This window comes from Loxodonta africana, chromosome 6 (genome assembly GCF_030014295.1).
Source record: "Loxodonta africana isolate mLoxAfr1 chromosome 6, mLoxAfr1.hap2, whole genome shotgun sequence".
In the NCBI taxonomy this organism is placed as follows: Eukaryota; Metazoa; Chordata; class Mammalia; order Proboscidea; family Elephantidae; genus Loxodonta; species Loxodonta africana.
Genome location: NC_087347.1, coordinates 111667461 through 112820893, shown reverse-complemented (window position 1 = coordinate 112820893; position 1153433 = coordinate 111667461). Strand labels below are relative to the sequence as shown.

The 1153433-nt window shown below is 39.2% G+C and overlaps 1 protein-coding gene and 1 pseudogene across 1 annotated transcript; one reads left to right on the top strand and one right to left on the bottom strand.

Moving 5' to 3' along the window:
- Nucleotides 1-266466: 266466 nt before the first annotated feature.
- THSD7B (thrombospondin type 1 domain containing 7B) lies at nucleotides 266467-1092481 on the top strand. The gene is made up of 27 exons (XM_023542986.2): nucleotides 266467-266883; nucleotides 451829-452639; nucleotides 481200-481448; nucleotides 510151-510320; nucleotides 565418-565573; nucleotides 576427-576624; nucleotides 661392-661583; nucleotides 664225-664459; nucleotides 685955-686070; nucleotides 713854-713983; nucleotides 718183-718286; nucleotides 816031-816225; nucleotides 822853-823116; nucleotides 861119-861297; nucleotides 979617-979750; nucleotides 988291-988441; nucleotides 1036833-1036974; nucleotides 1038633-1038748; nucleotides 1041805-1041922; nucleotides 1062108-1062253; nucleotides 1070073-1070232; nucleotides 1071337-1071510; nucleotides 1071605-1071700; nucleotides 1074392-1074474; nucleotides 1079386-1079578; nucleotides 1083329-1083416; nucleotides 1092400-1092481. Exons 1-27 carry the CDS (start codon nucleotides 266745-266747, stop codon nucleotides 1092479-1092481), a joined length of 4821 nt encoding a protein of 1606 aa, XP_023398754.2. The 5' UTR covers nucleotides 266467-266744.
- Nucleotides 1092482-1122149: 29668 nt separating this feature from the next.
- On the bottom strand, nucleotides 1122150-1147998 carry LOC100674585 (chromobox protein homolog 1-like; annotated as a pseudogene).
- Between the last annotated feature and the right edge of the window lie 5435 nt (nucleotides 1147999-1153433).

Sequence of the window (1153433 nt, the reverse complement as noted above, 5' to 3'; positions counted from 1 at the left end):
TTTTTGAAACTAGGAGGCTGGTTTGGGTGTGGATAGTCCTGAGTTTCTGGCTTAAAGGGCTTGGCAGTTTTTTTTTTTTTTTTTTCCCTAAAGCTGTGAGACTGGTTTGGTCTTGGACAACCCTTAGTTCCAGTTTAGGGGTGTGGCAGTTGTTGAATACTGCTGGACTGGTGTCATAGTGGAGTGGTGAGGTGGGTGGGTGAAGGGAAAGTGGCACTCCTCTGCTGCAAAAGTCCCAGAGGTGAAGGGGTTATTTTGACCCCGTGCAGTATGTTAGACACTTGCACTTAACTTTCACAGGTCTAGCACTGCTTCCCCCTGGCTGGAGAGGCTTGTGCAGACTCTCTGCTTCCCGGTCTCTCCCGATGTGGTGAAAAAGGTCTGTAGTGCTACTGCTTGGTTCAGCCCACAAGTGCTAGCTGACCCAGCCCACAGGGTGCCAGCTACCTCATGAGTGGCACTTCTTTGCTGCTTCTGAACTGTCTCTCCCTCCCCTGCCTCTCAGTCTGGTTCCTTAACTTTGTCTTTGATGATCAGGGCTCCTAGATTGTCATATTTAATCAATTCGCTTTCTTTTTCGGGTGTTTGTGGTAAGAGGGACCACAGGAAGCATCTGACTATTCTGCCATCTTGGCCTCACCTCCTAGCTATTACTTTTAATTCGTAGTAATTTGTTTTTAATGAGGATATTGGTTTCATTATAAATCAAAAAGTATGGATATGAGGAATAGATTAATGGTGTTCTGGAGGGAATGACTGGGCCCAGGAATCATACAGTAATTATTTGTTGAGTGTCTGTCTGCCATGGGTTGGCCACCCCACTAGATACAGGGTTGCAAACATAGATAACTCCCAGGCTAGTGGAATGCTACAGAGTTCTAATCATGTTTAGAAAACTAATACAATCCCTGAGAATAATGCATATTTTCTGTCATATTTTGTTGATTACTCTTAGATTCTCCTTACAAGTTCCAGCTCTATCTACTTTTTTCCCCTCCTCCTCTCATTTAAACCCAAAGAAAGTACTCCATGGTGGCTTGTGCAGCCTTCCATCTCCAACGCTCCTGTGCTTTGCCACACATGCATCATTCACCTTTGCGTTCCACCCCTCACTCCTGCTACAGACACGTCTCCATCTGTGTACTTCCTCCCCACCACGAGCAGTGGAAGAGGATTCTCGCCTCTTGCTCACAGCTCAAAGTCGCAAGTGAACATCTCACATTCTGTCCTGTCTTCTCTGTGATTTTCTTCATCAATTTTCTCCTTTCTGTCCTATAACTTAAATATTTTTCGCCCTCTGCAAGAAAGCATGCTCAACTCTCTCCTTTTCTAACTATAATGTTTGGACCTCTTTAATGCCCCTTCTAGCTGTTGTCCTATTTCTCTCTCTCTCCCTCTTTTTTTTTAATCCCTGTCTCATCAAAATTTCATGAAAGATTTGACTGAAACTCCCTATTCTACTTCATAATCTCCATTCACTTCTCAACCCATTGCAACTTGGTTTCTACCTCCCTGAATCTGCTGAAACTGACTTCTGTCCATGCTGATGCTTCTTCCAAGTGTGTGGTTTCCCTACTTTTGTCTGGATAAATTCTGTCTTAGAGGATATTAAAGCCTCCACCATGAAACTCCCCAGCTGGTTGGGTGCCTCAGCTCTGACCTCCCTGGGGATAGCCCTTTTGGGGACTTTACTACTCTTTTTTGCACCTCAACATAAAGAAAACAAAAAACCTCACAACTAGACCAATAAGCAACATTATGATAAATGGAGAAAAGATTGAAGTTGTCATGGATTTCATTTTACTTGAATCCATAATCCATGCCCATGGAAGCAACAGTCAGGAAATCAAAAGACATATTGCATTGGACAAATCTGCTACAAAAGGCCTCTTTCAAGTATTAAAAAGAAAAGATGACACTTTGAGCACTAAGGTGCACCTGACCCAAGCCATGGTATTTTTGCCTTATATGCATGTGAAAGCTGGACAATGAATAAAGAAGACCAAAAAAGAATTGACGCCTTTGAATTATGGTGTTGGTGAAGGATATTGGTTATACCATGGACTGCCAGAAGAATGAACAAATCTGTCTTGGAAGAAGTACAGCTAAAATGCTCTTTAGAAGCAAGGATGGCAAGATTTCTTCTCAGACACTCTGGACACGTTATCAGGAGGAACCAGTCCCTCCAGAAGGACATCATGCTTGGTAAGGTAGAGGGTCACTGAAAGAGAAGAAGACCCTCAACAAGATGGATTGACATAGTGGCTGCATCAATGGGCTCAAGTATAACAAGTGTTGTGAGGATGGTGCAGGATCAGGCAGTGTCTCTGTCTTTTGTACATAGGATCGCTATGAGTTAGAATGGACTCAATGGCACCTAACAACTATACTACTATTTCATCCTTTCATGAAACTGCAAGAATCTTGAAGGCACCTTTCTATGTCTAACCTCTGATTCAGTGCCTAACACAGTACGTACTCAGAAAATGTTTGTTTAATGATTGAATAAAGGAATATTTGACAAACTCCCAAATCTAGATCTACATAGCCTGGTTCTTTCTCATGAGTTCCTGAACCACACAGTTAACCATGTATCCAATATCTGGATGTTTTATCAGAAAATGAAGCTCAACATACCCAAAACAGAACTCATCATCTTCTTCAAAAATCTTATTTGAGCTCTGGATCTTTGTGAATAATATCATTACCCCTTTCATTAGACAAGAAAAAAAATCAGTGTCTTCCTTTTCCATCACCCACTTATTTGAATCAGTCACTAAGACACACCAATTTATCCTTCTAAATATATTTGAAAAACATCCCCTCTCTTCTATTCTCAATGTCATTGTTTTAGTGTAGAAATACATCAACTCACACCTGAGTGACTTTAATAGCCTCCTAACATGTCACTTAGCTTCCATTATCTTCCCCTCCGATTCATTATCCATGCTTCCTCAGCAATGGTCATTTTAATGTGATTCATTTATTTAATAAATATTTATTTGGCATCCACTAAATTCTAGATAATTTTTAAAGCACTGGGGATAGAGCAGTGAACAAAACAGACAAAATCTTCGCCCTCAAGGAGTTTACACCCTACTGAGATCTGGACATATATTTCCCTAATTACAACATATCATAGTTTCCAGTTGTTGAGGTGATAGAAGAGTTTTAAAATGATACAAAGGTTTTTTACCACCTAGTTCAGTGGATCTCAGCCTATTATCTGTATTCCAATCACCTGGGTCCTTGTTAAAATATGTCTTTGTGGATCTCTTCTTACGGGATTCTGATTCTGTAGGTCTGGGTTGGAGTCCCCAAAACTGCATTTTCGTGATACAGTTAGTTCATAGGAGACACTTTGAGAAAAGGTCAATCTATTCTTTACTTCCCTCTCCAGCCTCACTTCCTAGTAGTTCTCTCTGTTCATCTTATGTTTTAACAATATCAAACCATTTTAGTTTTTGACCACAAGATTAGTATTAACATGTAGATTAATGTATTAGTCATGTAGGTTAATGCTAGCTGCTGTAACAACAAAAAATCACAGTGACTTAATCAGTGAAATTTATTTCTCTTTTACTCAAAGTCCAATGTAAGTATTCCTGATTAGATAGTTACCTTTTCTAGGTAGACCTCCTTCAAGTGGCTACTCGGGGATCTAGGTTCCTTTTGTCCTGAGGTACCTCCAAACTGACCATAGAAGGTGACCAAAGTATAGGGAAGGAAGGCACATAAAACACTTCACCACCACATACTAGAAGGAACAGACATCATTTCTGCTTACATTCCTTTGGCCAGAAATAGTCGCTTGGTCCCCTTAGATGCCAGGGATCTAGGAACTGTATTCCTTGGCTGGGAAGCTTCTTCCTAGCCAAAATTTCATCCACAAATCTTTGTTGATCAGAAAGACATCCTTGCCACAGTTGGCCCCTCCAGTCTCTAAATATCCACGTACCCCCATGAAGGTTAATTTTATGTGTCTAGTTAATCAGTAAGTAGAAGGCCTTAAGAGAGAAAAGGGAATTTTCCCGTGGAGTACTCTATCTTCAAACCATAAATAGACATTTTGTCAGAACTCCCACACTCGTCCCTCTTCCTCTTGCCTGACTTATGGATTTGAGGACACAAGACTCCAGCCTGGGTTGGCTTACAGCTTTTGTGCTTGCCAGCCCCCAACAATCACATGAGCCAGTTCCTTGAAGTAAATCCCTCTCTCTCCATCTCTATGTATATACATACACAACTACTTCTCACTTATCAAATCTCTCGTTATCTGACATTTCGCATTTACAACAGTAAAAAAAATCTATTGTGATGGTTAAGGTTGTGTCAACTTGGCTGGGGCCGTGGTTCTCAGTGGTTTGGAAGTTATGATGTAATTTGATAGTTATGTAATGATGTAATCATCTCCATAATAAGATCTGATATGATGTAATTTCCTCCATGATGAGCAGCCAATCAGTTGAAAGGGAGTTTCCTCGGGGGCATAGCCTGCATCCAATATATATATGGACTTTCTGGCAAAGCTCACTGGCTTTTACTCTGCTTTGGATCCTGCGTTTAGCTCATCATCATTTGAACTCCAGTTCTTGGGATTTGAGCCATCAGCCTGTCATCTTACCTGCGAGCCTTGGATTTGTCAGCCTCCACAGCCCATGAGCCAGCAGCCTGCCATCTGACCTGCCTATCTTGGGTTGGTCAGCCCCTGCAGTTACATGAGTCAGGAGAAGCTTCCAGCCTAATGTCTGACCCACAGACTTGGGACTTTCTAACCTCTACAACTGTGTGAGCCATTTCTTTGATATAAATCTTTCTCTTTCTCTATGTATGTATACATATAGGTATGCTTCACTGGTTTTGCTTCTCTGCAGAATCCAGCCTAAGATATCTACTGTCTATTTAGTACATTAATGACGTATGTCTGGTAGTAAAGAACACTGAGGTGTAAAGTGAGAATAACACTGGCTGTGATCGTTAAGGTTATGTGTCCAATTGGCTAGGCCACAATCCTCAGTTGTTTGGCAGTCATGTAATGATGTCATTTGGCAGTTATGTTATGAAGTAGTCATCTTCCGTTTTGTGACCTCATGTAGTCATCTTCCATTTTTGCATAATGTTGATTTTTGCATAATGACCTTGTCTTTGGAAATTAACCATATCAATAAGTGAGGAGTCAGTATATACATATATCTGTTCTGTTTCTCCAGTAACCCTACCAAAAACCAAAAAAAAATCATCGTCATCAAGTTGATTCCAACTCGTAGTGACACCCTCTTATTTGCACACACATCCCACATTCACTTTCCTCTCCAAGGAGGATGATCCAATGTCCAATCCAGTCACTACATCTAGCTCAAAGTCCATTATTTCCCAATGATGTGTAGTTCTTCCCATAAACTTTGGATGCAGTGCTTCTTGGCTCAGAAACCTGTGAACTAAAAAGGCAAGATACACCCACACTTGACACATCCAATATGCATTGGTGGAGCAGGGACAGGATAACCTCAGGATAGAATCTCGTTTGAGAAAAGGAAGCATGCAAGGCAGGGCAGTTGCTGGTCCCTAACAGTTATGGAACTGCTAGCATTTGTTTTTTCCTACACTGCTGGTGGGAGAATTTTCTTGTTTATGCCCTGATATTGCTCTCTGGGGGCAGCTTTCTTGCCCATTGTTCTCCCTTGCCCCGGATCTATCCTCTGGGAGTTTCTATATTTCCTTTGCATGTCTTCCTTGGCTACATCTGAAGGAGATATCGAGGAATATGCCCTCTGTGATCATTAAGATTATGTGTCAACTTGGCTGGGCCATGATTCTTAGTGGTTTGGCGGTTACAATGTAGTTTGGCAGTCATATGATGATGTGATCTCTTCCATGATGAGATTTGATATAATGTGATCACCTCCACGATGGGATCTGCTGTGAGTAGCCCATCAGTTGAAAGTTGGGGACCTGGCCTACATCCAGTATAGGTGGACTGTCTGTCAAGGCTCATATGGTTTTGCTCAATCTGGATCCTGCTGCTGGGTCCTGTTTGTCTGACCTCCAGTTCTTGGGACTTGAGCTAGCAGCTTACCTGCCATTTTGCCTGCTGATGCTGGGATTTGTCAGTCTTCACAGCCTGTGAGCCAGAGCCCTGCTGTCTGACATACCAATCTCAGGTTTGCCAGCCCCTGTGGCTACATGAATCAGAAACCTCCAGCCCAACCCACAGACTTGGGACATCCAGACTCTACAACCGAGTGAGCCATTTCCTTAATATAAATTTCCCTATACAGATATTTATATGCTTTACTGGTTTTGCTTCTCTAGAGAACCCAGCCTAAGACCCCCTTCTTGGGGGTTACATAACTTTTACACCCTTCTTTCTGCTTTTCAGAACTAAGTAGCCCAAAAGTTTTATGCTACTGGAGCGGTCAAATAATTTTTTTATTTTAAGTCTGTGTTTGTGGTTTGTCAATGACATTTCTTCAAATGCTTAGAAGTCTTCTGATCTATTTGCTTCTAATCAATTCCAGGTGCCTGTAAGTACTCTTAAGGATGACAAGATGTAACACTTGATTCTAATTTACTTCACTGCTTCCTCTCCTCAGTGCCCCTATTTCAGTCTAGTGAGGACCACCTTAAGGATATCCAAAACTATGGATGGGACAGGTGTAACATTAATATAATCTTTGCATTGAGCCACATTAGTTAACTGGAAAAGGTTTTAAATATTTTTTGTAACTTAGAACTGTTTTTATTTTTTAAATCCCCTTTTCTTAGTGTTCGGGGTCTTGGAGCAGTCAGCTTTCCAACCTTGCAAAGTCTCACATACATTTGCTCTCTCTATATCTCCTTTCATTTCTGCTTTCAAATGAGTCACTTCTTTTCAAATAAACCAACCTATCTTGCTAACACTGTTTTTCAACCTTTTCTTCTGGAGCTGTGAACAGAGTAGGCATGTAACCTACCTCCCAATTCACTGCATGAAAAATTTGATCAAGTGTTTTTGCTTCTATATAACATGAGCTGCCATCTTTCCAGCCTCTGATATCAGTGTTCTTGTCACATGACAGCCCAGTCAAGGTCACACTACTCTATTTTACTCTCCAATAAATACATAGCCCCCAAATGCCCCGGACCTCACTAGATGTCTTAGTTTCCTAGTGATGCTGTAACACATACCACAAGTGGGTGGCTTTAAAGAAGAAAAATTTATTTTCTAATGCTTCCGGAAGCTATTAGTTCAAATCAGGTCTTGGCCATGTCAGTTCCTTCTTTGTCAGTCTCCAAGGTGTTCCCTGGTTCCTTGGCTTATGGATGATCCTCACATGGCACCTGTCTTACCCTGTGTGTATGTCTCTGTGTCTTTTTATAACTCAGAAATGATTAGGTTTAGGATTCACCACAAACTGGTATGACTTCACTGTTGATTGATTGCTTTACATATGATTACATTATAGATGGTGATTACATTAAGTTATAAAAGGTAATTTGCTGTACAGCACAATGAACAACACCGACTGCTGTACAGACCAAATGATTTAATCACATGTAAATACTCTATGATTACAACCAGATTAGTGTTATGCCAAACCACTGGGAACCATAGCCTGCCAAGTTGACACATAAAATTAACCAGCACATCAGCCAGTAGGTATAAGTGGAATCCCATTAATAGCATTAACTCTAATATCACCAGATCATGTTCATAGTTATGTGTGAAAGCTCTACAGGCATCCCATTAAACTTCCAAGGAGGTCTTCTTGCACTGTTTCTGCTCTTCTGGGTGCTACACATTGGTCCAAATTTTACTATTTCCTGCTAAGTACCTACTGGGCATCTTCTGTATCCTGAAGAGCATCTCAGTTTCTGATATGTTCTTCCATAATGAACAAAATTTCTCACGATGACAAAGGGGTGTTGTGTTTTGCACTGATTGGTCTCCTCTGCTTGGTGTCACTTGTCGGTGTTGTTCATTGTGCTTCTGCACCATGTTTCAAAAACCCACTCACGTACTATGCTCCTACAGCCTATTTCTGAGGCAGTCTCTGTTCATAGAGGTCAGACCTGCACCTTCAAGCCCACCCTTGGTCCACATGTCACCTCCTACAAGTGTTGACTTTCTCATCCCTGTCCATAGGCACAGTTACAAACTTTTTCTGGATAAATCAACTTATTCAACTGAATTCTGAGAATCCCTGGGCTAACACACTGAGGCATTTTTGAACCTTAGCCTAGATTCTTCTATGACCCTTGCTACAAATACACTATGTTGTGTGAGTACACAAATGTTCTGTTTTCCTGGCTTTCTTACTCAGAAAACTCCTGTATAGCCTATAAAACCCTGATTCAAGGTTGACCTTCTTGGCAAATGTGGTGTGATTAATTACTTCGTGTATGGCCTTTCTAGCCATGGGCTTGTAACTCCCACCTAGGTGACTGTGTGATAGAGTAATTGTGGCCTACCAAGGGGATTAGTCAGTTTTTGCCTTAAAAGAGAGCCAATTCCAGAGCAGAAGGAGGAACCCACCACCACCAAAGAAGGAGAGACCAGCAGAAGCGACCCAGCAGGAGAGACCAGGCAGCAGGAGATGGCATAGTAGGTTTCCTGGAGAAAGAAAGCTGAGTACCTGTGGGCAGAGACTTAGGGCCAGGGAGAGACATGCCTGACAGCATGGCTGAGGAGAGGCTAACCCAATGGAAGAACTATATCCTGAGTGTTCATGAGACTGAATGGTAGCTGTTACTTCCCTAATAAGCCCCATCCTTGTGAGTATGGTCTGTGAGCTCTGTGTGGCCATTGCAGTGAATTATCAAACCAAGTAGCGGAGTAGAAAGTGCTGTGGGAGGGACAGTTGGTGTCAGGATTAGTAAAGATGGCAGAGAGAGGAGGTGTGTCTGACCTCCACCTCTTGGCAGTCAGCCTTGTCCACCTCTTGGCAGTCAGCCTTGGGCTGTTTATTTTGGTTCTCCTTCCCTCTTGTGAGGTTGGAGGAGATCAGACACCTCCCCCAAGCCATTCTTACAGTGAACCATCCCAACTATCCCCTTCCTGCTCTGTGAAATTCGGTTTATACCTTATTAGACAGAGTGGTGAATATTAGCTTATTTGTCTGCCTCCCCTACATTTTAGAGAGAGATACTTGAGTCTAGTCTGTATCTGGCAGGCAGAAGGTATATGGTCAATATTAATTGAGTTTAATTTTACTACATTTCCTTTCTTAATTTTCAGAGGTGGTGAAGGCTTTTCCGATCTGGTCTCCCTCTCTGTCATATACATATGGATTACCCGGCTGCCTCCAACCAGCTTGCAGAGGGTTGTGAAGTGAATGGAAGGGGCACCTATGGGACATTACGTGATTCAGAGAGTTGCACACCATGTAAAATTGTGCCACCCACCCTTCGTTATCCGAGTAGTTGACTGTCCTTGATGTGACAAGTTTTTAATCGGCTCCTGGTATTTCAAAAGCTCTGAGATAATCAGCTGACAGAGCTGCATGAGGCAAGGAACAAAATTTTGTCTTACAACATTAATTCGACTTGTGACACGAGACTCCTTGACCTAATTCATGAGAAAACATGATACCATTCTGATCTGAAAGCTGCTACAGAAAGTAATTGTCCTCCGAAACACATTTCAGACAATGCGGATACCAACTTAATTTTTTTTCCTTCACCGCTGTTATTTATGAGGCAGAGGAGAGGAGAAGAGAGACGTTTTCAGATGAAAGGTGAAATATTCTATTGTGGAGTATGTTTTATGAGGAAGAGAAAGAGATCTATAATTCCTGACGGTGGGTTTGCATAGGCTCCAGATATCTTTTAAGTTACCATCTCAACATATTATTTAAGGCTCTGTTCTCTGCAGTCTTGAAGTCCTAGTTTATTTTTTGATGTAAAGTCATGTCATTCACAGGGTAAACTCCCTCCTAACAATTGCCAAACCAAGGGCATTATTCTGTGCATCCTCAAGGGCAAAGTCCCTACTCAGAATGCATTCAATGAGTATTGCTATTCCACTAATTTCATTAACAATGAGGACACCATTTCCTACTGTGGTTTGTACTCTTTAGTAAGGACAATGGGTGGAAATGGAAAAATTAAGAACATGTCTGAGGCCTTACATGGGGAAGCGTTTTTTTAGAGTAATTTCCCAAAAAACGAGTTTAAGCACTGAATGGTCATGGGCACTACTCCAAATCTTCCCCAAACCCCAACACTGAACAGATGGGGTGATTGCCCTAGAGATGGCGGTATAAGTGGGAGTTGTTCTGGCACTGGAGAAGTTCTGTGGTGGAAGAAGTTCCCTTTCTTGCTGTTTCTCTTCCTAAGTGAGGTGAGCCCTGAAGTGACCTTGAGAGGAGCAGAGGCTGCAGGCTGGCAAGTACTGAGAAGACGCGTGAAGGAAGACAAAGGCAGAGAAAGTTTAAAACAGGCTGGTGAGCAAGGAATAGAGAGAAGTAGTAGAGTGTGGAGAAGGGAGGAGAGAATTGGGAGCAACAGAAATGACAGGGGAGAGCTTTAAATTACAAGGCCACATGTCCTTGTGGAACCCCCCTGGGGATATCAGATTTAGGGCATGGTCCTGAGATTCTAAGAGTGATCTACAAGAGACATTGCAAGACCCAGTTCTCTAGTCTGCACAGATCCCAGGCATAGTCTCAGAGCCTCCTCGAATATTCAGATCCCAAACCAAAGGATGATTTCATCCCAAACAGGAAGAAGGCAATGGCCCTTTTAATATCCAGAGTGTCAATCTCAGAGGCAACTGGGGGTTGCCTTAGAGCAGGACTGTAAAAGCGTTCTTCCTTCTAGGTCTCAACTTGGCATGGTTGACATTTTGAGCTGGATAATTCCTTTTTGTGAGGGGCTGTCCTGTGTACCATACCCAGTAGATACGAGTAGTACCCCTTTCCCCTAGTTTGACAATCAAAAAGTGTCTCCAGACAGTGGCCTCCAACCACTAGGCCAGCATGGAGGCAAATATCACAGAGCCCAAGTCCCTGCTTCACTCAGAACGTTCCATAGCATGACCTGAGTCTCTTGACCTATTTCTCCTAGATCTTAATATGTCGGCCTCACTGAACAATTTGACCTAAAACCTGAATAGACAACACCATCATACAACACCTGACTGTTCTTTCTTGTTGAGTCTACCACTTGGGCTCCCATTTTATTTTTTTTCTGTAAATAGAAAATCTTTGAACACTATGCATAAAGCAGGAAGAAAACCTAGGGTGTGGGAGTATCTGAGAAGAGAGTTGATACAGGGACTCCCATCTGTTGTGGTGGAAAGAACACAGATTTTGGAGTCCTGAAAACCTGATTTTTTTAATTGTCTTTCCGCCGAGTAGTAGATGTGTGACCTTGAACACTTCACTTAATCTCATTGGGCCTGTTTTCTTATTGGTAAATTGTGAATTAAAAAATAATAATAATAACACTCCTTCTTGGTAAATAGTGAATTAAAAAATAATAATAATAACAATCCTTCTGTCTCAGTGAGGTGTTTTAGGATAGTATTACTACATGTAGTGGTTTATGTATATAGCAGGCTCTCAGTGAACAAACAGCAGTGATTACATATCGCAGAGCAAGAAGAGATAGAATTTAAGAATGAAAAGAGCCCAGTCAGACTGCAGACATAAGAGAAGAGGGATGCACACCTGCTCCAGTTTATTATAAAATATATTATTGTAGGCTCAGCTTCTTATCCGGAGCCCCTGGGGAGCGCAAATGGTTAATGCGCTCACCTGCTAATCGAAAGGTTGGAGGTTTGAGTCCACCCAGAAGTGCTTCAGAAGAAAAGCCTGGAGATCTATTTCCAAAAAAATTAACCATTGAAAACTTTATGGAGTACAGTTTTGCTCAGACACATATGGGGTTGTCATGAGTTGGAGTTGACTAAATGGCACCTGGTTAACTTATCAGTTGAGTAATTTTATATATTCAAGGGGAAGGATGCAAAGAAGCACAAGCCCAGACCATGTTCTCGAGGAGCATCAGGAAACCAAGTGTGCGGGCCCCACGAGCAACACAGGTACTGTACGCTTTGAGCCTTAGAGGAGGTGGGATTTGACCTACTCCTTTGAGGCATTTGGATAAGCATAGGAGAATTGAGAAGGGCTCTCCAGCTCAGCGGGAAAGTCTCAGGTGCATTTGGGGGAGGCAGGAGAGTGAGCAGTTCTGTTTGGCTGGGCAGAGGAAAAGCAGTAGAGGAAACTGGGTTGTGCAGCCGTCACGCCAGGGCATGACATGTACAGTGGTTCACGGCCCATCGTGAGCAAGTCTGCCTGAGACAATTGAGACACATGGAGAGCTGGTTAAAGAATAAAAGCTCAGGGTTAGAGAAGACCTGGAAGCTGAGGAGCCAGGCTGAGGCATGTTGGCAGTGACTCACTGTTCAAATTACAGAGGTTTAAAAACTCAATTTTATCTGATGACTAATATTAATAAGGTACTAGAAATTTGAATTGTTAAAATATTACTGAGTTTTTAAACTAGCTTACCCTTTTCTCATTTCATCTTAGCCAATATTTTCCTCTATGATATTCATTTTCTTTTAAATCTCATTGTAGGCTTATTGTAAACATTCCATTAAAAAAAAAAAAAAAACTCGTTTCCACTGAGTTGATTCTGACCCATAGTGACCCTCTAGGACAGAGTAGAACTGCCCCATAGGGCTTTCAAGGAGCACCTGGTGGATTTGAACTGCCAACCTTTTGGTTAGCAGCTGTAGCTCTTAACTACTATGCCACCGGGTTTCCATACCATTTTTAGATTCTTCATTTTATAACATTGAAAATGCAACCCTATTTCTGTCATAATATATTTTTAAATAGCAATGGTGACTCTTTTGGAATTTTTAACTGGCCATTTAATGGTAGACTTACCTTGAGCTCTAAACTCCTCTAGACAGTCAATATGTGTTTTATAAAAATGCTGGAATATTCATTATCATTGATAATAACTTATCCTCCCAGCTGCATGATTCAATTTGCTTAAAACATTACTTACCTTACACATGAGGCTGGGAATAAATAGGACAAGAAGGTGCTGAATTAATGATCACCTCATTTTGAGAGTCAGACCCCCCTGTTTTCCTGAATAAGTTTTATGATTGGATAAGGGTACTGAGTCTCATGTGACTTGTAGGAAATGAGACACAAAGGGAGAGACTTTGGACGCTTACAGGAGATCTACTAAGCCAAGGTGGGCTCCTGCAGGGCCAGAAGAGGCTGTGGGGAGTGTGTGTGTGTGTGTGTGTGTGTGTGTGTGTGTGTGTTGTGAGCCTATGGCAGAAGCGGCAAGGCCAGGGCCCAGATCAGATTTAGATCAGAAGGCATGCCAAGGGTAATCATTGTTGTTGAGTAAAGAAAAGGGCCTTTCATAGGTCCAATAAAGATCAATGTAATGTTCTGGTCATTGGAAACAACTCCCCCCCAAAAGCCAAACCCGTTGCCATCCAGTTGATTCTGACTCATGGCAACCCCAGGTGTTACGGAGTACAACTGCTCCATGGGGCTTTCTTGGCTATGATCTTTACAGGGGTAGATCCCCATAGCTTTCTTCTGTGACAGTGCTTGGTGTGTTCCAGTAGCCAACCTTTAGGTTATCAGTCATGTGCAAACCATTGACGTCACCCAAGGACCTGTGGAACCAACCCCAGGAAGTCAGATTTGCAAGTACCTATTCAAGAAGCATTTGAGTGTTTGCTATATATCAGGCACTGTTCTAGGCACTGAGGATATGATGATGACAAAACAGATAAGGTTTCGTCTTCTTGAAGCTTATATTCAAACGAAGGGCAGATTTCATACAGATGCAAATGCATATAGAAGATAATTCTTGATGAGATATATGCTGTGAGGGCAATGAAACAGGATGAGGTGACAAAGACAGATGGGGCTACTGTAGTCCCTGAGGGTTTCTTTAAGGAGGTGATCACTGAGCTGAGGGTGAGGTGATAAGGGAGACAGCCACAATCAGAGGAAGAGTGAACCAGACACCCACGACAGCAAGGGCAAGCCCTGAGATAGGAATCAGCCTGGCTTGTTCAGGAAAGAGTAAGTGTGGCTGGTGGGGAGTGAGCAAAGTGGGAATTGGCAGATGAGGGCAGAGAGGTAGACAGGGGCTGTGTCAGGTAGGATCTTGCAGGCTGTGGTTAGAAGTTTCGATTTTATTCTACTTTAATCCAGGTATCACCAAATCCTCCTTTCCCGTCAACGAATCCATGTGGCTGCTCAGGAAAGACATGGCATGTGCCTGCAAGGAAATGTAGCCACTGCCCAACAGGACCAGGCTCTATCCTCTTTCCCTCTCCTATTCCTCAACAGGATAGGCTCCTCTCAGATGGACACACGATTCCTATGGGAAGGGCCACCTGCTGAGTTCCTTTAAAGACACCCCTTGGCTGTAAACCTCCATTGGCCTCTCTCACCCTGGCAGCCTACTATCAGTCTCTTGTGTGCCTGCTTTTAGCCTGATGATCAGGCACTTACCTGTTCTGCTCTCTACACAAGTTGGTCCCCAATGTAGAAGTCAGTGGCCATGGTTTCCTCCAGCCAAGCAGATAGAACCCCAGTCTTGCCCCTTATTTCTGATTATTTCCTTTTGACTCATTTCTTAGTAAGGAAAATCCAGACCTACAGTGGAGAGTCTGGCCCTATTCTGGGCTTTGTTCTTTGCCCATAACTGGCATCTGTGACCCCTTGGGACAGGGAGGAAGAAGAAGCATGTCCCTGGCTCTGCACCATCTAAATTGACTTTGATCATCCCACACGGGCTGCTCCCCAATTAGTCCTGAGGTGGGCCTGGCTCTTCTTGCATCACCAAACCTTCACTCTCTTGCAGTTGGGTAAACCCCTTCGAGCCTACCCTCAGGAATGACTATAACAGATGGCATAGAGACAAACAGATAAACAGATTGAAATAAAACAGTTGTCAGGCTACTGTCATTTTAGGATTCTTTATTGACTGATTTCCATAGAATAAGCAAACTCTTCAATATAGTCCATTTATCTGAGTATCCCAGCTGACAGAGATAATCATGGACCCCATCAGCCAAGAGGAGGCATATTTATGCTCGTAAGTAGAGCAGATATTTAGCTATTTGTCCTGGTTTATGTTTATTCTTTATGTGCTTACCTTTTCTCTTTGTGGCAAGTTAAAGATCGCTGTCGAATATTTGCCCTATGGATCGTTGGGGGTTTCCCCATTTTCCATGGCTGTTTTTATTGATAATAACTGGTAGTATAACAGTCGTAATAACGACCATTCACCGAGCACCTTTTACATGCCAGCATAATAACAAGACGTATCCCTCACCCAACTCCCTTCCCCCATACACACTGCCCTTATAGCAAGGCTGCAGTGCAGGGACTTTTATTGCCATTTTTATTCATATCTTAAATTATGAAACTAATGCTCTTAGAGGTTAAGCAATTTGCCCAAAATCATCCATTAAAAACATAGCAGAATTGCAATTCAACTTTGGTCTTTCAGCTTCCAGATGGATTCTCTCTCAGGTGTTCTCAGGCTAAGACTCCAGAAGCCGTGCACAGAGGTACCTGTGGCTGTGGGAGTCGTCAGTGTTTTGTCTTGCCACTGATTGAAACATTTTGGTCAAAAACACCTTTGTTTGGTACCCAAAAGGCAGAAACAAGAACTTACTTTGCAGCAAGTAAACATTTTGGTGGGTTTAGCTATTTATATGAGAACATATCACCCCATGCCCCTGCCCCTTATACTACCCACCAGGCTGTATTTTATTTTCTATTTCTGAGTCTCTTAATACCCTACTTAAGAGCACTGGTGGCACAGTGGTTAAGAGCTCAGGCTACTAACCAAACGGTCAGCAGTTCCAATCCACCAGCTGCTCCTTGAAAACCCTATGGGGCAGTTCTACTCTGTCCTGCAGGGTTGCTATGAGTTGGAATTGACTTGATGGCAACGAGTTTGGGCTTTTTTTTTTGGTTAATACTCTACTTGACAGTGAATTTTTCGTTAGGACACTCAATGTCTCTTTCATCACTGGTGAGTAAGATGCCTGGTACACCGTCAGCATTCTGTTGAACAAATGATTTATCTACCATTTTATTCAGTGGCATTCTCTCCATGTCACTTCAGCCCTGAAGGCACCCATTCACCCTCTACCCCAGGACCTGTACCTGTACCCCACAGTTAGTGACTTTTAGAGGATCACTGTACTCTTAAGAAAGCTGGCATCATTTCATTTTTTTCTTTTTATGCTAAATTATATTGATCTTTTTTTAAATGGGTAGCATGTACACAGCCTCAGTTTCCAAAGGTTCCAAAGGATGTACGTTAGAAGTAAACCTAGCTTCTGCTGTTATTGATTTCTCATGTATCCTTGCAGAGATAGCCTCTGCACATATAAGCAAATGCATTTGTGTGTGTGTGAACATACAATTTAAATTACCCCTTCTGAGAATTGTGTGAGCAGGGTGCTATCATATATGCAAAAATAGTACACATATATCTTTTCATTTACACTGCTTCTAATGCCAAAGTACATGACATATTTAATAAAAGTTTCATTGTGTTGTTTGATACAGGATATAATGTCATTAAAAAAAAATTGCCATCAAATCAACTCCAATTCATGATGACCCTGTGTTTATCAGTGGAATTGTGCTCCTTAGGGTTTTCAATGGCTGTGATCTTTCAGAATTAAATTGCTGGTTCTTTCTTCCAAGGTTCCTCTGGGTGTTTTTGAACCTCCAGCTTTTTGGTTAGTAGCCAAGCACTTGACCATTTGTGCCCCCCAGGAACTCCATTGTTAATCATATAATCACCTCCCTTGGCTGGGTTGGACACAAAGCCTTATGCATTAGGTTTAGTGAATGGCTTCTTGGTGACACCAAAGGCTTTCCAAATGTGGTTTCCCGGGTTAAGCCCAAACAAGACGATTCCATGACACTGATGATACAGGCATACTGAGTTCAAGTGGCCTCAGGCAGCCCTGATCCCTGGTTAATAACCCTGTCTTTCCTGATGCCCTTGCCATTAGTAGAGCTATCGAGCCAACTTGGAAATACAGGAGAATGATGGCATGACGGTCATCTCCTTTAGCCAGTGTCAGCCTCACTGAAAGGTTCCAATTTCATGAATAGACAAATAATAATGAAAAATATGAAAGAGAAATTTATTTAAGAAGTCCAATTGAAAGCTTCTTAATATTTTTTTAAATGAAACTCATGTTTAATCTCAGCTTAAAGTGATGCCCTGAAGCATGAAAACATTTCTAAGATAATTTCTTCTCACATGATGGTGGATCTAACAAGTTTTCTTATTGCAGTCCTGTGGCCATGTTAGTTAAGAGAGCCAAATAAAAGGAAACTCAGCTAAGAGAAGGGGGGGATCCATTTCAATGTCCCCCCACCCCCACACTTTTTTTCAGGCTCTCTGAAGCCACGAATCATCTCTCTCTGCATGCTCTCTTCACATGGTCCCTGACTGTGAGTCTGCTTTGGCTGAAAGGGCAATGCCACACTCAATTTCCAAAAGTCTGTTTTTCAAGAGTCAGAGTCTCCACAAGGAGATGAAGGTCTGCATCGTTGGCATATTGTAACTGCATTTCCCGTAGTATTTGTTTGATATGTTTGCTTCCTTTATCTGCTTCAATGGAACCATTTTTATTTATAGTCTCCCATTCTATTCTATTTTAGGAGAACTACTCTTTTTTTTTTTTACTCTTTCAAGGAAGGAGCCCTGTGGTACAATGGTTAAGCTCTCAGCTGCTAACTGAAAGGTCAGCAGTTCAAAACCACCAGACACTCTGTGGGTGAAAGATATGGCAGCCTGCTCCCATAAAGATTACAGCCTAGGAAATCCAATGGAGCAGTTCTACTCTGACCTATAAGGTCACTATGAGTGGGAACCAACACAATGGCAGCAGGGGAATCTTTCAATATCATAGAAAAGGAAAGTACTGAGCTGCATTGTAACTGGGGCATTTGCATAGTACAGCCCTCTCCACATGCTATTTCAAGTCCTCCCTTTGAGGCAGGCAGAGATTTGCACTGAAGCCATCCTGGTGAGCCTCGGAGTCAAATCTTCTTCCCTTTTATCGACAAAAGCAAAGGGACTTGATTGCTTAATGCCAGGTAAAGCTTGGATAAGGCAGTTATCTTTGGGCAGAGGGAAAAGGAAGGCAGTAGTTCAATATAGGGGGTCCCTGGGTGGTGTAAATGATTAACGAAAAGTTAGCAGTTCAAACCCACCCAGAGGCACCTTGGAAGAAAGTCATGGAGATCTGCTTCCAAAAGGTCACATCCTTGAAACCCCGATGGAGCACAGTTCTGCTCGGAATCGTACGGAATCACCATGAGCAGGAATCGAATTGCTGGCAATTGTTTTTGTTTAGTTGAATGTAACGGGAGTCAGTGAAGATTAAACCAGAGAGGAATATGGCTAAAGAATCCTCAGGCAGAATTTACAGGGATTATTTACAATAGAGTTATTTATCTATTTATTTGACTAGACCCAAAGTTTCTTTCTGGATGCGTCTCTGGGAAGGGAGGAACAGAGGAGGCACGTGATAATGTTTTCTTCCTTGTCCCTCCTCTAGGTGTCAACTTCCTTCTTGCTGCTTCCATTTCTCTTGGCCATAGCTGCAACCAGATGCCAGTTTAGTTCAGTGAGAGAAATTGGATCTGTGGAGCTCTCTGAAGAAGCATCTTCCCCAAGGTGATTGGGTAGCCCTCTGAGGAAGAGGCTGCAGAAGGAACTGAAGAAGCTGCTTACACAAGGAGGCAAAAGTCTTCTAACTTTGGTGCCCCAGGGACAAAATATAACATAGAGACAGAGAGGAGGACACTGTCTTCATTTCTGCGAAGACGGTAGAATGGCCCTGGCCCAGTTATTATGCCAAAGATTCTGACTGTTCTTTGGCACCTTGAAACTTACAGCTTTGAGAACAGGGAAAGATGGCCCCTTGGCAAAAAGGCCATCATGCCTCTGTTGGCACCAGCAGTTATATTAGTTGTGAGGCACAGTCTTCAAGGAACTTTGTGGGCTTTGTATACTGACATAGGGGGTCAGAGCAGAACATAGGAGTACTTTTCATGAATGCATGCAAAATTCCCCTGGGTACTTCAGATGTAAAAAAACTGGTTACCGTCTAGTTGTGTCAGATCCAACTCATGGCAACCCCATGTGTGTCAGAATAGAACCGTGCCCCATAGGGTTTTCAATGACTGATTTTTCAAACATAGATTGCCTGGCCTTTCTTCTGAGGCACCTCCGAATAGACTCAAGCTTCCAACTTTTCAATTAGCAGCTGAGTGCGTTAACCATTTTCACCAATCAGGGGCTCCTCAGATGTAAAGTTAAAGAGTACTTCTCAAGAGGCTGTTTTTTTTTTTTTTTTTTTGCTTTAACAAATAAATTTATTCTTTTACAGCCTGAGAGGCTGGAAGTCTGAATTCAGGGTCCCCAGCTCCAGGGGAAGGCTTTCTCTCTCTGTCGGCTCTGGAGGAAGGTCCTTGTCATCAGTCTTCCCCATTTGAGGAGCTTCTCAGTGCAGGAACCCCAGGTCCAAAGGACATGGTCCCCTCCTAGCTCTTCTTTCTTGGTGGTATGAGGTCACCTTGCTCTCTGCTTGCTTCTCTCTTTTATATCTCTAAAGAGATTGACTCAGTCAGGAGGCTGTTTTAAGCAGGTAGAAGGAAGAGTCAGAGAAATGGGACTCTACTTGCATATCCTGCTATAGTGAAGTCGATAGTACAAACTATCGAAAGCTAATTCTTGTCATTGTTGCTCCACATCTAGGCACTACTGAATAATGATATGAAATTAAATATCGGTATCATACTATGTTATACAGACCACATGCCCACTGAAAGGAGAAAATATACATGAAGCTATACTCTTGCACTGATATCTAACATTAATTGGGTGTACATAATGTACAGCCTTCTACATATTTCACATGAATTAACTTTAATTCTCCCAACAACTTAATGAGGTAGTACTGTCATCCTAATTTCACAGATGAGAAAATTGAGTTTTATAAAGGTTAAGTAACTTGTCCAAAGCAATATAAGCAATAGTTTGATGATCTGGGGTGTGAGGACGACTCTGCCTGGCTCAAGAGACTGCTGTTTATCACCAAGTGTAATCATTAAGGTTATGTGTCAACTTGCCTGGGCCATGACCCTCAGTGGTTTGGCAGTTATGGTGTAGTTTGGCAGTCGTATAATGATGTGATCACCTCCATGATGGAATCTGCTGTGAGTAGCCAATCAGTTGAAAGGGAGTTTCCTTGGGGGTTTGGCCTGCATCTAATATAAGTAGACTTTCTGGCAAGGTTCTCCGGCTTTTACTCATACTGGATCCTGCAACTGGCTCCTGTTTGTCCAACATCTAGTTTTTGGAACCTGTGGTAGCAGCTTACTTGCTGTCTTGCCTGCTGATCTTGGGATTCATTGCTCTTTGCAGCCTGTGAGCCAGAGCCCTGCTATCTGACCTGCCGATCTTGGGTTTGCCAGCCCCTGTGGTTACATGAATCAGGAGAAGCCTCCATCCTCATCCATATTCTAGCCTCTACAACCGTCATTTCCATTATATTAATCTCTCTTTCTATATATATTGATACACTTCACTGGTTTTGCTTCTTAGAGAACCCAGCCTAAGACACCAGGCTATGTTGCCTTCCTTGTAATTTACTTAAAGGGTGTAATTCCCTAAACTGGATTGGAAGGGAATTATTCGTTGCACATTCTTAACTCTCTCATTGCACTTAACTGTTATCCTGACCAGGGTAAAATAACTCTAGACCATGTGACTTTTTGTAGTTACGTCTAAGAGAAGAAGGAGGAAGAGAAAGACATGTCCTTTCTTAAAGAAAGAGAAGTTCCTGGGTGGCGTAAATGTTTAAGCACTCACCTACTAAACAAATAGTTGGTGGCTGAAATCCACCCACAGGCACCTGAAAAGAAAGGCCTGGCAATCTGCTCCTGGAAAATCAGCCATTGAAAACCCTATGGAGCACAGTTCTACTCTGACCCACATGGAGTTGCCATGAGTTGGAGTCCAGTCAATGGCAACAGTTTTTTTTTAAGGCAGGAGAAGGGGAACTGTTATTTATTGAACAGATAATACATATAAGCATGGGTTTGGACACTACATATATTGAATTACTGCTGACTTTCTGATGAATAGGGAAAAAAAGCCAGTCTATGTCTATATTTCTCTTTATCTTCAAGTCCTCTACCAGTGAATATAAAAAAGTATAAGTGCTAGGATGTTGCCCCTTATGGAATTTAGAAGTGTGTTGGGATATCATTTTACAATTCTATATTTAAATAGGTTATGCAGCTATAATAATTGTATTATAATATACTATTATTACATAATTCTATAAACAGTGGAGGAAAATAAAAATAATGGAATAGTGTATGAAGAAGAACTAAAAATGATATTGAAGCTCACACCTGGGAGAGAACCATAAGGATAAGAGTAAATAAAGAAGACTCAGAAGAAGTAGGACTTGAGCTTCACTTCTGCTGGGTAGAAATTAGCTGGTTGGGCCTCTGGCAGCCTTCTCACCAATCCTTTCACCAACAACATTACAGAAGCTGGATTTAAAAATAATTGTTTGAAGACATTGGTAGCAAACATTTGAGGGTCCAGGAGAAAAGGAAAGCTCAGAGATGCAAGCCTAACATATGGCACTGCCTTATTCTCCCAAGTAGCACTGGTAGCGCAGTGGTTAAGCGCTTGGCTGCTAGTCGAAATGTCAGCGGTTCCAACCCAACAGCCCCTCCATGGGAGAAATATGTGTCTGCTTCCTTAAAGATTTACAGCCTTGGAAACCTATTGGGTACTTATACTCTGCTCTATAGGATTGCTCTGAGGCAGAATTGACTTCATGGCAATAGGTTTAATTTTTTTGGCTTTATTCCCCTAAGAAACTTGTCAATTCTAAAGTATCAGCTGCAAGGAGTTTGGGTTATCTTGTGGTGGGGGTGGCGGGGGGTGAGGGGTGGGGGTGGACGACAACAAAATTCAATATGTGGCGTGGAAGAAAACCCTCATAAATACTTGAAGCTTTTAGCTGGGGCCTTTAAAAGGATACATTACAGGGGTAAGGACATCCTGGAAATAGACCAAAACCCACAAAGACTAAAACCCCATTTAAATCACCACAATCTCAGGTTAGATGAAGATCTGCTCCTACTCTGAGTGCCTGACACAAGTAAAAGTAAACCCTCTGGAGGAATACACATTCAGAACCTCAAGGTGATGCTTAGTCTTCAGGCCGAAAAGAACTACACCCTGTTGCCATCGAGTCGATTTCAACTTATAGTGACCCTAAAGGACAAAGTAGAACTGCCCATAGGGTTTCCGAGGTTGTAATCTTTATGGAAGCAGACTACCACGCCTTTCTACTGTGGAGTAGCTGGTGGATTTGAACCACTGACCTTTCGTTGAGCAGCCAAGTGCTTTAAACCACTGTGCCACTAGGGATCCTTAAAACAAAAACAAAACAAAAAACTAGGCATGCAAAAATATTAGAATTAACCAAAAAATCAAGGGAACAAAGGTCTATAATAATTCACACATAGGAAATCCACATTTTCCAGTTATCAAACTCAAATAACTGTGATTATGGTATTCAAGAAATTCATAGGGAGGCAAAGCCAAGATGACGGAATAGGCAGACACTTTTGGCAAGCCCTCTTTACAACAAAGACCCAAAAAAACAAGTGAAACGAGTATATTCATGACAAGCTAGGAGCCCTGAACATCAAAGGCAAGCTTAGAATACGAACTGAGTGGCAGGGGGAGGAAGGGATGGTTCAGAAGCGGAGAGGAGTTACTGGACCTGAATTGTGGGGAGCCCTCAGGCACCATTCCTGGAGCGGCAGCGGCAGACTGGTACTAGCATTCGGCCGCAGCTTCCTCAGGGAGAAGCAGCCAGCCACACAGCCTACTCATGCCTTCGGAACCAGAAAAGAACAGTGCTCTTGGCAAAAGATAAGTACTCACGTATATTTTACCGCACCCCTACACCCCCAAGCTGGCTTCAGCGGCTGAATTCCCTGGGCCTGAGAAAAGTACTGTTGAGCTCCTAGAGCCATCGTCCTGGCCTTGGAGAAGGAAAAAAAATTGCAATTGAGGGAAAAGATAATTTGCCAGCTCCACTAACTGGGGGAGCTGAGGACAGAAGCGGCTCTTGTCCAGGCATAAATGGTCTGTGGAGTTTGAGCACCTTTCCCCTCTGCATGGACCCATGTGGCCCTATTTCAGGAGAATAGGCCCTTGTTGGCAGACTCCAACCATTTCAGCTGTGTGGCGGAGAGGTTGGTGTTTGATGTTTGACATTGCTTTGCTATTAAACAGGGTCCTCACTTACCCACATCAAGGGCCTAAGGACTGGTAGCTCCACTCAGGTCACCCAGACACCCACGACAGGAGTCCAAGGATAAATGGTAGCTCCCACTCCTTACAAGCAAAAACATTGGGTGCCCATGATCTGTCTACAGAACCTACCCACCTGTACACTCTAGGGAACAGGGACATGGTTTACTGAGAGACAGGTAGGGGACGATGCTCAGCTCCCTGCCTTGTTCGGAGTGTGACCCCCTGCTGCAACCAGATATTGGTACCTACATGAATCACCCCTGCCCCTCTAAGACGGTAGGACAGAGCCTGTACCACACACTTGATGATCAGCCTGGACACCTGAGTTGAATTCATACAAGAAAAGCGAATGGACTTCTAGACTGATATACCTGATAACAGCTCTAGCCACCTGGAGACAGGACGTCAGAGCTCCAAAGGTGAAAATAATCAAGCTAGCTCACTCAAGCAACCCATTTGGGCGTATCAAAACAAAACAAAGCAAGAAGCTACGACATAGTAAGCAAACATTAAATAAATGAATACAATAACTTATAGATGGCTCGGAGACAATAGTCAATATCAAGTCACATAAATAAACAGACCATTATCACCTCAACAAGCTCTCAAAACAAAGAATCCAGGGATCTTTAAGATGAAAGTGTATTCCTGGAATTACCAGAGGCAAAATACAAAAGATTTATATACAGAACCCCTCAAAACATCAGGAAGGAAATGAGGCAATACACAGAACAAGCCAAGGAACACACAGATAAAGCAATTGAAGAAATTAGAAAGATTATTCAGGAATGTAATGAAAAATTTAATAAGCGGGAAAAATCCATAGACAGACAGCAATCAGAAATGCCGAAGATTAACAATAAAATTACAGAACTAGACAACTCAATAGAAAGTCACAGAAGCAGATTTGAGCAAGCGAAAGGCAGAATTTCTGAACATGAAGATAAAGCACTTGGCACTAATATATTTCAAGAAAAATCAGATAAAAGAATAAAAAAACCCGAAGAAAACTTAAGAATCATGTGGGACTCTATCAAGAGAAATAATCTATGAGTGATTGGAGTACCAGAACAGGAAAGGATAACAGAAACTACAGAGAGAATAGTTGAAGATTTGTTGGAAGAAAGCTTCCCTGATATTGTGAAAGATGAGAAGATATTTATCCAAGATGCTTATCAAACTCCACATTAGATAGATGTTAAAAGAAAGTCACCAAGACATAATCAAACTTTCCAAAACCAAAGATAAAGAGAGGATTTTAAGAGTAGCTAAGGATAAACGAAAAGTCACCTACAAAGGAGAGCCAGAAAGAATGAGCTTGGACTACTTGGCAGAAACCGTGCAGGTAAGAAGGCAATGGGATGAGTTAAATAAAAAAAGAAGGAAAAAAATTGCCAGCCAAGAATCATATATCCAGCAAAACTGTCTCTCACATATGAAGGTGAAAATAGGACAATTCCAGATAAACAGAAGTTTATGGAATTCATAAAAACCAAACCAAAACTACAAGAAACTAAAGGGAGTTCTTTGGTTAGAAAATCAATAATATCAGGTATCAACCCAAGACTAGAACACTGGGCAGAGCAATCAGAAGTCAACCTACACAAGGAAATCAAAAAAATAAATCAAGATAAAAAAAAAACCCTCAACACAGGGTAACAGCGATATTATTATGTAAAAGAAGACAATACTAAAATAACAAAGAGGGACTAAGAAATTAGTCATAGATTTTCCCTATGGAGAGGAAGATAAGGTGATACAAAGAAATAAAAGTTAGGTTTAAATTCAGAAAAATAGGGGTAAATAATAAGGTAACCACAAAGGAGACAAACTATCCTACACATCAAAATAAAATACATGAAAAAAACAGAGACTCAGCAGAAACAAAATCAACAACAACAAATATGAGGAAAGGACAATGTATAAAAATAATCTACTCAGCACATAAAATTAAGTGGGAAAAAGACACTGTCAGCAACACAGAAAAAAAACACCAAAATGATACCACTAAATTCATGCCTATCCATAATTACCCTGATGTAAATGGACTAAATCCACCAATAAAGAGACAGAGAGTGGCAGAATGGATTAAAAAACATGATCCGTCTATATGCTGCCTACAAGAGACACACCTTAGACTTAGACACAGAAACAAACTAAAACAAAAGGATGGAAAAAAATAGATCAAGCAAACAACAACCAAAAAAGAGCAGAAGTGGCAATTTTAATTCCTGACAAAATAGACTTTAAAGTTAAATCCATCATAAAAGATAAAGAAGGACACTATATAATGATTAAAGGGACAATACACCAAGAAGATATAACCATATTAAATGTTTAGACACCCAATGACAGGGCTGCAAGATACATAAAACAAACTCTATCAGCATTGAAAAGTGAGATAGAGCCACAGTAATACTAGGAGACTTCAATACACCACTTTCAGTGAAGGACAGGACATCCAGAGAGAAGCTCAATAAAGACACAGAAAATCTAAATGCCACAATAAACCAACCTGACCTCGTAGACATATACAGAAACTCCACCCAACAGCAACCAAGTATACTTTCTTTCCTTGTGCACATGGAACGTTCTCTAGAATAGACCACATATTAGGTCATAAGCAAGCCTTAGCAGAATCCAAAGCATTGAAATATTACAAAGTATCTTCTCTGACCAAAACCAGATAAAGACACCACAAAAAAGAAAATTACAGACCTATATCCCTCATGAACAAAGATGCAAAAATCCTCAACAAAGTTCTAGCCAATAGAATTCAACAACACATCAAAAAAATAATTCACCATGACCAAGTGAGATTCATATCAGGTAGGCAGAGATGGTTCAACATTAGAAAAACAAGATAACCCATCATATAAATAAAACAAAAGACAAGAATCACATGATATGATCAATTCATGCAGAAAAGGCATTTGACAAAGTTCAACACCCATTCATGATAAAAACTCTCAGCAAAATAGGAATAGAAGGAAAATTAGTCAACATAATAAAGGGCATTCATACAAAGCCAACAGCCAAAATCATCCTAAATGGAGAGAGCCTGAAAGCATTCCCCTTGAGAATGGAAACCAGACAAGGATGCCCTTTATCACTGCTCTTATTCAACATTGTGCTCGAGGTCCTAGCCAGAGCAATTAGGCTAGACAAAGAAATAAAGGGCATCCAGATTGGCAAGGAGGAAGTAAAATTATCTCTATTTGCAGATGACATGATCTTATACACGGAAAACCCTAAGGAATCCTCCAGCAAACTACTGAAACTAATAGAAGAGTTCAGCAGACTATAAGGATACAAGATAAACATACAAAAATCAGTTGGATTCCTCTACACCAACAAAAAGAACATCGAAGAGGAAATCACCAAATCATACCATTTACAGTAGCCCCCAAGAAGATAAATACTTAGGAATAAATCTTACCAGAGACGTAAAAGACTTATACAAAAAAACCTACAAATTACTTCTGCAAGAAACCAAAAGAGACTTACATAAGTGGAAAAACATACCTTGTTCATGGACAGGAAGACTTAACATTATAAAAATGTCTATACGACCAAAAGCGATCTATAGATGTAATGCAATTCTGATCGAAATTCCAATGACATTTTTTAATGAGAATGAGAAACAAATCACCAACTTCATATGGAAGGGAAAGAGGCCCTGGGTAAGTAAAGCATTACTGAAAAAGAAGAACAAAGTGGGAGGCTTTACTTTACCTGATTTTGGAACCTATTATACCTTCACAGTAGTCAAAACAGCCTGGTACTGGTACAACAACAGATTCATAGACCAACGGAACAGAATTGAGAATCCAGACATAAATCCATCCACATATGAGCAGCTGATATTTGACAAAGGCCCCAAAACAGTTAAATGGGGGAAAGACAGTCTTTTTAACAAATGGTACTGGCATAACTGGATATCCATCTGCAAAAAAATGAAGCAAGACCCATACCTCACTCCATGCACAAAAACGAGCTCAAATGGATCAAAGACCTAAATATAAAATCTAAAATGATAGAGACCATGGAAGAAAAAATAGGGACAACGTTAGGAGCCCTAATACACATCGTAAACAGTATACAAAACATTACTAACAATGCAGAAGAAAAACTAGATAACTGGGATTTCCTAAAAATCGAATACCTATGCTCATCCAAAGACTTCACCAAAAGAGTAAAAAGACTACCTACATACTGGGAAAAAGTTTTTAGCTATGGACATTTCCGATCAGTGCCTGATCTCTAAAATCTACATGCTACTGCAAAAACTCAACTACAAAAAGACAAGTAACCCAATTAAAAAATGGGCAAAAGATATGAACAGACACTTCACTAAAGAAGACATTTGGGTAGCGAACAGATACATGAGGAAATGCTCACAATCATTAGCCATTAGAGAAATGCAAATCAAAACTACGATGAGATTTCATTTCACTCCAACAAGGTTGGCATTAATGCAAAAAACACAAAATAATAAGTGTTGGAGAGGCTGTGGAGAGATTGGAACACTTATACACTGTTGGTGGGAGTGTAAAGTGGTACAACCACTTTGGAAATGATTTGGCACTTCTTTAAAAAGCTAGAAATAGAACTACCGTACTATCCAGCAATACCACTCCTTGGAGTATATCCTAGAGAAATAAGAGCCTTTACACTAACAGATATATGCACATCCATGTTCATTGCAGGACTGTTTACAGGAGCAAAAACATGGAAGCAACCAAGGTGCCCATCGACAGATGAATGGATAAATAAATTATGGTATATTCACACAATGGAATACTACACATCGATAAAGAACAGTGAGGAATCTGTGAACCATTTCATAACATGGAGGAACCTGGAAGGCATTATGCTGAGTGAAATTAGTCAGTTGCAAAAGGACAAATATTGTATAAGACCACTATTATAAGAACTTGAGAAATAGTTTAAACAGAGAAAATATTCTTTGATGATTGCTAGAGGGGGGAGGGAGGGAGAGTGGGAGAGGAGTATTCACTAATTAGATAAAAATAGTAGATAAGAACTACTTTAGGTGACAGGAAAGACAACACACAATACAGGGGAGGTCAGCACAACTGGAGTGAATGAAAAGCAGTTTCCTGCATAAACTAAATGCTTCAGAGGCCAGCGTAGCAGGGGCGAAGGTTTAGGGACCATGGCTTCAGGGGACATCTAAGTCAATTGGCATAATAAAATCTATTAAGAAAACATTCTGCATCCCACTTTGGAGAGTGGTGTCTGGGGTCTTAAACGTTAGCAAGCAGCCATCTAAGATGCATCAATTGGTCTCAACCCACCTGGATCAAAGGAGAATGAAGAACACCAAGACACAAGGTAATTATGAGCTCAAGAGACAGAAAGGGCCACATAAACCAGAGACTACATCAGCCTGAGACCAGGAGAACTAGATGATGCCTGGGTACAGCCCATGACTGCCCTGACAGGGAACACAACAGAGAACCCTTGAGGGAGCAGGAGAGCAGTGGGATGCAGACCCCAAATTCTCATAAAAAGACCAGACTTAATGGTCTGACTGAGACTAGGAGGACCCCAGTGGTCATGGCCCACAGATTCTCTCCTGGCCCAGGATAGGAACCCTTCCCAAGGCCAACTCTTCAGACATGGATTGGACTGGACAGTGGGTTGGAGAGGGATGCTGGTGAGGAGTGAGCTTCTTGGATCAGGGCGACACTTGAGACTATGTTGGCGTCTCATTCCTGAAGGGTAGATGAGAGGGTAGAGGGGGTTTGAAGCTGGTGAAATGGGCATGAAAAGAGAGATTGGAGGGAGGGAGTGGGCTGTCTCATTAGAGGGAGAGCAGTTGGGGGTATGTAGCAAGATGTATATAAGTTTCTGTGCAAAAGACTGACTTGATTTATAAACTTTCACTTCAAGCACAATAAAAATTAAAAAAAAAGAAATTAATAAGGTGAAAATTATGATTTATCAAGTGGAAGTATTAAAACGGGAAATTATAATAACTGGATTTAAGAACTTAATAAATGCATTTAACACCAGACTGTTGTTGTTATTGTTGTTAGGTTCCCTCAAGTCAGTTCTGACTCATAGCAACCCTATGCACAACAGAACAAAACATTGCCTGGTCCTGCGCCATCCATAAAATCATTGTTATGCTTGAGCTCATTGTTGCAGCCACTGTGTCAATCCACCTCGTTGAGGGTCTTCCTCTTTTACGCTGACCCTGTACTCTGCCAAGCATGGTGTCCTTCTCCAGGGACTCATCCCTCCTGACAACATGCCCAAAGTATGTAAGATGCAGTCTCGCCATCCTTGCCTCCAAGGAGCATTCTGGCCGCAGTTCTTCCAGGACAGATTTGTTCGTTCTTTTGGCAGTCCATGGTGTATTCAATATTCTTCGCCAACACCACAATTCAAAGGCATCAACTCTTCTTCAGTCTTCCTTATTCATTGTCCAGCTTTCACATGAATATGATGCAATTGAAAATACCATGGCTTGGGTCAGGCGCACCTTAGTCTTCAGGGTGACATCTTTGCTCTTCAACACTTTGAAGAGGTCCGTTGCAGCAGATTTGCCCAATGCAATGGGTCTTTTGATTTCTTGACTGCTGCTTCCATGGCTGTTGATTGTGGATCCAAGGAAAATGAAATCCTTGACAACTTCAATCTTTTCTCTGTTTATCATGATGTTGCTCATTGGTCCAGTTGTGAGAATTTTTGTTTTCTTTATGTTGAAGTGTAATCCATACTGAGGGCTGTAGTCTTTGATCTTCATTGGTAAGTGCTTCAAGTCCTCTTCACTTTCAGCAAGCTAGGTTGTGTCATCTGCATAACACAGGTTGTTAATGAGTCTTCCTCCAATCCTGATGCCCCATTGTTCTTCATATAGTCCAGCTTCTTGTATTATTTGTTCAGCATACAGATTAAATAGGTATGGTGAAAGAACACAACCCTGACACACAGCTTTCCTGACTTTAAACCAATCAGTATCCCCTTGTTCTGTCTGAACAACTGCCTCTTGATCTATGTAAAGTTTCCTCATGAGCACAATTAAGTGTTCTGGAATTAGCATTCTTCACAGTGTTATCCATAGTTTGTTATGATCCACACAGTTGAATGCCTTTGCATAGTCAATAAAACACAGCTAAACATCCTTCTGGTATTCTCTGCTTTCAGCCAGGATCCATCTGACATCACCAGTGACATCCCTGGTTCCAGGTCCTCTCCTGAAAGCAGTTTGAATTTCTGGCAGTTCCCTGTCAATATAGCGCTGCAGCTGCTTTTGTATGATCTTCAGCAAAATTTTGCTTGTGTGGGATATTAATGATATTGTTCTATGATTTCCACATTCGGTTGGATCACCTTTCTTGGGAATAGGCATAAATATGAATCTCTTCCAGTCAGTTGGCCAGGAAGCTGTCTTCCATATTTCTTGGCATAGATGAGTGAGCACCTCCAGCGCTGCATCTGTTTGTTGAAACATCTCAATTGATATTCCATAATTCCTGGAGCCTTGTTTTTCACCAATGCCTTCAGAGCAGCTTGGACTTCTTCCTTCAGTACCATCGGTTCCTGATCATATGCCACCTCTTGAAATGGTTGAATATTGACTAATTCTTTCTGGTGTAATGACTCTGTGTATTCCTTCCATCTTCTTTTGATGCTTCCTACGTCGTTTAATATTTTCCCCATGGAATCCTTCACTATTGCAACTTGAGGCTTGAATTTTTTCTTCAATTCTTTCAGCTTGAGAAGCGCTGAGCGTGTTCTTCCCTTTTGGTTTTCCATCTCCAGCTCTTTGCACATGTCATTATAATACTTTACTTTGTCTTCTCGAGAGGCCCTTTGAAATCTTCTGTTCAGTTCTTTTACTTCATCAAGTCTTCCTTTTGCTTTAGCTGCTCGACGCTCAAGAGCAAGTTTCAGAGTCTCCTCTGACAGCCATCTTGGTCTTTTCTTTCTTTCCTATCTCTTCAGTGACCTCTTGCTTTCTTCATGGATGATATCCTTGATGTCATTCCACAATTTGTCTGGTCTTCGGTCACTAGTGTTCAATGCATCAAATCTATTCTTCAGATGGTCTCTAAATTCAGGTGGGATATACTCAAGGGCATATTTTGGCTCTCGTGGACTTGCTCTGATTTTCTTCAGTTTCAGCTTGAACTTGCATATGAGCAAGTTCTGTTCCACAGTCAGCCCCTGACCTTGTTCTGACTGAAGATACTGAGCTTTTCCATTGTCTGTCTCCACAGATGTAGTCAATTTGATTTCTGTGTGTTCCATCTGGCGAGGTCCATGTGTATAGTCACCATTTATGTAGGTGAAAGAAGGTATTTGCAGTGAAGAAGTCATTGGTCTTGCAAAATTCTATCATTCGATCTCTGGCATTGTTTCTATCACCAAGGCCATATTTTCCAACTACTGATCCTTCTTCTTTGTTTCCAACTTTCGCATACCAATCGCCAGTAATTATCAATGCGTCTTGATTGCATGTTCGGTCAATTTCAGACTGTGTCAGCTCATAAAAATCTTCTATTTCTTCACCTTTGGCCCTAGTGGTTGGTGCGTAAATTTGAATACTAGTCGTATTAACTGGTCTTCCTTGTAGGTATATGGATATTATCCTATCACTGACCGTGTTGTACTTCAGGATAGATCTTGAAACGTTCTTTTTGATGATGAATGCAACACCATTCCTCTTCAAGTTGTCATTCTCAGCATAGTAGACTATATGATTGTGTGACTCAAAATGGCCAATACCTGCCCTTTCAGGTCACTAATGCCTAAGATAGCAATGTTTATGCGTTTCATTTTACTTTTGACAATTTCCAATTTTCCTAGATTGATACTTCGTACATTCCAGGATCCGATTATTAATGGATGTTTGCCGCTGTTTCTTCTCATTTGTGAGTCATGCCACATCAGCAAATGAACGTCCCGAAAGCTTTACTCCATCCACGTCATTAAGGTGGACTCTACTCTGAGGAGGCAGCTCTTCCCCAGTCATCTTTTGAGTGCCTTCGAATCTGGGGTCTCATCTTCTGGCACTATATCAGACAATATTCCGTTGCTATTCATAAGGTTCTCACTGGCTAATGTTTTTCAGAAGTAGAATGCTGGGTCCTTCTTCCTAGTCTGTCTTAGTCTTGAAGCTCAGCTGAAACCTGTCTCCATGGGTCACCCTGCTGGTATCTGAATATCAGTGGCATAGCTTCTAGCATCATAGCAACGCACAAGCCCCCACAGTATGACAAAGTGACAGACACAAGGGGGAACACCAGATTAGGTATCACCTAAAAGAAAGAAAAATAATCAGTCTAAAACACAGAAAGAAAAATAACAGGATACATTAAAAAAACAAAAAAGCTATATGAGATGTAGTAAAAAGGTCTAATATTTGTGTCATTGGATTCCAGAGGATAGGAGAGAGAGAATGGATAGGAAACAATATTTGAAGAGATAATGGCTAAGATTTTTCTAAAACTGACAAGATATCAAACCACAAAATCTGAGGAGTGCTTCAAATCTCTAGCAGGAAATATACAAGATGCCCTGGCTAAGCACATTACCGTATAACTGTTGAAAACTAAAGACAAAGAGAAGATCTTAAAAGCAGACAGTTAGAAACAAAAAATATATTACCTTTGAAGAAGAATATCATACAGGAACAATGGAAGCCAGAGACTGTGAGTGACAGTTTTAAGGTATTAGAAAAAAACAAAAGCAAACAAACAAAACACTGCTGACTTAGAATTTTATACCCAGTGAAAATATTCTTCAAAATGAAAGGAAGCTAAAAGTACCTTGAGACATACAAAAACAGACAGTTTGCCACCGCAGACCCATGCTAATATGAATAAGAAAGGGTCTTCTTCAAGCAGAAGAAAATGATACGGGATGTAAGTATGGCAATAGAAGAAGGAAAACAGAGTAAATGTTTGTGAAATATAAGTGGGTATTCACAGTCCCTGTATAAAACAAATATAACAATATAATGTTGCAGCCATTGATGGAGTATGCAATGTTGTCAGCATTTTTGTTTTAAGCAAACTGAAGTTCCCCGTCATCACTGGCCTTAATTTCATCAAGATTCATTAAGTTTCTCAGTAATCAAAAAACTTCCAACAAAAAAAAAGCCCTGGCCCGGACGGCTTCACTGCAGAGTTCTACCAAACTTTCAGAAAAGAGTTAACACCACTACTACTGAAGGTATTTCAAAGCATAGAAAAGGACGGAATACTACCCAACTCATTCTATGAAGCCACCATCTCCCTGATACCAAAACCAGGTAAAGACATTACAAAAAAAGAAAATTATAGACCTATATCCCTCATGAACATAGATGCAAAAATCCTCAACAAAATTCTAGCCAATAGAATCCAACAACACATCAAAAAAATAATTCACCATGATCAAGTGGGATTTATACCAGGTATGCAAGGCTGGTTTAATATCAGAAAAACCATTAATGTAATCCATCACATAAATAAAACAAAAGATAAAAACCACATGATCTTATCAATTGATGCAGAAAAGGCATTTGACAAAGTCCACCATCCATTTATGATAAAAACTCTTACCAAAATAGGAATTGAAGGAAAATTCCTCAACATAATAAAGGGCATCTATTCAAAGCCAACAGCCAATATCACTCTAAATGGAGAGAACCTGAAAGCATTTCCCTTGAGAACGGGAACCAGACAAGGATGCCCTTTATCACCGCTCTTATTCAACATCGTACTTGAAGTCCTAGCCAGGGCAATTAGGCTAGACGAAGAAATAAAGGGTATCCAGATTGGCAAGGAGGAAGTAAAGTTATCACTATTTGCAGATGACATGATCTTATACACAGAAAACCCTAAGGAATCCTCCAGAAAACTACTGAAACTAATAGAAGAGTTTGGCAGAGTCTCAGGTTATAAAATAAACATACAAAAATCACTTGGATTCCTCTACATCAACAAAAAGAACATCGAAGAGGAAATCACCAAATCAATACCATTCACAGTAGCCCCCAAGAAGATAAAATACTTAGGAATAAATCTTACCAAGGATGTAAAAGACCTACACAAAGAAAACTACAAAGCTCTACTACAAGAAATTCAAAAGGACATACTTAAGTGGAAAAACATACCTTGCTCATGGATAGGAAGACTTAACATAGTAAAATTGTCTATTCTACCAAAAGCCATCTATACATATAATGCACTTCCGATCCAAATTCCAATGTCATATTTTAAGGGGATAGAGAAACAAATTACCAATTTCATATGGAAGGGAAAGAAGCCCCGGATAAGCAAAGCATTACTGAAAAAGAAGAAGAAAGTGGGAGGCCTCACTCTACCTGATTTCAGAACCTATTATACAGCCACAGTAGTCAAAACAGCCTGGTACTGGTACAACAACAGGCACATAGACCAATGGAACAGAATTGAGAACCCAGATATAAATCCATCCACGTATGAGCAGCTGATATTTGACAAAGGACCAGTGTCAGTAAATTGGGGAAAAGATAGTTTTTTTAACAAATGGTGCTGGCATAACTGGATATCCATTTGCAAAAGAATGAAACAGGACCCATACCTCACACCATGTACAAAAACTAACTCCAAGTGGATCAAAGACCTAAACATAAAGACTAAAACGATAAAGATCATGGAAGAAAAAATAGGGACAACCCTAGGAGCCCTAATACAAGGCATAAACAGAATACAAAACATTACCAAAAATGATGAAGAGAAACCAGATAACTGGGAGCTCCTAAAAATCAAACATCTATGCTCATCTAAAGACTTCACCAAAAGAGTAAAAAGACCACCTACAGACTGGGAAAGAATTTTCAGCTATGACATCTCAGACCAGCGCCTGATCTCTAAAATCTACATGATTCTGTCAAAACTCAACCACAAAAAGACAAACAACCCAATCAAGAAGTGGGCAAAGGATATGAACACACACTTCACGAAAGAAGATATTCAGGCAGCCAACAGATACATGAGAAAATGCTCTCGATCATTAGCCATTAGAGAAATGCAAATTAAAACTATGGTGAGATTCCATCTCACACCAACAAGGCTGGCATTAATCCAAAAAACACAAAATAATAAATGTTGGAGAGGCTGCGGAGAGATTGGAACTCTTATACACTGCTGGTGGGAATGTAAAATGGTACAACCACTTTGGAAATCTATCTGGCGTTATCTTAAAAAGTTAGAAATAGAACTACCATACAACCCAGAAATCCCACTCCTCGGAATATACCCTAGAGATACAAGAGCCTTCACACAAACAGATATATGCACACCCATGTTTATTGCAGCTCTGTTTACAATAGCAAAAAGCTGGAAGCAACCAAGGTGTCCATCAACGGATGAATGGGTAAATAAATTGTGGTATATTCACACAATGGAATACTACGCATCGATAAAGAACAGTGACGAATCTGTGAAACATTTCATAACATGGAGGAACCTGGAAGGCATTATGCTGAGCGAAATTAGTCAGAGGCAAAAGGACAAATATTGTATAAGACCACTATTATAAGATCTTGGGAAATAGTAAAAACTGAGAAGAACACATATTTTTGTGGTTACGAAGCGGGGAGGGAGAGGGTTTTTTATTGATTAATCAGTAGATAAGAACTGCTTTTGGTGAAGGGAAAGACAACACTCAATACATGGAAGGTCAGCTCAATTGGACTGTACCAAAAGCAAAGAAGTTTCCGGGATAAAATGAATGCTTCAAAGGTCAGCGGAGCAGGGGCGGGGGTCTGGGGAACATGGTTTGAGGAGACTTCTAAGTCAGTTGGCAAAATAATTCTATTATGAAAACATTCTGCATCCCGCTTTGAAATGTGGCGTCTGGGGTCTTAAATGCTAACAAGCAGCCATCAAAGATGCATCAATTGGTCTCAACCCACCTGGATCAAAGGAGAATGAAGAACACCAAGATCACACGACAACTAAGAGCCCAAGAGACAGAAAGGGCCACATGAACAAGAGACTTACATCATCCTGAGACCAGAAGAACTAGTTGGTGCCCGGCCACAATTGATGACTGCCCTGACAGGGAGCACAACAGAGATCTCCTGAGGGAACAGGGGATCAGTGGGATGCAGACCCCAAATTCTCATAAAAAGACCAGACTTAATGGTCTGACTGAGACTAGAGGAATCCCGGGGCCATGGTCTCCAGACCTTCTGTCGGCACAGGACAGGAACCATCCCCGAAGACAACTCATCAGACATGAAAGGGACTGGTCAGCGGGTGGGAGAGAGATGCTGATGAAGAGTGAGCTAATTATATCAGGTGGACACTTGAGATTGTGTTGGCAGCTCTTGTCTGGAGGGGGAATGGGAGGATAGAGAGAGAGGGAAGCTGGCAAAATTGTCACAAAAGGAGAGACTGAAAGGGCTGACTCAATGGGGAAGAGCAGGTGGGAGTACGGAGTAAGATGTATGTAAACTTATATGTGACAGACTGATTGGATTTGTAAACGTTCACTTGAAGCTTAATAAAAGTTAATAAAAAAAAAGTTTGGGTAAAAATAAATGACAAATGGAAGGAGGGGAAATAATAACTGAAGGTAAAGGAAGGAATAAACGGGTAATGCAGTAGGGGAAATCTAACATTATACTGATACCTCAAGAGAGACTCAGAGCAAGGGAATAATCTCTCAGGTAAATTTTATCAGAGGCCAGAAAGGGTTAATCTGAGATGACTTTTGGAGAACCTGACCAGAGCAAATGTATACCTAGGGCAGACCTGAATGGCTGGTACCTGAGTAACCTCACCCTGAGCACTCTTTGCCCTACTGAAGGACTGATTGTTAGTGACTATTTGGGACTGGCAAAATGATTGGGAGGGTGTCATGGATTGAACTGATGTCCCCCCAAAATAACTGTCAACTTGGCTAGGTCATAATTCCCAGTATTGTATGATTGTCTACCATTTGGTCATCTGATGTGATTTTCCTATGTGTTGTAAATCCTATGACTATGATGTTAATGGAATGGATTAGCAGCAGTTATACTGATGAGATCTACAAGACTAGATAGTGTCTTAAGTCAATCTCTTTTGAGATATAAAAGAGGGAAGTGAGCAGAGAGACTGGAGGACCTCATACCAAGAAAGCAGTGCCAGGAGCACAGCGTGTCCTTTGGACCTGAGGTTCCTGCGTGGAGAAGCTCCTAGGCCAAGGGAAGATTAAGAACACGGACCTTCCTCCAGAGCCAACAGAGAAAGCCTTCCCCTGGAGCTGACGCCCAGAGTTTGGACTTGTAGCCTACTACATTGTGAGAGAATAAATTTTCCTTTGTGAAAGCCAAAAAAAAAAAAAAGATTCATTAAGTTTCTACCTGTGTTATGCATGCCACCAAGTTAGTAAAACCTATGTTATCTCTATTGTCTGAAGTGTAGGGCTATGTATGAAGACTAGGAGATGGCTATGGGCACAAAGCTTGGGGTCTCACATGCAACACTAAATTTATATTGCCTGAGAAGTCAAAGTTAAGGTCCTCCATTTTCCACAACAGGTCTTACTTCACTAATGGAGGCTGATATCCTGATACCATCTAATGGGGATCTTCCAGTCCCCACACATCACCTTCTTCACAAGTCCCCATCCATCCTGCTCATTCCCATCTCCCTGTCGCTGCCCTTTTGTTTGTCCTGCATGGAATGTCCTCCATTTGCCCCTGTACTTGGCTAATTTTTTTTATTGAAGTTTAACATACATAAAGAAAAGTGTACAGCTCTGTGAATTATGACAAAATGAACATGCCCGTGTAACCGTTTCTGATATCATGAAATAGAAATTCACCAGCACCCTAGAAAGCCCCTATTCTAACTACACATCCAGTTAAAAAAAAAAAAAAAAAAAAACTATGCTCCCCAAAGTTAACCATTATCCTAAACCACAGATTGGTTTTTGCAGATTTTTAACTTCATATAGGCCAAATCTTCAGTATGCATTCTATAGGGGTTGGCCTCTTTCACTCACCATTTTGTTTATGAGATATAGGCATCATCTTGTTTAGAGCTGTAGTTTGTTTTCATTACTGTCTAATATGGTATTGTGTGAATATATTAACATTCATTTCTCTATTCTCAACAACCAACCCACTGCTGTTGAGTCAATTCCGACTCATAGCAACCCTAAAAAAAAAATTAGCTGGGTACAGAGGCAAATGGAGGACATTCCACCCAGGACAAACAAAAGGCCAGTGACAGGGAGATGGGAATGAGCAGGATGGGTGGGGACTTGTGAAAAAGCTGGCATGTGGGAACTGAAAGATCCCCATTAGATGCTGTCGGGATTTCAGGCTCGATTAGTGAAATAAGACCCATTGTGGAAAATGGAGGCTTTTGTCTTTGACTTCTCAGGCAATATAAATTTAGTGTTGCATGTGAGACCCCAAGCTCTGTGCCCATAGCCTTCTCCCAGTCGTCACACATAACCCTACACTTCAGACAGTGGGGATCACATGGGTTTTACTAACTTGGTGGCATACATAACACAGGTAGAAACTTAAGGAATCCTGATGAAATTATGGCCAGTGATGATGGGGAACCTCAGTTTGCTTAAAATAAAAATGTGGACAATATTGCATACTCCATCAATGGCTGCAAAAATTATTCATTTGGAATCCATGAATTTTAGCCACCTATCTTAAAAGCCACCATCCTTCTGTCAGCTTGTCATACTCTTGTGGCTTGTATGTTACTATAATGCTGGAAGCTATACCAGCAGGGTCAGCCATGGTAGACAGGTTTCAGTGGAGCTTCCACCCTAAGACAGACTAGGAAGAAAGGCCCAGGGATCTGCTTCTGAAAATTAGCCAATAAAAACTCTATGGATCACGACAGAATATTGTCCAATATAATCCTGATAGATGAGCTCCCTAGGTAGGAAAGAACTCAGAATAAAAAAAAAAAAAAAATGGCAAAACAATGGACTTTAGCATAATAATGCTCATGAAGATGGTGCAGGACCAGGCAATGTGTCATTCTATTGTACGTGGGGCTGCCATGAGTCAGAACTAGCTCAATGGCAACTAACGACAACAGTCTTAAAGTTATTGAACTAGATACCAGGAACATGGTGGTTAGTATCAGCTATGTGAAAATATCTGACCCATAGCAGGAATTCACCATCTGTAGTGGATTATGAGTGAGTAGAGAAGCAAGTTCAAAATAACTTAGTCTAAATTCTGGAGGGAAGCGTTTTGAGTGCAAATACAAATAGAGTCTTATTATCATTATTTTTGGGGGGGGACCAAGGCAAAATATATTTAAAGAGGTGCCATTATTGTGACAGACAGAAGTTTTCTTATGAAGAGGGTGTTATTCTGATCTGTCTGCCACTTTGTCTTTTTTATTCCTCTAACATAAAAGGCAAGTGAAAACTAAAATGGAAACTTCTGGAGGGGGTGAGTAATGAATATTCTAATTACTGAAGATTTCTTTCAAGCCATCAGATAGCACATGGGGTTGAAATTGTCTCTCTTCACATCCCATTAAGAGCAGAAATCTATTCCTGAGAACATTATGATGGAGCTTCATACCAAGCCTTCTCTGTCAGCCCCAACACATGGAAAGGAAAATGTGAAGTGTCTCTGGGTAGAGTGTGATTCATTTTTTGGATATTAACTTCCACCTTGTTAAGGTGACACAATCGATGCCCCTGTAGCAACGAAAGGTTGACTATGAGATAGTCTCTGACAGCTGAGGGTCTGAAGGCAGCCTTCTTTTCCCTTTAGGTGGAAGGAAGGACAGATGTTATTCATGCAACCAAACACACTCTGAAGTTGGGCAAATGAGAGTTTCCAAACGCTATGGAGAGCGTTTAGCCAATTGAAGATGGAAGAAGAATTGAAGAAGAATTGATGTCTTTGAATACCATAGACTGCCAGAAGAACAAACAAATCTGTCTCGAAAGATGTAAACCAGAATGCACCTTAGAAGCAAGAATGGCAAGACTTTGTCTCAAGTACTTGGGACACGTTATCAGGAGGGACCAGTACCTGGAGAAGGACATCATGCTTGGTAAAGTAGAGCGAGGGTCAGCAAAAAAAGAGGAAGACCCTCAACAAGATGGATTGGCACAGTGGCTGCAATAGAATCAAACGTAGCAACGATTGTGAGGATGGCATAGGACTGGGCAGTGTTTCGTTCTGCTGTGCATAGGGTTACTATGAGTCAGTCAATGGCAACTAACAACAACAACAACTTGGAGAGGGTGGTGCAGTAGAGGAATTATTTTTTTCATAATAATCTAAATCCATATGAATTAGTGGTGATTACTTGTTTATTGACTGTTCTTGTTGGAAGAATAGCTCACCTCCTCGTGAACAAAATCCTGCTTTCAAATTCCAATTACTTCAGCTTAACACTGTCAGCAGAGAGGATTGGACTTGAAATCACTGTGACAACTAGCTCCATGTTTTAGAGTATTGGTTCAAAACACAAGTCCAGGTCTGCGCAGAGTGTTGGTTTTTGCAAAAGCCAGTGCCTACAGGTGGTCCCTGTGAGCAGCTGGAGGGGAGAGGGCCCTGCACCCCACTGTCTGGATTCCTCAGCTCCCCAAACCATGCTCTTTTGGCCAGAATCCGTGTTCAGCCTTCAGGGCTTCTGACAATGTCTGTGATGATATGCAGTCAAGCTCTGCAAGAGAGCACAATGCAAACACACGAGCAGCCCTGGGAAGCTGCCTGCTAAGTGTGACAAAGGAGCCTTCAACTCAGTACCAGCATATGGAATGCAGGCATGAAATTATCCCATGCTTGGGCTTAAGAATTGTGCAGGCTTTTGATACTGAGCACAAAGTCCTGGGTAGTTATAAGCTTCTCTTTGCTCCAGCTGTGAAAAGGCTGGCAAGGCTGTCTTTTCTGACACAACATTACTGATATTGCACAGAATTTTCTGTCTTCCTATCACTCTTCTATTTCGCTTTGGTCCCTAAGTTGTAGCTTACTTCCTGGGTTCCCAAGCCATATGTATATACACATACATGTATATATGCATATATACATAGGAGTCCCTGGGTGGTGCACAGTTAAGCACTGGACTGCTAACAAAAGGTAAGTAGATCAACCCTCGCCCCCACCCCCACCCCAGAGCTCTGGCAATCTGCTTCTGAAAGGTCACAGCCGTGAAAATCCTGTGGAGCACAATGGGGTCACCATGAGTCAGAATTGACTCAATCGCAAACTGGTGGGTTTTGTTTTTTTTTTAATAGATACATAGGCACATATATACATATGAAAAAAATAAAATGAGCATATTCATAAAGCTTCTCCTTGAACTTCTCTGCATACTTAATTGCTCTCCTTCAGAGAGAGGTCTCCTCTACAATGCAGCCTGCCATGCAATGTCATTGCTTCTTTCTAGAAGAAACCCTCATCCAAGGAAGTGTACCCTTTTCTACACAGGCCCTTGAGGATCTTCCCTGCTTTTAAAGAAACTCAGCAGAGAAATGTCTCCCCAAAAATCAGTTCCCAGAGCATGTGGGAGTCAACAGCCACATTGGAGCCTCAGGGACCCCAAGACATAGACCAACTACTGCACAGGGAGGTCGGGAGGAAGTTGGTGGGCAGGTAAGAGGGGAGTTGACATGAACAGGGCTCTAGTGTCCTTTAAACCTAATGTGTCAACCACCAGTAGGACCAAAATGAAACATTCCCATCACCTGCTTAATGTCTCAATCAAGAATTCTTTCCTCAGCTGGCAGATATGCCACTGACAGTCCTACTTAGATGACAGATGGGGCAGCTTTTGGCTGGTACACTTTTACTGGAGCAACTAACCACATCTCCTTACAGGAATAAAGAAGGCAGATAGGCTCGCATTTTCTCCTTTTGGCAGTGGGTCTTCCAAGTGCTCAAGCTGGTGGCCAATGAAGAATAATTGCTTATCTTTGAAAGCTCACAAAAACTTTTTTCCCTTTGAATCATATCATCAATTCTGGAGGGTGAAAACATAGTGTCACATGAAAACTTTGTGCTGGCTTTTGAGGGGCTGGACTTGGGCCAGTTTAAACACAGTGTGTGGGTGCTGGTACCTTAGGTTCTGCCCGGAGCAGCCCAGGGCCCTTTCCCCTGGCTTCACCTTCTCTTTTGAAGCAGACCAGGCGTGGTGGAAGGAAAAGAACTCTTCTTTCTCAGCCCTATTGGAGCATTCTTTTGATGGTAATTATAAACCTTACAGTGAGCCAGGTAAGGCTGGATCATCACTTCTAGATTTTCTGTTTCTAGATTTTTATAACTCAATCATCAATACTCACTTGTGGGGAAAAAAAAATGAAACACACACTATCTAGCAGGAGAAGACGGTTGTCCTTTTAAATTAATTGTCTTTCTAAAGAAAAACAGGAGTTGGGTTGTCCCTGGTGTCTCTGAGCTTATCTAACAATGACAATGGTGATGGTATGAATCCCTTTCTTCCTAAAAGTTTTAAGTAGAGCGTTCTCTCTCTCTCTTTTAATCCATTATGTTAAGTTGAATAACCTGAAATTTACTTCTTTGGGTATTCTTTCACACTTCCAGTTTTTGGCTTAGCTCATGTGAAAGCACAATATGCATTCAACAGAATTTAAATACAAAATTCTTGCCTGATTCTTCTGTCTTATCAGTTACCATCCAGCTGTTGTTAGCTGCTGTTGAGTCAGCCCCTACTCATGGGGACCCCGTACACAACAGAACAAAACAGTACATGGTTTATCATTGGCTGATTTTCAGAAGTAGGCTGTCAGGCCTTTCTTCCTAGTCTATTTTAGTTTGGAAGCTCCACTGAAACCTGCTCAATAGCATGGCAACACGAAAGCCTCCACTGACAGACAGGTGTTGGCTGTGTATGGGGTGCACTGGCTAGAAATCAAACCCAGGTCTTCCGCACGGAAGGTGAGAATTCTACCACCGAACCACCACTGCCCACCCATCCAGCTACCTAAAGATATATTCAGTATGTTTATATTATGTCCCAGTCACTTTATGAGACACCGAGGGCTAGCATGTTAACCAGGCAAAGTCCCTTCCCTCAAAGATAAGAGATAATCACAACACATTGTGGTGTGACCAATGATAGACGATAGTCTTCAAGGTATGTAGTATTATAATGATACAGAATGGGGGCTTAGGCTAGAATGCTGGAAGATAGGCTTCAGGGAAAAACCCTTGTAGGAAATAACACTTGAACAGTTTCCAGCCTGCTCCTACTTACTACTTCACATACGTGATGGGCGTGAAGGGGACACAATAGAACAAGACCTTGTAAGTGGCTATTCCATTCTGGAAGGTTCTACCAAACCCAAACCTGTTCCTCATTGCCATAGTGTCGATTCTGATTTATAGTGACCTTATAGGACAGAATAGAACTGCCCCATAGGGTTTCCAAGGATATAATCTTTATGGAAGCGGAAGCAGACTGCCACATCTTTCTCCCATGGAGCAGCTGGTAGGTTCGAACCTCCAACCTTTCAATTAGCAGCTGAGTGCTTAACTACTATGTCACCAATACTCCTTCTGGAAAGTTCTAGCTACTTTATTTTTGGAACAACCTACTAAGTCAGTATCTGAAAAAACTACCCAGTCTGAGGATCCCACTTTGAGAAATACTTTATTAAAGGAGTGGTTTCCCAAATAGGGTGTGCACATTGCTGATGCATGGGACAATCCTTTACGGCACAGGAATAACCCTTTAGAGCTTGGAGGCTGGATGGCACAAGCTGTTTGCAATCGGCTGCTAACCTAAAGGTTGTTAGTTCAAACCCATGCAGCGCTTCCATGGAAGAAAGTCCTGCCAAAGTGCTTCCATAAAAGATTACGGACAAGAAAACCAATGGTGCCATTCTACCCTATAACATATGGGGGTCACCTTGAGTTGGGGCTGACTCTATGGCAGCCACCAGCAACAACGTATATGTTTATCTTAACAAAGGAAAGTTCTTCCGCTTTGCTGCTGATTGGCACTAGTGCCCACACTGAGCCTGTACGTCAGTCAGCTGGTCGTGTGTCCTGAACTGAACATGCAGAATCCTGAGAAAAGAGTGGGAGTTGGCTTGAGTTTAGTTGACTGTGATGTAGTGAGGCATATGTTGCCTGGGTAAGTGGTTTTAAGGATCAAGGTGTTAGATTTTCAAAACTATCCCTCGTCAAATGGAAGAGATTTCTACAAAGAACCTGTGAATTGGTGATAACACCAAAGAGACATCCACAGGGGAACAAAGGAAAATGACCATGTTGCCAGCTGTCCTGCTTGTTCAAAGTGCCTGGTCAGCTCCACCAAGGCCTAGAAAACAATGGCAATCTAATCAGATAGGATTATCAAGAAGACTACTTGAACTATGGATTTACAGCCACTATCATTAGTGATTAGCCTCTCCCAAAGTGCACATCATACCTTGAAAAATTAGTTAACGCCATTCTGATCAGCAGGATGGGTAAGAGAGACCACAGAGTATAGTGCAGGGGTTAGGCACCCAGACGCTAGAGGCAGGCTGTTGGGTTTGAATCCCAGCTCTGCTTCTTGTCAGTGGTGTAACCTTGGATGAGTTGGTATCAGTGCCTCAGTGTCCTGTCTGTAAAATGGATTAGTAAATAATATCTACCTTGGAGGTCTGTTAGGAGGATTAAATGAGTTAATATGTGAAAAGTGCTTAGAACACTGGCTGGCACACAGTGTATGCAAAACAAGTGTTTGTTTAAAAATACACCTTATCCCACTTTATGTCATCCTGCGAAGACTTCTATTTCGTATATTTTACGTGGGTACGTTTCATTACTATTTGTAAGTGAATACACCGAAATTGGAGGTACGTGCTCAAGCATCGTTGTGATTGGGGTGAGCAAGCAAAATATATGTGGGCCACTTACCAGCAGATACGGGGGCTCCTGAAGGTTTCCCAAGGTTCCAGAAGCATAAACAGTTGCTGACATCACCCTTCGCTGAGTCTAGGGCACAGCTTTGCTGTTGGGTGGTGGGAACTGGCTACAAGAGCGAAAACATGTTACCTTTTGACTATCTTTTCTACGCGTATCCTCTGTGTATTAAACACTCTGACCTAATTGTCACATCCTTCTGCTTCCTTTCATACCTTTTTATTCTAGTCTTCACAGCTGTCATGCCAAGATACTACCTGCAAAAGTGTTTGGAAATGTGCCAGTTTGGAAGAAAGAGATTCTGGAGAGCTCCCCTGCTCCTCTTGTCCCCTCCATCTGACACCCACACCTCTGCTCTTGAGCCTCTGTTCATGGGCATAAAGGGTCCCCCAAGCCAAGCATGGGTTCAAACACAATCCGCTCCCTTTCCCACCCAATGCATATTAAAGAGACTGTTTTTTTTTTAAGCAACGTTACTGAGAAGAACCTAAAAGTGAATAAACAAAGGAAACACCAAACATTAAAGTAGAAAGCATATCACATACAGATGCCCAGTATTTCTTTTCAGCCATCGTTTAATGAACACACAGTTCTCAAACTGCTTTAGCAAACTCCAGCGTAGGGGAACTTCAGATTGGATTCTCTGTTCCTCCCCAGGGCCTGTTTTCTATTTGTCATCGTCTATAGGTCAAAGTTCAAACTTGATAAACTTTCACTTGTTTTCTCCATTTTCTGAATCTACCTGTGGCTCGTATGCAGGACTGGACTAAACCAAAAACCCATTGCTGTTGAGTTGATTGCGGCTCATAGCAACCCTATAGGACAGAGCAGAACTGCCCCATAGGGTTTCCAAGGCTGTGATCTTTACAAAAGCAGAGTGCAACATCTTTCTCCCACGGAGCAGCTGGTGGGTTTGAACCACCGACCTTTTGGATAGCAGTTGAGCACTTTAACCATTGTGTCACCACGGCTCATAGGACTGGACTAGCCCATTGCCGTTGAGTGGATCCCGACTTAGAGTGATCCTACAGGGCACAGTAGAATTGCTCCATAAGGTTTTCAAAGAGTGGCTGGTGGATTTAAATTGCTGGCCATTTGGTTAGCAGCCAAGCTCTTAACCACTGAACCACGACCTAAAATACCCCCTTCAACTTTTCCTCCTTATGTCTCTGGAATATTTCACTAGTTCCTGCGCATATCATGGTCATTTGCTTGTGGCTTCTCCCTGGAGCCTTCTGTAGCACTCTTAGCTGAGAGGAATCCTACCTGGCTTCATGTTGTTGTTAGCTGCTGGTGAGTCAGCCTCCAACTCATGGCGACCCCATGCACAATAGAAAGAAATGCTGCCTGGTCCTGTGCCATCCCTCTGATCATTTGCATGACAGCCCATTGTCATCTATAGGGTCTTCACTGGCCCATTTTCAGAAGTAGATTACTGGTCCTTTCTTCCTAGTCTATCTAGGTTTGGAAGCTCTGCTGAAACCTGTTAAACATCATAGTAGCATGCAAGCCTCCACTGACAAATGGGTGCTGGCTGCCCAAGAGGTGCATTGGCCAGGAATCGAACCTAGGCCTCCTGCATGGAAGGCAATAATTCTGGCTTCATACCAAAGCCAAAATAACCCACTGCTGTCAAGCCAAATTCTGACTTATAGAGACCCTATAGGACAAAGTAGAACTGCCCCATAGGGTTTCCAAGGCTATAAATCTTTATGGAAGCAGACTGCCACATCTTTCTCCCATGGAGCAGCTAGTGGATTTGAACCACTGACCTTTCAGTTAGCAGCTGAGCACTTAACCACTGTGCCAACAGGGCTCCTTTCTGGCTTCATAGGATGCCCTAAATCCTTCTCTTCCTGAGGGGCTCTCATAGACCAGCTGCACCTCAAATCACATCCCAGAGGTGGATGTCTACCTTGTTTGTAGAACTACGCAACACGTCTCCGTGCAGGGTTACTTGATCTGGAGCAGAGCCTTCAGGGGCCATTCCTTTATAGAGCAGGTCTTCAGAATGCCCTGGTCATTACAATATCTTATATATTCTTGAACTATAGCATCTCATGTTTGGGGAAGAATCTACCTTCTACCTCCACCCATTGTCTGGATCAACTCTGAGCATCCCAGGGGATGCTTGTCCGTATGCTGGAATATCTCCCATGCTGGTGACCTCACTCATTCTCTAAGCATCTCATTCCCCAAAACAGAATGTCTTCAATTTATTTTAGAATTGATATCATAGAGCACAGCCTGAATTCCAAGACAACAGAAAGAGTGAAAAAAAAAAAAAATCAAAGTTTGAACTGGTGATCACTTTGGAATATGATCAGACTGTTTAGGAGCTCCGGAAAAATGTATTGGATACAGCCAGGTTACTGTGGCTTAATGTTTAATTAGTATGGATGCCTGGCTACTTTCTCTCAAAGTGAATGTTGAAAAGGTAATGTCCTTTGAAACAGATGGACTTCTTTGGAGAACATGTAGTGTTCTAAAACAGTTAAAGGCCAGAGAGGGCAGGGAAATCTGATTCTTCATCTGAAACCTAAATTCCAGGAAGACTGACTCAGCTTAAGCTATTACAATTCATTGGTGCAGCGTTAACAATAGGCTTGTTGCTCTGTAACATAAAAACATGCATTGGCTTGGCCTTTGGGTCACTGAAGGTAGATGGGGAATGCTTATTGACAAGCTTGATAAGATTATTTTCAACACCTGGCTATTTGTGCTTTTCTTTACTGTTATTTGTTGTGTTGATATTATTTCCATTTTACCATCTTTACATCTTGTTTTAGTCTCAGGGGAATCCTGTTACTCAGATGATTCTCCAAAGGCCTCTATCAGCCCTTGCCTTGTTCTCCAGCTTCCATTAGCTCAGATTCTCATGCTAAAGTCCACTGTTGGCCTATCTGCCAGGTCTGACTCCATCCCTGCTTTCTGTTTCTCTGCAGTGGTTGATAATGTGGAGACCACGTTGAAGGCCCAGACACTCCTCAACTGAGGACTGAAGCCAGTTGATGTTTCTACGATAAAGAATTTTTTTAAACATAAAAATGCATCTTCTGAAGTGTTTTAAGTGAACTTAGAATGAAAGACACCCAAAAGTTGATGAAGCTATGTTACTTTCTGTTGAATTGTCTATCACCGGTCAAGCATTGCAACTGAAAGTAGGAGAAATAGCTGAATCCCAAAAATACGCACACCCTAATTCCTGGAACCTGTGAATGTTTTACTTTACATTACAGAAGTGATTAAGTGTAGATGTTGAGATGGAAAGATTATACTGGATTATTCCGACAGGCCGAATATAATCACCAAAAAAAAACCCCGTTGCTGTGGAGTCAATTCTGACTCATAGTGATCCTATAGGACAGAGTAGAACTGCCCCATAGGGCCTCCAAGGAGTGGCTGGTTGATTCGAACTGGCAACCTTTTGGTTAGCATCCAGATGCTTAACCACTGCACCGCCAGGGCTCCTAATGTAATCACTTGAGTATTTAAATGCAGAGAACCTTTCCCAGTTGTGATCAGAGGGAAATGTGACTACAGAATAAGGGTTGGAAAGAGGTTTGACCTGTTGACTTAAAGGTATGGGAAGGGACCCATGACCTAAGGAGTTCTGGTGTCCTCTAGAAGCTGGAAAAGGCAAGGAAACACACCTTCCCCTAGACCCTCCAGAAAGGAATGCAGCTTTGCTATAACACCTTGGTGTTAGCCCAGTGTGTCCCATGCTGAACTTCTAACATATTGTAATATAATGACTTGTATTTTAAGCAGCCACATTTGTGATCGTCTGTTATAGCAACAATAGAAAACTAATACATTGTATTTCAAAGACTCCCTTCCATCTTTACTGGAAATGTGGTCCTTACGTTCTGCACCTGGAAAACCTTGCAACAAACTCACATACTGCCCATTCGTATAAAGCCAAGGGTCCCTGGGTGATGCCAGTGTCTAAATGCTCTGATTGCTGTTTGTTTTGGAATCATCCAGAGTTGGAGTAACTGACACCTCCTCTAGGAAGTCTGGACTCCCCAGGCAACCAAGCAATTAAATAGATTTTGGCATCTATCAACGGACTTTCTAAACTGCTCGATGACACTTCTCATCTTCAAGTCCTTTAGTTGCTGTTTTTTCCCTTCAATAAAATCCAAACTTCTTAGCATGGTCCATAATGCTCTTCAAGAAATAGCCCTGTCCTCCTTTCCAGCCTTTCCTTTTACTACTTCCCATGTCCCAGCCATACCATTGATTACCTTTCTGTGGAAGGATCACGGTCTTGGAACAGGCTGCTCAGCCATATCTCAAACAGTACCTGCACCATATTTTTTTCCGCTCCCTAGAGTGTCTCTGTCTCCAAGTATGATTTATGTTAGCTCCTCTAAAAGTTAAAAGTTAACCAATGTTTCCCCTAGGTCCATGGAAAAACAAGTGATATCAATCTAAGCCTGTCAAACAGGACGATGCTAACCAGGATGGTGCCAGTCACTCCCTAGGCTGATGGGATAACGGCAAGTAAAGGTCAACATGTTTGAGATGTGACCACCTAAACCACATAGAAAGAGAATAGACATTCCACAAGTTCCTAAAACCCATGTCCCCTTTTCCCTATAAAACTCTGGCTGGCCTCCAGTTTCTTGAGGCAGACAGCTTTAGGAGATCATTCCCCTCTGTCTCCTATGTGTCAATATATATAACAAAGTTTTTGCTACCCATCTCACCCGTCTCAATAATTGGCTGTTTGAGGCAGGCAGCTCTAACTCGCTAAATTGCGGTAACGGTCTTTCTCACCTCCATGTTATTGCACATGCTACTCCAGCCTTCTTCTTCCCATGCATTGCTCCTACTCATTCATGACGCAGCCCAGGCATTATCTTCTCCATGGTGACTCCTTTCCTGCTTGCCGTCCCTTTCTCACACCCCTCAGTCCTTCTTATTCTCATAAAAAACTCACCTTAACCTTCATCTTTGTTGTCGTTAGGTGTCATTGAGTCATTTATTACTGATAGCGACCCCATGTACAACAGAACAAAATACTGCTTGGTGCTGTGCCATCCTCACAGTCATTGCTATGTTTGAGCCCACTGTTGTAGCCACTGCATCAAGCCATCTCATTGAGGGTCTTCCTCTTTTTTGTTGACCCTTTACTTTACCAAGCATGATGTCCTTCTCCAAGGACTGGTCCCTCCCGATAACATGTCCCAAGTACCTGAGACGAAGCCTTGCCATCCTTGCATCTAAGGTGCTTTCTTGCTATATGTCTTCCAAGGCAGATTTGTTTGTTCTTCTGGCAGTCCATTCAATATTCTTTGCTAACATCATAATTCAAATAAATCAATGCTTCTTGGGCCTTTCTTATTCATTGTCCAGCTTTCACATATTTATGAGGCAATTGAAAATACCATGGCTTGAGTCAGGCTCACCTTAGTCCTTAAAATGACATCTTTGCTTTTTAATACTTTAAAGAGGTCCTTTGCAGCAGATTAACCAATGTAATAGATCTTTTGATTTCCTGACTGCTGCTTCCATGGGTGTGGATTGCAGATCCAAGTAAAATGAAATCCTTGACAACTTTGATCTTTTCTCCATTTATCATGATATTGTTTATTAGTCCAAGTGTGAGGATTTTTGTTTTCTTTATGTTGAGGTGCAATCCGTAGGCTGTAGTCTTTGATCCTCATCAGTAAGTACTTCAAGTCCTCTTCACTTTTAGCAAGCAAGGTTGTATCATCTGCATTACGCAGGTTGTTAATGAATCTTCCTCCAATCCTGATGCTACATTCTTCTTCTTACAGTCCAGCTTCTTGGATTATTTGCTCAGCATACAGATTGAATAAGTATAGTGAAAGGATACAATCCTGATGCACACCTTTCCGAGTTTAAACCACAGAGTATCTCCTTGTTCTGTTTCAATGACTGCCCCTTGGTCTATGCACAGGTTGTAAGGTCTATGCACAGGTTGTACATGAGCACAATTAAGTGTTCCGGAACTCCTATGCTTCGCAATGTGCTTACCTTAGTACTTATCCTACTGCGTTAGGATGCATTTTTTGCCTGTTTTGTAAGAAGTGTTTATCGACTGGCAGAGTGTCTTTCCCCTCTCACCTTAATGACTGCTTCTGCACCTGACACCTGGGAGGTGCTCCGTAAGTACCTGCTGGATGAAAGAATGCCCACACACTTATTGTCCTCAAGATCTCTTCAATTTAGGATTCTGCTCAAGTGTTGAGAAGGTACAGTGCTTTCCATTAACACTTTAAAAGTGGCCCAGCAATTCCTGTTTCTTCTTTTCTTTTCTTATTTTACCAGAGTAGGAGATGGTTCCACTGGTTTAACCAATGCAAAGAAGTACAGGAAAAAAAAAGGCAAAGCTTAAAGTAAGCATTTTTAACCTGGAACAAAAGGATCCCATAGAAATTCCACAAATGTGCTTCAAAGTGCTCTACAGACTACCTAAAATTATGTACAATAGTTATTTTGTATATGTGTACATTTGTCAGAGACAGTCAGAAACTTTTATTCTCAAACAAAAGTGGTTCAGTGTTATATCATGGGTTGGTTTAGCTATGGAGAAATATACTGAAATAATCCTTCCCCTGACTTCCGGCAGCTCCAGACCTATTTCAAGCGTCTTCCGTTTGGAAGTAATCCACATTTACCCAAAAGAAGACATTGTTTCTGTTCTTGGTTAGTAGGCAGTTTGAGGGGGAAGCCACCCTGGAATGATGGTCCGGGCTGGTTTTTCTTCCCCTTCAGCAGTGCAGGGTGTGATTCTAATTCTCTTTTAGCAAAGACACAGGATATTAGGATCAGGGTGGCCTAAGCACAGCCATTTACACAGAGTTTCATATTCTCTTAGGATGGACAGGGGATTTTAAAGTGCCACCTAGCTTCACCATCTGCTTTGAGTAAAAAGTTTAGATAACTCACATGAATTGGACTAAATTACATCCTGCTTTTAAGTATGTTCCTCTTACCCCTGAGAAGGTGGTTGCTCATCCTGCCCAGGGCACCCCACACTTAAAGGGCTGCTTGGAGAAAATCAAAGGTTATCTGCTTGGAAAATGTTACCTGTCTTATCTTTCCCATCAAGTGTAACGAAGTGGAGAGAGACAAACTGTGACCACTGACTTAGATCCTTTGGTTAAACGGTGTGCAGTCTTCCAGAGCTGGGTGCACAATGTGTTCTCTAAACAGGCAGCACAGAAGCTCTTCTGCAAACAAACCACAAAGTCACAAACTTAGACACAGCATTTGAAGAAGAGCAAGGACAGAAAAAAAAAAAAAAAATCCCTTCCTCAAGGTCAACATCTGTGTCTCTCTGAACTCATCTGGGGCCCTGGAGGGATTTTCTTGAAAATTGGGGAATATTTCCTTGGAGAAGCACAATGTTCTGACTGCTGCATCCAAAGTTTGCATCACTTCGTTAAAGCTGTGGAGGCAGAGCAGGGAGAGGTGGCCACTCGGTCTCAGTTAATGGTCTGTCCGCGGTAAATGCTGTGTTATAGATTTGAAGTGGACATGAATCTGGACAAAAGAATCAGGCCAGCAATTTGAATCCACTTCATTCATGAGTTCACTCAAGAGACATTTTTAGAGCATTATATAGACTGTTCCTTAGAGCATCTTGTCCCAAGGTGGTGCAAAAGGTTGACACGCTTGGCTGTTAACTAAAAGGTTAGAGGTTTTAGTCTACCCAGAGGCTCCTCGAAGAAAGGCCTGGCAATCTACTTGTGAAAATTTAGCAATTGAAAATCCTATGAAGCCCAATTCTACTCTGACACACATGGGTTTCCATGAGTCTAAATCAACTCAGTGGCAACTGGAAAAAACAAAAACTGTGAGGCGAGCCTTGTGGTAGGCGTGGAGACTCTCCTACATACCCTGGTGGCGTAGTGGTTAAGTGCTACGGTTGCTAACCAAAAGGTTGGCAGTTAGAATCCACCGTGAGCTCCTTGGAAACTCTCTGCGGCAGTCCTACTCCGTCCTGTAGAGTTCCTATGTGTTGAAATCAACTTGACGGCAATGGATTTACATAGATTTGGCTACACAGGTTCCAGTTATTTTAATAGAACAAGCCAATGATTGCTTCTTAGCTTTGTTTATTCTAGTTAGTCCATACATAATTCATTGTTGTTGTCGTCGTCAGCTGCCGTCAAAATGGCCCCTAACTCGTGGTGACCCTTCGCACAATAAAACAAAATGCTGCCCGGTCCTGAGCCATCCTGTGATTGATGGCTGACCAGATCATTATGATTCATAAGGCTTTCATTAACTGATTTTCAGAAATGAATCTCCAGGCCTTTCTTCCTAGTTTGTTTCATTCATTAGATTAATATTAATCCTGCTTCTCCATGTGCAGAGCTGTGAGAGAGGTGTCATCAGAGATACACTAATGGAGATGACACAGATCTTATCCTTAAGGAATTTACTGTCTAACGTGTAGTTTCCTCAATTCAGATACACACACATTATACACTCTAAATGAAAGTGTTTTCCTCTCTTCTGCTCCTCCTTCCCTGTTGGAGAAAGAGCTTTAGTATAAGAATTCTGTTTTTAGGTTTTGCTTAAGTGGCAAGGTAAAGTGAGTTTCACTGTAATGGGTTGGTGCTCTCTTGCACCAATGAGGGCTAGCTTTCCTTAAATTCAGGTTCATCAAAAGCCCTCATGCTTCATAAAATCATAGAATTAGCAAGTAGGAAGTAATCCTGGGACATTATTTTCCCTCGTCTTTTCTCCAGATAGAAGAACATCTCAACTTGTCCACAGAACACAATTCAATTCATTCCATCTTTTTTGTCTGGGGTATACATATTCTGAATTAGCCATATCTTTCTGAAGCCCACCTTACTTCTACCTCCCCAAATCCTTTACCCTCTGATCTATGGGTTCATACAGATTGTCTTGTACTTTCTTGGAATCTGGGGTTTTCTCTTCCCTTGAATTATCTTGACGTCCATCAAATCTTGGCATTCTTTTCAACACAGAATCCTATACAGAATATGCCTTCTTTCTTTCTTGCTGCTGGCTATTACTGGCTCTAACTCGAGGTCAAATTAGCTTTAACATAACCAACGACTGTCTTTCTATCCATTACTGTAGTTAATCAAATATATACATGATTTACTGTACACGTAAAGTTGTATGTGCAAAGTTATCCCCTGTTATATTCTTCCCCTTTCCTCAGTTTATGTTACATGTGTCTTTAAGTATCCTTCCTTGAGGATAAAAACAAATCAGCCCAACCATTTTCAGTGAATACCTATCTGACTCCAGAGGGTTTCCGGACCTCAAGATCATCATTGAATTGAGCGTTTTTTCCATTTAACTGGAGAATAAAGGATTTTAAGAGGATGTCTTAGGCTGAGTTCTCTAGAGAGGCAAAACTAGTAAAGTGATATATATAGAGAGAGATTTATATCAAGGAAATGGCTCATAGGATTGTAGAGGCTGGAACATCCCAAATCTCTGGGTCAGGCTGGAGTCTTCTGATTCATGTAGCCACAAGGGCTGGAAAACCCAAGATTGGCAGGTCAGACAGCAGGGCTCTGGCTCACAGGTTGCAAAGATCAATGAATCCCAACATTGGCTGGCAAGACAGCAAGTAAACTGCTAGTTCAAGCTCCAAGATCCTGAGGTCTCAGATGAATAGGAGCCACCTACAGGATCCAGAGCAAGCAAAAGCCCATGAGCCTTGCCAGAAAGTCTACCTATATTGATGCAGGCCACACCCCTAAAGAAACTCCCTTTCAACTGATTGGCTACTCACAGCAGATTACAACATGAAGGTGGTCATGTCATTGTAACTGTCAAACCACTGAGAATCATGTGCCAGTCAAGTTGACACACAACATTAACAATTACAGAGGATGTAGATAGCATGTGATGATCAGTTTGAAGAAGTTTTCCTCACCAAGGAAAGTCTCATTTTAGATGTGCTGTTTGGTTGTTTTGAGGATCCCAGACACTGGATCTGAAACATATGTGTGTGTAAGTTTCACATGGGGTGTTGTTAAAATGCAATTTATAGGCTCCCACCCCCAGGGAGTCTGATTCAGCAGTTCTGGTGTGAGGCCGCCTAAACCTCCATTTGCTTGTATCCTAGGTGGTTGGGACTCCACTGGCCTTTGGATCACACTTTAAAAGCCAACAACCTAATGTATGTGACAGTTCTCTGAAGTATAATCATTGTCCCAAGGAAGTAATGAGAGTATTCTGTTTGATTTAACTAAAGGCTAGGACTAGAGGGCTTAGGGGGGAAACTTGCCACCCAACCATGCCTAAGCCACTCCATGAAGGGTTAGGAAAACGCAAAAATATGCCACGGAGCAACCTAATGTTTTTGAAGAGAGGTGGATACAACAAAGTTATAACAGTGGGCCAATACCAGCAGTTTTACTGCCAAGTGGAAGTAATAGTGAGGGAATCCCTGAATCATATCTACTGAGACTCCAAACATTGAATTCAGCTTTGTGAAACTTAGAAGTCAGTTGAACATTGTATCCCTCTAGTTGTTGGGAATTCAAAGGCCTAACAGGAGGTTTTTCTGACTTTGGATATTGATCCTGCCAAAGCCCTTCATGGTTACCAGCTTCACTTTGAGGGGCCTTTAATTAATGTGTTGCTCTCCTGTGTTCCTATAGGATAGCCCCAAGACCCAGTAGTTTTACAAACTATATTTTGAGAGAAGTAGACTACAAATTGATCCCACATTTTAAATTGTCATTTCAGTTGCACACTGCATTACCTAACTATGGGTCATTCCAGCAATGGTCACAGCCCAGGAGGCATTGCTCTGCAGTCTCTGTGTTGGGCGTGTTCCTGGTGATGGCTGCTTAACTTCCGGTCCCTAAGTGACTGTAGAGTGTTCTTCCTTATATCCGTCAAGAGCAAGTGAGTCATCAGAATTGTTCCAAGGTTTCTTCTACGCTAGATGCACTTGCCTAAAACAGAAAAATGAAAATCAAGAATGGATTTTTCTTTTTTCAAATAAAAAACCATTAAGCCACAATCTAGTTGCAGAAAAAACTGAATAATGAATACATTGGGGTGAGGGGGCAGGTGGAGGGACACTACAGAAGCACATAGCCCTCCAACAGCATTTTCCCTTAAGGAAACTGCATATATTCTTGCTTACACCCACCATATTCAGCAGTTTAGTAGATTCGTCCACATGAATATTTAAAATTTCTACAATTTGTATGATTTATTTAAATGTCCTTATGATTCTCCCTTACAGGCCAACAGGTAATATGAAAAGATGTAAGCTGTAAATTAGGCTCCCGTCTCAAATGAAATCTGATTTATCACCATTCTAGGCACTAAAAACATAATTTTAATGTACTAACTGTTAAGAAACCAAGATTTTCATTGGGCCATTGTCTACAGAGATATCATTTAATAACTTATTACATGTTGCTGAAGACATCTGAACAATGCACTTTTTTTAATCCGAAACATAAAATATTGTGGAAAAGGGATTTAAACAACATAAACCCAGGCACTTTGGCATGCTTGAATCTGATTTGAGAGATCTGAGAGCCAGGGACACACCTCTTAACACCCTTGATTTTTGATAATGCTCTGAATCAGATCATGGCTTCTGCTCCATTCAGCGGGGGTCTTTACCACTTCTTTCTTGCCTGGGTCGAAATTAACAAACACCACCCAAATAAGAACAAGCAGAGGGTATTCATTCAGAGCTGGCTATAGCAAGGAGGTTAGCTATCATCCCTTGTGTTTGGCAGAGACTCAAAACCAGACAGGTCAGTAGGAAAGCTTTATAGTGATAAAGATGGGAAAGCTTCAGTGGTGCTCTGATTGGAGGCTATTGCTGGCATGGGGAAGCTGGAGGAAGTCTAGAAGCAGGGCATCTTATTTGACTGGTTCCGGGAGTGCAGTTGGCTTTCTGTGGCTGGTTCTGAATTGGAAACAGGGGTACAAAATAGGGAAACTGTCAGTCACCCATATTAATCTGAATTTTCTGATTTTTATCTTGGTTTTTCTTTTGTAAGATGTGAGAATTCTTTTCCAGTGTCCCTTCTGCTTACAATATCTACAAGTGTTTTTGTTAATAGGTGGTCGGTTGGGAAGCGGGCCACCCAACTGTCTGATCTGATCCCCAAATTTTATTTTGGGTCTTGTTTCATTTTTGTTTTAAAGACCTCTTACAATATTCTGCCAGGTATTATAGCTCAGGTAAAGGAGCTATTTCCTATTCTAATTTCTAGTTTTTAAATTAGGTTTTCAATGTCAGGTTTAACTCCACTGACAAAAATGAGGTAAAATGGCTGCTGTTGAATCAGCACCTTCTTTAACTCCAGAATGTTCTTGGAAGGTATTTTCTAGTGTGTTCCAAAAGTCTCCTATAGGTTCATCTTTTCTCTGTTTGTGTGATTGGATTACAGTTCAATTGATTTTTATTGGAAATGTTTCAGCTATGGTTTTTAGGAGAATTTGACCTACTTTTAGAGCCTTTTTTTTGACCCTCAGACTTATTGTGGAAAGGAACCCTGTAGTTTGCTTTCCAGGTCAGTCCAATAACTTTTTTTTTTCCATCCAAGATTTAGCATCTGAGGTTCCAATCAATATGTGTACAAGCTGACATATATCAGGTAACTTTGGGTTTTAAGTTCCAAAATAATTCTAAATTCTTCTACGAATAGTTTCTGGTCCTGTTTGAGTTTAGAGAAATCCTTAATTATAGCTGTTAATTCAGCTTGGATCTAAGATTTAAGTTCTCGAGTTTCCTGCGTACTTGGCTCATGGGAAGGATGAATCTATAGAAGCATCTGGGGTCCTGGGAGAGTCACTGGTTAAAGTAGAGGGTTGGAAAAGGAGAAGGTGAGGGAGGAGTTGGCAGAAATGTAGAAGAGAGAGATTAGAAGGATGAGTGAGGAGGGAGAGCTGGATATAGGAAGGCAACTGGAGGACAAGGAGGGAGACAATTTACTAGGGAAATGAGTCTAGTTTGTTGTTGCTTAATTTTGTCAAATTGTTCTTTAGCTGAGACCAAAAAATCTTAGTGGATCAATTTTTGAGTCAGAATTTTGTTTGGAGGCCTATGAATATCTATAATAATAATGACAAAATGTTGCCTATCAGGCCTAGAAATCTTATTCCCTTTCTTTTTCTAAGGCACCTCTCAAATGAACCATTTTGTTCAAGTCAAGCATTTCCCAGAGTGGCCATTGAAGATACAAAACATTCTCGGTGAAATTGTGCCATTTAGAGAAACAGGCATAACAATTGGGATTTTAACGAGAGCACATATAAGAAGCAAGAGTTTTTCCTAGAAGAGGAGAGGATTTAAACTCAGATGACCCCATTAGAGTTGGCAACGGTCAGTAGAAATGTAATGCTTATGCACTTCGCGTCTCATGTCCCTAACCTGATGGTTGGCAGCCTGTGAATGCAGACCTGACAATCTGACCCCTGCCAGGCAGAAAACCACAGAGAACCCTCTTTCTCTGGATCAAAGCCAAAGTCTCAGGACAAAAAAAATCAAGATGGAAGGAGAACTCATCTGGTTTTATGGGTGACCCACAGCAAAGTTTGTCCAAATGGAGGCTGGTCTGTGAGGCCAGCTCACACAGGCTTATAGGCCTGTGTTCTACCTTGTGATTCTCCTTCTTTTGACAAACAACATTTTTAAACAGCACGATACAAAATCGAAGCACAAAAGAGATAAAAGGGATACAAATGAATGGGCTAATTCCGCCAAGGATGTCAAACAAATGGAAGGCAATAATAAAACGTACGTACCAAACAGAATATATAGCAAAAGAACTCAATGCAAAGAGAGTAGAGTTGAGACCCGGGGCTGACTTACCATGTTGGCATGGACTTGAGAAGCCATGAGCAGCAAGGCACCGGGGGGCTCCATGGGTACTGCAACTGGTCAAAGATTGCAGCCCATGGAAAAGAGTATCTCAGTGGAAGCTCCAGAAAAACAACAGAAACAAATAAAAATCACCCAAATAAGAATAAACAGAGGCTATTTTTTTAGAACTTGCTATAGCAAGGGATTTAGCCACCATCATTTATGTTTGGCCAATATTCAAAAGCAAGCAGAGGAGTAGAAAGCTTTACAGTAGAAAAAGGCAAGGCTTCATGTATGCCCTGATTGTTAGCCCTTATTGATTGACGTGGAGTAGCTGGAGGTGGGCTAAATAGAAGCAGAACTTCCTATATGATTGGATAGGGAACAATTTGGCTTTCTCTGATTGGTCCAGAATTAAAATCGGGGGGTAATAAATAGGAAAGTCAGCAGCCATTGAGCAAGTGCTAGGCAGATTGATGCAGAGAACTAGTCACTGCAGAGATTGTGGGTCAGAGTTCTATTGTCATAAATGGTCTGTTTGTATAGAAGCTTCTGGGATCTTAGAAGAGTCAGTCACTTCCCTGAGACTATGGTATGAATACCGATTAATATGGTACACTTGTAGAAGTTACTAAAATATATGAAAATTTGTTTAATAAATAAATTATCAAAGTATTTACTATATTGTAAGAATGAAGGAAGAGAATATGGACTGCAGCTGATGACCACTGTGTAAAATCCTATAGTTAATAGAATGATAAGTAACAAAAGCCATGACTTTTCCTCTGCCTTCACTATTGTTTACTCATTTTTGACAAGTCTGATCTCAACTCTCAAGTAGACTAATAACTTAAGTAGTTTAATCAATAGTCAATTATTACATTTTCCTCATCTGAGGCCTGTGTTTAAAGCACAATGCTAGGTCCTGTGCCCCAGCATTTGTGTTTGTATAAAGAGCTAAACACTGCGCATTCTCTAGCCAGTAGATATTTGTAAGGTGTATAAGCTCTATTCTGAGTCTTCAGTTTTTCTGCTTCTACTAGATCATTCCCATTGGCATGTGAACATGTGATACTATTTCCCAAATTAAAAATAAAAATTCTCCTTGATCTCACATTCCACAAGGATACCACTTCAATTCTCTTCTTCTCTGCAGAAAAAAATCTCAAAACTGTGGTCTATCCAGCAATGCTATCTTCCCCTCAACTCCAACCCTGCTCTTCCCATTATCTGCTGAGCCCATTCCAACCAGGTTTTCTTCTGCACCACACTAGCAAATCTCCCTTGTCAAGGTCACCAATGTGATCTCCATGTTGCTAGACTCAATTTTAAGTCCTCACCTTGCTCCACCTATTTGCAGAATTTGACCCAGCTGATCACTTCTTCTTTCTTGAAACACTTTCCTTGCTAAGTTTTCAACAAACCGGTTATAATGGGTTGAATGGTGATCTCCTGAAAGGTATGCCCACCTGGGACCTGTTAATGTGACCTTATTTGGAGAGGAGTCTTTGTAGATGTAACTAAGTTAAGGAACTTGAGATGAGATCATCCTGGACTAGGGTGGGCCTTAAATTCAATGACAAGTGTCCTTATAAGAGATAAGAAGGAGAGAAGAGAAACAGCAAAGAAGGTGATGTGAAGGCGAGGCAGAGATTGGAGTGATGCATCCACAAGCCAAGAAATGCCAAGGATTGCTGGCAGCCACCAGAAACTAAGAGAGAGGCATGGAATAGATTCTCACTTGGGACCTCCAGAAGAAACAACCCTTCCGACACTTTGATTTTAAACTTTTGGCTTCCAGAATTGTGTAAGAATAAATCTGTGCTGTTTTAAGTCACCATGTTTGTGGTAATTTGTTACTGTAGCCCTAGGAAAATATTATATACACTAGACTTTCTTAATCTGACTTCTTTTTAGTCTTTGTGGTTCTTTCCTATCTCCCAGATATGCAAATAGCTATGGCTCTAGGAATCAGTCTTATCTCTTCTTTTATGTAGTTATACTTATTCCCTAAATGATCTCATCCAGTCTTAATGGCTTTAAATTACATTTATATTTATAGTCTAGGCCTCTCCACTGAAAAATAGTTGGGTATTTTGTGTTCAACAGGCATGTAAAATGAAATGTGAACAAAAGTTCAGTAATAATTTTCTTCCTTAAACCTACTCCTTCCATCAAAAGCTAAAAACCAAACTTGTTGCCATTGAGTTTGTGCGAGAGTTCCAAAATTGAGACATCTGGCTCATCAAAATGACCAGCCCAGGTCTGAGCCCCAACTCTGTCTGACTTTTGCTTATTTCCCCTGCAACCATCAAACCCTTAGACATAGGTACATAACAAAGGAAATGTTTTTCTCTTTGATTAAACTAAAGATATGGAAAGAATTTTCTTAAGGGAGGGCCTTGACACAAGACCCTTAACAGGAATCCCCTCAGTAGCCCTCAGAAAATGTTTGAAGATAATCACCGTTTGACCACCTTGTAAAAACCCTCTCAGTCATGTATTTAAGCTAACCAATCCAATTAATCCACATTGGAGTTTCAAACCAAGCACTGGTTTGAAACTCACTCTGAGTTGTCTTGCCTCCGGCTTACCTAATCTTGCAACTTCCCACCAGAATGTTGTGCTTTACCTCATAAACATGCCTCTGTAACGCCACCATTTCGGAGCATTTGGTTTCACGTTGTGAGATCAGACGTGTTTCTGGTTCGAATTGTCTTGAACCATCAATAAATCTCTTTACTTTTATTTTTAACAGAGTACATGTTCTCACTCTTTGAAAAGTTGATTCCGACTCTGTAACCCCATGTGTTACAAAGTAAAACGGTGCCTTAGGGCTTTCTTGGCTGTAATCTTTACACAAGCAGATCACCAGCCTTTCTTCCATTGTGCCACTGAGTTCAAACCACCGACTTTTAGGCTAGTAGTCAAGCACAAACCATTTGCCTCACTCAGGGACCTTCCTCCTTCTACAAACCCACTAAAAAAACCACTGCCGTCCTTCCACAGTCTTCCTTAAATCAGCAAAAGGCAGTCCAATTCTTCTAGCCACTCAGTTAAAAAACCTCAGCATCCTGCCTAACTCCTCTTTTGTTCCCCCGCTTCATATCCATTTCACGAGCAAATTCCGTTGGCTCAATCTTCCAAACACATCCAGAATCAAGACACTTCCCACCACGCCCACTGTTACTACCTAGACCACTGCAACAGCCTCTTAACTGATTCCTCACATTCTTGCCTTCCTACACCCGAGTTTTCATCCAAAAGCCACAATGACTTGTAAAAAAAAAGATTTGTAAAAAAAAAAAAATTCTAGATTGCTTTATCTCACACCCCTTCACAAAACTCACTTCGAATAAAAGCCAAGGTCCCAATGGCCTACAATCTGATCCTCACAACTTTGTGACCACATCCTCTAGCACTCTGTTGTTACTGTTACCTGCCATCAAGTTGATTCCAACTCATGGCAACCCCACATGTGCGTGTAGATCTGCTTCATAGGGTTTTCAAGGCTGTGACCTTTCAGAAGTAGATCACCAGGCCCATCTTCTGAAGCACCTCTGCTTGGGTTTGAACCACCAACTTTTTGGCCAGTAGTGGAGTGCTTAAGCGTTTGTGCCACTAGAGACCCAGCTAGCACTCTGTTGTTGTGTGCCTTCAAGTAGATTCCAACTCATAGTGACCCTGTAAGACAGACTATAACTGCTCTGTAGGGTTTCCTGGAAACCCTGGTGGGGTAGTGGTTAAGATGTATGGCTGCTAACCAAAAGGTCAGCAGTTCAAATCTACCAGGTGCTCCTTGGAAACTCTATGGGGCAGTTCTACTCTGTCCTATAGGGTCGCTATGAGTCAGAAACGACTCGACGACAACGGGTTTTTTTTAATAGGGTTTCCTAGGCTGTTATCCTTATGAGAGCAGATTGCTTTTTTTTTCTCCATCTCAGCTGCTGGTGGGTTTGAACTGCCGAACTTTTGGTTAGTAGCTGAGAGATTAACCATGGCACCACCAGAGCTCCTTACTTATTCTACTCCAGCTACTCTATATGCTTTGCTCTTCTTTAAAGTTGCTAAAGATAATGCGGCCTGGGGGCGTTTACCCTGTTCCGTCAACCGAGAATTCCCTTCTCCCAGATATCTGGATGATTCACATCCCTGCTTCCTTCAGATTTCCTCTATACAAAAATCCCTTTGACAATAAGGTGTTACCTAGCTAATCTGCTTAAACTGGCAGTTCAGATCCACCATGCGCTCCTTGGGAACCCTATGGGGCAGTTCTACTCTGTCCTATAGGGTCGCTATGAGTCGGAATCGACTCGATGGCAACGGGCTTTTTTGGTTGGATCACTCCCTTATATTGTGTAAGGATATACACATTCTGCTTCATTTCCTCCAGAGCACTTCTTACCTTTCGTCACACTGGTTATTTGCTTATTTGTTTGTCTGTTTCCCATCACTACAACGTGAGACTCATGAAGGCAATGCTTTTTGTTTGTTTCCTGCTGTATCTTAATGCTCGGAATGGTGCCTGGTACAGCACAGGTGTTCAACAATATTTATTGAATGAATGAATAAAACCATAAACCATTACTTAAATAAAAAAAATATTGAATAAGTGTGCTGCTTGCTAAATGCTCTGGCATAGCCAGGAGAAATTGAGGACAATGCAAAGTTGAGAAGCAAGACTGTTGAAGAGAAAAGAAAAGAAAAGAAAAGAAAAGAAAAGAAAAGAAAAGAAAAGAAAAGAAAAGAAAAGAAAAGAAAAGAAAAGAAAGGCTAGCAAATGATTGAGCATTGGCTCGACTATAACTGCTATAGAAATTCAGAGGAAGGAAAGATCATAAGACTTATGGAGGACTTTATGGAGAATGGGAAAAGCCTCCTAATAGGTATCTTTAAGTCTAGGAAGAGGAGCCCAGCAGAGAAAGAAGATATCAGCCGTGCTCCATCTCTGCTTCATGTTGCGAAAGCCATCAGGCACCGAAATTGGGTAGGCAGGGATGTGCAGCCACATTTTCTAACAGTTGAAAGCTCTGACTTTAGAATCCTCAGGGTAGATTCTAAAGCTTTCTTCTTAATGAGTCATTCTTCCTTTTTTCATTCATTCAAGTAGTCATTGAACACTTATTATCTATTCAGTATTGTGCAAGGACTGAGAGTGATACAAAAACATATGATCTTTGGAAGCTTTTACAAACCAGTTGGAGGGGGAAAATCATATACACACAAAGCAGCCAAGTAAAAACACAAGGCTGCATATAATCACATGACTAATGAATTACACAGTTAACATCTATCTATTTTCGGTTTCAGTGTCGTACAGTTCACTGTTCAACAGAGATAACATTGGTTGCATCACAGTACCGCTGTGCCTGACACCAGCTATTACACGATGAAGTGCTTTGTAGACTGTAAAGTGCTACCCATTTATTGTCACCATCAGGAAATGGTCAGGATAAGACTGCAGAATTTATCTATGAGAATAATCCAGTGATTCCAATGAGAAATTATGAAGATTGAGAATCATGAAGAGCTTTATTAGCCCATACACATTGCCATTAAGTCGATTCCAACTCACAGAGTAGAACAGCCCCATAGGGTTTCCAAGGAGCAGCTGGTTGATTCAAACAGCCAACCTTTTTGTTAGCAGCCGGACACTTAACTGCTGGACCACCTGGCCTCTGAATGTATCCTGACTACAGGATAACGGTTAGAAAGAGGCCAAATTTAATCTGTGGAGGAAAGGTGGCAAATACGGAAGTTCCAATCTCTGAGAGGGCAATAAATTTAACTTGCCCAAACTTCCATTCTGCTTAAATAAGAACATTTCAAACTTGGAAACCAGAGAGATTTTACCCTTTCCTTGAATTATTTTTTGGCGAAATGCATTATTTCAAGTTCTTCCATGAAATCAAATGAGTCAATAAGTTCCATTTTAAAAAGCCTGTTAAGCAAAAGTGCGAAATGCTGCAGCCTTGTTTTGGTTAATTTCTCTCATTTTTTTTTTTTTTTTTTGCTTAGAAAGGAGTCAAGTTACTAATGGCTGAACTTGGGTTCCCCTACCTTTCAGAGGTAACTTTCGGAGGATGCCTTCTTCCAACATGCAAATATTTGCAAGAATTAGGCCTCAGGAGATTGTCATTACAAGAGAGAACAAGTTATGGGAATCCATTTTTCCCTACTTTGTCAACAAAGTTAGATTAAAAACTATTTTATTTTTTTATTTTCAAGGAAGGATGAACTAGGGGGGGAAAGCACTTAAGTTTTAGAAGCAAGGAATTGAAGGAAACCTTTTAAAGTTCAAACGGAAAAGGGGTAGGGGCATTGCGACACATACTCTTTTAAAGTATTGATTTTCTTTTTCCTAAATTGATCTGAAAGCACGACAAATGTTTACTCTGACATCCAATGCAGTATTAAAACCCCAAATGTCAGGGTGAAAATCTGACCTTAGTGGAAGGAAGGAATAAACTATTTTATGTGATCCAAGATTCCTGAAAATACTTTCTTTTTTTTTTTCTAATTTTTATTTATCCATCACAGTTGCACTCATCTAAGACAGACGATGGTGAAGCCATTTCTACTATTAAAGTTGCTGTCTTAGTTTCCTAGTGCTACTATGGCAGAATTACAACATGTGGGAAGCTTTATTTATTTGTTTTAATTATTTTTTTATTTTTAGCTTTTGTAAATTGTACTTTAGATAAAGGTTTACAGAACAAACTAGTTTCTCATGAAACAGTTAGTACACATTTTGTTTTATGACATTGGTTAACAACCCCGCGACACTCTCCCTTCTCGACCTCGGGTTCCCTATTACCAGCTTTCCTGTCCCCTCCTGCCTTCTAGTCCCTGCCCCAGGGCTGGTGTGCCCCTTTAGTCTTGTTTCGTTTTATGGGCCTGTCCAATCTTTGGCTGAGGGGTGAACCTCTGGGGTGGCTTCATTACTGAGCTAAAAGGGTGTCCCGGGCCCATACTCTCAGGGTTTTCCAGTCTCTGCGAGGCCAGTAAGTCTGGTCTTTTTTTGTGAGTTAGAATTTTGTTCTACATTTCTCTCCAGCTCTGTCCAGGACCGTTTATTGTGATCCCTGTCGGAGCAGTCAGTGGTGGTAGCTAGGCACCATCTAGTTATACTAGACTCAGTCTGTTGGAGGCCCTAGTAGATGTGGTCCTTTAGTTCTTTGGACTAATCTTTCCCTTGTGTCCTAAGTTTTCTTCATTCTTCCTTGCTCTGTGGGTAGCTTTAAAGAGCAGAAATTAATTTTTTTCACAGTTTAGGAGGACCAACTCTGGGAGAAGGCTCTCTTTCTGTCAGCCTGGAAGAGGATTCTTGTCTCAGCTCCTATAGCCCTCAAAGCAAACACCCATTGCCATCCAGTAGATTCTGACTCATAATGACTATAGGACAGAGTAGAACAGCCCCATAAGGTTCCCAAGGCTGTAACCTTTACGGAAGCAGATTGCCACATCTTTCTCCCTCAAAAAGCTGGTGGGTTCAAATCTCCAACCTTTCTGTCAGTAGCCTGGAGCTTAAGCACTGCTCCACCAGGGCTCCTCCTATAGCCCTGGTGTTCCTCATTGCTTGGCAATCCTCACATGTGCTTCTCTCTTCTCCAGTTTGTGCTTGCATGTCTTTCTGTCTGTGCTGCTTCTTATGACTCAAAAGTGATTAGGTTTAGGACACACCCTGCTTGGATGTGGTCTCATTAATATCTCAAAGAAAACTTTATCCCTAAACTGGATTAGAATTTCAGTGTACATTTTGGGGGGACACAATTCAGTCCTTAACAGTTGTCAAGAAAACTTTGCTACCTTAAAATAAAGGAATTTTTTTTCTTTGTGTTTAAGTAGGAATGAATGAACTTGTTAATATTGTACTTACTCTCAGTAGTAGAGGTTCAATCATTAGACATCTGCTAAGAAGTAATGACTCAGCACTCTGTGGACTCAAAGGGCGGCCAAGCTGCGTTAAACAGTTTTCCTTGCAGACCTCACAAAGGTTCTCTGTGCCCCAGAATGTATTGATTTCATTAGATGTGCTAATTTAGCGGTTCTCGAGTTTGAAGACTGTAATCACAACACAATGGCACAAGCTGTGTAAATAGGCTTATGGCAAGGAGAAAAACATTTTCTCTCAATTTATTAACAGCAAATGTACCCATTTTTTCCGCAAATGCTAGTTATAAATCTCCCTTATGTACCCACAAGACTCCGTTATTATAGTTCGTTTTATTAATAAACTGAACAATTTTATACACTGTTAATGAGTTTGAGCTTATCTCTCGCTCCCTTTTATGGTTAAAATGTGCTGGAGCACCGGATAATTTATTTAAGCGTGTGGGTGACCAAGGTACATGACAGTTTTAGTAATTAGTTTCCATCTATCTCTATTTTCACTGATGGGAAAATGTTACACTTGATCTTCTCATTTCCATAGCTGTATCAGAGTTCAGAGAAAACAAATCAAACATACTAATATGATAATAGAGCTGAATTATAGAGCATCTTCACCATAAATGGATTTTTACTGCATTCTATGTACGTTGTGTTTTTGAAACAATTACTAAGACTTGAGGAATAAATTGGATTGCTCTTTGTCATCTTTCAAAATACTAATTTTATTTAAGGCACATCTGCCTGTTTGTAAGTGTGCTCCCTTTCCATGCCATGTTTAATTTTTTTCTAGGAAACAATTGCATATCTACCAAGTGCTGAGGACTCTGCAAAGAACATCTACTTTGCTCTAAGTATCTACTTAGCCAGTTAGATTCTTCGCGGTATGGGGGTTCCAGTGAAGGTGTGTGTATGCATGTGTGTGCTGCCCTCTACTGGACTTGATTTCTAAGCAAGCATTTAGGAGATAATTCTTTTCAAAAGAAAAGAGAAAGAAAATCTAGGGATGACTGTTTCCTCTTTATGTTACCTATTAATTTTTTGGAAAGAAAAAAAAAATTTTATATAGACCAGGAGTCTCGGAGTGTAGCACAGCACCTTGTACATAGGAGGTGCTCAATAAATGTTTGTCGAATAAATGAGTTAAAGAGCTTAGTAGAATTTCTACTTTTTCTGATACATGGAGTCTGTAGACATTTACCCCCAAAATATTGCCTAACCATTGGAATCTATAATACATTTAAAATAATAATAATAAAGACACAAAACTTATTAGTCCTACACAAAAACTCACATTTGAGGACCATTTGCTTTGAAACTTTCAATATTAGTAATTTGGTATTTGTAATGGATTGAATTGTCCCCCCAAAATATGTGTTGTAACTTCTAATCTCTGTGCCTGTTGTTTTAGTTCCATTTGGGGATGAGTTTTCTATTATTTTAATGAGGCAGGATTAGTGCAGGGTGTGTCTTGAGTTAATCTCTTGCAATAGACAGAAAGGGCAGACTAGGCAATCAGAAATGGGGGAAGAGAGACTCCAAGCCACAAGAAGATCACCCAGGAGCAGAAGCTCAAAAGAGACAAGGACCTTCCTCCAGAGCCAACAGAGAGAAAACCTTCCCCTAGAGCAGGCACCCTGAATTCAGGCTTCCAGCCTCCTAAATTGTGAGAAAATAAATTTCTGTTTGTTAAAGCCATCCATTTGTGGTATTTCTGTTAACCCTGGTGGTATAGTGGTTACCTGCTACAGCTGCTAACCAAGAGGTCAGCAGTTCAAATCCACCAGGCGCTCCTTGAAAACTCTTTTGGGCTGTTCTACTCTGTCCTGTAGGGTCTGTATGAGTCAGAAATGACTCAACAGCAGTGGGTTTTCAGCATTAGACAACTAAAACAATATTATACAGTTAAAAAATCCACATTCAGGAGAAAGAGTAACCACTTACCTATCTGCTAAAGATTTTACCCAAGTGGCCAAGAACTTGAGATGTCAATTTGGCCATGAGTAAGAGCTTGGCCACTAACTGAAAGGTCGGCAGTCTGAACTGACCAGCAGCTCTGCAGAAGAAAAGAGCTGGCGATCTTCTCCTGTGAACATTATAGCCTGGGAAACCTTATGGGGCAGTTCTACTCTGTCATATGGGGTCGCTATGAGTCGGAATCAACTTGATGGCACATAGAAACAACAACAACAAAAGTAAGTAGGTGGTTGTTGTTAGGCACCGTCGAATCGGTTCCGACTCATAGCAACGCTATGCACAACAGAACGAAACACTGCCCGGTCCTGCGCCATCCTTACAATCGTTGTTACACTTGAACTCATTGTTGCAGCCACTGTGTCAATCCACCTCATTGAGGGTCTTCCTCTTTTCCACTGACCCTGTACTCTGCCAAGCATGATGTCCTTCTCCAGGGACTGATCCCTCCTGACAACATGTCCAAAGTATGTAAGATGCAGTCTCGCCACCCTTGCTTCTAAGGAGCGTTCTGGTTGCATTTCTTCCGAGGTAGATTTGTTCGTTCTTCTGGCAGTCCATAGTATATTCAATTTTCTTCGCCAACGCCACAATTCAAGGGCATCAGTTCTTCTTCCGTCTTCCTTATTCATTGTCCAGCTTTCACATGAATATGATGTGATTGAAAATACCATGGTTTGGGTCAGGCGCACCTTAGTCTTCAGAGTGACATCTTTTCTCTTCAAAGATGCTTTGAAAAGGTCCTTGGCAGCAGATTTGCCCAATGCAACACGTCTTTTGATTTCTTGACTGCTGCTTCCATGGCTGTTGATTGTGGATCCAAGTAAAATGAAATCCTTGACAACTTCAATCTTTTCTCCATTTATCATGGTGTTGCTCATTGGTCCAGTTGTGAGGATTTTTGTTTTCTTTATGTTGAGGTGCAATCCATACTGAAGGCTGTGGTGTTTCATCTTCATTAGTAAGTGCTGCAAGTTCTCTTCACTTTCAGCAAGCAAGGTTGTGTCATCTGCATAACACGGGTTGTTAATGAGTCTTCCTCCAATCCTGATGCCCCATTCTTCTTCGTATAGTCCAGTTTCTCAGATTATTTGTTCAGCATACGGATTAAATAGGTATGGTAAAAGATACAACCCTGACGCACACCTTTCCTAACTTTAAACAAATCAGTATCCCCTTGCTCTGTCCAAACAACTGCCTCTTGATCTATGTAAAGTTTCCTCATGAGCACAATTAAGTGTTCTGGAATTCCCTTTCTTCACAGTGTTATCCATAGTTTGTTATGATCCACACAGTTGAATGCCTTTGCATAGTCAATAAAACACAGCTAAACATCCTTCTGGTATTCTCTGCTTTCAGCCAGGATCCATCTGACATCAGCAATGACTTCCCTGGCTCACGTCCTCTTCTGAAACCAGCTTGAATTTCTGGTAGTTCCCTGTCAATGTACTGCTGCAGCCGTTTTTGAATGATCTTCAGCAAAACTCTGCTTGTGTGGGATATTAATGATATTGTTCTATGATTTCCACATTCGGTTGGATCACCTTTCTTGGGAATAGGCATAAATATGGATTTCTTCCAGTCAGTTGGCCAGGAAGCTGTCTTCCATATTTCTTGGCATAGATGAGTGAGCACCTCCAGCACTGCATCTGTTTGTTGAAACACCTCAATTGATATTACATCAATTCCTGGAGCCTTGTTTTTCCCCAATGTCTTCAGAGCAGCTTGGACTTCTTCCTTCAGTACCATCAGTTCCTGATCATATGCCACCTCTTGAAATGGTTGAATATCGACTAATTCTTTTTGGTATAATGACTCTGTGTATTCCTTCCATCTTCTTTTGATGCTTCCTACGCCGTTTAATATTTTCCCCATGGAATCCTTCACTATTGCAACTTGAGGCTTCAATTTTTTCTTCAGTTCTTTCAGCTTGAGAAACACTGAGAGCGTTCTTCCCTTTTGGTTTTCCGTCTCCAGCTCTTTGCACATGTCATTATAATACTTTACTTTGTCTTCTCGAGAGGCCCTTTGAAATCTTCTGTTCAGTTCTTTTACTTCATCAAGTCTTCCTTTTGCTTTAGCTGCTTGACGCTCAAGAGCAAGTTAAAGAGTCTCCTCTGACATCCATCTTGGTCTTTTCTTTCTTTCCTATCTCTTCAGTGACCTCTTGCTTTCTACATGGATGATATCCTTGATGTCATTCCACAACTCGTCTGGTCTTCGGTCACTAGTGCTCAATGCATCAAATCTGTTCTTCAGATGGTCTCTAAATTCAAGTGGGATATACTCAAGGTCATATTTTGGCTCTCGTGGACTTGCTCTGATTTTCTTCAGTTTCAGCTTGAACTTGCATATGAGCAATTGATGGTCTGTTCCACAGTCGGCCCCTGGCCTTGTTCTGACTGAAGATATTGAGGTTTTCCATTGTCTGTCTCCACAGATGTAGTCAATTTGATTTCTGTGTGTTCCATCTGGCGAGGTCCATGTGAATAGTCACCATTTATGTAGGTGAAAGAAGGTATTTGCAATGAAGAAGTCGTTGGTCTTGCAAAATTCTATCATTCGATCTCTGGCATTGTTTCTATCACCAAGGCCATATTTTCCAACTACCAATCCTTCTTCTTTGTTTCCAACTTTCGCATTCCAATTGCCAGTAATTATCAATGCATCTTGATTGCATGTTTGGTCAATTTCAGACTGTTTCAGCTCATAAAAATCTTCTATTTCTTCACCTTTGGGCCTAGTGGTTGGTGTGTAAATTTGAATAATAGTCGTATTAACTGGTCTTCCTTGTAGGTGTATGGATATTATCTTATCACTGACAGCATTGTACTTCAGGATAGATCTTGAAACGTTCTTTTTGGTAATGAATGCAACACCATTCTTCTTCGAGTTGTCATTCCCAGCATAGTAGACTATACAATTGTCCCAATCAAAATGGCCAATACCAGTGCATTTCAGCTCACTAGTGCCTAGGATATTGATGTTTATATGCTCCATTTCATTTTTGATGATTTCCAATTTTCCTAGATTCATACTTCGTACATTCCAGGTTCTGATTATTAATGGATGTTTGCAGCTATTTCTTCTCATTTTGAGTCAGGCCACATCAGCAAATGAAGGTCCCAAAAGCTTTACTCCAACCACGTTATTAAGGTCTACTCTACTTTGAGGAGGCAGCTTTTCCCCAGTCATCTTGAGTGCTTTCCAACCTGGGGGGCTCAACTTTCTGCACTATATCAGACAATGTTCCGCTGCTATTCATAAGGTTTTCACTGGCTAATGCTTTTCAGAAGTAGACTGCCGGGTCCTTCTTCCTAGCCTGTCTTAGTCTGGAAGCTCAGCCAAAACCTGTCCTCCATGGGTGACCCTGCTGTTATCTGAATACCGGTGGCATAGCTTCCAGCATCACAGCAACACACAAGCCCCCACAGTACGACAAACTGACAGACATGTGGGGGGAAGTAAATATAACAAGGAAAAAGATTAACCTTTCATCAAATACCTTCCACTTAAGCCATATAGCAATTTCACCTATCTGAAACCCAGCCAAGAAATAACAAGTAAGAAGAAAAGCCATATAAGGATGTGTACTAGAGGAAAAAACAGTGTGGCAGAGGTTGCTAATTGCCTACAGAAAATCTGTTTACACTAGCCACATTATGGGGTGTTAGTTGGAAAATGGCTGCCCATTCAAGGACTGAATTTTCCAATCTTCATTGCATTCCTCTGGCTATATAGTTACAAACTAGCTCTCAACAACAGGGTATGAGTGAAAGTGATGAGTGCCACTGATGGCCCAAGACTTGGAAGAAGTTGAGGTACCCTTTCTACCCTTTCTTTCCCTTTCCACTGACTGGAGCAGACAATAGCATGACACAAGATGGAAATAATCTGGGAACTTCTCTGCTGCCCTCTCGCATTGAATGGAACACTAGAGAAAATAAACCTTTATTATTATTATTATTAAACCGCCAGAATTTGTTTCTTACAGCTGCTAGCATTACTTACCTAATGAATACAGATACATACGTAGTTAGTAAATCCTTCCAGATTAATGAGACAGAAAAACATATCTTTTAGGCAGATTTCCAAATAAAATATCTTAAAAAAAAAAAAACAAAACTTTGGTTAGTTTTCTAGAGGACACATACCCTAGGGGGTTTCAATAGCCAGGATTTTCCTGCAGTCTGCTCTGGTCATTAATGAGGTCTGTGGCTCAAGTGGAGCTGACCACAAATAGAAAGGGCAGTTGGCCATCTATGATACAAGTATTGATTGCCACTCATCTGGAGCAAAAGAAAAAGAAGGAAACCAAAGACTCAAAAAAGAAACTAGTCTGCAGGACAAATAGTGTACATGAACATGAACCATGGCCTCAGCTTCCTTGAGACCAGAAGAAATAGATGGTGCCCTACTACTACTACTGATCATTCTAATCAAACTCACAATAGATGGACCCTGATAGAATGAGAGAAAAATGTGGACCATAACCTCAAATTCCTAAAGGCAAAACAAAAACAGACCTACTGGACTGGTTGAGACTGGAGGGCTTCCCAAGACTATTTCCTTGCGATACTCTTCAAACCTTGAGCTGAAAGTAATCCCGGAGGTCACCTTGTAGCTAAACAACAGATTGGCTCACAAAAAAATGAGTATCACCATAAGTACTGCACTCCTTGAAAAAAATCACCTGTATAAGTCAATAATTACTTTAAAACAAAACTGAGAATGTAAGAGGGCAGGGAAATTAGATTAATGGAAATGGAGCAACAAGAACAGAAATAATGAGAATGTTCATAGATTATGAAGAATGTGACCAATGTCACTGAATAATTTGTGCAGAAATTGTTGAATGGAAATCTAAACTGCTGTGTAAACCTTCACCAAAAACACAATAAAATATTATTTAAAAAAAAAAAAAAGAAAGGGCAGAATCTAAGGACACATGAAATACAGGACATTGGATACACCAAAACCTTGGCCTGAGTAAGCGTGAAGCCCTAGTAAAAAGGCTAGTGAGGTACAGGCATGAGGGACAATGGGGGAGCCAGTGTTCTCTTTTCACATTGTTCGTCATGGAAAAGCCAATTTCTACCACCACTATATAGCCAACTCAAGAAAATCAGCATCTTTATCCTGAGTGGCCAATACAGCAATGTTTATAGTATACCTTTAATTAATTAATTAAGTTCACTCGTTGTTGTTGTTACTTGCCATTGAGTCAACCCTGACTCAAGGCTATTTCATGCACAACAAAACGAAGCATTTGCTAGGTCCTGTGCCATATTTGTGATCCTTGATATGCTTGAGTCCATTATTGTGGCCACTGTGTATTTTAAATGACTTCCAACACCATATCAGACAATATTCTGTTATGATTCATAGAGTTTTCATTGGCTAATTGAGGTAGATTACTACACTTTTCTTCCTCATTGTCTTAGTCTGTAAGCTCCACTGAAACTGAGGGTGACCTTGCTTGTATTTGAAATACTGATGGCAAGGCTTGCAGCGTTGTAGCAACATGCAAGCCAACACAATATGTATGACAAAATGACAGATGGGTGGTGAAATGTCCATTCATTACCTTTACTTATTTGTAGTGAATGAAGATATTGAACTATGTATTTTTGTAAACCTGGTACTATGAGAAAATGTGCTACTGTGCTTTGCAGAATGTAGTGGAGATGTCTCAGAGAAGCCTTGACCTATGCTAAGTGCAAAAACCATCTAATAATGATCTCGATTATAGTGGAATTCCGATGCATGCACTTTCGGCCCTGTTGTTGTCATCCTATTTTCATAAATGATCTTTGCACCCTTTAATGGGAAGAAGTGTACATAAAAACTCACTTGTTGGGTTAGAAGGTGTTTTAAGATATTATCCTTCTCTTCCTCTTCTCGTTCATATTTTATGGTACATTTGCCCAGGGGCTCTTGAACAAGATGATGTTTATTAATCCAATAAAGAAGCACATGTAATGATGTTCATTTACTCCTGATCTATAAGAAATAGGTAGTTATTTTATTAGTGTAATGAAGTTTTATAGTTTCGGAATTTCTTTGCTCTTTAATTCCTCACAGAGTCCAGGGTTTGCAGTTTCATATTAAAAAAAAAACAGAAAACACATGGATACAAATCCACTCTCCCAGGTTATTTGGCCTTTATATAGCTTTTTGAAATTCTCCTACTGTTTGAGTTTTCATTTTTCGGGCCCACTAAAATGTTTGTTACTGGAATTTGGCCTTATCAAACACTGCTTGAAATAAACTGACTGATTGTTTGATCAGAGGAATATTTTAATCATTTGTGGGTCTGAATTATCATGGGTTGTAATGAGATTTGACCTGTAGACGCAGACAGAAATGTGCTTATGATAGCTTTGTTGTACTTCTGCCTGGAGGCAAGGTTATAAACTAGATAACCTCCTGAGGTTCCCTATAACTCCATAATTCCATGATACTAATCTCCTTGAATGAATCTAACATTTTTATTCCTCCTTTGAAGATACTACTACCCTGTGCTTTGAAAATGTTCCTCTTTGCTCTTCTGAGGCATCAGACTATGTTACTATAGAACAAAGTGGGATCGTCCTTTTAAGGAAATTTATGTAAGGTACACTTCATTTTTCTGAAAGGAAGTGGGAAGATGGAATAGATTTGTGGTTTCCAAAATTTATCTCAATTCAATTTAATTTGATAAACATGTACAGGATATCTATTTATTTTGGCAGGTGTTGTGGAAGGAGAAGATATCTCAACTATGAAATGGAGGAAATAGGGTCTGGCTTATTTCACAGGTTTTTTACGAAGATGAGATAGCACCACAAATGTGCACAGAGCCTGGCCACACAGCAAAACCAGTTGGTGTCAAATCGGTTCTGACTCATGGTGACCCCATGTGTGTCAGAGTAAAGCCATGCTCCTTAGGATTTTCAATGGCTCACTTTTCAGAAGTAAATCACCAGACCTCTCTTTTGAGACACGTCTTGGTGGGTGTTTTAGTCATCTAGTGCTGCTATGACAGAAATACCACAAGGGGATGGCATTAACAAACAGAAATTTATTGTCTCACAGTTCAGAAAGCTACGAGTCCAAATTCAGGGCTCCAGCTCTAGGGGAAGGCTTTCTCTTTCTGTGGGCTCTGGGGGAAGGTCCTTGTCTCCTTTCAACATCTGTGGGCCTGGTGTTCCTTGGAGATCACCATGTGTTTAGACATAAGTCTTACCGTGGTTCTAGGAGAGTCTTGGAGCAGGGGACCTGGGTCCAAAAGACACACTCTGCTCCTGGCTCTTTGTCTTGGTGGTAATGAGATCCCTCTTCTCTGTGCGCTTCTCCCTCCTTTTACGTCTTGCAAAATAAAAGGTATGACTCAAGCAAGAGTGGTACATCCCACCCTAATCCTCATTAACATGACCTAATCCTGCTTCATTAATATAATGGATAAGTCACTTCCTAGTGGAACCATAACCACAGGCATAGAGGCTAGGATTTACAACATGTAATTATATAAGATCACAAAATGGAGGACAACCACACAGAGTTTCCAAGGAGAGCCTGGTGGACTTGAATTGCCAACCTTTGTTTAGCAGCCATAGCTCTTAACCACTAAATCACCAGAGTTTCCATCTAACCCAACAAGTGAGTTTTTACTCATGCTTTTTTCTAAGATCAGGTTGCACCCAAGTGAAGCTGATTGATCAGAAAACTAGTCACAGTGGCTCAAGTGAGGGGTTGAGAGAATATGCAGTGCTGCATCTGATAGCCTACAGGATGCCCAAGAGAAACACCCAAGGCAGTCAACTTCATGCTAAGTTGTGAAGACGCACACACAAAAAAGTATTAAATATATCTAAAGAAATAAGTCAACCAAATTTCAGGCAAGAGTTCAAGCAACCATTGGTCATGGTGGGCATGTTTCATTTGTTTCTGCTGCTCATCCTTTGAACCTCATTCTCACATCACGTCAGCTGTTGGAGTTTGGGGAAATAAAAAGAACACAGGAGGTTTCCAACCTTAAAATGTAATAAAAAACGGCTGGAGAAGATTATTTCTGCTGTCCTTTCCCACTTTCTAATATTGTGTAAACCGTTCTCCTAAAACAGGACTCTAAGAACAGAACTTCTCAGATTTGGGTTGGTCAGCAAATCTCCAACTAGAGGAAAATGAGATATAGATGTCTTGATCATAGCTTTATTCAGAGAAGAGCCCTCTTTACAAAATTTTTGAACCAAAAGATTGTTTAATCTTTACTGACTGGTGGAAAAAGTGATTTAAAAAAAAAAAATTCCTTCTATTTTCCTACCTCCAAAACTATTAGAATTTCCCAACTACAACAACTTTTTGTCCTCTCCAGAAGAAAACCTTTATTCATCTGTAAGAATCGTCAGTGTAATATTAGCCTTGGCAAGTTTCCTGGTAAGCTGCTGTAAAGGACTTCAGTATTTCTATAAAGTCTGCAAGTGTGCTGGCAGAAGCTTGGGGCGTTGACAGCAACACTCACAACAAGGAAAAACTTGAGAGGTCGCCCAGCGGCCATTCAGCTTTACAGGCAGTCCCCGGATTACGAACAAGTTCCGTTCCTAAATCCGTCTTTAAGTCAAATTTGTCTGTAACTTTAGTTTTTTTTTTTAGTCAAATGTTTTCCTTAGTATATACTGTATGGTCTACCTTTCAATGCATAAAAAAAACATTAAAAAAACACTTCCAGATACACTAAAACATATTTAACATAATAATACAGTAATAATAATAATAATGTTTTGATGCATGTCTCAAAGTAGTGCCCATTTGTTATTACAAACCATTGTATGTACCTTGAGTTTTTAATATAATAGGCTTTATGGGGGTTGGTTTGGAACTATGTGCTGTATGTAAATCGGGTGTTCCTAACACGGGGACTACCTGTACTTTGAATAGCGTACGAGAGGAATAGAGATTCACTCTAACTATATATGCTCATCTTTTTACAAAAACCATCCTGTTAGGCTGCATATGTAACCTAAACACTTAAAAAGCCATGGCCCTTTATTACTTAGAGAAAAATGTAAAAGTGATGAGCTTTTGTTATTTAGTGAAATTTTAAGAACTCAAGATTGCCTGAAACAGTGAGGGAAAAAAGCAGTCTCTTTTTCTAACGCTGTGTCACAATTTGCAGATTTTTTGGTCACAATATGAGCTATACAAGAGGAAAAAAAGCTGTGATTTTAGATTTCTAAGTCCTTGGTGGTTTTGATTTAGAATTATGTTTTTTACCAAAATATCATATACATGTGTATTAAAGATAGCATGCTTTACCTATAACATCATTTATTAATGCTCAATTTAAAATTAAATTTCTTAGGTATTCATTTTTAATCAAAATATCTATTAGTATTATCTCAGTATATCAATTAATTAGTCATTCTTTTTCTTTCAAACTGATTATGGTTTAAGATTCTAATTTCCCCTGAATGTATAGAGTTTTAACTATCTGCCATGATAAGATTACTCAATATTTTGAAGATCCTCTGCCAGAAATATATAAAAAGCATCAATCATATCATAGGCTTTCTTTGATTAATGTGAAGGATTGATTTATGAAAAAGATGAGTTTGAATTCACTCTTAAAAATTAAAATCCCATGGTTGTGTAAATGAAAAGCTGGTAGAACTTGTTTAACTTTGGCAATTGGAATGGTTCACTTTCCTTTATTCCCAGACCTCTTTTGTCTTCTTAATTACTAGAGTGCCTGTGTGAAATTCAGAAATTAAATCAGAAGATGAAATTCTGAAATACATCTTTTGTTGTTGTCGCTGGCTTGAGAATGAGAGACAGTTTTCTGATTCTCGCAGTAATGAGTCAGTATTCTTATTTTGAGCAGCTAAAGTGGAATACTCTGAATAAAACGCTCATTTCCTGAGCCAACTAATGCCATTTCTAGAATTAATCAGCCGAGCCTGTGTCTGTGCAGAATTGTAAGTTCATCTCTTCTAACTGAAATGATTGGACACTTTCAACAGCAGATTTGAGGAATTTTTAAGGTCCGAAAGAAAAAAGTCAAACGTTGTTTATGTGTGTTGTGTAACCATTTTCCATTGTATTGATTACATGACCTAATTAATGGCTCGATTTAGCATTCTGTTTACACAGGGTGACCTTCCAAGCGTAGTTCACACACGGAGAGTGGAAGGCCAATGTCTAACACATTTATTTTGAGTGAGGACAGGGTTCTATTTTGGTGGAAAGCCTTCTTCTTGCCTTTAATATTGCTAATTATGTCTAAGCTTGTGTTCTCCTTTTGTTCCAGAAACTTTGCTTGCTTGTTATGTATCTCTATACCCCTGGAAAATAACATTTCTAAGAATGACACTCTCCTGGCAGATAACGATTGGTCAAAAAGCCTTTTATCTCCTATAATTTTGGAGTCCAGCCTGAGTAGAAAGCTGGCCTGATTTTAAGGGCTGTGTTTCTACCACTCCATCACGTGGAAATGGCAAATGAAATATTTAGATGGTGTTTTTGAAGACTTCCAGATATTTGGATATTTGTTATCTCCTCTTTCAGACAAAACCTCTGAACAAATGAATGCAGATGTTCCCTTAAATTGGGCAAATTCAGGAGCGAAGCCACATCCTGTCAAAGTGAACTTGTAGATTAAAAGAAGTACAGTATTATGTTTTCCTCCAGCACTACTTGTAGAGGGTTCCTCTCCCTTCAGGCCCATGAGTACGTGCCAGGAATTGGTGATCAGTACATTGTCATCAACTCTCTTGGAAGGATTCATTAATTTTATAACACAACATCTCTTTACAATGAACAGCTCTGCAAACCAGGAGCTTCATTATTTTATTCATCTTGAGCCTGCTTGGCATGCGGCAGGGTTCTCTGGGAATAGTTTTCTAGGATGAGACTACTCCCATTTTAAATAACCCACGCAATCTGTTCATGCAGCGTCATCAGTAAAGCAAATAATAAACCATCCTCAAGGAAACCTATAAAAAGCCCTCCTCCCTACCCCAAGCTGAAGCATAATCCTTTCAAAGATCAGCTCTTACTCAGGCTCACCAAAACAGTGTCGTAAGTAAATTATGATGGCTACCGACAAGGCAAACTGTGGAATGACAGCAGAAAAGAGATGCCTGAGCTGTCAAATCAGACAAACCTGGGTTCGAATCCTAAATCTTGGAAACGTTAATCACTCTGAACCTCAGTTTCTACACTAGTGGAATGGGGATAACAATTCCTTCCTCTCAGGCCTGCTGTAATACTGTGAGAGCATGTGTGTAAAGTGGCTGCATGCTTTCAGTTGTTGTTGACATTTCGGTCAATGGTTTTATCAGAATGCTTTCTGTTTAAGTAGTGAAACTCCAAATCAAGTGGCTTAATAAAAAGAAGATGTATTTTGTCACATAACACGAGAAGTCTGGAAGTAAAGTAGTCCATGGTTGGTTAATTCAATGATGCCCACAAGTGACCCAGATTCTTCCAATTTTCCACTCAACCATTCTGAATGTTATCTATGAACTAACTCCCTTCACAAGTCACGAGATCGTTTGTTTAGTTTTGGGATTATGTCTTCATCAAGAAATGTCCAGAGTCAGAAGATGGGGTTTCTGGTTCTAATATCTCCTGAATTGTTAAGGAACCCATCCCAGGAGCTGTCTGCCTCCTTCTAGTAGCTTGGTTAGAATTGTATTCCAAGCCCATGCCCCATGCCTCCCCAGATCTTCTAGAAGTGGGATCACCATGATTAGCATAGGCCAATCATTATTTGTCCCTTGGGGCTGGGGCTGGGGCTGAGACAGGGCTGGGGCCGAGACAGGGCTGGGGCCCACTTTCTTTGAAGCACCTGAAAGTGCCTACCAGATTGAAATCTAGGTACTGTTAGCAAGACTTAAGGTGAGATATGATTGTTGGATATGCCGGCTACACAAGTATTATGTTAAACCCCACTAGTACTTCTCAGGGTACTAGATGTTGGGAGAACACAAAAGTTACATCCTGTAAGGTGTAAGAATTGAATTGGAGGAGATAAGAGATTCAAATCAGGCTCTAATGAAGCCCTAGTTGGCATACAGTATGCTTCTTGAAGTTGCGTGCACATACGGATCACCTGGGAATCTTTTTAAGATGTAGATTCTTATCCCATAGATCTGCTTTGGGGCCAAGGTTCTGTATTTCTAACAAGCTTGAGGTGATGCCGATGCTTCTGCTGCTGCTGCTGGTGTGAGGACCACACTTCCAGTGCAAGGGCAGAGACCACATATGATGCTAGACGTGTAGAAAGAATGGAAGCCGGATTACTCTGGAGTGCTTTCTTATGGACTGTGGGGGGCCTAAGGCTTGTAGGATTTTGATAGATGGAAGACACAAAATATAATGTGCTTTGGGGTCTTTTATGGAAACACATCTGTTAATTTGATAATAACAAAGAAAATAATGTGTCATTAAGACTTAAAAATAAGACGATAAATTCTGTGGACTAAAAAAGTAGGCATACTGTGCAAGAAATCCATGGCTCTTCGGAGTACTCCCTCTTCTTTTCTTTAAACCTTAATGCCTAAAAAAAATTTTTAAAAACTGACATAGTGGTAGTATGCCTATATCCTAGAGCAGCCTAGCAAGCTACAGGCCAAATAGATCAGGATTTGGATATAGTTTCAAAAACAGGAGTGGGACTTTGCTTAAAAATCAATTAAGCTGTTTGCCTGGTTTGACACCCCTTCATCCCCCCGACCCAAAATATATATATATACCCGACCCGTTGCCATCGAGTCGATTCCGACTCATAGCGACCCTATAGGACAGAGTAGAACTGCCCCATAGAGTTTCCAAGGAGCACCTGGTAGATTTGAACTTCTGACCTTTTGCCGTAACACTTAACCACTACACCACCAGGGTTTCCAATATACCACTGTCTTAACTGTTGTGCTTTTTCATTCTTAATGCCAATTGCTTTGTAAATGAATTAAAGGAATTACTTCTTAGAAAATCAAGAATGCAAGGAGGGAAACTGAAGGAAATAATGAATGTGTTTGTAAAATCAACTTCCTCCTAAAAAGTTTGTACAAATGTGGGTAAAAAGGCCATTACAACACTTGAAGTCAACCAGTCAATAGGAGGCTGAGGCAATCCATTGATGTTCCTGAGTTATGATGATACAATTTTTCTTTTAGGTGTATCTGGAGATGCTTTGAGAGCTCAAGAACAATAAAGCAGTAAGGGATAAGAAGGGAGCAAAGACAGTTATGGAATGGTATTGACTCCACAGCTAATTTGCAGACTGCTGATGAGAAGCGTTTCCATCCTATCCTCTCAAGGCCCTGAGGAAGGTGTTTAGGAATACCTGGGAGACTGTTTCATTTTTATATGGATTGAAATGAGTAGGAATGGGGAGTGGAGAAATGGAAGAGATCCTAGCTCCAAATTCTGGATTCTGCATTTGGTGGCTTACAACTCTGGAACATTATTTTTTACTAGGATGTTATGTTGTTGACCACATGAAAAAATAATAGGGTTATGTAATCAAAATAAATTAGGTGTGAAGATTAGGGTGCTAGCTCTGGCATTGCTATTAAATTACTGTCTAGGTCTTGGTTTCCTCATTTATAACATGGGAGAGTTGAATTTGATAGTGTTCCCGAAACCCGAAATCTGGGGAGTTTGTTAAAAGTACAAATACTTTGGTTCCACCTGATATCTGCTGAATCAGAACCCCTGGAAGTGGGGTGCAGGAGATATGCATTTTTAAAAGGCTTATATTCATGTACCCTCTCCCACAAGTTGGAGGATCTCACATTTGGAAACCGTTGGACCAGAAAATCTTTAGGATCCAATTCAGCCCCCAAATTGTATGATTTTGATGCAGAATTTAGTGTGGTGATTTAGGAATTAAGAACGATGGAAAGGGAAATTATTTGGATAACCACAACAATCATATTCTTAAATTCTTAGTTGATCATAAAATGGTTTTCACAGTGGTTGGGTTCTAGGATTTTGCCTCAATCTTGCTGCCGCCTCACCTTTGCTTTTGGGAATGGCTGCCCATCAATGGAAAGCTGATTTGAAAGTGAGAGGGAGAGAGAAACCACTTTATTTGTGCTCATAGATCCTGGTCTGCACTTATTCAAGCACAATTAAGAACAGTAGGGTTTCCCAGTTAACATTTGGTAAAGCTCACAAAAGACTATTATTTTGCTTATTGCTTTGAAAAGCCTGTCGGGGAGGAAGCCTGTTTTGACGAAAGTATTGTCTTAAATCTCCAAATGCAAAATTGTGTAATGGTTTATGCATCAGACTGTCGGTTCTAAAGCACTCTGAGGTCAACTCTGAGGACCACTTGGGAGTCAGAACTCTTTCAGCCTCTCTTCTTCATTAGCCACTGTACATGTAGTTCTTAAAAGCACTGTAGTCTTTTTTAAACAATGACACATCATTGTGGGAGTTTTGTGTTTTGGAGGTGTTTTGCCTTATTGATTGATTTTCTAGAAAAGTTTCGTTTTGTGGTAATAGATACACACTTGATTAAGTGAGTGGGTCTTTTCTATGTTGTTGTTTTTAGGTGCTGTCAAGTTGGCTCTAACTCATAGTGACCTCATGTACAACAGAAAAAACATTGCCTGGTCCTGTGCCATAGTCACAATCATTGTTATGTTTGAGCCCATAGCTGCAGCCACAGTGTCAATCAAACGCGTTGAGAGTCATCCTATAGTTCACTGACCCTTTACTTTATCGAGCATGATGTCCTTCTCCAGGGACTGGTGTCTTCTGATAACATGCCCCAAGTATATGAGATGAAGTTTTGTCATCCTTGCTTCTAAGGAGCACTCTGGCTATATTTCTTCCAAGGCAGATTTATTTGTTCTTCTGGCAGTCTATGGTATACTCAATATTCTTCACCAATTCCTTAATTCAAAGGCATAAATTCTTTGGTCTTCCTTATTTATTGTCCAGCTTTCGTATACATATGAGCAATTGAAAATACCATGGCTTGGGTCAGGCTCACCTTAGTCCTCAAAGTGACGTCTTTGCTTTTTAACACTTTAAAGAGGTCTTTTGCAGCAGATTTGCCAATGCAATACATCATTTAATTTCTTGGCTTTTGCTTCCATGGGCATTGATTGTGGACCCAAGTAAAATGAAATTCTTGAACAACTTCAATCTTTTTTCCATTTACGGTGGTGCTGCTTATTGGTCCAGTTTTGAGGATTTTTGTTTCCTTTATGTTGAGGTGTAATCTGTACTGAAGGCTGTAGTCTTTGATCTTCATCATTAAGTGCTTTAAGTCCTCTTTATTTTCAGCAAGTAAAGTTGTATCATCTGCTTTTCACGGGTTGTTAATGAGTCTTCCAATCCTGATCTTAATAAAGTTCAGCTTCTTGGATTATTTGCTCAGCACACAGATCGAATATGTATGGTGAAAGTATATAGCCCTGACACACACCTTTTCTGATTTGAAACCACTAACTAACCTCTTGTTCTATTTGAACAACTGCTACTTGATCTATGCACAGGTTCTGCAAGTCCCATTCTTTGCAATGTTATCCATAATTTGTTATGATCCATACAGTTGAATGCCTTTGCATAGTCAATAAAACACAGTCAAACATCATTCTGGTGTTCTCTGCTTTCAGCCAGGATCCATCTGACGTCAGTAGCGATATACATCATTCCACATACTCTTCTGAGCCTGGCTTGAATTTTTGGCAGTTCCCTGTAGATGTACTGCTGCAACTGTTTTTAATTTCTTCAGTAAAATTTTACTTGGATGTGATATTTTTTGATAATTTTTGCATTCTGCTGAATCATCTTTCTTTGGAATGGCACAAATATGGATCTCTTCCAGTCAGTTGGCCGGTAGCTGTCTTCCAAATTTCTTGGTATAGATGAATGGGTGCTTCCAGCTTTGCGTCTGTTTGTTGAAACACCTCAGTTGGTATTCCATCAATTCATGGAGCCTTGTTTTTTGCCAATGCCTTCAGTGCAGCTTGGACTTCTTCCTTCACTACCATCAGTTCTTGGTCATAACCACCTCCTGAAATGGTTGAACATTGACCAGTTCTTTTTGGTACAGTGACTTTGTATATTCTTTCCATCTTCCTTTGATGCTTTGTGCATCATTCAATATTTTTCCCACAGAATCCTTCAGTATTGCAACTCCAGGCTTAAATTTCTCCTTCAATTCTTTCAGCTTGAGAAATGCTGAGTGTGTTCTTCCCTTTTGGTGTACTAACTCCAGGTCTTTGCACATTTCATTATACTACTTTACTTTGTCTTCTCAAGCTACCCTTTGAAATCTTCTGTTCAGCTCTTTTAGTTCATCGTTTTTGCCCATTAGTTTTAGCTACTCTGCATTCAAGAATAAGTTTCAGAGTCTTTTCTGACATCCATTTTGGTCTTTTCTTTCTTTCCTGTCTTTAGGCCTATGCTTTTAAAACTGGCCAGTCCTTGGTCCACACAGATGCCATCCAGATACCATGAGCTCTGTTGTCCTGCCTGGTTTGTATGCTATGACAATCATGCATACCCCCCACCCCAGCTTTTCGCCCTGCAATCTGCTTGTGTTAGTTCTTTCACCTGTGCTCTATGTCTTCGCTTACCTGGCTCTTGGCCTTCTGCCTGCCTCTTGCACTTTGGGCCCAAGGATAAAACTGGGTTTTGAATGTTGTTTTTGTCACTCTTTCTTGGACTCAGCTTGCATTTGCCTTTTGATTGTGTCTACTAGTTCAGGTGAAGACCTACTAAAGAAATGCCAGTCTCTAACACCACATCTGGAGTCCCTCAGTGCAGCAAATGGTTAATGTGCTCAGCAGTTACTAATAGGTTGGAGTTTCAAGTGCACCCAGAGACACCTAAAAAGGAATGCTTGGTGATCTACTTCTGAAAAATCAGCCATCGAAGACCCTATGGAGCATGTTCTACTCTGACACACATGGGGTTGCCATAAGTCTGGGTTAACTGGATGGAAACTGATTTAATATTACATCTCTGCTGGGCTTGCTCATCTCTCCCCCATTCTTTTCCACCTTCATAACATCCTTTCTGTGTGCTTGTGCATGGAGACTACACCAGTGGATGGGATCTGTCTTATTCAAGGAGATCTAACATGGCATGTAGAGCTAATATAACTCACTGCCTCTCAAACTTCAATGTGCAGACCAGTCACCCGAGGATCTTGCTAAAATGCAGATCCTGATTCAGTAGTCCTGAGGTAGGCTTTTCTAACAAGCACTAGGTTATGCAAGGCTGCTGATATTGCAGACCATACTTTCTGTAGTGAGCACATAACTGATCCCAAAGACAATATAATGTAAAGCAGGGTGTCTCTAGCTCTGCACTAATGACAATTAGGGTCTGATAATTCATTTTTGAAGGGAGCTGTTCTGTACCTTATAAGATGGTTAGCAATATCCCTGGCTTCTGCCCCCTAGATGTCAGTTGCACTTTGTCCTCCCCAGTTAAGACAATCAAAACTATTTTCAGTCATTGCAAATGGCCCATGAGGATAAAAAAAAAAAAAAAAACCAAACCCAATGCCACTGAGTTGGTTCGAACTCATAATGACCCTATAGGACAGAGTAGAACTGCCCCATAGGGTTTCCAAGAAGTGTCCAGTAGATTCAAACTGCTGGCTCTTCGGTTAGCTGCCATAGCAGTTAACCACTATGCCACCAGGGTTTCCCCCATGGGGGTATGGGGGATAAAATCACCCCAGATGAGAATTACTGATATAAAGGTTATTATTAAGGGCTCTGGATTAGAATATTTAAATTCAATTCTGGCTCCCCAATTTACTGAATGATTAGTGGTCTTGGACAATTTACTTAAATTTCTGTGTCTTTGTTTTCTCATTTGTAAAGTGGGGATAATAATAGTATCTACATTAGATATTCATAGAATTGCTGGTAGGATTAAATGATTAAATATCTGTGAAACGCTTTGTCTTAGGCTGGGTTCTCTTGAGAAGCAAAACCAGTAAAGCGTATAAATACATTCAGAGAGATTTATATGAAGGAAATGGCTCATGCAATTGTACAGCCTGGAACATCCCAAGTCCTTGGAACAGGATAAAGTCTTCTGTTGATTCACATAGCCACAGGGGCTGGCAAACCCAAGATCAGCAGGGCAGAGAGCAGGGCTCCTGCTCTCAGGCTATGAAGATCCATGAATCCCAAGGTCTGCAGATAAGCTGGTAGCTCAAGTCCCAAGAGCTGGAGGTCAGATGAAGAGAAGGCAGCCGTAGGATCCGGAGTGAGCAAAATAGCCAGAACATCTGTTTATATTTGGATGCAGGCCACACCCCCAAGGAAACTCCCTTTCAACTGATTGGCTACTCACAGAAGATTCAATCATGGCAGTGATCACATATAAACACTGAGAATCATGGCCCAGCCAAGCTGACACACAATCTTAACCATCACATGCTTAAAACTATATGAGAGTACTTAGAAATCAATAAATATTAACTAATATTTTTTAATTTTATTATTAATATTATGCTAAGTATTGGCCTTTTCATTAAAGGATGCTGATTTAGCGTCTATAAACATAGTTTGATCAATCAAAAGAAAATAGAATTTACATATTCTTGAATTAAGACAATGTAGATTATTTACTTACCCAGATTAATACTGGAAAAACAGCTCATTAAATATACATTTTGGCATGTTGTATTGACTTGATTTAGTTAATCACCATCCAATATTCAACACCTAATTAATACCACCTGAACCTCACATAGCAGCAATGGCAAAAAATCAAAAAGAGAGAGATAATTGAACAATAGCTCATCATTATTCCATGTGATACTGACCTGGATAATGGCCCTGCAGTCTCCCAAACCTTATTCTAAGAATTGGGCAATAGTTATTTCCATGGAGTATTAGAGTTTAACATCTTGGTATGTACTTTATTGATTTTTGCTCTTTTGGCAGGGAGATGGAGGAGTATAAAAAATAAACCATACATTCCCTCTACATTGGAATTGACGTTATCACACCAGGCGAGGAGGAGGGTTAGACTAGTAGCTTTTCACAGGACTAGTGGCCAGAAGCTCAGAGTGAAACAAACTTATCAGACTTGGATTCTCACACCTGGAGTGTCTGAGCTCTAGGTTGGTCTAAAAAATAAAGGCCATGTGGAGGAAAAACGGCAGTGTGTTCACAGCCAGACCTCCATGTTAGCTGGATTTTAGTCTTGAATGTACCCATAACAAATTCTGTGACCTTGAAGAAGTCACCAGACTTCTCTGGGCCACCTCACGCCTGTCTTAGTATACCCTTCTAAACCATAGTAAACAAACTAGTTGCCATCCAGGCGATTCCGACTCATGGCAACCCCACGTATTTCAGAGTAGAACTGTACTTTATAGGGCTTTCAGGGCTGTGACCTTTTGGAAGTAGATCACCAGGTTTTTCTTTAAAGGCACCTTTGGGTAGGTTTGAACTGCCAACCTTTCAGCTAGTAGTTGAGTGCTTAACAATTTGTGACACCCAGGGACTCCTATATCCTTCTAGTGAGTGACTATTACCCCCTTCTAGTGACTTGGAATCCATCAGGCTCATATTCTCCCTGGACAGGCCTAAATAACCCTGATGAGTGTTGACTCCCTACTTGCTGTCCATGCCCCTTGTGGTTGCAATAAATATACTAATGCTTTCCAGGGTGACATAAGCATCAACTTCTCCTGTCTGCTTATTGGGACTTTAGAGAGAGTCTTTCCTCTTATTATCATTGCTTTTGCCAAGATGGCAAAGAGTTTACTTTGGAGAACACTTTTAAACACAATGTTTGAATTATTTTTTCTTAATCATATACCACTCCCTGACCTTACATAGAACTTTAAGAATGAGGTTTTCTTTGAAGCTTATAGGCTTTTATGAAGCAACTAAATTTACATAATGAGAAAATATTTCCTATATCAAAGGAAATATTCACTCAAGTTTTCCTACATGGTGATAAAACAGCTGGCCATTTCAGTGGGGAAGAGCACACTGGTATTTGGCTTTGGTAGACTGAAAACAAATGGATAAATAGGTAAAATTTAAAATTGTTGAATTTTTCTTTCACTCAGTGTCAATGCATTGGATCGCTAGGCAAAAATGAAGTGAGATTCATAGCATTTTTACTTGTTTGCCTAACCATATTCACTTGCAAAGCTATGCAGTTAACAGTTGCTGGCTATTTACTGTGTGCTAGGAGCTGTATTAATCACATCAGGCACATTATCTTGACTTGGTCCTCATTCCAATAACAATTTGATAAAGACACTGTTCTTGTTTTTTCCTTCTTGTATTGAGTAAATGGAAGTCCAGAAAGATTAAGTATTTTTCCCAAAGTCATAGTACTAGGAAGTGATGGAAACAACATTAAGACAGGTATTTAGACATCAGAGCCATCAAGGTTTATGCAGTAATTTTATTTTAAAGCTTCCTCTTTATTCACACTTAGGATCACACTAACTACACAGTGAAAGTGTGAAATGGAGTTTCTCGAGTACATTTGGTTGGAGAATCATCCAATTCATATAAGAAACAAATAAATATATTCTGCCTAGATACTGTTGGCACATTGCCCAATCTCATTATCTGTTGACATTTTGAAGACATCTCCAACAATTTATTGACGCCCTGGGAGAACTTATCTTATTTTAATAGACTGCTGTGTTTGCTATCTGTTTTTCATTTTCATAACAAGAAAGACCAATTTGCTATTCTACAAACTACTTTCTGTTACTTATTAAAATGACTATAAATTCAGAGCTGGTGAAAAGTGTCAGATTGATTGCACTGCTCTAGGAAGCCACAGAAAGGAAGTGTAAACCCTTCCCTGACTTCCTGTCAATAACCTCCAACCAAAACCTGGAAGGTGCACTTTTAGAGAGGAGAGACTAATTTGTGGTCTTACACAGTCACTCTAAAATTTCCTTGAAAGTGTCAATTAGGAAGTGAAAATGTACACTAAAGAGGTGCTTAATTCTTTAGGGTTATAATGATTAAAAGAGGAAACACCTTTGAAAAAAGAGGCTTTGTAGTAATTAATCATCTTTAAACTGTTGGGAAGGATGAGCTCCTTTTAATCTTCAAGTCTTAGGGTAAATTCATGGAGACAACCAGGATAGAAAGCCATTCTCAAAACTATGTGATTTTGAGACTTATTGAAAGGGATTAGAGAAATTTGGAATGAAGAACAGAATAATGAGAGGGCTATCATAATTACCACCACTCATCTGTCAGTTTGTCATACTGCGGTGGCTTGTGTGTTGTGATGCTAGAAGTGTGTTGTGATACTTCAAGTACCAGCAAGATCACCATTGGTGGGCAGGTTTCAACAGAGTGTTGAGACTAAGACAGACTAGGAAGAAGGACCTGGAGGCCTACTTCTAAAAAAATTAGTCAGAGAAAACCTTATGAATAGCAGCAGAACATTGTCTGATACAGTGGTGGAAGATGATCCCCTCAGGCTGGAAGACACTCAAAATATGACAAGGGAAGACCTGCCTACTCAAAATAGAGTCAACCTTAGTGATAAAGATGAAACAAGCTTTTGGGCCCTCTATTTGCTGCTGCGGCATGACTCAAAATGAGGAGAAACAGCAGCAAACATCCATTAATAATCAGAATGTGGAATGTACAAAGTATGAATCTAGGAAAATTGGAAATCATCAAAAATGAAATGGAATGCATAAACATTGATACTAGACACTAATGAGCTGAAATGGACTGGTATTGACTGTTTTGAATCAGACGATCACATGGTCCACTATGCCTGGAATGACAAATTGAAGAGGAATGGGGTGACATTCATTGTCAAAAAGAACACGTTGTCAGTGATAGGCTAATAACCACACACCTACAAGGAATACCAGTTAATATGACTATTATTCAAATTCACGCACCAACCACTAATGCCAATAATGAAGAAATTTAAGATTTTTACCAAGTTCTGAAGTCTGAGATTGATCAAATATGCGATCAAGTTGCGTTGATAATTATTGGTGATTGGACTGCAAAAGTTGGAAACAAAGAAGGAGGATCAGTAGTTGGACAATATGGCCTTGGTGATAGAAACAATGCCAGAGATCATATGATAGAATTTTGCAAGATCAACAGCATATTAATTGGAAATACACTTTTTTTTTTTAACAACATAAACAGTGACTACATACATGCACCTTGCCGGATGAAATAAACACATATCAAATCGACTATATCTGTGGAAAAAAATGATGATAAAGCTCAATATTATTAGTCAGAACAAGGCCAGGGGTCAACCGTGGAACAGATCATCAATTAGTCTATACAAGTACAAGTTGATGCTGAAGGAAATCAAAGCAAGTCCACTACAGCCAAAGTACAACTTGAGTATATCCCACCTGAATATAGAGATCATGTCAAGAATGGATTTGAGACGTTGAACATTAATGACTGAAGACCAGACAACTCGTGGAATGACATGAAGAAAGGAAAAGGTCATTAAGAAGACAGGAGGGAAAGAAAACACCAAAACCAATGTCAGAAGAGACTCTGAAACTTGCTCTTGAATGTAGGAAATGGAAAAAAAGCAATGAAGTGAAAGGGCTGAACAAAAGATTTCAAAGGGCACCTTGAGAAGATAAAGTGAAGAATCATAATCAAATATACAAAAACCTGGAGATAGAAAACCAAAAGCAAAGTACACGCTTGGCATTTCTCAAGCTCAAACAACTAAATAAAAAATTCGAAACTTGAGATGCAATACTGAAGGATTTATGGACAAAATCTGGAGTGATGCCAGAAGCATCAAAAGGAGATGGAAGGAATAGACGGAATCACTGTACCAAAAAAGAATTGGTCAATGTTTAACCATTCCAGGAAGCAGAATATGATCAAGAACTGATGGTACTGAAGGAAGAAGTCCGAGCGGCACTGAAGGCATTTGGCAAAAAACAAGGGTTCAGGAATTGATGAAATACCAGTTGAAATGTGTCTTAGTTATCTAGTGCTGCTATAACACAAACACCACAAATGTTTGACTTTAACAAAGAGAAATTTATTTTCTCACAGTCTAGTAGGTTACAAGTCCAAATTCGGACATCAGCTCCAGGGGAAGGCTTTTTCTCTTTGTCAGCTGTGGAGGAAGAAGGTCCTTGTCCTCAATCTTCTCCTGGTCTAGGAGATTCTCAGGCACAGGGACCCGGTAACCAAAAGATGCTCTGCTCCTGGTGCTACTTTCTTGGTGGTATGAAGTCTCCAAATCTCTGTTTGCTTCCCTTCACTTTTATCTCTTGAGAGATAAAAGGTGGTGCAGGCCACACCCCAGGGAAATTCCCTTTACCTTGGATCAGGGAGGTGACCTGAGTAAGGGTGGTATTACAATCCCACCCTAATCCTCTCAACATGAAATCACAGTCACAAAATGGAGGACAACCACACAATACTGGGAATCATGGCCTAACCAAGTTGATACACACATTTTGGGGGGGGGGGGGGACATAATTCAATTCATGACAAAATTTTTCAAGAAACAGATGCAATACTGGAAGTGCTCACTTGACTATGCCAAGAAATTTGGAAGACAGCTACCTGGCTAACCAATTGAAAAAGATCCATATTTGTACCCATTCCAAAGAAAGGTGATCTAACAGAATGCGGAAATTATTGGACAATATTATTAATATCACATGCAAAGTAAAATTTTGCTGAAAATAATTCAAAAGGAGTTGCAGCAGTACATTGACAGGAAATGCCAGAAGCTCAAACAGGATTCAGAAGAGGACATGGAATGGGGGGTATCATTGCTTATGTCAGATGGATCTTGGCTGAAAGCAGAGAGTACCAGAAATATCTTTACCTTTGTTTTATTGACTATGCAAGGGCATTTGACTGTGTGGATCATAACAAATTATGGATAACATTACTAAGAATGGGAATTCCAGAACACTGAATTGTGCTCATATGGAATCTGTATATAGATCAAGAAGCAGTTGTTCAAATAGAACAAAAGGATAGTCAGTGGTTTCAAATCAGAAAAAGTATGTGTCTGGGTTGTATCCTTTCACCATATATATTCAATCTGTATGTTGAGCAAATAACCCAAGAAACCAGACTATATGAAGAAGAACAGGCATTGGAGTAAAGAAAGACTCATTAATGGCTTGTGATATGCAGATGCCACAGCCTTGCTTGCTGAAAGGGAAGAGAACTTGAAGCACTTACTGATGAAGATCAAAGACTGCAGCCTTCAGTATGGATTACACCTCAACATAAGGAAAATAAAAATCCTCACAACTGGACTCGACGGCACTGGGTTTTTTTTTTTTTTTTTTTGGAATACCTGGTGCTGTGTGCCATCTCCACCACTCCTAGACAGGCTGTACAGTGCCTAGCAGCTTGGGAGCCACATCCCCAGTCTCTGCCACCATGCCAGTGGGCTCCCTTGGGGATTTTTTCTTTCTTTCCTCAGTTTCTTGTCTCTCTCTACCATCTTTCCCTTCTTTTCTCCTGGGCACCTGGTGCCATGTGCCATCTCTGATCCTTCTAGATAGGATGTGCAGTGCTGTGATTCTGGGGAGCTACTTCCCTAGTCTGTGCCACCACACCAGTGGGCTCCCTCAGGTAATTTTTTTTTTCTTCTTTCTCTCTTCTTTTCTTTTCTCAATTTCTTGTCTCCCGCTACATTCCTTCCTTAACCTTCTCCTGAACATCTGGTGATACGTGCATCTCCACTCCTTTTTGATGGGCTGTGCAGTGCCGCTTGGTTAGGGACTTGGCTGGGGACTCACTTTAAGTGGGCTACCCTGGAACATTTTTTTCTTTCTTTCTTTATTCTTTTTTCTCTATTTCTTGTCTCTCTCTACCTTCCTCCCTTACCTTTCTCCTGAACAAATGGAGCTGCGTGTTATCTCTGCTCCTTCTTGATAGGCTATGCAGAGGACCTGCTTCCAGTGGGATACCTTGGGACTTTTTTCTTTTCTGTCTTTCTTCTTCTTTTTCTCAGTTTCTTGTCTCTCTCTACCTCCTTTCATTACTCTTCTCCCAAAAGCCTTGTGCCATGTGCCATCTTGGCTCCTTCCAGGGCTGTGCAGTGCTGCTTGGCTGGGGACCCACTTCCAGTGAGCTCCCCTGGGGCATTTTTTCTTTCTTTCTTCTTCCCCCCCACCCCAACTTCTTGTTTCCCTCTACCTCGCTTCCTTTTCTTCCTCCCAACCACCTGGCATCTTTTTTTTTTCTCATTTTCTTGTCTCTCTCTCTCTACATTACTTCCATTCCTTTCTCCTGACTACATAGCCACATGTGGTCTCCTTTTTTTTTTTTTAAATCCAGTTTCTTATCTCTCTCTCCCTTCCTTCCTTTCCTTTCTCCCACTCATCTGGGTGCGTGTGCCATGTCTGTCCCTTCTTGACAGTCTGTGCCTCACCTGGCTAGAAATTCACCAGCATATGGCTTCCCTGGGTCTGCACTACTCCAATGGCAGGATTACTCAGCACTTTCTTTTTTGACTCCTGGTTCTCTCTCCTCTTTCCACACCCATTTATCACCACACATCAAAACCTCCCCTTTCCCTCCTTCCTATCTGCACCATGAACTGAACACTGGTTCCCCGAGCACCACAGGCACAGTCCACTGGAACCTGCCCTGCACTGACTCCCAGCCCTACCCTCTCAGCCCCAATATGTGCCACAAACAACTCATCCCAGCCCCTGCCCTTCATCTGGGCCTACCCTGTTGCAGCATAACTGAGTAACTGACCCTGCCCATTGGACAAGGTGGTAAGAAGTGTCATGCCCACAAATGAACAAGCAACAAGGCAACACCCAGCCTGCCTACTCAGACATAACCAAATAAGACAAAAAAGCAGGGTGAAACTAACAAATATACAATTGATAAATGAAGACAACAACTACTTAATGTTCTGAAGACAGCAGATGATATGAAAACATTTAAAAAAAAAAAAAAAGGACAGGATGGTTCCAGTAGGCATCCAAAATAAAATACCAGATGACCTCCCAGCAGAAGAAAAGACACTGGAACTACCTGATAGGAAATTCAAATCTTTAACATCTGGTGCTATCCAAGAGTTGAAGGAAAAAGACAAAAATGAGGAAAAAACAGACACAGTCATGGAAAAGACAAACAAAGCAATGGAACAATACAGGAACAAAATGTCAAAATAAATTCACAACTAGAAATCACACAAAAACAGCAATTAGAAATCCAAAAGATGAACAACAAAATTTCAGAAATGAACAGTGTCATAGAAGGTCTCAGGAGCAGGTTTGAAACAATGGAAGACAGAATCAGTGAAATTGAACAAAAATACATGGATATCATTTTGTCTGAGGAAAACTCAGAGAAAAGAATGAAGAAAAATGAAGAAACCCTGAGAATGATGTGGGATACAACCAAAAGCAAAAATTTGCAAGAGATTGGAATTCCAGAGCAGAGGGAGAAAATGGAAAACACAGAGAGGATCACTGAAGAATTGCTGACAGAAAACTTCCCTACTGTCATGAAAGATGAAAAGCTGACTGACCAAGAAACTCAATTAACCTCATTAGGATAGACCTCAAAAGAAAATCACCAAGGTGTATCTTAATCACACTCACTAAAAGCAAAGAATGAATCCAGATAGCAGCTTGAGAAAAATGAAAAGTCACATTCAGAGGCAAACAATAAGACTAAGCTTTGATTACTCGGCAGAAACCACGCAGGCAGTGGGATGATGTATATAAAACCTTGAAAGAAAAGAATTGCCAACCAAGAATAATACCTCTTGCAAAACTCTCACTCAAATATGACGATGAAATTAAGACATTTCCAGATAAACAGAAATTAAGAGAATATGTAAAAAAAAAAAAAAAAAAAAAAATTTACAGGAATTATTAAAGGGAATACTTTGGTTTGAGAAGAAAAAGCATCAGAAGGCAACCTGAATCTAGGATGCAAGACTGCATCAGCCAGATACCAATCTAGGTAATGAATTCTCAAGATTTAATAAAAACTAAAAGGTTTACAACAGGCAACCAGAAGGTTAATTTGTAAATGACAGCAAAGTCAGAACAGAATAAATGATGCAGGTATAGAACTTTCAAATGGAGAGGAAGGCAGTGTAATACCAAGTAATAAAAGACCAGTTCAAACTTGGGAAGATAAGGGTAAATTTTAAGGTAACCACAAAGAAAGTTAAAAAACCTACTCATCAAAATAAAGAAGAAAAACATAAAGACTCAATAAAAACAAAATTTACAAAAACAAAAGAAATGAAAGAAAATCCACAAACAAAAGAAATTCAGCAGAGGAGAGTAAGAGGAACAAAAAAAAGTCTGCATCACACACACACACACACACACACACACACACACAAAGCACAACAAAATGACAGCAATAAACTCAGACCCACCAATAATTACGCTGAACGTAAATGGCCTGAATGCATGCATAAAGAGACAGAGAATGACGGAATGGATTAAAAAAAACCACGATCCTTCAATGTGGTATCTACAAGAGACACACCTTAGAAACAACGACAAAAATTTATTAAAAATCAAAGGATGGAAAAAAATTTCAAGCAAACAGCTACCAAAAAAGAGCAAAAGTGGCAATACTACTCTCAGATAAAATAGACTTTAAAACAAATTCCACATAAAAGACAAAGAAGGGCATTATATAATAATTAAAGGGAAGATACATCATGAAGACATAATCGTAATAAATATCTATGCACTCAGTGACAGGGCTCCAAAATGCATAAAACAAACTCTAACAGCACTAAAAACAGAAATGGACAGTTCCACAAAATAGTAGGAGACTTCAACATTCCACTGTCAGTAAAGGACAGAACATCTAGAAAGAAACTCAGCAAAGATATAGAAGAGCTAAAGAGCACAATAAGGCAACTTGACTTCATAGACACATATAGAATACTCCACTCAACAGCTGCAAAGTACACATTCTTTTCCAACCCACATGGAGCATTCTCCACAATACACCACATTAGAGGCTACAGAGCAACCCTCATCCAAATCCAAAACATTGAGATAATACAAAGTATCTTATCTGAACCTGTCATGGATTGAATAGTGTTACCCAGAAAATATATGTCAACTTGGTTAGGCCATGATTCCCAGTATTGAGTGGTAGTCCTCCGTTTTGTGATTGTAATTTTATGTTGACAGGATTAGAGTGGGATTGTAGCACGACCCTTACTCAGGTCACCTCCCTGATCCAAGGTAAAAGGAATTTCCCTGGGGTGTGGCCTGTACCACCTTTTATCTCTCAAGAGACAAAGGGAAAGGGAAGTAAACAGAGAGTTGGGATCTGTTTACTTTACAAAGGATCTGATCCCCTCCCGGTGCTGCTTCATACCACCAAGAAAGCAGCACCGGGAGGGGATCAGATCCTTTGGACACCGGGTCCCTGTGTCTGAGAAGCTCCTTGACCAGGGGAAGATTAAGGACAAGGACCTTCTTCCAGAGTTGACAGAGGGAGAAAGCCTTCCCCTGGAGCTGATGTCCTAAATTTGGACTTGTAACCTTCTGGACTGTGAGAAAATAAATTTCTCTTTGTTAAAGCCATCCACTTGATGACTAAGACAGCACTAGATGACTAAGACAGGACCCAATGCCATCAAAGTAGAAATTAGCAACAGGAACAGCAAGGAAAAAAAAATGAATCACATGAAAACTGAATAATACCCTGCTTAAAAACCACTGGGTAATAGAACAAATCAAAGATGGAGGCAAAAAATTCCTAGAATCAAATGAGAATGAACACATATCAGATCAAAACTTTGGGGACGAAGCAAAGGCAGTGCTCAGAGGTCAATTTACAGGAATAGATAAACACATCAAAAAAGAAGAAAGGGACTGTCTTAGTCATCTCGTGCTGCCACAACAGAAATACCACAAGTGGATGGCTTTACCAAAGAGAAATTTATTTTCTCACAGTCTAGTAGGTTACAAGTCCAAATTCAGGGCATCAGCTCCAAGAGAAGTATTTCTCTCTCTGTTGGCTCTGGAGAAAGGTCTTTGTCCTCAATCTTCTTCTGGTCGAGGAGCTTCTCAGGCTCAGGGACCCTGTGTCCAGAGGACGGACTCTGTTCCAGGTGCTGCTTTCTTGGTGGTATGAGGTCCCTAACTCTCTGCTTGCTTCCTTTTCCTTTTATCTCTTGAAAGATAAAAGGTGGTACAGACCACACCCCAGGGAAATTCCCTTTACTGTGGATCAGGAAGGTGACCTGAGTAAGGGTGGTGTTGCAATCCCACCCTAATCCTCTCAACATAAAATTACAATCACAAAATGGAGGACAACCACAAAATACTGGGGATCATGGCCTAACCAAGTTGATACTTACATTTTTGCTGAGACATAATTCAATCCATGACAGGGACAAAATCAAACATTAGCTATACAACTTGAACAAAAAGAAAGAAAATAGCAAAAGAAGCCCACAGCCTTCAGAAGAAAGGAAATAATGAAGACCAGAGCAGAAATAAATGAAATGGAGAATAGAAAAACAATAGAAAGAATCAACAAAGCCAGAAGTTGTTTCTTTGAAAGAATCAACAAAATTGACAAACTACTGGCCAAACTGACAAAAGAAAAACAGGAGAAGATGCAAATAACCCAGAAAAGAAATGAAATGGGGGACATTACAACAGACCCAACTGAAATAAAAAGAATCGTAACAAGTACTGTGAAAAACTATACTCTAACAAATTTGAAAACCTAGAGGAAATGGGCAAATTTCTAGAAACACACTATCTACCCAAACAAACACAAAATGATGTTGAGAATCTGAACAGATCCATAACAAGAGAAGATATTGAAAAGGTAATAAAAAAAAGTCCTAACCAAAAGAAGCCTTGGGCCAGATGGCTTCACTGGAGAATTCTTCCAAACATTCAGAAAAGAACTTACACCAGTACTACTCAAACTATTTCAGAACATAGAAAAGGAAGGGGTACTTCTGAATTCATTCTATGAAGCCAGCATAACCCCTGATACCAAAAGCCAGCAAAGACACCACAAAAGAAGAAAATTACAGACCAATATCTTTCATGAATATAGATGCAAAAATTCTCAACAAAATTCTAGCCAATAGAACTCAGCATCATATATATATATATATATATATTAATACACCAGGACCAAGTGGAATTCATACCAGGTATGCAAGGATGGTTTGACATTAGGAAATCAATTAATGTAATATACCACATAAATTAAATGAAAGAATCATATGATCATCTCAATCTATGCAGAAAGGGCATTCAACAAAGTCCAAGACCCATTCCTGATAAAAACTCTAAAAAAATATGTATAGAAGGGAAATTTCTCAACATAATAAAGAGCACCTATACAGAATCAACAGCCAATGTCATTCTTAATGGAGAGAGGCTGAAAACAATTCCCTGGATAACAGGAACAAGACAAGGATGCCTTTACCATGATTTCTATCTAACATTGTGCTGGAAGTCCTAGCTAGACCAGTAAGTCAAGAAAAAGAAATAAAGGGCATCCCAGTTGGTAACGAAGAAGTTAAACTGTCCCTATTTGCAGATGATATGATACTATACATAGAAAACCCAAAAGACGCCATAAGAAAACTATTGGGACTAATAGATTCAGCGGTATAGCAGGATACAAGATAAACATATAAAATTGTATTCTTATACACCAATAAAAAGAATGATGAAAAGAAAATCAGGAAAACAATACTATTTATAATCCAAAAAAAATAGCCCCCCCAAAATAAAATACTTAAGAATAATTATAACCAGGGATGTATGACACCTATACAAAGAAAATTACAAAACGCTACTGCAAGAAACTAAAAGAGATCTACACAAATGGAAAAACATACCATGCTCATGGATAGGTAGACTCAATATTGTGAAAATATCAATTCTACTCAATCTTCAAATACAGTGCAATCCTGATCCAAATACCAACAGCATTCTTTAAAGAGATGGAAAACTTAATCGGTAACTTTATATGGAAAGGGAAGAGGCCTCAGATAAGAAAAGCATTATTGAAGAAGAAGAATAAAGTAGGAGAACTTACACTACATGATCTCAGGACCTACTTTACAGTTATGGTAGTTGAAACAGCCTAGTACTGATACAAAGACAGATACATTGAACAATGGAACAGAATTGAGAGCCCAGATGTAAATCTATCTACTTACAGTCACCTGATCTTCAACAAGGGCCCAAAGTCCATCCAATGGGGAAAAAGACAGTCGTTTTAACAAATGGTGCTGGCAACACTAGATGTCCACCTGTGGAAAAAAGAAACAGGATTCATACCTCGCACCATACACAAAAAACTAATTCAAAATATAAATATAAAACCAAAAACTATAAAAATCAAAGAAGAAAAAATAGGATCAATGCTAGAGTCCCTAATACACACAAAATACAAACCATAACTAACAACACAGAAAACTCCAGAAAATAAGCTAGATAACTTGAATCTTCTTTAAAAATTAAACACTTATGCTCATCAAAGGACTTTACCACAGAGCAAAAAGAGAACCTACAGACAGGGAAAAAAATTTTGGCTATGAAAAATCAGACAAAGGTCTAATCTCTAAAATCTATAGCAATACCCAACACCTCTACAACAAACAGACAAATAATCCAATTAAAAAATGGGCAAATGAAATGAACAGACACGTTACCAAAGAAGGCATTCAAGCAGCTAACTGACACCTGAGGAAGTCCTCCAGATCATTAGAGAAATGCAAATTGAAACCACAAATGAGGTACCATCTTATGCCGGCATTACTGGCACGAACCAAAAAAACAGAAAATAACAAATGCTGTAGAGGCTGCGGGGAGACTGGAACTCTTATGCACTGCTGATGAGAATGCAATATTGTACAACCATCCTGGGAAATGATATGGCACTTCTTTAGAAAGCTAGACATAGAAATACCCTATGATCTAGCAATCCCACTCCTGGGAATATACCCTAGAGAAATAAGAGCTGTCACACGAATAGGCATATGCACACCCATGTTCATTGCAGCATTGTTCACAATAGCAAAAAGATGGAAACAACCTACATGCCCATCAACAGATGAATGGATAAATTGTGGTACATACACTCGGTGGAGTACCACACAACAATAAAGAACAGTGATGAATCTCACAACATGGATGAATCTGGAAGGCTTTAAGTAGAGTGAAATAAGCCAATCACAAAAGGTCAAATATTGTATGAGACCACTACTATAAAGATTCATGAAAAAGTTTATACAAAAAAAGAAACAATCTTTGATGCTTACGAGGGAGGTGAGTAGTGAGAATGGAAAAACACTAAATAGTCAATAGATATGTGGTAACTTTGGTGAAGAGTAAGACAGTGCACAATACTGTGCAAGCCAGCACAAGGAAAGGTCATGGAAGCTCCACAAACACATCCAAAGTCCCTGAGGCAAATTGCTGGGCGGAGAGCTGTGGGGACCATGGTCTTGGGAACATCTAAGTCAATTGGCATAACATAGTTTCAAAAGAAAATGTTCTACATTCTACTTTGGTAAGTAGCATCTGGGGTCTTAAAAGCCTGTGAGTAGCCATCTAGTATATTCCACTGGCCTTGCCCCTTAGGAAGAAAAGAAGAATGAAGAAAACTAAACATATAACGGAAAAATTAGTCCAAAGGACTAAGGGGCCACATCTACCACAGCCTCCGCCAGACTGAGTCCAGCACAACTGTGTAATGAATTGAACCGTGTCTCCCAAAAATATGTGTCGACTTGGTTAGGCCATGTGTGGTTGTTCTCCATTTGGTGATTTTCCTATGTGTTATAAATCATAATCTTAAAAGGTTAAAAGGATTAGGGTGGGATGTAACACTCTTGCTCAGGTCGCCTCCTTGATCCAATGTAAAGGGAGTTTCCGTGGGGTGTGGCCAGCACCACCTTTTATCTCTCAAGAGATAAAAAGGAAGGGGAAGTGAGCAGACAGGGGAACCACATACCACCAAGGATGCAGCGCTGGGAACAGAGCACGTCCTTTGGACCTGAAGTTCCTGTGCTGAGATGCATCCAGACAGAGGGTAGGCTGATGAGAAGGACCTTTCTCCAGAGCCAACAGAGAGAGAAAGATTTCCCTTGAAGATGACACCCTCAATTTGGACTTCTAATTTACTAGACTGTGCGAGGATAAATTTCTCTTTGTTAAAGCCATCCACTTGTGGTTTGTCTGTTATAGCAGCACTATATGTCCTATAGGGTCACTATGAGTCGGAATCGACTTGACGGCAATGGGTTATATGACTAAGACAAACTAGGTGGTGCCCAGCTACCACCACTGACTGCTGTGACAGGGATCACAATAGAGGGTCCCAGACAGAGCTGCAGAGAAATGTAGAACACAGTTCTAACTCAAAAAGAAAGACCAGACTTGCTGGCCTGACAGAGACTGGAGAAATCCTGAGAGTATGGCCCCCAGATACCTTTTCAGCTCAGTAATGAAGTCAGCCAAAGATTGGATAGGCCCTTTAAACAAAATGGGGCTAAAGGGGCACACAGAAGGCAGGAGGGGACAGGAAAGCTGATGATTGGGAACCCAAGGTCAAGAAGAGAGATTATTGACATGTTGTAGGGTTGGTAGAGTTAGTAGCCCATGTCACAAAACAATATATGTACTAATTGTTTAATGAGAGGCTAATTTGTTTCTGTAAACCTTCATCTCAAGTACAATAATACAAATAAATAAAAATTAAAAAAGAAGTCACAGGATGTATTGCATTGGGCAAATCTGCTGCAAAAGACCTCTTTAAAGTGTTAAAAAGCAAAGATGTCACTTTGAGGACTAAGATGCGCCTGACTCAAGCCATGGTATTCTCAATAGGCACATACCCATGTGAAAGCTGGCCAGTGAATGAGGGAGACCAAAGAAAAATTAATACCTTTCGATTATGGTTTTGGTGAAAAGTATTGAATAGACCATGGACTGCCAGAAGAACAAACAAATCTGTCTTGGAAGAAGTACAGCCACAATGCTCCTTAGAAATGATGACGGGAAGACTTTGTCTCACATACTTTGGACATGTTATTAGGAAGAACGAGTCCCTGGAGAAGGACATCATGCTTGGTAAACTAAAGGTCAGTGAAAAATAGGAAGACCTTCAAGGAGATGGATTGACACTGCGGCTGCAGCAACGGGCTCAAGTATAAAAACCATTGTGAGGATGGTGCAGAACCAGGCAAGTGCTCTGTTCTTTTTTTTTTTTTTATGAGTGGAAACTGACTCAATGGCACCTAATGACAATAACAACATCACAATTATTCTAAAATATTTAAAGAGCTTTCACGTTAATAGTAACGATATTAATAGTAATATCTACCCTGCATTGGTGCATCTAGATGTGAAGTTCATTGTCACTAGCTCATATAATTCCTGTAACAACTCTTAGAGGTAGGTACTACAGTCATGTGTTACTTAACCTCCACGATATGTTCTGTGAAATAAGACATTATGTGATTTGGACATTGTTCGAATGCCATATCATATATAGGCAGTCCCTGGATTATGAACCAGTTCTATTCCTAAATCTGTCTTTAAGTGAAATTTGTGGTAAATCAGAATGGGTAGTTACCGTTTGTATGTAACGTCAATTAGTCAAATGTTTGTCTTAATATATAGTATACATTTCTATGCATAAAAACATTAAAGAAACACTTTTAGATACTCTAAAACCTTTTAACATAATAATACAGTAAGAATAATAATGTTTTAATGTGCATCGTAAAGTAGCACCCTTTTGTTATTATGAGCCATTGTATGTACTTCGAATTTGTAATATAATAGGTTTTATGGGTGTTGGTTCCTACCTATGTGTTGTATGTAAGTCAGATGTTCTAAACAAGGAACTGCCTGTATAAACTTATGGGATGTATATGTGGTTGGATGTTGCATGCGGTGCATGACTATATTTTTATTCCCATTTTACAGATGAGGAAATGAGGTCCCAAAGATTGAGAAACTTGACCCAGATTTATACCGTTAGTGCATAGGATTTACAACCAGCTCCATCTGCTTTTAAAGTTCTTGCTATCAACCATAGTACATAATCTTCTTTATGAACAAGGGCTTGGGTTCATTCTTATTCCATTCAACTCTTAAGTGCAGATCCATGACTAATGGATAAAAATTACAGGATGGTGTATTTAGGCTCAGTAAATCTAAATTTGAAGTTAGTAAATTTAAAATCATCTATTTTTCATATTAAAGAATTTGGAATTTGCAAGCATCTATCTTGTCCCATCTGAAGCAAAAGATAATGAAGGAAATCAAGAACTGAAAGGAGAAACTAGGCTATGGGACTAATAGCTCACATGAACCACTGCCTCATCTAGCCTGAGACCAGAAGAACTAGATGGTGCCTGGCTACCATTACGGAATGTTCTGACCAGGGACACAACAGAAGGTTCCTGATGGAACAGGAGAAAAATGTAGAACAAAACCCTAATTCCTAAACAAGACCAGATTTACTTGACTGATAGAAACTAGGCTATCACCCTAAGATATCCTTTTAACTTGGGACTGAAGCCATTCCTGGAGGTCATCTTTCAGCAAAATAACAGATTGGCTTACAAAATAAATAACATCCTTAAACAATCACCTACACAGGACCAGGAGGGATCAGTCCCTGGAGAAGGACAACATGCTTGGTAAAGTAGAAGGTCAGAGATAAAGAGGAAGACCCTCAACGAGATAGACTGACACAGTGGCTGCAACAATGGGCTTAAGCATAACAATGATTGTGAGGATGGCATAGGACCAGGCAGTGTCTCGTTCTGTTGTACATAGGGTCACTATGAGTCAGAACCAACTTGACGGCACCTAACAACAATATGCAAGGCCAAACGGTTAATATTTACCTGAAAGTAAAGAGGAGAAGGAAAGGAGGAGCAGGGAAGCTAGATAAATGGAAACAGAACAAACAGAATGGAAATAATGAGAATGCTGACACATTATGAAAATTGTAACCAATGTCACAGAGCAATTTGTATAAAAATTATTAAATGGGAGTCTAATTTGCTATGTAAACTTTTACCTAAAACACAATAAAGTAGTAAAATAATAATAATAATTTGGAATTTGTTCTCTAGGTAATAGTGAGTCACAGAAGAGTTTTTAAGCAAGAGTATATTGGATTTTGGGGAGATGGAAAAAATGGATAATATTATTAGAACATTACTGCAATGGTCTAGGCAAGAAATGATGAAGTCTGGACTCTGGGCAGATGATGAAGGAATGGAGTGTAGGAGACAGGTCCCAGAGACACCTAAGAGGTGGGCAGGAGAAACTGTAGTAATAAGCTGGATATGGTAGGTGAAATAAAAGGAACAGCCAAGGATGATTCTGAGGTTTTCAGCTTAGGCAACTGAATGCCTGGTGACACTTTTATCCTAGATAGGTTATACAAAAGAGACTGATTTGTGATCATGGAGAAGAAGTGATGCATTAGTTTTAGAATTGCTAAGTTTGAAGTACCTGTGCCATATTCAAGTTTTAGCTGCATCTTGGAAAGTTAGAGATAAGTCTAATGTTCAAATGAAAAGCTCAGGGCTGGGGATGGAGTTTGGGCACCTCAAGTTGAAGCTATGGGAATGGATGAAACATCTTAGGGAGAGCATGCAGAGGGAGAAGACTAGAGGGCCCAGGACCATGGACAGAGCAGTCATATCTCTTTCAGCCACTTAGCAGTGGTTGCTGGTGAAGGAGCCACAGAGAAAATTAGATAATCAAGGCTCAAAATCACAAGAGGACATGTTGAGTTTTTGAGATTGTCTGCTAAATAAAGCAATCTGTGTGCAGCTGAACATTCCAGTCCTGTCTTACAAAAGGCTTCCAATAGGCTAGAACCAGTACAAACTAGTTCCAGGGACTATGATTCCTAAGACCTTTCCTTCTCTCCTTCCACTCTCTTCCATGTTCCTTCACCTCAATGAGCTGGAAATTAACCCCTGTTTTCAAAATTTATGATTTGCCAACATTCTTATGTTCTGAATAATTTCTTTGTGTTAATGACTTACTAAACCAAAAACCAAACCCAGTGCCGTGGAGTCGATACCGACTCACAGCAAATGACATACAAAAAAAAAAATTTTTTTTTTTTAAGTATGAAAATACCTTGGGAAAGTATCAGTTTTTTTTTTTTCCTTATTTTTTGCAAAATCCTGAAGCCTTTTCCCTTTTATCTTTCTAAACACTTTTCTTCAACTGCAGGTGGAATAGTATGAAGGGCATCTCACATCTTTTCCTTCCCTTATATTTCTCGACAAGTTGTGTGACCTTGGACAGGACATCTCCACTATCTGGGGCTCAACTTCCCTGATCTTTTCCGTATAGGAAGTGGACTATAATTTCTTTAAGGTCCCTTCCAGCTCAAAAGTTTTTGATTCCATAATTCAAGCCCTGCACATAAAATGCCATTTAAATGTCATTGGTTGGATCACCAAAAGGCTAATAATTGTATAATCAGGGATAGATCAAATACCGTTTCAATAAGGTCCCTCAGTGATTGAAGAAGTTCTTTCAGTTAGCAGAATTTTTTCATGAGGTTGAAATCTCCATTTGGGTTCGAGCTCTAATTAAATTAAAGCCTGAGAAATTCAGACTAGAAATAAAGAAGATCCCCCCGACTCTAAAGGTTATGAGATATTAGAACACGTTCTTTGGGAAATGTACAGGCTTTTAAGAAAGGTGAATAACTACCTTGCTCAGGAAGTGGTAGCTCTCAGCTATAACTTAGATTGCAGATGAACCTAGCTAGGGAGTCTGATTTGATGAATAAGGGCCCAAGGTCTGGAATAGACTAAGGACGGTGTTATCTGCAAGCAGCTGAGAGTAATATTACCTGAGAGATGGACCAAATCATGTTGACATAGAGAGCAAATTGTCCATGTAGGAGAAATTTGCTGAGATGCCTTGCTGGTGAGAAAGTCAAAGGAAGGCCATACACAGGAAGCTAATCAAGAAGTCATCAATGGGCAGGATCAAGAACAAGTTGAGAAGCAAGGGGTGAGAATATCTTCAGGGAAAGCAGTGCTGGATTAATGTTGGTACACCGTGAGGGTATCAGGAGGCCTACCTTTATATGACTCCAGCTACCTGTCCTGACCCAACACCCATCGGTCAGTTTGTCATACTATGTTGACTAGTTGTTATGATGCTGGAAGCTATGCCACCATTATTTCAAAAACCAGCAAGGCCACCCATGGTGGACATGTTCCAGTGGAGCTTTCAGACTAAGACAGACTAGGAAGAAAGGCTGGGAAATCTACTTCCAAAAAAAATTGGCCAATGAAAACCTTATGGATCACAACAGAATCTTATCTGATATAGTGCTGAAAGAAGAACCCCCTAGGTTTGGAGGCACTTAAAATACAGAGTGGCCACAACAATGAATCTGAGCATAGCAACGATCATGAAGATGGTGCAGGACCAGGCAACGTTTCATTCCATTGTACATGGAGTCACCTTGAGTCAGTGCCAACTTGAGGGCAACTAACAACAACAGCAGTCAAGAAAGTTTGGAGAAAGTCAGGCAGAGCCAGAGGCTAGAAGATAAACTACCTTCAGTGTCCTGGACATCTTTAACCTAGAGAGAGGAGACTGCTAAGGAACGGGGAGATCTTTTCCATCTCTGGGAACTCTAGAAATTGGGCCGATGGTGCGTGCGAATGATGTGAAGTTATGGTAGCAAGATGTGCCTGTGTATCGTGACACTTTCACTCTCTTTTTATTTCTGTGGACTTGGCAACCGCCAGATCAGTCCTCCTTCCCATCCCATCTCTGCCTCCCTTCATTGGGTAAGTCATCTTTCAGAACAGTGACAGCCATCACCAAAACTGAGAACTCAGTGTGACAAAAGGGCTGTTTTCACAGTTCTCTGGTGACATAATATAAAAGCTCACCACATCAGGCACATCATCTTAATCACTGGGATCAAATGATTCTGTAGATGTGACAAGTAGCTGCCTCCTTAGTTAACGTCTTCCTTCTGATTGTCAAGGAGAAGACTGCAAATCACCAACACAAGGATGGTCACTTCGCTGTTTCATTTCTTTAGATTTGTCTCCATCAGTTGCAAATATGGATTTCAGCCAGAGTCTTTTGTATTAAAAGGACATATAGAAAAGAAGCTAAAGCTTACTCTAAGGTAAAGGTGACATTGAGCAATGGTACCAGGGTTTGTAGGTGAGCTGATGAATACATTTCTTTAGTCCATGTCCGCTGAGCACGTATCCTGTGCCTAGCACTGTTTTTCTAGGCAGTGGGGGGGTGAGGGGGGTGGTGGTGGTGGTGGTGGAGGGGTACAAGCATGATAAGCAGATAAAGATATACTCTAATAAAGGCTACATTCCAGTGGATAAACAAATATAGAATTTGCAAATAATGATAAGTGCTATGCAAAGAACTAAAGTAGGGGGCATGTCGAAGAGTGGCTGGTGGCTACTTTATCTAGGTGTCAAAACAGCTTCTCTGAGGAAATGACAGTAATGCTGAGATCTGAATGACAGAGAGACAGCCATGTATGGGTCTGAGGGTGAGTATTCCGGGCACAGCTCACAGTTAGTGCAAAGGCCCTGGGATGAGATTGGCAGGTACCACTGTGGTTTAAAGGACCCCAGAGTAGAGGCGTAGGGGATGCGTTCTCAGAGTAGGGTAGGGGCCAGGTCACATCGGGAATCTGGGATTTATTCTAAGTGTGTGGGGAAATCATTGGGGAGTTTTAAGAGAGGAAATTATCTTACCCAGTGTACCTTTTAAAATATCACTCTGGCTGCTTTATAGAAAATAGATAGTATGAGTGAAAGAGTAGAAGAAAGGAGGTCAGTTAGGAAGCTATCACCATCAGCTGGGTGAAAATAGAGTGGCTTAGACTAGGGTGGTGATAGTGAAGATGGAAAGAGGGAGGCAATTGTAAAATTTATTTTGGGGGTGGATCTAATGGAACTAGTTACTTTTGTGTGGATGAAGCAAGGGAAAGAAGGAATCCAGACTAAATCCTGGAGTTTGGGTTTGAGCAACTCGATGGCTGGTGCTATATACTGAGATGAGGAAGCCTGGGCGAGACATAGGTTTGAGGGGAAAAAAAATCAATGTTCATTTTGAAGTACACCAGCAATGTCAAAAAAGACGTTGAACAAGCAGTGGGATTTAGAATTGGAGCCCTGAGGAAAGCTCCGTGCTGTGTGGCAGAGGCAGTCCCTGCTCTCTGCATATCCGTGTGCTTCTTCATATTTTTCACCACCCTGCATTTTGGTGGGGTCATGTGACTAGTTCTCACCAGTGGGCTGGGTCACTTTGGGCTGAAGCATATAATAGCTTGAGTTCTCCATGATCTCTCTTTCTGCTGCCACGAAGACCAGTGATGTCCCAGATGACAGAGCCTTTTTCATCCAGGGTCCCTAGGTGGGTTATGTGAATCAAAGTCACCTCTTCCTCTGCAAAGCTGTGTGGGTCATGCAGGGAGAGATGGAAAGAAACCTACTTGTACTAAGCCACTGAGGTTTGGAGGTTGATTTGTTACTGTTGCACAACTTTGCCTATCCTGACCAGAACAGCTGGAGAAATAAATTTGGGCCTTATTAGTAAGATGATGGAAATTATGGGACTGGACACATTAATTTAAGGAGAAAGTGTAGATAGAGAGGAAAAGGGAGCCCAGTGTAGAAACGTATTATGCTGTAACACCCAGGGGTTGAGCAGCAGAAGAAAGCCAGGAGTTTGTGGTGTCTAGGAAGCCAAGAGAAGAAGATGAGACTAAAGAACAGTATCCTCGGTGTTGAGGTGCTCATTATTGGAGCAGAAGGGATGTTTTTGCAGCATGTCTAGTCTTGCAATGGCAAAATTATTTCCCTAGAGTATTGATTACAGGATGAGAGCCTGTTTCATGATTCCTTAGAACTAAGTCGTGCTGGAGCACAGCACGCTGTAAAAATTCTATGTGGACAAATAAGCTGTTTCAAGCCAGCAGGTCACAAAATTTGTGGATTTTTTTCCTGACTTTGGAATTGGGCAAATGCAGCTAGATTCAACCTGGGGAGCTTTCTCTGACATGCCTCGCACTGGGCTAGATGCTCCTCCTTGGGCTTTCAACTGTGTCCACAGGACGTTTCCAAGGCTTGTCATGTTGCAAATTAAGTATCTGTGTGCTCAGATAATAATCTCCTCCAGAACTCCTCCAGTGCTTACAATGGCTCTTGCCACAAAGCAGATTCTCAGTCAGTGAATGCTCAACGAATGTGAACGGTCTTGCCTGGCACTTCATAAGATCAACTGTTCACAGTCATAAGGTGATAAGGGTGCTGGTTGTCATAAACCTAAGGTGATCAGTGCTTCTATTAATATAGGACCAAAGAAAGCCTGTTGTTGGTGTTAGCTGCCATTGAGTGTATGATTTTGACTCATAGCAACCTCACGTGACAGAGTAGAACTGCTCCACTGGGTTTTCTTGGTAGTAATCTTTACAGCAGCAGATCGCAGGTCTTTCTCACACGGAGCTGCTGGGTGGGTTTGAACTGCTAACCTTCCAGTTAGCAGCTGAATACTTAACTGTTTTCCACAAATGGGGCTCCTTTGGACAACCATATTGAAGCTTAGCCATCTTACTTAGATTCTTCACATACCTTAACCCATTAGCAAGTACTTACTGAGGGCCTGCTGTGTACCAAAAAAAAAAAAAAAAAAAGTACATTGAAAGAACGTTAGACTATATCTTAGTCTTTACCCTCAAGTAACTAACAAGGCAGTCGAGGGGACTAGGTTAATGGCTATGAAACCATCAGAAAGCTGTATGAGATGGTATGCAGTTAGTTGAAAGACAGAATGGTAGAGACACTGAGCACTATAGGAGTTTGGTAAAGGGAAGAAACAGGTAAAGGGGAAATTAAATTAGGTCTAGGAAAATGTTCCGAGAGGAGGTGGGACTTTGAGGGCCTGAACCAAAGCTTTATTGGCTGTGAAGGTACAGGTAAGAGAACCTGCGAGACTGAAGTTAAGGGTGTGTACTGAGTGGCAGTGAGAAACGTGGTTCGAAAGGTAGGGTAGGGATAGATTGGGATCCAGCTAGGAAGGACCACAAACATCTGTTAGGTGGTAACTGATGCCATTCATTCATTCAGCATTTATTGAGTACCTACCGTGTGCCAAGCACTGTTCTAAGTACAGGGTGAGGCAGGGGAAGATGGATTAGTAAACAAACAGATAAGGTTCCTCCCCTCATGGGGCTTACATTCCTAATGAAGGGATAGATAATAAACATTGAAACAACTATTTAGCAAAATTTCAGATGGTAGTAAATGCAATGAAGAAAAGTAAGGCAGGATAAGGAAATACAGAGGTTTGGAAAATTGTATTTTGGATGGGAGGGGTCAGGGAAGGCCTTTCTGAGGAGTTGATAATATGAAGAGACCCATATAGAGCAACAAGATGAAGAGAAAAATAGGTTCTGGGGAATCAAAGTGATATGACAGAGTATTTCAGGAAGACAAGACAAAATAGAAAAAGGTGGAGCAGCAAGGAAAATGCTATAATGCAAAATCTAAGAAGAATGTGCTAGAAAGCTTTGGTTACAAAGGTTTCTCTTAGGTAAGTTTTCTTTTCAATATCGAATGTATTGGCAATTTTTTGTTTCCTAGATAGTGGAGGGAAACCCTGGTGGCATGGTTGTTAAGTGCTGTGGCTGCTAACCAAAGGGTCAGCAGTCTGAATCCACCAGAAGCTCCTTGGAAACTCTGTGGGGCAGTTCTACCCTGTCCTATAGGGTCGCTATGCGTCGGAATCGACTCGATGGCACTGGGTTTGGTTTTGTTTTTTTTTTAGATAGTTGGGTATTTATAGTTTAAGTGACTAAGAATGGAGAAAAGTGCACACTCTCAATTCCAACCAGGAGCTATATTTTAATGGTCTGTTTCCACTCCACTTCTATTTTCCCACCCCTTGTACAAAAAAAAAAAAATTTTTTTTTTTTGTACCTTATGAACACTGTAGCTTGGAATCTGTTGATAATACTGTCATTTTCAAATGTTTTCTATTCTTCCTAATTGTAAAGGGACCTACTGTCCATCAGATAGACTGGCGTCCTTGGAAAACAGAGCAATGGAAGGTACAGGCTCTCTTGCCCATCTCATCAAAGTTAGGCCTATGAGTATTATGTGGCTTTGTGCCCAGTAGAAGAGGATTAGGGTTGCCAAATCTTTGTATAATAACAAGCTCCAATCTACATAACACCTGGTCTTTACAAACCATGTCATTAGGAATGAGATCCAAGCTGTCACTCCAGGGTTTTATTATTTCCAAATTAGCAGGAGTTGTTTCTTATATACAGTCATGTACCGCATAACGTCTGTTTGGGCAATGTCTGACAGCATGTATGTCCGTGGTCCCATAAGGTTATACAGGCAGTCCCCAGGTTACTAACATTAGACTTACATATACTCTGTGGTTACAAACCAACCCGCAGAAAGCCTATTATATTAAAACTTTGAGATACATACAATGGTTCTTAATAAAAAACAGGTGTTACTTTGCCACACGCATCAAAACATTATTATTATTACTGTGGTATTATGTTAAAGATATTTTAGAGTATCTGGAAGTGTTTCTTTAATGTTTTTTAGGCATCGAAATGTACACAATATACTATATTTTGTAAGACAAAACTTAACTAGCTGATATTAGATATGAACTGTACCTGACTGTCCCAACTTAGGTACAAATTTGACTTAAATGCAGATTTAGGAACGGAACCCGTTTGTAATCCAGGGACTGCCTGTATATATATGGTGTTTGCACAACATCCAAATCACATAACGTCCTACTTCACAGAACATATTGTGAATGTTAAGTGACACGACTGTATATACAAGTTGGCTGTCCATGTTCCCCTTTGGAAAGGATTGCGTGAGTGCCTCCCCTGATTGTGCAATGGCTTGGTGGCTTTAGAGAAGTGGTGGGAAGAAAGGATCATTGCTCCCTAGTGTCTTGATCAGTAAATTCTACTGGAGAATGAATATGCAAACAAAGAACTCAGACAATGCTGGGCATGGGGGAGGGAGAGGGTGCTGCCTTCTAGTACAGGACCCAGAAGCAAAAGTTCCAGAGCTGTGCAAATGAAGAGCTCATCACTCTTCATCCTATACACAAATGCTAGTATATGACAAGAAGTTAGACATGATGCAGTAGCTGAGGTAAAGAATTCAGAATTTTGGGTCCTAACATAAACAAATGGATTTCAGGCACAGGGAAATAGGGGAAGCAGAAGTAAAAACGAAGAGACGAACAAGAGCTTCCAAACATCCATCAAATCTACCTGGTTCTCCCTCTTTGCATTAAGCAACAACAATCTCTTCCCTGGATCACTGGTCTTCCTGCTTCCACTCTTGTTGCTTTATTTGCTTCTCTCTGCACAGCACCAGGGTGATCTTTTAATAGTCTAAATTAGACCCCATCACTCATTCAGTTACAACCATCCATTGGCTTACAACAACCTGCAAGATCTGTGGCCTGCCTGCCTTTCCTACCATGTCTCATGTGACTCACCCCCAGGCTCTCTCCAGCTAGTCTGGCCTATGAAGGATTACTGCCTCCCCCCTCCCAACCACCGCCCGCTTCCCTGGCTGATGCTTACTCACGTGAAACGAATCCTTCAGTATGACGGGTCAGATGCTGGTGTTTCTACTTAGCTGTATGAACAGACTTTGAATAAAAACAAACACACCAAACCAAACCAGTTGTTGTGGAGTCAACTCTGGTTCATGACAAGCCCATGTGTGTCACAGTAGAACTGTGCTCCCTAGGGTTTTTCAGATCACCAGGTCTTTCTTCTGACTTGCTTCTGGGTGGAGTTGAACCTCCAACCTTTCAGTTAGCAGCCGAGCACATTAACCATTTACACTACCTAGGGACTCCATGACTTTGAATAAGTTGCTTAAACTCTTTATGCCTCTTTTGTCAAAGGTAGATGTTAGTAGTTCTTACCTTATGGGGTGATTATGAGCAGTAAAAGGTACATGCAAAGGACTTAGCCCAATGCTTAATATCCGGAAAAATCTCAATAAATCATTTTCTCTAAGATATGATCTTGCCTGATCCTGAACCTTCCTTTCAATCCTTTCTACTGTTTTCCTTTTTCATAGAACTCTTTTCTTTTTGTATGCTTATAATTATTTGTGCGTTAATTTTTAAATTTTTGTTGTCTGTCTCTCCCATTAGACCGCAAACTCCACGAGGCCAAGGTCTTAAATCACTGTATCACTGAAGAGCCAACACCTAGGACGGTGCCAAGCACACAGTAGACAACACATAAGTTGCCGAATGAATGACTGAAGCTGATGGTTCAGGATTAAGTTTATGGATTCTGAGTGTTTGCTGGGGGAAAGGGTTGGCACTTCAGAGGGACTGAGCTGGGCCCGAAGCCAACGGCATCCCACTACAGTACTTTTCAAGACATTATCTTCATACTGTATTTTAAGATGTTGACACATCAAATTCAAATTACTGGAACTAGCTCAAAACTTAGGTTTATATGCCAGGATTAAATGCTCATTTTTGGCAGAAACAATGTTTGGATTTGCCATAGAATCTCATCCAATCTGGAATTGGCCTGCATTAATTGTGTAAATGAGACAATCATGGTCCTTTTTCTCCTTTTTCCTTTCTCCGGTTCTGTCCCTCAAAGTGACTGAATATTTGACTTAATTCACTGCTTCAACGAATGGATGGGCTATGGTAGACCTGGGCAGAGACTTCTTTGGTGGCAAACCCAGGATACAGGCTCCTGCAAGTTTTTCTCTGGTCTTTTTTAAGTAAGGCCTCTTTTATCTGTATGCCTTGATTATCTCTTATTTGTTTAATGCCACTGCTTATTTATTTCATTTATGTAGCACATTTCCATCCCAGCTTGTTAGACTGTATGGAGAATACTGTGTTTAGAAAGAGCAATGGCAAACACGCATACGACGACAGAAATAAAAATCTAAACTCCAGCAGTACTTGGATAGCATAGGGTTACTTTCCTCTGTGTCTTCGCCTTGGTTCCCACCAGGGACCTGGTCTCCACAGACCTTTTCCTCCCACCCCTTCTCCTCTTCCTTTGTTCTATTGTTTTGTTTTACACTCACTGGAAGGCCTGGTGCTGCTCAGGGGCCTATGGCATCTGCCCTGGGAGGAGAAGGGAGACTGTGGAAATGTATCATCTCTGGCTTATTTCCTACACTTGGAACATTGATTTGCTCCTCACTCATAATGATGTCACCTATTTTGCAAGGCTATCTTCTTCCAAATCCCTTTTTTGGTCACTTATATTGGAAAAATGCTGTCTGTTCTTTTCAGTCTTCATTGTCCAATCTCTCTTTCCCTGTCTAGGTTATCCTTTTAATTTTTGTAACCCAATCTAGATGTTGAGAGCAGTGCTTTTATTAAGGACTAATGTCGACTATTTCAGAGAGAAACTCACATCCATCGATATAGGCATTTAAAACACAAATTGGGAGTTTGAGCTACAAATGGGAAGAGGGGGTTACAATGAGTCTCACGTCTGTATTTTCTTTCTACCACATTGTATGCACTAGCATGATGTCAGACGAAGATCAGGCATTTTATACTATATTACTAAACTGAAATACCTGTCGTCAACATAGTTCCTGAGGGAAAAGGGACTGTTCTGTAGATTAAGGGAGTCAGCAAGCTAACAAAATGAAGAATTGTTTAATATTCACGGTTCTTTGTCTTTTAGAAATAACTTAGATTTCCTCCTTATGTATTACTTATTTTTTTATTTTAGGAAGACCAATGTATAGGACATAACTGCCCTATAGCTATTATCTTTTATGTTCTAGTTTCAAAAAATGAGGGAACAAATAAGAACAATGCGACAGAAAAGGAAAGTTGGTAAGAGTCTGGGTATTCTTACAAGGAGTATCATAAGTGATCACTGAGGTAGAGCAAAGGACGAATAAGAATGGCTCACATACTAAATTAGAATGCACATAGAAACCGATGGGCAGCCTAGAGAAAAAACAGAAGTATTACTACTTCCTCTAAAGCAGGAGGAGGGATGCATAGATGCCAGGATATCCATAAACAATAGGCTCAGAAGTCTTCTTTGATGGCCCCTTTCCAGAAGGGTTGCAAACACAAATTCTTCCACCACACAGATGTGTGTACATGGGCCATGGCCTGAAAATGCTGCGTTGATTCTGGGAAGACCGAAACCTAGGAAGTCTGGATGCAACCGTTCAGGAAAACAGAAATGTTTTTCTTTGGCTGTTGTTCCTGAAGTTACTTAAATGAGGTTCATTGGCTATTGATCTGTATATATTGAGACTGCAATAAAACATAATGGACCAGTTTCTCCTTCCCCAGGCTCACAGGACTGGCATATTTACCTCTTGGGAGTAATAAATCATGGTCTTGGATTTGGAGAAATACTCTGGGATCTGAATGGCAGCTGATTTATTTTTAAGATAGTGATGTCAGAAAGAAAAGCATAACCCAAAGTGTGAAGGTAGTGCTGCTCACCGGGAGAACAGTGATTGTTGATTAAAACATTAAGTAGGGTGGGGTCCCTTTTCTGCATTCAGAACCCAGTCCCACACCAAGGTGGGTCAGAAACCCTCACCAAGATTTCCACTTCTTTCCTACTCAATGACACTTACATTCCTTTTGTTTTTACCTGTGACAGATCCTACTTGCTCTATTTATCCCTTTAATCTAATTTGTGCTATGACATCAAGCTTTAATTTTATCATTATTATTTTGCTTCCTTTTAGGGATCCATGGTGTGCCAGGCATTGAATAAAATAGAAAAGATACAATCCCTGCTGTCCTTGGCCTCACACATTTAAAGAGATATGACAGGCAAAATATTCTGTAATTCGCAATAGATAGCCCACATGCTTTTTTTCCCCTTCTCCCCTTTGAAGCAACTTGTTCATCTTTCTGAACAAGCCTAAGAAGTTCCGTAGATCAAAGGTGTCAAAAACCAGGAGGGTTTGGAACAAGTGTCAGAGAGTAAGCAAAGGACTTTGAGAGCTGTGACTGCATCTTGCCTCCCACGTGCTCTAGGCACTCCTGCCTCACCTGGGCGGATTCGGACTCTCCAATTCCCCTGCCGTCCCTCTGCATCCCATACCCGGGAGCCAAGGACGTTCCTTTCCTTCCCGAGGACTACAAACCCTTTAAACAAGAGAAATTTTCTCAGGCTCTGGTCAGTGTGGGCTGACAGCCTCTGGGATACCCTCAAAAGAGAGATGTCCAGTTAGGTGCAGACCTAGGTCCCGCCGCTCCCTCGGGGTCGTGGCCAAATTTTCCCTTTCTCTCTTTCCCACATATCCTTCTAGGATCTTTTTTGTCTTTTTCCTTGTAACACTGAAACCCTCTCATGCTGGGGGACTGCAAAGGAACTCAGGGCATCCGGACCATGTGGGAGGGCTCCGTGTGTGCGGGCTATATATGTGTTCAGGGATTATCACTGGGGCTTGAAGCATCCCACCCTCTCTTCCACTTTCTCTTCCACCACTTCGTAGACCCCGGAGGAGCAAAGGGCTTGCCCCTCTTCGCGGCGCTCTGGGTCTCGGGTTCCCAGGGCTCCACTCAGCTGGGAAGTCCCCTTACCAGGCCCGCACATGCACCCCGCAGCTCCAAAGTTGCGGAAAACAATCGTGGGGCGCAGAGGAGCCAAGGGGAACCCAGAGCACCCGTGGCTGCTGGCCCCGGGGAGCGGGCGGAAACGAGGGTCGCGCGAGTGCTCAAGCTACTGGAGGGAAGAAGGAGGGTGAGGAGGCGGAGGGAGAAGGGAGGGGAAGCGTGGAGCAGCTGCCGAGGGAGGCAAGGCGCAAGGTGGCTCCCCGCGGCCCCGCGCCCCGCGGCTGCCGGGGACGCACCAGGCAGCCAATGGCTGCGCAGAGGTGTACAGCAGATGGCGTCCGACTGCGCCGTTCCTTCTTCCTCCTCCTCCTCCTCTTTTCCCTCCTCCTCCTCCTCCAGTGCTGAGGAGCCAGAGTCGCCGCCGGGTTGCCAGACGCTGGAATGGGTGGTCTCCCGACACACACCACCATCTTTCTTGCGCTGGGGAAGCTCGGGGTTCGGCGGTTCCCAGAGGCTGTGGCGGCGGCTTAGGCGACGCGGGTGAGTGGGGCCGCGCTGCGCCCAGGGTAAGGGATGCCCGGACGCCGGGTGGCCGGCAAGGTTGCCAGGCGGTAGCGGCCAGGGGCGAGGGGCGCGCCGGGGGCACAGACTTTGCTCTTTCCTCCCGGGGCATCCTCCCTCGCCCCTTCCCGTGGCCAGACGCGAGAACTTGGAAGCGGAGCGTCTCGGATGCCCCGGCTTGGTGCTTGGGGTAGGATGGGCTGCAGGGGCGCAGCGTACGGAGACTTCGGCTGGGTTCGCGGGCGGGAGCGCCCCACGCAGCCACTTGGGCACAGACCTCAGGCAACGGAACCGAGCTGTGGATCGAGGCGGTAGGAGCTCAATCCCTTCCACTTCCAGCTTGCTTTCGGATGAAGGGAAGCGGGGGTCCCCCATCCTGTGCCGGGAGCCTGACTGCCCAGGATCGGCGAGCTGGGAGTTCCGCAAGCTTTGCAAACAGGTTGACTGTGGGTTCCGTTTCGGTAGCGCTGGAGGCGAAATCTGCGCGTGGGCGTTCAGTGCCCCTGGAGGATAGCCGAGCAAGCCAAGAAGTTTTGCAGCTTCCTCTGATTTATCAGTGGAGTGTCAGGAGGCTGCAGCAACAGTTTACACTTCCAGTGTCCCTGTGGAGGGCGAGGGGCGAGCTGGGGAGAACGAGACTCGCTGATCCGGCGTGACATCACGCTGTGTATGGAGAGAAAACTGGGAATGGGCGTTATTGAGGGGCAAGGAGTAGGAAATGCGTATTTTGTAAACATCACCCCTTTGTACCTGTCACCTTTCCTCTGTTACACCTCCCGAAGTATTAAAGTTATTTAAATATGTAAATGAACCTCCACTCTTTGGGGTCCTCATATTTAAATCTTGAAGTTGAAAACTTGGTGTCTGTATGTGGGGGGAAGAAGTGTTTAGAGTGCGCTCTGTGTTTTTCTCTCTGTGGGTACAAGATTTTTAAATATAAGTGGGGAACAACATTTTATTTGGGGGTCAGGGCGTATAATATAATAGCACTTTTTTCTCGTGATTATCTGAACGTCCCTAAGAGCTATTGAGATTCAGTTCCTTAGAGTCATGTTGAGTTCCGCTGGATTATGGGACATCGGGGTTCTTTGGTGCTCTGTTCAGTGCAATGGGTGTTTTGCTGGTGGCCTGCAGTTCCCCACCTTTAAGCACGTTTGTGTCCCTGTAAATGATAGCCTGGGCAGAGAAGCCTGCCTAGTGTTTCTCACCGGTACCCCTGTGGGTGCTCTGATGGCATGGAACGATAACCCAAGAAGGCAGAGCGCATGCCATCCTGGCTGTGGGCTGTGTGTATGTGTGTGTGTTGGCGCGTGCTCGCCCGTGTGCATCTGGGGTTTCCTTTTGACAGGCAACCTTTGGATGCCAAAGTGATACATTTATCTGCTAGGCAGTGTGAGGGCAGTCTGGGTTTGCTGGGTAGCTGCAAGGCAGTGATCTCTCAGGGAAGCGGAGCCTCTTTGTGCTCTTCATAATACTACAGCATTTGGTTAAGGCTTCCTGAAAGCCACTTAGGATGTTACTAACCAAATCAAGAAGTGTATTCAGTGGTGAGTGAAAGGCTCCTGTCTTTGTGGGTTAAATGCTATATAAAGTGGCTATCTTGAGGCTTCACTTTGATGCATTGTTGTTTTTAAACCTTGATGCCATTAATAACAGGAATCTTCTTTTGAAACTTAATGTGGCCAGCTCTGTTTTCTGTGGTAAATGAGCCAACCTGGTAGATTCACAAGGACTGCCTTCTTCCTGTCCCTGCATGCTGTGTCCTTTCCACCTACCTGCTGGTAGCTGAGGATGGGAAACTCTTCATGCAAATTCAAGTGAAATGGACGTATGAAGATAAGGCTTCTGACCCCGTAACAACAAACACAGATACTTGCAAACAATTTGTGTGTGTAATTGCTTACTTTAAAATGTGGGATAATCTTGCACATTAGCACAGACAGTTCCAGCAGCCCTGGACACTTACAGACCACTTAGGGTTCTGGAAAAATTGAGGATTAATATAAGATCAATGCTTGGAGATGAGTGGTCCAGGCAAGAGCTTGCCTACTGCTGGTGGACTTTGATAGTCCATTGTGAAGGGCCATAACACAGTGGACTCACTTTGCCTTTACCTTGGTATATAAATCAATAGGTGAAAACAGATTTTTACAGTCTTTTTAATTCTCCCCCCCTTTGTTTTTAGTCAAAGTTGTTGCTTGTTAAAGAGTCGAAGGGCCAAGAAACAGGAATACTATTAGGTAGAAAATAATAACTGATTATAATAAAAAAAGCTGTAAACACTGATTCCTGTGTTTGAGGATTGGCATTAAGAAGCTGGCAACTAAAGGTAACTTTCGTGTGTCTGCTGAGTGTGCCTTTTTAAAAGAACGTATGTAAGGAATTAAAGAAAAAATAGAACTGCTAAAATGTTTGTCACTGGAAAGGCTATGAAGGACCTGGTCTCCCGGCTGTGTATCCTGCTTCTGAAGGAATAATTATTTTCTTTACAGCTGTAAACAAGAAACTTTGTCCTCAAATAACAAAGAAAGCAGTCAGCATAAAAAGATAGGAGGAAGCTAATGGAAGCGGGGCGCTGGGGCGGGGGGTGGGAGGGAGTGTTGAAAGAAGAAGAATTCCAAGGCATGTCAACTGATTTTAATTATACTTCACAAATTGAAGTTGGAGTCATATAATTCCTTCAGAAACTCCTCAAACTGCAATTTTGCTGTTCTGCATACCTTTGTAAAGATGAGGCGCTAAAGTAATAACATCGTTTCAGTAGTTTGAATAGAATGATGAAGAATAGTTGACTGGTCCTATTGAGTTAACTGTCAAAATGACAAATGATACGATGTATTAAATACACGGCCAAGATAAACACATTAAAGGAGCCTAAGTAGTGACAAGTACCTTGCTTGTTGCGGAAAAAAAGGACAGCGCCGTTGACGACAAAGGTTCGGAGATGCTCCCCTGAAGAAGGGTAAAGGAAGCACCTTTGAAGGACTACAGTGTATTACGGTATCACAAACTATTTGTATGAGCTACTTAGATGTGCTTTGGGATTTTTAAATATGAATTGTACACAAGGGTTTTTATGTTTTTGAAAGAAGATGTTTTCCAGTATCCAGCTATAAAAGAAGCAGCTGCATTTACTTTCGGTAACAGGCAGCATCCTAAATATAACACAGGTCCTTAATTTAGAGCTGTTAACAGGATTAATGGTCAAGTGATAATTACCACGTTAAACCTGCGAAAGTTGAGGGATTTTTTTTAACCACACTTTTAATTCTAGACATTGGCTGTTGTGAGCTTGAGTGGGATCAGGGTTTTAGGAGATGTAAAGTCACTGGTGCTCTTGCTCCAAGATGGTGGACGTTCTACTCATCCTTTAAAACTTCATTAACTGGGATTTTTTTTGTTGAAGTTTCTGCACGGATTTTGAGGGGTGGTAATTTGTCATAGCTAACAGTGACTATTGATGAGAGCAAGCCCAAAAGGATTAGGTGTGTTCCTTGTCCACTTTCCTGTCATCTTGACTGAGGAGGAAATATGCATCCTAGTCGTTGAATCGCTGGAATTACTATGTTTTCATTCTGAGTTATGTGCCTGGAGGTGGCCAATTCCACAAAATACAGATACTTAGTTCTTTTTCAGTAATCATGCATCCATGATTTACCACGAACATTCTATAGCTACTGCAGGGAGCAATTCATTTGAAGGGGAAAGGGGAATATTAGTGAAATCCGATGACTCTATGTCCCTCTTTGGTAAAATTCTGGAACTAACTCTAGCTGTAGAATGGATTTCACTGCCGATGGAGACTCAGGATTGTTACAGAGGTTAGGGGTTAAATCCAAGCTCGGTGTGTAAGCCGAAAAATGAATTCATCTGTCACGTATAAGATCTACCATATTTTAAGAGTGTGTGCGTGCTGTTGTAAATGGTTCCATTCTCCGCTATGTTAACTGAAAGGTTGGCAGTTCAAATCTACCTTTGAAGGACAGTCCTGGTGATCTACTTCCGAAAGATCATAGCCATTGAAAGCCCTATGGAGCACCGTTCTCCTCTGACACACATTGGGTTGCCATGAGTCGGAATTGACTCAGCGGCAACTGTATTTTTTTTTTTTAACACGCCGTTATGCATTTAAAAGCATCACTAAATTCATTTTAGCTTTTGATCACTAGGTATTTCTACAATTAGTAGATTCTAAATGTACAACTCTTTGCTCTGATATGGCAATCTAGAATTTTTTGAAGTTAGAAGTACCAGTCCTCTTACCAGAAGAGGTTGCACGTTGACGTAGCTGTGAGGACCTGTAGTGTGGAAATGTTTTCTGGATGGACCGAAAGGCGGTCATTGTTGAACTTAGGTATTTTGTAAGAAGGGGTCATGCTTGCTTTTGATTTTGCTTCTCTAGGCATGTTTTAATTATGAGCCTCTTTTAATTAAATATGCAGGAGCTACAAGCAGAGTCCTAAGTGACGAATGCACAGACGACTCTTCAGTGCCTTGACTGGAGAGAAGCTCGTTGCCGTGTTCCACTCGCACGCGTGAGGGTTAGCTGCCGATTTGTGCCCTGGTGTTACGTTAGCCAGCAGCTCATTACTTCTGGAAGAATCACCATGTCGAGAAAAGCACTAAACTTTGTTACAGTTAGGCACCATTGCTTTGGTCTCAGACTGTAGTTTAACAGTAACACGTATTTTAATTTGGGTTACTTGAAGTGATTATTATGAAAAACATGCCATGTAGTACACCTAAATAAAAGTATTTTAATTATAATAAGACCAAGGTTTGCAGTAATCTCTCCTTGCACAGCTTGCTTCTGCGCTCTCCTCTATTGATTTCTGCCTTTTTTTGCTTACATTAGACATATTCAGGGCAATTTGGGCAAAATGTACTAATATAGCCCTTACTGGTCGCAAAAATATTGAAACAATTCTGTACCAGTAGGCAACCAGGTGGTGTTCTAAGTCCCCTGAAAGCCCAACTGTCACCCCGGCTCTCCAGGTCACTTCCTCACAGCTCTTAGGTCACCTTTTGATGCAGCTACTAAGAGGGTCACCCATTTGGCACAGTAAGGGGCCCTTGGGACCCACTAAAGGGCTGTTGCTGGAGTCTCTTCTGATCGGCTGGCACCTGAGCCCTATCAATTGATGAGTATTATTTATTTATTTATCGTGGTGAAAATACATACAACAAACCCATTGCCATCGACTCGATTCTGACTCATAGCCACCCTATAGGACACAGTAGAACTGCATCATAGGGTTTCAGAAAGGAGTGGCTGGTGGATTCAAACCACTGACCATTTGGTTAGCAGCCAAATGCTTAACCACTTTGCCATCAGGGCTCCATATACAACAAAACACACACCAATTCAACATGTACAATTCAGTGACGCTGATTATATTCTTCAAGGTGATACATATTTTTAATGTTATCCCTGATATTGTTACTCATAACAAGAATAAATGCAAGATGCATAGTGCCGTTACCACTAGAATCAAATAAGTCTGCCTGAGTGAATAAAGCTAATTATTTTTTTAAAAAGAATAAATGCAACATTTGCATTATCAAGTAGTTGAAATCTGTTTAAATTTACATTTTTAATTTCTTACATTTAACTTTTATATCTGCTAAAAACAACTAGATATGGTTATTCATACATGTTTATAATACCAAAGAACCCAAAGGTACCCAGGCCCCTTTCAGTTGAGTTCTCAATTCACATAAAGCCATTCTACCTTCCGTTTAATTTATTTTCCTAGGAAACATAAAATAAGAATACTGAGTCACACTCTTGGTAAGGAGCAAAGGCTAATTTCTAACCCAGGTCATGTGTTCCAATATCAATCCTTTTTACCCCACAGCTGTCTCAGACGATGACTTAATTAAAATGTAGGCACCTGGGAGTAGCTCAACAAGGCTTTTTGCTTTTTGGGCGAAAGTAATTATTTTTTTCCATCTCCATTTCTAGTCTTCAGAGTTAATTTACTTCATATTGACTTCCATTCATTTTTGTGATTAAGCATAGTTAATGGGCCTTCATTTCACCTGAATTGACCCATTCTGTGAACTGGAATAGGTACTGGCCAATAGTGGAGAGGCCAGGAATGTCAATGACTTTGCAGACTCTTAGAGGGAAATTCTTTGGTCATTTCTTCTGGATCTCTTCCAGCTAAAACTAAACGCAAGTATTGCTAGAAGAGTCTTGTCCTGAAGAATACAGCTTAAATTCTGCTTCTTCTGGAATAGAAAAAAGCAGCATTCCAGGTCTTACATAAGCTTAATTCACACCAGTCATGAACTTCCTATTATTCACCTTCTTCTTCTCTCAGGCCCATCCCCTTCAAGTCCCCCACAAAAACCACACCTATTTAAAACTGCCAAAAATGCCATTTCTGTGCCCTGCAGTTATCCAAATCATGCCTGGAATCAAGACACAGGATAACTTAAACTCCCACTGAGCTTTCTTTGATTATGTCAGTTTATCATCTATCTGTCTGAACAACTCAAGTGTTAACTCTCATTTTATTGTTTGATTGAGTTATTTTCTTATTAGTGTCTACTTGTGGAATCCTGATTCCGGAGGATTTGAATGGGAAAGGGGATTGGTCACTATGGAGAATTCTGGAAAACATTAGCGAGGGAATGTGGTGGAGAGTGGGGCCTGGGTGACAAGAACCACTTGAGGACCTGTAAGGTGAGGCTGAGCACCAGCCAGGTAGGTGGTAAGAATGATCCCTCCTTATTGATCACCAACTCGTGCTGCATACTGGGCTAGGTATACTGGAATCAGGATGTCTAATCCTCATGACTCTGTTGTAAAGTGGGTACTATTATTTAGTCCCATTTTTTATACTGGGAAATGGAGGCTGAAGGACCTTTGGTACCTTGTCTAAGCTAATACAGCAGCTAAGCCACAGAGCCAGAATTTGCATGCCAGCCTCTTGAGCTGCAGAGCTTCTTCTGCGTCTGATGCCCAGACTGCCCCTAGAACAGTCTAGGGGCTTCATTTCACCTGAATTGAACCATTCTGGTCAGCAAGTTCAGGCTTCATTTCCGCCGGAATTTCTCCAGAATGCAAGAGAATACACACTCACCTACTACGAAAGCCTCCGTGCACCAGAGAGATGACTGACGGAGTATTGCTGAATCACTGCTACCTGGAGGTGGACGTGTCATTAGAAAATACGGAAAAAGGCGGCATTTCGAATTGGCACAAACCTTCTGCCTGAAGGTTATAATATCTTAGAATTGTGAAGAACTTGAGACATCCACATATAAAAATGTTGAGTTCCTGATGAACCATTGGAAGATTCAGAAAATTCAGACATACTGAGGAAATCCGTACCCGATTCCTTTTTAGTAATGGCTTGTAAGTAAGACAGAATAGTTCTGCCAAATGTGCAAAGCATTCAGTTTTGCAGTTAGCACAAAGAGAAGGATGATGGGGGCATCAGTCTTCAGGTGCACGTGCGGGTGGACTGGTGGGTGGTGGCCTTGGTGGTGCCTGTGACTTGGCTGAGAGATCTGGTTAGGTGGGTGCCCTTGTCTGCCCTCTTTGCTCCACGCATCTCCAACAGTAATGTGTCCTTGGTTGGAGGGACAACATTACGCAGAAGGGAAGAGCTGTCCTTTGGTAAAGCATGTATTAGAAATCATATTTCTGAAGATCTGTGTCTTAAAATTGTTTTGCTGGGCCAGAATGCAGTCGTGTGACATGAACTTCCGTGGGAATGTATAATGCCTACCTTTCCAAAACCATCAATGACATAGTGCTGGAATATGCGCAGTTTCTTTCCTTACCTCTGGTGAAGTCATATATAAAGAATCTCAGAAGATTCTAAGTTGTAAAGAGAGGTTTTTATGTGTCCCAGGGATGGGCTTTCCCGTGTTCAGAGCTATCTGCATATGGGATAGGTCATCTCACAGAAATGTGAGCACCTCATCATGGGGGTATCCCAGCAGAGAAGGAGCAACCACATGTCAGGTATTCTGTAGAGACGATACGTATGTTGGATATTAACAGCTGAGATTTACTGAGCATATACTATGTGCTAGGTGCTCTTCTGGAGGCCCTGGATAGTGCAAATGGTTAACATGCTTAGCTGCTAACTAAAAGGTTGGAGGTTGGAGTCCGCCAGAGGTGTTTGAGAAGAAAGGCCTGGTGTTGTACTTCTGAAAAGTCAGCCGCTGAAAACCTTACGGAGCACCGTTCTACCGTGACACACGTGGCATCACCATGCGTCGGGATCCACTCAATGGCAACTGGTTAGATGCTATTCTACATGTATTAACTTACGAATCCTTTGCAACAAGCTTATGAGATTTGCTGTGTTATTATCATTTACAAATGTAGAAATTGTAAGTGGCTTGCCGCAGGCTGAGATCTGTACCCAGGTAGTCAGGTTCTAGAGCAGTGCTGTCCAATAGAAATATAATGCAGTCCATGTATGCAGTCTTCAATTGTAGCCACATTAAAAAAAAAGAGTAAAAAGAAACATTGAAATTAATTTTCCCCTTTGTATCTTATTTAAACTGATATATCTAAAATATTATTTCAGCATGTGATCCATATGAAAATGTGGTGAATGAGATATATTAGATACTTTTTTGTACTAAGTCTTCAAAATTTGGTATTTTTACTTACAAACACGTGTTTATTTAGACTAACTACATTTTAAATGCTCAATAGCCACACGTGGCTGATAGCCACCATATTGGACACATCTAGAGCCCACACTGTTGCGGATTTCACTCTGCTGCCTGCCTGTTAAGGAGTCCTGGTAGTGCAGTGGCTAAGCACTTGACTGCTAACTGAGAGGTTGGTGGTTTGAACCCACCCGCTACTCCACGGGAGAAAGGTGTGGCTGTCTGCTTCCATAAAGATTACAGTCTTGAACACCCAATGGGGCATCTAATCTGTCCTATAGGGCCACAGTGAGTCAGAATGGACTCCATGAGAATGGGTTTGGATATTTTGCCTATTAATTGCTCCATTTCCTTCCAATGCCAACGTGTCAGTTTTTGCATATGTGGGGCTGTTCATTTCTTTATCCTTTTAGCCCTTATTTATCAGAAAGAGTAGTCTCTTAAAACAACAACAACCACAACAACAAATTCCATGACTTCTCTCAGCAACACATTTACTTTTAAAACCTGTAAGACAAGATTTCCATGAAGCTCATCTGTTAAAAAATGAATCCCATGTGGAGTTTTTTTTTACAGGTTAAAAAATGAATCCCACATGCCTTTTGATTATGAAGATGGAGCATACCTGGCTTGCTTCCACTTTACAGCTCTTCATGCACGTGGTGAAATGTCCTCACCCTTCTCCTTTCCTGGTTAAATAGTCTCAATTTCTTTTGTCTTTTACATTTTTGCTTTTATTTGCTTGATAGGGTTTATGTATAGCCTGATGCATATAAAATGGGCATAGCCTAGGATATGCTTGTCACTAGGGAGAATGAGAAGGGGGAAAAATAGCCTTCAAGGGCAATCGAACTTAGCCAATTTTTCTAACTTCAATTTGATGTGTATTTCTCAGCCCTCTTTTGCTATATCCTTATTATGATTGATCTAGTCATAAATGATGTGTGGCCCACCAATGTGGTAGTTTTGATCAAATTGTAGTAATTTTTCAGTAGGTTTGATTCATTTTCTGGCATGTAACATTCTTCTCAGTGATCTGAAGGGCCTTTCTCTAGTTGAATTTCAGACAGCAACGGACCCTCTGGGCTGTGGTATGCTTCAATTGAGAAAGCAGAATGTGACATGCCTTATTGTGCGCGACACATAAAAAAAGTCCTGTGTTTCCTTTGTAAGTGCAGCCTCCACTCAGCTCTCTACGTGTTAATAATTCTGAGTCTCTCTCAGTGGGGAGGGGGGTGCATCTTACCCAAGGAGCTTGAATCGCACTTCGGTGACTTATTTAAAAGAAGAATATTAAGAATGTGGCTTCTGCTAGGAAAAAAGAAAAATTCTAAACTTCATAGGGAGGGATTTCCTTGTGGAGACAGACTCTAAGGATGTGTCATCTAATATTGTGTGTGTGAATATTAGGTATTTCATTTGGATTATAGAGTTGATGGAATTAAAACATAATGCTTGTGGACATAATAAATGCCCGGTGCAACACATCTTTTAGTGTTTTTTCTTTTTTTGAATAGGTAAGCAGTTTTCACACAGGAAGACGGACCGATATAAAGTGCAAGATGCATTTGTTTGTAAGCTGTGTGAATAAATTCAAAGAGTATTTATTGAGCACCTGCTGTGTTCCTGGAACAGAGTAGATAAAAGCAAGTATAAGATACCAGCCCCAATCCCCAGGAATTTATAGTCTTTTTGGGGAGATATGACATGCACACCCCCCACCCTTCCCAAAGCCAAATCGCCTTATTTATATATGACCGTCTCTGTTACTAAGTATAAGGTACATAAAAGCCGAGAATGCTTCTTACTCATATTTGTGTCTTCAGCACCTTGCAGAGAATAACTGTGCAACAGGTAGTTTTTGAATTAATTTTATTTACATGTACAAATTAAAATATAGGTATAATGTCATACTTTTAATGCAACCATCTGTATAAAAATTGCATTTTACATAATGGAGACAAATAAAGTCTAGTCCTGCTCCTGTCGTTACTCCTCTGGCTGGGTCAGCTCTGCTGACTCCATTTGGTGACTTCTAACAGCCCAGCAGAAACCCTGGTGGCATAGTGGTTAAGTGCTATGGCTGCTAACTAAAGGGTCGGCAGTTTGAATCTGCCAGGCACTCCTTGGAAACTCTATGGGGCAGTTCTGCTTGGTCCTATAGGGTTGCTATGAGTCAGAATCGACTCGACAGCACTGGGTGTGGTCTTTGGTTTTTGGTTAACAGTCCAGCTTCATTTGGAAAAGGATTCTGAAACCTGAAGAGAGTGTGGACCACTTTTCTCAATATGCCAGGGTTATATTGGGATTTAACCTCAGTCACAGACTCCTTTGTATAGAAAAAAAAGTTCTGTTTTGTTCAGAGGATAAGGAAAGAGCCTTGTTATTTGATCACACTAAGTAATCCTTGGGCGCTTGCATATGGGAGGTGGGCGGTAGGGTGGAATAAAAAGTGTATTACCTGCATGGGGGTCACATTAGAGCCTATGTGTAATGGAAACCGTAGTCCTAGATGATACCAGGGAAACCACTTAATATTTGTGAGTAAAAGGACTACGCTAAAAATTAACAAGGTTACATAACCTGCATGAGTCAAAATGAGAAGAAACAGCTGCAAACATCCATTAATAATCAGAATGTGGAATGTACAAAGTATGAATCTAAGAAATTGGAAGTCATCAAAAATGAAATGGGATGCATAAAGATCTATATCCTAGGCATTAGTGAGCTGAAACGGATGAGAACTGGCCATTCTGAATGAGACAATCATATGGTCTATTATGCTGGGAATGACAAATTAAAGAGGAATGGCGTCACATTCATTGTCAAAAAGAACATTTCAGGATCTATCCTGAAGTACAACGCTATCAGTGATAAAAAAAAAAAAAATCCATAAGCCTAATAGGAATACCAATTAATACTACATTATTCAAGTTTATGTACCAACCACTAATGCCAACAATGAAGAAATTGAAGATTTTTACCAACAATTTCTGCAGCCTGAAATTGCTCAAATATGCAATCAGGCTGCATTGATAATTGCTGGTGATTGGAATGCAAAAGTTGAAAACAAAAAAGAAGGATCATTAGTTGGAAAATATGGCCTTGGTGATAGAACGACACCGGAGATCGAATGATAAGATTTTGCAAGATCAACAACTTATTCGTTGGAAATACCTTTCTTCAACAGCATCAATGGTGAGTATACATGTGGGCCTCGAGGGATGGAGTACACAGGAATCAAATCGACCGTATGTGTGGAAAGAGACGATAGAGAAGCACAATATTACCAGTCAGAACGGGGCCAGGGATTGACCGCAGAACAGATCATCAGTTGCTCATAGGCAAATTCAAGTTGAAGGTGAAGAAAATTAAAAAAGTCCCTGAGAGCCAAAGTATGACCTTGAGTTTATTCCACCTGAATTTACAGATTATCTTAAGAATGAATTAGAACCATTGAACACTAATGACCAAAGACCAGATGAGTTGTGGGCCAACATCAAGGACATATATATGAAGACAGCAAAGACAGGAAAGAAAGAAAAGACCAGAATGAATGTCAGAAGAGACTCTAAAACTTGCTCTTGAACGTAGAGTAGCTAAAGTGAATGGAAGAAATGATGAAGTGAAAGAACTGAATAGAAGATTCCAAAGGGCTGCTCAAAAACACAAAGTATTATAATGACATGTGCAAAGAACTGGAGATAGAAAACCAAAAGGGAAGAACACACTCAGTGTTTCTCAAGCCGAAAGAACTGAAGAAGAAATTCCAGCCTTGAGTTGAAGTACCGAAGAATTCTATGGCCAAAATATTGAATGACAGAGGAAGCATAAAAAGAAGATGGAAGGAATACACAGAGTCAGTGTACCAAAAAGAATTGGTGGATGTTCAGCCATTTCAGGAGGTAGCATATGGTCAAGAACCGATGGTATTTAAAGAAGAAGTCCAAGCTGCACTGAAGGCATTGGTGAAAAACAAGCCTCCAGGAGTTGACGGAATACCAATTGAAATGTTTCAACAAATGGACGCAACACTGGAAGTGCTCACTGGCCTATGCCAAGAAATATACCTGGCCAACTGGTTGGAAGAGATCCATATTTGTACCCATTCCAAAGAAAGGTGATCCAACAGAATGCAGAAATTATCAGACAATAAAATTAATATCATGTGCAAGTAAATTTATGCTGATGTTAATTCAAAAATGGTTGCAGCCATCGACAGGGAACTGCCACAAAGTCAGTCTGGATTCAGAAGAGGATGTGGAACCAGGGATATCATTGCTAATATCAGTGGATCTTGACCAAAAGCAAAGAATACCAGAAAGATGTTTCACTTTGGAACTTTCGACTCTGTGAATCATAACAAGTTATGGATAACATCGCGAAGAATGGAAATTCCAGGACACTTAATTGTGCTCGTGTGGAAACTGTACGTAGACCAAGAGGCAGTCCTTTGACCAGAACAAGGGAATACTGTGTGGTTTAAAATCAGGAAAGGTGTGAGTCAGGACTGTACCCTTTCACTATACTTATTCAATCTGTATGCTGAGCAAATAATCCAAGAAGCTGGACCATATGAAGAAGAACATATCATCAGGATTGGAGGAAGGCTCATTAACAACCTGTGATATGCAAATGACACAACCTTGCTTGCTGAAAGTGAAGAGAACTCTGAAGCACTTACTGATGAAGATCAAAGACTGCAGCCTTCAATGTGAATTACACTTCAAGATAAAGAAAACAAAAATCCTTACAACTGAACCAATAAGCAACATCATGATAAACAGAGAAAAGATTGAAGTTGTCAAGGATTTCATTTTACTTAGATCCACAGTCAACATCCATGGAAGCAGCGGGCAAGTAATAAACAGTGCAATGCATTGGGCAAATCTGCTGCAGAAGACCTCATTAAAGTGTTAAAAAGCAAAGATGTCACTTCGAGGACTAAAGTGTGCCTGACCTGAGCCATGGTATTTTGGTCGCTTCCTATGCATGTGAAAGCTGGATAATGAATAAGGACTAACCCACTAAAAACCACTGCTGTCAAGTTGATTCTGACTCATAGCGACCCTATATGAGTCCGATGATGATGATAAGAACTACTGAATATGAATTGATGCCTTTGAATTACGGTGTTGATGAAGAATATTGGCTAAATCATGGACTGCCAGAAGAACAAACAAATCTGTTTTGCAAGAACTGCAGACAGAATGCTCCCTAAAAGCGAGGATGGTGAGTGAGACTTCATCTCACATACTTTGGACATGTTATCAGGAGGGACCAGTCCCTGGAGAAGGATATTATATTTGGTAAAGTACAGGGTCAATGAAAAAGAGGAGGACCCTCAATGAGATGGATTGGCACAGTGACTGCAACAATGGGCTGAAACATAGCAATGATTGCAAGGATGGGGCAGGATCAGGCAGTGCTTTGTGCTGTTGTACATAGACATGAGTTGAAACCGACTTGATGGCACAACAACAACATGACCTGCAGAGATGGAGCCCTCTCTGAATATCCCATGAAGTGCATAGAGTATACCACATTGCTAATTTGGCTATTTGAGCCGGTTAAAGAAAAGTTGATGCTACAGTGAGGACATCACATCATCAGAAAGCTATTTCTGTAGCATTTTACATACAAGGAGTTCAATACGCTTTGATAGATTAAAGTAATTCTTCCCACCCTGCTGTGTTCCTTAGGCGAAATTTAGCCTGTCGTTATGTACTGCCTGCCAACTGTATGGAATCCGCTGTGTTGGCCCAGTGGCGTGGACACTGATACCCCCAAATTAGACATGCCCATAAGGAATTTTCATACTGTTCCTGTGGAAGGAGGAAAAAAAAAATAGTATGCTAATAAGATAGAAAATTGCACATGTGGGGTTCTATGGATGAGTAGGCTCAGCATGTAAAGGGAGGATTTGGACTCCCCATCTTTGTTTTTTTTTTCCAGAAATTTTCATCATTTCTCATTCTGGGTTATATAGACTAGCCTTTCAGAAGGCTGTTTATGCTTTAATAGTCTTATTTCATGTAGTGCTTTGAAGTCTGTGGTTTAAGAAACCTCTTCAAGGTTCATTAAAAGTAACAACAGCAACAACTAAACTCAGAGCCTGGTGATGTGGACACAGTGGTGTATCCCTGGTGTACTGGTCCGCACAGAACTTGATGGCATCATTTGGAACACTTGGGATGCTCACAGTCTAAATAAAGTGAAACCCAAATCCGTATAATCTAAGGTAAACAGTCTTCTCCTGGCATGTGTCAGTGTGTGGCGGGAAATGTACACAGGGACGGAATTATCCATTGATTTGGCAATGAGTTTGGCAAGCGTGGATGTTTGGTAAATGCTTAGAAGAGAAAAGCATCCAAAATAGCAAAGTAGTCTTTCTCCCCCAAGAACTGAAAGGTAAGAGATGCTCAAAATAATATGAAATGGTTTCTGCTGTGATAGGTTTAGCAAGTGAACATAGAGATGATGGAAATTTGGTAGGTCATGTGTGTGTACACACACACACACACACACAGATACACCCGCCCCCCCAAAACAAAGCATACATGTATTTGAATGATAGAAAAGTGATAGCAAATCCAAGATGAGCAATGATGGGAAAAGAGGAAAGAGGTGGCAAAAAATTCAGCTGGGAGAGGAAAAGCATTCCCAGTTGTTGGGACTAGAGGTGCTCTCACAAATGTCATTGCCTTGAAATCAACAAATGCCATGATGAGAAGGGAGTGGAAGAAAAGACTTGGGGAGGAAAGCCTGCTGCCCAGGGGGTTTAGCCAGTTGGAAAAACAAAAGAACAAAAAAATAGTTACCATTTTGTCCATTCAGACTCATGGCAACCCCACGTGTGTCAGAGTAGAACTGTGCTCCACAGGGTTTTCAATGGCTGATTTTTCAGAAGTAGACTGTCAGGCCTTTCTTCCAAGGTCCCTCTGGGTGGACTTGAATTTCCCTCCCATTTGGTTTTGATTTGTACATAAAGTTTCTCTAAATCCAAGAGAATGAACAATCTGATTGGCATAAAGATTTCTCTCACCAGTCAAAAATTTGGGAGAAACCTGTTCATACCAATCAGATTATGTAAATTCTCTTGAATTTACAGAAACTTTATGAACAAGAGCAAAAAGAAACAGGAGAGAAACCAAAGGTTGAGGAATGTGGTGAAATTTAGTGCTAGTTATAATGTACTTTCAGAAGTTCGTCTAGCATATGCAAGCCCAGTTTTATCCCATTTGAAGCAAAGAATCTACCCTTAACTCCCTTCTCTTATCTCTTGCCTTCTTTTCAGCTTCTAGCTTCCAAACTAGTAGCACTTCCTCACTGTCTCCACTTTGTGTTCCCTCTTCAAATCACACAGCTGGATTCTACCCCTGTTGCTCCAACTGAAATAGTTCTTGCCAAAGTCACAGATTGCTTCCCAGTTGCCACATCCAGTGGACATTTTTCTGTCTGTGTTTATTGTAATGATTAGAAAAAGAATCTTAGTATATTAGAGAAGCCAAGAATGGATTGGCAAAGACCCCATGATGCTGCCAATTTGAGTTTCTCTTTGAAAGCTGCCAAAATAGCTTCTGAAGATTTAGACAAGGAAAATAGGTAATTCTGGACTAAGTGTAAGCTAAAAAAAATTGAAATGTATGACACTTTGCCAAAAAAAATATCTCCAAAATAAAGTTGAAATTGGGAATTGGCGATTGGGAGTTGAGTAAGTCATGGGTAAATAGAAGGAGATTGGGAAATTTCATTAGGATATTTTAATAGAAAATATACCAAGCATGAATGAATGGAAGAGAACCTGTTAACTATCGAGGAGAGGAAGGAAAATGTTACCTAGCTCACAGCCATGTTTCTCTTCCAAGAAGCCTGACCAAAAAACCCAAACCAGTTGTAATCAAGTCAGTTCTGACACATGTGACCCTATATGTACAGAGTAGAACTGTGCCCCAGAGGATTTTTGAGGCTGTGGCCTTTTGGAAGCAAGTTGCCAGGCCATTCTTCTGAGAGGCCTCTCAGTCAGTTCAAACTGCCAACCTTTTGGTTAGTAGTTGAGCGCTAAACCATTTGCACCACTCTTGGACTGTTAGAAGCCTGTTGTTGTTGCTAGGTGCCATCGAGTCAGTTCCGACTCATAGCGACCCTATGCACAACAGAACGAAACACTGCCTGGTCCTGCGCCATCCTGACAATCGTTGTTATGCTGGAGCTCATTGTTGCAGCCACTGCGTCAATCCACCTCGTTGAGGGTCTTCTTCTTTTCCGCTGACCCTGTACTCTGCCAAGCATGATGTCCTTTTCCAGGGACTGATCTCTCCTGACAACATGTCCAAAGTATGTAAGGTGTAGTCTCGCCGTCCTTACTTATAAGGAGCACTCTGGTTGTACTTCTTCCGAGATAGATTTGTTCGTTCTTCTGGCAGTCCATGGTATATTCAATATTCTTCACCAACGCCACAATTCAAGGGCATCAGTTCTTCTTCCGTCTTCCTTATTCATTGTCCAGCTTTCACATGTATATGATGCGATTGAAAATTTCATGGCTTGGGTCAGCACACCTTAGTCTTCAAGGTGACATCTTTACTTTTCAGCACTTTAAAGAGGTCCTTTGCAGAAGATTTGCCCAATGCAATGCATCGTTTGATTTCTTGACTGCTGCTTCCATGGCTGTTAATTGTGGATCCAAGTAAAATGACATCCTTGACGACTTTGATCTTTTCTCCATTTATCATGATGTTGTTTATAGGTCCAGTTGTAAGGATTTTTGTTTTTATTATGTTGAGGTGCAATCCATACTAAAGGCTGTGGTCTTTGATCTTCATTAGTAAGTGCTTCAAGTCCTTTTCACTTTCAGCAATCAGGATTGTGTCATCTGCGTAACTCAGGTTGTTAATGAGCCTTCCTCCAATCCCGAAGCCCCATTCTTCTTTATATAGTCCAGTTTCTCGGATTATTTCCTCAGCATACAGATTGAATAGGTTTGGTGAAAGGATACAACCCTGACACACACCTTTCTTGACTTTAAACCACTCAGTATCCCCTTGTTCTGTCCGAACAACTGCCTCTTGATCTATGTAAAGGTTCCTCATGAGCACAATTAAGTGCTCTGTAATTCCCATTCTTTGCAATGTTGCCCATAATTTGTTATGATCCACACAGTCCAATGCCGTTGCATAGCCAGTAAAACACAGGTAAACATCCTTCTGGTATTCTCTGCTTTCAGCCAGGATCTATCTGACATCAGCAATGATATCCCTGGTTTCATGTCCTCTTCTGAAACCATCCTGAATTTCTGGCAGTTCCTTGTCGATATACTGCTGCAGCCGTTTTTGAATGATCTCCAGCAAAATTTTGCTTGTGTGTGATATTAATGGTATTGTTCTATAATTTCCACCTTCAGTTGGATCACCTTTCTTGGGAATAGGCATAAATATGGATCTCTTCCAGTCAGTTGAACAGGAAGTTGTCTTCTGTATTTCTTGGCATAGATGAATGAGCACCTCCAGTACTGCATCTGTTTGTTGAAACATCTCAGTTGATATTCCATCAATTCCTGGACCCTTGTTTTTTGCCAGTGCCTTCAGCGCAGCTTAGACGTCTTCCTTCAGCACCATCAGTTCCTGATCATATGCTACCTCTTGAAATGGTTGAACGTCGACTAATTCTTCTTGGTACAATGAGTCTGTGTATTCCTTTCTTCTTGTTTTGATGCTTCCTGCATTGTTTAATAGAAGCATAAGAGCCTAAAAAAGTTAAGAAGGACAATGTTTTAAGGAATCCATAAAGAGGAACGTGAATTCAGACATAGATACGCTCATGCACAAAAAAACTTCCATTGATCTGGAATGTGGAGAGAATGGATGATATGGTGTTATTGTTGATTATTCTGGTTGATAGCATTGCCATTGAAATAAACTTTCAATGAACACCTGCCAACCCTCTTTGAATAGTTCTCTGTTTCTTTGGTTTCACCCTCCTCTCCTCTGTCTTGACTGCTACGAGATTAATCTGCTTTTATCACTGTGCTTTCCTGCTCAGAAATTATCATTAGACCCTCACTGTCTAGTTGTTATTGTTAGGTTCCATCAAGTAGATTCTGACTCATAGAGAAACCCTGTGTACAACAGAATGAAACACTGCCTGGTCCTGCACCATCCTTACAATCCTTGTTATGCTCGAGTCCATTGTTGCAGCCACTGTGTCAAGAGGGTCTTCCTCTTTTTCACTGAACCTCTACTTTACCAAGAATGATGTCCTCCAGGGACTGACCCTTCCTGATAACATATCCAAAGCATGTGAGTCATAGTCTCACCATTCTTGCTTCTAAGGAGCTTTCTTGTTGTACTTCTTCCAAGACATATTTGTTCATTCTTCTGGCAGTCCATGGTATTACTCAATATTCTTCATGAACACCACAATTCAAAGGCATCAATTTTTCTTTGGTCCTCTTTATTCATTGTCCAGCTTTTGCATGCATATGAGGTGATTCAAAACAGCATGGCGTGGGTGAGGCTAACCTTAGTTCTTAAGGTGACATCTTTGCTTTTTAACACATTAAGAGCTCTTTTGCATCAGATTTGCCCAATGCAGTACATCTTTTGATTTCTTGACTGCTGCTTCCATGGGTGTTGATTGTGGATCCAAGTAAAATGAAATCCTTTACAACTTCAATTTTTTTCTCCGTTTATCATAACGTTACTTATTGGTCCAGAATACTGTGGAAAACTGCTCAACCATAAAGCAGAAATGAAGTCCTGATACATGCTACAACACGAGGAAACCCTGAAAACATGCTGAGTGAAATAAATCACAGAAGGACAAATGTTATATGATCCCACTTACATGAAATATTTAGAATAGGCAAAGGTTTAGAGACCACAGTTTATTAGTGGTTATCAGGGATAGGGGGAAGGGGAGAATCATTGTTCAGAAAGCAATGAATTTCTGTTTATGGAGGTGGAAAATTTGACAATGATTATTGGTGATGGTTGGACAATATGATTAATATATTTGATACCACTAAATTGTAGATGTGAAAAACATTGCATTGGCAGGTGTTGTTATATATATTTTTAAAATAGTAAAAAAGCCAAAACAAGGGAAAAACTGTTACTTATATAATAATAGCTGGTAGGATTTGTTTACAGACTCCAGGTTTATGCCATATTTACTTTTCCCTCATTTTTTGTATGTTCAGCAACTGCCACTTTAAGAAAATTCAATAGGAGAGATCGAAGGGGGGAAATGTTAGGTCAGTCCTTTTAAAAGAGAAAAGACCGACTAAAACTGCCATAACCATCAGGAGCAGACATTTATTAAATACCTGCCCTGGTCCTTTAAGTCAGCTCTAAGGTCAGTGAGAAATTCTGAGTGCTTGGACGCTCTGCAGGGAAATTTATCTAGAGAAAAAGAAGGCATCAGCTCATTTTTAAAAGAGACTCGGGCCATCAAAATCATCCCTAAAGTACCCTTTCAAATCCAACAAGTCAAGCAAAACTATGGTTAATAGTATACTCATGTTTATCAGAGCCAGCATTCTGGCATTAAGTCAGATTTATGATACATTAGAGCTTATATTAGAATTTTATATTCTAACTATGTGTACACATGACTGCATTGGATACCATTGTGTAATTTCTACCTAATTATTATCCCATTTTGGGGACACTTGTATTACGTGAAGTGGTTATCAGAGCTTTTTGCAGTCTTTGTTTTGCAGCACGTTATTGAATGTGTGTGTGTTTAATGTCAAAATTAGCCTCTAATTATAATTTCTAATGCTTTTCCTATGGAAACTACAATCCATTTTATGACTCAGTTTCTCAGGATGCATTAGAGCAGAAAAGAAAAATGTTTTTGTTGCTGTGTGAGAAGATTCTTATAAATATTGTGGTATTTAGTTTAATTTGGAAAACCTGGTGGCATAGTGGTTAAGTGCTACAGCTGCTAACCAAAGAGTCGGCAGTTTGAATATGCCAGGCGCTCCTTGGAAACTCTGTGGGGCAGTTCTACTCTGTCCTATAGGGTCGCTATGAGTTGGAATCGACTTGATGGCACTGGGTTTGGTTTGGTTTTTTTTGGTAGTTTAATTTATGTTCTGACTTTTCTTTTCATGTGAGTATTTTAATCAACTTAAAGTCTCAAACCTTGTATTATATTTGGAGTCCCTTCATTATGCTGAACACATTACTTTGCAGATAGTAGGAGCTAATTTAAGCATTTGTTAAGTGAACCATATTAGAGTGAGAAAAAAAATTTTGGAAACTTCACTGAACCTAGGTTAATCTTGCTTTGATGATTTAGAGTTCCTTTAGGAACTTGGAGTATTCCCAGAAACACTAAGAAAATCAATTATCATTGAATGACAGTATCAATTTTGTTTGTCTAAGTTTTCTGGGGTTTTAGACATATAATAAATGGGATTTCGCTATAAATAGGAATAGATATGTGTGCATACGGACCCATTCAGTCTGCAACAATCCTATGGAAGAATGCAAACAGACTGGTTAGTGATACAAATGGCGCTGGTCCTGCTAAGGAATTGATGTCAGGCCTGCTGAAAAAGGTCATGTGTTCAGAGTGTAATGGACAGCACTTGTGGAAGAACAAAGCAACCAGGTCCAGGCTGGGTGAAATCTATAGGCCAGAGCTGAGGGAGTGAACTGGCAAATGCTGCAGACTGGCTGTTGACAGATATGGTGGTTTTTTTGGTGTGTGTGTGTCTGTGTGTGTGTGTGTCTGTGTGTGTATCTGGCCTTTCGCTTTCTCACTACCCCCTCTACCATATACCAATTGAATTTGATTACTGATTTCCGTTACGCAGGGTGAGCAGTTACAGTTTGCTCCAGTTCTCTAGTGTCTAACGTTGGCTTGCTTTTCCTTTTCACCATATGTAAGGCAATCCTCCCCTCCCCAAATTATTCCTAGAGTAATGAGAATTGCCTTACCGTGTCTTTCCTATATAAGGTTCTCTTTCAAGCACTTAATTTTGAACAAAGTGTTTAAAAAAACTTTTAGATTTTTTATCCAAAATTTGATCTTTGGACCATCATTCAAAACTACAAGGTGTATATTACTTTTCATATTCTTCAGTGAACAATCCAGGTGGCAGTTTGGTAATAAGACAGGGAGCAAAGGCCCTGATGTCGGAGGGCGCCTGTTTGAGAAATAGTGAAGAGACTGGTGTGGTTAGAGGAGAAGCAAGTAAAAGAGAAATAGACTATACTATCAGGGAGGCAATAGGGGATTGAGTGTGGAACCTAGAGACTTAGTAAGACAGGGGCCCCCAATCTGCAAACAAAGTAACAAGAAATGGGCCAGGGCCCAGAAACAAAGCCACTCCCCAGAAAAATGGGGCAGGGTGTCTAAAAATAGCCACAAAGTTGTTTAAAGTTGCCTTTCAGAAAGAGCTGGAGAAAACCAGCCCCAGGGACATGTGCAGAACATCCACCTGTGACCACTGTATGACCTTTCACCAGGGACAGAGAGGGGCTACACAGCTCCATCCAGGAAATCAGACCTGGGGAGCAAGAGACTGCGCAGGCACAACACCCCATAATAAGTCCTGGTACGAATCCCAGAGCCCTCTGGGACAGGAGCCATCTTGGAAAGCTGCTGTGTGTGCACCTTAGTTAACATATTCCCGCCTGTGCCTATGAATCTTTTCCTACCCAAGAACTTTTAAAAACTTGGGCCTGTCTTTTGTTCTGTAAGATGAGTGTAAGCTTTGCTCTAGGCCCTCCTCCTCTCAGATGAGGGTAAGCTTTGCTGTAGGCCCTCCTCCTCTCCGATCGTAAGCCTCTTCAATAAATCTTTGCTCATGTGGAAAACTACATGCCTTACCTGCTCATTCTTGACCAGTGAGAGGCAAGAACCTTATTCTGGTAACAGTAATACTTCCCAAAGTTCCTGTGTCAAGAGAGTTGTAAAATAGGTTCCTGTTTCCACCTGTAATTACAGAGATTAATAGGTAGAAGTGGGAATAGCTCTAGTGATGATACACATGGATGCTATGAGTGCATATAAAAAAATGTGAGGGTGCGTATAAAGGGTATGAATAAAACACTTCATGAAATGTGTGAATGTAGGAAGTAATACAGGTTGTCCTCAGATTACGAATGAGTTCTGTTCCTAAATCTGTCTTTAAGTTGAATTTGTACATAAGTGGAAACTGTTAGGTATGGTTGGTATCTAACGTCAGTTAATCAGATGTTTGTCTTAATGTGTAGTATATAGTGTACCTTTCTTTGCATAAAAAAAACATTAAAGAAACACTTCCAGATACACTAAAACATCTTAAACATGATAGTAATAATGTCTTGATGCAACGTCTCAAGGTAGCGCCCATTTGTTACTAAAAACCATTGTACATACCTTGAATTTTTAATATCATAGGCTTTAAGGGGGTTGGTTCGTAACTATGGCTTGTACGTAAGTGAGAGATTTGTAACCTAGGGACTGCCTGTATTTTAAAATTGCTGTATGATTTCATGTTGTGTGAAACTAATATCCATGTGGAACTGAATTAATAACTTAGATGTTTTCAGTTTAACATAATGCCAAAATGTGTGTGCGTATCCATTCTGGTTGACCGAAAACCAATTATTTTGCACTTTATCATTGGGAAAATGGAGCCTTGCATTATTTGGGCAAATTCCCACCCTTTGAAGACTTCTCTAGGAGCCCAGCACCCTCATGCTAGTCCACTGTGGCTCTTTACCACTTCCCACCCTGGGAGACTCCACTGCAGCCCTGCCTACCGCTCTAGCTCTCTGGCCTCCACCCATGCCACACTGCCATCCCTCTGTTCTCCAGCCACCTGCCCTGGCCTTCCTCCAGTTCCTTGTGCCTATGCCCTGCTCCGTCTCTCCAGGGCACTGGTCCTGCCCCTGTCCCCTTTTCTCCTGGTATAGAGTCTCATAGCATCATGGACCATTCCTTCAAAATATAGACAGTTCTGTTCTGTTACAATGAGACACAGTACTCCTAAAAATCACCACGCTATGCAAAATTGCACACACACAAAACCACAGAAAGCATCATAGAAGAGTCCTGATCAAAAGCGTGAGTGGGGGGGAGGAATACAGAATAGAACTTCAAATTCTCATGGAATCCGGACTTTCTGGGTTGGTGGAAGCTGGATGAAACCCCAAAACTATTGCCCTGAGATAACCTTTAAACCTTAAACCAAAAATAGCTCCTGAAGTCTTCTTAAAACCAAACAACTCCGTTTTCTGAGTTGTTCCTTCCCCATTAATAAATTCACAGCCCCTTAAGGTTCCTGTCTAATCTTTCGAGTTGCTGTTGTCAGTTTGATTCCATACAGATAGATTTTAAAAAACAGCATAATGCTCAAGGCATTAAAAAAAAAAACAAAAAACAATAGTTTAGCTTAACTGGTAAAGAATGTCTGCCTTGAGCATTATGCTATTTTTTAAAATCTATCTGTATGGAATCAAACTGACAACAGCAACTCGAAAGATTAGATAGGAACCTTAAGGGGCTGCGAATTTATTAATGGGGAAGGAACAACTCAGAAAACGGAGTTGAGCATGATTGCACAACTTGAAAGTAATCATGTCACTGAATTCTATTGTGGAAACTGAATTGGTATGTTTTGCTGTGTATAGTCTCAACAGCAACACCAACAAAAATAAATTATTAACAAAACACAGGACTATACTGAGTGAAGTCAGTCAGTCACAGAAGGACATTGTATGATCCCACTTATATGATATAGACAAATGTATAGAGATCAGAGATTACTGGTGGTTAACTAGGGATGGGAGAAAGGGGAAAGGAGAGGATTATTGCTTAGGGGGCACTGAATGTCTCCTAATGGTGATGGAATAATTTGGAAAAGGGTAGTGGGGTTGGTTGCACCACATGATGTGAGTAATCAATGTCACTGAATTGTGCATGTAAAAATTGTTGCATTGGCAATAGTCTTGTTATTTATATTTTTACCACAATAAGGAAAATCATCCCCTCCCCCCCAAAGAAAAGGAAAGCCCACAGGGCTTCTGGGAGAATGGGGTTAAGGACACAACATTCAAAACTTCCTTGGTAACACTCTGAAAAAGAGAGAGAGAGGAACCTAATAAAAAATGGTTGCAGAATTTTGCACATGTAAAAATGATTGAACAACACACAAATACTACAGTAAATATGGTATTCTTCTCTGAAAGACTTGAAGTTTGTGTGTGGAAGTGGGCTTTAAATGGGTTGCAGCTTGTGAGTTATTGTCATGTGGGGGAAGGAAGGTTATCGGAAATCTTCTGGAAAATTGTAATGCCAGATGAGTGTGGCATCGTGAACGGAGGTCCCTGGAAGGGGTACACGCTTGTATTTAATTGGTGTATTACTTACTACCTGGCTCCTTGGCTCCCTGGCCCAGTCCAGCTGGGTACTTTTTTTTGTGGTTCATGGAATGTTTCACAGAGTTGAAATTGCTGCATAAGCAAACACAAAACCACGTTATGCTCAAAGTGTTCCCTAATATATGAATTTCATGTTTCCAAACAAGCATCACAGCAAAATTGAGTACACTGCCGTAAACCTACATCGTTTGTGTGGTTTTCTATGAGTGCCTGTCTTTCCTACTAGACTTGACACTCCATGAAGGCAGCACCATGTTTGCTTTCACTTTTCTCTGTGGCCCCATCATCTAGCACATTTCCTGGCATGTGGGAGGCACTTGGAAAATGAGTGACAGAATCTTTTTGTCCTGTTGCCTCTCACCTTTTCCTGGGAGCCTTAGGCCTGCCATATCCCCATGAGTGAAAAGGTTAACGGCTGATTAGGGCTTTCGTGTGTTATTCTACCTAGTGAGCAGAATCTTGGGACTGTTTCTGCATTGTTGACACATGGTCCCTGTATCAGGCAGAGTTGAGCTGGGAAAACAGCGCATGCCAAGTAGTTCAAAGGAAGAAATTAATGGGTATTCATTCAAAAGATGGATTTGAGCACTGAAAAGCAAACAGGGGATGGTGAGGTAATTCAGAGCTTAGCTGTAGTGGGAAGCTGCTGTCCACCATAGGACTGGAGGGATTAATGAAGGTGGTGGAATCTCTAGAGCCCAGGAGCGGATTGCCCAGAGGAACCTGGGACTACAAAGGAATCGAAGCCACTGCTGAAAATGCTGCCCTCAGTCTCTGGGAAGGAGCCCAGGTGGTGCAGTGTTCAAGCTCTCAACTGCTAACGAAAAGGTCAGCAGTTCGAACCCACCAGCTGCCCCACAGGAGAAATATGTGACAGTCTGCTTCCGTAAAGATTACAACCTTGAAAACCCTATAGGGCAGTTCCGCTCTGTCCTGTGGGGTCACCATGAGTCAGAATAGACTTAATGGCAATTTTTTTTTTTTTTTAAAGTCTCCGGCGGGTGCTATGAGTCAGAATCGACTTGATGGCAACGGGTTTGGTTTTTGGCTTTTTGGGTGGTGCAAATGAATTAATGTGCCCTTTTTTTTTTTTTTTTTCTGATGACAAAAAGTTTGGGGATTAAGTTCACTCAGAGGTGCCTCAGAAGAAAGGCTGGCAATCCACTTAAAAAAAATTAGCCTTTGAAAACCCTATGGAGTACAGTTCTATTCGGACACACATGGGATTGCCATGAGTTGGAGTCGGCTCTACACAAATGGTTTTATAGGTGGAGGAAAAAAAAAAAAAATACTCTCGCCTATACCTTCCACTGGAAACACTTAACCAGAAGTCAGTTGGTAAGGGAATATGGGGAATGTAGTGGGCAGGAATCAGCTCCCCGCCCCGCACAGCAGACCAGAGCAGAGGAAGCAGGGCTAAGGCAGAGAGTAACCTCGCAAATGACTGATATGGCCCCACTGCTTCCTGGCCTCCTTTTCAACAAACGACTTGATCAATGGTATCAATGCTGTCTTATGGATGAAAGAATCCGTTTTTGAAAAGCTGTCTTCATCAATTCAGTAAGAGAAAGACATGGCAGTTAGGACGGTTTCCTTGAGAAAACATGTTGGTTGTCTTAGTTTTCTAGTGTTGCTACAACAGAAATACCACAAGTGGATGAGTTTAACAAACAAATTTATTTTCTCACAGTTTAAGAGGCTAGAAGTGCAAATTCAGGGTGCCACCTCTAGGGAAAGGCTTTCTCTTTCAGCCCTGGAGGAAGGTTCTTTGTCTCTTCAGCTTCTGCTTCCTGGTTCCTTAGAGATCTCCATATGTCTTGACATCAGTCTTTCCCCATCTTTCCTTGCTTGATTGTTTAATCTCTTTTTTATCTCAAAAGAGATTAACTCAAGACACACCCTACACTGATCTTGCCTCATTAACATAACAAAGAAAACCCATTCCCAAATGGGATTATAACCACAGGCATTGATGTTAGGATTTACAAAGCATATTTTTCTCGGACATAATTCAATCCATAACACTGGTTAAAGGGTTATTTATACGAAAAGCCTGAAGTGTGGGCCAAGTAGATGCAGTCCACTCAGGGATGCGGGGTGTGTCAGGATGAAACTTCTTTCTCCTAGTGAAACATAATTCGAAATATTATTTAGCAAGTAAGGCCTCTATGTAGCTTCAAGTCACAGCCGCAATGCAGCGTTTCTCACCTTTACCCTGTCTTATTTTCCTTGCGGTTTATAGGCAATATTGTCATCCACAAATTATATTTCCAGCTGAATATTAAAGTGTTCTCCAGGGCAAAACAAAAGTAATCAAAATGGGGCTTTTACAAATAACAATTTTGAGCACAGATTCTCCCTGAAACGTTCTTTCTATTTGGGCTGCCTTTTTATTTGGTTCGTTCCTTGTATCATTTAGCTCAACAGTGCTATACACTGCAGAAATAGCTAGGCCCAGATTTTTTTTTTTTTTAAAGATATTAAAGGTCTCAGGCCACTGGGAAGACTGTACTTATTTTGTAGGCTTCGTTGTTTGTTTTTGTTTTTTGTAAAATATAAGAAAGGAAATTAAAAACACAGAAAGAAGAGACTCTTTAAACTCATTTGCTTATTGATCATTTCTAGAAGGAAGTATTATTAAAATAAAAATGTAATTTAATTTTAATAGAAGTCTCTTAGATTTCCCAAAACACTGAAAAAAAAATGTATTTTCCAATTTGGTAACATGTAGTTCTGGATTTCAGAGGTCTATGCAAGACTTTTTTATCCTTAGCCTCTAAGATTTTCACGATGAAATATTTGTTAGCTTGTCCACCGTTAGCAGCACTGTGAAGTACAGTTTACAAGGGAAGTTCACTGACACTCACTTTCTCTGGAAACTGGGATAATTATTATACTGGCTATAATATTTTTAAGCCCTTTGCTTAAGAGTGCAAATAAGTACGTTTCTTTATTTTTTTCTTGTATGACAATCTCTCTTTTCAGAACTCTATTCAGTCTGTTGACAGAAAATATAATTTTAGTTAATCGTAGTCTGGTTTCATGGTGACTGGTTTCTGCTCAGTTGATTCAGGATATTCCTCCCACCTTTCTCCCCTAGGTGGCATCTAGTGGGAGAGGCGTCTGGCAGCTCTGAAGTGTGAACTCTCTGCTCGTCCTTGGGCACTGCCAGTCCTTCCTCACATTAGCCTGTGTGGAATATCCCAGATCTTCCTGCTCTCTCTCATCATTAGGTCCACACTGCTCCCACCCCCAAGAGCATTCTTTTCTCATTGGGTAGGGCCCTTCGGGTCTGCTGCCTGGCCCTGTGTGGCACACCAAGCCCCATGGCCATCAGGGGTAAAGTTTGGTAGCTCCCCACGCTCCATCAGATCATGGAGAGAGCCCTATGAGGCAGTGCAGCCCCTCTGCCATCTCTACCATCTCTCCTAGACCATGGCAGCATGGGGACAGTGGGATGTGGGTGTTTGGGGGCCACTTGTCATTTCCTAAGACCCCAGAGGGAAAGCAGGCTATGGCTTCTGGCGCAGTGGTTCCGCGCTCTGCTGCTAACCGAAAGGTTGGTGGTTCATACCCACGTCCCTCTCCACCACCACAGTTTAGAGACAGAGAAAGGTTTCCTGGAGTAGATACACAAGACACAAAACCTACCCAAGACTATAATTTGAAGTCTTACACATGTTGAGACAAAGTCGTGAAAAAACAATCTATTATTATAGAAGCAAGACATGCATTGTAGAAAATTAGCCAATACTGACAAGCCAAGATAAGAAAAAATCGTCATATGCCAACATACAGAAAATAACTATTTTCAACACTTTAGTGTATATGCACTTGGATCTCCCCCTATGTATATGAGAGGTGATGTTGTGTACTTCAGATTTCATCATATCAGAAGGCACATTATCTTAGTGGTGCTAAGATGGATAGCTGGATTAGGGTGAGGATACTCTGATGCTTTCATTGTGCAATTATAGGTATCCCCTTCTGTCTAGAAAGTCATGGGGGTGGGGTGGGGTTACTTTGGTATTATATGAATGTCCAGTTCCTCATCAACCATTCCTCTAATAGTCTAATACCAATTTTAATAGATAAAAAAAATTCTAAATCAAAAGAAATGGCTAAGTTTTCTATAGGGATGGAAATAAATAGTTGGCATGGCAAATACTAAAAAAGGAGCTATATCAGCTTTCTTTGCTCAGGCTGAGGGTGGTCTGCTTTTAGTAGTCTTGGTTGAGGCATATCTTGGTGACCAAGACACACAGAATTGCTAAGTACATCAGGAGCTGAACTTAACTATTCAGAAGAAAGCACAGGGTAATTTTAACAAAGGATAACTTTGACTTTGTGCCTGGGATGGGTGTAGTGGGGTGGTGGTGGTTAATATTTAGAGAATGATGGCATTCACAGTACAATGTTATTTAAAAAATTTGAAAAAGAAATCTAAGAAGCTTCAAAAATTGAAGTTGGGTGACTTTTTTCAAGGAAAAAGTCTTCAGTTGGAATATTTTTCCTTTATATCTGTAGAATGTACTTTTGATTAAGTACCAGAATTTTATGAACTCTGACAATTTTTTTTTTTTTTCGTAAGCCCTCTCTTTTCAGCTCTCCAGGTATGAATTATTCTTTTCTGTTTGCCGGGACTAAATTATCCATTGTTCTGGCACAGTGATGATTTCTAAGGCTTCTGGGAGATCGGAAATTACTGGATTCTTAAAGAACCTTAAGGTCTAGCTTTTAGGAACAGTCTGGTTTGTAAAAAGTGCGTAGAGTGTAAGTTTACAGAAGGAACCTACTTAGCTCCCAGTCTGTCTCCTTGGATGACAAGATTCAAAATCCCTTGGAGTGGAGTCTGAAGATTTCCTGGGCAAATGTAAAGGTTTTTGGGTTTAGAGGGTATAGTAGATTATAAGAAGGCCCCTAGGTGCCGCAAATGGTTTGTGCTCAACTGTTAACCTCAAGGTTCGCGGTTCAAACCCACCAGGTGTTAGTGCAGAAGAAGGGCCTGGTGATCTGCTTCTGTAAAGAAGCAAGAAAACCTGTGGAGTAGTTCTACTTTGTAACACGTGGATTGCCATGAGTTGCAACCAACTCTATAGCAACAGATTTTTGTTTGTTTTTTAGTGGTTTCCGTTTCTAGAAAATGCATTGCTATCCATCTGTTCCAGGCTCCTCCTGTACGTAGGTTGGCCCTGTGACTTGTTTGGCACTTACGGGTGCTCTTTTCCAAGAAGAAGTTGTAAGAGCCATTGGGTGGTCCCACTTGCAATTTTTTTGCCCCTGTGCTCCAAGACTGGCATGTCACAGATAGAAGCTACTCTTTCAGACTAGGCTTCAGAATGAAGATAATATGGATCATAGCTGAACTGACCTGTGATGGACATGGAGCCTGAGCAAGAAATGAACCTTGTGGTTGAAAATCACCAAGATTTTAGTTTGTTTGTTAATGCAGCACAACTTAACCTAAGCTGATTAATACAGAGGGAAAATGAGATATATGAATATAAGACAGGGTTGTGCTGAAGCAGACTAGAAGGTAAAGGTTGGGAATTTTAATGTGAGATTTGAGTGATCAGTTTTCCATAGTTGCCTAGAAGGCATCTGGATTTTCCTTTTTGTGACTCAGTGAAGTAAGCTTCCAAGCTGGAATGGGGTTAAAGTGCCCAGTGGGAGACACCTCGTTCTAGTAGCACTACAAATCATAATTAATTGCTGGAATGAGAAAGGACTTCTGATTGGAGCCGGATTCCACTTTGAGGTTAGCGAGCACTAGTTGTTTGTTGGAACAATTAACTAAAAGTGAGCTGGGACTTTTTAATTATTTTTCTTCCAGATATGATATTTGTGATAGTTATTTGAATTGCAGTGTCACATTGTGAAATAACACAATCTATATTTATTGCTTTTATAGTCACACAAATTAATTTCCTACTGAAGTATAAATGTCAGATGATGTATCTTAATTAGCTGAGGGGAAAAAAATTCCTTTATATTTGATTTTTTTCCTTAAGAGAAAACATGCTTAGAATAAACTGTGAGAGCTATGAATTGAGAGGAGAAACCATGCTCTCTTCAATTCGAATTTCTAAGAACTGAAGCAGGATAAATACTCCTGCTGAAATATGTGGCTTAATTACAAACCTCAGGGATCTTAGGTTTTATGGCTCAGTTTAAAGCACCTAAACCTGTAAACCTGTGTAGCATGTCTTCAGTTAGCTGAGTTACCAAATAAAAAAAAAAAAATTTTTTTTAGGTGGTTATAAATTATTATTTGCATAGGGAGAGTCACATGAACATTAAGAATTAGAGACACCTCACTTTTCACCTCACCTGATTTTCTTCAGGGAGATGTGGTGGCACAGTGGTTAAAGCACTCAGCTGTGAGCCAAAAGGGCGGTTTGAACCCACCAGCTGCTCTGCAGGAGAAAGATATATGGCAGTTTGCTTCTGTAAAGAGTTACAGCCTTGGAAACCCTATGGGGCAGTTCTGCTCTGTCTTCTAGAGTCGCTGTGAGTCAGAATTGACACACTTGCAGTGGGTTGGATTTTGGTTTGGATTTTCTTCAAAAAGATGCTCTTCTCAGCAGATGATTGTGTTATATATTAGAAGGTGCTGGATATAGGTTATTCAGGCAATCAAGAGGCAGAGATGAAGGTCTGTAATTCATAATTGAAATTTTGCCCTTAAATTAACTTCATTAGTATGCAGTTGATTAGGAGGTTATATGTTTATAAAGTGAAATGACCTACAGATTTATATATTCGGTATAAAATTAGGTTCTCAGAGGTGTAAGGATGTTTAAATCACTATTTAAAGGAAAGTATTGCCAAGATTGAATAATTATAACAATTTGGTTTTAAAGTTTTTGAAATTGTTTCCAGGCCATTTCCTTCTATTAAAAAAAAAAAAATCTTTTTAACATAAAAAAGGCGAATACAAATTTCCCAATCCTAAAGAACTGATGATCACGACTTAGTTTTAGTTTGAATAAATAACCTAAGTTTGGTTCACGAAGACCTACTGTGTATCTGTCACTGTGCTAAACTGATGATACAAAGACAAAAATATTTTCTCCCTACTCTCACTATACTTATAATTTAACAAAGCAGATGGATACTTTACAAATAAGCAATACTCAACTTTGTACATGGCATAATGGGAGTATTAGAGAAGAGAAAATAATTCTATTATGGGGAATTAGGGAAAAATTAATAAAATGTTATGAAAACTCATTTAATTTTCAAGTTTGGCTTCTGTATCTAAACAACACTAAAGCTACTGGAGTTCTTTGTTTTTATGACTTTGTGTTAGTCTAGTGTCCTTTTAATTCATCCTGAAGGACATCCTTTAGTGTGGGCAAGTCTACCAGTGATGAACTGCTTCAGCTTTTGATTATCTGTTTTCTTCTTCATTGTTGAGAGATAGTTTTCTGGGATATAGAATTCTTGGTTGACAGTTTTATTCTTTTGGAACTTTAAATTTCATCCCATTGTTTTCTGATGCTAAATTGACTGTTAATCTTATTTAGTATCCCTTGAACATGATGATTCACTTCTGTCTTGCTTCCTTCACAATTCTCTTTTTGTCTTTTGGTGGTTTCATTTTAATGTGTCATGGAATGAATCTCTTTGAGGTTATCCTACGTGGAATTGTTAAGTTTGTTGGATGTATAGATTCATTTCTTTCATCAAATTTGGAAAGTTTTCAGCATTTATTCCTCAAATATTCTTTCTGTCGCCTTCTGTCTTAGCCTTCTGGGAATCCAATATGCACATGTTGATAGGTTTGATGATATACCTATGTCCCTTAGGCTTTGCTCATTTTTTTTTTTTTTTAATTCTGTTCCTCAGACTGGATAATTTAAATTGTCCTGTACTCAAATTCATTCTTTCTTTTTTCTACCTTCTCACATCTGCTGTCAGACCCCTCTAGTGAGTTTTTAATTTCAGCTATTGTACTTTTCAGCTCCAGAATTTCTGTTTGGTTCCCTGTTATAATTTCTGTCTCTTTATTGTTTCTATTTGTTAAGACTTCGTACCCTGGTTTCCTTTGATTCTTTGTTCATGGCTTTCTTTAGCTCTTTAAGTGGATTTAAGACAGTGGATTTAAAATATTTGTCTAGTAAATCTGGACTTCCTCAGAAACAGTTCCTTTCAATTTTTTTCCCTGTAAATGGATCATAATTTCCTGATTCTTTTGTATGCCTTAGATTTTTTTGTTGAAAACTAAACATTTCGAGTATTCTAATTTGATAACTCTAGAAATCAGATCGCCCTCTCTATCCCTAGGGTTTGCTGTTGTGGATTGTTTAGGGTTGTAGTTGTCCATTTGTTTAATGATTTTTTTCAAATTACTATTATTATTTTTGCAAAGACTGTATTGCTTGTTGTGTGTAGTCACTGAAGTCTATGTCACATTATCTCAGCGGTCAGCCAGTGATCTCATGGAGATCTCCTTAAGTGCCCAAATTTAGCAGACTCTTTCTTCATTAATCACTCCTTTGGTTGCACTAATTTTTTGATTAAATCAAAGAGTTCCACAAAGTTCATTTTTGTTATTTTTTGCCAGTTTACTCGTTGCTTCAATAGAGGGAGTGAGTTTTGGTGCTCAGTGTTTCTCCATTTCTAGGATGTCACTCCTTGTTCTGGCTTCGGTGGAAAAGTTTTTAATTATGAATTCATTTTCTTTGACATGTAAAGGATTATTCAGATTTTCATTTAGTTTTCCATCCATTTTGGCAAATTATCTATATTTTTATTTGTATTTTTCAATGTCTTTATCACTTTTACCTAGGTTGAAAAATTTATTGTCACAAATTTGTTCAAAATATTTTCTCAGTATCTTTTTATCACTAAGGATGTCCTCGTTTACTTCTGATACTTATGTTTTGTGTTTTGTCTCTTTCTTTTCCTCTCTCTCCCCATCCCCTCCCCTTATTTTTGTTCAGGCTTGCAAGGTGTTCATTATTTTTACAAATCTTTTCAAAGAAGTAGTCTCTGGCTATATTGAATTTTGTATATCTGCATTCTGTATCATTTATTTTTGTGTTATATTTCCTATTTTGTTTCTTATACTTTCTTTAGGTTTATTTTTTTGAGACAGAAGTGTAGATAATTAATACATTATACATGCATGTAAAGACATTATTTCCCTTTAAGCACAATTTCAGCTGTATCTTATAATTTCTGATATGTTACATTTTTATTTTCCCTCACTCATTTCACTTGTTAATGTTTATTCAAATTATTTTGTTATTTCAATTAATTTTTTCTATTTTCAAACAATTTTCTATTTTCCAAATTAAAAAAAAAATTTAAAACATTTGATGGACTTTTCTAGTTATCTTTCTGATTTTGATTTCTATATTAATTCCACCAGGAGCAGTGTATATGATCTATATGATTTCAATCCTTTGGGATTTGTTGAGTTTTACTTTATGTCCCAACAAAGGTTTATTTCAGAAATGCTGCAGGTACACTTGAAAAGAATCTGAATTCTGCAGTCATTCATTGCATTGTTTGAATCTTTTACATCCATGCTTTTTTCTTCTTTTTTATCTGCTGTGGGTGTGACATAGTGCTTAAGAACTCGGCTGCAAACTTGATGGCAATGGTTTTGGTTTTTTTGGTTTGGTACTTTTAGTTCCTGAGAGAAAGTTGTTACACTCTCTATGATACTGGATTTTCCTAGTTGTTAATTTTTTATCCATGATTAAATTTTTAGAACTTCCATGCCTTTCATTCAGACTGATATTTTATATATGGGATTGTATGTAAAACTACTTTAGAGGTTCTATATAATATTCTTCAACAGATAAGGTTCTCTCTTTCCTAATCAAATTACTTCAGTCAGGGTTTACGCCTAGTTGGGGCAGGGTTGAGGTTCTAATAAGACTCAGTCTACCTTTGTTCCTTATTTTTGGGTAGATTGGGATTTTGGGTGAAAGTCTGGCAGTTTTCTGTATTTTCAACTGAAAAAGACTGAAGGAGATTCCATTCTGCTTTCAGAGATTTTGAGCTTAGCTCTTCAGCTACCTGCCCCACACACCCTCAGAATTAGCAAATGTCTTAAGGGAGAGATCATTTCCTCCACTTCCCACATTCCATGCCCATCAAGGGAGATGGCAGGCCCCACCTCTAGTAGGATTTTGTCTCCTTAGCATTACAGTACTGTGAGAGATTTCTCTCTGCCCTTTAGAAAGTTCTGTGCCAGTTGCAAACCTGCCGCTCTGCCTCACAACTCAGTGAATGTTTTGTGGGAGAAACGGTTCTAAGATTCAGGTCCTCTGGTTCTCAGTTTGTCACATTAGCCCATTATGCCCACCAAAACATCAATGCTTTCTCTTATCCTGAGGAGTATTCTTCTGCCTGGGCCAAGCCTGATTCTTTGCCTATTCCTAGAATCAGCAAATGCCCTCAGAGGATAAAAACAGCTAGTTATTTTCGTCTCACCTAGAAGGTTCTTTTCCCTATCTAGAATTTTAGCTTATCTAGCCTTTGTTGCTCCCACACTTTTTTTTTTTAATTTGGTAAAAATATATATAACAAAACATTTGTCATTTTAGCCATTTTACATCTGTAATTCAGTGACATTGATTACATTCATCATGTTGCAATCATCACTACCTTTTCCAAATCTTTCCATTACCATTAAGCTCAGTGTTCCCTAAGCTATGACTCCCTTTTCCTTCCTCCCTGCTACCCCTGCTTACCACTAATAAATGTTGGTCTATTTACACTTGCCTATTTCATGTAAGTGGAATCATATAGAGTTTGTCTTATTTGGCAACTTATTTCACTCAACATAATGTTTCCAAGGTTCATCCATAGTGTAGGCACTGGCTCCCCCGAGAAGCAACATTACCTGGTCTTTAAAGACACTTTCACTTTCATTTTTCTATGATTCTAGTAGTTTCTTCATGGAAAGGTTTGTAAACTTTGACATTGCATGGATCTCCGCTAAGAACTGTGGAACCTCGGTGGTAGACTAGACGTCCATCTAATTCACACACCTCTGAGGGGTTCTGCTTGGAAAGCTAGCCTTGCTATACCAAAATCAGCAAAAAAGCCCAAACCAGTTACAGTTGAATTAATACTGACTTATGAAAAATTTTTTTTTTATGACAACCCCATGTGTGCAGAGTAAAATTGCATTCCATAGGGTTTTTAAGGCTGCGACCATTCTGAAGCAGACAACCAGAGCTCTCTTCCAAGGCACCTCTGGGTCAGTTAGAACCATTGTTTTTTATGGTTGGTAGTCAAAAAAAAAAAAAAAAAAATTGTCAAGAGCTTAATTGTTTGTGCCACCCAGGGACTCCAAACTGGTTGCCGTCGAGTCCATTCCAACTCATAGTGACCCTATTGGTCAGAGTAGAACTGCCCTGTAAATTTTCCACGGAGCAGCTAGTGGGTTTAAATTGCCAGCTTTTTGGTTAGCAGCCAAACTCTTAACCACTGCGCCACCAAGGAATCTTAAAAAAAAAAAAAAAAAAGATTTTGAGAGTTGGGTGCTATCTGTAGGTGGCAGTAGAGAGTCATTCATTTTTCATGAATCTTAATTCAGTATCTCCTGAGATTATTTAATAAATTATACAATTGAAATATTCCCCAGTATATTAGCTTATGTGCTTATAATCAATTCTGAAATTTTTCTGTTCCTCTAAAATCAATATTAGTTTGTGTTTGAAAGAGACTATGAGGTTACAGACATGTCACAATGTGAATTCTGTCAAAAGTCATGAACTTGTATTTCTCCATAAATAATTTCCATTTTCAAGATTAGTTTTTTAAAATAGTATTTTAAGATTATAAATAGCATTTGCTATGCATCAATATCAAGGGCATTTATGAAAAAGCCTTAGTTAAATTTCGAAAGAGTTTGGCAGGATATTAAGATATCTTATTCGAAGACATGTAGGAAAGGGCATTGAAGACTCATTCCAAAAAAAAAAAAAAAAAATTAGTAGTCCTTAAAAAGGAGAGAAAGAATAATTAATAATGAGTGAAGTGCCTTGGACTTTTTTTGTAGAAACCAAATTTTGTTCACTTGGGAGACTTTCAGGGACAAGAGTGTGGTACTACTGTGAGTCACTAACTTTCAGCTACTGGAACAGGTTATTGAGAAAGGGTGAAAAATGTCCTTTCTGGGAAGTTATTCAAGTCTCTGCCGCCTGGGCTTGTTGGTTTAGATACCTGTCATTCTCATCACCCCCCACCCTGCCACCCCCAAGTCAAGGGAAAGATTTAAATGACCATTGTTTTTTTCTTTCTCAACGCCATAAGTCACTAAAACACGCAGATTAATTATATAACTTCTCTGTGCTTTGAATGAATGAATTTAAAAACAATTGGAGAAGGAGCATGTCTTTCCATAGGCAACTCCTTCAGGATGAACAAATTCAGAGTAGATGTCTGTCCAGTCAGGTCTCAGTAGTGCAGATGAACTTCACACCAAAGACCCTCCAGTAGAGCTTAGTTAAAATGGGCCCGTTCCAGTGTTACAGATGGATAGACCGTCAATTACGTGTAACGCTCATTCCTGTTCTTTTTGAGACAGGTCTGATGGAAAACAATACAGTTCTGCACACATTTTAATCCTTCTCTTTAAGTGTTGGCATTTTCATTTTTTTAAGTTTCAGGGGGACATTTTATGGTTTGTTTTTTATTCTTATTTCTCCTTTAGTCTAGACATTCAAACAAGGTGTTTAGTCTGATATCAAGCGATTCTAGTTTCAGAGCATTAGCACCTTCTAATAGATGACATTGCCAAATATTCTCTACCATATACAAATACTTGCAGTTATTGACAACTTAAACTTTTTCATGGAGTTATTTGCATTCCTGTACCAAGTAACCTGGTGAATATTTTCTATTTTGCCATTTAAAAGATCTAAATTGTATTTAGAGGTGATCCATACACCGTAAAAGCCACATCTTTGTAAAAAATGGTGTGTGGGATGATTTTAGGGAACTTAAAGATCCTCCATTTAAAATTATAAGTACTCTGAAAAATAATACATTCCATTAGATTTGTTTTTCTTTATCTCCCACTCTGTCTTCTATGACCTTTTGATACTCCTTGGAGTATTATCTCTTGGGCCCCTACCTGAAATTCAGGGATGCCCATTGGTTGACACAGTACACTAAGTTCTAAAATTATATCTTTCTCCAATTCTGATTCGTTCAGTTTGGTTATCTCCCCACCCTCATTAGAAAAACAGAATTCAGAGACTGGCTACCCCAAATCTTCCATGTCAGATTACGCAGTCAGATATGCCTGATTTTTCTCGATGGTGGACTGGATTTGATTGGCTTCTAACTACTTAGCAACAGTGTCTTGAAAACTTTGTGTTCTGTTCTTTGGTTTCTTCACAGGATTATAAAGTTAGAGGGATTGCTTTAGACTCTTAGAGATTAGATTTCAAAGAGAGAGGATATAGTGGGTAAGAAAATATCTGTGACCCTTAATGGGGTCACCAACAGTGTTTTAGGTGGAATAGTTCTTCTTTATGTTAAACTATTTTGCATATTCCAGAATGTTTAGCATCCTTGTCCTGTTCTTAGCTTCTAAATGCTTGTTTCTACCTTCAGTCAACCCAAAATACCCACATACATTTCCAAAAGACCATGGAGGAAGGTGGTGGTTGCAGGTTGAGAGTCACTGACATGAGACTAACACGGTACCAAAAGTAAACACAAAGCAACCACCACCACCAAACTGGCTGGTAAACATTTTTACTCTCTTGCAAATTCAACACTGGCCAGGGCCATACTGACTAAGACCACTCTCTGTCGACCTTAGTTAAAACAATGTAATGATTTGTCTGCAGTTGACCCAGCCAGTGTTCCTTTGAAAAGTCAAATTCCCATAAACATTGACCAAAGAAACAGTATCAAACCAAATCATTGCCGTCGAGTCGATTCCGACTCATAGCGACCCTAGAGGACAGAGGAGAACTGCCCCATTGGGTTTCCAAGGCTGTAAATCTTTACGGAAGCAGACTGCCACATCTTTCTCCCACGAGAGACAATAGAAGTAGTTATTAATGCCTTCTTTTTGGTTTTGTAGACTACACTCATTTTCTAACTTTCTTTAGGATTTGCTTAGATATTCACTTGCTAATTTTTTGGCATCTTGCCCAAGTAGACGTTCAGTGTGAATTGGTAGATTTCTTTGGTTCATCTGAAATTTCCTTTGCAGGCTTCATGCTGCCTTTCCTATTAAAGTAACTTCTTTTTCTGTTCTCTTTCACTAACCAGCAGCCACATCTTCCATCTAGACTTGCCATGTTGGAGGGTACTGAACACTCATCTGTTAGCCAAGTAAGAAAAATTAATTTTCACATAGCAAAAAAGACATTGACTGGCTCTAGGATTTTACTATATCATTACTGACCTATGTTATGGTAATCCAGTTCATTGCACAAAATGCATTTTTCGAATGTTTCAAGAAACTGAAAAAAAATTTTTTTACAGTTAAGTTGCACAAATTTTAGAAATGTTTCATTTTAAATAGTTGAAACCATTAACTGGAGCCTATTTATTTTATTTAAGTGACAAAAAGCCCCTTACGTGTTTGTCAATAGCTTCCATAGATTGTTTTTATTGCAAACCAATTTCACCTTCAAATTCACTGACCTGTGTTCCGAGCACGTCTATAATTTAATTCAGGTCAGTTCAGATATATTTTTAAGTCATTACCTCCTTTCCAGCCAATCAACATTTGATTTTTCAGAGTTCAAAGTCACTTTTTAATTCCTAAAAGTGTCTGCCTATATGTAGATACCCAAACAGGCATTTATGTGTATGTTACCCATACTCTTTCTGTCGCTGTGGAGTGCCTCTCTTGGATCAGTGTTATTTTGAAAGAAACATAGATGTTTCACAGATTTCAGTATTGCCTTTTCAATGGGATCAACATAAATTTTTATTTCCCCAGGTAAGTTATTCATGAGAGGCCCATACCTATCTACTATATTTGTGTACCTGCAAAGGAACGTGCACTGTTTTTGATCCCCAAATAGGTTGCATTGGTTTTACTTTTCCTCCTCACATAACATGGACATGATTGTATTATTGTGAAAATAAAATAACTATAAACATATCCTTTTAAAAAGAAAACCAAAATGAGAAAGCTTTTCAAAACATAGTAACCTGTTTAACCTGGGAGACATGTACCACAAAAATATTCTGATGAGTGGAGGTCTATACAAAATTGATTCCACTTGCAAAAAACAATTTTAGGTACTATGATTTGAGGGAACCCTAACTTGTTAGAATCTGAACTTGCCTATTATTTCACATATTAAGTTAGATATCATAGATTATAAAAAAACCCAGACCAAACCCAGTGTCGTCGAGTCGATTCCAACTCATAGCAACTCTATAAGACAGAGTAGAACTGCCCCACAGAGTTTCCAAGGAGCGCCTGGTGGATTCAAACTGCCGACCCTTTGGTTAGCAGCCATAGCACTTAACCACTATGCCACCAGGGTTTCCATTATAGATTATAGGCTTTTGTAAAGTAATCCTTAAAATATTTTTCAGCTCCCACATCCCCAAAATTTTGTTCAGTCATTATATTTGCATCCATTTCAACTATTTTTACAATAACTATTCATTGTGGTGGAAACCCTGGTGGCGTAGTGGTTAAGTGTTATTGCTGCTAACAAGTGCTGTGGCTTAGCTAACCAAAAGGTCGGCAGTTTGAATCCACCAGGCGCTCCTTGGAAACTCTGTGGGGCAGTTCTAGTCTGTCCTATAGGGTTGCTATGAGTTGGTATGGACTCGATGGCAGTGGGTTTAGTTTAGTGAGTTTAATTCATTGTGGTAAATTAGAGCGTCATCGAAAACAAGGAAAAACCTTAATGAGATGGATTCACACAATAGCCTCAACCATGGGCTCAGACATGCCAATGATCAGGAAGCTGGCACAGGACAGGACAATGTTTCATCCTGTCATATATAGGGTTGCCAATACTTGGAGCTGACTTGACACCAACTAACAACATTTGTTGTGACTGTCTTCTTCCTTTGGGGTTAGTAAAGCATCATACTAAGAAGCATGGGCTTTTGGGTTAGGCTACCTGGATTTGAAACCTATCTCCACCATCTCCTGTCTGTGGCTATATTCAGCATCTATAAGTAGGTGATCATTTTATGGTATCCTTCCTACAAAGTGGGTTGTAATATAGTAGGACTTGTGGCTGCCAAATCAGAATAGGAAACTTATAACCCGTAATCAAGGGAGAATGGGTGTTTTTACCTGTTAATCACACAGCTAAGTGAAACTGTTTGAATGGTGTATTGTTCCGCTTGCATTGAGCCTGCTGAGATGGTTGTATTTTGGAAATAAAATGTTTTCAAGGTGAGCCATTTTTCAAGTAGATGCAGATTTGTGTAGGCTTCCATATTTTTCTGTGTTTTCCATTTGGGATGATGGATTAAGCCTCTATAGGAGCAGTACGAAAGACAGCAATGAGGGAGTGAGAAAGAGATATCAACTTCCCAGATGTTTTCCTTACTGAACTTTCCTGTTTCTCAGACAGCACAGGATTTTTGTACCTACCAGAATATCCAGAATCTTGTATATTTCCACTCTTTTGCCTATAAGGTGGGCTTCACTGCTTGTCTGTGCCAGATAAACTCCTACTCATACCTTAAGACCCACGTAGAACCTCCTCATTTGGGAAGCCTTTCCTGACTCCCCCAGGCAGACCTGGAGTCTTTTATTACAGCCTCCTTCATCCTTTGTGTATACCTATATCCAGCCTAGGTATGGTCCTAAAATCTTAAGGTTTGCATATCTTTGCCTCCAAAATGAATTACCATCTGGAGGGCAGAGGTGTTATTCTGACAAATGATGTAACTTGCAGTGTAATTGACCATGACCCCCTGGGGAACCAAGGACACAAATACTTTTAGAGCTAAAAGAAATGTTGACTTTTTTCTTCAGTTTAGATTTCTCATTTTATAGATGAGGAAAAATGAGGATCCCCAAAGTTCAGTTTCCATCCTGTATGCTTTGTTGCATTTAGAATCATTGGGAATAGCATTACCAAAACAAAACAAAACAACCAAACCCATTGCTGTCTAGTCAATTCCGACTCATAGTGACCCTATAGAACAGAGCATAACTACCCCATAGGGTTTCCAGGGAGCAGCTGGTGGATTTGAACTGCCGACCTTTTGGTTAGCAGCTGTATAGACACTCTACCTCCCCTTCCCTCCACCCCAACACACTTCAAGGAAAGAGACAGTGAGGGCTAGTCTTGTATATTCCTATGCTTCTTAGATTTAATTTAGTCTCAGTCTGACAGTAGTTAAGACCACCCCTTCAAATAAGGTTAGGGCAGTTTGTTCTTCCTTCTGGTCTCTATTCTAATTCTCTGGTTAGCATCTACATTGTTGTCGTTAGCTGCCCCAAAGTTGGCCCAACTCATAGCAACCCCATGCACAACAAGATTGGACCGTTGTGATTTGTAGGGTTATATATATAAGTTGTTGTTGTTGAGAATATATACTGCAGAACATACACCAATTCAACTATTTCTACACATACAATTCAGTGACATTGATTACATTCTTCAAGTTGTGTAACCATTCTTATCCTCCTTTTTCTAATTGTTCCTTCTCATTAACATAAACTCACTCCCCCTGAGTTTCTATCTAATCTTTTGAGGTACGGTTGTCAATTCGATTCCGTATGGATAGTTCTTGAAAGAGCACAATTCTCAAGGCAGACATTCTTTACTAGTTAAGCTAAATTATTTGGCTTTAAGAACACTTCAGGGGATATTTTTGGTTTAAGGTTTAAAGGTTATTTCAGGGCAATACTTTTGGGGGCTGTCATGGCTGTATTATGTCCACAAAAAATATGTGTATTAATTTGGCTGGGCCATGATTCCCAGTATTGTGTGGTTGTCATCCATTCTGTGATTGATACGATTTTCCTATGTGTTGTAAATCCTAATCTCTGCCTACGGTTAATGAGGCAAGAGTAGATTATGTTAAAGAGGATTAGGGTGGGATATAACACCCTTGTTCAGGTCACATCCCTGACTCAATGTAAGGGAGTTTCCGTGGGGTGTAGCCTACACCACCTTTTATCTTACAAGAGAAAAGGAAAGGGAAGCAAGCAGAGAGTGGGAGGCCTTATACTATCAAGAAAACAGTGCTGGGAGCAGAGTGCATCCTTTGGACCTGAGTTTCCTGTGCGGAGAAGCTCCTAGTCCATGGGAAGATTGAGGACAAGGACCTACCTCCAGAGCCAACGGAGAAAGAAAGCCTCCCCCTGGAGCTGACACCCTGAATTTGGACTTGTAGCCTACCGGACTGTGAGAGAATAAGTTTCTCTCTGTTAAAACCATCCACTTGTGGTATTTCTGTTACAGCAGCCCTAAACAACTAAGGCAGGGGCATAGGGTTTTCACTGGCTGATTTTCAGAAGTAGGCCACCAGGCCTTTCTTCCTAGTCTGTCTTAGGTTGGAAGCTCCGCTGAAACCTGGTCAGCATCACAGCAACACTCTAGCCACCACTGACAGATGGCTGGTGGCTGCACTTGAGGTGCGCTGACCAGGAATCCAGCACAGGTCTTCTCACGGAGGTGAGACTTCTACCACTGAACCACCAGTGCTCTCAGCAGCTACATTAGAAGAGGATGACATTGGAGCAAAGGAAGGGCCCGTTAAAGAGGCTCTGATAAGTATAAGAACATTTTGGAAGTGACGAGGGTGGTTTGAATAGTATTGTAATGCAGTTGGCAAGGCAGCGGAGTTGCGTCTGCGGCTGGATGCGATTGTGCGGCCTTCAATGGCTAAAATGAAGGCAGTAATTTTCAGCACCTGCTGTGATCCTGGAGGGCTAGACCTAAGAGGAGACATCAGAAAAGGAAATGATAGTATCTTATACCAGAGCTTTATTTCATTCTCATTGCATAATGCAGTCGCAGTGGTTAAACCGTTATTGTGGAGAAATGGCTTATGCATATTTAGTGAGCTGCGTGTATTGTGATGAGTGGCTGTTACAATAACACAAATGCTTGTGTGGTTTCCGAACAGTTAATGATTGGTGGATAAGTAATTCCTTGTAAATCTCCGCTAGTCGTGGTAACCCGGGTAGAGATCGATTCTTCTTTGCCTTTATTCAGGACAGAATGAGAAATAGCCAGTAATGAGGAAAACACTTTAAATATAAGGGGAACATTAGTGGAGTAAGCTGCCAATTACCATCATGAGAGATTTGCAAAGCTGGCACAAGAGTACCATGTGGTAGAGGAAGTGAGAATAGCCAGAGGCAATAGGAACCCATGGATCCTTGGAGAATTAACTTTCTTTCATTTCCAAAGAGATTTTAGCAATATATATACGGTGGAGGCAAAGAGGAAAGCTAGGCGGTAGAGAGGCAGCCAGAACGTTCTGGCTGAAACACTGACTTCTTTGGTGACATGAGCACAAACATAACTTCTCTTGATTTTGGAAATGTAGAGATCAGGAATAAAGTTTACCTGTGGCCAGGTCGTGCCTCCTAAGAGGATAACAATATGTTTGACAAACAAAATGCCATAATTGCTTTATCATAACCCAGTGGTGTGTTCTTTCAAGCATTTCTACACATGTATGATTGATTGTAATGCCTTTAAAAATGATTTATGAATTAAATTTGTATATACATGTGATATTTGATTGTTGCTTTTATACCCAAGAGTGGGCAAAACCCACTATGATTTGTTTACAATGAAATATATTAAGCAGCCCACTAAATATTTAATTTACCAGCTGAACTGCAACAGAGTGGTTGAGAAATGTGAGACTTTCCTCTTCACTTTAAGGGACACTCGCTGTATAAACAAATAAATTATTAACACTGTTATTATTATTTAGATCATTATTATCGCTTAATGATGGATAGGAAAAATTTCCCTTGCAACAAATAGTTCCAATATAACAGAGTCAGCATTGTTATTTTCCAGAGTAAATCTAAGCTCATAAAAATTATGAGCAATAGGGGCAGATTAAGGAAAAATGCTTACATATAAAAACGTCTGGTAAGCTGTGTGGTAATATCCTTGGTATTAAGGGCTCTTAGTTTATGGATTTGGAGCCGTGGTGGCACAGTGGTTAAGAGCCAGGCTGCTAACCAACGGTCAGTAGTTTGAATCTACCAGCTGCTCCTCGGAAACCCTATGGGGAAGTTCTGCTCTGTCGTATAGGGTCGCTGTGAGTCAGAATCAACTCGACAGCAACCAGTTTTTTTTTTTTTTAAATGTCTAAATCCATAAAATACTAAAAAAAAACACCAGACCAAACCAAACCAAACCAAAATCCCTTGCCATTGAGTCAATTCCGACTCATAGCGACTCTTTAGGACAGAGTAGAACTGCTCCATAGGGTTTCCAAGGAGAGGCTGGTGGATTTGAACTGCCGACTTTTTTGGCTAGCAGCCGAGCTCTTAACCACCGCACCACCAGGGCTCCTTTCATGGATTTAGATATATCATGAATCAAATAATGTTTCCTGGGGTATAAATACATATGTTAAAAAGGATCCGTTTGAATTTTCAGAAGCATAAAATAAGTTAATGTAATTCACGCTCAAGACCGTAACAGAAGGCAGAAGCCAGCTTACTACCAAAAACCTGGTAGAGCTATTGTGATTGAGTCTTCAGTTTGATGCTGATTTTCCTGGCAGTCAAGGCCAGGAGGCAAATATGCTGCGTTGCAAAATTCTTGTTTTTAGCTAAGGAGGGACACATACTAATTTTTAAAGGTAAACTTTCAGCTGCACTAAATTTTAGAAGAAATTTTTTCCTCATAGGGCCATGTATAGAAAACCTTCGGTATCGTGGAAGTTAAATGTCCACCAAACCAAAACCAAGTCCGTTGCTGTTGAGTCGATTCCAACTCATTGTGACCCTACAGGACAGGGTAGAGCTGCCCCATAGAGTTTCCAAGGAGCGCCTGGTGGATTTGAACTGCCAACCTTTTGGTTAGTAGCCATAGCACTTAACCACTATGCCACCAGGGTTTCCTAAATGTCCACAGTGGTTCTTTTATAAAGAATGCAGAGTAATTTTTACCCAGCTGTTTCATATAGACTAAAAAATGAGATTATATACTTTTATACAAACCTTGATATAATATGGCTCTTGAAGGAAGCGTAGTGCATTGGAAAAGAGCTTGGACTGTGAGCTCTACTTCTATTATAGCTGTGTGATTTTCAGCAATTTAATTGCCTTTCTGTGCTCAGTTTCCTTATTTGCAAAAATCTTCCTTGTAGTGTTATTGTGAGTAATGAATCATTGTGTGTATGTAGCGGTCCAAGCCCCATGGTAGTTTCTTTCTCCTTTCATCCTTCAGCACTAGTGTTATAAATGATTCTACTGCATTTCACACACACACACACACACACACGCATGACACACTCTTTACATCTTTTTCATTTGAGATTTATCCTTAAAGACGCTCATGCTTGCAGAAGACAGAGCTGATTCGTAATTAAATTTAAGGCTGTGAAGATCAATATGAACATGAAAGTCTACCTTTGGGAAGTTTCAGTAATGTTAGAGTGTTTCATAAAGAAGTCAGCCAGAGTGTTAAGATCTTGGGCATTATTCTAGGAAAGCTTCAGCTTGTAATGAAGAGGAAGCTATATAGTTCATCCATTCCTACAGAGAACCTGGAACAATTCAGTTATTTGTATTCCTTTGCCTTTTTTTTTTTTTTTTTGCATTTCAACTTTTGTCGACATTACATTTTCTGTTTAAGTACTTTGAAAATCATATTTTTTTTTTTTTTGGAAAAAAAACCCTGCTTAATTATTGAAACCAAGGGGTCACGTTGCAGCCAGGGAGCCCAGGAGCATGACTACCCTGGGGCCCTTTGGACCATTTCAGGTTCACTTAGTGTTCTAGGGAAATGGTGACCCCTAGAGTCATATGGTGGGAATGGTGTCTAAAGTCCCGGGTGGTGCAAATGGTTTGCTCCTGGCTACTAATGGAAGGGCGGGTGGTTTGAACCCCCAACAGCACCATGGATGAAAGGCCTAGCAATCTGCTTCTGTAAAGCCTACAGCCAAGAAGATTCTATGCAGCAGTTCTACTCTAATACATGGGGTCCTACGAGTTGGAATTGACTTGATAATAAGAGGTTTGGTCTGGTTAGAGCTGTGCAATGCAGGACCCTTTTCAGGCTGGTGGCTAAACCAACTTCTATGTCAGGATTGAATGACGTCCATGTATCATACTGGAAACTGAGCTGAGCATTTAAGGACTCACTGAAATGACTGTTCTTTCTTCTCCCTTCCTAGAAAAATACAGAAAGTACAAGTGATTTCATAAAATCCTTATCTTCACTGCTCTTCAGAGGAACTGATTGATTAAAAAGCATTGTCTCTTATCAGCTCCTATCAACTGCTAGAACTTCTGTTGGAATAGGCTTCTGTCTGTGTGCCAGTTAGAGAATCCAGTGATGAAACGTCAGTCTTCTTTAGGTTTGCTTGAATCAGAATCAGAGGGAAGAATAGAGTATGTCCAAACAGCATTTTTGTGTCCCCCACCACAATGAGATGGGAGAGGTGATCCATTTTGTGAGTCTCAATGGAGACATCCTGTAATTCCAAAATGGTGGCAGTAAAAACAAACAAAAAAACCAACCCCCTTGCCGTCAAGTCGATTTCGCCTCATAGTGACCCTATAGGAGAGAGTAGAACTGCCCCATAGGGTTTTCAAGGAGCACCTGGTGGATTTGAACTGCCTCCTTTTTTGGTTAGCAGCTGAACTCTTAACCACTTCACCACCAGGGCTTCTTGGCAGTGAGAACAGACCTTCCTAAATTAAGCACGGTCAGAGTCAGTGTAGTTATATGTAGACAGAGCGGCTGGTCAGTTTCCCGTGGGTGTTGAACAGCTGTTGTTTGCCCCTCAGATCCACAGTCCCCCTGTTGATCCTGCTTTATGCCCCAGGAGGCTGAGCCATAATTGACGGCATCTTCAGGCTTCTTTGTCCATTGGCTTCTAATTGGGTTTGGCCAATGGGGGGCACTTGGAGTGGGAGACAAGTAAGGCTGGAGCTCTTATTCCTCTGGCTCCCTCCTTATGGGTCACTTTGGTTGCCTGAATCCTTCCTCTTTCACCACCTGACTCTCTTTCTCAGGCTCTGGTAACTGTACTGTCCTCTGGTGCCTTCATATTTGGGGATGGTAACAGCTCCAGAGCACTGCACTATTCCTTGTGGTTTTTCCACATCCATCCCACACCATTGTAAATAACACCTGCACTAAACTCTCCTCATATTACTCAATTAGAGTGTGCCATCTGTCTATCCCACAGCCCTGGACTGCTGCTGCCATGTGATAGTGGTGCCCGTTTAGAGGGTGGGGTCCCTCAGGGAGATTGAGGCTAGGGGTGATGCTGGCTTCTGCTAACTTGGCCAATGCATTGTTGAAGTTGACTCTTGTGCTCTTGCAGGTCATAATGTTGGAGTTACTTTCTCAGGGGGGTTTTGGTTTTTTGTTTGTTTTTCCTTTTCAGCCCATGGTGTTTATATTTTTTTTTTTTTTAATTTTTGTTGTGCTTTAGGTGAAAGTTTACAGCACAAGTTAGTTTCTAGTTCAAAAATTTATGCGTGAGTCGTTTTGCGACATTGGTTGCAGTCCCCAAATTGTGTCAGAGCCCCCCCCTCTTTTCTTTTCCTCCTTGGGTTTCCCATGTCCATTTGTCCAGTTGTCCAGTTTTCCTATCCCTTTCTGCCTTCTTGTCTTTGCTTTTGGGCAGGTGTTACCCATTTCGTACCATGTACTTGATTAGCACGTTCCTCACATTTGTTGTTTCTTTTATAGCCCTGTCTCATCTTTGGCTGAAAGGTGGACTTTGGGAGTGGCTTCCATTCTTAGTTAGCAGAGTGACCGTGGGCCAAGTCTCGGGGTTCCTCCTGTGTCTCTGTCAGTCTCAGCTGTCTCATCCTGCTTCTTTATATGATTTAATTTTGTCTACTGTCTCCAGTGAATAAAGAAGTTATTTTGTGTGTTTATTTATCATATATTTGTTTCCTGCATCCTGAATTTTTTTTTTTGCTGGGCACATAGGCTGAGCATGTGTGCTACTCTGGTCACTAATCTGGCCATGTGGAAGTTTTCACCTCCAGGTGGGTGGAGCAGTGACTAGGTGTGTGAGCATGGGCCCCTGTTTGCTGTTCTTGCGGGGCTGCTGAGGATGTAGGTGGCATTTTTGGCGAGGTGATGTATCTGTCCTGCTGGTCACCTGGCTGTGGGTACGGGGGTTGTTCTCGCTGGTTGTTGGGTTTTGTGCTGTGTGTGCACTCCACTGCTTGCAAGATGGCTGGGGCAAAGGTGCCCAGGTTGTCGGTCACCAGGTGGTTGGTGCATAGACTCTCACTGACAGTTCTGGGTGGGCAGGGGTCTGTAGGGATGTTTGGGGCAGGCACAAGCTTTCGGTTGCAGTGGGGAGGGGGTGATGTAAGGGGCAAGGCAGGGGGGTTTCGGCTTCCCACAGGTGCCGGGTTGGAGGGCATGCCTCTGTCTGCTAGAGTGTGTATAGGGGAGGTTGTGTAGCCGGTCCTTGGGCACCTGGTGCCTTTGGCTGGAAGGCTTGGAGGGTGCCACGGGGCCTCAGGCCCACATCATGGGTGGTACTGCTGGCCCTGAAGCCCCTGGCGTGGATGCTTGAGTTCCTGTCTTAGGGAGCAGGGTGGTGGTGAATGCCAAAGGTCTGCAGCTTCCTCTTAGCTGTTGTAGGTGAAGTGGACTTCAGCTGGGAATGCTGCCCAACTTGACCCAGTTCGGCCACGCTGTGCTGGCTCTACCAGCAAGGCCCTTGTGCAGGTGTTGGAGGGGATAGAGGGTGCTGCAAATCTGTGGACCTCCAGCACTGATGGCTGGGCTAAGAGGCAGTTGATTCTGAACAGAAGTCATGAGTTCCTGGCTTATGGGACTTGGTGGTGTTGAGTGTCATTGGCCTGGTGTCGGAGCAGGGAGGGGGATGGATGAGGGGAGAGAGTGCACCTCAGCAGCTGGGGCCTGGGGTGCCTGTGATGGTTTGAGTGTGTGCACTTAACTTTAAAATCGCAGGGTAGAATCACTCCTAGCTGACTCTGGAGGTACGTGCTGAGTCACTCCTGCTTAGCTGCACCTGGTGGAGTGGGTTTCAGCTGGGAGTTCTTCCGCTTGTGTCAATGTGTACGTGTGTGCAACTTTGGCTAGCAGGACGCCGGTGATCCATAATTCTCCATTTCTGCTGTTTTTGAATTGATTCTTCTTCCACCAGTTTCTTAGTCTGATTCTTCAGCCTTGTCTTTGATGCTTAGGGTTCCCAGCTTGTCATATATATCTGATTCACTTGCTTTTTTGGGTCTTTGTTGTAAGATGACATGAAGTGCCTGACTACTCCACCATCTTGGCCTAATTTCCTGATTTCCTTTTCAAAAGTATAAGAATCCACCTGAGTTTTGTATGTTGGTCTTGTATCCTGCAACTCTGCTGAATCTTTCTTTTAGTTCCAGTAGTTTTCTCTTAGAACCTTTGGGGTTCCTTATGTATAGTATTATATCATCGGTGAATAGCGATAGTTTTACTTCTTCCTTTCTAACTTGGATGCCTTTATTTCTTTTTCTTGCTTTATTGCTCTAGCTAGGACTTCCAGTATAGTGTCAAATAGGAATGGTGATAAAGGGTATCCTTGTCTTGTTCCTGTTCTCAGTGGGAACGCTGTCAGCCTCTCTCCATTGAGAAGGATGTTAGCTGTTGGTTTTGTATAGATGCCCTTTATTATATTGAGGAATTTCCCTCTGATTCCTATCTTATTGAGAGTTTTTATCAGGAATGTGTGTTGGACTTTATGAAATGCCTTTTCTGTGTCCATTGAGATGATCATGTGATTCTTTTGTTCTGTTTACATGGTGGAATATGTTGATTGACTTTCTAATGTTGAACCATCATTGCATACCTTATATGAATCCCACTAGGCCATGGTATATTATTTTTTAGACATGATGTTGAATTCTATTGACTAGAATTTTGTTCAGAATTTTTGCATTTATATTCATGAGAGATATTGGTCTATAATTTTCTTTATTTGTGTTGTCTTTGCGTGACTTTGGTATCAGGGTTATGGTGGATTAATAGAATGAATTTGAGAGTATTCCTTCCTTTTCCATGCTCTGAAATAGTTTAAGTAATACTCGTGTGAGCTCTTCCCTGAATGCTTGGTGTAGTTCTCCAGTGAAGCCATCAGGTCAGGGCTTTTTTGTTGCTGCTTTTGGGAGTTTTTTCTATTACCTTTTCAATCTCTTCTCTTGTTATGGGTCTGATCAGGTTTTCTATCTCAATTTGTGTTAGTTTGGGTAGGTAGTGTGTTTCTACAAATTTGTCCATTTCCTCTAGGTTTTCAAATTTGATGGAGTACAGTTTTTCATAGTATTCTGTTATGATCCTTTTTATTTCTGTTAGGTTTGTTGTAATGTTCCTCATCTCATTTCTTATTTGAGTTATTTGCTACCTCTCCTGTTTTTCTTTTGTCAGTTTGGCCAGTGGTTTGTCGATTTTGTTGATCTTTTTGAAGAACCAACTTTTGGTCTTGTTCATTCTCTCTATTGTTTTTTGGTCTCTATTTGATTTTATTTCTGCTCTAATCTTCATTATTTCCTTTTTGTTTTGGTGACCGTGGGCTCCTTTTGCTCCTCTCCTCCTATTTGTTTGAGTTGTAGTGCTGATGTTTTGATTTTGTCCTGTTCTTCTTTTTGGATGTGTGCATTTATTGCTCTAAATTGACCAGTGAGCGCTGCCTTTGCTGTGTCCCAGAGGCTCCCCTTCTCAGAGGTTTTAATATGATGAGTTTTTATTCTCATTCGATGCTAGGAATTTTTTGATTCTCTCTTTGATTTCTTCTATTACCCAGTTGTTTTTAAACAAGTATTATTTAGTTTCCAGATTTTTTCTCCCTTGCTTTTCCTGTTATTGATTTCAGCTTTTATGGCATTGTGATCAGAAAGAATGCTCTGTGTTATTTTGATGTTTTGTATATTCTTGAGGGTTGTTTTGTGGCCTAAAATGTGGTCTTTTCTGGAGAATGTTCCATGTGCATTGGAAAAGAATGTACACTTTGCTGCTGCTGGGTGGAGTGTTCTGTATATGTTGATGAGGTCAAGTTGGTTGATTGTGGCCTTTAGATCTTCTGTATCTTTATTGAGTTTCTTTCTAGATGTTCTGTGCTATACCAAAAACAGTGTGTTGAAGTCTCCTACTATTATTTTGGAACTGTCTATTTCTCTTGTCTGTGCTGTTAGAGTTTATATATTTTGGAGCCCTGTCTTTGGGTGTGCAGGTATTTGGTAGGGTCATGTCTTATTGGTGGATTGTCTATTTAATCATTACATGCCTTTCCTTGTTTTTTATGGTCCATTTTGCCTTAATGTCTGTTTTATCTGAGATTAGTATTGCCACTCCTGCTCTTTTTTTGTTTACTGTTTGCTTGATATGTTTTTTCCACCCTTTGATTTTCAATATATCTAAGTTTTTGTGTCTAAGGTGTGTCTCTTGTAGACAGCATATTGATGGGTCATGTTTTTTATCCATTCTGCCACTGTCCGTCTCTTTACAGGTGCTTTTTAGCCATTTACATTCAGTATGATTATCACTAGATACGATTTTATTGCTGTCATTGTTGTGGTTCTTTTTTTTTTTTTTTTTTTTTGTGGTGCTGACATTTTCTTTGTTCCTCTTACTTTCCTGTGCGCAGTTCCTTTGGTTTATGGATTTTCTTTTGTTTTGTTATCATAGATTTTGTATTTACAGTGTCTTTACATTTTTCTTTTTTATCTTGATGAGTTGGTTTTTTAACTTTCTTTGTGGTTACCTTGAAATTTCCCTTTTTCTTCTCAAGTTTGAACCAGTCTTTTATTCCTTAATATTGTCTTGACTTCCTCTAATTGGAAAGTTCAATACCTATGCCATTTATTCCTGCTTTTATTGTTTTGATGTTGTCATTTACAGGTTGATGTCTGTTTCCCTGTTTTAAGTCTTTTAGGTTTGTTTTATTACTGAGAGTTCTTTACCTAGCTTGATACTTCACTGATACTGTCTTGTGTCCTAGAATCTTCTTGTCGGTTCTCTAACCGAAGGACTCTCTTTAATAATTCTTGTGAGTTTGGTTTGGTTTTTACATATTCCCTTAATTTCTGTTTATTTGGAAATGTCCTAATTTCGTCATCATATTTGAGTGAGTGTTTTGTAGGATATATTATTCTTGGTTGGCAGTTTTTTCTTTTAAGGCTTTATATATGTCATCCCATTGCTTTCATACCTGCATTGTTTCTGCTGAGTAATCAGAGCTTCCCCTATGTACCTGTCAGTTTGTCATACTGTGGGAGCTTGCATGTTGCTGTGCTGCTGGAAGCTATGCCATCAGTATTCAAATACCAGCAGGGTCACCCATAGCAGACAGATTTTAGCTGAGCTTCCAGACTAGGAAGAAGGACCTGGAAGTCTACTTCTGAGAAGAATTAGCCAGTGAAAACCGTATGAATAGCAGTGGAACATTGGCTGATACAGTGCCAGAAGATGAGCCCCTCAGGTCGGAGTGGAGGGTCACTGAAGAAGAGGAAGACCATCAGTGAGATGGACTGACACAGTGGCTGCAACACCAGGCTCGAGCATGACAATGATTGTGAGGATGGCGTGAGAGTGGGCACTGTTTTGTTCTGTTGTACATGGGGTTGCTTTGAGTCAGCACTGGGTCGATAACAACAACAACAACAATCAGAACTTGGTGTTATTGTTTCCCCTTTGGATGTGCCTTTTCTTGAGCTGCTGTCAGGATTCTTTCTTTGTCTTTGGTTTTGGCAGGCGTAATTAATGTTATGTCTTGGTGACTTTCTTTTGGGGTCTATCCTACAGAGGATTCATTGAGCTTCTTGGATGATCAGCTTTTCATCTTTCATGATATTTAGGAAGATTTCTGCCAGCAAATCTTCAACAGTCTTCTCTTTATTTTCTATTTTCTCCCTTTGTCCTGGAACTTTGATCATACACAAATTTTTGCTCTTGATTTTGCCCCCCTTAATTCTTAGATTTTCTTCACTCTTTTCTCAGATTTTTCTGAAAGTTGCATCCGTAGATTTGTCTTCAGTCTTGCTAATTCTGTGTTCCATTTTTAAAAATTTGGTCCTAAAACCTGTTGTGTTGTCCATTTCTGAAATTTTGTAGTTTATCTTTGGAATTTCTAGTTGCTGTTTTTGTATTTCTTTATTTTATTCTAGTATTGTTTTCCCAAATTCTTCTATTGCTTTGTCTATGTATTCCTTGATTTTGGCTATGTTATCATTGGCTTTTTCTATGTTTTCCATGGTATTTTCTATTTTTTCTTGTTTTTTCCTCAATCTCTTTCCTAATCTCTTGGAAGGTCCTAAATATTAGTCTTTTGATTCCATATCACATAGTGCCACTGCCTTTTCTTCTGCTGAAGGGTTATCTGATCCTTTGTTTTTCTCACTTGCTGGAGCCATCTTGTCCTGCTTTTTTATATGTTTTGATATTGTCTGCTCTCTTTGTGACATTAGAAATTATTTTCTTTACTTATTGATTGTATGTTCATTTGTTTCTTCCTGATTTTTTGTTTTGTTTTGATATGTCTGGGTGGGTAGGCCAGGTGTACTTTGCTGCTTGTTTGTTGTGGGCATGATAGCTCTTACCACCTTGTCCAGGTGGGCAGGGCAGCAGCAAGAAGGCAAGCCCACTTCACTGTACACTGGTTTGGGGTGGTGGCTGAGGGCAGACTACCAAGGACTGTCTCCTGATGTAGTTCCAGTGGTATGGAAGCATTTATAGCCCCTCACCAGATGGGCGGGGTGTTGGATGGGGAGCGGTATGGGGTTGCTTCCCACTGTTCAGCAACTGGCTGAGTGGTGCGATGGGAGGGGTAATATGGGCCCAGAGCAGTGGTGGGCCTGAGTGCCGGGGATGCTGTAGCTGCAGTGGTGTGGTGGGGGGCAGTGGGAAAAGAGGGAGGTGGCATTCAGGGCAGAAAGGTGAGGAATGGGAAAGTGTGTTTCTCTGGTTACTGTGTGCTCTGTCTTCTATTGGGAGCTCCGTGAAGTTGCCTTTCTATACTACCTGTCTGGGGTCATTGCTGGCTGTGTTCCAAGATGTCAATACTGTGCCATGTTAGTTGGCAGGGGATGTCTACTCCGTATCACTCCTCATTCTCTGCACTACAGTTTTTTCTTCCACTTGGTGTTTGATCCAGTTCTTTGTTCCTTCATTTGATGTTTAGGGTTCCAGGATTGATGTTTGTATCTGTTTTACTTATGTTTTCAGGTCTTTGCTTCTGAGGGGTGGTAGGGTATGTCTGTCAAGGATGCCATGTTGGCTCCACCTATACTTTAAACTGTTTAGGACTTGTATCATGGGAATCAGAATGGTGTACTGGATGGAGTGTGGGCTCTAGAGTCTGGAAAATGTAGTTTTGAATTCCATCTCCCCCACTTTCTAGTCGCATGACCCTAGTCACTTTTTATAATCTGTATTTCTCCATCTGTAAAATGTGAGAATGATACCCAACTCCTAAGGATGTTATGAGACTAAGTAAGATATTATATGAGAAATACCATGTATAGTGTGTATAAGTGAGTATGGGACACTTAATAAATGATAATGAGAAATGGCACAGCTTAGCAAAGGACAAAGAAATATGCTATATTCAGTCTTAATTTCTTTTTTTAAAATAAACTTTTTGTTTTAGAATACTTTTAGATTTACACGAAAGTTGCAGAGATAGTACAGAGTTTCCTTATACCTAATACCCAGTTTCTCCTTATAACATGTTATATCACTATGATATGTTTATTACAACAAATGAACAAATATTAATGTATTATTATTAACTAAAGTCCATACTTTACTCTGATTTCATTAGCTTTCCCCTAGTATTCTATTTCTGTGCCAGGATACCACATTACATTTAGTCATCATGTGTCCTTGGTCTCCTCTGGATTGTGTCATTTTCTCAGATTTTTCATGTTTTTGATGACCTTGACAATTTTGTGAAGTACTGCCAGGTATTTTGTAGAAGCTCCCTCAATTTGGCTTTGCCTGATATTTTTCTCACAGTTAGGCAAGGGCTAGGGCTTTTGGGATGAAGACCACAGAGGTAAAGTGCCATTCTCAACACAACATATTAAGGGTATAACATGACTTACCACTGTTGATGTTAATGTTTTAACCTTTTTCAACTGGTTGAAGTAGTGCTTGTCAGGTTTCTTCACTGTAAAGTTATATTTTAATTTCCCTTTTTTCTGAACTGCACTTGTATTAATTTCCTAGTGCTGCTTCAACAGAGCATCTAAATTAGATGGCTGAAAGAACAGAAATTGATTTATTCTCTCACAGTTCTGGAGGCGAGATGTCCAAATTTAGGGTGTTAGCAGGGCTATGCTCTCTCTGAAGGCTCTAGGGGAAAATTCTTCCTTGTGTCTTCCAAAATCTGGTAGCCCCAGACATTCCTTGGCTTGTGGCAGCATAACTCCAATCTCTGCCTCCTTCTCACGACTGTCTTCCCTCTGTGCCTATGTCTCTGTGTCTCTTCTCTTCTTATAATGACACCACTTGTATTGGATTAGGGCCCACCCTACTCCAGTACAACTATGTTGATTTAATTGCATCTGCAAAGATTCTGTTTCCAAATATGGTCACATTCACAGGTATGGGGGCAGAGGCTAGGACTTCAGCTTCTCTTTTTGTGGGATACAATTCAATCCACAACAGTACTCTTTGGAAACAAGTTACTAAACATAACCTACACTTAAGGGGTAGAGAGTTAGCTTCCATCTCACTGAGGGGATGATATCTACATAAATTATCTGTAATTCTTCTGAATGGGAGATTTGTTTCTTCTCCCTCATGTATTTATTTATATGAGCATGAACTCATGCATATTTATTTTATACGTTGGGTTATAAACCAATACTGTTATTTGTGTTTTTATTCAAATTGTTCCAGCTTTGGTTATTGGGAGTTCTTTCAGTTGGCTCTTCTGCCCCCTGACATACTTCCACCATTTTGTTTTCTGAGGACTGCCTTACTGTCTGCACTACAAAATGTTACAGATGCATCTTCTATATACTCTGTCCCGATCCTAACCATGTGTGTTGCTGTCGAGTCTCTTCTGACTTATAATGATCCTATAGGACAGAGTAGAACTGCCCCACAGAGTTTCTAAGGAGCACCTTGTAGATTCAAACTGCTGACCTTTTGATTAGAAGACATAGCTCTTAACCGCTGTGCCACCAGGGCTTCCGACCCAGCCTTGGAACCAGCCATTTCTCCAAGGAGCCCTGGTTCCTTTTTATTGGATAATGGTATTAGAAACCAAGATCTGGGCACTGGGTGTGTTTTTTGCTACCGTGGTGTCATTGGCTTCTAGGCCATTTCACTGGATAGAGCTGGGAAATATTTGCATATATAGATATAGTCTATATGATGTTAAACATGAGTTCATACTGATATCTACAATTCTAACCCAGTAGCACATGATTTATTCTAGCCATTCATTTACTTATTTGTTCAATCCAGGTATATATGGGACAGTGGATTCAGAATTGTTAACTGGTACCCCTGTGAAAAACATTACCAATGAGAGAACACTGCTTATGTATCATTCCTTTTGGCATTAATCTTAGTGTTTCTAATCATTTCCAAAGCTGTTTAGGTCATTACCTCTTTTTTCCCTACTTCCTTCAAAGAAGTTGTTTCATACATTTGTAATACAGTTAAATTCTTTTGGTACAGTCTGCATTCCATCCTGGGATACCCCACATGCCTGGTTGAAATTTTTTTTTTCTTAATTTGTATGTGTTAAGATTCACTTAAGGAGCCCTTGTGGCATAATGGTTAAGAGCTTGGCTACTAACTGAAAGGTCAGCAGTTCAAACCCACCAGCTGCTCTGTGGAAGAAAAGACCTGGCAGTCTGCTCCTGTAAAGATTTCAGCCTAGGAAACCCTATGGGCCAGTTCTACCCTGTCCTATAGGGTTGCTATGAGTTAGAATGGACTTGACAGTACAGAACAACAGCAACAAGGTTCACTCTTTGTGATGGACATTTCTGTGGATTTTGATAAATGCATCATATCATGCATCCATCATTCCAGGATTATACAGAATTTTATCACCATAAAAATCTCCTGTTCATCACCTGTTCTCAGACTGACCTCTTTCATTTAGTAGTGTACATTTAAGATTTGTCCATGTTGTTGCATGGATTAACAGCTTGTTCCTTTAGTCACTGAGTAGTAACTATTCCACAGTATGGATGCACCACAGTTTGTTTACCTGTTCACCTATTGAAGGACATCTTGGTTGTTTCTAGGTTTTGGTGATTATGAGTAAAGCCTCTATAAACTTTAATTTGCAGGTTTTTGTGTGGACATATGTTTTCAAGTCAGTTGGGTAAATACTTAGGAGCGTGATTATGAGAAGTCTATGTTTAGCTTTTTCTCTGACCCTCTACTTTACCAAGCGTCAGCAAAAAAGAAGAAGACCCTCAACGAGATGGATTGACACAGTGACCGCAGCAGTGGGCTTGAACATAACAACGACTGTGAGGATGGTACAGGGCTGGGCAGTATTTCGTTCTATTGTACATAGGGTTGCTATGAATTGGGATCAACTCGAAGGCACCCATGATGATATTAAGCCTTAAAAGAAACTGCCAAACTATATTCCAAAATGGCTGTACCATTTTGTTTTGCTATCAGTAGTGAATGAGGGTTTCTATTCCTCTGTGTCCTTATTAATACTTAGTATTACCAGCTCTTTGCATCCCTAAAAATATCTAAATATCTTATGTTCTGTGGCTTCTGGGCACAGCCAAAGCTAATGAGGGCCATCTGGTCATTTTCAAATCTGTCTCCTTGTGCTGAATGTTTGACCAAGTTACTTGCCAAGTACAGCTAATTTTTTTTAGAAGTCAGAAATGCCTAAGTCATCTTTTCAAGGTCTACAAAAACATGTTTGAATACTTGCCTAAGCCACTGTTCATTAGAAGTACTACTTCGATATACTCACTTTTTCATCAAATATTTATTGAATACCTACTGTCTGGTGCACCTTGGAGATACAGCAGTGAAAAAGTACAGGACAAGGTCCTTGCTGACTTAGAGCTTACATTTGTAGGGGAGAGCAACGATAGTTAAGTGTATAATATAATGCAATATAATACAATATAAAGCAGTTGTTGTGGAGCTGATTCTATCCAATTCTTGGTGACCTCATATGTGTCAGAGTGGAACTGTGATCCACATTTTCAATGGGCGTGACCTTTTGATACTAGTTTGCCAGGCCTTTCTTCTGAGTCAAGTCTGGGTGGATTCGTACCTCCAGCCTTTCAGTTAGTAGCTAAGTGCTTAGCCCTTTGCACTACCCAAAAAACCAAACCAAACCCATTGCCATTGAGTTGAATCCAACTCATGATGAGCGTGTGTGTTACAGAGTAAAAACTGTTTCCTAGGGAACTCCTATAATACAATATAAACCCACTGCTGTCCAGTCAGTTCTGAATCATAGCAACCTTATAGCACAAGATAGAACTGCCCCATAGGGTTTCCAAGGCCGTAAACCTTTACAGAAGCAGACAGCCACATCTTTCTCCTGTGGAGTGGCTGTTGGTTCAAACCACCGACCTTTTGGTTAGCAGCTGAGCACTTTAACCACTGCACCTATATAAGGGAGTGATAAATGTCATGAAAAGATTGAAGCAGGGTCTAGGAATATAGAAAGCACGGGTGGTTGGGAGGTGAAAGGTGGGGGGCGTGATTGAGGAAGGGCTCCCTAAGAAGAAGAGGAGGAGCAGAGATCTGAGAGAGGTGAGGAAATGAGCCAAGTGGATGTGGGGAGGGATGAGCACTCCAGGGCTAGGGAAGAGTAGGAGCAGATGCTCTGCAGGGCCAGCATGCTTGTCCTGTTTGAGGAGCAGTGAGTGCAGGTGGTTGGATATGAGGCTGCAGAGAAGCTAGGGGCTGGCTTTCGTTGTGTTTGTAGACCAGTGTTGCTTCAACTTTAATTTACCCAGGAATCCTGGTGAAATGCAGTTTGTGATTCAGGAGGGCTGGGCTGGGACCTGAGATTATGCATTTCTAACAAGCGGCTGCTATCTGTGGACCCCACCATGAACAGCAAAGTTGGAGACTCTGGTCAGGGTTTCATTCTAGTGAGCCTGAACGTCTTGCGAGGATTCTGAGCACAGTAACGATAATATGAGTGATTTAACTTAGAGGCTCACTCCACCTCTTGTGTGGAGAATCCTCTGCGGAAATGAGGAAGAAAGTACAGAGACCAGCTAGGAAGCCACTTCTGTAGTCTGGGTGAAAGATTCTGGTGGCTTGGACTTGGGCGGCAGTGGTGGGCAAAGTGCTAGCCAGCACAGTTGCATAGGTTGTGCACTGCCCAAAATACTTGCAGTGTTAGCTGGTTGGGCCTATAATACAGCTACTTTCTACTTGCTAAGCCTTTCATTTGGTGATTTATTAGCCCAGAGGGGGCACTCTTTTTATACTTCCTCCCCCTGAAAGGTAAGGCATGACTTTTTATAATTCATGCAAAGGTACAGTGTGTGTTAGCCGTGTTCTGGGGAAAAATTGGTTGGATTTAGGGTATCGTTTAGGAGCCTCTGGATGGTTAACGTGGAAGCGGTGTGTGACAAGAGCGTTTCTCTTTTAGTTTTCACTCATGCTGTCATGTGCTGCTGCCTGAGTTCATGGCCCATGAAAGCTCTTCCTGGAAAGCAGAGCAGCCACAGAGGAGCTAAGCTGAACTTTGAATTTTCCAGAGAGCAGTCTTTCAAAGAAATTGCTCCTGCCAGAGGAGATGGAAACCAGACCCAAGTCATTTGTTTCAAGCTTCTCTCTGTGAGCAGTCAGAAGTGAAATCTCTTTAAAAATGTCTCTGTAGGACTATAAAAGTGGTCACTAAGTATAAAAGGAGAAAGCCATAGATACCTACGCCAGTTTCCAAGCTGTGTCTGATACTTAATCTTCCGCTCCCCACTGCAGAAGTGGTCTGATGATATGTCTTGTCCAAAAAGCAGAACTATAAAAACATGCTCCGTGTGTTCTTTGGCTGTGGAAATGGTGTGTTTTCTCTGAGGATGTCTTAATCAAGCTGGTTGTTGCATGCTGCTGTCCGTTGGGTTCCTTTTCTAAGGGTAGCTTCACCCTCATGGGTGAGTTTCTGGCGGCAAGGAGGGGGCTGCACATGGATGTTAGCTGTGGTGTCTGTGGCATGATATAGTTCAGTTGGTGTCTGCCATTTTTACTAACTCGTATTAACGTGTTCTGCTCCTTGAGGGCGTGTTCATTGTGGATGGAGCCTTGGCACAGCATCACGCCTGTTTGAAAGTAAAAGAATGTGATGATACTATTGTAACCTTTGCTCCTGGCATGGATTGCTTGAGTTCCTTGGTGGGGTATCATGCTTGACCTGTGCCCCGGAACTGAACACTAGGTGACAGATCTTGCCGACAGGCCAACATGCTTCATTCACCAGCATTCAACACGTTGTCTGAAAAAGGGGTTGAATGAATAGAAACCACCTCTACAGAGGTAGGAGTTTGAATGTGTCCCTGATGGTGGAGGATCTTGGTGAGTCTTAGTCACTTCTCGGGTTTCCTGAGGAGGATTGGTCCAGACCCTGCTCGGGGAGGTGGGCTCTGGTGTCATCCTCCACTGCATGTCCCAGTGATGGATCCGTTTCCTCCGACCTGGTCTGGACTATTGGCTTTTCCCCACAGTGGGCTAGGCTGTTATTTTCTTTTGGTTAAGAGTGGATTTTTATCTTACAAACTCACTGAAGATGTATAAGGAGTAGCACTTTCTCCTTTTTCGGACCCTCCGGTCTTAAAGGAAATACACAGCACATGGAAGGAAAATGGCCATCACTTGACCTAACAGAGGAGTGAGGATGAGGACCTATACCTTTCTTACTTTGAAACTTTGTATCTGGGATGGATCACAGACTGCTCAGCAATCACCATTAGGTTATTCCTTTAAATTTATAAATCAATTCCATAGTTTTACGTGAATTATTTATTTATCATGCAAATTCCTTTTTTCTGAGTTCTTTTTCAGCTCACCAGACCATACAGTCAGTTCTGACTTGTGGCGATGCCATGTGTGTCTGAGTAGAACTGTGCTCCATAAGGCTTTCAATGGCTGATGTTTTGGAATAGATTGCCAGGCCTTTCTTCTGAGGTGCGTACATTGTTGTTAGGCGCCGTTGAGTCAGTTCTCATGTGTAGTGACCCTGTGTACAACAGAACGAAACACTGCCTGGTCCTATGCTATCCTCACAATCCTTGTTGTGCTTGAGCGCATTGTTGCAGCCACTGTGTCAATCCACCTTATTGAGGGTCTTCCTCTTTTTCACTGACCCTGTACCATACCAAGCATGATGTCCTTCTCCAGCTAGTGATCCCTCCTGATAACGTGTCCAAAGTATGTGAGATACAGTTTCACCATCCTTGCCTCTAAGGAGTATCCTGGTTGCAATTCTTCCAGGACGGATTTGTTCATTCTTTTGGCAGTTCATGGTATATTCAATATTCTCACTAACACCACAATTCACAGGTGTCAATTCTTCTTAGGTCTTCTTTATTCATTGTCCAGCTTTTGCATGCATATGAGGTGATTGAAAACACCATGCCTTGGGTCTGGTGCACCTTAGTCTTGAAGGTGGCCTCTTTGCTTTTTAGCACTTTAAAGAGGTCTTTTGCAGCAGATTTGCCCAATGCAGGCATCTTTTGATTTCTTGACTGCCCTTTCCATGGTGTTGATTGTGGATCCAAGTAAAATGAAACCCTTCACAACTTCAATATTTTCTCCATTTATCATGGTGTTGCTTATTGGTCCAGTTATGAGGATTTTTGTTTTCTTTATGTTGAGGTGCAATCCATACCAAAGGCTGTGGTCTTTGATCTTCATCAGTAAGTGCTTCAAGTCCAGTTCAGTTTCAGCAAGCAGGGTTGTATCATCTGTGTAATGCACGTTGTTAATGAGCCTTCCTCCAATCCTGATGTCCCCTTGTTCTTCTTGGATTATTTGCTCAGCATAGAGATTGCATAGGTATGGTGACAGGATACAACCCTGATGCATACCTTTCCTGACTTTAAACCACGCAATATTCCCTTGCTCTGTTTGAACAACTGCCTCTTGATCTATGTACAGGTTCCTCATGAGCATAATTAAGTGTTCTGGAATTCCCATTCTTTGCAATGTTATCCATAGTTTGTTATGATCCACACAGTCAAATGCCTTTGTCTAGTCCATAAAACACAGGTAAACATCTTTCTGGTATTCTCTGCTTTCAGCTAGGATCCGTCTGACATCAGCAATGATATCCCGGGTTCCATGTCCTCTTCTGAATCAACCTGAATTTCTGGTAGTTCTCTGTCGATGTACTGCTGCAGCCAGTTTTGAATGATCTTCTGCAAAACTTTATTTGCATGTGATATTAATGATATTGTTTGATAATTTCTGCATTTGGTTGGATCAACTTTCTTGGGAATAGGCATAAATATAGATTTCTTCCAGTCAGTTGGCCAGGTGGCTGTCTTACAAATTTCTTGGCATAGAAGAGTGAGCACTTCGAGCATTGCATCTGTTTGTTGAAACATCTGAATTGGTATTCCATCAATTCCTGGAACCTTGTTTTTTGCCAGTGATTTCGGTGCACCTTGGAGTTCTTCCTTTAGTACCATCAGTTCCTGATCATGTGCTCTCTCCTGAAATGGTTGAACATTGACCAATTATTTTCCATATGGTGACTCTGTGTATTCCTTCCATCTTCTTTTGATGCTTCCTGGGTCATTTAATATTCTCCCCATAGAATCTGTCAGTATTGCAACTCAGAGCTTGAATTTTTTCTTCATTTCCTTCAGCTTGAGTTTATTCTACCGTTTTGGTTTTCTATCTCCAGCTCTTTGCACATTTCATTATAATAGTTTGGCTTCTCGAGATGCCCTTTGAAATCTTCTGTTCATCTCTTTTACTTCATCATTTCTTTCTTTTACTTTGGCTACTGACATTCAAGAGCAAGTTTCACGGTAACTTCTGACATCCATTTTGGTCTTTTCTTTCTTTCCTGTCTTTTTAATGATTTTTTACTTTCTTCATGTATGATGTCCTTTATGTCATTCCACAACTCATCTGGTCTTTGGTCATTAATGTTCAACTTGTCAAATCTATCCTTAAGATGGTATCTAAATTCAGGTGGGATATACACAATGTCATACTTTGGCTCTTGTGGATTTGTTCTTATTTTCTTCAGTTTCGGCTTGAACTTGTATGTGATCAATTGATAGTCTGTTCCACAGTCGGCCCCTGGCTTTGTTCTGACTGATGATATTGAGCCTTTCCATCGTCCGTTTCCACAGATGTAGTCGATTTGATTCCCATGTATTTTCATCTGGCGAGATCCACAAGTATAAAAATAGTCACCGTTTATGTTGGTGAAAAAAGGTATTTGCAATAAAAAAGTCATTGGACTTGCAAAATTCTATCATGCAATCGCTGACATCATTTCTATCATCAAGGCCTTATTTTCTAACTACTGATCCTTCTTTGTTTCCAACTTTTGCATTTCCATCATCAGTAATTATCAATGCATCCTGATTCCACGTTTGATCAATTTCAGACTGCACAAGTTGGTAAAAATCTTCAATTTTTTCACCTTTGGCCTTAGTGGTACATAAATTTAAATAATAGTCTCATTAACTGGTCTTCCTTGTAGGCATATGGATGTTATCCTATCATTGACAGTGTTGTACTTTAGGATAGATCTTGCAATGTTCTTTTGGATGATGAATGAGATGTCATTACTCTTCAAGTTGTCATTCCCATCATAGTAGACCATGTTATTGTCCAATTCCAAATGGCCAATACCAGTCCATTTCAGCTCACTAATGCCTAGGGTATCGATGTTTATGCATTCCATTTCACTTTTGACGATTTCCAATTTTCCTAGATTCATACTTTGCACATTCCATGTCCCGATTATTAATGGATGTTTACAGCTGTTTACTTCTCATTTTGAGTCATACCACATCAGCAAACGAAGGTCCTGAAAGCTTGACTCCATCCACGTCATCAGGGTTGACTCTACTTTGAGGAGGCAGCTCTTCTCCAGTCATGTTTTGAGTGCCTTCCAACCTGAGAGACTCATCTTCCAGCACTATATGTTCTGCCGCTATTCATAAGGTTTTCGCTGGCTAATTTTTTTTCAGAATTAACCTGTCCACCATGGGTGACCCTGCTGGTGTTTGAATACTGGTGGCATAGCTTCCAGCATCACAGCAATAGGCAAGCCCTCACAAACTGACAGAAATATGGGGGGAGGTGTCTATGCGTGGACTCAAATCTCCAACCTTTTGGTTAGCAGCAAGCACGTTAACAGTTTGCACCGTTCAGGGACTCCATTCAGTTCACTGTGTAAATTATTATTTTGAAAAAGTCTGGATATTTTTATACGAGGGTTGAGCTTATAAATAAGCATTCCAGGGCTAAATCTAGCCTTTAGACATGAATTGTGTGGTCTGGACAGTGTTTAAAAATTTTTGAATTAGTTTCCACCTTTTAAAAATCAGGAGAGTTTATTCCATACCTGTGATATCTGGCTTCTGTTGAAATATCTACAAATGGCAAATCAGGGGTCACATTTTCACATAGCGACAGCATGTGCTCAGTAGACTGCCCTCTTTGAAAAGGTGCTTGTTTGACAGATTCCTACAGCCCCACCCAGTCCAGTACTCCTGAATGTTGCGTGCCTAATTTGGGTCCTCTGGAGCATTTCTCTAAGATCATGCTTTGTAGTTAAGAGTTTAACCCCAATTCCTACCTAAACCAGCAGAGAGTGAATTGTTAAATGAAACAGAAAGCACATTTCTCGATTAGAGCTATATTGCTCAAACTTTCTAGGACCTGTGAATCATGTATAGGTGATTAATTCATTCTAAATAGAGTGTCCACTACTCACCTGTCAGTTTGTCGTACTGTGGTGGCTTATATGTTGCCCTGATGCTGGAAGCTATGCCACTGGAATTTCATATACCAGCAGAGTCACACGTGGTAGAAAGGTGTCACTGAAACTTCCAGACTAAGACAGGTTAGGAAGAAAGACTTGGAGGTCTACTTCTGAAAAATTGGCCAGTGAAAGCCTAATGAACAGCAGCAGAATATCGTCTGATATAGTGCTGGAAGATGAGCCCTTTAGGTTAGAAAAAAAAAAAAAAAAAAGAAGGCACTCAGAATACTGCTGGGGAAGAACTGCCTCTTCAAAATAGAGTTGACCTTAATGACATGGATGAAATAAAGCGTTTGGGACCTTCATTTGCTGAGGTGGCGTGACTCAAAATGAGAAGAAACAGCTGCAAACATCCATTAATAATTGGAGTGAGCTCTGTAATTACAACCAGGACATCACACCTGAAGAAAACTGGAGGTCGTTAAAAAGACAGCCAAGAACGAAAAGACCAAAATGGATGTCAGAAGAGACTCTGAAACTTGCTCTTGAACGTAGAGTAGCTAAAGCAAAAGGAAGGAAAAGAGCTGAGCATAAAATTTCAAAGGGCAGGTCTAGAAGACAAAGTAAAGTATGCAAAGACCTGGAGTTAGAAAACCGAAAGAGGCTCTGCGTGGGTTACCTCCAAGAGCTGCTGCCAGGAGCGTGGCCTGTTGTTTCATTTTTTGATTTTCCTTTTCTTCTTGTACCTGGTCCCAAGTATTGAAGACCTTAAAGGCAATCTCAACGAGTTGTGAAGCATTCATTCCTAGATCTCATTCTAACGTTTGAAGTTTCCACCTGATGTCCGAGGTGCTTTGGCTGATGAAAGTCATATTGATTAACCTAACATTGTCTGGGTCTTCAGGGTTTGTATCAGTAAACTGCCGGTGTGCTTCAAACACCCGTTCTAAGAAACTGGAGGGATTTTCCTTGGGGTCTTGCTGTACATCCTGAACTTTTCTAAGGCTCTTCTGTTTTGGGGCCCTTTGCTGCAAACCAACTATCAAACGGTTTTTATAGTGTTCTAGCTGTCCTGCCCCCAGCTGATCATTTTGGTCCCAGTGCGGATCTATGGCAGGTACAGCTTGGGCTGCCAGGAGTCTAATACCATTCTGAGGGTTGAAGTCATGCAACCCGTCAGCCTCTTGGTGTGCCTTTTCTAAGACCATCCTCCATTCCTCTGAAGTTAGAAGAATATTTAGGAGTGACTGACAGTCCGCTTAGGATGATGTGTGGCAAAGATGGCCACAAACAAAGCCTGTGTGCATTTTGGGTCATCTCTATGCACTGGGAGATTATTCTTCCAATTATTCAGGTCAGAGGTGGAGAACGGTGTATGGACCCAGATAAACCCTCCGTTGTGATCCAGTCCAGCAGGCATTTGTCTCATTGGAAATTGTCCTTAAATGACTTGGGTGGATCTCTGGCTGAATCTACCCAAGTCATTTAAGGACGTCAGCTGGTATGTGCTGGGAAGACTATTCCCTGGGCAGGACCAGGAGTTTCTGACTCATGAGGGGCTGAACAAGGTTGTTGCTGCAGTGGGAACAAGGGCTGCTGGGGCCAGCACTGGGCCAGGAACCAGGCCTACACCTTCAGCTGGATAAGGAGGAGGAGACACGGGTGAAGCTAAGAGACTAAAGGGATATGGATCACTCTCTGAGTCTGGAAGGATTGGGGGGCTTCCTATCTCCCATTCCTTTTTTCCCTGCTGTCTGCACCATTAGCTTGCACTGTTTTTGTAGGTTCTTATTCTGCCAGAGAGACATAAAGATTTGCATGTAGGGGATTTCATCCCATTTTCCCTCTCTTTTGCAAAACAGATCTAACTGTAAAATGGTAGAATAGTTAAGTGACTCATACTCAGGCCACCTTTCGCTGAACTTCAACTGATCCTGGGGCCAGACAGTGTTACAAAGGAAAATAAAGTTACCTTTCTCCATAGGCTCATAACTAAAGAAAGGGAATATTTGGGGCCCATATTTCACTCACTCACACATGCTCACTCAGAAACAGAGGTTTTTGTTTTGCCAGAGAAATATCCCTCCTTTGTCATAGTTAAGACTTATACACACACTCAGAAACAGAACTAGAACCAGAACTTGAACTTAGCCAAAGTCAACAACCATATTAGGTTGCCTGTTCTCTGCTGTTGGCTAGGGGGAGTGGTGGGGCAAGATAATGAGGATGATCTTAGCAGGGCTTTAATCCCCCTGATCGGGATGTCTTACTCCTACTTCAATCCTCCAGATACTTACCCATCTCAGAACCAGGGAGTGGTAGAGTAACGAGGATGATCTTAGCAGGGCTTCGGTTCTCCCTAACAGGGATGTCTTAGTCCTATCTCAATCCTCCAGATACCTCCCCACCTCAGAACCAGAGCCGGAACTAGAACCAGGATCGTGGCCAACCAGAAACTGGGGTTCCCATTCTCTGCCATCAGCTAGGTGGAGCAGCAGAGTAACGAGGATGATCTTAGTGGGGCTTCGATCCCCCTTAATGGGGATGTCTTAGTCCTACCTCAATCCTCCAGATGCCTCCCCACCTCTAATCCCAAGTGCTTACACTTAACAAGGGAAATTCTGAGGGCACTTACCTAGTGGACGTTCATACCAGATTAGTTTCTCATTCTCAAAGTAAAAGCTCCTCAGGCTGGTTGCCACCTCGGCTGTGGTTAGGAGACCTTCCGACCCTCCTGAACAAGAGGCTCAGTGCACGGTGGAGTTTCTGCTCACGGTTGAGGGGGTGCCAAGGCTCCAGATAGAGGCCCCACATTGGGCACCAGAATTGTTACTGAGCCCAGAAAGGTGGGTCCTTGTCCCGTGTGCTCAGACTTGATACCAGTCTTTGAGAAAGAGAAAGTTACTTTATTGCAATGCACAGAGCAAGGAGCTGGGAGGAAGTTTCTTAGATTTGGCTCCCCAAGCTACAGGGAAGCAGGGCTTGTATGTGATTTGGGCAGCAAGATGGCAGCCTTGCAGGTGTTCTGGTGAGGGAAAACTCTAGAAGGTGGCCAGGAAACAGACCTCTCGCTTGAAAATAGGGCCTGGGACATCATTTTCCTTCTGATTTGTTCCTTCTGTTGCTGTATCCTTCTGCAGGTGCAGGGCAGGCCAGATTTGGCTTGGGCTAGTTTAAGGACTAATAGAAATTTAAGGTCAGTTTACAGAGTCAATATACCAAAAGGAATTAGTCAGTGTTCAGCCATTTCAGGAGGCAGCATATGATCAAGAACCGATGGTACTGAAAGAAGTCCAAGCTGTACTGAAGTCACTGGTGAAAAACGAGGCTCCAGGAATTGATAGAATACCAAGTGAAAATGTTTCAACAAATGGGGCATGCTTTGAGGACTCAGGAACTCAGTTATTCCAGCCTAGAAATGATACTTTTTTTTCTTATTTAATTGGCCAGCATCTTACTATGTTATATGCATAATGATTATCATGAAAAAATTTAAAGGGATATCCTGGGGATTTTCTGAAAAGATTATTAAAAATTTACAATACTAAGTTGACCCGAAACTTGATAGATTATTGACAATAGGATATTGTATCTATATGGCTCTTTTTAACTTACGAGGAGCCTTTTTATTCTTGGGTAGGTAGCTGGAAGCTAAAACTCAGAAGCTGAGTAAAATGATACTGATAATAACAATAATCATATTGAGTGCCATTTACTGAGAAGATTCCATGTGCCAGGCACTATGCTAAATACTTTACATACATTATCCTATTTAGCGATTGGAAACCCTGGTGGCGTAGTGGTTAAGAGCTACGGCTGCTAACCAAAAGGTGAGCAGTTCGAATCCACCACGTGTTCCTTGGAAACCCTGTGGGGCAGCTCCACTCTGCGCTATAGGATCGCTGTGAGTCGGCAGCAGGTTTGGATTTTTTTCAGGTTTATTTAGTGATTAGAGCAACTGGAAGAAGTAGGCATCAATATGTTCATTTCCTGGATGAAGAATCTGAAGTTTAGAAACATGAAGCAATTCACCAAAGGTCCCATGTAGGTAAAGCAGCAGGGTGGAATTCGGCCTCAGGTCTGTCAGACTTCTATATCACCACTATGCGTTTTCCATGTTATACCATGAATAAGTGACAGTACTAGGACTCTTACTCACCACTTCTGTGTTGGTACCACTGACTTTGGATTCTAGTAATCTCTGCTCTGAAAGTACATTATTTTTGAAAATTCGTGTAAGTTGCCTTTCCTGGGTGAGTATGAATCTATTCATATATATCCAATGGTGCAGATAAACAATATCAGTTGGCATTCAGCCAGCAGTAAGTTAAATTCTCCAACAATTATTAAATTGCTTGATTTACAAGATTAAATAATAATATGATTGGATAAAAGTAAATGCATGTTACGTAAGGTATTTTTCTTCTGTTTAATTAATATCCTTTCTTAGATCTCATACTTGCTTCTTTTTGTTGAATCCAATAGGCAATGATTTTTTTCCCCCGGTATGCCCACATAGGATTTGAAGGAAAAATATTGGCAATTGTGTTCAAATAATCTTTCTCTTCTGTTGTTATTCTTAATTAAAGCTTTTAACCTGACCTGGGATCTGCTGTGACTTACTGGAGACCTGCTGGGCATTTTAACACCTTGGATTAGCCCCACAGTGTGACTGCAAATCTCATGTTGGTTGGGAAGTTAGTGATGGATACTTATTTCCCAGGAGAAGGAAAAATGGAGCAACTGGTCTTTGAGGTGACTTAACCACGCACGTGGCATTGACAAACGGCTTGACTGTATTTACACTGATATTAGTTTGGAGACAGCCGAATGTTCTTAACTCCTGATTTCAAGTTTGAACTTCCGCATCTTGAACTTCAACTACAAAATTAAGAATGATATTTATGAAAATGCCATGATTCAGTTTATGTGATATTCTGTCGTTTTTTTCAACAAGCTGCACACAGCACCATAAATCAATACAATATCTCAGAGTGATTTTTTGCTGTTTCCAGAAACATAGTGTGGAATGATTGTCATTTTCTTCAAAATGAAATTGCTTGTTGTTATTTAATGAGTATGATCAAATTAATTCTATGCTTCAGACTCTACTAGATTTCTCTATTAGATTTCATTAATTTTTGTGTTATCCTCCTCAGTTTACAGAAGGCTTACACAGACAGTTTCTCCTTTGATTCTCATAAAAGAACAGTGACACGGCCAAGTTAAGTTGCTTGCTTTCTTAGCCTGGTAATGGTGACATAGGTGCTGATGACCGGGCTGTTGCAGGCTTTTATAATTTTCAGTGTCTCCTGGGTTTCTGTTGCATGTCCTCTCCCAAACCACCAGTCACGAACTTACATTTTTCTTTGATCTTTGAACTCAGTCAGAATTCGCTTAGAGTAATTAAATAATCATTGAATAATGATTTCCTGATCTGCATAAATTACCTTGCTTACAGATCAAGATGTATAAATTCCCATTTAAAATGCAAACCTTTAATGGGAAGAACCGGAAAAGTTACAGTTCTGTTGTTAATGTACACTCACTTAAATTAATCTCAGCATGTGAGCTCTGGTGGGACAGTGGTTAAGAGCTTGGCTGATAACCAATAAGTTTGGCAGTTCAAATCTACAAGCCTCTCCTTGGAAACTCTGTGGAGCAGTTCTCCTCTGTCCTACAGGGTTGCTATGAGTTGGAATCACCTGAAAGGCAACAGGTTTGGTTTTTTGGTTTTTGGTACTTGCTGGGCAATTAAATCACACCAATTACAGTTCTTTTTATAAGTCTTTTTTAAAAACATGTTTATGGATAAGATTTATATTCTTATTGACTTGTAAATAATTTTGCTTAATGTGGAAAAAAAATCTTCAGAAGAAATTATTATAAACACACCTGGACCTCTGCCTTTATGTGGCAGCAGAGAAATTACCAACCCTGAGGATCTAAAGCAGGAGTTGGTAGTAATGGCCTGTGGGCTAAATCCAGCCACTGCCTGCTTTTTGTATGGCTCTCGAGCTAAATTTTTTTTTTTTTTTTTAATTTAAGTTGTTGAAAAATCAATCAAAATGGAGAACAGTATTTCATAATAAGTGAAAATTACATCATGTTCAAATTTTACTATCAATGAATATAGTTTTACTAGAACACAGCCATGCTTATTCATTTACATAGCGTCTATGGCTGTTTGCACAGTAATGCGAGAGTTGAGCAGTTGTGACAGACTGTGTTGCCCACAAACTCAAAAAAATTTGCTTTCTGACTCCTTACTGAAAAAGTTTGCCAGCCCTTGATCTAAAGGGAGGTTAAAGGAAGTTATATCTGTGCTGCTTTAAATAAACCTTTTATTTCCTAAATAAACTTAAAATAGCCTGTTGAAGTTTCCAGAGAAGCATACGATTGAGAGTCATTGATCTAGGGCAAGAATTGACTCAAATAGACCAGTAGGGCATAAGAATGCTAAACTTTTGGCCTGTTCCTTCAGGCCAGCCTCGTGTGTTCTTCACTTAGTACTATTAAAAACAAACAAACAAACAAACGAAAACAATCAAACAAACAAACCCATTGCCATCGAGTCAATTCGGACTCATAGCAACCCTTATAGGACAGGGTAGAACTGCCTCACAGGGTTTCCAAAGAGCGCTTGGTGGATTCAAATTGCCAACCTTTTGGTTAGCAACTGTAGCTCTTAACCACTACGCTGCCAGAGTTTCCCTTAGCGCTATAAAAAATAAGAGACACTAATTTGGATGAAGACATTGTCTCTCCTGATCCAATCCAGTTGCTGTCAGTCGATTCTGACTCATAATGTCCCCATGTTTATCAGAGTAAAACTGCACTGCGTAGGGTCATTTTCAGTGGCTGATTCAGAAGTAGATCACCAGGCCTTTTTCTGAGGCATCTGAGTGGACTTGCATCTCCAACCTTTTGGTTAGCAGCAGAGCTCATTAACTGTACAACCCAGGGACTCCCAAATTCATATATAAACCCCAAACCTGTTGCCATCGAGTCAATTCTGAGTCTAGCAACCCTATACGACAATGTAGAACTGCCCCATAAGGTTTCCAAGGAGCGCCTGGTGGATTTGAACTGCCATCCTTTTAGTTAGCAGCCGAACTCTTAACCATTATGCCACCAGGGTTTCTAAATATATATATACGTTGTATGAAATGGAGAATATCCTGCCTCTTCCATTTGGTAATCTCGTTTAATAGCATATTGTGAACATTTTAAGGGCTGTTTCATGTTCTTCAAAACTACGATGTGAACAGCTGCATAGGATTCCATCATATGGATGAGACAATTAGCCATTTCTCTTCAGATTTTGAATGTTTTGGTTTTGGTTGGTTTTTACTGTTATTAACACTGGGATAAACAACTTTCATCTTTGTTTACATTTCTGATAATTGGCCCTAGGATAGATTTTGACACAGGGGATTGTTGGGTTAAACAATATAAGTATTTGTAAGACTTAATGTGTAATTGCCTTCCAGAAAGGTTGTGCAAATTTGCATTTCCACTGGGAATGTATGTGAACATCTTCCACCGGGAATGTACATGAATATCGTAATTATTTGTTTATTTATTTTTACTCTTACATCCCTATGTCTGAGTACTGTTTTGTAATTTTTTTTTTTAAATATATGACTGACACATGTCTCGTGAATGTTATACCCAATGATTTATTTGTCTGTTGCTATGGTGAATGCTATCTCTATTCCATTATTTTCCGCAGAGTTGTTGCTGGTATATTGAGAAAATGATTGTTTTCAGTATATTTTGTGTATGGCTGAACTCTCTTATTAATTCTGAAAGTATTTCAGTTGATTCCCAGTTTGCATGTAGGCAGCAGAAAGGGTAGAGTAGCTCCTAGCTGTGAAACCTCCCACCGTCCTCCCTCCACATGAAGAGGCACGCAGCGCCACCGCTGCTGGCCATTCTTATCTCAGCGAAAGAGCAATGCTAGTAAGATGCTGGTAGGATCTAATTAAGGAGGATGTAACGAAGTTAATTTGTAATCTTGAATCCCTCCCTTTATGAGTAAGCCTTTGAGAAATATTAGGGTTTGGTTGAATTTGTTAAAAAAGAGAACATGATTTTTTATTAGGCAAGAGTGGAGTTTTTATTGATCATTACACAGAGCCTGGAATGGGTTAGGAAATGACTACAGTCCTTTGCTTCTTTTCGTTTGAAACAGAATTTATGTTTTAATTTAGCTTCTAGCTTCTATGTGAAATGGTTTAACCTGAGTGTTAAGGCCAATGGTATAATAAAATGTCACTGATTCCTCATTTCTTATTTTTTTTTCTTCCATTTAGCAATGTCCATTGGCTTTCAAATAAGTTGATTTTTAGGGGACTGAATTTGGCTGCTTATAAGTTTCATAAAATGACGCTGTTATAAAGAATCGTCATTTTCGGTGCTATCAGGTTTTTATGCATTTGATATCCTGGCATCTCGGTGGAGAATTAGGTGTTTATGCACAGGTGAAAGCAGATTTAATGTACATGAAAGCCACTGCCTTTACTTATTCAGACCTTTCTCTGTATTTGTCGTGTAAAAACTAGGGAGAAGCTGTGAGCTTACTAGTTTGTTTTGCTTATTTCTTCTGGATCCTGATCTTCCGATGTCAATGCCGGGAACAAAAAGATACAAACTAGAGTCCTTGAAAAAAATATAATGGGGAAAAAAATCTCAATCAAATTGTCATTTTTCAAGGGCTTTAAACGTCAAGACCATTATTATTTTTGTAAGGAAAAAAATAAGTATAATTATGTAAAAGCACGGATAGTTCACGTCTGTTGCTTTTCCTGCTCTCACACGCTTTTTCCTTCTTCCGAATTAAGACCTTAATCTTCCTTTAGAGAATCACTTCTCACATACGCTCTCATTGTGTCCTGTGGTGGGACTGACCTCACCCTCTGGCTCTAGAGGTGGATTTGTAATCCAAACCTGATCTAACACTCGATCCCCACCCTCCTAATCTGGCTCCATAAGGATTTGCTCAGCATGAGGCAAGTATGATTAAAAAATGTGGGTCTCAGGACTTGTCCTAAACCTGTCGGGAAGAGGTGCTCATGTTCCATGCGGATGGCTAAATGAGTAAAATGGAAAGCTATACTTCGGATGGCCGTTTGAGCCACGACTTGGGGAGAAGAAATCAGAAGCAAGAGCTAGACAGAGACCCCTTCTGAGGACCTAATTTAAGCTCCCCAATCCAGCTGTAGCTGAAATGAGCTCTGTCACGATGTCAAAATTATATAAACCAGTACCTTTCCTCCTCCCTCCCTCAATTCAGTTTGGAATCCTTGGGTGGTGCAAATGTTTAACATGCTTGGCTGCTAACTGAAAGATTAGAGGTTCAAATCTACCCGGAGGCACCGAAGAAAGGCCTGGTGATTTACTTCTGACAGATCACAGTCATTGAAAACTCTGTGAGTTTAGTCTGACACTCATGGAGTCACCATGAGTTAGAATCAACTCAATGGCAGCTGGTTTGGTTTTTGGCTTTCTTAATTCGTCTTGGGAGTTTAGGGAGTGTTCTGGTCAGCTGTAAAGAAATGAATTGGTGTGCTTAGTATCATTGAATTGTACAGGGGAAAATGTTGAAATGGCAAATGGTGTGTTATATATGTATTTACAACAACAATAGAAAAAGAAAGAAATTCTGAGAAATCTCCTGTTGTTCTCTCGCTTCTCACTCATTCTGCTCTAGCCCTATGCCTCTTTGCTGTCCCTTAAGTACCCCAGGCACCTCCGGCCATTTGCATTTGCCAGTCTCTGCCATGGCACTGATTCTCACACCTTCAAGTCTTTGCTCAATTGTCAACTCCTCAGTGAGGGCTCGCCTGACTCCCTTAATTAAAATAGTATAGACATCCCTCTGTACCTGTCTTCAACTTTCTTCTAGCATACTAAATATCTTATTGTTTGTTCATCATCATTATTCCCCCTCCACTGCAGTGTGACATTCTCGAGGGAGAAGATTTTTGTCTCCTGTGCTTTGTGTGTGGTACCCTTAGAACTTCAAATGGTGCTGGGTAGAATAATGGGTGCTCGAAAATATTTATTGGACTGTATATAGAAATGGTAGCTAATTTCTGCAGCAATTACTTATTAATTATAAAAGGAAGACGATAGCTTCCACTGTAGTGGAAGAACCTGGAGGATACCATCTTAACCAAATGATCAGTCAATGTCACCAGTAGTGGGGCAGTTGACATCATGTGCCTCCTGAGGTGATACACTGAGAAGGACACAATGCTTCTGTGTTGTCTTGCTACAAATGTAAGGAAACATTAGAAAACATCAGATCAATCCAAAATGAGGAGCATTCCTGAAACAGCCAGCTTGTATTCTTCTAAAATACCAATGTTTAGGAAAGAAAAAGAAAGGGTGAGAAGCTTTCTTAAAGAGACACAACGATCAAATGCAATGTTTGATTCTTGCTATGAAGGTCATTATTGGGACAATTAGAATTTGAATAGGGATTGTATATTAGATACAGTAGCATATCAATGACAAATGTCTTAAATTTGATACTTATGCAGTGTTTATATAAGATAATGCTCTTATTCTTATAAGATACATACTGAAGTATTTTGAGGTAAAGTGTTACGAAGTCTGCAACTTTCAAAAATTTCAGCTTTATCTGTGTTTAGAGAAAGAAAGCAAATGCTACAAAATGTTAGCAACTAGAGAATTTAGGTGAAAGGTAATAGAGTTTGCAAGAATAAAATTAGGTGGCACCATATTTCTCTTAGGCTGGGTTCTCTAGAGAAGCAAAACCGGTAAAGCATATAAATATGTATGTATAGAGAGATTTTTTGGATAGAGAGATTTATATCAAGGAAATGGCTCACGTGATTTTAGAGGCTGGAATGTCCCAAGCCTGTGGATCAGGATAGAGGCTTCTCTTGATTCATGTAGCCACAGGGGCTGGCGAACCCCAGATCAGCAGGTCAGAGGGCAGGGCTCTTGCTTACAGGTTGTGAAGATCGTTGAATCCCAAGATTGCCAGGCAAGACTGCAAGGCTTCTCCTGATTCATTAAGGTGCAGGGGCTGGTGAACCCAAGATCAGCAGGTCAGGGGGCAGGGCTCCTGCTCACAGGCTGTGAAGATCGACGAATCACAAGATTGGCAGATAAGTTGACAGCTCAAGTCCCAAAAACCAGAGGTCAGATGAGCAGGAGGCAGCCGCAGGATCCAGAGCAAGTGAAAAGCTAGAATGTCTGCTTATATTCAAATTCAGGCCACACTCCAAGGAAACTCCCTTTCAACTGACATACAACCTTAACCATCACAATATTGAAATGACCAAATTTTTGGCTTATACAAATGACAATTTTATATGGCTCGTCTAATACTCTTGTAACTTTTCTTTATGGTTGGTTTTTATTTTTTTTAAATGAAAAGTAAAACAAAACAACAAAACAAAAAATACAGGAAGCAAAGATGGTAGGTATGATTGGATAATCTTACTTGGAATCTTTTTTTGGTCTATTTTCAGTCATTCAGATCAGCTCTACTCTTTAAGCTCCCGTAGCCCATGTATGTGCTGAGGGGAGGAAAGGAAAATGTGAAGTTATTAATTTGTGACTTCTCAGTCCCTCTGATAAGTTTATTATACTTGGCATCATTTATAATCAGTGACTGGTTCAAAACTCATCTATCCCATCTAACAGTTCAGACTTCCCCTCCCCTGGCCCTGGCTCCTCTGAAATGTGTCTGCTGAATGTGGCCACATGGCATGGACCGCATTCTCTCCCCTCTGTCCCTCCCTCCCCATCCCTGCCAGAGTCTCCTAACCAGCTGGTGGCTGGACAGGGTAGAGGGTGGGAGTGGCTGGTGGGGTGGGGTAGGGAAGGAGTCCTCTTCTTTAATTGACAAGCACAGCAGCTGGACCAAGTGGAAGAGGTTCTTTTTCTCTGTTATCACTTGTTTCTCTGGCTGGTGCTGGAGCTATGTGGCCGTGGTGTCTGCAAGGTCGGCTTGCTCTATTTGGCTTGTGCCTCCAGTGAGCTTCCACTGACTTGTTTTTAGAATAGGCAGTATGTGCACTCTGCTCTGCTCTAAAACTTAATGACCTTTAGGGGAGCCTTCTCATCTTTTCTTAGCCTTCTGCCAGTGATACATGCCACAGCTCATCTTAACAATGCTGCTCTCTGCTCCTTTGCAGACTTTAGAAGGGCAGAGCCTTGTTCTGTGCTTGGAACCTGGTAAGAGTTCAGCTAATGAGTGTTGCATACAGAAAAGGCAACAAATTATATCAGGCCATGAATGGCCAGTGACATAATCAGATGGCTGGGCCACTCGGTGGTACACCAAGGCACAGTTCTAAATTTCAAGCCTCTTTGGAGAGCATTAAGTGAACACTGTTAACACTAGACGGGACAAAACAACTGGGACATAATTGGAGAATGATGTGTGGCCTCCAGAGAGGAAGTTTAACCCTTTTTCCTCTTGTATTCCTCTGAATGATGGAGAGACCAATGCACTGCCATTCTTGGTGAGCTGATTGGTCGGAGCTACAGGGACTGTGGCACTGAGACCCCATCCACATATTCCTCCACTAAACCCACTTTAAAAAAAACAGTTGCCCTTGAGTTCACTCCAACTTACGGCAACCCCATGTGTGTCGGAGTAGACCTGTGCTCCGCAGGGCTTCAAATGGCTGATTTCTCAGAAGTACATAGCCAGAACTTTCATCCAAGATGCCTCTTGGTAGAATCAAATGTCTAACCTTTTGGTTAGCAGCTGAGCATATTAACACTGGCAGATTTAATTTCAGCAAAGAGTCCCTTTAGGGTATGCTAAGAGGAGTTCTGTTCTTCTAGAAGTTTATGACAGATTGAAGATGAGACTTACTCTAGTTGCTGGGGTTATTGCTACTACCCTTTGGTGACTACTAATGGCCCTTCATTGAAGTATAAATGATACTCTAAACCAAAAAACCAAACCCATTGCCGTCAAGTGAATTCTGACTCATAGTGACCCTATAGGACAGAGTAGAACTGCCCCATAGAGTTTCCAAGGAGCACCTGGTGGATTCGAACTGCTGACCTTTTGGTTAGCAGCCGTAGCACTTAACCACTACACCACCAGGGTTTCCCAAATGATACTCTAGGCACATGAAATACTTGGAGTCATTTGGTTCTCAGTCAACAAAGCAAACTTGTGAAATCGGCATAATTGTTCCCATTTTATAGGCAAGGAAACTGAGATTTAGGGAGGTCATTCCGCTATTACATTCTCAAGTGGTGTTTTGACTCTGGCTGATTGATTCTGCGTCTGTTGCTCTTAAGCTCTGTCTTAAAATATGCATAAATATGTTTAATAAGGGAAGAGGAGAGGTGTCCCATGGAAGGAGCTAGTGGCAGAAAGCCACTCAGGACACCAGTTTTAGTGTGTCTGAGTATCACCTTGGAGTGCATTTAAAAGGGAGATTCATCCTGCTAGTCATTAGATTTCAGAGGATGGAGAGGGGAATCTAACTTTTTAAGAAGTATCCCAGATGATTCTGATGTCCTAACTGCCCTGGAGAGTTAGCTAGAGTTAGCCCCATACGTTCATTCAATTGTTTATTCTAAGTACACACGTGCATTCTAATTTCTTTCACCAAGTACTGTTGTGAACTTGTCCTTGAAGAAGTTGGGAGTCTGAGGCAATGTTTTCAACAAGCACCTGTTTCTTACTTTTTTTATGACTCGGATAGTGTTTAGAACAATGATAGGCTCGGTGCATGCTTTTTAGCGAGTTGGCTATTTAATGTGAAAGAGATGGGTATGATCTGACAGAGGGCCATTAACATGTAGGGTATTCTAGTGCGAGATGGGTTTTCACAGATAAAGGTAAAGAGATAATGGATAACCAAGGAGAATGAAGGGGCTCTCAGCACTAACACTTGGAAATTCCTGAACTAGCCTCAGATGTGGGCCATTCAGGCTCTGCTGATTTGAGATATCCAGCTGCTAAGGTACATGTTAGTACTGTCTTTCTCAATTTTGGTTTCATTTTCTTTTTGTCTGTGACAGACAGTACTTGCTTTGGCTAGAAGAAAGCAGATGATATTTCTTTTTAAAGGCAGAATTGAAAACCTAAGGTGCCTTCTTAGGATTATCAGTTAACCTTTTATCCCCATGTCTCTTTTTCTTCATAAGGTCTCTTGTAAGGTTTTTGCCAGTAACATCTTTTTCTTTTTTTCATTTTTAAAATGCATATCTTTACACAGTCAGTCTACTTCTGTATACTTAAAACCTGGCCTAAGTTTTACTTTTTGTGGCATTCTCTTCTGCTCTTTATGTTCCAAAAAATCTCATTTTAGCCAATTTATTACTTGGGCACAATTTTCTAAAGTTCATTTTTATTATCATCCTGATTTTTCTCCTTCTTTGTTCAGGGTTTAGAATCTATTATGGTGTAGTTGTTCTAATATTCAAATCCCAGAGAAATTTCTCTGTGGTTCTTAATGAAATTAAAAATTATGTGTGGGTCTCTTCCTTTGAATTGTTCCTGTAGGTATTAGGAAATTGTGTAGAACAATGGCTAAAATGGATTTGATGAACTGTAATTCATTAAATGGTTTCTCTAGCAGATTTTGTGGTAAGTTGTTCCTTCTTTGATATGATGATCGTAATTGATGCCCTGGTGGCACAGTGGTTAAGAGCTCCACTGCTAACCAAAAGGTCAACAGTTTGAATCCACCAGCCCCTCCTTGGAAACTCTGTGGGGCAGTTCTGCTCTGTGCTGTAGGATCACCATAAGTTGGAATGACTTGATGGCAACAGGTTTGGTTAAGAGCTACGGCTGCTAACCAAACGTCAGCAATTAGAATCTACCGGGTGCTCCTTGGAAACCCTATGGGGCAGTTCTACTCGGTCCTATAGGGTCACTATGAGTCGGAATCGACTGGACAGCAATGGGTTTGATTTTTGTTTTTTTTGTATTGTGGGTCAGATATTACACTAAACATTTTACAAGTATTGTCTCCTTAATCCAGGCTCATTACTGTTTTTATCACCATTTTATAGATGAGAAAACTGAGGTATGAAGAAGTTAAAAAACTTTCCCAAAGGTACTAAGTGGTATGGCCAAGATTTGAGTGCAGATAGTTGCTTTAGACATCTCCTTTGTCATGTCCCTGGTTTTTCAATTTTAATTATCTAGATATTATTTGTGGAATTTGTACTCTTTTGTTAGATATGAGTGCCCTCTGATTATTTAGTATAATGTGAGTATAATCCTTTTTTTTTGTTTGCGTCTAAGGGATGGTTTTTTGTTATGTTTGCTTAGAAATTCATTTTTTGGATCCATCTCATATCTAAACCCCAAAGTTATCTCTTTCACAGGTTGTTCCTGGAATGTTGACAAATCATTTTGTGTGGCTGGGCTTCAGTATTTTGAGTGTACCAAATATAGCCAGTGCTTGACTGATTAAATATGTTACTTGCAAAATATTTTATTAGGCTTGCGAACTCTAATACATGGCCTTCTGTCCTGTTTCTGATAGCTAAGGGTGGATGTGGAAACTTTTAATACATGGAGTGTCTTCTCTTTGCTGATAGATGTTTCTGTAACAAATGGATAAGGTGATGAGATCAGAATCAACTGTGTTTCTTATGCAGAACCAGTGCTCCAGATGCAAGCCATCTCCCTAGCTATGCATCTCATTAACTTGCCTGGCGGTGGGAGATCTGCATACTGACTTTGAGAATATTTCATTACTGTATTTTTCTAAGGGAGGCTTTACCTTTGCCAAAGCACTGACAAGATGTGTGTCTCTATAACTCAACGAGGTTTATATTATGATCAATATGAAAGATGGACTCTGGTTACCTGGGGACGCCATGAAACTGTTAAGATATATTAGGTTGCTGGTTTATTTTCTGATTGACTGAATCCTTTAAAATTTAGAGAAAAGAGGTATATTGAAGACAATTTTTGAATGCTATTTCTTCCTATTCAGCTCTTTCCTTTAAAAAATCTTTGTCCAATATTGGCCATTTAATCTTTGCAACAGTTTAAAAGAAAAATGAAAAGACAGTTGTCCCCATTTTATAGACGGTGAAATATAAAGGGGAAAAAAAGGACACTATATTTGTTTTTTGTTGCTGTTGTAACAGATTACCACAACCTTAGTGGCTTAAAACAAACACATTTATTATCACACGGCTGTTTAGGTCAGAAGTCCAGCATGGGTCTTCCTGAGCTAAAGTCAAGGTGTTTGCGGACTGTGTTCCTTTCCAGAGGCTCTAGGGGAGAATTTTTGCCTTTTCCAAGTTCTAGAAGGTGTACGTAGCTCCTTTGCTCATAACCTCCTTCTTCTATCTTCAAAACCAGCAGCAGCAGCCCAGCCTTTCTCAGGCTTCAGATCTCTTCTTCTTCTTTCGTCGCATCCCTGTAACCCAGTCAGGAGAGGTCCTCTGCTTTTAAGTGCTCATGTGATAACATTGATCCCACTTTGATAATCCAGGATAATCTCCCCATCTCAAAGCCTCTAATCTTAATAACATTTGCAGTGTCCTTTTTGCCATATGAGGTAGCATATTTGGAGGTTTTGGGGATTAGGATGTGGAATCTTTTGAGGGGGGGCACGACTGTGCCTACCACAGGCTCCCCAATGCTGTGACACAAGATTGAAAGAGGAGTCATTATACTGAGCCGTTAGTTTTATGCTTTTAGTTATGAAATCATATACTCTGAAGTAGACTTTCTGAAATATAAAATAGGCCATAATTATTGAAATATATTGTATTGAAATAGATTTCAGGATATAGTGGGTATGAAACAGGGAAACTAATAAATTTCCTCAGACTTAGAAGTTGGTTCTCCAGGGTTAGAACCGAAAGAATGTGTTATTTTCTTCTGTGTCTTAAACTTATTTTTTACACTTGTTGTGGCTCCCCAATAAACTCTAAGCTCCTCAAAGGAGGTAAGTCTGACCCATCTTCACTTCCCCAAAAAGGAAGGCACAGGGAAGAGCGTATGATTTAGTGTTTATTTGTTGATTGCTGTTGAAGAAATGTTTGGTTACTCAGTCGCTCCAGTGGGGCTGGTCCAGGGAACAGTGGAAAAAAGCTCAGATTGAGTTTTCTGACTTCAGCCTCTTTCTTCTCTTCTCTTTTCTGTGCCTCAGTGTCTCATCTCATCTCCCATAGAAGGTATATAGAGTCTTTAGTCTCTCTTTCTCAGCCCTATCAAAACACAGAGTTAAATTCTTAACTCACATTGGCTGAGAAAATGTATTTGTTTGTATTGCCCTAGTGGTTAAAACTAAAAGACCCAGAACCCAGTGCGATCGAGTCGATTCCGACTCATAGCGACCCTATAGGACAGAGGTGATGAAATTTCAGAAACATCAAGTAGATGGTTTAAATGCAACCAACACGTCTTTCACATTAGGATTTCCCGGTGGTCCCCAAATCATGCTGCACCGTCTCAGTTGCCCATACTGAAAGTTAGCTATATCTCTACCTATTACATGTTGGGAAAGGAGTCATCTGACATCTAGCAGTAGTCCCAAGTGTAGAATCTAACGCTAAGGAAGGCATTGATTGGTTGGTTGATTTACATATTCATAGTCCCTTCTCTATGAGGATAGAGTTTCAGACTTTTATTATCAAAGGGTATGTGTTGGTAAATAGAAGCCTGGAATTAGAAAACCAGAGCAAACGCAGGAAAAGAAGAGTTGATATAGTTTCTGTGGCCAACGATCATATTTGACCTTATGGTAAACAGAGCAAGAATAGAAACATGTCATCTCTCACTCTTGCAACCCTAGGTCAGCTCCAGACTTATCCAGAATTTCTGACCCAAATCTCCTGGGGGCCTCTCCCTGACTTCGAAAACTGAGCATAATATAGAATGTACACAGTATCCAAGATATTTAGAAAACCCACAATTATGGTACTCCTGAGCCCAGACCTATGTGGGTCAGCATCCTGAAATGAGAGATAAAAATAGATATCTCTCAACTGCTTAGGACAAATGGAATAAGAAGCTAGTGTGGACATGAACAGCTAGGAGAGAGGAACTTAAGTTTAGTTCTCCAGCCCATGGGAATGGCAGAATTAATCTATACACTAGAGGATGAAAGTGAAATCTAATTTGAGGAAAGAATAGCTCAGTGCCTTTTGGATGGGTAGCCTGTTACCAGAGTGCTGCCGCGGTTTAGTTGTGGTTGGCAGTAGGGTGATGAGGGCCAGAAAGGACCTCCCAGGATCAGCCTCTGGCTTGAAAACCAAGAAAGAAACCCTTCCCATGCTAAATGTGTCAGAGGCCACTCGAGCGGAAGATACAGGTAAATTTCTTGAACAGATAGCTTATCCGGAAAGGAGAGAGAGAAGGAGATCAAGGGAATAAAAGAAGAAAACTTAATCTTTGTCTTAATTCAAATTACATGAACTCAAGCTAGCCTATTTATTGCCTTTTTGATTATTCCCAGGAGGTAGTACCAAATCTAACACTTACTAGACCATTTCTAGTAATCGATCCAAGGTGTGTGTGTATATGTGTGTTTGTGTGTATTTGTGTGTTTTGTATTGGTGGATATAACATAGGAGCTGTGAAGATGCTAATAGATGGGTGAAGATTGTCATTGCTTATACTCTATTCTCTTCGTTCCTTGACCTTCAATTCACTCCTAAATCTACTCCCATCTGCCAGGTGACTCCCCATTCCACTTAAAATTGCTAAGTCTCCAGTAAGCTTCAAGTCTTTAAACCCAAAGTTCTCATCTTACGTAATCTCCCAAGAGTAGTTGGCACTTATCAACCTCTCCTCCAAATAGCCTTTTTTTAGTTCTCTTCTCAGTTAATGGCACTATCATTCATTCTGTTATGCAAGTCAGAAACCTAAGAGCCATCCTTGGCCACTCCTTCTTCCTCAGCCCTCATATTCAATAGCAAATTTGATCATCTTTATGTCCTATTTCTTGCCTCACTTAATTTCTCTCCATCTCCCTGACCACCTCCCTGGTCCAACATGTCATCATTTCTCTCCTGGTCTATTGCAAAAGTCTCCATAACGTTTTTCCATTAATCACTCTTGACTTGCTCTAATACCTTCCCCACACAGCAGCCAGAAATGTACATCTGATGATGTTTTTTTTTCAAAGTGAAACCACTAACACGCCCTACAAATGCTGGGCCGTGTGTGGTCCTGCCTCTCTCTCCTGCATCATCTAGTACTCCTTTCTTTTTGCACTCTAGCCACACTGGCCTTCTTTCAGTTACTCGAACCTACCAATCTCCTGCTTGCCATAGGGCCTTTGCACAAGCTGTATCTACAGACTGCAATGCCCTTGACTCTTCTGCTTCACTTGATTAGTGTCTTTTTTGTCCATCAGATTTTAGCATGAGCATCAGTACTTTTGTGAAGCCCTCTGACTTTCCTCACTAGGTCCTTTCCCCCTTCTATCTCCAACATAGCAGCTTGGGCCTCTCTTATCTTCCTATTAGACTATAAGCCCCATTACAGTAGGAACTACACCTTTTTTTGCAGCTCACACAGACTATGCACTCAGTAAATATTTGTTGAGTGAGTAAAATCTAATTTCCTCTATGATGTTTGCATGAAGTTCAAGACTGCTCTAGTACTCATCACTTAAATAACAGTCTTGCCTTGTTGTTTTTCTTAAGGTATGTTAGAGTTTCTTCTATCTAGATTTAAGTTCTGTGAGGGCAAAGATCACATCCTATGCTTGAAAAAACTCTCCAGGATGCCCAGAACACTTCTGAACACATAGCAGGTGTTGCAGCAAGACTTGGGGATTGATTTGCCTTTGCTTTTATGCATGTGGAAATTCAGCCATAATCTTTTGCACACGGCACCTCTCAGCTTTCTCCTCTAGTCATGTCAGGTAAGGAGCTGGTTGGGCTAGAAGATGAGAGGTGAAACTAGAGCTGTCAATATGCTCAGCATTCTCTCTGGTGCTTTTTGGAACCTTAGAGAGCGCATGCTTCAACTTGCTTATCTTTCAGTTCAAGAAGTAGAGACTCGGGGAGGAGACTCTTGCCTTATGTGGGCAGGTGCATGGTAAGTTGTACCAGGTTGCATAAATAATTAGAAGAAGATCTGTGGCTATAACTTGGGTCCCCTGCCTCCAGACCCATTGTTCTTCGCTGGGCCGTTTCTCTTAAATTTAAAGAAGAAAGATTAAGCTCTCATTAATAGGATGGGGACCTCATGCTGGGAATAGAAATTAATAGGGACAGGGAAAGCCAGGGAGATCCTGGGGGCAACTCTGGGCGTGTGGGTAAAGCCAGGTGGTGGAGGAATGTTTATATTTGTCTAAGAACATTACATAGCTTTTATTTTTGTTTGAAACATGTACATTATATCTATTTCTCTTTATGCTTTGCTACTTCAATTTTTATTATTAGAATAATTATACATGAAAACATCCCTATGAATTGTGACCCCACAGAGTATCATCTCCTGTGACTGTGAGTGGTTGTGTGTGTGGCTTGGTTTATGTTCACACACAATTCTCATTGCTTTCCTACACAGCCCTTTGACTCGTTTTGTTTTTCTAGGTGCCAGATGTCACTTTCTTTCTTTCTTTACCCCCCTCCCCCACACACATGCACACATATACCTGAATGTGCATAAACAGAGATTGAATTGAAGTGAAATACCATGACATATGGTACCTGGAAAACCAAGTCTCCATAGCAGGTCTGTAATCAAGGGTGCAGATGTTTGGCATTTGACAAATGAAATTTTTTATGTAAAACTGTTTTAGTGCATTAAGTTAAAAGACGGAAAATTAGTGGCGTACTGTAATGAACATTTCTTTCCTTTGAAAAGGAGTAAAATGGAAGCTTTAAGCAAACAAATAAGTTAGGTCCCCAGTGACCCTCTGAATATGTTTTTCCAAGTGCTTAGATTTCATTTTAACTTTCTCTTGGGGGTTCTTTGATTCTGTCTTCATTATTCAGCTTAGATAGTGAGCGAGTTAAGGTATTTTGAGTGGCGTTAACCCTAAAGTATTCGGAAACAGGCTTTTAATACATACTGCAATGCTTTCTTTCTCCAATGTCAAATTTTACTGTAAATGCAATTTTTCTCTTCTCTCGACCATTTTACACTTTTCTATTACCCATTTGCTCCCAGTTTCTAAACCTCTTCTCCCTTCTAAACACCTAATGGACAGTAGCTTGTTTTTCAAATATGTTTCATTGGCTATGTCATTGTTATAAATTTAGTTCTGTACATAATTTGGCACTTATTTATCCTCTTTCCAGAATTTCTTCTTGTCAAATGTGTTATTTTTTCTCCACTTTGTAAATCTCTTGAAATTAGGAGTTAGATCTTAAGTGATCCGCAAGTACTCGTTGATTTGTTTCAGATAGTTTTTCGGCACAAGATGGCACAGGACAGGGCGGTGTTTCGTTCTGTTGTACTTAGGGTCGTTATGAGTAGGGACCGACTCGATGGCACCAAACAACAACGATCTCACTAATTTTTGCACTGCGGAGCAGAAAATGACATGTATGGGTGAATTATAAATACATAAAATAAACATCAAGCGATAATTTCTATGAATAAAATGGCATTTCTTCTCCCAATGTTTTGAAATTATGCCACTCATTTCCTAGTTTCCCTTATTTGAGTGATGCTCCAGGCCTGGCAAATAACCCTTTTAGCGATGTTCTCTTTATGAGTGGATATATATGTATATATATATGTATATATATATGTATATATTTGTCTTCTTTTCACTGGAGACAACTCAAAATGATTCCCTAACAGTATCTTTAAGAAGAAATAAGGATCTTAACTAAAATTAAAAATAATATGTAGTAACTAATATTCATATGTTATTTTTATTCATATTCTTATTTTACCTTTACAGCTGCTTAACACTATATGAAGGCAGACATTTTTATTCTCATTTTATAAATGAGGAAACTGAGGTATGAAATGATCAAGCCAACATCATATAGCTGTTGAATAGCAAGACCTCAGCTCTAAACCAAGTCTTCTTTAGATCCCATGGGCTTCTCACTACCCATTGTGCCTTTGGTAGAATAGGTAGCTTTTACATGAGCACTGTGGGATACAGAAGTATTAGGAGGTATTCTCCAAAGAGCATAGGAAGAGTATTTCTTATGAGAAGGACACAATCTATTATGGTATTTTTCCTTGAAGCACAGACTTGATCAGTAAGCCTTGGGTGGCTCAAATGGTTGAACACTTGGCTACCAACCAAAAGGTTGGTGGTTTGAATTCACTCAGAGGTGCCTGGTGATCTACTTTTGAAAGGTCATAGCCATTGAAAACCCTATGGATTGCAGTTTTACTCTGATACGCATGGGGTTGCCATGAGTTGGAATTGACTCATCGACAACTGGTGTGGTTTTTTTTTGGTTATCAGCCATTGGTGGACTTTCCAAAGGTTGGTGTACCAAATACAAAGGACTCAGTAGTTAGAGTCAAATGGTTTTGGAGGCTTTGGGAAAATATCAGGCTCTACCAGATATCACCCTTTTGGGCTGTACCCCCTGGTCTTAGCAAACGTCCTTGAACGTACGATCTTCTTCTATCCTCACACACACCACAGCCCTTCTACGAGGGCATCTCCATATTTCCCAAGACACTGGAATCTCTTCTAGGAAACGCCTGCAGTAATTGTCTATCCTACTCATTTTGCACTTTTTTTTTTTTTTTACTCATTTTGCACTTAGAAAATGTGTGTTAGCTTAATTTTCTTGTAAGTTTTCCACTTCCCCAACTGAATTTAAGGTCTCTTGAGATGGAACCATATTTATACTTCTTTGTATTATCAGCTTGGCTATATAGTGCCTTATATGTTGTTGTTAGGTGCCATTGAGTCAATTCCGACTCATAGCGCACTATAGGACAGAGTAGAACTACTCCAGAAGTTTTCCAAGGAGCAGCTGTAGATTCGAACTGCCAACCTTTTGGTTAGCAGCCAAGCTCTTAACCATGGTGCACCAGGGCACCCTTATATGTAGTAAAAAAAAGCTGTAATAAATGTTGGTTGAAGATGATACTGTCCCCGATGGCCACAACTTTGTCACTGCGCATCTCAGTCTTTAGTCATTCATAGAACCTTTTTACAAATACAGCTATCATTTATCTTTTACCTGGCATACACAGGCACTATGATAGATTTGTATGGTATTAAAACCCAGAAACCCAGGGCTGTCGAGTCGATTCCGACTCATAGCGACCCTATAGGACGGAGTAGAACTGCCCCATAGGGTTTCCAAGGAGCGCCTGGTGTATTCGAACTGCCGACCCTTTGGTTAGCAGCCGTAGCACTTAACCGCTACGCCACCAGGGTTTCCTTGTATGGTCTTAGTCTCCCCAACTATTTCTTCCTCTCTACCTCTTGAAGCCTGGCCTGTATCAGTTTTCTAGACATAACTTTAATCTTACTTTTGTCTTTGCCTTCTGTATGAGAGTATTGGCAGCTGGATAAGAATTTGTGGATTTTCCAGATGAAACTATCATTCTTCTAATGACCTTTTAATGGACTTTCTTTGGATGGCTGATTATCAGATTGGTAGATATTCATCCTTTAAGTCAGTTTAAAAGCAAAAGGCTATTATGTGCATAAAACCAAAAACCAAACTCATTGCCGTCGAGTCAATTGCGACTCATAGTGACCCTATAGGACAGGGTAGAACTGCCCCATGGGGTTTCCAAAGATCAGTTGGTAGATTCAAACTTAAGCCAAGTTCTTAACCACTGTGCCACCAGGGCTCGAATTATGTGCATAGATCTTGATTGTTCTCTAGGAACTTTTTTTATAACAATTAGCTGTTTTGTGCTTTTAATGGCACACCTCTTTTATAGATTTAAGACAATAATTAGAGCTAATCTCAGCTGGTGAACTATACAGGGTCAAGTGTAGGTCTTATAATCTAAGGGACCTTAGATGAATATTGTTAAAAATATCCTACTTTGCAATTTTACTTTTGTGTTTTCTAAGTCACATTTTAAAAAACTGCTGATATAGAGCCTGGTTTACAGAAAGGAGTGGTTTTCACTCAAGCAAAGTGCAAAAGGCCAAGTAGAATAATTTAGGCCATCGTTGTCTTAGCTGGGTTCTCTAGAGAAACAAAACCAGTAAAGTATATACATATATATGTATATATATGTATACATATGTGTATATATGTGTATGTATATGTGTACATATATACATCTCACTCTTGGTTGTTCCTGTACAGTCTCTCTCCCATAGAACATGTAAAGATGTATAGCTGAGTGGCTGTGGCTCCTCCCTGCCCCTTGTCAAGCTGAGAATTGGCTTTTGAGTGCTCTTTCACAGACATTGTGCTAGTTTAAAACTAGTAGTGGAATCTTTCAAGTTGTTGATACCATGCTGTAAAAAAAGCTCCATACATCTAGGTAAAAGTGAATAGAATAACTGCACCTTCACCTTGTTTTTCCTTTCTTGTTCTATCACTATTATTGCTTCCTAAGAAAACCCACGTGGGCTGACTGTGGAAAGTTTTGTGGAGTTCTCAGAGTTTTATGCTGGAGGTGTTTAGGATTGGGAAGTATAGATTTGGTATCTGTGAGTGTAGATGCAAATACATCCCTTAAGTTGGTGAAATGCTTTGACTTCAGGATTTATTAAAAGAAGGCCGTCTTAAGAAACTCATGGTAGTGGTTACAATAGAAACAGAAAGCAATTAGCATTTATTGAACCCTTGCTATCTGCCACCAGGCATTGCATGGACAGTTGGCACCTGGAAAATGCCAGATTTGAGGCCTAGTTATAATCTTGTTTTTTTTCCATTAAAATATTTTTAAGTTTTATGTTATCTTGATGCATTTTATGGAGTAATAAAATGTGTTAAATCAGTAAGGCAACAAGGCAGGTACGAATAAATGTTCAAATGTACCTGTCATCTCATTTCCTCTTCATAACCTATGAGAGAGGTGCTATCTGTATATTATAGATATTAAGTGACTTGATGGGAGCCAGAGGTTTCTACATTGTGGAGCTACAGCTGTGAGATCTCAGAGCTGTCTCCAGAGCCTGCATGAGACTTTGTTCAACCCTATTTTGATACTTGGACATCTCCTAATGGTCAAGAACCTATCTCCATACAAAGTCCCGTATTCAAATAAGATATTTTTTAAAGTTATGGAAAATTTCAAGGTCATGAAACAAAACAAAAACACATCTTTAAATGTAAAATAAGAGGGACTGTATTTGCTGTAAGGAGCCCTGGTGGCACAGTGGTTAAAGTGCTTGACTGGTAACAGAAAAGTCAGCCGGTGGAAACCACCAGCGGCTCAGCTGGAGAAAGATGTGGTAATGTGCTTCCGTAAAGGTTACAGCCTTGGAAACACTATGGGACAATTCTACTCTGTCCTGTAGGGTCACTTTGAGTTGGAACTGACTCTACAGCAACTGGTTAATAGAGTGAGAGGAGAGTAGGGTGGTATTCTCAGTTCTTTGAATCTGGGTGTAATTCTCTGGTGGCTGCCAAACTAGGTTGTTTTTTTTTTGGTTGTTGCAATAGAATTATTAATGCTAGCTTGCTTCATAGGAGATGTTATTGAGCACTGAGAATCTTTTATATTAGGATATTGATGGTATAAATTATGACATAGAATGTGAATTCATTAAAGTCTTAGGATTTGAAGAAGCTCTGGCTGCAACACCCGTCCCTTCATTGATATCAAGAATATATTAGGCCCTTTGGCAAGCTGACTCACGCACCCACCCTTCCTCTCCACTTTGTGGGCACCTTTTGGAATTACATCTTTGGTCTTCTCGGAGAGTAACCCTATCGTTAGTAATTTGTTATAACATCTTCATCTTAAGGTTGAAAGAATATTCAAAATATCCTCTCTTAGACTTGTTTTCAGTTTCCCCACAAACAACAAAGGAATAAAAACTTAGACATATTTTGTTTCCTGAAAAACATGGTATTCTTCGTGACTGTTCCATGCTCCAAGAAGAGAAACTGATACATATTTGGATTGGTAGATAAAGAAATGAGTCTTTCTCTGATGTTGATAAAAGAAACAAAAATTTGAATTGCATAAGGAGAGAGAAAATGTCTGAGAATTAATGTCTGTTTATCTTTGCTTTCGGAGAAGAAATTAAACTAATCTCATCCAAGTTATTTAGGAAGTTTCTGACTGTACTCTTTAATCTTTGTTTCAGAAAGCAGCATACTGCCGTTATTAAAAACAAGATCATTGCATGTGGGAAGAGCATTCAGCTGGTGTCTGTTTTCAAACATGGAATTAAAGAATTTGAAGTTAATTTCAGAGCTGAACAAAGTATTAGTCAAAACAACATAGGGCATTTTGGAAATGTTATTACATTATTTAAAACATACTTATTGAAAAATGTGTATGTGAGGTGCTGTAAAAATATCCTATGGATGTAGTCACAAACAAAAATTTCACTGTGGCTGAGCTCCAGTAAAAATTAGACAAAGGCACTTGAAGGTATTAATTTGGTCTCCATTCTTGAGTTGATCCATCCTCAATTTTGCCGGGGAGTTGAGAAGCCCTTTTCCGTCTTCACTGTCAGGAGGGGCATGTATGTGAGCAATATTTTAACCTCATATCTTCTGGTTCTGTGATCAGTAAGGGTAGGATTTGTTAGTTTATGTGCATTAACTTTTTGTATACATTATTACATTTGTTGTTGTTGTTGTTAGGTGCCGTTGAGTCAGTTCTGACTGATAGCTACCCTACGTACAACAGAACAAAACACTGCCAGGTCCTGTAGCATCCTCACAGTCCTTGCTATGCTTGAGCCCATTGTTGCAGCCATTGTGTCAATCCATCTCGTTGAGTGTTTTTCTCTTTTTTGCTGACCCTCTACTTTACCAAGCATGATGTCCTTCTCCAGGGACTAATCCCTCCTGACAACATGTCCAAAGTATGTGAGACAAAGTCTCACCATCTTTGCTTCTAACGAGCATTCTGGCTGTATTTCTTCCCAGATTTGTTTGTTCTTTTGGCAGTCCATGGTATATTCAATATTCTTCGCCAACACTGTAGTTCAAAGGTGTCAATTCTTCTTCTGTCTTCCTTATTCATTGTCGAGCTTTCACATGCATATGAGATAATCGAAAACACCTTGACTTGGGTCAGGTGCACCTTAGTCTTCGAGGTGACATCTTTGCTTCTTAACACTTTAAAGAGATTTTTTGCAGCAGATTTGCTCAATATAATATGTCGTTTGATTTCTTGACTGCTGCTTCTATGGGCATTGATTGTGGATCCAAATAAAATAGAATCCTTGACAACTTCAGTCTTTTCTCTGTTTATCATGGGATGTTGCTTATTGGTTCAGTTATGAGGATTTTTGTTTCCTTTATGTTGAGGTGCAACCCATACTGAAGGCTGTAGTCTTTGATCTTCATCAGTAAGTGCTTCAAGTCATCTTCACTTTCAGCAAGCAAGGTTGTGTCATCCATCTAATGCAGATTGTTAATGAGTCTTCTTCCAATCCTGATGCTCTGTTACTCTTCATATAGTCCAGCTTCTCAGATTATTTACTCACATGCAGATTGAATAAGTATGGTGAAAGGATACAACCCTGACGCACACCTTTCCTGACTTTAAACCACACAGTATCCCCTTGTTCTGTTTAAACAACTGCCTCTTGATCTATGTACAGGTTTCTCATAAGCACAATTAAATGTTCTGGTATTCCCATTCTTTGTAATGATAGGCATAATTTATTATGACCCACAGAGCCAACTGCCTTTGCATAGTCAATAAAATACAGGTAAATATCTTTCTGGTATTCTCTGCTTTCAGTCCGGATCCATCTGACGTCAGCAGTGATATACCTAGTTCCACATCCTTTTCTGAATCTGGCCTGCATTTCTGGCAGTTCTCTGTCGACGTTCTGCTGCAGCTGCTTCTAAATGATCTTCAGCAAAATTTTACTTGTGTATAGTATTAATGATATTGTTCCATAATTGCCACATTTGATGGGACCACCTTTCTTTAGAATAGGCATAATTGGTAAAACCATTTTACAACCCAAAGTCCTACAAGGGAACTTAGTGTCCAATGACTACTGCTTCTCCATCCACTTTCTTAGATTCTCATCCTTTGTTGACTCTGAACCTTTGAGTCTTTCATGTCTCAGTCCTTGGACCACTACTTTTATCTAATAACACTCCTTAGATGATTTCATCCAATCCAATACCTTTAAATACCCTCTATATGCTAATGATATCTTTATTTTTTTTCTCACCCTCAGCAGCCCCTGAATTTGAGACTTCTGTGTTCACCACCTACTGTATGTCTCTCCTTGTATGTCTAAAGTCATCTCAAACCTAGTGTGCCTGAAATGAGAACTGGTGATCCCTGCCACACACATACATTCTCCTACTCCATCTTATTCCTCTCGTCTTTCCCATCTCAGTAAATGGCACTACCAGTTGCCCAAGCCAAAAAAAAAAAACAGAATTACTCTTGACCTTTCTGTTTCTCATCCACTTTACATTCAATTCATTAGCAAGTCCCTCCAGCTCTACTTTCAAAATATATCCAACAAATGAATTCCAGCAGCTTGATTTCCATCTTTATTAAATGGACTGGCTTCATCTTTTCCAAAGATCTGTTTGTTCACACCTTTAACCTGATGCAATCTGTGTTCTACCCTCTGTATACAGAGTGAACCGTCAAAAACATAGAACCAATTCTGCCATCCTCTTGTCTGAACCTTCCAAAGACCTCTTGTCCTGTCAAGAATGAAATTGCAAGTCCTTACCATGCCCTGCAGCATCCACCATGGTCTGGCCATTGTGTATCTCTTTTTCTCCAACTTCCACCACTCCCACCTCCACTCCTGCTTTATTCACTCTGCTCTAGTCATCCTGGCCTTCCTCTGGCCCAGCAACTTACCACCTCAGGGCCTCTGTTTGCGGTGTGTTTCCCCCAGATATGTGCATGGCTTACTCCCTCTTTTCATTCAGAGCTCATTTCTTTCCTCAGATGTGTTTTGACTCTTTTTCACCTCATTCAGAACTCTGACCTTTGACTTATTGTTAGATACCATCAAGTTGATTCCAACTCATAGTGACTCCATAGGACAGTGTAGAGCTGCCCCATAGGGTTTCCTAGGATGTATTCTTTTCGGAAGCAGATCCCCAGGTCTGGAGGAGCTGGGTGGGTTCTAACCCCCAACCTTTCAATTAGCAGCTGAGCCCTTAACCATTGTGCCACCAGGGTTCCTTGTCTTTTGACTATTGTATCTATAATAGCAACCCTGTCATTCTCTATTCTTACTTAATGTTTGATGATACTTCTCATTACCTGAAATTGATTATTTCATTTGTTTGTTCACTGTCTGTCTCCTCACAAAGTACAGGAGCTCCATTCGGGCCTGGCGTCTCTGTTGATCAGTGCTGTGTCCTCAGTGCCTAGAACACTATCTGGCATATGATGAGTAAATAAATGAATGATGAAATTACGCTCATATTTTTTCCTTGATATCCTTACCATTCTCTAATTTTTATCGTGGGATGATTTAAACTGCCTCTTTATATCCCACCCTATGTGAAGCAAATGATTAAGTGCTTGACTACTGACTGAAAGGTTGGGCGTTTGAACCCACTCAGAAGTACTTTGGAAGACAGGCCTGGCAATCTGCTTCTGAGTGGTCACAGCCTTGAAAACCCTATGGAGCAGTTCTACTGTGCACACATGGGGTTGCCATGAGTTGTAGGCAACTCGACAGCAAATAACAGCAAGTTGCTATGAATACTCAGAAAGGTTCTGATCTCTTCAGAAAGAGGAGTGTCTAGTTTTATGAGGCAGTCAAAAAAGCGTAATAGCTCTGTACACAGAACTTGGAATGAGGCAGAGCTGAGCTTAATACTGGCTGTCTAATTACTAATTTAACATATCACTGGCTCTGTTTCTATAGGAACCCTAAGGCAGGAAGTGAAGCAAATTGTCCAGAAACTTTGGAGTCTGGTTCTCAGACTACCAGTCAGAGCTAGAGACACGTATTAGGGAATCATCAGTGGATAGGTGGTAGGTAAACCATACAAACATGGAAAAAACAAAAAACTTTGTTAACCCTTGCAATTGTATGGATTCTGACCCTCTAGAAAGAAATTAAAAGATTTCATGTTTAGCCTGAAGAAAAGAAAGGATCAGTTCGCGTAAGTAGATGTGTGTGGAATCTCATAGTTACTTGCTATCATGGTACACGAAGTTTTTCTCAATGATTCCAGATATTTCTAGTGTTTTCCCATGTTAGCTTGTTGCTGATTTGTCAGTGTCTCTTGCTGTACCGATAATGGAACCTAAGTCCTCCTAGCAGGCTAATTGAACTATAAAAATGACACTCTGAGGCAGCTATGTCGGTGGGTGCGTGAATCTGTCAAATAAAGGATTTGAAGACAATTGTTTTTAAAGAATAGCTTGCACTCTTGTACCATCACTTCCTTTTTCATCCCAATGATTTCTGTGTTCTTGGGAAAATACAAGCATTCATCACCGTTAAGTTGGGAGGAAAAAAAAAACTTCGAAGGGTTATTTTCTAGGTGTCAGAAGCTACATAAGAAGTAAAGCACATCACCAGGTACTAACAGTGTGAAACGGTTTATGTTCCTTGTACCTTGTCCAAAAATAATTGACTCATTAATCTCAACTATATCAATCTGCTCCCATTATGAGGGTCAATCATAGGTCAGTTCTACTAAGTGGGTGAGTATCAGTCCACAGATGGGCATGCATTTACCAGATATTATCTTAACAAGACAGTAATGATTAGGACAATTATTTAGCAAGGTGATTTTTGGGGGAAATGCCATAGCGAAATACGAATTGAACTGCATCCCTAAAATTGACATGTGGAAGCAGCGCACAGAGTTCACTTCTCTTTGGGAAAGCCTTTCTGAAAACAGCAAATAAAACAATTTCAGTTAGGGAGCAACAGTTCCATCCAAATCACAGAAGAGTTTGGGAAGAAATTTGGAGATTTGATGTCATATTGCTTTGGCTTTAAATCTTGACCCTTTTACTTTGCTATTTGACTTTGGGCAAATAATTTAATCTGACCAGGTGTCCATTTCCTTCTTCATGAATTGGGGCAATAATCTACCTCAAAGACTTATTTTAGGGATTGAACAAGAAAATGTGTTTGACTGCATCCAGCACAATCCTTCATGTGCTGTAATTGTTCAATAAATGTTCTTTCTTTCTTTTTTTCCCTGAATAATGAACTCTGCTCAGGTGTGTTCTGACTGGCATGGTCTCCCTTTCCAAAAAAAAAAAAAAAATTATTGTGTGTTCCAAGTTGAGCAAAATAACTGTTCTCTCACGTCAAATTCTTTCTTTTTGCTTTTTTCCTTTGGTTCCAACTAAGACATTGCTTTCTTTCCTTTCATTTAATGTAACAGATTTAAAAACCCTGTTTATACCTCTTTGTCAAGGGTAGTCATTCACTTGAAGGAAGACAATATCCCATTGTTGTAGTTTCTGGTGCCTGTTAGGGGGAAAAGTTAGAATTTTATTAAGCCTGTTTAAACATTATATTTCTTATATTTCCCAAGGGGAATCCTGGCTTCATCTCGTGTTCTCTCTGATCATACTTATATTAATATGCTTATCCCTCAAAATGGAATTGTATTCATGAATTTCTCATTGTTCTTTCTCCTGCATCATAACCATGTTGTATATATAGATAGATAGCGGTAGACGGCTGCTGTTGAACCAGCTCTGACTCATGGTGACTTTATGTTCAACAGAACGAAACTTTGCCCGACCCTGCGTCATCCTCACGATTGCTGGCATGTTCGACTTCATGGTTGCTGCTGTTGACCCGGTCCATCTCACCGAGGGTCTCTCTTGCCCTCGTTGGCCTTCTCCTTCACCAAATATAATGCCCTTCTCTAGTGATTGATCTCTCCTGATGCCACATCCAAAGCAAGCCAGTTGGACAATGTGGCTTTCATTAGTCAGTTTTCAGATTTAGATCACCAGGCATTTCTTCCTAGTCTGACGTATTCTAGAAGCCCCACTGAAACCTGTCCACTATGGGTGACCCTGATGGTATTTGAAATACTGGTGACATAATTTCCAGTATCACAGCAATATGCAAGCCACCACGACAAACTGACAAACATGCATCGGCAAACTAAAAATGGAGAAAATATATTGAAAAAAAAAGCCTTTTTTTAACATTCAAGGGAAAATTAATGAGTATCTACTACATGCCGTGTATTTTCTTAGGGATGAAATCTGCTAAATAAGACACGGTTATTGTCATCACAGAGTTCATACTCCAACTGAAGAGATGGACATGTGAAGAACCAGTGGTAAGCATAGTGTGTTAGGTCCCTTAATGAATGTATGCATCTAATGTTTTAGATATCTAAAGATGGTCCACATGCAGTAACTTAGCATCTGGTTTGTACATAAATGGTGCAAATTTTAGTAAGGCTGTTTCTCTGTACCAGGCAGGGAAGAAGGGGTCCACAGTAAGGGTCCCTAATGGTTTTGAGGTGGCTGCTTATTTGCTGTGTTGTCATACGGTCAGATTGTGAGGTCCTCGTTATTGTTCTTCTAGGAGCGCAGGGTGCAATCTGTATAGTACTAACTGAGGATAATCCATGGTGGGTTTCAGACTGTACTCTGAGGGGCCAGTGCCCTTTCTTGGAGAGAGTCCTGTCTTCCCAAACCACTTTGGGCAGAGCACTTTGATCTGTTATTGATGCTGGGCTTTCATATGCAGTTTTTTTTTTTTTTTTTCCTAAGACTGTTGTATTAGCTAGGTTCGACTTAGGCAAACCAAAACCAACTTAGGTATTTCAGAGAGAATTTAACACAGGAGGCTGATTAAATAGGTGACGAAAGAGTTGAAAAGCGAAACAGCAAGTGGTGAGTAATTAACTGTAAGGTAACAGCTGGGAGCTACTACTACCCCTTAGTCTGGAGAGACAAAGGGAGGGAGTGGTATTTCCAAAGTCCAGAAGCTGGGGCCACTTGATAAAAGCTGAAATTATGCCTGTTTGCTTATTGGATGGAGTCCCTGGGGGGTGCAAATTGTTAACATATTTGGTTGCTAACTGAAAGGCTGGAAGTTTGAGTCCACCCAGAGGTGCCTTGGAAGAAAGGCCTGGTGATTTATGTCTGAAAAATTAGTCATTAAAAAGCTTATGGAGCACAGTACTACTCTGACACACATGGAGTCACCATGTCTCGATGGTGACTGGCTGGGTTGTCTGTTGGATGTCAGATCTACAGATGGACTTTTCAGAAGGACCTGTAACCAGGGAGGAAATGCCAGCCAATCAGAGAAAAAGGGAGAGAAATACCCTGGATTCTCCTTTTCCTCTGCTCTCTAATCTGCTTTTAGCAGTTCCTGTTAGCCAAACCCAGCAAGGTGATTGGTAGCTTGTGAAAGGTAGTTTGTAGGAAAGGGCCAAGACTGGATCTGAGACCAAACATGTGATGCCCCCTGAGGCAGACATGGAGATGCGCCCTATTTCAGGGAATGACTAGGTACAGGAGGTGAGGTCCGCAAGTAGTCTCCAACTGTCACCTCCTTCAGAGTCTGTCTCAGCTACAGAGAGCCCACCTGCTGAGGTCATACCCAATATGGGGATGCCCACATCCGGTGATTGAGCCAGGTGAACATATAAAAGCCTGGCCATCAGGGCTTGAGGTGATACAACTCTAACGAGCAGTATTCTCTCCAAAGCTCCAAGATGGTTTGGCAAACACTTTGCAAATTCTCAGTCACAGTTTGACTTCTCCCTCTGCCCAGTTCCGCTAAGTCTTTCCTTTCAAAGGTGTTGTTGTTTTTAGGTGCCAGTGAGTCAGTTCCAACTTATAGTCACCCTATGTACGATAGAACGAAACACTGCCCAGTCCTGTGCCATCCTCACAATCGTTGTTATGCTTGAGCCCATTGTTGCAGCCACTGTGTCAATCCATCTCGTTAAGAATCTTTCTCTTTTTCACTGACCCTCTGCTTTACCAAGCATGATTTCCTTCTCCAGGGACTAATCTCTCCTGATAACATGTCCAAAGTATGTGAGACGAAGTTTCTCCATCCTTGCTTATAAGGAACATTCTGGCTGTACTTCTTCCAAGACAGATCTGTTCGTTCTTTTGGCAGTCCATAGTATATTCAGTTTTCTTTGCCAACACCACAATTCAAAGGCATCAGTTCTTCTTTATTCATTGTCCAGCTTTTGCAGGCATATGAGATGATTGAAAACACCATGGCTTCCATCAGGCACACCTTGGTCTTCAAGGTGACATCTTTGCTTAAAGAGGTCTTTTGCAGCAGATTTGCCCGATGCAATGCATCTTTTTATTTCTTGACTGTTACTTCCATGGGTGTTGATTGTGGATCCAAGTAAAATGAAATCCTTGGCAACTTCAATCTTTACTTTGTTTATCGTGATATTGCTTATTGGTCCAGCTCTGAGGATTTTTGTTTTCTTTATGTTGAGGTGTAATCCATCCTGAAGGCTGTGGTCATGGCTCTACATCAATAAGTGCTTCAAGTTCTCTTCACTTTCACTAAGTAAAGTTGTGTCATCTGCATAACAAAGGTTGTTAATGAGTCTTCCTCCAATCCTGATGCCCCCTTGTTCTTCATATAAACTAGCTTCTCGGATTATTTGCTCAGCATTCAGATTGAATAAATGTGGTCAAAGGATGATAGCCTGAGGCACAACTTTCCTGACTTTAAAGCATGCACTATCCCCTTTTTCTGTTCGAATGACTGCCTCTTGATCTATGTACAGGTTCCTCATGAGCACAATTAAGTGCATTCTTCATAACGTTATCCATAATTTGTTATGATCCACACAGTCAAATGCCTTTGCATAGTCGATAAAACACAGGTAAACATCTTTCTGGTATCCTCTGCTGTCAGCCAGGATCCATCTGACATCAACAATGATGTCCCTGGTTCCTGGTCCTCTTCTGAATTTGGCTTGAGTTCCCTGTTGATGTACTGCTACAGCTGCTTTTGAATGATCTTCAGCAAAATTTTACTTGCGTGCAATATTATGATATTGTCCGATAATTTCCACATTTAGTTGGATCACTTCTCTTTGGAATAAGCATAAATATAGATCTCTTCCAGTCAGTTGGCCAGGTAGCTGTCTTCCAAATTTCTTGGTATAGATGAGTGAGCACTTCCAGGACTGCACCTATTTGTTGAAACATCTCAGCTGGTATTCCATCAGTTCCTGGAGCCTTGTTTTTTGCCAATGCCTTCAGTGCAGCTTGGACCTCTTCCTTCAGTAACATTGATTTATGATCATGTGCCACCTCCTGAAATGGTTGAACATTGACCAATTCTTTTTGGTATAGTGACTCCGTGTATTCCTTTCATCTTCTTTTGATGTTTCCTGTGTCGTTTAGTATTTTCCCCATAGAATCCTTCAATATTGGAACTCGAGGCCTGAGTTTTTTCTTCAGTTCTTTCAGGTTGAGAAATGCCGAGCATGCTCTTCCCTTTTAATACTTCACTTTGTCTTCTCGAGCCACCCTTTGAATTCTTCAGTTCAGCTCTTTTACTTCATCATTCCTTCCTTTTACTTTAGCTACTCGATGTTCAAGAGCAAGTGTCAGAGTCTCTTCTGACATCCGTTTTGGTCTTTTCTTTCTTTCCTCTCATTTTAATGACCTCTTGCTTTCTTCATGTACGATGTCCTCGATGTCATTCCACAACTCGTCTGTTCTTCGGTCATTAGTGTTCAATGCGTCAAATCTATTATTGAGATGGTCTCTAAATTCAGGTGAAATATACTCAAGGTCGTACTTTAGCTCTCGTGGACTTGTTTTAATTTTTTTTCAGTTTCAACTTGAACTTGCATATGAGCAATTGATGGTCTGTTCAGCCATCAGCCCCTGGCCTTGTTCTGACTGATGGTATTAAGCTTTTCCATCAACTCCTTCCACAGATGTAGTCGGTCTGATTCCTGTGTATTCCTTCTGGCGAGATCCATGTGTATAGTTGCCATTTATGTTGGTGAAAAAAGGTATTTGCAATGAAGAAGTTGTTGTTCTTGCTAAATTCTTTCATGTGATCTCTGGCATAGTTTCTGTCACCAAGGCCATATTTTCCAACTACTGATTCTTCTTCTTTGTCTCCAACTTTCACATTCCAATCACCAGTAATTATCAATGCATCCTGATTGCATGGTGGATCAATTTCAGACTGCAGAAGTTGGTAAAAATCTTCAATTTCTTCATTTTTGGCCTTAGTGGTTGATGGGTAAATTTGAATAATAGTTGTATTAACTGATTTTCTTTGTAGGTGTATGGATATTATCTGGTCACTGGTAGTGTTGTACTTCAGGATAACATTCTCGAAATGTTCTTTTTGACAATGAATGTGAGGCCATTCCTCTACAAGTTGTCATTCTCAGCATAGCAGACCATTCAGTTGTCTGATTCAAAACGGCAAGTACCAGTCTGTGACAGTTCAAAATGCCCAGGATTTCGATATTTATGCATTCCATTTCATTTTTGACTGTTTCCAATTTTCCAAGATTCATACTTCATACATTCCATGTTCCAATTATTAATGGATGTTTGCAGCTCTTTCTTCTCATTTTGAGTCATGCCACATCAGCGAATGAAGATCCCGAAAGCCTGACTCCAGCTGTGTCATTAAGGTCTACTCTACTTTGAGGAGGCAGCTCTTCCCCAGTTGCCTTTTGAGTGCCTTCCAACTTGAGGGACTCATCTTCTGGCACTATATCAGACAATGTTCTGCTGCTACTCGTAAGATTTTCACTGGCTAATTCTTTTTAGAAGTAGACTTCCAGGTCCTTCTTCCTACTCTGTCTTAGTCTGGAAACTTAGCTGATACCTGTCCACCATGGGTCACCCTGCTGGTATTTGAATACCAGCGGCATAGCTTCCAGCCTCATAGCAACATGCAAGCCTCCACAGTATGACAGACTGACAGATGTGTAGGGTACCTGTGTGTTGGTACTTTGGAAACATCTTGCCCTAAACTCCATTTTAGCGTATGCTTCTATATAGCTTGAACTTGGACATGGACTGACTTATTAACTCAAACCTCAGACATGTTCCAGGGCAGAGGGAGTCAAAGACAGGCAATGGGTCTGAGGTGGGAAAACAGGATTGTAATTTTCTTTGCAGATTTGGGAAGAACCAGAAAAGGGAGAGACCCATGAACATTGGAGCAGCTGGGAAAGTTAACATGGAGGAAGTGGAAAGGCTGTGAAGGTTTGAATAGGTGGGTAGCAGTGACGGGAGGATTCTGGAAGAGATGAAGAGCTCAATCAAAGGTGTGACAATTGGAATTATTATGCTTAGTGAAAGAGGTGGTGCAAGAATTTAAGACCTGGCATTGGTCCTAAATTCTGCTCCAGGGAATGACTGGAAGCCATGATAAGGTGAAAGAGGTTTTTCTTTTTAACTTTGCAGCTTCTGAGGAAACATTCCGCAGTGTGGTGGAAAGAAGCATGCAGATTTTAAATAAGCTTTCTAACAAGATTTTCTGTCCTGCTTCATATTTTTGACCCATAAAAACCTTTAATCAAAAAAGCTTAATTGAGCCAGGTGGAAAAGCCATTGTTTAAATACGAATCCCTTTTTTTTTTTCCCCTGAGTTTTCAGATTAGAAAGGAAGAAAATCAGATAGGCAGTATTATAAGCACTGACATAATGGAATGTTGTGTTATCCTGTTAGGAATTTTGATTTCAGAAAGCACAGCGCCAGCACGCAAAGGCAAGATTTGTTTTTTGTTTGTTTGTTTCTTCTTCTGGGTTAGGTTTAGGTGGACTGTGAGCATGGATTTATTATGCCTGTAAGTTAAGCGGAAGAGGACTACACTAAATATGCAAATGATTTTTTATAGTGTATGCTGAGGAAGAGAGGGGTATAATCAAAAGTCATACTTGAACATTTGGGAGCTTAAATTGAAAGTTCCTATTGACTTGTTCGGACGTTATACAACTACCAGGATAGGTTGTTTATACAGTAGAAGCATTCGGACCGTCTCTGTTACTGGCTGAGATGTGGATGGCCTGGTGAGGAAGCTCGTTCATGCAGGAGTTAGAACATCTTGCTGCCACTGCCCTCCATCCTGGTTCCAAGGGTGAGTCATTAGACTTCCTGAAACCAACAAGGGATTTTCTATTCTAATGAATTTTTGATACTTATCCCGGGGCGTTGACTCAAAAGTGGAATGTTGTCCTGATCAAACAAGGTCTTTGTTGCCATGGTTAGCCATTTCCATAGCGATTTCACCTTGGGAGAATGGGCTTCCAAGTCATTTCCTCCTCTGATTGCTGTTGTTTTTAAGGTGCCATTGAGTTGGCTCCAACTCATAGGGACTTCGTGTATAGCAGAACGAAACGTTTCCTGGTCATTCTCCACCCTCACAATCATTGCTGTGTTTGAGCCCAGTGTTGCAGCCACCTTGTTATTCCATCTCATTGAGGGTTTGTCTATTTTTTGCTGACCTTCTTCTTTACCAAGTGCGATGTCTTTCTTCAGGGACTGATTGGTCTCTCCTGATGGCGTGTCAAAGTAAGCTACATGAGGTCTCACTGTTCTCTCCTCTAAGGAACATTCTGTCTGTACTTTCTCCAAGACAGATTTGTTTTCTATTCGGGCAGCCCATGGTACATTAGTGTTCTTCGCCAACACCACAATTTGAATGCATCGATTCTTCTTTGGTCTTCTTTTTTCATTGTCCTATTCTGATAGCGATTGAACTGTAGAAACCAAGGAGATACCAGCTACTCACATAAATGTCTGAAAGGCACTCTTAAGATTCTCTTTTATGCTTAGTGTTGTGTGGGAAAGAAGCCATAACTAGGAAATGCAATGATTTTGTTCATTAAACAAATGAAAACACTTTCTGCTATCAGTAATTTGATAATAAAATTTATGTATTGCAAGGAGCTGAAACAACACCCTGGTACCTGCCTGGTTTTCTTTATTTATGAGGCTGATGATAAATAATCAACATGAAAGTCATTTATAGATGCCCTTGTTTTATTAGAAGCACTTTATGATTTCTGTTTTAACCTTACTAATTCATACAGAATGCAAGCAGCAAAGGCACCATCATAATTATATATTGAAAATTGCCCTACTAGGACATAACCTTTTTATTCATGTGATGAAGAATTCAGTGAGTATATTACCAGAGCTTGGCATATGGCAAAGAAAATCAAGCATTGAAGCACTGTATGGGTTTTATGGTATGCATATTTCCTATTAACTTTAGGACAACATTAGAACTTAGCAGCAACTTTCCTTCTTAGGACTCTATTGATTTGCAATAAATATCAATAAAAAAATAATGGGGAAAAGTTGAGACTTCATTTTTTATACATCTTCCTGGGCCTGTATGCAACCGCGTGGGTTATTTAGAGTTTCTGTAAAGCTTAGCTCTTGCCACAGGAGGCACATTGAAAAGCTTTCATCTGACACAAAGTTCCTATGATTTTTTTTTTTTTTGTCCTCATGTGAAAAGCATTTACTGCTGAATTAAAAGTGGAAACAAGGATGTTTTGTGAACGGACCTGGGTTTGGGTGGAAATAAATATTTGAGAATGTGGGAACCACTTTGATTTGAAATTAAGTTTTTGGCAAGCAAGCCTGCTGCCCTATTTAGAAAGGACTCTGCTGCTGGCCGAGGTGCCACTATGCTAATACAGGCATGGAGAATCAGGAATAAGCAGGGTGAGAAAGTCAAATTTGGTCAGTGGGATCTGAGAGCAGACCTTTTATGACGGAAGTGAATATGCATTGAGGGTGGTTTGATTTTAGTTCCATGGAGAACTGTCTGGAAAGCATGGGAGAAGCCAGGAAGGACTCTTTCAGTTGGGTAGGACATAAAGGCTGAGAGGAGAATATATTTTTGGAGGCTTGGGGGTGCCTTCTATCTCCTGGAGCAAAGGGGATGAGTATTCCTGGGAAAGGAGTCTCTGGGTGGCTCAAACGTTTAAGTTCCTGACTACTAACTGAAAGGTTGGACATTTGAACTCACTCAGACATGTCTCATAAGACAGGCCTGGTGATCTACTTCTGAAAGGTCACGTCCTTGAAAACCTTATGGAGCAGTTCTTCTCTGCACAGTGGGATCGTGTCATTCAGAATCGGCTCGACAGTAACTATCAGCAACCACAGCAATTCCTGGGAAAGGTGCCTTACCTTTCTGAGAAAGTCTTTAGTGGCCAGTTTAGAAGGAGGTGACTGTATTTCCAGGATGGAGCCTTGGTGGCACAGTGGTTAAGAGCTACATCTGCCAACCAAAAGGTCGGCAGTTGGAATCCACCAGGTGCTCTTTGGAAACTCTATGGGGCGGTTCTACTCTGTCCTGTAGGGTCTTTGTGATTCAGAATCGGTTCGATGGCAATGGGTTTGGTTTTGGTTGGTTATATGCCTGGGCTTAGTGGCAACTTTGAAATGGTAAAATAAATAGTTTTTCATATACAGTATATTAATTTTTCATTAAGAGATTTTCTTTGTGGTAAAACTGAATGAGAGATGCATGTATACAGTTTCAGTTCGCAGTGAGGGGCACAGAATCCTTGATCCTGATTGGGTTTCTGTGTCACTGTCCACACAAGCCAGTCTACCTAGTTCCCATCCCTTCAAAACCGTGTCAGATAACATGTAAGTAGAACTTAGGCGTTTGAGATTCTTGTATATGTCTTTGATTTTTTACCTCAGACATTTGTGGGGTTCTTTTACTGCTTCAGGTTTTTATTTAGTTTCAATGAATACACTGGCATTCATTCAAACATGAGGAATTCTAGAATCACACAGGCCAACTTGTCCTTATTCTTCTCTTCTTACCAGGAAAGTGTTTGCTAACATTAGACTGTACATTTGAAGCTTCCCTCTTGCCATACCGTACTGCCTCCCACAGAACTTTTGGAGCGGATGGGACCTAAGAGATTATCTATATGAACCTCCCACTCTGTGCTTCGAAATACTTTCTGCAGGTACCAATATAACCAACTGCTGTTGAGTTGACTCCATCTCATGGCGACCCCATCTGTGTCAAAGTAGAACTGTGCTCCGTAGGGTTTTTAATGGCTGATTCCTCAGAAGTAGATCACTAGACCTTTCTTTTGATGCCTCTGGGTAGACTCAAACCTCCAGCCTTTTGGTTAGCAGCCAAACTCGTTAACCATTTCCCCTACCCAGGGGACTCCTTCTGCAAGTAGAGAGACCATTATTTCTAGAATCAAGGATTTAAGAGATCTTGGAGGTCTTCCAATCCAGTCTGTAGGCCAGTGTACCAATTCTTTGTCTCCGCCAGATGTGGTCAGGGCACTACAGTGACACTGGGCCACTGTCCTCGAGATTTGGAAACTGGATCCACTGTTATGTGACCCAGTGGTTTACAAACTTTAGTGTGCATCAGAATCACCTGAAAGGCTTGCAAGACAGAGATTGCTGGAATCTACCCTCTGATTTTCTGACTCAGTAGGCCTGGGGTGGGGCCTTAGAATATGCATTTCTAACACGTTTCTGGGAGGTGCTACTGCTGTGGGTCATTCTTTGAGAACCACAGCTATCACCTACAGTTGTGGATGGTTCCTGAGTTTTGAAAATTAACAAAGGAGCACATAATAAAAAGACATGCTAAATTAAGTGTGCAATGTAATTTCTAATAACATTTTAAAGCTTCTCATATGAAAATTGTTAGTTTAGATTTCATTATGATCCTTTGAATCCATTTATTGAGAGTAGTTAGAAGCCTTAAGACCTAAGCATTTATTGTATTTTTTTGTTAAATTTTTTGGCCAAAAGTGAGTAAATCTGCCAACGATTTTGAGAAAGTTGTGGGGGTTTTAGTCCTGCAGAGTTTTGCAGAGGATGAAGCATTTCTTGTTCTCTTGAAAGTTTGTGCAGCGACACATTAGATTGGACAAGAATTTTGATGGTTTTAAAATTCATAATTTCTCACTCTGTGATCACAAATTCCCAATTTCTTCTCCTCTTCTCTTTTCCTCTCTTACTCTCTCAGTTTTTTGAGAATAGTAATATCGACAGTATTATTAATGAAAACAACATCAGCTGCTGGCTACTGAGTGCCTGAGCGCCTTTCATGCCTCACACTTCTAATTTCTGTGTCTCTCAATAACTCTGAAAGTTAAATTTTGTCATTCCCATCTCCCATGTCGATACTGAGAAATGTCACATGACTTATTCAAATACAGTCTGTTCTCTTTGGTTTTAAAGACTTGCATTTGCTTCCTTATAGAACACATTTTCTTCACAAATGATATGGTTTCTGAAGCCTTTTTTCTTTATTTACTTCAGTATTGCTTGGATGAAGTTAAGGTGACTAATATGTTGAGTGCCTGGTAGATGCCAGACATTTTATGTATATTATCTCACTTATTTCTCACCATATCTCTGGTATAGATTTAATTGTGCACCCCCCACCCCCAAATATGTATTGGAAACCTAACCCTTATACCTGTGGATGGCTGGAAATAAGGTTTTCTTTGTTATGTTAATGAGGCCATATCAGTGTAGGACGTGTCCTGAACCTAATCACTTTATAGCACTACCCTGTGATATAAAGAGCAGCATAGATACCGAGATAAGCGAGCACCACCTGAGGGGGACAGAAGCTCATGTGAGTATCACCAAGGAGCTGAGGAATGGCAGGGCTACAAGAAGCTGAGATGGACCCGGATCTTCGCTCAGAGCCCACAGGGAGACCTTCATCTAGAGCCCCTGTCCTGAATTTGAACTTCTAGTCTCCCAAACTGTGAGAAAATAAATTTCTGCTCTTTAAAGCTACCCACTTGTGGTATTTCTGTTATAGCAGCACCAGGAAGCTAAGGCAACGTCATTTTGAGGATGAGGATTCTAAAGCCTTGAGGAAGGGTAAGGGACCTACCTAAATAAGTTGAGGAGCAGTGTTTGAACCCAGGCCTTTCTGGCTCGTAAACCTGAACTCTTTTCAAGATACCGCAGTGCTTCCCTAAATCTTGAAATGATCTTAAATGTTATTGTTGTTAGTTGCCCTCAAGTTAGTTTCAATTCGTGGCAACCTAATGTTTAACAGCTAGTCCTATGCAGCCTTCATGATATTTTGTATGTTTGAGTCTGTGGTTGTGGCTGCTGTCTGTTTTGAGTCCCTTCCAGCACTATATCGGACAATATTCTGTTGTAATCCATAGGGTTTTCATGGCTAATTTTTGGAAGTAAATTGCCAGGCCTTTCTTCCTAGTCTGTCTTATCCTGGAGGCTCTGCTGGAACCTATCTACCATAGGTGACTCTGCTGGTATTTGAAATGCTGGTGTTATAGCTCCCAGCATCGAAGCAACCCACCCCTGTACAGCAAACTGACAGATGGGTAGTGATAAATGTTATCAAAGTTGATAGCCATGGTGATTAGTTCATCTAACCAGAGTGAGACCTACCCGTAATCGGAACAGGGCGTCTTCTTGCTAAGAGATTTGAGGGGTACAAGGAAGTCCGACTCCCACCCTGCCTTTCTAATAAGACATGGAGGGGCTGGAGAGCCTGATATTTATTCAACCAAACCAAACCAAACCTGTTGCCTTTGAGTCGATTCTGACTCATCTTGACCCTATAGGACAGAGTAGAACTGCCCCATAGGGTTTCCAAGGAGTGCCTGATGGGTTCGAACTGCCGACCTTTTGGTTAGCAGGAGAACTCTTCACCACTATGCCACCAGGGTTTCCATTTATTCAACAGTGTTTTGTAATTCTAAATGTAGCCTTGCTCTCTCCAGTTGTCTTCTACAAATGTGTTCACTCACCCCTGGGAGGGTAACGCAGTAAAACATTCTTCTGTATTATTGTTTATTCTCTGCAGAAATAAACCAGATGATCTTTAGAAAAATTGTTCAGAGGTTTTTGTTACAGAATATTAGAAACACAGAGAAAGGTAAAGCAAATAACAGCCATATACAAACCATCTAGTTTTATCAGATCTTAACAGTTTTCCATATTTGCTTCAGAAGTTTTTCAATACTCTATATTACTCTTACATTGGAAGCCTCTTTGTCCCAAATCCATTCTTTCCACCTGTCTGCTGAGTTAAGTGCCATCCCTAATTTGGTGTTTATAATTCCACTGTATATTTTTATACTATTGCTGCATATATATGTATTTATTAAAACGTATTCTATTGTTTGAAGTTTTTAAACTTTACATAAATAGTCTCATACTTTATGCCTCATTTAGCAATTTGCTGTTTCACTCAACCTTATAATTTTGTGATTTATTTGTGTTGATAAATGAAATTGATTTTCACAACTGTATAATGTTGCACTGTATGAATACACTAGAGATGATTTCCCCATTCTTTTCTGAGTGGGCATTTAGGTTGATTCCATTTTTATTGTTGTTATTACAAACAGTGATGCAGTGAACATTTTTGTGTACTTTTCTCCTTGAGCACATTTGAAAGATTTTTCTAAAATGCCTAGAAGAAAGATAAGGCAAATAATGTATGTATTTAGAAGTGGGATTACAGGAATAAAGGGCATTTGCATCTTCAGCTTTTCTATATGATGCCAATTTTTCAAAAGGGTGGTTCCAGTTTGCCAGGCCTTTTGTTCTGCAGTGCCACTGGGTGATTTAGAACTACCAACCTTTCAGTTATCAGTGAAGCACAAATCATTTGTGCCACCCAGGGACCTATATTATAGTATATAAAAAAAAAGCTATTATTAAATATATACTATATATAAAATATTGCATGTTGTTGTTGTTAGGTGCCATCCAGTCGGTTCTGACTCATAGTGACTCTATGTACAACAGAACAAAACACTGCCTGGTCCTGTGCCACCCTCACAATTGTTGCCATATTTAAGCCCATTGTTGCAGCCACTGTGTCAGTCCATCTCTTCAAGGGTTTTCCTCTTTTTCGATGACCCTCTACCTTACCAAGCATGATGTCCTTCTCCAGGGCCTGGTGGCTCCTGATAACATGTCCCAAGTATGTGAGACCAACTCTTACCATCCTAATTTCCAAGGAGGACTCTGGTTTTACTTCTTCCAAGACATACTTATTCATTCTTCTGGCAGTCCATGGTATAGTCAATATTCTTCACCAAAACTGTAATTCAAAGTTGATTCTTCTTTGGTCTTTCTTATTCATTGTCCAGCTTTCACATGCATATGAGATGATTGAAAATATCATGGCTTGGATCCCACGTGCCTTAGTCCTCAAAGTAACATCTTTACTTTTCAACCCTTGAAAGAGGTCTTTTGCAGTAGATTTGCCCAATGCAACCTGTCGTTCGATTTCTACGTAAAATGAAATCCTTGACAACTTCAATCTTTTCTCCATTAATCATGATGTTGCCTATTAGTCCAGTTGTGAGGATTTTTGTTTTCTTTGAGGTGTAATCCATACTGAAGACTGTAGTCTTTGATCTTCATCAAATATTATATATATATATATATTATTATTTGTTCTTTAATACTGCATGTGAAAGCTGGACAATGAATAAGGAAGACTGAAGAAGGGTTGACGCCTGTGAATTGTGGTGTTGGCGAAGAATATTAAATATACCATGGACTGCCAAAAAAACGAACAAATCTGTCTTAGAAGAAGTACAACTAGAATGCTCCTTAGAGGCAAGGATGGTGAGACTGCATCTTACATACTTTGGACATGTTGTCAGGAGGGATCAGTCCCTGGAGAAGGACATCATGCTTGGCAGAGTACAGGGTGAGCGGAAAAGAGGAAGACCCTCAATGAGGTGGATTGACACAGTGGCTGCAACAATGAACTCAAGCATAACAAGGTAACAAGGATGGTAAGGATGGCGCAGGACCAGGCAGTGTTTCGTTCTGTTGTGCGTAGGGTCGCTATGAGTCGGAACCGACTCAACAGCACCTAACAACAACAACAATTCTTTAATACCAGTTGCAGTTGAGTGTCAGAGTAGAACACAGCATTTTGAATGTCTGGTTTTTCAGAAGTAGATTATTGGACCTTTCTTCTAAGTCACTTCTGGATGAACTTGATTCTCCAACCTTTTGTTTAGCAGTTGAGTGTGTTAACCATTTGTACTACCCAGGGAATTCCTATTTTCAAATTGTTTTCTTAAATTGTCCTTGCATTTGTATATCTAAAACTCTTTATTTTGAACTCAGCCAGGACTGATAATTTAGCTGGTTATAAAATTAGTGATTGGCGTTTATTCTTCTTAGCCATTTAAAGATATTGCTCCATTGCTTTTTGTTGCTTATGAGAAGTCTGCTGTCAGAATAATAGTTCTATTATTTATCATTTCTCTTTTCTTTCCGAAAAATTTCAGTCTTTTTTTATTTTTTGCATTTGCAGTTTATGGTATGTCTATATAGAAATATTTTCTTAATTTTTTTTTGGTGCTCAATGTATTTTTTTAGTATGAGGATTTATGTTTCTCCAAATTTGTGTCCTAAATTTTTTTTCTGTAACTACTCTATCAGTTTCATATTATATAGCCCATCATCCTACCCTCTTTGTCTCTTAACTGCACCTTGTTGTATTTTTTCCCCTTTCCTTGACTACTTTTAGGTTAGCATTTATCTCATTGTATTGTTAGCCCTAGTTCTTTAACAGACCATCTCTCTCAAATCAGTCTCCTAAAACAACTCTCTTTTATCACTGCTTACATGTCTATGGGTCACCTGGTGATCAGCTGATGTTGAGGTGGCTAAGCTGGTGTAACTCCGTTTCATATGTCTCTCATCCTTCTTGAACCAGGGGTCTAGAGAGGAATGTTATTCTCATGGTGATTATAGAAATATAATAGGGTAAGTGCAAATATTCAAAATCTCTTAAAGTTTAGCCTTGCATAATTTCTTCCTCTTTCTATTGAGCAAAGACTTTCACTTTGGCTGAACTCAAAGTCAAGAGATGTGGAGATATTTTCTTCCTTTATAGGAAGAATTCCAAAGTCATGACAAAGGGTATAAATACAGAGAAAGGCGAGAAATTAAGACCAATGATGCAATATACAACAACTGTAATTTTTATCTCTGTAGTAGCAGAGTAATGGCCTCCTAAAGATGCCTATACCCTAATCTCTGTGAATATGTCATGTTATATGGCAAAAGGAACTTTGCAAATGCAAGTAAGGTTAAAAAAAAAAAAAGTAAGTAAGGTTAAAAAAGATTACAGCCCTTAAAATAGGGAGATTATGCTGAATTATCCAAGTGAACCAAATCCAATCACACAAACCCTTAAAAGCAGAACATTTTCTCTGGCTCAAAACAGACAGATGTAACAGAAAAGGGAGGCAGAGGGATGCAATAGAAGGGGGTCCCAGAGAGATTCCAAGCATGAGAAGGGTTCTGAGATGTAGGGGGCCATGCACAAGGGATAGAAAGAAGCCTCTAGAAGCTAAGGGTGACCCTGACAGTCAGTAAGGAAACAGAGACTTCAGTTCTATCGCTAGGAACTGAATTTCACCAACAACCTGAATGAACTTGGAAGCGGATTCTTTCCCCCGTGCTTCCACAAAGAAATGCAGCCCTGCTGACAGCTTGCTTTCGATTTCGTGATGCCTGGAGCAGAAGAACCAGTTGAGCCACACTATGCCCAGATGTCTGACTCACAGAAACTGTGAAATAATACATGAGTATTATTTTAAACAGCTAAGTTTGTAGCAGTTTGTTATGGCAACAATTGAAAACTAATACTGTGTCCAAGGTTTTGATTTTGTTCTTTCCCATACTATCCTGTAATATAATTTATGCCTGTTTTTGCTTTATGATTTCTTTTTTTCCAAAACTTATTTTTATTTTATAAATAAAAGAACATCCTAAATATTTTTATTTTTAGAATTTTACACAAAATTAATTGTATTTGGGGTAAATTCATGTTTCTTTTGTTGAGATATTGGCTTGTCTTTCTTACCATTGTTTGTGTGTGTGTGTGTGTGGGTTTTGTACTTTGGTTAGGAAAATTCGTATATAATTTTTTATGTTGAAATTGTTTCAAATCTATAGAAAAAGTTACAACAATAGCAAAAGAATTCCAGCACCTCCTGCACTCAGTTTCCCCAACTGTTAATATTTTATTGCATTTCCTCGTTTCCCCTCTGTGTGTGTGTGTCAGTATGCATAGTCTTTTTCTGGCATGATGACCAGTGTGTACCTCCAAGAAACAGGGACATTCTCTTATATTTCCACAGTAAAGACCTCCTGGTAGTGCAGTGATTAAGCACTTAGCTGCTAACCGAAAGGTTGGCTGTTTGAACCTACCAGCTGTTCCCTGGGAGAAAGATGTAGCAGTCTGCTTCTGTAAAGATTACAGCCTTCAAAACCCTACTGGGAAGTTCTACTCTGTCTTGTAGGGTCCCTGTGAGTCGGAATCGACTTGACAGCAGTAGTAAAACCCTCCTAATAAAAAATCAATACTGACACCACACCATTATCCATCCTGCAGACCTCAACTAAATTTCACCGTTGGTCCCATTGATGTTTCTTTTTCCTTTGTGGTCCAGATGCAGTCTAAGATCATGTATTGCATTCAGTTGTTTGGTCTCAATCCTTTCCATCAATTAGGAACAGTTCCTCTGTCTTTGCCTCTCATGTCCTTGAGAGTCTTAAAGAGTGCAGGCCTTTAATTCTGTAGGATGATTCCTCAATGTCGGTCTACTCAGTGCTTTCCCATGACCAAACTCAGGCCTTGCATTCTTGTCAGAATACCATAGACATGCTTCTGGGTTCTCCTCAATGAATTATACCAGAAGGCACACAATGTTGACCCATCCCATTGCTGGTGATGCTAACACGATTACCTGGTCAAGATGGCATGTGCTAGATGTCTTACCTTAAAAAAAAAAAAAAAAGTTTTTCATTTGCATTCGTCAGTGACTCCTGTTTGTATTAACTACCACTTTCGTAATTGCCAAATGGTGATTATCTAGTTCCATCATTCATTTTACATTTGCAGATTAACATTCTATGGGACAAAGAATTTCCCCTTCTTCCCCATTTATCTACTAATTTATTTAATGATGTCAGCATGGCCTCATGGAGTCCTATTTTATTCAGCAGGGTGTAATCTTATAGTCTCATTAGTATTTTCGGTGCTTAAACTGTCCTAGATTTGGCCAGTAGGAGCCCTTCAAACTGACTTGCCTTTTTTTTTTTTTGACATATCCCCATCATTCTTTGAGTACTTCCTTACTTTCTGGCACAACAGGATATTCCAGGCTTATATTGTCAGGCTGTCCTTTCCCTGCCCCAACACTGAAATTAGCTGTTTTTCCTAGAAGATGATATTTCAAGACCAGATTAGGGTACTCACTGTGCTCATTCCTGCTGGAATATCATTGCTTCTAGGCCATTTTAACAAACAGATAGGAAATATATGCGTGTCCTGGGTAGCACGAGCATTTTGTCATTGGCTGCTAACCTGAAGGTTGGTTTGAACCCACTTAGCAGCTCTGTGGAAGAAAGGCCTAGTGAACCACTTCCATAAAGATTACGGCCAAGAAAATTCAATGGAGCAGCTTTACTCTGTAAAACATTAGGTCACTGTAAGTTAGAATTGACTCAGTGGCAACAGGCTCATATATGCTTACATACCTATCCATCTATCTGTCTCTATATACATACATACATAATCACACATACACCCACATCTATAACTATATCTGTGTTTATATGTATATGTATATATATATATATATATATATATATTTCTGGAAACCCTGGTGGCTTAGCGGTTAAGAACTACAGCTGCTAACCAAAAGGTCAGCAGTTCACATCTACCAGGCGCTCCATGGAAACTCTATGGGGCAGTTCTACTCTGTCCTATAGGGTTGCTATGAGTTGGAATCTACTCGACGGCAATGGGTTTGGTTTTGGTTTTATATATATTTCTTTCTTTTGGAAAAAAAAAATTGTGTGTTTATGGAGTCCTTGGGTGGTGCAAACAGTTAAGCATTGGACTACTAGCCAAAAGTTTGGTGGTTGGAACTCACCCAGAGGCTCCTCAGAAGATAGGCTTGGCGATCTGCTTTCAGAAAGGTGACAGCCTTGAAAACCCGGTGGAGCAGTTCTACTCTGCACACAGGGGGTCACCACGAGTTAGAATCTATTGGATCACAACTAGCAACAACAACATGTGTTTATACCAATACTTCCAATTCCAGTTGAACACCTTAGAGCTCTTTTTAGTCTTTTCATTTTCCATGTTCTTAAATCCCTTCTCCAACAGTGAGAAACAGCTCTCATTATCTTTGATACATTCACTTCCTTGCCCAATCAGTTAACATATTTGCAGTTAACCAACTTGGCATTACTCTCACTTTTTCCACCACTGGCACTGCCACGGTCAATGCTTCCTGCAGCACCCCTCCACACTTCACCTCACTTTCTCAGGGCATTTTACCACCACCTGGGTGTGGTACCCTCTCTCCTGCATTGCCCTGCCCCCTCAACGTTCTATTTGCTGAGGCTGGAAGAGGAAAGGAAGCAAGAGGGCAAGAGAAGTTGGGAATGGCGGGAGTGAAGGACAAGGCAGATAATTTTTAGTGAGAAGTAGTTCATTATTTTTTCCCCTCACTCACTTAACCCTTGCTGCCTAGTATTTTATGCTGGCGATTGGTGCTTCTGACTCTTGGTGATATTGGGGATGTGGGAGATTCAGCTACTGAAGCAGTGGACAACTTGGTTGAGTTCCAGCTGCAAGTATCTGTATCGTCCATCTTCCTGAAGTTTTTGACAAGCTATAGCCCCAGGTGATGGTTAGCAAGAGTTTTTATTTTTTCCAATCTCTCTTCTGAATATGGGAAGCCCTATCCTAGGCACTGGCTTCAAGTAAGTAGTTTCACTTTGGTTGGCTATACTATATAAACCACTTTTGTTTTCTTTCTCTCTCAGGAGATGAATTGTTGGCCCCTTTTGCCTACTTCTTTTTTTTCTGCCTACTTCTAAACATGGGGCTCAGCCTGTTCATGACTTTTAGCCTTACTCACTGTTCTTTTGTAGAGATATGTCTCTTTGATTTCTGTTTATTCGTGTATGTACTTTTTCTTATTGGAATTTTATTTCTATGTGTATGGTGAAGAAATTAAAACCAAACCCCCTGCCGTCAAGTCAATTCTGACACATAGCGACCCTACAGGATAGGGTGAAACTGCCCCATAGGGTTTCCAGAACCTGACTACTACATCTTTCTCCCTTGGAGTGGCTGGTGGATTCTAACCACCGAACTTACGGTTAACAGCTGAGCATTTTAACCACTGTGTCACCAGGGCTCCTGTTTGGTAAAGAGGGGATACTGTTTTTCCAGTATAAATCAGATCATATCACACTCCCACCCAACTCCACACTGCACCCATAATGCTTAAAATCTTACAATGATTCATATTAGAATAAATCCAGACTCTTTACTAGGACAGAAAAGGATCTATCTGACCTGGCACCTACCTGCTTCCCCCACCACTTCTCTTATCACTCCCTCTGATTCATTAGGATACCACCTCAATGGCCACTTTTTTCCTTTTTGCTGCTAAACACACAAACTCACTTCCTTGTAGCCTTTATAGTCACTCGTTCCTCCACCTAGACTCCCCCTCCCCCTCTCCAGATCTTCCTATGACTGGCTCTTTCTTATCATTCAAGTCTCAATCAAATGTCAGCTTGTCAGAGAAGCTTTTCCTGCATGCACTGAGTTCATACCTTCTCCGTCATTTTGAATCATGTCACCCTGTTTTACTCGTTATTTCCTTCGTATCATTTATCACTCTTAGACTTTTTTAAAATTGTGGTTTAAATATATATATATAAAATGGAACATTTGCCATTTTAACCTTTTTTATGCATACAGTTCAGTGACATTAACTACATCCACCATGTTGTACAACCATCACCACTATCCGTTTCCAGATTTTTCCATCACCCTTGACAGAAACTTAGTGTCTCCTAAGCAATGACCTCTTTCTCCCCCTTCCTCTTCCCCTTAGCAACCACTAATAAACTTTGGTCTCTGTGCACTTGCCTATTCTAGATATTTCACGTACAGCATTTTGCATAAGTATTTGTTTACTTAATTTCCTCCATGTGAATGTAAGCCCCATGAGGGCCAGGCACTTCTCTTCTTAGGACAGACACTGGCTTGTTGTAGGCTCTTCATAAATACATGATGACTAAATGAATGAGTTGTTTCCACATTACCAAGAAGGACCCAGACAAATCTGGGCATTTAGGGAGCTGGGGGCTTCAACATAAGGAGAGGTTGAGGGGTCTTCCAAAGCACGCCCCAACTACTTTACAATTTTAGAGCAGGCTGAGGGCAGCTTTTGTTGCATTTCATAAAGGGCTCTTATTGCATTCATGGTTACAGTTCTTTTCCAGATTTCCTTTAAAATGACTTTTAGTGTCAGTGCTAAATCCTTTCTTGAACTTAGGTCAATTTGCTTAGCTCCCGAAGAGATAGATTGCTCAAATATAATGAGCCCATATTTGAGTGGTGTTTAGAATTCCTGTTAATTATTTTCTTAGAATCTTCATTTTCGTACTTTCGAGGAGTCAGACAGAGAGAGAACCCAAGATTTCAGAAACTGCTTTCACGACAAGCTTACTTCTCCATCTTTCAGGATGGAGACGTAGATTGGTTTTTCAATGTGATGTTACCCTGTTTTAAGCTGATTCATTTTAACAGTCACCAGAAATGTGACTCATCTTCTATGAAAAATCATTTGATGTATAACGATTAAATTAAAATTTAAATAGGCTATATTGATTTTAAATTGCCACCAATTAGGAAATGTGAGTTCTGAAATGATGTGACCAAGTTCAAATGTTTAACAGTGAACAAAATGACAAGTTCTTTTGTTGCCAGAGACAGGCTTTCTATGTGCCACTTGGTATGTCCACTCAGGGCTTAGGATGTCCACTTATCCCATTGCGTCCCTGCTTCTGTGGTGAGCCATGTGCTTAAGTTATGACCAGGTGCAGCAGGAGATTGCTGAAAGTAGCAGCAACTTGTGCTCTCTAGTCTCCAAGCCTGAAAATGACCCTTTTCCAAGTTCTTCTAGTCATCCTGTGTTTTTGTTTTTTTGTTTATCTATTGCTTAATTTTGCACTGGAATCTATCTTATTCAATGTCTATACAGTGATATAAAATGGTTCTATAGTTAGTTGAAACTAGCTAACATGTAAATAAATAAACATAGGTACACACATATATATATACATATATATACACACACACACTCACTGCTCTTCTGTAGAGATATGTATACACACACACACACACACACACACACGGAGCCCTGGCAGTGAAGTGGTTAAGAGCTATGGCTGCTAACCAAAAGATCAGCAGTTGGAATCCACCAGCCACTCCTTGGAAACCCTATGGGGCAGTTCTGCTCTGTCCTATAGAGTCGATATGAGTCAGAATCGACTCAATGGCACACAACAGCAACAACAAATATATATATATACGTATGTATGTGTGTGTGTGTATGTGTATGTATATATATGTATGTATTTGTATTTGGAGCCCTGGCGATGCAGTGGCTAAAAGCTCAGCTGCTAACCAAAGGTCAGCAGTTGGAATCCACCAGCTGCTCCTTGGAAACCCTATGGGGCAGTTCTTCTCTGTCCTATATGGTTGCAATGAGTCAGAACCGACTGGACGGCACATAACAACAACAACAACATATGTATATACACACATACATATATATCTCCATCACCTGTCTCTGTTGTACTGTGGTGGCTTGCATGTGCTGTGATGCTGGAAGTTATTTCAGATACCACCAGGGCCATTCACATGGACAGGTTTCAGCAGAGTTTCTAGACTAAGACAGGCTAGGAAGAAAGGTCTGTCGATCTACTTCTAAAAATCAGCCAATGAGAACCTTCTCATAGTCAGAACATTGTCAGATAAAGTACTGGATGATGCAGACATATTAAGGATCATGAAGATGGCAGAGGACAGGTAACATTTTGTTCTGTTATACATAGGGTCACTCTGAGTCAGAGTTGACTGGACAGCAACTAGCAACCCAACTGTACGCACCCACACACACATTAATGAATTTAGCTTTGCTTAAAATGTACCCAGCGCTGTCAGTGGAGACAGAATCACGTATCTTGAGGAGTGACTTGAAGGTCCACCAGACCTGGGTTGCCAAATTGACACAAGAAGACTCTGACATAATCTCACACAGTAGTCAAACAGTTTTAAAATAATTTGAAGAGAGAAATAGAGTTCTTGTCTTTTATAATAGTGGTTCTCCATTGTTGAACATTGATCTATCATTTTCCTTCTGTCTAAACTAAATCCTGTCTCCTGCACCTGCAGTTTAAGCTCATTTCTTGCTGTTCCAGCATCTGTAGAGAATAGCTGTTTGCTTCCCTTGTCTGTCTACTACCCATTGTATGGCTTGAAGGCGATTATATTTATTCACTGGCTGTCTTCTTTTTAATTCTGAAATATTTGTCGTCCCTGCAGCCTTTCTTCCTAAACCGAATATGTCAACTCTTTATTCTGAATGAGAGTAGCATTGCAAACAGATGTCTTAAAAACATAATTGAGCACAGCATTTGAGGAAAATAGTTAATGATGTAAGTGAAGAGAGATTTGTTATTTAGATATGCTAATTTTGAAAACAATTTTAAAGTTATTGTTAAATAAATAACGTATTAGTCTTGGGCAGCGCATCATCACTCTATGTTTCTGGGATCTTTTGGGGATTGGAAATGTCCAGTTTGAAAAAAACTTAGCAAATAGTGGCCATTAAAAAAAAGAATAACTGGGTCTCATATGGGAATTTCAGACATGCAGAAATGTGGTTCATTCCAGGCTTATCTTAAGTTGTTATTTCCATCATCTGTTCGTTCCACACAGCATAAGGCTAATGGTCCTTCACTTTTTTGTCCATTTCCAGATCATCCTTGGGTGTCCTGTGGTAATACATCGAAAATACGTTCTTGTACACAATACACACTATTTAGATAGTGATACTTTGTTTGACAGCAGCTTCTGCCGACACCATATTTTATTTATATCACCTAAAATAGCGATGCCATTGTGATCATGTAGCTTCATAAGTCCAATCCATTTGTGCTGTTATTTTTATATTCCTTTCAAGAAAGTGTTGGAATGCTACACTCTGAAATTGACCTAATATTTCCAGGTGATGAAGTACCCTTCTCTCTTCCATTATCTGAATTGCTTTTGCCACCCAGTGTGAAAATGGAGGGGAAAAAAAAAAACAACCAAACTTAGGCTGACGTCCCATAGTATCTTCCCATGGTGCACCCTTATTGAATTATTTCCAGGTGGATGCGACAGATGTTCTTCAAGTCGCTCCCGGCTTCCCCCATTAATTGAACCATAATGAGAGTGACGCAGGGAAGGACAAACTATAGGAGCAGAAATACAATTTCAATTCCGAGTTCTCATGACCTTCCTGGAAACTTTGATGAAGCTGACAATTCCTGGTCCTTTCACATGTACAGGGAGGATTGTGAGGCTCTTGTGGTTATAATTCATCAGTGAACTGATGGCCTCTGAAATTAGTAGTGTCTTAGTGTTGGCACCTGGTATCAATCACCTGGATATTTCTTTAACTGTGACATGTTAACAGGTGACTAGACCAGGAGTCATAAGTCTTAACTATGAATCATGGCTTCAGAGAAGTCACTTAATCCTGACGAACCATGATTTCATCATTTCCAAAAGAGCAAACATTACCTATTCTAAAGGGTCTGCAGTGAGACTGAAGGAGATCGTGACTGTGAATATTCTTTGTAAGGAAACAAGTGTTATGCATGTGTACCTACTTAAAAAGTTGTTTTAACTAGAATTTAAAAATTCTTTATTCAAATAATTGGGTTTGATGGCAGAAGATGGACCAAGTGTAGGCCAAGTTTAAGAAGCACTGTCTTGCTATGCTAATAGCTAACAACAATAGCACCAACAGTGGAAGAAGCCACTAAAGTGAGAGTAGAGTGATTTACGAAGTTTCTGGAGGTGAGTTCAGGGGCAAAGTGAGTGGCAGTCACTGAGTAAGATGAGAGATTAAGGAATCCTGATAGATTAGAGGCCTGGTGTGGCTGTGAATATGATTCCCCTGCCTTGGTTAACTTCCAAGAGGGGAGACTGAATGGTCAAGCATACAGGGCCACAGGCTGTTTTCATGTTCATTGGAAGGAACCTTCCTACAAACTCTTTGATATTTTTCTTAAGAGGAATGATATGGCCCTAAAAGAGAAGCCCAGACTAAAAGTGCCATGAAAGAAGATAGGGAAGAAATTAGGTGCATTACTTGAACTATAGTGGAAATGACAGCAGGGACTGATGAGCAGATCTCTTTTGTTTTTTTAATCAGTGGGTGAAAAGAGGAAATGAGTGAAACCAAATCATTCCAGAACTACTATTGAAAGAGTTAATTGTGGGGCCCAACTTAGTGTTGGAGTGGATTGGAGAACATGATTGATGGTTTATTTGAGAAGTTGAGGGCAGTAGCTGGGAAGATAAAGAAGTAGAATGAGGAAGAGCTCTCAATGGATAGAGATGGGAGTGGAAGGAGTACATTATTGTTGATGATGGTGTTGGTGCAATCATTGGTCTTCTTCTCTATCCACACTTACAACACCTTGGTGACCTTATCCAACTTCAGACTATTTACTGCGGACGCCTTCCAAATTTATATCCCCAGTTTATGACTCTCCCCTAAACTATAGACTCGTGTATACAGTTTCCTGTCTGCCATCTCTACTTGGATGCATAATAAACATTTCAATCTTAACATCTAAAACTGAACTCCTGACTTCTCTTCTACCCCAAACCTGCTCCTCTCACCCCAAACCTGCTGCTCTCACCCCACAGCCATCCCCATCAGTGAACAGCAATTCCATTCTTTCAGATGCTCATCCTGGAGTCATCCTTGACTCTCTCTTTTGCTCACATCTAATTCATTAACAAATCTTATTGACACTGTCTTTCAGATATGTTTAGAACTTAACTAATTCATACCCAGTCTCCCTGTTCATAACTGTTTCATATCTATCCTCTCTGTTTCTACAGTCTATTCTCAACACATCAGCCAGAGAGATCCTGTTAAAATTTAAGTCACGTCATGCCATTCTTCTGTTCAAAACACTCTAGTAGCTCCCCGTCTCATACATAATAAAAGCTGAAATCACTATAATGACCTATAGAGGCCCTACATCTATTCTGTTGCTTTTCTGGCGTCATTTCCTTGATGTTTTCTTTCGTTCATTTCACTCCAACAACAGTGGTTTCCATATCTCAGAATCTTAGCAGTTACTATTCCTTCTACCTGGAACCCTGTGTCCTAGATATTTGTAGGGCTCACTCCTTTATTTATTTTAAGTGTGTTTTGTTTACTTCTGTATTTTGAGCATGAAGAACAATGCTTTGTACGTAGTAGGCACTCAATAAATATGTATTGATAGAATTAATGAGGGCCATCTTAGAGGCTGGCTCCCATAGTCCCCAATATGGCGTCCAATGAATCCCACTTCTCACATGCAAAATGCAGTCACCTAACCTCAAGGTGGACTCCCTCGTTGGTGCAAAAGATTAAGTGTTTGTCTGCTAACTGAAAGTTTGGTGGCTCAAGGCCACCCAGAGGTACTTTGGAAGAAAGGCCTGGTGATGCACTTCCAAAAAAACCAGCCATTGAAAACCCTATGGAACACAGTTCTGTTCTAACAGGCATGGGGGTGCCATGAGTTGTAATTGACTTGATGGCAACTGGTTTGGTTATTTTGAATCACAAGGCCCCCAAAAGTCCCATTTCCTAGCATCAGTGCAATGCCCAGAATCTTATCATGTAAACCAGGTACTTATTACTATTATTCCACAAAATTTTGATGTTTTAGGTTCCCTCCTATCTGTCGGGTCATTTTTTTCTCTGCTGGACATCAAGCATCTAATAAGCACTGATTAAATGTCTCTTTGTGGCAGCAGACACTGGACTAGCAATATAAAAATGACAAGACAGAATCTTTTATCACTGTGGAGATCAGAGTTTAATGGAAGAAAGAGGTGTGTAAATGATTATTGCACAATATACTTTGGTATCAAACTGGGGAGTCAATAACTCTGCCCAGAGGAGCTGGAGAAGATTCACAGAGGAGGGGCCATTTGCACTAGACCTTGAGTATTACAGACAAGTTCATAAAGCAGACAAGTAGCAAAGAGCATTTTACCCAGAGGAGGCAGCATGAGCAAAACCTGCTTCTTCTTCCTTCTGAACATGAGCAGACGAGGCTTAGCACTCTTTCTGTACAACATCCTCTCGCTTGTAGAGATCACCCTATTTTCTACTTTCTCAGACTTAACTACCAACTTAATGGGCCTGATTTTCCAAATCATCTAATTTTCACCCCTCTCAGCTCTACATCTCCAGCTCCCTAGTAGATGTTGTTACTTGAATGTTACATTGTAATGTCAAACGTTGTATAATGAAACAGACATTGTCATACTTTTCCTTAAACCTGCTTAAATCAACTTTTGGTTTCTCAGAAGTTTTTTTTTTTGAAACCCCATTGTTATCTGTGACCATCTTCTTTCTTCCTCTAGTTTACACTTTCTTTGTTATATTTCTTGCTGCCTCCACATTTTTGCATTTCCACGGTGGTCACCTACTCAAGTCTTCTACTTTGAGTGCATCTTCCTTAATCTGCCCTATATGCTGTCGTCAGTCATATCCTAAAGTATAGTTTTTGTTGCCTCCTGTTGGAGAAATACTTGATCGCCACACAATTGCCTAATAAATAAAATCAGAAGTTTTCATATTTCATATCCTTTACCATACATTCCCGATATATTTCTAAAGCTTTATCCCCATTAGTGGAGTCCCTGGGCTGTACAACAGTTAATTCTATTGGCTACTAACCAACAGACTGGAGGTTGAAGTTCACCCAGAGGTGCCTTGGAAGAAAGGTGTGGCAGTCTACTTCCAAAAAATCAGCCATTGAAAGCCCTATTGAGCACAGTTCTACTCTGATACACATAGGGTTGCCATGTGTCAGAGTTGTCGCCAGGTGTCAGAGTTAACTCAACACCAACTTGTGGTGGTGAGTCCCTGTTAGTACAAACTTTCTAACGTAGCTGGATTAGTTTAGTCCTTGTTTCTCAGACACCAGCCTCAGCACTTTAATTCATCCTAGAGAGGGTGACCACTGCGGAAATGTAAAAATGGGAAGACAGCCAGAAAGACAACAAAAGAAGTATAGGGAATATGTAGCTCAATTGGTGTAACATAGTTTATGAAGAAAATGTTCTACATCCTACTTTGGTGAGTAGTGTCTGGGGTCTTAAAAGCTTGTGAGCAGCCATCTAAGATACTCCACTGGTCCCACCTTGTCTGGAGCAAGGGACAATGAAGAAAACCAAAGACACAAGGGAAATATTAGTCCAAAGGACTCATGGACCACAGCTACCACAGCTTTGACCAGACTGAGTCCAGCACAACTAGATGGTGCCTGGCTACCACCACCGACTGCTTTGACAGGGATCACGATAAAGGGTTCCAGACAGCGTTGGAGAAAAATGTAGAAAAAAATTCTAACTCACAAAAAAAGACCAGACTTACTAGTATGACAGAGACTCGAGAAACCACGAGAATATAGCCCCCAGACACCTTATTAACTCAGTACTGAAGTCACTCCTGAGGTTCACACTTCAGGCAAAGATTAGGCAGAGCCATAAAACAAAATGAGACTAAAGGGATGCACCAGCCCAGGGGCAAGGATGAGAAGGCAGGAGGGAACAGGAAAGCTGGTAATGTGGAACCCAGGGTTGAGAAGGGGAGAATGTTGATATGTTGTGGGGTTGGCAGCCAATGTCACAAAATGATATGTGTATTAATTGTTTAATGAGAAACTAATTTTCTCTGTAAACTTCATCCAAAATACAGTAAAAAAAAAAAAAAAAAGCCTATGGAGAGGCCCGTGTGGTGAGAAACTGTGGCCACGCATCAACAGCCATGTGAGTGAGCCATCGTGGAAGCAGCTCTCCCAGCCCTAGGCAAGCCTTCAGATGATTGCAGCCCCTGTTGACATCTTCACCAAACACATAAGAGACCCTGTGCCTGAGCCACCCAACTAAACTCCTCCCAATTCCTGATCCACAGAAACTGTGGGATAATAAATGTTTATTGTTTTAAGTTATTAAAAAAAAAAGGAATATAACAAAGAAAGTGTCAACTAGAAGAAGAGATGGTCACAGATAACAATGGGGTTTCAAAGAAACTTCTGAGAAATCAAAAGTTGAATGCAGAAGGTTTAAGGAATTCCTTGCTACTTTTTAGAGTTAATGATATATTTAATTATTATATGTCTAGTTCTTGCCAATTATTGCATAACCATTATGAAAGGAGGGCCCATGTGCAATCCTTCTTGGTTTCATCTGATCCCAGCACTGCTCTTCACTGTGCCTTCTGGTGCTCATTAAATATTTGATGGTGGTAATATTTGATATGCTGGAGAAGGAGCAGCATCATGAGATTCGGTTCCCTGTGTTGCTAGGACAGAATATTATGGAGTTAGGTGCATGTCAGATTTTAACATCATCCGGGGGACTATCCAGATCGTTTTGCATTAGAAATTCATCTAATATTAATTGAAATCAGCTGGCACTTGTCGGGGGCAGTGAGTATAACTGCAATGCAATTTAGTTTCCATTTTCTGAATGGATAGCCAATTGGAGCAGAGAATGTTGGGATAGAAGGAATTACAGGGGTGGGGTTGGTTAAGGGTCTAGGAGAATGGGGAGGAATTACCCAATGAGCAAGGCAGACATGGGCTTACTTGTTTTATTTAATAATCTATAGTACACAATTTCACCTGATTTTCACCACATCAAAGATGTGGAATTGTGCACTAAAGATTAGTAAGTAAACACAATTAAGCCTCTGCGTACCTTGCTCATTGTAAACCAGTGCATACCATGATTGCTGGTTAATCTGTCCCTGGAAGTGGGAAAGGAAAGCAGCAGAGTAGACATCTCCATCTCTGTTTGACTTTCAACTTTCATTATCCAACACAGGAGCAGCTTCATCAGAAATAAATCAAGCTGAGATTACCTCTTTGAAAGAGGCAAATGGTTTGCATTTATTTTAATCTTCACGATAAAAGATATAAAAGTTATTCTGCAACAAGGTTGATTATTTTCTCAGGACCATGAAACCCAGGGGTCTGCTTCCTGGCTTGCTCCAGGCATTTCCATTAAAAGTTGATGGTAACTCTGTGTTTAGATGAGCTTTGTGGAACACGAAGGAGGGAAAAGCCCTTGCCCTCTTTGCTACTTGGAGAAGAATGGCTACGTGGGGAAACACACTGTTTCTAAAGTAGTCATTACAGTTTCTTTTGCAGCAGATTATTTTCCTTCCTGGGAAAAACATCGTTTCATTGACAAATTGCCAAAATCCACACGGCGCGGTGGAATGGCCTCGCTGAGTTGGCTTCTTCAAGCAGATAGCAGATGCCTTTTAAACACTCAATATGTGTCCTAAATTGCACCACATTTTGTGTTTGGGTACACACAGTGTGTTCTTTAGATCCTCTTAAAAAAAAAAAATCTGTAAAATGGAGTTTGAATTGCACAGCCTTGAGGATGAAGAATAAAATCACTCCTATTTTTTTCCACACACATACAACTGTTAACATTTTTCGTATATTCTTCCAAAAAAATTTGATGCATAAATTCCCACTCATAGTTTTAATTAAATATAATATTGAATTTTTAACAAAACATATTTTCCACATTTTTATACTCTTTGTAACTGCATAATATGGCATCACAGTGTTCCATGGAGAAGGTATAACAAAGTTAATTAATCATTTTCTTACAGTAGGCATTTAGGTTCCTGTCCCCCTAATTAATATTACCACATTCCTAATTAACACTGATAATATCCTGTAGTGAGGATTGTTCCAGGGGCAGTTGGTGCCATACCCAAATCCCCTGTACCTGGTTAGTTGCTGTGAATATTGGCTGCTAATGGCTCACGACCATGCCCTTCCCCTCCTGGAAGGGTGTCCAGAGAAAGACACAACATTGATGAGGGAGGTGGGAATGATGAATAATGGGAAATGGTTGAAAGAGCTGGACATGCTTAACCTAGAGAAGAAGAGACTTAGCGTTTGTCGTATGGCAGAGGAATGAGGCATTCCTTAACTATGAGAGAGAGTTATGATCAAAGAACACAGCTGTTCCAGGTAGGGACGCACTTCTAGTAATGATGGGAACTATCAAAAAACGGAATGCAATGCCTTCTAGGGTATTGAATTAATTCCCTGTCATTGGACACACTCAGTTACTATAAAGGGAATTAGAAAATTTTTGAGTCCTTGATTCTTTTAAGTCCCTGATCCTTCAAATGTTTGTTCCAGTACTGTCAGTATTCTCTTTTCAACATTGGCTTCAACATTCTTTTCTTCTTGTGCTTGTGAGCTAGAAGGTTCAAGCAAAGTTGGTAGAGAGGAAGAGGAGGAGCTGGTTTAGAAAGACAATGACAAGTATTGGAAACTGTTGAAAAAGAACATCATTCCTCTAGACAAAGATATCGCGTGTTTAAAATGGTATTCTCTTAAAACTACTGATCCTCTGTAAGAATCACTCTGTTCTTGTTGCTGTGTGCCATCCAGTCAATTCTGACTCATAGCGACCCTACAGGACAGAGTCGAAGTGCCCCATAGGGTTTCCAAGGAGCGGCTGGTAGTTTCAAACTGCTGACCTTTTGGTTAGCAACCTGAGCTCTTAACTACTCCGAGAATCACTCTAGTCTGTATTTAAATAGTAGCAAAGATTTGTGGGGGTGCACTCCCTTTTCTAAGTGTTTTCATCCTTGACCTTGTGACCAATGGCATGCATTTCTGAAGCAGATGGAGGAATAAGGTGCATCTGTAGCCACAGAAACCCTGGTGGCGTAGTGGTTAAGTGCTATGGCTGCTAACCAAGAGGTTGGTAGTTTGGATCTGCCAGGCGCTCCTTGGAAATTCTATCAGGTATCTCTGCTCCGTCCTATAGGGTCACTATAAGTCAGAATCGACTTGACAGCAGTGGGTTTGGTTTTTTTTTTTTTTGTGGGTAGCCACAGAACAAAGTGATTCAAATGACCCTCAAAGTGACACATCATGTCTGTTTTGGCCTCATTAACATACAATTCCATGCAAGTATGATTTGCTCAGCTTGGATGAAGAGGCTTAGGTAGAACTTTCCCCTCTGCTTCCCAGCGAGTATTGTAAATGTTTATGGCACTGGTGTGATTATCATTTCCCAGCGATGTATTCAACACCATAGAAGTGAAATTTCTTTTTTAAACATTTGCAAGAATGCCTGTTACAGTTTCATCCTTGTCAGCTACAGAGCTCTTCCTAAGCTCACCTTGTGTTTGTACTAATGCATTTAGATCGCATCATTTTTGTTTTAATGCTTTTAAGGAGTTTCTGATGTTTCTTTTTTCTCTCTCAGATTATGGCTTTTATTTGCACAGCCATCTCTGTCTGACCTTCAGATTTCTGAGAATTATTCCTCTTCTCCTAGTTGACAGAAAGCATATCTGTGTTGCCGTTAATATCTCATGAACATGGAGTACCAAAACAAAACAAAAAAACCCCACCAAGCCCAGTGCCGTTGACTCGATTCCAACTCATAGCGACCCTATAGGACAGAGTAGAACTGCCCCATAGAGTTTCCAAGGAGCGCCTGGCAGATTCGAACTGCCGACCCTTTGATTACCAGCCATAGGACTTACCACTATGCCACCAGGACTTCCGAACATGGAGTAACACACAGCAAATAGCAGATCTCTACGAAGTTATATTTTGAATTTTGATAGAAAATTATTATGGTAAAACATATTTATTTGAAGTCTCAGGTATTTTGAGAATGGAATGGTACACGGAAGGCTTCCTGAAATTTATTCTTAACTCTGAAAAATTGGTAATTATTTTGAGAAATTCTAAGGCACTGGATATGCCAAGACTGTTAGCGCAGCGGATGCGAGCCATTCTTTTTCTTTAGAATTTGTTGTTGTTAGGTGTGTTGAGTTGATTTCTGACTCATTTCCACCAGAGCAGAACTGCCCCATAAGGTTTCTTCGGCTGTAATCTTTATGGAAAGCAGATTGCAGGACTTTTTCCTGAGGAGCTGCTAGGTGGGTTCAAACTGCCAACCTTTTGGTTAGCAGCTGAGTGCTTAACCGTTGAGCCACGAGGGCTACTTAAGGATTTTACATAATCATCAATTACTATTTACTTATTAAAACATCTATTGACATTTTGTTTTCCGTGTACCATCCCATTCAAAAAAGTTTCTGTCCTCAGGGGCTTTAAGACCCTCCAATGATATACCTATTGGTGCGCAAGCCAGCTTTGGAATTTGCGACAGTCTGGAAAGTGTCATAAAAGGTGTAATGTTGGCAGGGTGAATGTTAGGTGCCTAAAAGAGCATATGAGAATGAAAGTTTTACAATGTTTTGGGGGGCCCATAATCGAGAATTTATTTTTTATGTGTTTGAGCTTACTGGCTTACCTAGCCCATTTCTTTTGTTGTTGTCCATTGTAATTTAATGCCTTGCTCTACCTATTCAGTTCATTCATTCATTCAGCATTTACTGAGCGCCTACTGTGTCTAGATGTCCAAGTGCAAGCTAGGATTTACAAAATGAAAAAATAAACACGACTCCTGCCCTCAAGGAACAAACTTTCGTTTTGCCATCGGAGTCCATAGGAACATGGTCGGGGTTTGTGAAAATGCACATTTTTAACAGTGTAGAATCCCAAGGAAATCAGTTCATGCATGCCAAGGATAAAAGAACACTGTGGTATTAATTAAACACCGATCTCAGCCATCCACTTGGCTGGCCCTAATGGGCCACTACTAACACTCAGTGGACAGTTCAGTAGTTACTGTTGGCTCATTTGCCTTCCTTCAGCCCTTAGCTCTCTGCAGTGTACAGCTGCTTCCACTTGGCTCCCCAAGGACTGCATACAAACCAAGGAACGTGTTCCCATTCCTGCATTTCTCCCATGGACCTTCCCCCTCCTCCATTCTCACATTTTTCTTTTCTTATAATGAAGAGTAAAAGGTTTAAACCTACTTGCAAGAGTGAAGTAGTTTCAAAGAATATATTATATAATAAATAGTTTTAATGAACTCTGGGTAACAGTAATACCATTTCACAGAAGAGATCTGTCCTATTGCAGTTTAATTAAAATCTTCCTGCTGATGGAAAGTTCTCTCTCTGGTGTTTTCTTTAATGCATTCACGATGCATCTGTCTGGGCTCCCTTGCTAGAGATATCTTTCATTATAATCCACTTATCTAAGTTTGTAATTAAACTTCTAAATGTAAAATTTCCAGTGGCAAATTGCCAAGGTACCCAGTGAACTTTTCATCTTTCTCTGAGAGAAATCACTCTTTGAAAATTTTGAGCTTGTGTTTTAGCCAGTTTATAATTTTTAAAGAGTGTATACACACACATACACACTTTAATGGTATGATATACTAAAGTACATTAGTCATGTAGAGCAGGTTTTTATTTAGTATCATCAATTTCTGCCTGTTTCTGTAAAACTGGAGGTAAATTGTATTGATTGGAGGAACATATTACACTTTTTTAGGGAAGGAAAATGATAAATGAAATATATTTCAAGACAACTGCCTTCAGGCTTTGCTGATTTATTTAAACCACCTAGAGACAATAAAAAAAAACAGTTGGAGGTGCTAGTAGAAAGAATATATTTTGATTCCTATCGGTCAGGAATATTCTTGCAACTTTCCTTCTGGTATATGCAGTATATAAGGTAAAAAAAAAAAAACAAAAAACCAAAAATCTAAAATACCTTTTGCATTTTTACTTAATTTGGAATGTTCTCTTTCAGATAGGACTCCATTCTTTTGAGTAGAGATGAGACAGGATGAAAGTAAATTCCATCACATCTCCCGAATTTAATAAACAACTTTTTAATGGTCGGTCAATACCCAACCATAATAAATGAAACTTATAAAAGATAATGGAAGAAACAGCTAGAAAATTTCATAGGTTTATAAACATGATATTATTTTTGTGTCAACTGTGGACACATTTTTCAATAAATGTTGCTTTGCAGCAAAAGATGCATAATTAATCAAGAAAACACAAAGCTCTATTTACAGGTTAGCTGGATAATTCTCCTGACATTAAATATTTAGAACCTTACATTGCACAAAATATTAATGAGTAATTAAGTCTTTTCTAATTTCAAAGGTCAGGAACATTTCAGAACAGGATGTTACCTGGTTCACACCTTCTAGTTATCCTGAATTCTTAGAGTAACCAATAAATATAAGTCCACATAAAGTCATTCTCTCTGTACATTCATATATGTGATATTATTACATATTACATATATTAAACATAAATTTGTTTATTTTGGGTAAAAAAAGTTATCAAATTCTTCCCTGAGGCTTCAAGGAAAATGGACTATAGACTAAGACCGTGAGGTCTCTCTTTTATTTCCTAGGATGCCTATAGAAGATTATTATTAGATCAAGTTCATTATCCTTTCTAGAATTTAAGACTTTCAAATCTAATGCATTTTGTTTTCATAATTAACCTAAGCTCCTCTGAAAAAGAGATTACATGTATTTTATTCTTTCTTTAGTGATGGTGTTATGTTTTCTCGTATTATCCCCATTAAACTGTTTAACTTTCATTTTTTTCCTGCTTTATGAAATAGGAGATTATTTAGATCCTCCCATATATATAGAACTTTCTCTATTCTTCTGGTCTTTTGGGGTGGGAGAGTGGGATGTTTGTAATTTATAAGTAGGAGAACATTTTCAGGTATTTACCATAACCCAAATGATTTTTGGGGTCTCTTAATGACTAAACTTCCTGAGCACAGAGGTGAGAATTGAGAGACTCAAACCAAGAGAAATTCTTAAAATGATGAAACTTACTGTTGGCCTGCAAAACCTACTTTGGAGCCTGTTAATGAGATAACCTGTTAGTGCTTTCAATTTCAATTTTTTTTTTTTAATTTTTATTGTGCTTTAAGTGAAAGTTTACAAATCAAGTCAGTCTCTCACACAAAAACTTATATATACCTTGCTGCATACTCCCAATTGCTCTCCCCCTAATGAGACAGCCCACTCCCTCCCTCCACTCTCTCTTTTCCTGTCTATTTCACCAGCTTCTAACCCCCTCTACCCTCTCATCTCCCCTGCAGGGAGGAGATGCCAACATAGTCTCAAGTGTCCACCTGATCCGAGAAGCTCACTCTTCTCCAAGCATCCCTCTCCAACCCATTGTCCAGTCCAATCCATGTCTGAAGAGTTGGCTTCAGGAATGGTTCTGTCCTGGGCCAACAGAGGGTCTGGGGGCCATGAACACCGGGGTCCTTCTAGCCTCAGGCAGACCATTACGTCTGGTCTTTTTATGAGAATTTGGGGTCTGCATCCCACTGCTCTCCTGCTCCCTCAGGTGTTCTCTGTTGTGTTCCCTGTAAGGGCAGTCATTGGTTGTAGCTGGACACCATCTAGTTCTTCTGGTCTTAGGCTGATGTGGTCTCTGGTTTATGTGGCCCTTTCTGTCTCTTGGGCTTGTAATTACCTTGTGTCCTTGGTGTTCTTCATTCTCCTTTGATCCAGGTGGGTTAAGACCAATTGATGCATCTTAGATGGCCACTTGCGTTTAAGACCCCAGATGCCACTCTCCAAAGTGGGATGCAGAATGTTTTCTTAATAGGTTTTATTATGCCAGTTGACTTAAATGTCCCCTGAAACCATGGTCCCCAAACCCCTGCCCCTAGTACGCTGGCCTTCGAAGCATTCAGTTTATTTAGGAAACTCCTTTGCTTTTGGTTTTGTCCAGTTGTGCTGACTTCGCCTGTATTGTGTGTTGGCTTTCCCATCACCTAAAGTAGTTCTTATCTACTATCTAATTAGTGAATACCCCCTCCCTCCCTCTCTCCTTACCCCCTCTCGTAATCATCAAAGAATATTTTCTTCTCTGTTTAAACCATATCTTGAGTGGTCTTATACAATATTTGTCCTTTTGCAACTGACTAATTTCACTTAGCATGATGCCTTCCAGATTCCTCTATGTTATGAAATGTTTCACAGATTCATCACTGTTCTTTATCAATGCATAGTATTCCGTTGTGTGAATATACCATAATTTATCCATTCATCCTTTGATGGGCACCTTGGTTGCTTCCATCTTTTTGCTATTGTAAACAGTGCTGCAGTGAACATGGGCATGCATATATCTGTTCGTGTAAAGGCTCTTATTCTCTAGGATATATTCCAAGGAGTGGGATTGCTGGGTCATATGGTAATTCTATTTCTAGCTTTTTAAGGAAGCGCCAAATCGATTTCCAAAGTGGTTGTACCGTTTTACATTCCTATAGGCAGTGTATAAGTGTTCCAGTCTCTCCACAGCCTCTCCAACATTTATTGTTTTGTGTTCAATTTAAATTATTTTTGTGGTAAACTAAACAAATTGTAGTGACCATTACATTTGATATGACAAACACACATATTAATCAATTTTTTTTTAAGTCTTTTTTTGCCCTGAATTCAGAGATTGGCCCCCTGACAATCTTTCACTGAAGCAGATAAGCATTTTGTAGTAATGGCTATTGTTGAATAACAATCCAAGGAAGGTCCTAAGATGAAATGTAGGAAACCATATGTTTTAGAATTCATTTATTTTAGATAAATTTTGTTTTCTTTGATATCATAATTTTATTCCTTTCCCACAAGGGTCATAAAACTTAATGTTTGTGGGCCATTTTTGTGCATTAGAAAAAGTAAATGATTCTTTGTTCATCTAAGAAACTTGGAAATATAATTCTTTTCAAATGAGAATCAACCCTTTTAGCTGTATCTTAACTTGTAGGAGTGTGTTTCTCTGTGTTAGATAAGACTCCATTACCTTTATGTTTTTGGTATGTTTTATATGCTGGCATTCTCGAAATGATTTTTTAATTTTTTGAAATAATCACATTTTCCAGGTCGATGAGCTTTGCTATCCATCTGTCTTCCATTGTGTGCTGAAGCACCTTCTTCAAAATTATAGTTTAAGATAGAGTAAACCTGACTAGGAAAAATTAAAAAAAATATATATAGACTCAATAATCCATTCACTAATTTAGCAAATAGTTATTGAACATCTACTGTTTTCCGGTCAGCACACTGGGTACTGGGGTTATAACAATGAACGAGACAAGTACTTACATGCTAGCAAAGAAGATGAAAATAAACAAATCATCCAGAAGAGATACACTAGATTGTCAGGGATCGATATTTTGTTCAGTCCTACAAACGATCAAACAAAGAAACAAACCAACAGGCAGTGGATAGGATAGAAAGTGACGGTAGGCATGCTGAATGAAAATCGAGTGGTCTGGGAGTATGGGACTTAAAGCCTGGGACTAAATAAGATCACCTGGGGAGTGAGCAAAGCTGGAGAAGAAAGCAGTCTGAGGACATACCAACTTAGAGGTCAAAATGTGAGAGGGTACTAGGAAAGGAGGCTGAGAAGAAGTGGCCAGTAAGAAATTAAAAAAAGAAAAAAAGTGAGAAACTTTGATGTTTTCGTCCCAAGTAAGGAAAGTGATTAAAAGAAGGGAGTGGTGGAAGATTTGAGGGTAATGAAGAAATGATCTTAACATTGGAAGAATGTGTCTATGATACCTTCAGAAGCAGGGAGGGGTTAGCAACGGCATAGAAGGTAAAATCAAACCAAACCCATTGCCATTGAGTCAGTTCTTATGCATAGCAACCGTATAGGACAGAGTAGAACTGCCGCATAGAGTTTCCAGGGAGCCCCTGGTGGATTTGAACTGCTACCCTCTTAGTTAGCAGCCTTAGCACTTAGCCACTATGCCACCAGGGTTTCCGCATAGACAGTAGCTAAACAAATATTTTCTTACTTCAGACTCTGTCTGTATGATTTGTTCCTGTTGGGGAACCTGAAGCAGCTTACCAGAGTAATTACTACCTTTCTCCTTTATTTACAGTTCATCATAAATGAAGCACCCTTTTTTTTTTTTTAATTAGAATGACACGTATGAAAAATGACATCAGATGTGGAGACTAAATAATGCATGTATTACCTGAAGAAGCCAACATGGTGAATAAGCCAAGCTCACCTGCATAGAAATGGAACAGCCATGTTTGGGGTTAGCATAGAGTTTCAAGGTGTTGTTTGAAACACATGACAAGTTTTGTTCAATCTGTAAAAGTCAGAGAGAGAGACACATCATACAAATATGTCTGTCTATAAATAGACCCAATGCATCTAGTGACATGGATACTGTAGGAGTTAGAGTCGCTTTTAGTTCATGTACCAGAAGGGCTAAGATGTAACCTTGAAGGCTAAGGTGCACCTGACCCAAGCCATGATATTTTCAGTCACATCACATGCATATGAAAGCTGGACAATGAGTAAGGAAGACCGAAGGAGAATTGACGCCTTTGAATTGTGGTGCTGGCGAAGAATATTGAATATACCATGGACTGCCAAAAGAACGAACAAATCTGTCTTAGAAGAAGTACAACCAGATGCTCCTTAGAGCGAGGATGGCAAGACTGTGTCTTACGTACTTTGGACATGTTGTCAGGAGGGATCAGTCCCTGGAGAAGGACATCATGCTCGGCAGAGTACTGGGTCAGCGGAAAAGAGGAATACCCTCAATGAGGTGGGTTGACACGGTGGCTGCAACAATGAGCTCAAGCATAGCAACGATTGTAAGGATGGCTCAGGACCGGGCAGTGTTTCTTTGTGTTGTGCATAGGTTCGCTATGAGTCGGAACCAACTCGACAGCACCTAACAACAACAACAACAACCAGAAAATACAAAAAAAATGGCTTAAAAACAAATGGGTTTCCTTCTCTCACAAAACAGGAAGTCCTGAGGTTGGCAATCTAGGAATCTAGGACAGTCACTGCAGTGCTGTGATGTCATCAGTCTCAGGCTTGTTCTTTTTCTCTGCTCCATCAGCCTTAGTGGGGGCATCATCCCCACGGTCTCTAGATGGCTCTGGTAGCTCCAGGCGTTGCGCCTGTTTTCCAGGCAGGGAGAATGGGAAAGGGACAACGACAAAGGACTACACTTTGTCCCTTGGGTCTTTCTATTTTTATTGGAGAAGAGAAGCACCTCCCACACCTCCTACACCTCTCTTCCACACTCCTGCCTACAAATCTTTGACCAGAACCCTGTCACATGGCCATGCTAACTGCCAGGGAATTTGGGAATGTGATTTTTTAAAAAATAGGTTATGTGGCCACCCTGAAAAATTGTAGTTCTAGAAGAAAGGGTGAATATAGTATCGTCTGAGAAAGCTCAGCTGCTAACCAAGAGCTCAGCAGTTCGAATCTACCAGCTCCTCCTTGGACACCCTATGGGGGCAGTTCTGTTCTGTCCTATGGGGTTGCCATGAGTCAGAATCAGTTTGACAGCAGTGGTTTTTTTTTTTTTTTTTTTTCTTCTAGGTTTCCACAAGTATCAAGCTGTAGGTTTGAAGCTTTTGGAAAGCCTGTTTCAAACCTTCTATCGGTTATGTCCTGTAGCAAGTTTGTCCAGAGATGTGTAACGTATTTGTATGGACATTTGGCAAAAGAATTCTGTGTCTGTAGTACATGATATAAATAAACTTAGTGCAGTTACTAATACAGCAAACTGAAAGGCACATTGATTGCATATTTTAGGGTATGCATGTCTGCACCACATGCTTGCATGATGTGAGTTAAGATTCCTGGGTACATGCAGAACCCCTCAGGCTGAGTCTGCAGAAAGAGGGGCATTGAGGAAGAGACTGGCTGCTGAAAGGCCTCAGAAAGTTAGTAAACATTGTGTCCTTGCCAGGCCAGAGGTTACTCCCTCATGAAATAGAGATGATAATAGCCTGTTTTCTTCTTTACAGGGTCCGTGTGAATCTTTAACAGGGCTCTTGGTACAGAGTGCTTTTAGCTCTTCAGAAATATGGCACAGAGTCACAAGATTGGGAGGCTGAAAAATCATCTCCCATTCCTTTGCCGCAGGGCAGATTGCATGCAGACCATTCCTTAAATATTGCTGGAGTTAGGGCTTTTCTAACTGTTGAGAGGGACGTGGCAATAGTGAAATGACAGCCCTTAGTGAGCGTTCACTCTCTGGCAGGGGCTGGCCTACTAGCTTCACATCCATTGTTTTATTCCACCCCTACCCACCCCTCCAGGGGCCATTGGATGACTGTCCTCCTCACTTGCTAGGTGAGGACCCTGAGGACTCAAGGTCAGGTGACTTTCCAGGGTCCACCATGGTATGATGTATTGAAACAATTGGAATTGTGATGTCAGGCCTCTTTTGAGGCACAGCTTTGATGCTTTCTGGCTTTTGTTTCCTTGGAATCGTTATTTACATCTCAGCAATCAGTCTCCTTTTCATCTGAAAAATAGGAATAATTATTCATGATATTGTTGTTAGCTGCCATTGAGTCAGCCTGATTCATGGCAGTACCATGCACAAGGGAATGAAAGGCTGTGTGGTCCTGCACCATCACCATGATGGGTTGTAGATCAGGCCATAGTGATCCGTAGGGTTTTTATTGGCTGATTTTTGAAAGTAGATCACCAGGCCTTTCTTCCTAGTCTGTCTTAGCCTGGAAGCTCCACTGAAACCTGTTTAGCATCATGTTGTTTTTAGGTGCCATTGAGTTGGCTCCGACTTGTAGTGACCCTATGTACAACAGAATGAAACACTGCCCTGTCCTGCACCATCCTCATAATCATTGCTATGTTGAGCCCATTGTTGCAGCTCCTGTGTCAATCCATCTTGTCCAGGGTCTTCCTCTTTTTCACTGACCCTCTACCTTACCAAGCATAATGTCCTTCTCCAAGGACTGGTCTCTCCTGATAGCACGTCCAAAGTACTTGAATGATGTCTCGCCATCCTCGCTTCCAAGGAACACCGTGGCTGTACTTCTTCCCAGATAGATTTGTTCATTCTTCTGGCAGTCCATGGTATATTCAATATTCTTTGCCAACACCATAATGCAAAGGCATCAGTTCTTCTTCAGTCTTCCTTATTCGTTGTTCAGCTTTTGCATGCATATAAGGTGACTGAAAATACCATGGCTTGGGTCAGGAGCACCTTAGTCCTCAAGGTGACATCTTTCTTTTTGAACCCTTTGAAGAGGACTTTTGCAGCAGATTTGCCCAATGAAATACTTCTTTGATTTCTTGACAGCTGCTTCCATGGGCGTTGATTGTGGAGCCAAGTAAAATGAAATCCTTGACAACTTCAATATTTTCGCCATTTATCATGCTGTTGCTTATTGGTCCAGTTGTGAGAATTTTTGTTTTCTTTATGTTGAGATGTAATCCATACTGAAGGCTGTAGTGTTTGATGTTCATCAGTAAGTGCTTTAAGTCCTCTTTGTTTCAGCAAGCTAGGCTGTGTCATCTGCATATTGCAGGTTGTTAATATCGTTAGTCAGAACAAGGCCAGCGGCTGACAGCAGAACAGACCATCAATTGCTAATACCCAGAGCCAGTGCCGTTGAGTCAGTTCTGACTCATAGCAACCCTATAGGACAGAGTAGAACTGCCCCATAGAGTTTCCAAGGAGCGCCTGGCAGATATCTAATTGCCGACCCTTTGGTTAGCAGCCGTAGCACTTAACCACTGTTTTACCAGGGTTTCCTCAATTGCTCATAGGCATGTTCAAGTTGAAGCTGAAGAAAACTAAAGTCCAGGAGAGCCAAAATACGACCTTGAGTGTATTCCGTCTGAATTTGGAGACCATCTCAAGAATAGATTTGACACATTGAACACTAATGACCAAAGACCAGACGAACTGTGGGGTGACATCAAGGTCATCTTACGTGAAGAAAGCAAAAGGTCATGAAAAAGACAAGAAAGAAGGAAAAGACCAAAATAGATGTCAGAAGAGACTCTGAAACTTGCTCTAGAGCAAGTTTACTTCATTACTTCTTCCACTAAAGTACGTGGAAGAAGTAATGAAGTAAAAGAGCTGAACAGAAAATTTCAAAGGGCAGCTCGAGAAGACAAGGTGAGGTATTAAAATGAAATGTGCAAAGACCTGGAGTTAGAAAACCAAAAGGGAAGAACACACTCAGCATTTATCAAGCTGAAAGAACTGAGGAAAAAATTCAAGCCTCAAGTTGCAATTTTGAAGGATTCTGTAGGCAAAATATTGAATGATGCAGGAAACATCAAAAGAAGGTGGCAGGAATACACAGAGGAACAAAACAATTGTTTGACAGTCAGCCATTTCAGGAGGTAGCATAAGATCAAGAACTGATGGTACTGAAGGAACAAGTCCAAGCTGCACTGAAGGCATTGGTGAAAAACAATTGAGATCTTTCAACAAACAGATGCAGCCCTGGAGGTTCTCACTTGTCTATGCTAAGAAATTTGGAAGACAGCTACCTGGCCAACTGACTGGAAGAGATCCATATGTGTGCCTATTCCAAACAAAGGTGATCCAACAGAATCCAGAAATTATCAAACAATGTCATTAATGTCACATGCAAGTAAAAGTTTGATGAACATAATTAAAAAATGGTTGCAACAGTACATTGACAGAGAACTGCCAGAAATTCAATCCAGATTCAGGAGAGGATGTGGACTGAGGGATATCATTGCTAAAGTCAGGTGGATCTTGGCTGGCAGCAGAGAATAGTAGAAAGGTGTTTATCTTTGTGACTATTCAAAGGCATTCGATTCTGTGGATCGTAACAAATTACTGATAACATTGCAGAGAATGGGAATTCCAGAACACTTAGTTGTGCTCATATGGAACCTGTACAGGGACCAAGAGGTGGTTATTCGAACAGAACAAGGGGGTACTACATGGTGTAAAATCAGGAAAGGTGTGTGTCAGGGTTGTATCTTTTCACCACACTTGTTCAATTTGTATGCTGAGCAAATGATCCGAGAAGCTGGACTATCTGAAGAACGTGGCTTCAGGATTGGAGGAAGTTGCATTAACAACCTGAGATATGCAGAGATTTTTAGCAGCATATCAAGATGCAAACCTCCACTGACAGATGGCTGGTGGCTGCACAGGAGGTGTATTGGCTGGGAGTCCTGCATGGAAGGTGAGAATTCTCTGGAATCACCAATTACCTCTACTCATAGTATTATTGGAGGAGTAAGTGAACTTCACTTACTTACATTTCACTGATACTTAAATTGCCTTGCACAAGCTTCCCAGACAACCCACGCAGGGCTGTAAAAAAATCTACATTTTCAAGGATATGAAAAATTCCTTGTGTTGGTATTCGGTTACAACACTCATCTCCGTTGTTCCTGAGGAAGGCCATTGAGATATCTTGCAAACAACTTTCTACGTCTGTGACCTTGGGCTTGGCACTTAACTCTCCATGCCTCAGTTTCTTCATCTCTAAAATGAGGAATAATACGAACGACTACTTCATAGTGATGTAGTGAGAATTAAAGAAAGTGCTTAGGTCAGTAAGTAGCTTGTATATAATAGCACATTCCAAAGATGACATGGGATGCATAATATTGCATTCAGAACTTAGGCAGGTAGCTGGGGACAGGGAAATGCTTCTGAGATTTCTCCAGCAGTATTTAGTTAACAGGGGGCAGCGGTGGTTCGCTGGTAGAATTCTCACCTTCCAGCCTGGAGACCCAGTTTGATCCCCATCTACATCTCCTCATGTGAGGCCACTATCCACCTGTCAGTGAAGGCTCGTGTGTTGCTATGATGCTGAACAGGTTTCAGCGGAGCTTCCAGACTAAGATGGACTTGAAGGAAAGTCCTGGTGATCTACTTTCAGGAATCAGCCAGTGAAAGACCTATGAATCATGACAGTCCAATCTGTCACTGACCATGGGGATGGTGCAGGACCAGGCAGTGTTTTGGGGTCACTATGAGTTGAGGTTGAACTTAACGGCAGCTAACAACAACGTTTAGTTAACAATCACTCCCGTTGGAGTTGCCCTCCTGACAGTTGAGTCAGTCTCAACAGTGGGGGCCATCTCCTCCAGATGAGCCCCGTTGATCAGCCATCTTTCTTCACCATCTTCTCATCTTCTCTGCAGAGATGCCATGAGATGGCACTGTGGGGATATGCAGAGTCACAGTTAGCTTTTCTCCCACTCATTGCTGTTCCTTCAGACTAAAAGCAGCTCGGAAGGGGTTTTCATTTTATTTTTAAGTTGTATACCTTTTAAATATTCAGGAACTTCAACTTTAAGGACACATTTGAGGGAAAATGAAATGCATATGAAGTGTAAGACACATTTTCCACGGTTTGAATGGACTTTAAAATGATTAGAAAACAGGTTCAAGGGAGAAGCTGTGTTTATTTCTCTTAGTATTCATCACTTTAGAGTTAACATTGCAAATACGCTTTGGATGATAAGATATATAGTAAATACATTGATTTGGAAATTCAACGACCTTCATTAAATGAATTATTCATGCCATCATGGGTAGCACATATTTCCTGCACAGCTTATATATTTTATATCATAGTTACAGAAAATTTCCATTTGTGTTATACAAACTGAAGGGTGGAATCTCTTAATTGTTTCTTGTTTTCTCTAATTCTGTTTATAGTGAACTCTTGTGTAGCTTCTCAAGTGATGGATGCTAGAATGAGACTCAGTGTCTTCCAAAGAATAATTCCATGAGTTTTGGGCTTTTGGGAGAAAGAGAGACAACATGGCTTAGTGGAGTTAGACAAACCTGGGTTCAAAGTCCATCCTGCTCCTGCTGCTAAGTCAGGAGAGGCACAGTTATGTTGTGTGTGTAAGAATACAGGATGGTGAATGGTGGAAACTCCATCAAAGCTAGTTTCCTGTGATCTGCCCTCAAACTTAGGAAAAGGGATGTAATGGGGCATTACAGAGTTTTAGGAAAGGTAGGTAGTAAAAACATGTGGCTGTTCTTTAGGAGTAGGGTTGCTGTAGCATACTAAATTGAGAAGGTTTTGCTCATTCTCTAAGGTCTTTACTCCAGATTTTTTGGTCAAGAACAGCCTTAGGTTTCCCACTGGCACTCTACCTTGTAAGTCAGTGAGAACCTGGAGATAGGGAGGCCCAGGAGGTTCTTCCAGCCACTCTGCCCAGGGATTTTACACTGAGTGTGGGATTCTTTGATGTTGTTAGATGCTATGAAGTTGGCTCCCAACTCATGGCAACCCCACGTATGAACGAATAAAATGCTGCCTGGTCCTGTGCCACCTCCATGATTGATTACGAATTGGATTGTTGTGATCCATCGGGTTTTCACTGGTGGATTTTCAGATGTAGATTGCCAGACCTTTTTTTTCTACTCCATTTTAGTCTGGAAACTCTGTTGAAACCTGTTCAGTATCACAGCAACACACCAGCCTCCACTGACAGACAGGTGATGCCTTCCTATGAGGTGCATTGGCCAGGAATCAAATCCTGGCCTCCTGCATGGAAGAAGAGAAATCCATCACTGAACCACCACCGCGCTCATTGTTGAATGCCTTAGGTGAACACAAGCGGAACTTTAAAGACATCAGGACTCTGCAGAGTCACTGCGGGGCTCTAGACTGTTGAGGAAGCCTAAGAGGAGACCGAGGCTCACAGCAGTCTGTGTTAAGTTTGATACTAATGATTTTCATTGGCAATTAAAACTCCCCAAATTGATACTAAATTAATTTACTGGAAACTTACAATCCAGCTATGTAGACAAAACATTCATATGAATTCTTAGCTAATCATTTCAGTTCAGGGCGATCTCACTAGAACTCCTAATCCTTTTAAATCTCATTTTGCCTTCCCACCTACAGCCATTTGAGGTAGAGAAAATATGCTTTTGGCCATCCTTCTTTCCAGTTTTTTCATGACTTGAGTATGTTTTTAGCTACACTGGATGCATGTCTCCTACTAATGAGAATGGACAAAGTCATTTCCTATACCCTGGAGATTTCATGTCATGAAGAGGAGTATTCTCAGTAGACAGCTGGTCCTACTAGCTAATTATTAACTGTGGAAATCATAGCTTTGGATCAACTACCCTAAAACACAAATCATCATTTTTATTAAAAGTCCTCACACTGAATTGACTTAGATTCCTCATTATACAGAAGACCAACTTATTTGGTTTCCCAGAAATACATTTTTCAACTAATTTGTTTTATGGCATTCACTAGGAAGTTATTCAATTATGGGGGTATCGTGGATTGAATTGGGTCTCCCCAAAACTTGGCTATGCCATGATTCCCAGTATTGTGTGATTGGCTATCATTTTGTCATCTGATGTGATTTCCCTATGTGTTGTAAATCCTATCTCTTATTATGTTAATGAGATAGAATTAGCAGTAGTTATGTTAATAAGGCAGGACTCAATCTACAAGACTGGATTGTGTCTTAAGCCAATCTATTTTGAGATATAGAAGAGAGAAGTGAGCAGAGAGACATGAGGACTTCCTAACGTCAAGAAAGCAGCACTGAGAGCAGAGTGCATCCTTTGGACCCAGGGTTCCTGTGCAGAGAAGCTCCTAGACCTGTAGACAATTGATGACAGGGACCTTCCCCGAGAGCCAGTGGAGAGAGGGCCTTCCTCTGGAGCTGACTCCCAGAGTTCAGACTTTTAGCCTACTAGACTGTGAGAGAAAAACTGTTAAAGACATCCACTTGTGGTATTTCTGTTATAGCAGCACTAGATAACTAAGACAGGGGCAACATGTAGATTTTTTTTTAACTACCTCAATGGAGTAATTGGCAATGAGATTTTTTGAAAAATGTCTAGACTAAAATCTTTTTATTAAACCTCTCCTATGCAGAATTTGGGGCAGTAACCACTCATTGTTTTGTGTGTGCTGGAGAAAAGAGTTTGTTGGTTTCCGAGGAAAATAATGGCTTAAGGTATTTTCTGACCGCACTTTTCAACAGAAATGGAATGGCCATCCATTGAGACAGAAGACTTAAAAACTAGTTATGACCAATCAGCTTTGACTCGTGGTTACCCCATGTGTGTCAGAGTAAAATTGTGCTTCATTGGAGCTTTCAACACTGACTTTTCAGAAGTGGATTGCCTGGCATTTCTTTCAAGTTGCCTTTGGATGGACTCTAACTTCCAACCTTTCTATAAGCAGCCAAGCAGTTTAACTGTTCGCACCACCCAGGGACTCCACAAAAGTCTTTAAAATGTCATGGTACCATTCCCTGCCCATCCTTTGCTATGTTACTTCTTAAAGCATATGGTTTTATCATTAGAAGCTTGAAATATTTGTAGTCTAGAGATTGTGTGAAATAATTAACAAATGGTTGTTTGTGCAATGGGCAAAAGTGCCTCCTCTAAAGGGTCAGAATTCACATCATACGCAGAAACTAACTTATATGGAAGCATGTATGTGGGAGCTGAGATTCCAGAGCTTCTGGCTGGAAGAGGGATCCCTTTCTTACATAAACCCATACCTGAACCCATGGCCTTGTACAATTGGTGGAGCAGGCACTGACTGGTACACACACATGCCCATGGCTGCACTCTATTACCAGCCATTCTCTGGGGGTCTCCTGAGTTCTTCTCTAGCTCTTCCATCTCTGAATGTGACCTAGTCTCCTCACTTGGAGCGTAGAGGGATGGGTATAGAGTGTGTTTCCTGCCAGTGATGTGGGTGTCTGTGAACACTGGAGTGTGCAACATCCTGTGTGTGCATGCACGCTGGGCAGCTGCCCACTGGGGCCCTCAAAAAGGTTTCGTGGCCAAGAACAATTCAGGTCGTGTAATCATATGCTAACTTAAAAAATATCTTTACTTGAGGAAGGGGTAACTTTCTCTGATTCATACAGAACTACCATAAGAGCTAACAATTGCCTTAGAATAAACTATAATTTCCATGCTGCTCAAGCTTCAGCAGAAACACAACTGTGATGAATCACCTTTGGATTTTGCTATGAGGAAATGTGGCCAGTTCAGTTTTCTCAGGTGGGGGTTTCAGAACTCTGTTCTGCAGGGTTCCAAGGATTCCATGAAATTGTCTAACAGGCCACTCTTCAGGGACGAACAGTCAAACAAGTGGATCTTAACCTGTTTCAGCCAGAGCACTCCATTTTTACTGTGCTAGATATTGTCATGCAGTATAGAAATTTGATGGCTACTAAAAAGTTTGAATGCCCCCTTTCCGAGAATTCTCTTCAACCCTGGATCAAGTCAGGGCACCAGGGAGCTGTGTACTCGAATTTCATTGAGTGACTCCTTGTACAATCGTTTTTTACTAATTTACATCCTGCCACTGTACCCTTGGAGTGTTCCAGGAGCGCCATGAGACTCCGCTCTATACAACTTGTCTTTGTTTTATAATGAAGGGATGCTGTTTAGGATGTCGCTCAGCACATCATACGTATTTTTGAGGACTCCTGGGGTGAATTCCATCAGTCCTTGGTAGCAGCGCAATGGCTTCTCCTGAAAAAAAAAAAAGTAAATTTTAATCCTATGCACGTGATGACCACAGAGGCTTTTTTCCCCCCCTTTTGGTCACTAGGAAGCTCACCTTTAATAATTTTGTGGGCATAATCTTAGGGACAACTACTCCTTCCTTTCTCAATCCTTTTTCCTCCTATAACCACATCTTTTTATATTTTTCCTAGTATACGTATTTTGGTAAGTTATCTCAAATCTCCTTAACTCCAGGTGAAATTTTCTTAGTATCTTCTGGAAAACTACCTGGATAGGCATATCAGACTTAATATATTCTAAAGTAATTTTTTTTTTTTTGTCTTCTTTCTCAAATCTGCCCCTTTTCCTATTTTCCCTACTTGGTGAAAGGGATTCTGTTAGCTCAGTGGTCTAAGTTCTCAGTCTTGCTGCCTTTTTTATCCTCTCTCTCTCCCTCATAAAGCACGTGTGGTTGTTAACCAGGTCCTTTTAATCCAGCGTCTGAACTGCCTGTCAGATATCTCTGAGCCTTTTATTTTTCATTTTATTGTGCTAGTAGGAAACCCTGTTGGCGTAGTGGTTAAGTGCTATGGCTGCTAACCAAAAGGTTGGCAGTTCGAATCTACCAGGCGCTCCTTGGAGACTCTATGAGGTAGTTCTATTCTGTCTAATAGAGTTGCTATGAGTCGGAATCGACTCGATGGCATCGGGCTTTTTATTGTGCTAGTACATGTTCTCATCCGTACTTGCCTAGACTGTTCTACTGGCTGACCTTGATTTTTTTTTTTTATATACCAGTAATCCATTATGCACAATATGCTAGTTATTTAAAATCATTTGCTGTTTTATTATTATTTATAGAATGAAGCCCCAATCCCTCGCATGGCATTCAAGGCCGTTTGTAATTTAGCCCCCCATCTCTGCTCTAAATCTCACCTCTGCTCATTCCTCTCTCCCCTTTGTGTCCCTCACAGCAGCCCACTCACCAGGTCCCACATGTAAAATACATTCCACCAGCTTGCTTTTCTCCCTGCCTGACATGCACTTCCTGGCTCCTGCAAGCAACTTATCTTCCAGAAGGCTCTTCTCAAATATTACATTGTGTGAGGTTTTCCTCTCTCTTTTCTCACCACAGAAGAACTAATTTTCTCCACCTTAGTCTTTCCATCTCACTTTTTAATACTGCTGTGATAGCATTCCTTGTCAGTTTTGAACTTTGCAGTGTATGTATGTCTCACCCCCCAAATTGTGAGCTCCTCAAGAAGTTTGGCTGAGCAGTTGTTATTAGCTGCTGTTGAGTTGGCCTTTGGCTCATGGTGACCCCACGTACAACAGAATGAAAAGCTGCCCGTCTTGTACCATCCCCATAATTGTTTTTGATTGAACCATTGCGATCTATAGGGTTTTTACTGACTGATTTTAGAAGTAGATCACCAGGCCTTTCTTCCTAGTCTGTCTTAGTCTGGAAGCCCTACTGAAATCTGTTCAGCATCAGAGTAACAAGCAAACCTCCACTGACAGATGGGTGGTGGCTGCACATGTGATGTGTTGGCTGGGAGTCAAATGCAGGTTTCCGTCATGGAAGGGCAAGAATTCTATCACCGTATCACCAATTCCCCTGGCTGAGTAGAAGGAAGGAAGATGACAGGTATCTTCAACCCTGCTTACGAAAATTAAAGCAAACTGTCTAAGGGAATGTGGCATCCAAAGAACTGCAGATAAGTTCAATGGCTAAGGAGTGAAATGTCTTGGAAGAAGTGCAGCCAGAATGCTCCTTAGAAGCATTTTAAGGAGTGAAATGTCTTGGAAGAAGTGCAGCCAGAATGCTCCTTAGAAGCAAGGATTGGGAGACTGCATCTTACATACTTTGGACACATTGTCAGGAGGGATCAGTCCCTGGAGAAGGACATCATGCTTGATAAAGTAGAGCGTCAGCGAAAAAGACGAAGACCCTCAACAAGATGGCTTGACAGTGGCTGCAGCAGTGGGCTCAAGCATAACAAGGATTGTAAGGATAGCGCAGGACCGGGCAGTGTTTTGTTTTGTGGTACATAGGGTTGCTATGAGTTGGAACGGATTCAATGGCACCTAACAACAACAAGGAGTGAAAACATGGCTAATTAGCAGCTAACCTTAAATTTTAATATTATATGTACTCTCCTTCTATGGTAACGGGAAAATTTGTAATACCATCACGCTGAAGGTTCTAACAGTCAATGTGAGATTTTATAATTTCTATACAGAAGAAACTTATCTGATTTTCTTTTTTCTTTTAGAAATAGAAAAGCCGAGAGGCTGAAAAATCTGAAGAATGTCTCTGAAGGGTGATCTGGCTGTCACTCCCTGGGTGTGGGGGACCATGAGGAAGCGATTTCTGTTCCTTTCTCTCTTACTGTCCCATGCAGCTCATTTGGAAGGCAAAAAGGATCATCAGTTCGTCTGGAAACCAGGTAGGAATGTCCTGGTTGTTCCTTTGTGCTGTTTTCATTAATGAGAAGAATATCCTTTCCGTTCTTGTTCTTCTCATTTGTGGAGTAGTGGGAACTGTCCAGAAGAGAATAATAGACTCTTCTTTATGATAAATCTTACGTTTGATTTTTCTTCCTGCATAATTGTCACCTCCATCCGTGCTCTTGTTATCCTTCCATGTGATATGATTTCCATAGTTACATGGGCTTCTCCTTTGTCAAATATTTCACCACTGTGCAGCACGTTCGTAGCAAAAACGACGTCTGAATTTAGCTAACATCCTCAGCTAAAAACGATTTGGACCAGTTTGGAATGTCTCTTTCTTTCAGGGCTCAAACTGGCTAGCTATTTATTATTAAATCTTTTCTGGCATTGATCCTGTATATCTAGATTTTGGAGCATGAAAAATGATCCTCACAACTTTGCTCGTTAGTCGTGACTCTAAAGTCACCTTAACGTACTTTGAGATACTTAGCTTCCTCGCATATAATCGTTCATGCATACGAACAGGTTGTGCTGAAGTTCAGAGAGCTTGGATATAACTTATGTTCTGCTTTCAGTATTTCCTTAATTTAACTGTGGGAAAGATCTGTAAAATTTAATTTCAAAGCCTAATAATTTATTAACTCAAATTATGAACCCCCAAACATCTTGGTTCTTTGTATCATTGATGGTTTTCTTTGCTCTGGATTTTAATTTTCTTAAAGTATCACAATCAGATCATTTAAAATATGTATTACTGTTTCGAGAGTCCATTCTTGCAAATAACAGATAATTTACACACTAAATATAGTGGAACTGTAAAATATGATGTCGTAGAATATCTACGGTCCTCAAAGAGTTTTCATTTTGGTCTCATCATCTGTAAATTAAAGAGACTGCACACATATTGTGTCACTGTGGAGATATGGATAAAAGTGATATTTGTAATATTTAAATGACTGCAAAAATGAACGTGAATTATGCTTCAAAGTATATTAAGTGAAAAACCCAGCACCATTAGAGATACAGTCTGGAGAAAATTTAATTGCGTTAAAGCTCCTATAAATTAATTTAATTGTAGGCTCTAACCCTGCGCTAGTGATTTGTAGTTTTTTCCTCGGAGTAGTTTTAGGAAGCTTTGGAAACAGTTCTTAAAGCCAATGTTGCATTTCTGTGAATGGGGCTATTTTATTTTAGTTACAAAAGATTAAACATTTCATCAAATCTAAATAAGCACATTTATTTGGCTATACGCCTGTCTAAAGTTCCCCCCCAAATGCAATAAAAATGGAAAGTAGCAAATTTGAAACACGAATGAAATGTGTTAAGAAAATAGGCTTATTTTGAAACAAGTTTTAAAAATAAGCCGTTTTTCTGTAAGTAGGTCATTGGAACAAGATGGCACAGACCCACTCTACGGTGGGTGAGTTCTCTGATAACTGTCAAACTAAATTTCACAAGTGAGAATGCTTTCCATCAGACACATTGCATTATTCACGATGAACATCTATGCCATGACTCTCATTCCCTGGTTTTCATTGCTGCTTTCTTTAAGTGCCAGCAAAAAGGTGATAATACGTATTTTTTCCATGTAGTTTTTAAAAGATATATAATTTATTTACTTGCAGGTAGCCAGGAATTTAAAGAGCAGAAAAAAATTTAAAGGCACACAATTAAAAGTATAAGTCCCATGAGTTCCTCTATCCAGTATCTTGTGTATCCTTTAGAAATTTCTTTGCACATACTTCTGTACATGTATTTGTTTATATAAAGCACACCCAGTACACACACATACGCATATAATGAAGATTAATTAGGTCCTGCCAAGAAAGAAATGGCACACTCAAAGTAGAGAATAGAGAAGAGTTTAATAAAGGGACTATTTACAAAAGTGGGAATGTGTGAGCACAGCAAGGGTTTGTGCAGGGCCCCTGGGCTCCTTTCAGTGGGGAGTTTTACCACTTCTAAGCCCATGCCAGGCAGGAGTCCTTGGCTGGCACAAATGGTTAAGTACTAGACCAGTAACCAAAAGGCACCTAGAGGGGCCTCAGAAGAAAGGCATGGCAAACTGCTTCCAAAAGATCACAGCCTTGAAAAACCTATGGAAACCAGTTCTACTTGGTTTTCAACAGCAACTGGTTTGGGTGTTTTGGTTTCTAGGCTTGTACTAATTGCTGTCCGTTAGATTCCAGCTCATGGCAAGCCCATGTGTGTCAGAGTGGAACTGTGCTCCATAAGGTTTTCAATGGCTGATTTTTCAGAAATAGATCACCAGGCCTTTATTCTGTGATGTCTCTGGGTGAACTTGAACCTCCAGCGTTTCAGCTAGCAGCTAGGTGCATTAACTGTTGGCACCACCCTTGGACTCATAGGCCTGTAGGACAAGGAAAGAGTGATTTCTGGAATCTGGAGAGAGAGCTTCATGGCAAGGATGCCTGACAGATGCCATGGCCTTCAGAGATATACAACCAGCTGCAGTAATAAAGAAGAAGGGTTCCATAGGAATGAATGTCCCAGCTCACTCTTCTCCTGCCCCAAGCTCTCCTTCCAGAGTCCACATTGGCTGGATCCAATCAGAAGTCAACAATTGGCTTTGATTGATGTATTTATATAGGCCAGCTTCCTGGGCAGGGAGCAGGGTGGAGAATGGTGGAGATTGATGGATCTGAAGATATCTAATTTGCATAGTACATATATGTACACAAACATTGATTCATGTAACTGGAATCATACCCAACATCCTTTCATGCAGCTTGCTTTTTTTATTTAATGATGTCATGATGGACATTACAGATTGTGCATATAGACAGCCCTCAGCTTTGAATGGTTCCATAGCATTCTTTTGTGTTTTATTCAATAATTATTTAAGTAGTCTCTATTGCTTTATCTTTTCTTTCCCTATTGCTTGAAGTTTCAGGGGTGTCTAGTATTTTTGCTATTATAAATAATGCTAATATGAAGGCAACATTATTTTCAAGGTAACCAATTACAGGTCATCACCTTCAAAGACAACAACAGCATCTTAGAATCTGTTACCTAATTATGGATGCATTTATTAAATATAATTTTGATTTTTTGCTGTATTGCAGTTGAAATTAGCTGCATTTTTGGAGTATGCTATCAAATCCAAGAACTCAGTTCCTACGTAATTTGTAATTTGAACAGATTTCTATGGAGGCCAGATAAATATACATTTTTTTTAGAAACTTAGAAACCATTCTTTGAGTCTAGATTGTAGTGTCAACTACTTACGCTCTTTGTTTCCCTGGGTTTTTTTTTTCCCCTCCTGAGTCAATAGGTTAGATGTTAGTCAACCTCAAGCAAATTAGAGGCATTTTTCTAGGTGCGTCCAAGCTTTGTAGAAACAATGGATTAGTGAATAATAAGTGAGTGATAGATTATGTTACTAAGGATTTCTGAACTGACAGGAGTCTGTTGAGCTGTAGACTGCGGTGTCATTGATCTGGCAAAGCTGTTGAATGTCTGTTAACATTGCGATGAGATCCTCTGATCTATATTTATTGTCAGGCAATCTGTCATCCATGGCAAGAAAGGAGGATCCTGTCAGTGAGAGTACTAGATAAGAAGACATGTTTTTTGTTGTTATAGGTAAATAGATAACTATTCATGTCTGCCTACTTTGTAGAGATGAACAGAAATGGTCTCTGAAAACATAATAACTAGTGGTTTCATCAAAAATTCTCAAATATTGGTTCTAAGACATTGATTCATTCCACTAATACTTACTGAGTTCTTTTAGACACATAGGAAAAAATAGTTGAGAATAAAACAGATTCTCTGCCCTCCTGGACAGGATAATAAACATGGTCAATAAGTTAAGTAGACAGTATGTTAGTTAGTAATAAGTTCTAAGAAGAAAAGTTAAGGGAAGGAAGAGAGATATGAAGCAGTAAGGGAGAGAGTGAAATTTTAGGTAGGTTGGCCTAGAGATGTCTCACTGAGGAAGTGAATTTGAGTAAAGACTTGAAGGAAGGAGGGAGCCAGCTGTGAGCAAATCTGAGTGAAGAGCTTTCCTATGGTGAGACAAAAAGAGCCCAGGCCCTGAGGCAAGAGTATGGGGGCATGGTTGAGGAGTAGAGAAGAGACCACGGAGCCTGTGAACGTGGGAGAGAGTAAGAGGAGGTAAAGTCAAAGAGGTAATGGCAGTCATCTTAGTTACCTAGTGCTGCCATAACAAAAAATACAAGTGGGTGGCTTTAAAGAACGGGAATTTATTCTCTCACAGCTCTGGAGGCTAAAAATCCAAATCGAGGTTTTGGCCATATCAGTTCTTTCTATGGGCCTCTCTCTTAGATGCATCGCTTTTGGATGTGTATGTCTCTTGTCTGTCTTCCTCCATATGTGTCTAACCTGCTCTTTTTAATTCAGAAGTGATTCGGTTTAGGACCCACCCTCAAATGGTATGATCGCATTAACATAACAAAAGAAAACCCTATTTCACCGGATATATCCCAGGTACTAAAAAAACCCAAATCCATTGCTCTTGAGTCCATTCTGACTCATAGCGACCCTATAGGACAGAGTAGAACTGCCTCATAGGGTTTCCAAGGAGTGACTGGTAGGTTCCTATACATATTTTCATGGGGCACAATTCAATCCATAATAGGAACAACTCAGATAAGTTCTTACCAGTCAAAATAAGATTTTGGCTTTTATTCTAAGTGAGATAAGAAAGACATTGGAAGGTTTTGAGAGAGTGGTAATGTGCCTGACTTTGTTTTTACTCGGATTTTATAGACTCTTTCTTGGCTTCTCATTTGAGAATATGCCAAGATAAGGCAAGAGAGGACCCAGGGAGGCCAATTAGGAGGCTGCAGAAATAAAGGGAACAATGATAATAGTTGCAGTCATGGTCATGGCAGTGATGGTGGTGAGAAGGGATTCAATTTTAGATTTACTTATGGTTGTGGCTCTTAACCAAAGGTGGTTTTTTTCCCTAGGGGACATTTGGCAATGTCTGGAGACAATTTCCTTTGTCAGAAATGTGGGGTGCTACTGATATCTAGTGATTAGAGGCCAGAGATGGTAGTAAACATCCTACAATGCATAGGACAGCGCCTACAACAAAGAATTATCAGGCCCAAAATGTCAATAATGCACAGACTGAGAGATCCTGATTTAAGATAAAGCCATCAGGATTTACTGATGTGAGATGAGGGGGAAAGGGCGGAGTTAAGGGTAGTACTCAGGCTTTTCCCTGAGCAACTGGAAGAGCGGGGAGTTGCCATCTAATATGGGAATGACTGTGAAGTAGCTGATACGGGAGGAACATTAGCTTGGTATTAACCAAAACCAAACTAAAAGCCACTGCCATCGAATCGATCCTGACTCATAGTGACCCTATAGGACAAAGTAGAACTGCCCCATAGAATTTCCAAGGAACACCTGGTGGATTCAAACTGCCGACCTTTTGGTTAGCAGCCTAGCTCTTAACACTACGCTGCCAGGGTACTGGGCATGTTAAATTCATATGGAGATGTTGACCAGCTGGATATATGTACCTGCTACCAGGATCTTTGCTGGAAATAAAAACTCAGGAGTCATCAACAAAGAGGGAGAATGTAAAGGCTTGTATTTATGAGCTGCCTAGGAAATGAGCACAGTGCAGATAGAAGACGAGGTCCACGGATAGAGGAGGGGAAGCTGAAGATTGAGAGTTTGGAAGGGTGAGGAGAAACCGGAAGATGGAACTGAGAAGCAGCCAGAAAGGGTGGGAAAAATCCAGGTATGTTATGGTGTCTTGAAAGATTAGTGAAGGAATGGGGGAGAGAGGGATAAACTGTGTTAGTTGGTGCTGGCACCGGTAGGTCAAGTAGATGAGAAGTGAGAAAAGACCACTGGGTTTTATAACAGAAGCCATCAGTGAAGGGAATGGAAGAGCTTGGAAACTTGTGGCAATTCAGTTGGAAAGACTGTCTTATGGAATATAAGCTATGTGTAGCCTTAGAAATGAAGAGGTGGGCTTGAAATTTGTGACCTGAATATGCAGAGGATAAGTTTATAATGTACTTTCTTTTGGGCAACGAAGGGTATTTATTTAAATTGCAGTAAAATACATATAACATAAAATTTACTGTTGTGACCGTTGTAAAGTGTATGATTCAGTGCCATTTCTACATTCAAAATGTCAGGCAGCCATTGCCACTCCCGAGCTCCAGAACATTTTCAGCAGCCCAAGTAGCATTTTACAAGGGAGTTTATAATAGGGCTGGAAAACATATGTTGTTACAGGTAACAAGGTCTGAAAGAAAAAAACAAAAACAAAAAAAACCCCTGTATTTCTCTTTCTGAGAGGCTCTTTTAATTGTCTTAAGTCACCTAAGAGGCCACTCTGGCATAGTGCAAAGAGTCAGGGCTTTGTACATGAGCAGACCCGCATTCAAATCCTCGTTGTCTAAAGGGGAGAAAATTATTTCACTTCTTTGAGCTCTATTTGTCCTTCCATTGAGGATAATAATAAAACATTTCACAGGATTGTTTTGAGAATTAAGTAAGACAATATATTGTGCATCATGGCTGGCTACTCAATAAATGTTAGCTATTATTTCTATTACTGTTATATAATAATTTCATGTTTGAAATATTTTTCAAGCTTTTTTGTTATAGGTTTTTGTATACTTTTTTCCTTAGACATAAAAAAAAAGGAGGTAAGTTTGATACTTTATTGATAAATGGTCATAAATAATTTCATTGACTTTTTAGCTCTAAGACTTTCTTTCTACATGTCAGACTCTTGGTAAGTTTTCATTTCAGCAGCTCCTGCCCAGTGAATAAAAAGGAGAAGAATAGTCACCTAAGAAGTTCTAAGAACTAAGTAGATAGGTTGGAATTAATCTTTTTGGAAGGCAAAAAAAAAAAAAGAGAGAGAGAGATCATGAAAATAGTATTGTATAAGAAAAAAGATCTTAAATAGGTTAATATTTAATTATCTTAAATAATGTTTCAGTGTGGAAAGTATTTTAAAGCAAAATTATATAACAGATAAATATACGTTCTAAAGTTTAAAAATTTTGGAAAAAATAAAATCTTTTTATGAGAGAGCTTTTTTTTTTTTTAAATCTGTGCTAAAAGTTCATGAAATATGTCCTCTGGGAATATGAATTCAAATCATTTTAGTTACTTCTGTGGATATTAATTTATCTTAAAGGCATGTGTGTAACAAACTTAGAATGATGTTATTTCTCTGATATCAAGAAGCATAGGCATATATGGCATGGAATTTACTGCTAAAATTTCAAATTATTTTTCCTTAGAGACCAAAAGGTCTAGTTTTATAATGCTTGCAATAAGTCAGGAAAACTCTGTATTTCCCAAATAACCTATAATAATTCCTCTGCTCTGTTCTTTTTTCTAAATAGCACTAAAATATAAGCTTCACAAGGACGGGAGATTTCCCTAGTTTATCCACTGAGATATTCCAAGTACCTACACATAAATCTTTATTGCATAAAATTCCCAGCTCATTAAGTACTTGTAGAAGAGAACCACTATTTTTTTGGTGTCTGTGTGCATCTGGAGAAACTCTGGTGGTGTAGTGGTTAAGTGGTATGGCTGCTAACCAATGGGTCGGCAGTTCAAATCTACCAGGCGCTCCTTGGAAACCATATGGGGCAGTTCTACTCTGTCTTATAGGGTCCCTATGAGTCGGAATCGACTCCACGGCAGTGGGTTGGTTTTTGGTGTGCATCTGTGTGTGTGTATGTGTGTGTGTGTGTCTGTCCGTGTTTGGGGGGGGAGTGTGAGAAGTGAGAAGATTGAAGCAATAGAACGTATGATCCCTGTTATTTAAGAGCTTAAAATAAATATTGAGGAGAGAATATAAAATGAAGGAAAACCAAAGATAAAATTATAGATCAGTAAATGTTTGTCCCTGGATGGCATGAAGGGTTAAGTACTTACCTACTAAATAAAAGGTTGGCGGTTTGAACCCACCCAGAGGTCCTTTGGAAGAATCACCTGGCGATCTACTTCCAAAAGTCCACAGCCACTGAAAACCTTATGGAACTTAATTCTATTCTGACACCCATGGTCGCCATGAGTCAGAGTCTGACTTGATGGCAACTTGTTTTTACTGGTAAATGTGGAAATAAACGGTCCATGTTGCCATGTTGCTGTGGTTCCAGTACCATTTCTGGTCATGCTCGGGAAAAAGACCTCACAATCATTTTTTAAAAGTAATATATGCAGATTGTTAAAAATTAAATATTATTAAAATGCATATAATGAGATCTCATGGGTGAATCTCACCTCCTAGATTGACTCCACAGAGGCAGCCAGTTTCAACTCTTTTTGCTGTTTATTTTGGTATTTACCTCTAGATTTCTAAGTGATAGACTTATAATTGCTATCTCTTGATTTATGAATATTAGATATTTCCTATTGATTTTCTGTTATGTTAGTTGACGATTTATCTCTCATGTACTTATTACCTCTCCTCCTTACTGTATCTTTCAAAATATTTATATCAAAAGGGTTAAATCAATGGGCAGTGTAGTATATTATTGTTCTGTGTATACATTATTCTCTGCTGAGCCAAGAGGGCATATTCTGCTGCTGCCTCCTGTCTGGTGCAGATTTTGGTTTTAGATGTCATTGGTAGCTGCAGTTGATTCGCCCCTAACTCAGAGTGACCTGTGTACAAGTGAATGAAATGCCACCCAGCTCTGCTCTATCCCCATGATTTGTTGTGGATCAGACCAGTGTGATCCATAGGGTTTTCTTTGTCTGATTTTTGGAATTAGGTCAGTAGACCTTTCTTCCCAGTTCGTCTTAGTCTGGAAGCTCTGCAGAAATCTATTGAGCGTCACAGCAACATGCAAACCATCACTGACGGACAGGCAATGGCTGCGCCTGAGGAGCGCTGGCCAGGAATCAAACCCTGTCCCCAGGATGGAAAGCGAGAATTCTACAACCAAGATGCCTCATTTGCCTTTTGCTTAATCTTCTTTGAACCTACTATTGTTTTTCCCCACATGCCCCTCTTGCTATATCACATGCCCATTATTAATTTTTTGAAACAATAAAGCAGTGTTCAAATACTGTATCATGCTTCTTTTTCTGGGAGATGTTTCCACAGCCCTCTGTCCCCCGATTCCATCTAGACTGCTGCTCAGTTATCTTTAGAATGTCCTTTCATTCTCTCTCCTCTTCTGTGTTCCTCTTCTTTGATTTTGCCTTATTTTATTGAATCTTATCTTCCAGAACCCCTAAGAGAGGGTACACTGGAATTCTTTCAATTCTTACATGGTCTTTGTGCTAGTCATATACTCGATTAATAATTTGGGTGTAGAATTCAAGGTTTAAAAGCATTTTCCATCAGAATTTTGAAGCCTTTGCTCCAGTTTTCTAGCCTACAGTGTTATTACTGAAAAGTTTGCTGTTATTCTGATTCCATGCCTTTGTGTGTTACCTGTTTGCTTTTCTCTGGAATCTTCTTTTTATCCATGAAGTTCTGAAATTTCATGATGATATGCTTTGAGGTGGGTTGTTTTTCCTTTATGGTGCCATATATTGGTGGGCTATTTCAATATGTTTTATCATGCCTTTTGGTCCTGAGATGTGTTTTCTTATATGATTTTGTCCCTTCTGTTTTCTCGGTTCTCTCTGAAACGCCTAGAGTCCCTGTGTGTTGCAAATGGTTAACACTCCGGGCTGCTAACCGAAAAGTTGATGGTCCGAGGTCACTCAGAGGTGCCTTGGACGAAGATATACTTTTGAAATATTAGCCACTGAAAACTCTTGGAGCACAGTTCTGTTCTGACACACATGGGCTTACCATAAGGGGGAGTTGTCTCGATGGCAACTGGTTTTCTGAAACTCTTTAGTCAGGTGGTTGATCTCCGTGACTAATCTACGACTTTTAAATATCCTTACCTGTTTTTCTTTTGCTTGTATTTTTATTCTGATTTCTAAAAATTTTCTTCTACTTCATCTTTCAACCCTTCTTTTGACTTATGTGTTATTTTCAGTTATTTCATTTTTAATTTCTAAGTATGTTTACTTTTGTGATTTTTTAAAATAAATTAAATCTTGATTTTTTTTTAATAGATGTAGTGCTTTTTCTTTTTAGTCAGAGGATGTTAATGATAGTTAATTTTTTTCTCTCCTCTGTACAATTTATGCTTCCTCTGAATCTCTTTTCCTGTCATATTCGTTTATCTGTTCGCGCATAGCCTCAGATACGGAGAACTTTCTTCTAAAGTCTGCTGAGCATTGGCTATCACTGCAGTGTCTCACATTATTAAGAATGAGGCGCTAAAAATTGACTGGACATTCTGCATGCCTGGCTCAGCTGTTGGGCTTCACTGTCAAGCTTCTCTGAGTGATGAGCTAACTTTTTACTGGAGGATAGGTTCCTCAAAAATTTATATTTGTCAATACCTAAAGATCTTTTCTTTGGAGCTATATCATTTATGATGAAGGCTAAGGTGCTCTAACATAGATGCCTGCAAACACAGTGGCTTAAATACAATAGAAGCTCTTATGTCTCTCATGTTAACATCCCAGAGTTAGTGGTCCGGGTTGACTGGAAGCTGTGCTCCATGTGTCATTGGGCCACCCAGTTTTCTTCCATCTTGTTTATTCAACAACACCCAGAAAAAAACATTGTCCTTGTCTGCCTTGTCTGGGTTACAGGCATATCCATGTTCTATTTCATGAAAAGAAAAAGGGCATAGAGCTGGTCTAGAACAAGGAATTTCTATATTTGATGAACAGCCCACCCCAAAACAGTGTCATCAAGTTCGTGCACATATCTAAAGGTGAATGAGCTCAGCTAGGTAGCTCTCACTTGGGGTCTTTTATGTTGTGATAGTCAGATTTTGGCAGGGGTCAAGGTGGTCTGGAAGGCTTCTCTGTCCACATATCTGGCATCTGGACTGGAAAGACTCAAACGGATGGGGGCTGCAACAGCTGGGACTCTTCGGATCACTCTGTCTCTCTCTCTCTCTTTGTCATCTTTCCATATAGTCTCTCCACATGGAGACCTCAGGCTAGCCAGACATCTTAAATGGTGGCTGAAGACTCTCAGAGAAAGTGTTCAAAGAAGAACAGGCAGGAGCTGCATGACCCCCTTTAACCTCGCCTAGGAGTCATGCACAGTCACCATGATACATCAGTTCTGGAATCTCTGGTGAGAATGGAGTTGCCTGGCCATTCCTAGCTGCAAAGGAAGGTTGGAAATGTAGCCTATAATTGGGCAGTCATCGAAGAAGGGAAAATAGTTTGGTCATGATTTGTAACTTTCATTATAGGGGCTATTCAATTTTTCCTGAAATAAGCCTTCCATCTACTGCCTACACTGGGTTACTGAAAAAAGGACAAGGGAAGAAGCCTTGGCTAAGTAGTTGCTCAAAATTTAGCACTCAGAGTTTCACTTAACTCCTCTCTTTTGAATATGATACTCATCTTTGCCTTCTGCTTTGTTGTCTAGGAGTTTAATTTGCTGTCTGTATTCCGGCAGAGATTGAGGAAGGAACAGAGGTAGAGATCCAGGGGTAGAGGGAATAATTAATTCCATTTTGAAGCTTTTAATTATTCCCACTGTTTTAAGCCACGAACCTTATTCCTTCCTAGTGTCTCTAGGTCCCAAGCCTTCCCAGAGTTTTGCAGGTATAAATTGTTTCTGTTGTTATTGTTACCCAGTCCTGCTATAGGCACCTCATCTTCAACATCTTTTACATTCTCAAGGTGTTTACTGTTCCTCTAGCTGTTCTCCATTTTCAAAATTCACTGTTATCTCTTAGCACCTTTACTTCTATGTTTTTGACCCTGGTTGACTTACACCTTTTAATGCCTTTACCCTCATTTCAGTGCTGTACTATAAGGGAGTATAAATATGTACAGGCGTGATGTTTCCATGTTATTTGGAAGTCTTCTCGTTTACTTTTCTATCACTTCCACCATAGGCTGTTTATTCTGGAATGAAAATGTGCTAATTTACACAGCGTTTGACTCACTTATTCCCCTTGAGTATGTGCTACAAAATCAAGCTATAATAAAAGTAGTTGGCCACCAGGTTAAATTAAAAAAAATTCTAATTTAAATTTTCATTGGCTCTGGGTAGGATTAAGCTGTTGGATTGGTGATTGACATGGGAGAGATTTCTGCTTGGTAGTCAGGTTATCGATGAAGAAATTTCTTTATGGCCATCAAAATATCTCCCTTCAACTTTTTCTTCCATGGCAGAATTTTGCTGTTTAATGTGATTTTGAATTATTCTTAACTAGGAAAACAGAGATTTCTATGAAAAGAAATACAAAAGTAAAAATTGAGAGCAATTTAGATTTATCAGAGTGGGATTGAAACATGAATTAAAGACTAAAAGGCAGCATTATGAAATCATCAAGTGACCTTGCACACTTACTTTATAAATATCTTCATGGTCATGAGCTTAGGTATCATAAAGCATAGGTAATCTTGATTGGAACAATGACAACAACAACCTTCTTGTGGGTTAATTATGGATTTACTGTATTAACACAGTTATTTTGATCTTTCGACAAAGCCCCGAAAACTTTACCTTCAAAGAAGATGTCTGCACACAGCTGTTGGTGCCACAGATGGTATCTGAGACTCAGAGAAATAATTCCAAAGGCAAGCATTTCACACCTTGTGTTTCTACTCTCTTCTAATAATCTGTGCTATTAATGCTTCGTTTCTTAGAAAAGCAGGAGTATGAATTAACCATCTCCTCCTTTTGTTTCTTTTTCTCTTTAGAGTTGCTATGGGCATCGCACTGTGGGTTGTGTAGGAGATCTGTGGTATTATTTCCCCCTTACATTGATAATCCCGCTCCCCAAAGAGTAAACTGTAAAGCTGTCATGGAAATAAGTAGCTTTATCACCCAATGGTAGATTCTATTCACGGATAAACTTCGCTACAAAACTATAAAATTAATATGTTAAATGGTAAGAATAACATATGGGTATATATATATATGTATTTTAATTTTCCTCAGGGTTAATAATTTTTTAATGGGATGCAGCTGCTCAAAGATTTCTGTTGCTATGTATACATACTGTGTTGAAAAGGAGTGACCACATTTTTAATCCTTTTTAGAAAATTGTTTTGAGACTTAATTACTTTGCTGTATTTGTACAGAGCTTTATATATTTTCAAATGTTGATGCCTGTAAACAATAGCAGAGCTTATACTACATCCTAGGCAGCTAAGTCAAGGGTGGAGTGGTTAAGAGCATGGGCCCAGAGGTTAGACTGCCTGGGGTCTAAGCCAAGCTTTGTGTGACTTTGGGCCAATGCCTTGACTTTATGCCTCTGCTTTCTCATCAGTAAAATAGGAATAAATGAAAATAAAATATGTAAAACATAGTTCATATTCTATAGTACATACTCACTTTAAGAAAGTTATTCCCTGTTTCTCCCACCTTCTGACATTTAGAAAGCAATTTAGTTTGGTTATATAGGTATACACCTAATGATAACATTTCTCTAAAGAGGTCATTAGATGTTCTTTTTCTGCAACAAGGGGGTCAAACATAGCAATGATTGTGAGGATGGCCAGGACCGGGAAGCATTTTGTTCTGTAGTACATAGGGTCACTATGATTCAGAACCAATTCTAAGTAAGGTACCTAACAGCAACAATTGGCCCTTAGCTGTTTCAAATATTGGATCTCCAATATTCCCACCTGACATTTCCATTCATAAAACTCTGTTACTGTTTTCAAAGCAAGAACTGTGGGATACTATTGAAAGCGATGACCAGGTAGAACGCAGTCTCAAAGCTTTCTTAGAAACCAAGACTCTGTGGCCTGGGTTTGAGCTTAATGGGTCCATAGGGTTGACTGTTTCCATCTCTACACTTGAATCGAGGAAAAGAAAGGGTGCAAGACGTAAGCAACATATTCGGTAACAAGGTCTACAAATTATTATATTAAACACTTTCTCTTTTATTTGTCTTACTTAGTCCTCACAATAGCTCTGGGAAGTCATAGGAAAGGCAAGGTCCCAGTTCATCTCACATTTGAAAAAACAGAGTTTGGCCAGCATAGATGATTTGGCTATCATGTCATGGAACTAAGACTAGCCCAATGCCCTTTCCCTACTTGAATTTTTATTATGCAAAAGTGTCTCAGGTTTTCCTCTTTTGGAACTTTGAACTTGGACCTGCTTATGATGTTGCCATTGTTTATGGAGAAGCTCATGAATCAAAAGCATTACCACCTTTTTTATTTCCTTGGACTTCATATTAATTAGTTACCTTTTTGAGTGGTTGATAATCCATATGAGCAAAAACCTGTACAGCATTCTGTGCTGTTCCAGTGATTTGCAATGATTAAGTTGTTGGTCTTGAAAAAGTCTATCATGTGATCTCTGGTGTCGTTTCTATCACTTAGGCCATATTTTCCAACTAGCGATCTTTCTTCTATGTACCCAACTTTTTCAACAACATAAACAGCAACAGTATACCTGGGCCTTGCCAGATGGAATACACAGCGATCAAATCTACTACACCTATGAAAAGAGATGATGAAGAAGCTAAATATCATGAGTCAGAATAAGGCTGGGGGCTGACTGCGGAACAAAACATCAATTGCTCATATGCAAGTTGAAGTTGAAGGTGAAGAAAAGTAAAATAAGTCCACGAGAGCCAAAGTACAACCTTGTGTATATCCCTCCTGAATTTAGAGACCATCTCAAGAATAGATATGAAAAACTGAACACCAATGACCGAAGACCAGAAAAGTTGTAGGATGACATCAAGGGCATCACACGTGAAAAAAAGCAAAAGGTCATGAAAAAGGTAGAAAAGAATAAGATGGATGTCAGAAGCGACTCTGAAACTTGCTTTTGAATGTAGAGTAGATAAAGCAAATGGAAGAAATGAAGTAAAAGAGCTGAATAGAAGATTTCAAAGTGCAGCTTCAGAAGGCGAACTAAAGTATTATAATCACATGTGCCAAGACTTGGAGTTGGAAAGCCAAAAGAGAAGAACACGCTTAGCATTTCTCAAGCTGAAAGAATTGAAGGAAAAATTCAAGCCTTAAGTTGCAATATTGAAGGATTCTATGGGCAAAATATTAGATGACCAAGGAATCATCAAAAGAAGACGTGTGGAATACACAGAGTTACTGTACCAAAAAGAATTGGTTGACATTCATCCATTTGAGGAAGTAGCATATGATCAAGAACCAATGGTATAGAAGGAAGAAGTCCAAGCTATACTGCAGGCATGGGAGAAAAACAAGGCTCCAGGAATTGACGGCCAACTGACTGGAAGAGATCTATATTTGTGTCCATTCCAAAGAATAGTGATCCAACAGAATGCAGAAATTATTGAACAGTATCATAAATATCACACTGGAGTAAAATTTTGCTGAAGACAATTCAAAAGTGGTTGCAGCAGCTCATTGACAGGGAACTGCCAGAAACTCAAGCTGGATTCAGAAGAGGATGTGGAACAAGGGGCATCATTGCTAATGCCATATGGATCATGGCTGAAAGCAGAGAATACCAGAAAGATGTTTACCTCTGTGTTATTGACTGTGCAAAGGCATTTGACTGTGTAAATCATAACAAATGATGGGAATTCCAGAACACTTAATTGTGTTCATGAGGACCCTGTGTATTTAGATCAAGAGGCAGCCATTCGAACAGGACAAGGGGATACTGTGTAGTTTAAAATCAGGAAACGTGTGCATCATGATTGTATCCTTTCACCATACTTATTCAGTCTCTATGCTGAGCAAATAATCCAAGAAGCCAGACTATATGAAGAAGAAGAGGACATCCGGATTGGAGGAAGACTCATTAACAACCTGCGATATGCAGATGACAAAACCTTGCTTGCTGAAAGTGAAGAGGACTTGAAGCACTTACTAATGAAGATCAAAGACCACGGCCTTCAGTATGGATTACACTTCAACATAAAGAAAACAAAAATCCTCACAACTGAACCAATAAGCAACATCATAATAAACAGAGAAAAGTTTGAAGTTGTCAAGGATTTGATTTTATTTGGATCCACAATCAATGCCTATGGAAGCAACAGTGAAGAAATCAAATGATGCATTACATTGAGCAAATCTGCTGCAAGAGACATCTTCAAAGTGTTAAAAAAAAAAATTAAAGGTATTACTTTGCGGACTGAGGTGCATCTCACCCAAGCCATGGTATCTTCAGTCACCTCATATGCATGCGAAATCTGGGTAATGAATAAGGAAGGTCGAAGAAGAATTGATGCCATATACCATGGATTGCCAGAAGAATGAACAAATCCGTCTTGGAAAAAATACAGCCAGAATCCTCCAAAGAAGCAAAGATGGCAATACTTTGTCTCACGTAAGCTGGACAAGTTATCAGGAGGGACCAGTCTATGGAGAAGGGCATCATACTTGGTAAAGTAGAGGTTCAGAGAAAAAGAGGAAGATGCTCAATGAAATGGATTGACATGGTGGCTGCAACAATGGGCTCAAACATAGCAACCACTGTGAGGATGGTGCAAGACTGGGCAGTTTTTCATTCTGTGTACCTACAAAGGATCACTATGAGTTGGAACCGACTTGACAGCATCTAACAACAACATGCTGTTCCAATACTAGTAATTGTTAGCCTGTTAGTTTGGTTAGTTTTTTAAACAACGTTATTGAAGTGCAACTTACATGCCATGCGTTTGCCCATTTTAAATGTACAATTCAATGATTTTTAGTAAATTTACTGAATTGTGCAACTGTCATGAAAATATAGTTTTAGATCATTTTCATCACCACAGTAAAGTCTCTCATGTGCATTTACAATTTATCCTCATTCCTATCGCAAGCCCTAGGCAACCACTAATTTACTCTTTCTCCATAGATTTAACTTGTTTGGACATTTCATATAAATGGACTTTATGTAATATGTGGTCTAGATGTGTCTGGCTTCTTTCCGGCAACATGATGTTTCTGAGGTTTACCCATGTTGTAGCATATACCAATATTTCATTACTTTTTAAATACTTTATTTTATTTTTGTTAATATACACAGCAAAACACATACAAATTCAGCAACTTCTGCATGTAGAATTCAGTGCCATTGATTATATTCTTCCAGTTGTGCAACCATCCTCACTCCCCTTTTCCCATTGCTCCTCCTCCATTAACATAAACTCACTTCCCCTAAGTTTCCTATCTAATCTTTCGAGTTGCTTTTGTCAATTTGATCCCATATAGACAGAATTTTAAAGAGCACAACGTTCAAGGCAAACATTTTGAATAGTATTTAACTGTGTGGATCTATCACCTTTTTTCTTTTAAATTCATTTGCAAATTGTTGGACATTTGAGTTCGTTCCACTTTTTGGCTATTATAAATAACACTGCTATTTTTATAGACATGCCTGTGCAAGCCTTTGTGTGGACATATGTTTTCATTTCTCTTGGGAGTTTACTTGCTGGGTTGCGTGGCAAGTAAATGTGTAACTCTTTAAGACACTGATAAACTATTTTCCAAAGTGGCTGTACGATTTTACATTCCCACTGGCAATATATGTGGGTTCCTGTTTCTCTGTATTTTTGCTAGCATTGGTTATTGTCTTTTTGATTATAATTATTTCGTTGTTGTTGTTACTTGCCCTTGAACCAATTTCGACTCATGGTGACTCCATGTGTGCAGAGCAGCTCTGCTCCATAGCGTTTTCAAGGCTATGAGCTTTCAGAACCAGATCTCCAGTCCTGTCTTTCTTGAGGTACAGCTGGGCGGCTTCGAACTGCAAACCTTGTGGCTAATGTCCAGAGCTAAACCATTTTTGCCGCACAGGGACTTCTATAGGCATGTTAATGGGTGTGCAATAGTATTTCATTGTGATTTTGATGTGCGTTTCACAGATGACTAATGATGTTGAACATCTTTTAATGTGATTATTAGCCATTTTATACCTTCTTTGGCGAGAAGCCTGTTCAAATCTTTTGCCTATTTTTTTTAAGCGGAGTTGTTTATTTTCCCATTATTGAGTTGCAAGAGTTTTTTTTGTATGTTCTAGATACAAGTCATTTATTAGTTGTGAGATTTTAAAATATTTTCTTCCAGTCTATAGACTGTCTTTTCATTTTTTAATGTTGTCTTGTGAAGTTTAAGAGTTTAGAACTTGATGAAGCCCAGCTTAATCGATTTTTAAAGTTCATTTTATGGATTATGCTTTTGATGTTATAGCTCAGAAATCTTTGCCTAATTTAAGGCCTCAAAGATTTTCTCCCATGTTTTTCTAAAGTATTTATAGTTTTAGCTCTGACATTTAAGTCTCTGATTCATTTTGAAACCTGACTGGTTTTTGTGTGCTGACCTCGTATTCTCCTACTTTGCTGAATTTGTTTATGAGTCTAATAGTTTTGTTGTGGAATCTTTGGGGTTTTCTACATATAGGATCATATCATCTGCAAAAAGGGATGGTTTTACTTCCTCCTTCATTATTTGTTTACTTTTTATTTCTTTCTTGCCTAATTTCTTTGGATAGGACTTTTAGTGCAATGTTGAATAGCAGAGGTGAGAGCAGACATCCTTGTCTTTTTTCTGATCTTAAAGGGAAAGCTCTCAATATCTCTCCATTGAGTATGATGTCAGCTGTTGGTTTTTCAGAAATGACTTTTATCATTTGAGGAATTTTTTTATATTCCTATCTTGTTGAATGTTTTTATCATGAAATAGTGTTGGATTTTGTCAAATGCCTTTTCTGAGTCAATTTAGATAATCACATTTCTTTTTCTTTATTCTATTAATATGGTATATTACTTCGGTTTATTTTCTAATAGTGAACCATCCTTGTATTTCTGGGATAAATCTCACTTGATCATGGTGTACGATCCTTTCAATATACTTTTGGATTTGGCTCTATGATTCATTTTTAATTGTTATTATTTTTTTTTTTTGGTATGGTGTCAAGTGAGAGTTTAAGTTCATTTTTTTTTAACATGTGGATATCCAATTATACCAACACCATTTGTTGAAAAGACTGTTCTTTCCCCATTAAATTGCCTTGAGACTATTGTTGAAAATCAGTTGGCCATAAGTGTTTGTTTTTGGAGTCTCAGTTCTTTTCCATTGATCTGTGTGTCTGTCCTCATGCCATCACCACACTGTTTTGATAACTGTAGCTTTATAATAAGTTTTGAAATTGGGAAATTAAAGTCCATGAACTATGTTCTTTTTTTTTTTTTTCGCTATTTAGATTCTTTTGAATTTCTACATACATTTTAGGACCCACTTGTTGACTTCTGCATAAAACATTGCTGTAATTTTGATAGGCATTGTATTGAATCTCTAGATCAATTTTGGGAGAATTGCCATCTTAACAATATTGAGTCTTCCAACCATGAATAATCCAATCTATTTCTTTAATTTCCTTCAGCAATGCTTTATAATTTTCAGCATACAAACTTTGCACCTCTTTTGTTTAATTTATTCTTAAGTATTTCATTTGTTTTGAATGAGGAGCTTTCCTTTAGTTTCATCTTCAGATGGTTCATTGCTAGCATGTAGAAATAGATTTATCGTGGTAAAAATAATAATTGTGGTAAAAATATATATAACAAAAATGTTGCCATTTTAAAGTATATCATTCAGTGATGTTAATTATACTTGCCATGCTGTGAAACCACCTACAATTGCTTTTGAGTATAAGTCTTGTATCCTACAATGATTGGTTAAGTTTTTAATTTGGAGATTAAACTACTCCCTGATTTAAGATTGATCGTATTTGTGAGCTATATAGGATTTTTCAAACTTTCTGGATACTAAATGCAGGAGTAAAACTTATTTGCAGAATTTCCTGCTTAATAGAAGCTCTCAGTGTGTTAAAGCTCACTTGGGATGTAGTGGCAGGGGACTGAGACTTTTAATGATCACTGACACTCCTCAGGGCCAGAGGGCCTTTCCTGCTCCCTTATCACTGGAATAGCCTTTCCAGCAAACAAATCAATAGAGCAAATATCCTTTAAAGTGCCTACGAGTCATGTTAAAAAAAAAAAAAAATACCCTTAGTTAAATGAACAGGCTATTAAGAGATACCAGGACCTGGCCAGGGTTTTTTAGCTTACATTGTTGGGAATATTTGGTTTGAATGGGAAAGAGGTATTGTTTTTCTGTTTCTTAAAAATTGTATTTAAAGATAAATCCTGCAGGCTGTGTCTACTGCTTTGGAATGTTAGCCCCTGGGGAATGAAATGTCTTGTTATTGTTTTAATATTTTATTTGTATTGAGTATTATTATATGCTTTAAATAACTCCTATATATCATTCACCTGTGTGGTGCAGAGATGTTTATTGCATTCTTAAATGGGATTTTAAAACTATAACCTTTCTTCTGGGAGTACAAGTCCAAATTTATAAGGTAAGTCGATAGGACAGTGTGTTTCGGTTAACACCAATCAGCTTTGTACAAGAACATACCTGTAGTTTTAAGTGAAACACAGCTGTCTGTAGTGCCCCAAATAACTTAAGGCTTCAGAAGGTCAAAAAGTTACAAGTTGGTGAGAATATCGGCCATCGCATTTTTAGTGAATGTATGCTACGGATGGAGTCACTGTAACTGTTGATAAGGAAGTGTGAGACTCATGAATTACTAAGCATTCATGTGTTTGATACTTACCAGCATTTATGGTAACTTCAGAGAATCAAATGGAATCTGAAATTCCTACCCAGAATAGTTGCATGGCATGTATCATAAGCTGATTTTAGGATTCAATGTTTATTAAGTTTAAGTTTTCAAGTCCACATTGTATATTGCTACCATGTTGATACTATGCCAGTGGACACGTATCTGGCAGCTTTGGTAGGTAGTGCAGCCTCCTGTTCATAGCATCTCTAGTGTGGCTGATCATGAAAATTCACTTTTCAAATGAGAACTTAATAAAAACTTTCCTGCTCTGAACACTAAGCTCTACTCCCTGTGCGATTAGTGGTTTCATTTCTTTCGCAGCAGTTGGGTAATGATTATGGCTCCAGATGCGGTGAGAATGATACAGAGATTGATTAATTTCACTTGAAAGGGCATATGTTCAAAGAGAAGCCAATCGGAATGCCATAAATGAGGTTCTGACATCTTTGCAGCAGAGAGTTGCACCCTTATTTGGTGTCCGACTGATTCTGAGAATAGGATCTCTAAGCCAAAGTTACTTACCAAGTTAATACATAAAATACTGGGTCCTGCTCTTACCCAATGTAGATGTATGCGTGTTTCTGCTGTCTCTCTGTCTTTGTGATAAGTTATTTGTGACAGTTAAGAAGATTCCGCTAGCTCCTTTGCCCTAGGGATGCCTTTGAGCTGTGTGTTGTTACTGATCAATAGAACAAAGATTGCTCCCTGAACCTTGGCTTAATTTAGAACATACTGCACACACACACACACACACAGATATACACACAGAGAGTACACACCCACATCACGCAACAAACCTCTTTATGTTTTAGTTTAAAAACATTTTCAGTATTACAGCAGTGTGACCATAGAGAAAATATTTTATTACATTTATTAAAAGAAAAAAAAGATAAAAAGAATCTGTTTTCTATACCTGATGCTTTATCCAAAACCAGAAAACCAAACCCATTGCCGTCGAGTCGATTCCAACTGATAGCGACCCTATAGGCCAGAGTATTACTGCCCCATAGAGTTTCCAAGGAGAGCCTGGTGGATTTGAACTGCTGACCTGTTGATTAGCAGCTATAGCATTTAACCACTACGCAACCAGGGTTTCCAATGCTTTATCAGCTTACATTTATTTGGTATTTCATATTTCCCAGGAATATTTTTATCATAAACATAATTACTTTTTATATACCACTCCTTTTTATTTTATGCATTATGTAAATTTTAAAATGAATATTTTATGACCATTTAAAAGTGAGTCAAAACTTACTTTAAAAAAAAAATATTATCCTTAAAAATGGTGGGCTCTCCACAGTCTTGGGCTTTTATCCCTACAGGGAACAAGGTGGCTATTATAATGCAAAGGCATTTCTGGTAGGCATCTGACTATAATTGTTTTAGCGGATTACTAGAAAGACAAGTTTCCCAGGTCTGATATCTCTGCGTATTCAACAGAGACCTCACTGACCCACAACAGGGATCTGAGGGCTGAAGCTCCCCCAGACTACCTAGCCTCCAGCCTTAGGGATCTAAGGAGGGTGACACCTACAAATCTGTAGAGGTACTTGCACTGGGGGCCTAAGGTACAGCTGCAGAGCCCACCCACCAAAGTGCTTTAGGAATAGAGACACACCTACCTCACTGGCACTTGGGGGAAGCCTGTCAGCATCCTGCCCCCTCTGGAGTGTGAAACCCTGCTGCTACTAGAATCTGGTGCACACAACTGTCACCACTACTTCTCTAGGTGGATAGGTGACAGTCTGCACCACACACTTGGTGACACAAAATCAGATTCTACTTAAGAGTAGTGAATGGACTCTTAGGCTTATATATCTGGTAACAGCCCAAACCAGCTGCTAATTGGACATAAGTAATTTAAGGGCTACAACAATCAAGACAGAGCAATCTAGTAGCCCATCTATGTATATTGAAAGAAAACAAAACAAGATAAGACTCAGTGAGCAAATATAGAATAAATCACTACAATATCTTAGAGATGGCTCAGAGACAGCAGTTGATATCAAACCACATGAAGAAGCAGACCATGATTGCTTCTACAACTCCCCAAATTAAAGAATCAAAATCTTTCCCAAATGAAGATACAATCCTGGAATTGCCAGATGCAGAATATAAAAAACTAATTTACAGAATGCTTCAAGACGTCAGGGATGACCTCAGAAATGAAATAAGGCAATCTACAGAAAAAGCCAAGGAACACACTGATAAAGCAGTTGAAGAACTCAAAAAGATTATTCAAGAATGTAGTGGAAAAATTAATAAGTTGCAAGAATCCATAGAGAGACAGCATTCAGAAATCCAAAAGATTAACAATAAAATTACAGAATTAGACAATGCAATAGCAAGTCAGAGGAGCAGACTCGAGCAGTTGGAATGCAAAGTGGGAAATCTGGAGGACCAGGGAATTGACACCAATATAGCTGAAAAAAATCAGATAAAAGAATTAAAAAAAAATGAAGAAACCCTAAGAATCATGTGGGACTCTATCAAGAAGAATAACTTGCATGTGATTGGAGTCCCAGAACAGGGAGGGACAACAGAAAACACAGAGAGAATAGTTGAAGATCTGTTGGCAGAAAACTTCCCCAACATCATTAAAGACAAAAGGATATCTATCCAAGATGCTCATCGAACCCCATTTAAGATTGATCCAAAAAGAAAATCACCAACACATATTATCATCAAACTTGCCAAAACCAAAGATAAAGAGAAAATTTTAAAAGAAGCCAGGGATAAAAGAAAGGTCTCCTACAAAGGAGAATCAATAAGAATAAGTTCAGACTACTCAGCAGAAACCATGCAGTCAAGAAGGCAATGGGATGACATATATAGAGCACTGAAGGAGAAAAACTGCCAGCCAAAGATCATATATCCAGCAAAACACTCTCTAAAATATGAAGGCGAAATTAAAACATTTACAGATAAACACAAGCTTAGAGAATTTGCAAAAACCAAACCAAAGCTACAAGAGATACTAAAGGAAATTGTTTGGTCAGAAAACCAATAATATCAGATACTAGCACAACACAAGGCCACAGAACAGAACATCCTGATATCAACTCAAATAGGGAAATCACAAAAACAAATTAAGAGTAATTTTAAAAAGAAAAAAAAGCTCAAAACAGGGAATCATTGAAGTCAATATGTAAAAGATCACAATAATCAAAAAGATGGACTAAATACAGGTGGCACAGAACTGCCATATGGAGAGGGATACAAGGCGATATAGGACAATACAAGTTAGGTTTTTACTTAGAAAAATAGAGGTAAATATTAAGGTAACCACAAAGAGGTATAACAACTCCATAACTCAAAATAAAAACCAAGAAAAACATAACGACTCAGCATACGTAAAGTCAAATACTATGAAAATGAGGAACACACAATTTACAAAGAAAAAGTCTCAGCACAAAAAAGTAAGTGGAAAAATGAAATTGTCAACAACACACATAAAAAGGCATCAAAATGATAGCACTAAACACATACTTATTTATAATTACACTGAATGTAAATGGACTAAACGCACCAATAAAGACACAGAGAGTCTCAGACTGGATAAAGAAACACGATCCATCTATATGCTGCCTACAAGAGACACACCTTAGACTTAGAGACACAAACAAACTAAAACTCAAAGGATGGAAAAAAATATATCGAGCAAACAACAAGCAAAAAAGAGCAGGAGTAGCAATATTAATTTCTGACAAAATAGACTTTAAAGTTAAATCCACCACAAAGGATAAAGAAGGACACTACATAATGATTAAAGGGACAATTGACCAGGAAGATATAACCATATTAAATATTTATGCACCCAATGACAGGGCTGCAAGATACCTAAAACAAATTTTAACAGAACTGAAAAGTGAGATAGACACCTCCACAATTATAGTAGAAGACTTCAACACACCACTTTCGGAGAAGGACAGGACATCCAGTAGGAAACTCAATAGAGACACGGAAGGCCTAATTGCTACAATCAACCAACTTGGCCTCATTGACTTATACAGAACACTCCACCCAACAGCTGCAAAGTATACTTTTTTTTCTAGCGCACATGGAACATTCTCTAGAATAGACCACATATTAGGTCATAAAACAAACCTTTGCAGAATCCGAAACATCAAAATATTACAAAGCATCTTCTTAGACCATAAGGCCATAAAAGTGGAAATCAATAACAGAAAAATTAGGGAAAAGAAATCAAATACTTGGAAACTGAACAATACCCTCCTGAAGAAAGACTGGGTTATAGAAGACATTAAGGAGGGAATAAAGAAATCCATAGAATGCAACGAGAATGAAAACACTTCCTATCAAAACCTCTGGGAGACAGCAAAAGCAGTGCTCAGGGGTCAATTTATATCGATAAATGCACACATACAAAAAGAAGAAAGAGCCAAAATCAGAGAACTGTCCCTACAACTTGAACAAACAGAAAGTGAGCAACAAAAGAATCCATCAGGCACCAGAAGAAAACAAATAATAAAAATTAGAGCTGAACTAAATGAATTAGAGAACAGAAAAACAATTGAAAGAATTAACAAAGCCAAAAGCTGCTTCTTTGAAAAAATTAACAAAATTGATAAACCATTGGCCAGACTGACTAAAGAAATACAGGAAAGGAAACAAATAACCCAAATAAGAAACGAGAAGGACCACATCACAACAGACCCAACTGAAATTAAAAGAATCATATCAGATTATTATGAAAAATTGCACTCTAACAAATTTGCAAACCTAGAAGAAATGGATGAATTCCTGGAAAAACACTACCTACCTAAACTAACACATTCAGAAGTAGAACAACTAAATAGACCCACAACAAAAAAAGAGATTGAAACGGTAATCAAAAAACTCCCAACAAAAAAAAAGCCCTGGCCCGGATGGCTTTATTGCAGAGTTCTACCAAACTTTCAAAGAAGAGTTAACACCACTACTACTAAAGGTATTTCAAAGCATAGAAAATGACGGAATACTACCTAACTCATTCTATGAAGCCACCATATCCCTGATACCAAAACCAGGTAAAGACATTACAAAAAAAGAAAATTATAGACCTATATCCCTCATGAACATAGATGCAAAAATCCTCAACAAAATTCTAGCCAATGGAATTCAACAACATATCAAAAAAATAATCCACCACGACCAAGTGGGATTTATACCAGGTTTTATGCAGGGCTGGTTTAATATTAGAAAAACCATTAATGTAATCCACCATATAAATAAAACAAAAGACAAAAACCACATGATCTTATCAATTGATGCAGAAAAGGCATTTGACAGAGTCCAACACCCATTTATGATAAAAACTCTCACCAAAATAGGAATTGAAGGAAAATTCCTCAACATAATAAAGGGCATCTATACAAAGCCAACAGCCAACATCACTCTAAATGGAGAGAGCCTGAAAGCATTTCTCTTGAGAACGGGAACCAGACAAGGATGCCCTTTATCACCGCTCTTATTCAACATTGTGCTAGAGGTCCTAGCCAGAGCAATTAGGCTAGACAAAGAAATAAAGGGCATCCGGATTGGCAAGGAGGAAGTAAAATTATCTCTATTTGCAGATGACATGATCTTATACACAGAAAACCCTAAGGAATCCTCCAGAAAACTACTGAAACTAATAGGAGAGTTTGGCAGAGTCTCAAGTTATAAGATAAACACACAAAAATCACTTGGATTCCTCTGCATCAACAAAAAGAACACCGAAGAGGAAATAACCAAATCAATACCATTCACAGTAGCCCCCAAGAAGATAAAATACTTAGGAATAAATCTTACCAAGGATGTAAAAGACCTATACAAAGAAAACTGCAAATTACTACTGCAAGAAACTAAAAAGGACCTACTTAAGTGGAAAAACATACCTTGCTCATGGATAGGAAGACTTAACATAGTAAAAATGTCTATTCTACCAAAAGCCATCTATACATACAATGCACTTCCGATCCAAATTCCAATGACATTTTTTAATGTGATGGAGAAACAAATCACCAGCCTCATATGGAAGGGAAAGAAGCCTCAGATAAGTAAAGCATTACTGAAAAAGAAGAAGAAAGTGGGAGGCCTCACTCTACCTGATTTTAGAACCTATTATACAGCCACAGTAGTCAAAACAGCCTGGTACTGGTACAACAACAGGCACATAGACCAATGGAATAGAACTGAGAACCCAGATATAAATCCATCCACATATGAGCAGCTGATATTTGACAAAGGCCCAGTGTCAGTTAATTGGGGAAAATATAGTCTCTTTAACAAATGGTGCTGGCGTAACTGGATATCCATTTGCAAAAAAATGAAACAGGACCCATACCTCACACCATGCACAAAAACTAACTCCATGTGGATCAAAAACCTAAACATAAAGACTAAAATGATAAAGATCATGGAAGAAAAAATAGGGACAACCTTAGGAGCTCTAATACAAGGCATAAACAGAATACAAAACATTACCAAAAAATGACGAAGAGAAACCAGATAACTGGGAGCTCCTAAAAATCAAACACCTATGCTCATCTAAAGACTTCACCAAAAGAGTAAAAAGACCACCTACAGACTGGGAAAGAATTTTCAGCCATGACATCTCCGACCAGGGCCTGATCTCTAAAATCTATGTGATTCTGTCAAAACTCAACCACAAAACAGACAAACAACCCAATCAAGAAGTGGGCAAAGGATATGAACACGCACTTCACGAAAGAAGATACTCAGGCAGCTAACAGATACATGAGAAAATGCTCTCGATCATTAGCCGTTAGAGAAATGCAAATTAAAACTACGATGAGATTCCATCTCACTCCAACAAGGCTGGCATTAATCCAAAAAACACAAAATAATAAATGTTGGAGAGGCTGTGGAGAGATTGGAACTCTTATACACTGCTGGTGGGAATGTAAAATGGTACAACCACTTTGGAAATCTATCTGGCGTTTTCTTAAAAAGTTAGAAATAGAACTACCATACAACCCAGAAATCCCACTCCTCGGAATATACCCTAGAGAAATAAGAGCCTTCACACGAACAAATATATGCACTCCCATGTTTATTGCAGCTCTGTTTACAATAGCAAAAAGCTGGAAGCAACCAAGGTGTCCATCAACGGGTGAATGGTTAAATAAATTGTGGTATATTCACACAATGGAATACTACGCATCGATAAAGAACATAAAACCTGGAAGGCATTATGCTGAGTGAAATTAGTCAGAGGCAAAAGGACAAATATTGTATAAGACCACTATTATAAGATTTTGAGAAATAGTATAAACTGAGAAGAACACATACTTTTGTGGTTACGAGTGGGGGGAGGGAGGGAGGGAGGGTGGTAGAGGATTATTTACTGATTAGTTAATAAATAATAACTACTTTAGGTGAAGAGAAGGTCAATACTGAATACACGGCAGGTCAGCTCAACTGGACTGGACCAAAAGCAAAGAAGTTTCCGGGATAAACTGAATGCTTCAAAGGTCAGCGGAGCAAGGGTGGGGGTTTGGGGACTATGGCTTAAGGGGACTTCTAAGTCAATTGGCAAAATAATACTATTATGAAAACATTTTTCATCGGACTTTGAAATGTGGCATCTGGGGTCTTAAATGCTAAAAAGCGGCCATCTAAGATGCATCAATTGGTCTCGGCCCACCTGGATCAAAGGAAAATGATGAACACCAAGGTCGCACCATAACTGCGGGCCCAAGAGACAGAAGGGGCCACATGAACCAGAGACTTACATCATCCTGAGACCAGAAGAACTAGCTGGTGCCCAGCCACAACCGATGACTGCCCTGACAGGGAGCACAACAGAGAACCCCTGAGGGAGCAGGAGATCAGTGGGATGCAGACCCAAATTCTCATAAAAAGAGCAGACTTAATGGTCTGACTGAGACTAGAGGAATCCCGGCGGTCATGGTCCCCAAACCTTCTGTTGGCCCAGGACAGGAACTGTTCCCGAGGACAGCTTATCAGACATGGAGGGGACTGGACGATGGGTTGGAGAGAGATGCTGATGAAGAGTGTGCTACTTGTATCAGGTGGACACTTGAGACTGTGTTGGCATCTCCTTTCTGGAGGGGAGATAGGAGGGTAGAGAGGGTTAGAAACTGGCAAAATTGCCACGAAAGGAGAGACTGGAAGGGCTGACTCATTAGGGGGAGAGTAAGTGGGAGTATGGAGTAAGGTGTGTGTAGGCTTGTGTGTGACAGACGGACTTGATTTGTAAACGTTCACTTAAAGCTCCATAAAAATTATTAAAAAAAAAAATTGGTGGGCTCACATTTTGGTTAGAGATAAGTGTGGACATCTGTGGATTTAAAATGGAGTGTAAACTTAATGAGCTTTGTTTCAGAGTTTGTAAATGACTAGATACATGTTCCTGAATAACCAAAATACTCTCCATGTAAGAGTGTCTCTGATACACAAATCTCTACTGTAAGAGGTGAGATGAAAGGATTACATAAATGCGTGATACAGGAAACTATCATAAGAACTTTTACTCATTGCTTCTGTGAGTCTCTTCACAGGCAGAAAAATGTTCTCATGCCTGGAATTCTCTGATTGTTTTAATAAAAAGAGAAGTTTTGGTCTGAACTGTTTTAGGTTCTTTTTTTTTAAATTGTAGTGTATATGTATGTATATATATGTATTAAAAAAAAAAAATTGATGTGGAGTCTATTCCAACTCATAGCCACCCCATAGACAGTAGAACTGCCTCCTAGGATTTCCAGGCAGCGGCTGGTGAATTTGAACTGCTGATCTTTTGGTTAGCAGCGGAGTTCTTAAACACTGTGCCACCAGGGCTCCATATATATGAATATGTGTGCATATATACATGTACGTATATATAACAAAACATTTACCATTCAACTTTTTTTACACGTACAGTTCACTGACATTAATTATGTTCATCATGCTGTGTAAACATCACTACTATCCATTTCCAAATTTTTCCATCCCTTTTAGCAAAAGCTCAGGGCCCTCTACCTTTATCCTTGAATCTCTTGATTCTATTCATGTGGCAGATAGTTCTTGGGCACTTACTATATGCCAGGTGTTGGTCTATGACAGTTACAAAGCAGATTAATACGTAGCTCCTGTTTCCAGTAGGAGGGCTGCCATTTCAGGATTGGAATAATGGAGCAAATAGACTATGGCCTGACTTCTGAAAGAACATTGAGAAGAATTTTCCTCCTTTAATTTATATTGATGTAAAATTTCTGGACTTTTAAGAGTATATCCTTTCCGCAGTGCTTCTGATTTTTTTAAAAGGCTCTGGAATATTATCTGAAAAGCCCAAGTGGTTCCTAATTATTAAATTTTTAACTAGACAATAGGGTCACTACAGGATGGGAAAGCGATGACTGGAAAGGAGAGGTTTAAGAAGACTTTCATGGATATTTAAGCATACTTCACCATTCTGTCACCATTCAGATTAAATTTTTAAAATTATTGGAGAAGTGACTTTAGCTCTTTAAGTCCTTTTGATATTTGAAGACATTTCCAATAGGGTGAACTTTGATGAGGAGAGATTTCCCCCAGAGAATTTTATTTATAACGCTCAAGAAAGGAAATACCTGTTCCCACCATGATTTTTACAAATGAAGGATTTTTTTTATACAATTTTTATTGTGCTTTAAGTGAAAGTTTACAAATCAAGTCAGTCTCTCACACAAAAACCCGTATACACCTTGCTACACACTCCCAATAAGGATAATTTTTATAAATTTTTTTTTTATATTTTGTATTTAAGTGTTAAACCAGTGATACATTAAAAAGTGGGCCTTGCCATCTCTTGTTCATCTTTGTTAGAGGGTCTGATTTGTTTGCCCTTGATTGGTTTCGAAATAGATGAGCCAGCTTTCAGAGCAGGAGGATGATTTAATTATTACAAAACCCACGGCCCAAAATCAGATTCGAAGATATGTTGAAACAGTGTTTAGACTGAATTAGAGAACAGATGTAGAGTGTATGTCCCTGATACCGGATACCTCTATGCTAGCCTAAAAGTAGCGCATTTCGCTGTAGATCTTCGACTCTGAATGTCGAAGCATTGGGTTTAATGGTGCCACTTAATCCGAGATTAGTACACTTAAGTGGCATAATGGAAATTCTGGGACTCTTAAAAGAGTCTAGAGCTTAGAAAATGGAGGAGATGATGAGTGCAGTATATATCGCATTTATTGAATGGTTAGGAACCACATTTTAGGATGATTAAATAAGATATGTGAACACTGATGTGAATATGTTTACCAGAGATCCATTAAAGTATGGGTTACTATAATTGTTTGGATCATTATGAAACATATATTTAAGCCAATCATGTTTTTATAGAATTTTAGAGCTAGAAGGTACCTTGAGACCATCTACCCTGGCCTCCTCATTAACAGGTAAGCATCCAGGGCTAGAAAGGCAGCTTAGAGAAGGAGAGACAGAACTGGGACAAGTGTACTCTGCTTCTGTCTTCTTGATCCCAAGTGTAGTTCACTGACTTCTTCCAGTCAAACAGATAATGGGGAACCAGAGCCTGACCAGGAGAGAGTGGAAGGTAGAACTTAGTGGTACACATTCTACTTTTTACAGACTAAATAGGAGATTATTAAAAATGGGAGCTAAAATTAACATATCAGGTGAGAGTCCTCAGTGGGGAGAAAGGATAGATGGAAAAGGAGAACAGAGATGGTCAGATGACCGGCCAGAAGGCCAGGATCTTCTCCCATCATTGGACAAAAGAAAGCAGCTGGGAGGACCAGAATTGGCAGCTCTGGAACCTGGGGAGAAGCAGCAGGCACTCCAAAATATTTACGTGGGAGGAGACTTCATTTTTAAAATCAGCACCAAGGACAAGCAACATTACAGTTGAGTCCAGCATGGAGGCATTTTGAGGTTGGATGAAACTGGTTTTCGTCTGGGCTCTCTTCTTCCTGGAGTCCCTGAGTGGTGAAATGGTTAAGGCATTCAGCTGCTAATCAAAAGATTGGAAGGTTGGAGTCCACCCAGAGGTTCACTGGAAGAAAGGCCTGGCAATCTATTTCTGAAAAATTAGCCATTAAAAACAATGTGGAGCTCAGTTCTACTCTGATGCACGTGGGGTCACCGGGAGTCAGAGTCAACTCAACAGCCACTTTTGTTGCTGCTGTTCTTTCTCTTCTCAGCGTGCCTTTGGGTCAGTTGTGCAACTTCTCCCAGCTTCTCTCTTCCACTTATCCCTGGATTCATTCACTTGATAAATGCTTACCTAGCACCTATGATGCTCCTACCATATTCTGTCAAATGTATCTATCCCAGAAGGCTCGTTTAAAATATGAAATTGGGTAATCTATGAAAATACATTGCACAGTGCCTGACATATATTAAATGCTCCATACCCAAAAGAGACAAAATTGTTGTTGATGTTGAGCTGCTGGTATAGAAAAATCATGTTCTTGGCTGGTGAAAAGGAATAAATTGATTAAACATTAAACAAGAATGTGGGGTGAAATGGGCAAAAAGATGATTTTGGTGAGATAGATACCCTGGTTTGGAACGTAGGCTTTCCCTGACACTGGAAGGTATTTCTTTTGTTCTGTTTATTGTTGTTGGTTGCTTGCTCACGATCCTTGCATCTAAGGAGTGTTCTGGTTCTATTTCTTCTAAGACTGATTTGTTCAATTTTCTGGCAGTCCACAGTATATTCTCCAATATTCTTTGCCACCATAGTTTGAACACATCAGTGGTTCTGTTTTCCTTTTTCATTATTCAGCTTTCACATGCATATGAGGCAATTGAAAGTTTTATATCTTGGGTCAGATGCACCTTAGTCATCAAAGTATGAACTATGTAAAGCAAAAACAAAAACAAACCAAACCTGTTGCCATCGAGTCAAATTCTGACTCATAGCAACCCTCTAAGTAAGTCTTATCTCCCTTTTGTAAGTGGATTGCGTAAGACAACCCAGCAAGTCATCAATAGAGATGAAGTCCAAACGCAGCTTTTCAGGTAACTGGCTGTGTGCTCTTATCATCATCATCCCGCTTAGTTTGGTGGTGAAATCTTAAAAACTTAACCCACCTTCATTACTTCAGTTGACGCTTGCATGGTTGTGAAGGACCTTCCATGGGGCTTACCACATTCTAGGCCCTGGGGATACAATGATGTTTCCCTTCTGCCTCTAGCTCTTGGGGAGCTTACAGTGTAATTGATGGAGTAGCACATAAACAATCACAGAAAAAAAGAGCTAACAGAGATCCATCAGAAACATGATGGGAATACAAGCATTATGTGAGACATGTTGCTGTGAACAATGGAAGAGAGCTGTAATAGGTCTGTCTACCAGGCACTCTGCTAAGTGCTTTGCATGAACTATGTTGTTTCTGTGTTAGTTAGGAGGCCCTATTATTGGTCCTAAATTAATAGCCAGGTTAGTCGTCATCCTTCCTGGTCATGACAGTGCTTATTTTCTTCATCAGGCTTTGGTAGAATGTTCTGGTGTCCATATAATAATGTATTTCTGTAATAGTGTATCGCTTTTGGTTGCAGGCAGATGAACCAGTGAGAATACAGTCTGAGACAAGTACATCATCATTAGGGTTAATCTAAAATGTAGGGAGCACACGGTCCTGTGCAAAGACAGAAACCAATGAAAGTCAGATGCAAGAGAATAATTGGGGCTCCTGCTGGCCTGTATTGAGGAGGAGAGGGAGGCAAGCAGGTGTACTTGAGTACCCTAGGGCAGATACTCCCAGCTAACACCAGAACCAAGCTGTGGTGTTTTGCTTGCCTGGGCAGCCCCATGGGTGTAGACTGGGGTCTCACTTACTTGCTGGTGGAAGAACACAGTTTCAACATGCTAGCACATTTAACATGGTCTCACCCCGCCTTTCAGACTCCGCACTGCTTTCTGTGTTCCCATTTCTCATTTCTTCTCTGTTTCTTAATAAGGGTCATTAAAAATATTCTTTATTCCCTCTTGTATCCTATTTCCCTCGTTTCCAGTGAATTTTCAAGGAAATCTGAGGTTTGGAGCAAACTCTTAGTATTCACCTGCTGGCAGATAACCGTCTGAGATCTTCCTAACTTTAAAATAATACCCAGTCCTGCAAAGTGCATTCTGAATATTGGTTAGAAAGAAAAAAACAAACAAAAAAAAACTCTGCACATAGCGATTTTGCACTGGCAGGGTTTTTCCTGATATAAAAGGAGAATCTATAAAAGAAAGCCAAGATTTTGGGGATAATTTTTATATTTGTTGATTTTTCTAACAGAAGAGTAAGACTATCCATAAATCAAAATAGTAATTTAGAATAACGTATATTTGACTTGGAAATTCTGACGTGATTTTTGCAACCTTCTCCTTTTTAAATGTTTCTGTTTAGGAAAGAAAGAATTGGAAGGTGACTCTGTATATAGGATAGTAACAGAGGAAGAAGTATGACATAAATCATGGTGGTCTTTCTTTTTTTGTGGTGTTTTTGGTTTTTCTATAAATTTTCTGAAAAATTAATCTATGGCTTTATTAGCTTAATTTTAAAATGAAATAAAATAATGTAATAATGATTATTAGACAGAGTTGAGAATACCAGATGGATCAAAATATTGTGTACAATTAGAAAATCAAATATGTTATTTCCTCACATTTCAAGGTGTTATTTCTACAGAATTTTTGTGGAAGAGAAATGGGGAAAAGATTTTAATACATTTTCATAGAACCATATGGAAAATCAGTTACAAAGATAGAAAATATTATTTTATGTAAAATTGGCAAATAAATGTTATGAAAAAATCTAGATATTTTATTTTCAGATTTGTACACGTGGTCTCCCTGGATGGTGCGTGGCTGCTAACTGAGAGGTTGGAGGTTTGAGTTCACCCAGAGGTGCCTTGGAAGAAAGGCCTGGTGATCTGCTTCCAAAAAAGCGGCTATTAAAACCCTACGGAGCATGGCTCTACTCTGACACACATGAGGTTGCTGTGGGTCGGAATCCACTTGATGGCAACTGGTTATGGTTATGATTTCAAGGGGGTACGTTTCAAACCACATGTTTATTTACTTACACTGGAGCAAAGAAGTGTGTGGTAATAAGAGAAAATACAGTACAACACAAGAAAATGATAACGTGATAACTAAGAACCATGGGATAGCTTTAATTATGTCTAAATATTAAAGCAGTTATCATCTTAATAATTTTTACAGCTAGCAGTGATTGCTAATTTACTGTCACTAGCTATTTTCACAGTTTTAGTAGTGAAAATATCTTACCTCTTAAAACCTGAGAATTCTCGTTTTGTTTTAAGAGAATCTGAAGTAATAATTATGGTCTCAGATACTGACAAATTGTCTTTTCCTCCTCTTGAAAAGGCAACTGCTGTATTTCACTGGCCTACAAAGATTTCAATTTAGAGGCTTGTGCTTTTCCTTTTCAAACTGAAAAATAAATGTCACCAACGCTAAACCACAGGAAGTCGCTTTCGGAACAGTATTTGAGGTGTCAGCGGTGACACTAATAGTCGAGAAAATTTGATATCGGCAGCTATAGTAGATGAAAAAACACTTACCTGAAGTTCTTACATTTGCTGGAAAATTTAGTATCTTAAAGTTCTCAGAATTGAGTGATTTCGTTTTCATTTAATCTTTTCGGGGAATGTATCTGACAGCTTTGATTTAAAGTAATTGATTTTTTAAAATAGTTTTAATTTAGGGGGGTAAGGTAAAGAAATGTTGACTATGGCTGCCAAAATTTGCTTCCTTTTTGGGCTTATTTTAAATTTCTAGAGCCACATAAGATACTGTGTCATACACGAAATTAATAATATACAAGAAAAATCTTATTAAAAGTTTCCATAAGCTGCATTAGAAAAAATAGGAGCTATGTTTATTGGGTAGTTACTAGATCCCTAGTTGCTTTTATGTCCCTTATTTCATTGACTCTTCACACAAAAACCTGGAAGCATGTTATCCTCGTATTACGTACGAGGAAACTGAATTGCCCAGTGAGGTGAATGGCAGAGCCAGAATTTGAAGTAGGATCTTCTTGATAGTAGACTTGTGCTCCTAAACAATTACTTTTTAAAATGGAACGTTGAGTCGGCAGGTGGGATTCAATGTGACTGGAGTTGTCATGCCCTTTGGAGCCTCACTAGGGGGTGATGACCTATCCTGGGAGCCCTGTTTATACAACATCCACCTAGGATAGAGTCTGCACACATGTGTCCATAAAACCAAAACCAAACCCATTGCCGTTGAGTCTATTCCAACTCATAGCAAACCTATAGGACAGAGTAGAATTGCCGCCACAGAGCTTCCAAGGAGTGTCTGGTAGATTCAAACTGCTGATCTTTTGCTTAGCAGCCGAGCTCTTAACCACTGTACTACCCAGGTCTCCCATGTGTCCGTAATACCCATTTATTGAATGAACAAATAAAGGAGAAAATAGTTTTGAATCAATCTTCTTTAATTGTTTTGATGACATCAACAACTAGCTGTACAGACTGAGTGAAATAGGGTTTTATATGTCAGAAAGGAGTGGTACATTTTGAATCATGGGTGTAGAAGATCATGTTTTCTGAATAAATGAAAATAGAACATTGTTTAACAAGTTGTTGTTTTAGTTGCCCTCGAGTTGATTTTTATTCATGGCGACCCCATGTGTGCGGGGTAGAACTACTCCATAGGGTTTTAAAGGCTGTGATCTTTTGGAAACAGATTGCCAGGCCTGTCTTCCAAGGTGCCTCTAGGTGGGTTTGAACCTCCAACCTTTCAGCTAGTAGTCCAACTCTTAATTGTGTGCACCACCCAGTGATTATTTAACAAATAGACTTATGGAAACAATGGAGCAGATTAATTAAAAGTGGGACTGCCCTAGGAAATGTGCCAGGATAGTCCCCTTCAGCTTATGGCACCAGAGAGAAGGACAATGATGAGATGCTGAGTTTGAGGTCCCTGACAGATCTCAACATGGAGTGTGGGTTTGGAGAGATGAGGGGTGGGAGTAAGAAATGAGGCAAAGTAATGACAATGGAAGGGCAGCATGAGAACTTCCCTTATGTTGCCCAGCATTGATGATGGCTGGTGCTGTACTGTTTGCACTCCTGAAATGGAAACCCTGTGAGGGCAGGACTGTGTTTTATTTATCTTTGTACCTCCATGACTTTCATTCCAGAGTCTTGCTCAGTTATGAATGTAGCCCCATATAGTGAGCAAAGGAATGAATGCAGGGTAAAACATACATGTGACTTTGGAAAATCCATTTTGAGTTTCGAATTATCTGAGAAACCCTAAATGCTAATTGGGCTATGTCTAAAATATAATCCAAAATGTATTAAAAAATAAAGGAAACAGTGAATTGCATTGTTACTTGAGGGCTTGTGAACATGCCCCAAATTTGAAATTGCTAAATCAATAGAATTTACGGATGCTTCGGTATTTGTAATACGGCCAAACTACTTAAATTCTTTTCAGTTGTTGCGATTGTTTTGTTCTGGTTTTTGTTACGGTTACTGTTGTTCATTTTTCTGTACTTTTTCCTTAGGAGTGAACACAAAATACTGGTATAATGGGACGGCTTGCTGAGAACCCTGAGAGTAGAACGGTGGTGTCGGCTAGGGTTGATGTCACCCAGTGCCGTAACTCATGGCGTCACCTCCCTCCATGTTAATTACCACAATATTGTAGCTAAAACATCAGAAACTGACAAAATTTGTAGCACGTGAAGATGAAACTACGTGATTCAAAGTATCATTGTAATTGGGGAATATGACAGCTCTGATCAGAGCACATTAGAAGGTTCAAAAAGTAAATTACAATAGTTTTAGTTTTGTACATACATTGATGCATGTAAGCTGGGCTTACAAGAAATGTTTTTTTTTTTGTTATAATTAACTACAGGGATATTTTTATTAAAAAGTAATAAATTTCTGCTGAAACAGTATACAAAAAATTTTTTTTAATTTATTGTGTTTTAGGTGAAAGTTTACAAATCAAGTCAGTATCTCATACAAAAAACCATACACACCCGGCCGTGCACTCCCAGCTGCTCTCCCCTTAAGGAGACAGCACATTCCTCCTCTCCACCCTGTATTCCCCATGTCCATTCAACCAGCTCCTGTGCCCCTCTTCCTTCTCCTTTTGCCATCAGACAGGGGTCGACCGCATCGTCTCATGTGTCTACTTGAGCCATGAAGTTCACTCCTCACCAACATCAGTCTATCTTATAGTCTAGGCCAATCCCTGTCTATAGAGTTGGTTTCAAGAATGGTTCCAATCTTGGGCTATCGAGGAGTCCAGGGACCATGACTGTCAGGGTCCCTCCAGTCTCAGACCACTAACCCTGGTCTTTTTATGAGAATTTAGGATCTGCATCCCACTGTTCTCTTGCTCCATCAGGGTTTCTCTGTTGTGTTACCTGTCAGGACAGTCATTGGTGGTAGCTGGGCACCATCTAGTTCTTCGGGTCTCAGGCTGATGGAGTCTCTGGTTTATGTGGCCCTTTCTGTCTCTTGGGCTCATATTTACCCTGTGTCTTTGGTATTCTTCATTCTCCTTTGCTCCAGGTGGGTTGAGACCAATTGATGCATCTTCGATGGTCACTTGTTAGTGTTAAAGACCTCAGTCATTTCTCACCAAGGCAGTGCACAAAATTGTTATCAACAGTCATTTTGGTGTCGCCCCCTCTGACAGTGCCACCTGGTACAGTCTGCACCCCCCACACCCTCCTAGTGACATCACTGGAGTCTACTCTCTTATCCTAATAACAGAGAGAAATATCGTTGGCAGGCAGAAAAGACAGTGCTCTTAGATATATATTGATGGCAGAGGCCCCTGTGGAAACGGTAGGGAAGTATCTCCTCTGGTTAGAGCTACTTTCAAGGACAAAGCCTAGGTTTAGGAACTCCAGGAGCATTCCAAGGGGAGAAGGCAGTCCAGTCATGAGTCATTAGTCTATGGAGAAACTCTGCCGGGAGGGAAAAAAAACCTGAAACCTGGAAGTGAACCACAAACAGCTAGAACTGAGAGCATAGGCTGAACATGGTGTAAAGCAAGAGGTGCAGAGCAAGAGAGGATCCAAGAGAGAATGAAAGGAGAGTCTGAAAGAGGAAGCGTGGAGAAGGTCAATGGAACTTATCTTGCAGATGTGGCTTGTCCATGGTGGTGTCATTCTGGAATGTGGCACATGGTTAGGGATGAGGAGCTGTGTTCCCAGAGGGATTTAGTCACCCTCCTGTCAGATGGTAGGATAGCAATACATATTCAAGAATTTAAAGTAAATAAATTCAACCTCAACAGTTTTTTTTTTTTTTTTTTACGCATGGTTTTTTGGCTATTGGCTTTATATAGACAGAGCTTAATTAGTCTAAACATTCATGACCCTGAAGCATTAATTAATGTTATGAAAATATTTATTCAAGGAGAATGGAAGTGGTTTGCATAAGTGAGCAATTCCGGGGCTTGGAATGTAGATTCTGGAAACACACAAACTTGAGTCTGAATTCTGGCTCTGACACTTTGAGATTATATGATTTAGGGCAAATTTCATAAACTCTCTAGTCCTCATTTTCTTTATGTGTAAAATTGGGCTTTATGGCACCTGAATGATAGGATCCTTATGAAGATCAAAGGTGAGAATACACAGACCGTTCTTTTGTTCAGGACTAGTACATCACAGTAAACCCTGGTGCCGTAATGGTGAAGTGCTATGGCTGCTAACCAAAAGGTTGACAGTTCAAATCCACCAGGCACACCTTGGAAGCTCTATGGGACAGTTCTACTCTGCCCTATAGGGTCACTATGAGTCGGAATCCACTCGATGGCAACAGGTTTTTGTTTTTTTTTTTCAGAACATCATAAAGGATAATGCTAAAACAACTTGGAGACCAAAAAAAACTCACTGCCATCGACTCCGAGTCATAGCGACCCTATAAGACAGAGTAGAACTGCCCCATAGAGTTTCCAAGGAGCACCTGGTGTATTTGAACTGCTGACCTCTTGGTTTGCAGCTATAGCACTTAACCAGTATGCCACCAGGGTCCCCCTCACCAAAAAAAAAAAAAAAAACCAACTTGGGGAGATATTAATTTTGTTCAGTAAAGTCAACCTTAAGGCCAGCTTTTAGCCAAGGCACATACGCTTTTTCCTCTAAAGGCAGGTAAATTTATGTTTTGCTCATGGAAGTCTTTAATGTTTATATCACTGAGAATATTTGTAGTGATTATTATGTTGATAGGGCCCATGTTCACACTGAAATTGCTCTTTATGCTATTCCTTAATAATTCTTTGATCATCTTTGTGTTTAACAAAAGTGATAAAATTACTTTCACTGTTTCTTTCTAATAAAAACCTTTTGGCATTCCTCTGGAGATTTTATTGATAAACTCTCCCTTAAGCATACATCCAAATTAAATGTGAGAACCTGCAGCTAAAAGAAATTGCTTCAAGGCAATGATTCACTGGGATGAAAAATCAATAGTAGTTTCATTAAGGAAGGAAAAATAGTTTAGACCACACTCCTACCTAGCTTTCTTCTTAGTGAAAGAAAAGGAACAGTTGTTGATTATGTCTTTCCTTTTAGATATAATGTTCATATTCTTAGTAACATGGCTGCCTTATAGCCAGATTGTACATGTCCCCTCAAATCTGCTGGGTTCCTTGACTGGAGCTAGTCTTTACATTTTGAAAAACTGGCACTCATTGAAAGGCACATGCCATTCGGAGCCTACTACAAGTGAGCACTTCACAACCACTAAGTCCTACTGTGTTTGAATTACTTTAATTCCAAGTTCCTTTCTTAGCATAAGTTTTAATTTCTTCTTCCTCTCCATCAACTGCTTGGTTGATAGCTAGGTGGGGAGATGGGCAGATGGATGAGTGTATGGACAGATGGGTTGATGAACAGATGGATGGTAGAAGGAAGGAATGAAGGGAGGGAGGAGGGAGAAGGGAAGGGAAAAGTTAAAGAGTTTAGCATAATGATAAATGCTTGTCCTGCCACCCTCTAGCTGTGTGCTTCAAGGCTGTGTAACTCTGAGAAAATACACTGCCTCAGTTTTCTCATCTACAAAATGGTCATAATATTTGTTACTACCTGATAGGACTGTGAAGATTAAAATTAGTTATGTGAAGCAGTGCAATCAATGTCACATGACAGGCACTATATAACTATAAATTTTAGCTATTATTTTTAGTAGCATTATTAAAAAATAGGTAAGGAAAAGAAACTTTTTTAAAATATAGTTTTAGATTAGAACAATTCAAGATAAAAATAACTTCATTTTAACTAGGAGGAATACAAATATGGCTTCTGTGTTATCTTAGATGGGAGTTTGATTGTTCTGACAATGAAAATACCCCCAACAGAACATGGTTTTGTTTATAAGATGGAATCTTAGATAGGTGGAATAGAACTACATCCGCATAACAGAGGGAGATGCCAGTTTTTTTCAAGACATTTGGGTACTGAGGGAACATTCATAGGGGGAATTACACGTTGCTTGGAATTGAGTTAAGGGACTTAAAAAAAAAAAACAACTTCCAAAGCAAGGTAAAGTGGTATTTTTTCATCGTATAAAGATAATCAAAACACTCAGTCTAGAGACAGGAAGAAAGAGACAGAGACAGGACTTTATCATAAATTACTTCACATCCTGTGTCAGTCCCTGAAAAATGCTTCTCTGGTGATAGCAATAGGCAACATTAGTGTTGAAGAATTTTTCGGAGACCTTAATAGAAAATGCTATTTCAAACTTCTCAAGAGTTTAGCTAGCCCAGGCAGCCTTTACTTACCACATTTCTCTCAAGACCTGTGAGATCCACACAGAAATAGCTAAGCAAAATTGCTAACATCTACTACTTTTTCTTCACAGTCAGGCACTGTTCCAAATACTTTACGTGAATTTTTAAAAGTTATTGTTTTGCCTCATATGGATTGTTTTGAGGTTGGTGCTATTACTCTCTCGATTTTATAGATGAGGAGCCTGAAGCACAGAGAGGTAAGTACCTGGCCTAGGCTCACACAGCCAGTCGGTGGCAGAGCCAAAGTTCAAACCTAATCTAGGTCCAGAGCTTGAGCTGTAAACCCATGTGCTATATAGTAAGTATTTAATATTTTTGAGTAGTTATACTAAGATTTACTATTGAATATAGCAAAAAAAAAAAAAAAAGGATTTCTGCTCAATGTGGCAGTTATTTCCAGTTTGTAGATTTGTGTCAAGAGTGTAGTTGAAGTGTTTTAAAATGATTGTAAAAATCATCAACCATCTTTTGCCCTCACTTTTTTTTTAACTGTAATAGGAGATAAAGACCCATTCCCACTTTTTCTAATAATTGCTTAATTGCTTTTCTTTTGTTCTAAACTTTATTAGAGGGAAGAAGGAGAGGGCATGTTGGTTTGTTTGAATCCACTTCCAGCTCTGAGAATATTTTGTCTGTGGTCTGTGGGGAACAGGGTGGAAAAAGAATGTACTAAGCTATGTCCATGTTGGACAGTGGGAACACTGGGGTCTACTGGTTCAGAACTTGGGGCCTTGAAAGGATTTGGTGGCTACATGCAATAAGAATAGTGCCACGTGGAGCTCTGCCAAGTGCCAGGTAGAGTGCTTAGTTAATATGCGCTCATTCATTTCCTTACACTAACAATGCAAAGGAGATGTGGTTATCCCTGTATTACGGGTGAGGAGATCCAGGCAAAAAGCAGTTCAGAAATTTGCACAAAGCCACGCAGCTAGTGAGAAGCAGAGTTCAGTTTTGAACTCGAATCTTTGGGAACCCTGCCCATTTGCCACCATCCCATAGTGCCTTATACTGTAATCCAACAGTGTAATCTGGAAAATGCTTTGTCCCCATTGTTTCTTGATGGGCATGAAGGACAGCTTCCAAATGGCCCGGTTTTTCTGTGAGCTCTCACCTTCCTTTGCCCCCATTTTAACTCATATAGTTCAGTTGTGTAAAGACTATTTTTTCACTGCATTGTGGCTTTGCTTCTAAGCCCATAGATAGGGATGGAGCAGACAAATAGCCTTAATACTTTATAGTGAACAAGGACCTGAATCCAGATACTGGCTGTCCCTAATCAATGGTTTCATTCTTTAGTCATGATATTGTACTTCTTTGAATAGATCTTGGGGCCCCTATCTATCTGCTGGATAATTAGAGTTACCCAGCCCATGCTACAGACAGCATTGTTATAAGTCTCAAAAAAAAAGAGAGCTTGAAGAAATACCTTGAAAAACATCATTCGAAGAGAAATTGGTTTTATCAGTCTCATAGGATGCTATTTGTTTGGATAAATAATCAGCTATTTTCAGAAGGAACATGTTTGACTATGATATGATATTTGCAAATGGTGAAATTATCTGATCTCAAACCTTGAATTTATATCAAATTGTCAGAATTGATGTGAAATGGCAGTAGTGGTATTGTCATCCCTCGTTTTGGTCCTATTTCCCCTGCCCCATTTAGTAACTGGATGTATATTCACACTGCAATATGGCTTATACATATTGTTTAGCTTATGGAGGATGTGTATTTTATGAGGTTCTTTCATCTGCAATGAACAGGGCTGGTTGCCACATGGTTTTGTCTGTGTACTCACAAAGCCACTCTTGTCTAATTGGGCCAGTGAGTCAGCTTATGTTTATTGAGCTCTCAGCTGGGGGTGGGGTGGAGGTAGCCATTTTAACCAGAATTGAGCATCTGCTCAGTGCTTAAATAGCGTAAGCCTCCAGACTCTGGCGGGCCTAATGGACTGTCCACCTCCTCTCTGATATTGAACAGTGATTAGTATACAGATTGGGACATATTTGGTTTCAGTTCAGTCTGTTCTCACAGATGAGGCCTGCGTATGATCGCATTGTATAAATTATTTAAGGTGCAGTGTATCTGTAACCTGAGCCATAAGTAAAAGTTGGCCCACTGTCTGTTTTGACACCCTGGAGGACTCTTTATTTTCCAAAGGAAAGAGTCCATCTTGTGAACTGACATCATTACAGTCATAAAAATTCAAATGCACCTTGAGTGATTTCTTTACTTTGGCATAAAGTCTCAAGTACAGTTCCCAAAAGCTTAACATCCTTTAACTGAAATATAATAGCTTAGGTTTAGGTAGAAGGAATTTCTGGAAGACTAATTGTAGTTCCGCAATAACTAGTTATCATCTGAAGAAATTTGTGTCCAGAATCTGCATTAGTTTTCACTGATTCTGAAAAGATCATTTTATTTTTTAACTTATGAATTTAGTTTATTACATATACATTTAGTCATGGAATTTTTGGGGGGGTGAAACAGACTACAAAGGTTATTTTCGTACAGTCGCTGTAGTTTGTAGGCGAAGATATCTGGGTCTTGAAACCAGATTGATTTGTTCAAGGCCACACAGAACCAGGTCTCCTGATTTCTGACTGAGGAACATTTCTGTCACATCATATCCCACCCACATCATCCTATTTTAGTAAAGAATCAAAGCCTAGGTCGCCTTCATTTTCATCTCCGGCACTCTGGTTTCACCAATTTGGAAGTCAGAAAGTAAAGGGGGAACTAAATCCCTCTTTCCTTTCCTCTTTTTAGAATCACCTTGCCAAATATAGTTGCTGCCTCCTGTCTATTCTGATTCTTTCCTGGGTAAGACCTGTTGCCTGAGCCTGTCCTTCTTTGTCCTGAATGCATGTAATGAAGATCTTGAGGTGGGGTGTGACAAGTGACAGCATCCCTGGAGCTAAATGCCTGAAGTTATAGACCCACTTCTAAAAGGGTTTATAACTCACACTCCTTGGGGGGAAGGATAACAGCAGAAAGTGCCCAGAGCTTTGTTATTCTCCTCAGTGACAGGGAATGTGAAGTGGAACTGCCCTGAGAGATCAGATTGACTTTTCTTCATTCAGGAAGGAACCTGGCCTCTTTAGTGACTTTTCAGAAGTAGAACTTTAAATTGACTAAACTAAGGGAAAAAAAAAAAAATCTAGACTCAATCAATGGAATTGAAAAAGGCTTTAACTTCTTCTGGAGTCTCTGGGAGGTACAAATGGTTAATATACTCGGATGCTGACAGAAAAGTTGGAGGTTTGAGCCCACCCAGAGGTGCCTCGGAAGAAAGGCCTGGTGATGTGCTTCTAAAAGGCCATAGCTTTGAAAACCCTGGGGTTGCCAGGAGTCAAAATTGACTCGAAGACAACTGGTATAACTGTCGTCCGACCTTGGCAAGTAAAGCAGTAACACCTCTTACCACTGGGAAGCCCTGGGCACCCATACAGTGAGTGGTGGGACCAGTGGGACAGTGGGATTCTCTTTAGGCAGGGCGATCCCACCCGAGGCCTTCCACATAGTGTGCTTAATTTAGAACTCATTTAAAATGTGGCCTCATGACATGTATCAGGACCACGACATGCAGGAACCTTGAAATCATTATGCTGAGCGAAAGAAGTCAGTCGCAAGAAGACAAATATTGTGTGGTTCCGCTTACGTGAAATATTTAGGATAGGCAACTGTATAGACTGAAGTTCATCAGTGGCTACCGGGGCAGGTAGGAGCGAGAGGGAAAAGGGGACTCATTGCTTAGGGCACACTGAGCTTCCGTTAAGGCCGATGGAGAAATTTGGGAACAGAAAAGGGTGATGGCTGAACAACACGATGAACCTAATTAGTGTCACTGAGCTGAGCATGTGAAGATTGTCACATGTGAAATGTTCTGTCACATATGTACTTGCCACAATTCAAAAACAAAAAGGTAGAGGCAGGGGAAAAAAAAAAGTGGCCTTGATTCTAGCTAGTCCTTTAAAGTTGTGCTTCCCAAGCACCAAGTGAAACAGTTTCCCAAGTGATGAATTTCTTAAAAATGCATGTAGTTTAGGATAGCAGTAGTAAATAATTGGCAGTTTAATAGCTTTAGTTACTTCTATTCTCTTGGAACTCTCAAGATGACAATCAAATAAAACAACCACTAAAGAAATAGTCGCCTGAAACAGTAATACCATTGAGTACATTTTTTTCTTCTGTCAAAATATACTCTTGATTAAAAAAATTATTTCCTGTTAATTAGGACTAGCCTCAGGCAACTCCACGCAGGTGTTTCTTCCTTTCAGTGACCTCCTCCCCTTCTTGTCCACACTTCTAACCTTATACCAAACCAAACCCATTGCCTTTGAGTCTGTTCCGACTCCTAGTGTCCATATGGAAACCCTGGTGGCGTGGTGGTTAAGTGCTATGGCTGTTAACCGAGAGGTCAGCAGTTCGAATCTGCTAGCCGCTCCTTGGAAACTCTATGGGGCAGTTCTACTCCGTTCTATAGGGTTGGTTTTTGGGTTTAGTGACCATATAGGACAGAGTAGAACTGCCCCATAGGGTTTCCAAGGAGTGGCTGGTGGATTCCAACTGCTGACCTTTTGGTTAGCAGTTATAGCTCTTAACCACTGTGCCACCAGGGCTCCTCTTCCCTTACAAGAGTTTGTTTTTTAGGGAAGCATGCCTTTCTTCATGCTTATGACATAGATCAAGTTATGTTAATGACTGGTATAATATCTGTTGCTTCTCATAGGAATGCTTGCCTTCTAATAGGTTTATTCTAAATTTCCAAGATCTTAACCCTAAAGACTGAATCTATGATGGTGGCAAGCAATCTTGTCCCAATTGAAGTTCTGGGGACTTTTGTCTTTGAAGACCCACCAAGAATACCATATAAGCAGGTCCTTTACTCTGCTTACGTGCAAAGCCAGTTTATGTATAGCATAAAAACAGTTGCTGTCAAGTCAATTCTGACTCATGCGGAACCCATGTGTGTATATCTGTGCTCTGTAGGGCTTTCAACTGCTGATTTTTCAAAAGTAGATCAACAGGTCTTTCTTCTGAGGCTCCTCTGTGTGGACTCGAACATTCAACCTTTGGGTTAGCAGTGAAGCTTGTTAACTGTTTGCGTCACTGGGGGACTCCACATAGCATATACTGAATTTTATTTCTCTTATAAGATTGGACCATACCGCGAGTAATACGTGCTAGGCTAAGGCAGGTCAAAAGCACAGTTTTATTATGAAGACGGTATAATATTTAAGATATATCCCTAGTGTTACTATTGACAGTAGTGCCTTAAGGACTGGATGACAATTTCAATTCAGCATTTCCTTGATTTTCTGGAGGTTTCGAAATCGACTCGATGGCACGGGGTGTTTTTTTTAGATCCTAAACATTCTCTTTAATTATGAAATTAATTAGCATACTAATGGAAAAATCATTAGATGGTGGAATTCATAAAGCCTCCTTTAAAAAAAAAACAATTAGTAAAACAGAGTACTGTAGTTTTAATTACAGTCAAAAGAGCAATTGGGCCAAATTGTGCTCTGTCCCTGGGTTGTGCAAACTCAAATGTCTCTTATCTTTCTGACTGGTTATCTCTTTGCACAGAGATGGTTAATTTTCATAGAAACTTCCCAGGCTGTAAAAATATGTTGGAGAAGATGGAGCCTAGAATTGCTTTTGTGCTTGTTAGTATTCATTTCTCCTTAGTTTTTGCTATCTAATCTCAGGTATGCTTTCATACGCATTAGCAAAGGAATAAAAAGCCCTGATGTTCTCTGCAATGTCCTCGTATTTCTCCTTCGGTGCCTGACTTCTTCTCTGCCTCTTGTTCTCTGTTGCCTGCTCCCACCTCCAGTGGACGTGAACAACCAAACCCAAGGTGACTGTTGTTAGTTGCGTGGCTCATAGTGACCTTGTGTATAACTGAACAAAATCCACTTTTACTTAATTCCAACTTGGCTTCCTGGGCCACTGTGGGAACTCAGCATCAAGGGCTACTGCAGCCAGGTTCTCTGATCAGAGGGGATTTCCACCACACAGTGTAATAAATATTACATTATATTCTTATATAGTATAATTGCTACCCCATTCTTCCCCCACCTGATTCTATAATATCATTTCTGCCTACCCTCTCTCCACCCTTCCCAATCAATTTCTCATGGATGGAAATCTTGCCCTTTGCATCTTCCTGAAGATTTTTGCTATGCTGTTGTCTTGAACAGCCTCCTTGTCTCCAACTTTTGAAGTGTTTCCAGGTTATCTTCATATAGTGCAAACCTGCTTGTTTCCCTGCTTAAAATCTTTTAGTAAGTTTTCACCAGTTCTAGGATAAAATCTGGTTTCCTTTGTACACTAAAGACTCTTATACTCTGTCTTCTGCCTCAGTTTTATATTCTCTCTTCCATCTCATACAAGTTTGAACAACTTGGAACTAATTTGTCCTTCTAAGAAATTGCATGCCTCTTCCTTGCCATTATTTTACATTATTTTCTCTTATTCTCTTCCTTCCTCCCTCCCTTTTTTCTTTCCTTCCTTCCTTCCTTTAGCCCTCCCTCCCTTCCTTCTGACTTTCTCTCTTATCTCTACGTAGTTACCCTTTTTAGTCTTTTAAGAACAGCTCAAACATCACCTGCTTTGCAATTCCTTTCTGATCACCTACCTTATACACATGTATACTTGGCTGGACTAGCCACACGTCAGCTGGGCGCCCATAGCAGTCCTTGTTCACCACTTTTGACTTGTGGTTTGGAAACAAAACAAAACAAAAAGCAACCAGTGACCGTCAAGTCATTTCCGACTAATGGCGACCCCTTACGTGTCAGAGTACAATTGCATTCCGTAAGGTTTTCAATGGCTGTGATCTTTTGGAGGAAAATCTCCTGGCTTTTCTTCTGAGATGCCTTTGGATGGATTCAAACCGCCAACCTTTCAGGTAGTAGCTGAATGTGTAGACATTTGTGCCACCCAGGGACTCACATAGTTTGGGAATATATTTGCCTGTCATCGTTATCAGAATCTGAGGTCCTTAAAGACAGGAGCACTGAACACTGAGATTAAAGTCATGATAAAATGCTTTATTATTAAAAGACGGATACATTAATTTGCACAAATTATGTTTTTTGATCATTTATACCTAATAATGGAATCTACTGAGATTTTCTTGTCACAAAATAGGTGTTTTTAGTATAAATATGTCTTTCTGTTTGTCAGTAGATTAAAAAATAGAAATTATGCATGTGTTTATTGAGTAAAAAAAAATACAACATAATATATCATAATACTATAGTACACCACGTGTCATGGATTGAATTGTGTTCCTCTGTGTGGACTGTCAACTTAGCTGGGCCATGATTCTCGGTAAGGTGTGATTGTCCACTATTTTATGTGATTTTCCTATATGTTGCAAATCCTATCACTATGATGTAATAAGATGGATTAGCAGCAGTTATATTGATGAGGTCTACAAGATTAGGTAGGGTCTTAAGCCAACCTCCTTTGAGATATAAAAGAGAGAAGCAAGGGAAGAGACATGGGAACCTCATAGCACCAAGAAAGCGGTGCTGGAAGCAGAGTGCGCCCTTTGGACCTGAGGTTCCTGCGCTGAGATGCTCCCAGACCAAGGGAAGACTGATGCATCACAAAGACCTTCCTCCAGAGGTGACAGAGAAAGAAAGCTTTCCCCTGGAGCTGGCACCCTGAATTCGGATTTCTAGTTTACTGGACTGTGGGAGAATAAACTTCTCTTTGTTAAAGCCATCCACTTGTGGTATTTTTGTTACAGCAGCACTAGAAGACTATGGCACCATATAACATAATTATATCTGGAGGACCTTGGAAATCATTTTGCAAATAGGAAAACTGACCTCCTCCCCTAAGCCAAGGGATTTGCCTGAGGTCTCAGGGCTAGAACTGGAGCCCAGGCAGCCTGCTTCCACTGGAGTTGTCTTTTTGTTGTTAATGCTACCTATGAGATGGTTTGAGTTCCAGGCAAACTAACTTCTGGAATATTAACGAGAGGATTTTCTACTGTGGCTGCTCAGAAGAACATACATCTTTTGACATTTGGATAATATTGTGGGATCCTTATTTAATAATTTGCTTCAGTGATGGAGCCCTTGTTCAAAGTGTTGAACAGATAAGGTCACCTATGTAAGCAGCAAAGGGCTTAAGTTTGTCAAACTGTAGCGCATTTAGTTAGCATTTTTGAGGAATGAGTGTTTCATTCTGAAAAAGGTTGGATCAAACCAAATAAATTTTACATCTGGAGAATGAAGTCCATCTTGGCTCAGACAGACTACAGTTAGTTAGGATTGGCTGATGCTAGACATTGATAAGAAAAAAACAGTGCTTAGGAATGCAAGAATGTTGACAAGAATGAAGCTTTTCCAGTTCCATTTTTGACACCAGTTATTTCAAAACAATTGTTTCCGCTTCTTAAGGGGTGGCCACCAAGTTAAGGCCCTTTTGATTGTCAGGATACATTGGATTATATCCATTCTTATCCTGAGTATACCCCCAGGTCTGGAGGTCAAAGAGGGAGAGAGGGATTTTGTACCTATATCTGTATTTCTGAACGTCAACCTCAAACTGATTTTTAGAACTTAGCTTATAGTTAATATTTTGAAAGCATTTGTGTAGCATTTTTTTAGTATAACCCACTGCATCTTATGTTTAACTTCATTTTAAAACAATTTACAATTGTATGTTAACAAAATTGTGTGACTGTATCTCTGCTCTGTCCCCAAAGAATATGTATTTAATGACCTAGGTTAAAAGCAGTATTCTTGATATGAAAGGTAATCATTTCTTTGTTAATGATTTACATAGAATAATCATATTTTACATACAGATTTAAATTCCCAGGATTCGTAGTTGAATAGTATGCTTCTTTTTTTTCTATTTGAAGAGGTCTAATATTTAAAAAATATATACAGAAAAACTATTAAAAAAAAAAAAGGAAGATGTAACAGCAAGTTTATTAGAGATTTTGAGGGACCCAGGTCACATATATCTACCAAGTGGGTTGATAGAAGAGTCACAAGATATAATACATGCAGACACAAAAAGAGCTGTTGAAAAATCACATTTCTTTTTTTTCCCTTTATTTTAATCACAAAAAAAATCATGAAGATTGTTCTATAAATATGAGTGAGCTAAAAAATATTACCCGAGTATTAGGTACTAGAGAAAGAGAAATGAAATTTGGAAACGAGATTTATCATCTTCTCACTTTAATTTGTACTCCTGCTGTACTGTAAATGTAATAACCATCAACATGAAAAATGTAACAGATTGATAATACCATTGAGTTTTAATTAAACCACTGAAATGAAAAGGACCCAGATGGATAACTGGGAAATGTAGTTATCCTTTATGAAATGTGCTGGATTGCCCGATTGTGCTGTTTCTTATAAATTAATGCTCTGCCCAAAATAGGGCCCCTCAGAAGATTTACTAAAATTAATCATTTAAGTTTGCAAAGCAGATGCTTGTTTTAGTTTATTCAATTTAGTTTTGGAACACTTATCACCCTACATCAGTGTTTTTTTTTTTTTTTTCTGATGCCTGCTCACTGTGACTTGCCATTTCTGTGGCTTCCTATATAATTAGATCAATAGTACTAAAGTATGTACTTCTTGTTTTTACAAATTAGTTCTCTGATGTATTTGCTTTAAAATGGCAGGTCCTTGCACACAATTTTTAGTAGATTTTTGGCTGTACGAATTCACAAGTTAAAAAATAAAATGAAATGGCAACATAAGAAGTTACTCAGAACATTTTCAAAACTCCTTCTGGATACAACAAGCGCTGACATCAGTTCAGTTAAGATATTAAGAAATGGTGTTCTGTTCCTATCAGTTTGATGCCAGATTGAGAATTGACCACTCCTACTTAGGATTTGGAAACCCTGGTGAGTAGTAGTTAAGAGCTATGGCTGCTAACCAAAAGGTTGGCAGTTCGAATCCACCAGGTGCTCCCTGGAAACACTATGGGGCAGTTCTACTCTGTCCTATAGGGTCGCTATGAGTCAGAATCGACTCGACGGCAATGGGTTTGTTTTGGGTTTACTTAGGATTCAGGAGTTAAAGTTTTCAGATGTTTCTAGAAGGTGGCTGCTGGTGTCCACAACTCTGGCTGCTGACCCACTGGTGAGGTGAACCGGAGCACCAGGTCACCACCCCATGGGAGAATTCCATGAGAGGAGGCAGTTGTGAACATGTGCAGGTTTCCAGCTTCTAACCCCCACTTTGTCACATATAGTGAACTTGACCTTTATCCAGTAGCAGAACTGGACCCACATGTTGAGTTAGAAACAACATTTTTACAACAGCTAGAGAAACGAGAGATGAGTTTAGTCTCAGAAAAATTCTGTTTTTGTCCTATGATTAACTATTAAAGGTCTCAAAAAAGATCGTTCTTGGTCTATAAGGGACAAGAAGATCAAGTCTTTGTTGTTGAGCACCCATTATGCCTGGCACTGTGTGGAAGATACCTCAGAGATGTGTCCATGCTCTCAATTGGTCTCAACCCACCTGGATCAAAGGAGAATGAAGAACACCAAGGACACAAGGTGATTACAAGCCCAAGACAGAAAGGGCCACATCAACCAGAGACTACATCATCCTGAGACCAGAAGAACTAGATGGTGCCCAGCTACAACCGATGACTGCCCTGACAGGCAACACAACAGAGAACCCCTGAGGGAGCAGGAGAGCAGTGGCATGCAGACCCCAAATTCTCATAAGACCAGATTTAATGGTCTGACTGAGACTAGAAGGACCCTGGTGGTTATGGCTCCCAGAACTTCTGTTGGCCCAGGACAGGAACCATTCCTGAAGCCAACTCTTCAGACATAGTTTGAACTGGACAATGGGTTGGAGAGGAATGCTGGTGAGGAGTGAGCTTCTTGGATCAGGTGGACACTTGAGACTATGTTGGCATCTCCTGCCTGGAGGGTAGATGAGAGGGTGGAAGGGGTTAGAAGCTGGTGAATGGACACAAAAAGAGAGAGTGGAGGGAGAGAGCAGGCTGTCTCATTACACTGGCCAGCCCGTGTGCATCCACAGATCCCGCTCACAGATTCCCAGGACTCAGGATGCAGAAAGCCAGACCTTGTGGCCCAGTCTATTCACTACAGCAAATGTGGGAGGGCCCAGGCCCAGACGGGGCAGGATGAGACCTGGTCATCTCCTGTAGGTTAGGGGGAGAGTAATTGGGAGTGTGTAGCAAGGTATTTTTTTTTTTTTTTTTTTTAGCAAGGTGTATATGGGTTTTTGTGTGAGAGACTGACGTGATTTGTAAACACAATAAAAATTATTAAAAAAAAAAAAAGATGTGTCCATGCTCTCCAGGTACCTTTAATCTAAATGCAGAGATAATGGAACAAGAAGAAAAATAAATAAATGATTATATAACTGATTCCACCTGGATGCTGGAAGAGATCAGTATGAATAGCATATAAAAATTGGACAGAATTGGAGTATTAGGTAAAATGGATTGGTGGAATAAGGAATAGAGAGAGTAACCCATTTTAGGCAATGAGATTAGCATAATCAGAGGCCTGGAAGAGAATGATTGTATCACGATCAAGGAGCATTAAGTATCCAAGAAGAATGGTTCATTTTAAGGAATAGTAGCAAATAAGGTTCACTGAATAAGGGAAGCCAGACATTCAAGGAGCTTTAAGTCTAAATGACAGAGGATTGATCTCTTATGACAGGTTACACAAAAGCACTGTTGGTTCTTAAGCCTGGAAGTTAATCTGACAGAGCAGTGGTGGGAAGATGAAGCTGAAAGTGGTACCAGCTACAAAACAACTACAGTCATTCAGGTTGGTGGGTTTATTTGAGAAATGAATGATGATTTGTGGCTTTTAAAAGGATGTAAGAGTATATTAGTGCTAGAGAGTGAGGTATCCAAGATGCCCGCATGGTCTCTGTATAGGCCAGTATCCCTGTCTACTCAGGATGTCAGCCTCCCCTCAATCGGCCATAGACTTTCTACCCCTTAAGTCCTGGTTCAGACTGGTCCAATAGAGTATTTCATTGCCAAGGGAAGAATCATATGTGTGGATATTAGTATTTAACTCAGTATGGGCCAATAAGAGTACTTTCCTAGAATTTTTTTTTTTTTTTTTTTATCATTCTGGTTAGGAAATTTCCATTTTTCTCTGGTCATGAGGCCATAAAAATATAAGCTTAGATCATGTCTGCTTGCCACCGTAGTTACAGCTTCATGGGACAGCAAACTTGAGAGATAAAGCAACCATGCAGAAAGCTGTAAGATCAGTGACTAGGGTGTTGAAGGGCAATATGTATACTTGTGTGTGTTTATGTATATATATATATATGTTTTATATACATATATATGAGAGCCCTGGTGGCACAGTGGTTAAGAGCTTGGTTGCTAACCAAAAGGTTGGCAGTTGGAATCCACCAGCTGCTCCTTGGAAACCCTATGGAGCAGTTCTAGTCTGTCTCATAGAGCGGCTATGAGTCAGAATTTGACCTGACAGCAACAGGTTTGGTTTTTTTTTTTTTTTTGGTTATATATACATAGCATTTCTTACTACAGCGCTGGGGTGGCGGCCCCGGGGAGACACCTAACTTACCACATTTTACAGATGGGGAAACCAATGCTCAGAATACTCAGTAATTTAGGAAAGGCTAAATAGCTATTAACGTGGTGGATTAAGAATGAAAGCCCAAGTATGGTTCCAAACCAGCACTCTTTCCACTTTGTAGAGTGCCTCTCATTACACTGGTGGGGTCATGCTTAGTCTAAATGCTGATTATATTAATTGCACTGTCCTGGTCTTTCTCCAGTGATAAAAGTATATATTCCTGGCAAACACAGCCATTGTAGTTCTGCAGTATACTGTAGGAAGATGACATTTTGTTCTCAAAGCCCATGTGATTCTCAGTTGTATTAAACATGGAAAGCTTTTCCACCTAGAAAAAGTGTGCCAAAAAGTGTTTGGAGTCAAATGCTAGCCAGTAAAAATTTATGTAATCCATATTATAGTCCATAAAACATCCCATGTGAACAGCAAAGAAAAAAACAGTAAAATTAAGCCAGGACTAGCTTTTAATTTATAACACTGCTAGTATTTAAAACCAAAACCAAACCTGTTGCCGTCCAGTCGATTCTGACTCAGAGCGACCCCATAGGACAGAGTAGAACTGCCCCATAGGGTTTCCAAGGAGTGGCTGGTGGATTTGAACTACCGACCTTTTGGTTTTTAACTACTGCACCACCAGAGCCCCCAGCTGTATTTAGGTATATTTAATTAAAAGGCTTTATGAAGTAGGAAGAACCACTGTGGAGATTTCAAATGAAATTTTAAGCAATTTCGAATGAAATTTTAAGTCAAATCACTATAAATAATACACTTATTAGTGACAATTTATCTGAACTCAATAGTCATTTTTTGGTTCAAATTGTAGAGATCAAAGAGTGAGACAGAGAGAAGAAGGGTAAGGAGAAAAGTAGAAAGCTATTTTCAAAAAAAAAAAAAATTACCAAAAGTTGAGAGAGCTCCAAAAGTTGAGAGAGCTCTAGAGGAATGAAAAAAAAAAAAAAAAAAAGGATAGTTGAATATGCAAATGAAAGCAAAGATAGATTCCTTCAGGTGGAATTACGTGAGGCAGCACAGGAAGATATGGAAACGGTGAAAATAAAATGTGAATGTGTAGAGTTAGGGAAAAATAAGGTGGTAAATTGGCTCAATGGCTCCTCATCCTGGCTACCAGGGGGTGGTGATGTGATGTGCCAGAGAAATTTGGATGTGGTCCATAGGCAAGAGGGCTAACATGGGTGTAGATAAAGCACTGAGAGTGGAGTCCCTGAATGGTGCAAATGATTAACGCACTAAGTTGCTAACTAAAAGGTTGGAGGTTCCAGTCTACCCGGAGGGGCCCCCAAAGAAAGGCCTGGAGATGCACTTTCAAAAAATCAGGCAATAAAGATCCTGTGGAGCACAGTTTTACTTGACACACATGGGGTCACCATGAACTGGAATTGGCCTGACAGCCATTTTTTTTTTTTTTTGTAACAGCATCAAGAGTAAGTAAAAGGAGGGAAAAGCGATATTTGCAAATCTGGTTTGTGCAACTCAGGAAGTATCTCTCTCTCCTTTTTTAAAAAAAATTTTGCTTTTTTTTTAATTGTTAAAATTTATGACACAACATTTACTGAGTCAACATTTTTTAGGTGTACAATTTAGTGATATCAATTAAGTTAGTCATGTTGTGTAACCATCACGTACAATCATTTCCAAATTTCCCATCACCTGGAAGTATTTTAGTATCAGATTTTATTCAGGAGGTGATGAATCCATTTATAGATTATCTTTTTTTTCTTCTTCTGGTTCAAAATTTGACTATTACTTCTCTTCTTGGTAGTACTTTCTTAGGTAGGTAACCTAAAAAAAACCTGTTGCAGGACTTGGAAAATAAATGATAAGCTTGGGTCTATTGTGATTACCACCTAATGGCTGTCATAGAAAATTTTTGATTGGTGGAGGGACTCAATCTGGATTTTCTTATTACCGATAGATTTTAATTTCAACACTTTCTTTTGTACAATACTGTAAATCTTTCTCCTATTTTCCCCATCTTGTCTCTGCACCTGCTGTGGTCCCATCCTTTACCATTATCACAGAAATCAAGAGTCTATTCTAGTCCCTTTTCATTTTCTAATGCTGAATTGTAGTACTCTAATTTTTTTATTAATTGGTAGTCAACCTAACTGAAAATTTTAACTAATTTCTGATCTCCTCTACTGACCTAAAGTGGCAGGTAGATAAGAAACAAGTATGAAACCCTGTGGATTTTCCAAATCCATAGCTATTTAGGATGTGTTATTAAATGAGGTTCCCAAGCTAAGCTAGAATTTTCCCCTCTTGGCAGCTAAATCAATTCAGAAATTCAGATGATTTGTCAGGCAGCCTTTCTCTGCAAGCCCTGTTCACGAAAAAGGCATTAGTCTAATTAAATTAGGGGCTATTAAATTCGCAAATTAGCATACAAAGTTAGAGCAATCAATATCTTATTAGTTTCAAAACCTTTTATCTAACGCCTCTTGAATTTTTTTCCAGAAATTTGATGTTGTAAGTAGCATAAATATTGATTTGAAGTTTTCCAAAAATTGGTAATCAATAATTGTTTTCTAGTCACAGAGAAATTCATTAACTTCTGTACTTATTGCATGCCACGTCTTCTTATTGAACTCTCCTCTAATCACCACATTATTCTTGGCTGAAAACACATTAGCTATAAAAATTCATGAAATGAGAAATCATATTATAAAGACTTTGTTTAGGTATGGTGGTTAATGGATTGTGCAGAACAGTGAAACACTGTCTCATTTCCAGTAAAAATAAATTTATGTCTTCTGTGGTTTTACACTTAAACATGGGTAACTTCACTGTTTTATCATTGCACAAACAAATTATTGCCAAATGAATTTGTAGAAGCACAGAGTATTTATTTGCCTGGCAATATGTAGGAAGTTCAGCGTCTTCTGCAGATGAAGATGGATGGCCGACATGTATGTAGAGGGATAATTGATTTCTGATAAAAAGAGATTATTGGTCAGTGTTGTCTTTAGAAAATAAATCAGGTGTAGCAACAAGAGATTAGGCGTACCTAAAGCACTGTGGAAACCCTGGTGGGGTAGTGGTTAAGTGCTATGGGTGCTAACTGAAAGGTTGGCAGTTTGAATCCACCAGGTGCTCTTTGGGAACTCTATGAGGCATTTCTACTCTGTCCTGTAGGGTGGCTATGAGTTGGAATTGACTCGATGGCAGTGGGTTTGTTTGTTGTTAAAACACTGTAGTATTTTAGTATATAATTTCCCTTTTATTTTGGGTGATTTTAAATTTTAATCATTTTAACCTATCTCAAAATTTCTACCAGTTCGTTCTGTAAAAATGCTAAATCATTTGCATTTAGATTTCCTAAATAACATCATAATTTTTGCTAGTGAATAAACAAAGTGTAATTTATTATTTCTTGAACATTCAAGAAAAAATTGAGATGGCATATAAAAGATGTTTACGTTCTTTCAAGACAAAACTGCAGTTTTACGAGGAATATGATCATGAGATTAGGCTCATGGATTGAAAAGCAATTAGAAGTTTGTATTCAGACTTCAGAATATCCAAAGACTTAAAAAAAAAAAAAGGCTTGGGTATAAAACTTCCTTTCTATGCTCTAACTTCACTTAATGTTTGTACCTAGATAGAACTTTACTTTTTCTCCCTTTTGAACCTTGCTTGGTAGGCTTTGGTGCCAGATTGATCTGTTTGAACATTGATTTCACTACTTCCTAATGGTAGGCAAAATTACGACACTTTTCGGAGCCTCAGCTTTTTCTTCCACATGATGGAGGTCATCAAACCTGCGTCGTAGTGCTGCGGTGAGGTTTCAGTGAGGAGAGGCCATAGGAAGTACTCCTTGTTGCCGTTAGCTGCTGTGGGGTCAGCCTCCAACTCATGGCAACCCCAGGGACAACAGAATTGGACTGTTGTTATCTGTAGTGTTTTCACTGGCTGATTTTTGGAAGTAAATTGCCAGGCCTTTCTTCCCAGTCTTAGTCTGGGAAATCCTCTGAAACCTGTTTAGCATCATAGCAACACAGAAGCCCCCATTGACAGATGGGTGGTGGCTGTCTATGAGGTGAACTGGCCAGGAATCAAACCTGGATCTCTCACATGGAAAGGGAGAATTCTACCACAGAACCACCACTGCCTCCAAAAGTGCTTAGCATGGTGCTAATAATAGCATAGTTAATCTATTAATATTGTGTCCTTTTTGTTCTCTATAGTAACTGTAGATAAAATATATAGACTGTATCCTAAGATGCACCAGTCACTCACTATCTTAAGCCATTTATCTATCAACAGAATGGATAGGTTTAGCAACAAATGTTTATAACATGATGGAAAAAAATTTCATGGGCTAAAAGGTAATGGTAAATTGAGGTTCAGATATATTGTTAACCCAGTATAGTTTCTCCAATATGAGGAAATTCTGTGTGACTAGTACAATTTACTGTTTCCAAAGTCATGATGACTGCTAACCAAGCTGTCATACTTTGGAGGTAGATCAAAACACATGAGAAGAGATGGAAGGTTATGCTCTGTGAAGATTACCAAAGAAAAGAGTAAAGAGACAATAATGGCCACACATTTTTTGGTATATGGAAATATTTATTAGATTTTAGAATAGTGATATAAAGATAACTTTGAGAACCCTTTAGTGACAATGATAGTCAAGGTACTCTTCCCTCACTCTTCTGTTTATTTATTTTAACAGCTTTATTGAGATAGAATTCATATGCTGTAAAATTTACGTATTTAAAATGGGTAATTCCTTGGTGAATAGCAATAGGGGTCTTAAAAGCTTGCAAATGGCCATCTAAGATGAAGCAGCTGATCTCTTCCTATCTGGAGCAAAGAAGAGTGAAGAAAACCAAATACTCAAGTAAACAATTAGTCCAAAGGACTAATGGACCACATGAACAATGGCCTCCACTAGCCTGAGATCAAAAGGACTAGATGGTGCCCAGCTGCCACTACCTACCGCTCTGACTGGAACCACAATAGTAGGTCATGGACAGAGTGGGAGAGAAATGTAGAACAAAATTCCAACTCATAAATAAGACCAGACTTAATGGTCTGATAGAGACTGGTGGAACCCCATGAGAATATGGCCCTTAGGCACCTTTCAAACTTGGAACCGAAATCACTCCCAGAGATCACATTATAGCCATACAGTAGACAGGGCTATAAAATGAATGTTTGTATAAAACCAACTAACACCAGTTATTTTAAAAATATAAAAATAACACCAGTGAGGAATGTACACCTCAGAATGATCAACTATAAAAACCTAAATGGCAGCATATCCCCAAAAACAAAGTTCAGAAGGAAGATAGGGGCAGGAAAGCTGGAAGAATGAACACAGGGAGCCCAGGGAGGAAGCGGCGAGAGTGCTGACACATTCAGGGGTTTGCAACCGATGTCACGAACCAAACTGTGCATAAATTGGTGACTGGGAAACTAATTTGCTATGTAAACTTTCACCTAAACCACAATGAAATGTTTAAAAAAAGGAAAAAAGTTAAAGTAAAATGTATAATTCAATAGATTTTTGTATATTCACAATATTGTGCAACCTTGTTCTAATTTTGTAATATTTTCATCATCCAAAAAAGAAACCCAATACCTATTAGCAGTTACTCCCATCCCTGCCCTGTCTCCCAGCCACAGACAGGCAGACAGACAGACAGATGGGTAGATAGCTGCTGCTGAGTCTACTCCAACTCATGACAGCCTTAGGTACAAAAGAACAAAATGTTGCTCAGTCCTGTGTCATCCTCACGATTGCCAGCATGTTCTGGTCCATTGTTGCAGCTGTTTTGCCAATCTCTCTCACCAAAGGTCTCCTTCCCTCCCTCCCTCCCTGTCCCTCTGATTCACCAAACATGATGTCCTCCTCCAGGGATTGATGCTCCTGATGACATGCCCAGAGCAAGTGGACTGGAGAGTCTTCTGTGGTGACCCATAATATTTTCATGGGCTAATTTTGGGGGGTAGATCACTAGGCCTTTCTCTCTAGTCTTTCTCAGTCTGGAAACTCCACTTAAAATTGTCCACCATTGGTGGCCCTGCTGGTACGTGAAATACAGGTGGTATAGCTTCCAGCATCAAAACAAGCCACGCCGCAGCCATAGACAACCACGAATCTACTTTCTATCTCTTCCCTCCCTTTTGAACCTTTCTCCTGCATTTCCTCTGAGTAGAATCTATACTCCAGCCACTCTGGCTGATTCAAGTTTTCTGGTAGGTGCTCTTTGCTTTGCTATCTCTGTTTCATCATCTCTTCTCCCATCCTCTACTGCCTTCTGCTGCTCCTCTCCTGCTCTGCCTATGCAGATCCAATAAATTCCAGCTCAGGTCTCATAGTGGCTATCAAACCTTTACTGACTTCCCAGGATGAATTGGGTTGCCCAAATTTGGAAAGCAGGTCTCATACTGTCTTGTGTCAAACCTTCGATTGTTTTCAACTTAAATCTTAGTTAATTGCTCGTATGTTGGAATTATTTTCTCACATTAATTATGGAGTGCATGACTATAGTGATTTTGAGGAAATTCAGGGCTCTTCAAACTATGTTTTGGGGTTGATGCATTATCCCCCCAAAAGCAGGAGGACTTCCAGAGGCAAGGGACACCGGAAGGCACCAGAAGAGGAGGAGGGCATGAAAAAAAGAAGAGAAGGGAAGGGAAAGAGGAGAAGAAGGCAGGGTGTGAAGGGAAGTTATGTGCATCTTAGACAAGGTCCTCCTGCAGCAAGATGGGGAGTCTCTGGGTAAGAGAGATCCAAAGACAGCAGTACCTCCGGGTCCTTATAACTGCAGGGTTTTATCTCTCTAGGCCTAGTAGATATTGGATGCACTTTCATGGTATATGTAAATTAGATAGACCTGAAGTGGCTAAAATATGCTTATTGAAAACCAAACCCGTTGCTGTTGAGTCAGTTCCAACTCGTAGCTACCCCACAGGACAGTACTCTGCCCTATATAGGGTTTCCAAGGAATCAGCTGGTGGATTTGAACTGCTGACCTTTTGGTTAGGTTTAACCACTGTGCCACCATGGCTCCATTTGGGCTGTTGTTTTTGTTGTTAAGTGCCAGTCGAGTCCGTTCCAACTCATAGTGATCCTATAGACAAAGGAACGAAACACTTTTCTGGTTCTGCACCATCCTCACAATTGTTTTTATGCTTGAGCCCATTGTTGCAGCCACTGTGTCAGTCCATCTCCTTGAGGGTCTTCTTCTTTTTCACTGACCCTCTACTTTACCAAGCATGATCTCCATCTCCAGGGACTGATCCCTCCTGATAACATGTCCAAAGTACGTGAGACATTGTTTCACCGTCCTTGCTTCTAAGGAGAATTCTGGCTGTACTCCCTCCAAGACAGATGTGTTCATTCTTTTGGCAGTCCATGGTATATTCAGTATTCTTTGCCAACACCATAATTTAAAGGCATCAATTCTTCTTTGGTCTTTCTTATTCATTGTCCAGCTTTCGTATGCATATGAGGTGATTGAAAACACCATGGCTTGGGTCAAGAGTACCTTAGTCTTCAAGGCGACATCTTGGGCTTTTAATACTTTAAAGTGGTCTTTTGCAGCAGATTTACCCAATGCAGTGTGTTGTTTGATTTCCTTCTTTTTTTCCCCTGTAGGTGTGGTTTTAATTGAGCTGTTCTTTTGTTTGTTTTTAACTTATCTATTTATTTTTTATTATACTTTAGGTGTAAGTTTACAGCTCAAGTTAATTTCTCATACAAAATCTTATACACATGTGACACTAGTTCCAATTCCCACAATGTGACAGCACACTCCCCCTTTCCACCCCAGGTTTTCCTATGTCCATCCAACCAGCTCCTGTCCCTTCCTGACTTCTCATCCTGCCTCCTGACAGGGGTCTCTCACTTGATCATGTGTATCTGCTTGAACTAAGAAGCACACTCCTCATGAGTATCGCTTTATGGATTATAGTTCAGTGCAGCCTTTGTCTGAAGAGTGTTCTTTGGGAATAGTTTTAGTTCTGGGTTAACATAGCATCTTGGGGCCATGGCTTTGGGGGTTCCTCCAGTCTCAGGCTGTTAAGTCTGGTCTTTTTTATGTGAGATTGTGTCCGGCTCCACACTTTTCTCTCGCTCCCTCAGGGACTCTCTGTTGTGTTCCCTGTCAGGGTGGTCCTTGGTGGTAGCTGAGCACCATCTAATTATTCTGGTCTCAGGCTGATGGAATCTCTGGTTTATGTGACCCTTTTGTTTCTTGGGCTAATATTTTCCTTGTGTCTTTGGTGTTCTTTGCCCTTCTTTGCTCCAGGTGAATTGGGACCAATTGATGCATCTTAGATGGCCACTCAAAAGTTTTTAAGACCCCAGACACCACTCATCAAAGTGGGATGCAGAATATTATCTTAATAAATTTTATTATGCCAATTGGCCTAGATGTCCCGTGAAACCAGGGTCCCCAGACCCCAGCTCCAGCTGCTATGTCCCCTGAAGTGTTTGGTTGTGTTCAGGAAACTTCTTAGTATTTGGTTTAGTCCAGTAGTGCTGACTTCCCCTGTATTGTGTGTTGTTCTTTCCTTCACCCAAGATGATTCTTGTCTACTAGTTAGTGAATTTCTGTCTCCCTGAAGAAGAATGATTTCTTCTGTGTTTAAACCTCTTATTCAGTTCTAATAATAGTGGCCTCATATAATATTTGTCTTTTTGAGACTATTTTCACTCAGCATAATGTCCCCCAGATTTATTCATGTTGTGAGATGTTTAGAGGATTCTTCATTGTTCTTTATTGATGCATAGTATTCCATCCTGCATATGTACCATAATTTGTTTATCCATTTGTCTGTTGACAGACATCTAGGTTGTTTCCATCTTTTTGCTATTGTGAACAGTGCTACAGTGAACATGGATGTGCATATATCTGTTCATGTAAAGGCTCTTATTTCTTTAGAATATATTCCAAGGAGTGGGATTGCTGGATCCTATGGTACTTCTATTTCTAGTTTTTTAAGGAAGCGCCAAATTGATTCCCAAAGTGGTTGTACCATTTTACATTCCCACCAGCAGTGTATAAGTGTTCCAGTCTCTCCACAACCTCTCCAACATTTATTATTTTGTGTTTTTTGGATTAATGCTAGCCTTGTTGGGGTGAGATGGTATCTCATTGTAGATTTGATTTGCATTTCTCTAATGGCTAATGATTGTGAACATTTCCTCATGTATCTCTTAGCCACCTGAATGTCTCCTTATCCTTTGCACATTTTTTAATTGGGTTATTTGTCTTTTTGATGTTGAGGTGTTGCAGTATCTTATAGATTTTAAAGATTAGACCCTTGTCAGATATGTTGTAGCTGAATTTTTTTTCCCCAGTCTGTAGGTAGTCTTTTTAACTGTTTTGGTGGTCTTTTGATGAGCGTGTTGTTTGATTTTTAGGAGTTCCCAGTTATCTAGTTTCTCGTCTGGTGTTTGTGCATTGTTAGTTACATTTTATATTCTGTTTGTGCCATGTATTAGGGCTCCTAGTGTTGTCTCTATTTTTTCTTCCATGATCTTTATCATTTTAGATTTTATATTTAGGTCTTTGATCCATTTTGAGTTAGTTTTTGTGCATGGTGTGAGGTACAGGTCTTGTTTCATTTTTTTGTAGATGGATATCTGGTTATGCCAGCACCATTTGTTAAAGAGACTGCATTTTCCCCGTTTAATGGACTTTGGGCCTTTGTCAAATATCAGCTGCTCATAGGTGGATGAATTTACATCTGGTTTCTTAGTTCTGTTACATTGGTCTATGTATCTGTTATTGTACCAATACCAGGCTGTTTTGACTACCATGGCGATATAATATGTTCTAAAATCAGGTAGTGAGAAGCCTACCACTTTGTTTTTCTTCTGCAATATCCTGGGCCTCTTCCCTTTCCTTAGGAAGTGGGTGATTTGTTTCTCCATCTCGTTAAAAAATCTTATTGGAATTTGGATCAGGATTGCATTGTGTCTGTAGATCACTTTGAGTAGGATTTACATTTTCACAATGTTCAGTCCTCCTGGCCATGAGCACGGTATATTTCTCCACTTATGTAGGTATCTTTTGGTTTCTTGCAGTAGCATCTTGTAGTTTTCTTTGTATAGGTCTTTTACGTCTCTGGTTAGATTTAGTCCTAAGTATTTTATCTTCTTAGGGGCTATTGTAAATGGTATCGATTTTGTGATTTCCTTTTTGAAGAAGAATCCAACTGGTTTTTGTATGTTTCCTTTGTATCCTGATACTTTGCCAAAATTTTCAGTGGATTCTTTAGGGTTTTCTGTGTATAAGATCAAATCATCTGCAAATAGAGATACTTTTACTTCTTCCTTATCAATTTGGATACCCTTTATTTCTTTTTCTTGCCTTATTGCTCTGGCTAGGACCTCTACTACAATGTTGAATAAGAGTGGTGATAAAGGGTATCCTTGTCTGGTTCAGAGCTTTCAGACTCTCTCCATTTAGGATGATGTTGGCGATTGGCTTTGCTTAACCAAACCCAGTGCCGTCGAGTTGATTCCAACTCATAGTGACCCTATAGGACAGAGTAGAGCTGCCCCACAGAGTTTCCAAGGAGCACCTGGCAGCTTTGAACTGCCGGCCCTTTGGTTGGCAGCCGTAGCACTTAACCACTATTCCACCAGGGTTTCCTGGCTTTGCATGAATGCCCATTATTATGTTGAGGAATTTCCCTTCTATTCCTATTATCTTGAGAGTTTTTATCACGAATGGGTGTTGGACTTTTTCAAATGCCTTTTCTGCATAGATTGATAAGATCCTGTGGTGTGTTGAAGTCTTCTAGTTCTATTGTGGAGCTGTCTACTTCTCTTTTCAATGCTGTTAAAATTTGCTTTTTTGTATTTTGGAGCCCTGTCATTGGGTGTGTAAATACTTACTACGGTTATGTCGCCCTGGTGTATTGACCACTTAATCATTATATAGTGTCCTTCTTTATCCTTTGTGGTGGGTTTTACTTTAAAGTCTAATTTATCAGAGATTAGTATTGCAAGTCGTGCTGTTTTTTGATAGCTGTTTGCTTGATAAATTTTTATCCATCCTTTGAGTTTTAGCTTGTTTCTTTGAGTCTGAGGTTGTCTGTTGTAGGCAGCATATAGATGGATTATGTTTTTTATTCATTCTGTCACTCTGTTTCTTTATTGGTGCACTTAGTCCATTTACATTCAGTATAATTATTGATAGCTATGAGTTTAGTGCTGTCATTTTGACGTATTTTTGTGTGTGTGTGTTGACAGTTTCATTGTTCCACTTAATTTTATGTGCTGAGTCATTTTTCTTTATGTATTCTGCTTTCATTGTTGATTTTGTGTTTACTGACTTTATGTTTTTCTTCTTTATTTTGATTTGTACATTTGTTAGTTTCCTTTGTGGTTGCCTTAAAATTTATATTTTTCTAAGTTTAAACCAATCTTTTATTTCTTGATATTGCCTTAACTTCCTCTCCATATGACAGTTCTATGACTATACTCTTTAATCCCTCTTTTTTGTTTTAATGTTTTCATATTTTGTATATTGCCATCTCTGTTTCCCTGTTTTTAGTGTTTTACCTTTGGCTTATTTTTGTGACTTCCCTATCTTAGTTCATATCTGGTTGTTCTGTTCTGTGTTCTAGTCTTGGGGTGTTATGTAATATTATTGATTTTCTAGTTGGAGGACTCCCTTTAGTATTTCTTGTAATTTTGGCTTGGTTTTTATAAATTTCCCTAACTTCTGTTTATCTGGAAGTGCCCTAATTTCACCTTCATATTTGAAAGACCATTTTGCTGGGTATATAATTCTTGGCTGGCAATTTTTTTTTTTCATTCAAGGCTTCATGTATGTCATCCCATTGCCTCCTTGCCTGCATGGTTTCTGCTGAGTAGTCAGAGTTTACTCTTATTGACTCTCCTTTGTAGATGACTTCTCGTTTTTCCCTACCTGCTCTTAAAATTCTCTCTTTATCTTTGGTTTTGACAAGTTTGATTATAGTATGTCTCAGTGACTTTCTTTTGGTATCTACCCTGTGTGGGTTTCAATGAGCTTCTTGGGTAAATATCTTCTTGTCTTTCATGATATCAGGGAAGTTTTCTGCCAGCAAATCTTCAACAATTTTCTCTGTCTTTTCTGTTATCCCCCCTGTTCTGGTACTCCAGTCACTTGTAGGTTATTCCTTTTGATAAAGTTCCACATAATTCTTAGGGTTTCTTCATTTTTTAAAATTATTTTGTCTGATTTTTCCTCAAATTCGTGTCAAGTGTTTTATCTTCAGTCTCACTAATTCTGACTTGCATTGCCTCAGTTCCATTCCTTTGACTTTCTACTGAGTTGTCTAATTCTGAAATTTTATTGTTAATCTTTTGTATTTCGATTTGCTCTCTCTCTATGGATTCTAGCAACCTCTTAAATTTTCCTCTTGTATATACTAAATTCCTCTATTGCTTCATCTGTGTGTTCCTTGGCTTGGTCTGAGTTTTGCCTTATCTCCAACATGGGAGCAGAGTGGGAGAGGGTGGGTGAGGGGAAGAGAGGCACTTCCCAGAGGGGGAAGGGTTATTTTCTTCCCATCTTGTAGGTTAGATGCTTGCACTTAACTTCTGCAGATCCAGCACAGCTTCCCCTGGCTCTGGAGGCTTGTGCAGACTCTCTGCCACTCAGTTTCTTCCATCATGGTAAAAACACATCCTAAGTGCTACTGCTTGCCTCAGCCCATGTGCACCAGAAGGTACAGCCTGCAGGTTGTCAGCTAGGTCAGGTCTGACACTTCTTCAGTGCTTCTGAGCTGTCTCTCTTTCTCCCCCTGCCACTCAGTCCAATTCCTCAACTTTGTCTTAGATGTTCAGGGCTCCTAGATTTCATATATAATCAATTCACTTGTGTTTTCTGGTTTTTGTTTCAAGAGGGACCATAGGTAGTGTCTGACTATTCCACTACCTTGCCACTGCCTATCTGTTTCATTTCTTGACTGCTACTTCCATGGGTGTTGATTGTGGATCCAATTAAAATGAAATCCTTGACAACTTCAATCTTTTCTCTGTTTATCATGATGTTGCTTCTTGGTCCAGTTGTGAGGATTTTTGTTTTCTTTATGTTAAGACTTTTAGATATGTATAAGTTTGAGTTTGGAGCCAATGGGCTTTTGTTTTGAGATAACCAGTTTCAACTTGCTATAAAGAAGTAAACAACTTGGGACCAATACACAGAGGTCATTTTTTATTCATTTATATAACATTGGCCCACTTGTATCCTACAAACTATTTAACCGTGCCTTGTGTAGAAAAAAAAAAAAAATTTTTTTTTTGTGTAGAGTTGATATTCAATAAATACTTATTGATTTTTATCTCAAAGCACAAATTAATATTAACTATTATCTCTGTTCACAGATTTGCTTGACACCAGAACCATTTGCCATTGAGTTGACTCTGACTCATGGAGACCCCATGTATGTCAGAATAGAGCTGTGCTCTGTAATGTTTATGGTGGCTGGTTTTTCGGATGTAGATTATCAGGCCTTTCTTCTGGGGTGCCTCAGGGTGGATTAGAACCTCCAACCTTTTTGTTAGCAGCTGAGCACGTTAACTTTCTACACCACCCAGGGTCTCCCTGCTTGACACAAATTATGCTGAAAGTCATCTTCACCTTTACTTTCTAATAATGAAAGTCCACTTCTTAGACATATGGTAGTACTCTTCTTCCAGAACAAGATATTTAACTTGCAGTCAGTTGATCATGAGTTTAACTGTTCAGTAAGGTGACTAGAGCAGATGCTTGATTTTGTAAGTGAGTAAATAAAATGCTTGCCATAGTTGAACATGGGCCTTAAAAGTAGGTGCATTGTACAATGATCAGGCTTGTATCATGACATACTCTCCTTCTATCCCATTTTTATATAGGTTGAATTGGGATAAAGAAAAAAATGAAAGAGTACTTTGAGAGGCAAAGAAGTAAAAAAATGAGTATAAGGTGCAGGAAGTGGGTGACAAGTCCCGATTATGTTGACTTGGGCTGTACATTGTAATCTGCATTTTTACCAACACCAGTGGGGATGCTGATGTAGGCGGTCTCTAGATCACATATGGCGTATCAGTGCTCGATGCAAATGAAGTGTTGATCCATTCTTAACAGCTGAATGTGTGATTTTGATGGGGAGTTGTGTTGAAAAGAAGGAATGTAAATCTAAGTCACTGAACAAACGAGAACCCTAAGGCAGGAGGGCAGAAGGTGGAAAGGAAAGGTGTAGAGCCAGGAGACTGAGAAACCAAAGATAAATGGTGTACTTATCCTGCAATGTGGAAAGGCAATCTAAAGTTTTTTTCTTTTTCTTCTTTTAAACACTAAAATCTGAACATTCACCCCTTCCCACCCTTCCTCAAATAGAATATTTTTATTTCCTTCCATGCATTTTTTTTTTTCAATGTGCTTGGCTTTTTATTCAGGCACTTGTTGTACATAATGTCTGAAAAAGAAAGTGTTCTTTTCCTTTAGTTTGGAGTTAAAGAAGATGTAATGTTCTCTGCTTTTGTCGTAGCAGGGATTAGGCTTTGTATTGAAACACATTTCACCTTTTTTGTACCACAGCGCATCGCTGGGAGTGTTGAATTTGGTGCTGCAATGTGTAGACAAAACTTTTGCAAAGAAAAATAAGATGAGGACCTGAATCGATGAGGCTCCCATTGTGTCCATGTCTATAATAGGATAATATGATGAATAAACCAATCTGACTTTGTGGCATCACAGTGGTGACTGCCAACATAGAATACTTGTTCTCATGTGGACTCTAATCACTAGAGAATTAATGAGGAAAAGTTAAAATAATACAACCCACACTGCTGTAGAAATCAAGGCACATCCATGTGACTTGAAAACAGTAGAGGAAGGGATTTTATGTCACTTCTTAGGTATCTGTTGAGTCCCTATTAGGCAACGAGGCCATCTGGCCGTTCGAAACAAGATTCTCTGGCATCTCTCCTAATGTCTTCCTTTCAAGAAGATTTCAAAAAAAGTGAATTTCTCATCCCTGTTATTGGCTCCATCGTTTTTCTAGTTTCTTGGGCCAGCATTCCTGCAACCGGCTTTGATGCAATGTCTCCGTAGTCCCCAAATCCAATTAATCACCATGTTCTGTTGAAAATTTCTTCAAATTACCTTTACTTTCCTATTCCTACCATCCTGGCATCAGTTTCTAAATTGGTCTCCCTACTCTTTTTTTTTTTTTTTTCATTTGAAGTACTTATTTATTTTGTTTACTTTGTTCTATGTTTTATTTATTTTTTTATTGTACTTTAGATGAAGATTTACAGAACAAGCTTCTCATTAAACAGTTACTACACATATTGTTTTATGATATTGGTAAACAACCCCATGACATGTCAACAGTATCCCTTCTCAACCTTGGGTTCCCTGTTACCAGCTTTCCTATCCGCTCCTGCCTTCTAGTCTTTGCCCCTTGGCTGGCGTGCCCCTTTAGTCTTGTTTTGTTCCATGGGCCTGTTGAGTTCTTGACTGAAAGGTGGACCTCAGGAGTGACTTCTTTACTGAGCTAAAAGGGTGTCCAGAGGCCATACTCTCAGTGTTTCTCCAGTCTCTTTCAGGCCAGTAAGTCTGGCCTTTTTTTTGTGAGTTAGAATTTTGTTCTATATTTTCCTCCAGATCTGTCCAGGACCCTCTATTGTGATCACTGTCAGAGGAGTCAGTGGTGGTAGTCAGGCGCTATGTAGTTGTACTGGACTTAGTCTGGTAGAGGCTGTGGTTGTTGTGGTACATTAGTACCTTGGACTAATTTTTCTCTTGTATCTTTAGTTGTATTCATTCTCCCTTGCTCCCGAAGGGGTGAGACCAATGGAATATCTTAGATGGCCGCTCACAGGCTTTTAAGCCCCCACACGCTACTCACCAAAGTAGAATGTAGAACATTTTCTTTATAAACTATGTTATGCCAGTTGAGTTAGATGTTCCCTATGGTCTCCGTACTCTTGACAGATCCTCCTGCAGTCAACTCTGGATGTTCCCAAAACACAATGCTAACATTTCCTCATCTTACTGGAATTAAAAAAGAAAAAAAAATTCCCTATTACCTATAGTAAATAGTTCCATACACTTTCACCTGGAATACTGGCCTCTGCAACTTAGTCAATTTATGCCCTGTGATTTTTTAATATCCCTACCACACTGAGTTTTTCCTTTTACCATGAATATGATGTTCACTTTCCCCATTGCAAGCTATTCCTGAACCTCAGCTCACCTGTCTCCTTCATGAAGTCTTCTTTCCTCTCTGACCCATGGTGATAATCTTTGCCTTTTCTGAACCATGGTATGTGCATTCTCTGTCCCTCTGTTACAACTCTTTCTAAGTGTTATATATGCACTTCAGCTCTGAACACTTTGTTCCCTTTGCTTGTTTCACAGATACAATTATACCTCTCACTCTGTCCAGCCTTCTTGCCAGTGTGCACCATCTATCACAAGGGATCACTAGGCAAGAGAGTTTAGCTTATTTAGCATCTCCATCACTGCCATCATCATGTCATCCTAGAAGCACCCAGTGGTGACACAGAACTTTCATTTTTATATACGAGGTACAGCACATTTTAATTATCTAACCTCTAGCCAGGATGTCTTTCCTTCTGTATAATAAATATATTTTTAAAAACTAACCCTCAACTAAGTTGATTTTGATACAATCTGAGTGTCTGTAATTGTGTGCAACTAAGAGAAAGACTTTCTCCTGTCCAGATAAAATATTCAAAGATTTTCCCCTGGCATTTATCATTGTATTTTCCATTAGTGAAAAAAGGAAGAGACAAAAGATGGCATAAAAATGATGGGCAGTTAGAAATGCTTCATTTTGTTCATTGAAATATTTGAAGATATATTGAGATGTGTTTTTCTTTACATTGTATGCGGTCTCTGATATATTAAATCTTTGATTTGCTCTTCTTTTCCTTCCTTAAACACATAGGTAAGGGAATCCTATTTCATGTGATTTTCCAAATTTGCCAGAATGCTTTCATGAACAATATTACCTTTTATAAGAGTGAAAAATGTATCTAATGCCAATCAGGGGTTGAGTTTTCATTTAAGCCACTCTGTTATGGATGTGGTTCCCCGGGGGACAGACAGATTAAATCAAAGATTTGTGACCATAGCCCACCTTGACCAGAGATTATCCAATTTGCAGATTATTTTGGTTTATCTTTCTCTTCCTTCTGCTTGTCTCGTGTCTGATCATTCGCCTGAAGAGAAGCTCTTCCACTAGACACTGGGTGAGGGTGTGTAAGAAGGAAAACTCTACATTAATTCCATATTAGTCATTGATTCTAAAATGCATATGAAGTCAGACTGAACTATTTATTCCTGTAGATCATGTGGGAGGAGTTTTATATGGCTTTGCCTCTGCGTGTAATGGTTGAGGGATTGTTATTCTTTGTGCTTTGTAGATTTAGAAACCTACCCCCTTTAGATCATGCCCAAGTGTGCCTCTCTCTCCCATGCTCCAACCTGAATAGCAGGTGTCTACTGTCATCAGCATGGGCTGTCCTGCAGCTAATTCACACTGGACATGTCCAAATGGGCTCCAGCACCTCTGCCCCACACCTGATGACTCTGCCTTTCCTGTCAATGGTGGCACCATCAAATCTCTGAGCACACATGAGTATCTTTCGTGGAAACTAAGTCTTATCAGATAACAAGCCCTGCCTCTTCTACCTCCATAACAGCGTGTGTGTGTGTGTTTGTGTATTTTAATTGACTTAACCGAGCATAATGGACATTAAATAGAACCCCAGTAAATGTTGTTGACAATGCATGAAGGAATCCATCAGACATATTACTGCCCAGTGTGTTATAGATTGACTTTCTTAAACATATAAGTTGCCCATGCCTTGCCTTTGCTCATAAACCTTCAGTGAGTCCCCATTATCTCTAGAATAATCTAGATTCTTTAACTTGTTAGGCAAAGCCTTTGCAATCTATATCTAGCCTAATGGGGTATTCTTATATTTTATTACTCTCCCAGTAACAAACTTGGCTTCTGGTGGTTCCCTGGATGGCACTTTGCTCACCTGTTGCCTCTTCTGGAATGTTCTTCCCAAGGACAAACTTCAGAGTGCCAGGGTTTTTCCCAGTCTCCATTTTAAGGTGTAAATGCAGATGTCCCTCAGTAAATGTCTCTAGTTAATTCCACCCAACTGAAAATAATGTTTGACTTGCCTGGATTTACATGACATTTTCTTCAAATCTTTTTTTCTTTTTTTAAAAAACATATATATGTATGTGTGTGTATATATATATATATATATATGATTTATGTACATTATGTTGGCACCCTGGTGGCACAGTGGGTAAGAGCTTGGCTGCTAACTGAAAGGTTGGCAGTTGGAGTCTACCAGCTGCTCCTTGGAAACCCTATGGGGCAGCTCTACTCTGTCCCAATAGGGCTGCTATGAGTCAGAATTGACTGGACAGCAATGGGCTTGGGTTTTTTTTTTTTTTTTTTTTTTTAAATGTGTATTATAAAGCTCCCAGGTGATTCTAATATTCTGCTAGAGTTGAGATCCACAGGAAGAGAAATAGGCTGTTAACTCTCAGACTTTTTTCTTTATTGGCTCTGCTTGTGATCAAAGTAGGTTTGTGATTCTTAATATTAAGCACAGAAGGAGTAATCTGATTAATCATTAATTAGTAAAATTATTCATGAAAGGTCTTATCCCCATCCAAATATCACCATTAATAATAATAATAAAGTGATTGGATACCTCCAATTAAGTGGTTAAAGAGATAGAATCTTCAAGCAAAAATGGTGGTGTCTTCAAGTACTCTTGTTTCAGCTCCATCAATTTGCTTCATAATTCCTTTGAAGGATACCAAGGAAGGACTGCTGGTCCTGGCGTGTTCATGGCATTCTGTTGATGTGAATCAACAGCTCTCTTTTTTGTTTCTACTCAGATTAAGTTGTGTTTAGGCAGGTTGGGGAGAGACACGAATAGACGATACTTGTCTCATCACAATCAGTAGCTGGAGACTGAAAGTACTTCTGAGATGCTGCCTGTTCAGACAATTGAGAGGAAATAATAAAGTCACACCATCGTTTTCCTTCTCAGTACTGGTATCTCCAAGACTATGAGGGTCAGGGAGAGCATGAGATGCAGGAAGGAAGCCTCACAGATTCACTGACTACAGCAGGAGTCGTGGAACCCTGTTGAGAATCCAGCTACCTGGGGATGAAGCATGCGCTCAGAGTTGGCCATTAGTAGTCCGGTTTATTGAATGACTTAAGGCAGAGATATTCCATAAAATTTTCTCTTTCTTACTTCCCATCATCTCCTTAGCATCATGTCTCCTAAACACACACACAGAGACACACACACTGAATTTGATTAGTTTAATGATTTATTTATCCTATATCCTTTTATTTAGGTAAAAATATAATTCTAATATACCCATTGCCATCGAGTTGATTCTAATATAGCAAACTCTAATAACCATCCTTTTTTTTTTTTTTCCATCATGAAATGCTGTTTAGAATTTTGTGTATATAAACTCCATTCCTGATCAATAGGCCTGGGGAAAAAAAAAAAAACCACGGCTAATTCCTAGCTCATCTGTAGGGAATACAGTTGAGAGAGAATATACCTGGAATCCAACCAGAAGAGACAATTGTTGTTAAGGTTTTCTTACCCTGCCTTCTCTGATTTCTGTCCTTTATCCCTTACCAACACTACCAGCACTACAGAATGTTGTTAGGGAGGGTGTTTTAGTAGTTTTGATGGGTTTTGTTTTCAGATATTTCAGAAGGGATAGTCACCAACATTATAATTGTAAATTGGTGGTCAGAAAAAGAATGGTCAAAATCTGCTTAAATCATAAATATGGTTTTCTCTACTATCTACAATGCAAGTAACTCATTGAGCTATGTTTGTTTGTTTTTACTACCTAATCCTTTTAAATGAAGAGAGATCGGGGGAAAAACCATTTATTGAAATCTAAAAGCCATATTTCACTGGGTCTTAATATGGAAATAACTTTAGAATTTAGATGGTTCTTTTCCAAGGAATATTTTTACTGAGATTTTTTTCTGCATTTGAAACTGTAGCTTTAATTTCTTATTTCCCATTCAAAATACACACGCACTAAAGGACTTAGTCTGGGCAAAAGGCATTCTTGTGTGTGAATATTGTTTCTTTGCTAATGTGAGCTAGTGTGAGCAATATCTGAGATGATTTAAGTACAAGCTTGTTCTGAGGCAGAGGACTAATCTTTGGAGAGTTTTTCCGCTTGCGTAATTACAGTATGTCATTCAATATATCTGGCATTTTAATATTTTTATTCTTTGTGAATTACTCTGTAATCTGCATGATTTATCAGCATCTCTAAAGAGGTTCTCAAGGCACCTAAAATGTCTCGTGTGCTTTATGTTGACTATGTTAACAGAGAAAAAGTATTTTTTTACTGTGTTGACTGTGTTCTTTAGAGTCAACTGTGAAGGTCTTGAGCTCATTTCCCCTTTGACCTTCAGTAGCCTAATTCGTTTGGGTCTCTAGGAATACTTTTATAGAATATTAAGTTAGTAGGTCACCTTCCCCTTGTGTATATCTGAGATTTGCTATTAGTGTGGATAAAAAAATTCATAAACCACTTAGAATTACAGTTTCATATAGATTTTTCCAAAGCAAATGGTTATGGTAATTGTAACATCAGCCATTTGACATAAGACCCCTGTGATAATTCCTCAAGAAAAAACTGAAGACCAAGATGGAAAATCTTGTTGGTCACCTGACAAGAGACTTTATTTGCTGTTGGTTTGATTAAAAAGTAGCAGCATATTAAAAAAAAAAAAAAAAAGTAAAGAACAAGACCATAAAATAAACATGGCTGAGGGCTTTCATTTATACTTTTTAACTTGTGCTTTGAAAACAAAGTCATTGACAACTGAGGGTCTCCTGAAGAGATGAAAATTTCGTCTCAGACCAATTTTGTAGAAAGATCAACTTGTTTATTGGACTTCAAGGCAAGCTAACTCCATGGTAGACCCTGATGCTTAATCTGATTACCAGCTTCGAAGAGCACATTATGCTATTTTAAAGAACAATTATTTTCACCCTCTGAGACTTCTCTTCATATTAGACTACAATATTTATTACTCAAGCAATAATAGATTCAAGCAGAGAAACAGTAAGAAAGACTTGTGTATCCTTTTACTTAAGCTTTTCTTGTCGAGGCTATTTCTAGGGTTATTTCATTATTATGCCACTTAGGTACAACTGTATGAAAGTCATTAATAAGGATTCACATAGGTCAGGTTTAAATGGAGCACCATAGTAGGATGAGAAATGACCTTCAGAATCACTCCACCATCTTTGTGCATTAACAGAACAGCACTTTCCCATAAATTAATCTCATTAATCCCAAAATGCATCAAAACACAGAGCCAGCACATAAGCATCTATTCCTAAAGCACCAATAATTCCTAATACTCACATAGCCTTTTTTTTTTCTTCTCTGAGAGTCTCATGGATTTTTTACTGTTTACTATGCTCACTCCTCTCTAAGGTCCTGAGAGTATCAAAATTGCCCACCTTTCTAGAGTCTGCTTGAAGAGATGTAAGAGATTTGCTTGGGGGCAGTGGTGGTTCAGTGGAGCAATACTTGTCTTCTGTGTGGGCAAACTGGGTTGATTCCGGCCGACACACCTTATGCACAGCCATCACCTGTCTGCCAGCGGTGGTTTGTGTGTTGCTATGATGCCGAACACGTTTCAGCACAGCTTCCAGACTAGGATGAACGAGGTAGAAAGGCCTGTCGTTCTGCTTCTAAAAATAAGATTATGAAAACCCTACGAATCACAAGGGTCCAATTTACTACTGATCGTAGGGATGGCACAGGACTGGACAGAGTTTCATTCCGCTGTGCTTGGGGTTGCCATGAGTTGGGGGCCGACTTGATGGCAGCTAACAATCACAACAATAAGGTGTTTGCTTAATGGCAAATGTGTCACAATACAGCCTTACCTGGGCATCTAAATAATGATATACCTCGGATTTTATTTTAGAGTCATATTCTAGATACGGAGCCATGGTGGCGCAGTGGTTAAGAGCTTGTTCAAATCCCCCAGCCACTGGCTGGAAACCCTAGGGGGCAGTTCTACTCTGTTCTATAGGGTCGCTATGAGTTGGAATCGACTTGATGGCAATGGGTTTGAGTTTTTGCTTTTGGTTTTTTTGTTTTCGATATTTGGAAGAATGAGTTAGATGATTCATTAGTCCATTCATCCAGTTATTCACTCAACAATTATTTATCAAATTCCACTTATGTGCCGGACACTGCTCGGTGCTGGGAACATAGGCATGGCCCCTGCGGCATTGAGTTTGCAATAGAGTGAGCAGGTATTAAACAAATCACTAGATTATTCATTATGGAGTCTCAATTGTGAAATGTGCTCCAAAAGTAAAAAATTTGGGGGGAGTGTAATGAAGGGGTGTCAGGAAGGCTCCTGAAGGAGGTAATGTTTGAGTGTTTGAGCTGAGATTTAAAGGGCAGCCAGGTAAATAAAAGTATTTTGCAAATCTTTTGTTAACTCAGAGAGATTTTCCTTCTCATTAGACATAATGACCATTTAGCTTTTAAGACATCATGCGAAAGCTTTCCTTTTCTTTACTTTATGTCATTTCTCTTGAATCTTGCACTAGACTGTGAAGGGGTGCATTTCTGAGTTCTTGGGTGTTAGCCTGGAGTGTTCAGATATTTTTTTTGAAAGAACATTTGCATATGGTTGTGTGTAGTAATTTGTGTATTTCAACAGGCTTAAGGGTTAAGCCATTTACTATTTATCGATAAATCTTTATCTTGCCTTTTTAACTGTCTTTGATCACTCTAGTCCATATATTGAGGTTGACGTTTATCAAAGGGACCCTAGAAGACTAGCAGAGAGTTAAGGGAAGACGAGTCACAATAATGATATAAAAATGAGGGCCACTGGTTACCCTATCTGCTTCACAATTGGGGAACTTTGCATTTTGTTCAAAACCAATGACTTAGTTATATAATCGTGTGCAATTTAAGATGATTTTCAGATAGCTGGGATATATTGGGTCAGCTTGACAGAGCTGATGTATAAATGGAAATTTAGAGAACGATTGTTTGCCCAGATCTTTAACTGAGTAAGTTTCAGCCCATAACATCAAATTGTTGTAACTTGGTTTAGAAAATCACCTAGCTAAATTAGCCTTGCTCCAGAAGGGAATTGGATTTGATATGACTAACATAATCCATTCTGTATAGATTCTTCCTATGTGTTAATAATAGCTTCTCATGTTCCTTAAAGAGGAAACTCTGAGAGAAACAGATACGCCATCCTAGGAAATTCAGGCACAGAATCTGCCACCAGAGTTCTTCTAAAGCTGTAGATTCCTTTAAGAAATTTTGGTATCAGTTAGGTTTAGGGCAAGAAGCTTTTTTTACTTATTTGCTTGTTTGCTTTGCTTCCTCAGATATTCCAGATTTGAGATTGGTATAGGACGTTCTTAGGATCTTGTATATTAAGAATGTAAATGTAAAAGCAGGGCCAAGGTGAGGGCATTTCATCCTTTGGAGCCAACAGAAGAGAGGAATAGAGAAACTACATATTTCCTTGCATGTAAAAAAATTACGGTTCTTACTCTCGGGCAGTAGAAATTTAATAAATCAGGCATGGAGTAAGATTAAATTTATCTTAAATTCTTTAAATATGTCAGAGAACCAGCCACATGACTCCTGAACTAAACCTTTGATCTCAAAGGAACTTTGCAAAGCAGACGTGGCTGAATTTTAACTTCACATCAGGAAAATAAATTTTTTAGCTGCAAACAGTGCCAGTTTGGTCCTAACTGAGAGTGGATCTTCACACCAACTGAAATGGAAAACACGGTTTTTGCAAATCTGGGAGAAATTGCTTGCTTGCACCTGGAAGCACTACAGATTTGCCTAAAGTTGTGACCATTCGAAGCTCCCACGTCTTTCTTTGATCTGCCAAAATGTTCTCCTATGGTCAATGTACCGGAAGAATTGCCTTAGGCTTCCATAGTGGCCACCTGAAGCCCATCTAACATCCGACGTTTGCTATCCATTGCCCCTTCTTCTGATAACAGCAGCTCAGTTTCCCACTGCCCTATGGGGACAGTTCTACTCTGTCGTATGGGGCCGCTATGAGTTGGAATTGCCTGGGCAGCAACGGGTTTGGTTTTTTCTTTTTTTTTGGTTAGATTGTGTGTTTGGGAAGAGTTCCCCTCCTGGTCCCATAGGGAAGCCCATGGCTTGGCTGGTGCAATCAATGCCATTTTGTCCTTTGGTTGGTTCTTTTAGAGTTAATACGGGACCATGGGCTGGTATTACTAGAAAGAGACAAGAGATTGTTTTGTTTTTTTCCAATTGATAATTGATTCCAAGAGTACTTAGCTACTGATAGCCACCTACCATGTGCAGTGTGAGAATGAGCCAACATGGAAGAGACCAATGCTGAGAGATAGAGAGAGACTTGGTCCTGATGGCACTGTCTGAGCCCAGAATCCTGCCATGGCTACTCTTAGACTTTTCAGTTACATAAGCCTGTGCAATCTTTTTTTTTCCCCTTTGACCAGTTTGATTATTATCATTAATATTTTCTTTTTGAAGTTGGCAACATAGTCTTAATAAACAGTTTTTATTTGTCTAAGAGATTTCATTTTCTCTGTTGTTGTGTTGCATATAACAACCCCGTGTTTTGTATTTTATACCTGGATTAAAGCACTCTCTGTATGAGTTAATGTGACCTGTAAAAACTCCTGCCATTGATTCCAACTCATGGTAATCCAGTGTGTTACAGAGTAGAACTGAGGTGCATAGGGTTTTCTTGGCTGTAATATTTATGAGAGCAGATCATCAGACTTTTCCTGCATGGCACCTCTGGGTGGGTTCGAACCACCAATCTTTCAATTAGTAGCCTAACACAAACTGTTTGTGCCATCCAGTGGCCTAATGTGACCTATAAAACCAAAAACCAAACCCAGTGCTGTCGAGTCGATTCTGACTCATAGCGACTGTTCAGGACAGAGTAGAACTGCCCCATAGAGTTTCCAAGGAGTGCCTTGTGGATTCGAACTGCCAACCCTTTGGTTAGCAGCTGTAGCACTTAACCACTGTGGCACCGGTGACCTATAGGTGCATCTAAATTTTACCACTTTTTGGATAAATGGATGAAAAAGCTGAGCCAGATTATAGTCCATGGCTAAGGGGACACTTGACTAATAAAAGACTAAACTCAAATTGTGAGAATTAATGTTGCAAAATGCACCTGATAATGGTTTCTAAGTGTGTTTTAGAGCTGTTAGTAGTCTAAACCCAGTCAGTATTTTCATTGAAGTTAGCCATTAAGGGAGATATTTATTAGCTGGACACAAAGCTGAAAGCGATAATTAGTATTTTGCATATCTAAATCAGGATATGTAAAGGTCTCCAGTAACTAGAATAATCATTGTATTAACAAGATGAAATTTAACAGAATTCTGCCTTTTTTATAAATGAGCACACCGTTAAGACTTGTCAAGCCTATTTTTCTTTTTAATTACAGCACATTTAATACATTAACCAAAATAAATTATATTTCCATCTTAATTAGCTTACTCTGTGGAAACCAGCTCAAATGTAGAAGTAATGAATGAAGAAATAAAAGGAAGAGATATAAGAAAGATATTTTGGAATTTATCAAAATGTAAATATTGTAACCTCAATTTTTTAGCAAAAAGCAAAAGTAGCGCTAAAGATTTCCGTAATGAAGGATCTATAGTTGTGTCCTTCAAATACACTGCAAACTATATAAGCACAGGATGAGGGTGATGTGTGGTTTATCAGCAACACTATGAAAATAATTTAGTGGTTTTAGTTCATTACAAGCATGATATGGTTTAGCAGCCTGGTGCACCGGCCACAATGGTTAATTCAGCCATATTAATTCATGTACAGACTGCTTTCATCCGGATACAAAACCCCAAATTCAAGAGATCTGTCACCTTTTATTCTGGAATGAAGGGGCTACATCTGGAGAATCAAGTTCCGTTTTGGGCATTGTACTTGAGGGATATTGACAAAAAGGAAGGGGTTTAGAGGAAAGGGAACACAATGGTGAGGGGACTTGCACTTTTGAAGGAACTGGACATATTTGCCATAGAGGAATGAATGAAGACTCAGGGCAGACATGACCTTTGTCTTTAAGTATTTGAATGGTATTTATGTTGGAGTCACTGGGTAGTACAAATGGTTAATGAACTTGCACTTAGCTGCTGTTGGGAAGATTGAAGGTTTGAGTCCACCCAGAGACACCCTCAGGAGAAAGGCTTAATGATCTACTTCTAAAAAATCAGCCATCGAAAGCCCTATGGAGCACAGTTCTACTCTAACACACATAGTGTCACCATGATTTGGAGTCAACTTGGTGGCATCTGGTTGGTTATGTTGGAAAGTGACTAAACCTCTTGAACAGTGTTGGCAAGTAGAACTGGGACTAGTAGGTGGAATTTACAGGAGGCAGATTTCAGCTGTCTGATAATAAGAACTACTCCAGAGTGACCTCAACTTCCTCCAGCTTAGTTACTGTTCAGGCTTTTGAGTCCACTATTGACTCTGAGGCTGGGAAACTGCTTCTTGGAGATACAACAGAGAAGATTCAGAAGGACAAGCATAAGAGAGCGTAGTACTGGTGGCAGAGGTGGTGGCATTGGTGGGAAGTGAGGGTATCCTGGACTTTTATGATTCTCTCCAGCCCAGGATTCTGGGACTTTCTTTCACAACTGTGATGGATTACCAGTGGTATCAGGGGCAGCGTCCCAAGGAAACTGCAGAGGTGAGGTACTATCTAAAGGATCATTAGCACATCATAGATCCAGGAACTAATTTGCTTCAATCTTTATGATTTTCTTAATAGTTTTTTACTTCTTCTTCTGGTACCACAGCATCCTGCCAAGGTTTCTTCAATTTGTGGCCAGGTGGCAAAAATGGTTAAGCTGCTGACTACAACTGAAAGATTGGTGGTTTGAAATCAGTCAGGTGCCTCAGAAGAAAGGCCTGGTGATTTACTTCTGAAAAGTCACAGCCACTGAAAACCCTGTGGAGCACAGTTCTCCTCTGACACACATGAGGTCATCATGAGTCAGAATCAACTTGATAGCAACTGTCTTTTTCGGTTAACACTTGTAAGACCCAATTATTTTCTATTTTTTTGTTTCGATACCATGTGTTTTCATTAATGGAAGCCTGCTGAGTCATGGAGTGTGTTAAGTTTTTAGTTTGTAATATGGGTTTTGAGAAATATTATCTGGTACTAGGGGATTACCACAGAATGTTAATATTCCCGAACACCATAATTAGTGGATGCCTGTCTGTAACCCTGGACCTTTGGTAGCTGATGTTTTTTGCAGCAGCTTTGTTAGGTTACATGGGAAACCTTTGGCTTTCCAAATATCACACACACACACACACACACACACACACACACACACAAACCACCAGGGCACCCTAACTATCATATAAAAGGAAACCATAAATATGCTTACCAGGCTTATGTAAGAGACAAAATTTTTACCCATTCACACTTCCTGTTTGCACTGCCTCACTTGCAAGCTTCCTACCCCAACTATTTTGCTTAAACTAACATTTAAACATTTTTTTCGGCTTTCACTATTATTCAAGTCCTCACAGAAGGGCAGAAAATATTTTCTGTAGTGAAAGTATACTCCCACAGAACCTGAGAGCCAGCAAAAGTGGGTGGTGTACCGTGGGTATCACAGGTCATGAAAGGGTTAAAGGAAATGCAAAACAGATAAGTTGTTGCTCTCTCCTCTTGAGCAGCGATTTAGAATCCTTTCACTCCTATTTACAGTGTTTCTCTATATGAATTACTGAAAGTGCACTCTGATGTCCTTACTCTTCTTGTCATAAAACCCACCCGTCGGAGAACTTCTTATTCTCTGAATTTACTGTTTGACTTTGCCCCTAAACACAAGTTTCGAAGAAACTTACTACTTTCCACAATCTCTTAAAATTACCTGGTTATCCAAACATTCATTTTGTGAACTTTTTTGAATAACATGTTTTGTTTGGTGAGAGAAATTAGCTTGAGTTTCCTTGTTGATATTTTTGCGAGGGTTGACTGAACTTCAGGTTAATTAAAACCATTATTCCTCCTTAGCCACATGGTTTCAGCCTGAAATCTGGGTGACTAGAAATATAATACATAGCTAGGGGGGTGGAGGCTTGGTATTATTGTCCTACTGCTCACTCTGTGAATATATTGTAAAGATAATTAAGGGTGTTTCTGTGCTTATTTGGGTAAAAGGATTCTGGCACTGAACCCCAACTAGAGTTAAGAACTAGCAAGAAAGAGAAACATGGGAGAGAAGGACTTCAGAGGCAGGAGTCCAATATTAAGGTTAGGGAAAGAACCAGGACACCAGGCCCAAAGATAGCTTACTTGACTCAGAATTAAAATCCATACCTGGATTCAGAATCAAGAGCTAAGATGTTAACCGTTTTGAGTTAGTGAATCCTGTGTTGTTTGTGTGTGTTTGAAGTGACACTATAGAGGGTAGGTGTCTTAGTTTCTTGGTGCTGCTGTAACAGAAATACCACAAGTGGGTGGTTTTAACAAACACAAATTATATTCTTGCAATTTAGGAAGCTAGAAGTCTAAATTTAGGATGCCAGCACTAGGGGAAACCATTCTTTCTCTTTCTGCCCTGGGGGAAGGTCCTTGTCTTTTTTACAGCCTCTCTTCCTGGCTTCCTTGTTGATCTTCATATGGTGTGTCCTCCCCTCCATTTTTTCCTTTCTTCTCTTCACCTATGCTGCTCCTTTTATATCTTAGAATTGATTGGTTTAAGACAAATCCAATACTAATACAGTCTCATGAACATAACAAAGAAAATCCTATTCCCGGATGGGATTATATTCACACATATAACCAAAAAAACAAAACCTGTTGCTATAGAGCCAATTCTGACTCATGGTGACCCTGGAGGGTAGGATAGAGCTGTCCCATAGGGTTTCCAAGGAGCAGTTGGTGGATTGAAACTGCCAACCTTTTGATCAGCAGCCAAGCTCTTAACCACTGTGCCACAGGGCTCCCCAGTCTACACGTGTAGGGGTTAGGATTTACAGCACATATTTTGGAGGCACACGGTTTAATCCATAACAGTGGGTGACCCATCTTAGGCACACAGTCAAAGGCATTCCTGTGCTGGAAGGGGCGTGGACTAGAATGGTTCTAATGTCTCTTTCAGATATTAAGTGTTTTAGTTATCTAGTGCTGCTATTACAGAAATACCACAAGTGGATGGTTTTAACAAAGAGGGATTTATTCTCTCACAGTCTAGGAGGCTGGAAGTCCAAATTCAGGGTGCCAGCTCCAGGGGAAGGCTCTCCCTCTCTTTGGGCTGTGGGAGAAAGTCCTTGTCATCAGTCTTCCCTGGTCGAGGAGCTTCTCAGCGCGGGCACCCTGGGTCCAAAGGACATGCTATTCTCCTGGCTTTTTGTTTCTTGATGGTATGAGGTCCCCATTTCTCTCTGCTTGTTTCTCTCTTTTATATCTCAAAAGAGATTGGTTTAAGACACAACCTAATCTTGTAGATTGAATCCTTCCTGATTAGCATAACTGCCTCTAATCCTGCCTCGTTAACATCATCCAAAACAACTCACCATAGAAGTAGGATTTACAACACACAGGATAATCACATCAGATGACAAAATGGTGGACAATCACACAATACTGGGAATCATGGCCTAGCTAAATTGACACATATTTTTGGGTGATACAGTTCAGTCCATGACATTAGGTGTCCATGGTATCTGTCCATCATTGGTGGAAGTAAGGGGATAGCTGTATGAGAGAAGTGTGTTTAGCCTTCCATAAGCTCTTTTTGCTCCATTCATTCTTGGAAGTGAATACTTGGAAGCATTTCCTGGGAAGTGCTTTTTAGACAGCAGTTTTAACACACAGCCCCAGAGGCAGACCTTTCCTTACACAGCTCCTAGTGGCAGGCCTTTCCCATCCAACAAGATTGCTATCTTGAATCTTCTCATACTGAGAATGTTGGAGCTGCCACTGTCACCTATACTCCTACAGACAGAAGAATAGAGGATGAAGGGTGGGCTTACAGGTAATGACATATATAAAATGACCAGGAAAGTTTTAGAAGGTTCTCAGGTAAAAATTAAGATTTCTTCTTATAATGTAAAGCTGTTATATTATCTTAGAGGTTTTATCGGTATTTACCAAAAAACCAAACCCAGTGCCGCCGAGTCGATTCCGACTCACAGAGACCCAATAGAACAGACTAGAACTGCCCACAGAGTTTCCAAGGAGCGCCTGGTGGATTCGAACTGCCAATCCTTTGGTTAGCAGCCGTAGCCCTTAACCACTACGCCACCAGGGTTTCCATTATTGGTATTTAGGCAGATATTATTTAATGTAGATAGTAAAACTATGAGGAAATGTCCAGAATGAATCATTCCTGACTGGGTTTTGTGCCCCTTACTATGGAAGTCTTCACACATATGCATGTCCAACTTGAAACAAGGGGGCATTATGATTATGGATTTATTGCTTCTTTTTCTTTACATTTAAGGAAGATAATTGATCGTGGAGAGGGGAGTCCAGGCGGGCTGTTCAGGAGCAGGGAAATGTACTAAGCTTCGTCTTCTGGAATGATGGAAGAGAGTAGAAACCTTATACAACTTCCAGTTATTTACCATCATAGCAAGGGAATTGAGAACTAAAGAAAATGAGAACTTTAAATAGATTTCTTAGGTTTTTGTAATGTTCCCATCTGTGGTAGGCAGGATGATATGCCCCCCTGCCAAAAAAAAAAAAAGATGCCCATATCCTAATCCCTGGAACCTGTGAATATGTTATGTTACTTGGCAAAGGTGAGTTAAGGTTACAGTGGAATTAAGGTTGCTAATCAACTGACTGTAAGAAGAAGAGATTATCCTGGATTGTCTTGGTGGGCCCAGTGTAATCACCAGGGTTCCTATAAGTGGAAGAGGGAGGCAGGAGATGAGTGAGTGCCAGAGTGATGCAGTGTGAGACTGGACCTGCCATTGCTGGTTTTGAAGGTGTAAGAAGGCCACGAGTCAAGGAACGTATGCAGCCTCTAGCAGCTGGAAAAGGCAAGAGAATAAATTTTCCTCTAGAGCTCCCTGAAGAAATATAGAAATATCCATACCTTGATTTTAACCTGTTATTGTTGTTTTTGCTGTTGAGTTGGCCCCAATTCACAACTTTATGTATAACAACGAAACATTGCCAGCTCCTATGCCATCCTCACAATCATTGGTATGTTTGAGCCTTTTATTGTAGCCACCATGTCAGTCCATCTCATGGAGAGTTTCCCTCATTTTGGCTGATCTTCTTTTAGTCTAGAAAAACAAAAAACCAAACCCATTGCCACTGAGTCTATTCCAACTGACAGAGACCCTATAGGACAGAGTAGAACTGTCCTATAGGGTTTCCACGGAGTGGCAGGTGGATTTGAACTGCTGACCTTTTGGTTAGCAGCCATGCTCTTAACCACATGAGACCCATTTTGGACTTCTGACCAACTGTAAGATAATAAATTTGCATTAAGTCATCAAGTTTGTGGTAATTTGTTATAGCAGCAACTGAAAACTAAGGCACCATCTATGTTATTAAAATTTGTTACCTGTGACTTCATACTTTATGGCAAAAACTCAAAACAAAACAAAACAAAACAAAAAATTGAAGAAGGTCTTGCCTTGGGAGTTGGGTATAAGAGTTATAGAGAGTCAGGACCGCTCATCCTTACTTACAGTTGATCTTGGGTGGAAAGGAGGAGAGACGTGCCCGAAAAGCAGTGTATATCATATCAGCCAGTGAAGACAAAGAAAACAGAGTCTCTGAAGATAAATAGAAGAAGGGGAGAACATAGAAGTTGGCCTGGACTTGAGAAACTACTCTGGACTTTGACATAGAAATATTCACAAGACATTTGAGGAAACATTATTTAAAAAAATGATGTTGAGGTACTACAGAAAATAATAAATATTGTGCTGAGAAATATAACTTCATAAAGATAAGGGATCTATTACTTTTCTCATGGGAGTCACAAGTTTACAGGATACATTTGCCAGCTATACATCATATATACAGTTTAAAAGAAGGAAAATGAAAAGTCATACTTGAACTTGGATCAGAAGATACTGACTTCAAAAGCTAGGTTTTTGTTCTTGTTGTTGGTTTTTTTAGACAGAGGATCAAAGATAAAGATCTAATAGAACAACAATGGAGGTTACATTGCTGTTTCTGAATATTGTATCCCAGAGATGGATGCAAAAGGTCCATATGTTGCTTTTTTTGGATAAGAACTGCACAATTAAAGCTATAGGGACAAATATATGAATATTCACTCATCAAAGAAAACTTTGATATTCTGTAACATCTCATTTCCCCAAGTTCTTCCATCTTACTTTGCAGATCAGAATAGTTGGTGAAAACAGAAGAAAAGATGGGCAATTTTGGAAAGGCTCATGATTTGCTCAAGAGAAGTGAAAAAGAATAAAATGACACAAAAGGGAAAGTAAGAGGGAAGAGTAGAGCATGTGCATACCGCCACCAAGGAATTTTGACTGGGTGAACCAAAACCAAACTCACTGCTGTCGAATCGATTCCGACTCATAGCAGCCCTACAGGACAGAGTAGAACTGCCCCATAGTTTCCAAGGAGTGCGTGGTGGATTTGAACCGCTGACCTTTTGGTTAGCAGCCATAGCACTTAACCACTACACCGCCAGGGTTTCTTCGATTGGGAGAGTTGTGAGTAAATTGTGAGTAGTTTCAAGGCTATCACTCAGTGAGAGAATTAGTGAAAAGATTGAGGAAGTGGAATTTGTGCATTATGAATCTGATGTTCTTAAAGTTCATTGAGCGGTGTCTTAGTCATCTAGTGCTGCTATAATAGAAATACCACAAGTGGATAGCTTTAACAAGGGGAAGTTTATTTTCTCACAGTCTAGTAGGCTAGAAGTCCAGATTCAGGATGTCAGTTCCAGGGAATGGATTTCTTTCTCTCTCGGCTCTGGAGGAAGGTCTTTCATGTCAATCTTGCCCTAGACTAGGATTTTTCTCTGTGCAAGAACCCCCGGTCTAAAGGACACGCTGTGTTCCTGGTGCTTCTTTCTTGGTGGTCTGAGATCCCCAACTTTCTCCTTGCTTCCCTTTCCTTTTATCTCTTGTTGGATAAAGGTGGTGCAGGCCACACCTCAGGGAAGCTCCCTTTACATTGGATCAGGGATGTGACCTTGTGAGGGTGTTACAATCCCATCCTAATCCTCTTGATTATATGGTTCTATGTGTGTGTGCTTTAATGTGCTAAAATGGTGAGACTAGGCCACATGAAGCTTTGCTATTTATTTGGGTTGCAATTATATATAAAACTATATAATCAATGTCATAAGTTGAATTGTATCCCCCAAAAATGTGTGTCTCGGTTTGGCTGGGCCATGATTCCCAGTATTGTGTGATTGTCCACCATTTTGTAATCTGATGTGATTTTCCTGTGTGTTGTAAATCCTGCCTCTATGATGTTAATGAGGGAAGATGGGCAGCAGTTGTGTTGATGAGTCTGGACTCAATCTACTGGATTGGATTGTGTCTTGAGCCGGTTTCTTTTGGGACATAAGAGAGAGGAGTGAGCAGAGAGACAGGGGGACCTTATACTACCAAGAAAACAGTGCTGGGAGCAGAGCGTGTCCTTTGGACCAGGGTTCCTGCATGGAGAAGCTCCTAGCCCAGGCAAAGATTGATGAGAAGGACTTTCCTCCAGAGCCAACAGAGAGAGAAAGCCATCCCCTGGAGCTGGTGCCCTGGATTTGGACTTCTAGCCTACTTTACTGTGAGGAAATAAATTTTTCTTTGTTAAAACCGTTCACTTGTGGTATTTCAAGAAAAATCATTAAATAGAAAATATTTCCAGTCATATTGGTTAAACTCAATTCTCATCTACCCTACAGTTGCACCTCTGAAGCTGAACATAGCTGGAGGAGAATACACAACATTGTTGCTGCATGTTCTTACTTTAAATTCCATACCACAAAATTCCCAAGGTCACTCAGTAGTACCTAGAGATTCTCTTTAGTAAATTTTAGTAAATTCACTTTCTCGTACTCTGAGACCACTATTTCACATCTTCTTTCTTTAAATTTTCAGCATACTCAATTCTTTCACTAAGAAAGGAATCGGAAGAGCATTGCCTTATCTTCCATTAACTTGCATCTGTGCTCAGCCTTGCTGCCTTTCCCAGCAGGTTAATTATCTCTACTTCTGCTTTGGGAAGGCAGTTCCCAACCTTTTATACCTTGTATACCGACTCCATTGCTTCTTGATTCATAACTAACCCCTTCTTTGCCATGATTAATTTTTTCCCTCTCTATTTGAATGTTCTCGTAATGTACATGTATACGATGAATATTTGTATAATGATAACAAATATTCTATGACATTTCCCATTTAGACAGAAGACAAGACACAAACTAAAACATCTCTCCAGCTATCATCCAATTTTTCTTCTTCTCTATATAGCAAAGTTCCTTAGAGGGGTTGTTTATCCTTGCTCACTTTACATCTTCACTAACCATTAATACTTTCACCCAATCCAATCAGATTTTATTTTTTCACACTGCTCTTTTGAAATTGCTGTTGCTAAGATCATCTTCCCAAATCCAACTGTCGGTACTCTGTTCTCACATTATTTGACGTTTCCTACAGCACAGTTAATGCACTATAATTGTTAAGGTTTTGGCTCAACTTGGCTGGGCCACGATTCTCCGTCGTTTGGGAGTTATGTAATGATGCAGTTTTAGCAGTTATGTAAAGATGTAATTTGGCAGTTATGTAATGATGCAGTTTTGCAGTTATGTTATGATGTAGTCATCCTCCATGATGTGATTTGATGTGATCAGCCAATCAATTGTAAAGGGAGATTCCTTGAGGGTGTGGCCTGCAACCACTATGTGTATAATATAGATATTCTGGCAAATCTTGCTTGCTAGCTCTGGGTCCTGCATTTGGCTCATCATCATCTGACCTCCTTTTCTTAGAACTTGAACAAGCTGCCTGCCATATTGCCTGCCAAGCTTGAAATTTATCAGCCTCCACAGCCTAGGAGCTGGTAGCCTATCATCTCACCTGCCAGTCTTGGATTTGTCAGCCTCTGAAGCCCATGAGCCAGTGGTCTGCTGTCTGACCTGCTGATCTTGGTTTCATCAGCCCCTGCAGCTACATGAATCAGTAGAGGCCTCCAATATGATGCCTGACCCATGGAGTTGGGACTTGCCAACCTGTACAACCATGTGAGCCATTTCCATAAGATAAATGGAAATGACTCTTTCTCTCCCCACACATACCCACACACACAGACGATATATGTATGGAGCCCTGGTGGCACAGTGGTTAAAAGTAAAAACATGGCTACTAATCAAAAGGGCAGCAGTTCAGATGTACCAGTTGCCCCTTGGAAACTCTATAGGGCAGTTCTACTCTGTCCTATAGTGTTGCTATGAGACGGAATCTACTTGACGGCAATGGGTTTGGTTTATATATATACATCTTCTTGATATGTTTTCTTTCCTTGGTTTTCAGGGAAACCTCTGTATAGACACTATTCTAGGCACTGGAGTTAAGAAGAAAACACCATCAACAAAAAATCTACCAAATAAAAAAAAAAACCTGTTGCCATTCAGTCAGTCCTGAGTCATGGTCACCCCATGTGCTACAGAGTAGAACTGCTCCAGGGAGTTTTCTTGATTGTAATCTTTTCAGAAAGAAATCACCAGGCCTTTCTTCCTTGATGCCACTGGTAGGTTTGAACTGCCAGCCTTTAGGTTAGCGGCTGATCATAAACCTCTTGCACCAGCCAGCTGGATATAAATCCCTGTTCATGTGGACCTTACATGAGAGGGTACAGATAGTATACAAATGTAAATAAGTAACTTATATATAGTGAAAATTGTCGCAGTAAAAAAAATACAGCAGGGGATAGAAAGTGGGTGCTGCTGTTTATAGTTTTAAATAGAAGTTTCGGACAAGGCCTCGCTAAGATGGCATTTGAGCAAAGGCCTGAAGGAAGCAAAGGAGCAAGCCATGAAGAAAGTGTTCTGGGCAGAGGGAACAAGTGCATCAGTTTTCCCCGCCCCACATATGGCTTATATCTGCTTTGCTGTAAAAAAAATTGCTTTCATAAAGTTCACCAATGATTTTTTTAATTGCCAGTGACATTTCAAGGAGCCTGGTGGTGCAGTGGTTAAGAGCTCGGCTGTTAACCAAAAAGTCAGCAGTTAAAATCCACCAGCCGCTCTTTGGAAACTCTATGGGACAGTTCTACTGCTATAGGGTCGTTATGAGTCGGAATCAACTCTAGAGCAGTGGGTTTTTTTTTGTTTTGTTTCAAAGTTCCTTTCTTGTATCACTTTCTCCTGTCATCCCTGTTGTGTTTACTCTATTAGTCCTTTTTCAACCATTTTTTTTTTTTTTAAATTGCCCGCTTGTAATTATCCGGGTTTCCTTTTGCTTCTCATTTTTATTTCATTATCATTTTTAGTCACTCCTCTTCTGCCCACCCGTTAATCTTGACAGTTTCTTATGCTTTCCCTCTAGGCTTCTTTTTCTGTCTTCTTCACTCAACGTGCCTGTTATGGTATATCACAAACGGTGGGTGCTCAATACGTGATTTTTAAATAAATTTACTAAAGATCTTTTTTACTTCACTAGATTCAGGTCTCACTTTTCTGTGCAAACATCTTAGTTTTGTTGGTTTTTTGCTGACCTGGATTTTTTTTTTTTTTTTTTCAGAGTAAATGCTCTAAACTTCTAAGCATATTGGGCCTTTTGGCTTGGTTAATCAGCTTTTGTATCATCACTCGCCCTGTGCTTAAAATTGAGCTCAAGTCCTCACCGAAGTATGGTCCCTTCCTGGCTACCTTCTTTGTCACGGTGGTCTTGGGGATCTTGGTGTCTGTGTTTCCTCAAAGGTGGCTTTAGGCTTTTCTTCTTCCCCACATCTGGTTTGTATTAACTGATCAGTTTCCTTGTTTCTTGTCTACTGTTATATCTCAGCTCATGTCCTGATCGCCTTTTATCTTGACTGCTATAGTGGCATCATCTCTGAACTCTATTCTTTATTTTTTGTTTGTTTGCTTTCTTTCTTTTTTGTTGCTGACACCTAAACCAGTCACTCTCCGGGAGAATGGACTACCAGGATGGGCTTAGGGGCTTAGAACAAGGGGAGCTGTTGGGTAGGCAACTAATACTTTTGCTGAACTTAGGATAAGAACTGTTCAGTTGTAATGAAAGCTATGTTCTCCTCTACCTAGGAAGTTATAGATAATGTCTAATATTGATGAATTATGATATGGAAATATATATAAATTTTTTAGAAATGTGGTGGTCAATATCAGAAGAAATAAAGATTTGAAAGCAGTTGCTCTGAGGAACAGAAAGAGAAGGGGAGGAATAAGTTTTTTTTTTAACATACATTGTAAGTCTTTTATATTATTTGATGTTTTAAATAATTTGCATGTATTTATTTGATAAAGGTATTATTTAAAAAACAAATATTGACTTAACACCATTACTTCCAGTAACAGCCATGCAGTGTATTACGTAGTTTTCCAAAACTTTTAATCAGTCCTCTGCTGAAAGATGTTTAAGATGTTGAAAACTTTTACTACTGAAAACCATGAACGATGGTCCTTGGTTCATTGAAAATACTTTAAATATACTTATAAACATTGTGTAAATTTGGGTTGAAGGCAAGTAAGTATTAGGGAGAATAGACTAAAGGATGAAATGGAATTTCTCAAATGGTATAGCACCTATCAATCACCGGGGAGGATTTTATCAAATCTCAATACTTGGGCTGCACCCCAGATCAACTGAATCAACATTGGGTGGGCAGGTACACAGGCATGGGTTTATCTTGAGAACTCTTTCAATAATCCAATGAAAAGCCAAGTTTGAGAATCACTGGATTCAGATAGATTTTTCTTGAAAAGAAACCACTTAATAGCATGGTTTTCAGAACATTTAATGTGTCTGTGGTGTAAATTGAATCAGGTTTAGAATGATGTAGTGTCTTACAACCTTACTCTCCACTTCTCACCTTCCCTGGTCTCCATTCTTGCCTTCTGTAATCACTTTCACACTCCATACCTCAAGGTGATGAACCCCAGGAAACAGAAAGCTATAATTGGGGGATATTGTTCTTGTCTTATTTTCTTACTTTATATCACAACCAGTATTCTCATTCCTCTGTGGTATCAGAGGCTGTCCCACTTGTGCTGTCCATTACGAGTTTGTGCTTTCTTAATGGAGCATGCTCTCTTTTCAAATGTGTAATTACTGTCTTGTCAATTTTTATGCTCACTTACATTTCCCGTTCTGTGATACTGCCTAATCAAACACCTAACACTGGAAGACTTTGTTTCTAACTTGACATTATATTTTGGCTAGTAGGTTAAATTTAAAGACTCAATATCTTTGTTTTTCTTTATTCTGCACACTTTTTTCTTATTATAAGTAATTTTTTTAATGTCAGTATTTATCATTACAGGAGAAGCAAAATTCATTGTTTTCAAAAATTACTTGTGAAAATGGGTATTGAAGCCTTCAACATATTCATTCTATTGCACCAGTGGAAAAGTACTTCCAATTTACTTTTTTGATCAAAATCAAACTTGACAAATACATTGTACTGCTATGCCATCTGTAGCAAGCTGTTATAATTACCCATCTGTTTCAAATTGCTGTTTTGTTAGTCATTCTTGCATTTGGTGTTTGCATAATTAAATTCATTAAAGTAACACCCTTGAGTTTTAATATTTAGGGTAATATTTTTGAACTCTGGTGTTCTGAAGACCACAAAATAGTATATGGAGTTTTGATGAGAGTTTTGATGTATTAGTTTGGAAAATAATATTTTAAAACTAAAATACCATGAGATAATGCTTTGTGTAGGAGCCCTGGTGGTACAGTGGTTAAGAGCTCAGTTGCTAATCAAAAAAGGTCAGCAGCTCAAATCCACCAGCCACTCCTTGGAAACCATATGGGGCAGTTCTACTCTGTCCTATAGGATTGCTATGAGTCAGAATCAACTCAACGAAAAACAACGACAATAATGCCTTGTATAACTTCATTATTCAAACGGATTTTATATTTTAATGGACGTTAGGCTAAGTGGAAGTGATTAAGTAATGATGATTCAGATTATACCCATTTACCCATTTTGATTTATATAAGAATTTAATGAATGCTCATTTGAATTTATGACATTTATTTTCATCCTGCTATTATTTGCTCTTTGCATTACATATTGTCATGCCTATAATATTTTAGTATTCTTCTGATTCAAAATGCTTTTGTATAATTTGTGTTGAAATAATAATAATTTTATGAAAAAGTTCTAGAAATTACAGTTTAAACCAAAAAACCAAACCTGTTGCTGTAGAGTTGATTTCGACTTACTTCCGCCTTGTAGGATGGAGTAGAACTGCCCCATAGATTTTTCAGGGTTGAAATCTTTGCAGAAGCAGATTGCCACTTCTTTCTTCCAAGGAATGGCTGGTCGGTTTGAACATCTGACCTTTCAGTTAGCGTCTGAGCATTCAAGCACTATGCAACCAGGGCTCCATAAAATTAGTTCATATTGAAATACATTGAAAAGGGTGAACATAACTTTTTTTTTAATTTAATTTTTATTGTACTTTAGATGAAGGTTTACAGAAAAAACTAGCTTCTCATTAAACAGTTAGTACACATATTGTTTTATGACATTGATTAATAACCCCACGACATGTCAACACTCTCCCTTCTCAACCTTAGGTTCCCTCTTATCAGTTTTCCTGTTCCCTCCTTTCTTCTAGTCCTTGCCCCTGGGCTGGCGTGCCCCTTTAGTCTCATTTTGTTTATGGGCCTGTTTGATCTTTGGCTGAAGGGTGAACCTCAGGAGTGACCTCATTATTGAGCTAAAAGGGTGTGCGGGGGCCATACTATCAGGGTTTCTCCAGTCTCTGTCAGGCCAGCAAGTCTTGTCTTTCTTTTTGAGTTAGAATTTTGTTCAACATTTTTCTCCAGCTCTCTCTGGGACCCTCTATTGTGATCTCCATCAGAGCAGTCAGTGGTGGTAGCTGGGCACCATCTAGGTGTACTGGACTCAGTCTGGAAGAGGCCGTTGTAGTTTTGGTCCGTTAGTCCTTTAGACTAATCTTTCCCTTGTGTCTTTAGTTTTTTTTTCATTCTCCGTTGCTCCTGAAGGGGTGAGACCAGTGGCGTATCTTAGATGGCTGCTCACAGGCTTTTAAGACCTTAGACACTACTCACAAGGTAGAATGAATGTTACATTCTTACATAAAATTTTCTGAGTAACGAATTTTAAATACTGAAGTTCAGTTCTCTATCTGTGATGTTTTGTAATTCTACAAGGAGTTATGTAGGATAGCTTAATTTTAGAATTATAGTTGATTAGAAATCCATTATGAGTTGGTTTCTCTGTGATTTTTTTTTTTTAAATATACATAATCTCCTAGCAACACTGAGTAGAATGCTGAATTTGGTGAATAGTAATAATGATAATAATAATACAGACAGCTATTGAGTGCTTACCCCATCAGACACTGTGCTGAAACATTTACCTGCATTGTTCCTTTTAACCCTCACCAAAACAAATAATAATAATAATAATAAATTTCTCTAATACCAGAAGAAAAAACCAAACCCATTGCCATCCAGTCGATTACAACTCATAGCGACCGTATAAGACAGAGTAGAACTGCCCCAGGGTTTCCAAGGAGTGGCTGGTGGATTTGAACTGCCAACCTTTTGGTTAGCAGCCAAGCTCTCAACCACTGTACCACCAGGGCTCCAAACTTCTCTAATAGGTACTAGTATTATCTTTAATTGATATATGAGTGATCAGAGGCTTAGAAAGGTTAAGTAATTTTTTCCAGTTCACAGAGCTTGTAAGACAAATATAGGGTTTGAGCCAGATAGCGTGTCTTATTCGTTACACTAAGGAAGCCTGGTGGTACAGTGGTTAAAGCTCTTGACTACTAACCAAAAAGTTGGTGGTTCAAAACCACCAGCAGCTCCATGGGAGAAAGATGTGGCAGTCTGCTTCCATAGAGATTTACAGCTTTCGAAACTCCATGAGGTTGCTGAGTCGGAATCAACTCAACAGCAGTGGGTTTGGTTGTTTATTTAGTACGTTACCTATACCATACTCATTGCTGCTGAGTTGATTCAGACTCATAGTGACCCTACAGGACAGAGTAGAACCGCCCCATAGGGTTCCAAGGAGTGGCTGGTGGATTCAAACTGCTGAACTTCTGGTTAGCAGCAGACTTTTAACCAGTATGCCACCAGGGCTTCTATTCATTACACCAAATAATGTTATTTATTTAAAAAAAAAGTTATAGCATGTTAATTAGACTCCACTCAAGAAAGAAAACACTATAGGCATTTAAAAAATAATTTTTAAAAAGTAAATTTAAAAGTTTACTTTCAAACTTAATACAGGTACTAGAAAGCTTGTCCCTGGGTGGCGAAAGTGGTTATGTGCTTGGCTAGCAATGGAAAGGTTAGAGATTAGAACACACCCAGAGGCACCTCAGAAGAAAGGCCTGGTGACCTGCTTCTGAAAAAGCAGCTATCGAAAACCCTATGGAGCTCAGTTCAACTCTGCAACGCAGGGAGAGTTGCCATGAGTCACAACTGTTTTTTTTTTTTTTTATTTAAATTGGAAAACTGAGGGAGTATAAAGTGGACAAAGAGGTAATCCAGGAATTGGTAATTACAACTGTCATTCCTAGGGTCGGAATAACAAAGGGAAGAGGTGGTGCTACGAGAACCTAGGATTTCACGGAGGGGCCACCATGGGGCTGGGGCTGGTAACTCTGAGAGATACTGCAGCAATCTAGGACCTTTGGGAGAGTGCTTCAAGTCTGGTCATGGCCCTCCAAGTATGCCTTGAGACCGTTGCTCAGGATCACAGAACAGAATGCAGAAGATGTGGGCTCGGGCTGAGAGATAATTGGTGAATAAGTGGAACATAAACCTGTAGGTTTCAAAGACTGTATTTCTATACTATCTCTGAATACACAGTTGATCAGTTTATTTGGCCTTGGAGATTAAAATGTTAATTACTGAGCAGTTGATCAGATTGTTGCACAATGTGTGTGATTTGTTAGGCCGATCAAAATAACTGAATATAAACATCTTGGTGACTCAGTAAGATGGAATGACTGGTGATCAAATTGCTTAGGAGTTGCCTACTCTAGCCAAATATCTAAACTGATTGGAAAATGATCAGTTTGAAAATCTGTTATATAATTCAGGTCAAAAGCATAATGAAAAGAAAACAGTGTTTATTTTAATTTGAATTATATAATTTCTTCATCTATTCAGTGTTTTTAAAAAGATTGTTTTATTTCATGTAATTTATCTACACTATAAAAAAAAAAAAGATTGGTTTATATGTGCTGCCCAGTGTCACTATTTGTTGTACAGTTGCATTTGGCATATGCGTATGACAAAATAGAAAAAAAATAATATAGGAACATGAGTGCTTTTATTATTTAAAAAGATATAATTAGCATTAACATGCCTTTTGAAAATACTTTGAGAGAGACAAAGAATTTTAAGTAATCATCTCTATTTTTGAAATGTTTCCAAACTTGTCTAAGATGGAGAATTACCTTGGATAATATGTGTCCCTTTGTGGTTAAGAGCTCAGTTGCTAACCAAAAAGTTGACTGTTTGAATCTACCAGCTTCGCCTTGGAAACCCTATGGGGCAATTCTACTGTGTTCTATTGGTCACTAGGAGTTGGAATCCACTTGCCGGCAGCAAGTTTCGTTTTGGTATGTGTTGCAAGTGGTTGCAATCAGCTGCTAATCTAAAGGTTGGTGGTTCAAACTCAACCAACAGCACCGCTGAAGAAAGACCTGGCAGTCATCTTCCATGAAGATTATAGCCAAGAAAATCCTATGAAGCAGTTCTGCTCTGTAATGCATGGGGTTGCCACAAGTCAAAACCAACTCAATGGCAACTTTTTTAATCTTCATGTTGGTTCCATGAAAGATAGTTGTATACCTTTAAACTCACTATATTCAAAACAAGGGGAGAATGAATTATATTCTTATTAGACATGAAGGGAACGTGATGACCATTTTTTCATTAAAAAATTATTTTCTGTGGAGAATGCATACATAACTAAGGTGTTAAAGTGTCCTCTTTAACTAAAAAAATCATGGTAGATATTTGATCTCTTTTTGGATAAATTTTATAAAGCAATCTCCTAAAATAATTTTTATATTAAAATTTAAATTATTATTTTTTCCTTGTGACCACAAAATAGGAGCCCTGGTAGCACAATGGTTAAAACGCTTGATTGTTAACTGAAAGGTTGGTGGTTCAAACCCACCAGTGCTCAGCAGGAGAAAGATGTGGCAGTCTCCTCCCATCAAGATGGCAGCCTTGGAAATTCTGTGGGACAGCTCTGCTCTAAGGTCGCTGTGAGTCAGAATTGACTTGATGGCAATAGGTGTGGTGGTGGTGGGTGAGGATCCACCTTCCACCTGAAATTTGACATTTGATAATTTAAATAATTTATGTGCATTTTTTTTGTTTCATTATTAACCTTGTTTCTTTCTTTATTCTTTTTCTTAATCCATTCCATCCATTTCTCCTTTGAGGGTTGCTGTGTGTCCTTTTTCAGGGGCGCTCTTAGGCATGGAATGGTCTCGCTTACCCTGTAGTATGGCTGTGGAGGTCTGGGTTCTATACTGCTGTCACCAGTGCCACGTCCTCATGCTTACTTCAGTCCAGTCTAGCAAACCTCAATTGAGTGCCTTCCATTTTTTCATTCGACAAGCTCCCTTATCATCATGAACTCCTCTGGAAAGCCGCCTCTGACTCCTCCAGCCTCAGTAGGGGCCCTCTTTGCCCACTCAAGTTCCAAGGCTACACCTATGCCATAGCATTTATTGCACCATCTTGTCATTATTGTTCATCAAACTCTCTCTTCGTAACAGTGAGGACTTTTTCTTATTCGCTTGTGCTCCAGTGCAACTCCCACTATGTGGCTCTGATAGAAGTATTGAGACACACTATGCGCAAGGCACTGGGCTAGGTACTAGGGATACCAGGATGAATGTGACATCCTTTCTTGCTCTCAAGTAACCCACAACCTAGTGAGATAGACACAGCCATAAGATAGTGCAATCGATTGGCTTTAAAAGCTATGGCAGAAATTTTATAGAGACAAATAACTTGATATGCCCGCTGTGGTAAATCTAATGTGGTAAGTCCCTCCTTTCAGGATCTTGTAATCTGTGAACCTGGACTTTAGGAAAGTCCTTAGTACATATTATAGCCATCTGAATTGAGAAGTTTCTGGAGTATTAGACTCCTTAAATCAGTGAAGAAGATTCATTGAGCACTGACCATGCAGGTTGAAATGTTTTGCAAGATGCAAAGTATAGGTATAGTGTCTACCTTTAGGGTTGTAGCTCTCATTTGCGGAAGATCACAAAAAGGGCCTAGAAAGTTAGATTTAATAAAAATAGAAGATATTCAATAAGTACTAACAAGGAAGTTGGTGATGAATTACCAAGTGGACAATGAGCGCTATGAGTTTTGTGTTCTTCCATCTCAATAAGGTATTATTTGCTCATCTGCCTGTCTTGGTTATATAGTGCTGCTATAATAGAAATACCACAAGTGGATGGGTTTAACAAAGAGAAATTTATTCTCTCACAGTCTAGTAGGCTACAAGTCCAAATTCAGGGCGTCACCTCCAAGGGAGGGCTTTCTCTCTCTGTCACCACTGAAGGAAGATCCTTGTCATCAGTCTTCTCCTGGTCAAAGAGCTCCTCAGGCACAGGGACTCAGGGTCCAAAGGATGCACTCTGCTCCTGGTGCTGCTTTCTTGGTGTATTCGGTCCCCTTGTCTCTCTGCTTGCTTCTCTCTTTATGTCTCAAAAGATTGGCTTAAAACACAATCTATTCTTATAAATCTCATCAATATAACTGCCACTAATCCATCTCATTAATATCATAGTGATAGGATTTACAACACGTAGGAAAATCACATCAGATGACAAAATGCTGGACAATCACAGAATACTGGGAATCATGGCATAACCAAATTGATCCACATATTTTTGGAGAACACAAGTCAACCCATGACACCACCCTACAGAATGGTCTAGCTATAAAGGATGTGCAATGAACAAGAATATGGGCGCAAATAACATAACCTTCTAAACATACTACCTAAAAAAAGCAGTTGGAATGCTGCTTCTGGGTTTCTTAAGGAAATGTCAAACAGCACTGGTGCCACCATGATTTTTTCCAGAGTCAGATTAGTGTAAACCTGAATCAAAGGGTAGATAGCCATTCCAGCCAACAGCAGCAAGTGTGCCTCTGTAAACCATCATTCCAGAAAGTTTATTTTTGTCATTTTGTCAGCTCCTACTGGTAAGAAAGTATGACTCAAAGGACAGCTTGTGATTTTGGAGACAGGACTATGTAAGGCTGTTTCAATGCAGTAAAAATTTGTCTAGTGGGTTTCAGGAGTCACTTGGTGCAATTCCAAAATCTAGAGAGATTGGTGACAGCAAAAGCATTTAGTATGAGTTATTTAGCCACCGTAAGTTCAGCACCTATTCTGTGGTAGTACCATGGTGTTCTCTCACTCCTTTTAGCATTATTGCAAGATAGTTATGAATACCTCCACCTTGCAGTTGAGAACACCTAGGCTCAAAATGGTTCAAGCAGTATTTCAATATATCCCATGTGTAGGTCCTTCACAGCTGGTATGTAGAATATACCCTAGAAAGCAAATAAAATACTTCCCTTCTTTTGATTTTGCAGAATAGCTTAGCCAGGGCAGCTGACTGTGACTCCTACAGAATCAGATATTGCTGTGCTTTATTTGGGGATATATGATGCACCCACAGAAATTCAGTGGTGAATAAATTAATTTATTTGGTGCCTTAAAGAAAGGATACTTTAAAAATGTGAGAAATATGGTAAAAGCGGAATCAAAACTAGCCAATGTTGTTGTTAGGTGCCATTGAGTCAGTTCTGACTCATACCAACCCTGTGTACAACAGAATGAAACATTGCCTTGTCCTACGCCATCCTCCTCATGATCATTGTTATGCTTAAGCCCATTGTAGCCACTGTGTCAATCCATCTCATTGAGAGCCCTCCTCTTTTTTGCTGACCCTCTACTTTACCTAGCATGATGTCCTTCTCCAGGGACTGATCCCTCCTGGCAACATGTCCAAAGTATGTGAGACATAGTTTCGCCATCCTTGCTTCTAAGGAACATTCTGGTTGTGTCTCTTCCAAGACAGATTTGTTCATTCTTTTGGCAGTCCATGGTATATTCAATATTCTTCGCCAACACCACAATTCAAAGGCGTCAGTTCTTCTTTGGTCTTCCTTACTCATTGTCCAGCTTTTGCACGCATATGAGGTGATTGAAAATACCATGGCTTGGGTCAGGTGCACCTTAGTCTTCAAGGTGATATCTTTGCTTTTCAACACTTTAAAGAGGCCTTTTGCAGAGATTTGCTCAATGCAATGTGTCTTTTGATTTCTTGACTGCTGCTTCAATGGGTGTTGATTGTGGATTCAAATAAAATAAAATCCTTGACAGCTTCAATCTTTTCTCCATTTATCATGATGTTGCTTATTGGTCCAGTTGTGAAGATTTTTGTTTTCTTTATGTTGAGGTGTAATCCATACCGAAGGTTGTTTTCTTTGATCTTCATCAATAAGTGCTTCAAGTCCTCTCCACTTTCAGCAAGCAAGGTTGTGTCATCCACATAACACAGGTTGTTAATAAGTCTTCCTCCAATCCTGATGCCCCATTCTTCTTCATATAGTCCAGCTTCTCAGACCATTTGCTCAGCATACAGATTGAATAGGTGTGGGGAAAGGATACCACCATGACATATACCTTTTCTGACTTTAAACCACTCAGTATCCCCTTGTTCTGTTTGAATGACTGCCTCTTGATCTATGTAAAGGTTCCTCGTGAGCACAATTAAGTGTTCTAGAATTCCCATTTTTCAAAGGATACTTTAAAAAATGTGAGAAATAGGGGTAAAACTGAATCAAAAATAGCAATAGATTCCTCAAAAAAGTTAAACACAGAATTACCATACAACTTAGCAATTCCAGTCCTAGGTATATACCCAAAAGAATTGAAAGCAGGTACTCAAACATATACTTACACAACAGTGTTAATTGCAACACTATTCACAATAGCAAATGGTGAAGCAACTCAAGAGTCCATTAACAGGTGATTAGATAAACAAAATATGGTGTATATGTATACAATGGAATGTGTTTCAGCCATACAGAGAAATGAAGTTCTGATGCATGCTGCAACATGGATGAACTTTGAAAACATTATGCTGGGTGAAATAGGTCAGATACAAAAGGACAAATATTGTATAATCCCACTTACAGATTAAGTACAGAGAAGAAAAAAACTGTGTGTGTATATATATATATATATATATATATATATATATATATAGAAACGCTGGTGGTGTAGTGGCTAAAAGCTGTGGCTGCTAACCAAAAGGTCAGCAGTTCAGATTCACCAGGCACTCCTTGGAAATGCTATGGGGCAGCTCTACTCTGTCCTATAGGGTTGCTATGAGTTGGAATCAACTAAAGGGCAACAAGTTTGTTTTTTTTGGTATATAAAAAAAAAAAAAAAAATTTTTATACATATACACACACATGTACATATATATGCAGTTTTTTTATACACACACACACATATATATGTACATATATATATTAACATGGAATAGATATGTGCTCCTCCTGAAAATGGAGGACAGGGAAAGTCAGCTGATTAAGTACAGAGGCTTCATGGGAAAGCAGAAACTAAACAAAAATCCTCCAAAATAACAAAAATCCCTTTTTGGAGACATAATTTACATTTCATAAAATTGTTACCATATAATAATCTTTAGTAAATCTATTGAATTGTGCAACCATCACCACAGTCCACAATCCACAAAATACTCCATCACTCCAATAAGACCCGTATGTTAGGAACTTCCATCGAAGACTGTCCTTGGGGGGTGGTTACTTTGTCCTCACCCTCTGAAAAACATTTCCATTTTCAAAAAAAAAAAAAAAAAACTTGTCAATAACCTAGAGAAAACTTTCATAGATTTCCAACTTTGGACATATGCATTTCTCCTCAAAGGATATCTTATTCTTTGATTTCCATCCAAAATCTGCTCAACTGCCCACCTCAGAATCAAGTCTATCATTTAAAATCTCCACGATGGCTTCACTTCCCAGATAACTCTCCCATCTCTCATTGGTTCATTGAACAAGAATTTGTCATTTCAATCATTTTTCTAGGTGATGGGGATACAACTGTGAATGAGAAAAACAATGCCTCTGTTCCTATGAAATCTGCATTTTAATGGGGGGAGAGAGAATAACAAACAAGGTAAATTCAGATAGAGATGGAGGATACAAAGATATTAAGGCAGAGTGTTGGAGTTGAAATATTAGATGGGGGAGATAATATAGATAAGGAAGTCAGGAAAAGGCCTCTATGAGTTGATGAGCATGTCAGCTGAGTCTAGAGTTATTTAAGGGAACCAGTTATGTGAAGATTTGTGAGATAGACATTCTAAGATGGAGTCTAGGAAGTGCCACGGCGGAAGGAGATGGCCAGGAGCCTGGTAGTTTGGAAAGACCAAAGCAATGCCAGTGTGGCTGCAGCTCAGCAGTGGAGAGAGTGATCTGAGATGAGGTTCTGACAGAGCATTTGGAATATATTCTAAATGTAATAGGAAGCCACAGAGAAGAAGGATAATCATACGATCTTATTTACATTTAATCCAGATGACTCTAAATGCTGGATGTTAAATTGATCCTAGGGATAAAGGGAGAAAGCTGGGAGTTCAGTTTAGAGGTGATGATTATAGTTGATTGTACTAGGGTCATTGTGGATTCTGGTGCCTTCACATATGTGGATTCTTAATTCGATTCTTCATTCCTCGTGTATCTGTCCTGTTACCTGATTTCTCTCCTTTTTTAAAAATTAATAGTCCCCATTGAATTGGCTAATCTGAAGTGATGTTGATTTTAAATCTCTGAGTTACAAAAGGTTCTTAGATTTAGTATAGTGCAGTCCCCTCGGTTTATGAATAAGGCAACTGAAGTCAAGAGGGACCTCGGTGATTTGTTTATACGTCCAGTTAATGACAGAACCAACAGGAGAACTTGGGATTCCAGATTTCTCATCCATTGCTCTGTCTGCTCCTGCCCTGCCTGGTTTATGTTCTCCTAAGTATACTCATTTTGGTCTTCTGGGAAGTCGGATGGATTAGTCACTGGGCAAAATGGCCTGAGCTAATAGGACAAGCTGGAGGAGTAAATCATTGTGTCAGCCCAGGGTGATCAAGATGCCTGAGCAAGGGTGGCAGAGAGTCAGCAAATTGACAGGACTTTAAAAGGTCAGAGCAATGAAGACAGCAGATGGACGGAACTATGCGGGGGAGCGCCAGGCAGGGAACAGATGAACCTGAGACTGTCAGAGGGCATTATGGGACAGTCAGCAGACGGGCTGCACCGGAATGTGGGGCGAGGAACGCTGTCATTGACACTAATTACTCATGATGGAGATGCTTTGCAAAACATGGGGTGAGGGGAAAGGCCTTATTTCATACGACATTAACTGTAACAGCATACAAGTTCAAAACAGCTTTCTTTATTAAATACACTAAATTGAGGAGCTGGGGAAATATTTGCAGTTTTCTCTTACCCCTCTCTAATACCTTGCTTGAGATGGAGAGACTGATTGGGACATGCCACGGTGCCTGCAAATGGCATTTCTTCTGAGCACTGAGCATTTTTGCAAATTAAAATTCTCTTAAAAAGTAAAATATTCTGAAGTGCAACAATGCGTGACACAACAGAGTGATTTTGTAACACAAATCAGCAGGTAAATCAGGAAAATAAGATGTGAGAAAGGTAACAAAAAGGCCACACCGTCTCTGTTAACACAGTTGGATGCCAACAGACATGAATACAAAAGGAAGATGGTTATGTGGTAAATAAAAAGGGCCTGGAGAAATTTGAGGTATAATAGAAAGTCTGTAAGTTTTGCCTCATCAGAAAGTACTAAATATATAATTTAGCATTTTAACTCGTGAGACATCTTTTTTTTTTTTTTTTTGGAGCAGTTATTGTGTCACGCACAGTTGTTGGGTTGTAGTGATGAAAAATTGAGCAAGACAGGGTCTCAAACCTCAAATAGCTCAGTATTTACTCAGAGAGAGCACATAAAAAAGCAACTCAAACATAACTGATCTTACAAAAAAATAAAACCAGTTGCAGTCTAGTTGATTTTGACTCATGGTGACCCCATGTGTGTCAGAGTAGAACTGCTCCATACGGTTTTCAATGGCTGATTTTTTGGAAGTAGATCAGCGGGTCTTTCTTCAGAGGTGCCTTTGGGTGGACTCGAACCACCAGTCTTTCGGTTAGCAGCCAAGCACATAAGCCATTCGTACCACCCAGGGACTCCTACTGCTATTATTGTTGTTATTATTGTTAGGTGCTGTCCAGCTGGTTTTGACTCATAGTGACACTACAGGCCATAGGGCTTCCAAGGAGTGGCTGGTGGATTTGAACTGCCGACCTTTTGGTTAGCAGCTGAGCTCTTACCCACTATAGCACCACTAAAAATTGCTTTGGTTGCATGGATGATAAACTTCGATGATAATAATGAGAATAAACCCATTGCCGTCCAGTTGATTCCAACTCATAGCGACCCTATATGACAGAGTAGAACTGCCCCCTAGGGTTTCCAAAGAGCAGCTGGTGGATTTGAACTGCCTGATCTTTTGATTAGCAGCCGTAGCTCTTAACCACTGTGCCACCAGGGCTTCGGTAATGGAAATAAGAAACTAAAGTATGAAGGTCAGCCATGACCTTGAGAAAGAAATGTTGGCTACATGACAAAATTGCAAAAAAAGTCTATGTTTTGGTTACTTTCATGTTGTTGGAAGCCACTAGCATAGTCTCTTGACTTCTTGTATCCGTTTGACTCCAAAGTAGCAAAATACTAATGGCTGGGTGGTTCCTGATGCATCTCTGAGTAGCTGGAAGAGATGGGTAAATTGAATGCAAAAGACAGTTTGTTTATAAGCCCTATAATTTGCAGTTCCTTTACAAGTAGGGAGAATTAGGAATTCTGCTTAGCCTTATTGTTTGAATTCTGTCCTCATCTACAATTCTTTCATCCTATTAATTTTTCTTCTGCCTCGCTTCTTACCTTCAAATTCTCTTATTTCCTTACTACTGCCCCAAGACTAAATTAAATTTGTCAAGAGAATTTTGTAACTCAGGTCCATAAACTTTGAATGCCAAGTGCCACTGTTTGGTCTTCATAATTTTCAGAAGCTTGTCTGGCCCTGTAACAATACATTTTGTTTGGCTTCTCCCTTCTGTTAGTCACTTTACCATAATGAAGATTACAAAGTCCCCTTTAGCAGTCACATAGCTACAAAGTCACGCTCATGGAAACAAACGAAAATTTTATCCTTATTGTCTCTCTTGCCCAATATACCAATGTTTAATTTTATTTCAGACTTGGGAAAAAAATCATTTAGTTGATTGATAGAGCAATAAAAAGACATTTCAGATCAAGCAAGATAAAAAGCTTGACTAAATGGTCTTTGATTTACAATAATCTTTTCTCCTGAAGTTACCAAGACCTTACTTAATTGACTCAAGTATGGTACATAAAATTGGTTCTCTAACAAAACTTTCACTGATGGAAGGCTGTAATTGGTCTGAAAGAGTTTCTTTCTAAAAGTGTAGCTTTGGTTTTGTGACAATCCTGGGAACCAGCTTAGTTGTTTGTCTCTTGGTAACTCTAGCTGTTGCGTATGTACATCTGCCCTAGTTTGGATTCTCCCAGAAGCAGAAGCAGACACCAGGATTGATTGCAAGATGCTTTTTTGGGAAATGCAGGAAATACCTAGAGGGATTGAAGATGGTAAAATGGAAAGGATTAAAAACAAAACAAACAAAAAAATACAGTTGCTGTCCAGTTGATTCAGACTCATGGCAACCCCATGTCTGCAAAGTAAAACTGTGCTCCACAGGGTTTTTTTAGCTGCTCTTTTTTTGGAAATAGATCACCAGGCCTTTATTTTTTTTATTTGAGGTGCCTCTGGATGGGCTCTAACTTCCAGCCTTATGGTTAGCAGCTGAGCACATTAACTGTTTTGAGAAAGGAAAGGCAGCCAATTCAGGTGTTATGGATTGAATTGTGCCCTTCCAAAATACGTGTCAACTTGGCAAGGCCATGATCCTCTGTATTACGTAATTACCCTTCATTTTGTGATCTGATGTAACTGTCCTCCATTTTGTGATCTGATGTATTTATCCTGTGTCTTGTAAATCCTAACCTCTATGATGTTAACGAGTCAGGATTAGAAGCATTTATGTTAATGAGGCAGGACACATTCTACAGAATTAAGTTGTATCTTGAGTCAACCTCTTTGGAGATATAAAAGACATTAAACAAGCGAGCAGCAAGAGAGGATCTATGACAACAGGGAAACTATTTATCAGCTTTAGAGTGGGCTCCTGGAGCTTAATCCAAAGAATGCACTCTGGGAAACACTGCAAAGTATACAACTCTACGTCAAGTTTTAAGTCTTTGGTTGAAGGCTGCTCTGTTCCTTGGTACTTCTGGCCTGCCATGTAGTAACATACCTGGGTAATGGACCTGTCCATCATTCCAGGAACAGAAGCCAGCTACTGGCAATTGGAAGTCAGCCTGAGCACACTGAATGTCCAAGGACTATGCATGGGCTACTGGCTGTATCTCCTAGAACACACGTGTCCAACTTGAGATTAACTAGGAAACTGAAAGAGAGAGAGAGCAACATTAAATCTTAAAATCTTTGCTCTCTTTTTTTAGCCATTATTCCCAAACTTTGCCCTCATCAAACTCTAACCAGTGGCCTAATCAAGAGATTTCAGTTCCTTCACTTTTCTACACTTGCTTCTGCACTGGAGGAAATATTCCGAGACAATCAGGCAGTGGGCATAATGAGGAGATACAAAGCTACCTGAATGATTCATAAACTGGAGAAGCAGACCATGAATAATCAAGGGTTGGCAGTACAGGCCTTTGCAACCAAGATGGTGCTGTAGATGCTTCATCTATGTATAAGAACAAATCACCTAGCGCTTGTATCACTGTCAGCATTAATGTCACACGTTTAGAAGGCCTCTCCATTTGAACATGACACTTTAAGGCAGTATAAAAAGCCAAGTCAAACCAATGTGCTTCTTTTTCCCCCTGGAATCGACAATATGAAACAGGCACTGAAAGAGACATAAATGCATAGTCCAGCATTCAGAAACTGAAATGCCCACAAGGGCCACGAAGGTGAAGTAAGTGAGAAAGCAAGCCAGGTGCAATACGACAAATAGTAAAGGACACTTAGCTTGGTCAGGAATATAAGCGAGAGTGGCAGAGCCTTTGGTAAAACGGAAAGTTTGAGCTCTGCCTCAAGTGGACAGGTTGCCATGCGGGAATGTGGGCTCAGTGGTTACAGATCAACCAAACTGTCCAGAGCAGTTGGGCTTTTGATATTTGTGTGACATTCTCACAATGTTTAAATGAGTAGGTAACTTATACACGTTTAAGACACTGTGTGACTCAACTCTCTGTAGGCTGTGTAAAACATATTTGCTGACTAGATTTTGGATTCAGGCCAGATTTGGTTGGAAACCTCTGACATATAGAGGTATATAAACACCAAAGGGCTCCCAGTGCTAATCTAATAATGCCTTTGTGTGTGTGTGTGTGCATGCATGCTTCTACGTGCATGCTTATGTGTGCATGTGTCTGTGAGAGACAATCACCTGATGTACGCATGCAGTTATGTATTTACACACATACATATCCATATATATAAGGAGCCCTGGTGGCACAGTGGAGCCTTGGTGGCACAATGGTTAAGAGCTTGGCTGCTAATCACAAGGTTGGCAGTTTGAATCCACCAGCCACTCCTTGGAAACAGTTCTATTCGGTCCTATAGGGCGGCTATGAGTCAGAATTGACTCAATGGCAATGGGTTTGTTTGTTTATTTTTAATAGGCATATATTTGCATATATGTACATATATGCATATATAAATATATGTATGCATAGGCTCCCTGGGCAGCACAGAGTGTTAAGTGCTCAACTAGTAGCTGAAAGGTAGGTTGGTGGTTCATATCCACCCAGAGCAACCTTGGAAGACAGGCCTGGAGATCTGCTTCCAAAAGTCACAGCCTTGGAAACCCTATAGAGCACAGTTCCACTCCACACCCTTGATGTCACCATGAGTCAGAATTGATTGGAAGGCAACTAACAACAGCAACAATAATTCATTACATATATGCTTATGCACGTGTACATATACGTATATATGTAAAGAAATGAGATAATGTGATAAGTATACTTCCTGAGATGATTAGTAGATAGAATAGCAAAGATAACTATTTCCCACATACTTCAATCATTCAAATTGTATTCTTCCTTCAAGGCCAACTCAGGCATTGCCACATCACCAATTCCTTGCCTGTATGAGAAAAGATTGTTGAAAGAGGGATTTGCTTGGGCAGTAGGTGGGTTTGGAGCGAAATTAATAATTGAATAGATCTGGTATTAAGAAGGAAACCTTGGTGGCTTAGTGGTTAAGTGCGATGGCTGCTTACCAGAAGGTCGGCAGTTCAAATCCACCAGGCACTCCTTGGAAACTCTATGGGGCAGTTCTACTCAGTCCTATAGGGTCACTATGAGTTGAAATCGCCTCGACGGCAGTGGGTTTGGTTTTGGTTTTTTGAGTATTAAGAAGGAGCCCTAGTGGCACAGTGGTTAAAGAACTTAGCTTCTAACTAAAAGGTCAGCAGTTAGATCCATCAACTGCTTCTTGGAAATCCTATGGGGCAGTTCTACTCTATCCTATAGGGTTGCTATGAGTTGGAATCAACTTGACAGCAATGGGTTTGCATTTGGTTTGGTATTAAGATATTTAAATTGCTCATTTACAAAGGAGAGCATGGAGAAGCTAGTAAGAGCCTGGAGTCATAGTTTGAGATTATAAGAAACAGCATATTTTGAGAGTTCCTGGGTGCAGGATTCTGGGATTCACATTTTCCCTATGTTATCTCATTTATCCCACCAAAAATAATATGGTGTTAAGAAGTGATTTTAGAGAGAGTAAAAACCTAGTCCTGTACACATACATGCACTCTGAGACCTAGAGGTTAAACAGCTTGCTCTAGAGTATGTAAGTACTAAGCATCAGCACCAACGTTCAAGTACAGATCATATTCCTCCACGCATGCGTACAGCTGTGTACATAAGGCTTTCCCATAAGCAGAGAGGATTGTCAACATTTCCCTGAAAGGAGGAAAAGAGGTATTAATTGTACATTTATGTGTGATATCTCTGCTTGAAATACAGATTGGAAATTATTGCTTGATTTTGGAACTTCCTTATTCCCATGACCCATCTGTCTCCTGGAGTCTTTCTAAATCCTTCAGAACAGATGCTAATCCACCAACAAACAACTCAAGCCATTCAGAGCTTGCCCATGGAGTAGCAGGCAGGATCCATCCTACCCAGTCTAGAACCCCTCTCAGAGCAAACTTGGTGAGGCTTGGGACTAGAACAAAAAACATATGTCAAAGACACTATGTGCTGTCAAGTGCCATCGGCAGGAAAAGCTGAAATGGGGCAGGGTGGGGAGGGGAAGATGGACAAGAGTCAAGAGAGGCTTCTAGATGGGTGCCAGGCCAGCAAGCCTGCGCCCCTGACTTGTGGGGAGACTAACGACATTTCCTCAGTTCTCACTTCTTTGGGACCAAGGACTTCTTTTTGCCTGCACTTCTATTCCATTCCTCTAAGTGTTTCAATAAATCTCTCTTTTTAACTTGAATTAGTCTGAGTCTGTTTCTGACTTTGAACTGGAAGGATCCTCACGGAAGGGACTGTTTCTTGTGGAAGTGTGTGGGGCTCAGTACTGAAGGCAAATAATCACTTCCCGTGACTTCATCATCTTAAAGAGACAAAATCTTAGCCAGACCTCACCGAGAGGTGGTTGTCATCTGCCTTTGTTCTTCTCGTTTTAGAGAGAGAGAGAAAAAACAAAACAAAACAAAACTTAAAAAAGCTTGTTGAACGCAGAATTCTACATGCCACGTTGAGGTGATTTTCCCGGGCTATTCCTTTTTAATGCCAAGCCTTATTTACGGAGGGATGGATCAAGGGCAGTGTACGTGTCATTACTGAGGTCAGAATCAGGAGCAGTGTGTCCTAGAGTAGAATTGTTTTCCACTCTCAGCCCTGGATCTACCAACTAATTTTTATCCTAAAATTTTAAGGTGTTTTTTTGCTTCCTTTCACATTTCCTCTCTGAATAGCAATGTCTAATTTAAAGATATAATAACATTATTTGCATTTACACTAATTTTTTATGCATTAATTTGTTGTGGAGAGATGCTGCTATAACAATACTTTCTATTTTCCCTGGTTTGTCTGTGTGCGTGAGGCTGCCAGACTGGGAGAAGTTGCCTCACAATTCAATGGGTAACTGGAAAAAGACATTGAAATCTATTTTAATTTATTAGCAAATGAGTCCGACTGTGTTTTAACAGTGGTTTGTTAACACTAAGAACATAAATTGGTGCTTTTAATACAATAATCTCATCATTTGCCAGTCACATTCATTTGGTATCCTTGGAAAGAGCATTTTCCATGGCAAAACAAATAGGTCTACCAAATTCATAGACATGCAAATAGAGGATTGATAGAACAGCCTTTTAACTTTACTAATGAAATGTTGTACTCTCTCTGATGTTAAAGTGAATTGATAACAGTTATGATTAAGCTTTTGTGGACTGAAGGGTTTGGGGTGTGGGATATCTTTATTGATTACATTTTCTTTCTAAGCAGTGATGGAAATTATTATTTTTTTTAATACATGTTGTTAAAAATCCATAAAACAATTTTATCTAGTTGTTATTCTTGAAACACAGTCTAATAATGTAATCAATAGTTCTTTGGACCCAGGATCTTCTTCTGGTACCACTGAATTAGTCCTAGTAAACCTCAAGGAGTATTATAAAGTGGAGGAGTCAAATAGATTATAGTGAATCTGTATCAAGCCAAACATATGCCCTGGTATAGAAAGATGCTCCTTCTTCCTTCCTCCTCTTTCTCTTCTTTTCCTCTTCCTTATCCTTTTTCTTCTTCTTTAGTCAAAATCCTACATCTGAACTTGTTTTATTGGCATTTACATTATTCTTCTAAAATTAGAGGCACATAAAAGAGAAAATTCCTGTGGTTGAGAAGACGTGTGTAATTGGGGATTAAAGTATAAAATATACAAGTTATGTCCTTGATATTGTATGGATGCTGTCATATCACAGATGAGATTTTGAAAATATTAAACCAATGTGTTTTTTAATTACCTTCATCTTTTTATGTTCAATTATAGTCATAAGGGAAAATGGAAAGTAAGTGCATAGATACAACAGATAATGAAACAAGATGTGATAAGGGGAAGGACCTTTCAGATAGAAAAAGGAAATAAAAGAAAGTACTTAGTCTCTGAGAATAGAGAAAAGTAGTGGAAAAAAACAAAAAACTGTGTTGGTAGAAGCATGGACTCTAATACATCCCGGTTTCCTCCTTCCAGTCACACAAAGTACAAATGCCCAGTCACCGACAGGGCCTGAGTTAATAACTCCTGGCCTGACCTGGTTGCTTTCTGTCAGGAAAGCTATTCAGATGTTCCCCTATGAGCCTTTGGGAGTTGAGGAGGAAAGTGAGCTCAAAGCCTGTCACCCTACCAGATTTTGACTAAAGTAGAGGACAGAGTTAAAAAGGAGGATAAAGAGGAGGAGGAGATAGAGAATATGTTTGGCTCGATATAGATTCAGCACAATCTGTTTTACTCCCCAACTTTATAATAAACATCAGTGTTTAATATGACTTATTCAGTGGTACCAGAAGAAGATCCTGGGTCCAAAGGGCTATTGATGACATTGTAAGACTGCAGGGTGCACAGCCTAAACCAGGTGGAGCACGAAAATATGGCTGAGATTCATAGGGCTCCTCCTAACCTGGCCTGGGTTGAGCTAGGTAAAAAAGCCAGAAATTTAGCCTTAGCAGACATACAAACCTAGTGCTTGGACAGGACTAGCCCAAGACACCAAAAACCCACCAAAATCAAAGACTCCACCTCATTTGCTATGGCATCATGTAAGCTTTCTACTCCCCTTCGGATGCCATTTAGGGAGTAGAAAGCACTAAAACCCATTGCCATCGAGTTGATTCTGACTCATAGTGACTCTATAGGACGAGTAAAACTGCTCATATGGTTTCCAAGGATCGCCATGGATTCGAACTGCCGACGTTTTGGTTAGCAGCCATAGCTCTTAGCCAGTAGGCCACCAGGTTTCCAGAAAGCATTAGAAACCCTAAAAATTTGTCATGTATCTATAAAAGATAGAATTTACCTCCTAAAATTCTTTTAAACTATGAGCTTAAAAAAAAAAAAGATGAATACACTGTCAGTAAATTTAAGTTATTTTCCCTTGCTTTTCAGTGAAGTAGTAATTCAAGAGGAATCCCTGGGTGGTGCAAATGGTTAACATGCTCAGTTGTCAGTGAGCCTCTAGTCCACCCAGAGGAGACTCAGAAGAAAGTCCTGGCTATCTACTTCTGAAAAGTCAGCCATTGAAAACCCTAGAGGGCACAGTTCTACCCTGACATACATGGGGTCGGTCGGAATTGACTTGACAGCAATCGGTTACCGGTTAGGAATTCAAGAGCAAGATAAGATACTATATGGAAATGATGCTGTATGTTTTTTCTGTATATCTGAGTGTTGTTGCTCTTGTTGTTGGTTGCTGTTGAGTTGTTTTCAACTCATGGGACCCCATGTGTCAGAGTAGAACTGAACTCTATAGGATTTTCAAGGCTGTGACCTTTCAGAAGCAGATTGTCAGGCCTTACTTCTGAGGCTCGTCTGGGAGAGTTTGAACTGTCGAGTCAATTCCGAGCACTGGTGGCATAGTGGTTAAGAGCTACAGCTGCTATCCAAGAGGTTGGCTATTCAAATCTACCAGGGGCTCCTTGGAAACTGTCTGGGGTAGTTCTACTCTATCCTATAGAGTCACTAGGAGTATGAGTTGCACCATTTAGGGACTCCTTTATCTGAGTGTAACATGCATAAATTTCAGTCCTATTACTCGCACTGAAAAGGTTAAGGACAGCTGCTTCTTTTCCCTAGTCCGTATCCAGGAGAAGTGGGGAGGGCACTCCCAATGGCAGAGGCTTCAAGTTGTATTGAGGAATTTGAGTTTAAACATAAAGCTTTACAAAATCAAGTTATGTGCAGTGTTGGATTTCACAAGCGGCTTTTCGGAAGTGGAGAGAGTATTTGTTGCCTGTGGAATAGAGAATGACCTTCCAGCACAGATGTGCCAACCTTTAGCATTTAGATCACCCAAGAATACTGCTGGTGATGGTTTGCTTCAGGAGGATGGGGATTTCAGGTCCTAGGTTCTCAAGCTTTGAGTCTAAACCTGTGTTAAGAAGCAGAAAGATAAGCAAAAGCTTTGGGAACCTAAATCAAACTTGTTGATGGGTTAGGGAAGCAATTAGTGACATTTGTTTTCATTATCTTTTGCTTTCATGTTCCTTGGATACCCCTCAACAGACACACACTTACTTTCCTTTTATCCAAGTCTCAGTGAGCATCAGTGGAGATCCTGTTCAAATTTCCCCTCTTTGTTGAAGTGGTAGCCAAATGCTTCTGTCTCTTTCTCTTCCTTCTTTTCAACATCTACTTTCTGCATTCCTTATTTAGAGACCAATTGTATTTTGCCTCAAGAGTTCCAGTGGATTTGGGAGAGCTTAGTGTTTCCTCAGAAAAGATTATAAGCGCCATGTCTTTTGATCTCACTCTGTTCCTGTGATCACATAGGGGGTAATCAATTAATACTTGGTAACTAAAGTTAAAGCCACACATCTGTACCTAAAAAACAACACGGTCCGTCAGAAATTCCTAGCTCTGCCAAATCGTGGATTCCTTCACGTTTAGCAGAAATCTAAACGTGATGGACTTATGTGAGTTGAGAGAAAAAATCAGTAAGCTTTTTACTGGTAAAAGTACTGAAGATGACAGATTTAAGCTAGAGGCTGTGTTAACTTCTTCAACTGGTGGTTTTGATTTATCGTTTTCGTGTGTCAGTATGAACTTAGATGAACTCACCCTAGACGTACTGAAAAATTTTAGCAGCAGGTAAGGGATTACTAGTTTGTTTCCAAAATCTAAAAGTCTGTTCCCTTACCCGTCTGGCGTATGATTTTGGCATCTGTTTCGTCAGCAGGCTGCTATGAATCTGCAGCCTTATGAGGAAAAGCTCACAATATTTAAGAAATATGTAATACTATTTAGATTACATATTTCAAATAGTGCACCTCCCCCTTAATGTCTGAATGTGTGCCCATTTGGAAAGTCATTCTGGTACAGTAGAAGATCTATGCCAATTTATATTTTTCTCATCTTGCTTCTGGGCTCAGTCAAGAGAATCCATCCTGGGCTAACGTGCTTAGTTTGGCACTTTTGGGAAATGGATTGAGAGCAGTTGGAGCGGCAAATCTAATGGTGTGAAATATTCCAGACATTTTTAGGGTGGATTCCAATTCCAATGGAGAAATTTCATTGGACAGCTCAACGTTAAGACAAATTACATTTACTGTCTTTTCATAAATTACAATAGGAAGGCCTAACTGATGATGTGGGCTGCCAGTTTCTACCCAGGGGGTTAAATCATTTCTTGAGGCTAAAGGAGCAAATTCTCCCCGGCTAGGACACAAAAGGTCGGCAGTTCGAATCTGCCAGGCGCTCCTTGGAAACCCTATGGGGCGGTTCTACTCTGTCCTATAGGGTTACTATGAGTCGGAATCGACTCAACGGCACTGGGTTTTTTTAGGACATAATATAATGACTAAGAGAAATACAGCTGCCCTTATACTCTAACACTTGAAAAGCAGCAGTATGTACTAAGTCCCCCTTTTTTTTTCTAAGTGAGGAAAGCTTGCTTAACTTTTGAAAATTTAAGGGGACTCTCACTGAATTTTGTCGTGAGGTCTACCTGTTGACCTGTTGCCATCAAGTCAATTCTGACTTGTAGCAGCCCTATAGGACAGAGTAGAACTGCCCCATAGAGTTTCCAAGGAGTACCTGGTGAATTTGAACTGCTGACTTTTTGGTTAGCAGCCATAGCACTTAACTACTTTGCTTCCTTATATCTTTGAATTTTACTGGAGAGCTGGGTGACATCGTCAAACCTGCAGTGTCTTGGAAAGTCTTTTAATCCTTAATCTCATTAAGAGGCAGCATATTTTAATAGGCATCACAATTGAGACTGCATAGCTACCTTTAGCACTTGAGCACTTAAGAAGGAAGAAAGATCCTGTGGGGTTTGATTATTAACTCTTTTATTATGTTCCTAGCATACTCGTGAAACTGTTTGGCAATGCACCATAATTTATTTTTATTTTATATTTTGGAAGCATTGTTATAGGTTAATTAGCCCTGTATTTTACAAGTTTGCACCACTAATACCAATAAAAATCTGTTTATATTGTTCTTCGGGGATTCTGATTGCATTAAGAAATGATTAGTCCTAATTAAGTTCTGTAGTCTGTACTAATTACAATCAAATAAGACTTTACATAAAAATGTGAAATTATGCCAAAGTAAATGCATTTTTGAGCATTAATTAGAGAACCACCGGGATACTTTTGCAGATGTTTTTATTTTTACTTACTAGAAAGGAAACTCACCAACAAGCCATTGCGTTTTGAATGGGCGTCTCGTACAATTGTAACCATGCTATCTCTTAAATTATAAATTTGAATGATGTTCTCTTATTTTACTCATCATGACAACTAAGCTGTCCTCAGCTGTTCCTCATGTACCCTCCAGGTAGTAATATTATGTTTACATTACAGAATGAAAACTGCGGCTGAAGGTTTTAGGAGCGTGTGTTCTATTATTATATCGCCTCATTTAACTTTTATGCACTGCAGACCTTTTCACGTTTTACATTTTCCTGATTTCTTTGTAATGTTGTGGATTCATTTGGACTCTCCTGTGTCAGGTGGTAAGGATATGTCTACCTGTACTTCACTGGTGTGGTGATGTCTGATGAATACCACCCTTTTGCCCTCAGCACCTGACTTTTTAATTCTCTTGCTTACTAACCAAAAAAACCAAACCCAGCGCTGGTGAGTCGATTCTGACTCATAGCGACCCTATAGGACAGAGTAGAACTGCCCCATAGAGTTTCTAAGGAGCGCCTGACAGATTTGAACTGCCGACCCTTTGGTTAGCAGCCATCGCACTTAACCACTACGCCACCAGGGTTTCCTCTTGCTTACTAAAAGAAAAAAAAAAAAAAATAGGAGCACCGAATTTCATGTGCAAATGAGGAAATGATGAACAGGATAAAATCAGAATTTCTGGCCACCTACATAAAAAAAAAAAATGATACATCTTTTTCTATCCTTTAATAAGAAGCACTGAATGAGACAGAAACCAAAACCCATTGCCGTCGCATCTATTTCGACTCGTAGCAACCCTATAAAACAGAGTAGAACTGCCCCATAGGATTTCTGAGGACCAGCTGCTGGATTCAAACTACCAACCTTTTGGTTAGAGACTGAGCCCTTAAGCATTGTGCCACCAGGGCTCCCCTAAATGAGATAACCCAGAACCCAGTGCCCTCGAGTCAATCCCGACTGATAGCGACCCTATAGGACGGCGTAGAACTGCCCCATTGAGTTTCCAAGGAGCGCCTGGCGGATTCGAACTGTCGACCCTTTGGTTAGCAGCCGTAGCACTTAACGACTACGCCACGAGATAGTGCCTTTAAAACACTTAGAGCGATGCCTGGTGTGTGGAAGCGTTCAGTAAGTGTTACCTAAGATAATAATTATTGTTAGGATTGCATTTGGTACAGCTGGAATTCCTATTTAATTGCAATGATTTCGTTTTGAGCTCAGGAGGAAGAAAATATTTCATCAGAATTCTCCAACAGTTTCTTTTCTACTATACTCACCCTACCTGAGTTGCTTTGAATGTAGCAGCTAAAAACACTTACAGAAGCCAGACTTTCTTGGCAGATGGGAAGGACCCTGAAATGCCCGTTTTGATGCACTACTAAAAGCTCCAATTCAGAAATGATGCTCACATCTTTGACCATTTATCTACGTTCTGACCTCAATCCATGTTCCCTAAACCACCTCCTCATTCATTTTCTCACACCCACTTTCTCTTCTCCCCTATTTATCAACCTAAGAGCTATTTTTCTACTTTTTGACTTTTGATTTCATTTCATTTCCTTTGTTCTTTTTTGTTCAAAACTTTCTTTTGTGCTTAAAAAAATATTGCTTACTCTTCAGAGACTCCCTTCATCATTTTATTTCTGTGAATTTTCTGCCGTTGCCCTGTGCCAACCGAGCTCATGGTCTTCCTTCTCGACCCTTTTCTCCTATCTGATCACTGTCGTTTCTCTCTGATTGAGTCCATGTTCCAGCCAACCAGGTCTGAATCTTGCCTTTCACATATGACTTTCTCATTTTTAGCTTTGGGTCTTTGCACATGAATTTTGCTTTTTCTGGAATTTCCTCTTTGGCACTTTGTCAATAATCTACCTCAGAATTTCTTTCTTTCAAGAATTTTTTATATCCTGATTGTGGGGTATGCCTCCTCGGTGAGCTAGAATCAAAGAATACTCTAAGTATCTTTGAGATCATGTAGTCAAACCTCTTCATCTTACGGGTGAGAAAACTGAAGTCCAGGGTGGGTTACCTGAGCTGCCCAAGACCTGGGTGATTCCAAATTCATGCTGTTTCTCTTGTATCATGCTGTATCTCTTTATTATGAATTTTTAAATTTCTTTTCATGTATGTGCCTTTTCTCCCTCAGTTATAAGCTCTTAGAAAATAGGGACCAGAGCTCTTTGCTTGTACTCTGTGTCTTCCATCATGACCCAGTAATATCTAACACAAATTAAGACTTCAATACGCGTTCACTAAATGTGGCTAAATACGGCTTTTTTTATTTAGCTTTAGCTTTTTATTTTGTTTCCTGCTTTAATTTACATGTATTTGATTCCATATCATTGTTGCCATTTCATTTCTTCTATTTCCCCGCTATCTTTTGTCTTAATTCTATTTCCCCAACTCCCATTACTTCAAAAATTATATTTCTCTGCATCACATTATCTTTCCATTTTATGCCTGAGGAGTCTGGCTCCAGGCCAAAACCCAGTGTGTGATCTTTTAGGCTCTGCCACAGCCAGTGTGTTGAAGCTTTCTGGAGAGAGTTGCAGTCAAGGACCTCAGCCCTGCCCCTCCACCCACACCAGCCATGTTCATATGCATGTCTGCATACCCAGCACAAGCAGCTCCATTCATCCTGAGGCTTCCTAGTTGGAGGCCTAGGCTGAGGCATTTCCCGGGTGCCTCAGCTGAGACATCCTTATTGGGACGTTTGGCTGAGGAACTTTTCTCCACTCTGACTCAGTATATTTCTACTTCCAGCCTTCCCCTCTCTCTTTCCTCTGGACCTTGGGTCCATAAAGAAGCAGGAGCCTTTTGTTCTAGGCTTCTCAACAGTGAAATGATTCTCCCCATTGGTGCTGCATCCACCTGACCCTGGCCTAGTGCCATTCTATGGGGAAAAACAAAACACTGGGGAGCCAGTGCCTCTTTTTACCTCTTGCTTGCACTGTTTCAGTAGGTCAGAAAGGCTTCATTGCTTCTTTCAGTTTGGCTTATTGTCTTAATTGACCACCATCTCACCTGATTATTTGACAGTGCTCAAATTTTCTTTTTCCTTTTACTCTTTAATCAGAACTAGATTTCCGTTCAAAGATAAAGGTACATAGGTAATTGATTTTTTTTTTTTTTTTTTAATGCAGCGGGCAGCTAATACCAATAGCAGGGCTGCCAATGATTGCTGAAGTCATTGAGCTTCATTTAGACAATCTTCGGATCAAATCCCTAAGTACTAACTCAGCCTTTCATTTAGTTGACTGCAGTTACCTCATGAACTTTTCAAATGTTTGACACATTTTGCTGGAAAGTCTATTTATTGGTTTGTAATCTAGGTGGTGATCTGCCTAACGGGAAGAGTGGAACCAGACCTTTATTTTCTGTGTTGATGGAATGAGAAGACCCACATACTGCTCTTTATAAATGCAGAAAATTAAAACAAAACCTCAGACATGTATTGTGAATGCATTGTGGGAATTGTGATCCTTTGGGACAATCTTGGCAGAAGGGGTTGACGTTTTGCAAAGAAAAGTGGGAAATGCGTCGTAGGAGTGAGAAAAGTTTGTGATTAGTTACTGAGAAGAGAGAGAGGGCACAGATGGCCACATTTTCCTGATGTTAACTGTAGTTACAGAGAGGATTGAAGGGGTAAGAGGGGTATAGCAGAAGTGTTGCTGAAATTCTTGAAGTCAATGACCAAGAATCTCCCAATCGAAATAAAGAGGAGATATAAGTTCTGTAAGCCACTGAGATGTAAAATCATTGAATAAAATTGTCCTTCCTTTGCAGGGTTGGAAAGGCTCTGTCTTCTGTATCAATCTGTTTAAGGCATCTTCTCCGAATGGCCTTCTTCACGTAGAGATACTCTGTATAATCACTTATTTACCTGCTCTGTGTTAGGACTGTCTTTGCATTTATCAGCTCACCATTCATCACAGCTAATTCTAGGGTGGACATTGCCATTACTTCCATCTCACAGATAAGGGAAAATGGTCGCACAGCATGACATACCCATAATGAAGCTATGAGTAGTAGAATCAGGATTCTAACCTGAAGTTCGTCTGACTTTACAGAATTTACATTTTCTCCTATGCTATGTTACTTCTTAGTGTTAAAAGAGTCATTTAGGTTTTATGAATACTTATCACAAAACCCTGTCTATCATCTTCCAATCCTAAGAAATGTCCTCACTCCCCAACCCTAAATTCTGAAGGTAAATGAGTGTTTAGTTTCAGTTATAACTCAACCTCAGTGTCTCTGCTGTGAAGAGATAGAAAGATTCTGAGAAAATATTAACCGATAGTTATGTAGGAAATTATTTCTTTTATCAGTTTAAAAAATGTCGTTACAAAGAGGATTCAAAGATAACTTTTTGCAAAATTAGCGGTATGTGCGTTTACACATTGACATAGCTGCCAAACTGCACCCACCTTCATCTTCCCTCTAGCACACGTGCACACATACGCGCGCATACACACACGGACACATGCACACACGTTTGTCATTCCAGGAGAACCTTTATAAGGTCATGTGACTGGAGATCTTCATTCTACGAATCACATTATTTACCCTTAAGGGAAAAATCATTTGCTTGTGGCTTCATGGAGGTTACTAAAGTCTTTCAATATGCCCCTTACAATGGGTTAAAAAAAAAAAAAAAGGCAATGAAATACTAAAGAACAGGCTACTTCACTGAGAAAATTGCTTACCTGACTCAGATAATTTATCTTTCTGGAAAATTACAGTCCTGTACCAAACTTTGAACAAATTTACTTTTAAGAAATCCCAATTGCAGTCTTTGTGTGTTTGGAGAAGTATTGTGACAATGTCAGCACAGTCTCAAATTCCTGTGAAAATAATTAGTCACTTCGGTGGGCATTTAGTTTGAAAATACCTAAAGTTTTGATCAAAATTTTCTATTTCCATGTGACTATTTACTCTCAAAATGTACAGTCTTCTTTATTATGTTAGGTTTTTGTAATGATTTGAAATATATTCATGAGTTCTCTTGCTTTTTATTGTAAAATATATTTCATCTTCAGATTACTTCCATTCTAAATACCTGTGAATAGCTAAATCACTGTACTGTTCCTCTCTTTATTTTAAGGTGGGATAACATATCAAAGCACCTTTTACTCATGTGTGCGTGCATTTTATAACTTGCCTTACTTCCTGTAAGCTGGTTTTATAAAACAGATAGTCTTATTAAATACATAAATGTTACTCTTCAGAAACTCCTGATGGAATAGGTATATATATACATATATATATATATATAAACCAAACCCAGTGCCGTTGAGTTGTTTGCGACTCATAGCGATCCTATAGGACAGAGTAGAACTGCCCCATAGAGTTTCCAAGGAGTGCCTGGTGGATTTGAACTGCTGACCCTTTGGTTAGCAGCCATAGCACTTAACCACTACACCACCAGGGTTTCCAATATAAAATATATTAGAAGAGAGTCTTTTCTGCCAGTCCTTTAAAGAATTATTTGAAATAAACCAAAAGAGCTGTAATGTTGTCAGGGTTTTCAAATGAAAATGAGATTTCTGTGTTCAGCCTGCTTATTTTACCAGTAATTTCCCTCTTGAGCCACCAAATGTTTATGAACAAGTCAGCTGGAGGAGCTGAAAGGTTCTGAAGCCTGCCAAAGCCATTTGGTTGTTTTATGTTTGAATTCCCTAAAGGACAGAGAAGTAGGGTATGATACAGAAAAATATCATTTGCTGTCTGCTCTCCCCAGGGCGATAGCTCTGCTTTGCTATCGGTGAAACTGCCCAGCTTCTACATTGCTTGACGGGCACCTTCTGACTTGGCACATCCATCCAGCTGTTGGATGTTATAATCCTAGCAGATCAGACTACGTGTGTTGGCATTACTGTAGGAAGAAATTGAGATATCTCAACGGAGGTAATTTTAAACCTATATTCTTGGACACTGTATGTTATAATTACTTCTGCAGTTGCCAAGTTTCATGAATTTCATGTTAGCAAATTTAATTGACTTCCATTGTAGAGAAAAATGAACCTGGAATCTAGGCTTTTCAAGTATACAAAGAAGAAAAGCTTATTTTTCGAACTTCTTTTATGTGTATTTCAAATAGCAGAGTCATATTGTATTGTTGAGACAAGTTTTACCTTCTAAAGGTTTCGTTTTTTTTGTTTTTGGTCTGTGCTTTAGAATTAATTTAAATATAATAAGCCATTGACTAAATTACCCACTGTTACCAGAGTGGGGAGAGAATTCATTTGTAATCGTGTGTGTGTGTGTGGTGTGCATGTGTGTCTAGCCACCACGTTTACAGTAAATCATGAATATAACATTTTATTGAAATTCTTAAGAGGAAAGATCTGAATTAATGACAAGGTTGAATAGAGAACCATTTTCAAAGCTTTAAATACTAAAATAGTAAACGCTACTTACTTCAAACAAGGTGCAATTTGAAGCCCATCTGTACTATTTTAATGAATATATATGGGATGTTTGTGAGAAGCATGTACATTTGGCTGTGACATGGCTTGGGATGTGTTTAAAGGGAGTTAAAGAACTTTTCTTGTAGTCCTTCTGCTGATACGCTTGAAAAATCCCTTCCAACTCCCATTTATCCTCTACCACCAGTGCTGAAAGGTAAAACGTAACCAGCTCTCCCAAATCACGTTGTAAATAAGCAGGACATAACCAAGTAATTAAATATTTATCTCAGCTCAGTTTAACACTATAACAACTATGAATTAATAATGTATCTTAGTTGATACTTGTTCAGTATTCTACATTTTGTAAAGTTCTTTCACATGGAAAATATCCTCCCCAATAAGGGGAAAGTTTTGAATCATGTATTCACTGATGCCCTCTGTAGCCATAGAGTTTTAAAATATTTCTGATCTTGTGATGAATTTGAATATTTTTGAACTAGCACTAATGTTGGACTCCATGAAACCATGATGCCCATGGTTGGAATATAAAGAACTTAAAGAGAATTTCCATGATAAAAATTTTAAATTTTATTCAAATCAGTATTATACAGCATATTTTCTTTGTAGTTGTGTAGACAGCAAGCAAATTAATCTTAGTGTCTTCTTAGTTTTGAAGATACTACATTTAAATCTATTAGGGTAACCTTAAGGAAAAAACGTTTCTATGTCATATCATTGCATATGACTAATTGTGGAAATTTACATGCAGACAGATGTTCTTGAGTGTAAATATGTCAACTGTCTCAGTTCTAAGATGGTAAATATTCACACTGAAAAATGGGCGGTAATGAATAAAGCCATAGTTACTGCAGGCATTCATCATTTCAAGGGAGAGACTTTGTGGGTAGCTAAAAATATGCCTGAGAAAATTTGAATGACTGAAGATGTATACTAATTATCACAGGAATGTTTAAATTACATCATGAAGTGTTTCAGCAATTAAAGGTTTCCTGTGGGTTTGAATCACGTTAACATCTAATAGAGACATCTGACCACCTGATGGAGCAATGCAGGCAGAAACTCTATGGAAAAGACTAGAGGTGCTTAGTTTAATATATTTCCATATCAGAAAATAATTAACTAATGAAGAAAGTGCAAGCTGATTGAAGATGGTTTGGAAAGTTTACATAGGTTAGAGGTAAATTAAGTTTGTGGTTGAGTCAGACCTTGCCTTTCACACTTGGACTGTTAATTGTTGGAAAGGTACAATACAGTGAGCTAAGAGTCAATAAAAAAAAAAAAAAAGAGATACTCTTATGCCATTTTAATTTACATACAAAAGCAGAAATTAAGGTATATATACCAACAGTAATTTTTCTATAGGGGTATATCATCAATGAAAAAAATTGAACGAAGAACTCCATGTGATGAATTCCTTAGGCCAGAAGTCTCTTTTATTTAGCTATGAATCACCTAAACATCATTTTAGTTCCAGGTCAATTGATATTATCATTAGTTCTTTTACTATATATGAAACACATATCCATCATAAAATACAGAGTGATATGTGGACACTTCTGTGAGCATGATTGCTATTAACTGGCTTGGTTTCAGCAATAATTGCCTGGAGGATTTACCTACTCAGAGAAATTTTATATGATGCCAAGGCTATAAGACTCAATGGTTTCACATCTAATCTATTCTCTACTAGCAAAAGCGTGAATAAATATTGTATAATGAGAAAAAAAGACTCTCCTAAGTTGGACTGGATCAGGAAAATACCCTATGGCCAAAATTTCTATTTGCAACACAGAGCTCAAAGCCCTTTCTGATTTCTACAGCCTTTGCAGTACATTGTTAAATGGCGTGATGATTAAGGAGTGGGTGGAAAATGCATCTTAATGAGAATACCCTTTGGCAGACTGTGAGTTGAACATGTGGAAATATATTAATTTAAGAAGCCCCCTTTTGAAAAAATAACTTTTTAAAATAAAAAATAAGAACAAAAACAGCTTTAAGAGAAACTATAAATCACTCAGCACTCAAAGTACATTGTGTCTTCAGATGTTATCCTGTAAAATGTCTTGGTTCACTGTTAAGAAAACTGCGTTTATAACCTAGTGAACAAGCCAGAATGCTTGGTGTAGTTTTTTTGTTAACTAAATGGAAGTAAGGTCTCTTGGGCTGAGATTAAATTTGACTCTGCTGTTTTGTGTCATGTCTCTCATTTCTCTCACGTGCATATTTGTGCCTTTCTACCCAATGTAAAGAGATGAGAACTCTTATTTTTTATTATTTTCTATAATGGCCTTATAAAAAAAAAACCCTTAAATTTGCACGGACATCACAATTTGAGGAAAAAATTTTGTTTTAAATAAATGCAGACAGTCATAATAAAAATACCATTGCTTATGAAAGAGCTAGTGATGGTTCATAAATTGTACTGTTAAGCAGTGTCAATGTAAATGACCTTAAAGTGGTTGCTTTTCATTGTTTCATTTTTGAACAAAGTTGCTTGTTCCATGTACATGTATAAACCACAGTGTTATTCCTGATATTTGAAACATCAGCTTAGTTTGTTCTTTAAAGGTTGATGTAAAAATGTCTCTGATAGTCTCTAAACTTAGAACACTAGGTAGACTTCTTTGTTCTACAGACAGAGAGGAAGAAAACAGGTTCAAAAGCATTGGGAGTAAACTTGCTGACTCTTTGAGAGTCACCAGCATTTAAAGCCCAGAGTAATTATGGCGTGGGAATGATGCTGAGCATCAGAGAGTAAGAGTGGGTATTGGCCTCTGTCACTCAGCAGTGTGAATATAGCTACTGCGTCCCCTCTGTTCCTATGACATTTTAGATTTTTGTCCACTATGGGGGTTATGACTTTGGATTGTTATTATTTGCATGCCTCGAATCCTAGAGGGCAGGAATTCTACCTTTTTATCTATAGGTCTACAGAAGGCTTCTCAAACTTAGTGCTATTGATCTTTTGAACCCAATCATTCTTTGTTTGGGAAGTTGCTCTGTACATTGTAGGGTGTTTAGTGGCGTCTCTGGACTCCACTCACTAGATTCTAGAAGCACCCCACCTCCTGTCATAATCGTCAAAAATGTCTCCAGACATTGCCCAATGTCTCCTGGGGTCAAAACACTTACAGTTGAGAGGCACTGGTCTATGGTGACCAGCTTGATGACTGGCACGTAGTTGACATTTAATATATATATTTTGAAGAAATGGGTGTAGTTCCTTATGCAGAATTAAACAACAGTGTTTTATCAGGGAACGCGGAAGTTTGGTCTCGATTTGAATGGGTTCTGGGTCATTTTGGAGTCCGAAGGCAGCTATGGTATTCAAACCCCAATACTGTCATCTAACCCTGAATAAATTCATGTGACTTTCCCTTCTTCAACCACCACGCACCTCCTTCCATTCTACCCAAGGATCCATGAGCACTGTAGCTGTGCAGTGCTGGCAAATCACTGACAGCAGGTCACCTCACTGTTTAGATATCTTTAGTTCATTTTGATGTGACCTGTTGCTGCTAGTTGATTCTGACTCATAGCGACCCCATAGGATAGAGTAGAACTCCCCCATAGGGTTTCCCAGGAGCAGCTGATGGATTCAAACTGCTGAACTCTTGGTTAGCAGCTGAGCTCTTAACTATTGCAGCCACCAGGGCTCCATTTTGATGTTGGGAGTTGTACAACTCAATACAATTAGATACAAAGTCAGGCACAGAAACCCCCACAGGCAGCAGGAGCAGAAGAAACTAGATATTGGCAGAGAGAAGATAGTTATGTGCATACTTCAAAATAATAACACTTTAGCATTAATTCAAAAAACACAAAATAATAAATGTTGAAGAGGTTGTGGGGAGACTGGAACACTTATACACTGCTGATGGGAATGTAAAATGGTACCACTACTTCAGAAATCAATTTGGCGCTTCCTTAAAAAGCTAGAGATAGAAGTACCATACAATCCAGCAATCCTAGAGAAATAATAGCCCTCACACAAATAGATATATGCACACCCATGTGTTCACAATAGCAAAAAGATGGAAACAACCTAGGTGCCCATCAATGGATGAATGGATAAACAAATTATAGTATAGTCACACAATGGAATACTACACAATGATAAAGAACAACAATGAATCTGTGAAACATCTCATAACATGGATGAATCTGGAAGGCATTATTCTGAGTGAAATTAGTCAGTTGCAAAAGGACAAATATTGTATAAGACCACTATTATAAGAACTCAAGAAAAGGTTTAAACACAGAAGAAAGCATTCTTTGGTGGTTATGAGGGTGAAGAGGGAGGGGAAGGAGAATTCACTAACTAAATCGTAGAAAAGAATCATCTTGGGTGAAGGGAAGGACAATACACAATACAGGGGAAGTTAGTACAACTCTCTATGAAACCAAAAGCTAAGAAGTATCCTGAACACAACCAAACACTTTGAGGGACAGAGAAGCAGGGGTGGGGGTCTGGGGACCATGTTTTCAGGGGACACATACATCAACTGGCATAACAAAGTTTACTAAGAAAATGTTCTGTATCCCACTTTGGTGAGTGGCATCTGGGGTCTTAAAAGCTAGAAAGCAGCCATCTAAGATGCATTGAATGAACCCAACCCACATGGAGCAAAGGAGAATGAAGAACACCGAAGACACAAGGAAAATATTAGCCCAGGAGACAAAAAGGGCCACATAAACCAGAGACTCCATCAGCCTGAGACCAGAAGAAGTAGATGGTGCCTGGCTACCTCCAATGACTGCCCTGACAGGGAACACAACAGAGAGTCCCTTACAGAAAAGTGGGCTGCATATCTCAAATTCTAGTAAAAAGACCAGACTTAATGGTCTGACTGAGACTGGAGGGATCCTGGAAGACATGGCCCCTGGATTCTCTGTTAACCCAGATCTAAAACCATTCCTGAAGCCAACTCTTAGACAAAGATTAGACTGGACTATAAGACGTAAAATGATACTTGTGAAGAGTGTGCTTTGTGAGACTAAACGGGCAGCTTCTGTCCGGAGGCGAGATGAGAAGGCAGAAAGGGATAGGAGCTGGTTGAGTAGACACGGGAAATCTGGGGTGGAAAGGGGGAGTGTGCTGTCACGTTATAGGGATAGCAACTAGGGTCACATAACAATGTGTGTATAAATTTTTGTTTGAGAAACTAACTTGAGCTCTAAACTTTCACTTGAAACACAATAAATAAATTCATAGATCTTAAGTACCAAAAAAAAAAAAAAAATTATTAACCTTCCTATTTTTTTTTTTTTTAATCTAGGGGTCAGACTATATTTACAAGAATCCCTTCTCTACCTCTCAACTAGGTGCCTTGGAACAAATCTCTAAGTTTTCTGACCTGCTGTTTCCTCACTGAAAAAAATAAAAGTAATAACTGCTTCTCATGACACTGTTATGGATCTCTGCTATGTCCTTCCATGTTACTTTCAACTGTCAGGATTGGAATACTCATCACACTTGGTTGGATTGTTTTTTCCATTTGTTTGTCATGCCCATTAGTCTGTAGGGTGTGCTAGGGACAGGCTTATATCTGTCATGCTCACCATAGTTTCTGTCACAGTTCTAACACATTATTCCTCAAATATAGGAATTAAAGTGATTTGTGGTAGCATATGCTGTGCAAATGTTAGTTATTGTCATTATTAATTCAACAAATATTTAATGAGTTCCTAAAAAAAAAAATTTTTTTTTTTTTACTTTTTAGGGCCAGAATTCTGGCCCTAATATAGCAGGTATCTATAGACTAGACACAGTTAACTGCCTTCATGGATCTTACGCTTTTATGGGAGAATACAGTAAATAAAAAATTGAAATCTCTCTCTCCTTCTCTGTATAAATAAATATATATGTATGTATGTGTATGTATATATATATATACACACACACACACGTATATGGGCCCCTGGTGGTGCAGTAGTTAAGCATTTGGCTGCTAACCCAAAGGTCAGCAGTTCGAATCCATCAGCTACTCCTTGGAAACTCTGTGGGGGAGATCTAGTCTGTTCCTTAGGGTCACTACAAATCAGAATCGACTCGACAGCAATGGGTTTTTGGGTCATGTATGCGTGCATATATGTATACATGCATATATACACACACATATATATGAGGCATTGGTGTTTCAGTGGTAGAATTCTCACCCCCCCCCCCCCGTGCAGGAGACCCAGGTTCGATTCCCAGTCAATGTACCTCACATGCAGTCATCACCTATCTGTCAGTGGTGGCTTACATGTTGCTATAATCCTGAACAGGTTTCAGCAGAGCTTCTAGACTAAGATGGACTAGGAAGAAAGACCTGACAATCTACTTCCAAAAATCAGCCAATGAAGGCCCTATGAATCACAACAGAACACAACTAATCATGGGGATGGTGCAGGACCAGGCAGCATTTCATTTTGTTGTGCATGGTGTCACCATGAGTCAAGGGCTGACTCAATGGCAGCTAACAACAACAATATGTGTGTATATTTATATTTGTATAATTTGTATACATACATGTGCTCATATGTTTGTGTGTATGTATATATGTGTGCGTGTATATAAATATATGATTTCAGATAGTTGTAAGTGGATACGTACTATAACAAAATAAAGCAAAGTTGGATGAGAATGATGGAGGGGGCTATTTTATAGAGTGGCAAGGAAAGGCCTCTGAGGAGGTAATTAATATTGTAATTTTTTATCATTATCATGATTAACGTTATCATCAAGGTGATGCCATTAGTCTTTCATTAGTAGAACTGGTATTTTGATTCATCTTCCTAATAATGATGCTGAACTATTTATATTTTCTGACCTGATTCTCCTTGAGACCAGCAGCAGAGTCTCCTGGACTGAGGGTAGGTCCTGTTGCTTTGGAATAATTCTGACCATACAATGAATCAAACCCTTGGCCTGCATTTGAGGCAATCTATAAAGAGCTTTTACCTCTAAAACTTATCATACTGTTTGTTTCCTCAACAACCCCTCTACCGCCACATTTCTTCCTTTCTTTCTTTTTCCTTCTTTTGCTTGTTATAAACAAGGCAACTTCAGTGAAACCTTTGTTATAGTAGAATTTCTCAACTGTGGCACTTTTGAGATTTGGGTCTAGATAATTTTTTTTTTTTTGGGGGGGGGTGACAGGAGGCTGTCCTGTGCATTGTAAGATGTTTAACAGCATCCATGGCCTTTACCCCCGGATGCCAGTAATAGTCCCTCTGCGGTTGTTACCACCAAAAACATCTCCAGACATTGCTAAATGTCCTCCGGGTGGCAGAATTTTTTTATAAACGCCTGCTCTATAGAAACCTTCTCTTTCTTTCAAACTGTTGCGCTCACTGTCTCCTCAAATACTTTTCTGCCCCTACTTCTGTTTGTTTGCGCAGCACCACAAGCTCCTTTCTCTTCTCTTATGATTTGAATCCCATCCATACTTTAGGGCCCAGGTAGAGCCTCACTAATAGGAAGCATAGAGTCCCCTATAAGCGCTAAAATCTGTTCTGTTTCTTCTACATCTGTATTCCTGTTGTGGTTCTTTTCTGTTTGATCCCTGCCATCTTCATCCATTAGTTGAGACTACTGTTGTTTTTTGAAAAGTTTACATCTTTTTATCTTAACTTGGTTATAAATTCTTTCAAAAAGGGACCTTTGTATCTCCACAGAGCAGCTAGAAAAATACTTGGAATAAGGATACTCACTAAGTATTGATTGAATTTAGCACAACTAATTGTGTTCACAAGAATTCCATCAACAATCCCGTTCTCAGCCGAAAGAAGTGATAACATAAATGATATAGTCTTCATAACAATTAAATCATTCTGGTAAATTATATTTTTATAAACCCAATATCTAACTCAAGCATAACAAATACCGTGGAGATACTGAAACTGATATTGGTGGAACTGAATTTACAGAACTACTTTTTCTGAAATGAGTTATCAAACTAGGGTGATCCAGAGTTTAGAAAGTCAGACCACTCAACAGCAAAGGGTTTGGTTTGGTTACCTCAGGAACAAGGATCCACCTAATTGTTAATTCCTTCTGCAAAAGGTGGTTGAAAACCCTATGAGATCCTGAATTTAATTTATTTTTTTTCATAAGTTCCTTTGAAGAGAGTGCATGGAAAGAGGCATCCATTCAGGTAAGTCAAATGTGTGTTTCTAGAATTGATGGTTTGATTTAACATTTTTTTTCTATTGTACTTTAGATGAAAGTTTACAGAACAAACCAGGTTCTCATTAAACACTTAGTACACATATCGTTTTATGACATTGGCTAACAACCCCATGACATATCATTACTCTCCCTTCTCGACCTTGGGTTCCCAGCTTTCCTGTCCCCATCCTGCCTTCTAGTGTTTGCCCTTGGGCTAGTGTGTCCCTTTAGTCTCATTTTATTTTAAGGGACTGTCTAATCTTGGCTGAAGGGTGAACCACAGGAATGACTTTATTACTGAGCTAAGAGGGTGTCCGGGGCCATACTCTTGGGGTTCTCCAGTCTCTGTCAAGCCAGTAAGTCTGGTCTTTTTTTGTGAGTTTGTGTGTTGTTAGTTATGGTTCGTATCCTGTTAATGCCGTGTATTAGGGCCTCTAGCATTGATCCTATTTTTTCTTTTATGATCTTTAGAGTTGTTGGCATTATATTTAGGTCTTTGATTTTTTTGAATTAGTTTCTGTGTACGGTGTGAGGTGTGGGTCCTGTTTCATTTTTTTGCAGAGGGACGTCAGTTTTGGCAGCATCATTTGTTAAAAGGACTGTCTTTTCCCCATTTGGTGGACTTTGGGCCCTTGTCGAAGATCAGGTGACTATAGGTGGCTGTATTTGCATCTGGGTTCTCAATTCTGTTCCACTGGTCACTTTATCTGTCATTGTACCAGTACTAGGCTATTTAGACTACTGTAGCTGTATAGTAGGTTCTGAGGTAAAGTAGTTCGAGTCCTCCTACTTTATTCTTCTTCAATAGTGTTTTACCTATCCAGGACTTCTTCCCTTTCCATATAAAGTTAATGATTAGTTTTTCCATCTCTTTAAAGAATGTTGTTGGTATTTGGATTGAGATTGCATTGTAGCTGTAAATTGCTTCGGGTAGAATTGTCATTTTCACAATGTTGCGTCTGCCTATCCATGAGCATGGTATGTTTTTCCATTTATGTAGATCTCTTTTGGTTTCTTGCAGTAGTGTTTTATAGTTTTCTTTGTATAGGTCTTTTACATCCCTAGTTAGATTTATTCCTAAATATTTTATTTTTTTAGGGGCTATTATAAATGGTGTTGTTTTTGTGATTTCCTTTTCATCTGTGTCTTTCTTGGTGTATGGGAATCTAACTTATTTTTGTATGTTTATCTTGTATCCTGCTGCTCTGCCAAATCTATTAGTTCCAGTAGTTTTCTCATGGAGTCTTTTGGATTTTCTATATATAGTGTCATATCATCCACAAATAGGGGCAGTTTTACTTCTTCATTACCAATTTGAATGCCCTTTATTTCTTTATCTTGCCTCATTGCTCTAGCTAGGACTTCCAGCACAATGTTAAATAGGAGTGGTGATAAAGGGCATCCTTATCTTGTTCCTGTTCTCAAGGGGAATGTTTTCAGCCTGTCTTCATTAAGAATGATGTTGGCTGTTGGTTTTGCATAGATGCCCATCATTATGTTGAGAATTTCCCTTCTATATCTATTTTACTGAGGGTATTTTTTTTTTCAGGAATGGGTCTTGGACTTTGTTGAATGCTTTTTCTGCACTGATTGAGATGATCATGTGATTCTTTTATTTATGTGGTAGATTCTGTTGATGGATTTTCTAATGTTGAACCATCCTTGTGTACCTGGTATGAATCCTACTTAGTCATGATGCATTATTTTTTTGATATGATGCTAAATTGTATTGGCTAGAATGTTGTTGAGAATTTTTGCTTCTATATTTATGAGAAATATTGCTCTGCAATTTTCTCTTTTTTGTGGTATCTTTGCCTGGTTTTGGCATCAGGGTTATGCTGGCTTCATAGAATGAATTTGGAAGTATGACTTCCTTTTCTATGTTCTGAAATAGTTTGAGTAGTACTAGTGTAAGCTCTTCTTGAAATGTTTTGTATAATTCTCCAGTGAAGCCATCTGGTCAGGGCTTTTATTTGCTGGGAATTTTTTTTATTACCTTTTCAGTATCTTCTTTTGTTATGGGTCTATTTCAGATTTTCAGCATCGTTTTGTGTTAATTTGAGTAGGTAGTGTGTTTCTAAAAATTTGTCCATTTCTTTTAGGTTTTCAAATTTGTTGGAATACAGGGTTTCATAATACTCTGTTATGATACTTTTTATTTCAGTAGGGTCTGTGGTAATGTTGCCCATTTCATTTTGTGTTTGGGTTATTTGCATTCTCTCCTGTTTTTCTTTTGTCAGTTTGACCAGTGGTTTGTCGATTTTGTTGATCCTTTCAAAGAACCAACTTTTGGTTTTGTTGATTCTTTCTATTGTTTTTCTATTCTCTATTTCACTTATTTCTGCTCTGATCTTTATTATTTCCTTTCTTCTGGTGGCTGTGTGCTTCCTTCACTGTTCTCTTCCTATCTGTTTGAGTCATGTAGCTGTTTTGATTTTGTCCCTTTCTTCTTTTTTGATGTGTACATTTATTGCTATAAATTGACCTCTCAGGACTGCATTTCCTGTGTACCAAAGGTTTTGGTATGATCTGTTTTCATTCTCAGTTGATTCTAGGGGATTTTTGATTCCATCTCTATTTCTTCTGATTTCTTCCAGTAGTTGTTAAGTAGGGTGTTATTCAGTTTCCTTGTAATTGATTTTTTTTTTCCCTGCTCTTCCTGTTGTTAGTTTCTACTTTGATGGCATTGTGGTCACAGAAGGTACTTTGTAGTATCTCAATATTTTGGATTTTGTTGAGGGTTGAACTGTGACCTAAGATGCGGTCTATTCTGGAGAATGTTCCATGTGCATTGGAAAAGAAAGTGTACTTTACAGCTTTTGGGTGGAGTCTTCTGTGTATGTCTGCAAGGTCCAGTTGGCTGATTGTGGCCTTTAGATCTTTTGTACTTTTGTTGAGCTTCTTTCTGTATGTTCTGTCCTTTACCAAGAGTGATGTGTTGAAGTCTCCTGCTATTATTGTGGAACTGTCAGTTTCTCTGTTCAGTCCTATTTGTTTTATGTATTTTGGAGCCTGTCATTGGGTGCATAGATATTTATTATAGTTATGTCTTCATGATGGGTCATCCCTTTAATCATGATATAGTGCCCTTCTTTGTCTTTTATGGTGAATTTTGTTTTAAAGTCTATTTTATCTGAGATTAGTATTGCCACTCCTGCTCTTTTTTGGTAGCTGTTTCCTTGATAGATTTTTTCTATTCTTTGATTTTTAATAAATTTATGATTTGTTTCTAAAGTGTGTCTCTTTTAGACAGCATAGTGATGGATCCGGTTTTTTTTTTTTAAATCCATTCTGTCACTCTCTGTCTCTTTGTGGATGCATTTATTGACAGGTGTGAGTTTATTGCTGTTATTTTGTAGTTTTTTTTTTTTTTTTTTTTTTTGGTAGCACAGGCATTTTCTTTTTTCCTTTTACTCTCTTGTGCTGAATTCCTTTTGTTTGTGAATTTCTTTTTCATTTCTTCTGTTTTTTCAATTTCTTTTGTTTTTGTAGATTTTCTTTTTATTGAGACTTTGTTTTTGTTCTTTATTTTGATGAGTAGGTTTGTTAACTTTTTTCTGGTGACCTTGAAATTTACCCTTATCTCCCTAGGTTTGACCCAGTCTGTTATTACTTGGTACCATCTTGCTTTCCTCTCCATTAAAAGTTCTATACCTACACCATTTATTCCCTCTTTTATTTACCATCTACCAATTAATCTCTCTGGTTCTCTGTTGTAAATCTTTTGGTTTTGAATAGTTCTCGAGAATTCATTTCCTATATTGGTATCTGGTTGGTGTGATCTTGCATCCTAGATTCAGGCTGTGGTCTGATGTTGTTTGTTCTCAATCCAAAGGATTCCCTCTAGTAATTCTTATAAGGTTGGTTTGGTTTTTATATATTCCCTTAATTTTTGTTTATCTGGAAATGTCCTAATTTCACCACCATACTTGAATGAGAGTTTTGCAGGATATATTATTCTTGGTTGGCAATTTTTTTCTTTCAAGGTTTTATATATGTCATACCTTCTTGCCTGCATGGTTTCTGCCAAGCGATCAGAGCTTAGTCTTATTGTCTCCCCTCTGTATGTGCCCTTTCATTTTTCTTGAGCTGCTCTCAGGATTCTTTTCTTTTGTTTTAGTGAATATGATTATGCTATGGCTGGCTGATTTTCCTTTGGGGTCTATCCTATATGGGATTCATTGAGCTTCTTGGGGATAAGCTTTTCATCTTTCATAATATGAAGGAAATTTTCTGTCACTAATTCTTCAATGATCTTCACAGTGTTTTCCATTTTCTCCCCCTGTTCTGGAACTCCAGTCATTCACAAATTTTACTTTTGATTGTATTCTACATAATTTTCATGTTTTTCTCATTTTTCTTCTTTCTTTTTTCTGATTTTCCTGAAAATTTTATCCAGTTGTCTTCAGTGTTGCTGATCCTATCTTCCATTGTTGCAGACCTGCTTCTTAGCCCTTCTATGACACTGTCCATTTCTGAAATCTTGTTTATGTTTTGGATTTCTCATTGTTGCTTTTGTATGATTTCTATTTGTGAATTTATTTTGGCATTTTGTTTCTGTATTATTTTCCTGAATTCTTCCTTTTCCATGAATTTGTCTTCCTTTTTCATGAATTTGTGTATTTTTTCTGCTTTTTGCTTCAACTCTTGGTTAGCTCTGAATATTAATTTGAATTCTCTTTCAGATAGTTCTGGTACATTTTTTTCTACTGGAAAGTCATCTGGCGTTTTATTTTGGATGCCTACTGGAAACATCCTGCCCTGTTTTTTAATATGTTTTGATATTGTCTGCTGTCTTTGGAGATTCAGTAGTTATTTTCTTCATTTATTGATTGTAGATTTGTTTGTTTCATCCTGCTTTTTCGTTTGATTATGTGTGAGCAGGCAGGCTATGCATTCTTCGTTGTTTGCTCATCTGTGGCCATGATACTTTTCAGCTCCTTGTCCAATGGGCAAGGCGACTCGCTCAGCTATGGTGCAGCAGGGCAGGTCCAGCTGAAGGGGAGGGGCTAGGATGGGTTGTTTGTGCCGTGTGCTGCGGCTGACAGGGCAGGTTGGGAGTCAGTGCAGGGCAGGTTCTGGCAGGCCATGCTTGTCTGCTCAGGGGTGTGATGTTCAGTGCATGGTGCAGGTGTACAGGAAGGAGGGGGGAGGTTGTGATGTGTGGAGCTATAATGGGTATGGGAAAGAAGAGAAAGAGGAGAGAGAAATAGAAGCAAAAAAAAAAAAAAAAACACAGAAATGAAAGCAAGTGCTGAGGGAGCTTGCCCTTGGAGTGGATAGATGAGAAATTGAGAAATGCAGAAAAACAAAAAGGAAAAGAGGAAAGAAAATATAGGTAGATAAAAAAAAAGAAAGCCCCCCCCAGGGGTCCCACTGGCATGGCTTCACAAACTGGGGAAGTGGCTCCCATGCTGTGCAGTACATCCCAGCTTGAAGGGGCACAGATGCACACAGCACCAGGTATTCAGGAGACAGGAAAAAAAGATAAGTAGAGAGTGACAAAAAACTGGGAAAAGAAATACAAAAAGAAAAAAAATTATATTTTAAAAAAGAAAATCCCCCAGGGATCCCACCAGTGCGGATGTGCAGACTGGGGAAGTGGCTCGCAAACTATGCAGTAAAGCCTGGCTAAAAGGGGCAGAGATGGCGCACAACACTAGGTATTCAGGAGATAGGGAAAGAAGGTAAGTATAAAGAGGTGAGAAACTGAGTAACAAAGAAAGACAAAAAGGAAAAAAGAAAAAAAAATGCCCCCAGGGATCCCACTGGTACAGCTGTGCAAACCAGGGCAGTGGCTCCCAAAGCATGCAGTACAGCCTGGCTAGAGGGGGCTCCCATGCCCTGAAAAGAAAAAGAAAACAACAATACAGAAACAAACAAAAAGACCCCAGGGATCCCACCAGCATTGTGGTGTGAACCATGGAAGCAGTTCTCCAGCTGAGCAGTGCTTCACAGCCTGCCAAGAAAAAGCAAAGATGGCACATGGAGCCATGTATTGGAGAGAAAGGAGGGGGAGGAGATGAGAGGCAAGGAAGAAACAAAAAGAAGCAGAAAAAGCAATACCAGCCACAAAGAAATGGTACTGAGGGAGGCAGCCAGTGGGGGTGGGGCAAATCCAAGCGGTACGGAGCCTTTGCCTCCCGGCAGAGAGACGGAGGTCAGCTGGGAAATAGCAGAGACCAAGCAAGGGAAAGATGGGTGGGAGGTGGGAAAGCACATATCGCTGTTTACCGGGTGCTATGTCTTCTGCTGAGAGCTCCATGAAGCTGGTTTCCCTTACTCGCTGACTGCCGATCTCCAACAGGAATCCAAGATAGTGAATCCATGCTGTGTTAGCTGATAGGGGACCTCCGCTTGTATCTCTCCTCACTCTGTTCTCTGTTGGTTTTGGTTTCTTATTCCGTTCAGTGCTTTGCTGAGTTCTTTATCTGCTCATTTAATGCTTATAGTTCCAGGATTGATGTTTGTGTCTGTTTTACTTAGTTTTTCAGGTCTTTACTGTGGAGGGCTGGTGTGGTGCTTCTGTCTATAGTGCCATGTGGGCTCCACCTCCTAATTTAACTCTTGATGTGGAGGTTAATAGGTCTCATTGGAAGAAAAGTCTGCATTCGATACTTTTCCTGTCCAAATACGTTCAACTTTTTATTCAGAGTGTAACTGGTTGTTCCATGTGTTCAGTACCCATGTGGTATTCAGGTAATTACTGAATGTTAGAAAACCAAATTCAAGGTCCTTTTAATAACATCTGAAAAGTGTAGGACAGTGACGGCTTTCTAACATTGCATGTTGGCATATCACTTTTCCCAGCGTGTTACTCCATTCATGTTGTGATTGATAGTAATCCTTTCATTTGCACAAAACAGACTGCTTAGGGACTTCTGAATCAAGGGCCTATCTCACATTCTCTCTCAAACTCTTTTAAATAGGAAAGCTAATTCCAGATATAACAACAGGATATGAACTGCCTGAGTTATAGACTTACCTGAGAAATGCCCATGAGGTGAGGAATTCATGGATCAAATGCCATACCTCCTCAAGTACATTTGTTTTAGCCAGTCAAGATAACTCTAGATGAAATTAATATTTACTAAATTCTTTGTGATGGTATAGTAAGGGTCAGGGTTATTCATGGAGTACTTTATGTGGTAGCTGTTCTACATACAACAATTAAATGAATCCTGAACAGAACCTTTTCATTGTAAGTTTCATTGTAAAGGAATCTCTTTTGCAGTGACTGTCATCCCAGTGATTCTTCTTGATGAGCCATTCTGTACTCCCCACACCCCACCTCTTGTGCCACCTCAAGAAGATTCTAGGAACCAGGCTGGTATATGTGACCTGTCTCTCCTTTGGCACTGCCCTGAGCCAACCAGATGCTATCCTAGGAACTAGGAATAGCGATTCATAGAAACTAGTCAGTCTCTGCTAGTAATTAACTGAGAATGTAAACCAGTAGGTTATGGAGAGCCACCATCCGTCATGTTCATGTTGGGAAAGCAAGAAGGATATGGAGGGGGACAAAAAGCAGAGGCAGAGTGATAGAGACATTAAGAGAGTAATTGCCTCCCCAAAGCTTTCTACTTTCTGCTGCCATTCCTTGGAAGACCTGCCTGCATATCTTACCGTCAGGTTTCCATGTCAGCATCTTCATCCTTAAAACACAGCCCTTCTATTTTGCTTGCGCTGGTTGACTGAGTTCCTGTTACCAGAAGTTATTTATGTGTTTATTTTGTCTTACAAATGAAAAAACCTGAAGTTCAAAGAAACTAGTAACTTATCCAGGGTGGTGCAGCAGCTAGGATGGAGCGAAGTCAGGATTTACACGCTTTGCTGAGGGTTCATGTGTCTCCGTAAAGACTTGTGCGGTCATGGTTTCCATACGCACATGGTTTAGTGTGACTGAAAATAATTCCACAGAATAAATGTATAGTTGGGATTGGGCACTAGTATGACAGTGCCTCTTTCCTTGGTGCTGCCATGTATGTTTTAGAGGTGGGCTCATTGGTAAGGCGTGTTTCCTTACCTGCGTGCCAGTAGGGACTGGCCTCTCTGCTGCTTTTTGGCAACAGCTGATGGCCATAATTCTTTACTTAGAGCCACTCCCTGAACCAATGAGTCGTATTCACAAGAATTTCATCAACAATCCCATCCTCAGCCAGAAGAAGTGATAACACAAATGGTATGGTCTTCATAACAATAAAATCATTCTGGAAAATTATATTTTTATAAACTCAATGTTTATAATTTTATTTTTATAAACCTGACATTTATAGAGTCTTCAAATATTATCAGTTCTGGAATATTTTTATTTGGTGTGTAGAAGTTTAAATACTCTATATATCCAGGTAAGGAAAAGATGTATTTCCTATTTAAATTTCACATCGTTTCCTAATTAATTTATGAAGAACAGACCTATACCATGCAAGTACGTACACATTGCTGCCACACCTAGTTCTTTCATGCTTCCTGCCTAGTCCTCTTTTTAACCCCAAGCCCAGGCTGCTCAGCCTTGACCTCTCTCTCACCAGTTCCCTTGGGGAATCTCCTGAAGAACAAACAAGTCAGTCTTAGAAGTATAACAGGAATGCTCCTTAGAAGCAAGGATAGTGAGTCTTCATCTTGCTTACTTTGTGCATGTCATCAGGAAAGACCAATCTCTAGAAAAGGACATCATATTTGGTAAAGTCGAGGATCAACGAAAACGAGGAAAACCCTCAATAAGATGGATTGACACAATAGCCTATAACAGTGGGCTCAACCATATCAAAGACCATGGAGGTGGCACAGGACCTGGCAACATTTCATTCTGTTATCTATAAGGTCACCGTGCACTGGAGCCAACTTAACGATAACTAACAACAACAACAACATGTTATGGCAACTATGGTTGCCCTAACTCAACTGTGAACTGCCTTTCTCAATTCATCTGAGTTATTCAGAGATTGGCCCTCCATGATCAGGCTTCTGCCTCCACAGAGGCTTATCTCAGGCCACTTCCTCCTTTGCCTTCTGTGCTGTGTAGTCCACTTAGATGTCTTATATTTCCTTGACTGTGTCATGCTGTCTGTTCTCGTCTCTGGAGCTTTGAGCATGCTGTTCCGGCACCCAGGAATGCTTCTCCTCTGTCTTCATCTGCCTAACTCCTCGCACCTCCAGCCTCAGCTTTATCCCCACTCTCTCAAGAGGGATTCCCTGACTCTAGGCATGGTTCTGCTTCCTTGAATCCATTTTCATCTCATCTTCCTGTATCATAACATTTATTCCTACTTACTAACATTGCTTTGAATTGTCTGTCCTACTCATTTATCTATAAATTCCCAGGGGACAATGATCATATCTCTTTTGCTCACTGCTTTGTGCCCAGAGTCTGCCAGAAGTGATGTTGTTGTTGTTAGTTGCCTTCAAGTTGGCCCTGACTCATGGTGACCTTATGTAACAGGACAGAATGTTGTCTGACCATCTTCATGATCTTTGGTATATTTGAGCCCATTGTTGTAGCAATTGTGTGACCCTCACAAATGGTAGTACACAGTAATAATAAAGATAACTAATGTAGAGGGTAGGTGTCACATTCCAAGCACTAGCTGTACAAGAAACACAGCCTTTATTTATGGCAATGAGTCAATATAATTTTTGACTGGACTCTTCTGATGGACTGTTGAGATATTCAACTTGGTTAGATTTGGGGCCCCTTCCCTCCCTGTGATTGTGCCACCATATTAGGGACTTTCTACTCATCACTCATGTGCCTGCAGAGGTTATTGCTGAGACATCGATTGTAGCTTTCTGTTGCTTCAGTGCATTGCTGGGACTGGAATCACTGGAGAGGATGGGTACCTCAAGGCTCCTGGGCCCATCTCCCTTGACATACCGTGTTTCATTTCTTGCAAGGTAATTTCTGCCCACGTGGCTGCAGACAGGTTTATAAGAACTGGGCCATCACTATTCCAGAACCAAAGATTTCTTGTGCATTGTTAACCCCTCCTTCAAGGAATCTCTTTCTCATCTTTGTGGGAACCCTCCTGGCCTTCTGCTTCTCTAAGACTCCATGTCTTCTCTGAACACGAGCCACCCTCTTTTTCTTTCAAAAGTAGACTTTGATGTCCTTTAAAATTCAGAACCTGAACTAGTGGCACACAAAAATCAATTCCCCTCTCCTTGAGATCAAACAAGAAACCAAACTTGTTGCCATCGCGTCAGTCATGACTCATGGTGGCACCATATGTTACAGAGTAGAACTGTTCCATAGGGTTTTCTTGACTAAGTTTTCCAGAAGCAGATGGCCAGGTCTTTCTTCCACAGAGCCACTAGACAGGCTCAAACCATGAAACTCTACGTTAATAGCTGATCGTAAACTGATTGTGCCACCCAGGGTCCTTGAGTTGACAACAGGGAGGGCTTAATCATCAAACTCCCAGGAGATGAAGGAAAAATGTAAATATTTGCATGTCCCTCTTCTAGTGCAGCAATGAAGAGTAAAAACAAAATAAATAAATTTGCATAATAAGAGTCTGAATGTTCATATCCTGCTATACTAACATATATTAGAATACTTACTGTCTGTCAGAGATGTACTAAATGCTTTACGTGGAAAATCACATTTAATCTTCACAGTAACACTTGGAGGTAGGTAATAATCTCGTTGTATGAGGAGGCCCAGAGAGGTTAAGGCATATGTGTAAGGTCACATAAGAGGATTCCAGTCTGGCCACCTGATCTCAGAGCCTGCAATCTTACCTCCATTGCTATTTCCCCCTCTCAAAGACTGATGGAGCTTTGTGGGATGAATGCTTAAAGGAGACTCTTGAGAGCTTTCCTAAGCTAACTAATAATAAAAATGAGTTTTTGCCAGTGGTTTTCAGCAGACTGGTGACCATCTATTTTATAACTTACCAGAATAACAATATGTGTTTCAGGGTATATTAAAATTGCTTTGAATTGCCTGTCCCACTTACTAATCTATAAACTCCCGGGGGCAATGACTATATCTCTTTTGCTCACTGTTGTATACCCAGAATCTGCCAGAAAATAGTATGTAGTAGAGTTTGGAAGACATTTGTTGACAAATGTCATCTTTCACTGCCTCTCTCAAATTACATCTTTTAGAGATTGCAGCTTTGACCTTAGTTAGGAATGGTGGTTCATATACTCTTATGTCCTTAGTCAGCTGGGCACATGTGGACATCTGATTGTGAAACCCTTGCCCTTCTCCTCATGGCACACACCTTTCCATAAAAACTGCTATACTAAGCTCCTAGCAAGGAGAGGCAGGCTGTAGCTAATGTCTCGGTGTGCTTATTGCTTGATCCTCACAGGGAATTATCAAAGTTTATTTCCTTCAGGCAATTCTCCATACTTGGTCCAGGATACATTTTCTGAGTGTATTAAACAGTATATGAAGAGCATCTAGACATGTTAATGTACCTTAATGTAGTACTGTTGTGCAAATTAGACTCCAGTTCTATAGATTAACGTCTTCAGCAGGAAACCACTGGTGTTTCATATCTGCCTCTGTATTAATCAGGGATATACTGTAAGTACTTTTGCAAGTACTCCTAACTATTGAGATTGATCTGAAAGGTAATATAGGTCTACAATCACTTACTCAAGATTTTTGGGACCAGATGCTTTTTAAAGCTCAGGTACTTATAATTAAATAAAGATAATATGTTGTGTTGTTGTCGTTCGGTGCCGTCGAGTCAATTCCAACTCATAGCGACTCTATGCACAACAGAACGAAACACTGCCCGGTCCTGAGCCATCCTTACAGTCGTTGTTATGCTTGAGCTCATTGTTGCAGCCACTGTGTCAATCCACCTCGTTAAGGGTCTTCCTCTTTTCTGCTGACCCTGTAGTCTGCCAAGCATGATATCCTTCTCCAGGGACTGATCCCTCCTGACAATGTGTCCAAAGTATGTAAGACACAGTCTCACCATCCTTGCCTCTAAGGAGCATTCTGGCCGCACTTCTCCCAAGACAGATTTGTTCGTTCTTTTGGCAGTCCATGGTATATTCAATATTCTTCACCAACACCACAATTCAAAGGTGTCAATTCTTCGGTCTTCCTTATTCATTGTCCAGCTTTCACATGCGTATGATGCAATTGGAAATACCATGGCTTGGGTCAGGTGCACCTTAGTCTCCAAGGTGACATCTTTGCTCTTCAACACTTTAAAGAGGTCCTTTTCAGCAGATTTACCCAGTGCAATGCATCTTTTGATTTCTCGACTGCTGCTTCCAAGGCCGTTGATTGTGGATCCAAGTAAATGAAATCCTTGGCAACTTCAATCTTTTCTCCGTTTATCATGATGTTGCTCATTGGTCCTCACAACTGGACCAGAGATAATATAGGGCATATATATATGCTTTATATTACATAGGACCCTAGTACCCTATAATCAATCATGGTGACATTTCAACAGTAGAACATAAGAATATTCAGTCTGCCAGCTCCCATTAGATTTTGCTACCTAACTAGCAGGTCAGGTTTTACACTCAAATGAGTTACAAAATAATTTTTGGTTTTCAGAGCTTTTTGCATTTTAGCATTGTGGGTGGGGGATTGTGGACCTGTAGTGTGTATCCAGTATTCTTAACTGGAAAGAAAACAAACAAAAAACAAAATAGTAACTAATGGAAAAACTAGTGTTGGAAAAGAGAGCTTCTGTGTATTCCCTCTTTATATCCATCTTTCTCCCTTTTACAGAAAAACAGAGAAAGAAAAATTTAATTAGTGGTGGGAATGGAGCAGATTTTGGGAAGAGACTGGAAAATTTAAGAGACAGGCGCTCTTAGGGAGAATAGGCGGGAAAGTACTGCCAACTGTTAGCCAGGAGGAGAGGAGAGAATGGGTTAAATGACTGGCTCTTGTGAGGGGCCAAGGAGGAAGGACATGGGGGTACACAGTCTGATCACCTGCTGTTCATGGTGTCAAAGGGACCAATGTCATCTGGTGAGTGTTAGAGGGACAATATTTGCTTTGGAAATGGCATGCACAGATGTATGAAACACACTGTCAAGCAGAAATGAGGATGTAGCTGAACCTGCAAATCCCTGGCTCTCAAACGTTTTGCTCTCTTTTGCTCTGTCAGCTGTAATTGTCCTTAGCCTCTCAGGTGTTTTGAGCATGATGCTTCGCCCTGGAGGATGCTTCCATGGCTTTGTAATTTCTAGTTTGAAAAGTTGCACAGAATCATTTTTGGCTTTTAAAGATCTCATCACATTTACATTTAAACTATCCAGTTCCTTTTTCTTTGTAATCGGAGCGATTGGTCTCCAAATGAACCCTGTGACTTAACTGGCACTATTATAATATTTGCAAAGGTTCTGTTGTATAAGACACGATAAGCTAAGCTATTAGCATCTACAAGGCTGAGGAAAAGACAGCTTTCATCTTATGTTCAATTCTCATTTACAGCTTTTTCCAGCTTCTTTGGAGTAGATTTCTCCATTTTATGAAACAAGAACTGTCTGATCTTTTTTCGCATCTTTAGACATAGATTGACACAGCTGTGTGTTGAGAAAGTGAGTCTGCTTATCTCTCTTTTGTAAACCCAACACTGTCTCCTTAAATATATGAGAAAATACATATAAATATATTTTCTTCTGTTTTGGAATAAAATATTATTATATTACCAAAAATCAACACTTTTAGAGGAAATCTCAAAATTTAGACAAGATTTTCAAAACTATTTAAAAATATTTTTGCAGTATAAGAAACCAAGATGTACTCTGTTCTTAAAATATTTTCATATAGGAATAAGAAAAATTTTAGAATTTCAAAATAATGATTTATTGGTGGGTAATTCACTCCATGAGAACAGGTTGGTTGATGTGGTTATAAAGATGATAAAATCAGATACCTAGTAAGAGCACAGTAGAAATAATGAAAAAACTGAGATAATCTCTGAATTTCTATACCCTTTTTTTTAAACCTTGGAAAATTCTGCAAAACAGAAGAATCCACAAAGACAAGCTTCATTTGCTCTCAGTGTGATGACATCATCACACATAGTTTCTGGAAAACTCCATGTACACTCATCAACGAAAATGAAAAAGACAAATAATTTATTTCAATTTTTGTGGAAATAGTCTTGACCTTGTGGTTTATACTTTGAGAACTGTTATAAGTGTAGATCACAAATTTGTAGGGAATTCAGGTTACATCATGCAAGACACCTGTGGACTAGAAGACCAAATAAAATAGGATTTGTTATTTTGTTAAGCTCAAGTATATATTATTTTGATAAGCGAGAGGGCTCAGTGTTGACTATTAGTAGCTAAATAATCTAATCATGAGTGTTAAAAAGTTACAATAGTACAATGTTATTATCTTATGGAACGCTGTTAGACCCTTTCCAATGTTTTCTCTGTAGTCAATTCTCATTATGTTTATGAAATCTTGGCAGCTTTCTCTTGCTATGTACAAAACAGAATGCAGACTCATTTCTCTGCAAATTTTTCCGTCTCCAATTCTTAGCATTGCCATGAACTCAGTTGCTTGAAGGTATTAATCCTAACTCCATCTCTTCTTTCTACTTCTTCCTTGTCCATGCCTCAGTAGTGTCAGTAATTCACTAAATATTTGAATCATTCCTAAGAAAAAATTCTCAAGCATATTCTCTTGACAGTTTTAATGCCATCATCACTTTCTTTCCCCACTAATGGCTTCCTGTTCATCCTCCAGCCACCTCCAGTGTGGCATCTCCCTCCAGGGAGTCTTTCCTGACACCCGTCACGTCCTGCTATTCTAATCCTTCCTCTGTGTTCTCTAACACCCTGCACACACCTCTGTCTAGGATGACTGTATGTGTCTGTAATCGTTTGTTTATTCAGTTGCCTGTACCATTCCACTGAAAGCTCTTATTTGTGTCTCCAATTTCAACACAATACTTGGTCCTCAATATATGCTTTTTGGATAGATGAAAGAAGAGGTATCAATGTGATCTGATCGTTTGGTTAAAAATCCTATTGTGGCTCCCAGGTACCCACAAAATAACTTCCAAACTCCTTTCTGTGGCAAGCAAAGCCCTTACAGCCTGTCCTTGACCATGTTCCTAGCATGCTGCTGAACTATTTTAAACATCTTGTGGACTTTTATAATTCTTTGCCTTTGCCAATGCCTTTTATCTTCCTGGAATATCCCCACATCCTTCTCCCAAACCCTGCCCTTGATGAGGCCCTTTCCACCTGGTAAACTTTTATTCATCTGGCAAACCAGCTTAAATTTCGTAGTTCTGTGAAGGCTAATAATTTCAATGCATTCATAACATGGTATTGTGAGATCCTTGAGTACTGGGGCTTTCTTTAATATCTTTTTTTCAATTTATTTTTGTTTTTAATTTATTAGAGCAGAGCACAGATGCTCTGTAGATGTGTTTTGACTGAATGACGGCATCCTACATTAATACAATAATTAGTGATAAAAGGTTTTGGAGACGAAAAAAAATTGAGTTTGAATACTGGGTCTGATAGTTACATGTTGTGTGTCCTTAAACTAGTTACTTAATAGCTCAGATCCTCAGTTTCCTTGTCTATAAAATGGGGATAGTAATTCATGTCTAATAGGTTAGTGAAGATTAAGTTAGGAAGCATGACAACGCCAAGCACAGAAAGGAGAGTATACAGGTGTCCAATGAATAGTAACTGCTCTTATTATTAGCTTTGGGAATCCAGCAGAAGGCAAGATCAGTAACAGCTGGCTTAGATTTCCCAAGTTTGAACTGAACCCGAATGGAGGAGTAAGATCCTAAGAAGAGGACATAGAATAGGTGTCACTCTGAACAGAGGAAACGGTCTCAGCAGAGGCACAATGACCAGCTCATGACGTGTTCTGAGGGAAGCAAGGAGATCTGTGTAGGTGGAGGGTGGTAGCAGATTTAGCCAGTAGTCAGAAGGAACCAGGTGGTGGGGGACCTTGAATGCTAGACTGAGGAGCTTTTTTTTTTTTTTTTTAATTGTGCTTTAGGTGAAAGTTTACAGCTCAAGTTAATTTCTGATACAAAAATTTATACACTTATTGTTTTGTGACATTAGTTGCAATCCCCACAATGTAACAGCACACTCCCCCTTCCCACCCCGGGTTCCCTGTGTCCATTTGACCAGTTCCTGTCCTTTCCTGCCTTCTCATCCTGCATTGGGACAGGAGCTGCCCATTCGGTCTTGTGTATCTGAACTAAGAAGCACGCTCCTCACGTGTAGTTATTTTTGTTTTATATTTCCTGTCTAATCTTTGTCTGAAGAGTGGGCTTTAGGACTGGTTTCAGTTCTGGGTTAACAGTGTGTCTGGGGGCCATAGTTTGGGGGGTTCCTAGACTGAGGGGCTTTTAACTTCCTTCCAGACCTGCTACACTACTGCAATCCCTTTAAATAATTGTTTCAGCTTATTTATATATAACCTGATCTAATTACTATCCACTTAAAAGGAGTATGCCTCATCCAAGCCCCCACCAATGGAGACACACATGTAAGTAGCATAGCAGGTTAAACTGTGCCAGGACTCCTCCCATTACGTCATCCAGCAGCTAATCATAGTGGTGGCCAAGGAGAGCAGAGCCCCGGGGCCGTGCCCATCCTTCCCTGGAGCTCCATTGACAGAGAGCATTCCCGCCTGCCTCCTGTAACCCTCCTGCATGGCAGGTGACCACAGATGCATGGAGAAGCTGCAAGCCCTTCTTCAGGTTGCCTCTGGGTTGGCTGCCTCATCTTCCACTTTCATTTGTCAGCCTATCAGAGACCAGGGACCTTCCAAGCAGGGCGTCAGCTTCTCTGTTGTGCTGTCCCGTCAGCATGTGTGTAATCACTGCTGCTTATCATTCTAGATTCTAGATTGTTCCTGCAGAAGATAGGGACTGGTGGGAAGAACTGTCATCTAAAAGAACTGTCTACTTTTTAAAGAAAGGGAGTTTGAGGAGGAAATGTAGATCTTGTCCAGGAGACAACAAACATCGTGTTCGCTGGCTGAGCAACCATCTAAAGAACAATGTATCTCTATAAGCAGTTTGTCACAACTGATTACTTTTTAATACCAGGGATTCTTCATTACCTCTTTTGGAACTGCAGAGTTTTTAGAGGAGAAATATGTGTTTCTTTGTAGAAAATATACTTTCTGGGAGTAGCTGTGTGACCATTTCCCTAATGGCTCAAATTTAGCTATATTTTTTAGCTATGCTGGCCCCAAAAGAGGGTCTAGAACTATTCTACCCAGTGCTTTAGCCACTGGACACAGGTGGCGAATGCAATTAAGGGTTGACTATTTAATTTTATTTGTCGTTGTTGTTAGTTGCCGTCAGTCAACTCCGATCATGACGACCCAAGTGTTACAGACTAGAACTGCTTAATAGGGTTTTGTTGGCTGTAATATTAGTGGAAGCAGATTGCCAGGCCACTTCTTTCACAGTACGCTGAGTGGGTTCGAACTGTCAACCATTTGGTTAACAATCCAGTGCAAACTATTTACACCACCTCCCACTGTCCACTGCCATCAATTCCAACTCATAGTGACCCTACGGGACAGGGAAGGACTGCACCACAGGTTTTCCAAGGCTGTAACGCTTTAGAGAAACAGACTGCCATGTCTTCCTCCCACAGAGCAGTGGGTGGATTCAAACTGCTGACCTTTCGGTTAGCAGCCAAGCGCTTTAACCACTGCACCAGCAGAGCTTCTTTGCAGCACCCAAGGACCTTGAAGTTTATTTAATGTTAATCAATTTAAATTAAAAAAAAATAATAAACGATTCAGTTATTGAAAAACTTATTGGAGAAACTTGGTTATGTGAATCTCTTTTTAAAATTAAATTCAGGCTTTTTATATTGAGATAATTGTAGATACACATTCTGTTGTAATAAATAATATAGAAACAATATGGAGTGATCCTGTATACCGTTTACCTAGTTTTTTCCAATGATAACATCTTGTAAAACTATAGTACAATATTATATAGAGCATTTCCATAACTGCAAGGATTCCGCATGTCGCTCTTTTTTAACCACATTCACCCCCCTCTGCGTATTCCCCCATCCCTGACCTCTGGGAACCACTCTCTGTTCTTCATTTCTATCATTTTGTCTTCTTAGGAATGCCACATAAATGCAACCATATAGCATCTTTTTTAGTCTATGTTCTTTCACTTAATTTGAGATTTATCCATGTAGTTGTGTATATCTATAGTTCGTTCATTTTTATTGCTGATTTTATTTCGTGGTGTGAATGTACTACAGTTGATTTCACCATTTATTTGTTGAAGGACATCTAGGTTGATCCAAGTTTGGGGCTGTTCTGTATAAAGCTGCTGTGAATATCTGTGTACATGTTTTTGTGTTAAAGTACGTTTTTCTTTAGCTGGAATAAATGCCCAAGGGTGCAGTTGCTGCATCTTAAGGTAGTTGCATGTGTAGTTTTATAAATGCTGCCAAACTGTCTTCCAGAGTGGCTGTACCAGTTTGCACTCTCACCAACAGTTTCTCTGCATCCTCACCATCATTTAGCATTGTCATCGTGTTTTGTTTTAGCCATTCTAATAGGTAAGTAGTGTGATCTACTTATTCAGCTGTCAAGTTACCAAATCTACATAGAAATCGATTATTTGAAATAAAAATTTAACATCCTGAATGAGATGTGGTGTAGCAGTAAAATATACACTGAATTTTAAAGGCAGTACCAAAAAATGTAAAATATCTAAATGGTTTTTTATTTTAACAAGTTGTTGAAAGAATTATAGGATCTCTTGGCTTAAAATATGTTATTAAATTTTGTTTTCCTTGTTTCTTTTTACTTTTTTATACGGCTACTAGGTAATCTAATATTACAGGATGGCTGACACTGTATCTCTATAGAATAGCACTGGTCTAGAATGTACCATATTTTTATGCAGATAACACGTCTTCTACATTTGTTTGCCAATTATTCCCTCCCCCATGAGGTATTTTCGTAAGCATACTATGCTAATCTTTTTACAGCAACATGTACAAAAATTGGCATAGTAGTGCTTATGGAAATACCTCACGAGGGGAGGTAGCAGTTAACAAATGTAGAAAGCACAAGTTATTTGTGTAAAAATATGGTAATGACTACAGACCCATCTTGCTTTATTTAGTGCAGGAGTCAGCAAGCATTCTTTAAAAGGCCAGCTAGTAAATATTTTAGACTTCATGGTCTATAAAGTTTCTGTTACAAGTACTGAACTCTTCTGTTATAGTACAAAACTGTACTGTAGATAATACTTAAATGAATGCATGTCTTAGTCATCTAGTGCTGCCATAACAGAAATACCACAAGTGGATGGCTTTAACAAAGGGAAATTAATTTTCTCACAGTCTAGTAGGTTACAAGTCCAAATTCAGGGTGTCGGTCGGCTCCAGGGGAAGGCCTTCTCTCTCTGTTGGCTCTGCAGGAAGGTTATTGTCCTCAATCTTCCCCTGGTTGAGAAGCTTCTCAGGTGCAGGGACACCATGTCCAAAGGACACGCTCTGCTCCTAGTGCTGCTTTCTTGGTGGTATGGGGTCCTCTAATCTCTGCAAGCTTCCCTTTCCTTTTATCTCTTGAGAGATAAAAAGTGATGCAGGGCACACCCCAGGGAAACTCCCTTTACACTGGATCAGGGAGGTGACCTGAGTAAGGGTGGTGTTACAATCCCACCCTAATCCTCTTAACATAAAATTACAATCACAAAATGGAGGACAACCACAATACTGGGAATCATGACCTAACCAAGTTGACACGTATTTTTGGGGGGACACAATTTGACCCATGACAATGAGCAAGGTTGTACTCCAATAAAACTTTATCTACAAAAACCGTGACATTAGTCTAAAGACCATAGTTTGCCAATCCTTGGTATAATGAATCTAAAACCCCAAAATAAACATATTAGCAGCATCAGAAATGCTCCAGTTGATACATGAGAAAGCATTCTAGGTATTTCAACAGAAGGAATTTAATAGGGAATTGTTTACACAGGAGATAAAAGAGCTGAGAAGCCAAACAGGAGTTGTTGAACCAGCTCAGAAATTAGCAACAACCTGAAGCTGCCACTACCCCTGTAGCTGGAGGGACAATGGCTGGGAGGGAGGGTGTTCTCAGAATTCATTGAGTGAAAGCCAATGTTATGTTGGGGGCTGCCAGTCATGGGCTAGGACCAAAGAGGACAGGGCTTTCTAGTGGGAGCAGGCACTGATGAAACACAACAGCTGCCAGTATTTTCTTGTACCTTCCGCCATCTTCATTCTTCTGCTAGTGTCCTACAATGGCTGAGCCATATCAGTGAGAAAATCTGAGAAATATAGTTCCCTGCAATTCAGAGCAGAGCCAGGGTAGCATGGAGAAAGGATCTGAGAGTGATGCCTTTTAGTCAGTTGATTAAACCTCAAACTAAAGGGATTTAAGGAACTTTGAGCCAGCCCAGTGGCCAAGAACAGAAATATTTGTGCAGCATATTTCCTTCCTTTGTATGGACTTTTTTTTTTTTTTTTTTTTACTAGTTCTATTATTTAATCCCTCAGGGAAAATGGTTAGTCAAGGAAGAATAAGATAAAAGGCCAGAGGACCAGAGTCCTCAGATGGAGTTATGGGTCCTGTCAGTAAATCTCCAGGAGCATGCAGGACATGATGGCAGTGATGGAAGGTTAGCTGGCAGTTCGTAGCTGGAGGAAGTGTGACTTTTTTTCCTCCTGGATATGAGCCACCCATATGATATGAGATTGAGAAATAGAAAAACAGAGTTTACTTCAAATCCAACCCATGAACAAGACGTTTTTTCACTACCTTCTAGTCTTTTTATGTTTGTTTTTCTTTTATTACCCAAATAAGGTAAAATCTCATTTTTTTTTTTTTCCAAATTACTCCTGAGCTCCTAGAGCTGGCTTGAAGGTATCAAGGAAAAGGCCATTTTTTGTGCATTCACTCCTCTTTTAAATGGCATCCATCCTTTGGACATTCTCTCCTTGAGGCCCATTATGTCATATATAGACATTTGTCAGACATCTGTAACCCTCTTTTATTCGTATTTATTTTGAAAACCTCCTTCACTTTTCTTCATATTTCTGTGTAGGGAACATTCTGGACACATGATCCACGGCCTCGGTGTGTCCTCCTCAGGAGAGTAGGGCAGCCTTAACTGGTTAGTGGTGGCTTTGAGAGAAGAATCTAGGCATGTGTTGCACAGCCCCTTCTGGGCTCGTTTTTCAGAAAGCTCGTATTGGCGTATGCTGTCCTTCAGGGGTCTGGGGTCCTCACTACAGCTTGGGCATGCTTTTGTTCCTAAGTGTGTGTGTCAGGGTAGGAGGTGGGGCTACTTGTTTGAGGGTATGAATTCATGTTTCGTCATCAACATCGTCAATTATACAAGTGATATTTAGATCTCGATAAGACTGATGCCTGGATTTATTTCTCAGGTGATTTCAAATTTGTGAGAAGGAGGATGTTATTCATATATTTATTGGGCCCCTGTAAAACCACCAAAAATTATCTTGCTGATTTCACCCCTCTCCCATTATAATAGGGGTTAACTGAAAGCATAAAATGTTTATTAGCATATTTATGTTAACAATTGTCATTTAATACATAGTGTCAGGTATTCTGTTAAATGTATATCTATATACAGTGAAGCCTGTGAGGGCCAGAACTTGATGGTACTGCCTTGTTTCTTCTGGGTCTTGCAAGTTTTTTGCCTCTGACAGGGTTTAGTCTTGCCACTTTTCTATTGTTGTCTATTAGTGGAAAATATTTCAGTTTTCCTTCTCTGACAGGTTTCCACCTTACACAGGTTCCAGCTTTTGCATGTTTCACTGTATCTATCTACACACGCACACACAGGCGCGGGCACACACACACAGAATTCCTCATTCTCCCACAAATAATCAATATTTCCCCATTTTTTTCTCATCACAGCATACAGCACCACCATCTAATTAGTTGTTTAGGCCAAGCATAAACATTTTTTTCACTCCACATGCAAGTCCTTTTGTCTCTCGCTGCAGGATATATCCGAATCTGACCACACATCCCCATCAGCTCCACTACCCTCCTATGCAAGCTACCATTATCTTGTGCCTGGTGTCTTGCAGTAGCGTTCTGTTTGATCTTATTCTTCCATCTTGCCTCCCTAGAACCATTCTCCATGCAGCAACCGGAAGGATGAATTAGATCCTTCATGTCACCCTTCTGCTTAAAACTTTTCAGGAGTTTCCTATTAGAATCAATCTAGCCTCCTCATCAAGCCAGTGAGACCCCAAAAACAGCTGATCCTGTCTCTCTCCCTATTCTCACTATGTTTTTCCCGCACTAGAATTTTACCCCCTCTTCTTTAAAAAGCATGAGATGGCTTTATACCTTAAGACTTTTTTTTTTTTTAAATATGTGCTATCGTTTTTTCCCCCCTAAATGCTTGGCCCACAGATTTTCCCATATTCCTCCCTTTTTAACTTAAATGTAACCTTTGTAGAGAGGCATTCTCTGATCTTCCTACCTCAGTTAGTCATCCCAACTGATGAGAGCATTGCTTTATCCACTCCCCTGTTTTGTTTTCTTTCTAGAATTTCACTGTTTTGAATCTGATGTATGAATGTAGGTTATTTAGGACATTTTGTTTAACGTAAGTGTTCCTTGTGAGAAGGCAGCTTTTCTTCATGTGGTGATTCGGGGATCTTGTGGCTGTCCTGTTCCCTAGAGGCTTTTCATTATCTGCCTCAAGCCAGAATAAGGGGGGATGAGTGTGGGGGAAGAATACTTGCTTCTTAATATCCTTGACTCAGACCTGACACATACTGCTTTTACTTAAAACTCATTGGTGAGAACTAGTTACATGGCCTCACCTACTTGTAAGAAAGTGGGCGTACTGGGGAAATGAAGTTCCTGACTGGAAAGCTGCTAACAACCAAATACAATATAAGAAAGCCACATACATGCTGAGGACAAGCTGCATGGTCACAAATTACTTGAGAACATACACATTTGCCAAAGCTTTCTTTGCAGAAATGGAAAAGCCAATTCTCAAATTCATGTAGAATTGCAAGTAGCCCCAAATATCCACAGCAATCTTGAAAAAGAAGAAAAAGTAGGAGGACTCACATTTCCTGATTTCAAAACATACTGAAAAGCTACAGTAAATAAAACACTCTGGTACTGGTATAATGATAGATATACGTTGTTCTTGTTGGGTGCTATTGAGTTGGTTTCTACTCATAGTGATAATATGTACAACAGAATAAAACACTGCCCAGCCCTGCGCAATCCTCACAATCACTGTTTTGCTTGAGCCCATTGTTGCAGCCACTGTGTCAGTCCATCTCGTTGAGGGTCTCCCTCTTTTTTGCTGATCGTCTACTTTACCAAGCATGGTGTCCTTCTCCACAGACTGATCTCTCCCGTTAACATGTCCAAGGCATGTGAGACTTAGTCTCATCATCCTTGCTTCTAAGGAGCATGCTGGTTGTACTTCTTCCAAGACAGATTTGTTTGTTCTTTTGGCAGTCCATGGTATATTCAATATTCTTTGCCAACACCACAATTCAAAGGCATCAATTCTTTCATCATCCAGCTTTCGCATGCATGTGAAGCGATTGAAAACAACATGACTTGGGTCAGGCACATGCTGCTTATTGGTCCACTTTTGAGGATTTTTGTTTTCTTTATGTTGAGGTGTAATCCGTACTGAAGGCTGTGGTTTTTGATCTTCATCAGTAAGTGCTTCAAGTCCTCTTCACTTTCAGTAAGCAAGGTTGTGTCATCTGCATAACGCAGGTTAATGAATCTTCCTCCAATCCTGATGCCCCATTCTTCTTCATATAGTCCAGCTTCTTGGATTATTTGCTCAGCATACAGATTGAATAGGTATGGTGAAAGGATACAACCCTGGCACACATCTTTCCTGACTTTAAGCCACTCAGTATCCCCTTGTTCTGTTCGAACGACTGCCTCTTGATTGATGCACAGTTCCTCATGAGCACAATTAAGTGTTCTGGAATTCCCATTCTTTGCAATGTTGTCTATAATTTGTTATGATCCACATAGTCGAATGCCTCTGCATAGTCAATGAAACACAGGTAAACATCCTTCTGGTGTTCTCTGCTTTCAGCCAGGATCCATATGACATCAGCAATGATATCCCTGGTTCCACGTCCTCTTCTGAAACTGACCTGAATTTCTAGTGGCTCCATGTCAGTATACTGCTGCAGTAGCTTTTGAATGATCTTCAGCAAAACTTTACTTACATGTGATATTAATGATATTGTTTGATAATTTCTGCATTTGATTGGATTACCTTTCTTGGGAATAAGCATAAATATGGATCTCTTCCTGTCGACTGGCCAAGTAGCTGTCATCCAAGTTTCTTGGCATCTACAAGTGAGCACTTCCAGCGCTGCATGCATTTGTTGAAACACCTCAATTGGTATTCCCTCATTTCCTGGATCCTTGTTTTTCACCAATACGTTCAGTGCAACTCGGACCTCTTCCTCAGTACCGTCAGTTCCTGACCATATTCAACCTCCTGAAATGGTTATACATCAACCAGTTCTTTTTGGTATAGTGACTCTGTATTACTTCCATGTTCTTTTGATGCTTCCTGCATTGTTTAATATTTTCCCTATAGAATCCTTCAGTATTGCAACTTGAGGCTTGAATTTTTTTCTTCAGTTCTTTCAGCTTGAGAAATGCCTGGAGTGTTCTTCCCTTTTGACTTTCTATCTCTAGGTCTTTGCACATTTCATTATAATACTTTACTTTGTCTTCTGAAGCCACCCTTTTAACACTTAGCTAGGATTTTGATGTCAAAACAACTCACTATCCAGGTTTCATAAGCTTAGAGGACTGTCTTCCAACCTGAAGTAAATTGAAAACCCCAAAGAGGAGCACATGCAATCCTATATTGCTTATATAGTCATGTTGATAAAAGTATATAACAAATGGCCGGAATCCCAGCTTGTAAAGTCAACTTCATGGGAAATTTAAATTTATTTAACATTCACGGGCAATTTAAGTTTAAAATTATTGATAAATTGCCAATAAAAATCAGCTGCCATAATAAAAGATGTCATTTAAGTGGAAATTTCATTGTTGTTCCAGAATACAGACACACATTATTGTTGCCACTATATGCAGTAAATTCTGGAAATGAGGAAACATGAAAAACTTCATTTACTCAGTAATGTTCAATTAAAATCTACCACATTCCAGTCACTGTGCTGGGCATTGAGGTTACAGTGATGAGTGAGACAGATAGAGGTTACAGTCTAGAAAGTACATAAACAGTTAAGTGAGCAAATGGCATGCTAGGTGATAGTACCACGGTAGGACAGAGCACGGCATATTACGGGTGCCCTTAAGATGGGCACTTACCACAATTATGGGATCATGGGTGGTTTCTCAGAGGAAATTGTGTCTAAACTTAGACCTGAAAAATAGGTAGGAGCTAGTTAGATCAAGGGAAAAAGCTGCGGTGGCACAGCAGAAGAGCGATTTGCCACTTTCTGATGACCTGGGATTGATTTTTTGTTTGTTTTATACAGAGATATATTAGAAACTATAGAAAAATATACAGAAATAGATATACAAATTTTCCATATGCCCCCAACCAAACAAAACCACTGGTAAAATTGCAGTTCATTTCACCCCTGTATTTCTCTGGTCTTTTTGTATAACTGAAATAGTATAATAATAATAAAAAAATTACTGTTTTGTGACTTGGAATAAAATCATAATCAGTTTCCAATTTCTTAATAAGCAGTGTTTTAATGGTTAAAATATATCTCATTTTATGGATAACTCTAACCCTCACCTCACTGTTGTACATTTAGATTATTTGCATTTTTCACATTCTAAAAAATCGCTGCGAATTAATATTACATTTTGAAGATAGTCAAGGATATGCAAACATACTTGTCATAATATAGTGAAGTCTACATTTCCTGAGGATAGCCCAAAATTAAGGAAGAATTAAATTTCCTTGGTCACCATGACTACAAAACTACAATCTTCTGATATTTATAATTACTAGAGTTGGTCTCCTATTGAGGGTTTTTCTGTGTTAAGTGAAGTAAGGATTCCTTCAAAATGATGGACAGTGTTTAAACAATATCAGTAAGCTAACGTGTGTTGTGAATCTACAAGATGGGAGTTACATCACTGTTGCCTGATTCCCAGAGTTATTAGATCATGGTTTCCTATTTGCATAGAGCATCTCACAGGTCTAGTGTCCCATGGAATGCAAATTTGGAAAGACGTCTTTATTGTAACTTTGAGCCTGCTTGTTACTGTTTGAAAGATGGTGGTAGCTAAACTGGGAAGAGGTGTGCCTCAGTTTAACTCATGTTGGTCAAATATGAGTGATTTGTGTAAGACTGTGCACATGGGCACAGGTTGACATATGAGAAGAAACTCCTGCCTTTAAGAAACTCCTGTACACTAGTTTTCTAGTGTATCAAGGTAAAGGAGTGTGTGCATGTACGTGTCTGTGTCTGTGTCTGTGCATGTATATATGTAGAGGACGGTGGGTGGTATAAACATGGTATTGTATGCTAACTACAATGAATACTGCAGGTGAGGGACATGCAGGATGTTTAGAGAAAGGAGCTCTCACAGCTGGCTGAAGGGTTTAGGAAAACATATTTGCACATACTGGTAGGTATTGGGGTGGTTCCTTTGGGATTCTTCATCTTCAGGGATGTGGAATATTAAGATCAGATTTATGCAGAATATCTTCACATTTTAATCAGAAGAGTGCCTATTAGTTAAGAGTCTGAACTGTGAGTCAGCATGTTGTACGTTTAAATCTCAGCTCTGCAATTCAGTAACTGTGATCTTGAACAGATACCTTTAACCTGGCTAGGTCCCAGCTTCACACAAGAGAATGATCATTGTGTTGTGAGGGTTTAGTATAACGTATTTTAAAAAACATTTGGCACAAAATAAGTGCTCAATAAGCACTAGGTTGTAGTTCTTGTCATTATTGTTATCACTATATTTATTATTCATATTTATGTCTCTACTAAAAATATGGAATGATATTTAAAGTACAAAAAATATAGGTCTACCATTACCAATTCTCTATTAAGAGTAAAAAGAAACAACAAAAACTGTTGCCATTGAGTTCGTTCCCACTCGAGTAGTCTCATTTTTATGGTAGCCCTATTTTGTCACTCTTTGCCTCAGAGGCAGCATGGCAGGGATGAAGCCAGACTCTGATCTCTACGAAGTCAGAAACGTGAAAGTTTTGTTTGCCAGCATGTACCCAGCGGTTAGCATAGTACCCAGCTCATAGTAGGAACTTATTCAACAGATTCACAAAGGAGCATAAGAATATATATTTGTTTGTTAAATATATTTGCTTTAAAATCACCTATCATCACATTCTTTTACCCATGTTTTACATCACTGACTAACCATTGCACATTCTTCAATGAGCTTGAATAGGATTTCAGAATCCTTTTCAACACAGCACTACAAGAAAACCTTGAAAATAGAGTTGGGGTATGAGGTTCAAAAATATTTGCCACTTTCCGTTGGTATTTGACCTTAGGTTTTCTGTTTAGCACTTAGATCCTGAACCTCAATTTGCTGGTATCTCTGAACAGATTACATTTCTTGAGAGCAAGGGCAGTCTTGGTAATATTTGTATGCATGAGTGTCCAACACTGTACCAGGCACATAGTAGGTGGTGAGGAAGTGTTGTTTGCTTCTGTATGAGGCAGAGTGGCTCTGTGCTGGTGACCTAACCCATAATATTCCCAGGCTCCTCCCCAAAGGGAGAAACCATCTCCAGCAGACTCTCACCAGTTCTCCAGGGAAGCTATTCTGTTCGAATGACCTCTTGACTACTGTGGAATGTGTTAGGACGCTTAGTAAAAATGAGCTTTTCACACAATTTGGCACAAATTGTCCTCAGGTCAGACCCTGGTTGGCCTCGAGCCCTTATGGTAATAGAGGTACTCCTGGTATCATAGTGTGTTCTAAAAAATTGCTTGAAAGGTAGATTTTTCAAAAATTGGATTATAGTTTAAATGTACGTTGGGGTCATCTAATTTACAGAACAGAAAAATGTCATGTAATAGGTCCAGCACCCTCCAACTTGTCCCATTTATAATTCTGATTTTCATATCTATCAAAATTAAGATTATGAGCCACCTGTGGAAACCACACTGGATAGCTGGAGTTTTCAAAAAGGCCTTGCTTTTTTTTCCTTTTATGTATATTTTTAATAGGTACTTTAGATGAAATTATCTCTAAAGTATATTCATGCTTTTCTGCTTTATTAAACAGAGGATACTAGGCAGAATTTAATATTTTTCCATGATGCACGTTTGCCAATATGGAACAGCTAATATTTGCTGAAATTAAATTATGTCAGTTCATTTTTACTTGTTAGTAAACACCTTAGAACTAGGTGGCCTAAAACAGTAAACTGTCATTATTGTGTACATGGCTACAGGTTAGCTAGGTGGCTCTGAGGGTCTGGACTGGACCTGCTTTTGCCTTGCCACTCAGCTAGAGGGTATGCTAGCAGCTTGTTGATCTAGCCTGGTCATAGCTGGTGTGAGTGGTCTCTGCTCCACATGGTGTCTCATCCTCCAGCAGGCTAGCCCAGGCTTGTTCACTTGAAAGTGGCAAAGTTCTAAGATAGTGAGCGGCAATGCACAAGGTCTCTAGAGGCTTTGCTCAGAACTGACAGTTACTTCCACTGTATACTTTTGGCCAAAAAAAGTCACAAGGATAGCCCAGTTTTAGGGGTGAGAAAATAGTCCCCACATCTTGATGGGAAGAGCTGCAAATTCACATTGCAAAGGAGGTGGATACAAGGAGGGTTGGAAAATTGGGGCTGTTTTTGGCAAATAACCTACCCAAGAATGAATGAACTCTAGGACTCTTAGTCCCTGGTGCTAATTGGCCTCAGGCTAGTGTGTACTTTGATCTCTATTGTTTGCCTATTTTTAGAGGAGGAGTGTGTCTCTTTTCTCATCTTCAGTCTGTCTGTGTAATCTTTGCTGTTGATATACTTGCTTCTAACAGCCTTTTAACCATACCCCTCTCTTTTCTAATTTTACTTTGACTAATTTACTTGGACACCAGTTGAGCAATATCTGTTAGGACGGTGTTTAAGGTAATTTTCAGTAAATTTTGTTACATGAGCTCCCCTATTTGTGATGTATTTTCATTGCTTGGAAGCTTAATTTTTTCCTGCTAGGGGGTATTATGGAGCGGTTTGTTTCCAGATTGTTAGGGTAAGGTTAAAGCTATATTGTTTTTTCTATATAAAGGGAGGTGTTTTACACATTACACAATAAATTCTAAGAGGGAACACAGGGAGAATACTTCTGTTTGTTTGCATCATTGTATTTCCAGGTCCTAGCGCATTGTCTAGGGCTCATTGTAGGAAGAGCGCCTGATAACTGCAAAATGATTTGTAGTATTTCTGTACCCAGGTAGACATATGAAAATGCCCAGTGTGCTCTGTGTTCTAAAAATGGTAGTGCAGGTAACACTTCCTTACCTCCCAGGAGTATTACAAGGATTAAGTAATGTCAGTAAAGGGCTTTGATATGCCTAGATCAAGGGTGTCCCATAACTATAATGTTTTATTGTTATAATACCATAAAATGCTTTTGGGGACGTATAGCTTACATATTTTTCCATAAAATTAATCCATAAATCATGTACAAAATGTATCAAATCCAAAAGCAATAGCTTTGACCTTAGAAGAGCTGCAGCGATAGTTTGATGATATACTACCTACTATTTTTTATATCAGCAGTACTCTCAGATACCTAAAGTGTGCTTCCAGATATTCCGACTGTGCAAACACTTAAAACAAATGACCAGGTGCTTTCAAAAAAAGACGACTAGGTGATCTAGAGTTTTGTTTTGTTGTAACCTGAGTACTAACAGTTGCAAAATGTAAGTATTTTTTAAGACATGACCACATGGGCTGCAGTTTTTATTTTCACTAATGCACTTGAACTCCTCACTATTCACTTCAAAATGTTAAATAGAACTACTTTAGGAGTTCTTTTTTTTGAAAGGTTATTTTCATTCCCTAAGGCATCCTGCTTAATGGCTCTAAACAAATGTTCACAGAGCTTTTAATGAAATGTCAACATACTTAATCTTTTTGTTACATCTTTGTGTTACATAACCGACATGGCAAACCTAATATTTGTACTTTTTTTTTCAGAGAAATACTCATTTCTCCTTTTCAAAAGTTACTCTGTTAAACTTATGAGTAACTATCTGCGAATGATATGAATATATTATCATTGTTGCCAAAGAGTGATTATTAATCTAAATATGCTTGAAGGTACTATGACAACTTCCTAAGTAAGACTTTTCAAAAGATAAAAAATATATACCTGTCACTAGCCGAGTTTTGTTTAAACCGGGTCATTTTCAAGTACCTCCAGTTGCTTTATGGTGCCTGCAGAAGTGTTATTCGGCAAGCATTAAATCAGAATGGTGTGTGCATTCCTTTCCTGGAGGGATTTAGCAAAGTAAGGAAGTATCATTGAAAGGGTATCTCCATCATAGATGTAAGGTCACCTTTAAATATTTGCATAGTGTAATATCAAGCAGCAGGTTTCAAGGGAATTACTCAGCCCTACTGGCTTCCTGTCTTTCTCACAGTGGCTGTGTTGAATCTCTCCTCTCTGCTTACCTCCCACCTTATAAAAAAGATAAAGAACACTTGGTAGGAATTCATGTAACTTCCCTCCCCTCAAAAATTACTCACATTACTCCCATTCTCTCCTCCCTCTGTCTGGGGGAGAAAATGTAGCTATAATACTCTGCTGTCGATGACGTATCCAGGATTCGCATTGAGTCATTCGACTCTGTGTTTCTAAAGCCTTTGTACATTGGTTGGAGCACCTACTTCGTTCTTCTTTGTATTAAAAGTACTTTAAACTAAGTCTTCTTTTCCTAGGGAATTCTAAGCAATCTGAGGGCAGAAATGGCATCTTAAATACCTACTTCTGATAGCAAATAGTGGTGTGTTTTTACATAGCAGTGACTTAATATTGAATTGAATTAAGCTTATGTATATAAGGACTTTAAATAATTCATGAAGTACTGAATATGAATTGCATAGTTTATAGAGATGGGTACTGTTCCAACTCTTTGAATATTTATACTGACAAAATGGTCTAAATATAAGTGGGCGCTAGGTTCTTGTAGCTCCCCTAATGAAGAAAAAAGAAGAGCCATGGGAAAATGGCGGTCATGTTTTTTGAACTGAGTACATACATGGCATTTTGTGAATGTTGTACTTTATTAAAAAAAAAGGGCAAACCTTTATGAATCCAGTTTGTTTTTTCACGTAAATACAGTCTGCTGTTACATTTTTCACATCTCTATGTCTGAGAGGAGGTCTTACTTTTTTTTCCCACCAAGTCTTGACCTGGGGAATGGTGGAATCACAGTTCTACTCCCCTCACCCCCCTTCATCTCTCAAGAAGATAAATCTGGGTTTATCTTGCTAAAGTTCTTTCTGCACTAACAAGTTTTATCTTAAGATTGCTTTTTCTCACGTTTCCAGTTGTGTGACAAAGTGGTGTAAACCATGTCGCTTGTATTATCTGCATGTTTTATAGACAGTATGGGGAAAGGGTATTTAGAGGACATTAAAAATAACTTTAGAGGAGTTGAAGAGGCTGTTTTAAATCAGGGATCATGGATAAAGTGAAATCAATGTTGGTCATATCACCTGTGAGAAGGATAATCCCACATTTTCTTATTTATGTGGTAAGATACTTATGTTATTTAATGCTTAAGAAAAGTAAAATAAGGTTTTGTTGGTCTCTTTCTTTGGAGAATCAATCAGATTTTTTTCACCTTTTAAGTTTTTAACACGAGGTAAAATTTTAACTCACAGTTTTCCATTCCACTCTGTATTTTGAGTATAAATGAGGCATATGATTATCACGCGGTTGGAATTTAAGGGGATGCAGGTCCTGAAAAATGTTCTCCCACAAGAATGTATTTGAAGTTCTAGGGGTGGAAAATTATTAAAATATTTGAAAATTTCAAGTATTTTATTAAAATCTCCTCACCCAAAATCACCACAGAGGAAGCTAAATGGTCATGTTGAAACCTACCTGCTGGTGCAAAGGAACCTCTAGTCTGTGCAGAGCAACAGGTCTTCACCGCCCCTCAGGGCAATCTGCAATGCTGAGTAGCCCTGGCCCCTTTCCTTGGAAAAGAGCCACCATTGCCCTTGGCCATTAGCAAGCATCATTGCTCCTAATACCTGCTGGACCCATTTCCACAGTCCCTTAGCCTTAGGTTAGATGGTGCAGCTGGGTTATGTTTAACTCTCATTAAATTTTTAGTGCAGCTGGCTTCTTCTTAACATATGTTTCGATGGGGAAGATGTGTTCAATCTTTTTAAGCATGTAGATGGTCAGAGTGTGTTTAATGGAGGGGAAAGAATCACACCGCCTTTGGCGTTGGCACTGCAGAAAAAAAGGGTGAGGAGACTGGGTGTCACGGCACAACTGCAATCCGTACCTTTCCTTCTGATCTGCGTAGCAGGAGGCACTGCAGAACTACCCGTGGACTTAGCTGTGACACCCACACAACAGGCTCCTCTGTAGTGTATAGAAGTGAGATGAAGTTACCTACCCAGAGTCACACAAGCTAGAAAGAAGAGGAGCCACAGTTCAAATCCAGGCTGTCTAGTGCCAAAGTCCAAGTTATTTCTAGGGTGGGGGAAGGTGAAAGTAAAGCGGGCCTTGATGATGTAACGGTGACATACATGGGGAGAGGTGGCTCTGAAAATTTATTTGAAGGTTAATAACCATAAAGGCTAAGCACACAATTATATCAGCATCACTTTGGGCAACCAGAAGTTGAATTTAGCATGCTCAAGGGACATCAGTGACACTTCTATCATTCCTTAAAACACGCATTTTAAAAATTTGGGCGTAGGGAAGGACTTCAGGGTTCTGGCTCATAGTGTTGAGTCTTTTCCTTATTACTGCTGGGATCCAGGAAAGGCAAAGTGACTTCTTTGTAGAGTAGAAAAGTTGCCTCCTCCCAGGATTTTTATGGGGATGGAATGAGATAGGGTAGATCATTGGATCTCAACTTTGGGCAATTTTTCCTTCCAGGGGACATCTTGTAGGCATGAATTGAGGTGGGGGGTTCTACTGGCATTCAATGGGTCAAATCCAAGGAAGCGTGCAACATCCTAGAATGCACAGGACAGCCCTCCATAACAAAGAATTATCTGCCCCCAAATTCAAAAGTGCTGAGTTTGAGAAATGCTAGTGTAGATTGAGAGCTTGGTAACAGAAAATGCCTCCCACATGAACCTGCTAGTCCTACAGAGCTGGCTCTTTGCCAGGCACCATGTGAAGAGCTGTACATACATTGTCTCTGTCCGTACAGGATTTGAGGACAGAGGACACAGTCCTGCAGGATTGAAGATCAGTGCAAAAACTGTCTTTTTCAAGGTCACAGAAATGCTAAATGGCAAAACGAAGGTTGAGACCGAAGCACAGATAGCTCCAAACACCACCAGTTGCCATGGAGTCGGCTTTAACTCATGGCGTCCCCACGTGTGTCAGAGTAGAACTGCGCCCATATGGTTTTCTACGGTTGATTTTTCAGAAGTAGATCACCAGGCTTTTCTTCTGAGGCACCTCTGGGTGGACTTGAATTGCAACCTTTTGGTTAGCTGCTATAAGCCTTAACTATTTGTGCAACCCAATAACTTCATATTACTCCAAAACACTTCTAATACCCGTTTTCCTCAAATTTAAAGTATTCACTATTAGTAATTGACTCTTTGTTTTAGATATTTGGAAGAATAAATGGATGTAAGCATTAAGGTTAATGTATCAGACAGTGTGAGCAGAGCTCTGGCCCACTGTGCTGTGTTTCTGTCCATTTATCATGCCCAGATTGGCAGAGCAGGCACTGATGTTCTTCTTGTAGCTGGATGCCACTGTCATCCTTCTATTCCTCCCTTACTCCTCTCAGGCCAGCTTTTCAGACTTCGGAGAAAGTGTTCATGTCTGAAACCACCACCTCCCACAGTAGAGAAAAAGTTCTGTGTGCACTGTGAGTGATGCTCTGCCCATTTCTTATTGCTCTTGCCACGAGAATAAAGTGGGTCAACGAGAACTAATGGAGTGCTTCACCTCCAAAGGGACTCTTCAGTGAGAACTATGAAGGGTGGACAGTGGTTACAAATGTGCTCCGTTGAAAAGGTGGACAGAAGCTGTGGGACGACCAGCCCCCACACTTAGTATGGACGGATACTGGGATTCTTCTTTTCTCCTAGGTGAGCGTCAGAAAGGAAGAGTCGTCTCTTCCTGGAACCCAGTAGATCAGGCTTCTAACAGCCCACTGCTTACGCAGTCAGCTGGAAAGAAGGCAAGGAGAGATTCCTGCTGAGGCTTCATCTGCCTTGAACAGAGTCAAAGAAAACCTCAAGTAAAGCTTAATGTAATTAGGAAGTATGGACTTCTATTACTTGTAAATGGTGCAGGCATTCGATAATGTGTTTCTATCAGGATAGGAATTATGAGGTACTCAGGCTAATTCTCCGATATCCCAAGGGTGATAGAGACTTCTAATTGTGCATTATGTACAGTATGCCCAGGAGGGAGAATGTTGGTGGGTTTTTTTAGACCATGTATTAAGGATTGATATTTGGAGAACAGATGAATGTAAATCACAGATTTACATTCAAATGGTAATGAATGTAAATTAACCTTTCTTGTGGATGAGTCTGAAATATCTTTTCATGTTTTATCAGTTTCTCTATTGTTGGTCTCTGTGTGGAAAAGGAACTAAAGTTTCTTCAGTGCTGGCTATCAGCACTCTGATGCTTTGTATTCAGAAACACGTTCTTTTTAACTAAGGGAAATAGTTATCCATTTGTTTGCGTAAATGGAAGAGAGGAAAAAGAAAGCTCCTTGAGGTGGTTGGGGTGCGGATAAGCAGCACTTCTGATCATTGAGGCAAAGCACATTAGGGGAGGCTAGTAAGATGTAGTAAGAAAACATACCAAAATGCTAACAAAATGAACAGATGTATATATATATGTACACACACATACATATGTTATAATATATATCCCAACCACTCCACCACTGCCATCAAGTATGGTGATTATTTAATATAATATAGCATTATATATGTACACACAAACACATATATATTTATTATGTTCTGTTTATTATGGGTTATTACAGAATATTGGATTCATGTAATGTTCCTAGCATGGCGTGGAGTCAATATTATGTTCTAAAATTGGACTCGATGATTACATTGTGCCAATAAAGTCCACACTGTCATATCTTGAAGTAAAACCCCAGCACAGCACAAGCTATGATTGAAATGATACAGAAAATCTAAAATTAGAGGACATGTCTCATGAGCAAGGCCTTTTTATTGGTCTGTAAATAAGCTAGAGCAATTTTCAATGATGGCCTGGATTAGAGTGTGTACCTTTAAAACATCAAACTTTGTTACTATTCCATGTACGTTCATCTCATGTCTTTATTCTTTGAAAATTGTTCAACTTTTATGTAACAAGCATGCTGATCTGTGCCATGTATTTTACACCCATCTCTGTTATTTATGAACATGTGGCGGGTCTCACACTCTTTCTGGCGTGTTCGTTTCTTAGAGGTTTTGTGTGTTTGTGTTCTGGGAAGGATGCAAGTGCTAGGTTTGGATTTGAAGTTGGATTTTAACCTAAATTTATGAGAAGTGGATTTTAAAATTAAAATTATAAAATTATTTTTATTTGTTGATATCTATAGTTAGTAAGGAGCCCCTGGGCAAAAAGTTAAACCTGCTCGGCTGCTAGCCAAAATGTTGGAGGTTCGAGTTCACCCAGCGGCATCTCAGAAGCAAGGCCTGGCAATCTATTTCCGAAAAATCAGCCACTGAAAATCTTAGGGAGCATAGTTCTACTCTGACACACATGGGGTCACCATGAGACTGAATTGACTCCAAGGTAACCGCTAGAATCATTAAAGTTTTAAAAAATGAATTAACTATCTCTATCTTTATCTAGTAAGAGCAAAGCATCACTCAATATATTTCTTTTTCTGTTTCTCTTTCTTTCCTCTCCTAAAAGGATTGTATAGAGAAAGAAGTTTGTGAACCTTTGCACACTTGGGATGAATTCTTGGGTGTTTACAATGTGTATCAAAAGCCTTGAGAAGTCTTACAAAAAAAGAAAACTTTTAATTTTGTTTAACCCTATATTGTTCCCAAGTTAATTTAGTAACAGATCCCATCCTTGCCTGCTGATCTCAAAGGCTACAATTATGCCACCGAACTCGTTTTGGGAAATCCAGAATGGTGATATAGGCTCTTCAGCTGGATTCAGATGGGTTGATTACCTCCAGGAAAGGCAGGGGAACAGTACTGTACTTTCTTCCATCAGGAATAGTTAAAATCTAGCATTTTCTTTTCAGTCATTTATGAGCTAACATTAAGTCTATCAAATGTTAAATGCTACCTTATAATTATTATTTTTCATTATGTAAATTTAAACTTTATGTATAACGCAAGTGACCTGTTGTCAATTCACCTTCAATACAAAGCATTCTGGGAAATTCCAGTCATGCAGAGTGGCTAAAAAGAATGGACACAGGCTGCAGGCCATGGCTACTTGCTCACCCAGCTATAAGAGAGTAATGAGGATAGATTTTCTCTGTACATATTGAGTAGAGAGGGCTTCAATGTCCTACGAGGCTGTCAGTCCCTAGGCTAGTGGAGGATGTTGTTATTATTATTAATTCTCTAATTCCCTTTCATTATTATATGTAGTGGTGACAATTATAGTAGGCACTCATCTCATTTAAAATAATTAGGTGTACAAGAAATATAATATTTTTGGCTTTTTTTTTTTTTAAACTTACTTTAATTATATGTTTTGAGCCCTTATTACCACAAGAATCCCTGCATTCTTTCTCTGGGAAGCCCACCTATTCCTTGATCATTGCTTCACCCTGGTCATCCTTTGTCCTTAGCTGCATCGAGTTAGCCCTGGCTCCTAGCGACTCCACGCACAACAGAACAAAGTGCTGCTTGGTCTTGTGCCATCCTCATGTTCAGCTGTAGGTCAGACTGTTGTGATTCATAGGGTTTTCAGTGGCTGAGTTTTGGTAGTAGATTGCCAAGCCTTTCTTCCCATTCTGTCTTAGTCTGGAAGCTCCGCTGAAACATGTTCAACATCGTAGCAATGCATAAGCCTCCACTTACAGCCAGGTGGTAACTATGCATGAGGTGCATTGGCCAGGAAACGAACCTGGGTCTCTGCCATGGAAGGTGAAATCCTGCCCCTGAACTGCCACTGCCCTTACCACTTAAAACAAAACAAAAAACCAAACCTAGTGCCGTCGAGCCGATTCTAACTCATAGCGACCCTATAGGACAGAATAAAAAAGTAGGTGACGCTTATTCTTACCTGAAATCCCCTCATAGGCTGGCTGGCCAACTCTCTGAAATTTGGTGCCGTATCTGGTCCTTTTAGCTATGTTCCCACTATGCTGAAGCCCTTGAATCTCTAGAAGCCTCTCAATTTGGACACAGTGTTCTGCCTGGACACCTAAGACAGACATCCCTTTCTTCTCTGGAGTAATAGGGTACAGGGTCCCTGTCTCACTGACTGCCAACATCCCGGTATCTCTATTCTCATCAGTTTTGCTCCAAGCAAGAGAAGGGGTAAGGATAAAGTTTGTCTTATTTTTGTTTTGAACAATCAAATGATACATGTGTGAGGAGGAATGAGACAGGGGTAGGGAATTCTTCCCTCAGAGACCTCCAACAGAACCTTTAATGGGCTGGGCTGTTGGCAACACAAAGCCTGAGGCAGTTGAGTTGTATCTGTTCCCTGCCTTATTACATCTCTCCTCTGAGAAAATGAGCATGGCCTACTGATGACCTGTTTAAAATGGGAAAAAGAGAAAAAAAAAAAAAAAGAAATACCAGAAGGTAAGAAAAAAACAAAAAACCTCTTTAGGTTAATATTTAAAAAATATCTTCCCATCACCTTCTTCTCCTAACGAATCTTTGTGTTCCCACTTGCTTCTCAAACATGCTTCTCCCATTCCCTAAGCCCATGTGAAGGCAGGTACTGGGTCTCTGCTCAAACTTCACACTTCCAAATAGTAAACACGCTCAGTGCCCAGCTAGGGTGTGAGTGGGAAGACATTTTCCAAGGAATCCTTGGGATTCTAGTCAGGTGACTTTCTCTGATGGTTAGGTTTCCCTCTGCATTAGAGCTTCCTCCTCAGGCAGAGATGGGGTCCAAGTCAACAGCCTTACAACACACCTTCCTTGCCGTGTCCTCCCTAAGGAATGGGCATCTGAGAATATAATCATGTCAACAAGCTCTAAAAAGATCACATTCTCCCTCTTTTCATTCCTTCTGCCAATTATCCCGAAACTATCCAGGGAATTTAAGACATTTGGGAGTTCTTTTTAAAATTAGTCAACTTTTCAAGGTTACTTTAAGGACTGAATCACTTAATTGTTATAATGCATTGAGCACAGTATCTGGCGTATCACTGTTGCTGTTATGATTATGAGCCTAAGATCACCATGATAATTCTGCCTTCTGCTACTTCTTAGGTTTTGGGGTGGTAGGCTTGGGTGATAGGATCTGATCATTCTATCATCTTTAAGAGAAACTATAATAGCATCTCATCATGTTGAATGAAGTTCCTGGATCAATTTGGACATTCTGCCTAAGATCAGAGGTATTTCTGTAGACTTGGGTGTTTCAGTATATTAACACACTAATCCTGAGAAGACTGGGCACTCCATCAGTGAGTTCTATAAGCTTTGTGGAGCTTGGCAAGAAGGGATCCAGAGAGTTGCAACAAAGAATGATAGATATTACAAATGGACTTGTGGAAAACCAGTGTTTAAAAATTCTACTGGGCATCATTATTGCATGGGCCTTCCTTTAAGCATAAGCTAAAGGAACACTGATAGAAGACATTTTTTTTCTCTAACTTTTCCCTCATTTGGGTTGCTTTCATAAAGATTACAGCCTTGGAAACCCTATGGAGCAGCTTTATGCTGCCCTTATAAGGATCACTATGAGTTGGAATCTATTTGACAGCAGTGGGTTTTACCAGCTTATTGGTGTGATGAATTTCGGTGGTGATGTTAATGCTAAGCATATTCAGTTATTATTGTGCTCCCTACAATGCTGTTTGCTCTGTCTTCAATAATGTGCAGTATTGCTTGGATGCTTACCGTGTGCCAAACACTGGGCTATGGCTTGGGAGTAGGGTGGTGAGCAGGATCAACATGGTTCCACCTTCTTGGAGTTTAGAGTCAAGTGGAGGAGGCAAATATTAAACAATGAATTATACAATTCTATTTATAATTGCAAAAGAGATAGATACTTTGTAGAATAAATATTCTCAGAGTGTAGGGTGGAGTCCTCCGAGGAAGTGATTTAAGATCTGAAGGGTGAGTAGGAACTAATTTTGGTGGGCTCTAGCAGGGAGTGTGATTTGACTCAAGGGACAGTACATGGAGCTGCTCAAATGTGGGAGGGAGCTTGGCAAATGGAGGAACTGAAAGATGACCGACACGACTAGAGAGCAGTGAGGGAGGGTGGGAGGCCCAGGCCATCAGGGTACTGAGGACACAGGATGGGACCAATCAGGCAGGCACTTGTTTGTCATGCTAAGAATTTTGTTGTTCTTTATTCTGAGAGGAATGGAAAGTTGCTGATGAACTTTGAACACTAGAATGACATATAGAGGGCATGCTGTATCCAAAGAGGAACATATTTAAATTCCTGAAAGATCACTCTGGCTGCATTACGGGGAATGGACCCATGGTAGGGGTGGAGTGGGATGGGGAGAGTAAATTCTGGAAGGGTAGGTAGGAGACATGAGAAGGTGGTGGCTTGAACTAGGGATGTGAAACTGGGGATGAAGAATGATGGGCTGATGGAGTGATGTTTAGGAGGTAAACCAGACAGATGATTGATAGGATTTTCTTTGTAAATAGAGTCTTGTGTATGTTCATTAGACTATATGGGATAAATCAGTGTTTCAGTTGTTTCTAGATACAAACAAAAATATTGTGATTATGCTATGATACTTCTGTTTCTCAGATAATATTTTTTCAAATTCATTACCTTGGAATTATTTTCCAAATGACGAGAGTCCCAAAAAGTCTTAAAATTTCTGTTTTAAAACAGAAATCATGATTCCTTAATAAAAAAAAAAAATACGGCTGGTGTTGTTCTGACTTATCCTTCATGTGAGTGCCTGCTACTAGGAAGAGAAAAGTAGGCTTTGAAGCAGACAACACTCCATGTAACTATTAAAAAATTGAAGTTACTAAGAAAAATACTGTTGTGCGTATGCTCTGGTGCAATTTTTATCCTAGGAAAAATTAATTCTTAAGTTGCATAATGGTAAATAAAATGTTTCTCTGCCATCCCTCCCTTTTGTTTTCCGCAGTTATTAAAATTTCTGTACATAGCAGCCTTTCCAGTGCATCTCTAATAGACGAAGTAAACCATGGCCCCTTTTATCAAGCCCAACAGTTAGTAATCATTCACTGTGTAAATAGCACTACACAGCTAAAAATTTCAGCCTCCCGAGCACTCATCCCAGATTGCTTTTTGTGTCAAATAAAGCACATAGATTCCTGGCGCCCTGAAGTGTAGTCACGGCTGGGGTGGTCGGTGTGCTAAGGGAGGAGCCCAGCAGAAGGCCCTTGCAGGAATTCAGCTTTACTGCGCTTCTGCCTTGCTCTCATTGCCTTTTCCACTTTACTGATGCAAAACAGCTGAGTAACTGATTTCCTTCCACCTCTCCAGGGACTCCACAGGGATTAGCTGAAGGGTTTATTGTAAGTGAAGTCAAAGTTGAGTGCAGCCATATTTATGGGATGAAAACACCCCATTAATATCCCTTGACAGCTGTCAGACCCCTATGAGCTCTGGAGCCATCGCCCGAGCCAGGCCACTGAGCTGGGACAAAGACAGGGGCGAACAGTGGCGAGGGCTCTGGGGCCCTCACACAAGCTGCATTCAGAAGAAATCCTCTTCTCAATATATTTTACCTAATAGACTTTCTGGAGCCCTGGTGGTGCAGTGGTTAAGAGCTACAGCTGCTAACCAAAAGGTTGGCAGTTTGAATCTACCAGCCGCTCCTTGGGAACCTATGGAGCAGTCCTACTCTATCCTATAGGGTTGCTGTGAGTCAGAATAACCTCGACAGCAGTGGATTTTTTGGGGGGAGGGGTGGGGAGTAATTGGCTTTGCAAAGCTTTATTTGCTCAAGGGATATCACTGCTAAAAATAAAACTGAAGTTGTTGTGAAATGGTTTGGAGTAAGATAGAGGCATTGGTGGTTCAGTGGTAGACCGGGGTTCAATTCCCAGCCAACGATCTTCATGCATAGCTACCACCCACTCGTCTTATCAGTGAAGGATTACAATGCTGAGCACATTTCAGAGGAGCTTCCAGCCTGGAATGGACTAGAAAGAAAGGCCTGGTGATCTATTTCCATAATTCAGCCAGTGAAAACCCTATGGATCACAGTGGTTCCGGTTGCTACCAACCAGGGGAATGGCACAGGACTGGACACCATTTGTTCTGTGCAGTTATGCAGGGGATCTCCATGAGAGTCAGGGGTGGACTTGAGGGCAGATAGCAATAAGATAGAGCTGGAAAGGCATTCTGATGCCAAGGCTTGTTAGCTGTGTACCTTGAACAAGTTCTTTAACTTCATGCTTTGATATTCTCATCTAGCAAAACAGAACAATATCGGTAAATGATAGTTGTTACTATTATTGTTATGGTTATTCTAGGGACACATGATTTCTGACACAAGGGAACTCCCTTGGAGTTCGTTGGTGTCCTAAACCCCAAACCTTGGCGAAGATACTCAGCTTAGTCAGTGTTCTCAGCCATGCAAACGCATGAAAGATCCAGTTCACATAATAAATTGTGAAGCAATTGGGAACAGCTACCTCCTCCAGATGCCAGCCCAGGAGGCTCAGAAATCTCAGCATTCACAGGCAACTTGTTACTTTTGCTATATGGTTTCCTCTTTCTTCGGTGTGTTTTTATGAAATTTCCACTTGTTTGTTCTGTATTTCTCCACCCTGGCCTGCCCCACACATTGGATTGCAACCATTGATGGAGTCCTTATTCTTCCCTAGCAGTCTTAGAGCTGTTAAAGGGAAGCCAGTGTGATATAGTGTCAGGATCACTGGATTGGGTATGTGGAAATGGAATTCCCGGTGCCATTTCTGCTCCCAGATGGATGTGTTCTCTTGGACAAGTCACTGAATTAGTTTGTACTTTATATCCTTCTCTGAAAAATGTGAATGCTAAGGTTCCCTTTCCACGCCAACATTCTAGGAATTTAGCAGGTCATAGGTTTTAGTGACCCAAAAGACCCACTTTGTATCAAATGCACTGACGTATATGAGGTTTGAGAGGTTCCTTTTAGGCCTTGGAATTTTTAGAAAGTAGAATTCAAACCAGAAATATTGATTAAACAATTTTTAAAATGTGGTTTTCTCTCTTTGTGGTGTTTGCATTAGCTGATGAATCCTTCAGAGATCTTTCTAATCTGCTTTCAGCTACTGTTAATGGATGATCTAGCCTCTGGTGACTAATAATTTGTAATGAAACATGAAAAGCAGCAGTGGCATTTTGCTTTTCAGTCAAAGGTGTTTGCCCACAAAGAAGAAATGGACTCAGAGCATGCTGTTAAGTGTCAAATTAAAACACAGTCCCAGAGGAAGAGCCTGGGATGTTAGCAATAATGCTTGTGTTTACGTGAGGTCTAAATATTCAACCTGTGTTCTTGTGATGGTCTCACATGGAATCATGAACTACCTTGAAAAGGTAATCTTTATGCCTATGAAAATTAAGTTGCATTTGGCACTTCTTAAATTTTGTCATTTAAATTTTATAAAGAGAATTATTGGAATACTTTAGCATACGTATTCTTCAGGCCCCAAATGTGTTTTTTGAAAATAGTAATAATGAGGGATTTTTTGGTTTCTGGGAAATGTACAGTGTTTTTTTTATTTTTTAATGAAATACATTAAATATTAAATTTCTAAGTATTTTTTAAAAAAATCTATGTTTTTGTATCTTCTATGTTGTATTTTCCCCACATGTCTGTCAGTTTTTCATACTGTGGTGGCTTGCATTTTGCTGTGATGCTGGAAGCTATGCCCCCAGTATTTCAAATACCAGCAGGGTCACCCTTGTCGGACAGGTTTCAGCTGAGCTTCCAGACTAAGACATAATAGAAAGAAGGACATGGCAGTTTATTTCTGCAAAGAATTAGCCAGTTAAAACCCTATGAATAGCAGTGGAACATTGTCTGATATAGTGCAGCAAAATGAGCCCCCCAGGTAGGAAGACGCTCAAAATACAACTAAGGAAGCACTGCCTCTTCAAAGTAGAGTCAACCTGAATTACATAGATGGAGGCAAGCTTTTCGGACCTTCATTTGCTGATGTGACACAACACAAAATGAGAAGAAACAGCTACAAACATCCATTAATAATCAGAATGTGGAATGTAGGACATATGAATCTAGGTAAATTGAAAGTCGTCAAAAATGAAATGGACTGCACAGAGATCCTTATCCTAGGAATTACTGAGCTGAAATGACTGGTACTGGCCACCTTCAATGAGAAAATCGTATGGCCTACTATGCCAGGAATGACAAATTGAAGAGGAATGGTGTTATATTCATCATCAAAAAGAAAATTTCAACATCTATCCTGAAGTACAATGCTGTCAGTGATAATCTCCACATTCCTACAAGGAAGACCAGTTAATATGACTATTATTCAAATTTGTACACTAAGCACTAATGCCAAAAATGAAGAAATTGAAAATTTTTTACCAATTTCTGCTGTCTGGAATTGATCAAACATGTAATCAAGATACATTGATAATTATTGGTGATTGGAATATGATAGTTGGAAACAAAGAAAGATCAGTAGTTGGAAAATATGACCTTGGTGATGGAAACAATGCTGGAGATCACACGATAGAATTTTGCAAGACCAATGACTTCTTCATTGCCAATACATTTTTCAACAACATAAACAGCAACGATACACATGGACCTCAACCAGATGGAATCAAATCAACGACATCTGTGAAAATAGTCAATGAAGGAGCTCAATATCATTAGTCAGAACAAGACCAGGGGCCAACTGCTGAACAGATCATCAATTGCTCATATGCAAATTTAAGTTGAAGCTGAAAAAAATTATAGCAAGTCCATGAGAGCCAAAATATGACCTTGAGTATATTCCACCTGAATTTAGAGACCATTTCAAGAATAGATTTGACGCATTGAGCACTAGTGACCTAAGACCAGACAAGTTGTGGAATGACATCATACATGAATAAAGCAAAATGTCATTAAAAAGACAGAAAGAAAGAAAAGACCAAAATGGATCTCAGAAGAGACTCTGAAACTAGCTAAAGAAACAGAAGAAATGATGAAGTAAAAGAGCTGAACAAAAGATTTCAAAGGCTAACTTGAGGAGACAAAATAAAGTATTATAATGACATGTGCAAAGATCTGTAGTTAGAAAACCAAGAGGGAAGGACATGCTCAGCATTTCTTAAGCTGAAAGAACTGAAGAAAAAATTCAAACCATGAATTACAATACTGATGATTTCTACAGGCAAAATATTGAATGACTCAGGAAGCATCAAAAGAAGATGGAAGGAATACACAGAATCACTGTACCAAAAAGAATTTTTTGACATTAAACCATCTCAGCAGGTAGCACACGATCAAGAAGCAATGGTACTGAAGGAAAAAGTCCAAGCTGCACTTATGGGAATGGCGAAAAGCAAGGATCCAGGAAATAACAGAATACCTATTGAAGTGTTTCAACAAATGGATGCAGCACTGGAGGTGCTCACTTGTCTATGTCAAGAAATTTGGAATACAGCTACCTGGCCAACTGACTAGAAGAGATCCATATTTGTGCCCATTCCAAAAAAAAGGTGATCTGACAGAATGTGGAAATTATCTAACAATAACATTAATATCACATGCAAGTAAAACTTTGCTGAAAATTATTCAAAAGTGCTTGCAAGATTCAAAAGATGTATTGCATTGGGCAAATCAGTTGCAAAAGACCTCTTTAAAGTGTTAAAAAGTAAATATGTCACTTTGGAGACTAAGGTATGCCTGACCCAAGCCATGGTATTTTCAATCGCCTCATATGCATGTGAAAGCTGGACAATGAATAAGGAAGACCGAAGAAGAATTGATGCCTTTGAATTATGGTTTTGGTGAAAGAATATTGAATAAACTCCTAGGAGAATGAACAAATCTCTCTTGGAAGATATACAGCCAGAATGTTCCTTAGAAGCAAGGATGGTGAGACCCTGTTTGTGTCATATACTTTGGACATGTTATCAGGAGGGATCAGTCCTTGGAAAAAGACATCATGCTTGGTAAAGCAGAGGGTCAGTGCAAAAGAGGAAGACCCTCAACAAGTTGGACTGACACAGTGGCTTCAATAATGGGCTCAAGCATAGCAATGATTGTGAGGATGGCACAGGACTGGGCAGTGTTTCATTCTCTTGTACATAGAGTCACTATGAGTCGGAACAGTGTCCGCAGGCCCTAACAACAACAAATTGTATTTCACTGATAGATGCTGTGTCACTTCTTAGTGGGTATATGTAATGAGCAGGCTTCTCTGAGATTTTATATTGGGTGGCTCTGTGCATCTTCTGCTAGTGGAGGCTACTGATCATCATGATAGATACAGTAACGCACACTCGGAAACTACCGTAGCTTCTTGCTCCTCTCTGTGGGCCTGCCTCCAGTGCTGCTTCCCAACTTCTGATGTGCTGTTTCAGATACAATGAGCTATGGAAAATCAAAACATTAAGATTGTTAATACTTTGAATAAAGTAAGTGTGGATGGCCTGAGTCAGCCAGCCAGCTAACCAGTTGCTCTCCAGTCAGCCCCGACTTACGGTGGTCCCATGTGTGTCAGGGTAGATCTGTGCCCCACACGGTTTTCAGTGGCTGATTTTCTGAAGAACACCCCCAGGCCTTTCTTCTGATGCACCTCTAGTTGGATTCAAACTAGCAACATTTTGTTTAGTAGTCAAGTGCTTAACTTAACATTCATGCCACCCAGGGACTCAAAATAGGCCTGAAGGAGGGACCAAATGTCCTCTCCATGAACAAACTGACCTTAAATTTAATGCACAGGCTTAGTAAGAGATTTTTTTTTTTACTGTGGTAGATATATGTAACAAGCATTTGTGAATTGTGCATTCTTCTCATGTACAATTCAATGACATTAATTATGTTTATCATGTTGTTCAACTATGCCCTTTATCTGATCCAAAGTTTTCCATCACCCATAATAGAAGCTCGGTGTCCCCTAAGCAATGAGTCCCCTTTTCCCCTCCCTCCTGCCAGCCCCTAATAACCACTAATAAACTTTGGTCTCTCTACACTTGCCTAGTCTAGATATTTCATGTAAGTGGGATCATAAAATATTTGCCCTTTATATTTTAATGTTTTATTCATTTTTATATTCCTGGGGTCTAATATGCTACCTGTAAAGTAGTAAGTAATCAATAAATGTTGTTTTAACGAAAGAATGCTTAGATGGCACTTGTCCTCATTCCCTGGGTTCTTAGATGTATTTTAGAAAGTGAGATTTCTTAGATAAGTGTCTGCTGTATAAGGGGACAATTTCTTTAATTATCCCTAGTCAGTGAGAAAGCTTTTTGAGAAGTGAAAGTTACTACATGAGTTTTGAGCTGTATCTTGTAGGTGAGGCACCTTATAAGTAAGTCAATGTTGTTTTATATCAAATTTACTAATCCAGATGTTTATGAGTGCTTGAATGTAGTGATTATCCACAGATAATTTGTTTAAGATGCTAAAGCTCTGCATGGTCATTCATGTCATTTTTCAACCCACTTCCCCAAGTTAAAAATAAAACAATGTCAGCATACTAAAAGCTGTGGTTGGAAGAAAAAAATAATAATAGAAACATCTCTTCGTATTGCATGAGTGCTATTAAATCAGGATTGCTGCTTTAAATAGTAGTGTGCAGAAAACCATGGTGTGTTCATTCTTTCTGTCATCTAGAGTTTTCTCTTTTCTGTATTGTAGACATTCAGCTGGCTATCTTAAATGGGATGACTTAAGTTGGGTGATACATTCATCTAAACTAATCCAGTAAAGTGTAACTCAATTAAGAGAATAAAATTTGCCAGCACTTTCTGCTTCTAGAAGAATATTACATTAGAGCTTCCACATATTTGTACTTTCTGCAAAAACACAGACAGGATCAAAAAAAAAAGGATGGGGGGAGATCATGAAGTCTTTAATTTGAATATGACTTGAGAGCTTATCAGTTCTACTCTTCCAGGTCCAAAGATTTTACGTCTAAACCAAAAATGTAACATGTTAATTAAAACTGATGTGGTTTAAAATGCTTAGTGCTTTATTTGATAGTAACTGTCTTCATCTTGGACAGAGAAAGTGTAGGAATTGGTAGACAGACGTTTTTATATAAAGTTGTCTTAGGTGAATGGAACCCTGGTGGTGCAGTGGTTAAGAGCCCGGCTGCTAACCAAAAGGCAGGCAGTTCAAATCCACCAGCCGCTCCTTGGAGACCCTATGGGGCAGTTTTACTCTGTACTATAGGGTCCCTATGAGTCAGAATCAACTCGAGAGCAACAGGTTTTGATTTGGTTTGCCTAGGTAAATAAATACAGAGCTGCTAGCTCCATTATATAGTTGAAATGTTTTTTTGAGAGTACACTGCAACATGTGTTTTATTTTAGAGTCAAATTAGATCAGTAATTAAGCTTTTAATCATTCAATTGTGCTAAAATTTTTAAACTTGGTACCTATTTTCCTATTAAAACCTGTTGCCGTTGAGTTGATTCCCACTCATAGCGACACTATAGGACAGAGTAGAACTGTGCCATAGAGTTTCCAGGGAGTGCCTGGTGGATTTGAACTGCCGACCTTTTGGTTAGCAGCCGTAGCTCTTAACCACTACACCACCAGGGTTTCCATTTTCATATTAAGACATATAAAATGATTGACATGGTTTTATGTTCCTTTGGGTAATTTGTCTCTGATATATATTCTTTTTTTTACTGAACTTTAGATGAATGTTTATAGAACTAGCTTCTCATTAAACAGTTAGTACACATATTGTTTTATGACATTGCTTAACAACTCCATGACATGTCAACACCCTCCCTTCTCAACCTTGGGTTCCCTCTTACCAGCTTTCCTGTCCGCTCCTGTCTTCTAGTCCTTGCTCTTGGGCTGGTGTTTCCCTTAGTCTTGTTTTATTGGCCTAATTTTGGCTGAAGGGTGAACCTCAGGAGTGGCTTCATTACTGAAGTAAAAGGGTGTCCGGGGGCCATACTCTCAGGGTTTCTTCAATCTCTGTCAGGGGCAGTAAGTCTGATTTTATTTATTTATTTATTTAGAGTTAGAATTTTGTCCTACATTTTTTCCAGCTCTGTCCAGGACCCTCTATTGTGATCCCTGTCAGAGGAGTCAGTGGTGGTAGCCAGGCACCATCTAGTTGCACTGAACTCAGTCTGGTGGAGGCGGTGGTAGTTGTGGTCCATTAGTCCTTTGGACAAATCTTTCCTTGTATCTTTAGTTTTTGTCATTCTCCCTTGCTCCCAAAGGGATGAGATCAGTAGACTATCTTAGATTGTTGCTCATAGACTTTTAAGACACCAGATGCTACTCGCCAAAGTAGAATGTAGAACTTTTTCTTTATAAACTATGTCATGCCAGTTGAGCTAGATGTTCCTCAAGATCATGGTCCCCACAGCCCTCAGCCCAGCAATTCAGTCCCTCAGGGAGTTTGGATGTGTCTATGGAGCTTCCATGACCTTGTCTTTTACAAGTTGGGTTGGCTTCCCCAGTTTTGTGTACTGTCTTACCCTTCACCAAAGTTACGACTTACCTATTGTCTATTCAGTGTTTTTCCATCCCCACCCCTCCCCTCCCTTGTAACCATCAAAGAATGTTTCTTTTCTAATAAAGTGATTTATTGAAAATTTTATCACATTTTAAAGGGAGGTGTTTTCACTGATTCTCTTTACCTAGTACAGAACTTGGGCTGTTGTGTCAAAGGAGGGTTTGATCTTTATTCATGAGTTTTTGTAGTAGTGGTCTCATACAATATTTGTCCTTTTGTAGTTGACTTGTTTCACTCAGCATAAAGCCCTCCAGATTCATCCATGTCATGAGATGCTTTGCAGGTTCATCAGTATTCTTCAGCATTGCATAGTACTCCATCGTGTGTGTGTACCAGTTTGTTTATCCATCCGTTAATGGGCATCTAGGTTGTTTCCTTCTTTTTGCTATTGTGAACAATGCTGCAACGAACATGGGTGTGCATATGTCTATTCCCGTGACGATTCTTATTTGTGTAGGATATATTCCTAGGAATGGGATTGCTAGTCTGATATATATTCTGAATATTATCATCTGTTTTATATTGGAGGTAAATTTAAAGGTGATAGTCTTTTGTCTTTATGAAACTGTTCAGATTTTTTAAATCTTTTCTTCTATTTCTGAACTTAGACTAGGGATGTACGATTTCTTAAATTGTAGGTCACATTTTCCTTCAATATATATATTTTTCAAAACAGCAAAACCCCCTCAGGGCTGTGTGATTTTCATTCGTGTCTGTATGTGTGTGTGTTTTTAAAGTTCATAGTCAAACACAACTGAATAAATCATGAAACACATTTTCTCTCCATTGCTGAGAAACGCAAATTGTTATAGGTCAATTGCTGAAAGGTCTTGTCTCTATCGCGTACATCTTGTTTGCAATTTGTTTTTCATTTATTCCAAGCGTGCACATCTCATTTTGCATTTGCTTTTTATTTACATGTTTTTTGGTTGCCCAGCGTTTACTTTAATATGAGAAGGAACTATTCTTCCTTGACTCTGCCTTCCTAAATGTGGTTGTTAGGTGCTGTGGAGCTGGTTCTGACTCATGGCGACCTTATGTATCACCGAACAAAATGCTGCCCCTGGCCTGTGCCATCTTCATGAGTCCCTTCCAACCTAGGGAGCTCATCTTCCAGCACTGTATCAGACAGTATTCTGTTGTAATCCATAGGGTTTCCATTGACTAATTTTTGCAAGTAGATTTCCAGGCCTTTCTTCCTAGTCTGTCTTAGTCCAGAAGCTCTGCTGAAACCTGTACACCATGGATGACACTGCTGATTTTTGAATTACTAGTGGTGTAGCTTCCGGCATCATAGTAACACACAAGCCACCACACTAGCACAAAGTGACAGATGGAGGTGGTCCTACATGTCGTACTGTTTATAAACATGCATGTGTTTTATTGTGCAAGAGCCACCATGCCCAATTTCCAGGGCGAGAAGCGGGGAAATCATTGTTCCCATACCACTTTAATTACTTGCTCTACTCATCTCCAGAGGAATATTCATCAACACATAGGGTAAATCATGGCTAAGCTAAGAAACAAATCTGTTTTGTGATTTTAAAATCACATATACCAATATACACTCTGGAAAAGATTTTTAAAAAACAAGGCAAGTTTGGAATCAGACATACCTGGGTTGTAAATCTAGTTTACCACATACTAGTTGTGTTACCCTAGGTATGCTTTTTAAGCTTTGTGAGTCCCTTTTTCCCCATATAATAAAATGAGCATACTAAGCCTACCTCATGGGGCTGTTGTACCAAATAGGAATTAAATATATAAGGTACTTGACCACCAGTGGTGTGCTGGGGGCTGGGGGGAGCCTGGATTTGTAGTGCAGTATAAGTACTCTTTTTTTCATGACTAATTTCAAACTGTGAATGGCTTAACAACGAGCTGAAAAAATTCCTAATATTTAACAATCTGCAGCCAAGTCCAGCAGCCAAGTCCAGCACACCACTGCTAAAAAAAACTAGTTTAGTACTAGTTTTTTTTTTTCTGCTAGCCCTCAATAAATGGTAGTAATTACTTCTTAACAGTTATACTTTGTCTTCTATTGGTCTAGGAAGATGTTTGCTGTTTGGTAAAATTCTGTATAGATGGAGGATATGAAAGCTAAGGAAAGGAAAGGAATTTATAAAGCTTCAAATATTAATGATTTTAAATAATAAAAACAATTACTGTATTTTGAAAACAAGCAGGAAGCTTTTAATAAGAAGAAAACAATACTGTAAGAAGAAGAAAATGTGTTCCTTAGTGCTTTAAAAGTAGGAACAAGGGTCACTTGGTAAGATGTTCTAGATGAATGAAATTTAATATTAACTCTGTCACAATTAGAAATAGCTTCTTCACTTTTCTTATCATACTTTCTTGAATCCACACAAAAGTTCGTAGGTGGAAAATTGGGTGCAGTTTTCCTAAACAAACAAACAAACAGATAGACAGTCAGACAGGCATTACATGCATTCCTCACTTATCAGCATGGTGAGGTCCCAAAGACCAGGTCATTGCAAAATTGGCATTATGCAAAAACGGAGGATGACCACATCAGATCACAAAATGAAGGATGACTACATTATTATATAACTGCTAAATTACTTCATTACATAACAGCTACATTACATCATTATACAACTGCCAGACAACTGAGAATTCATGGCACAGACAAGTTGACATATAACTTTAACCAGCACAGCCAACGTTACTCTCTCCTCACACCTTGGCTTTTATTACTGCCAGATGCACATCATGAATGTGCAAAATAGTTGGATAGTAGATTTTTTGCAATGATCGTAAACGTGAAGTGTTGGATAACAAGATAGTCAATAAGTGAGGAGTAAGTGTATTTAAAAACTCATGACACTTTTCAAAAGTTCTCTTTAATATTATCCAATAACTGCTTTATGTCATTTGAGACTGATTTTAGATTTTAAAAAGTCTGCTGCAGAACTAGAATCTGGGTTCCGGGCTTTCAGACCAGGGGTGCTCACCCCTGGCTGCAGCAGCTCACACCCAGAGCCCTCCTGGAGCCTTCCTCTGAGCCATGTCCCCAAAACATGCATTGGTATCCAGGGTGGATGGGGGAGGTGTAAACTCCACACACCTGCCTATGGAAAAGAGGGAAGGCGTGAAGTCAGGGGAGCAGCTTCAGAGAAGATCAGGAGGCAGGCTGAGGAAAGCCTGGCTCCTTACAACTCAGCACGCAGGTCTTTGTGACATCCTGTTCTGAATGTGGGCTCATCCTGACAAATAAAATGTGGCAGGCCAACCCTTAAAAAAATTTTTTTTTTTTTTTGCTGCAATTGTCTGTTTTATTGAAATACCTCTTTACTGAATAGCCATGGTGATTTTTTTGGTAAGAGTACTATTTTGCACGTATAGTCTGACATGGTGGGCAGTGGATAGAATATTAAAACTGAAACTGCCCAGAACATCTAGACATATGGAGCCTGACAATAGCTTTTGAATAACAATAAGCATCTCAATTCATGAAATTCAAAATTATGGGTGATTTAGAAACAAATCACCAGAATCGAGGACAGTCAATTTAATCAGCTTGTGCTGGGAGCACCACTTTCCATACGTTTTTACTGTACCCTGAGTAGTCAGTGCTGGAGCAACATGCCATGGGGAACACGTGAGCAACCCCAAGAGTGTTTGGTAAGTAAAAGTCTCTAGCATGTATGCACTGAAGGGAGGGTTGGGCATTTTCTGTTAATCTCTTTTACAAAGTGACAGAGGTCATTGACACTGTAGTCTAACACAGTAAACAAATTGTTATAGTTGTTAGCTTCCATCAAGTCAACCTCTGACTCATGGCGATCCATGCACAATAGAATGAAATGCCCAGTCTTACATCATCCCCAAGATAGGTTGTGAATCAGGCCATTGTGGTCCATAGGGTTTTCACTGGATGATTTTCGGAAATATATTGTCAGGCCTTTCTTCCTATTCTGTCTAGAAGCTCCACTGAAACCTGTTCAGCATCATAGCAACACACCAGCATCCACTGACAGATGGGTGGTAGCTGCACATGAGGTGCATTGGCCAGGAACTGAATCCAGGTCTCCTGCCTAGAAGGGGAGAGTTCTACCATGGAGTGCTGGATTGAAATGTCCAGAACAGAGCTGTGTAGAAGAACTGGGATAACTGTATAGGTTAGAACCCAGCAACTAGTGTCCTGTTAAAGGGGGACATCCTCACCTAAGCATGTGTTGTGGCCCAAACGCAAATACCTGCCTCTCCGGGGATACGTATGTCTCTTCCTAATGTGTGCAACTGTGTCTGCATGTGCTGTTCCTGATGTAATAGGTGAACATCAAAATATGTTCCATGGCGTAATTAAATGACATTTCAGGCGGATGATCAGATTTGGGGAAAAGAGAGAGAATGTACTTTCTTTTTTCTGGCCTGTGTAAATAAAAAAATATGTCTCAGGTGTGAAGTGCCTTTATGATCATTACAGTCCTGGTACACAGGCAAAGGCTACATGGTTGAGCTGATAGACTTTTTTCAGGTTCAAACTATATAATTCAAGTGAAGCTAAAGGGAAGAAACAATTTTTCTTCTTTTTTCTTTAACCAATGCCACAAAATGTGATCACTTGCTGCCCTTGTGAAAAGATATATGATGAGCCTTCTGGATAAGTCGGCCGGTATGCCTATAGATTAGATGCAAAAGTGTGATAAACATCAATGAATGAATGAACTAATTTAAAACGGGTACATTTTAAGGATTTTGGGCAAATTTTCACAGGAAATTCAGCGCTGCTTCCTCCATTACTACTTCGCTTTTTTCACTGTATCAGAATTTCTTTTTTTTTAAATGCAAATCATTCTGCAAGAAATAACCTAAACCGAGGGCAATTATTTAGAAAATGAAAATATATTTAGGACACCTGGGCAGGTTATTTTTTTAAACACATTTCTCTTCTGCGCTACTTAGAGCTGAAGGGTTGGAAACATGAAAAATCCTACTTTATTAAAATCCTGGATTTAGGGCTTTTCTTTTAAATGAAACACTGTCAAAGTAGAAAGTATTAATTCTGAGTTAGACATATAGGCTTTGGAACATAATAATTATAATGATACCTATCATTTATTAAATGTGTATCGTCTACCAGGCACCACATTATATCACTGATCCTTAGAACGGGTTGTACGAATCAGTGCTTTTATTATCTTCCACCTTATACGTTGAAGTAATTTGTCCAAGTTTACACTGCTGGTAAGAGATTGAACCCAGATTTCAACAAAGGCAAACTGATCCAGAATTCACATTCTTAAACACTAAATTCTATTGTCTCTGTTCCACCAAAAGTTGGTAATTTCATACTGGTTGTGTTGGGAAGTGTGCAAACTGACCCATTTTCCTGTGCATTGGTGCCTGTCATCGCCGAGTAACTGACACGCGTGTTTTTCTGCCTACAGGCCCCTGGGGAAGGTGTACAGGAGACTGTGGGCCGGGCGGAGTCCAGAGTCGCGCAGTGTGGTGTTTTCACGTGGAAGGGTGGACAAGCCACTTGTCAAGCTGTGATGAAAGCAACAAACCTGCCAAGGAAAGAAGTTGTTTTCGAGTCTGTGACTGGCACAGTGACCTCTTCCAGTGGGAGGTTTCCGACTGGCACCACTGCGTGCTTGTTTCTAACGCCCACGGGGAGGTCAAGCCTCGGACTGCCGAGTGTGTGACCGCTCAGCACGGACTCCAGCACCGGACAGTGCGCTGCATTCAGAAGCTGAACAGGACCGCAGCTGCAAATGAAATTTGTGAACATTTTGCCCCTCAGCCCCCCACGGAACAAGCCTGCCTCATTCCGTGCCCTCGGGACTGTGTCGTATCTGAGTTCTCACCGTGGTCCCCATGTAGCAAGGCCTGTGGGAAGAAACTGCAGCACAGGACTCGCGCGGCCATTGCGCCCCCTCTGTACGGCGGCCTGCAGTGTCCAAACCTGACTGAGTCCAGAGCTTGTGACGCTCCGGTTTCCTGTCCTCTTGGGGAAGAGGAATATACGTTTAGACTTAAGGTTGGCCCATGGAGTAAATGTAGACTGCCTCATTTTAAGGAAATTAACCTAAACGAAAGAACTGTCTTGGATTTTAGCTCTGACTCAAAGGAGCGAGTCACCTTTAGCCATCAAAGTTACAAGCCACATCACCATTCCAAGCCATGGGACTTAGAGATAGGTTATCAGACCCGACAGGTTTGGTGTACCAGAAGTGATGGGAAAAATGCTATGTTAAGGTAGGAGGGCTTCCATGCTTATATCTTTGTTCACCTAAACTATTTTACAGTGTCAATTTATAAGCATTCTTTATGATTTTCTACAAAAGGAAAATCGTAATCAGGTCTGTAACTTGAATTGTTAGAAGTTTTATGTGTAAGATTTTTTAAATTTAATTAGGAATTCTGAAATGTCAGAGTCTAGATGAGGCATCGGTCTGAGTTCTTGTGTGATTAGTAGTGCGATTACAGAGGGTATGTCATGTATTTCCACATTTTATCAAGCTATAACCAGTAAAATAACCCAAACGATAGGTCTTTTGTTATAGTAATAGAAGGCTAAGTACTATTTTTTTCTCCCTCTTTATAGTAATAAAAATTCAAGTACACTTTCAAATTTGGGACGGAAATTATGTAAATATCAATTAAAATATGTAATTTTTTTCCTTTTGTTTTCATCATTACGAGGGTTCTTTTACGTCTGAGTTGTACATTTTTTATTGTAGTAGCATAGCAAAAAGTTAATTCATGAGTACTGTGGCAGAAAACGATTAACTTACAGCAGCAATAATGAGAATTGTAGAGAGAGTGGACTAAATCTTTTAATAGCCAGTTTCGATTTCAAAATTATTTGTGTTGTTCTAATTTATAGTGTTGAACAACATAATATAATCTCATAGAAACTGTTGAAAGTTGTTTTTTTGTTTAATTTCCCCCCAAACAAACAAACAAAAAAAAACCCGTTGCTGTTGAGTCGATTCCGACTCATAGTGACCCTATAGGACAGAGTAGAACTGCCCCGTAGAATTTCCAAGGAGCGCCTGGTGGATTTGAACTCCAACCTTTTGGTTAGCAGCCGTGGCACTTAACAACTATACCACGAAGGTTTCTTCAATTTCCCGCCCCCCCGCCAGAAGGTCTTAAATAGAATCATTGATCTATTACTAAGTTTCTTTAAAATTAAGATCCCAGTCAGCAGTACTTGAATTTTGAAACAATAAAACACTTTTCTCTGCAAGTACTGTTACCATCAGTTGCTGTTTTCTTGAGATCCACAGATGACTGGCAGAGGCTCAGAAAACTACTATCTTTGTAGTTCATGGACAAAATAATTTTATGGGTCCCCCCCCCATTTGACTTCACAAATGAGCATTTTTAAAAATCTCTGATGCTTCGTTCTTATGCCGGATGCAGTTGGCAAGTCCATTAAAGAGTGATTTGCTGCTTTTTATTGTCTGGCTCTGTGAAGCCCACAAGATGAAGCAGCTGATTTCTGTGATTATTGTTTGAACTTGTGTGTGGGATTCTGTAAAAATGTTGTTTGCCTAATATCCCATCCTGTATTCCTGTAGTATTATGTCTTTTCATTTTTATTTTTCTTGTTTTTACCCTTTTCTTGCTTGAGTTCTAGATAGAGTTCTAGACAGCATATTGAATTAAAACAACTTTCTTAACATTAGGCTGCAAAATCTGTAACATTCATTTCATGCAGTCATCTCAAAGGATTATGAAATTTCTCACAGGCTATCATGGAATGATTAGGCTACTAGGAAAATGTGGGTTTAAGTGGGGGCATTTCTATTTCTCAGCCTTCCAAGGCACCAAGCAAAAGACAGAAATGTTACCTCTGACAGCTGTGTTGACAATGTTATGTCATTTTTATCTAACTTGATGAACTACGTTGACACAGTCTACCAGGGTTTTTCTAAATCCGTCTCTTAAAAGTTCACTTCTTTTTTTTTCTTCTTGTGGATGTGATGCATGCGAGAAAACATTACTGTTTTTGTGTGTCTATTGACTCCTAGGATGAACTTTTTAAGTTTCCCTTTATCATCAAAAATCATCCCCAAGTATGGATTTCTTCTACTCTGTACTTAAATCTACCCCTAGATCTGTTTCCTTTTGGTGATCTTTGTAAGATGGTAGGGACAATGACATTCTGATTTCTCTGTTTTGATGATGGCAGTGGTTGGTTGTCATGTCATTTGGAATAGGAGTCTGTCTTTACTTCCATAGTACCAGCTTATGCGTTGCTGAAAGTCACTTTCTCCATCTAGAACACCATCCCAGAAAACCAGTGCCATCGAGGACACCATAGAGCTTTAATTAATGCCCCCATTGATTAGTGTAACTTTTGATTATCACCTCAAGCAGTTTTCCCTTCACGATTTTATTCCCAGTGTGGTACATACTTGTATTTCTCTTGGTGCCACTCTGCTCCCTCATCATTGATTTGCCTATTGAGTTTAAAGATCCTTTTTATTTTTTAAATTGTCTCATTGAGCATCCTATTTTTTTCTCTTGTATTTTGACAGGAATTTCTCTGAGAATCCATTAGTACATTTAAAAATAGCTATCCTGTAGCTTGTTCATCATTATTTCTCAGATGTCAATGATGCTATTATTGAATTTTTACAATACCCTAGCTTATGAAATGAAATAGTTTTCTCTATTCAGTTTTTGTTTCATCACATTTCTTTCTTTCTTTTTTTTATGAGTAGAAGTATGTCTGAGTTGAGAAATCTGAGCTGTGGACTAGGAAGACTGTTTATATGAGTGGAAAAGTGATTCATATTTATTGTTTGGGTGAATAAAATTCAGATGAATGGGCTTTACCTTTATTTTGATATAGAGGGAACATTTGCTGTGGGCATATCTTTTAGGAGCTCTGATTATTTGGTACATGTTAAATATATCTTAAATGCACAGACCACTTTATTTAAATAAATAACTTTGTGATTTCCCCATAAATCTCCTTAAATCATCTTGACTGCCTGAGGGTAATAAGTGTTAAGACTATAAAATAGATATCATCTGTAAAGCTCAGATATTGCTGGTATTTTGTTTGTTTCTTTGTTTTTCTCTATCACTGAAGTGAGGAAGCCCTGGCAGCATAGTGGTTAAGAACTACAGCTGCTAACGAAAAGGTCAGCAGTTCAAATCCACCAGGCACTCTTTGGAAACCCTGTGCGGCAGTTCTACTGTCCTATGGGGTCACCATGAGTCGGAATTGACTCCACGGCAACAGGCTTGTTTTTTTTTTAAATTTTAATCACCGAAGTGGCGCCCTGCTGGCACAGTGGTTAAGAGCTCAGCTGCTAATCAAGAGGTCAGCAGTTTGAATCAACCCTATGGGGCAGGTCTACTCTGTTCAATAGGGTTGCTGTGAATTGGAATCCACACGACTGCAACTGGTTTGGTTTTTTTTTGTTTGTTTGTTTGTTTAATTTTATCACCAAAGTAGAGTTGGAAAGAAATTTACCATTTCTAGTGGAATGGTAAATACATTAAGAGATACAGCTGCTAACCAAAAGGTTGGCAGTTCGAATCCACCAGGTGCTCCTTGGAAACCCTATGGGCATTTCCTATAGAGTCACTGTGAGTTGGAATCAACTTGACGGCAGTGGGTTTGGTTTTGCGTTTTATCCCTCCAAAAGGAAACCAATGCAGACCCCAAACAATAAAAGCCATTTTCCTAATTTCTTTGAAAATGATAGAGAATATTTTGTTAACTTTTATTGTGTTGGTGGGAGTGATCGTGGAGGACTTTTTCTTTTCTCTCTTTTTTTTTTTTGCAGTTCTTTTTCAGTTGTAGATTTTATTTCCTCCTTGTTCATATTGATTTTACTTTTTGAATATAATGAGCATTAACATGCTTCTAAAAGTCAAAATTATACATAAAATTACACTTAGAGAAGTATTACTCCCTCTTGTATAGCTTCACCCCATGCCCTCTACTCCCTGAAGATTCCAACCTCCTTGCTTTCCAATGTATCCTCCCCGTGTTTCTTTATCTTTTCTTATAGGCTCTTCTTTCTTACACAAAAGGCAGCATACTGTGTAATCTCTTCTGTGCCTTTTTTTTTCCCCCACTTAAATTTATTTCCTGGAAACCTTTTACTTTTCCATAGTATTTCATTGTACATATGTATCACAGTTTATTTGACCAAACTCCTGTGGTTGGACATTTAGGTAGTTTCCAATAATTTGTAATTACGAACAATTCTTCAATGAATAATTTTATGCACATGTATTTTGGTATTTGGAGGTGTATCTTCAAGGTACATTCCTGGAAGTAAGATTGCTGGCTCAGATGATAAAGGCATACAGGTCTGTTGGATATTACCAAATGTTCCTTTGTGGGGGTTATACCATCTTGTATTCCCATCAGCAGTCTTGCAAGAAGAGTATATTTTCAAACTTTTGAATTTCTGCTGGTCTGGTAAATGAGAAATAGTATCTTAATATTGTTTTCATTTACATTTATCTTACTATGAGTGAAATAAACATTTTCCCATATACCTAGGGGCCATGATTATAGCTTTCTTTGTGAATTGTCTGCCCATGCTTCTATCGGAATTTTTGTCTTTGACTTTATTTCCAAATCTTTGTTATGAAGGTAAGCACGGTATCTATGATATATGTTGCAAATACTTCCTCTCAGTTTGCCATTTGTGGATTTTTTCTTTAATTAATTAATTAATTTTAAGTTCTATTTATTGTGTTTTCGATGAAAATTTACACAGCAAATTAGATTCCCATTTAACAATTACAGGCAGTCCCTGGATTACCAATGTCCAACTTACATACAACCTGGAGTTATGAACCAACCGCTGTAAAGTCTATTGTATTAAAAACTTGAGGTACATACAATGGTTCGCAATAACAAACGGGTGCTACTTTGCAATATGCCTCAAAACATTATTATAACTGTATTATGTTAATGACATTTTAGTGTATCTGGTAGTGTTTCTTTAATGTTTTATGCATAGAAAGGTATACCGTACACACTAAGACAAACGTTTGACTAACTGATGTTAGTTACAAACTGTACCTAACTGTTCTGATTTAGGTACAAATTCCACTTGAAGACAGATTTGGGAATGGAAATTGTACCTCAGCTGGGGACTGCCTGTACTACACAGTTTGTTCAGAGACATTAGTTACATTTTCCACAATGTATTATTAACATTCTCATTAATTTCCTTCTGGATGTTTTGCTTTGAGTAATTTGGTTTCCCTGTCCACTTAGCTTTTCATCTTTGCTTTAGAGTACTTGATGATGACTATTTGGTCTCATATAGATGATTTCTTAAAGATGTGCAGCAGTTACTGGTAATATTCTGTATTTTATGAGCCAATCTATTATTTAGCCGAAAGGTGTCCTCGGGGTAGTTTTGGTTCAAGGTTTATGGAGTATCTTAGGGTGATAGTCGCAGGGAGTCCTCTAGTCTCAGTTGGTCCAGTAAATCCTGTAATTGTTAAGAATTTGATTTCTGTTCTACATTTTTCTCCTTTTCTTTAAAGATCCATCTATTATGGCCTTGGTCAGAATGGTCACTAGGGGTACTGGGCACTATCTAGCTTTTCTGGTCTCACGGTAGATTAGCCGTGATTCCTGTAGACCATTAGTCTTGTAAACTAGTTTCTTCTCTGAGTCTTTGGTGTCCTTCTTTCTCTTTTGCACCGGATTTGAAGAGACGGATAGTTGTATACAGTTTGTGTCCTGACTTTGCTTAAGGTGATTTTTTACCAGGCAAAAGTTTTTATTTCTATGTAGCAAATTGACCAACCTTTTATTTTAGTGCATCTGGGATTTTAGTCGTGGTTGGAAAGACTGTCCCCACACTGAGCTTAAATTCACCCATGGTTTCTCCTAGTGCTTGCATGATTTTATTTTTATACATTTGAGTCTTTAATCAATTTAGACAATACTCTTGTTTACGATGTGAGGAATTGATCCAATTTTATTGTTTTCCAAAAGTCTTTCCAGTGTCTCAATTCCATTTATAAAAACAACTCTCTCTGTTTGTCCCTGTAATTGATATAGCATCTTTGTTATGCATTATATTTCTATTTATAGTTGGGTTTCTTACTGAACTTCTAATCTATTCCATACCTGACTTCTACTCATGAGCTACTCATACCCTATTTTAATTATAGAGGCTTTGCTAGCATAGTTTAGTATCTGAGAGGCCTAATTCTTCCTCATAGCCAGTCCTTTTCTGTGTTTTCCCAGTAAGATTATTTTTCCGTACAAAAGTTAGAATCAATCTATTTAGCTCCATAAAAAGGTCATTGGAATTTTCCCTGTGATCACATTAAATTTATGAATTATCTTAGAAACAGCTAAAATCTTGATGAGGTTGAAATATCATAACCAGAAATAAGAGGTATCTTTTCATTTCTTTCGTGTCTTCTTCAGTATTTTTTATGTTTTATGGATTTCCTTATGCAGATCTTGAGTATTTCTTAAGTTATTTTTTAAAGTATTTTATATATGTGTTGCTATTGTAAGTGTGCTTGTATCATCCATTAAATCCCCGAACTGGTTAATCATAAATGCTATTGATTTTTGCATTTTATAAATTTTTGTTAATTTTGTATCTTGTTTACTTACTGATTTTTTTTTATTATTTGAGGTAGTTTTTGTCATTTATTCTCTACTAATTTCCAAGTATATACTATAAGCAACTAGAGATATTCTTAATTCTTCTTTTCTAATTCTTATACCTCTAATTGTTTTCTTTAGTCTAGAAAAAAATGTTAATAATGGTGAAGATAGTGAGCATCTTTACTGTTTTCTAACCTGAGTAGGAATGTCTGCAAGATTTCCCAATTAAGTAAGATGCTGATTATGGGATAGAGGTGTGTATTAGTTTCTTGTTACTATGACAGATTAAACAAATTTGGTGACTTAAAACAACACAAATTTATTATTTTATAGTTCTGGAAGTCTGAATTCTAAAATGGATCTCACTGGAATAAAATCAAAGTGTTGGTAGGACTGTGTTCCTTCGGAAGGGTCTAGAGGAAAACCTGTTTCCTTGACTTTTACAGCTTCTAGAAGCCACCTGTATTCCTTGGCTTATGACCCCTTTCTCTATCTTCAAATCCAGCAGCATAGCGTTTTCACGTCGCTCTCTGACTCTGACCTCCCTCTTTTGCTTATTAGGACCCTTATGATTACATTGGGCCCACCAAGAAAATCTAGGATAATCGTCCCATCTCAAGACATTTAACTTAATCATATCTGTAGAATCCTTTTCTTCATGTAAGGTTATATTCATACCTTGGGGGCATTAGGGCATGGACATCTTTGGGAAGTAATTAATCTGCCTATCCCAGGATATATATTATTGTATTAGGGAAGTAACCATCCATTCCTCTATTTTTCAAGACTTTGTATTAGGAATGAATATTGAATTTTGCCAAAGTTGTTTTCAGCATCTTTGGAGATAATCATATATGATCTTTCTCCTTGGGCCTATGAATATATCAACACATTTTCTAATGTTGAACCATACTTGCAGTCATAGTATTCCACTGTATCATTTTCTTCTTGCTGTTCTCTTTATCAGGTTGATGTGTTGTTGTTATACTTGCTTCATAAAAAATAATGTAGAAATTTCTCGTCATTTTCTGTGTTCTATACAATTTATGTAGTGTTGAGACTATCTGGTCAATACAGTTTTGGTAAAATTCTTCCGTGAAACTACCTATACCAGATGCTTTTTGTGAGGTATTTTTTGAAAAGTTTTTTCCAGCTTTTTCTATGGAGACTGATCTGTTTGTGCGTACTGTTTCAACTGGGGTTAGTTTGGTAAACTGTATTCTTCTAAGAAATTTCTCATTTCCTCTAGATTTTTAAATTTATTTGTATAGATGTTCCTCTTATATCCAGAGTTATTTGCCCCTTCTCATTTCTTATTTTTACATATTCGTGATTAGCTACTGGTTTCTCTGTTTTGTTGACTTAAAAAAAAAAAAAGGATTTGAATTTATTAATCTTATCTGCTGTTTTTATGTTTTCTACCTTATTAATTTCTGCTTTTATCCTTACTATTTACTTTCTTGTACTTTCTTTGAATTTTTTGTTCTTTTTTCCTAAATTCTGAATGAGTATTTAATTCATTTATTTTCATTTTTATTGATGTGTGTGTTTAAAGCATTTACGTTTTTCTGATCACCACTTTAAATGGATCCCATATATTCTGATATGTTGAGTTTTCATTATCATTGTTTTATTAATAAATTCTGTAGTTTCTTTTTGTATTTTCCCTTTCACCCAAGAGTCGCTGAATGCTGGATCTTTTAATTTACTGGTAGAAGAGACTTTTCTTGTTTTATTTTTGATTTCCAGTTTTACAGCATTTTGATCAAAGAATGGTGTTTATAATATTTCTACTTTATGGAACTTACTGATATTTTCTTTGTGTATGAGTAGGTGACCAATTTTTGTGAATGTTCCATGTACATTTGAGAAGTAGTTATATCCTTTGTTGTCAGTATGAGTTGTTTAATATGTATCCAAACGATCTGCCTTATTGCTTTTACTATTTATGTATTTTTTCATTTTATTTGTCTTGTACTGAAAGTGGATTTTAAATTTTACTACTATTAGTGCGTGTTTCTCTATTTCTCCTGCTTCATATATACATATGTCTTTGGGTGATGCAAATGGTTAAGTGCTCAACTACTAGCTGTGAAAGGTTGCCGGTCTGAACCCACCTAGTGGGACCTCAGAAGACAGGCCTGGTGATCTGCTTCTGAAAAATCAGAGCCTTGAAAATCCTTTGGAGCAGTTCGGCTCCGCAGACAGGGGTCACCATGAGTTGGAACTGATTCAACAGCAACTAACAACATACACACATACACACGCACACACACAAACGCACACGTATATGTAAAATCATACAAGATATAAATAAGATAGATATATGTAATTTTTGGGGGGGGTTGTTTTATATACATGGTTGCTGTTTTATTTGGTGCATAGATATTCAAAATTGTTATATTTTTATTGTGGAATGTGACTTTTCACATTATATTGTGTCCTTCTCTGTCTCTTCTGATAATTTTGGCCTGAATTTTAACCAGTCTGACATGACGATTGCAACATTGCTTTCTTACCGTTTTTATTTTTAACCTTTTCAATCACTGCATTTGAGGTTTCTCTCTTACATTAGGCATCAGCATAGAGTTGGGTTTTGCTTTATGAGTTAATGTGGCCATCAAATTTATTTCTATAAATGAATTTAACTTACATTTGTTGATAGGAATGCTATGTTTGATCTCAATTTTATTATGTTATTTTGTAATTGCAGTGTATACGATGCTATATTTACTGTGTTTCTTTCTCTATTTGGTGTATATCCTTGTTTTAAAGTTTTTATTGGTATTAAGAAATGTTTGCATTTTTTAATTTGGGGTTATTTTTGTATTACCACTTTTTATAGTGCCCTTAACTATTTGCCACTTTTCTAACCCAATCTGTTGCTTTCCGTTGTGTCAATTTTAAATGACTCTCAATTATTACCTATAACCTTATTCTATTTATCCCCCTTTCTCTAGCTTCTTTCCACGTTTCAGGTTAATTAATTCTGCTTTTCCTGAACGTGTACTGTTTTCACATATTTTACTCATGACCCCACCTTTATTTTAGTTTTAGATCTACAAGTATATATGCGGAATACTTAACTTTCATCATTTTACCAAAGATTCTCAGGTTATCCACTAGTTGGATGACGTTCGATTGTGTTAGATTCCTTAGAAAAGTCGTAGTGTACAGTATTTCCTGAGTTTGGCAGATTTAAAACTGTATGAACAACAAACTTAGTGGGATAGAATATTCTTGTTCACTGTTTTTTTTAATGTTTCTTGAACATGCTGCTTCTATGAATCCTTGATTTGTATGCTGTTTTTAAGAAGTCTGCTGCCAGTTTATTTATTTATATATATATGTATTTTTTTTGGCATTCGAAAGTTATTTCACCTTCTTGCCTGGAATCCTGACTTTTTTTTTTTTTCCTTTTCTTTTTCTGTAAAAGTCAGGTTTACTTGTATGTGTTTCAGAGTTCATTGTTGTGGGTCAGGTTTTTCTGGTGCTTGGTAGGTCCTTTCAGTGTATAGATCAGACAGCCTTTTAATTTTATAAAGTATTTTTTTAAGATGATAATTTAAAATACTAGTTTGCTATAGTATTTTGTTTTTCTTTATCAAGGACATAAATTATATGTACGTTGGATATTCCTGCCTGTTTTCTATTTCATCTCATTTCTCTGACCCATTTTATTCCTTTATATCATTTAATTTCTCTTTCTTTTCCACTTTCTTTCAATGCCCTTTATTGAGTTTTCATGTCAGCCTGTTCTTTCTCTGCATCTTGTAATTTAGTATTCATTTCTCATATGTTTTCTCTTTGTCTTCTATTTTCTTCCTGAGTTCTATCAACTCTTACTTTATTTCCTTCTGTTTCCCCCCCCCATTTCTGTTCTTAGCTTTTGCATTTCTGACTCATTTTTTTTTTTAGAATATCTGTTGCAGTTTAAGTGTTGTTTTACCTTTTTTTTTTTTTTAAACTTTGTGATTAGTTGTCTGGGGAGCACTTTATGTCAATATAAAATCTTTTACATTTTCTGATTTTCACTGTAGTTTCGTATGGATGTGGTCTGCTTTATTTCTATTCATGTTCATTTCAAGACCAGAGTTCCCATTTCAAAAACACCCTCTTCTGTCAGTGCTAACCTCTTTCGTTCCATTTCATTTATGGATGTCTTTGTTGGTATTAGTGGTGGGGAAATGTTGTTGTGTCTTTTTTCTTGCCTCTGCAGGATCTTTAATTTCCTCTCCAAAGAGCTTTCTTTTCCCTCACTGGCTCATCTCCAAGTCCATATATGATTATTCCACAAAAGACATGCTTCTCTAAGCTGGCATCTTTTGCTCTCACACACTTTCAAGAACATTCTCTTTACCTATGCTGTGAGCTACTAAGTTCTGACCTGTATCTTGTATTTTGCTGTTACTACTGAACTATCTTTTTCTGGTAATGATTTTGCCTTTGCTTTATCTAAGAATTTTGCACCCATCTTCTCTTTTTCATGGACTCTGTTAAGACTCTGCTTCACTGCTTTCCACACCCACAGGGTTGTATCAGTATTTGGTCATTAGAAAATCCATTATAACTTTTTCATATTTAGATGTTATTTGAAAGTTTTTTTGTTTTTGTTTTTTAAGTGTGTGTGTGTGTGTTTGTGTGCGTGCGTGTGTGTGTGTGATCTCTGTCTCCAGTAACAGTGAAGGCAAGGGTAATGTATGGTTTTATTTGCTTTCCTTGTTCATTTGTTTTTTTTCGGGGGGGGGTAGGGAGGGAGTTGTGAGTGAGATTCAGTATCTGGTAACTTCCATTGTTCTTCAAACCTAGGAGTTAGGATAGGTTTTTCCTTTTAATACGCCTTTGGTGTTTTATACATTGCAGCCTGTAACAAGCAGTGCTCTCATGTGGATTAACTGTAAACAAAGCTTAGGTCTATACGACAGGTGGATTTGATTTTAGTCTTGGCTATTCAGCAATTTGTTCACTCGTCTATATTCTCACTCCTCTATATCAAGAAATTTGGAAGACAGCTTCCTGGCCAACAGATTGGAAGAGATCTATATTCGTGTCCATTCCAAAGAAAAGGTGATCCAACAGAATGCAGTAATTATTGAACTATACTGTTAATATCACATGCAAGTAAAATTTTGCTGAAGATCATTCAAAAGTGATTGCAGCAGTACATTGACAGGGATCTGCCAGAGAAGTTCAAGCCGTATTCAAGAGAGGGTGTGGAATGAGGGATATCATTGCTGATGTCAGATGGATCTTTGCTGAAATCAGAGAATGCCAGAAAGATGTTTACCCTTGTTTTATTGACTATGCAGAGGCATTCGATTGTGTGGATCATAATAAATTTTTGATAACATTGCAAATAATGGGAATTCCACTCTTACTTGTGCTCATGAGGGATGTGTATATAGACCAAGAGGCAGTCATTCGAACAGAAGAAGGGGATACTGTGTGGTTTAAAGTAAGAAAAGGTATGTGTCATGATTGTATCCTTTCACCGAACTTATTCAATCTGTATGCTGAGCAATAATCCAAGAGGCTGGGATATATGAAGACGAACTCAGTGTCAGGATTGGAGGAAGACTCATTAACAACCTGCATTATGCAGATGATACAAACTTGCTTGCTGAAAGTGAAGAGGACTTGAAGCACTTATGAATGAAGATCAAAACCTTCAGTGTGGATTTCACCTCAGCATACAGAAAACAAAAGTTCCCACAACTGGACAAATAAGCGACATCATAATACCCAGAGAAAAGATTGAAGTTGTCAAAGATTTCATTTTACTTGGATCTACAATCAGTGCCCATGAAAGCAGCAGTCAAGAAATCAAATGACATATTGCATTAGGCAAATCTGCTGCAAAAGGCCTTTTTAAAGTGTTAAAATGCATAGATGTCACTTTGAGGACTAAGGTGCACCTGACCGAGCCATGATATTTTCAGTCATTTCATATGCATGCAAAAGCTGGACAGTGAATAAGAAGACGAAGAATTATTTATCTGGAAAATATCCTAATTTTCACCTTCATATTTGAGAGAGTTTTGCTTGATATATGATTCTTGGCCGGCAATTGTTTCCTTCAATTTTTTATATACGTCATCCCACTGCCTTCTTGCCTGCATGGTTTCTGCTGAGTAGTCTGAGCTTATTCTTATTGACACTCCTTTGTAGGTGACTTTTCGTTTATCCCTAGCTGCTCTTAAAATTCTCTCTTTATCTTTGGTTTTGAAAAGTTTGATTATAATATGTCTTGGTGACTTTCTTTTTAAAATCTACCTAATGTAGAGTTCGATGTGCATGTTGGGTAAATATCTTCTCATCTTTCACGATATCAGGGAAGTTTTCTGCCAACAAATCTTCAACAGTTCTCTCTGTATTTTCTGTTATCCCTCCCCGTTCTGGTACTACAATCTCCAATCACTCATAGGTTATTTCTCTTGATAGAGTCCCACATGATTCTTAAGGTTTCTTCATTTTTTTTTTAAATTATTTTTTCTGATTTTTCTTCAAATATATTGGTGCCAAGTGCTTTATCTTCAGGTTCAGAAATTGTGCCTTCCACTTGCTCAATTCAGCTCCTCTGACTTTGTATTGAGTTCTCTCCTTCTGTAATTTTATTGTTAATCTTCTAAATTTCTCATTGCTGACTATGGATTTTTCCAGCTTATTAAATTTTTCATTATGTTCCTGAATAATCTTTTTGGTTTCTTCAACTGTGTGTTTCTTGGCTTGTTCAGTGTATTGCCTGAGTTCCTTCCTGATGTCTTCAAGGGTTCTGTATATTAATCTTTTGTATTCTGTCTCTGGTAATTCCAGGAAGGCACTTTCATCTAGAAGATCCCTTGATTTTTTGTGTTGAGAGCTTGCTGTGGCAATCATGGTCTATTTCTTTATGTGACTTGATATTGACTGTTGTCTCTGAGCCGTCTATGTTATTATATCAGTTTATTTTGTGTTTGCTTACTGTGTCGTAGCTTCTTGCTTTGTTTTGTTTTGATATGCCCAAATGAGTTGCTTGAGTGAGCTAGCTTGGTTATTTTTGCCTTTGGAGCTCTGTTGTCCTATCCCCAGATGGCTAAAGCTGTTTTCAGGTGTATCAGTCTAGGAGTCCATTCACTTGTATGAATTCAGCTCAGGTGTCCAGGTAGCTGATAATCAAGTGTGTGGTACAGACTCTGTCCTACAGTCTTAATGGGGCAGGGATGATTGGTGTAGGAACTGGTATTTGGTTGTAGCAGGGCGTCACACTCTGAACAAGGCAGGGGGCTGAGAATCATCCTGCAAGTGTCTCTGAGGAAAGTGTGTCCCTGTTCCCTGGAGCATATAGGTGGGTGGGTTCTGCAGATGGACCATGGGCACCCAGTGTTTTTGGTTGTAAGGACTGGGAGGTACCAGTTATCCTTGGACCCTTGTTTAGGGTGGCTGGGTGACCTGAGCGGAGCCACCAGTCCTTAGGCCTCTGATGTGGATCGGTGAGGACTCTGTTTAATAGGCAAAGCGATGTCAAACATCAAACACCCATCTCTCCACCGCACAGCTGAAATAGTTGTAGTCTGCCAACAAGGGCCTATTCTTCTGAAATAGGCCCACACAGGTCCATGAACAGGGGAAGGGTACTCAAAGTCTACAGACAGTTTATGCCTGGACTGGAGCCACTTCTGTCCTGAGCTCCCCCAGTTAGTAACTAAAAAAAACTGGCAAATTATCTTTTCCCCCAGTTGCAATTTTTTTCCTTCTCCAAGGCTAGGGAGGATGGCTCTAGGTGCTCAACAGGGCCTATCTCAGGCCCAGGGAAATCAGCCGCTGAAGCTGGTTTGGGTGCAGGGGGTGGGAGGGAGGGCACGGTAAAAAATACGCAAATACTTAGCTTTTGTCAAGAGCACTGTTCTTCTCTGGCTTTGGAGGTGTGAGTAGGCTGTGTGGCTGGCTACTTCTCCCTGAGGAGACTGCAGCCAAACGCTAGTACCAGCCGGCGCAGCTGCTCCTGGGAATGGTGCCTGAGGGCTCCTGGCAATTCAGGTCCAGTAACTCCTCTCCGCTTCTGAACTGTCTCTTCATCCCACTGCCCCTCAGTTTGTTTTCTGACCTTGCCTTTGATGTTCCCGGCTCCTAGCTTGTCATAAATATACTTGTTTCACTTGTTTTTTGGGGTCTTTGTTGTAAGAGGGCTTGCCGGAAGCATCTCTCTATTCCACCACCTTGGCCCCACCTCCAGGACAGAAGAATTATTGATGCCTTTGAATTACGGTGTTGTTGAAGAAATATGAATATACTATGGACTGCCAGAAGAACAAACAAAACTTGCCTTGGAAGAAGTATATCCAGAATGTTCCTTAGAAGCAAGGATGGCAAGACTTCACCTCATGCACTTTGAACATGTTATTAGGAGGGACCAGTCAGAACATCATGCTCTGTAAAGTGGAGGGTCAGTGAAAAAGAGGAAGACCCTGAATGAGATGGATTGACACAATGGTTCCAATAATGGCTTAAGAAGAACAGTGATTGTGAGGATGGCTCAGGACCAAGTAGTGTTTCATTCTGTTGCACATAGGGTCCCTATGAGTTGGAACCAACTCTGCGGCACCCAACAACAGCAACAGTTTACGGTTTTGTTGTGTGCCCATCAGTGGATCACTTAAATTCTCTGACTCTCTGTATCTTTTCCTATGAAATGAGGTTAGTGACCTACACCTTCTATGGTTGCTGATATTCCTTTCTTCTCTAACCTTTTACCCACAAATACATACCTACATATCACTCACTCCTAGTACCATGTCTAAGAAATCTGGAGCAATAAAATCTGTTTTATTCAGAGACTTACACTGCATTTTAAATCTCTGTTGAATTATGTTTTCTAGTAATAGCAAATGATCACAGTACTAAAAACATTCCATTTTGGTATAACATCACTCTCAAGGATACTCCTTCTCAAGAATTTAGTATCAGAGTGTATGTGTGTGCTTCTCTCTATAGAATAACCTCTCTATTCCACATAAACAAATAAACAGCATATTGAAAATATAATTTCACCCTACCATTTTAGCTTTAGTACATAGTTTCAGGATTCTTACCTACTGAAAAGTTTGAACTTGTACAAATAAAAAGAAATTAAGAGACATTTTAATAGCTCGTTTTATTTTACTGAGAGTTGGAAAGAAAAGTTGTGTATATCTCAAGGAGTAATCCCCCATTCGTTGTAAATATCGTTCCTGTGAAGCAAGATGTAAGTTGCCCGTTTTTAGTTTCTGTCTTATGTTAATTTGGCAAAGGAATTTTTTATAGAAATAACTGCAAGTGAAATAAGCAAAATATATGAGTATAATCAATATTTATATAGGAAGAATGTTTTGATTCAAATTACTGGAAATATATTGTTTGCAAGAGAGGCTATAGATAAAAGAAAGCTCAAATTTTCAGCTAAAACTTCTTGGTGATCATTAAAATTTTTCTTAATAAATTTAAATTACATCTTACATTTTTACAATAGTTTTCTAACCCAAACCCACTGCCTTCAAGTTGATTCTGACTCATAGCGACCCTATAGGACAGAGTAGAACTGCCCTGTAGAGTTTCTAAGGAGCACCTGGTGGATTCAAACCGCTGACCTTTTGGTTAGCAGCCATAGCACTTAACCACTATGCCACCAGGGTTTCCAGTAGTGTTCTGGACAACATTTATAAAGCTCTGCTCACTCAAACGTCTTTGTTTGCTGAGGCTTACATGGCAGTAGGCAGCTATGCTCACTTCTTGGTCCAATTTTCTAAAAGTCAGGGATTTCACATAAATCTTGGCATATACATGTTTTCTGTCTTCAGGTTATCATTCTCATCATTTTTTTTTTTTTTCCCCAGATAGTCCCATTAGTTTGACTTGTGGCAGAAAAATGGTACCAGCTTGGAGTCAAAATCATTAAAAGAAAATAGTGTGCATTCCATTTGATTTCCCAAATCTGTTCTCTTTTCAGCCTGTCTCAGTTCTGGTTCATTTCTTTTCATTTTTCCATTTACATTTTACTCGTTGATGTTATTTTCATGACGTGATATTGCAATCATTCCCTAAATTAGAATCTATAAAATCTAGAAGCAACTGTTCCCTTGTTATTTTTCTATCATTTGGGTAATCTGCTACCGTATGGATAGCAGTGTCTTTGGTAAATAATTGGACTAACCAGGCTTTTGAGTGGCCCAGATGTTTTATTAAGATTTTAAGAAGTGTTTTCTTAGTTGCAGTTTCACCTCTATAAAAACAAACTTTTCAACTGTAACATGGATTTTTGGAATTAGTAAATTCTATAGACAAATATTACGTGATTTATAACAAGATTAATATAAATAAAAATATGCTGACAACTGGGTAGCAAACTAATACATTTTGAAATTACTTCTAGTCTGTATTTTCTTATTGTTTCATGTGTAGAGTTGATTTACCTCTCTAGGAGTAAATTGATTCATAGATTGAATCATTATGGGGCTTTAACTAGACTTTGTGTCAAACGCCTTTTCAGATTTCTGGTTAAACATGAGAAAATGAACACAACCATTTATTTCTGTTGTATGCTAGTACCCCATTTAAATGACAGTAAAGAACCTTACACATAGAGAACCCCAGAGATTCCACAAGAAAACTACTGTAACTAATAGAAATATTCAGCAGGGTAGCTGGAGACAAGATCAACATATAAAAATCAGTTGAATTCTTGTACATCATCAAAGAAAACTTTGAAAAGGACATCAAGAAAATAATACCATGTATAGTAGCCCGTAAAAACATAAAATACTTATGAATAAATTTAACCAGGAATGTAAAAGACCTATGCAAAGAAAACTGCAACACACTAATGTAAGAAACCAAAGGAGGACTACATAAATGGAAAAAACATATCATGCTTATAAATAAGAAGACTCGAGATTATGAAAATGTCAGTTCTACCCAAAGTGATATACAGATGTAATGCAATCCTGATCCAAATATGATCCAAATACCAATAGCATTCTTTAATTCTTTAATGAGATGGAAAAGCTAATTGCCAACTTTATATGGAAAGGAAAGAGGCCCTGGATAAGCAAAGCATTGTTGAAGAAAAAGAACAAAGAAGAGGACTTCACATTGCCTGACCTCAGAACCTGCTATACAGCCATGGTAGTCAAAGCAGCCTGATACTGGTACAACAACTGACACATAGACCAATGGAATAGAATCCAGAACCTAGGTATAATTGTGTCCACCAGTGGTCAGCTAATCTTTGACAAAGAACCAAAGTCCATTAAATGGGGAGAAAACAGTCTTTTTAACAAACGGTGCTAGCAAAACTCGATGTCCATCTGGAAAAAAAAATGAAACAGGACCAATACCTCATTCACAAAAATTAACTTAGAATGGATCACAGACCTAAATATAAAACCATAAAGATCACAGAAGAAAAAATAGGGACAATGCTAGGTGCCCTATTCATGACATAAATAGAATACAAACCATAACTAACAATGCACAAACACCAGAAGATAAACTAAATAACTGGGAGCTCATCAAAATTAAAACTTACACTCCTCAAAGACTTCACCAAAAGAGTAAAAAGAGAACCTACAGAGAGGGAAAAAAAAAATTTTAGCTATGACATATCTGACAAGGGTCTAATCTCCAAAATCTGTAGAATGTTTCAATTCCTTCATAACAAAAAGACAAATTATCCAATTAAAAATGGCAAAAAAAAAAAAAAAAAAAAATAGGAATAGACACTTCACCAAAGAAGATATTCAGGCAGCTCACAAACACATGAGGAAATGCTCAAAATCGTTAGCCGTTATAGAAATGCAAGTCAGAATTACAATGAGGTACTTTTTTTTTTTTTTACTATCTTACCGCAACATTACTGGCACTAATCAAAAAAACAGGAAAAAATGTTGGAGAGGTTGTGGGGAGATTGGAACTCTTATGTACTGTTGGTGGGAATGTAAAATGGTGCAACCACTATGGAAAACCACATGGCACTGCCTTAAAAAGCTAGAAATAGAAATACCGTATGATCCAGCAATCCCACTCTGTAGTCATTAAGGTTGTGTGTCATCTTGGCCAGGCTGTCATTCTTAGTGATTTGGCAGTATGATGTAGTTTGGCAGTTGTAGAATGATGTGATCACCTCCATGTTGGAATTTGCTGTGAGTAGCCAATCAGTTAAAGGGGGGTTTCTTTGGGGGCGTACCCTGTGTCCAATATCAGTCGACCTTCTGTCAAGTCTTGTGGGATTTTGCTAGCTCTGGATCCTGCTGTTGGCTCCTGTTCATCTGACCTCCAATTCTTAGAACTTGAGCTAGCAGCTTATCTGCCATCTTGCCTGCTAGTCTTGGGATTTGTTGGTCTCAGTCTGTGATCCAGAGCCCCCTGCTGTCAGACTGACCAATCTTGGATTCGTCAGCTCCTGTGGCTATGTGAATCAGAACAAATCTCCAGCCTAAACCACAGACTTGGGACATTCCAGCCTCTACAACCATGTGAGCCATATCCTTGATCTAAGTCTCTTTCTATATGTATTTATATGCATCACTGGTTTGCTTCTGTATAGAACACAGCCTAAGACACGCTCCTATCTTAAAGAAATAAGAGCTATTACACAAATAGACATATGCACACCCAGGTTCATTGCAGCGTTATTCACAATAGCAAAAACAATGTAAACAACCTAAATACCCATCAAGAGATGAATGGATAAACAAATTATGGTACACACACACAATGGAATTCTATTCAGTGATAAAGAACAATGATGGATCTGTAAAACATCTCACAACATGAATGAATCTGGAGGGCATGAAGCTGAGTGAAATAAGTCAATCAAAAAAGGACAAATATTGTATGAGACCACTATTGTAAAAACTCAAGAAAAGACACACAGGAAAAAAAAATCTTTGATGGTTACTAGGGAGGGGAGAGGTGGGGAGGACAAGTCATTAGATAGTAGACAAGTGTTAACTTTGGTGAAGGGAAAGACGACATACAACATAGGGGAAGTTAGCACATCTTGACCAAGGCAAAGCCATAGAAGCTTTCTAAAAAAAAAAAAAAAATCCTAGACACATATAAATACCCTGAATGACCGATATGCTGGGGCCAAGGGTTGGGGACAATGATCTCAGGGGACATCTAGGTTAATTGGCGTAACATAGTTCCTAAAGAAAATGTTCTACATCCTACTTTGGTGAGTAGTGTTTGGGGTCTTAAAAGCTTGCAAGCAGCCGTGAAATACATCTATTGGTCTCATTGTGTTTGGAGCAAAGGAGAATGAAGAAATCCAAAGACACAGAGAAAATATTAGTCCAAAAGACTAGTGTACCACATGAACCACAGCCTCCACCAGCCTGGACCCAGAAAAACTACATGATGCCCCTCTGCCACCAGTGACTGCTCTGACAGGGGTCACAATAGAGGGTTCCAGACAGAGCAGGAGAAAAACGTAGAACAAAATTCAAATTCACAGAAAAAAGATCAGACTGGTCTGACAGAGACTGGAAAGACCCCCGAGACTATGGCCCCCAGACACCCTAATAACTCAGAACTGAAGCCATACCTGAAGCCCACCTTTCAGCCAAAGATTAGGCCTGTAAACAAACAATAATACATGTAAGGAATATGCTTCTTAGTTCAATCAAGCATATGAGACCAAGTGGGCAACACCTGCCCAAAAGCAAGATATGGAGGCAGGAAGGGACAGGAAACCTGAACAAGTAGGTGTGGGAAACTCGAGGTGTAAAGGGAAAGGAAGAGAGTACTGACATGTTGTGGTGATTGCAGCCGATGTCACAAAACAATTTGTGTATAAATTTTTGAATGAAAAACTAATTCGTACTGTAAACTTCCACCTAAAACACACACACATACATACAAATTCTCAAGGACAAATATGATGGGAATGGATATGACAGCTGTAAAGAAAGTACAAGCATTTTGGGAGTTAGAAAGCGGATGAATGTATGGTAATTTACCTAGCAGAATGGAGAAAGCTGAAAGCTACCCTGAAGACCTTCAAGAAGCAGATCAGTTTGCATGATACAACTGTATCAGACCCAAAACTATTTGTTTATCATATTTTTGCCTCTCTTTTGCACATAGAAATATATTTCACTGTCTTCTTTTGCAGTTATAATGGAGTCATTGACCAAAAACCAAACCAAACCAAACCCGCTGCCATTGAGTCGATTCCGACTCATAGCAACCTTATAGCAACCAAAATCTGGCCAATAAAATGCGGGCAGAAGTAATGTAAGCCACTTCTAGTCCGAAACTGTGAATCATCCCAGGCCACCCTCCAACCTTGTCTTTCTTTTCTAAAGGTGACTTGGAAGCCACGTATTCTAGGTGGTAAATCTAAAACTGGACACAGCCTGTATCCTTCAGCCTTTGTTTAGAGGAGTGTCCCTAGGACAGCTGAATAACCTGTGTCCAAGTTTATGTAAAAGGAAAATGAGTACTTATTTTGTTAAACCATTGAGATCTCAGAGTTTATTGGTTACCACAGTATAGCCTACTCTATAGGCTATACTGAATACAAGAATACAAGAATCACGGAAGACACAAGAATTATAGGCACTAAGTAATTCTGAAGAAAAATGTGTTCAATGGTCCTAAGATGACCCACTTGCCTGAAGAAGATAGTGTAGGCTTGAATAGCCACACTGAGAACATGTGGGTTAAGTGAAAATTCATAAATAGTTTGTGAAGTACCCTTCCAGTTTTCTTTCTCCAGTCAGCTTTCATAAAGCCAACAGCTGAGTCTGCACACATGAGGCAAAAGATGAGAGGCTTCCTATCTTAAGAAAAGGAAAGTTAAAGACTAAAGACTGATAGGGACTAGCATTTGAACTTCTCCAATAAAATGGCCTGGTCCTTGCCTAATCAGCCAATAGTAGTGCTTACCATTTGAGGAGCCTCTCTTGTGATTGGTGAGCTCCCAGTCAGTGTTTGTGTTGCCTCACTTTAATCCATGGTATCTGAGGATCCCCAGACATTTGAGCTACGTCCAATATGAAACAATGATACCAAATAAATAGAAACCTGAAATTTAGAATAAAGATAATGTAGGGAGTAAGAAACAAAGTAAAAAAAAAAAAAAAGTTATAATTAATATTGTCAAAAACATGAGATATGTAGTCATGAAATAAAAAAGGATAAAATTAAAAAGGAATAATTAGGAAATAAGACTCTTGTACATTAAAAGTCTGATCGCAAAAGGTGTTAAAAATTATAAGATAATTTTAAGGAAATCTTTAGGAAATAACAAAAAGAAAATAGAGCAGAAATAGAAGACAATTATGTAGGGTAGTTCTGCTCTGTTCTGTAGGGTTGCTGTGAGTTGAAATTCAACTTGACAGCAATGGGATTTTTGGGTATGGATGTAGGTTAAACATCTGACTCATGGATGTTCATAAATAAATAAATAGATAAATAATAGATCCTACAAAGTACCGTAAATGAAAATGAGTGTCAACTTGACTGATGACCTAAATGTGAAATAGAAAAGTATAGAAGTTTTCAAGAAGGAAAAGATAGCATATATCTTAATATCGTTGTGATGGAGGATAATCTTAAGCGTGGCATAAAAAAATTATAAAGGGAAAGATTGAACAATAAACAACAAAAAAATTGCATACAGCGAAAGGGCACCATAAACAAAAGTAAAATTCAAATTATGAGAAAGGACATTTGTAACATGTAGAACCAGCAACAGGTTACTATCTGTAATCTGTCCATGAATATCTCTCTATAGTTCTGTCTATCATCATAATCTATGTATGCATATATCTATGTGTTAGTGTACTTCTAAAATTCGGTAAGAAAAAAGGAAAAATACATGTATGGGATTTGTAATTTTTCAACAAATTGCAAAAAATTTAGAGGCTTAAAACAACACACATGTATTATCTTACAGTTGTGTAGGTCAGAAGTCTAAAACGGTTGGCTGCATTCCTCCTGAAGGCTCTAGGGAGAATTCATTTCCTTGCCTTTTCTCGGTTCTAGCGGCTGTCCGCATTCCTTGACTTGTGGCTTCACATCACTCCGAAATCTACTTCTGTTTTCATATCTACTTCTCTGACTCTAACCTTCTTGACTCCCTCATGTAAGGACCCTTGTGATTGCATTGGGCCCACCTATATATATATATAACAAAAAAAAAAAAATTTTTTTTTTATATAATCCAGTAAAATCTCCTTCTCAAGATCCTTAATTTAATCACATCTAGAAAGTCACTTTTTTCGTGCAAGGTAGAAAGATTCATAAATTCTGAGAATTAGGGCATGGGCATCTTTGTCGAGCAGGGAGCATTAGTCTGCCGACCACAGTGGACAAACAGTATGAATGGTGAATTCACAGGATAGCAAGTCTGAGTAGTCACTAAAGATATGAGAAGAAGATAAACTCAGTGATAATCTGGAAAATGCAAATGAACTTTCTCACGTTTTGGAAAAAGTAAATCTGATAATATCGAGATTTGTGAGCATGTGGGAAAGAAGAAACTTCACTTCACCTAGTACCTTTGCCAACTTTAGGAAAAAACTCTAGAGGAAATCACTCCTACATGTGCGACATATAGAGACTTGTACTAGGAACTTCAGTCCATTATCCTGAGGAATTGTAAGAAATTGAACACAACCTAAATGTCCACTAACTGGGGAATGAATAAATAATTGCCATATACTGACAGCTTAGAATATTGGTTAGCAGTTAAAATGAATGAACTCCATTTGCATTTATCAATTTGGATAGATCTAGAAAATCATAATATTAGGTGAGAAAAATAATTTCCAGTGTGATATGTATACAAAGACAACATTTGGCAACATTATAATAAGACAACATTGTAATAAGACAATAATTTTAAACATTTTGCTAAATTTTTTTTAAAAGCAGTGGTAAAAACAATCTTATATGCTTTTTCTAAGTATATATATATTTTTTAGTTACAGTGTTGTCTTATTTATGTAGTACTGCTATAACAGAAATACCACAAGTGGATGCTTTAACAAAAAGAAGTTTATTCTCTCACAATCTAGGAGACTTGAAGTCCAAATTCAGGGTGTCAGCTCCCGGGGAAGACTTTTTGGCTCTGGAAGAAGGTCCTTGTCATCAGTCTTCCCCTGGTCTAGGAGCTTCTCAGCGCGGGGACCCTCGGTCCAATGGACATGATCTGCTCCTGGTGCTGTTTCTTGGTTGTACAAGGTCTGCTTATCTCTCTCTGCTTATTGCTTTTTTATATTTCAAAAGAGACTGACTGACTGAAGATGCAACCTTGTTTTGTAGATTGAGTCTTGCCTCATTAACACAACTGCCTCTAATCCTGCCTCATTAACATCATAGAGTAGGATTTACAACGCATAGGAAAATCACATCAGATGATAAAATGGTGGACAATTACACACTACCGGAAATCATGGCCTAGCCAAGCTGACACGCTTTTGGGGGACACAGCTCAGTCCAACTCAAGTCTAAAGACATGGCCTGAAATAATACATATCAAATGGATAGCGGCAGTAACTAGAAGAAAGATAAAACTGGGATTGCAAATACCACAGGGGATTCCATCTGAATTTGTAAATATGTATTAATTTAATTTGATCTGAAGCAAACGTTAATCCTTTTTAATAAGATATAGGGTATTTGTCAAGCTTTTCTGCATGTTTGAAATATGTAATAATGTAGGGGGATGCTTTTCTGTTGATTTCCGTTTTGTAAGAGTTTCTGCCCTTATTTTGTAAGAGGTTTCCTTACATTTGCAGTGAACGTAAGAATTACTAATTTCTAGTCTCAAAGATTTCCTTTACATTTGAGTGCTTGTGAAGTAATTACAAATGGCAATGTGCTCTATAAATGTCAAGGGGGTATAATTATTGTAGCATCTCTTTTTAAAAAATCAACAGCATATATCTGTTTCAAGAAACAGGCACACCACCTTCTATGACAGGACTGATGGTGATTTTTGTGTGTGAACAATAATTCCTGTTGCATGCTTTAGTTTATAAGCTGGTTTCACTTTCTCTAATGGTTATGACAACTCTTGGGGTGAGCAGAGAACAATTTATTATTTCTTTTCTGCCGATAATGAAACTGATCATTGCAGAAATTAAGATCATATGAGTTTATTGTTATGCAAAACTTAGAACCCAGATAATTTTGACTTGCAGTCTAGTGCTCCTCCCAAAAGAACATGAAACACGTTGCCATAAAGTCAATTCTGACTCGTGGCAACCTCATATATTACAGAGTAGAACTACTCCATAGGGTTTCCTTAGCTTTAATCTTTAGGGAAGTAGATTGCCAGGCTTTTCTTTCTTGACACTCTGCAGTGGATTCACATTTGCAACTGTTTGTGCAGTCTCACTGATCACATTAGACCAGGGTCTGATATAACTTTTATTATTATTTTTTATCCAAGGGGGTGAGTTAGTGAAAATTACATTAATAATAAGTAAATATGTAATCAGTGGCACACACATGCTTTGTTGGCAGGGAAAACAAGACACAGGACCCCTTTTCAAAACTATGAAAGCCTTGATGGATCCTTGCAACTCCTTGCAAGTGTTCTTACTGCTTGAGTCTTCTTATCCCTTCTACTGGTCCAGCAGGAAAAGTCAGTGCTCAGAGGATGAACAATAGAAAGTGAAAACTGCTAAATTGAGAGAACCGAACCACCACTTCACTTGTAGACTGAGAACTAAATAGTGCAGGGCCTTCTTTAAAAGACAAGAAGAAAGTCCATTTTGGAAGTTGAGACTGTTTTTCTAAAAACATACGCAAGTTGTAGAATTTCTTACATTTCCAAAAAACCAAAGTCTAGAAACTTCTTGTTGATCAAAAGCTTTCTGTCCGTCTCACAACAGAAAGAGGTGCTGCCTCACCCCACCTCCGCATTGCGTAGTGACGGTGATGGTACATTCTATACTAAAAAAAAAAAGAAAATCAAGCCCATTGCTGTGGAGTTGATTCTCACTCATAGCGACTCTACAGGACAGGGTAGAGCTGCCCCAGAGTGTTTCCAAGGAGCACCTGGTGGATTCACACTGGCGACCTTTTGCTGAACTCTTAACCACTACGCTACCATGGTTTCCCATTCTGTAGTAGGCAGGGCATTTTTGAGAGGTTCGTCCTAGTGTGCTTTGGATCTCAGGCCCTAAAGTGACGTATCAGAGTGAATAATGGCAATAAGATATGCAAATAATGGTAATAAGATATGCATTGCCTTTTTCGTTTGGAAGGGGTTAATATGATCTAAACAGATTAAAAAAAATAAAATATTGGAACAAAGGTTTGTCTTACATCGTGTTACCTTTTTCTCTGTGATAGTAGCAGTAACTCTCTTAGCTTAATGGGGGATATCAATACAGAATTTCAGTATAAGTTACTCATCGATATGGCCAAATATGAGCATATTTTATTCTTCCCTGCACATCACCTTTTATAATTCATTTCTCCCTTGGTGGCTCCCTCGCCTACATGTTTTTCCAAGTCAAAAACCTGGAAGCAATCTATCTTCTTTTTGACCCCACACAGAGGAACCATTACCAAATCCTGTCCAGAGCTCCTTTTTCCACCAGATTTCATAGGTCCAATTTGGAAGTCAGTAGCTGAACACTGACCCTGTCTTTGGTTTACATTTCTATCAAAATTGCCCTTTTCCTCCCCGAAGCAATGGATGCCTTTGACTGAATAAGGAAAGGGCTAACAACAAGGACGTGAGAAAAAGAAAAAGATGCCAATTAGTGTTTGAAATGTTATCTCCCTCTATGAGCCTAATAGATTTGGTTCCACATAGGATCATTTAGTGCTCAGAATTAAGCTCCTTAGCTGTAACACGGACTTTTCAGAACTGCTTTTGAAGAACCCACGTGCCTAATATCTATCCACTTTGCTTGCTTGTAAATGTTTAACAGCCAGCTTTGGGTTCGGGGGGTGGGTGTTGCATTGGTGGAAGTGGAGGGTCGTAGGAGGAATCTCTAGCATTTGTCCATTTCAGTAGTGTAAATACTCCCACCTTGGACAATTTTAAGTCAAATGGCTTGCAAAATTCCTGATAAATTTTAACGCTTAGCTCTCATGAGTCTGTATAAGCCAGCTCCAATAAGACACTGATTCCCATGCCATGAGGTGTTATTTCAAGACTTTGGAAATTTAGTTCCCTTGGTTTAGAATAGTAGTCCCTCTGTGCCTGAGAAGTGCCCATTAATCTTTTAAAGTACAGTTCAGATGTACTTCTCTCTGAGTTCCCCTGCCTTCCCAGGTGGCCCATCACTGCCTCATCAGTGTTTCTTCTCATCATTATAAATATTTTTATGTTGAATTCCTCACATTATCACGTATCTTACCTTTTTATTTATTTATCTATTTTGCAATTAGACAAGTACTTGATAGCACCCGAATTTTCCAGAGGAGGAAATTGATGCTCAACAATTAATGCCTCAGAGTGTAGGGAATCATGATCAATATCACACTTTTTTTAATAGCCCAGTATTTAAAAGTATGAACAGATTAATGCTCTGAAGCTTTCATTTACCTTGTAGTGACCTAATCCCATTGCTGTGGAGTCAAATCGGACTTATAGCAACCCTATAGGACAGAGCAGAACTGCCCCATAGGGTTTCCAAGGCTGTAATCTTTACGGAAGCAGACTGCCACATCTTTCTCCCATGGAGAAGCTGGTGGATTTGAACTGCCAGCCTTTTGGTTAGCAGCTGAGCGCATAACCACTGTACCAACAGGGCTGGTTTGATTTAAGCTCCCTGAGCCTAAGTTTTCTCATTTGTGACATGGATATAATAATATGCAAACTCGTAAGTTTGTTGTGGGAAAGTGTCTGTGAAGTGCTTCACAATGGTGGCACCTGGGACCCAACCAATGTGTGGTAGCTGTAGGTCATATCGTAGGTGAAAGCACGTTGGACAAAGTGCCAAGTGCACCTGCCTTGTGTAGAGTGAAAGAGCTCCACTGTTTCAGGTGAAATGCAGTGCACATTCTTAAAGTATTATTCCCTTCGATATTTTATCATAAGGTCTTTAATATTTTTTTAAATCCTTCTATTTGGAAGTTTGGGCGTCCCTGGGTGTTACAAACCATTAAGGACTTGGCTGCTAACCAGAAAGTTGGAGGTTTGAGTCGACCTAGAGGTGCCTCAGAACAAAGTCCTAGTGCAAGATTGTGACGGCTCCGTAGACTCATCCAGGTTCCCCGAGGGACAGAGTTTCTGGGCCGAGGTCTGTGGGGACCATGGTCTTGGAGAACATGTAACTCAGCTGGCATAACGTAGTTTATATGTTCTCCATTCTACCTTGGGGAGTAGCACCTGAGATGTTAAAAGCCTGTGAGCAGCCATCTAAGATGCTCCACTGGTCTCACGCCCTCGGGAGCAAGGGAGAATGAAGAAGACAAAAGACACAATGGAAAGTTGAGTCCAAAGGACTAATGACCCACAGCTACCATGGCCTCCACCAGACTGAGTCCAGTACTGGCTACCACCACTGACTGTTCTGACAGGAATCATGATGGAGAATCCTGGACAGAGCTGGAGAAAAATGTAAAACAAAATTCCAACTCACAAAAAAGGGCCAGACTTACTGGCCTGACAGAGACTGGAGAGTATGGCCCCCAGATACCCTTTTAGCTCAGTAATGAAGTCACATCTGAGGTTCACCCTTCAGCCAAAGATAAGACAGGCCCATAAAACAAAACAAGACTGAAGGGGCACAACCAGCCCAGGAGAAAGGACTAGAAGGCAAGAGGGGACAGGAAGGCTGGTAATGGGAAACCCCAGGTCGAGAAGGGAGAGTGTTGACATGTCATGGGGTTGTTAACCAGTGTCATAAAACAATATGTGTACTGTTTGGTGAGAAGCTAGTTTGTTCTGTACATCTTCATCTAAAGTACACTTAAAAAAAAAAAAAAAGATTATAGCCAAAAAAAGAAGAAACTTCTGATGATCTCCTTTTGAAAAATTAGTCACTTGAAAACCTAAGGAGCACAGGTCTACTCCGACACACATGGAGTGTCCATCAGTCAGTCAGAGTGGATGCGGGCGGCAACTGTTTTTGTTTTTGTATTTGGAAGCTTAAAGCAGATTTAAACTTTTTTTTTTTCCTCATAGTAGGCACTTCATAATGTTGGTTGCATCTGTTTAATCTGTGGCCTCCTGTTTTCTGCTTCTGTTCCCTCAGCCTGTGCATGCAAGACTCCTTCCCTTTGACTGTTCAATCCTGCATCATGCCGAAGGACTGTGAAACCACCGAGTGGACCTCCTGGAGTCCTTGCTCTAAGACGTGTCGCTCAGGAATTCTCTCTCCAGGCTTTAGGAGTAGGAGCAGGAATGTGAAGCACATTGCCATTGGAGGTGGGAAGGAGTGTCCTGAACTTCTTGAGAAAGAGGCCTGCGTTGTTGAGGGAGAGCTGTTGCTGCCGTGTCCCAGGTATTGTGTATTTTTGGGCGTGAGTATTTAATGTTATATATGACCTTATTTGATGTGATGATGGGACGTTAATAGAAGTAGCAGTGTTGCATATTTATTAAGTCTTTACTCAGTACAGATGTTCCATACTAGGCATTATAGATAGTGGGCTAAAAGCATAGCTTTGATGCTGGGTTCAAGTCCTGTTTTTGTGACTTCCTATGTGGATTTGGGCAATTTGGACAAATTATTTAATCTCTCATGCCTTAAATTTCTCATCTACTAGCAGTACTTATTTCATCCAGCACCTGGCACTTTTTAAATACTCATTATCCATTATTACCTGGCATATCTCACTTAATTTTTATAACAAACTAAAAAGCTATTCTTAGCCTTCTCATTTTGCAAATGAGGCAAATAATGCTTAAAAAAAAATAGGTAATTTCCAAGCTTATATAGCTAATGAGTTGCAGAGCCCTGATTCTAAGCCAGATCTGTCTCCAAATCTCCTGACCATTCAGTGGAAATGTCTCTATTCCAGAGTCCCTGGAGAGACAATGTTGGAAAAAGTGTTATTAAAGGTTACTAGCCGTGTTTTAATATCTTGATATTGCTTATATTTTGCTTGGTTATAAAACCCCTGGCAAAAGCCACCAGCATGTTTTATTTCCTTTGGGTTTTTAGCCCAGCCTAGAGAAGTTAGAGAAGTGAGTTCTTTGAGGCTGGCTGTTCAGAAGGCTTTAGGGGATGGATTTGTGGTGATTCCTGATGGACAGATGCCCAAATTGTATCTGGCAAATCTGTAGCTACTTAAGATAGACATTTTCTAGTAGTTTCTTATAACCTCTTAAGTTTTGAGAGTCATTGTTCCACGAAAAATAAAACGAGGCAAAAAACGTCTTGTAGTAATTGATCATCTGAGGATATATGATGTTTTAGGTGGGTTGCAAACTCAACAGGTACTATTGATGGCTAAGGCCTGGCTCTTCCTTACACCTGAAATGAGGTGTGTTTTGGGGGTGGGGTGTTGAATAGAGAAGCAAGTTCCTTTTATCAAATTCTCAACTTACTTACTCCCCCAGCCTTATCATTTGAAGCAGTGTTGATAGAACACACTTGTTACATTCTCATTGTTCATTTTTTGCTAAAATGACCCTGTCTTAGGTTGGGTTCTTGAGAGAAGCAAAACAAGTGAAATATATATATGAGCCCTTTGCCATTGAGTTGATTCTGACTAATAGCGACCCTATAGGACAGAGTAGAACTGCCCCATAGAGTTTCCAGGGAGCTCCTGGTGGATTTGAACTGCCGACCCTTTGGTTAGCAGCCGTAGCTCTTAACCACTGTGTCACCAGGGTGTCTGTATATATATATGTGTGTGTGGAAAGAGAGAGAGAGATTTATCTGTTTATCTCAAGGAAATCGCTTACAAGTGTGTCGGAATAGACCTGCACCACAGGGTTTTCAATGGCTGGTTTTTGGAAGTATATTACCAGGCCTTTCTTCTGAGGCCCTCTAGGTGATCTCAAACTGCCAATCTTTTGGTGATTAGCCAAGCACGTTAATCATTTGTACCACACAGGGACTCCATACACATATACATGTTTTCATATATATCTTGGTATTTTTTTCAACAATATGAAATGGTAATAATTCAGGACATACTCAAGATAAAGTTTCTGTCTCGATCTTCATTTGCTTAAACCTTAACATCTGAAAATAGAGGGTGACAGATTTATTTAGAGGTGAACCTGACCCTCTGGTCAGAAGATGTTGCTGAGTTTGACATTTTTTAATAAACCTTCTCAAATGGTGAATTTGCAGGAAATAGGGGTTTTGGAGAATCCACTGAAATACGAGCCAGTGTTTCCTAGGGAGCATGATGGCTTAACCAATGATTCCACTTGGTTGTGAGAAGGAGAATGCATAAATAGCAGCCACAAAATTAATGCTGGCTGGCACTCTCATTTGTCTGAAATCTGGGCTGTGGCCTCTACCACAGGAAAACATAAAGTCTGTATACTGACTTGTGTCTCTAGTTTGACATCAGTGATTAAAGCTCACTGTGAGCAAGGGAAATGGAAATAAAAATATATTAGGGGGCAAAAAGGCCCCCTTCTCCTTTCCCAGAATTCATCTTGAGTGGTTCACAACAAGAAAATGTACATTTTTGTGACTCTTCATAGTTTTTTTTTTTTTTTTAATCCTCTTAGAACGGATGTTTTACTTTTACCATTCCACCACCTTTGCTCTAAGAGATGCACTCAACAAATATATATTGAGTTCTTGCTCGGTGCCAAGCGCTATGTTAATTGTTTGGGATATCTCAGTGAACAAAATTGGCAAAGTGTTCTGCCCTTGTGTTATTGTTGTCGTATGCCATTGAATCAATTCCAACTTCGCATCCATCACTTCTTGTTTCTGATATGTATGAATCAATCTTTATCTTGAATAAGCAAGACTCTTCTCAAAATGTCTATGTGGAAAATCATACTGCGACCTAGGAAGTTTCTATCATAGACCTATCTGTATTTTCTGCCGCCCACTTTGATTTGCTTGTAAAACAACCCCCTGAGACCAAAAAATCAGTTGCCATTGAGTTGAGGCCAAATCATGGCGACCCCAACTCATAGTGACCCCATGTGCATCAGAGTAGAACTGGGCTCCATAGGGTTTTTAATGTCTGATTTTTCAGAAGTAGCTTGCCAGGCCTTTCTTCTAAGGTGCCTCTGGATAGACTCAAGCTTTCAACCTTTCGTTTAGCAGCTGAATGCATTGACCATTTATACCATCCAGAGACTCCAACCCCCCTGAGTCCAAGATAGTTTTCTCACTAAATAAATATAATAAACAAATTATATAGTTTGTGAATGTGCTATGGACAAGAAAACAAACAAACCAACTAAAGTAGGGTAAGGGTGGATCTTTCTAGGATGCTGTTATAGGGGCAGTACAGACTATGCTTCATAGGTATGATAAACCTTATCTGAGAATTCAGGATTTGAGGGGCCATGAAGGAGGCGAGGAAATTGGCCATGTAGGTAACTATGGGAAGAATAATCCAGGAAGAGGGTATGGTGAGAGTAAAAGCCCTAAGATTTAGAAGATGACTCTACTGCCTAAATATTAATAATACTCAAAAACGTACTTGTTTCTCCAGTAACATAGCTTTGGCTATACTGTTTCTATCAGCTGGATTCCACTGACCAGCATTTTAGCTTTATAGCATTACAAAAAGAAAAAAGAAAACCCGTTGCCATTGAGTTGACTCTGACTCATAGCAACTCTATGGGACAGAGTTGAACTGCCCCATAGGTTTTCCAAGGAGCACCTGGTGGAATCCAACTGCCGACCTTTTGGTTAGCAGACGTAGCTGTTAACCACTACGCCACTAGGGTTTCCAAATAGTATTCTAGATCCCTAAAAATAGAATGCCAGCCTTTAGGGCATAATTCCTTGAAAGAAATTGCATCAAGAGAAGCCTATGCATAAACACTCCTTGAAATTAAAATACTTTGAATGTTGCCTTGGGGGTCCTCAGCTAACTTAAAAGAAGACAGAAACATAATCCATGTTATGGTAACTTGGGAAATTTTAGAACTAGTATTGTGATGCCTCACGCTTGTGGTTTTTTGACCAAGACATATATCAAACCAAAAAACCAAACTGTGCAGTTGAGTCGATTCCGACTAATAGTGACCTATAGGACAGAGTAGAACTGCCCCATAGGGTTTCCAAGGAGCTTATGGATGATTTGAACTGCTGACCCTTTGGTTAGCAGAGGTAGCTCATAACCACTGTGCCACTAGGACTCCAAGACGTATATAGACCCCAAGAAACCTCGTCCTTCAGCATTGCACAGTCTCCTTGTAATTCTGTGCCCCACCTCCAACATAACGCTCAATGCTCACATAGTACAGTGAAAGCTGGAACTCAATGGGACTGCCTTGTTTTTTGAGTCTCACAAGTCTTCCGCCTTTGGTAGGGTGCTTACCACTTTTCTGTTGCTCTCTATTAAGAATCCTATCTCGTAAACATCCAGTGAGCTTTCCTTCTCTGAACAGATTTCCACCTTACACAGGCTCTGGCTTTTGTAGGTTTTCCTGTCTGTTATAAGGGGGATGTAGAAACTTGATGGATGGAATAAATCTGCTTGCCATTTGACACTTTTTCTTTTGGTGTGGCCATCTTCTGTCTTACTGGGAATCTCAACCTTGTCCATTATTTTATTCTCTGCCCCCAAACACAGAAAGATGCCAGCTTTTTAAGACACCTTTGCACTTAGGTCCTTTTCTATGTCCAGATTAACATCTAATGTGTTAGATCCTACATCTCAATGAAGGGGAAGGTGAAAATCATCCTGAGGCCATGAAGAATAAGATGGCTCTATTTTGTTGATAAGATACAGAAAGACAGAAGACGCAGAGGCCGTTATTTCTAACTTCTTAGAGAACTGAAACATGAGAACAGAGAGCTGAGACGCGACCTAATTCTGCATCAGCTGATCCCTTTTGTTTAAGTAAGGAATCCTTGTTCTGTCTGAAGACACTGTATCATACAAGAATATTAAAAAATGTCAACTGCAGACATCTTTCATGGAAGTAATACCTCAGGTAGTCTGCAGCATCTTCCATCACCCCCCCAGGAGGCAACAGTTTTCTTAAGAAGACGACTATTCTATGTCTTGAACGATCATTCTGAGTTTGAAGTCGAATATAAGAAATCACTATTAAATAGTGACAGTGACCGATGTAGAGTAAAACTTTTAAGAAGATCTGAAGGCAGAAGCTGCATGGTTGATAGTATTATATAGAGTTTGTGATATTACTGCACAGAAAAGGCGATTTGTAAGACATAACTTCAATACTCAGGTCTGGCACTGAATAGATGGCTCTTTGAATCTGTCACTTCTTGTTTCTGGTGTATGTGAATTTATCTTTATTTTGGATAAACAAGAGACTCTTAAAAAAAAATCTATGTGGAAAATCATACTGAGAGACCAATCTGTGTTTCCTGCAGCCCAGTTTGATTTGCTTATAAAACAGCTCCCTGAGACCAAAAAACTAGTTGCCATTGAGTTGCCTCCAACGGATGGTGACCCTGACTCTGGCAACTCGATGTGTGTCAGAGTAGAACTGTGGTCCATAGTGTTTTTAATGGCTGATTTTTCAGAAGTATCTTGCCACCTTTCTTCTGAGGCAGCTCTGTGTCTACTCACGCCTCCAACTTTTTGGTTTGTAGTCGAGTATTTTTACCATTTGCACAAATCAGGGGCCCCAACACCACTGAGACGTGACTGGTTTTCCCTAACATCTCTCTGAGGCACTAAACACAATTTTAGATTTTCTAGACAAAAAAGAAAAAAAATTTTTTTTGAGAGAACTCCAGGGATTCGTTGCCCAGTATTTTCAGGTGAATGGTGAAGCCAGGGATAGAGCCAAGGAAAAAGGTAGTGAATAAATGCTTAGCTTGGTTGTTTGCTTCCTTTGCCTATTGGAATGGAGCGAGTACTGGGATTAATGTGTTTTGAAGAAATATTTTTTCAGACCTGCTTGGACCTGCTAATGTATCAGCGACTGGAGAACTCAGAAACTGAAGACCTTCAGTCTCTGTTTACTTAGAGTATTTGTCTTAAGTCTGCGTAATACTCTCGTTCTAAACTAGAGCATCTAGAACACTGTAACCATGCCCTCTGAGCATATAATACTTAATAATCCATCATCCCCATAGATATGAATATGACTTTTTATTTATTATTATTTTTTTCATTTACCTTAGAAATGGTAGCGCTTAAAGAACTGCCTGGAACATCTTTTGTTTGTTTATTTTCAGTTGCCATTGAATTGATTGTGTGTCAGAGTAGAACCGTGCTCCATAGGATTTTTGGTGGCTGATTTTTTAAGAAGTATTCTCTTCCAAGGCTCTTCTGGGTAGACTCAAACCATCAATCTTTTGATTAGCCAAGTGCATTTGTTAATCATTTTCACCACCAAGGAACTCCGACTCATAGTAGATGCTGAGTAAACATTGGATGAATGAACGAATGTTCAAATAGTGTATTTCAGAACAGTAGTATTCACAGGGTTCTTTATTCCATGCTTATGATGGCACTAGTTTTTTTTTTTTTATACTTAACATAATGTGTGTAAAGCATTCAAAGACATTTCTTTTTTTTTTAATTGTGCTTTAGGTGAAAGTTTACAGCTCAAGTTAATTTCTCATACAAAAATTTATACACATATTGTTATGTGATCCTAGTTGCAATCACTGTAATGTGACAGCGCACTCCCCCTTACACCCCGCATTTCCCACGTCCATTCAATCAGCTCCTATCCCTTTTCGCCTTCTCATTTCACCCCCGGACAGGAGCTGCCCATTTAGTCTTGTGTATCTACTTGAACTAAGAAGCACACTCTTCATGGTTATTGTTTTATGTTTTATAGTCCATATAGTCCAATTTTATAATCTGTGTGTGAAGAGTTGGCTTCAGGAATGGTTTTAGTTCTGGGTTAACAAAGAGTTCGGGGGCCATGTCTTCTGGGGTTCCTCTAGTCTCAGTCAGACCATTAAGTCTGATCTTTTTACATGAATTGGAGTTCTGAACCACACTTTTCTCCTTCTCCCTCAGGGACCCCCTTTTGTGTTCCTTGTCAGGGCGGTCATTGATGGTAGCCAGGCTCCATCTAGTTCTTCTGGTCTCAGGCTGATGGAGTCTCTGGTTTCTTCTACCTTTGGTGTTCTTCATTCTCCTTTGCTCCAGGTGGGTTGGGACCAATTGATGCATCTTAGATGGCATCCTGCAAGCTTTTAAGACCCCCAGATGCCACTCACCAAAGTGAGATGCTGAACACTTTCTTTTTTTTAGTTGCGCTATAGTTCATGTCAGTTTCTCATACAAAAACTTAGACACACATTGTTATGTGACCCTAGTTGCTATCCCTATAATGCGACAACACATTCTTCCTCTCCACCTTGTATTTCCTGTGTCCATTCAACCAGCTCCTGTCCCCCTCTGCCTTCTCATCTCACCTCCAGACGGGAGCTGCCTACTTAGTCTCATGTGTCTACTTGAGCTAAGAAGCATCCTCCTTACCAGTATCATTTTATGTCTTATAGTCTAGTCTAATCTTTGTCTGAAGAATTGGCTTTGGGAATGGTTCTGGATTTGGGCTAACAGAGAGTCTGGGGGCCATGTCTTCTGGGGTCCCTTCGGTCTTAGGCCATTAAGTCTGGTCTTTTTACCAGATTTTGAGTTCTGCACACCACTTTTCACCCACTCCATCAGGGACTCTCTATTGTGTTCCCTGTCAGGGCAGTCATTGGTGGTAGCCAGGTACCATCTAGTTCTTCTGGTCTCATGCTGCTGATGGAGTCTCTGATTTATGTGGCCCTTTCTGTCTCTTGGGCTCATATTTTTCCTTGTGTCTTTGGTGTTCTTCATTCTTCTTTGCTCCAGTTGGGTTGGGACTAATTGATGCATCTTAGATGGCCGCTTGCTAGCTTTTGAGACCCTAGACACCACTCACCTAAGTGGGATGCAGAACATTTTCTTAATAAACTTTGTTAAGTCAGTTGGCCTAGATGTCCCCTGAAACCGTGGTCCCTAGACGCCTGCCCCTGCTACTCTGTCCCTCTAAGTGTTTCGTTGTATTCAGGAAAATTTTTAGCTTTTGGTTTAGTCCAGTTGTGCTGACTTCTCCTGCATTGTGTGTTGGCCTTCCCGTCACCTAAAATAATTCTTGTCTACTAGCTAGTTAGTCAATACCCTTCTCTCTCCCTCCCGACCTTCCTAACCATCAAAGAATGTTTTCTCCTGTGTATAAACCTTTTCTTGAGTTTTTATAATAGTGGTCTCATATAATATTTGTCCTTTTGGGACTAAGTAATTTCACTCAGCATAATGCCTTCCAGATTCACCCGTGTTACCTTTCATGGATTCAGTGTTGTTCTTTATCATTACATAGTATTCCATTATGTGAACATACCATAATTTATTGAATCATTGGTTGATGGGCACCTAGGTTTTTTCCATTTTTTTGCTATTGTAAACAGTGGTGCAATGAACATGGGTGTGGATATATCTATTTGTGTGAGGGCTCTTATTCTCTCGGATATATTCCAAGGGGTAGGATTGCTGGATCCTGTGGTAGTTCTATTTCTAGCTTTTTAAGGAAGCACCAAATCAATTTCCAAAGTGGTTGTACCATTTTACATTCCCACCAGCAGTGTATAAATATTCCAGTCTCTCTAGAACCTCTCCAAATTTGTGTTTTTTGGATTAATGCTAGCCTTGTTGGGGTGAGATGGTATGTCATTATAGTTTTGATTTGCATTTCCCTAATGGCTGATGACCGTGAGCATTTCCTCATGTATCTGTTAGCCGCCCGAATGTCTTCTTTGGTGAAGTGCCTGTTCATATCCTTTGCCCATTTTTTAATGGGGTTGTTTTATTGTTGTTAAGGTTTTGCAGTATCTTATAGATTTTAGAGATTAGATGCCGATCAGATTTGTCATAGCCAAAATTTTTTTCCCAGTCTATAGGTTGTCTTTTTACTCTTTTGGTGAAGTCTTTGGATGAGCGTTAAGTGTTTGATTTTTAGAAGCCCCCGGTTTTATAGTTTCTCTTCTGGTGTTTGTGCATTGTTAGTAGTGTTTTGCATTCTGTTTATGCCATGTATTAGGGCTCCTAGCATTGTCCCTAGTTTTTCCTCATTGATCTATATTGATCCATTTTGAGTTAGTTTTTGTGCATGGTGTGAGGTACAGGCCTTGTTTCATTTTTTTTTGCAGATGGATATACAGCTATACCAGCCCTGTTTGTTAAAGAGACTGTCTTTTCCCCAATTAACAGACTTTGGGCCTTTTTGTTGAGTATCAGCTGTTCATAAGTAGATGAATTTACGTCTTGATTCTCAATTGTGTTCCATTGGTCTATATATCTGTTGTTGTATCAGTACCAGGCTGGTTTGACTACTGCGGTGGTATCATAGGTTCTAAAATTAGGTAATGTGAGGCCTGCCACTTTGTTCTTCTTTTTCAGTAAATGCTTTACTTATCTGGGGCTTCTTCCCTTTCCATATGAAGTTGGTGCTTTGTTCCTCCCTCTCATTAAAAAATGCCATTGAAATTAGGATCAGGATTTCATTGTATCTGTGGATTGCTTTGGGTAGGATAGACATTATCACAATCTTGAGTCTTCCTGTCCATGAGCAAGGTATGTTTTCCCACTTATGTTGGTATCTTTTGATTTCTTGCAGTAACGTCTCGTAGTTTTCTTTGTATAGGTCTTTTACGTCTCTGGTTAGATTTATTCCTAAGTATTTTATCATCTTGGGGGCTATTGTAAATGGTGTTGATTTGGTGATTTCCTCTTCGACAGTCTCTTTGTTGGTGTAGAGGAACCCAACTGATCTTTGTATGTTTATCTTGTATCCTGTGACTTTCCGGAGCTCTTCTATTAGTTCCAGCAGTTTTCTTGTGAATTCTTCAGGGTTTTCTGCATACTTTTACTTCTCCCTTACCAATTTGGATGCCCTTTATTTCTTTTTCTTGCCTTATTGCTCTGCCTAGGACCTCCAGCACAATGGTGAATAAAAGTGTTAATAAAGGGCATCCTTGTCTGGTTCCCGTTCTCAAGGGGAATGCTTTCAGACTCTCTCCATTTAGGACGATGTTGGCTGTTGCATTTGTGTAAATGCCCTTTATTATGTTGAGGAATTTTCCTTCTATTCTTATTTTGCTGAGAGTTTTTATCATGAATAGGTGTTGGACTTTGTCAAATGCCTTTTCTTTTTCTGCATCAATTGATAAGATCATGTGGTTCTTGTCTTTTGTTTTGTTTTGATGATGGATTACATTAATTGTTTTTCTAATGTTGAACCATCCTTGTATACCTGGTATGAATCCCACTTGGTCATGGTGAATTATTTTTTTGATACGTTGTTGAATTCTACTGGCTAGAATTTTGTTGAGGATTTTCACGTCTAAGTTCATGAGTGATATTTGTCTGTAATTTCCTTTTTTGGTGGTGTCTTTACCTGGTTTTGGTACCAGGGTTATGCTGGCTTCATAAAGTGAGTTTGGGAGTATTCCCTCCTTTAATATGCTCTGAAATACCTTTAGTAGTAGTAGCAGTAACTCTTCTCTGAATGTTTTGTAGAATTCTCCAGGAAAGCCATCGGGGCCAGCACTTTTTTTTCTTTGGGAGTTTTTTTAATTACCTTTTATACCTCTTCTTTTGTTATAGGTTTACTTAGTCATTGTACCTCTGTGTTACTTTAGGTAGGTAGTGTGTTTCTAGAAGTTTGTCCATTTCCTCTAGGTTTTCAAATTTGTTAGAGTACAGTTTTTTATAATATTCTGTTTTGAATCTTTTAATTTCAGTTGGGCCTGTTGTGATATTGCCCACCTCATTTCTTGTTTGGATTATTTGCTTCTTGTCTTGTTTTTCTTTTGTCAGTTTGGCCAGTGGTTTATCGATTTTGTTGATCTTTCAAAGAACCAGGTTTTGGTCTTGTTAACTCTTCCCAATTGTTTTTCTGTTTTCTATTTCATTTAATTCTGCTCTAGTTTTTATTATTTGCTTTCTTCTGGTGCCTGAAGTCTTCTTTTGCTGTTCTTTTTCTATTTGTTTGAGTTGTAGGGTTAATTCTTTGATTTTGGCCCTTTCTTATTTTTGTAGGTGTGCATTTATTGCTATAAATTGACCTCTGAGCACTGCTTTTGCTGTGTCCCAAAGTTCTGGTAGGATGTGTTTTTATTCTCATTTGATTCTATGAATTTCTTTGTTCTTAATTTCTTCTATAACCCAAGGTGTTGTTCATTTTCCACGTATTAGACATTTTTTCCTTGCTTTTTCTATTACTGATTTCTACTTTTATGGCTTTATGATCAGAAAAAATGCTTTGTAGTATTTCGATGTTTTGGATTCTGTTACGTCTTGCTTTATGGCCTAATATGTGGTCTGTTCTGGAGAATGTGTCGTGTGTGTTGGCTGCTATTGGGTAGAGTGTTCTGTAAATGTCTATGAGGTCAAGTTGTTTGATTGTGGTATTTAGATCTTCTGTGTCTTTATTGAGCTTCTTTATGGATGTTCTGTCCTTTGCTGAAAGCAGTGTATTGAAGTCCCCTACCATCATTGTGGAGCTGTCTATCTCTCTTTTCAATGCTGTTAGAGTTTGTTTTCTGTATTTGGGAGCCTTGTTATTGGGTGTGTAAATGTTTATTATGGTTATGTTCTCCTGGTGTATTGACCCTTTAATCATTATATAGTGCCCTTCCTTATCATTTGTGGTGGATTTTGCTTTAAATTCTATTTTGTCAGAAATTAATATTGCCACTTCTGCTCTTTTTTTATTGTTGTTTGCTTGATTTTTTTTTTTCCCCATCCTTTGAGTTTTAGTTTGTGTCTAAATCTAAGGTGTATCTTTTGCAGGCAGCATATAGACAGATCGTGTTATTTATTTATTTGTTTAAATCCATTCTGCTGATCTGTCTCTTTATTGGTGCATTTGGTCCATTTACATTTGGTGTAATTATTGAGAGGTATGAGTTCAGTGCTGTCATTTTGATATTTTGTGTGTGTGTGCTGTTGATGGTTTCTTTGTTCCACTTAATTTTGTGTGCTGAGTCATTTTTCTTTATTTTCTTTTCATCTTTTTCATTGTTGTTGATTTTGTATTTGCTGCGTCTTCATGGTTTTCTTCATTTTTGTTATGATGTGTAGGAATGTTAGTTTCCTTTGTGGTTACCTTAACATTTACCCCTATTTTTCTAAGTTTAAACCAGTCTTTTATTTCTTGATATCGCCTCAACTTCCTCTCCATATGAACATTCTATGACTATATTATTAATCCCTCTTTTTTTTGTTTTATTGTTGTCATCTTTTACATATTGACCTCTCTGCTGACTTGTTTCAGTGTTTTAGATTTGATTTATTTTTGACTTCCATATCTGGGTTGATATCTGGTTGTTCTGTCGGGTGTTCTAGTCTTGGGTTGTTATCTGATGTCATTATTTTGTAACCAGAGGGCTCCCTTTAGTACTTCTTATAATTTTGATTTGGTTTTTCCAAACTCCCTAAACTTCTGTTTATCTGGAAATGCCCTAATTTCACCATCACATTTGAGAGACTCTTTTGCTGGATATATAATTCTTGGGTGGCAATTTTTTTCCTTCAGTGCTTTATACATGTCATCCCATTGCCTTCTTGCCTGCCTGGTTTCTCCTGAGTAGTCAGAGCTTAGTCTTACTGACTCTCCTTTGTAGATGACTTTTATTTATTCCTGTTGTTGTTGTTCTTAGGTGCTGTCGAGTCAGTTCCAACTCATAGCGACCCTGTGCACAACAGAATGAAACACTGCCTGGTCCTGTGCCATCCTTACAGTCATTATGCTTGAGCTCATTGTTGCAGCCACTGTGTCAATCCACCTCATTGAGGGTATTCCTCTTTTCCACTGACCCTGTACTCTGCCAAGCATGATGTCCTTCTCCAGGGACTGATCCTTCTTGACAACATGTCCAAAATATGTAAGACGCAGTCTCACCATCCTTGCTTCTAAGAAGCATTCTGGTTGTACTTCTTCTAAGACAGATTTGTTTGTTCTTTTGGCAGTCCATGGTATATTCTTCACCAACACCGCAATTCAAAGGCGTCAACTCTTCTTCAGTCTTCCTTATTCGTTGCCCAGCTTTCACGTGCATATGATGTGATTGAAAATACCATGGCTTGGGTCAGGCGCACCTTAGTCTTCAGGGTGACATCGTTGCTCTTCCACACTTTGAAGAGGTCCTTTGTGGCAGATTCGCCTAATGCAATGCATCTTTTGATTTCTTGACTGCAGCTTCCATGGCTGTTGATTGTGGATCCAAGTTAAATGAAATCCTTGACAACTTCAATCTTTTCTCCATTTATCGTGATGTTGCTTGTTGGTCCAGTTGTGAGGATTTTTGTTTTCTTTATGTTGAGGTGCAATCCATACTGAAGGCTGTGGTCTTTGATCTTCATTAGTAAGTACTTCAGGTCCTCTTCACTTTCAGCAAGCAACGTTGTGTCATCTGCGTAACGCAGGTTGTTAATGAGTGTTCCTCCAATCTTGATGCCCTGTTCTTCTTCATATAGTCCAGCTTCTCGGATTATTTGTTCAGCGTACAGATAAAATAGGTATGGTGAAAGAATACAACCCTGATGCACACCTTTCCTGACTTTCAACCAATCGGTATCCCCTTGTTCTGTCCGAACAACTGCCTCTTGATCTATATAAAGGTTCCTTATGACACAATTAAGTGTTCTGAAATTCCCATTCTTCACAGCATTATCCATAGTTTGTTATGATCCACACAGTCAAATGCCTTTGCATAATCAATAAAACACAGGTAAACATCCCTCTGGTATTCTCTGCTTTCATCCAGGATCCATCTGACATCAGCAATGATATCCCTGGTTCCACGTCCTCTTCTGAAACCAGCCTGAATTTCTGGCAGTTCCCTGTCGATATACTGCTGCAGCTGTTTTTGAATGATCTTGAGCAGAATTTTGCTTGCTTGTGATATTAATGATATTGTTCTATAATTTCCACATTCGATTGGATCACCTTTCTTGGGAATAGGCAAAAATATGGATCTCTTCCAATCAGCTGGCCAGGAAGCTGTCTTTCATATTTCTTGGCATAGACGAGTGAGCACCTCCAGCGCTGCTTCTGTTTGTTGAAACATCTCAATTGATATTCCATCAATTCCTGGAGCCTTGTTTTTTGCCAATGCCTTCAGAGCAGCTTGGACTTCTTCTTTCAGTACTATCAGTTCCTGATTATATGCCACCTCTTGAAATGGTTGAATATCGACTAATTCTTTTTGGTATAATGAGTCTGTATATTTCTTCTATCTTCTTTTGATGCTTCCTGCATCATTTAATATTTTCCCCATGGAATCCTTCACTATTGCAACTCGATGCTTGCATTTTTTCTTCAGTTCTTTCAGCTTGAGAAACACCGAGCGTGTTCTTCCCTTTTGGTTTTCCATCTCTAGCTCTTTGCACATGTCGTTATAATACTTTGTCCTCTCAAGAGGCCCTTTGAAATCTTCTGTTCACTTCTTTTACTTCATGAATTCTTCCTTTTGCTTTAGCTGCTCGACGCTCAAGAGAAAGTTTCAGAGTCTCCTCTGACATCCATCTTGGTCTTTTCTTTCTTTCCTGTCTTTTCAGTGATCTCTTGCTTTCTTCATGGATGATACCCTTGATGTCATTCCACAACTCGTCTGGTCTTCGGTCACTGGTGTTCAATGCATCAAATCTATTCTTGAGATGGTCTCTAAATTCAGGTGGGATATACTCAAGGTCATATTTTGGCTCTCGTGGACTTGCTCTGATTTTCTTCAGTTTCGGCTTGAACTTGCATATGAGCAACTGATGGTCTGTTCCACAGTTGGCCCCTGCCTTGTTCTGACTGATGATATTGAGCTTTTCCATCCTCTCTTTCCACAGATGTAGTCAATTTGATTTCTGTGTGTTCCATGTGGCAAGGTCCACGTGTATAGTCACTGTTTATGTTGGTGAAAGAAGGTATTTGCAATGAAGAAGTCGTTGGTCTTGCAAAATTCTATCATTCGATCTCTGGCATTGTTTCTATCACCAAGGCCGTATTTTCCAACTACTGATCCTTCTTCTTTGTTTCCAACTTTCACATTCCAATTGCCAGTAATTGTCAATGCATCTTGATTGCATGTTCGACCAATTTCAGACTGTAGCAGCTGATAAAAATCTTCTATTTCTTCATCTTTGGCCCTAGTGGTTGGTGCGTATATTTGAATAATAGTCGTATTAACTGGTCTTCCTTGTAGGCATATGGATATTATTCTATCACTGGCAGCGTTGTACTTCAGGATAGATCTCGAAACATTCTTTTTGACAATGAATGCAACACCATTCCTCTTCGAGTTGTCATTCCCAGCATAGTAGACTATATGATTGTCGGATTCAAAATGGCTAATACTAGTCCATTTCAGCTCGCTAATGCCTGGGATATCGATGTTTATGGGTTCCATTTCATTTTTGATTATTTCCAATTTTCCTAGATTCATACTTCGTACATTCCATGTTCCAATTATTCATGGATGTTTGGAGCTGTTTCTTCTCATTTTGAGTCGTGACACATCAGCAAATGAAGATCCTGAAAGCTTTGCTCCATCCATGTCATTAAGGTTGACTCTACTTTGAGGAGGCAGCTCTTCCCCAGTCATTTTCTGAGTGCCTTCCAACCTGGGAGGCTAATCTTCCAGCACCATTTCAGAAAATGTTCCGCTGCTATTCATAAGGTTTTCACTGGCTAATGCTTTTCAGAAGTAGACTGTCAGGTCCTTCTTCCTAGTCTGTCTTAGTCTGGAAGCTCAGCTAAAAGCTGTCCTCCATGGGTGACCCTGCTGGTATCTGAATACCAGTGGCATAGCTTCCAGTATCACAGCAGCACACAAGCCCCCACAGTACGACAAACTGACAGACACGTGGGGGTTCGTTTATCCCTAGTCACTCTTAAAATTCTCTCTTTATCTTTGGTTTTGGCAGGCTTGATTATAGTATGTCTTGATGACTTTCTTTTGGGTTGTACCCTGTGTGGGGTTCAATAAGCTTCTGGGATAGATATCTTCTTATCTTTCATGGTATCAGGGAAGTTGTCTTCCAACAAATCTTTATCAATTCTCTCTGTATTTTCTGTTATCCCCCCTGTTGTGGTACTCCGGTCACTCCTAGGTTATTCCTCTTGGTAGATCCACATAATTCTTAGGGTTTCTTCAATTTTTAAAATTCTTGTTCTGATACTGTCTGGAATAAATTGGTATCAAATTCTTTATCTTCAGTCTCAGTAATTCTGACTCCCATTGCCTCAATTCTGCTCCTGTGACTTTCTGTTGTATTGTCTAATTTCAAATTTTATTGTTAATATTTTGGATTTTTGTTTGCTGTCTCTCTGTGGCTTGTTAAATTTGTCAGTATGCTCTTGTATCACATTCATAAGTTCTTCTGTTGCTTTGTGTGTTCCTTGGCTTGGTCTGCATTTGCCTGATTTCCTTCCTGATCTGTTGAAGAGCTCTGTTTATTAATCTTTTGAATTCTACCTCTGGTAACTCTAAGACCTTCTCTTCCTCTGGAAGATTTGTTGGTTCTTTGTTTTGGTTCCTTGCTGAAGCCATCATGGTCCACTTCTTTATGTGATTTGATATTGACTGTTGTCCCTGAGCCATCTATAAGTTACATTTATTTTATATTTGCTTACTGTCTCCTAGCTTCTTGTTTTGCTCTGATATGCCCAAATAGGGTAGTCCTGTAAGCTACTTTGATTCTTGGTGTCTTTGAAGCTCTCACATCCTGTCACCAGGTGGTCAGAGTTGTTACTAAGTATGTGAGCCCAGTAGTCCATTTACTTTTCTTGTGTAGATTCAGCATAGGTGTCCAGGTCATTGGTCACTGAGTGTGTGGTGCGGGTTCTCACCTACAGTCCTTGACGGTCAGGTCTACATAGGGGTGATTAGAGTATGCACAGGTATCTGGCTACAGTAGGGGTTATGTGCTAAGTGAGGTACGGGGCTGATAGCTGCCCCTGAGTGCCTGGGTGGAAGGTGGGTCCCTGTTCCCTACACTATGTAGGTGAGTAGGTTTTGGAGCTGGACTTTGGGCATCCAGTGCTGTTGGCCGTAAGGGCTGGGATGCACCACTGGTTCTTGGACCCCCGTCATGGGTGGGTAGGTGCAGTAGGTGGTGACACCAGGCCTCAGGGCCCTGATGTGGGTAGGTAAGGACCCTGCTTAATGGGCAGGGTGGTGTCAAATGTCCTGAATCTGCCACTACTTCTTAGCTGTTGAAGTTGAAAATAGACCTCAGCTAGATACCCTGTCGTACTGTACTAATGAGGGCCTATGCTGTTGAAATGAGCCCACACAGGTTTAGGCAAGGGTGAAAGGCATTCAAAGTCTGTGGACCCTGTATGTCTGTGCCTACACAAAAGGCAATGCCTGGCCTGAGTTTCTGGCTTGGGGAGCTGGCAGATTATTTCTTCCTGTTTGTTAATTTGTTCCCTCTCCAAATCCAGGAGAATGGCTCAGGACTTACAATGGGTCCCACTTCCAGCCTGTGTGGCCCAGCAATCACTGAAGCTGAATCAGGACAGGAGCAGAGCAGGGAGGGGCAGGTAAATGAGAGAGAGGTACTTCACAGAGGGGGGAAGGGTTTTTTTGATCCTGCACGGTAGGTTAGATGCTTGCACTTAACTTTCACAGATTCAGTGCCACTTTCCCCTGGGTCTGCAGGCTTGTGCAGTCTCTCCACTGCTCAGTTTCTCCCGGTGTGGAAAATGCATCCTGAGCGCTACTGCTTGCCTCAGCCCATGTTTGCCAGCCAGTCCAGTCTGCAGGGTGCTGGCCAGGTCAGGGCTGGCAAATCCTTGCTGCTTCTGAACTGTCTCCCCCTCCCCCTGCCACTCAGTCTGACTTCTCAACTTTGTCTTTGATATTCAGGGCTTCTAAATTGTCATATATAATCGATTCCCTTGCTTTTTGGGGGATCTTTGTTGTAAGAGGAACCACAGGAAGCATCTGACTACTCTGCCATCTTGGCCTCCCCTCCTCAAAGACATTTCTCATGAAAAGCAGCTGAATATTAAATATAGACATCTGCCCAGGAAAGGGATGAACACATGGAGTTTGCTGCAGTCCCCAGTGGCCTCATGCTTCTGCTAACATTATGCCTGGTTTTCCAGATAAGAAGTCTCTGTTGTCATTGGTCATAAGAGTAGCTTCAGAAAGGGTGAGGATGAGATCACCACCTGCATTTGTAAAAAGTTGGCTGCTGGAGCAGACACACACATCACCTACTACATCTTCTGTATCTTCTCCCATTGATTTTCTACCACAGCACCTAATAATTTGTACATAGTGGGAGCTCAGTGAATGGTTGTCAAATGAATTAATGGATGCTTTAAAGATTTTTTTAAATTGTTTTAATTAAGAAGCTTCTCTGCAGCAGTTGACCTGGCATCCCCAAGAGAATCTGTTTTAGAAAAGAAATAACTCTTCTCAAAGAATTTGGAAATTGTTTCATCAGAAGGAAATGGATTCAGAAGGGTGGAACAAGCAGTGTCATTGCTGATGTCAGATGGATCTTGGCTGCATGCAGAGAATACCACAAATATACTTACCTGTGTTTTATTGACTATACAAAGGCATTTGACTGTGTGGATCATATCAGTTTACGAATAACATTGTGAAGAATGGGAATCCCAGAGCACATAATTGTGCTCTTGTGGAACCTGTACATAGACCAAGAGGCAGTCGTTTGAGCTCAACAAGGGGATACTTTGTGGTTTAAAATCAGGAAAGGTGTGCGTTAGGGTTGTGTCCTTTCACCATGTTTATTCAGTCTGTATGCTGAAAGAATCATTGGGCAAATCTGCAGCAAAAAGACCTTTTTAAAGTGCTAAGAAGCAGAGATGTCACTTTGAGTACTAAAGTGCATCTGACCCAAGCCATGGTATTTTCAGTTGTCTCATATGCACAGGAAAGCTGGACAATGTATAAGCAAGACTGAAGGAGAATTGATGCATTTCAGTTATGATGTTGAGAAAGAATATTGAATATACTATGGGCTGCCAGAAGAATGAACAATCTGTTCTGGAAGAAGTACAGCCAGAATACTCCTTAGAAGCAAGGGTGGAGAGACTTGGACAAGTTATCAGGAAGGACCAGTCCTTAGAGAAGGACGTCATGCTTGGTAAAGTGGAGGGTCAGCGATAAAGGAAATCCTTCAAAGAGATGAATTGACACAGTGGCTGCAACAATGGGCTCAAGCATCACACCGATTGTGAGGATGGCACAGGACTAGGCAGTATTTCATTCTGTTGTGTATAGGGTCAGTATGAATTGGAACTGACTAGATGGCACCTAACAACAGCAACGGCCTTATTACTGATGCATATATTTTCATGAATCTTTGTTGTGCTTCTTTGTTTTAAGTTCCTCTGGGCTGAACATTTTGTTCCCTGGTTAGTGCAAGAAAGTTAACATACTGCTAAGTGCTGTGCATAGTGATAGAAGTCTATTAATAATACATATGTAGAGTTTGGCTCACAAAGCCATGTACTGAAGAGCAAAGAGCTTTGTACTTCAGAGTAGCTTTCCATAATCAATATTCCTACTCTATTCAATAAAAAACTTACTAGGGCATAAAATGTATAAAGCTTGATCAGTTCCTTTTATTTTGGTCGCCTGTTCAGCAAAAATGACGAGTTAATTCTTTTCAAAATGCATTTACAACTTTAAAAGGACAACAGACATTGTAATAAATTAGTTATGCTGCAGTACACTGATTTTTTATTATACACACATTTAATTTGAATACCTTGTTCTAGGGATTCAATTCCTAAAGTGTTTGTAAATCTATATGTGCTCAGTCAAAACATGACCGTTAACTAATGCTATTATTCTTTCAATCTGTCATCATTAAATCACTTAAGATTCTGTGTTGCTTTGCTTTATATCTAAGCCTTTAGGAGAAGGAGAAAAGAATTACTTTGTAAGTAATTCTAAGCCTTATGAAAGTGATGAAACATAGATTCTAAAGGTCAAAGGTGACTGTAAAACTATGATGGTCCTGGCATCTTATTGCTATTAGAATCGTTTTATGTCACATTAGTAGGATGGAGGCCTTTAAAAATAGTCACTAAACATGCCTACTTTTCTAACTTTGGCTTTGCTGATTTAGGATGTCTCTACTCATTGCTTTATAGTAATAAGATTCTTGTTTTTTTCTGCCCCATCCCCCTTCAGTTCAGAGAATGGTTTGATAATGGGATTCCTTAGGTTGGAGTGGTGGCACAGTGGTTAAGAGCTCAGCTGCTAACCAAAAGGTCAGCGGTTTGAATTCACCAGCCGCTGCTTGGAAACATTATGGAGCAGTCCTACTCTGTCCTACAGGGTTGCTCTGCATTGGAATCAACTCGACGGCAACGTATTTCATTTGGCTTTTTTGGACCTGAATGAGTAATTGCAAAGCCTCAAGTAGGCTTCCCCAATCCAAAATTTGTCTCCTGTATCTTTTGATGGGAATATTATTTCCACAATTAAAAGAGTCCTTTCTTTGATTTAATCTTGGTTTCTTCTTCTGAGCTGCAAATACCTCCTGGGAATGATAACATATTAAGTGTTAAGTATTTCTACCTTATGTGGATACATTCATTAGACCATGTCCTAAGAGTAGACTTAAATCATGTGGAAAATATGAAGAAATTGGGCAATGAGTTTCAGGCCTGGGGAGAAAGATTCAGAAAGCAGATTCTAGAAGGTAACAAAGAAACCCTGAGCTTCATAGTTCTAATCTGTGGTGGCCGTGGTGTCTGGGTTGTTGTTTCCTTCCTGAGCTGTCTCCTCTAAGAATTCAGTGCCCAGAATTTGTACTGCTAATACTCGAAACAAACAAACAAAAAATTGGAATCATCCTTCACTCCTCTGTTTCTCTCCCATCCCAAATCTAATCCATTAGAAGTGTGTCTCCATCTTCAAAATATATCCAGGATCTGATCGCTTTTTACCACGTTCACTGTGACTGCCACAGTTGAAGCCATCATCGTTTCTCCTAGACTTGCAAAGGCTTCCAAACTCGTCACTCTACTTCTCTTCCTTCCTCCGCTACCCATAGGCTATTCTTCACTAAGTAGCCAGGGTGATCCTTTAAAAGCTTAAGTTGCATCATCATGTTACCTCTCTCTGTAAAACCCACCAGTGATTTCCCAGCATGTTGGAACAACATATGCAATCCTTACTCTAGCCTTTTCCAGTTGTCATTGTTGATTCTGACTCATGATGACTCCAGGTGTGTCAGAATACAAGTCTATTATTCTCTCATAGGGTTTTCAATGGCTGATTTTTTCAGAAGTAAATCGCCAGGCTTTTCTTCCGAGGTGCTTCTGGGAACCTAGTTTCCCAGCTGTTCAGTTGGAATCCTAGCACATTAACTGTTTGCACCACCTAGGGATCCCTCCTCTAGCTTACAAGGCTCTGTATAACCTTGCCCTTGACTATCCCTCAGTTTCTGTCACTCTCTCCCTGACCACCTGTCTCAGCCATACTGGCTTCTGTGCTGTTCCTATTAAGCGCCAAGTGCTCTCCTTCCTTGGGATCTTTGAACATGCTGTTCTGTCTGCCTAGAATACTCCATGGCAACCTACTTTTGTTGTGCTCATTCCTTCATTTTATTCGGCACGCAGAAATCTTCTCTGTTCACAGCACTGAAATCGTTCTCTCATCCATTTCTCTCATCCCTGTGTTATCTTGTCACCATGTCATGTGTTGATGCATTTATATCTGTCTACCCCATTAGAAGGTAATATTTGCATGGTCAGGGACTTTGCCTTGCTCACTGCTGTGCATTTCTATTGGCTGGAATTGTTGTTGTGTGCCATCAAGTTGATTCTGACTTGTAGCATCCCTATATGACAGAGTAAAATTGCCCCATAGGGTTCCTAGGATGTAATCTTTAAGGGAGCAGATCTCCTGGTCTTTTCTCTCATGGGACAGCTGGTGGGCTTCAACTGCCAACCTTTCAGTTAGCAGCCGAGTGCCTGTTATGCCACTAGGGCTCCTTATTGGCTAGAATACTGTGGTTTATAGTTGGCGCATAAGTATTACTTGTTGCAAGAAAGAATGACACTTGTTGAAAGAAAGATTGAATGAATACATGAATGAGTGGGTGATTCACTTATCAGTTGGGAAGGTTAATTTCTTTTTCTGGGGATGCTGGCTTTTTAGTTCCTTTCTAGCTTCAGTCTTTGCTGCTTGTAATTATCTTAGCTAAATTTCCTTTTAGGCATTATTTTCACTGTGCATTTCACAATTTGAGTTACCAACATTCCAGCATTTCTTGCCTCAAACTTTTGAAGAGCCCAAAATGGCTGACAGCATGGCTCTCTCATTAATAGTAGGAACACCGAAGTTGTTTCCATGTGAAAGAAAGGCAAGTTTACTCAGCATTCTCAATGACCAGGGAGTAATGTGAAACATTTTATTTCAGGGTCTCGAGAAAACCTTCCTCTCCTCAAATTGATATTCAGCACATTTTAGTGGAAATTAAATTTCCACAAGTAGAAATTCCTTTGTCTCGTAAGAAGACCAGACTTTATGGTCTGACTGAGACTAGAAGGACCCTGGAGGTCATGGTCTGGACCTACTGTTAGCCCCAAGTTGGAAGCATTCCTAAAGCCAACTCTTCAGACAGGGTTTGGACTGGACTGTAAGACAGAAAATGATATTGGTGAGGAGTGAGCTTCTTGGCTTAAGTAGAAATATGAGGCGATGTGGGCAGCTCCTGTCTGGAGGTGAGATGAGAAGGCAGAGGGGGACAGGAGCTGGCTGAGTGGACACAAGGAATACAGGGTGGAGAGAAGGAGTGTGCTGTCTCATAGGAGACTAACTGTGCATACGTAGCAAGGTGTGTTATGTTTTTGTATGAGAGACTGACTTGATTTGTAAACTTTCACTTAAAGCAAAATAAAAAAGAAATTCCTTTATTTGGCTTACATTTTTTTACTCTTTTTAACTTGCAAAATAATATCTCCTGAAAATGATAAAATTTGACCCTGTGTGATCACAGTGCTCTAATTATAAAATTAGTGGCTGTGAAATGATTCTCAAACTGTGCATTTGTGTTTGAGTTTAGAAGAGAATATTATTTTGGCAATGTGAAATATTATTGGTTAGTTGTTGCTGATGGTGTCATTGTCATCATCAGAGGCTATTAAGAGAGCATTCTTGTTTGAATCCAGAACACGTTTCCTCAGACTAAGACCAACATTTACTTTTCCTGGTAATGGTTAATCGGATAGCCTCTTGTCTAAGGAATTTGCTTTCCCTACCACCTGACCAAGCTTCATGGGTTTGCCGTTCATTTTTGTTAATTTGCCAGAGTATCACTGAGTGTCTATGAAGAGTGATGAGAAATTTGGGGAGTGCATAAGCCTGATGATTGAACAACATGGTGAATATAACTAATGTCATTGAACTATACATGTGAAAATTATTGAAATGCAAATGCTTTGTTACCTGTATATTTACCACAATTAAAAAAAAAAAAAAAGGTCATGTGTTTTAGAATCAGTTAAACCTGCCTTTGGATCTTGCCCTTGCACTTACTGTTGTGACCTTGGAAGTGTTACTCACTCTTTATGTCAGTGTTCTTTTCTGTAAAATGGGAAGTTATATTTTCCTCACAGAGTTGTTGGGAGGATTAAATGAAGTAGTGCACATATGGCAGTTTGCACAGTGCCTGACACAGAGTAAGCTTGCAGTAGATGTGCACTGTTACTGTTGTGACTTGGGAAATATATCATGATACACTGGTAGCCCAAATAAATTAATGCCTTGTCTACATTGTTCAGCTGGACCCTATGAAAAAACAAGTTAACCCTACATACTCAGACTGGTAAGGAGCTATGAAGATTAATTTATTTCCTGCATTCCATGGCCTTCTACTCTACTTAAGGCATTTCCATAGCCAATTTCAAAGTGCTGCTCACCCTTGTGAGGTAGGACCTGGCCTTTGAGACTTCCCATATTCCCCTCTGGAGCAGGAGGATGAATGAGGGTGTGTTGAAAGGCACTGGAGTTGGGAGATCGGGGTTTGAATTGGCTTGGTCTTTGACACAGGCATTACCCACTAAAGGGAAGGTCCCAGGCAGTCGCAAAGCCACGTTTTCCGGAGGCTGGAGGACTGTTACTGTAACAACTTCTAAAGGAGAGCACAAGTAGCGTTTAGCTGAGCTGACTCCTTTGATTTCTTATTCTGTCAGATCCTAGAGACACTTTGTTGGGTTGGTAGAGTTCGGGATGTTCTGTTTTTATGGCTGCCACGTGATTTGTAACTAAACATAGATAGGGCTTTTGAAAAAAATAAAGAAAAATTGATGAGCGACGACTATGAAAAGACCCACATTTTTAAAAGGAACCTAGAAGCCGTTTACTGGTGTGCTTTTTTCCTTTGGCTCTTGCTGGGTTGGTATTTTCTCTGAGGCGGTAAACAATAGCTATAGTGACAAATGCCTTACATTTCTTTAGAGAATTTGTCGTTTGCCGATGAATGAAAGTTGGGTGATTTTGGTTAATGAGCTACCAACAGGGTTTTTGTTACTTTCTATAAAACCATAGTCATTAAACTTTCCTTTTCATTTTTCTTTGTAATGACTTCCCAAATCCCTCCATTGCTAATTCTTGTAGGGTCGTGATAAATTAATTGAGAAAGCAGTTTGTACAGCGTAGCCCATTCCCTTCCAACAAGCATACACATTACCGCGACTTGCTGTAAGTCTAAATCTTGTTTCTTTTATACTCCTTGGTGAGCCTACGTGGCTGGAACTATAGACCATGGTGTTTCTAGAATTTCTAATAATATGGCCTTTGATGAAATGGGAAACCCTGGTGGCATAGTGGTTAGGAGCTATGTCGGCTGACCAAAAGGTTGGCTGTTCAAATCCACGAGGCACTTATTGAAACCCTATGGGGCAGTTCTACTCTGTCCTGTAGTGTCACTGTGAGTCAGAATTGACTCGATGGCAATGGGTTTGATTTTTGTTTTGATGAAATCAATGAAATCTTCATAAGTAAAATGTTAATTGTGTGTGTGTGTTTTCTGTGTAAGCAGGGGACAAACGTATAAGTAGAAGAACATAAGAAGAAAGGGAATGAACATTTAATGTATATTTATTATCCACAAGTTTCGATATTTGGTATTATTCCCCCCTTTTACAAATGAGAACATAGAACTAGGCCAAAATCACATGGCTTTTAAGTGGCAAGTCACAGATTTAAACCAGGTAAATTTGACTCCAAAGCTTGCCTGTCTTCTATACCACGTGACCCCCTGTCTTATTCACTAACTATATTGTAGGAACCTCATAGTCAGCTGTTTTATCTAATCTCTTCCCTAATAGCCAGAGAGCTCTTCTTTTAGTGAATCCATTGAGGAAGAGGGCTTGAAAGGAGAACCTGGGAACAGTTTACCCTGACATATCCCTATCACATTGTATTTTGCCCTAGAATTCAGAGCTCCTGTGCCCTGAGACTCAGACATGAGGGACAAGAGCTCGGCTTGGGTGAATGGGGTGAGGATCTGCCAGAGTGAGCAGAGTGAGGAGGAAGGCTCTGGAGCTTCGCCTCAGGAGAAGGGCTGTCTCTGGGGAAGTGCAGAACTGAACTTCTCCCAGTCTTTCATATCTGAGAATTTCTGTCGTTAGTTGCTACTGACAAGCTCATGGCGACCTTAGGTATGACAAAACAAAATGTTGCCTTGTCCTGTGCCATCTGCATGATCATTGATGTGTTTAAGTCCATTGTTCAGGTTATTGTGCAGTGCTTTCCACCTAGAGGGCTTATCTTCTAGCACTGTATGAGACAGTATTCTGTTGTGATCCATAAGGTTTTTGTTGGCTAGTTTTTGGAAACAGATCACCAGGCCTTTCTTTCTAGTCTGTCTTAGTCTTGAAAATCTACTGAAAAATGTCCACTGTGGGTGACCCTGCTGATATTTGAAATACCAGTGACATAGCAACACACAGGCCACTGTATTGTGACAAACTGACAGACAGGTAGTGAGTTTGAGAATTACAAATGTATTATTGCCCATATTCACCTAACATAAGCAGGACCTGCTCAGCACTCTGTCGTCCAGCCCACTGAATCATGTTCAAGCCTCGGAAAACCAAGTGAAGAGGAAGTGCAGTAGTTAGATAGAGGGGGACGGTTATGGCGCAACAAATCCCAAAGAATTGTCTGAATCATTTTCTTCAATGTGCTTTTCAAAAAGACTACTCATGCTCAGCCTTCAAGCTTTTTATAACGATGACATTCATTCAATAGAGTTTGATCAGTATTAGATTTCTTAGAAATTTGCTTTCTGATTGAGCATCTGTTACTCGATTTTGATTTTACTCTAGTTTTTGTAAGGCCAGGGTACTGGTACCATATATTTTTTTTCTTTTTTTCCTGAATTTTTTCTTTAAAGCAGTCACAAAGCTGAGACATTTTTCCTCAAATCTGAGATGTGACAAGACACGAGAATGTTCTTAGTTTTGTTTATTGTTCCAGAAGTTAATGAGACTTTTGGTATTTATGTGAACGCTGTAGGGTTGTATTAATACTGTGTGTTTGAGAAATGCAGTAATAACCCACAAAAGGACATTGTGTCTGGAATAATTCTCCAGGAACGAATGTAGCATCGTGATATTGTTTCATTTTCTGCAAACTTCGTGCAAACCCCCCTGTGCTTTTTCCTTTTGTGTGCATGTAAGTGTGTGTGTGTGTGTGTGTGTGTGTCTGTTAGTGTGTTTCATGTTGTTGGGTGCCATTGGGTCGATTTTGACTCATAGTAATCCCATGTGACAGAGCGGAACTGCCCATAGGGTTTCCTAGGCTGTAATCTCTACAGGAGAAGATTTCCAGGTCTTTGTCCTGTGGAACCACTGGGTGGGTTCGTACTGCCAACTTCTTGGTTAACTGTTGTGCCACCAGGGCACCTTTTTAAATGAAGAAAACAAAAACAAGTATCCCTCACCAAATAGATAAGTGGCTTCAACAGATTTCTAAAAAAACCTTGTGAATTGATGATAATGCCAAAGGAACACCTAAAGGGGAAGAAAGGAAAATGGCTATCTAGCACCAGTCCTGCTTGTTCAAATCCCCCAGTGAGCTCCATCAAGGGGTACAAAAAAAATGACAATCTTTTCAGATATGATTATCAAGAAGACTACTTGAACTATGGATTTACAGCCACTAGAAAAAAAAAAATTATCATTAAGGGATCATTAATGATTAACCTCTCCCAAAGTGTACATCATGCCTTGAAAGATTAGTTAATGACATTCTGATCAGCAGGATGGATTAGAGAGACCACAGCATGCCCTGCAGGGGTTAGGCACCCAGATGCTAGAGGCAGGCTGTTGGGTTTGAATCCCAGCTCTGCTGTTTATAGTGGTGTGCCTTGGTTTCCCAACTGTAAAGTCAGAATTAAATAGTACTCACCTTAGAGGTCTGTTGTGAGAATGAAATGAGTTAACATGCGTAAAGTGCTTAGAGGAGTGCCTGTCATATAGTGTGTGCAAAACAAGTGTCAGTTTAAAAATATACCTTATCTCACTTTATGTCATCTTATAAAGATTCCTGTTTCGTGTATTTTATATAGGTATGTTATATTATAATTATTTGTAATCGAATTTACTAAAATTGGGGTTATGTGTTCAAGTATTGTGATGGGGTACGTAAATGAAATATCTGTAGGCCACTTCCCAGAAGGTACAGGGGCTCCTAAAAGTTTCCCAGGTCTCTGGAAGCATAAACAGTTACTGTTATTAACCCTTCACTGGGTATAGAGCAGGGCTTATGCTATTGGATTTTGGGGACTGGGCATAAAAGCAAAAACAGGTCACCTTTTGACTTTCTTCTCTATTCGTATCTTCTGACCTAATTGTCACTGTGTTTCATAACCAGCTATAAACGTAAGGAACATATTCCTAAGTCAGTTTATGTAAAAGCGTGGCTGCATATGTAAAAGAGTATTTATCAACTATATATGGTAGCCTGCTTTTAACTCACTTTTAATATGTATACCGTTATCCCAGTGGCAAGGGGTCAGATGGGTAGAACTAGATTCTTATATTAACAAAGTTGAAAATTTAGAGGTCATCTCTGGCCTTTTAAAACAAGGTATGCACAACTTCAGAGATTCATACTCTATCCTACTAATTAAAAAAGGAAGACCAACTTTCACAGAAAGCCATCCAGTAGTTTGTGACATGAAACCTCACAACAGTTGCTATGAATTAGGTTCATCTGGCTTCAAGAGGAATCCCAACTCAACGGCCATTGTTTTTTGGGTTGGTAACTCAAAATCTACCAGTTGTGACCCCATGTGTGTCAGAATAGAACTGTGCTCCACAGAGTTTCAGTGCGTCAGGAAGCTCTCCTTTTAGTTTCTGAGTGGTACAAACAGCTAACATGCTTGGTTGCTAAACGAAAGGTTGGACATTTGAGTTCACCTAGAGGCACCTTGGAAGAAAAGTCTGGTGATCTACCTCTGGAAATCAGACAGTGAAAACCCTGTGGAGCGTACTTCTGCTTGGACACACGTGGGGCGGCCACGAGTCAGAACTGACTCTACAGCAGCTGCTGCTGGTGGAGAGGAGTGGTGGTTCGGCGGTGGAATGCTCGTCCTCCACGTGGGAGGCCTGAGTTGGTTCTTAGCCAGTGTAACTTGTGCACAGCCACCACCCGTCTGTCAGTTGGTGTGTTGCTATGATGTTGGATAGGTTTCAGCATAGCTTCCAGAGTAAGTCAGAGTAGGAAGAAAGACCTAGCGAACTACTTCTAGAAATCAGCTAATGAACACTCTATGGATCACGAAAGTCCAGTCCACAACCGATCATGGGATTGGAGCAGGAAGGGACAGCATTTTGCCTGCTGTACAAGGTTCACCACAAGTCAGGAGCCGACTTGATGGCAGTTAACAACAACAGTAATTCAAAGCCGATAGACTATGAATTGGTCCCAGAAAGAGAGATTATTACACATATTTGATTTCATGATTTAAGTTTTCTTTTGAATTTTACATTTTCCTTACTAACCAAACCCAGTGATTTAAGTTTTCTTTTGAATTTTACGTTTTCCTTACTACTTCTTTAAATTGATCAAACCCAAACAGGTATTCCTGGAGGACCTCTGAATGGAAAGAATGCCAAGTCTCTCTCCTCCTTGAGCAGCAGGATCCCCAGTGGCATGCGACAGGACCCGTTTGTGGTGGTGGCATCCAGACCCGGGAGGTGTACTGTGCCCAGAGCGTACCGGCATTCACTGCACAGAGGGCCAAGGAAGGTAGGCAGCTGGTTCCGGGACAGATGGTGCTGCTGGCTTCAAGGGAAATCAACTCCCACGCTATACCCAGTATTTTTTTTTTTTTGATAATAGACTCCTATATTTTGCCACTTGGAGTAATTTGGAATAGTTAAAAATAGCGCTACTAATAATAACAACTGCCTTAAAGGGCTTTGTAAAACTTAAATGCAAAAATGTACCTAAGGTTTGTGGCACAAATTGAATACTACAAGCTAAGGGGCTAGTATGCTGGAGTGACTGAGTAATGAACGAATAAATAGCATTTTTTTTTTGTGTGTCATTTATGAATGTGACAATTTATACAGATATATCCCTTTTAAATGTCCAGCATCTATCATTTTATTTCTAAATGCTAGCTTAGGAAGAAGAAACTGCCTCCACGTTAAGCCCTCCATGAGGCAGGTACCACCCGACACTAGCTCAATTTTTTCAGGGTGTGGGAAAGTGACAACATATAGAGACTGAAAACCTTACCCAGATTTATGTAAGTCAATTGATTGAAAAGCCAAGAGTGGACAGCAGCAGGTCCACACTAGAAGGGTATGTGGTCTGTTCCAAACATATAGGAGAACCCAGAAGTGCCCCCTGCAGTAGTCAAGATGGGACTGTTTCCTTGGGTCTGCCAAGTGTGCATTCTCTGCTGTGGACTTTGGTTAAGAGGGAATACAACCTTCTTGCTATGGTTATGTATCCATTTTATTCTGTAAAGGTCTTCATACCAGGTGACTTTTTTATGACATGGCCTCTCAGAGTTCCAGAGAAAACAATGATCATAGCCTTGGATGATGAATCTTAGGATTCCAAGAGGGATAAACTTTACAGATTCCTTAGCATTTTGCTTCCACAAATGAAGTTACAGGGCCACATTTACAAGGCTAGAGGTATTTAGAAAAACAAAAGTCAGCTCTTCTTTCTACTCTAATTTCACCTTTGGAAAGTGACAATTTGCACACTTTCTGCTTCAGGATAGAACATGACTATGCTCACTCGTCTGAATTAGGAACAGAATTTAGATCAAAAGCTCCAGATTATTATTTCAAACATTGGTGATCTTTCCTTCTTTGTCTTCCCTTCTACTACTGTCTATAGTAAGGATCTTCTGGGATCAACCCATAAATCAAAGTGTTGTAGAATTCATATGTTAATACCTACCTATATTCAGCTTTAACTTTTAATGATATTTACATCTTCCTAAAGTTTCTTTACTAAAAACAGCTTTTTTCTTGAGTAACCTTGTTCTAAAATTTCATCAACTTAAAGCTTTTCCGGCTTTCTGAATGGGAGCGTACTGGGCAGAAAGACGGCAATTAGTGAGAAAGCAGAAGGATGGTGTTTTAGAGTTGGGAATTCAGTGCTACATTGGGGCATGGACTGAAGTGGAGAAGTGTTAAAGGCAGATTTAGTAGCTCACTAAGCCCTGATACAATCTGCTTTAAGCATCTGAAGAAGAGAAAATCTAAGGGCAAGCCACATTTCCAAATTAATACCTGTTCACATGGCAACAGAAAAGTACTTGGAAGGCACTAAAACCTGGCAGCCCAATTCTCATGGAGGGCCTAGAGGTGAGGCCAAGATGTAGATACGTCGAGGACTAGGACTATACTGTACTTGTGTACACAGTTAACCGTAGTATGTAAAATTATGTTGGACAATGTGGCATACGCACAATTGCGTTAAGGCACAGTAGAACTTGATACTTACTTTTGTAGTCATCGTCAAAGTCTTTATTTTGCTCTAGTGTGGAAGTGAACCAGCAGAATTGTTTACCCATTACTTCCACTTTTTATAAATTCTTTCATTTCTTACTGTTATCCTTTATAGATATACCTTCGCAAAACCTGGTAGGGTGAGAATTTCTTCTTGGCTGAAGTTAAACACAGAACAGTTGAGTTGCTATTTTCAGGGACCAGAGAGTAAGTGAGTAATTAAGGGGGCAAAATTTAAATATTGCTAACCATTTCTGCTAATGCAGTAATAAAGGCCACAATTGGTGACATTTCTTGTACTTTCAGTTTCTGTGAACATCAGCTTATTTTATTATTATTTTAGTTATGTTAGCTTTTGCTGAGAGAAGACATTTTAATAGCATTGATTTTAGAAACTCTTTTCTCAGTCACGATGTTGTTGACATCCCTACAATGTTAATTTTTTTTTTTTTTTTTGATCCTCTGTTCACTCTCTAGAGTGAAATTGCTTGACATTTTTTTTTTTTTTCCTAAGAAATCCCACCATCCACTGTGGGATAGCTGCTCTGTATTCCAAGAACCTCGTCTTAGAGGAACCCACAGTCTTGGAAAAGAAGCAAAGGTATTTCCATGAATCCCTTTTGCAACTGAATACAATAGAAACCTAGATCCCAGAATGAAAAAAAAAAAAAAAAGAGTGCTAACTACCACCCAAGGGCCTCTAAGGTGTACGGCCACGTCTGGATGCTGAGACTAATATACCTGACTTTGGTGCAGTTCTGACAATGACTTAGTCTTGTGGATGTTCCGCTTCCCATAGACCTCAGTGTATGGTGGCTGGAGGAACACTATATACCTATGGCATATTTACCTGATTCTCCTTTTGCTCTACATTCCTGTGGTGTTTTAAATTGTGTTGTAACAATCAGTACGAGAAATATGACCAGTAATACTAGCCAGGCCAATAGACTTAGGGTGAAATTTAGAGGAGTACTTATGATTTTGTTTAATGGTTATTGTTTTAGAGACAAATGGACTCCTCTTAAAACAAAGAAGCAGAGATAAATGAGCCAAATAACCTTTGCTAATTAACAGCAGTGCACATGAGGCCAGGAGAAACAGGGCACAGTAATATTTCAGAAGCACCAGCATGAGTGATGCTTGCCTGTAAATCTAAAATCTTGGATTTGGTAAGGAGATATTTGCTCCATACATGCCACTATGGTGTAGATACTCTTATATTGATAAATACGGGGTGAAAGAGCATGGAGGTTGAATGTATTCATACTTAGAAACCAAGTAAAATTTAAAATTCATAAAAAAATGTTGGTGAAGTTATAATTGAGCAGAACAGCACCAGGATTTTTTTTTTTTTTTTTTTTTCATATTTATGCTTTGGCATCACATCCCAAACCAAACCCATCGCCGTCCAGTTGATCCCGCCTCATAGAACCTCTGGGACAGAGGAGAGCTGCCCCATAGGGTTTGCAAGGAGCTGCTAGTGGATTTGAACTGCCGACCTTTTGGTTAACAGCCTGAGCTCTTAACCACGGGGCTACCAGGGCTCCGATGGGACAGAGTTTAGCTTTACATTGTTAAGTATGTCAGGTGCCCACTCCTTCCTACCCCAGTAAGATTGGATATTTTTTGAAAGGCTTATGTCTTTATCATGCTGGGTCTGGAGTTGGCATTAGGGGAGTACATGATCAGATAAGGGAACGTTTCCTGGAATGCTAAGTAATAGATAGGGACTTGATATGTTTGGGGTTATGGTTTTAGTTCTGACCTCTGTGAAACTTTGATAAGGCACATGAATGTTATACATGCCTTCTAGCTTATTAAATTAAAAATGTATATCAATTTGCTAAATAAAATCAGATGACAAACGTTCTTTTTTTTTTTTTTTCCAAAAAAATTTATTATCGACCAGCTATGCTTTAGGCTATGTACTAGGCTCTAGTATTATAAAAGGTGGCCCCCTCCCCAGTAATTTATAGTCTTTACATTGGAACAGCAATTGAACTAACAGTCATACTGTAGTGTCATAAGTCTGAGATGGTCACATATATGACATGGCTGAAACCATTTAATGATGCCTGAGGGTAATCTTTACAGCAGAGATAATCCTGGATGTTTGGAGGCTCAGTAGAAAAGAATGTTCTGAGCAGGAGGAAGAACATGTGAAAAGGAGTGGGTGGAGGTGTTGTGACATCATGGTGTGTTCACTGGAGGCACATAAACATCTGAGGAGACCACAGAGAATAAGGCGATTATGATGACACTGGAGAACCAGGCCTTTTCTGCCTTTCTGGAGTTTACTCTTTGTTTTTGAGATGATTGGTACTTATTGCAGATTATTTCCCCCCACTGGCAGGTTTTAAACAGAGAAGGAATCTTATTATTTTTAGCTGTACTGAAATATATAAAAATGTCAGTACGCTAAGAGAATTCCCATGAGTAGTCATCTCCTATTTGCCAACTTATCTGAGTGTCCAAGAAGTTTTCGAGATATGAAATAATTGACAATTTCAACAGATGAAAAGATTTCTAAAGGAGCAATTGGAGGAGATATTCCACCACCCTCTGAGAGACTGAAAATGTCCTTTGCCTGTCTTTTGAAATTGGTTTTAATGTCAATAAGCTTCTTTGGGTGGGAGAACATGGTACCTGGAAAGGAGTGAGCTTAGAGCTTTCCTTAGTGTTGACCTTAGAAAAGAAATGACAGCTTAAAAACCGGTTTTCAGCATTTTCTCTTGCTTTATGCTAACAGAGAAGCAGAGATAGCTGAAGGAAATAACCTTTGCTAATTAACAGCAGGATATTTGATGGCAGTTCCCTACCATATTGCAGGAAAGATGAACTTAGATCATATAAATTATGCACACACACACACACACACACACACAGGCGCAAATGGTTAAGCTCTTGGCTACTAACCGAAAGGTTGAAAGATTGATGGTTCAAACCCACACAGAGGCATCTTGGAAGAAAGACTTGGCATTCTGCTTCTAAAAAGTCATAGCCATGGAAGCTCTGTGGAGTGCAGTTTCTACTCTGCAACACATCAGGTCTTCTCCATGAGCCAGAATGAACTGAATGGCAACGGGTTTGGTTTTGGCTTGGTTTGTGTGTGTGTGTGTGTAAACCAAAAAACCAAACCAGTTGCCATTGAGTCAATTCTGACACATAGGGACCCTATAGGACCCTATAGACCTGCTGCATAGGATTTCCAAGGAGCTGCTGGTGGATTCAAACTGCCAGCCTTTGGTTAGCAGCCGAGATCTTAACCACTGTGCAACCAGGGCTCCAGTCTATATATACATATATATGTATATGTATATATGTGTGAATATATATATCTAATATTTGAATATAGCTCTGAAAGCCGAGAACAGTTTAAAAAAGGAACATTAAATACTTAGAGGTAACTGCATCACCAGGAGTCTAAATTAAGATTTGATTTCTCTTCACAGTGTTGGTATCTTAAGCTTAGTGGTTTTTTAATCAAGTATAACAGACTTATCTTAGTGTAATATAGCAAACGTTTATTGAATTGCTGTGCTTAGCAAGAATACTGAAGCGCTCCTACTTTAAGTCATTAATTTATCAAGCTGTTTTTAGTACTAAAAAATTCCTAATTTATTTAGCTCAAGGTATGATTCACATGATTCAAATGAGAGCAGAAGAGAGATGCCCTAGGCAAATGAGAAGGACAGAACACTTGACGAGAAACCTTAGCATTGAGTAGAGGTTGCTCCTGGGGAAAATAAATAAGAGAACAATGCAGGCTTTTTGATGACATGTGGGTCTTGCTTAATTTGATCTCCTAACGAGGAAGTATTCATTTTCTTCTTTGTGTAGTTTGTTATGTATTTCTTCAAAATTAACAGAAATGATTTGATAACTAATACTATGTGTTGCGGAAACTGAAGCATGTGGTATTGTGGAGGAGTAAGATTGTCAAGAACCTAGAACTAAATATGAGCTTGGACTTTTCCAATTGTTTGAATAGTAATATTTCAGTCTTCCAGATCCTATAGCACCTTGTCCACACCCTTGTTTGCCCTGTTAGCTTCTAAAAGTCCTTGAAGGACATGATTATGATTAGGACACCTTCTCCTTTGTATTTCCAGTTGCCCGTCCTTACCGTATGGAAACCCTGGTGGTGTAGTGGTTAAGAACTACAGCTGTTAACCAAAAGGCTGGCAGTTCAAATCCATCAGGCACTCCTTGGAAACCCTATGGGGCAGTTCTACTCTGTCTTATAGGGTCACTATGAGTCAAAACTGTCTAGACGGCAATGGGTTTTTTTTGTTTGTTTGTTTTTAGGTCTTACCATGTAAAAGGAAAATAGCAATGTTTATGGAATATAAAATGGAAAACTCCTCAAGACTAGAATGTGATATGTTGGGTTTGTTGAATTCTTTTTATTTTTTGGATGTACAGAGAAAGGAGTTGTTTTACCCTTAACAAAACCAAAATTATATCTCTCTGGACATCAACACAAGGCCAGGTGGTCCAGAGGTCCTGGAATGGAATCAGGTAAAATAGATCTAAGGCTCAAGAAGTGATGGAAAGTGGTCCCTGGGAAACGATTGGGGAGGAATGTAAAGGAGAGAAATACAAGGAGGGTCACAGGCCAGGGAGATCAGCTTGGACTGAAAGGATGGGTTTGCCTCGTAGCCTTAGCCTAAGTCACTAGCCAGTTGATTTTTTAATAATTTTCAGAGTTAAATATATCCCTCTTCTGTTATTTAGAGGAAACAGATTATGGAAACTGTGAATGGTTTCAGATTGTTTACTTCTATCAGTGTTACTCTTGATCTCTTTAACAGGCTAGGAGGAGAGATGAGGCAGTTAAACAAATAAATACAGAAATAAGTACCATAAGAGAAAACGGGAATTTGGGGGAAGGAGAGATTAAACCAGTGGGGTATGAGGATCTTAGGGTTGATTTGTGGAGAAAAAATCATTTACCTGGGCCTTGAAGGAAGGGCATGGTTTAGACAGGTGTACATGTGAGGGGGACAGAATCCCAGGTGAGGAAAGCAATGCGAGTAGAGCACAGAGGTAGAAAGCCATGGAACGTGTTTAGAATAATCAAGTCAGACACGAATGTGGGATGGATGAGGGTAAGGACTGTGGATTGGGTAGAGATGTAGAATTCTAGGCTATGCTCTTAGGCTTTATGATGATCAGAATACGAGGTTGTAAGAGTTGAGCTCTTACCCTTTGCATTCCTGTCCAACTCTCTGTGCTCCAACAATACTGAACATCTTCTTTCACACTCAGGGCTTTGTAACCACCAGTCTCTACCTGACCACTATCCTGATGTATCCCCTTTTATCACCACCCTTACATGTACACTCCCTGGCTCAGAACTATCACCTGGCCAACCCCCCAGCTACTCAGAAACTGTTTCATTTCGGAACCCTCTTAGATGACGTAGCCATCATTGTTCCTCAGTGATCATCACACTTTATCTCACTGCATTGTAATTGCTTGTTCATGTGTACTGGTCGGTGGGCTACTGTGCCAGCTCTCTGAGGTCAAGGACCACATCGGTGTTGTTCACTATTGTTTCTCCAGCACTTGGCACAGTATCTGGCACACAAAAGATGCTTGGATTGAATACAAGCTTTGTGCACCTTAGCAAATTTATTTTTACCACCTTCTTTCTAATTGTTGATGCTGTACAAGCACTAGGTTGTCAGTCCGCTTTCAGACTTGCATAAAATACCACTTTGCGGTACATGGGACCTGGCTTCCTGAGTAGCCGCTGAGCAGCTGGGCGTTGCAACCTGAAAGAGACAACCCAGAAGTGTAAAGGAATTAGCTCCCTTTGGGTTGAAACTTAAGCAATGGGAAGAACAGTTTCTAAGGGAACAGGCTATTCCCAGTGCACCTGTATGTTATTCCCATGAGCAGTTTCCTCTCGCAGTCTTTCTACAGAAATCCTGTTTGCCAAACACAGAGATCTGCTGAGTAACCTGCTATAACATGTTTGTAGTTTGATGAGATATGGTAGCTAGCACAGCAACACATCACAGAGCATTGCTGCACATTTTCCTTACTTTACTCCCATTGTTTCCTCGCTGTCACCACCCTGACCTTGCACCTTCCAAATAAAGTATTAACACCTATATTTTCTTATTAGGCTCTGGTTTTTGGAGTCCTTCAGCTACAGTAAAACTTAATGAATATGTGCTGAAAGGGTGAATGAGAAATACTGTTTTTAAGGATATATTACAGTAGCCTAGATGAGACATCATAGGGATTTGAAGTATGGTGGAAGCTGTAAACAACTCTTTTTTCCTTACTCTTCTTCATTTTCCTTCTTATCCTCCTTCCTTACCTCATTTTTTCTTCCTCTTCTTTGTATATCTTTCTTCTTCCTCGTAATCCAATTTTTCCATTTCTTTTCCTTCCTTCTCCACTTTCTCTATTTTTCATCTTGTATAAATCTTGAGAGCAAGACCACTTTTAGTAATTGTGGTAGACTTCATAGCAGTTAGCACACTGCCTGGCAAAAGGCCGATAAGAGCTCAATAGATGTTTCTTGAACAAATGAATAAAAATCTCTGCATATAGCATTGCCATTTCAGTTTTCGGCATGTCTTTTTGCTTTGGGACAATTTTCTTTTCATTTCAGTTGTTCACATACACCTGCACTTCATTAATGAGCAGTTTAGTTTGCTTTTTCAGAGTAGAAGACTGCATTTGGAAAAACATGCTGAGATAGTATATTTACAGTCTTCAGTTGAGTGTCTCTCTCAACTTCATTTTGTCAGCTGGACTGAATTTCTCCCAAATACCAAGCCAAGAGGTAATGAGGTTCCTCTTGGCAGTGTAATTCCTGAAACAAAATAATTTCTTCCAAATCTGTTTCTCCAGCCTTGTTGAATATGTGAAGATACTGGCAAGTAGGATATAAAAGAAATACCCACCTATTGCCCAAACCTTCCTGCAGGAAAGCTTCATAATTTTCTCATCAACTTGGTCTAGTTTTTAGCATTTTTTTTTTCCATGCTCTAGTTTAAACTCCTCATCAGGCCCTGTCCTCAAGAGAGAATAGCCTTTTAGTAAAATCTTTGTATGCTTAAGAATGGTTAAATTATTTCTTGAAACTTCTGGCCATTTTTTTCATGCATATTGAGGAAGGGATTGATTCCTATGTCAAGAGAAAAATTGGAAAGCCAACTGAATTGTGATCTCAATGCTAATTCCAAGATTCTGTGAGCCTCCATGTGGGAGATATAATTGTAATTCAGTTTATTCTTTTAAGATCTTCTCTAAGACTTTAATTGTATTTATGGTTCTTGGTGAAACTTTATCCAAGTTGTCTCAATTCTTTCCATGCTTGAAGGTTGGTACTGGACACAGCTATTCTACTTGAGTACTTGACATATTTTTTATTCCATGTTCTCTACACTGACTGTTCATTACCCTCCAACCCCCAGACCGGATCATTCTCTAGTGTTCCAAACTTTGGGAAATTGTCTCTCTTCCTGAAGTTGCTCTTGCCAGAAACCCACAGAATAGCCTTGATGTTTTACTGTTATGAATTCCAGGAAAAAATCCCACCTATTGCCACATTGAATCTGTCGCCTAATCTTGTTAATTCAACCTCATTTGTTTATTTTTTGCAATTATTTCAAACTATCCTCATTTCTAGCATTATTTTGTATGACTATTATTATTATTAATAATAAATTATTATTATTAAATTATTTTGTGTAATTTCCTAACTTGATGCACGTTTCTGAATAGAGACATAATTTATGTGCTTAAGCACCTGGACTCTGCAGACAAACTAAGCCAGGTGCTCACCAGTTGATGCCTATTCGTGGCTACCCCGAGTGTATCAGAGTAGAGCTGCTCTCCATAGTGTTTCAAATAGCTGAGTTTTCGGAATAGATTGCCAAGCTTTGTGTTGAGGCATCTCTAGGTAGACTTGTATCTCCAGTAATTCAGTTAGCAGTTAAGTGTGTTAACTCTTTACACCACCCAGGGACTTCCACAAAGTGTTGTTGTTGTTAGTTGCTGTTGAGTTGATTCTGACTCATGGCGACCCCATGTGTTACAGAGTAGAACTGCTCCGTAAGTTTTTTTTTTTTTTCCTGGGGGGGTGGTCTTTAATCTTAAAGGAAGCAGATAGCCAGGTGTGTCTTCTGCATGCCTCTGGGTGGATTCAAACCACCAACTTTTAGGTTAGTGGCTGAGTGCAGACTTTTTGTACCACCTGCGGACCTTGCAAACAAACAGTCCTCTGTCCAAATTCTTATTCTATCACTTACAAGCTGTGTAACCTTCAGTTTCCTCATCTGTAAAATAGGATAATGATAGTTTGTAACTCATGGGTGTGCTGTGAGGATTAAATGAATCCACACATGCACACAAAGCACTTAAAACAGTGCTTTATATAATAGGTCCTTCCTTACAAATACCAGCTATTATAAATTTTCTTCTCCACACTCCAGCCAAAGCAATCTTGTAAGGAAGCTTATCTAAATATATCATTCTCACGCAAAATGAGTTCACTAGCTTCCCCTGAACTCAAAATGCTTAACATCACCCACAGGGCCATGTATGACCTGGCCTCTGCCTATCTCTCCAACCTCAACTTGCTCCATTCTTCCAAAGACTGATTCTATTCCAGCTACACTGTGTGGCCTTGGGCAAGTTAGTTCAACTATCTTTGCATGACTTTTATCTGTGGCTACAAGATACCATTACATCAGCCAGAAAGCAGAGAGCATGAGGATTGTGGACCTATAGTTTAAACATGTTGACTCAGAACTAATAGACTTCTATAGTCCATGGAGGAGAAGTAGTCACTGTGGCCCAGTCTCAGTGCTGAGGAGTAAAGGGCAGAGAGGTTCATGTTGCCTAGTAACTAAGAACATAGGCTCTGAAAGTGTGCCTTACCAGATTTGAGCACTAGCTCCCCCATCATAGCTATCTAGTATTGGACAAGTCACAGAGCCTTTCTAAGCCTCTAGTTTTCTCATCTGTAAAGTGGGAATAACAATATAGTTAATAGGATTAAATGAGATGATCCATATTTGTTTGTTTATTTATTTAAAAAAAACCCAAAATTTTAATGAATCAATATCATTAAAGTTGATTGATTTTAACCAATTTTCATTAATATATATTTTTTAATTGTACTTTAGATGAAGTTTTACAGAAAAAACTAGTTTCTCATCAAACAGTTACTACACACATTGTTCTATGACATTGGTCAACAACCCCACGACATGTCAACTCTCTCTCTTCTCAACCCTGGGCTCCCTATTATCAGCCCCTGTTCCCTCCTGCCTTCCAGTCCCTGCTCCAGGGCTGGTGAATCCCTTTAGTCTCATTTTGTTCTATGGGTCTGTTCAGTTTTTGGCTGAAGGGTGAACCTCAGGAGTGACCTTATTACTGACCTGAAAAGGTATCCGGGGGGCCATATTCTCAGGGCTTCTCCAGTCTCTGTCAGGCCAGCAAGTCTCATCTTTCTTTTTGAGTTAGAATTTTGTTCTACATTTTTTTCCAGCTCTGCCTGGGACCCTCTATTTTGATCCCTATCAGAGCAGTCACTGGTGGTAGCCAAGCACCATCTAGTTGTGCTGGACTCAGCCTGGTGGAGGCAGTGGTAGATGTGGTCCATTAGCCTGCTAGACTAATCTTCCCTTTGTGTCTTTAGTTTTCTTCATTCTTTCTTGCTCCCAAAGGGGTAAGACCAGTGGTGTATCCTAAATGGCCGCTGACAGGCTTTTAAGACCCCAGATGCTACTCACCAAAGTAGAATGTAGAACATATTCTTTATAAACTATGTTATGCCAGTTGACCTAGGTGTTCCCTGACACCAGGGTCCATACAACCCTCAGCCCAGTAATTTGGTCCCTCAGGGAGTTTGGATGTGTCTATGGAGCTACCATGACCTGGCCTTATACAGGTTGTCCTGGCTTCCCCAGTATTGTGTACTGTCTTACCCTTTACCAAAGTTTTCGCTTAAGAGATGATACATATTTAAATGGGGGGGGGGATCATAGCACAGTGCCTAATACATAGTAAGTACTTAATGAGCATGTTATCATGCTTTTCTTTCTTTAAATATTAAAGTCATTGTTTATGCATATAGACATTAATTGGGGCTCTGACCTAGGCTAAGCACTGTGCCAAATACTAAGGATACAAGATGAACAACAACAATGAAACCAAACCCATTGCCATCAAATCATAGCAACCCTATAGGATAGAGTAGAACTGCCCCAAAGGGATTCCAAGGAGCGACTGGTAGATTCAAACTGTATATCTTCTGGTTAGCAGCCAAACCCTTAAACACTGTGCCAAATGACTCCCCAGGATTTCTTAGAGCACAGATAGAAAGGAGAATTGAGATGTAAACAATTTTGGAAGAACTGTGGAAAGGAAATGTAGGAAGACCAATTTGTAAGCTCAAGTGTGAAAAAACTGATAACACAAAAATCTTAAAATTTCAAGTGTCTATGATGTCACCCTACTTGCAAACCAACAAGTTAGCCTGACACAGTTTCCTAGATATTGGTAGAAGACATGATACCTCTTGTTCAGAGATAAAGGAGAGTTTATTACTCTCAGTAGCCAGAGAATCATCATTTATGCCTATTCCTCAAGCCCCAATTCCTGCAGTACAACACAACCAGAGCCAGATCATGCCTGCATACATAGCGGGTTGTGGTAAAGAAGGAGCCTGAGATTTAGAAACCCTGATCTTTTTTATAAGGGGGCTGAAAGCAAACCTGAAGAACCTTTACCCCAGAGGGAGGCATTATCTCTCACATCCAAGGCTATTTGCTGTAGAAACACACTTGGAAAGATAGTCTGGAACAAAAGCTGTCAGTGCCTTTGCTTACAGGATGTGCAGAAATATGAGAGACCCATGGAGAATTGTCTCCCAACAACAACAGTAACAGCAACAGCAACATACACACACATGTTAATATATTTCTTCTCATTAAAAATGTTAAGTATAAGTTTTGTATATGGTTAGTGATCTGATTTTCCAGTTATAATCAGGAGCGCCTGTCTCCACTACATGAAACAACAAAATGCCCTGTATTCTCCAAAATCTTTGACTAAAAGCAACATCACATGTAAAGAATTTTAAATGTCTTACTTTTGGTATTAATTTGCAGTACGCAATTATTATAGCCAACATATGTAAGTCAAAAATTATTTAAGAAAGTAACCTTTTTGTTTTGAGAAGTACAGTGTCCACACTTTTTTTGAGAATGTGTTCAGTTTCCTGAATCAAATAGATATTGTAGAGATATTTGGCTATTGATGTACAGATTCTTCCAACAATATATGAGAAAAAAATTTATAATGAATAGAGGGAGATATATGTAATAGATTAGCTTCTACTGTAGAAACTCTTGAGATGTGAAATTTAAAATGATTCTGGCCAAATCATTGGCCTGCAGAGCTGGTATTCTGGAAATTCCACTTTAGAAAATTGAAGGTTACATTAATAGGTGAGTTGCCTAGGTAACAAAATGTTCCTTTTAAATATTTCTGTCAATTAATAGATGGAATATACGTGATCTTAGGAAATTAGAAACTTTTATAATATTTTAGAAGGTGAAAATGCTGAATCAAATAATATATAATTTTCTATTTTTTGTTCTACCAGTAATGTTGTTGCTGTTGCTTTTCCTCTGAGAAAAAAATTGTCCAGACAACATTATTTTCTGTAACTCCGGTTTCTCTATAGATTCTGCTGCCCTGATTCTCAATACCGTACATTTGGTATTTAGTATCTGCTAGCTACCTGGTGAGGAAATGGTTAAGAGCTATGAATGGCTACTAACCAAAAGGTCTGCAGTTTGAATCCCCCAGGTGCTTCTTGGAAACTCTGTGGGGCAGTTCTACTCTGTCCTATGGGGTCATTATGAGTTGAAATCGACTCAACAGCAATGGGTTTGGTTTTTTTGTTTGTTTGTTTAGCTACCTGGATTTGGTATTTTAATGCAAAGGCTACTTTTTCCAACTAGATTTTAGTCCTTTAAGGGGCAGAATTATGTGCCCCTTATGTAATATGTCATATACAGCAGGTATACCATAAATATTTTCACAGTTAAAACACTTGGATGCCTAATAATTCCTTAACACGAACAAAAATTTTCATTATAGAAATATTCAAATGTACGTAGAGATAAAATGGAATTCAGTAGGAAGAAACACTGAACTAACTGTGAATTACCTGTTGCTGTTGAGTCCATTCCTACTCATGGTGACCCTGTAGGACAGAATAGAATTGCACCATAGGGTTTCCAAGGCTGTGAATCTTTATGGAAGCCAACTGCTCCATCTTTCTCCTGTGGAGAGGCTGGTGGGTTCGAACTGCTGACCTTTTGGTTAGCAGCTGAGTGTGCTTAACCACAGCACCACAAGGGTTCCTTGAACAGTGAATTAGTGAACTGAAATTTAATTCTGTCTGCAGCGCTGATGATAATACTTACCTTGGGCAGGTTAGTTACACAGTTTTGGCTTCAGTTATTCCTGGAATCAACTCAACAGCACACAACAACAACAACAAAGTGGGAATAATTGAATGTATGCTTTCTCCTGCCATATGTGTATTAAATACTTATGGGAAGTATTGATGTTAAAATTAATTCAATTCTGAAGAAAATTTATTTATATTTTTTGTTATCTGTGATGCCTTCTCTTGCTGTAATAGAATGAATTGGGAACACCACAGGTAAATTAAATCCCCAAAACGCTATACCTGCAATTTTATTTCCTGCTAGTTAGGATATACTGTTCAATTGATCGGAATCCTTTAGTATACTTCAGACTGGATAAAGCTCGCAAGCACATCTATTATTTTTAAAACCAATAACTTCATTAAAATAAACTGTGCAATTATTTGATATAGTAGTATTTTTCTACACTTATCTCCTTAGGTTAACAGGAACTATTATTTAAAGCAAGATTTAAAGAAATAGAATTTTGGAACTGGGAGGAAATTCATGTATTATTTAAGCAATAATGTCCAACAACTCTGGCAATATGAATTACCTACGGTGGTGAAACATACTGCTTCCTGGGCTCCTCCATTTTGATTCAGGGTGCCTAGTCTGGCGCTGGAAATTTTTAATTAATTTTTTTTTTTAGTAAAACAGGTTATTCTTATCAACAAGGACGGTTAGGAAGGATTGACATAACCCTAGATGTTTATCCTAAGATTTGAAAATTAAGACCTGCAGTAGTTGCAGCTTTCCTGAATCCTCACAGGATTCTGGTCAGTGACAGACCTAAGACCTAAACAGCACCTTGGCTGTTTCTCCATCCGTTATCCTGGCCTGAAAGTTAATGTGCTTGCAAAATAGGCACCTTCTTTTCTAACCTTACAATTTTTTTCCCCCCACACTAATTTACTAACTGGTCGAACTTCTTCCCAAGTAAATTCAGCAGTAATTCAAGTTTGAGGGGCTGGAAAGCAGCCCCAGGAATCACAGAGCTCCTGGGAGAACTTCTTTCCAGTGAGAGTAACTTTAGGTGTCAGGGCTCAGTATAGAGTTTGCAGCTTTAATGACTTACTTACATCAAAGTGTTTAATGACTTGCTGACTCTAATTGTTTTCTATCTAGGACTATCTGGATTTCTCTTTCCTGGTTTGTTTTCATCTTACATACATAAGCCCCATGGCTTTTCTCCATGACCCTGCAGAAAGCTCCTATTGAGACAATACTATGTCATAAATCCTTGAATATCTGTCAACTGCTATAAAGATAATTATTTTTTACTCAGTCTCCAAACGGCTTGAGTTGGAATTAAAGCTTAAAAGCCATCGTGACTATATACCAGGTATCAATCTACTTACTCCCCTTTTGAAACTTTGAAGCTCAATTTATTAAGACTTTTTTCCCCCCTACAATTTGTCTTTTTTTCCTTAATTGAGGGGAAAACTGTAGAGATTAGACCCTGTCATCCGAGGTCAGTGTGTTTTGCTCTTCTTTTTACGTCAGGTATAAGACTTCTTAAAGGAGCTTTGTTTTCTTCAAATCCTCTTTTGAACATAATATAATACTTTTTGACTCAGCTTTACACAGTGGTTTCCTTATATTGTTTGCAATTACAAGCATGTGTTACTTACATTTTGACCCTTTATCCCATGTGGTGAGAGAATCCTGATTGTATGAAATAGATCTTCAGAGTACCTCATTATTGTTTCCAAATAAGAATATGGGTGAGCATTTTGGAAGAAAACGTAGGAAATGAAATAAATTCTTATTTAAGTATACTTGATATTTCATATTACAGCACAAATGACGAATGTGTCATAGAGAGTTCTGATGATTGTCCACAAGATTGTCAAAGTCAGGAAAGTCAGGAAGGCTGTTGGAACTCAAGTAAGGAGCGGCATTGGGAGGAGGAGGTATGGGAGAGCGAGAGAAGGTGAGAACAAGGACCTGTGGGATAGAACTGGCAAATGGGAAATGGTCCATAAGTAATTTTGGATATGGACAGATTAGATTTATTTAAAGGGTCTGGAATGGGATAGTCGCGGCGGGGGGTGGGTGGGGGACAGCTAATTCCTTAATATATTTGAATAGTATATACCACACTTGTTCAGTTAGGCTCTGCTAAATTATTTCAGTCTCCATAATTACTATAATCCTCACTGTTTCCCCATCCCTGCCTTCTTTTTTTTTTTTTTAAGGAGCCATGCATGTGTTTATTTTGGGGGAGTGTTTCTTTTTAATGAGACAGTAATGGAATGGGCATTTTTTTAAAATTGTACTTTAGATGAAGGTTTACAGAGCAAACTAGTTTCTCATTAAACAGTTAGTACACATATTGTTTTATGACATTGGTTAACAACCCCATGACATGTCAACACTCTCTCTTCTCAACCCTGGATTCCCTCTTACCAGCTTCCCTGTCCCCTCCTGCCTTCTAGTCCTTGCCCCTGGGCTGGTGTTCCCCTTTAGTCTCGGTTTTGTTTTATGGCCTATCTAATCTTTGGCTGAAGGGTGAAGCTTGGGAGTAAATTTATTACTGAGCTAAAAGGGTGTCCAGGGCCATACTGTCATGGTTTCTCCAGTCTCTATCAGGCCACTAAGTCTGGTCTATTTTTGTGAGTTAGAATTTTGTTCTATGTTTTTCTCCCACTCTGTTCAGGACCCTCAATTGTAAACCCTGTCAGAGCAGTCAGTAATGGTAGCTGGGCACCATCTAGTTGTACTGGATTCAATCTGGTGGAGGCCATGGTAGATGTGGTCCATTAGTCTTCTGGACTAATCTTTCCGTTGTATCTTTAGTTTTCTTCATTCTTCCTTGCTCCCGAAGGGGTGAGACTGGTGGAGTATCTAAGATGGCTGCTCACAGGCTTTTAAGATACCAGATGCTGCTCACCAAAGTAGAATGTAGAACATTTTCTTTATAAACTATGTTATGCCAGTTGAGCTAAATGTTCCCCAAGATCATGGTCCCCACAGCCCTCAGCCCAGCAATTTGGTCCCTCAGGGAGATTGGATGTGTCTGTGGATCTTCCATTACTGCCTTGTAGAAGTTGTGCTCGCTTCTCCAGTATTGTGTACTGTTTTACCCCTCACCAAAGTTACCACTTATCTATTGTCTATGGAATAGGCATTCATTATTGCTAAGGTAAGGGAACTTTCTTGTTTGTGTTGATATAGTAACAATACATGTATTACCTATGCCCAATAGCAAGTGCCACCACGTGTCTGTCACTTTGTCTTACTGTAGTGGCTTGTGTGTTGCTGTGATACTGGAAGCTTTGTCAATGGTATTTCAAATACCAGCAGTGTCATCCTTTGTGGACAGCTTTCAGTGGAGCTTCTAGACTAAGGAAGACAAGGAAGGACCTCGCAGTCTACTTCTGAAAAAATTGGCCTGTGGAAACTTTATGATAGCAGTGGAACATTGTCTGATATAGTGCTGGAAGATGAGCCCCTCAGGTTGGAAGGCACTCAAAATACAACTGGGGAAGAACAGCCTCATCAAAGTAGAGTTAACCTTAATGACATGAATGGAGTCAAGCTTGCAGGACCTTCATTTGCTGATGTGCACAATTCAAAATGAGAAGAAACAGCTGCAAACATCCATTACTAATTGAAACATGGAATGTATGAAGTATGAATCTAGGAAAATTGGAAGTCATCAAAAATGAAATGGAGTGCATAAAGATCAATATTCTAGGCATTAGTGAGCTGAAATGGACTGATATTGGCTGCTTTGAATGACGCGATCATATGGTCTGCTGTGCCCGAAATGACAAATTGAAGAGGAAGGGGATAGTGATCATTGTAAAAAAAAAAAATATTTCAAGGTCTGTCCTAAAGTACAAAGCTGTCAGTGATAGGATAATATCTGTACACCTACAAAAAATGATAGAGCAAAAGAGCTGAACAAAAGATGTCAAGGGCGGCTCAAGGAGACAAAGTAAAGAGCTGTGCAAAGACCTGGAGATAGAAAACCATACTCGACATTTCTCAAGCTGAAAGAAATGAAGGAAAATTCAATCCTCGAGTTTCAATATTGAAGGATTCTATGGGGAAAATATTAAACAATGCAGGAAGCATCAAAAGAGGATGGAAGGAATACACAGAGCATTGTACCAGAAAGAATTGGTTGAAGTTCAGCCACTCCATGAGGTAGCATATGACCAAGAACCAGTGGTACCGAAGCCTGCATTGAAGGCATTGGCAAAAAACAAGGCTCCAGGAATTGACAGAATACCAGTTGAGATGTTTCAGCAAATGGATCCAGCCCTGGAGGTGCTCAGTGCCTATGCCAGAAAATCTGGAAAACAGCTACCTGGCCACCCCACTGGAAGAGATCCATATTTGTACCCATTCCAAAGAAAGATAATCCAACAGAATGCAGAAATTATCAAACAATATCTTTAATATCACACACAAAGTAAACTTTTGCAGAAGATCATTCAGAAGTGGTTGCAGCAATATATCAACAGGAAACTGCTAGAAATTCAAGCCAGATTCAGAAGAGGACTTGGAACCAGGGATATCATTGCTGATGTCAGACGGATCATGGCTGAAAGCAGAGAATACCCAAAAGATGTTTACCTGTGTTTTTTGACTATGCAAAGAAATTCTACTTTGTGGATCATATTATGAATAACATTATGAAGAAAAGGAATTCCAGAACACTTAATTGTGCTCATGAGGAACCTGTACATAGATCAAGAGGCAATCGTTCAAACAGAACAAGTGGATACTACCTGGTTTAAAGTCAAGAAAGATGTGATTCAGGGTTTATCCTTTCACCATACTTATTCAACCTGTATGCTGTACAGATAATCCAAGAAGATGGACTATATGAAGAAGAACTGGCATCAGGGTTGGAGGAAGGCTCATTAACAACCTGCGATACGTAGATGACAAAACCTTGCTAGCTAAAAGTAAAGAGGACTTCAGCACTTACTGATGAAAATCAAAGACCACAGCCTTTAGTATGGATTACATCTCAACATAAAGAAAAGAAAAATCCTCATAATTGAACCAATAAGAAAAATCATGATAAATGGAGAAAATATTGAAACTGAAAAGGTTTTCAGTTTGCAGGGACCCACAATCAGTGCTCATGGAAGCAGCAGTCAAGAAATCAAAAGATGCATTGCATTGGGCAAATCTGTTGCAAAAGACCTCTTTAAAGTGTTAAAAAAGCACAGATGTTTCTTTAAGGACTAAGGTGCACCCTACCCAAGCCACATTGTTTTCAATCGCCTCATATGCATGTGAGAGCTGGACAGTGAATAAGGAAGACTGAAGAAGAATTGATGCCTTTGAATTATGGTATTAGAGAAGAATATTGAATATACCGTGGACTGTCAGAAGAACAAACAAATCTGGCTTGGAAGAAGTACAGCTGGAATGCTCATTAGAAGCAAGGATTGCAAGACTTCGTCTCACATACTTTGAACATGTTATCAGGAGGGACCATTGCCTGTAGAAGGAAATCATGCTTGGTAAAGTAAAGGGTGAGTGAAAAAGAGAAAGATCCTCAGTGAGATGGATTGACACAGTGGCTGCAACAATGAGCTCAAGCATATCAGGTATTGTGCAGATGCGGGACCCGGGTAGTATTTCATTCTGTTTTACATAGGGTCGGTATGAGTTGGAACTGACTCAATGGCAGGTAACAACAGCAACAGCAGGTGACTGTTTCTCAACTCCAAGCTAACCCTATATTCTTTTCTTTGTGCAGGTGAAGGTTAGAAGGTGAGGCATTACCTGGGCAATGTTGGTGTGACCGTTCTTGTGATCTTTATTAACTGAGACAATGAAACCATAATGTGAAATATCTGAGGTTAGGAAGGGGCTGGATTAGTTTTCTGGTGCAAACCTCCCTCAGATACAATGATTTCCTCTAGAAGTTTCCCAGAGTATAGTGTTAGGTTCCAGGCTAAGTATTCACTACCCCACAAAGTTTTAATTATTACATAGACTTTTTCCTTATATTGAATTGCCTCTTATTAATTTCTAACCAGTTCTCCCAGTCCTATACTAAGAAGCTACGTAAAATTTGTCTCGTCTATTTTTCATGTAAACTATTCCAAAAATTTAAAGATAGTCTCTACAAATACTGTATACAATTTCTCTTACCAAATACCCCTGGTTTCTAAGTTTTCCTCATAGGTCATGTTTTCATACTCTCTCATCATAAAGAATGCTTAATGAACTCTAATTATCTCATAATGAAGTATGATTTTACTTCTGTGTAGTTACTGTATGTTTAAAAATACGCCTTGGAATTATGCCTGGGCATCATGCTCACAGCAAAAAGACTGGAATCCACTCACTTTAACTTTTTAGCAATGCTTCAAAATTGGTTTGTTTTCTCTTTCTGCTTCCATGTCCAAAATTCCCTATGCAGTATGGCTCAAAATAATGTATTTTAAAGCAATATAAGAGGGAAAGTTCATTTGGGTAAGGATGAGAAGTGGGCTTTAATGGGCTTTTTAGCTATGTGTGTTATCCCTGGGTAGCACAATGGTTAAGCACTGGACTACTAACCTAAGGGTTGACAGTTCTGACCCACCCAGAGGCACCTTGGAAGAAAGGCCTGGAAATGTGCTTCTGAAAGGTCACACCCTTGAAAACCTTATGGAGCCGTTCTACTCTGCACACATGGGTCACCAAGAGTTAGAATTAACTCAGCAGCAATGGGTTTGTTTGTTTTTTCCTCATCATGCAGCTTCTGAAAAAGGAGGTTGGGCCATGAAGATCTAAACTTCTCTACCTAAGAGAGTAAAAAGTGGTTCCCAACTATACCATGCAGACCATGTAAGAGGTTAACTTGTTTTTCCTCTAAGTAGTGCTTCTTATGGAGCCCTGGTGCCACAGTGGTTAGGAACTTGGCAGCTAACCAAAAGTTTGGCAGTTTGAATCCTCCAGCTGCTCCTTGGAAACTCTATGGGGCAGTTCTATTCTGTCCTATAGGATTGGTCACTATGAGGTGGAACTAACTCTATGGCAGCTTATTTATTTACTTATTTTGAGTGCTCCTTATATCTTAATGAAAAAAAACAAAAAAACCTAGTGCCATAGAGTCAATTACCGACTCACAGCGACCCCATAGGACAGTGTAGAACTGCCCCATAGAGTTTCCAAGGAGTGCCTGGCGGATTTGAACTGCCAACCCTTTGGTTAGAAGCCGTAGTACTTAACCACTACGCCACCAGGGTTTCCTTATCTTACCGAGCATACAAATTACTTTGGGTTAAAGGCAGATTTCAGTTTAGTAGAATAGGTCTGGGGCAGGGTAGAGATTCTGCATTTCTAATAAACTCTCAAGAGATGTTGTTGTTCCTACTCTGTGATACATTCTGAGCAGCACTGACGAAGAGAAACTGAACGTCAGTCACAAATGTGAGCCACATATGCAAGTTTGTGATTTACAGTAGCCACAGTAAAAAAAGTAAAAGAAAAAAAGTAAAAAAGATACAGGTGGAATTAATGTAACAATGTTATCTAATGTAAGATAGACAAAACATTATCATTTCAACCAGTAATCAGTATAAAAATTATTAATGTGATATTTTAATTCTTTCATTGTGCTGAAAGAGTTAAAATATCACATTAATAAATTTTGATGTTTGAAATTTGGTATATGTTTTACACTCGCAACCTGTCTGATGTTTAGACCCTACCACATTTCAATGCTGAATAGTGACATGTAGCTGTTGGCACCTTATTGGACAGCACAGTTCTAGATCTAGAGATTTGGATCTCTCAGAATCTGCAAATAACACAAATAACCATTTGGTGAGTACTAGGAGATGTAGGTCCCATATGAATGTTTTAGACGAATTGTGTCAGAAGATCCTCACAACAGTCTTAGAAGTAAAAAACTTCTTGTTAGTTGTCTTCGAGTTGGCTTCTACTCATGGTGACCTGTACAGAATGAAATGTTTCCTGATCTACACCACTTTCAGATCATTACCATGCTCAAGTCCACTGTCGTGGCCACAGTGTATTTTGAGTTCCTTCCAACCTAGGGTTACTACAGCATTATATCAGACAATATTCTGTTGTGATCCATAGGGTTTTCATTGGCTAATTTTTGGCAGTACATTGCCAGGCCTTTGTTCCTAGTCTGTCTTAGTCTGGAAGCTCTGCTGAGACCTGTCCACCATGGGTGACCTTGCTGGTATTTGAAATACTGCTGTCATAGCCTCTAACGTCATAACAACACACAAGCCACTGCAGTATGACAAAGCAACACTTATATCCCCATTTTACACAGGAAGAAAAATGAGGCTTTGAGCTGGTAGTAACTGGCCCAAAGTCATGATGACAAGGCCAGGATTCTGATCCAGAGAGTCTGATGTTCCTAATCACTGCTCCAGGGCAGAGGGCCTCCGAGGGGAAAGGTCCTCGTGGAGTGGGATTAGGCTTAGCCCAGGGAAGGAAAGGCCAGACAGTGTGGTTCCCAGAGAAAGATGTGGCCACCAAACTCGGATTGACACTGACTTTAAAGGTTTTTTTTTTGTGTGTGTGTGTGTGTGTGTGTGTGTTGTGACTTTATCCTTAAGTCTTCACTAAAATCTATGAACTTCTGCAGCTCAGGAACTGTAGCCTCCTGTTGCCAGTGCCTTGAGGAATAAGGCCGGTGAGGAGGTGAGGGGAACCTGTGCGCAGACTGACTGTGCTGTGGCCCAAAAGGGTAGACACCTGAATCAGCTGGAGCAGCAGTCCAGAGGCAGTGGGGCTGTGCCTAGGATGCTCCTGCATACTCCGGGGGAATCATCATACCCATCCTGAGGAGCAGGGCCTTCTAAGGCCATCTGGGATAAGCGCGTGAATGATTCAGTTTGTACATCACAGTTGCAGGCCTTGTGGGCCTCCTCTCACTTCTCAATGCTAGTTGAAGCACTGATTGTACAAACTCTCTATTTTGGGCTATAGTTTACCTGGAGCTGGACTCTCGATTTAATTTTGAAACACTACAGGACCTCTCTATCTTTTTCAGATTATTGATTCCCTCTTAACCAAGTTGTTTCTACCCTTTTTAGATGTAAGCAAGAATTTTATCAATAACAACTTCAAGGAGAGGCTAAAAAGTAAATTACCTCATGGTGGCTAAGTGGACAGGGTCTGAACTTAGGAGTTTGCATTCTGAGTCTGCCCATATTCCCCGCTAGCTGAGTGATAGTCCGTTGTATGAATATAAATAACACAGTTTATTTATCTGTTCTCCTGCTGATGGACAGCAGAGTTGTTTCAGTCTTTCACTATTATTTTTAAAGCTGAACATGCTTTTTCAAGGCTTTTTGTGGACCATGCTGACATTTATCTTGGAAAAATACCTAGGAATGAGATTGCTAGGTCACAGGGTGGGTATAGTTTTAAAAGAAACCTCCAACTTTTTTTTCCAATAAACTGTCAGCAATACATGAGGTTCTGGCTGCTCCATATCTTTAGCAACATATGGTGTTTTCAGTCTTTTTACTTTTGGCTACATTAGTGGGTTTGTTTTACTCTTGGCTACTAACTGAAAGGCTGGTAGTTCAAACCCTCCCAGCGGCACCCTGGAAGAAAGGCCTGGAGATCTGTTTCCGGAAAGATTACAGCCAAGAAAGCCCTATGGAACTCCATTCTGCAGTCTAACACATGGGGTTGCCTTGAGTTGGAATTGCCTCTACAGCAACATGTTTGTTTTTGGTTTTAGTTGGTGTGTGGTGGTATCTCATTGCTGTTTTAATTTGTTTTCCTGGTTATGCTAATGATGTTGAGCATCTTTTTCATGTGCTTATTGGTAATTTGTATATCTTCCTTTTACAATTTTGAATCTTTTGCTCCTTGTGGGGTGGTTGTAATGGATTTTCAATCTAGAATAGTACCACTCTGCCCATGCTCTCCAGCAGATCGCATGGTCTTATCATGCTTTACCAAGGTCAGCTGTCTTCTTCCATCCCTTTTAGTGCCTTCCCCATGCTACTTACTGTGGTTTTAGATTCACTGATTTCCAAGCAAGTGAGCATTGCAGTCTTAGGCTGGGTTCTCTAGAGAAACAAAACCAGTGCCGTGTGTGTGTGTGTGTGTGTGTGTGTGTGTATGAAGATAATTGTGTGCAATACTCTACTTGACAGTCCCAGCCCAGAAAATATTGATGTTATATATATATTTTATATATATACATACACACACTTAAATATATATATATACACACACACATACACACACACACACACACACATGCACATATATATAGAGAGAGATTTATATCAAGGAAACGGCTCACACGGTTGTAAGGCTAGAAAGTCGCAAGTCCATGGGTCAAACATCAGGCTGGAGGGGTCTCCTGACTCACATAGCTGCAGGGACTGATGAACCCAAGATCAGCAGGTCAGAGAGCAGGCTGCTGGTTCAAGTTCCAAGAACTGGAGTTCGGATAATGACAAGCTGAATGCAGGATCTAGAGCAGAGCAAAAGCCAGTGAGCTTTGATAGAAAATCCATATATATTGGATGCAGGCCATACCCTCAAGGAAACTCCCTTTCAACTGACTGGCTATTCATAGTAGATCTCATCATGGAGGTAATTTTATCAAATCTTATCATGTAGATGATTACATAACTGCCAGACTGCATCATAACTGCCAAACCACTGAGAATTATGGCCCAGCCAAGTTAACGCACAATGTTAACCTTCACAATAGCTGTGGCATTTAATGATAGAAGGTATGTTAAACCAATGTGTTCTGAAAGTTCACCAATTGAAACTATTATTTTCTTGTTAGTTGTTGCCGTTAGGTGCCATCGAGTCAGTTCCGACTCATAGCGACCCTATGCACAACAGAACGAAACACTGCCTGGTCCTGCGCCATCCTTACAATCGTTGTTATGCTTGAGCTCACTGTTGCAGCCACTGTGTCAGTCCACCTCGTTGAGGGTCTTCCTCTTTTCCGCTGACCCTGTACTCTGCAAAGCATGATATCCTTCTCCAGGGACTGATCCCTCCTGACAACATGTCCAAAGTATGTAAGACACAGTCTCTCTATCCTTGCCTCTAAGGAGCATTCTGGCTATACTTCTTCCAAGACAGATTTGTTCGTTCTTTTGGCAGTCCATGGTATATTCAATATTCTTCGCCAACACCACAATTCAAAGGTGTCAACCCTTCTTCGGTCTTCCTTATTCATTGTCCAGCTTTCACATGCATATGATGCGATTGAAAATACCATGGCTTGGGTCAGGTGCACCTTAGTCTTCAAGGTGACATCTTTGCTCTTCAACACTTTGAAGAGGTCCTTTGCAGCAGAACCTACTTTTAAACACCAAATTGTTTTCTTTTGAAGGTAATTATGTGCCCCACTCTATTTGAGAGTCCCAGCCCAGCAAGTCTTGATGTTATTTACAATATTCTATTTATCTCCTTAGTTATATTTCTGTTGTTGTTGCTGTTAGGTGCCATCAAGTCAGTTCCAACTCATAGTGACTCAACTTACAAAAGAATGAAACACTGCCTAGTCCTGCACCATCCTCACAATTGTTGTTATGCTTGAGCCCATTGTTGCAGCCACTGTGTTAATTCATCCTGTTAAGGGTCTTCCTCTTTTTTGCAGACCCTCAACTTTACCAAGCATGATGTCCTTCTCCAGGCCCTGATCCCTCCTGATAACATGTCCAAAGTATGTGAGACATAGTCTCACCATTCTTGCTTCAAAGGAGCATTCTGGCCATACTTCTTCCAAGACAGATTTGTTTGTTCTTCTGGCATGTTCAATATTGTTTGCCATGGTATGTTCAATATTGTTTGCCAACACCATAATTCAAATTCATCACTTCTTATTTGGTCTTCCTTATTCATTGTCCAGCTTTCAAATGCATATGAAGCAATTGAAAATACTGTGGCTTGGGTCAGGTGCACCTTAGTCTTCAAGGTGACAGCTTTGCTTTTGCAATGTCTTTTACAGCAGATTTGCCCAGTGCAGTGTATCTTTTGATTTCTTTACTGTTGTTTCCATGGGTGTTGATTGTGGACGCTAGTAAAACAAAATCCTTGACAACTTCAGTCTTTTCTGTATTTATCATGATGTTACTTACTAGTCCAATTGTGAGGATTTTTGTTTTCTTTATGTTGAGGTGTAATCCATACTGAAGGCTGTGGCCTTTGATCTTCATCAGTAAGTGCTTCAAGTCCTCTTCACTTTAAGGAGGCAAGGTTGTGTCATCTGTATAATGCAGGTTGTTAATATGTCTTCCTCTGATGCCCTGTTCTTCTTCATATAGCCCAGCTTCTCCCATTATTTGCTCAGCGTACAGATTGAATAGGTATGGTGAAAGGATACCACCCTGACACAAACCATTCCTCATTTTAAACCACAAAGTATCCTCTTGTTCTGTTCAAATAGCTGCCTGTTAATCTATGTACAGGTTCCTCAAGAGCAGGATTAAGTGTTCTGGAATTCCCATTCTCTGCAATGTTATCCATAATTTGTTATGATCTACGCAGTCGAATGCCTTTGCGTAGTCAGTAAAACTCAATTAAACATCTTTCTGGTATTCTGTACTTTCAGCCAGGATCCATCTGACATCAGCTATGATATCCCTAGTTCTCTTCTGAGTCTGGCTTGAATTTCTGGCAGTTCCCTGTCGATACACTGCTGTAGCCTCTTTTGAGTAATCTTCAGCAAAAACAATTTTTTTTTAATTTTTATTGTGCGTTAAGTGAAAGTTTACAAATCAAGTCAGTCTCTCATAACAAAAATTTATATGCACCTTACTATGTACGCTTCTATGTACTCCTAGTTGCTCTCTCCCTAATGAGACAGCTCACTCCTCTCCACCTTGTATTCACCATGTCCTTTCAGCCAGCAACTGTCCCCCTCTGCCTTCTCATTTCCCCTCCAGACAGGAGCTGCTCACATAGTCTCATGTGTCTACTTGAGCCAAGAAGCTAACTCCTCACCAGTATCATTTTCTGTCTTATAGTTCAGTCCAATCCGTGTCTGAAGAGTTGGCTTTGGGAATGGTTCCAGCCTTGGGCTAACAGGTCTGGGGACCATGACCTCCAGGGTCCTTCTAGTCTCAGTCAGACCATTACGTCTGGTCTTTTTATGAGAATTTGAGGTCTGCATCCCACTGCTCTCCTGCTCCCTAAGGGGTTCTCTGTTGTGTTGCCTGTCAGGGTAGTCATCGGTTGTAGCTGGGCACCATCTAGTTCTTCTGGTCTCAGGCTGATGTAGTCTTTGATTTATGTGGCCCTTTCTGTCTCTTGGGCTTGTAATTACCTTGTGTCCTTGGTGTTCTTCATTCTCCTTTGGTCCAGGTGGCTTGAGACTAATTGATGCATCTCTTGCTAGCATTTAAGACCCCAGGTGCCACTCTCCAAAGTGGGATGCAGAATGTTTTCTTAATAGAGTTTATTATGCCAGTTGACCTAGATGTCCCCTGAAGCCATGGTCTGCAGACCCCTGACGCTGCTACTCTGGCCTTCAAAGCATTCGGTGTATTCAGAAAACTTTTTTGATTTTGGTTTAGTCCAATTGTGCTGACCTCTCCTGTGTTGTGTGTTGTCTTTCCCTTCACCTAAAATATTTATTGTCTACTATCTAATTAGTGAATGCACCTCTCCCTCCCTCCCTCCTCACCCTGATAACCATCAAAGAATTTTTTTTTTCTGTGTTTAAACTATTTCTTGAATTCTTACAATAGTGGTCTCGTACAGTATTTGTCCTTTTCCAACTGACTAATTTCACTCAGCATAATGACTTCCAGATTCCTCCATGTAATGAAAAGTTTCACAGATTCATCATTGTTCTTTATTGATGCATAGTATTCCATTGTGTGACTATATCATAATTTATTTATCTGTTCATCCATTGATGGGCACCTTGGTTGTGTCCATCTTTTTGCTATTGTAAACAGTGCTGCAGTGAACATGGGTGTGAGATCTTCAGCCAAATTTTACTTGCCTGTGATATTAATGATATTGTTTGATAATTTCTACATTCGATTGGATCACTTTTCTTTGGTATAGGCATAAATATGGATCTCTTCCAGTTGGTTGGCCAGGTAGCTGTCTTCTAAATTTCTTGGCATATACTGGTGAGCACTTCCAGGGCTGCATCTCTTTGTTGAAACATCTCAATTGGTATTCCATCAATTCCTGGAGCCTTGTTTTTCACCATTGTCTTCAGTGTGGCTTGGACTTCTTCCTTCAGTACCATCTGTTCCTGATTATATCCTACCTCCTGAAATAGTTGGATGTCGACCAGTTCTTTTTGGTATAAAATATTCCTTCCATTTTCTTTTGATGCTTCCTGCAATGTTTAATATTTCCTCCATAGAACCCTTCAATATTCAAACTTGAGGCTTTAATTTTTTCTTCAGTTCTTTCTGCTTGAGAAATATGGAGCATGTTCTTCCCTTTTGGTTTTCCAGCTCCAGGTCTTTGCACATGTTATTATTATACTTTACTTTGTCTTCTTGAACCTCCCTTTGAAATCTTCTGCTCATCTCTTTCACTTCATCATTTCTTCCTTTTGCTTAGCTATTGTAAGTTCAAGAGCAAGTTTCAGAGTCTCTCCTGAACATCCATTTTGGTCTTTTCTTTCTTTCCTGTCTTTTTAATGACCTCTTGCATTCTTAATTTTTTATGTTCTTGATGTTGTTCCACAACTCGTCGTCGGTCATTAGTGTTCAATTTGTCACATCTATTCTTGAATTGGTCTCTAAATTCAGGTAGGATATACTCAAGGTTGTACTTTGGCTCTTACAGACTTTTTTCAGTTTTCTTCATTTTCAGTTTGAACTTGCATATGAGCAATTGATAGTCTGTTCCACAGTCAGTGCCTGGCCTTGTTCTGGATGATGATATTGAGCTTTTCCATCATCTCTTTCCATGGATATAGTTGATTTGATTCCTGTGTAGTCCATCTGGTGAGGTTCATGTATATAAAAAAAAAAAAAAAATTTTTTTTTTTTTTTTTTTTTTATATAGTTGCTGTTTATGTTGTTGAAAAAAGGTATTTGCAATAAAGAAGTCACTGGACTTGCAAAATTTTGTCATATGATCTCTGGCATCATTTCTATCTTCAAGGCAGTATTTTTCAGCTAACAGTCCTTCTTCTTTGTTTCCAACTTTCACATTGCAATCACCAGTGATTATCAGTGCATACTGATTGCATGTTTGATCAATTTCAAACTGCAGAGGTTGGTAAAAATCATCAATTTCTTGAACTTGGGCGTTAGTGGTTTATGTGTTAACTTGAGTAGTCATTTAACTGGTGTTTCTTGTAAAAAAAAAAAATTTCTTGTAGGCATATGGATATTATGCTATCACTGACAGCATTGTACTTCAGGATAGATCTTGAAACATTCTTTTTGACGATGAATGCACAGTCATTCCTCTTCAATTTGTCATTCCTGCCATAGTAGAGCATGTGATTGTCTGATTCAAAATGACGAGTACCAGTCCAGTTAGCTTACTAGGATATCAATTTTTATGCATTCTATTTTGTTTTTGATGATTTCCAATTTTCCTGGATTTATACTTCCTACATTCCATGTCCTGATTTTTAATGGATGTTTGCAGCTGTTTCCTCTCATTTTCAGTCATTCTGCATCAGTAAATGAAGGTCCTGAAAGCTTGACTCTACCCACATCATTAAGGTCGACTCTTCCTTCAGGTGGCAGCTCTCCCCCAGTTGTGTTTTGAGTGCCTTCCAACCTGAGAGGCTCATCTTTCAGCACTATATCAGACAGTGTCTGCTGCTATTCATAAGGTTTTCACTGGCTAATTCTTTTCAGGAGTCCACTGGGTCCTTCTTCCTAGTCTGTATTTTTCTGGAAGCTCTGCTGAAACCTGTCCACCATGGGTGACCCGGTTGGTATTTGAATACTTGGGGCATAGCTTCCAGCATCACAGCAACACACAAGCCCCCACAGTATGACAAACTGACAGACATGTGGGGGATTTTATCTCTGCTTTCATTTTATATAGTATGATTGTGTCTTTCCCACCCTTTTCTCAAATATCTATTCTGTGTTTTGGATTTTTTTGTGTACTGCTTAGCATATCTTCCACTGTTTTTTTTTTTTTTTTTTCTTCTGTCCTTTCATTCAACATTCTGTCCTCCTTCTGTTCTATTTTGCAGCTTTATAATATCGGTCTTTTTTCTTTATTTCCTTTTATTTTCAGCTTGAAGTATACCCTGTAATTATTCATTGAGTGTTAACTGCTGTGTTAATATGCAGTCCCTGCTCCATGGACATGTTGCTGTTGATTGAGGGTCGGTAGGGTATGTGCATTGAATTATTTTCAAGTAATGTTAAATAGATTGCACTTACTCATCACCATTCTCCTAGCAGAACATCTGATAAATTCTTTAGCTGATAATTTTCATCTCTGAGAAAATTGAGTAAGTAATGAGAGGAACTGCCATTCTGAATCTAAAGGAACACATTTAGTAGGCAATTTGGCTGTAGTGCACAGCCGATCTGATACAGATGGGAGTCCATTCACTGGCCCAGCTGCGGTGGGACCATGAGGTAAACAAGGGCAGTCAAAGTAGGCACCTGGTATTAAGAAGATTAAGGAGGAAGAGAAAGAGGATTACCTTTCTACATATGTGTAGTCATTTGAATTCCAGTGATGGAATGCTAAACTCTACACTTCAAGCACTTAAGCAGCTTTCCTATCCAATGGGCTATGATTTGGGGTGATGAATAAAAACAGAGATTCTTCCAGACTGTCCTTTGATTGATATAGAAATTGCATTCACCTTCATGATCTATAGTGAAATGCTCTAGGATGCCCTCCGTAGTTGAAATATTCATGCCGAAATTCTGCCATTAGCAATTTATTTCCTTGGTTTAAGAAGACTTATCCTGAAATCAGAGTATCCACACTGAAGGGATAGCCATGATGCCAAGTACTTTACAACATGTTATGTCAAGGATACTTAATCTGTATTAATTTAATGAGACTACATTCTTTTTAAATTTAGTTTTTCTAATCAGGTTCTATTTTTAAAGAAAAGCTATTATAAAAATTTATGTAGAGACAAAGAATATTGGTGATGGTTGTACAACATGATTTATGTAAATGATCTTATTGAATTGTACACGTGAAAAACATTGAAATGGCAAATGTTGTGTTATGTATATTCCTACAACAATGAAAATGTTTAATAGTGGCCGAAAAACCCTAACATTTATATAGAGAATGTGTAGTGTAAAAAGTTAAAAAAAATTTTTTTCCCCTCAAGCCTGGTCCTATAACCTCATGGGTAATTATTGTAAAGGAATTGGTGTTAATCCTCCCTGGTTTAATTCTGTACGTATGCAGCACACGCACAGACACACACACATAGAGACACACACATAGAGACACACACATACACACACACTCACATATCTACATGTGTATGTGTATTTAGAGTTTTTTCCTTATTACAAAAATGAAATCATACTTGACATATTTTTTCTGCAACTTGCCTTTTGTCACTTGATTTTTCCACAGTACGTATACATACTCTTCATAACAATTGCACAGTGTCCATGGTACGAATGACCTTAGTTAATTTAATTGATTCCCTTTAGAAGACATTTAGGGCTTTTATATATTTTTTCTTAGAACAAATAATGTTTTGGAGAACATCCAGCCATGCATACCTTTATCAAAGTGTGGATGTTTTGGTACGATTCCTAGAAGTAGAATTGTTGGATTTATGCATTTCAAATTTTGATACTTTCAAATTTTTTTCCAAAAATGCTGTATTATTTAAATTTCATTAACAGTGTCCCAGCATGACAGTTTCTTTATATTCTTACCAATCATAAATATTTTCATTGTTTCCAATTTTTGCCAACTGGTTAAGAGAGAATTGGAGTCTCGCTGTTTAAAGTTTATTTCCATGATCATTAATGAGAATTCATTTATCCCACAAATGTTTACTGAGCGTTCGCTATATGCTAGTGACTGTTTCAGACACTTGGGATGGAGCAGTGAACAAGGCAGACTGAATCCTTTTTATGGCATTTACGTTCGGATGGAAAGAGAGAAATAATGGATAGTGTAACAAAAACTACCTCTCAGAGTGTGGTAGGTGTTATGAAGAAACATAAAGTGAGCTAATGAAAACCCTATGGATTACATCCACCTGATTTGCATTTGATCGTGGGGACGGTGCAGAAGAAGGCAGGGTTTCCTTCTGTTGCGCACGGGGTCGCCATGAGTTGGAGTCTGACTCGATGGCAGCTGACAACAAAAAAAGGGGAGATATAATGAGGAGTGGGCAAGTATGTGTACATTTTACACGGGAAAGTCAGAAAAATTCTTTGTTAAGAGATGATACTGAGGAGAGACTTAAGTAAAGTAAGGGGGTGAGACAGTAGCTCTCTGGGAAAAGAATGTTCCACGCAGAGTTACAAAAACACAAGTGCAGAGTCCTAGGGCAGCAGTGTTTGGAATGTTCCCTGAAGCAGCAAAGAAGTTCGTATATGGAGGAGTGTGAGGCAGTGAGAAAGAGGCTGGAGGTGAGTCTCGGAGTTAACCTGTGTCCACTACCAGATGATACAGATACCTGTTGGCAAAGGAAAGGATTTAGGATTTAGCCTAGCGAGATGAGGTGCCTGTTTTCTGGGGACAGACAAGAAGGGGTGCGTTGCCTATAGAGAATTTAAAAACAGTACTGAAACAATGATAAAGAGGACAGATTGGTGGTTTCCAGGCATTAGGGATAGGGAGAGAAGGGCATGGCTCTAAGGTAGCACATGGAAGTCTTGTGGCGATGGAAGAGTTCTGTATCTCGATTGTAGTGGTAGTTATATCAATCTACACGTGTGATAAAATTGCATGGAACTACACACACATGCACAAATAAGTATATGTAAAACTGGTGAAGTCTGAATAAGCTCTGTAGATTGTACCAATGGCAGTTTCCTGGTTTCGACATTGTACTCTAGTTATGCAAGCTGGGGGAAATGGGTGAAAGGTACACCATAGGATCTTCATGTACCCTTTTTTTGTTTTTTTTTTGCAGTTTCCTGTGAATATATAATTATTTCAAAATAAAAAGTAAAAAAACAATAAGTTAGTTATCACTATGTGTCTGCAAATATTAATAAGATAAATGATAAAATATTCCTCCCCTGAGACAGGCCACTCCTACACTCCCACTCTGGATACTCACTGTTGCAGCCTCCACTTTATGTTTAATATACTTTGGTAACACTCTTGTCTGCTAAGGACTTAGGAAGTGTACACAAGTGTACTCAAGTTTTAATAAAGACATAAATTTAATTATGAATATGTTTTAACTGTTAATCAAAACTTCCTAAATATTTTTTTAACATATGACATTCGATACTCTGATAAAAAATATTCCAACAATATTCTTTACCCAGAGAATGAGTCTTTATGAAATATGATGGATAATTAAAAACAAGCAAATCAGTAAATCAACCGTAGGGGAGAACTCTGAGAAATAAAAGACAATACTTGTAAACCTTGTTTATTGTAAAAACAAAAAAAATACGCATTGCTGTTGCATAAACTCTGACTCATGGCAACCTCATGTGCTACAGAATAGAACTGCCCCATAGGGTTTTCTTGGTTGTGACCTTTCAGAAGCAGATTGCCAGGCCTTTCTCCTGTGGTGCTGCTGAGTGGGTTCAAACTGCCAATCTTTTGGCTAATAGTTGAGTATGTGATGTTCTTTAAAAGTTTCTAAATTATAATCATCTAAAGATAGTGATATTTATTTTTTCACATTTAGTATGCATAACTTTTATGTTTTTTCTTTTTACTGCATTGGCTGTGTTAGTTCATATTCTTGACTTATTTCTGACTAAAACATGAATCTCCCTAGTTTCGCACCTCTAAACATGATTTGGTTGTAATTTATGTTTGATAGCATTTATTAAGTAAGGGGGTTAGTTTCATTATTTGTTTTGATGGTTTGGGTGTTTAATAATGGCTCTAAAATTTACATATATTTTTTGGCACTTCTTGAATTGAGAATTGAGAATTGAGTTTTTTCCCTCCATTTATTCATACATGTAGCTACATAAACAGATATTCCAAAGTTGGGCCATCCTTGTAGTTTGGGGGAAAAACAAGAAGAACAACAAAAGAGAAAACACTTGTTTTATTATATTGTATCCTTTTAATGCATCGCTGGATCAAATTTGCCATACCATATACATGATAGGAAAAGAAGTAGCTTCAAACGATTATTGTTTGAGTTTTTGTGCATTCTTAAGTGCAGTTTCATTTTATAACAACATTCTTTCTTTGATATCTTCTGGTATGAGGGTATGAAATACAGCTTTGTACTTTTACCAGTAAAATAGGATTTAAGTGATGAGAATGAAAATTCAATATGGTGGAGAGAGAACGGTAACTTCAGAGTATAAAACAAACCAAACTTGTATCCTACCAAAGTGTATATAATTGGTCGAAAGACATCAAGAAGGTCCTCTGTGGCTGAAAGCTTGAAAAACAGCACACCAGCAAAAGAGAGGACACTGCAACTGACTTCACAATTACACCCAGGTTATTCCAGGCTTTTCCAGAATTCCTGGCTACTCCCTGATCTTTTTTTGTGTGAATACCTACCTCCTGTGGTACAATAGGTACTAGGCACATGGATGTCTAATTACATGCCTACTTTACAAGAGGCCTTTAGATTTTATGTGCAAATCTAATTTCTTCTATCAAATTATAAGGTCACCAAGGCGTGGAATCATGAGATCTCTTTTCTGGGACGTTGTAACAGGACTAGAAAAAGGGCTGATCATGAATAATAACTGCTTTGCCTTAAGGAAGTAGGCAGTGGGTGGGATGGGAGGGTTTAGTAGTTCACCACTTTTCTTCCAATACAGCTCAGTTGGCATGTCTTAGTTGACAGTGATCTGTGGTTAAGTAGGTACTTTCTGGTTCCAGAATATTTCCTTTCTGAAGAATTCATTCTTTCCTTTTTAAATTAGACTGCTTCTTGCTAAAAGGTTATAGAAGTGGCCTAATATAGGCACTTTAACACTATTTCTATTTAAACTTTTGGACTTTGGAATCATTAACAAAAAAATTAGCCTTCTGACCTATAATACATAGCCCAGTTAACCTCATTCTTAGTTCTACTAGCCATCTTTCATTGTGCCTTCGGTATTTTATTTCTAATAAACTATCATGCTTAATCTCAAACTCTAATAATTTGTTACTGATTAATTCTTCCATCTACTGTGCTTCCACTGGTGTGGGAACGTATTTCCTTTTGTGATCAGTCATCTGATTTTTTTTTTTTTTTACTCCTTTAAGTATATAGATAGAGATACAAAGGTAGAAAGAGAGAGATTGATAGATCCATCCTAGATTATTTTTTAGCACATCTATCACAAACCGCTTATCGTTTTTTTCCTAAAAGTTTTAAATTAACTTTAAAGCAACTGAGAAAGATCTGTGGCTGTAGAAGTGCCTCCTGATTTTCAGGTGGAACTGTCAAACTAACCTGACTTGATAGATACTTCTTAATTCTTTAAGACTGTATATGGGAGGGCCATAGGCAGCGTGTACTACATTATTGCGTAAATGTGAACCAGGCTCCTCCTCTGGGTGGAAGAACTAAAAAGGGGTGCCCTTGGAGCTCTGGTGGTGTGGTGGTGAAGAGTTCGACTGCTAATCAAAAGTTCGCATCCACCAGCCGCTCCTTAGAAACCGTATGGAACAGTTCTACTCTGTTCTGTAGGGTTGCTATAAGTCGGAATCAACTTGACGGTAACAGGGTTGGTTTTGGGTTTTTTTCTGGATGTACACTGGAGGGCAAAGCTTGGCAAGCGAAGCACCGGCTGGATTTCAACCCCTGCTTGTTACCTTGGTAAGGTAACTTTTTGTAGGCTCACCTTTAATAAGTACATGTATGTGGGGCTCTGCATATCAGGATTCTTCAGTCATCTTTATTTTCAAGTGTTCATCAAATTCTTACTCTCAAACCTTTTCCTTTCTAACTTAATATTTGGGTTAGAATTAAGTTCATATAACCACATTAATCCATTTATGTATTTTTTCAATATTTTTTGAATGCTGACTCTCTGGTTTTACTATTCTACAGGCTGGAGTTCAAATGGTAATTAGGGCAGACGGTTTCTAATTGCAGTGGGAATTTAACTAAATTCATGGATTATTATTTAAAAATGTATAGCCTTTCATCATAGGTAGAATATTTCTTTCAAACTATTTATTGAAATTAAGTCCTGTTTTGTTGTTTGTTTTGTTTTGTTGTGTGTGTATGCGAGATTGGTACTTGACTGGCTGAAAATATCTGAAAATGACACTGAGGTATAGTAGGTAAACGACCCAGTATTAACCATAAGGTCTTGGCAGCCTTGTTGAGAAGGAGAAGGGATACCCATTTCACAGAGAAGAACATCATCATCTGCAGAACAGAATATGCCCTGAATGGACGTGAAGTATCGGAGTGATTTGTGATGAAAGGATTAATAGGCTGCCACTGCCGCTGCCACTGCCAGCCTCGGCTGCCTCTTCCTCTTCCTCTTTCTTTTCCTTCCCCTCCCCTTCCTTCTTCTTTAACAGAGATGGGATAACATGGGTCACCAGGACAGGGAATTCCAGTCTTGATTCTTCTCCTATCTGTGCGATCTTGGACCAGTCTCATAACCACTCTATGGCTTGAGTTCCTCATAAAAAACAGGAAATTGTGTATCATTCAAATCTCTTCCATTCTAAGATTCCAAGAGACAGCATGTACCTGAGCGGGGGGTGGTATTCGAGATAGGCTACCAATTTCTTTAGAATCTGGCTGGTTTTTCTTTGAGACATTGGATTAAAAGCTTCTTCAAACCATGTAAGTGCCAATTCAGAAAAAAGATTAAGGAGTCTGCTTTCTCTAAAAGTTGTAGCAGATACATCAGATTTGATTATTATCGAGTATAAAATAAGAAAATACCTCTGAGATGAAACTCTCTTGCATGATTAGTTGGTCATCACTGTTAAGTAGTGAGGACACAATTGGTCATTTCCTGGCGGACTGCCAAATGTGGCCCTGGCTTTGTTCTCAGGCTAAGATGTATGTAAGATAGCAGGAGATAGTGGAATAGGAGTCTGTGTCTTATTTGGATTCTTCCGGGCCAGATTAGAGGCAGGATGGCCCTGGACAATTAAAGTTGATGGTCCTTAAAGAAGGTACTTCATCATTAGCTGTAACCTCCCACAGGGAGTGCTGATGGCTCCCTGATGACTGGGACAAGTTGAGTCTCTCTAAAGAGCTTGAACTGCCGAAGGCCTGAATATTGTCAAAAATCTATGACTGCTATTCATTCAGGTTTTCTTCTTCTCTAAAAATAATAGCCATGATTAACATGTTTTATTTTTGAGTTTCATTAAGTTGAACAAAAAAAAAATTTGTAGAATACCTAAATTAACAAAGTATAAATGTTTAAAAGTAAAACAATTGTTGCCACTGTACCCTTTTTGTATTATAAAAAATTGGTATTACTTTGAAAAATTCACCCGACTTGCCCTTTGTTGTTGTTGTTAGGTGCCATCAAGTCAGTTCCAACTCATAGTGGCCCTGTGAAACACTGCCCGGTGCTGTGTGATCCTCATAGTCATTGCTATGTGTGAGCCCATTGTTGCAGCCACTATGCCAGTCCATCTTGTTGAGGCTCTTCCTTTCTTTTGCTGACTCTCTATTTTACCAACATGATGTCCTTTTCCAGGTACTGGTCCCTCCTGATAACGTGCCCAAAGTATGTGAAACAAAGACCAGCCATCCTTGCTTCTAAAGAGCATTCTGGCTGTACTTCTTCCAAGACAGATTTGTACATTTTTCTGGCGGTTTTCTTCACCAGCACCAAATTCAAAGGCATCAATTCTTTTTCAGTCTTCCTTACTCATTGTCCAGCTTTCGCACCATAAGAAACAATTGAAAATACCGTGGCTTGGTACAAAGTGACATCTTTACTTCTTAACACTTTAAAGAGGTCTTTTGCAGCAGATTTGCCCAATGCAGTAAAATACCTCGTTTCATTTCTTGTCTGCTGCTTTCATGGGTGTTAATTATGAATCCCAGTAAAATGAAATCCTTGACACCTTCAGTATTTTCTCCATTTACCATGATGTTGCTTATTGGTCCAGTTGTGAGGATTTTTGTTTTCTTTATGTTGAGGTGTCATCCATAGTGAAGGCTGTGGTCTTTGATCTTCATCAGGAAGTGCTTCAAGTCCTTTTCCTTTTCAGCAGGCAAGGTTGTGTCATTTGTGTATCGCAAGTTGTTAATGAGTCTTCCTCCAATCCTCATACCACATTCTTCTTCATATACTCCAACTTCTTGGATCATTTGATTGCCCTTTTAAAATAGGTAATAACACATCAGAATTAATGTTTATTTGCATTTTACGAACTTATGAATATATTAATGCTGCTTTCAATGGAAAATCTTTTGGGAGTTCCTCCAGTCTCAGTCAAACCATTAAGTCTGGTCTCTTTACGTGAATTAGAGTACTGTTTCTACATTTTTCTCCTGCTCTGTCTAGATCTCTATGTTGTGTTCCCTGTCAGGGTGGGCAGTGGTAGTAGATGGACACCATCTAGTTCTTCTCCTCTCAAGCTGGTGGGGTCTCTGGTTCATTTGGTCCTTTAGTCCTTTGAGCTAGTATTTTCCTCGTGTCTTTGGTTTTCTTCATTCTCCTTTGCTTCAAGTGGGACAAGACCAATAGATATATCTTAGATGGCTGCTTGCAAGGTTTTAAGACCTCAGACGCTACTCACCAAAGGGGGTGTAGAACATTTGCATTATAAACTATATTATGCCAGGTGACCTAGATGTCCCCTGAAACTGTGGTCCCTAGGTGCCAGCCGCATCTATTCTGTCACTCAAAGTGTTTGGATTTGTCTAGAAAACTTCTTTGCTTTTGCTTTGGTCCAGTTGTGCTGACTTCCCCTCTGTTGGGTGTGTCCTTCCATTCATTGAAGTTGACCCTTGTCTACTATCTACTTAGTGGTTTTCCCTCCCTTGCCACCCTTGTAACCATCAAAGAATGTTCTTTTTCTATGTGTAAACCTTTTCTTGAGTTCTTATAATATAGTGGTCCCATACAATATTTGTTCTTTTGTGACTGACTTATTTCGCTCAACATTAATGCCCTCTAGATTCATCCATGTTGTGAGTTGTTTTGTGGATTCATCATTATTCTTTATCATTGCGTAGTATTCCATTGTGTGTACCATAATTTGTTTATCCATTCATCTGCTGATGGACATTTAGGTTGTTTCCATCTCTTTTCTATTGTGAATAGTGCTACAACGAACATGGGTGTGCATGTGTCTATTTGTGTGATGGCTGTTATTTCTCTCGGCTATATTCCTAGAAGTGGGATTGCTGGATCATATGGTATTTCTATTTCTAGCTTTTTAAGGAAGCACCATATAATTTTTCAAAGTGGATGTACCACTTTACATTCCCACCAGCAGTGCATAAAAGTTCCAATCTCCCCACAACCTCTCCAGCATTTGTTATTTTGTGTTTTTTGGATTAGTGCCAGCATTGTCAGGGTGAGATGGAATCTCACTGTAGTTTTGATTTGCAACCCTGGTGGCACAGTGGTCAAGTGCAATGGCTGCTAACCAAAGGGTCAGCAGTTCAGATCCTCCAGATGCTCCTTGGAAACTCTATGGGGCAGTTCTACTCTGTCCTATAGGGTCGCTATGAGTCGGAATCGACTCAACGGCACTGGGTTTGGTTTGGTTTTTGGTTCATGGCTAATGATCCTGAAATTTTCCTCATGTGTCTGTTGCCACGTGAATGTCTTCTTTGGTGGAGTGTCCGTTCGTATCCTTTTCCCATTCTTTAATTGGATTATTTGTCTTTTTGTTGTTGAGGTGTCACAGTATCTTGTAGATTTTAGATATTAGACCCTTACGAGATATGTCATAGCCAAATTTTTCTTTCCCAGTTTGTAGGTTCTCTTTTTACTCTTTTGATGAAGTCTTTTGATAGCCGTGTTTGATTTTTAAGCGCTCCAGGATACCTACTTTCTCTTGTGTTGTTTGTGCATTGCTAGTTATGGTTTGTATACTATTTATGCCATGTATTAGGGCCACTAGTATTGTCTCTATTATTTCTTTCATGATCTTTATCATTTTAGATTGTATATTTAGGTCTCTGATGCATTTTGGGTTAGGTTTTGTATATGGTGTGAGCTGTTGGTCCTGTTTCATTTTCTTTACAGATGGATATCCAGTTATGTCAGCACCATTTCTTTGTTAAAGAGATTGTCTTTTCTCCATTTAGTGCACTTTGGGCCTCTGTCAAATATCAGCTGCTCATAGATGGGTGGATTTGTGTCTGGATTCTCAATTCTGTGCCATTGGTCTATGTGTCTGTTGTTGTACCAGTACCAGGCTGTTTTAACTACTGTGATGGTATAAATCAGGTAGTGTGAGGCTTCCTACTTTCTTCTTCAGTGATGCTTTACTTATCTGAGGCTTCTTCCCCTTCCATATAAAGTTGGTAATTTGTTTCTCCAAATCATTAAAAAATGCCACTGAAATTTGCATGGGGATCGCATTGTATATGTAGATTGCTTTGGGTAGAACTGACATTTTCACAATGTTGAGTCTTCCTATCCATGAGCATGGTATGCTTTTCCACTTATGTATATCTCTTTTGGTTTGTTGCAGTAGTGTTTTGTAGTTTTCTTTGTGTAGGTCTTTTACATCCCTGGTTAGATTTATTTCTGAGTGCTTTATCTTCTTGGGGGCTATCTTAAATGGTATTGATTTGGTGGCTTCATTTTCAAAGTTTTCTTTGTTAGTGTAGAGGAACCCTACTGATTTTTGTACGTTAATCTTGTATCCTTCTACTTTGCTGAAATCTTCTGTTAGTTCCAGTAACTTTCTTGTGGATTCTTTGGGATTTTCTGTGTATAACATCATATCATCTGTGAATAGGGATACTTCTACTTCTTCCTTACTAATTTGGATGCCCTTTATTTCTTTTTCTTGCCTTATTGCTCTGGCTAGGACCTCTAGCACAATGTTGAATAAGAGTGATGATAAAGGGCATCCTTGTCTGGTTCCTGTCCACAAGGGGAATGCTTTCAGTCTCTCTCCGTTTAGAATGATGTTGGCTGTTAGCTTTGTATAAAGCCCTTTATTATGTCAAGGAATTTCCCCTCTATTCCCTTTTTTTTTTTAAAATCAGGAATAGGCGTTGGACTTTCTCAGATGCCCTTTCTGCATTGATTGATAAAGTCATGTGGTTCTTTTCTTAAGCTCTATTTATGTGATGGATTACGTCGATTGATTTTCTAATGTTGACCTGTGTCTGCATACGTGATATGAATTCTACTTAATCATGGTATATTATTTTTTTGATATGCTGTTAAATTCTATTGGCTAGAATTTTATTGAGGATTTTTGCATCTGTGTTGATGAGGGATATTGTTCCGTAATTTCCTTTTTTTGTGTGGTGCTAACTGCATTCTTAATGAAATAATGGTTAATGCCTCATTATTTTTATGCTTTCTCTTTCAAATTAAGACTTCATAGAAGACAATTGTAATATTTTAAAATATAAAGTGTCCTCTTGATGTTAGCAACTATTTTCCTTTGATTATGTATTTGTATGTAAAAAAATAAAGTGAGAGTGCACCTTCTCACAACAGATTTTTGTAACATGAGTGCTATTTAAGCAAAAGACAAAAAATCGTAAAACTCTACAGCTTATCAGCTCTTTTTAACTGTCTGTATCTTCCACATGCATCAGAATCATACTAGAAGATAGCATATCTTATTGGTATGTGTTATGCGCCGCTCATTGGACTGAAAATAACAACTTATAGATTCCAACTTGAAGTAAAATGCAAGTATTGAGAAGTAATGTAGTCAAATTGAAAAAGTTATATTCTAGTCCAGGCGATGAAAACATGCCCTATATCTGAAAATTTCAGAGTCTTGAGTTAGAATAGACGAGTGTGATGATAAAGAGGGTAAAATGTAAAATCACAGTGTCTGGATTCAAATTCTGCTGCTGCCATATACTAATTAAAGAACCTTGGGCACATTTATTAAGTGTCGTTTGTTTCTTTGGAAACTAATAGTATTTAGTACTTACCTGTAGGATTGTTGTGCTCATTGAATCAGATTATACTTGTAAGTTGTTTAGCACACCAACTGTTCAGTCAGTGTTAACCATATATTGTACCACTCATCTGTCAGTTTAGTGTACTGTGGTGCCTTGTGTGTTGCTGTGATGCCGGCAGCTATGCTACTGGTATTTCAAATACCAGCAGGGTCACCCATGGTGGACAGGTTTCAGTGGAGCCTCCAGAGTAAGACAGACTAGGAAGAAGAACCTGGTGGTCTACTTCTAAAATTTGTGGGCAGTGAAAAGCTGATGAATAGCAGTAGAACATTGTTTGATATAGTGCCAGAAGATGAGGCACTCAAAATATGATTGGGAAGAGCTGCCTTTTCAGAGTACAGTCGACCTTAATGACATAGATGGAGTAAAGCTTTCAGACCTTCATTTGCTGAGGTGACAGAAATTCAAAATGAGAAGAAACAGTTGTATTAATTAGAACATGGAATGTACAAAGTATGAATCTAGGAAAATTGGCAGTGGTCAAAATGAAATGGGATGCATAAATATCCCAGGCATTAGTGCGCTAAATGAATTAGTATTGTCCATTTTTAATCAGATAATCATCTGGTCTACTGTGCTGGGAATGACAAATTGAAGAGGAATGGCATCATATTCATCACCAAAAAGAACATTTCAAGATCTGTCCTGAAGTACAATGCTGTCAGAGATAGGATAATATTCATACTCCTACAAGGAAAACCAATTGGTATGACTGTTATTCAAATTTACTCACAACTTACTAAGGACAAAGATGAAAAAATTGAAGATTTTTACCAACTTCTGCAGTCTGAAATTGATCAAACATACAATCAGGATGCATTGATCATTATTGGTGATTGGAATGTGAAAGTTGGAAAGGAAGAAGAAGGATCAGTAGTTGAAAAATAGGGCCTTGGTGATAGAAACGACATCGGAGACCACGTGACAGAATTTTGGAAGACCAACAACTTCTTCTTTGCAAATACCTTTTTTCAACAACATAAATGGCAACTACACACGTGAATCTTGCTGGATGGAATATGTAGGAATGAAATCAGCTACATCTATGGAAAGAGATGATGGAGAAGCTCAATATCAACAGTCAGAACAAGGCCAGGGACTGACTGCAGAACAAACCATCAATTGCTCATACACAAGTTTAAGTTGAAGCTGAAGAAAAGTAAAACAAGTCCTTGAGACCTAAAGTATGACCTTGAGTATATCCCCTGTGAATTTAGAGACCGTTTCAAGGATGTATTTGGCACACTGAACATTAATGACCAAAGACTAGACAACTTGTGGGTTGACATCAAGGACATCATATATGAAGAAAGCAAATGGAAAAAGTGATGAAGTAAAAGAGCTGAACAGAAGATTTCAAAGGTGCTTAAGAAGACAAAGTAAAGTATTATAATGACATGTACAAAGACCTGGAGTTAGAAAACCAAAAAGGAAGAACACACTCATCATTACTCAATCTGAAAGAACTGAAGAAAAAGTTCAAGTCTCCTGTTGAAATTAAAGTTTTCTATGGCAAAATATTGAATGACTTGGGAAGCATCAAAAGAAGGTGGAAAGCATACACAGAGTCACTCTATGAAAAGAATTGGTTGATGTTCAGTCGTTTCATGAGGTAGCATATATCAAGAACTGATGGTATTGAAGGAAGAAGTCCAAGCTGTGCTGAAAGCATTGGCAAAAAATCAAAGGTCCAGGAATTGACAGAATACCAAATGAGATGGTTCAACAAATGGATGCAGTGCTGGAGGTGGTCACTCGTCTATGCCGAGAAATTTAGACGACAGCTACCTGGTCAACCGACTGGCAGAGATCCTTATTTGTGCCCATTCCAAAGAAAGGAATGGAAAATTATCAAACTGTATCATTAATATCATATGCAAGTAAAATTTTGCTGAAGATAATTCAGAAACAGTTTCAGCAGTGTATCGACAGGGAACTCCCAAAAAATTCAAGCCGGGTTCAGGAGCGAACATGTAATGAGGGATATTACTGATGATGTCAGATAGATTATGGCTGAAAGCAGAGAGTACCAGAAAGATGTTTACCTGTGTTTTATTGACTAGGCAAATGCATTCGACTGTGTGGATCACAATAAATTATGGGAAGAATGGGAATTCCAGAATACTTAATTATGCTTATCCTCAATCATGAGGATCCTGAATGTAGACCAAGAGGTGGTTATTCAGATAGAGCAAGGGAATACTGCCTGGTTTAAAGTCAGGAAAGGTGTGTGTCAGGATTGTATCCTTTCACCATTCCTATTCAATCTGTATGCTGAGCAAATGATAGGAGAGGCTGGGATATATGTTGAAGAACGTAGCATCAGATTTGGAGGAACAACCTGGGATGTTCCAATGACACAACCTTGCTTGTTAGAAGTGAAGAGGACTTGAAGCAATTACTAATGAATGTCAAAGACTACAGCCTTCAGTATGCATTACACCTCAATAGAAAGAAAGAAAAACCCTCACAACTGAACCAATAAGCAGCATCACAATAAACAGAGGAAATATTGAAAGTTGTCAGGGATTTTATTTTACTTGGATTCACAATCAACACCCATGGAAGCAGCAGTGAAGAAATCAAACAACATATTGCATTGGGCTAATCTGGTATAAAGACCTCTTTAATATGTTAAAAAGCAAAGATAGCACTTTGAGGACTAAGGTGCACCTGACCAAGCCATGATATTTTCAGTCATCTCATATGCATGCCAAAGCTGAACGGGGAGTAAGGAAGACTGAAGAAGAGTTGATGCCTTTGAATTTGGTATTACCAAAGAATATTGAATATGCCATGGACTGCCAGAAGAAGAAACAAATCTGTCTTGGAAGAAGTACAGCCAGAATGCTCCTTAGAAGTGAGGATGGTGAGACTTTGTCTTGTGTACTTTGGACATGTTATCAGGAGGGACCACTAGTCCCTGGAGAAGGATATCATGCTTGGTAAAGTGGAGGGTCAGTGAAGGAGAGAAAAACCCTCAACGAGATGGATTGGCACAGTTGCTGCAAGGATAGGCTGAAGCATAGCAATGATTGTGAGGATGGTGCAGGACCGGGCAGCATTTTGTCCTGTTGTACCTAGCGTCACTATGAGTCAGAACTGACTTGAAGGCACTTAGCAACATTATATTCTAGACCATGCATTATTATTTGGAGTGACGTTGCTTACGAGGTGACAGATACTGGTTCTTGGTGGTGGAAAAAAACAAAAAATTTTTTTACTATAAAGCACAAATTTACATACAGTATATCCACAGATATATGGTACATTTGTAGTATGACATATCATGGGGAGAATGACAATTGGGAAAAAAAATGTTTACAAAGCCTCCTTAAGGAGGCCATAATGAAACAAAGGTGAAAAACACTGTATAGTGTAATCCATTTGTTTTACTCAGTTGCTAAGAGATTTGCCAAAGTTCAAACAGGTAGTTGTTGACTCAGTCTAATGATTTTTGAATGTTAGTATTTTGCCAACTGGATTTTCAGAATTATACTCTAGGAATTATTCAAAAGAGTGACTCCCCAACCGGCTAATCATTAAGATTTTTGAAAATAAAAATGCTTGCTGTACTTGTTGCTACCCCTTTCCTTGTCCTGACCCAATACTTTTAACTTAGGTCTATGTTAGTTTCCAATCATTTTGCCAGGTTGGGGACTAGTAACTTAGAGTATCAGTCTTGATATAGTGAAGAGTTGTACAATATAGTACCTGTAATTTATGAATGGGCCTGTGAGGAAGGAGCTTTCATCCATTTGTGCAATGCACTGGTTTTAATTTAATTTTTGTTTTACTTCTAAAAATTTGCAGTGCAGTTTCTCATACAAAAGGATGAGCTATTCAGTATTTTAAAAAATTATTGTGTGGGGTCTCATTCATATCACTGCTTAGGGACCTGGTGAGGTCCATGTGTCCTCCTCTGCAGTTTAATTAACTTGTTCAGACTAAAATGATTTGCAATTTTAAAGAAGCATATGCTAACAGGAACGTGAGGCACAGTGAAGCCTTCATTATCCCTCCTCTGAAAAACAAAATGGCGTGCATATGTACTTTAGAGACAAATAGTTCTTTCTTGGACTTCTTTCTTTGTCTAAAATAATCATTATATATTTTTTCTCTCTCTTTCTCTTTATTTATTTTTTTTCTCTGTTTTGGTGTCTTAGAAAGAGCTTTAGGCTTTGGTGTTTGTAATGCTGTTCTTGGACGGTTATATTGTTTTAGAGGATATGGATTTCCCGTACTTCTTGTCATTATTATAAACTTCTATTCAGGTATCCGCAGGCTGAGATACCCACCTTCTGAATCAACACAGGCAAAGGTCTGGCTTGCATGCTTCTCCCTCCATAGGCTAAAGGGGCATTTTGTGAGCAGCAAGGAAATCTAGGAGACCCAGCTCTTCTTTCCCTCTCATCCTGGTTATCCTTCTTACCAGATAGATCTACCTGTTCTTTTTCCCTCATTTTGGACATCCTTATCTTTTTTTTTTTTTTTAACATGCTTTTTTTCCCAATTATTGCACAATGGCCTTAGGGATGTTTTACTGTCACCTTTGTTCTTTCTTAGTTGATAGTTGCTAAGGAAGAAGAATTGTGCGAGTGATAATAATTGTACCTACTGGAAGGTGAGCTTCCTACCCACTGACATTCCTTCTCCAGTTTAAAGCTGTGTTAATGGTTTCTTTGCTCGTTCCTTGCTCTTTAAGGAATCTTAAGCAGCAGGGAGAGTCATTGTGATCACATTTTAATTTCTTAGGAATGGCCTTAAACCTAAAATTTAAGATGAAAATAGTCATTATAGACTAATTTCATCCAATTTCTCAAACCTTTAGAAATACTCGTAAGTTTTCCACATCACCACAAAATACCTTGCTCTTTATCATCCTTTAACAACATCTGCTTTACCTGAATGTTAGCCTTTAATGTTGATATTTTTAAACCTAATTTTTTCTATTTTGTCCTACTTCAAACATTTTTGGAAGTACAGTATTCAGTTATTCTTTCAAATTATTACTATTACAGCGTACTTTTTTCCAATCATAGTTTTATTACAAATACAAATTCACAGTATAGTGTAGTGTTAAGGGACATGGGTTTTTAAGAACTTTGGACCTGATTTTGTCATGTATTACTCCTGTGATTCTAGGCAAATAAATTACCCTCAGTTATCTCATCTATAAAACAGGAGCGTTGATTGGGTGATTGTACTTACCTTGGATTGATTGTGATGACTAACTGAGAAACTGCATTTATGTGTTTAGCACGGTGCCTAGAGGTCGAGCGGGCTGTCAGTAAGTGTTAGCTGTCATTTCCTACCTTCATCAGTTAAATAGGCGTGTGTGGTTGCTTATAGAGAAGCTTGCACTCATTTAGCTCTTGTCCTGTTTCTGTGGGAAAACGAATTCCAGGTTGCAAAGTGCTGAATATGAAGGGGAAGGGCTCTTGAACTGAAGCTCTTTTAAAGGCTGCACTTCCTGACATTGCGTATTTCTGCAGTTGACACCTCTGGGGAAAACCGTTTCTCCTCCCTGCCTCTCTGCCTTTTAGCTCACTTTGTCTCATGGTCTGATCACTTCCCCATCTCTCACTTGCCTTTTCCTTCTCTCTCAACAATAATGGCATTTTTAACTTTGTAAAGTCTCAAAGGTGCCATTTAGGTCACCACTAGTTCCTTTCACCATGTCCATGCCACCTTTTTAGCTCTTAGCCACAAATTGGGGAAACAGTCAGAAATTCTCAGAAAAGGACCAGAGGAGGGAAACTATGGGGATACAAATATATTAATATAGGGCTTAGGCTACTATATCTTTTCTCTAATTGTGCAGTTGTTGGATATTGATTCTGATTACTTTCTAAACTAGTACACATGCTTCATTTATCTTCATTTTTATTTTCAATCTTGTTTTTTTTTTCCATTTTTGCTTGTAGTATTGTTACTGTGTAGCATTAATAAAATTACTAGTCAGTAGGCATTTTCTAATTGGCTATTTGCAATGAATGGGATTTGGAAAAGTTTTTGACATGTGGCCAGATCTCACGTAATTATTTCTAATTGCAGGTATTATTTTTAAATATTAAATTCGCTGTACATACCCACTCATCCTCCTTCTGAATTGTATTGCTTGGTACTTTGCCAGGAAAGTCACAATATGGCGAGAATTAAGCTTTATTAGGTATAATAGGATGAGATGTGATTTAATTCTTTAAGCTGCTCTAAGTGCTAGAAGACAGATTTGCTTTCATTCTATCCAGTAAGTTAAAAGAATGATACCCTGTTTTGCTAATCCCAGTGGTAAAAGGCAACTGAAATTGTACATGAAGCTTCTTGAAGTAATATAACTTTATGGTAAAAATTGTAATATTATTTATCTTTCCCCTTCAACCATTTGACTTCTTCACTCTGTAGAAGAGGCCTATTTATTTTAGCAGTAAGGTGGATTGAATTTCTGCCAAGTCAGTGTACTCCCTAAATGAATATGTCAGAGGCAATATTGTTTCTCAGAAATCATTTAGAAAGCAGCATTTTTGCATAAGTAGGCCCTTTCATTAGTTTTGAATTAAATTTTCACGATTGCTGTTTCTTTTGTTTCTTGGAGAGCCTGTGAAATGAGGGGTCCTGAATCCTTGAGTGAGGATTTCCTTTGGGGCTTGCAGTGCCTGTATTTGATTTAGAAAATTGAAATGAATATAACTTCTTTGTCTAACTTTCTTGTGGAGGTTGATGTCATTCTGGAAATCAAATATGCTATGTAAAATCAACTGGAGATGTAATTTATTGTTTTCAGGGGTACTTAGGTACCCTTATGATAGAAAGAAGGAAAAACAACCCCAGGTTTTGGGGGTTCCCAGGAAGTAGCATTACCTTTCCTTTCTTTTCATCTCCACCTCATTAAAAATGCTAGGTGGAGAAAAATTAAAAACAAACAAACAAAAAACAGTATTTTGTGACTAATTTTTTGACCATCTTCAAGATACTTCTTTCTGGACAGAAAGAGAGCTTCACTCTGCCATGCCTGAATTACCTCAAACATTTTCTGAATTTTGAGACTGACTTGATTTTTTATACAATAATAAAAAAATAGATACAAGAAAATGTTGTTTTCTATGATGACTCTTTAAGCAAATGTAACTCATTTTTATAAACTACAGAGAGAGAGAGACAATTATTAATTATACTTCATTAAAATGCTATTAATATTATGCAACTTTAATTTCTCTTTGAGGAACTAGAATGCATCACAAGTTAGATCTTACAAAATGGCCATCAGCATGGGAAGTCATAATACACTCTTGTTGAATCTTTCCCAAGTTAACTTTCTTCTGTGTTAATTCAAATAAGTTTAGATTAGAGCTTGATTTAATTTCAAAGAATAAAATGTGAAGGGACTCACTTTTCTTTACAACGGCAGTCGTATGCTAATAATCACAACAGGCATTTTTTTCTTAATTACAGTTCATTTTGATTGAATTTGTATGCTCATCTGAAATCACGTTGTCATTAGGGAAAATCATGAACCTTGTACATTTCTAAAATTAAAAACAGTGTTGTTGTTTTTTTAACATTAAACATATCACCTACCCAGCGTATATCCCCCCTCGTTGATTAAAATTCTGTTCACGGAGTAATTCATTATTAAAGGCAGCTTTGCAATCATTAGTAGCAGACTTTAACATTTCTTGTAAGGCAGGTCAATTTAATAATTTCATATTGCAAATGAAAAATTCCAGGTTAGGCACCAAAATATCCCAAACATTAATGACTATTTTGTATGTGCAATCACTTACAATACTGTAATACATTCCCCAGCATTTGGGAAGATGCTGCTATGCAGTGATCAAGGTTTAGCTAAAATATAAGTTATTTGGGCTCTTTAACACTTGGGGCCACAAGAGGTTTCTGTGGGGACTAACAGTGCTGCCTACAAAACCTGAATAGCCTGTAAGACCTTGGATAAATGCTGATCTGGCCGGGCAATTGATCAGGGCAGGAATGGCAGAAGGCTTCAAGGTGGCATGGCCTAGTGACAGCCAGAGAAAGTAGGACAGACACAGGCGTGCACTGAATAGGCACACTGATTAGAGCAGGGATTCATCGCATTAGAGAAGACAGAGTTGGTTAATAGAAATAAGACCATTTAAGTCAGTGAATTCAGAGAAAGGAGTGCAGGTGAGCAGAAAAGCAGCACATTCTTATTACAAACAAGGACCAAGGAGAAAGGAGGGTCCAATAAAGAGTAAACTGCATAGACAGACCAACGCCTGTTGCCCAGATAATGGCCCCTCTCCACCAAGATAACTGTATTACCATGAGAATAAAAAAACACTTGCTGTGGTGTGGAATCTGCCTCATGGTGACCCCATGTGTGTCAGAGTAAAACAGTACTCTGTAAGGTTTTCAATGACTGATTTTTTTCAGAAGTAGATCACCAAACCTTTTTTTCTCAGGTGGACCCAGACCCCCAGCCTCTTTGTTAGAATCGGAGTACATTAACTACACTAAAATAGCAGAGTACATTAGCTGTTTGCACAAATAAAGTACATAGATAGCCCTTATGACGTGGAGCAAATTTTGGTCTTACTACCTCCTCCTTGGGGGAGATCTGGGGTTTGAGTTTTTGTAACTGCAGAAGAGTAGGACTTGTTTTTTTTTTTTTATTGGCCTGCAGGCTTCCTAGGTACCTGGGACCTGTTGTGTCTCTAGCTGCCTCTAGTGTTATCCATAAACAAATATCCTTGGTATAAATGACCTCATCCGTACTCTCTGATGTCTTTATTCCATGGAAGGAAAACCAAGAGGAAGGAAGAGGAGGATGGCTGTGAGTCAGCTGGCTGGGTTTCAGCAGGCAAGGCTCAGCTTTCTTCTGCTTTGGACTTGCTGAGAAAATTTGGAGAAACCACTGGGGTCTTTGGACCACAATTTTTCTATAACATTGATGAATTTGATCATATGAGCTCTGAAGCTCTCTTCTAGCTCTAACCATCAATAGTCTAGAAATATCCTGTATTCACTATTCTCGGGAAAGTGACCTAAGTGGTCTGTAACTGGTAAGCGCTTTGTGACTTCCTTATGATTTACTTCTAGAGCAAACGTAGCCCGTGGGTCTGTGACAGAGGTAGGTTGACCTAAGCACATTGATTCAATGCCTAAGTGGAGCATCTTGGACATGTCACCTGGGACTGGAAGAATTTATTGTAATAGATTAAGATCCACTGTCCATCAAAGCAGCAGGTGCTGAAGAAACATGACTGCTCTGACAAATGGCCTCGTGCCCATTGCTGGGCCTCCGATTATGTCATTTAGCAGCCCCCAGGGAAGACTCTCGTTGCTCTTCTCCAATATACAATGTCCCTTTCTACTTTCAAAGCTTGTTTTAGGAATGCCATTAGCCCTAATGTTCAACAGTCAACTAATGGACAGTTCACTTATTTATCAAAAGGGAAGGAGGGCACTCAGGGGACTTAACTGCACATCCCCTCCCCACCATTAACCTTCAACAGCCCTCCAAAAATAAGGCAAATAAACGTAATATCTGTGTAAGAACAGTGTTTGCACAAACACAGCTTAGGGAAAGTTCCCAGCCCCTTTCCAACTCCCTTACCGCTCCAAAGTCTTTCCTGCACAAACATTCTGGAGCTTCCAGAGGGATTTAATGCAGGCCTACTGTGTGCCTAGGAGGTGTTTTGGTAGATTGAGGAGTTTCAGCTCCAGGGCCCAAGCCTAGGTACAGAGGTTGTGGCAGCAGCTGTTTGCTGGGTCTTGGAGCTCAGAGGATTTGGGTATCTTTTCAGCATTGACCATCAGACACTTAAAGTCGGGTGTTGCGGGGAAACAGCAGTGGCAAGGGAAATAGTGACAGATTTCCGCTCTTGTCATCGGGGCTCACAGACTCACATATGATTAGTACATGAGTACTGGAATCCTGGAGTGCACAATGGAATATAGACTCTGTGAAGGCAGACACTTTGTTTTACTCACTGTTGTGCCTTCAGCACCTAATACAATGTTATCGTGTGGCAGGCACTTAATACATACAGGCTGAATGGCTAATGGGAAGGCCACACAGTGCTGTGACTAAAAGCTCAGACTCTGGAGCCAGATTGCCTGGACCCAAATCCCAGCTCCCCTGTCACCAGAAGGGATTTGGGCAAGTGGGTTAGCATTTCTGTGACTTATTTTTAAACTAGAGATAACAATATATATCTCAAAGGAAAATCTCGAAAATTAGATAAGTTAATAAGATACTTACAATCACTGCCTATCATGCTCTATAAATGTTTATTAAATAACTTAATCAGTTTATAATACCACTTCCTTTTCTATCATCACTGAGGTTTTGTTTTTGGAACTAAAGTTTGAATTTGAGAAAACACAAGCTAACAATCATGGACCAGTGTCCACTCTTCTGCCTTAAGACCTGAAGCTATGCAGCTCTCTAGTTAGTTATGCAACGAGCTGAAGCGCCTTTTTCCATCAACTCTGTTAATATGCTACTTGGTTCATCCCTCTAGACTGAGAGCCTGATTTGGGGTGTTAAGTAAAAAATAAAGTGACAGCTCGTATCAGGTTTGAACCTTTCTGAAAACAATAAATCCAAATGGCCATTTGTGCCAGGTACAAACCTTAACAGAATAATAGGGAGTTTTCAGTGTCTAACCACAGAGACTTTTCCAAAAAAACAACTTGATGTTGAAGGATTCTTCTGACTCACCATACCAGATACAACCAGTTCCCACCAGACAAGTATACCTGTGAAACCAGTGAAAGAAAGACCCTACTTTGTAAAACCTTCCTTTCAATAAGGACACATCTAAGACCCAATCATTATAATGTCCCTACTGGAAATCCCCTAAAACTAAATAAGACCCATTGCTGTTGAGTCGATCCTCTAATTGCCTTTAAACACCCTGAACTTGTGCTGCTTGAACAGACTCTCTTTTGGACACTCCCTGCTCCTGTACATTTTCTCACTCAGTAAACCCTATTGGTTAATTTGACTAGGTGAGGGGCTTTTCCTTTCCTTGGTAGTGGCCACTCAGTCAGTGGTTCTGGAGCGAATGCACGATTTACTCCATGAATGACTGTTCCGTTTGTCTTGTCCACCTCACTCTTAGGGAGGGATTTACAACCCCTCCCCAATTTCTCAGACTCTTCTTTACCCACTGTTCATCAGCCTCATATGTTCGTTCCACTTTTGGTGGCTCCCACCACCCACTCGCACTGTCATCATTGCCAGCACGAGCTCTGTTTGATCACCACCTCACCTCAGCCTCGCCATCTATTCCCTTTTCTCTTCCCAGTATCTGTTCTCTGGTCCTTTTCCCTCTACATGACTGTCAACCTTTTACATTTATTTTAGCAGTTTTACTTTGCCCCTGCCTTTTATTTGAAGTCAAGTCAACTCCTTTTGATAACATGGAAAATAATCACTTGTAAATAAATAAAATATTATTTTCCTTTCACTCCTTCATGCCGCCTCATTGTCCACATAAAAATGGCTGTTTCCCATACATTGCAGCTTTTTGGAGCCAGTATTTTGTTTTGTTTTGTTTTTGTTTTGGCTTATGCTCAAAGTTCTGCTGGTCATAGCTGCAACTTACTGTCAACTTTACCAGATTTCACTAGTATGTATCTGTAAAGGATGATGATGGTCAGTAGGCGGTGTTAGCACCACTTCATCCTCTCACCCCAGGCCCTACCTTTGAACCATTTCTAATCTGCTTAAATGGATGGAAGTAAATATAGGAAACATTTAGAGTATAGTGGAAGCTAGACCATAAGAAACAACCTTCTGAGCATAGACCATCTGCTCACAGACTGTGAATTGCTCCAGTTCTTCCTTAGCATTGGCTTACTCTGTGCAAACCTATTTACTTATATGGCCTACTTATTTACGTGCCTGACTATATTCTTATTGAGTAGCTTTCTGGTATTTCTGTCCTGGCTCCTATCATGCTTTAATCCTCACAGGGATCGAGATCTTGTCTTCTCCTTCATCTGGGTATTTTCACGGTGCCCAGGGTGGGCGTGCGTACAGAGGGGCATGTGGTAGATGCCATTGACAGACAGGTGGTCTTTCCTTCCTCAGGTAACCCAGGTCCAGCACCCTCTAGCTGTAGGTGCACCCCGAGAAGAGTCCAAAGGCTCCTGTTTTGTCATTCCCTGAGGCTCCTTGCACACTGCCTTATGCCTCCAGGCAGCCTCACTAATGAAACCGATTTCCAGGGGGCAGTCCTGCAGTCACAGACCCTGATTTTTCTTCTTATTCTAAGAACCATTTTTCTTCCATGTCTTCAAGAGCTCTACCCCTCAGGGGAATCACAGCAGTAGATTGGTTATGCTAAATACCTCGCCTCAGGGGCTTGATTTTGATTTTTCCACAGCCATCCAGTCATTTATATAGTCAAGATAGACTCATCTTGAAACTTCACAAAACCATTTAATTTGTTTTTAATCATAACTCTAGATAATTTGTATTTATGATATTTCCTGTCCTCCATTGGATTCCAGGGGAATAGTCTGTGAAATGGGAAACTCAAGTGCGTGTCCTTTATCACTGTCTTTTTTTTCCTTTCCTCACCCAAAATATTCATGTGGAGTTAAGCACTGAGTATTTGAGAGTACTGGTATTTTGTTTGAATATACTCTTTTCAACTGTGAAGCTGGTGTGGGCAAAGCAGACACAGAAATCAAGACAGGAACAATGCCAGGGGTGCCCAGAGAATGTGCCGTGGCCACTCTTTCTTTTTTGTCTTTCAGTTTCTAGACCTGTGGAAAAGACATTGTGCTTGGGACCTGCCCCTGTGGCCTCTCAGCTCTGCAGCATCCCTTGCTCCACGGACTGCATCGTCTCGTCCTGGTCTGCCTGGGGCCTGTGCACCCATGAAAGCTGCCGTGATCCTCAGGGGAGGAAAGGTGAGAGCCTCATTTGTGTGTGCCTCGTTTACTGCCAGTGTGCCTGTGTTTATTCTGTAGCTAAGTAGCTGATTAAACCTGCTTAAGAAAGTATTTGTTTGTAAAATTTAGATAACTAGCTCAAGCTGGACTGCATTCAGTTGTTATGGAAGCATTTGGAGGCATTTCTGTGGAGCACAGAATTCGACCTTGACTGAGCTTCCAATTAGGCTAATAGCTAGTGAAGTGACTATTATTGTTTAATGTTATCTAAATATGTATACATACATGCGTGCACACACATGTGTGCATGCCTGTGTACACTTATATACACAATGATTATACTGAGGGAGTTAAAAATAATTTTGGTAATTGTATCAGAAAACAGCTGTCTTCAATATTTATTATTTACGTATTTATTTTAGATTTCACATGCTGAATTCCATCTTATATCCCATATTCTCATGAGTGGTGTCCTGTGCGTTGTTTACTTTTTGATGCTGTCCTTAAGCTTAAAGTAAAATTTTCAAACTTGATGTGCCTATTTAACGGTGTAGCCCTTTATAGTCTTGTTTTCTTTTTTTTAGTCTGTGCTTAAAATACATACATGTCCATCATTAAAAGCTTATTTTTTTCTGACATCTGGCCTTCTCTTTCATTGACCCTTCAATTTCTATTGTGTGTCCTTAAATGGTAGTGCTAAAAAGAAACATTCTGTTAACAAAGGGAAACGAGATCCAGGGACATTCCAGAAGTCAGGTTGTGTTTGCCAGGCCCTAAACGAATAAATGGCCAAGTTCTTGATGCTGCAAAGCTGGCGTTTCCAGCTCCTGCCTCCCAGCGTAATGCTGTATTTATTCACAAACTCGTATTTCAGTTATCCCTGGAGTGCTCACACGCACTCATGTGCACACCCAGGTTCACACGCATATGTCCCTTGGCTTTTCCCTTTATCCTGACTCTTTTGTCCTGAGTCAGAGGAGGAAGATATGTATTGAGTCTAGGGCAGGAAGAACCTAACTTTAATTCTTTCAAGACATAGAAATCTGGATCACAGTGGAGCCTAGAGGAGGCCTATGCTACTACTGCCTTGTTTGACTTGTAACCAGAATGTCCCCAGGCACCTTCAGTTTGTGGACACAAATTAGTTCTTATAAATACTAATACAGTTGGTGGCTTTGTAATCCACACATGTATGATCAAACCGTGCAGGCCTCTTGTAGTTGCCTGTGGACTCAGCGTGGTTACTTACTTGTGTGTGCTTAGAACCAGTCCTCCATGATCTACCCATGGCACTCGTGTTGAAGGTCACTGTCTGGAAAATCACTTGAGGTCATATCTAGGCTTTCTCCAGCTACCGTGGCCAATGTTTTCCATGCAGACACAACTGGGCTGTATTGAGGGCTGCCTTTTCTTTGTTTTCAGAGTTGTAGAACATACAACATGCCAAGCGGGCCTTATATCCCTTGGGACCTTTTGGTTGTAGGTGACAAAAACACAACTCAAGCTGACTTCAGCCAAAAGAAGGGAATTTATTTGTTCATATCACTGAAAATAGAAGGAAAGGTTGAGCTACATTCAAAATTATAAATGAGGTCATTAAGTCTCAGCCTCTTTCTGTCACTTTTTCTCTACCTTTACAATTCTGTTTCTCCATCTCTTGGTTCTACTTTTAGGCTCCTTTTCAAACAGGCCATCTCCATTCAGTGAAGCCCAGCATGGATTTTTGGTTTAGACAGTAAATAAAGCAGGTAGGAATGCCTTTCCCCATAGTTTCGGGAAAAATCCTGTAATTAAATCTCATTGGCTTTTGTGTCATGTGCTTGTCCTTGAACCAGTCATTCTGACTGGAGGTGTGGTGCTTTGATTGGGCATCCGACCACCACTGGAGTCTTGAGAGGGGCAGTCCCATTCAGGTGTCACATGTTGAGAATGAGGAAGAGGTGACTTCCTCAAGGAAAAATGAGTTACTGAAGCTACAAGAAGGTAGAAGCAATGCTGGGTGTCAGATTTAACAGGTGTTTATCAAATTTTTTGTCTTCTTTAGCCCTCACTGTTTTAGGGCCATAGGTTCTGCATAGCAACTGAGAGGATGTACCTTTTCCTAATTCTATATTACATTTTTATCATTTGAGCCCAAACTTTTGCAAAGCTTCTTATGAAAATTTGCTCTTTTAACTTTTATTCCAGCCTTCCTTTTCCACGTAACTGAGAGCTGTCCCACTTTGGAGACTCATCTCATTCTGATGCCTCCATTTGCCCCATTCCCCCCAAGATGCTCTTACGCCAAACTTTCTCCTCATGAGCCCCTACTTCCCTGTTATGTAAGTCGACTCCTGAAAATACACCCTGTCCACATTCCTGAGACACTGCCTAACTTTGCATCAGTATTTAGGCACAGTAAACATATAACATTTCATAAAATGTAAAAACTAAGGTGTAGAGAATTGAAGCGAGGTTTCTGAAATCCCATAGTGATTCACTAATGGCAGGCCAGCACTAAGGACATAGATTCCTGTCTTCTCAATTCGGTTTCCCTTCAGACAACAGGCTTCCTTAGTTGATTTCCTCCATAAGCCTAAAGAAGGCTGGATCAAAGTATAACTCCAACCCTAAGTTTAGTAGAGCAGCCGTTTGTGTGTTTTATACCACATTAAAAACCAAACCAAACCTGTTGCTGTCGAGTCAATTCTGGCTCATGGCTTCTCCACATTAGCCCGTGTTAACCGGCACATCTTAGAGCAAATCATTGACCTGGTTTAGCAAATGTGGAAAAGGTCAGGAGATGAATCTTAGCATCAGTGAGTTGCCTTTGTGGGGAGAGAGAAAGTAGGTTGCAGTTGTGCGAGGGAGGGTATATGTGTCAGGAATAGCTTGAGAACATCAGGTAACTGGGGTGTGTGGCTTTTTTCCCTGAACAGGTATCATCTTGCCACTTTGCCAAAGGGAGGCTTAGCTTTGGGACTTGAAAGAAAAGGTGGAGGTTGGGTTAAAAACTCCAAGTCAAAAAACCTGAACGGCCTTGAATCTTTGATTTCAACTCTTTAAAATCCAATTGTCATTCCTATAGGGTAGCACTTTATATTATCATTATTAGTTTACAGCCTGTTGTGAATATGGGAAATAAGAAGAAGCAGTGATGGGTAACTATGAGAATGAGGACCCTTAGTGCCCAGAATGAGAAGTGGGCACAGGACCTCATCAATCCCAACAAACACACAGACATCAGGAAACAGTGAAAAGAAAAAAACATCTCTCAGCATGCACATTATCTGTGACAAAGCAAAATGCGGCCTTCCTCAGAGATTAGTGACATGTTGGATTGATGAGAATAAGTCTCTGTTTTATAAAAAAAAATTTTTTTTTTTTTTTTAATGAAGGGCCCATTAAAGGAAACCTGTTTCTGTCAAGTCCCTTCTGACTCATCATGACCCTATCTGTTGCAGAGTAGAACTGCTCCGTAGGGATTTCCAGCTGTGACTTTTGGAAACAAATTGCCAGGCCTTTCTTCCAAGGCACCTTTGGGTGGGTTTGAGCTGCTAACATTTTGGTTAGTAGTTGAGTGCTTAAATGTTGTCACTACCCAGGAAATTTGATTGGACCTACATTGAGGCTAACTGATCCGCTCTTGGCACTTACTGATCAGAGACAAAAGAGGCTGTCACTGCAATGATCGTTACTCAGGTCTGGGAGTTTGCTGCTTTATAAATGCTTCCCCAGAGCAGGGAAAATTTTGATTTTTAAGCTTTTGTTAAAAACTTGTCAGGACCACCTGCCTGTAATCCCTCTTGGAAAAAATAAAGCATGGAGTTTTCCCTCTAGGGGAATGATTCTGTGCCTACAAGGAGTCCAGCCATGTTATAATGATGCTAAGTAATCTCCATGTTATTGCTACTGATTTGTGAGCATGAGGTCTGAGGTTCTGTCAGTCTTGTTCTGTGCCATGAGCCTGCTGGGGATTTTACCAGAGTCACTGACTGACACAAGCGAAATGTAGGTTAGAATTCCACAGAGTCTGGGGACACAGGCTAATGCATTAAACATTGAAAAGACTGGGATTTAAACCAGAGTGTTTAGCATCACATTTGAATTCCCTACCATAAAGAAATGCAGTGAACATACTAGCAAAAGTCTAGTACACTCATACTTCCCTAAATATGGTATCTCCTTTCTCTCTCTATTGTTACAGTTATTAGTTGCTGTCAACTCATGGGGATCCCCTGTGTGGAGACTAGAACTGTTCCATAGGGTTTTCAAGGGTGTGACCTTTCAGAAGCACATCACCAGGGCTTAACTGTTTGTACCACCCAGGTGCGAATATGTATATATATATATGTATGTATATTTATACACATCAGACCAAGCCTGTTGCTGCTGAGTCAATTCCAACTCATAGTGACTCTATAGGACAGAGTAGAACTGCCCCCATAGGATTTCTAAGGAGCAGCTGGTAGTTTTGAACTGCTGACCTTTTTGGTTAGCAGCCGAGCTCTTAAAGGCTGTGCCAGAGAGAGAGAGGTATAGGATTTAAGAAAATATAGGTGGAAAATCAGAGATAATTACTTTTACCTCTTCACTTTTTCTCAGTCACTATGTTATTTTCTTGGTATGTCCCCTGTTTTCACACCCACAAATGAATAGTAGGAGGAGATCGGAAAAGCAGGAAATGTTTTATTACCCAAGAGAGTAAATAGGTTATTGTGGAAATTATCTTCATATTACTGCAGTTCTTGATCAGACACCTTTCAGTCAGGAGTCATCTAACGCACGTGGCTGTCAGCTACTGAGAGTGTGTCAGAAAGTACGCTGTTGTACACAGCTGTGGAACACAGCCTCCACACCCTTCCATCAGCTCTCTGACAGGCAAGCAAGAGGACCTGTGCTCGGCAGGTCGGAACTCGTCAAGTGAAGCTAGAACGTCTTTCAAGAGGAGTTTAAATAGGATCAGGTTTTATCATTTACAGCTTTATCTTTAAGACATCCCATAGAGTTATAATTACAGGTATGTCAAAGAAAAATAACCTGAAAAAATGCAGATGGACATATTCTAAGTGGAGATATGATGCGTTTTTTAAAAATCATTTTGATACACAGACATACATTTTTATGATATCCTTGTTCTTTTCAAACATACTCCAGAAAGGCAGCTTTGCCCGCAGAAGTCATTCTAAAGAGGAATTTGATGGTTCTTTCCCCACATAGTGTCACAGTACATGACTGCTTATGTGGTAGGCCTTCAGAAACTTCCCTCTTTTCTCCAAACAGTTCCCTTCCTCCAACCATAACACCTAAGATCCTAAAAATCCCCACCAGAAAAGATATCTTGAAGCTGAGAAAACATGTTTGCCTTTATAAAGAGTGTCTTTTATGCTTTAGTCAAATCAGTGTAGATAACACACTGAAGTAGAAAAATACTGACAAGTTTTAGATCCCATATAATAATGGGGAAAATTTCCATTTTCCGTCCTTGCCTGCTAGATGGGTTCCACCTTTAATGAGGAGTCTATAAAATCATTTTGCTTTGTCACAGATAATGTGTATGCTGAGAGATGGTTTTTTCTTTTCACTGTTTCCTCATGTCTATGTGTTTGTTGGGATTGATGAGGTCCTGTGCCCAATTCTCATTCTGGGCACTAAGGGTCCTCATTCTCATAGTCACCCATCACTGCTTCTTCTTATTTTCTGTATTCACAACAGGCTGTAAACTAATAATGATAATATAAAGTGCTACCCTATAGGAATGACAATTGGATTTTAAAGAGTTGAAATGGAAGATTCAAGACTGTTCAGGTTTTTTGACTGTTGAGTTTTTAACCCAACAACCAGGGCCAGCAGAGATGCAGACAAATGGAATAGTGTATAAATCCACTTATATCAAGTATTTAGGATAGGGGTTACCAGGGGCGGGTGGGAGGGAGGGGGAAAGGGGAGCTCACTGCTCAGAGGACACTGAGCTTCTGATAAGGATGACAGGAAAATTTGGAAGCAGATAATGACACTAGTCGAACAACATGATAAGCACAGTTAATGTCACTGAGTTGTGCAGGTGCAGAATGTTGACATGACAAACAATTTGTTGCATATATATATTTACCACAATAAATTTTCAAAAAAAGATGGTATAAACTCTGTCATCTTTGTTTAACCTGCTGGATATTTCTTCAAGCCATCCAAATGGTGTTGGGATAGAGACATGGTGTGGCACACGGATAGCCCTATGGAAGCTCATGTGAACATTTCTGGGCCACTAACACATGTAGAAATCCAGGGTTGGCCTGAGATTACTCCTCCTTGGCTTCTTTTAATTCTTCCAAGGCTTCTATGGAAAATCATTGATCCTTCTTCTGCCATCCATACATCTTCCCTTTTCTTTTCATGGCCCACTATTTCGTCTTTTCTAGTTATGTCCAATTAAGGAGTCCCTGGGTAGCACAAGGAAACCCTGGTGGCGTGGTGGTTAAGTGCTACAGCTGCTAACCAAAGGGTCGGCAGTTTGAATCCGCCAGGCGCCCCTTGGAAACTCTGTGGGGCAGTTCTACCCTGTCCTATAGGGTCGCTATGAGTCAGAATCGACTCGACGGCACTGGGTTAGGCTTTTTTTTTTTGGTGGCACAAACAGTAAAGCACTCCACTACTAGCTGAAAGGTTGGCAGTTTGAACTCTCCCAGAAGCCTTCGTAAGACAGGTCTGGTGATCCGCTTCCAAAGGGTTACAGCCTTGAAAACCCTGTGGAGCAGTTCCACTCTGCACGCATGGGGTTTGTCTTAGTCATCTCGTGCTGCTGTAACAGAAATACCACAAGTGGATTGCGTTAACAAAGGAAAGTTTATTTTCTTACAGTAGAGTAGGCTAAAAGTCCAAATTCAAGGTGTCAACTCCAGGGGAAGGCTTTCTCTCTCTGTTGGTCTTCTCATCAGTGTTCCCCCGGACTAGGAGCTTCTTCACTGAGGGACCCCAGGTCCAAAGGATGCTCCCAGCATTGCCTTCTTGGTGGTATGAGGTTCCAATGTCTCTCTGTTCACTTCTCTCTTTTATATCTAAGAGATTGCCTCAAGACACAATCTAATCTTGTAGGCTGAGTCCTACCTCAGTAACAAAACTGCCACCCGTCCTCCCTCATTAAACATCATAGAGGCAGGATTTACAACATATAGGAAAATCACACAATACCAGGAATCATGGCCCAACCCAATTGATGCATACATATTTTGGGGGACATAATTCCATTACAGGGTTGCCATGAGTCTGACTTGACAGCAACTAACAACAACAGTTACGTCCAATAGACTGTGTACACTAAGCCTAAACTTAGGTTCCTAGAAAAAAACTTCTGATATACTAAAATTTCACTTAAAGTCAATCTGTGGTCAAGAAGTGATTACTGGAGCTCCTTCCTGCTACCTTGTGCCCCAGATTTCACTATCCAATCTGTACATCTTAGTTTAATGAAATGATCCATGATACTCTCAGGTACCCCCAATTTTATAAAGCAGGACTAGCACACAAGTACACAAGAGCTGACTTTAACTCCTTTCTTGTGAAGAAGCAGTGGCTCATAAGACCTCAGCTGGATTTCCTGCACGTCCATTTAATCAGTAATACGCCTTTGGAGATGTAATTATCTCTGAGCCTTAGCGTCCACATATGTAAATGGGGAATAGTAATTTATGAAGTTTTGAGGATGTATTAATTTTGGATAATAAGGAAAGTAGCTGACCCAGTCATGGCATAGGGTAGATGCTTATTTAATGAGTGTGCCTTTTCCCTTGTTAGATTATGTGCTCTGTGAAGAGCAGACGTACATTTTCTATTCCTCCTGTGGCTCCGCACAGGACAGTCCAGTGATCTGCACACCATAGTTACTGTTTACTGAGTGATACTGCCTGATTAAGGCCCTGGGTAGTATTATGGTTAATGCACTTGGCTACTCACCAGAAGGTTGGAGGTTTGAACTCACCCAGAGGCACTTTGAAAGAAAGGCCTGGCAATCTACTTCTGAAAAATCAGCCTTGAAAACCCTATGAAAGAAGCACAGCTCTACTCAGACACATTTGGGGTTGTCATGAGTCAGGATCAACTTGACAATAACTGGTTTGCTACCTGATTAATGTGGAATTCAGTAAGGTAAGGCCAGCGGTTGTCTGGCTTCAGCCACTGTGGACATGGCTGCTGTGCTTTCAGGAGAGAAGCACCTTGGGGAAGCCCGATGTCTATTGCAGACATGAATGCCAATGTGTGATTAAAGAGAGTGCTAACAAGAGGATCCACAGTTTTTGTTTTATGCTGAGCTTGTGCTATGATTTGATTCTAGGTAGAGTCTGGACAAGGGCACCACAAAATGAAAGACTGAAAGGATTTACTGACTAAGGAGATGTAATCTATGGATTTATGGTGAGCTGGATGCAACTCTATTTATAGAGAGGAACTGCATATGCCCCTCAATGGCATCAAGCTCCTTCCAACAGGACATCCCCAAATCCCTCACTAAAGACTGCTGAGTTTCTCTGCTCAACTCTGAGTCTATCTCTAAACAATATCAATATAAATATGAATCACGTGGATCCAAACCATTTCTTGCTTAAATAAATACATTAAAAAAAAAAAAAAAACACAAACATAAGAAAATAAGTGAGTGGTATATTTGCATCATTTGTAAGGACAGAGGTCATTCAAGTTGCATGGCAGCAGGAGCTTGGAGGTCATTGTGGCTTGATGCTTGTCAGGTATAGTTCAGAGTTCTGTATGCCCCCTTTGTCTCTTTTCTGGGTGGCCCAGGAAAGGAGCTGAAGTTTTCTGCTTGTATTATTTTGACTATTTGATGTAGATGGGGAGGTATGAAGCAGGGCAGAAGCCATTGAGCTGATTCCAACTCATAGACTTATAGCCACCCTGTAGGGCAAAATAGAACTGCCCTATGGGGTTTCTGAGGAGCAGCTGGTGGATTTGAGCTGCCAACCTTTCGGTTAGCAGCCAAACTTTTAACCACTGTACAACCAGGGCTCCATATATCTACCTATCTGTACATACACACACATATGTGTGTATATATTTTATATATGTATGTGTGTATATATATATTTATATGTGTGTGTGTGTTTTCAATGCTATGAGACTGATCCTTAAAGTAACCGTCTCATTTAAACGGAGGATGTGGGTTACTCTAGACCAAGAACACCCCAATAAAACACTCTATCTAAAATACTTGCTTAGCCTGTGTACAATTCTAAGGAAGCCCAGCTTCCTCTTGTGGCTTAAAACCACTTTTAGTATTTAAAGTGTCCTAGCATCCTTTTTTTTTTTTTGGCTGTGCTACTTAAGACGAGCCAGTCTTTCTTCAACTATGCCTTGAGCTTATAACTTTTTTTATTTCAGTGACCATTGGTGGGAAAACAGGTATAGTCCTGGCAAAACTGTGAAACAGATGTACCTGGCTTTGTCACCTCTCATGCTCCCTAATTTTCCCTTCTCCCTGCTCTTATAGGAAGGTATCTAACCCTCATTCCTGGAACTGAATGTTCTCACACTCTTTATCTTCCTACTAAAATCTCAAGGAATAAATGAATAATAATGCCTTAAAGTATTACTCATGCAAATTGAAAAAAAAAAAAAGAAATTAGTTGATTAAATTTGTAGTAGTAAACAATGAAAGAAAGATACGGGAGCCAATGGAAGGTAGGAATAAGTTTTTAGACATACCATGAGGACCAGAAATTGAAAACTCACAGACAAAAGAGTTGGATCTATTTATAATCATTTTTTTAGCTCACTTTTTTAAAGAAATAAAATATGAATTAGCTTACCTTATTTTAAAAGAGATAAATTTCATGTACGAAAACAAATAAAACTTGGATGCCTGGCTTCTTATACGACATTCAGAAGATTTGGTAACAGAGGGGCCACGGTCTCTCATGGCAACAGTCAACGGAAGCTGGATAATAGCCAACCATTTAAAAGCAAAGGACCCTGGGGTGGTACAGTTGCGCGCTTAACTACTAGCCAAAAGGTTGGTGGTTCAAACCCACCCAGAAGTGCCTTAGAAAACAGGCCTGGCGATCTGCTTCCAAGTGGTCACATCACAGCCTTGAAAACCCTATGGAGCAGTTCTCTGCACACATGAGATTGCCATGAGTCGAAATTGACTGGATGGCAACTAACAGTGATGACATTTAAAAGAAAGCCCACACCTCCATTTCGCCATAGACCCCACTACTCCCTACAGCTCATGGTTGACCCATTTCCCTCAGTTTATACCTACCTGGCTCCTGTTGACGTTGAGTTTGTGGCTCTATAGGCCTGAATAATAGCCCAGGAACCCATGTCTAGCGAGGGTAGAACTCATGCCTAGCCAGTCCAAAGAAGTGCTGTCTTCATAGGACAGGGTGACATGGGGGTCTCAGTGAAGTGATGTAGGGGAATCTCAGGGCAGGAAGCTGTGAATGGCCAGACACCAGGGATATGCCAACCTGTAGATGCATTTCAACTTAGTGCAGAGGAACAAAAATGACAAAAAACAACAGGAAAATTAAGATACGGATTCATCTATCTTTAGTATCTTTAGGCAATTTTAATGAGAGCCTTCATTTATTTTTACTGGTTGATTGATACACTGAATGTATGTATTATTCCATTTGATTATGTCTGGCCTGTTTAACTTCTAGGTTGTAAACTCTTGGAAGACAGATTTCCTGCTCTAGTTCCTTTTCATTTTATTTCCTTTTCTCCTTCCCCTCATTACCAGCAAAATAAAACACATCAAGTAACAGACTTTAGAACTGTGTTCAAGTAAAAGTTTCATCCCTTACCCTACTGCTTCTTCTTTTCCTTTGTCAGATAACGATGGAGTCCTATGAAACTTTGGTTTTCTCTCTTTCTAGGATTTAGAACAAGGCAGCGCCATGTCCTTATGGAACCCACAGGGCCGGCGGGACATTGCCCTCATTTGGTGGAATCTGTTCCTTGTGAGGACCCGATGTGCTATCAATGGCTGGTATCTGAAGGGATCTGTATCCCTGATCATGGCAAATGTGGTCTGGGGCACCGTATTCTGAAGGCCATCTGCCAGAATGACCAAGGTATGAGGCGATGATGCAAAAGTGGTGTGAAGTAGTAGTAGCCAAATGACGCATTGCCATTCCTTGACAGGCATTTTCCTGTGAGAGAGAGCAAAGCCTTTCTGTTGTTAAATATTTACTTTTAAGTCAGGTGATTCATTGCTGCAAAGTAGGATGCTGTGACATAACATGGGGCCACATTCTCCATAACAAAGGAACACTTTCTGTTTGTGCATAAATGCAATATAACGAACCTAGGGATTTCTATGGAGTTTTTAATTTATCAGGACAAACAGAAAACAGCAATCTCCTCTATGTTCTTCAACTTATCAATACAAAACAAGTTTTATTTGCTTTTTTGAGGTCGATATACAATGTGCTTTTTTTTTTTTTAAATACTGTGAACAAACACTACCTTGTAAAGTTTCCAGAGCTGCAACTCCTTCCAAGTTAATATATATGTATATATATATGTATATGTATACATATATAAATATATATAAAGTACTATCTTTTCTTTGGAAACACTGATGGCACAGTGGTTAAGTGCTATGGCTGCTAACCAAAAGGTCAGCAGTTTGAATCTGCCAGGTGCTTCTTGGAAACTCTATGGGGCAGTTCTACCCTGTCCTATAGGGTTGCTATGAGTTGGAATCGACTCGATGGCGCTGGGTTTGGTTTTTTTTTTTATATAACATCAGACTAGAATGAGTTCTAGACATAATACTAACATTTCTAGAGAACCATTTTTAAATATAGGTTGTCAGGATTTGTAAAACTATTAACAATGGTGTCTTTCCTTGATCACGGAGATTCTAGTGCAATGGTTGTTTGAAATGAAGGTGATTTAGAAAATATGTAAGTCACATGGAAATGAGAAAAGTGACATTTAAAACTTTTATCCTAGAGTTTTAAAAAAATGAGTACCTTGGAAGAATATAGAGTATGTTACTCAGCTTTGCCATGAGAAGCCCCGTTTATAACGCTCTTGATGTGTCTGGAGTGAAATGTTCTGTTCTGTGGAGTGAAATAACCCGTACAACTGAAGGAAATAACAAAGCAGATTCAGAATGGATATTCTCATCAGGGCTGAACCTTTGGACTGACCCCCTGCTAAGAATTTGCATTTCCATCCTAGATACACTGAATCAGAATCTGTACACGTAAGAATCACCTAAAGCATCTTGTTAAAATTCTTACATATACACGAAAATCACCTGGGGATCTTGTTAACCTATAGATTCTGATTCAGTGTATCTGGGGTGGAAATGAAAATTCTCAGCAATGGGTGGAACAGAAATGAACAGATTCAAGGCCCTAATTAGAATTCACGCAGGTTTGGCATACAACATGAATTATCTCACTTCCTTCCTCCCTGCATCCCCCTCTCTTTCCTTTGTTCCTTCCTTTCCTTTAATTGTTGCCATAATTAGGCAGATATACATTTTATCAAGTCATATAATTGGTTACCTCTTGAAACTAAGTGGTCGATTACCAAATAGAGGGCACCAACACCTTGTATTTGCTATAGTTCTTTTTGCCTAAGCAGTTAAAACTAATAGTGGCTACTTCTTGTAATACCAAATAACTTTTAAGTTGTGATAACATATGTGTAATTTAGTAACAGAGGCTAATAACATTGCTTTTGTATTGCATTTCTTTGAATTTAATGAGAGTAGTATAGAATAGGAGGCCTGGTGGTATGGTGGTTAAGAACTTGGCTGCTAACCAGAAGGTTAGCAGTTCGAATCCACCAGCCTCTCCTTGGAAACATGGGGCAGTTCTACTCTGTCCTATAGCATTGCTATGAGTTGGAATAGACTTGATGGCAATGAATTTTTTTTTTTTTTTTATAAGTATAGAGTAGGAGCCCTGGTGGCGCAGTAGTTAAGAACTCTCTGCCAACCAAAAGGTCAGCAGTTTGAATCCAATAGCCACTCCTTGGAAACCCTATAGGGCAGTTCTACTGTGTCCTATAGTTGGAATTGACTTAATGGCACTTTTTTTTTTTTTTAAGTATAGAGTAAGGAGCCCTGGTAGCACAGTGGTTAAGCAGTTTGGCTGCTAACCGAACGGTCAGTGGTTCAAACGCATCAGCCACTCCACACGAGAAAGATGTGGCTTTTTGCTTCCATGAAGATTACAGCCTTGTAAACCCTATGGAGCAGTTTTACTGTGTCCTATAGGGTGGCTATGAGTCAGAATTGACTTGATGGCAGTGGGTTTAGTGTAGAGGTTTAAAAGCTGGGCTTTGGAGTCACACAGATGGGAATTCAACTCTGCCACTTACCAACTAGCTGATCTCAAGCAAATTATTAAATTTGTAAGTATCCTTTCCAGCCAACAAAGTGGGGATAATAAATCCTACCTCTCACTCTGGAGCTTGTGAGAATTAAATTAGTTATAGAAAAGCGATTAATGAAGTGTCTGGCACATAACCATTCCAAATAAGCTATGAGCTTATTTTACTTATAATGTACGTTGATTGGAATCCTGGTGGCTCAGTGGTTAAGAGAGCGGCTGCTAACCAAAAGGTTGGCAGTTCGAATCCACCAGCTGCTCCTTGGAAACCCTATGGGGCAGTTCTCCTCTGTCTCGTAGGGTCTCTGTGAGTTGGAATCTACCTGACAGAATTTTTTTTTTTATGTGCATTTATTATCATGCTTTGTCTTGGGGGAATTATGCAAAGAGTATTCTTTTATAAAATGAAAAATAATAATAATGATTAGAGTAATGATAGCTATATCTTTGTCCTAACCTCTAGCTGGGGAAACAGGAAGATCATTTGTTTGGCGGGACCCAATGACAAATGACTATCACCCTTTGTCATCCTCTAGCAGGTATTGGCGGTTTGTTGGACATGATATATTATCCCTACAGGCTGGTGATTTCTTTCACTTTAAGTGCTGTGCCTTTTACAGTAATTGCAGACGTATCAACTTTACCATTTTACAGCCGTTCTGGAGCTTTATTGCTTATTCCTGTGAAATGACTAATTTTCAGCTTTTGACCTATACTTTCGACTTCTGTGGGGCGAGGTAGGAATAAATGCTCATTCATATCAGCTGTATGAAGTCTTCGTGATTTTTAAATACCTGGGTGACTTTTTCATCATTTGTAGGGCAGCAGCAACAGTCATGGTTACAGGCACATGCAGGCCTCCTGATAGCTGAAGCGGTCTTTTGTCCAGTGAGAAATTGAAACTGTGGTCTGCCTGTACTTTTCACGATTCAGCTTCTGTGTGATTCTGAATGATTAATGATAGATGTTGGCAGAGAAGTGCGCCTGTTTTACTTTGCACGTATTATCAGGGCCTTTCCATAGCTGCAGGGATTGACAGAACTGTTGACACTCAGTTAAATGCCTGGAGACCAAAAAAAAAAAAAAGTTTGAGACATGCTTAATATGTCTCCTGTGATTTCTTTTTTGTGTTGTAACATTTGATAGTTTTCTTTTCATCACTGTGAGTTTATTGTTTCATAGGCTCTTTATTTCACAATTTATTCATAGCTAAATGTATGAGACCAAAAGACATAAGTCCTTTTTTCAATTTAAAAAAAGAAAGAACAAACCGAATGCATATTAGATCTATTCAGACTTGAGGCCTGCTCTAATTTTGGAGGGTGACTTGCTTTGTGTCTCATTTTTGGGCTTGCCCATGTTGACTCACTCCTGGCATCCCATATACAAAAAGGAACATTCAGCATTCTTGCAAAATATCTCTGTCCCATTCAAATTGTGGAGCCAAGACATTTCTGCATTGCTATGACCAGGATTATGTAGGATTCTTGACACTGTCTTTTTTCTGTTACTCTTACCACTTAAAAAAAAAAAAAAAAAAAAACCTGTTTCTGTTGGGTTTTCTTGGCTGTAATCTTTACAGAAGCACATCATCAGGGTGGGTTTGGACTGCCAACCTTTAGATTAGTAGGTGAAAACAAACCATTTGCACCACCCGAGGATCTTCTTTTGCCACCAAAAGGACACTTGTCTCTGGAAGTTTATTCACAACATTAGCTCAGAAACTCAATCTATTTCACATTGGCATCAAGGAATATGGATTTGAGATCTTGCCATCAGAATAAAGCCACCATGGAACTTCCAATTAAATAAATAATGACTGGATAAAAAATTGAAAAAAAAATACTGAGATCTCTGGAAATACAGTTTGATATGTGTAATTCTTATTCTGGAGCCCTAATGGCACAATGGTTAAGAGCTCAGCTGCTAACCAACACATCAGCAGTTCAAATCCACCAGCTACTCCTTGGAAAACCTGTGGAACAGTTCTACTCTGTCCTATAGGGTTGCTATGAGTCAGAATGGACTCAGTTGCAATGGGTTGGTAATTCTTATTCTGGAGTCCTGGTGGCGCTGTGGTTAAAAGCTCAGCTGCTTATGAAAAGGTTGGCAGTTTGAATCCACCAGCTGCTCCTCGGAAACTCTGTGGGGCAGCTCTACTCTGTCCTGTAGGGTTGCTATGAGTCAGAATCGACTTGATGGTAATGAGTTTTTTTTGTTTTAATCCTTATTCTACTATGACACGCATGGGGTTGGTTGCTGTGAGTCTTAATCTACTGGATAGCAACTGGAATGGAAAACAACAACAAAAACACCTTGTTGGTTAGTTTAAGAATGCGATCTACTTTGGCATTTTTACCCATATTCCCATCTCTGCTTTGTCCTGTTCTCTACTTTGATTTATTAATGATACAGCCCAGTCAGTCCAGCTGAAGTTCCAGTTGAGAAACTGGATTCGAGCCTATGATTATAACAAGCAATGTGTTAATCAGTGGTATTTATTTTCAGGAAGAAAATTGTGTAACAGATTATATGAATAAGTATTCTCATCTGAAATTGGCCTTCCAATTCTTTGATTAGTGGGTCAGCTTTGATTCCTCTGCTCTGTACGACATCTTATCATTGAAAAAAAAAAAAAAATTTACTGTGGGTCAATTCAAGTCTACTGAGTATAGGGTATACAGATATTTTTCTTGTCTCATTGACAAGTTCTGTACATTTCAAAGGGGACACTGTAAAATATAAATGGAATGTGATACAAACTATAAGCCCTACACATTTCTCCCTAAGAATATCGAGCCCCGCCCCCCCGCCGCCCCACGCACACACACTGTATTTTAAACCTTGTTTCTCAAACATGTCTGGTTTCTTGTTGCTAAGTTTCACTGGCAGTTGCTGAATGCTTGCCACTGTGGTAACATCTTCTCAGAGCAGCCTGGGAAAATCTCCATTCTTCTAGGACAGTGAACACTGTTCCCCATGGCTGGCAAGTGACCACTATTTATCATCATTCATGGCTTCATGGTACAGAAGGGGCAGACAACTCTACAAGGTCATTGGACAAACACCAGGCCGCCTGCTACAACAGTCAGACCCTGAGCACGCTCCACCTGCTTCCCCCATAATCTGCCAAGTAGAGTGTCTTATAAATAAAAGTGTCTGTATATTTAAGCACACATCTTTATTCCGAGATAATGCTGTGTACATTCTCCACTTGTAGAAAGCAAATACCTATGGCTGATGAAGGGTGTAATACACCAGGAAGAACAAAGTTCACATGCCAACAGGTACATGGCATTTAGAGTTCTACAGTGCTTGGAGCCCTGGTGGCGCAGTGGTTGAGTTCAGCTGCTAACCAAAACGTTGGCAGTTCAAATCCACCAGCCACTCCTTGGAAATCCTATGGGGGCAGTTCTACTCTGTCCTGTAAGGTCGCTATGAGTCAGAATCAACTTGATAGTAACGGGTTGGTGTTGCAGTAATGCCCCCGTGCATAGGAGATGTTTTATTTTTCACAGTTGCACTAGACCTTTCCCATGCAAATATTTTCCTTAAGCAGTGTAGGTATTTATATAGAAAGCATGAGGAATGATTTCCTGTCATTAAGGTGACTTTGCTTTTCATTTCCAAGGCATTTTTCTATAGTTTTTGCCTGGCATCATTAATTTTGAACAATCCAAGAATGTGATCTTTAATGTTCTCTAAAATGGTGTGTGTTTGTAACCTTTACACCGTAAGTACCTTTTGAAGGATGGCTTTGACTGATGGGAAGCTTACTAGAATAATTTCCTGAATTGGATTAAAAGATATGTTTAGTATTTTTAATCTCTGATTGGAGTTGGAGGTTCTTTTTCAGGTTTTTTTTTTTTTTTTTAATCTCAAGAAATGTTTTTTGGCTACCCTGTGAGAATAAGGTCAAATGCCATTCAGATAAGGAATTACTTATCAGAATATTTTGTGATTCACCAGAATTCTAAATAGAACTCTTTTTTTGTGTTATCAAGTCATTATTTTGTAAACCCCTTGGTCATGCTTATTTCATGTTTGTCAACAACTGCTGCTTTACTTTTCCTCTGTAGATTTTTTTCTTTTTCTTCCAAGACTTTCTAACTGCTATTTCAGCAAAATATTTATTTTCTTGGATTTTAGGAAGAACAGGAGTAGATTATTTATCAGGTATTTCTTTGCCTCACAAGTGTACCCCTGCAGTAAGTCAACCTATTAAAGAGACATGACCAAATTAAAGCCACCACTGAGGACAGAGAGGCTCTGAAATGAGTTTTAAATAAGAATTTTCTAAAAGTTGGTAGAAATAAGTATGTTTGATAAGATGATCATTTTGGAAGAGATGATAGCAATTTGGATATGTACTTTTTTTATGAAAGTTAACTGTCATTTTCTGCTATACTAGCATTTTTTAGCGTGTTTCTATTGTGAGGAGAAAAAAATCCTGTGTATCTTCGCACAAAGTGTGGGAATATGAAAACTATGTTGCCAAATGTCCACAGGCTTCAAAGAAGGAAAGAATAAATATGGCCATGCATTTTATCTAGCACTGCAAATTCAGAGGAACAATTTTGTGGGATAGTCAGACTTAGAGGATTGTAGGAGACACCGTTGTGTCCTGGCCGGACCCTCTCAGCTATATACCATTTCTGTGTGTGTTAGCCCAAATTCTAACCGACACCCCCTGTATCTCTTTGCCTGAGGAATTTCTCTGGCCACAGGAGCCTGCTCTTCCCACATCACAGTCAGAAGTGCAGGAGAGTTAATAATCCCAGGGAGCAGGCTCGAAGAGGTGATTGAGAGTTGGTGCATACTGAGCTCCCTTGCTCTGCCTTTGGAAGAACCCCGAGGTGCCTTCTTCTATGCTGTTCCCTAAGTTCCCCAGTGAAATGGAGCTTCAGTTGCTTATGGGGCAACTTCCTTGATTACCCACCGTTTAGGAGCCTCCTTTCTTTTCCTATCTTATTTTGCCACTCTTCTTCTGATTCCCTGACATTCCATCCAAATTAATACTTGCCCAAGAGTTTGATTAAATTACGTAAGACCAGGATGCCTAGAAAGGTATTTAAGTCAGTCCACTCTTACAGGAGATACAAGGTCCAATACAAATTATACCATATTGATGATAGTTTTTAAAGATTCACTTTCCAAGGAAGCAATAATATTCCCTCTCATGAAAACTAATTTAATATATTTAATAGCTCTCACTATTTATCAGTTAATTGTTAGTATTCAGGTATATTGATATACTCCTGTCCTCCCTTTGAAAACATAAAAACAAACAAACAAAAATTATTGAATTCTGTTTCTTTCTTGGTTAGGCAGTCCTAGTAACATGACATTCACCTGAGTCTTGTTTTCCACCAGTTTAGTCATGTTATGACTCTATGAGGAGGACTAGGTAATTCATATTTTCATTTTTAGTGGATTCCAGAGTACAGTGGAATATTTCTGAATAAGCACAAGAACAGACCTTTGGATGTCTAGGTAATTATTTTTGTATAGGAAACTTGGGTAGGAAATGTTTGGGGAACATTCTGGAACATCTCCTTTGTTCTAGATCAGTGGTTCTCGAACTAGAGCATGCATCAATATCATCTGGATGGTTTGTGAAAACACAGATTGCTGGGTTTTTGGTTCAGTGGGTCTGACATGTAGGTCAAGAACTTGTATTTCCAACAAGTATCCAGGTGATGCTTATGGGGCTGGTCCAGGGACCACACTTTGAGAACCACTGTTCTAGGCAAAGGAGCGCTATGGTCAGCCTCATAATGCTAGTGTGTAGTGGAAGTAAGCTAGAACAGTGGAAGATTGGCTTACAGGTAGAATCAACAATAGTATGGATTCAAACCTGTTGTTTTCTGTTTCCTGCTGGGGAAATTATTCTTGCAATCCATGAGATCTATTACTACTGTCACAAGCAGTGAGTAAGTATTCTTTTATTTCTTTATTGTTACCCAGATGGATTACTAAAAGATGGGACACCGGAATGTAATAGCATACTTTTGCAGAAACAGGAGATGTTTCATATGTGAGAGGAGTTATTTAGCTTTACAGGAGAGAATTTTCACCTTCAGCAAACTGTCTTTTTTCAGACCACCAGCTGGTAGTAGTTTGGTATCAGAGTCCTTACCGAAGGAAACATGGTGATGACAAATACTTTGTATTAAATTTTGAAACAAACCTGACGTTGCAGTTGAGAGTGCCAGTAAGATCAGACTGCAGAGGAGATTAAATTTGAGGGTTTCTGTATCCAAGTTCCTCATTTCCTTTCATTTAGATGTCTTGCAGTGAAATTAAAGGTGAAACTTTAATAAAGTTTGTCAATAAGGGAATCCAGAAGAGAAAAAGTAGACTCACTGTAATCAGACCTTCCCCATCCCTGTTTGATGGGAAGGTGGGGAAGGGGGGGAGTAGATGTAAACTGGTGAATCAATTTAAATGCTAAAGAGAGAGGAACTACAATGCAGGTTTAAATATATTTACTGTATGTTGTCTGTCAATAAAAAGGTATTGTACTTTGAATTACTTCCTCTTGCCACCTTGTTGAATACCTACACATTACAAGATAGCTTTGATCTTTTCTTTCTTTTGGCAAGGTACCCAAATTAATGATGGTATTCATAGTACTAACCCACCAGTATTTCACAAACTAAATATAGCCTGATTTTTTTCTAGCTTATCATGTCTAGAAGTGATTTAGAGTATGTTGCTTCCTGAATGTGCCTGTGTCCCTCATAGGAAAATTGTCTCCTTTTGCTGTAGCTTCTGAAATTCTCACTGGGCCATCTACCCATTCCATATGATTCAACAAGTAAAGTGAATCATGGATTGCACTGATACTTCAAAATATATTGCATATGATTACATGGACATCCCAGCCTTTCAGGAGGGATTAATGTAAGGTTGTCACTCTTACCATCACTTTGAACTGTTCCCCCAGGCATACTCTAGGTTTCCCTGTTTCATCGTGTATATTACTATGGTGTTAATAACAGGGATTCGTTATAACATTAGTCACAGGGGTATCATTTTGCTTTTCCTCTTCTAAAATGCATTTTAAAGTGGCATTTGGCAGTTTCCTATGGCTTTTGGCTGGTGGCTCCTGGCACAGCATCTCCCCAGTTCTGTCTCTGCATAGACATAAGCAAGGTAAAGAAGGTGGAATAAAGCGCACTTTTGGTATGATGGAGTATTTTTCACTAAGTGTATGGGCAACATGACTGGTTTAAGAAATGCAGTTAGAGCCTTACCTGTGATATACCCATTTAAGTGTTTTCAAGAAAATACAGTTTTTTAATACCTGAATAGAGAAAAAGCTTTGTACACGGGCTAAAAATGATCACCCATGCCATGCAAAATCAACGAGAAGAAAATATTGCCTAGTCTTATACTAAAAAACAAAACAAAACAAAAAACTTTGTGAATTAAGTATAAGGAAAAACAAACAAGAAAAAAAAAAAAAAAACTAAACCAGGAAAGTGATTTCCTTCCCAGATTGATCTTAGACTACTTTACCTTTGTAACCACAAATGTTATTAGGCAATGTAAAAGATAGCAAATTTTGGAGGAGAAAAATTGTGACTGAAAAACTTTATTTCCAAGTTGTCTTCAATAGGTGAGAGATTAGAAAATATACTTTCCAGCTGAAGCAGCTAGTACTTCAGCCAAAGGATTAATGAATCAGATTTAAAAATTCATACCATGGTGAAAAGTTCTAATCTTTATTCTCCCCATCTAGAAAGCGACCCTAAGGAAATAATTTTTAAATTAGAACAAAATGCATATACATATATACAGAGACCTGTAGCAGTATTTTAATATCTTTTGTCCATGTTTTCTATTGGCCAAATCATCTCTTTAAATAAAAGAAAGGAGTGTATAACCTTTGTGCTATTCTATTCTTACCGAGTTGAGTGTCTGCTGTACCCAATAAATGGTATTATCATGTATGGAAAGATACAAAACAAGCAGAATATTTTACCAGAGAGATCATCTATTTTATTTTATTGCTGCTGAGTTGGCCGTGACTCATGGTAACTCCATATACAACAGAAAAAAATCTTGCCTGGTCCTGTACCATCTTCACAGTCATTGGTATGCTCTAGTCCATTGTTACAACTACTGTGTATTTTGAGTGTTGCTCATCTTCTAGCACTGTATTGAACAGTATTCTGTTGTGATCCCTAGGGTTTTCATTGGCTAATTTTTGGAAGTAGGTCATTTCCTAGACTGTCTTAGTCTGTAAGCTCTGCTGAAACCTGTCCACCATGGGTTACCTGTTGGTATTTGAAATATCAGTGGCATAGCTTCCAGAATCGTAGCAATATGTATGCCACCAAAGTAAAACAGACGGACCGGTGGTGGAGGGAGGGAAAGCGAGAGAGAAAAAGAGAGAGATCTTAAGACTATGATAGTCCTTTTACTCTATAGGTAGATTTTGATCAACAACAAACTTCTAGAAAATCCATGGCTCACAATGAATGCCACCTCTACTTCCGTTACCTCTATGATAATTTTTCTCCGTAGTCATGACCGTGTGGTTCTGCTTCTGAGATGCTCATCCTTCTTCTAGTCCTTTGGCTACTTATTCATTCTTTGAAAGTTTGGGTTGGTCTTCTTCAAGAAATCTTCCATCTACCTCCATTTGATCTATTTTACATTCCTCTAGAATCTCAAGTGGATATTACAGTTACACCTCACCCAAGATTATTTGTCACAGTCAGTATGGTAATCCTTTGTTTTTACCAGTGGGTGATTCAGAAGTGTGTAGGGCTAAGTCTGTTCGGTCTAATGAGATGTGAGAGAGGTACATGGATAAGGAAGGCTGTTGCCTCAGTTGCTGCTGTGATCCAACTTATGATCAACAGGTCGTGGGCCTTTCAGATGAAGGCATTGCTTTTTGCAGTAGGGCAGAAGTGTAGACACTTTGGGTCCTGGAAGACACTGAGCCCCTGAATTGACAGTCTGAGAACTGGCTGTTATGTACGATAATACATTTTCTTATTGTGAAAGCTGATTTCTATCAGTGTCTATATCAGCAGCTGCAGAAACCATCCTGGTTGATAGAGTGCCCCTCTTCTGTGTCTCCTAACACTTTGTGAGTCAGTTATCCATGTTTTTACCACATTATATTGAAATTATCTGCTCACTTGTCTCCTCCATTTGGCTTCATTCTGACGGGCAGAGGCCTTGACTCATTCATCATTTTACTCTTGGAATGATACCAGAGTGCCTGACAGAATGTGGTCTGTAAATGTTCATAGAACTTAGAGAAGTTATTTAAGTTGATTTGTACAGTAATCCAATTAGACAATATTATTATTATTACCCCAGTTTTACTGATGTGGAAATTGTAGCCCAGAGATGTTGGTTGCCCAAAGTCATTCAACTGGTAAGTTCTAACACTAGGAGTTTGAACTACAGTCCTAGGACTCCAAACCAGTGCAAGTCCTGCTTCATCAATGTCACCAAATGCATATCATATGTACCAATAACATTGATATTGCCCTGTCTCAGACTGATGCAGGTAGCTTTCATTAATTAAGGTGCTGTTTTTGTTTGTTTGTTTGTTTGTTTTGTTTTGTTGAACCTAGACTTAGCCTAAAGTTCACTGTCACTGCAGCACTAAAGGCAGCAACTGCCATTCCATTGCTGTGTACCCAAAGGGTGAAACCCATCTCTAGCCCCACACTAAGCATATTGCCTCTGTTTTCTTAGTGTGAAATTAGAGTAAAAGAGAGGTTACCAGGTACAGTGAGAACATAAGACCCACACATGTTGCCTTCTGACACAAAGTTTATTTGAGTTACATATGTAGTACTTCGTAATCTGATTTTCCATTGCAACTTATTTCTAATCTTGATTGTATTCAGACAGCTAAGCAGGATAGAATTTATTCAGAAGACTGGATTGGGAGTAGAGAGAAAAGCAGATTCTCTGAAAAAATAGATAAGTGAAACCATAATGGAGAAGATAGGATGGCTGTTTAGGGACAACCAGCTTTTTACTTCTTCATAGTGGAGGTTTTCCTGGAGGGAGGTCATAACAGAACTGCTGAGTAACACCATGCCATGAAGTGTGAGGGAGTTTGGTAAAAAGCAAGCAAAATTCTTTACACATAAGTGGCTCTTGAGATCACATCAAAGTTTACTGAAATATATGGTAATTTATTGAGAAGGGACTTAATTTTGCTGTATTGTTCCATAAATTGAAAGGTGACAAATTTTAGCTTGACATAAGAATGTGTGTTCCATTTTAGCTGTCTAGCAGTGGTGAGGCCAGTAAGGAGCTCTGTCACTGAAGGCATTTAACAGAGGCTGGAGACCATCTCTCAGGGTTACTACAGCAGGAGTTTTCACACTGTTCTGCTAGTGAGGGTAGAACTTTAGATCCTCTGCTGCCATTTTGGTCTTGATACTTCTGCACTTGAAGGATATTTAGCATCTCTGACTATCCCCGTTGAATTGCTAGTTGTACTCATAACCCCATCACTGTGTGTCTTAGTCATCTAGTGCTGCTATAACAGAAATACCACGAGTGGATGGCTTTAACAAAGAGAAGTTTATTTTCTCACAGTAAAGTAGGCTAAAAGTCCAGATTCAGGGTGTCAACTCCAGGGGAAGACTTCCTCTCTCTGTTGGCCTTCTCGTCAATCTTCCCCCAGACTAGGAATGTCCCTGCATAGGGACCCCAGGTCCAAAGGTTGCACTCTGTTCCGGGAACCGCCTTCTTGGTGGTAAGTGGTCCCCAACTCTCTGTTTGCTTCCCTTTCCTTTTATCTCTTGTAACATAAAAGGTGGTGCAGGCCATACCTCAGGGAAACTCCCATTATATTGCATCAGTGATGTGACCTTAGTAAGGGTGTTACAATCCCACCCAAATCCTCTTTAACATAAAATTACAATCACAAAATAGAGGACAACCACACAATACTGGGAATGATGGCCTAGCCAAATTGATACACAGTTTTGGGGGGACATACTTCAATCCACAGCACTGTGCGAGCCCAGTTTATAGGCCCCACATTTTTCCATTTACCCCTAGAGAAGTAGAATTGCTCCTGATTGAAAACCACAGATAAGGAAATGCCCAGAGGCATGCCCAAATTCCCATGAAAAGGTTATGTTTAATAAATAAATAATTTTAATTGAACTAATTAATTTTAAATAACTAATAAAAATCAAACCCGTTGCTGTCGAGTCAATTCTGAGTCATAGCAACCCCATAGGACAGAATAGAGCTGTCCCCTTGGTTTCCAAGGATGTAAGTCTTTACAGAAGCAGACTACCTACCACATCATCTTTCTTCCGTGGAATGGCTGTGGGTTTGAACCACCAACTTTTCAGTTTAGCAGTTGAGCGCTTAGTCACTGTGTCACCAGGACTCCTTAATAAAAATTAAGACAAGAAAATTTGTGATGTATTTTGAGTGCATTGCAATTAAAAGCAAACAGGCAAAATGAGATCATACTGCAAGTTAAATATTTAAATTTCAGGCGAACAGAAAATTCACTTATCCAGAAGGGCCGGTCATTTCCCTGACTGATAAACAAGGCATCGCTGTCTAAGGGGTCCAGAGGATGTTTGATGGTGAAGAAGAGGGTGAGAGAATGACATGAGAGGACGTGTGACTTCCCGCTTAGAGGAATAAACATGGGGATGTGTTTACTGAGGCAAAAAGAGCCCTATGCTTTAGGAACTTGTCTGGGAGCACAGTCTCAAAATCATTTTTATCCAATATTTATTAAAAGTGCAGCTGAGAGAAACAATATTAGTTCAGACATTCTAAAGCCTTTGCCTGGATTTACTCAGGCTAGGGAGAGCTGTGTGCCTGGAGCCCATCATAGTGACAGCCTACAGAGTTACTTTTACAGAATTGTTTATTGCCGCGATGCCAGCTGCCTATAGTGTGTGGGGTTGTTATAAGACTCTTCTTTGTGAAACTCATTGTCATTCCTTCCAAAAAGTATGAGGTTTAGGGCCTTGACATTATGCGTCAGCATCCTATGTGAGAATCCTTAGGAGAAGCACTGGCTGGTTCTAGTTCAAAGGCTACTTGTGCATCTCCTGATCATACGGCCGATTTTGTTTTTTTTTCAGTACACCCTGCAAACTGTGCTGTTGATGAGACTTCCGTATTGTTTCACTCCTGGATTCTTTAGGGGTTCCACTTCTTTCCTCCCACTTGAGTGTCGGTTTGTATACTGCGTATCATCCGCATCTCACCTCTTGCTAGATGTGTGGCCTTGAGCAAGTTATTGAATTCCTTGGCATCTCAGTTTTCTCATGTGAAATGGAAGTAAGACTAGAGCCAACATTATAGATTTGATATAAATGTTGATTCCACCCATGTGAGATACTGAAAACAGTTCATGATACTTGACTAGTGCTACAAAAATATTAACTGTTATTTTTGTTTAAAATTGTATTTTATTTTATGTACATAAGCTGCCTTGAGTATTTATAGAATGGATTGGTGGTATAAATTACTGAAAATGAGTATGTGGCTTTAGGCAAATGATTAAACTCTCAGAAGCCCAATTTCCATACTCGTGGGAATAAAACCCATTGCTGTTGAGTCGATTCCAACTCATAGCAACCCTACAGGACAGAGTAGAACTGCCCCATACAGCTTCCAAGGCTATAAATCATTGCAGAAGCGGACTGTCACATCTTTCTTCTGTGGAGCAGCTGGTGGGCTCAGACTGCTGACCTTTCGATTAGCAGCCATGTGCTTAACCACTGCACCACCAGGAATAGGGATGCTATTTTGTAATTTTTAAAAAAAAATTTTTGAATTAATTTTAGCTGTACAGTAAAGTGGAAGACTTGCAAAAACAGTACAACAAATTCCTTTATATCCCTAGCCCACTTCCTTTAATGTTAACATCTCATATTACCAAGAAACAGAAAGTAACATTGGTACAGTATTTCTTGTTTTGAGGGTGAAATAATATAAAGGCTTAATAGAGGGTCTGGCTGCATTTTTAATTTTTCTTGAATAAAACCTTGCTGCCATTGAGTTGATGCCAACCCATAGTGACCCTGTAGGACACAGAACTGCCCCATAGGGTTTCCAAGGAGTGGCTGGTAGATTTCAACTGTTGACCTTTTGGTTAGCAGTGGAGCTCTTAACCACTATACTACCAGGACTCCTTTCTGGAATAATGTCTGATAATCTTCAGCCAATCTAGATGTTTGAAAGCGTGGCTTAAATATGATGATTGTAAAGGATTTAGAACTTTTGAACTGGAAGATGAAGGCATACCCCAACCTTTAGGCTTAGATCACATTCTAGAGGAGAATGACTTTCATTTCTTTCATTAATTAAAGAAAATTAATGAAAGAAATTGGTAACAAAACAGTTTACTTTGATTCTTGGCATACCTCTCCAGTAATAGGGAGGTAAAGTAGTGGCCTCAGGCTGTGGTAATAACGTGAGGCAAGCAGTGATGTGATCGGCCGTAATTATATCCAGTGTCAAAACAGGGAACCTAGGCATTGATGAATACAGGTCTTGACAAGCAACAGGAGAGAACATCTATGGAAAATCAATTTCTTTGTTGTGAAAAATGACTCATTGTCATTCCTAACATTTTACTTTGGGCGGATTCCATTTTTAGAGTTCAAATTTGTTTATGATGTGCAATAAGGATGAAAAATACATGTATTCTGAGGTGGTTTTGATTACAGATAATAAAACTTCCCATCTATATACTACTTTACACTTTTCAAAACACTTGCTTTGATTTACATTATTTTATTTTACTCTTAACAACAGCTCTGCAAAGTCGTCAGGATTGGTGGCTTACCCTCATGTTATGACTGAGGAAATTGAAGTTAAGAGAGGTGATATGACTTGCTGGAGATCACAAGACAAGCACTTGTTACTGCCTCCTTAAGCCTGAGCCAGTATACTTACACGGACATAGATAGTGGGTGCAAGAACTGAATCCTGGGTTTCTATATAGGATCACAGAGCTGAAACAGCTATTATTAAATAATGAAATTTGTATATCTGAGATGTAAATATTTCTGTCCATGTGTAATCTAGGGCAAATTTAAAAAAATCCATATATATCTGTATCTATGTCTATATATATCTACGTCTACAACTACATCTACATCTACAACTGCTTTTACAGCTGTAACTATATCTAACTGTAAAACCAATGGACGCATGATATAATGGAAAGAGTGCTTAGACAGGTAATAGAAAACTCTTGTTTTTAATCCCTGCCCTACTGATGTCCAGCTGTGTTTCACTGGGAAAGTCACACAACCCTTCTTAGGTCAGTTTTCTAAAGCATGAATAAAAACCAAAAAACAAAATCCATTGCTGTCGAGTCGATTCCGACTCATAGTGAAATAGGTTCAGTGCTTACTTAGGGTTGATGTGAAAATTCATGGAGATAAATTAGTTTGGCAGGGTTTAGTATGGTCCCTGACAGGTACTAGGTGCTTAAATATATCTTTGTTTTCTATCAAAGGATAGTAGACACATGACTTTGAAGAATATATCCAAAAATATAAAAATTGTAGACTTTTTAAAAAAATTGTACATTTGGGGAGGGGGCAGGAAATTTTAAATTTAAGTTACTAGGAAGAGGAGAATCCTGGAAGCATTCTGGATTATCTTTAATTTTCTTTCAAATGTTCACCTGTTCATACTCCTTTCCAGCCATGTATTTATTCCAGATAGGAGATTTTAATACCAAATTAAAAAAATAAAACAAATCCTTTATTTGCTTTTCATGGCAATTGCCTCCTGGATACAGATAGCAACTCTAGACTAAGCAGAATAGGTTTCATTGTTCATCTTGTATCTTTAAAACTTAGCAGAGTGTCTGATATGTGGTAGGCACTCAGTGTTTGTTTGGAGTTAAAGGAATGGCATAGCTGATTAATGGACCATAAGAATCTTGGTATTTAAGAGCTAAAAGAGTCTTAGGCATTGAATCCAACCCTGTCATTATGTTAAGATTCAAAAGGGTTTGATTTTTCAGAGAGGTAGAGCTGAGACCAGAATCCAGCCACCTTGCAACTAGCCAAGTGCTCTTTCTCCTACTCCACTATCAGTACGTGGATATTCCATTTCTTATACCAGGGCCCCCTTTGTGTAAGGGAACGTGATGTTCCTGTTTTTAGGAGTTTGAACATTGTGGGTATCTGCAAATCCTCTAACCCATTCCCCTAACAAAGCATTTTCCAAATCATGTCCTATAGGGTATTAGTTTTAGGAGTTCCTAATGAATAACCTGAAAAAATTGATTCTCTGGTTAAATAAAAGTGAAATGCTACATACTTTCTCTCTCTTCTGGATATTCTAGGAAGAACACCCTTCAAGATACCTGGTTAATTATGTTTACTTGGGATTTCCCTAAAATTGTTTGAGCATTGAACACTTTATTTGTAATATACAGGCTAATATTTTGTAGAACAGTATTTCCAAAGATAACATTTTGGGGATTTCTGTCATCTAACTTTCAGGTTTGACTAAGTGTAACCCAAAATTCTGCAGTCCTCAGGAGCAACCTCTTTTCTGCCCTGTGAGTGTAGGGCAGGCCCAAGCTTTTCCAAAAAAATTTTTAATTCACTATCTTTTTTATAAAGATATTACTCACATTGCGCATTTGTGAGAACCATATATTGTACTGAAATTTCAGTAGGAGAAAGGATTATGCATAGAATGACTATTGATATTGGTTTGCTATGTAAAATTCAGTTAGTCCCTGTTGTTCAGTCATAATTATTAATGTTACATCCTTTAATCATCATGCTTTGAATGGTAAAGTATATGGTCATCCTAGTTTTACATCACACAGCACGTAGTAATTTCCCCAAGCAGGTAATTCCCCATTACATGAGCCACCATTTCTCTTCAATACGCTTTCTACTTTTGGCAGCCAGCTCCCGTCTCATCTTCCTGCTTGACCTTCCTCCGCAGTACATGTAGTCCCCATTTCTTCTCCTGTTGCTCATTTATTAAGCAGAATCTCCCTTCAATTATGTGATACCTGGGGACTTGCTCCTTGCTACCAGAAGTGAGGTTTTCAGAAATTCTAGCCGTAAAAACTGGCATCGCCCTGCCAAAGAATTTTCATGTTAGTCGCTAAGACCTATGAAATGTATGACCAGAAAATTAAAACAATACAAGACAAACAGTATATAAATAGACCTTGTACATAGTTCCCAACAGAGGTCCTGTACAAATTCATCATGAATTCTGCTGTAGTCTCTGGTCTTTCTTAACTGCACTAGCAGGTTTCCCATTTAGAAAACCATAAGGCCAACATCATCCAATGCATACACTCACCAGAGCTCAGGTTCGAGTCAGCTGCATCCACTGGAACCTTGGGATTCTTCTCCCGCTAGGCTTCTGGTTGCTCCTCTCCCATTCTCTACTTGCCATGATACCATGTTCAGCATTGCAAACAAAGCCATCTCTGACTACCCCTGTCCTAATTGATTTTTCCCATCTCTCATCTTCTATTTTACTTGTAGTTCTGACTGTACAGTTTCAAATTTAATCACCCAACTGTGTATTTTAATTTGAGCTTCCTTCTTACAATATATGCTCCTTGAAAATAGAAACTGTCTTAATAATTTGAAATTGCCTACCGTGCCTAGCACATTTTAAGGCAGAAATGAATCAGAGAATCCCAACCATAGAAGGTGTTTTAGAGATCATACAGTTGAGCACTGAAACATGTTCAATGACTTGCATGAAGTCGCGAGTTTATTGAAGGGAAATCCAGATTGCCAGGAAAAATCATTTATTAAAAAGAGACTAGTAGTCCATAATTATGAAGTTGTTGGTGGCTCAGTGATGGAATTCTCACCTTCCATTCAAGAGACATGGGTTTGATTCCTGGTCAATGTACGTCATGTGCAGCACCACCCAACTGTCAGCGGAGGCTTGCATATTGCTATGATGCTAAGAGGTTTCAGCTGAGCTTCCAGACTAAGATGGACTATGACGAAAGATTTGATGATCTGTTACTGAAAATCAGCCAGTGGAAACCCTATGGGTCACAACAAGTTTGAATTGTAACCAATCATACGGATGGTGCAGGACTGGGCAGAGTTTTGTTCTGTTGTGCATGGGGCCAACGTGAGATTGGGGCCGACTTAACAACAGTTGACAACAACAGTGCATAATTAAGGTTCTGAAGGTCCAGATGACTATAGCCTTGTTCTGGGTTTGAAACTATAGGCTGCCTCATGAGGAGATTTCTGCCTCATATTGCCTTCTCAAGAACTACAGCCAGAATGCTCTTTAGAAGTGAGGAAGACGAGACTTTGTCTCGTGTACTTTGGCCATGTTTTCAGGATGGACCAGACCCTGGAGAAGGACATCAGGCTTGGTAGAGAGTCAGTGAATGAGAGGAAGACCCTCAATGAGATGGAGTGACACAGTGGCTACAACGATGGGCTCAAGCATAGCAACGATTGCGAGAATGGCTCAGGACTGGACAGTGTTTATTTTTGGTATACATAGGGTCGCTGTGAGTCAGAACTGACTCGATGGCACCTAACAACAACATTAAAAAAAAAAAAACTTCCCAATATTCCCCATAGTCAATAGCATGGACATAATTGTATAACCCTGTAGGCTTGAAGTGAGGGTTGAAATGAGACAGTGCATATATTATGTGCTATTCAGAACCAGGGACATACCAGGCACTTCGTATATGGTCTCACTCGCTCCTGTTGCTGTCGAATCGATTCTGAGTCATAGAGACCATATGGAACAAAGTAGAACTGCCCCATAGGGTTTCCAAGGAGTGGCTGATGGATGTGAACTGCTGACCTCTTGGTTAGTAGCTGAGCTCTTAACTACTGTGCCACCAGAGCTTCTCGTTTATGGTTTATGGTAGTTAGTATCAATTGCCAGTTTTTAATTCTTCTGTATTCCAGTTACTTGAATGTCTGAAGCAAGTTGTCTGACTTTGGGCAGCTTATGAAGTGAATTCAGCATCATAACATCTGCTCTGAGCTGTCTCCAAGGAGGGTTGGAGTGTGGGATTGCCATGGTGACAAGGATTCTGCCAGACCTGCCTGCAGCAAGGGAGCTTGCCTTTTCCTGAGCCCATAGACTTTGATGATACTTGGCAAAAGTGTCCTCGGGTGTTTGTGGTCTGGGTTTCTATACAGCATGGCCCTCTGGTCATTCTTTCCTGGGCCTTCATGGGTTATAGGGAAAACATCAGTGCTGTACACTGGGCAAGGATCCCCAGGGGCTGGAAAAGCATGTGTGCATATCTACTGCTTTAATTCATAGAAGGAATGATTTTTAGTTCACAATGTCATGTAATTACTTTCTGACAACTGCTGTTGCTTTCAGAGCTTTTAGGGGATTGTACCTTTTGCCTCATGTGGAGAGTTGATGGGCATATGCCCTGCCAGCTGTCATTGCTGCTCAGGAGACAGCTGCCCACTGATAGCCTGGCGGCTGTTAGCTGGCAGTGGATTGCTGTGTGTCCTCCAGGCAGACCACTTATCATGTGGCCAGATAAGGGCTGAGAGATGCTGCATCTCACTGTCACACTGTTGGTGACAGGCCATCGCCCAAGCCAGGTCATCGACCGCAGTGTGGCTGTGCCCTTAAAAAAGGCCTTACAGACCAGGAACGGTTTCTGTCATTCAGGGCCTCTGGCAGGGGTTACTCGGTTGGCAGAGGTTCTAATGAAAACCTCTAAGGCGAAGTCAGTCTTCCTGAGAATGGCAAGCAGGCGTTATACGTGCAGAATTGCTACCCTTGGACCATTCACTTACTGACCTGACATGCATTTATTCAACAAAGCAGCTATTCGTGGCAGGTTTTATGATTCTCTCCCAGAGTTCATCCTCTCCACATTGTATTATTTCATAATGCAAGTACAATTTTATTTTCGAAAGTTTATGTGAACCCTCTGATTATTACTTGTATTTTCATTATTCCCTTGCTGCATCCTTAAGGTGCAGATGGGAACTAAGTATGGAGTGAGCTTGTCTCTCTGCTTTGAGATAACGTGGCACAGGAGTAGGGAAGCTGGTGCTTGTCCTGATTCTCCTGCTTCTTTTTACTGGGTATCTGGGCAGGATGTTTGGAAAATTACTTGGGCTTCCCCAGACTTATGCTTCATCTTGCCCCTGAGCCTTTTTGCTCATTGTTCCATCTGCTCGAAGCACCGTCTACACCCGGCCCCTCTGCTGCCTTCCCACCTGTGCTTATCCACTCTCTCAGGTTAGGTGTTGTCCCATCTGTGAAGCTCTGTCTGTCCCCCAAGACTTGGAGGAAGCCCTCAAAGTCCCGCATCACCACCCGTGCACAGTCTTATACCGCCCTAGAGGTACATACACATGTATGGGTGTGGGTTATATTTTGGTTGCTGGGTGATGATCTGCCACTGTGCTATGACCAGTTGGCATATCATTTGCACATCTTTAATATAATTTTTAAGAGCTTCGCTGTGGTAAGTCATAAGACAAATGCACCATGATTTATTGAGGGAATCACATGTTGTTGGGTATGTAGGGTGTTTTCACTTCTCGATTATTACAAATAAAGCTTCAGTGAATATCTTGACAACTAAATCCTTACAGGTTCCGTAAGATGACTTAGTAGAAGTGGATTGTTTTGGTGTTACTATTTGTGCTTTATGGGCTTATACATTCTACAGTGTTATTAAGATTGGAGATTTGACCAGAGAATAGAAGAAAGACAGAGTTGGGAAAAGCCCTTATGAATAAGTTTATTCCAGCTAGAGCACAGGCCTGTCATAAGGAATATGCTAATGCACAACATATATTTATGCAACAAAACATGGTGATAGCATGTATATGCACTCTATGATCTGAGAAGATGCATAAAATATATGCTAAGAATATTATAGTATAGGAGGTGAACAAGATGCTCTCTTAGTCATCTAGTGCTGCCATAACAGAAATACCACAAGTGGATGGCTTTAACAAAGAGAAATTTATTTTCTCACAGTCTAGTAAGTTTCAAGTCCAAATTCAGGAAGGTCCTTGTCCTCAGTCTTCCTCTGGTCAAGGAGCTTCTCAGGCACAGGGACCCCATGTCCAAAGGACACGCTCTGCACCTGGTGCTACTTTCTTGGTGGTATGAGGTCTCCAACTCTCTGCTTGCTTCCCTTTCCTTTTATCTCTTGAGAGATAAAAGGTGGTGCAGGCTACACCCCAGGGAAACTCCCTTTACCTTGGATCAAGGAGGTGACCTGAGTAAGGGTGGTGTTACAATCCCACCCTAATCCTCTCAAGATAAAATTACAACTACAAAATGGAGGACAATCACACATGGCCTAACTAAGTTGATACACACATTTTGGGGTGGACATAATTCAGTCCATGACAGGTACGTGTGTAAATAGTATAAGCAAAGAAAGCATCATGGGGGAAGAGTCATGTTTTTTTCATGACGACAATGTCTTTCTGGCCAGAGCGAGTGGAGGTAGAGGTTTTTTCTGCACGAGGTGGTGTTTGAAATTAGATTTGAAGGATTGGCTAGATTTGTACACTACAGAAGAGAGATGGGAGATGGAGAGAAAATTCTAGGTGGAAAAAATTATGAAAGTAAAGCTTGGAAGCAGAGAAGCAATAAACATTTACCTAGAATAGACTTTCAATTGCTACATGAATAAGAAATATCTGTGTGTGTTTTTTTAACTTCTACCATTCACGGTCTATCTTTATTCTTCTTGCTGTAACTGCATACAGTCATTTATGTAATGTATTTTAGACCTACTAAGTCTTATAAATTAAATAAATGTGTAACAAACAACACTACCTCACCTTAAAAGGAAAATGATTGTTTTCCTGTTCACCCTTGCCTTTGGAAAATCTGGGACAAAAGAAGAGGAACCATAGAATATACTGGGATGGGTTTTTTAAATTAAGCTAAATTATTTGACATGTCTCTAGTTCTGATCTTGATTTATATTTTCATAGCCAGAAGAGCAAAGCTGGTGTGTGTGTATGTACACCCATGGGCATTTTTATAATTGCATTAGCTGGCTTGTATATGAGTGTGTATAAGTTTGTCTTTGAGAAGACTGTGAATATAGAAACAAGAAGCGACAGGAAAATCTGATTGGTAAGAAAACATTTGAGGTAGTAGACCCAGATTTTGAAGGAAAAGAATGGGTACTGTATCCCACCTTGTTGACATCTTCATTAATAATCCTGTCATTGGATTTTTTTTATAAACAGACAGACTCTTACAGAATCAAGAATTTGTTTCAAGGAATGTTAGTTATATACCAGGGATATGAAAGCCAGAAAACCATGAGGATAGGGAATATATACAGAACTTCTGACTTGCATGCCTTAAATCATTAATCTGTTCTTAGACCTAGATAACAAATCATAGATATAAACTTATGCATCTTAGACAGTTTTCCAGACTTTGAATTTTTTCTCTTCTGAACTCTTCATCTACTTTATAAAAGCTAGGAGTCTGAATTGTGAGCCTTAGCTTTCTCATTCGGAAATTGAGTTAATGGTCTCACCCTACTGGCTTTGTGTGAAGATTTAATGAGGTAACAGCCAAGACGATGCAGGCCATGTAAAAGTGATACTTGCAACTTCTCCGAAAGAACAGTAAAGAATAATGAGAAAAACAAATACAATTGTATGTAACTCACAACTTCAATATAACTAGAAGATAGAGAAGGTCCACACTTCAAATTACGTTAAGTAAAAAAATAAACACTAAATTCAAAGAGCTGTCTTCTGCACTCCCTGTAAGGAGCCTTTGGGGAGAGCAAGGGCAGCTTGGGGTAGAGAGAGTTGAACTTCAGGAAAGAGAAAAAAAGGGCTAGAAGCAGACCTAAAAGTGACCTAAAACCAGCACAATAAAGAAAAAGACCACACTGTGTGTGAGAATATTGAAAAAGTGTATTCTAGTTTTTAGAGCACTGCCTTCTGGGAACAGACGTAAAAGTGCACGTATGATATGTGTAGAGTCTCCCCTGGAAGATAATGCTCCAGGTAGAGAAAGAAGCCTGTTGTTCTTTTATTTGGACTGTATTAACTTCGTAAATTAGGGAATCTTTGTGATGTTAATTCTTCTTATCCAAGAACAACCTGTATCTTTATATAGGCTCAAGTTGACTTTTGTATCTTTGGGGAGTGTTTTAATAATTTTTATATAGATTTTGTACATTTCTTGTTAAATCTATTTATTCCTAGATGATTTATCTTTTTGTTGCTATTTTAAATAGAGTTTGCTCTCTCTTTGTATCCTCTAATTAGTTATTGTATATGTAAATGAAGAGTGGAATTCCTGGGTGGTACAAATAGTTAACACGTTCAGCTGCTAACTGAAAGGTTGAAGGTTTGAGTGCACCTTCGGAAGAAAGGCTTAGCAATTTATTTCCAAAAAATCATCCATTGAAAACCCTATGGAGCACAGCTCTACTCTAACACACATGGTGTCACCATGATTCAGTCATCTTGACAGCAACTATTTTTTTTTTTTAATAGAGACTATTGATTTCCTATGTTAATGTTGTAGCTTGCTACTTTATTGAATTCTTTTATTGTTTGAGTTAATTTCACCATTGACTCTCTTAGACTTTCCCCAAGTACACAATCATATCATCTGCCCCCCCAAAAAGATTGCTTTATTTCTTTTTATTCAATTTTTATCAAATAATTAATTAGAAATGAGAAATATCTAAATGTATTGGTTAATATATGATGGATAGTGATATATGCAGTGTAGATTCCCCCCCTGCCCCCGCCTTGGTGTTCTTAGCTGAGATACATCTAACATTTCCCCATTAAAAAAAGTTGATGTCCTTAGGGCTAAGGTAAATGTACCATGTCCTCCAATTCCTATCTTCTTGTGTGTTTTTAATAGAAAACTGTAGAATTTTGTCAAAGACTTTTTTTAGTATCTATGAAGATTTTTTTTTTTAATTTTTTTTTAATGGAGATAATCATTTGATTTTTTATCTTTTAGTCTATTAACATAGCATACTGTATTAATGGATTTCTGAATATTGAACCAAGCTTGCTTTCCTTGGGTAAGTCCTCATGGTCGTGGTGTCTGGATGTGGTATTACATTTTGTTTGCCAATATTTCATTTAGAATATTTCCACGAACATTTAAAATATTTTTCTGTAATTTTCTTATTTTAAATAACAATTCAGGTTTAGTTATCAATGTTATACACTGGAACAATTTATAGGGCATTGGGACTGTTTAGTCTTTCAAAGTTTGGAAAAATTTGCTTATAAAACCTTGTGTTTTTGTGTTGTATGTTTCCATGATCACTTTCATTATTTCTTTTAGGAGAATTGATCTATTTAAGCTTTATATTTCTAATGGACTCAGTAAACCATATTTCTCTAGGAAATTTATATATTTAATATGGACTTTTGAATTTATTTGCATAAAATTATAGTTTCTTGTAATGTTCTTAGTGTTCTTAGGACTCAAGAGGTATTTTGTGTACATCACAGCTGAAAGATTAGCACCCCTCATATGTAAAGAACTCTTAAAATTTAAGGGAAAAAGATAAGAAAAACCAATATAAAAATTGGAAAAGCACAGATGATTCATAAAAATAAATGTCCCTAAAGCATATTAGAAGTTGTTCACCTTTACTCAGGACTGTGCAAATGAAAACCACACTGAGATATTCCAGTCTGTCAGATTAGCAAATGTTAAAAAAAAAGTATAACAAAATGCTCTACTGATGAAATTGTGATGAAATGTCACCCCTATTCATTGGACAACAAATTGGTATACTGACCCTGAGGAGGTAGAATTTGGAAATATCCAAGGAAGGTACTTTTCTATTTTGACTCAGTGCTCCTACTTATAGGTATTTATCTAAAGGATGCACCCTCAACAGTACAAGACAAAATGTATGCACAAGGTTATTCCTTATGACATTGTTTATAATTGCAAAATAGTGGTAATAATCTAAATGCTCATTACAAAATAGTGGTAATAATCTAAATGCTCATACATAGGAGGGTGGTTGAAAGCAGAGTGGTTGAATAAACCATGATACATCCACACAATGAAGTAATATGCAGCTATAGAAAAGAATGAGGCAAAGTTGATGTAGCGTGATTTCCAGGATATATTGTAAAATGAAAAAATACACAAAGTATAAAAAAGTTACTGTAGTATGCTACTTTTTTCTTAGAAGCATGAAGAAACACAAAAAGGAAAACTAGGGATTAATAAGATTAAATACTTTCAGTGTGTGAGTGAGAATTTGGTGGAAAGGTTAGAAGGAATTAGTGAGGGGGAATGATCCTTTTGTGAATATATCTTTTTTACAGACCTTCTTTTAGAACCATGTCAGTGTTTCACATACAAAAAAATATATAAATAAATAACAAAAACAGGAAAGAAAAAATTCACAAGGATTGGGATTTATTAAAAATAAAAATATTATGTTCCTATGTAACTCTGAAAGTACTTTTTTTTTTTTTTCAGTCTCTGAGCCAGGTTTTGTGCCATCTTGGATCTGTAGTGTTGGTTTACAATTGGTGGTTTCAGTGTGAAATTGCTGGCTTCAATAGATGATAAATAGATGGATGTATACACAGATAAACAGGTAGGTAGATAGACAAACAGATAACACAGACAAAAATGCATACAGAGACTTCCCTCTTCAGCTCCAACATGTAAAGAGTTTGGAAGTCTTCACTCCCCTACATACAATAAGAAAAAGCTGGAAAAATAGAAAATCAGCGAATTTTGTTGAACCCATCAGAAATCTGAGGTGTCAAAGGAAACTATCACCCTGAAATTTGGAGAGAGTTGTGTCCATGGAAATATCATAACTGAGCTCTGTGTACATTGAGCAGAAGCTGTTGGAGCCATAAACTAGTAGGAATACACAAATATTAATTTTGACAAATGACTAGAGACTGAGTATGGACTAGCTTTACAATAAGAAACTCCTAGAATCCACAATCTTACGGAGGCTACACTTTTCCTGGGCTTTCACTTCAGGAACCTCATCTGGCTCTCATGGTGAATATCTGAGAAAGATACCCACCTGACCCTTGTAGGGAGAGGGAAAGAATAACCATTTTGAAATATGCCCAGAGTCTTCTCATAACAAATGCCTACTCTCCAGGGAAAAGGACTTTACCAGAGCTCAACTCTGAGACTTTATTCCAGCCAGGGGAAGAGAATTCATCCTTATGCCATCCCTCTGTCTCACTAAGAGAGGAAGGATATACTCAACAGAGGTCAGGGCTTCAAGGAAATAGATTAAAAATGCTGCAGCCAGGGAAGGGCATATGGTATGGGGGAGGGGGAGGTTTAGAGCTGGAGAAACACTCTTGAAGGTCACAGCCCCAAGACACAGGAACACTAGGTCTGAGATTTACTCATGGGATTATAGAAGGCTCTTCCTCACTTGCACCATGCCAGCACATCAACAGGGCTCTAGTACCAAGACATGGTTTATAGTTAAAAGAGATGCAAGACACAGAAATAGGACATAGGATGTCATGTTTGGTAGAGAGCCAATGAAAATGAGGAAAACCGTTAATGAGAGGGATTGACACAGCAGCCACAACAATGGGCTCAAACATACCCACGATCATGAAGACGGTGCAGGGCTGAGCAATGCTTCCTTTTGTTATACGTAAGGACTCCGTGAGTTGGAGTTGCCTCGACTGCAACTAACAACAACAGTACGTAGAGAAGCCTAAAATCAAGAAATCCATTGCCTTCAAGTCAATTCCAACTCACAGCGACCCTATGGGACAGAGTAGAGCTGCCTCTTAGGGCTTCCAGGGAACAACTGGTGGATTTGAACCGCTGACCTTTTGGTTAGCTGACGAGCTCTTAACCGCTACACCACCTGGGCTTCCCAAAATCAAGAGGGGAGACAAAAGCAAGGACACTAGAAAAATTTGAAGTCTCTGGTTCTTATACCTACAACAAATACTAAATGTTAAATAAAGACCAGCTTTTATATGTTTTATATGTTGTTAGGTGCCATTGAGTTGGTTCTTTTTCTTTTTTTTGGAAACTCTGATGGCGTAGTGGTTAAGTGCTATGGCTACTAACCAAGAAGTTGGGAGTTCAAATCCACCAGGCACTCCTTGGAAACTCTATCGGGCAGTTCTACTCTGTCCTGTAGGGCCTCTATGAGTCAGAATTGACTCGACGGCATGGGTTTTGGTTTGGTTTTAGATGAAGGTTTACAGAACAAACTAGATTGTCATGAAACGGTTAGCGTACACATTGTTCTATGACACTGGTTAACAACCCCACGACATGTCAAAACTCTCCCATCTCAACCCTGGGTTCCCTGTTACTAGCTTTCCTGTTCCCTCCTACCTTCCAGTCCCTGCCCCAGGGCTGGTGTGCCCATTTAGTCTTATTTTGTACCATGGGCCTGTTCAATCTTTGACTGACCGGTAACCTCAGGAGTGACCTCATTACTGAGTTGAAAGGGTGTCTGGGGGCCATACTGTCAGGGTTTCTCCAGTCTGTCAGGCCAGCAAGTCTGGTCTTTCTTTTTGAGTTAGAATTTTGTTCTACATTTTTCTTTAGCTCGGTCTGGGACCCTCTATTGTAATCCATTAGAGCGGAGAGTAGTGGTACCCAGGCGCCATCTAGTTGTACTGGACTCAGTCTGGTGGAGGCTGTGGTAGATGTGATCCATTAGTCTTTTGGACTAATCTTTTGCTTATATCTTTAGTTTTCTTCATTCTTCTTTGCTCGTGAAGGGGTGAGACCAGTGGAGTATCCTAGATGGCCGCTGACAGGCTTTTAAAACCCCAAATGCTACTCTCCAAAGTAGAATGTAGAACACATTCTTTATAAACTATGTTGTGCCAATTGAGCTAGATGTTCCCTGAGACCAGGGTCCTCACAGGCCTCACCCCAGCAATTCATTCCCTCAGGGAGTTTGGATATGTCTGTGGAGCTAGCATGACCTTGCCTCATGCAGGTTGTGCTGGTTTCCCCAGTATTGTGTACTGTCTTACCCTTCACCAAAGTTTCCTCTTATGTATTGTCTATTAAGTGTTTTTCCATCCCAACCCCAAGCCTCCCTTGTAACCATCAAAGATAGTTTATTTTTGTATGTAAACCTTTTTATGAGTTTTTACAGCAGTGATCTCATACAATGTTTGTCATTTCATGATTGACTTATTTCACTCAGCATAATGCCCTCCAGATTCATCCATGTTATGAGATGCTTCACGGATTCATTGTTGTTCTTTAGCATTGCATAATACTCCATTGTGTATATACTACAGTTTGTTTATCCATTCATCTGTTGATGGGCATCAAGGTTGTTTAAATCTTTTTGCTATTGTGAACAATGTTGCAATGAACATGTCTGTTCATGTGATGATTCTTATTTTTCTAGGATGTATTCCTAGGAGTGGGATTGCTAGATCATATGGGATTTCTATTTCTAGCTTTCTAAGGAATGCCATATCATTTTCCAAAATGATTGTATCATTTTGCATTCCTACCAGCAGTGCATAAGAGTTCTGATCTCTCTGCAGCCTTTCCAACATTTGCTATTTATTTTATTGATTTGTGCCAGTAATGCTGGGGCGAGAAGGTATCTCATTGTGGTTTCGATTTGCATTTCTTTAATGGCTAGAGATCAGGAGCATTTCCTCATGTGTCTGTTGGCTGCTTGAATGTCATCTTTGGTGAAGTGCCTGTTCATTTCCTTTGCCCATTTTTTAATTAGATTATTTGTCTTTTTGTTGTAGAGGTGTTGGATTTTCTTATTCATTTTAGAGATTAGACCTTTGTCTGATTTGTCATAGCCAAAAATTTTTTCCCAGTCTGTAGGTTCTCTTTTTACTCTTTTGGTGAAGTCTTTTGATGAACATATGTGTATAATTTTAGAAGATTCCAGTTATCTAGCGTATCCTGTGGAGCTTGTGTGTTGTTCATTGTGGTTTAGATCCTGTTAATGCTGTATATTAGGGCCTTTAACATTCATCCTATTTTTTCTGCTATGAACTTCATGGTTTTTGGCTTTATATTTAGGTCTTTGATCCATTTTGAGTTAGTTTTTGTGTATGGTGTGAGGTATAAGTCCTGTTTCACTTTTTGGCAGATGGTCATCCAGTTTTGCCAGGACCATTTGTTAAAAAGACTGTCTTTTCCCCATTTGATGGAGTTTGGGCCCTTGTCGAAGATCAGGTGACCATAGGTGGATGGATTTACATCTGGAGTCTCAATTCTGTTCCATTGTTCAATGTATCTGTCATTGTACCGGTACCAGGCTCTTTTGATTACCATCGCTGTATATAGTAGGTTCTGAGGTCAGATAGTGTGAGTCCTCCTACTTTAATCTTTTTTAATAGTGCTTTACTCATCCAGGGCTTCTTCCCTTTCCATATAAAGTTAAAGATAAGTTTTTACATCTTTTTAAAGAATGTTGTTGGTATTTGGATCGATATTGCATTGTATTTGTAAATCACTTTAGGTAGAATTGTCATTTTCACAATGTTAAGTCTACCTATCCATGAGCATGGTATGTTCTTCCATTTATGTAGATCTCTTTTGGTTTCTTGCAGTAATGTTTTGTAGTTTTCTTTGTATAGGTCTTTTATATCCCTGGTTAGACAGATTTATCCTCAAGTATTTTATTTTTTTGAGAGGCTATTATAAATGGAATTGTTTTCCTAATTTCCTTTTCATTGTTCTCTTTATTGGTGTATAGGAATCCAACTGATTTTTGTATGTTTATCTTTTAACCTGCTACCCTGCTGAATCTTTCTATTAGTTCCCGTAGTTTTCTCATGGAGTCTTTTGGGTTTTCTATGTATAGTATATCATCTGCAAATGGGGAGAGTTTAACTTCTTCATTCCCAATTTGGATGTCCTTTATTTCTGTTTCTTGTCTTATTGCTTTAGCTAGGACTTCCTACACAATGTTAAATAGGAGTGGTGATAAAGGGCATCTTTGTCTTGTTCCTGATGTTGGCTGTTGCTTTTGCATATATGCCTTTTATTATGTTGAGAAAATTTCCTACTATAATTATTTTATTGAGAGTTTTTATCAGGAATGGGTGTTGGACTTTGTCGAATGCCTTTTCTGCATTGCTTGAGATGATCGTGTGATTCTTTTCTTTTTATTTATGTGGTTGATTACATTGATTGATTTTTAATGTTGAATCATTCTTGCATACCTGGTGGAAATCCTACTTGGTCGTGGTGATATGATGCGAAATTCTATTGGCTAGAATTTGTTGATAATTTTTGCATCTGTATTCATGAGAGACACTGGTCTGTAATTTTCTTTTTTTGTGTGTGGTGTTTTTGCCTGGTTTTGGTATCAGGATTATGCTGGCTTCATAGAATAATTTTGAAGTATTGCTTCCTTTTCTGTGTACTGAAATATTTTGAATAATACCGGTGTAAGCTCTTCTCTGAATAGTTGGTGGAATTCTGGAATTCTCCAGTAAAGCCATCTGGACAAGGGCTTTTTTTTTTTTTTTTTTTTTACCTTTTCAATCTCTTCTCTTGTTATAGGTCTGCTCAGATTTTCAACATCGTTCTGTGTTAGTTTGGGTAGGTAGTGTGTTTCTAGAAATTTGTCTATTTCCTCTAGGTTTTCAAATTTGTTGGAGTATAGTTTTTCATAATGCTCTGTTGTGATCTTTTTTTATTTCATCTGGGTCTGTTGTAATGTTCCCCATTTCATTTCTTATTTAGGTTATTTGCATTTTCTCCTGTTTTTCTTTTGATAGTTTGGCCAGTGGTTTGTTGATTTTGTTGATCCTTTCAAAGAACGAATTTTTGGTTTTGTCGATTTTTTCTATTGTTTTTCTATTCTCTATCATTTCTTTCTGCTCCGATCCTTATTATTTCCTTTCTTCTGGTGGCTGCGGGCTTTTTTTGCTGTTCTCTTTCTATTTGTTCAAGTTATGTAGCTAATGTTTTGATTTTGTCCCTTTCTTCTTTTTTGATGTGTTCACCTATTGTTATAAATTGACCCCTGAGGACTGCCTTTGTTGTGTCTCAAAGATTTTGGTATGATGTGTTTTCATTCTCATTTGATTCTAGCAATTCTTTGATTCCATCTCTGATCGCTACTATTACCCAGTGGCTTTTAAGCAGGGTGTTATTTAGTTTCCATGTCATTAGTTTTTTTTTTTTTTTTTTCCTTTCTTTTCCTGTTGTTAATTTCTACTTTGATGGCATTGTGGTCAGAGAAGATACTTTGTTCTATCTCAGTGTTTTTGATTTTGTTGAGGATTGCTGTGTCGCCTCAAATGTGGTCTATTCTGGAAAACATTGCATGTCTGTTGGAAAAGAATGTGTACTTTGCAGCTTTTGGGTGGAGTGTTCTGTATATGTCTGTGAGGTTGAGTTGGCTGATTGTGCCCTTTAGGTCTTCTGTATCTTTGTTGAGTTTCTTTCTAGATGTTCTGTCCTTTACCGAGAGTGGTGTGTTGAAGTCTCCTATTATTATTGTGGAACTGTCAATTTCTCTTTTTAGTGCTGTTAGAGTTTGTTTTATGTATTTTGGAGGGCTGTCATTGGTTGCATAGATGTTTATTATGGTTAAGTCTTTGTGACGGATCATCCCTTTAATCGTTATATGGTGCCCGTCTTTGTCTTTTATGGCGGATTTTGTTTTAAAGACTATTTTATCTGAGATTAGTATTGCCATACTTTTTTTTTTGGTAGTTATTTGCTTGATATGTTTTTTTCTATCCTTTGATTTTTCATAAATTTACATCTTTGTTTCTAAGGTGTGCCTCTTTTAGACAGCATATTGATGGATCCTGTTTTTTAATCCATTCTGTCACTCTGTGTCTCTTCATGGGTGCATTTAGGCCATTTACTTTCAGTGGTAATTATTGACAGGCGTGAGTTTATTGTTGTCATTTTGTAGTTTTTTTTTTGTGTGTGTGTGTGTGTGATGGTAACATTTTCTTTCTTCCTCTTACTGTCCTGTGCTGAGTTCCTTTTGTTTGTGGATTTGTTTTTCATTTCTTTTGTTTTTTTCATTGCGACTCTGTTTTTCTTCTTTAGGTTGATGAGTAGGTTTGTTAGCTTTCTTTGTGGTTACCTTGAAATTTACCCTTGTCTTCCTAGGTAATATGCTTCTATTATTACTTGGTATTTCCTTGGCTTCCTCTCCATTAGAAGGTTCTATACCTATACCGTTTATTCCCTCTTATATTGTTCTGATGTTGTTGTCATTTACAGATTAACCTTTCTGGTTCCCTGTTGCAGTTGTTTTGGTTTTGGATAGTCCTTTAGAACTCATTTTCTAGGTTGGTATCTGGCTGGTACAATCTTGCATCCTAGGTTCAGGCTGTGGTCTGATGTCATTTATTCTCAGACTGAAGTACTCCCTTTAATAATTCTTGTAAGTTTAGTTTGGTTTTTACATATTCCCTTAATTTCTGCTTATCTGGAAATGTCTTAATTTCACCATCATATTTTAATGACAGTTTTGCTGGATATATTATTCTTGGTGGGCAGATTTTTTCCTTCAGGGTCTTATATATGTCATCCCATTGCCTTCTTGCCCACATGGTTTCTGCCAAATAATCAGAGTTTAGTCTTACTGTTTCTCCTCTGTATGTGACTTTTTATTTTTCTCGAGCTGCTCTCAGGAGTTTTTCTTTGTCTTTGGTTTTAGTGAGTGTGATTATGATATGCCTTGGTGTTTTTCTCCTCAAGTTTATCATATATGGCATTTGTTGAGCTTCTTGGATGGTTGGCCTTTCAGCATTCATGATATTATGAAGGATTTTGTCAGCAATTCTTCAGTGATCCTCTCTGTGTTTTCCAATTTCTCTTCCTGTTCTGGAACTCTGCTCACTCATGAATTTTTGCTTTTGATTGTATCCCATATAATTCTCAGGGTTTCCTTATTTTTCTTCATCATTTTTTCTGATTTTTCCTCGAACAGATGTGTATCCAAGTGTTTGTCTTCAATTTCACTGATCCTGTCTTCCATTATTTCAAACCTGTTCCTCAGCCCTCTATGATACTGTTCATTTCTGAAATCTTATTTTTTATGTTTTGGATTTCTAATTGTCATTTTTGTATGATTTCTAGTTGTGAATTTATTTTGGCATTTTGTTCCTGTTTTATTTTCCTGGGTCTTCCATTTTCTTGTCTGTGTTTTCTGTGAATTTCTGTGCCTTTCCTATAAATTTGTCTATTTTTTCTTCATTTTTGTCTGCTTTTTGCTTCAACTCTTGGATAGCTCTGAATATTAGAGATTTGAATTCCCTGTTAGGAAATTCTGGTGTCTTTTCATCTTCTGGAAAATCATCTGTTTTATTTTGAACGCCTACTGGAACCATCCTGTCCTGTTTTTTTGTGCATTTGGATATTGTCTGCTGTTTTCAGGACATTCAGTAGTTATTTTCTTTGTTTCTTGATTCTAGATTTGTTTGTTTCATTCTGGTTTTGTTGTTGTATATTTGTTTTATTTGGTTAAGCCTGAGCAGGCGGGCTCTGTGTTCTTTGTTCGTCTGTAGTTGTGATACTTTTCACCTCCTTGTCCAATGGGCAGTGCCAGTAACTCAGCTATGGTGCAGGAGGGCAGGCCCAGCTGAAGGGGAGGGGCTGGACTGCGTTATTTGTGGCACGTACTAGGGCCAACAGGGCAGGCCAGGAATCAGTGCTGGGCAGGTTCCGGTAGGCTGTGCCTGTGCTGCTCAGAGGTGTAATGTTCAGTGAATGGTGCAGGCAGGCTAGAAAGAGGGGAGAGGTTGTGATGTATGGAGCTAGTATGGCTGTGGGAAAGAGGAGAGAGAAACAGGTGCCAAAAACAAACCAGCAAACAAAGGAAAAAAAAAATTCAAAGGGAGCTTGCTGTTTGAGTGGAGAGATGAGAAACTTGGAAATGGTGGAAAAAAAAAAAAAAAGAGTAGATAAAATTTTGCAAAAAAAAAAAAAAAAGACCCCAAGGGTCCAACTGGTGAGGCCACAAAGACCAAGGAAGTCTCCCATGTTGTGCAATATAGCCTGACTAGAGGAGGTGTAGATGTCACAGCCAGGTATTCAGAAGACAGGAAAAGAAGGTGAGTATAGACAGACAAGAACTGAGAAATGAAGAAAAACAGACAGGGAAAAATAAGAAAAAAGAAAGAATGAAAAAGAAAAAATGCCCCTAGGGATCCCACATATGCAGCTGCGCATATTGGGGGAGTGGCTCCTAAGCTGTGCAGTGCAGCCCAGCTAGAAGGGGCTCCCAAGTGTAAAATGAGAAAGAAAACAACAGAACAAAGCAAAACAAGGAAAAAAAAAAAAAGAAGAAGCCTCCAGGGATCCCACCAGCATCGTGTCATGGGCTGGGAGAGTGGTTACCCAGTCAAGGGGGGCTGCACAGCCTTTCAAGAAGAAGCAAAGATGGCACACGGAGTCAGGTGTTCAAGAGAAAGGAGGGGAAGGTGGTGGGAAGCATGGAAGAAACCAAAAGAGACAGAAAGAAGCAACACCAGCTCAGGGGCCCGTCCAGTGTGGGCAGGGCAAATCCAAGCAGCCCAGGGTGGGAGCAGTTGCCTCCTGGCCAAGAGACTGCAGTTGGTGGGAAGCAGAAGAGGACGAAGAGGGAGGGAAAGCAAGGGGGTTAGGAAAGTGTTTATCACTCATTACTGGGTCCCCTGTCTCCTAATGGGAGCTTCATGAAGTTCATGAACTCCCTCTCCACTGATCTGCGATGTGGGTGGGGCGAATCCAAGCAGCATGGACATTGCACTTGGTGGCTGGCCGAGCCACCACAGCAAGGCAGGAAGCTCAGAGGTAGAGCAGCGGGGAGAGGATGGGGGGGTGAGAAAGCATGTATCGCTAGTTACCAGGTGCTCTGTCTCTTGCTGGGAACTCCATGAAGCTGCTTTCCTACACTCCCTTTCAGCCAATGTCTGACAGGAGTCCAGGATGGTGGATCCATGCTGTGTTAGTTGATGAGGAACCTCCGCACATATCTCTACTCGCTTTTTGTTCTCTGTCAGTTTCTCATCCCATGTGGTGTTTGGCTGAGTTTTTTATCTCTTCATTTGACACTTTGGGTTACAGAAATGACATTTGTCTCTGTTTTACTTAGTTTTTCAGGTCTTTGCTTGAAGGGACAGCATGGTCCTTCTGTCTATGGTGCCATATTGGCCGGAAGTCTTGAGTTGGCTCTGACTCATAGCTACCCTGTGCACAGCAGAATGAAACACTGCCTGGTCCTGTGCCATCCTCACAATCATTGCCAGGTTTTTATATAGATTAACATAAAGTCACATATTAATGTTCTATTTAATCCAATTCCTATAACATGGTACATGTTTTTCTTCCAACAAAAAATTACGAGGCATGCCAAAAGCAAGAAAAAACACACTCTGAAGAAACAAAGCAATAATTAGAGCCAGACTCATGTATGACACAGATGTTGTAATTATCAGACAGGAAATTTAAATGTTAAGTTCCATAGTTTATGTAATAGTGAGAGGGTGGGAAAAGAATGAAAGAAGGGACGTGGACAGGAGAGATGGATGGTGGAAAGAATGGAAGGAAGAGAGGATAAACCCAGGGTAGTAGAATGTTAGTATTTGGAGAATCTTGTAGAAAGGTATCAGGGATTCTTTGCACTCTTCTTGCAACTTTTAGTTAAGTCTGAAATCATGTGAATAAAAAATAAAATAAAAATTAAATGAGGTGATCTGTGTAAATTATCACTAAAATATTGGTGAATTAGAAGGTGTTCAGCAGAAGAAATAGAAGCATCAGACTGTGGGGAGAGTTTAGCTTCCACCAAAGGGAAGAAAGGAAGGGAAATACTAATGAGTCCATGTAGTCATTTATCAGAAACTCTTCAGAGGTGTTATGGGTGCAGAAATCAATGGGATGAGTGAATTTCTCTTGTCCTCATTTATTTCCATCCTTGTGGGGTTCCTCTATTTACTGCCTGCCGCCTTACCCCAATTTTTTTTAAATAATTTTTTTTGTGTGTTTTAGATGAAGGTTTACACAGCAAATTAGATTCCCACTTAACATTTTTTATACACATCATTCCATGACATTGGTTACAATTTTCTAATTCCATTCTGTTTGTTATGTTTCCATTAATATAGTTTCCCTTCCACTCTTTGCCTTCTCACCTTTCCTTTTGAGTAAATGTTGACCCTTTGGTCTCATATAGTTGATTGTTTAAGGGAGCATATTACTCATGGGTGATATTGTTTATTTTATAAGTCAGTCTATTATTTGGCTAAAAAGTGACCTCCAGAAATAGCTTCAGACCCAAGTTCAAAGGGTATCTTAGGACGATAGTCTGGGGGATTCCTCTAGTCTCTATTGGTCTAGTAGGTTTGGCCTTTTTTAAGAATTTCAATTTAGTTCTACATTTTTCTCCCATTCTGTTTGGGACCTTCTATTGTGTCCCAGGTCGATCTATCAGAAGTGGTAGTCAGGCACCATCTAGTTCTTTTGGTCTTAGGTTAGAAGAGGCTGTAGTTCCTGTGGGCTAGTTTCTTCTTTGATCCCCTGCCACAGTTTTGAAGGAAAAATAGGTGCTATTTTCTTCTTTATAATCTTTCAATGGAGTAACCTAGAACATCATGCCTAAATCTCTGATGGGATAGATCAGGACACTTAGAGAGAGGTATGACTTATGTTTAACTAAAATCTGGTTTCTGAGAATAAGTAGAAAAATGCTTAATTAAATATAGTTCACATTTCTTCCACAGTTCTTACCAAGCTTACAGAAGCTGCACTTGGAAGATAATTCTGCTGCTGCTGCTGGCAGCCTTTCAGCCTTTCTAAGAAAGAAGTGTCAGGGCTTCAGCTGCTAATTTAAATGATAACCAGTACCCCTTGCCATGAAGTTGACTCTGACACATGGTGACCCCATGTGTGTCAGAATAGAACTGTGTCAGTTTTCAGTGGCTGATTTTCAGAAGTACATCAACAGGCCTTTCTTCTGAGATGCCTTTGGGTGGACTCGAACCTCCAACGGTTACATTAGCCGAGCTGTATTAACCATTTATAATACCCAGGGACTCCATTTGGAGGGTCCCATTGCTGTTGAGTTGATTCTGACTTATAGCAACCCTATAGGATAGAGTAGAACTGCCAGTAGGATTTCCAAGGCTGTAATCTTTACAAACAGACTACCACATCATTCTCTCGTGGAGTGGCTGGGGAATTCAAACTGCCACCTTTCGGTTAACAGCCAAGCACTTAGCCACAGCACCACCAGGGCTCCTTCATTTGAAAGATAGCACCACTCCTCCTCTCTGTGCACACATGCTCTAAGTGGTAACAGTGAGTTTAGAAGAAGGCTCTGTATGTGTAAGTGGAAAAGTGTATCCTGATGAACTCCTAATTTCTGTAGATTCTCATTATGTGACTTTATCTATGAACACAAACCTTTACTCAAAGATGTATTCATTAGTGAGCAGTTATATGTGAGAAACTTTTGGAAGGTGTTTTTGTGTTTATTTTCTCCCGAGGCTAAGAATTTAAGTCGTTTTATTGTTCATTTTTACCCTAATTTTTTTGGTACTGTGGTATCACTTGGGGAGAAATATCATTCACTTTTTTTTTTTTAACCTAAGATATTTGAGTAGGGGAAATTGGATGCCCTGGATTTGCATTAAAACGAAACAAAAAAAGCACTGCCATCGAATCGATTCTGACTCCTAGCAACCCTGTAGTACAGAGCATAACTTCCCCATAGCATTTCCAAGCCTGCAATCATTACAGAAGCCGATATAAGTCAGATTTGCATTATTTATGTGAAATTAACAGTCAAAGGAATGGATGTGATTAAGCCCCCTAACATACTGATAGGGGGCAGAGCTGAATTTCACCTGCATCCTTGGCTGTAATTGAGTACTAACGGTATGCCCTCCCATTCTACCAGCAGGTTATACTAAATAAGCTTCTATGTCTGACTTTTCACTAGCAATGGTGAATATGTTTTAAGTCTAATTGATGTTTTTCTTTTCTTTTTTGTTTCCTGGGAAATAAAATGAAGGACAACAAGCATAGTCTTTTATAACTTTAAAGGATATGCAATATGCAAGTTTATGCACACTGTAAATACTGAACCAATAAGGAATTATATAAAATCAAAAGTAAAAGTCTCCCTTCTCAAAACTCCTTCCTCATTCACTCCCAGTAAGTAACAAGGCTGGCTTGGGTTATTAACTTAATAGTAGATGGTTTTCATATATGTATACAAATATGTTTTTGCATTTGTCATATGTTAAGGTACAAACATATTAGCTAATTCCTTTTAGTTGATCTCCAAGGATTTTATATACTTGATGGTAATGGTATCATCCCCAAAAGGTTATAGAAGCTCATTTCAAAACTCATTTCATGAAGAAAAAAAAAAAATGCTGTGATGAATATTCCTAAAATGATGAGAATAAACACACCGTATTGAATCCTTGTTTTGATAACTAGGGAAAATGTTTTTCCCTAACTAAGATTAAAAAACAAAAATTATATGTTCTGCTTAACTCTGGGAAATATGCAAAAAAAAATTATATATGTTCTGCTTAACTATGGGAAATATGCAAATAGGAGGATCTTGCATTACACTTCTGAACTTATTTGGAAATGCATTTTAATAGAGAAGATGAAAAAATATGAAGCTAGTATAAAATATTTTCCAAAGGCCAGGTGGCTAGAATGATTAATGAGAAAACAATGCTGATGGCCAAATATTTTTAGAGACAGGACTGAGCTTTGGGAAGCCATAGTCTGAGATTGTGAAGAGACTGTTGCAGAGGCAGCACTTAATTACATCCTTTTCACGGTTCAAGGAGCATCGGAAGCTTGAATATTTTTCAATCTTTAATGATTTCTGCTTTACTCAAATCCTTAAACCTGTGACCCCGCATTCTCCCTTAGATATTTTAGACATATATACCATTTCTCTTTGACAGTTATAAATTATTACAGGACATGGAAATACTTTTTCTTCTTGTATATTCCTGTATATCTTACTGTTTACCACCTCAAATTGGGTATGATATGGAAGCTCTATAAGTGCTTGTTGAATTAGTGAAAGAATGCATAATCAATTTTGATTTGAATCTCTATTTGAACCCACTTTATTGTGGTATTTTATACTGCATATATTATTGAAATTTATGTATATGTTAACATTTTGTGTATATTAAAATTTGTAGGTATATAGGAAAATTTTCTATATATTAAAATTTATGTAAATACTTTAAATTAAATGTTCACGTTGTTTTAGACCACTCCTCACATTGTTACTTCTTTCTTGGTTGCCATCAACTTTTTTTTTTTTTTAATGAATTTCTTCTGTTTATTTCTAAAATACATATCCAAATTTAAGGAAAACATACGTAGAAAAATCTACATAAATCATAGTGATCACTGCATGAATTTTTAAAGAGTAAGCACACATGTACCCAGTACCCGTATCAAGAATCAGAATATTTCAAGTTACCCGTAAACCCTCCTTGTGCCTCCTCCCAGTTACCCACACCATCCAAGGTAGCCACTATCTTGCCTTATAAAATCATAGTTTGGTTTCACCTGTTTTTGAACTTTATATTGTTGTTGTTAGGTTCTGTCTAGTCGGTCCTGACTCATAGCGACCCTATGCACAACAGAACGAAACACTGCCCAGTCCTGAGCCATCCTTGCAATCATTGTTATGCTTCAGCTCATCGTTGCAGCCACTGTGTCAATCCACCTTGTTGAGGGTCTTTCTCTTTTTCGCTGACCCTGTACTCTGCCAAGCATGATGTCCTCCTCCAGGGACTGATCCCTCCTGACAACACGTCCAAAGTATGTAAGACGCAGTCTCACCATCCTTGCCTCTAAGGAGCATTCTGGCAGTACTCCTTCTAAGACAGATTTGTCCATTCTTTTGGCAGTCCACGGTATATTCAACACTCTTCACCAGCACCACAGTTGAAAGGCGTCAGTTCTTCTTCGGTCTTGCTTATTCATTGTCCAGCTTTCACATGCATATGATGCGATTGGAAATACCATGGCTTGGGTCAGGCGCACCTTACTCTTCAGGGTGACATCTTTGCTCTTCAACACTTTGAAGAGATCCTTTGCAACAGATTTACCCAATGCAATGTGCCTTTTGATTTCTTGACTGCTGCCTCCATGGCTGTTGATTGTGGATCCAAGTAAAATGAAATCCTTGACAACTTCAGTCTTTTCTCCGTTTATCATGATGTTGCTCATTGGTCCATAGGAAGAAAGACCCCGCAGTCTACTTATGAAAATCATTAGCCAGTGAAAACCTTATGAATAGCAGCGGACCATTGTCATTTCAATGTAGTAAGCATATTATAATTTTTCAAGGATTCCACTTTTGTGAGCCCAGGTGTGGTTTTCTTTTTATTATCTCTCGGGTTTCATAGGGTTCTTGAGTTTGTGTCTTCATGAGTTTGAAATAGATTCACACGAAGAATCAGAAAAACCCTGAGGGCAGAGAGGCTACAGATTGTAGTCAAGTCTATGTGATTCTGTGTCTCTGGTATCTCTACCTAGAGATTCCTGTTTGACTCCGTAGTTCTCCTATTCCTTTAGATAGATAGATGATAGATGATAGACGGACAGAGAGATAGATAGATGGGTGGATGGGTGGGTGGATGGATGGATGGATAGGTAGATAGGTAAGTAGGTAGGTAGGTAGGTAAGTAGGTAGCTAGGTAGGTAGGTAGATAAGTAGATAGCTAGGTAGGTAGGTAGAGATAGACAGCAAGTAGCTTATTTGGTGTTTTCAGTGGGATTGTTTGTCTGGTTCAGGGTGTTCTGTCATAGCCAAAAGTCTGAAATAAACTGTGTTTTGAATTAAGAATCCACCCTACTCTTTCCCTGAAGTTGCTTTGTTCTGTAGAAAAAGAGATAATAACAGTTTCTAGCTGGTGAGATAAGGTATTTTCTGGCCTAGGGCACTGAACAGTGAATAGAACGAGAACTTTGATCTTCCTTACTGGTATTTCAAATGCCTGAAATAAAGCTGCTCCCCTATTCATCATATTCTGGAAAGGAAAATAATACTTCTGTTAGATTTTCTAGCCACTAGCATGGATTTAAGAGAGAAGGGAAAGCTAATTCAGATCTTAATGAGGTATGTTTCTCTAGTTCTGGTGGTGAAATAGAAAGTAAATGTTTTTAGTTACTGTTGATTTGATTCCAACTCAGAGCGACCCCATGTGCGCAGAGTAGAGCTCCATAAGGTTTTCAGGGCTGTGGCCTTTTGGAAGCAAATCACCAGGCCTTTCTTCTGAGGTGCCCCCAACCAGTTTCAGTTAGTAGTCCAGAGCTTAACTGTTGGTGCTACCCAGATATGCAGAAAATAAATTGTATCCTTTATGTATCTGTGTATGTATGTGTTTACTTAATTACTTACATATGGACAAGACGCTGGTCATGCTTCAAGTTCTAGCTCAAACATGCCACCTTCCTTTTTCATTGAGAGAGGAGATAAGGGAAAAAAGTTTTTTTTTCTTTTGTTATTTTGCTACTATTTAAAAAGTGTAATTTGTAAGTAGCTATCATGATTTTTTTTTTTTTTTTATCATGATTGCTAAATGCACTTAAACACTGAGATAGCTGATAATAACATTGGGGAGTTTAAAACATCAACAAGGAATACACAACATGTGTTTATGTGCGTATTTAAAAAATAGGATCTTTGAAAATACAATCAGGTATGTTGTATTTGTCGCTTTGAATTACTGTAGATTAAAATGAAAAATTTGAAGAGGAACTTAGAAAACTGTATAACCACCCATACCTTTGCATGAACTTCGTTATCCAGAAAACCTGGAGATAAAATGCTACATAATATAGTCCCTTCAGAGGCAAACTTGTCAGTTGGAAGTATGCAGGACACTCAGTGAAAAATATGAGTACGTGAAAGAAAGAAAACCATAGACATCTCAAGGGAAAAGAACCATTTAGAGCTGCAAGGGAACTCACATTAAATGTATCTCAGATTACTGATGTGATGATAATTGGAATAGAATGATGGACGACAGGAGGAACACTGTTATACTCTCTGGGGTTTCTATGTAAAAGACAGTCTGTTGCAAGGCGCCTGGGGGTGAACGTCATGGAAATAAAATTCCAGTCTGTTAGTTTAGAGTTGCAACTCTTTTTTTAAAGAAAAATTAATTTTAATAAAGATTGCTTCAACATTCTCTTAAATAAAGTTAGGAATGAATACATCAAAGTTCTAATGACAGAACAAAAGAAAAAACATTGCTTTTCTGCCTTATTTACTTGCCTTCCAGTTGAGAATGGTTGGATATGGTCAGGAGCACCATGGTGCATGCTCTTTTCTCCTGGTGTTGTGCTCTGCAGATTTCCATATTTTCTTTGCTGCAGTACAAGCTGCAAATTTTTATTAGCAACTTTTTACATGTTATTTTATCTGCTGCTCAGTTGTCTAAGTATGAATGAGATCTGAGGTTAAAGCAGAAGGCTTTTTGAGAGATTAGAGTTGACATTATATAGTTGATTTTTTTTTTAAAAAGGCCACCATTTCAGAAATGAGACTTTTATATGTTTATATATATATGTATTTATACATATATATATATACACACACACACACACGGAATCTCTGGTGGCGTAGTTGTTAAATGCTACAGCTGCTAACCAAAATATCGGCAGTTCAATCCGCTAGGCACGCCTTGGAATCTCTATGGGGCAGTTCTACTCTGTCTTATAGGGTCGCTATTGAGTCGGAATCAACTCGACAGCAATGGGTGTATATATATATGTCTAATTTCTGAAATGTTTCATATATATGCTCATATATATGAAATATTAATACAATAGTTATTAAAAAAAAAAAGTTGCCGTCGAGTTGATTCCAACTCATAGCAACCCTATAGGACAGAGTAGAACTGCCCCATAGAGTTTCCAGGGGGTCCCTGGTAGATTTGAACTGCCGATCTTTTGGTTAGCAGCTGTAGCATTTAACCACTATGCCACCAGGGTTTCCAAATAGTTATGTAAACACATATATAACCATTTATATACAGATGCATTTATTTGGTATATATGTTGCTTTGTACAGGCATCTTAACTTCATGAAATACATCAGGAAATCAGAAATCAACTGAAAATCTTGTGGTATGTAGCATTTTTCATGGCTCTTGATGTAGTGATTTAATATAGAACTTTAGTAGGAAGAAAGTCACTAAGATACATTGGCATTTGCGTGACTATGAAAATGACTAAGAAAAATTGAGCTCAAGTAGCATATATGATGCATGACAAAAATCCTTCATCCTCACAGAAAACTCAATCTGAATACAATGCCCGGTTACTGTGTGAGAGGCTAGAAGAGCAGAGTGTAACACCAGTGGGAGATCCAAAAGGGTTTCTTCTATCTACCACCCTCATGGGTTCCTTTGCAGGCTCCGGATAAAACTGGTCTGGATCCCACCATAGCCAGAATCCCAGCGGAAGGAAGGCAGCAGGATGCTTATTGATACCATTCCCTGTTGCCATTTTTATTGCTGGATAGAGTCAGTACCAGTGGAAAAACTGTGCATTTTTTTAGAGCAGATTCTTGGAGATTGTAAAAGTTATCATTAGGTATTTAAAAGTCTGTCATGTAGGGCATGTGTTAAACTTATTTTATATGGTCCCAAAGGGTAGACCTACAACGAATGAATGGAATTTTTAAGAAATCCTTTCAGTTAATATAAGATCTAGGTTCGTTGTCACTGGAAAAGTTCAAATAAAGGCAGACCATATGCAGAAGATGTTGCTAGGAAAGTAATGAAATGAATCGTTAGACCCAGTCCTTTAAGGCCCATCCCATGTCTTAATTGTCTAATTTTTGTTTCTTTTCTTTTTTTGTCTTTGGTACAACAAAGGCAAAGCTGTTTTTTTTCCTTGTTATCGCTGAGTGAAGTAGATGTGAAATCATTACAGTGTTATGAACATCATCTCCACTTTGGAAGCTCTTTTCTTCCATGTTTGCTCTACTCTACAACAATGGCAGCTTTAGGTTCCTGGAGAGCCCTACCTTTGGATTTAAATAGATTCACTTTTCACATCATGTGTATGTTATATCCCAGGACAGTGGGTCGTCAACAGCTGTATGTTTACTTATAGCAGTCTGCATTCATTCCAGCCCTCCTTGTTCTTCTAATGCATTATTTATCATTGCATTAAGAATATCAGCAGTAGATTGTTGTCTTAGCATATTTCTACATATTAGTAGTATTTACTAAATTATTTTCTTACATTACTGAGGTAAATTGACAATACAAGTCTGTGCCTATCCTGAAAAAGAAAGTAGTTCATATTTTTAGCAATGATTTTTTGTTTGCTTTTTTGATCCTGTTTTGCGAGAGAACAGGGGAAAGTGATTTTGGAGGCATGGTATTTTATTGTTAGTGGGTGAATCTGAAACAGTTGTTGACCGCTCTGTGTAGTCATTTTACAAATGAGGTGTCATTTACTTCTTGCTACAACCAGGGGAAGTGGGAGACCTCATTAAGTTCTGAGGATCAGGACTCTGTGATTAAAAAAAAAAACAAATTTTTTTTTTTTTTTTTTAATAAGAGGTTAAATGACTTGCCCAGGGACATGCATATAGTACCTGGCCAAAGTAAACATGGAAATGGTCTTTACGTTCAACAATGTCATTAATGGAAGAGAAACAGTAAGCATAAATGGAGGTGTTTAAAGTCACAAACACACAATGATATGCAACCAGTTGCTGCTCTGTATCAGGGCTCTTAACTCTAACTGCACTTTAAAATTACCTAGTGTACTTTTTGAACAAAACCTCAGTGGGTCCCATCCCTAAATGCTTTGATTCAATTGGATTTGGATTGAATTCTGCCATCAGTATTTTTGTTTGTTTGTTTGTTTAAGATCCCATGGTGACTCTAATGAGCTAATCACTGTTTTTATTCAGCCCACGTATGAATGAGTAAAGCCATGGAGGATTTTTCTTATGAAGGCATTATTGGTAGGGAGAAGATTTATGTTTGGTGGTAATGTATCCAAATATGGGCAAGAATATACTTTAAGTTTATTTGACAGTCACTATCCTTTTTTTTGGGGGTGGGCTCATGGTAACCTCTTGTGTTGTAGAGAAGAGCCACATTCTGTAGGGTTTTTGTGGCTGTGACCTTTTGGAAGCAGATCACCAAGACTTTCTTCCAAGGTGCCTTTTTTCCAAGTGCCAACCTTTCAGTTACTTGTTGAGCACTTAACTGTTTACACCATAGTCAGGATTGACTTAAGGACAATTTTTTTTATTAATTCATGTACTCATTGCTTGCTGAGACTTGAAGTTGGATGCAAGCAGAATAATAAATGCATTTTCATGGTTGGAGCTAGGAATACAACTTAATCTGTTGGGAGAAATAAAAGCAATTAGATAAGGGTGGATTTAATCTAATTAGAGCAAGAATGCATACTCGTGGGCTTTCAAAGAAGGGATGTGAATTGATGAAGTGAGCCTTGAGGAGGGTTATCACTGTTTTTCGGGAAAAAAATTTCAGAGAGAAAAGAACATGCTAGTATTACAAAGGGAAAGATACTTAAATTGGTAATTCAGGACTGTGAAGGAATGAACAGAAGAGAGGAGATGTGAAAAAGGAGGCAGATGATGGCAATGAGTCTTCTATTCAGTGGGTACTGACTGCGTCCTGTTGTTATGTGCTGTTGAGTCGGTTCCGACTCGTAGTGTGTGGAGAGTAGGTTCGCTGAAAGCAAATGTAGAAGTAAACAACATGTGAAGAAAGGAGATAAGGAAGATATTGCAACCTAGAGAAGAAAAACAACTTTATCAACAGAAGACACTGAGACCAACTAAGTCGTAAATAAGGACTTATCAAATGGGCTCAAAGAACTCCAATGTGTATAAAAGAAGGGGCACTAAGACTCAGCTTTGCTCTGGATCTGCTCTGAGCTTCTTTCTGCCCACCAGTATAAGGTTCTATCTACCCAGTATTCTGTCCTTCAGCGTAACCACGAATAATTCACAGCGTTGGCTATCAACTTATCTCCTCTTTAATTTGCTAAGTTATATATGAAATGTGCTATTTTCATATCGTCGTATATAACCACTGTCTTTCTCCAGGTGGAATTCCCCAAGGCCTAACAGAGGGAAACTTAATATTAATCGTTGCTAACTTGAGAAAGGAATATTTTAAAACCTTAGCGTTAGTTATTGTTTTGAGAAAGGAGATCTCTGGTGAAGGGCTTTGCCAAGTTATAATTTTCATTTTATAAAATTTTCATTTAGTTATAAAATCCTATGTTTTATATAATAATATATATATATATTTCTGCCAGATCCTGCCTACTACGCCAATTGCCAAGAGGAGGGGATCGCAACGACTACTCCAAACGATTTGTGTCATTCCACAATGTCTTTATTAGTTATTAATATTATAGGCACACAGGTTCTTAGCTACCCTGGATGCCAGAGATCTCAATTCACCAGGGGAAAGGAGAGGGAAAGCAAGCAAGCGTACGGCAAATGAGGGTGGTGTTTGTTGTTTTCTAGTCCAGGCCAACTCTTGACCACCCCGTCATGGATGGTTTGGATGTCAAATCAGCCTCGATCCTCGAGAATCTCTCATGGATCTCTATCATGTCTCTTGAGCCCAAGGGCTTATTATCCCTTAGCTGTCAACGTATGGCCAAAGCATCATGTTTTGGGCCGGGAATGAACTAAAAGTAAGCCCAGGTGAGCTGCCACAGCCCACTGCTTGCCAACCTCCTGGGCCCTAGTCCTCAACATATGACCAAGATAGGTGACGTCTCTAGGACTTGGGAGTAAGCCTGGTTGAGGTGCCGCAGCCCACTGCTTCCTAGTCCGCAATGTGTGACCGAGTTAGGCAACGTCTCTAGGACCTCAGCAGCTCGCCCAGGCTTACTCCCAGGTCCTAGAGATGTTGCCTAATTCAGTCATACATTGCAGACTGGAAAGCAGTGGGCTGCGGCAGCTCACCCGGGCTTACTCCCAGGTCCTAGACACGTTGCCTAACTTGGTCATATGTTGTGGGCTGGGAAGCAGTGGGCTGCGGCAGCTCACCTGGGCTTATTCTTGATCTTCCTCCTAGTCTGATACACGTTTCTTGCTGCTCTGCTATCTCGGTCATATGTTGAGGGTCGAGATTCAGTGAGCTAGGAAGCAGTGGGCTGCAGCAGCTCACCTGGGCTTACTCTTAGTTCACTCCTGACCCAATACATGTTGCTTTGGCCATATGTTGAGAGCTAAGGGATAATAAGCCCTGGTGCTCAAGAGACGTGATAGAGATCCATGAGAGATTCTTGAGGATCGAGGCTGATTTGACATCCAAACCATCGACGATGGCGTGGTCAAGAGTTGGCCTGGACCAGAAAACAACAAACACCACCCTCGTTTGCCATAAGCTTGCTTGCTTTCCCTCTCCTTTCCCCTGGTGAATTGAGATCTCTGGCATCCAGGGTAGCCAAGAACCTGTGTGCCTGTAATATAAATAAGTAATAAAGACATTGTGGAAAGATACAAATCATTTAAAGTAGTCGTTGCGACCCCCTCTTCACGACAGAGTAGAACTGCCCTCATGGGGTTTCCAAGGCGGATTTGAAGTGCTGACCTTTTGGTTACCAGCCAAGTTCTTAACCATTGTGCCACTGTGTCCTGGGTGCTGTCAGATGTTACCAACCTAACCAGGTAGAGTTTATTAATGACATTTGTATTATAAATAAGGAAGCTTAGACTCAGAAAGTTTAAATTATTTTCTCCAGACTAGAAGGCTCTGTCATGGGTCACATATAGATCTTTCTGGTCAAAGCTTGGATAGTTTCACTATGCTACTTTTCTACCAAGCCCTACTGCCATAAAAAGGGTGGAATTTATAAAGAACCATCAGTTAATCAAGAACTATTGAATTAATGTGTATGAGCATTCCTTTGCTGTCCATCTTTTGGCCACTAGAGCACAGGCAAATATGTTGCAAGAGGAAGAAGAGTGTGTCAGTAAACATGGAACAAAGCAGGCAGAAAAAGAAATAAGAAGAAGTGAGCTGTCAGGGTGACCAGCATGCTATAGTAATGACGTCCATAGCTGGCATTGCATTATTTGTAGACTGTATGTAGTGAGGCAGTTAAAGTGGATGATGGCCCAGGAATACAAGGACAGAAATTTGGACTGTGTGCTCCTTTCCTGGTGTCCTGTGAACTGCTACTCATTGAAACCTCAGTTCCATTGTCGCTTCTTCCATGAAACCTTTTCTGACCTTCGCACATAAAATTTATCATTTCCTCCTTTGTGCCATTATTGCTACTCTCAAATTTCTATATTATGATGCTGATTAAATAGGTATTTGCTTGAATAGCTGACTCCTTCACTAAATTCTGACCCTCTTGAATGCAGGAACCATGCTTTAATTCTCTTTGAGTCTATAGCTTTTGGCACAGGATATTTTTTCTCATTAAAAATAAATGGATAAAAAAAATGAATGAATGGATTGCATTTATGCTTCTTGTTAGTGACTTTTACCAGGTCCCATGTGTGATAGATGTGTACTCTAATTCAAGTCATAATTACATAGTTCACCTACAAGTAATGCAATTACTGTTATACCTACTAACTGTATTGAAAATACAGTCATATTTGTAAACTCATTTGTTTAATATTCAAATGAAAGAACCTGCACTACATACTGTTGTTTTCTGCAAATGATCAGTTTTTAATAATGCCTGAACAAAAATTTAATTTACCTACAATTCTAACTGCATACAAAGTAGAAAAATAGCAAGTTACCAAGTATTACCTAAATTTAGTAACTGCTGCAGTTACAGTAACTTGACAGTAACATTCATTTTGCTTCTCAATGATGCTGTATCGTTTTAGGTTCTTCATAGCACATCAGGCTTTCACTTTTTGATATTAAAGTTACTCTTGCCACTAAGTAACCAATAAATACAGGTAGATGATGCCTAAATATATAGGCATGCAATGTTAAAAATTCTGCCACATATAGTTGGAAAGAATGCATGATTGGTGCAGGGACATATGAGGAACAGAAGTACTCCATAAAATGACGTTAAAATATATGCATCCGTTTAAAATCATCCTTGGAGGCTGATTTGAAGAACTTGTTTTTACAGTCACGTAGGAACATTTTTTTTTTAAAGTTTAAATATTCAAAACATCCAGGGATAAATCTCTTTATAAAAATACCTATAAGTCATTGCCAAAACTTTATAAACTGTGGGTGAGAGAATTTTACAAGAAATTATTGGGCGGACTTGGTTTGATGTATAGTAATACATTTAAACTGCATTTAAGTAGAAATGAGAGGAGTGTCAAAGACTACAGCCATAAACATTAATTTCTTCTGAAAGTGTTTAACGTTTCTCTGGTACAACTTTTATGTTCACTTTTTCATTATGTCATTTAATGAGATTATGTTCTAGTTAAAGTTAAAAAAAAAAGTTATTTCAGAAGAAAGAATTTAGCCTGTCGTCTGGCTTTTGAACTCCTTATCTTTCATTTATTGTGAAGGGTTATTAGAATAATTCATTTGGGGGGAAAAAGGAGAACATATTCATAATGTAGCTGTTTCTCTCCGACTTTGGTCTCGTTGATTGCAGAAGCATTAACTATTCTTCCTTAGTTATATTTTCTGACTTTCCCACTCCACCCCACCCCGCAGTTCAGCAGCTTGTGAAGGTGACTATCCATTGAGAACCTATTGTTGAAAGGTTCTTCCCAGGCATTTAATTTAAGTTTTCAAAGGTAACAGAGTGACCTCAAAATAGCTTTCACTTCAGCTCTGGAGAGCTGCATAAACAAAAAACGGCTATTGGCCAAGGCAAGAGTATTTTATGATTGAAGCATTTGATTTTTTTTTAATTCATAAAATTTGGCATTGAGCGATGGGATGTAAACCTTTTAGAGCTATTAGCCCAGATCGTCTGTCTGCTACCTCATCCAAAATCTACCTTCCCTCTAAACACACGAGCATATGTCTTAGTTGTGCTGTCTTAATGTCTCAAACCCAAGACTTTTTCATCAAAACCAGTGCTTTGTATGAAAAAAAAAAAAAGTTATTCGGGAAAGATGTATACATTGTGTAATTTTCACTTTTTAATTGATTTATTTTACTATTATACTAATGAACCTTAATCCTTTAGATTAGCTTCTATTATAGAATTTATGAATAATCTTAGTAGGAAGATCTGTTTTAAAGATATTGTTCTGTCCTGTACTAGCTGTGGGACTTGGCACAACCTGGTGAATATTCTTGTGCTTCAATTTCCTTGTCAAAAATAAGGCTTTTGATACTTGTGTTAATATCTATTGTGAGGAGTACCTGATTCATACTGTGTTTTGTAAACAGTTAAGTGTTCCATGAGTTTATTTTTTGTTATTTTTGCCATTTTGATTATGGCGATTATTTCACAGTATCTTTGATGGATGTTTACATGAGCACCTATCTATTATTAGATAGTTAAGGGAAAATCTAAGAATGAAAATTCACCTTTTATATTAGACTTTTATTTATTTATTGAACAGGTATTTATTGAGTGCCTATTCAGTACCAGAAACCCTGGTGGCGTAGTAGTTATGAGCTACAGCTGCTGACCAAAAGGTGGGCAGTTTGAATCCACCAGGTGCTCCTTGGAAACTCCATGGAGCAGTTCTACTCTGTCCTACAGGGTTGCTATAGTCGGAATCAACTTGATGGCAGTGGGTTTGGGTTTTTTTTTTTTTAATTCTGTACCATTGATGACTGAGGTATACCTGAACCAAGCCACAGACTTTTCAGTCACCTCATATGCATGTGAAAGTTGGACAGTAAAAAAGAAAAACAGAAAAAGAATTGCTGCATTTGAATTGTGGCATTGGCAAAGAATATCAACTATACTACAGACTGTCAAAAGAATGAACAAATTAGTCTTATAGGAAATACAACCAGAATGCTCCTTAGAAGTGAGAATGGCAGGATTTTGGCTTTCTTACTGTGGACACTTTATCAGGAAAGACCAATTGCTAGAAAAGGACATCATGTTTGGTAAAGTAGAGGAAATGCTCAATGAAATGAATTGATGCATAGCCACAACAATGAACTCAAACATACCAATGATGATAAGAATGACACAGGACGGAGCAGCACTTAATTCTGTTACGCGTGAGGCTGCCATGAGTAAGAGCCAACTCCGCAGAAACTAACAACTTTTTGTTTCAGAGAGGATGCCGTGGTGAGAAAAACAGAGCCAGATTGTGCCATCTGTGCAAAGGGAGATTTCTACCATTAATGAAAAAAATCGCATAAATATAAAATCGCAACAGTATTTATAGTGATATCTTCTAACATGTTCATGCAAAATAAAATATTTTAGTTTTTCAATATTGTTATTTTTTTATAAAGTGATGTTACCTTTGGATTCACCATTCTTTGGTACTGGTTAGTTTTCACCTTTTGTTTGTTTTTAAAGGTGTCATGGTTGTAAAGGTAATTTTTCCTGGATTCATTTTGTGATGAGTAGACTTTTATTAATTTCATCAATAAAGTCCATATCTTCCACAACCATAGCTTCAGAGCCAGTTAAATGGTACAGAATCAGCTGTTTTTATCAAAATTATGAAAAAGCCTTCACAAGAAGACTCAATCAAAATTTGGCAAGATTTGGGAATGCTCAGAAGTTATTCAGGGTCTAATTTGATTTGTCAGAGATTTTTGTCTAACTGGGTAGATGAAAATGTATCCAAGGGAAATAATATGTAATATAACTTTTAGGCAAATTAAAACATGATCTGAATTGGGACCAATAGCTTTCAAAGTAGACTGTATCAATGTATTGAGAACTCTTATGGCAATTCTAAATGCTTAGAGGTAGGCCTAATCTCTAAGTTGACATTTTCTTTACTACACAAGGAATGCCATTTTTGCTCTGTGACTTCTAGTTCAGAAATTATATTACTCAAGACAATCCGTAGTCAGTCATGAAAATACAACATTTTTAAGATGAGCATTCAGTATGTTTAATATATATAAAAAAATTCACTGAGTACTAAGGGTGGCTCCAGGTACCATGTAAGGGCAGAGAAAGAAGAGCAAGTGATATAAAATTATGCCTTAGGATTCAAAATAAGATAGAGTATTTCCCTTGATAGTCGATACCTGAATAAAGGTCAAGGCAATCATTGCCTTTGATTTAAGGAAGGAATGTAGTTCATCTCAGGCCCAGAGTTCCTGTATCTGCCTAAGTAGGTGCTGTCAGTAGCTGTTCAGTCGATTCCAACTCACAGCAACCCTGTGTGTGCAGAGCAGAACTGCTCCGTAGAGTGTTCCAGGCCACGACCTTTTGGAAGCAGATCACCAGGCCTGTTTTCTGAGAAGCCTTTGGGTAAGTTCTAATCACCAACCTTTCACCTAGTAATTGAGTGCTTAACCATCTGTGCCACCCAGGGACTCCTGCCTAAGTAGAAGAAAAAAAAAAAAAGTAGAAATTGTTCTAAATTCAGTAAGCTAAGGCCTAGATGCTAAACAAGTTACACAGAAACCGTATTAGTAATGAAGTGTCTTTGAAAGCCTGAATTTGAAGGAGGTTGTGAAGTAATTTGAAATATACAAAGGAGTATTAGTATACCGGGAACACATGAGCATCATTTCTTTAGCCTCACAATATTCTTTGGCTATTTTTAAAATTTATATTCTTGTAAGAGATATACATATATAATATTAATTAAAAAAATAATAATGTATAATGTAAAAAAATTCAAGTAGAGAGGTAGAACTGTGATATACTAGATATATTGCAAATATGTCAGATTTATATATATAAAAAAATTTTTTTTAGTATACATATATTTGATATATAATCAGTTATACTATATATATATACACATACATACATATATATGTATATATATCACATTTAATAGTATAGGGCTACCACGAGTCAGAATCGACAGCAACGTGTTTGGTTTGGGTTTGGGTTCTTAGTTTCTTAGTGCTGCTATAACAGAAAAACCACAAGTGGATGGCTTTAACAAACAGAAACTTACTTTCTCACAGTTTAGGAGGCTTTAGAAGTCTGAATTCGGAGTACCGGCTGAAGGGAAAGGTTTTCTCTCTTTCTGCTCTGGTGGAAGGTCCTTGTCTTTTCAGTTTCTTTCTCATGGTCCCTTGACGATCTTAATGTGGCATGGCATCTGTCTTTCCCTCTTTCCCCATCTGTGCTTCTTTGCTTCTGTACCTAATCTGCTCTTTTATATCTCAAAAGTGATTGGCTTAAAACACACCCTACACTGCTATGGACTCATTATTATAATAAAGAAAATCTATTCCCAAATGGGATTATATCCACAGGTGTAGGGTTTAGTAGTCTATCACATGTTTTTTTTTTTTTTTTTTCTTTTTGCAGCTACTGTGTCAGTCCATCTTGTTAAGGGTCTTCCCATTTTTTGCTGGCCCTGTACTTTACCAAGCATGATGTCCTTCCCTGGGGACTAAACCCTTCCGATAACATGTCCGAAGTGTGTGAGACATAGTCCCGCAATCCTTGCTTCTAAGGAACATTATGGTTGTACTTCTTCCAGGACAGACTTGTTCATTCTTTTGGTAGCCAATGGTGTAGTCAATATTCTTCTCCAACACCACAATTCAAGTGTATCAATTCTTCTTCGGTCTTCCTTATTCACTGTCCAGCTTTTGCATGCATATGAGGTGATTGAAAACACCATAACTTGGATCAGGCACACTTTAGTCTTTGCTTTTCAACACTTTAAAGAGGTCTTTTGCAGCAGATTTGCCCAATGCAATGTGTCTTTTGATTTCTTGACTGCTCTTTCCATTGGGTGTTGATTGTGAATCCAAGTAAAATGAAGTCCTTGACAACTTCAGTCTTTTCTTCATTTAACATGATGTTACTTATTGGTCCAGTTTTGAGGATTTTTGTTTTCTTTATGTTGAGGTGTAATCCATACTGAAGGCTGTGGTCTTTGATCTTCATCAGAAGTGCTTCAAGTCCTCTTCACTTTCAGCAAGCAAGGTTGTGTCATCTGTATAATGCAGGTTGTTAATGACTCTTCCTCCATTCCTGATACAATGTTCTTTTTCATATAGCCCAGCTTCTTTCTGTGCTCAACATACGGATTGAATAGGTATGGTGAAAGGATATAACCCTGACATGCACCTTTACTGACTTTCAGCCATGCAGTATCCCCTTGTTCTGTTCAAACAACTGCCTTTTGATTTATATACAGGTTCCTCATGAACGCAACTAAGAGTTCTGGAATTTCTATTCTTCCCGATGTCATCCGTAATTTATTATGATCCATACAGTGGAATGTCTTTGCCTAGTCAATAAAACACAGGTAAATATCTTTCTGGCATTCCCTGCTTTCAGCCAGGATCCATCTGACATTATGTCCTCTTCTGAATCTGGCTTGACTTTCTGGCAGTTCCTTGTTGATACATTGCTGCAGCTGCTTTTGAATGATCTTTAGCAAAATTTTACTTGCATGTGATATTAATGATATTGTTTGGTAATTTCCACATTTGGTTGGATCATCTTTCTTGGAAATAGGCATAAATATGGATCTCTTCTAGTCAGTTGGCCAGGTAGCTGTCTTCCAAATTTCTTGGCATAGACGAGTGAGCACTTCCAGCATTGCATCTGTTTGTTGAAACATCCCAATTGGTATTCCAAAAGTTTCTGGAGCCTTGTTTTCTGCCAGTGCCTTCAGTGCAACTTGGACTTCTTCCTTCAGCACCATCAGTTCCTGATCATATGCTACCTCCTGGAATGGTTAAATGTCAACCAATTCTTTTTGATATAATGACTCTGTGTATCACTTCCTTCTTCTTTAGATGCTTCCTATGTTCAATAGTTTCCCCATAGAGTCCTTCAGTATTGCAACTCTAAACTTAAATTCTTTCTTCAGCTCTTTCAGCTTGAGAAATGCCAAGGGTTTCTACCTCCAGGTCTTTGTACATATCATTATAATACTTTGTCTTCTTAAGTTGCCCTTTGTGATCTTCTATTCAGCTCTTTTACTGCATCATTTCTTCCTTTTGCTTTAGCTACTTGACATTTAAGAGCAAGTTTCAGAGTCTCTTCTGACATCCATTTTGGTCTTTTCTTTCTTTCCTGTCTTTTTAATGGCCTCTTGCTTTCTTCATGTATGATGTCCTTGATGTCATTCAACAACTCATCTGGTCTTCGGTCATTAGTGTTCAATGCATCAAATCTATTCTGAGATGGTCTGTAAAGTCAGATGGTACTTTTGGTCTCATGGGCTTCTTCAGTTTCAACTTGAACTTGCATATAAGCAATTGGCGGTCTCTTCCACAGTCAGCCCCTGGCCTTGTTCTGACTGATGATACTGAGGTTTTCCATTGTCTTTTTCCACAGATGTTGTTGATTTGATTCCTATGTATTCCATCTGGCAAGATCCACATGTACAGTCATTGTTTATGTTGCTGAAAAAAGGTATTTGCAATGAAGAAGTCATTAGTCTTGTAAAATTCAATCATGAGATCTCCAGCATCATATCTATCACCAAGGCCGTGTTTTCCAACTACCAATCCTTCTTCTTTATGTCCAACTTTTGCATTCCAATCACCATTAACTGTAAATGCATCCTGATTGCATATTTGATCAATCAGGCTGCAGAAGTTATTAAAAATCTTCAATTTCTTCATCTTTGGCCTTAGTGGTTGGTGCATAAATTTGAATAATAGTTGTATTAACTGGTCTTCTTGTACATGTATGGATATTAATCTGTCACTGACAGTGTTGTACTTCAGGATGGATCTTGAAATTATTTTTGAGGATGAACAGAACACCATTCCTCTTCAAGCTGTCACTCCCGGTATAGTAGACCGTATGATTGTCTGATTCAAAATGGCCAATATCAGTCCGTTTCAGCTCACTAATACCTAGAATATTGATCTTTATGCACTCCATTTTATTTTTAACAATTTCCAATTTTCCAAGATTCATACTGCATAATTCCATGTTCTGATTATTAATGGATGCTTGTAGCCATTTCTTCTCATTTTGAGTCGTGCCACATCAGCAAATGAAGGTCCTGAAAATTTGACTCCATCCATGCCATTGAGGTTGACTCTACTTTGAGAAGGCAGCTTTTCCTCAGTTTTATTTTGGGTGCCTTCCAATCTAAGGGGCTCATCTTCTGGCACTATATGAGACAGTGTTCTGCTGCTATTCATAAAGTTTTCACTGGCTAATTCCTTTCAGAAGTAGACTGCTGGGTTTTTCTTCCTTATTTGTCTTAGTCTGGAAGTTCAGCTGAAACCTGCCTGCCCTGCATGACCCTGCTGGCATTTGAATACCGATAGCATAGCTTCCAGCATCACAGAAACACACAAGCCCCCACAGTACAACAAACTGACAGATGTGTAGGGGTTGAAATGTTTGGAAACCACTTATTTTATTAGGATTTCATTGTAATGGACTAAAACCATGAATTCAAGTTCTGGTTATAATTTTAATGTCTAGGGTTAGAATTTATTTATTAGGCTCTGTAGAATTAAGGGACAGCTGGGTAGTGCAAATGGTTAATAGAAAGGTTAGTGGTTCAAACTCACCCAGAGTGCCTTGGAAGTAAGATCTGGTGATTTGCTTCCAAAAGGTCATAGCCTTGAAACCCTTATGGAGCAGGTCTACTTTGCACACACGAGGTCACCATGAGTCAGAACTGGCTCGATGACAACCACCAACAATGACATAGAATTAAGGAGCTTGAGTAGTGCAAGAGGTTTGCAATAGGCTGCTAACCAAAAGGTTGGTGATTCACACTCATTCAGCAACTCTGCAGAAGAAAAGTTCTGGAGATCTGCTTCCATAAAAATTACAGACAAGAAATCCCTGTAGAACATTTCTACTCTGTAACATATGGGGTACAATGGCAAAATAGAATTAAATTAATGCTGTTTAAAATTCAATCAGGTTGCATTTTAACTTTTAAGAATATACACAGATGTCTCATTTTCTGCTTTTCAAATTAAAAACAAAACAAATGACAACAACAAAAAAACCTAGACCAAAGACCAAATTGAACCAAAGACTTAAGCCATTTTTTTTTTTTTGCTCACATTTGTCACCAAAGCATAGTGTCTTAAACTAATGATGAATGAAAATAATTCTTCTTTGAAGACTTGATTCTTTTTTGTGGTGTATAACCACTATGGTTGACATAAATGTGTATATATCAGGTATATATTAGAAAACCCTTATGTGATATATACAGAACTGTCACTTTGAAGACTAAGGTGCACCTGACCTTAGCCACAATATTTTCATCCACCTTTACACGTGCGAAAGCTGGACAGTGATTAAGGAGGACAGAAGAAGAATCAATGCCTTTGAGTTATGGCGTTGGTGAAGAATATTGAATATATCGTGGACTGTCAGAAGAATGAACAAGTCTGTCTTAGAAGAAATATAGCCAAAGTGCTCCTGGGAAGTGAGGTTAGTGAGACTTGTCTCAGGTACTTTGGACATGTTATCAGGAGGGACCACTCCCTGGAGAAGGACATCATGCTTGGTAAAGTAGACGGTCAGCGAAATAGAGAAAGACCCTGAATGAGATGGACTGACACAGTGGTTGTTACAATTGGCTCAAATATAACAACAATTGTGAGGATACTACAGGGCTGGACAGTTTTGTTCTGTTGTACATAGGGTCACTATGAGTCAGAACCAACTTGATGGCACCTGACAATAACAATATGTTATGTGTTACAGATGCCTTAATAGAATGACATAAGCCATTGTTTTTAATATGATGACAAGCATATAAATCCTAGAAAATACAGAAAAAAATCAGGTTAGTACAATAGAAAGAGGTAGAAGGAAGAATATTGGTGGTGATCTAGCTCGAAAGCAAAAATGAAAATTAATTTTTAAAATGACCCCTTTGTAGGAAAGTGCAGAGATTCATATAATAATAAGAAGAATAACAATGACAGTAATTGTATCTTTTGTTCTGTAAGACTTCAACACAAGTCTAAAGCTTTCAAGAGGACAGAAAGACACACTTCGGAAGGATTATATCTAAACTTTGGCCAAGTTGTTTGGTAGTCCTTAATCTCCTAATCTTTGTGGATTAGCTCTTTGACTAATTTTGAACAAGTGGAAATGGTATTTATAAATTTTGAATCTTTCTTCCTATGATGCTGCAAGTAATTTATCAGAATAAGGGCCTAAGAAATTATGCATTCCTTAACTAGGTTTTTAGATTAAACTATGAGATAGGCCCAGAAGTACATAAAGATAGTGAAATTCTATTTGCAGTGTCAGTGTTTCAATATTTTATGAAATTAGCAAAGCTTTATTGTATTTTCTGCCTGGGTACTCAATTGAATAAAAGGCATAATAAATAAGGATTCAAAGTCAGAATTTTGTTGAAGGGGAAAATAAATTAGGAACAGTAATACAATCACATTCATATACATTTTATGAATTCTATGCATTCTGTATTTGTTTGTTAAGATATGCTTCGGTTTTAAAATATAGAGTAATATTGAAAGTTTTAATATTTTTCTCTGTTTACATACTTATTCCTTCACACCCATAAGTATGAAATATTCTGCCAAAAGCACCTGTCAAGATATTCTCCCTCATTATAATAACTTAATAGTGAAGAGAATTGAAGAATATTTCTTAAGTTAGAGAAACGATATTGCTTTCTCTAACTCTGGGGCTTCTTGAATTTTGAGGCAAATTTATCACACATACTCTTCCTCTGTTCCTGCCTCTCAGCTTGGGAAAGTGGATTGAAATTATTTTTGACAGGCTTGAGGTTTGGGGAAAGGGGGAAATGGGAATGAAACAGTTTCCCCTTTCCATGTTGCTGAAACTCCCTATCTATGAGATTACAGGGAGCAATGTCACAGCCTGGCTATAAAGACTGTACAACTGCCTCTGACTTGGAAACAAATGCCCCTTGGTACCCAGATACCCAAGGGTGGGTTTGACATGTTCAGCAGTGATTCTGTAAGCCAGCTCAGCTTTGGATAAGTGTACAGAACGGTTGATGATTAAGCTTCCACTGGGAAGAAAATGTGGCTTTCTGAGCTTTGGCTGATCTCCAAAAACTGGAATAGGAAAGTCACATGAGGCCAGGTGGGTAAGGAGAGTTATGTGTCAGATGCTTAGATGGCTAGTGCCAGTGTTCGTATTTTTCAGTATGCTCAGGTAGCACTGCCTGTGTTACCTCCCCCTGAATGCCTCAGTGCAAGTTTGCTGATGAGTCCTCCAAGAGGTGTGTGTAATGGGAGTTTAACTCTTTGGCAAATATTCTGCTGTCTTCTCTCTTGGCACTTTTAGTCATTTTTGATTATCTAAATGAGAGCCCCTGTTGCAAAATTTTCCTTTTGACGTGGCCCTCCTGCCATTCGTCATTGTTTCTCAGCATCTTCCCTTGAGGAAATACATGCAAATAGAATAACACTGCAAGCAAAATAAAAATCCTGGTCAGTAAGTCCACTGCAAAAATAAGCAAGCTGGCAATTCACATGGCACCTTGCCAAGCTTTGCATAAACGCCTTTTGGTGTGTTCATTATTTGTCTACACTCTGTTCTATGTCTTTGCTCTGCTAGAATAGTCTTTCACAGACTTGATTGCATCTGCAGTGTACTAATGCAAAATCTAAAGGCATTAATAGAGATTGGTAGACATGTGGTTGTCATCATCATCATCATTATCAACACATATTGAACACTTGTTATGTGCCCGTTATGTATTTTACCTCATTTCATCATCACATTTTATCTGTGATGTTTTGGTGAGAAACATTAGCCACATATTTAGATGAGGGAGATTCACTAACTTTTTCAGAGACCCACAACTAGAATTCAAACCCAGATCTTTCTGCTCCTAAATGAGTATTTTCATCAAGGCACGTGGTAGTAGGCCCTTATCAGATATATTGATGCTGATATGTGCCTTCTTGTTATCGTTAATTCCTGTGGTGTGGGCTCCAACTCATGGAGGCCTTATGCATAACAGAACAAACATTGCCTGGTCCTGTGCCATCCTCAAAATTGTTTGAGCCCGTTGTTGCAGCTACTGTGTCAGTCCATCTCATAGAGGGTTTCCCTCATTTTTGGTTACCCTCCACTTTATTAAACATGATGTCCTTTTTTAAGGGTTGGTCTTTCTTGATGGCATGACCAAAGTAAGCAAAATGAAGTCTCCCCATGCTCACTTTTTTTTCCTTTTTTTAATTGTACTTTAGATGAAGGTTTACAGAACAAACTAGTTTCTCATCACACAGTTACTACACACGTTCATCTCTGACATTGGTTAACAACCCCACGACATGTCAACATTGTCCCTTCTCAACCTTGGATTCCCTATTATAAGCTTTCCTGTTCCCTCCTGCATTCTAGTCCCTGCCCCAGGGCTGGTGTCTCCCTTTAGTCTTGTTTTGTTCTATGGGCCTATTCAACTTTTGGCGGAAGGGTGAACCTCAGGAGTGACCTCATTATTGAGCTGAAAGGGTGTCCAGGGGGCATACTTTCAGGTTTCCCAGTCTCTGTCAGGCCAGTAAGTCTGGTCTGTTTTTTGTTGTTGTTGTTAGAATTTTGTTCTACATTTTTCTTCAGCTCTGTCCGGGACCTTCTATCATGACCCCTGTCAGAGCAGTGAGTGGTGGTAGCCAGGTACCATCTAGTTGTACTGGCCTCAGTCTGGTGGAGGCCATGGTAGATGTGGTCCATTAGTCCTTTGGACTAATCTTTCCCTTGTACTTTTAGTTTTCTTCATTCTTCCTTGCTTGAGAAGGGGTGAGACCAGTGGAGTATCCTAGATGGCAGCTGACAGGCTTTTAAGACCCCAGACGCTACTCACCGAAGTAGAATGTAGAACATTTTCTTTATAATCTGTATTATGCCAATTGAGCTAGATGTTCCCCAAGACCATGGTCCCCACAGCCCTCAGCCCAGCAGTTTGGTCTCTCAGGGAGTTTGGATGTGTCTGTGGAGCTACCATGACCTGGCCTTGTACAGGTTGTACTGGCTTCTCCAGTATTGTGTACTGTCTTACCTTTCATCAAAGTTTCCTCTTATGTATTGTCTATTAAGTGTTTTTCCATCCCAACCCCAACCCTCCCTTGTAACCATCAAAGATAGTTTCTTTTCATATGTAAACCTTTTTATGAGTTTTCGCAGTAGTGGTCTCATACAATATTTATACTTTTGTGATTGACTTATCCCACTCAGCATAATGCCCTCCAGATTCATCCATGTTATGAGATGCTTCACAGATTCATTGTTGTTCCTCATTGCATAATACTCCATTGTGTGTATGTACCACAGTTTTTTTATCCATTCATCTTTCAATGGGCATCCAGGTTGTTTCCATGTTTTTGCTATTGTGAATAGTGCTGCAGTGAACATGGGTGTGCTTATGTCTGTTCATGTGACAACTCTTATTTCTCTAGGATATATTCCTAGGAGTGGGATTGCTGGGTCATATGGTATTTCTATTTCTAGCTTTCTAAGGAAGTGCTATATCGTTTTCCAAAATGGTTGTATCATTTCGTATCCCCACCAGCAATGCATAAGTGTTCTGATCTCCCTGCAACCTCTCCAACATTTGTTATTTCCTGTTTTATTGATTCGTGCCAGTAATGCCAGGGTAAAATGGTATCTCATTGTGGTTTTGATTCCCATTTCTCTAATGGCTAGAGATTGTGAGCATTTCCTCGTGTGTCTGTTGGCGGCTTGAATGTTTTCTCTGGTGAAGTGTCTGTTCATTTCCTTTGCCCATTTTTTAATTAGATTGTCTTTTTGTTGTAGAAGTGTTGGATTTTCTTGTAAGTTTTAGAGATTAGAGCTTTACCTGATGTGTAACAGCCAAAATTTTTTTCCCGGTCTGTAGGTTCTCTTTTTACTCTTTTGGTGAAGTCTTTTGATAAGCATAAGTGTTAAATTTTTAGAAGATCCCAGTTATCTAGTGTATCCTCTGGAGCTTGTGTGTTGTTGTTTGTGGTTTGTATCCTGTTAATGCCATTATTAGGGCCTCTAGCATTGATACTATTTTTTCTTTGAATTTCATAGTTTTTGGCTTTATATTTAGGTGTATGATCCATTTTGAGTTAGTTTTTGTGTATGCTGTGACGTATGGGTCCTGTTTCATTTTTTTGTAGATGGACATCCAGTTTTGGCAGCATCATTTGTTAAAAGGACTGTCTTTTCCCCATTTGATGGACTTTGGGCCCTTGTCGAAGATCAGGTGACCATAGGTGGATGGATTTACATCTGGGTTCTCAATTCTGTTCCATTGGTCAATGTATCTGTCATTACACCAGTAGCAGGTTTTGATTAGTGTAGCTGTATAGTAGGTTCTGAGGTCAGGTAGTGTGAGTCCTCCTACTTTATTCTTCTTTTTCAGTAGTGCTTTACTTACCCAGGGCTTCTTCCCTTTCCATATAAAGTTAATGGTAAGTTTATGAATCTTTTTAAAGAATGTTATTGGTATTTGAATTGGGATTGCATTGTGTTTGTAAATCGCTTTGGGTAGAATTATCATTTTCATAATGTTGAGTCTACCTATCCACTAGCATGGTATGTTTTTCAATTTATGTAGATCTCTTTTGATTTCTCACAGTAGTGTTTTCTTTGTGTAGGTCATTTACATCCCTGGTTATGTTTATTCCCAAGTATTTTATTTGGGGGTGGCTATATATATTTTTTATATATATATTTTTTAATTACAAATGGCATTGTTTTCCTGATTTCCTTTTCATCGTTCTCTTTATTCGTGTGTAGGAAGCCAACTGATTTTTGTGTGTTTATATTTTAACCTGCTATTCTGCTGAATCTTTCTATTAGTTCCAGTAGTTTTCTCGCAGAGTCTTTTGGGTTTTCTACGTGTGGTATCATATCGTCCACCAGTAGGGAGTGTTTAACTTCTTCATTAACAGTTTGAATGCCCTTTACTTCTTTTTCTTGCCTTATTGCTCTAGCTAGGACTTCCAACAGAATGTTAAATAGGAGTGGTGATGAAGGGCATCCTTGTTTTGTTCCTGTCCTCAAGGGGAATGTTTGCAGCCTCTCTCCAGTAAGAATGATGTTGGCCATTGATTTTGCATATATATATCCTTGATTATGTTGAGAAGTTTTCCTTTTATACCTATTTTATTGAGAGTTTTTTTTTTTAATTAACTTTTATTAAGCTTCAAGTGAACGTTTACAAATCCAATCAGTCTGTCACATATAAGTTTACATACATCTCACTCCCTACTCCCACTTGCTCTCCCCTTCTTGAGTCAGCCCTTTCAGTCTCTCCTTTCGTGACAATTTTGCCGGCTTCTCTCTCTCTCTATCCTCCCATCCCCCCTCCAGACAAGAGTTGCCAACACAGTCTCAAGTGTCCACCTGATATAATTAGCTCACTCTTCATCAGCGTCTCTCTCCCACCCGCTGACCAGTCCCTTTCGTGTCTGATGAGTTGTCTTTGGGGATGGTTCCTGTCCTGTGCCAACAGAAGGTCTGGGGACCATGGCTGCCGGGATTCCTCTAGTCTCAGTCAGACCATTAAGTTTGGTCTTTTTATGAGAATTTGGGGTTTGTATCCCACTGATCTCCTGCTCCCTCAGGGGTATTGAGAGTTTTTTTCAGGAATGGATGTTGGAATTTGTCAAATGCCGTTTCTGCATTGGCTGAGATGATTATGTGATTTTTTTCTTTCCTTTTATTTATGTGGTGGATTATGTTGACTGATTAGAAAATGTAGAACCATCTTTGCATACCTGGTAGGAATCCTACTTGGTCGTGGTGTGTGTATATATATATATATATTTTTTTTTTTTTGGGATATCATGCTAATTCTGTTGGCTAGAATTTTGTTGAAAATTTTTTTGTCTGTATTCATGAGAGATATTGGTCTGTAATTTTCTTTTTTTGTGTTGTCTTTGCCTGGTTTTGGTATCAGGGCTGTGCTGGCTTCATAGAATGAATTCAGAAGTTTCAGTCCCTTTCTGTGTTCTGAAATAGTTTGAGTAGTACTGGTGTAAACTCTTCTGTGAATGTTTGGTAGATTCTCCGGTAAAGCCATCAGGGCCAGGGCTTTTATTTGTTGGGAGTTTTTTTAATTACCTTTTAAATCCCTTCTCTCATTATGGGTCTGTTCAGATTTTCAACATCATTTTGTATTAGTTTGGGTAGGGAGTGTGTTTCTGGAAATTTGTCCATTTCCTCTAGGTTTTCAAATTTGTTGGAGTGTAGTTTTTCATAATGCCCTGTTACGATCCTTTTTATTTCAGTTGGGTCTGTTGTAATGTCCCGCATTTCATTTTGTATTTGGGTTATTTGTGTCCTCTCCTGTTTTTCTTTGTCAGTTTGGCTAATGGTTTGTCAATTTTGTTGATCCTTTCAAAGAACCAACTTTTGCTTTTGTTGATTCTTTCTATTGTTTTCCTATTCTCTATTTCATTTATTTCTGCACTGATCTTTAGTATTTCCTTTATTCTGGTGGCTGTGGGCTTCTTTTGTTGTTCTCTTTGTATTTGTTCAAGTTGTGTAGCTAATGTTTTGATTTTGTCCCTTTTCTCTTTTTTGAGGTGTGCATCTATTGCTATAAATTGATTTCTGAGGACTGCCTTTGCTGTGTCCCGAAGGTTTTGCTATGATGTGCTTTCATTCTCATTTGATTCTAGAAATTTTTTTATTCCATCTCTGATTTCTTCTATTACCCAGTGGCTTTTAAGGATGATTTTATTCAGTTTCTATGTGATTGATTTTTTTTTTTTTTTCCTCACTCTGCCTGTTGGTAATTTCTACTTTGATGGCATTGTGGCCAGAGAAGATACTTTGTATTATCTCAATGTTTAGGATTTTCTTGAAGGTTGCTCTGTGGCCTAAGATGTGGTCTCTTCTGGAGAATGGTCCATGTGCATTGGAAAAGAATGTGTACTTTGCAGCTGTTGGGTGGAGTGTTCTATATTTGTCTATTAGATCAATTTGGCCGATTGTGCTCTTTAGCTCTTCTGTATCTTTGAGTTTTTTTCTAGATGTTCTGTCCTTTACCATGAGTGGTGTATTGAAGTCTTCTACCATTATTGTGGAAGTGTCAATTTTTCTTTTTGTTTATTATGGTTAAGTCTTAATGAAGGATCGTTCCTTTAATCATTATAAAGTGCCCTTCTTTGTCTTTTACAGTGGATTTTGTTTTAAAGTCTATTTTATCTGAGGTTAGTATTGCCACTCCTGCTCTTTTTTGGTAGTTATTTTCTTAACATATTTTTTCCATTCTTTGTTTTTTGTTTTTTTTTTTTAATTTATATCTTTGTTTCTAAGGTGTGTCTCTTGTAGACAGCATATTGATGGGTACTTTTTTTTTTTTTAAATCCATTGTGTCACTGTGTCTCTTTATGGGTGCATTTAGTCCATTTACATTGAATGTAAATGATAGGTGAGTTTATTTCTGTCATTTTGTAATTTGTGTGTGTGTGTGTGTGTGTGTGTGTGTGTGTAGGGTTCACATGTTTTCTTTGTTCCGCTTACTCTCCTTTGCTGAGTTCCTCTTGTTTGTGGATTTGTTTTTCATTTCTTGTTTTTGTAGATTTTGTTTTTATTGAGACTTTATGTTTTTCTTCTTTATTTTCATGAGTAGGTTTATTAACTCTCTTGTGGTTACCTTGAAATTCCTTGCCTTCCTCCCCGTTAGGAAGTTCTATACCTGTACTGTTTATTCTGTCTTTTATTGTTCTGATGTTGTTGTCATTTACAGATTAACCTCTCTGGTTCCCTTTTAAAATTCTTCTGGTTTTGGATAGTCCTTGAGAGTACATTTCCTAGGTTGGTATCTGGCTGGTACAATCTTGCGCCCTAGATTCAGGCTGTGGTCTGATGTTGTTTGTTCTTATACCGAAGGACTTCCTTTAATAATTTTTGTAAGTTTGGTTTGTTTTTACATAGTCCCTTAATTTCTGTTTATCTGGAAATACCCTAATTTCACCATCATATTTGAAAGAAAGTTTTGCAGGATATATTATTCTTGGTTGGCAATTTTTTTCTTTAAAGGTTTTATATATGTTATACCATTGCCGGAAACCCTGGTGGCATAGTGGATAAGTGCTACGGCTGCCAACCAAAGGGTCGGCAGTTCAAATCCACCAGGCACTCCTTGGAAACTCTATGGGGCAATTCTACTCTGTCCTGTAGGGTCACTATGAGTTGGAATCAACTCGACGGCACTGGGTTTGGTTTCTTTTTTTTTTTTTTTGATACCATTGCTTTCTTGCCTGCATGGTTTCTGCTGAATAGTCAGAGTTTAGTCTTATTGTTTCTCTTCTGTGTGTGACTTTTTGTTTTTCTCAAGCTGCTCACAGGAATTTGTCTTTGGTTTTAGCGAGTATGATTATGATACGTCTTGGTGTTTTTCTTTTTGTGGCTTATCCTGTATGGGGTTCATTGAGCTTCTTGGATGGTCAGCTTTCCACCATTCATGATATTAGGGAAGGTTTCTGACAGCAGTTCTTCAGTGATCCTTTCTGTGTTTTCCATTTTCTTTCCCTATTCTGGAATTCCAATCACTCACAGATTTTTGCTTTTGATTGTATTCCACATAATTCTTAGGGTTTCCTCATTTTTCTTCATTCTTTTTTCCTGATTTTTCCTCAGACAAACTTGTATCCAAGTGTTTGTCTTCAATTTCTCTGGTCCTGTCTTCCATCATTTCAGACCTGCTCCTCAGCCCTTCCATAACACTGTGCATTTCTGAAATCTTGTTGTTTATGTTTTGGATTTCTCATTGTTGTTTTTGTATGATTTCTAGTTGTGAACTTATTTTGGCATTTTGTTCCTGTATTATTTTCCTAGATCTTCCATTTTTTTGTCTCTATTTTCCATGAATGTCTGCCTTTTCCATAAATTTGTCTATTTTTTCCTCATTTTTGTCTGCTTTTTGCTTCAACTCTTGGATAGTTCTGAATATTAGAGATTTGAATTCCCTGTTAAGTAGTTCTAGTGCCTTTTCTTCTACTGGAAAGTTATCTGGTGTTTTATTGGGACATCTACTGGAACCATCCCATTCTGTGTTTTTTTTTTTTTGTGTGTGTTTCAAAATTGTCTGCTGTCTTTGGGACATTCAGTAGTTATTTTCTTTGTTCCCTGATTGTAGATTTGTTTGTTTGTCCTGCTTTTTTGGTTATGTCTGACAGGGGGTTTGTGCATTCTTTGTTGTTTGCTCATCTGTAATCATGATACTTTTCACCTCCTTGTCCAATGGGTGGGGCCAGTCACTCAGCTATGCTGCAACAGGGCAGGTCCAGCTGAAGGAGAGGGGCTGGCATGGGTCGTTTGTGGCAGGTACTAGGGCCAAAAGTGTGGGCCAAGAACCAGTACCAGGAAGGTTCTGGTAGGCCATACCTGTGCTGCTCGGGAAGTGTGATGTTCAGCACACAGTGCGGGTATGTAGGAAAGGGGGGTTGTGTTGTGTGGAGCTAATATGGCTATTGGAAAGAGGAGAGACGAACAGGGATCAAAAACAAACAAATAAACAAAGGAGAAAGAAAAAAAAAAGAGTGCTAAGGGAGATTGCTATTGGAGTGGAGAGATGAGAAACTGAGAAATGGAGAAAAGAAAAAAAAATAACTAGTTAAAAATTTGAAAAAAATAAGTAAATAAAAGAGAAGTCCACTGGGTCCCACTGGTGTGGCTGCAAAGACTAGGGAAGTGGCTTCTAGCCTGTGTAGTATAGCCTGGCTAGAGGAAGTAGATATGTCACACAGCACCAGGTACTCAGGAGAGAGGAAAAAGGAGGTAGTTATAGACAGACAAGAACTGAGAAATGAAGAAAGACAGAAAGGGAAAAAGGGAGGGGGGAAGAATGAAAGAAAAGAAATAAGAAATGCCTCCAGGAATCACACGTCCATGGCTGTGCAGATTAGGGGAGTAGCTCCTAAGCCATGCACTTTATGCCGGCTAGAACATAACAAAGCAACAACAAAAAGCCCCAGGGATCTCACCAGCGTGGTGTCGGGAGCCAGGGGAGTGATCCCCCAGTTAAGCAGGGCTTCACAGCCTTTCAAAAAGAAACAGAGATGGCACAGGGATCCAGGTATTCAAGAGAAAGGAGGTGGATGTGGTGGGAGGACACAGAAGATACCAAAAGAAACAGAAAGAAGCAACACCAGCTCAAGGACCTGGCCATTGTGGGTGGGTGAATACGAGCAACCCGGGTCTCCATCATCACTTCTAAGGAGTATATTGGCTGTACTTTCTCTAAGATTGATTTGTTCATTCTTCTGGTATTCCACATTATATTCAATATTCTTTGCCAACACCACAACTCAAATGTGTCCAAAATTCACATGCATATTGAAAAGCATGTCATTAGATTTCTTAACTGCTGTTTCCATAGGCATGGATTGTGGATTGAAGTAAAATGAAATCCTTGACAACTTCAGTCTTTTCTCCATTTATCATGATATTGCTTATTGGTCCAGTTGTGAGGATTTTTGTTTTTTTTATGTTGAGGTGTAATCCATACTGAAGGCTGTGGTCTTTGATCTTTGTCAGTAAGTGCTTCAAGTCCTCTTCACTTTCAGCAAGCAAGGTGGTGTCATCTGGATAACACTGGTTGTTGGTGAGTCTTCCTCCAATCCGTATGTCCTGTTCTTCTTCATATAGTCCAGTTTCTCAGATTATTTGTTCAACATACAGATTAAATAAGTACAGCAAAAGGATACAGCCCTCACACACACCTTTCCTGACTTTAAACCATGCAATATCCCCTTGTTCCTGTATGAATGACTTCCTCTTGGTCCATGTACAGGTTCCTCATGGGCCCTATTAAGAGTTCTGGAATCTCCGTTCTTCACAATGTTATCCCTAATTTTTTATGATCCATAGAGCTGAATGCCTTTGCATAGTCAGTGATGCACAGATAAACATCTTTCTGGTATTCTCTGCTTCCATTTCTGGTATTCTCTGGATCCATTTGACATCAGTAGTTATATCCCTCGTTTCACATCCTCTTCTGAATCTGGCTTGAATTTCTGTCAGTTCCATGTCTTTGTATTGCTGCAACCTTAAATTTATTGAGCAGATGTTTCCCTCTATTTATTATGACTCAGGAAAAAGTGCTTATGCACAAATAGCCTAATAAGTGCTTGTTTAACTGCCTGGATGGATTATGAAATTATTTCTGTAACCAGTGAGCCAGTTAGAATAAGATAAATTATCAGAAATATCTAAATATTCTAAAATGGCTTCTAAAGATACTATGCCCCACAGGCAATAAATGCCAACAGAATTATTAATGATAGAATTGAAGATTTAACCTCTTAAGTAAAGCATACATGAAATAAAATATTTATTTCATAAAGTAAGAACATGTTTCTTTTGTGTCTTATTGAACAAGAAAATGGAGTATACAGATTTCAAATGTCTGTAGTCTTCATCTTTTATTACTTTGAGCTTGCAGTTTGAATTTCATGTCACTATTACTTTTATGAAGTATTGAGAATTTGGCAACAATATAAAGTGATATTTGAATGTTTGAGACATTTGCTTAAGTTTACTGCATATGTTTTGAAATATCTCAATGTGCATTTTATTTACATTTTAAACTTTAGTTCATGTGTTGATTTCTCTTTCCTGAATTATTTGAGATTGGCTGGAAAAATAACAGTGCTAAATTGAGTTATCATTATAACTAGGAGATTAGTTTTGAGAAGATAGACAAATGGAAATAGGGTTTATTCTGCATTAGAATTCATTCAGTCTCTGAAAGACATCGGTATCATATTAGCCTTAAGACAGTGCTAGTGAGGTATAGTATGCACGTACGTATGTATGTATCAGAAATCCATATGTTCCTATAGCTCATACCACCAGTATAATTAGTGTAGGTGAACTCATTTTTTATTCATTATGTGTGTGTATTTCCAGTTGACATCAGCTTGATTTGAATAAGAATGTAGGATTATGCCTTCAGTGTTCATTCCTTTATTATTCTCTTTTTCTAATTATTATCTGTCTAATTTTCACTTGGAAATTGTATTTTTTTACAATTGTCTGGTTTTACTGAAGACTGAACTAAGCTTTTGAAAGCTGTCTGTATTCTGCTTGGATTTCAGACTCTGATGAATGATGAAACATAGTACAAAAATGAGTTTATGTGCCCTCTGGCCTGTAGTATTGTAATCCTGTATTTTAACAGAGTTTGTGAAACAGATTGGAAAAGCAATATATAATCATTATTTTAGGCTCTTAGTTTACAACATTTTGATGAAAAAATGGTATGGCACAGTTCTTACCTAGTTTATCACTGCATGCCTTCAATGTAGTTGTGTGGTTTTGCATTTTATATGGTTCTTCAATACAGTAAAAAACTAGTCGTTAGAACCCTTCCATGTTCTACAAAATTGAATAGGAAAAATTGAACAGCCAGGGGATCAGCATGGGAAAAAGCATCACGACTTTTTTTTTTTCTAAAGGCAAATACTGTGGTCATCCTTGAAGAAGGTTGTAATCATGGATATTTGGCTGCTTTAAAATGTTCTGCTGTTGTAAAATTCTTCCCTAGTGCAAATATTCTTAGAAGATGTTGGTGAACTCAACATATTATGCATAGATCCCAGCATGTGCAAGATCTAAGGCAAGAAATGGTAATATCATAGTTACTCCAGTAGTAGGCATATGATGAAGACAAAAACAGAGGCAAGTACCAGCTTAAGGATAATACAAGCTAATCTTGCCTCTCTTGTACATTATTCAGAGGTAAGCTTCCCAGAGGCCTGAGCTTAAAAATTTGTTAGAACGAATATAGTTTGCCATGGTCCCTAACTCAAGATATTGTTGCTGTCGTTAGGTGCTTTGCGTCGGTTCTGACTCATGGCGACACTACGTACAACAGAATGAAACACTGCCCGGTCCTGTGTCACCCTCACAGTTGTTGTTATGCTTGAGCCCATTGTTGCAGCCACTGTGTCATTCCATCTCCTTGAGAGTCTTCTTTTTCACTGACCTTCTACTTTACCAAGCATGATGTCCTTCTCCAGGGCCTGGTCCCTCTTGATAACATGCCCAAAGTGTGTGAGATGTAGTCTTGGGATCCTCACTTCTAAGGAGCATTCTGGCGATACTTCTTCCAAGACAATATATTACTATCACAGTTATATCATGATAACTGTATTAACTATTACGCTGCAGGCTCTCTTCTTGGGGTTTGTATTTATCAACTCTTGACTTCCCACAATAACTCTAGGGAATAGGAGTGATATGAAGTAGGTGTTGTTAGCATCACAGTCACCCTATGGAATAGAAGTCTTCTTTATATACAAAAGGAAACCAAGGCACAGAGCAGTTATGTACTTAGCCGATAAGTGGCAGGGGTAGGATTTGTGTCCAAGCAGCTTGATTCCAGTTAATGTCGTGGTTAGAAATGTGACTTGTTTTCCAATTAGTGCCTGATGTTTCAATTTTGAATCATCACATGTATCTACCAGGGGTAGGGGATGGAGAGTACAAAAGCATAAGATATAATTTATACCCTAGATGGGCTAGACATCTTTCTCTTTATTTCTCATTCACTCCTGCATTCAGAATTTATTGAAACCTTCTATACACCAGACATTGTGCTAGAGGCTCCATGCAGGGTAATTCTGCTATAAAAGAAAAAGTTGCATCTGCATGCAGTTTTCATTGTAGAGAAATACTACATAAATATTCAAGCCAGAAAGAAATTTTCATTTTGTCACTCATCCCGTAGTTATAGTATAGTGCTGGACTCTTGGTTGTTACATCAGTAGTATTTATCACAGAAAAGCTGTGCTTTAACACCGCTAATATATGCAAAACTCTTATCAGTGCTGTATACTGGGACACACTGGTCATAGAGTTCACTGTGTCTGAAATTATGAAAGCAGAGATCCTGATATACAATTTTTGACTCATTTTTCTGTAACAGGCAAGGTATTTTCTGTTCTTTCCTGAAAACTTTGCATTTTAAAAGCAGACTTCCTATACCACCTGAAACATAAAGGAAAAAGTTGATAATCGTACTTCCAGAAAAATTAAGACCATTTGCTCTGCAAAATACCCTGTTAAGAGAATGAAAAGAAAAGTCATAGACTAGGAGAATATATTTGCAAATCACATGTCTGATAAAGGTTTTATATCTAGAATATGTAAAAAAATCTTTAAACTCAACAATAAGAAAACAAGCAACCAAATTAAAAAAAAAAATCAAAAGATATGAACCAGCACTGAAAAGATATATGAATGACAGGAAGGGACAAGAATGGGATGAATGGACACAGGAACTCAGGGTGGAAAGGGGGAGGGTGCTGTCACATTGTGGGGACTGCAGCCATGTCACAAAACTATGTGTATAAATTTTTGAAGGAGAAATTAACTTGAGCTGTAAACTTTCACCTAAAGTACAGTAATAAAAATTAAAAAGGGAAATGCCTGAAAAATCTAATCTTAAATTTAAAAAAAGATATATGAATGACAAATAAGCACATGAAAAGATGTTCAATATTATTAACCATTAAGAAAATGCAAATTAAAACTACAACAGTAATGCTAGTACATACATATAAGAATAACTAGAACAAACAAGCAAGCAAAACTGGCCATAACAAGTGCTTGCAAAGATGTAGAGCAACTTGAAGTTCACACACTGCTGATGGGAATGCAAGATGTTACAGCTACTTCGCAAAACGGTTTGGCAGTTTTTTATAAAGTTAAATATCCACTTAACTTTATGATCTAGCAGTCCCACTCCTAATTATGAAAACTTATATTCACACAAAAATTTGTATAGCAGCTTTATTTTTTTTATTCATAATAACCAAGATCTGGAACAACCCAAATGTCCTTCACTAGGGGAATGGATAAGCCAGAGGTGCTACCTCTGTACAATGGAATACAACTCGGCAAGAAAAAAGAATGAATTGTTCATAAAAACAACAATATGGATGAAGTTTAAATACATTTGGCTAAGCAAAGAAGCAAAACTCGAAAGTTTCATACTGTATGATTCTGTTTATATGATATTCTAGGAAAAAGAAAAGCAAAACTGTAAGAACAGAGACTAGATCGGTGGTTTCCAGTGGTTAGGATTGGGGAAAGGGGTTGACAACAAAGGGTAACATGAAGGAATTTCTGGTCTGATGGAACTGTTGTGTATCATGCTTTTGGTGATGCTCACAAGACTCCATTATTTGAGAAAACCCATTGAACTGTAGTGAATTTTATTGTTATGTAAATTTAAAAAGCTGTGGTTGATCATAAATACTGAAAAAAGACGGTAATTGCAGTTTATTTTTTTTTCCTCAAGACCTTAAGGAAGTTTATTTTTCTTGACTTTGTTATTCCATTTCCAGAAATTTAATCTTAGGAAAGTAATCAGTTATATGGTCAGGATTGTCCTTTGCAGTATTATTTACCACACACACAAAAAAAAGATCTTTGAAATGACGTATAAATTGTGCAAATACAGTAAGGTAGTTAGATACGTTTTGAATATTTCCCATGGACAAGCATGAAATTATATTTCTGAAGGTGAATTAGAGAAATACGTAATGTGTTATAATCTATTGATTTACCCAGTCTAACTTAAAAGTATTTATTTTCAAATATTTAAGAAACTTCTAGACAGTTTGAACTACATTCTAAAGGTACACCTCATTGTCAAGCTAGTCCAAATCCCTTTCTAGATAGATAGATGTTACATAGACAGATAGATAGATAGACAGACAGACAGACAGATAGATACATAGATAGATAGATGGATGATAGGTAGATGGAATGAGTAATATTATGTCTGACTTCATAGTCGTTTTCATTTCTTTTATATTTTCTTTTCAAAGACAGAATTGAGATGGCGAATAGAGACAGTATCTTTTATCTACATCATTTTTCTCCTTGGAATGTTCTTCATTCTTATTTTAACCAATAATGAAAGGCCACATTATATGTAAATGGTGCTTTAAAATTTACAAAGCTTTTTTTTTTTTTTTTAATATTAGCCTCTCTGATCCATCATCAGGCCCAGTAATATAATCAGGGATGACAGCAGTACCCTCCTATTTATATGAGGCATTGAGGCCCAAAGAAGCCAAGGTCACATCTTTGCTAGGTGTTAAAGGTAGAACACAAATCCAGATGTCACAACCTCATAAAAAATCCTGACCATTATTGTAATGTACTGTTTAGTTGTTCTGGAATTTTACCTTTTGAACAGCTATTTTTGTTGTTGTTGTTGTTAGGTGCCATCGAGTCAGTTCCGACTCATAGCGACCTTATGCACAACAGAACGAAACCCTGCCCGGTCCTGAGCCATCCTTACAATCGTTGTTATGCATGAGCTCACTGTTGCAGCCACTGTGTCAGTCCACCTCGTTGAGGGTCTTCCTCTTTTCTGCTGACCCTGTACTCTGCAAAGCAGGATATCCTTCTCCAGGGACTGATCCCTCCTGACAACATGTCCAAAGTTATGTAAGACGCAGTCTCGCTATCCTTGCCTCTGGGTATACTTCTTCCAAGACAGATTTGTTCATTCTTTTGGCAGTCCATGGTATATTCAATATTCTTCGCCAGCACCATAATTCACCATCTTTCTTATTCATTGTCCAGCTTTCACGTGCATATGATGCGATTGAAAATACCATGGCTTGGGTCAGGTGCACCTTAGTCTTCAAGGTGACATCTTTGCTCTTCAACACTTTAAAGAGGTCCTTCGTAGCAGATTTACCCAGTGCAATGTGTCTTTTGATTTTTTGACTGCCGCTTCCATGGCTGTTGATTGTGGATCCAAATAAAATGAAATCCTTGACAACTTCAGTCTTTTCTCCATTCATCATGATGTTGCTCATTGGTCCAGTTGTGAGGATTTTTGTTTTCTTTATGTTGAGGTGCAATCCATACTGAAGGCTGTGGTCTTTGATCTTCATTAGTAAGTGCTTCAAGTCCCCTTCACTTTCAGCAAGCAAGGTTGTGTCATCTGCATAACACAGGTTGTTAACGAGTTTTCTTCCAATCCTGATGCCCTGTTCTTCTTCATGTAGTCTAGCTTCTCAGATTATTTGCTCGGCATACAGACTGAATAGGTATGGTGAAAGAATACAACCCTGAAGCACACCTTTCCTGTCTTTAAACCAATCAGTATCCCCTTGTTCCATCCGAACAACTGCCTCTTGATCTATGTAAAGGTTCCTCATGAGCACAATTAAGTGTTCTGGAATTCCCATTCTTCACAAATGTTATCCATAATTTGTTATGATCCACACAGTTGAATGCCTTTGCATAGTCAAAACACAGATAAACATCCTTCTGGTATTCTCTGCTTTCATCCAGGATCCATCTGACATCAGTAATGATATCCCTGGTTCCACATCCTCTTCTGAAACCGGCCTGAATTTCTGGCAGTTCCCTGTTGATATACTGCTGCAGCCATTTTTGAATGATCTCCAGCAAAATTTTGCTTGCGTGTGATATTAATGATATTGTTCTATAATTTCCACATTTGGTTGGGTCACCTTTCTTGGGAATAGGCATAAATATGGATCTCTTCCAGTCAGTTGGCCAGGAAGCTGTCTTCCATATTTCTTGGCATAGGTGAGTGAGCACCTCCAGTGCTGCATCTGTTTGTTGAAACATCTCAATTGATTTTTCATCAATTCCTGAAGCCTTGTTTTTCGCCAATGCCTTCAGAGCAGCTTGGACTTCTTCCTTCAGTACCATTGCTTCATGATCATATGGCACCTCTTGAAATGGTTGAACATCGACTAATTCTTTTTGGTATAATGACTCTGTGTATTGCTTCCACCTTCTTTTGATGCTTCCTGCTTCGTTAAATATTTTCCCCGTGGAATCCTTCACTGTTGCAACTCGAGGCTTGAATTTTTTTCTTCAGTTCTTTCAGCTTGAGAAACACAGAGTGTGTTCTTCCCTTTTGGTTTTCCATCTCTAGCTCTTTGCACATGTCATTATAATACTTTGTCTTCTCGAGCCGCCCTTTGAAATCTGCTGTTCAGTTCTTTTACTTCATCAATTCTTCCTTTTGCTTTAGCTGCTCGATGTTTGAGAGCAAGTTTCAGAGTCTCCTCTGACATCCGTCTTGGTCTTTCCTTTCTTTCCTGTCTTTTCAGTGACCTCTTGCTTTCTTTGTGTATGATGTCCTCACAACCACATTATGTTATTATAGGCTGAGAAACTTGGTCCACTATGCGACTCCAGCCACTGCCGTCGAGAAACTTGGTATAGTTGCTAAATTAGACAAGTGACACCAAAGATGTTTGCTTCTAAAACAAATGGTTCATCTGCTGTGCAGATGCAATTTCAGATAACTGTTGGCCTTTGGGAACATGTTTATCTTGGAAATATTATTTCTTTTTTCCAGCTGTTATTATTTCTAATCTAAAGCATTTTCTTTTTAGTGTTTGTCTTGAGTTTTCCCCAGGTTTATTTTAGCCTTTGCTCCTATGTTCTTTCTTTTTTTTTCTTTAACTGTGATTAGATTTTGATTGTTTTTCACTTTGTGAGCCTTCTTACATTATTATTATTATAATTATTATTGTTATTATTTTTCACTGTTTTTGTGTCACTTATCCAATTATACATGGTCTGTGCTGTTTTTGGTGACTATCCCTACTTGGCTCTTTTTATGTTTGGTCTTATGTTCCATCTCATTCTTCCTTCTCTTCATTCTGAATTCTTTTCCATCTGCTTATTTTTTTCTATTTTTGAACCCCCCCCCCCAAAATCTTTTGCCTTCAAGTTGATTCCAACTCATAGCAACCCTCTAGGATGGAGTAGAACTGCCCCATAGAGTTTCCAAGGAGCGCCTGGTAGCTTCGAACTGCTCACTTCTTGGTTAGCAGCCATAGCACTTAACCACTATGCCACCAGGGTTTCAAGTGCTGTCTGATTTGTTGCATCCCATGATATAATTCTTGGATAATGGAGGAGACCACTCCATTGGGCTTATTCCTTATCATGCTAAACTTACTGAGGAACACAGTAAGAAGCCCTTTATAGTTTGGCATTACCTAAAAGCAACATAATTATATTATCTAGGAGCAATGTAATGAGAAATATATATGTAAGAAATGAACTGGAACCAATACAGCATAATAAATAGGACATGACTTGTAACATCTTACAGATCTGTGTTTCAGGCCTAACTCAGACACTTATTAGCAACATGACTTTGAACAAGTGTTTAACCTGTCTGTGCCTGGGTATACTAGTAGTGCCAAACTGATGGCATTAATGTGAATATTAAATAAAATACTTTATATAATGTGGTTAGCACAGAGCCTAGCCTCCTCTAAGCTTTCTCCAATATCAGATGTTGTCATTATTACATTGCATTTGTTAATGTTTTTTATTATTTGTATTATATTACTTAGCATCAAGTGTCTTTAATTTTCTCCAATGTTTATACTGGATAGACAAGTAGTCTTTAAACTGTGAAACTGACAGCAAGTAGAAACATCAATTACATAGCTGGCAATATTAAGGATGGTGCAAATAGCTTCTGTTTAGCTTTTATTCCATATTTTATTGCTTTGAAGTATAAACAGTTCCTTAGCTGATTAGGGTTTCAGTCCAGAAATGTCCCGAGGCTACTTGCCCTTGAGGAAGTAATGTTTAGATTAAGAAAATGGAATTAAGTGCATATGAATTCCACTAAATTTGCGATGTCCTGTCTGTTGACATCTTACTCAGCTATTGGCAAGCATTTAACCCACACTTATTGGCATTCTTTTCTGAGATTTAAAGAGGACATAAAATTTTATGACATGTAGAGTATTTTTGATAACTGTTTCATTAGTTTTCATAGATAGTGTAATAGTATACAAGAGGAAATATCAGTACAGTACCTAGGCTGCAGTATTTTTAGAAGTGTAAGGTAATTTGAAGTTTGCATAATAACAATACTGGTCCATTCTTCAAATCATTCAGTACATTTGAGACTATCTAGATTTCTCCTTTCTTTTTCTTATTTTCTGTTTCATCTAAACCTTTTGTCTTTTCCTTTTGTACAGTGAAGTCTAGTTCAGAAAACTAAGAATTACAGATTATGTTGTTTATTGTTGTAAAAAATAGATGGTAGTTTATAATATTAAATTCCAGTTCCCTAGATGTTACAAAACAAAAAATGCTATGTGATATAGTATATAGCATATGTATGATTTAAAGATTAATTTCTTGTAAAAAAAAAACCATACTCTGATAAAACCAAACCAAACCCAGTGCCGTCGAGTCGATTCCAACTCGTAGTAACCCTCTAGGACAGACTAGAACTACCCCATGGAGTTTCCAAGGAGCACCTGGCGGATTCAAACTGTTGACCCTTTGGTTAGCAGCCGTAGCACTTAACCCACTATACCACTGGGGTATCCCCATACTATGATAGCTATCCAAAAAATCCATTGTCATCGAGTCAATTCCAACTCATAGTGACCCTATAGAACATAGTAGAACTGCCTCATAGGGTTTTCAAGGAGCGACTGGTAGGTTCAAACTGCTGACCTTTTGGTTAGCAGCCCAGCTCTTAACTACTACGTGACCAGGGCTCCCTGATAACTTATATGATTGCCTGAACAGTGGCCACAGAGGGTCTACCATGAGCTATGTAGACTTTATCTTTAAGTAGTATGTACGTCTGAACTATAAAACAAACCATTCTTAAAGAGTCTTAAGTATATTTGTGTGTTCAAGAATCTTTTCTCAGTCAAGTACTTGCTCTTAGAGCCAGTAACAGGGCAGGCCTGAGAACAGTAGTGTGAACTCTGGCCAGGACTCAGGCATTTGTCCATCTGTGCCATGATATTCTAAATCAGAAGCAATCAAAACTGAGTGATGAGGTCAAAGCAATACCACACCCCATATTTCCAGAACCATAACTGCTTTAAACAAGTCTACTTCATGAAGAGAGAACTTGTAGTTTGTCACTATTGATCCCAGAGAGCCTGGCGGGGGCTGGGAATAGTTTTATAGAGTCTTCTTGAAAGATGAATTTGATTTCCCTCTTAAATATATTCTGTTTTATTATGACGTTAGATTATCAGAGCTTGTGAAAATCACTTTAATGGCGTAGTTTCTGTCCCATATGCTGCTTTATTTTCCATGCTTGCCTGAGATTTCAATCGGTGGCATTGATCTTTCCACGAAACTGAAAACAGAAAAGTGTAAGTGCTGTTTTGCGATGGGCTCTATCTGTGCAATGGAAAGATAATTATACCAATGTGGATGAGCAGATGAGCTTACTCAGGCTCAGTTGCTTTATTTTTGGCTCTTTAATGGCTTATATTAGCCAACCATATCAATAAAATGATCTGTATAGTTACAAATATTCTTTATATTTTAGGTGGTCCGGCTTGTGAAGTTATAGGTAGTGATTTGTACACATATATGAATGGTAAAGTAAGTGCTTCTCATGGCTATTATATAAATAACTAGATTCTTTAGATGAAAAAGACCATTAGTTTTCTGCAGTGTATGTCTTTGCAGACAACATCTTTAAAAATTGTTATATATTGACAGCCAGCCAAGTGTTATCTTGCTATGCATGTTACATAAATTATTTCTAATCCTTAGAACATACCTGAAAGATAAATATTATTATTAAGTTATTAAAAATGATACAGCTGAGGTTCAAATAAGTTAATGATATACTCAAGAGGATAAAGATTGGTGCTAGGATTTACATGTAGATACTTCTGGTTAGGATCCCATTGTGCGTCCTCTCTTCTGAAGATCTTTTATAAAATAGCTCATATATATGTTGCGAGGTCTGTTTATGACTATTAGGTTAGGTTCTCTAAAGAAAGTCTGATCTGTTTGCTCAGTTTCTGAATTACCCTGTATACTTAAGGGTATAGTAGTTGCACTGAGGAAATGGGTATATCGGTAGATAAGGAAGTTTAAATTTTAGAAAGGAGTCCCTAAGTGGCACTAATGGTTAAGCACTTGGCTACTGACCAAAAGGTTGGTGGTCCAAGTCCGCCCAAAGACACCTCAGAGAAAAGCCTGGCGATCTACTACCAAAAGATCACAGCCATTGAAAACCCTATGGGACGCAGTTCTACTCTGACACAGATAGGGTCTCCATGAATCAGAATCGACTGTACGGGAACTGGTTTTCTTTTGTTTTGAGGTTTTAAAAAGTGTTTGTGTTCCTGCAGTGAATACTGATGGTGCTAAATGTGTGATGACTGGGGAATGTGCTAAATTTGGATCACAGGAAACCTGAGGGCCTAGGAATTTAAAGGAGATAGAAATATAACAAAACTTGTGTGTCACTCCAAGTCATTCATAATTTGATCTCAGATAACTCTTCCAACGTCTAATTTTTCTTCCCATTCCCTTTCAGTATTGTCATCCAAATAGCTTGTACTTTCCTACCACCTTACCTTTGTGGACACTTTGATTACCTGAAATATCCTTCCCCATTGCCACCAGTTCTCAATCTTTCTCTCCTTCCCTTGTTGAAAGCCTTTCTCTATCAAGCCATTCCTTCAGAGATGCTCTCTTTGAATCGATACAGCATTGTCTGTTTGAAACACACATTTGCAATATGACATTTACTTTGGATTTTATCTGTTTATAGCTCATCTCCATCATTAAATCATGAACTTGAGGGGGATAAATAATGTTTTTACCTCTTTTTTATCTCATCATATGCCTTGAACACAGTGCTCATTAAATAATAGTTGACACTTTTTTAACTCTTGAGGGCAGGATATTCTAAAAGTATGTCCAAACAAATACCATTTATGGGACAGAAATGCTCCTCACAAAAGGATAGTCTTTGGTCAAATAAGCCTGAAAAACACTCTATCCCATTTCCCTTGTAGAAAATTTAAAATGCTTATGGCGTTGTCCACACTTTGAGGAGTGCTTCAATAATGTGACCATTTTGCTATTTTAACCCAGACTTGCCAACTTTCCCCCACCTTTTTTTCATAAGACCCCTATTAATATATTACTCTTCAAAATGTTCTTTGCAAGACACTGCTTTAAAGTATTTTTGTATAAAATGTGTATTAATAATATTCACAAATGTGGAAATTGATGTTTGATGTTAATTGGGCATTTTTTTTGGCCTGCCTGCTTTTGTAAGTGGGAAGGCACCACCCTTCAGCTGCATTGGTGTGTGTGTGTGTGTGTGTGTGTGTGTGTGTGTGTGTATGAGTGAAACAGACAGGGTGGGCTCAACCTGAAGATAGATTGAGAGTGCAAAGAGAATGATTGAAACTGGTCTTTCAGCTTGATTATCTGCTAGAATCTCTGTTGCTTCTCATAATATGCTTGAAAAGTTTTATTTTTACCTCAAGGGCAATGAGCCTGGCCTCATTTCCAAATATGAATCCAGATATTAGCAGTGCACCATCTTTTCCTTCAAGCATCCTTGTTCACTGTCGACTTGTTTATTTACTTCCTCAGGAAAGTAATATCTGTCTGTCTGGAATCAGATATGGCATGGTTAATGGGAAAAGCAGAGGTTTTGGAGTCAGAAAGTTTGGATTTGAGTCCTAGCTCAGGCCTATGTGAGTCTGAGCACAGTTGCCTTTCTGAGTGTCTGAGTGTTCATCCATACAAGAAGCCAGGTCACATCTGTCTCTGAGCATGTCTTAGGAGGTCTGAGCGATATACGCAAAGCCCTTAGCACAGTGGACACCCTGGCGGTGGTAGTGGTTAAGAGCTATGGCTGCTAACCAAAAGGTCAGCAGTTGGAATCCACCAGGTGTTCCTTGGAAACTCTATGGGGCAGTTCTACTCTGTCCTATAGGGTCCCTATGAGTCGGAATTGACTTGATGGCAATGGGTTTGGTTTGTTTTTAACACAGTGCCCAGCACAAAAGAGAGGCTTGAAAAGTATTAGTTGCATTTGCAGTTGTTTTTGTGACCCACAGGTCATGATGAAGAGAGTTCCACAGGCAGAAAATTACACAGACAGAACTGCCTCTCTCTTATTGTTGCCATTCCCTGTTTCAAGTTGTTATTTCTAACTATACATGGTATTCCTATCCTTTGTGTCTTCTGTTTTTATAAGGAGACTGTGAACTGAGAGAGTAGTAAGAATTGAATTTTATCCGTGAAGTATCTATGAAGAGGAATATTTTTTTAATTCTAAGAATATGTGAATAAATAACCTGAAAGAATTTTTAAACCATTTTAATCATTTGAAATTTAGAAAAATAACTTAGAAATGACCCTGTTACTCTTAACCTCTGTAATTGTAAAACATCATTCCCCCTTATTTTATATTTTCTGTTAAGATCTTGTGCTATCAACAGAGAATCCCTGATGGAGCAGGAGAAAAGTGAGGTGCAGAACTCAAATTCTACTAAAAAGACCAGACTTAATGGTCTGAGACTGGAGGGACCCCAGAGGTCATGGCCCCTGGACTTTCTCTTAGCCCAAAACTAACCATTCCTGAAGCCACCTCTTCAGACAGATTAGACTGGACTATAAGACATAAAATGATACTGGTGAAGAGTGTGCTTCTTAGCTCAAATAGACTCGTGAGACTAAGTGGGCAGCTCCTGTCTGAAGGTGAGATGAGAAGGCAGAGTGGGACAGGAGCTAGTTGAATGGACTCGGGAAATATAGGGTGGAGACAAGGAGTGTGCTGTCACATGGTAGGGAGAACAACTAGGGTCACACAGCAATGTGTCTAAAAGTTTTTGTATGAGAAACTGGCCTGAATTTTAAACTTCACTTAAAGCACAATTAAAAAAAAATCTTTTGCTATGATGTTTTTATCAGAGTCTTTAAAATGTTATTTACATAAAGGTACTAGATTAATAACAAAATTGGGAATCCTTGGGTTTAGAATGCATTTGGGCCATCTTTTTGAGTATAATTTCTGTTTAGCAATTCATGGGATTGTTTAAAGGGAGAATAGAAAACGCATTAATGAAAATTAAGGATTGGCTTTCAACTTTTGTCTCAATTCATTATATAATGTTGACTCTAGGCCCGTTTCCATTGTAGTTTCAGATTATTTATCAGTATGCACAAACAGAACAAAAGAGTCATCATGTGATACTCTTGCTTAAGGTTATGTATTTAACTGTGAAAGTGCCTGAAAGAAAATTAGAATGATAAAATTCTTCTTTATAAAGTGGAATAGAATGTTCAACATAAATTGTGGGTTTCAGGCTAACAGGTTACCCTCACCTTCATTTTGCAGAAAACATATATTCTTATTACATTTGGCCGTTAATAGCATGTCAGCCATGTCTGTCTCCATCCATCCATAGCTAACTTGTTCCTGGAAGAAGCAAACTTTGTCCCTATGAAGAATGACAAATGGGAGTTTTGTTCTGGTATCTATCTTTCGAAATGCCAAGGGATCTCTGGGCAATATTCCTTAACATAAATATTTTGAAATGCAGACAAAACTCTCCCTTTTTGCTCTTTATTGGTTTAGACACCAGGTAAAGTCTTCTAAACTAAACTGAAGTGATAGAGGAAACAGGGTACCTCAGTGTTCCTTGGAATAGTCTTGATTATGCATTAATCAGAATCTGTCTTGAACTGGTTGATTACAGGAGAAGATGTTTCAGGGAGTCTCTGCCCAGCACCTCCTCCTCCAGAACGGATGGCTTGTGAAATCCCCTGCCGAATGGACTGTATGGTGAGCGGGTGGACAGAATGGTCCTCCTGTTCCCAGTCCTGTTCAAATAAAAACTCAGATGGGAAACAGACTAGATCGAGGACGGTCCTGGCATTGGCTGGAGAAGGTGAGTAACAATAAAGGTATCACCATGTGAGTTACTTGTTCAAAAAAAATTTTCCCCACTAGGTAACTGAAAGGTTCCTATTGGGGATGTAGCTACGCATAAGTGATCATGTTATGTACCCTAATTCCAAATGTCTCAGGTTGTTAGCGCTGCTGTAACAAAATCTACCACAAGTAATGTCCTTAGATGTCTTGAGATAAAAAGTCTAAATCATAATCTTGACCATGTCAATTTTTCTTGGGGCCTCTCTCCTAGTTTCTGGTAACTGTTGGAAATCTTTGACGTTCTTTTGCTACTTATGGATGCATCTGCCTTCATCGTCACGTGTTATCTACCCCTGTGTGTCAATGTCTATTCTGCTGTTTTAATAAACCACCACTCAGAACAGACCAGATTTAGGGCCTACCCTACTCTGGTATTACCTCATTAACGTAACAGAAGAAAATCGCTATTTCCACACAGGATCATGTTTCCAGGTATAAAGATTAGGAGTTTAACACAACTTTTTTGTGGAATACAATTGAATCCATATACCAAATTCATAATTTCATTTCTATGTATACTTTTTTTTTCTTTAATCCTCTAATTTATCTGTCCTGGGTTTACATATTTATATTTAGCCCATACTTTTTTTTTTTTTTTTTATGATGGCACAAGTGATTTGTGGTCAGCTGCAAACATAATGGTTGGAGGTTCCAACCCACCTAGCGGCTCCTTAGAAGAGAGTGCTGGTGTACTGCATCTGTAACCCTATGGAGCAGATGTACTCTGTAACACATGGGTCTTCATGAGTTGGGCCAACTCAGTGCAGCTAACAATAACAACATGTACAGGGTACAGGCGCTAGTAATCAAATGGATGTTATTTTTCATTATTCATTTTTTTTTTTTTTCCTGAGAGAAGGAAACAAAGTTTAGTGGACACATATCCAGTTTCAAGTAGCTTGTGTAGCTGGAAGCAAAACTGTGATATTTTTGGTAAAAAGAGATCCAAATTAGGAATCGGGAGACTTGGCTTCTCAACCTGGAGCCGCCAATAATGTTGGCAAGCTACCTGATCCTTATGCCCTGGGTTCCTGTTCAGTAATGCTGGCTTGTTGTCATGGGGAGAAAGATGAAGGCTGTGAAAATGTCTTTGAAGGAGCTAAAAAGTGCTATGGGAATGTAGATGTGTGGCATCAGGACAAATTAGAGGAGCAGATGCTCCTCTCATTTATAGCAATGATCTCTGTCTTCAGGCACACACACGTCATTTCTTTCATGCCCTCCCAAGAGTTCCTCTGCCTACGGCTCAGTTAAAACAGCAGGGTACTGTGGCTACTGGCTGTGAGGAACTCCTTTTTAAACAGGATTCTCTTCTGTGATCCTGAGAAATGGGGCCAGGGTCAAGATGAATGACGATTTTCATATTCTTAAATTGCAGTTGCTTCCTTTGCTTGGTTTTTATATTTCTGGAAGGGGAAAACTAGGCAGTAGTATTTAATGGGAAAAAAATAATAAAAATAACAAAACATAAATTTTCTTGAGCATTAGACCCACTGAATAAAGCATTATAGTGTGGATGACTGGGAAAAGATCAATACTTTATATAAATAACACTTTTACATGAATATAAAAATGTGAGAGAAAAGACGGTAATGAAATTTGATTGTGTGGTTCATCCAAGAGTGTAGGATGCACATCTGTCTGGCCTCCGTGCCAGTGGATAGCATGTTGTCAGATATGATTTCAGATGAGCTCTTGCTTGCCAAGCTTTAGCAGATACTTCTGGATTTCCCACCTCTCAGGAAATGCACTGCTTGATAGAGGATTGGTGTCTTAAAATGGTTCTCTGAGAAAAATAATTCCTTTCCTGGAGAAAGGAGGCCATGTGTGGGCAGTGGTGTGTGTGTGTCCTACCTAATACCACTTCAAAGTCATGGGCTATTATATCTAACTGACTAATTTATGTAGGCATAATGATATTAAAAGTAAAGCATTTGGGGGGGGGTAGTTTAGCTCAGAGATACCCCAGGGGTGGGCAGTAGAGTCAATTACTTTTCCAATCTAGTTTGACTTGGACTGCTGCTTGTTTTTTAGGAAAGAAGATGACAATATAGTATCCTCAGATTGTTACTCAGGACACAAAAACCATGGCCTTGGAACGGGAAGGAGGGTACAATTGCTCTGGCCATCGGAAGGCAGTGTCAAAAAGACCATCTTTCTAGACCATTAAACTAAAAAAAAAACAACAAAAACAACCCATTTCCGTCGAGTCAGTTCTGATGTATAGCAACCCTATAGGACAGACTAGAACCGTCCCATTAGGTTTCCGAGGAGCAGCTGGTGGATTTGAATCACCGACTTTTAGGTTAGCTGTGTGAGCTCTTAGGCACTGTGCTACCAAAACCAAAAAACCTGCTGTTGTTGAGTCGATTCCAACACATAGTGACCCTATAGGACAGAGTAGAACTGCCGCACAAGGTTTTCTAGGAGTGGCTGGTGGATTCAAACCACAGAGTTTTGGTTAGCAGCCAAATGCTTAACCACTACACTACCAGAGCTCCAAGCCTTCTAGACCATTAAAGCAACAAAAATAACAAAAAGAAAAACAACAGTAACAGCAACAACTATGTGTTCTCTCTTATTTTTATTGTTTTCAGGTGGAAAACCATGTCCCCCTAGCCAGGCCCTCCAAGAATATCGTTTATGCAATGACCATTCCTGTATACAACTCTACTGGGAGACATCGCCTTGGGGCCCCTGTTCTAAAGACACACTGGTGACTGCCCTTAATGCAACCATTGGCTGGAATGGAGAAGCTACGTGTGGTGTGGGCATTCAGACACGGAGGGTCTTCTGTGTTAAAAGTCATGTAGGACAAGTGATGACCAAAAGGTATTACTACTATATTACTGAAAGTGCATATGATTTTTGCATAGTTGAGCATTTTTAACCAAAAACATTTATCAAGCAACTGGTATGTCTGGGTCAGTGCTACAGTAATAGGATTTTTTTTTCTTTTCTTTTCAACATTAAAAAATATCCCCCAAAGATAAACATAGTTACAAACAGGTCATTTGTGCTATTACAATATGTATTTTGGTTAATGAGTAAATTAATATCCGCAAGTACTGGTATGTTTGACTAATTGGACATATTTTCTATAGTTCATCTCAGTATTTTTGAATCATCTCCAATCACGTAAAGGTAGATCAGCTTTTTGAAAGTATAGGGTTATATCATACTCTTATTAAAAAAAAAGCAAAAAACAAAAACAGTTGCTGTCAAGTCAATTCCTACTCATGGTGACCCCTTGTGTTACAGAGTAAAATTGTACTTCATAGGATTTTCAAGCCTGTGACCTTTCAGAAGCTGATCTCCAGTGCTTAACTGTTTGTGCATTCCAGGGAATTCTTTTTTAGGATTCTTCTTTAGGCCCCACACGTCTTTCTTGCAGTGAGGAGATCAGTTAATCCGCCATTTTTTGTTATAGTAGTCTATGCCCTCAACTAGGTTACAGTCTAGTGCTTGACTATTAACCAAAAGGTTGGCAGTTTGAACCCACCCAGAGGCACCTTGGAAGACCATCCTGACAGTGTGCTTCAGTTTACTCTACACACATGGGGTTGAGTTTGAACTGACTTGAGGGCAACTAACGACAACAATACTCCGTATATATCTCTACGTACAGGAAAATTATTAAATTTGGACATGGGAACTAGGATATAGATGTCAGAGAGAGTCAAGAACAATTTCAAGTGATGGGGAGGGAAAAAGAGTAGTTGACTAGTGAACTCGGCTGTTGGGATTTTGTCTCTAGACTGAATGAGGAGACGTAACTCTTCCTGAAGTCCACATGGGAAAGTTTGTGAAGAAGAAAATGGAAGAGGCCTATTTTCTGAGTGAATGGCCTGTTTATAGGGATTCCCCACCATCCGTATTTGCATGAGTCCCCTTCATGTGGTGAAAGAGCGCACTCCAGCCACAAGGTAGCCTGATGTGAGCTTTGGGGTAGTGGCACAAGGTAGGCAACTTAGAGCCCTTCTCCAGAAACTTTCAAGCTGAAACTTGGAAAATGAAACTCTCTTTCTTTCTGTTCGTGATGTTCTAAGCATATGAACCAAGAGTTGCCCCAGCCATGGTTGAGCCTGGGGAAAAAGCAGGAGAGAGTGAGGCTGAGCTCTGACAGAAGCAGCAATGGAGGCAGAGCAAGTGTTGGCACCATTAAGCTGTGGTCCCATCCTTCCCAAATACACCCTTGTCCTTCCTGAAAATAAGCAAATACATTCACTCTTCTGCTTAATTCAATACAGTTTGTGTTTTGCCTTGGTAACTCAGACACCTAAATAATTCAGTCTGGAACACCATGGTGATGGAATCTGAGCCTTATGCACACTGTTATGGCAGCCATTTTGGCTGAATATGAGGTGGGTCTGGGAAGCTGGGCTCATGGTATTGAGCTGATGTTGGCAGACATAGTCCAGACTGGCTAGACGCTTCCCCCTGCTGGCACTGGAGCATCCAATGAGCAGCCAAAAACCAAAACCAAACCCAGTGCCGTCGAGTCGATTCCGACTCATAGCGACCCTATAGGACAGAGTAGAACTGCCCCATAGAATTTCCAAGGAGCACCTGGAGGATTTGAACTGCCGACTCTTTGGTTAGCAGCCATAGCACTTAACCACTACGCCACCAGAGTTTCCCCAGTAAGCAGATGGTTGTGCAAATACAGGCAAAGTTAACTATGACCCGAAGGAAGACCTCATCTCTCTCTACTTCTCCATGAAGCTTACAGAGAATTGGAGTTGGGTGTTCCTTACTGTTGCAACCCCTGAGTTTCCCAGTGTCTGGCCCGTAGTCAGTGTTCAGTAAACACTTCTGGAATTCAGGAATGAACTAGACCTATGTGTTGAGAAGTGATAGGGTTGACAAGGATTGGATATGAAGATTGGAAGATGGAGAGGAGCTGATTTTTATCCTCTGCTTCAATAAAAATTACTTTACCAACCATGATACATTTTGGCAAAGGGGGCTGTCATGAAGAGTAGTGAACAGAACATACATATCACATTCATCCTTATTAATTCATAAATATTGTTTCTGCTGTAGCATCTAACTCTACAGTGCATGTGATGTTTTTTAGATCAACTTGTGTCATTTGTGTTTTCAGCTTACGAGGTAGCCGTGGCACCCCGTGGACTGATTCAATCAATGAGACTTATAAGCAAATATAGACAATAACGTTTATATATCACCTGGCTCAGTTGATAATCAAATCCACAGAGCTATGGTAAAATCCTAAAAGGCTTATAAATATACTCTGCAGATATGAGGATGCCTTTTGTCTGGGAAAGATTGCTACCTGTGTGATGTTCATCTTATGACCTAATTTCTCAACTACTTAAAAACAAAAAGAAATGCAGGAAATATTAAGATGAATATCCAGATAAACATAAGTATGGCTGAGGTGTAAAAGAGAGCCCTACATAAAACACAGTAAACTAATTCTTCATAATGATGGAACAATTTAGCATGCCTAATATCTGATCAGAATGCTGGTGGTGCAGTGGTTAAGAGCTCGGCTGCTAACCAAAAGGTTAGTGGTTTGAATCCACCAGCTGCTCCTTGGAAACCCTATGGAGCAGTTCTCCTCTGTCCTATATGGTCATTATGAGTCAGAATCAGTTCAACGGCAACAGGTACGAGTAGTATCTGATCTTTTTTCTTCCACAAAATTTTCAGCTCTGAACCACAACAGGAAAAATCCACTTATCATGAATGTAATGCTATTTTCTTAGTTAAGAGGCATTAGAATTGAGACTGATACCTACTGAATAAATTATCACATTTTAAAGGGGTTTTTAGACATGAAAATTTGGGTTGTATGTTCAAACAGCCCTCTATTTCCTCTTCTATTCTTATAATTGATTTTTTTTTTTTTTTTTTAATAAAAGTCTCTGAATACATCAGCTTTCTCACTGTGGCTTATCAACTTAAAGATGTTTTGTTACCAAAAAAAAAAAAAAAACAAGTTTACAGTTTGATATATGATTCACAAACTAATATGTATGGACTTGAAAATTTACATAAGTGAGAGTAAAATATTATTATTACACAGTAAATAACCTTCAGTTTTGTTCTGGTTTATCAACACAGAAAAATGAATTGCACAGATGTTTTCCCCAATACACACATATATATGAAGACATTGCTAATTACTTTTTGCACTGTTAATGAGGCTGGAGATTTAACAACCTAGCTTTAATTCTTACTGTATGCCTCCAAACAGCCCTGCTAAACACGAGCAGCCTACATTGACTGTAAAAAAAAAAAAAAAAAAAAAAATGACTGTAGTAAAGTTAATTAAAATTCTTAAGGTTAATGAGATTAATTGAGTTGAGAAAATAATACGTAGTGGACAGTAAAGCTCACAGTGAATTTATTAGCAGTAGAATGTATCCTTTGCTCTGCCCTTTCAAAAAAAAAATAGGTAATTTTGCTCTGTTTCATGTGAAAGCCTCGGCAGTCAAAAAATATCCCCTGCTACTTGTGAAATCCTTGGGGTGGAAGTAAGAGGGAAGGAGCTGAAAGGAAGAAGAAAATATCCTAAAGAAAGAGTGGTCTTCAGGGTAGAGAGAAGGAAGCCTGCCTCCATGGATTAATTGGGCTAAAAATAATGTGTCATCTCAAAATCCACCTCCTGAGGGGGGGAAATTAGCCTGTTATCCTCAACACAGAACTTTTTGCAAGTTCTTGGGTTGTTGTGGTTTCCATGTAATTGTATAGGTGAGAATGTTAACTATTCTATGACTAGTAGAACTGATCAGATCAGAAAATGAGAACCAGATAGGATGGAACTGAGCCAGAAGTGAAAGCTTGTTGGGGTATTCCTGGGGTTTCCTTTGGTTTTGTTTCACTGTTCAATGCTTTCATTTCAGTTGAAATGTACAAGAAATAATGGTACAGATTGAGAACATACAAGCCATAGCCTTCCAAGGTTCCTGATAAGGCAGTTTCTACTTTTTAATGTAAAAACACCTGGGATTTTGTGAGATATAGTAATAAATAGCTCCATTTCAACATCTGATGTTTAAAAAGCTGACAGGTTTGCCCCATCTAGCAGCGTGAGATGAATGTGTCAGCTCCTAGGTTGGATGGTGATTGAGGAGACGGAGCATTGTGTGTCTGCATCTTGATTATGGAGGCATAACTGAAGAGTGGCCAGTCTCTGTAGCTCCACTGATGCAATTCAGTACCATGCTTATAAGGAACTGAACCCTGCAGGGCGAACAAAAGACAACAGCCATATAGAACTTTGCAGTGCACGTCCAATACTGAAATTGAATACATCCATCCTTTCATGAAGAGTACTGCTAATCCAGGATCAGAGTGGGACACAAGAAGTAGAAAGCATAGATTTTGACAGAAGACAGGGTGCCACACATTATTTACTAGCTAAAAAGTGAGTCCAGGGGGCGGGGGCCAAGATGGCTGACTAGGTAGACGATACCTTGGATCCCTCTTGCAACAAAGACTCGGAAAAACAAGTGAATCGATCACATACATGACAGTCTACGAACCCTCACCATCAAATACAGATCTAAAGAGTTGACCTGAGTGACAGAGACTGAGAATGAGCAACCACAGGGAAGCAACGACTGTTTTCAGAGCCTGGAGCCAGCGTCCCAGTCAGAAAACCTTGGTGCCGGGCTTTGGACTGGATGTAGGGGAGCTGAGCACAGCATCCTGAGATGGCACAAACACAGGACACAGCCCTAGCCCCCAGAAGCTCGGGGGAAGCCCAGCCAGTGCATGCAGGCAGCACAGTGACACGGCTGACAGGAGGAGAAGTCACTGGAAGGCAGCAACTGGTTTTGGAGCCTGGAGTGCGGCGTCCCAGCTGGGGAACCCTGGCGCTGGGCTTTGGACTGGGAGCGGAGGAACTGACCACTGCTTCTGAGACAGCACAAGCACAGGACGCGGGCCTGACCCTTGGGGGCAATCTCGACCCAGCCAAAGCACACAGGCTATGCAACCCTCGAGAATCTCAGATAAAACACTCATCACCAAGCAAGATAAGTAACTGTCTATATTCTGGGGTGCTACTCTCTCCTGTCTATCTGATCCTTCCCCTCCCCTTCGCAGGCGGCTTCATTAACATTGGAATTTCCTGAGCCAGAGACTGAAGTGCTCTGCGTTTTTTTTTTTTTTTTTGGCCTTTTCCTAACCCATTCTCCTGGCCTGAGAGATGCAGCTACAAAAAACCCATGGACCAAAAATCCTTCCCTGACTTCCCGAAATTGGACTAAAAATGCAGAACCAGCTCCAGCCAAGCATATGAGATCCACAGTCTTGGGCTTTCATCCCTGCAGGGAACAAGGTGGCTATTATAATGCAAAGGCAATTCTGATAGGGATCTGACTGTAATTGTTTTAGAGGATTACTGGAAAGACAAGTTTCCCAGGTCTGATATCTCTGCTTATTAAACAGAGCCCTCACTGACCCACAACGGGGAACTGAGGGCTGAAGCTCCCCCCAGACCACCTAGCCTCCTGCCTTAGGGGTCTGAGGATGGTGAAAGCTACCAATCTGTAGAGGTACATGCATTGGGTACCTAAGGTACAGCTGCAGAGCCCACCCACCAAAGTGCTTTAGGAATAGAGACACACCTACCTCACTGGCACTTGGGGGAAGCCTGTCAGCATCCTGCCCCCCCGGAGTGTGACCCCCTGCTGCTACTAGAATCTGGTGCACACAACTATCACCACCACTTCTCTAGGTGGATAGGTGACAGTCTGCACCACACACTTGGTGACCCAAAATCAGATTCAACTCAAGAATAGTGAATGGACTCTTAGGCTTATATATCTGGTAACAGCCCAAACCAGCTGGTAATAGGACATAAGTGATTCAAGGGCTACAACAATCAAGACAGCACAATCTAGTAGCCCATTTACGTATATTGAAAGAAAACAAAACAAGATAAGACTCAGTGAGTAAATATAAAATAAATCACTACAATATCTTAGTGATGGCACGGAGACAGCAGTTGATATCAAACCACATAAAGAAGCAGACCATGATTGCTTCTACAACCCCCCAAACTAAAGAATCAAAATCTTTCCCAAATGAAGATACAATCCTGGAATTGCCAGATGCAGAATATAAAAATCTAATTTACAGAATCCTTCAAGACATCAGGGATGACCTCAGAAATGAAATAAGGCAATCTACAGAAAAAGCCAAGGAACACACTGATAAAGCAATGGAAGAAATCAAAAAGATTATTCAAGAACATAGTGGAAAAATTAATAAGCTGCAAGAATCCATAGAGATACAGCATTCAGAAATCCAAAAGATTAATAGTAAAGTTACAGAATTAGACAAATCAATAGGATGTCAGAGGAGCAGAATCGAGCAATTGGAATGCAGAGTGGGGGAGCTGGAGAATAAGAGAATTGATACCAATATAGCTGAAAAAAATCAGATAAAAGAATTCAAAAAAATGAAGAAACCCTAAGAATCATGTGGGACTCTATCAAGAAGAATAACTTGCATGTGATTGGAGTTCCAGAACAGGGAGGGATAACAGAAAATACAGAGAGAATAGTTGAAGATCTGTTGGCAGAAAACTTCCCTGACATCATGAAAGATGAAAGGATATCTATCCAAGATGCTCATCAAACCTCATATAAGATTGTTCGAAAAGGAAATCACCAAGACATATTATCATCAAACTTGCCAAAGCCAAAGATAAAGAGAAAATTTTAAAAGCAGCCAGGGATAAAAGAAAGGTCTCCTACAAAGAGGAATCAATAAGAATAAGTTCAGACTACTCAGCAGAAACCATGCAGTCAAGAAGGCAATGGGATGACATACATAGGGCACTGAAGGAGAAAAACTGCCAGCCAAGGATCATATATCCAGCAAAACTCTCTCTAAAATATGAAGGTGAAATTAAAACATTTACAGATAAACACAAGCTTAGAGAATTTACAAAAACCAAACCAAAGCTACAAGAAATACTAAAGGAAATTGTTTGGTCAGAAAATCAATAATACCAGATACCAGCACAACACAAGGTAACAGAACAGAACATCCTGATATCAACTCAAATAGGGAAATCACAAAAACAAATTAAGATTAATTTTAAAAAGAAAAAAAATGCTCAAAACAGGGAATCTTTGAAGTCAACATGTAAAAGATCACAATAATCAAAAAGAGGGACTAAATACAGGTGGCATAGAACTGCCATGTGGAGAGGGAAACAAGGCGATATAGGACAATACAAGTTAGGTTCTTAGAAAAATAGGGGTAAATATTAAAAAAAAAAAAAAGGTAACAACAAAGAGGTATAACAATTCCGTAACTCAAAATAAAAACCAAGAAAAACATAACGACTCAGCAAACATAAATTCAACTACTATGAAAATGAGGAACACACAATTTACAAAGAAAAACATCTCAGCACAACAAAGTAAGTGGAAAAATGAAATTATCAACAACACACACAAAAAGGTGTAAAAATGACAACACTAAACACATACTTATCTGTAATTACACTGAAGGTAAGTGGACTAAATGCACCAATAAAGAGACAGAGAGTCTCAGACTGGATAAAGAAACATGATCCGTCTATATGCTGCCTACAAGAGACACACCTTGGACTCAGAGACACAAACAAACTAGAACTCAAAGGATGGAAAAAAATATATCAAGCAAACAATAAGCAAAAAAGAGCAGAAGTAGCAATATTAATTTCTGACAAAATAGACTTTAAAGTTAAATCTACCACAAAGGCTAAAGAAGGACATTACATAATGATTAAAGGGACAATTGACCAGGAAGATAGAACCATATTAAATATTCATGCACCCAATGACAGGGCTGCAAGATACATAAAACAAACATTAACAGAACTGAAAAGTGAGATAGACACCTCCACAATTATAGTAGGAGACTTCAACACACCACTTTTGGAGAAGGACAGGACTTCCAGTAAGAAGCTCAATAGAGACACGGAAGACCTAATTGCTGCAATCTACCAACTTGACCTCGTAGACTTATACAGAACACTCCACCCAACAGCTGCAAAGTATACTTCTTTTTCTAGCGCACATGGAACATTCTCTAGAATAGACCACATACTAGGTCATAAAACAAACCTTTGCAGAATCCAAAACATCGAAATATTACAAAGGATCTTCTCAGACCACAAGGCCATAAAAATGGAAATCAATAACAGAAAAATCAGGGAAAAGAAATCAAATACTTGGAAACTGAACAATACCCTGCTGAAAAAAAGACAGGGTTATAGAAGACATTAAGGAGGGACTAAAGAATTTCATAGAATGCAACGAGAGTGAAAACACTTCCTATCAAAACCTCTGGGACAGAGCAAAAGCAGCACTCAGAGGTCAATTTATATCGATAAATGCACACATACATAAAGAAGAAAGAGCCAAAATCAGAGAACTGTCCCTACAACTTGAACAAATAGAAAGTGAGCAACAGAAGAATCCATCAGGCACCAAAAGAAAACAAATAATAAAAATTAGAGCTGAACTAAATGAGTTAGAGAACAGAAAACAATTGAAAGAATTAACAAAGCCAAAAGCTGGTTCTTTGAAAAAATTAACAAAATTGATAAACCATTGGCCAAACTGACTAAAGAAATACAGGAAAGGAAACAAATAACCCGAATAAGAAACGAGATGGGCCATATCACAACAGACCCAACTGAAATGAAAAGAATCATATCAGGTTATTATGATAAATTGTCCTCTGACAAATTTTCAAACCTAGAAGAAATGGATGAATTCCTAGAAAAACACTACCTACCTAAACTAACAATCAGAAGTAGAACAACTAAATAGACCCATAATAAAAAAAAGAGATTGAAAAGGTAATCAGTAAACTCCCAACAAAAAAAGCCCTGGCCTGGACGGCTTCACTGCAGAGTTCTACCAAACTTTCAGAGAAGAGTTAACACCACTATTACTAAAGGTATTTCAAAGCATAGAAAAGGATGGAATACTACCTAACTCATTCTATGAGCCACCATATCCCTGATACCAAAATCAGGTAAAGACAGCACAAAAAAAGAAAATTATAAACCTATATCCCTCATGAACATAGATGCAAAAATTCTAGCCAATAGAATTCAACAACATGTCAAAAAAATAATCCACCACGACCAAGTGGGATTTATACCAAGTATGCAAATTTTTTTTTATGCAAGGCTGGTTTATATTAGAAAAACCATTAATGTAATCCACCATATAAATAAAACAAAAGACAAAAAACACATGATCTTATCAATGGATGCGGAGAAGGCATTTGACAAAGTCCAACACCTATTCATGATAAAAACTCTCAGCAAAATAGGAATTGAAGGAATATTCCTCAACATAATAAAGGGCATCTATACAAAGCCAACAGCCAACATCACTCTAAATGCAGAGAGCCTGAAAGCATTTTCTCTGAGAACGGAAGCCAGACAAGGATGCCCTTTGTCACTGCTCTTATTCAACATTGTGCTAGATGTCATAGCCAGAGCAATTAGGCTAGACAAAGAAATAAAGGGCATCCGGATTGGCAAGGAAGAAGTAAAATTATCTCTATTTGCAGATGACATGATTTTATACACAGAAAACCCTAAGGAATCCTCCAGAAAACTACTGAAACTAATAGAAGAGTTTGGCAGAGTCTCAGGTTATAAGATAAACATACAAAAATCACTTGGATTCCTCTACATCAACAAAAAGAACATCGAAGAGGAAATCACCAAATCAATACCATTCACAGTAGTCCCCAAGAAGATAAAATACATAGGAATAAATCTTACCAAAGATGTAAAAGACCTATACAAAGAAAAGTGCAAAGTACTAGTGCAAGAAACTAAAAAGGACCTACATAAGTGGAAAAACATACCTTGCTCATGGATAGGAAGACTTAACATAGTAAAAATGTCTATTCTACCAAAAGCCGTCTACGTATACAATGCGCTACCGGTCAAAATTCCAACGACATTTTCTAATGTGATGGAGAAACAAATCACCAACTTCATATGGAAGGGAAAGAAGCCCCAGATAAGTAAAGCATTACTGAAAAAGAAGAAGAAAGTGGGAGGCCTCACTCTACCTGATTTTAGAACCTATTTTACAGCCACAGTAGTCAAAACAGCCTGGTACTGGTACAACAACAGGCACATAGACCAATGGAACAGAATTGAGAACCCAGATATAAATCCATCCACATATGAACAGCTGATATTTGACAAAGGCCCAGTGTCAGTTAATCGGGGAAAAGATAGTCTTTTTAACAAATGGTGCTGGGATAACTGGATATCCATTTGCAAAAAAATGTAACAGGACCCATACCTCACACCATGCACAAAAACTAACTCCAAGTGGTTCAAAGACCTAAACATAAAGACTAAAACGACAAAGATGATGGAAGAAAAAATAGGGATAACGTTAGGAGCCCTAATACAAGGCATAAACAGAATACAGAAACCAGATAACTGGGAGCTCCTAAAAATCAAACACCTATGCTCATCTGAAGACTTCACCAAAAGAGTAAAAAGACCACATACAGATTGGGAAAAAATTTTCAGCTATGACATCTCCGACCAGCGCCTCATCTCTAAAATCTATAGGATTCTGTTAAAACTCAACCACAAAAAGACAAACAACCCAGTCAAAAAGTGGGCAAAGGATATGAACACTCACTTCACTAAAGAAGATATTCAGGCAGCTAACAGATACATGAGAAAATGCTCTCGATCATTAGCCATTAGAGAAATGCAAATTAGAACTACGATGAGATTCCATCTCACTCCAACAAGGCTGGCATTAACCCAAAAACCACAAAATAATAAATGTTGGAGGAGCTGTGGAGAGATTGGAACTCTTATACACTGCTGGTGGGAATGTAAAATGGTACAACCACTTTGGAAATCTATCTGGCGTTTTCTTAAAAAGCTAGGAATAGAACTACCATACAACCCAGAAATCCCACTCCTCGGAATATACCCTAGAGAAATAAGAGCCTTTACACGAACAGATATATGCACACCCATGTTTATTGCAGCACTGTTTACAATAGCAAAAAGCTGGTAGCAAACCAAGGTGTCCATCAATGGATCAATGGTTAAATAAATTCACACGATGGAATACTACGCATCAATAAAGAACAGTGACGAATCTGTGAAACATTTCATAACATGGAGGAACCTGGAAGGCATTATGCTGAGTGAAATTAGTCAGATGCAAAAGGACAAATACTGTATAAGACCACTATTATAAGATCTTGAGAAATAGTATAAACTGAGAAGAACACATACTTTTGTGGTTACGAGGTGGGGAGGGAAGGAGGGTGGGAGAGGGTTATTTACTGATTAGTTAGTAGATAAGAACTACTTTAGGTGAAGGGAAGGACAATACTCAATACACGGAAGATCAGCTCAACTGGACTGGACCAAAAGCAAAGGAGTTTCCGGGATAAACTGAATGCTTCGAAGGTCAGCGGAGCAAGGGCCAGGGTTTGGGGACCACGGCTTAAGGGGACTTCTAAGTCAATTGGCAAAATAATTCTATTATGCATACATTCTGCATCCCACTTTGAAGTGTGGCATCTGGGGTCTTAAATGCTAACAAGCAGCCATCCAAGATGCATCAATTGGTCTCAACCCACCTGGATCAAAGGAGAATGAAGAACACCAAGGTCACACGATAACTATGAGCCCAAGAGACAGAAAGGGCCACATGAACCAGAGACTTACATCATCCTGAGACCAGAAGAACTAGATGGTGCCCGGCCACAAACGATGACTGCCCTGACAGGGAGCACAACAGAGAACCCCTGAGGGAGCAGGAGAACAGTGGGATGCAGACCCAAATTCTCATAAAAAGACTAGACTTAATGATCTGACTGAGACTAGAAGAATCCCGGTGGTCACGGTCCCCAAACCTGTTGGCCCAGGACAGGAACCATTCCCAAAGACAACTCATCAGACATGGAAGGGACTGGACAATGGGTTGGAGAGAGATGCTGATGAAGAGTGAGCTACTTGTATCAGGTGGACACTTGAGACTGTGTTGGCATCTCCTGTCTGGAGGGGAGATGGGAGGGTAGAGAGGGTTAGAAACTGGCAAAACTATCATGAAAGGAGAGACTGGAAGGAGGGAGCGGGCTGACTCATTAGGGGGAGAGTAAGTGGGAGTATGGAGTAAGGTGTATATAAGCTTATATGTGACAGACTGACTTGATTTGTAAACTTTCACTTAAAGCACAATAAAAATTATTTAAAAAAAAAAAAGTGAATCCATATGTTTCCATGGGTTTGAAGGCTTCAATTTTGCTTTGGAAATTGCTGGAGAAATTAGTCTGTTATCCTCAGTGACTTATTTATGTTTAGGCTACAGTATCATATGATACTATTCAGTCTTTCACTTACCATTACTAAATATTTACTATGAACTAAGATATCGAGTTTGTAAAATATGATGTAAGATAGAATTCCACCATCAAGGCATTAAAAACTAGTGCGTGTACAGTGTGCACATGCGCGCGCGCACACACACACGACAAACCAGCAGCACCAAAGATAAATCAAAAAGCCTCTTTGGGTTGGTGACAGTACAGAGGTACAGAATACAAGCTCTATAGTTTTTAGAAGTGGGGCATTAAATTGCCATGTACAAAGAGGATATTTTTGAAGAACAAGAGGAAATGTGATGATCCTTGAAGAGGTAGAGAACACATAGATCAATAGAAAGGAGGAGGAAGTTGAACCCCTGAGGAAAAAGGTAAACCTGCTTGGCAAAAGAAAGGAACATAGAGATGATTTTACTGACTAGAGAGAACACTTGGCCTCTACTGAACCAGACATCATGCGCATTTCCAGGAAAGACCTCTGTTCATTGCCTCTGTAAAAACAATGAGGCCTGAGCTTGACATTGTGGGATGTTACTCTCTTGTGGGGCTTAAGGGGGCCCATATTGTGGAGAGTTGACATCATTCCCAGTGAGTGCTTTTTGTGAGTTATGTTTATAAAGGGTAAGTAAAGTAGACAGTATCCGTCACCCAAAAGAGATAATCACCACCCATCTGTCAGTTTGTCGTACTGTGGTGGCTAATGTGTTGCCATGATGCTGGAAGCTATGCGACTGGTATTTAAAATACCAGCAGAGTCACCTAGGGTGGACAAGTTTCAGTGGAGCTTCCAGACTAAGACAGACTAGGACGAGAGGTCTGGTAACCTACTTCTGAAAATCAGCCAATGAATACCCTATGGGAGACAACATAACATTGTCCGATATAATGTGGAAGATGAGCCCTCTTGGTTGGAAGACACTTAAAATCTACAGTGGCTGCAACAACGGACTTGAGCATACCAAACAGTTAAGATGATGTAGTACCAGGCAATACTTCATTGTGTTGTACATGAGGTCACCATGAGTCTAAGTCAACTGAACATAACTAACAACAATAAAAGAGATGAACACCTACTGCTAATTGAAGTGAACAGAGTCCCTGCAATATAAGCAGCCCTCTAAAGGAAGCTTGAAGCCCAGAATCACAAACATTTCTAGGCTATTTTGTGAACGTATGATTGAGTATGTGTTAGGTGGGGGTGACCCATGACCCACTGAGCACACAGGAAGTTGGTATTACCCAAATTGTACTTTAATTTACAGCTGTGTACTAGGGGAGGTTGGAAAGGTATGAGAACAAAATGGCAGTTCAGTTTCTTTTTAGTAGGCTTCAGGGTATGAACAAAGGACTTGGGGATGATTTCAAGTGTTTTGTACTATCTCTACTAAAGGAGGATATAAATTTTTGTCACCAGAAGTAGTAGCTTGTTTAAATAACATTATATCCTCATAAAGGGACCCCTGGAGGCACAGTAGTAAAGCAATCAGCTGCTAACCGAAAGATCTGTGTTTTGAAACTACCATCCACTCCATGGGAGAAAGATGTGGCAGTCTGCTTCTGTAACGATTACGGCTTTGGAAAGTCTACAGTGCAATTGTACCTTGTCCTGTAGGGTCACTGTGAGTTGGAACAGACTGGACAGTACACAACAGCATATCCTCATAAAGACATTCTTCTGTTATTTTTCTGTGATTACGTTCACTGAATTGATGTATTTGATAGACAGCTTTTTAAAATTGAGGGTGATTAATGCTAATGCACTAATAACTAACTTATTGAGTGATTTTTTGTGAATAAGTATTTTTCTATTTTAATTTATTTGTATAAAAGTATCATACCTACCATGTTGTTGTTGATAGTTGCTGTCAAGTTGATTCTGACTCATGGCATTTCCCTGTGTTGTTGCAGAGTAGAACTGCTGCATAGGGTTTTCTTGGCTGTAATCTTAATAAAAGCAGATTGCAAAGTCTGTTCTTCTGCAGTACTTCTGGGTGGACTTGCACACCAACCTTTAGGTTTGCAGTCCATTTTGCAAACTGTTTTCATCACCTAGGGACTTACATACACCGTACCTCGTACTTGAAAGTCGAAATTACTGCTTGATCCACGGGCTGCATAATGGATGTTGTATCAGCAAGCAAGAAAACAGTATTAATCTTTTTGTACATCTCCACCAGAGCTCTTGGGTGACCAGGTGCATTGTCAATACCCGTTGCTGTAGAGTCGATTCCGACTCATAGCGACCCTATAGGGCAGAGTAGAACTGCACTACAGAGTTTCCAAGGAGCACCTGGTGGATTTGAACAGCCAACCTTTTGGTTAGCAGCTATAGCTCTTAACCATTATGCCACCAGGGACATACACCATAGTAGGAATGAAATAAGACCTAGGGCCTGATTATGAAAAGCAATAGATTCTCACCCACTCCTGTAGTTTGTTTTCTCATTTCCCAGGCACAATCATTTTTTGGCAGTTGCTGTTTCTCCTCTCTGTCTCTCTCTGTCTCTCTCTCAACTAGGTAAGTATTCACAAGGTTCACTAGTCAAAACAATAGAAAAGGTACACAGTGAGAAGCCTTGCACCTGGTCCTGTCTCCATCCACCCCATTCTCCACAGTTGCCAAATGCTTTATTAGTTTCTTAACTACCTTCACTGTGTCATTATATTAATACAAGAAAAAACAAGTATATAATCTTGTTGCATTAATACTTCTGATTTATATTTTTACATTATTTCTGATTTTATTTGCATTTTGATCAACTCTCTGAACACCTTTGTTGCATGAGAACATCAGCGCTTCCACCCTTTCCCTTTCCCCTTCCATCTCCCATCCTCTCAGGGCTTTGAACCAGTACTGTGAATTTGCGTTTCTAACAATTTCCTAGAGGATGCTAATGCTGCTGGTTAGGATCAGTTCTCAGAACCTCTAGTAGAGCAGCTGTTCTCAGAATTTATTATACATATATGTAAGAATCACCTGGGGATCTTGTTAAAATGTAGATTCTGATTCAGTGTATCTGGGGTGGAAATGCAAATTCTGAGCAGGGGCTTGAACCAGAATGAACCTGTCTGAAACCTGGATCCTACGCATCTTTACCTTACAGTGGCAAAATGATATTATGTACATCCCCTTACACAACCAAATTCAGTCTTCCATGCTTTGCCTACACATTGTTTCTAAACTTATAAAGCTTAAAAAAGTCTTCATTTTTGTAATAATGTAAATTGTTGATTCCTGATGTCAGTCAAGTTCTTCTCTATTTGTAGGTATCCTTTTTTTTGTTTTGTTTTTCCATCCCTTGCTCTGACCATTTTTAGTCTCTTTTCTTTGTGTTTGAAATTTGGACAGTTCTATGATTGCACATTGGTGATGCTGCATATACTTGGTGGACTTTTGATGCTGAATTGTCATGCCTTCATCACTGGTGGTGTATTTTAGTCCATTCTTTCCTGGTTAATTTCACCTTCTCCATTGTGTCTGCTAGCTCCAGTTGGAACGTCTGTTAACTGGTTGTTTGAACTTGCTAGACTGGTGTTTTTTCTGTCATTAATTTCCCTCAGATGCTCTCCATGTGACTTTGGGTCTATTACTTATTATTTCAGTGACTTAGTTTAGCATCTGAAAATGAAGATTATAATGCATTTCAGAATTTTCGTTAGGAAAAAGTAAAAATATTAGAAAAAAATCTCTTAACTCAGTACCAAGATTTGCACCCTGACTATCTCACACCAATCTTAGGTTATTAAGCCCTATTCACACTGGATATCTGTTCCTTATAAGAAACTTATGGGAAGCAGAATTTAAAATCCAAATACATGTTGCAGAGTATGTTCATTTTCTTCTTAGCTTATCGCTAATCGATGTAGTTTTTAGCCTTCTATACTCATAAAAACAAGCAAGCAAGCAAACACACAGAAATTTGTTTACTGTTTTCTAAGACTTTGGCTCTTCCAAATGATTGTGAATCCATTGCCTATATTGCTTATTTCCCAAATAGGAACATTAAATGAATTACAGGCGTACCTCATTTTATTGCACTTCACAGATACTGAGTACTGTGTTTTTTACAAATTGAATGTTTGTGGCAACCCTGTGTCCAGCAAGTCTATCGGCGCCATTTTTTTCCAACAGCATGTACTCACTTTCTGTCTCTGTGTCACATTTTGGTAATTCTTGCAATATTTCAGACTTCTTCATTATTATTATATCTGTTATGGTGATCTATAATCAGTGATCTTTGATGTTACTATTGTAATTGTTTTGGCATGCCACAAACTGTGCCCATATAAGACAGTGAACTTAATCAATAAATGTGTGTATTCTGACTGCTCCACCAACCAGCCGTTCCCCCATCTCTCTCTCTATCTTCTCAGTTCTACCTATTACCTGACACATGACAATATCGACATTAGGCCAATTAATAACCTACAATGGCCTTTAAGTGTTCAAGTGGAAGGCAGAGTCGCACATCTCTCACTTTAAATCAAAAGCTAGAAATGATTAAGCTTAGGAAGATGTGTGGAAAGCTGAGATAGGTGGAATGCTAGGCCTCTTGAGGAAAATAGTTAGTCAAATTGTGAGTGCAATAAAAAAAGTTCTTGAAGGAAATTAAAAGAGCTACTTCAGTGAACACACCAATAATAAAGCGAAACAGCCTTCTTGCTGATATGGAGAAAATTTTAGTGGTCTGGATAGAAGATGAAACCAGCCACCACATTCCCTTAAGCCAAAGCCTAATCCACAGCAAGGCCCTAACTCTTTTCAATTCTGTGAAGGTCAAGAGAGGTGAGGAAGCTGCAGAAGAAAAGTTTGAAGCCAGCAGAGGTCGGTTCATGAGGTTTAAGGAAAGAAGCCATGTCCATAACATAAAGGTGCAAGGTGAGGCAGCAAGTGCTGATCCAGAAGCTGCAGCAAGTTCTCCAGAGGACCCAGCGGAGATAATTGATGAAGGTGGCCACACTCAACAACAGGTTTTCAGTGTGGACGAAAACAGCCTTATATGGGAAGAAGATGCCATCTAGAACTTTCACAGCTAGAGAGGAGAAGTCAGCACCTGGCTTCAAAGCTCAAAGGACAGGCTGACTCTTGGGGCTAATGCAGCTGGTGACTTTAAGTTGAAGCCAATGCTCATTAACCATTCTGAAAATCCCAGGGCCCTTAAGAATTATGCTAAACCTACTCTGGCTGTGCTCTATAAATGGAAACAAAGGCTGGAAGACAGCACATCTGTTTACAACATGGTTTACAGAATATTTTAAGCCCACTGTTGAGACCTATTGCTCAGAAAAAAAAAAAAAAAGATTCCTTTCAAAATATTACTACTTATTGACAATGCAGGAAACCCTCATGGTGTAGTGGTTAAGATCTATGGCTGCTAGCCAAAAGGTCGGCAGTTCGAATCTACCAGGTGTTCCTTGGAAACTCTGTGGAGCAGTTCTACTCTAACCTATAGGGTCGCTATGAGTTGGAATCGACTCAACAGCAGTGGATATTGACAATGCACCTGGTCATCCAAGAGCTCTAATGGAGATGTACAGAGAGATTAATATTGTTTTCATACCTGCTAACACAACATCCATTCTACAGCCCGTGGATAAAGAAGTAATTTCAACTTTAAGTCTTATTGTTTTAAAAAATACATTTTGTAAGGCTATAGCTGCCATAGATAGTGATTCCTCCAACTGCCTCTTGGCCTATGTCTTAGTTATCTAGTGCTGTTATAACAGAAATACCACAAGTGGATGGCTTTAACAAAGATGAATTAATTTTCTCACGGTCTAGTCAGCTAGAAGTCCAAATTCAGGGCGTCAGCTCCAGGGGAAGGCGGTCTGTCTCTGTTGGCTCTGGAGGAAGGTCTTTGTCATCAATCTTCCCCTGGACTAGGAGCTTTCCACACAGGAATCCCGGGTCCAAAGGATGCACTTTACTCTCAGTGCTTCTTTCTTGGTCTTATGAACTCCTTACTCTCTGCTTGCTTCACTTTCCTTTTATCGCTTGTAAAATAAAAGATGGTGCAGGCTAGAGTCCAGGGAAACTCCCTTTACATTGGATCAGGGATGTGATCTTAGTAAGGGTGTTACAATCCTACCCTATTCCTCTTTAACGTAAAATTATAATCACAAAATGGAGGACAACCACAATATACTGGAAATCATGGCCTAAACAAGTTGACACATATTTTTGGGGGACACAGTTCAATCCATGACAGTCTATTTACAGGTTCCTCATGAGCACAATTAAGTGTTCTGGAATTGCCATTGTTTGCAACGTTATCCATAATTTTTTGTGATTCATACCGTCTAATGCTTTTGCATAGTCAATAAAATACAGATAAACATTTTTCTGGTATTCTTTGCATTGAGCCAAGATCTATCTGATGTCAGCAATGATATCCACATTCCATGTCCTCTTCTATATCCAGCTCGAATTTTGGGGCAGTTTCCTGTCTATGTACTGCTGAAACCACTTTTTAAATATCTTTAGCAAAATTTTGCTTGCGTGTGATATTAATGATATTGTGTGATAATCTCTGCATTTTGTTGGATCACTTTTCTTTGGAATGGTCACAAATATGGATCTCTTGCAGCTGGATGGCCAGGTAGCCAGTGAGCACCTCCAGTGCTGCATCCATTTGTTTAAACATCTTGACTGGTATTCCATCAATTCCTGGAGCCTTGTTTTTCACCAATGCCTTCATTGTGGCTTAGAATTCTTCTTTGAATGAATCAATTCTTGATCATATCCTACTTCGAAATGGTTGAATGTTTACCAGTTCTTTTTGGTACAGTGACCCGGTTTATTCCTTCCATCTTCTTTTGATGCTTCCTGTGTTGTTCAGTATTGCATAGCATTCATAGAATCCTTCAGTATTGCAACTCGAGCTTTGAATTTTTTCTTCGGTTCTTTCAGCTTGAGAAATGCTGAGCATGTTCTTCCTTTTTAGTTTTCTAATTCGAGATTTTGCACATTTCATTACAATACTTTACTTTGTCTTCTTGAGCTGCCCTTTGAAATCTTCTGTTCAGCTCTTTTATTTCATCATTTCTTCCATTTGCTTTAGCTACTGTGTGTTCAAGAGCAAGTTTCAGAGTCTCTTCTAACATCCGTTTTTGTATTTTCTTTATTTCATGTCTTTTTAATGACCTTTTGCTTTCTTCATATATGATGTCCTTGATGTCATCTCACAACCCATCTGGTCTTTGATCATTAGTGTTTAGTTCCTCAAATCTGTTCTTGAGATGGTCTCTAAATTCAGGTGGGATATACTTGAGGTCATATTTTGGCTCTTGTGGACTTGTTTTAATTGTCTTCAGCTTCAACTTGAACTTGAATATGAGCAATTGATGGTCTATTCTGCAGTCGGCCCCTGGCCTTGTTTCGACTGATGATATTGAGCTTCTCCATCACCTCTTTCCACAGATAATAGTCGATTTGATTCCTGTGTTTTCCATCCAGTGAGGTTCATGTATATAGTCACTGTTTATGTTGTTGAAAATAGGAATTTGCAGTGAATAGTCATTGATCTTGCAAAATTCTGTAATGTGTTTTCCAGTGTTGTTTCTATCACCAAGTCTGTGTTTTCCAACTACCGGTCATTCTTGTGTCCAGCTTTCGCATTCCAATCACCAGTGATTATTCAGTGCCACTTGACTACATGTTTGATCTATTTCAGACTACAGAAGTTGGTAAAAATCTTCAGTTTCCTCATCTTTGGCATTAGTGGTGGGTGTGTAAATTTGAGCAATAATTGTATTAACTGCTCTTCCTTACAGGCATATGGATATTATCGTTTCACTGACAGCATTGCATTTCAGGATATATCTTGAAATGTTTTTGATGGTGAATGCAATGCCATTCCTCTTCAATTTGTCATTCCCGGCATAGTAAATCATGATTATCTGATTTGCACTGGCCAATACCAGTTCATTTCAGCTTACTAATGCCTAGGATAGCTATCTTTATTCATTCCATTTCATTTTTGATGACTTAAAATTTTCCTAGATTCATGCTTCATACATTCTACCTTCTGTTTGTAAATGTATGTTTACAGCTGTTTCTTCTGATTTTGAGTTGTTTAACATCAGTAAATGAAGGTCCAGCAAGTTTTACTCCACCCAAGTCATTCAGATCGACTCTACTTTGAGAAGGCAGCTCTTCCCCAGAAGTGTTTTGAGTGCCTTCCAATCTGAGGGGCTCATCTTCCAGCACTATATCAGACAGTGTTCCACTATTATTTATTCGGTTTTCACTAGTCAGTTTTTTCAGTAGACTGCCAAGTCCTTCTTCCTAGTCTGTCTTAGTCTGGATGCTCCATTGAAACGTGTCCACCAAGGGTGACCCTGCTGGTGTTGGAAATACCAGTGGCATAGCTTCCAGCACCACAGCAACATGCAAGCCACCACAGTATGACAAACTGACAGATGAGTTTTAAACTTAAGTTATACAAATATACATCACCTAAATCGACTCGACGGCAGTGGTTTTATATATTACCTTGTATATTTTCCTCATTTTGGGGAGGGGTAGGATATTATTAGTTTTAATTATTACCCTGAAGAAAATGCTTTTTTAAAAATATGTCTACAGATTTTTTCATTTTGGAAAAAATCAAATTTTATTTGAATTGATATTGGTAGTCAGACACTTCTTGGCATTTTTCTTACATTCTATAGCTTTTCTTTGTTGTCATCCCCCATAACTTCCAGGTTTTTTCTTTTTTTCTGGTTTAGCAGAAAGTATTTTGGTCTTGGGGTTAAGAGAGATGAATACTGATCTGGGTCTGCCTCTGAATTTTTCCTTTGGGCAAGTAACTTAGCCTCTCTGAGTCTTTTTTCTCTCAACTGTAAAAAGAAAAAGAGAGTCTCAATGTTTTCTGCTGTAAATACCTATGGTTCTGTTATACCATTTATTCTTTCTGGAGGCATTGATACATTCTCTTCCATTGACAGATGTCCAGATTCTAGTCGGCCAGAAACAGTGCGCCCGTGTCTTCTCCCATGTAAAAAAGACTGTGTTGTGACACCATTCAGTGAGTGGACTCCCTGCCCGAGGTTGTGCCAACCAGGTAGGTGGATGCTGTCTTCTGAATGTTTCTTTCCTAACCATCTGATTGTTCCCCACTGCTAAAATGTAAGAAGTTGCAGAATGTATGCACCTTTCTCTCCCATTAGCTTTCAAGGTTTGTGAAAGTTCGTAAATGAAATGTATTTCCAGATCCATCATAACTTAGAAGGGAAAACATATTCAGTTATCATGTGTCATAATTTCACTGGTATATGTTGCTGGAATACTCATCTTCTGCTAGTCCTGTTGTGGCATTTTGAACATCCATTTAAATGTGATTCCACATAAAACACTATTGCCATCACAATACCTTTGGGGCTCTTGTGTGCCTGGAGCCTGATCTCACATACCTTTATTAGTATCTAGGACTGTAAGTCCTTTGGTAAGGTTACTGATAAATATAGAAACCAAAAAAAACAAACTCATTGCCATTGAATGGATTCCGACTCACGGTGACCTTATGTATTATAGAGTAGAACTGCTACATAGGGTTTTCTTGGTTATAATCTTTATGGAAGCAGATTGCCAGGACTTTCTTCTGCAGTGCTGCCATACAGGTTTGAACTAGCAACCTCTAGGTTAGTAGTTAAGCACAAACTATTTGCACCATCTAGGGACCTACTGATAAATATAAGAATGTGGAGAAACAAGACCAGATATAGTATAATGTGTTGAACAAGTAGAGAAACTGGCAAAATAAGTTTAATGATGATACTTTATACACCTGGATATATTTGTAGGCCTTTAATACCACATACTTAATACTTTTTTTTTACTTAATACTAAGTCCTAGATAAACACATAGGAGCTCTTTGGTAAAGCGACTTTCTTAGAACAGGTCTTTCCCCTAAAGCTGATTGCAGTCCCCTGAGGGACTAGTCTGTGTGAAAATACAAGTATCCTAGTCTTGAATATAAGTCTAAGAACTAGAGTTAATAATGTGGTTCCATCATCTAAGATATGTCTTCTGGTCCCACCGTGTCTATACCAAGGGAAAATGAAGAAACCACAGACACAAGGGAAAGATTACTCCACAGGACTAAGGGACCACAACTACCAGCCTCTACCAGACTGAGCCCAGCACAACTAGATGGTGCCCGGCTACCACCATTGATTGCTGTGATAGGGATCGCAATAGAGGGCCCTGAACAGAAAGGGAGAAAAAAGGTAGAACAAAATTCAAACTCACAAAAAACAATCAGACTTACTGGTCTGACAGAGACTGAAGAAACCCTGAGAGCATGGCCCCCAAACACTCTTTTAACTCAGTATCGAAGTCACTTCTAAGGTTCACTCTTCAGCCAAAGATTAGACAGGCCCATAAAACAAATAGTAATACACATAGCTCAACCATGTATATGAGACTAAATGGGCACACCAGCCCAGGGGCAAGGATGAGAAGCTGAGAGCGGACAAAAAACTGGATGAATAGAAATGGGGAACCCAAGGTCGAGAAGGGGACACATTGTGGGGTTAGCAACCAGTGTCACAAAACATGTATTCATTGTTTAATGAGAAACAAATTTGCTCTGTAAACTTTCACCTAAAGCACAGTAAAAAAATTAAATAACTCGGTTCCTTTCCTCTAGACCCACACCCTAGCTTTGGTCCTTTGGATCTTACCATTGCCATTGTGAGAAAAGACAAATTCAAAAAAAAAAAAGGAAGGAGGAAAAGAATATTCACCCTAGTATCTAAAGTGAGTCTCATCACCTCATCCTTGTTCTTCTCTTGGTAATCATGTCCTCTGAAGCAGGACACAGCTCTCAAGCTGTTAACACACTAGCCTCCTGGAAAAAAGGAAGAAAGAAGTATGCAGGTCATTAGGTCATTAGGGAGAGAATCTGTCACAGAGTTTGAGAGAATTTAGATCATTCCTTGGAACATTCCACCCCTTAGCATCTGGGATCCCCAAATGCTCTTCGACTCACACATCTATAGCAACACTTCTTGGGAGTGGCATGAAGAGATGGCCCACATTGATATAGATCTGACTGCCGTTTCAAACCATCTCAGTGACTGGCAAAGGTGTAGTGACAGCTGTTGAAGATTGTCATCCTTAATGTCTTATATTGCATTAGTGGGCACTGTGCAGAGCTTTTATAACAGTGCCATTTCATCTTCTCAATAGTGTTTTGTCACAGAGTTAATACAGTAGCAGCAAATGAGCTTTGCTTATCGATAGAATCCAAGATAAATTGAATTATTGAACAAGAACTTTTTCAATTTACCTGATCTTTTTGGGGGGTGAAAATAACAATCTCTTTTAGAGACTGTCTTGGTTATCTAGTACTGCTGTAACAGAGATACCACAAGTGGATGGCTTTAACAAAGAGAAATTCATTTCCTCACAGTAAAGTAGGCTAGAAATCCAAAATCAGGGCGTCAGCTCCGGTAAAGGCTTTCTGTCTGTGTCGACTTTGGAGGAAGGTCCTTCTCATCAATCTTACCTTGGAGTAGGAGCTTCTCCACACAGGAACCCTGGGTCCAAAGGATATGCTGTGCTCCTGGTGCTACTTTCTTGGTGGTATGAGGTTCCCCCATCTCTCTGCTTGCTTCTTTCTCTTTTTTATCTCAAAAGAGATTTGCTCAAGACACAATCAATCTTGTAGATTGAGTTCTGCCTCATTAACATAACAGGTGCCTATCCCATCTCATTAACATCATAGAGGTAGGATTTACAACTCATAGGAAAATTACATCAGGTGACAAAATGGTGGAGAATCAGACACTCATGACCTAGCCAAATTGATATGCAAAAATTTTTTTCCTGAGTTAAGATCCAGAGTAAACAGGCAGTCCCTGAGTTATGAACAATACCCATTCCTAACTGCCTTTAAGTTTGTAGAAAAGTCAGAACAGGTATGTAGTTCTTATTTAGCCTTACTTTAGTGCAGGAAAAGGCTCGAAGTCTTTTCAATGACTTAAAAGCTGCATAAGGTCGCTATGAGTCGGAATTGACTCGACGGCAGTGGTGGGTAAGTGCAGCAAGTGAAGGTGATTGTGATGAATACTTTTTGGCAAGCAGGGGTTATCGGTCCAGTTATTTCAAAGCGAGGGTAAGTTTACGTAGCATTAACGGACAAGTAGGAGTTATTCCTAAGTACATGTTCGTAACTTGGAGACTGCCTGTAAATGAGTTGGACAAATAGGGTGAGTTGAGTATCCAGGGGAATTGTGTTTCCAGAGTGGAGCAGAAAAGCTACTTCCTCTACTCTGAACCATTTAAAAGGTAACATTTAGGAGGCTGACCTTTAGAATTTTAGTGGTAATGCATATTAAAAAAATATAGATTCTTAATGGTAAATAGTAGAAAATTTAAGAAGATAATATAATCTGTGATGATGGTGTTTCTTGAGGTTCATCTATTTCTCTTAGTTTCTGATTCATGAGAAGTAAACATAATTCCTCTGTTAAATGGTTTTAAGAAGGTAAAGACAGAATTAAAAAAGAATACCTTACTAGCAGCCAGATCTTGGCATGGGAGCTCTCAAGGTTCACAACATTTAGGGAGAAATATTAGTTTTGTTGAGCTGGTGGGCCCTGGTGACCAGGGATTACTTCCGTGTACTGCTGCTACATCCAAGAAATTTTTTTCCGTTGTCTGACTCTCTTCCCTTAGCATTGGCTAAGAGTGGAGGGATCTTAGGGCATGTGAAAGAATTTCTAGTCAAGCAACTTCAAACTTTGCTGCAATTTCCGGAGATTCAATTAGTTATTTAAATGGTTGGCACTGTAATGAAAATATTTCCTAGCCTCTGTGATCTCATTTTTGCCTCCAACTTTTCAAGCCTAGGTAATTCCTTTCATAGCCTGGGAGCCTAGGGACCTGAAGGAGCAGAGATTCAATTTTCAGATTTCTTCCAGCTTTCCACTTCAATCCTATTTACCCTTATGTTTAGTTTATACCTTGGGACTAAGCGATTATTAAATAAGCATGGGTTAATTAGGGGGCTACTATCAGAGGGGGAGAATATTGGAAGAAATCAAAGTTCAAAATCTGTGGCTTTCAAGCTTTATGGTGCGTCTGAATCACCTGGAAGCATTATTAAAATGCAGATTTCCAGCTCCATAACTATGAACTCTTATTGAATAAAACAGAAATTTGTGGTTGTAAGAAGCACTCTCTGAATGGTGATACACCCCTGCCACCCTCTCCCCACCCCCACACCATTTGCCATAGATCTGTGAACAAACACTGCTTGAACTCTGTGCATATTGCCTTGTTTGGTTACATAGGTAAATGAGATGCTTTACAGAAACCAGGGTATCCCTTCTAATTAGGAATTTTAGACTTTTGATGTACTTCCTGTGAAGAAAGAGAATATAGTAGTTTGACTTTGCTAGGGTGTTATTTAATTTTATTAAATAATCTACAATTAAAATGAATAAATTAATTATTGTCACTTCCTTGGCTTTGGTCCCATTTTAATATGAATGAATCTATATTAGAGTGTGGATTCTGGAGGTTTTTGACTCACTGGATTAGCTGATAGGATGGTAGATTTATAAACTGTTTAATTTATATCACTCTAACAAAGCCTGGAGTTAGAGGTGGAGTTAAATGTCAGGATCTTAATATGTCAATTTGGAACTCCGGGTTGTGTAAGAACAGCAAATAATTTATGTGTAACAAATCAGGAGGATATTAAATTCATGAACAAAATGTAGTAGATTGCTCTTAGTTTAGACAAACAACTTTTAAATGTTCTCTAATAGAAAAATGGAAACCCTGGTGGCGTAGTGGTTAAGAGCTATGGCTGGTAACCAAAAGGTTAGCAGTTCAAATCCATCAGGCACTCCTTGGAAACTCTGGGGCAGTTCTACTCTGTCCTACAGGGTCGCTATGAGCCAGAATCGACTTGACAACAGTGGGTTTGGTTTTCTGGTTTAATGGAAAAATCACCAGTGAATATTCAGTCAATCTCTTGAAGTTCCTTCAAAATTAAGTTGCAGTATATAAATGGCTCAGGTAGACTATCTACTGAATGATATGCTTTTAATGATAAGGAGTAAAATATCCAAAAATAAATATTCCTGGAATGATAGATTCTCTGCCATTTGAGATCTTTCCAAGTTAAATGTAATTTGCTCTGATACCTAAAAATATGCTTATCATTACTTTATTTTGAGACCATGTAGATATTAACCGGTTAGAATGCAGACTGCATGAAAGTAGTGACGAGTTCTGTTGGAAGTATATTAATTTCTAAGTTGAGCCAACAATATCCTTCCCATGGCTGAATGACTGCAGTAATAGATCTTGTTTAATTTAGCACTTAATTATATCCTGTCTTGAGCTTCTCTCTACTTTGTTCATATGTAATGGGAAGAGCATGAACATTAGAAACTAATAGACTTGTGGTATACCGCTGGTGCTGCGGATTCTTAGCTGTGTGCCCTGAAATTTAGTTAATCTCCCTGAGATTTTATATGCGTATCTATAAAATGGCTGTAACATGTAACACCTGTAAAACAATTTACTTCATAGGTTTTTTTTTTTTTTTTAATCCCATGTGAAGGGACTAGCCCAGCAATAGTTGCCCAAAAACCAAAAAAACCAAACCCAATGCCGTCGAGTCAATTTTGACTCATAGCGACCCTATAGGACAGAGTAGAAGTGCCCCATAGAGTTTCCAAGGAGTGCTTGGCGTATTCAAACTGCCGACCCTTTGTTTATCAGCCGTAGCACTTAACCACTACGCCACCAGGGTTTCCCAATAGTTGCCCAGTAAGTGATAATCCCCTCCTTGTCCTCCATTTTGTATTTAATCTCTACCAAGTATGTTGTAAGATCCATGAATATTCAAGTCATAAAAGATACTCATTTTAGAAAGAGATGGTATATGTGTATATATACATATATGTATACATACATACACACACAAAGTACACACATGTATATTTGTATATATCAATATCTAACCCTGGTGGCATAGTGGTTAAGTACTACCACTACTGACCAAGAGGTCTGCAGTTTGAATCCTCCAGGCACTCCTTGGAAACTCTATGGGGCAGTTCTACTCTGTCTTATAGGGTCGCTATGAGTCGGAATCAACTGGACGGCACTGGGTTTTGGTTTTATATATGTTTACACTCTCTTGACTTTCTTATAGAAAGGTAATAATAGAAGATTAGTAAATATATGTGTGTATATGTATGTGTACATATACATATATAGATATATGTATGCATATATGTATATTATTATTACCTTGCATGGATTATGGCATATGACCAACAGGTCATACATGGTGTGGAGTTTGAGGAGGTTGGTATTTTCCCCCACCCATCTTTCCACTCACCCAAATGAAGAACCAATTAAGAATTAGTGAAAGTAGAGGGAGATGAAAGTATCAGTTTTAATACCAATAAAACTGTATTGGAGATTGTGGTGTAGGAGTACAGCAACAGTGGCCTTGCTGATTCTCAGTCCCAGAATTAGATTTAACTACCTAGATAACTATCTGGGTGGACAAACAGTTAAGCACTTGGTTGCTAATCAAAAAGTTGGAGGCTCAAGTCCACACAGAGGTGCCTTGGAAGAAAGGCCTCATGATCTACTTCCAAAAAATCAGACATTGAAATCCCTATGGAATGCAATTCTTCTCTGAAACTCATGGAGTCACCATGAGTTGGAGCCCTCTCAGTGGCAACTGATTAGCTGGTTATCTGGTCACAATCGACTCTGAAGAGCCAAAGAACTCTCCTTGAATGGGAAGACTGAGAACAGAGTGGAATATGTGTATCCTCTGAGCAGATGTTTCTGGAGAAAGAAGAAAGGAGAAAACAAAGCAACCTATATGCACTTCCTTCTTCCATAGTCGTAATTTAGATGCCACTCATCCTTTCCACAGGAGATGTAAGTGAGGGTGCTGGAAGAGTCTAGGGATGAAGAAGGCTATAGATAGGGCTCTCCCTTACGTGGAAAGAATCATCAGGAGGGCTCCAGCTTGCAGTCTGTGCTGTACTGCTTTGTGAACCCATGTCCTACTTTCTACTGCCTCCTTTACTTCATTCTAGCTACACTGCTCTTCTTCCTGACCAAGCTTGTTCTATCTTATACTTTTACTTGCTGCTCTTTCTCCTGAAATTATCTTCTCCCAGCCCTTTGCTTGGGAGCCTTTTATCAATACTTTGTTTTCAATTAATATGTCATCGCCTCAGAGAGTCTTCCTCTAACTTTGTTATTTAAAAATCCCCCCTTTTCCTCCTTTTCTTCCTGTTCTTAAACCTATGTTGTCCCCCCAACCCCAGCACTTACCATTATCTCATCTAGATAGATAGTAAACTCTATTTCTTGTTCACTGCTTAAACATGTTGAATAGTCACTGTCACAAGTGCCTAAATATTTATTGAATGAATGATGATAGATGAGTATATCATTAATTCAGTAAACATTTTGTAGAGTTTACTATATTCCAAGTTTTATGCCAACTGCCAGTAATATTAAGATGGATATGTAAGGTTATTTTAGTCAAGGGGCTTTTTAATGAGAGATTCAGACTTTTTTTTTTGGTTGGATTCAGACATGTAAACAAATGTTTTCCATAATAGGAATAAGCACAGGAATCCTGAAGCCAAGAGGAGGGGTCTTGTTCTGCTCAGTGGTTGGGAAGGATGCAACAGAGGAGGTGAGACCTGGCAGACCAGAGTTTCAGCGGCAAACACAGGGTAGAAGTTCTTACAGGTACAGAAGGGATGTGTGTGCACAGGCTCAGTGATGTCAGAGAACACTCGAATTGAATGAATTGCAGGCAGCTCATGACATAATTCCTATGAGGAGTGAGAAGAGATAGGCTGATAGAGATACGCAGGAGCCAGCTCATTAAAACCTTTATACCATTCTAAGGAGTTTGGACATTATCCCGAATTCTGAGGGAACAATTTAAATTTTAAGTGTAAGTTTGATAAAATCAGATTTGTGTTTTACGAAAAAAAAGTTTGTAAAATAATGAGGTTAAAAAATGTTGAAAACCAGTGGGAAAATTGGAAGGCCATTCATTTATCTGGGCAGTGAGGAGATTCCATTTTCTTGAATAGAAAAATGAGATTCATAGGTAAGCGTATTAAATACCAAAATTCAAAATTGTTTAATAGCATGTCTTAACACAGAGTATGCTGAGTTCTTGGTCTATCCTGTGAAGTTCGTATAACTGAATGACTATGCACACCCTCTCTCTCATCCAAGGGATTTAAGTGCTAAGACAGAATCAAAACCAGTAAGCACCTGTCAGAACTCCGGGATGGAGCAAGTCCTTCCCAGTCCCCTCTCTCCTGAGTGTGTGCTCCTGAAGAGTAAAATGCTCCTAAAAAACAGGAGTATCTCGATAACCCCATTATTACAATTTATTCTTATCAGGACTGGCTACATAATTTGCAGGATCCAGTGCAAAATGAAAACGTGGGTGCCTCATTCAAAAGTTATTTAAAAATTGTAAGACGGCTACAGCAGAGTGTTAAACCAAGATTGGGGCCCTTGTGAGCTTGGCTCCCTAAGAGCCTGTACAGACCACACACCAATGATGCTTGTTGGCTCTCCTTAGGGGCCAGGATCTTAGGGACCCTGGCTTTGAGTTTCACTCCTGGGACAAGTTGCCATATGTGATGACTAACATGTTAAACCACATTATTTTATTGGATTACAATTCCACTTGCATTCAGCTGAGAACATTCAAGGACTAGAGGGGATAGGGCTGGGAAGAGGTACTTTTTGGCTGTAGGCAACAAAGCGGAGCAGTGAAGAACAGACTTTGGATCCAGAGTGCTTTGGTTTTAAGCCATCTCTAACACTTACTGGCAGCTTGGACAAGGTATAAAAGCTTTCTGTGCCTCCATTTCCCCAACTGCAAAACAGGGATAAGAGTAGCTGTGTCTTAGGGTTGTGATGAGGGATAAGTGAGTCAATTCATGTAAAGTACTTCATATGTGCCTGGAGCATGGTAAAAGCTTGTTTTTTTTTTTTTTTATTGTCTTAAAGACAATATTCTAGATACTAAACCTTTTTTTGATTATGTATTGTACAGATGGAACTGGATTGATAAACTGGATTGTACAGATATTACAGTTCAGGGTGAATTTTGTCTCATCATGAATAAAAAAAAAATTTAGAAAGTGCTTAATTTTAGTATCATTGAATTTATTGTTTACTTTTTGTTTTTCATTTGTGTGTTTTAAGAGAGTTTTTCCTATCTTAAAAAGACACACATATATTTTCTCCTGAGACTTTTATATCTAAGTATTTAATAATTGATTTTTCTATGTGGCAGTACGTAGATATCTAGCTTCTTTCTCCATCTGAAGAAACTGATCTCCTTTCCTATCATACCTCTACTACCCTCACCTCCCAGTGATTTAGACACTCTTGTCTCCCTTGCTCTTTCTTTCTGGAACGTGACTCTGGGCCTTTGCACATGCAGTTCTCTCTGCCTAGGATTCTCTTTCCATAGATTATATTGGTGACTCTTACCCACCAACTCCTCCATGTTCTTGTTCAAATATCTTGTCTCATGTGTGGCTTTTGAAGTTTAAAATTGTGTGGCACTTTCTCCCACACAGGTACATATTTTCTAGCACTCCCTGTGACTTTACTCTTGCTATTTTTTTGTTTGCTTGTTTTTGCGCAACAATCATCATATGAAACACTACATATTTAACTGATTTATTTTTTAATTGCTTTCTCCCTTTGCTGAATCTAAGATCTATGAGGGCAGGAATTTTTTTTCTTTTGTTCTCTCTTATATTTTCAGTTCCTAGAACAGTATCTCCTCTTTAGAGGATTTCACCATTCTTTTTCTAGAACAATTCAGAACACCCGTAAGCCATTTTCATTTTGGGTTTTCTTTTTCCAAATAGAAAAGTGTGAATCCCAACTCCATGCAAATATTAATGCAGGCATCTGTGGAAGAATCTCTGGATGACTTTCTTCTTTTATCCTGTTCTCCCGCTAAAGCCAAGATAGGCAAGCACCCCCACTCTCTCCCCCTCGGTACAAATTTTTTCTAGTCCACACACCAAGGGAACCGAGCTTTCTGGGGTTGTGTCTCTGAACAAACCTCCCGTTGCGCTCTGGCCCAGGCTTTGTCTCTTTTTTTATACTTCACCACATCCACTGAAAACTAGGCTGTCTCCATCAGAGATGGATAAATTCCCCCAATGACCAGTGCTCCAAAAATTACTTTCTTCCTTTCCAGCCATACATTTATAAAGCATTTTAAAAATATTTCAAAGTGAAATAAGAAAAGAAAGAAGAATTTATAGGACATATCAACCAATTGTAACCTTGGACCGTACTGGATTCCAATTCAAGTAAATATACACAGGTACACACATGGGTACATGCACACACACACACATATGACCATATGACAGCTGCAATATTTATTAGTATTTTATAATTCTTATTAATATTTTGTGTGATAGTGTTACAATGACTGTGTTTGAAAAGAGTCACTTTATGAACCTATTCTGACATATTTATAGATAAAATGATATGATGTCTGAACATTCTCTAAAATAATTGGGATGTGTGTGAGTAAGTAGGAGTATCGAGGAAACAAGATTGTGTATTGCAAATTGTTGAAGCTGGTTGTTGGGTAATTTAGCTTCTTAGATATGTTTGAAAAATTTTATAATAAAAACATTTAAATACTTAAGTCAAATTAAAAAGTAAAATCCTACAGCATTTTGATTTTTTTCTGTGCCAGGGGTTTCTCCAGATATGTAGTCTGCCCTATTGTTAGAAAATAATGTCTGCATCTTCCTGTTCATGGGGTGTGGGGAAAAATATGTGTGTGTGTGTTTGTGTATGTGTAGTAGATGGCTAAATGTTTATTCAGTCATTATTTTCACTCATTCATCCTTTTATTCATTCAACAAGCATTTATTAGATGCCTACTAGTTTCTACTACATGAAACCTGGAGAGGCAACACAGTTTGGAGGCAGAGATATATAAGAAGACAGCAGAATATGATGTGGTGCATTGTAGAGGCTGGGGCGAGGTTCCCTGTGAGCACAGGAAGAGGGCCACTTGGCTGAAGGTGGTATGGCGGGGAAGGCTTCTTGAAGAAAGCATGAAGTTATCTAGGGAGAGGAAATATGCGTAACCTGTCCACCACACTAACAGTTCCACCAACTAACTTTTTTATATACTATGTGCCCAATCTTGAACTAACTAGTTAGTAGACTACCTGATTATTCCTTTCCAAAGCCCTATAATAAGTTACTCTTATTATGTCCTTTTGAAGCACAAGAGATACTTAATTTTTCCAAGTTCACAGACCTGGGATTCTAATTTCACTGATTTTTAAAATGTACTCAACATTAAGCCAACAGAAGGAATTTCAAAAGCTGCTGGCTTTATGTTGATGCCCCAAAAATGATGAAGACAGCAAGCCAGGCAGTAACACATTATCTTTTGTATAAAAGGATGAGTAAGGGTTTTTGTCTACTGTGCTAATATTCATGGTTAAAAAACGAAAAGCTATATTCGGTTTGCCTTCACAGAGCCATTTCCCCTTCACCTGTTCTACCACTATTGGAAAAACAAAAATTTTAATAGCACAACTGGTATTAATGTCTGAATGGTTTCCCCATCTTACATTCAGTTAGGCACATTTTTACATGGATACACAGCCTGGGAAACATATTGCAAAAAGGAGTTTGCAAAAGCCAGGTTTTATGTGGTTGAGCCATTGTGAGTGGTGGTGCATTTAGAACATAGCAAACTGCACAGCAGCAGATGACCAAGGGATACCCTTCACCCTCCTGAAAGAAGATCCCTGCGAGCTCAGCTTTCCTGAGCTGTGTCCTTGCTCTGCTTTGACCATAAGCTTGACCTGGAGACCCTCCTGTCCTTTACAGTTAGCTTACGGCCACTAATGAAAAGCATCCTCTTATGCCCAAGCAGGGATAAAGCATTAATAGGTTAGGGCCACATAGATTATTTTTCAAGAATTTTTCCAGTACAAAATAAGTATTAATGCCTAATGATGATAGCATCATGAATTTACATCTTAAATAAATAACCATTTGTATGCAAATAAACCTGGCTGTAGACAGTGCAGTATGGAGTTCCAGTGTATTTCAGTCTTAATGCTGATGGAGGGCAGTCTGTTAGGGAGCTCTGTAGCAGCCAGCCACTAGACATTTCATCTGCTTAAAGGAAAACGGGTCAGGATGGAAGAAAAATAAATCCCTGTCATTTCAGCACACAGAGGCAAGAAGAAAAGACAAGTGCAACTCGTCATTATAAATACCATTGTTAACCCTCCTCATTTATAGTACACATCTCCAATTATACCCGTTATGATGTACTTAGCTAGAGGGCAGGTTGCATTTTTTGAATGTGCTGCAAGCAGTAATGATTTAGCTGGTGCTCCTTTGTTTTCTGTGCTTGGTTAAGCAGGATGCATTGTCTTTCCTGTTTTACATATTAGATGAATAAGAGAAGCTAGGTTTGAATACGCTGAATCAGTGGTTCTCTGCTCTGGGGATTAAAAAAAAAATGATGCTTGGGCCTTGCTCATCAGAGATTCTGATTTAGTTGGTTGGGATGGAGCATTAGGAATTTTTAAAAGCATCCCATGGGATTCTCATATGCAGCCAGGGTTGAGAACCACATGGGTTGAGTAGACATTGAGATCGGTTGTGAGCAATTTCAGTTGTAATTTTTAGAGAGTGAGAGGAAGAGCTGGACTCAAAGAAGGTCACTGTTTGACAAAGTTAGTTCCCTAAATTGGAGATATTTTAAGAGCAGCAATGGTTGGGGGTAGAGGAAATTGGAGAGTCTCTGGAAATTACAACTATTGTATGAGTTTCTGTGGGTGTCTGGTATCTGCCACAAAGAAAAAAACGTTTGCTTGCCTTGACTGTCAATAGTTCATGCAGGTATAAATGTGGGCAACTCCTTCGAAAGTCTGTGTTTGAGGCTTGCATCTAGAGAATTTTAAGTTCACTGGTGAGTTTAATATACGTTTTACATTTGCCAAAAGCTTTAAATGCCTCTTAATTAGGCATTCCTAACAGCTTTCCTGTGAATTGGCTCGGCAGCATTACCCACATAGGACAAGTAAGAGAATTGAAGCTCTGAAAGGTTAAGTGCATTGCCCAAGGTCATATAGCATTTCTGTAATGAGCTGGTATTAGAAATCAGAGCCCTGGAGGTCTTGTCTGTTGCTGAATCCATTGAGTTTGGCCTCTTTTGCAAAATGAATGATGACTATGAAAATTTAAGAATATGGAATACTTTTTTCTGGCAACATTTCAAAATGAAAGAAGGATATGGATAACCTAGAGCTTATTTCAGCATTCTTGGAAAGTTTAGGAGAAAAGCTTGGCAATTTTGTTTAATTTCATCTGTATTTGAGTATATAGATAAGGTCTTTGGCTCAGTGTTCATTTTGAAGCACTTGGAAGTCTAGGCTGGGAGGGACTTCTGAGAGAGTAGGCTGCTTTTGATGTATCTGCTGTATATATGGAGCACCAAGATGAATAACAGGAAAGTGTATAAAAACGTCCTACTCATCGTTCTTCTAGGGCATTGAACTTTTTACCGCTTCAACCCTTCACGTCTCCTTGAACAAAGAGAGAGCATACTGGATTGATGGCCTTTGGGTAATAAATACAAAGTTTATATTTTCATTACTGAAGGCTTATAAAACTATGGAGAACTTCTACATTATTATCCATCCATCAAGTTTCATTTCTGCCTCACTGGGGAGATTTAATAATGCATATATGTATGTTTCAACAGAATACACAGCTCCTAGGTGAGTCTCTTACATAGAGCAGGCACCCAATAAATATTTACCAAAGATGACAACACCATATGTAGTAAATGTTTCCCTCTGAGAACTCAGGGGGCGTTGGGCTGGTGGTGAATCCCTGGTTTTTACCTTTTCGAGGAAATCAACTCTGAATCACTACAGTTTTGAAGAAACTGAAAAGGAGCATTGTCTTGTATGTAATTATATGGACAGTGGAGATAACGCACATTTTAGGGGAGTTAATGTTGAAGAAACTCAGGCTACCTAACATCGCCCTATGTACTTTGTCTGTCTGTACAGTTGACTTAGAAACAGACTTCTTAATGATCTTTTGGAATTTTTACCAACAGAAAGTTGTTCTCCTCATATCAACTTTGACTTTGATTAAACATCAGTTCTCTTTAGTTGTAGAGTGTCTATTTATGATGCTTCCAGCACAACAACACATATAAATTAGCTCTAGTGGATTATTTTGAGGTAAACCCCGTACTCTCCCTTTAATTTTTAATTTAATGGTTTATGAGCAAGTGTGCTTGAGAAAGAAAACAGTTTTCTTCAGATGCATGGACTACTATCTCAAGGAGAATTCTGTGGCAGGAAATAAAAAGGTCCAGTGATCAGACTGAATAGATAATTATAAGATCAGCAGTACAGTCTGCCTTTTCCACATGTTGGAAATGCAACCCTCTGCTGGAGTGAGCAATAAAATGTGCCTGTTTCTTGCATTCATATGTAGGCGGTGGTCTTTTTTCTGAGTAATCACGTCATTTTTCTTACAAACTGGGACACTTCTGAGACTGAACGGGAGCTGTTAATGTTTGAGCCTGGGCAACAAGGACTGTCCTGAGCAAACAGGACTTACGGTCATTCTATTCATTCCTCTCCAATAATATGAGAAGGTGGTTGTAAGTACTCATTGCCTTGAAGTGTATATAACTTCAAAAAAAAGACATTACCACGGAGTCAAATTTCGACTCACAGCCACCCTGTAGGACAGAGTAGAACTGCCCCACAGGATTTCCAAGGTTTTAAATGTTGATGTAAGCAGACTGCCACATTGTTCTCCTGCAGAGTGGGTGGTGGGTTTGAACAGCTGACCTTTTGGTTAGCAGCCAAGCACTTTAACCACTCTGCTACCAGGGCTCCTCTCGTTTAACTTACCGGGAACAAAAACGGAATGGTTTCAAGCTACTTGTGGTCTACTCCTAGATGCAAAGAACATGGATGTGACCCAGCTCTGAATATAAGGCCAAGTTGTCACTTTTTGCTTTAATTAGAAGCAGTCTCAACTATTGAAGCTTTTCTTTACTGTTTTTTTTTTTTTTTTTAATCTACCGTTTTCTTATGAACAAGGAGCCCTGGTGTCACAGTGGTTAAAGTGCACGGCTGTTAATCAGAAGGTCACTGGTTCGAACCCACCAGCTGCTTAGTGGGAGACAGATGTGGCAGTTGGCTTCCGTAAAGATTTATAGCCTTGGAAACCCAATGGAGCAGTTCTACTCTGTCCTACAAGGTCAATAAGAGTCAGAATCAATGGCAGTGGGTTTGGTTTGGTTTGAGTTTTTCTTATAAACTCACATTAAGCTATAGAGCACTCATTCTGTGCCAAACAATATGTAGGTACTTTACATATAGTATCTCATTTAATCTTCACAACAATCATATGAAGTAATAAACTTCTACCTGGCCTGTTTTACAGCCAAGAAAGCTGAGGTTTTTAGCATGGTTAAAGAAATTGCCTGAAATTCGGCAGGTACTGGATTTATAACTTAACTCCAAGAAGGCCTTTTTTTTTTTTTATGTTAGTTTATGAATCTTAAACATTGCTGCCATCCTTTTGTTTCCAAGATCAGTTAGAGCAGAACCACCAATAGTTTTTGTTTTTAAATGGTCACCTGGATGTTTAAGGGGGAAGGAAGAAAGAGAGCACCAGTGTGAGAACAAGACAATAAGTAGCCTGAACGAATATTGATGTCATGAAGTAAAATGAGTTGGTGAAGCCTAATCAGTAACAATGATATTTGAGAAACAAGGGAAACATTTAAAAGGTTATTAAAAAAGAAAAAGAACTGCAGGTCAGAATTCTTCAGATTGATGCTGGAATAACTGCTGTGTGTTGTGTGTTTATGACCATCACACATCTACTTTGCACGTGCACTGGCCTCTGTGAGCCCTCCTTTCCAGGTGCTCACCTCCAGCCATGCCTCTCCTACCAGCCAGGGCTTGTGTTCACCTGTGTTCTACCAAGCATGCTTTTCCCCTGCTCGCACGTTGCAGATCAACTGCAAACTTAGGGAGTTGATTCTACATTCCAAATCATTGATTAGGTCTGTCACCAGGGCTCAAGTGTCACACTCATGACACTTCAATTCAATGTGAACTGTTCTACCTTACTTGGCCGAAAATCACCCAGAGATGCTCTTTACATACTGATTTCTTCCACCTTTGCTACCAGTGTTCTGAAAAAAGTTGGTATAGTCCTCCACAGAGAATCGGTAAATAGCCCTCAATATTTGTAGCCCACACTTAGATTTTCTATGTTAAGCGTAGCTGTTTTCTCTAAATGTTCTTTTTTTACTATAATTAACAACTTAGGTGTAATTATGCCTGATGCCTTAGTAATGATAAAATATGCATAAATCAGGACTGAATTTAGACCGGTTGTTTATTAGTCATAATCATGCTTGAGCAGTTGTTTATGTTTGCATACAGACACTTTAATTTATTGTTATTTTTCTGTAGGTCTAATGAGGCTGGAAGCATCACTCACAGGCCCTACAAATACTGCTTTTACTGACACTAAGTCTTCTAACAACAGGGTGCTGTTGAAAGGAAGAAGTGTCCCTTAGGGATAACAGAGGACCACTGCCCTCTGGAATGCTCCACCCCTCAACTTCCTATGAAGTCTCTTAATGGAAAGATCATGCGCTTTGGTGTCTATTGACCTTAGTTTTAATACTTGCATGGTGACTTTGTATAAATGATTTACTTCTTCTATCCTTTGTTTTCTTATATTTTCTTATGTTTCAAATGGGAAAAAGTGATAATGCCAGTCTCGTAATCTATTGTAACAATAAAATGAAATAGCATTTGCAAAATGCCTAGATGATCTGATACAGATTAGAGAGATAATTCATGGACACTGTTCATATTATTTACCAGATGTGTAATCCACATGTTTTCTATCTGCACACTGTGGCAGATCCTCCCCCACTTTATTCTTGTCTATTAAAAAGGAACTTTGTTTGACATTGCTTCTTGAGAGCTTCCACTTGGCGTTTTGGTCATCCTCTCTTGCCTGGCTTTAAACCATGATGCTAGACACTGCTTTGGATAGCTACTTCTTTCGTTGCTAGTTTCCTCTAGGGTATCTGAAATTATGGCCTTCCCTTGATAAGGAGCCCTGGTGACACAGTGGTTAAAGTGATCAGCTGTAACAAAAAGGGCGGGAGTTCAAAACCACCAGTGGCTCCATGGGAGAAACATGTGACAGTCTGCTTCTGTAGAGGTTTATAGCCTTGGAAGCTCTGTGGGTTCGCTATGAATCAGAATTGACTCAACTTGAAGGCAGTGGGTGGGTCTTGATAACAAAACTGTTACCATCGTTCTGGCTTCAGAGTAGGGATGGAGTGAGAAGACCATTTACTACTCCATACTGAGTGTCTATGCTACCTGTCCTTAAATTCTCCCACGATACCACTAAATTAAGTCTGTTGTGTGTAACAAACTGTATGGCTATTTGGTCATAATTACCTAATTTGATCCTTTTGGTTATAATATGAGGTAGTGACATCATATGAAGGGGAAGATTCTTTAAAACCAAGTGCTAAATATGACCATTTTAAACTTCAAGGACACACACAGCCACAAATATACATACACACACACACAGACTCACACACATAAAAACAGAAACTCTTAACAGATATACTACAGATCCCAGTGTTTTTTTCCCTTTCTTAAGACTCTCCTTTCTCTCTCTCCAAAGAAATACACGTTTCTTCATTTCTGAAGTGTGCCAGTCATTTCTCCTTGCTGGAAAACCTTACCTATACACTAAAGATTTGTTTTCGCCCTAGAATCCATCCTTTCCGACCCCCACCTGAACATTTGTAGAACGTCATAATCTATGCAACTATATCTCCCAAACTTTGAATTATTTGACCTGTAATAACATCGTAAGGTAGACTACGTCTGTGTGTAGCTGTGTGTGTGTGTGTGTGTGCATGTGTGTTTGTGTAGTGTATAAGGGAGAGCCATTGATTCATACTCTAGGTCTAGTCTCCTTCAGGGTTTTTCTCTCAGTGTGAGGTGAAAACCTATGTCTTCATTTTTCCTGTTGTCTTTCAATCTTTATTTCCAATCTCCTGAGATAACACTTGACAAAACACATACACACACACACATACATACATCTACACACACACTCCTGTACACATCCTAAGAACAAATAATAATTTTCAGAGTAAGGACAGTGTAGTAAGAATTAATTGGGTGTGGAAGAAGAAACTTTTTCCTAAAGGCCTATGTATTTACAAAGTTTGTCCCAGTCAGTGAAGATAATATTTTATATTATTATGCAGAACTGTTTTAGTTGCATTTTTGTTTCTATACTCTTCACAAGGCCTTAACTACATTTAATAGGGGGACAGTTATAGTGTGGTATCCCTGAGTGGGCAAAAGGTTAATGTACTCGACTTCCACCTGAAAAGTTGGCGGTTCACCTCCACCCAGAGGCACCTCGGAAGAAAGTCCTGCTGATCTGCTTCCAAAAAATCAGCCATTGAAAATCCTATGGTGCACCGTTCTAGTCTGACATACATGGGGTTGCCACGAGTCAGAATCGACCTGACGACAACTGGTAACTGACAATTATAATGTCCCCTCTGACAAAGAGCATCATTCCCCCTTTTACTTTATTAGCAGTCCCTGTCAGGAAACAGGTGGCCCACTCAAATGGGGTAACTGAGGAGAACTTAAGGAAGGGACTGTTTATGAAGGGGTGGGCGGGGTAAAGTAAATCAACAAAGGATGGCTTGGTACCTGGGCTAGTGATAGTAAGGCAAGCTGATATCGCCCACAAGCCTACAGAGAGGTGAGGAGAGGGAGCCATTAGTGGAACCTAGAAGTAGGGAGCCAACCTGCAGTGATCCACAGAGTAGAATTGGCCAGAACAGACACCCTGATCTCTTTCTCTCCTCTTGCCTTCTTATCTCCTTCCAGTATGTGCTCCACCTTGGTCAAACCAGAAGCCAGTGGACAAGGGAGTCTCTGATGCAGGCCTCCTATGATTAGTTCCCTTGATACAGAGAGGTTAAAGAAGGGCAGAGAGAACATCTGGGGAGCAAATGGGAAATACGTTGTACATCTCCCTAACATACAATTTAAGATCGTGAAATATACAAATGTGTTGATCTCCCATCCTTCTTAAGATCTCATAAAAATGATAGAAAAATAATTTTAAAGGCCATAAGTCCTTGTCACAGGGCCCTGATGGTGCAGTGGTTAAGTGCTCAGTGGCTGACCGAAAGGTTGGAAGCTCAAACCTACAGCTACTCCATGGGAGAAAGATGTGGCAGCCTGCTTCCATTAAGATTACAGCTTTGGAAGCCCTATGAGGCAGTTCTACTCTGAATTGACTCGATGGCAGCAGGTTTTGGGAGTCCTTGTCAGAATAAAAGGAGGGAGCAATCAGTAGATGAGAGACTTGGACACATTTTTGGAAGATAGACATTAATGGAGAAGACTGAAAGATCAGAGAAACTGATGACACAGCAGAGGGGGCCGTGGCCTAACTTAGTGGGGACTTGGTGGCAAAAGGAGAGGAAGACCATCCAAGAGGACTTGGCAGAGCCCTGGTGGCTGGTCTGATAGAGGACAGAAGTGAGGAGTAGGGCTGAAAATTTATAAAATTCGGGTGTTTTAAAGTTTTTAGCTAACTAGTGGAGGGATAAAATTAATGACACAATTATAAAAAATGGAAAAGTAGCACAAGTAAATTCTCATCTGTTATAGCAGAAAGTCAACAGATGACCTTTCGAGTTAATGAATCAAGAAGCAATGGCATAAGCATGTTATTTATAGATTTGAAATTAACTACAGAAGAAGTAAACAGAAACAGTTAGAAGGGTTCCCTCTGAGGAGAAGGGCAAGGAGTGAGAGCTGGGGTGGTGGGTCTGTTGTTCCCCATTATAAGCCTTTTTGTACTAGTAATTTTTGTCTAAAAATGTGTGCATGTATTATTTTAAATACAAGCACTTTTTCTGTTCTGGTCCACTTAGTTTACTAGCTCTGAAGAAATTAACTTTTAACATGATTTGGTCCATTAACTGTACCAAACCTACCAACTAATTCCATTTTTCCCTACACCTCCTTCTCTCCATTCTTCATGGCCCCTTCCATGCTCCATGCTCCTTCCCACTTCCTCCCATGCATGTGTGTGTCTGCGCACGCATGTGCGCACACACACATACACACACACACACCTTCATTCCAAATGCACTTAGGTAAATGTGCCTTTTCTTCTTTTTTTTCTGAATAATTTTCAGCATTTTTTTTTTATTGTGCTTTAGCTGAAGGCTTACAGAGCAAATTAGTTTCTCATTAAACAATGAATACACATATCGTTTTGTGACATTGGTTGCCAACCTCATGATGTGTTAACACTCTCCCCTTCTCGACCTTGGGTTCTCCATTACCAGCTTTCCTGTCCCCCCTTGCCTTCTCTTCCTTGCCCTTGGGCTGGTATGCCCATTCAGTCTCCTATACATGGTTGAGCTACATGTATTATTGTTTGTTTTATGGGCCTAATCTTTGACTGAAGGGTGATACTCAGGAGTAACTTCAGTACTGAATTAAAAGGGTATCCAGGGGCCATACTCTCAGGGTTTTTCCAGTCTCTGCCAGACCAGTAAGTCTGGTATTTTTTCGTGAGTTTCAATTTTGTTCTCACCTCTGTTGGGACCCACTATTGTGATCCCTGTCAGAGCAGTCGATGGTGGTAGCTGGGCACCATCTAGTTATGCTGGACTCATTCTGGTGGAGGCTGTGGTGGTTGTGGTCCATTAGTCCTTTGGACTAATCTTTCCCTTACGTCTTTGGTTTTCTTCATTCTCCCTTGCTCCACAGAGCTGGGACCAGTAGGCATATCTTAGATGGCTGCTCACAAGTTTTTAAGACCCCAGACGCTACTCACCAAAGCAGAATGTGGAACATTTTCTTTATAAGCTATGTTATGCCAATTGAGCTAAATATTTCCCAAGACCATGGTCCCTAGCCCTCAGCCCAGAACTTTGGCCCCTTAGGGAGCTTAGATGTGTCCGTGAAGCTTCTATGACCTTGTCTTGGTCACACTGTGCTGATTTCCCCAGTATTGTGTACTACCTTACCCTTTACCAAAGTTACCGCTTACCTACTGTCTAAAAAAAAAAAAAAAATCCCATTGCCATCAAGTCGATTCCGACTCATAGGACAGAATAGAACAGCCCCACAGGGTTTCCAAGGAGCAGCTGCTGGATTTGAACTGCCAACCTTTTGGTTAGCAGCTGAGCTCTTAACCCACTGCGCCACCAGGGCTCCACTGCTTATTGTCCATCTATTGTCTAATTAGTATTTTCCCCTCCCTAGTAACCATCAAAGATTGTTTCTTTCTATGTGTAAACCTTTTCATGAGTTTTTATAATAGTAACCATCAAAGATTGTTTCTTTCTATGTGTAAACCTTTTCATGAGTTTTTATAATAGTAACCATCAAAGATTGTTTCTTTCTATGTGTAAACTTTTTCATGAGTTTTTATAATAGTGGTCTCATACAATAGTTGTCCTTTTGTGATTGACTTATTTCACTCCGTATAATGCCCTCCAGATTCATCCATGTTGTGAGATGTTTCGCAGGTTTCTGATTGTTCTGTATCATTGTGTAGTATTCCATTGTGTATATGTACCATAGTTTGTTCATCCATTCATCTATTGATAGGCACCTATTTGTTTCCATCTTTTTGCTATTGTGAATAATGCTTCAGTGAACACGATTGTGCATGTGTCTATTGCCGTGACTGTTCTTATTTCTCCAGGATATATTCCTAGGGAGTGGGATTGCTGGATAGTATGGTATTTCTATTTCTGGCTTTTTAAGGAAGTGCCATATCTTTTTCCAAAATGATTGTACCATTTTGCATTCCCACCAGCAGTAGATAAGATTTCCAGTCTCCTTGCAGCCTCTTCAACATTTCTTATTTTCTGTTTGATTCGTGCCAGTAATGTCGAGGTGAAATGGTATCTCATGGTAGTTTCGATTTGCATTTCTCTATTTTTTTTTTTTTTAATGGCTAGTGATCGCAAGCATTTCATCAGGTGTCTGTTAGCCACCTGAATGTCTTCTTTAGTGACATTTCTGTTTATATCCTTTGCCCATTTTTTTAAATTTAATTATTCATCTTTTGTTGTAGAGGCGTTGGATTTATCTGTAGATTTTAGAGATTAGACCTTTGTCAGATGTGGCATAACCAACATTTTTTTCCCAGTCTGTAGATTCTGTTTTTACTCATTTAGTGAAGTCTTTTGATGAGCGTAAGTGTTTAATTTTTAGACTGTCCAAGTTATCTAGCTTATCTTCTGATTTTTGTATATTGTTAGTTATGCTTGGTAAAGTTGAGGGTCAGTGAAAAAGAGGAAGATGCTAAACAAGATGGTTTGTCACAGTGGCTACAACAGTGGGCTCAAGCATAACAATGATTGTGAGCATGGTGTAGGACTGGGCAGTGTTTCCTTCTGTTGTACATAGGGTCGCTATGGGTTGGAACTGACCTGGCAGCACCTAACAACAACAGTTATGGTTTGTGTGCTATTTATGCTGCTGAATCTTTCTGTTAGTTCCACTGGTTTTCTTGTGGAGTCCTTCGGGTTTTCTATGTATATTATCCACAAATAGGGACAGTTTTACTTCTTCCTTACCAAATTGGATCCCTTTTATTTCTTTTTCTTGCCTTATTGCTCTAGCTAGGATTTCCAGCACAATATTAAAAAGGAGTGATGATAAAGAGCATCCTTGTCTTGTTCCTGTTCTCAGGGGGGAATGTTTTTAGCCTCTCTCCATTGAGAATGATGTTGGCTGTTGGTTTTGTATAGATATCCTTTATTATGTTGAGGTATTTCCCTTCTATACCTATGTTATTGAGAGCTTTATCAGGAATAGATGTTGAGCTTTATCAAATGCCTTTTCTGTGTTGTTTGAGATGATCATGTGATTCTTTTATTTATATGGTAGATTGTGTTGATTGATTCTCTAATGTTGAACTATCCTTGCATACCTGATATGAATCCCACTTGGTTGTAGTGTATTATTTTTTTGTTATGATGCTGAATTCTATTGGCTAGAATTTTGTTGAGAATTTTTGCATCTATATTCTTGAGAGATATTGGTCTGTAGGTTTCTTTTTTTGTGTGGTGTCTTTGCCTGGCTTTGGTATCAGGGTTATGCTGGCTTCATAGACTGAATTTGGAAGTATCCCTTTCTTTTTTATATGCTGAAATAATTCGAGTAGTATTGGCACAAGCTCTTCCCTGAATGTTTGGTACAATTCTCCAATGAAGGCATCTGGGCAAGGGCTTTTTTTTTTGTTGGGAAAAAAAAATTTTTTTAATTACCTCTTCAATGTCTTGTTAAGAGTGTGTTCAGGTTTTCGGCCTCAGTTTGTGTTAGTTTGGGTAGGTAATATGTTTCTAGAAATTTGTCCATTTTCTCTAGGTTTTCAAATTTGTTGGAGTATAGTTTTTCATAGTATTCTGATCTTTTTTTTATTTTAGTTGGGTCTGTTGTAATGTCTCCCGTTTAATTTCTTATATGGGTTATTTTCGTCTGCTCCTGTTTTGTCTGTTTGGCCAATGGTTTGTCAATTTTCTTGATACTTTCAAAGAGCCAGCTTTTTGTCTTGTTGATTCTTTCTATTGTTTTTCTAATTCTCTTTTTTGTTTACTTCTGTTCCCTTTCTTCTTGTGGCTGTGGGCTTCTTTTGTTGTTCTCTTTCTATTTGTTCGAGTTGTTTAGCTATTTTGTCCTTTTCTTCTTTTTTGATGTGTGCTTCTATTCCTATAAATTGACTTCTGAGCATTGCCTTTGCTGTGTCTCAAAGGTTTTGGTATGATGTGTTTTCATTCTTGTTTGATTTTAAGAATTTATTTTCCATCTTTGATTTCTTCTCTTACCCAGTGGTTTTTAAGCAAGGTGTTAAGTCAGCTTCCATGTTTTTGATTTTTTGTTTTTTTTCTTGCTCTTCGTGTTATTAATTTCTACTCTTATGGCATTGTGATCAGAGAAGATGCTTTGTATTGTCTGAATGTTTTGGATTTTGTTGAAGGTTGCTTTATGGCCTAAGATGTGGAATATTCTAGAGATCATTCCGTGTGCATTGGAAAAGTATGTGTCCTTTGCTGCCATTGGGTGGGATGTTCTATATATGTTTATGAGGCCAAGTTGATTGATTGTGGCCTTTAGATTTTCTGTATCTTTGTTGAGTTTCTTTCTAGATGGTCTGTCCTTTACTGAGAGAGGTGTGTTGAAGTCTGCTGCTATTATTGTGGGACTGTCAAATTTCTTTTTTCAATGCTGTTAGAGTTTGTTTTATGTATTTTGGAGCCCTGTCATTGGGTGCATATTTATTATGGTTATGTTCTCATGACACATTGTCCCTTTAGTCATTATATAATGTCCTTCCTTGTCTATTATGATCGATTTTGTTTTAAAGTCTGTTTTATCTGAGGTTGGTATTGCCACTCCCGCTCTTTTTTTGGTTGCTATTTGTTAGATATATTTTTTCCATTCTTGGATTTTTTAATACATTTATGTCATTGTTTATCAGGTGTGTCTCTTGTAGATAGCATATTGATGAGTCCTATTTTTTTTTACCCATTCTGTCACTCTCTGTCTCTTTGTTTATTTTTGTAGATTTTGTGTTTACTAAGACTTTACATTTTTCTTTATTTTGATGAGTAGATTTGTTAACTTTCTTTGTGGTTACCTTGAAATTTACCCCATGTTCCTAAGTTTAAACTAATCTTTGATTACCTGATATCGCTTTGACTTCCTCTCCATTTCAAAATTCAATATTTACACAGTTTATTCTCTCTTTTATTGTTCTGATGCTGTTGTCATTTACAGATTGACCTCTCTGGTTCCCTGTTGTATATCGTTTACAATGGAAAGAAGGGAAAGAGAGAAAAGAAACTACAAAAAAAAAAAAAAAAAACTAAAACAAAAATAAATAAATACATAATATGGCGTTAGGGAACTAGCTATTGGGGACAGGGCAGAATTGGGATGGCAGCAAGCTGATATCTTGCTTTTTGGGTGGCACAGCTCAGCCTGTCAGGAAGGGGCAGACACAGCACATGGCCTGTATGGGAAGGAGAAGGAAAAGGGAGAAGCAGAAAGGTAAAGAAATATAAAAAAATATGCTGCTGAGGGATCTGGCCTACAGGAGCAGTGCAGACCCAGGGAGGCTGTTTGCCAGAGCCTCTCTAGCTGAGCAATACAGCACAGCCCATCAAGAAGGGGAGAAGGCACATGGGGCTAGGTAGTGGGAGGAAGGAAAGAAAGGAAGGGAGAGAGAGAAATGAAAGAAAGAAAGAAAAAGCAAAAACAAACAGGGAAACAAAAAAAATTACACCGAGAGAGCTTGCTAGTGGAGGAGACTCGGACTTGGGTGGGGGAGGGCATTTGCCGGTGGCTCTCTAGCCAAGTGGTATGGCATAGCCCATCAAGAAGGTGTGGGGATGGCACAGGGGGATAGCTGGGCAGGAGAAAGGCAAGGAAGAAAGGGAGAGAGAGAGAAAACCAAAAAATAAGAAAAAAATGGTGCTGAATGAGCCTGCCAGTGAGTTGGCCCACACCTGGGGAGGACTTATGCTGGTGGCTATCTAGTCAAGTGGTATGGTACAGCTTGTAAAGAAGGGGCCTGGATGGCACACAGGGCTAGGTGGGTGGAAGAAAGGAAAGGAAGGAAGGGAGAGAGAGATAAGAAACTGAAGGAAAAATGGCGCTGAGAGAGCCTACCACTGGGGTGGTGCAGACCCAGGGATGGCTCTGTAGCCGAGTGGTGTGGCACAGTCCTTCAGGAAGGGCAGGGATGGCACACAGGGCTAGCTGGGCAGGAGAAAGGAAAAGAAGGGAGGAAGAGAGAAGAAACAAAAAGAAAATGGTGCTGAAGGAGCTAGTCAGTGGGGGTGGGGTGGCAGTGAGCTGATGTGTCTCTGGCCAAGTGACTGTGGCCTGTTGGAAAGTGGCAGTGGCCATATAGAGGGAAGAAGGGCGGGTGTGGGAAAGCATGTATCCCTGGTAAGTGTGCTCTGTCTCTTGTTGGAAGCTCCATGAAGTTGCTTTCCCATACTCCTTGTCTACAATTCTTAGTGGCAGAGGTCCAAGATCACAAATCTGTGCCCCATTAGCTAGTAGGGGACCTCTGCTCCATAGCTCTCCTTGTTCTCTGTTCTTTGGCAGTCTTTTATTCCATTTGGTGCTTCATCAAGTTCTTTATGTTTTCATTTGATGCTTAGGGTTACACGACTGATATTTGTGTCTGTTTTACTAGTTTTTTTGGTCTTTGCTGTAGAGGGGTGGCATGGTGTTTCTGTCTATAGTGCCATGTTGGCTCCACCTCCTCTGTGCCTCTTCTCAAACTGTTTCTTTGGTCTGAAATGGCTTCATCCTATTTTTTTTTCTATTCAGACTTCAAGGCCCAGGATAACTTCTGCTTCCTCCACAACCTTGGGTTTCCAGAGTCAGAAATGATTTGTCTTTCCGCTATAGCAGCCTATCACTGAACCACTATCTGACAGTTCTTATGCTCTGCAGTGTCTTACAACTAATTGTGTATACATCGCCCCCCTTTAATTTATGCTTAATCGTAAATTTTGTAGTTCGGGAATTTGTGTCTACATACCTTCTGCAATGCCTTACACATAGTGATTGAAACAGACGGTAAACACTGTAAGTGTAATTGATTTTTTGTTGTTGTTGTGGTTGATTAAGAAGGCGTCTAAAGATTGTTTAGTGAATGCTCTAATACACTAAAGTGAAAATCAGTTGTCTTTTTATTGAGGTCCCTGTTAATAGTTCCACTTCTTCGCAATACTGTGAAGTATATAATATTTTGTTCTTTCACAGGTTTAGTGCCTCTTTCCTAAGTTCCAATTACATACATATTGTCCCTGGCCATGAGGAATAACCAACTTAATAAACTAATACCTATGCATAAATATGTTACTAATGTATTAATTTTATAAGATTGTTTGCATTATAAAAGCAGCATAGACAGGGAAATGCCTTATCCAAGGGAGTGAATTGTTAATCATGGAATTTGAAGTCTCTGAGTTATTGTTTTGAGATCAAGAAACATTTCTGGGACCCTCAGATCAAACCATGTAACTCTAATGCCTTAGAAAATATTATTATTGTTGTTTTTAGCTTCCATCAAGTTGACTAAGACTCATAGCAGCCCCATGCACAATGGAATGAAACTCTGCCCCATCCTGATGCCACGGTTGCAGATCAGACTCTTGTGATTGGTAGGATTTTCACTGGTTGATTTTCAGAAGTAGATTCCCAGCCCTATCTTCCTAGTCAGTCTGGAATCTCCTCTGAAACCTGTCCACCACGGGTGACCCTGTTGGTATTTGAAATACCAGTGGCATAGCTTTCAGCATCATAGCAATATGCAAACTAACAGACAGGGGTATTATGTAGACTCTAATTTAAAACATATTAAGACAGTGTGAAACACTGTTTACATTCTAGAAGATATAGATTTGAAATCACAATTATTAAATATGACATACCTGTCTCATACAAGTACAATTGAACTTTAACCCCTGGTCTTTGCTTGTTATTCTCATTTCCCAAGTTCTCTTTTCACATATGCTCACTTTACCTTTTTCCTTTTAATTTTTATATTGCCACATCAGCCTGGATTATAATCTGCATCCACAGGAAAGGGTATTATAATTTTATTTTTCCTTTACTTCAGGAAATGCCACAGTAAAACAGTCTCGATACAGGATTATCATCCAAGAAGCAGCCAATGGAGGCCAAGAATGCCCAGATACCTTATTTGAAGAGAGAGAGTGTGAAGATGTTTCATTCTGCCCAGTGTATCGGTAATTAGTTAACTTTTTAAATAATCATTAGACCTTAGTATAAAATATGACCTATTTTCTCTCATGTAATATGTAGCTGTTTAGTGAGAAATAAGAAGAGGCAATATTAACCTAAACCAGGCAATGTTATATATCCTCAAATACATCCATGTTTTCCTCCCTTTCCTGAAATATATTTGGAGTAAATAATTTGAAAGTCTAATCAACAGAAGAAAAACATGCTTTAATTGTAAGTGAGCTGCTGGATTGCTGCCATCCAGGAACTCTTCAAGATCCAGGATCCAAAGCGATTCAAGATGAGATCTTTACCAGATTTTATATGTATATTCTTTTCTTCTGATATATATATCTCAGAACAAAAGAATATGCATGAAGACAACTGGAAAGGCAGAGACCCATCTGCAATTTGAACATCACTCAATGAAGGGGATAATTCCATGAATTCAGAAAATGTTTCCATAGTCTTCAGATAAGAGGATCCTTCCAGAGTTCTGTGTAGACGCAGATGTGCATGTTAATGAAGCAAAGAGATAAAGTGATCAAGACAAGGACTAACTGGGTATAGAAAGAAGATAGACTTCTGCCTGTCTTCACTCCTAAATGCAGTGGTTTGGAATCACCCTACTGTGATGGGCACAGAAGAGAGGCATCAACCAGGAAGAAACCTGGAAGGTGTGACTACCTAGAGTCCCCTATGCAGGGATAGTCCTGTTAGCTGGGTCACACTTCCAGGATGTTTTAAGGAAATACCAAACAGAACAGAGGACTCAAGGGTGCAGTGATGGTACCTCACAAAGCCGAGAACAGCAGTGTTGGCAGGAGGGTAGTAGCATCCACCAAGAGACAGAACAGTGTCTAGTATACTTGTTTAAACAGAATCTAAACTTGGTGAAGTGCAGGAGGTGTGGGTATTTGGACTCCAGAGTCTGTACTGAGCTGAGTGCCTGGGGCTGCTCCAGCTACACAGCAGCAAGGGTACATGCCAGCTTCATTCCTGGGAGCTGTATGCCAGTTCGAGTTTAAGTAGTAATATCATGTTGTGAGAGGGAGACATTAAAATCCATATGTACATATACCCAAAAACCAAACCCGTTGCCATCGAGTCGATTCCCACTCATAGCAACCCTATAGGACAGAGTAGAACTGCCCCGTATGGTTTTCAAGGAGCACCTGGTAAATTCAAACTGCCAGCCTTTTGGTTAGCAGCCGTAGCTCTTAACCACTATGCTACCAGGGTTTCCATATCCATATATATATATATATATATATGAGAACAAAAGAATGAGAGTAAAGTTTTGTGTTATAAACATATATATTTATGTATTATAGAATAGAATAAGGGTAATTTCATATATAAGTTCATATATATTATTCTATAATATATATTATAGAATAGAATAAGGGTAAGTTCATATATATGTATATCTATATTTATAATTCTAAAGCCTTTAATCATAAGCTAAGAACAAATTTATACTCACTTCCTAATTATTTAGTTTAAAACATTTTTGGTTTTCAATTTCCATCACATATATATTTTAAGGAACCATCTAGTTAGAAAAAAATTAACATATGGATAGAATATTTTTTGGAAAGGAAGAAAATGAGTGACTTTTAAACTGTATATTCCCTGTGTATTCCTTCTTGGTATATTGATGATTATTATTTATAAAAGCAATACCTGGGGTTTGTGTGCTTAGTCATAAACCTACACTCTTTTAGCGCTTGACAGTTTTAAATTTGATTGGAACATTGCTTTGAATCATACATGAATTAAATTCAATTACTGTTGGGTTTTACCGATTGGTGAACATAACCCATGGACTTAAAAATCATATAGTTACCAGCAGACTTACAAATGCCTTTAGCGAAAATGCCTAGTGCTTTACCTAAATCTGTGAAATTCAAAGGCTAATTTATTCAGGAAAATATCAGTTATTTTGTTTTTTAAGAAGATTCCTTGCATGAGATAAAGCCTACGATGTCACTGAAGAAGCCTAATTAATACTGATTTTATCTTCTTTTACTCCCATACTTTCTATCTGATGACCAGTTTGGGCGGAATATAAATTAACACTGGGAGCATGCTTGGACAATACCCGTTTGCCCTCATTAACCACAGGGCCATTGTGGAAACTGTCAACATTCATCCTTTTGTGCCATCTGCAAATATTGAAACTTCTGAGCCCAGCAAAAGAGCTCTCAAGGAAAATAGCCAAATCAGATTTCATCAAATATCTTTATGAACCCAGGGCTATTACAAGCAGAGAATATCCTAAAAACTATTAGTGTGTTCTTTCAGTCGTTTGCCCACTCTCTTTACTCTTCTTCTGAAGCTACACTTCACTGATGTTTCAACAAGTCACTGATGTTTCAAAAGTTTCCACGATTGACCTCCTGCCATTTCTCTGAGGAATTAGTTCCAGTGTGTGTGGATTGGATCAGTGTATCATTTCACCTGATGAGTACTTCAAAATGTGTCCAAGTTACCACCACAATTCTTTACTCTTTAGTAAAACATCTTTGAATTTTGAGCAATATGGTACCAATTTAGATTTTGCTTTCTCCCACGTTGATATGTTAGGGAGGCAGGTATCATAAGAGCAACCTGAGGTAGGCCCTTGTGATTATCTTATGAGTCTTTTTGACTCCATTGTGGTCATATATGCACACATTTACCAAACTAAAACAGAATCAATATGTCTGAATAGTTTGCTTTGTAAATGTAAGCATTTCCCAACACGTTTAACTAGAAAGTAAAGAGGAAGATAACATGTGTACCTTTATGCTGACTTAACATTGGCGATGTGTTGTAGCCAAGAGACCTTCTCTGAGCATCTAGGGACTAAGAACTGACAACTGGTCTGTCTCAACTTGCGCAGTCTTTAACTTACCACTTAACTTCTTTGAACCCAGGCTTGTCATCCAAAAACTTAAGTTTAAAGGGAGTCCTGAAAATTCCTTCCTACTCTTTCAGTCTATTCAGGAGGCTAAACTAGATTAAATTCCTTGTTTTCATTTTTTTCTAGAAAACCAAAAAAACCCAGTGAAAGACTATGTAAACTCAGTTTAAGTGATCTGAATCAGTGATTTGTCCTAGTTGAAAATTGGACTAAAACCTCATCATTTTGGTTACTGAATGATACAGTTTTGTTATGTTTTTAATATGTATTTTGGAATTGTGCCCAATGAGTATATGTGTCTGAAGTAAATTTACAACTGCTTGAAGGTAATAGGTTATAACTTTAAATGTGTAGGTTTTGCTCTTTAGCTGTTTCCTGATTTCTTCCCAATTCTTCAGGTATTACCAATATGGAGGCCACTTAAATGAGGTCAATGGTATTTTTGCTTTGCATTTCTGTTTCATTTTTTGAAGTAGCATCTCTTATTAGAGGTGTTGACTCTAATAAAAAAGTATAAAAATATGCTAAATGAAGGAGCAGAATCCGTGGTTACAGTTATGACTTGGGTTTTATGAATCATTGTGAAAGACAGGTTTAAGAATGTAAGTCACAGTATATTCTGTGAGTTATAAAAATAGAGAGTTTTGTTGATCTCAGAAAGGAAAACAAAACATTGGAAAGCCAAAAGGCTTCCTTAAGGGATTGTTTCCTCCAAGCAATAGCTCATCATGGGTGGGTTCATTCCTCTTCCCTAAGATGGACTATAGTATGAGGTCAGTCTCTTTGGGCCCCACCTCCTTTGTGCTCTATTACTTATTGAGATGTTTGAGTTACTTCAAAGCCCTAGGAAATACCTTATAGAAATTTTGAAGCAGAAGATCAAGTGTGAAGGTTTGTCCCCCAACTTCCAGATGCTCAAACCTTTGATTCTTCAGTGCTCCAGTGGAGCATTGGAATTTTCTTCTTCTTCTTTTTAAACCAATTTTAACTTCATGAAGAGCTCAGCCTTATAGATTTGATCTGTGCTTCCAACGCTTTCTATTGCCACTTTGCTATATAAACTGAGGTTTATATACAAAATATCCACACTGAAATTTTTGAAATTACTGCAGAAACTATGAATCTGGGGTAGAGCAGACTATTGTCATCCCTAGCGGTTGCCAGGGCCTGATTTCATATCCATTTTTATTTAATTACTGTCTTTATTGTTTTGGATTTCAAATACATCTATTTTGAGTATTTACTTTGTATGTTTGTCCTGGTGAAATTTCTAGCCTATGTTCTTTGTCATCACAGGTGGAAGCCACAGAAATGGAGCCCTTGTGTCTTAGTCCCAGAGTCTGTCAGGCAGGGAATAATGGGCACCAGTGAAGCCTGCGGAAAGGGGCTACAGAAGAGAGGTAAGTGGATTGTGAAACGTTGCTTTTTTTTTTTTTGTATTCAAATATAATTTTAAATGATGTTACTCTTACAATATGTTGCTTATTTTCATATTTGAATAACTGTGATATTATTTGATTGGATTTTTTACATTTGTCAGTGTATGAGTTCAAGTTTGACATTAGTTAACATCGATATTGGATTATCTTAACTTTACCAGTTAGAGCATCCAAGGACTAAAGCAATGTAGGTAACTTATCTGTTCTCAGTCCTAACATACTCCAAGGCTGATGTTTCAAATGCATGTTGGATGTTAGGCAAGGAATGTGGTATTATACCCAAGTGTGTACTTTGACCTTTTTAAAGGGACTAATTAATCACTAATTGAATGAATAGAGGAACAACTGAATTAATTAACTAATCTTAGCAATCATGGCTTAAACATCACTATTTCATACATATATATTATACGTGCTCTGCATAATATGCAAAGAAAGGAGCCATTAAGATTTCTGGAAGAGGTAGCAAATAGGCTTCTGGATCTCAGTAGAGTGAGTTTTATCATCAATTTCTGCAAAGTATGGCAAATATTGTTAGGAACCAATAATCATATTTCCAACATAAATCACTGGAGAGCTCACCGAAAATTATCAGATTGATCACTGTTCTTGTTTCACTCGTAATCCAGGTACCAGTGATATAAGGATTAATAAGAAGTGCTTTGTTCTTAAAATATGGTGTTTTGTTACTAGAGGGATAGATGTAGCAGAATTAGACCTTCTTGCTTTATGGATTATAATTTGGAAACGAGGGTACTATCAAAATATTTATGATATAAATTTGATTGGCCACATAGTTTGATCCAGGACTGTCATGAGGCTATCTGGTGCCTTCGTGTAAATTAGAATAAGCACCCTATTCCTTAAAAATTTTATTTCTATATTTCAGAAAATTGTTGTAATAATATGATCTTCCTATCACAATGTATTTGTCTACTTTCTAAAAGAAACTTGTTATAAAATATACAGAGCTACAAGATCTGCTATGCAAATGACACCTTTACACAATGCACGTTTAACTGTGCATGATGACCTGGATTTTGACGCTCTGTGTGGCTTAAAGATAGTTTTCATTACAAAACTAGAGGAGTTGCTCCTAAATTTTGTAATGCAAATTATTGCCTTATTTTATCTCTCCTGGAAGGATTCTACTTTGAGTTTCCATTTAAATGGATTTCTAGCTAGAGGCCTGATAGTTCTTTAGACTAGGCAAGTGACCTACTTGAGTTTTCCCTAAATTAGGCACCAACAGAGAATTTCTAGTGTTTAGTTGGTGGGTAATTCATACTTTTAAAGTAGTAGAATGGGCTTCCAGTGTTAAGATAGTGGAGGGAAGATATTTCTACCCTCATCTTTTCCCTAAAATTACTTTAAAACCACCAAAGAAAGCAAGAAATAGTAACAAAAAATAATTTCCAATGAGATCTGCTTTATAAAATCATTTTGAGCAGCAGGAAACACAATCAGCTCACCTTCAGGTGATTAGGAGTCATCTGTAACCTCAGTGACAATATTTGAATTTATAAAGTGAACGGTTATTTTTATTGTTAGTGGCCAGCAAGTCAACCACAGACTCATAGCAATCCCACGTACAATGGGATCATATTATTGTGATCCATAGGGTTTTCACTGACTGGTTTTTGGGAAGTAGATTGCCAGGCCTTTCTTCCAAAGTAAATGGAGCTTTGGTAAATTACTTTGCAGAATAGGATTACACCTACGTGTTGGTAAGGTGAAAGTGTGGGGGCTAAAGAAAAACAAAGTGATTTGGCCTGGAGAAGCCCAGAAAAACAGGAGTTGTACAGAAGGAAGTATGGAAGGGTGCATGTGTGTATATTTGTGTGTGTGTGTATTTTTGGGCGGGGTGGTGGTGGTGGGGTGGATGAGGATAAAAACAGGGACTTCTGAAAGTCTCAGTAAAGAGCAGTGAGACACCCCTCACCCCCAACTCTCAGTTCTTCATCTACTGCCCTGCAGATCAGATTCCTGATTCCTGCCACTTCCCATTTTTGAAGGTGCCTGGGGGTTTGGAACCAGAGAGGTTGTGAACTTTGGGACAACAGGTCCAGAGGAGAGTGGATATCAGGAACTAGACTGAAAATAGGAAGATCAAAAGAAAGTCTGAATAAGGAATTATAAGAACCACAGCCCTTCTTCTAACAGCTTCAGCATGTTGGCAGGTCCACTTTTTCCACTCCCCACCAGCCCCACCTGCAGGCAGGAAACTGTCTCAGTTTTTCTCTGGAGAAACTGACCTGGAAATAATGGCATTTAGGGATTAACAGTATAAAAAATGCCTGGGCCACTGATAGTCTTACTGCAACATGCACAGAAACCTACTTTTTATTCTTTCAGTATTAAACATAAATGGACAGTTATAGAGCACTAGATATTTGAGGAAATCTGCAACAACAACAAAAAAGAAAACAAATAGAGAGTAGGAGGGAAAAAAATTAGAAGTTCAATCTAAGAAGTTCATCATCAAAATAATAAGAGTTGACAAAAGAGCAAACAGAAAGTAAAGGAGAAAAAAATTACCTAAGAAATAATAAAGGAAAAATTTCCATTAGGGGAGCTTCTAAGTCTCAAGATTGAAAGGGCTCTAAATGATTGAAAAAGACCCATATCAAGGCTCATCACTGTGAAATTTTAGGACATCTGGGAAAAAGGCATGATCCTAAAATTTTACAGAGTAAATAAACAGCATATCTTCCAAAACAAAAGAATTTGAGTGAGAATATAATTAGACTTCTCAGTGGCCACACTGGAAATAGAAATAAATGAAACAATGCTTTCCAAACCTTCAGTGAGGATGATTTTCAGCCCAGAAGTCAATATCAAATTATCATTCAACTACTAGGGTAAAATGAAAATATTTTCAGAAGGCAAAACCTCTGAAAATTCATCCTCGAAGCAGCCTTTTCCTGGACACAATTGGAAGATGTGTTTCACCAAAGAAAACTGGGTGTCCCACCCAGAAGAGAGGCCTTTGAAATTCCAAAGGAGAAAGGGAATGTATGTTTCAGGACCACAGCTGTTCACAGGCCTAAAGAGCAGCTGATGATTGGACAGTATTTGAACATTAATGTTATGTATGCGTATTACTTTGATAAACTGGTTTTAAGGTGGTGTGTGTGTATGTCTTAAGTGCAGATAGAAGTGAATGTAATGCAAAGGGTTGGGAAGGCTAGACTGCTAAGAACAGTTTTGTCTGGGAAAGAAAGGGGAAGAAAGACTTAATTGTTTTGTACTATGTGGAGATAACCTTTGCTGTCTGCATTTCTTGGTGGTTCTTATGAATCGTGTCTTATTTTTCTACGTGTGTTATTCTTGCTTTGAGAATTTGAGAGTCTTGTTCTCTGTGGAACCTCAGCCATTAGAATTCGCTGAGAATTGTGTTGATGCTCAGCTCTCTCGGAAAGAGTCTGTGTTTGGTTCTTGCAGTCCCATGAAGGCCCTATTAATCTCAAAGTACTTTCCATATAAATTTTGCCTTGAGAATTTTTTTTATTTTGGATCAGGTAGGAAGCATGGATTCAGATGATAAAGTCAGAGGAAGGCCAAATTGTGGATACAAATTCTCATGGTGGATTTTTACCCCTTGCCATTCAGTTTAGACAAGGAAACCTCCTTTCGCTTGGCAAATTTATTTCTAGTTCACCCTTATACTGAGGGTCAGCTTTGTGGTTGCTGCTCTTAGTGTAAAGCCTTTTATAAAATTCTTCTCAGTTTCTTTTCATTTGCATATTTTTTAAATTGTTTGTTTGTCACCTCTGTGCATTATGAGGAAACCCTGGTGGCGTAGTGGTTAAGAGCTACGTCTGCTAACCAAGAGGTCAGCAGTTCGAATCCACCAGGCACTGCTTGGAAACTCTATGGGGCAGTTCTACTCTGAGTCGGAATCGACTTGATGGCAATGGTTTTTTGGTTTTGGTGCATTACGAAGCTATGAAAGTGGAAACTCAGGGTCTCCTTGATTTCATAGAAACCCTCAGGATGAAAGTTGTCTTTCTTACTTACCTTACAGGGGCCCACACATTCACTGTTTTAGGCCTTTATGGATTCCTTTCTTTTGAAAAAACTCAGAAATATATTTACAAGATTTATTTTATGCAACCTTTTTATCTTTTATACCTGAAAGAGTCTTTCGGGATTTCTAAGCCATTATACTTCCAGGAACAAAAGTACTCTTTTTTTAAACTTTGATAATGCTTATTTTGCTCATCTGTGTGACTGGTTTACAGTAAAAATGAACTTATGTAGTACTTTTCAATTAAAAAGATAGTAAAAAAGCGTAAGGGTGGGTATAGAATTACAGCTACAGCTAAAGGTCGACATTATCTCCCTGGAGATGGACATTTGAGTTCCACTGTCCTAGTTGTCCGAAGGGAATGGTGGTGGTTCAGTGGTAGAATTCTCACCTTCCATGAAGGAAACCCAGGTGGTTCATTGGTAGAATTCCTGCCTTCCATGAAGGAAATCCAGGTCAGATTCCTGGCCAAAGCATCCCATGCATAGCTACCACGCATCTGTCAGTGGAGGTGCAGGTGTTGCTCTGTGCTAAACAGGTTTCAGTGGAGGTTCCAGACTAAGACAGACTGGGAAGGAAGGTATGGCAATCTATGTCTGAAATTCAGTCACTGAAGTCTCAGTGGAACAGAATGGTCTGATCCACAACTGATCATGAGGATGGGGCAGGACTGGGCACTGTTACGTGCCTTTGTGCACAGGGTCACCATGAGTTGGGAGCTGACTCCACAGCAGCTAACATCAACCAAGACAGTTGTCTGAGACTTCGAGGAGAGCCAGATGTTCTTCTTGCCTCGCTTCGTGCCCTGAATAAAGAAGGGGTGGTGGCTCAGCTTTTATGGAAAATCAAAGCATGAGAGGAAGACACTCAAATATCCAAACATACTTTGAAGAAACTGCCCTTAAAAAAGTAAAATTTTAGTGTTTTTGTTTTGTTTTATTTTTTTAAGAGAAATACTGACAGTCCTAGAAGGGCAGCTAATTTTTCTTTGGCCTCACTCTTATTTTGCTATCTGTAGTGACTACTTCAAAAGTAACTTAATGGAGTTTCCAGTGTTTTCGTTTTGAACAGCACTTTCTTCTTATTATGAGTGTACTCTATCATCAACAGAAAGACTTGAAATCTATGGCACTATAATGGATACAGAGTAGGTTTTAGAGACTGAAATTGTCTTGTCTAAGATCCTCTTGGCTGCCTTGGGTACCTGCATTCTTTCTTGGTTAATTTCACTGAACATTGTTTATGTGGACTGAAGGAGTTAGACCTCTAATTCCTGTCAGATCTTTTTGTTCTTCTTTAACTGGTTTTTGTCACAGTGAGATGCATGGTCTTCTTACACAATAGTTTTGATGGGGACCATGTGTTTTTCCTGTTTTCAGGGTGCTTTCCCAGAAAAAATTGAACAAAATAATATCAAGATGGGTTCTGGGTTACCTTTGTTTAAAAAAAAAAAGGTTATAGGTAGGAAAAAGTTAAGGAAAAGGGTGGCTTAATCCTTAATATTAGAGTAATAATGCCTAGTATTCATAAATGAAAGTTCATATAAATTCTGTATTTGGGCTTATCTGACATTTTAGAAAGGTATTCTTTAATTCACAAATTATTTCATAGTTTAATTTCTTTCTACATCTTTTAATACATGACTGAATCTATAAGAATTGATTTTTATCACTTTTCTGTATTATGTTTCTTATATAAAACTACATATCCAAGTAAAACGAAGGTGAATAAATATGATATTACGTGACCTGGATTCAGAGAAAATTATTCATATTGTAGATCTGAGTAATTCTCTGGCTAAAAATGGACCTTCCCTAGTTATGTTATCTCTATGGGGAGAAGGTTAGAGACCACAATGCTAAGCCACCGTTAGCTCATCAGCCAACTTTTATCTAGAAATTACACAGAAGTACAGCAAACACACACACACAATAAGCCAAACCTGTCGCTGTTGAATCAACTCCGAATCATGGTGACCCATGTGATTCAGAGTAGAATTGTGCTCCGTAGGGTTTTCAATGGCCAATTTGCCGAAAATAGATCACCAGGCCTTTCTTCCAAGGTGCCTCTGTCTGAATTCAAATGAGTACTTGACTGTTTGTATCACCCAGGGACTCCTACAGCAAACACATATTGTGAAGTAAAGAAATGTCGTTAAAGACTTCCAATAAAATGTCAAAACAGCCAGTCCACTAGTCACGTTCTCTTTCTCGACATGACACCACTTACAATCCCAAATCAACCTAGATTTCTAATTTAGGCAACCAACAAATACTTATCAAAATAAACCATTTTCAGTAACTTTTTTGAGCGCATTAGAATGTTGCCTGCATTCATCTCCCAAGGAAAAGTGACCATATCCCAATATTCTTTGTACTAAAGGTCACTCATGGGGGACTTCTAACTTTGATTATGACTTAACACCAGAATATTCAATCGTAGAGAATTATTTTTTATTAATTTATTTTATTAATTAGCAGTTGATAGCAAAATGATTGCTTATATCTTAAAGAAACTTTAAAAGCCTCTCTTCTAAATTCTTTTTTTTTTTTTTAAAGCTTAGAAAAAAAAAGAAAGATCAGGTTCAAATGTAGAGATAAAATTGACAGTGTAGGGCAACTCTCTAAATTAAAATATTCTCAGATTGTAACAAAGAATGGATTTCATAATACTATAGGCATTGGTTTAGAGAGTGGAGTGTTGGATTCAGAGCTTAGATTGCATTTTAATGTAAGTGAATAATGATTCTGGGAATTATTTTTCATTTTCTATACATGTTTTAGGGTAAGATTAGTTTTGCGGTTTCCATGGTTACTGCAGGTAAAATATGCACTTTAATAAAATTGATGATAAATTAAAAATGAATATTAAAGGAAGTGAAGAACCTAAGGTATGATGCTTTAGTAACACATTGTTAACTAACTACAGATTCAGGGATAGTTGTCTTGTACCAGTCTCTCTCTTTTAACCTAATAACCTCTCCTGTATATACAAAATAACTGCCTTCCACCTCCACCCCACCCACATCCAAAAAAGATTTCCTTGATGAAATGGGTATTTAAGGGTGAGGTTGAGGGTGGAAGATAATATTTTCTGTTTAATTGATAAACATAATCATTTACTTGGAGCAAGAATTTTCTGGCTACATGCCTCTCAGTTACAAAACTATCTTTCCTTCAAGAATGCTAATATGAATTTCAAAGTCTGCTGCAAACTGTATAAATTTAATGGAATTGTACGTCTTTATCCAGGACCAAAATTCAGTCTCTTCAAATAGATGTGTAACTCCTGACTTTCCTCTTAGCACTCAGATTACTAAGGGCAAGGTATTTGTTTCTGTTTAGCCCAGAAGCCATCCCAGGATTGTGTCAGAAGGAGTAAATGTTTGTACATATTTACTTGCATTTCTAAAGAAAATAGGAACACTAACATGCCTTCCAGGTAGCAGCAAGAGAAGTAGGAGCTGCCACTGACTCTGGAGGCTTTAAAAACTAACAGAGGAGATTCAACACCCAGCTGCACCACTACTCTGAATCCAAATAGATATAAAGGTTGGCAGAACAGTGCGTTTTAGACCAGCCATGTCATGGAGGATTCACACAGTGGGACAAAAACCAATCATTTATGCTAGGTTATAAGGAATGAGAATTAAAAACCTACTAGAGTCAATTAAATTCAAGAAGTACCTCACAACAGGATATTGAAAGTAGAACCTGCAAGTAAGAAGGCTGGGGTTCATTGGAACTGTGTAACTATGTTAGAAAGGATTTTGAAAGCATATACTGGTATAGTGACGTTGGGGTTGGATTAGAAGGACTACATGGGAAGGCCTTTTAACAAAAAATCAGTGAGAATTAAAAGCTGATTTTTTATGTGGCGCAAAGGATAATGATGGATTGGACTCAGTGGTTTTAGGCCAATGAGAATGGGACCATGACAGATAGCATTGATAATAAAGCATGTGTACGCACACACACACACACACACACACACACACTCACATACACTCAAACACACACTCACATGCACACAAAGAGCCCTGGTGGTGCAAATAGTTAAGTGATCGCCAGCTAACCAAAGGATTGGCAGTTCAAACCCCACCCCCACCCCCAGTGGCTACAGGGAGGAAAGACCTGGTGATCTGCTTTCATAAAGATTACATTCAAGGAGACCCTATGGGGCAGTTCTACTGTGGCACATGGGGTCGCTATGAGATGAAATTGACTTGACAGCACCTAACAACAACATGCACACACATATATAGAGAGAAAGATAATTAGAAATATTCAGATAGCATTTAAAGATACATTACCTGAATATGTGAGAATAATCATTTCTAGAAATACATATTTTGGAATCATCTGCTAAAAGTTGTAGTCTATGCCAGATCTTTACTAGAGAAAGCACAGAAAAAGAATAGAGACCCTAGACCTCAAAGGTAACTTGGTGCTTTGAAAAGCACTTCCTTGCCTTTGGAACATGGTGTACCATGGCTCAAATTGTGGTTTTATCACTCTGTACTTGAATGACAAGAAGCCTTGGCGGTGCAGTGGTTAAAGTGCTCAACGGCTAACGTAAAGGTTGGTGGTTCGAACCCACCAGCCGCTCCATGAGAGAAAGATATGGCAGTCTGCTTCCGTAAAGATTTCAGCCTTAGAAACACAATGGGGCAGTTTTACTTTTTTTTATAGGGTTGCCATGAGTCGGAATCGACTTGATGACAGTGAGGGTAGGGGGTTACTTGAATAAGTTGGGTCAAACTGCTTAACCTTTTTCTGACTTAGTTTTCACATGCTGTTTTTACATATGCTTGTAGTTGCTCAGGAAATGTCAATTCCCTTTCCTTTTTCAAACCTTGGAAAACAGCAATATTTAAAAGTCAGGGAGATATGTAAATATTGAAAAACACGTTTTGTAAAAAGGTGAATGGAGATAAATTTACATAAAAAGGGGGTTCTGTGGTCAAATAATCTTTCTCTTGGAAATTCTCGATATGGAATTAATGTATTGATGACTCTTAGAGTGCTACCGTGAAGAAATCTATTACTTTTTTTATTTTTAAGCACGGAATATTCCCAAACTTCATTTGTCCATGAACCCCTTTTTCATAAAATACCAAACAACATCTTTATGTTATTGAGAAATGTAGGTGTAATATTTAAAAACCACAAGAAAAAAAATTTCAAGTATGTGTGTAGTATTGTCAAATGTTTTAGAATTAATAGTGCAAATAAAGATGGGAAAAAGGATTTGGTAATTGAGTGGACATAGCTGAGTATCCAGAGTCCAGTCTTAGCACAATAATTGTAGGTTAAAAAGTCTTAATTTAGGGACTAAGACCTCACAGGAAACAGATATTGAACAGATAACTTTATGGGCTATTTGTCAAAGAAAAGAGTAGCATTATAGCTCTGGGTGCCAAGAGTGAAAGTAGGATCGCTGCAAATATGAAGACAAAATAGAAATAAGTCATGAGGGAAATATATTGAAGCTATTAGAGAGGGAAGAAACACTAGACTGAACATGAGTCTGGGGACAGGAGGGGGTGTGATCGAATGCAGAGCAGAACTCAGGGGTTGGAGGGAAGAAAGTCCCTTTTCCTTTCTTCTGATCTCAAGAGAAACATATCAGAACGCAGTTGCAGGGACAGCAAAAAAGAGAGATGGAAGAGCTTTGATGAGATGGCTCAGTTTTCCAGGAGTCAGTCACGGTCTTCTAGATTTAGATCCAATAATCTATTTTCAGGCCATATCCTCCTCATCCTTCTTTTGGATACCATTGAGCCCTCCTTTCTTTTTGAGACTCTTTGCTTCTGCTCTCGTGTCATGATTTTCTCCTTGATGTTCACTCAACCTCCCTGAATACTTATGTTCCAGTCCTGAGCCTGGCATATCTTCCTCCGCCCAAACCTTATGTGGCATTAATCTTCATGGATCTGTTCTCTGCTTTTATCTTTTCCATCTGTAATACCTCCCCAAATCATCAAACCAAACCCACTGCTGTTGAGTCGATTCTGACTCACAGCAAAGAAGAACTGGCCCACAGGGCTTCTGACACTGTAAATCTTTTACAGAAACAGACTGTCACGTCTTTCTCCCCTAAGTGGCTGGTGGGTTTGAACCACCAACCTTTCAATTAGCAGCCAAGTGTCTTAACCACTGCATCATCAGGGCTCCCTATCTCCCCAGATAACCCCAACTATTCCCAGGATTTAAGCTCTAGAGATGATTTAAAAACAAACAAACAAACCCATTGCCATTGAGTGGATTCCGACTCACAGTGACCCTATGGGACAGAGTTGTACTGCCCCGTAGAGTTTCCAAGGAGCACCTGGTGGATTCAGACTGTTGACCTTTTGGTTAGCAGCTGTAGCAGTTAACCACTCTGCCACCAGGATTTCCCTAGAGAAGATTAAAAAAAAAAAAAAAAAAAAATAGCGTCTTTATTTCAAGGGAATACCTGTGCTGAAAATTTTACCTGATGAACAACACCCCACAGAAAATACTGATAGGTAAAATTCATTGTTTTTGAAGGTGAAGTCATTTTAAACCTCCAGAAACTGGTCTTTTTTCTTCCTGTGTTTTCAGTTTCAATAAGTTTTATCTCTACCCATCCATTAACAGGGAGGCTCAGCCATCAAATCATGTCTGTTTCACTGTCATAAATTCTCAACAATCTGTTCACATCTGCCTGAGGATTGCAGTAACCTCCCAACTACTCACCCTGTCTCTGGGCACATTCCCACTCGCCTGATCAAGAATTTTCAGTGGCTGTCCTTGTCCAATCCAAAGCTATTACTAGGTGCCCCAAATATCTTCCAAAACTCATAACCTGTTTTGCTTCTTCTACTACTGTCTCTCACACTGTACCAGCTGACCATTGCCCAGACACCAGCATAATCCATAAAGCAGTCGTCAATTTCATGCTTCCCCCCCAGCCTGGAAATCTCCTTCTCACTTCCCTTCTAGTCCTGTCTCAGATATTACCTCCTTCTGACAATAATTTCATTCTTCCAGGTGCAATTGACCATTTCTCAGTGTACACTCTGTACTTATACTTTATGTTTTGCAATGAAATTATACTTTGAATATCCCTCTTATTAGATTTTCAACTCCCTAAATACAGAGAATGTACCTTATTCATCTTCATATTGCAGTACCCCCAAATGTGCCTATACAACATGACAGTTGGTCCATAAATGTTAGACATATTAATAGGGAGTTCAGAACTTTTGCAAAAATATGATAAGTAAAAGTAATATGTAAAGCATGTTTAATTTTATTCTGAAAAGGCAAAAACAGAAATTACAACACATTAAAATTACTACTATAAAATACTTTATGCGTAAAACAAGTAATGGAAATAGGAACTATGCTTATGAGGGTCTAATCTCCTAGAGAGTAAGGCTGCATCAGCTTTTCTCTATCCCTTTCAGGATCCATGGGATATGTGTTTGCCCACCCACTTTTTCCAGCTGTCAGGTTTTTTGGGAAGCCTCTTTCCCAGTGATCGTACATGATACCACAAGGCAGGAGCCTTTATGACTGTTTGAAACTGAAAAAACGGGCATGTGCCGCAAATTACTTTTTCTACAGGGTATTGTATGAGGTGCATGCATTTTTGTTAGAAAAATAGGAACTTTTACGTGGGAACATGTATGCCCCAGTGGACTCCAGTGGAACTCTGTGATTTGGGGGGTATGAATTAGCGTGACAGTGTGTTGTCCCATGGACTCTAAAGGTAGGCTTGTGAAAGGGGGCAAGAAAAAAAATCCATACTACCTACCAAAAAATTCAAACACACTCAGTAATTCAGCATGCCTCCGTCAATGAAAACACATGGTATCAGCAGAAAATAATAGGATCTTGAAAGGGCTATATTATGTGTGTTTTACATATTGCCTCTTAAGTGTATTTTCAGTGAGAGAATAATAAAGTGATGATAAAATATCATACAACCTGATCTCTGATGCTGAGATCATGAATTGGACTTGTGCAATTTATTAGGTGCCTCTCCATGAACTTATTTACGAGCAGGAGGGTTTTGGACCATTAATTTAGCAGAGTTGGCAAATGCTGTTGCTTCTCTTTCTCTAGAGAGGTGGTTTTCAACTAAGGATTATTTTGCACCCCATGGGACATTGGCAACATCTGCAGATATTTTTGTTGGTCACTACTGGGTGACACGGGTTACTATGGCATATCAAAAGTACCAAGGCTGAGAAATCCTGCTTTTAGAGCCAAAAGTAAAACACTGGTTTCGCTTTCACATGATCGTTGTTAGGTGCCGTGTAGTTGGTTGAGGCTCATAGTGACCCCATGTGACAGAGTAGAACTGCCCATATTGTTGCCTAGACTGTAATCTTTTGGGGAGCAGATCACCAGGTCTTTTCTCCCATGGAACTGCTGGTGGGTTCCAACTACCAACCTTTCCGTTAGCAGTAGAGCGCTTAACCACTGCGCCAGCAGGGCTCCCGATTTCACATGATTAAACACATCTAATTTAAAAATATCTTTTCATTTTCAGGACTACTGATAAAAAACAAAAAAAAAGCAGTTGCTGCCAAGTTGGTTCCGACTCACATAGACCCTGTACGACAGAGTAGAACTGCCCCGTAAAGCTTCCAAGGAGCACCTGGTGGATTTGAACCGCTGACCTTTTGGTTAGCAGCTGTGGCTCTTAACCACTACATCACCAGGGTTTCCCGTGACTACTGATAATGCTTCCCAAACAGATAACAGTTCTTACTACTTGCGTTCATTGTTAATAATAAAGCTAATTGGTTAACTGCGTGTATAGCTATAAATTAATTACAAATGCATTTTAAGCTGGAGTAATGCCGACCCCCCCCAAGAAAAATTTTTTAAAAGAATCATTTGTTCCGACATGTGTATACAGGCACTTCAGCATTACAATTGGATGGTGGAGGCTAATCGGACAGTTGCAATAATATAAACTTATAATTAAATTCTGAAACACTTGTGCGGACTGGAGCTTTGAGTACTGTGCCATCTTATGAGAATTTCCCATGAAAGTCAGGTTTTAGAGTGATGTGAATGGTTTAAGCATACATCACAAAAAGAGCTATTAATATTTTAGAACCTGCTAACTTTAACTTTTATTGGTATTTTCATAATAATTTAGTCTACTATTAAAACATTTGTCATTTAATAAGTACTTTCTCTTTGTTATATTGCCAGAAAAAATAACTTTACCCCCATTGTTGTTTTGTCTACTAATAGCTTTTCCATGTTAGGCTAGTCTTTCATGATCACTACCTGTGTTTGTTGAACTTAAAGCCCTCACCCTTTCTCTGACTTCCAACAGTGATTTCCTCATCCCAGTTATCTTTAGTTGCTCTTGACCACTTCTTCCTCATGATCCTACTGTGCACTGGCTTTTCTGTAGAGTAAAGCCGGCAAAAGCTGGAACCTGTATAAGATGGAAACTTGTCAGAGAAGAAAAACCCAAATATTTTCCACAAAAATAAGCAATAGAAAAGTGGTAAGACTGCATGCTGTCAAAGGTAGAAAACTTGCAAGATGCGGAATAACAAGGCAGTCTCGTTGAGTTCTGGCTCTCATAGTTGTATTTTACAAACTTAACTTGCTCTTCAGTTATTTTCATCTTATAGGTTAAGTCTGTACATTTATGCTCTACATCTCCATCAGTAACCAAATATGAGCAGTGAGTTTCCTTTTTTATTGGCGGAACTACGATTTGCATTGCCTGCCCTCTCCATGCCAAGAAATAGGTGGCACAATTTCTCTGCCAGTCCAGGCTACTAACTGAGCCAAGAATGAAATGTTTGGTTGTGCTTTATCTCAATTGTAGTGTTTTCAATTGAATCTTCATATTTAGACTCAAAAACTGCCAAGTGTTTTGAGATCTGCTTAGTCATTTTTACCCCTGGTCTGTGAAATACCTCACCTTCCTTTTTTTTTTTTTCCTGTTTAGTTTTAATGACTTATGTTAGGCAGAGTTGGTTCCATTGAATGCAATTTAAAACCTCTAACTGATGTACATCAGTACTCCCAACTTGTTATCCTGTATTCCATATTCGAAAGAATTATATCACTGACAGTAATTCTAGAATGGTCCTAATTCATACTGATACCTTATTAAGCATCAGATCCTACAGATTCTACCTCAAATATATTCTCTCCACTCTCTTTTTACTGCTGATAATTTAGTTCAACCCCTCCTCATCTCTCTCCTGGACTAGTATATAAACCTCCAAATCTCTACCTTATACTTCTAAATTATCATTCAAAAATCGATATTTCTTCATTTACCTGTTTAACATTTTTAATGCATCCCTGTTCATTTCTAAAACACTATTTATTGTCTGGCTCCTACTTTTATCCTTGTGTTCTTCTCATTTTGAGTCGTGCCATGTCAGCAAATATAGGTCCTGAAAGCTTTACTCCATCCATGTCATTAAGGTTGACTCTACTTTGAGGAGACAGCTCTTCCCCAGTAGTATTTTGAGTGCCTTCCAACCTGAGAGGCTCATCTTCTGGCACTATATCAGACAGTGTTCCTGTGATCCATAAGGTTTTACTGGCCAATTTTTTTTTTTTTTTGGAATAACATGCACAGAATTTCTCAAGCTGAGAGAACTGAAGAAAAAATTCAAGCCTTGAGTTGCAATATTGAAAGATACTATGGGCAAAATACTGAATGGCGCAGGAAGCAGCAGCAGAAGGTAGAAGAAATACACAGAGTCACTGTACCAAAAAGAATTCGTTGACGTTCAGCCATTTCAGGAGGTAGCATATGATCAAGAACTGATGGTACTGAAGGAAGAAGTCCAAGCTGCACTGAAGGCACTGGCAGGAAACAAGGCTCCAGGAATTGATTCTATACCAGTTGAGATTTTTCAATAAGCTGAGGTAATGCTGAAAGCACTCATTCATCTATGCCAAGAAATTTGGAAGACAGTTACCTGGCCAGCCAACTGGAAGAGATCCATATGCATACCCATTCCAAAGAAAGGTGATCCAACAGAATGAAGAAATTATCGAACAGTATCATTAATATCACATGCAAGTATAATTTTACTGATGATAATTCAAAAAAAGACAGGGAAGTTCCAGAAATTCAAGCCAGATTCAGAAGAGGGTGTGGAATGAAGGGCTATCATTGCTGATGTCAGATGCATCTTGGCTAAAAGCAGAGAATACCGAAAAAGATGTTTACATGTTTTATGGACTATGCAAAAGCATTCAACTGTGTGGATCATCACAAGTTGTGGACAACATTGAGAAGAATAGGAATTCCAGAACACTTATTGTCCTCCTGTGAAACCTGTACATATACCAAGAGACAGTTGTTCGAACAGAACAAGGTTTAAAATTGGAAAAGATGTGCACCAGGGTGATATTTTTCCACCATACTTATTCATTCTGTACACTGAGTAAATAATCGGAGAAGTTGGACTATATGAAGAAGAATGTATCATCAGGATTGGAGGAAGACTCATTAACAACCTGCAGTATGCAGATGACACAACCTTCCTTGCTGAAAATGAAGAGGACTTGAAGCGCTTGCTGATGAAGATCAAAAACCACAGCCTTCAGTATGGATTACACCTCGACACGAAGAAAACAAAAATCCTCACAACCGGACCGATAAGCAACATCATGATATGCAGAGAAAAGATTGAAGTTGTCCAGAATTTCATTTTACTTGGATCCATAATCAACGCCCTTGGATGCAACAGTCAAAAAATCAGATGGTGCATTGCATTGGGCAAGTCTTCTGCAAAAGACCACTTTAAAGTGTTAAAAAGCAAAGATGTCACCTTGAAGACTAAGGCATTCCTGACCCAAGCCATGATATTTTCAGTCACCTCATATGCATGAGAAAGCTGGACAATGAATAAGGAGGATGGAAGAAGAATTGATGCATTTGAATTATGGTGTTGGAGAAGAATATTGCATATAGCATGAACTGCCAGAAGAATGAACAAATCTGTTTTGGAAGAAGTACAGCAAGAATGCATGTTACAAGTCAGGATGAGGATGGTAAGACTTCATCTCACTTACTTTGGACATATCATGAGGAGGGACCAATCCCTGGAGAAGGACATCATGCTTAGTAAGGTAGGGAATCAGCGAAAAAGAGGAAGACGCTCACCAAAATGGACTGACACTGGCTGCAACAGTGGGCTTGTACACATAGCAACAATTGTGAGGATGGCACAGGACTGGGCAGCATTTTGTTCTGTTGTACGTAGGGTCACTGTGAGTGGGAACTGACTCCATGGCATCTAAAAACAACACTTTCATTCTCACCTCACTTGACCCTAGCCCTCCAATACCTAATTCACCTGCACACTTAATTTTCTCCAAATTGTCTCTTCTCTCTCACTTTCCTTCGTTCAGTCTTCATTGTGTTGTAAGGATAGGAGGTTCTTCTCTGTTCTCCCATGATATCCATCTTTCAGGCTTTTTTACTGCTAAGTTGTAATTGCTGGTTTACTTATCTTTCTCTCCTATTGGTCTGTAAAACCCTTATGGGTAAAACAGTGTTTTATTCATCTCTGTATCCCCTATACATAGTTTCTGGCACCTTCTGGGAACCCAGTAAAAGTTGGGAAAATCAAGTGACTTGATGCTTACCTTTCCTATGGCTATGAAGTTCTAAGTATGTAATGTTGACTTTTTTTTTCTTTTTATTATGGGAAGTTCAAAATTCTCAAGGAGAACTGTGTTATATATGCCCACCTCCCTCAAACAAAGCACAAATACCAAACAGGGATGATGAAAAACATATTAGTCTTAAATAGAACAACTTGTTCTACTGAATGCAGAAGTCGTTTTTAGTTAGTGGAATTTTCATGCTTAAACTTCTTTAAATGCTGAAGTTTCTAGAGACTGATGTGTTTCCATTAATATCTGAGACCCAAAGTATTTTATCTTCTGTTGAACAAGTTAGATTGGACTTTGCGTATCTGTATACTGTGTGACCTGATTTTGTCCACCCACTCAGGATTGAGTTCTTCTTTTAATTTTTTTTAGCGTTATATATTTTATGACTATCAGTCCGAGCATGACATGTTAACCCAGAACCCATAAACCCAGTGCTGTCAAGTCCATTCCAACTCATAGTAGCCCTATAGAACAGAGTAGAACTGCCCATAGGGTTTCAAAGGGTGTAAATCTTTATGCGAGAAGACTGCCACATCATTCTCCTGCAGAGCAACTGGTGGATTTGAACCACCAACCTTTTGGTTAGCAGACAAGCTCTTTAACCACTGTGCCACCAGGGCTCCTCTTAACATAGCACAGCAGAAGGCAAATATCATTATCCTCCTATTGTAAATGTACCGAGATTCTTTGGGGAAAATATCCATTTGGGGTGAAAATTAGTATTTATCTTCACACAGTCACATATCACGAATACCTTCTAGAGGCTCTATGATGACCCATAAGCTCCTAGATTAGGGAGAGAATTCATGCAGTTCTAGTCAACCAGAACTTTCACTGGTCTCACTTTTATTCTTAAGGATTATTTTGTCTTACCCTCATTTGTTTCTTAAAATCATCCAGTGTTACTCTCTTGGTTAAGTGAGTCACTTTGTTTCCCAAGTTAACATAGAACTTTCTTTGAAATAAACGTATCACACAATGTAAGGGACTATTTTTAATGGAGCCATCGAACCTAGGAGATTATCAGGAATAGTGTAAAAGGCATTCCGTCTCTATTTCAGATTTGGGGATTGAAAGCCTTGTAGCTACCCTACACTCTGGACTCATAATGCCAATTAGGATTTTAAATCATCTTGTGCAGTCCATTTTTAGTAATGGTTAATTAATACTACAAGTGAGTGCTAAGTGACATTGGAAGCAATAGCTGCACCGAGCCAAGAGCACTAGAGGGCAGCATAAAGCTCTTATCATCTGGAGTTCCATCTAGTTTGGGTAGCCAGTCCCTAGGGCAAGCTCCAGTGGCTAGGAACTCCTGGATGTTGCTTCTTTGCTATTGCTTGGGCCATGCTAATATACAAAACCTCTCCCCAACCAAAGAAACATCTCATTAAACAGACTTCCCTGTAATGGGCATAGCAGATTTGTATGACTCTTGTTTATTGTTCTGCCTTTTCTATTTCTGTCTCCAGTGAACCTTTTTTTGTGTTTGTTTTTGATGCTTATATATGTGCATTATTGTTTAGATTGGTTGTCTTTTTCAAAGAATATTAGATGTGAATTCTGGAGAGGATCTCTGGAAACATCTAGTAGGATGACCCCATTGCCCTGCCTTCCTTTCTCCAGCCTTTCTCACATATTTTATAGGTAAGTTACACTAAGTTCACTTTGGTCAGATATGAGAATTTTTTCTTTGAAAGCCACAAATTCCAGGTATAATATTCTGATACCTAAATGGGAATAAGCTGATCACCAAAAGGCAATTCCATACATATGGCAATTTCTATATTTAAAGCAAACTTCCATCATGATTCATTGCATGACCTTGAAGTTGACATCCTACGTCATTTTCTCCTCTCACACTCTTGCACTAAACCAAAAGAACATAGCACAGGTGATATTCTATACAATTTTACTGAGCTAATTTTGTGTGGCCTTTATGTAGACATGGATAAATATGTGATGTACTTACTATATGAGCTATTGATTATATTTTGTGCTATTAAAAGGCTGGTTCAGGTTTTTAAGATCAAGAAACCTGAGAGGGCAAGGTACAAAACAATGAATTTTTAAAGTAAGTACTAGTTACTTTATTAAGATGTAGAAAGATTTGGGTAAACTTGTCTTTTATTGACAAATGGTCATATACTATTATCACACTTTAAAAAAAATGTGGACTTGTGGGCTTACTGGTTATTAAACTTAAACATTATACATATTTTTAACTTTGAATAGGTACTATTGTATCAGAAGTTTTTCTCTCCTCAGTATGGAAATTATTTCACACAAGTGAATGATAGATACAATTTTAAAGCTTTCTTTATATATAGATATCTGATACTTTTGAGAAACTGCTTTTAAAGCATAGAACTTGATATTATATGCAATCTTTAACACCTATTCTCTCAATTGGGCAATAAAGGATTGAACAATATTCCTTATAGGAGCACTGCCATGCCTCACTATTATATGCTTTATAAAAATATTTTATCTGCTTTATGGAATGAATAAGAGCAGAGAAAGGTTGACTATGATTTCTCAGAAATGTGTTTCATGGATGGAATTGTTCCTCTATATTTTATGTGCTCAGGGAAATCAAATAGGAATCTTATTAAACTTAACATTTATAAACTTAATGCTATTTTAATTGCTTCTTATTCCTACTCCCCTCTGCTCTCCAAACCAAAAGAAAAAAAGAAACTATTGCAACTGAAATAGTCATATTATTGTAGCAATATTATTTAATCAGCTATAAGAAAGAATTTAACTTTAGCAAATTATTTTGTCATTTACAAAAGATTATAAAAAATTTAGAGGTTTCCTTCCTTCCTTTTTTTACTTCCTTTTCTCCTTCCTTTCTTTCTGCATGCCTGCCTGCGTGCCTACCTTCTTTTTTTTTTTTTGAATGTTAATTGCATGGTGTGTCATCTCTCTTCCATCTACTATTTTATTGACAGAACTTGATCCTGTGCTTACAGGAGAGTTGTGCTTTTTGTTTTTATTTTTTCCTACCCAATGATGTCACTTTAAGCATATGATGTCACTTTAAGCAATGATGTCACTTTAAGCAAAGATGTCACTTTAAGGACTAAGGTGCACCTGACCCCAATCCATGCTGTTTTCAATCACCTTATGTGCATGCAAAAGCTGGGCAATGAATAAGGAAGACCAAAGAAGAATTGACGCCTTTGAAATATGGTGTTGGTGAAGAATCTGGAACATACCATGGACTGCCAGAAGAACAAATAAATCTATGTTGGAAGAGGTATAGCTAGGATGCTCCTTAGAAGCAAAGATGGTGAGACTCGTTTCTCACATACTTTTGTACATCTTATCAGGAGAGATCAGTCCCTGAAGAGGTACATCATGCTTGGTAAAGTAGAGGGTCAGCAAAAAAGAGGAAGACCCTCAACAAGATGGATTGACACAGTGGCTACACAATGGGCTCAAGCATAATGATCGTGAGGATGGCGCAGGACCAGACAGTGTTTCATCGTGTTGTACATAAGGTTGCTATTAGTCGGAAGCAAGTCAGCAGCAGCTAACAATGACAACAACAACCCAGTGATTGCACATTGTAACATATCTGTACTGAAAATAAAATTTTCAAGATTTGTTAGCCAGTTCTAGGTGGAATAGAGGGAATAAGTTGACCTCAACATGCTATTTATACTGCTTGTAAATCTAGAGAGGGAGGATTTATAAGAATACGGTGGCATCGCTGTTACAGAAGGTGCATGCTAGACAAAGGAAAACTGAGATCAGCCAAGTAAAAACATTCATGCTGGTTATCGTGAGTGGTTGATTTGATATGGGAATATAAGAAATGGTTGAAGTGTTTATAGGAAGAAAAACCCAAATGAGCTCTTGCAGTGACTGAGGATAGTATAGGAAAAGATGAAGAGGCCAGCGAGGACGGAGACAACAAGGTTCATGTGGGGAAAAATGGAAGCTCTAGAAACAACTTGGGTGAGGAAAATAAAATTATACGTAACTGTGCTAGGTATACGTGAAAGTATATAGTGGCAGAACGTGTCTGACTTCAGGGGTGATTACGACCAAGATCAGCCCAGAACTGATTCCCATGAGGTGAAGGTCGCAAATACTTTCATCCTCCAACCTTTTTACCAATTCCGACACCAGCCATCCCTCCCATGGCACTCTCTACTTCTTTGATGGGTTTGATAATCCATTGCAATGGCCACATAGAATTCACAGACCGTATTTACAGTTAAGTGGTTTATCAAGGAACAGGGTAAGACTTGGGATCAGGATCAAGAAGCATGTAGGCAATGTCTCCTTTCTTCAGTGCAGGACAGCACTCTCAGGTCCTCTTGGCAGGATAGGCTTCTTTTGTCCCCTTGAGAACAGGCTCCTCTCAGCCCCCTCAGAACAGGCTTCTCCTAGCACCCCCTGTCTGTCATTGTCTGTTGCTGGGCCCCTTCTGGGCCTCTCACTGTCTTCAGGGTTACACCCCTTGACCCATTGTTACAGCTCTTTTAGGAAGCTCTTTGCCTTCTCTCTCCCTTTCTCTGTTTCTTCTTTTTGCTTTCTTCCTGCTGCTCCCCTTCCTGTTTCTTTCTGTTTGCAAAACCTCTGTGGGGCTGGCTGTATATATATACAACTCCTTGTCAATTTCAAGGAATGGTCCCTTCCAGTGGGGGCCATGAACTGACCAGTCCTTCTCTGACTAATCCCCTCTTGATAGGCCACAGAGGCTCACCTCATTTGCGCAGCCTATTGACCAATCCCTGCAAGGTGCATATCTAGCACAGGGCAGGCTGCAGCCCAGGGCAGGACAAAGAGTATCAAATTTCAAGTTGTTTACAGTTTACCCAGGAAATGTCAATCAACTTGGACAAAAGTAACAAACCCTCTAGGGTGGAAAACTAGGGCAAAGATAACTCCTCTACATTTAGAGGGAAGATCTCTCAAGGTGCTTTTTTCCAAAGAACCAAGGCAAAAAGCCACATAAAGGAACTCATTTCACCACAGTGTGATTTTTTTTTTATTGCAATTCTCATCTGTGGCAAAAGGAATTTAAGCCTTTTTACAGTCAGAATTTATAACCGTTCTTGTAATTCGTAAAGCAACATATAAACCTCCTTTCTGCTGCCTTTTTAAAGAAATCATCCTACTCTGCAGTGCGTCACAGCTGGTCCATTAATGTTTATTATGGGCTTTAACCCATCTGCCCTCAGCGTCCTTTTGAACTGCTGCTTGCAGGTGACTGCCTCTGGACTGCAACTTTTAGTACTTGTTTTTGGTTCTTTCAGGTTGTTTGCATGCTTGGTGCTTCATCCACTAATTTATTTATTATTTAATTCAACATGAAATTAATGTACATGTACTACTTTTTTTTTTCTACTATATGATAACCACTGTTAGGATACAATAATGTGAATACAGTAATAAAACAAGAATCTCTGACCTCTTGGAGCTTATATTATGGTGAAGGAAAATAGATTATCAGCAAAATAAATAAATGGTATATGATGATGATGATTGCTATGAGAAATATAAATGAGGAAAGGAGTACAGGATTGGGGTAGAAAGAATGGTTTGATTTTAGCTATGTTGATCAAAGAGACTCCTGCTAAGAAGGTGACATTTGACCTGAAGGAGGGGAGGGAATGAAGGGTGCTTAGATTTCGGATATGCAAAAGTCCTGAGATAACAAAAACCTTGTTGCATTCAAGGAACAGTAAAAGACAATGAGGCTCGACCAGAAAACCCCAGAAGGAGAAAAGGGTGAAAGGAGGTCAGAGAAGTGAGGAGAGGAAGCAGATTGTATAGAGCTTTGTAAGGACCTTTTGGTTTCTACTTTGAGCGGGATGGACAGTCACTGAAGACTTTACGAGGAGATTGATAAGATTTTACTTACTTGGCTGCTGTGTGGATAATAGCCTATAAAGAAACAAACCCAAGCTGGGCATCAGTTAGGAGGTCAGTACAACTGTCCAGGGAAGAGATGATGGCAACTTGGACCAAGGTGCTACTATTGGAGGTGAGAAGTGGTCAGATTTTGAATATGTTTTGAGAGTATTGTTGACAAGGTTTGCAAATAGACTGGATGAAAGTTATTAGGGAAGATTCCAAGGACTGAGCTAAGGACTGGACAAATGAGGAAAAGCCAGCAAAGAAGTTTAAGGTGAAGAGACCGGTGGTGTAGAAGGAAAACCAGGAGAGCGTGGAGTCTTGGACACCAAGAAAAAGAAATGTTTCAAGGAAAGGGAAGGAATGACTAACTGTGCTGAAGGTTGCTGAAAGGACAAGTAAGATGGGTTGGAAAATCTTCCATAAGATGCAGCAACTTGGAGGTAATTATTGACCTTGACAAGAACAGTTATGAAGGCAGGTGGGTTGCAAGAGTATAATTTCAGTGGGTTCAAGAGAGAATTAAAGCCAGTTCTTTGAAGAAATATATCCTTTATTAAGTTTTGATATAAAGGGAATAAAGAAGTGGGGTGATAGCTGCAGGGGAAGCCGGTCAAGAGAATGCTTCATTTTTGTTGTTGTCTTGTCTTGGTTTTAATACTGGAAAAATAATAGCTGGTGGGAATAATTCAGCCAAGAGAGAAACTCTTGATGGAAAAAGAAGAGAGAATTCTTAGAGGAATATTCTTAAAGACAAGAGGAAATGAATTTTGTTTTTAATATTTTTTGTATTTAAAAAGTGAAGTTATGACCATTAAGAAAAGGAATACAGTGTAAATTAAGCCCTTTGCATCATTACTCCAAACACACTCTCACTTTCCAAAGGAGCTCAAAAGTAACTCAGTGTTTTTCTCTCCAGAAAAACAGGCACAGACAGATATCCATACAGATGCGCAAGGAGAACCTTTTAAAATATATAGACTCATACTGCGCTACACCTTTGTAATTTTATGTAATACTAATAATACAGATATATCTCCACATCGGTGTACATATAGAAGTTCTTCATTCTTTTCTTTTCACTGATTGTAAAAATTGGTATATGCTGTTGGTAAAAAAGGAAACCCTGGTGGCATAGTGGTTAAGAACTGCAGCTGCTAACCAAAAAGTCGGCAGTTCGACTCCACCAAGTGCATCCTGGAAACCATATGGGGCAGTTCTACTATGTTCTACAGGGTTGCTATGAGTTGGAATCGACTTGGTTTTGTTTGGCTGGTAAAAAAAGATACAAAATAAAGAAAAATTCTATGTCGTACGAAGAAAATATATTTTTTCCTAAATTCACTTGCTAGAAATAACAACTATTAATATTTTCATTTAAACATGTCATTTTTGAATAGCATATTTATTTTACATGAATTTAACAGAAGAGAACCAAACATGAGAAAGCTGTATTCCAAATGATTTTCAAAAATAGAATTATTTGGTGTTGAAAGATTAATCTAAATTTGAAAGAAAAAAAAAAAAAGACCAAAAGAAGCATAAAGAAATAAGGGTTATTACTGAAATGTTAATTATGTTCTTCTCAACAATCTTAATTTTATTTCCCTTTAGTAATACCTGGTTGATTGTCTCCTAAAAATTAGAACGTACCACTGACATCTAAACACCAAACTAAATATTGTAATTTTTTTAAATTAATGAGCTAATTCGAGAAATATTTTTCAATAACTATCTGATAGGCATTGTTTTAGGAAGTGAAAATTCAGCAGTTGACAGTACAAATCGTGGAGCTTACATTCAGTTTAAATGTAAGAATAAATTTTCAAATGTAAGTCTAGATTTGTAAATATTAATAAGCAAAGGTGTTGATCTGAAAACAAACTTCCTGTAACTGACAAAATCATTTTTAGGAGAAAAAAAATAATGTGTCATGGGTTATTATAGTTATAAATTAAATAAAAATCACAAATTTCACATAACTTCATATTCTCAGGAGGCTTCCTCATTCCTCTGTAGTTTCTTTGTTAGTATATGTATACTGTTATTTTTCCAGAAAATTCTGGTATATTCTAACTGCTTCAAGCCATGCCGCATTTAACTCATTTCACCTCTCTTTTAGAATTTTTTGTTTAGAATTTTTTCTTGCTAAAGTTTCCTTTTTCCTTACTTCTTTTTTTTCCTTTCTTTTTTATTGTACTTTAGATGAAGGTTTACAGGACAAACTAGCATCTCATTAAACAGTTAGTACACGTATCATTTTATAACCCTGGTTAACAAGGTTAACAACTCCACAACATGTCAGCACTCTCCCTTCTTGATCTTGGGTTCCCTGATACCAGCTTTCTTGTCCTCTTCTGCCTTCTGGTCCTTGCTCCTGGGCTGATGAACCCCTTTAGTCTCATTTTGTTTTATGGGCCTATCTAATCTTTGGCTGAAGTGTGAACCTCAGGAGCGACTTCATTACTGAGCTAAAAGGGCATCTAGGGGCCATATTCTTGGGGTTTTTCCAGTCTCTATCAGGCCACTAAGTCTGGTCTTTTTTTGTGTGTTAGAATTTTGTGCTGCATTTTTCTGCAGCTCTGTCTGGGAGCCTCTATTGTGATCCCTGTCAGAGCAGTCAGTGGTGGTAGCCGGGTACCATCTAGTTCTACTAGACACAGGCTGGTGGAGGCCACGGTAGTTGTGGTCCATTAGTACTTTGGACTAATCTTTCCCTTGTATCTTTAGTTTTCTTCATTCTGCCTTGCTCTTGAAGGGATGAGACCAGTGGAGTATCTTAGATGGCCACTAATAGGCTTTAAGACCCCAGATGCTACTCACCAAAGTAGAATGTAGAACATTTTCTTTATAAACTATGTTATGCCAATTGAGCCAGATGCTTCCAGAGACCATGGTCCCCACAGCCCTCAGCCCAGCAATTTTGTCCCTCAGGGTATTTGCTTCTTCTTCTTTTTTTTTTAACTAAAAAAAGTCTATGTATTTTTCTTAGGAACTATGTATCATAATCATACTTTTAGGGTCTTGATTATACAGTCTGTATAGTGGTGAATGATATGTTGAAGACATACCTTTGAGGCTGTCTAGACCTGCCACAGGATTATAAAACCAGGACTTATACTTGAATTTAGTTCTACCTTCTTTTTCTTGAATTTATATTTAATTTTGCTTGGGTCATTTTTCAGGAGTCCTGGGGTGGTGAATTTCCTGAGATCTTACGTGTTCAAAAGCTGATTTTATTTTCACCTCAAACTGAGATAGCACTTTGATTGAGTATAGAATTCAGACTTTAAAATAATCCCCCTCCCATGTTGCAAGTCAGAAATCATATGTTAATCAGATATTTATTGTATAAGTCACAGTTCAACCAGAGAAGCAGAACCAGCAGGGTATATTTATCTACATGGATTTGTTACAGGGACTTGGCTCACAGAGCTGTGAAAAATGGTTAAGCAGTCTCTGTAAGGCTGCAGGATCTACATACGATACTGAAGCTCGAAGTAGGGCAGGCAGTCCCGAGTGGGAGACCATGAGTAGGCTGGAACTCATGAGCACTGGGTGGAGCCCTCTGAGGGTAAATTGAAGTGTATGTTGGTTCTCGTTGTCTCTGATCTTAGTAATGAGGGTATCCTGCAAAACTGGGGCCTTCGTCACAGAGTTAAACACACAACCTGGCTCTGGAGTCAGAGAAGCTAAATGTGGATCCAGGGGAAGGTAAAGCAGTTGCAGGTTGAGCTCCTGCTTCATGCCAAGGAGGTGAGGCAGCAGATCAACCCCAGTGTGTATGAGCTACAAAATGGCTTCCCTTCCTTACCCCTTTCAAATCTCTAAGAAGCTCCTTGGTGGCCCCTTCTAACCTGAAATGTAAAAACAGGGAATTCTGGGAAGTGTATGTCAGCCTAGCCATGTTGACACCTTATTAAAAACGCCATATTCCTGTGTTTTTTTTTTAGCAGCCTGTTTTTGTGTCCTCTTTTATTCTGTCTTAAAAAAATTAAGACTTTTTTTTTAACCTTGAATTTCTGCAATTTTCCAGAATTTGCCAGTGTGTATATCATCACCATCGTCATCATTCTCATTCTTATCTATAATATAAACCAAAATCAAGCCAAGGCCATTGCGGATGAGTCGATTTCAACTCTCAGCAACCCTATAGGACAGAGTAGAACTGCCCCATGGGGTTTCCAAGGAGCACCTGGTGGATTTGAACTGCTGACCTTTTGGTTAGCAGACGAACTTTTAACCACTGAGCCATCAGGGCTTCCATTTATAATATAATATTTATTATTGTAATATGGAAACCCTGGTAGCATAGTGGTTAAAAGCTATGGTTGCTAATCAAAAGTTCAGCAGTTCAAATCCACCAGGTGCTCCTTGGAAACCCCTTGGGGCAGTTCTACTCTGTCCTACAGGGTTGCTGTGAATCAGAATTGACTTGACGGCAGTGGGTAGTGGGTTATTGTAATATGGAGCCCAAGCGTAAATTATATAATATCAGAGCAAACTGTAGGATTAGCATGTATTTTGGTTTATCATACATGACTTTTGTCCCTTTTTCAGTCAGAGGATTACAAAACCTGACCAGCAGGGGCCTCCCTCTCTGGGGACTCTTTTTGATTAGAGGAGTCTTAACCCTGGTGGCATAATGGTTAAGCGCTATGGCTGCTAACCAAGAGGTCAGCAGTTTGAATCCACCAGGCCCTCCCTGGAAACCCTGTTGGGTAGTTCTTCTCTATCCAGTAGGGTCACAATGAGTCAGAATTGACTCAAAGGCATTGGGTTTGGTTTTTAGAGCTCATGTAGGCTCCCTGGGTGGCAAAACTGTTAAGTGCTTACTGGCTGCTAACCCTAAGGGTGATGGTTCATATCTACTCAGAGGCACTGAAGAAGACAGACTTTGTGATTTACTTCCAAAAAGTCACAGCGATGAAAACCCTATGGAGCACAGTTCTACTTTGCAACACATGGGGTCATCATGAGTCAGAATCGGCTCCAGGGCAACTTGTTTTTTGTTTAGAGCTTACTTATAGAAAGGGATTAAGAATTTGTCTGGAAGGTAGGGTTGCAGATAAGAGAACTGTTTCCTACCAAACAAGCTCTTTTTAGTCCATCCTACTGATCTCACCCTGGTGGTGTAGTGGTTAAGTGCTACGGCTGCCAACTGAAAGGTCAGCAGTTCGAATCCACTAGGTGCAACTTGGAAACTCTATGGGGGCAGTTCTACTCTGTCCTATAGGGTCACTATGAGTCAGAATCAACTCGACATCAACGGGTCTGGTGTTTTTTTCTGGCTGATCTCATCTCAGAAGTATGTGCCATGAGCTACAGAGGTTTTCCCATTATCCTTTCTAACTCAAACAAAAATCCATTGCCCTCAAGTCAATCTCGACTCCTACTGACCCTATACAACAGAGTAGAACTGCCCCATAGGGTTTCCAAGACTATAATCTTCATGGAAACAGACTGCCACATCTTTTTCCCTCGGAGCAACTGGTGGGCTTGAACTGCTGATCTTTCAATTAGCAGCCTAGTGCTTAGCCACTATGCCACCAAACCCATTGCTGTTGAGTCTGTTCCGACTCATAACTGCCCTATACGGTTTCCAGGGAGCAGCTGGTGGATTCCAACTGCTGACCTTTTGGTTAGCAGCAGAGCTCTTAACTACTGTGCCACCAGGGCTCCTTTATTAACCTTTCCACAAATATTCAGTTAACCCCTTCCTGATCCTCAGGCCCACCCCTGCCACACTGCATGCATGTGCACTCACACTCACAGTGACACACTCAAGCATTACCTCAGCTGTTTGCACTCCAAGCAGAGAAGCTCACCAGGAGTAAGGGAGCAGAAATTTTTAAACAGTGTGTGATGATTCATTTTATTGACTCTGTACTCCCTGATCAGGTTTTAGACCAGCTAATTTTCCACTTCTGCTTTCTTCATCTGTGAATAAAAGACCTGGCAGAAGCAATTCTATGCTTTGAAGTTGTGTGGGGGCTTTGTACTTGAAGAAGTACCGTTATACATAACATGCCACATTTGGGAAGGCCTATTTTAAATTTCATTCAGAATCATTACACGTAGTTAATGTATCATATCCTTAAGTTTCCATCAGCAAAAATTAACACTGAAATGTGAAGTTGCAGATTTCAGTAAAAACAACTTTTTTGATTGCATTATATATCTGAGGAGTCCTGGTGGCACAGCACTTAAGCGCTCAGTGGCTAAGCAAAAGTCCTGTGGTTTGAACTCAACAGCCGCTCTGCTGGAGAAAGATATGGCACTCTGCTTCCATAAAGACTAGTTCCTTGGAAACCATATGGGACAATTCTATGCTGCCCTGTAGGGTTGCTATGATCAGAATCAACTCAACGGCAATGGAGTTTCTTATATATTTATATAACTTTTCTTAGGTTCCAAAATAAAATTTGCTGCATTTATGGCTATAGAAAATAATATAAGCTGTTGGGAAAACTCAATTACACAGAATTCTGTGAAAAAAATGCAATAAATATCACTCAAACTCTGATCAGCCAGCCCTTAGTGATCAGCTTTCCAAACACACACACACACACACACACACACACACACACACACACACATGCTTTTTTCCTTCCTAATGGTTTGGAGATATTTCTAGTGTTATTAATGCAAAAATTAACTGATTATATGAATGCATCATGTTGTCATAACCAGTTTTTATTTTGCTGACTGATACTTGGTTGGTTCTCTATTAAAAACAGTGCTGAGCTATAACTTCGTATACTTTTTATTTTAGGACCTACGCCGAGTCAGAGAAGATGTATCTTTAAAAATGTCAGTAAATGCTTCCAAACCGTCTTCTAGAAAGGTCACGCCATTTTATTGTCATAGTGACAGCACAGGGCAGTGTTGCTTCTTCATCCCATTGCTAATGTTAAGTCTGGTCAATATTTTTAGTCTCTGCCAATAAAAATAAATAACAAGTGATATCTTGTTTTTGTTCTGTTTAACTTTTGTTTCATTGCTAGTGAAGTTTCAAATATTTTCAAATTTCTTAGCCAATTATATTTCTTTTTAAACATTGCCTCTCAGTGTTCTTTTTCTATTTTTATACTGCCTGTCTCTTGTCTTTTCCTATAGTCTAAGAGTTTTTTTTTTTTTTTTTGTAGATTATGGTATATTTATGACAAAAAAAGAAGCCTTTGTCATCTCTTTTGCAAATATTTTCCCAGTTTCATACTTTATTTTTAACCTTGTTAATGGATTTATTTTTGTGTTTTTATTTTCATTATTGGACGGGATTTGGGCTTCATATATATAATTTTTAAACAAATCTTCAGGGTACTTATCTGTAAACGTTTGCTTTGTGATTTCCAGACTTGGTGTTATATTAAAGAAATCCATCCATCTGAAGGTTATGAGGATACCTATCCATACTTTCTTTTAGTTCTGTTACTTTAAAAAAATTAATTTAATTTTTGTATTCCATTGGAAAGAATTTGAGAGAAACAGTGAGGTAGATATCCAGTGTTTTGTTTTCCAAGTACCTAGCCAGTTATCTCCACACATTCCATGATTTGAAAAGCTACTTATCTTAATTTTCCATATTAGGGTCAGTTTCTGGACCCTCATTTCTTCCCTGGTTGCATCTTTTCCTGCACCAGTAAATCCATTGCTGCAGTACCCCTAGTTTTCTACTGTGTTTTAACATTTATTTAGGGCAGAGTCTCACCTTGTACACTTATTTTCAGATTTTATATATATATTTTCCCATGTGAATTTGAGAATCCTGTCTCAAATTTCTCTTTTAACTTTTAAAATATGGTATATGTGTACTCCATAATCTTCAATATTATTTTAGGACTGTTATTTGAGTAAAATATATTAATTCAACAGAATAAATCTGGTGGAAATATATTGAAAATTAAAGCAGAGGTATATATTACCAGAAATCTGTTAGAAATTATAGTCTCTGTGAAGACCACATATGTGAGGGAGAAAAATTATCACCTCAAATGAGTCCTTAAATCTAAGAAGTGATGGGTCATAGTGAATGTTAAATAATTTATCTTAACAGAATGCCACAGTCTTCGATTCTTTGGTGAAAAGAATCTCTGATATTTGGCGCCCCCCCCCAAAAAAATATTAAGACTTTGCTCTAGCAGTTTGCCTGGTGATGGTTTATACTCCCATTCCTAGTTCCTGCTTATAATATGTCCAAAAGTAGTGGGAAAAAAATAGGTTCATAGAAGTTAATCATTGAAATAAGGACTAACTGCTGTGAAGAAATGGTAATCAGGTTTCATTACATCACTTAACTCAGACAGTGAGAAGGAGGAGTAGGAGAGAGTGAGCCAGAAAAAAAAGCAGAATTTATAATCTTTGAGTGTACCAAACCAAAAAAAAACCCACTGCTGTTGAGTCGACTGTGACTCATAGCGATCCTATACGACAGAGTAGAACTGCCCCATAGAGTTTCTGAGGAGTGCCTGGCAGATTTGAAGTGCCAGTCTCTTAGTTAGCAGCTGTAGCACTTAACCACTACTCCACCAGGGTTTCCTTGATAGCATTACATACATTCATTACTACCAGTGCATAATTAAGGCTTCTTAATTCTCTGACCTGGCATTTTCTGACATGATCTGTATTTCAAGAGTAGTAAGTAAAACCATAGGGGAAGAGCCTGTAGAATTTAAAGTATAAATTGCAATCATTTGTAAATGTAATTTTTATTCACAGTGGCAAACTGATCATTGAATGCAGTTGACAGTTTTTCTCAGGTGGTGTTAATATAAATTTTATACTTTTTTTTTAATATTCTTTTATCTTTGTAGAATATTGATCAGGTACTATATTTTTAACATTAACATGAGACTGTCCTAAACAGCAGTTTTCTGATCTATTTTTATTTTCCCAAAACTTCTGGAAGCAGTTGTTTGAAGTCCTTCAAGATACTGAAATAAGGTATTCTTTATGAATGCCAAGTACTTAAATAGCATTTATTGATAATTGCATAATAAGTCTATTTCTCATAAGCTTTATCATGATATGGTGTGACTGTATTTTCTACAATTGCTCAAATTATAGAGACACCTTATGAAATAGTTCAACTAGATTACTATTTTCAGGAACCAACTGGCATCTTATGGAATTTATAGAATGTTCCATAAGAATCTGGAACATTCTAATCAAAGGCTCTTATAGCTTATCTACAAGCATATCTAGAGGGAAGAAAAAGCCTAAATCTGCCCAGTGTAAAACAGTTTTACTAACTCACAACATTTGGGCTCTAAAAATTATTTATGCTCGGTTACATGAAGCTATTCCCTGATTAGGTTCTAATTAATCAATATTTGTTAAAGATACTTAGAGCATTTTTTATTGTCTGTAGACTACCTTATTAGTCAGCTGTTTTCATTACCATAACAGAAAACCTAACTCTAGGTGAATTATAAAATGAGGGGACTTATTGGCTTATACTATTGAAAAATCTAAGATGTAGACCTGACTTCAAGCGTAACAGAATCTGGGGACTCCAATTATGTCTCGAGGCTTGGGTTTTCTGCTTGGCGTTGTTTCCCTATGTACTGGCACTGTTCTGTGGCTGAGCAAACCCGCGAGGAAGCACATCTCCCATCCAGGCTTAATAACCACAGAATGATGAGAACTTTTCCTTTCCAGAAAATCCAGTAACTGAAACTTAATGCCCTGCATTGGGGCCCATCAGAAATCACCACGAATGGCACCTGAACCAATCACCACTACTCTGATTGGCCAGGCCTAGGTCTGGTACCCACCCGAGGAGGCACAGGGTAGGGTCGATCAGACCTATGCCAAGTCCATCTCATGAATGTGAGGGCGGGGTGATTCCTCAAAGAAAAGCAAACTGCTGATAGTAGAGGATGGGGAATGAGTGCTAGACAGCAGAACGTCAGATCCTACGTTATTCCTATTTCTCTACCCCTTTCCAGTGTAAACAGCATAGGATTTGGAGTCTAATCATCTGCATTTGAATTTTGTCTCTATATTTAATAGTTGTGCAACCTTGACTTTATTCACCTAACCTCTCTGTCCTCTAGTTTGCCATTCTCTAAAATGGGGATAGTTTCTCTCAAAGGATGTTATGAATATTGAATTGCATCACATATGTGAAGGTGTAATGTGTGGCATACATGGAAATAAGACTCCGTAAGTACAATTTCGTAATCGAGTTGTTTACTTGTTGTTATCTCTGGCCCTGAAATCTTCACTTTGTGAGAGTGTAAGTCCTTCTGCAAATTATCTCACTATAACTTACTCCAAAAAATGGTTTTCAACTTTTCTGATGACCAAAAAAAAAAAAAGTTTGTTGTAAAGACCAAACGGTATCTATATAGTATTCATAGTTCTACAAAGGACATGTGATGGGGTCCTGAGAGCCAGCTCCTCCTTGCTAAGGTTTTGATACATGACCCATTTGGTTTGGGGAAAGCTCTGTTTTGTTTCACATTCTTTTTCATGTTCTGGAGGTGCTCTTAGGTCTCTCGCGTCTTATCTCATGTGATCTGTACTGTGATGCCCACTTCCGGATGCAAGGGTCTTAGTAATATTTACAGAGAGATGTTAGTTTTGCTTCTCTCATTCAGAGCATTGTTCACAATGCACTTATTCAAAGCGTACCAAATGGATGTTTAACCCCTGCGGAAGGCTTTCCTTGCTTCCAGTGAGCTCTGCCGGCTGCTGGCTTCCTTTATGTGATAATGAGCATGGCTGTGTGATGCTGCTCCAGCTGTAAGTCTCACCTGAGGCCCCTGCGTCTGTGTTCACCCTGCCACTTTGTCTGCTCTGGCCATGAGAGGAACAATATGACATGCTTTTGGCAGAAGGAGTTACTCCTTGTTAGCCCCCACCCCGTGAAGGATGTTGTGACACTTCCTGTATCACAATATTAACATTCCCAGACCCTGTTCATCTGAGCCCTTGCTGCTTAATCACTCTGTGTTCAATATCCTGTGGACGGCTGCAGCACTTTATAAGGCGTGAAACACTGCACAGATGCCATCGCTGCTATCGCTGCTGTTTTCTCATCACATCTACTCAACTTATGTATCAGTTTGGATTTTTCATATCACACACCGTGGTGGAAAGTTCTAGTTGTCTCAACAATTTGCATTTTTTCCTTTTTCCTTAAAATAGAACCTTGATTTTTTTCCCTCTAGGGTTCCCAAGGAGCCCTAGTAGCACATTAGTTAAAGCACTCAGTTGCTAATTGCGAAGTGGCCAGTTTGAACTCACCGGTCACACCATGGGAGAAAGATGTGGCAGTTTGCTTTCGTAAAGATTTACAGCCTTGGAAATCCTTGGAAACCCTATGAGGCAGTTCTGCTCTGTCCTATAGGGTCACTAGGAGTAGAAATTGACTCAACAGCAGTGGGTTTGGTTTTGTTTTGTTTTTTGGTTTAGGGTTTCCCAGGTCTTAAAAAAAAAAAAAAATGCATTTCTCTATTTCCCAGACTTCCTTGAAGCTAGAGGTGGTAAATATGTTATAAGAAGAAATTGTTGGGTAGCGCTTCTGGGAGATATCCCTAAAGGGTGCTGACTTGGCTAACGCCTCCTTTTTCTCTTGCGTGGCTTAGGGATGAGACCGTTGGAGCTCCAGCTGCAGTCTTGTGGCCCAGAAGATGTATGGCATACACTAGAGATCATAGATCAGAAAGAAGAAGTTTAGGAAAGCTGCTCTATCTTTCTTACTCTGGATTTGTTTTTTAAGAGAGAATAAAATTGGGGGAAAATTTAAGGTATTTAAGCCACTATAGTTTGGTTTCTGTTATTAGCACCTGAATACAAGTCTTGATAGGAACTCCTATATAGACTCTCCATATTCGGCATTTCACACAAATATAAAATATCATAATTATATCACTTTGTAGCCAGCTCGTATATTCTAATATGTCTACATTCTTTATATATTGATGTATTTTATTACATAGCAAAGAATGGTTAAGATTTTTAGCCTACTATACCATATCTATACCTTGAAAAAAATTTTACACCTACTCCTCACATGTTGACTATCTCGTTACCTGACATTTTGCATTTACGACAGTAGTAAAGAATCTGTTGACTATTTTATGCATTAATGGTGTACATTTGACAGTAGTGAACACTGAGGTGCAAGGCCAGAGTAATGCTAGCTGTTATAGTTAAGGTTATGTATTAGCTTGGGAGGGCCATAATTCTCAGTGGTTTGGCAGTTATGTAATGATATAATTTGGCCGTTATGTAATGATGTAGTCATCCTCCATTTTCTGATCTGTGATATGGTCATACTCCATTTTTGCATAATGCTGGTTTTTACGTAACGATGTGGTCTCTGGAATCTAACCATATCCATAACTGAGAAGTGGGTGTATTCTCTTAAAAGAATCGTGCAAATTTATCAGAAAGTATAACTAGGATTTATTAGTCTTTGATGAAGAAAATAACATTAGATGAAAAATTTGTTCTTCGCAAAGACATATTAACCTTGAGTTAATCTCTTTTGATTTGGGTCATGTCAAATTTGACTATAACATGTGGACTAGTATTGGGGTTATAACTTTGTTCAAATGTCTGAGGTTATGCTTTTTATATCTGAATGGAAGGATAAGGTTATTCTGTTTCTTGGCAACAGGCTGTACTGTGGACCAATCAACTGTCTAAATAAATGCTCACAAGGTGATTTTAAGGAAGCGTGTCCAAATCAGAGCAAATTCACTAATTCTTATTAATAAACATATTTAGATAAAGGTTTTAGGAAGTCTAAGGAAATGGAGAATATTTCAAGAAGAGGAGCTATTATCCAATACTAACCAAGAGGTTGGCAGTTCAAATCCACCAGGTGCTCCTTGGAAACTCTATGGGAGGCTTCTAAGTAGACTTAACTCTTTGCGAACTATATGTGTATCTTTGCCTGTTGCATTCTCCCCAAGAAACACAGAACAGTGATGCCACAACATTCCTCAGTTTCACTAATTCACTAATTTCTCTCTTCTCATGGTTTTGGGTCAGCTGTTCCATTACGTTGAATGTCCTTTCCCATATTCTTGGCTTTATAAAATCATTTTTATACTTCAGAGTCCAGATTATATGACACTTCTGTGAAACCTTCTCAGCTACAATACAGAATGGATCCTACCCTTCTTAGCTTTCAGAGTAGTGCAGCCAAATGAATCTGGATTCTAATCCACGCTTTCTGACTTTAAACTTGTATGTGCCTTAGAAAACTTACTTTCTTTAACCCTTGAGTTTATCGTTTTAAAAATAACAGTAACACCTATGTACCATAATTTGACTGAGACTAAATAAAAATAGTTATGCAGGTCTTCACAAAGAAGTTAACCCATAGTTAGCCCTCAGATAATAGAAGCTGTCCTCATTCTTATATTCTTCATTACCCTTATCATAATTATTGATTCCATTTTAACACTTAACATATACTGTAGCTTAGAGCATTGTGCCTATTTTCAGGCTGAATTCTGTACAGTATAGGACAGGAAAAACTTCTTATCCATCTTTGAAGGTCCTAGATCTAAACGGGGCAAAACCCATTTATTAAACAAACTGAGTCCAAAAAAGTATCTGTTGAATGAATTAATGAATGATTTCCCATGCCTTGTATTTTATATATGAAGATCCTGTACGTGCATTTTGAACTCTTACAGTAGAAATGTTGAATGTGTAACAATGAGTCTACATATTCTTACCTGGTCACCCACTCCAGAAGGGATGGGAACACCTTAATGATATGGAATATAATTAATTTTCCCGAACAGGAAGGGACCCATGACCCTGACTTCATTAATCTCATGCATCAACAGCTGAGCCAGCCAATCACAGGCATTATGGGAGTGAGGCAATGTAGTAATCCCAATGTATAATGTGGGTTCTTCTGAAGTGAAATGTATTCCAAGTGGTTGGCAATAGAAAAATCAGGCCCCCAAGGACCTTCAAATGAACACTCTGGGATAGTGAGCAGTACCTCCCTTTCAGCCACCACCAAGAAGTACAAATACACCAACCATATTGTGTTGTTTTAGTCCATACTGAATTTCATGGAGTATAAATTCTTGTCCAGTCTAAGCACATCTGTTCATAATAATTAACTTCTTGTGAGCAGAAAAGCAGCATCAGCTCTACAGTGAGATGCATTGGCTTTATTTCTGTTTGTCATAATGATTCATTGAGACGTTATGGGGAAGCAGATGCTTTTTACGCCCTCCAGGACTGCGTCATGGCTACCTTTGCACTGCCATTACTCCTCGTATGTTGAATTAAGCAGGATTTTAAGGTTGTAGAGCATTAAGGTTGCCAAGTGTTAATACCACTTTGGGGATATAATTTTGAAACCTTAAAAAGTCATTTGCCCGTTCCAAAACTCAGTTCCCCTTTCCTCCCTGGTATGGGATCATAATTTAAACTCTATAATCTCGGTTTTGAGTGGAAGATTTTATTAAGTTGCAAATCATTGGACTGGAAGTTCCTGTGAAAACTTTAACTCCAGTCCCAGATCTATCACCTCTCTTTCAAAGACAGGTAATACTGTTTTCCCAGTAGAGTTGTTACGAAGATTTAAATGAAATTATAGGAATAGTGCACGTAGCAAAGAGCCTGACATATAGTTACCATGTAATAAATGTAACAGCTAATGAAAATTCCTTTTCAGGTTCTGTTCCAGCTCTTTTATATGGATTATAGTATTTCATACTCAAGAAATCTCCTGAGGTAGATACTGTTATTGTACCCATTTTATGTATGAAGAAACTGAATCATAGAGAAATTAACTTTGCCATGGCCATTCATCAAGAAAACGTGGAAACAGAATTCAGACCCATGTGGTCTGACTCCAGAGCTGGACCCTTACCAATGTTCTTTTGCCTTCATAAATGCTAATTGACAAATCTTTAATGAGAACTAAGGCAAAAGTGTATATTGACCTTGACTTGAGCTTTAATGAGACGTTGGTTAACCACAGCTGTAACTATGGTTATGATAAATTTTGATAGGATATAAGAAATTATCTAGAATACCTTTTGATCCATTAAGATATACAGACTTGGAACATCTCTGTTTCTCACATAACCTCACCTTGTTGTCTTGCTGTAGTACAGAAGCCTAGTTTTAGTTGTGCAGGAAGACGTAGAAGAAAGAATGTTTTGTAATCTTTATCATAAACATATTAAAAATTAGTGTCCAGCATTCCCACAGCTCTTGCAAAGAACAGCCATTCCAGAGGTCCTGTTGAATGAGGTAACAACTGTTATTGTTATTTTTTGGCTCCCCATTAAGCTCCTTGGAAACCCTGGTGGCATAGTGGTTAAGAATTTGGCTGCTAACCAAAAGATCAGCAGTTCAAATCCACCAGGTATTCCTTGGAAACCCTGTGGGGCAATCCTACTCCATTCTGTAGGGTCGCTATAAGTTGACAGCCACAAGTTTGTTTTTTTGTTTTTATTCAACTCCTGGACAGGCTTGCTGGCCCAAGCCACCCAGTACATAGTTCGGCACACAGTTTGGTAGAAACTTAAGAGGTGTGATGATGGAGACGTCAAAGGGGCCATAATAAGTAATGTTCAGTCTGAAATTTCCAATGACCAAGAGCTGTGAGTGAGCAGAAACCATGGGGTTAAAAAGAACCTACAAAGTAGAAGGGGAAAAAAAAATTAGAGGCGAGAGTGAGAGGAGACCAGAACAAAGGTGAAGGTAGAAGCAAAGATGACGTGATGGAGACACCATTCAGCCCATGAGCCTAAGAGAGAGGCTGACCCCTGGCTGCCATGTACCTAATGACTTTCTCCCACTGAATGTTTGGTGTTCAAAGTGGACTCCTAACACTACCATGAAATTCTTCCTCCTTTGTTGCCTGACGTAATAAACTTATAGCACTCTCCTACTCCCCATTGAGGTACTTAGAGTGAATCTCTTATTTTCAATCAAAAGAATGAATTAAAGTCAGTCTTTCTTCCCTGTCTGTGCTGGGAGGTAGAATAGCATTATGGATAGAATTTTGACTTCACACAGATCTCTGCTTCAATCTCTTCTCTGACACGTATTAGCTATTGAGGGAGTGAGGGAAGCTATTCTGCTTAAGTAATAGCGACTAGGTGAGTGTTTAGTCTGTTGTTTATATGAAAGAATTTGATGGGAAACCTGATGACAAATTTGTCTCCAAGCCAAACTGGCAACAAACTGCAGTGAATTGGTAATTTTGAAAGATATTAATTCCATAAATCTCACAGATGAATATTCATCGTTTTATATGAGAAAAATTATGAAGATGAATGAGAGTCTATTTGACAAGAATAAATGCTCAGGCTCTAGCAAAGCAAAATGACACATTATCGTCAGCGGTAATACCTTTCATTTATTTCCATGTTTTTCCTAAGTCATAATCATTTCGAAAGTGAATCTTAAATTGGAAAATGCATCACTCTCTGAGACTGATCACAATGAGTGGCTGAAAAATAGATTTTATTTCTTGATACTTACATGATCTTTTCCCCTGTTTTTAAAACTCTCAGGGATATAGTGTGTTTCAGAGGTAAAAGTGAGAAGTTAAACTGGAAAGTTGACACATAGTACTGTTCTCATTTCACTCGTCACACTCGTTTGCAGTTTATTTATTATTCTTTTGTGTCCTAAATACTGTGAGGCGTAATCAAGCCCTTTAGCATTTATACCACCAGAGTCTAGCTTAGTTGAGGCATACAGTTGATACTCAGCGTTTCTTAAATTCATGGATGAAAAAATGAAATAATGATGCCACCTCACTTCCCTAATCAGTTATGTAGCCATAGTTGTGTCTACAATGCTTAGATTAATGTCCCTAAGGGGAAAAGGAAACCCTGGTGGTGTAGCGGTTAAGAGCTACAGCTGCTAACCAAAAGGTCAGCAGTTCAGATCCACTGGGCGCTCCTCAGAAACCATATGGGGCAGTTCTACTCTGTCCTATAGGGTTGCTTTGAGTCAGAATCAATTCGATGGCAACAGGTTTTTTGTTTTAAGGGGGAAGAACGTAGTCATCCAGTAATTAAATGAAACCCATCATTTTATTTTATTGAATGAGAAATTACTAAGTATTTTAGAAGCTATTCATTCATTAAGTTTTACTAGGTACCCTGTGAGATAAAAGACACAATAGTTCGTGCCTTGAAAATGATTACAGTTGAGAAGAATATAAATGACTTATGACAACCAACAGACATGCTCTTTGGAGAGAATTGCTACTTTCTCAGATTGATTCTTACAGCAGTTTTTCTTCCTTAATTAATGATGAACAATTTAAGGGGAAAAAGGTGTTTTCCTGTACAAAAATAAAAGTTTTTTTTTTTTAATTCTTCTTATAAATCAAGCGAAGTGCTAATCAAATAAAGGGTATAAAACAAGAGGAAACTGCTTAAAAGGAAGGACTAAGAGGCAAGTTGAAATTTGAAGGCAGAACAAAGTCAAAGCCCTTTATCACTGACCCTTTTCCAAGGAGCTTTCTCCCAGAAGGAAGAAAGCCTCAAACGCTGAGTCAGCTTGATCAATGTGTGTCTCTTTCTTATGAAGAGAGGTCAGTAAACTCCATTTCATACTTAGCTGCGTTCAACTGGTTGTTTGGTTTTCATGATACAATATGACAAATATCCTCAAATGCAGTCATTTTATTTCTAATCTGGTCTGTGGTTTCGCTATAGGCATTGGCATTAAGCAGAGTGTCTACTCAAGATATTGTTGATGTAGAATGATGTAGTCACTGGAAAAACTTCAGGTTTATAAGAAAGCTTTTATCTGAATTCCAGCTCTCTTCCCCAACTCCTCTTCTTTGAGAAAGCTGGTCACAGACAAAAAGGTCCTCACCTGAGGTAGAGAGAAGGAAAGCCCAAACTGGAGTGAAAGCAAGCAGTTAGCCTTGAATGTTTTGCTTTTTATCCACCACTGCTTTTTAAATTTTCCATTTTTGCTTCCCATAGAAAAGAGCAAGGATAGTTATGAAATCAGATTGAAAATACTTGTGCCTAACAATGCAGTACCACAGAAGGAAACCTACTCGTGCGATTAGCCAGACCTGCCCTGGGTTAGTTGTCTGACCATGGCGGAATTTCGTGTCCTCCATCATTTCATGATCCACCAAATAATGAGAGTAATAATACAGTTCCTGAGGGTTGTTTTGAGAGTTAAGTGAGATAATGTACAAAAAGCATTTAGCACAGTGCATGATGCTCAATAAATGTTAGCTGTGGTTGTTGTTGTTGTTAGTTGCTGTAGAATTGGCTGCTACTCATGGAGACATTATATATGATAGACTGAAACGCGGCCTGGTCCTGCGCCATCCTCATGATCCTTGGTACGTTTGATCCTTAGGATCTTTGGTATCCACTGTTACAGCTATTGTGTCAGTCCATCATGTCCAAGGTTTCTCTCCTGTTTCCTGTTTTTACTTTACCAAACAGGATGTCCTTTTCTAGCCATTGGTTTTTCCTGATGATACATCCAGAGTAAGCAAGTAAGCTAAAAATGAGAATAATACCTCTTTCTTATGTTTGATAGTATGAAATGAGGTAACATAAATGTATCTGGAAGGATGCTTTTGGCTGAAGTTAATTCGAAACCGTATTCAAATTATCCTACTACTCAAAAATCAAGACTTAGTACCCGTTTTTTTTTTGTTTGTTTGTTTTCTAATTCTCTTGATTCTATCTGGTGTCATCTTTATCACTGGCTTCCCCATAGCTATACAATTCCAACCTTAATAACCAGATGAGAGGACATCCAAAAGAGAAGAGACGTATCTCCCCAGTGCCCTTTCTTTAAGTGTCAAAGAGCATATTTTCTAGAAGCCCTCAGACATTTCTCATATACCATTGAACTTAAATTGGGTCTCAAGCCTATTCCATAACCAATCTCTGTCACAGAGGAGTGTCCAGAACTGAGTGGCTTAAGTTCGAGCTCCTGATCCACTTGCTGTTGTAAGAGATAATATGTTTAGATCCATCCAGCCTACTTCTGGCGCTGGTGAGGGACTCAGTTTCTGTTGAGGCACATGATTATAGCAAGAGAGGGATGGACAATCAAAGGAAAAAGAGGGTTTCCTTAGGAAGAGAAGCATGAATAAATAATGCATAAATAACAAATCCATAGCGTTATAATAATAATTTATGAATATGCCTAGATATTTACCTGGCTTAAAAAAATATATTTTTTTTTCTTTTTTTTGTATTTGGTGCTCAGTTTCCACTGTGTACCTTCTATTAATTTTGCCACAAGAGACCTTAAGCTCTTTTTATCCTTAAGAGATCATAAACATGCAAGGAATGGAAACTTGACCAAAACACAATTAAACTTAACTAAAGGAACTTAGTAGTAGGTTATACAGGCTACCTGGATTCGTAGGAGTGGTACGCTGAATGATTGATAGTGGGAACAGCGGCTGTTTGTTTGTTTTTTAATTATGCAATTCGCCCCAAACTCTACTTGCCAGTTCCCTGTGACTGTTCTCAGTAAGAGAAGTTGTCAATTCACAGTATTGATTTTGGGTCTGTCAAATACAGACCCATTTGGAGATACTAAAATAAATAAAAGACACTGGAATGAGCTTTCTTTGAAAACTTACAGTTGAAAAACTGAATGTACACAACTAAAAATGTCTTGAGTCCTCACAAAATAGCAAATAAGCCAGCACAAATCAATGTAAGTAGTCAGAAGAGAGTACCCCCTTTGATAAATGCAGTTAGAAAATTGTAGTTTAAAAGGCTGTTTGTCAATCTGCTAACTTGTATGTCTATATGCATCCTATTTCTTTGTAAACACAAGACTTAGAGTATAAAATGGAGAGTAGTTTCATGCACACAGCAGGCATGCTTAGATATGTTTCATGATAAATGTTTAAGTGTGAAAATAATAAATGTATAAAGTCTCTCTGTGGGTCAATTCTAGGCACTTAAGCTTGTTGATTCTTTCCCAGAAAGCACATTTATCCATACATTTAATGGCTTTAGTTTTATTTGACTAAGCCATCCTTCCTTCCTTTAGCTGTTAGTAGTTACTTGTCATTTCCAAGAGAAAGCTGCCTGTACTTTGCAATATTTGCATGTTCTTCTACTGAAAGCTCCAATTTAAACAGCAGACATGCCCTAGAGAGAGAGCTGGGGCAATGTAGCCAGGTGAGTGTCTAGCAATCCCAGACCACTGCTGTGCCTCGGGATGTTCAGTGATATCTGCTGAGCACTGTAGATTTTGTCACTGATCTTGCCAAGAGCATTGGCACCTAACCAGTGCATTCAAGATTTGATTGGTTTCACATTACTATGAAAAATTGTACTCAAACAAATTTGAAAACCTAGAAGAAAAGGATGAATTCCTAGAAACACACTACCTACCTAAACTAACACAAACAGAGATAGAACAACTAAATAGACCCATAACAAAAGAAGAGATTGAAAAGGTAATAAAAAAAATTCCAACCAAAAAAAGCCTTGGCCCAGAGGGCTTCACTGCAGAGTTCTTCCAAACTTTCAGAGAAGAGTTAACACCACTACTACTAAAGGTATTTCAGAGCATAGAAAAGGATGGAATACTCCCAAACTCATTCTGTGAAGCCAGCATATATCCCTGATACCAAAACCAGGTAAAGATACCACAAAAAAGAAAATTACAGACCTGTATCCCTCATGAACTTAGATGCAAAAATCCTCAACAAAATTCTAGCCAGTAGAATTCAACAACATATCCAAAAAATAATACACCATGACCAAGTGGGATTCATACCAGGTATGCAGGGATGGTTCAACATTAGAAAAACAATTAATGTAATCCATCATATAAGTAAAACAAAAGACAAGAATCACGATTTTATCAATTGATGCAAAAAAGGCATTTGACAAAGTCCAACACCGATTCATGATAAAAACTCTCAGCAAAATAGGAACAGAAGGAAAATTTCTCAACATAATAAAGGGCATTTATGCAAAGCCAATAGCCAACAACATCCTAAATAGACAGAGCTGCTTGAGATCCCCAAGGATGCCTTTTATCACTGCTCTTATTCAACTTTGTGCTTGAGGTCCTAGCCAGAGCAATTAGGCTAGATAAAGAAATAAAGGGCATCCAGATTGGCAAGGAAGAAGTAAAATTATTTCTGTTTGCAGATGACATGATCTTACACACAGAAAACCGTAAGGAATCCTCAAGAAAACAACTGAAACTAATAGAAGGGTTCAGCAGAGTATCAGGATACAAGATAAACATGCAAAAATCAGTTGGATTCCTCTACACCAACAAAAAGAACATCGAAGAGGAAATCACCAAATCAATACCATTTACAATAGCCCCCAAAAAGATAAAATACTTAGGAATAAATCTTACCAGAGATGTAACAGACTTATACAAAGAAAACTACAAAACACTTCTGCAAGAAACCAAAAGAGACCTAGTAGAAAAACATACCTTGCTCATGGATAGGAAGACTTAACATTATAAAAATGTCCACACTACCGAAAGCGATCTATATACATTTAATGCAATTCCGATCCAAATTCCAACAACATTTTTTAATGAGATGGAGAAACAAATCACCAGCTTCATATGGAAGGGAAAGAGGCCCCAGATAAGTAAAGCATTACTGAAAAAGAAGAAAAGTGGGAGGCTTTACTCTACCTGATTTTAGAACCTATTATACTGCCACAGTAGTCAAAACGGCCTGGTACTGGGACAACAACAGATACATAGATCAATGGAACAGAATTGAGAATACAGACATAAATCCATCCTCATATGAGCAGTTGATATTTGACAAAGGCCCGGAAACAGTTAAATGGGGAAAAGATAGTCTTTTTAACAAATGGTGCTGGCATAGCTGGATATCCATCTGCAAAAAAATGAAACAAGACCGATACCTCACTCCATGCACAAGAATGAGTTCAAATGGATCAAAGACCTAAATATAAAATCTAAAATGATAAAGATCATGGAAGAAAAATAGGGACAACGTTAGGAGCCCTAATACATGGCATAAACAATACACAAAACATTACTAACAATGCAGAAGAAAAACTAGATAACTGGGAGCTCCTAAAAATCAAACACCTATGCTCATCCAAAGACTTCACCAAAAGAGTAAAAATATTACCAACAGACTGAGAAAAAGTTTTTAGCTATGACATTTCTGATCAGCACCTGATCTCTAAAATGTACATGATACTGCAAAAACACAACTACAAAAGACAAATAACCCAGTTAAAAAAGGTCAAAAGATATGAACACATACTTCACTAAAGAAGACATCCAGGTAGCTATCAGATACATGAGGAAATGCTCAACATCGTTAGCCATTACAGAAATGCAAATCAAAACTACAATGAGATTGCATCTCACTCCAACAAGGCTGGCTTTAATCCAAAAAACACAAAACAATAAATGTTGGAGAGGCTGTAGAGAGACTGGAACACTTATACACTGTTGGTGGGAATGTAAAATGGTACAACCACTTTGGCACTTCCTTAAAAAGCTAGAAATAGAACTACCATAAGATCCAGCAATCCTACTCCTTGGAATATATTCTAGAGAAATAAGATCCTTTATATGAACAGATAATGCACACCCATGTTCATTGCAGCACTGTTTACAATAGCAAAAAGATGGAAGCAACCAAGGTGCCCATTGACGGATGAATGGATAAATAAATTATACTATATTCACACAATGGGATACTGCACATCAGTAAAGAACAGTGATGAATCTGTGAAACATCTTATAACATGGAGGAATCTGGAAGGCATTATGCTGAGTGAAATCAGTCAGTTGCAAAAGGACAAACATTGTATAAGACCACTATTACAAGAACTCGTGAAATAATTTAAACAGAGAAGAAAATATTTTTTGATGGTTATGAGAGGAGGGAGGGAGGGAAGGTGGGAGAGAGGTATTCACTAATTAGATAGTAGGCAAGTACTACTTTAGGTGACAGGAAAGACAACACACAATACTGGCGAGGTCAGCACAAGTGGACTAAACCAAAAGCAAAGAAGTTTCCTGAATAAACTGAATGCTTCGAAGGCCAGCGTAGCAGGGTCAGAGGTTTGGGGACCATGGCTTCAGGGGACATCTAAGTTAATTGGCATAATAAAATCTATTAAGATAACATTCTGCATCCCACTTTGGAGAGTGGCATCTGGTGTCTTAAATGCTAGCAAGAGGTATCTAAGATGCATTAATTGGTCTCAACCCACCTTGATCAAAGGAGAATGAAGAACACCAAGGACACAAGGTAATTACGAGCCCAGGAGACAGAAAGGGCCACATAAACCAGAGACTACATCAGCCTGAGACCAGAAGAACTAGATGGTGCTGGGCCACAACCAATGACTGCCCTGACAGAGAACACAACAGAGAATCCCTGAGGGAGCAGGAGAGCAGTGGGATGCAGACCCCAAATTCTCATAAAAAGACCAGACTTAATGATCTGACTGAGACTAGAAGGACCCCAGTGGTCATGACCCCCAGATCTTCTGTTGGCCCAGGACAGGAACCATTCCCAAAGTGAACTCTTCAGACAGGGATTTGACTAGACAATGGGTTGGAGAGGGATGCTGGTAAGGAGTGAGCTTCTTGGATCAGGTGGACACTTGAGACTGTGTTGGCATCTCCTGCCTGGAGGGGAGGTGAGAGGGTAGAGGGGGTTAGAGGCTGGCAAAATGGACATGAGAAGAGAGTGGAGAGAGGGAGCAGGCTGCCTTATTGGGGGAGAGCAATTGGGAGTATGTAGCAAGGTGTGTATAAGTTTTTGTGTGAGAGACTGACTTGATTTGTAAACTTTTACTTAATGCACAATAAAAATTTATTAAAAAAAGATTTGATTGGTTAACTTTGGTTAGTTATAGTTAATATCGAAATACTTCATTACAGAGTTCTTTTACTTATAATAACAAGGAAGTGGAGATTCACTATAGATTTACTACTATTAGTTCATACAAACTCTCACTGTTACTTTTCCAATGATGTCTTTCGCCTCTCCCTTCCATTCACTCTTTTCTCCTTCCTCTTTATACCTTCTCCTCTTCCTGTATCCTCTACCTGCCCCATCTTTCATTCCAATCCTCCACCTTCTTTTCCTTTCTTCTACTTCCTTACCTGTTCTCCACCCTCCTCTATTTGCCCTCCTTTCTCCTCTGTCTCCATCAATATTTATTACAAGCTGATTATAGATAGATAAATAAAAATGAGTGACACAGTTATAATATGTAGTTTTAAGTAAGTTCTGACTTTGAAATGTATAAAACTCCGTGTAGAAAACATGTTTTCAAGCAACAATTTCAGAATTGTTTAAAAATGAAATAATTTCTAGTCATACATGTATATTTCTTTATAAACATGAAGCACGTTATAGCTAAAGTGTTAATTGTTTTAAATTAAAGCTGTCAGATTCTACAGATGTGGCCTTTGGAGTTCCAGGATTATTCTTCGGGGGCTTTTTATGAAAGGTGTGTTGACATTTAGAAAGGCAGAGAGCCCAAGTTGACATTTTTTTTCTCAGCTGGATAAATTTTCAAGACTGCACCAGGGCAAAGAATTACAAAGATGTTGCAATTCCCTTCCCTTGTTGATATGGGGATTTTTGCTTTCTCGTCAGTTATTTACAAGTAATTGGCATGTTTTCACTGCTTCCCCTTCATAAATAGGGCATAATTCCATGATATTTGACATCTTGTCCTTAAGTCCACTCTATTAGATAAAGAGAACATATTATTTTAAAAAGTAAATTAGAAAAAATGGCTTATTTCACTGAATTTATTTTACCCCTTAAGCGTTTCTCAAGTAAAAATTAGAAAAATTCATCAGCAAATATAGTGACCAGCCTCCAGGAGCAGCAGATTTTGGTTGTCCTTTTACCCTAAGGCTTAAGTGTATTGCATTTCATGGAAAACACTTCTGAAATTTAAGTAAAAAAAAAAAAAAATTAAACAGGATTCTATTAATTATAGCATTATTTTTATTTTACTGTGAGAAACAAACAAAATACTCTTTTTTCTCAACCCAAAATAGGAATCAACAGCAGGATATACACTAGTAGCAATTATGTTTCTTTCTCTTTGTATGGGTATTAGCGGGCTTGTGTTTTGTCTAGTGATGCCTGACTGGTTTTTCTATTCTGTACCCAAATGGTCTGAACAGAGAAAGTCTCAGTGAGCAACAGAATGAGTCAGCTGGTTGTGTAGTCAAAGGTATTCAAAAATTAGAGAAACCACGTGCACTGATTCACCATAAGTTGCCTAGAGACACACTGGGAAGATCTGTCCTCTGGAGGAAATAGTTCTATAAGTGGGGAGGTAGGTTAGAGTAGCAACCTGGCTCTCAGAGTGACTCTACATCGATAAGGAGCCTCTGCAACTAACCTATCCATCCATCCCTATTAATTATGTTACTCAGCGTGTGTCTAGACTGTGTCAGACACCGTGGATGGCATAAAGGGCATATAGTTCTTACTCATAAGAAAATTGTTGCTTAGTTGAGGAAATAAGATTCTTATAAAAGAACCAGACAGTAGACAAAATGCAAAATTGTAGAGCAAAGACTGTTAGAAGAAAGAGGGCCAAGGTTATTTCTGAATGCATTTTTCCTCAATGTGCAATAACCCACTGCAGCCAAGTTGATTCTGACTCATGGCGAACCCACGGGCTATGGAGCAGTACTGTTTGCTAGGGTCTTCTTGGCTGTAATCTTTACAGAAGCAGCTTACTAGACCTTTCTTCTATGGAGCCACCGGGTGGTTTGAAACACCAACCTTTAGTTTAGCAGCCAGTTGCAAACCACTTGTGCCACGTAGGCTCCTGACGCTAGTATAGAAGGCAGTTAAATATAACTAAAATTAAGTTAAGTACATTTCCGTGATCAGCCCCAGGAACTTGTTATTTCTATGGAAATATATGGTAGTTACTTGAAGATTCAAATTTAGTTTTAACATATGCAGCCATTCATAAGTTGGAAACTGCCTCTCGGTCCTATTTCAGTAGAGAATTGCCTAGCATTGGGATTTTATGAGTGCTCACAGACAAGATAATTAAAGTACTATTAGCTATAGGTAGATACTGGACAAAGAATGGAGTGGCCTTTGTAAACAGTATCTGACCTTCTTTCTTTTGCTCTTTCTGTGAAGGGTTCCTAAAACACAGAGCAGATTACCGACTGCTGAATCAATTCCTGCTTTTTTTATTTTAACCTTTTCTTTCGTCCCTCCTTCTTGGGAGGAGTTTGTCCTCATCCACATTGAATTTCCCTGCCAAAGGTAATAGCCCATGCTCACAGCCTCTAAATAATTCAGCAACAGTCTGCCATGATACAGGTTTGGGAGAGAAGGAATATTTGGTATGCATTACATTCGTTAGACAGATTGGAACCAGATTAAGGACAGAGAGGGTAGTAAGGCAATTTTGAGTCATGGTTGCTGCCCGTCAGTGTAGTCTGAGTAAATAGATCAAATGCTGGTTTTGAAGATAGCAAAAGCCTAAAAAGGCCAGAATATCGATTTTAGGTGATTTTTACTTGTGCAGAGAATAGTGAGCAGGATTCCAGCTGCGGCGTGTTCTGGAGGAAAAGTTCTTGAGTTTAAGTGAAGACTATTGCCCTGCCAAGTCTGAAACACTTTGTTTTTCCTTTTTCTTTCTTTTCTTTTTAGCAGTTTGTTTGTCTCTGCTGATTTATTTGTATACTTTCTTGTGGCTTTATTCTGATAGTAAGATACTCCATTAGTAGTCGGAATCGACTCGACCGCACTGGGCTGGGTTAAACCCTAAATGAATACAATTTAATAGCCATACTTTTCAAAGAAAACAGATGCTTACTAATTAGAGAAGTATAAAAGTTTGTTGGTTAAAAGTTAAGTGTTATTTTCTTGTTACTGAAGAAGAAAAAACTTCTCAAGTCTCAATACTAAAAGGTCAGTGGAGCTTTTAATCATGACAATTAGATCATCCAAAATAGTCAAGGTGACTTTTAAATATTTTGGGGTTCCTTATGCTTTAATATTTGTGTCTGATGTTAATGAAATTAACTTCTGCCAATGCTGCAGTATTAAGAGCCGATGCAGGGAAACCTAGGAATCAATCCACCTCCTCCATGGCCTCTAATTTTAATTCCTCCTGAAGCTGCACTGGACTGGATGTTAGCACCTCCGTGACTCTGGTTCAGTCCATGCAAGTTTAGTTTTCATCCCTTCAGCTCCTCATACTATGATCAGTGGGACAGGATTTTGCAGTGTCAACATGGCAGCCAAGAAACCACACTGTGCACCAGGGGATGCTTCCCAGAGATGGTATTAGACCTTAAACCTTCTTTCCTTGCAGCTCAGGCTCCAGAATGGGTTGCATATCAAACAAAAATGAAGATGCCTATAAAACTGTCAGCAGGTCAATTGCAATAACTGCAACTCCTTTCATTACCTTGTTCTCTGTGCTAGGAGCATGAAGAGTTGCAATGAGATGTACCACAGGGCAGGCAATTAAGTTACAAAACTGTGTTCTTGGACAGAGGACCACACAACAGTGTTTATTAACTTTGAGTTATGTATCAATTTCTGGGAGCTTTTTATTGAAGTGTTATGGATATGTTTCCCATTATTTGTTAAAAAGATCTTTTAAAAATAACAACATAGATATCTGTTTGTGAGGAATAAAATGAAGTTAACTTCTAAGTCACACGTAATCCCCCTTCATTCCAATTTATTACATAGGTCAGCTTTACTTTTATTTTCTATTAAGATAAATTTAGATCTACAAAAAGTTGCAACATAATACACAGAGCTTTCATGTGCAACTTTCCCTGCTGTTAACATCTTCAGTAACAATAGTGCAATTATCTAAACCAGGAAATTATCATTAATACAATACTTTGATAATCTACGGACTGTACACAAATCTCACAAATTGTCCCATCAAATTTTTTTAGCATTTAATGCTGGATCCCACATAGAATTTAGTTGTCATGTATCCTTTGTTGTTGTTGGTAGACATCAAGTCGGCTCTGACTCGTGATGACCCCATGTACAACAGAACGAAACATTGCCGGGTCCTGTGCTATCTTCGTGGTTGTTGGTGTCGTCAAGACCATTGTTTCAGCCACTGCATATTTTGAGTGCCTTCCAATGTAAGGGGCTCATTTTCTACCACTATGTCAGACTGTTGCACTGGGTTTACTGGGTTTGTCAGACTGTGCTCCATTGTTATCCCTAAGGTTTATACTGGCTAATTTTGGGAAGTAGATCTCCAGGCCTTCCTTCCTGCTCTGTCTTAGTCTGGAAGCTCCACTGAAACCTGTTCACTACGATAACCCTGTTGGTATTTGAAATACTGGTGGTATAGCTTCTAGCATTGCAGCAACACACAAGCCACCACAGTCCAACAAACTGACAGACATATCCTTAGTCTCGCCCAATCAGGGACACTTCTTTGATCTTTGTTCAGCTCTCCTGACCTTAATGATTTTTGAAAATCAGTGGTCATTTATTTTATAGCATGTTTCTCAATTTAGGTTTGTCTGACATTTTTCTCATGGTTAGATTGAGGCAACATATTTATTTATTTTATTGTTCTTTAGATGAAAGTTGACAGAGCAAATCAGTTTCTCTGGTTGCCAACCCTGCAATGTGTGAACACTTTTCCTTTCTCAACCTTGAGTTCCAACTTTCCTGTCCCCTCCTGCCTTGTTTTCCGTGCCCCTGGGCTGGTGTGCCAATTTAGTTGAGGTAATAAGTTTTTGGCAGGAATATCGCAGAAATCATATTGAGCGGTTCTCAAAGCATCAAATCCAGAGTTACATGATAGCAATATGTCTTATCAGATTAATTTTGATTACTTCGTTACTGTGGTATGGTGTAACTGATCACTTTTATGTGGCCTTTCTAGTCATGGTCTTATAACTCCCACTCAGGTGATTGGGCAGGTTTGTGAAAGAGTAATTGTGGCCCACCATGAAGATTGGTCAGTTTTGCCTCAAAAGAGAGCCAATTCCAGAGTAGAGAGAAGGATCCAACCAACACCAAGGAAGAACAGCCAGGAACAGAGAGCACATCCTTTAGACCTGGGTTCCCTATGCTAAGAAGCTCCTGGAGTCAGGAAACTGAGAGAGACAGAGACAGAAAAAGAGAGACAGCTATAACCCTGAAGACAGTGAGAAACTGTGGCAGGAGAGACCCAGCAGCAGAACATGGTGCAGTGGGCTTCCCAGGCCACAGAAAGGGAAAGCTGAGTGCGTTTGGGGAGAAGCCTAGAGCCAGTGGGAGGTATAGCTGTGAATGTGGTTGGGAAGAGGCTGTCCTGATGAAAGAACTGTATGCTGAGTGTTCCTAAGCCTGAATTTTAACTTCCTTATTATTTTTATGAATAAATAAATAAATAAACCCCATAATCATGAGTATGGTCTGTGAGTTCTGTGTGGCCATTGCAATGAATTATCTAACCCAGCAGAGAAGTACCAAGTGTTGTGCGAGGGATGGTTGGTGTTAGAATTAGTAAAAATGGCAGTGAGAGGATATTTATTTGGCGTCTACCTCATGGGAGTCAGCTTTGCACTGTTGATCTTGGTTCTCCTTCCCTTTTGTGGGGTTGGGGAAGGTCAGACATTGCCTCCAAGCCATTTTTACACGTGATGTCTTAAAGGTTTTGCCTCTGTGAAGTTACTAATTTTCCCTTGTAATTAATAAGTAATTTTGTGAGAAGTTGCTTTGACACTAAGCAAATATTCTAATTCTCATCATTTTTTTGCCCGCTAATTTTGTTGTTGTTGTTAGGTGCCATCGAGTTGGTTCCAACTCACAGCGACCCAATGCAGAACAGGACGAAACACTGCCTGGTCCTGCACCATTCTCATTTTTATGCTTGAGCCCATCTTTGTGGCCACCAGGTCAATCCATCTTGTTGAGGGTCTTTCTCTTCTTCCCTGACCCTCTACTTTACCAAACATGATGTCCTTCTCCAAGGACTGATCCCTCCCGATAACATGTCCAAAGTATGTGAGACCAAGTCTTGCCATCCTTGCCTCTAAGGAACATTCTGTCTGTACTTCTTTTAAGACAGATTTGTTTGTTCTTCTGGCAATCCATGGTCTATTCAATATTCTTCACCAACACCATAATTCAAAGGCGTTGTTTCTTCTTCTCTGGTCTTCCTTATTCATTGTCCAGCGTTTTCATGCATATGAGGCAATTGAAAACACCGTAGCTTGGGTCAAGTGCATCTTCGTCTTCAACGTGACATCTTTGCTTTTTAACACTGATTTTAGCAACCACCAATGATTCTAATTATAATTGTGGCATATTCGAAATAGTGGTTTTTTAGTTCCATCACTCTTTTATATTTATTAATTGTAATACTAATAAAAGGAGTGTCTTTTCTCCCCCATTTATTTATTATTTGATCATTTATATTAGTATGGACTCACAGATAATCATTTTATTCAATGAATTATAATTCACTACAGTCATTATTTTATACTCATATTGTCCCAGATATGGCCATTGGGAGTCCCTTCAGGTTGTTTCCGTATATTAACATATTTGTAAAGAGGAAAAAATATATTCTTATGGACACTGTCTGGTTATTTAATGCTGTATACCAAACAACCCCAAAATTTCATTATTTAAGACAACGGTATTATTAGTTCTCATGGTTCTGGGGAGTGACTGTCTGAGCTGGATGTTCACACTCGGGACCCTTATACAGTTGCAGTCAGCCGGTGGCTAAGACTATGCTGAAGCTTTCTTCACTTACGTGAATGGAGCCTGGGCTGGGATGGTTGGAACTTCTGGGGCTACTCAGGCGTTTCTTTCTCCATGCAGCCCCTCTAAATGACTAGTTAGGCTTCGTCGTATTGTCCAGAAAAACCAATTACTTTGGATTCGATTCCGACTCGTGGTGACCCCACGTGTTCCAGAGCAGAACTGCCTCTGCAGAGTTTTCATGGCTATCGCCTTTCACAAGTAGATCACCAGGCCTTTCTTCTGAGGCACTTCTGGGTGAGATCAGACCGCCAACTTTTCAGTTAGTAGCCCAGCACTTAGTTATTTGTTCCGCTAGGGACCCCACATATTATAGCTGTCTCAAGATACTATTTACATGGCAGGTAGCTTCACCAAGAACAAATGTTCCAAAGGGCCCAGGTGGAAGCTACAAGGCTCCTGATGACCTAGCCTTAAGAGGCAGGCATCACCACTTCCACCAATCACAAACCACTTGATTTAAGGTGGTGGTGGGGAAGCTGGGTGCTAGCCTCCTTCTGTTAATGGAGGAATGGCTTGCACTCAAGGGAGGGCAGAGATTGGTGGTGACCATCTTGGAGACAAACTAATACAGATGCCTCGTTTGATTTAAATCATTTTAATTTTGATGCTATATATACATAAAACTAAGAAATGTTCTTTATAGTTACATTGTTTATAAATTATAAAGTAATAAGTGTTAAATACAAGGAAAAAAACTACAAAACCAATATATTTTTTAATTAACACTATTAATTTAACATGACAGTTGACGTTACTTCACTGAAACCAAAATGCTGCTTACTCTCTGGATGTGGTACTGCTGTAGAAAAAGAAGTTTTGTATTTGACATACCAAAACTTCACCCTTTAGTCAATTACAAAACGTCTGTGTATATTGCACATCATGAAATCATTTTCTGAAGGAGGGCATGGAAAGGGAAAGGGCGCGAAAGGTTGTAAAGTTTATGGCTGAGGAGGTTAATTGTTTTCAGAGATTTTTATTAACGTCCGTTGGCATTTTTTTTCATGATTCTATGATTGATTGGCTATTTTTATATACTCACAAATTAGCATATGTAATATGCTATAGTCTATTTCTCTGCAACATAAAGAAGTACTGGCCTGAACTATCCCTTAAAATTTGATCAAGGACAGGCTTTTTTTCCTGAATAAATATCTCCTGTGGACAAAGTAAAGATTGACCCCTGAAACTTTTCTTCCAAGAATGGTGTCATTAGTTAGGGTCCTGTGTCATTAGAAACGCAGTCCTTCTGTTCAAACAAGCCCAACTGTTCCTGTCAGATTGCGAGCATCCAGTGTGGCCAGAAATCACTGCAGCAGGTGTGTGTGTGGTGGATGGAAAAATAACTGGAGAAGAGTGAATGAGCACAAGATCCTTAATGCACTGCTGAGTGCTTTGAGAGAAGAAAAACATTAACTATCAAGAGAAAGTCATTCTTGCCATAAGTGGGAATATGGCAATGGATGAAGCGGAGAGAAAAGTGCAGTACCATGAAGGGATGGATTGGGAACTAGGATTCAAATGGGTGTCCCAATTTATCAGTTGAATAATAAAAAAAAGAAACATTCTCTGCTAATGGTTTAGTTTTTTTTTTGAAAACCTACAAGGCGGCCATTGTTAGTAAATTGGTCTCTCAAATGACAGTAATGAAGGAAAGTGCTTGGAGCCCAAGTGGTTATCATGCCATGGTTCTATCAGATCAGCCAACACTGTGGGGAAGCACTTGTGAGACCTCTTATTAGGTGGCTTTGGTGAGGGGTGGGGCAAGCAGAAACTAGGTTGCTTTTTTTTTTTTTAAACTTACTACACAGATCTCTTCCTTTTCTACGCGTGTTTCTCTCCTTAGCTTTCTCCCTCTCTATTTCTTGTGACCAAAATTAACAACGCAGAGAGGCAGCATTGAGTTGAGGAAAGAGAATGGGCTTTTATTGTTGTTTCTGTTGTGGTAATATATGTGTATAAAACAAAACATTTGCTACTTCAACCATTTTCACGTGTACTCAGTGACATTTATTACACTCTCCATGGTATACAACCGTCATTACTACCTGGTTTTTTCCACCTGATTTTCCCATCACCCTTAGAGAATGGGCTTTTTACATTAGACAGATCTGAGATTTAATCTTGTTTCTCTGCTGATTAACCAGGATTGTTTGGCTGGTTGCCTGATCTGCTGATACCACTGTTTTGTTTTCTCTACGTTAAAGGTGTACTAACTATGTCATAGGATCGTGTGGATATGGGAACTTCCTGTCCATTGGAGATAAACATTATATAGAAGATACTATCATGGTTTATATTTAATACATATTGGAATGATTTCTGGTGTTATAGACATTTATCTTAAAATGGGCTCTTACTTTCAGAACTTCCCTTTATTCAAGTAAATACATACCTAAGATGTATGTATTGCATAATTTACGCAAAATTCAGACGTCACTGAAAATTCCAAGTTTCAGATGAAATAGATCTTAAAACTCATGTGTGAAGGATGTAAAGGTTTTAGAAGGGATTAGAGGAAAAGTATTCAAGTAACTAAAGTGTTAGGCTGAGGAGTGTTTCTCAACAGAGGGGCTACTGGTGTTTTGGCCAGCATGACTCCTTGTTGTGCATGATTGCAGGATGTTTAGCCTTTCTGGCCCTAGGTGCTAAATGCCATGCAGTCATTGTGACAGCCCAAATCCCTGCCTCTCGTTTGTAAATTCTGCCTACTGAAGCACTGTTGTCTTAGTTACCAACCTTTAGGCTAGACTGTATATTTATTCTAGAAGAAGAAGGTGTGTTTCCAGATGCTAGGTTGAGCATGTGCTATAGTGTACAACACACACACTTAATCCCTAGAAATTGTAGAAATGATAATTTAACTGATGCATACTTCATTCTTTTACAATAAGTTGAACCTTTGGTAGAACAGAAATTGCTTACATAAAAGATTAGATGGGTAATGGAAGCAATCATATGTGCACTTATTGGGCTCTCTGAGGTAGCCTAATAAACCTCATCCTTCTTCCCTCTTTGAGTTTTGGATTAACTGAGAAAAAAAAAAAAAAACCACTGGGCTAAGACACAGGAATTAAATATTTCACTTACTAAGCTGATATGGGAGGTTGTGGTTTATATATGGTAGGCAAGGAATTTCCTGATACCAGAATGAAACAGATTTACCAGTCATGGCAACACTGGACTGGGATAGTCTGGCCCGCATATAGGGGCACGGCTTCTGCCCTGTAACATCGGTTGTATGGATGATCAGAGGAGAACTAATGGTTTCTACTGACAGGCCCACGTTCAAGAGAGAAAAAGGTCAGTGCTGGGTTATGTGTGCCCGCATTCTTCCAAATATCCCAATCAATTTTTTCCCTTCTTGTGGAGGAATAAGTGAGGAGGAACGGACAGACAGGGACTGTTAACAGCTGGTAAAAACAAAACAAAACAAAAAAACAGTGTTGTTGAGTCAATTCCGACTCATAGTGACCCTGGTAACCAAAGGGTCTGCGGTTCCGATCCACCAGGCGCTCCTTGGAAACTCTATGGGGCAGTTCTACTCTGTCCTATAGGGTCGCTATGAGCTGTGAGTAACAGCTAGTAGAGCTTCCTTTATGTGAAAGAAAGATCACTAGCTGTGAGACAGAGCCCCCACAGTGCTGTGGTTTTTACCTGACTTCCTCCCCTACAGTGTTGTATTGCAAAATCCTTTCCTTTGCTGGGCTCCCCCACCTCAGCTTTGCATTTGAAACCCCTGTCTGCTTGGAGGTTATCAGCAAACCCCACTGCACCTGCATAATATGATTAAGAATGTTGCTGATGTAACTTGTATGAACTCTCTACTTGTAAACCCCTTTAAAAGTAACCTGTCTGCCTCCCTTAGGGAACAGTCTTGGCAGCAGTAAGCACCAACTGGCTCCATTTCCTCGTAAAACCAAATAAAGGTGCCTTTCTTGTTGTCCCACCTTGGTCTCTTGTTTATTGGCCAATATGAATCATGCTGAGTAAGGACCTGAGGTTTCCACCTGGTAACAGTTCAGAAGAATCATTTTCCTGTAATATTGCGTAGGAAAGAACTGCTGCAAAGGAGAGGAGGTCTGCAAGGTTGTACCATACCTGGAAGGAATAGATACAGAGAGCAAGTAGAGCTTGGGGATGGTCTGAGGGCAAATGAAAGAGCGGGTAGTTGTCCTTAACAGAGCAGAAACTGATCAACTCCTGCATATACCCACTACCCCAACTCTGTTCAAGCAGCAGTAATGGCATATATGCTATCAGAGGGAGCCTATAGAGAAAAGATAGGTTGGTGATACCCAAGTAGAACAGGGAATGCCCTGTCCACACACTCTGGGATCTTCTTTGGCCTGGTGTTCATCCTCACTCCACTTCTGAAAATGGACATGAATACAATCCCCAGAAGCAGTTCTTGCCTTGCCTACCTGCCACCTTTAGACATGTGGTACAGGCTGATACATCAGGTAGTCTAATGTTGCATCTCAACTATAAATGGATGCAACCAATTATTAGTCATCGAGCAGTTTAAGAAAGCCAAAACCATCAGACAAAGAAGAACACTCAAAAAATGGAAGACGCTACTCCCAAGAAAATGAATCAATTAAGGAAGCACATTAAGAATAAAACCGATTTTAATACTGGCCTTCTGATTAACAACTCCGACTACAAGAAGAGAGAGGAAGAGTACCCTCAGAGGATTAGAGGAGAAAGATTTTGAACTCAGAATTTTATGCCAAATCCATACTACTCTTATATGAAGAGAAAAGAAACGTTAAAGAAATGAATTAGATTTGCAAAGACTTATAATATTTTCTACACATACACTTCACTAAAATAATTGAAAGCAGATATGCTTCAGATATAAGAAAAATATTTTAAGAGGAAGACCGTCAACAAGATGGATTGACACAGTGCCAACAGTGGACTCAAGCATAGCAACGATCATGAGGATGGCGCAGGTCTGGGCAGTGTTTCGTTCTGTTGTACATAGGGTCACTGTGAGTCAGAACCAACTAGACAGCACCCAGCAACAACGACAATTTATCCCTTATAGAAAAAACTTACTGGCTTCAAAGTATAAACAAAGCACAAAAAATCATAGTTATATAATGTAAAATTTTTTCAACCTTAACAGTGTGAAAGCACACATAACGGAAATTGAGACAGAGAAGGAGAAAGGAGAGATGATGGAGGTGCGTAGAAAAAGTCAATACCCTCACCTTTCAAAGTGGTTTAAGAAACAGAACATGTAGCCCTAATTATATTATTTAATGTTGCAAAGGTAATCGGTTGAGAAAATAAAAACGCTGAAGCAATTTTAGAGAAAAATAGGAACGTAAGTGGGTAGGAGTTGAATCTTGTCATAGTGGGAAGTTAGTAGTGTTCCAATTATGAAAAAAGCAGAGGCAGGATAAGTATCTACCACCTGTCTGTCAGTTTGTCGTGCTGTGGTGGCTTGCATGTTGTTATGATGCTGGGAGCTAAGCCAACAATATTTCAAATACCAGCAGGGTCACCCAGGATGGACAGGTTTAGGGAGCTTCCACATTAGGACAGATGAGGAAAAAAGGCCTGACAATCTATTTCCAAATACTAGCCAACAAAAATCCTGTGTATCACAGAATGTTGCCCCATATAGTGCTGGAAGGTGAGCCCCTAGTTCGGAAGGTACTCAAAATACACAGTGGCCACAACAATGGACTCCAGCATACTAACGATTGTGAAGTTGGAGCAGGACAGACTAATGTTTTGTTTCATTGTATGTGGGCTCGCCATGAGTCAGAGCTGACGACTTGATGGCAGCTAACCACAACAACAAGGATAAGAATAAAATTTATACATGTAAAAGTAACAACTGGAAGAACCCAAACCAAAAGCAATGGAAGGTGTGGTCTCTGGGGAGCTGGAGTGATGATGCAGACGACTGGGCAGGGGCAGCTGCTTTTCATTAGGCTTGTTTTGAATATGCTAAGTTCACTGGTATTCAATTTAAAAAAGTAATAAGAGAAGGGACATATGCCATAAAGGAAGAGACCATGGGCTTAGATTCCTCTTTGGGCTCCGCCACTGTCTAGCTTTTTGAATTTGGGCAGGACTCATTACCATATGGCCCTTAGGCTCCTCATTTGTGAAAACATTTCAACTCTAAGAATGAGATTGGACTTGTAAAAATGCTTGGAGTTTTTCAACTCCAATATCTAAGACTATAAACTTACAGAGTAACATAATAAAAGTTTATATAAAAAGTAGTTATCAATGCTATAGTTCTCCTAGAATTTATATGCTTATTTGTTCATTATTAAGGCATTAAAATGATAGATGACCACTGTGAACAAATGACCAGAAGAAATTATGGATTGAACTACAGAGAGCTCTGGTGGCATTGTAGTTAAGCACTTGGCTGTTAATCAAAAGGTCAGTGGTGTTAACCCACCAGCTGCTGTGCGGGAGAAAGACATGGCAGTCTGCTTCTGTAAAGATTTATAGCCTTCAAAACTGTATGGAGCTGTTCTACTCTGTCCTATAGGGTTGCCATGAGTTGGAATAGACTCGACAGCAAAGGGTTTGGTTTGGGGTGGTTTACTGGACTCCACCCTAAATTCAGTGGGGACTAACTTTCCAAAAATCATAGCAGTACTAGAGGGAATCCAGACTGGAGGTAGTTGCCCTTAAATTGAATCATTAATCATTTTGTTTGTGTAAATTCAACAATGTGGAAAAGTCTGTATGGAGGCATTGAACCCACCCTAAAAGTTCTCATACCAAGAATGATATTGCAAAATTTCATGGAATTCCAGTTCTTGGCACTCAACAAAAGATGGGATTAAAACATCACAAATAGACTCTCTAGATTCAGGTTACACAAGATGGTATCAAAAGTCAAGCATGACTTAGTAACTAAAAAGCAATAGTTTGCCACTGAATGTCTAGAGAGAGTATCAATAACTGCAAGGCCAGGTGTTCAGACTCATGCTTTTCTTATGTTTTCTCTGGTTTTTGATTTTCTGAGTGCTGTTGTTAATCATATGACCTCGATATGCGGTGTTCAATCCATTTTGTTAGCTTTATCATTTTAAACAGGTACAGATTATGTCTCCATGGAGTGTGCTAGAAATGCCCTTATGTTGCACCAGTCTATGCTTTATGAGATAAACAAATGAGTAATTCACGCTTTGTAGTGGGTATGTGTGTCACATAAGGGCTCAGTCATAATTTTGGAATTGTCTGCCAATGCACATTAAATCAAAGTGTCTATCTGAAACTGGAGTAGTATTTCATGAGCTGTAGAGAAGAGTTTATTATCCTATCTCTAAGAACTCTTTCTTTTTCCTTTCCAGTTTTAACTCCCGAGACGGGGGGTAGGGACACAAAGGCTTACTTAATGTGAAAGTCAAGGTCAAGGCATTGGAACCTAAATGCTGCATTTTTCATTCCTTTTGTCTTGTAAATTCAGTTAATCTGTGCATATAGATAGCATATCCCTGACTACAGGATATTGTTGTTTTTCTTGAGGTTTTAAAAAGTAATAATAAATCTGAAAGTTTTGAACAATCAATAACTTTAGACAATCAGAGTGAAATAATAATTTTTCTGGGCTCTAAAATGGTGATTTCCTGAATGTGAATGTGTGTGCACATCTTTATGTGTGCGTGTGTAACTCTATCCCACAGACTGGGATAGAGTTAAGTAAGGTTGGTGATAAATTTTGTCCTGTGGCAAAACCCTTTACTTGACTCTGATCAAAATGAAAAAAAAAAAAAAAAAAATAGCTTCAGAAGCATCCATTCAAGTCTATTGCCTTGGGAATTCATGTATAACCAATCACAGGCATCTTCAAATCAAACTAACTTATGTTCCCTATGGAGACATTATTTTGTGATTTTTTTAAATAGCATTTTTACCCGTTTGTCATTTCCTTATGGAACAAAATGATCATGAAAAGGAGTATTATTAATTTGTGTCGCTGATTGCATTCCATTCCAGCTGATTAAAGCCAGCTGGGAAACAGTACCCCAATGCTGTTTATAAGAATCATGGCTGGCATGTGCAAAGTTCATGAAAATCCTTAGCAATTTGTTAAATAATGTGCTAGGTGATATCTATATATTCATAATATTTTAGGAAAGTCTATCTTTAATTCATGAATCCTTCAATTGCCTTAAAAACTTATGGCAGGAGGGCAAAGCTGTCTGACCCACTTACAGTTATTGCAAACTCGGCTTCCAGTTACATTTTCAAAGTAGGCTATTGCTATTGCCTGCTGTGTTCAACATTTTATTGAGACCATTTTTCTTTGACTCTCGAATACTTAGTTACTTGTGATAGTTACTTCAAATTCCTATTCTTTCTCCCTCATCTTTTAAATGAGTCCATACTTTATCAAAATTTTATTCAGTGATCAGCCCATGAGAACTATTATATGCCAAAGTCATGACATCAAATGAACCACTAGAGATTAACAAAGAAAAAATACCTCTGTAAGACATCTGTCTTGTCTGAGAAATGTGATGATGGTTAATCGTAATTTGCCAAAATACCTTTCTCATACTTCTCTTATGGAACACACAGCTAGGGGCTACAGACAGTAATATAGTCATCAAGTATCACTTAAAAATTAGAGTTTTTTTTTCATTAATTCATTAAAAAAAATGAGTACTATTTGATAGTCTGCTATGTCCCAGGGTACCTAGGATAGAATGGAGAACAAGGTATATACATTGCTATCCTTATAAGTCTTTTAACTTAATGGTAAAACTTTATATTAAACAGATATTTATAATCAATTATCATTGCCATGAGTATTACAAAGAAAAAGTGTAGAGTAAAATGAATGAGTTTAATAAGGCTGAGGAATCCTTGGAAGTTTTCTTGAGGAAATATAATTTATGCCAATACTTGATCGTTCAGGAGGCGGAGAAAGGGAAGGGGAATATTGTGTGTAAATCTGTAAGGAAGGCGCTCAGTGCATTGGGATAATTGAAATAGAGCTGTTGTCACTACTTTATACATGGCACTAGAAAGAGTGAGAGAGTGGCACAAAGTTAAGCTACATCAGTAAGTGGAGAGAGGAGGGGGATCGTGTAGGAGCTGGGAAGCAACGTTAATGTATTTAGACTTTATAGTAAAAGAAAGGAAACTCTGGTGGCATAGTGGTTAAGTGGAACGGCTGCTAACCAAGAGGTCGGCAGTTCAAATCTGCCAGGCGCTCCTTGGAAACCCTATGGGACAGTTCTACTCTGCCCTATAGGGTCGCTATGAGTCGGAATCAACTCGACGGCAGTGGGTTTTAGTAAAAGAAAAAGGGAACCATTGAGAGTTTAATCTGTAGAGTTGCATGATTACATTTATGTTTTAAAATATCACCCTGGCAGCAAAATGGTAAGTGTGTTCAGGGGAAGAAAGACTGGATTAAGAGAGACCAAGTAAAAGTCTATTTTTGTAATCCAGGGAAGACATGATAGTAGCTTTGATTTTCAAGATGCCAGTGGAGATGGAAAGACAAAGATTACTTGGATGTGAAGTAAAGGGGAGAGGACTGTCCAGCTCAACCTCAGGTTTCTGGCTTGAGTAACAACAGCATTGATGCTGATGCCATTTAGGAATTAGCCAGAAGAGTAAAAGAAAGATTATTAACTGAATTTTGGACATGTCAAGTTTGAATAGCCTGAAAAAGTAGTGTATCAGAGATGTCTAGTGGGCACATGGAGCAAGTGGAAAGGTCTAAGTTGCAGATACAAGCCTGGCAATCATGGATGTCACCATTGGTAATTGAACCCTTGGGACTGAATGAGATCAACTGGTCTAAAAAAGAGGGATAATGCCTAGTATGAAGAGATGATGGCCTAAAACAAAGCCCTGAGGAGCTCCAAAATTTAAAGGGCAAGTGGAAAAATGTGCTATGATTTTTAGGTGTTATTTAGTAATATATGTAGTAGAGGTGGTGGCACAGTGGTTAAAGTGATCAACTGCTAACCAAAAGGTTGGTGGTTCGAAACTACCAGCGTCACTGCTGAAGAAAGATGTGGCAATCTGCATCCATACAGATATACAGCCTTGGAAACCAAATGGGGTTGCTATGAGTGTTTTTTTTTTTTTTTTTTGAGCAGTAGATAATTAGCAAAGTGTGCTTAACATAGAACGTTAATGTTATATATGTGATATATTTTCTCACCATTCAATGAAGTACTATATTTTCAGCAAGACACAATATTTTTGAGACTTTGGGCAAGCCGTCGCCTCTGAAGCTTCATTTTATTTGTTGGTAAAATGAAAGGCTACCCAACTATCTATGCACAGGCATAGTTGCTTATCACCTTAGCAGACGTTTCTACTAGGAACATTTCCAACTAAATGTAAAACCAAGGTCTAATAAAATGAGACACCATATGAAATTTGTTGTTGTTGTTAGGTGCCATTGAGTTGGTTCCAACTCAGTGACCCTATGCACTACAGAACAAAACACTGCCTGGTCCTGCACCATGCTTACAATCGTTGTTATGCTTGAGCCCATTGTTGGCAGCCACTGTGTCAATCCATCTTGTTGAGGGTCTTCCTGTTTTTCGCTGACCCCCTACTTTACCAAGCTGATAGAATTTAGGAAATAGATAAAATGTAGAAGATTAACAGCATGAGACTCTGGGTAGCTTGTAACATGAGGACAGCAAGCACGTGGGAGGTGGAGGAAAGACCCAGTTGTGGCTAAACATCTGGAAGATGAGAAGGCATGCAGATAAGCTTTTGCCAACCGCAAGTGTTATTTAAGGATATCCTTTAAATAATACTGATAGTTGTCTTTTAATCCTCCCTAAAACAAAAAAAGCACTAAATAGTTGCATTATGTATTCTATTCTCAAAAAACACTTTACTATGGAAATAAAGGAGAGAATCAGTTGAACATTTCACAGGCTTTAATATATAAATATGTATTATGAGTTGCCAACAGACAAATTTGATGTGAATTTTCTACAGCTATTTTGATGGCAGAATGGGCCTTGATTAACATCTCCTAGAATTAGTGTTCCCTGGAATAGGATGGAAGTGTTGAGCTAGTCATAAAAGACACCAGACACCTATTAATTGGCTTAGCTCTGGAATTCCACTCAACTGGGGTGTTCTGTATTAGATAGTGACTAATTGACTCAGTCAGATTCTCTTTTTGGAAAAGACAGAGAGGTACTTTTGTAAAGAAGTCAGGAATAAGTGGAGGTGTGAACAGTAAGAAAAGCAGAGTCAGAAAGAAACTGACTAATGAATATGTGGGAGTCACTAAGGAAAAACAAACAGCCTCATCCAAGAGTTTGGCATGGTGCCTCAGCCACCAAAGGTAGTGCTAGATCATTTCTTCTGTTATTAGATTCTGAATGATGGTGAGCCATTGCCCCCAGTTCTCCGTGAGGCTGTTTGTTTTTCCTGGCAAGCCAGGAGCAGCTGTCTGTGCATTTCCACTTTCTTGTGTATCCTATAGGGTCACAATGAGTCCACTCGACTCCAGTGGGTTTGTTTTGTTTTTTGGTGTGTCCATCAGAGCCCTGATGGTACAGTGGTTAAGAGCTTAGCAGCTAACAGAGAGGTTGGCAGTTTGAATCCATCAGCTGCTCCTTGGAAACCCTATGGGGTAGTTCTACTGTGTCCTACAGGGTTGCTATGAGTTGTAATAGACTTGAGCGCAACTGGTTTGTGGGTTTTTTTTTTTTTTTTTTGGTGTCTCTTTCACTGACCCAACCAACCATGTGTTTTGTTTTTGCTTGTAACCTGAAGAGTCTCTAAAGGAGGAGTTGACTGTATTACCTCATCCTAGATAATTATGGATTTCCCTAAAAGAATTTAAAAAATGGGTGATCATTCTTTCAGGCCTCCTAGTGCCTGTTGTCGAATTATCTTGTTTTCATGCTTGGCATTCTTTTAAATCTTTCAGCACTGAAAATTCAGCTTATATATCCTTTTGATTTTTTACATAAGGTCTTGTGATAAATACATAAGAATAAAAGGATTTTATATCTATTTCTGCCAAATATAATAGAACTTCAACCACGTATAAGAGTTCCTTCTAACCTTTCAGAAGTTACACCACCCTTGTTACATGGTGGTTAAGAGTTCAGCTGCTAACCAAAAGGTAGGCAGTTTGAATGCACTAGCTGCTCTTTGGAAGCCATATTGGGCAGCTCTACTCTGTCCTATAGAGTCACAATGAGTTGCAGTCGACTTGACGGTGTCTTTTTTTTTTTTTTATCGTACACACTTCAGGAGACCCACATGTAGTTAAAAAAGAGGTAGAACGTGCTTCAGAAGAAATAGTAAGCTGTAGCTATAACCAAAAAAGGAGCACGTATTTAAATCAATCCCTGTGTCATTTTTATTAGAGAAAGACAATTTTATTGCCATATGGCTGGATTTTCTAGTCCCAATTGGATATGATGTCTAATTCTTCTTTTTGGTCTCAGACTAATCCTATTTATAACAACATGGCTGGTTGTCCAGGCAGCAGTGATATTACCCCCCTTCTGTTTCATACCTCAACTGGAGGATTTTATCACATTGTTGTTATTTCAGTTATTTGATTATATATTTTAAATGAGCTTCTTAAGGACTGGAGAAGCATCTTATTTGCCTTTGCACCCCCAAGACCTTGGCTGTTGAATACATGAATATGATTAATGCGGTCTTTAAAAAAATACAATTGATGTCTTAATTTTGGTAAATGTGAAATGTTCATGACTTTCCCTTTTAAACATCCATCTTTTGAGAGAAAAAGGAAAACTGATTAAATTCCTTTATACGATTGGGAAGCACAAGAATTTTTAAACGTATTAGTAATTTGACCAATTGGATGGATTTTTCTTTAATATTCATTCATTCAAATCCTGTTCTAAACAATTTTAAAATAACATAATCTTATCTTTGGTTCCTTTCTGTTATAGATGTTCAAGTAATTTTGAGATTTTTTTTTTCCCCCTTTAAGTAATATAGGCCACAGCCGGCAGGTAGGAAATAGCATCAAGTTAACAGTTGCATACAGGTTCTATTATCGCTTTAAACCGAGTCGTTTAGCCGTTGCCTTATGGTTATATGTTATTAAATCTATGGTAATCTTGCATATTGTTTTGTAGTTATAAATTTTAGAATCAAGGCAGGACTACCTTTGTCCAAGAAATAGCCCATAAACTCAGTCCTATTTCAAATGAAGTTTGGATTTCAGGACCCTCTGGGTATCTGAGCAGCCATTTTGTCTAGGTCTTGATCATCTAATCAAAGGGGAATATTCTGAATGCATTTCCATTTTGCCTAAAATTAGCAGTGAGGCTTCAAGCAGATGTTATGAAAGATTGGAAATAACTGTTAAATAAAAAGAATGGCAAGGGACTGCTATAGTCTAGCAGGAAAATAGCAAAGTAAACAACCAAATAAAAAATATTTAGTAAGCCTCCACTGTGAGCCTCTTGAATAGCTTTATTTGGAATGATTCAGGTTTTTGATGGTTTGTGAAAGGAGTAATCATGAATGAATTTCAGACCTCAAATATTTATGTTTTCTTAAGAAGAGCCACAAACTTTAAAGCTTTTAAAGTGCTTCTTGTTCTTACGGTGGGTTTTTCTGTTGGAGCCAGAGCAATAAAAATAAAAGAGTTGCCATCAACTCCAACTTTGAAGTGTGGATGACCATTTAAATACCACAAGGGGAAAAGATAAGAATGGTCCATCAATGCTCTGTGTGTTACAAAATAAGTAATCACATGTGATTGATATATGTTTTACAAGGAAATAAATGACATGATGATGAGAAGGAACATTTCAATGAGAATAAAGGAATTCTTTGTAAGAATATATCCTAACACCTGATATAATTCTAAAGGTATTTCAGTGCATGATAAAAACTGTAAGAAATGTCAGTTCACTATCAAGAAAAATAAAAAAATCTTTTTCACAGACCCAGGGATCTCATTGGGACCAGAAGTGTAGTTAACGTTAAAACACACTGGAAGATAATTCTCAATTCATGAATACTTTTAAAATAAGCAGGAACTTTCCAAAGAGTTTTAAATATAGTCCCACCATTTATTTTTCTAATGAACTGATATCTTGGGAAGGCAGAATGAACTAGTGACTCAATGCCCAGGCTCTGGAGCCAGACTGCCTGGTTCTGAGTCCTAGCTCTACGAAGTAGTGGGTACTTGAATTTGGAAAAGGTAGTGAACCTTTCTTTGCCATTTGTTTTCTTCTCTAAAGAATGGGAATGACAATAAAACCCAAGTGTAGAGTACGTAGAATAGCACCTGACACATAGTAAGTACTCTGTAAAATTAAGGCAGCATTGTGCATTTTTTGTCCAATAAAATCAGGAGTATCCTTATTGAAGCTTAGACTTTCTAAGAATCATAGGAGAGGTAGTCTATCAAGCTTATACATCCAGCCAGGAAGAGAATGGGCATCCATGCTGTCCACTACAGCCATGGCATCGCATAAATGCAGGGAGTTTCTGTTGAAGGCTGGTAGTATTGTAGTGTTAATCCTCACTGAGTATCACTGGACCGACTACCAGGGCAATTTGAGTAAAGGTAGTTCCACACCATTAGTATGAACCTTGGGAAAGAGTACACATTGGTAGGGTTGCCAGATTTGCATATCTTCATGTTCTGTGCTTTTATTTATCACACATAGCCACATCTCAGCACCATACCTAGCCTATTCCACATTGATTCCATAATCCACCTACTCATGGACCAGAACTGTTTCCTCCTTCTCTCTTTAGGAATAAATCTTAAAGATTAGATGCTATTTCCTCTGAAATCCTTAAACACCAGTCATCTGATAATCTGCCTTCCTGAGCTTGAACAGTGTGACTGCTCACCTACCCTTCTATAAAAAAAAAAACTATCTTCAAGTCCAAAATGGTATCTGTGAGTTGTTGTTAGGTATCGTAGAGTCAGTTCTGACTCATAGTCACCCTGTGTACAACAGAATGAAACACTGCCTGGTCCTGCGCCATCCTCACAATCGTTGTTATGCTTGAGCCTATTGTTGCAGCCACATGTCAGTCCATCTCATTGAGGGTCTTCCTCTCTTTCGATGACTCTCTAGTTTACCAAGCATGAAATCCTTCTCCAGGGACTGGCCCTTCCTTATAACATATCCAAAATATGTGAGGTGAAGTCTCACTGTCCTCACTTCTAAGGAGCATTCTGTCTGTACTTCTGAGACCCATTTGTTCGTTCTTCTGGCAGTCCATGGTGTATTCGGTATTCTTCACCAACACCGTACTTCAAAGGCATGAGTTCTTCTTCGGTCCTAGATTCATACTTTGTTCATTCCACATTCCAATTATTAATGGATGTTTGCAGCTGTTTCTTCTCATTTTGAGTTTTGCCACCTCAGCACATGAAGGCCCCAAATGCTTGACTCCATCCATGTCATCAAGGTCAACTCTGCTTTGAGGAGGCAGCTCTTCCCCAGTTGTATATGGAGTGCCTTCCAACCTGAGGGACTCATCTTCGGCACTGTATCAGACAGTGTTCCACTGCTATTCATAAGGTTTTCACTGGCCATTTTTTTCTGAAGTAGACCCCCAAATCCTTCTTCATAGTCTGTGTTAGTCTGGAAGCCCCTCTGAAACCTGTTCATCAAGAGTGACCCTGCTGGTATCTGAAATACTGGTGATAAACCTTCCAGTACTGCAGCAATATGCAAGCCACCACAGTACAACAAACTGATAGACACCTGGTATGTGGTAGATTGTTACTTTGATGGCCTCTAGTAAATCACATATGCCAGTATTTATGTCCTTGGTGTAGACCCCACCGACATTGATTCTATGCTTGTCCAAACAACATCCTTAACTAATCAAACATCAGAATACATGACACAAGCTTAGATTTGCTAAGCACTTGCGCATTGGAGCTTGCCCTCTTGAATAACTACTGCCATCATATGAGGAAGCCTAATCTAGACTCCTTGAGAATGGAAAACCACATGGAAAAAGAAAGAAAGCTGTACAGCTGAATTCAGCCTCTCTCTGACCCTACAGATAAATGCATTCCTATGAGTGAGCTCAGACAACAACAGAAGAATTGCTCAGTTAACCCACAGAATCATGAGGAAAAATCGAATGTTGTTGTTTTAAGCCTTTATGTTTTCAGGTAGTTTGTATGCAGCAGAAGATAGCTGATAAATGGGTACTATTCAAGCTGAACTACTCTCAGTGACTTTCTATCCCTCTTTCTCAAGTGAAGACTGACTCTGTCTCTCAAGTGTACACTGTTAATCTTTGGTGGCACACATTGCTATGCTTGGCTTGATAATCTAGTATATATTTTTCAGAAATTTATTTTCTGATTATATTTTTAAAAGCATATTGATGACATCATATATGTATGATTCACCAAATGAAAGTTTTCATGAATAGTGAATACCCAGGAAAAAATTTTGTTGAGTATTGTGAAAAGTTAACCTCAGGGGAAAAATGTGAAGTGGAGGGGAGTCTGTAAAATTGATACTTTACAAATAAAAAATTTTCAAATGTAGCTATACTTCAAAAATATATATATATATATATTTTTTTTGTTATTTGGAAGCAGCAACGTATATTGCAGTGACCACATGCCATGAAGTTTGGTGGCTATAAGTTTAAATCTTGCCACCTCCATTTACTAATTTTATGATTTGGAGAAAATTAATAGGCTCTTATGAGCTTTAATTTCATCATCTACAAGCCAAAATCTTTTTCTTATTTGTAGAATTGCTGTGAATATTAGACAACAGTTTCATAGGGCATGTGGCAAAATGTTGGTCCCTCAATAACCTGATAGTTCAGTATGTTTAGGACTCTCTTTTTCTCCCATTACCAGTTTGCCAGTTGTGAGGCCATCTAATTTTAAATAGAATTACTAGGAAGAGTTGCTGTTTGAAAAAGAGGTTTGGAGAAAATGGATAGTCTAACTTATTTGTCTTTTGAGGACCTAATATTTAACCATATCCCTATCCTCATCCTCTGACCTTCTGTCCCCAGATATCAAGACACTGATCAACAGTGCTGTGAGTCAAACATTAAAACTAATCCAGTTGCTCTTGAGTTGACTGCAACTCATGGCAACTCCATGAGTGTCAGAGTATGGTTTACGAGGGCTGAGTTTTCAGAAGTAGATAACCATGCCTTTCTTTCGAGATGCCTCTGGTTGGACTTGAACCTCTACCTTTCAGTTAGTAATTTGCACCCATAGGAACTCCATTCAAATAAAACCTCAAAATCAAACCCACTGTCATCTAGTTGATTCTGACTCATAGCTACCCCATAGGGTTTCCAAAGCTGTAAATCTCTGCAGAAGCAGTCTGCCACATCTCTCTCCCGTGGAGCCTCTGGTGGTTTTGAATTCCCAGCCTTTCCATTAGCAGTCAATTGCTCTAACCACTGTGAAACCAGGGCTCTTGAAACTGCAATAGCCCATACAATAATAACTAATTGTAATAGCCCATGCAATAACAACTAACTTTAGTAGCCCATGGAAACCCTGGTGGCGTAGTGGTTAAGTGCTACGGCTGCTAACCAAAGGGTCGGCAGTTTGAATCTGCCAGGCGCTCCTTGGAAACTCTATGGGGCAGTTCTACTCTGTCCTACAGGGTCGCTATGAGTCGGAATCCACTTGACGGCTCTGGGTTTGGTTTGGTTGTCGGTAATAGCCCACGCAATAATAACTAACTGTAATAGCCCATACAATAATAACTAACTGTAATAGCCCATGCAATAATAACTAACTGTAATAGCCCATGCAATAATAACTAACTGTAATAGCCTGTGCAGTAATAACTAACTGTAATAGCCCGTGCAATAATTAACTGTAATTGCCCATACAATAATAACTAATTGTAGTAACCCATGCAATAATAACTAACTGTAATAGCCCATACAATTATAATAACTAATTGTAATAGCCCATGCAATAATAACCATGGGAAGAGCTGCAATGATGATTTGTTCTGCAGTTCACTTTTATTTATACCGGTTAGAATGTTTCAAATGAATGGTGAGGCCTTACCCTGTGTTTCAAATTGTCCCCTTCTAAGCGTGCATTTTAATCTTGCCACTTGTTCACATTGCAGAGCAAAATATTTCTCTATTTATTCTCTTGTGCCTTTGCCCTACTCTTACCCTTTTTTATGGTGATTTTCTTTCTTTCTTTTTTTTTTTTGCTTAATTGAGCATTTATGTCCTCAGGTACCAATCCTGAGCTGCTGTCTCTTTGAAATATTTGAAAGCATGTAAAACAAGCTTCTGAGGCAGGATGGAAGATTCAGTCAGCCTTCCGCCCCGGCTCCCCAAAAGGAATTCTGAGATTCCCAATGAAATTTCCTCATGGACATGTTCCTGGAAAAGATACTTTTTTATTTTTTTGATTGCCAGGCTCTAGTGAGAACCTTATTTCTCTTTCTCCTGTTTTATAAATTGATTCAAAGTAGAGCTGACCTTTCAATCTTAGGTAACAGCATCCACGAGAGCCTTTTTGTTCATGATTAAGAGCTGATTTAATTTGCAGACAGTAGATGCTTTAGATACAAACTTATTACAACTATTCAGAGTAGAAAAAATGTTTATTTAAGGCTGACTATGAATATGTCAGTAGTTCAAACCCACCAGCTGCCCCACAGGAGAAAGATGTGGCAGCCTGCTCACATAAAGATTAAAAAAAAATTTACAGCCTTGAAAATCCTGTGGGACAGTTCTAGTCTGTCCTCTAGGGTCCCTATGAGTTGGTTTATGAATATGCCAAATTAATTTGATAAAATGTCTTAAACAATACTAAGCCTGTTATCAATTTATTAAAGATAACATCAGAGAAAACAAGGAAGATCTGTTTGGAGAATGGCTAGCTGGTATGCATCCCTCCTGGTGGCTTCAGTGACTTCCTGCATCCACCTTTGTGTCAGTGTCACCACATGGAGGTTCACAGGAAGAGAGGGGGCGAGGAATTAGGGGTCACCTGAAGACCCCCTGAGAGCAGAAGCCGTATCTTATTCTTTGGGTCTTCTTCAGTGCCAAACAGCTTCTCACGTTTTGAAGGTGCTTAGAAAATATATATTAAATGGGTGAATATTTCACTGTGGCTTTAGTAGCGTTACCCTTTCAGCTATCACAACCTGGTTGTCAACTTTCATAAATTGTTTATATTAGTTCCCAAGGTTGTGAAGATAGGAATTTGTGGGCTCTCTGAGTGCCTGCAGCTGTTTTCAAAGAAGATTTTTACTTACGGACATTCATCAGATGTCCTAGAACACATAGTTTCTCTGCTCAAAATAAACAAAACAATTTCCTTAGATTCCCGATACCTGTAGAGACCAAAGCCCTTAATTACCTTTATAGTCTTATTCCCCACAACAAACCTTTAGTTTTAGTCTTAAGTGATCTAATCTCGGTATGATGCTCTTCTTCCGCATGTTATCCAAGTAAAGTTGTATCCATCATTCAAGGTCCTGGGAAGTCCCTCCAGGAGCATCACAATCGTTGCTCAGCCTGGAGGTGGGATGTGCCACAGGCGGTGAACAGTCTATTTGAAAAAAACCCCTGATGGAGCTTAAAGGCAGGACACAGAATGACTAGCTTTATCTGAAATCGGAGTGAGAGTTAAACTAAAGCAAAGGTAGCCAGTGTGAAGACATTGGAGCTCCGGTGAAGACATCGGAGCTGAGAAAGAGGAAGTGAAATATAGAGGGGTCACAATCAAATTTAAGCTGAGTCATTCCCAAGGAAGACTTCCAAGAGGGGCAGGGGGCAGTTTCAGGGTAGGCCGTCATGGATGAGAGTGTCAAGGGGAGAGATGGCAGGCTGCTGCAGATAGGATCCACTATGTCTAGGAGAACTTTGTGCTTGTGCCTTTTTTTCTGGTTTGGATTTACTCCCCATCTACTTTTTAAAGAGAATGCTAAAATATATCTGGGGGGCGGGCCACATTAAGTGGTTAACCGCTACTTTTTTTTAAGCTTAGGTAATTAATTCTAAAAGTTAAATTACCAAAAGAGGACATGCAGAAAGAAATCTATGACCTGTTTTTAATGAGTGTAAAAATGTCCCCGGAAACATCGGCTTCTGTCATGTGAAGTATGGGAAAGAATGACTGCAAGAATCTTGGCTAGACTCTGTCGGGCAAGAAGCTTAGCATTTCGGAGCTCAGCTTCCTTTTCTTTAAAATGGTGGTAATCCCCTGCCTTACCCATTTCTTGGAGTTTTGGGGAGGATCAAATTAAAATAACATCTATGGGAATATCTTGGTAAACTACAACATGTCATGCCAATGTTCCATTTCATTTTTACTGAGACAATCATTACCTGACTAATGATTCCCTAATTATTTGCCTCTTTCACATCTTTGCAAGATTTACAAGGAAGGCATATTAAGGACCTGGGTTTTTTTTTTCTTTTCCTATCTCTCTTTCATAAATGGCAGTAGGATATTTTGAAGAGAAGAAATATCAGGAGAGGTAGCAGGCAAGAGGTAACAGAAAGGAAACCGCTTTGGAGATGAATTGCAATCTTTTGTCAATATTTCTTGAGGACTTACATAATATAGTTAGATAAAAATATAGTCACGTTAATAGATTCTTTCCTAATTTTAAAATATAGCATTTCTATAACTTTTTTTTTGTTATTATTCAGCTATAATCCCTATTGCCATATTTCCTTTCCAAAAATCTTTTAAATTCTTTCTGAAGCCAGTGTTAACAGGGCTACTTTAAAGAATATAGTGTGACCTTTTCTTCCAAAATGGCGGTTTCATCTCAAAAGTTGTTATGTAGCTATGTCAGAATTCATCTAGGCAGATAAATAGCTAAAATGAAAAATAAATGGCCACTTTTTTTTTTTCTTTTTGGCTTGGAATCTTCCACTGACCCCAGTGTTTCATGTAATCAGATTATTAGATTCAAGCCCTGGTGCTGTTTTTAACTAGCATACCCATTAGGCAGGCTGTGCAGTGAAACACCAGCAGTACCTTAGTCTTTAGTCCTACTTCTTTTAATGACTTGCTTCAACTTGGGCGAGTCATCTCAACTTTAGTTTTCTCACAAAAGGAGAGGGTCAGACAAAATCAGAGTCACAGGCATAAAGCAGGCTAGACAAATGTGTGCATAGGGCAGGAGTAATACGGTTGACACTGATGGGTCTCCTTCTAGTATATGCTTTCAAAAGATTAATTTTTAAGGCTATGCACACCAAACATTACAAGTCTGTAGGCTAATCCAAAAGGCCAACAATTTTTAACCCTTGGAATGAGTCATCTCTGAGTTGCCTTCCAGCTATAAAATTCTCTCATATTTATAACATTTTCGTTCTGTCTTTCTGAAAATGTTGGAAAGGGTGGTTAATTAATTAATTAAAGACTCTAAAGGACTCAAGGCCATTTTCTTTTGATGGGAGGTAGTTGAGAATGAATAAAGTCTTCCTGTAGCTGAAGGTTACACAGGGAATGTGGGCCCACTGTTTTCTTTCTCTGTAATGAAGGAAAAAGAAACTACCTTCTAAAATTAAAGCGGAATGGACTTGAATTTTTTAATAAAAGGACTATAAATTAACCTGAATCTTCAGATTAAAAAGTTGTAGGATCTATTCTGAAATTTCTTGTCAAAAGGCTGAAATATATTCTATTTTCCCCTCTTTTGTTTCCATTTTAAAGATAAAAAAGTGAATCAGTAATTTAGGCACATATTTAACCTTTACAGTTTTTTCCTCACCCTACGAAAATTATCTCATTAACTACTTGGTATTAGCTGAATTAATTCTTGATTCTTCAGCTAGTTTACATTTAATTATTTGTTAAAGGGATTTTATCAGTGATACCATATTCTAATATCCAGGATACTTTCAGTAATATATATTTTTTTGTCATGCTAGTTTAGAAAATAAGAACTGAAGACTTTAGAGCCAAGAACACTTCATTGTTTAAAAAAAAAAAAAAAAGCTGGTGTGGATTAAGGTTCTCTAATTTGGGTAATGACTTTGAAAGGAAACTAAATAATTGTCAGATTGACCCATCAGGGAGAAGACTGTGTTGAGTTTTAGCATTGTCCCGATCCCTTAATTCCCAGTTCCCACATACCCTGAAATATGTGTTCATAATGTTACTTGTGTTTGGAATCTAGACCACAAAAAGATTGCCACAATGTAATTTTCAGAATCTTCAGCCTTATTTAAGTAAAACAGAATTTTAGAACTTTGCTTGGAATTTCTTGGGCTCAGTCTCACTCTGATACAGATTACTGAGTAGTCTTGGTTTCTTTTATGGTAATTCAGCTTCTCCAAGTAAACAGATTATGGGAGATTTGAATATGAACAGTGCCTAAATGTTTTAAAAAAGAGTACTTTTAATTATGTTACCATTTTCACACCCGGGCCAGCATCTGTTTCTTGGCTGTTTTGATTTGAACTTGCCCACAACCCTTTTTCACATTGTTCTCTTAAACAACCTCAGACAATATAGCATATTTGCGTCCTTTCCCTGCAAGGTTATACTTTCTTGGAAGAAAGTGGTACCTCATAGTCACTAATGAGTTTATTTTGGCTGAAAATAAAATGAGGTTCTTTTGGCTTGTATTTGTTAACTGCCGTCAGTAGTCTCTTAAATTGATTTCTCGCGTTATTTGCTTTAGCAAGCAGCGGCTTGGAGGAGTGGAGATGCCTACCCTAAAAACCAGAATTTGCACTGGACTATTTTTTGTCTTGTTTGCTGTTATTATTTTGTTTGTTTATTTTTTGGTAACTCATAAAATCAAAGCTAGGCTGAAATTAATGCTACTCTTTAAGAAATGGAGAAATAGGGACATTTCTTTACTGAAATAAAATCTGAGGTTATATGATTTCTAATTCAGTAATCTTTGGGGGTTGAGTGGCCTGAAAGGGGAAGAATAGTTCTAAGAAAAGTGAACTGAGAGCTTTCAGGTAGCCAGCTGCCTTCTCCTTTCCTCACCACTCACTAACGATTCCTCTCTTTTGCAGGCTCTGGTGTTGCCTGCTAGTTCTGTCCTCACTGAGTGAATAAGCAATGCATTTCATCCTCATTGTTTTGAACGGTTATCAACAGTTTTCTCTGTAGCCTATTCTGATTTCTTCTTCTGTAGGTTATAAATCCAACCTCCTTCCCAGACAGCCTCTTTAGCTGTCAAAAGCCAAGGACTGGGTCCTTTTTTGTTTGTTTGTTTGTTTATACCATACAATGCTTCATAGAACATTTCACACATAGTAAATCATTAATGAATGGAATAAATGAATAGCTGTCCCTGTTATTTTTCACAAAATCGGAAGAAAAATTGTGACAATTTTTTTGTTATGTTGTTTTTGTTGAGAAAGATAAAAAATAAATAGGTGGAATATTCAGAGGACAGAGCACAAAATTAGCCTCCTTTTTTTTTTTTTTTTTTTGTTGGCCACAGGAGAAAAATTGGAAAGGCTTTGCCGATGAGAACTGTATTTATGACACATAATCAAGTATATTATGCATTTTATATGCTTGCAAAAGTGTTTTAGAGATGTTAGATTTTATCTACTTGTTTTATTCATTCATTCACTTGCTCCTTCATTTTAATTTTAGTTCTAATTTTTATCTAATGTACACATAGCCATAATTTGAAGGGTCAAATAGTTCTACAACTACAGTGAAAAATAAAACTAGTTTTATAAGGTTTGCCTCCATTTGTTCCTCCCCAGAATTCAACCAATTTCAACTATTTTAGCTGATTATGATGGTTTTAAACCTATCTTCAAATAATGTTTGTTTTGTGGCTTATTTTTCAGATATAAGCATTACCTGTTGCTTTCCCATATGAAAAATAAGGATTTGGCTCTCTTACCTTACTCTGCCACTACTATGCATGTACACCTTCCATCGTCCCCATATAGTAATGTTATAATTTTCTAAGCACAATATATTGTTGTTGTTAGGCGCCATGGAGTGGGTTCCGATGCATAGCAACCCTGTGTACCACAGAACAAAACACTGCCCAGTTCTGCACCATCCTTATAATTGTTGTTATGTTTGGGCCCATTGTTGCAGCCACTGTGTCAATCCATCTCAGTGAGGGTCTTCCTCTTTTGCGCTGACCCTGTACTTTACCAAGCATGGTGTCCTTCTTCAGGGACTGATCCCTCCTGACACCATGTCCAAAGTGTGTAAGACACAGTCTTGCGATCCTTGCTTCTAAGGAGCATTCTGGTGGTAGGTATTTCTTCCAAGACAGATTTGCTCGCTCTTTTGGCAGTCCATGGTATATTCAATATTCTTCGCCGATACCACCATTCAAAGGCGTCATTTCTTCGGTCTTCGTTATTCATTGTGCAGCTTTCACATGCATATGATGCAATTGAAAATACCATGGCTTGGGTCAGGCACACCTTAGTCTTCAAGGTGAAATCTTTGTTTTTCAACACTTTAAAGAGGTCTTTTGCAGCAGAGTTGCCCAGTGCAATGTGTCTTTTGATTTCTTGACTGCTGCTTCCATGGGAACCCACCCTGGTGGCATAGTGGTTAAGTGCTACAGCTGCTAACCAAAAGGTCTGCAGTTCGAATCCACCAGGCGCTCCTTGGAAACTCTGTGGGGCAGTTCTACTCTGTCCTATAGGGTTGCTATGAGTCGGAATCCACTCTACAGCAACGGGTTTGGTTTTTTTTGGCTTCCATGGGTGTTGATTTTGGATCCAAGTAAAATGAAATCCTTGACAACTTCAGTTTTTTCTCCGTTTATCATGATGTGGCTTATTGGTCCAGTTGTGAGGATTTTTGTTTTATGTTGAGGTGTAATCCATAATGAAGGCTGTGGTCTTTGATCTTCATCAGCAATGATGTCCCTGGTTCCATGTCCTCTTCTGAATCTGGCCTGAATTTCTGGCAGTTCCCTGTCAATATACTGCTGCAGCTGCTTTTGAATGATCTTCTGCAAAATTTTGCCTACATGTGAAATTAATGATATTGTTTGATAACTTCCACATTCAATTGGATCAGAATATACTCAGTGTTATTTTATTTGGTGTTTATTTTAGGATGACTGTGTAAATGTCTTTAAAGCTTTACTTTGTGTAAGTAAACTATGATCATCTTTCTTTGCATGCAACATTTTATTATTGATGGTATTAATTTGCTAGATGCTTTGTGTTTTAGGTTCATGGTAAGGAAAAAAAAAGTCCAAACTCTCCACTGATTGAGTAAATGTTTTCTCAAGATGATCAGATCCATCAGTTTCACATTTCTGAAAAACCCTCATGGATCTTTCTGACCTGTTCATTTCAGACTGAATCTCTATATCTAGTGCCTATCTGTCATCATGGGATCTCCCTTCAACCTCATCCTTTCTTTTCTGCTTGATATTCTATCCACTGCTATTTCTTGGTTTGCTCTTTTTTTTTTTTTTAGTGAAATTCTTCTTTCTGTTGATTCCTAAGAAAGGACGTGGAAGTAAAATTTTTATAATCTTGAATATCTGAAACTATTCTAGTTTCATATTTGAATGATAATTTAGTTGAATATAAAATTCTAAGTTGGAAACAAATTTCCTTCAGAATTTTGCAGATATTTGTCCTCTAGCTTTCGGTAGGGCCAAGAAACCAGGAGCTTGTGGAATCTTTTCTTTGTCCCCAGTATTCTGAAATTTTGCAATGATGCGTCCTGCTCTGGATTTATATTAATTAAATGTATTGGGCTTTCATTGAGCGTTTTCAATTTGAAAATGTATATTCTTGAAATTTTTGTGAATTTTTTTTAATGATTCATTCTCAAGTTCTAGAACTCCTACAGGCCAAATGTTAGACCTCTTGAATGGATCTTCTATATTTCTTCTCTCTTATTTTTTAAGTTTGTCTTTTAACTCTACTTCTGGAAAATTACCTCAACTTAATCTTCAAAATATTCTATTGAGTTTCTTTTTTAATTTCTACTATTTTTTTTAATATCTAAAAGATCATTATTTTCTAAATATTCCTTTTTCAGAGTGTACGCTTGTTTCATGGTTGAAATACCTTTGTTTTATTTATTGTGCTTTAGGTGAAAATTTACAGCTCAGTTAATTTCTCATTCAAAAATTTATACACATATTGTTTTGTGACATTGGTTGCAATCTCCACAAAATGATAGCATACTCCCCCATTCCAGCCTGGATTCCCTGTGTCTATTCTACCAGTTCCTGCCCCTTCCTGCCTTCTCGTTCTGTTTTGAACAGGAGTTGCCCATTTGGTCTTGTATATTTGATTGAACTAAGAAGTACATTCCTCATGTGCATTGTTTTTTTTCTTTTATACCCCTGTCTAATCTTTGTCTGAAGAGTGTGCTTCAGGAATGGTTTCAGTTCTGGGTTAACAGAGCATCCAAGGGCCATAGTTTTGGGGTTCCTCCAGTCCCTGTCAGACCATTAAGTCTGGTCTTTTTATGTGAATTTAAGTTCTTCTGTTCTACATTTTTATCCTGCTCTGCCCGGGACTCTCTGTTGTGTTCCCTGTCAGGGTGGTCATGGGTGGTAGCCAGGTACCAACAAGTTCTTCTGTTCTCAGGCTAGTGGAGTCCCTGGTTCATGAAATACCCTTTCTTATAATTGTTTTAGTAATAGTTTTTGTTTGTTTGTTTTTCAAAGTTTTCTTCCACTTGCCATAGCTCAATTTGTCCTGTTTTTTTTTTTTTTTTAATCTTTTAGATTGTTTTCATTTCTGTCTTTTATGTCAGAAATTTTCCTCAACTACCTATAATCCATGGTTTTCTCTTTAGGAATGGAGTGTAAAATGTGAGTTGTATGAGTTTGGCTGTCCATGATTGCTTAAGAGTAGTATCATCTGGTTGGACTGTTCATTGGGAAACTTCTCGGGTCAGCATAGTTGGTTCTTTCTTTTCGGACTATTTGGATCCACAGAGAAGACTTTTCAAAATGGCTGCCTGTTCATGAGAGGCCTGTTTGTCAGTGTTTTAAAAACCGAGTTAGGGAAAAAGGTGGAGGGTCTTAGTATCCAGTATGATTATGATAATACAATCCCTTCTCCTGTTCCTATATCTGTGTTGCCTAGTCAAGAGATCTCCAAAGGGAGAAAGTCAATATCCTAGTTAGGTATCGCACATAGAGAGAGAGAGAGAAAACATACACTGGCATTCAGACTGCTTCACACTTACACTGTGGACTAATTCTGCGTTTTTAAGCCCTCCTCTCCCATTCAGTTCCACTTCTAGAAATTCTATGATATAAATCAGATAAATAATCCTTGACTTTTGCTGTTTCCTTCTTAGATTTTAATAGGTTTTTGGGATCTATTCAATCCTTTACTACTTGTCCATTGAGTGATAGCTTCCAAAATCATGACACTTCTGTTCTCCATTCTCTTTGTCCTTAATGTGTTAAAAAAAAAAAAAAAAAAACAATTTTTTTTTTTTTAATGTGTTAGGGACTCATAAATAAAATCTAGTGAGATTTTAGAAGGGAAAGAAAGATTCAAGTTTTCAATCTGCCATTTTTATCTGTAAACCGCACCCCCCCCCAAAAAAAAAACCCATTGCTGTCAAGTCAGCTCTGACTCATAGCGACCCAGTAGGACAGAGTAGAACTGCCTCATAGGGTTTCTGAGACTTTAATCTTTATGGATGAGACTGCCACATTTTTGTCTACCGTAGAGTGGCTGGTAGGTTCGACCTACTGACATTTTGGTTATCAAGCAAGCGCTTAACCACTGCACCACCAGGGCTCCTTATCTTTATCAGTAAGACCAACTAATTTATGTTTGTTATATAAAATGCCTTCCTAAGTGAGGATTTTTTTTTTTAACTAAAATCATAGAATGTTTTCCATCATGTTTTAGCATGCTGTGCATATGTGAAAACATGTCACTAAATGAAATGAAAACAAAACAAAACAGTTACGCATAAGTGTGCTCGCTTTAGTACCAGCTGGCTATGATAATCTTCCAAATTATCAATAGAACCCTGGATTGCAGCAATATACATGCAAATGCTGTGTATATCCTTCCAATTCATGGCAACCCCAAGTGTGTCAAAATAGAACTGTGCTCCATGGAGTTTTCACTGGCTTATTTTCAGAAGTACATTACCAGGCCTTTCTTCTGTGGTACCTCTAGATGAACGTAAAGTCACCAACTTTTTGGTTAGTAGCCAAATGCTTAAACCATTTGTGCCACTTAGGGACTGCTTACATGCTGGTACCTATAATGTAATCATAGGATATTAAACCTGGAAGAGACCCTGATTAGCCTGGTCCAACCCCTACGTTTTATGTATAAAGCTACTTGAGTGTCAATGATCCTAGCCCAGTGGAGCATGCGGCTGTCACAGGTAAAGCCAGAGCTGAACTTTTCTCTCTTAACTGGCCATCTTACCATTCAGGTTGTGCTTGGGTCTTGGTCATTGCCAGGGAACTCTCTGGCCGAGAATCAATTTCAGCTTGGGTACTGTGAAAACTTGAGACAAATGTGCAAAACAGTATACTAGCTGAAGAAGATCTGGTGATAAGTCCAATTAGCTGTAGTAATTGGAATCATGCAGATGACCTGTACTACCTCAGAGTAGTCAGATGTGTGAATTGAATATTGTCAGTGACATTAAGGTTAACCATTCTTCAGTGCTTAAAGGTAAAAACAGGTTAAGTTCCTCACTTAAAGAACTTATAATTTGTGAGACATTTGAAAGCTGTTTTCTGCTTTACTCAGGAAATTTCATCAGGCAATAAAATTACAAATATGACATTGAAAATCGTTTGATTTTGAAATATCTATCACTTTAAACAAATGCAGTTTTGCATAAACACAACATAGGTTGTTTACATTGCAAAGTGAATCTTTGAGGTTAAATACCATTATTATGGATAGAATTCCTTTCAATAACAGGCTTCCTTGTGCGTTCATTTCTGCCGTTTCTTATGTGTAACTTTAAAGAAATGTACTACCTATCAGCCCCTGAGTGGTGCAAATGGCTTGCTCTTGTCTGCTAACCTAAAGGTTGGTGGCTGGAAACTCTCCAGCAGTGCCACAGAAGAAAGGCCTGGAAGTCTGCTCCTGTAAAGATTATAGCCAGGAAAACCCTACGAAGCAGTAGAACTCTATATCACGTGGGGCCGCTACGAGTCATTATTGATTCAGTGGCAACGGGTTTGTTTTTTTTGTATTTGGACCTACGTATTATAAAAAGAAGTTTGTTCTTCCTTATAAGCTCTTGTGTGAGGGACTAAGCTATATGACTAGTTAACATCCGTAGTACGTAGGAACTACGGTATGCCCCTCTGAATCCACTGTCGCTCAGACTTGCATTGTAAGATTTTGTCAAGTTTGATATTCTGCTGTTGAATTGAGATGTAACACATTTGTATTTGATAAGGGATGTAGCAAAGCATGGTTTCCAGGGGGACCAAAGAGAAAATGAGAGTGAGTAAACATTTTTCAGCAGCACGTTGACCCTTCTGTGGACCAAGGGATCAAAATATTAATAAATAAAAACAAATGCCTTTTGACATGGCCTCAGCCCTGTACATGAGAGACAATTTATTATACTGGCGGTAATCGTGATTCCAAATAAAGCAAGATTACATATAGTGGTCTACAAAGAGGAACTCATTTGCAGGAAAAGGAAATTTCCTTAGAGGATGTTAGACAGACAGACACAGACACACACACACACACACACACACACTGTAACATAATTTGGCAAGTAGGCAATGTAAATGTGGATTTGTGCTGGTTTATTGTTTGTAGCAATGAGATAATCAATATCCTGGGTCTATGCCGCTGTTTTTCAATAAAGAACAGCAAATTATTTCTAAATTCAAGCTTCACATCTCATTTGTTACTTAGTTACTGTTGCTAGAATGATTATATAATGCAAAATTTAGCTTTCTGACAAATTATACAGCATTCATTATCAAGATAGCCTATTTCATGGCAGATGTAGTTAAAATTTCAGTTGTGCACGGGCTTTTGAAGAGTCTAACCTCTCATTCTCCAGGAGTAGGTAGATATTTAGAATCTGTCGTACTTGCTGTAGCAGTTTGGCCTGGCTCTTCCCCATGCCTTTGTGGAAAGTGCATCAGGCAGCATCCATCTGTCGAAATCAGAGCAACTGTTAAAAGGTACCCAGCCCCGCCCCCCCCCTCCCAATTTGGAAGCTGATTACCCAACAGCTGTTTGCAGAGGTACACATGAAACTTATGGAAATACTGCCATATTCTTTCAAAACTGGAATAAATCACCTTCCATATGCAGTCTGTGAATTAGCATATTTATTATTTCACACCTGCCGAATATACATTTCCTTTGTGCGTGTACCTAACGTAGGGGCTTGAAGAGCATAAAGCTCCAAGCATATTGCGTAGTTACAGGCAATATTCTGTAGAATGAAGTATGTGCGATTTTTTTTCCCCAAATATATGAAAGAAATGCCAGAAATGTTCATACAACTTGAATTGAGGACATCATTCAGCATAAGACACAGAATTTCAATGTGGGAGGTATTTCTGAGGAAATCTCACCTGATGTCTTTTTGGTGGCTGTGAGAAAATGATTTGGAAATACTATAAAATGTCCCTTCATTAGTTTACACTTCCAACTGAGGCAGTGATATGGAAAGAAGGAAAAAAATTAAAAAAAGGAAGAGGAAGCATATTTATAAGGGGAGTTAGATGATTTCTTACCTGCCTGATATTTATAATATGGTAAGAAATTAACTACCATGCAATGCTTATGTATTCTGAGTACATTCAAAGGCAGGTGGTTCCTAGACAGACAGACAGACAGATAGATATTTACTGGGTTTTTTAAATATATCTATGTCTATATATATTTAGTGTTTTTTTCCCCACATTATGGGAATTGGATATTCTGTACAATTCTGAGCCCTCTTAGAATAGTTTTGTCTTGTATTACTGTTATGTTTCATAGTTCAATTGTTTCCTCCATAACAGTATTCTGAAGAATTCTAATTTTATAACTGCGGCACCACAAAAAGTCTAGGTGAATGTCCTTTTTTGTTGTTTTTTCTTTGATGAAGGACAAGATATAAAACTTTGTAGGTCAGAAGCATGTGAAAAAATGCATCAATTATAAAATCTTAGTTTCATATCTATGGGTTCATAGTTTTAAAGGTATTATAAATGGTTTCCAGCCTAACTTTTGGGAGAATATTTGTTTACTAACTGGTAAATGTTTATGATTCCCAGCCTTTCTGGCAACGCAGCACCAACTGGATGTGATTTCGTGGCGTGACTTCTGAGCTCTTAAAAAACAAAAAAAGAACTTATGTTACATTTACCTATTTGAAATTCAGAATATTTAAATTGTGATTTTTTTTTTTATTTTGTAACCATTTGATTGAGATGAAATTCCCATACTATAAAGTTCACCCTTTTAAAGTGTACAATCAGTGTTTTTTTGGAATATTCACCAAGTGGTACAAACATACCCCTGTCTAGTTCTCGAACATTTTCGTAACTGCCCCCAGAGAAACCCCATACTCATTAGCAGTCACTCCCCACTGAATTATTTTTGATGTAAAAAGTCAACTGAGATAAATAGAGCTACCCTAAGGTGCTATAAAACTAGGGAGAGAATCACTGACCTACAAGAAAGGTTGGCTGCAAAGATTGCTCTTGAAGTTCACTGCCAGTGACTTAATTTAGAATGATTGCTGCCAAATGCCTTGCTGAATGTGATGATTTATATGCATTTACAATGGTTTTCTTCAATACAGGCTTTAATATTTCTTAGAGGAGGCCAGGCTCAGAAAGTCAATGTAAACAGGGCCCGCGACTAAGGAACCTCTCTGAAGCTGAGTTTGCATATGAATGCCTCTGTTTCTATTGAGTGTGTGTATTTATTTAGTGTCTTTTAGGGCAGAGGGTAGTTGGGAATTGAGAGACTTTTCCTATGACTGGTTTTTGTACATGATATTCATTTTGGGTGGTTTCATGGTGTTTAATGGAAATGGTGCAGTGGTTAAGCATTCGGCTGCTAACAAAACGGTAGGCAGTTGGAATCTACCAGCCACACTCCTTGGAAATCCTATGGGCAGTTCTGTTCTGTCCTGTAGGGTTGCTATGAGTCAGAATTGACTCCACAGCAATGGGTTTGGAAAGCATTTCAGGCAAATGTTTAAGCAGTCTACTACTAGGCAAAAGGCTGGCGGTTTGAACCCATCCAGAGGCACTTGGAAAACAGGCTTGGTCATCTGCTTCCAAAAAGCCACAGCCTTGAAAATCCTATGGAACAGTTCTACTCTGCACATGTGGGGTCACCATGAGTCAGAATCAACTGCGGCAACTAACAACAACAACAAAGCCACTACAAGACCGCTTGTTTTCAAGTAAGTGTCATTCTCCAGCTACATTTTGCCTTAGAGAAGGACAATTTAATTCTTTTCTTCCTTGGACATAGAATCTCTAGTGATTACTCATTTTCTACTCCAGTTCTCCAAATGTTTTAACAAGTATGTCTGGAGCCTCCTTCTTCCCTGACTTGGGTCTCCTGTGATCCCCACCCCCATCACCCACCCCTCAAGGCCCGGATCTGATTCTGACCACTTTACTTCCTACCGTGGCTGGGTGACTTAACCTACAACTTCCTTGCTGGAGTTTGCCACTCCATTTTTTTTTTCTTTTTTTCCTGATTTATCAATCATTTGTAATTGTATTTTTTTTTTTCTCCCCCTGAAATATTTATTCTTGGCAATATTTTTCCATTAGGGAGCAAATACCTTGAAGCCAGCTGCCTTATCTGTGTACATTTCCTTGTTTATTTGGGAACACAAAGGGCTCCGCAATGCTTAACACGTGCCTTGGAATGAAGTGAAAGGGTATTTTTCAAGCACACATTTTCTGATCTTGTATTAGAAACTAAATAAAGTGCTTTAAGGTTACCCAGGGCTAAGTATACATTATTAGCTTACTAAGCAGTTCTTATTTATTTGAAAATTCTTCTTCTCTGAGAGGGCAACAATAATTGGGGAATATGTTTCCAACATGCAAAATGAGTTGTATTTTTCCATAAGCAAGCTTATAATTGGGCTCCTACAGCCACACAGCTTCACGTATGGTACTTATGAGACAATTAAAGCACCCTAACAAGCAATTACAGGTTTATTGTTTAATTCAATTTCTACAACTCATGCTGTTCCTCTCAAAAGTTGCATGTATGTCAGTCAGCATGTAATAATAATAAGCACACACTTTCCTCAAACACTAGTTCTGAAAAATGAAATCTGCAAATACTTAGCTCCCATACACTGTGCTCTATTCAGGGAGAGATCAAACACATGGGGAAAATGAAAGCAGCTCTGGTATGGCAAGAACTGGCTTCAACTTCCAAATTGATTTATTTGGATAATAACCCAATAGCAAGTAAAACTATCTTCTCTACTACTTAAAATTGTCACAGAAATGGAATTGCTAGAATGTCCAGTAAAATGTATGACAGTATGTGCAGTGGTTACTTCAGCTCAGGTGAACTGAAGTCCGTAGGGAAAGGGCTCTGGTTTGATCTTTGAGTAGGAATTTGGCTTGTTTCTGATCAGGCAGAGGTGACATCAATCTCTGTGCCTGGGAAGTGCCTATGTTAGGTCACTTTCCTTGCCTCCTTATCCTACTTGGGCTCTTGTCTCTGCCCCACACCAGTGCTAGTCACTTGGGAAGAGTTGGGGAAGTTTTCCTCCTCTGGCTACCGCCTTAGTAACAAGGCACAGACAGCTGGGAAGACTCTATTCCAAATAGCATTCGAATGGCCATATCAACAGGCATCCTAACCCTGGCCAGCTCTCCCACACTTGAACATGGAGTGGAAAATGCGGGAGTGGCTCATGGCTTCTGTTTCTTGCTCCAGGTGGAAGGTTCACAGTGCCGATCTCCATAGTAGGGTCAACAGAAATGCTTGCTGTGAAACAGTATTGAATTAGCCTTACTATTATTATTTTTTGCAAGTTGTAAGACTTTCTATATTTTCTAGCTGTTCTTACTCCATTCTCAATACCAGAATTTCTCTGAAGAAAATTTCCCCTCATTCATCCATGAATCCAGAAATCAAGGCATGTTAGATGAATAGGAGAAAGTAGCTTTGCATTTTGCATTGCTCAGACCAACCAAAACATTGACATTTGTCCCTGTAATGTGCGTTTTTTTTTTTTTTTATGTGTACATTCTTTTATGTTTGGTCGAGAATAAGAAACAAGTCAGCCTGTCTGTTTCCCCTAAGAACACCACCACCGACTGTGGGGAGAAGAGGTCTAGAGGCAGGCTAAGGGAAAAAAAAAAAAAAAAAAAAGGGAGGATGGCTGAAAAACCAAAGTATCAAAACAAAACAAAATAAAATAAACCTGTTGTGAAAGCAGGAAATAGGGAAGTCATGGTAAACCTGATTGTGTAAAATCCAGGGCTTGGAACCGGTTCATTCCAGTTTGAACCCCTGCGAGAATCTGCATTTCTAACAAGTTCCCAGGCAATACTAATGTTGCTGGTGAGGGACCAATTCAGAGAACTACTAGAACAGTGGTTCTCAAAATTTATTGTACATTTATTGTTAAATAAATCTTATTGTTTTTATTTTATTGTTAAAATGTACATTCTGAATCAGTATATCTAGGTGGAACTGCAGATTCTCAGCAGGAATGAACCGATTTGAAGCCGTGTTAAATCTTTTAGTGAGATGGAGAAACAAATCACCAACTTTATGTGGAAAAGGAAGAGGCCCCGAATAAGTAAAGCATTACTGAAGAAGAAGAACACAGTGGGAGACCTCACACTACCTGATTTTAATACCTGTTATACCTCCACGGTAGTCAAAACAGCCTGGAACTGGTACAACAACAGATACATAGACCAATGGAACAGAATTGAGAATCTGTATATATATGCATCCACCTATGAAAAAAAAAAAAAAATGAGCAGTTGATATTTGACAAAGGGCCAAAGTCTGTTACATGAGGAAAAGACAGTCTCTTTAACAAATGGTGCTGGCATAACTGGATACCCATTTGCAAAAAAAAATGAAACAAGACCCATACCTCAGATCACGTACAAAAGCTAACTCGAAATGGATCAAAGACCCAAATATAAAATCTAAAACGATAAAGATCATGGAAGAAAAAATAGGGACAACGCTAGGAGCCCTAATACATAATACATATAAACAGAATACAAAACATAACTAACCATGCACAAATGCCAGGAGAGAAAACAAATAATTGGGAGCTTGTAAAAAGCAAACACTTACGCTCAAAAAGACTTCACCAAAAGAGACTGGGAAAAAAAAAATTGGCTACGACATACCCAATCAGGGTCTAATCTCTAAATTCTACAAGATACTGCAAAACCTCAACAACAAAAAGACAAATAACCAATTAAAAAAATGGGAAAAGGATATGAATAGGCACTTCACCGGAGAAGACATTCAAGTAGGTAACAGAAATGAGAAAATGCTCACAATCATTAGCCATTAGAGAAATACAAATCAAAACTACAATGAGATACCATCTCACCCCAGCAAAGCCAGCATTAATCCGAAAACCACAAAATAGTAAATGTTGGAGAGTTTGTGGAGAGACGGTAACACTTATACACTGCTGGTGGGAATGTAAAATCATACAACCACTTTGAAAATTGATTTGGTGCTTCTTTAAAAAGCTAGAGATAGAAGTACCATATGATCCAGCAATCCCACTCCTTGGAATATATCCTAGAGAAATAAGAGCCGTGTTCATTGCAGCACTGTTCACAGTAGCAAAAAGATGGAAACAACCTAGGTGTCCATCAACAGACGAATGAATAAAATAATGGTATAGTCATGCAATGTAATACTACCCAATGATAAAGAACAATGATGAATTGGTGAAACATCTCACAACATGGGTGAATCTGGAAGGCACTGTGCTGAGTGATATTAGTCAGTCACAAAAGGACAAATGTTATATGAGATCACTATTTTAATAACTCAAGAAAAGGTTTAAACACAGAAGAAAACATTCTCTGATGGTTATGAGGGTGGGCAGAAAGGGAGAGGGGAATTCACTAACTAGATTGTAGACAAGAATTATCTTAGTTGAAAGGAAGGACAACACACAATATAGGGGAAGTCAGCACAACTGGACTAAACCAAAAGCTAAGAAGTTTCCTGAATACAGTCAAATACTTCGAGGGACAGAGTAGCAGGGGCAGGGGTCTGGGAACCATGGTGTCAGGGGATACCTAGGTCAGTTAGCATCACAAGGTTTATTAAGAAAATGTTCTACATCTCACTTTGGTGAGTGGCGTTTGCGGTCTTAAAAGCTGGGGAGGAGCCATCTAAGATGCATCAATTGGTCTCAACCCACCCGGAGCAAAGGAGAATGAAGAATATCAAAGACACAAGGAAAATATGAGCCCAAGAGACAAAAAGGGCCACATAAACCAGAGCCTGAGACCAGAAGGACTAGATGGTGCCCAGCTACCACCAGTGACTGCCCTGACGGGGAACACAAAAGAGAGTCCCTGATGGAGCAGGAGAAAAGTGTGGTCCAGAACTTAAATTTATGTAAGAAGACCAGACTTAATGGTCTGACTGAGACTAGAGGAACCCCAGAAGTCATGGCCCCCATACTCTCTATTAACCCAGAACTAAAACCATTCCCAAAGCCAACTCTCCAAAGATCAGACTGGATTATAAAACATAAAATAATACACATGAAGAGTGTGCTTCTTAAAGTAGATACACGAGACTAAATGGGAAGTTCCTGTCCAGAGGAGGAATGAGAAGGCAGAAAGGGATAGGAGCTGGTTGAATAGACACGGGAAATGTGGGGTGAAAAGGGAGAGTGTGCTGTTACATTACAGGGGTTGCAACTAGAGTCAAATAACAATATGTGTATAATTTTTGTATAAGAAATTAACTTGAGCTGTAAACTTTCACCTAAATCACAATTAAAAAAAAAATAAAAATTGCTAAAAAAAAGATTACAGCCTTGGAAACCCTTTGAGACAATTCTACCCTGTCGTATAGGCTCACTATGATTCGGAATCAGTTCGACAGCAACAGAGACATCAGTACAAGGGACACATCAGTAAAAAAGCCAGTCACAAATTCAACTCTCTTGAGCCTCAGAATCTAGTGGTTAAGCATATGTGTAATATATTTTTAAACACTTCTTAATTCATATCTTAATTCCAATCAGATTTCTGTCTCGGAGCCCTGTCAGCCATTATGGCTTCAGGCAAAGGGACTGACAAAGGCCGCCTCGGGAATGGGAGGAATGTGATGCAGGAGAACCCCCTTTCAGACAGGAAGAATGAAAAGTTCTCCTTTTCCTGCCAGAGTAGATGATGGAAAGGAAAGGAAGACGCCCTGAGAGAGGGGGCAAGTGTAGCAGCAGGAATGTATGTCATGGCGTCCTCTTACTCAGGGCTGATGAGCTAGATGTAGAGAGCTTGGGTAAGGAAAAAGTATAAAGCTTAAGGGTTCATGCTCCATTCCCTGTTTGGGACTCTAAGAAGAGACCTCCCCACGGAGGCCCACAGTGCAACATGGGATGAGTCTCATTAGTGACCCGTGACCTGGGGTGACTAGGCAGAAGGAGGACTTCAGTTACCTCCCCAATGCCCTCTGAGTTCTCTATGCTATTGAAAACAAACAAACAAACTATTGACAGTCTCCACAATTCCCACATGCCCTGAGGAGGGTGTGTAAGTAGCCTGTATCCTTGTCTAGCAGGCTTAACAGGGGAACTTACCCTTGACCTCCTGGGTCACTGGAATCAAACCCAGGCCTCAGCAGTATAGGCCCCACCAGCAGGCATTCAGGTGGGGTGGGACCAAGACTGCTGTAAGACAATGGGTCCCTCACCAGGTTGAGTGGGAATCTATTGTGAGTTCTTCAGCCTGAGGCATTAGCAATGAATGTCACCAGACAAGCAGTCATCAAGTAGGCAAGGGTCACTATTATGGCAGAGGCTGTCAGAGACCCAGAGAGCTTCACGAAAATGGGAGGCCCCTGCTGGCTGCCACAGACACCCAGATGGCATCATGGATTGGAGAAGGGAAAATGGCTGATAAAAGAGCTGCACGTGTACCTGAAAAGAACTGTTTAAACAGAAAGAAAACTAAGATGGCCAAAGCCGAAATAGCATTAATTAGCATTTTTAAGTTTCCTGATTACCTAGCAGGATGGGAGCTCTTAAGGAAGATTGCAGGAGTCCAAAATGAAATAAAGAAGCTATGTTTTCCTTGCACATTGGAGTGTAGTATAGTTCTGATCTTAGACTTGGCAAGAGGTGCCCTGGCTTGGCCTCTGTGCCCTAGACTCTCTGCTCTAGCTTTCTTCCCAGCTGTGTTTCTTCCCATGGGTGGGGTCTATGCGGCAGATGGAAACCCCACTGATATCTATACTACCCCACCCACGCCTATCTAAACTCTGCCCAGTACTCAGCATCCTGGAATTCCTTGCCCAGTGGTCCTCACCAGCTTCCAGGGCTGGTGGGGGCTTCCTTCCTAAGTTGGACTTTTGAGGAAAGATGATTGCATTGTCATGTATAATGTTATGGAAGAATTGTGTCTCCCCCAAAAGATGCTGAAATTCTAACCCCTGTACTTGTGAAGGAAACCCTGGTGGCGTAGTGGTTAAGTGCTATGTCTGGTAACCAAAGGACTGGCAGTTCGAATCCGCCAGGTGCTCCTGGAAACTCTGTGGGGCAGTTCTGCTCTGTCCCATACGGTTGCTCTGAGTCGGAATCGACTCAGTGGGACCGAGTGTGGTTTTTGGTGTGTATACTTGTGAATGTGACCTTGTTTGAAAATGGGGTTTTTCTTTTGTTGTCAGTTAACTTAAACAAGGTCATACAGGAGTAGGGTGGGTCCAGATCCTAACCCCTTCTGAGTGGTGTTTAATGAAAGGGGAGAACAGACACTGAACCAAGGTCACACATAGAGGAAGACATCGTGTGAAAATCCGTCTACAAGCCAGAAGGTGAAGGAGACGAGGGAGCGTCTTCCCCTAGAGCTGACATAGCCCTGCTGTCACACTGAATTCGGACTTTAGCCTCCAGAATTGTGAGAATAAAGTCACCCACTTTGTGGTATTTTGTTATGGCGGCCTTAAGAACTGAGACACGTACACTGTACACTCTCAGGCTGATTTGTGAATTGAACTTGGGGGATGGGAGCCCCACAGGGTGCACTCATTTAAGCATGTCCCCTCCCCATGCAGAATCAAGCTGGAAGTGGAAAGGTGGGGGGGGGCAGGCCAGGGACTTAGGGCTGAGGATGGTATCCCTGCATAGCTGCATCCCAGCCAGAACCCCAAGTCATCCCAGACCCCTACATTGGGACCTGGCTTTCCAAGTCCTTATGAAGATTTAGCTGTTAAAGCAGGAGTATAGAACTGGCATTATTACACATTTATTAATTTGATTCATCAATTTTAACTGTAAAATTGCAGTCTGTGGTCTAACACTAACTTAATTGATAACTGACCCACACCCACATGTTAGGGACTCCCCAGTGTAGGGTTAATGAAGTAGTGACCTTGCTACACAGACACTGAGCCTATAATTTTCAATGTATGAGTCCTGTGAAGGAGGAAGTAAAAGCTCCTGTTGTTAGGTGTCTTCCAGTCGGCTCGGACTCATAGCGACCCTATGTACAACGGAACGAAACACTCTCTGGTCCTGTGCCATCCTCACAATCGTTGCTATGTTTGAGCCCATTGTTGCAACCACTGTGTCAGTCCATGTCCTTGAGGGTCTTCTAGAGTGAATTGCAGGGGAAGAAGGCCAGCCAATCACAATGCTTGTTTTTCTGCACATGCGTCAAGGTGTTCCAAGTCCAGGCTGGCTCAGTTTCCCTTGGACCCTTCCCAAGCATCCTTCTGGTGTCCCTGTTTCCAGGAAGACTTCTCTCACTTCCCTGGAGCTGAGGCCCCAGCGCTGTGCTCAGGCAGCTCCTTTAGTGTACTGAAATTTTATTTCCATGAAAGATGTCTCTTTCACCTCTCTATCCCAGGCACTGACTTCTAGGGCATGACGTGTAAATGTTTGCTGAGCCGAGCAGTTGTTGCCCACCCCTGCAGTTTCTGGATGTCCTTTTAAATTGAGCACAGCTTCTGAACTGCAGCTGCTTGCTACTGCTGGACAGAGCGTCTTATACTGATAGAGCCCTTCTCGTTTTCTAGGATGCCACCCCCATTTCCGGGAAATCATGACCTCTTGAAAGAAATTCTTTCTACCCTTTCTCTTCAACTATTAAAGTTGAACTCTGATCAGAAGCAACTTCGGGAAAGTAATTTGGGCGTCCTTGGTGAAGGTGATGAGCACTGACAGATCTGAGGTAGTGGCCTCTGTCGCATATTTAGTCTTCCCTGGCAGGATATTATCATTTCTTATCATGAGGCCACTAACCCCTGCCCTGTTTATATCATAATTGAAAAGAAGAAAAACTTCTCACAGCTTGTCCGACTACCGGAGTTTAGAGGTGACGGGGCCAGAAAGAGCAACCATTTAGTCATAGTTAATAATCTGCTGATTTTAGTCATCATTTAAGCCTAAGAAGGCTGCCTGGCCATTTCACATTAATGGCAGTTCTTTAAAAAAAAAAAAAAAGAACTGTCAGACACAGTGAGAATTCATACAGGCCCTTGCTTGGTTTCTTTTGCTGAGTTCTCAGATAATTTTACGTTTCATGCCAGAGCATACCTTTTCATACCGCTGACATTGAAAAAATCAGTAACAGGGAGAAGCAATTAGTAACTCTTCTCTCCACTCCAAACTCCCCTTTTTGGTGCCTTTTTCCCAAGTCTCACCTTATGTAGCAATTAAGAGAAAGATGAAGTACCGAAACTCAATTCCATGTGTCACGCACGTATGTTGCTAGGCACAATGAATAGGAAGATGTGACCTTGGGTGTTAAAGGGATATTTGGAGGGTTCCAGGTCACTCTACCACACCCACTGGCCAGGTGACTGCTCTTACCTGAACCACTTGGCTTAAAAACCTGCTTCTCCATCATTACTGGGCAAGGATGTCCAGTTGTCCCAGACAGCTATGCTGAGAGCTGTATGCCCAGAGCTTAAGATGCTAAACAGTGAGGTCCTTCTAGAGCTATCTGGAATAATTTTATCTGGGAATAAAATTTTCTCCCAGTAAAGACTGTAATATTCTAATGTTAATAAATGAAATATAGTTAACCATTAAACTTGGAACTGCCGCTCCCCTTAAGCAATTCAGTCCAGATAGAGATATTTTAAAGGAAGGGGCAGAGATAAAAGGCTCTGCCCTTTCCCGATAGAAAAGATCCTTCCCGCTGGTAGGTGTAGTATAGTACTTGAAATACTCCTTATGGATCTGCTTAGAGGAAGGGGCAGTTACAGCACCGAGTTTCGCCAGAGAAATAATGTATTGGGTAGCTAGCATACTTGCAGGTTTGAGTGCCTAAGGGAGAGTGCTGAAAAGAAAAAGAAGGCACCAAAAGAGAAATATTTTCTCTAGATTGTAGCCAAATGATTTGCTGTGATCTAAGGGACCCAGACTGAGTTTAACTAAATAGCAGGTGTCTGACAGATCAATTCTCTGTAATGGCTTCATTTGTAGTGATTCTTTTCACACTTGAAAATAAATTAGATTCCTGAACTTGAAGAAATCTGAGAACCGTAAGTCCTGGTCTAAACTGATGATTGCATGGTCTGTGGTGTGTCAGTTGCAGCTCACCCTTGGGTTACCAATAAAAAATCCTCGGTGTCCACAGAGCGCAGTGGTCAAACTGCGTGCCACATCTTTGTGTGATTTCTGTGCCCGTTAGAGACCGCTAATGTCTTTGTTAGACTGTGATACTAACCAGATTCTACAGGAGTTACGGTTCCGATTTACACTGCACAACCCTATTAGTGTAGTAAATGTATTTAGGGTGTGTCCGATCCGTCGGTTGATGAATGGTGATTATGAATGTAGTGCCAGCATTAGGTGACAATTCAGCCAGGGTTCTCCTCTCACCTTTATCCTTTGAATTCTGAGGGTGAACAAGGAACCAATATGGTATGAAGAATGAGTGTGTGCATGTATAATGCTTGGAGCACTATCAGCCGGCTTGTATTTAAAAACAACTATAAAGTATAATTATAATAATTAATGGCATTTGTTGAACGCTTAGTCTGTGCCCGACAGTGTTTTAAGAATTCTCTTATTATACCCATTTTAAAGATAAGGAGACTAAAGCATAAAGAATCTAAGTAATGTATTCCAGTTCATATGATCTCCAGGTGTTTAGCACCGGAATTTGCACTCATGCTGTATGATAGCAGTGTCTGTGAATTCCATCAGATGCTGCAGCTATTCTTTCTTAATTTCTTATACTTTCCTTCATTAATGCAAAAAAGTTCAAGTTTGCAATATAGACTTTCATAAAATCCAGGGTATTCTAATTTAAATAGTTTGTAGAACTTCAAAATATTGAGTTTGTGTTTTATCATCATCATCTAAACTTATCCAGAAGGAGTGATAGAAAAATGAGTAAAATACTCTAAATGATTTATTGTCATTGGAAAAAATCCTTGTTTGTATTCATTTAGAAGTTCAAATTTCGAATAGTGATGCTTTTAAAAAGTATTTTTAAAATTTCTCTTCCATGTTACTCAGCACATTGTCACAGTGGAAAAAAAAAATTCTTGGCAAGGTGAAAATCCTTGAAATTGACTTCAAATTGGTTATCTAAACATGAAAATCAAATAGCATGTGCTTGTACCCTCCTTAAGATAAAGTATCTTGCTGTATTCATCATTAATGACTTTATATTCCCAACAAAGAAAATGCAGGTAATGTTGACTTGTTGTGCCATGCGTGGATTTTGTCCGTAGGATATGGATTAAAAAAAAAAAAACAAACCCAAAATTCAAAATGAATGAATAGCCCCCCTGCTATGAAGCAGATTTATAAACTTGAAGTGTTATGGGTCCTTCTGTTGTCACCTTAGCTAATTCCTTCATCCTGAAACATTACATGAGTTTGGCTTCCATCAGTTCTGCAGAAGGTAGGTTATGGTATTTGGATAGACGTGTTCTATGTTATGCTCAGAATAAAGAAAGAAAATTTGAGTAAAAGAAGAATGGACAACTTAAAGGAGGCCCTGTATACACTTACCTTATCATAAAAAAGTTTATATAAAGGGTTGTCAACAACGTTGATCCTAAGCTGTGGTCTTGTTATTCCCTGTAACATAGTAGTTTTAAAGAGCTGTGATAAAAATGATCCCCAGCCGTGGATTCTTTTGGGTGATGACCATTAACATACACCTTGTCCAAAAGCACCCTGCCAAATGTGGGTGGTCAGAGGATAGGCTGGATTAGAACCGCCTGGGATACTTAAAGACAAAAACATTCCTGGGCTTCTCCCCCAGAGATGTTGATGCAGTAGGTCTGGAGAGATGCTGTGAAGTGTGCGTATTCTCATAGACACTCCTGGTTAGGATCAGTCCAGAGCAGTAGTTCTCCCCAGGGAACACTGGTCAATACCTAAAGATGTTTTTGGTTGTCACAACCTAGGTGTGGGGGCTATTGGCATCCAAAGGGTAGGGGCAGGGACTCTGCTAAATATTCTACAATACACAAGAGAAACCCATACCACAGGCAATTATCCAGTATCAAACGTCAGTGGTACTGAGGTGGAGAAACACTGGTCTAGAGAAAGTAAAATCTGAAGGTACATCCTTGGGAGCCCATAGTTAATTAATCTGAATGAATAAAAGATTCACAAAAAATATCGTGCACTCATGATTGAATAAAAGAAATGGCATTAGTCCGAAGAATCAAATAAAAAATTAAAATTTCATAAATGTGTTGCCTCAAGGTTATTAGTTATTTTATCTTATAACTAAGGACATTCTAGGTGAAAAACATGTGAAAGTTTAAAGGGCTATCTGCAACTGGTAGGACCTTTGTAATGGGAATTATTTGGATAGATAATGCTTGCACATTAAAAATATATTTAAAAAACTTAACTTAAAGTTCCTTAAATATTGACTGTGAATTTAAAATAGAACCGTGTCCATAAGTGCCATTAAAACAAGAAAACACATGAAAATCAAATCTAGGGATGGTTCATATGATTTGCAAATGTTTCTGTCCTTTTTGTCCTCACCTTGCTCTTGCTTACAGATTATCCTTCCTAGTTTTATGTGATTCCTAGAGATCAGATGCTCACAAGCAGGACATATAATAAATTACTGGAAGTTATTTTGTTTGCCACCAACGCAGGGTTTAAATTAATGATGAAAACCAATTAAATCCTCAAATACCTCCAGTGGCAACAATAAAAATTTAATTTCCTGAAAGAAATAAAGTTAGCTGTGTTGAACACCGTGTGCAATCACAGGGATAACCACATTTTCAAACATTCTGCTACTTTGTCAAAGAACCAGCAGCTGCATAATTTCATCAAAATAGTAACAAAAGAATCCGTGCTCTTTTTAGCTGTCTCTTGTGTTTCTGATGACAACCAGTTGGCAGAAATGATGGAATGCCTCAAGCAGACAAATAGCACGCCTCCCCTTGTGCAAGAATGCATGGTCCCATGTCGTGATGACTGCACCTTCACTACCTGGTCCAGGTTTACGCCCTGCTCAGCGAATTGTGAAACAACCCGAATTAGACGGCGGCAGCTCACAGGTAGGGTGTGCCTTTTACTTACGGGGTTGGCAAGCTGTGGACCTCTGAACCACCAAAGTAGGATATAAACTCCAGAAGAAGGGGAATTTTTGTTAGGTTTGTTTGTTTTTGGTTTTCCTCTGCTATATATTCTTAAGGAGCCCTGGTAGCCAGATGTTTAAGCACTTGGCTGCTATCTGAAAGTTTGAACCCACCAGCGGCTTCACGAGAGAAAAGATCTGGCAACCTACCTCTGCAAAGATTATACCCTAGGAAACCCTATGGGGCAATTCTACTCTGTCATGTAGGGTCGGTATTACTTGGAATCAACTCAATGATACACAACAACAACAACAACAAGGGTATCCTTAGTACATCCATTTGGCATATAATATGTACTCAGTTAATATTTGTGAAATGAGTGAAAGATTTGAATCATTTGGTAGCTATAAAGTTCCTCTCTACATCTCTACATGATGTTGTATTCTTTGTAGTCATAAAAGTCAATTTATCTGTCTTTCGTTGAGTAGCATCTTAGTTATCTAGTGCTGCTCTAACAGAAATACCACAAGTGAATGGCTTTAACAAAGAGAAATTTATTTCTTCACAGTAAAATAGGCTAAAAATCCAAATTCAGGGTGTCAGCTCCAGGGAAAGCCTTTTTCTTTCTGCTGGCCTTCTCATCAGTCTTTCCCTGGACTAGGAGCTCTGCGCAGGAACCCTGAGGTCCAAAGGATGCACTCTGCTCCTGGCACTGCTTTCTTGGTGGTATGAGGTCCCCGTGTCTCTAGGCTTACTTCTTTCTTTTATATCTCAAGGGAATGCCTCAAGACACAATCCAATCTTATAGCTTGAGTCCTGCGTCACTAATACAACTGCCGCCCATCCTCCCTCATTAACATCAGAGAGGCAGGATTTACAACACACAGGAAAATCACAGAATACCAGGAATCATGGCCCAACCAAATTAATACACACATTTTGGGGGGGACGTAATACAATCCATGACAAATAGTTAATGACAGATTTTCTGGTGGTTTGTCCTGCTAGCATCTCAGCAAACTTGAAAGCAAACCATCACTGATTTAGAAAGAACATCAAAGACAAATCTAATCTATACCATTGTCATTTGCCATTATATTATAAGCAATTTGACATTTTAAAATTTTAGTAGTGTGTTACAAAAATCACTTTACATATATAGATTTTCCTTTTGTGGTAATATTATTATCAGTTCTATTTAGATCTGCACAATTAATGGAATCTGAAGAAATTAAGGTCCTGGATCAACGTTTTGCCTGCACTGTACAAATAATTGATGTGGCAGTATATTTGACTACTTGTCTGGGTAAATCTGCCAGAACTTCTCTTAACTGTGTGTGTATTTTTACCTGTAGGAAGACTTAATCTGGAGAATGGAGAGCCAAAGGAAAAATGCCAAAATAATCATTGAGATAATAAAATTGGCATCGACATCCCTGAAGAATTAAGCACACAAATGACTGTTTGTTTTCATGAGTAGTTCAAAGTGCTAGACCTTTGTAGATGAACATTGTCTTCCTTTCCTCCTGTCTCTCTCTTTTCTTTTCTTACTTGCTCCTTCCCTTCTCTCTTCTGCATACATGGCAGTAAATGGGTGGACTTAGACTCTAAGACTGTGTAAGCCTTTCTCTCTTAAATACACACACACACACAGAGGCACACAGACACATATACAAACCACTTCATTGTATAGTGAGGCCATCTATGTGTTTTGCTTTTTATTTATTTATTTTCGCTTTTACCAAGAGGCTTTAATTCACTGTCTGGGTGTTCTTTGTGTTGTACCAAAATCAGCCCTGAATATCATCACAGGTTTTAGATTGACTGGTAATTAGGTAAGTTGTTTATGCAGTTATAAAAATAATCCCTAAGATAAAAAAGAACCTGTCTGGGTTATTAAAAATTATATATTATTAAAGTAACTGAATAACTGTTATACACTCATATATATATACACATATTTAATATTCACTAGTAGTTTTGCTGTCAAATCAATTCCAACTCATAGCGACCCTGTAGGACAGGGTAGAACTGCCCCATAGAGTTTCCAAGGAGCACCTGTTGGATTCAAACTGCCAACCTTTTGGTTAGCAGACATAGCTCTTAACCATTATGCTACTGGGTTGGGTAGTAGTTTTGTGTTTTTTGTGTGTGTGTGTGTGGAGTCAGGCACAAATTTCCCTCTGACTTAGAAAAAAATAGATACCTTTAGAATTGTGCTAGGGATTGATTTTTTAGCAGTTTCTGGTTCTGCATTCAAAGATTAATGCTGATTTTGATTAAAATGTAATCAAAGTAGAGAACCACTGATAATTTGTTTCATGTTGTGAGAACCATTTCTGCATTAACTAACTTGCTCATAATCCTTCTTTGAACTGTGATGACATGTAATTAAGATGGATAACATAAATATAGAAGACTACATTTGTACAGAATATTTCTACTACTAGTAACTTGAAGTAGCCTTGTAAAGGCCTTGTAGATGAACATTTTTCCTCTTTACTTCCTTTTTCTTTTCTTCCTCCCTCTTTCCCTTCTCCCTTCTCCTTTTTTCAACTATGTGATAAACATTTTTTGTTTAACACATATATGTGCTTGTCCTTGGGAATATCACAAGGGAATAGATAAACATGATTTTAACTTAAAGAAGTTTACAGTCTAATATAAGATAAAGATAGGACTTTATTACAGACAATTACTCTACAGTGTGGTACTTGCCATAATAAATGTTGTGTAAGGTGCCTTTATTAGTTTCTTATTGCCACTGTAACAAATTACCATAAACTTGGTGGCATAGTACACACAAATTTGTTATATTATACTTATCAAGTCAGAAGTCTGATACGTGTCTCATTGGTCTAAAAGCATGGCCTTGGCAGGGCTACATTCTTTCTAGGAGTGTAGGGAAGAACCAGTTTCCTTACCTTTTTTAGCTTCCAGAGGCCATCTGCATTCCTTGGCTCATGGCCTTTTCCTTCATCTTCAAAGCCAGCAATGTTGCATTTCTCTGGCTATTCTTGCATAGCCATCTTTCTCTTACTCTATTCAGCAAGGAAAATCTCCCCCATTTTAAGAACCTGCATGATTAGTTTGGACCCACATGAATAATACAAGATAATCTCCCCACTTCTATAAGCTTAATCATATTTCCTAAGTCATTATAGCCATGTAAAGTAACATAGTCACAGGTTCTAGGGATTAGGAATTGGACACCCTTGGGGATCCATTATTCTGCTTATGGCAAGTCATGCAAATACAAAAGAAGAACATGTCTTCAAATCCCACAATGTAGGAGAGTGGGTTCAGGGAAAGCTTTCTAGATCTATTAGCTTGGGTCTGAAGGATAAGTAGGCATTAACTAAGCTAAGAAGGGAGGGTAGAACTGGTGATAATGTCTGGAATAGTACATGCAAAACCAGGAGACAAAAATTTCTAGGAAATGGAAGATTCTAGGTATGGCTGGATTGTAAGACACTAGAAGCAGTGTGTTGCAGTATAGGCAGAGGCCGGATACTAAGAGCTCAGGTCCTTGAGGATTATGGTGAGGAGTCTGGACTTCATTCTATGAACTTTGGAAAGTTACTAAAGAATTTTAAGTATACGAGTGATGTGATTAGATTTGAAAGCTGGCTTGGACTATAGTGTAAAGAATAGATTGGAGGGAGTGAGGTATGAGGGCAATAAGATCTTGGAGCAACATGTGGTAGAAATCTAGACTGGAGACTTCTGGGAGGGGAAGTTAAATATGGTTGGTAACAGTTGGAATGGAAATAAATGGACTAATAATTCAAGAGATATTTAGTAATTTGAAATTATATATCTTTGTCATTAATTAGATGTCAGGGGTTTGGTAGAGAAAGTGAAGTGGAACATGCCAGTTTTCTACTTGGTCATGTTGGTAGAATTGAGAAATACAGAAAGAGAAAGAAAGATCGTGGTGAAAAAGGATGAGTTTGGGTTTTGCCAAGTTATGTACTTCTGGTCCTTTAGGTGTAGATTTCTAATCTGTAAGTTAGAAGGTTTGGTAAGAGATCTGGGGTGATTTAAGAGATATAGATGGTAACTTAAACTCTTGATGTGAGTGAGAGTATAGGATCAAAAGAGAAAAAAATCCTAGGGCAGCACCCTGAGGAAGCTCATCAGTTAAGAGAGGACTAGAGGGAGAAGAATTCACCAGAAAAATACAGAAATAAATAAGGTGTGGCCAGAGAGGTGGTGTGCGAATGAGAGAACAAAAAAAAATATGGTATCATGGAACTCAGTATTTAAAGAATAAAGATGTAATCAGCACTGTGATCTATTGCTGAGCAATCAGTTATGAAGCATAAGGAATAACATATATTCATTGAATTTCATTTGTTTGGTTTTATAGCTTTGGCAAGAGTATTTTCAGGTAAGTGGTGGACTCAGAATTCAGGCTACCACATGAGTTGAGAAGAGAGTGGGAACTGAAGAGATGGAGTTGGGGAGGCTCTAGGGTACTTTAGGGAAGTTCGGGGCTGGGAAGAGCTAGAGACTTGAGCCTGTTAAATGCTGACAGGAAGGAACCAGTCACCACCTGTGAAATACTAGCAGAATTATTACCGTATTGCTATGTTAAAGATGTCTTAGTGTTTCTGGAAGTGTTTCTTTAATGTTTTTTATGCAAAGACGTGTACACTATATACTGTATACTAAGACAAACATTTGACTAACTGACATTAGCTATGAACCATACTACTGCTCTGCCTTAAGTACAAATTTGACTTAAAGGCAGACTTAAGAACAGAACTCATTGTGATCTGGGGACTGCCTGTACAGTAGTCTCCCCTTATCCTGGGGGATACGTTCCAAGACTTCCCATGGATACCTGAAACCACAGACAGTCCCGAACCCTATGTATACTATGATTTGTCTTATACATATGTACCTATAAAGTTTAATGTCTAAATTAAGCACAGTAAGAGGTTAACAGTAATGATTAATAATAAAATAGAACAGTTGTAACAATGTACTATAATAAAAATTATGTGAATGATGGGGCAAGACTGCGAGAGATTTCATCATGCTGTGTAATCTTTTAACATTTTCGGACTGTGGTTAATCACGGGTAACTGAAACCACAGAAGGCAAAACTGTGGATGAGGAGGGGCTGCTGTGTGTCTCAACCAGTAAATTCTCAAGGTCAGAATGGAGGCTGTGCTACTCAAACTTACTCCAAGTAGGAGTCCCTAATGGTGGAGGGAAGTAAATATACCCTTCCAGGGGAAGAGAGGTGTGGCTGAAGCAACTCAGGCTGTTGGAGGTTCTGCAGGCATCTTTCTTATTTGTTGGGGCATAAGCATCACAGCAAACCCTAGAGCCAATCATCCAGCTACACTGATTATCAAACTCTTGTGATGCAAACCATCTAATAATGAAAAAGTAGCCCATGCTGCAGCTTGTAGCCAGCATTTCCAGAACAGCCATAAAGACTGGATATAAACTAATAAAGCTGCCTGCTTCTTTTATAGCTAGCCAAGACTCTAGCTAATGACTCACTAATGAGGAAATAAAATGTGGAATTATTATATCTAGAATGAATTTCAGTAATCCAGAGGAAGAATCTTGGCGGCAAAGTGGAATTAAGTTACAGGCTAACTTGGAATCCACTAAACGCAATTATCACATATTCACAGCTGTGAAAAATGATTCTGTCATTGTTATTACTCAGAGTTGGCATCTCAACTAAAAGTTCCATCAAAGTCATTTGGTGAGGTACAGTCACTCTAGAGCACTTAAGTTAAAAGAGTTTCTTAAAATGGAAGTCATAGCTTTCTCTCAGATTAAATTACCCAACATGATCTCAACATTTATTTCAGTTTATTGTTTGTGTCAGAAATTGTCAGCTGCCTGATAGCAGGATATAAAATGAATTCAACTTTGTCAATTATAGCCCAGTGACCTCCACCCCAACCCCACAGCCATTATATTGGAGGATGTTGATTTGTTTCCTGAATAAATGTTGTTGTTGTTAGCTGCGTTAGTCAAACCATTGTGATCCATGGGATTTTAATTGGCTGATTTTTCAGAAGTAGATTGCTAGTCCTTTATTCCTAGTCTGTCTTAGTCTGGAATCTCCCCCGAAACCTGTTCAGCATCACAGCAACACACAAGCCTCTGTGGACAGGACAGATGGTGGCTATGTGTAAGGTTCATTGGTCAGGCTTCTAACCCTGGTCTCTGGCATGGAAGACAAGAATTCTGCTGTGGAACCACCAGTGCCCTTGCTGAATAAATAAACTGTTTTTTAAAAATTACTTGAATTAAAAAAAAAAAAAGGTTACTACTTAATACTTTTGTTTCTTTGCCAACCATTAATTTCAAGGTGAATGGATGCAAGGTTTCAGTTTCACTGAGAGATGCTTCCATTGTGGAAGGATTTACTTCCATGGCACACACACACACACAAAGAGACAGAGATATAGATAGAAAGATAGCAATAGGTAGAGAGGGTGAGGGGAAAGAGAGAAGGCTTCATTTTATTTAAAGTTTAATATTCTACAAACTTTAATTACAAAAATGTGAGTAACTTTTAATAAAACAGCAGATATGAAATTAATACATCCATGTCTCTTATTGGAACAGGGAAAAGCAGAAAGAAGGAGAAATGCCAAGATACTCACCTGTACCCTCTAGTAGAAACGGAACTCTGTCCTTGTGATGTGTTTATATCCCAACCTTATGGAAACTGGTCAGATTGCATTCTTCCAGAAGGCAGAAGGGAGCCTCAGCGAGGATTGCGGGTACAAGGAGACACCAAAGAATGTGGAGAAGGCGTGCGCTTTCGATCAATAGCCTGCTCTGATAAAAATGGAAGACCCGTTGACCCCTCCCACTGCAGCAGCTCTGGTAAGGAGATGGATGACGAGAAACGATGAGAACATTGACCTACAGCCTAGAAGGTTTGCCCAAGTGCTAAGATTAATAGCTTTGTTCTTTAATAATTGTTTTAGTTCTCCTTTGTCAATGACATAGTAGCACTCTGCCTCTGATAAAATGTAGACATATGGAATGCACACATGCACATCTCGACGATTATCTGAAATGTGACTGTTGGGGATCCTTGACTTGTCTCACTCTATTCTTAGCCTTTGTTTATTGGTTGTCTATATACTGGCAGGGAGCAAGTTTGCTCTACATTGAGAAGACCAAAGCCCAATGCAAATGAACATATTTTATGGAGTTTTTTAGTGCCCTAAGGTTGTACATAGAAAACATGGGACCTGAGTATCTTCTAATCTAATTGACAATGAAAAAGTTGATTTCAAATGTTTTACAACACAATGTATAAAGCACACCTAAATTAGTACAGTAAATCTATAGAGAAGAAGCAGCAAATCAGCTAGGAGAGTTTTGCGAGGTGTTAATCAGGGAGAAAATTTTATTTTTGAACCTTAGTTGGGAGAATTTGAAAGATACAGGTGAATGTAGAAAGAATGAAGGTCGATGCTGCTGAGATGAAGGTTGATGGAGGAGGCTAAGACTAATGATTGAAATAGAACTTAAGAATTTTCTGCCATACTTTTCTATTTTTATTACCTTTTTAATTAAAAGACCAAACAAAATTTAACGAGGTGCATGGATGGAGAGAATTTGTGCTTAACTGGAAAACTCAGGAAGCAAATAAATAGATTTTAGTTTTAGTCACCAAGATGTTATGTATTAATAAGCTTTCTCACTGATACCAGAAATGGTGAAATGAATTCAGTGCTAATGGACAAGCCACAGGAAAATGATAAGAGCCCTTCGTTATTGCCAAATATATTGCCTTGATTTTTATTTAAGATATATTCATTCAATATATGAATGCAGTTTAAGGATTAATGATTTTTTAATTAGTGTCAATATTGTGCTGTATCTGCTCCCCAGACTAGTTAATAGAATTGTTAAAAGTGATTTGACTTTTAGAAACATTAAACACATCACAAGCAAGTAAAGAAACTTAAGCATTTTAAAAAAAACCAAAGCCGAGTGACTCTAATCTTTCTTTTCAGCTTTTATTTGCATATTGGTTGATTTAGCCATTCATTTAATCAATATCTATCTATTGAACACCTGCTGTAGACCTGGTCCTTTTCTATGATTTGAGTCTACATTTATGGGGAAATCAAGGACTTCTAGAGTTTGTTGTCCAATGGGAGGATAGAAATAAAACAAATAAAAGAAATTTCACTTTTTTATTACCCCTCGGTGTCATTTTTTTTTTCAGTGTCATAAGCTGAGTTCTCTAGAGAAGCAAAACCAGTGAAGCGAGATATATATCTGTATATATACGCATACATATATATATGTGTGTGTATATATATAGAGAGAGAGAGAGAAAGAGATTGATTTATCTCCAGGAAATGGCTCTCATGGTTGTAGAGGCTGGAAAGTCCCACGTCCATGGGTCAGGCATCAGGCTAGAGGCTTCTCATGACTCGTGTAGCTGCAGAGGCTGATGAACCCAAGATTGGCAAGTCAGATGGCACGCAGTGGGTTATGGGGTGTGGAAGCTGAATCCAAGATCAGCAGGTAAGATGGCAGCCTGCTGGCTCCCAGGCTGTTGGAATTGACAGATCCCAATATCGGCAGGTAATACGACAGGCCACTGGCTCAAATCCCAAGAACCAGAGGTCGAATGATGACAAGTTGGTTGCAGGATCCTGGGCAAGCAAGAGAACTTTGTCAGACTGTCTGTATATCTATATATATATAACCCAGTGCCATTGAGTCGACTCCGACTCATAGTGACCCTATAGGACAGAGTAGAACTGCCCCATAGTTTCCAAAGAGTGCCTGGTGAATTCGAACTGCTGACCCTTTGGTTAGCAGCTGTAGCACTTAACCACTATGCCACCAGGGTTTCCTTATATATATATATATGTATAGGGTATAGGTCATACCCCCAAGGAAACTCCGCTTATAACTGATTGGCTGATCACATCAGATCACATCATGGAGGATGACTACATCATTATATAACTGCCAGATTACATCATTACATAACTGCCAAACTATATCATTACATAACTGTCAAATCACTGAGAATCATGTCCCAGCCAAGGTGATACAACCTTAACCATCACACTTGGGATGCTGAGATAGAAAATATTTAGGTAGATTTTAGGGAAGTCCTCACTGAAATTATATTCACCTGAGATGTGAAGGGTGAGAAAGGGGCAGATCACTAGATTCGATACTAGATCATTTCAAGCTATGGAACAAGCATGTCCAGAAGATGTAAGGTGGGAAAGAGATGGATACTCACAGGATCTAAGGCAAGTCTTAGATGTGCTGGCAAAAAAGAAACGACACCTTTGGGCTTGAGTATAGGGAGTAAGGGGGAGTTGTGTGAGGTGAGGTTGTAGAAATACGTGGAATATTGAGGGACAAGGTAACGAGTATGGATATCATTTAAGTGCAGTGCTTAGCATGGAAGAGCTTTAACTGGAACATGAAGCAGGGGGTAATATGACCCAATTTGGATTTTTAGAAGATTCCTTCTGACTACTGTGTAGAATGACTTAAAAGCCCCATTGGGAGACTATTGTAGTAGTTAGATATGATTGTTAGACTAAGTTGATGAAAATAAAGAGAGAAGTGTTTTTAAGATATAATTTGGAGATAAAATTGACAAGATTATTCTAAATCCCAGGTATCTTTTCTTATATATTAGCTGTTCTTCACCTCTAATTTTTCATGTGTGTGTTCTTTTCTTTATTTAAAAAATAATCATTTCATGTTAGAAAGGAAAATATCTTCAAGGAGGAAGGGACATTGATAACTGAACCCGTTTGCAAAGCAATCATAAAAACTATTAGGGAGTCTGAAACATTTTTACTGAATGAAAACAATTCTTTGTTGATCAAGATTTATCTTAGACTCATCATTTTTTTTGATATTTGTACTAAGATACCTTTATAGTACATCCTATAATCTATGTCACTGTTAGGAGTATGGCACACAGAAATCTATCGAGGAAAATAAGTTTATTATTAAACACATAATGTGTGTGTGTGTGTATATAAAAAAACTAATGTGTGTGTGTATATATATATGATATTCATGATTTAACTCACTATTAAGAATTCCACTTTATTCATGGACAATCTGGCTCTACTAATAAGAAAAGTAAATACTTTGCTCTTTTAAATACTTTTTTATGGGCATTGTCTTCCATCTGCATTGGGGGGACAAAATGGGGCTCCCCAGGATGACATCAGGGAGAATTCCTCATGAGAATAATTATTCCTCATGAGAGGTACTCTACATTGCCCCTGGTGGTACATGAGCCATGCAATTTAGGAAATTCTGAAATATCCCTTCTAACGGATTCTGTTAATGATTCAAACCACAGATTTTTAAAGCCAGGTCTATATGGCTTTAAAAAGTAAAGTTGCACTTCACAAATTAAAAAAAAAATTTTTTTAAATGGAGTTTATGTTTATGTCTTGTCAGCAACTCTTAGTTATTGATGAGGTTCATCACTGCCTGATGCCTAAGTGTGATGTCTTGCCCACCTGTGTGACGTCAGGTCAGGTGTTGCCTGGTTTAGGCAACACAATAGCATGTGCCAAAATTTGGGTATTTAAGGTGACTTACTTCTAACTCTGTCTCTTATCCCAGTGATTTTTATTAACCAAATAACAGGACATAAAAGCACTTGCTGAGAACACTATTGCACTATTTTACTTTTTCTTATGCACCTGGAATCTGTTATGCCACATAATATCAGCCATCACACTAAAAAGTAAATGTGATCACACCAATGGTCTGTTTATAGTCTTTTCCAGTTTCCTCTGCACACACCAGCTCCTACCTTACATGACACTCAGGGACTTCTACCTGGCATGCCCTTTCTCCTCCTAGCACGAAGCTTCTCGTTCTTTGGAATGGCATAAGGTGGTGTTTCAGTGAGCATTTTCCCTACTTCGACTCCCAGTGTGATGGTTAAGATTGTGTGTCAACTTGGTTGGGCCATGATTCTCGGTGTTTTGGGAGTTGTGTGATGTTGTGGTCACTTCCCTGTTGAGCTTTTATATGTTATCACCCCCATGATGGAATCTGCTATGAGTAGCCAGTTGGTTGAAGGGGAGTTTCCTTAGGCATGTAGCCTGCATCAAGTGTGGGCAGACCTTCTGGCAGGTCTCGAGGGCTTTTGCTTGCTCTGGATCCTACAGCTGGCTCCTGTTTTCTGACCTGTGGTTACTGGGACTTGAGCTAGCAGCTTACCTGTGGCCTTGCCTGCTGATCTTGGGATTTGTCGATTTTCACAGCCTGTGAGTGAGTATCTTGCTCCCAAACCTGCCAATCTTGGGTTCACCAGCCCCTGCTGCTACGTGAAATCAGGAGAAGCCTCTATCCTGACTCATGGACTTGGGAGGTTATAGTCTCTACAACCACATGAGCCATTTCCTTGATATAAATCTCTCTCTATGTTTTTACGCTTTACCCAGCCTAAGACATGTATGCAGATGTATGCGGATCATGTTTCAGGATGCCCCTGATTCCTAGACTTATCTTTACGACTACATTTAGCTTTATTTAACAAAAATATCCATTTAGATTTTTATTTATCGTATGAAACTGAGAGCTCAGTGAGATCCAGGACTGACTCATGTTCATCTCTCTCTCCCCAGTACCTAACACAGGGTCTGGCCCATCTCAGGTTCTCAGTAAACATTGACTGAATGAAGGAAAGAACTAGATTAGACAAGACAAGAGTCAACTCACATAATCCTATATAAAAATCCTGAGTGTGTGTTTGTGTGTGTGATATAGCCTTTTTGGTTAGAACATCTGTGTATAGAAAAAGTAGATTCACAGAGAAGTCAGCTGTGCAGTACTGAGTCAGACAAACACTGTAGAACACCTGGTACTAGGTTGCCCTTGATATACAGTTTGAGATTAAAGGAGGTGAAATTGCTCTGCTACAAGTGGACAAGCAATGCTTTTGAAAGAATGGAGGAATGCAGAAAAATAATTTTCCAAGTGATCAAGTGATAACTTTTTGAATTAATGTTAATTCCTCGAATTGTAAATGCAATCTGTTTTATGTCTGATTCCTGATAGATTGATTGATTTTTTTATCTTCATAAGTATTTTATCCAGAAATAATTCAGCATGGTTCCCTTAATTCTATTTAACATTTTATTAATTTTCTGTTGTATGTAAGGAACCCTGGTGGGGCAATGGTTAAGCACTCAGCAGCTAACCAAAAGGTTGGTGGTTCAAACCCGCTTACCAGCTCTGGGGGAGAAAACACCTGGTGATCTGCTTCCATAAAGATTACAGCCTAAAAAACCATATGGGGTGGTTCTACTGTGTCCTAAAGGGTCACTATGAGTTAGAATCGACTCTGTGGCATATAACAACAACAGGCTATCATATATAAGTAGGTATAGATAGCACAAAGAAAAAAAATAAATAACCTAAAGAATATCTTTGTGATCTGAGGAATAATATCATTTCACATCCTTGCAGTCATTGGACAAATGTGAATTTAATTTTAACATATTTATGAAGTTTGTATTCTATATGTGTGTTGAATTTTATGTAATTGATAGATTTCTGTTATAACTATACACACGTGGACAAGATTATTTTGTCAGAGGGTCCCTGGGTGGCACAAATGGGTTACTCTTGGCCACTAACCAAAAGGTTGGTGGTTTGAATCCACCCAACGGTGGCACAGAAGAAAGGCTTGGGGATCTACTTCCGTAAGATCACAGCCATTGAAAACCCTGAGCATACAGCTCTAGTATGAAACATGTGAGGTCACCCTGAGTCAGGATTGACTCGAAGGCAACAGATTTATTTTGGCATAGTTGGGAGAATCTGCTCAGAGACTGAAAAGTACATCTTTGTAAACTGAAGTGATTAAGAGAGCATTTGATAAAGTTTAGCAAAGATTTGGCAAATTTCAATAAAGATTTGTAGATATCAAATATGGGACAAACTTACTACATGATTTCGCCTCACAAGTCCACCACACAGCAGGGTCTAAATAACTATATCCTGCCCTGACTTTCAGAAAGAAATAGAATTTTTTTAGACATTGGCAGTTTTTTCCAAGTGATCTAAAGCTTATACAGTCTTAGTTTTATGGGCATTGCAAGACTCTTCAAATCACTACTTGAGAAGTAATAAATGCATACTCTCAGGCAAGGACATTTAAATTTGACATTATGAAGAATTTGTTCCCATGTCTTTCATGTGGAGATTTTACCTCTTTTGCTTAAAAAAAAAAAATGTGATTTTTGCTATAACAATTTATATAGCCCTGCTGGTTTTGTGAAGCTTCTCTCTTGCATCCACTTCTCTTAGTCCTCATTGCTCCACAGTAGCTCAGGCTGCTCTCACCTTGCGCCTCGATTCACTGCAGTGGCATTGTCCTCTTTCCTGGCTCAGTCCATCTTCCCACCAACCATTTATCACATGTCAGTGAGAGGAATCTGTCCGTAAAGCAAATCTGATCTGATGATCACTATGGTGGTTAAGATTATGTGTCACCCTGGCTTTGGGCCATGATCCTCGGTGGTTTGGCAGTTATGATGTAGTTTGGTAGCTTTCTAATGATGTAATCACCTCCATAATGAGATCTGATATAATGTGATCACCTCCATAATGAGATCTGTTGTGAGCAGCCAGTCAGTTGAAAGAGAGTTTCCTTGGGGTGTGGCCTGCATCCAATATAGGTAGACTTTCTGGCAAGGCTCATGGGCTGTTGCTCACTCTGGATTCTGCAACTGCCTCCTGTTTATTGGACCTCTGGCTCCTGGGACTTGAGCTAGCAGCTTAACTGCCATCTTATCTGCCGATTTTGGGATTCCTTGGTCTCCACATCCTGTGAGCTGGAGGCCTGTTACCTGACCTTCTGATCTTGGATTCACCAGCACCTGCAGGCTCTTTGAATCAGAAGAAGCCTCCAGCCTGACCCATGGACTTGGGAGTTTCCAGCCTCTACAACCGTGTGAGCCATTTCCTTTATATAAACCTCTCTCTCTCTCTATGTATATGTATATGCTGCACAGTTTTGCTTCTCTAGAGAACCCAGCCTAAGACAATCAAAAACCCTCAGTGGTGACTCCTGGCCCAGATCTCTCAGAATGAGATGCAAGGCCTTTCATGATTTTGCCCTTTTGACCACTGAAGCCTCATCCCTCACCCTTTCCACACTGAACTCCAGCCCTTCTAGGGTTCTTGCGTGTCTCAACACATACCATTCACTCCTGGGGGCTTTTGCCTTCTGTACCTGTATACTTGCCCCTAGCTATGACATGAATGTTTCCTCCTTCTTGCAACCTGATTCTCTAAATGAGCCCTAATAACCTTTCCAGACTTAAGTTAGAAATGTCACCCTTCCCCAACCCCTAAAACTCATTAGAATCTAAGCAATTCTACTTTATGTCCCTTAGCAAAATGCACATCCCAAATCCTAACATTTCTCCTGCTTTACCTACCTTATTGCTGGTTCATTCTTCCACCGAGGTCTGAGTGTTACTTGACGGTGGGACTGTGTCTCCTTCATCACTGTGTCATCACAAGTATCTGGCAAAGTATCAACACACTGCACATACTTTTTGACAAGACACAGAATATAAATTTGTGCTTATGTACAAAGAATTTTAAGACATATAAGTGCATTGGTTTCCTAAGGCTGTTGTAACAAAGCCACAAATGTGGTAGCTTAAAACAACACACATTCGTTCTTTTATAGTTCTGGAGGCTGGAAGTCCAAAGTCAGTTTCACTGGGCCCAAATGAAGGTATAGGCATGGCCATGCTCCCTGTAGAGAATCTAGAGGGAATCTGTTGTCTTTCCTTTCCAGTGGCTACAGCAGTTTCTCTTGCATCCTTGGCTCATTGTCCTTCCTGCATCTTCAAAGCCAGTAGCCTAGCATCTAGCTTCAGTGTCACATTACCTTCTTCTGTGGCAAAACCCCTCCTGCCTCCCTTTTGTAATTACACTTGTGATTACCAACCCACCCAGATAATCCAGGATGATTGCCCTTCTCAAGGTCCTTAATTTAATTACATCTGCAAAGTCTCTCTTGGCATATAAGGTAACATTCTCAGGTTCTAGAATTTAGGACCTGGAAATCTTTGGGAGCCATTATTCAGCCTACCACTGTATGTTAAGAAAGCTCTCATGTTTTCAAGCTAAACTCCTTACAGATGTGAAAATGAAAAAGAATTGGAAATTTTTTTCAAGCGTTAGAAGCATTCACATGGTGTCATTATCCTTATTTCTTTATATTTATATTGCCTACACATGAGAATTAGTGTGCACAGTTGATGTGTAATCTGAAAAAGTTTTAGGCAAACTATTGTTGGCTAAGAGGTTGTAATGAAGTAAGTAAACCCATTGCCATTGAATCAATTCTGACTCATAGCGACCCTACAGGACAGAGTAGAACTGCCCCATGGGATTTCCAAGGAGCAGCTGGTGGATACAAACTGCCGACCTTTTGGTTAGCATCTGAGATCTTAACTGCTGGGCCACCGGGGCTCCTCAGACCCACTGGGATGCCTATAATCGAAAAGACAGTACCAAATATTTGCAAGGATATAGAAATATTGGAAATGTATGATTGTTGGTGGGAATGGAAAATGTTGCAGCTGCTTTGGATAACCATCTTTGTTAAGCAGTTCTGTAACAGAGTGAACATAGACTTAACCATATGACCCAGGAATTTCTTTAGGTACGTACCAAAGAGAAATAAAAATATACCAACACAAAAACGTGTATATTATTGTTCAGTAACATTACTTATACTAACTTAAAAGTGTAAATAATCCAAATCTCCATAAACTGATGAATGCATAAATAAAATGTGGCAAGTCTGTGTTATGTAATACTGTTCACCAATAAAAAAAGTGAAATACTGATACCTGCTATAACATAGACAGACCTTGACAATATAGTGCTAAGAAACGAGTCACAAAAGATCATGTAATGTGTGATTTTATTTGTCCAGAGTATTCAAATATATGGAGACAGAAAATAGATAAGTGATTGCCTAGGGCTAGAAGGCAGGGACCTGGAGGGAACTGGTTTATGAGTACGAGGTTTCTTTTTGGGGTGTCTTATGGATTGAATTTTGTCCCCCCAAAATATTTGTCGAAAATCTTAACCTGTGCCTGTGATTATAATCCCATTTGTAAATGGGTTGTGTCTGTTATGTTAATGAGTCAGAAGTAAGGTGTATCTTCAGTTAATCTCTTTTGAAATATAAAAGACATTAAACAAGCAAGCTAGAGAAGCAGAGATGGGGGAAGTGAGATGCCCAGGAGCAGAAGCTCAAAGACAAAGACCTTCCTCCAGAACCAACAGAAAGTCTTCCCTTAGAGCCGGCACTCTGAAATCAGACTTCTAGCCTCCTTAACTGTGAGAAAATTTCTGTTTGTAAAAGCCACTCACTTGGGGTATTTCTGTTATAGCAATGCTAGGTTACTAAGACAGGTAGTAAAATTTTCTGAAATTGTGCAGATGGTCACACAAGTCAGTGAATTTACTAAAGACCGCTGGACTGTATACTTTAAGTGGGTGAATTGTATACATATGAAATATGTGTCAATAAAACTGTTAAAGTAAAATTTTAGAAAATTAATTAATGAGGAATTTATAATAATTCAAAAAAACAATATTGTGAAAAATACATATGTATGTATGTATGTTTATATACACACATATGTAATTACAACATACATATATATTTACTCAGACACACACATAAATACACACGCATATTTAAAATGTTGGCACTAGGAATTTTGACTCAGTTGAAGAGTTTCCTGGAGAATCTTCTGTGATAGGAAAGACATTAATAAATAAACTTAATTAATTGTTGAAAGCGCCAGAAGAGAAATATGAACAAAGTGTTGTGGGAAGACAGTAGAAGGAGTGATTAATTTGGGAATGGTTTCAAGCTCTTTCAAAAATGACATCTGAGAGGAGGAAGGAATATTTGATTTGGGTCTCAAAGGAGGAAAGTGTACACTGTGGGTTTGGCAACGTTGAATTAAATACCGTGTGACCAGAATCTGTGTAGGTGAGAGAAGGTAAGTTTGAAATGTTGGTTGGAGTTAGTTTGTGCAGGAGCTGATATGCTAAAGAAAAAAATTCAAAACTAAATCCATTGCTGTCGAATCATTTCTGACTCGTGGTGAACCTATATGTTATAGAGTATAACTGTGCTTCATAGGGTTTTCCTGTCTGTAATCTTTACTGAAGCAGATTGCCAGGTCTTTCTTCCACAGCACCACTGGATGGACTTGACTTCCAACTTTTCATCAGTATCTGAGACCAAACCATTTATACCACCCAGGGGCCCTGATATGCTAGAGATTTTGTCATTTAAGCAGGTTTGTTTTGGTTTTCACACTTGAGTAATGTTTGAACATGTTTTTTCAGGGACTTGTTTTAGAGGTCCAGTGTTTACTAGAATTATGTATTTGATAAAAAAAAAAAAAAAACTCAAGCCAAACAGTCAGTTCAAGTCATGATGACCTTATGTGTTTCAGAGTAGAACTGCACACAACAGGGTTTCAGTGGCTGGTTTTTTCAGAAGTAGCTCACCAGGCCTTTCTTCCAAGGTGCCACTAGGTGGATTCAAATTGCCAACATTTTGGTTAGTAGCCAAGTTGTCATTAAGGTGCCGTTGAGTCAATTTTGACTCTTAGTGATCCCATGTGGCAGAGTAGAAGTGCCCTATAGGGTTTTCTAGTCTGTAATCTCTATGGGAGCAGATTGCCAGGTCTTTTCTCCTGCTGAGTCACTGGGTGAGTTTGAACCACCAACCTTTTGGTTGGCAGCCAAGCACTTAGCCATTGCACCACCAGGATTCCTTGAATTACTTAAATATCAACATAAAACTAAGCATAACTTCTTCATGCTGGTAGCACATAGCCACGTAAAGCTGAAAGATGCACATAGTTTTTAATGTTAAATTTTTACATTTAGTATTCTCTGAGGAATACCTCCAGATATTAAGGGTCCATAGACTCACACCTGCATAAAACAGCTTTAGGACAATAGTTCTCAACCTTTTTTCTGTGGTGACACATTTACCCAATAAGGTCTACCTGGAACACAGTCAGATGTGGGTATTCCTCAAGGTCTTCCCTATAGGTAAGACTGCCTGAGGATAGAGAATCCAAGGAGTTCTTGCTATAATTCTGCCTTTATCCCTCCACCAATCTTTCAAATCCCAATCTGTTACAACATTGCTGTTTACCTGGAGTGTAATAGGATTTCACACTTATTTTGAAAAGAAAATTCTGCCTTTGGGTTGAGGTGGGTAGCTAAGAGGAAGATCAAAGTTAGAGAAACTAGCCAGGAGAGAGTTACAGTGGTCCATGTGAGAATCAAAAAAGGCAGAGGCTTTGGGGATGAGGAAGTCCCTGGGTGGTGTGAATGGTAAATGCCCTCAATGTGCTCGGCTGCTCACTGAAAGCTTGGTGGTTCAAGTCTACTCAGAAGTACCTTGGAAGAAAAGCCTGGTGATCTACTTCTAAAAAATCAGCCACTGAAAACCCTATGGGGCACAGTTCTATTCTGACACATATGGGGTCACCACGAGTCAGAGTCATCTCCACCACGACTGGTTTGGCTTTGTTTCTTATGGGGATGGAGAGGGAGGAAAGTATTTGAGGAGTCAAGAGGTAAAGGAATGACTGGAGGTGGAGAAACAGCATGGAATCAGGAATGATTCTGAAAACTGCGTCAGTGATGGATGGTGGCAGGAACTAAGGATCATATCTGGGAGCTGAAAATAGGGAACTTGGTTCTGCACAGTTTCAGGAGTGAGCAAAACAATTATTAGAGGTATTAAAAAAAAAAAACAATGGGAAATACTTAATTGAAGTCAGAAGGAAGAAAATTTTAAATTCTTCCATGATTTTTATCATTTTAGGTTCTATATTTAGGTGTTTGACCCACTTTAAATTAATTTTTGTGTATGGTGTGAGGTATAGGTCCTGTTTCATTTTTTTTACAGATGGACATCCAGTTTTGCCAGCACCATTTGTTCAAGAGACTGCCTTTTCTCCATTTAATGGACTTTGGGCTTTTGTCAAAGATCAGCTAACTGTAGATGGATGGATTTACGCCTGGGTTCTCAATTGTGTTCCATTGGTCTACATGTCTGTTGTACCAGTACCAGTCTGTTTTGACTACTGTGGCTGTATAGTAGGTTCTGAGGTCAGGTAATGCAAGGAGTACTTTATTCTTTTTTTTCAATATTGCTTTACTTACCCAGGGCCTCTTTCCTTTCCATATAAAGTTAATGATTAGTTTTTCCATCTCGTTGAAGAATGCTGTCGGTATTTGGATCAGGACTGCATTATATTTGTAGATCACTTTGTGTAGATCTACATTTTCACAATGTGAGTCTTCCTGTCCATGAGCATGGTATATTTTTCCATTTATGTAGGTCTCTTTTGGTTTCTTGCAGTAGTGTTGTGTAGGTTTTGTCGGTATAGGTCTTTTGCATCCCTGATTAGATTTATTCCTAAGTATTTTATTTTTTTAGGGGTTATTGTAAATGGTAGAAGCCCTGGTGGGGCAGTGGTTAAGAGCTTGGCTGTTAACCAAAAGGTTGGCAGTTCAAATCCATCAGCTGCTCCTTGGAAACCCTATGGGGTAGTTCTACTCTGTCCTGTAGGGTCACTATGAGAGTCAACTCAAGGGCTTTTTTTTTTTCTTTTAAATCATAAGTGGAATTGTTTTCTTGATTTCCTTTATCGAAGCCTTCTTTGTGTATAGAAATCTAACTCATTTTTTTATGTTGATCTTGTATCCTGCCACTCTTCAGAATCTTTCTATTAGTTCCAGTAGTTTTCTTGTGGAATCTTTTGGGTTCCTTATGTTTGGGATCATATCATCTGTGAATAGGAATAGTTTTACTTTTTCCTTTCCAATTTGGATGCCCTTTATTCCTTTTTCTTGCCTTACTGCTCTAGGTAGATTTCAAGAACAATGCTAAATAGGAGTGGTGACAAAGGGCATGCTTGTCTTGTTCATATTCTCAGGAGGAATGCTTTCAGCCTGTCTCCATTGAGAATGAGGTTGTCTGTTGGTTTTGTATCCAAAAACCAAAACTACAGATGACCTTTATTATGTTGAGAATTTCTCTTCTATTCCAGTTTGCTGAGAGTTTTTATCAGGAATGGGTATTGGACTTTATCAAATGCTTTTTCTGTGTCGATTGAGATGATCATGTGATTCTTTACTTTTGTTTTATTTATGCAGTAGATTATGTTGATTGATTTTCTAATGAACCATCCTTGCATATCTGGTGTGACTCTCACTTTGGTCATGGTGTATTACTTTTTTGATATGACGCTGAATTCTTTTGGCTAAAATTCTTGGTTAAGAATTTTTGCATCTATATTCATGAGAGATACTGGTCTGTAATTTTGTGTGCGTGTGTGTCTTTGCCTGGCCTTGTATCTGGGTTATGCTGGCTTCATAGAAAGAAGTCAGGAGTATTCCTTCCTTTTTTATGCTCTGAAATATTGTGAGTAGTACTAGTGCGAGCTGTTCTCTGAATGTTTGGTAGGATTCTCCAGTGAAGCTGTCTGGGCCAGGGCATTTTTTTTTTTGAGAATTTTTTTTATTTTTTATTACATTTTCAGTCTTTTATTATGGGTCTGTTCAAATTTTTTGACCTCATTTTTGTGTTATTTTAGGCAAGTGGTGTGTTTCTAGGAATTCGTCCATTTCCTCTAGGTTTTCAAATTTGTTGGAGTATAGTTTTCTATAGTACTCTGTTATGATCCTTTTTATTTTGCTTGGGTCTGTTGTAATGTCCCCTATTTCATTTCTTATTTTGGTTATTTGCTTACTCTCCTGTTTCACTTTTGTCATTTTGGCCAGTGGTTTGTCAATTTTGTTGATCTTTTCAAAGAACCAACTTTTGTCTTGTCAATACTTTCTGTTGTTTCTTTGTTCATTTACTTCTGCTCTAATCTTTATTATTTCCTTTCTACTGATGCCTCTTAGCTTGTTTTTGTTGTTCCCTTTCTATTTGTTCAAGTTGTAGGGCTAACAATTTGATTTTGGTCCATTCCTCTATTTTGAAGTATGTTTTTATTGCTCTAAATTGACCTCTGAGCACTACCTTTGCAGTTTCCTAAAGTTTTTGGTATGATTCGTTTTTATTCTCATTTAATTCTAGGAATTTTTTGATTCCCTCTTTGATTTCTTCTATAACCCAGTTGTTTCTAAGCAAGGCTTTATTCAGTTTCTATGTATTTGATTTTTTTTTTCCTTGTTCTTCCTGTTATTGATTTCTACTTTTGTGGTGTTATGATTACAGAGAATGCTTTGTATTATTCCTACATTTTTGGATTTTATTCAGGGTTGCTTTGTGGCCTAAAATGTAGTCTATTCTGGAGGAAATTCCATGTGCATTGGAAAAAAATGTATACTTTGCTGCTGTTGAGTAGTGTGTTCTATATATGTCTATGAGGTCAAGTTGGTAGATCTTAGTCTTTAGATCTTCTGTATCTTTCTTAGGTTTCTTTCTAGATGTTTTGTGCTTTTCTGAGAGTAGTGTATTGAAGTCTCCTGATTTTATTGTGGAGCTGTCTATTTCTGTCTTCAGTACTGTTAGAATTTGTTCTATGTATTTTGGAGCCCTGTCATTGGATGCATAAATATTTATTAAGGTTATGTCTTCTTGGTGGAACCCGGTGGCACAGTGGATAAGAGCTCAGCTGCTAATCAAAAGATTTGCAGCTTGAATTCACCGCCCTCTGCTTGGAAACCCTATAGAACAGTTCTACTCTGTCTTATAGGGTTCCTATGAGTTGGAATCAACTCAACGGCAACGAGTTTGTTTGTTTTTTAGTCTGCTTAGTGGATTTCCCCTTTAGTCATTGTATAATGCCCTTCCATGTCTTTTATGGTTGATTTTTGCCTTAAATTTTTTCTGAGATTAGTATTGCCACTCCTGCCCTTTTTGGTTACTGTTTGCTTGATTTTTTTTCCCACTCCTTTTATTTTTAATAAATTTATGTCTTTGTGTCTAAGATGTGTCTATTGGCATATTGATGGATCATATTTTTTTGTCCATTCTGTCACTCTCTGACTCTTTGCAGGTACATTTAGACCACTTAAATTCAGTGTTATTATCAGTATATTGTTGAGCTTTTTCATGTGGTGTTAATGTTTTCTTTGTTCTTTTTACTCATGTACTGAGTTCCTTTTGTTTGTGGATTTTTATTTCTTTCCCTATTATAGATTTTGTGTTTACTGAATCTTCGTGCTTTTCTTCTATTGTATTCTGATGATAGATTTGTTTACTATCTTTGTGGTTACCTTGAAATTTACCCTTATCTTCCTACGTTGGGGCCAGTATTTTATTACTTGATATCACTTTGCCTTCCTCTCCATTTGAAAGCTGTATACATATACCATTTTTCCTCGCTTTTATTGTTTTGACATTGTTGTCATTTAAAGATTGATGTCTCGGTTTCCCTGTCTTTTGGCTTTGTTTAATTACTGAGATTTCTTTACCTAGGTTGATATCTCACTGATGCTTCCCTGTATCCTAGACTTCTGCTGTTCTTTGATGTTGTTTGTTCTCTAACTGAGGGACTCCGTTTAATATTTCTTGTAAATTTGGTTTGGTTTTTGCTAATTCTCTTAATTTCTGTTTATCTGAAAATGTCCTAATTTTGCTATTGTATTTGAGAGAGAGTTTTGCAGGTTATATTATTCTTGGTTAGCAGTTTTTTTTCTCTTTCTTTCATCCCATTGCCTTCTTGCCTGCATAGTTTCTGTTGAGTAATCAGCGTTTGGTCTTATTGTTTCCCCTTTGTAAGTGACTTTTCATTTTTCTTGAGCTGCTCTCAGGATTTTTTCTTTCTCTTTGGTTTTGGCAAGTGTGATTATATGTCTTGGAAACTTTCTTTTGGGGTCTATTCTATATGGCATAGTGGGAGCTGACTGGTGGGGAGGGGCAGACCCTGGAGGCCACGGGCCATTGGCTCTGTAGCCAAGCATCATGTTGTGGCCCGTCAGGAAGGGGTGGAGGTGGCACAGTGGATTTGGTGGGAAAGAGAAAGAAAAGAAGAAAAGGAAAGAGAAAAAAAAAAATGGCTCAGTCGGAGCCAGCCTGTGAGGAAGGGGTAGACCTGGGGCGGCCATAGGGCAGCAGCTCTTCAGCTGAGAGGTGGTGTGTGGCCCGTTGGGAAGGAGTGGAGGTGGTGTATTGGGCTAGGTGGGAGGTAGAATGAGAAGGAAGAATGGGAAAGAGAAAAAATGGTGTGGCAGGAGCTGGCCAGTGTGGGCAGGGCAGACCCAGAGCGGCGTCAAGCTGGTGTCTCTCTAGCTAAGCCACATGGCATGGCCCATCAGGAAGGGGTAGAGGTGACATACCAGGATAGGTGGGAGGGAGAAAGAAAAGGAAGATAGGGAAAGAGAAAAAAAAAATGGCACAGTGGGAGATGGCCAGCAGGGACAGGATGGGCCTGGGGTGGTGGCGAGCTGGTGTGCCTCCAGCCAAGCAAAGTACCATGGCCCGTGGGAAGTGGTGGAGGCAGCGTACAAGACAGAAGGGTGAGGGGTGGGAAAGCATGTTTCTCTGATTCTGGGTGTTCTCTCTCCTGTTGGGAGCTCTGTGAAGTTTACTACCTGTACTCCCTGTCCAGGGTCGTTGCTGGCTGTGCTCTGTGATAGAAACACTGTGCCACATTCTCTGGCAGGGGACCTCCACTTCATAGCTGTCCTTGTTTTCTATTCTCCGTCAGTTTCTTCTTACATTCAGTGCTTGATGTAGTTCTTTATCCTCTCATTTGATGCTTAGGGTTCCGGGACTGATGTTTGTATCTGTTTTACTTAGTTTTTCAGGTTTTTGCTGCAAAGAGACAGCATGGTACATCTGTCCATTGGCTCTACCTTGTCTGTGACCTATTTTATTTATAATCTTGAGCATATACGTTCAGTTGCCTTTTGGATTTTATGACCCAGAACTATATTTTTACCTGTATTCTTTTTCATATTGTTAGTTGCAGCTCATTTTTCTAGCTTGTTAAAATAAGAGCTCTATATCTTGACTCTGACATCCAACATATTAACTATAACTCTCAGCTTTATAGCATACCAAAATTTGATAAGCATGCCATCTGTGTCTTTATCCAAGTTATTAATCAAAATGTTGAACAAAACAGGACTAAGCATTTCCCCTGCAGCACTCAGCTACAGAGAGACATCTCTCAGGATGGCACTGATCTATCAGTCAACATTGTTTGAGGAGCTACAAAAATCTAGCTATCTCGTTACAGTTGTTTCTGAACCTACCAGAAGAGCTTTTGTCACATTAATTTCTGCCTATAGCGTCTTTTCTTTCTTTCCTACCAGTCTAGTAAACTCATCAAAAAAGTTAGATCGCTTTTCTGAATTGATCTAAATGAGCCCATTTTGACACTCAGTGTCCACTTCTTCTTTACTGAAATGTTCATAAGCTTACTAATAGTATGTTCATGGATTTTTGTCACGATCAAGCACTATCAGAGGTTTGTATTGACTCATGTATTAGAACCCACTCTAGGAAGGCCTAGCTCTCCTGGACAAAGGTAATGTCTCATTGGGCAAGTTACAGAGCATAGGAGGAGAATGAATCTTTTAATAGCTCGTGGTTCCTATCAGGCAGTGATGCTGCTCAGCAGGCAGGCAAGACTATATGGGATGTAACTTCAGAATACATTTCCTATACTGCTTTGACCTGAATCTTTGTGTCACCGTTTATTGTCCACAGCCTATATGTTGGTCTATAGATAACGGAGTTACAGATAGTGTTCCTGAATTTCTACTGTGTTATTTTCACCTTATGAAGACTTGGACCTTCTCTACTCTTGATTCTAATCTTGTTCTGTGTTTTGTATTTGCACCTGTTCTCCCTCCTCTCCAAGTTTGGCTTAAGGCCCTACAGAGTTCATGTCGGTTGCAAAACACGTTTGTTTTTCTTTTATTTTGTTTTTATCCTCTTAAGTGGCAGTTTGAATCCACCAGGCTCTCCTTGGAAACTCTATGGGGCAGTTCTACTCTGTCACATAGGGTTGCTATGAGTCGGAATTGACTTGATGGCACTGGGTTAAGATGTTCATAACCATTTGTCAAAAAGCACGTTTTATTTCATAGGATAAAAAGCTTAACTGCAATCTTCAGTACTATCTGCCAATGAATAATTTATTTTCTGTGACTATCTTAGTTTCCTAGTGTTTCTATAACAGAAATACCACACGTGTTTGGCTTTAAGTAACAGAAACTCATTTTCTCACATTCTGGAGGCTAAAAGTTGAAATCAGGGTCTTGGCCATGTTCACTCCTTCCGTGTACTTCTCTCCTGGTGTTGATGTCTCCCGGATATCCATGGAGTTCCTTTGCTTGTAGACAATACATGTCATCTGTCTTTTCTGATGTGTGCGTGTGTGTGTGTGTGTCTGTGTCTGTCCTGGTCTTTTTATAACTCAGAAGTGATTAGGTTTAGGATCCACCCCACACCGGTATGACCTGAACTTATGATAACTTATGATTGGTTACATTACATTGGATAGTATTATGGAAGATGACTACATTTAGATTATGTTATGGAGGAAGATTACATTACATTGCATTAGATGTAAGGCCATGGCATTGCATTGCATTACATTGTATTACATTACATTATAATACATTACAGTATGTAACATTAAGGAAGATAATCTGCTCTATTAAAGGCCAACCAATTTAACTACATGTCACTACTCTATGACAGCAACTAGACTAGTGCTTGGCCGAAAAACTGGGAACCATAGCCTAGCCAAGTTGATGCACAGAATTAACTATCACAATGGCTTTGTTCCTCTTCTTTCCCAAAGGCTTCTACTAGAAGGAAAAACAATGTTAATGCCACCTGTACCACCCCCCCCCCATGTCCCTTATCTTCATATCTAAGACAAAGTCTCAGGAGCTATATTTTGAATTTCTCATCAAATTTATATTCTTTTCCACTTCTGTCATTCAAAGTGAGTAGCCGTTAATTAATTTGATAAGCCTTGGTAGGTTTCTTGTCTCTCGAATTTCTTGTCATATTACAAGTAAGCACTTCCAGTGCTGCATCTGTTTGTTGAAACATCTCAATTGATATTCCATAGATTCCTGGAGCCTTGTTTTCACCAGTGCCTTCAGTGCAGCTTGAACTTCTTCCTTCTGCATCATCAATTCTTGATCATGTGCTCCCTCCTGAAGTGGTTGAACGTCAACTAATTCTTTTTGGTACGGTGACTCTGTGTATTCCATCTTCTTTTGATGCTTCCTGTGTTATTCAATGTTTTGCTCATAAAGTCCTTCAAAATTGCAACTCAAGGCTAAAACTTTTTCTTCAATTCTTTCAGCTTGAGAAATGCTGAGCATGTTCTTCCTCTTTGGTTTTCTATTTCCAGGTCTTTACACACTTCGTTATAATACTTTACTTTGTCTTCTGGAGCTGCCCTTTGAAATCGTCTGTTCAGCTCATTTACTTCATCATTTCTTCCACGTGATGTAGCTACTCTACATTCAAGAACAAGATTCGGAGTATTTTCTGACATCCATTTTAGTCTTTTCATTCTTTCCTATCTTTTTAATGACCTTTTGCTTTCTTCGTGTATGATGTCCTTGATATCATTCCACACCACTCTGGTCATCAGTCATTAGTGTTCAGTGTGCCAAATCTGGTCTTGAGATGGTCTCTAAATTCGGGTGGACATACTCAAGGTCATACTTAGACTCTCATGAGCTTGTTTTAATTGCCTTCAGCTTCGACTTGACCTTGAATATGAGCAACTGATAGTCCGTTCCACTGTAGGCCCCCGGCTTTGTTGTGAATGATACGGACCTTCTCAATCATCTCTTTCCACAGATGTAGTCAATTTGATTCCTGCGTTCCCATCTCATGAGTTCCTTGAGTATAGTCACCGTTTATGTTGTTGAAAAAAGGTGTATGGAATGAATACATCATTGGTCTTGCAAAATCTATCATGCAATCTCCAGTGTTGTTTCCATTACCAAAGCTGCATTTTCCATCTACTGATCCTTCTTCTTTGTTTCCAACTTTCACATTCCAATCACCAGTAATTATCAGCACATCTTGATTGCATGTTCGATCAATTTCAGGCTGCAGAAGTTGGTAAAAATCTTCAATTTCCTCATCTTTGGCCTTAGTGGTTTGTGCTCAAATTTGAATAATAATCGTAGTAACTGGTCTTCCTGGTTGGTATATGGATATTATTCTATCACTGACAGCATTGTACTTCAGGATAGATCTTGAAATGTTCTTTTTGATGATGATTGCAATGCTATTCCTCTTCAATTTGTCATTCCCAGCATAGTAAACCATGTGATTATCTGATTCGGGTTGTCAGTACCAGTCCATTTTAGCTCGCTGTTGCCTAGGGTATAGATCTTTATGCATTCCATTTCATTTTTGACAATTTCCAATTTTCCTGGATTCATACTATGTATATTCCACGTTCCTATTATTAATGGATGTTTGCAGTTCTTTCTTCTTACTTTGAGTCATGTCACATCAGTACTTACATATTACTAGGGTTTTTTAAGTGATAGAGAATGAGAAGACTCTAAAGGGTTGGGGCCCATTGCCCAGATGCTTGGGGAGGTAAGGAACCAAAGAGAACCTTCTCTGGCTCAGGAGAAAATAAATGCATCATGGCTCCAGATTCTGCCCTCTGCTTGCTATGCCCCACTGAAGTGACTTTGGAGCCACTGGGTAGTGTACAGGGTCCATATGCTTGACTGCTGACTAAAAGGTTGGAAGTTCGAGTCCACCCAAATGGGCCTCATAAGAAAGTCTTGATGACCTACTTCCAAAAAATCGGTCATTCAAAGCCCTGTGCAGTACACTTCTGCTCTGACATGCGTGTTGTTGCCATGAGTTGGAATTGACTTAATGGCACCTGGTTTTGGTAGTGACTCTGTTCTTCTTGTGACACTGTATCTTTTGGTCTCCTGGTTCTTGTTTGACAGCTCCGCCTTTTCCTTCCTCCCCTCTTTCTTCCATCTTCTCTGTATTTCACTTTTAAAATTCCCTGAGAGAGGATCTGCCTGAGTCTCTGCACATTCTCATTGCCAGTCCCTGCACATCCTCCTTTTATATTTAATTCAGTTTCATAATTTCCCCTTTCACCCTGTATCCCCAATCCAATTAGTTTCCCACATGTTTAATTTATAACCTTCTAATCCACTCTGCATCTGTTTATTTTTGTGTATATATATTTCTGAAATATAAATCTATATATAATTGTTTAATGTCTTTTAATATACATTTATAATATAAGTCTATATTTGTCTTTTCTTACTTTTTCAGATAAAAACCGATAGCTGACATTTACTGCACATTTTCAATATACTAGGTGGCTACATTCAGTTTGCAGTCACGGCTAACCTAAGGGTTGGCACTTCAAACCCACCTAGCAGTTCCACAGAAGAAAGGCGTGTCAAACTGCTTCCATAAAGTTTATAGCCACGTAAACCCTGTGGAGCAGTTCTACTCTGTAGCACATTGGGTTGCCTTGAGTTAGAATCGACTGGACAGCAATGGGTTTGCTTTTTGGTATACCTTTTTCTAAGTGCTGTCTATATATTATTTAATTTTATTCTTATATCGACAGTAGTTGTAATTACTATAGGTTATACCAACAGTTAGAGAGTATTATTATTTCCATGTTACACGTTAGGAAATCAAAGGCCAGAGATGTCAGATCCTCAACAATTGTGTTACATTGTCTTTCTCATCACCATCTTCATTCCTCTCTTTGTCAACTGCATTTTATTTTCTCCTCAAAGAGACATTTCTGGTTGCTCTTGAGACTCTTCCTCTGTTTTAAAAAGTTTTTTTTGTGTGTGTGTGTGCGTGTGTGAATTTGGATTATCCAACATTCTTTGCTACTACTCTTAGTGTAAAGAGAAGATTGTTGACTACTGTCAATTTTTTTGAGAAAAATAAAATTATATATCTCAACTTCCGCCTCCTATACATGCTGTTTCTTTAACAAAATTTAACGTTAAATGTGTCTTTGAATATAATCATAAGCTATCTCTGTCTGTAGAAGACAAGAGAAGCCTAAATGTAAATCTCTGGATTAGATGGTGCATAAGCCATTAGGAAACAAATTTATTGGTAAGTGAAACAAATTCACCATTACTAGCATGCTGTGTAAATCAAGACTGGGAATCATATTTAATTTTACACCTTGGCAATATTTCAAAGGTTTTTTTTACAGTAACTTGCAAGGAGTTAATGTACTGTGAATTCATTCCAGTACATTGATTTCTGCATTAGCTCAGTGAAAGATGCAGTTCTTTGGCAAAAGCAAACTTTGGGAGGTAAATTTTCTTCGTCATGTAATCCATAATTCAGAATTTATAATAACCATTTGCTTCATTGCTCATGCATACCAATCATCACCTGGATGACCCAGCAGTCCCGCAAACAAAAAAGTGTGTCATCTCTGAAATTTATTTTTTGCACATGTTATCACAAAATAGCAATTTTGTTCTGTACTGAAGATTTTTGAGGAGTTTGGTTCTGAATGGAGAACGCCTCCATCTACCTTGTTCTAGGTATTCAGGCTGTTCTAGGTATTTACGATGTCTCTTGTTGCCATCTTTTGGAATTATGCTTAAATGCTGGTGGTAGTAATGTGCTGGTATTGGTGGTAGTAGAAGTCAATCTACCTAATAATTTATGTATCAGGAACTCTTACTTATATGAGCATCTTCCAAATCATTGCACCTAATTTAGAATTTTGTCTTTTTTAGGAAAGCATCTCCTTCCTTATATAATCTTTATACCCTACAAGCATGGCTTCACCTTTGGCTGGTGGCCTGGCATCTGGCTCCCCCTGAAGATTTCAGACTGGATGGCATTTAATTATGTGCTTCAGAGATCCCTTCCTGTGATAGCGAGGGTGTGCTCAAGGATGCGTCACTGCATCTCCCATCTTCCCTTACATACAAACAGCCCCACCTTTATCTGTTTTTATATTGGCTTATAAGATTTTGCTTCATTTTAGCAGAGGGATAAAACCATCGTTTGGAAATATAGACTATCACCATCTGAGGAACTTTGCAGGACTGTTGAGGGCATATTCCATCTGAAGAGGCCCTGCTTCTCAGCTCCAGCCAATTGTTGCCAGCCTTGGCTGTTCCCAAATCATCTACGTTTTCAGGAGAAGTCAGATATCTTCATCATCATGTGAAATTCTCAAATTTTTAACTCTTGGCCTGAAAGTAAGTAAGTAATAGGTAAATAAGTAGGTAGGTAGATAGCCAGACAGATAACAGATAGATAGACAAATAGACATGTACATAATAAGCAGATCCGCTGTGCTGGTCCAATGTGACAGCTAGATTCAGGCCAGGCCTTCCCTCAGGGACCTAGGAGATGAAGCAAAAAGAACATAAACATTTTTCTTCTAAGCTTATGTATTTCTGAACTCCATGAGGTTGATAAAAGCATCTATCTACTTGCAATCTGGCAATTGCTGCTTGGTAGAATTAGTTGTATCAGACCTGTCTTAAGAGTGGGGAAGTGAAGCTGTTCTATAAAGAGCAGGTTCACTGATGGCCTTGAAGATAGTCATCTCCATTTAGACTATATATTAGCCGAATGCTGTACTTGTCCCAGCTAGTTAACTGTAATTAACATTCTATTATGTTTCATTATGTTGTTCTCTAGCAACATGAATATCTATTTTTATCACATGTAGTAGTCTTTTACCCTATCCCAAAAGCCTAGCCATTTGTCACTTGATTTCTGAATTTTCCTGTCATTTCTTAACCAGATGCCCTTATCACATGCTCTCTCTTCTTAAATCCAATACCACGCCCGGATTTATATCAGAATTCATCATGAAGTTTTAAACTCCCCAGTATTACCCCCTAGTTTCACCCTACCTGACCTAGCCAAACTTTACTTCTCTGCAGCCTCAAATTCTTACAGAATATTATTCTGTTGACTCAAGTGGACTTTTGAGTTCCTTTTCATCTTCTTAATTTAATTTGTGACCTGTCCCCTGCCTAGAATGCCTTTCACCTGCCCATAAATTTATCAAAGTTCTGACATGCTTTAAAGTTTATTTCTTTTAAGTGAGACTGTGATATATTGAGAGTTGTGCTTTAGGGATATTAATATGGCAGTTGATCAGACATGGCATGAATTAAGAGAAACATATTGAAGACTTGGAGTGCAGTTAGGAGCAATTATAATAGTCCAGGTGAGAGAGGATAAGTGCCTGGCCTTGGCTGGTTGTAGCCAACTTGGAAAGACAGAGATGGATTCAAACAATATTGATTTACTGACCGTTATGTACTGAATTGTGTCCCCTCAAAGTGTGTGTCAACTTGGCTAGGCCAGGATTTCCAGTATTATGTGATTGTCCACCATTTTGTCATCTGATGCAATCTTCCTATGTGTTTAAATTCCACCTCTGTAATGTTAGTGCGAAACCCTGGTGGCATAGCAGTTAAGTGCTATGACTGCTAACCAGAAGGTCGGCAGTTCGAATCCACCAGACACTCCTCGGAAACTCTATGAAGCAGTTCTACTTTGTCCTTACAGGGTTGCTGTGGGTCGGAATAGACTGGACTGCAATTTTTTTAATGATGTTAATGAAGCAGTATTAGAGGCAGTTACGTTAATGAGGCAGGATGCAGTCTACAAGAGCGTGTTGTATCTTGAGTCAATCTCTTTTGAGATATACAAGACAGAAGCAAGTGGAGAGAGAGAGGAACCTCCTACCAGCAAGAAAGAAGGGCTGAGAGCAAGTGAGTCCTTTGGACCTGGGGTATCTCCGCTGAGAAGCTCTTAGACCAGGGGAAGATTGATGGCAAGGACCTTCCCCCAAAGCTGACAGAGAAAGCCTTCCCCTGGAGCTGACACCCTGAAATCAGACTTCTAGCATCCTACACTATGAGAGAATAAATTTCTCTTTGTTAAAAGCCATTCATTTGTGGTATTTCTGTTATAACAGCACTAGATAGCTACGACACTAACTCAATACAGAATATCTCATTTTGTTAGTGGTGCAGTGGTTAAGAGCTCGGCTGCTAACCAAAAGGTTGACAGTTCGAATCCACCAGCCACTCCTTGGAAACCCTATGGGGCAGCTCTACTCTGTCCTATAGGATTGCCGTGAGTCGGAATAGACGACGGCAATGAGTTTGGTTTTTCATGTTTTATCTTACCCTTTTTAATTTACATGGAACTGATCTGGAATAAGAACTGGCACCCAGATTTGAAAATTATTACTCTCTAATTTTCTGCTAAAGTATCAGCTTTACAGAATTATATTCACTATCACCAAAAACAGGATAAGGAAAGAATTTTTTTTTACCTTGCTATACAGCTTGTAGAAGTAGTAAAATAATAGTTTCATATACATTGTATGTTAACTTTTCCACAAAGTTCTACTTATTACATTTTTTGACCCTTAAAACTTTCTAAGGAGTTAAAAGAGACAGATATTACTATATATTTTTTCCACATGAGGAAACTGAACTATAGAGATTTAATATTTTACTCCAGATCACATAAGGTTAGACCTTGATCTATAATCTATATCACCAGTTCTTTTTTTAAATAATAAATTATAAAATTTCCTAAAATATATATCCATAGGCTCAACTTCTGCAAAGTCACATTTTCACTTGGTGGTGCCGCTGTTCAGACTGCACTGATATAATTTAATCTTATTTTCTCTGAACACTATATATAAATTGTCAAAATACACTAAATATTTGTTCTATAATGCTTCTCACTTTGCCTTCCAAAGGTGCATTTTGTGATGCCAAGCCTTGATTCATCAGGAGGACAGGATAGTTTATGCTACAAATGAAACAAACAACTTCAAAGCCCCAGTGGCTGAAGCCACAGAGGTCACACATTATATATGTTCATCTTGGGTTGGCTGGGAGTTTTGCTGCAAGTCGTCTTCACTCCAGGATCCTATCTTCTCATTGCTGGTCCCTGTGACATAGGGAAAGGGCAAGCATGGCAAGTTGCACTCTGGCTTTTAAAGCTTCCACCTAGAAGTGACTCTCTTCACTTCTGCTCACATTTCACTGGCAAAGCATGTTATAAGATCACATTATCTTCAAGAGGCAGGAACATGCAATCATGCCATGTGTCCAGGACTGGAGCTTGAAATATTTGGGGGAAAAAAAAAATTTGCTGTCTAGTCAGCTCTGACTCATGGGAACTCCATTTGTGTGACAGTAGAACTGTGCTCCATACGGTTTTCCATGACTGATTTTTCAGAGACCATCAGGCCTTTTAGTGCAGCTTGGACTTCTTCCTTTAGTACCGTGGGTCCCTGGTCATATATTACCTCCTGAACTGGATGACCGTCAACCAGTTCTTTTTAGTATAGTAACTCTGTGTATTCCTTCCATCTTCTTTTGATGCTTCCTACGTCGCTTAATATTTTCCTCATAGAACCTTCACTGTTGCAACTCGAGGCTTGAATATTTTCTTCAATTCTTTCAGCGTGAGAAATGCTGAACGTGTTCTTCCCTTTTGGTTTTCTATCTCCAGATCTTTGCACATGTCATCATAATACTTTGTTTTCTCAAGCTGCCCTTTGAAATCTTCTGTTCAGCTTTTACTTCATCATTTTGTCCTTTTTCTTTAGCTATTTGATGTTCAAGAGCAAGTTTCAAAGTCTCTTCTGACATCCATTTAGGTCTTTTCTTTCTCTCCTGTCTTTTTAACGACCTCTTGCTTTCTTCATGTATGATGTCATACCATAACTCATCTGGTTATCATTAGTGTTCAACTCGTCAAATCTGTTCTTGAGGTGGTCTCTAAATTCAGGTGGGATATACTCAAGGTCATATTTTGGCCCTTGTGGACTTGTTCTAATTTTCTTCAGTTTCAATTTGAACTTGCATATGAGCAACTGATGAACTGATCCAAAGTTGGCCCCTGGCCTTGTTCTGACTGATGATATTGAGCTTTTCCGTCGTCCCTTTTCACAGATGTAATTGATTTGATTCCTGTGTATTCCATCTGGCGAGGTCCATGTGCATAGTCGCTGTTTATGTTGTTGAAAAAGGTATTTGCAATGAAGAAGTCATTGGTCTTGCAAAATTCTATCATGTGATCTCTGGCATAGTTTCTATCACCAAGGCCACATTTTCCAACTACCGATCCTTCTTATTTCCAACTTCCGTATGCCAATCACCAGTAATTATCAATGCATTCTGTTTGCATGTTCCATCAATTTCAAACTGCAGAAGCTGGTAAAAATCTTTAGTTTCTTCATCTTTGGCCTTAGTGGTTGGTGTGTAAATTTGAGTAATAGTTATATTAACTGGTCTTCCTTGTAGGTGTGTGGACGTTACCCTATCACTGACAGCATTGTACTTCAGGATAGATCTTGAAATGTTCTTTTTGACAATGAATGCAGCACCATTCCTCTTCAAGTTGTCATTCCCAGCATACTAGGCCATATGATTGTCCAATTCAAAATGACCAATACCATTCCATTTCAGCTCACTAGTGCCTAGGATATCCATCTTTATGAGTTCCATTTCATTTTCAACGATTTTTAGTTTTCCTAGATTCATACTTCATACATTCCAGGTTCCAATTATTAATGCATGTTTGCAGCTGTTCCTTCTCATTTTGTGTTATTTTGAGATAGCACCCAACAACAACAGCAACAATCAGGCCTTTCTTCTGAGGCACCTCTGCGTGGACTCTACCCTCCAACCTTTCAGTTCACAGCCGAGTGTGTTAACCGTTTACACCATCCAGGGCCACCTACTTGGGGAATAGCAAATACAAGATAAATGAAGACATGCTCTGAGATCACCTCGCAGAAATGTTGAAGGAAATGTAAAGTACAAAGCGTTTGGTATAGTTTAAGTTGAGATTTTCTCAAGGCAAGGAAATGTGATAAACAGAAGCCTTGAGGGCCCTTGCTGCAACAGTTCTAAGAATTGCTCAGTAATGTTGCCTGGTCAATAACTTGTCTTTGTGGTATTTCAAATGCCAAGTTCATTATGTGGTTAAAGCATTCAGTCACTTTAATTTTAATAGCCTTATTTGCAGTAATGCTGGAAACTACTTGAGTACGTACAGCCCTAATTGAAGAATTCAGGTTGTTCTGTGTCCAGTGTTCCATTTATCCCTAATATGCTTGATATAGTCTAAAAGAAAGTCGCTTTTCTCTGCCTGGTGGAAACTGGCACAAGGGAGTTAATGCTGAAATGGTGTCTATATGAGCAACTGGTGATGCCATCTTGATTAGATTGCCTGGACAATTCAATTTAAAAGATCGATTCTTTATATGATTCAGTTATTTGGTTAAATTGACACTGATACATTCAGTTATAGCAAGTGAACCAGGTTGAACAATTAATCAAAAACCTGTGTATACCACAGATAATGCCAATAAATGTGTTCACATGAATTACTTTGAAAACTGAGGTTTGAATCTATTTATGTTACCTCAAATCATCATATAATTTATATATATTATTTGTACCACATAATTTAGGTACGGTGAAATCTGTAAAAGCCCGAACTCGATGGCACTGCCTTATTTTTCTGGGTCTTCCAGGTTCTCTGCCTTTGACAGGGTACAGTCACCCCTTTTCTGTCACTCTCTATTTAGCGGAAAATATTTGACTTTTCTTTCTCTGACAGATTTCCACCTTGCACAGGTTCCGGCTTTTGCAGTTTTACTGTAATTGATTATATACCATATATTTTTCTCATTTAAATTCACCTATGAATTTCCTCAAAGGCATGGTTGATGCTCTACTTTGTCACTCCAGCATTAAGGCGACTCGGCACACAGGAGAATAATAATGATTTTTTTTTAATTTTATATTTGACAGTGAGCTGGATATCTTAGTCGAAGTCTGGATTCAACCCCCACTTCTGTTTCTGACCAGTCTATAGAATGAGGCTTTTGTCCTTGATGACCTTGAAAACTCATGTATGATCTAAAGTACACTAAACCAAAAAAGCCAAACCCACTGCCGTCGAGTCGATTCCAACTCATAGTGACCCTAGAGGACAGAGTAGAACTGCCCCATAGAGTTTCCAAGGAGCGCCTGGCGGATTCGAACTGCTGACCTTTTGGTTAACAGCCATAGCACTTAACCACTGTGCCACCAGGGTTTCCAAAGTACACTCATGAATTATATTTTTAATTAACAAAACTGCCTGTAACTTGAATGATTATTTTCTCTGATAGATGTAATATAATTTTATAAATAGTTTTGCTACAAGGATTTGAGTTTGAAGGAATCCAGTAAAACTATTTTGTCAATGTGATTATTTGAACTTGGTGTGACTTTTAACTCAGCTATATTTCAGGTTGCTATAAGTTGGAATTGACTCTATGGCAACAGGTTTATTTATTTATTTTTTAATCAAGTATCTGATTAGGTTGTGAGTCCAAACGAGGTACTTCGTTATTTGCCATACATTACTATTGTTTTAGAATGTTTAACATATAATGTCTATGCAGTAAAGGTATTTTTCACTAGCCTCAAGACCCTAAGTACAGAGTATTTTTAAAACCTTCTTTTAATAATTCAGATTTTAAAAAAAGAAGAGATAACGATAATTTAGCCACTTTCTAAGCTCTACCCTCTCAAGTCCTCTAAAGAGCTGAAACGGGGTCAGAATCATCCTTAAGAGCATCCAATTGCTGTTCATGAGGATATTTCTGGGCCAAAATATAAATTCACTAAACCAAGCTGGCAACTCTGTTGAGACTGACCTACATTTCTATACAATAATAGATTGCTATTGTAAATAAATGTTTAACACTGTCACCCTTTACCTTAATGCCTGTAACAGAAAAAACCGAACCAATCGCCATCAAGTCGATTCCAACTCATAGCGACCCTACGGGACAGAGTGGAACTGTCCCATAGGATTTCCAAGGCTGTAGATCTTTACAGAAGCAGATTGCTACATCTTTTTCCTGCAGAGTAGCTGGTGGCTTCAAACCACAAACCTTTTGGTTAACAGCTGAGTACTTAACCACTGGACCACCAGGGCTCCTTCTTTCCTTGATAGCAATGGTAAAATGTTGATCTGATTTCTCGAATCATTTTTCTTGGATCCATGTCAAAATATCTGTCCCCATTCTTTTCCCACCTCTTCCAAACAAACATGTAGTTTAAACCACTCTGACTTAAGTCGTCTAATTTTTTTTCAGAATATTAAAATTTTCTAAATAAATTAAAAAAAAGTAGAGCTTAAATATATAAATTAGAACAGCAAATCTTTAAACATTGAGAAATGACATGATATCATTTTAATTCATAAGATTATCCCAGATCTTAACTTTGAAGTTAGAAGGAGATGCTCAGCATTCTCTTTATCTTATTCCGTGTTTATTTTTGGTACTGCCCTTTTTTTTTATTTTAGCAAAGTGACAGGAAATAGAACATGCACCATCCAATTGGGTCACTTTATGTAGCAGTAAACCATAAGTAAATAATCTAGGTTATTTCCCCAGGCTTAATATCATCAATATTTCTTCCCTTCACATGCTCCAAAACATGATCTTATTGGTAGAAAATGTATTAGTAACTTGAAAGATGGCAGGAAAAAACAATACACCAGGCATTATTCTGAGAAGTGGTTTTATCAGTGAGACAGTCTCATTCAAAGAACTGTGCTTCTGCCTATGTTCACTGCCTTAACCTGAAGAATTTCATGTTTGGGAATTAGTAATGTATTTTGAAAAATTATCCCAGGGACTATGACTTCAAATTTAATTGAAGTGACTCATTAAATAAATGCCTGTGGTTATAACATGAATACAGGAGATAATATGATGAACATGGCATCAGGATTAGAGGAAATCTCATTAACAGTCTGTAATATGCAGGTGACACAATATTGCTTGCTAAAAGCTAAGAAGACTTGAAGCACTTGGTGATGAAGACCAAAGACTGCAGCCTTAAGTAGTCTCAACACAAACAAAACAGCCTTCAGCCTCAACATAAGGAAAACAGAAATCCTCACCACTGGACCAATAAGCAACATCATGATAAATGGAGAATAGATTGAAGTTGCCAAGGATTTCCTTTTACTTGTATCCACAGTCAATATCCATGAAAGCAGCAGTCAAGAAATCAAAATATGCATTGCACTGGGCAAATCTTCTGCCAAAGACCTCTTTAAAGTGTTAAAAAGCAAAGATGTCACCTTGAAGATTAAGGTGCCTTTGACCCAAGCCATATTATTTTCAGTCACCTCATATGCATGCAAAAGCTGGACAATGAATAAGGAAGACCAAAGAAGAATTGAGGCCTTTGAATTATAGTGTTGGCAAAGAATATCAGATACCCGATGGACTGCCAGAAGAATGAACAAATCTATCTTGGGAGAAGTACAACCTGAATGCTCCCAAGAAGCAAGGATAGTGAGACCGTCTCTGAACATGTTATCGGGAGGGACCAGTCCCTGGAGAAGGACATCATGCTTGATAAAGTAGAGGGTCAGTGAAAAAGAGGAAAACCCTCAAGAAGATGGCTCAAACAATGGGCTCAAGCATAACATGGATTGTGAGGATGGCACAGGACCAGGCAGTGTTTCCTTCTCTTGTACCTAGAGTTGCTATGAGTCAGAACCAACTCAATGACACCTAACAGCAACAATGTGAGTTGATCCCACGAGTCCATTTTTATCCACAATATCAACAGATATTATTTGAGAACCTACTCTGTATAATATATGATGGTATGCATAATTACAATGTTACATGTATGTTCTATTGATGATTCTGTAATGACTGCTTGATACCTACCTCCATATGCTTTCAGAAAACTATAAATAGAACACTAAAAGATCCCTAGACCATGTCATATGATGGTCCAAGCAATGTCTTCTGCATATAAACTACAGTGTAAAATATTATTTGGTAGAAAAACTACTTCTCTCGTAGCAATTGGGTTTAGATTTATGAAGTTTTATCTAAATGGAAACAGCTATTCTGTAACCTGTTTTATACAAATGAGTTTTTAAAACATTAGTGAGGTTTCTCTAATCAGGAATTGGAATTCTTATATGGCAAGTTAACCTTGTAGATAGTCACATTTGATCACATTGTGGTGCCAAAAACTGTAAATATTAAATATGTGGATAAAACTAATCCTTTCAATTATGAGACAGGTGGAAGAATATGCAGTTAATAGTTCTCACTATGGGCTTTCCTTTGGGGAGTACTCTAGTATGAAAAATAATTTTCCTGAAAAATAAATACCATTGTTGCATAGTCCTGTTGAATGTTGAAAATATTTTATACTTATTCAATTTATGACCCTGACTTTCACGGAGATCCTCTGAGCTTTATGTCCTACCATGGGGAAAGAAAAAAAAATATATTGCTAGAGGCTTGCTAATTAAAATCTTTCAGTATGCAAGTATAGACAAAAATGATTTAAAATTTCATTCTATTAAAAGGGCATCTACTTCAAAATATGCTTTAAAATAGGATCAATTTAGACACTCAGATGTTTAAAATGTATTTATATGAAGTCACCTGGAATTTCAGATTTGCATATTTGAAGCATTTATGCCGTGAGAGATAATCCATCTCTTTCTAACCCTGCTCTTTCCATGGGTACCATAAGAAATGTTGTTGTGACACAGCTTTTCTGTAAAATTGAGTTGTGCCTGTGGCCTCTATTTAATACTATAACATTTATTATGCACATACATAATGTTATTATGGATTGAATTGTGGCCCTCAGAAAGATACATTGAAGTCTTAATCCCCGATACCTGTGAATGTGTCCTTGTTTGGAGATAGCATCTTTGAAGATGTTATTAGTTAATATGAGGCCATACTGGAGTAGGGGGGCCCTAAGCAAGTGTGACTGGCGTACTTACAAAACAAGAAGAGGCATAGACACAGACAGAAGGAAGATGGCCATGTGAAGACAGAGGCAGAGCTTGGAGTGATGCATCTACAAACCAAGGAACACCAAGGATTGCCAGGAACCACCAGAAGTTAGGGAGAAGCAAGGCAGGATCCTCCCTTAGAGCCTTCAGAGAGAGCATTGTTCTTTTGATGCATTGATTTGCACGTCTAGGCTATAGATGTGTGAAGCCATAAATTTCCTTTGTTTTAAGACACCCAGTTTGTGGTACTTTGTTACAATAGCTCTGGGAAACTAAGGGAATGATTAAAGCTCCTTAGAAGGACTGTAGAATAAAAATTATGTTAAATAGTAGAGGATTAGTCTTGTATCAGGTTACAACTAAATGGAGCAATTTGTTTCAACCACAGAAAAATCCTTTCCGGTGACTCTTAAATTTCTGGCATATGCTCTTGATCATATATATTATTTGGAGACTATAAAGTCACTCTAATATTAATCTTATTGCTGTTGTTTTTGTTAGGTGCTGTGGAGTCAGTTCCAACTCATAGCAACCCTATGCAGAGCAGAAAGAAACATTGCTAGATCCTGCGCCATCCCCAACAATCATTGTTATGCTTGAGCCCATTTTTGCTGCCACTGTGTCAACCCATATCACTGAGGGTCTTCCTATTTTTCACTAAACCTCTACTTTACCAAACATGATGTTCTTCTCCAGGGACTGATGCCTCCTGATAACATGTCCAAAGTATGTGAGCAGTAGTTTCACCATCCTTGCTTCTAAGGAGCATTCTGGTTGTACTTCTTCCAAGACAGATTTATTCATTCTTTTGGCAGTCCACGGTATATTCAATATTCTTCACCAACACCATAATTCAAAGGCGTTGATTCTTTGGTCTTTCTTATTCATGGCCCAGCTTTCGCATGCATATGAGGCAGTTGAAAATACCATGGCATGGCTTGGGTTAGGCGCACCTTAGTCTTCAAGGTGACATATTTGCTCTTCAACACTTTAAATGGGTTTTTTGGAGCAGATTTGCTAAATGGAATGCATCTTTTTGATTTCTTGACTGCTGCTTCCATGGGTGTTGATTGTGGATCCAAGTAAAATGAAATCCTTGACAACTTCAGTTTTTCTCTTTATCATGATGTTCCTTATTGGTCCAGTTGTGAGGATTTTTGTTTTCTTTATGTTGAGGTGTAATCCATACTGAAGGCTTTGATCTTTATCAGTAAGTGCTTCAAATCCTCTTCACTTCCAGCAAGCAGAGTTGTGTCATCAGCATATTGAAGGTTGTTAATGAGCCTTCCTCTAATCCTGATGCCCTGTTCTTCTTCATATAGTCTAGCTTCTTGGATTATTTACTCAGCATACAGGTTGAATAGGTATGGTGAAAAGATACAACCCTGAGGCACACCTTCCCTGACTTTAAACCACTCGGTATCCATCCGCTTTTCCTTTTCAAATGACTGCCTCTTGACCTATGTACAGGTTCCTAGTGAGCACACTTAAGTATTCTGGAATTCCCATTCTTCAACATATTATCCATAACTTGTTATGATCCATATTAATCTTAGAGAAACACTAACTATAGATATAAGTCTCTATAATAGTTAATGTTTCTCTAAGATTAATATGGATCATAACAAGTTATGGATAATATGTTGAAGAATGGGAATTCCAGAATACTTAAGTGTGCTCACTAGGAACCTGTACATAGGTCAAGAGGCAGTCATTTATATAACTCTATGTAATTATATGTAAAACCTTTTGCCATTGAGTTGATTTTTACTCATGGCGACCGCTTGTGTTATACAGTAGAATTGAGCTGCATAGAGTTTTCTTGGCTGAAATCTTTTACTAAAGCAAATTGCCAGGCCTTTCTTCCACAGTGTTGTTGGTGGGTTTCAACTGCCAACCTTTCAGGTAGCAGATGGTCACAAATATATATATGTGTGTGTGGATATAGATATAGATATAGGTCCAGAAAACAAGGCTTTGAATGATCTAGGAGAGTTATCAGGTGTAGGTGGAGGATGTGCCTTATATGGGAACACAGGTGCTCTTTGCATTGTAATATGCAGAGAGAAAAGTAAAGAGAATTCATACAGATACATCTTATAGGAAACTGGAGTTTTTCTTATCCGTTTCTATTTTTTTCTGGGAAGGAAGAGGTGAAATCTTAGAGGACTTAATATAGATGGAGAAAGTTTTAAAATAGCTGTTACATGGAATATGAGTGAGATGAAATCAGAAGAATCATGGGGTGGCATGAGACTATGGTTGGAGTAGAGACCACACATTAAGGTGTCACTGGTGTGGTACTAACATTTTCCTCACCTCCACTTTGTAGTGAAGTTTTAAGTACAAGGAAGGCAGTTGGACTGATCGAGGTCTGAAGTTCTGTCAGACAACATGGTAGAAGAACAATGGGGTAAGGGGGTCAATTATATAGCAAGAAAGTGGCTGAAGTAGTGAACCAGGAGCCTAAACTGGTTAGGAAAATAATAGATATTATTGGAGATGATGGAGTAATCTGTGTGGGAAAATTCAAGATAGAGGAGAGAGAAACTCAGTTGGGAAAGCAAGTGAGGGCGGTGGTTCTCAGCCTTGACTTCTCATTAGAACCACCTGGGGAGCTTCAAAAAATGCAGGTGCCCATGTCCCATCTTCTGAGACTCTGATCAAAGTGGCCTATGGTACCACCTGGACAATGAGCTATATTTTGGAGCCAAGATTGAAAATCTGTTGTGAAGAGTCTTATTTTCAAAGTTGCAGACACTTTATTCTCAAGGCAATGGAGGATCAACAGAGATTTTAAAAAGAGGAGTAACGTGAGTTATTATTTATTTTAGAAAAGTGAATTTTTCCTCAATGTGAAAGGGAGAATAGTGGAAAAAATACTGCAGTATTCTGAGTTAGGAATGGTAGGACCTTGAACTAGAGGAATGAAGAGGACTTGTAGAGTAGGGGACAGATTTTTGGTGTTTCAACGCAAGAATTTATTACACTTATAAAAAAAAATTTTTTTTTTTTTTATTGATATATGTGAAGACTAAGATAACTGTAGGATTTTTTTTCCTGGATAATATGGTAGTTTTCCATTGCTGCATAACAAATCACCCCCAGTTTGGAAGGCTCAAAGCAACATTTATTGTCTCACAGTAAGGAGTCCAGACTTGGCTTCTTTAGGTTCTCTGATTACACCAGACTATAATCAAGGTGTCTAGCGAGGCTGAAGTCTTATCAGAGGCTTGAGTGGGAATAGTTCCATGTCCAAGCGCCCTCAGATTATTGGCAAAATTCAGCTCTACACAGCTGTAGGACTGAGTTCCTCATCTTCTTGCTGGGTATTAGCCAGGAACCCCCTCAGACCCTAGAGGCTGCTTATAGGTCCCTGCCAGTGGCTACACCACAGGCTGTTCACTTCTTCAAGACCAGTAGGAGAATCTTCTTCTTGCTCCTAAAGTTACTCAGTCCTTTTTTTTAAGGATATTTACCTGATTAAATCAAGCATACCCAAGATAACCTACCTTTTGATTAACTCAAAATCAACTGATTTGGGATGTTAACTACATCTGCATGTTTCCTTCACTTTTGCCATTCAACATAACCAGTAAGTGATGAGTCACAATTGACTGGACGGCAATGGATTTTTTTTTTTTTTTTTAAATCATATTCACAGGCCATGCCCACATTCAAGGGAAGAGGATTTTAGAGGGCGTGTACACCTTCAGATGGGAATCAGAAGTTGTAGCAGTTAATTTTAATAAGTAATACAAGATAATTAGAATGTTTCTGAAAGAAATTGATGACTTCAGTTTTTAGACATGTTAAATTTGGGGTAGTTGATTAGAATGTTTTAGTAGGTGTTTTTTATTTATAGAGAGATTGGAGCCCTGGTGGTGCAGTGCTTAAGAGCTTGGCTGCTAACCAAAAGGTTGGCAGTTCAAATCCGCCAGCCTCTCCTTGGAGACCTTGTAGGGTAGTTCTACTCTGTCCTGTCCTGTCGCTATGAGTCGAAATTGACTCAATGGAAATGGGTTTGGTTTTAGTTTATAAAGAGATCAACATTGAAGAGATAATCTGGTATTGATTAATAGAGTTAAATTTATGAGATAGTCCAGAGAAAATGTGCAGCAAGAAGTGAGCTGAAGACATTAGCAAGACCAAATAAAGCTAGCACTATTGGGGCTGAGCTTCAAGCCATATTCCTTGATTACCAGTCTAATACCCCATTATGCAAGCCTTTAAACCAAAAAATCAAACCTGTTACAATCAAGTCAATTCCAGCTCAAAAGGAGTAGAGTAGGATAGAGTAGACCTGCCTCATAGGACTCCCAAGGAGCGCTGGTGGATTCAGACTGCCAAACTTTTGTTAGTAGCTGAGTTCTTAACCACTGTGCACCAGGGCTCCACATACAACTCTATACTATTCCTTTACTTTCTTCCTTCAGTAACACGCTGCACTTCTTAATCATCTATGGTCCACTTGCCCTCCCCACCCCAGCCCCCAATCCCAAGCCCCACTACCTGGAAGGGAGAATCAGAGTCTGTCTTAGTGTAGCCTTGCAGATCACAGACACATTGGCTCTATTGTGCTCCCTGCATGAGGGAGTGCAGGATGGGCTCACAAGGCTCAGTGAAGGGAGGTGATACCGTCGCTAGCCTTGAACTGCATCATTCCTTTTTATTAGAAACTAGAACTAACTTTGCACTGTTCCCTGCTCCTTACACACCAGAATTGCCTATGAAAATAAACAGGATGTGGCACATTCATAAGGCAGACGTAATCATATTTATCTGTCTCTTAAAATTCTTTCCTGTTTATCTAAGTAGAAAATTATTAACGCTGCTGCAACAAAACTGAGAGATCTGAGCTGTGAAAATAGAAACAAAGTGAACTTGATTGGTTCATTTTGATCAGACTTTCCTCCTTTCTCTTAAATCTTTTTCTTTCAGGTTATATTCAAGAAAAATGTGTCATTCCCTGCCCATTTGATTGCAAGTTAAGCGACTGGTCTAATTGGGAACCTTGCAGCTCATCTTGTGGGTTTGGAGTGAGAATTCGATCCAAATGGCTAAAAGAAAAACCTTACAATGGAGGTCGCCCATGTCCCAAACTGGATCTCAAGAATCAGGTAAAGTGCATGAAGCAAAAAATAAAAAGCTGAAAATGTATCCCCATTATTATTTCCTGTTGAGATTAAAAGTCAACCTCTCATTAAAAATAGCTTATAAAGAGTTATCATAAGTTCGGAAAAGTGGTTAAGAGGGCAGTAATTAAACATAATATCCTGTTGTCATCAAGTTGTGGCACAGTGGTTAAGCACTCAACCGCTAACCAAAAGGTTGGTTGGTTTGAACCCACTAGCCCTTCCATGGGAGAAAGATGTGACAGCCTGCTTCTGTAAAGATTTACAGCATTGTAAACCCTATGGGGCAGTTCTACTCTGTCCTATAAGGTCACTATGGGTCAAAATTGACTTGACGGCAATGGGTTTGGTTTTTATTTGTTTGTTTTTGATTAGTAAAATAATATTAGTAATAGAAGCTTGCCCACTCCTAGGTAATTCCCAAGGCTACCTTGCATATCATTAACAATAATAAAGTTCAGAAAAATTATATCTAATTGATTTTTAAGTGATCATGATATTTTAAAAGTGATATGCTATACCACCTAAAATTTATTTTTTATGTATATTTTAAAATATAAGGAATAGTATTGGGAAAATAGCAATTATTTTATGACAACAGAATTAATGATCTCTCCCATCAATTCCAACAATGGAGTTTTCCTTCATCTAACACTTTATCCACATTTTTTCATTCTCAGTCTTGCAGTGCTTCCATAGCTCTTCATGTATCTCTTGAGCAACTTCTCTACCTCAAAAGCCATAGCAATTTTCATATGTGAAGTGCTCGTATTGATATCTAATAAAACTGTCATCCTAAGCAATTAAAGATGGTTAGAGTATTTCAGGTAGCTTTATATAACAGAGTATAAGATTTAGTCAGGAACCTTGGTGGCATAGTGGTTAAGAACTGGGCTGCTAACCAAAAGGTCTGCAATTCAAATCCACCAGCTGCTCCTTGGAAACCTTATGAGGCAGTTCTACTCTGTTCTGCAGGGTCGCTATAAGTCGGAACCAACTCAATGACACCTAACAACAATGATGACAAGATTTAGTTAAGAATTATTTATGATAAAGAATTTATATTCCCGACATGAAGATTATTAGATTAGGACTGATGAGTCAGATTTTTCTCATTTTTAATCAGTTTCTTTGAGTAGGTAGAGCCCAAATAGGTGGTAGCATGTGTCTCTTATGTGAGTATGTAGACCCTTTGTGACTGGGAAAACTCAATAAAATGGCTGTATAGGTTTTCTAATAGAAGGAAAATCCAGTGACTCTGTTCTTAATTTGAATACCATGTATAGGACTGCTTGGCTTAAAATATTACTTGTCAATTTAAGACCAATATCTCTAGCTATATTTTTTCTAAGTTTTGATATGAGACGTATAACTCACTGACCAAAGAAAAAGCAACAGTCTTGCAAAAAAGTATTTAAGTTCTAGGATGGGTACAGTATTATGCTAGTCTTTTCTTTTTAAGGTTATATAGAAAATAATGACCATAGCTTCTTTTCTCAAAGAATGTGCATATTTACTGGGGAAAACATGACAGATGATCAGAAAATCAACATAAGTATTGTGGTGAAGGGCAGAACAGAAAATGACTAAGGAAGACAGGAGGGAAATAATCAGAGCAGAGATAGTCTGAGGAGATAAGCCTTACTTCAGTTCAAGGATAAGAATAATACAGGTTTAGGGTCAGGAGGTAGAAGGAAGACTTTAAAGTCAATACGATGGATGAAGACTATTTGACCATCCCTAGAGCAATTTCTGGAGACCCTGGTGGTGTAGTAGTTAAGAGCTGTGGCTGCTAAGTGAAAGATCAGCAGTTCAAATCCACCAGGTGCCCCTTGGGAACCCTATGGGATAGTTCTACTCTGTCCCATAGGATCGCTATGAGTCAGAATTGACTCGACAGCAACTTTTTTTATTTTTTTAAGACTAATTTATGGGTATGGAAAATAGAAAATAACAACTAAGCATTTATGGTTGTAAATAATGTTTGATAATTCTTTTTGTATCTTCCTCAAAACAATCTATGAAAGCTAAGCCTCTATAATACTAGTTTTAAGCACTAATTTTAAAGAGTTAATTTCATGGACTAGGAAATTATCAAGGGAATAAAAAGACTTCATCTGAGGACAGACTTTAAGCTTGTATTTTCAGTATGTGAAGGTAAATGTATAAAACATGTCCATAAAATCTGAGAGTATGAATAAGGGAAAGGTACTTGTACGTTTGTTGTAATTTAAAAGAAACCTGCTCTAAACACTTAGTTGACATATAAAACGTGTAACAGAAGTAATACAAACTAAAAATTAAGCCCCAGTTCAAAAATAATTTAAATAAATTTCACACGTGAAAATTAAGTGAAGGTTGGCCTGTTTCTGACTTTTGAGCTCAAGAAGGGAACTGTGCTCAGAGATAAATGTTCCGTTTTAATATTCAGAAATCTGATATAGTATGGAGTTTATTCTGTTTAAGGAATTTTGAAGCTATCTAGCACAGCAGGTATGTGGTTTAATTAAGCTTGGGTTAAAAAACTTCACCCTATCCACATTTCATATTTTAACATAAAGTAATTTGATCAGGGCAATAAGTAATAAACCCTCCTCTCGGTTTTAAGTCTGTGAATGGCAAGGGGAGATACCTTTGTGAAAAATCCTGAATCTAAAAGTAAATTTTTCTTAGAGTAGTTTCTTTTCTAGAGCAGTACACTATACCTTTATGTTACTTGTGGAAAGGTATCTGAGCAGTGGCTTCATTACATATTTGCTCTTACACTGGGTATAATCTTGTGTGTGTGTGTGTTGTGTGTGTATGTATTTAGATGTGTATGTTATTTTTTTTTTGTTATGTTGTATAAAAAGCTTTGTTTGAAGCTATTCATATTTTCTTAATTCACCTGATGATAAATTGGGTTGTTAAGGAATGTCATTAAAAAAAAAAAATTATTTTATTTTTTTTATTTAGTAGATATTCCTCAGCTTCTTATTTATGACTATTCTTCTTAGAAGAGATAACCATTTCTTTCCTTAAACTGAACATGTGATATAGTTAGAGGTACATCCACTGAGGCTCTTTCGTATGGTTGAGTTTTACTGTGGGCTTTGGGTTATTTTTCTCCTTTACAACTGATATTTAGGTTTATTTTCCCTTCTTTGGAACCAGATTAACACCCCGTTGCCCTTCACCCATAAGTAAAAGCTTAAAAAAAAAAAAAAAAAAAAGCTTGTAACCAAATTATAGCGGTAAGAGAGGCACGTATCTTCTGTAACTGTGCGTGAGGAAAATACAGCATAGGAAAGATTGGGTTTAATAGACTGTTTATAAAAAGGTATTAAATATTCTTATGTGTCTGTGTGTGTGTTTGTGTGTGTGTATATATACACACACGTAGGTGCACATATGTGTGTACGTAAATATGTATGTGTTATTCATGTGCATGTATAAATATAAGTATACCTGCATATACTTATAAATTCTCTTCTCCTTCCCTCCATTTTGGCACATGATGCTTTTTAAGGCCAAGGCTATCTTCTTTCGCAACTCATTCCAGACCCTAGTATACTATCTTGTGGGTTGTCAAACTGTATTTATTGGATGATATATTTGAAAAAAAAAAAAAAGCCTTCTCCCTGGATGATTGAGTTGCTAGTTCTGCAGAAATAAACAACTATATTTGAACTCTGGCCCCTTTTGCTGTGGTCTGTCATTCACATTCTCAAAAACACGTGCTGTCCTAGAATAAAAGACATAAGATCCTTCAAATTATTATTGCCCAAAGAGAGTCTTTCAAGACTTGCCTGAAAACTCTTGGGTGTTTGGATTCCCAGTGAAATCTAACTCAGCTGTATAAATGGAAAAGTTGGCATTATGTACACAAACTCATTAACGGTTCTGAATCTGTTAGTGAAATCAATAATCTCTCACAAAAAAGCCTCCCTTTTAAACTCAAACCTATCAACATGATAGCTCTTTCTCTAGACGTGGCTAAGTGACAGCCATATCTGAGTAGCTTTCTGCTAAATGTATTTGTGGTGCTAAATAGTTCCAGCATGAGGCTTGTTGAACACTCCTATGTAGGCGTAGAATTTCTTCTAAACAGTTTATCGGCTGATGCCCTTGACTCTGCTGCACATAATAAAATACTTAATATATTTTAATTTTTTCACAGTCTATGATGTGTTGAGTGGATTTAAGTGTTCTTATGCTGTATGTTTTTTGTCAAATATGTTTCTTATGAATTTCTGCTTAATAGAAGATCAAATATGAGGACATTAAAGCTCCATTGGACTTTACATTTCCTTTTATGAGTTCTTCACACAACTGAAGCCAAGGGAGTTTCAGAAAATTATATTTTGTTCATAAATGCAAATCAGTATGTTCATAGTTTGAATAAAAATCTTATATTGAGGTTCATTACCTATGTGTTTTAAAGTGCATGCTAGCTGGATACATTTTTTGAAAGAGTTTGGTTATGCTTGCAACTGAATGGAAGATATAAATTAAATATATGTGTGTTACCTGGAAACATTTGCATTTTAAAGGGATGTCTTCCCTCAAAGAGAGGTGTTCTAAATTTGGAAATAATGAGTATAATGCATTTTGCTTTTCATAGCAGGGTAATAGTGTTTTTAGGGGTGCCTTTTTTTTTTCTTTCCAGAAATATATGGATATATTTTAGCATGAACATTTCTTTCTTAGAAGAGGACTTTTGGATGAGAAAAGTTTTCATTAAGAAATAGCTTTATGCTGACTTTTAATCCTGCTCCATTAAATATTAGCAGCACTTGGATGTGGAACTAGGATACTAACTCTCATTCTATCTGAATCCCTTTTTACCCAGAAAAACATGGCCACGCTTAAGGTTTAATTTTGGTCTCTTCTTTTCAACCAGCCTGGCTCCCACTGTTCCCAACCTAGACCACATCATCACTGGCAGAATGCTGCTCACTTTGGAATGTCAGGAGCCCCCAGACTCCAATGGAGCAAGAAGTCTTCTTCCCAGGCATTAAGATGAAAGGCAGCCCAATAGAACACTGATTAATAAGTACATTCAGGTGTACTGTTCTTGGAGGGGAGGGCGGTGCCCACACTTTTGATGAGAACTTGTTTTAAATATGAAACATCATAGGTCATAGAATTAAGGGCTACAGAATGACTTATTTCTCAGAGTCATTTGAGAGGATTTAGTGGAGGCAAATACCCCTAAAACATTTCACACTCCCTTACACACAATTATTATCCCAAAGCCCAGCAACACCGCACCCCATTTCCGAGGCAGCCTGAAATGACCCTTACGAGCTGGTGTTCCTCCATCTGTATCCTTTCTGTCTGCCTGCCAGCCCAAACTCTGCTCTCAAATTGTGGCATTGCACTCATTGAGCTGAGTAGAGCTCAGAGAGGCAATTTTTCTTTTTCACCCTTTTCCTGTCGCCATCTCCAAGAAAAATTGCTTTTTCTTCTCAAGAGATTCTTCCCCACCCCCAACCCCCACTTGCGTGCATACATACCCTATTCTTGATCATTCCAAAGTAATACCTACCCCTCAGGCTTGTTAAAAATCTTTAGAAACTTTGATCATGATTTTTGAGAGTTGCCAGCATCACTCATGAGAAGCAGTTTTCCTACACTTGTTGTCCACTTTATCTTGCAGTTTACTGTGTTTTTCAACACTGAGTATTGCTACTCTGCATATATCCAAATTCACTTCTAGTTGTTATCCAAGATCTTCACTATGTGCTTTCCGGAATGTTCTCCGCTAGACTGACTTGGCAATTGTCTGTAACACAAAAACCTAGCAGAGTTGTCAGGATTGGCTGGGCACAATTAGAAAATTGTGAAACTAGCAGTTTTTGTCTTTGACACTCCTCCAGTGCCCTTGCACGTGTCATATTATCCCTAGCCCCTTCTCTGTTTTTTTTTTATTGTGCTTTAAGTGAAAGTTTACAAGTCAGTCTGTCATACAAAATTTTTTTTTGCTATGTACTCCTAGTTGCTCTCTCCCTTATGGGACAGCACACTTCTTCTCTCCACCCTGTATTTCCTCGTGTCCCTTCAGCCAGCTTCTGTCCCCCTCTGCCTTCTCATCTCCCCTCCAGACAGGAGCTGCCCACATAGTCGCATGTATCTACTTGAGTCAAGAAGCTCACTCCTCACCAGTATCATTTTCTATCTCATAGTCCAGTCCAATCCCTGCCTGAAGAGTTGGCTTTGGGAATGGTTCCAGTCTTGTGCTAACAGAAAGTCTGGGGACCATGACCTCTGGGGTCCTTCCTTAGCCCTTAACTCTTAAGACCCTGAAACATCAGCTGACATCAGCTGCAGCAGGGGAATCACATTGTCTGTGCTTGGAATATCATGAACCTATCTTCTTAACCAAGTATTTCAAACAGATGTCCCCAATTATTTTTCTAGAAAAATACTGGCAGAACCTGCTTGTCATATCTTTCCTAAACAGTATCTTCCTCTTCTTTTCAGGCATTGGAAGAATATGGCTCTGACTTTAACCAGGAACATGAATTTGTTGTACTGAATGAACATACTTGCACTGCCTTGACTGAAGGGAGTGCAGCACCTGCTTTAAAAAAAAAAAAAAGTTTGCTAAGATCCGTCTGAGAGTAAGATTCTCAGTGGCGTGTTAAGTCCCCAGTTCTTTTGATTTTTCAACCTTTACCCCAATATTAAGTTAAATTACCAGAAAACAAGTTACCTAGACCTTCGTTTACATCCCAGGTCCCTGCAGAAAAGCATTTGGTGAGCCATGATTTCTTTAGCCATGATTCTACACAATTTAAGAGTTGAGGTAAAAATAGTGGCTCTGAGCTGCCCATCTGAGTCTTTTGAAGTTCAGAGCTTATTGTTTCATAGTTGTTATTGAACACTAAAAAAAAAAAAAAAAACAGCTACCATTGAGCCAATCCCAGCTCATGGTAACCCCATATGTGTCAGAGAACTGTGCTGCATAGGGTTTTCAACGGCTGTTTTTTGTTTGTCTTTTAATAAATCACTTGTCCTTTCTCCTGAGACTGGGTGGTCTTGAACCACCCATCTTTTGTTTCAGATTATGAAAATCACTGGGACGTGGGTAGAGTGTGGAAGATTGTTATAAAAACAGTCTTCCAGGCCCCTGCTGTGAAGAGTGTGGCTCAGTACATCTAGAGTGTATCCAAGAATGTGTATTTATTAGAAAAGTTGTTTTTGTTTTTTTTGCTGGTTCTTTTGGTCAGGTATGTTTGTAAACATGGTAAGAGTTGAGATTATTGCTTACTGAGGAAAAGATTTTTTTCTGTAGTTGACTTAGCCTGTCCTTTGTAGTCCAAACAATGAAAATAACCACTACTTGTTTGCATAATGCCATACTCAAAGCAAACTTTGAGGACGCCCCCATTTTACAGAAAGGAGGACTTTGGCTTAGGGAGTGTAAAAGCTTTTCCAGTGTCATCCCCTGATCTATATAAGGAGTTATGAGTCAGTCAGGTCTGGAATCAAATGCTGCCCTGCCAGCTTAGAAAATTATTTAACCTTTCTGAGTCTCGATGTTATGATTTGTGAAATGAGTATAACAGTGACAACTACCTCATAAACTTATTGTGAGTATTAAATAAGATAAAATGATTATTAACTTCTTAGCTTATTGTTTGGCACATAGTAAGTGCTTGATAAATGTTAGCTATAATTCTTTTTCCTTGGTCTCTAACATGTAATTTCTGTTTTTAATTGATTTTACTTTTACCTGTACCCTGTTGCCTTTCATATCTAAATTATGCAGATTGCTTCCTTTTTTACATTTAGCTACTGGAACATTTGGACTCCAATATTTTAGTTGTAATGATTCAGCTTTGATACCTAGAAACATCTACTGGCATTGCTTCCTGTCTGGGAAATCAGTTCCATTTTATTTCTAAACATCTTACTCAGCATGGCTTCTTATTTTCTAATGGTAGAAACAAATGTAAGTTTTTTGCATATTTACATCTCTAGCATCCCATGAATCTGTGACTCTTTGACCCTTTTGATATAAACTTCTTTGTTAAGCAACATAGAAAGGACATTGAGCTTTAATGGCACAGTTCTGTGAACTTTTGCAAAGTGAATTTTCCCACTCAGTCACCACCCGGATCAAGAAATAATATATTATCAGCATCTCAGATGCCCCCTTTGTACAAATGTCACCAAAAGGCATGTGCAAGAATGCTCCCTATGCTACCACCTTCACTACTATTCAGACTTCTAACACCATAACCGAAAAAACTAAACCCGTTGCCATCAAGTCAATTCCGACTCAAAGCGACCTTATAGGACAGAGTAGAGCTGCTCTATAGGGTTTCCAAGGCTGTATTCTTTATGGAAGCATACTGCTTTCTCCTGTGGGGTGGCTGGTGGGTTCAAACTGCTGAGCTTTGGTTAGCAGTTGAATGCTTAACCGTTGTACCATTAGGGCTCCTTCTAACACCATACAACAGTTTTTATCATTTTTGAAAAACTCTAAGTAAATGAATTTTGCTTGAACTGTTTTGTGTCTGCCTTTACTCAGAATTATGTTTGTGAGATTTACATGTGTTCATCTGCTGTGTAGCAGTAGATTGCTTATTCTATTGCTTTATAGTATTTCAAAGTTTATACCACATTGTTTAGTTGTATATATCACATTTTATTCTTTTTTTATGGATATTTTGAGTTGTTTCCAACTTGGAGCTATGACAAATAACACTATTCAGACCATTCTTTTGCATGCCTTTTGGTGCATGTATGTACACATTTCTGTTGCGTACGTACCCAAGAGTAGAATTTCCAGGTCATAAATCCATTGCAGTCAAGTTGATTCCAACTCATAGTGACCCTATAAGACAAAGTAGAACGCCCCATAGGGTTTCCCAGGAGCACCTGGCAGATTCAACTGCTGACCTTTTGGTTGGCAGCCTGACACTTAGCCTCTGTGCCACCAGGGCTCCTTCTAGGTCATAGGATATTAATATATTCAGCTTAAGTAAATAATTGGCATTTTATCTTGTAAGTTATTACAGATCTTCTTGAATACAGATAGTATGTAGCTGTAGGTAGTGACATGAAATATAAACTATCTGATATTGTGAAAAGAGGTGCGAAACCATATGGGTGCATCCAGTGTTTATTTCAGCACTTCCCATATCACAGCCCATCAGTAACTTATGCCTGCTCCTAAGTCATGTCTTTCTGTCCAAACAGAAAAAGGGTATGAATATTACCTTCTCACCTGACTCTACTCACCACTGTCCAAACAACCTTCTTAATAGCCTAGGCTGTGAGCTCCTCCCCTTTTTTTCCGTGACACAGAAGCTTCAGTGAATTTTCTAAGCCAAGAACATGATTGTACTTAAAATCATTCCATGGGTTCGTTACCCTTGGGATAAGTACAAACTATGTAACATAGTTTATAAACTATTTCATGATCCATCTCCTGCTTGTCTTCCCAACTGCATTTCTCTGAACTCAGAATCATGCTCAAACCAGCAAGGCCCTCATGCCAGGGATGATAAGCTCCTGAAAAGTCAGAAGAAGCTTCTGTCTTTCCCTCTCCTCAAGAGTCCTCATATAAGCTTTCTCGTAGAAAGTGAGAGTTTCACTCTGTACGGCTGATAATATTAATCAGTTTATTAATGTCAAACATGGTATCGTTTTAACAGAAATTGCCTTTCAATTTACTTTATAAGTCACCAGACATTGTTTAATGAAATAAGATATTTGCCCTTTCTCTGAGAACTGCTCATCAAATTTCTTCTACATTGAATTAAAATCATGTTCCACTGCCATTTAAATATAGATTGCTCAAGGCAGATTTGCGTTCTTTGATTTCTTCCCGGAAGAAAAATCTCTTAGGTGACAATATAGGGTCTACTGTACTTATCACCAATGCTGAAAGCAAGAATGGGACCAACTGCAAAGTCAGCTTCCAAAGAATTTTCCTCAAAACAGCCAAAGAGTTGCCAGAAGTCATCTTCCACCCTAATAGACAGAAATCTTGTCACACCTAGAACTGAAAGTAGATCAATTTGTGTAGCAATGGTGGAAAAGAAGTTTGGATTGCATTGACTCTCCAATGAACTGTATGTCACATGGAGGCTGGCAGGAAGCATGTGTCATAAATCAGAATGACAACTATAACACAGAGAGTGAACTTAGTGCTATTCTTCTCTGTTTTTGGAACAGGGAGCACAGCTCTACTAAAGTCATTGTTGGTCCAGAATTTCATAAAATGTTCCTTTAAGGGAACATTTGATAGTTGCACAAGGGCATTTTTGTGATTTCGAATCTTTGCTCAAATTCATCTTGTTAACGTGTCCTACCTGATCACCTATTTGTTGTTGTTGTTGTACTTTAGATGAAGGTTTACAGAAAAAACTAGCTTCTCATTAAACAGTTAGTGCACATATTGTTTTATGATATTTGGTGAACAACCCTACAACATGGGTTCCCTATTACCGGCTTCCCTGTCCTCTCCGCCTTTTAGTCCTCGACCCTGGGATGGTGTGCCTCTTTAGTCTCGTTTTATTTTAAGGACCTGTCTAATCTTTGGCTGAAGGGTGAACCTTGGGAGTTACTTCATTACTAAGCTGTCCAGGGGCCATACATTTGGGGTTTCTCTGGTTTCTGACAGGCCAGTAAGTCGGGTCATTTTTTGTGAGATAGAATGTTGTCCTACATTTTCCTTCAGCTCTGTCTGGGACCCTTGATTGTGATCCCTGTCAGAACAGTCAGTTATGGTAGCTGGGCACCATCTAGTTGGACTGGACTCGGTCTGGGGGAGGCTGTGGTAGCTGTGCTCCATTAGTCATTTGGACTAATCTTTCCCTTGTGACTTTAGATTTCTTCATTCTCCCTTGTTCCCAAAGGGATGAGACCAGTGGAGTATCTTAGATGGCTGCTCACAGGCTTTTAAGACCCCAGGTGCTACTCACCAAAGTAGAATATAGAACATTTTCATTATAGGCTATGTTATGCCAGTTCACCTATTTAATACTATATCCTACCACCCCTCCTCTCAATTACCTTTATTAGGCTCTTTCTCTGTGTGACTTCATCATTTATTTATTTTTAATTTTTGCTGTCTCCCCACCCCACCCCCAAATCAGATAATTTCCAGTCCCCAATGAACACCTTGAAAGCTGACAACCGTGTTGTCTTAGATTGAGTTCTGCTTGAAGCAGATCCCAAGATGGGATTCAAGAACAAGAGTTTCATTTTCAAGTGCAGTGAACACCATTAACTGCTAAACCCCTTGCCATTGAGTTGATTTCGACTCATAGCAACCCTATAGGACAGAGTATAGCTGCCCCATAGAGTTTCCGAGGAGCGCCTGGGAGATTCAAACTGCCGACCTTTTGGTTAGCAGTATTTTTTATTAGGTGTGGCATGCTGTCTGGAACCCTGGCCACACAGTGGTTAAGAGCTTGGCTACTAAAAAAAAGGTTAGCTGTTGGAATCCACCAGCCTCTCCTTGGAAGCCCTGTAGGACAGTTCTACACTGTCTTATAAGGTGTCATGGAATGAATTGTGTCCCCCAAAAATATCTGTCAACTTGGCTAGGTAATGATTCCCAGTATTGAATGATTGTCTACCATTTTGTCATCTGATGTGATTTCCCCATGTGTTGTAAATCCTATCAGTATGATGTAATGAGATGGATTAGTGGCAATTATATTGATGAGATCTATAAGATTAGATAGTGTCTTAAGCCAATCTCTTTTAAGATATAAAAGAGAGAAACGAGCAGACAGACATGGGGATCTCATACCACCAAGAAAGCAGTGCCTGGAGCATGGCATGTCCTTTGGACCTGAGGTTCCTATGCTAAGATGCTCCCAGGCCAAGGGAAGACTGATGACAAGAACCTTCTTCCAGAGCTGACAGAGAAAGAAAAACCTTCCCCTGGAGCCAGCACACTGAATTTGGACTTCTAGCCCATGGGACTTTAAGAGAATAAACTCCTGTTTGTTAAAGCCATCTATTTGTGGTATTTCTGTTATAGCAGCACTTAGATAACTAAGATATAGGGTCACTATGAGTTGAAATCAACTCAACTGCAACAAGTTTGGTTTGGTTTGGAGTGTACTGTCTATGCTATCCATGTCATAGCAAGAGGTGCATTTATATTTCCAGTAAAAATATGCTTTACCATAGCACAGTGGTCAGTTGGAAGTGTATTGTCAGAAGTTTGCATTTCGGATAATTGATATGTGTTGACCTGACAACACAGTCTCATCTGGTCTTCCTTGAAACTGACTCCATTCCCTTGGTGGATGTTGGACCAAGGCTATAGGGAAGAGTAAATTTGGCTGCAGAGACCAAACCATACACAAATAATGAGAGAAATTATTAGGTCATGCAAAGGGCTTCAGAGCAACCACATATGTATCCTTTATTTCCCTTTGGGTATGAGGTAGGGCTAGTGAGAAGCTAGTAGTGTTTAACAGCTCCCATACCGTGTCCCTTATTGTATCCTTTACTCTGTGACGGATACCAAGTACAGTTTTGCTTGCCTGGAACTAGGTGTAAGCAAGGAGGCAGGGCAGGTTAGGCTTGGTATGCTAGACCTTAGGGGACATTCCCTGTACATGAAAAAAAAAGAGTATCTGGCTGAACATGACTGAGAAATTCCAGGAAAATTGGATACTAGAATAATAGTTCAAGTTGGAAAGGACCATAAAAATACCTAATCTATTAGTTCTCAATCATGAATACACATTAGTTTCACTTGAGAAATTTTACATGCCTAGGTGCCATCCCTGATCAACGAAATTAGATTTTGGTGGTGGGATCCAATTATCTATATTAGAAAAAAAAAAAATCTCTCCAGTGATTCAAATACACAGCCAGGGTTGAGAACTGCTGCCTAATGCAACCCCATCATCCTATCCTGTAAATGAGCTAACTGGGACTCAGGGAAGTGACTTGACACCTAACTACCAACTAGAAGAGGAATCCCAACTCTCAACCTAGTTTTGTTTCTAAGACACAGTGTTGATTCCTTTTCTCTTTGAATATCTCTTTCATCCAAAAGAACCCACATGTAATGAGAAACATCAGTGATACTGATTGGCACTACATGTTCATTGTTCTCATAGGAAAATAAGTAAGGGAGCTTGTTGACTTCATCCTACAATTTCCCTTCTGCCGATGACTGTCTTCTGAATTACTAATGGCATGTGACCTTTAACATGAGCAAATGGCCTATTTTTGGGTGGTGATTTAACTAAACCTGTGGCCTCCAAAAATTGCCTGTTCATCAAGCAAGGAGGGGACTTACCTAGTGACTGCGTATATACCACTGAATATGTGAAAAAATAAAAGTTCTCCCATGACCCCATGGTTTGGTATGATATGGTTGTGGATATATTTGTCTTTGGATTATTCAACAAATACTACATGTGTATCCTCATGCTACATAATCTTGGAGGCTGGAGCTAAACATATAGAAGGATAATGCAGGTGGGTAAAATGATGTAAGTATATGACGGGAACAGAGTTTTTTTTTAGCAACAGCAATTTATTAATGAGCTTTCAAAAAGAGAAGAGATAACAGTAAAACAGAATTCAGGATAATTGTAAATATGCATTTTGGAATGCATGTTGAGGAGAGACCCAAAATGGCCAGTGGTGGTGTTTTTGTTAGATGCCATCAAGTCAATTCCAACTCATAGCGACCCTGTGTACAACAGTAGGAAACACTGCCCAGTCCTGTGCCATCCTCACAATTGTTATACTTGAGCCCTTGTTGCAGCCACTGTGTCAACCCATCTTGTCGAAGGTCCTCGTCTTTTTTGCTGGCCTTCTACTTTACCAAGCATGATGCCTTTCTCCAGGGACTGATCCCTCCTGATAATATGTCCAAAGTGTGTGAGACATAGTCTCACCATCCTTGCTTCCAAGGAGCATTCTGGTTGTAGCTCTTCTAAGACAGATTTGTTCATTCTTTTAGCAGCCCCATGGTATATTCAATTTTCTTCACTAACATCTCAATTCAAAGGAGTCAATTCTTCTTTGGTCTTCCTTTTTCATTGTTCAGATTTTACATGCATATGAAGCAATTGAAAACACCATGGCTTGGGTCAGGTGTGCCTTAGTCTTCAAGGTGAAATCTTTGCTTTTCAGTACTTTAAAGAGATCTTTTGCAGCAGATTTGCCCAATGCAATGCATCTTTTGGTTTCTTAACTGCTGCTTCCATGGGTGTTGATTGTGGATCCAAGTAAAATGAAGTACTTGACTTCAGTCTTTTCTCAGTTTATCATGATGTTGCTTGTTGGTCCAGTTGTGAAGATTTTTGTTTTCTTTATGTTGAGATGTAATCCATACAGAAGGCTGTAGTCTTTGATCTTTATCAGTATTTCAAGTCCTCTTCACTTTCAGCAAGCAAAGTGGTATCACCTGAATAATGCTCTATTCTTCATATAGTCCAACTTCTCAAATTCTTTGCTCAGCATACAGATTGAATAGGTACAGTGAAAGGGTGCAACCCTGACTTCCCTGACTTGAAACCACACAGTATCCCCTTGTTCTGTTCAAATGACTACCTCTTGATCTATGTACAGGTTCCTCATAAGCATAATTGAGTGTTCTGGAATTCCCATTCTTTACAATGTTATCCATAATTTGTTATGATCCACACAGTCGAATGCCTTTGCATAGTCAATAAAATACAAGTTTCATGGATTGAATTGTGTCCCCCCAAAATGTGTGTCAACTTGGTTAGGCCATGATTCCCAGTATTGTGTGGTTGTCCTCCATTTTGCATCTAGGCTTGCCAACCCATGGAACGAGAGAGCTGAGTGGCTTTGGGCTGAAATTTACAGGTGAAGTGGGGTGCCTCCAGGCACTTATCTGTGGAGCTACAGAGGTTTGGAACGCTTGCCCCAGGAGGGCAGATGAGGGTGGAGAGGCCAGAGGGGTCGAAAAGGAAAGGAACCACAAAGCAGAAGCTGAGGAGACAAGGAACACAGGAAGCTGAGATGCCTCCGTCTCAAAGGGTATGGCCATGATGTCTGGGGTTTCCAAAGGCGGCACCATGGCCTCTGGTGTTTCTGAGAGTGGAGCCACCACTCAGATGGACTAGGAGAATGGTGAGCCTAAAGCTGAGGGAGCAGAGTTGTCATCTCTGTAGGCCCAAAAGGCAGAGCTGAAGCCCAGGCCGTGGGACCACTGCTCAGAACCTGAAGAGTGTGACCAATACCTAGAGTCTGGAGGGTGGGCCCATTTAATGAATGGTCTGAGAGTAGAGGATTATTTTCAAGACTTGAGGCCTAATGTAATGTATTCTGCTAACTTGCTTGATGTCTGTTATGCCTTCTTTTCCTCCAATTTCTTCCATTTTTAATGGAAATGCCTAGCTTGTGCTTGTTCTGCCACTGTACTTTGGAAGCAGATAACTTGTATTATACATTTCACAGATGAAGAAGAATTTTTGGATTTTGAACTTGGAGTTGATTTAAGACTTTCGCTATGATATGATGGGGTGAATGTGTTTTACATGTGGCAAAGACATGGATTTTGGGGGGCCAAATGGTGGCGTGTCATGGATTGAATTGTGTAATCCCAAAAATATGTGTCAACTTGGTTAGGCCATGATTCCCAGTATTGTGTTGTTGACCTCCGTTTTGTGATAGATACAGTTTTTCTATGTGTTGTAAATCCTAGTCTCTGCCTGTGGTTAATGAGGCAAGATTAGATTATGTTAAAGAGGATTAGGAAAGATGTAACACTCTTGCTCAGGTCACATCCCTGATCCAATGTGAAGGGAGTTTCCCCGGTGAGTGGCCTGTACCACCTTTTATCTTACAAGAGATAAAAGGAAAGGGAAGCAAGTTGGGGTGGGGGGATCCTGATACCACCAAGAAAGCAGTGCCAGAAGCAGAGCCCATTCTTTGGACCTGAGGTTCCTGGTCAGAGAAGCTCCTAGGTCCGGAGAAGATTGATGACAAGGACCTTCTCCCAGAGCTAATGGAGAGAGAAGGCCTTCCTCTGGAGCTGTTACCCTGCATATGGACTTCTAGACTACTAGACTGTGAGAGAATAAACATCTGTTTGTTAAAGCCATCCATTTGTGGTATTTCTGTTATAGTAGCACTAGATGACTAAGACAACAGGTAAACATCTTTCTGGTATTCTCTGCTTTCAGCCAGGATCCATCTGAAATCAGTAATGATATCCTTGGTTTCATGACCTCTTCTGAATCCCACTTGAATTTCTGGCAGTTCCCTGTCAGTATAATGCTGTAGCCGCTTTTGAAAGATCTTCAGCAAAATTTTACTTGTGCGTGATATTAATGATATTGTTCAGTTATTTCCACATTTGGTTGAATCACCTTTCTTGAGAATAGTTATAAATATGGATCTCTTCCAGTCAGTTGGCCAGGTAGCTGTCTTGCAAATTTACTGGCATAGACGAATGAGCACTTCCAGTGCTGTGTCCTTTTTTTTTGAAACATTTCAGTTGGCCTTCTGTCAATCCCTGGAGCCTTGTATTTTTGTCAATGTCTTCAGTGTAACTTGGACTTCTTCCTTCAGTACCATAGGTTCCTGATCTTATGTTACCTCCTGAAATGGTCGAATGTCAACCAATTCTTTTTGGTATGGTGGCTCTGTGTATTCCTTCCATCTTCTTTTGATGCTTCCTGCGTTGTTAAATATTTTTCTCATAGAATCCTTCAATATTGCAACTTAAGCCTTGAATTTTTTCTTCAGCTCATTCAGCTTGAGAAATGCTGAGTGTGTTCTTTCCTTTTGGTTTTCTATCTCCAGGTCTTTGCAAGTGTCATTATAATACTTTACTTTGTCTTCTTGAGCTGCCATTTGAAATCTTCTGTTCAGCTCTTTTACTTCATTTCTTCCTTTCGCTTTAGCTACTTGACTTTCAAGAGGAAGTATCAGAATTTCTTCTGACAATCCATTTTGGTCTTTTTTTTTCTTTCCTGTCTTTTAAAGACCTCTTGCTTTCTTCATGTATGATGACCTTGATGTCATTCCATAACTTGTCTGGTCTTCAGTCTTTAGTGTTCAGTGCATCAAATCTGTACTCGAGATGCTCTCTAAATTCAGCTGGAATATACTCAAGGTCATATTTGGCTCTTCTGATTTTGACTTGTTCTGATTTTCTTCAGCCTTGGCCTGAACTTGCATATGAGCAGTTGATGGTCCATTCTGCGGTTAGCGCCTGGTCTTATTCTGACTGATGATACTGAGCTTTTCCATTGTATCTTTCCACAGATGTAGTTAATATGATTCCTGTGTATCCATCTGGCAAAGTCCATGGGCTAGTCACCATTTATGTTGGTGAAGAAAGGTATTTGCAGTGTAGAAGTCGTTTATTTTGTAAAGTTCTATCATGTGATCTCCAGCATCTTTTCTGTCACCAAGGCCATATTTTCCAACTACCAGTCCTTCTTCTTTGTTTCCCACTTTTGCATTCCAGTCACCAGTAATTATCAGTGTATCCCCACACATCTGTCAGTTTGTCATACTGTGGGGGCTTGTGTGTTGCCGTGATATTGGAAGCTATGCCACCGGTATTCAAATACCAGCAGGGTCACCTATGGTGGACAGGTTTCAGCTGAGCTTGCAGTCTAAGACAGACTAGGAAGAAGGACCTGGTGGTCTGCTTCTGAAAAGAATTAGCCCGTGAAAACCTTATGAATAGCAGTGGAACATTGTCTGATATAGTGCTGGAAGATGAGGCCCTCAGGTTGGAAGGTGCTCAAAATATGACTGGGGAAGAACTGCCCTCTCAAAGTAGTCAACCTTAATGACATGGATGGAGTCAAGCTTTCGGAATCTTCATCCGCCGATGTGGCACTACTCAAAATGAGAAGAAATAGCTGCAGACATCCATTAATAATTGGAACATGGAATGTATGAAGCATGAATCTAGGAAAATTGGAAATCATAAAAAATGAAATAGAACACAAAAACATCAATATCCTAGGCGTTAGTAAGCTGAAATCACTGATATTGGCCATTTTGAATCAGACAACCATATGGTCTACTATGCCGGGAATGACAACTTGAAGAGGAATGGCTTTGCATTAGTCGTCAAAAAGAACATTTCAAGATCTATCCCGAAGTACAACACTGTCAGTGATAGGATAATATCCATACCACCTACAAGGAAGACCAGTTAATATGACTATTATTCAAATTTACCCACCAACCACTAAGGCCAAGGATGAAGAAATTGAAGATTTTTACCAACTTCTGCAGTCTGAAATTGATCAAACATGCAATCAGAATACAATAATAATTGCTGGTGATTGGAATGCAAATTGGCCACTATATAGTCTTAATTTCAGTCCCATTTTGTCACTTAATTTGATGAGATTGTAGTTTTAAGTACCATTTTGAACCATACATTGCGATAGATGAATTAAGTAATGTTTGCAACTGAATATCACAAATATTTTGTGTTAAGAAAGAGACACAAAAGTCTATTTTGTGTTTTTTTTTTTTATGAAGATATGAGTTCCCTTGACTGGGGCTCTTGTGTGACACTTGTTTTTTTTTTTTTTTTTGTCAAGGGCATCAATCTATTTTGCAGATTATTTGGCATAACCAACTTCCTGGTACCTCACTCCATATGAAAAAGAAAGCAAACCCCAAATCAGATAAGCAATACAAATATATACCACATGTCCCTCCTTCTTTTTTTCCCTGCCCTTGTAGCTCATGCAAACTTTTTGTAGGTTGTTCTCCAAGGATTTAAAGGCATACTTGAATTACATATGTATCGGTGAGGATTCATAAAAACACCGGTGAAGGAAGATAAGCCACATATTTCCCTGGTGTCTTAGGCCGAGTTCTCTAGAAGAACAAAACCAGTGAAGCATGTATATATATATAAAAAAAATATACATATATATACATACGCATAGAGAGAGAAATTTATTTCAGAGAAATGGCTCATGTAGTTGTGGAGGCTGGCAAGTCCCAAATCCGTGGGTCAGGTATCAGGCTGGAGGATTCTCCTGATTTACGTGATTGCAGGGGCTGATGAACTCAAAATCAGCAGGTCAGATAGCAGGCTGCTGGCTCACAGAGATGCAGGAATTGGTGAATCCCAAAATTTGCAGGTCAGGCGTCAGGCTCACATCCCAAGAACTGGAGGTCAGAGGATGATGAGCCAGATACAGGATCCAAAGAGGGCAAGCTTTGCCAGAACATCCGTATATATTGGATGCAGGCCACACCCCCAAGGAAACCCCCCTTTCAATTGATTGACTGCTCACATCAGATCACAAAATGGAGGATGATTGAGTAATATCTGCCAAACCACTGAGAATCATGGCCTAGCCAAGTTGACACATAACCTTAACCAGCATACCTGAATTCCTCCAGAATATTTTAATCCAAGTTAAACCTTCTATAGACTAAGGCTGCAACAGCATTTGGTAGCTCAGGTAACAAAAGCAGACAGTAAGAATAAATAAAACTGCATATCATTTTGTATGAATGTGAAATCAGAGGTCATATTTATGAAAAAGAAATTCCAGGGAAAATTGTTCATATAAGGAGATTTATGTGTATATTTTAGATAGGCTTTAAAAAGTTAAAAAAAAAAAAACCCTGTGGGGTGCTATATTCATAATAGGTGGAAGTGGAATCTTAGAAAATGCAAAGCAGTGAAACATCAAATATGTAGAGCTGGTTTGATATGTACATACCCATGTAGTTATTCACTAATGTTCCCTTGGTGCATGTGTCTGCCTTGGTTCCCTTTCTAGCTGTGAGACTGCCAAGAAGGCAGGTGTCTTGTCTTCTATTGCTATCATAATTGTTCCAAAGGATGAGCACCCACAACCACGTTGTTCAAAGTCCATGTGCCCTCCTAAAAATTAAAATAAAAAAAGGTTTTAGGGACAAATGGATTTTTTGTGAGCATAACTTCTGACATAGTGAAAGAGTTATATTCTTTGCTCTGAGCAACTCTTGAATCATTGGAGAATAGTGTGAGAATGTGTATTTAAAAACTTTATGTTCGAATTCCATTTTTAGACTTATGTTTACTACCCTTGTGGCTTCTTTATGGTGTTTGTATTACCCTCCATATATCAATCAGAGTTAGCAACCAGACAAGCAGAATCAAGCTGAATCAAGGCCTGGGATCAGAATGAGAGGGGAAAATCTTATGTAGCCATTTTGATGTATTAGCATGGCTGATTATTTTCTTTTTCCTGAAAATGAGATTAGAGCTTTCTGTTGACCACTGAATTGCTAACTCTGTATATTTGTCTACCTTTTTTTTTTAAAAAAAAAAAAGGTAGTTTTCCTACATGTCGTTGACTGAGGCCATATCTGTGTGAAGCTGAAACAAAGAACAGGTTCCTTAAAGTCCAGGAAAAAAGAATCCATAAGAACAGAAGCCTTGGTAACATGAATTAAAATAAAAGAACCATTGTCATCAAGTCAATTCCGACTCATAGTGACCCTGACCCTGTAAGACAGAGTAGTACTGCCTGCGTAGAGTTTCCAAGGAGCAGCTGGTGAATTCGAACTACCGACCTTTCGTTTAGCAGCTGACCCACCACTGAGCCACCAGGGCTCTCACCTGAATATAGATCTATCTAAATTCTAATTCTTTTCATGGGTGGTGGGGTGAGGGGAGATGGTTGTAGGCATCAGATTCTAAGTCTCCCACTTCTAGGAAACCAAAGCAGGAAGATAATTGAGTAAAATAATAAATAAGCCTGGGGAAATTGTTGGTCAAGTTAGCTACTTAATGGTAAATATGGATAGCAAAGAACTAAGAGAGGGAAACTGAATGGAAACAGCTATTGAATATCAAAGTGAAATATGAACATCTTAGGCTTAATATATGGTGCTCTTTGCATGAATTATTGCCTGTCATTTGAAATGCACATTATTTAAAACTACTGAAGAATCTGCTCTGGCTTACTACTTAATTAAAAGTAAGTTATAAGCATTTCCAATCCTTATGTAATTTATGTCACTTGCAAGTCACAAATTTCCTATATTTCTGTTGGCCTTAATTATCAAAAAAGGATTGCTACGCTTAAGTACAATTGCTATGCATCCTTTTTACTCTCTAGCAGATGTTACAGAAAAAAAACTATCATAGCTGGTGGAAATTGATATTCAAAAGTATAAAACACAGCAGTTGGAAAGATGAACTTTCTCTGCTTAATGCCCTTGATTCTTGAAAACTTTAACTTTCTTCACTGTAAGGCCAGTGGTTTCATTGTCTGGTTAGCAGTGGGCAGATGATAATGCTCTGCTCTGTTTTACTTTATGACGAACCGAAGAACACCGGTGGTTTCTTTAATGAGTTTGTGAGAGACGCATCCTTCGGAAGGACTGCTGCATCCTTTAGAATGCTATGATGGGGGAAGTGAAAAGGAGTTTTAACAACTTACTGAAAGTATCACCATTAAAGGGAAGGAAGCACTAAAATATATATACCAGATGTTTAAAATGGTTAGATTTGGGAGAAAACATACAATTAATTCATGTCTTAGTGCTAAGTAGAAATTTTAATTTATTCTGATTAACTACTTTATAACCCATCGAGAATGCCATTTGAGGGAGTTATGGAAAGGCTATAAAATAAATTGTCATCTAGAGATGACAGTTTACTGGCATTGAAGCAGAAGAGCTTCATGCCCGGTGCCCGTATTGCTCAGAAGGGTTCAAGTTTCACTTGCCCAGAACCTGTTATTGAGTTACAGACTTGGAATCAGTATGGGAAGCAGATTAGCTCACTTAATTAGAACTTGTGACAAGGTTTAATCCCTCCACAGGCCAGGTAAATTTGTTGTGACTTATGTCCACATACTTTTTTGCTTACCGCAGTCTAGTCTCTGTGGAAAGCATAAACAGATTTCTTAGAAGGCTTACTATAAAGGGGACTGGCTAAATGAAAACTGGAGATTCAGGGCCAGAGCTTTCCCCTAGATGAAAAAAATAGTTATGTATGTATGTCGTTGAGATATTGTGTTCAACAGTCCTAATATAATGCCTGGCATGTAGCCCCAGTGCTGTCAAGTCGATTCCGACTCATAGTGACCCTATAGGACAGAGTAGAACTGCCCCATAGAGTTTCCAAGGAGTGCCTGGTGGATTTGAACTGCTGACCTCTTGGTTAGCAACCATAGCACTTAACCACTACACCACCAGGGTTTCCCTATAAATGATAGCTATTGTTATTATTATTATCATTATTAATCATGGTGATGGTGAGGAGTCTGGGAGAAGGGCTTTGGAAACCTTATCATGTTACAAATTTTCTTCAAGCCCAGATATTATAACCGGGTGGTTTGTAGGCCAGCTCTAGGCTACAGAGTGCATTATGTGGACTATTCAGCGCTTTTTCCCAGGGTGTTATTTTTTTTTTTAATTTGTTGTCAAGATTTTAAAATTAGAAGTTTTTCCATTAAAATTTGGATTCCTTGGAGCTCTTTAAAAAGTTAGAATATCTGACAAACTTCTGCCAGAGCTAGGAATACCTCTTCTCTTTAGACAGATTATACCAGTATAATGGCTACCTTCCTTCTCTTTCCCCCCAGTCTTGCCCTATACCTAATCCAAGTATTAGTGGCTAGGCACATCCCTTAATATATGTGACTTTGAGAGAGAATACAGATAGAAACCCACATTTCATGTGCCTCAAAAATTAAATTATAAATCCAGTCGACAAACTGTTACATAAAATATGTTTTATCCGCCTACCTTGACAAAAATACCTTCATAACAACACAGAAAGCTAGATTCAAATTTAGGATTCTCAAAGTTCTGAGGTGGAATGTAGTATCATGAGAAGAGCCAGTCTTTGACCTGCAGTTCTTTCCTCTGCTCTTTGAGACCCTACTGTATGCTGGACACCCCAGTCTGTTCATACAAGCTCTCTCCACTGCAAATGGACAACCTGTTCCCACTCTTCAAAAAGAAACCCTACGGGGGTTTGGGGACCATGGTTTAAGGGGACTTCTAAGTCAATCGGCAAAATAATTCTATTATGAAAACATTCTGCATCCCACTTTGAAATGTGGCGTCTGGGGTCTTAAATGCTAACAAGCGGCCATCTAAGATGCATCAATTGGTCTCAACCCACCTGGAGCAAAGGAGAATGAAGAACACCAAGGTCACAGGATAACTAAGAGCCCAAGAGACAGAAAGGGCCACATGAACCAGAGACCTACATCATCCCGAGACCAGAAGAACTAGTTGGTGCCCGGCCACAACCGATGACTGCCCTGACAGGGAGCACAACAGAGAACCCCTGAGGGAGCAGGAGATCAGTGGGATGCAGACCCCAAATTCTCACAAAAAGACCATACTTAATGGTCTGACAGAGACTAGAGGAATCCCGGCAGTCATGGTCCCCAAACCTTCTGTTGGCCCAGGACAGGAACCATTCCTGAAGACAACTCATCAGACATGAAAGGGACTGGACAGTGGGTAGGAGAGAGATGCTGATGAAGAGTGAGCTAATTATATTAGGTGGACACTTGAGACTGTGTTGGCATCTCCTGTGTGGAGGCGAGATGGGAGGATAGAGTTGGAAGCTGGCAAAATTGTCTCGAAAGGAGAGACTGGAAGGGCTGACTCATTAGGGGGAGAGCAAGTGGGAGTACGGAGTAAGGTGTATATAAACTTATATGTGACACTCTGACTTGATTTGTAAACGTTCACTTGAAGCTCAATAAAAGTTAAAAAAAAAAAAAAAAGCAGTGTTGCCTATCTCAGGAGTCCTGGGGTGATGCAAACAGGTAGACACTTGGTTACTAACTGAGAGGTTGGTGGTTCAAGTTCACCCAGAGGTGAAAGATCACAGTCATTGACAACCCTATGAAGCTAGATAACAATTGCTCTGCAAAAACTTTCCTTGCAGCCTTGCCAAAATTGACATTTTGAGGGAAGGAGTAAAAGCCATAATGGCCTCTGGCCCAAGTAGTGATCACTAATACATATTTCTCAGATATTAAAGAAATATTTTGATCCATCATCCAAAAAAAAAAGAAGAAGCCCTAGTGGTGCAGTGGTTAAATGCTAGGCTGCTAACTGAAAGGTAGGCAGTTTGAACCAACCAGCTGCTCTGCTGAAGAAAGATGTGGCAGTCTGCTTCCATAAAGATTACAGCCTAGAAGACCCTATTAGACAATTCTACTCTGTCCTATGCGGTTGCTATGGGTCAGAATCGACTTGACGACAATGGATTTATGCCCACTCTTCAGGCCAAGGCAAACTCAACATGGAAGGGTAGAGGCCTTGTTCTCAGGAGGACAAATTTAGGGAAGAGGCTCACAGAAGTCATAGAAACAGCTCAAAACTGTTTGGCAGAGGATCCTGGGGCCCAGGGTTCTTGGATTGTGGTGTAATAGACTCTTGAAGATGGGCATGTCCCTTTGGCTCTGTATGATTCTTACCCTTAGGAGAGAGATTCAGCTGGGGAAGGGCCAGAGGGGGCTCCCCTAGACTCAGGGGAAGAGCCAGGACAGTCCTTTCAGTGTCGTTTATAATCACACTTGCACCAGTGCTTTCTTATTTATGGTAGAGTTAAGATGAAAGACTAATTCTTGAATTTAAAGTCTCTGTCAAAAATGATAATATGAACGATAGAAAAACAACATGAAGGATTTCATGGAAATGGAAAGCGTTTTGTTCTTAGATGGAGATTATCTTTCCCATTTATATCACATGCCTGGAACTCGAGTTTGAGACCACTGGTTTAGTTACCTTCCTGCTGCCCATATTGGAGTGCCTTGTTCGTGGTACATAGTAGCTGATTGTCAGTAATTAGTCTCTTAATGCCACAAGTTAGGGAACACTTATGAAATTATTTCAATTGAAAATAGGAAAGAAGTTAGGAGTTTCATCTAAAAATAGGCCTTTTAGGAAAATTCCCTCAAAACAGCAATTCTAAGATGTTTTGGTTTTAGGGCCCTTTTGCTCTCTTAAAAAATTATTGAGACTCCCAAAGAATTTTTTTATGGGTTATATCTATCTATATTTCATCATCTATATTTACTGCGTCGGGGTTGTATCTTTTCCCCATACCTATTCAATCTGTATGCTGAGCAAATAATCCAAGAAGCTGGAGTATATGAAGAAGAACATGGCACCAGAATTGGAAGAAGACTCATTAACAACTTGCAGTAATACAGATGACACCACCTTGCTTGCTGAAAGTGAAGAGGACTTGAAGTATTTGCTGATGAAAATCAAAGACTACAGCCTTCAATTATGTTGAGGATTATACTTACACTTTGACTAATAAGCAACATCATGATAAACGGAGGGAATATTCAAGTTGTCAAGGATTTCATTTTACTTGGATCCACAATCAATGCCCAAGAAAGCAACAGTCAAGAAATCAAATTATATATTGAATTGGGAAAATCTTCTGCAAAAGACCTCTTTAAAGTGTTAGAAAGCAAAAATATCACTGAGGACTAAAGTGAGTCTGACCCAAGCTATGGTATTTTTAGTCACATCGTATGCATGAAAAAGCTGGACAGTGAATAAAGTACACAGGAGAAGAACTGATACATTTGGATTATGCTGTTAGCAAAGAATAATGAATATACTATGGACTGCCAAAAAAAATGAACAAATCTGTTTTGGAAGAATTACAGTCCAAATACTCCTTAGAAGTGAGGATGGCAAGACTTCGTCTCATTTTCTTTGGGCATTTGATCTGGAGGGACCAGTACCTGGAGAAGGACATCATTCTTGGTAAAGTAGAGGGTCAGCAAAAAAGAGGAAGACCCTCAACAAGATGGATTGACACAGTGGCTGCAACAAGGGGCTCAAAAACAGCAAGGATCGTGAGAGAATGGCGCAAGACAGGCAGCATTTTATTCTGTTGTACATAGGGTTGCTATGAGTCAGAACCAACTTAGTAGCACCTAAAAACAACAACAAATTTACCAAACTTGACCTCAAATTTTATTACTGGAGACAAGTACTGCTAGTTTTTTTTCCTTGAAGCGGCAGGCTTGCTTCATTCATTTTTGAGAAACCATGTGCCAGATACTCAAGTCTGAATAACTATAGTTTGTCCTCAGTACATACTTTTAAGTTAAAGTGTTTTTCCACGAGGAAAGGGCCTAGTTCAGCTTGCAACTCAGTAGCACAAGTGAATTTCCTTGAGAGAACATGAATATGTAGAAATGTTTTATGTATACTTCAAAATCATCATGCAGAATATTACAAAAATGTATTATATAGGTGTGTAGTAGTGAAGAAAGCAATGTCTGCTAGAAGAGTTTTTTGCAACTCTTAGATTCACGCTAAGTCACCGGCGATTTTACCTATAATTGCTTTTGCACCATCACTACAAATGTCTTAATACAAAAACAGCAACTTACATCTGCTTTATTATGATGGAAATGGCTTTGACCTCACAGACCACCTGAAAGTATCTTGAGGTCTCTTGAGGTGTCTAGAAATTATACTTCGAAAACTAAGGCCTTAAAAGTTGAAGGGTGAGAGCAGAATGTCCTAAAAAGGGTGGGGGAGAGTGGAGAAATGGAGCTTCATTTTCCTCTAAATATACCACTTAAAGCAGAGCCCCTGTTACCACTTTAGCTATAATAAAGCTTTTATAAAAGCTTTTATAATCCTAATGATCATCATTTTCAGAAATCGTTTTGATTAATTACCAAACTCGTTACTACTGAAGTTTAACTTCACTCTCTTGTTGTTCTTAGGTGCCATGGAGTCGGTACCGACTTATAGCGACGCTATGTACGACAGAACAAAACACTGCCCAGTCCTGTGCCATCCTCACAGTTGTTGTTATGCTTGGGCCTGTTGTTGCAGCCACTGTGTCAATCCATCTCTTTGAGGGTCTTCCTCTTTTTCACTGACCCTCTACAAAACATGATGTCCTTCTCCAGGGACTGATCCCTCCTGATAACATGTTCAAACTATGTGAGATTAATCTTGCCATCCTTGTTTATAAGGAGCATTCTGGTTGTACTTCTTCCAAGGCAGATTTGTTCTTTCTTTTGGCAGTCCATGTATAGTCAGTATTCTTTGCCAACACCACAATTCAAAGGAATCAATTCTTCTTTGGTCTTCCTTATTCGTTGTCCAGCTTTCACATGCATATGAAGCTATTGAAAACACCATGGCTTGTGTCAGGTGCACCTTAGTCGTCAAGGTGATGTCTTTGCTTTTCAGCATTTTAAAGAGGTCTTTAACGAGGTCATTGCCCAGTGCGCTGCGTCTTTTGATTTCTTGACTGCTGCATCCATGGGTGTTGATTGTGGATCCAAGTAAAATGCAATCTTTGACAACTTCAATCTGTTCTCTGTTTATCATGATGTTGCTTATTGGTCCAGCTGTGAAGGTCTTTGTTTTCTTTACGTTGAGGTATAATCCATATTGAAGGGTATGGTCTTTGATCTTCATCAGTAAGTGCTTCAAGTCCTCTTTGCTTTCAGCAAGCAAGGTGGTGTCATCTGCATATCATCTGCAAGTCATTAATGTCTTCCTCCAGTTCTGATACCCATTCTTCTTCATGTAGTCCTGCTTCTCAGATTATTTGTTTAACAGATTAAATAACTATGGTGAAATGATAAAACCCTGACACACACCTTTCCTGGCTTTAAATCAGGCAGTATTCCCTTGTTCTGTTTGAACGATTGCCCCTTTATCTGTGCAGGTTCCTTGTGAGCACAATTGAGTGTTCTGGAATTCCCATTCTTTGCAGTGTTGTCCATAATTTGTTATGAATGCCTTTGCATAGTCAATAAAACACCAGTAAACATCTTTCTGGTATTCTCTGTTTTCAGTTTGAGAAATGGCTAGTGAGTTTTCCCTTTTGGTTTTCTATCTCCAGGTCTTTGTACATGTTTTTATAATACTTTGTCTTCTTGAGCCACCCTTTGAAATCTTCTGTTCATTTACTTCATCATTTCTTCCTTTTGCTTTAGCTACTGGACGTTGAAGAGCAAGTTTCAGAGTCTCTTCTGACATCCAATTTGGTCTTTTCTTTCTTTCCTGTCTTTTTAATGACCTCTTGCTTTCTTCACGTATGATGTCCTTGGTGTCTTTCCACAACTCACCTGGCCTTCGGACATTAGTGTTCAAGGCATTGAATCTGTTCTCAATGGTCTCTAAATTTAGGTGTGATATGCTTAAGGTCGTAGTTTAGCTCTCATGGACTTGTTCTAATTTTCTTCCGTTTCAACTTGAACAGCAATTGATGTCTGTTCCACAGTCATCCTCTGGCTTTGTTCTGACTGATGATATCGAGCTTTTCTATCATCTCTTTCCACAGATGTAATTGATTTCATTCCTGTGTATTCCATCTGGTGAATAGTTGCCGTTTATTTTGGTGAGAAAAGGTATTTGCAATGAAGAAGTCGTTGGTCTTGCAAAATTTTATGATGCGATCTCCGGCATTGTTTTCTATCACAAAGGCCATATTTTCCAACTACCAATCCTTCTTCTTTGTCTCCAACTTTTGCATTCCAATCACCAGTAATTATCAATGCATCTTGACTGCATGTTTAATCAATTTCAGACTGCAAAAGTTGGTAAAATCTTCACTTTCTTCATCTTTGGCCTTAGTAGTTGGTTCATAAATTTGAAAAATAGTCATATTAACTGGTCTTCCTTGTAGGCATTTGGATATTATTCCATCACTGACAGCATTGTACTTCAGGATAGATCTTGAAATGTTCTTTTTGATGATGAATACAACACCATTCTTCAATTTGTCATTCCTGGCATAGTAGACCTTACGATTGTCCAATTCAAAATGGCCAATACCAGTCCATTTCAGCTCACTAATGCCTAGGATATTGATCTTTATGTGCTCCATTTCATTTTTGACGATTTCTAATTTTCCTAGATTCATACTTGGCACATTCCATGTTCCAATTATTAACAGATGTTTGCAGCTGTTTACTTCTCATTTTGAGTCATGCCACATGAGCAAATGAAGGTCCTGAAAACTTGACTCCATCCAAGTCATTAAGATTGACTCTACTTTGGGGAAGCAGCTTTTCCCCAGTCGTCTTTTGAGTGCCTTCCAACATGGGGGGCTCATCTTCTGGCACTGTATCAGACTATGTTCTGCTATTCATAAGGTTTTCACTGGCTAATTCTTTTCAGAAGTAGGCTTCTGGGCCCTTCTTCCTACCCCATCTTAGTCTGGAAGCTCAGCTGAAAGCTGTCTGCCATGGGTGACCCTATTGGTACCTGAATACCGATGGCATAGCTTCCAGCATCAGAGCAACAAGCAAGTGCCCACCGTACGACAAACTGACAGACTTTTGGGTGTCTTAGTGCGTGCTTTTACCATGCCATTTATAATTCCTCTATGCAAATACTGCTATTAAATTGCTTCTCAGTTTCTTGTTTCTTGATTAATTTAAACTTTTCTAAAATCCTCTTTATGTGCTGCTAATAAACTAGCCTTTTCTCTGGATTATTTTCTGCTTATTTCAGTGTACATTTAAATAATCAGACCTGGAGGAAACATATTGAACAGTTTCAGATTTTACTTGTCAAAGTCTGCTCCCTTGGATTTCCTCTTCTCTCTCAATTTTTTTTTTTTCCTTAGCTTCACCAGTGGCACTTTCCTTCCCCAGTCTCCAAACATAGAGACCTCATAATGAATTGAACTTGACCAAGATTTAAGGGAATGCCAAATATTTCACAAGGTGTTCGTTTCCCCCCATTGCTAGTTTTCTGTTAATTCAAACCTACAGTCATAACATAGACACCTCAGGTGACAGCCAAGCTTTTAATTGTATAATAGTATGATTGTAGTAATTGCACCTTCTTGGTCCACCTCTTGGCCTGTTCTAGTCACTGGGCCTCTCCATTAGGGAATTAGGGCACAATTATAAGAGCCTAGGATTTGGAGTCCAGTAAACCTGTCTTTAAATACTTAGTCATTTATTCATTGTTTGATCTTGGAAAGTCCCAGCGCCCTCATCGCAAGTGGTGGTAATGGTATCTACATTATTGATTTAGCATATAAAAAAATGATATTCAAAAAATCACCTACCTAAATAGTGTCTATGACAAATAATAATCCTCAATAAATCATAGCTATTATTGCTAATGTTTGCAAATCATTCTAAGTGGGGCTTATATCAGTTCCTACTCACTTTTTCTCTTAGCTGTTTGTAATTCTGTCCAAGTGTAAGTCTGTCTGGAATCATCCATTTTTTACAGACTCCAGAAAGAAACGAGCTCTTCTCTAAAGGCCAGTACTGTCCGATGTGCTTGAGTGATGTCATTTATTCTCCATGTGTATTTGTAATAGTGGTCATATGAAGTCTTTGTTCAGTTGTATTTAGGTATATATTAAATATTGGGGTGTTCAGACTTGTAAGTACTTTTGGAAAGACCTTTAGCATTTGGAATAAGAACACAATACTTGGTTGTTGTTGTTGTTGTGTGCAGTAAAGTCAGTTCCGACTCACGGTGACCCTCTAGGACAGAGCAGAACTGCCCCATAGAGTTTCCAAGGCTGTAATCTTTACAGAACAGATTGCAACGTCTTTCTCTTGTGGAACGGCCCCTTTTGGTTAGCAGACAAGAGCTTAACTACCGTGCCACCAGGAGACTTCAGTTAGTGAGTCTAAAAGAATTTGCTCAGTATGTGGTTTTGAATTTGCTTCAGCGTATGCTTTCATCAACAATTTAAAATCATGGCTATCATTTCAGTATTTACAAAATGTCTGTGGTCTTGTTACCATATAGAGCTTTGGGAAACTCCTTTTAATTTACAGTATGTTATATTAATTTAAAATATCAGCATAGGACATTTATCATAATATCCATGTAAGAATAAAAAAAAAAAGTCTCATAAATTCTGAAACTCAATAAAAACCTAACTGTAAGTATTAAAAAGTATTAGATTACTTTATTAAATTTGAATGTAATGTTCTACATTCTGAGCAAGTACGCTGAAGTTCTATCTTTATAGAGAAAAGATGAGAATTTTCACTTTTGATTAAGCTAAATTGCATGTTTCAAGAACCTTCCAATTAATTATAATTCAAGTAAAGATTGTCATTAGTGTTCGCAAGGAGCTCTATTTAAGTGCATTAATAAGTTAGCAGGATTAAAATTTTAACCATGTGAAGGATTGCTGAAAGTCTCTAGATTTTTTAAAAGACAACTTTGTAAACCTTTAACAATCAAACTAGAATTTTACAAAAATTTCACCCAGAAGTAGTATGCATACAACTATTAGTTACCTCTCAAAACACTGAGACTTTCTTGATACCATGACTTTTTCAGTTTATGCAGAAATAACAGTATTTTATGTTGTAGTTTTGTATCTGTGACAGTTCTAAGATTCTATCTTAGCATTAGATAGCGTTATTGACTAGACATTTTCCAGACTGCATTATCATGGATAACGGCTTCTATAAGATCACTTTTAGAAAGCTGTCATCTGATTTTAAATTAAAAAAAAAAAAAAAATCTTGGAAATCGGGGTCAGCAAACTTTTTCTATAAGGTATTAGGTAGTATTTGATGCTTTTTAGGCTATATGATCTCTGTCACCACTAGTCATTCCTGCCATTTTATCAAAAAAGCAGCCATAAACTATATGTAAGCAAATGGGCAGAGCTGTGTTCCAATAAAACTTTGTTTATGGGAAAAAAAAAAAAAAAAAACAGTGGGATGAGTTTGGCCTATGAGCTGTACTTTGCCAACTCCTCCTAAAAATGAACAGTTTTTCAGAATATCTGATGTTAGGGAAGATATTAAAAATTAGAGCTCCCTTAAATAAAAAGCAGATCATACTAGCCTTTTTTACTCACCTAAGAGCTCTCAAGCGCAATGCTTCTAAACAATGTGGTTCCTTTGGGTTAGTGGAATTGGCATTCCATAAGACCTTAGCCATAGGTTAATTCTAAGTAGATACAAAACTGATGGCAACTTCAATTATTAGTACAGTCCAGATTTTTAACTATACTTGGCACGTTCACTCAGAAGGTAATGAGTATTCTAAAGGTAGAGGTTATTGCCTAGAATTTCATGTCCAAGAAATTTCAGAAACATGGGATTGAACAAAATTAAGTTTTGTTATTTACTATAGAATTTTATAAAACTTTTCATACACTAATATACAGTGTGAATCTCTAAGGGTTAGGATGAGTATGGTATGTTACCCGAAACCAAACCCGTTACCCAAATATATTTGATCATAGAGCCCCTATTGAGTATTCACAGGAGATTCATAGAGCATAGTTTGAGAAGCACAGGTACAGGTATTCCTGGGCTTAGGTATGCCTAACAGCATTCTTAAATATGACTGGCCTTCTGAAGATAGCTTTCCCAGCTGAAAGACTCGATAGCTGCATAAGGATAACTATTTCTTCTCTTCAGCTGCCATTAAGGATTTGTTATTAGTATTCCTTTTCTCTCTTCAGTTTGTACTCTGCGGAGCCACCCTTTCCACCCCAATTGTGTTCCAACTTCATATCTTTTCTAAGAGCAGGGAAGACCTGACTTTGGTAAGGCAGAAGGAAATAAGGGTACAGTAGACCTCTATTCCCAGTACAGCCTACGTTTCTGAACTTACAATGAATTATATCTCAGGTCCCTGGAACGAAAAAAAAAAGCATTGCAAGGTGCTCTGGTTTCTAGCAAACAATTTGAAGAAGGGAGAAGAGTGAGAAGTTATTAGATGACAGAAACCCATTGCCATCAAGTCAATTCTGACTCGTAGCAACCCTATAGAACGGAGTCTGCCCTGTAGAGTTTCCAAGGAGCACCTGGTAGATGTGAACTGCCACTCTTTTGGTTAGCAGCTACAGCTCTTAACCACTATGCCACAAGGGTTTCCAGAAGACAGAAATCAAGGGTAAAAGCTGTCGTAGTATATTCTGTCCCAAGTGGGACTGAGAAATGTCCCCAACAAGATGCCATGGGACCTGCAGCTCCTCATCCTTTGGCTCTGTTGGTCCAAATCTGTCATTTACTCTGGTGGCTCTCCTGCTTGGGGGAATAATAATATTACCAGTAGATTCAGAGATGAGTATGATCTAACTGTGACCCTGAAGGCACTTACACACAGTACCTACTTCACTGAATTCTAGTTATTAGATATTTGTTACATGTTTTTATGAATGGATTTTTAGAAGGGAAGAACAACTAATTCTAGTTTATGAAGTTGGATAAGGTTTCATAAGAAATTAAAGATGAGCTGAGCCTGTAGGAGGATTTTAACAAATAGGAAATGGAAGAAAGGCCTTCCTGCCAGGAGAAGGCACAAAGTCCCTGTAGGCAGGGGACAGTGAGTTGTCAAGTATGACTGGTTACAGCCGTAAGAATCATTTCACAGACAAAATTTGCACTTGCTGATGGATTGGAACTTAAGGCAGAGAGGGATAGGGGAGTGTCATTTTTCAAGCTTGGATGGCTGGTGAGATGCTTACATCATTAATAGTCAGAGAAGACCTTTAGTGTTGGATGTGATGCGATTAGTTCCAGACATGCTTAGTTTGAGATTCCTTAAGATATTTAGCTGCAGATTTCCAATGAATAGCTGGATATTTAGATCTGAAGCATATCAAAATGTTCAATACAGGACACACTGAGGTAGAACTAAAAAGGTGAAATATTGCAATTGATAACTACCTTTTATAATACAATCAGAAGTTACTTCATATACTTAAAGTATATTATGGAATAAATACTATTTAATTAAATTAAATAGATAAGGTATTTGTATATATAATGTATATGTAGCAATATATATATACACATATACATATGTACCTATATTATTTTTTTTTACCAATATATGCACGTATATGCAGCCACTCCTCACTATTGACCATTTCATTATCTGACATTTTACATTTATGATAATAGTAAAAAATCTTCTATCCAACTATTTTGCACATTAAAGACATACGTCTGGCAGTAACAAATGCTGAGGTGCAAGGTGAGAGTAACACTGGCTGTAGTGATTAAGGTTATGTGTTGTCTTAGTCATCTAGTGCTGCTATAATAGAAATACCACAAGTGGATGGTTTTAACAGAGAAGTTTTTTTCCTCGTGGTAAAGTAGGCTAAAAGTCTAAATTCAGGGTATCAGCTCCAGGAGAAGCCTTTCTGTCTCTGTTGGCCTTTTCATCAATCCTCCCCCAGACTGGGAGCTTCTCCACACAGGAACCCTGGGTCCAAAGGACATGCTCTGCTCCCAGCACTGCCTTCTTGGTGGTATGAGGTCCCCAACTCTCTGCTTACTTCCCTTTCCTTTTTATCTCTTGGGAGAAAAGGTAGTGCAGGCCACAACCCAGGGAAACTCTCTTTACTTTGGATCAGGAATGTGACCTGGGTAAGGGTGTTACTATCCCACCCTAACCCTCTTTAACATAAAATTACAATCACAAAATGGAGGACAACCACACATTACTGGAACTCATGGCACAGCCAAATTGATACACGCATCTTTGAGGGGACATAATTCAATCCAAGACATGGGTCAACTTGGCTGGGCCATGTTTCTCAGCAGTATAGCAGTTATGTAATGATGTAATTTGGCAATTAAGTACTGATGTAGTTATCCTGCATTTTGTGATCTGATGTGATCATCCTCCATTTTCACATAATACTGATTTTTGCATAACGACCTGTTCTTTGGAACCTAAACATGTTGATAAGTTAGGAGTGGATGTATCTTTATGTGTATATGTATATGTGTGTGTGTGTATTCACACACAAAATCTTCTATGAGGAAAAGTACTTTGAATTTAAAATCATTGATTTAGAAGTAGATTTTAGGTCACAACATTGCTTAAGATTAAGCCTACCCATAATTTTATCAACTGCTTACAATATAAAATGCAGAATTTTCAATGATTGATGATGAAATTAGAAATGTAGGTGCTAGTTACCCAAAGAATGTTATTCACTCGTTGGGAGAAATAATCATTGTCACAGTAGATACCTGTGATGAAGATGATACCCTCTAAGAACTATTCAGTAAGTGGCTCTGTGTCTATGAGGCTGTCATTTCACTTTTCTTCTCTTACTCTCCTTTTCTTCCTTTCACATGCTTACATGTGCTCATAGTATACTATTTAGAATCACAAGTTTTTTGAGATGAAGAAGCCAAGACATCACTACCAATTTTTGGAGGAGGTGTGCATCACCAGAGGGTATGTAGATCAGACTAGGATTGAATTTTATATCACCAAATGTTAGAGGAGAAAGGACTTTATCCATCATATGGTTCAACCTTTCCTTCAGATGACCCACAGAGATGCCTGTGAATTTCCTAGCATGAAAGGGTCCCTCCAGGACTAAAGTCTCCAGGATTCCCCAAAGCAGTGCTTATTCTGGCTGCCCTCAGTGCTCTGACTTTAGGAATGAAGTTGAAATTCTGTCCACAGTAACATAGTTTTCTATACTTGTTAATGGTTGATCAAGGAAGGAACTTTTTTTTTTTCCCCTAGTCTGCCTATTATGTTAACAAATAGGAAAGATATAAGAACCAAACCTTTGATCTCAAATGTTTTCTTGAGAAGGTTTTAGCTCACCCAGTACTATGACAAATAACATAGATTAAATGAGGTGTTTTTTTTGGTGTTTGCCGAGTTAGTCTTAAAAAAAAAAATAGTGACCATAAATTTTTTCCTTGGTTTTAAGAATCCCATGCATAAATCAAATGCATATTTGAAGATCCCTGACGGTAATTTTTAAAATCACTTTTGAGCCATTTGGTAGATTACTTGTTCCAGATTCGCACTGTCTTAAATGGTTAGAACAGAAAACCCTTGACCTGAACCTAGCACCATTGCTGGTGTGTGTGCATGCACACACACACACACAGTACACATCACAAACATGTAAGTATAGAGTGTTTTCATAGTTTGTTGCTTTCTCAGAAGAGAAACCTTTTCTTGCTTTCGTGTCTCCTCCCCCTTTACTGCATTCACACCACTAATTGTGAGGTCCTGGAACAACATTTTTTTTTTTTTTTAACCTGTGTAGCATCACATGGAGAAGACCCCTAAGCAACTCAAGGAACAGTAGATATTCATTAGACAAATCCATCAGAGAAATCAATGGTAATTTGAGTTTCACCAAGGAGAAATGCAAATTTATTGAACAGACCGTATGATGAGAGTAATTACCAAGCTAGCAGGGATGGTGACATTTGGACAGCAGTACAGTGAGTACAGCTAAAACGTGTGTATTTTCTGGCCATTATTGTTTGGCTACTGGCATTCATTCAACATTCAACACATAAGTTATGTAACTTGTTTTTAAATAGATGATATAGAATTGGAAGGGCAAATATTAATTATGTTTTATAGTGATGACAATTCATTATATATATAAAGACCATATTTTTAAAAATCCATTTCTAGTGATGTTAGAGATTTATGTTAGTTAAAGATTTTAATGGGGTGTTGGAGCTTCAATTTTTTTTTTTCCCTATTTTCGTTTTTCCCTCAGAAGATGCTAACAGGAGCATTGTTATTGAGAAAGTGATAAATACACTAATCCTCCAAATGAGATTTTATCAAACTAGGGTCTGAGAATCCCCAGAGGTCCATGGAGTGATGTATATATTTATGATTATGTTTTAATTACAGTGATAATCCTTGCAAAAAGAATAAATGTAAGTATATTCTGGATTGTCCAGATACTTTATATCCAAACCAAATGTAGCTTTTCAAAGGCTTCACTTCTTTTCATGTTTATAGTCACACTAATAGCGAGTGATCACCTGAAAGGTGTATTTTTAAATCTGAATCCGAGGCACATAGACCAATGAAGGCTTACTGAGTTATTCACAGGGCCCCATGTTTTCAAATTGGAGACACATAAATATAATCACTATGAGAGCATATTCTCCAGCAGATGACCTGTTCTTAGTATGAGTACCTTCTATGTGCATGGTAACATTGTATGATGAAGCTAGGATCTCTAAACAGAACGAGTTAGCTTTTTCAGTTGACCCTTGTTGTGGGTTGAATTATGTCTCCCAAAAATATGTGTTGTAAATCCTAACCTCTATGCCTGTGGTTATAATCCCATTTGAAAATGCGTTGTCTTTGTTATGTTAATGAGGCACAATTAGTGTAGAGTATGTCTTGAGTCAGTCTATTTTGAGATATAAAAGAGATTAAACAAGCTAACAGAGAAAGAAGGGGTAAGATAGATGCCAAGACACATGGAGATCTCCAAGGAACCAGGAAGAAGAAGATGAAGAAATGAGGACCTTCCTCTAGAGCCAACAGAGCCACCACCCTGAATTTGACTCTAGACTCCTAGACTCCTAAACTGTGAGAAAATGAATTTCTGGTATTTCTGTTATAGCAGCACAAGATGACTAAGACAACCCTTGAAGGAAAACACACTCTCTCTCTGTTACACACACCCTCCCCTGCCCCGCCCCCAACACAGACGAAATAGCTGCTAATTTTTTTGTTCTTTAATCAGAATTTAAGTGAGGGAAGAAAGGAAAGATGAAGAGGGAAAAGAGAAAACACATTCATCTTTATTCTGTATTAATAATTGGAAAAGGCTATCAGGAATTATAGGTGTTTTTTAGTAATACTGTTGCTATTTCTGACTGTGCCTGTTAATCTGAGTTTACATAATAGTAACTAGAACTAGGAAACCCCGGTGGTGTAGTGGTTAATAGCTAAGGCTGCTAACCAAAAGGTCGGCAGTTCAAATCCACCAGATGCTCCTTGGAAGCCTCATGGTGCAGTTCTACTCTCTCCTGTAGGGTCACTATGAGTCGCAATAGACTCTACAGTAACTTGTTTGGTTTTTTGGTTTTATTGCCATTTCTGACTGTGCCTATTAATCTGATTTTATATAATAATAACTAGAACTAGAAGAAATATATAAAGTCAAGCCAGCCTTTCAGTTCTATTTATATGATGCCAAGTAATGTTTTTAACTGGGGTTTTTTTTACTCCCCTGTTCTCAATATTTTGACTAAATGGGCTGTTACTTTGCCATCATGTGGACCCAAGTTTGAAGGTAGAGCTGGCTAACAGGCTTAGCTCTTGACAAGCTTCTTTATCTGAGGCTGCTGGAAGCCAGCTTGCTAGGTTGGTCATGGTGTTTTGCCAAAACTTGTTTCATGCTACATTGATTGAAATTATATTCCAGCTCCTTTTTAAAAGATTTTTGCCTTCCGTACTTTAAGTCAGTTGAAAGAAAGGTAAACCATTTAAGAGTGGCAAATTGGGGGAAAAATTCTTTGAAGGGATTAAATTAAGCTGTTCCTAGATTAGTGTAAAACTGCTTCAGTTTCCAGGTTGTTTCCAAGATTTTACCTACCATGATTCTTACCTGATTTTATTAAACAATCGGTGACGTGTTTGATCTTTGCAAAATCTAAAGTGGCTCTTTTTTTTTTTTAAGAGTACTTCTAATCTGATCTTGATCTGAGCTAATCTTTGCATCTCAATAAGAAAGAAAAGAACAGTGTCTCGATTAGCTCTATTTTCAACTTTATCCACGCTTTACAGTTTTATATTTAAACCTGAACCCTTTTCTGCTTCTGTAAGATACAAGCACATACTGAGTAGTGCAAAGGAGGGGAAATGAGACATCCTCTGCCCACTTTCAGAACAGGCCGCAGCCCAAGTTAAGTAGAGCTGGCTAACAGCAGAATAATGAATGTAGTTTACAAACCTCTTTTCCTTTCATCTTGCACCTATTTTACAGGGTTCAGTGTCCCCACCCAATGTCTTCATGTGCCTGCTGGGAGCCTCTTACCTGCTGTGTCCTACTTAGACTTATCAGTGCCCCCTCCCTAACCCCCACATCAATCCACCTAAACCTTCTGTATTCTTAACCAAACCAACTCTGAGGAAGAAATCAGCTGCATTGAAACAAGCCATACTGTAGTGTGAGTGTCTGACAGGTAGTGTTTTCCTATGCCCAGGATAACTTGCTTTGCAAAAGAAAGTTCCTGATTCAAGGTAAGTAAAGAAGAGGTAGTTGGGCTTAATGGAAAGAGGTTAAGATTTGGAGTCAGTAAGACTCACGTAGTCATTTTAATCCCATCATCTATCCTTTATAAAAAGAGATAACAATGGCTACTTTTCAAGATTCTTGGCAGAATGAAATTAGGTGACGCATCTTAAAGCAGAGTGTCTGACATAGTGTTAGCACTTAAAAATCGTCCAGTTTCTGATACTGTGGCAATAATTAAGGAAGAATTTTTTTTTTTTTTTGGTCAGCATTTCTTTACTGTTGTTTTCATATCTTAGCCAAGTTATTCCTTGAATCATCCTTGTTTTTCTGGAAAGAGATTGATAGGAAATTAGGAACCAAACTTTCAGAGGTATTTTCTTTATAGTTTTAAAAATTGCTTTCTCTTACAGCGTGTGAAATGGGTCTTATTATTTTAGTCACAAAAATACAGGTTAAATGTCAGCAAGAGATTAACTTTATTGTATGTAATCAGAGAACAGTCTGAGGCTAATAAACCATGATGCAGCCATGCCTTCCTTCTATGCCCTACCAGCTGCCTCCCCCTGCTCCCTGCCTGCTATCACCACTTCACACACTTGGGCAATAAGATAGATTAGGGCACTCGCGGCTCACAACTTCCACTGTAAGGAAAATCCATTGTCATCTTCAAATAAAAGAACGGCTGATGCTAAAGGTCAGCTTATGAGTCCAATTCTACCTTTGGTTTGTGGATGGGAGAGAAACAAAGCCACACAGATGTGAGCCAAGATGCTGACAACATTTAAAGTATGAAATCATCTAAGAGGCAAATGAGAGAATAGCAATATAACGGATATGTGTTATCCCCTGCTTCTGCTTTCTTTGGTACTTTTTTTTTCCATTTTGATCAGATGTAGTTTAAGAAGAGCTATGTTGACACTCAGGAAAAAATCTACCTACTATCATTATACCCTCTGCATCATTTGGAAAATAATAATGTTAATAGCTTAGCGTAAAATATTCACATTTCATAGACTTTACCCACTTTTATATGGAATCATCTGCTAAGTAATTAAACTTGATGCATGAAATTTTTGAATATAAATTTTTACTAGTAAATAAATTGAACAATAGCATGTAATTTTCCTAAGAGAAATAAATCTTTCTGCCTCTTGATTAACCAAGAAGCATGAAGAGAGGGCATTCATTATTAAATTTTAAATCTTCGGTGAACAGTTGCAGTTTTAATCTTTGCTGTTGGAAATATATTAAAAATTATTAGTCTATTTTATAGCCGTATTAAATACTGCGTGCTATGCTGAATGAAATAAATCAAGCATTCTCTGATAATTATACTCCTCGTATTTCCTTACCATCAGTATTTTTATACCCAAGATAAAAAAAAAAGTCATAAAGACATAGACTGTATCAACTGTTAGACATTCTTTGGAATTTACTCCTTTATAGGATAGTTATTTTTTCTTGCCAGTTTTTCCTCATGTGCTTTTGAGATTCAAGTACAGGGGAAAGAAAAGAGGATCCTATTTAGCTCAGATCTTATACATCGAGGTTTCATCCTGTACCCTAATCAGAAATAACCTGTGGTCACCTGATGTGTGGACAAGGAATACAGTCTGCCTCCTTATTCTCCTGTCCTTTCCAGGATCCGGTTTAACACAGAAAAACAAGATGCTCATGTGATTTCCTCAGGAAGCATTTACTAAATATCACCTGACCATTCCTGCCCACCATCCCCTTATTCTCGCCTCATTTTTTTTTACCACTTTATATCTACTTATAACTTATTATTTAACTTATAATAAGTTAAATATGGCTTTAACTTATTAAGCAATATTTTGCTTCCGTAATAGTTTGCTTACCAATCCAAACCCATTGCCATTGAGTCAATTCCGACTCATAGCGACCCTATAGGAAACTCCCCTATAGGGCTTCCAAGGAGTTGCTTGTGGATTCAAACAGCGAATCTTTTGGTTAGCAGCTGAGCTCTTAACCACTGAGCCACCAGGGCTCTGATAGTTTGTATATCTATCGTTTATTATATCAAAAGAAAATTTAAACTCTTTAGCTTTCTAACAATGGCCTGTTATGATCTAAAACTTTGCCTCTGTGGGCACCCTTTTCCCAGTCATCTAGAATTACCTTCAAACTTCCTTTCTTTTAGACAAACATTACACTTTGTTTGATATCCATCCTGCCTACCCAACCCAATGCTCCGTTCTCTACCTCTGTAACTCCTGTGTGTACTTTAAGACCCATGTTTGGTGCCACCTCCTCCAAGAATGCTGCCCTGACCATCATCTCCATCCCAGACCACATTAAGTGCCCTTTGCTTTTTGATGGAATACTAGGATTCCCTTTATCACTTTCCAGTTATCATGCAATAGTGTAATTATTACTTGTCTGTTTCTCTATATGGTAAATAGAATCCTTATCACAGTGTTAAGTACTATGTGTTTAAAAAAAAATAATTCAATCCATCTGTAATATTTTCTATATACAGTAGTATTACTTAGACAAAATGCATGATAACTGTTCAATGGATATACCATTTCAAATTAAACAACACCCAAGAAAAAAAGTTTAGGCATAATGTTTACTATACCCAGACAATAAGACAAAACACCCTTAGCCTTTCTTTCTTTTATTCTTTTCCTTGAAAGCTGCTGCCTCCTGATCCCCAACTATTATAGCTACTTTACTCACTTGTAAAATGGCTGGTATTGGTGGGAAATAAGATGTTACATCCCTCAATCCCTCACCCATAATATTTCCAAGATCCAAAGGAGTTTACATTGGTGTTTACTCTCTTAGCCTTTGGAAAACTATTTTTCTCAAAAAATGACCAGACTTACTGGTCTGACATAGACTGGAGAAACCCTGAGAGTATAGCCCCCGGACACCCTCGTAGCTCAGTAATGAAGTCACTCCTGAGGTTTACCTGTTAGCCAAGGATTAGACAGGCCCATAAAACAAAATGAGACTAAATGGGCACACTACCCCAGGGGCAAGGACGAGAAGGCAGGAGGAGACAGGAAAGCTGGTAATAGAGAACCCAGGGTCAAGAAGGGGAGAGTGTTGACATGTTGTAGGGTTGGCAGCCAATGTCACTAAACAATATGTGTATTGTTTAATGAGAAACTTGTTTGCTCTGTAAACCTCCATCTGAAGTGCAATAAAAAAAAATTTTTAAAAAGGGAAGTATTTTTCTCTACGTTCATACCCATGCCCGAGGGTAAAGTTTTCATAACTCCAGGAGTTATGTTGGGAGAGACTCTAAAGTGAGTAAGTTAGTACTTTAGAAGATCCGGAATCTCATCTCACATTAACCACCCATTGATTTGTACGGGAGCCAACCTACAGGCCCAAGCATCCATTTGCCCACTAACCTCTCCAAATGTTCCCTTACCCCAAAGCATTCTGAAACGTGGGTGATTATTTAACTGTATTACTCATGGCCATCAAGTCATTTCCAACTCATAGCAACCATGTGGGATAGAGTAGACCTGCCCCCATTGAATTTCCAAGGCAGTAATTTTTACAGAAAAAGACTACCACATCTTTCTCCTGCAAAGCTGCTGGTGGGTTCCAGCCACTGACTTTTTGGTTAGCAGACAAACACTTTAACCACTGTGCCACCAGGGCTCCTTATTATTTAACCAAAGGGGGCTATTCAGATGGTTTGCAGAACAGAGAAGTTCTACTCCAAAGTATCTATGAGAATTGTAATTGGATAAATATATGTGCCTCTCAACTTTTAATGGTACTTTCTGGTAAAACTAACAAATAGATTCCTTTGACCCCATTTGCAAGACCAATGCATTCATTTGTTAATTTTGTTTTTTTACCTCATTTTCCACACTAAAAAATTAAAAAACAACTATTTGATCTCTTGTGAATTGCATTTCAATTTAGATTCAATTATTTTGACTCATTTTTTAAAGCATTATGTGCTCCAAATCAGAGTCCCAGGAGTTTAAGCAGGAAAAATTCGGAATTGGTGAGTTGTACTTTTAGGCCATCCTTTGAAATTCTACAAGTGGAGGTACATCTAAGAAAGTTACAATTCTAAAGCTACCAGAGAGTTTCAAGCTCAGTTAATGAACCTTCTCATTTTTCAAGTGATGGATAGATTCCAGGCACAAAGCTGTTAGGTGATTTACCTAAGGTCTCCTTCTGTAGCCAAAGAGTGACAGATTGGGGCTAGAACATGGTTTCCTGACAACCATATTAATGCACTTTCCACACCAACTAATCTAAGAACTTCTCGTCTCACATTTTAAAGATAAAATTAAATCTAAGACATGTTAAATGCGGATCCCAGTCAAAATTTTGTTCCCGCATTTCCAATCTCTTGAGTCCTTTTTTTTTGGTAACTTTTTGTACATTCTCAAATACAGGATCAGATTTTATAAATGGAAATTCATGCCATAAGGTCTGCTCTTCTAAGTTATTACCAGTTATAATTACCATTACATCAATAACTTCTACCCTTCAATTGCACTACTTAAAAATCATGGACAGTGTTTGATGTCCTTTGTCCTCACAAATCTGATTCCTTTATTTAAAAGCTAAACTCTTCTAATTGGGAAAACCGTGGTGATGTAGTGGTTAAGCACTATGACTGCTAACCAAAGGGTTGGCAGTTCAAATCCACCAGGCATTCCTTTGAAACCCTATGGTGCAGTTCTACTCTGCCCTCTAGGATCGCTATGGATCGGAATCAACTCAACGGCAATGGATTTGGTTTCTTCTAATTGGAAGCAGTCTAAAGTGATCATTATATGATAAGGAACATGTGAGTAGGGGCAATCTAACAAATGGATTGAGTTCTTCATAAAGTTGAGACTTCTCATTATCATTATTATTATTTTTTAATTCAGCCAGAGTCATTTGAGTGCCTGGTCTTAGGGATATAGAAATTAATACACCCAGAGTTTGCCCTTGAGCAATTCCAGCAGTCTAGACTGTATATCCTTCTCAGGTCAGTGAGTCACCTGAAGTTGTAAGCAAATTTGTATGTGATTGTTTGTATGTCCATTCTTTTTCTTCAGAAAAAAGTCATAATTTTCATTAGGCTCTTCATGAGTTTATAATCCAAAAAATGTTAAGAACTACTACTAATCCAGGCTAGCCCTTGCCCAAACTGTAATGCAGATAAAGACTTCCAGAAAGACTGGTGGTTATTCCGTGAGGCTTCAAAAGAGTGAAACTCTACATGGTCAGCCTCTGTCTCTCTCTCTCTCAGCCTCTCTCTGTCTTGTTGCTCTCTCACACACACACATACACACAAACAAACACATATTAGCTCTCATCTTAAGCATCTTGTGTTTATTAAAGGAGACAAAGATCTGTTAATTAATATTTTAACATTGATAAAATAAACATTTAGATATTTTTTCTTTCAAAAAAAAATCTTAGAAAACATTAAATGTGGACTTAATATTTCCAACTTGCTGTTAAAATTTGTAGAGCTTCCCTAACTCCATATTATTAACCCATTGCCATCAAGTCGATTCCAACTCATACTGACTCTACAGGACAGAGTAGAACTGCCCCATAGAGTTTCCAGGGAGTAGCTGGTGAATTCAAACCACTGACCTTTTGGGTTGCAGTGGAGTTCTTAACCACTGTGCCACCAGGGCTTCCCATATTATTAACCATGCTTATTTTTTAGCCAAATTCCCTTGTTTTGAGACTAGAGCCACTTCCAAATGTACCAATTGTACACAACCTTTCTGTAACAGAATATAGTAATGTCCTAATGAAGAATCCCATCTTGTGTATGTAGACAACAACTCAGTCCTTTAAAAGTCCCTGATAGCAGAACAGCTTAATTCTAACTGTCAGAGATTATTGACTAAAATTACCCTCATGAAATAAAGGCATTATTAAATAGCAGAAAAGCTTCATGGCACCTTCATTGGCTCCCATTTTTAAAGTCACAAATGTACAGCTTTAGGAGAATAACCTAATATTAGGTTTCATGGAGAGCTGATTTCCTTTTAATACTCAAAGATCTTAAAGGAATATTTCCCACCAGATGAAATGAAATGTAGCCCTCCTGTAGAGAACTTAGAGTCAATGATAATGTACATCCCTTGGAAGCCAACTGAACTCATTATACATGATAAACGGCTTCACTACCATTGCAACTTGAATTATCTAAGACATGGAGAATTTAGCCATATGTAAAATGATAGTGTAACAACTAATATTTGTTGTAGTTTGTTAAAGGTTTTCAGATAAATATGAAATGAAACTAAATTTCTAGATTAATATACTTCCTTTTACTTCATCCAGCAAGTGTTTTTTGAGCACCACTTGCTATGCGCCAGGGTATTACTTTGGGCACAGAGAATAAAAAGGTAAGACCATTTAATTCAGTGAGCACATCTCTCTAAAAGGACAGCGAAGCCTTTTTTATGTGTAGAGTATACTATCTTGATTCAGACAATTTGAATTGATTTCATAACCAAGTAGTTCTGAGACACTGGATATGCCTGAGTCTCAGTACCCTGTCGTTAAATGAAAACATCAGACCCAGTGACCCCGTATGTTTTCTCAAACTGAATAATCTAGAACAAGGTGCCCCATCAAGCCCAATCTAAAGGTCACTAAGGCCAGTGACCTTTTTTAGATCTATTGGTCATATATATTTGATACCAGATATCGGAAGTAGAAGGAGGGGAGTGGGCTCTTAGTTGTTAATTGGTTATGCTGTAGACACCTATGAAGATCCTTCCCTGAGTCAGAGACAAAAGGGGGAAAAGCAGAAAGGGTGGGAATTAACCACTTGGACTAGTGAGCTAAGAGGGGAGAGAAGTGAGTATTATATCCTGAAGAAATTATCTTCATGGTATCCTTTGTGAAATTCTAGGAAAGAGCAGAATTATTTCAGGACCTAGATGAGAGTGAGCCGCACCATTTTAGGCAATTAAAAAAGGATATACTTCCCACTTCTGCCAGGAATCCCTTGGTGTTCTGACCTCTTGAGGACGTGAGGCAGACTGTACACTTGGCATGGATGTAGACATTGTCACCATGAACATGAGCAGAGGGAATCCTGAGGCTCCCTCAGTGGCTTGCTGTGCACAGCACACAGGCAAGGAGGACGTGGAGCTCCTGCGTGGTTATTGTGATTTGAGAGTCTGGTTTACAAGCGTCTGTAGGGCACCTATCAAGAACTACCAGGAAATTTGGGGTAGGCTGGGGCTTCTTATCGGAGAGGAGCTAAGTGTGGAGATCTGGGGTGCTCAGATGAGGCAAGATCAGGAAATTTTAATTATTGATGCAGTGGGACCAATTGTATGTATATAATCATGAGGTCCAGAAAACATTGGATTGGTTTGTTCAGTCTGTTCTATTCCAGAACCCAATTCCTCTATTAGTCTCAATGGTTCAATATAAACATTAGATAATACAGAGATTGCAGAGAGTTGTATAGCCTGCAGAATTTTGAGAAATTTTGAATATATACTGGGGCTTGCAGAAAAAAAGTGTATGGACATTTCAGCCTGGTTAAAACACGAATACATTCTAATTAATGTTTTTATAAGTGATGACAACAAAATAATTTCTCATTGCAGCATTTCGTAATATTCTCACGAGTCATTGCTCTAATTCTGTGTTCACTTCCAATTTTGCATTGAAGGACCCATCTCATCCTCTACTTATGATCTTTCAATATTTTATGTCAAAAGAGTACCAGCCTATCAGCACAGAAGGTTATCCAGGTGTTATTTGATATCTGACAATTGCTGAAGTTTTCACCACTGAAAACTTGGCTGTCAGTGTTCTCTCCAAGGGCATCAAGAGCCCTGACAACGTTGAAGCTCCATTCACCTTTATGAGCAGAGCACATCAACAGTGGGGAATACAAGCTGAAACAGGAGAGGACAGATTGAGGAACACCATATGGTGACTGTAGCTGAAACACAAGCGCATAAGTGCAGGTTAAGACCTCTTTTGAAGACATCCAGAAATTCCGGGAGGAGAAGCACATTGCATGAGTATAGGCAATACAGTATGATCTGAAATCAATGAGGTGGACTTGGAAATTTTACAAGTCCAGGGGGAAAATGAAGATTGCAGCCTGTCAAGATATTTAGAATGAAAAAGTACTGGCAGTGATGTCTAATCCCTGATAATATAAGGCGGAAAATAACAAAAGCAGATGTGATTCAAGACATCCGCTCTTTAAGCATGGAGTTCAGACAGAACCATGAATATCAGTTGAGGACTCTCCTTTCCTTGAAAAACCACCACTTCCTTGAGAAAGCCTGACCTAGTTAAAAAAAATATCCCTTTGAAAGCTAAGAATAAAGAATTGAATACTGAATAAGTATGCCTGTCTGGCTGCATGAAATGTGATAAAGTGCTAACAACCTAACATAAGCTAAGTATAAACTCTGTATTAAATCTGCCATGTAAAATAAAAGTTAAAACAATTATCTGGTTAGTTCGAAGAAATGGCTGTCTTGGCTGGATGACAAAAATGGAGTTATTTCAGACGCACACGTTTAGGCTGATGACCTAGTTTCTCATTTTGGTTTGGTATGTACGCCATTTGTTCTTTAGAGTTTCCAGGGCCTAGAGAGTTGACCCACCAACAAAGCAAACGATGTAGATTAGGAAGTTTCAGGTTTTAAGTCAGACGCGCATAGATTTGTTTTCCAGCTTTATCACCTATTACCTGTGCAAGGCTGAGAGTCACACTCACTGAAGCTATTTTTTTAAATCTGTAAAATAGGCATCATAATATATACTTTTGAGAGTTTCTGCAGGAATGAAACAAAGTTACATGTGTACAGTTTCTGATATAGAATATGACATTCAGTAAATACTCAATAGATTTTCTTTTTTTTACTATTATTGCTGGATGTATATACACATATGCAAGTAGAACATATTGAGGGCTTTCTAAGTATTACAACACAAAATTATAAGTGCTCCTTATATATCCACTAGGCTCATCATGCAGTGCCTTATTACAACCTAGCGTAGAGCCAGGAGCCTGCCTAGTAGCTGCACAGGAAAGGATTGTTAAAAAATGCCCCTTGTGACTTTAGTTTTGTGTTTTTTTTTTTTTTTTTTTTTAATGAAATAAATAAGCAAAATAAAAACTGGAGTTATTCCTAATGTGGTTAGATTTGGTGGTATTAATAAATAAGTACCTCACACCTGTGTAAAATCACTTCCTCGGCGTGGAAAATAAACCTTTAGAATCACCGTGAATTATGCCATTCACTTTAAAAGGACGATATGATCAGAGAGCTATACTGCTTTACCAACGCGGCATTAAGGATTCACTACATCTATCTCTGGAATTATATACTCTTGATACGTGAAAACTTGTCTCTTGAAATCAAAACTGAAGGGCATCGATATGCTGAAAAGAGAAGATGCCATCACCTAGCAAAAGGGGAGAAGTCACTTCTCTTACTAGGATAAAATGTATATCTCCTTCTATGGAGTATCCGCAACAGAATACATGCCCAGTGTTTATCAAATGCCAAATTAATTCTTTCCTAAATATTATTAGAATCACTTCAATATTATATCAAGGTGTTCTTCACCCACCTTCAACAACAACAACAACAAAAAAGCCAATAAATTTGAGTGAGGTAGAGCAAAAGGAAACAACTCTGACGTTTAAATGGGAGTATGCTAATCCCATTAATGAATTTTTAAAGAGGTCAAAATATGTTATCTCAAAAGGTTTTGATTAGGTGTGATTCTATAATATTATGAAAATGAAATCCATTCCTTCCTTCATTTTGCTTGACTCATGTTAGTTGATACGTCCTTGGATTGCTTCAGAGATGGGGAATTTGCCTCATAGTAGAATGAAACTTCTAGAGCCACAGCCCCTTGCTCCACGAAGACATCACTGACACAATACCTATATGATTGTATTGACAGACATTACTCTAGCAATTTGTGTTTAATTCAAGATTTCCTCAAGAAAATTGCCTGTGATTCACCGCTCTAATTGTGAGTTGGCAAGGAAATTACCATCTCTGAAGAGACAGAAGAGCAGAGGTAAATTAAATTCAGTGGTTAATTGTGAGGGAAGTTAACAGAAATCTAAGCAGGGCTTTTCCTCAGTGAAGGATGTTGGGCTTCCCCTGAATGCAACTGGAAGTACTTTGTGGCTGTGGTCTGCTAATGAATTGAGTAATTTAAACAGGAAAAGATTTTTAAGTGGGCACTCTTGATCAATGTACTAGCTAAATAAACACATGTTGATTTGTCAGCTTCAGTGATTATCCTAAACTAAATACAAGAAACTCATAAACTAATAAATGATCCATAGTGAAACATTTTAAGCATAATCTGAAAAGAATGAGACACTAAAACAATGGTGGTGAAGTCAAGCTCTGTGCTTTAGGATAGGAGTCTTGGATTTATTATTCTTTCAATATTAATGTTCTTTCATCATAACAATTTTTGACTTCAGCTGCTTTCTAAGTCAGATTAATAGTTCACTGTGCAACGTAAATAATTCTGTGTGTGTACGTGTGTGTGTAGAGAGAGAGCAACTCTGACATTTAAATGGGAGTATGTTAATTTCATTGAAACCTCAAAGACAAAATGAAAACAACCTAACTTCTTGCTAAATATAATCCTTGACATTAAGTGAGGGCTACAGAATCAAGCTGACTTTCTCATGGTCTAAGACTATAATGATACTAGCTAACTTTGGAGATCTGAAATTTTCATCATTTTATAAATACTAGGGGGATTAATTTAAATTAACTGTAATTCTGAGTCCTTCGGACAATCTTCACTCTGATTAATCCAGCTATAGGCTCACTGTGAGTTGGACTCAACCTGAGAGCAACGCGTTAAACATAGCTTGTCCTCAAATTACCCTTAGACTGACTGCCGTTTCTAGTCAGTCTCAGGCCTGAGCCCTGCACAGTATTTCTGACTCCATGGACGACCATGGCTTATAATGTTTATTTTCAGGTTGGTGAATTGAATTCATAATATTCTTAAAGTACTGCATAAATTCATGCAAAGTATATGTGTTCATACATGAAATACAATGTAATTGCAAAGAAAATAATTTCCTTGTGTATTTTTAGAAGGCAGTAGTCATTATTGCATACTACATACATTACATACTGCAGCCTATAAACACATCTTCCCACAGAAGCAGCAGGCATAAATTCATAATTTAAAGCAAAATATTTATTCTACCGTTTGTACTTACAGAGAAATTCACTCAAAGGAAAGAACATATATTATAATCTGTAAGCATACAATTATTATAACCCTGGAGCTTTTTAAATTTTGCTTCTTAAAATCAACTTTATTGAGATTTAATTTCTATATAATACACTCGTAAGTGTGCAGTACAGTTCAGTGAGTTTTGTCAAATGTATACACTCATGTAACCAATACCCAGTCAAAACACAGAACATTTCTATCACCCCAGTGAATATATAAAACGTTCCTCCAAAAATATCCCTTCATGCCTCTTTTCAGTTGCCACCACTCTGCCGCAGTCCCTGGGGGGTGGTTGAGAACCAGATGTATCTTCATCCCCAATCTGTACTAACAAGCATGCTGTGTGTTGGAGGACAGAAGCATGTGAAAGTATTTTTAAAATTCTACATTGCTGTACAGGTAGATATTACTATAGCTATGTAATTTTATGTTGGTGCCTTTCCCATGGGTAGAATATTAAGTGAGGCAGCTGAAGAATAGTAAAGGTAGCACTCAGTGTAGTATAAAATCTGCCTGGTTTAAAATTCCAGATTACCCACTTTCTTAATAAGTAGTTTTTTAGTCAAGTTACATAGCCTCTATGAACACTGGTTTCCTCCTCCATTAAATGGAGATGACACCCACTTATTGAGTGCGGAGAAGAGTAAATGAGATCATGTGGGTGATTTACCCATTGCAGCAATTGTCACCTTCAAGGGTCCCTAGTCTCAGCCCTGTCATTTTCCCCCAACCCTTATTAGACTGCTGAGGAGTTAGGTTCCGGGGTTGGTGTTGGATTATTTCCATCCCACACAATCTATGTAGGTTGATTATTTTTCTTTATGTGCTTTCCCAAAATAACCTTATCAGTTCCAAGACCTGTCCATTAAACAAGGAGATGTTTTATTACTACCTTTACCTAAAATGATGGGTTGTTTGGGTTTTACCTGAAATGACTTGATATAGTACAAATACAATTGAGTCAAACAAAAATTAGAGCCCACCTTAGGTAGACTGTCCTTTTTTATCACTTCTGTGTAGTCATTGTAGGTCCAACATCTACCTGACATTGAATCTTGGAGCATAGCCTCAGGAAGAGACATATGAGACTGTCATTGAAACTCCAACCAGCTTGTTTGGGTCAGTTTTGTCATTTCTGCAGATCTGAAGCTGCCACTAAAAATGGTGTAGTGCTGTGTGTTAATCCAGGTTTTTTGAAAAGCAGACACCAAGACAAGATTTAAAGGGTAAGTAATTTATTGGGGAAAATGCCTGAGAGAGAAAATGACGAGGATTCTGGGACAGGCTAGGCGAGCCATTGACCACAATACAGGTTTGACCCTAATGAAGGAAAGAGGGAGAGAAAGAAGAGTGGGGACAAGTATCTTAGACTGCAGTGCAGCTCTAAGCAAAGTCATCGGAGAATCTGAGCCAAAATCGCCTTCTAGAGGGGTCTCGAGTTTCCTAGTATGGGGCCTGCATAGCACCCTGCTGCAATCAGTCACTGGCTGGGAGCAGCCCACGGGAAGCTTGGCTTTGGGGCAAAAACACAGTGATGGATTTTAGAGTTCAACAGCTGGACTCCTTACCATCAGAGATCTGAGAAGTGCATTCTCATGACTGCCACAAGTGGTCCTTTTGAATCTTTAATGAGTACACAGGTCACTTAGGGATTGTGTTAGTGTATAGATTTTGAATCATTTGACCTGGAGAGGGACCTGAGATACTGAGGGCCTAACAAGCTCCCAGAGCTGCTTATGCCACTGGTCTGAGGATCACACTTTGGGTTACAGTGGTAGAGAGCACAGTCCAAACTTGGTGTTACATGAAGGAACCAAAGGTGGCCCATTTGAATTAGCTCCAGGCTATTTCTTCATAACAGGTGGGGCCCATTAGTCCAAAAAGCATGCCTATGTCAAATTGAAATTTTTACACATCTAATGGCCCAGATAAGCAGATTTTTTAGACACTTAAAGCTGCTTTACATAACCCATGGAACTGTGTCCAACATTTCCTAGCCCCAGATAGATAAAAATCCTCTAGCTATAGACCCCACAGACTGCCACTGCTGCTCAGAGTTCTCTAACCCAGAGATTCCTCACCTTGTTGCAGAGGCACTTCTCTTAGGCAGATGTAGTCCCCCTGCCTTTTTCTCTCCTCTTCCCCAGGAGTTTCGTTACCCCCTTCCCCTTCTGGTGGATTCCATTGCCACTTGTCTCTGAAAGGCTTCCTGCTATGGGAACCACCTCCTGCATATTAGGTGTCATCACATCGATTTCAATAAGTAGCTTGTACAATGCTGCTGTCTCGTGGTCACATCTTTTTTCTTGATCATCCCCATACTCCTTCGCACTAACTCTGCCTGGGAATTTATTACTCCTCCTTTCACTTGTAGTTCAGGAACCATAGTTCCACAGAACTCTTGTACCCTACTCATTCATAGGCCGCTGTCAAGTCCATGGATGGCTGCCCTGTGTCACCTGATCATTCCCGGACCAATAATCTACGACTAGCATTCCAGAGTAACATAGTACAGAGCTTGGTGACCTTGCACAACAAACAGCTAGTGGCTTTGTTCCCAAAGTGGATTGTGAGCACAACAGGTGCTTAGAGGCATCCTTGGCATAACTGTTATCATTTATACCTGAGGGGTGTGTTTTCTAGTGGCTTGTTATGGCCAGGACCTATTTCCTCGTCTAAATGAACATTTTCTTTCCTCCTCTTGAATTATTTTATGTTCCTAGATTAAAAATATATATATATATACACACACATATATTTGTGTGTGTATATATATATCATAGTGAACTGTCCTATAGGGTTTCCAAGAAGAGGCTGGTGAATTCGAACTGCCAAACTTTTGTTTAGCAGCCATAACATTTAACCACTACGCCACCAGGGCTGCGTGTATATATATATATATATATATATATATATATATATAAATATTTTAATAAGGAAGACTGAAGAAGAATTGAAGCCTTTGAATTGTGATGTTGGCAAAGAACAAATCTGTCTTGGAAGAAGTACAACCAGAATGCTCCTTAGAAGCAAGGATGGTGAGACTATGTTTCACATACTTTGGACACGTTATCAGGACGGGTCAGTCCCTAGAGGACATCATACTTGGTGGAGTGGAGGGTCAGCAAAAAAGAGGAAGACCCTCAACAAGATGGATTGACACAGTGGTGGCAACGATGGACTCAAGCATGACAATGATTGTGAGGATGGGGCAGGACCAGGCAGTGTTTTGTTCTGTTGTGCATAGGGCTGCCATGAGTCGGAACCGACTCGATGGCACCTAACAGCAACAACAAATACATGTACGTATATATATATATATTTTCAGAGCCCTGATTGCACAGTGGTTAAGAGTTCAGCTGCCAACCAAAAGGTCAGCAGTTCAAATCCACCAGCCATTCCTTGGAAACCCTATGGGGCAGTTCTACTCTGTCCTATAGTGTTGCTGTGAGTTGGAATCAACTGAACGGCAACAGGTTTGGGTTTATATATATATATATATATATATATATATATATTCAAATCCTTGTGTCTATACAAATATCAGCCAGTTAAAATAATCCTTTTATTTCTCTAAGACTCTTTGGTTCTCCATACTTCTGACTCTCAAACGTTGCTTTGTGGGGAGCAGAGGGGAAACTCAGATACTCAGGAGAGAGTTTCAAGAAAGCTCACAGACAGACTTATCCATCAGCCTTTACCACACAAAATGCTTCAGGGCTTGTAGACATCTTTCTGTCTAGCACTCTCAAGTTTATAGTATTCTTTCAAATTTTGCTATGACTTCATTATGAAAACCAGAGGCAGTGCTAATGGACTTTAAGCCCTTGTTGTCTAGGAATGTCCTAGAAGCTACTACCAGACTATACAACTCCAGTGCTCAGTAGGCAGCTAATAGTAAAAAATCTCTGAATCAGAAAGGAGTCCTGTATAATGAATTTAAAGAAAGGTGGACACATTCATCTCCAGAGGCTTGCAGGAAATAATTGGTGTTTTCTGAAGAAAGTAGCGTTTACTTTAGTATAACAATACACGCTCAGCTGGCTGACTGTAGGTGCTTGAAGATCTTTTGGAGGGCAGCGCGGTACATAATTATGTCCTTGAAAGGAAAATAGATAATCCCTTCAGGAATGGCGTATTCTCATTCTTACAAATTCTGGCCTTTTTGTCAACCATCATCTTAACAATGACAACTAGCGACGGGAGAGAAACTACACATGGCTCTTTCTCCCACACCAAACCAAAAACCCATTGTAGTTTTGATTCTGACTCATAATAACCCCATAGGACAGAGTAGAACTGCCCCACGGGGTCTCCGAAGCTGTAATCTTTACAGAAGCAGACTGTCACATCTTTCTCCTGTGGAGCTGCTGGTAGGTTCAAACCACCAACCTTTCAGTTAACAGCCAAGTGCTTAACCACTGCGCCACCTGGGCTTCTAACTCCTGTGCCAGAAACAAACAATCCTACCCTCAAGCTTCTCTTCAAATCGCTGAAAATAGATCCACCTCAGTACAAACAATTGCAGGCCTGGGGGAGATCAAACACTAGTCACACGTTATGGTTCGGGATTTTCAGAATATAAATCATACTAAAAAGTCCACTGTCTTTCTCCCTCGGCAACAAATGCCCTGAACTTCAGAGTTCAGTGATTTGAAAATTCCAAAGTGAGGTTTGATGGAATGAACTTGGCAGGGCATGGACTCAGAAAAACTGCTCTGTTACTAGTTAGCTCTTTGACAACAGGCAGGTGGCTTCAACTCCACGAGGTCATAAATCCTTACTTCCTCTTGTGACTTTAATCAGAGGCTAAATTTGGTACTAAATGTGAATAAAGCTCCTTAAAAAATTATAATCACCCTCCAAGTAAGAGATTAATTTCAAACCCAAATCCTTCTCACTATGTTCAAATGCATTTTTTCTCTCTTCCTTTGTCTTTATTTCTTTCTTCCTTTTTTCTTTGTATTGACTTATGCTGAGTGAGTTAAAAAAAAAAAAAAAGATTCAGAGTAAAATCACCACCACAATCAATAAATTTCTGTAGATATATACTTCAAGTTACATACAGCAGCGATTAAGAGCATGTACCTTACGGCTGTGTAAACGTGGGTAAATTACTTAATCTCTCTGTGCCTCAGTTCCTTGTCTTTAAAATGGGAAAAAGATAAGCATATCTATATCACAAGGTTGTTACAATAGTGAAATAAATACTATTTGCAAGCCGATTATAGCAACGATGGGCATGCAGTAACCACTATATGTATTTGGTATTACTGTTGTTATTAGCTGCTAGCCACTTGGCCCCCGACTTATGGGGGTCCCGTACATGAAGGAATGATACATTGTCCAGTCCCGCATCTCTCCCATGATCAGCTGCAGATCAGATTGTTGTGATCCATGGGGTTTTCTTTGGCTGATTTCCGGACATCGATCACCAGGCCTTTCTTTCTAGTGCACCTGAGCCTGGAAGCTCTGCCGGAACCTATTCAGCATCATAGCAGCTCACAAGCCTCTACTGACAGACAGGTAGTGGCTGCTCATGGGGTATGTTGGACAGGGTTCCTGGTCTTCTACATGGAGGCCCTCTCCAGAGGCCAAATAGCAAGAGAAAAAGATCAGTGATGCTGAGCAGAGTTTAATGGACTTACCGGACAACAGCAAATGAGCCAACATTCTAATCATGGGAATTCAGAAGGTGAAGAGCAAGAACAAGGATTAGAAAAAAAATCTTCGAATAAATTATGGCAGAAAACTTTTCAAATCTGATAAAGGGCATAAAACTAGATATCCAGGAAACTCAGTGATCTCCAATTAGGATGAGTCCAAAGAAGCACACACCTAGGCATCATAATGAATCTCCCAAAGATTAAAGATAAGCAGATTTCTGAAATCGGCGAAAGACAAGTGAAAGGTGGCGTACAAAGGGGTCCCAGTAAGACAAAGTGCCAGTTTCTCTTCAGAAACCCTGGAAGCCAGCTGTCGACCAAGAGTATTGTATCCAGTTAAGTAAGCCTTTAAGAAAGATAGTGAAATTAAAACACTCACTAACAGAGAGAAGCTCTAAGAATGTATCTCCACAAGACCGCTCCTATAAGAAATACTAAAGGGATCCTTCAGACAGGAAAGAATGGACTTCAGAAAGAAACACGAAGCTACATATAGAGATCTACCCAGAAAAACCCAGTGCTGTCTACGGTGAAGGAAATTCCTCGGGAAAAATAAGGGCAAGTTTTGAGGTATTCTTACTTGGTAATTGTAAGGGATATGATATTTCTACTTTGTAATGGCCAATATGTAGAAGTAAATGTGAATTTAAGTTACAGAACACAAACTCTATAAAAATACAATTGAGGGAGGAGAGAAATTGTAGAGTTATAGTTTTTTTTTTTTATCTTATTGAAGTTAAGTTGGTATCGATTTAACACAGGTTGTTATAAAAGAAAAATACTAATTGTGTTATTCATGGTGATCATGAAGAAAATATCTCAAAAAATATATACACAAAAGGAATGGAGAAATGAATCAAAAATGACTCACTTCAAATAAGCAACAAAATACAAGAGAGAGTAGCATTAGAGGTAATAAAAGACAAAGAAGACATAACCCACATACCGACTGGCAAAGGTGAGGGCTTTTTCCACCCGTGCTGGGGAAATGAGAACACCACCGTCAATAGAACCACAAAATCACTATTCTTACCTGACAAAATAGCAGCGTTTCATGAATAAATAATTCTCAAGTTGTTACCTGCCTTTGTTCATTTTCCAATGTCATGAAATTAATATTTTTTAAAAGTTTTGACCAGTTTTAAACTTGCTTACTTACTGCAATGTAATCAGCTGACTTCCTCATCATGGCATCAGTAGAAGCAAAGTCCTAAATATTTTCATAAGCCATTTTAAATTCTTTGTGGAATAATAATTTTTAAGTGACCGTGAGGTACTTTTAAAGATCTTGAAAAGCCTCTGATAGAAGGTATCGTGTATTTAATCTCTCCCACAAGCGTAATTCTAAGTTCTTTACATGTAGAAATTCATTTAATCCTTGCAGACCCTATGAGGATGGTGCTATTATGATCCTCATTTTCCAGATGAATAAACTGAGATGGAACAAATGACTTGCTCAAAGTTACCCAGCGACGTGGATTGAATTATGTCCCCCCAAAAATATGTGTATAAATTTGGCTGGGCCATGATTCCAGGTATTGTGTGATTTTCCTATATGTTGTAAATCCTGCCTCTGTGATGTTAATGAGGGAGGATGCGTGGCAGTTGTGTTAGTGAGGGAGGGCTCAATCTACAAGGTTAAATTGTGTATTGAGGCAATCTCTTGAGATATAAAAGAAGGAAGCGAGCAGAGAGAAAGGGGAACCTCATACCACCAAGAAAGAAGCACTAGGAGCAGAGCGTCCTTTAGACCCGGGGTTCCTGCGCAAAGAAGCTCCTAGTCCAGGGGAAGATTGACAAGAAAGACCTTCCTCCAGAGCTGATAGAGAAAGCCTTCCCTTGGAGCTGACCCCTGAATTTCTTGTAGCCTACTAGACTGTGAGAAAATAATTTCTCTTTATTAAAACCATCCACTTGTATTTCTGTGATAGAAGCACTAGATGACTAAGATACCTGGCTGCTAACTGACAGAGCCAGGATTCAAACTCAGGCAGCCTGGGATTGTCACCATGAAATACAATCTCTTATTTCATACCATTAGAGTGGCAAATCTAAGATAATAAGTTCTCACTCATGACGACCCTATAGGACAGAGTAGGACTGCCTCACAGGGTTTTCAAGGCTATAAACCTTTACAGGGCTGGTAGGTTCGAACTGCCAACTTTTCAGTTTGCAACTGAGCACTTTAACTTCTGTGCTACCAGGGCTCCTGGTGTTCAGTACAGCTCCCTCATATTTCCCAGTATCTTCCTTAAGCTTTGCCACATTAAAGAATTTAAGGCTTATTTGTCTTTTTTTTTTTTTTTTAACAATACTGTTTAATTCTCTTACTCTCCATATTTAGTACTGTGAATCAATGAATAATATTATAAGCAGTAGGTTACTTTGGATTCCACATGAATTCTCTGAGGTCATGATTTTTTAGGGTATAGGACATTTTGCTCCAACCCATAGCTGAAAGAACACAATAAAGTGAGCTGTTGAAAAATATGTGGAATGATGTTTTAATTGGAAGTGGAGGAAGTGGAGAGTGTAGCATTCAATTATCATATAAAATCTGGGCATAATCAGTGGAGCATAAAAGCAAAGATAAAATTCTATAATAAATTATAATAGGAAAACTCTGATCCAAATATTATAAGCTAGGCATAAATATATTGGTACATTGATCATTTCAAATGTTCAATAACTTATAAAGTATGCAGTTACATAATAAAACTAAGAAAAATCTTATAAATTTGACCCAAAATCCTTTACTAAAATAGGTAAACATTTTATTACTAATGATTTCCTTTGCCTTCTGCCTTACTCAGGGCAACCTAGGAAATCGCAAAGCTAGAACAAGCATGGTGAGGGCTTTTCTGGAACTGACACATAATCAGGGCTGGTCCAGGCAAGCAGCAGAGTTTGCAGGTGAGGCAGTGGTGGAAGTCGGGGTGGGGGAGTCTCAAGGAACAAACAACTGAGGATTGTGAAACAAGTTATGCATTAATGTCCTAGCTCTGCCATAGCAGAAAATGACAAACTGGATGGCTTTAAAAAAACAGAAATTTATTGTCTCACGGATCTGGAGTCTGGGAGTCTAGATCAAGGTGCCAGCAGGGCCATGCTCTCCGAGGGCTCTAGGGAAAGATTCTTCCTGGCCTCTTCCTATCTCTTGGTGTTTCCTAGCAACTGTTAGCATTCCATGGCTTGTTGATGCATCACTCCAATCTTGACCTCCGTCTAAACATCGTCATCTTTCCTCTGTGTATGTCTCTTCTCCTCTTTTCATGACACCAGTCATGTTGGATTAGGACCAACCCTACTCCAGTATGACATCATGTTAAATAATAACTTCTTCAAAGGCCTGTTTCCGTATGAGGACACATTCACAGGTACCTGGGGTTAGGAATTCAGCATATCTTTAGGGGGACACAATTCAACCCATAACAGATGATATCCATATAATCTGAGGGTGGCATAAATTATGTCAGACACACATTTTTGACTATATCATATTACTTGCCTTTGGAAAATATAATTTTTATACGCCTCAGAGTAGCAATACAGATGCCCTCCATGTGCCTCATTATGTGTCTCTCCCCCTTTTTGTGACTGTTTCTTTTCATTATTGATGGTGTTTGTCCACTAGACATCAACTGAAATATTATTAATGCCTCTAATTGACCTTGCATTCTATCTTACTGCTGATCTACATGGCAGTATATGTGATATGTATTGTATATCACACCATTTAAAGATCATGGGGATTTATCAGAGAATTGCTCAATTTATTTGGATTCTTAAAATGCAATATTTGTTTCCTGTCTTTTCTAAATTTCATAAATTTATCATGTATCATGAAAATTAGAATCAAACAAATTTTATAACATGCTTAAATTGGTCTTCACATTGAATAATAAGGATTTCTGAGCCAAACAGAACTACAGTTTGAATCCTGTATCTTCTATTTATTAGCCAGATGACCCTGGGCAAGTCATTTAACTTTTCTAAGAAATATGTTCCTCATCTGTAAAATGGAGATAATAATACCTGCTTGAAGAGTTATTGTGAAAATTAATGTGGCAAATATTATATTGCCTAGTAAGGAAACCAGCACCATTATAAGTATTTCAATCAAAGAAAGATTTATAGAGAAGTATATAAAAGTGTTAGAAGAGCTGAAGAAGAAAAATCAGAAGCAACCATTACCCAGATATCAAGAAGATGCTGCCATCTCTGGGGTGGTGCCCATAAGGGCATTCTTACCACTAACACTGATAGAGTAAGCTGTTCTCAATGCTAGTGCACTGTGGCAGGTGGAGCTGAGCAGGAGCTGTTGTCTCTGCAGTTGATGGAACTTTGAGCTGCTCCTTCTGAAACAGTTAATTAGTAGAACCTGGGCTGCTGCTGCTGCTGCCGCTGCCGTTGGTATCACTACACCAGGGTAGCCAGGAGCAGAATGTCTAAGTTTTTACTGTTTTCTGTTTTGGCATGAGTGCCTCTATTTGGCAAAATCTAGTCAGACATTTGCTAGCAAGGGAGCCTGTGAATTGTGGTTTGCAAATTTCTGGCCCTTGCAACTTGAAGGTGAACGTAGAAGCATGAGCTTGGAGCAGAGATCTAACAGAAAACCGTCTAATACATTAAGGGTAAACGAAAAATAAACCATCAGTCATAAGATACGGATCTAAGTGGTCTTATTTTTATACATTTAGACCTTACTGGTATTCTTTCAAATTATTCTTAGAAACAGTTCATAAATATTTTAAAATAAGCACAACAACTTGGTCACTAGAACTTTTAAAAGAAAAGATATATCTCAGAGAATTAATGATTCTCCACACAAGAATATCAAAAGTTTTCAAGATACATTGCCATTTGCTCCCTGACGTTGAAAGACGGCTGAACAGATACAGAGACAGATCCCGGAAGTATGGCAAGCATGATCACAGGAACAATGAGAGGGAGATGCTGAAAGGAAGAGACTTCCCATTTCTGATATTGTTCAATGTCCTTAATAACCTAAAAACATATTATTTAATAGTTGGGCAAAAAAGTTCTGAGCTTGGAGTTAGAACATGTTCCCATTTTCATTTGTCTTACTAATTATTTGGGTGACATTGCTAATGCATTAGTTAGCAGAGTGTGGACTTCTCCTCTGGAGAGAAAAAGAGCTTGGGTTAGTTAATCCTCCTAAGATTTGTTCTGCTTTATTGTTCTGTCTCATCAAAGATGATGAGGATGACAATGACATGTATAACTAATTAGTGTCTAATTTTTAGTGTATGCTAACCATATGCCAAATACTAGGGTAAGCACTCTATACATATAATACTAACCTTTGTTAATGTGTTTGAAAAAAAACCCTTAACAGAGGAATACATTAAGTATAAGTAATTTAACTACCTAGTTACTCGTCTGACCCAATCCATGGTATTTTCAATTGCATCATATGCATGTGAGAGCTGGACAATGAATAAGGAAGACAGAAGAAGAATTGATGACTTTGAATTGTGGAGTTGGCAAAGAATATTGAATATACCATGGGCTGCCAAAAGAACGAACAAACCTGTCTTGGAAGAAGTATAACTAGAATGCTTCTTAGAAGCAAGGATGGCGAGACTGCATCTCACATACTTTAGACATGTTGTTAGGAGGAATCAGTCCCTGGAGAAGCACATTGTGCTTCGTAAATTAGAGGGTCAATGAAAAATAGGAAGACCCTCAATGAAATGGATTGACACAGTGGCTGCAACAATGGGCTCAAACATAACGATTGTGGGCATGATGCAGGATGGGGCAGTGTTTCGTTCTGTTGTGCGTAGGGTCGCTACGAGTTGGAACCAACTCAATGGCACCTAACAGCAACACCAAAAGTTACCCCTCTTATCTAAGAGTAGCTAAATCTAGTACTTAAACTTTAACTCTCAACTCTGTATTAAAAGTGTTAACTGTAGAAGAGAAAGATGTCTCTAAATACTAAATAAATTTTATGTCTGAAGGTTCCTGGGTAGACACTGCTACAGTGGGAGTACTTGCTAGAATGGTAAGCTCAGTTATTGCTTGATTTCTTTTTACTAGTCCATTCCTATGCTGTTCTTTCATATAAGATACTTTTATCTTCAGCATCCTTGTGGCAAAGTATATGCACCAGGAAACCAATAAACATGGCAGTGTTTTAATTTGAATAGCAATTGCATGATTCTGCTTTCAAAATGCTAAATGGCGATGAAATTTCTACAGAATTTGATCATTTAATATGCTGGATAAATCATGATTAGTAGTTCAAAATCATCAACATTCGGGCTTTTATCATACTGTTCAAATTGCTTGAAAGTTGTAATTAGTGAGCAGTTGTGAGTGAACCCCTATAGTCAGACAGAAGTAAAATATTTAAAAAAAAAAAAAAAAAAAGCAATTTCCCGCAAGGTCATTCCGACTCATGGTGACCCAAGTGAATGAGAGTAGAACTGTGCTCCGTAGGGTTTTCAAAGACTCATTTTTTTTGTTTTTTTTCCGGAAGTAGATCACCAGGCCTTTCTTTGAAGATGTCTCTGGGTGAACTTGAATTGCCAACTTTTCATTAACCATTTGAACCCACTGGGACTTGCAGTAAAATATTACCCATCCCTGTTTTTCAGTCACGTTTGTGATGTAGACGTGGGGCTGGGGTTGGGATTATGGTCGCTGCTGCCTGGCTCTATATGGTTGACACGGGGGTGAGGCCACTATAGCAGCAAACGGCCATTTGGGTGATTCCCATAGGGTGACGTATTATTTGTATGATTTCTGAGTGGAAAGAAGGAACTACTCCAAAAAACTCAGGGCTCCAAATTATGAAATTTGCCAATCCTTATTTAATGTATATTCTATCCCAACTCATCACCATAGCATTTTCCTTAACAAAAATAACAAAGCAGGTATTTGCTGAGCTCTCTCTCTGTACCTGCCACTGCGCTAGGGACTGTGTCCACAGAAGTGAGGGAGACCATCACTGTGATCAGGAAGCCTTTGTATCCGAAGCGGAGAAAACTGAAATCTCTTATCGTCGAGTCAATTCTGACTCATAGCGACCCTGTAGGACAGAGTAGAGTACAACGCAAGCTGATATAAGGAAAAAGGGAACCCCGGAGGAAGGCAACACAAACACGCTCAGCTCATCCCTCCTTGTTTTCTCTTTGGATTCCCTCCCTTGCCCAAGAATTCCTTTCTCCTTGGCAGGGCTGTACTGATACAGGGAATGGAGTTGTTGGTGTCTCATCCCTGTTTGTTTTCTGTGATGGAAGCATGGTGGGAGGAGGTGGACATGCCAGCTGGCAAAGCTGGTGCTGTTCCATCAGGGACTGTAGAGGGAATGCTGGCATCTGCCTGTGGCTTTGCAGAATTCTCTGACAATCTGGCTCCCCATAGAGTACGAGTGCTTCATAGCCCATCGTCACTGTGTCACACAGCAGAGCAGGGCCTGTCAGTCACAGGACATCCACACAGAGGACAGACTCTGCTGGCATGTGTCCCTGAGCCGTTGAGTAATCTCACTGCATGGTCTACATTATTTAGAAGCATAAGATACCCAGTGCTCTAATTTGTCCCCATGAGGATGTCATAAAGGACAAAGCCTGCTTGGCCTTGCACTTTATAAAGCTGTCAGTCCAGATCAGTTGCTGTCGAGTGAATTCCAACACATGGCGACCCCATGTGTCTCACAGTAAAACTGTGCTCCATAGAGTTTTCAGTGGTTCTTTTTTCGGAAACAGATCTTCAGGCTTTTCTTCTGAGGTACCTCTGGGTGGGCCCAAACTTGGTTAGCAGCCGAGCACAGTAACCACTTGCACTACCCAGAGACTCTGATAAAACCTATATGGCTTTCTAAATGGATGTAAACTTTTCTTTCTTCTGAACTCAGCCTGACAGCTACATGGACCAGGCCAGCCTTTTCTGAGATTTGGACCAGATCAAACAAACTCCTCTAGGTGCAATAACCAAGACACCCCATGGGCGCCCTGTGGTGAACCTTTCCAAGACACCTCTCTGTGTGTAGTCTTGAGAATCCTGCAAAAGCCCCTGGTAGACTGTATGTGTTCTGCAGGATGATAACATATAAACAAACACCATCTAGGGGTAAAAGATGAGAGTTTACTTCTTAGCAGGAAATATGCTAAGCACAGGGAAGAAACACATGCCTCTGAGGCTAACATAACTCAGTGGCAATTCTGAGTTGTTATTGTTGTATTTTTTAAATGAACAGATTGTTGTATTTTTTAAATGAACAGATAGGGATGTGTTAATTACTCGCTCACTATTACTGAAAGAACAATTACAAAGCTAGGGATAAGCTCATGTTGTGTACACCTAGATGAATATTTGTGGGATGAATTGTTGGTGAGGGAAAAAATGAGATTCAGAGTGGCTTTCCCCTTAACCCCTGCTTTGGTAGCAAAGATGGAACAAAAAGGTTGGGGCAATTCCTTAGCAGTTAGAAATGTTAGTTGCAACTCTTTTGTTCTGGACTTTGCGCTGATTTGTCTTGTTTCTCTGACATTGCTATAAATTCAGATTCATAAGGGCAAAGTTTTGTAGCAAACCTGCCTGCTACTTAAATGAGAACAAAGCCATTTTGATTAGAAATCTTCTCTCAGCACAGCAGGACACAGCACTTAGAATGATATGTCGTGATGCAATATACATGTTCTCCGGATAGATCATTCCTGCATTGAAGACTCTTCCAGTTATCACCATTTGTGCTGGGTGATCGCATTCAAACTAGTTTATGTCTAATGGCAAGGATCGTGTCTCATTCATCTTTGAATATCCCTGACACATGGTGGAGTATCTTCAACATAGTGGCTACTACACAGATGTGTGTGTTTCGAATGCATGCGTTTGGGGATTAGTGTTTGACATTGTAAATGCCACAACTTAAAATGCTACAAGGAATGATATACTTTTCTTAGATTGATAAAGTGATATAAAGATTATTTCAGTTTCACAGATACAGAAGTGGACTGTGGAGAGTCAGTGTTCTGAGTATAAGTTGCAATTGTTATTTTTAAATATTCTCTTTTGGCTCAAATTATTAAGCACTGGACTCCTAGCCAAAAAATTGGTGACTCGAACCCACCGAGAAGCACCTCGGAAGACAGGTCTGGCAGTCCACTTCCAAAAGATGACAGCCTTGAAAACTCAGTGGACCATTTCTGATATGCAAACATGGTATCACCAGGATTCGGATTCGACTCCATGGCTAGTAGAAAACAACCACAACATCATTAACTCAAATTTCAATTTTGTCATTTCAATTTTATTTGCTGATGTACCCTTTGGTTGTTTTCTGTGTGTCCATGAGATGTCCCCGTAAGATCATCACAGTTTCAAGATCAAAAACTTCTGTTTCTTTTCATGTTTGGAATTTCCCACAGTGTCTTGAATTATACGTTTGTAGAGGTAGGAAGGAGCCCTGGTGGTGCAGTGGTTAGAGCACTTGCTGCTAACTGAAAGGTCGGTGGTTCAAACCCACCAGCCACTCTGCAAGAGAAAGATGTGGCAGCCTGCTTCTATAAAGATTGACAGCCTTGGAAAACTTGTGGGGGCAATTCTACTCTGTCCTGTAGAGTCACATGAGTCCCAATCAACTTGATGGCAATGAGTTTGGTTTTGGTTTTGGAGAGGTAGGAAGATGTTTAGAAATTATTAAATCCCATCCCACATTCTCCTGAGCCACTGTCAGTTAACCTTGTGTACTCACACAGAACAGGAAGGGCTCTGGAAGAATTAATATGGTGAATACTATCGTTTTCAAACTATGCTCTGATAAGTTTCACATCTCACTTTGAACATGTCTAATGAATGATTTGGAAACCCTGGTGGCATGGTGAAACCCTGATGGCATAGTGAAACCCTGATGGCATAGTGGTTAAGAGCTATGGCTGTTAACCAAAAGATCAGCAGTTCAAATCCACCAGGTGCTCCTTGGAAACTCGGTAGGGCAGTTCTACTCTGTCCTGTAGGGTCACTATGAGTCGGAATTGACTCAACGGTGGCAAAGTGGTTAAGTGTTAAACGGCTGCTAACCAAGAGGTTGGCAGTTTGAATCCACCAGGGGCACCTTGGAAATTCTGTGGGACAGTTCTACTCTGTCCAGTAGGGTCACTATGAGTCAGAATCGACTTGACAGTAGTGGATTTGGTTTTTGGTTTTTTGGGGTTTTTTTTAATAATTTTTATTGTGCTTTAAGTGAAAGTTTAGAAATCAAGTCAGTCTCTCACACAAAAACCCATATACACCTTGCTATACACTCCCAATTACTCTCCCCCTAATGAGACAGCCCACTTTCTCCCTCCACTCTCTGTTTTCATGTCCATTTCGCCAGCTTCTAACCCCCTCCACTCTCTCATCTCCCCTCCAGGCAGGAGATGCCAACATAGCCTCAACTGTCCACCTGATCCAAGAAGCTCACTCCTCACCAGCATCCCTCTCCAACCCATTGTCCAGTCCAATCCATGTCTGAAGAGTTGGTTTCAGGAATGGTTCTTGTCCTGGGCCAACAGAAGGTCTAGGGGCCATAACCACTGGGGTCCTTCTAGTCTGAGTCAGACCATTAAGTCTGGTCTTATGAGAATTTGGGGTCTGCATCCCACTGCTCTCCTGCTCCCTCAGGCATTCACTGTCGTGCTCCCTGTCAGGGCAGTCATCGGTTTTACCCGGCCACCATCTACTTCTTCTGGTCTCAGGATGATGTAGTCTGTGGTTCATGTGGCCCTTTCTGTCTCTTGGGCTCGTAATTGCCTTGTGTCCTTGGTGTTCTTCTTTCTCCTTTGATCCAGGTGGGTTGAGACCAATTGATGCATCTTAGATGGCTGCTTGCTAGCATTTGAGACCCCACACACCGCTCTTCAAAGTGGGATGCAGAATGTTTCCTTAATAGATTTTATTATGCCAATTGACTTAGATGTCCCCTGAAACCGTGGTCCCCAGACCCCTGCCCCAGCTAAGCTGGCCTTCGAAGCATTCAGTTTATTCAGGAGAATCCTTTGCTTTTAGTTTAGTCCAGTTGTGCTGACCTCCCCTGTATTGTGTGCTGTCTTTCCCTTCACCTAAAGTAGTTCTTATCTACTATCTAATTAGTGAATACCCCTCTCCCACCCTCCGTCCCTCCTCCCCCCCTCAAAACCACAAAAGAATGTTTTCTTCTCAGTTTAAACTATTTCTCAAGTTCTTATAATAGTGGTCTTATACAATATTTGTCCTTTTGCAACTGACTAATTTCACTCAGCATAATGCCTTCCAGGTTCCTCCATGTTATGAAATGTTTCACAGATTCATCACTGTTCTTTATTGATGCATAGTATTCTATTGTGTGAATATACCATAATTTATTTATCCATTCTTCTGTTGCTTGGCACCTTGGTTGCTTCCATCTTTTTGCTATTGTAAACAGTGTTGCAATAAACATGGGTGTGCATATATCTGTTTGTGTAAAGGCTCTTATTTCTCTAGGATATATTCCAAGGAGTGGGATTGCTGGTAGTTCTATTTCTAGCTTTTTAAGGAAGCGCCAAATCAATTTTCAAAGTGGTTGTATCATTTTACATTCCCACCACCAGTGTATAAGTGTTCTAATCTCTCCACAGCCTCTCCAACATTTATCATTTTGTGTTTTTTGGATTAATGCCAGCCTTGTTGGAGATGAAATCTCATTGTAGTTTTGATCTGCATTTCTCTAATGGCTAATGATCGTGAACATTTCCTCGTGTATCTGTTAGCTTCCTGGTTTTGGGTTTTGAAGAATGTTTTGAGTTGACTTGGTCTTAAAGAATGTTTTGAAGAATGATTTGAGCTGATTGCCTCCCCAATAGCCATTCTTCTTTTCATTCCCTTTGTCATGTTCATAGCACCCAAATGTGTTCTGTCAGCTATGAGGCCACATCCACTGGGTCAGTCATGATAGGTCTAAGCCAGTCAGTCATTCTATTATGCTGTATCAGTCAGCCTGTGACCTAGTCCTTGCCAGTCCCTTACTTATATATCTCCAGGGCACAATCTTCTTTTAAGCTCTCAGTGGGACTCAGGAATTGATTTTTTTATACTTTAAAAAAAAAAAAAAGAGTTGCCTTCAAATTGATTCTGACTCATGGTGACCCCATGTGCATCAGAGTAGAACCATGCTCCATAACGTTTTCAATGACTGATCTTTCAGAAGTAGACCACCAGGCCTTTTTTCCAAAGCACTTCTGGGTGACTTGACCCTCCAACCTCTTGGCTGGCAGCACAGTGTGTTAACTGTTTGCACTACCCAGAAATTCCTTAACTTTATTACGTGACTATAAATGTGAAGCCAGGGTCGTGACCTACAGTTGTAGCATATTCTACACAAATAAATTCTCGATGCATGCCTCTTAGCTAAAAAAAATAAATAAATAACATTCAGAGGATTTAATTGTATATAAAGATACTTATGGGGTTTTTTTCCTATCAAGATAGCCTACTAATTGGTTTCTGAATTTCAGCACAGTCTATTTACAGTCGACTAAATTTAAATGAAACTGGATTGTGTTTACTGCAGTGACACCCTGCACAACAACAAAAAGTCCTGCTGCTTTGAGTTTTGTAGCCTGTCAAAGTGTCACAAGATTTGGCATCAAAACCTCGTTTTAAGCAAGAATGCCTTGAAGTACTAACAGGATATTCAGTAAGCCACTGAAAAATCCCAGCCCACCTTGGGGAGGCTTTGCAGTTAGCCTAAGAAACATTTTCCAAGTCGTGAAGAAGCCTTCATGTGGATGCCTCCTCACCAGCCCAGCCATGGGCCGCTGCAGGCTGTTGCTTGGCTGCCAGAGCACGGGCTCCTCCTGCTTGTTAGAGCTCGCGGTGCCTTGTTCTTTCCCTCCTGCTCACTACTATTTTGGCCCAGAATATTTTGGAGTACAAGGTGCCTCATCACTGCCCCCATAGCCTGGAACAGAAATGTCTATAATTTTAATAGGTGGCTGCTGCATTCTTGTTTGTTTGCCAATACCAATGTTATATAGGCCACTACTGTGTATTAAGGAAACCCTGGTGGTGTAGTGGTTAGGTGCTACGGCTGCTAACCAAGAGGCTAGCAGTTTGAATCTGCTAGGCGCTCCTTGGAAACTCTATCAGGTAGTTCTACTCTGTCCCACAGGGTCGCTATGAGTCGGAATCAACTCAACAGCAGTGGGTTTGGTTTTGGGTTTTTAACTGTGTATTAAAAGCTGAATAAGGCACAATCCCAACTCTCAAGGAGCTTAGATCCTGTTTGTTAAGTGTCAGTATGCAGAAAAATGATATATGTTCTTAAGGTCAGAAAATTGATGTGCAGTGGTCCTGGGTGGTGCAAACAATTAAGTGCACAGCTACTAACTGCAAGGTTGGTGGCTTGAACCCATTATCTAGCGGTGCCTCAGAAGAAAGGCCTGGCAATCTGCTTCTGAAAGGTCACAGTCTTGAAAACCCTATGGAGCAGTTCTACCCTGACACACGGCATCGCCATGAGTTAGAATTGACTCAACAACAACTGTTTTACTATTTCTTTCTTTCTTTCTTTTGGTCTGAGATGATAAGCCTTCCCATCTTAGATTGTTCTTATATGTGGCAGCCCATCCTTTTAGGATTGCTATTCTGCAGTCATATACTGTCTGGCTCACCAGCTGATCCTCCCTCGATTGTTTTGTGACTTTTCTAATTGGTAGGTGGCAGGTACTAGCCCTACGTTGTTTAATATTTTGAATATCATCCCTGCTCTTGAACTTGTATTTCACTTGAATGATTGCCACCCTTATTGAGCATCTTGCTGCTCACTCTCTTTTTCATGTATGCCAGCAGCTCATTGAATGAATGAAGGAGGATTTGTGCTTTGTGTGGTTGTTGTTTGTTTATTGGTTGGCTCTCGTTTGATTTACTTTCCCCACATGCTTGACACAACCCCTGGTAAGTAAACAAACAAAAAATCAAATCCATTGTCATTGAGTCAACTTATGGCGACCCCAGGTGGTATAGAGTAGAACTGCTCCATAGGGTTTTCATGGCTGTGACCTTTAAGAAGCAGATCACCAGGTTTTTTTTTCCACAGAGCCGTTGAGTGGATTCGAACCACTAACCTTTAGGTTAGAAGCCAATTGCAAACTACTTGTGCCACCCAGGGACCTTCTCTTGGCAATTAGTTGGTACAAAATAAATATTTGTTGTTTGAGTAGAAGGTTCAAATTATCAACAGTTGTAGGGCCAGCCCCAGATGGTGTATTAATGTGGGCAGCAGACTCAGGGGGGAAGCTGTCTGCATATGAACTGCTGCAGAGAAAACAGAAACTACACACCATGCACAGCCCTCTTACACTGAATCTACACCTTCCAGTTTATTCTAATGGCTAACATCACAACTGCGAACCACTGCCCCAGATGGCAGCTGAGGAAGAAGCTGCCAGCTCCTGGGTAAGAGCAAATGTCTCCTCACTTTGGCAGACAGCTTATTAGCATGTCTCTGGGGGCACACATTTCATTAGGAAACCCTTTTCCAAGAACTAGCTACTTATACTTACTTATCCATTTCTCAGCCATAATTCTTCTCTCTTCTCTTGAAATTCCTAACCGTCACTCAGGGATAGATTCTAAAATATGCTATCATTAGCCAGTTAAGTAGTGTTTCATGTTTGTCACTTGTTGTGTTGATCGATGTGGGCCACACTTTGCAAACATAATAGTGCAATTTGTTTAAAAACATTAATACCAATATTTCATAATGTTCCATAGTTACAAATGGAAATATTATAGTCAGAGAGTGTAGCGAGTGATGGGAAGAAAGCTGAAGAGCAAAGAGCTGCTAGCGAGTTCACAAGCTGATAAGTATTTAATGAGTCAGAAAGGGCTAGATAAGTAAGTGTCTATGTAACCAAATGACTCCTTCTGTTGCTAGCTCTTAATATAGTCGTACATCCCCATTTAGGAGTCATAAAAGCCAGCCTCAGCAGCCCTGTCACAATTGCTGAGGCAGGCAGCTCCTTTCCTCCCGAGCCTGTAAGTGTCTCTTCTCATCTCACTGGGCCTTTGTTTCCCACTATGACACATCAGTTCCAGATATTTGCACCTAGTCAGCCCTTCCCACTTCGGCAGCCATTTGTCCTGCTTTCTCTACCTTACTTTCTCCCAGCTCTCCCTGGTTTCAGCACACCTACTGCCTGGAGAAAGAGGGCAATAGAGCCATGACCTTTGCCAGCCTCTGCCTGGCAGGAATAGAACACCTGGCTACTGCACATGTTCCCTACCTAACCTTTTTCATCAGGAGAGGAAGGTTGGGTGAAATCAGCTTTTTTTTTTAAATCATGGTAAATATATATGTAACAAATCGTTTGCCTTTTCAACATTCTTCACATGTACAATTCAGTGATAATTTTTTATCCAGTTACCATATGACTGCTGACAGGTGCATCCATTCAGCCAAGAAATTATTATGTGGAAGACGCTGTTCTAGAGGCTGAGAATGCAGAGCTGTGACCTCAACGAGCTTTCAGTTTACTGGAGGAGAATGATAATTTATCTTATTTATCCATTGATTTAGTTAATAATTATGGTGGTGGTGTTAGCTGCCATCAAGTCTGCCCCCAACTCATGGGCATCTTATGTACAATGGAGCGAAAAGCTGCCTGGTCCTATGCCATCCCATGATTGGTTGCAGGTCAGATCATTGTGACTCGTAAGGTTTACATTGGCTGATTTTTGGAAGTAGATCGCCAGGCCAGGCCTTTTTCCCTAGTCCATCTTAGGCTGGGAGCTCTGCTGAAACCTGTTCAGCAACATAGCAACAGATAAGCCTCCACTGACAGACGGGTGCTGGCTGCACATGAGGTGCCTTGGCTGGGAATCGAACCTAGGTCTCTTGGATGTAAGGCAAGAATTCTATTACTGAACTACCAATTGCCTGTAATTATGGTCACTGTGATAAGCCTTTTGTAAATGGGGTTGTTGGAATGCAGAGGAGCAGTGTCTTAGAGGCTTGAAATGTGCTTTGAAGAATTAACAGGTTGGAAATTAACACATTACCTTCAAAAACCTATTGTGGTTGAGTTAATTCCAAATTATGGTGACCCTGTAGGACAGAGTAAAACTGCCCCATGAGGTTTCCAAGACTGTAATCTTTATGGAAGCAGAGTGCTACATCTTTCTCTTATGAAGCAGCTGGTGGTTTAGAAACACCGACTTTTGGTTAGGAGCTGAGCGCTTTAGCCACTGTGCCACCAAGGCTCCTCCATACCCTCAAGAGAACATAAGATATCATCAAAGAGCAAAACCTTCAGGAATTTGCCATGCTCATTCACTGTTAACAACCCACCAAAGATATGGGTCAGTACAACTTTCCTCCTTCCTTAGAGATGTGAATGATTTTGAAAAGGGAATAAAAAGAAAAGAATTGCTAGAAGTATCAATTAAAGGATTAAAAGAACCAGTGTACTCCGGCTGAAGAATTGCAGCTATATGTGCACACAAGTTACTTTAAAGTTAGAAAAAGTGCTTGGACCCGGTTGAATAGTGGGTTATTTTGAAAATAAAATAACAGAATTCAGTCAGTTGTTTACAGAATAATCTTGTTTAAATGGATTCAATCCATATTGACAAAATAGTCTTGAAGAAAATATTATATGGTATGTGTGTGTAGGAACAGTCCAAAACAGATTAACTGTTAAATTTTCATCAATTACTTGTGTTATTCTAAGGTGATTAAAATTTTTAGGAAAGTGTTATCTAATATATCAATGGATTCACTTGATTCTATCATTAAAAAAAAAAAAACCAAACCCAGTGCCGTCAAGTCAATTCCGACTCATAGCAACCCTATAGGGCAGAGTAGAACTGCCCCATGGAGTTCCCAAAGAGCACCTGGCAGATTCGAACTGCCAGCCCTTTGGTTAGCAGCCGTAGCACTTAACCACTAAAAAAAAAAGGTCAGCTACTTCGCCCTTCCTTTTAGCTGAATGCTGTGTATATTTACTAAATGTTGCTTCTCCAAGTTGAAACCCCTTTTTTGGGGTGCCATCAATCCAATTCCATTTTGCAGAACCATTTGTCCTCTGCTCATAGTCTGTAACATTTGGGTGGGGTTGTCTGTACCCAGAATCAAAAGGTGGGCGTTAGACTCCCACATGGAAAATTAGAACACTGAGTTCCCCTGGCTAGAGGGGTTGACTCAGAGATGGGCATGTGATCCAATAAAAACAATTAACTCCAATGAGTCTTTGACCGAGATTTCTGGGAAAAAGGCAAATATTCTTTCCCGTTGGACTTGAACCTTGTTGGATATGATGCTGGACCTCTGGAGCAAACAATTTTGTCAGAACAAGTAGAACTGAACATTGAGACAACAAAGAGGAAATAGAGTCCTGGGGAGGGAGAAACCAGGTTCCAGAGTCATTGATTCCCTGAATCAAGTCATATAAATCAGTAAATTGATTGATTAAAAAAAAAAAAAAGATAGGCATCAGTAAATTCCCGTTTTGCTTAAACCAGTTGGGTTTGAGTTTCTGTCATTTGCAGTATGAGCTGATTCAATACCTGTGTTGTTAGCCTTCGATAATATCACAATCATATTCAGATTTGTTACATACAAAATTGATATCTATTGTATTTTGTTACATACTTGGAAATGACTTTGCAGTAATTTGAACCACAGTATGGCATAGGAAAAAAAGTAAGACTTGAATTTTAATCTGCACTCCTATCACATATGCATGGTGTAACATTGAGCATGTCATTTCACCTCTCTGAATCCTTGTTTCCTCATTTATTAGAAAACGATGATGTCTACCTCATATGGTTTTGATGAATCTTAAATGAGAAAATATGTTGTGTAACGAGAGGAGCGTAATGGCTGCTGAAATATTATGAATCAAGCACATATTTCGGTTTCTTAGAAATGATTCAGATTCAGTCTTGCTTTACACAAGAATGTTGTTGTTGTTAGGTGCCCTCCAATCAGTTCTGATTCATAGCGACCTTATGTATAAAAGAACGAAACGTTGCTTGGTCCTGCGCTATCTTCACAGCTGTTGCTATGTTTGAGCTCATTGTTGCAGCCATTGTGTCATTCCATCTTGTTGAGGACCTTCCTCTTTTTTGCTGACCTGCCACTTTACCAGGCATGATGTCCTTCTCGAGGGATTGGTCCCTCCTAATAACATGTCCAAAGTAAGCAAAACGAAGTCCCACCATACTCACTTTTAAGGAGCGTTCTGGCTGTATTTCTTCCAAGACAGATTTGTTTGTTCTCTGACAATCCATTCAGTATTCTTCACCAGCACTGTAATTTAGTTGATTTCTTGACTGCTGCTTCCATGGGGAGGCTGTTAATGAGTCTTCCTCCAGTTCTGATGCTGTGTTCTTCATCATATAGTCCAGCTTCTTGGATCATTTGCTCAGCATACAGATTGAATAAGTATGGTGAAAGGATACAACCCTGATGCACACCTTTTCCTATTTTAAACCATACAATATCTTCTTGTTCTTTTCAAATGAGTGCTTCTGTGTACAGGTTCTCATGAGCACAATCAAGTAGTCTAGAATTCTGATTCTTTGCAACATTATTCATATTTCGTTATGATCCACACAGTTGAATGTCTTTGGGTAGTCAATAAAATGTAGGTAAACATCTTTCTGGTAGTCTCTGATTTCAGCCAAGATCCATCTGACATCAGCATTGATAACCATTTTTCCACATCCTCTTCTGAATCCAGCTTGAATTTCTTTCAGCTCCTTGTGGATGTACTGCTGCAGCCATTTTTTAATTATCTTCAACAAAATGTTGCTTGTGTGTGATATTAATGATATCATTTGATAATTTCCACATCCCATTTGTCACCTTTCTGTGGAATGGGCACAAATATGGATCTCTTCTAGTTGGTTGACCAGGAAGCTGTCTTCCAAATTTCTTGGCATAAACAAGTGAGTGCTTCCAGCATTGCAGCCATTTGTTGAAGAATCTCAGTCAGTATTTTGTCAATTCCTAGAGTTTTGTTTTTCACCAATGCCTCTAGTGGAACTTGGACTTCTTCACTGCCATAAGTTCTTGATCATATGCTACCCCCTGAAATGGTTGAATGTTGACCAATTCTTTTTAGTACAGTGATTCTATTTTCCTTCCATCTTCTTTTGATGCTTCTGCATCATTCAACATATAAACAAGTAGTAAAGCTGTTTGCAGTTGTCTTCATTAAAATTGACATCCCTTTCCTAATCTAGTGCCCAAACCACCCAGCAATGTGCTAGCCACCAACCTCTCTCCAATTTAATCCAGCCTCCATGCTGCCTTTTAAACCCCCCTTAGATTTCCCACTGTGAACAGATGTTTTTCTCAAATTTTATCTGAGGAGAAGTTGCATTAGAATTATCCGAGGTGTTAAAAGTACAAATTCTCAGACTCCACTGGTAGACCTGCTGCATTAGAACACTTAGGAGCTCCTGAAATACACACCAGAATTTAAGGCCTACTGGTTGTTGTTGTTGTTAGGTGCCGTCGAGTCGGTTCCGACTCATAGCAACCCTATGCACAACAGAACGAAACACTGACTGGTCCTGCGCCATCCTTACAATTTCTGTCGTGCTTGAGCTCATTGTTGCAGCCACTGTGCCAATCCACCTCGTAGAGGGTCTTTCTCTTTTCCTGCTGACCCTGTACTCTGCTAAGCATGATGTCCTTCTCCAGGGACTGATCCCTCCCGACAACATGTCCAAAGTATGTAAGACGTAGTTTCGCCATCCTTGCCTCTAAGGAGCATTCTGGCTACACTTCTTCCAAGACATATTTGTTTGTTCTTTTGGCAGTCCATGGTATATTCAATATTCTTTGCCAACACCACAATTCAAAAGCGTCGACTCTTCTTCGGTCTTCCTTATTCATTGTCCAGCTTTCACATGCATATGATGGGATTGAAAATACCATGGCTTGGGTCAGGCTCACCTTAGTCTTCAGGGTGGCATCTTTGCTCTTCAACACTTTGAAGAGGTCCTTTGCAGCAGATTTACCCAATGCAATGCGTCTTTTGATTTCTTGACTACTGCTTCCATGGCTGTTGATTGTGGATCCAAGGAAAATGAAATCCTTGACAACTTCAGTCTTTTCTCCGTTTATCATGATGTTGCTCATTGGTCCAGTTGTGAGGATTCTTGTTTTCTTTATGTTGAGGTACAGTCCATACTGAAGGCTGTGGTCTTTGATCTTCATTAGTAAGTGCTTCAGGTCCTCCTCACTTTCAGCAAGCAAGGTCGTGTCATCGTATAATGCAGGTTGTTAATGAGTCGTCCTCCAATCCTGATGCCCTGTTCTTCTTCATATAGTCCAGCTTCTTGTATTATTTGTTCAGCATACAGATTAAATAGGTATGGTGAAAGAATACAACCCTGACACACACCTTTCCTGACTTTAAACCAATCAATATCCCCTTGCTCTGTCCAAACAACTGCCTCTTGATCTATGTAAAGGTTCCTCATGAGCACAATTAAGTGTTCTGGAATTCCCATTCTCTGGAATGTTATCCGTAGTTTGTTATGATCCACACAGTCGAATGGTTTTGGATAGTCAATAAAACATAGGTAAACTGGTACATAGGATAAATACCACACGGATTGGGGTGGTGCACAAAGCACTTGAAAGCCTGGCACTTTCTAGACTTGTTTTTCTACCAATGAGTAGCAGCAAAAATTCTTGGTATTCCTTGAGCATACGATTATCCTTAGTCATTAAATTTTCATACATGTAATTATTTTCACTCGAAAAAATCCTTCTCTTCACCTGTTAGCAAACTCTTACTCCTATTTATCCTTTATCTCTCTAAGGCACTTTTCACTTTTATGGATTATTTGTTTTACAGAACTGTCAAATGTCCCACTCCCCAGATATGATCATTATTATTTACTCTGGCACTCTGTAGATGTTTGTTGCATAAAGGATGAATGAAGCAAAGAGTGATGTATTGTGACAGGCATTGAGAATACAGTGGCATACAGGCAGAGTGAGAATTTTCAATGCATTTGGGCAATTAGCTCTTTCACTTAAAATGAATGTAAGAACATAATGTTGGCACATATTAAGGGACCAATACACGTCCCAAAGATAAAAACCTAAATGGCTTCAAAAGAGTGTGGTTATCATTGTGCTTGGGGAGTGAGTCGTCCTAAAGAAGATGAGGTAAGAGTTGGGTCTTGAAGAATAGACAAGCATTAGAAGCAGGAAAGTGTGCTATAGAATGTCCAGTGATTCGGGAATTTAGAATCTGCGTAAGATTAGGCAAAAAGGACATCTGCAGGATGCCTGTATTCACAGAGACCATAGCAAACTTCAGATATTAGAAATTTAAATTGAAATTTCAAGGCTTGAGAGAGGAATATCGTAAAAACAAAATAAAACAACAAAAATAAATACAGTTCATTATCATCAAGAGAATTAAACTTCCGTGTCTCCGGGTGATGCAAACAGTTAACATGCATGGCTGCTAACTGAAAGCTTTGGAAGTTTGAGCCCATCCAGCCGTGCCATGAAGGAAAGGCCTGGTGATCTATGTCTGAAAAATCAGCCATTGAAAACCCTATGGAGAGAATGAAGAACACCAAAGACACAAGGGAAGTATTAGCCCAAGAGACAAAAGGGCCACACAAACCAGAGACTTCATCAACCTGAGACCAGAATAACTTGATGGTACCCAACTACCACCAATGACCACCCTGACAGGAAACACAACAGAGAGTCCCTGACAGAGCAGGAGAAAAGTGTGGTCCAGAATCCAAATTCATGTAAAAAGACCAGACTTAATGGTCTGGCTGAGACTAGAGGAACCCCAGAGACATAGCCCGTGGACCCTCTGTTAACCCAGAACTAAAAATATTCCCGAAGCCAACTCTTCAGATAAAGATTAGACTGAACTAGAAAACATAAAATGATACTCGTGAACAGTGTGCTTCTTAGTTCAAGTAGATACCCGAGACTAAATGGGCAGCTCCTGTCCAGAGGCAAGATGAGAAGGCAGAAAGGGATAGGAGCTGGGTGAATGGATACAGGAAACTCTGGGGTGGAAAGGGGGAGTGTGCTGTCACATTATAGGGATTGCAACTAGGGTCACATAGCAATATGTGTATAAATTTTTTTGTAAGAAATTAACTTGCGCTGTAAACTATCACCTAAAGTACAATAAATTAAAAAAAGGGAAAAAGAGAAAGAAAACAAAAAAGAAAACCCTCTGGAACACAGTTTTACCCTGACACATATGGGATCACTGTAAGTTAAAATTGACTCAACCACAACTGGTTGGTTTTGTTTTTATATATCACACTTACTTTCTGTGCTATGGTTGAAACAATAACAGAGACAGGAGTTTGAAATGTGGCCATTTAGGTACCCAGAGTCACGTGGAGGAGTGTCCATGCCGTATATCTGAAAGTTGAATGATAAGTGCATGATAATTCGATTAACATCTGGAAAGAAACTAAAAGTCTTTCAAGTGGTGCATGGGGAAAATGAAGTAGAAAAGAGTCTTGTAAAATTTTTTTACTGCTCCCTGTAAATATCGACTGTTAATTGATAGTAGTGCAACATGTTCTGTAGTGCGCTTGAGAGAATTAGAGTTTAAAAGCTGCTGCCGGTCTAAAGGAAAAAATCAGTGTTCTGTTAGTGCTCTTGCAATCAGCTGTAGAGGTGCAGCTGCCTCTTTGACCCTTTGCAATAGCTAATTGTTGAGTAAAAAACAGGAAGAGAAGCTCTGGGGATGAAAATGACTTTAGAACGGTGCTTCCCAAAGCATGTTCCAGGGGTATTATAAAGGCAATGCACAGATATTTTTCTCTAAAAGGGTTCTGTGTTTCAATCAGTTTGAAGCATATGAATTTTAACACATTTAAACCTGTTAATTTCTGGAAGTCTCAGAGCTTCTGACTTGCAAGTGTGCATTATGAAATTAGAAAAGATATATATTATGCAATGTTTCACAAATAGATTGGACTACAGAGCTTTTAAAAATTGAACATTTCATGAATTTACAGCCTTTTACTTGACCACAGAGAGTCTGCAATCTAATCTATTGAGCTGTTCTTGAGACTGTCTTGAGGATATTGCTGGACGTGGCCAAACGACCTGTCTTGCCACAGTATGGTAATTTGTCAATTACCAGGTGCACTGTTCATATTGTGGCTCTTGCAGACAGTGTCCCTTCAGCACAACTGAAGTAGGACTAAACTACGGTATGGAAGATACTTTCTTGGGTTTGTAAAATGGCCTTACCATGACAGCAAAGTAGAGGCTCACATCAGCTTTATGTTTGGATAGTTGTTCCATGTTTTAGTACTGGGTGCTTTTCATGTGTTTACCAAGATAGGAAGATGAACCATCAGGGGCACCCTGGTGCAGGCAAAATTAGGTGGTCCAAGGAGGGAACATGAAGGGGGTTTCTGACAATGGATATTACAGGTCTGATCTTAAGGCCCAGGTCCAGAAGCAGAACTCCAGGAGCACTGGAAAGAGCACACAGAGCTCATATCCAGGAGAATCTGTGAATCATAAAGTAGACTACAGCACATGGAAAAAGAGTAAGGCAAATTACTATAATTGCCATAAGTGATGGGGCTTAATCCCACAAGGAATAAGGCCAGAGCTTAGTTCTCAGAGTTAGGATCCAAAGGTGTGCAGGCATCACTGACCTTTGAATTTTGATATATAACAGCCAGAGCGAAGAGAATTCCATTAATCAATTCTCAAATATCCAAACATAGAATATTTGGGATAATGGATTTTCCATCATTACAAAGGATTCTTGGAGCCTGCCTCTTCCTCTGTTAAATGATATGGTTGCATGCCGGTTGTTTACATAACTAGAATATAGAACAAAATAACAAGTTATCGAGGTCATTCTACCATGGGGAATATAAAGATTCTGTTCCATAACAGTAAGGATGGCCTTGGCAAGGAACACACCCTGACTTCCTCTTTATAGTATTTTGTTGTTGTTAATTGACTATGACTCAGGTAACCCCATGTGCAACAGATTGAAACGTTGCCTGGTTCTGTGCCGTCATCTTGATTGTCGGTATGCTAGAGTCCATTGTTTCGGCCACTGTGTATTTTGAGTGCCTTCCAACCTAGGGAGCTCATCTTCCAGCACTATATCAGACAATATTCTCTTGTGGTCCGTGGGATTTTCACTGGCTAATTTTCGGAAGTAGCTCGGCAGGCCTTTCTTCCTAGTCTGTCTTAGTCTGGAAGCTCTGTTGAAACCTGTCTACCACGGGTGATGCTGCTGGTATTTGAAGTATCAGTGGCATAGCTTCCAGCATCACAGCAACACACAAGCCACTGCAGTATGACCAACTGGCATATGGTGGGTACAGTATTTTCTATTCCCTTTCACTTAAACATTGCCTTGGCTCCAAAGATCAGCAAAATAGTCTTATCAGAATATAATATTTTCTACATTTAATCATAGCATTTAGGCTTAATTCTGAACCCAAGAGAATATTCTGATACAGTTGTCCTTGCCACATCACTTGTTTGGACAAAGGGCGGTTAAGAGTCAAGTAAACAATGATTGAGTGCAGAGGCAGAGACCCAGGATAAGAACTGTTATTGTGACATTCAGTTCTTAAGCACTTGAAACAGCAGCACTCTTATGAAAGGTTATGTTCATATCTTATTTTCTGGACAATAAATAAAATTACATAGAAATTCAGATAATTTTACCTATAGTTACCTAATAATTGGCAGTAATTAACCAAAGGCTCCCTTGGCATGGCACAACTGACCAGTTACACCTGCAGTTAGCAAATTTCAGGTGCAATTATTTCTGCATGTAATTTCTTACACCTGTATATAATTGCAAGGGTGAAAAGTGAACTTGAGACAAAGGAGCATATGTAATTATTTTCCCATAATGCTCACATGCCTTATACCACTACCTAGTGTCTCGTGCTTAATTCAGCAGTATTTTAAATTCTTAGTAGGTGAAGTATCTTTCCGGAGTGACATGGAGCCTTTGGATGAGTTGTGGTACTCTGCTTGTAGAATATCAAGTAGTGCTTTTCCCAGCAGAAGATAAGCCCAGGTATTTTTATAGGGCTCATAGCCAAATACAGATGATTAGACTTCTACAAAATAAACAGAAAGAGTGTATTTGACAAAGTAAGGTGTGCGTGAAATGGAGAGCTCATTATAATTGTGTTTTTGGAGTTGAATCTTAAAGAAGTGAAGTTAGGAGAGCTGATTTACCAAGTTAATTGCTTAGCACAGTTAGTGGGAACACAGTAGGTGCTCAGTAAATGTTTGGTGAATGGAGAGTCCTGTATCTAGAACAAACTTGATGAAAAGCATCATTATGCTAGTTCTCTCATATCAAATGCCAATAAAAGTTATTCTTCGAAGTACATAAAGTTATTACCGATTGACTCCTAAAAGACAAATTCTTCAATCTTTGGTGTTTCTAATAATTGAAGATACTGGAGATAATCTAATTATAAAAAAGGCATAATTTTAGACTGATGAAAAAATTATTCTAGACTATTCTGTTTATGTGTTTTATAATTTACTGAATTCCTACAGAACACATTTAATTTAGATTTAATTTGATGCGATCACAGCACTTGGAGGAAAATGAACATCTCAGAGGTAAGATTTCTTTATTAGAAAGAGCAAGAAATTAAATTATTTGGTATAAACTTTTAAACTGCCTTGTTATGGAATAGAGACATAACATGTTGGTTGTGTCCTTTAGAGCTTGTCTCAAAATATAGAGTATGGTTGGCTTTCTCCTTGTGTCTATTTTTCATGTTTTCACTCTGCCCTTATCTGCGGGGTTTTATGATTAAACTTGTGCTTATTTTTAATAATAAATAACTTAGAAATTTTATGGCAATTGAAAACAAGCCTATAAATTTAGCTAACTGGTGATTGTATAGGTTAAAAAACACAGTCAATATGACAAATAATGAATCAAAATAACAGATAAGTTATGGTTTTGATATTAAAAATTCAATTCATACATCTTAAAATATTTGGGTCAGAAAAATGAGGAAATGGGTATTTAACCTATACATCATTTGCTGATATAACATATAAGATCTACCTATATAATGTATGATATATAATATTAGTTATATGTACATACAGATATACATAAAGATGTAACATTTTCTTAACAACGTAGCTTAGAAAGATGAAGAAGACAAACGATATAGTTGCTCAATTTTAACTAGCAAAATTGTCTCTGGGTACAAATCACTCCCTATTGCTAATTTAATACCTTCAAATGAATTCTTTTTTTTAATCCCTCTAGCCCTGTGAAACAGTGGTTAAGAGATTCTACTACTAGCCAAAAGGTCAGCAGTTAGAACCTACCAGCCGTTCCTTGGAAACCCTATGGGGAAGTTCTGCTCTGTCCTATAGGATTGCTAAGAGTTGGAATGGACTCAGTGGCAATGAGTTTTCATCCCTCTAGCATTAGCAGTGTTCCAGTTCTTCATAACACGCCTGTCCAGAACCTTGTCCCATGGAAAATAAGCAGAATGCAGAATAAAACTTGTCATTCCTGCACTACTTAATTCTGCCTCTTTATATTCAAAAAATGACTTCTTTCTCATGTTATCTTGTTAGTTTCAGACTTACCTGAATCCATTAACTTCACTACTCCTCCATCATCTCGACACTCTACTTAAAAAAAAAAAAAAAAGATTAACCATTCGGATAAATAGCAAGAAGTTAGACAAAATGATGCAAGCTTTATGATTATTGTGGCTTTTTTGTTGTAGATACTCCATTCTTAAAAAGGCTTTGCTTAGACAGGACCATTGATATGCAAAGCAGTGTGTTATAAATGTTATGTAAATAAAACCAAAACCAAAACCAAACCCATTGCCATCCAGTCGATTCTGACTCATAACAGCCTTATAGAACAGAGTAGAACTGCCCCCAAGGGTTTCCAAGGAGCAGCTGGTAAATTTGAACTGCCGACCTTTTTGTTAGCAGCCGCACTCTTAACCTTTGTGCCACCAGGCCTGCGTGCCACCAGGACTCCTAGCTGTCCGCAAAAAGGGAAAGCAATGATTCCCTAGATTATCATATTTGTCTTAATGTAGCTTTAGCATGCTATATATCCTTAGCCTGGGTTGCCACTGGGCTTTGTAGGCTACTGAGATGTCAGAAAGTTGCCATCTGATTGAAAGGACTCTCAGACACAGCAGTTTGCCTGATAATGTTTTGTTTGCCTGATTAATTTCCTCCGTTATTAGATGAAAGCACAACAAGAACTTTGACCAAACACTTGATTTGGCAACCTCAGGAGCTTGCTCTCTCGAGTATCACTTATTGTTGATTTTAACATCTTCCAAGAAAAAAAAAAAAAAGTGTATATTAAATAACAATCCTCATGCCGACCTGTGTGCACACTCATGCACATGCACACACACACACACACACTCACATATGCATTAACAGTGTTGGGAAAGGAGGTTTTTGTTCCAACTTCTACTTTCCACAATGTTTGAAACATTGATTCTTCTAATTTTTCCGTTTGCCTTTGATCTAGGTTTATTCCTCCATTTTTAGTTTATTTTACCATCAAATAGAAATAGTTGTCTCTTTTTCTGCCTTCTTCCTATTTTTAAAGGCTTTTAAGAGGATTAATAAGGAGCCCTGATGGCGCAGTGGCTGAGAGCTTGGCTGCTCACTGCAAGGTTGGTGGTTCTAACCCACCGGTGGCTGTGTGGGAGGATGACGTGGCAGTTTCCTTCCGTGAAGATTACAGCCTTGGAAACCCTCTGCGGCAGTTCTCCTCTGTCCTGTGGGGTCACTAGGGGTCGGAATTGACTCAACGGCAGCGGGTTTGGTACTAAGAGGATTAATGAGAGCCAGGGTTCTAACAGCAGTACATCTCTTTTCTGAAGCCATTGGTGGCTCTTCAGTAATGTATAGCAATCTCTTTTGTGTCATCCTGAGCGTAGCATATCATTTTGTGACCAACTGGAAGCTGTCTTCCTTCTGTCTCATTTGAGTTTTGAGGAGTCAGAAAAATACAGGTGCGGTAAGGAAAGAGGAGGTATGCTTGAGTTGTAGCTGTGTCATTGAACTTTTCTGTTTCTTTAATTGTAAAATAGACATAATACCTAATATTTTCTTACCTCCATGCACTAGTTGCAAAATGAATGCTTATATAAGGGGAATTTTACACATCTCGTATTAAAAATGTACTCTATTGATACAGGTTTTCTTTTCCCAAACAAAGCTATATAAGAACAGAAACATATATCTATGAATAATAAATGCCATTAACATCTCTAAGTGATGTTCTAAAAGAAGTTGCTGAAAAGTGTATTCTTTGTGATGAAATCAGATGGCTTTCATATAAAATTTATATAATAACATATTATCTTCCAGGTGATCCCATATTAAAATGATGAACTACGTATAGCATGCTTCAGCTTAATTATAAAATTTCACAAGTGAAAAAAGACATTTTTAATTCTTACATCCTCCTAGAATGGAAATTTGATGTTGTCTATTGAAATATCTTTCTGAATTACACATTCATAAAAACTTTGATTTTTCTTCAATTTTTTTTCTAATACAGATTTCAAATATTCTTTAGCATTTTATTTTGTTTTGGTGTTTGGTGCTATAAAAAGTGAATAGAAATAATACTATGGAAACTTGGTTTAATACGTAAAACTTGATAACTGTTTATTTCTACTTACGATTAATATTTCTGATTTATATTTTCCTAGGTAGGCATGCAGTATTTATGTAAGTCTATTTTTTATACCACTACGCCCTGATGACGCAGTGGTTTAAGAGTTCATCTGCTAAACAAAAGGCAGTTCGAATCCACCAACTGCTTCCTGGAAACCCAATGGGGCAGTTCTACTCTATCCTATAGGGTTGCTATGAGTCAGAATCAACTTGACGGCAATGAATTTGGTTTATGGTTTTCGGGTATACCATTTCTAAGGAGCCCAGGTGGTATAACTATTAAGCTCTTGGCTGCTAACCAAAACGTTGGCAGTTTGGACTCACCTAGTAGCTCTGTGAGAGAAAGACCTGGCCATCTGCTTCCGTAAAGATTGCTGCTGTTCTTATCAGGTGCCATTGAGTTGGTTCCGACTCATAGCGACCCTGTGTACATCAGAACAAAACACTGCCAGGTCCTGTACTGTCCTCACAATCCTTGCTATACTTGAGCCCATTGTTGCAGACACTGTGTCAATAAGGGTCATTGTTGAAGCCACTGTGTTAATGAAGGTCTTTCTCTTTTCACTGACCTTTCACTTTACCAAGTGTGATGTCCCTCTGCAGGTTCAGATCCCTCCTGATAATATATCCAAAGTACATGAGAAGCAGCCTCATCATCCTTGCTTCTAAGGAGCATTCTGGTTGTACTTCTTCCGAGACAAATTTGTTTGTTCTTCTGGCAGTCAATGGTATTTTCGATATTCTTAACGAACGCCCTAATTCAAAGGCATCAATTCGTCTTCGGTCTTCTTATTCATTTTCCAGCTTTCACGTGCATATGAGGGGATTGAAAATACCATGGCTTGGGTCAGGCACATCTTAGTCCTCAAAGTGACATATTGCTTTTCAACATTTTAAAGAGACCTTTTGCAGCAGACTTGCCCAACACAAAATGTTGTTTGATTTCTTGACTTTTGCTTCCATGGGTGTTGATCGTGGATCCAAGTGCAATGAAATCCATGACAACTTCGATATTTTCTCCATTTATCATGATATTGCTTATTGGTCCAGTTGTGAGGTTTATTTTATTTTTTTTTTTCTTTATGTTGAGGTGTGATCCATACTGAAGGCTGTGGTCTTTGATCTTCATCAGTTAAATGCTTCAAGTCCTCTTCACTTTCAGCAAGCAAGTTGTGTCATTTGCATATCACCAGCTATTAACAGGTCTTCCTCCAATCCTGATGCCGTGTTCTTTTCCATATAGTCCGGTTTCTCAGGTTATTTGTTCAGCATACATATTGAATAAGTATGGTGAAAGGATACAACCCTGATGCACACCTCTCCTGACTTTAAACCATGTAGCATGCCCTTGTTAAGTTTGAATGACTGACTCTTGGTTTATGTACAGGTTCCTCATGAGCACATTTAAGCATTCTGGGATTCCCATTCTTCACAATATTATTCATAATTTGATATGATCCACACAGTCAAATGCTTTTGCATAGTCAATAAAACACAAGTAAACATCTTTCTGGTTTTCTCTGCTTTCAGCCAAGATCCATCTGACATCAGCAAGGATAGCTCTTATTTCACTTCCTCATCTGAGTTGGCTTGGACTCCTGGCAGTTCTCTGTCAATGTACTGTTGCAACTGTTTTTGAATGATCTTCAGCAAAATTGTATTTGTATGTGATATTAATAATATTGTTTGATAATTTCTGCATTCTGTTGGATCACCTTTCTTTGGAATGGGCACAAATACGAATCTCTTATAGTCAGTTGGCCAAGCAGCTGTCTTCCAAATTTCTTGACATAGATGAGTGAGCACTTCCAGTGCTGCGTCTGTTTGTTGAAACATCTCAATTGGTGTTCTGTCAATGCCTGGAGCCTTGTTTTTTTCCAGTGTCTTCAAGTGCAGCTTGGACCTCTTCCTCCAGTACCATTGGTTCTTGATCATATGCTACCTCCTTGAAATGGTTAAATGTTGACCAATTCTTTTTAGTATAGTGACTCTGCATATTTCTTCCATTTTCTTTTGATGCTTCCTGAATCATTCAATATTTTGCCCACGGATTCTGTCAGTATTGCAACTTGAGGCTTGAATTTTTTCTTCAGTTGTTTCAGCTTGAGAAATACTGAGTGTGTTCTTTTGTTTTGGTTTTGTAACTCCAGATTTTTGCATATTTCATTATAATACTTTGTCTTTGGCCCTTTGAAATCATTTGTTCAGCTCTTACTTCCTCATTTCTTCTATTCACTTTAGCTGCTGTACATTCAAGAGCAAGTTACAGATTCTCTGACATCCATTTTGGTTTTTTTCTTTCTTTCCTATGTTTTAATGACCTCTTGCTTTCTTCATGTATGATGTCCTTGATGTCATCCCACAACTTCTCTGGTCTTCAGCCATTAGTGTTCAATGCATCAAATGTATTCTTGAGATGGTCTCTACATTCTGATGGGATATACTCAAGATGGTATCCTGGCTCTCACCGACTTGCTCTAATTTTCTTCAACTTCAACTTGCATGTGAGCAATTGATGGTCTGTTCCACAGTCAGCTGCTGGCCTTGTTCTGAGTGATAATACTGAGCTTTTCCATTGTCCCCCGACAGATGTAGTTGATTTGATTCCTGTCTTATCCATCTGGCCAGGTCCATGTGTGTAGTCACCGTTTATGTTGTTGAAAAATGGTATTTGCAATGAAGAAGTCATTGTCCTCAAAAAACTCTATCACGCGATCTCCGGCATTGTTTCTGTCACCAAGGCCGTATTTTCCAACTACCAATCCTGCTTTGTTTCTAACTTTTGCTTTCCAATCGCTGTTAATTATCAGTGCATCTTGATTACATATTTGATCAATTTCCGACTTCAGAAGTTGGTAAAAATTCTTCAATTTCCTCATCTTTAGCATTAGTATTTGGTGTGTAAATTTGAATAATGGTCATATTAACTGGTCTTGCTTGTGGGCATAGGGTTATTATCCTATCACTGACAACATTATACTTCAGGATAGATCTTGAAATGTTCCTTTTGACAATGAAAATGCAACACCTTTCCTCTTCAATTTTTCATTCTCAGCATAGTAGATCATATGATTGTCTGATTCAAAATGGCCAATATCAGTCCTTTTTCAGCTCACTAATGCCTGGGATATCGATCTTTATATAGTCCATTTCATTTTTGATGACTCCAATTTTCCTAGATTCATACTTTGTACATTTCATGTTCCAATTATTAATGGATGTTTGCAGCTGTTTCTTCTCATTTTGAGTCATGCCATGAAGATTACAGCTAGGTAAAGCCTATGGGCAGTTCTACTTTGTCATAAGGAGTTTCTATGAGTTGGAATGGACTCAATGGCACCTGACAACAACAGCCTACTATTTCTATCTATTCATGTTAATACATCTGGCTAAAAATTCAGTGTTTGTGGAAGACACATAAAAAAAAGGAAGCTGTTCATAAGTCCTGGAGAGCTGCCTTAATTACCATTTATATTAACTGTCACTGGTTTTTATTATTTTGTTGTTGAGAATATACACAACAGAACATACACCAGTTCAAACAATTTGTATCTTTATAGTTCAATGACATTGATTACATTCATCAAGTTGTGTAATCATTCTCACCTTCCTCTTCTGAATCCTTCCTCCCCTATTTACATCAACTCACTGCCTCCTAAGATTTCTTTCTAATCTTGAGAGTTGCTGTTGTCAATTTGATCCCATATAGATAATTCTTAAAAGAGCACAATGCTCAAGGCAGACAGTCTTTACTGGTTATGCTAAACTATTGCTTGGTTTTAAGAAGACTTCAAGGGATATTTCTGGTTTAAGGTTTAAAGATTTTTTTCATGATAGTAGTTTTGTAGGTTCATTGAATTGGCAAAAGTTGTTTGATAGATGTATTTACAACAACAACAATAAAAAGATAGCTGCTGAAGCTGTTTTTGTACAACCAAATACCTCATGGGATTTAGTTCCTTGGTTTGGAGCTTTAGGGTCATGGTTTCTTGGGACATCCCAGTTAGTTGTGTTTAGTGCTTCTGTTCTACCTCTTAGTTCATTGTGTAGTATCTGGGGTCTTAAAAGTTTGCAGACGGCCATCCAAGGTACAAAAAGAGGTCTCTGTTTGCCAGAGTTACAGAGGAAGAAGGAGAGTCAGGAAAAAGAGGAAGAAATGGAATATGTGTCTAATTGCCTCCATGAAAAACTGCCTCCTTTGCCATGAAACCAGAACTGGATGGTGCCTGGTTACCATTATGGAACATTTTGATCCATAATGATTATATGTAAATCTACTCTTACGTAGAATCTTTGATCAAAAGGGGGGAAAGCAGAACAGAATTTCAAATTTTTATGGAATCCATACTTTCTGGAGCCATGGAGGTTGGATGAACCCCCAAAACTGTCACTGATATTTAACTGCTGCTAATGAACAAATTGGATTGAATGAAAATGGAATCCAATGCCTGTTGCTATTTTTTTTTAACGTAAGAACTACATAGACTCCATGTAACAGAATAGCTTCTAAGTTTCTTTTCATGAAATCGTATTATTCTGTAGTTATCACCCCGTAATCCGTGCTTAAGACATTACGCCAGGTACCTGATGTAAAAGAGTCAGTTATTCATAGAATAAATATTTAGTACCTACTACGTGCCATTAGTGGTGCAATGGTTAAGCGCTCAGCTGCTAACCTTTAGGTTGGCAGTTCAAACCCAGTAGCCACTCACTCCGTGGGAGAAAGATATGGCAGTCTGCTTCAGTAAAGATTTCAAATTTAGAAACACTATGGGGCAGTTCTCCTCTGTCTGGTAGGGTTGCTATGAGGCAGAATGGACTCAACAGCAACAGGTTTGGTATTTTTGGTTTATGTGCTAGTTGCTAGGATTCAGCTAAAAACAAGACAGCAGATCTCTGCTCTAATGAAGTTTATGGACTGTAAACAACTAAACGTATAAATAATAGTTACAGATAATGATGGGTAGTGTGAAGAAGATAAAGCAGGGCAGAGGGATAGATGATCAGGAAAATCTTCTCTGAGGTGGAGACATCAGAGCATAGCTGAGGATGATTCAAAGAGGGATGCTATGATAGCCTGAAGAAAGAAAATTGTAGGCAGTGGAGACAGGCTTGGAAGGAGGCGTGTGCTTGTCATACCTGAGGAACAGGAAGAAAGGCAGGGTGGCTGGAGAGAAATGATCCACAGAGAAAGTGTTAGAGATAATTTCATAGAAATAGGCAGGGGCTGGATTTGATTTTTTTTTTTTTTGGCGGCGGGGGGGGCGCCCATTTAAGGCTCAGCAGGCCATGAATAGGAGAACCACAGGTATGGTGCTAAGTGTAATGGGAGCCCCTGGCATGCTATGAGTAGGAGAGTGTATTCTTCTGAGCTGGGCTGACATACTTGCTATGGATCCTAGTCTCAAAACAGTCTCAGATTCCATCTTACCCATTGCCATCGAGTTGATTCTGACTCATAGCAACCCTATAGGACAGAGTAGAACTACCCCATAGAGTTTCCAAGGAGCACCTGGTAGGCTCGAACTGCTTACCTTTTAGTTAGCAGCCTCAGCACTTAACCATTATGCCACTGGGGTGTCCTAGATTCCATTTAGGGATAGAGAATACATGTGCAAATAGTGAAATCTATAGTACTATCAACCAAGTCTCAGGAATTCAGAGGAGTGTGGAAGCACAGATTTGGGAAAATTTAGAATAAGAGAAATTAAGACTTGATTGAACTGAACTTTTGAAAGACAGAACAATAGTTAGCTATGTGGAAATGGAGTTGGTCCACTGGGAAATTTAAGCAGTTTCTGTTTAGGCATAATAAAGTGGACATGATAGATAGGAGTCCCATAATGTGGAAAAGTCCAGAAGTAATTTTATTAAAATCAAGGAGAAAGGTTAAGGCTGCATGTAGAGGTAAAAGTGCTAGAAAATCTGCAAAAGTTTGGGGCAAGAATAGAGAACTAATTTTATCCAAAAATTATAGATTTTAACTAGAGATTAAATAATTGTAGAACCAAGATAAACAAAGTCAGAGAGGAAAAATAATATATATAATTTCAGGAAAACAATTTGTCAGAGTTCGTTCAGATTTCCGTATCTAATATTATTAATGCTTTGGAAAACTTCTTCAGTGTCTGAGGAATGGCAAAGAGGTGCTTTTGATTGTTTTTATTTACTGCCCTGGAGAAAGTTAATCATCTGCGTCAGAGAAATTACCCATTCTTTTTCATTGACAGAATTCTTGGCCTTTAACATTAAACGTGCATCTTTATTCACCCAGCACAGTGTTTCTGTAGCAGTGCAGGGAACTGCAACTGGATAGTTCTAACAACCCTTGAACTACAGATGGAGCAACATTCCTCGGACCCTACCAATTCTCACTTCTGCACAGGCAGAAAAGGGTTGGTTGTCTACACAAAAACAAGAGTGTGACAAGAGATATACCCACATTTCTCTGTTTATCAATGTAGATTTCAATCCAGTAATCAACAAGAGTTGGTGCCAATATTAAGGCAGCACGTAATTCATTCCCATGGGTGTGATGCTATAAATGTGCATTGAAATAATCATGGGGGTATTTTTCATTGTTCACTGATCCCTTAAGTCTGAGTTAATTGTCTAGGAGTTATAATGAGGCAGACATTTCTCTGATGTCAACAATATTCTTGGGTTTCTGAAAATTAAGTGCTTTTAACATTTTCATACTTCTCCCCTAAAACCAAAGATATTCTTCTTTTGATTAGCCTGTATAATCTTATAACTGCCAAATGTATCAATTTTAATAATATTTTGAAACAGTGATGGTAACTCTGGCACCTGCTAAATTTGTGAAACCCTGTGGATTCAGTGGCTTCTGGTTGAAAACAGCCACTATTTACAGATTGTAATGATGGTGGTTTGGGTCAAATGAGATTAGCAATCCCAAAATGCCAATCATATGGATAGTATTTAATGGACCTACCCGACTTAGTTCCTTTGGAACTATTCTGCAAATTAAAATTTCAGACATATTATGTAAAAGAGTAAAACTGAAATTCCAATTGAAAATGGATTTTGAATTTGAATTATAATTTTTCAGATGTATCTAAACATTTATAATTTACATTGCCTTAGGATTTCTTTCATTCATTCCTCTCTGTACACGTATTTTGAAATATCCACTCTGTGCCAACACTGGATTAAATATTGAGAATAAAATGATGAACAAAAACACAATACCAGCCCTGCCCTCAGGGAGCATACCATCAAGTTGTAGAGATGACAGTAATCAAATAATCACTAGGATAAATTTGAAATTAGAACTGTGGTGAGGTTAAAAAGATTCATCAGGCAAGAGGAGACAGCAGGGACAGAGGTCCTGGAATCCACGTTCAAAGAGTTAGTCTAGTCTGTACTTGCTGTTATACTTCAAAAATAACAATAGCATGTCTCTTTTGGCCATGATTGATAAGCTGTAACTGTGATACTTCTTAGGGAGTTTGAGATAAGCTTCAGAGATTTATTTTTTTGTCCTTAAGCCCTTGATCTAAGGAATCAACTCTCATAGCCAAAGAGCAGCTGGTGAAAACCTGCTCAACTTTTTCAGATCCATGTGATCTTTATTCCTACACAAATTCACTTACAGGGCATCTTTTGCTTGAGAACTGGGAGGGAAACATTCAAATTCTAGCTGAAATGTACCCATTAATTTTGAGTAACAAGGGGAAAGGATTTCTACTTTTTTTGGTTTTGGTTTCGTTTTGTTTTCAATTTTGCATTATAATAGCAGCTCAACTAATGCATGTATAATTTTCTTTCCTTTCTGCTTGTCATGCACTGCTAACATGGACTTCTACAAAGGCTCAGGTTGGTGTTGCAATCTGTTTTGATCTTTATTGTTTTCATTTAGTGAAAAGAAGTTTTGATATTTTCCTTCACAAATCAGTTTCTTTTTTTTTTTTTTTTGTCTTTTTGTAAAAAGCCCTATCAAAACACTGTTCACACATCTAAGAAAAGATCCTCCCATGGGAGAGTCAGTTTTTGATATGTTGCTGTTGGATGAGGCCATTTACTTCAGCAAAATGGCTATTTGAGAAGCCCAGCAAATTGATTTATATCTACTTAAATTTGCTGTGGAAACCCTGGTGGCGTAGTGGCTAAGTGTTACGGCTGCTAACCAAAGGGTCAACAGTTCAAATCTGCCAGGCGCTCCTTGGAAACTCTATGGGGCAGTTCTACTCTGTCCTATAGGGTCGCTATGAGTCGTAATCGACTCGACGGCACTGGGTTTGGTTTGGGTTTTGGAAATTTCCTGTGCCTGGCTTGGTTTATGATAGGAAGAAGGCAATACTCAGATTTTAGAATTCGCAGAATATACCAGGCTCTGAAAAGGTTTCTGATATGTTATCTGCTTTCTGCTCTCAGAGTGTATGAGATGACATTACGCATGGTCTCTATTGCTTAGAACTTAGTACTGAAAATTCCATACATGGCTTTAGCCGAAATGCTGATTTGAGGATACAAAATTCTTAGCAAATAGCATTCTAAAAACTTATGTTTCTTCTCTCTGTCTCTTTTTTTCTCTCTCTTCTTGTTTTCCCCTGTCCCCAAAAGCATTAATCTTTCTTTGTGCTTACATCGAGATATCATATAAATTTCAAGTTCTTTACTTTTATAGTTTTAATAAATCCACACGTTATTTCTGTCCACCCCAATTCTTGTTTGAAATATTGTTGGTCATATAATGAATAAAAACATCACTAATGTTTTTAGAAGCTACCCGTGTAGTAGACGAAAGTGATGTTTTTAATGCCTTAGGGACCAGGAGCTAAGTACAGCTAAAGTGAGGGTGACAGTCATATGAGTATCCAGATTTCTTCAGTTCATATGCAAGGTTTTACAAGGACTAACAAGGGAAAAGAGCCCTGGTGGCACAGTGGTTAAGAGCTCGGCTACTAACCAAAAGATCAGCAGTTCAAATCTATCAGCTGCTCCTTGGGAATACTGTGGAGGAATTCTACTCTGTCCTTGAGTTGCCATGAGTTGGAATCAACTTGATGGCAATGGGTTTGTTTTTGTTTTTTAACAAGAGAAAAGAAAATGGCTAGGTCTTTGAATCCTAGGTATTGGGGAGGGTATAAGATATACAATTCAGACCTACCCAGCCTTCTGCTGGCTGGGGGCTGAGTAGCAGACTTTCAGATCCAAAGAATTTGATGACACTGTAGCCTCTGTTGTGTCTAGGCATCATCTAAATGATTGAATTGACGTTTTCTGGTCATATTAGTGTGTAAAATCATGGCATAAAAAGTTCTTGGGATTTTCTCCCATGTCATGCTCTGGGCATGTGTAAGCAGCTTATGTAGAGGCTGAATTTGCTAAAATATTCATTTCACAGCACATATTTAATTTCCTATATTCTTATAATTATTTGTCAATGTAAATATGTGTAGATCTATAGAAACATTTTTCTCTGAGTAAGAATAATGGCTTTCTGCTAAGAGGGCTATGTACTCTGCTACATGACACACACAACTCAGTGGATTGTTTCAGCTTACCAACCCAAATGTTTCCCTTTTTTGACTTAAAATCATTCATTTTTACCAAAATCCATTAAATAGGGAAAAAGAAGGACCCATACCTCACACCATACACAAAAATTAACTCAAAATTGATCAACACATAAATATAAAACTTACAAAGATCACGGAAGAAGAAATAGGGACAAGGCTAGGTGTCCTAATATATAGCATAAACAAAATACAAACCAAAACGAACAACGTACAAACATCAGAAGATAAACTAGGTAACTGGGAGCTCCTAAAAATTAAGCACTTACGCTCATCAAAAGACTTCACCAAGAGAGTAAAAAGAGAACCTACAGACTGAGGGGGCAAAAAATAGCTCAGGCATATCTGACAAGGGTCTAATCTCTAAAATCTATAGAATACTTCAACACCTCAACAACAAAAAAGACAAATAATCCAATTAAAAAAATAGGCAAAGGGTATGAACAGACACTTCACCAAAGAACACTTTCAGACAGCTAACAGACATGTGAGGAACTGCTCGCAATCATTAACCATTAGAGAAATGCAAATCAAAACTACAATGAGATACTATGTCACCAGACATTACTGGCACTAGTCAAAAAATCAGAAAACAACAAATGTTGGAGAGGTTGCAGAAAGATTTCAACTCTTATACACTGCTGGTGGAAACTTAAAATGGTCCAACCACTATGGAAAACAATATGGCACCTCCCTAAAAAGCTAGAAATAGAAATACCATATGATCCAGCAATCCCACTCCTAGGAATATATCCTAGAGAAACAAGAGCTGTCACATGAATAAACATAAACCCATACGTGTTCATTGCAGCATTATTCACAATAGCAAAAAATGGGAACAACCTAAATGTCCATGAACAGATGAATGGATAAACAAATTATGGTACATACACACAATGGAGTACTACACAGTGATAAAGAACAATAATGAATCTGAAATATCTGACAACGTGGATGAATCTGGAGGGCATTATGCTAAGTGAAATAAGTCATTTGCAAAAGGACAAATATTGTATGAGACCACTATTATAAAAATCTAGAAAAGGTTTACACACAGAAAGAAAAAAAAAAACATTTTTAATGGTTATAAAGGAGGTGAGAGGTGGGGAAGAGAAATTACTAACTAGATAGTAGACAAGTGTTAACTATGGTGAAGGGAAAGACAACACACAATATAAGGAAAGTGAGCACAACTTGACCAGGCCAAAGTCATAGAAGCTTCCTAGACACTTCTAAGCACCTTGAGGGACTGAGTTACTGGGGATCATGGTCACTGGGGACATCTAGGTCAATTGGCAGAACATAGTTCATAAAGAAAATGTTCTACATCCTACTTTGGTGAGTAGTGTCTGGTGTCTTAAAAGCTTGTGTACGGCCATCTAAGATACACCTATTGGTCCCATCCTGCCCGGAGCAAAGGAGAATGAAGAAAAGCAAAGACACAAGGAAAATATTAGTCCAGAGGACTAATGGACCACATGAACCACAGCCTCCACCAGTCAGAGCCCAGAACAACCAGATGGTACATGGCTACCACCACTAATTGCTCTGACAAGGATCACAATAGAAGCTTCCAGACAGGGTGGTAAAAAAAATGTAGAATGAAATTCAAATTAAAAAAGAAAGACCAGACTTACTGGTCTGACAGGGGCTAGAGGAACTCCTAAGAACACAGCCCCCAGACACCCTGCTAACTCAGAACTGAAGCCTCTTCCAAAGTTCACCTGTCAGCCAAAGATTAAACAGTCCTGTAAAACAAACAGTAACACAAGTGAGGACCATGCTTCTTAGTTCAGTCAAGTAAAGGAGACCTAATGGGCAACACCTGCCCAGAAACAAAGATGAGAAGGCAGCAAGGGACAGGAAAACTGGATGAATGGACACGGGGAACCTGGGGTGTAAAGGGAAAGGGGGAGAATGCTGATGCATTGTAGCAATTGAAACCAATATCACAAAACAATTTGTGTATAAATTTTTGAATGAGAAACCAATTTGCACTGTAAATTTTCACTTAAAGCACAATAAAATTTTAAAAAATCATTCATTTTAAAGAAAAACACGGTGGACATTCTCCTAATCTATGACATATTTCTCTTTGAATAATCAGTCTTTCATCTTATTGATTAGTATGTCTTATTTTCAATTAACTTTACACTGAAAAAAGGATCCTATTCACACTTTTCCTCCAAAGTCTTGGTAATATCCAAATAGAACCCATAAAATGAAAAGTTTATGATCATTTATAATGTCCTGTGTAAAATAGACTATGAACTGTAGAGAGGAGTCAACCCAGAACCAGATGGTTTCACCAGTTAATTCTATGAAGTGCTTAAATAAGAATTAACAGCAAAACTTTACAAACCCTTCCAAAAAAATAGAAGAGGACAGAATACCTCCCAACTCATTCTATGAAACCTGTATTACCCTGATGCTAAACCAGACAAAGACATCACAAGAAAACTACAGACCAATGTCTCTTATGCCCGTAGACACAAAAATTCTCAACACAATGCTAGCATATCAAACCCAGCAACATATAAAAAAGATTATTCACCATGACCAACTTGGATTTGTCACAGGATATGCAAAGTTGGTTCAACATGTGCATGCAGTGTAATAGAATAAAGAACAAACACCTGATGGTCACCTCAATGGATACAAAAAAAAAAGTATTTGAGAAAATCCAATGCCCTTTTATGATGAAAACACTCAACAACTAGAAATAGTGGGGGGAGGCAGGGCCAACATGGTAGAGTAGTCAGATGCTTCCTGTGGTCCCTCTTACAACAAAGACCTGAAAAAACAAGTGAATCAATTGTATATGACAATTTAGGGGCTCTGAACGTCAAAGGCAAAGTTGAGGAACCAGACTGAGTGGCAAGGGGAGGAAGAGATGGTTCAGAAACAGCAAGGAGTTGCCACACCTGACCCGGTGGGAAACAGCACCCTGCAGGCCAGCTCAGCTGGCCTGCACAGTGAGGCACACGGTGGCACTCAGGATGCGTTTTCCACATTGGGGGAGACCGAGTGTCAGGGGGTCTGTTCAACCCTCTAGAATCAGTGAGAAGTGGCGTTCAATCTGCAAAAGATAAGTACATGCATCTAACCTACTGTGTGGATCAAAAAACACCCCCTTTGGGAAGAATCTCTCTCCTGTTTACCTGCCCCCTCCCTGCTCCGCACCAGGTCCAGGCCAGCTTCAGCAATTGCAGCATCCCCTGGACCAGAAGTAGGACCTGTCACGCATCCTGAGCCATTCTCCCAGCTTTGGAGAGGGAACAAATGAACAAACAGGAAAAAAATAATCTGCCAGCTCCCCCAAGCAGGGAACTTAGGGCAGGCACAGCTCCTTTGCCTAGTCACAGGCGTAAGGGGTCCACGGACTTTGAATGCCTTTCACCCCTGCATAGACTTGTGTGGGCCCATTTCAACAGCATAGACCCTCATTAGCACAGTAAAGAGGTTATATATACCTGAAGCGTAAATTCACCTGTACCAGCTATTTGGTGGAGTGGCAGATTTGTGACATTTAACACCTCACTGCCCATTAAGCAGGGTCCTCACCTACCCACATCAGAGGCCTGAGGACTGGTGGCTCTACCCATGCCACCTAGCCATTCATGATGGGGTCCAAGAATAAGTGGTGCCTCCCGGTTTTTACAACCAACAGCCTTGAGTGCCCATAGTCCAGCTGCAAAACCCACCCACATACATGCCGTAGGGAATAGGGACACACTTTCCTCTCAGACATTTAGTGGCAGCCATCAGCCCCCTGCCTGACCCAGCACATGATCTCCTACTGCAGCCAGATACCTGTGCCTACTCTAATTACCCCCGCCCATCTAGAACTGTAGGTGAGAGCCTGCACCACGCACTTTGTGACTGACTACCTGGACACCTGAGCTGAATCCATATAAGAAAAGTAAATGGTCTCCTGGTCTCATATACCTAGTAACAGCTCTAACCACCTGGTGATAGGATGTGAGAGCTTCAAAGGCACTAATAACCAGACTAGCTCACGTGACCAGACTATTTGGGCATATCAAAACAAGAAGCTAGGACATATCAAAACAGTAAGCAAACATAAAATAAGTAAATATAATAACATTGATGGGTTGGAGGCAATAGCCAATATCAAATCACATGAAGAGGCAGACCATGATGGCTTCAGCAAGTGACCAAAACAAAGCATCAAGAAATCTTCAGAAGGAAGAGAATTTCTTGGAATTACTGGAGGTAGAATTCAAAAGATTAATATACAGAGTTCTTCAAGAGATCAGGAAGGAGATCACACAAAATGCCAAGCCAAGGAATACACAGAAAAAGCAATAGGGAAACTCAAGAAGGTTATGCAAGAGCATAATGACAAATTAAACAAGCTGCAAGAATCCATAGAGACACAGCAAACCAAAATCCAAAAGATTAACAACAAAATTTCAGAATTGGACAACTCAGTAGAAAGTCTTAGGAGGAGAATTGAGACAATGGAAGTGAGAATTAGTGAGATTAAAGATAAAGCACTTGACACCAACTTATATGAGGAAAAATCAGATAATAGAATTTTAAAAAGTATAGAAATAGTGGGTAATTTTGTCAACCTTATAAAAAGGGCTGTATGGCCACAGCTAATGTCATATTTAGTGAATCTGATATTCATATCATATAAATATATTTATATGATATGAATATTATATATATTATATATGTATGAATATAAATATCATATTTAGTGAAAGACCTAAAGTGTTTCTTTTGAGACCAGAACAAGACATATTTACTCTTAGCACTTTTATTCAACATTGCCCTAGAGGTTGCGGTAAGAAAAAGAAATAAAGGCATCCACATTAGAAAAGAAGAAGTAAAATTATATCTGTTTGCAGATGACATGATTGTATACATACAACAAATTAAGGAAACCACAAAAACACAGTAAAAGCTGATAAACAATTTTCAGCAAGATTGAAGAATTACAAGATTAATATAAAAAATAAATTATATTTCTATACATAAACAGTTAACTTTCCAAAAGTGATATAAGAAAACAATTCCATTGACAAAGGGAATAAAATGCTCACAAATATTTTTTAAAAAGAAATGCATAATTTATACCCTGAATACTACAAAATGTCATTGAAAGAAAGAGGACCTAAATAGTTGGAAAGACATCCCATGTTCATGTTTTGGAGGAGTTTTTGTTATCAAGATTGTAATACTCCTCAAATTAATTCAACACAATACCTATCAAAATTCCAATTTATTTATTTATTTTTGCAGAAACTGACAAGCTGATTCTAAAATTCATATGGAAATTCAAGAGACCCAAAATAGCCAAAACAATTTTGAAACAGAACATCAAAATTGGAGGACTCACATTTCTTGATTTCAGAAATTACTGCCAAGCTACAATAATCAAAATGTGTTGGAAGAGGATAAGGATAGATGCATAGATCAATGGAGGATAACTGAGAGTCTAGAATAAACCCACATATTTATGCTCAATTGGTTTTCAAGAAGGCCTATAGTTTCCTATTGCTACTCTAAGAAATTGCCACAAACTAAATGGCTTAAAACAACACAAATTTATAAACTTACAGTTATGGAGGTTAGAAGTCCAAAATCAGTCTCATTGGACTAAAGACAAGGTATAGAGAGGACTGGTTCCTTTGGAGACTTCAGGAGAGACTCAGTTCCTTGCCTATTTCAGCTTCCAGAGGCTGCCAGGATCCATGGCTGCATTGCTTCAGTACCTGCCTCATCTTTACATTGCCTTCCTCTGTGTCTAAAAGTAAGAAATTGGCAGCAGAACAAATTTGGCAGATGGACCATAGTTTGCCAATCTATGAGAAAAGGGACCATGTCATCTTTTTGTCCAGTGTCTGAGGAGAATCAGGGTTTTACATAGTAGACCATCAGAAAATGTTTGCTAAATGAACTCATGAATATATGACTGAGTACAAAAGATCTGTCACCAATTGTTCAAAATTTGTGTGATCCATAACTAGTGTGATCAGAGATGGTATTTATCCTTAATGAGGAGTAATTTTCATGATATTCATGTTCTCTTTCTTTCTATTCCACATCAGTACCATATACTCTATCCTGTGTATAGTAAATTATTTTTATTAAATCTTTCAGCATGGGGCACTTTTTATGTCTCAGCTATAAAATTTATGACTTTTTTGAAAGGAATCATTTCATGTTCAACAGAAATGTAAAAAAATTGATATGACTATGGAATTGGAAATATCTCCTTGTATCCTTATCAGAAATAGTATTTTGCTGGATTAGCAGTTACCGATTGTAAATGTCTTGGAGGACGAGAAGGCATAAAACTTAGAAGCATTTATCTACCTCTTTCAACCTATCTCCTCTCCTAGGTTTGGGGGGTGTAATTAGAGCTACGCTAAGTTTACGTAATAACCAAGTTTTTAATAGGTGAATCTACATGGTATTGCAGGCTTTTGTTTTGTTTTTTAATGAAGAAAATGATGTAGATGGAATGGATGATCTTGTAGTTTTCTTCTAGCTCCCAAATTCCTTTGACTCCATGCTTCAACACTAATCTTATTGAAAACAAATTTTACTTATTGCAGTGAACTCTCTCAACATTTCTAAAGCTCTTATACCTTTTCTGTACTTATCTTGAAAATGATAAGTATTAATGTCGAATTATGAAGAGAAAAACTAAATCCCGAGAGTCCTTTAAGTGAGCTGCCAGGAAATCAATGGCGGAACCTAAAACAAAACCCCCTTCTCATAGCTTCCTTTATACTGCTGTGCTCAGCAGACCGCAGATTATTTTTTGCTTTGTCTAAAGGACCACTTCACCCATCACTGAAATGAAGCCACCCCCAAAGAGGACCACATTATCAATTTAATAGGACACAACCAAGGAATCCAATAATGGAGGACAGGAATCCAATACAAGTAAATCCAATACAAAAGGCTCATCTCCTCAGTTTCTCTACGGATGCCATTTCATCAAACCAAAGCAGTGTATTTCCTGCTAAGGAGAAATATTTTAACAGACCCCCCAAGTGAGATACCAAATCAGACCGAGAACCACAGACTGTGTACTTCCTGGAGTTCAGTACAGGTCAGCATGTATTAATTATGAGCCTATCATGAGTCCAGCACATGCCAGATGCTATTTATAACATAAGAGATGTTCAAAACTTGATCACCACCTTCTGACAGTTGAAGTGGTCACTCTGAGCCTGACCTCTTCATGCCAGTGGGGTCTGCCTTTAGACATGGTGTGTGCTGACCATCTTGAATATTACCGCTTCAAAGAAAGAAATCAATCCTTTTAGGAATTTATTTTTTCCTTAATTAATTTGAGGCTTCCTTAACTGGATTGGGGAAATGGAATAATACCATCTGATGACTAGCATCCACCTTCAGAGAAATGTAAGAAGTAGAAAAAAGGTTCTGTAAATTCATTTGGGCATCTACTTTGCAGAACCATTCAGATCTGGGGACCTGAGTACAGCTATAAGAATTTGTATCTACAATGTACAAGCATTTATATTACTGATGTATGATACTAAAAATAATTTAATTTCAAAGAGGACAAAAGTTCTAGCTTCAGGTGGTAGTAACATCTATCCCCATCAATATATATTTATGAAACACATTGTATAAACCAGGGACAAGAAGTACAAAGTTTCTTTAGGAGATGGGAGATGGGTGCTGTTTGCAGAAAATAAGACCTTTTAGAATTCTTAGTTGTCAGCAAGTATTCAGAGGGTCTGTTGTTGGTTGCACACATGTAAATGTGTATTTATGTTTTAACTTTTTATCAAAGCTTAAGTTTACAGAAACTTGCCCACTTAATATATTTTGGTTAATCAACCTGTCTGTAGCACATTTTAAGGACTTCACTGTCAAATTTTTCAAATACTTGTGTTTTGCAAGTATCCAGGAATGGGTTCATTATTTATATTTGTTGTTAGGTGCTTTCGAGTCAATTCTGACTCATAGAGACCCTGTGTACAACAGAACCAAATACCGCCCCATCCTGAACCATCCTCACAGTCCTTGCTATGGTTGAGCCCATTGTTGCAGCCACTGTGTCAATCCATCTCATTGAGGCTTTTCCTCTTTTTCAATGACTGCCTAACTTTACCAAGCATAATGTCCTTCTCCAGGGATAACATGTCCAAAATATGTGAGACGAAGTCTCACTATCCTTGAAGCATTCTGCCTGTACATCTTCAGAGACAGATTTATTCCTTCTTTTGGCAGTCCCTGGAATATTCAATAGTCTTTGCTAACACCACAATTCAAAGGCATCAATTCTACTTCAGTCTTCCTTACTCATTGTCCAGCTTTCACATGCATATGAGGTGATTGGAAACACCCAGGCTTCGGTCAGTTGCACCTTAGTCCTTAAGTGATATCTTTCTTTTTAACACTTTAAAGAGGTCTTTTGCATTAGATTTTACAGAGATGAAATATGTCATTTGATTTCTTGACTGCTGCTTCCATGGGCAATGACTGTGAGTCCAAGTAAAATGGAATCCTTTATAATGTCATTATTTTCCCCTTTATCATGATGTAGCTTATAGGTCCAGTTGTGAGGATTTTTTGTTTTCTTTATGTTGAAATGTAATCCATACTGAAGGCTGTAGTCCTTGGTCTTCATCAATAGGCACTTTAAGTCCTCTTCACTTCCAGCAAGCATGGCTGTGTCATCTGCATATTGCAGGTTGTTAATGAGTCTTACTCCAATTCTGATACTTCTTTGTGTAGTCTAGCTTCTCAGATTATTTGCTAAGCATACACATTGAATAAGTATGGTGAAAGGACACAACCCTGACACACACCTTTCTTGCCTTTAAACCATGCAGTATTCCCTTATTCTGTTTGGATGACTGCCTCTTAGTCTATGTACAAGTTCCACATGAGCATAATTAAGTGTTCTGGAATTCTCATTCTTCTAACTCTTATCCATAATTTGTTACCAGTCTACACAGCTGATTCCCAACCACTAAGGCCAATGATGAATAAATTGAAGATTCTTACCAACTTCTGCAGTCTGAAGTTGACCAAACATGGAATCAGGATGCACTGATAATTACTGGTGATTGGAATGTGAAAGTTGGAAACACAGAAAAAAGATCGGTAGCTGGAAAATATGGCTCCGGTGATAGAAATGATGCCAGAGATCATATGATTGAATTTTGTAAGACCAACGACTTCATTGCAAATACCTTTTTTCAGCAACATAAATGGTGACTATACACGTGGACCTCACCAGATGGAATACACAGGAATCAAATCAACTATATCTGTGGAAAGAGACAATGGAAAAGCTCAATATCATCAGTCAGAACAAGGCCAGGGGCTGACTGCAGATGAGACCATCAATTACTCATATGCAAGTTCAAGTTGAAAATGAAGAAAATTAGAACAAGTTGATGGAGCCAAAGTAGGACCTTGATTATATCCTACCTGAATTTAGAGACCATCTCAAGAATAGATTTGATGCATTGAATACTAATGACCGAAGACTAGAGGAGTTGTGGAATGACATCAAGGACATCATACATGAAGAAAGCAAGAGGTCATTAAAAAGACAAGAGAGAAACAAAAGACATAAATGGATGTCAGAAGAGACTCTAAAACTTGATCTTGAATTAAGTAGCTAAAGCAAAAGGAAAGGAATAATGAAGTAAAAGAGCTGAACAGAAGATTTCAAGGGGCTGCTCGAGAAGACAAAGTATTATGATGGCGTGTGCAAAGAGCTGGTTATAGAAAGCCAAAAGGGAAGAACATGCTCAGTATTTCTTAAGTTGAAAGAACTGAAAAAAAATTCAAGTCTGGGGTTGCAATACTGAAGGATTCTATGGGGAAAATATTAAACAACCCAGATGCACCAAAAGAAGACAGAAGGAATACACAGAGTCACAATACCAAACAGAATTGGTCAAACATTCCAGGGGGTAACATATGGTCAGGAACCGATGGTACTGCAGGAAGAAGTCCAAGCCACACTGAAGGCCTTGGTAAAAAACAGGGATCCAGGAATTGACAGAATACCAATTGAGATGTTTCAACAAATGGATGTAGCCCTGGAAGTACTCACTTGTCTATGCCAGGAAATTTGGCAGACAGCTACCTGGCCAACCAGCTGAAAGGGATATATATTTATCCCTATTCTCAAGAAAGGTGACCCCATCAAATGCAGAAATTATTGAACAATATCATTAATATCATACACAAGTAAAATTTTGCCAACGATCATTCAAAAGCAGCTTCAACAGTATATTGACAAGGAACTGCCAGAAATTCAAGCCAGATTTAGAAGAGGACATGGAACCAGGGACATCATTGCTAATGTCAGATGGATCCTGGCTGAAAGCAGAGAATGCCAGAAAGATGTTTACCTGTATTTTATTCACTATGCTAAGGCATTCAACTGCGTGGATCATAACAAATTATGCATAAGATTGCAGAGAATGGGAATCCCGGAACACTTAATTGTGTTCATGAGGAATCTTTACATGATTCAAGAGGCAGTCATTCAAACAGAACAAGGGGATGCTACATGATTTAAAGTCAGGAAAGGTTTGCAGCAGGGTTGTATCCTTTCACCATACTTATCCAATCTGTACACTGAAGAAATAATTCGAGAAGCTGAACTGTATGAAGAAGAACGGAGCATCAGGATTGGATAAAGGCTTATTAACAATCTGCATTATACAGATAACATAACCTTGCTTGCTGAAAGTGAAGAGCACTTGAAGCACTTACTGATGAAGATCAAAGACCACAGCCTTCACTGTGGATTACACCTCAACATAAAGAAAACAGCAATCCTCACAACTGGACCAATATGCAACATCATGATGAATGGAGAAAAGATTGAGGTTGTCAAGGATTTCATTTTACTTAGATACATAATCAACACCCACGGAAGCAGCAATCAGAAATCAAAGGACAAATTGCATTGGGCAAATCGGCTGCAAAAGACTTCTTTAAATTGTTGAAAAGCAAAGACGTCAGCTTGAGGACTAAGGTGGGCCTGACCAGACTGTGGTGTTTTCAGTTGCCTCATATGCGTGCGAAAGCTGAACGATGAATAAGGCAGACTGAAGACTTGACACCTTTGAATTGTGGTGTTGGTGAAGAATGTTCAATATAATATGAACTGCCAAAAGAATGAACAAATCCCTCTTGGAAGAAGTACAACCAGAATGCTCCTTAGAAGCAAGGATGGCGAGACTACGTCTCACATACTTTGGACATGTTTTCAGGAGGGATCAGTCCCTGGAGAAGAACATCATGCTTCGTAAAGTAGAGGGTCAGCGAAAAAGAGGAAGACCCTTAATGAGATGCATTGACATTGTGGCTGCAACAATGGGCTCAAGCATAGCAACCACTGTGAGGATGGCGCAGGACTGGGCAGTATTTCCTTCTGTTCTGCATAGGATCACTATGAGTTGGAATCGACTTTATGACACCTAACAACAACGACACAGTTAAATGCCTTTGTGTAGTCAATGAAACACAGGTAAACATCTTTCTGGTATTCTCTGCTTTCAGCCAAGATCTATCTGACATCAGAAATGATATCTGTTGTTCCACATTGGCTTCTGAATCCAGCTTGAATTTCCTGGCAATTCTCTATCAAAGTACTGCTGCAACCGCTTTTGAATGACTTTCAGCAAAATTTTACTTGTGTATGATGTTAATGATTTTGTTCAATGATCTCTGCATTCTGTTGGATCACCTTTCCTTGGAATGGGTGCAGATATGCAACTCTTCCAGTTGGTTGGCCAGGTAGCTGTCTTCCAAATTTCTTGATATAGACGAATAAGCATTTCCAAGGCTGCTGCTTCTGTTTGTTGAAACATTTCAATTGGTATTCTGTCAATTTCTGGATCCTTGTTTTTCACCAATGCCTTCAGTGTAGTTTGGACTTCTGCCTTCAGTATCATCAGTTCTTGATCATATTCTACCTCCTGAAATGGTTGAATGTCGACCAATTCTTTTTGGTACAATGACTCCGTGTATTCCTTCCATCTTCCTTTGATGCTTCTTGCATCATTTAATATTTTCCCAGTAAAGTCCTTCAATATTACAACTGTAGGCTTAAATTTTTTCTTCAGTTCTTTCAGCTTTAGAAATGCTGAGTGTGTTTTTCCCTTTTGATCTTCTAACTTTAGGCCTTTGCACATATCATTATAACACTTTACTTTGCTTTCTTGAGCCGACCTTTGAAATCTTCTCTTAAGCTCTTTTACTTCTTCATTTCTTCCATTCACTTTAGCTACTCTGTTTAAGAGCAAGTTTCAGTGTCTCTTCTGATAGCTATTTTGGTCTTTTCTTTCTTTCCTGTCTTTTAAATGACCTCTTTCTTTCTTCATATATGATGTCCTTGATGTCATTCCATGACTTACCTGGTCTTCGGTCATTAGTGTTCAACATGTCAAATCTATTCTTGAGATGGTCTCCAAATTTAGATGGGATATACTCAAGGTCATAGTTTGGCTCTCCTCGACTTGTTCTAATTTTCTTCAACTTCATTTTGAACTTGCGTATGAGTGATTGATGGTCTGTTCCACAGTTGACCCCTGGCCTTGCTCTGACAGATAATATTGAGCTTTTTCATCATCTCTTTCCACAGATGTAGTAGATTTGATTCCTATGTATGCACAGTCACTGTTTATGTTGTTGAAAAAGGTATTTGCAATGAGTAAATAGTTGGTCTTGCAAAATTCTGTCATGCAATCTCTAGCATCATTTCTATCACTAAGGCTATATTTTCCATCTACCAGTCCATCCTTTCTGTTTTTAGCTCTCGCATTCTAATCACCATTAATTGTCAATGCATCTTGATTGCATGTTTGATCAATTTCAAACTGCATAAGTTGGTAAAAGTCTTCAACTTCTTCATCTTTGGCTTTTGTGGTTGGTGAGTAAATTTAAATAATGGTGTTATTAACTGGTCTTCCTTTTATGTGTATGGATATTATCCTATCACTGACAGCGTTATACTTCAGGATACATCTTGAAATTTTTTTTTGACAGTGAATGCAATGCCATCCTCTTCAATTTGTCATTCCTGTCATAGGAGACCATATGTATGGCCAATATCAGCCCATTTTAGCTCGGTAATATCTAGGATATATTAATGTTCATGCATTCCATTTCATTTTTGATGATTTCAAGTTTTCCTAGATTCATACTTCATACATTCCATGTTCCTATTATTAATGGATGTTTGCAGCTGTTTCTTCTGATTTTGAGTTGTACCACATAAGCAAATGAAGATCCCGGTCATTAAGGTCAACACTACTTTGAAGGGGCAACTCTTCACCAGTTCTATTTTAAGTACCTTCCCACCTGCGGGGCTTATCTTCCAGCACTATTTCAGACAATATTCTGCTGCTACTCATAAGGTTTTTGCTGGGTAATTCTTTTTCAGAAGTAGACTGCCAAGTCCTTCTTCCTAGCCTGTCTTAGTCTGGAACCTCAGCTGAAACCTGTCCACCATGGGTGACCCTGCTGGTATTTGAAATACCAGTGGCATAGCTTCCAGTTCGCAGCAACACGAAAGCCACCACAGTACGACAAACTGACAGACACATTGGGTTATTTATGTTACCTATAATAATATTCATTCTTGTTAGAAGAGACTTCTGCATTTCCATCGATGTGTTTCCTTTATTCAACCAAGTAAAGCTGACTAATATGGAGGCCAGTTATAGGTCTGCCTTAAACTATCATTTTTCTTCAACAGTCGCCTTCAGTTTTTATTTTGTGAACAGCCAAAGAAGTCTCTATCAGTCTTTATCTCTTCCTGACTGCCTGTTCCAGTGAAAGAATTTTTGCAACAAAATACTCTTTATTCCCTAAAGCAGCAGCTTTCAATTAGGCCCTAATAATGGTCCCAACTAATGAAATTAGAGTGGAAATCGGAGCCAAGATCCCAATTTATCACTGTGTAAGTGAATCGCAGAGATTCCATTATCCAATCAATCTTGCCTCTCATTTCTGCAAAGGTCAGGCTGTGCCATCCTTGGTTATAAAACACCACTTATGGCTATATGTTTCACTTTAACTTTAGTCCCGACACATCAGGTTTGTTATGGGAGGACTCACACTAAGACTTCATATTTTAAAAATCCATTCTGTGCTCTGTCTGGCCTTCCATTTTAACAAGGAGAACCGTTAGAGCAAAACATAGGCTTGAGAACTGCTCCCTCATACGTTTATCTACAGAAGGAGAAAGTAATTACTCTGTGTGTGTGATATAACAGCTTTGTGTAAAAAGTCTCTTTACGGGTATTTTATAATAATTATGATCATTTTCCTCCAAACTACAAGGGTTTAATAATGTCCATCCTTTTCTTGGATGAAAGGATGCAGTGATTCCCCCCCACCCACTATTATGACAGCAGGACCATTTAGATAGTAGCCACATGAGGAATGGGGTTTGCAGACTGTGATTCTTATGCTTTTTCCTTCTTTGGAAACTGGTCTCTCTGTACTTAATAAAGGCCGTTTTCTATAGCTCCTTCTTTTGTCCTATTCCTTTTATCTCCCTGTTAGACCATGGAAAGGTTTGTTTGTGGTAGTGATTAAGAGACTGTGGCACGTGGGTCCAGCATTCTCACTGCATGATAAGGAAATCATGAAAAGGCGTTTCTAACCAATTATGGGCTTTCCTTTTGAATGTGGTCCTGGAATTCAAGCCAGATCCAGCTTTGTGCTTGCAGACTGTGACTATTGGTAGGTTCTGAGCAAACCTTCCAAAGACCAGATTGTTCTTCTGGTCACACACAACATCAGATTTATCCCAACTAAGCCAACATAAGATGAAATAAGATGGTAAATATGTTATGAGGTTTTCTTGGCAAATGCCCAAGGATTTCTACTGTTCTCCTCATTAGCAATACTCCCTGGGACCCCAGGCACTTGGGATACTGATGCCTTCTCTGTTCCTCACAATTCTGCTGGTGGATAGAGGAAACTTTAATGTGTCCCTCGGTTCTAGAATATACTAACTTTAAATGATTCCAGAAAGTAATACTGGTATTTTGATAGTTCGTTTTCACTTGCAAACCTTGCTATCTCTTCTTCTTTGTTATGTTTCAGAAGTTCTGTGAAAACAGGATCCCTGATGATCATTATTCCACAGCCTCATACTGAGACCACTGCTATCCCCTTCCTTTTCAGCCCTCTTACCTACTCTCCCCTCCCTCACATTCAGAATGACTTACTTTCCCCAAGCTTTATTTGAAATAGCTCTCAGACTAAATTTCAGAATCTCAGTGGCTCCCATTTCTTACAAATAGAATTCTACCTGATCACATTTTACCATTTATCCTAGCTAGCTGGGGTCTCTGGACTTCATTCTGTATGCAGTATGGCCCTTGTGTACAGTTTATGAGAATTACATTTAGATTTTGATTTGTTTGCTTGATCAACTGACAAATCTCCCACCTCCAATAGTTCATACTAGATTAATCCTAGCTAAGGCCACTCATCCTTGTCCTTTTGTGTTTGATAGTCCAGCCACACAAACAAAGGATTACTTTTAAGGCCACTCATCCTTGTCCTTTTGTGTTTGATAGTCCAGCCACACAAACAAAGGATTACTCTACCTAAAGAGTGTTCAACTTAAGTTATGCCATTTTTTTATACAAATGCATTTTTATAATCCAAATTATATAGATTTCCAGGACACACTCCACAGGACTCTCGCATACATTGAATGAAGAGGCCATTGTATATGTCCTAGAGTATAGGGATGGTGTGATGCTCCCAACTGCTGAGAATCAGTAGGAGCTGTTAAAAATCACACTGGGCCCCTCCCAACAAGGGCCAATTAGGAAAGTAAAGGTTTTGTCCAAAGCCTTCACTGCAGTCTTACAATTACCTAACAAAGTGTTGCAAACCTCAGCCCTAGAGCCTTCTTTCTCCCTTTCTTGATAAACTCGAGACAGCACAATGTACTTTCTGATTTTCTAACTCTTAGGACATCTGTAATAGGAGCTCTGGTGGTGCAGAGGCTAAACATTTGGCTGCTGATCAAAGGGTGAGCAGTTCAAATTCTCCAGCCACTGCTTAGGAACCATATAGGGCAGTTCTACTCTGTCCTATAGGGTCGGTATGAGTTGGAATCAACTGGACAGCAACTTTTTTTTTTTTTTTAGGACATCTGTTTCTAAAAACTGAGGTTGTTAACTAATTTCTGCCTCACCCCTATCTTAGTGCCTATAACACATAAAACCTTTGCTAACTGCCAAAGGGCCAACCAATCTCCCTTTCAGACTCTCTCTTCTTGCAGTAGAGAAATAGAACTGTCTTTCTCACCTGATTGCAGCTGGTCAAATTCTGGGACCCAGGCTGGTTCTATCTACCTGTCTGTCTGTCAGTCTGTCTGCCTGTCTATTTACCTATGTATCTATTTATCTACCTATCTATCCTGTGTCTTTGCACACGATAGTATCTGCTAGGTGGAAAGTTCCCTAAGGGCAGAAATGTTTTTTCTCTGGTCGGGTCTCCACAGGACAATCCAACCACCTTTGAGATAGAAGACCGCTTTGCTGAAGAGCTATGAGTTCAGCTCTCCCACAGTTTTCTGTAAATATTACTCATAGCTGGCATGGCACAACTTTTTATCACTTCAGCTTGTTTAATACCTACAGTCTGTTCTATGGAAATCAGAAGGGCCACCATAGCAGGAGTCCCTGGCATACTGTGAAAAATCTGCAGAATCCCCTCCATGACTTGCCATAACACAGCATGGGAGTGGGAGTAATCTCCCAGAGTATTGGAGAAGGCAGCATAGACTCCAGAATGAGTTGCCCCTCTCCTTCTGTTTGTCGTGGTTGTTTGCATAGTGCTGTGGTACAGAGTGTGGGCTCTGTAGTTCAACCTGCCCCAAGTTGCCTATGTCAGTATGTTCCCTGCATTCTGTAAAATGTAACCCACATAGAAGGAGTCTATCAGTACTCAAACGTGGGAGTACTTTACTTGTGGAACACCATGCACTTTATAGGATCTGCACAACAATATTTTTTCGCAGACGACTATCTCTTGCTGTGCAGTTCACTTTAACATCATGGTTTATTTTCATAGTCACTTAAATGATGTACAAAAAGGAATGTAAATCTGTTATGGAGAAAGTATAGTATTATGCATTAAAAAGACTAAGAGATTGCTACTTATTTGCCATCATAAATTATCTCAACTAAATTAGCACAGATAATTGAACTTTAGCCACGGCCTTTAGATGAAGGCTTTGTGACTCCCCTCTAGTCTGTTTTGAGTGGGCTTGGGTGACATTCTTGAGAGAGACAGGGAACATGGGGGAGGGATAGTAGATGCATGGCTTGGGGCCACACTTCTCATTATTCAATCTCAGCCCCTTCCCTCATGGGGAAGAAAATAACACTGTGAGGATGACAGAGAAGGTGTAGCAAACAGTGAGTGTTGGCCTTGACCTTGAGTAATCAGTGCTTAAAAGATAGTGACATTCAGGCCAGAGGGAAGGGATTAAAGGCTGCAAACCATCAGAAAATGGAAGGTAAGAATCTGAAGTTTAAAACTCCTCCATAAAAAAAAAAAATTCTCTTTCAGAAAAAAGGACATTCTATTCAACATATCTTTTGTTGAAATATAAGCAGAAATGCGATTTTAGGGCGTAGCTCCTTGGCTAGACCATTCTTGCTCTTTGTAATGTATAAAGGCAATGGTCCCATAGCTTTTTGATATGAGGACTTTGTGGTCTTAGTCTGCCTGGATTGAGAAACTTCCTAATGAAAGAAAAGCTACTTTGAATTCAGCAGTGCTTTCAAACGAAATTAAAATTTTATTAATCAAGACAGTGCCTACACTCATTTGACAGGGATGGTACCAACGTGTTTGAGATTATATCATACATTAAAACTGCAGACAACGTTGGGTACGGAAAGCATTCATGGGCCTCTTGCATAATGCTGCAGCCCTCGGGTCTTCACATCTACGTTGTAAACCTCTGCAGCTGCCACAGTTATCCTAGTAGTAAGCTGCCCATTGGCTTTAAAGTTCAATTTATTTGTTAATAAGTTTTGTGAATAAAGTATATTCAGCATTATTAGGCTCACTTGTAGACTTTTTTAAAACGTCGTAATTGAAAAATAAAAACATATTACATATTTGAAATCAGCAGTGGCTCTTAGAACCTCTCGGCATTCTAAATAAGGCTTTTCAGTTACTGAGCAGCTAAAGAAGCCAGTAGTTGTAAATACTAGCATCAAGAAGAAGAGTGCAGCCAAAGCCTTAGAATTAAGCATCTGGACTAAAATTGACACTTACCGACACTCCTGAGGCTCAGTCGCTGGACCCCAGATCTCCAGGGAAACCCGACTCTTAATGCTTGCCCTCTTGAGCAACCTACAGCATAAAATGACAACCATAATGGTTGTCCTGCAGGTACAAGTTTAAAAACATTTGTGGATATTTTTTAACCCACCATCTTCACGCAAAGATTGCAATTGTCTGAAAGACATAGGCTTGCCGTTGCTTTAAGCACGGAAATTAGGTTTTAAAGAGCAATTTTGGATTTTTGAAATTTTGAAAGGAGCCTCCAAACCCAAAGACTGGGAATAAATTGTTTATGCAAAATTTTTCTATATATATATAACAGGCATCGTCTAATTTATAGGCACCTTTGAAAATTCTGTTCTTAGTTTCCCTTTGTCTGAAATTTAGAAATATTCACATTATCATCAACGTTGAACAAGTATTCAGTATCTTGTGGAGCATGGTGAAGTATATTGATAGGCAAAACAGGCAGATCCCATATACTATTGGCATAACCGGTAGGATGTGTGGATTCTCTGATAATCCCAGCTCGAGGACTAGCTCAGTCATTTGTGAGCCATACTGCCTTGGGTGATTTACTTAGCCTCTTTGAATTTTGGTTATTTCTATCTGTAAATGGAGATCATACCAACCTTACCTAGCTTGTGATGATCTAGATCTGATATAGAATGTCTATGTAAACTATGAAGCTCTACACAGCATCTGAGTATTGTTGATGACCGGGGACTTGGGATGGACACAGTTGTAAAGCATGTGAGTGCGGCTGAGTTAGAACTGAACTTCAGCTTGACGTTTATTACATTGTGCACAAGCAGATTCAGATGCATGATGAACAAAAATGGAAACAAAGGGTATTTGTTTAAATGTGATACTTTTCAGTCAATCAGACAATTCATAGTTGGGGAAAACATAGCTTAGTTGCTGATCCAATAATAAAAAAGACAGAGTTTGGTAAATTGAGGGAGAGTTCAGTCTTGGGAACACCCCTGAAGGGGAAGCACGAGCAGTAGAGGAGAAAAGTGGGCAGCATGAACAGGGAGAGAAGGGCTAGAATGGAGGCTCTTTGAATTAAGAGATGAGGATGCTAGACCCTATCAAAGGCAAATCTGCACATCCTGTGATTAGAGCTGGGAGCCTCTGGGTGGTGCAAATGGCTGAACACTAGGCTACTGACTGAAAAGTTAACGGTTCGAACCCATCCAGAGGCACCTTGGAAGACAGGACTTGTGATTATCTTCCAGAAAGTTGCAGCCTTAAAAACTCTATAGAGTGCAGTTCTACTGTGCACACGTGGGGTCACCATGAGTTGGAATTGACTCGACGGCAGCTGGTTTGGTTTGGGTTTTTGGAGGAGAGAGAACCTATAGTGCTTCTATTGACCTTACCACTCCTGGAGACCATTTCGTCTCACATTCCAGTGGGATAGACCGAGAGCCATGGTCCCAGTTGGGCCTTTGAACTGATTTCCATGGTCTACTGAGGGGCCTCAGTGCCCTGCATGGAGGTCTCAAGCCTGACGGCTTTGACCTGGATCGCAACTAGCAGCAGATTCTCCACTAGAGCAGAGACTTATTACTGTGAAAAATTGAAGGCTGTGCATTTTGTTTTTTATTTTTTGTTTTTGTGTGGTTGTTGTTGTTATATTATTTGTTTTATTTGAGCCCTTGAGAACTAAGGCTCAGATATGTCATAATGACATCCACTGCTCCCCAAAGAGACCCTGCTTTCTAAGTTTGTACCAGGGAAGTCAGTCTGTAACTGGAGAAATGGTGTCCAAAAATGGCATCAAATTAATCAGGTACAATGAGTGGAGGTTTATTTGATGAATATTAAAAGATTGACTCAATGAATGAGTTTATGATATGACTCTGAAACTGGCAAAATTATAAAAACAGAATTCCCTGTTGAAGAAGTAACAAATAGTACTCATTACTGGGAAAATGAAATGTTACCGCTCTCAGAGGATTTAGATTTTCCAGTGGCATTTTTTAGCATCTATAGCCCTTTTTTTTTTTTTTTTTTTTTTATTAAACCCTGTTATTTTCTTTCTAATTTGTGCCATTTAGAAATGATTTTCATTTAACTTCCCCATGGCTCATTTCTCTCCTTTGGAACATTTTCAAATGATTCCCTGGTAAAGTCCGTGCTTTAACACATTTCCATTATAAAACTATCATAAAAAAGCACCAACTAAATAGCAATATGAAATAGCCAGAACATAAAGGACTGACAGGAGACAAAATAGGGCACCTGAGTAGTTAATTTTTATTCTTGAATGGCCTGCTGCCTTTTTGCCTTTTGTGGGTGTTTTTGATCCTCTAGGTAAGATTCCTTGCCTTGTGGACAAGGGCTGTAACGAGGCAATTCTCACAGTTCTTAAGGGAGGACACAGTCATCAGGCAGCGCCTCCGAAGGATGCGGTGATTTTTATTCTTCACCCAGGCCCCATAATGGAAAGAAAGCTTTTTCATTCTTGTTCCCTCTTATTGTTCTTTGTGTTTTTGTAAAATACCCCTTACCTGTTCTATTGAGTGGGCCTCTTTTTCCTAGAGAATTAAATGAGGGTGATTTACCAACCTGGATTCCCTCAAAAATTAGTTTCAACTCAACGAATACCTATTGAGCACCATCCTTCCCCCCCAAAATGTACTGTGAAATACAGACATCATGAAAACATAGACCCTGCCTGCCTAATACAAGTTTGTGGGGGGTTTGTGTGTGTGTGTGTGTGTGTGTGTGGTTTTTTTGTTTTGGTTTGGTTTGGTTTTGAAACAGACACATAAACACCGATGGTCCAGGTCTGACTTTGGCAGGAGCAGAAGCATAAGCATATTAAGGTGTGGAGAGTGCAAATGTGTTCCCCTGAGCATGTGCCCTCAGTAATTTTTAAGGTACAAAGCAGACATGTGGTAATTAAGACTTTAATGAGAAAAAGAGCTTAAGTAGTATGAGAGAATAGATGACACGTAGGGAAGGAGTCAATGTGAGGACCTTTAGAACATGTTTGTTCCCCAGCAACCCAAGTGTGGCACTGACCACCATGACCGCCCCAGCCCCAGGCATGTGCACTCTGATATTATAATTGGGCTACTTAAAACTGAGACTGTGCCACTGAGTATTAAAGAAATTCCATCTGGGGTCATATGGAAAGTTTTGTGCAGGTGGTTTGATTCCCTTGGGCTTTGAAAAAAGGATAGGAGATTGTCAGCTAGAAGGGACTGCATGAGCAAATACAACATGGCAGACACATATGAGGAAAAAATCAAGTAATTCCAAGTGACTGGAGAGTCTGCTTTAAGAGGTATTATTTTTTACGCCGTTAATGGAGCCCTGGTGGCACAGTGGTTAAGAGCTTATCTGCTAACCAAAAGTCCAGCAATTCCAATCCACCAGGCGCTCCTTGTAAACTCTATGGGGCAGTTCTACTCTGTTCTACAGGGTTGCTATGAGTCGGCATCAACTCATTGGCAAGAGTTTAATCAAGAATGTGGGGAAGCATCTTCCTACATAGTTTGGCACCCTGTCTTCCTTTAGTTTGTCATTAAGGCTTACTCTGCTACAGATGTAGACTGCTGAATCCTAAAGAATAAAAAATTAAACCGATGTGTGAAGTGGTGGTCTATATCAAAGGTAAATACAATTAAACAACTTTTTTATTCTCCGTCTTACCTCAGGGCTTTATACGGGAGGGAAGGAGGGTGAGAATGTAAGCTCTGGTTAGAATTGATGTTATTATTATTAGTTGGCATGGAGTCAGCTCTGACTTGTGGCAACCCCACGTACAACACAATGAAACGTTGCCCAGTTCTGCGTCATCTTCTTGATTGTCAGTACACTCAAGCCCATTGTTGCAGCCACTGTGTATTTTGAGTGCCTTTCTAACCTAGGATTCTCATCTTCCAGCACTATATCGAACAATATTCTGTTGTGATCCCTAGTGTTTCATTGGCTAATTTTCAGAAGTAGACTGGCAGACCTTTCTTCCTAGTCTGTCTTAGTCTGGAAGCTCTCCTGCTGATATTTGAAATACCAGTGGCATAGCTTCCAGCATCATAGCAACACACAAGCCACCACAATACAACAAACTGAAAAATAAATCCATTTCAGAGAGTTTATCCTGTCCCTTTCAGATTTGTGAATGAGGTATGGGAAACCTTTTTTTTTAAATAAATGTTCTCACCCATTCCCATATTTGTGCGATGTACTTTGGTAGAGATACCTTCTTGTGTCCCATATGAAAGCCCAAATACTTTGTTTAAATTGTCTGATAGATATTGAAGAGTTCATAGAATGAACCCCAAATTGAGTGAACACTTTATTTCCATGGTGAAGTCTAGCCAGCTAAATCCTCAGCTGTTATCAGCTCAGTTTCCTGGTATCTCTTGGGTTGGGATCATGTCTTTTTATTTTTATAGATTCTTCTCTTACTTTTAGAATCCTATGAGTTTTCTGGGCATACTTTTCTCTGTTACAAGTTATCACCTCCTTATTTTAATACAGACGCTGGCTCCTGACCCCTTCATTCCATTTTTGTCAGCATTCACAGTGTGAAATGTGATTCTTTTATTACTTAATTCCTTACTTTCATCACACCCATTTCCACTTCTATTTTCCCATCTCCTTTCATTTTGCCCTCACATAATTTTCACTTTGTGGTTTCTCTTATCCTTGTGCGCTCTGCCTGAGACAGCCAAATGGAACCCCATAGTTAAAAATAGTTCCTGGCATTATTTGTGATTACTAAGATGTAGGCTCACAAATAACCTTTTCTCATTTGATTTCCGCCTAACATGATGACAATGCTCCAATCTTGTTTTCTGATTATCCTATTACGTAGTGCTTTCCCTTGCATTGAGTAGAAACTTGCAAGTAATGTCCCTGTTTGGATAGCATTGCCTAGTGATCATTTACAATTGTAGATAATGGGAAATTCAAGAGGGGTGGGGCTTAAATTCTTATTTAAGAGAAAAACATTATTTGATTAATTTGGCAAAAGGTTGAACCATTATTCATCAGCATGCCTAACTAGAGCCATCTTTGTGATTTAGAGTAACATACCACACAAATGGAACAGTTTTCTTTTTCTCATGCAGAGGGAGCTCTGTGCTTCAAATTGAGGAGCAGTGCATCTTAAATACAGCCTCATAGAGGCAGACAAACTCTATTGACTGTCCATGGGGATACAAGTTCAGGGAAAAATTCCACAAACAAAAGCATATGAAGTGCCCTAAGAATTCATTTAGTGTTCTCATTGTTTTTACCATAAAATTGTAAATGTTCATAGTTGGTAATCGTGCACAGTCACAACTAACAGTTTAGTGGTTTTTGCCTTGTGTGTGTGTGTTTTAGCTATGCTCTGAAAACATCCTGCAAGTAGCTAAATTCATAGAAAGCCACAACGCCTTTGAGGCTAAATGATTACCTGTTAGCACTGATCATTTCGGGGCATAAAAAGAAATTTCCGGTGCAAATAATATCACTTTTCTTATGGATTCTAAGAACCTCTTATATTTAAGAGTAAATTTTGCTTATATATATTTGTTTCAATAGACACCTTAAAGTACATCTGAGAATACAATATGCCATATAATTGAGAGCTGGACCATTTAATAGATGCCGTTTGGGCTCTTTGAAGAAATGAAGTGATAATAGAATTCCTATTCTCCGTGCTAGGAAATCACTATCCTTTGTTCTCTTCTGTGAAGGCATACCATCATATTTTAGTTGATCTCCCCTGTATGCTTCTTTAGATAAGTCAGTAAATTCAGAGATGCCAACTATATCTTGCTTTTTGGGAATGTAAAATTTGGCTGTTTGGGCCTGATTATAGTTTCTCGGGTTATGTGCGGCAGTCATTACTAAAGGATAGACTGTTTTTCTATAACTCAGATAGTTCCACGTAATTTTTTTTTTTCCCTTCCTGTTCTTGACAGGTGCATGAGGCAGTCCCATGCTACAGTGAGTGCAATCAGTATTCCTGGGTTGTAGACCACTGGTCTCCATGCAAAATCAACAACGAGCTGAGGTCCCTGCGATGTGGAGAAGGAACACAATCTAGGAAAATCAGGTGTGTGCAAATGGAGACATTTGGGAAATGGGGACAGTGGAGATTATAGATTTTAAAAAAAAAAACAAGTGTTGCTTATTTAAGTGAACTCTGATTTTCACACATACACCCTGGTTTTCACTCACCTTTGGAGTATCCATGGAAGCATATGTGCCCTGACCTCCCAGTGTTTACAGTAAGAATCCGTCTGTGAGGGCAGCCATAGCCCTCATCATTCCTACAAATGATTTCTCCAGTGGGAGAGCCAGCTGCAGGGAGCAGGCTGGCACACCTCCATTGGTTCATCAACATCACTGTTAGCAAATCTGGAGATTCTGACTGTGCCACCCTCTCTCTTTTTTTGTACAATAGTATACTTGATGGGCGTTATCTTAATTTTGGATGTCAATATATTGAAAATGTCATTTTTAAACCTCTGCATTTAACCCTGGAAACAAAGTCTAACAATACCTCTGAAGAGTAGCTATACATTTTAATAGCCAAAGAGCACGTCTCTGAAGGAATTTAGTAAAATGCTGGGTTATTTCCTGAGGGAGCCTGTTTAAATTTTGTTTTGTAAACACAGCCGTGGTAACCAAAGCAAATACTTGGCTTCAGTTTGTCAGAACTGTCTATTTAGAAATGATTTGGGAATAAAGAAGAATAATTCCTAGCCAATTTAGGGTTATAGAAGTTGAGGGCTGAGCGAACAAAAAACTAAAATATTAATAATGATTAGAATGTAAAATAAAGAAGAAAAGATAATATAGTCGACTGTTCAAATGCATGAGCACAGCGTGTCATTTTGCCTGATTTAGGAAGCTCTCTTTCAAATAAATAGATACTGTCCAAATCAGATGTCTCCCCATTGAGTTAAATATTAAATTGAAGCTGGTTGACAAGGCAGAACCTACTTATACGTGTTGATCATTATACAGCATCAGTGAACTTACTTTATTGAGTATAAGCCCACCATTTATGACATTCAGTCTCAATGTCACAAAATCACCATTAGGCATGTTGAATAAAAAACTACTAGAAAAATTATGAAGGTGTTCCTTATCACTGACCTAAGCAAATGACTAGTAGGCAAAATATCTTTGTTTCCCTTTGTTCACTGCCCTTTTCCTTGGAGACTAGCGTGCTCAGGCAGTTGCATACTTCGAGTTTCTACCTCTTTCTCCTCAAAACCTGTGTCTCTTATATCTTATACCCTCATAGCTTTGAAAAATGACCAACCTAGCTTATAAAGTAATATGTAAATGAGCTGTGACATCTCACACTCCCATCCCAGCCAGGCCTCTTAGCAGTTTTAAAGGAAAATCTCAGGAAAGAAACAAAAACATTAAGAGAACACATTACTACGGACAGAATTGTGGCAGCTGGATTGTGGCAGGTTGATTGGGGAAAACGCACTTGAACAAGAGGCCTTGCAGCCATACCTCTCAGCTCAAACCTGTACAGCCTGCTGATAAAAATAATACAACTACCAAATGCTGGGCAGTGTGTCACATGCTTTAGGTGCACGTGACAGTCATGCATCAGTTAACATCCACAGTACATTCTGTGAAATAGGATGTTATGTGATTTGGATATTGTGCGAACATGCCTAAATGTAATAGCATTCACGGGTTTTCCACCTTCATGTTGTTTGATAACCTTAAGTTTGTCTTCCAAATTGATACTTCTCCTTTGCCTCTTGCTGCTGCAAATTTCTCAGTGGAAATTCCAAACCTCCACTCTCCTCATATGTTCCATTTTCAAATTCCTTTCACTTCTCAGAGGAAATAGAAGCCCTGAAACCAACAATTGCATAAATTTCCTCCAGTTACAGTGAAAGAGATGCAATTCCCCCTGCCTTAGGTCACTTTCTTCAGCTGTACTCTAAATCCCAACCCCTCTCATCTTCTCAGGGGTAATTTACACTGTAAAGGAGAGACCAGAAAATAGCAGATGCCAAGATATGCGTGGACACTCAGCAAATGTAACAGATATATATTTTTTCATATTGCTTGACCTTTCCACAGCATTTGCAAGTACATATCGGAAAAGCAAAAAATAAATAATGAATCTCCACCTATCATTCTGACTTCTCAGGCTTTTACATGTTTGACTACCACTATTTACTCTGGTATGGGACCACGGTTGGACATTGCCCGAACGGACATTATGCTTTGCATACTCTATATGGAATAGATCTTCCAGGCTTCTGGCGTTCCAAACTATCATTGACTTTAATAAGAGTCTATGTTTTAAAGAATGAGACAGCTTATCTCTTCTTTTTCTTAAAACTTCCAAAATAGGAGGCATTTTTATGGTTCTTCTATGACTGTGTGCTACCAGGACTCCACATGCCATGTACTATTCTAGGGACTGGGGATAAAACAGTGAAAAAAAAAAAAAAAAAAGCTCTGTCCTCAAAGAACTTCAATTATAGCTTCAGAGAAAACAAAAATATCTAATTAATGTATAATGAAATGTTTCTGCTATGAAATGGCAAAAAGAAAAAGAAAATTGAGTTGGAGTGATGGAGAATGCTATTTTGGAGAGGTTGGTCAGTAAAGTGACATTTCGGCATAAACTTGAAAGAAGTGAGAGACCTGAATGAATGTGAAGATCTGTAGAAAGAGAATTCAAAGAAGAGAGTATATAAAGCAGAAACCTTCTTGGCTTGTTGGAATAGTAGCAAGATGGCCCATGTGCCTTGTGCCAGTACCCAAGTCCTATAGAGGAAGACTTTGGGTGTTATTCCAACTGCAACATGTGGGTATGAAAAGTTTGAGAGAGATAATATGCTTTCATTTACATTTGAAGAGCACCATATTGGATGTGTTACAGGGAAGAGACTGTGGAGTATGAGAAGATTACATTTGGGATATATTTTGAAAGTGGAGAACATAGGATTTTCTGATAAAGTGATTGTGGAAGAAAGAGAAGTGTCAGAGGTGACCCCTAGGTTGTTTGGCCTGAGCAGTCATATGAATGATGACAAGTTTGTTTAGAAGCAGACTTGAGAGAGAAAATAAAAAATGTGGTTTTGAACACATTAAGTTTGAGGCGATATTAGCCTTTCATCTATTAAAGTCTGGAGTTCAAGGGAGAGGCTGAGGCTAGGGATATAAATTGGGGCATTTTTACATATAGATTTGGTATAGATCAATAAGAGAAGAAGCTGATCTCGAAGGTACTCTAACATTTATACATTAGAGCAAAGAAGATGATGCTACATATGAGACTGAGAATGAAGAGGCAGTGGGGTAGGAGGAAACCCTTCAAGGAAAAGTGGGAAGTCAAAAATGAAAGTTGTCAAGAAGGAGGGAGCAATCAATCATTTCAAGTGCTTCTGAGAAGTTTACCAAGTCGAAGTCTGAGAATTGACCTTTGGATTTGGCAATGTGGAGTCTATTCATGACCCTGATGAGAGATTTCTCTGATGAGATAATAAAGCAAGATTAAAGTGAGTTCAGGAGGTAGTCAGTGGGGAGAAAGTAGAGACAGCAAATCTAGACAGTGTTGTAGAGCAGTTTTGCAATGAATATGAGTAGACAGGAGATGAGACTGAAGGAAGATATGGCAAGGAAAAGGGTAATGCAGGGGATGGCCACAGGAGTATTCTCGTTTGGAAACCCCTCTCAATTTCAATCTTTTTAAGTGTTTATTCATAGGTTTGTCATAATTCCCAGAATAATCTCTTCTTAAATCATGCCTGAAGTAGATAATCCTAGCCACCAGTATTCTGGGAACCTGTTGAATATGGCTGGTTTGGTAGGAAGAATAATGGTGCCCCAAAGTTGTCCACTGCTACCTTACATGGCAAAAAGGACTTTGTGGGTGTGAATAAAGTGAGGATCTTCAGAAGCGGAGATTGTCTTGGATTATCCAAGTAGACTAATTTAATCACAAGGGTCCTCAGAAGTAAAAAGGGAGGCAGAGAGAGTCAGCCATATGAAGGACCTGGCAGTCTACCTCTGAGAAGATTTAGCCAGTGAAAACCTTATGAATAGCAGCAGAACATTGTCTGATATAGTGCTAGAAGATGAGCCCCTCAGGTTGGAAGGCATTCAAAAGACTACTGGGGAAGATCTGCCAACTCAAAGTAGAGTAGACCTTAATGACATGGATGGAGTCCAGCTTTTAGGACCCTCATTTGCTGATGTGGCCTGACTCAAAATGAGAAGAAACAGCTGTAAACATCCATTAATAGTCAGAACATGGAATATACAAAGTATGAACTAGGAAAATTGGAAATCATCAAAATGAAATGGAATACATGAACATTGATATCATAGGCATTAGTGAACTGAAATGGACTGGTTTTGACCATTTTGAATTGGACAGTCGTATGGTCTACTATGGAAGTGACAAATTGAAGAAGAATGACATTGCATTCACCATCAAAAAGAACATTTCAAAATCTATCCTGAAGTACAACGCTGTCAGTGATAAGATATCCATACGCCTACAAGGAAGACCAGTTAATAACACTGTTATTCAAATTTACACACCAACCACTAGGGCCAAGGATGAAGACATTGAAGATTTTTACAACTTCTGCAGTCTGAAATTGATCTAACATGCAAACATGATGCATTGATAATTACTGGTGATTGGAATGGGAGAGTTGGAAACAAGAAGGATCGGTAGTTGGAAAATATGGCCTTGGTGATAGAAACAATGCCAGAGATCGCATGATAGAATTTTGCAAGACTAGTGACTTCTTCATTGCAAATACCTTTTTTCACCAACGTAAACTATACATGTAGACCTCACCAGATGGTATACACAAGAATCAAATTGACTACAACTGTGGGAAGAGATGATGGAAAAGCTCAATATCATTAGTGGGAACAAGGCCAGGGATTGACTGTGGAACAGATCATCCATTGTTCATATGCAAGTTCTAGTTGAAACTGAGGAAAATTAGACCAAGTCTATGAAAGCCAACATATGACCTCGAGTATATCCCACCTGAATTTAGAGAACGTCTTGAGAATAGATTGACATGTTGAACACTAATGACTGAAGACCAGATGAGTTGTGGAATGACATCAAGGACATCATCCATGAAGAAAGCAAGAGGTCATTAAAAAGACAGGAAAGAAAGAAAAGACCAAAATGGATGTCAGAAGAGACTCAGAAACTTGCTCTTGAACATCCAGTACCTAAAGCAAAAGGAAGGAATAATGAAGTAAAAGAACTGAACAGAAGATTTCAAGGGGCTGCTCAAGAAGATAAAGCAAAGTATTATGACATGTGCAAAGAGCGGAGATAGAAAACCAAGATGGAAGAACACACTCAGCACTTCTCAAGCTGAAAGAAGGGAAGAAAAAATTCAAGCCTCAAGTTTCAATAGTGAAAGATTCTATTGGAAAAATATTAAGCTACCAAGGAAGCGTCAAAAGAAGATTGAAAATACACGCAGTCATTGTACCAAAAAGAATTGTTCAGTGATCAACCATTTCAAGAGGTAGCATATGAACAGGAACCGATGGTAATGAAGGAAGAAGTCCAAGCTGCGCTGAAGGCATTGGTGAAAAACAAGGCTCCAGAAATTGACAGAATATCAACTAAGATGTTTCAGCAAATGGATGCACTGCTGGAAGTGCTCACTCGTCTATGCCAAGAAATTTGGAAGACAGCTACCTCGCCAACTGACTAGAAGAGATCCATATATATGCCTATTCCCAAGAAAGGTGATCCAATCAAATTGGGAAATTATCAAACAATATCATTAATATCACATGCAAGTAAAATTTCGCTGAAGGTCTTTCAAAAGCGGATGCAGCAGTATGTGGACAATGAACTGCCAGAAATTCATGCCAGATTCAGAAGAGGACGCGGAACCAGGGATGTCACTGCTGATGTCAGATGGATCCTGGCTGAAAGCAGAGAATACCAGAAGGATGTTTACCTGTGTTTTATCGACTATGCTAGGTCATTCAACTGTGTGAATCGTAACAAATTATGGATAATATTGCATTAATTTTGCTCATGAAGAACTTGTACATAGATCAAGAGGCAATTGGACAGAACAAGGGGATACTGTGTGGTTTAAAGTCAGGAAAGGTGTGCGTCAGGATTATATCCTTTCCCCTTACCTATTCAATCTGTATGCTGAGCAGATAATCCAAGAAGCTGGAGTATATGAAGAACAGGGCATCAGGACTGGCGGAGGGCTTATTAATAACTTACATTATACAGATGACACAACCTTGCTTGCTGAAAGTGAAGAGGACTTGAAGCACTTACTGATGAAGATGAAAGACCACAGCCTTCAGTATGGATTCCACCTCAACATAAAGAAAGCAAAAATCCTCACAACTGGACCAATAAGCAACATCATGATAAGTGGAGAAAAGATTGAAGTTGTCAAGGATTTCATTTTACTTGGGTCCATAATCAACACCCATGGAAGCAGCAGTCCAGAAATAAAAAGACCCATTGCATTGGGTAACTCTGCTGCAAAAGACCTCTTCAAAATATTGAAGAGCAAAGATATCACCTTGAAGGCTAAGGTGTGCCTGACCCAAGCCATAGTGTTTTCAGTGGCATCATAATGCATGCAAAAGCTGAGCAGTGAGTAAGGAAGACAGAAGAAGAATTGACACCTTTGAATTGTGGTGTTGGCAAAGAATATTGAATATACCATGGACTACCAAAAGAACTAACAAATCCGTCTTGAAAGAAGTACAACCAGAATGCTCCTTAGAGCAACGATGGCGAGACTACATCTTACATACTTTGGACATGTTGTCAGGAGAGATGAGTCCCTGGAGAAGGACATCTTGTTTGGTAAAGTAGATGGTTAATGAAAAAGAGGAAGACCCTCAAGGAGATGGATTAACCAAATGGCTGCAACAATGGGCTCAAGCATAACAACGATTATGGGCATGTTGCAGGACCGGGCAGTGTTTCATTTTGTTGTACATAGGCTTGCTATGAGTCAGAACTGACCTGACGGCACCTAACAACGACAACAACCCCTGGCAGCTCAGTGGTTAAGAGCTACAGCTGCTAAGCAAAAGGTCAGCAGTTTGAATCCACTAGGCACTTCTTGGAAGCCCTATGGGGCACTTCTGCTATGTCCTATACGGTCGCTATGAGTCTGAATCAACTTGACAGCAATGGGTTTGGTTTCTTAGTACAGATAATAAACCTTTAATAATCTACAGGAGTTATTGGCATAAATACAGAGACATGCACAAATTATAAGGGTGCAGTTTGATGCGTTTTCATAATGTGAACACACCTGTGTACCCAGCCCAGAGTTCAAGAAACAAAATTTTACCAGCACTGTGTAAGCACCTGTCAGTCACTAACATTCCTGCAGTAGTAGCCAGTATTCTGACTTCTGACATGATAGATTAGTATTGTCTGCCTTTGAACTTTATATGAATAGAAACATATGGTATATACTCTTCTGTATTTAGCTTCTTTTGTTCAACATTACGTTTGTGAGCTTCGTCCACGTTCTTTCGTGTAGCAACAGCTCACACATTCTCATCACTATATAGTATTTTAATGGATGAATTTCCCACAATATTTTTATCCATTCCACTGTTCTTGGACATTTGGATGGTTTCTAGTTTGGTTTATTATGAATTGTAGCTGCTATGAACATTTTCTTTTTTTTTTTTTTTTTTAGGTGGCACACATTTTTTTGCATATCCAAATAGAAGTGATATTTTGGGGTTACATTGTATTATATGTTTAGCTTTTGTAGATACTGCCAAACAGTTTTCTAAACAATTTATGCTCCAACCAGCAAAGTAAAAGAGTCACAGTTGCTGCACACCCTTGCCAAATCTTGGTATTTTTCCTTTTTAATTTATGTCATTCTGGGTGGTGCATAGTAATATCACACTTGTTTTCATTTGATTGAATAGTCATTAAATCTTCATGAGCAATAATTCTTTATCTCACCATCTCCCGCACTTACCTCTAGGTGTGACACAGAGTAGGTCCAGCACCTCCGATGTGTGCATCTAGACTACATGCTCAACTGCTGCTGGAAAATACTTGCTTATTGTCCTTTGGTTTATAACAAGGAAGCTACTTACTGAAATGTGAAAAATACCTGAAAGGCTGACATATTAAATTATGTTTCACATTATTTTACTGTAATCTTTGTCCAACTCATGTGCAATGAGTTGGACAAAGATTAGGAAAGTTTAGGTGGTACGAGATGGAAATTTGGGAAATTCTGCGAGAGCCGCAGGTGTGAAGGCACAGGCTAACTACAAAGTAAGGGATTTACTCAGAGGAGAAGAAGCTTCTAGATTTGACACAGTAAAAAGAATGTTCACTCAGTGCTGGACCTGTGTGATATTGTGCGTCTCTTTAGCTTGAGAGTTCTTCAAGAAAACCATGCTCTCTAGTCTTACTGTTCTCTCCTGCTGTGCTGAATCTTAGATTAAATTTTTATTTCCTGGTTGCTTCACTAACCTTATTTTATGTTTAATTATCATTGAGGAATAAGTAATTATGATACAATATAACCACTTTCTATTTACTTTCCATGGCTTTAACTGATCGACTTATATTGTAATCTTGCCTTACAGGTGTGTGAATACCGCTGACACTGAAGGCGGGGCAGTGGACAATAGCCTATGCAACCAGGATGAAATTCCCCCAGAAACCCAGTCCTGTTCTCTGCTGTGTCCCAGTGAATGTGTCATGTCTGACTGGGGACCATGGAGCAAATGCCCACAGGTAATTTTCTTTTTCTTGTCAGTGCCGTGATATTCTGGTACTGCCTTTCCTGTTCTCTATACACTAACAATACTGCTCTCCAGAGCCTTTTTTCTGAGGAAGCAAAAATAAGATTTCAGCAAGAGATACTGAACAATTTAAAATGCCAGTGCTTCTTTCAAAGCCTTTATCGTGGCAACAGGAACAAGGAAAATGAGCCTGTAAAGATCACGCTGTAGGACACCACTGCATACCCGTTGTTGAAGGGGTCTTCTTTAGTACCAACATGGTTCTTATTATAATCTCCTGGCTCTATTGCATTTTTGTGTGTGTGTGTGCAGAATCAATTATATCTTAATAGCTCAACTCCACTGTGTAATTTAGCTTCTGTTAGTGTTGATCTGTCTTGCCTTTTGCAGTTTTCCCAAAGATGAAGTGTTCTACCGCCATGTTACTGCCTCTCCCAAAGCTGATAGAAACCCATTTCTAAGTCTAAAGCATTTCTCTTAATTTTCACCTTAAAAAAGAAAACAGAGTAGGAATACTGCAGAACAAACATTCTTCAAGTAGTATCACCACCCAGCCCAGTGTCGCTGAGTCAAGTAGTATATAGTTCAGCTTAATGTTCTTAGAAGATAAATTCTGGTATTTTTAACATATTTCTGCCTAAGGATTGAAAAGAGCAAATAAGGAAAAGGAGCATATTATATGAGTCCAAACATTAGGAAGGAAAGAATTATATACTTTGAATTCAACCGTTACAAAAAAAAAAAAAACTGTTGCCGTGGCGTCATTTTCAGGTCACGGCCACCCCGTGTGTTAGAGTAGAATTGCCCCGTATGGTTTACTCGGCTATAATCTTCTGGAAACGGATCACCAGGCCTTTTTTTTGTGGCACCGCTGGCTAGATTCAGACCTCCAACCTTGAAGTTGGTAGTCGAGCACAAACCTTTTGTGCCAGCCAGGGACCTCAAATTGTGGAAAGACTGTGATAAACCTTTGTACGGAAATGGTAAGTATGTTTGAAATCAGTTACTATCTTATATTTTCAGTTTTTTGTGTGTTCTTTGAGAGTTCCTTATTAATTTTTGCAAACTATATTTGATATTTCCGTAATTCTGTCCCTGAAAGAGATTTTCCTCTGACGGCACTGGGTTTTTTTGGGTTTGTTTTTTTTTTTTTCTTTTTTTCTTTTTTAAATGGTGTTGGGTTGTTCTTTGGCGGTAGGACAACAATGTTAAAATGAAGAGGTACCAACAAAGAATAATTTATGGGAGTGGAATGCTTTTTCTATTATGTCTTTAATTTTGCATGAACCTGATTATAATGAAAATTAACCTTTATTGAGCACTGATTGTGTGCCAGGTACATGCAAGAGTTCTTCCATTTAATTCTTGCAGCAATTCTACTACATAGGTACTATTATTTGTCCCATTGTACGGATGAGGAAACTGATGTTCAGAAGGGCTAAGTAGATCACACAAAGTTCCACACTTAATAAGTGATGGGGCTGAGAAAAAAACTTACCCTGTCTGATGAAACCAAAATCTTTTCTCTTAAATATTTGGCTCCTTGCTTAGAAGAATTGGAGTTTCTTTTTCTTTAAAATGGAATATTTATTTTAAAAACAAAGGTAGTAGTTTTAGCTCTGTGGATGAGGACTTCATGACTGAGTATATATATATATATATATATATATATATATATATATTCATACTTTAAAAAGTGTTCTAGCATGCACTCTTTATTTAACAGCCTGCAGAAGTTTAATTAAATGTACAGGTCATGATCTTTCTCACTTCTTTTTCTAATTTGCTCACAGAAGACTCTATTAAGCTCTAATCACTTTGCAATGAAAATGTTGCCCCTTTTTTTTTAAGTCAAGGTGTCTGGCCGATGAGCTAAAATTTTTGTTGTAGGAGCATTTTACGCAATGTATTGATGGCCTGGCAATACCGCATTTGTTTTTTTGGGTTTCTAAGTGGCAATTTTTTTTTCCCCGAAGCTTGCTTTTCCAAACATAGTCACTCTATTTTTAGAGTGTTTAGAAATTAGAAATAGAGCTAATATTTTAACCTCCTTTCATGCATCTGGAAGATGACATAGTTGCTTGTTTGCCAACATGGAATGAGAGGGGTGCTCCTTCAAGCACTTTTGTACCTTCCAAGCTACATAATAATACAGCTGCGATGACACAGTAACTTTCGCTGAGCATTTATCATATAACTGACAAGTGCTGGAGACTATGTATAACTCTAAGTTTTAAAAGGACCCTGTGTGGTGGTGTTAGAGCACGTGTCCATGGTCACCCAGATCTGCCTGAGCACCACAGTCTCGCTCTGTCTAGCTGATCTCAGGGGTCTTGCTCTGTCTAGCTGATCTCAGGTGTAAAGAGAAACTTCAAAATGATTAAAAAAAAAAAAAAAATAGAGTGCCTACCTGATTATTTTCCCTATATCTAGATATGTGGCAGAAATTGTAATCAGTTGCAAGATCTTTGCATAGCACCCTGACATCACAGGAGGTAAATTAGTACTTGACAATGGTGATGGTTATGATCATAGCAAAGGCAGCAAGGCGAATCTTTGTGCCTGATGTTTAGTTAGTACTTCAGTGTGCATTTCTTGAGAAAAAGAAAACAATTACTATCTTATAACGTTTCTCCATACCATCTGCTGATTTATGGACTCTAAATATTGGCCATTATTTTAGCAAATTCTCCTTCAATAATCTGTGTCCTAGAGAGAGATTCATCTCGAGGAAATGGCTCATGCGTTTGTAGAGGCTGGCAAGTCCCAAGGCCATGGGTCAGGTGTCAGAAGTCAGGCTGAAGTCTTCTCCTGACTCATGTAGCTGCAGAGGCTGACGAACCCAAGATCCATAGGTCAGACGGCAGGCTGCTGGCTCAGGGCTGTGAAGGCCGAGGAATCCAAGATTGGTAGGTAATAAGGCAGGCTGCTGGCCCGAGTCCCAAGAACTGGAGATCAGATGCTGACGAGCTGAATGCAGGATACAGAGCAGAACAAAAGCCAGCAGGTTTTGTTGGAAAGTCCATGTTTATTGGATGCATGCCAGACCCCCAAGGAATCTCCCTTTCAACTGATTGGCTACTCACAGCAGATCCCATCATGGAGGTGATCACATTATATCATACCTCATCATGGGAGTGATTACATCATTATATGATTGATAAACTACATTATAACTGCCAAACCACTGAGAATCATGTCCCAGCCAAGTCAACACACAACCTTAATGATCATAGCCTGCAGTATGACATATTGGCTTTTGTTTGTTTGTTTTTCTTTTTCCTCCCAGGGAAGTATTTTAGAGCTAAACAAATAAACAAGCAAACAAAAAAGAGCTCTTTAAAAAATTTTTTTTTCTGAGACTGAATTATATTTCTTTATCGGCACTGGGTTTTTTTTTTTCACTGGGATGTATGCACAAAATACTCTGAAATTTATATTTCAATTTAGCTGCAAAAATTCTAATGTAAAACAAGTTTAATGTATTTTTTAAACATAATGAATAGGCAGATTTGCCAGTTAATTAAAATAAATTTAAGAAAATCATTAATTGAAATTATTTACTGAATTCCTGGTATGTGCCCTGCACTCTGGGGCCAAAGATATATCACAGACCATCACTGCCACGGAGAAGCTCACAGTCCTCAGATCTTTATAAATATATACCATACAGGTGTCGCAAAGGATTGATTGGCCAGCTATCAGTGTTTGTTATTTCACACAGTGTTCACTAGATAAAAGAGATTAAATGAATAGTCCTTCAGCTGTAGGTCAGTGATTCTCAAACTAACACACATAAGAATCATCTGGAGAGTATATTAAAACACAGATTCCTTGGTCCTATCCCCAGTAATTCTAATTCAATGGGTGTGGGGCTAATTTGCATTTCTAACAAGTTTCAAAGTGATGCAGATTCTGGTGTTCTGTGAACACCCTTTGATTGGCAGTGCTCTTGGCCATTGTGTCCAAGTCCTGTTCTTCCTAAATCTCAGATTAATTACAGTTACTTATTGAACATCTGGAAACCCTGGTGGCGTAGTAGCTAAGTGCTATGGCTGCTAACCAAAAGGTCTGCAGTTTGAATCCACCAGGCACTCCTTGGAAACTCTGTGGAGCAGTTCTACTCTGTCGTATAGGGTCGCTATGAGTCGGAATCAACTTGATGGCATTGGGTTTGGGTTTGTTTTGATTTCCTGAACATCTAGTAAACACCTTACAGTACATGGAACCTTAGCTGACGTTTACAAATGCCTGCCATGTGTCAGGCAATGTGCTTAGTGTTTTATATTTACTATCACATTTCATCTTCACAGTGCTACTATGAAATAGATACTATCATCCCCCCAGTGAATAGATGAGAAGATGAGTCACAGAGTGGTTTAGTAACTTGCTACTTTCAAAGAGCCAGTAAGAGGCACAGTGAGTTCGGGATTGGAAAATGTGTGTGGCAGGGTTGCATCCTTTCACCATGCTTACTCAGTCTGTGCCTAACAAATAATCCGAGAAGCTAGACTGTATGGAGAAGAACACAGCATCAGGACTGGAGGAAGACTCGTTAACAAACTGCAATATGCAGATGACACAACTTTCCTTGCTAGAAATGAAGACAACTTGAAGTACTTAGTGATGGAGATCAAAGACTAAAGCCTTCAGTATGGATTATACCTGAATGTAAAAAAAAAAAAAAGAAAATTCTCACAACTAGACCAATAAACATCATGATTAATGATGAAGAAATTGAAGGTATCAATAATTTCATTCTACTTGGATCAACAATCAACCCCCATGAAAGCAGCAATCAAGAAATCAGATAAATATTGTATTGGAAAAATCTGCCCCCAAAGATCTCTTTAAAGTATTAAAAGGCAGAGGTGTCACTTTGATGACTAAGGTGTGCCTGACCCAAGCCAAGATCTTTTCAGTCCCCTCATATGCAAGCAAAAGCTAGATAGTGAAAAAAGAAGACATAATGCACTTAAATTGAAATGTTAATGAAGAATATTGAATATACCATGGACTGTCAGAAGAGTGAACGAATCAATCTTAGAAGAAATACAACTGGAATGCTCTTTAGAGGTGAGGATGGCTAGACTTCAGCTTACTTACTTTGGACACATCATCAGAAATGACCAGTTGATCAAAAAGAATATCATGTTTGGTAAAGTAGAGGGTCAGTGAAAACGAGGAAAACCCTCCATGAGATGGATTGGCACGATAGCCGCAACAATGGACGCAAACTTATCAGAGATCATATTAGTGATGATTGCACAATATGACTGACGTAATTGGTGTCTATGAATTGTATACCTGAAAAATGTTAAAATGACAAATGTTGTCTTATGTGTATTTTTACAAAAAAAAAAAAAAATCATAGAGATAGTGCAGGACCGGCAATGTTTCATTCTGTTATACATAAAGTCACCATGAGTGGCAATTAACAACAAATAATGAAGCTAGACTTTCCAAACTACCACAAAAGAAATAGAAGCCACGATTCCTGTCCTCGAGGACATTTAGGCTGTAAAATCTGTAGTCTCTTTTTTTTAGTTTGTTTTTGGTTATTGGGTTTATACGGGAGAATTATTTCCAAGTTGGCTGGTATGCCTCATTTGAGTAGGTTGCCAAAGAATGAAGAGAATGGAGTCATTAAAGAGGGTTGGATCTAATGCCATGGAATGCTTGCCAGATGTATGATTGTATGATTGTATGATTATGGCCAAGTTATTTAAACTTCTGAATTATACTTTCTCCTTCTCTGGACAGTGAGAACAATGACAGCGGTTTTCCAGATTAAGGATTAGAGATAATATACATATAAAGTAAATACCACCGCATATTCCTTAATACAAGATTGTTTAAAAAAAAAAAAAGTAGAAGCAAATGAAAGTTCCCACTTACATTGTTTACAAAAGACAGGTAGTATATTTTCTAAACCACACAGAAAATATCCCTCTCCACATGCAAAATGAGTTATTACTGGATCTTACTGAAAGAAAATGTCACCTCCATGATTGAAAAATGACATATCTAATTTAGTAGTACATAGTCCCAAAAAATAAGGTATCAGAAAGAAAACTTTGAATAAATGAGTTACTGACCTTCCAGTAACTGCCAATTGCAGACCGTGCAGAAGAGCTAACAGGACAAAGGCATTACCAATTTTATTGGGGCCATTTTAAAACTGTACTGGGAAGAGCTGGAGACTGTAAATGGATCAAGCAAAAACAAACACAACTCAAGGAGGAATTTGAAGAAAATGGAAAACTGTGTTTCTTTTATTTTCATATTCTTACTCTTTCTTTTTCCCATAACATATATTTGTATCATTTATTTTTTTACTTCAACATGTTCACTTTTCTAGAATGCTTTAATATGAAAGAAAGCTTATACAGTTGTATGTATAAAAGCATTCTGAATAATGTTCACCTTTCAAAAGTGTATGTGTATATCTGTGTGCACACACACATATAGTTAGACTTAATAGTTTGTTAGTCAATACCCAATATTCTCCCTAATTTTTCTACCTAGAATTTTTATCTACTGAAATTTTTTCCAGTTTTTATTCTTATCCTTTATACTGCAAAATTTTGCTGATGACTATTCACAGAATCATATATTCTTCAAAAGAGATTTATACATTTTTTAATTAAGATGTCTTAGAGCTTTGTTTTTTGTTTTGTTTTTAAAGTTTCTGAAACTGCTCAGCCCCTAATGTATCCGAAAGAATACACGGTTCTCTTCATTTATGATACCAGTCCCTATAGAAATTTTCTGTAGACCAATATGGATTTTCTATTTATGGCTCTCTTTGAGGCTTGCCAGAAGAATTTCTTAAACAATAATACTGATGGTAGAACACTAAAAGGGTCTTGAAGATGCACCTCCGACCTGAGGTATATTTTGCAGAAGCAAGCCTTTGGAAACCCTCTCTGGAAGGATGACTTAGGTTTAACAAACTGATTTGAACTTTAATTGATTCACCTCCTGCTGGATGCATCAGGGGATAGTTAGAACTGTAGCAAGGCATCCCCCCAGAATGTGGGAGTTGGACTCATTAAACAGTGGACCAAATGTAACGTCATGATCAACAGTGAGTCAAATCTTTGCATTATCACCAGGACAACTTCGGAAGAAGGAAGGAAGACTCTGAAAAGAAAGTACGTAGAGTTTATGTGTAATCAAATCTGGATTCCATCGTAATTTATTGTGCCTTCAAAGTACATCTTATTTCTATATTGTTCTGTACCCTTTTCTCTCACCGTCTGTGAGTGCAGGATATACTAGTGAAAGCCAACATGGAACATATCCGTTATTCCTTCCTGCAAAGACACTGCTTTAAAAAAAGAGAAAGAAATACGTGGCAGCTTTCCGATAAGTGCTCCAGAACTCATCCTTTGAGCGTAAGAAAAATACTCTTTATTCATGGTGCTCCAGTGTTATTTTTGGCGATGGCTGTCAGCCATGAGATTATATTACTGATGACTCAGAAATTTTGGCACCTTAACTCCACCTCTGAAAGTTGTGTTTCCAGGGAAGTAGTTCGCCTCATTATTGAGTGCTAGTACTCAGCTCCAAGCACTTCATCACCCTCTGCTAACATTCACTAACAGAGATGACACTAACACGCATCTGTATTTGTCTCTAGAGGACATGTCTTATGGTCAAGATCCCCAGGCTGCCTAGTGCTTCTCTTTGACTCACAGATGAATGCCTGAGGAGGGGAATGATGATAATTTTCTGTAATCTGGACTGAAAATCCTATTTTCTCCTGCTGAGCCAGTATTGACCCTAGTCAGAAGATGATAATTCATTAATCAGGGGCTTGAAAAATATTTTAAACGGTGTTTTTAGCCTTGGTTGCAATGAAATTTAATAGCCCTGAGAGCCATTCTCCTGTCTCAACCACATTAGGCTGTGCATAAAGGGTGCCCCATTTCATGCAATGGAGCAAATGACCATTTGATAACAGCAGTCTTGGGGTTGCTCCGGTTTTTGAAATGTAACATATGCATATATAATTACTGTTTCTTATACTGTCTGATTTCTTTGCTTCTCAACATCTTTCTCTCTCTCTGTCCCTCTGTCAATCACCTTCTATTTTATAATAGAAATTCTCAGTTAGAAAAAATAGTATAATGTGCTGATCACTCAGCTTCAACAATTATCCACATATGACAAACTTTGTGTCTTAGTTACCTAGTGCTGCTATAACAGAAATACCAGAAGTGAGTGGCTTTAAAGAACAGAAATTTATTTGCTCATGCTTCAGGAGGCTAGAAGTCTGAATTTAGGGCACTGGCTATACAGGAAGGCTCTCTGTGTGTTAGCTCTGGGGAAAGACTCTTGTCTCTTGCAGCTTCTGTAGCGCCTGTTATTTAGTTCTTTGACGGTCTTCACTTGGCAGCTGTCTTCCCACCCCTCCACCCCACCCCACCCGCATTGGTGCTTGCTTCTGTGTCTAATCTGCTCTTTTTATAACTCAGGAATGGTTATGTTTAGGACACACTGCACACTGAAATGACCTCATTAGCATAACAAAGAAAACCCTATTCCCGAATGGGATTACAGGCACAGGTATATGCAGAATTTTTTGGGGGGGAGGAGGGGGCATAATTCAATCCATAACACCTTGTTTCGTTTATTTCTCTCCCTCCCCCCACACACAGAAACTTCTCATTCCCTCTCTTGCTGTGTGACTTTATTCTCTTACATTTTATGTAATTTCATCCATAGACACTTGTATATATCTTCCAAAGAGATAAGCATTTACAACAACAAAGCCTAATCACAATACCTCCTAAAAGTATAATTTTCAAAAAGGTGAAAGCATGACTCTAATACAAAGTGTCAAAAGTTAATTAACTCATTAATGATTAAACCAGCATAGTTGTAAGATCAGTTCAAAGAGAATTAGAGAGGGCAGAGAGTTTTCATTTCCAATAATGATGGAATAACAAGGACTGGATTTATCTTCCCATTGTAAAAAAAGGGGCAAAATACTAGTTTTGTCCCTTTTTCTAGTTGCTTACAATGGGAAGATAAGTCCAGTCCTTGTTATTCCATCATTATTGGAAATGAAATGTAAAACACTAGTTTTCACACGCTGTGCAACTGGCAACATGGGACAATGAACCTGAGGGAAGAAGTGAGGTTAGCCTTATGATCATCACGGCCTTCCAGCTGCGGGCACTTTCTGGGTAGTGGTGTGAGCAGTGCGTCCCAAACAGAGCTTGGCAGGGGGCAGAGATCAGAGGTCTGGGGAGGTGGATGTGGCTGGAATTTACAGGGCAAGATCCTGAAGAGGACAGTGCCAGGCTAAGATGGGAATTTAGATATCTGCACAGAGATCTCCTTTGAGTTCTTGGCTAAGTACTAGTTTGCAAATGCATGGAGTGAAATCCCATCAATTCGGGCAGAGAATAACTTCTGCAGAGCTACAAAGGTATACAAATTCCAGATCTCACACAGGTCTGGGAGACTTTTAAATCCTTTACAAACTGCACGAAGAACCTCTTCAACCCCTCAGGCCAATTAGTAGAGACCCAGTAAGAGTCAGGCTTTAGGAGGAGAGCTAAAGCAAAGCCGCAATACCAACAAACCAACCCATTGTCATCTGGTCAATTCCAACTCATGGCGATCCCATGTGTGACAGAGTAGAACCGCTCCATAGAGTTTTTTTCCCTGTTATCTTTAAGGAAGCAGCTTACCAGGACTTTCTCCCCTGGCACTGCTGGGTGAGTTTGAACTGCCAACCTTTAAGTTAGTAGTGGAGTACCAGCCATTTGCTGCTAGAGTAAAGTCTGCTTTAGAATTCCACTAACAAAATCTAAAGGCTAACCTTGGAAAAGATCAATCTGATCCACAACTGACTGCCTACCAACACATTTAAATGGAAGTCAAGAAACCCATTCAACAATGTAACATTCACAATGTCTAGGAGTGGCTAGTGACCAGAAAGATGCATGATGGGGGACTAGGTGGTGCAGGTAATATTTTGTTTATGTAGCGCTGGGTTGGCTATACAGGTGTTTTCACTTTGTAAAAATTAATTGAGCTACATCTCTATGATATGTGCATTTTTCTGTATGTATTTTGTACCTAATTATTATACATATGAAGAGACAACAAACTGTGACCCATAAACAAGCAGAAACTCAGCCAATAGAAGCAGACAGAAATAACAGAGATTGTGAAATTTAAAGACACAAGATTCAGAAACAACTGTTATAAATATTTTGAGTATGCTCTAGAATTTAGAAAAATATGAGTATAATGAGAGATATTGAAAAGAATCATATATAACTTTTAAAGATAAACAATGTCCGAAATGAAAATTTTACCAAACAGGGTTAATAAATAACACATCAGATTTTGCAGAAGAAAGATTAGTGATACAGCATAGAAACTAAACTAAAGCACAGAACAGGAAGAAAAAAAAAATACAAAAGAAAATGAGTAGAGGTTACGTGACCTGTGGGGCAATAACAAGTAGGTTAACATACGTCCAGTTGGAGTCCTTGAGGGAGAGTAGGGAGGCAGACAGAAAATATTTGGAGAGGTAATGGCTGAAATTACTCCAAATCTTGGGCTAGCTATAGTCCTCAGAGAATATTCTCTCGTTTGTCTTTTCTTCTCCTATTTTTAGCTATTTATATATTTTTTTATCAAACATTACAAAAATGCTTGGCTAGTCATTAAATTTTTACCTACTCAGTAATTTAATTTGAAAACATTTTACCTCATTTTATGCATTGAAAAATATGGTGTATTTTCTCTCTTTTTTCAATTGTTAAAGCATATAGAAAATAATATAAATAATACTTTGGTGTTCAATCTATAGCTTTGTAAAATTTTAATAATTTGTGTACTTTTCCTATGCAACCCTTTGTGTGTGTGTGTGTGTGTGTGGAACCCTCGTGGCATGGTGGTTATGTGCTATGGCTACTAACCAAGAGGTCAGCAGTTCAAATCCACCAGGCGCTCCTTGGAAACTCTATGGGGCAGTTCTGCTCTGTCCTATAGGGTCACTATGAGTCGGAATTGACTCCACGGCTGTGAGTTTTATATATATATATATATATATATATATATATGCATATAAAATATATGCATGTGTGTATCTTTATAGCCTTTTTTAAGTATTTTATGCTAAGTTTATAGTAAGTCATTACTATTCTAAATGACACTACTTTAAATGTTACTGCAAGCATGGAGGCAAAGTATTTTTCTTTTGGGTTAATGTTTATTCTCACTTTATTGGAATTTTATATTTGCTTTTATAATTTTTGAGTCTTTTATCTTGGTATTTGGGGGATAAAAGTATAGCATCTCAAGTAATGAATGTGTCTTTATTTCTGATATATGTTTATATATATATATTTTCCTTATCATACTTTAATTGGGCAGAGCTAACAACAACCATGGCAAATTATATGCTACTGATTATTTGGCATCCTTGTCATATTCTTCAATTTCACAGCAATGCCAAGTGTTTTACAATTATGACTGTTAGATTGAGATGATTATTTCTAATATTTCAAGAAATAAAAGAGCCTCCCAGATCACCTGAACTGGCACTTGTTTTAGAAAAATTAAAAAAAAAAAAGAAAAGAAAGGCAATATTGTCTTTTGAGTTCATCTCTCTTTCACGGTCCTCTGGATTTTTCTCTTTCGCTATCAGTACCTGTGCTTCCCTTTATGTGCCTGAGCTGTGCCTCTACCTCTCATTTTACCCCTCAACAATGCTCAAAAGATTGTCTTGTACAACCCCCAGGAAGAGCTAGATGTTTGGCTGTGCTATTTATCATGGGAAATACTGGCCTAAGCTCTTTAGGCCAGGGCAGCAATGTGGGGCACACCCAGGTCTGACTCGTGACCATCTGGGCATGAAGAACCAGCCTGATAATTGTTTTCCAAGCTGGAACTGTGGACAGGGTGAGTCAGATGGAATGTAATTTGTTCATGACAGGCACCATGCCTCTTATATACGATTAAGATACTAAACATTTTTATTTCTATACATGTATGAGATTTTTATCAGGCATGGATTTTAAAATTTTCTCAAATTAGTACTTGACATGTATTACACTGAGTATTATGTGTGTGTAAATTGATAAACTCCTGATCTTTTATGAGAGTTCTTTATATTAACCTGCTTTGCTTTTTCTGGGGTGAGGAGGGAGACACAGTCACTCATAGAGGAATATACTTTTTAATGTAGCACTGATTTTTGAGGTTGTATTTTAGTATCTACATTACATAGTTGAACATTTTAAAGTTTTTGCATCATATTTATATAATTGAGCTTTATTTATAGTTTCTTTTTATGCATTAATACTGTCAGCTTTTAGAATCAGAATTATATTAGTGCTATAAAATAAACTTGGCAGTAGGGTCGCTATGATTTAGAATTGACCTCAAGTGGTTTTTTTTTTCCTTCTATGTTTTGAAATATTTTATGCTAAGCTAGGAAAATATCTAATAGTTGATGATATGAAAGAATTTATCCGTGAAATTGGCTTGACATAGAGCCTTTTGAAAGTAGGCATTTGATCACTTCCTCAATTTCCTCCAGGCTTATCAGTCCATTCAGGTTTTCTATGGAAAAGGAATCTTGAGTTAATCGTGGAAACATTTTTTCCATGTATTTTTTAAAAGCCCCTTGGACAAGGGTCTCTCTGAATGTATTAATATATTTGCTTTCATTTTTCCCTTTATTTATTGTTTTTTCTCTTTATTTCTTCTGGCTAGATTTGTTAGAAGTTTACCCACCTTAGTGATTTTATTTTGTTTTATGTATTTTATTTTCAGCTCATAATCGATTCTAGCCTTTATTTTTATTCTCTAATTCCTTGCTTTTGGTTGTTATACTTCTGCAACTTATTTTCTTTGGGGCTTACAGTTGTGGTTTTCCAAGTAGAATCAAATGATTTTTAATACATTTACTGTCTTTTGTAATAATGAAAACATTCAAGAATATTAATTTATATATAATAGAATTTGGACGGTCCAGCTGGCATGGTAAGGGTTTGGCTCTAACCTTAAATACAATACATTTTCTGATTTTCACTGTTTTCTGTATAGCCCATCAAAATACAACAGCCCTTGGGTCCTATATAGTGTTTTACGAAGTACATTTCAGTTTTTAAATGTTAAAAGTTTTCATTAATGTGTAAACTTTTTATTATTAATTTCTATTTGCTTTAAAAATCTATTGACATTTTCTTAGGAGACTGGTATACAATCAACATTTGTTAATGTTCCATGATGCTTAAAAAAAATGAGCTATTGTATTTCTTAGAATATATATGTATATATTGAATAAATCACCTCCATTTATATTTTTCAATATCCTTGTGTCCTTATTTGTCATTAACCAACTTGAAAAGTTATAGACAAACAGCAGTCTATTAGAGTATGCTGTTACAATTTTATTTCTGTCAAATTCCCCTTACCTTTTTAATGGTGTTTAGTTTCTATAGTTTGATGTGAAGTTATTTAGCACAATAAGGTCCACAAATGTTTGTCTCCATAATGTTCAGTTGATCTTTTTTACATCAATACTTTTTGCCTAGAATTCTATTTTGTCTGACATAGATACCACCATTTTTCTTTTTTTCTTTGAATCTTTTGATATCTCTTTACTCATCCTTTTGTTTTTGTTTTTCTGTTTTCTTTTAAAGAAGACATATTACAAGTATAGAGTTGAATTTTTAATATTCCTTTTTGGCTTTTCATAGTAGCATTTAAAATTTTCATCTTTGGTTAAAATTGGTACCTGTTTTGTTTTACACTTTAAAGAAAGGGATTCTTAAGCATATATTTCTCTGCATGTAAAGTGATGATCAAAGCATTCAGTTATGACTCCTGTCTTAGGCTGGGTTCTCTAGAGAAGCAAAACCAGTAAAGTATAAATATATATATATATATATATATATATATATATATATATAAAGAGGTTATATCAAGGAAACGGCTCACGCAGTTGTAGAGGCCGGAATGTCCCAAGCCCGTGGATCAGGATAGAGGCTTCTCTCGATTCGTGTAGCTACAGGGGCAGGCGAACTCAAAATCCTCAGGTTGGAGAGCAGGGCTCCCACTCTCAGGCTGTGAAGGTTGATGAATCCCAAGGTCTGCAGATAAGCTGGTAGCTCAAGTCCCAAGAGCTGGAGGTTAGATGAACAGGAGGCAGCTGCAGGATCCAGAGTGAGCAAAAAGCCAGAATTTGTGCTTATATTCAGATGCAGCCCATACCTCCAAGGAAACTCCCTTTCAACTGATTGGCTACTCACAGCAGATTCAGTCATGGGAGTGATGACATATAAACACTGAGAATCATGGCCCAGCCAAGTTGACAACGCAGTCTTAACCATCACAACTCCCAAGCATCAAATATATTTGGCTTGTTTTATTTCTCCCAAACATTTTCAATCATTGTCAATATAATCTGAAACCATAGGTCTAGATGACTTTATAAATATATATCTAATATAATCATATGATTTCTGCATGCCAAAATGTTCAATATTTTCTCTTTTTCTGTCAGACCGTTTTTCCCTTAAAAAGGAAACACACTTAACATACCTTGCTCATGGATAGGAAGACTCAGAATTGTAAAAACGCCTTTTCTACCCAAAGCAATCTGTAGACACAATGTAATCCCAATACAAATACTAATGGCATTTTTTAATGAGATGGAGAAACAAATCACCTACTTTATATGAAAGGGAAAGAGGCCCCGGGTAAGTAAAGCATTACTGAAAAAGAAGAACAAAGTGGGAGGCCTCACACTACCTGATTTTAGAACATGTTATACCACCACAATAGTCAAAACAACTTGGTACTGGAACAACAACAGATACGTAGACCAATGGAGCAGAATTGAGAATCCGGACATAAATCTACCCACATATGAACAGCTGATATTTGACGAAGGCCCAAAGTCAGTTAAGCGGGAAAAAGACAGTCTCTTTAACAAATGGTGCTGGTATAACGTGATATCCATCTGCAAAAAAATGAAACAAGACCCATACCTCACACCATGCACAAAAACTGATTCAGAATGGATCAAAGACCTAATATAAAATCTAAAACAATAAAGATCATGGAATTAAAAATAGGGACAGGGCTAGGAGCCCTAATACATGGCATAAACAGTATACAGAACATTACTAACAATGCACAAACTTGAGAAGAGAAACTAGATCACTGGGAGCTCCTAAAAATCAAACATCTATGTTCATCCAAAGACTTCACCAAAAGAGTAAAAAGATTACCTACAGACTGGAAGAAAGTTTTTGTTCATGACATTTCCAATCAGCATCTGATCTCTAAAATCTACATGATACTGCAAAAGCTCAATGACAGGAAGGCAAATAACCCAGTTAAAAAATGGGCAAAGGACATGAACAGGCACTTCACCAAAGAAGACATTGAGGCAGCTAACAGATACATGAGGAAATGATCACGATTATTAGCCGTTAGAGAAATGTGAATCAAAACTACAGTGAGATTCCACCTCACGCCAACAAGGTTGGCATTAATCCAAAAAACACAAAATAATAAATGTTGGAGAGGTTGTGGAGAGATTGGAACACTTATACACTGCTGGTGGGAATGTAAAATGGTACAAACACTTTGGAAATCGATTTGGTGCTTCCTTAAAAACCTAAAAATAGAACTACCATATGATGCAGCAATTCCACTCCTTGGAATATATCCTAGAGAAATAAGAGCCTTCACATGAACAGATATATGCACACCCATGTTCACTGCAGCAAGGTTTACAATAGCAAACAGGTAGAAGCAACCAAGGTGCCCATCAATGTATGAATGCATAAATTATGGTATATTCACATAATGGAATACTATACAACCATTAAGAATAATGATGAATCCATGAAACATCTCATAATTTGGAGGAATCTGGAAGGCATTATGCTGAGTGATATTAGTGAATTGCAAAAGGACAAATATTGTATGAGACCACTATTATGAGAACTCAAGAAAAAGTTTAAACAGAAGAAAATATGCTTTGATGGTCATGATATTCCCTAATTCCTAATAGGAACTATTTTAGGTGAAGGGAACAACAACACACAATACAGGAAATGTCAGCACAACTGGACTAAACCAAAAGCAAAGAAGTTTCCTGAATACAACCATACTCTTTGAAGGCCAGAGTAGCAGGGATGGGGGTTTGGGCACCATGGTTTCAGGGAACATCTAGATCAATTGGCTAACAAACTTTATTCAGAAAACTTTCTCCATCCCACTGTGGTGAGAGGCATCTGTGGTCTTAATGCTAGCAAGCGGTCATCTAAGATGCATCAGTTGGTCTCAGTCCACCTAGAGCAAAGGAGAATGAAGAATACCAAAGACATATGGTAAAGATGAGCCCAAGAGACAGAAAGGGCCACATAAATCAGAGACTACACCTGCCTAAGACCAGAAGAACTAGATGGTGCCCAGCTACCACCAATCATTGCCCTCACAGGGAACACAACAGAGAACTCTGATGGAGCAGGAGAACAGTGGGATGCAGATCTCAAATTCTCGTTAAAAAACCAGACTTAATGGTCTGACTGAGACTAGAGGGACCCTGGAGGTCATGGTCTCCAGATCCTTTGTTAGCCCAAGACTAGAACCATTCCCGAAGCCAACTCTTCAGACAGGGATTGGACTGGACTATAAGATAAAAAATGATACTGGTGAGGAGTGAGCTTCTTGGCTCAAGTAGACACATGAAACTATGTGGGCAACTCCTGTCTGGAGGCAAGATAAGAAGGCAGAGGGGGACAGGAGCTGGTTGGATGGACAAGGGGAATACAGGGTGGAGAAGAGGAATATGCTGTCTCATTAGGGGGGGAACAGCTAGGAGTACATAGCAAGGTCTGTATAACTTTTTGTATGAGGTAGTGACTTGATTTGTGAACTTTCACTTAAGGCACAATAAATTAAAAAAAAAAAAGTGAAACACTTCACTTGCCATATTTTAATTACGAAATATCACTCCAAGCAAGTTGAAATAATTCCTTGAGTTTCTGTTTACTTCATTGTGACAAAATGTTATGGTTTAGTGTATCCTAAGACCGTAACATTTTTTTCCCAAGTCACCTGTCCTTTTCACCTATTACTGGATCCATCTGTCTTCAAGCTGCCTTTTTCTGTTATGAACTGTAGAATACAGGTCTCGGGTTTTATATATACATTTCTTTTTCTAGTTCCAGAAGTTTTTTAATGGTTTTGTTAAGGTAAAAATTTCATCCAATAAAATGCACAGATCTTAAGAATACAGCTTGATTAAGTTTTAGATTCTATTGACCCAATTAACCACTAAACAGATCAAAATATAGATCATTTCCAGAACCCTCCAGGCTCCCTGATGTCCCTTTCTAGTGTATACGTCAACCCCTCACTGCAAGTTACCCACTATTTTTACTTCTATCACGTCTATTAGTTTTGCCTGTCTTTACTTTTATGACTTTAACTCCTTTGTCAGGTATAAGCATTGTGAATATTTTCTCTTAATTTTACTTCCTTTACAGAGTTTTATTTTAGTTTTGATGAAGTCCAATTTATGATTTTATTTTATGGTTAATATCTATTTTCTCTGGTTTAAGAAATCTTTGCCTAATCCCAGACTGTGAAGACATTCTTCTATATATTCATGTAAAATGTTTGTGAGTTTAGTTTTCACATTTAGATCCATGATCTATCTTATGTAAATTTTGTATGTGTGGAATGGCTTAGGGCTGTGATAGATTGGGTTCTTCCTAAAGTGACTCTGAGCCAAGAATTCAGGTGCAACTAATGTATTAAAAAAAAAAAATGTTCCCAGAGTAAATGAACAAAATAGTGGGGAAGCAGGACTGAAAAGGAAAGGAATCCAAAGAAGGGTGCCATTTAACGTAGTCACATACTAGGCTTGATTTTAAAAGAAGCTATGGAGCATAATTATATCTCAGAGTTGTGCTTTCTTTTTTAAGGCAAAGGAACTAAGCTTGTGTCACCTGCCACTAGCCACTCACTGGCTACAGGCTGCCTGTTTGGCAGTAGGGAATAAATCTTCTAGACACTCTTGACTCTCCTTGTTGTTGTTGTTGTTACTAAGTGCCATCAAGTTGGTTTCGACCCGTAGCAACCCTGTATACAACAGAACCAAACACTGCCCCGTCCTGCATCATCCTCACGACGGTTGCTATGTTTGAGCCCATTGTCACAACCATTGTGTCAGTCCCTCTTCTCAAAGGCCTTCCTCTTTTTTGCTGACCCCCTGCTTACCAAGCATGATGTCCTTCTCCAGGGACTGTTCCCTCCTAATGACATATCCAAAGTGCGTGAGACAAAGTCTTGCAAACCTCACGTCTAAGAAGCATTCTGGCTGTACTTCTTCCAAGACAGATTTGTCCATTATTCTGGCAGTCCATGGTATATTCAATATTCTTCACCAACACTATAATTCGAGTGCATCAATTTTTCCTGGGTCTTCCTTATTCACTCATTGTCCAGCTTTCGCATACATATAAGGCAACTGAAAATACCATGGCTTGGCACAGGCACACCTTAGTCCTCAAAGTAACATCTTTCCTTTTTAACATTATGAAGAGGTATTTTGTTGCAGATTTGCCCAATACAATATGTCATTTGATTTCTTGACTGTTGCTTCCATGGGCATTGATTGTGGATCCATGTAAAATGAAATTCTTGGCAACTTCAATATTTTCTCCATTTATCACGATGTTGCTTATTGGCCCAACTGTGAGGATTTTTGTTTCCTTTATGTTGACGTGTAATCCATAGACTATAGTCTTCGATCTCCATCAGTAAGTTCTTTAAGTCTTCTTTGCTTTCAATAAGCAAGGTTGTGTCATCTGCATATCTCAAGTTGTTAATGAGTCTTCCTCCAGTCCTGATGCCGCATTCTTCATGTAGTCTAGCTTCTTGGATTAATTACAAAGCATACAGATAGAGAAAGCATGGTGAAAGAATAAATCCCTGACAAACACCTTTCTTGATTTTAAACCATGCAGTATGCCCTTGCTCTGTACTATTGACTGCCTCTTGATCTGTGTACAGGTTCTGCATGAGTACAATTAAGTGCTCTGGAATTCCCATCCTTTGCAATGTTATCCATAATTTTTTTATGATCCACACAGTCAGATGCCTTAGCATATACATATTATATTAATGATATTGTTCAACAATTTCCTCATTTTGTTGGATTGCCTTTCTGTGGAATGGACACAAATATAGATCTCTTCCAGCTGGTTGCCCAGATAGCTGTCTTCCAATTTTCTTGGTGCTTCCAGCATTCCGTCTGTTTTTTGAAACATCTCAGTTGGTGTTCTGTCAATTCCTGGAGCCTTGTTTTTTACCAATGCTTTCAGTGCAGCTTGGACTTGTTCCTTCAATACTTGGTTATTGATCACATACTACCTCCTGAAATGGTTGAACATCAACCAATTCTTTTTGGTATAGTGAATCTGTGTGCTCCTTCTGTCTTCTTTTGAAGCTTCCTGTATCATATTCAATATTTTCCTCATAATATTGCAATTGGAGGCTTGAATTTTTTCTTCAGTTCCTTCAGCTTGAGAAATGCTGTGTGTTATTCCCTTTTTGTTTTCTAACTCCATGTCTTTGCACATTTCATTATATTTTAATTTACTTTTTATTCTTTAGCCACCCTTGAATCTTCTGTTTAGCTCTTTTGCTTCATCATTTCTTCTATTTGCTTTAGCTATTCTGGGTTCAATAGCAAGTTTCAGAGCCTCCTCTGAAATCCATTTTGGTCTTTTCTTTCTTTTTAATGACCCTTTGCTTTCTTTGTGTATGATGTCCTTGATGTCATCCCACAATTCATGTGGTCTTTGGTCATTAATGTTCAATGCATCAAATCTATTCCTGAGATGGTCTCCAAATTCAAGTGGGATATACTCAAGCTTGTACTTTGGCTTTCTTGGACTTGGTTTAATTTTCTTCAGCTTCCACTTGAACTTGCATATGAGCAATTAATGATCTGTTCCATAGTTGGCTCCTAGCCTTGTTCTGATGAATGGTATCGAGCTTCATCATTTCTTTCCACAGATATAGTCAATTTGATTCCTGTATATTCCATCTAGCAAGGTCCACATGTATAATCGTTTGTGTTGTTAAAAAAACGTATTTCTGATGAATTAGTCATTGGTCTTGCTAAATTTTATCACGCAATCCCCAGAGCCCTTTCTATCACCAAGGTCTTATTTTCCAACTACAGATTCTTCTTTTTTGTTTCCAGCTTTCACATTCCAATCACCAGTAATTATTAATGCACCTTGATTGCATGTTTGATCAATTTCTGGCTGCAGAAGTTGGTAAAAATCTTCAGTTTTTTCATCTTTGGCCTTAGTGGTTGATGCATAAATTTGAATAATAGTCATATTAACTGGTCTTCCTTGTAGACATATGGATATTATCCTATCACTGATAGCATTGTACTTCAAGGTAGATCTTGAAATGTTCTTTTGACAATGAATGTGATGTCATTCCTCTTCAACTTGTCATTCCTGGCATAGTAGACCATATGACTGTCCAATTCAAAACGGCCAGTATCAGTCCATTTCACCTTACTAATGCCTAGGATATTGATCTTTATACATTGCATTTTGTGTTTGACAACTTTCAATTTTCCTAGATTCATAATTTGTACATCCCATATTCCGATTATTAATGGATGTTTGCATCTGTTTCTTCTCATTTTAAGTCATGCCACATCAGTAAATGAATGTCCCGAAAGCTTGACTCATCCACATAATTAAGGTTGATTCTACTTTGAGGAGACAGCTCTTCTCCAATCATATTTTGAGTGCCCTCTAACTGAAGGGGTCATCTTTGAGCACTATATCAGACAATGTTCTGCTGCTATCCATAAGTTTTTCACTGGCCACTTTTTTGAGAAGTAGATCATTGGTCAGGCCTTCTTTCTAGTCTTAGTCTGGAAGCTCTGCTAAAACCTGTCTGCTATGGATGACCCTGCTGGCGTTTGAAATACTGATGGCATAGCTTCCAGTTTCACAGCAACATGGAAGCCACCACAGTATGATAAACTGGCATACATGTGGTGGTGACTCTCCTTAGGTTCTGGGAAATGTGGATTCAGTGCCACAGGCAAGCATTAGCAAGTCTTAGGTGCAAGTAATCAGTGAAGCATTAAAATACTTAGAAAAAGGCACCCACAGCTCGTAAAAAACATCCAACAGAATCTGGATGGTGAACCGACTATATCTGATATAGGATTAAAGCCCTTGCCCCCAAAATTGCATTGGTGCCTTTGTAGGCAATCAGGTAAACAGTTATGCATTCATCTATTTCTAGACTATTCTGTTCCGTTGAGTTATTTGTCTATGCACACGCTGATATCACACTGTCTTAATTACTGTAGCTCTATAAGTCTTGAAATCTGATAATATAACTCTTCTAATTTATAATTCTTCTTCAGATTGTCATGGCTATTCTTTGTCCTTTGCATTTCCTTATAAATTTTTGAATTAAATTGGCAATGTCTAGCAACAATCCTGCTGTGTTTTTGGTTGATACAGCATGGGATCTATAGATCAATTTGCAGAGGATGGTTTCTTAACAATTTCCTTCCAATATATGAACATAGTATGTCTTTCTATTTTTAAGGTCTTCTTTATTTCAGCTAATTCTAAATTTCAATATAGAGGTTTTAGATACCTTTTTTTTATTACTATATATTTCATTTTTTATATTACTATAAAAGGTATTGTTTTGCTCTTTTCACTTTCCCATCAATGCTTGCTAGTATATAGATATTCATTTTTTTTATATGTTAACCTTATGTATCACTAAACCAAAAAAACAAAAACAAAAAACATTGCCATCCAGTGGATTCCAACTCATAGTGACCCTATAGGTCAGTGTAGAACTGCCCCATAGAGTTTTCCAAGGAGTGGCTGATAGATTTGAACTGCTGACCTTTCACTTAGCAGCTGAGCTCTTTACCACTGTACCAAATTCACTAGCGTTAAAAGCAATATTCTTCTGTACCAAACGCATTCTTGCCAGTCTTCAAAAGATGGACACCTTCCTTGTAAGATTTTACCACTCTAACATTATATGCTAAAAAAATGCTAAGGTCTCAAAATTTCAAAACCTCTTCTAAGGTGCACTTCCTTTATTTCTCTATTCCAAAGTGACATGGCTAATACAACAAGATATGAAAACGCTATGCCTGCTCCTTTTTACTTTTCAATTTGTCCAAATTTCTCCTTTCATACCACATCTTCTCATAGGAAGTGGTATGAGTAGGTTGATATGGTGATTTTCATAATTCTTGGCATGATTTTCATAGCATTTATCCATGGGGATAGCTCAGCAGCAGCCCTAAAGCAGGGACTGATGGACTACCAATCAAGAGAGAAACACTTTCTCATACATGTGTGTGAGTGTTGATGCAGTTATGGGAGTAACATGAAAAAAATACATCTTGGCCCCTAACTCTAATTATCGTATATGTGTATGTAAAAATCCAAATCTATTCCTATTCTACTTTTTCAAATATGGAATCCAGGACAATTTAATTAGACTTTCATTTGCTATGTTGTCTTGGTTTTGAAAATACAGAACTTTTACTTTAAAATGATGTGAGCTATCATTTATAGACAGCCTAATATCCCTTTTTTGCTGAATATCCTTTAATGGTATCTGGTTGGGGTAATTTAAGAATATATTTGCATACACATATACACACAGCCCTGGTGGCACAGTGGTTAAGAGCTATGGCTGCAAATCAAAAAGTTGGCAGTTCAAATCTACCAGCTACTCCTTGGAAACCCTCTGGGGCAGTTCTACTCTGTCCTATAGGGTCGCTGTGAGTTGGAATTGACAGCAGTGGGTTTATACACACGTATTTCCATATATGGTAATGAATAGGTATGCATGTGTATATATATATATATATTTATGCTTATAACCATCATGAATGACTTCTTTATTCACACAAAACTTTTTAAAAGAATTTCATTTATTACACACTCTTAGGTGAAGGTTGTGTTACATGTATAGATAATATTTCAGTTCAAGTTACTAAGTTCATTTTGAAGAGGTTATACATTGATTAAGGAGCCCTGATGGCACAGTGGTTAAAGTGTTGGACTGTTAATTGGCAGTTGGAAACCACCAGTGGCTCCATGGGAGAAAAATGTGGAAGTCTGCTTCCGTAGAGATTAAACCCTTGGAAACCCTATGGGGTTGATATGAGTCAGAATCAACTCGATGGCAGTGAGTTTAGTTTATACATTGACTGGTGGTTTTGAAAATGTATATGAGATTGTTCTAACCCTTAAAAAACTAAGAATATCAGTGAAGAAAATTTTATTTTTCACAAGTGCAAAAACAGAGCAATAAAAAACAGTAAAATATGTTTCAGTCTTACTGTAGGGTCAGAGAAGACTGAGATTATTATTAAGGCAGAGAGGTTGAGAAAGACACCTCATAAAGGTAATATATCTTGCAAGCAGGGAGAGAAAACGGCAAATCACCAAACACAAGCAAAAAGCATGGGCACGTATCGGATGCCACAGCATCCTCCAGGGACAGTGCTGAGACTCCCTTACATGGAGTGCGGTGTAGCTGTCCATGAACTGGGGGGATTCAGCCAAGTGAGGGGCAGATAACAAAGGTCTTGAATGCAATATTAAAGAGTTATTTTAGTATTTCCTCCGTTTAAAATTAGCATGTGTTTTGAACACTGCGCACCTCTTAAAAACTTTCATTAAAGACATTAGAGATTTTCCTTTAATTACACTTCCTTTAGCTTTGTTCAAACATCATCTTCTGATTGCTCAAAAGAGGAGATAACCCTCCTGAAACCAAAATCCTGTCATCATGGCTATACATACTCTGATCAAATATCATACAGTTTTAGCTGTGTCTCAAGTTTTTTTCTTACATTGAAGTAAAATGAATTGAATTCAATTAAATTCATCAAAGTACATACAAATTGATTTAATGTGAGAGTTGTCCCTATGTGGCCCTGACATGAACACCTTTCTTTTAATTTTTCTTTATTTATTCTCCTCCTGTCTTTCTTCTCTTACTTTTTCTTTTTCCTTGAGATTGCTGTTTTCCATGGTCCAGTCACAGGGTAGACAGATCAGCACATTTACTCCTTTGTTACTATCCCATTGCCATCAGGTCAATTCTGGCTCATAGCGACCCTGTACGACAGAGTAGAACTGCCCCAGTTCCAAGGAGCAGCTGATGGATTTGAACTGCCAACGTTTTGCTTAGGAGCTGAATTCTTAACCACCCTGCCACCAGAGCTCCCCTCTGTTTCAAATAATGTTTAAAGGTTCGAAATGATCTAATGAAACGAGATGATTATGTGTAAGTTTCAGGGGTGCTAGAAAAGGTGCATTTCCATAGAAGTAATAGAATACAAAGACTCGATAGTATTTGTTCATTAGTGTCATAAATATTGAAAGAGCTGTGAGATAGAATTTGGCGAGAAAGGGCATTTTGGAACTAGCATTTCTCATAAAATAGGCTCCCAGATCATGGGCATGAGGTAACTTGGGGGGTGGTTTTGAAGTTTTGTTAGAATGGAGTTTAGTATATTAAAAAAAAAAAAATGCAGATAGCTAAAGTTAGGGGTACCTTCAGAGTAAATATCAGCAAAACTTTGAAAAAGTTAGCTGTAAGGGGAGCTATAAAACGGTAAAATTTTGGACCCAATGATACATATTTTCCTTTCTGATTATTCTAAGAGTATATAAACATATACACGGAGTCACTGGAGGAAAAAATATCAAGTTAGAAAAAAAAGTGCTTCAAAATGCGTAGATGAATGTTGAGGAAATTTAAAGTCAGAGAAATAGTTATTATAATTGTACACTTTCACATTTATTATCTCACAGCCATATTATGAGGTATTCGGGACAGATGTGATCATGCCCATGTTGTATGAGTTGGAATCGGCTGGACGGGAACAAGTTTTTGGTTTTGCTGTATATTGTAAATGGGGGTAGAGAGGCTAAGGAATTCTTCCAGAGTATCACAGCTAGTAATGGTTTGGACAGCAGCAGAACTGATGTTTTGATCGTTTCTTCTATTAAGGGCTTAGTGAAAAGATGTTAAGGTAGATTTTTTAATAAAGTACTGAATAGCACTTAAAATTTCATTAATACATAAAACTCTTTTCCCTTTTCTCTGCCCTTTCATACTCAGATTTACTTTTCCAGAGAAACAAAAATGAAAAATTACTTTGTTAATATAAAATCAAACCAAAACCTGTTGCCATCGAGTCGATTCTGACTCATAGCAAACCCATAGGACAGAGTAGAACTGCCCTTTAGGGTTTCCAAGGGGGAGCTGGTGGATTCGAACTGCCGACGTTTTGGTTAGCAGTTATTCTTTATTCTCAATAAGAGTGGCCGTCAGTTTGAAAGGAATAGGGTGAGATTTTTTTTGGGCAATTTTTTTGAATCGAGCATTTGTTATAATTAGTACAATGAATTACTGTTGCCATGGGCAATTAAATGGAACATTGAAGTAGATTGTTGGATACAATTTATGTTGTAAAGACATTTAGAATAATGGGATTCTGTTTGTTATCAAACACCTGTATAATCCTAGGGCTGTGAATTCCACGTCACTAAGAACAAAGGACATAAAGTCAATAAAATGTATTATGTTTCAAACACATAAGGTAATCCCATTTTTTAAAATTTAGCTGTCAAAACTTTAAAAGGGCAATATTCTGTGTATTTTCGTTTTCTAAGGTAAGACCTGCTCAGGGCACACAGTCTTAGCAGTTGCAGTTTAAATATTTTGAATTGGAGTTGCACTGCATGTTGGTAAAAGAGTAGCTGTTAGAAATGGAATTATATTATCTGTATGTAGATATTGGAGCCCTGGTGGCACATTGGTTAAGAGCTTGGCTGCTAACCAAAAGGTCGGCAGTTCAAATCCACCAGCTGCTCCTTGGAAACCCTAGGGGGCAGTTCTACCCTGTCCTATAAGGTCTCTATGAATTGGAATTGACTCGATGTCAGTGGGTTTGGTTTTGGGTTTTGGGGTACATCTAGAGATCAACCAAAAACACAGTTGCCACTGTTTCAATTCCGACTCAGGGTGACCCCACATGTGTCAGAGTAGAACAGTGCTTCCCAGGGTACTCAATGGCAAATTTTGGAGACGGTTCTCACGTTTCCATACCTGTGAAATGGTTATTAACATAAATATATACCAAACCAAAAAACCAAACCCAGTGCCGTTGAGTGATTCCAACTCATAGCGACCCTATGGGACAGAGTAGAACTGCCCCATAGAGTTTCCGAGGAGCGCCTGGTGGATTCGAACTGCCAACCCTTTGGTTAGCAGCCATAGCACTTAACCACTATGCCACCAGGGTTTCCAAAATATACACCAAAGGGTTCCTGAAATGAATAAATGATAGGACATATGAAAACTAAAAACCAAACCCATTGCCGTCGAGTGATGACTCCACGTTTTACAGAATAGAATGACTCCATAGGGTTTTCTTGGCTGTACTCTTTAAAAAAAAAAAAAAGTGCAGTTTATTGTATGCAAATTATTTCCCAATGAAATTTTTTTTTTTTTTTTAAAGCGCAGTGGATACTGAGAGGTAGAAAGGATAAAAGGGGACCAGTAAATAACTCAGGCAAAAATTGTTGATTATATAGACTGTAATAGAGGCAGGGTAGGGCTGTAAGGTAAAGAGGAGGATAAGTAGGTTTTTGGCAAGGACTTCAACCTGGTTCATTTGGGTTCAACCCCCGCTGAGAATTTGCTTTCGCATCGCAGATATACTGAATCAGAATCTACATTTGTGTGTGTGTGTTTTAGGTGAAAGTTTACAGCACAAATTAGTTTCTTATTCAAAAATTTATACACAAATTTTTCTGTGACATTGGTTGCAGTTCCACAATGTGTCAGCACTCTCCCCCCTCCCTTCCACCCTGGGTTTTCCCTGCCCAGTTTTCCTGTAGCTTCCTGCCTTCTTGTCATTGCTTTTGGGCAGACGTTGCCCATTTGGCCTTGTATACTTGATTCAACTAAGAAACACATTACTTAAGTGTTTTATTGTTTGTTTTATAGGCCTGTCTAATCTTTGGCTGAAAGATGGACTTTGGGAGTAACTTCCGTTCTGAGTTAGCAGGATGTCTGGGGTCACAGTCTTGGGGGTTCTTCCAGTCTCTGTCAGACCAGTAAGTCAGGTCTTCTTTTGTGTGTGTGTGTGAATTTAAGGTTTGTTCTACATTTTTTTCCTGCTCTGTCCAGGACCCTGTATTGTGATCCCTGTCAAATTTGTTAGTAGTTGTAGCCAGGCACCATCTAGTTCTTCTCAGCTCAGATTAGGGGTTGACTATAATTGTAATAGAAGCAGATCACCAAACCTGTCTTCTACAGAAGCTATGAAAGATCACCAGGCCTTTCTTCCACAAAACATATGAAAGCCCCTAGTGATTTGGCACAGGGTTTCCATTTTTCTACCTCCTTTACCTCTCTCACTCCATCCTTCTCTGTTTTCCCTGTTCCTATTTCCCATCCTTCCCTCTCTTTTCTCTCTTCTCTCTTTTCTCTTCAATCCCACTCTGCATGATGTGTGCATGTATATAATTTTTAGAAAGTATTCATAAGAAAACAAGAGTGTTATTTTTGTCCTGAAGGAGGTAGAGTGAAAACTAAACCAATGACACAGTAGTCTGCCAGATGGCACATTTTCCAGACAGTAGCCAAATATGCAAAGAGATGCTCAGAAGCTTGAAATATAGTACAGTGATCCAACTGACAAATCTAGAATATGGGGTTAGGAATCAAAGGTAATTTTCTTTTTCATGTTCTAGCAAAATTTCAGCAAGGAGAGTAGGTTCATTATCGTTCAGGACACAGCCAACATCGTCAGCCTGCAGATTCTCCCATGTGTTCCTGGGCTGTTCATTAATTCATAGAATAGAGTGTTTTCAGCATACCTGGTGAACGTTTATATCGGCATGTATGGTTAAGTTAGGATACGAGTGTTTATTAGACAGTTATAACTGTTCAAAACCCACTAGAGATGCATTCACTTTAGTTTAAGGGTTAAACAAACAAAAAAAAACATTGTTGTGAATAATGTAAATGTGCATCCTTGAGCATAAATTAAATACATTTCCTGCTATTGTTGACGTGCTGCAACAGCTGTGCCATAAATCATTTGAACAGCATTTATAGATTACTATACTCTATCTAGGCCAAGCTTGTAAATATCTGTGTAATTCATAATTCAGTGATTTGTAACCCTCTAAAGAAAACCTTAAGAGATTTTTCCTTTTTTCTCTCTTTTCATACAATATTGACAAATAACTACTGCAAAGAAATTTATTTTGTATGCTTTTATCAACTTTTAGTTTTTAATAGAAGCTAGAGGATTTAGTGCCTAACAAGAGGGCACCAACCAAAAGTATATAGAGTGACTCACTGCACATAGATGGGGCATCACTCGTGGATCCTTCTTTCCTTTCCCTACCAAACCACTCTTCCTGGAAGACTTGGGAATTCCCTCCAGCCTTGAGGCCACAGAGAATGACCCTTTTGCAATGACTTTCTGCTGCCTTTGTACTCTCTTTCTCTCTCTTTAACATACATACCCATGTCCACATATGTGCGCACACACATGCAGGTGCTTGTTGTCATGTAAGAATCCACCAGTCACATTTTCTGTGCTCCTGGCACCATCAGTTTCATTAGGACACACATCAGAAACAAAATGGCAGTCATCTTTGGAAAGGACGTGGCCCACTGATTTCAGCACATCCTTGACGCCGTTTTTCTATGTAGAAGAGGATAAGTGAAAAAGAAGCCGTTGTTTCTCTGTGCTAGATATTTTGCATGCATTATCTCATTTAATACTTCCAATACAGCATGATTAGCCCCCTTTTCTTAGTGAGAAAAGTGGAAGATACAGAAGTGAAATAATTACTTAGACTCATAATGCTTGAGGTTTCAGGGTCAGAATTTGAACTTGAGCTTACTTCTAAAGCTGGCATCTGTATTATTTCAGTTCACAATTACAGCAAGCTCTTCTAATCTTCTGAAAATTAGTCATGTGCTGTCAATAGAATGCTCTGAAATGTCACCTCCATTAACTGTGTTTGAGTTTCCAAATTTACTGTGACCTGTCCCTTCCCATGTTTGCCTTCACCTCTTCCTGGTCACTTTGAGTTTCTACTTTAAGAGGACACACCATCCTCCCTGATGGAATATGTTCAAATGGTCCTTCAAACGTATTGTTTATTTCTGAGGGCATGTCAACAGGGAGTGGAGAATCCTTGCAATGGGGAGTTTTTGTTAGTGCCACACATCTGTACCTGTATCCCCAAAGACCCTACTTCAGCAGTCATCAGCCCTCCCCAGCCTTGCTGACTCAGATTCCAGAGTCTGACTGTCATCTCTTTTGTGTTCCACCAATTTTCAATTTGTTTCTGGTGGCAGTTGATTGAGTTGTTTCAACTTTGGGGTAATTGGTGAGGAGTTGAGACATGGTGGCTCTTGGTTTTCATTCAGATGATACTTTGCTACACTGGTGTCTCTTGGCACAGTCAGCAGGAACCCCTTCCCTCCCCTGAGTACCCCACAATTACAGTGCTGACAACAGCACTTCGTAGAATGCTTTCTGTTCTTCAGAGTGCTCTCAAACTTAGCCCATTTCATTGCCTACACTCCATTGCGAATTATATACTATAAATTTATGGGCGAAGAAACTGAGTCATGGAGAACTGACTTTTATTTTTAGGAAGATGATGATTTCAACCTAGAGACAGTGACTTTAGTTTTTTAAGCTAATGACTTCTGTCATTGCCACCTCATAATCACAATATGCTAAAAATAGGATCTCTAAATCTCCAACTTTTCTTTGAAGGATGATTTGTTTTTTGTTTTTATTGTGGTGAAAATATACGTAACAAAACATACATTGTGTCAACAATTTCTGCAAGAACAGTTTAGTGACGTTGATTACATTCTTCAAGTTGTACAACCATTCTCACTATCTTTCTCCAAGTTATTCTACCACCTTTGGTACAAACTCATTGCCTCCTAAGCAAAAACTTCCCTTTTCACCATCCCTCCCACCCCTAATAACCACTAGTAATCTTCTGTTTCTGTAGACTTGCTTATTTTATATAAGTAAGATCATACATTATTTGTCCCTTTGCAACCGACTTATTTTGCTCAGCATAATATTTTCAGGGTTCATCCATGTTTATCCCAGCATGCACCAGGACTTCATTTCTCTTTATGGGTGAATAGTATTCCGGGACGTGGTATCATTGCTGATGTCAGAAGGATCTTGGCTGAAAGCGGAGAATACCAGAAAGGTGTTTACCTGTGTTTTATTGACTATGCAGTGGTATTGGACTGTGTGGACCATAACAAGTTATGGATAAAACTGAGAAGAATGGCTAACAATTGTGTTCATGAGGAACCTGTACATAGACCAAGAGGCGGTCATTCAAACAGAACAAGGGGATACTGTGTGGTTTAAAGTCAGGGAAGGTGTGCATCAGGGTTTTATCCTTTCACCATAGTTATTCAATCTGCATGCTGAACAAATAATCCAAGAAGCTGCACTACATTAAGAGGAATGCTGCATTAGAGTTGGAGGAAGATTCTAACAACCTGAGATAAGCAAATGACACAACCTGACTTGCTGAAAGTGATGAGGACTTGAAGAACTCATTGATGAAGATCAAAAACCAGTATGAATTATATCTCAACATAAAGAAAACAAAAGTCCTCATAAGGGGACCAATAAGCAACACCATGATAAGTGGAGAAAAGTTTGACGTTGTCAAGGATTTCATTTAACTTGGATCCACAATCAATGCCTATGGAAGCAGCAGTCAAGAAATCAAATGAAGTATTACATTGGGCAAATCTGCTACAAAAGACCTCTTTAAAGTGTTAAAAAGCAACGATGTTTCCTTAAGGACTACGTGTGCCTGACCAAAGCCATAGTGTTTTCAATTGCCTCGTATGCATGTGAGAGCTGGGGAATGAATAAGGAAGACCTAAGAATTGATGCCTTTGAATTAGGATGTTGGCAAAGAATATTGAATGTACCGTAGACTGCCAGAAGAACAAACAAATCTGCCTTGGAAGAAGTACAGCCAGAATGCTCCTGAGAAGCAAAAATGGCGATACTACATCTCACATACTTTGGACATGTTATCAGGAGAGCCCAGTCCCTAGAGAAGGACATCTGCTTGGTAAGGTAGAGGATCAGTGAAAAAGAGAAAGACTCTTAACAAGATGAATTGACACAGTGGCTGCAACAATGGGCTCAAGCATAAAAATGATTGTGAGGATGGTGCAGGACTGGGCAGTGTTTGGTTCTGTTGTACATAGGGTGGCTATGAGTTGGAACCAGCTTGATGGTACCTAACAACAACAACATGGAAACCTTGGTGGTGTAGTGGTTAAGTGCTGTGGCTGCTAACCAAAGGGTCGGCAGTTCGATTCCACCAGGCGCTCCTTGGAAACTCTATGGGGCAGTTCTACTCTATCCTATAGGGTCGCTATGAGTCGGAATCGACTCGACAGCACTGGGTTTGGTTTGGTTTTTTGGTTTAACAACAACAACAACAGTATTCCGTTATATGTGTATATCACATTTTGTTTATATATTCATTTGTTGATGGGCATTTCATGAGGAAAAGTACTGTAATCAATATTGGTATATAGATTTGAAGGGTAGTTTTGTCCACCATGGATGACTATGATGGTATTTCAAATACTGTGGCATAGCTTCCAGTGTCATTGCAATACACAAACCACCACAGTCCGAAAAACTGACAAAGAGGTGGTGGAATATTCTTTTGCTTTTCATATTTATTTATATATTTTTTATATTTTATTTACTAAATTTATTCCATTGTTGTAATAGTAGAAAACAATAACAGTAATAACGATATGTCTGAGATTGCAAATACAAGTCCGATAGGTATTTTTACCCTCAAGATGCCTTATAAGTACAGATTTTATACAGACCATCTTCTCACCGCCCAGATTTTTTTCCCATTCCAGAAGTCCCCCAGATGAAATTAATCTTCCCAATTTGGTTGTCTGCCTTATTTTCCATATGGTAGCTTCCCCTTCAAAACAGGAGTGTTAGGCACTTAGCCATGCTGAGAAAACAATTGTAGGAAATAAGCTTGAGATTTAGAAACAGCTCAGATATATTGTATCCTCTTTCCTTGCTCTCTCCCTTCTTGAGTAGTCATACTGCCTTGGCATTAGCACTTTGGGTAAGTTATTTCACCTCAGTAAGTCAGCAAAATTGGAATAATAGTGCACAACTCAGAAACTGGTGTGAGGATAATACATGTAAGCCACTTAGCACAGTGCTTGGCATATGAGTACCCAATAAATTATAAATATTATGTATACAATCCTCTCTCTCTCTCCATACACACACACATACACACACATATTTGTTGTTGTTGTGTACCATCAAGTTGATTCTGACTTGTAGCGACCATATAGGACGGAGTAGAACTGCCCCACAGGGTTTGCAAGGCTATAATCTTTACAGAAGCAGGCTGCCACATCTTTCTCCCACAGAGCAGCTGATTGGTTCCAACCAGCCACCTTTCAGTTAGCAGCTGAGCACTTAACCTTAGCGCCACCAAGGCTCCTCACAACTCCTTAGTGTCATAAAATATCACCCAGAAAATCTATGTGAGAATGTCCCTGGCCATTATAAAATCTTCACAGAAGTAGTTAAGCACGCATCTACTGACATGCATCATCCTAGCTTCCCCTTAGCAATAGGCTAGTGAAGCCTTACCAGGAACGTTATATCATCTTGATGATATCATAGCTTCTGCACCTACTCTTGTCAGTCCCGTTATACTGGGACATGTTTCTGGCACTCTTTCTTCCAATTAGCTCCCTGAATCTGGTAAACCAGGTCCCTAGACTGTGAGCATCTTTTATGAACAGTGGATCCTCAATAAAAAAAAAAAAAAAATTTCAATAGCAGGTGATAAACATTCATTTTCTACCCCTAGCTTGACCCCTCTGTCATTTCATTTGTTTGTGGTTTAGCTTGCTGTTTCATTAGATTATATACCATAGCACTTTGTGTCTATTTCTTTTCTCCTTTTCCATCTCTTGTTTCTATTGCCTTATACCAAATGCTCTCCAGGTCAAAATAAACAATTATAATAGGCACAATAGCAATGACACTCTGTGATACATTGTTCTACCCACTTTTCCCATCCTAACATATTCCCCTTCTTTAGAAGTAGAAAAATAGAAGATACTGAGGAACAAATTAGCCCCCCCAAAGCTCAGGGAGGTTAAATGATAAATGTTCTTTCCATTTGAGCCAATGCAAAGACCAGGGTGCCCTTGAAGAGCTCAGGCTGACTCTCACTAACGTGTTCTCTGTTCAATTCTTTTCACTTTCTTTATGGGCCACGTCCTGTTCCAGGTGCTAGGAATACAGCAGTCAATAAGACCAAGTCTCTGCTCTCATGGAGCTTATGTTGTTGGGGTGGATGGTTGGTAATGAGGTCCTGACCCATGCTACAACATGGGTGAACCTTGAAAACACTATACTGAGTTAAATCAATCACAAAAGGACAAATATTGTATGATTTCACTTATAGGAAATACCTAGAATAGGGAAATGTTTAATAGTGGTTACCAGGGGCAGGAGGGAGGGGGAAGAGGGACTCATTGTGTAGGAAACATTGAGTTTCTGTTTATGGTAATGGAAAATTTGCAACAGATATTGGTAATGGTTGCATAACATGACTGATGTAATTGGTGTCACTGAATCGTATGTGTGAAAAATGTTCAACTGGAAAATATTGTGCTACCTATATTTTTGCAATATTGAAAAACACCAAAAGCATTAATTAAATATATGGCATATTAGGTCGTAAAAATTGATATGGAGAAGAAAAAAATATATATATAGGGAACAAGGAGTGACACAGAGAGGCTGTTGGGGAGCCCTGGTGGTACAGTGGTTAAGAGCTACAGTGAGCTATGGCTGCTAACCAAGAAGTCGGCAAAACCTTATGAATAGCAGCAGGACATTTTACTTATAGATATGTTATATATGAACCAGAAATAAAAGCTTCATGAAATAATTCTCACCCTAAGTATATGACAGATTTTTTCTATGCCAAGCTATATAACAGTTTTAAAAGTGCTGATTTTGACCACTAAATTGAGAACCAGTCTGGAGTAGTTAAGAGCAAGGACTCTAATGCAAAATTGATTGGGTTAGAATCTTGGGTCTGCACCTTTCCAGCTGTGTAATGTTGATAAAGTTGTTTAACCTCTCTGTGCCATCAGTAAAATGGGGATAATAATGTATCTACCTCATAAGGCTATTATGAGGATGAAATGAGTTGATTTAAAGAACTTAGAATAGAACAGTAACTGGCATGTAGTAAGCACAATAAACGTATTAGTTATTAATACTGTTTTCACAACCCACTAATATGTAATGACTTGAAGTTTGAGAAAACACTTCTTAGATAATTAAGTCTAACCTCAGTCATCTGGCACATTACCTTCCAACACACCTTAGTAAATTAAACAGAACTTCCTAAAAGGCAAATTAAATAAGCTCTTTTGCTTTTGTATTGAGAATAAAATAACTATATTTCCTTTTAAACCCATAATGTATTCTTTTAAAATGTAATTTTAAGTCTGTTGGGGAAACAAAGTATGATCTCCTGAAAATCCAAGCTATAAACGGAAAATCCTTCCTGAGATGATGTTTTATTCATTGGTATGATATCTTGAATTTAATGTATTTTCCAAACTATTTATTTTAAGTCAGTGGAAATGTTATTAGAAGAGTTTTCAAGGAAAGCAAGTGATTCATACCAATAACACATTTATAACCTTATAACTTACAAGGAATTTCATAATCACTTATGTCTTTTACATCTGTTAGTCTATGTTCTCCAAAATGTGTCCTGTGGAATGCTAAGTTGATATATGTTTGAGATGATTTGAGAGTTACAATGCACAGTTGTACATAATTTGCAAAAACAAATAACCCCAAATTGTAATGGTTAAAATGCAATGTAATTTTATCCCCCATGAAACAATCCTAAGTGAGTTTTTCAGGTGGGGAAGGAACTCTACTCCATGCAGTCATTCTGGGATCCAGGATAATGGTGGGTCTGCCATTCTCAATGTTTGGCTTCCAGAGTCATAATTTCCAGCAGGCTGGAAAGGGCACAGTAGTTAAGTGCTACAGCTGCTAACCAAAATGTCGGCAGTTCAAATCCACCAGCAGTTTCTTGGAAACCCTATGGGGGCAGTTCTACTCTGTCCTATAGGGTTGCTGTGAGTAGGAATTGACAGCAACAGGTTTGGTTTGGTTTTTTGGAAAGGGCAAAGAGCATGGAGGAGTGTATGTGGGATGTTTTAGGGCCAGGAATGGATGTAGCGCACCTGAGGTCTCATTTTACCTTTATTTGTCAAAACTCAGTTACTTGGTTTCACCTAACTGCAAGGGAGACTGGAATACGTGGCCCAGCCCTGTACTCAGGCAAAAAGGGGAAAATAAATTTTGGTGACTAATATCAGACTGCCAAAAATAGTAAAGTTCTGTTGTAAAAACTCTTGTTTAGCACTATTTAGCTCCATGTTTTCTAAATACTTTGGACTATGAAACTCTCGTTTTTCTCTCTTGGCACCTCGTAACACATTGTAAAAAAAAAAAAATGCACTTCGGCAAAGACCGCTGTCATGAGACCACAAAATCCCATAATGAAAACAAGCCTAAATTTTCCAGCGATGATAAGAGAGAGATTTTTTAGGCTTCAAAAAAAATGTCGATTATATATCAGATACAGAAAATCTCATAAAACAAATGTACAGTTTAATCATTATCAGGCAAACACTCCTGTAGCAGCCACCCAGGTGAGGGTGAGAACTTTCGCAGCTACCCTCTGAGTACTTCACAGGTTCCTCCTAATTATAACCTCCTCATTTCCCCCAAAAGCTACCTCTGTACTGACTTTTATGAGAACCACTTCCTTACTTTTCTTTATAGATCTGTCACCCAGTGGACCAAACATAATAGCTTAGTTCTGCCTGTTTTCATATTTTGTCTTTAAGTCTCTTTCAGAGTCTCTGGGTAGTGTAATTATTAAACATGTTTAGTTGCTAACCAAAACGTTGGAGGTTTGAGTCCACCCCAGGGAGGCCTCAGAAGAAAGACCTGGCAATCTACTTCTGAGAAATCAGCCATTGAAAACGCTATGGAGCACAGTTCCACTCTGACACACATGGAGCCACCATGAGTCAGGGTTGACTGAACAACAATTAATGGTGGTGGTGGTAGTGGTGAAGCCTCTTTTAATCTAGCTTCTCCTCCCATCTCTCTCTCTTTTTTTTTTTCCTACCTAGCATTTTATTGGTGAAAAAAGCAGACCACCTGTCCTATAGAATTTCCCAGACTGTCTTTTGTGAATTGCATCCTTGTGGTGAGATTTAACATCTTCTCCTATCCTGTCTTTTTCCTGTAAATGGGGAGTTGTATGTTGTTGTTGTTAGGTGCCGTCGAGTCGGTTCTGACTCATAGTGACCCTAGGCACAACAGAACAAAACACTGCCCGGTCCTGCGCCATCCTCACAGTCGTTGTTATGCTTGAGCCCATTGTTGCAGCCACTGTGTCAATCCACCTCGTTGAGGGTCTTCCTCTTTTCTGCTGACCCTGTACTCTGCCAAGCATGAAGTCCTTCTCCAGAGACTGATCCCTCCGGACAACATGTCCAAAGTATGTAAGACGCAGCCTCAACCTACTTGCTTCTAAGGAGCATTCTGATTTTACTTCCTCCAAGACAAATTTATTCGTTCTTCTGGCAGTCCATGGTAAATTCAATATTCTTCGCCAGCACCACAATTCAAAGGCATCAATTCTTCTTTGGTCTTCCTTATTCATTGCCCAGCTTCCACATGCATATGATGCAATTGAAAATACCATGTCTTGGGTCAGGCACACCTTAGTCTTCAAGGTGACATCTTTGTTCTTCAACACTTTAAAGAGGTCCTTTGCAGCAGATTTACCCAATGCAGTGCGTCTTTTGATTTCTTGACTGCTGCTTCCATGGGTGTTGATTGTGGATCCAAGTAAAATGAAATCCTTGACAACTTCAACCTTTTCTCCGTTTCTCATGATGTTGCTCATTGGTCCCATTGTGAGGATTTTTGTTTTGTTTATGTTGAGGTGCAACCCATACTGAAGGCTGTGGTCTTTCATCTCCATTAGTAAGTGCTTCAAGGCCTCTTCACATTCATCAAGCAAGGTTGTGTCATCTGCATAATGCAGGTTGTTAATGAGTCTTCCTCCAATCCTGATGCCCCGCTCTTCTTCATATAGTCCAGCTTCTCGTATTATTTGCTCAACATACAGATTGAATAGGTATGGTAAAAGAATACAACCCTGGCGCACACCTTTCCTGACTTTAAACCAATCAGTATCTCCTTGTTCTGTCCGAACAACTGCCACTTGATCTATGTAAAGGTTCCTTGTGAGCACAATTAAGTGTTCTGGAATTCCCATTTTTCGCAACGTTATCCATAATTTGTTATGATCCACACAGTCGAATGCCTTTGCATAGTCAATAAAACACAAGTAAACATCCTTCTGGTATTCTCTGCTTTCAGCCAGGATCCATCTGACATCAGCAATGATATTCCTGGTTCCATGTCCTCTTCTGAAACCAGCTTGAATTTCTGGCAGTTCCCTGTTGATATACTGCTGCAGCCGTTTTTGAATGATCTTCAGCAAAATTTTGCTTACATGTGATATTAATGACATTGTTCTATAATTTCCACATTCAGTTGGATCACCTTTCTTGGGAATAGGTATAAATATGGACCTCTTCCAGTCAGTTGGCCAGGAAGCTGTCTTCCATATTTCTTGGCATACACGAGTGAGCACCTCCAGTGCTGCATCTGTTTGTTGAAACATCTTAATTGATATTCCATCAATTCCTGGAGCCTTGTTTTTCGCCAGTGCCTTCAGAGCAGCTTGGACTTCTTTCTTCAGTACCATCGGTTCCTGATCATATGCTACCTCTTGAAATGGTTGAACATCGACTAATTCTTTTTGGTATAATGTATATTCCTTCCATCTTCTTTTGATGCTTCCTGTGTCATTTAACATTTTCCCCATAGAATCCTTCACTATTGAAACTCGAGGCTTGAATCTTTTCTTCAGTTCTTTCAGCTTGAGAGGCACCGAGCGTGTTCTTCCGTTTTGGTTTTCCATTTCCAGCTCTTTGCACATATCTTTATAATACTTTACTTTGTCTTCTCAAGCCGCCCTTTGAAATCTTCAGTTCTTTTACTTCATCAATTCTTCCTTTTGCTTTAGCTGTTCGACGTTCGAGAGGAAGTTTCAGTCTCCTCCGACATCCATCTTGGTCTTTTCTTTCTTTCCTGTATTTTCAGTGACCTCTTGCCTTTTTCATGGATGATGTCCTTGATGTCATTCCACAACTCGTCTGGTCCTTGGTCACCAGTGTTCAATGTGTCAAATCTATTCTTCAGATGGTCTCTAAATTCAGGAGGGATATACTCAAGGTCATATTTTGGCTCTCGTGGATTTGCTCAGATTTTCTTCAGTTTCAGCTTGAACTTGCGTATGAGCAGTTGATGGTCTTTTCCGTGGTCAGTCCCTGGCTTTGTTCTGACTGATGATATTGAACTTTTCCATTGTCTCTTTCCACAGATGTAGTCAATTTGATTTCTGTGTGCTCCATCTGGCGAGGTCCATGTGTATAAAAAAAAAAAATAGTCACCAATTATGTTGGTGAAAGAAGGTATTTGCAGTGAAGGAGTCATTGGTCTTGCAAGATTGTATCATTCAATCTCTGGCATTGTTTCTATCACCAAGGCCATATTTTCCAACTACCAATCCTTCCTCTTTGTTTCCAGCTTTCGCATTAAAATCACCAGTAATTATCAATGCATCTTGACTGCATGTTCGATCAATTTCAGACTGTAGCAGCTGATAAAAATCTTCTATTTCTTCATTTTTGGCCCTAGTGGTTGGTGCGTATATTTGAATAATAGTCGTATTAACTGGTCTTCCTTGTAGGTGCATGGATATTATCCTATCACTGACAGCAGTGTACTTCAGGATAGATCTTGAAATGTTCTTTTTGACGATGAATGCAACACCATTCCTCTTCGACTTGTCATTCCCAGCATAGTAGGCTATATGATTGTCTGATTCAAAATGGCCAATACCAGTCCATTTCAGCTCACTAATGCCTAGGATATTGATGTTTATGCATTCCATTTCATTTTTGATGATTTCCAATTTTCCTAGGTTCATACTTCATACATTCCAGGTTCCCGTTATAAATGGATGTTTGCAGCTGTTTCTTCTCATTTTGAGTCGTGCCACATCAGCAAATGAAGGTCCCAAAAACTTTACTCCATCCATGTCATTGAGGTCGACTGTACTTTGAGGAGGCAGCTCTTCCCCAGTCATGTTCTGAGTGCCTTCCAAGCTGGGGGGCTCATCTTTCAGCACTATATCAGACAATGTTCCACAGCTATTCATAAGGTTTTCACTGGCTAATACTTTTCAGAAGTGGACTGCCTGGTTCATTACTAGCCTGTCTTAGTCTGGAAGCTCAGCCGAAACCTTTCCTCCATGGGTGGCCCTCATGTATCTGAATACCAGTGGCATAGCTTCCAGCATCACAGCAACACACAAGCCCCCACAGTACGACAAACTGACAGACACGTGGGGGCGGGGGGAGTTGTATAGAGAGGCTTAATCTGATTTAGGTTTGGTTACACGGCAAGACTCTTTCATAAAAGAATGTTCCTCAGTAGAAGGCACATGTTTGGGTATCTCTTTTTGTGAGTTGACTAATATTGATGACCAATGAATGCCTAAACCCTTTATCCTTGAGGTAACACAAAATGACGACATTTCAGTTGTATTGTTCCTTCCCCATTTATTTGTGGGACTGCATCTATAAAGAAACACTTTGCCTCGAAAGGGCTCCAGGTGGCCATCCCCTCTGGTATCTGGCAGGTGGCATTGGCACTCCCTATTCCTGAAACAGAAGTCGCTGGGTGGCACAAACGATTAACCACTTGACTGCTGGCTGAAAAGTTGGCAGTTCAAACCCACCCAGAGGTGCCTAGAAAGACAAGCCTAGAAATCTGCTTCCAAAAGGTAACAGCCTTGAAAACCCTATAGAGCAGGTCTACTCTGCATGCCTAGGGCCGCCACGAGTTGGAATCAATTTGACGGCAACTAACAACAACATTCCTGAAACACGTCACACTCTCATTTTCCAAGACTCTGAACTCCTATCACTGGCTGCTCCTGCTCATTTCTCCCACTCTCCTGACCTCTCAACATGGGAATGTCCAGGACCCTCTGCCCTGCCTTCTCCTCCTCTCTATCCACACCTACTCCCTGGGTGATCCTATGGCTTAAACTTCAACCTCTCTGCCTGTGCCTCCCATGTTCCTGTCCCCAGACCCGCCCTCTCACTCAAACTCAAATGTGCACTTGCATATACAACACCCTCACCTGGTGTCTGTACACACCCGCCTCCAAACCCAATGTCCAAACCTGGCCACTGACCCACCCACAGCCCTCCTTCCGCCAGCTCTGTTTCAGTCTGTGCATCACCCTTTCCCAGGACTTCAGCCCAAACCTGAATCACCCTCACTCCTTTCCTCTGCGAGCACCCACTGCCCATCTGCAGGGAAACCCTGTCCATTTTCCTTTCCGAATAAATCCAGAACCCAACCCCTTCTTACCACCTCCGCTGTACCACACTGGGCTCACCACCATCACCTCCCTCCTGGATTCCTAAGATAGTCTCCTCTCTGTCCTCCTCACCTTCTTCCCAACCCCTTCGGTGTCGTCCAGCAGCCAGCGCAAGTCTGTGAAAACATACCTCAAATACTGTTCCATGAGTCTCTACCTGCTGGTGGTTTTACTCAGATCTAAAGTCCTTTAGAAAAAAAAAAAAAAGAAACACTTTGCCTAAACTTATTCTTTCATTATCCAGTGATCCATTTTGTATGCAAATAAAAAAAAATGCAAAAGGCAGGAAAAATATGTTTTACCCTATTTTCAAGTTTTCAAAATAAGGTGTTTTCCTAGCATCTATCACCACATGTGACTTTTATTTATTGTTATGAACTCATAGATTTAAACAAATTTGATGTATTCGGATTCTTGTCATTTGTCATCTGTAGGGATGCTCTGATTGTCCTAGTGGTAACCATTTCAAATTTGCACTCTAAACGTTGTAATAAAGATTCTGGTGGTCTTTGTTAGCTTCCTTGCTGTCTGATATGACAAGATGTTTCAGGCTTAGCATATACATTTCCTTTGCCAGCCTTGGAATCAGCTATTGCTCTAAAAACCCTGGCTTCTTTTGGTAGAAAAGGCTCTTCAGTGTCACAGTAAGAGCTCTTGGGAGACTCACTACTACTGGGCTCCATTGTTTCTAGACCACTTTAGTAGGCAGAGCTTTGAAGCATTTATTATGATTTCCTTTATATTGAAGACGAAATACCTCATGAGTTTATCCTGATGTTTTCAGTTCAAATTAGGAACTGTAGGAATTCACTTAAATTCTATCTTCTATCTGTATTTCCTTTTTTTCTATACTGAGATTTCTATTTATCAAGGACAATGGATATAATAGTAATAGAATATACCATAATTATACATAATTATGCCACATAACACACAAAATATTCTCAGAATAATAATGCCAATGCTATCACCAACATGAATACTTAAAGTTAATATTTTTACATAACCTCTACCTATTATTAACATTTGTATTTTTACTACATTTTCAGAGCTTATGTTGTTCTTATTAGGTGCCATCAAGTCAGTTCCGACTCATAGCGACCCTATGTACAACAGAAAGAAACACTGCCTGGTCCTGCGCCGTTCTCACAGTCATTGTTATGCTTGAGACTATTGTTGCAGGCGCTGTGTCAGTCTCTGTCCTTGTGGGTCTTCCTCTTTTTGCTTCCCTTTACTTTACCAAGCATGATGGACTTCTCCAGGGACTGGTCCCTCTTGACAAAATGTCCAGAGTATGTGAGACAAAGAAAGTCTCACCCTTCTTGCTTGTAACGAGCATTGTGGCTGAACTTCTTCCAAGACAGATTGGTTCATTCTCTGTGGCAGTCCATGATATATTCAATATTCTTCACCAACACCATAATTCAAAGGCATCAATTTGTTTCCTATCTTCTTATTCATTGTCCAGCTTTCGCATGCATATGAGGTGAGTGAAAACACCATGGCTTGGGTCAGGCATACCTTTGTCCTTAAAGTGACATCTTTACTTTTTAACACTTTAAACACTGCTGCTTCCATGGCATTGACTGTGGATCCAAGTAAAATGAAATCCTTGACAACTTCAATATTTTTTCCATTTATCATAATGTTGCTTATTGGTCTGGTTGTGAGGATTTTTGTCTTCTTTATATTGAGATATGATCCATACTAAAGACTGTAGTCTTTGATCTTCATCAGTAAGTGCTTCAAGTCCTCTTCACTTTCAGCAAGCAAGGTTGTATCATCTGCATATTGCAGGTTGTTAATGGATCTTCCTACAGTCTAATGCCACATTCTTCTTCATATAGCCCAGCTTCTCAGGTTATTTGCTCAGCATACAGATTGAATAAGTATGGTGAAAGAATACAACCCTGACACACACCTTTCCTGACCTTAAACCGTGCAGTATCCCCTTGTTCTGTTCAGAGGACTGCCTCTTGGACTATGTACAGGTTCCTCAGAAGCTCAGTAAGAGTTCTGGAATTGCCATTCTTTGAAATGTTATCCATAATTTGTTACATTCCACACAGTCAAATGCCTTGGCATAGTCAATAAAATACAGGTAAACATCCTTCTGGTATTCTCTGCTTTCAGCCAAGATCCACCTGACATCAGCAGTGATATCCCTGGTTCCACGTCCTCTTCCGAATGCAGCTTGGATTTCTGGCAGTTCCCTGTTGACATACTGCTTACGTAGCCCTTCCATAGATTCCATAGACAGCTCACACCAGCCTTTACACTGATGTCATTTTGAATGTCTAAAACTGATTCTCCAGTAAATTCCTAAGAAAGGGCTCATGGAAACAATATTCCTTGAGTTTTTGCATGCTGTTAAGTTTGTTGATGGTCTTTATGTTCAAAATCAGCTTGGCTGGATTTGAAATCCCTGGATCTTTTCTTTTTTTACCCTTGTGTATCTTTATTATATATTTTTTCCGGCATAAAGTTTTCTTGTCAAAAAGTCTAATGACAATGTGATTATTTTTCCTTTATAAGCCATTCAGTATTTTTGCCTAGATTTTCCTTTATAACCATTTAGTGTTTTTGCCTAGTACTCCAAAAGTGTGCAAACTCCTCCAGGTTTCAGCTTTGACTCTCCATTTTGGTGTTCTTAGATCTGTCAGATACCCCATTTTCACCCTCTGCTTCCTCCTGTCAGATACAGATAGCACAGAGGTCAGATAGCTTCATTTGGCAGTCCCTACCTGCTCGTGTTTTAGGGTTTTGGAAGATAACTTGTCACGTAGTTTTACTGAGAATATTGTCTATGTGTTTTTGATTTTGCTCTCCTTGTAGCACTGTGATGTGCAGAGATTAAAATCTCTTTTTCACTTCTGACATCTCCCCAGAATCCCTGAGAATGTTTTTTAAACATGCGAGGTGTGAGCAACAATTCTGCAGACCCAGGTTTTCCTCCCCTAAAGGTTTTCTCACATCTGTCAACCTTTGAGAATCAGAGTTTAATTTCATTAAAAATAGCTTTATACACCCTTGCAGTGTTTTTTTTGTGAAATTGTTTTACCTAATTTTTCCAAATAAGAAAACTACACTTTGGAGAATATATATCCATTTTTCTTCATGAAAGACAGAAACAGAGGAACTACTGACAGCCTGGCTGATCGACTAAATGAGGGAGAGACCATCTCAGAATTATCAGACAAATCCCGTAACAAAGTCAAGCATTGGGTTTCTGTATCTGATGGGAGCTGACAAGGCCAGGCCTTGAAGTCGTGCTCTTCTCAAAACAAGAAATTTACAGAGTGACTTAAATTCCCAAGAATCTGAAAGAATGCCAGGAAAGCAAGTTCAAACTTAACACTTCATACCTAAATTATCAGTTATCTTTTATGTAGGTACATTAAAACTCATTTTGTTGATATGTTTGATTAATGTAATGATGGATTCTGTTATTCTTGGCAGTGTCATCTACATTTTATAGGAAAAGTACGAAAATCAGGGAAAAGATTAAATTCTCTTTTTATCAGATTTACAGACCTATAGGAAACCCTTACATTCAGGCCATAAGACCATCATTCAGGATTGACCATGTGTCTGCTAATGGAAGCTTATCAAAATCCAGTCTTACGCCCCAAAAAGAATCCAGTTATTCTACACACGAACACTTGTTGTTTACATACTATGTGCCAGAAACAGTACAAGGCTCTGAATGCCTAAGAAAATTAAGACATGTGCTCTCGCTTCAAATAGCCCATGGGAAGGAAAGTGTGCAAGTGCAATGGAAATGTTTACTAGATGAGGGAGATCCACTTATTACGGGTCCCGGAAAGCCAGGGGAAGCTCAGTAAAGGGGCATCTCATTTCATTCTGAGGGATGAAAACAAATTTTCAGATCAGGCAAAAGGGTTAAGGCCTTGCTTGTAGAAAGAGTAAAAGGTGTAAAGGAACAAGGTCGTGAGGAAGGATTGAACCTAAAGGTAAATGCTAGTTTTCGAAGGTAATAAGTTAGAAAATCTTGTCGCATGAAGGGGTTTATGTGCTAGAGACTAACTGGTTCTTATTGGACGTTTCCCTCCTTAGCAAATAAACCAAAAAAAAAAAAAAAACCAGTGCCGTCGAGTCGATTCCGACGCATAGTGACCCTGTAGCACAGAGTAGAACTGCCCCATAGAGTTTCCAAGGAGCGCCTGGCGGATTCGAACTGCCAACCCTTTGGTTAGCAGCTGTAGCACTTAACCACTACGCCACCAGGGTTTCCTAGCAAGTAAACTTTAGGTGTATAACCTTGATCTTTACAATGAAACTGGTCCACAACTGACTGTGGTTTAGCTGTCCACACATCACTTTCTCACTTCTTTATTTAGGAAATCAACAGTAGGTCTTGGCATGAACACTCTGTGGAAGAGGAAAGCCAGGTGGTATTTGAGGAGTCTTGATCCAATAAAGAAATTATCAACGTGAAAGCCTCCTTTGCCTTCTCTTTTCTCTTAGCCTAACTCCCATCACTCCCCTTGTGGTTAATTCATCATTTTCTGGGCTTCTTTTAAATAGCTAATAGAAAGAAATGAGGAGAAATACTAACCCATTTCTCACTTATTAGCAGTGCTAGGACAGTTTTTATAAGCTGGAGCATGAAAACATTGCCTAAGATTAGTTTGGCTACTGTTTATAGATTTCAGTTACCTGTGCTATCCTCTTTTCCTATTTCTATGTTTTGGATGCTATCCTCTTTTCCTATTTCTATGGATAAAAAGTTAAAAGAAAGAGTTAGTTGCAGTATTGGTTTTCAGTATATTAATTTCAGTTATTTCAAAGTCAACATGATATGAGCAGTGGGTTAGGCTCACAAAAAAAACAAAAACCAAACCCATTGCTGTCAAGTTGATTCCAACTCACAGTGACGCTATTTGACAAAGAACTGTCCTATAGGGTTTCCAAGAAGTGCCTGGTGGATTCAAATATTTTAAAACCATTTCCAGCGGATTTAGAGACAAATAGCAAAAACAACCTGTTGCCCTCAACTTGATTCTGATTCGTGGAGACCCGTGTGTGTCAGAATAGAACTGTGCTCCACGGGGTTTTCAGTGGCTGATTTTTCAGAAGTAGACAGGCCTTTCTGAGGTGCCCCGTGGGTGGACTGGAATCTCCAACCTTTGTGTTAGCATTCAGTGTATTAATCACTCACTTATACCATCCAGGGACTCCTAGAGACGGACTATGATACTTACTGCAGGCAAATCTTAAATCTCATCAAACTCGCTCACCCAAGTTTAGATGAGGAACTAAGGTACAGAGTAAATAAGTAAGTCTTTCAGGATTACATAGTAGTGTGTGTGTGTGTGTGTGTGTGTGTGCGTGTGTGTGTGTACATGCACGTGGTGGGGGAACAGTTCTCAATTTATTTGATGGCCTAGACTAAGCAGGTACATAAGTTCTTACACATATCCATGTGGTCCCAACATAAGTTGATTATTTTATAAGGTAGCAATTCAGTAAAGCCCTAATCGAAAGTATATACCAAGATACCTTCATTTTGTTTTATTGGCAAATCGTCTGAGTCCCTATTCCTCCTCATGAACACAAACAATCAAATTAATTGGTGGAATTGTAATAAATTCTTTTTAAACATTTAGCATGGGATTTGCAGATAATTAAGAATAATTGCCTGATTTCAGTGGCCCTTCTTGATCATCTAGAGACAATTCAATACAATTAAAATGTAAAATTACGTTACGAGTATTGACAGATTATCCAAGTGTAAAGCCACATGGATAGTAAATGTATTTAGCTGGCTCCAAACTTTTCGGATTGAGGGGGAAAAGTGGCAATGTTTTCTGTAGTGCAATCCCCACAGTGTCCTTTTGATCATCAGCAGCCAAGATTCAGTGTACAGGTTGTGTCTTGCTGCAGTTTCTAAAAAGAAAAAAGGAATTAAAAGAAGGTTAAAACATCTGAAACACAGCAGTGATTTGGACATCTTAATTCACAGACTTCCGTTCCTGTGAATTAAGAACCACTGTGTGTCTAGGTTTTTGAATCTGGAATTGTGTTGTTGTATCTGTATTCAGTGGTATTTACTGAACAACTTCTGGGTGTACCCAGATTTCCAGGGAGTGATATGGGTAGTAGAAGCCATGGTCCATCATTCGCTCAAAGAGTTTATAAAGAAAGGAAGCTAGCAGAAATAAAAGAGGAAAAAAAAAAAAAGAAACAAAGGATGATAACATAGGGACAGATGTGGCATATACATGTACTTACATACGTCTGAAAGCACATGCCTTGAGAGACATTCCTGAGCATGAGCGGAAGTTTGGCCAAAAAGAAAGAGAGGAATTTGGTGTTATCAAAATGAGGGCTGTGGAAGAAGTAAGCCTCCGTTAGCATTCTGAAGAAAAGGAAGGGCAGCATTTAGAGGACAATAATAAGGAAATTGTTCTGGAAGAAGGGAGATGATAGTCCACTGGGAGTGGGGCTGTTGGATGAGATACTACTGAGGTTTACCTGGCTCAGGGCATTGGAGGAGCTGAGGCTGTAAGAGGACATGTGGACCCATGGGTAAAGTGGTATATGAGATCCCTGGTGTTCATATGGGAAACCCTGGTGGTTCAGTGGTTAAGAGATAATGCTGCTAACCAAAAGGTTGGCAGTTCAAATCCACTAGGCACTCCTTGGAAACCCTGTGGGGCAGTTCTGCTGTGTCCTATGGGGTCACTATGAGTCGGAATCGACTTGATGGCAACGGGTTTGGTTTTTTTGGCTTTGGTGTTCACACTGAAAACCCTGGTGGCTTAGTGGTTAAGACCAACAGGTGCTAACCAAAAGGTAGGCAGCGTGAATCCACCAGGTGCTCCTTGGAAACCCTGTGAGGCAGTTCTGCTCTGTCCTATAGGGTCACTATGAGTCAGAATCGACTCCTCGGTAGTGAGTTTGGTTTTTTGTTGTTTTGGTGTTCATATTAATACATTTATTTTGTGAAAAGGGCAGTGTATGGAGTGGCTTATCCCTTACAGAGGGCCTCCCAGTAAGAGGAAAGTTCTGAAATATTGACAATTTTCATTTTAGAATTCCTTCTCTATACTTGTCTATTCTGGAATTTTTAAAAATAATTTTCTCATTTCAGTGTTCTGTGTGGTTATTTCTATTGAGCCTTCCTTTATTATTATTATTTTTTTGTAAACATTCAAAATATCCTGATTTTTTTTATTACTATGTGGAAGACTGTTTGAGATTATGGAGTGAGTTTTAATTGATGAAAATGGTGTTCATGCACCTAACTCTCCATAGGAGGCAGAGACAGAAGCTTTACCATCACACAGCACAAGGACGCGTTGTCAGGTGGAAAAAAAGTATGTATGTATGGGGTCTTACAATGATTCACAGAAGAGTTTTGTTGTCTAATACTGTGTTTAACACTTTCAAAGTCTCTTACCTATAGTTATTATACATGCACTTGCAGGTATACAGATAATCGTATGTAATTTATCAATTAACCATGAATCTGAACTAACTCTGCCTGCTCTTTGATGTTCATAGTCATGCGACCCCCATGCAATGCAGAGAAGAACCCGCCATCTGCTGAGACCCTCACTGAGCTCGAGGACCTGTCCTGAAGACTCACAAGTGCGGCCCTGCCTGCTTAATGAAAATTGCTTCCAGTTCCAGTACAATCTGACAGGTACAGTGGACCTCCATGACCATGTCATTTTCCGTAGCATCTACTAATGGGTGTGTGTGGGGGGGGGGGTGTTCCCAGTCTCTAAATTAGGAAACAAGAGTAGAGTGTGTGCCCATGCTTCATGAAAGGCCAAGGACTTGACATTCCCTGGGTCACTTTATAGATGGACACACCCACTCTTGGCATGCCATGTTTGGCAGGGCAGCATGGACTCTCTGAAGTAAAACAAGCTTAAAAAGATGTGACAAAGTTTCAGAATAATGTTGAATTAAGCCATGATAAACTGAAACCACAGAACTAAGTAGCAGAAAATAATTTACTGTTTAGGAAGTATGCCATAATAATGTCATACAGTTTAGCACTTTCAAGGCCTTTTTTTACTTTAAGAAAGACTGAACGCTGAGTCTGACTGGAGAGGAACATTTTCTAGACAGTGGAGATCACACCATCCCATTTAGTCGCTGCTCAGACTTTTTTGGCACCATAGTGTTCAGTGTCTAATACAAAAAGACTTTAGTTACATTGATTTGCTGCCTGCCAAACTCTACAGCCGCAGGTATACACAGATGCCCCAAAATGTGGTGCCTTGTTAAGTCTCAGCATTGAACTCAGAACCAACAACTAAGCCTCCACTTTCCTGCAGAGACAAAGCAATAGTCTTTTCTGGAAAAGGAAAAGTTCCTCTACAGTCACGAAGGCACTGCGGAGATTTCTCATATAGAGTGTGTCATAGTGAATCCTGTGGGGCTTTTTGATGAGCAAGTCTATATGTCCTTTTTCTTTAGATAAAGGAGTTTCAGATTCTTGGTTTTAATAGTAATTTTCTAGAAATAGGTTGAAATTTGCTTTAGTGAAAGAGTATATCATTAAAAGACTGATCTTATTAAATATGGGTTTACTATTCCTATTAAAGTCTTAGGTCACCTGCCAAATATGGGAGACAACCTTAAAGATGTTTTTATTCTATATGATCAAGGGCCTTCCTTTCTACCTACAGCAACAATATGAGTTATGTCTTTTAACCATCAGTTATTTGTCTAGTTTCTAATGCATCTAGCCAAATCTATAGAACCGTCTTTCATGATAGACTTAGCTAGAAAAATAAGACTTTCTATCACAGTTTATACAGTTCTATACGTCTTGCCTCCTTTTCTTTCTAGGGTATTTCTCAGGGTTTCACTGTACCAAATGTACTTCAGTCATTTATGTCTTAGATAACTGGATTTGTTCTTAGAAAACATTTTCAAGTTTACATCAAAGATTGTCATCATTTCTGGATTGTTCTCTCAATTATTCCCCCAGCAAACAGTTGATTCCAAATTGTTTTTTCTCTGCCATCTTGTTTGTGTTTGGAGCCTTTCCTTTCCTACCCCAGGCAATTCTGAGATGGCTTCTAACAACATATTTGTTTTTTTTTGTTGTTGTTTGTTTGTTTTGTTTATCTGTTACTTCCGGTAACTCACTTTTACTTCTTTATTTTTATTATCATTTTTTGCAACAAAACAATTGCATGATGCTTTTTCAGACCCACCTGGAAGCAGTTTTAAGATTATGTACACACTGCCCTTCACCATCGATGCAGATAATCAAGGGTTTGTTATATTTTGCTCACATGTCTATGATTGTGCAACTCAGTGTGGGTGATCCTATACCTGTAGAGTGGAGCATATGCCAGCTGCATGAAAATGCCACCTGTGGGCAAGGCGTCAGGACCCGCCTTCTGAGCTGTGTGCGCAGTGACGGCAAACCAGTCGGTATTGACCAGTGCCAGCAGGTAACCTGTTCATATTTGTATCTAATACCCGATGCTTTGTTTCTCTTGATATTGTTCTTCAACCTGTAAGAAGTTTCAGATAAGTGACGAAGACTGTGATTTCTTCTTGTTTCAGCTGAGAGTCAATTAGAGTAAGAGGTACTACTTAGTACATTAGGTTTGAACATAGTTTTGCACTGGGGAAAACAAGATCATTAAAAAGATATATTTTTTGTTACTTCTAAGAACTTATCTAACTGTAACTGCCTGTAACAAACTGTTAAGAATGGGCAGCTTTAATATTTAGATATGACTGTTGGTATTGGACAAGCGTTTCATTTGCATATATGGTGAGCACTCTCCCTTGCACATATGCTGAATACTGCCACTTGCTATTAGAAAGCTCTGCTGATTTGCTCAGCAAATGATGGCGAGATAAATAGCACAGTTGTATTTTTCGTCTCAGTCTAAGTTAAAGGCATGTCCACCAGGTTTCAAATTAGTGGATTCTGATATTTTGTAAGTTTATTGCCCCTTTTTCTCCTGTGACAAACTATGTGTTTGGAGAAAAGGCATAGTCAGACCTGTTTCAAAGAGGTTGGCATAACATAAAAATGAAAAGCACTCTGGGGGTAGGTTTAATAGTAATAAAGATGATCACATGTGGTCACACTATTCGATTTATTAATACCTCTATTCTGACATACTTCTATTAAATATTGTCACAACATGCCCTCTAAATCAATGGTGTAGCCATAGTCCAGGACGTCAACACTGTGACCAGACAATATGAAGTTGAATGTCCCATTTTATGTAATTCTGAAATCAATGAATGCAGGGCCAAGTGTGGTCTACCAGGTATCAGTGAGCATCTTATTTCATTGAATCTGCCTCTCAAGAAGTTGCTTCAGGAAAAAAAAAATCAGAAATCTGCAACTCCAAATATGTGAAAATCATACATTCAGTATATGTAATATATCTTTTCTTTTGAATACAAATAAAGATATAAACTATTCAGTAATAGGAAATCAGAGTCCCTGGGTACTGCAAATGGTTAGGACGCTATGCTGATAACCAAAAAGTCGGCAGTTTAGGCCCATCCAGAGGTACCTTGGAAGATCTGCTGGTGATCTGCTTCCAAAAAAATCAGCCATTGAAAACATTATGGAGCACACTTCTACTGCGATACATGTAGGGTTGCCATTAGTCAGAATCGACTCAGCAACTGGTAGTCGTGGTGGGATAGGAAACCCATTTCTCTGCTTTCCAAATAATATATATCTAACAAGTATTTAAACAGTATCAGTTTAAAGATACCCCAAATTATTAGCCTAACAGGAATATCCATAGATCTCGAGGAGATCATGGATTTCACTGTAATTTTTATTTTGTCTACTTGGCGAGTAATCATGCTTTAAGCTTTAATTTCAGCCTAGTATAGACATTTCTAACATTTAACATGTGCTGAATGTCAAGATTTCCCTCACTTCCTAGAGCAGAATTTTTCATTATTCTTTCTCTGTAGTCTTTCTCTGTTAGTTGATACCAATTTCTTAGTGATTTATTCTTTCAGCTAGACCTTTCCTACATCTATAGAAAATTTGTATGTTTTGCCTCAATGCTGATTTCAGAGGGGACAACAGGAAATTAAACTGTGGCACAAGTTTCTCCTGTGATTAAGACCATGATTGTGTTTTTTAGCCTAATTGGTTTTTGGTATAAACTTCAGATGGCTTGTTGATTTTATTTTTATTTTATTGTAGCCTAGCTAGCTATTAGTGTTGAGTTCTCTATGCACTCTCAACCTGCCCAGAAGTGTAAAGTGCCCAGATTTAGCCCTGAGGCATCCTCCTGGTTCCTTATTGGCTAAGCAACAGGATGGATTTCTTTGTCATATGATCTCCGGTTCTCTCAGGATCCAAGAAACTGATGGGTTTATTCTAGAGTTTAGGATTACATAAAAAGAAATATGACTGACAAACTATTATTTTGTGAAGTAAAGACAAAATGTTCCTGTGATGGCCATCAATTCATATACAAAACCTAAAAAACAAGCCCATTGCCGTTAAGTCCATTCCGACTCATAGCGACCCTATAGGACAGAGTAGAATTGCCTCATAGGGTTTCCAAGGCTGTAAATCTTTACGGAAGCAGACTGCACATCTTTCTCCCATGGAGTGCCTGGTGGGTTCGGATTGCTGACCTTTCTGTTAGCAGCTAAGCATTTAACCACCGCATCACTAGGGCTCCTTATCAATTCATACAAGAGATAATTTTTTTTTTTTTGGCCAAAATTTAGAAAGATCATTATCTCAGAATTAAGGACAGTCTTCCCCCCGCCCCCCGAAAAGGTCAGTAGCAGCTTTAACCAGCCTTGTAGAGGAAATAGTGAGATAGAGTAGGTTACCTTGTCTTTTGTAACATTTTACAATGTGACCACCTGTTGCTGAACAGATCTGTTTGGAAGGCATCCTGTAGGTGATATTCTGTCCCAATTATCATTCATCCTTCTCCCTTTCAAATGCCAGCAGTGCCTTATCACCATACCACATGCTGCAGGTGCCCATGTAGTCCTAAGCAGCTGGATGTTCCCTTTCGTTTTGCCTACTTTATCTCTTTCAGGAATTTCTGTTCTTCTCTTCCAGTGTTTCTCAAAGCATGGACTGTAGACTATTGCAATCACATTGCATGCTTGTTTTAAAAATATTTATTCTTGGCCCTACTTCAAGCAATTCAGACCTTTTGAAATTCCCACCTCTTTGCAGTAGGAATCTTTATTTGAAAAAGTACCCTCATTCGATCACTGTGTACACTGGGAGTTGGGAAATCCCTTCAATTCCAGCCTCTCTTTCTACCATCTTGTTTTTCCTCACCTTATTAAAGGAACATTGAGAAGAATACAATCTAACAATTTTGAGGTCATTTGATAAAATCTTTTGCATTAAATGTAGCTGAGTGCCTTATTCTATTTTTAATTAAGTCCTACTTGGCTGGCACTTTACTTAATAACATGCCAAATCAACAATATCAACAGGCATCTCCTTTCTAGTGAAATCTCATTTGATTTCTCTTTGCAGAGTAACTTGGAGAAGCCACAGAGGATGAGCGTTAACTGCCTGGTGGAATGCGTGGTCAACTGTCAGCTTTCGGAGTGGACAGCTTGGACACAGTGTTCACAGACCTGTGGCCATGGAGGTATTTGGGTTTCTCGTATTTGCTTATTCTAAAAAGCTTAATCTTGAATATCTTTCAGTGTAACATAGGTTGATAAATGGACATAAGACATGTTGGTCAGTTGAAAGTAACATGAAGCTCACCCAGAAGTGAAAAGAGATAGAATATGGCCTCATAATTGTCCTTTAGGGCTGGGCAGAGGTTGGGGAACTGACCTGATGACAGTGGTAGCCTACAGAGAATATGCTGGCCCTGTGGGACAGTTTTTATTCAGAAGTCATAAGCTCAATCTATTCAAAGAATGTTGGTTTCAGTGTTTTTTAGAAGAAGTAAAAAAAGGGCTACTATATATCAGGTAAACCCAGAATCACAGTGGCTTTACATAATTGGGAGACCTTGGTGGCAGGGCGGTTAAGGCTGCTAACCAAAAGGGCAGCAGTTTGAATACACCAGGCACTCCTTGGAAACCATATGGGGTAGTTTTACTCTGTCTTATAGGTCGCTATGAGTCGGAATCGACTGAGATTAATTTTCACCCACGTAAAATTTTGTCGATTGGGAGGGGTAGTTTCTGCTGCAAAAAGTCAATCAAGGACACAGTTGATGGAAACTCCACCACTTTAACATGACCAAGTCTCTAGATGTTGACATTCAGCTGGCTCTGCGAAGGTTTTTACGAGCCAGGTTGGAAGTGGTATACATCTCTCCCATCTGTATTCCATTAGAATGTAGTCATGTGTCCTCAGCTAGATGTAGGGTGGAAGGCAGGAAATGTAGTTTCTTACCGGCCATCCACTTCTCAGCAATGATGTTTCTATGAAGGAAACGGAGTATGAATCTTTGGCAAACAGATAGCAATCACTGCTTCAGGGTCCTAGGATCTCAGTGAGTTAGTGATGCATGATGGCAAGTAATGCAGAATTGATAACAGAAGCTAGGCATATGGAAACGTAGGTGGCACTCCAGCCACAGGATGAAAGTAGGGACTAAGCCATGTGTCCATGGGAGAGGGAGCTGCAAGACCCTACCAGGGAAGCACAGAGCTGCAGTTTAAAACAGGACTCTAGTCTTGAAATACGATTGCAGTCTATTACAAGGTAAATGCAGAAATTTGAAGTAGGGGCCTAGGAAAAAACCCTGGTTAGGCACTAGGCAGGGGAGGAGAAGGGAAGGAAGACTGCAAGTTGGAGGAACCATGGAATCAGGATGAGAGGAGGGGATACCAAGACCTAGGTCTAACAGCTAACCAACGACATTGGAAGCAGTTTTCTAGAAGTGTTGTGATTGGGCCATTGTCATTTGAATATACTCATTTCTAAGCTATTTTCAAAAAGCTGTGCTGGGTCATTCATAATTCTCTGCTTTAGTCAGGATTTGTCTGAGGAACTAAGGCAGGGCTAAGCATGGGAGAGGGACTTGTCTGTGAACTCACCCATAAGATCTTGAAGAAGGCAGAGCTGAAAAACAGTAACCAGGATATGTGTTAGGCAAATATGACTAAGAGAAATTGGCAGCTACTTCTGCAAAGCGCATCACACCCAATGAAAATGTAGCAATCACGATATCCAGTAATAAGAATATGCCATTTCCTGCCCAATTCAGAGCCTACAAAGAGCCCCAGGAAACTAAATGGTAAAGTGTTAATAAAAAGATATTGGGTAAATCTATGTTTAAATTGCAGCTGTTTGGGAAAGTTGATCTTTCTGAGTCTTAGCTTCTTCATTGTAGAGGCTTGTGTTTTGGTTTGAGAATTAAATGAGATGAAGTATGTAAGATGGACACATAGAGATGTACACACAATGATGTTTGGTATATGTTGGTTTCCACCTCCACCCTCCCACACACCAGTAGTAAAGAGGGTTATTGGAGACCACCTAGGATCTTTTAAAGATTACTGCATAGTCTAAATCACCCTCATCTCTCACTTTCATCTCATCCTTATCCCCTATTCAAAATCCATACACCACAGTCACAACCTAATATTTTTCAAATGCAAATTTGATCAAGAGTTTTCCTATTGCTTTAAGATTACTCATATTCATTTATCCATCAAACAAATACTTAAGTGCCAGTTATAGTTCTATACATGGGGGATGTAGCAGTCCATAAAATAAAATAAATAAATAAAGACAATTCCCCTATTCTTATGGAGCTTCCAACCTAGGTGAGGGACAGGAGACAGTAAGCAACCAAATAAATAGGGACTATCTCATCTTGATGAGTTCACCAAAGGCTCGTACAAATGAGAAGTCCTGTTCATGTTAGAACAATCAGTTATCCCTCTGTCCGGAGGGGACCCACCCTGGTTAGCCCACAGCCATAAGCGCTGCAGTTGTGTCCCCGAAGGCCTCTGCTGGGATGTGTGGCTGTCCTAGTGATAAAGGCTGAAATGAGAAAAAGGAGGAAGGATGAAGTCCTGCATTGTGAGCATGCCCACAAGGACCTGCAGGACCTTACCCATGCCTGCCTCTCTCTATCCCTGTCAGCCTCCATCCCCCTGATGACTCTCTCTCTCTCTCATCTAATATACCAGATTTCAGTCATATCCTTGATTTCAGCATGCTTTTTTCCACCAGGGGACTTTTCCACACATGGAATATCTCACCATCACCCCTAACTACTGCATCTATGACTTTTGCCCTCATGTAAATGAATCATTTCAGTACTTGTTTTTCTAAAGGGTCAAAGACCCTGTTTGAGTTCTTCCTGGGCTATTCCTCTCAGTGCCCCTATAGCACAGTACCTGGCAGATTGGAAAAATTTCAGTTAGCATTTGTTATTGCCCAGGTGGTTTGGACCATAAAAGCTCGAAGGGGAAGAGTGTGCAGGCTGGAGTGCAAGTTCCAAAGGCAGCCAGCCCCAGTTTTCCCCTTTATCTGCTTAGGTAGGTAGATTCTTGGGTACTATTATCACACAGGGACCTGCTCAATGCAAGGAGACAGAGATCTGCTTATTGTGATTTTTTTCCTGGGAGTCTTAATTTTGCCACTGTACCAAGTCACTGAAACATAGCAGATTACCATGTTATCCCAACATTTAAATAATAATAATGCAAATAGTACATTCAATATTAAAATATGACTTCAGTATTTCAAGGAGCTCTGTTAATGCTGTGAAGTTATCAGACTCTGTTTGCCTGCTAGAAAACAAAAAATAAAAACCTTCCCAAATCTGAATCCCCCTATTGGAGAATTCTAAGCAATTAGCGTTGGAGCTGAAATCCACCTTCCTTTAATCCTCAGAATAATAAAGACAAACAATCAATATAACAAGGAAGATTTCCTAAGGAAAGTCATTGTGTGAACTAAGGGCACAGAGGGACGAGGCAGAGAATGTTAAGTATTTGGAGAAATCAAGTTGCATAAAGCACTTACAAATCATCTGACAAGGATCCATTTGCACGTAAATATGGCACCAGTTATAAATCACCTGTCACTCTTTTTTCTAAGGGTCTAGTAGGATCGCTTCTTGGGGATTTTTTTTTCTTGACCACCTTTAGATGTCTTGATCCTCTGAACTGTCAGATGTAATAATAGCTTTTTTAAAAAATATATTCCGTAATTCTGATACCTGCTCAATTCTGGAAATCCTCCAGAAGTCTAAATGTGTGTATATTCATTCAGTTCTTTATTCTTTCAACAAAAGTGTATAAAGTTTAAACCTGTCATCCTGGTCTAATTATTAATGGTGTCCTCTTTCATTGTCAGAATTGACTGCATGGGAGATAAATTATCTGAGGGCACTACTCTTGAGAGAGCTATTCTTGAAATTCAGACTGCAGAGGAAGATTATCTGCTCATTTCATGAATATTTATTGGATGTTTTCTTGAGTGCAAGGCACTCTTCTAGGTCCTGAGGATACACTGTGAATAGATCAGATAAGATCTCAGGCAAATCCCCCTGGCTTCATAGAACTAACATTTCTCTGGGAAGTGGGATGATGGTGAGGAGACACAGAAAAAGAAACCAGTCAATAAACACAAAAATAACAGGTGGTGATGAGTGCTATGAGGAAACTAAAATAGGCCATAGCAGGGAGAATAATTGGAAGAGAATCTTGCCAAAAGAATGAACAAATTATTCTTTAAAGAAATGCAACCAGAATGTTCTTTAGAAGTAAGGACAGAGAGACTTCAACTTGCTTACTTTGGACAGTTCATCAGAAAAGACCAATCACTAGAAAAGGACATCATGTCTGTTTGGTAAAGTGGAGGCCAGTGAAAAAGAGGGAAACCCTCAATGAGTTGAGTTGACCCAGCAGACGCAGCAATGGACTGAAACATGTGAACCATCATGACGATGGTGCAGGACTGGACAGCATCTCCTTCTGTCATAGGTAAGGTCTCCATGAGTTAGAGCCGACACATCAGTAACTAACAACAACCACATCTTGAAGGAGATTGGGGGAGGAAAGGCCACTGAGGAGGTAATATTTATGTCCAAAATGAATCACAAGGTGGTGCCATAATTCCTTTAACTAATGTTTTCTTTACCCAGCTTCCCAGTGTTCAATCTCGTAAGCCTTGTTTTGACTCATTTTTCTATTCAAGGCTTTATGTTAAGACCTACAGATGGAAATATAAAGATGAGTTTTTATTATTTTTATTTGTGCCCCATCTCCATCTTAAAAAAGAAATTGAGCAGTATAAAAAGGAATAGGACACACGACCCTTGAGTTATAAGCCCCTACCCTCAGAACTGTGCTGAGGCAGCCTTTGTGATTGTGTCATACCCCACCAGCCCCAAACCTTAGCTTCTCCCCCCATTCTAGCTTTCCAGCCAGGGCCACATTACCCAACAGGCAACATACACACAGGCCCGATTGTGCCTTCCCACCAATCTGCAGTGCACGATTTCACCACGTTAGAGATGTGGTGAAACCCATGTGAAATTGCTCACCACAGATTAGCAAGTAAATACAATTAAGCCTGTACATACCTTGCTCAATGCAAGCAGGTGCATACCATGCTTACTGGTTAATCCACCCCTGCTTCCAGCTCCATTCTTACAGCATTGCAGTTTTTCTAAGCATCACTCCTTCGGAAGATGGTAACGTTTCCAAAGTGAGAGAATTTTGTATTTAAATCATGTCTTAATCTTCATGCAGCACAACCTGAAAACACACCACAATAATCAAATGCAGAAATGTATGATGCAGATTAACTTGTTTCTTCAAAGAGACCAAATGCTGGAGCTGAAAGTGTTGGAAGCTATCATTGGAGAACATCTGCGGCTTGTCTCCTCTAAGACAACATGCCAGCGGCTGCCTATTGTATGAGCTGCTTTCTCGTTTCCAACTGGTTGTGGTAATGGGGCAGAGACCACAAGAGGCGATGGGGTTAATTTAGCCACATTAAAGGAAGGAAGCAAGGGGCGCGGGCATCAAGCTTCAGCACCTGCGGCTCTTGGCTGACTTCTTTATCAAAGACAGAAGTTCACAAAATCATCTCTGTGGATGAATTCACTGGATAGTAGAGGGAAACCTGTGAGCTAGATATCCCAAATGGTTCCCCACCAGCCACACTTTACCATCAAACTTACAGAACTACCTCGATCTGAGGGGAACTTTTGAAATGAGCTTTTATTTTATTTTCCAAGCATCTGAATTGCTTCTTTAATGAACATCTGATGCTTGGCGTATACTTTCTAATTGTGTTAAAGATTTCAAGGTCAAAACAGTTTGAATCCAATTTATTTCAGGTGAGAGAGAGACTGATTCTAAGCTTCCACTAAGGGATCTTTTTAGATAGATTTCAAAGATCAAAGCTTGTAATAGAAGAGCTTAATATTTGGATAAGTCCATGTTCTTTGCTGAATTTTCATTAGTTCAGTGGAATGTAGAACTCCCGAAATTTAGCATATCATGAATTATTCATAATTATTATTTAACTGATAACATTCTAAGAGTGTTATTAATCCCAGAACATGTTTTTTTTTTCCGTTTTGTATTTTTTTACTTCATTGTACATGAGTTTATAGTATTTTTCTTTTTTCTATACTGTATTCAGCCTGCCTGTCACAAATCCCAGATGGCATGCTTTTTTTCTGCTGACTCCTGCCCATAATTAAAAAAAAAAAAAGAAATATATTAACTCCAAAATATCACCACTTTGTGATTTCCAGTACTTTTTCTTGCTTGTTTATTTTTATGCATATGATTATTTTTGTCCTGAGATTTCAAGAGCAAGCCAGTAAGTAACCTTAAATTTGGTACCTGCATAAGATTTGACCTATGTGGTGTCCTTGGTCAGGAACAGTACTATAGTTATAACAGTTCAAGTTGATTTACTGTATCAAGTAATTAGTTCCTATAGCAAGAGAATAAGAGAAGCTAGGTGGCAGAATGCAAAAAATGAAAGACTAGAAAAGAAACCAGAAGGCCTGGGTTTTAGAGCTGGCTTTTCCATCGCAAGTTGTAGGATCCGTAAAATAATAGAATATTAATTACTTTTAATAATTTATTTTTGTTGCTGTTGTTGAGAATATACACAGCAGAACATACACCAGTTTGTACACATATGATTCAGTGACACTGACTACTATTCTTTGAGTTGTTCAACCTTTCTCACCCTCCATTTCCAAATTGTTCCTCCCCTGTTAAAATAAACTCACCGCCCCCTAAGGTCCCTATCTAATCTTTAAGGTTGCTGTTTGCAATTTGATCCCATAGAGATAAATCTTAAAAGAGCACAATACTCAAGGCAGACATTCTTTACTAGTTAAGCTAGACTATCTTTTGGTTTTAAGAAGACTTCAAAAAGCAAAAAAGATGGAAGCAACCAAGATGCCCATCAACGGATGAATGGATAAATTATGGTTATTCACACAATGGAATACTGTGCAACAATTAAGAACAATGATGAATCTGTGAAACATTTCATAACATGGTGGAACCTGGAAGGCATTATGCTGAGTGAAATTGGTCAATTGCAAAAGGACAAATATTGTATAAGACCACTATTATAAGAACTCTAGATAAAGTTTAAACACAGAAGAAAATATTCTTTGATGGTTATGAGGGTGGGAGGGAAGGAGAGGGATATTCACTAACAAGATAGTAGACACAAATTTTTTTAGGTGAAGGGAAGGGCAATATACAACACAGGGATAGTCAGTACAACTAGACTAAACCAAAAGCAAAGAAGTTCCCTGAATACAACCAAATGCTTCAAAGGCCAGAGTAGCAGAGACGGGGTCTGGGGACCATGGTTTCAGGGGACATCTAGGTCAATTGGCGTAACAAAACGTATTAAGAAAACGTTCTGTATCTCACTTTGGTGAGAGGCATCTGCGGTCTTAAACGCTAGCAAGAGGTCATCTAAGATGCGTAAATTGGTCTCAATCTACCTGGAGCAAAGGACAATGAAGAACAACAAAGACATATGGTAAAGATGAAGCCAAGTGACAGAAAAGGCCACATAAACCAGAGACTCCATCAGCCTAAGACCTGAAGAACTAGATGGTGCCTGGCTACCACCAATCACTGCCCTGACAGGGAACACAACAGAGAATCCCTGATGGAGCAGGAGAACAGTGGAATGCAGATTTCAAATTCTCGTAAAAAGACCAGGTTTAATGATCTGACTGACACTGGAGGGACCCTGATGGTCATGGTCCCCAGACCCTTTGTTAGCCCAAGATGGGGGCCATTCCCCAAGTCAGCTTTACAGACAGGGATTGGCCTGGTCTATAAGATAGACAATAATACTGGTGAGGAGTGAGCTTCTTGGCTCAAGAAGACACTTAAGACTATGTGGTCTAGTGGCGAGATGAGAAGGAAGAGGGGTACAGGAGCTGGTTGAATGGACACGGGGAATACAGGGTGGAGAGGAGGAATGTGCTGTCTTGTTAAGAAGAGAGCAGCTAGGAGTACACAGCAAGGTGTGTATAATTTTTGTATGAGAGCCTGACTTGATTTGTAAACTTTCACCTAAAGCACAATAAATTAAAAAAAAAAAAAAAAAAGACTTCAGGGAATATTTTTGGTTTAAGGTTTAAAGATTATTTCAGAGCAATAGTTTCAGGGGTTCATACAGCCTCCATGGCTCCAGAAAGTATGGATTCCATGAGAATTTGAAATTATGTTCTATATTTTTCACCCTTTTGATCAGGATTCTTCTATAGAATCGTTGATCAAAATGTTCAGTAATGGTAGCCAGGTACCATACTGTTTATTCTGGTCTCATGGCAAAAGGAAGAGTTGTTTATGGAGGCAATTAGCCACATGTTCCATTTTTTCTTCCTATTCCTGACTCTTCTTCTTTCCCTGTTGCTCCAGGAAAATAGAGACCAGCTGTTGTACCTTGGATGGCTGCTTGCAAATTTTTAAGACCTCAGACACTATGCAACAAACTAGGAGGTAGAAAAAAAGCAGTAAATACAATATTAAACCAATTAACTGAGATGTCCCAGGAAACCATGACCCTAAACCTCCAAACCAAGGAATCAAATCCCATGAGATGTTTGGTTGTTCATAAGAAACCTAAGCAGCTACTCTTTTTTTTTCCCCCCTGTCACGGTAAATTATATCTATCACACGACTTTTGCCAATTCAACTTTTTACTGGTATACAGCTTATTGACAGCAAGTATATTAATGGGCTGTGCACCCCTACCCACAATCAATGAGGGTTTTCCATTACGATAAACTGAAATACAGTATTCCATAAGCAATAACCCACTCTTTCCCCCTCTGTCCTACCTCTCATAACCACTAATAAACTTTGGTCTCTATATATTTGCCTCTTATTGTTTTTTTGTGTAAGTGATGTCATACAATATTTGTCCTTTTGAGATTGAATTATTTCACTCAGCATACTTATTGCTGTTAATGGAGGACACAACTACTGATGCCAGGAGTATTTTAGTAATTTTTCACAACAGCGCTATGAAGTATAGCCTTAATTTTACAGGTAAGGTGACAGCCAATTAAGTAACTTGTCCAAGGTCACACAGCTTGTTAATTGTGGAGGAAAGATTTGAACCCACATTCAGGGTCTTAAAAGCCCCCATTTGTTTTACTGTGTTTCTTTGCATCTGACATTGTGTAATCACTGCATTTAATTATAGCAATATGAATTTATTCATCAACTGTTACATACATGGCCCTGGGTTGGGTGCTATATCATATTATTAAAATTCTCATAATTTTTAAGTATTTTTAGGAAAAGCAGAGGCAATAGATCCCAGATTGGAATGCGAAGCACCGTGACATATATTAATGTTTTAAGAAGTCTCTCTGAATCTTAAATATCCTAAATGCATACTTAGTTTCATAATCCATAATTTTACATTGTATCTGGTTCATTTAAAAGGAATATATCTCCAAGTAGCCAGTCCTACAGATAGAGAATGTGTGACTCTTTTCTCTAAAAAGAATGGTCAGAGTGTATCACATTTTTACACAAATCTACTTTCGTTTGCCAACTGCACCCTCCCCCGTGAGGTATTTTTGTCAGCACAACTGTGTCAAAATTTTTTTTTACATGTTGCTATAAAAAAAATTACCATAGCATGCTTCCAAAAATGCCTCATGGGGGAGGGCATGATTGGCAAACAAACATAGAAGACATGTGTTGTTTGTGTAAAAATACAGTAGCTCCAGGATGGCCAAAATCACTCTGCTTACTTTTATATCTTGAGTCCAATGAGGGGCTCCTAATTGGCTATTTCTGCTGTTTATATCACAGCTACTTACAGTGCCCATCTAGCTTTGCTAGCTTTTAATGGAACTGAAATATGATCATTTAGAATAAAACTGGAAATAAGCAGCCAGAACACATATACACACTCTACCATGGAAAAATCTGGAGGTTTTTTTTTTTTTAATAGCCAAGCAAAGCAACCAAAACCAAATCAAACCCAGTGCCGTCGAGCCGATTCTGACTCATAGTGACCCTACAGGACAGGGTAGAACTGCCTCATAGAGTTTCCAAGGAGTACCTGGTGGATTCGAACTGCCGACCCTTTGGTTAGCAGCCGTAGCACTTAACCACTACGCCACCAGGGTTTCCAAAGCAAAGCAAAAGGTGCTTAATCTTCTGTCCTTAAAAGATCTGTCCCACCACAGTGATGCCATGGTCTGTCTTTACTTCTAAACCGGTGGCCTTGTTGGTTCCTGGATTAACTGACCTCTGTTTTAGATAGATAGATAGATACGAAAATCCTATAGAAGCTTTATCTTGCCTAAAGTCGGATGTTACCTAGGATGAAAGGTATCTGGGCGACTGAAGGAAATTTCTGAAAATCCAGGGAATCTCTCTGTAGGGAAACCCATGGCACCATGGGCTCTCAGACCCAACCTCGCCCTAACTGCCTTCTCAGATTTGATCTACAAGGACTGCAGCACTGAATGAGGAATCTTTACCCCATCATCCATCTCTACACATTGACAAACACGTGCAGGGGACCTGTCTTTAAGTTCCAGATCTTGACTATAATTTTTTCTACTTTGGATAATGGCCTTTGATCCTAAATCGATATCCCCCAATGTGTGTGTGTGAAACAAAATTTGCATTTAAAATAAGCCAACTTCGCTAAAAATCTATAGGTGACACTTGTGAAGATAAATGAAAAGTACAGTTTCAGCCACTTTTTGGTAGATGTCAAGCCTAAAGAGAAGCATGAAACTGAGCATTTTATACATAATCTGACTTCTTGTTGCTTTCAAAAATTTACCAGGACAAGTACTCAAAAGCAAATAGAGTTATCACAGAGAATGGTTTTAGTACAATAATCTTCCTTTTACTAAAGAAAAATATGAAGTGTATGAATTACAGGTGCCAAATCTGTTGCAGAAGGTAGACCTAAGCACAATGCTCCAAATTCCGTGATCTAACAACTGAACTTCATAGTACCTGATGCCTATGACATGGAGCAAATGAGGTATTGGAAAGACATGCTTTTGGAGGAAGACAAGCCTTTGTTCTAGTTCTTCTAGCTGTGTGATTTCACAAAGATTATTAATTTCTCTGAGCTTTAGTTTATAACATATTAAATGAGAATATGAATATCTGTGTGGAAGCAGAGCCTGAGACTGGGATTCTTGTTGAAGTAATCTATTTAGAGAGGGTAGGGGAATGATGCTCTGAGAGGAGGGGGAATGAACAAAGCAGGATGAGGACAGGGAAAGAGCTAAACAGGAATATGGTATATCATCTATATTCCGCAGCACATAGTAGTCACTCAGTTAATTTAGCTGCTCTGCCCCCCATAATGAGGAATACTTTTACAGCATGACAGAAGGTATTATCCGATAAATTGCCTCAAACACAAAGACATTTGTGAATAAAATTCATTGAGCAGGACCAGCTTTTAATACGTATTTTGCTCATATCCCTTGGTTCGTTTTTATTTATTTAGTCATCTGCTAGTATTTGCTACCATCTAATATTAGGTAGGAGTCCCTGGGCAGCTCCAACAGTTAATGCTCTCAGCTGCTAACTGAAAGTTTGGAAGTTCAAGTCTACCCAGGGGCACCTCAGAAGAAATGTCTGATTATCTACTTCCAAAAAATCAGCCAATGAAAACCCTATGGAGCACCATACTCTGACACACTTGGGGTTGCCATGAGTCAGGGTTGATACTGGATGTCATTTTTAGGTACCCTCGAGTCGATTTTCAACTCATAGCAACCCCATGTGACAGAGTAGAACTACTTCCCTGGGTTTTCTAGGCTGCAATCTTTATGGGAGCAGATCACCTGGTCTTTCTCCCACAGAACCACTGGGTGGATTTGAACTGCTAACCTTTAGGTTAACAGCTGAACACTTAAACGTTGTGCCACCAGGGCTCATTTAAAACAAAGCCAAACCTGTTGCCATCAAGTCGATGCCAATTCACAGGTACCAAGAGCTTAAGAAAAAAATATTGGAAACATTTTATTCAGTAACACAATTTTTTTTGTGCACATCAGGAAAGATTACCATCTACTTGACACCTCATTCTGTACAGTGTTCAAGCTGCAACCCTCTGTCTGCTTCTGGGTGACCATTCCCTACCACAATTGGGCATACGCCCTGAAAATTCAACTCATATTCAAAAGAATGTCCCCATAGAAAGCAAACTTGTAATAATATTCACATAGCATGCTATAAAACTCAAGGTCACTTCATTTACTACTGTTACCATATTTACATGTATAAAATGCATTGGAGTTTATAGGTATTATGATGATTAAGGTTATGTATCAACTTGCATAGGCCATGATTCTCAGTGATTTGGCAGATACTATGTAATTATCCTCCATTTTGTGATCTAATGTGAACAGCCAATAGCTGAAAGGGGAGTTTCCTTAGGGGCATGGCCTGCATCCAATATATATGGATATTCTGGCAAAGCTCAAGCTCTCAAACGTGAATCCAACTCATCATCCTCTGACCTCTGTTTCTTGGGATATGAGCCAGCAGCCAGCCATCTGACCTGCGGAGCTTAGGATTTGCCAGCTCCCACAGCTACATGAGCCAACAGTCTGCTGTCTGATCTGCCAGTTTTGGGCTCATTAGCCCCTGCAACCAAGTGAGTCAGGAGACGCCTCCAGCCTGATGCCTGACCCACAGATTTGGGGCTTGTCAATCTCCACAACTGCGTGAGCCATTTCCTTGAAAGAAATCTTTCTCTATATTTGTATTTAGAAGAGCCCTGGTGGAACAGTGGTTAAAGTGCCTGGCTGCTAACCAGAAGGTCAGTAGTTCGAACCCACCAGCCACTCTACAGGAGATAGATGTGGCAGTCTGATTGCATAAGGATTTACAGCCTTGGAAGCCCTATAGGTCAGTTCTACTCTGTCTTATAGGGTCATTATGAGTTGGAATTGACTCAAGGCAGTGGATTTGTTTTATATATATGTTATATATATATAAAAATATAATATATATAAATATATATTACATATGTATGTATATATATATATACAGACACACACACACACACTTCATTGGTTTTGCCCCTCTAGAGAGCCCAGCCTAAACAGATAAATTCATGTAAATTGCTCAAATATTTAATGATGTATTTGTTTAAGACTAAATAGATATCTTCTTTATTATTCTCTCTAGTCTTAATATTTCCCTTTCCATTTTCCCCTGGATATATACTTTGCATTGTCTGGGTTATATCCAAGTTTTCCAAAGTAATTAAGTACCATAATATTCAGTTGGCTCAATGGCAATGTGTTAGGGCCACAGAAGAATCACTGCTTAAAGTATATCATTGTAAAGATGCTTGCTGGCTGGTCACTTTGGTGTTAAAGTATGGTCAGAACAGAGAACCATTGCGTTTGATTCCATGTCAATTTGTGAATGTTTAAATTGACAAATTTTAATCATTTTTGAGATATTTTTATTGCTTAAAACTTTCCAAGTCCACTTTGTCAGTAGAGTCTCAGAGTGAAGTCTGGCTACTGCTGAGCTCAGTGAGAGAGTAGTCTGGTCTAATGTGCTTTAAGCCTATTTTCAGATACCACTATTGGCCTCTCTGTTTTTCTCTTTTTTCTAGTATGCTTCACTATATTTCTTTAGAGTCTGTACCATGAATTTAAAACTAAGTCCAATGCCACCATTGCTTATAGTGAGGTATCAATAATCCTCAAGGAAGAAGAGGAAAAGGCTTAAAAGGAGAATTGCTTGCAAACTTAGCTTTCCATAATATGTGTCTTTATTAGATTGGAAACACGTTTTGTAGGGAGTACCTGTCTCCTATGAACTGAAGAGTAGACGAACAGAGGAAAATATTGATTTCTGCTCCTTTATCTCACTGGTGATGCTCATTCAACATATCCATATTGACCATTTCGCCCTGTGTTCCCGAAAGATACGTAGTCCCATATCTTAAGCTTTTACTGAAATATATAAACCCTAGCAAGAGGGTTCAGATAGAGTTTCCCATGAAATTCTTCCACTCTCAGTCAGGAAGTGTGAGAATATGTATGGCAGTAAACTTCTTTCCTATTCTGGGGGCCTAAGGAGTCCAGGCTGGAGTGTAAGTAATTTGGTGGGTTGGGACCAGGCTGAATAATTGTGGATTCCATAGTTGAGTATTATTAATATAAAAAGCCCAATAAAATACAGGAGGGAACAAAGGGCTTGCTTTATATACTTGTCTTAATTACCTAGTGCTGCTGTAACAGAAATACGATAAGTGAGTGGTTTTAACATACAGAAATTTATTCTCTCACAGTTTAGGAGGCTAGAAGTCTGAATCCAGCATGCCAGCTCTAGGGGAAGATTTCCCATCTGTCAGCTCTTAGTCCTTGTTCTTTGGTTCCTTGGTGATCTTCATGTGGTGTGGCACCTATCATCCTCCATCTTTGCTTGCTTGCTTGCTTGCTTAATCTGCTCTTTTATATCTCAAAAGAGATTGACTTAAGACACACCCTACAGTAATATTGGCTCATTAACATGATAAGGAACACCCATTCCCATATGTGTTCCCCCATATACTTTGAGGGGACACAATTCAAACCATAACAATACTCATTGTAAGCTTGCTTCAGGGCCTAGGAAAAGATACGAAAAAGTATTTTTTAAAAATAAATAAATATTTAATATCATAACAAAGCTGTAACAAGCACCTACTGTATTTTAAATACTGTGTAAGGGGCTTTTATATACAGTATTTCTTTGATCCATATAACCCATGCGACATATGTCCAGGCAGTCCTCATTATCTGAATACTCTTCATCAGAATCCCCACAATTGTGAGTTTTGTAGGAAGCCCTAGTAACATAAAAATGTTCACTAATGACCTGACCATTTACAATGCTATCTGTAGTCCACACGTCTCCATTAACACAAGGGTCCTGTCGGTGCCCGCCATGGGGTTTCTTGGTCAATCTATAGCTGCAAATGAATTGTGTACTGACAACAGTGGGCATACGGAAACGGAGTGATCTTCACATTTAAAGGAAGCCCGTAGGAACATTGATTAAAAAGCTACTCAAAGGCTTAAATGATACTATGATCAAGCTGTGAAAATCGGCCATGAAATTGTGGATCTTTTACAGTGCAATCATAAAATCATGCAAAGAATAGCAATGACCGATTTATTCTTTGTCCTGAGAATGAGTGCATAGTTGCCATTCTAAAAACAAACGCGCTTGCATAGTTTTTAGTTCCAGAAAAGAGTCCCACATAAACATGTTTTTGTTATTAAAAATTATTTAGCTCCCATTTTAAATGAAGTCACTTTAAGAGACTTTTCCCCCAGTATGAATTATTCTCAGATAATAAGGACTTTCTGTATTCTTAGTTTAATTTTGCATAACAGGAAATTCATGCTCAGAGGAGTTAAAGTACTTTCATGTGTTGTCTGCTGTCATACAGTTGGCCCCCAACAAACGGTGACCCCATGCACAAGGAAACGCTATGCTGCCCAGTCCTGCACCATCGTCGCCATGATCAGTTGTAGGTCGGACCATCGTGATCCATAGGGTTTTCACTGACTGATTTTCAGAAGTAGATTACCAGGCCTCTTTGTCTAGTTGGTCTTAGTCTGCAAGCTCCACTAAAACCCATTCAGCATCACAGCAGCACGCAAGCCTCCAATGACAGATAGGTGGTGGCTGCACAGAAGGTGCATTGGTCAGAAATTGAACCTGGCTCCCCAGCATGGAAGGTAGGAGTTTTACCACTGAGCTACCAGTGCCTCACTTTGATGTACTCACATCATTTACTGACAGGTTCGGGAGAACTGTTTCTGACTAGAGACTTCATATCTTTAAAAATCACTAATTTGACTGCATCCCCGACCCCTTTGTTTCTCTCATCAAAATTCATTATCCCCCAAACAGTTCTTTCAGGCTCTTGCTCTTAGGGTCCTTGGTGGATTAACTGTTGCCGACTCATCATTACTTGGTTAAATACTTCTTCCAAGCTGACGTTTGCAATTCCACTACTTTGTGAGATGGGGGGTCCCCTTTTTAGCCCACATATCATGTTGCAAGATTTTTTTGACTTACAGCTTCAAAATTTGTGAGAGGCCTTAATTTGAGTATACTTTTTCTGGTCATATAACTTAGATACCCGAATAGTCCTGTCTTAAAAAGAACATAGAGCTTGTTAAAAATATCAGCTATCTCACAAAATAGAGGAGCCCCGGTGGCAAGGTGGTTAAGAGCTATGGCTGCTAACCAAGAGATCAGCAGTTCGAATCCACCAGCCATTCCTTGGAAACACTATGGGGGCATTTCTACTCTGTCCTATAGGGTCACTATGAATTGGAATTGACCAGAAAGAAGTGGGTGTATCCCACAAAAACATCAGGTCCAGTGGTTTTGCTTTATACTCTCATGCCTTTATTAGCAAAGTTTTTTATTGAACTTTAATGTTAGCCGATTAAACATGACAATATACTTCAAAGTGTAGATTTATTATACACTCCTTTGTTTAAAAATATTCTTGGTTGTAACTGATATTGTATGAATATCTTTGTGTTTAGATAGCGAAAGTTAGAGGTATCAGATGGCTGTGCTTTCAATGAATGGCTTTAAGACTTCATTATTTCAAAAAACAATAGCATCATTGTTTTTCTATTGAATTCACTGGTTTCTTTCACTTCTATGTCCAGCATAAAATATCTGTCACTTTAATGGAAAAAAAATAAAATAAAATAGTTCTAAAACAATGGCCATCAGCATGCCATCAATTTAAGCACAAGCTTGAAGTTATTTGGTTATAATGAAATTCAGCCTCTTTAGCTGCGATAAAAGCAACACCACAGGGCCATTATTCTTACTGAGATGGATAGAACAGAATACAATTATAATGATATTAAGATAGTAGGTATTTGGGTCGAGATAATAAGCAGAAATATTGTTATAAAATGAAGAGTATTTATGCAAGGCGTAATGTATAATCTTGGGCCAAATGCACTTATGAAGCAGGGAGGACATTTCACATAAATAAACTGACCTCTTTGGTTTGACCTGAGAGATGCTGGGAAGAACTGTTCAACCACATATATTCCGTAAAGGACCTCAGTGGCCAAGGGTGCAGAATGGGGAGATTGTCTTGTTCACCAAGCCTGTGTTATTGTTGATGTGTATTTTACCACTATCCAAAGTTTCTTTTATGTCTCCAGTGAAAGCTATAGATAGGTAGATACCCTGGCTTTCTTGCCTGTGTCTACCTAGCATCATGATTAAGTATGACAGCCTCTGGAGCAAAACTTCTTGAGTTTGAATCCTTTTTGCAATTCACTAGTTTTTTGACTTTAGAAAAGTTATTTAAGCTCTATGGGAATAACAGTAGGAATTTCCTCTAAGGTAGTTATGAGTATTAAGTCAGTCAGGGCATATATAGTATTTATAACATTGCATAGCTCATGATAACTGCTCAACAAATGTTACTGATATTATATTATCACACATTTTCAGAAATCAGATAGTATCATGTAGGCATAAAAGCATTATTTAAACAAAAAATTAGTGTGTAAAAAAATCTGTTGTCATTGAGTCGATTATGACTCATAGGGACCCTATAGGAAAGAGTAGAACAGCCCCTTAGAGTTTCCAGGGAGCTCCTGGAGGATTTGAACTGCTGACCTTTTAGTTAGCAGCCATAGCACTTAATCCTATGCCACCAGGGTTTTCTCAGTTAGTGCCTAAGGTATATGAAAACCACATTAGGGATAGAAGACTAAACCTCAGGGAATTTAGAATCTAGTGATTAAAACATCCTAGTTTTCTTCAAGGGTCTTCTCAGAAGGAATTAGTTTACCACCAAATCCATTATAACATCCTCGTGGCCCGTAAGAGGTCCGGTCCTCTGAAAGTGTGAGCCACCCTTACTTACCACTGAACTTGGAGGCACTGGGCAATTATTTCCATCTGGTGCTTTCAAGGAAATTCTATTTAGAAGCGGAGCCATCACTGGCTTTTCATTTGTCTTAGGACATAACTGTAGAATCTTTGACCTCCCTTTTAACAGGTTTAAAAGCATTGTCTCCAGCTATCCTCGCCCCACTCTCCTTGCTGTAGCCACTTCAGTCTTCTCTCAGGTCCTTAAATATGTCATGTTGCTTTGCATCTCAGGACCTCTTCACATGCTTTCATATGGGACACTCCATATATCATGTCTGGCTTACAACTCTTTAGATTCCTGCTGAAATCTCAACTACTCGTAGGAATACTCTCTGATTCTTTCCCAGACCTGGCTGCAGCTCCATTACATGTTCTCTTGTTGTTGTTCTTGTAGGTTGCCACTGAGTCAGCTCTGACTCAGTGGCAACCTTATCTATGACAGAATAAAACCTTGCCCAGTCTGATGCCACCTTCAGGATCATTGGTATGTTTGAGTCCGTTATTGTTGTTATTGTGTCAGTCCGTTTCAGTGAAAGTTTCTCTAGTTTTCACTGACTCCCTTGATGGCAACAGGTTTGGTTTTTTGTTTTTTCTAGCAATTGGTCTTTCCTAATGATGTGTACAGAGTAAGCAAGTTGAAACCCGCCATCCTTGCTTCTAAGGAGAATTCTGTTTCTTCTAGAACTCCTCCCTTTTTTTCCTCTTTAACATTTATCACAAATATAATTACATAATTAACTTCATAAAAACAATAGAAGTGCATTGTATCCACTAATGACTAATACAAGTTAAAGTGTATAAACTCAGTACCTCATCAATAAAAAGAGAGTAAAAGGGAATGTGAGCCAGAGAGAGAAAGCAAGACTGAGTGTGAGAGAGGAAAAGAGAGAACACACAAACATTTCAATATTGTAGTGGTAGGTATTCCATCCACTATTCCAGTAAACAAGTGTGTGAGCTAATACCCACAAGTGGGCATAGGAGGACATGAGACATTGCCCTGCTGTTTTCTCAGTCATTCTTATTCCCATTTGCCTTCTTTTGTAGAGTAGGACTGTTGTATTTGACCATATCTATTTTCAAACACCGTCACTCCTTCACACAAGCCAGTGACTTTATTTTGTGCTCAGTGAAGAAATAAGTTGATCCTAAATCTCTAGGAAAATTGGCTACGTTGAATTAATTGGGAGACACTATTAGAACCTCGAGGTAACACTGTCTAAGGAATTTTCTTGGATTATTTTAATTATCTACAGTTTTTACCTTATTTGCTAATTTAGAACCTAACTCACAAAGAAGATCCAACTGTCTCCATAAAATTTTTGTTTAACGTTTGTAGTCTTGCCCAGAATGTAAGGTCTGTGAGGGCAGACCCCTCACATGTGTGTCCCTTGCACATAGCAGGATGCCTGCATCATGTTATTATCGTTAGTAGCCATCAAGTTGACTCCAACTCACGGCGATTTTATGGACAACAGAAGGAAATGTTGTCCAGTCCTGCATCATCCTCACAATCAACAGCCTGTTCACAGTCACCATCGTTGTGGCTATTGTGTCAATCCTTCTTACCCAGGGTCTCCCTGTCCCTTGCTGGCCCTCTACTTCATCACACATGATATTCTGCTCTAAAGATTGATCTTTCCTGATGACATGTCCAAAGCAAGCAACTTGGACAGTGCTCTGTTGTGATCCATAAAGTTTTCATTGGCTGATTTTTGGAAGTAGATCACCAGACCTTTCTTCCTTGTCTGTCTTAGTCTAGAAGCTCTGCTGAAACTTGTCCACCATAGGTGACCCTGCTGGTATGTGAAATATTTGTGGCATAGCTTCCAGCATCAGAGCAACATGCAAGTCGCTATAGTATGCCAAACTGACAGATGGGTAGTGGCCTGGATCATGCTTAATAAATAAATATTTGTTAAATGAATTAACATTCTACTGAGAGTTTACAGGTACAATCTATTTGGCAACAATACAGAGTTTAGACATCTGAAGACTAAAGAAGTAGAAGACAGAATTTGAGGCTCTTTAAAATTATGCAGACCTAAATAAAACCAAAAAAAAAAAAAAAAATGTTGCCATCGAGTCAATTCCGATTCATAGCAACCCTATAGGACAGAGTAGAACTGCCCCATAGGGTTTCTAAGCAGCTCCTGGTGGATTTGAACTGCCAACCTTTTGGTTAGCAGCTGTAGCTCTTACTACTATACCACCAGGGTTTCCATAGACGTAGATAGCCTGTGTCTTTTCATAGAAACCTAAATTAAAATGGCAGAAAAGCTGAAAGGTGGACAGGACAGAGTTCAGTGTATTCTACTGAAGACCTACTGGTGTAAAGCAACATTCTATCCTTCAATTCTCTTCTCAAGCCAAACTCTAACCAAACAGCTGACAGCTACCTTATCATTTTAGGTCGAATGAGCAGGACTCGATTTATCAATATGCCCACCCACGGAGAAGGACGGCCATGCCCCACAGAGCTTACCCAGCAGAAAACCTGCCCGGTGACCCCCTGCTACACCTGGGTCCTTGGAAACTGGTCCGCATGTAATTTGGAGGTAGGTCACGTGAATGACAGAGAAATGTTTTTCAGTTTGTCAAAAGCACTCGTCTGGTCAAACATATGCGCTGATGGAATAAATTTCACAGCTGCAGGGGGCTGGCACAATGTATTTTTAATGCAATGAGGAACACGGGAAAATACAACCAAGTGACTTAACCTACTGCAGAGCCTCCTACTGCTAGGAAAAGAAATAGCCATTCACGAGGCTCTGATTATAATAAGCCAGGTCGTGGAAATTTTAATCTCTCTGGCATCTTCAAGAATTCTGTTATTTCCTTGGCTCATTGGAAATATCAAAGTATTATTTAATTAGGTAACCCTCTGATGCTGGGAAATGCACTGCTTGCTCTAGATTTTATTTTTCAAAGAGGCACTTTTAGGCTTAGCCGAAATCTTGCATATCGGCAGAAAAGCAAAAGTATATGAAAGTTATATTTTAACGGTATTACATGAACCAAGGTTACTACATTTTCCTCAATGGTTACTTTTTTATTGGCCTGAAATAGAAATGCTTAGCCACATTGTAATATATCACGTACCCAGAGCTTTTGCTAGATCAGCAAAGAACCTCTACTGCATTTTCTCTCTGGCTTCTTGCTTGAGGAAAAGCACATTGATTTTCCTTGTTTTCCTATTTTACTAGTTTATCCTTCACTTCCTTTCAAACATGTTTTAATTAGGCAATGATAATTTTGATTGTGTATTAAAAACCTAGAGCGTATTCTCATAGAGATTTAGTGTCCCTGTCAGGATGACATTGTAATGCAGGATTGTTATCTTGCAAAAGTTAAATGCCCATGTGTTTTAATAAGTCCCAGTGGAGGGAAAAGTGTGGTATATTTGTTCAGTCTCCTTTTGACAGAAAATAAGGCAACCATGCTAATTAACTAATTCAATAGTAACATAGTAGCTTTATCTATGAACACTTTGTCTCCTAGTCCAAAGTCTTCTTTCCTAGGTCTTTAAACCAAAACCAAAAAAACCAAACCCAGTACGGTCGAGTCGATTCCGACTCACGGTGACTCTATGGGACAGAGTAGAACTGCCCCATAGAGTTTCCAAGGAGCGCCTGGCGGATTCAAACTGCTGACCCTTTGGTTAGCAGCCGTAGCACTTAACCACTACACCACCAGGGTTCCCTGTCCTAGGTCTTTAGCGGTTTTTAAATGCTGCTTGGAATCACGTACAAGTATCAAATATGGAAGGAATATTTCTCCTTATAGCTCTGATGACTGTTGACAGAATAGAGACAAGAAGTTCAAATGATTCAGGAGCCCATTACAGGCTAAAGGAAAATAAAGAAAGTTGGGAAGAAGAGAAGGGAGGAAGGAGAGATGGAGGATGGACAAACTCCATGTTCCAAGTCTTACTAGACATACAAGTGTTGTGGTAACTTATTCTTTTGGACATTGCCTTTTATCTTTGTAGGTGTCAGGGGCCTCTTTTGGTATTCATGGCAGCTAACTTGTCCCATAGGAACATTTTGAGAAAATGCTAAATGTAATATTTCATTTTACTCTCACATAGTACACTCTCGCTAGAGCCACAGAGCAAGAGTGGTGGGTTGTGACCATTCTCTGTAGTGGTGCTGGTGGTGGGTGGGAGGTAGTACTATCTATTTGAGATAACCAGGTTTGGAGACGACAAGAGGAGGTGACCAGTTTGTGCCTCCAGAAATTTCAGAACTGCCTCAGATTTCTAGATCGAGTTAGTCCCACTCACCGAAACTTCCAGTCAGGAGCAAACTCTGGAATTAGCCTTAATCCAGGCAAAGCCCTCAAAAAACAACATGATTGTGGTTAATTATTTTGAGATAGATACTTTATCCAAGCAGGCCAGTCAGCATTACTCCCCAACAATTTGGAATGGAATTGAAACCGTTTGATGATACTGCAATCAGGAATACTTAGCTGCCAGGTTTTCCCACCTTGTGGATAAAGTCAGTCAGAAGCAAGAGACAGCAACGAAGGCGACACACAAAGAAAAACAGGTAAATGAGAAGGCAAATCTGGATGATATTTGGGTTGAGTTTTCCCTGAGGTGGAGCTGCATTCTTACTATCCCTGCTGCCTAATTGGTAACACTGTGAGATAACACAATGTCTTTTCAATAAATTGCCTTTTCTTAAATTTGTATGTAACCTCAGTTTTTTTTAATTGCTGATCAAAATACACCTGGGTATTTGCACACAAACGAAGATCACCATTTCTCTCATAGCTGCATTTCTGTCTTTCTTTGGATATATCATGTTTTAACCCACCAAATGCAGGTTGGGAACCCATTTGCTGAGCGGGGGATGATGATCCTATACATTTAAGAGGTTGAATGCCATCAAGACATATCCAATTACAAAAAAAAAAAAAAACAGTCCAGACTTACTGGTCTGACAGAGACTGAAGAAACCCTGAGAGTATGGCCCCCAGACACCCTTCTAGTTCAGTAATGAAGTCACTCCTGAGGTTTACCCTTCAGCCAAAGATTATACAGGCCCATAAAACAATGTGAGACTGAATGGGCACACCAGCCCAAGGGCAAGGATGAGAAGGCAGGAGGGGACAGGAAAGCTGGTAATGGGGAACCCAGGGTCGAGAAGGGAGAGTGTTGACATGTTGTGGTGTTGGCAACCATTGTCACAAAACAGTATATGCACTAATTGTTTAATGAGAAGCTAGTTTGTTCTGTAAACCTTCATCTAAAGTATAATAACAAAAACCAAGAAATATCCAATCATAATAAGAGAAACTTGGACAGGGTACAACAGATGCGCCAGTTCTGCTATGATCAGATGTGGAAAGATATTGGGAAGAGGAAATGTTCATCCGCAGGCACCGTTTCTCTTTTCAGTGTTTCCTCACTCTTTCCAAGTTTCCCTGCTGATAACATGTATACACACATATGTTGATAAATCTGTTTTATTTTATATGGTTTAACTCAGGTTCTAGAGTCTGTTATTTGCCATTGAGTCATTTCCAACTCATGGCGACCCTATCTGTGCAGAGTAGAACTACTACATAGTGTTTTCAAGGCTGTCACCTTTCAGAAGCAGGTCTCCAGGCCTGTCTTCCAAGGTGCCTGTGAGTGGGTTCAAACTGCCAAACTTTTGGCTAGTCATCAAGTGCTTAACGATTTGTGCTACCCAGGGACCACTTTCTGGAGTCTAGCTGTGCTAATTTCAGTCAAGGATTTATCAGTTCCTTGTTATTGTTGTTATTAGGTGCAGTCAAGTCAGTTTCAACTCATGGGGACCTTATGTACAACAGAACGAAACACTGCCCGGTCCTGTGCCATCCTCATGATCGTTGTTATGCTTGAGCCCCTTGCTGTAGCCAGTGTGTCAATCCACCTTGTTGAGGGTCTTCCTCTTTTTGAATGGCCCTCTACTTTACCAAGCATCACGTCCTTTTGTAGGGACCGATTCCTCCTGATAACATATCCAAAGTTTCTAAACTCTTCAAGCCTGTTTTCATATGACGGCACTAGGTTTTTCTGGGTACATATACATATATATATATATATATATATATATATATATATATATATATATACACACACCTATTCCTCACTTATTGACTATCTCGTTATACCACATTGACCATTTACCACAACAGTAAAAAAATTTACTATTGGTACTATTTTGTGCATTAACGCCCCCACACCCCCCACTCTTCCACAAATCTACACTCCCTAACCACCCACAGCTTCTCCAGGGCAAGCAGAGGGAGGAGCATCAGTGCCCCCCGGGGTATCCAACCCCAGCCTGGAACTCAAAAGATGCCTGCTGCTCCAGCTCCTCCCAGTTTGCATCTCCTCTCCCTCCTCCCTGTTCTCTCCTTGGATACAAGCACCTGCTGGTGGGTGTCCAAGACTAGCCTCTGAGGAGCTGCCACCTGCCAAGGCTGCTGCGCACTGCCTGGACCTTGCCACCCCTCTTCCCACACTGAGTGCACCTCGGGGCCGAGGTGGGACACTGGGAGAGTGAGGACGCCCACCAGCAGCCTGTAGCATGGATTTGGATTCTAGCAACCAGAGTGAGGGCGAGCCTATGGCCGCCCCAGGTACAGAGGGCCGCAGACACCCAACTGGGAAAGGGTGGGCCTGGGAAGAGGAGAGACCTGGGCAGGAAATTGAGAATATTTCACATAATGCTGTTTTTCACATAAGGACCTGGTCTTTGGGATCTAACCCTGTTGATAAATGAGAAGTGGGTGTAGGCATGTATGTCCTGTGTCTTAGTTATCTAATGCTGCTATAACAGAAATACCACAAGTAGATGGCTTTAACAAACAGAAATTTATTTTCTCACAGTTTAGGAGGCTAAAAGTCGGAATTCAGAGTGCTGGCTATAGGGGAAGGCTTTCTGTCTCTGTCAGCTCTCGGGGAAGGTCCTTGTCTCCTTTGAGCTTCTGCTCCTAGGCGATGTTCATGTGGCTTGGCATCTCTCTTCCCCTGTCTCTGCTTCCCAGCTTGCTTGTTTAATCTCTTTTCTATCTCAAAAGAGATTGACTGACTCAAAATATACCCTACAGCAATCCTGCCTCATTAACATAACAAAGAACCCATTCCCAAATGGTCTTATTACCACAGGCATAGAGGTTAGAATTTACAGTATATATTTTTGGGGGATACAATTCAATCCATAACATCATGGGTAGCAATAGTACCTATTTTGCTGGGATGTTTTAGTAGGGATTAGATAATTCATATAAAGTGCTTAACATAGTGCCTGACATTAAGTAAGAGCTCAATCAACTGCAGTTGCTATTATAATTTTGATTAAAACTGTGATTATGACTATTAGTACCATCTGCCTAGCCACAGCGTTGGAGATGCTGATTCAGTGTATACAAAACCTCCATTAATTATCTGGACAGTGGAGAATTAGCAAGAGAATCTTGCCTGTTCACAATATTACTAAGAAGCCTGGGTCTCTCTTCGAGCCCTAGTGTATAGAGTCTTGTGAGTGTGGATGAATGAATGCTTGCTTGATGAATGAAATTATCATTCTGATACTGATTTCTCTTCATATTGAAACTGTTGTTGTCAAAGTTGTAACAGATCAAGGTTGAATATGGAGCCTACTGTTGTTTATCTTGTTCTTAAAATTGATCCCTGCTATAGGCTTGCTTCCTGTCATTTCTTCACACACAGTATTGTGGAGTGTCAAGCAAAAGTATAATCACTCAAGTTTTCTGTTACCTGGGGTTTCAGATATCAATAATTTCAGATTTCACATATGCTCCAGCATCCCCAGCCTTTTCCCTCCAAGTACACAAAGTCTGATCCTCTACAGCAAAGCCCAGACCTAGACAAATCTGCAATGCATCCATCATCTGGAAGAAGGTCATGTAGAATAAGGAAATTCTTCCTGAAAAATTAGATTCAGTTTACACTGATTATTTTTCACTTTGGAAGTAAACATTGACTAGAGTATTGGCTTTAAATGAATCTACTATAAATAGATTTTGCACCCCTATTTATCTCCATAAAATTTCATTAAGGTTCAAAGTCAGCATACATTTGTTATTGTTGTTGTTGTTTTGGCAATTTAACATCCCTAGAAATGATTAGAGCAAGTATGAAATATTGGCAAAGTTATGTGTCTCCTCAGATTCTGTAAGCTTGAAGTTACTACAGCTTGGGCTCCTACAAGTTGCACCTTTTCTTTTCTGCCAACATGTCTTTGGGTCACATCTTTCTCTGTATCAAGAACCTTTCTCAGAAGCTCTTCTTTGCCACCCTGCCCCTCCAGCAGCCTATTCGTGACATGCACATGACACCCAGCAGCCACTGGCATCACACCTTGGCTGGTTGGTTCTCAGCAGGTCCTCATTCCAGAGATCACCTCCTCTGTGCCCTGGATCACTGTCACTGCTGCTTCAGTGGACCATCTTACCCTTCATCACTGCTGCTTCTGCAAGAGCCACAATAGCTCCAAGGTCTAGGCAATGCAGTTTTTGGGTTCTCAGAGGAGAAGGGATAAGGAGATGAATTCCAGTTTCCCAGCGAAGAGTTGCGGGACTGTCTCCTAATAATGGGTGTAGCATGCCTGTCTCTGTCTTTCTCTGGGCAGCCATAGCAGCAGTAGTCATAAAGGCTCTGACTCTTCCACCAACTTCTGGATTTAGTGGAAGCTGAGTAACACAACTTGTAAAATACATGGGAGTTAATACTCCACGGGATGAACACTGATCAATGGGAACGTTATCTCAGCAGGAGCTGGCATAACAGTGGCTCTCCTTTCTTCCCCCACTTCCCTCCTCATGAATAGTTCTAAGGCGTCTGATACCACATGGCCTGTCTGGAAGATGTTGTGTGTGACCAAGCAACCAGTTGTGTTTACTTGTGAGGTTGAGGCCAAGTTGGTGACACGCTACCTTATATTTGCTTCCCCTCCTTTCCTGCTTCAGTTCTTTTTTATCCTCACTCTTGCCACCCTGAAATTGCACCTTTTTGTATAAAAGCTTTGCCGTAGTCTCTGTTTTCTAAGGCATCTATGCTAAAACAGAGGCCATCAGCTAAAGTTATCCAACTATCCAATAGATTTCTTTTTGATGTCTGAGTACCTGGCTAAAATTCAGGGGAAAATACTCATGAGTGTCTGCCAAAAATATTATAGAAGGAAATCTTTCATCACACAGATGGCTGGAACAGATAATCACTAAGAGCTCTCCCAATTCTAAGACTCCGTTTCTGTGAAGCACTGTTTAAAGAATTTCCTAATTGCCCAGACTAATCTTAGAACTGAGTTTGGGATTTGTATGAAATCTCTTCAGTGAGCATTAGTCAGCACAAAAGACATGCTGGGAAAACAACTTCTTGTGGCAATATAGGAAAACAGTGTTTTACTGGGAACCCTAACCTAACCTATATGAGAAAGCACTGAATTCTCTACAAAAGAAAAACAAGCAAAGTAAAAGAGAAATTTTTGCCCTATGGCTGTACATGCTCTCTTGGGGATTTATTATGGTTTAGCCCATTTTATCATGTACAGCTAGACAAACATGTATTTTTTATTTTTAGTCAATCCTGGCTGAGTTCCAGAATGAATCGTCATGTTCTGAGTACATAAACCTGATTACATAAATTTGCATTTCTATCTTAGCTTCTCCATCAGCTCTGGCCAGCAACAAGTGTTGCTGGGTGCTGCCTTGTTGTCAAACATTGAGAGATAACTGCCTTCCTAGAGGAAGAAGCTGCCTAAGTATACAACTTGGCCAAGTGGTGCCGGGAGCTGTCTTAGTTATCTAGTGCTGCTATAACAGAAATACCACAAGCAGGTTTCTTAACAAAGAGAAATTTATACTCTCACAGTCTAGTAGGCTACAAGTCCAAATTCAGGGCATCAGCTCCAGGGGAAGGCTTTCTCTCTCTGTCGGCTCTGGAGGAAGGTCCTTGTCATCAATCTTCCCCTGGCTAGAAGCTTCTCCATGCAGGAAACCCAGGTCCAAACGACAGGCTATACTCCTGGCACTACTTTCTTGGTGGTGTGAGGACCCTTGTCTCTCTGCTAGTTTCTCTTTTATATCTCAAAAGAGATCGGCTCAAAACACAACCCAATCTTGTAGATTAAGTTCTGCCTCATTAACATAACTGCCACTAATCCCATCTCATTAACATCATAGTGGTAGGGTGTACAATACAGAAGAAGATCACATAAGATGACAAAATGGTAGATAGTCACACAATACTGGGAATCATGACTTAGCCAAGTTGACAGATATTTTGGGGGGACACAGTTCAGTCCATGACAGGAGCCAAAACTATGAGATGCTAATTATTTGGGTAATTCTGAGAGCATCCTTGGACTCTTACAGGGTGGAGACTGTGGTGAAGGAGTCCAGGTCCGCAGCCTTTCCTGTGTGGTCCACAATGGTTCAATCTCTCACACACCGCTACGTGTAGATGATGCATTGTGTGGAGAAATGCCCTTTCAAGACAGCATCATGAAGCAGCTGTGTTCTGTGCCTTGCCCAGGTATACAACTCTGACAACTGGAAGTACCTTCCATGTGGTCCCCTTATTATTTTTTCCGAGTTATCTTTATTCTGGAGAAGCTCAATCTCATCTCTTAATTAACTTTAATTCATGTTTAATTGTGGTTATCACTTTGGAATATACCTACTGCTTCAATGGAGACAGAGCGTGCAAGAGAAAAAAAAAAAACATTAGAGACTGAAGACCTAAGTTAGAACCTTGTCTCTACCACTTCACTGGTGTTTTACCTTGGGCATATAGTCTAGCCCCTTTAAGTAATGCTTTCTTCATCTAGAAAATACGTTGGCATTACCTGCCCTGTCAGTACCTACACACTGGCCAGCACTCAAAAATATGGTGGCTGAATCCATGGGTAGATAAATGCCTAGATGATGGCGTGTGGGAAAAAGTAAGGTCATGCGTTTGTGAAAACACTCTGTAAATAGTAAAGTTCTCTGTAAATGTGAAGGTTACATAAAATGTATGAGTTTTTTGTCATTGTTGTTAATTCTAACACAATTTAATCTATATAAAAAAATATAGCATAGGTTTAATGTGGCTAATATATCCTTATAATTTGGTGTGCATGTACACACACATATACACAGATATAAATACATAAACATATATATTTACATGTGTGTTTATATATATACACACATATATGTATGTATGTATTTAAAGTATTAAATATTCTTTAGGCCAAAAGATACTTCATTTTGATGACCTACTTATTCTCTTTTATGTGGTTTCTGTGAACATCCATTGTTACGCTGATCTTTGAAAACTGGGTTACTATAATCTTTACCTCTCCCTTTAAAAAATGTTATTCTCACTGGCAGACACATAGTATTCCCTAGACATGACTGCAGTCTAGATCTAGTTTTGGGTACTGTCTTTTTAAAGACAATTGAATCATAAATTACTGTAGCATTCTTAGTGCCTTCTAATAGGGAAATTGGTTAAAATAGAATGTCTAGTGTCTGAAACCTGCCTATATCACTGCACCACAATCACAATCTCTGTGTGAATTCTGTCCGTGGAAATGTTGCCAAGTCTTGTTTCAATGCTGTTTTCCCTCCCCTTCGTTGCACCACCATCCAGGAGACTGCCATTTAACTCAGTGGTCAGAGTGGAGCACGTGTGAATTAACCTGCATCGATGGAAGAAGCTTTGAGTCTATGGGCCGCCAATCTAGGTCACGGACATTTATAATTCAGTCTTTTGAGAACCAACACAGCTGCCCCCAGCAGGCTCTAGAAACACGCCCTTGTACAGGTACCAAGAGCACTTTTCAGTTCTTTTGCCCCTGGTAGATTAATTTTTTTTTTTTGCGATGTAATAGAAATAGTGTCATATCATTTCCTTGCAGGAGGCAAGTGTTATCACTACACGTGGAAAACAAGTCTTTGGAACAATAATGAGCGAACTGTGTGGTGCCAACGTTCAGATGGCATTAACGTCACAGGTATTCCTTCATAAGACTCATGTAGGCACTTCAGAAAGTTCTCTGAGTATTGCTATTTGTGAGAATTAGCTTACAAATTATAAGCAAAGGATGAGTGGGTGGGTGGTCTTTGATAATCTTCATGGCAAACTGTCATTAGATCTTTGCATCTTGGAAAGCAAACAATTATTTCAAGATTCATAATATATCAGACGAGTTAAATAAAGAAAGACACCAAAACACAATAAAATTTCCTTAAAAATCATGATCTGAGACAAATGAAAAAGACAATGGTCACTAAAATTTTAAATCAGGTATCTTATCAGTAAAAACTTTTTGATAATACACCTCAACACATTGTATTCCTACACTACTGTGCTAACTTCTAAAGCCTACATGTAAATTTAAATTAAAAGAATTGATAAAGGGCATTTTTTTAATTAAAATATCACCATATTTGTTATTGAGCCCTGGTGGCACTGCGGTTAAGAGCTATGGCTGCTATCCAAAAGGTCGGCAGTTCAAATCCACCAACTACTCCTTGGAACCCTATGGGGCAGTTCTACCCCGTCCTTCCTATAGGGCCGCTATAAGTTGGATCTGACTCGATGACAATGGGTAACAGGTATATTTGTTATTAGTGCAAAAACTTTTTGCTATAAATTATGGAAGCTTGTATGCACATGCTGGAAGCTTAGTTTTTGAATATTTTGCTAATCATGATTATTACTATCTACATACACAGTATAGACTGAGGGAAAGTTTCCTCATTCATGACGGTTACTGCCATGTAATTGAATAAATGGCCTTTTCACTAATTTTAAAGTTTAAAGCTTTTTCTTTTTATGCCTTTTTATTAGCGTAGATTTAAGTCTTTGTTTTTGCATGGTACTGCGACTGATTAAGAGCTTATCCTAGGGGTGGAAGAAGTGCCTATAGGAATAGAAGAATTGTCAGCTCTGTTCCTTGTTCCTGGATTCTAAGTGTTCCCTGTAAACCATTTACAATAATATATTTAGCTACTTGCCCATTTTGTGAGTTGTTGTTGTTGTTAGAACCAGACAGCCTATAAACCTGCCTCGCCAGAAACCCAGAAAACGTCCTACTCTGCAGTATGCCAAGAAGAAACTAGCTGGTGCCCCGAGCAGATTCTCTGCATGGACCTTTTCCTCGGCCTGTGTCGTGCACTTAGATACTAAGCTATAGCCACGGTCGTCTGACGAATGAGCTCAGGTCTCCAATATCAGTGCATCTACTAAATATTATTAAAACTTAGCTCTCTTCTTAAAATTTAAACAGAAGTATTTAATAAACTACAGAAGTTCTAATATTTTCTTCCCAGTTCCCAAGAGATCCCCCTCTAGGGGTGCATACATTTTACTTTAGAGATCACAAGTTTGAAGAGTGGAAAACACCCCTCTCAAAATAATTTGTAGCAATGGGCCTGTGTGGTTACTGACACATTAATACCTATACCGTCAATTTCACACCTAGGTGCTAATTCTGGGTTAAAAGTTAGGGGGGATTGATTTTCTGTTTGTGTGGATTATTTGTTTCATTTTTGAGGTAATGATGACAGTGAAGCTGCTTTATTCCAGAGGGAATGCAGGTCTCACTGCCCTTACTCTGCCTTAGGACCAAAGTTTTTTGCTAGCTACGTAATTACAAACTATAACTAGTTGACAATTATAATATTGTACGTAGTACTGGTCTGTAAATATAACCCCCCCCCAAAAAAAAACTTGTTGCCGTCGAGTCTATTCCAACTCATAGTGACCCTGCAGAACAGAGTAGAACTGCCCCATGGGGTTTCCAAGGAGTGGCTGATGGATTCGAGCAGCCAACCTTTTGGTTAGTGCTAAGCTCTTAACTACTGCACCACCAGGGCCCCAGACATGTAACCAATACTATATAAATACAGTTTAAATACTGCTCCACCATACTAAGTTCTGAGCCTAGGTTGCTCCTAAGCCGTTTCCCATGTCTCTAGCATTGCAAATCCAGGAAGGTAAGACCAGTATTTAGATGATTTTCTAATTATGGAGACATACATTTTCCCATCTATTTATTCAAAAATACTGAGCACCTATACATACTCTTTCAGATATTTGCTTCTCCTAGAGCTTACATATTTGGTCTTAAAAATGTGTGTGCCTATCTTTTTGTGACTCTGTGTGTGTATGTGTGTGTATTCTGGTTAATATACATTAAGAATGTTACCAACATACAAAGTGTTTGATATTGTGATCCTGTGAATTGATTAGCGGCGTTCTCTTGACATTTGAGTATTGGAATCAGCCCTAGTTGGGGTATTTGGGAGCTATAGAGAAACATACATCAAATGAGTATTGGAGCAGATATGTTTTCTGCCCCAGAACTTAAATTGAGGTTTCATCAGTTATTCTACTGATCCTGGCACTTGTACACTATGGCTTCAAGTACAGCCATATGATAGAGTCATATGGCTAACGAGCAGGTGTAAACGCCACACTCTAAGCGTCCTGTGTTAGAGCCTCCCGTCTCAAACAATACATCTGGGGGTAATCAATGACATGGGGTTGGTCCACACTGTTGGCAGGGAATTTAAAAAAGATAATACTGCTACAAAGTGGCCAGTATCAGAGAAGAAGAACAAGAAAAAAAAAACCCAGCAAGGTTTAAAAATATTTATCGTAGAGAAAGCTACAACTGATGATGGGATTTGCTTTGTAGGAGGCTGCCCCCCTCAGGCACGCCCTGCTGCTATCCGGCAGTGTAACCCAGCCTGCCGAAAACCTTTCTCCTACTGCACACAGGTGAGTCGTGGGTTGGAACCTTCTGCAGGTGTTTTAATTGCTATGTTACACATGTGCTATTGTCTGTTTTTCTCCAGTCTGCTACAGCCCAAGCAGCAATTCTGTGTGCCCACGATACCATCTAGAGGCATGTGCAGGAGAAATCTCAGCTATTAAAAATTTCTTTTCAGGGACCAGTGTTCATGTAAACCAGTCTTTTTACTACAAGTCTTTCAATAGCCAAAATCTGTCTTTCAGATGTGTAATTGATATTAGGTCTGTTTACCAATATGTGTTCTCAGTTGGTTTATTCCTTCTATTTTTAAACTGCCATACATTTCAACTATTTCAAAAGATATTTTTAAATGCATGTTCATATTTTCTAAGTGTTGTTTAGTAAAATTGATTATACTGTGATTACCATAGTGAGAGCAAATGTTTAGTTAATTTTAAAGAAGCTGACTATATGACTTGGATTGAAAACAATTATATATATATACATATATATGCAACATATGTAGTGTTTTCTAGTCAGTGGCACTCATAGTGGGCAATGCATATATAATTAATGCATATATGATTAATGCATATAAAAAAGCTGTGTCCCATTTCTTAAAGAAACAGGTTTCTTTTTATAGTGTGTTCATTCCAAAAATGATTTCCTTGAAAATAATTCAAGCATTCAATACTAGTTTATGGTTCTTCTACTTCAAGACTGGTTAAATTCTTTACATAGAAAAGCCAGTGACTAGGTGTACAGAGGCATAAAGAGGGAAAAGAGACAATGAGCAACAACTTCACTTAGGTTAACAGTGTTTGCAAAATGGAAGTTGTAGCTTTCCACCAACTCTCTGGAGGCCCTTTTTAATAAAACACAAACTACTTTTTCCCTTGAACCTTTGTCATGTGTGACTGTTTACAGCTTTTTTCTTAGACTGACAATAGAGAACTGCTAGAAATTCAAGCTGGGTTCAAAAGAGGGTGTGGAACAATGGATATCATTACTGATGTCAGATGGATCATGGCTGAAAGAAGAGAATGCCAGAAAGATTTTTTTGTTTGTTTGTTTGTTTATTGTACTTTAGATGAAGTTTCACAGAACAAACTAGCTTCTCATTAAACAGTCAGTACACACATTGTTCTATGACATTGGTTAACAACGCCACAACATATCAACACTCTCCCTTCTCAACCTTGGGTTCCCTGTTACTAGCTTTCCTGTTCCCTCCTGCCTCCTAGTCCCTGCCCCTGGGCTGGTGTGCCCCTGTAGTCTCTTTTTATTTTATGGGCCCGTCCAATCTTTGGCCGAAGGGTAAACCTCAGGAGTGACTTCATTATTGAGCTGAAAGGGTGTCCGGGGGCCATACTCTCAGGGTTTCTCCAGTCTTGTCAGGCCAGCAAGTCTGGTCTCAGAAGATGTTTACCTGTGTTTTATTGACGATGCAAAGGCATTTGACTGTGTGGATAATAACACGTTATGAATAACATTGCAAAGAATGGGCATTTCAGAACACTTAACTGGGCTCTTGAGGAACCTGCATATAGATCAAGAGGCAGTCATTCAAACAGAACAAGGGGATAGTGTATGGTTTAAAGTCAGGAAAGGTGTACGTTGGGGTTGTATCCTTTCTCCATACTTATTCAATCCATATGCTGAGCAAATAATCTGAGAAGCTGGACTATATAAAGAAGAACATGGCATCAGGATTGGAGGAAGACTCATTAACAACCTGGGATATGCAGATTACACAGCTTCGTTTGCTGAAAGTGAAGAGGACTTGAAGCACTTGATGAAGATCAAAGACCACATCCTTCAGAGTGGATTACACCTCAACATGAAGAAAACAAAAATCCTCTCAACTGCACCAATAGGCAACATCATGATAAACAGAGAAAATATTGAAGTTGTGGATCCATTTTACTTGGATCCACAATCAACAGGCATGGAAGTAGCAGTCAAGAAATCAAACGACACATTGCATTGGGCAAATATGCCGCAAAAGATCTCTTTAAAGTGTTAAAAGCAAAGATGTAACTTTAAGGACTAAGGTGTGCCTGAACTGTGGTGTTGGTGAAGAACATTGAATATACCACAGACTGCAGAAGAACAAACAAATCTGTTTTGGAAGAAGTATAGCCAGAATGCTCCTTAGAAGCAAGACTGGCGAGACTTCGTCTCACATACTTTGGACATGTTATCAGAAGGGATCAATCCCTAGAGAAGGACATTGTGCTTGGTAGAGTAGAGGGTCAGGGAAAAGGAAAAGACCCTCAAAGAAATGGATTGACACAGTGGCTGCAACAATGGGCTGAGGCAAAATGATTGTGAGGGTGGCGCAGAACTGGCCAGTGTTTCGTTCTGTTGTACATAGGGTCACTATGAGTGGGAACTGACTCAAGGGCATCTAACAGCAACAACAACAATAGAGGTGCACCTTGAAAGGATGGCTCTAATAGCTAAGTTTATGTAACTTTTCTTAATTAGGTCTCTCCACTAAACACTGTGTAATACCTTCAGTTACAGTCAACTGAGAAATACCATAATAATTGTCCTTATAAGACACCTGTTACCTGTTGACTGAACTAGGAAGAGGTTTTAATTATAACATGTGCTTTTTTATACCCTTTCCTTTTTTTAAAATTTTTATTGTGCTTTAAATGAAAGTTTACAAATAAGTCAGTCTCTCGTACAAAAATTTATATACACCTTGCTAGTTGCTCTCCCTCTAATGAGACAGCACATTCCTTCCCTCCACCCTATATTTCCGTGTCCATTCAGCCAGCTTCTGTCTCCCTCTGCCTTCTCATCTCCCCTCATACAGGAGCTGCCCACATAGTCTCATGTGTCTACTTGATCCAGGAAGTTCACTCCTTACCAGCATAATTTTCTGTCCTATAGTCCAGTCCAATCGCTGTATGAAGAGTTGGCTTTGGGAATTGTACCCTTTCCTTTTGTAGAAGACTAAAATACCCTGTTAAAGGGGCGGGGGGTTGGAGACCATGGTTTCAGGGGACATCTAAGTCAATTGGCATAATAAAAGCTATTAAAACATTCTGCATCCCACTTTGGAGAGTGGCGTCTGGGGTCTTAAACGCTAGTAAGCAGCCATCTAAGATGCATCCATTGGTCTCAGCCCACCTGGAGCAAAGGAGAATGAAGAACACCAAAGACACAGAGTAATTATGAGCCCAAGAGACAGAAAGGACCACATAAACCAGTGACTACGTCAGCCTGAGACCAGAACTAGATGATGCCCAGCTACAGCCGATGACTACCCTAACAGGGAACACAACAGAGAACCCCTAGGGGAGCAGGAGAGCAGTGGGATGTAGACCCCAAATTCTCATAGGAAGACCAGACTTAATGTAATGGTCTGACTGGGACTAGAATGACCCTGGAGGTCATGGTCCTCAGACCTTCTGTTAGCCCAAGACAGGAACCATTCCTAAAGCTAACTCTTCAGACAGGGATTGGACTGGACTGTAGGATAGGCAATAATACTGGTGAAGAATGAGCTTCTTGGGTCAAGGAGATACATGAGACTATGTTGGCATCTCCTGTCTGAGGGGAAGATGAGAGGACAGAGAGGGTCAGAAGCTGGCCGAATGGACACGAAAAGAGAGAGTGGAGGGAAAGAGTGTGCTGTCTCTTTAGGGGGAGAGCAATTAGGAGTATATAGCAAAAAAAAAAAAAAAAAGGTGTTCATAAATTTTTGTATGAGAGTCCAACTTGATTTGTAAACTTTCACTTGAAGCGCAATAAAAAAATAAAAAAAAATACCTTGTTTTGTAAAACTACCTGTTGTTCCTAAAACTCATGTGTTCAGTCAAAAATTGATGACCTGTATAAGTTTAGGATTGACACAAGTGGCTAAATGAGGCTAGGACCTGTTCAGAAAATGCCAGATAAGGGAGCCCTGGTGCAGTGGTTAAGTGATACAGCTGCTAAGCAAAGGGTCAGCAGTTTGAATCCACCAGCCACTCCTGGAAACTCTATGGGGCAGCTCTACTCTGTCCTGTAGGGTTGCTATGGGTCAGAATCGACTCGATGGCAATGGATTTGGTTTAATTAAGCAAAGTCACAGAGATTCATAATCATATGCCTTTTTTTCCCACTATTCTCTATTGCCTCCGTGTTTGTTGGAGTAAGGGCAGTAATTTTCAATTTCACTTTCAGTGGCTTATAGAAATCCTTGTCTGTCATACCTTACCATAGTCAGCTTCCTGGGGAAGTTCATTGTACATGAAAATGACCAGGAATCTACAGACAAATCTGAAGGACACACGCTCACGATGCGAGCTAGGAATATGATGCAACATGACACACAGCTTAATATGAGGAAGGATGACTTTAGAGAGAAACTGGGCTTCGCTCTCTTGGACATGTGACTGTGGTGGTCTTTCTCTACCCTTTTACTCTCCTTGTCCACAAACCAAGCATATGAGCAGCGAGGGGGTACAGACAAGTTATAGTCAATGGTGGAAGGTGGTAGAGGCATCCAACAGCTGGGGTAGCAGCAAAGCTCAAAGAGAATATACCTCGAAGAAAGAACGTACGTATCCCCTTGTTTTGCTTCTCAGCAGGAAAGGGCATGTTGGAGTGAATGGTGTAGAGTGTCCTTAACATGCCTTAAACATCTCTACGAGAGAGAAAATGATGCAGCTAATATACTGTATTTGCAAAGAATTGTGATTTCATTTTTGGAGGGTGTCAGAATTGTAAACACATTAGATGATTTATTTAAGGGTAGACTTTGAAATTCAGAAAGATGAACCATTTATTGGATTTTCATCTTATTGGAAAATCATTTGCTGAAAACCCTAAGTTGCCATGATTATCCTGCACGTATTAAGTGATTCCAACATTTAAATTGTGCTTTTACATCTGCACAACTCACTGTGTAACCATTGAAAATATCTTTCACGCTGTAGGGCGGAGTCTGTGGTTGTGAGAAGGGCTTTATAGAGATAATGAGATCAAACGGTTTCCTGGATTACTGCATGAAAGTACCTGACTCAGAGGATAAAAAAGCTGATGTTAAAAACCTTGCTGGAAAAAACAGACCTGTGAATTCAAAGATACATGATATTTTTAAAGGATGGTCTCTTCAACCCCTTGACCCAGGTATGTTTCAGTTATAAGAAGTGCAAACCTTCTTATGGGGAGGGTTTCAAATTTTGACCACGGCTCATGATGAATAGAGGGAAGGAGGAAAAGAGAAAGGAAGGAAGAGGCAATATGGTCTAGTTCAAGAGAGTAGAACTGACCCACAGGGTTTCCAAGGAGCACCTGGTGGATTTGAGCTGCCAACCTTTAGGCTAGCAGACGTAGCTCTTAACCACTACGCCACCAGGGTTTCCTCTCAATTTGAGTGTTGTATAATATACCGTCCCCTTTAATGTAATATGTCCTCATGGAAGGTTGAGGATAACTCTGGCAACCCCAGTCTAGGAGGCACCGAGTTAAGTAACCAAAATATTATCCTTCAGAAATTTCTTTTAATTGTTCATTGTATCAGGAAAAAAAAATTAGCTTTTATAAATGTGAATTTGTTTAGATAATTGAAATGAAACTAAAAAATAGAACAGATTCTTATGGAACTTGCAGAAAATGTTCACAGAACCTATGTGGTTTGAGAACACTGGTGATGTGGTAAAAGCATCAATTTCAGAGGCCCATGTGATCCTATTCCAAGAAGAGAATTAGGGCGATATCTAAAACAAATGAGTGTCTAGATCCCTAAGTGAGGCCCTTAACCTTGAATCCATAGATGGACTTTGAGGATCTACCTAAAAGCTTAAGCAATCTTGTTTACGTGAATACGTGTGTGTGTGTGTGTGTGTGTGTGTGTGTGTGTGTGTGTAATCTGAGGAGAAAGTCTATAACTTTCATTATATTTTCCCAGTAGGAGTGTAAACTGGAACAACCTCTTAGGAGGACAATGAGGCAATATCGATGGGAGTTTTAATGTACATATATTTTTACCCAAAATTTATACCCTGGGTATTTATTATACAGATATATTATGTATCACTGAAAGAAGTATATAAATGATATTCATTATATGATTACTTTTAGGTACAAATGACTGGAGAAACCTAAATGTCCATAGATAGAATAATAGTAAAACAAAAATATGGTATAACTGTGCAATGGTATCTCATAATTAAAGAGAATAAGGTGTACCTATCTTTGTAAACTGGTGTCCTTGGGTGATGCAAACAATTAATGTGCTCAGCTGCTGCTAACCAAAAGCTTGGAGGTTCAAGTTCACCCAGAGGCACCTTGGAAAAAAGACCTGGCAACCTACTTCCAAAAAATCAGTCCTTAGAAACTCTATGTAGCACAGTTCTACACTGACACACGTGGAGTCGCCATGAGTCAGAATCGACTTAATGGCAACGGCACGTGGTTAACTTGCCTATCTTTATAAACTAGCATAGAAATATTTCCAACATACATTATTAAGTGAAAATCAAAATGAGTTAATATGAACCTTTTCTCTGTGTGTATGTGTGTGTGTGTATGAAAACCCTGGTGGCATAGTGGTTAAGAGCTACGGCTGCTAACAAAAAGGTCAGCAGTCTGAATCCACCAGACGCTCCTTGGAAACTCTATGGGGCAGTTCTACTCGGTCCTATAGGGTCGCTATGAGTCCGAATAGACTCGACGGCAACGGGTTTGGTTTTACGGGTGTGTGTATGTGTCTGCACTTGTGTATATGTGTGTGTATGTGTGTATTCATATGCTTGCACAAGCAGAGAAAGACTGAAAGGACACACAAGAACTTGGTAGCTGCAGTAGCTCCTGCGTAGGGAACTGAGAAAGGGCAACAGGAAAACTTATTTTTCAATATGTATCTTTTTTAACAGTTTGAAGTTTTATTGTATGCATTATGCTATTTTAAAAAGTTATATTCACTCTTTGTTAATGAACCACATGAGTGAATGAATGAACCATGAACTACATGCCTCTACACTGGGATTTAAAGCACTGTATCCTCTCAAAACTCTAACTCGATGAGGTTTTATGGGTAATGAGAAATAAGGTGCGTGCTCACTCAGAGAAGGCTTTTTTTTTTTTTTCCCAACGAAACAAACCCAGAATAGGGAATTTGATCATTAGCATTTCAAAGAGATCATAGTCAAAAAAAAAAAGCTTTGCTAAAAGTTTTATGACCATAGAACACATTATCACTGCATTGATGCTTCGCTCTAAAACCTGATTGTGGCTTGAAAATGGCCTGTAAGCAAAAAGTATAATTAAAAAAAAAAAAAGTTGCCATCCAGTTGATTCCAGTAGTCATAATATAATTGAAAGTAATTGTGATTTTACTCAAAGCAAGTGTTGTTTACAATGTATTTTGATTGTTTTTCATCCCATAGAAGGCTTTAGAAAAAGATGCTGATATTTGTATTTTGGTCCTGTAGTTAATTATATTCATGTAGTCAAAATTTTTTAGTATAATGAACCTTCTCTGTGTGCATAGCTTTCAGAAAAGGAAGCAGCTCCTTTGAGATGCTAAGGCATTGCCTTTGTCAGTCCAGTTCCAAGTTTAGTTAGCTATGTGCTCACATAAAATAGAACAAAAACATTAGATTAACTCAGTTTTCTATCATTTACCAAAAAAAAGACATTCATTCAAGCTATATCTTACATAGTAATAGTCACAAAATAGATTAGAATATTTTCATAATCTATGTTACTTAACTCTAGAAGACACCAAATCCAAAATAACGTGTGCAGTAGTTTAGGGAATTGATTAACCTGTTTGGTCATGTGGCTTTTGTTCACCCTACATCATTCAGAAAGTAGAAACCAAGAACAAAACACCCAAACCCATTGCCATCAAGTGAATTCTGACTCATAGCGACCCTATAGGAGCAGCTGGTGGATTTGAACTAACAACCTTTTAGTTAGCAGCCAGGTTCTTAACCACTGCGGCACTTAGTTGCCTTTGCATGTGGAATTGTTTCTTAATTATAGTTTTGCTCTTTGTTCTTTTTTATGTTGTCCGAATGTGTTAGAATTCTTTTCTGTTGCACTTATATGACTATACACACATGAACGTAAATACAAAATAGCCTGGCAGTTAATTACCCAGCCCAACCCAGACCAAGACTTTATGAAACAATAATTACCAGTGTTTGTTTGACATTGTGGGAAAAAAAAATTGATTGATTATCTGATGTTTTACATTTTCACTTTTTTTTTTCCCCCTGACATTTGATAGCTATCACATATGGGTATTTCCATTTATGCTTATGACCATTTATGCAAGTCTCAGAATTCAGATGAGTAATAAAATGTTCAGGTAAACAACGTTTTAGTGCCATGCAGTTACAACCTATGTTTTTGAGTGTTGATTTGCTAAAGATCAAAGAGTAAAGCAAACTGTTTATATCTGCAAAAGTTCATGGAAGATGGTACTGGTCAGCAGTTCAAACCCACCAGCCACTGCATGAGAGAAAGATGTAGCAGTCTGCTTCCACAAAGACTACAGCCTTGGAAACCCTATGGGGTAGTTCTACTCTGTCTTATAGGGTCGCTATGACTTGGAATTGACTTAATGACAATGGGTTAATGTAATTTAGAGCCTGTTTTTTCACAGAAATAATTGCTAGCAGGGAACCAAATTCCAGTGATGTTCCAGGAAAGGACCTTGCTAATTCCTGATTACATCTGGCCATTTACAAAGTATCCCAGAACATCACTAACATCTGCAGTGTAGTTGCAACTGGCTAAGAAGATGCTGAGACTCATTTCAAGTCCAGAACAAAGGGTCAACTTGCAGTTGTCAGACATGATGCTACTCACCCAAGTGCTGTAGACTTTCATACGCTAAGCTGGTTCTTTCATCTCTATTTTAAACAGATGGCCGAGTAAAAATTTGGGTTTATGGCGTTTCTGGTGGCGGTTTTCTTATCATGATTTTCCTAGTATTTACTTCCTACCTTGTTTGGTAAGTACTAATTAGTAAAAAGTTTATAGTCCATATTTTTATGGGTATCGTATTTACGACAAGAAAACTTTTGTCAGGATCATTGACCATTGTAACATGACCTTTGTGGCCACAAATAATCTCCTCTGATAGAGTTGGGAATCCAGTGTTCCCAAATTGTTGAAATAGAATATCATTATCTTAATTGTGCTCATTTTAAAATTAACAAGATTCTTTTATTTCCTTTTCTAATAATATCCGAAGGTATAAAAACAAATCACTAGGCAGAGCATTCCCACTTAATTTGAGGAAAATCTTTTAGGTCAGTGGTTTTCAGCCCTGACTGTACATTGGCATCTCCTGGACTCTTTAAATAATATTGATGCTTGGGTCCCACCCCTGAGAGATTTTGATTTAATTAGTGTCTGGTGTGGCCAGGTCATCTGTATGTTTAAAAGCTCCCAGGGAAATTCCTATATGTAGTCAAGGTTGCATTAGATAAATCGAGTTCTTAAATGACTGTCTTGACCAGTTAGATCGAATTGACTAGTTAGTTCAAGCATCCTGGTAATGCGTTCTAGATAGTAGAGACATGTTTATCTATGCTGACCAGCTATAAGAGAAATTTAACTGTCAAATCCAGAAACTCCATTTTTTAAGCAATTAATTCCTGACAACTGATTATTCTCAGAAGAATGATTAGTTTATTGTATAGAATATATTTTAGTTGGTGAGCTGCCCCTGCAACCAGACAGAAGTAAAAACATTTGAATGTTTTCAAATGTGTTAAGAATATTTTATTAGCATCCTGAGAAGAATTTTCAGTTCTTTTTTTTAATGAGAGTGTTACTTCATTTTTTTCTCCACATAGAGCTATTTATAGTCATTGTCTGTCTCATAGACTATTTCCTTGAGAATTTTTACCCAAGTTTTAGTCTCAATTTAAACCCAGCCTTTGTATATTCAGCCTCACATTCTGTTTCTAAGGCTACACAGGTTTTTACATCTTTGCTCTTGGTCAGTGAAGTTGGTGAAGAAAATGAGATGGCCTTCATTCTTTCTGCCACCCATAAGTGATAGAAACTGAATCTCTAGAAATTGGATTTCTATCCAGCTAACGTTTCCACAGTGTTACAGTGAAAAGCAACACCTGCAGTTAGTCATTCATCCTGTGATCAGGTGGTTTTATCCGTATTCATGTTTCCATTGATTAGTTGTTTTTTACGTGTTGCCTATATCCTGTCTTAATGAGCAAATGTGAAGCTGAATGCTTTATATGATGTTCAGAATGATAGAAAGCATTTACCACCAGAAAGAATAAAAAAAGAGGGAAGGATCTTAAAGGGCAACACAGAGCACGAAGGTTTGACAGATGGGAAAGTGCTCTCAAAGCATGAGGCCGATACAGTGTATTTTAAATAAGATGATCAGCTACTCTATGAACCTATAAAAGATGGATGAGCTCTAGCTGTTTGTAACCACTTCCCAAATTTAGACTCTATGGTTCCTTCTTCCCTCAAATATCTAAGAGAGTAAAAAATTAACATTTAGTAACAATCAGAAATTGGTAGTTTTTACATTTCTCCATTCCATCAAACATAAAAATATATTAACCTTGACCCATCCCTTCAGTTATAAATATATATGGAGGCCCTTCTCTGTACAACTGTAGGGTCTGGAAATTAATTAAATACTTCACTAAATACCGATAACAAATGTAATTTTCTAGAGTTTTTTTTTTTAATATCAAGCATCAGTGGAATTTTTCCTTACTTTTATGCGGACAAATTACATAAATATTCATGCACATTGTTTCTCATACCTATCGGGTTTACATCCCCAGTGCCAGGTCCTAATAATCATCCTCTAGGAGTCGTACAGAAACCCTGGTAGCATAGTTGTTAAGTGCTACGGCTGCAAACCAAAAGGTTGGCAGTTCGAATCCACCAGGCGCTCCTTGGAAACTCTACGGGGCAGTTCTACTCTGTCCTATATGGTCGCTATGAGTCAGAATTGACTCGACGGCACTGGGTTTTGTTTTTTTTTTTTTTTTAGGAGTCGTACAGGACCCCTGATGGTGCAGTGGTTAAGAGCTCAGCTGCTAACCAAAAGGTTGGCAGTTCAAATCCACCAGCTGCTCCTTGGAAACCCTATGGGGCAATTCTGCTCTTTCCTATAGGGTTGCTATGAGTTGGAACTGACTCGACAGCACCTAACAACACCAACAGGAGTAACATAGTAAGCTCCATCCTTGGACTCAGGACACCTGCTTCCTTCAGCAGTTTATGGCCATTTCAGTCTGCCTAAAGCTTTGCTCAAAGTGATTATCCCCTTTCCTCCTCAGATGCCATCAGTGATATCCCCTTGACAGCAAAACAAAGCTCATCTTCCTGCTGCCTGGCCAGCCAACTAAAGCCTTCCACAATTTAAGCCTAGATAACCGTTTCTACTACATCTATTAGTTTCCTATATCCTAGATAGCCTGGAGTATTGTATAGACTGAAATATATAACAAGCCCTCATTTTCTCAGGGAGGAAAATAAAACATGTTTGCTTATTTAAAAAACTTCCATGGATTCAGATAAAATAGTAAATTATCTCCTCTAATAATTAATCCATGTGTTCAATTATACATTCTTAAAAATCCCAGAATATGTGTATTAATATTCTAATATCCTTATTTTTTCCAATTTCATATTTCATAAAAGTTTGACTCAAAGCTTGCATCTATCTTTGAGATCACTTTATTGGTTTAGTCCCTTTCTTATAATCAAATGCAGTTTTTCATTATAATCATATCTATTTCCATTCAAGTTGTTTGATATACAGTACTTTTTAATATCTGTATATGCTGCTGTTTTCAGAAATTTTATCAAGACCCAAATACCTGTTGACATATATTAGGAAAGCTAGTCATTTTGTTGGTCTATGCATGGATATTCATGATCCACATTTTAAAAAAGCAAAAACTACTTTTTCTATTGTAAAGGTACCAACCAGTTACCATCAAATTGATTCTGACTCATGGAGACCCCAGGTATTTCAGTTCAGAACAGATTAGAACTATGCTCCGTAGGATTTTTAATGGCTGTGATCTTTCAGAAGTAGATCTCCAGGCCTGTATTCTAAGCCATCTCTGGGTGGATTTGAACTTCGGAACCACCAAAATTTCAACTGGTAGCCAAGTACTTAACTGTTTGCACTACCCAGGGTAATTCCTCATAATATGAAAGATGTTATAGGGGTTGGGAGAGAAGAAAAAAAAAAGCTTTTGTTACGGCACTAGAGTCCTACCTTCTAATTCTCCAGGGAGGTGTCTGCTTCCATGGTTTACTACTTATATCTCATTCATCTAGAATGAGTTTTTCATCACTAGCTATTTGGTTTCTACCCGCTCTTCCCAGCCCAACTCAAATACCAACAATTCTCATCAAATAATCTAGAATAGCTTGTCCATACCTCCCCTGTGACATTTACTCCATGCTGGTATTGTTATCTTTGTGTAAATACCTTCTTCCTTTACCAAACCCCAAGGTCTTTCTTTTAGGGAAAAGGGTAATAACTATGTTTCATTGATCATTTTATGAGAGTACAAGTTTGATAAATATTTATTGAACAAATGAATAAATGGATGGATAAATGAATGCGTTAATAAAAACAAATTTATTGCCCATAACGTTTAGAGAGAGACAAAATCAGAAGAAAAATGTTTTATATGCCAAACATCAAGTACTTTACATGGATTGTCTTATTTAGTCATCATGACAATCGAGTTAGTTATTGCTATTATCATTCTCATTTTAAACAGGTGTACTTGATCTCAGAAAAGCTAAATGACTATCTAAGGTCACCAGCTAGATAGAATCGACCCCCGGTCTGCCTGACCCTAGAGTATATGCTCTTTCTACCAGTCTTTCAGTCTCCACAATTTCTTTAGACTCAACGTAGTATAATAGCTTCGGCTTTTACATTTCTTAGAGGCTCCTCATCTCATAGGTAAAGTAAGGCGATAGACCTGGAAACAGACCTATTGATACCAAAACACATACCATTTGCTATTATGTACGAGCTGCCTAAAGAAATTCGAATAGATATTTTCACAGCATCTAATTCTATTAAATAGCTTGCAGGAGAGTGAGAGGATAATGGTTTCAGAGGTTTTATATTTTTCATCAAAATAGCAGGCTTAGGACGAGAGAACTGCTATAATATGTCAGGTCTTAGGTATATACTTTAGGTGAAAGCAATTTATAATAAAATTTGGAAATGCTTTTGCAAAAATACAGAAAAATAGTCTTCTTAAAGGCCACTTTGTTCAGGTGCAACCCTTTGTACATCTGCCATTAGTGTTCAGAGTTTCAGAAATAAAGATCCATGAGACAATTTAGTAGGGACAACCGTTGGGTGAGCTTGTAGTTAACCTAGACATAGTACCTGGAAGACACCCAGATAATTGCATCCATTCTGCCCTCCCAGCACAACTCAGTAATGGGCTCTCATTCTTCCTAGGTCTGAGAGTGGGGCCCCCACTTCCACAGGCTCACCCCTCACAAGTAGCTGTCAAAACAAAAGACAAAGGCTTACATCAAATTATTTAATGTCTACTGGCCTAGGAATGGGTCTTTGTGGCTTGAATTCAAAGGTGCTGAGAAGTGCCAGCACTTACCTGTCAGTCAACAGTGAGCTTGGGTTGCTAGTTTAATTCTTTTATCCTTTGCTAAAATGCAAAAGACCCTGGAAGAGGTCACTAAGAGAGTGTCAATCAGTTGCTTCTTAAAGCCAAGGTTGCACAAGGGTTTTATCCTTCATGCCAAGTCTAATAGTGGTGGTGGCTGTCGAGAGCGCTCCATTAGGAAGAGTTATAAGGCTGCATCTCGGCTCAACAGGAAAGAAATGTGTGTCATGGATTAGGGATGTCTGCCAGGAGTGCAGGATGATTCCTGGTGGCTGTGGCTTATGTGCAAGTATTTGCGGGTCCTGATTTAGTGTGAGCAAGGTGATCACACCTTTCTTGATAACAGGTTTTGATAAGAATTGAGAAAAAGTAAGAAATATGTCTTATGGGAAAGAATGGATCCCAGTAAAGGATAAAGAAACAGAAGCTGGGGACCCTAATGACAAGCCTTCCAGTTGCTGGTTTTGCCCAGGGCAGTCCTGCCACTCAGCTCCTCCTCTTTGGATTCTTTTTATGTGGCCAGGAAGTTTTGCAAAGCCACAGCTACCCAGCAGAGCGCCACCTTATTCTAGAGATTGCTAACATTCAAGAGGAGGTTAATATCTTTTAAACTCCATAAAGGCTCACAAGTCTCACACATTTGTAGTTATGATGTTAGCATCTGTCATTGGAGAGGCTACACAATATGAAAGGATTCATATTAAATTAGGTCTTAATCTCAGTGATCCCAAATACACCCCAGACCCCGCAAAGATCCAAGGCCTGTAGACTGGGGGACTACCCTATTTCTTCCAGAGGCTACACAGTGTTCATCATTCCATCATGAAAACCAATATAAAAATAATCTGTGCATAGTTTGAGCCCAGCTCACAGAGGCTGGCCAAATTCAGGTGTCTCCCAGCCGATATTATTATCTCTCTATAAAGACCCGGAAACCCCGGTGGCATAGTGGTTAAGTGCTATAGCTGCTAACCAAAAAGCCAGCAGTTCATATCCACTGGGTGCTCCGTGGAAACTGTATGGGGTAGTTCTATCCTGTCCTCTAGAGTCGCTATGAGTCGCAATGTACTCGATGGTAATGGGTTTGGTGGTTTGTTGTAAAGATCCATTCATCTCGATGCCTCCTCCCTCCTGCCCATTCTCAACCTCCCTACTACCCAAGGCTTGCGCTCTCTCACTTCTCTTTGACTAGTTAATCAAACCAAGCCAGCTGCCATCATATCAGTTCCAGCTCGTGGAGATCCCAAGTGTGTCAGAGTAAACTGTTTTCAAGATTGTAACTTTTCAGAAGCAGATCACCAAACCTTCCCTCCTTGGCACCTCTGAGTGAGTTTGAGCCATCAGCCTTTCAGTTAGTAACCCAGCACTTAACCAGTCATTTGTGCCACACAGGGAACCCTTTGCCCAGTTAAAAAAATAAATAAATAAACTCGTTGCCATCCAGTCAATTCCAACTCATAGCAACCCTATAGAACACATTAGAACTGCCCCTCAGGGTTTCCAAGGCTGTAATCTTTACAGAAGCAGACTGCCACATCTTTTCCCTATGGAACAGCTGGTGGGTTCAAATTGCCAACCTTTCAGTTAGCAGCCAAGCACTTTAACCACTGTGCCACCAGGGCCCATAGTCCTTGCAAATGCCAGTTAAGGGTAATTTGACAAAAACTCTGTTTAGAACCATCTACATGTCTTCCCTTCCTGCCCCCTCAAAAAAAAAAAGAAGCAGGAAAGAGAGGAGAGGAGACCCCCCCTACTGGCATTTCAGCTCCACTTCCTTGTAATGTTGTTGACATTGAACCACCACCTCCACCACAGAGGATATACATACTATCATTTCTTGGCTTTTCCAGCTCTTCTTTGTGCAACTCCTTTAGTCCCTTCAAGTGCTGTGGATTAGAGTGCTCTCTCAGGTCCCCCTTTCAGGCTGGGTTCATTCTCTGTGCTAGAGTCGGGGCCCAAGAAAATAATCAGAACCACTGGAATATACACGTAAGATAAATGGAACGTTATTCAGATAATCATGCAATAACCCTTCTGAGAACTGGAAAGGGCCTGAGAAGCAGGAAATCTGAGGCTGAAGATTCCTCTGCAAAGAATCCTAAGTCATTTTTGTGCCTTCCCTTGGCTCACCTGCTGCCCACGTGCTGTTGTTGTTAGCGGCTGTCCGTGCCCCAGCTGGCTGTTGATCCTGCACCATCCCATGATCAGCGTGATCCATAGGGTTTTCACTGGCTGATTTTTGGAATTATATCACCAGACCCTTCTTCCTAGTCTGTCTTAATCTGCAAAAAACGCCGCTGAAACTTGTTCGGCATCATAGCGACGTGCAGGCCTCCACTGACAGAACAGTAGTGGCCAAACATGAGGTGCATTGACCAGGAATCAAACCCAGGTCCTCCTCATGGAAGGCAAGAGTTCTCCCACTGAACCACCGCTGCCCATGAGCAGCAATCAGCAAATCGCCAACGTGCATGCCCTGCTTGGTCCTGGGAGGGGAGTCGTGGATACGGTCTCTGGTTCCTTTTAGTGCTTGTTTTGTTTCATTTTGTTTTGTTAGATCACATTTTATTTATCTCTTTAGCGTCTATAATTTGCTACCAACATCAAATCACATTAATTTTTCTCCTTGAATTAGAACTTGAGCATTTTAAACTAGGTAATTTTCTCTATTACCATTTTATCAAGTTTTTTTTTTCTTTCACTGTGGTAACATTTACATAATATAAAATTCACCTTCTTTACCATTATGCTAAGTGAAAAAAGCCAGACACAAAAGGCCAATATTGTATGATTCTATATATATGAAATATCAAGAAGAGGTAAATCCAGAGGGACAGAAAGCAGGTTAGTTGTTGTCAGGGAACGGGGAGAGGGGAGAATGGGGAGGGACTGCTTATGGGTCTGGGGTTTCCTTTTGGAATAATGGAAATATTCAGGGGGTACACAGAGGTGGTGGTTGTACAACATTGTAGGTGTTACTAAATGCCACTGAAACGTACACCTTCAAGTGTTTTTCATTTAAATTAACTCGAAGCGTAAAAATTAGTTTATACACACAGACCAAAAATAGTCTCTACCAAATGCCAAATTAATAACTAGATAAGGAGCGAGTGCATGTAAGAGATTGAAAACATGCATCTGTGTGTTAGACTCGCTTAGAATCCAGACTGTGCTGCTCACTCAGTCACGTGAGGGAAGGTAATCAACCTTTCCAGTCCTTATCTGGAGTCTCTGGGTGGTGCAAACTGTTAATGTGCTTGGCTACTGCCTGAAAGGTTGGAGGTTCGAGTCCACCCAGTGTCACCTGGGAAGAAAGGCCTGGCAATGTACTTTTGCAAAACCAGCCACTGAAATCTCTATGCAACACAGGTCTACTCTGACATACATGGAGTTGCCATGAGTTGGAACTGATGCGATGGCAACTGGTAAGTCCTTATCCATAAAGAAGTAGCTCTGGGATTTATTGAGATAATTTATTTAAAACGCTTAGCACGAGACTTGTACTTAGCATGCATCCAATAAATAGTAGATGTTACAGTAGAATATATATTATAGAAATTTGGCAATGACAGAGAGAGAGATCACTCCCTACTGGTGAGGACAGCCCAAAGAGAGCTGAGCTAAGAATAGCAAAGCAGGGCACTAACGAGGGAAGGGTTCAAACTGTAAATATTCGTAAATGTAAGCTGAGAGTCACAAGAAACAGGGCTTGCAGTGCAGAGTGTTTTGCCTCAGACCTGGGCTGTGTGGTTGTGGAATGTTGTTCAACTGCAGCCTCTCTCTGGGCAAGAGGGAAAAGCAGCCCTCCCTGACCTGAGGGAAAGCAGCGTACAGGTGAGAATGGCTTTGCCTGCAGCAGAATCGGTGAAATTGTTCTGACGGAGACTCTGGTGACTTGTCAGCTACATGTCAGCTTTCAGGCCAGGGCCAGATTTGTGTTTATTTAAAAACAAACAAAAAAACAAGAAGAGTTGTAAAGCAAGGAAGCTTGGCTACTCTGCCTGTTTGTGTGGTTAATCACTAGCAATTCGGAGGTTGCAGTAGTTTAGCATTAGTGATCAGCAGATGTCCACATTACTGTCTGTCAGCAAAAACAAGGACGGAAAATAGCTCCTCTGCCAAGTTCAGTGTTTCCACTAAGCCATTTTAGCTTTTCAAAAAATGATGCTTTCCTCCTTAATACGGGTATTCAAAACAGAAACCTACAAGTCCTAAGAAAAGACTCTTGTCATCTAACCATTCGGATTTCTATACCATAAAATTGTCATTGTCAGAAAAAACAGAGCTGTATGAATTTTCTTTGTCTGAGGAATTCTTTTCCCTTTGCAGCAAGAAGCCAAAACCACATCAAAGCACACCTCCCCAACAGAAGCCTCTGACCTTAGCCTACGACGGAGACTTAGACATGTAACCTGAAAAAGAAATCCAAATGTAGACATCGACTGCCTTAACCGCTTTCTCTTTTGTAGCTCTCAGACTTCTCAGTTTTTTGAGGAATCTCATGATGTGATATACTGGGCAGAATGCAAATATTGCAAAAGTAATTTTGCCTCAACTTCTTGGACATGGAGTCAAACATCATTAGGTCTGCCATTTTGTTTTCAAGTTGTTTGTGGGTGTGAGTGTTTAATTTTTTGGTTTTGCCAAGAGACCTGAAAACCCTTCTCTTCCTGTTTGAAAATGGGAGGAAGAAACCATGATGGAATTCCCACAGACTTGAGTAAACTTTATCTTCAGCAGCATGATGACAATCCGGAGGAAATCCAACCAAGGCATTTACTGTAAATGACGAGTCTAACACTGCATCGTTACGCACTATATTAGTGCACATTTTTATTCTTCCCATACTTCAACACTAGGTTTTCTAGGGTCTACATTGGTTCAGAAACTTTCCAATTGGATTGCCTATTTTCATGAACACAGAGAGAATGGGTTACCATTTCAGAAATTCTCTGAGTTTTTACCTTTAAATATCGTATTTTATTTTGTAGCTAGGGGTGGATGGCACTTCATGGGTGGGTTGTATCTATTAAAAATAATAGAGTGTGCTTAATGGCTGGACTAGGTGAAAGCTAGGTGACTACTGAATGAAGCGTGTATTGAATGTTAGGGGTGTACAATTGCAGTAGGTGGTGGCTATGTTGGAGGATGAGGTAGATCATTGGAGTACTAAAATTGCATATTAACAAGAACTTAGCCATGTACGTATAGCATTAGCCACACACAGTTGTAATTCAGTTTAATGATGACAAACTCTGCTTTTGTAATTTCAATTTTCTTATCTGAATATTTATAAATTCTTTTTTTGAATTTAATTATCTGACCTAATTTAATACACATCGAACACTGATCCTGTTTGTAGAAAGTCTTGCTTTTATAAGGTTTCAATTATTATCTAAAACAATGCGTTAAAAAGCTGAGACTGTTTTATGGAGATAATTGTTTGTAATCATAGGTGTTGAAAGAAAGAAGGTGCCATCTTGTGGTATTGACTTGTATTTCTAACAAATAAAGTGCTCAAGAGACTGAAACATTGGCTGCTCTAGATTTATTGACTTCAGAGTGCCCTCAGAAACAGTTTTAAACTCTGTTTTTGTGTGTGTGTTACTGTTTTAGAGTTGGGAAACTGAAATCCCTGACAGAGTAAAGGAACCTTGTCCTGGGTTCTTACCCCTATCGGGTACACTATGAAATAGAGCCAGACACAATTACATGGAATAGATTTTGAAGAATATTTAAAATTCAGACAGTAAGGAACAAACCACTGTAATAATGCAAACATTGATATGCAAATAACCTGAGAACCTGGAAATGTTAGAAATGTGATACAACAGGCAGGCTACGATTCCATTAACCATTTCACAGATAAGTGAGCCCTTCAACAAACTGATTTTATCCAGTGGCACCATGTTTTGAAAAGGAAAAAAGTGAACAAAAAGGGACTAGCTCATTTTAATAGCATGGTGAAGGAAACAACTACCAGACTCATCCACTTTAGCTGAAGCTTCAGTAATCTCCATAGTAGCTTAAGAGAGCTGGCTTTGGAGATCAAATCCTGGCTATGCCCTCTGTTATCTGTGTGACTCTGGGACAGAAGTATAAATCCTTTATGCCTCAGTTGCTTGACCGCAAAATGGTGATAATAGAATTATCCCTGGAGCACTTAACATACTCATAGGGAGGAATAGAAACAAACTTGCCAATGAACATACAAATATTTTTATGTGGTGATAAATATTATGGTTAAAACTGTACAGGACAATGGAACTTGGGTTGAGAGCACTACTTTGGATAGGTTTGTCATTTAGAAAAGATGACATGTGATTTGGTGACGTTTAATGTTAAGCAGGAAGAAGAGAAAAGTCTATAGTCTGGATAGAGTTCCAGGTAGAAGGACTAGCTAATGTAAAGGCCAAGAACAAGAATAAACTTGGTGTTGATTAATGGATATAAAGAAGACCAGGGAGCAGAAGCAAGTGTAAATGGGGCAAGTGATAGGTATTCTTCAAGTCCTTGCTCAAATCTCACTTTCTCGTGGGCTTTCCCCAGTGACTGTCTCTTACTGTAATCCAGGAATCTGTTTGTGGGCCAAATCTGCACAGCTTCTTGTTTTATAAATAAAGTTTTATTGAAACATGTCCAAACTCATCCATTTATACATTGTCTAGAGCTGCTTTTGTGCTACAACAACTGAGTTGAGTAGTGGCAACAGGGACTGCATTGCCTGCAAAGCCTGAAATATTTACTATCTGGCCCTTCACAGAAAAAATTTACTGACCCTTGCTGTAATCTATATCCGCCATTCCTGCTGGTATTCCTAATCCCCTTTAAACCTTCCTACGTTTTCTATTTTCCATAGCTTTTATCATCTCTAACATACTACTTACTATATATAATTACTTTATAGTTTATTTTCTCTTCACAATGGCATGTAAACACCAAAAGGAAAAGGACCTTAATTTTGCTTACATATATACTCCAAAATATTTGGACTATGCTAGGAACTCAGTAAATACTTGTGGAGTGATTGAGGTTAGAGAAGTAAGCAATATACAATTCTGAAAGCCATGGTGAGGAAATGGATTTTATTCTAAAAATTATGGGCAGCCATAGGAATGTTATAAACAGGAGAATGACATGAGGTAACCCAGGTCACCATGGTATCATGACTTCCTACACTTACCTAGGCCCATTGACCAGGCCCATCAAGCTGTAATATTTGCATGGCCCGTGCTACAAATATTAGTCCAGCAACTACTCCATGAATGAGAAATGTATGATATGGTAATGGAACCTTCAAAAACCAGTGCTCAGCTGCTCTGTTTCAGAACATTCCCCCGTGAGAAGCAGCCCCAGGGAGAGACAGGTTTGGTGCCAAATCCTTCACAGTTCTTTAATAACAACATTAAACAGCAAGCTTAATGGTTTTAGGACAGAGAGAATATAGGAATTTTGCAAGCTTTATACATTACATTTGTTAAAATGTTTATAAGTTGTCTTCGGAGAAATTAATACAAAGATTAGTGTTATGTAAGTACAACAAACTATAACTCACCAACCACTATGCTGTGCACAGATGTGCCACAAGTGGTTACAAGTGTGCTATTGATTTCCCTCCAGCCTGGGGATGGCCAGAGCCCTTCCCCTCTCAGTCAGTCATGGCATCATCCATTTACCCTGTTGCCATAAAGTTTAGAAGTCCTGCAATGGGCAATGATCATAATTTGTCAGTGGTGTTTGTTTTCCAGAAGAGAAGAAAAATCATTAAGTTTATGGCTACTGCTAAGATTTTTAGGCTCATTAGAACAATTTGACCAAAGGTTTCCTGAGGATATTCCTGTTCTTAATGAATTCACAAACTAGGGCAAAAACACATAACTAAGAAGGAATAGTGATATAAATGGGTGTATAAAGTAAAACCAAAATAAACCCATTGCCATTGAGTCAATTCCTACTCATAGCCACCCTATAGGACAGAGTAGAGCTGCCCCATAGAGTTTCCAAGGATCATATGGTGGATTTGAACTGCTGACCTTTTGGTTAGCAGCTGAGCCCTTAACCACTTCACCACCAGGGCTCCGTATAAAATAAGGCTTGTGTAATTTCATTTGGAAGATTACCACTAATGTAAGCGTTGGTGGTTCGAACCCACCCAAAGGTGTTACAAAAAAAAGGCCTGGCAGCCTGCTACCGTAATGATTACAGCCAAGAAAACCCTATGAAGCAGTTCTACTCTGTCATATATAGGGTTGCCATGTTTTTTATGAGTCAGAATTGACTTGATGGCAGTGGATTTAGGGTTTTGCTGTTGTTTGTTTTTAGGAAGAAATTGGCATTAGTCACTGAAGAGTGAGGGCTTTTTGTGGAGCGGAGGGGAAAGTAACTGCTAATTGGCTCCCCATTGCTCTCCCAGTATTTTAAGACAATTTTCACATGCCTTGGGGTGAGGATTGAGGTGAGGATAATTTTCACATTCTTGGGGGTGATTCAAGAATGAATGAACCTGCCCCAAGTTGAGATATATCAGTTCCTTTATCAAACAGTGTAAAATGTTTCTTCATTTACACCTCCTTTCGACTGGACTTCTCAAGAGCAAATCACTAGGTGGCACCAAACTAACAACTCAGCCCCATATCTTCTGTGGAACAGGCTCACCAGTGTCAGTCCAGAAGTGGGACTTCTGGAAAGCAGCACATGCTACTCGACTAACTAAGAAAACCCTCCCTCACTTCATTCGTAGGTAGAGACTGGTGAATATTTAACCACAGAGCTAGGAATCACCGACAAACACACACATTAAAATACCTTCCTAGAGTGTCACTTGGTCTTTCTTGAATATTCTTAAAGAAAAATCAAGAAAAGTACAGTGTTAATCCACAAAATTATATAATTCAGAGGCTCCCAGCACCCTTAGTGAATCACTAATTTTCCGTGCTCTCCATAGGCTAAAACCAATACCTAACCATTCTATTTATTAAGTAGCTAGGTCCAAACAACTTAGTTTAGGTCTTAACAACTTAGTAGCCTTGTGAAAAAACAATGCATATAAAATAATATTTTTATTTCACTCTTAAATATAACCACAATTAATAGCTAATTGGATATGTGCTCCTGGAGCTTCTCAAACCATTGAATCAGACTGGCTGGTCCCACCCTTGTTTTCTATTCCATATTGAGTTTTGTGCAGTGGACCTTTTTATTACAGCAATTGATGAAAACCCAGCTTCATAAAGACATGACGTCATTGAAAGAAATGTTGCACCATCTCATGTTAAAATGTGAACTACCTCGAGCTAATAGTTCATACCACGTCTACAGATGCCAAGTGTTACTCTGTTTTTCTCGTAAATTTAAAAGCTAGTGGATGTAATCTCAGAGACCTTTGATGCACAGTCAATCAGAGCTGTGGTTTCTAAGGGTGGTGAGTGCATCAGGGTTTTAGGTATTCATGTCTACTTTTCATGGGCTTGTTTTCCGTTTCTGGGATGAATAACTGCTTGAGCTTTATTTGTTGTTTTTGCTCCTAAAAATACAGCTTCAATTTATTTCTCAAATCTCTGAACATCTATCTATCTAGCAATATTGATTTGCTACATACTTAAAAGCTCAAGGGAAGCAGTCAAAGAGAATTTTGGGTATGTGACGACTCACCTCTAATAAATATGTTCTGTGCAGATATAATATTTATGGAGAATTCCCTTAAAATGAGGTGCTATGCCCATTTCCCTCCAAGTCTTCTACTGTCTGACCTTTTATATAAACACCTTTCATTTACATCTATTTTACATAACCATATTAACATATGACAGAAAAAGTAACAAGGAAACAGGCCATTGGAGCAGTAGTTAATTGGGAGATGGCAAGAAACTAGAGATTAAATTGAAGGAAAATATCTTTTAAGAGTAGAGAGAACCCTTCAGCAGTCGATTATCAAATCATAAGCTGAAAAAACCCAAAGCTATTGTCTTGAAAAGCAACTTATGAAAGTATGATTCATGACTGTAAAATTGCCTGAGATGACACGTGTAAAAAAATATACATATGTGTATATTACGTATATGCATATGTGTGTGTGATTTTGTATGTAATTTCTTAGGGGGCCAACATTCAACACTAAAAAGAGGAGGTCTGAGACCACTCAAGAGTTAAAATATATTTCATCTCACTACATTACGCAAGAAATAAATTATTCTCATTTTGCAAACTAGGTTAGCTACGTTGAAGGTGAATCCATCAGCAAGCTGTAAAGAAGCTACTGGAATATAGGCCTGAAACTACTTAGGGCATAAATCTTTTGACCAGTAGACTCTGCCCTACAGCCTCATAGCCCAACCAGTGCCAAGGACAACTGCGCATCACGTTGCAAACTAAGATCTTTGTAGAGGTTTGTCCCTGATGGTAAACAGGGACACATGGCTCTGCTCCATGCAGGGTCACTGAAGATGTGCAAGCACTGATGTCCCAGTCTGTCATCCTAAACAGAACAACAGAGGAGTCCCTCTTATTGGCTCTGCACTTTTCCTCTGGACAGGATAAGTTAATGAGGCCCATCACTGCCAGGGGACTGGAGAAGATACTCGGGGCAACGTTTAGAAATTGTCAATAGGAAAGAGAGAAAACTCTTGAGCACATTTGAAAACTGGTGAAGAGTTTCAAGTTCTCTTCTTTGTATACTTGATACAAAGGATAAGAAGGATTCATGGTCCTCATGGATGTTGTGGTGTGTAGCTCAGTACCATGGAGCTCCATTCACACATAGGGGTGCAATGGGCTTTGCTATTCCCAGAGTTTTCAACACGAGCAATTGCAGCTGGGGTTGTACAATGCTGCAGCGTTGATAGTCTTCATGGTGAGACTTTGCCTCACATACTTTGGACATGTTATCAGGAGGAACCAGTCCCTGGAGAAGGACATCATGCTTGGTAAAGCACAGGGTCAGAGAAAAAGAGGAATATCATCAACGAGATGGATTGACACAGTGGCTGCAACAATGAGCTCAAGCGTAACAACAATTGTGAGGGTAGTGCAGGACTGGGCAGTGTCTCATTCTGTTGTACACAGGGTCTATGAGTTGGAATGGACTTGATGGTACCTAACAACAACAATAGCACCCAATTCACTTAATACAACTGCTAAAGAGAGTATGTAAATGTATAATTAAAGGTTAAAATTAAAAAAAAATAATTGTACCTGGGTAAACTTTGAAAAATAGTAGGTCAGCTTAGTCACTTTTGAGGACACAACATTTTTGCATAAATCGGTAAGGGCAAACCTTTCAGTTTAAGAAAAATGGCAAATTTCTGCCTCTCTCCAAATGAGTTTAAGTAAGACTTTTACTGCAAATAATTCTTAGAAATCCCAGCAAGGATATGCAGAGTACAGATACATGGTGCTGGATTTATTTGAATTCAATTCAAATACAGAATTGATTTTCCTTCCTGGAAGTTTTCTGAAATGTACATTATGGTTTTGTTTAGTTAAACCAGTTATGACACTTGAGCCTCTGAAATGCTAATATACCTGTACCCAGCCTCTGAGTGTGTTGATTTTTCTTCTTTGGTGGAACAAATTTCAATCCCTTTTATGCAGGAAACTAAGATGAGCAGATACTTGTGTAATATATATTTTAATTAAAGCACGCTATTCCCTTGGGGCTATGGAGCAAAGACTGTATTGTGGGTATTTTAAGGAAGACATCCACTCATAAAATTCAAGAGCAATAAGACAGGGTAGTGTATTGCTAGATGCTGTAAACTGTTATAATGACATATCAAAAAATAAGAGAAAAAATTCTTTTTAAAATAAATGTAGATGCTGTGATCTAATATAAATGTGGCTTCCATCAAATATTGTGTCCTGCTGATGGTCACCAAGATGATATAATTGCTTCATGTGGATATGGTTGATCAACTGATTTATTCAGCACAGCCCATGGTTGATGGGTTTATATTATGATATAGGATTAATTTTTCCATATGAGCTGAACACTATCATCAGACTCTGTCACTGTCTTGCCCACAGGCAAATCACGGACTTACAGATCAGGAGAGAGAAGCTAGTGTGTTCTAATCCTGCTATACTTTTATGCAACCACCATGCACATTGCAAGCAGTCCCATAGATGTTTTCCCATCAAGAACCCTCCGGGCTCCAGAAAATCATCCCAGAACATGTTCACTTGGTCATTGGTCCAGTTCCAGATTTTGGTACTTAGTGATCATTTTGGTACTTAGTGATCATTTTGGTACTGGTGTTGGTGTCTATTCCCCCAGATACCCACCAAACTTCTAGGAGCTACCATCAAACCCACTTTCCTTCAAACCAGTATGGGTAGGTAAGCATGACTTCGATGGTTCTTCCACAACCAAACCCCATCAGCCCATTCAAGCTTTTCTTTAAAGAGTTAGATGTCTGACAGTTACACATGTCTTGGAAGGAAAACGGGGGATGCTGTGACATTTCAAAAAGAATCATAGTTTTATTTACAGGGTAGCAAGTGCTTGACTTTTGCCCTTAATGAGAGATGTAGCAGTTGACCACGTGGTACTTCTTGAGCAATTTTATGAATTTGCCATAGAGGTGTATGTGTGTGGGGTGTGTGTGTCCTTAACCTCAGAAAATATGCTCGTTGTCTGTATTGATGGATTTATTAACTTTAGAAAATATCTATTGATTCCATGATATGAGAGATAAAATTTAGCTCACATATACAGGTTTGCATTCTTATCTTCTCCCAGTTTTTCATATTTATATTATTATTTTAGATATTCTTTAATATTTAATATTTCTAAATACCTACAAACTTCTATATTTTCAACAGTTATCTTTTGACCCCTTATTTTTAACACTAAGAATATTAACATTTCTCTCCCCTCATCCATGTACCATATTTGTGTGGTACACTTTTATTTTCATTTTTTTTATTGTTGAGGTTATTAACATTAATATTTTACCCAGCATGTCCATCTGTATTCACTTCTATTGCTGTCTTCCTGAATTACCACAAACTTGGCGGCTTAAAGCAACATAGATATATTATCTCACTGTTCCATAGATTGGAAGTCTAGTGATCTCAACAACTTCCTTTGCTTTTAGTCACAAGCCTGAAATCAATGTGATCCTTTCTGGAACCCCTGGGAAGAATCCACTCCCAACCTCATTCAACTTGTTGGCAGAATTCAGTTCTTTACATTTGTAGGATTTAGGTCCACAATTAGTTGCTGACTGTCAGTTGGGAGATGTTCCCAGCTTCTAGAAGCCACTGTAGGTTGTGGCCCCCACTCTCCATCTCCAAAAACCAGCAACAGCAGCTCAAGTACTTCTCATACTTTCAGTATCTCTTGCCTCTTCTTCCAGCAAATCTCTCTAATCCCAGCTGCAAAAGGTTATCTGATCTTAAGAGCTCATGTGATTAGATTGGAACCACCAGATAATATAGGGTATTCTCCCCATGAAAACCCTGGGGTGTAGTGGTTAAGAACTACAGCTGCTAACCAAAAGGTCAGCAGTTCAAATCCACCATGCTCTTCTTAGAAACCCTATGGGGCAGTTCTACTCTACGCTACTAGGGTTGCTATGAGTCAGAATCAACTCCACAGCAGTGGGTTTAGTTTTAGGTTTATATATATTTATACTCTTTACTGGTTTTGCTTCTCTAGAGAACCCAACCTCCCAGAGTCCTTTGTTCTCTTTTTCCAATTTGAATTTGTTGTACTTTAAGTTTTTTACAGAGGTCTTTCATCTCAGGACTTCCCTTTACTATTGTCTCGTGGATCCATTGCTTCTTAGATCCTACAACTTCGCTTTTCTTGGATTAACTCATCATTTTGCTGAAGAACATCCTTAATAATTTCCTTAAAAGAAGTACATAACAGGCAAATTTTCTGAGTCTCTTCATGCCTGAAAAGATCATATCCCACCTTCACATGAATTGATTCTAGGCTACAAATTTTTCCTGTATAATAATAACCTGTTGCCGTCAAGACGATTCTGACTCATAGCAACCCTATAGGACAGAGTAGAACTGCCCCATAGAGTTTCCAAGGAGCACCTGGTGGATTTGAACTGGCAACCTTTTGATTTAGCAGCTGTAGCTCTTAACCACTATGCAACCAGGGTTTGCTACATAATAATAAAAGATTTAATTTATCAATAGCTATAATGATCATTAAGTAGAATATATTAATATAGCCTCAAATAAAAAAATAAAAAACTGAGTGAACCGTAATGAGAAATTATAAAATTCACTACCATAGAAGGAAATTTTTAACATATTTCATTCAGGAAATGATCAATGAAACAGGTAAAAATAGTAAATATAATTATACATCTATAATTTGTGGAGAATTGCAACCAGTAAGTGAAGAATACATATTCATTTCATACATAGATAAAACATGTATGGGACCATAATTGTAAGTAAATTACAAAGACAATTAAAATGTCTTGTAAAGTTGGAATTTTTGGAACTAGAAAAAAAAAAAAAAAAAACCAGATCAACAAAGCCAAAGTTTGGTTGTTTGAAAATATTACAAAACGGATGAACTTCTGAAAAGATTGATCAAGAGAAAAAGAGAAAAGCCAAAATAAAGACTATCAGGAATGAGATGGGCATGCTGCATGGTATAGATAATGAAAAGTAATCAGAATATCATAATTTTATGAAAATAGAATTGATAGCTTACATAAAAAAAAGAACTAAAAAACAAATTGAAAACTTAAACAGATCTCTTAATGTTTAGAAAATACAATCAATAATTAAATATCTTCCTATACAAGAAATAACTGGCTCAGATGTCTTTGCTAGTAAATTTTATCAAATATACCAAAAGATAATTCTATATATTCACAAACTTTTACACAAAATTGTAAAAGAAGCAACAATTTTGAGCTCATTTAATTAGACTATAATAGCAGTGATCCCAAAACAGTAGGGCAGAAGTTATGAAAATTATTGGCCAATCTCACTAAAATGCAACTCTAAAGAAAACACTAGCAAACCTAGCCTAGCAAAATACATCATGACTACCAAGAATATAAAGTAATTAACAATATTAACAGATTAAAGCAAGAAAACCTTGTGATCCTCTCAATAAATGCTGAAAAGGAAAAACAATCATAAAATTCTTAATCTGGGAATAGAAAAAAACAACTTTAACTTGATGTGGTAGCTGGCCTCCGAGATGATTCCCAGTTATCCTTACCTCCTGGTATTCATATTGTTGTTATTGTTGTTACTAAGGGAAGTACAGTCTTCTCCGACTCACATTGACCTTATGTATAACAGAGCAAAATGTTGCCTGGTCCTGCCCCATTCTCATAACCACTGCTTATGTTTCACCACACTGTTGCAGCTACTGTGTCAATCAATCTCATTGAGGGAGTCTCTTTTTTTCTCTGACCCTCTACTTTGCGGAGCATGATGTCTTTCTCCAGCGATTGGTCTCTCCTGATGACATATCCAAAGTAAGCAAGAGGAAGTCTCACCCTTAAGGAGTATTCTGGCTGTACTTTCTCCAAGACAGATTTGTTCATTCTTCTGGCAGTCCATGGTATATTCAATGTTTTTTGCCAAAACAACAATTTGAATGCATCAATTCTTCTTCAGTCTTCCTTTTTCATTGTTCAGATTTCACATGCATATTAGACAACTGAAAATATCATGACTTGGGTCAAGGGTACCTTAACCATCAAAGTGACATCTTTGTTTTCTAACATTTTAAAAAGGTATTTTGCAGCAGATTTGTCTACTGAAATATATTATTAGATTTTTTTGACCTGCTCCTTCCATGGGCATTGATTTTTGATCCAAGAAGAATGAAATCCTCGACAACTTCAATTTCTTCACCATTTACCATGACGTTGTTACTGGTCCAGTTGTAAGGATTTTCATTTATGGCGTAATCCATACTGAAGGCTGCAGTCTTTGACCTTTGTCCGTAAGTGCTTCAAGTCATCTTCACTTTCAGCAAGCAAGGTTGTATCATCTGCATATCTCAGGTTGTTAATGAGTCTTCATCTAATCCTGATGCCCTGTTCTTCTTCACATAGCGCAGGTTCTTGGATTATTTGTTCAGCATATAGACTGAAACAGTAAGGAAAAGAATACAACCCTGCCATATACCTTGTTCTGTTCTAATGACTTCCTCTTGATTTATGTATGAAGTCATAATTTGTCATGATCTCCACAGTCAGATGTCATCAGGTAGTCGATAAATCACAGGCAAATATCTTTCTGGTATTCTCTGCTTTCAGCCACGATCCATCTGACATCAGTAATGATATCCCACATTCCAAGTCCTCTTCTAAATCTGGCTTGAGCTTCTAGCAGTCCTCTGTTGATGTACAGCTACAGCCATTTTTTAATTATCTTTGCTAGGGCTGTAAAAGACCTCTTTGAAGTTAAGAAGCAAACATGTCACCTTGAAGACTAAGGTGTGCCTGACCCAAGACATGATATTTTCAATCACCTCATATACATGCAAATATCTGGACAATGAATAAGGAAGACCAAAGAATTGACTCCTTTGAATTATGGTGTTGGCGAAGAATATTGAACATACCATGGACTGCCAAAAGAATGAACAAATTTGTCTTGGAAGAAGTACAGCCAGAATGCTTCTTGGAGATAAGGATGGCGAGACTTTGTCTCATACTTTGGACATTTTATCAGGAGGAATCAGTCTGGGAGAAGGACATCATGCTTGGTAAAGTAGAGGGTCAGAGAAAAAGAGGAAGACCCTCAATGAGATGGATTGACACAGTGGCTGCAACAATGAGCTTAAACATAGCAATGATTGTGAGGATGGCACAGGACCAGGCAGCATTTAGTTCTTTTTTACATAGGGTCGCTATAAGTTGGAACCAAGTCGATGACACCTAACAACAACAACAAAGACTAACTTGTGTACTCAAGGAGATAGTAAGGGAATATCAGTATGTGACTTTCAAGACTGAAAAAAAAATTTCACCTTCTGCTGTTCTGTGTTTTGGGTTGCTCACTCTGAGGAAACCTGCTGCGTGAATGTATTGAGGAAACTCAAGGAGCTTTGTAAAGAGGACCATGTGGACCATGTGGCAAGGATCCAAAGCCTCTGCCCAACAACCAGCACCAACTTGCCAAAACCACGCAAGTGAACTATTTCGGAATCCAGTACTCCAGTACGCCAGCTCCAATCAATCCTTCAGATGACTGCAGCCTTCTTGACTACAACTTTATGAGAAGCCCCAAGTCAGAATCACACATCTAAAGTGTTCCCAGAATGCTGACCCGCAGGTACTATGAGACAATACATGTTAATTGTTGTTTCAAGCCACTAATTTGTAAAGTAACTTGTTATGGAGTAATAAGTAATGAATACACCTAATCATGTGTCTTTATAGAAATGCATGGCACTCTTCATAGGCCATAAATATATATTAAAATACACACTTTAAATCAGGATCAAGACAAGGAATCTTGATTTACAATAATATGTTAATTTATGTTAAGAAGGCCTTATCAGCGCAATAAGATAGGGAGAAGATTATAAAGATTGTAAAATCAGAAACAAAACTATTGTTACAGATGAATGATTCTCTCAACAGATAATACGAAAGGACTTTCAGACGAACTATTACAATGAGCAAGAGTTTAATAAGTTTCCCAAGTAGGAAATGAATATATTGATGGCCATCACAACAATATTTCAGGCAGAGGCAGCATATTATGGAGGTACGAGATACCTGAAATTTTTGGAAACTATAATTAGACCAGCATCACAGAAGCTTAGATGTAGGTGGGACTATGGAATGGACCTGTTGAGAGTCAGAGAAGTGCTGCATTGGAGAGTCAGCCATAGCATGATAAGCAGTGTGGACAAGATGTAACACCTACGGAAGGCCATTCAATGGACTTAAGAAAAACACTTGTATTTGTATTTTAGTATCACAGAATAAACCACAAAAAATAGGAGGCAGCATAATGGAGACAAGGAGGAGGTTGCTGTGGAATTGGAAAGAGGTGAACTGAAAAGATATGTGGATTTGGTTTGAGGAAAATGACGATGATATGACTGAAGATGCATTGAATCTGAGGTATGTGTGGGATCATCCAGTCAAGATCTTGAGGCCTGCAACATGGGAAAAGGGGAATCCACTCCTGGGGCTTTTATTTCCACTCTTTCTGATCTCCACTAGATTAAATAGCTCTTCATGTGGATTTTAGATTGACCAGAAATAAGTGACTTCGCATACTATTTAAGTTGAACCAAGCGTTTTAATTTATCTACTAAGACGTTGCTTTTGAGGTGGAATTAGTTTCATTTTTATAACCGAAAATTTTTGTTTACTAGTTCCAATGGAAATTTATTTTCAGTTTAGCAACACAGGTTCTGAAACAGTCAATAGGTGCACACTTCAAAAGCTAATAATTACATATAGGATTTCACTCTTTTCTAACTAACCTTGATTTAATCCTCCTAGGATTTCACTCTTTTCTAACCTTGATTTAATCCTCCTTATGAATACTTTCTTACTGTTTTCCTCCTTTTTTGGTAAATAAAAACTTTGCTGTTTTTTATGATATATGTAAAATTATGTATATATACACATACCCAATATATATGTACACATATACATATACTGAAACTATTTTTATCTTTGTAAAAAAGGAAAATAATTGTCTCCTTCCACCTTTCAGTCTATTTATCAATTACATTTTCTTTGATGTCCATTCAAGACATGAAGGTACATCATAATTTTTTCATAGCTAATTCAATTTTTCAGCTTGTTCTCCTCTATTGGGATAATTTACCACCAATATCTATTTGAATCAACTTATATTTTTAAATAATATATTTCCCAAGGTCATCTTGAATGCTGTCTTTCATTATAGTGGTACTCTACATTAATTTTCCTTTGGTATTTCACGAGTTAATATTTATAACTGGTATGAAAAAAGTATATGTTCATAATCATTCCAATGTCCAAAACAGCATTATCTATTAAAATGTGGATATCAATCTCTCTATAAGTTATGTTCTTTCTCAATTAGTATTAATAAAGATTATAAAAACACTGATTTCAATGAGAAAGAATTGTGCATGACAATTATCTTTCCTCTGTTTCAGCACTGAGAAAGTTCATGTCCTAACTGCATACTCTAAAAATCAGATTTTAATTTTTTAGTTTTGAAACAATAAAACTCCTGTCATTTGGATGATTGCATCTTTCAGTAGTTAGAATTGTAATACCTTAGGAACATTTTGCAGAGTATCTCCAGTTCAAAAAGATCCTTCTTTTGGGGGCAACTGCCCTTTGATCCACGGGCATGAGAACATAAAGAACATAAAGGAGTCATGTAGCATAAAGTTTGGCTCTAGAGCCAGATTACTTGAATTGACATCCAGGCTTTTCGATTTAATTGTCGTATGACTTTGAACAAGGATCTTAACCCCACTGAACCTTAAGTTCCTCATCTCTAAATTGATAATAACAATAATACTTCCTCATTGAATTCCTGGATGAATTAAGCAATACATACAGGTGTTTCTCTTAAAATGCTGTCTTGTATATGATTATTATTACAATTATTATTATTTTATGTAAGTCTATGGGTTCATTAAGGAGCCCTGGTGGCTCAATAGTTAAGCACTCAGCTGCTAACAGAAAGGTTGGTGGTTTGAACCCACCAGTGGCTCTGCAGAAGAAAAGACCTAGCAATTTGCTCCTGTAAAGATTAAAGATTACAGCCAGCAAAACCTTATGGGGCAGTTCTGCTCTGTCCTGTAGGGTCGCTATGAGTCAAAATCAACTTGATGACACACAACAACAACAACAAGATGGGTTCATGCTCCCTTTCATCCCAGGATGTAAATAATTTGACCAGGAGGGATACCTATTTCATGCTTAGTCAAGTAGATTATCTCCTGTTGATAACTTGAACTGTAAACTGTGAACTTGAGTGGAGCAGAGATGAAAAGTAGAGTTTCCTTCTAACATTCCTTCCCATTTCCAGTTCTTAAGACCCAGCTATGGTTGCATTTCTGCCTCTGGGTTCTAGGAGACATCCCTGAATTTGTATTTTTAGTGTTTAGATATCTCCACAAAGAGATTTCTGTTTCTTTTAACTAAAGAGACTTCATTAATACAAAACATAGGAGTTAAGTAACTTGATCGTGGGAAATTTTTGAGCGTAATTTAAATGTTAAGGTAATTAGAGTGATTTGTCCAATAACTATTCATCACCAGCAATATTTTAGTTATTGTGTACAGCAGAGAGCAAAATAAATAGAATATACAATAGTGTGTTCAAAGAAGACCTCTTCATGAAGATTTCCTTAAATGTTAATACACACAGGTATTCAGTTGCTTCCTCTTTGACTCTCAAAACAGTGGATCTCAGATTTCATAGATTTTCTTGTCTAGTGGAAGAGAGCCTGAGTCCATCGTAGGATTTCCTAGTTTAGCATCTATATCATTACATTTTCATAAAATAAAGAATTATCTTCACTTCAAAAACTCAGGAAGGGGGGTGGAGCCAAGATGGCGGACTAGGCAGACGCTACCTCGGATCCCTCTTACAACAAAGACACGGAAAAACAAGTGAATCGATTACATACATAACAGTCTACAAACCCTGAACAACAAACACAGATTTAGAGACGGAGAACGAACTAATACGGGGAAGCAGCGATTGTTTCCAGAGCCTGGAGCCAGCGTACCAGTCAGGTATGGCACAAGCACAGAGAGCTGCTCCACCCCCCTGAACTAACCCCGGGAGGGAGACCAGCCAGTTCCGTGGGCAGCATGGGACGCAGCCGGTAGGAGAAGTCCCGGGGAGGCAGTGACTGGTCTTGGAGCAGGAAGAGCAGCGTCCCAACCGGGGAACCGTCTCGCCGGGATTTGGACTGGACGCAGGTACGGCATAAACACGGAGAGCTGCTCCACCCCCCTGAACTAACCCCGGGAAGGGGACCAGCCGGGTCGCGCGGGCGGCGTGGGACACAGCCGATAGGAGAAGTCCCCGGGAGGCAGCGACTGGTATTGGAGCGGGGAGAACAGCGTCCCAGCCGGGACACTCGGTCACGGCACAAGCACGGGGAGCTGCTCTACCCATCTGAACTAACCCTGGGAGGGGGCCCACCTGGTACGCGGGGGCGGCACGGCCACGCGGCTGGAGGGACGAGAAGTTCTCGGGAGGCAGCGACTGATTTTGGAGTCGAGAGTGCACCGTCCCAGTAGGGGAGCCTTGATGCTGGGCGTGGGGCTGGAAGCAGAGGATCTGACCGTGACTCCAGCGGACCAGACCCCCCGGGGGCAATCTCCACACAGCCAGCACACATAGGCGACGCGCCCGCGGGAATCTCAGATATAATAGTCATTCCAAGCAAGACAAGCAACTCTGGCTATATTCTGAGGTGCTACTCTCCTATCTCTCTGTTCCCTCCCCCACCCTCCCCAGACGGCTTCATTAACATCCGAATAGCCTGAGCCAGAGGGAGAACTCTGATAGGGGTCTGACTGCATTTTTTTTTTTAGCGGATTTTCTGGAAAAACTAGTTTCCCAGTGATGGCTCGGAGACAACAATCCATATCAAACCACTTAAAGAAGCAGACCATGACAGCTTCTCCAACCCCCCAAACAAAAGAATCAAAATCTTTCCCAAATGAAGATACAATCCTGGAATTATCAGATACAGAATATAAAAAACTAATTTACAGAATGCTTAAAGATATCACAAATGAAATTAGGATAACTGCAGAAAAAGCCAAGGAACACACCGATAAAACTGTTGAAGAACTCAAAAAGATTATTCAAGAACATAGTGAAAAAATTAATAAGTTGCAAGAATCCATAGAGAGACAACATGTAGAAATCCAAAAGATTAACAATAAAATTACAGAATTAGACAACACAATAGGAAGTCAGACTCGAGCAATTAGAATGCACTCTGGGACATCTGGAGGACCAGCGAATCAACACCAACATAGCTGAAAAACAATCAGATAAAAGAATTAAAAAAAATGAAGAAACCCTAAGAATTATGTGGGACTCTATCAAGAAGGATAACCTGCGGGTGATTGGAGTCCCAGAACAGGGAGGGGGGACAGAAAACACAGAGAAAATAGTTGAAGAACTCCTGACAGAAAACTTCCCTGACATCATGAAAGACGAAAGGATATCTATCCAAGACGCTCATCGAACCCCATTTAAGATTGATCCAAAAAGAAAAACACCAAGACATATTATCATCAAACTCACCAAAACCAAAGATAAAGAGAAAATTTTAAAAGCAGCCAGAGAGAAAAGAAAGGTTTCCTTCAAGGGAGAATCAATAAGAATAAGTTCAGACTACTCAGCAGAAACCATGCAGGCAAGAAGGGAATGGGACAACATATACAGAACACTGAAGGAGAAAAACTGCCAGCCAAGGATCATATATCCAGCAAAACTCTCTCTGAAATATGAAGGCGAAATTAAGATATTTACAGACAAACACAAGTTTAGAGAATTTGCAAAAACCAAACCAAAGCTACAAGAAATACTAAAGGATATTGTTTGGTCAGAGAACCAATAATATCAGATACCAGCACAACACAAGGTCACAAAACAGAGCGTCCTGATATCAACTCAAATAGGGAAATCACAAAAACAAACAAATTAAGATTAATTAAAAAAAAAATGCACATAACAGGGAATCATGGAAGTCAATAGGTAAAAGATCACAATAATCAAAAAGAGGGACTAAATACAGGAGGCATTGAACTGCCATATGGAGAGTGATATAAGGCGATATAGAACAATACAAGTTAGGTTTTTACTTAGAAAAATAGGGGTAAATAATAAGGTAACCACAAAAAGGTATAACAACTCTATAACTCAAGATAAAAGCCAAGAAAAACGTAACGACTCAACTAACATAAAGTCAAACACTATGAAAATGAGGATCTCACAATTTACTAAGAAAAACGCCTCAGCACAAAAAAGTATGTGGAAAAATGAAATTGTCAACAACACACATAAAAAGGCATCAAAATGACAGCACTAAAAACTTATTTATCTATAATTACCCTGAATGTAAATGGACTAAATGCACCAATAAAGAGACAGAGAGTCACAGACTGGATAAAGAAACACGATCCATCTATATGCTGCCTACAAGAGACACACCTTAGACTTAGAGACACAAACAAACTAAAACTCAAAGGATGGAAAAAAGTATATCAAGCAAACAATAAGCAAAAAAGAAGAGGAGTAGCAATATTAATTTCTGACAAAATAGACTTTTGACTTAAATCCACCACAAAGGATAAAGAAGGACACTATATAATGATAAAAGGGACAATTGATCAGGAAGACATAACCATATTAAATATTTATGCACCCAATGACAGGGCTGCAAGATACATAAATCAAACTTTAACAGAATTGAAAAGTGAGATAGATACCTCCACAATTATAGTAGGAGACTTCAACACACCACTTTCGGAGAAGGACAGGACATCCAGTAAGAAGCTCAATAGAGACACGGAAGATCTAATTACAACAATCAACCAACTTGACCTCATTGACTTATACAGAACTCTCCACCCAACAGCTGCAAAATATACTTTTTTTCTAGCGCACATGGAACATTCTCTAGAATAGACCACATATTAGGTCATAAAACAAACCTTTGCAGAGTCCAAAACATCGAAATATTACAAAGCATCTTCTCAGACCACAAGGCAATAAAACTAGAGATCAATAACAGAAAAACTAGGGAAAAGAAATCAAATACTTGAAAAATGAACAATACCCTCCTGAAAAAAGACTGGGTTATAGAAGACATCAAGGAGGGAATAAGGAAATTCATAGAAAGCAACGAGAATGAAAATACTTCCTATCAAAACCTCTGGGACACAGCAAAAGCAGTGCTCAGAGGCCAATTTATATCGATAAATGCACACATACAAAAAGAAGAAAGAGCCAAAATCAGAGAACTGTCCCTACAACTTGAACAAATAGAAAGTGACCAACAAAAGAATCCATCAGGCACCAGAAGAAAACAAATAATAAAAATTAGAGCTGAATTAAATGAATTAGAGAACAGAAAAACAATTGAAAGAATTAACAAAGTGAAAAGCTGGTTCTTTGAAAAAATTAACAAAACTGATAAACCATTGGCTAGACTGACTAAAGAAATACAGGAAAGGAAACAACCCGAATGAGAAACGAGAAGGACCACATCACAACAGAACCAAATGAAATTAAAAGAATCCTTTCAGATTATTATGAAAAATTGTACTCTAACAAATTTGAAAACCTAGAAGAAATGGGTGAATTCCTGGAAAAACACTAGCTACCTAAACTAACACATTCAGAAGTAGAACAACTAAATAGACCCATAACAAAAAAAGAGATTGAAACGGTAATCAAAAAACTCCCAACAAAAAAAAGCCCTGGCCCGGACGGCTTCACTGCAGAGTTCTACCAAACTTTCAGAGAAGAGTTAACACCACTACTTCTGAAGGTATTCCAAAGCATAGAAAATGACGGAATACTACCCAACTCATTCTATGAAGCCACCATCTCCCTGATACCAAAACCGGGTAAAGACATTACAAAAAAAGAAAATTATAGACCTATATCCCTCATGAACATTGATGCAAAAATCCTCAACAAAATTCTAGCCAATAGAATCCAACAACACATCAAAAAAATAATTCACCCTGATCAAGTGGGATTTATACCAGGTATGCAAGGCTGGTTTAATATCAGAAAAACCATTAATGTAATCCATCACATAAATAAAACAAAAGACAAAAACCACATGATCTTATCAATTGATGCAGAAAAGGCATTTGACAAAGTCCAACACCCATTTATGATAAAAACTCTTATCAAAATAGGAATTGAAGGAAAATTCCTCAACATAATAAAGGGCATCTATTCAAAGCCAACAGCCAATATCACTCTAAATGGAGAGAACCTGAAAGCATTTCCCTTGAGAACGGGAACCAGACAAGGCTGCCCTTTATCACCGCTCTTATTCAACATCGTGTTGGAAGTCTTAGCCAGGGCAATTAGGCTAGACAAAGAAATAAAAGGTATCCGGATTGGCAAGGAAGAAGTAAAGTTATCACTATTTGCAGATGACATGATTATATACACAGAAAACCCTAAGGAATCCTCCAGAAAACTACTGAAACTAATAGAAGAGTTTGGCAGAGTCTCAGGTTATAAAATAAACATACAAAAATCACTTGGATTCCTCTACATCAACAAAAAGAACACCGAAGAGGAAATAACCAAATCAATACCATTCACAGTAGCCCCCAAGAAGATAAGATACTTAGGAATAAATCTTACCAAGGATGTAAAAGACCTATACAAAGAAAACTACAAAGCTCTACTACAAGAAATTCAAAAGGACATACTTAAGTGGAAAAACATACCTTGCTCATGGATAGGAAGACTTAACATAGTAAAAATGTCTATTCTACCAAAAGCCATTTATACATTTAACGCACTTCCGATCCAAATTCCAATGTCATATTTTAAGGGGATAGAGAAACAAATCACCAATTTCATATGGAAGGGAAAGAAGCCCCGGATAAGCAAAGCACTACTGAAAAAGAAGAAGAAAGTGGGAGGCCTCACTTTACCTGACTTCAGAACCTATTATACAGCCACAGTAGTCAAAACAGCCTGGTACTGGTACAACAACAGGCACAGAATTGAGAACCCAGACATAGATCCATCCACGTATGAGCCGCTGATATTTGACAAAGGACCAGTGTCAATTAATTGGGGAAAAGATAGCCTTTTTAACAAATGGTGCTGGCATAACTGGATATCCCTTTGCAAAAAAATGAAACAGGACCCATACCTCACACCATGCACAAAAACTAACTCCAAGTGGATCAAAGACCTAAACATAAAGACTAAAACGATAAAGATCATGGAAGAAAAAATTGGGACAACCCTAGGATCCCCAATACAAGGCATAAACAGAATACAAAACATTACCAAAAATGATGAAGAGAAACCAAATAACTGGGAGCTCCTAAAAATCAAACACCTATGCTCATCTAAAGACTTCTCCAAAAGAGTAAAAAGACCACCTACAGATTGGGAAAGAATTTTCAGCTATGACATCTCAGACCAGCGCCTGATCTCTAAAATCTACATGGTTCTGTCAAAACTCAACCACAAAAAGACAAACAACCCAATCAAGAAGTGGGCAAAGGATATGAACACACATTTCACGAAAGAAGATATTCAGGCAGCGAACAGATACATGAGAAAATGCTCTCGATCATTAGCCATTAGAGAAATGCAAATTAAAACTACGATGAGATTCCATCTCACACCAGCAAGGCTGGCATTAATCCAAAAAACACAAAATAATAAATGTTGGAGAGGCTGCGGAGAGATTGGAACTCTCATACACTGCTGGTGGGAATGTAAAATGGTACAACCACTTTGGAAATCTATCTGGCGTTATCTTAAACAGTTAGAAATAGAACTACCATACAACCCAGAAATCCCACTCCTGGGAATATACCCTAGAGATACAAGAGCCTTCATACAAACAGATATATGCACACCCACGTTTATTGCAGCTCTGTTTACAATAGCAAAAAGTTGGAAGCAACCAAGGTGTCCATCAACGGATGAATGGGTAAATAAATTGTGGTATATTCACACAATGGAATACTACGCATCGATAAAGAACAGTGACGAATCTCTGAAACATTTCATAACATGGAGGAACCTGGAAGGCATTATGCTGAGCGAAATGAGTCAGAGGCAAAAGGACAAATATTGTATAAGACCACTATTATAAGATCTTGAGAAATAGTAAACCTGAGAAGAACACATACTTTTGTGGTTATGAGGCGGGGAGGGAGGGAGGGTGGGAGAGGGTTTTTTTATTGATTAATCAGTAGATAAGAACTGCTTTAGGTGAAGGGAAAGACAACAATCAATACATGGAAGGTCAGCTCAATTGGACTGGACCAAAAGCAAAGAAGTTTCCGGGATAAAATGAATGCTTCAAAGGTCAGCGGAGCAAGCGCGGGGGTCTGGGGAACATGGTTTGCGGGGACTTCTAAGTCAATTGGCAAAATAATTCTATTATGAAATCATTCTGCATCCCACTTTGAAATGTGGCGTCTGGGGTCTTAAATGCTAACAAGTGGCCATCTAAGATGCATCAATTGGTCTCAACCCACCTGGAGCAAAGGAAAATGAAGAACACCAAGGCCACACGACAACTAAGAGCCCAAGAGACAGAAAGGGCCACATGAACCAGAGACCTACATCATCCTGAGACCAGAAGAACTAGTTGGTGCCCGGCCACAATCGATGACTGCCCTGACAGGGAGCACAGCAGAGGACCCCCGAGGGAGCAGGAGATCAGTGGGATACAGACCCCAAATTGTCATAAAAAGACCAAACTTAATGGTCTGACTGAGACTAGAGGAATCCCGGCGGCCATGCTCCCCAGACCTTCTGTTGGCACAGGACAGGAACCATCCCCGAAGACAACTCATCAGACATGAAACGGACTGGTCAGCGGGTGGGAGAGTGACGCTGATGAAGAGTGAGCTAATTATATCAGGTGGACACTTGAGATTGTGTTGGCAACTCTTGTCTGGAGAGGGGATGGGAGGATAGAGAGAGAGGGAAGTCGGCAAAATTGTCAAGAAAGGAGAGACTGAAAGGGCTGACTCAAGAGGGGGAGAGCAAGTGGTAGTAGGGAGTGAGATGTATGTAAACTTATATGTGACAGACTGATTGGATTTGTAAACGTTGACTTGAAGCTTAATAAAAGTTATTAAAAAAAAAAAAAAAACTCAGGAAGGACCTTCCTTAGAATTAAGTTCAGTCTGTTAAATTAAGGAGCCATTTTTTTTTTTCATGGTATAGTGGAAACCCTGGTGGCATAGGGGTTAAGCAGTAGGCAGTTTGAATCCATGAGACACTCCTTTTGGGAACTCTATGGAGCAGTTCTACTGTGTCCTATTGGGCCACTATGAGTTGGAATCCACTTGACGGCAACGGGTTTGGTTTTTTTGGATGGTACAGTGGTTAAGAGTTATGGCTGCTAAACAAAAGATCGGCAGTTCAAATCCACCAACCACTCCTTGGAAACTCTATGGGGCAGTTCTACTTTGTTTGCTATGCGTAGGAATCGACTTGACAGCAATGGGTTTTTGGGTTTGTTAAATTAAATATATCTGTTATTGTTGTTAAGTGCTATCTAGTTGGTTCCAACTTGTGGCAGAATATATCAAACTTGATGGAAAACAATCTACATTTTTCTTATTTCAGTATCTAATGGTACTGAAGCCTTGGTCTCCTAGCACTTCTGATTCTGAAACTGTCAATTCATAGCTGGTGTCATATATATTATTAAGTGTGCCTAACCCAAGCCATGGTATTTCCAGTTCCCTCACATGCATGCAAAAGCTGGACAGTGAATAAGAAAGACTGAAGAAGAATTGATGCATTTGAATTATGGTGTTGGTGAAGAAATATTGAATATTCCATGGACTGCTAAAAGAATGAACAGATCTGACTTGGATTAAGTACTACTAGAATGCTCCTTAGAAGCAAGAATGGAGAGACTTGGTCTCACGTTCCTTAGACATGTTATCAGGAGTGACCAATTCCTGGAGAAAGACATCATGCTTGGTAAAGCAGAGGGTCAATGAAAAAGAGGAAGACCCTCACAAGATGGATTGTCACAGTAGCTGCAACTACGGGCTCAAACATAGCAACTATTGTTAGGATGGCTCCTGGCTGGACAGTCTTTCCTTCTGTTATATATAGGATCACTATGAGTCAGCACCGACTCGACGGCATCTAACAACATCTAAAATCTTGAGCCTCCAACCGTCCAGTTAGCAGCCAAGTGCATCAACCATTTGCACCATCTAGAGACTCCATATATTACCATAGTATGTGTGTGTATGTGTAACTGTATGTATGTATATGTACACACACACATGCCTGTGTGTGCGTGTATGTATGTGTGTGTATATATGTTTGTGTATACAGTATCCGTAACACTAACCTTAACCCTAACCCTAGCTCTGGGGTTGTTGTTTTTGCTGTAGTTGTTGTTGTTAGGTGCTGTCAAGTCCGTTCTGACTCATAGGGACCCTATGTACAACAGAACAAAATACTGCCCGATCCTGTGCCATCCTCACAATGAATGTTATGCTTGAGCCCATTGTTGCAGCCATTGTGTCAGTCCATCTCATTGAGGGTCTTCCTCTTTTTCTCTGACCCTCTACTTTACCAAGCGTGATGTCCTCCTCCAGGGACTGATCCCTCCTGACAACATGCCCAAAGTATGTAAGATGAAGTCTCGCCATCCGTGCTTTTTAAGGATCATTCTGGTTGTACTTCTTCCAAGACATATTTGTTTGTTCTTCTGGCAGTCCATGGTATATTCAATATTCTTCACCAACACTCTAATTCAAAGACATCAATTCCTTTACAGTCTTCCTTTTTCATTGGCCAGCTTTCACATGCATTTAATGAGATTGAAAATACCATGGCTTGGGTCAGGTGCACCTTAGTCTTCAAGGTGACATCTTTGCTTTTCAACACTTTAAAGAGGTCATTTGCAGCAGATTTGCCAATGGAACGTGTCTTTCGATTTCTTGACTGCCACTTCCATGGGTGTTGATTATAGATCCAAGTAAAATGAAATCAATGACAACTTCAATCTTTTCTGTTTATCACAATGGTGCTTATCGGTTCAGTTGAGATTTTTGTTTTCTTTATGTTGAGGTGTAATCCACACTGAAGGCTGTGGTTTTGATCTTCTTCAGTAAGTGCTTCAGGTCCTCTTCACTTTCAGCAAGTAAGGTTGTATCATCTGGATAACACAGGTTGTTAATGAGTCTTCTTCCGCCAATCCTGATGCTCCGTTCTTCTTCACATAGTCCATCTTCTTGGATTATTTGCTCAGCATACAGATTGAATAGGTATGGTGAAAGGAGGTAACCCTGACACACACCTTTCCTGACTTTAAACCATGCAGTATCCCCTTGTTCTGTCCGAACAACTGCCTCTTGATCTATATTCAGGATCCTCAGGAGCACAATTAAGTGTTCTGGAATTCCCATTCTTCACAATGTTATCCATAATTTGTTATGATCTACACAGTCAAATGCCTTTGCATAGTCAACAAAACACAGGTAAACATCCTTCTGGTATTCTGTGCTTTCAGCCAGGATCCATCTGACATCAGCAATAATATCCCCAGTTCACATTCTCTTCTGGATCCGGTTTTAATTGCTGGCAGTTCCCTTTCGAGATACTGCTGCAGCTGCTTTTGAATGATCTTCAGCAAAATTTTGCTTGCATGTGATATTAATGATATTGTTCAATAATTTCCACATTCAGTTGAATCACCTTTCTTGGGAATAAGCGTAAATATGGATCTCTTGCAGTTGCTTGGCCAGGTAGCTATCCTCCAAATTTCTTGTCATAGATGAGTGAGCACTTCCAGCACTGTATCCATTTGTTGAAACACCTCAATTGACATTTGATCAATTCCTGGAGCCTTGTTTTTCACCAATGCCTTCGGTGCAGCTTGGACTTCTTCCTTCAGTATCATCAGTTCCCGGTCATATGCTACCTATTGAAATGATTGAACATTGACTAATTCTTTTTGGTATAATGACTCTGTGTATTCCTTCCATCTTCTTTTGATCCTTCCTGTGTTGTTTAATATTTTCCCCATAGAATCTTTCACTATTGCAACTCGAGGTTTGAATTTTTTCTTGAGAAATGCTGAGTGTGTTTTTTCCCTTTTGATTTTCCATCTTCAGCTCTTTGCACATGTCATTATAATACTTTACTTTGCCTTCTCAAGCCACCCTTTGAAATCTTCTGTTCAGTTCTTTTACTTCATCATTTCTTCCTTTTGCTTTAGCTGCTCAACGTTCAAGAGCAAGTTTCAGAGTCTCTTCTGACATCCATTTTGGTCTTTTTTTTCTCTCCTGTCTTTTTAATTACCTCTTGCTGTCCTCATGGATGATGTTCTTGATGTCAATCCACAACTTGTCTGGTCTTTGGTCATTAGTGTTCAATGCGTCAAATCTATTCTTGATAAAAAAAAAATATGGACTCTAAATTCAGGTGGGAAATACTCAAGGTCCTAGTTTGGCTCTCATAGACTTGTCCTAATTTTCTTCAGTTTCAACTTGAACTTGCATATGAGCAACTGATGGTCTGTTCCGCAATCGGCCCCTGGCCTTGTTCTGACTGATGATATTCAGCTTTTCCATCATCTCTTTCCACAGATGTAGTTGATTTGGTTCCTGTGTATCCCATCTGGCAAGGTCCATGTGTATAGTTGCCGTTTATGGTGGTGAAAAAAGGTAGTTGCAATGAAGATGTTTTATCATATGATCTCTGGCATCGTTTCTATCACCAAGGCCATACTTTCCAACTACTGATCCTTCTTCTGTGTTTCCAACTTTTGCATTCCAATCACCAGTAATTATCAATGCATCCTGACTGCATGTTCAATCAATTTCAGGCTGCAACAGCTGATAAAAAGCTTCTATTTCTTCATCGTTGGCCTCAGTGGTTGGTGTGTGAATTTGAACAATAGTCCTATTAACTGGTCTTCCTTGTAGGTGTATGGATATTATCCTATCACTGACAGTGTTGTCCTTCAGGATAGATCTTGAAATGTTCTTTTTGACGATAAATGCAACACCATTCCTCTTCAAGCTGTGGTTCCAGGCATAGGAGGCCATATGACTGTCCAATTCAGAATGGCCAATACCAGTCCATTTCAGCTCACCAGTGCTAGGATATGCTTATGTGTTCCATTTCATTTTTGACAATTTCCAATTTTCCTAGATTCATACTTCATGCATTCCACATTCTGATTATTAATGAATTTTTGCAGCTGTTTCTTCTCATTTTGAGTCGTGCCACATCAGCAAATGAAGGTCCCAAAAGATTGACTCCATCCACGTCTACTTTGAGGCAGCAGTTCTTCCCCAGTCATCTTTTGAGTGCCTTCCAACCCAAGGGACTCATCTTTCGGTGCTATATCAAACAATGTTCTGCTGCTATTCATGAGGTTTTCACTGGCTAAGTCTTTTCAGAAGTAGACTACTGGGTTCTTCCCCCTAGTCTGTCTTAGTCTGGAAGCTCAGCTGAAACCTGTCCACCATAGGTGACCCTGCTGATTGATATCTGAATACTGGTAGCATAGCTGCCAGCATCACAGCAACATGCAAGCCCCCACAGTAAGGCAAACTGACAGACATGTGGAGGATATATATATATATATATATGTATATATATATATATATACATTTATTTATTTATATACTAAATGGTATTCCCCTTACAGAAAAATAAAAGTGTCTCTTATTCAGCTTTGTCTTGCCCATGGTAGCCCCTCTTACAGTATTCTCTATTTAGCCAGTGTTCAGTAATACCTTCCTGAAGGCTGTGCTATGTATGTAGCCCAATGGGCAATTTTTTTTTTTTTTTTAATTTCAGCACAGATTGGAGTGGGAGATGGATGGGTATAAAATTTGGACAAATAGAAATTTATTTTTATTCATAATGTTCCAGTCTTTGGCATACAGAGTACCAAGAAGCTCAACAAGACTTAAACAACATCTTTTTTCCCCAGTTATCTTTTCTTTACAAATCCATTGATTACCTGGAGATATTTTGAGGTCCATCCCTGATTACTTAGTTTTCATTTTCTAAGGCATCACTGGTTTTCTACTTCAAACAATTTAAACAGCTCTGGGGTAGACAATAATAAGTGTCTTAGAAATAGATTATGGGCTAAAAGCATTGTGAGGCCAATTGCATTTAAGACTCATTTGCTGAAATTACAACAGATTGTGGTGAAAGCTGGGCCAGGGCACAGGCTGTTGGAAATTATGAACAACTCCTTTGATTCTAAAATGATTTAGAAAGTAAGCAGGGATCTTTGCCTAATAACATTGTGAACTGATGATATATTTCCTAGTTTTGTTAATCTGTCATCGAAGATTCAGTTCTTCTATCCAAGACCTGAGGGTGTTTAATACAGCAGAGAGAGCAAAGCACTCGTGCATCCCTTCTGCAGCCTCAGCATATGGGGAAAACCGAATGAGCTGCCATGAAGTCAACGCCAACTCATGACGACCCCATGGTGTCAGAGTAGAACTGTGCTTCATACAGTTTTTTTTTTTTTTAAATAAATCTGTAATTTTATCAAGACAAAAACTGACAGGGTAGTATGAAGTTTACATTGAAACAACGTTTTCACAGAAACCTAATACATGCCTTAGAAGATTTTACGATGCAGCTCTAGTTGCAGGTTAAGATGATGTCGGGAATGGATGGATCTCATGATTTAAGACAAAGCATTTTGGGTGTCAATTAATTTTTAGGATTAATTTTTTTTTTTTTTAAGTGAACCACTGCCCCAGTGAGAAAGTGTAATCTTCTCCTAAGACTCACTTGGGCATTTGAAATCTTTCAACCCTTGAATTGATTCAATGAAACTTGTGCTGTGAGTGACTGAGCCCTGCCACTGAGGGCTTCAGAGCGGCTCCACCCTAAGAGCATGGGCCCTTGTCTTTCCTACTTTCTTATCTCCTATGCCACCCTCTTTACCTCCCCCAAATAGCTCTGCCAGTGGCTTGGATAGACAAGCTGGTATTTATGACTTCTTGTTGGAAAAGAAAGGTTCTTCATGTCAATTTCAAGAATTAGCACCTCTAAGAATAATCTGTGTATACTTTCCAATAAAAAAAAAAAAAAAAATTTCCTCCTCAGTCAGTTTCCAACTCCAAAATGGCAGCTTTGGTGACTTACTGGCTTAGTCCTTTGTAGGGGACAGCATTATGCTCAGGCAGGGAATACCTTGGCTCATAGCTTTTAAACAGTCTCTCACAGTCCTCATTTTTGTAGCCAATGACATTATTTTTTTAAGGTTAAAATGTTCTGCACGTAGAACAAAATCAATAGTTCTTCTATTATTTCATCATTTTCCCAATCAGGCCCCAAATTTTAACAAAAATGATCCTACCCATCTCCCTTCTTCCCCACCCATCACTCCCACCCCCAAATAATACACCAGTAATAGCCAAAAACTACACACATGCTATGCTGTAAAAATGCAGAGTTAACACTATTGGCAAGAAGGCTGTGAGTTGTGGAGATGCTCTTTGAAGATCTACAGCATCATCTCTTTGCTCTCCCAACACCCACTCTAAAAGTTTTGTCCTTCATGGACGGCCCTTTGCTTTTCTCAGCCAAGTGCAGAATGGGTTGCCTTGAAACACTTACCCCTTCCCCTCCACTGGGATGGGTGTGCCATCTATACAGCATGGAACAGCTTTAAAGCACTTGGGCTGCTGCAGGGCACAGAAACCACACCGGCTCTTCAAAGGACATCTTGTCAAGCCACTTCTGTGGTGTCAAGTAGAACTCCTTCCCTCTCCACTTTAAACCCACGGTCATGTGACAGGGACTGGTACTCAGTAGAGTTAATTCTTGTCATCTTTTTTGTCACCATCCTCGGAGGAGTAGGAATGCCACATCAGCCTTTCCTCATAGAAGCACTTGACATTGGCTTCCTTGGCAGGGACCAGGTCAGCCTCATCAGAGTTTTTCCATTTCATCAGGAACATGAGCTCGCCACTGAAGTCTGTAGCTCCAATAATATGCTCCGGCTCCAAACCCCAGGCAATGCCTCGTGGCTTTCTGACTCTTCCTTCTTCTTCTTTGGTTTACTTTCCTCTCCCTTCTCTTCCAAATCAGAGTCAGCTTTGCTCTTGCCTCCCTCTGATTTATCTGTCTCATGAGCTGTTTTCTGTGACTGGAGAAACTCAGCAATGAGGTCGGGGCAATCCAGGTTCTCTTCTGGCTCCCACGTGTTGTCTTCATCTGAGAAACCCTTCCACTTTAGGGGGTACTCTACTTTGCCCTTTACCACTTGACAGTCGGGAACTTTATCCACCACATATTCTTCTTCCTCCTCTTCTAGCACCTCCTCCGCTTTCTTCTTGTTTTGGTTTTTCCCCACAGTGCCCGCCAGCTTTCTAGTGTAAAAGGTGACACTGCTCAGAGCAGCGCCCAAGAGCCCGAGGGGAATCGGTGCCACGCTACTGGCGCGTCGGTCAGGGGAGGGACGCCCACAAAAGCAACATGCCGAGTAGCCACGGTCGAGCCCCTCACTGAAGCGACATATGGAAGGCCCGGGCCAACCGCCTTCCACCTCTGCGGAAAAAAAAAAGCCTCCTCTAATGCAGTTTTCAATAGTTAATCAGGTCCACCTCTGGGTGGACTCGAACCTCCGACCTTTCAGTTAGCAGTACAGCACGTTAAGCTTTTGCACCACCCAGGGACTCAGCATGTGGAGAGGAGGGCAGAATCCTGGTCCTCGCTGTATCAACTCCCAAATTCTGGGCAACTCTTTTTTCACCAAAGAATGAGTCTCGCCAGCTGTAACTGTTCAGGCACCTGACCTCTGGGGCTGGGACAGACTAGGAGACAATCCATAGGGTTTCCGAGTGGCTGTCTGGTGAATTCTTTCCTGAACAAGTTGAAAGACTCTTACAGATCAAACAGTTTTATATATCTGAACACATTGTTTAGCTCCATTTCAAACACCTAAAATATTTCCCACCAGCATACATTTCAGGCAAAAGACCCCACACAGGCAGTTTGTGCAACAGCTCCAAGAAACCCTCTTGTATAATCAATTGAATTCATTTCACTTGGCTGCTCAATTACTGCCAATACGCATCACTCGAAAGTCATTTGTTTTATAGTTATTTGGCCTGGTAAAGTTAATCACCTAGAAGCATTACAAAGTAGGTTTCTTCTTCTTCTCTTCCTTCTTTATGCCAAATACAAAAAGAAGTTTGCAAGCATCATGCTGGCCTCCTCTCCTCTTGTGTTCCCCCAGCATGTATCCCTACCCTTTTTCGCTCCCACTCACCTCTCCAGCCTCACTGTGCGTACTGGCCGGGTCTGCTAACTCGCTTCCTCAGGTCCTCACCAATGCTCCCACTGGCTAATCCTTGACTAGGCCACTCTTTCTTGTCATCCTGGTCTCAGTCTTCAGGTTGCCTCTTTGAAGGTGCTTTGTTGTCAGTTGCTGCTGAGTTGGCTCTGACTCATGGCTACCCCGTGTACAGCAGAGTTTGCCTGGTACCTGTACCATCCTCATGATTGTTGGTATGTGTGAGTCCATTGTTGTGGCTGTTATGTGTTGTCGTTGTTAGGTGCCTTTGAGTCTGTTCTGACTCATAGCGAACCCTATCCACAACAGAACTAAATGCTGCCCAGTCCTGTGCCATCCTCACAATTACTATGTTTGAGCCCATTGTTGCAGTCCCTGTGTCCATCCATTTCATTGAGGGTCTTCCTCTTTTTCGTTGACCCTCTACTTTACCAAGCATGATACCCTTCTCCAGGGACTGGTGCCTCCTGATAATATGTCCAACGTACTTGAGATGAAGTATGCAGTGCCTTCCAATCTAGAAGGTTCATCTTCCAGCACTATAACAGACAATGTTCTGCTGTGATCAGTAAGGGTTTCATTGGATAGCTTTTGGGAGTAGATCTCTAGGCCTTTTTTCTTAGTCTGTCTTAGTTGAAAGCTGTCTACCATGGGTGATCCTGCTAGTGTTTGAAATACCAACGGCATCACTTCTAGATCACAGCAACAAGCAAGCCACCACAACATGACAAACTGACGTACAGGTGGTTGCATTAAGATACTCTCATTTTAATTAAAAGACTGTTTTCTTAATTTCTGCTTTTCTCACTAGATTACAAGCTCCATGTGGACAGATACTTTGTTCCAGCTATTTTGAAATCTATGCCCAAAACCTACCACAATGGTGGCAGCAGCAGCACCATTCTTTTTTGTAGGATTGATGTCTAGAATGTGATGGCAGCACTGAATTTTCCTTGCTAGTGGGTTTTTTTCAAGAAAGTAGCATCTGTGTCAGATTTTACACAATTGTCATTGTTCAGCCATGACCCAGATGGCAGTCCACCAAACTTTCTGGGGCAACTGATTCGAAGTCAATGGTTACAGAGTCCTTACTTGAAAGTGTACATGAGTTGCTAACTGACAGGTAGAGAAAAACAGCAAATCATATTAAATTCTCATTTGTGAATAGAGATATATGCATCCCCAGGGAATTCTGGAGATATTTGTGAGGCAGAATCATTCAAACTCTATTTTCTGGTAAGTCTTAGGAAGGTAGCAACAAAAATAGAAGTTTTAGGAAATTCAGGCAAAAGTAATCTTCTCCAATGAAGCCCAGAATACTCAGGTTACATGGGTATCTGCTTTTTAAAAAATACCAAAAACCAAACCCAGTGCCGTTGAGTTGGTTCCAACTCATAGAGACCCTATCAGACAGAGTAGAACTGCCCCAGACTGTTTCCAAGGAGCACCTGGTGGATTCAAACTGCCCACCTTTTGGTTAGCAGAGTTAGTGACCCTTAAAGCTACTGCATTTTGATTTATAATACATATGTACGTATGTGTGTGTGAGTGTGTAAATTCATCAGGGCTTCGAACCAGTTCAGTCATGGCTGACAAAGAGAAACTGGAACAGACTCGAATTTTTAAAGTTTGGGTAATCTGGGATCATAACCAGAAGGGGAGAAATTACAGGTCAAAGCCCTGGAATGGGAGACTCGGAGCAGACTTAGTCCTTTTAGGAGCCTGATGAGTGCAATTGGATTATTACTAGGACTGAAGTATTACCGGGACTGAAGAGAGCAACATATATGCAAAGCGATGTGATTGGTTGCCATCTTTGAGAAGGGCACCACTGTGTCTGACAGGCAAGAGATTTGGTTGCTATGCAACATGTACTCTGCCCTTGTTTTCTAAGAGGGAGACTAAGTTTCTAGCAGGGCTTTGACCCATAATTTTTCCCATTCCAGTTATGGGCCCAGTTCACCCAAATTTAAAAAATTGGGTCTGTTCTGGTGTCATTTTCTCAGCCATGACTGAACTGGGAAGAACTGGTTTGAAGCCCTGAAATTTATATTAAAAATCATGTATATATAAAGATTATATCCCACCACACCCATATAATATTTATATATTGTAACTATAAGATTTATGATTGCGATCTGGATCTCACAAAAAGTCTGAATTTTGCTGTTAAGACTGCAAAGTCAAATCACTACCAATACATAGCAGTGTAGACCTATTTTAGGAATGGCCTTAAGGGGAAATATTCTCATATCCTTATGGACATCCACATGCAAACATGTAAATCCTGCTCTACATCCATCATCCATGGCATTTGAGGGAATAATAAAGAAATTGCCAACTTCTGTCACAAGGCAGACCTTACAGTCTGCATATGAGAATAATTTAGACCTTTAGGAACCATTTTTATGGCCCTTATTGTGCTTTTTGGAAATTCTGGTGGCGTAGTGGTTAAGTGCTATGGCTGCTAACCAAAGCATCGGCAGTTCAAATCTGCCAGGTGCTCCTTAGAAACTCTATGGGGCAGTTCTACTCTGTCCTGTAGGGTCGCTATGAGTTGGAATCGTCTTGACGGCACTGGGTTTGGTTTTTTTTTTTTGTTGTTGTTGTTGTTGTTGTGCTTTTTGATGTTCACTGATTTGAAAAAAAAATATAAAATCCACTAGCATTTTGTATAACCTGTAAAAGCCCATTGACTTCTAGTTGATTCCGACTCACAGCAACCCTATAGGACGGCGTAGAACTGCCCCATAGGGTTTGCAAGGAATGGCTGGCGAATTCAAATTGCTGACCTTTTGGTTAGCAGCCATTCTCCTGACCACTGCATCACCAGGTGTTTTGTACAGACATATGTAAAATTCTTGACATACTGACCAGATATTGACTGTCTTATTTTGTCTTCATCTGTAACTCAGGATAGAATCTCAGCCTATATTTTGATCCCGAGGTATTTGCTTTGACTACTATATTGTGGAGCCTGTTTTATCCACAGGAAAGCAAAGAAACTCAACCTGAGTGAACAAATTTGCCTCTTGACAAAGCTGCTGTGTTTCCTGACAGGAGAAGCTCCAAGCCCCTGTTTAAAGTAATTGGTGGAGGAAGTCTACGAATTGTATGAATTGAAATGAAAAACCTTAGTGATGAACGTTTATAACGTCTGACACATTAGATTCACTCCGTCTATATATCTCTCTCTGGAATAATAGTGATTTATACAAATTGTTTTCACTGTGATTTATATCAGTGGAAAGACACCACCAGATATATGGAGGATTTTATTTGCTCAAAACTGAATGTCTGTTTAATTGTATTTGCCATTAAATGAAAATGCTACCCTCTGGCAGGCCTGTTTAGATATAATGGTTAATTTCTTTTGTGGTTTTATAACTTTGGCCTCTTCCACTTGGGCCATACTTGAAAGTATAACTTTCTCTTTCTTTCTGCAAATATATGTATGTGTTTATGTCACAAGTCTGGTAACTATAACTTTGTTACTCCAGGAACTTTATTGACTGAGTACGTTTTCTCTTGCCCTTGTGGAAGGAAAAACAACAAACTTAACTCTGGCTACTACAATGCCTGCAGGTATTTTTGGTTGTCACATCTGAGAAGGAGTGCTACTGGCCTCTAGTGGGTAGAGGCTAGGTATGCTGCTAAACACCCTGCAATGCACAGGACAGGCCCCCCACAACCAAATGTCCAGCCCCAAATGTCAGTGGTCCCAAGGTGGAGAGACCTTGAATTACAGAACAATTTCCTTGGAGCAATGGAATTACATTATCAAGCTATGTCTGCATAAAACCAGACATTCCAATTAAGAGTAAACAACTTTGTAAAATCAAAATAAGCCCATTGATCTAGGCCTATATTATCTAGATTAATTTCCTGGGAACTCAATTGCACTTTTAGTTGTAATGTGGAATACTCGGAACTTCTGAGTTCCTTCTGGCTGCTTCTCCTCCGCCACCTACAGGAAGGGGCCTCCCCTGGAGTTGGTCAGAGTTCAGCGTGCACCCATCCTTTTTTACAGATCCATGTCTTTGAAGCAAAAGAGCGGAAATCACGATTTTGGCTGCGTTTTCCAGGACGCAGTACTATCTCTACTCCTTGTCTACCTCCCCAACCTCTCCTTCGCTGCCCCCTTTCCCTATTTTATCTCTTCCTCCCAGTCTTTCCTATTAAGTATTACCCAAGGCTCTAACACAGAATCTGTTTCTTCTCTTCTGAGTTTTCTCCTTGACAACCCTATTTATTTTCTGGTTTCAACAATGATTTCTAGGTGATTATTACACACGCAATTTAAGCTTCTGTTTCTCTTCCGGGCACCAGCTCCTTTCCCCAACTCTGCTGCTTTGAATAAAGGTGCTTCCCCTTGTCTCCTTCTTCAATCTCGCCACCTTCACGTAGTCAGCGATAAATAATGCAGACTGCATCTCAAGCAGTTTCTTCCTACCTAAACTTTTCTTCTAGTGTAAGTCCTGTATCAAATGGCCGTGAGAATCCTTGTAGAGGTTCCCTTTATTACTGCACTGCCAAAACATTCAGTGCAAATTCTTCAATGCGTGTAGTAAGTAAAACGCCCTCATCCTGACATGCAACATCCTTTACAATACGGCCCTAACCAATCTTTCCTGCTTCAACACTGGGTATTTCCAAAGGAAGTACACAGTCCAGCCAAACCACCTACTTCTCGATGCTGAATGAGCCTTTTATTTTCTTACTGTGTGTTTTCTCAAGCATACGCCCCCCCTCTCCAAACTCTGGAGGTAGGTAGGTAGGTACCCATGCTAGAAATATACACCTCAGCTGTCATGTTTTCTTTTCCTTCTTTATTTTTAAGGTCACCAAATGTCTTTCACTGAATTTACACCTTCATTTTATTAAAAAAAAAAAAAAAAAAAAACCCATTGCCATCAAGTCAATTCCAACTCATAGCAACCATATAGGACAGAGTAAAACTGCCTCATAGAGTTTCCAAGGAGCACCTGGTGGAATCGAACTCCAGCCTTTTGGCTACCAGCCACAGCACTTAACCACTAAGGGTTTCCCTGCATTTTATAGTGACCTCTATATTCCTGAAATTGGACACTAGTAATAATAGCTAGCATTGTTTTGAATACTTGCTATGTGCTAGGCACTACCTAGGCACTTCATAATCAGTAATTAATTTAATCCTCACAACAGTCTTATCATGCCATTTAACAGACGAAGAAACTGAGACCCAGGGAAGTAAAATGACTTCTCTATAGCAGCAGAATCATAAAGTGGTGGGCTGGATGCAAACCCAAGTAACTTGGGTAGCATTTTCTTTTAGCCCTATTGCAAAAATCAGACAAATTTCCTCTTCTAATACTAATGCTCATTACAAAAGCAGCAGCAAAAGTATGAACACAAAAGACCTCAAAAAAGTGATTTTTACAGAAGCCACCGGTAAGTTAGAGAAAGCATTTTGGGCCCCAAAAGAAATAAAGATGAGACCTGCTCATAATTTTCCTTTCTGATGCCCATAGTACTCACTGGGAAACAAGCAGAAGTCCTTGTTCTCTTGGAGTTGACATCTTAAATTACAACACAGTTCAAACTCCTGCATCCAATGATAGTGCTTTACGTGATATGCACCCTGCTAAGAATTCAGGACCTGGTTACATCTAATACCCGTTGCTGTGGAGTCGATTCTGACTGATAGCGACCCTATAGGACAGAGCAGAACTGCCTCATAGGTTTTCCAAGGCTGCAATCTTTATGGAAGCAGGCTGCCACATCTTCCTCCCTCAGACTGGGTGGTGGGTTTGAACTGGCACCCTTTTGGTTAGCAGCTGAGGGCTTAACCACTGTGCCACCAGATCTCCTCTGTGTTATGTCTAATAAAACCCTTTGCCGTTTAGTCAATTCTGACTCATAACAACCCTATAGGGCAGACTAGAACTGCTTCACAGGGTTTCCAAGGAGTGGCTGGTGGATTCAAGCTGCAGCCTTTTGGTTAGCAGCCTGAGCTCATAACCACTGCGCAAATATTAATAGTTGTTCAATATGTAGTGTGGTTAGTTGTCCGATATGTAGTTGGATTAATTGAAGGTCACTCAGTGGTCTTCACTTGGCTGATTTCTGGGCTCATTGTTCATGTTGCCATGGGAATTTGAGAAATGATTTGGCCTGATCCGAAGGCAAGAGCAGTTTCTGAAAAAGGCATTGGGAAAGGAAGCAGAGAAGTGGCTATCAGAAGAAGAAGAAGAATAAAGGAAGATCAGAGCGTTTAAAGGGCAGTACATGGAGAATCCCCGTATTATATGCAAAGTGATCATTTTACCAGCAAAGGCATTGACATCTCATTACTCAGCAAAGCTTTCCAAGTTGGTTATTTGGAGGACACAGGGTGAGGTGACCAACACTAAGACTAGCCTGAACTTGTGTACAAGACAAAAGCAGAGGCTGGAAATGGAAACTAGTTATAGTAACTAAAAATTCTTTCTTTCTGGTTGTTGTATTTTGATATACATCTGAATTTGCTATTTCTAATAATTAACTGGGCTGAGTGGCCTCTTTCCTATTTATTGAGTGCACACTGCATGTGAGGAACCCTGCTGGGCACTGGAAGTAGAGAGGTTTAACTCCCTGTGGCAGATGCTGCTAATTGCCACTCAATAGGGTAGCTATGGAATTGACTTGACAGCAGTGGGTTTTGATCTGGTATCCATTCTCCTATTCTTCCATAAAAATGCAACACAATTTTTATTTAGAGTAACAATATAACTAGCCTCCTACTACTTTTTACAGCCTGTCTTTCAACAGGATATGGACATGTGAATACGTTACTGCCAAGGCAATATATGCAGAGGTGAAGGAACCCTGGTGGTGCAGTGGCTAAGCACTCAGCTGCTAACGGAAAGGTCGGCAGTTCAAATCCACCAGCTGCTCTGCGGGAGAAAGATGTGGCAGTCCGCTTCCATAAAGATTACAGCCTTGGAAACCCTGTGGGGCAGTTAAGCTCTGTCCATAGGGTCACTATGAGTAGGAATCTTGACAAGAATGGGTTTGGTGGTCTTCCATGGGATTTTACGGGGAATTAACTCAGTTCTATGGCCTTTTTCCCCTTCTTTTCTTCTACTTTCTTACTGCCTGTAATGAAGCTTGAACTCCAGAAGTCATCTATGTCCACAAAACAACCTTGAAAATAGGGACATCATGTTTGGTAAAGTAGAAGGTCAGTGGAAATGAGGGAAATCTTTCATGAGATGGATTGACACAGTAGCCACAATGGACTTAGCCATATCAGTGATCGTGAAGATGGCGCAGGAAGGGGAAATGTTTCATTCAGTTATACACAAGGCTGCCGTGAGTCAGGGTCGACTCGACAGCGACTAACAACAGCAATAGTGAGGACAGTTCAGAAGAAGCTTCCACAAGGCTAGAAGGAGTTAGGTCACTGAGAAATCATCAAATCATCATAGAAGCTTGGACTGCCTTTTATGTGCTTTATTTCATTGTTATTTTGGGTTTTCTCTTTTATGCAGCCAAACTAATCCTAACAGCTATAAACAAAATACCCCTTTGTAAATTGCCAAATATTAGTTTTACTGTTTTTTTTAAAATAAAGAATCCTGCTTACAAATGGTTCCTGTGTGTTTCCAAAGATTTGTGAACAACCATGTTGCTGATACAAAGACTATGTTTATAATTTTTTATCCATGTTGATTATATTCATGTAGATAGTTTATTTGTTCACATTTATTTAAATAAAATTTTCAATTTTCCCCAGTGATTATTTGGAGTATATTAAAAGAAACGAAAATGTAGCAATTAGTAAACACCTAGTTATATTTTAGGGTAAAACTGTTTTTTGAAGGCACAAATATTCACTGAAAAATATAATCTTTTTATGTCATCAGCAAAGAAATAGTAAGGTCAGCCCCATCTGTTATTTTAACTTTAGTAAATTTATGTATTCCAAAAAGAGCTACCTAACCAGTATTTATTTTCTCCCTCTTCTTTACTAAAACCAGGTGCCCTCAAGTCGGCTCTGACTCCTGGTGACCCCATGTGCATCAGTGTAGAAATGTGCTTCACGGGGTTTTCAGTGGCTGATTTTTTAGAGGTAGATTGCCAGCCCTTTCTTCTGCAGTGCCTCTGGGTGGCTTGAACCTCCAACTTTTTGGTTAGCAGACAGCACATTATCTGTTTGTACCACCCAGGGACTCCTTCTTCACTAACAGATCTCGATTTCATGGGTGGCAACAAAGAGCTCAGCTTAGAATACAAAGAAAGAAACAACAACAACGAAACAACTGCTTTGCCTTGTCTCCATCTCAGACAATGCCGGCCAAGTAGTGCAATTCTGGCCAACAGGGTACAAGTAGTAGTGGACAGAAGCTTCCTGCAAAGCTCCTTTAAAGGAGGCAGGCTCAGCAAGTTCATGCCCTTTAGCCCAGTGCAAGCAGGAGAGCGGCCGATGGAGCAGTCATCTTAAGGCTTTTAATTAAAAAGCCAAGAGAATTGCAGATACCTGGACCAGAGAGCACCAATGCCTGCAGATCCCTGACTTTCAACTTCTCACTGTGTGTAACCTGTTGCTGTCGAGTTGATTTTGACTCATAGTGACCCTATAGGACAGAGTAGAACTGCCCCCTAGGGCTTCCAAGGAGCAGCTGGTGGATTCAAACTGCCGACCTTCCAGTTAGCAGCCACTCTCTTAAGCACTGTGCCACTAGAGCTCCTCTTTGTGTGTGCAAAATACAAAACCCCAATTTGTGTAAGTTACCAGCAGTCAGGCAGACAAATTCAATTAATGGCTGTTACAAGGCTACAGGGGAAAATAAATAAATAAAAGGGGGATGAATTATGTATTTTAGGAGGTGGAGTGTTAAGAGACAATGTTTTTTTAAAAAAAAACTTTTCAAGACAGTTTTCTGCACTTTAGATGCGGGTTGGCAAGGTTTCATTTTCCCATTATCTCTTCAATCTTGAGAGAAGCAGTAGTCATTTCAGCCTGTTCTTCTCTCAGTCCTTAACAGAGGCACTCTTCCCTCAGGGAGCTATTTGTGAGCCTCTTACTCATGGATAATTCAGAGATTGTGGCACCTTGTTCTTTCTTTTTTAGTTCTTTTCCCTAATTTCCAACTCTTTCCTACATCCCATTGCTTTCCTTCTTCTCAACTTTTCTCCTTTGCTTTTTTGTACTCTTATTTCTTATTCACCTCCATTTATTCTTTTTTTCTTTCATCTACCTTTCCATTTTATTCATTTTAAAAATGTATATTACAATTGTTAAAAATCAGCTATATTTACCCTCTGTCTATCACCATCACAAATGTTTTAGAAAATACAAAAAGGAGGCAGTTTAGCAGGCAAATAGAATGAGTAAGCTTCAGCAAACTGGCTGTGCATATGAACACATATACTTACTGGTCTTAACCTGCCTGGCTACAAACTGAAAGGGTAGAGGTGTGAGTTTACCCAGAGGTGGCTTGGAGGAAAGGCCTGGCCATCTAATTCCAAAAAAAATCAGTCATTGGAAACACTATGGAGCACTCGGACACACGTGGGTCGCCTTGAGTTGGAGTCAACTTAAAAGCTACTGGTGACTGGTACTGGTATTTACAGGTCAGTGTTCTTTAGAAAAAGGTTTTGTTACAAAATGGTAAGACCACACCTTACCAGCCAAAAAAAAAGATGCCCTCTTGGTGTACCTTTGGTCACAATGGCTTTCATAGTAGCGTGGCCCACTACTTGGTGTTGCCTCTGCTGATAAAACGTCAGTGCATGTGTGTGTTTACGTGTGGGTTTAAAATTTTATTCTATACTGGAGTTATAGCAATTTTCCCCATTGCTACACTGATATGAAACGCAGTGTGAGGTCTTGAAAGTGGTTGCTCATTTTAAATTCATTTCTCTAATTATCTTCAGTGAACTTGATATCAAAGCTTTTCCCCACAGCTTCCACCCTCTCTCTCGATTTGAAAGTAAAGTAAATAAAAATTGGAATAGCCATTCACAAACATTACAATGATTTGTGTAATAAATCGATCTTGGCACAAGATAGTCTCTTTAGGTAAATCTGGTGGGGAAATGAGTGCCTACCAATTATTTTATTACTTGTTTATAACTTCAAAATCCTTTACCAGGTTTTAAAGACTATTCATGGTTTATTACCTTAGGGTCATTTCATGACAGCAAACATGGTTTTCCTGACATAAAAATGCCACGCAGTAATTTGATGAATATAAAATAGGTGCCTGAACAAAATGGAATGGAACTCAGTTCCAACAGCCCGACTTTTGAAAGAGAAAATGAGCAAGAAAGTAAACTGAACTGATAAGATGATGTTAAGCTGTAGGTAGAAGACCAAACTGCGTTAACTTAGCAAAAAGATTGTGACCTCTCATGGTAACTATACCAGTTTAAGCTGTGTGAGGTGCTGGCCTCCTTCCTTCAAAAGCTATTCTCCAACTGATTTCTGGAAAGAGAGCTTAGCCCCGCCAAGGTATCCTGTATGACACCTGGAACCAGCTAAAGGCATGTTATGAAAATGCCAAGAGTGGACGTTAAGAAGGCATGTGTCTTCGGTGAAATATGGAAAGAAAAAAAGACAAAAACAGCAATCCTGCCCTGATTCTGTCTGTGTGGGGGCCTGCCACTCTCTCTGAGTAGACGTCCACATTATCCTGCCATTCCCTGGAGGTCTCTGTGCCACCCAAATCCCTCATTTAAAAAGATATATATAGGGAACACATCATCACACAAATGTCCACAAAAAGCATAGAATTCTAAAGGTTTTCCTTTCAGCCCAGGCGTATACCTGGATGTGGGAGTCATGAGAATATATAACAATGAATATTTGCTGATCACTCATTCTTTACCAAGCACTAGGCTAAGCCCTTTATACCCATCACCCATTGTATGCCTCATGAGGACACTATGAGAAATAAAAACCAAAACCAAACTCGTTGCCGTCCAGTCAATTCTGACTCACAGCGACCCTATAGGACAGACTAGAACTGCCTCATAGAGTTTCCAAAGAGCACCTGGTGGGTTCAAACTGCCAACCTTTTAGTTAGGAGCTGTAGCACTTAACCACTATGCCACCAGGGTAGTGTACTATAAGGTATGATGCAGTATTATTCCCCCCATTTTATAGGCTCAGTAAACTGAGACAAAGGGAAGTTAAGTTTGTCAGGGTTACCCCATGGGTGGCAGAGCCAGAATTTGAATCTATATTACATGATTCCAGAAGTCTCCTCTTAACACTAACACTGCTTTAAGAAAAAAATAAATAAATAAAATCTTAACTCTGGCTTCACAAATGCTGACCTGGGAATTCAGCCTGTCACACGCCCATTTGCTCAGCCTCTCCTCCGCGGCCTCCTCCATCACTTTAACACCAGCCCTAACGCTGCCAGGCTGAGTGCTCCTTTAAATGAGAGATACTGAAAGGGTGCAGAGATTTCTAAGCAGCCTGAAAGGCCTGAGGTTTCCGCTTGGTATTTTTAGAAGTGTATTCCAAGCTGATCCTTTCTCAGCCCTCCAGGACAATTAGAACTTGTCAGTTGAACACCCGGTGCATTATTCTCCCCTTTTAAAAAAAAAAGCCCTGTCGCATTTGCATGTCCCTATTATCACAGTTCCCAGGCAGCTACTGATCTTATGATCAAACAGGCGCTTCACCCTGCCGCTCCTGCTGGGCAGCCGCTCTCATCTGTGCCTGCCAGTTCAGTCCAGTCCTTCTTGGGGTGACACCTACCCCTCTTGGTCATAGTGTCGTTTGTCTTCTGCCTCTGGCTCCTTCCCTGTTACCCATTTGAGCTTCGACCATGCTCTCTTCTTTTGCTCTTAGAAATCTTGCTTCAGGACGCTTTTCCTGCCTGAGACCCTGAAGGCAGTCTTACTGCAGCCCTTACCCTCCTGTGAAGCATTCAGCGCATTTAGCAAAACTAAAACTTGCCGAACAAAACGCTCTGCCTTTCATAGCCTTTAGTGGCCCCTCTAGACTTGGCACTGGCTTCTGATATCCCCCTAGAGGGGAAAGGGGGGCTGCAAGAGTAAAGTTGATGTTATGGATTGAATTGTGTCTCCCCAAAACGTATGTTAACTTGGCTAGGCCATGATTCCCGGTGTTGGGAGATGGTCCACCATTTTGTCCGCTGATGTGATTTTCCCCTTTGTTGTAAATCCTAACCTCTATGATGTTAATGAGGCAGGATTAGAGGCAGTTATGTTAATGAGGCAGGACTCGATCTACAAGATTAGGTTGTGTTTTGAGTCAATCTCCTTTCAGGTATAAAAGAGAAGCAAGCAGAGAGACAAGGGGACCTCATTACCACCAAGCAAGATAAGCCAGGAATGCACGCATCCTTGGACCCTGGGAGCCTGCGCTGAGAAGCTCCTAGACCAGGAGAAGATTGATCTCCCCCTAGAGCCAATAGAGAGTGAAAGACTTCCTCAGGAGCTGGCACCCTGAAATTGGACTTCTTCCCTTCTAGACTGTAAGAGAATACATTCATTTGTTAAAGCTATCCACTGTGGTATTTTTGTTATAGCAGCACTAGATAACTAAGACAGTTGATAATAAAATCACTGTATTCCCTCTTCTATCAGTTATTTCATCAAATCTAGAAAGTCATATTACGATCTATCCAATTAGGGCACAGAGTTTTCTTGACTGTAATTTTTACCAAAGCTCATCACCAGGCCTTTATTTCATGGTGCTCCTGGGTGGGTTTGAACCTGTAGGTTAGTAGTTGAGCTCAAACTGTTTGTGCTAACCAGGGACCCTCTGGAGGGGCTCTGCCTAGTTTATTATTTCCAGGTTACTTGTTTGAGCTTGATTGGCTGGTAAATTTAAACAAGCGATGATAATTCAATCAAATAATTGATTGATATATTGCTTTAAATTAATTGGCCTGTTATTAGGAAGTTAGGAAAACTGTTATTTTCATATTAGTGGAGACCAGGTTGCCAATATTTCTGTCTCAGATTGTGCCCAGGTAAAAGGGCCTAAATTTTAGCCCAAATAATAAGCTGCGAACTTAATTAAGGAGTATGTTGTTATTATCTTCTCAAACCTCAAAATGGGACTAAAGCTTTCGTGATAGTCTAATGTGACTTCAGGAGGCAAGGGACAGAAGGAAACCAATTTTCTCCCTGGTAGTACACTCAGATTAGACTCTCAGACATTCCCTTAATTTGTTGTTTTCCTATGTTGAGTGCCAAACTTGATAGGACCTAATGGCACAGTGGTTAAGAACTTGGCTGCTAACCAAAAGGCTGGCAGTTTGAGTCTACCAGCCACTCCTTTGAAACCCTATGGGTCAGTTCTACTCTGTCCTGTAGGGTGGCTATAAGTCAGAATTGACTCCATGGCAATGAGTTTGGGTTTTTTTTTTTTTTTTTAGTGCAATACCCTATTTGGGTATGTTCTTGCCCTTTAAGCTGTCTCATTCACATATCTGGAATTTAAGTTGACCACTACATTTAAAACTGAAAACCAAAAACCTCAATGGCATTACTAAGCTGAATTCTTATTCAAAATCAAGAGACTCAACACCTGAAGGTGATCAACCACGGCTATGTTAAAAATCAAGGCTAATATTGAAAGAGAGGATGATCCCATGAAACCCCAGGCAGACAATGAACACCAGAACCATGTTCTTTAGTATTTTTAAACAATGTAAAGAGACTGAAAAATGTATATTTTTCCTCACTTGAAGAAATAGAAGTGAATATGAAGAAGAATGTTTAGAAATTGGAGTCACTTTAAGGAAAGAGCTATCCAGCTGAGAGTCTGGAATAATATGGAGTCAATGTCTGCTTTTGTGTCTGTGAATTCACATATTCAGAAAAACCCAGAGGCCATGAAATTTGCTTCCATTTAATGTTGCAAGAGGCATTTATACCTGCACGCTGAAATGTTACGCCTTCAGGAAGGTTTGTGAGCTGCTGATTCTGAATACGAGTCTGAAAGAATGCGTGACATTAAGACATCTGTCTCTAACTGCTCTTAAAAGCACTGATGACAGAGCCTGAGTCTGAAGAGCTGGTCTTGTACAAAATATGAAATGCCATATTCCTGGTATAGCCTCAAAATGTAAGACACAGGGTAAAGGAGCTGGAAGGTCTCAAGTCATTGCTACTGAGGACAAGTTACTAATTTATGCAGGAAGGACTTTACTGTCCATGTACCTGCAGGAAGGGACCAATTTTGTTATATTTACTGTACTTGATATGAAAATACCTCAGCTTAAACAGTATATGTTTATGGGGCAGTTACATAACATTTGAAGTTCCCTGATTGGAAATACACCAACCTATAAATGAGACTCCACTCCAAAGCCCACAGTCCAGAGACTTCAGTCTTGATGTCCAACCAACATCAAGGCCATTAAAAATTAGTATACTAGATGATAAATGGCTTTTCATCAATGAACAAAGTGTTGTTTAAAATGGGTGTGAAGAGAGATGTCATTCAGGCAACAAGTCCCACTCCAACCCCTTTGTAAGAACAGGGAATAAGAATCCAGCAAACCCCGTTATTCTCAATAGCAAAGTGATGGAAACAACCCAAGTGTCCATCAGTGAATGAGTGGGTAAACAAACTGTGGTACATACATACAGTGGAATACTACATGACAATAAAGAATGACTATGAATCCATGAGACATCTCACAACATGGATGAATTTGGAGGACACTACACTGGATGAAATAAGCCAATCACAAAAGGACAAATATATTGCATGAGACGACTATTAAAAAAGAAAAACAAGAAAAGGTTTACACACAGGAAAAAAAAAAATTCTTTGACGGTTACCAGGGAAGGGAAGAAGAAGAGTTAATTATTAGATAGATAGAAGACAGGTGGTGATATTGGTGGACGTAAAGGCAATACACTATATAGGGAAGTCGGCACAACATACAAAGGCAAAGGAAAACACTGAGAGAAAAAAAAAGAACAAAGGGCAGCTATGGCAATTACTATAACGCAATTAATATAATATAGATAATCCTGCAATGACAATATTGTCATGGATTGAATTATGTCCCCCCAAAAATGTGTGTATCAACTTGGTTATGCCATGATTCCCAGTATTCTGTGGTTGTCCTCCATTTTGTGATTTTATGTTAAGAGGCTTAAGGCGGGATTGTAACACCCTTACTCAGGTCACCTCCCAGATCCAATGTAAAGGGAGTTTCCCTGGGATGTGGCCTGCACCACCTTTATCTCTCGAGAGATAAAATGAAAGGGAAGCAAGCAGAGGGCTGGGGACCTCATACCACCAAGAAAGCAGCACCGGGAGCAGAGCACGTCCTTTTGACCTGGGGTCCCTGTGCCTGAGAAGCTCCTCGACCAGGGGAAGATTGAGGACAAGGGCCTTCCTCCAGAGCCGACAGAGAGAGAAAACTTCCCCTGGAGCCAACATCCTGAATTTGGACTTTTAGCCTACTTTACTGTGAGGAAATAAATCTTTCTTTGTTAAAGCCATCCACTTGTGGTATTTCTGTTATAGCAGCACTAGATGACTAAGACAAATATTAACAAACAATAACTTACAAAGGGATACACAGATAGGTAGGTATGCTAAAGAGGTCTGGGAGGATGTAAGGGAGCACACCTAACTGAAGATACATAATATAGTGCATAAAAACAATGTTTTACATCCTACTTTGGTGAAAAGCATCTAGGATCTTGAAAGCTTATGAGCAGCCATCTGAGATAAAACTAGTGATCTCTTCCTATCTGGAGTAAAGGAGAGAGAAGAAAACCAAAGACTCAAGGGTGCAATTAGTCCAAAGGACTACAGGACCACATTTACTACAGCCTATACCACCCAAGACCAGAAGAACTAGATGGTGCCCAGCTATCACTACTAACAGCTCTAACCCAGAACACAATACAGGGTCCCAGACAGAGAAGGAGAAAAATGTAGGATGAAAAATAAAATTCATTAAAAAAAAAAAAAAAAGACCAAGTGACTATCTAAGATACTCCACTGGTCCCACCCCATCTAGAGCAAGGGAGAATGAAGAAAACCAAAGGCACAAGATTGGTACAAAGGACTAATGTACCACAACTAAGACAACTGCCACCAGACTGAGTCCAGCACAACTAGTTGGTGTCTGGCTACTACTACGGACTGCTCTGACCGGGATCACAATAGAGAGTCCTGGACAGAGCTGGAGAAAAATGTAGAATAAAATTCTAACTCACAAAAAAAAAAAGACCAGACTTACTGATGTGACAGAGACTGGAGAAATCTTGAGAGTATGGCCCCTGGACACCCTTTTAATTCAGAGGTTAAGTCACTTCTGAGGTTCACCTTTCAGGCAAAGATTAGAGAAGTCCATAAAACAAAATAAGACTAAATGGGCACACCAACCCGGGGGCAAGGATGAGAAGGCAGGAGGGAACAGGAAAGCTGGTAACAGGGAATCTAAGGTCAAGAAGGAGAGGGTGTTGACAAGTCATGGGGTTTGCAACCAATGTCACACAAAAAAAATGTGTATTAATTGTTTAATGAGAAACTAATTTGCTCTGTAAACCTTTAGATAAACTAAAGGACAAAACAAAACAAAACTAGACTTACTGCCCTGATAGAGATAGAGGAACTCCTGAGACTATGGCCAGCCCTATGACACCTCTTTGACTTAGAACTGCAGCCATTCCTGGAAACTACCTTCCAGCCAAGCAATACACCCAAACCAAACTAACGCATTGCTGTCGAGTGGATTTTGACTCATAGCAACCCTATAGGACAGAGTAGATCTGCCCCGTAGAGTTTCCAAGGAGCGCCTCGTGGATTCAAACTGCTGACCTTTTGGTTAGTGGCCCTAGGACTTAACCACTACGCCACCAGGGTTTCGAAGCAATAAACAGGCCTATGAAATAAATCATAACACTTGAAACATGTGCTCCATAGAACAAACAATTATTCAAGACTAAAAGGGTAACATTTGCCCAAAAGTGTAGATGAGAAATCAGGAAGGGGTGGGAAAACCAGATGAAAGGAAATGAGGAACCCAGGGTGGAAATAGGAAGAATGTTGAGGCAGTGTGGGGATGGCAACCAATGTCATGGGACACTTTGTATACAATTTGTTGAGTGGGAAACTAATTTGATATAAACTGTCATCTAAAACACACACACACAAAAGAATCCAGCAAAATCAAGGGGCTCATTTCTACAGAATGTTGTCTTAGACTTAGGATGATTCTGGATTTAGACCTGTATTTTACCACCTATCAGAGAATTTTGATATGTGCCCCAACTATAATACTAAGTGAATGATATCTCTGGAATGACAGCAGTGTGGTTCGGTGGTAGAATTCTCACCTTCCATGAGGGGGGCCCAGGTTTGATTTCTAGCCAATGTACCTCATGTGAAGCCATGACCCCTCTGACAGTGGAGGCTTGCATGCTGAACTGGTCTCAGCAGAGTTTCCCAGCTAAGTCGAACTAGGAAGAAAGGCTTGGAGGTCTACTTTTAAAAATCAGCCAATGAAAACCCTATGGATCACATCAGCGACCTAATCCAAAACTGATCTTGGGGATGTCACTGGACCAAGCAGCATTTTCTTCCCCCGTACAAGGGTCATCATGAGTCGAGTGCCGACTTGACAGCACCTAACAACATAACTCCTGTTGAGTCGTTTTGAGTTGGAATTGACTTGATGGCAACAGGTCACAGCACAACAAACTCTAGAATGATGTCACATATATTTCGATGATCACTTTATGTAAGGTAATGTTGAAACAATTGAATGGACAGAGACGTGAGACCTCATCAAGATTACTGAACAAGGTTTGTGACTATTTTTGTTCATGTTTGCTAATAAATGGGTTCAAAAAGAACCTGTAATTGTGAATGGCCATGTACATTGGCTGAGGCCAGATTGCAGCACATTTTCTGTGAAGCCTCTGGGCAGAAAATAGCTTTTCCCACAGAGAAGGTTTTGAAATGCCCTTCCCATCTCAATAGCATGTGGATAATATAGATGTCACAAAGAGGACACAGGAGACAGAGAGCACAGACACAGGCCTCAGGTAGAGGACAGAGGATTGTAGAATCCTCTAATAACATGAAAAACAGGAAGCCGGTATTAAGCAAAGCCTGTGCAGTGGTTAAGAGCTACAGCTGCCAACCAAAAAGTCAGCAGTTCGAATCCACCACCTGCTCCTTGGAAACCCTATGGGGCAGTTCTAATCTGTCATGTAGGGTTGCTATGAGTTGGAATTGACTCAGTGGCAGCAGGGTTTGGGTTTTTTATGGGAATAAAATACTTTCTAATCAAGAAACTTTATATGTTAAGATACAGTTTTTTTGTGGCAATCAATTACTAAAGACTGTATCTTGAGCAAAGGAAGAAACAGAATAAGCCACTGGAACCCAAAAGAAAGAAGCAGACATTAAAGCATACCTTAAAAAGGGAACCCAGATCAACTCAGAACTATTCCCTTATCACGTTGCTTAGAGATTATCAACTCCATGGTAATTAAAACTTCAAATAGACATCAAAAGCCATAGAATTAGAGTTCGTGTGCAAATTAAATGTTATGTAGTTTTTACTGTCTTTCTTCTGTCCTGTTCGTATATTCCCCATTTAAAGAGCCTTCCATGTTTGGTTGTATGTAGATGCCCCAGGTGGCTGGAAACCATCTTAATAATCTTATAAAATCAGCTGGTTCCCAGAGTGGACTAAACAGATAAGCAGCCTCATTTATATAGTCTTAATGAGGCTTCATTTTGTCCTCGTGTGCTCCACCAAAGTGAAGAAATAAAATGGCTGACTTTTCCAAAGGAATACATATTTCACCCAAGACTGTACTTTTTGACCTTCTAGAAACAGATTTACTTTTCAAAATATTTTACATATACCATTGAATGTGAAGTCCTTTTCTCTGGCCGAGGTCAACTCAGTAGGGTTGGAAAGGGAAGAAAATTGTAGGATGATTTCATAAGATACCCTATCGACTGGCTTTCTAATATAATGTATGTTTGGGGGCTCAAGATAAGTGCTTTTGGAAGCTATAGTAACTCTAATCAACCCCTGCAGTATTTGCTAGAGTAAATCACTACATCAATGTCTGAAATTGTATTTAAATGAAGAATACTTGGTAGTTTCCTTCCTATAATAGTCTTTTGTGTAGTTGATATCTCTGATTCAATCTACACCTAGCCTTCTGCTCATTTCTTCATATCTTATCTCTTCAGGACAGTTGGGATTTATGTGGATTATTAATGTCTTCTTTTCAGGGTTATTTTTTCCCCCATGAGGCTATCTTCTTGTTTTGCTATGAGCTCATGAAGCTAATCTAAACGTAGGGGTACTATTGGCGTTAAAGGGAAATTTGTTGAGAAAATATACCTGTGACACTTGGCCTAAACAAACACAAAATATAAATGTACCGAGCACAGGGTGCTTTTGTATCAACCCACCTTCCAGGCAGGTTTCTAGAGTGATTTTAGGATGAACATTTTTGCTTCATGGAAACACCAAAGCAGCTTGATTTCAGCTTTCAGTTTTTCACAAGTTAGAGACACTGAAGTTGAATGCATGTGTATGTGTGGCATTTACTCCATGTTCTCATGAGCAAGGTGCCTCTGTACACCGAGCTGAGATGGCAAACACGCTATAGGTTCTTTGTTTTGTCAATAAATTACGTACCTGGAATTTTACTTCATTGGTAAGATAAGCTTCTCCATTAAGTACAAGACCATGTGTAAGAATTAGTAAGATTAGTAAGGGGAAGAAGGTACCTGAGCGTTTCGATAATGCTAGCAGAGGAAATTTAGCTGAGGGAAAGAAAAAAAAATTCTGAACAAAACTGGCAGAAACTCAACTGTTCTTCTCATCGGTTACTTGAGTTCTGAGTCATTTATCATAATTTAAGTGTCTGGACAGTAGTTACCTGCCTATTTAGGATCCTATTTGCTACTAATTGAGGATAAATAAAAAAATACATATAACTGTATTTGCTTCATTTATGTTAATAACAAAAAAGAGTTGTTTAATAAAATGTTACTTTGAAAATGCCTGTAATTTCCAGTATTCGCATCCAAATCATCACCAATTCCAGAGTTTCCTTCTTTTAAAATGTCTTTCAGATTTTCACTTTTCTCTCTTTGACGTTAAGTCTATTGTCCTGTGTTAAGAGGAAGGAAAAAAAAAAAAAAAAGCTGGTTTGACTCCCTGCCTGTCTCTACACTTTACGTCTGTAAATATTTGCAGACTAAGGTTCAAGTTTAGCCACCTAAGATAGTGCCCTTGTTGCCTATGAGAATATCAAGCATAAATTATCCAAACTTCATATTTAAAGTACAACTTTTATAGGCAGTAAACAGTTGGGCCTTGCTTTTTATCCAGTCTGACAGTTTCTACTTTTTAATTGAAGTTTATCATCCATTTTTATTGATTAAAAAAAACTAAACAAAACCCATTGCAGTCCAGTTGATCCCAACTCCTAGCAACCCTATAGGACCAAGTAGAACTGCCCCACAGAGCTACCAAGGAGCAACTGGTGGATTCAAACTACCAGCCTTTTAGTTAGCAGCCAAACTCTTAACCACTATGCCACCAGGGCTCCATTTTTATTGACAGAATGTATTAAACCTACCATTTGGTATTCGTTTTCTATTTGGCTCATTTGTTTTTGTTCCTCCTTTCCTTCTATCATTTGTAGTTAATAAACTCCTTTTTAGTGTTCCAATTTGATTCCTGAATTGGCTTTTTTGCTATAACTTCTTTGCATTATTTTCCTTAGCCGTTGTTTGAGGGATTACAACATGGACCTTTGCAATATATTGTCCAGCTTGACCAGTACCGCAGGTGTAATTCCAAGTTTGGAGTGTATGTAAAGTAACTCCAAAATACTCTTAGAAATGCCTGGTTCAGATTTCAAAAATAGAGGTGGCAAAAGCCAGGTTCATTGAACTAAAATCTTTTAATAAGGGGGAACTTCAATACAGAAGGGCAGCGCAGGTTCGCACCAGTGAAATCTCCACATGCTGGTCATTAACCTAGGTCATGATATTTTCGGGAACCGGAGCCTTTGTTCTAACACTTCTATACTCAAATCCACTGTCATAAATGGGTTCCGACTTACAGCGACCCTATAGGACAGAGTAGAAATGCTCCATATGGTTTCCAAGGAGCAGCTGGTAGATTCAAGCTGCTGACCTTTTGGTTAGCAGCTGAGTTCTTAACCGCTGCACCACCGGCTGCCAGGGAGTCACTCAGGCTCATCATAGCTTCTGTATGGGTGAATTACAGAGGTGGAGAGGAATGTAATACTGGTGCCTCAGAAGGAAGGGAGGGGAAAGTAAATACCAGGTGAAGGAGGGTGGCCCTGAGGAGTTTACTTTGGTAATTGATGGCTTAATTTGCACTTAGGCCCTCAATCACAATAGATAAGTGGTAAAGGGTAAGACAGTAAACAATACTAAGGAAGCCACACAGCTTGTATAAGGCAAGGTCATGGAAGCTCCATAGACACACCCAAACTCCCTTAGGGACCAAATTGCTGGGCTGAGGGCTGTGGGGACCATGGTCTTGGGGGAACATCTAGCTCAATTGGCATAACATAGTTTATAAAGAAAATGTTCTACATACTACCTTGAGGGGTAATGTCGGGGATCTTAAAAGCTTGTGAGCAGCCATCTAAGATGCTCCACTGATCTCACCCCTTCAGGAACAATGGAGAATGAAGAAAACCAAAGATACAATGGAAAGATTAGTCCAAAGGACTAATAGACCACAACTACCATGGCCTCCACCAGACTGAGTCTAGCACAACTAGATGGTGTCTGGCTACCACTATGGACTGCTCTGACAGGGATCACAATAGAGGGTCCTGGACAGAGCTGGAGAAAAATGTAGAACAAAAGTCTAATTCACAAAAAAAGACCGTACTTACTGGCCTGACAGAGACTGAAGAAACCCAGAGCATATGGCCCCCAGACACCCTTTTCGCTTGGTAATGAAGTCATTCCCGATGTTACTCTTCAGCCAAAGACCAGACAGGCCCATAATACAAAATGAGACTAAAGGGACAAAACAGCCCAGGGGCAAGCACTGGAAAGCAGGAGGGGGCAGGAAAGCTGGTAATAGGGAAACCAAGGTGGAGAAGGGAGAGTGTTGACATGTTGCGGGGTTGTTAATCAATGTCATAAAACAATGTGGGTACTAACTGTTTAATGAGAAGCTAGTTTGTTCTGTAAATCTTCATCTAAAGTACAATAAATAAATAAAGGTTGTAAATCAGTAGCTTTTGGTCCAGAAGGGGGGAAGGGAAGGAGGAAGAGAAGAGAGTCTAGATAACGTCTTTGTCTAATTAAGAATGGAGTTATTATTTAGTCACTCTTGCTGAATCCTAGAGTCCTTTGTGGGCAGAATCCATATTGGATATGTCTAAAACCCAACAGTCTTTAACTTACCATCCACTTAGAATTAATATCTGCTGTTTACATGAAATATAGGAACCTTACAATAACAGGATGTGGTGTGTAGTTCCATTTAATACCCTATTTTTTGTGCTATTGTTATCATATATTCATAGCTATGTGTATTATAAGCCATGATATACAGAGTTAAAATTTTCCTTTAAAAATAGGCCTTTCATAAAAATTTAATAGAAAATTATTATATACAATCTTTTATATGTACTCACATATTTACCATTATGTTGACCTTTATTCATTCCTATGGATTCAAATTATCATCTGGTGTCATTTCTCTTCAGAGTGAAGAACTTTCTCTAGAATTTCTTGCTGAGTAAGATGCTCTCAATGAATTCTTTTACTGTTTGTTTACCTGCAAATGTCTACTTTGCCTTCCTTTTTGAAGATTTGTTTTCCTAGTTATAGAATTCTAGTTTTTTTGGTTTTTTTTTTTTTTTTTTAGTGGGGACATATTTATTTGTTTTTTAATATCATTTCATCGTCTTCTGACCTCCACTACATCTTATAAAAAGTTAGCCATCATTCTTATTATTACCTTTTATATAATGGAATGTGTCATTTTTTTTTTACTTCTTTAAATGTTTTCTTTTTAGTGCAGGATTTCAGCAGATTGACTATGATGTGACTGTGTAATTTTCCCTGTATTTATCTTGTTTGGGGTTCTTTGAGCATCTTGGATCTGTTTAATAAATTTGAGGAGTTTTCATCTAATATTTCTTTAAAAAATCTTTCTATCTTTAATAGGCAAATAATGGCCTTCTTCCACTCGTCTCCCCGCAATACGTCCATGTCCTATTCCTTGGATCTGTGAACATGTTACTTTGCATGGCAAAAGGGAATTTGCAGCTGTGATTGTAATTAAAGACCTTGAGACAGGGAGATGATCCTGGGTTATACGGGTGGGTCCAGTCTAATTTCATGACTCCTTGGAAGCAGAGAACTTATTGCAGCTCTAGTGGATGCTACAATACATCCACCATCATAGACTGGGTAAAAAAATAAAGAAATCTATGTTTCTGACCCGTGCCAAAGATTGGCCCAGATGTCTTGTGATGAGAGAGACCACACTGGACAGGGCATTGTTCTCATCCACTCTTATAGATTGACTACACTCCTCCTCAAGGCTAACAGTGGTGCTTCCCCATTGTTTATATCTTTTCTGGTTATGGCGCTATCGACCTTCTGTTCCTGTCTGAGCAGCTGAATCTGTTCATAGCTGTTGCCCTTGAAACTAATCTATATCGTGTGTTTGGCTTTCCAGATCATTTGAAGTCTGATAACTGCTTTTACACCACCAATGTCTCTTAGTAATGAGCCATTATCAAGGTATTTGATGGACTTTTCATTGCTTCCTTCCATCCACAGGTGTATAGTATTGGCATTGGAACACCATCCACAAAAATTGTGTCAGATGATGTCTGACTTTACCTTTCTCACTTCCTCCTGTTCCACACACACTGGTTGATCGGCTTACTGTATTTTTACTCAAATAATCCATGCTTGCCACATTTTTTTTGCCAACCATACCCTCGCTTTGCAAGGTATTTTCATAAGTGTGCTATGCTAATTTTTTATAGCAATGTGTAAAAATATTAGCATAGTGTACTTATGAAAATACCTAGTGGTGGAGGGTGCAGTTGGTTAAAAAAAAAAAAAAGTAAAATGTGAGCATTATTTGTGTAAAAATATGGTAGTCATTAAATGTACCTATCCCTAGAAAGGGCTTTCTTGGAAATAAGTAAGACCAAAAGGATAGAAGGTTATATAGACCTATTTTGAAAATTCAGGATTCCTACTTGACCGCTGAGTCAGAATCCACTCAAAGGCAATGGGTTTGATTTTTTGGTTTTACCTGACCATTCAGCAGGCTGCTGGTTCATGTACCAAGAACTGGAGGTCAAATGATGACGAATCAGATGCAGGATCCAGAGGGAAAGTGAGCCTTGCTAGAACATCCATTTTATGTACTGGAAGCAGGCTGCACTCCCAAGGAAACTCACTTTTCAACTGATTGGCTGCTCAGAGCAGACCTCATCATGAAATAATTCCATTATATCAAATCTCATCATTGAGGAGATTACATTATATTACATTGTGGAAGAGAAATCAGTCCAGTGGCTGCTAAATCTCTGAGAATCATAGCCTAGCCAAGTTGACACATAACATTAACCATCACATCCTCCAAAATAAGGACTCAACTCAACTGTTTTAACTGAAATCGGAGTCCTAAGGTATATCAGCTGTTCACAGACCATGCTGGAAACCTTGTCAAACTGTGACCCTGACCAATGTAGTTCACACGAGGAGGGTTGGTGTTTGACAACAGTATATGTTGTTGTTGTTAGATGCTGTCAAGTCAGTTCTGACTCATAGCGACCCTATGCACGACAGAACAAAACACTGCCTGGTCCTCAGCCATCCTTACAATTGTTGTTATGCTTGAGCTCATTGTTGTAGCCACTGTGTCAATCCACCTCACTGAGGGTCTTCCTCTTTTCCTCTAACCCTGTACTCTGCCAAGCATGATGTCCTTCTCCAGGGACTGATCCCTCCTGGCAACATGTCCAAAGTATGTAAGATGCGGTCTTGCCATCCTTGCCTCTAAGGAGCATTCTGGCTGTACTTCTTCCAAGACAGATTTGTTCGTTCTTTTGGCAGTCCATGGTATATTCAATATTCTTCACGAACACCGCAATTCAAAGGCATCAATTATTCTTCGGTCTTCCTTATTCATTGCCCAGCTTTCATATGCATATGATGTGATTAAAAATACCATGTCTTGGGTGAGGCACACCTTAGTCTTCAGGGTGACATCTTTGCTCTTCAACACTTTGAAGAGGTCCTTTGCAGCAGATTTACCCAATGCAGTGTGTCTTTTGATTTCTTGACTGCTGCTTCCATGGCTGTTGATTGTGGATCCAAGGAAAATGAAATCCTTGACAACTTCAATCTTTTCTCCATTTATCATGGTGTTGCTCATTGGTCCAGTTGTGAGGATTTTTGTTTTCTTTATGTTGATGTGCAACCCATACTGAAGGCTGTGGTCTTTGATCTTAATTAGTAGGTGCTTCAAGTCCTCTTCACTTTCAGCAAGCAAGGTTGTGTCATCTGCATAACGCACATCGTTAATGAATATTCCTCCAATCCTGATGCCCTGTTCTTCTTCATATAGTCCAGCTTCTTGTATTATTTGCTCAGCATACAGATTGAATAGGTGAAAGAATACAACCCTGCCGCACACCTTTCCTGACTTTAAACCAATCATCATCCCTTGTTCTGTTGGAACAACTGCCACTTGATCTATGTACAGCTTCCTCATGAGCACAATTAACTGTTGTGGAATTCCCATTCTTCACAATGTTATCCATAGTTTGTTATGATCCACACAGTCGAACGCCTTTGCATAGTCAATAAAACACAGGTAAACATCCTTCTGGTATCCTCTGCTTTCAGCCAGGATCCATCTGACATCAGCAATGATATTCCTGGTTCCACATCCTCCTCTGAAACCAGCCTGAATTTCTGGCAGTTCCCTGTTGATATACTGCTGCAGCTGTTTTTGAATGATCTTCAGTAGAATTTTGCTTGCGTGTGACATTAATGATATTGTTCTATAATTTCCACATTTGGTTGGATCACCTTTCTTAGGAATAGGCATAAATATGGATCTCTTCCAGTTAGTTGGCCAGGAGGCTGTGTTCCATATTTCTTGGTATAGACGAGTGAGCACCTCTAGTACTGCATCTGTTTGTTGAAACATCTCAATTGGTATTCCATCAATTCCTGGAGCCTTGTTTTTTGCCAGTGACTTCAGAGCAGTTTGGACTCCTTCCTTCAGTACCATTGGTTCCTGATCATATGCCACCTCTTGAAATAGTGAATATCGACTAATTATTTTTGGTATAATGACTCTGTGTTCCTTCCATCTTCTTTTGATGCTTCCTGCATCGTTTAATATTTTCCCCATGGAATCCATCACTATTGCAACTCGGGGCTTGAATTTTTTGTTCAGTTCTTTCAGCTTGAGAAATGCCAAACGTGTTCTTCCCTTTTGGTTTTCCATCTCCAGCTCTTTGCACATGTCATTATTATACTTTACTTTGTCTGCTCAAGACGCCCTTTGAAATCTTCTGTTCAGTTCTTTTACTTCATCCATTCTTCCTTTTGCTTTAGCTGCTCAATGTTCAAAAGCAAGTTTCAGAGTCTTCTCCAACATCCTTCTTGGTCTTTTCTTTCTTTCCTGTCATTTCAATGACCTCTTGCTGTCCTCATGGATGATGTCCTTGATGTCATTCCACAACTCGTCTGGCCTTTGGTCACTACTGTTCAATGTATCAAATCTATTCTTCAGATGGTCTCTAAATTCAGGTGGGACATACTCAAGGTCATATTTTGGCTCTCGTGGACTTACTCTGATTTTCTTCAGTTTCAGCTTGAACTCGCATATGAGCAATTGATGGTCTGTTCCACAGTCAGCCCCTGGCTGTGTTCTGACGATGATATTGAGCTTTTCCATTGTCTCTTTCCACAGATGTAGTCAATTTGATTTCTGTGTGTTCCATCTGGCGAGATCCATGTGTATAAATCAAAAACCAAACGCAGTGCCGTCGAGTCGATTCTGACTCATAGCAACCCTATAGTCGCCGTTTATGTTGGCGAAAGAAGGTATTTGCAATGAAGAAGTCGTTGGTCTTGCAAAATTCTATCGTTCGATCTCTGGCATTGTTTCTATCACCAGGGCCATATTTTCCAGCGACTGATCCTTCTTCTTTGTTTCCAACTTTCACATTCCAATTGCCAGTAATTATCAACGCATCTTGATTGCATGTTCGATTAATTTCAGACTGCAGAAGCTGATAAAAATCTTCTATTTCTTCGTCTTTGGCCCTAGTGGTTGGTGTGTAAATTTGAATAAAGTCACATTAACTGGTCTTCCTTGTAGGTGTATGGATATTACCCTATCACTGACAGCGTTGTACTTCAGGATACATCTTGAAACGTTCTTTTTGATGATGAATGTAACACCATTCCTCTTCGAGTTGTCATTCCCAGCATAGTAGACTATATGATTCAAAATGGCCAATACCAGTCCATTTCAGCTCACTAATGCCTAGGATATTGATGTTTATGCGTTCCATTTCATTTTTGATGATTTCCAATTTTCCTAGATTCATACTTCATACATTCCAGGTTCTGATTATTAATGGATGTTTGCAGCTGTTTCTTCTCATTTTGAGTCATGCCACATCAGCAAATGAAGGTCCCGAAAGCTTTACTCCATCCACGCCATTAAGGTTGACTCTACTTTGAGCAGGCAGCTCTTCCCTAGTCATCTTTTTTGAGTGCCTCCCTACCTGAGGGGATCATCTTCCAGCACTATGTCAGACAATGTTCTGCTGCTATTCATAAGCTTTTCACTGGCTAATGCTTTTCAGAAGTAGACTGCCAGTCCTTCTTCCTAGTCTGTCTTAGTCTGGAAGCTCAGCTGAAACCTGTCCTCCCTGGGTGGCCCTGCTGGTATCTGAATACCGGTGGCATAGCTTCCAGCATCACAGCAACACACAAGCCCCCACAGTACGACAAACTGACAGACATGTCAGGGAACAGTTATATACAACACATTATCTCAAAGAGAAACCCCTGGAGGTGTAGTGGTTAAGTGCTATGACTACTAACCAAAAGGTCAGCAGTTTGAACTCACTAAGCAGCCCTTAGAAGCCCTATGGGGCAGTTCTACTCTGCCCCATAGGGTCACTATGAGTCAGAATCGACTCGACGGCAATGGGTTTGTTTGTTTTTTTTTTTTTTTGGTTGTGTCTATTGGCACCATGTACACTGTGTAAGCCAGACATAAACTTGTCTTGCTCCAGAAATCATGGTGACTTGACAGTGGAAGTGGTCATAAGAGACCTTCAAGTGTTTAATGAAACATCACCAGTAGATCATGTACACTTCATATGACTGCATAGATCTCTCCAAAATGAGATTACCCTTAGTTACTCAGGGGATGAGGGGGGACTTCCTGGAAAGAAATATGATTTATTATTTATGCACACCATATGGGCAGTTTTCTCCATAATGGGAGTCATCCAGTTAGAAAAGGGGTATGAGATTTTTACCTAATTTAGCTGAAATGATCAATAACTCCACCTCAGCTGTGGAGTACATTCAGGACAGCCTTAGCTCAATAGCCAGCGTTATGGTGAATGATAAAATTGCCCTAGAGTTCCTCTTTGTGGGATAAAGTAGAGCCTGAGTAATCACTAGTAAATCCTATTGTACCTGAATTAATTTCTTGGATCAAGTGGAAAGATAAATACAGAAGTTTAAGAAGAAAATCACCTGGATTTCTCAGGTAGAACCTTATGGTCATAGAATTTATTCAGCTGGTGAGTCTGGTTAGGAAGAATGGTCAGTAATACAGATCAGCCTCATCCTGATGCTTAGTCTTATTGATTAAAAAAAAAATTTCGGTTCAGTCAATTCTGACTCATGGCGACCCTATAACCCCACGTGTTACAGAGTAGAACTGCTCCACAGGATTTTCTTTATGGAAGCAAATGACCATGACTTTCTTCTGTGGAGTCCCTGATTGGGTTTGAACCACCAATCTCTTAGGTCAGCAACCGATCGCAAACTCCCCGTGCCACTGAGGTACCTTTCTACTGATAGTAGTCTTAATTAAATGCTACATGAGACAAATTGATGGATTTGGTCCTAGCCTCTGGTGGTCAGATTAACGACTCATGGAAAATGTACCAGAATCCAAGACAGAGTGGAAATGAGGGGCAGGTATCGCTGGGAGGCAATACTCCAGGGATATCTCCTGTTCGTGCATGTCTTGTAAGTGAGGCAGCTACTCCCGTTTATTCTTAACTATCTTTTAACGGATGTTTGTGTAAAAAATAGCCTTGGAGATAGAGCATTTCCATT

What these genes read in the sequence shown, in the direction of transcription:
- THSD7B (XM_023542986.2), top strand. Translation starts at nt 266,745, where the DNA reads ATGTCTCTGAAGGGTGATCTGGCTGTCACTCCCTGGGTGTGGGGGACC. An exon ending in TAGACGGCGGCAGCTCACAG is followed by an intron (nt 816,226 to 822,852) that starts GTAGGGTGTGCC and finishes TTATTGGAACAG; the next exon opens with GGAAAAGCAGAAAGAAGGAG. An exon ending in GTGTTCTGTGCCTTGCCCAG is followed by an intron (nt 1,070,233 to 1,071,336) that starts GTATACAACTCT and finishes ACCACCATCCAG; the next exon opens with GAGACTGCCATTTAACTCAG.